Source organism: Schistocerca nitens, chromosome 1 (genome assembly GCF_023898315.1).
Source record: "Schistocerca nitens isolate TAMUIC-IGC-003100 chromosome 1, iqSchNite1.1, whole genome shotgun sequence".
Taxonomy (NCBI): domain Eukaryota; kingdom Metazoa; phylum Arthropoda; class Insecta; order Orthoptera; family Acrididae; genus Schistocerca; species Schistocerca nitens.
Window position 1 is genome coordinate 407,152,662 of NC_064614.1, and position 1,140,136 is coordinate 408,292,797.

A 1,140,136-nucleotide genomic window follows, 5' to 3' on the forward strand; every position below is an offset into this window, starting at 1 on the left:
ATAATTATTCATAAAATGCGTAAGTTCATCTGAAAAAATGCACGGTCTAGTGTGTAACGACAAGAAGAGCGACCTGCTAACCTTACCTTGCCGGGCACTTGCCAAGAAAAAATACGATAATCATCAATAGGTAGTCACATAAATGTAATTGCATAAGTGGTCACAAAATGTGTAAGTTCATCTGGAAAATATGCACGGTCTGATGTATAACGACAAGAAGAGCGACCTGCTAACCTTACCTTGCCGGGCACTTGCCAAGAAAAAATACGATAATCATCAGTAATTAGTAATGTCAATATAATTGCATAAGTGGTCATAAAATGTGTAAGTTCATCTGAAAAAATGTGCACGGTCTGATGTGTAACGACAAGAAAAGCGACCTGCTAACCTTACCTTGCCGGGCACTTGCCAAGAAAAAATACGATAATCATCAGTAATTAGTCATGTGAATATAATTGCATAAGTGGTCATAAAATGTGTAAACGGCCTCATAGCATGTTACATCGTAAAGTGGTTTCATTCGATAAAGGGTTTAATGTTTGACACATGATGGTTGCCTTTCGATTTTCTGGTTCTCAGAGTTTCGACGTGTACAACATTGGGGTGAGGAATGCTGCGAATCCGATATGGACCTGCGTATAGAAGTTCAAATTTACTGCACTTACCTTTTAATTTGCTGGATAAATAGTGTGTACGTACTAATATCTTCTGTCCAACGTGAAAATCTCGGTGTCTACAAACCTGTTTTTGCTGTCTTCTCCGGCGCTCTGCGGCACGTTTGATGTTGTTCAGCGCAATATCAATTATTTCATGGTGTCGTAATCGACGAGATGTAGGAAATGTTACTAATTCTTTAATTTTGTTTGGTGGTTCAACGTTTTTCAGTATAACAGACGGAGGTAGCATAGTGGATTCATTTGGAATGGAATTAATTACATCTTGGAATGAGTGTATGTGTGTGTCCCAATTAACATGTCTTTTGTGGCAGTATATTCTACACAGTTTACCAATTTCTTTCATTAGTCGTTCACAAGGGTTCGAAGAAGCGTGGTACTTGGATATATAAATCGGAGAAATGTTTCTAGCTCGTAACATGCGTATCCATATAGCAGAACGAAATTGTGATCCATTGTCAGAAATTACTTTCATCACATGCCCTACATGAAATAAGAAATGCTTTACAAATGCTTTCGAAACAGTTTTGGCAGTAGCTTTGCGTAACGGAGTGAAAGTAACAAATTTTGAAGTGAGTTCAACAGCGACAAAGATGTAGCAAAAACCTCTGTTAGTTCTCGGAATTGGACCAAAAATGTCTACTGCGGCCATATGTCTTAATTTAACAGGTACAATTGGATATAATGGAGGAATGTGTGAAGTGGTGTCAGATTTAGCTTTCTGGCAAATTTTGCATGACGCTAAAACTCGTCGTATACGTTTTTCCATATTTGTAAAATAACAGTTCTGTCTTAATATAAGAAAACATTTTCTTGCTCCATAATGTGCGTAGCTTAAATGCGTGTACCATATTAATTTGTTAATCAGTTCGTCAGGAATGCATAATAACCAATTGTTGTTGTCTGGATGAGAGCGGCGGAACAGAATGTCATTGCGTACAGTGTAGTGGTTTCTAATCGTAACATTATTCTTATCTTGCCAAAGGTGTTTAATTTCTTTCCACACATTGTCTTTGCTTTGCTCTCGTGCTATGTCCTGTAATGACGAGGAAATAAAATTTTCAAATGCAACTTGTTGAATGTACATAACGCTGAAATTTGCTTTGCAGAAGTTGGTTCCTACGTCTTGCTGATTGTTGCTGAGAGAACGAGAAAGTGCGTCTGCTATAACATTTTGTGTACCGGGAATGTGAACAATCGTAAAATTGAATTCCTGTAAATACAGTTTCCATCTGCTTAATCTGTCGTGAGTAAATTTAGCTGAAAGTAAAAATTGTATCGCTCTGTGGTCTGTGTAAACGGTGGTATGTCTGCCATAAAGAAAGTGCCGAAATCTCGTAAAAGCCCATACAACACATAATGTTTCCAGTTCAGTAACGGAATAATTTCGTTCAGCAGGTGACAAAATGCGACTTGCAAATGCGATGTTTTTAATTACTGTTGTACCATCTTCTTCAATTTCCTGGAAAATATGTACGCCTAAAGCTGTGTTAGAACTGTCGGTGGCAATGGAAAAATTTCTGCTAAGATGTGTGTACGATAAAAGTGGTGTATTCCACAAAGCATGTTTCAACAACATTCTCGTGAATAAGATTTTACGTGTCAAAATTATTGCTTACGTTACTGGAATATGCAACCTGTACTGTATCTGGTCAAATTCTGTCGTACGTACTGTTATTTACGGGACGATGCTGTGGCATATCGACTATTTGAACTGCTCTGTTATTTCTTACTGACGTGTTACGCTATAGATGACACCTATTGTCTGTTTCATTCATGATTATATGTTGTTGCTGACATTCTTGCTGCTGAAAAGATCGACTGTAATGAAATGTACGCTGAAAATTGTGCTCGTTAATTTTACGTCTGTCATAATAGTCACTTCTATACGGCGCATTGCGATACGAGTCGAAATAGTGTGTTTTCTGTACGTAGTTATCTCTCTGCTGTGCGTTACTATTTATTGTAGCTGGGACTATACGTGCACGCGGCGAAACATTAAAGCTTGGTTGACCTTCTAGACTGCATTGTTGGTTAGGTATGCTAAGCTGCTGACTTTCATGCTGTTGTGGTGAAAAACGTCTATTGTTACTAAAATGTGGTTCCTGTTACTAATAATTTTAAACATACTGATGATTACTATCTTATCTGATATTAAAATTGCGGTGGTAGTTCTGCAGTGCCTAATGGAAATTGTCACATTCGGTAAAAATTTGTCTTATCGGGTTCTCATTACTCATTTTTCTTAATTCTAGGAAGAGCAATAGTTAAAGAGCTGTTTTGATAGATATAAAGGATAGTAGAAGAGAAGGCAGCAGTGCAGAAAACTAAAGATGAAACAGCACTACTACAGCTCGGGGCCCTATGCTCGCTACGGCACATATTCATTAAAGCGTAATGAATCCCCTGAGGTCAATTACGCACTGCAAATAAATTTTAGCTTTTGCGTTCCAGGCAATGTCGGTAAAATTCCAAACACAAACTGCTGTATTCTTGCTAATTCCAATTTCTGCATTATAGGTAATACTGATGAAAGTACAATAGCAAATTGTCGTAACAGGTTCAAAGCTCGTTTCTGCATTACAGGTAATAATGGTGAAAGTACAAAAATAAGTTGTCCTATACGGTGCAAATCGTGTATCTGTGCTCTGTCGTTTTTAAACACTTTAAACTTTCTCACTGACAGGAAATGTTTGTAATCGAAATTATCATCTCTGTGTGATGGAATAGGATCAGTATTGCAAGAAAATCTGTTGAACTGTGGTTGTCCGGAATCTAAGTCCCGTACTCGCTGTAGATTACTCAAATTACACGCGTTGCGCGAGTCTGGCAAATGTTCGAAAAGTGGTGTCTGCTGTGCTGTGTTATTAACTGAAGTGTTTTTCATCTCTGTTACTTCTTGCTGTAAACTTGACAGTTTTCGACGCAATGTGTTATTAGACGAATCAATCTCATTAATTGTCTGCTGTAAATTTTGAAATTCAGGTGTTTGGTTGAATGAAACCGGTGAAGTATCGTCTGATTTATTGTCATTAGTAGTTTCGATGACGTCAATACGACTGGCCAATTCATCACATTTTTCAGTCAGTATTTTTACCTGATCATCGGTTTTAGTGTCAGTGGCATTAATCTGGTTTTGCAATCTACGTGTAGTTTCGTTCAGTTTTTTAACATCAGCTTTCACGACATCGGAATCCTGTGTTAGTTCTAATTGTTCGAGTCTATCGGTCACTGTTTGAAAATCTGTTATGTATGTGTCTGTTTTCGATTTCAGATCCGAAATTTCGTCACGTAATTCTGTGTTTGACTGTTCGATGGTATTAATTTTGTCCGAAACTGTGGCAATATTATTGTCTACATACGTTTTTGCCTTCGCAAACATTTTACGTTTGTCTTCTTGTCTCTGTGCAGTGATTGTTTCCATTACTTGGCGTTTTACTTTATTTTGATCACCAATAAATTTACGAAAACGCGTATTACTGTTTTCTATGTGAAGACTAAGACGTTCGTTAATTTGTGTGTTCTGTTGTTCGAATTTTGCGTCAATCTTTTCATCCATTGTGCGCGAAAGTTCTACCGTCATTGCTTTAAACTCGTCGCGTAATTGTGTAGCTTTTTCAGAGCATTGTTTAGCGACTGTACTGATTTCCGCTCTAAGTGTTTCTGTTGCAGCTGTTTGCAATTCCCTTAATTCCTGAGCAACAGACTTGATTTCTTCGCTACTTTTTCGTGAACAAGCCTCAATTTCCTCGCGTAACTGTTCCTTAGTGTCATGACATTGTGCGGCAACGGCCCTAATTTGTTCACTTAACTGTCTGGAATTGTTATCTAATTTTTCATTCTGTTGTTTAGCCTGTTCACTAAGTTGTTTGAGATTTACATCATTGTTGTCTTGTTTTTCAATAATTTGGTTAATTCGTTGCAGCAATAGTGCCATAATTTGATCTGAGCCAAAATTAACATTTCTATTCTCTGTGCTGATTAATGGTGGATCTGGAATCGTTTCGCTTTCTGTAACCATTTGGTTATTTTGCGATTTACAAGAAGGTTTGTCAGTCAGATGTACACTGTTAGACATTATTTCGGAATTAAATAAGTCCGGCGTACTTTCCGTACACTGATCATTTTCATTAGACAAATTTGTCTGTTCGTCACGTGAATTTAGTAAACCGGTTGTGTTAGGCTGGGCAGCGCTCATTACAATAGAGCGTCCCGCGTTATTGATTATCGTCAAATCAACAGAAGACATAACCGAGTTCGTTTGTTCATCATTAAGGTAAAAGTCGTCATTCGCGATTGGAACGCACTGACTGTTAGTGAACACAGCATTGTCATCATTACACTGCGTGTCACTAGTCCTATCGGTAAAATTGTTTGAGTCGGTAATTTCGTTCACAATACCTCGCGATACACTATTCACAGTCTTTCGCGGCATTTTTACAGTAGTCACAATTATTCAAAAAAGAAATAAGCACAAATACAAAAGCAACACACAAATACAACAGAGCAACGAATTGCCGATGATCTAAGGAAAGAAAGTCACAAATTAGTAAAAGCGTTGCGCCAAATCCTAATTATATCTAAGAAATAAGAGCAGATATCTGACTGTTTTTCAAAAGATTCTCACGAAATACGATCCTGGACCGGGTGTCGCCAAGTGTAACCTCCCCACAACAAATTCTTTAAATATAACTATTATATTTATTAGTAATGGAGCCACAGCTAAGTGTGACCTCCCCACAAGAAATATTAATGACAATACTTATTAGAAATGGAGCCAAGTGTAGCCTCCCGCAAAATATTAATGACAAAGACAATTAAATAAAAGCTCGCTATCTGACTCAAGTGCAAGTTCCCATAAAATAATGAACGAGAATCCCATGACAATGAAACTACAGTGATACTCAAAAATCAATTTAACCGAAATGTCGGTCTTTGCCCTGTGCGAAACGAGAATAAATTTCTTACCTTAGTGAAACTGCATGTCAAAATTCTGCTCTTATTGTTCTCTGGCGCTTGCATGAAAAGCATTGGAAGTACCTTTTTAAAAAAATCTTTGTTAAAAGGAAATGGAAGGAAATTTGAATAATTGTCTCTAAAATTGGTTTTAAATCAAAATTATAATTGGGGGCGATTTTTTGAAAGTTAAATTACAATGAGTGTTCGTTACATTATCTGATGAGCGCAAAGCTGCATGATTATTTATTTAAATAAAATTATACCTCATCCTGAATCTCGACCATTGCGATGCCGACGCCCGCCGACTGCTCTCCGCTACTGCTAGCAACCGACTCCAAGCACTACTGAGGACTGACTACTGCAGACTGACTGACTGCTCGCTACTGCGAGTCGAGCGCAACTGCTCTGGTCAGAGATTCTACAATGTCTCAGCATCGCTGCCGCACAACATACGTGTTTCAATGTAACATTTATTTTCACCACCGTATAGTACGGCACATACTCTTATGCTATCTCTCGGTGTTAAGCTCTTGCCTTCATGCAGCGCACTGTATGATTGGCGTTTGTTGACACGCATTTTGAATTCCACAGTCCTGTTCATGGCTGAGTCTCAGTACATGGAAGACTGGTCTAGAAACAAAGACGCTGCAAACGACATTTCACTGTTAGACACCACCACATCTGTGGTATTCCGTTACTTCTTAGACATCAAGTCGCTTTGCTGATAAGATTAGCCATACTCCTCATTACAAAATATCCCTAATAAGGAGATCCTCTAGAATGTACAATATGCCGGAAAACAAGAATACACGATAAACATTTACAAAAAAAAGCAATTGTGCTAAAGTACTGTGGCCCCACATTATGAAAAAAATTATTAAATTTATAGGATCATTTTGTTGCCTGTCTGTCTGTCTGTCTGCCTGCCCCCTTTTTCTCGGGGGTTGGTAGGGTTGGAATTTATAACACACACCAAGGTGCACATCTAATAACTCAAAAAAGTCTTAAACATATTTTCATTTACAAGGTAAAAGCAAAATTGTCACAAAATGTGTAAATGTTCATCTCATTAAGGTGCATGCGATAATTCTTAGGCTGTTGTAGCTATGCAACATCAAATAGAAAAATCATTTTACAGCATTTATTTACAGTGGTCACGTTACTCCGCTGAATTTGTACATAAGTCAGATTGAACTAACATTAAAGTAAGTGACTTTAAATCTTTTTGAAGATTATTTTCATTTTTAGTATTGATTCCATGAGCTGAGCTGTTAGTTTGAAAAAAAATATATCTTCAATGGCATATTTCATTCAGGAATAAATATATTCGAAAGCAGTAATTAGTACTGCCAATTACCTAAAGAGGTCTCTGCAGGAGACAATGGTGGATATTGTCGAATACTCTAATTTTCGTAGAGAATTAATGCGATAAGTGCAGCAAGAACAGTTTATACAACAAATCCGTCACGAAAGACGTGTTTCTGTCTCTGATTGTGAGTTCTGTAGTGTCAGTGTTACGTCTATAGTTTTGGGTCGCTTTATCCTCTGCTTTTTTTTTTTTTTTTAGTTCACTTGATCCCCTCATGTGGGTGCTGTACTCACTGTTTTTCTGTGTGTATTGTAGTGTTTCTATTTGCTCATAGTTACGTCTGTTAGAGGGATCGTATTTAGTATTTGTGCAATGTCCATGCATAAGGCGATATACAATAAGAGGGCACTAATAATCCATTTCGAAACTAAGGAACTACAGAAGACATATAAAATTAATATAAATATTTACTTATGGAGATTAGATACGGCAAAATTTAACGAGTTTCACAATTTAAATACCTCAGTAAAACAATTCAGGAAAAAACCGTAAAAGTGCGAGTAGGAGTCGCACTTCGAGGGTTCCATATAAACATAGCTATGTGTCTAGATAGTTCATGCGCCCCTGGTGTCGAGAACATCGACGATTTTTGCCTGTTATCACCTGTGAAACTGGCAAGATATAGGAATTCTAAGACTTTCAAGAATGTTTTAATTTCAGGTTTAAATTTTAAATTATGTGTGTAATTTCACATTCGCTTTTGTAGTTTTTCATTTATTTTATTAATTTTGTAGTTATACTAATGTGTTATGATAATTGGCAGTGGCAGACTCATTGATTTCGATTGTTTTCGTTCCTATTGTGATTACTGGCAAGATTTTATGGAAGTCTCCAGAGAAGAAAAACTATATAGCTGGCCATAAGGCTATTGTTATTACGCAAATGACGAACTTCATCCCAAACAATGGAAGTGCAATCCTGTATCAGTTTCCAATGCAATGTATGTGTGTAATTTCACATTCGCTTTTGTAGTTTTTCATTTATTTTATTAATTTTGTAGTTATACTAATGTGTTATGATAATTGGCAGTGGCAGACTCATTGATTTCGATTGTTTTCGTTCCTATTGTGATTACTGGCAAGATTTTATGGAAGTCTCCAGAGAAGAAAAACTATATAGCTGGCCATAAGGCTATTGTTATTACGCAAATGACGAACTTCATCCCAAACAATGGAAGTGCAACCCTCTATCAGTTTCCAATGCAATGTAAGGTTTTAAAGGCAAAAAATTAACAATTTTCTGTTTTCTCCGTTACTTGAATTCTTGCTTCTTGCCAAGTTTCATAACTGTTGGTCGACAGGAAGTACCATAGAGGTTTTTATTGCATGGACTTCGGAACTTAATTTTTTGGCACCGTCAAGAGCCCACAGACCTTTGTGTGTGTTATAAATTCCAACCCTACCAATCCCCGAGAAAAAGGGGGCAGGCAGACAGACAGATGGGCAACAAAATGATCCTATAAATTTAATAATTTTTTTCATAATGTGGGGCCACAGTCATAATATATTTCTTTAAAGTCAGTACCGCCATTAGACTGTTTTTTATTTGCAATGTTACATTACACGAGAATGACTTCGGCTTTAAAATGCCATTATCAAGTGTTTTAATGTTATACAGTGTCTAAGATGGCATACTGTCGTATTTTAGTGTATTTTAAATACGACAGTATGCCATTTTAGACACTGTATAACATTAAAACACTTGATAATGGCATTTTAAAGCCGAAATCATGGTCGTGTAATGTAACACTGCAAATAAAAAACGGTCTAATGGTAGTACTGACTTTAAAGAGATCCTACAAAAGTTCAATTTTTACCGATTTAGGTACTGAACCCTAAAAATGGAATCCAAATAAAAGCAAACATAGCTTGATGCCAAGACGTGGAAACCGTATACAGACTTACCCAAAATATCTACAGGGAGAACTACATCTCCAAGCACAGTGATCCGTGGATGTGCTCATATGGATTCCAGTCGTTGGTTGAACATCTCTGGTTCATTCCCTAGCGACGACCTTCCTGGCGTTACGTTAGGGGGCTGCCTTGCAGCTTGAAAGGATTTTTGCGGCATGCTTGGCTTTCTGGGGAGTCTTGTCTTGCAGGCTATTCCACTCACAAAGAGTTCTCGCTCGTCGAGGACAGAGTAGTGGTCGCTGTGGTTTGTTTGGTGGCTGTTTACCGTGGAGTGTATGGCGACGCTATCTGAAGAATCAATGCTACCCTCAGCCTTCGTGAATGCGGGTTGCGTGTTCTTTCTAGTGCATTGATTTACGGGTGTTGTCCTTTCAGTGTTCCTTTTTGCCTGTGGAGTATGCTGGTTAAATAAATGGTGAACACTTGTTTGCTTAAATTATGTGTTGGATGCGATTTGCGGAAGCCCCTATTCTTTGCTGAGCCCTGCTAAATGAGACGTGTTTGTTTCACTTCTATAGCGTGCATAGATCTTACTTTGTACGTCAATCACGTAGCCTGCAGCACACAAGGAAAACATGTCACATGATCAGAGAAACTGTTATTCGTCAGTACCATTTATGTGGCAATGATGAATTTCTGAACACATGTTCATAGGACATTTTTGCTCCACTTACGGTCAGGAATCCATCCCTGCAATTTGGCGGTGTTATTAATGTTCACCCCTGTATAGAAATCCATAGAAGCAGTATTAGTATGATTCACCTCAGCAGTTAGTTTCTGTTCTGTAAATATTGTATATAAAATCATTCTACTCCTCTCTTATTAGTTGTATGATGTGTCTCTGCGACCACACACTGTTAGCCGTGTGCAAAACAATGAAATGGTTTAGTATTTGTAGCTCTGTAATCAGGTGTTGTTAGTGATGCATAAAAAAATGAATATATATATATATATATATATATATATATATATATATATATATATATCATTCTCCTCCTCTTTCTCTCTCTTCGTATTAGTATGATTGTACTGTTTACGATGAACTGTGGTGAACACTGAAGTTTCTGCTGAGCGGTACTAGGCAAGTAGGAATATGTGTTGTAATGTTGTATTATAGATTGTATATGAATTGTTGCACTAAAAATGTTTTGTGTCTGTTTCATTATCCATGATCGAGTTCAGCTTGCTGTTCCAGTCTGTTCTGGCAACCAACAGAGGGTGTACCAGATACTATTGGTGGTCAACCGATAGACAGCAGCTGGTAGATGACCTGAAAAATATTACTGACACCGAATTTAATTACTAAAATGTCTTGCTAATTAATGAAATGATGAATTGTATTCACTTTTCTATTTGATATATGATTGCGAGCATTAAATAGTTATGATATATCGGATATGTATATGTTGGTTATTCATGTATGTAGTAAGTGCACAGAATGTGAGGCGTAGCGCCGTATACTGATCCTGCCTTGGAGGCGGTTAAGTGGGAGATGTGTCTCAGAGCCGGATAGTGAAAGATGGTGACGCGAGACTGGACGCACATGTAGTTTATGTATCAGCTGATAGAAGACAGTATTGGATAGGAGACTGTGATTTAGTCTCGGTTGTGCCCACTAGAGTGCACTAAAGTAATAGAATGTTTTTCATGAACTGTTCTAGTATTTTCATAAAGTGTTATTATGTCTTTTTATGTATCTAAAATGTTATAAATGTGTTTTAGCAATATGAATGATGCGTGAGTGTGATTTAAGGTTAATATGGAGATAATGGTTTAACGAGTTATGTAGTGGGATTCCCCCCCCCCCCCCCCCCCGATGAACCATGAACTTTGCCGTTGGTGGGGAGGCTTGCGTGCCTCAGTGATACAGATGGCAGTACCGTAGGTGCAACCACAATGGAGGGGTATCTGTTGAGAGGCCAGACAAACGTGTGGTTCCTGAAGAGGGGCAGCAGCCTTTTCAGTAGTTGCAGGGGCAACAGTCTTAATGACTGATTGATGTGGCCTTGTAACACTAACCAAAACGGCCTTGCTGTGCTAGTATAATAATAATGTCGTGTGACGAGGGCCTCCCGTCGGGTAGACGGTTAGCCTAGTGCAAGACGTTCGATTTCACGCCACTTCGGCGACTTGCGCGTCGATGGGGATGAAATGATGATGATTAGAACAACACAAAACCCAGTCCCTGAGCGGAGAAAATCACCGACCCAGCCGGGAATCGAACCCGGGTCTTTAGGAATGATAGTCCGTCACGTTAACCACTTTTTTTTTAGATTTTTTTTAATGTGTGCCCCGACCGGGACTTGAACCCGGAATCTCCTGCTTACATGGCAGACGCTCTATCTTTTTTTTTTTTTAAGTGCTCTACCAACCTTTTTTTTTTGCTTTTTTTAGACACTACCTTTTTTTTTTAAGAAAATATGTAGCATCACACAAGAGTTGAATTCTTTACCTTTCGCTTACTAACCCAACGCCTTTTTTTTTTTTTAAGGCGTCTTTCAGTTACAACAAACCAAATTAGAAAATTACAGCCGTAGCAACAACAGAACAAGAGTTTCTTCTAAACTATGAAAAAGAATTTGAAACAAATAGTGTGATGATAGATAATAACGAAAGAAAAATGTAACCAAATCCCGCACGCCATTCCATGTGCATGGCCCCTCGGCGTACAGATTCCATGTTCCAAATTGTTACAACATTTCGCGGCGTGTGGAGCCCCATGTCGGCGGTCATCGTCTGCCCGGTACTCCCCAACTGTGAGGGGGGGTTGTCGAAGACACTGCGCAAATAGTTCGCAAATAGCTGTCGGTATCGGGGTGTACACTCAAGTGTGCTATGACTGTCCTGGAGAAATTGCCAGTAATCAAGCACCATCTTCTCATCATCGCGAAAGAGGTAGTATATGGACATGCCTTTAAACCATGTGAGAGCGTGAGTCTTCGCAGGTGGGAAATAAGTATCCTCTGGACAAAGGAGGAGCCGTGGCTCAATTGTGCGAGGCGCGATACGTAGGTAGCAGGCGAGGATCTTCTGCACTAGCAGCCATACCTCTAACGCCGATCCACATGTTAAACGGTGTTCGTCAGTATCCACGAGGTGGCAACGTGGGCAAAGGGGGGAATCCGTCATCCCAATAGCGTGCAGCCGTTGTCGTGTTACAAACTTCCCGTTCACCACCTGGTACCACGCGGCTCGTACCCGCGTGGGGAGGAACGGCTTCTGGACCGCTCTCCACACTGCCGGCCATAGGGTCGTAGGGCTCTTCCTCTCAATCACATTCCGAGGTATGGACCTTAGCAGTAGTCTGTAAACGTCTCTCGCCTTTGGAGTGCGAGTGTTGGGAAGGTCTGGGTGCACGTAACTATATTCAAGAATAAATGCCGAGAGGTGCGAGAGTGAAGGTGTAATGTGCGCAACCGTGACAGGTGGCAGAAGAGACGCCGGCAGCAATTCCTCTAACAGACGTCCCGTAAGGGAAGTATCTTTGTGGGTCCACAATTTCATCATTGTGCACAAGTATAACGCTGTAGCTCTTGCTCGTACATTTATAAGTCCCAGTCCGCCATCACGCGGAGGAAGGGTGAGTGTTTCGTAGCGGACTTTGAATAGGTATCCAGCGGTAAGGTAATATCCAAACGCTGCTTGCAATCTGTGTGCCATCGCTGTCGATATCGGTAGGACCTGGGCCATGTGGATCATCTTAGTCGCCACGTGAAGGTTGAGGTATTCCACACGCTGTAGGAGGTCCATCCGTCGAAGTAAGTTCCGGCGAACTTCTGTGCGTATGGCCTGTAGTAATCGCGCATAGTTCATTGCAGCCGTGCGGCGCACATCCTGTGTAAATGTTATGCCCAAGAACCGGATCTTGTTATCTAGTGGGAGTGGGGCTAAAGCGTCCTCCTGTAGACCTCTCCCAATCGGCATCGCTGCCGACTTGGCCACATTCATGAGGCTGCCCGCTGCCAATCCATAGCGATTGATCCATTGTAACACCGATCGTACCTCGTCACCAGATCGGACAAGTAATAGAAGGTCATCAGCATATATCCTGCAGTGAAAGGTGTGATCCCTCAATGACATTCCCGAGAGCCTGTTTTTCAACCCTCCGACAAGTGGTTCGAGTGCGATCGCGTAAAGGATCATGGAGAGTGGGCAGACCCGCAATCCGTCCATTCACCAGTACACGGGATGCAGCTCCACGGAAAAGGCGTTGAAAGATGTCGAGAAAGTCAGGCGGGAAGCCCATGCGGGCCGTAACGGACAGAAGGAACTTGTGGTGAACTCTGTCAAAGGCGTGGTCGAAATCAATGGTGATCAGAGCAGCTCGAAGGCGACAGCATGTGGCGATGGCTATTAAATCCCTGCATTCGCTGGTTGCCGTTTGCATGTTGGTCACTCCGCCCTGTGTCGTTTGCTCCATTGAGAGGAGTAGGGGCAGAACCTGCTTTATGCGGCTGGCGAGTAGTCGGGCGAAGATTTTATAGTCCGAGTTGAGCATTGTAATGGGCCTGTAGTCCTCGACCGTCCGACCTCTGGAAGGCTTGTGTATCGGTATAAGGAGACCTTCCACGAATGTAGGTGGCACGTGGGAACCGGGGGTCATCAGTTCTTGATACATGCTGATCCATCGGGGCATCATGAGATCGCGGAAAGTCCGATAAAACTCGAGCGGCAGTCCGTCTGGCCCGGGAGATTTGTTGAGTGCTCCCTTGTTAAGCGCGTCCTCGATGTCGTCCCGTGTAATTCCACCTAACAGCGTCGCCGCTGCTGCATTGTCGAGGGTGTGCGACACGTGCTGCAGTATGTCGTGATCGTCCGCTTCCTCTTCCTCTGTATTCACCTCGTCGTAAAACTGGCGATAGTGATCTGCAAAGGCTTCTGTAACCGCGGCCTGAGTCAGTACGACCCTACCACCTGGCAATACGAGGTCCGTGATCAGCTGCTGTCGGCGTCGGCGGCTGTCGAGCACGATGTGATGCATAGACGGGTTTTCTCCTTCCGCTCGGTCGTGACGTCGCGATCGCACGACGACCCCCTCCAAACGTTTCCTCGTAAGAGACAATATTTGACCTTTAATTCGGCGGCTTTCCATTTGTCGGTTTGGAGATGGTGGTTGGCTGTCGAGTTCGCGAAGCATCGTGTAATAGAAGTCCAATGTGTGACGATGCCAAGCTGCGATATCTTTACCGAATTGAGTTAGCACACGCCGAAACGCTGGTTTTGCACAGTCCACCCACCATGCTAGAGTCGAAGGATATCGGGGAAGACGACGTTCGCAATCCAGCCATGTTTTGGCGATAATTCGACGGCATTCCGGGTCTTGAAGATGTGCCACATTCAGCTTCCAGGGTCCTCGGCTGCGCCATATTCGCTGCTGTTGTAGAGTGAGTGTGCATATGAAAGCGCTATGATCGGAGAAGCAAGCGGCCAACGTTCGGCGTCCAATACTCCCGGCGCTAGAGCTCGTGAGACATAAATGCGGTCTAGGCGACTGGCCGAGTGACTAGTAAGGTATGTCGGCCCGGGACAGTCACCGTGCACTGTCTCCCACGTGTCAGTGAGAAGCAGATCACGAACCAGGAGCCGAAGTTCTTGACAAGTCGAGAAGTGTGGGACTTGATCTTTGGGGTGGAGCACACAGTTAAAGTCGCCGCCGAAGATATATTGATCGTAGCGGCTGATAAAGAGGGGGGCGATATCCTCCGAGTAGAACAGCGATCGTTCGCGGCGTTGGTCAGTTCCTGATGGAGCGTAGATGTTAATGATGCGTGTGCCCAGTGCTGTGATCGCCAGCCCCCTTCCTGACGGAAGGTAAGTCACTTCTTCGATGGCAATTCCGTCGCGCACTAGTATTGCCGTACCGCTGCCATTCCGGTCCGCCGGTGACATATGTGTCACGTAACCGTAGAAAACGGGGAGGGCCGCTATATACACTTCTTGCAACAGGGCAATGTCAACATCCGAAGAACGAAGCGTCTCACGCAGCAACTGGATCTTCACTGCCGTTCGTATCGTGTTGAGGTTGAGCGTGGCGATACGATATGCTTGTTGCCGAACCGCAGGTGTTAAGTTATCCATTAAGTCTGGAATTGCCTATGGCGCTTCTGACTCTATTGACACCTCCGCATCCCCACAAACCGCACCTGCCGTCCTTTCTAGAGAGCCGGCGCCAATGGCGTGGGCCCTGTTGGCGTAACTTGCATGGTTCCGTCGTCGTCGTGGTCATCCGCCCACGTCGGGGAACTCAATGCAAGAGCTGCTTCCCTAGCGTCCTCAGGACTCGGCATGGGTGCTTGCACTCCAGAAGGTGGTGGGCAGCATCTGTCCTGCATATCGGCATCCGATGTTGCCACTGTAGGTATATGTGGTTTGTCCTCAGTTCCGTTCGGTGGTGCCACACTGCAGCAAATGGCGGCTGCCTCTGTGGTAGCGTCGTCATTGAAGGTGGAGTCTTCGTCCTCTGGAGGCTGCGTCGCATCCCGTTCGGAAGTTGCTCTACGCCTCCGCTTCCGTCGCTTCGGGGAGCGTTGCTTCCTGGAGTGTCCTTCTGTGTCAGACGACGGCAAAGATTCCCGACGTTCCGGCACAAAGGCAGCTGTAGGCACAATAAGCGAGTCTACGGCCATGCTATCGTCATGTATGTTGTTATCCATCGACGGGGGCGGCGGCATCGGAATTGAATCCGTAGCTTGTGGAACGGGTGTGTCGTCATCGCCCTGTATTGGAGGATGGAGCCGCGACCCAACAGTGGATGCCGGCTGTCGTGGTGAAGTGGTAGCTGTCGTGAGGGCTGCTGCATAAGTCACGGGAAGCAGCGTCGGCTGCGATGGCGGGTCTGCGTCAGCCGGCGGCAGTTGCGTGATTCGACGTTGGAGACATTCTGATCTAAGGTGTCCCTCCTTCCCACAACCAGAGCAGGTCTTTGGTTGCCCATCGTAGATGACGATGGCACGGCAGCCACCGATAGTCAGATATGAAGGTACATGTCTTTTAAGTTCTATTCGAACCTGGCGGACTCCATTCAGCACAGGATATGTCTGGAATTGCGTCCATTTTTCCGCAATATGATCGTGGACCGTGCCGTAGGGGCGCAGCGCTGTCACGACGTCCTCCGCCGGTAATTCGAAAGGAAGTTCGAAAATTCTGATCGTGCGAAGTCCCATGCCAGAATAATCGACGTGTACAGTCCCCACATTGCCATCAGCATGGCAGAAACGGAGGCCCTGTTTCGTGTCCCGAAGGATCCGTTCACATGTTGCGTCGTTGATTATCTTGACATATACGATACTACTCACAATGGACAAGTGAATGCCGAGAATGTCGGTCGCCGGAATTTTAACTTCTTCCCGTAGAAATCGTTCGACTTCGAGGGCTTTGGGCCGTGCAAATTCGTTGCGGAACGTAAATTTGAACGTCGATTTTCTGTATTGGTGCGCCATGGTGATCTATGTGCTGAGTACGGCTCGCGCGAAACGGCCGAGTACGATGTAAACAACACAAGCGCTCGCTCCGCGGCAGGAACACAAACAGCGCGTCCTCACCGCAGCACAGCCAAAGGCCAACTTCACCACTCAGCTACCGGGGGCGGACTGCTGTGCTGGTACTGCGAACGGCTGAAAGCAAGGGGAAACTACAGTCGTAATTTTTCCCGAGGGCATGCAGATTTACTGTATGGTTAAATGATGATGGCGTCCTCTTGGGTAAAATATTCCGGAGGTAAAATAGACCCCCATTCGAATCTCCAGGCGGGGACTACTCAAGAGGACGTCGTTATCAGGAGAAAGAAAGCTGGCGTTCTGCGGATCGGAGCGTGGAATGTCAGATCCCTTAATCGGGCAGGTAGGTTAGAAAATATAAAAAGGGAAATGGATAGGTTAAAGTTAGATTTAGTGAGAATTAGTGAAGTTCGGTGGCAGGAGGAACAAGACTTTTGGTCAGGTGACTACAGGGTTATAAACACAAAATCAAATAGGGGTAATGCAGGAGTAGGTTTAATAATGAATAGGAAAATAGGAATGCGGGTAAGCTACTACAAACAGCATAGTGAACGCATTATTGTGACCAAGATAGACACGAACCCCACACCTACTACAGTAGTACAAGTTTATATGCCAACTAGCTCTGCAGATGATGAAGAAATTGATGAAATGTATGATGAGATAAAAGAAATTATTCAGGTAGTGAAGGGAGACAAAAATTTAATAGTCATGGATGACTGGAATTCGGTAGTAGGAAAAGGGAGAGAAGGAAACGTAGTAGGTGAATATGGATTGGGGCTAAGAAATGAAAGAGGAAGCCGCCTGGTAGAATTTTGCGCAGAGCATAACTTAATCATAGCTAACACTTGCTTCAAGAATCATGAAAGAAGGTTGTATACATGGAAGAAGCCTGGAGATACTGAAAGGTATCAGATAGATTATATAATGGTAAGACAGAGATTTAGGAACCAGGTATTAAATTGTAAGACTTTCCATGGGCAGATGTGGACTCTGACCACAATCTATTGGTTATGAACTGTAGATTAAAACTGAAGAAACTGCAGAAAGGTGGGAGTTTAAGGAGATGGGGCCTGGACAAACTGATTAAACCACAGGTTGTACAGAGTTTCAGGGAGAGCATAAGGGAACAATTGTCACAAATGGGGGAAGGAAATACAGTAGAAGAAGAATGGGTAGCTCTGAGGGATGAAGAAGAAGTGAAGGCAGCAGAGGATCAAGTAGGTAAAAAGATGAGGGCTAGTAGAAATCCTTGAGTAACAGAAGAAATATTGAATTTAATTGACGAAAGGAGAAAATATAAAAATGCAGTAAATGAAGCAGGCAAAAAGGAATACAAACGTCTCAAAAATGAGATCGACAGGAAGTGCAAAATGGCTAAGCAGGGATGACTAGAGGACAAATGCAAGGATGTAGAGGCTTATCTCACTAGGGGTAGATATTGCCGACATGAAAATTAAAGAGACCTTTGGAGAAAAGAGAACCACTTGCATTAATATCAAGATCTCAGATGGAAACCCAGTTCTAAGCAAAGAAGGGAAAGCAGAATGGTGGAAGGAGTATATATAGGGTCTATACAAGAGCGACGTACTTGAGGACAATATTCTGGAAATGGAAGAGAATGTAGATAAAGACGATATGGGAGATACGATACTGCGTGAAGAGTTTGACACAGCACTGAAAGACCTGAGTCGAAACAAGGCCCCGGGAGTAGACAACATTCCATTAGAACAACTGACGGCCTTGGGAGAGCTAGTCCTGACAAAACTCTACCATCTGGTGAGCAAGATGTATGAGACAGGCGAAATATACCGAGCGAGGTGGCGCAGTGGTTAGACACTGGACTCGCATTCGGGAGGACGACGGTTCAATCCCGCGTCCGGCCATCCTGATTTAGGTTTTCCGTGATTTCCCTAAATCGCTCCAGGCAAATGCCGGGATGGTTCCTCTGAAAGGGCACGGCCGACTTCCTTCCCCATCCTTCCCTAATCCGATGAGACCGATGACCACGCTGTCTGGTCTCCTTTCCCAAAACAACCAACCAACCTCGCTGTCTGGTCTCCTTCCCCAAACCAACCAACCAACCATCAGGCGAAATACCCTCAGACTTCAAGAAGAATATAATAATACCAATCCCAAAGAAAGCAGTTGTTGACTGATGTGAAAATTACCGAACTATCAGTTTAATAAGCCTCACTTGCAAAATACTAACGCGAATTCTTTACAGACGAATGGAAAAACTTGTAGAAGCCGACCTTGGGGAAGATCAGTTTGGATTCCGTAGGAATATTGGAACACGTGAGGCAATACTGACCTTAAGACTTATCTTAAAAGAAAGATTAAGGAAAGGCAAACCTACGCTTCTAGCATTTGTAGACTTAGGAAAAACCTTTTGACAATGTTGACTGGAATACTCTCTTTCAAATTCTAAAGGTTGCAGGGGTAAGATACAGGGAGCGAAAGGCTGTTTACAATCTGTACAGAAACCAGATGGCAGTTATAAGAGTCGAGGGACATGAAAGGGAAGCAGTGGTTGGGAAGGGAGTGAGACAGGGTTGTAGCCTCTCCCCGATGTTATTCAATCTGTATATTGAGCAAGCAGTAAAGAAAACAAAAGAAAAATTCGGAGTAGGTATTAAAATCCATGGAGAAGAAATAAAAACTTTGAGGTTCGCCGATGACATTGTAATTCTGTCAGAGACAGCAAAGGACTTGGAAGAGCAGTTGAACGGAATGGACAGTGTCTTGAAAGGGGGTTATAAGATGAACATCAACAAAAGCAAAACGAGGATAATGGAATGTAGTCGAATGAAGTCGGGTGATGCTGAGGGAATTAGATTAGGAAATGAGACACTTAAAGTAGTAAAGGAGTTTTGCTATTTGGGCAGCAAAATAACTGATGATGGTCGAAGTAGAGGGGATATAAAATGTAGACTGGCAATGGCAAGAAAAGCGTTTCTGAAGAAGAGAAATTTGTTAACATCGCGTATAGATTTAAGTGTCAGGAAGTCGTTTCTGAAATTATTTGTATGGAGTGCAGCCATGTAAATGAAGTGAGACATGGATGATAAATAGTTTGGACAAGAAGAAAATAGAAGCTTTCGAAATGTGGTGCTACAGAATAATGCTGAAGATTAGATGGGTAGATCACATAACTAATGAGGAGGTATTAAATAAAATGGGGGAGAAGAGTAGTTTGTCGCACAACTTGACAAGAAGAAGGTACCGGTTGGTAGGACATGTTCTGAGGCATCAAGGGATCACAAATTTAGTATTGGAGGGCAGCGTGGAGGGTAAAAATCGTAGAGGGAGACCAACAGATGAATACACTAAGGAGATTCAGATGGATGTAGGTTGCAGTAAGCAAAGGGAGATGAAGAATCTTGCACAGGATAGAGTTGTAAAATAAGTTTATGGTAAAGAGAAAGTTAATTCAGGTATAAATAACAATAGTAATTAACTTTATGTATAAACAAAACTTCAGCATATTAGATAATTATGTCGGTAAATAGTGCAGTCGTTAGGTTTACTATTTTGCGATTTTTTATTGATTAAAAGCGCGGACTGACGTGTGAGAATGTTGTTTTTTTCTTTTGGCTTTTGAGTAAACTGACCAATGGTAAAGGAATATTCTTCGCGCGCCTTTCACTGCTGGTAGAGAAGACAGTATTCTAGAGAGGAGTCGGAGCCTAGCCATGAAACAGTTCGGACGTGTGTAGTAGTAGTTCCGATGGAAATGATAAGTTGCTGGATCTAGAAGTTTTTCATACATCGAAAGTCTTGTAAAGTGACGGCGTAATTATTCCGATGGGTGTGTAGAAATTTCGGATTTTTTAAGTGAATTTGTGACGAGAAAAGACGTAAATTCCACGTGGCGTATTGGCTAAAACAATATTTGGCGAGCATTCTCAATCAAAAACAATCCGTATTTTTGTAGCTATTACGTTTTCGGGAAATGCAACACCATAAACTTGTTAACGTGAGTGAAAGGGATTGTGAGTGACTGTGTTAAGACTAGCACGGGCTTGGCAATGATACTTGTTGACCTAAGTTTCAGAATATATTAATTAAGGACAAAAATTCCAACCTTTCATTTCGTGTGAAAACTTTCTCCCGAAACGTAGATTAGTGACTTTAATTGCAGCCTGGTTCACGTCCAAGTACAGTAGGTTTCGCTCGGCTTCCCTACTGATGATCTGCTGAGACAATGTTCACAGGTAGGTGCAGGTTTGTCATAAAGCGACGGAAGGAAACGCGCCGCCGCAAATGTATATTAAGGTCTCCTCTGTGAGAGTTACTTAATATGAGAATCTTTAATTTTGAGACTTCTCAGTTGTAGGAAGATTAGCCAAACAACTTTAAATAGAGGTTTTTATAACTCAGAAGAAATAAATGCAAATTTAAATTGATATTTAAATGACAGTAAATGTTCTTATGCATTATATGGGATTGGAAGTGTAGCACAATCTCTGACAGTTAATACTGCAAAGATTTAGGTTGATTATTTTGCACTTGAGTAATCAATACATGTAGAAGTATAAGGAAACTTTATATACCGTTAAGTCTCGTATGACCAACTCTGTGGTAATGGATACTTAAATAAAAATCAATCACCAATATTACAATGGTTGTTAATTCAGTGCACACGAGTTGCCTTTACTGAATGAACTTAAGAACAGGCCTATCACTGAATAGTTTCATTATAAAAAGTATGAAAGGGTACATTGGCACCAGATATTAACATGTTGTGGGGACATTGATATATGAAATCTTCGTTTGTTCCAAGATACCGCAAACTTTTCCTATGACCATTGTACATCCAAATTATCCATGCACTTTATCTTGTTTGAGGAATATTGAAGAATCGTATTTAAAAAGGAGAAGATTTGACTTCCATGAATATTATCGCATGTTCGTCTGAATCCTGGTTATACTACAATTTGCATCTGTGCTGTTGTTACACATGGTCACAACAGCAGCTACACAAGACATAAAAGTCGTTATCCATTAATTAATTCATTGCACTGACATCAGGAGAAGAGGGACAGTGCATGATGTATCCCCAAAATCACGTGTAAAAGTAATGAACTGCCTGAGTGTCGCGTATCTATGCATATAAGCATCCTCTTTTTGAAGAAAGAATAATTATTAAAAAAGTATTGTAAATAATAATAAATGAAAAGCACCAGTTTGCTTTTGTTCTTTTGTAGAACAAAAGCAAACTGGTGCTTTTCATTTATTATTATAATGTTGTTCTACCAAGAACCGACGGAAGATTCTGTTAATATTGTAAATAACTTTTAAAACATATGTTGTTACTGATAATAAATCTTAAGTTAATTTGTTATATAAGTGTTATTATTTATAAACTATAAGTTGTATATATATATATATATATATATATATATATATATATATATATATATATATGGTGTTACCAAAAGGTACGGCCAGACTTTCAGGAAACATTCCTCACAAACAAAGAGAGAAAAGATGTTGAAAGGGTCCTGTAGCCACCTTTCATTAGTCCGGTAGCCCATTTTCATTACCATTTCTCTTTCTTTTCCTCGTTTCTCTATTCTCTTTACTCTCATAGTAGTGTGATTTAATGAATATGGTTGTGTGTCACGTTGCTAGACGGTGGCGTAGTCTGCTGCAGAAAGTCTGCGATAGTCGTACAGATTCAGCAGCAGTTGTACAGAATAGCCAACTCTCGTAGTGGTCAAGTCGGCAAAGAGGTTTCCGCTACTTGTGAGAAATCCACCTGCGTTAGGTTGGTGGCGGAAATGGCATCTTTGGGTTTTCCGGTCCACGCGGAGCGTGGAAGAGGCTGGAGAAGCGGAAGGCAGTCTGCCGCCGGTACGGGAAGCGTCCACAGCTGTGCTCCAGTCGAAGAAGGGTGAGTTAGACTGACCGCGTGGCGCGTTGTTACTTGGCGAGGGGAGAGCTGTTAGCCTTTGGTCTCGCTTTTCAAATCTGGAAGATTGCTTTGCCTTGTCGCAGCAAGGAATGCAAAACTTTGGCAGATTTTTCTTTTAGCAAATTTCTGTAGCAGACTTGGATCCGCCGGAAGAGCGCCACACAAAGGTGTCGATAAGAAGTGAGCACTCGCTTCTGTATGAATGTCTGTTTGCCTTCAGCTGTGCCTGCATAAGCTTTCACCTTTCTAAATATTTAGAGCCTTGCCTTATCGTAAATTTTCCTTCCTTTATGTGTCTTTCGTCCGTGGGGAGCCGACCACGTGGTTAGTTACACATGGCTTACCCTGCTCACGGATTTCGGTAAACCAGAGATCTTCTGATGCGCAGTGAGGATTAGTTATTTTCGATTCGATATGCTAATTGGTATATTGTCTTTCTGTGATACAGAATTTACGTGAATTTATGATATAGGTTTGCATTTTCTTACATGTTTTATCTTGTATATGTATTACTGTATAGACATTGTGATTTAGTATTCAATTGTGTTACAAGTGTGGGTTGATTCTTGTCCTGTGGCGTGTATCGGTGTCATATAGTAAATCTTGGGTGCTTTGTGGGGACTGTGAGTCCATTAGGAGACTTTGGCATTATTCTTGTTGTATTTTGGACCACGGAGTAACTATCCTTATGATGGAGACGCGTAGCTGTTCAGGGAGCCGCGATCGGAAAAACCTGCCAGACAATAACCCTGAACAAGGACGAGGTCAAAACGTCGAGTCCGACCAGGAACGAAACGCGGAAAACGCAAGTACAAGTGTTGTCCATCCTGAGCCCGCTGTAGTGATTTCGAATCATTCGATAGATGCAAATTCATTACAGACTATGCTACGACAATTACTAGACAGTAATACGAGACATATCGAGGAAGTGAATAAAAAACAAGCGGAGGAAAATAGGAGACATAGCGAGGAAGTGAATAGAAAACAAGCGGAAGAAAACAGGAGACATATCGAGGAAGTGAATAAAAAACAAGCAGAAGAAAATAGGAGGCATATCGAGGAAGCAAATAAAAGATTGACTAGTGAAACAGTACAGGGTGTTGGGGAGAAACTGGCGATCATTGAACAACGCATCTCCGCCTTAGAAGAGGGGCAGCAAGTCATTAGCAACCAGGTGATGGAGCAAGAAGAAAGGTTCGCTGGGAATATACGTATACTAGCAGAACAATGCCAGAGTGAACAAGCGGCTCTTGAGTCCCGAGTAGGACAAAATTCCGCCAGGGATCTCCGCGCGTTAGCAGAACAGTGCCAGAGTGACCACGCGGCGCTTGTGTCCCGAATAGAGGACACTGCGGCTAAGTGCCCGGTCCACCTTAGCGCACAGGTAGAAACCCTCAGCCAGGCGATAATAGCTCTCGAGCGAGAGCAAGGGCTTACGCAAACACAACAAGACTCGGCCCACCGAGAGATGCGAGAAGAAATAGCCAGGGTCTCAGACGCAGTGGCGCGTAAGTCTGGCAATAATAGGGAAACGATTACCTCGTCATCGGCGGATGCAGACGAAATACGGTCGATAACGAAATGTCCGCGTGGACAGTGTGAAATAAAAATACAACAAAGAGGGGCTACCGAGGGAATATGTGAGCGCATGGCCCGTTTAGAACTTCACCTAAAAGGGTTAAAGGGCCATGAAGTTGAAAGAAATGAACGAAAGGGCCATTATTCCGACGATGATTCCGGGAACGATGGCGAATTTGATCATCGTCATGATCACGGACCTCGTACCAGGTGGGAACGGCGCGGATCCCCTCAGGAACGTTCGCCAAGGGAAACTCACGAATTTGACTTTAAACATTTTCTGACCGTGAGGAAGTTTGAAGTCTTCCGTAACTCGGCTATGGGGATTCACCCGCGGGCCTGGTTACAGCAGTTCGAGTTCTCCCTCCCTCCTACGTGGCCCAGTGCGCACAAGATAGAGTATATGTGCGGCTACCTCGAAGGTGAGCCAGCGGCGCGGATGAGGTCAATTGCACGCAATTGCTACACTGTTGGGGGGTTTCGACAACACTTCCTGTCGATCTATTGGTCAGTGGCAGCGCAAAGTCGTGTAAAACACGGACTCATTATGCTACCAGAGTTAAACAGGTCAAAATTCTCCAGCCCTGTGCAGATGTTCGAGCACATGCTGCAGGCGAATGAACATCTTGACGATCCTTATGGACCTGCGGAAATTATTCGTATTTGCCTGGGAAAGTTTCCAATGCAGTTGCGGTACGTTATCCTAGCAGGACGATGTAAGGATGACATAGAGAGTTTTCGCAATCTTCTTTTAGAGATTCAGTGTGATGCGAATGGCACCACGCAGAATTACGGTCAGAGCGCCTACGAGCAGCGGCCACGCAAGCGAAGCCGCAGCCGTAGAGACAGGTGGCAATACAGACGTAATGGGTCGTCTGAGAGTTACAGAATGCGCGAGCGTTGGCAGCGTCGCGACTCCTCACGGAACGCGGGCAGAACAAACGATGCCAATGGTCATCATTCGCCGAGAGGAAATCAAAGACACCCCATGGAGTTTAGAAGATATGGTAATGAGCAGAGATTTAGGCGCAATTATAGCGGACCTAGGAACGGTAGTCGTGATCGACCACAGAATAATTGTCGAACAAGCAACAACAGGGGTGCCGTAAACAGTACGGGTGGTCCGCCAGTGGGTGTTGAAATTCGTCCCGCAAACCCGCGGCACAATCCGACAAATGCCTCTAATCAAAGGGATCAATGACTAGCGGCTGGCTCGGTTGGCGTCAAACTTAATGAGGACCGGTGCTATTGATGATACTGATGTGCATTTGAAAAAGGAAGACGTTATTGTGGAAGATTTGTTGAGGGAGGGCCACAGTATTGGTGTGCCCGCGGTAAACCCAGTCGCTTCTGTTTCGTAAAATTACAGTGTATATTTTCCAATGTTTTGATTCACTCTAGTGTGATTAAAATTAAAGTGTATATTTTCTATGAATTGTAAAGGGTCCCCCAATATATGTGTAGTCATTTCTTCCCCGCAGCAGAAAAGAGTAGTGTTGTGCAGCTTTATAACGCCTGAATGTGAATGATTATGAAGCTCATATGAAGCGTTTCCTATTACAGTAAGATGGCTTTCGTTTTTTGATGACTAAAAAAGGTATCGAGTGTGTTGGCGTGGCGAGCCAATGGTCGTAAGGTAATTCTTGATGATAAATTACAGTTGTAGTGTTCTTATTCCCCTTAGGTGAGCATGATTCAGTGAGATTTTTCAAATGTACTGCGATGTTGATGAAGCGACTTGGTGACTTGTAGGTGAAGGATTTGTGTATGAAGGGAGATTAATAGTGGTTGATTTTCAGCGTTGCCATCTTATAAGATATTTGGAAAGTGTAACTTGCCGCCACATACTACTAGGTACGGTTGAGGGCACCAGAATGTTAAACCCCAGAAGACGTATATGGAAACAGCTTATAAACTCAAGCAGCTTGATATTTAATAGAGAATCAATGCGACTACCTCGAAGCTGAAATAACATGACGATAGGTGAGGACCCCTGGGGACATGTGGTGAGTAATTGTGTAATCATTATGAGTATCTTATGACAGCAGTAAGTTGGGTACTCATGACCCTGGACAATGGATTTCTTTTGACAGTCTTTTTTGATGTACTTATAGGACGAAGTGTTTATGTGTTTGCTAATAGGATAGGATGATTTTTATTTCCATTTTTATGCCCACTGACCTTTTGCATTAGTCTGATGAATAGATGTTGAAACATTTACCATTCCAGATGTGACTTGAATGAACCTTCTGTGTCTCATTAATCATAACTTTTATTATGCAATGTCCATAGAAAAGAAGTCTCGGAAATTTTTCACAGATCAGCAAACATATTCTGCAAACCTTGGAGGAGCAGTCAATGAACAACGATATGGGTATTGGTGTTGAAAGGAATATTTTGTTTATATGTGGGAATGGTAGTCGGGCTATATGGTGATGGTGACTAGTACGAGCTGTGTAGATTGTGTGTGAGAGCGTAGTTAGGAGTAGGTAGAGTTTTGTGTCTGTAGCTAGAAGCGGCGCCAAATCCTATCCAAATCCTGACCAAACCTTGTACAAGATCTACCCTGAATGATTGACAGCAGCTGTAATGCTGGAACTATATTTTATAAAAAGGATTTTTTGTTTGTTTGAATATTGGTTATTTAATTTTCCTCTTTGTTTTTTTATTAGTAATGTTAAGAAGGCCCTTTTTGTCAAGTTAATTTTGGGCACTATTCCATGTATTGATCAGGAGTGAGAAACTCCGCTGATTTTGTGGTAATCTGTACACACGATATTTTGTAACGATCTCTGTGAGCGCAGTTCTTAAGTGTGTGCAAGGCCGCCTAGGGAGCCTCCGCATCAGAAAGCACAGGGCTTGGTCCACCGGCAGGCGTTGCAGAACCCTGGTATCAACAGCGAAGCAGTGGTGCGACGAGCGGTCACAGCTGTTTCCCCATCAGAGGGGAGGGGATGCTGGTCTTCCCCCAGGCCCAGGCTCACACCGGTGCCCGCAGGCGTGTCACCACGGCAGCGCCAGCTGATGGCCGGCGTTCCACCCCATGCGCTAGTCATCTGACAAGCGAAAGGGAAAGTATGACGCACACCAGGCGAGGCCGCCGACCCCTGAGCGCCGCTAGTCCAGACGGCCGCTGCGGTGAGGTAAAGCCCACTGCCCGGAGGGACACGGGTCTCACCACTGACGCATCAGCTGAGACGGTGCAAAGAGGTGATAAGCGGGTCTCAAGCCCGACACCCGCACGAGTTTACGTCGACCTCGATGCGACGCAGAAGAGCGCGTGTCTCCGCATTGACACGACAGGAGACGGGGGCGTGTGTCGGTAAAAAACATTCCTCCACAACACACGGACGACGACCGCCAAGCCGCCTTCTCGATGATGAGGCAGGGCCCACAAGTGGCGATGTCCTGCAAATCTGCAACGCCGAACCATCCCACAGTATGGACGCAGAGGGTGGAAACGGGCACGAGGCAACGTCGCGGGGTGCTGTCTAGGATGAACAACCTGGGTTACAACGGACGTTACAATCAACGCCGCTGCGAACTCCCCAGTTCAGTGTTGTGGTCCCTAGTAGCTTATCCTCCAAGTCGCCTTTAGAAGAGACGCCCACCCCAGCACCTAAAGAGAATACCCAGTGAAACAACCATGTGACGAAACTGAAAAATGACAGCGTGTGAACGAGTTGGTTTCTGGATGTGTTTTTGTACTCATGTCTTATTTTCCATAGTTGGTTATTTACCAGCTGTCATTCCATTGGTTCATTGGTTTCATTAATGATTTTGTGTCACTGTATTTGTTACGCACATTGAGTTTTGCACTTTCACGTAGAAGTTTTTATATATGTCAGCACCAGCTGACACTCCTTTGGCTCTTGGTAATGATTTTGCATCATTGTATTTGTTTATATATGTATATATTTTGTGTACCTGTTCATCTATGTCTCTATGTTAATTTTTGATAATAGGTTTAAGCAATTTTAAGATAATATCTCATGTTTGTTGTCGTAGTAGGTCAGATGACATGATGTTAGCGTACAGTATCACACTTAATTTAATTTGTTTTGTTAGCCTTGCGGACCGCATGAGGTCACAATTATTGACTAAGGTCAGATAAAACTCATTTGGATCTAAGAGATCAATCAATTCTTTTGTGCTGCTGTTTGCCTGTTGCAATTGTTGCTCGTTAGGGTATGTTTCTTTCGAAGACTGTTGGCGAATCTCCTAGCATGGCGAGAAAATTCGCGGCACAGTCTTCGCCGGGACGTTTGGGGTGATGAAAGGGTCCTGTAGCCACCTTTCATTCGGTAGCCCATTTTCATTACCATTTCTCTTTCTTTTCCTCGTTTCTCTATTCTCTTTACTCTCATAGTAGTGTGATTGAATGAATATGGTTGTGTGTCACGTTGCTAGACGGTGGCGTAGTCTGCTGCAGAAAGTCTGCGATAGTCGTACAGATTCAGCAGCAGTTGTACAGAATAGCCAACTCTCGTAGTGGTCAAGTCGGCAAAGAGGTTTCCGCTACTTGTGAGAAATCCACCTGCGTTAGGTTGGTGGCGGAAATGGCATCTTTGGGTTTTCCGGTCCACGCGGAGCGTGGAAGAGGCTGGAGAAGCGGAAGGCAGTCTGCCGCCGGTACGGGAAGCGTCCACAGCTGTGCTCCAGTCGAAGAAGGGTGAGTTAGACTGACCGCGTGGCGCGTTGTTACTTGGCGAGGGGAGAGCTGTTAGCCTTTGGTCTCGCTTTTCAAATCTGGAAGATTGCTTTGCCTTGTCGCAGCAAGGAATGCAAAACTTTGGCAGATTTTTCTTTTAGCAAATTTCTGTAGTAGACTTGGATCCGCCGGAAGAGCGCCACACAAAGGTGTCGATAAGAAGTGAGCACTCGCTTCTGTATGAATGTCTGTTTGCCTTCAGCTGTGCCCGCATAAGCTTTCACCTTTCTAAATATTTAGAGCCTTGCCTTATCGTAAATTTTCCTTGCTTTATGTGTCTTTCGTCCGTGGGGAGCCAACCACGTGGTAGAACATTATAGTTGTTGGGCTACCGGCATCCGCATGTTTGTTTTACATAATGTTAACATAATTGTGTGATGTGATATTGTTGGAATTTGGCACTATAACTAGAAATTGTGTCTCCACAAACCACGTGTTATCAGAAATCGTGTACATGCCTCACATCCTTATCTTAGGAATAAATGATTTTATCTACAATTTTCTCTTGTGTTCCGAGATTACGTTTTTGCGCCTAAGCCACTCGCCTCGTGACTTTCCCGTTAGCACATCCAATGCATTTCCTTATGCACAGGTCCAGTGATTAGTCTCCCCTTGTATTTTATAACAAATGCTGTAGATTAAGTCTTATTTTCAGGTGTGTTGCTGGGAGCTGATCTTCTGCACAGTGTTCTTGCATGTGCTATTTTATTTTAAATGTTTGATTGTCGTGAACAGTGCACGGGGAACACTACTAATTACATCGTATCCCCTATGAGCGACATAACAACGTATGCAAGTTTGTGAGTTTTTGGTCTGTGATCAAATTAATTTATTTTCCGACTCGACCAAATCTTTGATTAGTTGTATGGTTTGAGTCGGTGGCGACCCTATTCTTCTCACGTTGATTTCATAAGCAATAAGTATTTCCATTCCCAATAATAAGCAATAACCCGTAGTAACTGGTTAGTTACAATGTTATGTGGACATGTGTCCGGAAACGCTTAATTTCCATGTTAGAGCTCATTTTAGTTTCGTCAGTATGTACTGTACTTCCTCGATTCAACGCCAGATGGCCCAAATGAAGGAAGGTAATGTTGACTTCGGTGCTTTTGTTGACATGCGACTCATTGCTCTACAGTACTAGCATCAAGCACAACAGTACGTAGCATCAACAGGTTAGTGTTCATCACGAACGTGGTTTTGCAGTCAGTGTAATGTTTACAATTACTGAGTTGGCAGATGCCCATTTCATGTATGGATTAGCACGGGGCAATAGCCGTGGCGCGGTACGTTTGTATCGAGACAGATTTCCAGAACGAAGGTGTCCCGACAGGAAGACGGTCGAAGCAATTGATCGGCGTCTTAGGGAGCACGGAACATTCCAGCCTATAACTCGCGACTGGGGAAGACCTAGAACGACGAGGACACCTGCAATGGACGAAACAATTCTTTGTGCACCATGTACAGCGTGTGCAGGCACTATCAGCAGCTGATTGGCCTCCACGGGTACACTTCTGCGAATGGTTCATCCAACAATGTGTCAATCCTCATTTCAGTGCAAATGTTCTCTTTACGGATGAGGCTTCATTCCAACGTGATCAAATTGTAAATTTCACAATCAACATGTGTGGGCTGACGAGAATCCGCACGCAATTGTGCAATCACGTCATCAACACAGATTTTCCGTGAACGTTTGGGCAGGCATTGTTGGTGATGTCTTGATTGGGCCCCATGTTCTTCCACCTACGCTCAGTGGAGCACGTTATCATGATTTCATACGGGATACCCTACCTGTGCTGCTAGAACATGTGCCTTTACAAGTACGACACAACATGTGGTTCATGCACGATGGAGCTCCTGCACATTTCAGTCGAAGTGTTCGTACGCTTCTCAACAACAGATTCGGTGACCGATGGATTGGTAGAGGCGGACCAATAGCATGGCCTCCACGCTCTCCTGACCTCATGCCTCTTGACTTTCATTTATGGGGGCGTTTGAAAGCTCTTGTCTACGCAACCTCGGTACCAAATGTAGAGACTCTTCGTGCTCGGATTGTGGACGGCTGTGATACAATACGTCATTCTCCAGGGCTGCATCAGCGCATTAGGGGTTCCATGCGACGGAGGGTCGATGCCTGTATACTCGCTAACGGAGGACATTTTGAACATTTCCTGTAACAAAGTGTTTGAAGTCACGCTGGTAAGTTCTGTTGCTGTGTGTTTCCAGTCCATGATTAATTTGATTTGAAGAGAAGTAATAAAATGAGCTCTAACATGGAAAGTAAGCGTTTCCGGACACATGTCCACATAACATATTTTCTTTCTTTGTGTGTGAGGAATGTTTCCTGAACGTTGGCCGTACCTTTTTGTAACACCCTATATATATATATAATGTCCCATTTATCTTGAACATCCTAAATAACTGTTTGTCCTGATGCAAATTACAAAATGTTTCAAGCAAAAGTTCTTTAGCTGTCAGGGGGACATCATTCAGCATGATTTCCTTCGTTGTAGCTTTGTTTTTTTTTTTACAAATATTTGAACAGTGGTATGACTTTTTTCAATGGAAGACTGTATTTTTTATTCGGTAATTCATTTCCTCTCCTAAAGACCTGCTCAAAAGTGTATCACAGTGTACCATTCACTGAAATACAACGTTATTAATTACATAACACAATATTGACTTTGAGCCTGGGCTCACAAACTCGTCCACTTGCTGGAGTTGTCAGAAAACAAATGAAAATCAAATAAAGGCAAAACACAAAATTGACCTCGACTCTCCTGTGCCACTGCCCAGGAGTAGAACATTCAAAGGTGCTCAAAGTGGTGACCATGGACACCGATACACTGGTGCTCTCATGGAATGAAAAAAATTATTTACTGCTTCTAGTGTTGTCTTCTGAAGAGAATTACAAGCAAGCATGATACATCCCAGCATGTCCTGTGGAGTTGTTGGAATATCACGATAGACAAAGCCTTTAATGTCCCCAAAGAAATAAGTCCAGAGCTTTTAAATCAGTAGACCTAGCTGGGCAAGTAACTGTTCCTCCTCTACCAATCCATTTGGCAGGATACCTTCAGTTCAGAACACGACGTGCACCAAAGGCATTATGCACTGGACATCCATCGTGTTGATACCACACAAGCATTCTGGTTCTTAGCGGCACTTCATCCAGAAGAGGAGGAAGAATTCATCTGAGGAAGTTGACATACGCTGTGCCGATTAGACTACCACTGATGAAATATGGACCAATAATTGTAATCCCACAACAGACGTTAACTCTCAATTGACGCTGATGTGCCACCTGTCTAAGCCATCTAGGGTTGTCGCTGGACCAATAATGCATGTTCCTTGTATTTAACTGTCCTTTGTTAGAGAAGGAACGTTCATCGGTAAATATAATATTGGAGAAGAAGTTAGGGTTGGCGAGGATTTGCTGCTGTTCCCACTGACAGAACTGTAAAAGAATCTCGAAATCATTCCCATGCAATTCTTGATATAGGTGTGCATGGTAAGAATGGAACCGGTGAGGTGTAAGAATACGATGTACACTGGTTTTAGGAATCTCAGTCTCGTGTTCAAGCTGTCGTATGCTCAGATTTGAATTCTTAGCAACAGAGGCGAGAACAGTAAGTTCGGCAGCTTCGTCTGTGCGAGTGCTACGACGACTCCGTTGTCGTGGGTTGAAACTTCCCGTTTCCTGAAGCGTCGCAATAAGACGAGAAAACATCCGTCGGGAAGGTGGGTTCTTGTCAGGATATCGCTCCCTGTACAGTTCCGCTGCCTGCGTAGCATTTCACCTTCCTTCAACAACAATAATAAAAGAAACGTTATGTCGATGCTGTTTGTAGGAAGGACAGCCTTTACTGTATGCCTACTCTACACAACAGTATTTAAAACGACTAAACTACTGTACTAAATGCACTTGTACATAAGAAAACAGTATTGCAATTACTATTCTGTTAACTTACATTCCCCTTAGATGAGTAGCATTTCTACCTTCTCTTCGTTGACGTACATTCTACTCACACAACTCTTCGACCGGCGACGGTTGACGGGATGGCAGGTGAGCTTTCTTCTTATGTTTACATTTGTCCTCCGTCAACGTCAGCACGTGGATATGTTCCATTACCCCGAGTACCTGCACTAAGCACTGGGAGCGTCAACGTCAGTGTTGTGCTATGTAATTAAAAACGTTGTTTTTAGTCAATGTTACATTGTGATACATTTTTGAATAGGTCTTTATGAGAGGAAATTAATTACCGACTAAAAAACACAAGGTGCCATTTAAAGGAAGTCATACCACTGTTCATATCTTTGTAAAAAACAAAGCTACAATGAAGGCAATTATGCTGATTTATGTCCCCCTGACGGCTAAAGAACATTTGCTTGAAACATTTTGTAATTTGCATCTGGACAAACAGTTATTTAGTGTGGTCAATATTAATGGGACACCATATATATATATATATATATATATATATATATATATATATACTCTTGGCCATATATATATATATTAGATTACAGTCTATTACAAATAATAACATACTAACACACACACATTATATATATATATATATATATATATATATATATATATATATATATATAAAAAATGTGTGAGAAAAAATGTTTACATGGTACACACAATAATGATATATAAAATTTGCAAGCACACATAGTGTGCAGACATTCACATGCATACACATATACACATAGCTAGGACAAATGCTTCATCTAGCTATTGTGCATACAAACACATGAAGGCACTCTCACATACATGCAGACACATCAATCATGCTTGAGTGAATAGTGTGAGAAGAAGAGGGTCCCAATCCCATCCAGGCAGATGAAGCATTTCTTCTCATGGTGTAACTGACTAACTTTCACCTGTTGTGCAGCATACACCTATAGCCCCATGAAAAAATGACTACTTGGTACATCATATGCAGGAAAACATTGCTCTTGTGCAGCCACTCCTTGTAGTCCTTGATCATGAGAGGCTATGAGGCTGCACAATGCTCACCCTTAGCCTTAGCATGTATATGGTATGCACACATTTTGGATCTGAGCTTTACAACTCCACAATATATGAACTTTCGCCTCATTTTTCGTCAGACTGATAATCTTCTTTCTCTGTTGTGTTATGTAATAAAAATTATAAGCTGCAATGTCGAATACCTTGGGATTGTACCTAATTACTTCATATGAGCATAGCCTTTCATCCAATAGAAGGAACTTTCTGTATCCATATAAACTAACTTGACAGCAGTAAAGTTTGGTGCTGCAACTCGTAGTGGTATTGCTACTTGTGGAGTTTGGATAGGTCCAGAATGCACATACAGATATAGGCAGGCTTCATGAACTCCATAGAAACCTTAGCCATCTCTGTAGCAACTACCTTAATTGAAGATTGTGACCTACTTAAAATTTGGCTTGGTGATGTAACGCCCATCCGAAAGGAAAAATAAATTAATTATGTGGTGGGTTCTAATGTTCTTCGTGGTTTTGCCGAAAATAGAATTATTCATTAATTTAGAAAAATCTTTTTCAGAATCCCACACAGGAGCCCTCTGTTCGGTATTTAGGTTAATGTCCTCCTTCCACTGGGGATGCTGGATGAAGGAGATACTGTGGGTGATTCCAACAAGTTTCATCCCCAACCTGAGACATTGCTGCAGGGATTTTATAGTGTAGAATGTGTCTCTACTTATTCCTTAGTGTTGTCATCAGCTTGGGAACGAAATTATTTCATTGGACTAGGCGCTCTGGACATACTGGAAAGTTTTTTATGTAAAATGTATTTTAACCATCAGCTGTTTATTGTCCCACATGCCAGTTATACAGAACAGTAATGATTGCGGCATACTATTGACATCCATTTCTAAGATGCCAATGTAGAAACGGCATACACTCACATAACATTTCACCAGTGATGTGTTATATGATTGTATGTTGTTTCTGCATTGGCATATTAGAAATGGATGTCAGTAGTATGTCATATCATTACTGTTCTGTATGTCCATCACAGTTAATAAAGATGATTTGAAACCTAATGCCTAGGTGGTTTTTGGCACTATTTTTGTACCACATGGAGCAACACATTGGTTTTGACCTTAATGTTAGTCAATATAATAATTATTTCTTGTATATGGATTACTAGCCTCCTAAGAATCATTTAAGTCATTGGCTTTATGTGTCACCACAGTAATCTCTATTTACTCACCTGATGATTGTCCATGAACTTTTAAGAATAGCCCTTACAATTTGAAGTGTAGATGATTTTTGGGTTGCAACTGTATAATTACACATGAAGTTTGTTGTTGCATTACCTGGCACTATATAACTGATCATCTTCTAACGATGTTCGCAATTACATATCACTGTTTGTTTTAATTTAATACGTTAGATACAGTCTCTTTTGAAAAATATCATCTAGTTAAAAAAAATATACTAGATGTTTCTGAATTTGCAACCTGTCTGATGTGTATTATTCCATACAGGGTGTTGCTGCAAGTGAAGTAGCACTGAACATCGATGATGCACTTTATATTAATATTATTTATTTTATTATGTAATTTGTTTTGCACCATAAACCAACTGCACTCATTTGTTATTGTAAACACATCTGGTTTCACTGATATGTGGTTCCACTTCTATCTTGCGACCTTTCTTACTGTAACTTTCAGTATCAATGTTTCTCTGTTTTTGTTTACATTGAGTCAAAGATGTCGGTAAAGATGTTCTATTCTTTCACTTTACCACTGATGCTAAAGTATGCTGTTATATTCCCTATGTAGTACAAATGCAGTATCTTTGATATAACTTGACTGCTGAGGGATTTTTCCAGTGATTGTTCATCTTGTTTGTCCTGTGACATCTTTATGTTTGACATAAAATATGACTGCCAGTATTCTAAGACAAATTGGTTATACAATTGCGGATAATTTCGATATGGTCCAGCTTCAGAAGAATATGGGATGTTCTTAACTAATCTGTCACACCTTGTAAGTATACAAACGGTATTTTGCACCCATATATTGGTTGAGTTTTGCTATTTTTATATGCATTGTACTTTCATAATTTTTTTAATATTGATATTGATAGACATCCTGGATTATGGTTAATAACTGAAATCGGTAGATGACTAATGGGACAATAAACAGGCAATGGTTAAAATGAATTTTATAAAATATTTTACAGCTGTTGGACCTCACCTTATGGAGACATTATTAACAGTGGCAAGTCGTCGTGCATGTCATGCAAGTTGGTGGGATATTCCTGGTCTATCTCCAGGACATATCCCTTACCAGCACAGCAGCCACATAATGAATCATTTCCTTCAATCTGATGAGTCCATCTTTGGAAACCCATCAGGTCCATCCAAACGGTAGAGTTTGTTGCATGGCATACCCATAGAGATTGTTTACATCTACATAAAGGTTGCAACTTAGATTGTCAGATGGGCTTTGTTCCTCACTCATTCACGGATTTTTCACCTTGGCATACTGGCAAAGTCCCCCATAAATCCCACTTTCGGAAAAAGCAGCATATCGACATTGGTCACGAGTTCATTGTTGACATATGTCTTTTTAAACACTGTTTCGCATGAGAGCCCTTCGCGGAGTAATAGAATAGTATATGCGCCCGTACATGCTATCCTGAATTTCTTAAAAACGTCTGTGAGCAAGTGCACGTATGTGTCCATGTACAATGTAGCATATCCCTAGCCGGCCGCGGTGGCCAAGCGGTTCTAGGCGCTTCAGTCCAGAACCGCGTGACTGCTACGGTCGCAGGTTCGAATCCTGCCTCGGGCATGGATGTGTGTGATGTCCTTAGGTTAGTTAGGTTTAAGTAGTTCTAAGTTCTAGGGGACTGATGACCTAAGATGTTAAGTCCCATAGTGCTCAGAGCCATTTGAACCATTTTTTTTTTTTTTTTTTTGCATATCCCTATAAATTACAGATACTGAACTCCTCCCAAACACTCACCATACACCTGTACTCGGTATTCATTATAATAGCGCCTATTAGTTTTCTAGTGAATGCATTTATATCGAACAATGTGCTTTGATGGAGTCTCTTCATCGAATCCAGGTATATAAACAGAAAGACCACCTTCTTTGTCACAAGTTTAATCTTTGCATCATCATCTTTGGTGATATTCATATCCTCCCAACCCACTGTCTCAGCAACTTTCTGAAGAGGTGGTGCATGAATCATAGTGAATCCAGGAAGCAGGGTAATATTCTTGACGTGGTTTGCTTGGAGAGTGAAATGTGTTTTTTCTACATTGTCACATATGACAGTAGCCTTATCATTCTCTAAGCTGAAATCACATTAGTGCTTAACAAGAAAGTGAGCATCATACCTGCTCCAGTTGTATGCACTGGGGCTGCACTGAAGAACTTCCCCATTAGATGTCAGTGGTCTCTACATGGAGTTTTCGCTTTTCTATGTAAATGCAGCCCACAAATATGTCATTCAACTGCCTGCTCGTATAATCAATCGTTCTTCTGTGAGTTGGCCATTGGAATGTTTTTGGTATAAAGAGAATCAACACTCAACACAAGCTTTTCTAAGTCAGAGAGCAATCTCTCAGGATTATTCCTATGACTCAATTTTGTTGTGACTAGAATCATATAAGCATACACTTTGATATACCACCAAATACAATATGTGTTGTTCTGTGAAAGTGGTGTGAGAGGCCGTTCGGATCACATTCACAATGCACCACAGGAGCTACTAATAGGTGTTTTATTAAGGAGAGTCGACTATTTGTCTGATCTTAATTACATGCATTGATAGTGCAAATCTCGAGTTACAGAATTTTTCAATCGTCCACAAAAGCTCTTATGATTCTTCTTAAAGTAACTTTTCCTCAGCCCAGGATAAAAATATTGCATAAGGCGTTGGTATGTTCTGAAGGTCTTTTTTTGTGGTTGCGATAAGCTGCAACCACTGTGACCACACAGTGTCATATGGATCAACCAATTGCACAATCTTTTTTTTTTTATTTTTACAAGCGGTTATCTTGTTTTTATCCTACATTAAAACTTAAATACGGTTGCTGAACGTCAGCCACGTTCAAGATTGTTTATAAAGAGTAATTTTGAAGAGTCATGAAGAGTGTTTAGGAAAGTGCAATTAACAGCACGCACAGCAGTGACACTGAATGCAGCATTGATGCATCTCACACAACATACAGCCCCCCTCCCCCCTCCCCCCTTCCCAGCAGCTGGGAAACGGAATACATTTGACCTTACTTCATCTGTATGTCTGTATGTTATTGTTACTATCTTATTTCCCCTGTCATGGCAGCTACACTATATCTAGATGCCTCAGAGACTACCATTGTCAGTGGGTGAACATGCAATGGTTTTAGGTGCTGTTTGTTTCTTCAAAGTTAGGGGAAGGGGGAGGAGAAGAGACAGTAGGTTTCCTGTGTATCCGAAAGTGGCACACTGTCTTGGAATATCACTGTCATTAGTGAAGGGAGTAGGAGCCGCTTCAAAGGAAAATGATGAAAATATATCACCCGGATCAAGAAAAAAGTGCAGTGTGTTTGTCCAGAGTATACGAAAATTCAACTCAGTGATTTTACTTTGTGCACAATATGAAGAACTATTCACGATTTTTACACAAATAAGGTGTTCCCCATAGTTAGAAACCTCCACCTGAAACTGATGGAAAATATGGCAGGGTTTTTACCAATATTTTAATCTCTACTCTTTGGAAATCAGTTAAAAGATTCGGATTCCGTTTCAAAAACTTAACAGAAAACCAGTGCTAATGGTGTCGGTGACAGCTGCTGTGTCTGTACATACCTACCTTAGAAGAATGAGAGAGCTACGAACACAAGGCTACAAGATCTTCTTTACAGACGTCGTCTGGTGAGGGCAGAATCACACAATGAAGTATTTTTACAAAATCAGAACTGAGGGTATGTTCAGGAAATTTATGGATGGTGTAGTTGGTTCAAGACACCGCCAGGAGCTGAAAAATTCATCATAATTTTATACATCGGATATTAAGAAACACTTTTTGATGGCCCAGAACTTCTTCTTATTGGGAAGAAAGGAACCGAGGATTACTACAACGAAACGAATTCGGCTCATTATCATGAATGGTTCAAGAATGTCCTCAACTGAGCCTCAAAGATCAGTCTTTGTTATAGATCAGGCGCCATATCATACAATGGTTGATTTTTCAACTAAAACCCGTGCTTGTCATGGCTGAAAGGTGAAATCATGATGATTTTAACAAATTCACTAAGGCACAGCTGATACTACTAGTCAGCCCTTATTTTCAAAGGCCAGTAAAGGAACTGGAACGAGTAATTAAATAACTGCGACCAGACGTAAAACTTGTTTGGTTGCCAGAGGCTCATTGCCAGCTGAACCCATTCTAGTTCATATGGGCTGATGTAAAGAGAAAAGTAGCAAAAACAAATATGGATAACATATTAGAAAATGGTAAAAGTAGGGAAGTATTTAATGCTTTATGCTTAAAAAAAAGCCTTACATGCTCTGGACAATGAATAGTGAACATGCCAGGGAAACTAACAACTACTGGGAGAAATTTGAATTGTCTGAAAAAGTTACTCATATAGAGCCTTTCATAATCAACATGAATGATAGCAGTTCTTAAACTTAAAGAACTGGAACACTGTCATTCTTCAGATGAAAAATATTGATAGATAATTAGTTAGCTTAAAATGTGTAAATAATGTAAATAGCTCTTATAAAAATGTACAGTATGACATTTGTAAATGGAAGCAAAAAATTTTAAACTTACCATTGGAGGCCCAAACTCTCATCTGAAGAGGTGATAGAAAATGGATATTTTTTTATACGACAAACCAGACTCAGTCTGAAAGTATAAATAAAGTTATGTTCCTTCGGAGCCGCAGTTGTTCGTGGCAACATAGCCCCTGTTTCTTGTACCGCACCCACAGCTAATTGCACAATCCAACATGGACACAATGACTCTTCGATATTGCTCTTCATAAAACCCGTATCACATTGTATGGTCACAGTGGTTGCATCTTTTTACAGCCACGAAAGAGACATTCAGAACAAACCCATGCTTTCTGCTTATGGCTATCCTTGACTGAGAAAAAGTTACTTTAGAAAAATCATAAGAACTTTTTTTTTGGGTGATTGAAAAATTCTGTAACTCGAGATTTTTACTACCAGTATAGATACCTGTAACCTATTAAAATTTCATTAATAATGAACTAATACATTTCAAGCTATATAGCTATTAAGTGAACTGTCCTAGCGAAAACTTCTAAAATTGGACGATCATTACTACAATCTGAAAGAAAAATATTAAACTTTAAAACCAGCCTAATGCAGAATAAAAAAAAATATTGGCATATCTCATTTTTCAACGGGCTATTGGCTCACTTAAAATGAAAGCCTAAATTCGAGTCTCAACAGTAAAAAAAATCCTTTAGTAGTATGCACTCGAAGTCAGCGTATACAACAAAGGAACAGCGTTCCTGGTGGTGTGCATTCTTAAGATTAAAGCACTTCTTAACCCCAGCGGCCATTTATACACATATCTGTTCCTGGATGGAGAAATCAATTAGATGTCTTTCTAAATACTCACGCTTAGCAAAAGAGTTGCATTTTGGGTGAAAAGTAAGCGGGACAGTTTCTTAATCCATACATAGTGACGATTCTCGCTTCCAGACAATAGTAATAAATATACATATTTGGGATGAGGACCTTCCGCTTTAGAAAAGCAGAGAGATCCAACTACGTTGTGCTTCACATCCCCTGGCCTGGTTTTTTCTTCTTTTTTTCTCGTCTATAGCCATACTGTAAACGTGAACCAAACAATTATGGTCCTGCATCTGAAATTTTGGTAGGTGTGGGATCTTGAAGGGGAATGAGATGCCTTTGAAGTCATAGTAACACTCTGCAATTGACTCACCCCGCAACACCACACCATTCTTCCCCCAAATTATGATGATGCTTTTCTCTCCAATAGTACTGCCTTCTTTAAGATGATGCCTCAGCTAACAGAAGAAAACTGCTTTGCACTTGATGGCGGGATACCACTGCGTGTTGATGTTTTGAGGGAGCTCCCTTTCCAAAAATGAATGAAAGCACGAAGGAAGGCAGCCGGATCTCGATATCCCGCGTTGCTGTTATCAATGTGGGACTGCAAGAGCCAGTCACTGAAAGCACTGGCTGATCTAATGATTTACCTGGTTTTCATTACTAAGAAAGGATCGACGAGCCGTACTGCTGCTACACACAGGACTTTACCATGGTGATCGATTGCAAAATGAACACAGCAGACAGGACGCTCCAGAACAGCATCATAGGTTCGCATGTGGTGGTGATCACGGCAAATGTGCTGGAGTCGATGCTCCAGGCCGTGGTGCTTAAGGCCGCTAATTTGAGGAACCAGGCCTGGAAGATGATGACGATGATGATGATGGGCAAATCATCGGCCCAGGTTGCAGCAATGGGGTACTTGCCGAGAGCACAGCGAGTGTGATGATCTCGGTTCTGATGCTTGCGGATGCCAATTTGAGGGACAGGCTGAGCTGATGTGTAGTTCAATACCAGTGGCACGTTTAGGCCACCTCCAGATAGCTGCAATACTTTTGCAAAGGAAGAAATGAGATAGTTAAGTGTCAGGCAAACACACACATGCAATAGTTGTACACACTCATCAATAATAATAATTCCTGATACACTGTGGGTCACAAAGGGCTTCTAACTGCTATTCCCATTTACGTCATTCAGAATGTTATACATATATTCGGATATTTTCTCATTCAATAAAACACATTACTAGCTATGTTGTCATCAAGTGCATCTAAAAGAAAATACTGATCATGAGCACTCTATCCAAGTGTAAATTATTCTTTGTAGAATAAGTGGAAATACGTATCTAGTCCTCAATGATCGATGACATCCCCCACAAACTGTAGGTAGATAATGGGGTTATGGCCCATGGCAGTTCAATGTCGGTAGCTGAAATAGAAAAAAAAAAATGGGAGCACATAAGGACTGTATGCAAGAATCGGAGGAAAATTAAGAGAAAGACATACAAATTAGGTGTACTTACACTCGCCCTCCTGCAAATCACCCATTAGAAAAGCCATAGCTTCGTCATCGAGTTGTAGTAACGCCATGTTGCTGTCTTGCTCACACTTACGTATGAGAGAATTCAGATCATCTAGCGGAAAACAGGGTCTTATAAGTACTGTCCACAGTTTTTTAAGAAATCACATAATTGTGTATAGTCGGCCGGGGTGGCCGAGCGGTTCTAGGCGCTACAGTATGGAACTGCGTGACTGCTACGGTCGCAGGTTCGAATCCTGCCTCGGGAATGGATGTGTGTGATGTCCTTAGGTTAGTTAGGTTTAAGTAGTTCTAAGTTCTAGGTGACTGATGACCTCAGAAGTTAAGTCCCATAGTGGTCAGAGCCATTTGAACCATTTTTTTTAACTGTGTATACTTACATTCCTGGAGAAAAGCCCGATAAGCAAGGATGCTTATCTGCACCATCGTCATTAGCACTGCCAGACTGCATAATATTAATAATAATAATGAGCGTATGGCATTGGTGGGCGGGACACCCCTCGCGGGACGGTTCGGCCTCCGCTCCATAAGTTCTTTAACGCCACTACGGCGACTTGCGAGTGAATGAGGATGAAATGATGATGAAAGACAAACAACACCCAGTGATCTAGAGGCAGAGAAAAATTCCCGACCCCGCCGGGAATCGAACCCGGGACCCCGTGCGTGGCAAGCGAGAACGCTACCGCAAGCCCACGAGCCGCGGACGGCATGCTGAAGCTTCATGCTCATACAGTGGTCGACGATGATAATCGGCTGGAGGAGGGGCTGCTCAGGCAAGGCAGCACCGCCACGCATTTCCCATCCTGCACGCGCTGATGTTGCAGTCATCTGCTTGCTCATATCATATATTTCATCATATCGACACGTTCTACAAAGGAAAAATTGCGAATCTGCGATGGTATTTTTCGTGGTACGAACGTAGCCAGCCCCCACATGTGTAATTTCAAGAACTCACATCACCAATGCTATTCTTCAGTCAGCTTGCGGATACCGCATGTTTCAGCGTCTTGACATGTCCTCAAAGTACGACAGCAGTCGGTGCAGATAAGCGAGAACTCGGCGTTCTTCTTTTTCCGCGCTATTGCTAGCTGTGTGCGTGCACGCGGTTACAGGAAGTCGATCCCGGCACGGCGCCCTCACGTGGCTGTCGCGGCGCGAGCAATTTCTCGCAGCTGAGCGGCCCTGGCTGGCCGCAGTTGGCTATCGATGCTCGCCCCGTGCAGCGCGGCTTTCAGCGAGGAACGTGGAGAAAGAGTTCACTCCTCACATGAGGTGTGTGCATCGATTCGTGTATTGGATGCCTGGCATTCTACCATATACAGAGAGGGCTGTGTTTGAACATGGCAGCAGGCTGCCGTCGCCCGCCTCCGATTTCAGTGCCGTATAGACTAGTGGTTCTCAACCTGAATCCTACCGCGCACTAGAATGCGTTTCAGCTGTCGTGTTGGGCTGTAGGCGGTAGAGGTTTAAAAAAAATTCATTAGATTTTCAAAAAATTTGACATGAAATACTTAAGTAATTACTGTTATTTACTTAAACTTTCTGTAGCTTTGCATCATAAATTTTACAATAATTATTGTAGTTTACTTTAACTTTCTGTAGCTTTGCATGATAAATTTTACAATGTAAAGTTACTTTCTTTCCTATTTTATAAAGCACCATTAGAGTCGAACCAGTGGTTTGTTATAAAATTTTACTGCGAACAGAGATACAAAAGGGGTTCGCAAGTAAAAAAAGATTACTGCCCTTGCTCTAAACTTATTCCCCCCTGCTCTTCAAGAGAAGCATAGGCAGCATATGTTAAATATTTACATGAAGCCTGAAAGTGACTGATAAGCCGACTTAGAAGTGTCTGTACATTTTGTGAAGAACGCATATAACTGCTGCTGCTGCTGTTGTTGTTTTTGTATCAGATCAACATTTACACTGGAAGACGCAACTATCAGTTGTCAGGCTTTTTTTTTTTTTTTTAAGCCCACTTTCTATGGTCAGATACTCGCTATTCAGTCGATCGATACAACAACGTGTTTATTTGCAATGATGCACTGACAATGGCTGTACCTTTGCTATTCTGTGTAAGAATATTTTTGCTAATCCGATGTTGCCGTATCACACTATCACACTTGAATAGTCATTCAAGGGTAATTTTTTGTGTGACAATATTATGAAAACACCTGTGTCATGCAATGTATCTCTATGACTCGAATAATAACAGATCTGGTTCGTTTTACGTGCTGCTGTCACAGATAAAGCACTGTCGGATCTCCTGCCACTCGGACCATGCTTGAGAGACAGGAAAGCAGGATTTTCCGTAATTCTCGACGTCCATCGTCTAGGACAACCTTATAATGGCGACACAGCACACGCACGCACGCACGCACGCACGCACACACACACACACACACACACACACACACACACACACACACACACACACACACACAAAATTTAATTGTATTTACGTGTGGTTTAGACATAACAGTCCTGGTTACCACCAGCAGGGTAGTGGTATAGAGTGGGTTGCGGCATGCTTTGTCTCAGTGGTTTACTGTGTTGGAATGTTGCATCTGCATAACAAGCTAGAGACTTCATCTGCATTGCATAGAGTAATACCAAATTCTCGGGTGTACTCTGCAAAGCTAGAGGCGTTCACAAAACGCCCTATGTTATAGCAATATCATATGCAAAGCCATGTATATAATGGATATAAATTCCTCTAGCTAAGGAGTATTTTCAGTGTGCGGCCCACCTCTTCTGCTTCGTCACGTCAGTCATACACTCTGTTTGATAATGTAGATTCTATGTCGCCGATTAACTATATTTCCAGCAACATTTAAAATATAAACTCGCTTATACACTACTGGCCATTAAAATTGCTACACCAAGAAGAACTGCAGATGATAAACGGGTATTCATTGGACAAATATATTATACTAGAACTGACATGTGATTACATTTTCACGCAATTTGGGTGCATAGATCCTGAGAAATCAGTACCCAGAACAAACACCTCTGGCCGTAATAACCGCCTTGATACGCCTGGGAATTGAGTCAAACAGAGCTTGGATGGCGTGTACAGGTACAGCTGCCCATGCAGCTTCAACACGATACCACAGTTCATCAAGAGTACTGACTGGCGTATTGTGACGAGCCAGTTGCTCGGCCACCATTGACCAGACGTTTTCAATTGTTGAGAAATCTGGAGAATGTGCTGGCCAGGGCAGCAGTCGAACATTTTCTATATCCAGAAAGGCCGGTGCAGGACCTGAAACATGCGGTCGTGCATTATCCTGCTGAAATATAAGATTTCAAGGGATCGAATGAAGGAAAGAGCCACGGGTCGTAACACATCTGAAATGTAACGTCCACTGTTCAAAGTGCCGTCAATGCGAACAAGAGGTGATCGAGACGTCTAACCAATGGCACCCCATACCATCACGCCGGGTGAGACGCCAGTATGGCGATGACGAATACACGCTTCCAATGTGCGTTCACCGCGATGTCGCCAAACACGGATGCGACCATCATGATGCTGTAAACAGAACCTGGATTCATCCGAAAAAATGACGTTTTGCCATTCGTGCGCCCAGGTTCGTCGTTGAGTACACTACCGCAGGCGCTCCTGTCTGTGATACAGCGTCAAGGGTAACCACAGCCATGGTCTCCGAGCTGATAGTCCATGCTGCTGCAAACGTCGTCGAACTGTTCGTGTAGATGATTGTTGTCTTGCAAACGTCCCCATCTGTTGACTCAGGGATCGAGACAGCCATGCTGATAAGATGCCTGACATCTCGACTGCTAGTGATACGAGACCGTTCGGATCCAGCACGGCGTTCCGTATTACCCTCCTGAACCCACCGATACCATATTCTGCTAACAGTCATTGGACCCCGACCAACGCGAGCAGCAGTGTCACGATACGATAAAGCACAATCGCGATAGGCTACAATCCGACCTTTATCGAAGTCGGAAACGTGATGGTACGCCTTTCTCCTCCTTACAAGAGGCATCACGACAACGTTTCACCAGGCAATGCCGGTCAATTGCAGTTCGTGTATGAGAAATCGGTTAGAAACTTTCCTCATGTCAACATGTTGTAGGTTTCGCCACCGGCGCCAACCTTGTGTGAATGCTCTGAAAAGCTAATCATTTGCATATCACAGCGTCTTCTTGCTGTCGGTTAAATTTCGCGTCTGTAGCACGTCATCTTCGTGGTGCAGCAATTTTAATGGCCAGTAGTGTAGTTCATTTGCCATACGGTCTCGATATTTGCGACGTGCTTACAGGAAAATGCCAAATATTTTGCTGCTAGATACGAAAGCCATGAATTATAGTAATATTAACGACCATTTTCAAGCAGTCAGAAACAATTCACCTATAGGAGTGATTTGACTATCATTTAAATTATATGTGCAAGGTTCTGGTATTAATTGACTGAAGCTAGGAGTGTAATAGGACTGGTCTGCACACGGCAATAGACAGAATGTTCATCCTAACAAGCTGGGGATAGTAAAAGTATCTGGTCAATACTTCTAGCTTTCTTTCGTATACATCCCACATAATCGTGTTTAGATTCTCATAGTATCTTACGTTAATATTTACCACACTTTTACAGAATATACTATGATGTCATACACACTACAGTGTCAAAGTATCTCACCTCGACATTTTTTTTAACTCTAAACTCGTCGACTCTGTGACGGGTAGTGAAAATTAGACTCTCTTTTTGGTGGATGCAGAGCCCCTAATCGCGTTATCTTAATGTCAGGTAGCTCATTCTACCAACTTTGGTCTATTCCACCACATTTTATGGCTGGTTACACTTGTCAAGTTCCACTTCCAAATTCGTATAGCCTAGGAAACATGTTTATTATTTAAGATGACCAGTAAAAACACCACCATCCCAGCGGTTTTCTTTGCTAGCGTAAGAATAAGGACTCAACCTAATAAGAGGAATGCAAAGAATGACTACTCATCTCTTGGGACCTGGCTGGTTCACTGACAGATACATATATCTAAAGGAGCCAATGTGTCGAGCAGACTTAACACATTACCTACTGTGAGCTCATAAGCTGTTTACACGACCATAACGTCGCCTTTCGTTCCTTAATGGTTGTTGTCTACACCATATATTCCAGTTTTTGTCCTTAACTTCGATGTCACACATTTTTTGTTTTCGTTTGACGGGTAGCAAAAGTTTGTCTTTCTTCATAGTTGAGGCAGTGACCTAATCGTTTTGTCTTAACGTCTGGCAACTAATTCTAAAAATTTTTTTTACGCTTCCATTTTCGTCTGTTCCACCACTTATTTTACTGCTGGTTACACTTGAAAAGGATGACATTTGGTCATGCTAACGTCATAATGACATGCTGTCATGCTAACATCATTATTATTGTTAACTACATTCTTTCTGCATACAGTTTTAATTAACTTCGCTGGCTCCAACAAATATGGCACAGAGGTGCTACATTAAAGCAGGAGAAATATATTATTTTTACCACAGTACCCGCAAGCAACATTATTCCAGCGGTACTGCCTTTCCTGTGTACGTAATTTGGTCATCTCGACATGTCCTATAATAGTCAATACTTTTTTTTAGCAGTCGCAGACTCGGTAGAAATGCGTGTGTAGATATGCACAGAGGGCAGTGCAAGACGTTTTTCCTCGATATCCATACCCTAATCCGCTCACCACAGACCAGTGGAGCAACAGCGCATGATCGATAAATAATTTAGATACTTTTTGAGTGTGGGCTACGTTGTGACAATGTAATAAACTCCTGCTCAAGTGCTGTTTTGGCTGAAGACCTACGCTTAATATTAGGCAGCTAATTATTTACAATGCACGAACCTTTTCTGTGGATTTACAGAGTGGACATATAAACATACATCCACCAGTTTCCGAATTTATTGTCACTTGATTAACATTTTGCAGACCACACTATGATATCATTATTTTTTTATACTCTGAAAGTATCTTACCACAGTTTATGTATGACATGTATAGTGTATATATGGTGATACGCCAGCATGAAATATTATGCCAGTGTAACACCAATATGATTTGATTCAAATGGCTCTAAGCACTGTGGGTGGAACTTATATCTGGGGTCATCTGTCCCATAGACTTAGAACTATGTAAACCTAACTAACCTTAGGACATCACACACATCCATGCCCGAGGCAGGATTCGAACCTGCGACCGTAGCAGCCGCGTGGGTCCGGATTGGAGCGCCTAGAACCGCGCGGCCACAGTGACACGCCGCCAATATGATGCTGGCATGATGCTGTTGCGATGCGAACACGATGCCAAGCATACTCCACGTGCACTGGATGATGCTAGCGTGAGACATGTGTGAAGAATATGTGACACCATTGCAATGCCGGTGTGACACATGTGTAAAACCATGCATACGTTGCATACGTCAGTGTGACGCCATCAGATCATTCAGATACCTTTGGGGCAAGAAATTAATTTGTTTCAACAAGTACCTGAGCACTAAGGAAGAGTGGGGAGTATATTGCTCAAAAACAGTCGGAGCCTCTTCACTCTCGCTATTTATAAAAGAACCTGATTTTACAGACCATGCTACGACGTCCTTCTATACTGTCAAAGTATCTTACCACAGTGACGGTCCCTAACTAAGCACGTCTACATTCCAACAAAAAACATTGTTTGCAATATGTTCGCTGTACTCTGTAGCAGTCACCTCCGTCTTGTGTGGTAAATTGTAATGCAGTCACCAACAAAGAAGAGTCGGGCTACATGCAGTGGTCATGACAGCACCTCAGTAGTACCAATTTTGAAACTGCACGTTATGTATGTTTAAAGAGAGTGTTTTTATAAACTGCAGCTTTGTGTGTTGTTACTAACAACTCACATTAACTGGATAGGACATCAGGGAAATAACAAAAATATTTTGGTGTTTAAATGTCATTAGAAAAATTTTAAGGCTATTGTCAATAGCCTTGAGCACTGAGAACTCGCGTAACTTACAAACTGAAAATAAAAAAATAATAATGAAAGTATGAAATGTTTGATTATTGTATGCCCATCACCTTGCCACTTGCAGATCCAGGATTCACGGCATTTCGCAAACAAAACTCAGACATTACAGTACGTCAAGTAAATCAGAAAGCCTCTGAGGATCTGAAACACTAATATTTTGAGCGGAAAACATCGAGAAAAAGAAAGCCACAATCGTAAAAAAAATTGTGTCCAAAATTTGTAGACGAGCAGTACCGGCTCAGAAGCAATAAGGAAACCTAACAATACACAAATATCCCTACTGACATTAAAAATAGGAGGTTAAGGTTCTATGATTACATTAAAAGAATAAACCCAGACAATATCCTTTCTTCCAAGAGTGTTAGTTCTGCAAGGTTCGCAGGAGAGCTTCTGTGAGGTCTGGAAGGTTGGAGACGAGGTGCTCGGGGAATTAAAGCTGTGAGTGCGGGCCGTGAGTCGTGCTTAGGTAGCTCAGACGGTAAAGCACTTACCCGCGAAAGGCAGAGGTCCCGAGTCCGAGTTTTAATCTGCCTGGAAGTTTCAAACACTCAACTTTTTTGACAATTGTAGTAACGAAAGCAAACACGATGAAATGAGCTGGCGAGATCAAAATTGATCTGAAATTGTCAGGAATTACTCCAGAAGATGTCCAAAACCGCGAATTCTTTAGGTCTAAAATTCACAGATAGCAAGTTGACCAAAGAAGAAAACTGGAACCCAACATGGACTGAAGAGAGAAAAGTAGCACACAGAAAGAAAATGAAAGAAATATGGACAGAAAGGAAAGCAATTTTCGCACCTGTAAGTACTTTGTGTACTCCTCACGGGCTTATTCGCAAATAATAAATACACTGCCGGTAAACAGTCAGTACGCCTAGAGAGACGAAGTCGATTTTGATGCGATGACAGCGTATGCCACCTGGGGGATAGTTCATGTACTAATAATGGTTTCAACGTCGTCCGTGTAGTGGCATAGCTACCAGGGGGCCGTTTGTGTCTACACTTTAATATGGAACGCTCACAGTCAGAAGGTTCAGTGTGCTGCAAACGTGTGAAGCAAGGAGGCAACCGTGCCACGGAAACGCACTCGTGCTTTCGACAGCCAACTGAGCGAGGGGTGGGATGGCCCTTTCGAAGAAATGCCACGCAAGTTGGAAGTGCTGCGTCAGTTGTGCAACGACGCTTGTAACAGAAGCCGCGTGAACATGTCACACCCGTAGGAGAGGTTCTGGACGCCCACGATCGTCTATTATAAGGGCAGAAGTGGCAGATCGTACAGCTATCACAGCACAGATAAGAAGGCTTGTGAGCCCAAACGTGTCAACAAGAACTGTTGCGCACCTGTTACGAGGGGCGTTTGGAAAGTCCGTGCAAAGTCCGAGAGATGGCACCACCTGCGCGTATCGAGATCATGTTTAGTTAGTAGCATTTTTAGAAAGAACGCACACCAAGCTTCAGCCATATTGGTCTATTTCTTTGTGTTTGGCATTCGTGTGAATCAAGGAAGTCGAGTGAATGCCAAAAAATGGACGAGAAAGTATTTCGTGTGGTGATTAAACATTACTTAACGAAAGGCAAAATGCCTCAGGAGACTAAAGAGAAGTTTGATAAACATTACGGTGACTCTGCACCTTCGATTAGAACAGTTTATAAGTGGTTTCAAAATTTTCAGAGTGGCCATATGGGCACAAGTGATGCTGAACGTTCTGGACGCCCTGTGGAGGTTACGACCCCAGAAATCATTGATAAAATCCATGATATGGTGATGTATGACAGAAGAGTTAAGGTGCTTGAGATTGCTCATGCTGTGGATATCTGGAATGAACGGTTACATAATATTTTGCATAAACATTTGGACATGAGAAAGCTATGCGCAAGATGGGTTCCGCGATTGCTCACGTTTGACCAAGAACAGTATCGTGTGAAGGGTTGCAAGGATGGTTTGCAACTGTTCCGAAAGAATCCGCAGAACTTTAAACGTCGTTTGGTCACTGTGGATGAAACATGGATACATTACTATACTCCTGAGAACAAACAACAATCTAAACAATGGGTTACCAAGGGAGAATCTGCATCAAAAAAAGCGAAGACCATTCCTTCGGTCGGAAAGGTTATGGTGACTGTCTTTTGGGATTCGCAAGCGACAATCGTCATCGACTATCTGGAAAAGGTTAAAGCTATTACAGGTGCATATTATTCATCATTTTTGTACCGTCTGAAAACCGAGCTGCAAGAAAAACGCCGGCGACTGGAGCGCAAAAAAGTCCTTTTCCATCAGACAATGCACCAGCACACACCTCATCAGTTTTAGTCGCAAAATTAATGGAAATAGGAGTCCAACTCATTTCATATCCCCCCTTTTCTCCAGATTTAGTTCCCTCGGACTACTGCGTGTTCCCCAATTTGAAGAAATGGCTGGCGGGACAAAGATTTTATTCAAACGAGGAGGTGATTGCAGCAACTAATAGCTATTTTGCAGACTTGTACAATCCGTATTATTCGGAAGGGATCAACAAATTAGGACAGCGTTGGATGAAGTGTACAAGTCTAAAAGGAGACTATGTCGAAAAATAAAAAAAGGTTTACTCCAAACACGTAAGTAGTTTTTATTTTTGTATGGACTTTTCAAACACCCCCCGTATATTAGCAGTGGGACTAGAGGAACGCACACCTCTAGCCTGTCTTCCATTCTGTCCATAGCATCGACCGTGGTCTTCAGCGATGAAAGCTGATCCTGCCTGCTCGCAAGTGATGATCGTCTGCCCTTACGACGCAGGCCTGGTGAGCGCTGTCCCGTAGAGGCCATTCGTCCGAGACACAGTGGCCCAACCGTAGGCCTTATGGCCTGGAGTACGATAAGCTACAGGTCTCTTTCACCTTTGGTGTTCTGGGAGGGGACGCTGAGCACCGTTCCCTCGGTGCAGAGTGTTGTTAGGCCCATTCTTTTCCCTTTCTTTCAACAGGAAGAGATGTTGTTCCGATAGGATAATGCTCGCTCACACTCTGTCGATGAAACTCAACGTGTTCTCCAAGACGTGCAGCAACTTTCCTGGCCAGCACGATCTCCGGACTTGTCTCCAATCGAGCAAGTGCGTAATGTGACAGGACTCGTGAGACTCATTGAACCGTAAAATTATTACTGGTTCCCAAAGGTTATTAATCAGAATTAACACACAAAATGTAAAGTGGAAGTGGGTGCCAAGGAATAACTGGTGAAATTACACACAATTTTCAGTAACACTCTTTACTCACAAAAAAACCAACAATGATTTAACGAATAAGTCACAATTTACGATAAGAAAGGACTTTTATATTATTAAATTATTATAAAAAATTTCACGCCAGTAAAACTCGTAGAGGCAAGCAATTTTACATATACAACGCGACGCTGTATAATATTTCAAGCTCAGCTAAATCACAGGTGAATTTCACTCCATTGATAAATGAATACAATTTGAATATACAACTTCACTTTTGGGCAGACATATTTCCCATTTGGTTACAACAGCCGTAGCTACGGCCGCCCACAACAGCCTCACTCAGGCTCATTGAAAGGCGCAGAATCTAACTTGTCTGCAACATATAAAGACAATCCTGTTTACAAAAGTTCTCAAAATAGAAAAACCAAAACGCATGAGTCACGCACACGGGGGTGGGGGGAGGGGGGTTAATAACATTAACATTTCCAAAATATATAAAAAAACAAATTTTACAAATATCTGCCAGTTAACTTACGGCAAACACACACGCTCACAAGGTAGGACTTGCGAACTTTTACAACATTCTCCTTTTAAGGCAACAGTTTATACCCGTAATGAAATGGCAAACATTTGCATGGCAAGAAAACACACTAACAACCAACTACCTGTACAAAACACATAAGCACGTTGAGTAAAAGCCTTAAAAGGTATTGAATTGGAAAAACACCAACAGTTTTTGCTGACTAGAAACAACATTTTAAAAATTCCATTACGGCGTACATTAACAACCTTGCTTGATTATAGCCAAAGATACATAAACAGAAATTTACGTAAGTTACAGCTTCCAGATGAGCAGGAAATCGTATGCAATTGACTAGTTCTTACCACGAGGCAAAAGGAATTTTTCTTCTTTCTTAGAGTATCTTTTACAAGTGAGTCTAGTAATGCTAGTTATGGCAGGCGAGAGAAAGCATCAAGTCTTAGTGCCTTTAAACAGTACAGCCATTGGTGCCTTAGACTTTCACAGACATGGCAGAGGCTAACAGTCGAATAACCCGTAGGTAAGCTGGGAGGGGAAAGAAGCAATCCGAACTACAGATTTATTCTGACTCCCCCCACACACCTTTCGTCCTCAAAGGGGACAAACGGACCACCCTTTCTAATATTACCACCTTCCCGCGGGTGGGCAGACGAGAATGAATGGCGGGAAACCCCCAAAATATACGGCTGGTATAATTAACAAGAATAAGTAAACTGAATTCAATTAAACTTCATAAAATCTGTTAACAATCAATACTCTACTTCTGGTGCGTTACGACTCCCAGGACAGAACCAACGCAACACCTCCAAATGATCTTCCGAGTCGCCCGCTGCCAGCCGTTTCAACCGACGCAGGAAGGCGCGCCGATTTTCAGGACCTCCTCGCCGGTCGACAGCATACGGCCGAACTGCAGATTAGGCCCCTCGCGGACCCACGCTTAGGAAGATTCCTTTCGCGACGAGCAGTTAACGCCCCATACCACGGAGCCGCTGCTCGCGTCGCTTACGCTGATGCCGCGGTCTGCGTGCTGTCCCTCTAGCACCGGCAGAGAAGTCGCTTCTTGATGTCCCGACTGCCAACTCCCCACGAGAGCCCATACAGCCACTTCTTAAACCCACGTGAACAGCCCACTTTTCCCCTTTCCTGCTAGAGGGAGACACCGAAGCCTCCAATTGCGACAACGGCGCCACCGCCAGAAAACGGAGGGCGACTGCTTCACGCTACGCGCTGCGGCGCGCTATTCAAAGATAACTTTACTACTGGTCACCCATCATGCAACAACTGTAACAGATATACAGGGTGTTACAAAAAGGTAGTGCCAAACTTTCAGGAAACATTCCTCACACACAAAGAAAGAAAATATGTTATGTGGACATGTGTCCGGAAACGCTTACTTTCCATGTTAGAGCTCATTTTATTACTTCTCTTCAAATCACATTAATCATGGAATGGAAACACACAGCAACAGAACGTACCAGCGTGACTTCAAACACTCCGGTAGCGAGGATACATGCATCCACCCTCCGTCGCATGGAATCCCTGATGCGCTGATGCAGCCCTGGAGAATGGCGTATTGTATCACAGCCGTCCACAATACGAACACGAAGAGTCTCTACATTTGGTACCGGGGTTACGTAGACAAGAGCTTTCAAATGCCCCCATAAATGAAAGTCAAGAGGGTTGAGGTCAGGAGAGCGTGGAGGCCATGGAATTGGTCCGCCTCTACCAATCCATCGGTCACCGAATCTGTTGTTGAGAAGCGTACGAACACTTCGACTGAAGTGTGCAGGAGCTCCATCGTGCATGAACCACATGTTGTGTCGTACTTGTAAAGGCACATGTTCTAGCAGCACAGGTAGGGTATCCCGTATGAAATCATGATAACGTGCTCCATTGAGCGTAGGTGGAAGAACATGGGGCCCAATCAAGACATCACCAACAATGCCTGCCCAAACGTTCACAGAAAATCTGTGTTGATGACGTGATTGCACAATTGCGTGCGGATTCTCGTCAGCCCACACTGTGAAATTTTACAATTTGATCACGTTGGAATGAAGCCTCATCCGTAAAGAGAACATTTGCACTGAAATGAGGATTGACACATTGTTGGATGAACCATTCGCAGAAGTGTACCCGTGGAGGCCAATCAGCTGCTGATAGTGCCTGCACACGCTGTACATGGTACGAAAAGAACTGGTTCTCCCGTAGCACTCTCCATACAGTGACGTGGTCAACGTTACCTTGTACAGCAGCAACTTCTCTGACGCTGACATTAGGGTTATCGTCAACTGCACGAAGAATTACCTCGTCCATTGCAGGTGTCTTCGTTGTTCTAGGTCTTCCCCAGTCGCGAGTCATAGATTGGAATGTTTCGTGCTCCCTAAGACGCCGATCAATTGCTTCGAACGTCCTCCTGTCGGCACACCTTCGTTCTGGAAATCTGTCTCGATACAAAAGTACCGCGCCACGGCTATTGCCCCGTGCTAATCCATACATCAAATGGGCATCTGTCAACTCCGCATTTGTAAACATTGCACTGACTGCAAAACCACGTTCGTGATGACCGATAACCTGTTGATGCTACGTACTGATGTGCTTGATGCTAGTACTGTAGAGCAATGAGTCGCATGTCAACACAAGCACCGAAGTCAACATTACCTTCCTTCAATTGGGCCAACTGGCGATGAATCGAGGAAGTACAGTACATACTGACGAAACTAAAATGAGCTCTAACATGGAAATTAAGCGTTTCCGGACACATGTCCACATAACATCTTTTCTTTATTTGTGTGTGAGGAATGTTTCCTGAAAGTTTGGCCGTACCTTTTTGTAATACCCTGTACGTGAGCAGGTCGATCTGGTGTGGCATAACGTATCCCAGGACAACATGCGCCTTCTGTACGATCGACTGGATGTCAAAGACAGTGCATGCATTACCGCTAGTGGAGGCTACGCCACGTCCTAATATGGGTGTTTCACCATGGTTCGACACCTGGTACCTCAGAGTCATTTGTACAATTAATCTGTAAATATAATCACTTCATTTACTCCGTATGGACTGTTGCAACAATAAAACTTGAGTGAACTGGAAACCTCTAAAAGGATGCATTTATTTTTTTCAGCAATGTATTTGCCGCGAAATGTTTTTATGTAATGTATTGTTTAGGGCGATTGTGAAATGGTAATTAAGGTGCAGTGAGGCTACCACTTCCTCTTTGGTCATACTGTCGGAAGCAGCGCTGTACTCCGTAAGGCCTCGGCACGCCCACCTGACGGCTGCCGGCGGCTGCGGCCACTGCCGCCCCCTCGCCACGGCCTCCCGCTGGGCAGCGCACTCCAGCGACCGAGCACTGCGCATGCGCGCCCTCTGCTCCCTCGCCGCCACCAACGCCGCCGCTGGAGTCGCCAGTAGGCTGCCGGCTCGCGGTCGAGCTGGTGATGAGAAGTGTAGCAGAGGAGCAGGCCGACACTGCCCGACTCCGAGCGTCTCGTCTCGCCTTCGAGTCTTGACATGTGACAACTACCGTCGCCCGACACGACGCTTCAGCTGTTACGTCATCGACAAGGTAAGTGTCAAATGAGTGACTGCGTTAGCTAATAGTGCACTCTCTGGAGACTAATGTCTCAGCGAGTGTGCTACCTGTCTTCTGCTGTGAAGGCCACGTCAGACTCTAGGCACGAGGAAAAGACACGCCACTTGACAGCAGGCAGTGCTTCACAGTGTAGACTCCGACAGTGGATACATATTTACACCATAAAGCCCGCTTATCTTGTGCACAGCAACCGTCGATGCAGACAATACACTTCTTTTTGTGTCCCATACCGGATCTTTTAACCTCTTACTATTTTGACCAATCATCACATGTGCTGCAAAAGTTTACTGTATAAAAATTCTTGTTCTGTATTTCTGGCCTTTTTGTATTCAAAGCACTAAGTGTTTTAGCAAAATAAGAACATATTCTGAAGGACATACTTTATTGGCTGATGCTGTAATAACTTGAAACATAAATGCTTTTTGCTTTCCTCTACACCTAGGTAGTTGTTACTTCCATCACAATCCGGTATGACGACAATACCAATGAGGTTTTCTTGCTTCTATTGTTCTACCTCTGCTTTCTTTTCGTTACGTGATACACAATTATTTTTCAGAGCACACCTGCACCTATTTCCGCTTACATAAAATGCCCAGCTTCGAACAATCATAATTATCTACAATAACAAAGGCAAGAACGTATGTTGATGAAACGAAAGCAAGTAATGTGCAAGCGGTAGACTACGTGTGAATATTACCTGAGAGTGAACCATTGGCTAAGAAACGCATTGTAATATATAAGACGAGGTGAAATAGTGACCTCTGTTTGATCCTACCCTTCATTATCGACTTTTGTAACGCATTTGGCACTACTGAAATAAATGTGAACTGTTGAATTGAAGTTAGTGTATTTGCATTAGATTATTATTAGATTTTGTACACTGCGAACCGCTTAATGTCTTTCATTGTCAATCTGAGTAAAGTGCATGTTGTTGTTGGATACTATATGATAAAAATTTTCTAAAGCCAAGATCGCTTAAATATTTCTTTATTTACAACAAACGGTTTCGACAGACACTGGCGTCATCTTCAGGCCTTAAAAAATTTTGTTGTAAAAAGGGGTTCATTTTGATGAACTTCATGCGTAGTTGTCATGTTAGTGGCGTGAAGTTCCAACTGAAAATAAATCCATCTTATAACAAAACTTTTGAAGACCTGAAGATGGCAGCGATGTCTGTCGAAACCGGTTGTTGTAAATAATGAAATATTTATGCGATCTTGGCGTCAAAAAGTTTTTACCAAGTAAAACAGATAGCGCCTGATTTCTCAACATGAGAAAATTCGATATGAGTTCAAGCTCTGTGTTTGACACACCGTATCCTCGAGGCAGAGGACACGAAGGTCATGTGTGGTTTATTACTCGAATTTGGGTCGTAAGATTACTCTGTACTGTGATACTTTATAAAAATTGAAGAATATAAAGCTAAAATGTTGAGATTGCTTCTCTTCCTTCGACTGCCCCACTACTGAAGAAATAATCAACTTACACTGTCATATTCCGCCATCGCATTATTCTGCGTTTGAATTCCTGCCTGACGCGTACTAGCGCATACAGATGACATTAAGAAAGGAGTGACGGGATCGCCTATGAAAGAACCTGAGCAATGGCTGCGGCGAATGAAAAAACTAACCCTTTTATACTCTGTGGTTCAAAAGCTTTACCGCTGGCAGTGTTTCCATTGTGATCAAAAGGCGTGTCATGTTGTCAACCTTGACTCATGCCCACTTTCTGCTTTCTGTGAGTTGTTTACTGGAGAAAGTGACACTAATTACGTTGACGAGGCCCTTTTGTAGTAGTTAGACTAGAAGAACACTAATTTCTTCTCTTGTTGGAGTTTTAATAAGTGACCACGAGAAGAGGCGATTTGGATTCAGACCTATTCCGGGACGCAGCCGAAACTAATCAACATCAACACTCAAGACTGAACACCATCACGCGATGCTTGGTTAATTACTGCGTGGATACCAGACAGTGTACAAGAGCTCACGACGCAGCTGTCACGATTCGGCCGATCGCTTGCTTGGAATATTACTGTGAATATCACTGTGCTTGCCGTTGCGCTCGCCGCTGCGCCTGTGGTCCCGTTAGACGGCAGGTCTGTTCTCGGCAGAACGCCGACCCCCGTGGCCACCTCCCCTCCCCCCCCCCCTCCCAGGTACCCCTTCCCACCACCCCCCACCTCCCCCACGCACCTGTCGCGGCCTCCTCAAGAGATCGGCACCGCGCGTCCGGGAGTGCCGTGACGCCACGCTTTCTTACGCGCTGATATCACCGCCTCTGAAATGTCGCTGTGGCTCAGTGCAGTGTTTTACGTCTGAGTAATAGCAGCAAAATGCTGCGCGGTGCAGAAATACGGAACAGTTGTGCAGGAGAAGAAACAAATCCACAGGTAGAATAGCCATGGGGGAAAACGTGTGGTAACACGAGAGGCAACATTGACCCTACGAATTTTCGTAGAGTATAGCTTGGAGAGAGACAAGTCTACCTTTGAAACTTCCCGGAAGATTGTGTGCCGGACCGAAACTCGAACTCGGGACCTTTGCCTTTCGCGGGCAAGTGCTCCACAATCTGAGCTACCCAAGCACGACTCACGCCCCGTCCTCACAGTTTTACTTCCGCTAGTAAAGCTGTGAGGACGTGGCGCGAGTCGTGCTTGTGTAGCTGAGATGGTAGAGCACTTGCCCGCGAAAGGCAAAGGTCCCGAGTTCGAGTCTCGGTCCGGCACACAGTTTTAATCTGCCAGGAAGTTTCATATCAGCGCACACTCCGCTGCAGAGTGAAAATCTCATTCTGGAAGCCCACCTTTGTAGATTTAGAAAACGCTTTTTCCAACGTTGACCACTGTTCGCTGAAAGTGCTATACTCGGAAGGAATGGTATGAATCTTTTCACTGTCAGAGCATTTGTAGAAGAGTTTATTCATTATAATTGATTAAGATTAAAGAGAAATGAAGTACATGTAGGGTCAGCAGTGCCCTCTTTTGTATGCCCCTACAGGTAACTGTTACGTCATGATCAGTCTGTGGGGAGAGCAGTCAAATGAAGTGGAAATGTGCGAGCAAGTGCATGCCTGATCGATGTCAAAGGGCGCGATATCAGCACTGAGCAAGTTCAAACGGGTAGAATTATGGTTTCAGAGAACGGCTCGTGCAGGGCAAATTGGTAAGACAGTGATGCGTATGTGGAACCAGTGAGTAGAAGAAGGTGGTACACTGTGACGAGCATATACCGGACCATACGATGTGACCACAGCGCGGGATGACCGCCATCTTGTCTGATAGAACAGCCTCGTCCAGAGAGTTGAGTTGACGTTGGGGCAGTGCAACGAGTGTGGACATGGCTACATCGACGGTTCGACGCCTTTGTGAGGAATGGACTGATACGCATGCCGTTGTGTCGGCTATCTCTGACCGAAAGTTATCAATGGCTCAGAGTGCGAAGGGTACGTCAGCGCCGTTACTGGTGTTCTGAGTGGCTTCAACTTGTGCTACAGAGACTGGCACCGAGCATTTTAGACGCTACCGTTATGACAGTTACCGGGCTGACTATATCATTGAGCGACACAGTGTACAAAAGTCAAGTGCGGCGGTTTGGGGCGCCATTACGTATCAGTGACGTCTTACAGCCGAGGCAATGCCCTCCCTGCAGGCAGACCCACATGCAATATTTCTCCACGTGTGTGTGTGTGTGGGGGGGGGGGGGGGGGGGGGAAGTAAAAGCCTTCTTCGAAGAACACGGGTACCACTCTTCTCTGGCATGCCTGCCTGACATATCACCCATGGAACCTGACTAGGGAATGCTCAGCTGGCAACTTGTACGTTCTGGTCCTGCTGCAAACACTGCCAACGCTTTGTGGACATACCTACAATACACGTAGCAGTGTTTTCGACAACTGCATACCAAGGTCCTCTCTGATTGCGTGCCATGAAATTGGGAAGACCACATAGATAATATGGAGGGGAAGGCGAAATAAAGACTGCGCTTTGTTGGCAGAACACTTAGAAGATGCGACAAACCCACTAAAGAGACAGCCTACATTACATTTCTCCGTCCTCTGCTGGAATATTGCTGCACGGCATGGGATCCTTACCAGGCAGGATTGACGGAGGACATCGAAAAAGTACAAAGAAGGCAGCTCGTTTCGTGTTATCGCGCAATAGGGGTGAGAGTGTCACTGGTATAATACGCGAGTTGGCGTGGAGTCACTGAAACGAAGGCGGTTTTCTTTGAGGCGAGATCTATTTACGAAATTTCAATCACCAACTTTCTCTTCCGAATGCGGGAATACTTTGATGACACCCACCTACGTAGGTAGAAATGGTCATCATAATAAAATAAGAGAAATCAGAGCTCGTACGGAAAGATATAGGTGTTCCTTTTTCCCACGCGCCATTCTAGAGTGGAATGGTAGAGAAGTAGTATGAAAATGGTTCTATGAACCCTCTGCCAGGCACTTAAGTGTGAACTGCAGAGTAAGCATGTAGATGTAGATGAGTAGACACGAAGTCTAGAGGCTGCGATAGCAGTATCTGGGGGCTGCGCACTCTACTGAATTTGAGCATTATTCAAACCAGAAAAGTGCGCGTTCAACCCTGTAAAAACGGCTATTACCGTGGAGGACGAGTTTGTCCACAGCATACTCGGCATGTAGAATTTAAGTTCACCACTACGTCACCGAAAACGTAGAGGTATACATCCTGGTTCATGTTTACAGTAACCTAAATCAGTTGCTCAATGATATGAAGAACACACCGAAAACATCACAGAAGCACCTTCCGTCTGTATTACACACTCTCCATTCACTGCGAGTTAAACTCCTTATAGGGCGTTGGGCTGTCGGCGTACCCAGCACATTGCATGATTCGCAAAGAGACAAAATAACGACTCCCCGAACTACACTACACGCCTCCAGCCAGCTACAGTCCGTTTACTATACTTCACCCACTGAAGACGTGCAGCTTCAGGTGCTGCTGTGAGCAGCCGCCTTTTTCGAGGTACCCGACGTCAAATGTCCATTGCAAGCAGTTACTTTCGAAACGTTCGCTCGGAAACTGGTTAAGAAGGGCTTGCATTCAGCGACAGTAGCAATTCCTGTCGGGTTTGAAACCAACTTTCACTGACAAGACGTGACATTCGTTTCCCATATATGTCGGTTAGGACCTTTATATGACCACTGTTCATCCTCCGTGTTACTTGTACGTAGTTGCAGAGGATACGCCGTTCCTTGTAGACATGCCGGACTGCCCGTCCAAAATCCAGGGAAGTTCATTCTTGGTGTTCTCATGGGCATATTGAAACACGATGTCTCCTTTTGCCTGCGTAATGCAGCAATTCGACGTGGTGTGGACTCCACATGTCGTTGGGATTTCCCTGCAGAAGCATTGAGCCATGTTGCCTCTATAGCTGTCCATATTTACGAAAGTGTTGCCGGTGCGGCATCCCACGCACGAATTGACCGCCTGATTGTGTCCCACGTCGGACGATCTGGGTGACCAGGTCATTCCCTCGAACTGTCCAGAATGTTCTTAAACCAAACCCTGAACAATAGTGGCCCTGTAACATGGCGCATTGTCACCCATAAAAATTCTATCATTGTTTGAGAACGTAAAATCCATGAATGGCTGTAAATGGTCAACAGCTAGCCGAACACAACCATTTCCAGTCGATGATCGGTTCAGTTGAACCAGAGCACCCTGCTCTTTTCATGTAAACACAGCCGACATCATTATGGAGCCACGATCGGCTTGCACAGTGCCTTGCGTCCATGGGTTCGTGGGTTCTGCACCACACTCGAAATGTACCATCAGCTCGTACAAGTGAACTCGGTTCTCACCTGACCAGGCCACGGTTTTCCAGTCGTCTAGATTTTAACGTATTTGGTCGTGAGCTCGGGAGAGGTGCTGCAGCTACTTACGTGCTGTTAACACAGGCACTCGCGTCGGTCGTCCGCTGCCACAGCTCATTACCGCCAAATTTCGCCACACTTTTCTGACGGTTAGGACTGCGTTCGTCGTAATAATACGTTGATTTCTGAGATTATTTCGCGCAGTGTTGCATGTTGTTAGCACAGAAAACTCTACGCAAACGTCGCTGTTCGCGGCTATAACTGCCCACGTCGTGTTGTGCCGACTCCACTGTAGCTTGAATGGATTTTTAAGTTGGTTGTATATGCCCGACTTCTAATTTCACCACACAAGTCTCCAGGATTGAGCAGTTATTACCCGCTGACGACACGCAATACAGTTTGTTAAAGCGGAGTTCGCCGTTATTAATTATGTTTTTAGACTTAATTTTATTACTCAACGTTCCTTTGTTTAACAGCGCGTCGTCAAAATAAGTATGAAATGCTAATGTCTTTGCAACACATAATGTCGACTATTGACTTAAATTTCTTACCTATTTTGCCATTTTAGAGAAGAGAAACCTTAAGCGCTTCTGCTTCTATAGTCTCAGTGTCAAATGTTCACTAATTTCAATTTACTTCCTATCTCAGTTCAGTATTTAACACAAATTATATATCAATGTCATTTCAGAGATATTACGTCGGTTCCACACTAACGGAATAACACGTAATTGTCATTTAACATCACTTTTATAAATAATCCTTTTTCTTATGACGTAAATGTTAATGAATGATCACTATCTAGGAGGAAAGAGGGATTGATCCTAATCATGAGATAATAGCTTTTAATGAGCCCGCAATCGTTAACTGAATAAAAAGTCACGTTCAAGGATGATATGCGAACAACTTTCGTTATGTCCGTCTACCAAAACTAATCCTGTCGCCCACAATTCAAATTAACACTGACGTTAACCCCTTTTGTCGGAACCTCGAATCGTAACTATTATGTGAAAGTTTATTATAGTCCCCGAATTAATTCCTTTCAGATTTTTTACGCGCACGATCGAACAGCAAAACGGAACACAAACGCAATGACGTTACATTACGACAATGTCCGCCCAATGAACATCTCTTTGACTTTATCTTTTCTACTCTGCTTAATTAAATTATTCCTAATTACAATTTATTCAGCTATTTAACGAAAACATCTAACAAAAAATAAAATAAATTTATTCCAACGTAAAAGATCCATTATACGGCCATTAAGTGGATACCGTCGACCACTGTGTTGTTCATGGTGACAGGTAATGGATGAAATTCGGTATTCTCAGTACACTCTTGACACTGTAGATATCGGAATATTTATTTCTCTTAACGATTTCCGAAATGGAATATCCCATATCCATGTACTATTTCGCGTTCAAAGCCCGTTAATTCCGGTCTTACGGTCATAATCACTTCGGAAACCTTCTCACATGAATCACATGAGTACAAATGAGAGCTCCGTCAATGCACTACCCTTATACACGTTGAGTACGCGATACTACCGCCATCTATAAATGTGCATATCGCTATCCCGTGACCTTTGCCACCTCATTGTGTCTACAAAGCTTTAAGGCGACCAGCCTGTTATTGTACGGAGCGGTTAATATATGGAGCGACCAGCGTTAATATATGAAGCGATCAAAAAGTTTCCGGTTGAGGGGGCTGCTGCAGCGTACACGCAACGTAGCGCGATTTCGATGAGGGATAGAAGCACCGACGTGTAGGAAAGCGATTAGTGTGGCATTCGTGTCTTTCCGACGTTTGTGTGGTAAATACGGAAGCGTGGGGTGTCGCGACGTTATTACCAAATGCATCCGAATAGGACTGCCGTGTTGTTATTCTCTTCTTGGTTACCGAAGGACAAGCACTGGTAGACATCCATCGGAGAATGAAAAATGTGTGTGGGGCAGCATGTCCATGGAAAGGGTTCTGTTTCATGGTAATGCACGCCCCCGTTAACGTTAAAGTTACATCTCAACTGGGATACCTTCCAGCACAAGTCCTGTAGTCCTGGTCTGCCCCCATGCGATTATCACATCCTTGGTCCCTTAGAAAAAGCTTTGAAGGGCCACGATTCCTGTCGGACGCGAATGTGAAGCAGGTAGTAACGGACGTCTTCACGCAGAATGACAAGTTACCAAACGGGTATCTTCACGCTGTTGCGTCGATGGGATGATTGCCTCAATGCTCACGGCGATTTTGACAGATCGGCACACCGGTTCTGGACCGTACTTCCTTCGACCGGAAAGTTTTTGATCTCCCCTTATATTTTATCGGATGAGCTTGAGGTGTTAGGAAACATCAGTTAGTATACAGCAGATATTTGATTCAGTACACTTCTGAATACTGTTCAAGTGTATATGCAGCACATTAAGTCGCCCTAACACGGTCCATTAAGCGTACACAAAGACGGGAGGAGCGAACGATCGTAAGCGTTTTTAAGTGGCAAGAGAGAGTAACAAAAATGCTTGAGAACCTCTGCCGGCAGACACTCTGAGTAAGACGCCGTCTTCTCGCGAGATTCTGCTCAGAAGACGTGATACCTGGCTCGCAGGGTAGAAAAAGGGAATATTATTCAGCAGCCACGTGTCCATCACGCAGACAATACTTTGGTGCACTACTGGTCGTTCATTACCAGTATACAGGGTGTCCCAGAATTCCAGCGAAAAATTTTAGAGCCTGTTCAGAGATATCTTCTGAGTATTTTGGCATAAGGGATCCACGGTCACCGGTGGATCGGTACGGAGTAGTAATGTAATTATGATTTTAATGTTTTGAACATGGCTGTGATCGCCGGCCGGAGCTGCCGTGCGGTTCTAGGCGCTACAGTCTGGAACCGAGCGACCGCTACGGTCGCAGGTTCGAATCCTGCCTCGGGCATGGATGTGTGTGATGTCCTTAGGTTAGTTAGGTTTAATTAGTTCTAAGTTCGAGGCGACTGATGACCTCAGAAGTTAAGTCCCTTAGTGCTCAGAGCCATTTGAACCATGGCTTTGATCAGCAACCGTAATTAATTACAATGTCACAAATTTCCAGCCAACCGGTTGCAAATAGAATTTAAAATTCTTTAACTAGTTTTCAACGCCAACTAGGGTCGCCTTCTTCAGAAGAAACTGTTACCTTACCTAACAATATCACAGCAAGGTACATTAATAGCAGGTAGACATTAAAACAAACACTTAATTTTTACAAATTAAATTGCATAAAAATATTCATAGTCAAAACATTAAAACCACAATTCAAACATTTTCCACCTGAATACATAACAGGTATAGTCAAAATGTTAAAACAATATATAAATGTGCCACTACGGGCACCACAGTGGTATAGGACACGAGTGAGTAACAGCGACTGCGCGAGCAGGCCGTAGCAAATGACGACGTGAACATGATACAGCTCGCGCCTTCTAGTAGCAGAATTTACAAAGGTTTCACAACATCTATACGAAAGTAATATAATAGTGATTGGCAAATTAACAGGATGTAAATCATAAAAGCAAGGGAGAGGAAAACAGTATTTAATGGCCTAACACGGAAGCGGATAACCAAAATTAGCTATCAGATATCTTTAAGTAACAGCTTTAAGCCAGTGAAAAAATTTTTATTACGCGACTGCGGTTGTAAGTTATCCGCTTCCCTGTTAGGCCATTAAATACTGTTTTCCTCTCCCTTGCTTTTATGATTTACATCCTATTAATTTGTCAATCACTATTATATTAATTTCGTATAGATGTTGTGAAACCTTTGTAAATTCTGCTACTAGAAGGCGCGAGCTGTATCATGTTCACGTCGTCATTTGCTACGGCCTGCTCGCGCAGTCGCTGTTACTCACTCGTGTCCTATACCACTGTGGTGCCCGTAGTGGCACATTTATATATTGTTTTAACATTTTGACTATACCTGTTATGTATTCAGGTGGAAAATGTTTGAATTGTGGTTTTAATGTTTTGACTAGAGCGATGTCGCTCAAATTTCCTTTTAACGACATATGAGTATTTTTATACAATTTAATTTGTAAAAATTAAGTGTTTGTTCTAATGCCTACCTGCTATTAGCGTACCTTCCTGTTTATTGTTAGGTAAGGTAACAGTTTCTTCTGAAGAAGGCGACCCTAGCTGGCGTTGAAAACTAGTTAAAGAATTTTAAATTCAATTTGCAACCGGTTGGCTGGAAATTTGTGACATTGTAATTATGATTTAATCGGTTTACTGTCGCAAACTATCCTTGTTTCTGTGAAAGTATCTTCACAACAGTGAAGAAACCTGTAAAGTGCAATAACCAAAACGTACGACACACAGCACAGAGTAATGCAACAGCTCTCAAACGAAACAAGTGCACTGTGAAGTGATCGCTATCGCTGTGGGAACAGCTCAGCATAGCGCCGTTGTAGCGGTTTTCGACTGCATTCAGTGAACTCATACACGAGGTGCATATCGGCCAACACTTCATCTGTAAACCTATCCACAGTACTGCTGTGTATCCCTGTTAACACACGGCTAACACTGACGGAAAACAAAACCATAAACAGAACCGAGCAGTACTGAATGACAATGAGGCATCGAGGTAAGAACTCAGAACGACATTACTGTTGTCATCAGCGGATAATGCGAGCGAATGGAAGCAAGAGTACAGAGTTGCGCTCTACCAAAACCATGGTTCGGTAGTTTTCGTACCGTACATAAATGACGTAGCAAATAGTAGGATTACCGGCAATATTGTTGGCATTCAAAAATGGTTCAAATGGCTCTGAGCACTATGGGACTTAACATCCATGGTCATCAGTCCCCTAGAACTTAGAACTACTTAAACCTAACTAACCTAAGGACATCACACAACACCTAATCATCACGAGGCAGAGAAAATCCCTGACCCCGCCGGGAATCGAACCCGGGACCCAGTGCTCGGGAAGCGAGAACGCTACCGTGAGACCACGAGCTGCGGACATTGTTGGCATTGGTAGGGAAAGAAACGTAAATGAATGTGTAAGAGAGGAACTCGAAGCCGATGACTTCTCTTTTTTCGTTTCTTTAGTTGTTTGTTTTGCACATAATTAGAAACGCACATCTTTCAGTCCATTGTGTATTTATGATTACTGAACATAAATTACATTTTACAGTTAATAAAAATTAGTTGATCGCGTAACTTCTGGGCTTTTATCTAACCAAAGCAATTACTATTGATGCAAATACAGTTCACATGCGCAAAATAAAAAATCTATATAATTATTGTTATTTTGTACTCAATAGAACGTTCTTCATCACGATCAAAGGCAATAGTTTCCTGTTATTATTGATAAACGCGAAAGCTGTGTATGAATAACAGAATCACGATTTATGTACACCCGACGAAGTATTGAAGCGGCGTTTGATATATTCTTATTGTGCGGTTTTTAAATGTTATCTCTTTTTGAGGAACTTGCGTTTTCTAGCGCTATGTGATAAATATGTGTTATTTTTTTATTTTTACTACAACGTCCTCAGTTTCACGTTACAAATCAACAATTTTCGAATAAAAACCTCAATTAACCCTTTGGTGCCTGATGGTACTTAAAAGTACCAGTAAGTTTTTACTCTCATTACTTTCTCGTGGTGCAGTTTCGTGATCTGAGAGCCTGTCGGTACGTAACAGTAACTCTGCTGTACTGTTTCATAGATGTTATTATGCAATACATAGACCTCTCTGGCTGTCAGAGCTTGAAATTGTTTTTCGCACGCTGCTGTGAAAACAGAAGATTGTATGTGCTTGTTTCCATGGTGTTGCCTGAATTTGTGCGCAATTTATTGAAACTTCCGCTGAGTTTTCCATTGTAAGTACTTACCTTCTTTGTTTCTTTACAATAGTTTGAAGCATTACGTTACAAATGAATGAGATAAAATGGAAAATATAAGGCGGACTTATTAGTACCGTCAGGTTGTGCGAATACTTTATTGTAGCAACAGTGCGTTACCTCTCACTAGTTGTTCTGTCCACTTTTTCACACACAGATGGACGAAAATCGTAAAACTGGTGACTACTTTCGACCTTTGAGTGATGCAGAGATTGAAGCAATTTTGTATGAAGACATTCCTTCTGATATTACAGAGGATACTGACATCGAAGATGATGACGAAAATGTTAATAATTTTGACAAAGCTTTTTCGTCCGATTTGCAAGAGGCAGATTGTGAAACAAACTCCATTTGTTCGGATAATGATGCCTCAGAGTGTTCTTTGCCGTTTACACCTTCACCTCAATGTGAATACCGGACACACAGAATGTGGAGAGACAAACACATAGTACGGTAAATTTATGCGAATTAAAAAAAAATTCAGAAATATCATATTTGTGTTAATTAATTATCTAATGTAAAAATATTTAATATTTATGTGGAATAAAGTATAAGTTATAAAAATTGGAGCATTTTTCTGCGCATGTTGTGATTCTGTCCATGGAGTCTGACGGTACTTCTGACAAGGGAACCTCCCCATCGCACCCCCATCAGATTTAGTTATAAGCTGGCACAGTGGATAGGCCTTGAAAAACTGTACACAGATCAATCGAGAAAACAGGAAGAAATTGTGTGGAACTATGAAAAAAATAAGCAAAATATACAAACTGAGTAGTCCATGTGCAACATATGCAATATAAATGTGAATATTGACTTAGGAACGCCGTGGTCCCGTGGTTAGCGTGAGCAACTGCAGAACGAGAGGTCCTTGGTTCAAGTCCTCCTGGCAGCGAAAATTTGAATTTTTTATTTTCAGACAATTATCAAAGTTCAAGCACTTACACAAAATCAACTTCGCTCTCCAAAATTCCAGGACATGTTCAGATTTGCTTGGACAAATGCAGGATTTGACGGTCTACACGCGGAAAAAATTGAAAACGTTAAAAACATATGTTTTGACAGAGCACAAGGAAAACTGTGCGACTGCGAAACTGTTACATTCATTTGTTGCAGTTTATGTAACAAACTCTTATGTTTTCATCACTTTTTGGGAGTGATTATCACATCCACAAGAAAACCTAAATCGGGCAAGGTAGAAGAATCTTTTTACCCATTCGCCAAGTGTACAAGTTAGGTGGGTCGACAACATTTTCCTGTCATGTGACGCACATGCCGTCACCAGTCTCGTATAGAATACATCAGACGTGAATGAGATTTTCACTCTGCAGCGGAGTGTGCGCTGATATGAAACTTCCTGGCAGATTAAAACTGTGTGCCCGACCGAGACTCGAACTCGGGACCTTTGCCTTTCGCGGGCAAGTGCTCTACCAACTGAGCTACCGAAGCACGACTCACGCCCGGTACTCACAGCTTTACTTCTGCCAGTACCTCGTCTCCTACCTTCCAAACTTTACAGAAGCTCTCCTGCGAACCTGCAGAACTAGCACTCCTGAAAGAAAGGATATTGCGGAGACATGGCTTAGCCACAGCCTGGGGGATGTTTCCAGAATGAGATTTTCACTCTGCAGCGGAGTGTGCGCTGATATGAAACTTCCTGGCAGATTAAAACTGTGTGCCCGACCGAGACTCGAACTCGGGACCTTTGCATTTCGCGGGCAAGTGCTCTACCAACTGAGCTACAGAAGCACGACTCACGCCCCGTACTCACAGCTTTACTTCTGCCATTCTCATTCTGGAAACATCCCCCAGGCTTTGGCTAAGCCATGTCTCCGCAATATCCTTTCTTTCAGGAGTGCTAGTTCTGCAGGTTCGCAGGAGAGCTTCTGTAAAGTTTGGAAGGTAGGAGACGAGGTACTGGCAGAAGTAAAGCTGTGAGTACCGGGCGTGAGTCGTGCTTCGGTAGCTCAGTTGGTAGAGCACTTGCCCGCGAAAGGCAAAGGTCCCGAGTTCGAGTCTCGGTCGGGCACACAGTTTTAATCTGCCAGGAAGTTTTATATCAGACGTGTTTTCCTGTGGAGGAATCGGTTGACCTATGACCTTGCGATGAAATGTTTTCAGTTCCCATTGGAGAGGCACGTTCTTTCGTCTACTCATCACACGGTTTTGCGGTGCGGTCGCAAAACACAGACACTAAACTTATTACAGTGAACAGAGACGTCAATGAACGAACGGACAGATCACAACTTTGCGAAAATAAAGAATAAAATTATTTCACCCGAGGGAAGACTTGAACCAAGAACCTCTCACTCCGCAGCTGCTCACGCTACCCACGGGACCACGGCGCTCCTGAGCTCACCATATCCTTGATGTTGCCTATCTTGCACATGGACTACTCACTTTGTATATTTTGCTTATTTTTTTCATAGTTCCACACAACTTCTCCTGTTTTCTCGATTGATCTGTGTTCAGATTTTCAAGGCCTATCCACTGTGCCAGCTTATAACTAAATCTGAGGGGGGTGCGATGGGAAGGTTCCCTTGTGAGTACCAGGAGTGGAAAAAGTTGTAAAAAATAAAATAAAATTTTACAAAATGTCCTACCGTCATTTGAGGCCACAATAGCATACATTCTGCAAAGAAAATGTTAAAAAGTAAATTTTTTCTTATGTTAGGAAACAAAGGGTTAAATATTGATAATTTCAGTTTTGCTATGAATACTGTTTATTTTTAAGTAACAGACAGGAGGAATACTAATGCAGAACAAAAATGTTCTGTGGTTTACGCGGCCTTTTATATACCCTCGCTCAGCTTCTAGACGGTTCACTGCTTCCTGTTTCTAGAGAATATAGGAAGATAGTGATCGCATACGTAAAGAAAGTGATCGATGCGAGGTAAGGATCCAATATGTATGCAGCAGGCCTAACGTAAAGGTAACACGGGTTCGATCTTAACTTCCTAGGACTACTCAAAATGGTTCAAATGGCTCTGAGCACTAAGGGACTTAACATCTGAGGTCATCAGTCCCCTAGAACTTAGAACTACTTAAACCTGACTAACCTAAGGACATCAGACAAATCCATGCCCGAGGCAGGATTCGAACATGCGACCGTAGCGTTCGTGCGGTTCCAGACTGAAGCGCCTAGAACCGCTCGGCCACACCGGCCGGCGCGAGGACTACTGGGGAAACTACCGTAGTCCACAGTTACTTATGATTACGGTAGCCTGCGGTAGTTTTGTAACACAAAAAAAGCCACACGGCGCATACCGTCGACATTTGCACTGTTTTGCACTATTTTCAGTGATTTACAGATACAAAGCTAACTGGGGTAAGAAGCCAAATGAAATGCGGTAACCCTGTAACGAGCTGCCGCAGACCATCGGTTCCTTATAACAGAATACTCAAAAGCTACCCCTGAACAAGCTCTGAGAGTTTGTCGGTTAAGTTCTGATTCACCCTGTATAATGGCTTTCGGAGCACAACAATATAAGCATAGTGGCACCACGTAACTGCGGGTATGGTGGCGCCATCTATTGGTAGAGAGACTGACGCGTGCGCACCGTTTGATGTTGCATAGCGCCAGTGTGGTTTCACACCGAAGAGAAGGAGGTCACACAAGTTATCGTCCACTACCGAACATGCACGCGAGTAAGCAGGAACAATGGGAAGTGATTCAGTTTTTGGCGGCAGAGGGAGTTGGAAGCCGTGAAATGCATCGACGGATGAAGGCTGTGTACGGTGGAATGGCGCAAACGATTCCTTGAGGGGCGCGAGTCACTGGAAGACGATGCTCGTCCTGGACAGGCTCATCGTGTCATCACGCCGGAAATGATTGCGGAAGTAAATGCTTTAGTGTTGGACAACCGCAGAATCACCGTGGACGAGATCCATCGGTTACTGGGTATTAGCGTGGACACCGTCCACACCGTAATGCTGCAACACTAGAACTTTCGAAAAGTCTGTGCGCAGTGAGTTCCCCACCAACTGACCGCCGAACAGCGCAATACTCGAATGGCGCTGTCTCTGGGTCATGTGCAACGTTATCATGAGGAGGAATACGGCTTCCTGTCGCGTATTGCCACATGTGACGTAACATGGTGTCACCATGTTCAACCGGAAAGCAAGCGTCAGCGCAGGCGGTGGAAACGTGCGACTTCACCACCTCCAAATAAATCAATGGCCGCGCACACCAGTTGTGGTACGGTCATGATGTCCATTTTTGATCACAAGGGCCTACTGCTTGTCGAGTTCCTGGAACGGGGAACCACCATTAATGCCCAGCGTTATTAACCCACTTTACAGAACCCTAAACGAGCCGTCAAGTCGAAACGCCGAGGCATGTTGTCCAATGGCGTTATCCTCCTGCATGATAAATGGCCGCCCACACACGGCCAATGCGGAGAAGACGACATTGCAGCAGTTTCGGTGGGAAACGCTGCAACATCCACTTTATATGTTTGGACCTCCAAATCAAGTTATTCGCGGACATCGATTCGCAACGGACGACGAAGTGTGTGACTGGGTCCAAGCCTGGATCCGACAGCAGCCTACTAACTTCTTGGAATCGACAGGCTAGTGTCGCAATGGGATAAATGTGCCACCAGTTCTGGATACCACTTTTGAGGATGTGTACTGTGTATAACTACATTTTCGAGTTAATAAAATCTTCACGGTAAATGATGACAGCCAAAACAGATGCAGGATAAACATTTATTAAAATTCTTTACGACGGTTTCGTTATGTATAAATATACCTTCATCAGAAGTAAAATACACTAAAATCACATCCTGCAATGGAGATTCATAAAACAATTGTGCCAAAGGCGCCGTTAGTAGTTAAAACATCATCTCGATTTGTAGAACAATTATGGACAATTGTTTTATGAATCTCCATTGCAGGGTGTAATTTTAGTGTATTTTACTTCTGATGAAGGTATATTTAAATATACCGAAACCGTGGTCAAGAATTTTAACAAATCTTTATCATGCAACTGTTTTGGCTGTCATCATTTACCGTGAAGAATTTCAGCAGTTGCTGTTTCAGCCGTGTTTAAAATCTTGTTAATAAAACCGTTACCGTTACTTTATACTAGTGACCGGGTTTCATATGACTGCCGGATATAATTTTGGTATAATCTTCCCGTAAGTGAACATTTTCAATTGTTAACGCAGTATTTTACGATATTATGTCTAAAGGAAGCAACCAGATGAGATTTAAAAACGCTTAAATACATTAGTGCGCCGACATAAATATGTGAATGGCAGTAATATATGATCCTATTATTCACATTTAAATACCATTACGTTCGTAATGTATAGACGAAACGCGTTAGTCTCGGGAGAGAGCTGCACATCTACCTGAAACGAGAGTAAAATTGCTCACATTTGGAGTGGCCTGCACGTCAGTATCCAACCACCTTTACGCCCTGCATTCAAACCGTGAAGTCGTGACCTCATTTACGGGATCGCGGTGCTAACGATGTTAACAAGCCTGGACTTCATATCTGACGCATTAAATTTCCTGTGGCAAAGATGAACAGAAGGCAACACAACTTTCTCATCACGCCTCTGAATTCGTGTAGAAAAATTACGGTTGGGCGATGTGAGAGAGTTAAGCTAGTGTTTTTGATGAGCTGTGGCGACACACTTTCTCCGCGATGTCCCGTCTTTTAGCAAAGTATACAGAACAACTTCTGGGAAGTTTGGAAAATAGGAGAGAGATAGTGACAGAATTCATCCGAAAGATTCGTTGTGGCGAGTTGCATTGTCAGAGTAGGCTCGATAACTTGTACGGATGTTGAGCAGTCAAGCGGGCGATTGCATCTGTCGCTCATCTTTGTAATTGTTCTTGTCTCTGATGATCAACGTGTCGACGGGAAGTTAGACAGTAACATTTCCTCCTCTTGAGATGAATTTCTTTCCACTCTACAAAGAAGCACACGTACGATGAACATCTGAGACAAAGTAAATCTGTGTAACGGACTGAGATTCGTGCCTTTTCGTAGGCAGTGCGCTACCAATTAGTACATCTGTGTATACTTCTCTGACCGATCCGTAGTTTGTACTTGTCACCTGTCTCCTTCGCTTGCAACTAATGGACAGGTCATTAGAGATACTTTGAGTTCGTCTGCGCACTAAAATTGGAGTGCGAAAGGGTGCAGAAGTTCTAAGAATTAAAAAAAATCCTGAAACACGGGCGAATGTATCAAGCTAAAATTTTTGCTCCCCTGATGGCGAGTATGAATGAGGAAACGTGTAGAGTTGCAGCGTGATTTCTGGTATTGATTCATGTTATATAACGTAATCCTACGAACTCTTTTTTTCACTTATGTACTGTCGATATTTGTCTCTGGTTTTGAACACCGTGTGTTGGGGCGCAGCAGCTGATGTCGTGACGTCATAGCAAGTGCAGAGAGACCTCATCACCAACCGCAGCTCCAAGGAATACACGAGACAGAAGATTCCTTGTACCCTAGTGAACAGGAGCAATACTTATTTCATAACACTTTCTGCAAACGTGATGTCATTTTGACGGCATGTGCAATATCGCCGATCGCATGATCGGCTGTCAACTATGTGACAAGAAATAGTGTAATATGAATGTTATTGTTCCTCGATTCACTCGCAACAATTTAAGCTGTCCTCTTACGTTCCGGCCTAAAAAAAGCTTGGAAATCGCTACATATTTATTTCATCCTTCGTTCTGAAATGAGACGGAAATGTAAATAACATCTAATATTGCAGAAAATTACATTCAAAAGAAAGTTCCAGTATGTGTTAACAACGCTAATAAGAACAAAAACAGTGTGTGGCTAGATACGAGCCTATATCTTTTTAACTCCAGTAATCACGACGTTATTCACTGCGCTAGCACTTATTCGTGCGACCTTACTCTCCTGTCTTGGATGTCATAGTATCTTTTGAAGGCTAATATCGTTAATGCGTTATTAAGTGACACTTAATGATAAAGGTGACTTCTGCGACTAATTTTCAGTGATTGGTTATTTTGAAACGGCATAGGCTACTGCAAATTATAATAGAATCTTGTTTCATGATAAATTATTGACGATAGCCATTCACTCCTGAGAGAGCACTCATAAGAGTGAACGCATTACCGGTGGGTAAATCATTATGCGACGTTTAATTATAACAATAATTATAATAAATAACTCCAAGAATGACCTGATTTTATAAATCTCCCATAAATGTTCAAATGTGTGTGAAATCCTATGGGACTTAACTGCTAAGGTTATCAGTCCCTAAGCTTACACACTACTTAACCTAAATTATCCTAAGGACAAACACACACACCCATGCCCGAGGGAGGACTCGAACCCCCGCCGGGACCAGCCGCTCAGTCCATGACTGCAGCGCCCCCCAGACCGCTCGGCTAATCCCGCGCGGCTCTCCCATAACCGTGCGTAAAGTCCTGTGAAAGGCCCGTATCGAACGCTAACGAAAGTCGATAGTTGTGCCTGCGGTTGTCAATATTGTGGGTGACGTCAAAATGACGTCATGTTTGCAGGAAGTAGTGTAAAATGTGTGCTAACCAATGAAGAATGCTCAAAAAGAAAACATCGACTTTGGAAGCATATTTTAAGTAGTTTCTTCTGTGGTGTCTCGAGATGGACCTCTCTTGTGGTAGCATCGCAAGCGCAAGCACATCATACATCATAAATAAATTTGTAACGAGAACTCCAGTGTACCCATTTAAGTAGAATGGGTGAATAACTGTTTTGTGCGGCGCTCTACGGTTCGAGAGCGGTACGGAGTACTGCATTATCGTCACGGGCACAGTTTAACGCAGTATCGCCAACAAATGAGTGCGGCACCCTCGCGGAGGATACACAGATTTGCCTGGCCCTGCGGAAAGGTAACACGTAGAATCGTAGAAGAAAGAAATGAATGGGGTTAAAGCAATTGGTATCGGACAGCTCGAAAAAAGACAAGGATCTAAGTTCGAGATCCGGTCTGGCAGATAATTTTAACTTGTCACAGATTATTATCATTATTTTATTGCATTTATTATGCTTTTCTGGACTGCAATAAAGATGTTTAAAAATTATGTTCCTTCCGCGCAGCAAATGCCAACTTAAATGATGTTGAGCCCGAATTAACCTATGAAATATGCTCTAATTGAACCTCTAGGGTATGACAAATACTTGTTTTGACGAATTTTGTAAACCGTTGTGGAACTGAAACCTGCACGCTGTTTACGCATTAGACGTGAACTTTATACTCATCGACCGTGGTCACCATTCACCTTCAGCTGACCGTTGCCATGTCAGATGTGTTGCTAGTAACGAAACAGAACGATCGGTAAAGCTTTTCAAAAATTAATGGGACCGACGGCCTGGAAACATCACTAACCCATTTTTTTTTCGGGCTGAAGCATCAGTCATGCTTCACGCATTTGTTTCATTAGATGGTGGCAGTGCGTTAAAACCTAGGACAGTCCCCAATCGCAGATGCCTGGTTTGGCATACTAAGGAGGTGAAATATTCATGGATCAAATATTTATTATTACTATTGAAATTTCGGCGTACATCCGATGGGACTCTCACAGTCAAAAGGCTGCATTTTGACGACGACATGTACTCATGTCAGATAGTTTTATATTCTGACAGAATGTAAGTAATGTACATTTCTCTCCAATTTTTATAATTGAACTACTTTCTTAATTAAATATTTGCTTAATTATGTATATACACCCTGTGCTTCACTTTTGTATTTTTGTGTTTGGATAACTTTTGCAGTGTTACTTGAAAATGGCCATAAGGCCGAAATTGCAATAGTAATAACAGATATTTTATACAGTCAACGGCGACTGTGATGTCTTTTAAGAAATATTATATGACTGTGAATCCCAACCAAGAGAAGTCCCATAGTGCACAGAGCCTTTTTTTTCCCAAAAGAGAAACAGCGGCGTGAATCTCTTCGGAACCAAATCAGCAGGAGAGGCGAAGAAGTAAACTCAGATACTGAAAACAAAAATAAATTGTCTGAGGAACATGTGCCATTGCATTCAAAAACTTTAAAAGCTGTTCCTAAGGAGAAATAAGACCTTCAACATCCAGTTAAAACAGTATTCCAGAAGCATCGTTTATGGAATTGGAAAAAAACTTGCAGTGTATCCCTTTGTCTAATTTTTGACTAACTGGTACAATTATCCACATATCATCTTGTAATGAGACTGAATATCTCGAGATAAAATACAGACAAAGCAAAAGAACCCTAATTTTGCCTGTATAAGGATTATTCAACACCTTACTGGCTTAACAGGGAACTCGGTTTAGTAAAATACTAGCCGATAATGACGTGACTTGAGATGACTTGAGATGACTTGAGATGACTTTGTCATATACAAAAGAAGCTTCGCGCCAGGCTATTAATCTAACGCAGAAGTACATAGTACAACGTTGTAATCCTGTAGTTGTAACTCACAGTATGTAATGTTATACTGGACTGTGCATGTTTACACTCTCATAATAAATGTATCAATACGTAACACATAAGGGAAAGTGGAATTGGACGGGGACGTAGTGCGCATTTAAGCAAAACATTATTCTTTTGACACATTCATTGTCAGTAATCATAAGCCAACTGCATGTGAGATTGCTGTAGTTTTTCTACTTTTACTACGCTAGAACGTATTACACGTAAAAAGTAAATTACAGTGCAGTTTAACTGAAAGTACGAACAAGATGCTATTGTGCACAATTTCCCATAGCATGAGATAATTATCCGCAGAAGTTGGGGCACTGTGCGCCAAAGAAGGGAAGCTTTTATTAAATACTAGCTGACAAACGCAGCATTCCCGGGTCTTCACTTTGCCAATTTTCTATTAGAAACGGAAACAAAAAATGAACTCTGTTTGTAGTGTAAATATCTAAAAAACTTCATTTCTACGTTTTCGTGGAAACACCTTTGAAATTATGAAACGATCGTACAAAGAAATACGCATAATGTACAAATATATAACTACAGCTGCTTCGCGTGTCTACAAGGCGATTTTGTAAACGTCTCTATGATAATGCATCTTCTTAGCCCTATAGCCAGCTATTATTTTCGCCTACAGCCGTTCGCGCTTCGCAGATGAACGCTGTCTAAAGGGCTGCCAGGTGTCAGGGATTTCCTTACGTTGGCTCGACTGCAGGAGTGTCTTAGTAGTAAAGAATAAATATATCGAAACTTCATGCATGATGCGGCTGTATTAAAGCTTTACGCATGATGCGACATTTTCTCATGCTTCTCAGTGTTTGACGTCATATCCCTTGAACTATATGCCGAACAATGACGATTTGTGGATGTACAGTCAGCGGCATATGTGGTTACTGTCTACGAAATGTGTTGCGAATAAAATTAATAACAAAGAAATAAATAATGTAAACGTCGTGCATGTGCGGCAGTTTTTCGTGCATCTCAATGTTTAAGACTTCATATCTTCTGATCTATGTGTCATACAATGATATCATTTTTTAGGTACATTCAGCGGTATATGTGGATACTGTCTGCAAAATGTGTTGCAGATAGATTTACTAGCAAATAAGCAACATATTTAAACGTCGTGCAAAAAGCGGTTTTTCATGTCTCACACTTAAACAGTGTAATAAGTAGGTGGTTTTTATCCCGACAGAGATTGTTGCCTGATAGTACAGGATATTGTACCAAATCTGGTTGAAATCGGTGGTTTCGGAGCAGATGTGCAGCGCAACTCGCACACACACACACACACACACACACACACACACAGAAACACATACTATGTATGTGGATACAAGAGTGAAAATAATGTCGGTTAAAAGTATATGGCATTGTCTGTTAGGAAATTAGAACAGATGTGGACTTGTTTAAACAGTAATATGGAATGTGTAATCACTTTGATTTTCACATTTCCTCAATTTCTAGAATTTTAATTTCTCGTTTAAGTTATTATCACAAACAAAGTCTTTTTGAGATTTTGCCTATCCAGTAAATGCAGCACGATTTCAAGTAGAACACACATCACACCTGTTCCATAATTCTTTGCCCTTACCATCTTCTCCACAGATTCAACCTAACTCATTAGGTTGTTTACTACTTGTTGGTAACGAAAGGAGGTATCTGTATCACACATTAACAAACTTCTCTTCTTCAGACAGGCTTTTGTTTGATACAGTTTACAATTCTGTGCTTAACCTGAGTGGATTCTTGAATCCCTGTATTTTACCAGTTTTGCTTTAAAAAACTGTAAATGTGTGCAGAACATTGGTTTGCGCAGCTATAAACAGTGACTTCTCAATGTTAGTAAATGTAACATCGAAGCGACACACTTTCGTTGCTGACCTGTTTGCTCTTATTTTAGTAGTTTCAGCAAACTGCATTCGCTTTGCCTATTCTAATTGTTTTATAATGAGTTTGAAGTTTCTGAGAAACAGTGATGACTTTTAATTATCATTTCACAAAATTTCTTGACCGTGCACGTGTTGCAAATCATGTTTGCAGTTGACGTGAGTTAATCAACTCATGTATATAAGCATTTACAATAACTGGTTATTCATGAGGTCCTCCTATGCAACTGGTGGCCGTTTTCTGTGCAATTATTTGGTTTTCCTTTGTTTATAGTAATTTTTACGACTGATTGTGTGATTCTTATCTAATTTTTTTGCTTTTATTTAGCTACTTCTTTGATGAAACTAGTGAATTTCGGTAACATGTTGCACACTTTCACTCTCTGATTAGGCTTTATATTTCGAAAACTTTAGCCTTAATTTTCGAACTCTTAGGGTCATAAGAACAATCGATCGGAATGGGAGGTCTATTTTGCCATCGTAAAGGGCAGAAACTGAAGCGAACAAAAGGAAACAGAGGATAATATCATAACGGTCGGCAGACTACAGGTAACAAGAAAATAACTTAAGAGGACGCCGCGCGGTCTGGGGCGACTTGCCACGTTTCGCGCGGCTGCCCCCGTCGGACGTTCGAGTCCTTCCTCCGGTATGGATGTGTGTGTTGTCCTTAGCGTAAGTTAGTTTAAGTTAGATTAAGTTGTGTAAGCCTAGGGACCGATGACCTCAGCAGTTTCGTCCCATAGGAACTTACTATAACTTAAGAGGACGAATATTATGTGTAAATACCTGGGGAGCAATTCGTGGGGGGATCAGAATGCCGCACAAACATTTTATTTCGCCGATGTACTGACAATTACTGCACTGGCGGAACTGCGTTTCCCCCATTCAGTGGGTATCAACGCCCACTTGTCCAGATTCACGACTATTTTATTTCGCTCGCAGTCTGTTCCGCTGTTCTGACAGCCGCCTCCAACAACGGCATTTCCACTCCAAATTAGATCCGGCCACACGTCGGATTTATAAAAAAAAAAGAATAAAACAAATTGTGACTGACACAGGAGATACTTTTTCTTTATTTGGTGCGAGCTGCCAATCACTACGCGGCAATTCGTGTGTGTGAAAAATTGTGTTCCGTGACAATTTTCATGAGAATTATTTTTTGTCGCCTCTGGGGCATTGTGTCCATAGCTTGCCGCCTTCGAGGGATGGAACCAATTTCCTGCGTTTGATGTCCTTGCCTGTAGCACTTCAGACTCACTACACGCTAAAGCCTCGCTGTGAGGACTATTATGGGAGTATTATCCTGTCATGCTGTATCAATTTTCTCGGAATTCCAGTAATACGTAGTTGAAATATGAGAGTAGTTTCTCGACAAACAACTGGACCTCGTCACATTCGTGAGCTTTAAAAGTATAAAATTAGCCGATTACGTTTTATTTCCTTGTTTATCTTTTTTTTTCACTTGTACGTCTGTGTCAGTGACGCAATGTCATAATATGCACGGAACTCACTAAAACTAAATAAAGCAGACCAATAAAACGCTGGAGTAAGAAATTCCAGAACAAAAAAAGTATCAATATAATGTACATACAAATAGGTATCGTACGGTTGCATGCAGAGTACGCACGTGTGAAAATCATGGAAATCAAGAATAGGATGCCCGGACCAACTTAGTAAATCTGTATTCTTTTGCATACTTCTCAATGGATTTTAGTGACTTATAATTATTATAAAAGAAATAAAGTAGATGTAAATCACTTCACCAGGTGAAATAAATGCATAAATAATAACTCACGCAGACAGTATTGTTCACTGTTTCACTTATTTCAGTGATTTACGTCGCCATAAGACGGTTATACGGACCTGACCAGATCCTTCCGGAAACACAATAAATTTTTTAAGAGAAAAGCATCCATCTTGGGTTTTAAAATCTGCAGTTTGTCAACAATAACTTTCAACTGTCGCAAGATGAAGATTTTTCCTATGATTTATATTCACTAAATGCTCGCTGCTGTTCTGTTAAAAAGATTTCACTGTCTCAACCATAAATCTGATTAGCGAGAACATGTATGCGATATCCATCTAAGAATCTGCAGCTCGATAAATATAGCTCTCTTCGTGAATTAACACCACGTAGGTAACGACGATTAGCTTTCTAGTTACGAAAGCCATTTCTTGGGAAAAAAATATCCTATCGAAGCGGGTCAGTGGTTTTACAAATTAAATTAAATTCACAAGACCATTTCTCTGTACACTGAGTTGCCCCAAGGGTGACTGTATGCAGAGCAAACAATATTTAGAGTTTCATTGGTACCGACAGTGACAATATTCAGATCGGACTGGTATCTGGATTAAGCTATTGCAGTCCGTGGAGAATATGTGATCTTACCATCGCCAGAAATCTGACGTCTTCGGCTTTGCAAATTGTGCCACCATTATAATGAAGTTAAACATCGACACGAACAGAATTACGTGTAAATAGTAGTGCTGTATTTTATTTAAATTAAAACTTGGCCTATTAACTCTGAACCAAGAGCTGCTTCATTCCAAAGCATAATTTGCTACATTATTCTGCTTTTGAATTGAGCCTGTAACAATTATGCTTGTATCACCCACAACCGAAACAGCTTTAGAGATTTCTGCACCAGTTAAAAGCAAACCGTTGATATATATATGTGATGTGTGTGCTTATACGCCGCCGAAGATGAACAGCTCTTGCGTCGGAAATTGTCGCTGCTGCCGCCTAACGCAAGCGAAGGTACAGTACCAAAGTGTTGAAAGCTGGAAAAAACGATGAACCGCTATCGAGTATCTCTGTCAATAGATTCTGCTGGTCGAGTAAAAGAAAATTGTTTATTAATATCTGCATACAACTATATATAGTGACTAAACCCGCCAACACTGAAGTGACAAAAGTCACGGAATGGTGGTAGGCACGTGTACAGATGGCAGTAGTATCGCGTACACGAGGTATCAAAGGACAGTGCGTTGCCGGAGATCTCATTTTTACGCAGATGATCCACGTCAAAAGTTTCCCACGTGATTTTGGCCGCTCGACGGGAATTAAAAGACTTCGAACGCGGAATGGTAGTTGGAGCTGGAATCGTGGGACATTCCGTTTCGGAAATCGTTAGGGTCTTCAATATTCCGATACCTACAGTGTCAAGAGTGTACCGAAAATAACGAATTTCAAGCATTACTTTACACCACGGACAACACAGTAGCCGACGGGCTTCAATTAACGCCTAAGGGCAGCGGCGTTTGAGTAGATTTGTCAGTGCCAACAAACAAGCAACACTGTATGAAATAACCGCAGAAATCAATGTACGAAGAACGTATCCGTTAGCACAGTGCGGCGAAATTTGGTGTTAATGGGCTATGGCAGCAGACGACCGATACGAATGCCTTGCTAAAAGCACGACAAAGCCGGCACGCCTCTCCTGGGCTCGTGGCTGTATCGGTTGGACCCCAGACGATTCGAAAACCTTAGCCTGCTCAGCTGAGTCCCAGTTTTAGTTGATAAGAGCTGATTGTAGGGTTCGAGTGTGGCGCAGACCACACGAAGCCATGGATCCAAGTTGTCAGCATGGCCCCATGCAAGCTGGTGTGAGCTGTGTTTTCATGAAACAGACTGGATTCTCTGGTCCAACTAACCGATCATTGATTCAAAATGGTTATGTTCGGCTGCTTGCAGAACATTTTCTACATCTACATCCGTACTCCGCAAGCCACCTGACGGTGTGTGGCGGAGGGTACTTTGAGTACCTCTATCGGTTCTCCCTTCTATTCCAGTCTCGTATTGTTCGTGGAAAGAAAGATTGTCGGTATGCCTCTGTGTGGGTTCTACTCTCTGGTTTTATCTTCATGGTCTCTTCGCGAGATATACGTAGTGTAAGTAGGCTGTTTAGGTTTTTATGTTAGTAGCGTCACGTAGCGCTCTGTATGAAAATCACTGGCTGTGTTGTATGCAGTCTGTGGCATTGTTGGAATATTCGCTATTATAGTGTTGGGCAGTTGGATGTGAACAGCGCGTAGCGTTGCGCAGTTGGAGGTGAGCCGCCAGCAGTGGTGGATGTGGGAAGTTAAAAAAAGGGGGGACTATTAGTGCCCTCACGTGTGTTGAGAATTCAGAAAGGAACTGGTTAACAGCATTGCTGGTTTTAAGGACATTTAATTTTTTTTATTAAATTTTTTTTTTGTTTGTTTGTGATTGCACAAGTGGTGGTTTATCTGACTTGCTATATTATCCGCAAGACTCTTCGATGGTGATTGTGCAGGCGCACAGTTGTAACACATGGCTGGTGATCATCTCTACAAGGACTACAGTGGGTCTGCACCTTTGATGCCCCACCAATACCATTATCTCTACAAGGACTGCAGTGGGTCTGCTCTGTGATGACCTACCTACCAAGAAAAAAAACACCATTTACTACTGTGATGAATTATCAGGACTGTCTTTATGGACTGTGGGAAAATTTTTGCTTTTGACCAACATTGTATCGATGAGTGTGTGCATCTGATATATTTGTTAGCGCTAATATAAATTTTTTTTATCAAATATGTATTGGCCAATGCCTAAAACAACTTGTAAAAATTTTTGTGGGGAGCATGGGGGCTATGTAAGTAGGCTCTTTAGGTTTTTATGTTGGTAACGACACGTAGCGCTCTGTATGAAAATCACTGGCTGTGCTGTGTGCAGTCTGTGGCTGGTTGGCGTTGTTGGAATATTCGCTATTGTAGTGTTGGGCAGTTGGATGTGAACAGCGCGTAGCGCAGTTGGAGATGAGCCGCCAGCAGAATTTTATCAAGGTAAATACATTGTTTGTTCTCTATCAGTGCCTCCAGTAGCTAGAATCTTTTATTTTGCTGGCAGTAGTGGCGCTCGCTGTGTTGCAGTAGTTCGAGTAACGAAGATTTTTGTGAGGTAAGTGATTCATGAAAGGTATAGGTTATTGTTAGTCACGGTCATTCTTTTGTAGGGGTTATTGAAAGTCAGATTGCGTTGCGCTAAAAGTATTGTATGTCAGTTTAGTGTTGATCAGAATAAATAACGAGAGAAATGTCTGTGTACGTTCAGTTCTGCTCAGCTGTTTGAAAATCAAATAACGTAAGAGGTTTATCAGCACAGTAATTCACTAATTTTTCTAAGGGGATGTTTCAGTACGAGGGAGCAATATACTGCTTGACTCCTCGGTGAAGGTATGTTCTCGAAACTTCAACAAAAGCCCGTACCGAGCTACTGAGAGTCTCTCTTGAAGAGTCTTCCACTTTGTTTACGTTCCCAAACAAGAGCGCGCCTTGTCACCAGCCCACAATTGTTTGTGAGGTGTTTGAAGGACATTCTAGATAGATCGAGCTAATGATTTGGCCATCCAGATTGCCCGACATGAATTCCATCGAAAATTTATGGGAGATAATCGAGAGATCAGTTCGTGCACAAAATCCTGCACCGGCAAAACTTCCGCAATTATGAACTGCTACAGATGCATCATGGCTCAGTATTCCCGCAGGGGACTTGCAACGACTTGTTGAGTCCATGCCACGTCGAGATGCTGCACTGCGCAGGGCAAAGGGTGTCCAACACGATACCGTAATCAGAGCATTGCGATGGCACGTTTAGTTGTGATCTATGCAACCAGCGGATTACCAATAGCTTTTTTCTGTTTCTTGTGTCGAATGACAGGCTCTGAAGAACGTAGTGACCCTGCGCTGCGCACCTTTCTGCCTTTTATGCGCTGACGTCATTGCGAGTCTGTGGGTGTAGTGCACTGAGCGTTTTAGCGCGGAACTGAGCGAGATAAAGAAGCTCTTCCCTCCCGGTCACCTGGTGGCTCACAAGTGGCACAAGGTCGGCCGCGGTAGACGCCGAGCCTCAAAGGAGATGAAAACTCGCTGGCGAGATGAAACCAGAGAACTGCTCTGAAACTACAAATTTCTTGAGCGACGACCAGTACAGACAGGCCCACGGCCACTGGCTGAGAGTAAATCTACAGGATGGAATGAAATAAATTCGTTACGATGCTGCACAATTCTGATGCAGGTACATAAGCGCCGACATTTAGGCAAGGAATCTGTGTGGCATTCGTGTCTTGCCAGTGTGTGTGCAATAAGTGCAAAAACGTTGAGTATGACTGCTTTATTACCAAATACGTCGAGACAGGACCAACGTACTGTTATTCTTTTCTTGATTACCGAAAGAATATACAGGGTGAGTCACTAACTATTGCCACCAAGTATAACTACGAAAGTATAATAGTAGCTGAAAAGTTTGTGGGACAAATGTTGCATGGGACAACGGGGGCCATAACATGATGTTGGTTTTTTTGTTGCTGGGTGGGGTCGTGTCAGAGATATGAAGATCAACTTTGTTTTTTTAAATGGGATGCTATAGTTTGGTACTTATTTTGTGATAGCGGCTGTCGAGACGAATCCAATGATGTGTAACAGTAAGGTCTTTGAAGGTCAACAAAGGTCGCTTGAACGTCGATTTACAGAACGTGCTCGAATTGATCACGATTAGTATCAATGCAGTGCTGCAATCTTTATATGATGGATTGAGTGGTATTCTTATCACTTCGGCTCATAAAGCACATGCTGTGACAAGTTCCTCTCGTATATCGTGAAAATAGTAAATATTCTCCGAATGCGGCGTATCCATCTAACGTGCCATTGACATGTAAACATCATTTGAAGGTTTCGCAATACAACACTAATAGGAAAGGTAAGACTGGTATCGTCGAATCAAGCGAATGTGAATGATGTATTCCTTCGAAGAACAAGTCGATATGCTTCTCATTTACGGAGAATTCCAATGAAATTCAGTGAGAGCTAGAGACTTATACGCTGAAAGATATCCTCAACGTACTCGCCGTACATGTAGTACATTTCAATATGTGTATGATAATTGAGAACAACTGGATCTTTAACGCATCGGGAACATATCCGGCAAAGGAAAGTGACTAACGAGGAATCGGAAATTTGTACTGTTGCCACTGTGGTTAGATATCCTTGTGTTAGTTCGGGTCAAATGGGAAGGGAGTCCGGCATGCGCCAGAGAAATGTTGTTCGTGTTCTGCATCACCATAAATATCATCCTACGGGCTGTATGTATCACATTGAATTCTGCCGATGGGCTCAACTCCAGATTCAGAGGCATGACACATATATTAATTCGATTTTATTTACTGACGAGGCTACATTCACGAACCATGGAAACGTTAATTTGCATAATATGCATTATTGGGCCACTCAAATTTCGTGTTGGCTGCTGTAAGTTGCACACCAAAAACCTTGGTTGGTGAATGTATGGTATGGAATCTTCGAGGACAGGATTATAGGTCCCTATTTAATCGAAGGAAATCTTAATGGCAGGAAGTGCACCACATTCATTAGTTCTGTTATTGGAAGAAATACCTTTAGGAACAGGGGACAGAATGTGATTTCAACACGATGAGTGTCCGGCACATTTCTCGCTGATGGCTAGAAATGAGTTTCAGAGGCAATTCCTAAATCGTTGGATTGGACGTGGAGTAGATTTGTCGTGGCCGGCTCGTTTGCCAGTCTTAACGTCTCTGGATTTGACCTTGTGGGGATTCGTAAAAGATATTGTTTACAACGACATTCCAAAAAATGGTTCAAATGGCTCTGAGCACTGTGGGACTTAACTTCTGAGGTCATCAGTCCCCTAGAATTTAGAACTACTTAAACCTAACTAACCAAAGGACATCACACACATCCATGCCCGAGGCAGGATTCGAACCTACGACCGTAGCGATCGCGCGGTTCCAGACTGTAGCGCCTAGATCTGTTCGGCCACCCCGGCCGGCAAAGACATTCCAACTACACCTTAAGATATGAGAGAGAGAATTGTCAGAGCATATGCTTCGATAAATGCCGATTTGACAAGGAATACCACTCAATCCATGATTGCAGCACTGCATTGATACCAATGGTGATCACTTCGAACACCTTCTGTGGATGGACGTTCATGCCACATTTGTGACCTTCGTTGACCTTCGAAGACCTTACTGTTACACATCACTGTATTCGTCTCGACAACCGTTATCAGAAAATAAGCACCAAACTATAGCATCCCATTAAAAAAAGAAAGAAAAAAAAGTTGGCCTTCATATCTCTGATACGACCCCATCTAGCAACACAAAAACCAATTATGGTCCCCGATGTCCTATGCAACTTTCGTCCCACAAACGTTTCAGCTCCTATCATATGGTTCAAATGGCTCTGAGCACTATGGGACTCAACTGCTGAGGTCATTAGTCCCCTAGAACTTAGAACTAGTTAAACCTAACTAACCTAAGGACATCACAAACATCCATGCCCGAGGCAGGATTCGAACCTGCGACCGTAGCGGTCTTGCGGTTCCAGACTGCAGCGCCTTTAACCGCACGGCCACTTCGGCCGGCGCTCCTATCATACTTTCGGAGTTATTGTAGGTGGCAATAGCTAGTGACTCACCCTGTATATATGGCAGCATATTTGTCGAAAGCCACCGTTGTGGAAAACTGTCAGAATGTGTGTTGCAACTTCATGGCAACGCACGTTCATATATTGCAAATGCTATGCAGGAGCTATGCCAACTCAAGTGGGAGACACTCGAGCACCCGCCCTAAAGTCCTCATGTCTCCCCATGTGATTATCATGCCTCCGGTTCACTAATTGTAAGAAAAGCTTTGAAGCATCGACGATTCCTGTCGGACATAGGTGTGCAGCAGGCAGTTACTGACTTCTTCTCGCTGCAGAATACGGTATTTTAGCAAACGCGTGTCTCCAACCTGGTGCGTCGGTGTGATGATTGCCTCAGTGCTCACAGCGGGTTTGCCTGATTGGCGTTCCGATTCTGGACTGTAGGGTCCCTTATTATGGGTCTATATCGCTGACGTCAGTCTGTTATAGAATTATGAAACATATTCTGTGCTCACGCATTAAGATGTTTCTGGAGAAAGGAAACTCCAGTATGAAAATGGACACGGATTCCGTAAACAGAGATCTTGCGAAACACTGTTCACTCCGTTCGTGAGTGAAATCCTGAGCGCCGTAAGCAAAGGCGCCCAAGTTGTTGCTGTGTTCCTCGACTACTTGAAAGCTTTCGATCTAGTACTGCACTGTCGTTTAGTGAAGAAAACACCGAGTATCGGACCTGATTTGTGACTCGATTCAGAACCTCCTAAAAGATAAGGCTCCATACGCTACCCTCAACGGGATTAAATCCTCAGATCTGAAGGTAATTTGTCGTGTACCCCGGGGGAGTGTTATAGAGCCATTACCACTTCAGTCACATTAATGTGACCACGTGTGAAAAATCTGAATAACCAGTTTTTACAATGTGGAATGTTGCGAGACGTGCACGAAGACAGTCAGGGGGGTTGTGGAAGGTACCGACAGGGATGTGGAGCCTAGCCGACTCCATTGTCGTGGGCAACTGGACTAGATTTCTCGGTTGAGGATGCATGGCGCGAACATTCCGCTACCATCACTCACCCTCTCCTCTGGCGTGGACCCTTCCGATGAATGTTGCAGGGCCGTACACGTCAACGGCCATCTGTCCGTTGGAGTATAAAACGCGAGTCATCTGAAAAGGCCACCTGTCGCCACTCGGTGGACGTCCAGTTGTGGTCTGACATGCAAATTACAGCCTTCTTCGGCGATGGAAAGCACTCAGAATGTGTCCGTGAACCAGGCGCCTGCTGCGGAGGCCCGTACACAGCAAAGTTTGCGATCGGTCGTTGAGGAGACACTGTTGGTAGCCCCTTGGTCCACCTGGGCGGCCAGCTGTCGACAGTCGCACTTCTATTGGCCTTTATACATCTCTGCAGCCTTCGTTCACCCCTGTCACCAATACATGAAAGGCATTCACAAGTTCCAACATGAACAACCATCATCTGTATAATGGAACGACGACAATGAAAATTTGTGTCGGATCGGGACCTAACACCAATTTCCCAGTTATCGCGAGCGGTCGCCTGTCCGTTGGGGTATCCGAGCACGATTCACTGCCAGAATCAAACTTCCATAAGTCGCCCTCCATGTGTCTACAACCTGCACTCGTACATTCAACAAGAAGAGGGAAGTCGTGCTCGGAGAGCCTAATGGTGACCGCTCGCGATAGGCGGAAAGTCCAGTTTCAGGTCCCAGTCCGGCACAAGTTTTCACTGTCGTCATTCCAATATTCAGCTGATGGTTGTGCCTATTCGCAACTGCAAATACGTTTCATGTATTTCATAACCGTTGTAGTTGCCGCAGTGCCTGTTCTTTTGGACATGCATGCATGTCTGAAGGAACATTGCGTCGTATTTCTGAACACCACAGCACTGCAATATCGTACCTGCCATTTATAGCCCGTGGTGGACCACAGTTTCCTCGGTGCCGGTTTGGGATAGCGCCAAATTGCACCGCACGGTATAATTTAACCACGGCGGCAAGCTAACAGGTTACAAACTTAGCTGTTTCGGAAGTGCTTCCACCCATGATCTCAAAGCCAACGGTCATGCCCTTGTAGACGTCAGATAAATCGCTCCTTTTCCGCATTACGACAACGACTGCATTTCTTTCCGCTGGCCCCTGACATGCTTTATATACCGTCCATTGCTAGTGCTGCCGCCCGTCGTCTTTGAATGGTTGTGACAAGTTGACGACGAACTTAGGCAGTGGTCACATTTATGCGACTCGACCGAGTATATAAGTGATCAATTGGATAATGACAGAATCTGTGTCAGGCCTGTGTTCAGGGAGGTTGCGACGCCAGATAAATGGTTCAAATGGCTCTGAGCACTATGGGACTTAACATCTATGGTCATCAGTCACCTACAACTTAGAAATACTTAAACCTAGCTAACCTAAGGACATCACACAACACCCAGTCATCACGAGGCAGAGAAAATCCCTGACCCCGCCGGGAATCGAACCCGGGAACCCGGGCGCGGGAAGCGAGAACGCTACCGCACGACCACGAGCTGCGGACACGCCAGATAACTGTAGCGGAATGCAGAAAAGCCTGCAGAGGATCGATGATTGGCGCACGGACTAGGAGTTGAACCCTTTACATAAATGAATGTAACGTATTGCGCGTTAATAGGCCAAGAGGCACACTACTGTCCGATTACAGTATTGGTGGAAAGTCACTGGAAACGGCAACAACTGCAAAGTAGATAGCGGTAACCATACTGAGTGACCTAAAGCACATGATACCAATAGTAGAAAAAAGCAGATGCCTGGCTGAGATTCAGTGGGAGAATCTCAATGGGATGTAATTCACCTACCGATGGAAGTGGCTTACAAAATGACCGATTCTTCAGTATAGTTTATCAGTCTGGGACCCTTAACAAACAGGAGTATCAGAAAAGCTAGACAAGATCCAATGAAGAATGGCACGTCTCGCCACGTTGTTCTTTAGAGCGCCACGAAGATGCTCAACTAACTCCTGTGGCATTCGCTACAAGAGAGGCATCGCGGAGGAAGTTAGTTACTGTTACTACGTTGGGCAACATATTACTGCTTCCCGCTACATCCCGCGAATTGACCTCAACGAGAATCAAAGTCGGAAAAATGATGGTACGCATTTCTCCTCCTTAAACGAGGCATCACAACAACGTTTCACCAGGCATCGCCGGTCAACTGCCGTTTGTGTATGAGAAATCAGTTGAAAACTTTCCTCATGTCAGCACGTCGTAGGTGTCGCCACCGGTACTAACCTTGTGTGAATGCTCTGAAAAGCTAATCATTTGCATATCACAGCATTTTCTTCCTGTCGGTTAAGTTTCGCGTCTGTAGCACGTCATCTTCATGGTGTATCATTTTTAATGGTCAGTAGTGTAATATGAAAGTTTGCCGACAGTCTTTCTCCCCCAAGTGCCACTCGCGAATAGAATAAAGAAGCGGGGATCCGTGAGTGGTAGAGGAGATGGCCTGCACAGTATCTAAGTTTCCGTATGAAAGAGTTGCTGCAACTTACATGCAACGTAGCCCGACTGCGATGGTGGTACATAAGCACCGACATGTAGGCAAAAGATTAGTGTAGCATTCGTGTCATTCCGACGAGCGTGCTATGCGAACACGTGAGCTACAGTGACTTTATTACCAAATGCGTCCAGACTGGGGCCAATGTGCTGTTATTCTTTTCTTGGCTGCTGAAGGACAAACATCGGTAGTCATCCATCGGAGAATGAAGAATGCGTATGGGGCATCATGTCTGTCGGAAACCACCGTTGTGGAATGGTACGCCAAGTTTCGTGCTGGTCGCAGTTCGACACAAAACGCCGGTCGACCTGGGAGACCAGCCTCATCCATTACGAAGACAAGTGGGAGACACTCGAGCACACAACATTGTCCTGACCTCGTACCATGTGATTATCACGCCTTCGGTCCCTCATAAAAGGACTTGTGGAGTCGACGATTCCTGTCGGACGAAGATGTGCAGCAGTTATTTACGGACTTCACGCAGCTGGGCAACCGTTTCACCAAATGCTTATCTTCAACCTGGCGCGTCAGTTGGATGATTGCCTCATTGCCCACGGCGACTTTGTCTGATTGGCATACCGATTCTTGATTAGATGGCTTTCGAACGAAAACTTTTTGATCGCCCCTTATATTTCTAAATCGTTATGCAGGCTGCCTACCTAACGATTTCCAAGGGCAAGAAAAATTTGATTTTTATTATGTCTCATAATTACTGACCAAAATTAAAAAATAAAATGTTGTCATAATCTACTGTCTAAGAGGTATAGTCTTATGTTAAAAATTTAACTCAGTAAGACAGGAACTACAGCTAGAAACTATATGTTATTCTCGAGGTGAAGTAAGTGATGGCGCGCAATTCTCTGAATTTTGTTCACATAGTATTTCAGAAAAAGGGCACTTAGCGACTTCCAACAAATTTTACACATAATTTCAAACCTTTGCGAAACATTTTCTCGTCGGCACCCCTCGTCTCAAAATGATGAAAAGAAAAACTTTACTTCGCTTACCACATTTTCGCTGTTAATGCGGTCAAACATTAGTGTCAGGCATTACGCTTTAATTTATTACTTCTTTACTATCGATGTATGGTATGGGAAACCTTGGAGAGACAGGGAGTTGGAAACCCTTCAAGCAATGTATGACAGAAGAACTGATGGTTCAAATGGTTCAAATGGCTCTGAGCACTATGGGACTCAACTGCTGAGGTCATTAGTCCCCTAGAACTTAGAACTAGTTAAACCTAACTAACCTAAGGACATCACAAACATCCATGCCCGAGGCAGGATTCGAACCTGCGACCGTAGCGGTCTTGCGGTTCCAGACTGCAGCGCCTTTAACCGCACGGCCACTTCGGCCGGCTAGAAGAACTGATGAGTTTAGGAATATTACGTGGTTAAGACAAGGAAGTGCGGTGTCAGCATTATTATTTATAACAGTGCTGGACGAAATTGTGAAAGAGCCAAAAGAGGATCAAGAGGAAGGGAGACGATGTTATTGCTATTTACCCACGATATTGTGATGTGGGGAACCAAAAGTACGGAGGTAAAAGAACAATAGACATCTTAAATGAAAAAAAAAATGGAGAGATATGTAATGAAATTTAGTGTAGAGAAAAGCAAGACTATGTTGGTAACCAGAGTAGACAGAGAAGGCAAGACAAAAATTAACACTGACGGACATGATACTGCAATTGTGGGTAACTCTTATTTAAACAAATAGGAAAAATGACTTAAGGGAGGGAGAAATTAGCAGGAGGGTGCAACAGAGCTATGTATTTCGCCAGTATGTGAGAGGGTTACTCTGAGGAAGGGACATGCCAGTGAAATGTAAGGAAGTGCAATACAAGACGTGCTTTACACTCATGCTGGCGTGTGCATGGGGGGCCTGAATAATGTCAAGAACAGAGGAGACTAGAATTCAATCCAATGAAATGAAGTTCCTAAGAAGTATACTAAGAAAAACGAGGAGAAACAGAGTAAAAAAAAAGAAGATGTTAGGGACGCAACTCGAACAGAAAAGCTGAATAAGGGAATTGAGAAGAACAGGTAAAAATGGTCTGGACATGTAAAGAGAATGGAAAAATACCAAAACGAACGATGGAGGCAAAGTTTGAGGACAAGAGGAAGACCTACGACAAGATTTATTGACTCAGTAAAGACGAGTTTAATAAGAAGGAATCTGAACTGAAACAAAATAGTTATAGAAGAAGAATGGTGGAAACACTGAAGACAGTGGCGAAGTACCTTAAATATTCCAACCCAACCTGATGCTGGTAAAGGGGTTATGAAGATGACGGTGATGCTATCGACTCTATTCGCAACGCCGTTTGCAGACAGTATCCACATGTACAACTGTACATACCTGCAAAATTATGTCACCGTACGACACAGTGTTCATGAGATACGATGTTAAACATTGGGATGGAGTAAGTTGCTTTTGCTTCAAATGAACCTCAAATTACTGGACTATATTCATCCAGTGTATAATAACGATAGCACTCAGCGATTTCCAACAAACTCTGAGCACTGTTTCAAACCTTTTCTAAACTTTCTCTCGCTTACATGCTGGAAATCAAATGTTAACACATTGACTCATTCGCAACCCCGCGTTTAGAACCTGTTTTATACACGGAACTTCGATTCTTTAAAGAACCGGGGGCTCACGAGTTGATGTAGATGCAGTAAAATTTTAGGCAACAAATCAGCCCGAACAGAATCCACGAGTACCGTGAAAACGTTCTTAATAACAATTTGACACTATCAATTGAAGACATAAAGTCTGAAAATGAGTCCGTGATCATATTTTTGGCACTTTATTTTACAGGTCCGTCTTGATCACACAAACTTTACCACTTAGGCCGAAACTGGTAATAGTGAAGTGTAAAAGTTTGTGTCCAAGACGGATCTGTAAAATAAATTTGACATTATTTTTAAATAATGTACGAGTAGCCTCGTTATTCACGATCTACATTGAATCTCACACTATCTTTCCAATCGAGTGGCAGATCACAGTATCTATATTGAAAATGTCGATTCCAAGTAGAATGAAGTGAGAAAAGTAATGGAATACCACATAATGTCTTGTCGAACCTCCTTTTGTGCGGCGTAGTGCAGCAGCTCGACATGACATGGATCCAACAAGTCTTTCGAAGTCCCCTGTAGAAATATTGAGTCAGGCTGTCTATACAGCCATCCATAATTGGGAAAGTGTTGCCTGTGCAGGATTTTGTCCACGAACTGACGTCTCGATTATACCACATAAATGTTCCGTGGGATTCTCTTCGGGCGACTCTGGGTGGCCAGATCATTCGCTCGAATTTTCCACAAGATTCTCCAAACCAGTCACGAACAATGATGGCCCGGTGACAGGGCACATTGTCATCGATAAAAATTCCATCGTTGTATGGGAACATGAAGTCCATGACTGCCTGAAAACGGTCCCCAAGTAGCCGAACCATATCCAATCAATAATCGGTTCAGATGGACTAGAGGACCCTGACCATTCCGTGTAAATACAGCTCACACCATTATCGAGCGACTACCAGCTTGCACATTGCCTCGTTCACGATTTGAGTCGGTGGCTTCGTGGGGTGTGCGCCACGCTCGTTAAGTGAAGGCCGTCGGCCACTGCGTTGTCCGTGGTGAGGTGTAATGCTTGAAATTTGGTATTTCCGGCTCGCTCTTGAGGCAGTGGCTCACGGAATATTGAATTCCCTAACGATTTCCGAAATGGAATGTCCTACGCGTCTATCACCAACTATCGTTCCGCATTCAAAGTCTGTTTTTTCCCTTCGTGCAGCCACAATCATGTAGGAAAAAATTTGACATGAATCGCCTCAGTACAAATGACAAGGCGGCCGCTGTGACCGAGCGGTTATAGGCGCTTCAGTCCGGAACCACGTGGCTGCTATGGTCGCAGGTTCGACTCCTGCCTCGGGCATGGATGTGTGTGATGTCCTTAGGTTAGTTAGGTTTTTATGGTTCTAAGTCTCAGATGTTAAGTCCCATAGTACTTAGAGCCATTTGAACCATTTAGTACAAATGACAGCTTCGCCAGTGCATTGCCCTTTTATGTGTAAGCAATCCTGTCGCCGTCTGTAAATATGGCTATCGCTATCCCATGACTTTTGTCGCCTTATATTCCGCGAAAGCTGCAATAGCGTCTAATCCCCTGTTCGGTTAACTGCATTTGTGGCGCACTTGAAATGCAATAAAAAGAAAAAAGGTTCGAAGTAACATCAACTCAATGGTTCTGTCTTTGGCAGGAACTTTAGTGGAAGGAATATCATTGAATGACGGACATGTAGGAAGAAAAATACTCGACTTCTAGTATGGACCGGCCTTGTGAGTTTCTCCCCACCGGTCGTGCTTCCCTGAAATAACACCAGTGTCTTTCACGTTGTGCAATGGCCAACAGCTGGTGACGCGCCGCTAAACCCTGGAAGTCTTTGCTCACCCACACACCACGCCACACCGCCTCGTGTCTTGCATGAGTGGGCCAGCCGGTATCGGCTGCGCCTGCCGTTACTACCGGGGCCGGCGAACGGCGGACCGCTAGCTGCCTGCCTGGCTGGCGCAAGGACGGCGCGCGCCTGGCCCACATACTGCCTGCGAGTAAGCCTCAGCCCACGTCCGCTGTGCACACGGAACTCCAGCCTGTAAGGCACAGCTGGTGGTGTCGCGGCCGGCCACTGGCGGCGTGCTGTGGTTAAACTCCCCCCTTGCTTGCATTACTGCAATAGCAACATCTACACTCGCAAGCCACTTTAAGGTCTCACTTTTCTCCTCTCCTGTTCAGTCGCGAATGTTTTACAGGAAGGACGAGTATTGGCAAACCTCAGTGTACATTCTCTCTAATTTTACCGTCATATTAAACTGACAGTTAGGTAATTGTCACATCTGTCAACACCTGCTTTCTTTGGGATTGGAATTATTATATTCTTCTTGAAGTCTGTGGGTATTTCGCCTGTCTCATACATCTTGCTCACCAGATGGTAGAGTTTTGTCATGACTGGCTCTCCCAAGGCTGTGAGTAGTTCTAATGGAATGTTGTCTACTCCCGGGGCCTTGTTTCGACTCAGATCTTTCAGTGCTCTGTCAAACTCTTCATGCAATATCATATCTCCCATTTCATGTTCATCTACATCCTCTTCCATTTCCGTAATATTGTCCTCAAGTACATCGCCCTTGTATAGACCCTCTATATACTCCTTCCACCTTTCTGCTTTCCCTTCTTTGCTTAGAACTGGGTTTCCATATTAGCTCTTGATATTCATACAAGTGGTTCTCCTTTCTCCAAAGGTCTCTTTAATTTTCCTGTAGGCAGTATCTATCTTACCCCTAGTGATATACGCCTCTACATTCTTACATTTGTCCTCTAGCCGTCCCTGCTTAGCCATTTTGCACTTCCTGTCGATCTCATTTTTTGAGGCGTTTGTAATCATTTTCGCCTGCTTCATTTACTGCATTTTTATATTTTATCCTTTCATCAGTTAAATTCAATATCTCTTCTTTTACCCAAGGATTTCTAATAGCCCTCGTCTTTTTACCTACTTGATCCTCTGCTACCTTCACTATTTCACCTCTCAAAGCTACCCATTCTTCTGCTACTGTATTTCTCTCTACCATTCGTGTCAATCGTTCCCTAATGCTCTCCCTGAAGATCTCTACAACCTCTGGTTCTCTCAGTTTATCCAGGTCCTATCTCCTGAAATACCCACCTTTTTTTCAGTTTCTTTAGTTTTAATCTACAGTTCATAACCAATAGACTGGGGTCAGAGTCCACATCTGCCCCTGGAAGTTTCTTACAATTTAAAATCTGGTTCCTAAATCTCTGTCCTACCATTATATAATCCATCTGAAACCTTCGAGTATCTCCAGGCCTCTTCCATGTATACAACCTTCTTTTATGATTCTTGAACCAAGTGTTAGCTATGATTAAGTTATGCTCTGTGCGAAATTCTACCAGGCGGCTTCTTCTTTCATTCCTTACTCCCATTTCATATTCACCTACTACGTTTCCTCTTCTTCCTTTTCCTACTATCGACTTCCAGTCACCCATGACTATTAAATTTTCGTCTCCCTTCACTACCTGAATAATTTCTTTTGTCTCATCATACATTTCATCAATCTCTTCGTCATCTGCGGAGCTAGTTGGCATATAAACCTGTACTACTGTGGTAGGCGTGGGCTTCGTATCTATCTTGGCCACAATAATGCGTTCACTACGCTGTTTCTAGTAGCTTACCCGCATTCCTATTTTCCTATTCATTGTTAAACCTACTCCTTCATTACCCATATTTGATTTTGTATTTATAAACTTGTATTCACCTGACCAGAAGTCTTGTTCACCCTGCCACCTAACTTCACTAATTCCCACTATATCTAACTTTAACCTATCCATTTCCCTTTTTAAATTTTCTAACCTACCTGCCCGATTAAGGGATCTGACATTCCACGCTCCGATCCGTAGAACGTCAGTTTTCTTTCTCCTGATAATAACGTCCTCTTGTGTAGTCCCCGCCCGGACATCCTAATGGGGGACTAGTTTACCTCCGGAATCTTTTACCCAAGAGGACGCCATCATCATTTAACCATACAGTAAAGCTGCATGCCCTCGGGAAAAATTGCGGATGTAGTTTCCCCTTGCTTTCAGCCGTTCGTAGTACCAGCTCAGCAAGGCCGTTTTGGTTAGTGTTAGAAGGCCAGATCACTCAATCATCCAGACTGTTGCCCCTGCAACTACTGAAAAGGCTGCTGCCCCTCTCCAGGAACCACACGTTTGTCTGGCCTCTCAACAGATACCCCTCCGTTGTGGTTGCACCAACGGTACGGCTATCTGTATCGCTGAGGCACGCAAGCCTTCCCACCAACGGCAAGGTCCATGATCATTGTGGGGGGGGGGGGGGGGGGGGGCGGCTCGATAGGATAAGTCGAGCGAATGAGCAGGCCAGTCCATTCACCGAATATCCTCTTGTTGCAAGAGTTCCTCCATATGCGTTGTTCGACACCGTCGTGCATTGTCGTCCATAAATATGAAGTCAGGACCGAATGCATCAGTGAGAAGGCGCTCCTGGGGAAGGAGTACAGCGCCACAACAACGTTGACTGATGGGTGTACCGTGTTCAGACATTTGGAGGTGAGTACCCCTATGCTACATTATGCCTCCACATACCGTAACACCTGGACCACCAACAACTACAGGGCTATTACAAATGATTGAAGCGATTTCATAAATTCACTGTAGCTCCATTCATTGACATATGGTCACGACACACTACAGATACGTAGAAAAACTCATAAAGTTTTGTTCGGCTGAAGCCGCACTTCAGGTTTCTGCCGCCAGAGCGCTCGAGAGCGCAGTGAGACAAAATGGCGACAGGAGCCGAGAAAGCGTATGTCGTGCTTGAAATGCACTCACATCAGTCAGTCATAACGGTGCAACGACACTTCAGGACGAAGTTCAACAAAGATCCACCAACTGCTAACTCCATTCGGCGATGGTATGCGCAGTTTAAAGCTTCTGGATGCCTCTGTAAGAGGAAATCAACGGGTCGGCCTTCAGTGAGCGAAGAAACGGTTGAACGCGTGCGGGCAAGTTTCACGCGTAGCCCGCGGAAGTCGACGAATAAAGCAAGCAGGGAGCTAAACGTACCACAGCCGACGGTTTGGAAAATCTTACGGAAAAGGCTAAAGCAGAAGCCTTACCGTTTACAAATGCTACAAGCCCTGACACCCGATGACAAAGTCAAACGCTTTGAATTTTCGGCGCGGTTGCAACAGCTCATGGAAGAGGATGCGTTCAGTGTGAAACTTGTTTTCAGTGATGAAGCAATATTTTTTCTTAATGGTGAAGTGAACAGACACAATGTGCGAATCTGGGCGGTAGAGAATCCTCACGCATTCGTGCAGCAAATTCGCAATTCACCAAAAGTTAATGTGTTTTGTGCAATCTCACGGTTTAAAGTTTACGGCCCCTTTTTCTCCTGCGAAAAAAAACGTTACAGGACACGTGTATCTGGACATGCTGGAAAATTGGCTCATGCCACAACTGGAGACCGACAGCGCTGACTTCATCTTTCAACAGGATGGTGCTCCACCGCACTTCCATCATGATGTTCGGCATTTCTTAAACAGGAGATTGGAAAACCGATGGATCGGTCGTGGTGGGGATCATGATTAGCAATTCATGTCGTGGCCTCCACGCTCTCCCGACTTAACCCCATGCGATTTCTTTCTGTGGGGTTATGTGAAAGATTCAGTGTTTAAACCTCCTCTACCAAGAAACGTGCCAGAACTGCGAGCTCGCATCAACGATGATTTCCAACTCATTGATGAGGACATGCTGCGCCGAGTGTGAGAGGAACTTGATTATCGGCTTGATGTCTGCCGAATCACTAAAGGGGCACATATCGAACATTTGTGAATGCCTAAAAAAACTTTTTGAGTTTTTGTACGTGTGTGCAAAGCATTGTGAAAATATCTCAAATAATAAAGTTATTGTAGAGCTGTGAAATCGCTTCAATCATTTGTAATAGCCCTGTATCACGTCCGACAATGTGTGCATTACGTTCCCGTCTCTTGTCTTACGAGGAACGTACAGCGTTTCCCAACATCCGATATGACTAGTGCCCTATGTCTTAAAAAAAGGTCTAGAAACCATGCAAGGTAGCCGTAGCTATGCAGTAACAAAAGTAAATAAGCGCTCGTATTTTTGTATCTCGCCAGTAATTCTTCACATTATTCCCCTACAGCGCTCAAGTAATGAATGCTATAAACGGAGAAATTGTGGCACTTTAAAAGATAGTCATTAAGCTTGCTAGGCAGCAATGAACTTGTTAAACGACTGGTAATAACTAAAGGTTTGTATCCTTTATTTTCGGGCGTTAAAGTTTTACGGTTTCCTCGTCGTCGAGTATCGTTTACGCAAGTAGGATCTTGCATGTACTGCTATGTAGCCAGTGACAAAAAAAATGCAAGATATGAAGGAAACTACTCTAATAGCTTTATTTCACGGGCACAACGTAGAACCAAAAGTGATGTGTGTCATACAACGGGTTAATGTAAATCTTTGGTGATCAACAAATGTGGCAATATAGCTCACTAGGTGTCTTTCTTTTATTTATTTATTGAAAATAACTTCCGAGTGTAATCGATGCAACCCTTTTCAGGCATGATTGTCTTTACAAAATTATAATGTTGTCGCACACACACAAATAATTCGCACAGTAAAATAAAACTCCAGTATAAAAATAGAATCCACAACCACACGCCCGCAGATATACGAATACAGTGCCTACTCACGTTATTCTGATTTATTCATCTGTTGTTGAGTCTTCACGCATATCTGGAGCAACGCTGTTCAGAGCTACTTCCGCCGCTATAGAAGGACAGACCTCGAAAAGGCCACTATCGACACGCCGCCACAAATATTTAATTGCTGAAATTTACATGAAAATGCTGTGAGACGATGCAGCCATTTGGATGCACTTTTAATATCTTTTCTTATGTCTTGGCCACACTTTATTTTTCCAACTACCTTACGCGTATCGACTTCCCATCATTTTCAAAGGCAGTGTTATGTCAGTCATATAAAATTGGTCATTAGATACATTATAACACATAAACATTCTCGATTACGAGACAAGCGGAATGTTTAATTCTGTTTGAAGTAATCTGTTGGCCAGAGATGTACTACGAAGTCCTTCCTTTCACCGGTGACAGTCAGACGCTCCTTGCGCTATTGAGCAATGAGAATTGGGTAAGCGATAACATTATGAGTTGGTGCCTAAGTTTACAGCATTTTTGCCTCACACACATTCTATGAGGGTATTTTCCCTTTTTTCACGGTACGATCAACCAAGAAATTAAATCCACAGTGAAAATCCGGTGAAGCTTCTCTGCAGATGTGATGCGTGGTGTCTCTAGGACGTCCGTCGATCGTTTCATGTCCCAGTTTTCAAATCTGAACACTCAATGAGCACTCGAAGATGCCTAGCACGTAAAGATGTCTATAATGATAATGCCTCCTGCCGAATGTGCAGTGCGTGATGTCATTCGATCTCTTCTTGTTGAGCGGTTCCGCCTGATTTTATGCAGCCCACATAACGTAACGATCGTGCGTGCCTGACAGCGACGTGTGGCATGGTGCAGGAAATTTAAGTTAGGATGTACAAACGTTCCTGATGCAGGCAGTCAGGGAAGGAAGCGAGTGTCAACCGATAGAGTCTTGTTCAGCGTGTGGATCAGGTGATTCGAGAACATTGCCCACGAAAGGCGGTTCAGAACAAACGGAGAGGGGTGTTGTCATCAGGAATTGCCCTTCTTCATAACAATGCTTGGCGAAACACGACAGCTGCAATAAGGACGCTCCCATTGAAGTTTCAGTGACAAATGTTTGATCACCCACCAGACAGCCCGGACGTCGCTACCTGTGATGTTTATCCGAATGCTCACATGAACCACTGGCAATGAGCACAGCGTTTTGGCACAAACAATGAGCCGCAGACCAGTATAGAGAACTGACGGAAAACACAGACAGCTGCTGTCTATGACGAACGTACTAGAAAGTTGGTAAAATACTACAATAAATGTATAAGTCAGAGAAGCGACTATGTCGAGAAGTAGCTAAAAGTTGTAGCTAAATGTTGCAAATAAAACATTTTCAATTTTCATTTTGGTTTCCATTTCTCGACTAATGGGACGCTGAAAAAAAAAAAACACTCGTTCTTCCAACAAGATTGGTCATATTCTAAAGAAACGCTATGTGAAATGTGCTTTTCGACTTCTGTGTAAATTTAGGGCCCTTATAGGTTTGTAGAAGATAATAATGGTTTCCAAAAGCTCGGTGTTTATCATATCCCCTGCAGCTGTGGCCTGTCATAAATCCACCGGGACTGTGAAGGATTGTTACATGGAGCATAAGCACACACGCTTATAATACCGGGGCAAATCTACGACTGCATGGTACGTCATAGTATGGAGTACAAAAATACGTGTATTCAGACGTGCACTTCGAAGTACTGTGACAGGGTTATTAGGAAGCTCTAGAGATTAAACTGAAAAGAGATTTTTATAAACAGAGACGTAGGTTCCTGCATAAATTATGCTTGCAGTCCAGCTCTCTTCCAGCTTAAACAATATACACTGCCAGACAGAGAAGTGAAGCAGCTAGAAGACGTTGTCGGACGTTAATGTAATTTCGTACTCCAACACTGTCGTTGAGTATGTGATTAGCGTTGCAATTCTCTGCGACAGGTAGAGCAGTCACCGGAGTGCATCAGTGTTGTTCGTATTTAGTGTGGTTACCAGGCCTGGTAAGGTATGTAACGGATGTGAACAGTGTCAGTGATCACTGTGAAGGACACGGAGGTGCCGTGTACTCGTGTGGGACAGCGTTATCAGCTCCTAACGAGAGTTTGAAATGGGTCTCATTGTGCGTCTCCATTTGACCGGCTGTTCCAGTCGTGCAGTATCCAGGTTTGTGGGGCATTCGGATGTAACAGTGACCTGATGTTGGTTTGCATGGAAACATGAGGCAGACAAACTCCAGTCGACCACGTCTGGCAACCACAAGGAAGGATAGCCATATTCTGCACCAAGCGCTTCGTAACCCCGTCACATCTGCACCTACCATCCGAAAGCTAATGGGATCTCTGGAACGTAATGTGGCATCCACATCTTTGGTCAGAGACTAGCCACAGCAGGACCAGGGAATAACCGTTCTAAGCGTTGGCTGCCGTGTGCACCACAACACAGACGACTTCGTTTGGAGTGACGCCGAGAGCATGAAGCATGCACTGTTGGTGTATGTGTCGGAATGTGTTCAGCGATGAACCGCGGTTCTGCACTGTCACGGATGAGCCTCATCGCAGAGCGATCTGGGGAGAGGTCTCGTTCTCCCAATGTATTGGAGAGGCACAGAGATGTTACTCATGCGTCACGGTGTGGGGAACCATAGGGTATGACTGCAAGTCTTGGCTGGTAGTGACTGTGGGTACGGTGATGGCACAAAAGTACATCAGTAACATCTCGCATCCTCATGTGTTACCTCTTATACGACAGTATCGTGGTGCCATTTTTAGCAGGACGATGCTTGTTCGCACACGGCACGCATCTCTATAAACTGTCTACGTGATGTTGAGGTACTCCCGTGACCAAAAAGATCACCAGATAAAAAAATAAAAAAAGTGTGGGAGAAGCACGGAAGTATCCAGGATATCAAGGACCGGTTAAAACAGTTAAGGACCAGCATGCGCCAGGAGAGGATCTACATCTACATGGATACTCTGCAAATCAAATTCAAGTGCCTGACAGAGGGTTCATCGAACCACCTTCACAATTCTCTATTATTTCAATCTCGTATAGCGCGCGTAAAGAGTGAACACCTATATCTTTCCGTACGAGCTCTGATTTCCCTTATTTTATCGTGGTGATCGTTCCCCCCTATGTAGGTTGGTGTCAACAAAATATTTTCGCATTCAGAGGAGAAAGTTAGTGGTTGGAATTTATTGGAATTTCGTGAGAAGATTCCGACGCAACGAAAAACGCCTTTCTTTTAATGATGTCCATCCCAAATCCTGTATCATTTCTGTCACACTCTCTCCCATATTTCGCGATAATACAAAACGTGCTCCCTTTCTTTGAGCTTTTTCGATGTACTGCGTCAGTCCTATCTGGTAAGGATTCCACACCGTGCAGCAGTATTCTAAAAGAGGACGGACAAGCGTAGTGTAGGCAGTCTCCTTAGTAGGTCTGTTACATTTTCAAAGTGTCCTGCCAATAAAACGCAGTTTTGTTTAGCCTTCCCCACAACATTTTCTATGTGTTCCTTCCAATTTAAGTTGTTCATAATTGTAATACCTAGGTATTTAGTTGAATTTACGGCTTTTAGATTAGACTGATTTATCGTGTAACCGAAGTTTAACGAGTTCCTTATAGCACTCATGTGGGTGATCTCACACCTTTCGTTATTTAGGGTCAACTGCCACTTTTCGCACCATTCAGATATCTTTTCTAAATAGTTTTGCAGTTTATTTTGATCTTCTGATGACTTTAATAGTCGATAAACGACAGCGTCGTCAGCTAACAATCTAAGTCGGCTGCTCAGATTGTTTCCCACATCGTTTATATAGACAAGGAACAGCAAAGGGCCTGTAACACTACCTTTGGGAACGCCAGATATCAATTCTGTTTTACTCAATGACTTTCCATCAATTACTACGAACTGTGACCTCTCTCAAAGAAAATCACAAATCCAGTCACATAACTGAGACGATATTCCATAAGCACGCAATTTCACTACGAGCCGTTTTTGTGGTACAGTGTCAAAAGCCTTCCGGAAATCCAGAAGTACGGAATCGATCTGAAATCCCTTGTCAATAGCACTCAACACTTCATGTGAATAAAGAGCTAGTTGTGTTTCACAGGAACCCATGTTGACTGTGTGTCAATAGACCGTTTTCTTCGAGGTAATTCGTAATGTTCGAACACAATATATGTTCTAAATCCTGCTGCATATCGACGTTAACGATATGAGCCTGTAATTTAGTGGATTACTCCTACTACCTTTCTTGAATATTGGTGTGACCTGTGCAACTTTCGAGTCTTTGGGTACGAATCTTTCGTCGAGCGAACGGTTGTATATGATTGTTAAGTATGGAGCATCAGCATACTCCGGAAGTAACGTAATTGGTATACAGTCTGGACCAGAAGACTGGCTTTTATTGAGTGATTTAAGTTGGTTAAGGATACAATGGCTTTATGGCCCCCTTCCCGACCAAAGCAGTACATGCATCCAGATCATAGGTGCCGCAACGTCTTATGTTAAGTGGCCCATACTTTATAAATTCATTCGAGATTGTAACCACTAAAATAACATGACATACCCTCCCATCGTATGAAGTTTTATTCCGTTTCCTCCTTTCCTTCCGGGTGCTTTACTTTTTTGTCAGGTACGGTAATGTACAGAGTTAGTGCTAGAATGAAAATTTCACTCTGCAGTGGACCGTGCGCAGATATGTAACTTTCTGACAGATTAAAATTGTTTGCCGGACCGAGGCTCGAATTCGGGACATTTGTCTTTCGCGGCTAAGAACCATCTTATCCCGAGTTGGGGTCTCGGTCCGGTACACAGCTTTAATCTGTCCGGAAGCTTCAGAGTTGGTGCTGCATGCTCATTATCTGTAAATTGAAGGTGGAGGGGGAGGGGGCAAGAGAAAGGAAAGGAACGAGAGTACTGATGTCAACTGGACGGGGACATTATCAGCGGCGACGAGTGAAAATGTGCACCGGCCCGGGATTCGAACCCGAGATCTCCTGTGTTAACTACTGCGCTATCAAGCACACAGTGTTATCGCAACTGCACGGACTGTCTCGGCACGCCTCACTGCCCTCACTGCCGACCCACATTCCCACCGAGCGCCACCTGTCCGCAGTCCCTGTCCCCCATGCTCACTACTCTGAGATCCCCTTAGGAGGTCGGACGTACTGGTGCACCCACAGGGAAGATCGTGGTCTCTGTTCTTTCGGACATGTCCAAAAGAACAGACACCCTGCATTTATATAACTACTTGCTCCCCTTTTCACTAATGTTTCACACTCGATAAAAATCTGACGTTGGCCGTCTTTGGTCGTGTGGTGATGCTAGTCGTTTACTGTGGGTGTTGTCTTTCTACAAGTGCCTCTTCGGTTTTCCCGTCGGTGCAGCTTCACGGGACTCAGGATTGAAACTGCCACGCGCTCTCGTTGCATTTGTGCCATGAAAGAGATAGGGCATTCGACAGCTGAATTATCGGCGGTTGTCGAAGATGCTATCCGATTGTATTCCCGTAAGTTATTTGAGCATTAGATTCATCGGGAGACTCTCTAAGTTGTATTGTACCACGTACATCTATGGGATGTCGTTTCTACATCCAGCAACTTTTACTGCTTGAAGTGACACACTGCGGCGGCGCGGTTCCTTCCGTCCCTTTACGACGAACCTGCACCTACCTGTGAACATTGTCTCAGCAGATCATCCGTAGGGAAGCCAAGCGAAACCTACTGTACTTCGACGTGAATCAGGCTGCAATTAAAGTCACTACGTTTCGGAAGAAAGTTTTCGCACGAAATGAAAGGTTGGCAATTTTGTCCTTAATTAATATATTCTGAAACTTAGATGAACAAGTATCACTGCCAAGCCCGTCCGAGCGGTTCTAGGCGCTACAGTCTCGAACCGCGCGACCGCTACGGTCGCAGGTTCGAATCCGGCCTCGGGCATGGATGTGTGTGACGTCCTTAGGTTAGTTAGGTTTAAGTAGTACTAAGTTCTGGGCGACTGATGACCGCAGTAGTTAAGTCCCATAGTGCTCAGAGCTATTTTTGAACGTAAGCAATTTTATGGTGTTGCATTTCTCGAAAACGCAATAGCTACAAAAATACGGCTTGTTTTTGACTGAGAATGCTCGACAAATATTAAGACTGTCGGTACCTAATGCAGTCACAGTTTTTAGCCACCGACCTGCTCAATACGCCACGCGGAATTTATGTCTTTTCTCGTCACAAAATTCATTTAAAAATTCCGAAATTTCTACACACCCATCGGAATAATTATGCCGTCACTTTATAACACTTTTGATGTATGAAACACTGCTAGATCCGGCAACTTATCATTTCCATCGGAACTACTACTACACACGTTCGAGCTGTTTCTTGGCTAGGCTCCGACGCCTCTCTAGGATACTCTCGGCCTTCTCTACCAGCAGCGAAAGGCGCGCGAAGAATATTGCTTTACCATTGGTCAGTTTACTCAACAGCCAATAGCAAAACAACATTCTCCCGCGTCAGTCCGCGCTTTTCATCAATAACCAATCGCAAAATAGTAAACCTAACGACTGCACTTTTTACCGACGTAAATATCTAATATGCTGAAGTTTTGTTTATGCATAAAGTAATTTACTATTTTATTAACTTCTCATGGTTGGGATTCACAGTCATATAATATTTCTTAAAAGATATCTTAGTCGCCGTTGACTGTATAATACAGTCAACGGCTACTATGATGTCTCTTAAGAATTATTTACTATTTTTATTTATGCCTGAATTAACTTTCCCTGTACCATAAACTTACTTTACAAATCTATTCTACAAAAATCTCCTTTGTCCACATCCACACTTCTTCGAAATGTTCCCACACTAAATCCCACTACGTAACTTGTTAAACAATCATCTTCATATTAACCTTAAACCACACTCACGCATCATTCATACTGCTAAAACACATTTATAACATTTTACATACACAAAAAGACATAATAACACTTTATGGAAATACTAGAACAGTTTATGAAAAACATTCTGTTACTTTAGTGCACTCTAGTGGGCACAATCGAAACTAAGTCACCGTCCCCTATCCAATACTGTCCTCTATCGGCTGACACATAAACTACGTGCGCGTCCAGTCTCGCGTCACCATCTGTCACCATCCAGCTCTGACAAGGGAACCTCCCCATCGCACCCCCCTCAGATTTAGCTATAAGTTGGAACAGTGGATAGGCCTTGAAAAACTGAACAAAGATCAACCGAGAAAACAGGAAGAAGTTGTGTGGAACTATGAAAAAAATTAGCAAAATATACGAACTGAGTAGTCCACGTGCAACATATGCAACTTCAAGGGTAATGTGCAGTCAGCAGCGTCGTGGTCCTGTGGTTAGCGTGAGCAGCTGCGGAATGAGAGGTCCATGGTTCAAATCCTCCCCTGAGTGCAAAATTTACTTTATTTATTTTCGCAAAGTTATGATCTGTCCGTTCGTTCATTGACGTCTCTGTTCACTGTAATAAGTTTAGTGTCTGTGTTTTGCGACCGCACCGCAAAACCGTGCGATTAGTAGACGAAAGGACGTGCCTCTCCAATGGGAACTGAAAACATTTCATCGCAAGGTCATAGGTCAACCGATTCCTCCACAGGAAAACACGTCTGATATATTCTATACGACACTGGTAACGGCATGTGCGTCACATGACAGGAATATGTTGTCGACCCACCTAACTTGTACACTTGGCGAATGGGTAAAAAGATTCTTCTACCTTGCCCGATTTAGGTTTTCTTGTGGATGTGATTATCACTCCCAAAACAGTGATCGCATCGGACGGACAGACTGACAGATAATAATTGTCTGAAAACAAAAAATTAAAATTTTCGGTCGAGGGACCTCTCACTCCACAACTGCTCACGCTAACCACAGGACCACGGCGCTCCTGAGTGTACATCACCCTTGAAGTTGCATATGTTGCACGTGGACTACTCAGTTCGTATATTTTGCTTATTTTTTTCATAGTTCCACACAACTTCTTCCTGTTTTCTCGATTTATCTGTGTTCAGTTTTTCAAGGCCTATCCACTGTTCCAACTTATAGCTAAATCTGAGGGGGGTGCGATGGGGAGGTTCCCTTGTGAGACACATCTCCCACTTAACCGCCTCCAAGGCAGTATCGGTATACGGCGCTGCGCCTCAACCCAGTCTTTAAAAGCACTCTTTTGTTAAATATTTAGTCCGTTCGTGATGATCTGTGGTATCCAATCCTCGAAATACCACAATTTTAGTTCCCCTTGTTAGAATTATCGTTCTACGTTTAGCGGCAACGTAGCCTAAGCTGTATACGGTTGTTGAAGTTATCTGAACAGCACATCTGATTACTGCTGCAATTTTAGCAGGCCATGCAGGACGCTCCAATAGAACGCAAAGTAATTGCAGATGCCACGGTCGCAGTTCGCGAAGTGCAGACAGCAGCAGACGTCCTCGAGACGAAGCGGTGGCTCACCACTACAGGGCAGCCTTTAGCCGCACGGTCACGTGACCAGATTCCTGAGGCGGCGAGGCGGCCGGTACAGATCGGCGCAATGCCAGCTGCAGCCACGGCCTGGGTGACTTCCCGGCCCCGTGCGTCACGGTCTCACAACACGCCCACTGTACAGGCTCCAGCCCTGCCCTACCGCAGAGCTGAGCTTACACAGCGGCCCGGTGTTCATATGTCCGCTGCAAAGGCTGCTGCTGCTGGGTCACGCCGCTAACTGCTCTCTGCGTACATTAATGATAACGCGACCTGCAAGTGGAGTGGAAATTTCCCCAGAGGACAGTGATTCACGTAAAGCTGTGACTTCTAGTACTGTGATAGATCTACTGTTCCAGTCAAATAACCTCTGGGAACTCACGACCCACCTTCCAGAACCTCTAGGAAGTCATGACCTATCTTCCAGAATATCTAGGAAGTCACAACCTACCTTCCGAGTGCAGCTACCCAACCGCTCGTTATGACCTCAAACAAGCTTACATCGCTTAAGCAGCGTCCAAATTGCGACTGTTTGTTCGTGCTGTATACGTAGAATGCGCAAAAATAAATTAAAAAACACAATAAAGGCCTGTTTTGAAAGTTACCTGTTACCAGCCGCACAGTGCAATTCTGCATAGCAGAGATCTACTCTAGAGTGGGCCAAAGATCCCTGACAGGTTTCAGTTGCGAAGCTCAAACGGCTGCAGGCTAAATATTCGTCTACAGTTCAGCAGCCTCCATACAGCGAAGGTCAGTACGCAGCGCGGCACCCACATAGTGCAAGTATACTTTCGCATCAGTAAGGCCGAACGAAGATTCATTAATTTTAGAAGCGTTTCAGTATTGTTTCTTAGTAAAAAGAAGGACGCAAACAGCTAATCGTAATATATACGAGGGTGAGTCAAATGAAAACCTTAAATATTTTTTAAAATATCATTTAATGTGCAGAAGTGGTTCAAAGTTGTATCACTTTTCAACATAATCTCCCCAACGCTCAATGCAAGTCCTCCAGCGCTTACAAAGTGCATAAATTCCGTTAGAAAAACATTCTTTTGGTATGAAACTTCCTGGCAGATTAAAACTGTGTGCCCGACCGAGATTCGAACTCGGGACCTTTGCCTTTCGCGGGCAAGTGCTCTACCAACTGAGCTACCGAAGCACGACTCACGCCCGGTACCCACAGCTTCACTTCTGCCACAGAAGCTGTGGGTACCGGGCGTGAGTCGTGCTTCGGTAGCTCAGTTGGTAGAGCACTTGCCCGCGAAAGGCAAAGGTCCCGAGTTCGAATCTCGGTCGGGCACACAGTTTTAATCTGCCAGGAAGTTTCATATCAGCGCACACTCCGCTGCAGAGTGAAAATCTCATTCTGGAAACATTCTTTTGGTAGTCCGCGCAACCACTCATGCACCGCGTGGCATACCTCTTCATCAGAACGGAACTTCTTTCCTCCCATTGCGTCTTTGAGTGGTCCCGACATATGCAAATCAGTTGGAGCAAGGTCTGGTGAGTATGGTGGATGAGGAAGACACTCAAAATGCAGGTCTGTGATTGTTGCAACTGTTGTATGGGCAGTGTGGGGCCTTGCATTGTCATTGTGCAAAATGACACCTGCTGACGGCAATCCACGGCTTTGATTTGATTGCAGGCCGCAGATGATTTTTTAGGAGAGCTGTGTATGATGCACTGGTGACAGTCGTCCCTCTAAGCATGTAATGCTTCAAAATGACGCCTTTTTCGTCCCAAAAGAGAGTCAGCATAACCTTTCCTGCTGATGGTTCTGTTTGAAACTTCTTTGGTTTTGGTAATGAGGAATGGCGCCATTCCTTGCTCGCTCTCTTCGTTTCCGGTTGGTGGAAGTGAACCCAGGTTTCGTCCCCAGTAACGATTCTTGCAAGGACGCCATCACCTTCTCGTTCAAAGCGCCGACGAAGTTCTTTACAAGCTTCAACACGTCGTTCTCTCATTTCAGGAGTCAGCTGCCTTGGCACCCATCTTGCAGACACTTTGTGAAACTGCAGCACATCATGCACAATGTGGTGTGCTGACCCATGACTACTCTGTAAACATGCTGCAATGTCATTCAGTGTCACTCGGCGGTTTTCCTTCACTATGATTTCAACTGCTGCAATGTTCTGTGGAGTCAGAGCTCATTGTGCCTGACCTGGACGAGGAGCATCTTCCACTGAAGTCACACCGTTTGCGAACGTCCTACTCCATTCGTAGACTTGCTGCTGTGACAAACATGCATCACCGTACTGAACCTTCTTTCGTCGATGAATTTCAATGGGTTTCACACCATCACTACACAAAAACCGAATAACAGAACGCTGTTCTTCACGGTATGTGTGCATCTGCACTATGCTGCCACCTACAGGCCATTCTGCACGCTGTTTTTAGCACGCTTACCAACTTACAGGATAACGGCGTGAAATTTCGATTTGTTATTGCAAATTTAAGGTTTTCATTTGACTCACCCTCGTATATATATATATATATATATATATATATATATATATATATATATATATATATATATATACTACTGGCTATTAATATTGCAACACCAAGAAGAAATGCAAACGATAAACGAGTATTCATTGGACAAATATATTACACTAGAACTGACATTTGATTACATTTTCAAGTAATTTGGGTGCATAGATCATGAGAAATCAGTACCCAGAACAACCACCTCTGCTCATAATAACGGCCTTGATACGACTGGGCATTGAGTCAAACAGAGCTTGGATGGCGTGTACAGGTACAGATGCCAATGCAGCTTCAACACGATTTTACTGCCGCCAACTTGTATTTCGCGGAAAGACCACAAAGATAAGAGAGATTAGGGCTCGTACAGAGGCATATAGGCAGTCATTTTTCCCTCGTTCTGTTTGGGAGTGGAACAGGGAAAGAAGATATTAGTCGTGGTACGAGGTACCCTCCGCACCGTATGATGGATTGCGGAGTATGTATGTAGATGTAGATGCACCACAGTTCACCAAGAGTACTGACTGGCGTATTGTGACGAGCCAGTTGCTCGGCCACCATTGACCAGACTTTTCACTTGGTGAGAGATCTGGAGAATGAGCTGGCCAGGGCAGCAGTCGATCATTTTCTGTATCCAGAAAGGCCCGTACAGGACCTGCAACATGCAGTCGTCCGTTATCCTGCTGACATGTAGGGTTTCACAGGGATCGAATGAAGGGTAGAGCCGCGGGTCGTAACACATCTGAAATGTAACGTCCACTGTTCAAAGTGCCGTCAATGCGAACAAGAGGTGACCGAGACGTGTAACCAATGGCACCCCATACAATCATGCCGGGTGATACGCCAGTATGGCGATGACTTTTACACGCTTCCAATGTGCGTTCACCGCGATGTCGCTTAACACGGATGCGACCATCATGATGCCTAACAGAACCTGGATTCATCCGAAAAAATGACGTTTTGCCATTCGTGCACCCAGATTCGTCGTTAAGTACACCATCGCAGGCGCTCCTTTGTGTGATCCAGCGTCAACGGTAAACGCAGCCATGGTCTCCGAGCTGATAGTCCGTGCTGCTGCAAACGTCGTCGAACTGTTCGTACAGAGGGTTGTTGTCTTGCAAACGTTCCCATCTGTTGACTCAGGGATCGAGACGTGGCTGCAAGATCCGTTACAGCCATGCGGATAAGATGCCTGTCATCTCAACTGCTAGTGATACGAGGCCGTTGGGATCCAGCATGGCGTTCCGTAATACCCTCCTGAACCCACCGATTCCATATTCTGCTAACAGTCATTGGATCTCGACCAACGCGAGCAGCAATGTCGGGATACGATAAACCGCAATCGCGATAGGCTACAAGCCGACCTTTATCAAAGTCCCAAACGTGATGGTACGCATTTCTCCTCTTTACACGAGGTATCCCAACAACGTTTCACCAGGCAACGCCGGCAACTGCTGTTTGTGTATGAGAAATCGGTTGAAAACTTTCCTCATGTCAGCACGTTGTAGGTGTCGCCACCGGCGCTAACCTTGTGTGAATGCTCTGAAAAGCTAATAATTTGCATATCACAGCATCTTCTTCCTGTCGGTTAAATTTCGCGTCTGTAGCATGTCATCTTCGTGGTGTAGCAATTTTAATGGCCTATAGTTTTGATTTTACCTTCCAAAGACTTGCCTGGGTGACAGAAGACTGAGTCGAGCCGTGAGCTGAGATCGGTTGGCTCAATGTGTTATGTACATGTACAGTGACTTCACATTTATTTAATTATAAGCAAGCTCCAAGAAATTTCAGAAAATATTAAGCTCAGATAACAAATGCCGACTTCTGCACTAACATAACAAACTTGAAAAAGCAGAATCTAAATCCCTCTTATCTAACCATATTTCACCTCACATGCTGGGACGAAGTACTTCACTGGGCCGTAAATTTCAGAATAATAATTCAGGGTTTGATACGCGTTTCTTACTTTAGCTTACAGTTCCAACCACATACACTGAAAGTGACAGCAATCAAGGGATATCTCCTAACAGCGTGTCGGACCTCCTTTCGCTGGCGTAGTGCAGCAGCCCAACGTAGCGTGGACTACACAGGTAGCCGGAAGTCCCCTGCAGCAACGTTGCGGCATGCCCCCTTTATAGCCATTCATATATGCGAATGTCTTCCCGGCGCAGGATTTATGCACGAATTCACCTCTCGATTATGTCCAGTGTCGGGCTATCTGGGTGGCCAAATATTTCGCTCGAGTTGTCCAGAATGTTCTTCAAACCAATTGCGAACAATTTTGGCTCGGCGACGGAGCGCATTGTCATATATAAAAAATGAATAATTGTTTGGTATCGTGATGGCCATGAATGGCTGCAAATAGTCACCAAGTAGCCGAACATAGCCATTTACAGTCAATGATCGGTTCAGTTGGACCAGAGGATCTAGTCCACTCCATGTAAACATAGCTCACACCGTTATGGAGCCGTCATCTGCTTTCACAGTGCCTTGTTGACAACTTGGGTCCATGGCTTCGTTGGGCTTGCAACACACCAGATCTTACAAATTAAAATCAGATCTTACACACTGAAAACCGGGACTCATCTGACCAAGCCACCGTCTTCCAGTCACGTAGGGTACAACTGATATGGTCACTCGCACAGGATAGTCGCTGCAGCCGATGTCGAGCGGTTACCAAGGCACTCGTATCGATCGTCTGCTGCCATAGCCCATTAACGCCAAATTCCAGCCCACTGTTCCAACGGACGCGTTCGTCGTACGTCCCACATTGATTTCTGCGGTTATTTCACGCAGTGTTGCTTGTCTGTTGGCACTGACAACTCAATGCAAACACCATTCCTCTCAGTCGTTTAGCGAAGGCCGTCGGTCACTGCGTTGTTATGGTGACAGGTACTGCCTGAAATTTGGTGTTTTCGGCACACTCTTGACACTGTGTACCTCGGAATATTGAATTCCGTAAAGATTTCCGAAATGGAATGTCCAGTGCATCTACCGCGTTCAAAGTCTGTTACCTACCGCCGTACCGGCCGGGTGGCCGAGCCGTTCTAGGCGCTACAGTTTGGAACCGCGCGACCGAATCCTGCTTCGGGCATGGATGTGCGTGATGTCCTTGGGTTAGTTAGGTTTAAGTAGTTCTGAGTTCTAGGGGACTGATGACCTCACAAGCTAAGTCCCATAGTGCTCAGAGCCATTTGAACCAGCCTACCGCCGTGCGGTCATAATAACGTCGGACACCTTTTCACATGACACATCCGAGTACAAAAGACAGCTGCCTTTTCGTACCTTGCGTACGCGCTACTACTGCCATGTGTATATGTGCATATAGCTACCCCATAACTTTTGTCTCCTCAGTATACATCTCCCGGCCTGAATGCACCAGTCTTCATTTTAATTCAGTATTTCGCAAAGCTGGCGACCAGCGCCATCCCTGATGAGAGGATAAGGGAGTTGGGGTTCTGACCCTCTGGGTCGTGACCTATAAGGGTCTAACTGACGCGACTGTTAAACATTATTTAATGACCCAACATAAATTAAATAAATATGGTACTTACTATGCATTCGACTTTGGTTCGTAAGTCAAACTTTCAATGTTATGAAGGACAATTCGTCAATCGTGCATGGATAATCTCTGTCGGCAGAGCACTTTATTCGCGAAAGGCAAGTTCCCAGGTTCGAGTCCTGTCCGACACACAGTTTTAATATACCAAGAAGTTTCATACCAATGTAAATTCATTCTGGATTTAATGCTATTATTGACACATTTTCCAACAAAGAGGCAAGGAAAGCTGTTTTAAATGCTTGGCAATTTATTACGTATATAACTCTGTTATATTCATTTATAAGAGTGCATAACAGTATGTTATGTGTGTCAGCAACTGTACATACTGTACCTTCCAATGGAATGCAGTGTAGACGCCACCCCATCTGAGTTCATTAGCCCCTAGACTTACAACTACTCAAACCTAACTAACCTAAGGACATCACACGCATCCATTCCCGACGCAGGATTCGAACCTGCGACCGTAGCAGCAGCGCAGTTGCGAACTGAAGCGCCTAGAACCGCTCGGTCACAGCGTTCGGCGCCACATTATAAATGCTTTCCTAATGTGTGAGTAGTTCCCTGTGTATGGACTGTTACACTGACGGAAAAATAATTGGGACAATAAAAAATAATTAATGTTGAGTAAAGAAATTTCGGAATACATTTGTCAGATGACATACTGAAGTGAGTAGTATTACAAGATGACAGGTTAATGTAAGCACGAGATAAGCCATTGCAAATGTGAAATGCTGATACTTTAATAACGGATGTAATCGCCAGGATGCTTACTGCAAGCATGCAAACGTGCATGCATTGCGTTGTATGGATGCCGGATGTCAGTTTGTGAGATGGCGTTCGATGCCTGTTGCACATGATCGCATATGCAAGGGCGGTTAATGCTGGTTGTGGATGACGCTGGAGTTGTCATCCGATGATGTTCCACATGTGCTCGATTAGAGACAGACCTGGCGATAGAGCAGTCCAAGGCACCATGTCGACACTCAGTAGAGCGTTATCCCGTTTGAAAATAGGCCCTGAAATGCTATTCATGAATGGCAGCACAACAGGTCGAATCACCAGACTGATGTACAAATTTGAAGTCAGGGTACATGGGATAACCACGAAGGTACTCCTGCTGTCATACGAAATCCTACCCCAGACCATCACTCCAGGTGTAGGTCCACCGTGTTTAGTACGCAAACAGGTTGGTTTCAGGCCCTCAACCGGCATCCTTCTAACGGACCTACCAGCATCACTGGGATCGAGGCAGAACCAGATTACATCGGAAAACCTAACGATCTCCACCCTGCTCTCCAATGAGACATTGCAAATGGCGGTACTTTGGGGTCAGTGAAATGCACACTACAGAGCGTCTGGTTCGGAGCTGTCGTTGAAGCAACCTATTTGTAGCAGTTCGTTGTGTCACTAAAGTGCCAACTGCTGCACATACTGCTGCTGCAGATGCTGTTCGATGTGCCAGAGCCATCCGCCGAACACGATTGTCTTCCCTCTCGGTAGTGTCACGTGGCCAACCGGAACCCAGTCTTCCTGCGACTGTACATCTGCATTCCTGCCAGGTCTTTCTCCAATATCACAGAAGGCGCACCCATCATCTCGTAGCCTTATTACACGACTTCGCTCAAACTCAAGAGGTGTTGATAATGACGTCTTTGTCGGCTTAAAGGCATTCTTAACCAACGTCAACTCACCACCTACCATCTCTAAGGTAATAATAACGCTCACGACCGTTACAGCGAGTATTTAAGGCAAACCTAATCTGCATTCTCATGATGGCACTACTAGTGACATTCTTATGCGACTGGCAAGAATTTTGAACAGACATCGTCTACCAGATCGAGAAACACGTCTACCAACTTTTGTTTGTGTCGCACAACTCCTTGTTTTTCTCGTCAGTGCATATTCAAAGACGTACCATGCTATAATAAGGAACTACCTATGAGGAAATTATTTTTTGTGTAGTCCACTTATTTAAATTTTGTGAGGACTTTTTCTAAGAAATTTTTGTAACGAAATGGAAGACCTCGAAGAGTTCTACGACAGGATTCGTCCTGGTAGTGCAAGGGCATGACCGCACACTACCTTCCGCCCGCATCCGTTTTGACACGTGGTCGTTCACAGCAGCTGCCGACACCAGCCACTGTCCGTTCTGCCCAAGCACTGTCGCGCATTGTCGAAAACGCTCTACAGCGTATGCTGTGGTGCCCGGAAGACCTGTGCGTCAAAAAATGGTTCAAATAGCTCTGAGCACTATGGGACTCAACTGCTGTGGTCATAAGTCCCCTAGAACTTAGAACTACTTAAACCTAACTAACCTAAGGACAGCACACAACACCCAGCCATCACGAGGCAGAGAAAATCCCTGACCCCGCCGGGAATCGAACCCGGGAACCCGGGCGTGGGAAGCGAGAACGCTACCGCACGACCACGAGATGCGGGCACCTGTGCGTCAGCCTTAGGCGTTGCGAATAAGGTTAACGCTGAAAGTTAAGGTGGCTATGTATCCTATGGCAGGGACACGTGTATGGTTAATAGAGGAACCCTTCGAAAAAAGGGAATTCCCACGAACCAACAATGAATTTGAGGTTGCTGGCCGGTGTGGCCTAGCGGTTCTAGGCGCTTCAGTCTGGAACCGCGCGACCACTGCGGTCGCAGGTTCGAATCCTGCCGCGGGCATGGATGTGTGTGATGTCCTTAGGTTAGTTAGGTTTACGTAGTTCTAAGTTCTAGGGCACTAATGACCTCAGATGTTACGTCCCATAGTGCTCAGAGCCATTTGAACTATTTTTTGAGTAGTTATACATTTTCTTACTTTGAGCATTAGCATATGTACAAGTACGTAAGTGGTTCAGATTCAAGTCCTACGAGTGGTTTAGTCCTACCAGTGGTAACTGCGAAGACGCGAGACGCGAAAACATCACTGGTCGAAGATGGAGCGTCATAGGTTTAGCGCATCTCTGACTCAAGTGGAAACAACTGTGTTTAAAAACTCTTAACGTTTTATAGGCTAGGACTCGCTTCTCTACTTTCCCCTGAAGTGGGTACAGGCGGCCAAACCCTGGTGTGTGATTTCGGTAGGCGTCACAGGACTATCCGAATTGTGCTCGTCGCCTTCGTGTGTCGCCGCGAGGGATAGTTCCTCGTCTTTTTTTTTTTTGGTGCACGTAATATTAGCGACTGTCACCTGCACGGTGTTTCGTGGGGACGAGGCTGACTTTCGTTGCTTCGCCGTTGCCGTATTGGGAATCCCTGGCTTGAAGCCTTTGTTCAGCGTTCCCCAGCCTACAAGGCCGCTGGTTTATGATTTTGCATTAGTGGAAGCTAGCAACCATGTGCTTACAGCAGGCCTCATAAGGACTGTCGTTATTATTATTATTATTATTTCGTGTCAAGGACGGTACAGTACAGCTATTTACAAATTCAAAATACTACAATATCTACAGTTTATACATTAGACTTTGTACTTGTCAAATTGACTTTGAAGTCCAAAATGTGGCAGTCTTGGTTGCTGGGACATTGGGACAGTTGCTGAAACCAGATCCTCCATCGTACAGGCTTCGGGCAACTTCGGGTAGACCAAGAAGTGTTTACTAAGTTCTCCACATTTCCAGTAATGTAGACCCACCGCTTCACGTTTTGTTTGCAGAGCGTCACGCCAGTTCGCAATCTGTTCAAAGTCTTCCACGTCTTGTAGGGGAGTTGAAAACCAGCAGCCGGTTCTTTCTTTAGGTTTTGGTTGTTACTTCCAGTTGCCTTGTTTCGCCACCTATTCGGCGAGCGGAAGTTGTTGATGTAATGGCTTAGGTTGTTCGAAGAAAGCTCTTTCTCGACTTCACTCTAGGACATGATGCTTCGTTTCCAAACATGGGATGTCTGGAACAATTTTCCTGTTTCTGCTTCTCAACCCCTGTCGCTGTTCTTCGTCTAATATCCGGGAACGCTAAGCCTGTAAGAGGGTATATTCTGTCAGATGGAATTAGTCGTAGACAACCACTTACAATGCGGCCTGTCTCGTTAAGAGCGGTGTCAACGTGCCTGGTCTGTGGAGTTCTACCAGGCTTGTGCTGCATATTCTGCCGCAGATAGAGAGAGAGAGACAGCAGACATACGTAGAACATTTGGTTAAGGAGCCCTTCTCCCCCTTGTGCAGTTTAATGAGATTGCTTGTAATATTATTTCTGCAGACTTTGAGATTCGAGTTCTCGCAATGGTCTTTGAAAGTAAGTGTACTGTCGAGCTTTACTCCGAGGTATGTAGGGATGTCCGTGTGTTGTAGTTGCTTTCCCCTCAGAGTTACTTCCAGTTTCTCAAAGTTACTTCCAGTTTTCTCATAGCTTGTCTATTTCTCAGGTGAAACACTTGGACCTTGTTTTGGAAGGATTAGGCGGTTATTGTCATAGTATTCTGCCAGATCTTCGAAGACTGCAGTGCAGTAAGTTTCATTCCTACCTCCTCGAAGTTCTTCTTTGGGCTGCAACCGCTGTGTCGTCGGCATATATGACAGATCTTGTATCTGGTCCGACAGGCTGGTCTCTGGTGTAGATATTGTGCAGTGGTACAGTGGCAGTGCTGACACATTGCCTAGAAGACCGTTCTTCTGCATTCACCACCGGCCATTCTCATTGTTCATGGTGGCAAAGAACCGCCTGTTTTGCAGTAGGTTTTGAATTAATTACGTTAGTCGGCAGTGCTTGACGATTGTATAAATCTTCCTTTCGAGCTTGTTACGATTTACTGTGCCATTCGCCGCAGTTAGGTCGACGCCTCTAATCTGCCCTCGCTTGTCTCCGTTGTCAATGTGACGAGTTACGTTGAGGTTCTGGCTACATGATTTTGCTGGGTGGAATCCTGACTGTTGTCTAATAAGGGTCTGGTCTACATATCCATTCTTGTCAACAGTTTAAATAGCTGCCAGAGAAGCGAGACTAGTCGAAAGTTCTTGGGGTCTGTAGGTTCCTTCCAAGGTTTCGATAAGGCTACCACTTCAGCTTTACGCTAGATTTAGGATATTTGTAATTTCGAGACGCAGTTGTCAATCAGATTTAAAATCCACTTTTTAATACCTGGCCCTACTCTCTATATTTGTGTAATTCGTAGGTCATCTAAGGCAGGAGCTTTGTTATTCTTCATGCAGCATATGGATTTCTCTAGTTCTACTGAAGTGAAAGGGTAAAGTCATTTTCTTCAGCACTGGAAGCCTTAGTAACATAGAAGGGCGTATTCAAACGCCGGCCGCGGTGGCCGTGCGGTTCTGGGGCTGCAGTCCAGAACCGCGGGACCGCTACGGTCGCAGGTTCGAATCCTGCCTCGGGCATGGGGGTGTGTGATGTCCTTAGGTTAGTTAGGTTTAAGTAGTTCTAAGTTCTAGGGGACTTATGAACTAAGATGTTGAGTCCCATAGTGCTCAGAGCCATTTGAACCATTTTCGTTTTCAAACGCAGATAAACATCGGGCCACGTATCGCTTCCGGTGATATGACATCGTAAGAAGTGGGTTATCAGTGGGAATTCTGGGACAGATAACGATCTCATCTCAGGTCGCTGATAAGTACTTCCGATGTCAGATTACAAACTTGGTGACCCCCACCCACCTTCCCCAGGGAACTAGGGGCAAGAGTATCCAGGGGAGCTTCCATGCAAACCAAACCAATACATCACTAGACCGCGGATTTTAGGTAAAAACCTATTTTGTTCCTGAGTTCCTATTTGCATAAATATTTGTACTTATGCGTTTCATGACTATTTACACTTAACAGCGTTAATTCTATAGGGCCTAAAAAAGCCTATTTCGACGTTAGTGCCTATTTTTGCCTATTTCGGCTTTAATATCCTAAAAAGTGCCTATTTCATCATATAAGACAGTGGTTCCAAGTTTTTCCACACTATACGACAGATGGAAAAAAATATTTTCTGCCCAGCGTGCAGAAAGGTGGCTAGTTGATATGCGCTCATGCTTCGTATTTGCCTAACACTTCGGTCTCTTTTTATTTTTTTATATCGCTATCCCTGTTAATACTAAATACTCTTTATAGATGTTTTATTATTCATATGTAAAAAATAGATCACGGATCTTTAGGTTAAAACCTATTTTTTCCTAAGCTCCAATTTGCATATAAGTTGGTACTTATGCGTTTCATGACTAACTAAACTGAATACCGTTGGTCCCATAGGACCTAAAATTGCGTATTTCGACGTTGACGCCTAATTTTGCCTCTTTCGGCATCAAAATCCTAAAAAGGACCTATTTCGTTAATCTGACATAGAGTTCTTGTGTTTTCAAAGATTAGAAAAGGGAAGTAAACTTAGGGCTTTACGTCTCGTGGAAGGCGAAGGTCGTTAGAGACTGTTTACAATTCCTTTGCTTGCCTTACTACCAACAGCACTCGGCACGGTTGAATGGTCATCCATCCAAGTACGCGCCGAGCGCGACAGTGCTTAACTTCGGTGAGCGAATGGGAACCGGTCAAAGATTTGAGTTACACATTAGAATCGAACGTGGGAGTACTAATTGTTATATGTGAAAATATTCGTTCGTAGGATTCTGGCCAGCTGTGTATGGTTCAAATGGCTCTGAGCACTATGGGACTCAACTGCTGTGGTCATAAGTCCCCTAGAACTTAGAACTACTTAAACCTAACTAACCTAAGGACAGCACACAACACCCAGCCATCACGAGGCAGAGAAAATCCCTGACCCCGCCGGGAATCGAACCCGGGAACCCGGGCGTGGGAAGCGAGAACGCTACCGCACGACCACGAGATGCGGGCCCAGCTGTGTATTTTCGCAAAGAAACGGTTTCATAGGCCTTAAGCTGAGCACGGATTAAAAAATCACAATGTTAATCGTAGACGCCCTCTATAGCTACATTACCGCTCTTCGCGCATTTTCTCGCTGCTGTCTACAGGCAGTCCTATCAAACAACTCTGTTTCGTGAATGGTATTATACGTGAATTTTCCGGTTCGAAAAATAATTTGCCAGTAGTAAGATGTTTTCATGTGAAGCACCGGTAGATTCCATTCGCTTGTTCAGAATGGGCGGCCATCTGTCAGGTACCATATATCCAGCAACGAGTACGGTACACGGTACTTCCCCTACCGCTCCCATGCACCGCAAAAAAAAAAAAAAAAAAAAAAAAAAAAAAAAAAAAAAACTTTTTCCCTGCGAAAACCAATCAGTGCATTGTGTAGCGATCGACGTGTTAAGTGTTACTGACGTTCTAAGTGTAAAATAAATTCTAGTTTCTGTGTGAGAATACTACGCCATGCCGAAAACAGCTACACTCCTGGAAATGGAAAAAAGAACACATTGACACCGGTGTGTCAGACCCACCATACTTGCTCCGGACACTGCGAGAGGGCTGTACAAGCAATGATCACACGCACGGCACAGCGGACACACCAGGAACCGCGGTGTTGGCCGTCGAATGGCGCTAGCTGCGCAGCATTTGTGCACCGCCGCCGTCAGTGTCAGCCAGTTTGCCGTGGCATACGGAGCTCCATCGCAGTCTTTAACACTGGTAGCATGCCGCGACAGCGTAGACGTGAACCGTATGTGCAGTTGACGGACTTTGAGCGAGGGCGTATAGTGGGCATGCGGGAGGCCGGGTGGACGTACCGCCGAATTGCTCAACACGTGGGGCGTGAGGTCTCCACAGTACATCGATGTTGTCGCCAGTGGTCGGCGGAAGGTGCACCTGCCCGTCGACCTGGGACCGGACCGCAGCGACGCACGGATGCACGCCAAGACCGTAGGATCCTACGCAGTGCCGTAGGGGACCGCACCGCCACTTCCCAGCAAATTAGGGACACTGTTGCTCCTGGGGTATCGGCGAGGACCATTCGCAACCGTCTCCATGAACCTGGGCTACGGTCCCGCACACCGTTAGGCCGTCTTCCGCTCACGCCCCAACATCGTGCAGCCCGCCTCCAGTGGTGTCGCGACAGGCGTGAATGGAGGGACGAATGGAGACGTGTCGTCTTCAGCGATGAGAGTCGCTTCTGCCTTGGTGCCAATGATGGTCGTATGCGTGTTTGGCGCCGTGCAGGTGAGCGCCACAATCAGGACTGCATACGACCGAGGCACACAGGGCCAACACCCGGCATCATGGTGTGGGGAGCGATCTCCTACACTGGCCGTACACCACTGGTGATCGTCGAGGGGACACTGAATAGTGCACGGTACATCCAAACCGTCATCGAACCCATCGTTCTACCATTCCTAGACCGGCAAGGGAACTTGCTGTTCCAACAGGACAATGCACGTCCGCATGTATCCCGTGCCACCCAACGTGCTCTAGAAGGTGTAAGTCAACTACCCTGGCCAGCAAGATCTCCGGATCTGTCCCCCATTGAGCATGTTTGGGACTGGATGAAGCGTCGTCTCACGCGGTCTGCACGTCCAGCACGAACGCTGGTCCAACTGAGGCGCCAGGTGGAAATGGCATGGCAAGCCGTTCCACAGGACTACATCCAGCATCTCTACGATCGTCTCCATGGGAGAATAGCAGCCTGCATTGCTGCGAAAGGTGGATATACACTGTACTAGTGCCGACATTGTGCATGCTCTGTTGCCTGTGTCTATGTGCCTGTGGTTCTGTCAGTGTGATCATGTGATGTATCTGACCCCAGGAATGTGTCAATAAAGTTTCCCCTTCCTGGGACAATGAATTCACGGTGTTCTTATTTCAATTTCCAGGAGTGTAGTTCAAAGTCTACTCATATAAGGCAGTGGCTGCAAGATTTTCTGCATTATACAACAGATGCGAAAATTATTTTCTGCGAAGCATGCAACAAGGAGGTTAGTTGATGTTTTTCATAGACTTCTTATTTTCCTGTCACTTAGGATTCTTTTTTATCGCTATCCTTTAGTAATACGAAATACTCTTTATATGCGATTCTAAACTGCATTTCCCTTTTCTCTCGTATTAGGTTTCGAGTGTTAAGAAATCTCACTTAAGTCAGCATGCAGATGGAATCGCACATAAAGCTAATGTTGAACGAAAGTCAAAATTGAAGCAAACTCTTTTAACCAATAAATCTGGTGAATCCTCCGAAAAAAACAAGTTCTGCAGTGATTTGTGTCATGCACTTGTGGCAGCAAACATCTCATTTCGGGAACTAGAAAACCCTATTTTCAGAGGTTTTCTTGAGAAGTACTGCCATCAGTCTATTCCTGCAGAGTCAACTTTACGTAAGAATTATGTGGATTCAGCTTACAATGCTGTCATTGCAAAGAATCCGAGAAGATGTTGGAGAATCTTGTATATGGATTTCTGTGGATGAAACTACTGACAGTCTTGGCCGTTACATTGCAAACCTGATTATTGGCAAGCTAGATCCAGATGCTCCATCCAGGACTCATTTGATTTACTTGCAAAAACTAACCAACAAACAGTAGCACAGTTTGTGAACAATGGGCTTAAGGTGCTATATCCAAACGGAATGGATGAGAATAAGGTGCTTCTGGCCATCACTGATGCTGCTGCATAGATGATAGCAGCGTTTCAAATATTAAAAGTATTCTACTCATTGATGCTGCACGTAACTTGTGTAGTGCATGGGATCAACCGCATAGCAGAGCAAGTGAGGCTACAGTTTCCTAAAGTAAATAAAGTAATATCTATGGTGAAGAAAATTTTTGTTAAGGCACCAATAAGAATACAGTCATTCAAAGAACAGCTTCCAGATGTCCCATTGCCGCCAGGGCCTGTTGTCACCCGCTGGCGCACGTGGATGATAGCAGCAGAATACTATAGTACGCATCTCTCAGCTGTCCAGAAGGTGGTTGAAAATATACCGGAGGATGCTGCATCCGTAACTGCAGCAGTGGAGTTACTCAAAGATTCTTCTTTAAAACGGGACTTATCTTACATTAGAGCCCATTACACATTTATGGCAAGAATAATTTCGCAATTAGAAGGCTCAGGGAGACCTATCTACGACAGTATTTCTTTGCTTGAAGAAGTCAAAATGAAAATTAATGAAGCGCCAGGTGAAGTAGGGGAAAAAGTACGGGCAAAAATGCAAACGGTTTTGCAGAAGAACACTGGCCTGAAGGAGTTGTGTGCAGCTGCCGACATACGTAGTGGAAAATCCAGCACTCCTGTCCAACATGTGCCGAAAATGAAGTACGCCCCTGTCACATCTGTTGATGTAGAACGTTCTTTTTCAGCGTATAAATTGATTCTCACTGACAAGCACCACAGTTTTTCACTAGAAAACCTAGAAAAGATTTTGGTTATTTATTGTGAAGCCAACTATGGTCAGAATACGCGAAACTACGAATGTTTTAATTAAACCATTGCCACATCTTTTTTACGGAGATCTTTATCTTGCAGGAACTCAAAAATATTTGGAGTTATGTTCAACATTAATGTTGTAGATTGCTGTGCTCTGTAACTGTGTAAATATTAATTCTCCTTGTTTTAATGACTAATAAGATGTCCATACTGTCAACACTGTGTATTTTAATTTATTTTTATTTTCTCTGCATCATTTTTATTAGAGCCTATTTTAGGTTTTATATAGCCTAAATGAACTACTAAAGGAGCCTATTTTAGGTGCCTAAAACACATTTTTTTACGACCTAAAAATCCGTGGTCTAGTCATCAGTTCCCTAGAACTTAGAACTACTTAAACCCAACTAACCTAAGGACATCACACACATCCATGCCCGAGGCAGGATTCGAACCTGCGACCGTAGCAGTCGCGCGGTTCCGGACTGAAGCGCCTAGAACCGCTCGGCCACCGCGGTGGTCGGCCTTCCTTCCGTCACGGGCCACAAACACATAATTATGTTTAATGGAAACTGTCACTTCATGCATGCTCTCCTTGAAGTAATAAAAAAAATCGACCTGTTTACTCGGAATCATATATTGAAGTTTATGAAGCACCTGCAGCCATGTTCATTTTATTCTAACGATACTATTTAAGTTTAAGGTGGTACACTACAAACATAAAGAATTAGCGCGATGACTGTTTTCGGCTCCACGTATCGCGTTTTCATACTGTGTGGATGTTTATGAATAGTAAGCTGATGAGGAAAATTACAAATGGACCAAACAGCATCTCCAGGGCATCCATGAGTATTACTTTATTTTCTGCAGAACTTCAGGGAGGTACTGTGAAAGCTAAATAGCGGGTATGAGCAGAGCTGGGTGCCACAGAAGCACTGGCCCCCTCTTCTTCATCCCCCCCCCCCCCAGTGTGATCGACCAGCGGGTCGACAATTAGCTAATGGTCGGCCTTCCTGTCCAGCACGGGCTACAAACACACACACACACACACACACACACACACACACCAGCTGCTTCCAATGTTTTCGCCCTGCCTGCCGGCACAAGATAAACGAGGCCGATCGTACAGGTGAGCTGACAAGCGTGTTTCATGGCGAGTGTCGCTGCAATTTCCTACCAGAAGCCATCAGGGCCGCCGCCAACTCGTGTCACCGTGGGTGCGTTTATATAACTACGACGTCGCTGCACGGCCCGGCAATGATGAAACAAGCCCACTCTATCATACCGGTGCACTTAACCTGCATCATCCTCGCAGGCGAGGATATCAAGCTGGTTTGTTGTGTGGGGGGTCTATTCTTTCGGACAGGCCAGAAAGAACAGAAATCATAATAATAATATATATTCCTTAATGGCTTTTTATGATATCCTCAGTGTCGATGCGCACTAGGTCCGACCCCTTGAAGGAATCATGCAAGATGCTGTGAGTAATGTGGAAAATGGACAGGGGGCGCTACGGAATTACACTACTGGCCATTAAAATTGCTGCACCAAGAAGAAATGCAGATGATAAACGGGTATTCATTGTACAAATATAGTATACTAGAGCTGACATGTGATTACAAAAAAAAATGGTTCAAATGGCTCTGAGCACTATGGGACTTAATATCTGTGTTCATCAGTCCCCTAGAACTTAGAACTACTTAAAGCTAACTAACCTAAGGACATTACACACAACCATGCCCGAGGCAGGATTCGAACCTGCGACCGCAGCGGTCGCGCGGTGCCAGACTGAAGCGCCTAGAACCGCTCAGCCACACAGGCCGGCCATGTGATTACATTTTCACGCAATTTGGGTGCATAGATCGTGAGAAATCAGTACCTCTGGCCGTAATAACGGCCTTGATACGCCTGGGCATTGAGTCAGACAGAGCTAGGATGGCGTGTACGGCTACAGCTGCCCATGGAGCTTCAACACGATACCACAGTTTATCAAGAGTAGTGACTGACGTATTGTGACGAGCCAGTTGCTCGGCCACCATTGACCAGACTTTTCAATTGGTGAGAGATCTGGAGAATGTGCTGGCCAGGGCAGCAGTCGAACATTTTCTGTATCCAGAAAGGCCCGTACAGGACCTGCAACATACGGTCGTGCATTATCCTGCTGAAATGTAGGCTTTCGCGGGGATCGAATGAAGGGTAGAGCCACGGGTCGTAACACATCTGAAATGTTACGTCCACTGTTCAAAGTTCCGTCAATGCGAACAAGAGGTGACCGAGATGTGTAACCAATGGCACCCCATACAATCACGCCGGGTGATACGCCAGTGTGGCGATGACGAATACACGCTGCCAATGTGCGTTCACCACGATGTCGCCAAACACGGATGCGACCATCATGATGCTGTAAAGGAGAAAAAATTACGTATTGCCATTCGTGCACCCAGGTTCGAAGTTGAGTACACCATCGCAGGCGCTCCTGTCTGTGATGCAGCGTCAAGGGTAACCGCAGCCATGGTCTCCGAGCTGGTAGCCCATGGTGCTGCAAACGTCGTCGAACTGTTCGTGCAGATGGTTGATGTCTTGCAAACGTCCCCATCTGTTGACTCACGGATCGAGACGTGGTGCACGATCCGTTACAGCCATGCGGATAAGATGCCTGTCATCTCGACTGCTAGTGATACGAGGCCGTTGGGATCCAACACGGCGTTCCGTATTACCCTCCTGAACCCACTAATTCCATGTACTGCTAACAGTCATTGGATCTTGACCAACGCGAGCAGCAATGTCGCGATGCGATAAACCGCAATCGCGATAGGCTACAATCCGACCTTTATCAAAGTCGGAAACGTGATGGTACGCATTTCTCCTCCTTACACGAGGCATCACAACAACGTTTCACCAGGCAACGCCTGTCAACTGCTGTTTGTGTATGAGAAATCGGTTAGAAACTTTCCTCATGTCAGCACGTTGTAGGTGTCGCCACCGTGGCCAACCTTGTGTGAATGTTCTGAAAAGCTAATAATTTGCATGTCACAGTATCTTCTTCCTGTCGGATAAAGTTCGCGTCTGTAGCACGTCATCTTCGTGTTGTAGCAATTTTAATGGTCAGTAGTGTATGTGCGACAAGTTGGGAATTTAAGGTGGATGGGAAGCGTGCGCTGCTACTTCGGCCGTATGCGTAAAGCGGAAAATCCGGGGTCGAGTCCAGGTCCGGCACAAATTTTCACTTTTCGCCACTGAATTATTTCAATGCCCTCATGCGGCTGACGTCAGCATTTCTCATTCATCAAGTTGGTTTATATTTGGAGCAGCGGTGTCGTCGACTTGCCGAACATGGGCTCAGCGACCCGTGACGTCAGTGTTGTGTTTACGAGCAGAAACGTTTTAGCGTGACTTTTGCTATCGTCAAACGAAGCCGCAAGAGTGGGGGAGGCTCTAGTCGGAAATACCACAGTGCAAAAGTGGTTGGTGTTTGCCACGGCTTTTTTTCACATTTTATCTAGGCATATGATTGGCTATACGCAAAGTACATAGGCATGTTTTAATGTTTCTTTTGTTTTTTTTAAGTTTTCATTTGATTGAAAAAAAGGCAGTAATGACTTTTATATTCTTGCTTCTCATAAATATTTGGCTGTTTTTCGGATACGTCATATATCTGAAGTGTTGTTAGGTAGAAACATAGCAGTACAGCTCAATGTGAGTGAAACGAGCAACAATGACATTTATATTGTTACTGATCAGAAATTATTGTCTCTTCATTTCCGAAAAGTCGTGATTGACGAGGGTGTAATTAGGCAGGAACCTAAGAACGCAGCTCAAATTTCTGGGAGTAAAATGAGAAGCAATGATGGTGTATCTCTGTTGCCGCCTCAAAAGAACTGTGGAGGAAGCTCTGGACGGAAAAGCCACGTTGTAGAACTAATTACCTGCGGCACCCACGAGAAAGGGTCGGATATGCTACGGTCGGAAAGTCCACGGAGCCGGGGCAGCGATCCTCGCGGCGATTCTGCAATTTGAGCTGCGACTGGCTGCTTGAGGCCGACTCTAGCAGCGCCGTTGTTTAGTGAACTGGTCCGCATCCATGCGGTTTCTCGTGCACCACACATCTACATCCAGTCACATCCATAGTCGGCAAACCGCTGTGAGTGCATGATGAAGGATGCTTCCCCTTCTACCACATGCATCGTCCAGTCACATTAATGTGTCGGCGACCTGTGTTTGACTTCGAGATGCAATAACAACTCGCAGACGACGGGTGGCGGCACTAGCAGTGGAGGGTATATACAGCGTGTCTAGGAGACGCGGGAAACAGTGTAGTCGTTGTCACAATGCGGAAACAGAGCGATTTATCTAACGTCTAAAAGGGGATGATCATTGGCATTCGGGTCAAGGGTGGAAGCATTTCCGAAAAGGCTAAGTCTGTAAACTGTTCACATGCCGCCGTGGTTGAAGTATACCGTGCATGGCAAAATGGCGCTTTCGAAAACCAGCGCCGAGGCAAATGTAGTGCATCACAGGCCATAGATGACAGTGGTGAATGTCGGCTGCTGAGATGTAGACGTGCAGCTGTTGAGCAACTGACCGCCGAGATGAACCAAGAGGCTACCAACAGAGTCTCCAACAATGCCTCCTCAATTACCCTACAGCGCACGTTTCTGCGTAGGGGCCTTCTAGCATGCACTCATTTGAAGGCCGGAATTAGCACGCCAACACAACATCTGCAAGACCACTGAGTGACGACAGGTGGCCTTTCACGTGACAGATAGTTGTTGGCGTGTGTGGCGTGGAACGTCTGAAAGCAAACACCCTACAGCATCTGTCGGAAGGGTCAATACCGGATGAGGGAGCGTTATGGTCTGTAGAATTTTTTGTACTATTCCCTGGATACTCTCGACATTCTAGAAGGCACAATGGATTAAAACAAGTATGCAAGTGTGCATCTATACTTGGGGACGAATGAAGACTATCCTGTGTTAAACGTGGCTTGTAAGTTATAGAATTCCTCGCAATTTTCAAGGCAGTTCAGTTCCAGGCTACTTCAGTCTCGGAAAGAGAACAGAGAAATTAGGAAACTGTAAAGTCTTCTACCAAAATGGTGTTTGGAGCGAGGGCGGGGGCGGGGTGGGAGGGGGGGGGGTGCAGGATCGCGCCAGAAATACACTTCTGTTTTGTCGAAGCTCGCCGTATATCTTCACAGGTGTCTCACACAAAATGAAGAAATAGCCCTTCATTATCACTTTCATGTAGCTAGTGAAATACTCCTTCATTTTTCTATTGTACATGTTAAAATAGACAGCAAAAATTCGAAATGTAACTCATATGTTGAAATTTTCCTTTATTTTTGTTTTGAATTAATTTTTCGACAAGCTATTGGGGTGATTTATGTTTATTTTCCGGAAATTTTGAATCTTGCCAGTGCCACTACTCTGTATATAGTGAAAATACCAACTGTAACTGTATTTCAGATTCCACATAAAACTGTGGCCTATGTGTCCACATAGCTCTCAGAGCGAGGTGGTTCACAACTCAAACCAAGTCAAAATCATTTAGACGTGCAGAAGGCTCAGCACCTGTCTCGTCGAGTTCCCCACAAAGATAGAGCGATTACTTACCTCCGATCTCGGATCCATCCTTACAGCTAAATTACAAATCCAGTCGTACTATTCACAGGTCAACTGCGTTAATATTTAACGAGTCAGAAAACTTAATAAGCACATTTATATAATATTATCAATTCTCCTCAACCTTGAGAACCCAAATTTGTGTTACCTAAATACAGAACAACCAGATGGTGCGGACGAATTATTTTAAAATCAGCCGAACAATTAATTTAAGAAATCCACGAGATGGTCTAAGCCGGTAAAGAACAGGGACTATTGATTACAATTGTAGCCGCAGGCAAATGAGAGCAGGAGACGTTTTGCTGGCGGAAGTCGCACACCTGGCGCCACCACAGCACCAGGACGTCCAACTAAGCGCCAGAGGGTCTTCCCGTCCCGCTGACCAAAAAACTGCAGCAACAAAAGTCAAGAGTCCTCCCCCCCCCCTCCCCCCCCCTGCTTGGTTAGGATGGGTACAGGATGAACTTTTTCTCAGACTAGGCACTCCGCTGTGTTTCCTCCAGGACAATAAAACTATGGAAAGCGACAGCTTTTTGACGGAGCCACTCTTACGCAGACTTACGCAGAATATTGTCAGTGCTGTATAACCGTTGTTGTGGAAGCCACCGCCATCGGTAATTAACCTGAAATGGTTTCCATTACTTGAGAATCAGGCCTGTGTAAAATGACATCGGTCGAATTTCAATTGGGCCACGAAAGTTGTAGGCGTGCACATCACCCGCCGTAACTGCTTGAGCATGCACCGTGCTCACACCGATGATGATGGGACAAGAATTGCTTTTACTGTCGTTTTTGTTCGTGTCTTGTATCTCAGATCACAAATTGGTAATGATGAAGAGTAGGCTGAAGTTAGACTAGTCAGGAAGAATAAGTGCGTAGGGAAGTGGGTTACGGAAGCACTGAGGAATGAATAGAAATGCTTGAAGTTCTCTGAAACTGTAGGTATTGCGATAAAGAATAGCTCAGTAGGCAGTTCAGTTGAAGAGGAATGGACATCTCTAAAAAGGGCAGTCACAGAAGCTGGAGGGAAAAAAATAGGAACAAGGAAGGTAAATGCTAACAAACCACAGGTAACAGAAGAAATACTTCATTTTATCGACGAAAGAAGGGAGTTCAACAGTGCTCAGGGAAATTCCGAAATACAGAAATACAAGTCACTTAGGAATGAAACAAATAGGAAAGACGAAATGAAAAATGTGAGGGGGTCAAAAAAGAAATGATTGTCGGAAGGACTGATTCAGCATTTCTAAAAGTCAAAACAGTCTTTGGGCAAATTAAAAGCAAGGGCGGTAACATTAATAGTGCAATGGGACTTCCTTTGTTAAGTGGACAGAAGAAAGTGAACATGTGCAGAAAGGACACTGGAGGCCTCTATGAGGGGGAGGACTTATCCGACGACGTGATAGAAGAAGAAACAGGAGTCGATAGGGAAGAGATAGGGGATCCAGATTTAGAATCAGAATTTAAAAGAGCCATGAAAAAATTAAATGAGGCAGAATGGATTGACAACATTCCATCGGAATGTCTGAAATCAGTGGGGGAAAGCACTGGTGTGCAGAATGCATGAGACTTATGATATACCATCAGACTTTCGGGAACACATCATCCACACAATCCCCAAGATCGCAACAGCCTCCAAGTGCGTGAATTATCGCGCAACCAGCGTAACAGCTCATGCAAAATGTTCAGATGTTTGTGAATTCCTAAGGGACCAAACTAAGAACAACACATACACTCATACCTGTACCCGCGGGAGGCCTCGAACCACCGGCAGGAGGGACCGCGCAATCAGTGGAATGGCGCTCCAAGCCGAGCGGCCACTCCGCGCGACAGCTCATGTATCCGGGTGCCGACAAGAATAATATGCAGGAGAACGGTGAAAAAATTGAGGATCTGTTAGCTGACGATACGTTTGGCTTTGGGAAAGGTAAAGACGCCAGAGTTCTGACTTCCCGGTTGGTAATAGAAGCAAGACTGAACAACAATCAAGACACGTTCGTAGGATTTGTTGACCTGGAAGAAGCGTTCAACAATGTACAATGGTGCAAGGTATTCGAAATCCTGAGAAAAATAGGCGTAAGCTGGAGGGAAAGACGGGTAATATACAATACGTACAAGAACCAAGAAGGAACACTAATAATGGAAAAACAAGAAGGAACTGCACGGATTAAAGAGGTTGTAGGACAGGGATGTAATCTTTCGCCCCTTCTGTTCAATCTATACGTCGAAGAACCAATGACGGAAATAAAGGAAAGATTCAAAAGTAGAATTAAAATTAAAGGAGAAAGGATATCAGTGTTAAAATTCGCTGATGTCATTGCTGTCCTCAATGAAAGTGTAGAAGAGTTACAGATCCTGTTTAACTGAAAGAACAGTCTAATGAGTACAGAATGTGAAGTGATATCGAAGAAAGACGAAACAAATGAGAAGCAGCAGAAATGAGAACAGCGAGAAACTTATCATAACTGACGATGAGGAAGTAGATGAAGTTAAGGAGTTTAGCTCCCTAGGCAGCAAAATAACCCATGACGAAAGGAGCAAGGAGGACATAAAAGGCAGATTAGCACTGGCCAAAAGGGAATTCCTGACCTAGAGAAGTGTATTAGTGTCAAACATACGTCTTAATTTGAGGAAGAAATTTCTGAATGGTTCAAATGGCTCTGAGCACTATGGGACTCAACTGCTGTGGTCATCAGTCCCCTAGAACTTAGAACTACTTAAACCTAACTAACCTAAGGACATCACACACACCCATGCCCGAGGCAGGATTCGAACCTGCGACCGTAGCAGCAGCGCGGCTCCGGACTGGAGCGCCTAGAACAGCACGGCCACCGCGGGCGGCAAGAAATTTCTGAGAATGTGCGTTTGGAGCTCAGCATTGTATGGCAGTGAGACATGACTATGGGAAAACCGGAACAGAAAAGAAGCATTTGAGATGTGGCGCTACAGGAGACTGTTGAAAATTAGATGACCTAATAAGGGAGGGAATGACGAGGTTCTCCGGAGAATAGGCGAGAAAGAAATATATGGAAAAACAATGAGAAAAAGAAAGGACAGGATGATAGGACATTTCGCAAGCTGCGACGTGGTCTCGATTAAAACAGTGACCCGAATATAGAATAAATTTCCTTTACTTAACGTCTATGCTCGGAATAACTTCCATAGTACTAGAGGGAGCTGTAGAGGATAAAAACGGTAGAGGAAGACAAATTGGGATACAACCAGCAGATGATTGTGGTCGTAGGCTGCAAGTGCTACTCTGGGGTGAAAAGGTTGGCATAGGAGGGGAAATCGTCACGGGCCACATCAAACCAGTCAGTAGACTGGCGATCAAAAAACTTATTTGTGTCATGGTCAACAACTCTACCTCGCGTACGTTACTTCTGATCTTTCTGATCTTTAGTTCTCTTTATGGACTGGATGGTCTGTTATTTCTTGTTCCATTCTTTATCTCTTGTTACTTGTTTGCCCTACAGGGGACCTGCTATCCGGCGAGTAATTAGAAACTGTTGATTCAGGTGTTCATATGGTGTAGCAAGGCTGTCTCGTATTCAGATTTTTTGAAAGTTGTGATCTCTGTCTTAAAAATCGTTAGACGTAGTATCGTGAATGAACACAAAGGCAAGTTATAGACCAAGGGGAAATCGAAGATTCTCTCTCGTCAAGAAACAAATCTATAATCATACAACGCGAGCGAATGCAATGCTCGTTCCGTCTTCGAATTTTTAAGTAACTGATCGTTGCGTTTGGCCCCTGTGGACAACGTAAACCCCGTCACTGTGAGGTCAATAGCTTAGAAATAAGTAGGTTATATTTATTATTTCTGGGTCAGCTAACGATGGAAAAGATGTAAGACAGTATGGGATCTTGAAATCTAAGTGAAGACTGTGAGTAACATATTTATTTCGTCTTAACGACTGGCATAATTCACATAATATTGACACAAAGCCAAGTTCTCTAAAAGCTCCAAATGAAATCACAAAATTACGCTAATACTGTGTGGAGATACCAAATTAGATGGAAAACTGTACAGAGCAAACACAAGATCTCCTCATGAGGGTAACTCGTGAACTGAGAGTTAGTGAGATAAAAGGAGGCTACAAATAGCAACGAATTAAGCAACAGAAATTGCGTGGCAGAAGTAAATAGCGAGTTGCTGAGAACATGAATCGCGCTACTGCAGTAGCGACGCTTACATGTCCCGAAAAATGAAGGCAGCGTGCGTCGATCAGCACCAGTCGACGGCCAGGAGACGGATAACCCAGAATCTTAGATCAAAACTCTCAATTCGTCACTTTCAGGAAAAAAGTCTCCATGGAGAGGACGGCTCGTAGCTGTGGCCAGTGTGACGAACGACAATACTGCTTAGTTTAAAAAAATGGAGGGGGAACGCAACAGAAACTACCCACTCTTGCACGCATGGTGTACAGAATGCACATTGACAAAGACGAGGTTGGTACTGCTCTGGAACAGTATTCCTCTATTGGCCTGCCCCTTTGTCCCAGTCATAGTTGTGGAGTGACTCATTCGATTGCATATGCAATTATTTTCGAGTGAAAGCAACCGAATTTCCCATGCTGGTCGGGCTGCGCCGCGGCGTCCTGGCCTTTGATGTACGCACAGAATAGGCGTACATGACACGCGCTATTATTCTCTGGGAACGGCAGTGGTGGCACGGCGTCCTCTTCCCTGAATGAGGGCAGGCTCCGTCTCTGCCAACAAAAGCACGGAGCCGGCCACAGCCTAACTTCCGCACAAACTGAATATCTCCCCGGCGATGCTCGCCACTCCTAATGAGAGTCCAGAGCCGGTTTGAGGGCCAAGTGACATAAGCCGCAGTTTGGGGCGCCAAGCTGCTGAGGGAGACGCCATGAGGTCCCAGACTCAAAATTAATATGCAGCTGCGAAAACTGCCATAGGTGAAAGTCTACGAGGGAAAATAATGGGGTGAGCGGGGCCAAATGGTAAGTCGCTTATGTGGAAAAATGTCACCGAACCAGCCCTGCGAGACTCACTGCCTCCTGCCTACAAACGGGAAGTGAGAACACATCGGGAGTGCAACTTCTAGCGAGAAACATGCAAAGTTTTCCTCCCTAACATACGTGTCCACTCAGTAAAAGAACAATGAAATAGTGACAGCAAATGAAACAATATCGCATAGCGGTATGTAACAGTCATGTCACAGTGTTAGCAAAAATTGTATTAATTTACTATTTTGTCTGTTACAGGTATGTGGCCTTCTCGTATCGTTCTGGTGGGAACACCTCCTTAAGTTCGTCATCCAACGCTGCCACGGTCAGGAACAGAAGATCTGAATTCCTTCATCTGCTGGTAAGGAAGTGGTGTCAGATAGGACAGCTAGTTCTATGCAGTTAATGTCTCTTACACAGTCGATTTTATTTCGCACACAGTACACTGTGATAAAACCAAGGTTAGTGCCAATGATTGTTTCACCCCACCTGTCAGTATTGAATACTGAAACTATTTAAACATTGAGAGAAATAATGAAACTGATACGTGGGGAAACAGTCCCTAGTTGCTTTACATGCCAACTCCCATTCTCTCCTGATGAAAGAATCTTCCACGCACGTGTTTCGTACACTGATCTACGTTTGATATGTCTAATATAGAGCAGGCAGTCAAATTTTAACATACATATGCATGCCTGTAAGAACATACATTGCTGATAAGCCATAGCTGTTCGAAATATTTCGAAATTAATTCGCTGGCTGCGGTTTCCTTGACATCAGCTGTACTAGCTATAGATACACAATAATTTCGAAATATTTTGTACAGATATGAATCGTCAACAGTGTCTGTTCTCTGAGACATGGATCTAAGTCATACAAGCGAAGGCAGGCGCACGACGAGAACAATTGTTTCGATTTCACGTTGTCTCATTCTCCCTGTTGCAAGAATGCAAGTAATGTTGCGAGCGTTAGGTGATGAATTTAGTGGACTACAGGACGTAGGCGGGGTGACTTGTGGGACTTTGGGTCGGGCCGGAGGGCGTGCACGGATAGCCGAAGTGGTTAAGGCGACCGTTCGCGATAAGCGAGAAATACGGGTTCGAGTCCCGGTCCGGCACAAATTTTCATGTCACTACTGGTTAGTAGATTCACTGCTAATGGAGCTGATGTCAAGCAATTTGTAGTCAACGAATTAATTTCGAAATATAATTTTAACACAGTGAAGGCGATATCGAATAAAAAATACCATTAACTGAAGTACATGCTTAGGTTCATAAATGATAAGTGTTTCAGCGCAATCTCATACCATGTGTATGCTGTATATAGGAAAAGATTAGCAGCGCGTTTCTTGTTCAGAAACCCCTTTTGAATGGTGATTCAAAATGGTTCAAATGGCTCTGAGCACTATGAGACTTAACACCTGAGATCATCAGTCCCCTAGAACTTAGAACTACTTAAACCTAACTAACCTAAGGGCATCACACACAACCATGCCCGAGGCAGGATTCGAACCTGCGACCGTAGCGGTCGCGCGGTTCCGGACTGAAGCGCCTAGAACCGCTCGGCCACAACGGCCGGCGAATGGTGATTGTTTGTGAGAAGATCGGGTTATGCCTCGTGTAAGAAGAAAGAACGTCTTTGAGGACGTGTCAGAATTCGTCAGCGGCAGTATCTTGGCCTATCGTTCTGAGATATTGCTGCTCTTCTTGGTCTGAAACCCCTCACTGTCTCGCGAATATGGGACGTATGGGTTCAAGAGGACCATACTCAACGCCATGGAAAATGTCAAACGTACCATGTAATTAGCCCCATGCAACTAGCGCTCGTTCGTTCAACCTTGCTGGTTGTTAAGGCTGTGGCACATATCTTGAGTCACGGAATGAGCTTGATTGCCACAGGGCAAGTACCAACGCGGACAGGGTGGCCGCTGTCGGCAAGGCGACCACCGCTCGGCCTCCCTTGACGAGGCAGCAGAGAATGGGACGTCGGCAGTGGTGCGCCCTACGACATCACTGGACAGAGGAGCGCTTCCGTGTCATCTGTTCAGACGAGTTCATGTTCAGCTTACAGCATAACGACGGACGCATCCGTGTGTGGAGGCTCAGCAGGTGGAGGGGGGAGCACGTGGCCATATTGCGTTCGTCATTGTTATGGTGACTAAGCACCCGGCGTGTTTGTGTGGGATGCCGTTAGGTACACAACTCGATCACCTGTGGCTAGCACAGCTGGTAATTTGGGCACTTGTCGTTATTTTTATGGCCTGTTAAGACCGTTTATGATAAGACGTTGAGTGTGACCTATCTTCGAGGTTCCGTGTAGTTATTTTCCAAGGTGTCGCAAGACGGTATGTTGTGTCTTGGCCTACAGAGTTTGTTCGATTATTGCTCTGGCCAGTACGCCCTACACGTATCTCACCCACTGGAGACATCACGTCACGGGCTGCTGACAGACCGGCTTGCCACCGCCTGCTCGTCACAATGCTAATGAACTCCGGCGTACACTTGAAGCAGCACCGAATGACGTACCGGGTGTGCTGCTACTAACAGAGGTCCAGTGTGGGCTGTAATTATCGTGTGGCAGCGAAACTTGGTAGATATGCTAATGCGTTAATGTAGAACCGATTTATGCGGAAAAGCCAATTAGTTCCAATTGTGGCCCCGAGGTGCAAATCTGGCTCTGTACACTGTTTGTATGACGGTATCACAACCACATTGTCATCTCACGCCATTACATGACTAAACGGTATGATTGTCGAGAAAAGAGAGAGTGCGATGTTAGTGAAACTGCTTCATGTGAACGGCAGCAACTACAGAGCTCCATTGAGACAGTATCGCCGACTGAAAGGTCCTAGGAGAGGCCCGATGTCATTAAATGTTTTAAAGAGGATGAAGTTGGTATGGTACCTGGAAGAGGATGGCGTCCTATCTCGGTGGGAGTTATTGACGGGGTTGTTGTTCCTGTAACTGACCATGCAGCACGCACCCCATGTACTGCCACTACTCGTGCAGTGTCACGGAAAGTTTCCATCCCGTGGTCAACACTACGGGACGTTTTCGATCTATTTTACAATAGCTCCCGAACAAGATCCAAACGGTGCAGCAACTGAAACGTCATGATCCGCAACAGCGTTCTGAATTTGTTCTTCGGTTTCTGGCACGGATCGAAGCTGATGACATGCGCCTGGAAAATATTATATGGAGTCATTTTAGACTATAGGGTGAAATCACAGAACTGCAGAATTTGGGATATTGTTAAACCACGAATAGCTGTTGCAGTCGCCGCATGTGACTGTGTGGTGTGAATTCACAAGCACGTTTATTGTCGGTCCATTCTCCTTCCAAGATACTGCATCCGGAGGGCCTGTCCGGTGTACAGCGACGTCTGTACTTATCGAGACCTCCATGTACAGCATGTGATTCCTGCTTTGGAAGAGCGCAACGGTGTGTAAACCACTGTTTTCATTCAAGATGGGGGCAGCTACTTATGTCGTTCGCCCTGCCTAATGCCACCTTCCATGAACGTGTTATCTGCACAAATTTTCCAGATGCACGGCCTGCAAGATCACCTTATCTGAATCCATGCGACTTTTGGGTTTTGGAATACCTAAAAGGACTCGTTTACCAGGACATGTTCAGTCTGTACCTGATCTGAAGGCCAAAACACGTTGTTCCGATTCCACCGGAAACGCTGCAAGCAACTGTTGATCACGTCGTTTTACGGATGCAGCATCTCGAAGATGTCTTCGCTGTTCATATCGAACAAATTGTGTAAACGGCAGTTAATAATAAACTCAACATTATGCCTTTCTCAGCCGGCCAGAGTGGCCGAGCGGTTCTAGGCGCTACAGTCTGGAACCGCGCGACCGCTACGGTCGCAGGTTCGAATCCTGCCTCGGGCATGGATGTGTGTGATGTCCTTAGGTTAGTTCGGTTTAAGTAGTTCTAAGTTCTAGGGGACTGATGACCTCAGAAGTCCTATAGTGCTCAGAGCCATTTTTTTATGCCTTTCTCACCTGTTTGATCCTTCCTGCCCACGTCCTGTTCCTAATTCATTCACATATAGAAACATTTCTATACGTCTTTTTTTTTGCATTGACAGCGCCAGATTTGCATCTGGTGGCCAAAATTGGAACTAAATTTTTTTCCAGCGTCAGTCTGTTCCGCGCTAACGAATTATAATATCTGACAAGTTTCGCTCCCACACGATAATTACAGCCCACACTGGACCTCCGTGAGTACCTGCTTCGATTATAACCACACAGTCGGCACCTACATCTTTTTTCCTTGCTCACTTCGATTCGATGTACACCCGCATTAGAGCCATTGTTCCTCTGCCTACTAAATTTCGTGCCCTGCGTAACCCCAAATCACCTACAAATTTAACCAAGTATTCTTCGTGTTGTACTGTGTACGTGCCAAGAGTAAAATTTCGTCGCTTCTTATCCTTCCTAATGTTGCCAATTTTAATGGCCAGCAGTGTAATTGGAGTGGGCGACTCCGGTGTAGTGAGGGACTTCCCGGCGGTCACGTTCCCAGCCTGCCCCCTTTAGCGGGTACAGAAGGGAGACGTGCCTGCGGCTACCCATTGCCGGACTTCGTCTGCTGCGAGTGACGTAATCGATAGGTTGCCGACACCTGCCGGAAGACTCGCGGTACCGACTGCTCTTCAAGCACGAAGCGCCACAGCCGGACAAGGGCCCTCTTACGGGAGCGACCAACACTGTCCACTGGCCACCAGGTGAGGCATTCAAAACGGAAGCCTTCCGCATGGGGTTGCCAGGACCAAAAGCGGAAAAGCAGTAATATTTAGTAGAAAAGCTGATATATTTAGTTGGACATTTAGCCCTAAAAACCGGTTTACTTATTTTCAATATAATTAAAGTCAGCTGGGTAATTTTAGTCGTTTGTGAATAATCAATTACAGCTAGTTTTTTGCAAGATCAGCCTTGCCTTGTAATAGGACAGTTATGACAGCAACAAAGTGTTCAGATTTCTTAATTACTCAGGCATCTTGGTAAGATAATCTTATGTCAAAATAAAAAAGTTCTTCATTACACAAAATAAAGAATTATCTAATCTTCTGGGATGGAAAAGGAAAAGATTTTCAATAATTTTGGCCATGTCAAAAAAATGTGTGTGAAATCTTATGGGACTCAACTACTAAGGTCATCAGTCCCTAAGCTTACACACTACTTAACTTAAATTATCCTAAGGACAAACACTCACACCCATGCCCGAGGGAGGACTCGAACCTCCGCCGGGACCAGCCGTTGGCCATGTCAATTAGATTTATAGATGATGATGAGGTCCCATACTCCGAGGAGCGTAGGGAACGATGCGGGAAACTCGCACCGCCGACTAGACAACATCCTAGCGGAGGTGGTATGCCATTGCCTTCCTCCGACCGTAATGGGGATGAATGATGATGGTGAAGACGACACAACACCACCCAATCATCTCGAGGCAGGGAAAATCCCTGACACCGTTGGGAATCGAACCCGGGATCCCGTGCACGGAAAGCGAGAACGCTACTGCAAGACCACGAGCTGCGGACAGATTTACAGAAAATGACAATAATTTGTAGCCTAGTATGTAACTTTTATAAATACAAAATAATGTTTATTTGTTGTGAACTAAACTTGGACTGGACTGGTTTTCTATTCTGTATAACTTCGTGTTTGTGTCTGTGTCGTAATGATGAACAGTGCAAGCATTACAATTTCGGAAATTCTGTATCATTAAATGAGTCATAAAACTATCTAAAGTTGTATGTATAACTGTATTTGAGTTGACTTTTAACAACGTAGTGAGAAAACTGAAAACTGTATGCTAAAGAAACAGTCGTGTGAGGTTCTGTATCGTTCTGTGCAGTGAACAGTGCTACAGTTCGTGACGTCACAGTACGTGACTTGCAGTTTCACCACACGTAACTAACACAAAAAAATCCCATTTTGAAAGAATAAATAACCAAAATATTTCCTTAAAAATGCCCTGTGATACTAGGTAGGCAAAGTGTCTACATAAAATTCCAAACGTTAAATAACGGATACGCGAATGTAACACTGCACTGTAAGAATGTAACAGTCTGCATAAATCTGGACTAATTTTTACTTAAACTGAACTTGATAATAATTTAGAAAAGCAACGTCTCACTTCGAATGATCTTGCTATATTCTGGTTGTTATGTAAAAATGGCCGTAACTGATTTTTATGGCTTACCTGCGGCACTGTTAGAAATTGATGAACGTTGAAATACAGCGCAACAGCAAACCACCTAAACAGGAAAGAAAGCCTAGTGCAGTGCACTGCAAGGATGTCCAACTATGTTAAGCAGATCGCTTCGCTAACTGTGCTGTGCCAAGTGCATTGCAGACACACAATTTGTGAGGCAAGGGTGGCAGAATTTATACTTGTCGAATGATTGAAAGGAAACAAACTTTTAGAAACTATGAACTGTGATAACTTCCTTAACAATTACAATCATCTCTACAAAAATTATCTTTTATTAAAAAATGACTGTGCCATGAAATTAATTATTGAAATGGTAAAGTAGTAGTAAATCTGTAACTTCTGAGTGTAAACCATGTGACTGATAACTTTACTTAATAACATCTCAACAAGGAAAGTAACTAACCCGAACCAATAAAGAAAAATCCCACTAAAACTTTCCATTTTCCAAACACATAACAAATTATGCACAGGCAAGCAACGCAGCAATAACCCAACAATATTCCAAAATTCAACATTCTATTTATCTTTATCTCTGTGGTCAGACCCACCTGACTCACTCACACCTCCTCACTTTTTTACATTTCATATATCATGCCACAGATGATTTATGATACACATCAACAGCTAGCAGTGAAACTTTGCGACTCATTCAGTTGAGACACAGAGACTCCTTACCAGCTTGTCTCAGAATGCTACAGCAACGACGATGCTACCAGCAACAGAAGGTCACAGTGCTTGTACTCAAGACCTCTGTGGCGTAACATATCGACTTTTGAAAACTACTATTTGAAAAATGTCCAGAGTACAAATATGAAGTATGACACATCGCATGAAAACACCGAGGTCATATCACTTTTTTTGAATACCAGGATAAACTAGAAGCCTTAAAGTATTAATATTTCTCATTTGAACCGACTTTATCAAGAACGATTTTTTTTTTTTTTGAAAAATTTCCTGAAACTCTTGGCTGGATAATTTTAAGTTCGTAGGCTTCCATGTCAGTGTCATTTTGAATAAAATAATTTTGGTATTAAGCCACATTATTATAACAATTATTTACTGTAGTATTTTATGATGACGTGGTACAGTCCCCAAAATTAATTTACTGAAGAGAATAATTTTGAATTACAAAACAATATTATCATTTATGTGATTGTGTCGGTTTGCAGTTTATTGCATTCCTTTCTCCTTTCTGAGTTTATGAAAGACAACGGCCTTTCGAAGTTAGCACTATGGGCTGAAATGACAAAGTAATATTTTGTCAATTTCAGTAATTCTGAATAAAATTCGTCATTATCTGAAATAAGCTGTCCATTTTCATGAGCCAAAGCCTTTCTGAAGGTGGAATAGTCGTCTTTCTCTTGTTCTATGAATTTCGTGGAATTTTGCCGCTGATCAAAGAATTTGCTTTTTTCTAAAATAGTACTGGCTGGTATATCTGTGTATCATTGTAACATATCTCCTGGTTTCTTCTTATACTTATTCATCGGAATTACGTTGTTATCTAGGAATGAGCATTAGTTGTGCGTTCTCAACTTCATCACCAAAAAGCTTAACGAAAACTAGGAAGGCGGCACAAGACCGTGAAAATTCGGACTCCTGGTTACCCTATTTTATTCTTCTTTTGTGCCGACCTCGCTTTGACTATCGGTAATTGGCTGCTGTCCAAATGTTCTTTGTAATCTGTGCCAGTTACTTAATTTCGCACTTTCCTTTTAAATGTTGCAGTGTATTAGCCCGTAATTATTGCCAGACTAGCTACGCTTGACTAGCAACCAAACGTGTAATTTGCCTTTCACTCTCTGGATAGTATGATAATATCCTCGGCGACTGGGGAAGCGTAGAGTACACACATTCGTCCGATTATCTGGATTCAGGTTATTATGGTATCTATAAATCACTTCAGACGATTGCCAATACCGTTAAAACAGAGAGTAGGACCGATGTCTTAACTGTCTCCTTGCCCATCTGATTCTCTGCTTGGTTATTCCATTCTCCATGACATTGACAACGATTTAAACTTCACCCTTATCTTCCCGTGTAGCTATACTTTAAACATCCGTACGCCCTTATTTAGTACCAAAATTAAATGAATGCATCGTTAAGAGGGAAACAGCACGCGTTTACGAATACAGTTAGTAGCGAGCTGACACAGGGAAAACGACCATCACCAACAACAAACGTAAGTTACACACTAACGAGCTAAAGTATATCAAACATGTTTCTCATCCAAGCGCCAGACACATTTCAATGCAAAAATAAACCTTAGAGAAGACGAGCAAAATAATGAGCCGAGGAGTGCTGTAACAGTAGTTGTTGTTGTCTTCAGTCCTGAGACTGGTTTGATGCAGCTCTCAATGCTACTCTATCCTGTGCAAGTTTCTTCATCTCCCAGTACTTACTGCAACCTACATCCTTCTTAATCTGCTTACTGTATTCATCTCTTGGTCTCCCTCTACGATTTTTACCCTCCACGCTGCCCTCCAATGCTAAATTTGTGATCCCTTGATGCCTCAGAACATGTCCTACCGCCGGCCGCTGGTGGCCGAGCGTTTCTAGGCGCTACAGTCTGGACCGCGCGACCGCTACGGTCGCAGGTTCGAATCCTGCCACGGGCATGGATGTGTGTGTTGTCCTTGGATTAGTTAGGTTTAAGTAGTTCTAAGTTCTAGGGGACTGATGACCTTAGAAGTTAAGTCCCATAGTGCTCAGAGCCATTTGAACCATTTGAACCACTATGGGACTTAACATCTGTGGTCATCAGTCCCCTAGAACTTAGAACTACTTAAACCTAACTAACCTAAGGACATCACACACATCCATGACCGAGGCAGGATTCGAACCTGCGACCGTAGCAGCAGCGCGGTTCCGGACTGAAGCGCCTAGAACCTCTCGGCCACAGCGGCCGGCCGTTTGTAATATTGCTAGAAAAAGAAAGGGGAGCTTGCAACCTTCGAGTCCATGTTCGGGACCCAATTTTATTCTACCAAGCAATGTCAACTTTCCTTTAACAGTACTTCTTTTTCTCTCCTGCTCTCTGCCGTGGAAAAGTCACTCGCGAGCATTACACAGATTTCCTATACTCACGCTCTGAACTTCTCATTGTTGACATTCCATTAACTACACAACATCTACGAGAAACTGTACCAAGTTAATAGCACGAACACCCGGCACATTTTTTACTATTCTATCACTTTTGTTGATTTTCGTCTTCATTTACAGTTACTATTTGTTTTCCATCGACGTCTATTTCTATGACACAGTGAAAATGTTATTCCACGTAGTAATGTGGTAACACTTCTTTAGGTTCTTCTTTGCTGGCTACAGACAGCAAATTACTAGTCGCCTGATCAATGGCACAGTTCCATAGTAAAATGTTGTCCCATTCCTAAGTGTATAATGTACTGATTGAGTGTACAATGTATTGATAATGTGAGGCGTCAGTACAAGAATACCGCCTATGCCAGGCGAATTAAACTGTAACTAGACGGTCTAATCACATTAATGTGGCCACCTATCAAAAGCCTGAATAACCACCTTTCGCAGGGTGGACAAACAGGAAGAGTGTCAACGAGATTCTGGACTCGGCTGAGGCGAACAACTCGGTCGAGGTCGTCCCGCAGATTCTCGAGTGGCTTTAAATCTAGGGAATATGGCATCCAGGGGAGTAAGGTTAACTCATCCTGATGCTCTTCGAACCACGCCCGTACACTGCGCGCTGTATGACACGTTGGATTGCCTTTCTGGCAGATGCCATCAAAAATGGCTCTGAGCACTATGCGACTTAACTACTGAGGTCATCAGTCGCCTAGAACTTAGAACTAATTAAACCTAACTAACCTAAGGACGCCACACACATCTATGACAGAGGCAGGATTCGAACCTGCGAACGTAGTGGTCACGCGGTTCCAGACTGAAGCACCTAGAACCGCACGGCCACAACGGCCGGCCGGATGCCATCGTGCCGAGGAAAAAACACAGAGTGTCCAGAGGTGGACATGGTCCTCAAGGATAAATACATTTTTTTTTTTGATCCATTGTGTCTTTCAGAATGTCGAAATCACCCAAGGAATGGCATCAAAATGGTTCAAATGGCTCTAAGCACTGTGGGACTTAACATCTGAGATCATCAGTACTCTAGACTAACAACTACTTAAACGTAACTAACCTAAGGACTTCACACACATCCATGCCCGAGGCAGGATTCGAACCCGCGACCGTAGCAGCAGCGCGGTTCCGGACTGAAGTGCCTAGAACCGCTCGGCCACAACGGCCAGCAGGAATGGCATCAAAATATTCCCCAGACCATAATGCTTCCTCCTCCGGAATGGATCCTTCCGACGATTGTTACAGGGATTTCATACCGTAGATACCAGCGGCCCTAAAACATGATTCATCTGAAAAGACCCCCTGTCGCCAGTCTATGGATGACCAGCTGCGATACTGGCGTGCAAATTCCAGCTTTTGTCGCCGATGAACAGCGGTCATCATGGGTGCATGAACCAAGGGTCTGCTGCGGAAACTAATACGCAGCAAGGTTCGCTGAACGGTCTTCGAGGAGACACTGTGCGTACTCTCTTGGTTCATCTCGGTGGTCATTTGCTCATCAGTTGCTCGTCTGTTCTGCTGTAGGCATCCACAGCCGTCGTGGCCCGTGGTGCAGCACAGTTGCCTTGGCGGTGGTTTTCGTTAGCGCTATTTTCGCCACGCACGGTGTACTTCAACCACAGCGGCAAGTAAATGGTTCACAGCCGTTTCGGAAATTCTTCCACCCTTGGCCCGAAAGCCAACTGTCATGCCCTTTTTGACGGCAGGTACATCGCTACGTTTCCGCTATACGACATCTACATCTACATTTATACTCCGCAAGCCACCCAACGGTGTGTGGTGGAGGGCACTTCACGTGCCACTGTCATTACCTCCCTTTGCTGTTCCAGTCGCGTATGGTTCGCGGGAAGAACGACTGCCGGAAAGCCTCCGTGCACGCTCGAATCTCTCTAATTTTACATTCGTGATCTCCTCGGGAGGTATAATTATGGGGAAGCAATATATTCGATACCTCATCCAGAAACGCACCCTCTCGAAACCTGGACAACAAGCTACACCGAGATGCAGAGCGCCTCTCCTGCAGAGTCTGCCACTTGAGTTTGCTAAACATCTCCGTAACCCTATCACGCTTACCAAATAACCCTGTGACGAAACGCGCCGCTCTTCTTTGGATCTTCTCTATCTTCTCTGTCAACCCGACCTGGTACGGATCCCACACTGATGAGCAATACTCAAGTATAGGTCGAACAAGTGTTTTATAAGCCACCTCCTTTCTTGATGGACTCTCCCAATGAATCTCAACCTGGCACCCGCCTTACCAACAATTAATTTTATATGATCATTCCACTTTATATCGTTCCGTACGAATACTCCCAGATATTTTACAGAAGTAACTGCTACCAGTGTTTGTTCCGCTATCATATAATCATACAATAAAGGATCCTTCTTTCTATATTCGCAATACATTACATTTGTCTATGTTAAGGGTCAGTTACCACTCCCTGCACCAAGTGCCTATCCGCTGCAGATCGTCCTGCATTTCGCTGCAATTTTCTAATGCTGCAACTTCTCTGTATACTACAGCATCATCCGCGAAAAGCCGCATGGAACTTCCGACGCTATCTACTAGGTCATTTATATGTATTGTGAAAAGCAATGGTCCCATAACACTCCCCTGTGGCACGCCAGAGGTTACCTTAACGTCTGTAGACGTCTCTCCATTGATAACAACATGCTGTGTTCTGTTTTCTAAAAACTCTTCAATCCAGCCACACAGCTGGTCTGATATTCCGTAGGCTCTTACTTTGTTTATCAGGCGACAGTGCGGAACTGTATCGAACGCCTTCCGGAAGTCAAGCAAAATAGCATCTACCTGGGAGCCTGTATCTAATATTTTCTGGGTCTCATGAACAAATAAAGCGAGTTAGGTCTCACACGATCGCTGTTTCCGGAATCCATGTTGATTCCTACAGAGTAGATTCTGGGTTTCGAGAAATGACGTGATACGCGAGCAAAAAACATGTTCTAAAATTCTACAACAGATCGACGTCAGAGATATAGGTCTATAGTTTTGCGCGTTTGCTCGACGACCCTTCTTGAAGACTGGGACTACCTGTGCTCTTTTCCAATCATTTGGAACCTTCCGTTCCTCTAGAGACTTGCGATACACGGCTGTTAGAAGGGCGGCAAGTTCTTTCGCGTACTCTGTGTAGAATCGAATTGGTATCCATTCAGGTCCAGTAGACTTTCCTCTGTTGAGTGATTTCAGTTGCTTTTCTATTCCTTGGACATTTATTTCAATGTCAACCATTTTTTCGTTCGTGCGAGGATTTAGAGAAGGAACTGCAGTGCGGTCTTCCTCTGTGAAACAGCTTTGGAAAAGGGTGTTTAGTGTTTCAGCTTTCGCGTGTCATCCTCTGTTTCAATGTCATCATCATCCCGGACAACGGCTGTAGTGTTTCGCGCGCGCCTCCAAAACGCTTTATATAACTTTGGCTGCTAGTACTGCCACCTGCCCTATGTGAGTTGTTGTTGCACGTTGACGTCGAACATAGGCGGTAATCGCATTAATGTCACAGGGCCGTGTATATCTACATCTACATGGATACTCTGCAAATCACATTTAAGTGCCTGGCTGAGGGTTCATCGAACCACCTTCACAATTCTCCATTATTCCAGTCTCGTATAGCGCGCGGAAAGAATGAACACCTATATCTTTCCGTACGAGCTCTGATTTCCCTTATTTTATCTTGGTGATCGTTCCTCCCTATGTAGGTCGGCGTCAACAAAATATTTTCGCATTCGGAGGAGAAAGTTGGTGATTGGAATTTTGTGAGAAGATTCCGTCGCAACGAAAAACGCCTTTCTTTTAATGATGTCCAGCCCAAATCCTGTATCATTTCTGTGACACTCTCTCCCATATTTCGCGATAATACAAAACGTGCTGCCTTTCTTTGAACTTTTTCGATGTACTCCGACAGTCCTATCTGGTAAGGATGCCACACCCCGCAGCAGTATTCTAAAAGAGGACGGACAAGCGTAGTGTAGGCAGTCTCCTTAGTAGGTCTGTTACATTTTCTAAGTGTCCTGCTAGCAAAACGCAGTCTTTGGTTAGCCTTACCCACAACATTTTCTGTGTGTTCCTTCCAATTCAAGTTGTTCGTTATTGTAATACCTAGGTATGAAGTTCAATTACCGGCTTTTAGATTAGACTGATTTATCGGTGTAACGAGTTCCTTTTAGCACTCATGTGGATGACCTCACACTTTTCGTTATTTAGAGTTAACTGCCGCTTTTCGCACCATTCAGATATCTTTTCTAAATCGTTTTGTAGTTTGTTTTGGTCTTCTGATGCCTTTATTAGTCGATAAACGACAGCGTCATGTGCAAACAACCGGAGACGGCTGCTCAGATTGTCTCCAAAATCGTTTATATAGATAAGGAACAGCAAAGGGCCTATAACACAACCTTGGGGAACGCCAGAAATCACTTCTGTTTTACTCGATGACTTTCCGTCAATTACTGCGAACTGTGACCTCTCTGACAGGAAATCACAAATCCAGTCACATAACTGAGACGATATTCCAGTTAACTGCAGATGATACAAACATATGAACAGGCAGCGGTACTAACCGATGTCGCCAATTTATTATCATAAATCAGTTCCCTGTTTATATATATTTTGTGACAAGTTTGTTACTACCTCTTCAAAGGATAAATGCTTAAGATTTTTTTCCTTGTTTCACGTGAGTTAGGAACGTTTTCTTATATAAATATATACCATGTATTCATGTTCCATAACAAGTTCTACATATCCTCAGTTGTACCTCCGTCAAGGCAACTGTGATGCAACACGGGCCATCGATGACAGGTTTGACGACGGCTGTGGATGTCTACAGCCCAACAGACGTGCAACTGTACATACAATGTAAAAAAGAAATTATAAAAAACACGAACGTGATACCTCTCTTTTCAAAATCCGTATGAATTAAGACTTACTCCGTCAATCGCAAGTTGTCCACTTCAAATCGATAGCGACGTAATGTTTGCTGCCCACTTACCTAGATATTGCCGTTGTTGCCTCCAAGTATCAGGAGACACCACAAGAAGATGGGATGGGATGGAACACGGCTGGGCTGCAATGGACGCGGCGTTCGCCGAGATTTCTCGAGGCGCCCCTATTTTGGCGTCAAGAGCCCCCTGGGGGCTGCACAGCCTGCAGCTTTGTTGCAGCCTGCCACGCGCGTTTTGTTTCCTTTGCTCGCAGCACCACCTCTGGGAGTCCCCCTTCTCATTCTCTTCCCATGAGCGGATCATCTCATTCTGGGCGATACTGCTCTTCGGTTCATACTTTCCGCGGTAATTTTTCTGCAGTTTCCTCCTGCTGCAGTGACGAGGTAATTCTCGGGGCTGTTGGCAGAAATTTTCTTCTAAACTATTTCGCTGTTCAGCTTTTATTTCGTTTCATACACTACAGAACTGAAATACAGTTAAGATGTTATGCGTTAATGTTGAAGTATTCATTTCTTGTATCGCAAACTAAATAATTCTGCATTCTACCGAATTGTAAGAATAAATGTAGAGTCCCGTAACTCAGTTGTAGTGAGTGGTGGTTAATTCTTCGTGTATCAACCCTGTGCGGATAGTAGTAAATGGAAAATCAAATATTTACAACAGTAAATGACACTTTGATTGCGTCAACATTTTAGGTGAAGTTACAACTACTTCTTGAATTTGATATTCTTATTTTGGATGCCTCTCTGCCTCTTCTGGCAGCGCTGAGTTTAGTCGACGTGGATTGGCTGGAAGGGAAACTGTATAGTAGTTTAACGCACCGTCGATGGTTCGGTGATTAGGGATAAAAGAGTTTGACCTTTGGGGAGGTTGTCTTATAGTGTAACAATCATATATAAGATTTATGTTCTTGTGTCTTTCTGTTCTGATTTCTTAACAGATGTGACTTCTTAATAGATGTGACTTCGAGTTTAGTGTTCAGTTTAGGTTTGTCATTACGTACGTAACACTAATACTAAAAGACAGTGAAATGAGAGGGAGAAGAATAAGAAGTATAAGAAAAAGAAAAACAAGAAGCACGAGAAGGAGGTGGAGGAGGAGGAGCAGAAGAAACAATGAAACAAGCGGAAGCAGAATCGACGAAAGCTGCGAATCTACTAAGGGCGTTCAATAAGTAATGCAACACGTTTTTCCTCGGCCAATTTCGATTAAAAAAATGCGGAATTTGTTGCTTCAGCCCCTGTAGTTTCATGAAATTCCGATAGGTGGCGGCGCTGCACGTAGCCTTCAGAATGGCGTGTGTGATGGAGGTGCGCTCTGAGCAGAGGGCTGTCATTGAGTTTCTTGTAGCGCAAAACCAGAGCGTCGCAGATATTCATAGGCGCTTGCTGGGATTGAACAAAAGCACGGCGAGTCGTTGGCGAGGCGTCCATAACAACAACGTCGCCGTCCTGCCCGATATCCCGCGTGCCGGCAGGACAAGTACAGCTGTGACTCCTGCAACGTTGTAACGTGCGGGCACTCTCATTGTAGGTGATCTACAGATCACAGTCAAACACCTCGCTGCACAACTGGACGTCTCTATTGGTAGTGCTGACACACACTTCCACCATTTGAGGTACCCAAAGGTGTCTGCCAGCTGGGTTCCTGGCCACCTAACAGAAGACCACTAACAGCAACGAAGGACCATGCGTGCGGAATCGCGGGCTCTTTACGAAGCTGATAGTGACAATTTTTTGTCGAACATCGTCACAGGCGATGAAACAAGTGTTCATCAATTCGAACCAGAGATGAAACGGCAGTTCAAATGGCTCTGAGCACTATGGGACTTAACTTCTGAAGTCATCAGTCCCCTAGAACTTAGAACTACTTAAAACTAACTAACCTAAGGACGTCACACACATCCATGCCCGAGGCAGGATTCGAACCTGCGACCGTAGCGGTCGGGCGATTCCCGACTGTAGCGCCTAGAACCGCTCGGCCACCTCGGCCGGCTAAAACGGCAGTCCATCGAGCGACACCGTACCGCCTCTCCTCCGAAGAAAAAGTTCAAAGTCACACCCTCAGCCGATAAAGTCATGCCGACGATCTTCTGGGACTCTCACGGGGTTATTCTGTTTGGTGTCTTCCCTCAAGGTGCAACGATCAACTCTAAAGTCTACTGTGCTACCCTCAGCAAATTCAAGACACAACTTCAGCGTGTCCGTCGCCACAAAAATACAAATCAACTTCTCCTACTCCACGGCTACGCAATGCCTCACGCAAGTCTGCGCACCGGAGAGGAGTTCACAAAACTTCACTGGACTGTTCGCCCTGACCCACCCTACAGCCCATATCTCTTACCTTGCCACTATGAAGGATGCGCTCCTCGAGAATCAGTACGTGGATGATGGGGAGGTTACCAATGCAGCAAGACGTTGGTTCCGACGTCGACCAGTAGAGTGGTACCGTGCGAGCACACAGGCTCTCACAGTAAGGTGGCGTAAGGCCGTCGCATTAAACGGGGATTATGCTGAAAAATGGGGTTTTGTAGCCAAAAGTGTGGGGAATAATATAGTGTATTGGAATTTTGAATAAAAACAACCTACTTTCAAAAAAAAGTTGCATTACTCGTTGAACACCCCTCGTATATGAACTGCCCAAGAATTATGCTGCACGACAGAATAACCAATACCGGTTATGGAGAATGAATATAATGAAGGCTGTAAAACTGCATCGACAGTGAAAAAGATTTTGTCTGAACTGTGGACCTCGGAGGCGGTCGTGCAAATAAATTCCGACGAAATTAGATAAACGCATCGTACTGGAAAGTCATATTTATTGCAGTTCTGCTATAAAAAAAAACTTAAATTGCCGAGCAGTGGCATTTCTAAGACAGTGGCCAAGAATGTTTCCCGTAACGGAACCGTTTGAATTGACGGCTTCCGCCGCATGCCTGCACGTTGAGGCCGCATCCGGAGTAGCAATAAGAACTGCACGGAGAGAGCGTTCTGGGATGGTGACGTCACCCATCAACAGCGACGGGCCTCGACACCAGGAATGGATCCGAGGCTGCCCGTCATGTCAGATGCTGCCCGCAGCCCAGGGCAAGCGGGAAGATTCAGCATGGAGAAGGGAAAGTAGCTGGCTGGCTTTGTCACTTTACACCATTCCCAGTCATTATGCAGTGCTGATTCTGTTGGAAGCTTGGAATATTGTAGTTCAATGAATGACGTACCACATTACACAAATCTGTGAAAGTCAGCACTGGAAATCCTCTCAGGAGCGAGTGTAATGCCTTTATGGCTGGCTCTGAGCACTATGGGACATAACTGCTGTGGTCATCAGTCCCCTAGAACTTAGAACTACTTAAACCTAACTAACCTGAGGACATCACACACATCCATGCCCGAGGCAGGATTCCAACCTACGACCTTAGCGGTCGCGCAGTTCCAGACTGTAGCGCCCAGAACCGCTCGGCCACTCCGGCCGGGATGCCAAAGTAGGGTCTTTGCCAAAATGAACCAACCATAAATTTTGACATCCTAAGTTTGCCGTGACAGTTGAAGGTGAATATCGTAAAAACCAAGTCAGTGGTTTTACATTGAAGGATGTTTTTCGCATTTGCAGTTGTGGCTTATCGAATCTACAGACATTTCTGATGCCAAAGTGAACCAAATCCAGTACAAGATGGCAAACCAAGTTTAACACGTAAGATCGCATAAAATAAGAATTATATTAATACTTTCAGCTGCTAACGGGCGTTAATATATATCAACGGGGACAGGTGAAATTTGTGCCCCGACCGGGACTCGAACCCGGGGTCTCCTGCTTACATGGCAAACGCTCTATCCATCTGAGCCACCGAGGACACGGAGGATAGCGCGACTGCAGAGACTATCTCGCGCACGCCTCCGCGAGACCCACATTCCCATCTTGTATGTCCACATACTACATTCGTAGTGCCCACCCCAACACACTCATTACTCGTGGAAGACATTCTTATCAAGTCCCTTAAGAGTTCGTGGAATATGTGTGCATCCGCACAGAAGAAGAAAGTCATGGCCGGTGTTGCCATCCATATAAGTATAAGATCACATGAGTCAAATGACAGTGATGATGATATCAAGTGTGGTTCTTGTGATGATTTCGTGCGATCCTCTGGTCAGTCAGTTAGTGACGTTACGTTTTAAACTTAAAACGTATAAACTTGAGTAAAAAAATGTTATAAAATGTTCTCTAAATGTGTGCAATTGTGCGAAGTTAAAGTCATACGTGAAAATGGACTAACTGCAAATGAGAGCCGGCCGAAGTGGCCGTGCGGTTAAAGGCGCTGCAGTCTGGAACCGCAAGACCGCTACGGTCGCAGGTTCGAATCCTGCCTCGGGCATGGATGTTTGTGATGTCCTTAGGTTAGTTAGGTTTAACTAGTTCTAAGTTCTAGGGGACTAATGACCTCAGCAGTTGAGTCCCATAGTGCTCAGAGCCATTTGAACCATTTTTTTGCAAATGAGAACTATATAGTGGAATGCATGCTACGTACTTCCATCCATGGACATCCATTCCTAAGTGATTATTACAGCCGTTGAACATGGAGAATATTATGAACGTCCTGAACATGCGAGAGCAGCAGAAGATTTTTAATCGCAAGCAACAGTTATCTGCCCGATTACCTTAATTTCAACCATATTCACAGCAAGCTGAAATGTAACCCACACCTTAAGCACCCACAAGAAATTAAGAAAATTATCTAAACATGCATAGTCAAAATCCAATAGTTCGATGTGATCGAAATGATCAGATGATTTCTTTAGCTACACAGTTTAACACCAGTTAAAAAAACATCGCTGGACAAATTATAGCTTGCATGAACACAAAATGCATCACAATCAGTTGGATGATATAAGCCGAATGTATTGCACTCACACACACACACACACACACAATGATGATTTGAACTATTGTGAAGTGAGTTACGTTAACTGAGTTGGTTGTCGACCATCTGAGCTTTGTCAACGCTTTGCTTCATTCCCCCTCTTCACCGCGATTTTCTACAAGAATTTACCAAGTGCTACTCAGAGTGTTGGAGATTCTAGTGATGAAGGAACGTCAGTAGATCAGTGAGGATCCTCAGAACTGTGTTCAAAGACATTGTCTTTTGACAGTATGCAACATGGTCCTTAGTTGACCGAAACATGACTGTTGTATGGGTAACATCTGTGATGTACTATAATAGTTGTTCATTTGCACTTACTTATAATAACCATAATTTTTCACTCCTAAAAAAAAATGTTCAAATGTGTGTGAAGTCTTATGGGACTTAACTGTTAGGTTATCAGTCCCTAAGCTTACACACTACTTAAACTAAATTATCCTAAGGACAAACACACACACCCATGCCCGAGGGAGGACTCGAACCTCCGCCGGGACCAGCCGCACAGTCTATGACTGCAGCGCCTAAGGCCGTTCGGCTAATCCCGCGCGGCTATTCCTGTATCGTGTGTGATTTATTTGGAAAGGAAATAAATTATATTGAATTTATGTTAGGAGTCTGATGAATGGCATTTACTATTCTCCGTATCCCCCCTCTCTCTCTTTTATCTCTTGCGGCGCTAGAGAAGCTATTCAATTAGGCGGCGCAGTAGCTTAGCAGGTCGTACCTCTGCAACGTGGTACCTTTTGACATGGGGGCCACGGGATCGCAGGCTACTTCAATCTGTTAAAGCATAGTAGAAAATCATATCCGCCATATCACGTGTGGGGTAGTCGGTTTCCATTTGCGAACAAGCAGCAGAATAACAGTAAACGCGAAAGTAAGGTCATTTATGTAAGGTAGAGTTGGATAATCGTGTGCAGTGGCTAATCGTACTGATTCAGTGTTTGAAGCTCGCAATGAACATGACGACTTTCGATGACTGCTGCCAGTGCTGCTATAAGCTATGCCCACGGTAAATACAGGATAACGCAAAATAGGCGTTAGAACGTGTGATTCTGTAGTCTCCCTGTGATTGTTTTTTAATAGCTCCGAAAATTTTATAGCTCACTCAACAATCTTTCATTTCACTTTCCAGAGTGGAATCACGAACGTTGGAACGGTGGTTGTTTATCGGAAGCACATTTTACACAAATTCTGGATGTAGTTTTATGGTGCAGCGCACATTCAACAGCACATTTGATCCAAGAACAATATCATCCAGAACGGTCTCTTCTCTGTGAGATTACGGCACTGAAAGCAAGTCCAGTTTTGATGGGCAAAATTTAAGCATCCTCTTGCGTGGATTCTTGTGTAGCGTTTTCCCTGTTGTTTTACAGGTTGATGAAACGTTCTGAATAGACTGGATCCTTACACGATTCAAGGAAGGGCCACTCAGGACGATCAGCCTCGGTTGAAACCATGGAGAATGCGAAACGAGTGCGAACCCTATTCAGTGAGCAGCTCAGAATGTCACGACAGTCTCTCCTAAGGATAATAAAACAGAAACCAAACTTTTTCCCTTACAAAATCCAAATGTGCCAACCTTTGGAGGACTGTGACGTGGAGCAGCGGTATTCTTTTCCAAATGAGATGACTGAGGACTTTGAAAATCGAACAGTCGTTAGGGACCAGGTTTAGTGGTCCCCATCTCCATGGGGAGTTAACAAACAGAACTGTGTCCATTGGAGTACTGAATCCACAGGTTCAAACTGTTGGACATAGTGTGAAATGACCCCATTTTTGTCCCGATCTCATTATTTATTTTGGGTTTAGCTGAAGGACAGAGTCTTCGAAGATGCACCTGCTGCATCCCAGGACTTTTGTACTGCAACTTCCAGAAATATCCATGCAATCAAAAATGGTGATTCAATTCATGACTCAGCATACACGTTGCAGCAGAAGGAAAGAACTTCTCTATTAAATTTCAGGATTTCACGTTCTTTGCTATAGCATAAATGTGATAACAAGAACCTATCACTCCATGTAATGTCGTAGTAGGTAAAAACTTTCCAAAACTGACTTTGCGCCACCCTGTAGTGGTGCTATACAGTAAAATGTAAGTGTTCATTGTGTAGATAATGCTCTACAAACTCTTTCCAGTTAGTAAGTTTGATTCACAGATCGATATTTTACATACGAGACGGCATTTTTCTTAAATGAGGACGTATTCGGCTTTACTTTTGCAAACCTAGCGAGAACGTTACAACCTTATAACACAATTTACAGCACCTTGTTTGACATCAAATACTGTTAGCTCAGGCCAAGTAACGTAGAGGAGCGTGATCAGGTGAGCCAGCGATGAGGTCTAACCACGTCGTAAGTCTCTGGGAGACCGGAGCGAGAAACTGTGGAAGACAGGTGAAAGTTTTCTTCGCAGTCTTCGGAGGCGTGGCCAAAGTTGGCAACTCCGGTCGCAGAGCAAACTGTTCCTGTCAGCTCCGTCTTTGTCACAGCCAAGTGGCCGCCAACTTGGGGAAACCGCTCAAAAACGCCCCTCCCGTGCGGCACTAGGCAAACTGCGCCGGTAGTGTGTGTCGCTGGCGGCAATAAGGGGGAGCGGGCGCTGGGTGGCGCAACTTGGCCGACCGGGCGAAAGGCGTTGTGTGGGCGGCAGGCAGGCAGGCAGGCAGCTGGCTGTGGCGGCTCTGCCGGTTACTGACCCTATGCAGGCGCCAGTGGCACCACTTCCCAAGTTTCGCCGACAACTCCGCTCCGGCTACACCAACGCCCCCTCACCTTTCCTCCAACGCTCTCACAGAGTATTAGCTCACTGATATTACAGCGCAGAAACGCGTTCGCCCGTTGCGAACAGAACACTGCCGTACTGACAATGAGGAACGTGCAACTGCGTAGAGTTATCCTGCGTAATGGTTCTTTGTAGTCTCTTACGGTTTCCTGCCGGACGCTGAAATCAACATGATTCGATATCTCGGTCATCGACCTGTCCACCGTCTTCAGGAGAGACGCAGCTGCTGCTCAGTCCCCCTGAAAACTGATGCCAAAGCGGGAAACCGACCATCTACACACACGGGGGAAAAATCCGAAGAAGGACATGTGCGAGATAACGAAAGTTGGTACGCGTCTTTCGGCATCTGAGTGAAACGTCTATTCAAATTTTGCGAAAGTCGCGTAAGAGTGGCGTTAGTGGTGCCACTATGAGAATGCAAATCAGGTTTGCTTTAAATACGAGCTAGCCGCGCTGTCTTGGGGGAACTGCCACGGTTCGAATCCTCCCTCGGGCATGGATGTGTGTGTTGTCCTTAGCGGCCCAGTATCACTAGCAGTCGAGATGACAGGCATCTTATCCCCATGGCTGTAACGGATCGTCCAGCCACGTCTCGATCCCTGAGTCAACATATGGGGACGTTTGCAAGACAACAACCATCTGCACGAACAGTTCGACGACGTTTGCAGCAGCATGGACTATCAGCTCGGAGACCATGGCTGCGGTTACCGTTGACGCTCCATCACAGACAGGAGCGCCTGCGATGGTGTACTCAACGACGAACCTGGGTGCACGAATGGCAAAACGTCATTTTTTCAGATGAATCCAGGTTCTGTTTACAGTATCATGATAGTCGCATCCGTGTTTGGCGACATCGCGGTGAACGCACATTGGAAGCGTGTATTCGTCATCGCCATACTGGCGTATCACCCGGCGCGATGGTATGGGGTGCCATTGGTTACACGTCTGTCACCTCTTGTTCGCATTGACGGCACTCTGAACAGTGGACGTTATATTTTAGATGTGTTACGACCCGTGGCTCTACCCTTCATTCGATTCCCGCGAAACGCTACATTTCAGCAGTATAATGCACGACCGCATGTTGCAGGTCCTTGTACGTGCCTTTCTGGATACAGAAAATGTTCGTATGCTGCCCTGACCAGCACACTCTCTAGATCTCTCAACAAATGAAAATGGTCGTGCGGTAGCGTTCTCGCTTCCCACGCCCGGGTTCCCGGGTTCGATTCCCGGCGGGGTCAGAGATTTTCTCTGCCTCGTGATGGCTGGGTGTTGTGTGATGTCCTTAGGTTAGTTAGGTTTAAGTAGTTCTAAGTTCTAGGGGACTGATGACCATAGATGTTAAGTCCCATAGTGCTCAGAGCCATTTGAACCATTTGAACAAATGAAAACGTCTGGTCAATGGTGGACGAGCAACTGGCTCGTCACAATACGCCAGTCAGTACTCTTGGTGAACTGTGGTATTGTGTTGAAGCTGCATGGGCAGCTGTACCTGTACACGCCATCCAAGCTCTGTTTGACTCAACGCCCAGGCGTATCAAAGCCGTTATTACGGACAGAGGTGGTTGTTCTGGGTACTGATTTCTCAGGATCTATGCACCCAAATTGCGTGAAAATGTAATCACATGTCAGTTCTAATGTAATATATTTGTCCAATGAATACCCGTTTATCATCTGCATTTCTTCTTGATGTAGCAATTTTAATGGCCAGTAGGGTATATACGAGGGAGAGTCAAATTAAAACCTTAAATTTGCAATAACAAATCTAAATTTCACGCCTTTATCCTGTAAGTTGGTAAGCGAGCTACAAACAGCGTGCAGAATGGCCTGTAGGTGGCAGCATAGTGCAGATGCACACGTACCGTCGCAGTATCAGTATAAAGATGGCCGCCCCATTGCGACTTGCACCAGGGAAGAACAGCGTTCCGTTATTCGGTTTTTGTGTAGTGAAGGTGTGAAACCTATTGAAATTCATCGACGAATGAAGGTTCAGTACGGTGATGCATGTTTGTCACAGCAGCAAGTCTACGAATGGAGTAGGAAGTTCGCAAATGGTGTCACTTCAGTGGAAGATGCTCCTCGTCCAGATCAGGCACAACGAGTTGTGACTCCACAGAGCATTGCAGCAGTTGAAGCCATAGTGAAGGAAAACCGCCGAGTGACACTGAATGACATTGCAGCATGTTTACAAATTAGTCATGTGTCAGTACACCACATTGTGCATGATGTGTTCCAGTGTCTGCAAGATGGGTGCCACGGCAGCTGACTCCTGAAATGAGAGAACTACGTGTTGATGCTTATGAAGAACTTCTTCGGCGCTTTGAACGAGAAGATGATAGCTTCCTTGCAAGAGACGTTACTGGGGACGAAACGTGGGTTTACTCCCACCAACCGGAAACGAAGAGAGCGAACAAGGAATGGCGCCATTCCTCATCACCAAAACCAAAACCAACAGGGAAGGTTATGCTGACTCTCTTTTGGGACAAAAAAGGCGTCATTCTGGAGCATTACATGCCTAGAGGGACCACTGTCACCAGTGCATCATACACAGGTCTCTCAAAAAATCATCTGCGGCCTGCAAGCAAATCAAAGCGACGTGTATTGCTGTCCGCAGGTGTCCTTTTGCAACATGACAATGCAAGGCCCCATACTGCCCGTACAACAGTTGCAACAATCACAGACCTGCATTTTGAGTGTCTTCCTCATCCACCATACTCACCAGACCTTGCCCCCAAGTGATTTCTATTTGTCTGGACCACTCGAAGACGAAATGGGAGGAAAGAAGTTCCGTTCTGATGAAGAGGTACACCACGCGGTGCATGAGTGGTTACACGGACTACCAAAAGAATTTTTTAAAGGGAATTTATGCACTTTGTAAGCGCTGGAGGACTTGCGCTGAGCGTGGGGGAGATTATGTCGAAAAGTGGTGCAGCTGTGTACCACTTCTACACAATAAATAATATTTAAAAAATATTTAAAGTTTTCATTTGACTCATCCTCGTGGTTAAGTTAGATTAAGTAGTGTGTACGCCCAGGGACCGATGACCTCAGCAATTTTGTCCCATAAGAATTTACCACAAATTTTCAACAAATTTAAATACGAGCTGTAGCGGTTGTGAGTGATAGCTACGTTTGAGGTGGGACGTAGTGAATTGATGTTAGTCGAGAATACCTGAAGATGGTGAAGACGCCATTATCAACAGCTCACTGAGTTTGAACCAGGTCGCGTAACAGGGCTACGAGATGATGGATGTTCCTCCTGCGATACTGCAGAAAGACTGGGCAGGATTGTAGCCTCGTTACATCATTGCTGGCAGTGGTGGTCGCGGGAAGCTACGGTCTCTGGCAGTGACGCATCGTACTGCATCTGCAGCAGCAATTAGAGCAGCAGTTGTCACCATAGTGACACAATGAACTGTGACAAGTCGGTTATTCAAGGACAGTTTCGAGCCAGATGTCCTGAAGCGTGCACTCCGCTGACGTCAAACCGTTTGCGACTTCAGTAGTATGAAGCGAGAGCTCATTGGATGGCACAGTGGCGGTCTCTTGTGTTTTCTGATGAAAGGCCGAGGGCCAGCAGCCAACCTGTTTGCGTGCTAGACACACTGGACCTCCTAGAGTTATAGTCCGGGGTCCGATTTCGTAAATCAGCAGGTGCAATCTCATGGTTATCCCATGCGCCCTTACTATAATTCTGTGCGTCAGTCCGGTGATTCGACCTCTTGTGCTGCCATTCAAACAGCATTCCAGGGGGTATTTTCCAAGAGGATACTGCTCGCCCACTTACCGCTGTTGTGACCCAACATGCACTACAGGGCGTCGACACGTTGCTTTCGGCTCCTCGATCACCAGATCTGTCTTGATTCGAGCACATGTGGGACACCATCGGACGACACATACAGAGCCATCCACATCTAGCACTAACCGTCCCTGTATTGACAGACCAAGTGCAACAGGCATGGAACTCCAACCCCCAAACTGACATCGGGCACGCATACAACACAATGCATGAACATTTGCATGCTTGCAGTCAACATCCTGGCGGCTACACCGGTTATTAATGTACCAGCATTACATATTCGTAATGTTTTTTCTCGCGCCTACATCAACCTCTGGTCTTGCAATGTTAATCAGTTAAGTATATTACGTAAACAAATGTATTCCCGAAAATTCATTACTCTATATGGATGTCCATCTTGTTGCAAGGACGACGGACTTCAGCCGATAATATATATGAGAAAAAGTACCATCACAGCTGTATCTTGAGAATGTCTTTTTTCTATCACACGACTGGTTTCGGCGGTACATTACTTCCATCCTCAGGCCCCACCACTGCCAAAACAGTATGTCATTTCCTTGGCGCATTTACTGTGGGACCCTTGTTACTAGCATATGTTGGCTAGCTTTCATCAGGAGTCTACACTCCTGGAAATGGAAAAAAGAACATATTGACACCGGTGTGTCAGACCCACCATACTTGCTCCGGACACTGCGAGAGGGCTGTACAAGCAATGATCACACGCACGGCACAGCGGACACACCAGGACCCGCGGTGTTGGCCGTCGAATGGCGCTAGCTGCGCAGCATTTGTGCACCGCCGCCGTCAGTGTCAGCCAGTTTGCCGTGGCATACGGAGCTCCATCGCAGTCTTTAACACTGGTAGCATGCCGCGACAGCGTGGACGTGAACCGTATGTGCAGTTGACGGACTTTGAGCGAGGGCGTATAGTGGGCATGCGGGAGGCCGGGTGGACGTACCGCCGAATTGCTCAACACGTGGGGCGTGAGGTCTCCACAGTACATCGATGTTGTCGCCAGTGGTCGGCGGAAGGTGCACGTGCCCGTCGACCTGGGACCGGACCGCAGCGACGCACGGATGCACGCCAAGACCGTAGGATCCTACGCAGTGCCGTAGGGGACCGCACCGCCACTTCCCAGCAAATTAGGGACACTGTTGCTCCTGGGGTATCGGCGAGGACCATTCGCAACCGTCTCCATGAAGCTGGGCTACGGTCCCGCACACCGTTAGGCCGTCTTCCGCTCACGCCCCAACATCGTGCAGCCCGCCTCCAGTGGTGTCGCGACAGGCGTGAATGGAGGGACGAATGGAGACGTGTCGTCTTCAGCAATGAGAGTCGCTTCTGCCTTGGTGCCAATGATGGTCGTATGCGTGTTTGGCGCCGTGCAGGTGAGCGCCACAATCAGGACTGCATACGACCGAGGCACACAGGGCCAACACCCGGCATCATGGTGTGGGGAGCGATCTCCTACACTGGCCGTACACCACTGGTGATCGTCGAGGGGACACTGAATAGTGCACGGTACATCCAAACCGTCATCGAACCCATCGTTCTACCACTCCTAGACCGGCAAGGGAACTTGCTGTTCCAACGGGAGAATGCACGTCCGCATGTATCCCGTGCCACCCAACGTGCTCTAGACGGTGTAAGTCAACTACCCTGGCCAGCAAGATCTCCGGATCTGTCCCCCATTGAGCATGTTTGGGACTGGATGAAGCGTCGTCTCACGCGGTCTGCACGTCCAGCACGAACGCTGGTCCAACTGAGGCGCCAGGTGGAAATGGCATGGCAAGCCGTTCCACAGGACTACATCCAGCATCTCTACGATCGTCTCCATGGGAGAATAGCAGCCTGCATTGCTGCGAAAGGTGGATATACACTGTACTAGTGCCGACATTGTGCATGCTCTGTTGCCTGTGTCTATGTGCCTGTGGTTCTGTCAGTGTGATCATGTGATGTATCTGACCCCAGGAATGTGTCAATAAAGTTTCCCCTTCCTGGGACAATGAATTCACGGTGTTCTTATTTCAATTTCCAGGAGTGTATATTCGACATAGTGCCAATGCCATTGGAGACAACACGGTGTCTCTTATAGACTCCTGATGAAAGCCAGCCCACGTGTGCTAGTAACGAGGATCCCACAGTAAATGTGCCATTGAAATGCGGCAACATGCCGCCGAAACTAGTCGTGTGATAGATTAAAGACATTTTCAAGATACAGCTGCGCTGGTGCTTTTTCTCATGTATTCATTACGCTGCATTCAATATTTCTTGATGATGGAATTACTTTTCCTGTACTGTGTATCTTGCTTCCGTCATCACAGGTGCTGACCCAAAGACTGCGCTTGTGGGGCCGCCCGTAATACATAGAACACCGGCGACGACGAACCGCACTCGGAGACTATCGTGAAACACTCGCCACGAGCGCACCAAAGAACGTTGTGCTTTGATGCGGTGTAACAAGGGTTTTCACAGCATGCTAAGAGGAAAACCATTGTCTTTGTTAATCAAGGTGTCTTGCCAACCTAATTTCAATGACTCCTTACAGACAGTGCCAAAAAACGGACGTGTCCCTCGTTAAAAAAAATGTGCCGAGTGTTTGTTGCAGTCTTGTGTGACGACTGTGTTCCAGGTTCCTGCTCCGAACTATTCGAATCGAGCGGGCGATGTAAGCCTTTCCGCATTGACACGCAGTTTTGCTCCCTGAGCCCCGACTCATTGATGACAGAACCGATTAGCCCTGTAATCTTTGCAGGTGAACAGAACACATTCCCCCGTCCGCAGCTGTTAGTGGCTACCATTGCTGCCTCTGTACCACGGGGTCCCGGGTTCGATTCTCGGCCGGGTTGGGATTGGATTGGGTTGTTTGTTTGTGGGAAGAGACCAAACAGCGAGGTCATCGGTCTCACCGGATTAAGGAAGGACGGGAAGGAAGTCGGCCGTGCCCTTTCTAAGGAACCACGCCGGCATTTGCCTGGAGCGATTTAGGGAAATTACGGAAAACCTAAATCAGGATGGCCGGACGCGGGATTCAACCGTCGTCCTCCCGAAGGCCAGTCCAGTGTGCTAACCACTGCGTCACCTCGCTCGGTGCCGGGTTAGGGATTTTCTCTGTTCGGGGACTGGGTGGTCGTGTTGTCCTCATCATTCTATCATCATTCGTGTCAGAAGCTAGATTGAACTGTGTAGAAATTGGACTGTGTTAAAATTGAGACTTTTGTATGGCGCAGATGAGAGCCACACAAACCAATCATCATCAGAACATTCCTAATATAAGATTTTGACGACGTGCCTCCAGCAGAAGGAATAAAGGCCACAGATCTATGCGCCTCTGCATGCGCTCCGGGAAGGCGGCAAACTCCATGGCCGGACGAATCTCCTTCTCGGAGAGTTCCATTTCCCTTACACATAGACGCCAAGTGTAAGAGTTCCTGCAGACATTCCGCGCAGGAAATAGCATATTACGCTGTGCCTTCCAAAGTCCTAAGGACGCCACAGTGTTCGTACGCTAAATGGCAATTCTTTTCATGCAGATATCGAGAGGTATGTGTATGTTTTCGGTGAATATCGTATCTCAGAGTACGATCATGTAATTGTAAACTTTTAAGTCCAAAAACGGAAGCTTCCCATCACTTTCAACCTTCATAGTAAACTTAATGCTGGGATGAAGACAGCTGAAGTCAGCTTTCTAACGAACGTGCTTCTGGAGAACACGTTCGCAACAACTTTTTCGTCTGGCGCCCATGGGCGTCATTCTGTTAACCAACTTCTAGACCACTTCAGCTTTCCATTTTGATTATAATAGTCATTACCAGCAATATTTTAACTGCAATGGGGTCCACAGCTGAAATAAATTTTTTTGATGAGAATAATCTGCCGCTGAGGTTTCATTGCAAGTAGAGTATTCTTTTCTTTCTTCCTTTTCACTACTGCAAATGGTATGATACGCCACAGCTATTCAGGACGCCTGTTGTCATGCTGTTTATTTTAAATTCCAGTCCCTTAGCTGCACTGTAACAATGTATGGCTGTAACCAAATTATGCCTTTTTGACGAGTTACAGCATAACCTGAAAATGGATATACAGCTGAAGACAACAAAATAAAAGGATATTCTAATCCAAGTTACGACAGGCAGCGCAGCAATTAATGTCATTCAAAAAATTAGCGGAGAATTTTGCTGGCGTGAGTAATGTTTCTTGAGTACTGCTTGAATTTTAAGGTTAAGCGTTTCACCGAAACTTAACATATTTATAGTAACTTTTCATGGTTTCCCGACGGATATGTTGCAAATACACTTCTCGGGTCTGCCGCCGGATCGTATTGTGTAACTCGCACAATATTTCATCGCTGCAACTGCTCGACATCGTCAGCAGATACCACCATCTGATGATGTCGAGCAGTTGCAGCGATGAAATATTGTGCGAGTTACACAATGCGAGCCGGCGGCAAACCCGAGAAGTGTATTTGCTTATTTTTAATAGTTTCTTTCACAGAATTTGACCATTATTATATTGCCGTCAGTCGACTGACGAAGCTAGCGAAGAAATAATAAGCTGTTCTTTAGTTTTACGTTAATCTTGTTTGATAAGGATAGCCGACCGAAAAATGGCACTGAAGGATTGGTCGAACTGAGGTTTTTCAAGTGACTTTCTTCTTGGATGTCCTTACGGATCATTTTGCCAGGTACCTATAATCTGTCATCTGCTTTCGTCATAACGTGTTCTACATGTCATAAATATGTCAGTAACAGGTAAGATATTTTATTCGTCTGTTTATGTCGAATGCGTTCCAGATCTGCAAACCTACTTAACAAGAAGAGACAAAATTTCGCGAAGTGTGATTGCTGAAGTTTTTACACATTCTGGAGCCGAACATAGGTGACGAACTGAAGCGGATATACACTATGTGATCTAAAGTATCCGGACACGTGGCAGAAAATGACTGAAAAGTTCGTGGCGCCCTCCATCGATAATGCTGGAATTCGGTATGGTTTTGGCCCACCCTTAGCCTTGGTGACAGCTTTCACTCTCGCAGGCATACGTTCAATCAGGTGCTGGAAGGTTTCTTGGGGAATGGCAGCCCATTCTTCACGGAGTGCTGCATTGACGAGAGGTAGCGATATCGGTCGGTGAAGCCTGGTACGAAGTCAGCGTTGCAAAACATCCCAAAGGTGTTCTAAGGTCAGGACTCAGTGCAGGCCACTCCGTTACAGGGATGTTATTGTCGTGTAACCACTCCGCCACAGGCCGTGCATTATGAACAGGTGCTCGATTGTGTTGAAAGATGAAATCGCCATCCCCAAATTCCTTCAACAGTGTGTAGCAAGAAGGTGCTTAAAACATCAATGTAGGCCTGTGCCGTGATAGTGCTACGCAAAACAAGCGGTGCAAGACCCCTCCATGAAAAACGTGACCACATCATAACACCACCGCCTCCGAATTTTACTGTTGGCATTACACACGCTCTCAGAAGACATTCACCGGGCATTCGCCATACCCACACCCTGTCATCGGATCGCTACATTGTGTGCCGTGATTCGTCACTCCACACAACGTTTTTCCACTGTTCCATCGTCCAATTTTTACGCTCCTTACACCAAGCGAGGCGTCGTTAGGCATTTACCGGCGTCGTGTATGGCTTTTGAGCAGCCGCTCGACCATGAAATACAAGTTTTCTCACCTCCTGCCTAACAGTCATAGTACTTGCAGTGGATCCTGATGCAGTTTGGAAGTCCTGTGTGATGGTCTGGATAGATGTCTGCCTATTACACATTACGATCCTCTTCCAGGGACGGCGGTCTCTATCAGTCAACAGACGAGGTCAGCCTTTACGCTTTTATGCTGTACGTGTTCCTTCACGATTCCACTTTACTATCAGATCGAAAACAGTGGACCTAGGGATGTTTAGGAGTGTGGAAGTCTCTCGTACAGACGTATGACACAAGTGACACTCAACCACCTGACCGCGTTCGAAGTCCGTGAGTTTGTGGAGCTCCCCATTCTGCTCTCGCGATGTCTTGTTACCAGTGAGGTCGCTGAGATGGAATACTTGGCAGTAGGTAACAGCACAACGCATCTAATACGAAAAACTTATATTTTTGGCGGTGTCAGAATACTTTTGATCACATAGTGTAAGTCTCCGTATCAGTCGTTAAAAATGGAACTGGACCTAAATGATGAATAAAACGTTGTTATTGCATACATTGTATTGTTACTGACATGTTTCTAGCAAACAGTCAGGGTCAGCCTTTTGTACGTCACCCAGGTAGAAGTATCGATTCCGCTTCGGATGATATGACACGATCGAGTGAATGAGACTGCGCTCCCTGTGAATCACCTGTTCCCATCACCTAGAGGTCAAAATGGCTTTATAGCAGCGGCGAGGACCTCCACAGTTATATCATTCGACGAGTGAAGACTGTATACATCATCCTGGTGACTCGTTGTTGGAGCCTGGCTGCCTTCTACTGGATTGGACTACGTACTGTTATACGGACTATTGATCATTTTGCTGATAACGACTTTGCGAGGACTTACGGATTTTCTTGTATTATTCTTCCACGACTAAGGTCGCTGGCTTACGCCTTCTATCTCGTGTTGGTTTTTGTGAACTTTAACTTGTTCTGTGTTTAACTATGAATTAACACAAACTGTGCACTTTGGCACTCAGGAACCAAAAAGAGTGTACAAAACAGCCCACAACGACAAAAATCTACTTGTGACGCAGACGTATAAAAAATCATTACACCCTTTTTCACTGTGGATATACCCTACGTATGTGAGCCGGCCGATGTGGCCTAGCGGTTGTAGGCGCTACAGTGTGGAACCGCGTGACCGCTACGGTCGCTGGTTGGAATGCTGCCTCGGGCATGGACGTGTGTGATGTCCTTAGGTTAGTTAGGTTTAAGTAGTTCTAAGTTCCAGGGGACTGATGACCTCAGATGTTGAGTCCCATAGTGCTCAGAGCCATTTGAACCTACGTATGTGAGGATGGCGAGTATTTTCCGATAACGTAATCAAACGATGTCAGCCATTCTCCCCTGTTTTTTATGTTCGGGGTCAGCCGCCGCATCAACCGTCGATTCATATTCTGGTTTTCTTGAATTTCGCAAAAATGTTAGAAATATGTGACTCCTCTATAAGCAGTTGCGTCTCATTTTCTAAGAAACCTTAGAGCCACGTATTTTTGTTGCAATACGGAAACTTCCAGAAGGTCAGCGTGAACAAAACGGGAAAGCTAGATTTCACTCGACGGGTAAATCGGATGTCACTGTTAGTTGCTATAGAGCTGGGAATGGATTGAATATGCGGTTAGACGCAAACACAATCAGTGGAGGCGTGCAAGGCGCGAGTGGTTTGTGGACCGGCGGTCGGGTCGGCTTTGTCTGTCACACGTGGGTTGGCACCCGCGCCCTCGGGTGTCGCCGCGTTGTTGCGGAAGTGGCGTGAATGCGGCGCGCGGGGCGTGAAACCGCCGCTAACTGCGCCATCCGTCACCGCCCGTGACGTCACGCCGCTGGCCGCTTTGACGCGCACCGCGCCAACTGCCCGCTGCCGTCACAGACACAGGGCATTAATCTCTCTCTGCGTATCTGAACACAGCTCGTCGTACGGCAGCGACCAGCCTAACGTGATACAATTGTCACCCTAGCTTCACATATTGACTAGTATCACATTGTTCTCTGTCTCTTCCCGTCTCGTGCTAATCTCATCTCTACGTATCTACTACACTCAATAACTCACACACAAGGAATCATTTCCAAGTGTTAGCGAATGATCTTGATGAAAGTTGGCGGGTATGAAAAGGAGGCAAAATAATGCGATTCATATTTTTTTCTTTGTGCCCAGTTTCACTTTTAGGGGGTAAAACACACCCCGAAAGGTAATTTGGCATGTTAGGTATGGAAGGAATATCCTCGAGGGGACTGATGACCTCAGATGTTAAGTCCCATAGTGCTCAGAGCCATTTGAATATACTCGAAACGGTGGTATGTGAAAGATGTTTCTCGCATAGAAGTTGATATGTAGTTAACGGTCTTGAACACTGTATAGTCAGACGTTGTAATACTTTGAAATTTTAAAAAATACCCCACTACCATTAATTAGTTTTGAAAAATGAAAGCTTTTGTTACAACATAAGTTAAAGTAGTTCTCAAGCTACGTAGTTCCACGTGTAAGTAAGCTGATTTCTGAAACAGCATTTTTGGAAAATTAGCTCTACACAATGTGCTGCCAGATTATTTTCAACATACCTAACTAAAATATCTAAATATTCATTGTAAGTCTAGTTATATGTTTTACTTATATTTGTTTTACATCTAAATTGTTATTTTATGTCTTACATTCATTATTGTTTGTTTGTTTTTTTTTAGTTTACATTTTCATATTCGAGTATTTTGCTACAAAATCATTACTGAAACGTGATTTATTTTCAAAGAATATTCGTAAGAATTTATTTTATTTACTAGCGATTCATCAAGAACATTAACACATTTAATCACACTATGTGAGCGTGGAATGATTTGACAGGGAGTAACTGATGAAATCATAAGCAAATTCCTTTTTAACAAATGGTAATTTATTCACTTTAATGGTGCCTAAAGCAACAGATTTAAAATTATAATCAGGAAGCACCCTCTAAATATCAAGTTACAATTTATTCAGAGGCAGAAAGAAACAAATCTTTGACTGTATGAGCTTTCGGGCTGAGAACCTTGCAGCTCCCCTTTGACACGGCCGTAGTTACGACCGCTCACAACAACCTCTGAAAGACTACACTGGTGCAAATCTGCAACACACCACATTACTTTAAACTAAAAGTTTTAACAGTTCACACAAGCACACAAACTATGCACCCCGTAGGAGGGATGGAAATGGTACAAAACACTGAAATTAAAATATTAACTTTGCCACCGAAGTTGCAACTTGATTTTAACTTGTAATAAGAGTCTTACAGTGGAAGGGTGGCAACTTTATATACTAAAATGACCATTTACATAAAAGCCCATGAAATGCAATCTTATATAAAATTATACAAGGTTGGTCAAACAAGTTAACATGCTCTACAGTACACAGATACCGCCTCTCAAGATGGTAGGCAAGATCAAAACATATTTCAGGAATTCGGCCGTTACACTCCAAGCAATAAATTCGTTAACACACCGAATCCGACAAACATGACAGAGGCAGTTACTAACGTACGGCAGATTGATAGGGAGATTACCGAACAACCCGAACCGCAGATTGCTCTAACCCTCCCCTACTCCACAAGGGAAAAACGGACCACCCAATTCATAAATAACCATTTTCCCGCTGGTGGGCAAACGGAGAAGAATGATGGGACGACCCCAAAACAAAGCGGCTGGTGACCTCACCAAGAAAACAAGTAGAATTTAACAAGTAAATGAAACAAGATATCACCAGTCACTTAACTTCTAACCATCCGCTGCCAGCCGCTTCAACGGAAGCAGGAAGGCGCGCCGATCTCCCGTCTCACGGCGTCGCAGCTCGCACCGGCCAGACCGATGTCGTGGGTTGACTCCTGTTGCTCTCGTGTCGACCGCGAAGCCACTACCCCTCGCTATACGGCGCGGCCCACTGGACTCACGTGGCAACCTCACATGCGCCGACGCTCAAGGCGGACAAGTCATCTTGTGTCTCAGTGCGCGACTACCAACCGATCGATCCACCCGCCAATGACCATTGCCTGAGCAACTCGAGCAGACTGGCGACCTAACGTGCAGACTCAGATGCAGGAACTAAGCCCCGACCGGGCGACCACTCGCCGAGTTCTCTTACTGGCAGAGTGGAAAGACTCTCATTTATCCGGCTTTAAAGATTGATCCGAACGAAAGACATACTAGCACTCCGGACGACAGACCGACAGCAACTGCCTCACAAATTCGGACGAGAGACAGACTAGCAAGCTGGGACGAGAGACTGACCCAGACTGCCTGACTGACGCAGATTGACCGACTGACCCAGACTGACCCCACCCCCCACTGACTCCTGGCGAGCTCATAGCGCCCCTTAATTGCAAGTGAACAGGCAACCTTTCCCCTTTCCTACCAGAGGGAGACACCAAAGCTGCGATTGCCACAGCGGCACCACCGCCAGAAACGGAGGGCGACTCTTTCACACTACGCGCTGTGAAGCGCTCTTCAAAACAGCAAATTTTTACCACTGCTCAATTACTATAATGATAATCTGTAGGCATATACTCAAAAAATTTGATTATATACTAGTGACTGCAGCTTAATTATATTGTTCATCAAGTGGAGATTAACATCAAAATCATTCAACAAAATAGATCTGAAAATCTCACCAAGTTGTTTCAACGTCGAAGGCTGTTGCCGCATCACTTCGATACCTGTGCCGACGAGTCCTTTGCGCAGCTGTCTAAATGTGGAATGAAGTTTATCAAGTACCATAAAACTGTCAATGACGGCTAGAAAAAAATGTTAAGACACAATTGCAGTTTCCCAAGTGCACCTGCTGTAATTTCGTACTGCTTGTTCAGGCCTGTTACGATCGTAGCAGCGTGGCCCTGAATTCGTTCCAGGTCTGTTGTCACGCCTACTTGTGAAGGACTACGTATTCTGGAACAGTACTCTAGAGATGATCGTGATTGCATCTTGTATTCCACTTCTTTTACAGATGCATTGCCCTTTCCCAGGACGCTTCCAACAAATCTGAGTCTTTCATGCACCTTCGCTAATACTGATTTCATACCATTCCGTATCACTTCTTAGTATTGCACCTAAATATTTAGACGATGGCTTGCTTGAGGTGTTCGCCAGTAACCTTGTAGTGTAACACGGTGGGTTCCCGCTCTTTCTTGTCAGTGTTACTTGCATTTATCCACATTTAGAAAGAGCTACAGTTCGTTAAGCCAAGTGGAAATTCTGTCGAAGTCAACATTTCCTTATGGTCGTCCAATCACAATACTTCCCTGTAGGTAGCGTTGTCAGGTCCAAAAATAGAAAAGCCGGACTGTGTTCTATTTAGCCGGACATGTTGCTCTAAAAGCCGGAATCAATTACTGGCAGTTTTTGCGGGATCCACTTTAAACGAGCACCATTGGTTTGATACCCCCATTCGCCACACACGTCTTCAAGCCCAACACCTGCCTTGTAATTTGGCAGTTATAACAGCAACTAAGTGCTCAGTCTTATACCTAAGATAATCTTATGTCAATATAAACTCAGAGTTCTTCATTAAACAAAATAAACAATTATTCATCTGGGCCGGAAAATGAAAAAATACTCACTAACTTTCGTCATTTCAGTTGGTCTTACAAAGCAACAACAACAATCTGTAGTAATGATGGCAAAAGTCGGTATTTTAATTCTGAATAACGGTATTTCTTTGGTCTCGGTTATAACAGTTGTTATTATTATTTACTAATAACCGGTAAAACTGAAGCAACAAATACATTGCGTACGAATTGGTGCAGCATCGCCTGGACAGTAGTACCTGTTTGCATGTAGCGTGGCATATTAGATGGTACGCGTGTACAAGCGGTGTGCAACACTTGTCATATCTGGTCTATTTTGTAGTTTCTCATGTCATTACAGGACATAATTGTATTAGTGCGGAGGATATAACAGAAAACCGGTTGTTCCGCCATCCCTAATCTGCAGTTGCGTATTAATATTTCTCTTTGAAGCCCACTTTACTAAGAACGTAATATTTTTTTGAAATCAGTTCTTGGAAAGTTATAAACTTCGTAATTTTCATCACCTTGTGTGAGTTGTCAGCGAAAGAAAGCTTCGCAGAAGTTTGAAATTATGTGCATCAGGACATCCAAAAAGTTTACAGCTGTAATACTTGTCTTCCTGTGTTGGATGCTTCACAGAAACTTATACATCCTAATGAGTATATTATCTCAGCATTTTAAATTTAGTCAGTTCGGACACTATTTATATGACGTATTGAAAATCAAATTTTTGTTGCCCCTGGAGGCCGTCAAACTGATGAACACTCATCGTAGAAGAAACGTAGTAGATTTAATATGTTAAGAACAAATCAGTTACGTAATTTGAAAAGTAATTATTCTGTATGATCATAACTGTCCGTCCACGTGTTGTGTGGCTTAAAGAACATTTCTGAACTGTGGGAATACTGAATATACCCTCTCGTTTACGGTCTCGTAACAATATAAAATGGCTCTGAGCACTATGCGACTTAACTTCTGAGGTCATCAGTCGCCTAGAACTTAGAACTAATTAAACCTAACTAACCTAAGAACATCACACACATCCATGCCCGAGGCAGCGTAAGAATATATCGAATATTTTTAGCCCACTGTGTTTCAGGCAATTACTGTAGACAACAGAATAGATCCTACACTTTTACACTGCTGTCCGTACAATAATAACAGCCAAAACTTCATTCATTTATTGAGGAAGCGGTAAATTCGCTTTCGGCAATCGTATTTGTAATTGTCCTATTTGACAGCTCGCATCAAAAGACATTTCCTCGTACTCCTTTCATCGGGTGAGCGTTCATGCATTATTTTGAAGGCAAGAGAACGTACCAGTTACGTATTTTTTATGGACAGTAGCGCAATGAGCAGCTTTCTGAGAATTTTGCTGATCAGTGGTGTGCACGGGAGAGCAATTGTCTGCGCTCTGCAGCAAGTGTCAATGTCCGTCTGTTCGAAAACGTTCAGTCCCAACTGTTTGTGTGTGTGTGTGTGTGTGTGTGTGTGTGTGTGTGTGTGTGTGTGTGTGTGTGTGGCTTGTTTTTTATTTCGTACTTTCTTCTGTGACAGAATTTTATCAACATTTAGCAGTTTCTCTCTTCCATCAATGATTTTTTTTGCTTAGGAGTTCTCCCCAGTGAATGTGACTTCTTACTCCTTTGTGCCCGTATGTGGTCTGTATATGTGATGTTAAAATTCCTGTATGGCTGGCCACTATACTACAAGGGATGATCAAAACGTTTCCGTGTCAGGGCGTCGCTGCACCGTATAAGCAACATAGCGCGACTCTGACGTTTGTATAGAAGCACCGACATACAAGCCAGAGATTAGCGTGGCGTTCGTGTTTTTCCAACGTGCATGTTGTAAATGGGGTAACGTGCAATATGACGGTGTTCTTGGTTGCCGAAGGAAAAACACCGATAGACATCCATCGAAGAATGAAGAATATGTATGGCGCAGCATGTCTGTCGAAAACCACCTTGTGGAATGCTGCTGCTTCGTGATAACGCACGCCCCCATATCGCAAATGTTGTAAGGCGGAAGTTACCCAAGTGGAGACACTGGAGCACCCACACTATAGTCGTGGTCTCTTCCCACGCCATTACGATGCCTTCGGTCCCTTAAAAAAGCCCTTGAAGGATCGACCATTCTTCTCGTACGAGGTTGAGCATGAGGTAGTTACGGACTTCTTCACGCAGCGGGGCAGCTTCAGATCGTTCTTTATCAACTGCATTGTGTAGTAGCAATTGCAATTGGAGGAAACACTTTCAGAAGTGCAGAAACATTATAGACAAATTACCCCCATGGTACGATACCCAACACTGAATCAAACAAGTAAAGTAAGCTGTCATCGACCGGCACGTCGGTTTGAGAACTATAGATAGCTGTTACCTTCCTCCAATCTATGGATTCACATGCAACAGCGGAACTACAGTTTAACGTGAACTCCGAACCGTGGTAGAACTTAGCGCATTTTTCGTGATAACAAACCGTTGCCAAAGGTTAAATAATGAACAACTTAAACAAAAAAAAATCCTTAGACCTAAAGAAGGCTGACAAAAAGTTGGCTGCTTCTCCGTGGATGTCCGATCCAGAGGAAATGGTCCCACGATTATTAAGCATCGTCCCATTAGGGGACATCCGTTAAGCCCGTGTAGATTGGTTGGTTGTTTGGTTGATTTGCGGGAGGGAACCAAACGGCGAGGTCATCGGTCCCATTGGATTAGGGAGGGATGGGGAAGGAAGTCGGCCGTGCCCATGCATACCGGCATTTGCCTGAAGCGATTTAGGGAAATCACGAAAACCTAAATCAGGATGGCAGGATGAGGTCTGAACCATCGTCCTCCCTAATGCGAGCCCAGTGTGCTAACCATTGCGCCACCTCGCTCGGTGCCCGTGTAGGAGGATATGGCGCTACATCGCCGCACAGCCGTGGCAGGTTTGATCAGTGCGAGTCTGAGGCTAATATACTGTTATTGTGCGGTTTCACCAGCCCAGAGGGCAGGTGAAACCTACTAAGACCGATCTTTATGAGCTTACTAGCTGCCCCTCGCGGTGTTACCCGCGGTTAAACAGTCATTAAAAAAAAGCCCGGGTGTTTATTTATTCCAGTCTTCTATTAGTCAGGTTCCTCCTCTCCCCTTTCTTTGTCCACATCTTCCTTCCCCCAATATACTGCGTGATCAAAAGTATCCGGACACCTGGGTGAAAACGACTTAAAAGTTCGTGGCGCCTTCCATCAGTAATGCTGGAATTCAATATGGTGTTGGCCCTCTCTTGGCCTTGATGATTGCTTCCACTCTCAGGCATACTTTCAACCAGGTGCAGGAAGGTTTGTTGGAGAATGGCAGCCCATTCTTCACGGAGTGCTGCACTGAGGAGAGGTACCGATGTCGGTCAGTGACGCCTGGTACGAAGTCGGCGTTCCAAAACATCCCAAAGGTGTTCTATAGGAGTCAGGTCAGGATTCTGTGTGCAGGCTAGTCCATTACAGGGATGTCAGTGTCGTGTAACCACCCCGTGCCTTATGAACAGGTGCTCGATTGTGTAGAAAGATGCAATCGCCGTCCCCGCATTGCTCTTCGACAGTGGAAAGCAAGAAGGTGCTTAAAACATCAGTGTAGACCTGTGCTGTGATAACGTCTCGCAAAACAAGGAGTGTAAGCCTCCTTCACGAAAAACACGACCACACCATAACACCACCGCCTCTTGGCACTACACACGCTGGCAGATGACGTTCACCGGGCATTCGCCATACCCACACCCTGCCATCGGATCGCCACATTGCGCACCGTGATTCGTCACTCCACACAACGTTTTTACACAATTCAATCGTCCAATGTGTACTCTCCTTACACCAAGCGGGGCGTCGTTTTGCATTTACCGGCGTGATGTGTGGCTTATGAGCAGCCGCTCGACCAGGAAATCCAAGTTTTCTCACCTCCCACCTAACTGTCATAATAGTTGCTTAGATCCTGATACAGTTTAGAATTGCTGTGTGATGGTCTGGATAGATATTTGCCTACTACACATTACGACCCACTGTCGGCGGTCTGTCAGTGAACAAACGAGGTCGGCCTGTACGCTTTTGTGCTGTACGTGTCCCTTCACGTTTCCATTTCACTGTCACGTTGGAAACAGCAAAACTAGGCGTGTTTAAGAGAGTGGAAATCTCGCGTAGAGCCGTATGACACAAGTGATATCAAATCACCTGACCATGTTCGAAGTCCGTGAGTTCTGCAGAGCGCCCCCTCCTGCTCTCTCACGATGTCTAATGACTACTGAGGTCGCTGATATGGAGTACCTGGCAGTAGGTGACAGCACAACACGCCTAATACGAAAAACGTGTGTTTTTGGGGGTTTCCGGATACTTTTGACCACGTGTATGTTGGTCTCCTCCTCCTCCCCACCCCCTTCTCGGTCCACCTCGTTTGTCCAGTTCCTGCTGTCCCCTATCCCTGTCGATTTCCTCCACTCCCCTGTCTTTGTCCATCTCCTCCTTCCCCCTCTCTGTCTGTCCATCTTCTCCTCGTCCCTTCTCTCTCCACATTCCCAACCTCAACCCAATACAAGGCTGTTCGTTATTAGCCCCCCACTATTTCGTTCCAACTCGCAACTAATATACATACCAAATTACGTTGAAATCGTTCCAGGGGTTTAGGATGAGCTTTCCACCTGTGGCTTTGCCTGTGTACGCACCGGTCAAATCCTTTATCACGCGTGTACTACCCATTTCAGACGTATTTGTGTACATATTTCACCTGTATCTCTGGCGGATTTCATCCTGAAGTTTCATTTTCGTGCAGCTCAAAGTGTATGACGTCATATATCCTGAAGTATAATTACATAAGCTTGCAGGTACACACAATCGTGTATGTGGCTACTTCCTGCGAAATGTGTTGGGAACAGAGTTAGTAGTAAAGAAGCAATAAACTAAAAGGTCATGCCTGATGCGGCAGTTTTATTGCATGAACAGCGAAACGTAGTAAGTGATAAACATTTTCCCTTTCATCAGACCACGTTGTCAGAGAGAAGAAGTTTCGTAAAGATTTGAAATTATGTGTCATGTTCAAATGTGAGTGAATTCCTAAGAGACTAAACTGCTGAGGTCCTCGGTCCCTAGACTTGCACACTACTTAAGCTAAGTACAACACACAGCCCATGCTGAGGAAGGACTCGAACCTCCGGCGGGATGGGCCGCGTAATCCATGACATGGCGCCTCTAACCGCGCGTCCACTCCGCACGGCGTGTGAAGTTCGTTGGAAGTCACTAACTACTCTTATTCTCAGATAATGGATGAATAAAGCATGGGTATTCGCACGTCGTGGGCTACATTACGTTTTCACCCCCACCCCTTTGATGGGAAGGCATATGTATGGTAGCATGTGTGTTGATTCGGGTATAAACTATTTTCATTGGAAATTTCATCCAAATACGTCCATCCATTCCAGTGTGAAGGAGTAACAAACACAGACACACACACACACACACACACACACACACACACAGAGAGAGAGAGAGAGAGAGAAATTTTAATAATTATAATACACAGGGTGATTTTTTTTTCCACTCTAGGGACTGACCAATGAGAGGAAGCGGAACAAGAAAGGTGTAATGAGCTTATGTCCGGGAACACATGGTTTCCGTGCTGAAGACCATTTATTCAAGCATACATTGTTACATAGACTGCAGTCTAATACGCGCTGTACCAGGCAGCCACAGCTACAATACGTGTTGAAAATGGTTCCCATGTGCCCCAGCTCATGCATGTACGCGCCATAGCCAGGCTTCATCTCAACAATGACAAAGGTGGCTTGAATACGCTGCTCCAGTGTCTCCACATCTGCAATGCGCTCTGCATACACGATACTTTTGAGATGGCTCTATAGCCAGAACCGCACGCGTTGAGATCCGGTGAACGAGCAGGCCATGCAACAGGATCCCTTCGTCCGATCCATCGACCAGGGAAGACACGATTGAGATGCGTCCGGATGTTAACGGTGAAATGGGCTGGAGCACCATCATGTAGCAGCCACACATATCATCGAATCATCAGTGACACTTCTTCCAGCAGGGATGGCGAAGTCACCCGCAAGAAACGCCAATAGTTCCGGCCTGTTGGGCGACGTGGAAGGAAGACTGGTCCCAAAATATGATGAGCAATTATGCCGGCCCACATATTCGGCTGCACCGATACTGATGATTCACTGTCACCATGCCATGGGAGTTCTGCATACTATCCCACAGATGACTGTTATGAAAGTTGAAGGTACTAGTCCCTGAATCGTGGTTGCCTGGTGAGGAAACCAGTGACAAAACAGCTCCCGACGTGGAAAGTTTATCGCTAGTAAACGCTGCGCACGCTGTAAGTGATAAGGGTAATATCTACATCTACATCTACATCCATACTCCGCAAGCCACCCGACAGTGTGTGGCGGAGGGTACCCTGAGTACCTCTATCGGTTCTCCCTTCTATTCCGGTCTCGTATTGTTCGTGGAAAGAAGGATTGTTGGTATGCTTCTGTGTGGGCTCTAATCTCTCTGATTTTATCCTCATGGTCTCTAAGCGAGATATACGTAGGAGGGAGCAATATACTGCTTGACTCTTCGTGAAGGTATGTTCTCGAAACTTTAACAAAAACCCGTAACGAGCTACTGAGCGTCTCTCCTGCAGAGTCTTCCACTGGAGTTTATCCATCATCTCCGTAACGCTTTCGCGATTACCAAATGATCCTGTGACGAGGCGCGCTGCTCTCCGTTGGATCTTCTCTATCTCTTCTATCAACCCTATCTGGTACGGATCCCACACTGCTGAGCAGTATTCAAGCAGTGGGCGAACAAGCGTACTGTAACCTACTTCCTTTGTTTTCGGATTGCATTTCCTTAGGATTCTTCCAATGAATCTCAGTCTGGCATCTGCTTTACCGACGATCAACTTTATATGATCATTCCATTTTAAATCACTCCTAATGCGTACTCCCAGCTAATTTATGGAATTAACTGCTTCCAGTTGCTGACCTGCTATTTTGTAGCTAAATGATAAGGGAACTATCTTTCTATGTATTCGCAGCACATTGCACTTGTCTACATTGAGATTCAATTGCCATTCCCTGCACCATGCGTCAATTCGCTGCAGATCCTCCTGCATTTCAGTACAATTTTCCAGTGTTACAACCTCTCGATACACCACTGCATCATCTGTAAAAAGCCTCAGTGAACTTCCGATGTCATCCACAAAGTCATTTATGTATGTTGTGAATAGCAACGGTCCTATGACACTCCCCTGCGGCACACCTGAAATCACTCTTACTTCGGAAGACTTCTCTCCATTGAGAATGACATGCTGCGTTCTGTTATCTAGGAACTCTTCAATCCAATCACACAATTGGTCTGATAGTCAATATGCTCTTACTTTGTTCATTAAACGACTGTGGGGAACTGTATCGAACGCCTTGCGGAAGTCAAGAAACACGGCGTCTACCTGTGAACCCGTGTCTACGGCCCTCTGAGTCTCGTAGACGAATAGCGCGAGCTGGGTTTCACACGACCGTCTTTTTCGAAACCCATGCTGATTCCTACAGAGTAGATTTCTACTCTCCAGAAAAGTCATTATACTCGAACATAATACGTGTTCCAAAATTCTACAACTGATCGACGTTAGAGATATAACAATTGTCAAGGAGAATGCTAAACACGGTCGTCTGGATTACCCTGTACTGGCGGGTCAACAGCCTCGTACTGACAAGGCGGTCGCCTTCCACACCGTTAATTACATTTTCCTCCTAGTCTGGTGTCGAAACAATCCGTCCTTCATGATTTCCTGCTTCCTGAAACGACCGTGTCTCAAATAAGCGGCGAAACACTGTTCCAAATATTGGATGTTGTTTTCAAATATTCAGATGTGTGTGAAATCTTATGGGACTTAACTGCTAAGGTCATTAGTCCCTAACCTTACACATTACTTAACCTAAATTATCCTAAGGACAAACACATACCCCCATGACCGAGGGAGGACTCGAACCTCCGCCGGGACCAGCCGCACAGTCTATGACTGCAGCGCCTAAGACCGCTCGGCTAATCCCGCGCGGCATGGATGCTGTGATTGTTGTCGGCGGGAATAGGTCTCCTGATACAAACTTGCTACCCGTGCCTTTCCGTACATAAACACCGTGTCAGCAAGCTCTCGATTCAAATACGAAACCATTGTGTACAACGTTGTATCACATCCACTACACGGTGAGTCAGCAAGAGAAGTGAATCGGACACAGCATTACCAATTACTATTAGGAGATGGCTCTAGGACATGATGCATGAGGAACAGTACCACCCTCTAGGAGGAAATCATGCATACTGTAACTGTGGCTGCATGGCACAGCGCGTATTAGACCACAGTCTCTGTAACGTAGTATGGTCTCAAGCATGGATGGTTCAAATGGCTCTGAGCACTATGGGACTTAACATCTGAGGTCATCAGTCCCCTGGAACTTAGAACTACTTAAACCTAACTAACCTAAGGACATCACACACATCCATGCCCGAGGCAGGAATCGCGTGGTTCCAGACTGAAGCGCACAGAACCGCTCGGCCACAACGGCCGGCCTCTAGCATGGAAATCATGTATTTATGGATAGAGGTTCATTAGACTTTTTTTCCATATCCTCTCATCGATCAGTCGCTGGTGGAAAAAATTTACAGGGTGTTACAAAAAGGTACGGCCTAACTTTCAAGAAACATTCCTCACACACAAATAAAGAAAAGATGTTATGTGGACATGTGTCCGGAAACGCTTAATTTCCATGTTAGAGCTCCTTTTAGTTTCGTCAGTATGGCTTCATTCCAATGTGATCAAATTGTAAATTTTCACAAACAACATGTGTGGGCTGACGAGAATCCGCACGCAATTGTGCAATCACATCATCAACACAGATTTTCTGTGAATGTTTGGGCAGGCATTGTTGGTGATGATTGGGCCCCATGTTCTTCCACCTACGCTCAATGGAGCACGTTATCATGATTTCATACGGGATACCCTACCTGTGCTGCTAGAACATGTGCCTTTACAAGTACGACACAACATGTGGTTCATGCACGATGGAGTTCCTGCACATTTCAGTTGACGTGTTCGTACGCTTCTCAACAACAGATTCGGTGACCGATGGATTGGCAGAGGCGGACCAATTCCATGGCCTCCATGCTCTCCTGACCTCAACCCTCTTGACTTTCATTTATGGGGGCATTTGAAAGCTCTTGTCTACGCAACCCCGGTACCGAATGTAGAGACTCTTCGTGCTGGTATTGTGGACGGCTGTGATACAATACGCCATTCTCCAGGGCTGCATCAGCGCATCAGGGATTCCATGCGAGGGTGGATGCATGTATCCTCGTTAACGGAGGACATTTTGAACATTTCCTGTAACAAAGTGTTTGAAGTCACGCTGGTACGTTCTGTTGCTGTGTGTTTCCATTCCATGATTAATGTGATTTGAAGAGAAGTAATTAAACGAGCTCTAACATGGAAAGTAAGCGATTCCGGACACATGTCCACATAACATATTTTCTTTCTTTGTGTGTGAGGAATGTTTCCTGAAAGTTTGGCCGTACCTTTTTGTAACACCCTGTATATATGAGGTGTAGTAACATGGACACCTACTGGGCCAAAGCTGTGGTATGCACACCACAGCATTCCAGCCTTGATCCGGGACAAATTACGAGTCCTCCCAGAACCGAACCCAGAATCTGTGCGTGAACAGACACAAACGATCCTTGGAAGAAAGGAAGTGGTCAGGCTCTAACTATTGAGGTGGCAGTGGCGATTCGGGGACGTGTCCTGGTACTTACTCTCCACCGCAGGGCCTGCCAAGATTTCGGCACGAGAAAGGCTCTTGCTCGCATGCCATGGCCCTTTCGGCCGGCTCCACTTTCCCCGCCGCCACGCCACGCTCTCTGAGCGTGAGGAGGGAGAAGGCCACACACATGGCGATGTGGTCGCACTGCGCACGACTTGCTATCATATTTCTCAACGACAAACACCACAAACAAAACAAATATACTTTACGATTTGTTTTTGTTGCACTGAAATGAAATGATCGTATGGCGTTGTTGGCCGGGAGATCCCGTCCGGGTTCGGCCGCCTTGTTGCAAGTCTTATTTCATGTGACGCCACATTGGGCTGTTGCACTGAAGAGAACATAATTTTTATCTAGTACAAGCTATCGTCGTGCGGACGGACGCAAACAATTTCACAGATATTCGCACTCAGGCTGCCACGTAATCATGACTGATTTAGTCACATAATGGAAAAGTCAGAAGAGGTGGCTTCGATAAGAACAAGCTACTGTGAAGCAGGGCGTACGACAGCGCTGCTCACCTTTGTCTTCTTCAGTGGATACATTCAGAGGACAACACATGAAGCTACGGAAAAACTAGGAGCTACAGGAGGAGTTAAAATTCGTGGTAAGACAGCGGATGTGCTGAGAGTTGCTGATGATATCGCAGAACAATTGGAAGCGATGCTGGGCCAGGTGGAAACCACCCTCAGCTCATCCTATGATATGAAAATTAATAAAACAAAAATCTTAGTGGTGAGCAGACAAAATAAACGTTGCCCAATGCTCACTTAACGATGAGCGACTGGAACCGTCGAATTCTATGCCTTCCTAGGGAGCAAAATTACCCAGACAGAAGAACAAAGAAGACTATTGGAAGTCGAATCGACCAGGCAAAAGCTTTTTTTAAAAAGCAGAGAAACCTCATAGCATGCAGCGGCATAGACGAACATCTCAAAAAAAAAAACTCAGCAAACTGACTGTAATGACACCGTATATACAACAGAACTATGGCGCTCAAACCGACGTGTCCGTTGATAACGTTTGTTTGCAGTATGCTGTTGTACTGAAGTGAAACATAGACAGCCTTCGAGGTATGGTGCTATTGCAGAATGCTCAAGATTTCCTGGCTGGACAAGACAGCAAATGAGAGGTGCTCCGCAGAGTGGGGGAAGCCTTGACTCCTGAACACAGAAGGGACACATGTGTCGGCCATCTGCTGAGACATGGTGGTATCATTAAAGGTATCATTGAAGGGACAGTAGAAGGGAAAAATACAAGAGGTAGACCGAGACTAGAATACATCAAGCAGGTCGAAGGGACAGCAGCTGCCCCACCTATACCGCTCTCAAGATAGACGCCGAAGACAGAAATGCATGGCGAATACTGCTGAGCAACCTGATGGTTGGCGACCTAAGAAGAAGAGGGTCGAAAAAAGCCTTACACACACATATGTCGATCGAAATGCTTTATCTCGTTTCCAGTCTCGTTATGGAGACATGGGGAATCTTCCTAAGAAAAATAACGTAGACCTTCTGAGGAGTTTAAAGGTAAAAGAATTCTTCTTTGAAACGGGAAATACATCAGTTCCATCTGCACGTGCACAGGGTCGCTTTCAGCTGAAAATGAAGCGGTTTCTAAAATAGCTCGAAGTAAGATGTAATAAGATAGGCAGTGTCCTCAAAAACGTTCAGAAAACTATGCTTTAATTCTTTCAAAGCCACCATGAATTCTTCACACCTCGCCTTTCCTTTAAAGCCAGTGAGTTTAGGGAAATGGACGATACTTTTTTTTTATTAGAATTTGTCCCTTCCACAAAGCGATTTTCTTATTAACTGCATCCCCGTCAAATCAGGAATAAGTTGTTTCTCACATTGCAGTGTCTTACTGTGGGCAGTGTGCAGTCAACTCCACTTAAAATGGGAGCGCTGCAAACCATTCCGGATATTCTAATTTTCATCCCTGCTCACCTTTTTCCTTCATAAATCCGACAATAGCGGCTTTTAAAATCGAAAAATCGTTCCAGACATTCCCCTTGACTCCATATTCTCCATTCAGTTTCACTGAAAAGTGTTGCAATGTGTGCGACATCAGAAAATGTACTGTTCGTAACTCCCATTTCATGACGTGCTCCACGCTTGCTAATAAAGGACAAAGTGTCTCTGGATGGATCCCGTCTGTTGGCGTTTTTGCTTTTTCATCTTCAAATAAATCTTTAAATTCTTTCTGCATTGTGTTATAATGTCGTCCATAGCAAATTTGCGTTATCCGTCAAATATGCGACTTCATATCGCATAATAAATACTGAGAATTCTTATCCTTCTCGTCTGTAATTCTTGTTCACTTTTAAAGGTTTCTGACGGTACAACCCCAGACTGTCTCTTTTTCGTGTAGAACGCCACTGGTCATGTGAACTTCTTTTACACAACAAACAAATCGGTGAAGAGGGCTGACACGATAGTGACGAGCTGAAAAAATGCTGCACAAGAATGCTAAATGAAATCGATCAAAGACTTTTAATAATGTTAACCGCATTTACACTACTGGCCATTAAAATTGCTACACCAAGAAGATGACGTGCTACAGACGCGAAATTTAACCGACAGGAAGAAGATGCTGTGATATTGAAATGATTAGCTTTTCAGAGCATCACGCAAGGTTGGCGCCGGTGGTGACACCTACAACGTGCTGACATGAGGAAAGTTTCCAACCGATTTCTCATACACAAACAGCAGTTGACCGGCGCTGCCTGCTGAACCGTTGTTGTGATGCCTCGTGTAAGGAGGAGAAATGCGTACCATCACGTTTCTGACTTTGATAAAGGTCGGATTGTGGCCTATCGCGATTGCGGTTTATCGCATCGCGACATTGTTGCTCACGTTGGTCGAGATCCAATGACTGTTGGGAGAATATAGAATCGGTGGGTTCAGGAGGGTAATACGGAACGCCGTGCTGCATCCCAGCGGCCCCGTATCACTAGCAGTCGAGATGACAGGCATCTTATCCGCAAGGCTGTAACGGATCGTGCAGCCACGTCTCGATCCCTGAGTCAACAGATGGGGACGTTTGCAAGACAACAACCACCTACACGAACAGTTGGACGACGTTTGCAGCAGCGTGGACTATCAGCTCGGTGACCATGGCTGCGGTTCCCCTTGACGCTGCATCACAGACAGGAGTGCCTGCGATGGTGTACTCAAAGACGAACCTGGGTGCACGAATGGCAGAACGTCATTTTTTCGGATGAATCTAGGTTCTGTTTACAGCGTCATGATGGTCGCATCCGTGTTTGGCGACATCGCGGTGAACGCACATTGAAAGCGTGTATTCGTCATAGCCATACTGGCGTGTCACCGGGCGTGATGTTATGGGGTGCCATCGGTTACACGTCTCGGTCACCTCTTGGTCACACTGACGGCACTTTGAACAGTGGACGTTACATTTCAGATGTGTTACGACCCGTGGCTCTACCCTTCATTCTATCCCTGCGAAACCCTACATTTCAGCAGGATAATGCACGACCGCTTGTTGCAGGTCCTGTACGGGCCTTTCTGGATACAGAAAATGTTCGACTGCTGCCCTGGCCAGCACATTCTCCAGATCTCTCAGCAATTGAAAACGTCTGTTCAATGGCGGCCGAGCAACTGGCTCGTCATAATACTCCAGCACTACTGTTGATGAACTGTGGTATCGTGTAGAAGCTGCGTGTACCTGTACACGCCATCCAAGCTCTGTTTGACTCAATGCCCAGGCGTATCAAGGTCGTTATTACGGCAAGAGGTGGTTGTTCTGGGTACTGATTTCTCAGGATCTATGCACCCAAACTGCGTGAAAATGTAATCAAAAAATGGTTCAAATGGCTCTGAGCACTATGGGACTTAACATCTATGGTCATCAGTCCCCTAGAACTTAGAACTACTTAAACCTAACTAACCTAAGGAGATCACACACATCCATGCCCAAGGCAGGATTCGAACCTGCGACCGTAGCGGTCGCACGGTTCCAGACTGAAGCGCCTAGAACCGCTCGGCCACACCAGCCGGCCGCATTTAGGTACTGAAATGAATCGGTGGTGACAGGTGAAAATTTGTGCCGGACTGGGACTGCCGGCCGCGGTGGTCTAGCGGTTCTGGCGCTGCAGTCCGGAACCGCGGGACTGCTACGGTCGCAGGTTCGAATCCTGCCTCGGGCATGGGTGTGTGTGATGTCCTTAGGTTAGTTAGGTTTAAGTAGTTCTAAGTTCTAGGGGACTTATGACCTAAGATGTTGAGTCCCATAGTGCTCAGAGCCATTCGAACCATTCGAATTGGGACTCGAATCCGAATTTCCCACTTTACGCGAGTGGTTGTCTTGACCGCCTCGGGCATCCGAGCACGCTACCCTTGCGGCCGAAATTCCCGGCCGGTTAGACGCTGCTGACGTAGTGACACCTACCCACGAACGAACCCCTCTCTAGGAGTCACCGATTCCCGTAAGAGGTCCGGCACGGTGTGCATCCACACTGACAGAAAGCATCGTTAGTCGTCGTCAACTTGCTGATATCACGCTGTACCGAGTACTTCCGAGAAGTTCCGAGCAAAGCCGAACCTCGGCCATCACGCCGCGCGCGTCGTAATCGCGTGCAGTGCGTCACGCCTTGGCCGGCCCTGGGTCTACAGTCCGCAGTCTGCTCGGTACAACATATCGCGGAGAGCTGTGTGCCGCGGGAGAAAGCGGCCGCTAGCCGCGCAGCGGGGGCGCTTTGTCCCGGCAGCCAACAGCCGCCCCACCTACTCCTCCCCCCCCCCCCTATCCCCACCACCCACCCACACCGTGGCTTGAGTAACCGGGCGCGGGCCTTCATTTAGGCACACAGACCGCAGTAAATAACCGCCGTCTCGCTGCACGGCGGGGCCTGGTGCCGTGGCTTCAGTGCTACAACACGCACTGAGCGGCAGATGTCTCCATCGCGTTCTCCTGTCTGCGTTATGTATTTGCGAGGGTGTTCGTTGATTTATCATTTTTGTACAACATATCTTGATTTGCTTGTTCTGAATAACACTTTCCTTGGTACGTAAGCACGCCAGACAATAAAATGTCACACCCAAGGGCGAACGCGCCAATACAGTGTAACACCGCCCATAGACCTGGTAATAACTTCAATCGACCGAGCAAAAGCGTCCACAAATTTCCTCAGGTATGCCACATCCAACTGATAATTATATTCCGTAGAACTACCGAACTACGGGGACGTTCGTCGCTCCGTCACACCCACCGTTCCAAATAGTCGTTTTGAAACGTCCCCTTAGAAAGATTATAAATGACTGTGCTTAAACTGAAACACAATATTTTTAGCGCAACGCAATCTGACTTTCAAAAATCCCTACAAAAGAATGGCCCTGACTAACAATAACCTATACCTTTCACGAATCACTTACCTCACAAAAATCTTCGTTACTCAAACTACTGCAAAACAGCGAGCGCCAATACTGCCAGCTAAATAAAAGATTCTAACTACTGAAGGCACTAATTACTGATAGGCATAGTTAGCAAATGAAAGATTTTGATAGATAACAAACAATGTATTTATCTTAATAATGTTCCAAAGTCATCATATATATCAGTTCATGATATCGAATATTACAAATTTGCTCTTTCTGATGGACACACGTCCAGATCGTCGGCTCTCAAAATTCTGCCATTTCTCTCCCTATATCCACCACTGCTGGCGGCTCAATTCCAACTGCGCAGCGCTACGTGCTGTTCCCATCCAACTGCCCAACACTACAATGGCGAATATTACAACAATGCCAACCAGCCACAGACTGCACACAGCACAGCCAGAGCTCATACAGAGCGCTAGGTGACGTTACCAACATAAAAACCTAAACAGCCTACTTACAATTTCTACGGCATTTAAGTGAGGGGAATCAGCTCAAAAAATGGTTCAAACGGCTCTGAGCACTATGGGACTAAACATCTAAGGTCATCAGTCCCCTAGAACTGAGAACTTGTTAAACCTAACTAACCTAAGGACATCACACACATCCATTCCCGAGGCAGGATTCGAACCTGCTGCTGCTGCGGTTCCGGACTGAAGCGCCTACAGCCGCTCGGCCACAACGGCCGGCGGAGAATCAGCGAGCCATTCGAGATAAGATAGTGTTCTGTCCACAAATCAACATAGACTTAGAAAGCATTAGTCGTGGGAAAGTCATCTTCCCAAAAACTATCCTGCGGACATGGACAAAGGGCAACAGGAAGCTTCCACATTCCTAGATTTCGGAAAGCGTTACACACGATGCCCCTATGCAGACTGTTAATGAGGGCCCGAGCATAAGGATTTAGGTTTCCCCATGTATGAATGGCTCGAAGACCTTTTAAGTAATAGAACCCAGTACGTTGTACACAAATGGTCTGATGGACAGGGTGACCGAGCACCAATCTTCGGTTTTTTGCTGATGACGCTGCAGTGTACGAGAACATGTTGTCGTTGAGTGACTGTACGAGGATACGAGATGACTTAGACCAGGGCCGGCCAAACGCTGCACAGTGTGCAGATGTGCGGAAGTATTCCACATGTGCGCACGTGTGCGACAGCGAGCGACAGCGACATCTGTTATTAGATATGTGTCCTAAATGAACGGCGGCGGCACCACTTTCCTGTTTATGTGGTACAAGCAAGAGCTCAACATACCCAGTGTCGTTTACTCCTGGTGACCGTAACCTTAACAGATAAGTACTGAGAAATGGCAGGTACAGTGAAAAAGCAAATTACGGGAGATCTATGTTCTCTGTCGTTTAAAAATGACTGGGAACTGCAATTCTTTTTTGTAGCCGTTGGCGAAAACTCACAGTGTTTGCTGTGCCGCCGAATAATAGGCGGCCAGCGTAAGTTTCCAATTGAAAGACACTACAACACATATCACAAAGACGAGTGTAGTGTACTCAACAGTGAGGAACGGCAAGCAAAATTAAATGTCCTTAATAAAATGGATGAGACACATCAACTCGATTTTACTGTACGTCAAAGTAACTGATACTTCTTGAACTCTTAGTTTCTTGTGATACATTTATGTCTACTTTACTGTACGCTGTACAATGTACTCTTTTCAGTTTTCCAGAATGATAACCACAAAAAAATGATTCAAATGGCTCTGATCACTATGGGACTTAACACCTCAGGTCATCAGTCCCCTAAAACTTAGAACTACTTAAACCTAACTAACCTAAGGACGTCAAACACATCCATGCCCGAGGCAGGATTCGAACCTGCGAGCGCAGCGGTCGCGCGGTTCCAGACTGAAGTGCCTAGAACCTCTCGGCCACCACAGGCCGGCAAGATAACCACACTAAATCTTCACTGCGAGCAAGTTGTAAAATCGCATTAAGAATTGCACAATCTGGGAAACCCTTTTCCGAAGGGGAGTTGGTGAAAGAGTGTCTGATTGGTGTTGCAGAACTTATGTCTCCCACGAACGTTAGCAGGTTTCAAGAAATCAGTCTATTCAAACAGTGACAAGGTGTATTAGTACTATGGCCGGCGATGTGCACAGGCAGCTAATAAATAAGGCTAAAGACTTTGTTGCTTTTTCTGTTGTGCTCGATGAAGCAACAGATCTTACAGATACAGCCCAGGTTGTACTATACATACGAGGTGTCGATAACGCACTTTGTGTAACAGAGGACGTTTTGGACTTAGTACCTTTGAAAGGGACTACTACAGGTGCGGACTTACTCCAAGCTGTCGAGCAAGCAAGCGATTGATGGTGTCGGTATGGACTGGAATCGGTTAGTCTTAGTGACCGCAGATGGAGCACCATCAATGCAAGGCCATCAGAGAGGACTCATAGCACGGATGCGCAAAAAGCTAGGGCGCACAGACGAGACGTTGTATGGAATTCACTGCATTCTGCATCGAGAGGCGCTTTGTGCAAAATCAGTAACGTTAGCAAACGTCATGCGCATTGTTGTGCGTACTGTAAACTATCTGAAGACACATGGGCATCCGCATCGCCAGTTTCGGCGGTTCTTGGAGGAATTAGGAGCGGAGTACGGCGACATACCTTACTACCGAAGTACGCTGGCGCAGTCGAGGTAAAATGCTGAAAATATTTTTTGATTTACGTTTGGTCATAGTAACATTCTTACACGAGAAGGGAAAAAGTTAACCTCTGTTGGAAGACCCTTGTTGGATATTAGACCTTGCATTTCTCGTGGACATTACGTCTCACATGAACAGCCTGAACGTCAGTTTGCAAGGTGAAAATAATTTAATTTCTGACATGATGGAAAAAGTAAATGCCTTTGGAAAGAAGCTTGGTTCAAATGGCTCTGAGCACTATGGGACTCAACTGCTGAGGTCATTAGTCCCCTAGAACTTAGAACTAGTTAAACCTAACTAACCTAAGGACATCACAAACATCCATGCCCGAGGCAGGATTCGAACCTGCGACCGTAGCGGTCTTGCGGTTCCAGACTGCAGCGCCTTTAACCGCACGGCCACTTCGGCCGGCAAAGAAGCTTGCACTTTGGGAGAGCCAGCTATTGACAGAAAACACTGCACATTTCCCGAGTCTTGGACTGGTCCATGAAAGTGCTAGATTTCAAGAATACGTGTCAATAATTGTAAAAAGTAAGGAACAATTTCGAGCACGATTTGCAGATGTTACGAGTTTGTCTCCTGTGATTCGCCTCTTTGCTCGACCGTTCTCGTCGTCAGTTGAAGATGCTCCGAATGATCTACAGATGGAACTGATCGACCTACAGTGCAATACAAGACTGAAGGACAAGTTCTTTGCAGCGCGAAGTACAAAAGAATTCTACGAAAATTTTTCACAACAAGAATTTCGACGCCTGCACCGAGAAGCCGCTAGAGTTATGTCCATGTTCGGGTCGACATATGTTTGTGAAAGATTTTTCTCGGTGATGAAAATGAGTAAATCAAGGTTTCGATCAAGCATAAGTGATGAAAATCTTCGCAACTGCTTGCGTTTGTCAATGAGCCGTGCTTTTGTGTCCCATATTAACTATATCATTTCTCATGTCCAGTGATAAACGTGTTTGGATTTATTCCTTTCATAATTAAAAATTATTGTTTTCTAACTGTGCATTACTGGCTTATTCTGCTCCATGTTACATTATTATCAGGAAAATTGGTCATTAAACCGATTGTTCCAATTTATACTTACATTTAGGGTTTTTTTAATGTGTGAATGGCTACGCTCAGCTGAAGTCGATAAAACATGACATTCATCTAATTGTCGGTTATTATGCAGATTTCAGACGGAACTGATGAAAGATATGGCAATAATTGTATTGAAATAGCAGGTGATCATCGAGAGGTCTGCGGTTATCATTCTGTTCAGAGGCCAGTGAGACAGAAATTATGTGGGTGTAACTGAGGGCACCGAGAATTAGTTATAGGAAACCTTGCATTAGTTTAAAATTATTTGGAATCATGAATAAGGTACGTTGGAAGTCGCTAAGTGCTCTCTTTCTTAAATACTAGATCAAAAACATTACGCGTATTTACGTGCCGTCAGTCAAGCTGCTTTAATAAAAACCCACAGTTGTTAACTGCATTATTTGTCTTACTGGGTTAAACTGTTAACATAAAACTTGACGTCTCAATGAGTAGACTGTGACAGTATTCTAAAAGTTTAATACGCGAAATGCCTTCCCATGGCTGGCTTGCAAGTTGTGGAAAGAGCACTAGAATGCGCCGGTACAGAGTATCCCAGCAAGTGGGTAAAGCGACATCTGTGCGAAGAAACATGCACTACATGAACGCTGATGGCTGCGGCGTGCACGCTGTGACCCGGAAGTTGCACATGTGCAGGAGCACCGCACGCGTGCAGAATTTCTGGCCGGCCCTGACTTAGACAGATTTTCTAGTTGGTTTTAATGAACTGTACCATTCTCTAAATCTAGAAAACTATAAGTTAATGCAGACGAGTACGAGAAACAATCCCGTAATGTTCGAATACAGCATCATAGTGTGCTGCATGACACAGTTACGTCAATTATGTTGCAAAGCGGTAAAGTGGAACGAGCACGTAAAAACGATTGCAGGGGCTTTAAAAATGGTTCAAATGGCTCTAAGCTCTATGGGACTTAACATCTGAGGTCATCATTCCCCTAGACTTAGAACTACTTAAACCTAACTAACCTAAGGACATCACACACATCCATGCCCGAGGCAGTATTCGAACCTGCTGCTGCTGCGGTTCCGGACTGAAACGCCTAGAACCGCTCGGCCACAGCAGCCGGCGACGGTAAAAGGTAGACTTCCGTTTATTGGGAGAATTTTCGGAACGTGTAGCTGATTTACAAACGAGACAGCATGCAGAACATTTGTGTGACCTATTTTTGAGTGCTACTCGAGTGTTTGGGATCCCCAACAAATCGGATTAAAGAAGGACATCGAGGCAGTTCAGAGACGTGCTGCTATATTTGTTACGGTATGTTCCATCAGCAGGCGAGTATTATGTAGTTGCTTTGTGGACTCAAATGGGAATCCTGGAGGGAAGAGAACGTTCTTTTCGCTAAGCACTGTTGAGGAAATTTAGAGAACCAGCATTTGAAACTGGCTGCAGAACGATTCTACTGCAGCCAACGTACATTTCGCTTAAGGACCACGAAGATAAGAGACATAATGGCTCGTTCGAGGCATATAGACAGTCGCTTTTCCCTTATTTTACTTGCGAGTAGAACAGGAAAAGAAATGAATAGTAATGGCACCGTCCGCCATGCACCATGTGATGGAGTATGTGTGTAGATGTAGACGTTAGTCGAACCACGAACGTATAGGTGCAGCTCTGTGAACACGGTTGTTATAACAAAGGAAGACTGGGGTGCCAACGGTATACTCAAGACTATCTAGAATTCGGTCAGCGGCAGTATTTCCTGAACGCCTTGGTACGTGTCCAAGGTAACCTAAATGAATTGGCGCACGCAGTGGTTTGAAACCCACCCCTAAAACTTCAGAGAACCACCTCCGACCTGAACTCCACCCACCGTACACTGCCGGTTCAACGCTCCATTGCACTGTCCGGTACTCTACTCCAAATATCCTTTGCATGGATTTTCCTTTCGCAGATGTTGACTTGGAAAGTGGTTGAGATGGATCTGTATTCGCTGATTGCAACGGTTCGATTCGAGTTTGAAATCTTTGCCATTGGCAAGGCGTCAAGATCATCTCCGGTGTCTGTCGGTTACGATCGTTTTACGACCACTGTTCTTACGTCGCGTTATGTGGACAACAGCAGTGGTACCATTCGTCGTGGTAGTCACGCTAGACAGACCATGTTGACACTCCGACAAATCTGACAACTTCATTCTGTCCCGTCTCCACGTCGGCCCATATTCTGGGGTAACTCATGACTTAGAAAGAAAGTATTGATTGCACAAAAGCGAACAGTAACTATAATATGTGGTGTTCACCCACGAAAGACAAGTAGGTACCTCTTCAGGGAGTTAGGCACTTTTAACTGCGCCGTCACAACACATACACTGAAGCGCCAAAGAAGCTGGTACAGGCATGCGTATTCAAATGCACAGGCACGTAAACAAGCAGAATACGGCGCTGTGGTTGGCAACTCCTATATAAGACAACAAGTGTTTGGTGCAGTTGTTAGGTCGGTTACTGCTGCTACAACGGCAAGTTATCAAAATTTAAGTCAGTTTGAACGCGGTGTTATAATCGAGGTTGCGACGAAGTGGGGATTTTCCCGTACGATCACTTCACGAGTGTACCGTGAAAATCAGGAATCCGGTAGAACATCAAACCTCCGACATCGCTGCGACTGGAAGAAGGTCCTGCAAGAACGGGCCATCATCAAGTGTCAGCGTGGGAACCATTCAAAGAAACTTCATCGATATGTGCCTACACAACGCTTTATGTCCGTCAACACCGACATTGGACTATTGACGAGTGGAAACATGTTGCCTGGTCGGACGAGTCTCGTTTCATATTGTATTGAGACGATGGACTTGTACGGGTATGGACACAGCCTCATGAATCCAATGACACTGCATGTAAGCAGGGGTCTGTTCAAACTGGTGGAAGCTCCGTAATGGTGTGGGCCGTGTGCTGTTGGAGTGATATGGGACCCCTGATACGTCTAGATATGACTCTGACAGGTGACACGTACGTAAGCATCCTGCCTGATCACCTGCATCCATTCAAGTCCATTGCGCATTCCATCGTACTTGGGCAATTCCAGCAGGACAACGCGACATCCCACATGTCCAGAATTGTTATACAGTAGCTCCAGGAACACTATTCTGAGTTTAAACACTTCCGCTGGCCACCAAGCTCCCCAGACATGAACATTATTGAGCATATCTGGGATGCCTTGCAACGTGCTGTTCAGAAGAGAATTCCACCCCCTCGTATTCTTACGGATTTATGGACAGCCCTGCAGGATTCATGATGTCAGTTCGCTCCAGCACTACTTCTAACGTTAGTCGAGTCCATGCCACGTCGAGTTGCCGCACTTCTGCGTGCTCGCGGGCGCCCTACACGATATTAGGCAGGTGCACCAGTTTCTTTGGCTCTTCAGTGTATAATCGCTTGTGAAATTCATCATGAATAATCCATCACCGTTTGAGAAGAACAGTATTGTCCATGTCGACAGCATTAGGGGACGAAACGACCTTTATTACCCTTTGTTAAAGCCGTCAGTGGCTCAGAAAGGGGTTCAAAATGCAGCAACAAAAATTTCTGGTCATCTGACCCATAACAAAATGTCTGACAGGTTGCGGAGCACGTTTTAAATCTGATTTACAATCATTTCTCCAGGGCAACTCTTTCTACTCCATTGACTCGTAGCTAGTAAAAAAATTAAATGTAGTTGCATTAGTAAGACTAAAAACAATGTGTTCATTAATGTTAACACGTATAATGTATACATACCCTGTAAACTGACTGTTTCCCAATTCATTTCGATAAAACAATCGTTCAAGTAATGTACGGACCATGTAACTAACTACGCTGATTCCACACACACACACACACACACACACACACACACACACACCACTTCACTGCCACGACTTACGTCAGTGGAGGATCACATGACCGCCTGGTACCAGTTCTGCACTATACAAAGCGACCGGTGCCCTCTTTTAAGACGACCGGTGACCTCTTTTAAGAGGGCGATTAATAATTTTTAAAAATGTCTCTGAGCACTATCGGTCTTAACATCTGAGGCCATCAGTCCCGTAGACCTTAGAACTACTTAAACCTAACTAACCTAAGGACATCACACACATCCACGCCCGAGGCAGGATTCGAACCTGCGACCGTTGCGTTCGCGCGGAATTGATAATTTGTCCGATGATCACATTATATACCTCCGAAAAAGCACGTAAGCATCGAACGTGCACGTAACGAGACGAGGATGACGTCCGAAAAACCTCAAGGTGACATGAGTTGTTTTCGCAAGACCAACTCACACGCTGTGGTATTAAATCGCGTGCCTGGGTGGTTAAAACGTTAATCATTTATGTGTGTGCTCTTTAGCAAAAACTGCGAACACTCAGGTTGCGCGCGTTTGACCGGATACTGCACAACATGAATTGTTTACAGGCGACTTTCACCCTTTTAACAGAAAGCACGAACTGTTGCGGGTCAGCTGCAGTAGAATTACCAGATTATGCGCTCGTCCGTCAACGCTGTTATGGGCAGCACTTTTTAATCAGGAGCACGATATTAGTTTCTAAATGTATGCGCTTTAACTGGAACATTAAATCTTGCGAATGAAATACTTTATTTCCGTACGTGAATTGTAACTGCGCACTCGTAACAAGGGACATATGCAACAGCGAATCAGACTGATACACTTACACAGGTAAGTGCCGCCTTGTTAGAATCTGATCGCTTACGTGCTTAAGTAACATAAATAACAGCATTTCGTGTAAATTACTGTTCCATCCGGTTGTATTTTCGTACATGTCTGAGTGCTTTTTCGCAATTCTTTCATATTTATAAGTCTAACTGATGTTTAAAGTAGTAAATCAAGAATAGAGTTTAACACTGCCATACCAATATGGAACAAATGGATTCGTGACCGCCTTAGTCAACGGTATGCAGGGTTTCGATGGCCACACGTGACTGGCGCTCCAGAGGATGTTACTTCCTCGTCCTTGTAGGACTGGACCATCACGAACTAAACTTGCTTGAAGCAAGACAAATATCCAGACTGACGGTGTGATGACATTGCAGTACCGTGGACTGTTAGCGCGGCGATCTTTACTGCTATTTCCCCTGTCATTGCGTCTGAGAGAGCCGCACCGACAGTGATGCGCCTAACACCAAGGGAAACAGCAGTGGCATCACGAGGTTGTTTCATAAGTCTCGGTTCTACGGACAGCATCAGGATGGACATATCCATTGGTAGGCTGCGAGGAGAACGAACCATGGGTGATTACAATCCATATGTGCACATAACTGGTCTGGTGGTATGGGCTCCCTTCGGTTACACACCTCACAATCCTATACGGCCGAACAAGTAACAGACTCTCGGGCGCCAGTCGCGTGGGACCTGCGAAACCGTTTCTATTTTCCCCCTTCCCCCCCTCTCTCTCCCCCCCCCCCCCCCAATTCCATCTCCCGCCTTCTCTTTCCATGTTATCACGCCCACCCCAATAGGAGATGGTTTATCCTCACAGTATTGCTTTCCGGACAGTAAGTAATATATGCACGAAGTGTGGTTGAAATCGACACATGCCGTTGAGTAAGGCCATCAAGAACCCACTGGTTCTATATTTGTATGGCAGAGTTTACCTTTATTCTTGATTTACTATTTTAACCACCAGTTTGATTTATAAAAACGAAAGATTTACGGAAAAAGCCCTCAGATACATGTTCGAAAATACAAATAAAAGCAAAGGTAATTTTAACAATCACTCCTACATTTCTAACATGGTGCCCTCTCTCCGGATACTAATCATATTCCGTGCCTACGGAGTATCATCTTAGTTGTGCGACTGGGTGATTTCCTCTCAGAAAGGACGTAGTTCGCTGTAACTGACTGAAAGTCATAGAGCAAATCGGAAATGATATCTGGAGTTCCACGAGAAAGTGTTATAGGACCTCTGCTGTTCCGAATCTGTGTAAATAATTTCGGAGAAAATCTCAGCAGCCATCTTAGAGTGTTTGCAGATGATGGTGTCATTTACCGTCTAGTAAAGTCATCAGAAGACCAAAACACATTACAAAATGATTTAGACAAAATACGAGAGCGTGTTGAAAAGTGACGTCCGAGAATTTCTATGTAAAAACTCTTAAAGCTTTTTGAATAAAACAAACGTTATTAACATTCCACATCGTTATTTCTCATGTCTATATATTTGCACCCATTGCCGCCGGAGTGCTCCGAATTGTAGTTTGTAACATGGGGTGTGTAACGCAACTATGTCGGTGCGTGAGAAAGAGCGAGTTTCGAGTTCGAAGAGCATGACAATGCCTGGCCACCCTCGACCTTTACCGCATCTGCAGCAGTCCGATGCCTTTGGTTCTTCGTCATCGGTCATCCTCCATACAGTTCTGACTTGGCCCAATCCGATTTTCATCTTTTGAAAAACTCCTTCGAGGACTTCACTTTGATAATTATGAAGCGATGCAAGCAGATGTGAGGTTGTGGCTACGCCAACGAAGTCTACCGTGACGATACCAACAAACTGGTCTCTCGTTGGGAAAAATATGTTCACCAGGCTGATTATACTGACAAAAAAACGTGTATGTGTGAATAAAAGATGTAGAATGTTAGTAATTTTTGTTTTATTAAAGAAGCTTTAAGAGTTTTCACATCAAAAATTGGGAGGCATTACTTTCCAACAGGCCTTCGTATCTGTATGGTGCGAGAAGTGACAATTGACACTAAATAATGAAAAGTGAGAGGAATCCGTTAAATTTCGTTGACACGATAAATTACACAAATCTAAAGGCTTTCAGTTCTACTAAGTACGTAGAGATAACAATTACGAACAACGTAAACTGGAACTATCACATAGATAATGTTGTGGCGAAGACAAACCAAAGACTGCGTTTCATTGGCGGGACACTCGCATTATGCAGCGAATCCACTAAAGAGTCTGCGCACACTAAGTTTGTCCATCCTCTGCTAGAGGATCCTTACCAGGTAGGATCGAAAGAGTTCAAAGAAGGGCAGCTCGTTTTGTACTATCCCGAAATAGGGGAGAGGTCACACATATGACACGCGCGTTAAGGTGGCACTCATTAACACAAAGGCGCTTTTACGAATTTCTAGCATGCTGGAGTAGCTTGGGTCAGCAACATCTGTTAATCAGTAGAACGAAAAACCCATACAAGTTGCAAATTTTTATTTTTTATTCATTCGATGACTAGTTTCTTGACTCATTTTGCCATTTTCGACTTTGTTACGATGATTTGAAAATGGGCCTCGGCCCGAAGCTAGTCATCGAATGAATAAAAAGTAATTGCCACTTGGACTGGTTTTTCGTTCCACTGAAAGGCATTTTTCGCTGTGGCGAAATCTTGTCACATCTCCAACTTTCTTCTCTGGGCGTGAAAATTTTTTGTTGGTTCCCATCTACATAAGGAAAAATGATTATCGGAATAATTTAGGGAAAATAGAGCTAGCACATGAGATTTTAAGCGTTCGTTTCTCCCTCTCGGTGTTCTAGGATTCGAGAGTGTAACGGTAGAGAAGTGGTATGAAAGTGATTCGATAAACCCGCTGACACTTAAGAGTGAACTGCGGAGTTACATAGATATTGTCTCCGTGACGTTATCTTTGTACAAGATCGCGCAGTACCACATGTTTCCCGTGCTGTCCTCTTGTATCCTTGATACAAAGGCAGGTCGACCATTGTCCTCGCCAGCATGTTCACCTGATCTCTCACCCACTGTAAACATCTGATCCTAGGTTCCCGAGGAACTAGCACGCCGCACCATCATTCATCAGCCACTATGGTTGATAAACTCTGGCACAGAGTTGAGGAGGCGTGGAATGACGTACCCGTATCTGTCATTCAGTTCAGTTCGACTCAATGCACATGCAGTTCAGAGCATTGTTGTTAGTAGACGTGACAGCTCTGTTCTCTAAATTTTACAAACAATCCAAATCACCTACAAATTGAAACTTCCTGGCAGATTAAAACTGTGTGCCCGACCGAGACTCGAACTCGGGTCCCGAGTTCGAGTCTCGATCGGGCACACAGTTTTAATCTGCCAGGATGTTTCGTATCAGCGCCCTCTCCGCAGCAGAGTGAAAATCTCATTCTGGAAACATCCCCCAGGCTGTGGCTAAGCCATGTCTCCGCAGTATCCTTTCTTTCAGGAGTGCTAGTTATGCAAGGTTCGCAGGAGAGCTTCTGTAAAGTTTGGAAGGTAGGAGACGAGATACTGGCAGAAGTAAAGCTGTGAGGACCGGGCGTGAGTCGTGCTTCGGTAGCTCAGACGGTAGAGCATTTGCCCGCGAAAGGCAAAGGTCCCGAATTCGAGTCTCGGTCAGGCACACAGTTTTAATCTGCCAGGAAGTTTCATATCAGCGCACACTCCGCTGCAGAGTGAAAATCTCATTCCACCTACAAATTGTCCGCGCCTGATAGCTGAGTGGTCAGCTTGACAGAATGCCATACCTAACGGCCCGGGGGTTCGATTCCCGCCTGCGTCGGAGATTTTCTCCGCTCAGGAACTGGGTTTTGTGTTGTCCTAATCATCATCATTTCATCCCTATCGACACGCAAGTCGCCGAAGTGGCGCCAACTCGAAAGACTTGCACCAGGCGAACGGTATACCCGACGGGAGGTCCTAGCCACACGGCATTTCCATTTATAGGAGACGTTATTTGGTATTCTTCTTGGCCATGCATTTTAACAGGCAGCAGGGAAATTTTGAAATGTTATAAAATAGTACGCCAGAAAGGGATGCATACTTTTTTAAAACAAAATGATGTATAGGTATTCCATAGATTCAATGAATCCATGCATCCATATCCACGTCCATGTCAATCTATCATATTATAAAAGTGGAGAATGTGTGTTTTCCACATTTTTAAGCCCCTTGGTGATTTCAACCGAACTTGATAAACGTATCAGTTACTATCTGGAAGGAAACACTATGGAGGTAATAACCACCTACCTCTCAAAGGGGTGGGGGTGGAACTGAAAAAGAAGCGTAGCTCACTACACGCACACAGCCAGACTATATTCATTCAGTACTTGAGAGTGTGAGCACTTAACACACAATTTCAAACCTCTGACTCTCCCAACAAAATGATGTAAGTTCATCACTTACTGCATTTTCGTTGTTCATGCACTAAAACTATCTCATCAGGCATGACCTCTTAATTTTTCACTTCTTTACTGCTACCTCTATTCCCAACACATTTCGCAGCAGTGTCCATGTGTACAACTGGATGTACCTGCAAAATTATATCATTGTATTACACATATTTAGGAGATAGTCCGCCCACGGTAGCTGAGCGTTCAGCGCGACAGAATGTCAATCCTAAGGCCCCGGGTACGATTCCCGGCTGGGTCGGCGATTTTCTCCGCTCAGGGACTGGGTGTTGTGTTGTCCTAATCATCATCATTTCATCCCCATCGATGCGCATGTCGCCGAAGTGGCGTCAAATGGAAAGACTTGCAGCCGGCGAACGGTCTATCCGACGGGAGGCCCTAGTCACACGACATTTAGATTTATTTATTTCAGGAGATATGACGTCATAAACATGGTGCTGTGTGAAAACGAAACTGCAGGGCGAAATTCACTAGATATACAGGTGAAATATGTGTACAAACGTATGTGAAATAAACGCGACTTGAGCGTAGGCACGCAAAGCCAGGAGTAAAAGTCTCCCCGTAAAGCCCTGTGTCGATTTCAACCACACTTCGTGCATATATTACTTACTGTCTGGAAAGCAATACTGTGAGGATAAACCACCTCCTATTGGGGTGGGCGTGATAACATGGAAAGAGAAGGGGGGAGAAGGAAATGGAGGGAGAAAGAAAGGGGGGAGGGGGAAAATAGACAGAAAGGGAAGAGCAGAAGATAGAAAGAAGGAGAAGGGGGAGATTGACTTATAGAAGTTGCAGTGAATATAGAGGGGGCAGGAGCAGATGACAGAGGGAAGAGAAGCAGATGGACAGAGGGGTAGGAGCAGATGGACAGAAGGGTAGGGGGGGACGGGGAACAAATGAACAGAGAGAGGATGGGGCGAGTAGATGGACGAAGAGAGGGACCGGAGGAGGTGGACAGAGTGAGGGCGAGGGGGAGATGAAGTAATCGAAGACTGGAATAAATACGTACCCGCACAATGAAGGGTACTCAGTTAGTATGCTATAAAATATTGACCGTTAATTGGTCCTCACGTTTTCCCTCGTCATAACCCCATTGTACTGTGTCAGCGCGCTTCATATGGGCTCTGGATGAGTCTCTTCTGAACAGTTTCTGTAGTCTCCCGTACGTTTGGCTACTTCTCCTTCCATCACTCAACGGACCGTCGCGGCAGTTAAGTAAGTCATATTACTGTGATCATTTCCTCTTAGGTACACTTCCTCTCCCAGTGGCAACTCCTTTCTTGCTAAATTGCATATCGTTCCTCCATACGTGGATAGAATACAGTCGGCAGTGATAAAGGATACCATCCTTCATGCACAGTGCAGTGGTAACGTGGTCCACTGTAAATAGGATTCGAACTCGACATGGCAGATGTGCTTACTCCCTGTATAAATAAGGTAAAAAACCATCACCTCAGTGTAACTGCGGAGAAAATCAGACAATCAGTCACATTGTTGAAGAGTGTTCCAGAAGAGCCTATAATGGGAACTCCAACGACTTCTGCTCGCAACTCCAGAGTCGATAGATTATATTAATAGACTTGATATTTGTTTGTAATCCTTAAACTTTGTTATATTAGTGATGTTTGTTTGCAATTATTAACGTTTGTTATATTAGTTATTTGCGTGTTTCTTTCTTATGTGTCTGTATTGCCATACGATAAATAAAATAGTGCAGTAGTTTAAGTTTAAAGTACGTAAGCATAGAAATAAGCCTATGCGATTCAGCTTTTGTGCAGTTGCCCGAGGCTGTTTGGAATGGGAGTGCACAGAGCGAAAATGAACTTCTGCCGAATCTTCCGGATCTGGTGCAGACGGTAGCAAATTGTGGCCGCCAGAGGCGCCTGACGCTTCGCCCGTGGAGACAGCCTGCAGCGTCTCCGGGGCGCCACTTGACGCGCTCTGCCAGAAGCAGAAGCAGCAGCAGTTGTGAGGGCGCCGAGATCGTAAAGCGGGCGGTATGCCGGGGACGGCGTCGCGACGTCAAGGCAGAGGTGACGGTGGAGGGGGCTCGAGGCGGGGAGGGGGAGCGGGAGGGGTGGACTCGACGGCGCCGGGACGGCTGGCGCCGCAGACGGTGCGTCTGTTGTCTTCTCTTCATGCACGAAGATAGGTGGAGAGGCGGCGAAGCACGCAAACACGCTTGCTCCGCTGAAACAACCTAACCTAGAAACTCAGTTACAGTCCCGAAAAGCTCTAAAGCGATCTGGTCATGACCGTGCGTGGACTACCGTATTGATATTAAAATGTCGCCGAGAGGAGACTTCGTGTTATCCATACGAACAGTGAAAGAATAAATCGTCCAGTAGCCAAACTTTGCACTAGTGGTAGAACCGAAGGAGGTCATTACACGTTTCCGACTGTAAATAAACCGGCATCATAAGATAACACGTTACTACCCAAGTATATGGTCAGATACGCCTTGTAGTGGACTAAATAAAAATGGCATAGAAACTGTTCGTAACTGGCACTAATTCAGCAAGTATAACTCACAAAATTGAAAATCACCAAGGGATACAGTCGACAACTGTCCACAATTATAATGGATTGGACACTCGCTATGCAATTTTAAAACTGTATGATGTATATGTACTTCTGGGTGTCCATAGAGGGATGGGGATGGACGTGGTGACCTTCCAGATAACAAGCCAAACTGCCTCAGGTGTAACACTCTCACCACTTACCTTATAACCAGAAGCCCTTATGAGTAGAATGTGATACAGCTATCGATGCTTATCTCCACCAAAAAAGTATCCTGCCCCTGTACTATCAGATCTACTCGAGTATATGGAAAATACGTATATTAACCTAGTGATGGAAAAGCCACCCTTTCACATGTTGTGTTTATCCATCCACATCGACAGAAAGCGTCAATTTTTTTACTGTTCCTTTTTTTCTTTTTTGAATCTTCAGTCTTCTGACTGGTTTGATGCGGCCCACCACGAATTCCTCTCCTGTGGTAACCTCTTCATCTTAGAGTAGCACTAGCAACCTACGTCCTCAATTATTTGCTGTATGTGTTCCAATCTCTGTCTTCCTCTACAAGTTTTACCCTCTGCAACTCCCTCTAGTACTATGGTAATAATTCCCTGATGTCTTAACAGATGTCTTGTCATCCTGTGGCTTCTCCTTGTCAGTGTTTTCCATATATTCCTTTCCTCTCCGATTGTGCACAGAACCTCATCATTCCTTACCTTATCAGTCCACCTAATTTTCAACATTTTCTCAAATGCATCGATTCTCTTCTCTTTCGGTTTTCGTACAGTCCATGTTTCAATACCGTACAGTGCTGTGCTCCAAACATACATTCTCAGAAATTTCTTCCTCATTGGTTATTTTGCTGCCTAAGTAGTAGAATTCCTTAACCTCACCTATTTCGTAACCATCAATCCTGATGTTAAGTTTCTCGTTTTTCTCATTTCTGCTACTTCTCATTACTTTCGTTTCTTAGATTTACTCTCAGTCCATATTCTGTACTCATTAGACTATTCATTCCATCCATGAGATCATGTCTTAGCAATGTCATCAGCAAATCCATTACTGAACCTATATTTTATTTCCATCATTGCTTCTTCGATGTAAAGACTGAACAATAGTCGCTAAATCCCTGTCTTACGCGCTTTTCAATCCGAGCACTTCGTTCTTAGCCGTCCACTCTTCTTATTTCCTCTTGGCTCTCGTACATATTATATATTACCCATCTTTCCCTATAACTTACCCCTATTTTTATCAGAATTTCGAACATCTCGTACATTTTACGTTCTCGAACACTTTTTCCAGGTCGACAAACCCTATGAACTTGTCTTGATTTTTCTTTAGTCTTGCTTCTATTACAAAGTCAGAACTGCTTCTCTGGTGTCTTTACCTTTCCTGAAGGCAAACTGATCGTCATCTAGCACATGCTCAATTTTGTTTACCATTCTTCTGCATATTATTCTTGCAAGTAGCTTTGATGCATGATCTGTTAAGATGATTGTGCGATAATTCTCGCACTTGTCAGCTCTTGCAGTCTTCGGAATTCTGTGGATGATTTTTTTTACGAAAGTCAGATGGTATGGCATCAGACTCATACATTCTACACACCACGTGAATAGTCGTTTTGTTGCCACTTTCTCCAATGATTTTAGAAACTCTAATGGAACGTTACCCATCCTTTCTGCCTTATTTGATCTTAAGCGCTCAAAAGCTCTCTTAAATTTTGATTCTATTACTGGAACCCTTCTCTCCTCTAAATCGGCTCCTGTTTCTTTTCTATCACATCAAATAAATCTTCTCCCTCATAGAGGCCTTCAATGTACCCTTTCCACCTATTCGCTGTCTCCTCTGCATTTAACAGTGGAAATCCCGCTGCATTCTTAATGTTCCCACCCTTGCATCTTATGTCACCGAAGGCTGTTTTTCCTATACGCTGAGTTAGTCCTTTCGACAATCATTTCTTTTTCGATTTCTTCTCATTTTTCATGCACCCATTTCGTCTTAGCTTCCCTGCACCACCTATTAATTTCATTCCTCAGCGACTTGTATTTCTGTATTCCTGATCTTCCCTGAACATTTTTGTACTTCCTCCTTTCACCGATCAACTGAACTGTTTCTTCTGTTACCCGTGGTTTCTGTGCTGTTATCTTCTATGCACTTACGTTTTTCTTTCCAACTTCTGTAATTGCCCCTTTTAGAGATGTACATTCCTCTTCAACTGTACTGCCCACTGAGCTATTCCTTATTGTTGTATCTATAGCCTTAGAGAACTTGAAGCGTATCCCGACATTCCGTAATACGTATCCCACTTCTTTGCATATTGAATCTTCCTGATTAATGTTTTAAACTTCAGCCTACTTTTCATCACTACTATTTGTGATCTACGTCTATATTTGCTCCTGGGTACGTCTTGCAATCCAGTATCTGATTTCGGAATCTCCATCTGAACATAATGTCTTTCCGTATCACCTGCCTTTTCCTTTCTCCTCTTTCATTCCTTGTCCCAAGTCAATATTTTCTTGTGACCTTGTCTTTTACTCCTTCCTCTGCAAATGCATCCCAGACCTACGGCTTCAAAAATCTCCATCTGGAAGACATAGGCAGCATTGGGAAGAACCATCTCGCTAGGAGACCGCTATTCCAGAAAACAGGCTTTTTGTCCCACAAGGCAACCCAGCAGGAAACGAAGTAGCTTTCAGCGTCCTGAAAGTCAGGAAGCACTGGCACAGAATGTGTAGAGGGACAGTATACTTTCTGGCTTAGATAAGCATCAGACACACATCGCATTCGACTGATGAGATAAGGACTTCCGGTGAAAAGATAGGGGGGGGGGGGTTCATGTTGCACCTGACGCAATTAGACTTGTTATTTCCAATGTCAACACTCCGTCCCCTCCCCCTGGGGGTTCCCAGGAGGATCAGGGTTGGGGGGTGGTGACCTTGAAGATAACAAGCCCAGTTGCCTCAGATGCAACATGATACCCCCTTATCATGTCACTGGAAGTCCTTACCAATGGAATGTGATGTGTTGCAGGATGGTTATCTGGACCAGAAAGTATTCTGCCCATTAACTACTGGATTTAGTAGGTTTCAGAGGTGGAAGAAAAGTGTCTGTTAAACCATTTCGTATTCGTCTGGGATAACTTGGTGGGAGTGGAGGGGGGGGGGGGCGGGGGAGAAGTACACACGGAACCTTAAACCTTAATCAAGACATGCGACCAAGGGTTAGAACCGAGTCTTCAGCCGAAAATGAGTGCAGTGTGACACCTCGACACCAGGGCTGCACTTAGTACAATGCAACTGCCACTGCTCGCCCGCGCTGTAGACAGCGTAAGAGCTAGTGATCCATAGATCACGCGAGGGCGATAAAATAATGATCGATAATCTCGATTGGAAGACGCTGCTAGAAATATGATGTATCTACTCTCTCAGACGAGCAAAGAAACAAATTACTTTACTCCGCACCGGGTTGAAAATAGAGAAACTCAACTCTTACTGATGTGCAACAACGACACTACCCGCGTGTCATCTGTGAAGGCAATATCAGCTGCGGGGAAGGCAGGGGGTAATACGGATAACGGGTAACTAAACATGCCCTGTATACTGTACGAGATTCAGTAACAGAAGCTTTTCGATGCACCTCCACCGTATCGGGATTACTCTACCCCCGCTACAGCAGGTGATACCAATCACATCCTCTTTGCATTTGCAAAATGGGAGAGGCGCAGACAATATTTTTTACAACAGTTAGGTTGTCTGAAAGTACAGTTTCCTGCTAGTGTCATCATTGTACTTTCTTTGAATAATGCTGCAAATACCATAAAGCTTTTCAAAGTTTCACAAGCTTCCAAGATATCTTTGAAATGAAATGAAATGATCGTATGGCAGTGACGGGTGGGAATCCACACCTGGGGAAATTCGGCTGCCGAGTTGCAAGTTTTGCAGTAGACGCCTTATTGGGCGCCTTACGTGTCGATGACGATGAAATGATGAGGACAACACAACACCCAGTCCCCGAACTGAGAAAATTTCCGACCTGGCCGGGAATCGAATCCGGGCCCGCTGCATGGCAGCGAGACGCTCTGACCAGTCAGCTAAGGGGCGAACGTCTTTGTAATAATAACGCAGCACTGAACTACGTTAACTGTCTTGTTAATATGCGTTTCATGTATATACTTATTTCAATTTAGGCTGTAAACAGTTGTATTTATAGTGCTCTTACTTTTTCTCCGCGAGGTGCCATGTAAAACTGATGCACAGCATACGAAACACCTTTGTTAATTGTATACGTGTATCTTTATTTATATTTGTGCCGCTACGGCAATATTAATCGTTAATGTTGTTATACTTATATCAGTTTATCGTTTGTACTGCAGTCCCTTATTTAACTTTTAGCTGGCTACATGGCCGTAAGCTGCCGGAGGCTAAATAAATAAAAATAAATGTACCCTCTGTCACCCACGTTGAGGAGTTTCAGCGCAGATGTTATCCGTCCATTATGGACTGATTGGTGCTGCCCGTTTCTGATAAATAATGCAGAGATTTAAAACTGTGTTCCGCATAAACCACGCTTTTATTCGACGTCCACGTGTTTCATTGATCACCTATCAACATCGGGTGGACTACTTCGTGCTTTCCGTTCTGAAGTCCGCCACTGACTTGTACAAGTGCTGTTTCTGAGGCAACAAAGGACGTTACAAAAACATCAGGTGACGTCTTGCATGATGCCAATGTTGCTCTCAATTATGGTACTAAAGGGTTTCACATTTCCTCGTTATCCATTAGAAGTTACAGATATGCTGCAGGCAGGGGTCGGCACGGATGCGGATATTTACTTTGGGGATAGACGCTTGCGCCGGCGCGGAAAGACATAGCTGTATTTGCGGATATCCGAAAAATAACTGTTGTGAGGTTAAAGGACAGTGTCAACATGAAGATTTTCGTCTACTTGAACTAAATGCACAAAAACAAAAAGGTTTGTTGTAAAGTCAGTGAACCTGTCAACGTTCCTCTTGATGATATTTACAGATAATACTGTAAAGGTGTTTAAACTGAGTGTTGAGACACGTCATTATGATTTTACAATATGCGAGATCTGACAATTTACAACAAGACTTCATCTGACTTCCCAGTGTTGCGGAAATCCTCCGAAAACCTTTTACAAAGTACACTCCTGGAAACTGAAATAAGAACACCGTGAATTCATTATCCCAGGAAGGGGAAACTTTATTGACACATTCCTGGGGTCAGATACATCACATGATCACACTGACAGAACCACAGGCACATAGACACAGGCAACAGAGCATGCACAATGTCGGCACTAGTACAGTGTATATCCACCTTTCGCAGCAATGCAGGCTGCTATTCTCCCATGGAGACGATCGTAGAGATGCTGGATGTAGTCCTGTGGAACGGCTTGCCATGCCATTTCCACCTGGCGCCTCAGTTGGACCAGCGTTCGTGCTGGACGTGCAGACCGCGTGAGACGACGCTTCATCCAGTCCCAAACATGCTCAATGGGGGACAGATCCGGAGATCTTGCTGGCCAGGGTAGTTGACTTACACCTTCTAGAGCACGTTGGATGGCACGGGATACATGCGGACGTGCATTGTCCTGTTGGAACAGCAAGTTCCCTTGCCGGCCTAGGAATGGTAGAACGATGGGTTCGATGATGGTTTGGATGTACCGTGCACTATTCAGTGTCCCCTCGACGATCACCAGTGGTGTACGGCCGGTGTAGGAGATCGCTCCCCACACCATGATGCCGGGTGTTGGCCCTGTGTGCCTCGGTCGTATGCAGTCCTGATTGTGGCGCTCACCTGCACGGCGCCAAACACGCATACGACCATCATTGGCACCAAGGCAGAAGCGACTCTCATCGCTGAAGACGACACGTCTCCATTCGTCCCTCCATTCACGCCTGTCGCGACACCACTGGAGGCGGGCTGCACGATGTTGGGGCGTGAGCGGAAGACGGCCTAACGGTGTGCGGGACCGTAGCCCAGCTTCATGGAGACGGTTGCGAATGGTCCTCGCCGATACCCCATGAGCAACAGTGTCCCTAATTTGCTGGGAAGTGGCGGTGCGGTCCCCTACGGCACTGCGTAGGATCCTACGGTCTTGGCGTGCATCCGTGCGTCGCTGCGGTCCGGTCCCAGGTCGACGGGCACGTGCACCTTCCGCCGACCACTGGCGACAACATCGATGTACTGTGGAGACCTCACGCCCCACGTGTTGAGCAATTCGGCGGTACGTCCACCCGGCCTCCCGCATGCCCACTATACGCCCTCGCTCAAAGTCCGTCAACTGCACATACGGTTCACGTCCACGCTGTCGCGGCATGCTACCAGTGTTAAAGACTGCGATGGAGCGCCGTATGCCACGGCAAACTGGCTGACACTGACGGCGGCGGTGCACAAATGCTGCGCAGCTAGCGCCATTCGACGGCCAACACCGCGGTTCCTGGTGTGTCCGCTGTGCCGTGCGTGTGATCATTGCTTGTACAGCCCTCTCGCAGTGTCCGGAGCAAGTGTGGTGGGTCTGACACACCGGTGTCAATGTGTTCTTTTTTCCATTTCCAGGAGTGTAGTACGATAGAAAGTTATAACTTGCGGATATGACAGGCTAGGTTGTGTTAAAATGAGGCAGTGATCGGCATAAGCGTCCTCCGTCAGTGACGAGGTCCGACTTCAGCAAGCGAAACTTTAGGCTAGTCACAAGCTTACCGTCAGAGCTGCGGGGTCCTAAATGGGTTAAAGTGGTTCGCAAAATTTTAATGTCCGCGGCTGTGGATGCCGATGAAAGAATTGCGGATGGGTATTAGGATTTTTCCGGATGCTGTGCGGATAGCATTTCTCTTTGGCTAGCTTTAAGCGATCACTAAAACTAAATTCCACCCGAACATGCCATGAAGGCCCAACCGTAGCGACCGGCCGCCGTGTCATCCTCAGCCAACAGCCGTCTCTGGATGCTGATATGGAGGGGCATCTGGTCAGCCCACCGTGTGTCAGTTTACAAGACCAGAACCGCTACCTCTCAGTCAAATAGCTCCTCAGTTTGCCTCACAAGGGCTGAGTGGACCCTACTTGCCAACAGCGCTCCGCAAACCAGATAGTCACCCATCCAAGAGCCAGCCCAGCCCGGCAGCGCTTAACTTCGGTGATCTGACGGGAGCCGGTTTTACCACTGCGGCAAGGCCGCAGCTTTTAAGCCGTCACAGCATTCAAAAAGTGTTACATTGTGGTCTGCATGTTTGAAGAAACATGAACCGCTGCTGGATTTAAAGGTTGCATTCTATCATTGGCACAAAATAGCACTTAACTTTACCTCGTAACAATATCTGCTAAAACAAATCGCATGTGAATGCCGAAGATTGAATGGGTAAGTCGAGGGAATAACGGAGAGGTACTGAGTGACATTGTAAAGAAAATAACGTGATGACACAGCTTGACGTAAAGATGGGATATATTGACAGTACACAGCCTGAGGCATCAAGGAGTGGCTAATTTGGTAAGGGAGCAAAATGCGGGGCGTAAAAATTGTAGAGGGAGGCCAAGACTTGACCACAGTAAGCAGGTTCAGATGGGTGTGGGTTGAGCTAGTTATGCAGAGGTGAGGGGGCTTGACAGCATATAGTAGCGTCGAGAGGTGCATCAATAAGTATGCTATAAAAATCTTCCCTTGAGAAAAAAGTTTTCCTCCGTCAATGTACGTGTCAGTGATGTTTCACGTTATCTGTGGATTTCCCTTTAGTTTCCTGTCAGACAATAATTAAATTTTGCATGAGAATGCATTCAGTTATGAAATGTGGTCACCATATTCGGAAAGCCTTCAGAGAAATATACAGGATGACTTATCTAAATTTGCCGCCTCACTTGTATCCGAAGTGAAACAAAATGTGAAAAAAGGAATTGGTCAGGGATGCATCTATGTCAGGGGCCCACACAATGGGCAGGAATGCAGAATCCGTACAAGTAATCAAACATCACTATGAAAACAAAGCTACGTTTTTGTTAATGACACATGTATGTTTTTTCTACTGAAAAGGAAACTAGAGATACAGTTTCTGATGGCAGACTTGGTTTCACTGCTCTAAACCGTATACTTCCTGGAATACTAAGACTATAAATAATGGAAACCGTGCCAGAGTATCTGCCGTAATGCGGTTTGCCTCTGCTGTCTTGAAGCCTACTGTAGGCAACTCTTGCTCTGCGCATTACGGCAGAAACTGTGGCCCCGATGCCAACCTTTAAAGTCTACGTGTTTCAGAAGTTATGAGGTTTAGAACAGAGAAAACAAGTTTGGCTTCCCTAATTGCACCTCTAGTTTTCATTTCCGTAGAAATAATATGCAAGTGCCATTAAAAAGCTAGCTTTGTGTTGAAAGTCATGTTTTTTTAACATTAATGGATTTTGCCCTTCTGTCCATTGTTTGAGCCCGTTGCAAAGGTATATCCTGGCCGACTGCATTTTTCACATTTTGTTTCGCTTCAGGAATGTGTGAGGTGTATAGCTCCCACAGTACAGCAGATATTTTTATACATTTCGTCCTCTGCAATTTATAGAGACTTCTTTACTGTACATCATTTATATAAAACCAAAACATTTACGTCTAAAATGAAAATTACTAATGTCTGAGTTATTTTGCGCTTTGATAATTGTTATTCGTCTTATTGTTAGTTTATTTGTAACTTCTGCTGTCAATATTGCTGTAGAAAGTATATTTATCATTTGTTTGCTAATTTATTGTAATTATTTGTGAAAAAGTTTGCCTGTTTGTTAGTTTAGAGGATGTGATGTGTTACTCGTGCTGGACTTCGTTAATTTATTGAGTATATGAGTTATTCGTAATTTGTTTTAGTTCAATTTTTGTGACATCCAGGTTGTCAAAATGTATTCGCAACAGGCATTGTGCAACTGTTTACGATACGTTCATTTGTTCCGCTATCCTGTTTTCTGAGCTCTGGATGGGTATTTCGAACTTCGTTTTGACAACAGACTTCGAGGAATTCTCTCTTTCCCTCCCTCCCCACCCCCCCCCCCTCTCACCCTCTCGCTGTGTGTGTGTGTGTGTGTGTGTGTGTGTGTGTGTGTTTGTTTGTTTGAGAGAGAGAGAGAGAGAAACTTCAAATTTTCTGGCAGTGACCTCATTTCAGGGAACATAGTTCCACTGCAGAGAGCTTTTCCTTCTGCTATGGTTTTATGTAAGTAGCAGCATTCTTCAATTATTTGTTTATGTGGAGGGCTGTAACAGCTTTTAAGACTTTTTGCGTCAGTCTTAATGTCTTTTCGCTTAAGCATAAACCAGTCGTCAAACTGAACGCCACAGCAAGACGTGAATGTACTCAAGCAGCTCAGGATGTGGAACCCAAAATAATCCACCTACTGAAGCGTCGTACTATCTAAGTGCGTAATGCACTGAGCTGACGGAAGTATTGGGAAGCGATATGCACATATACAGATAGCGGTAGTATTGCGTACACAAAGTTCAAAAGGGAGTACGTGGCGGAGCTGTTATTTGTTCTCAGGAGATTAATGTGAAAAGATTTCCTACGTGATTATGGCCGCACGACGATAATCAACAGACTTTCAACGCGGAATGGTACTTGGAGCTAGACGCATGTAACATTTCATTTCGGAAATCGTTAGGTAATTCGATATTCCGAGATCCTCAGTGTTAAGAATGTGTCAAGAATACCATATTTCATACATTCATTACCTCTCACCACGGCCATAGCAGTGGCGGACGTCCTTCACTTAACGATCGAGAGCAGCTGTGTTTGCGTAGAGTTGGCAGTGCTTACAGACATGCTACATTACGTGAAGTAACCGCAGAAATCTACGTCTACGTATATATGCCGCTAGCCACCAAGCGGTGTGTGGCGGAGGGCACAATTCGCGCCAGTCATATTCCCCTCCCCCTCTGTTCCACTCGCGGGACGCGCGAGGGAAAAACGGCTGTCTGAACGCCTCAGTGCGAGCTCTAATTTCCCTTATCTTTGAGTGGTGATCATTGGGCGATTTGAAAGTCGGTGGTAATAATATATGTTCTACACCCTCGGTGAAGATTGGATTTCGGAATTTAGTGACCAGCCCCTTCCGTTTAGCGCGCCGTCTATGTGCAAGTGTGTACCACTTCAAACTTTCTATGAGATCTGTAACGCTCTCGTGATGGCTAAATGTACCAGTCACTAATCTTGCCGCTCTTCTTTGGACCTTCTCAATCTCTTGAATCGGACCCAACTGGTAAGGGTCCCATACAGACGATCAATACGCTAAGACTGGACGAATTAACGTGTTGTAAGCAATTTCCTTTGTTGAAGGACTGCATCGCTTCAGGATTCTACCAATAAACCGCAATCTAGACTTCGCCTAGCCCGTTACTTGTGTAATCTGATCATTCCATTTGACATCATTTCGAATAGTCACACCCAGATACTTGACGGATGTTACAGCTGCCAAAGACTGGGTATTTATTTTGTACTCGTACATTAATGGGGATTTTCGCCTTGTTATACGCAGTAGGTTACTCTTACTAATATTCAGAGACAACTGACAGGCATTACACCACGCATTTATTTTCTGCAAATCCTCATTGATTTGATCACAAATTTCGTGTTATACTACTTTCCTGTAGACTACAGCATCATCGGCAAACAGTCTAAAGCCGCTGTCAATACCACCAACCAGATCATTGTGTAAATCGTAAAAAGCAGCGGATCTATTACGCTGCTGTGGGTCACACCTGAAGTTACGCTTGTTTCTGTTGAAGTCACTCCATTCAGGACGGCATACTGCCCCCTGTCTGTTAGAAAACTGTCTGTCCAACTGCATATGTCATCGGATAGACCGTAAGCGCGCACTTTTTGGAACAAGCAACCGTGCGGAACTGAGTCGAACGCCTTTCGAAAGTTGAGAAATACGGCATCAACCTGGGAGCCGGTATCTAGAGCCTGTTGTATATCATGCACAAAGGGGGCCAGCTGTGTCTCGCATGACCGCTCTTTTCTAAAACCGTGCTGGTTTCTGCAGATAAGCTTCTTAGAGTCTAGAAAGGTCATTATGTCCGAACACAAAATATGTTCCATGATTCTACAACAAATCGATGTCAGTGAAATTGGCCGTTAATTATGTGCATTCTATTTTCTCCCCTTTTTATACATTGCTATGACATGGGCCTTTTTCCAGTCCCGTGGAACTTTCCGCTGTTCCAATGATCACTGATAGATGATGGGAAAGAATAGTGCTATATTTGTAGCATAGTCAACATAAAATCTTACGGAGATACCGTCTGGGCCATATGCCTTCCTGGCGTCTAAGGATCTTAACTGCTTTACAATCTCAGATACACTAAACACTATGTCAGCTATCCTTGCGTTTGTTCGATAATTGAAAGGGGGAATGGCGCTGCAGTCCTCTACCGTAAACGAGTTTTTGAAAGCTTGGTTTAGAATTTCGGTCTTCTGTTTATCATCATCAGTTACATTACCCGTACTTTCAGCAAGAGAAGGCATATAGAACGTACGAAGAACGTATCCGTTAAGGTGAAATTTGGCGTTAATGGTCTCTGGCAATAGACCACTGACGCGAGTGCCTTTGTTAACAGGCGACATCTCCTGCAGCTTCTCCCCTGGACTCTTGACCATATCGGTTGGGCCCTAGTCAACTGGAAAACCGTGGCCTGGTCAGATGAGTCCCGATTTCAGTTGGTAAGAGCTGATGGTAGGGTGGGAGTGTAACGCAGACACCAGGAAACCATGGGCTCAAATTGTCAACCAGGTACTGTGCAAGCTGGTGGTGGCTCCATAACGGCGTGGGCTGTGTTTACATGGAATGGACTCAGTCCTCTGGTCCAACTGAACCGATCAGTGACTGTAAATGGTTATCTTCGGATAACAGGCATTCGTGCAAATCATATTCCCTAATAAACATGGAATTTTTATGGATGACAATACGCCATGTCACCGGTCCACAATTGTTCACAACCGGTTTGAAGAACCTTGTGGGCAACTTCAGCGAATGCTTTGGCCACCCACATCACCCGGAAAGAATCCCCGTGTAACATTTTGTAAGTAGGCTGTTTATGTTTTCTTATTGGCAACGTTACGTAGCGCTCTGTATGAAAATCACTGGCTGTGCTGTGTGCAGTCTGTGGCTAGTTTGCATTGTTGTCTGCCATTGTAGTGTTGGGCAGTTCGCTGTGAACAGCGCGTAGCGTTGCGCAGTTGGAGGTGAGCCGCCAGCAGTGGTGGATGTGGGGAGAGAAATGGCGGAGTTTTGAAATTTGTAAGACTGGATGTCATGAACTGCTATGTATATTAGGAGTTTTCAACACTATTAAGGTAAATACATTGTTTGTTCTCTATTAAAATCTTTCATTTGCTAACTATGCCTATCAGTAGTTAGTGCCTTCTGTAGTTTGAATCTTTTATTTAGCTGGCAGTAGTGGCGCTTGCTGTATTGCAGTAGTTCGAGTAACGAAGATTTTAGTGAGGTAAGTGATTTGTGAAAGGTATAGGTTAATGTTAGTCAGGGCCATTCTTTTGTAGGGATTTTTGAAAGTCAGATTGCGTTGCGCTAAAAATATTGTATGTCAGTTTAAGCACAGTCGTGAATAATTTTTCAAAGGGGACGTTTCATATGTCGACCCTTAGCCGAGGATACCTCGCTGGAATCTTCTGACTTTTTCGTGTAGTTTGTGTAATTAGTGTAGCTTCTGTTTATTGCTAGCTCGTAATTATAGAGATAATTTCCTTTGTAGTTAGTTGTAGTTTTTCATTGTTGTACACGGTTGTGGCATGCATGTAGATTTGCACCAAGTATTTCGCAGCTGCGCTTGCAATTAACTAGATATTATTTTCAATGCTATGTTAATGTGTTTTGTTATTTTGCTCTTCAAATTGTGCTTTTCTGTGTTGTCGTGTGAAATATTGTGACAATAATGGCGTGTGAAAAACGTAGTACTAGGCTTCAAAGTAAACTGAGAAATGACAGTGAAGACGAAAGCAGTGTGTTAGCGCCGCAGAGTAATGAATTAACTAATGTCGAAAGTAGTAACTTGGTAATTGTGCATAGGGAAATGGAGCGGGCTGCAAATAATGGTGTAGGAAGTGAAACAATTAGTGAACAGGGAAGCATTATCGATCGATCGGTCGGCAACAGCTCGACTCAGGAATCCGAAATGACAGAACACAATATTGCAAATACTATAGACTCAGGTTTTGCGTCCTCACCGTTTTCTCAAATAAATCAAGACACATTTTCTGCTTTTCAAAATGCGAATATTGCAGGTTCAAATGCACTGCCGAATAGCACTGAGGAACATGTTTCAGACACCAGTGCACTGTTATTGCAGTTAATGCAACAAATGGGACAAAGGCTACAAAAGTTAGACACAACGCTTGAACAAAATCAGAAACAAATGGGACAAAATCTTCAAAAGTTAGACACAATGGAACAACACCAGAGACAAACACAGCAACAGTTAGACGCAATGGAACAAAATCTTCACACCACGCTTGAACAAACACGTGAAGATTTAACTACTGAGTTACATAAAATCGAATCTAAATGTCAAAAAGTCTGTAACGACGTAAAAACACAAGTTTGTGAGCATTTCCAACCTATTTTTTCGCGTCATGAAAATGCATTACAGAATCACGAAGCAGCCATAAAAGAACTGCAAACTACTGTTCATGAAAATCACGACACCTTGCAAGCTAAAATTGACTCAGTTGCATCTACCGATTCGGTTACGCAACTTGCAAAAACTCAGGAAAACTTAAAGGACACAGTAGATACGATTTCAACACAAATGGACACTCTGAAACTTGGTTCAGAAAAACACACAGAGGAAATAATTTCACTAACGGATAAAGTAGCCGAACTTTCAGATCAGTTCACTAACTTATCTACAAAGGTAGATGATGATCTGAATGACACACGACCTGAATGTAGCCTTCACGGACACTGATACTATGAACAAATTAGAAAATTCAAACAAAATCAAAATCAAATCAATACACACTACAAAAGAGAAAACCGGGAAGTACAAGATCAGTTGGCACAAGTAATACAAGAATTACATATTTCAGAGGACACTCGCGCTCCAGTATGGGAAGAGGGACATAGAAATACGGAACAACCACAAAATAATAACACAGGACACTTCGGAAATTATGAAAGAAATTGGCAAGGCGCATTGGATTTTGAGATGGAACCGCCGAAACGAAGTAACAATGAGCGATGTGCGACTCGCCGACACGATGATTTTGACTATAAGCTGTTCATTACTACACGTAAATTCAAAACATTTAAGAATTCTGACAACGACATTCATCCACAAGCATGGCTTCATCAATTTTCTCATTGTTTTCCTCCCAACTGGTCATTGGAGCACAGGTTAGAATTTATGTGTGGCTACTTGGAGAATGAACCAGCTGTAAGAATGCGATCGGTAATTCACGATTGTCACAGTGAAGGAGAATTTTATCATGCCTTCCTCTCAGCGTATTGGTCTCAAGCTACACAAGACCGAGTAAAACATAGCATCATAATGATGAAACGTTTCGAACAATCTGAATTTTCCAGTCTTATGAAATATTTTGAAGACATGTTGCATGAGAATCAGTATCTTTCAAACCCATACAGTCCCTCAGAACGCATCCGCATTTGCTGAATCAAATTGCCTGAACATTTATGACATATTATTTTAGCAGGACGTAGCAAAGACGACATTGAAGCTTTTCAGGGACTGTTACAAGAACTGGAAATTGACACTGACAATCGCGAAACGCGAAAACAGGAGCACAACAATTACAGGTCACATCTGTCACAATTCCGCGACGTAGCTAGTAATTACGTAAAAATGGAAGACATTAGGGACATCTTACTCCAGGAACACGACGTAAAACATGACAACATTGCATATCCTGTGATTCACATTACAGTAAATGACGTAAAATTTACGGCAGTACTTGACTCTGGCAGTCCCATTTCTGTAATTAGTGAAACAGCCTTTAGCAAATGCAACAAATCGAACGATTGCCCCACATTTCCGTTACGTAAGATTAAATTACAAGGTGCAATCTTTGGAAAAAGTGTAGATGTACGCCAACAAACCAACTTAGAATTCTTTTGTCAAAGCCACAGCTTCTCTATGAACTTTCTTATTGTTCCATTATTGTCGACGGAAATTATATTGGGAGTGGACTTTTTCGATGAATACAAAGCAATCTTAAACTTTCACGATGCTGAAATAAGTTTAGAGAAAGAAGGTAAGTCAATAGCTTTGAAATTTGAAGATTGGCTCTCAAACCATGATGAGGAAATTAATCGGCTTTACCTTCCGTTAGACAACAGTTCGGAATTTTCTACGGAACTAGACACTAACAATCACTCTGCAAGTACTGACAGGGATGATATCGATGACATATTTGAAACTAATGAGTTAATTCAGAATAAAATTGAAACAATTGACAATTGTAATGACAGTGACAGGCAGGACCTTTTTGAGATTTTACAAGCACATTCCACAGTTTTTACTCACAAAACAGGAACAATCAAGGGATTTCAATACCAATTTCGTGTTCGTGAGCATACTAAATTTTGTGTTAGACCATACGTAATTCCAGCACATTATAGGGACCGTGTTAGAACAGAAATACAATCTATGCTTGACGAGGGCATTATTGAGCCTGCAGTAAGCTCATACAACAATCCATTACATGTTGTTGAGAAGAAAAATGGATTGATCAGGCTTGTCTCAGATTCGAGACAAATCAATACTATCATCATTCCTGAAACAGACAGGCCGCAAACGTTGGAAGAACTTCTTCAAAATTTTAATGGTGTAAAAGTGTTGTCTTCTATTGATCTCAGATCCAGCTTTTATCAGATCGAACTTCATCCAGAATGTAGAAAATACACAGCTTTCCTTTGTTTCGGCGTTTGTTATCAGTTTCGGAAACTTCCTTTTGGTTTGAACATTTCTTCGGCAGCATTCATTCGCGCGCTAAATTCCATATTACCTGAGTTCTTAAAACGTCACATAACCTTATATGTGGACGATATTCTAATAGCAGAAGCTTCATGGGAACAACATAATCGCATCCTCAACAGTTTGTTACGTATTTTTGCAGAATCTGGAATTACAGTTAACTTGAAAAAGTCTGAATTCGGTAGGTCAAAGGTGAGGTTTTTGGGACATATTATTTCTTCTGAAGGCATTCAGCCGGATCCTGAAAAGTTAGAAGCAATCAGAGCCATTCCAGTTCCATCCACAAAAAAAACAAGTCCGCAGTTTTCTAGGTCTCGTAAATTTTTACCGTCGTTTTCTGAATATGCAAATTCTTGTTACAACAAAACTTTGTTCTCTCACTGGAAAAAATACTATTTGGAACTGGGACGAACAAGCACAGTTGGAATTCAATTCTTTGAAAGAATCGCTACTTAACGCGCCAATACTAGCTCATCCAGATCTGTCACGAGATTTCTGCCTTAGCACGGATTCTTCTAAAGTCGGTCTTGGTGCCCATTTATTTCAAGAAGCCATAGAAAATGACACTACCGTTCAGAAAACCATTGCTTTTGCTAGCCGAGTGCTAACAAAATCTGAAAAAAATTATTCCGTTACTGAATTAGAAGCTTTAGCTATCATTTGGGCATTTAACAAATTCCGTTTCTTTCTTTCTGGTAAGCACGTAAAAGTATACAGTGATCATCGTGCATTACAATTTCTTATGTCTTCAAAATTAAATCATGACAAGTTAAAACGTTGGGCATTGTTTCTGCAAGAATTCCACTTCACAATAGTTTACATTCCCGGCAAGGAGAACATTGTTGCGGACGCACTGTCACGCGCACCGGCTGGGCTTGAGAAAAGTAACACAGAAGGCAACCTTGAAAAAAATTTCAGTATTCTTAACATTCAGAAAGTCGCCTTTGAAAACTTCATCACCACATCTTTAAAGGACATTGCTCATGAACAAGATAAAGATCCGATTTGGAAAGACATCAAAAGCAAATGGCATGAAAAGACACACACACAGATTCGGCATTATTATCTGGTTAGAAACAACATACTGTTCAAACGCTGCACAGTTGATGACAAGCTATGGGTACTTTGCATTCCTGACGATTTTGTTAATAAGCTCATTTGGTACATTCATTTCAGCTATGCACATTTTGGCCCACGAAAATGTTATCATATTCTTCGAACGACTTGTTATTTTAACAATATGGAAAAGAGAATTCGAAGAGTCTTGTCTATTTGTAAACTTTGTCAAAAGGCGAAACCATCTACTATCTCCCATCGTGCTCCGCTGTTTCCTATCATTCCTTCTAAATTAAAAGAATTTGCTGCTGTTGATCTCTTGGGACCGCTTGTCAGAACATCTAATGGATTTTCGTACGTTCTAGTCGCTGTTGAACTTACTTCAAAATTTGTTTCTTTCACACCGTTACGTAAAGCCACTGGACGGTCTGTATCCAACGCCTTTGTTAAAAATTTTTTACGTGTAGTTGGACACGTTAGTAAAGTCATTTCATATAACGGACCGCAATTCAGATCTGCTGTTTGATCACGCATGCTTCGGAATCATAAAATCAAACCTGTTTTTATTTCATTGTACTCACCACATTGTAACCCCTCCGAACAGATTATGAAAGAAATCAATAAGCTTTGCAGACTTTATTGTCACAGAAAGCATCAGCATTGGGACAGATATTTACACTTATTTCAAAACATGCTGAATGAAATGCCTCATGACTCCACTGCTTTACCACCTACTCTTGTACTGAAGAATGAAGAACCACCGAACAGAATCAGAGAGGTTGTACCTTTCCCGAATACACGTAAACTTCGACACAAAGACATAATTGATTTGGCTCTTAAAAATATAAAATCTGCAGCAAACAAAAGGAGAAAACTGCACAGTAAAGCAAATGCAAAGAAATTATATATTGGTCAGAAAGTTCTCGTTAAAGCTCATTCATTGTCACATAAGAAGAAACACTTGAGTCACAAATTCTTTCTAGTTTACAATGGACCTTACAGAATCCGACGTATACCACATGATAATTGCATTGAAGTTGAAACTCTGCGTACTAGGAAGAGTAAAGGTTTACACCACATTTCACATGTAAAACCGTTTATTGAAAGATAATCTGCTTTTTAACTTAGTCTTTGCTATAAAATTTTTCACTTCACGTTACTGGTACTCTTTGTCACACTTAGAAACTGTTAACATGTAACTATGTTTTAAAGTTAACTATCCAGTCAAGAACCTGGGCAACTTATTTAGACAGTAATTACGAATGCATTGTTATAGTGAATAGACGACACAGTGTTATTGTGTGTGTACATTCTTGCTTGTTAGTTATACGATTACGTAACGACTATAAAGCTCACATACTTAGAACATATACTGGTACTGCCAATGAGATTTTAATGCAACATTTTGGTTTACTTGAAAATACATTCTGGATTTAAAGTACTTTCTGTGAGATACCAGATGACACAGTGGTTAGTTTATTTGACATCTACACGATTATATCACGACGCTACTAATATGTGACACAATTTACATTGTTGCTTTTGCGGTGTATCTGTTTTACACCTGCAGAGTTTTTCTGTATTATTCTGGAAAGTAAAACATGTTTTAGTAGTAACTTTCGTGGTATAGCAACAATGAGATAGCCTTTTCCGTAGCACAACAATACGCTACATTATAGTACTTTCTTGATCACGGTAAGGTATGTAATAACTACGATATCTATACGCAAATAATTTCATTTTCATTTATGATGAGGTAAGTACATTGACTTCAGCAGAACTTTGCTTACAGAGGACGATAACTACGACAGTTCCACAGAATTATCTTACAGCAAGACGCACATTTAGCGCTACAGGACACGCATTTGAATGATTAATTTTGTACTTAAACCAATTATTTTTCAAGATTTTTTAATTACAAAGACAGTTTTCCGTGATACATTTCATTCCATTGCTGTAATGTGTAACACCTGAGGGTATAATTACATTAATCCTCAGGGGGGTACACGCCTACTTTGTGTACCATGTGTTTGGCAAGCACAAGGAGCCCTAGCTAATGTGGTATTTGCTTATACAACTTTACACATCGGTACCATATTTCTCTAACACATAAATAACACAGCTATCTGATTATTTAACTGAGAAACAAACATTTTTTTACTACATCAGTGACACATGTTTACGCAATTACACAGATGGATAACTTCACACTTATGAAATTGTATTTTGTCTGTACTTTGTGAACTGTTCATATTTTTCAGAACCATTGTGATACTATGAGAGCTTTGAATGATGTATTTGGTATGAGATCATGATTTTTAAAGTACATTTGAGGTAGATGACACTACTGAAATGAGCAGAGAATTTTCTTTAGGTTTTGAAATTACTGCAGAAAGCTACGACGTTTTTGAGATTAGACTGAAATGTTATGATGTTATTATTATGACGACAATGTGTATTATGCTTTTGAGGTATGTTCATGATCAATGAGATGATGCTATATGAGGAATCTGATTGTGCTATGTATTTATTACTATGAAATATTGAAGAAGTGTCGACGAATACGTTTATGAATAATGAGTAGTGGTAAGGGACTATGGTTTGTGGAAAAGGATGTTGGAAACCAAGAATCGTACTTTAAGAGTTATGAAATGTGTGTAAATGTGCAAATGTATCACAATGCTGACGAAAACTTTTTGAACACTGTTATATTCATAGGATTTTGTTTCTACAGTTTTTAAACGCAAATTCTCGACCTGTGAAATTTTTTATATGAGACTGTCACTGTAATGCAAACTGGTGTCGTAAATATTTCAGTAAGAAAGTTAAGTGACCACCTTCACGTAATGAGTCGTGGGCACCCAGCTGCGCGACAGTCGCCTGGAAGAAAGCCATTAGTGTGTGCCTTTCAGAGGCACAGGTGAAAAAAAAAAGGGGGGGCCATTATCCTCGCTATTGACATTCCTTTGTAGAAAGCATCGCAAATATGACACGCTCAAACTTGAAAACATATGATTATGCTGTGGAGCTATTAATTTATGATATTTTCTAAAATGCCTAATGAAATCATGAGAAACATTTTACATCTATTGTCAGCTACCGGGTCCGGCCCCGGTAGCTGAGTGGTCAGCGTGACGGAATGTCAATCCTAAGGTCCCGGGTTCGATTCCCGGCTGGTTCGGAGATTTTCTCCACTCAGGGTCTGGGTGTTGTGTTGTCCTAATCATCATCATTTCATCCCCATCGACTCGCAGATCGCCGAAGTGGCGTCAACGTGAAAGACCTGCACCAGGCGAATGGTCTACCCTAGCCACACGACATTTCATTTCATATTTTCTAGTTGAGAGTTTGTTCATTTTGTTTAATATAAAGTTTCTAGCTGCAGCAGCATTGGTTAAAATAAAATTTAATAGATGTACTAATATCACTATTTTCTGTCTACAGACCTAGTAAAGAATAATTTTTTATGTACTTTCGTAGAAAAGAGAGCACAAATAGACATTTCCCTTCACAGGAATTGCCAAAATAATTTTTTAACAGGTTGGTAACTTATCTGCTAGAGTAAGTCAAGGTGATGCATCACTCTAGTGTTAAGATGTGACATAGGTATTAAACATGGCCATTTTTACTGTAATATTTTTTCTGCTTGAGCTTTGTCGTGTTTAGATATAAGTTATTGCATTTGCTGCTGCTGTTTGCCAGGCATAGTGCTACTAAATTTCACTTTGTATTACTCTGTTAAGCTAGTTTTACTACTGATGTATTTTTTTTGTTGCTGCACATTGGCTCATATTAGTTGTAATATTGCAATTGCTTTGCTAATTTCTATAATGCTGCTTCCTTTGCAAATCTGCATTTTCTCTCATTGCTGTTTGTGTTAATTGTTTTGTGCTGCTGCATTGCCTCGTTCCTTAGTTTAGCATCTGAGCTCAGTAGATTTAAGTTAGCTTAAGATGGGGTAGGCTATATGTGAGAACGAGTTGTGATGAATTGGAAGAAATGCATTGGGAAGCTATAAGAAAATGGTTTGGCCAAAAAAGAATTTTGAAAGAGGATGTGAATAGAATACAGAAAGCATGCTTGGATAGGATTTTTTTTTTTTGGTGGAAGCAAATGTTGAAATAAGGGGAAAGATCTACAGAACGAAGTTTTGGGTTGGACTGCAATACCAAATGTCACACTGAAAACGAACCCTGTCTTTCCTTTGTATTATTCCGCTATGTGTTTATGTACCCTTGTGTATTTGTCTTTTTCCTGCCTTTAAGTGTTTAGCTAATAAGATTTATGTTGTAGAATTTTTCTAATACTATGTTATTTACTTTGTATAGATGTTTAAACATTATTTGTTCTGTTTTGTTTCAATGTTCATGTGTGAAGTTGATGTTTCAAAAGTTATTCTGATCTTTTATGTATGAACTTATGTCATAATTCCTGTAACACTGATGTATATGTTATTTCGATTCTTTTGTAAAGCCTGTACTACAAATGTTATCTGTATTGTTATGTTCTTTAATGATGTATTTTGTACCTTTGTAATTGTATTCTTATGTTATAAAATTGTAATTGATACCAGTTCATCAAATTAAGTAACTTCTAAGTTCCATTTCACTGCACACGTTTCTGTTGGTCATAGTAATGCACAATATGTGAGAAGTTGGGACTGTTAGTGTTTGCATGTGTGTTAATAATTCAGCAAGGGACTGGATAACAGCATTGCTGGTTCTAAGGACATTTCAAAAAAATTTTTGTGAGTGCACAAGTGGTGGTTCATGGACTTGCTATATTGTCCACAAGACTCTTCGATGGTGATTGTGCACCTGCACAGTCGCAACGGATGGCTGCTAGCCATCTCTACAAGGACTAGAGTGGGTCTGCACCTTTGATGACTCACCAGTACCATTATTTCTACAAGGACTGCAGTGGGTCTGCACCTCTGGTGGCCCACCAATACCATAATCTCTACCAGGACTACAGTGGGTCTACCCTGCGATGACCTACCTACCAATATTCTTCAAAACTGCGACTGACTCTGCGGTGGGTTTGCTCTGTTGTGGCCCATTACCTCTCTGCATGTCAAGAGTCAGCACTGTCTTTCTGTTGGAAGGACAACACTACTTCTTCAAGACTGCATGGAAATCCACTACTTCCATGTGCATTTTCTTTTACTGCTCAGACTTTGAGAAAAACACTGCAATTTTACTACGATGAACGATCAGGAATGTCTTTATGGACTGTGAGAAAATTTTAGCTTTTGGCCAACATTGTATCAATAATTGTGTGCATTTGATTTCTTTGTTATTGTAATTGGGAAAAAATTTCAACAAATATGTATTGGCCAGTGCCCAAAACAATTTGTAAAATTTTTTGTGTGGAGCATGGGGGCTATGTAAGTAGGCTGTTTATGTTTTCTTATTGGCAACGTTACGTAGCGCTCTGTATGAAAATCACTGGCTGTGCTGTGTGCAGTCTGTGGCTAGTTTGCATTGTTGTCTGCCATTGTAGTGTTGGGCAGTTGGCTGTGAACAGCGCGTAGCGTTGCGCAGTTGGAGGTGAGCCGCCAGCAGTGGTGGATGTGGGGAGAGAAATGGCGGAGTTTTGAAATTTGTAAGACTGGATGTCATGAACTGCTATGTATATTAGGAGTTTTCAACACTATTAAGGTAAATACATTGTTTGTTCTCTATTAAAATCTTTCATTTGCTAACTATGCCTATCAGTAGTTAGTGCCTTCCGTAGTTTGAATCTTTTATTTAGCTGGCAGTAGTGGCGCTCGCTGTATTGCAGTAGTTCGAGTAATGAAGATTTTTGTGAGGTAAGTGATTTGTGAAAGGTATAGGTTAATGTTAGTCAGGGCCATTCTTTTGTAGGGATTTTTGAAAGTCAGATTGCGTTGCGCTAAAAATATTGTATGTCAGTTTAAGCACAGTCGTGAATAATTTTTCAAAGGGGACGTTTCAATTTGTGGAACATAATCCAGTGATCAGTTCGTGCACAAAATCCTGAACCGGCAACACTTTCGCAGTTATGCATGGTTATACAGTGTGAGTCACCTACTATTGCCACCTAGAACAACTCCGAAAGTATAATAGTAGCTGAAAAGTTTGTGGGACAAATGTTGCATGAGACATCTGGGGCCATAATATGACGTTGGTTTTTTGTTACTAGGTAGGGTCGCGTCAGAGATATGAAGGTCAACTTTTTTTTTAATGGGATGCTGCAGTTTGGTACTTATTTTCTGATAGCGGCTATCCAGACGAATCCAATGATTTGTAACAGTGAGGTATTTGAAGATCAACGAAGGTCAAAAAGGTGGTATGAACGTCCATTTACAGAAGGTCTTCGAAATGATGACGATTGGTATCAGTGCAGTGCCACAATCTTCTTATTATGGATTGAGTGGTATTCCTTATAAGTTCAACACTTATGGAAGCACATGCTCTGACAATTCTCTCTCGTATATCGTGCAAATAGTAAATATTCGCCAAATACATCGTATCCATCTAACGTGCCGTTGACATGTAAATACCATTCGATGGTTTCGCAATACAACACTAATAGGGACGGTAAGACTGGTATCCTCGAATCAAGCGAATGTGACTGATGTATTCCTTCGAAGAACAAGTCGATATGCTTCTCGTTTATGGAGAACGGCAACGAAAATCAGTGAGAGCTAGAGACTTATACGCTGGAAGATATCCTCATCGTACTCACCCTACACGTCGTACATTTAAATATTTGTGTGAAAATTGGAAACAAATGGGTCTTTAACGCGTCAGAAACATATTCGGAAAAGGAAAGTGACTAACGAGGAAACGGAAATTGGTAATCTTGCCACTGTGGTTCGAGATCCTTGTGTTAGTTCGTGTCAAATCGCAAGGGAATCTGGCATGAGCCAGAGCAGCGTTGTTCGTGTTCTGCATCGCCATAAATATCATCCTTACCATTACAGTAGCCACCAAGAATTAACTGGTACGGACTGAATGCATCGCATTGAATTATGCCGATGGGCTCAACTTACAGATTCAGAGGGATGACACATTTATTAATTTGATTTTATTTACTGACGACGGTACATTCGCGAACCATGGAAATGTTAATTTGCATAGCATGCATTATTGGGCAACTGAAAATCCAGGTTGGCTGCGGCAAGTTGCACACCAAAAACCATGGTTCGTGAATGTATGGTGTGGAATTCTGGAAGACAGAATTTTAGGCCCCTATTTCATCAAAGGAAATCTTAATGGTAGGAAGTACACCATATTCCTACAAGAAACATTAGGTCTGTTACTGGAAGGAACAGAATGTGGTATCAACAAGATGGGTGTCTGGCAAATTATTCGCTGATGGTTAGAAATGAGTTGTAGACAATTCCCAAATCGTTGGATTGGACGCGGAGGAGATGTATCGTGGACGGCTCGTTCGCCAGGTTGACTCCTCTGCATTTTTTCTTGTGGGGATTCGTAAAAGACATTGTTTATACAGACGTTCCAACTACACCTGAAGACATGCGAAAGAGGATTGTCAGAGCATGTGCTTCGATAAGTGCCGATGTGATAAGGAATACCACTCAATCCATGATTAGAAGATTAAACAGCACTGCATTGATACCAATGGTTATCACTTCGAACACCTACTGTAAATTTATTTATTTATTTTATTTTTATTTACACGTCAAGTTCCGTAGGACCAAATTGAGGAGCAGATATCCAATTTCATGGAACATGTCAGTACATGAACTTACAACATAAAAGTAATAACAGGTAAAAATAAATGTTCATGAACCTGAAAAAAAGTCAGTTCATAAGTTTATGAAAACGCTATCAGCAATACAATAAGAATCAGCTTAATTTTTCAAGGAACTCCTCGGCAGAATAGAAGCAGTGACCCATGAGGAAACTCTTGAGTTTAGATTTGAAAGCGCGTGGATTACAGCTAAGATTTTTGAATTCGAGTGGCAGCTTATTGAAAATGGATGCAGCAGTATACTGCACACCTTCTTGCACAAGACTTAACGAAGTCCGATCCAAATGCAGGTTTGATTTCTGCCGAGTATTAACCGAGTGAAAGCTGCTTATTCTTGGGAATAAACTAATATTGGTAACAAGAAACGACAGTAAGGGATATACATATTGAGAGGCCAACGTCAAAATACCCAGACTCGTGAACAGAGGTCGACAAGAGGTTCGTGAACTCTCACCACTTATTGCCCGAACCGCCCGTTTCTGAGCCAAAAATATCCTTCTAGAGTGGGAAGAGCTACCCCAAAACATAATACCATTCGAGATAAGTGAATGAAAATAAGCAAAGGACTAATTTACGTGTCGAAGTATCACTCACTTTTGATACCGTTCGAATAGTAAAAATGGCAGTATTAAGTCTTTGAATAAGATCCTGAACGTGGGCTTTCCACGACAGCTTACTCTCTATCTGAACACCTAGAAATTTGAATTGTTCAATTTCACTAATCATATGCCCGTTCTGTGAGATTGAATTGTGTGTTAGAAACTGTAAAAACTGAGTCTTACTGTAATTTAACGTTAGTTTATTTTCTACAAGCCATGAACTGAGGTCATGTTCTGCACTATTTGAAACCGAGTCAATGTTGCACACGACATCCTGTACTACCAACCTAGTGTCATCAGCAAACAGAAATATTTTAGAGTTACCCATGATACTAGAGGGCATATCATTTATATAAATAAGGAACAGGAGCGGCCCCAACACTGATCCCTGGGGCACCCCCCACTTGACAGTACCCCACTCAGATCCAATGGACGTTCATGCCACCTTTATGACCTTCAAAGACCGTACTGTTAAATATCATTGGATTCGTCTTGATAGCCGCTATCAGAAACTATAGCATCATATTAAAAAAAAAAAAAGTTGTTTTTCATATCTCTGAAGCGACCCCACCTAGCAACAAAAACCCAACGTCATATTATGCCCCCTGTTGTCCCATGCAACTTTTGTCCCACAAACTTTTCAGTTCCTATCATACTTGCAGAGTTATTCTTTGTGGCAATAATTAGTGACTCACCCTGTATAGGGTGCATGGCTCATCATTTCTGCAGAGGAGTTCCAACGACTTGACGAGTCCGTACCACGTCGAGTTGCTGCAAAAACCCGGACAAAAGGAAGCTCGATACGGTATTAGGCGGTATCCCATGACTTTCGTCACGTCCCTGCAGGTGGAATAAAAGTGTAACTGGCAAAGAATGGACTTAGATGAAAAAGAGGTCCAAAATTAAGGTGACTACACTGTGTAAAAACGTGCGATATGCGTGACGTAAAAGAGCCCGTAAGAGCTGACGTGTGGACGGCAAAGTGTCAGGAGTCCTGTGGAACGGGTGAGAGATGGCTCGCGGCGTGACGCCAGTGGCTCATGTGAGTGCAGCAGCAGGGCAGGGCAGGACAGAGTAGCAGGGCGAGACACGTCTCTGCGCTGTGGGCGGCCGGAGCCGGCGCGCCAAACAAAAGTTTTAATTAATACCCGCGTCCTTGCCCCTGCCTCCGGGGCGAGCAGCGGCTTGTCGCCACGCAGTCGCGGCCGTGTCGCCCGCAGGGCCGCCGCTGTAATTTTAATCTGACCTCGAAACGGCGCCGACCCGGTAGCCACCCTACAATCGATGCGGCCCACAAAAGCGCTTTGTGCGGCTCAGCTGTCCGAGACAGCGCAACGCAGTCGCCTGCCCTTTACGCTACAGTTTCTGCGTTTTCGCCCGGCAACAGGTACAAAGCCGCGATCTAGCGCTGCGTAATCCTAATGGAGAGCGCCACCACACAATGGAGCTCTGCGGCGGTTTCCAACGAGACCCAGAAGGATGGCGCAGCGATAAAGCGTTCGGATCGTTGTCTAGACAAACTTGCTTTGTTACAATGTTTCGTCACAATTCTGCAGCGGAAGGCTTAAATACTCTCTCCTAAAAAGCACCAACTACAATCAAAATGTTGGTTCACTCTTCGTTTCTTTTTATTCACCCAGACCTGTTTCGACCCCTATATGTCACCTTCTGGGGTCAAATCTATTTTTGTAAAACATGACACAAAGTTTATGGTCTTCTGTCTATTGTATGCCTAAAAAAAAATAATATGTGCATTTTCTTGTGTTTGTTTCGATTGCTCACGCGAAAATTATGTAGTTAGCAAAAATGGGTTTTTCCAAGATAAAACGGATTTTTACAAATCAGTTTTTTTGTTTTTTGCCTTCTCTTAAATTTGGACATTTTGAAGAGATTCGTACTGTTTGAATAAATTTCTTCGTGACTACTTTCCAGATGACGTGCTGTGAAAACGACAAAAGTCGGCATAAACAACGCGATCTGTAAAAATCCATGCAATATGCAATGAGCGAGAGAAATACGGTACATTCTTGAACATAAATACAGATGCTAACCAAGCCAGAAGATTGCCCTGTTGTATTTTACCTTGAACAGCACTTGTTTGATGTCCTAAATACGTTGCAAGTGTCAGTCGTCGCCAAAACAATCGTTTTGTGAATTGTGAATCCATTGCGTCGGAGGCTCAAATAGGCTCTGAGGACTATGGGACTTAACATCTGAGGTCATCAGTCGCCTAGAACTTAGAACTACTTAAACCTAACTAACCTAAGGACAGCACACACATCCATGCCCGAGGCAGGATGCGAACCTGCGACCGTAGCGGTAGCGCGGTTCCAGACTGTAGCGCCTATAACCGCTCGGCCACTCTGGCCAGCTCGGAGGCTCCTCGGGGTAGCCGCGCGATGGGGGCGCCTGTCACGGTACGCGCGGCTCCCCCCTTCGCAGGTTCGAGTCCTCTCCCGGGCTTGGGTGTGTGTGTTGTCCTTAGCGTAAGCTAGTTTAAGTTAGATTAAGTAGTGTGTAAGCTTAGGGACTGATCACCTCATCAGTTTGGTCCCACTGAGCAAATTTTTGGTGCTCGTATGGACGGTGCTTCCGTAATCAAGGCAGCTGAAGTGTTTGGTGTTTCAAGAGGCACCGTATCGAAGATTTACCGCGCACAGGGAATACGGGAAACATAATCCGCTAAGCCACAAAATGGACGAAATTGCGTGTCGAGTGATCCTGACAGACGGTCATTGAAGAGGACTGTGACGAAAAATAAGAGGAAGGCAGCAGCAAAAGTGAGTACAGGAGTGAATGTCGCACTCGCGAACCCTTTCCTCAGTAGAACGACACGAAGAGAGCTGCATAAGCTGGGAATTGCAGGGCGAGCTGGAATTCCAAAACAACACATCGCTGATGCCTTTGGCAGAAAAACATGGTACCGAAGCCATAAAGCCTGGAGTTTGGAACAATGGAAGAATGTGTGCAAGAACACTCATTCGACGAAACGACTGTTTCCAACTTCTGGCCGAGTGTACGTCCCAGGAGTGAAATATGACGGGGATTCGGTGATGATTTGGGCATCCATATCGTAGTACTCTATTGGCCCCATGGTTAATCTGCAGGGTCGCATTACTGGCAAGGGTTACGTCATCATTTCGTCTGATCAGGGGCTCTCTTGGTACAATGCTTTTCCCCAGTGATGAAGCTATGTCCCGTGACAACAGGAGCCCCGTTCACACAGCTCGCATCGTCCAGGGTTGCCTTTATGAGCACGAAGGTGAATTTTCGAAACTCTCCTGGCCACCACAGTCATCAGATCTCCATATTATTGAGCCTTTGTAGCCTACTTTGGAGAGAAGGGTTCCTGATCGCTATCCATCCCCATAATTGTTATCTGAACTTGCCCCCATTTTGCAGGAAGAATGGTATAGGGCTTCCCTGAAAACCATACTCGAACTGCATTTGCCCATTACGAGGCGACTGGAAGCTGGTTTGAACGCCCACGAGTTTCCTCACCATATTAGGCACGGTAATATGTTGCATTTTTGGTGTTTCCTTGCCCCCTCCCCCTATACATGATTATTTTTAACGTTAATGAACCTCTTATCTTTCAGTTCTACTCATCCAACTACACTTAAAGTCACCAGTAACCACGCTAAAGCCTACTTACAAAGTTTCAAGAGCCAGTATTAAGTGAAGACTGTAGCCATATTCTTCAGCCGATGTATCGCACCTAGAAGGACCATGAACAGAAGGTTAGACTAATTACAGCACGCGCAGAGGCACTTAACCAATCGTTAATCGGGAAGAATGTGTTAACGTGTGGCAACATGCCAAGTACCGTCTGCCATGCGTTTTATAGTGGTTTGCAGAGTGCGTTTGTAGGAGTAGATGTAAACGTAAACCTGTAGCATCATTCAATCATGACCCAAATTGTTTGATATAGCTGCAGTTGTGCGATATGAATAGGATACTGAATTGCCGTTGAGGCACGAGAACGGCCGCATGCTGGAAAATATCGTTTCGCAATGTGTCGCAGTACAAACGGAGGAATAATGGCATCACGAACGTACTAAAAAAATATCCCCCCCCCCCCCCCCCCCCGTGAATGTAAGAGGTGACCAGAATGTGTAGGTTATTACACGACATAATTCACAGTACAGCTCTTGAATGCAAACATAATCGCTTTTTCTATCAGTGGTACGTCTACAGACAGACATAAATTCTACGGACACAAACGAAATTTATCAATCACGTGTCCAGTGCACTCTCCCTTAAACAGCAGACACGTTGTTGCTGCTGGACTAGTATCCACGATAGAAATACCACTCAAAAAACGACTGTGTACTGTATCTAAGGACAGATTTGGTGCGATTCTAATCGTAGTTTTGTGGCGGCTGCTGCCGTACGTGGCAGCCCTTTATAATCATGCAGACACCCGTCGGTGCATCGAGGAGATCTTGCAACAGCACGGCTGGAGGAAAATGCTCTGCTTCTTATAACCTGAATCGAAGATGGATCCCCGATGGATCACGTCTCTTGGATTGCCTCACCAACAGGCTTTGTTGTCTTGTCCGCATTGCGTACACTACTACACACATACACAACGAAACCTCGCGCCTAACAAGTCTCACTGTCTTCTCAGTCACCCTTCAGTAAAGATTAGGTCGCTTACCTCTTCATCTGTGTTCGGATCATGAAGATGCATAGAGTAGTAAATAAGTACGAGATGGGAGAAGATGGAGTAACGAAGCTACACCAATTTAAAGAGTGAGGTGTTGGAAAAAAAGTAAAAAGGAATCTACTGCTTCTAACGTCTTGAGAATCTGTTTTTCATAATATAATATTTTTCTGTGCCCATCATTGTTTCCCTCCTACAGCTCATTGTTGTGGCTAATTAATTATTCCTTTATACCTGTAGCAGGTTTCTCACCTTCATACGCGTTTTTCAGGCAATAACATTACATAGGATTTTACAGTCCCTGTGCTGTCCGTAAGAACAATGCCTTGTTCTTCTTAACAACACAGGACCTGCAATATCGTATGTATCCGCCAATATCAGGCAGTAACTTTCAATTAAACTTTCCCCTTTAAGGGAATTTAGGTATTTGGGTACGAGTACTCGTTGTAACACGTGAACGACGACATTTGAGAGTTTGGGTCTGGTCGTGAGTTGAGCACAGATAACCAAAGCGGTTAAGGCGACCGCTCGCGTAAAGCAGGAAGTATGGGTTCGAGTCCCGGTACGGCACAAATTTTCATTCTCGTCATTCCCTTATGCAGCCGATGGCTACTCATATTTGTAACTGCGAATGCACTTCCAATATTACATAGAGTTCAATGTTATTTAGTCTTGCTAAGTGCAACATTTCTTTTTTTAATTATTATTATTTCTGCTTGTTCTTCCTCAATTTAGCAAGCTCTTGTTGTTTTTTCTACAAATATCGATCCCTTCCGTTTCTTATTCAGTTTTAAATAAATGGCCTGAGCCATGTTACACATCTGTTGATAGTTTTCGTTGAAATTAACAAGGACTTTAAAGGGGTATCTCAGTGTCATACTGAAGCATTAGAAGGATGAGAGCGTGAAAAGAGTTTTAGCGGCAGACAAAAATTAGAATGTGTAAAACAACGCCTAAGTTGAATGCATTTGGTATAGACTTAGAAAGTTGGAAAACTCGAGACACATTGCGGAAATGATAGATCGATCCAAACGGTGAGATCTGTAGAAAAATATACCACAGTTCTGCTCAGACGAGGTTGGGACTAAAGATAAGTGCGGCAGAACTCTTGTATCTCTCGTAGAGACGTATCCATGATCATTTATCGCAATAACCAAAAGCACTGATAGAAACCATTAACATATAGGAAAACATTTGCAGTACTATCATGTTGTTACATTATTTACATAGACACTTAGAATGCACCATAGCTGAAACAGTAGGTGCTATACACTTTCTCATTATGCAGTTTAGCGGTCGCGCGGGTCCAGACTGTAGCGCCGAGAACCGCTCGGCCACCCCCGCCGGCTGTAAGGTCTCACCCGGTCATTATGTTTCATTTAACTCTCTCAAACATGAAGTTCTAGCTGTTAACAGAATGATTATGTCATACAATGTCAGAGGCGATTGACACGGACTAATATTACGCCCGTTTTCTAAATGAATTTCTGGGTTTCATTTGAAGCTGAGAAGGTACCATTTCTTAACCCTTGAATGAAATCTCTATTATACGAGGTGCATTCAAGTTCCAAGGCCTCCGATTTTTTTCTCCGGACTGGAAAGAGATAGAAACATGCGCATTGTTTTAAAATGAGGCTGCGTTAATTGTCAGTACGTCCCAGAGATGGCAGCACTGTACGGCAGATGGAATTTTACCGCCAGCGGCGAGAATGAGAACTGTTTTAAATACTTAAAATGGCGACGTTTCCCTTACTTGAACAGCGTGCAATCATCCGTTTTCTGAATTTGCGTGGTGTGAAACCAATTGAAATTCATCGACAGTTGAAGGAAACATGTGGTGATGGAGTTATGGATGTGTCGAAAGTGCGTTCGTGGGTGCGACAGTTTAATGAAGGCAGAACATCGTGTGACAACAAACCGAAACAACCTCGGGCTCGCACAAGTCGGTCTGACGACATGATCGAGAAAGTGGAGAGAATTGTTTTGGGGGATCGCCGAATGACTGTTGAACAGATCGCCTCCAGAGTTGGCATTTCTCTGGGTTCTGTGCACACAATCCTGCATGACGACCTGAAAATGCGAAAAGTGTCATCCAGGTGGGTGCCACGAATGCTGACGGACGACCACATGGCTGCTCGTGTGGCATGTTGCCAAGCAATGTTGACGTGCAACGACAGCATGAATGGGACTTTCTTTTCGTCGGTTGTGACAATGAATGAGACGTGGATGCCATTTTTCAATCCGGAAACAAAGCGCCAGTCAGCTCAATAGAAGCACACAGATTCACCACCACCAAAAAAATTTCGGGTACCGTATTTACTCGAATTTAAGCCGCACTCGAATCTAAGCCGCACCTGAAAAATGAGACTCGAAATGGAGGAAAAAAAATTTTCCCGAATCTAAGCCGCACCTGAAATCTGAGACTCGAAATTCAAGGGGAGAGAAAAGTTTTAGGCCGCACTTCCAAATCGAAACAAAGTTGGTCCATTGTAATATGAGACACAATTTAGGTTGAATGAATGACGATACAGCTGTAGTAGTTTGGTTCGAGTCGTAAGCTTAGCAATTAAGCTTTACCAGGTAGCCGTTGTTATGCGTCAGGCGCTCAGTCCGTATTTATACGGGTACCCTTCCTTTTTCACGTGATTCGTCTGGTTTGAATTGATTGCTTATTTTTCTTTGATCTGACAAGTGCAGTTCTCTTTGTTATAGGTGTTTCCGTCACTCAGAGCTGAAAATGCATTACTGTACTGTGTCATGCATTGTTTGTCGCATTCTGAAAATGAGGGTTTGCGGCCTGTCGCCGCTCGCGGCATGGCTTGCTTTTGTGCACGCTACCGCCGCTTAGAATTAAAAAAAAAACAAAGAGAGGAATCGTCTCATTAGCGAAACAATGGCAAGAGACTGCTATTCGTTGCTACGTACACTGCTGCTTTCTTTGATAATGATCAACAAGAACCAAATAATAGACTGCGTATGATAGATGTTCTGAACGAGAATTTAGCGAAAATTTTTTCCGTTTGAAAATCTTTGCAGACGCCTCTTTAGTACATTACATTATGCACAGAAATTAGAGTCATCTTAGATTTAAAAATCTAATCAATTGCCGTGCTTCATTTCTGACTGTATCACTATTAGGCATAAGAATAATACGAATATAAACATGATATGGTATGTACATTCTTCCGCGTCTGCTGTTGTCTCACTCTAGTTTCGTAGTTTATTAGGCGGACAGGATTTAAATGAGATAGCAGCAAACACGAAAGAATACATGGCAAAATGTTTATATTCGTATTATTCTTATGGTGAAGAGAATACTGCATGTGATTCACAATTCATAAAAGTTCTTATTAGCAACCATTTCTTCTCACAGTTAGGAAAAAATTCAGAAAGCAAAGCTGGCCATATTGACAAATATCCCAAACAGTCTTGCCAGTCGGATTTTCGTAGTACATTGAAATGCTGCTACGTTCGAAGAGGAACAATACGGAATTTGTATTTACTTCGTTGGATAATGTATGAAAATGCAGTGGCCGAAACTCGGGGCGGAGAAAAAAAAGCTCGTCTTCCACCTTTTTTTTTATTTATTTACTGACGCAGAGGTTTTGGTGATAGTATTTGTCTTTGTGTCTGCGAAGCATGCCTGCGTAGCGCTACATATATTCGACGACAGAAGTTAGTTGTGGCGGCACCTACCAACATTTTTCAGAACTTCCGCTTACTTTGCACTCGATTCTAAGCCGCAGGCGGTTTTTTGGATTATAAAAACCGGAAAAAAAGTGCGGCTTAGATTCGAGTACATACGGCAACCGCCAGTGCTGAAAAAATGATGGTGTCCATGTTCTGGGACAGCGAGGGCGTAATCCTTACCCATTGCGTTCCAAAGGGCACTACGGTAACAGGTGCATCCTACGAAAATGTTTTGAAGAACAAATTCCTTCCTGCACTGCAACAAAAACGTCCGGGAAGGGCTGCGCGTGTGCTGTTTCACCAAGACAACGCACCCGCACATCGAGCTAACGTTACGCAACATTTTCTTCGTGATAACAACTTTGAAGTGATTCCTCGTGCTCCCTACTCACCTGACCTGGCTCCTAGTGACTTTTGGCTTTTTCCAACAATGAAAGACACTCTCCGTGGCCGCACATTCACCAGCCGTGCTGCTATTGCATCAGCGATTTTCCAGTGGTCAAAACAGACTCCTAAAGAAGCCTTCGCCGCTGCCATGGAATCATGGCGTCAGCGTTGTGAAAAATGTGTACGTCTGCAGGGCGATTACGTCGGGAAGTAACGCCAGTTTCATCGATTTCGGGTGAATAGTTAATTAGAAAAAAAATCGGAGACCTTAGAACTTGAATGCACCTCGTACTTAAGAAGTTACGAATCAGCCAGAACAAAAGAAACTATTAAGAAGTAATCACGGGATTTGAATTCAAATTGCGTCGGCGTGACACAAAAACAGAGGACGCGCGATGCGGCACGCGACAGAAACAGCGCACTCCCCCCCCCCCCCCCCGACCCGTCACTGCAGCATGGAGAGGCAGACGCTGCCTCCCTCACCGGACAGGCGCCGTAAACAGCTGTCACTGTGCCTGATATTGGAATAGTTCTAACTGCCTCGCCAGCGTTGGCTAACTCGTTTTGCTTCGGACACACAAAGCGCCGAAGTGGCGTCCATTTGAAACTTTTGCAGCTGCTTTGAGCGACAACGAATTTAACTTGCTTTTATGTTCAATTACACGAAAGTCAGTTTAAACATTACATGAAATCCAATCCCATTTTCCACACTCTAATGCTTATTTCACATCTTCGTCATAAGATATGTATTGTATGCAGCTGCAAAATCAACTCCAAGTGTCCCGTGAGAAAGCACATTAAAATTTCTGCTCTACACCGAATGTTTGAATGGCGCCATTGAGAACATATTCGCAACAAATACACTGCCAAATGAAAAATAAATTTCATAAATTCTCTGTCACCTAGGATAATCTTTCTTTCGCAATGTAGAGCGGACAATATTATTTTGACGCTTTCAATGAGACAAGTTGGAAGTATTGAAGTTAGGTCATTTACATAGTGCTCACTGAAGTATTCTCTGAGTGTTGCGTAATTATGCAAAATCGCCTGGGAAGAGCAACTGTTGAGTGTTAAGTCTAGTACTGCAGTTGGTTTTAGTGTCTGACTGTGAGCGGTGCACTATACACCAATTCGGCTGGCATTATCTGGCTCACGCATGAGAGCTCATAAGTATGGACAGCAAAATTTCCCGTAACCGATAAGGCGAAAGATACCGTGAAATTAGCGGGTTTTAGAGAATTAACACGAAATATCCGATTTTTACGAGGTATGGCGAAATTTATGATTTTACCGTATAAAAAGTTATAAATCTGAGAACAGCAGTTTACTAATATTCGTCACTGATAGTTACTGAAAGTTAAAATTGCATTTTGACTTATAGTCGCCTCAAGCCTGAGGATTGTGTATAATTTTAAAGTAGCAGTTCATTTCCCAGGTAACGTACTTTCCTTTCATCTAACGATGAAGAAACCACCGGATTCGGTAAAAAAAAAAAAAATCACACCGAGCGCGGCAAAAAAAATAAAAAAAGATTTGGCAGAAAAATAACACCACTTTCGGCAGAAAATATACACCGCATTTCGCAAAAAATAACAACGAATTCTGCAAAAAAATAGCGCCGATTTCGGCAAAAAGAACACAGAATTCGGCAGACGGAAACACCGAATTCCGTAGAAAAAAACTCCGAATTTGGCTGAAAATATCACAGAATTCGGCAGAAAATATGACCTAATTCGGCAGAAAATATTACTGAATTTTAACTAAATAGCATCGAATATGGCATCAAATAGCGCCAAATTCGGAAAAAAATAACATCGAATCCGGCAGAAAAAAACACCGAATCCGGCAGAAAATAACACCGAATTTGGCAAAAATATCGATTTTTGGCAAAAAATAACACCAATTTTTAGGAAAAAGTAAATCTGATTTTGGCAAAAATAACACCGAGTTGTGGCAAAAAATCCACCAATTTTTGGCAGAAAATAACACCGAATCCGGCAAAAAAACAACAACGAATTCAGCAAAAAATAACACCGAATTCGCCAAAAATAACGTCGAATTCACCAAAAAAATAACAGTTTTTTGGCGAAAAACACTGAATTTGACCATAAAGTAAAAAAGATTTTGTCGTGTCCCCACTCATAAATGACTGGACAAAACATAAGTGAGCCCGATACAAGTGCGAGTTGATCGTTTTGGAGTGCTGTAGATAGTGTAGACCTGCTATCAGGCCTTCAAGTGACTCTCCATCCACACGCTAGTCATGGCAGCGAAGTGTTGTCATTGTACCAGTCGGTTGTATGGAATCAGCGCTCTAAGACTGGTCAAGGTGGTGACGTGACAGACTGACAGAAAGGAGCCCATGAGAAGCTGCCAGATTTGTCGTATCAACGCATATTGTCCGACGGTTCTACAAGGATTAGTGTACCACTGATAGTGAATTACATAGCGTAAGAACAGTGGTCTTAAGAAGTAGTAACCGACAGGCACTGAAGACAAGCGCCACTCTTGTTAACGACAAGCCGTTACAAAATCGACAGGAACTGCTGCTGTCAATGAGTGCAGGTTCGTCTCAACCATATACCGAGTGAAAATTGCAAAGCGGTTGCTATGGGTTTATTTATCGAGTGTCATTTTTTATTTAGCTGTTAACTGTTGCTGTTTGAATTTACATATTGTCATTTTATCATTTGGAAGCAGTGAGTGGAGGTATGGACGCTAGAAAACAGTTCCAAGTGGAAAAACCGAAACATTTCCGACAAATTCTTCTGTTTGAGCTCAATAGAGGGGTGACACCAGCGAAGGCAGCGAGTAACATTAACGCCGTATATGGGGATAATGACTGGACGGAGCACTGCAAGGAAATGGTTTTCTCCTGTTAAGCGGGATCGTTTTGACATTAGTGACTCTCCAGTTTCAGGAAGACCTTCGAGGTTTGATGAAGATCGTTTAAATACATTAATCCACAATGATCCATGTCAGTGCACTCGAAAACTGCCAAATGCGATAAACTGTGATCATTCCACCATCATGCGACATTTGAAAGCACTGAAGAAGGTTCAAAAATCGAATGTATGGGTACCGCATGCTCTAAACCAAAATCACAATTATTAGCGGGTGACCATATGTGCACTCCTGCTTGTTTATCGTCAATTAGCTCATGAACAATACCGACCAGAAAATGTATGGTGAGAAATGGTGTCCTTATGCTAACACGATGAAAAGAAAGGAATGGCTGAGGCCAGAAAATGCGGCAACTCCCCATGCAAAGCCTTGCGCGCAACCACAAAAATATTGTTATGCATTTGATGGAACAGTGACGGTGTGGTGTGCTACTAATTCCTTCCCCGAGGTTTAACCATCACTACTGACATGTATAGTCAACAACTGAGACGTGGCGCCCAAGGTTTGTATCAAGAGATCTCCAGAACGACGGTTCCTCGACAGAAGGACGTTTCAAGCAATCGATCATCGTCTTAGTGAGCATGGGACGTTTAAGCCTTCTGCTCACGACTGGGGCGGGCAGAGAAGAACGAGAACTCTTCAGCTGGAGGAGGAACTACTTCGTTGAGTTGTCGACAGCCCTAGCGCCAGCGTTAGACAACTACCTGCAACAAGTAATATTGCCCACATGACTTTCTGGAGACCGATGCATGAGGACGTGCTGTATCTTTATTCATGTACATCGTATGCAGGCACTATCAGAAACTGACTTTCCCGCACGGTCGCCCCTCTGCGAATGTTTCATTCAGCAATGTGTCAACCCTTACTTTAGTGCAAATGTGCTGTTCGTGGATGTTCGTTTCAGTAATTGTAGACCCTGAGCTCTGACATGGGAGTAATGCGTTTCTGGACCCATATCTATATAACATATTCTTTTCCTGAACGTGTCGCAAATGCTTCGTGAGAGTATGCCCATATCTTTTTGTTACTCCATGATTTGCCATCTGCCAAGATGGCAACACCAGTGTTCACACTGTTTGATGAACATTCAAGCACCTTATAAAATATGAAAAGTCAGGGATATTTTGGAACAAGGGTTGAGACCAAAATCCCCGTAACTTGGTAGCTCCACATGATTTAATCATCAATGAGATACTCAAGCTGAATATGCATGCGTGCAGAAACTTGCAAGTGTTTCACGTCGAACTGAGTCCATTATCGAGTCTAGAGGCTGTATTACTCAATATTAGCATGATGACAATACGGGTGATTAATTTTTTGTCCGTACTTACTTGAAGAACAAGGAGTTGCAGTTGTACATTGTTATGCAGAAACTTCATTTCTCATCGCGGAACTTGCTGCAGCAAATTAAGGGCCCTTGAAGTTGGAAAGAGCCTTCCTAGCCACATTTAACAGACCTGTCGCCTGTCACAACAGTTCCTGTGTTTATCGAACGCGCCTACGAGTTCTTTTTTCGCGCGGCCTTTGTACTCGAGTGCGGCACTTCGCGTAATTATGAGTAGCACACAACAACAGGACAAGTTAGCAGCTGCGAAACTCAGCAATGCGTGGGACTCTGAATACCGCTTCAAGTCTTCTTCACAGAACAATTGCTGGAACGCACTGTAAAATAAAACTCGACAATTTCTGAATTTTTGTTCTTACATTTATTTTGCTCTGTTACTGTTACCGATGAATTATCGCTTGCAACAGCGTTATTACGGGAAGTACGATAAATCCCTGTGTCTCAATCTTTTGTCTATCGCTCTTTTCTCTTTAATTTAAAAAAGTGACGAATTACCGGGTGATCAAAAAGTCAGTATAAATTTGAAAACTGAATAAATTACGGAACAATGTAGATAGAGAGGTACAAATTGATACACATGCTTGGAATGACATGGGATTTTATTAGAACCAAAAAAAAAAAATATACAAAGTTCAAAAAATGTCCGACAGATGGCCCTTCATCTGATCAGAATAGCAATAATTAGTATAACAAAGTAAGACAAAGCAAAGATGATGTTCTTTACAGGAAATGCTCAATATGTCCACCATCATTCCTCAACAATAGCTGTAGTCGAGGAATAATATTGTGAACAGCACTGTAAAGCATGTCCGAAGTTATGGTGAGGCATTGGCGTCGGATGTTGTCTTTCAGCATCCCAAGAGATGTCGGTCGATCACGATACACTTGCGACTTCAGGTAACCCCAAAGCCAATAATCGCACGGACTGAGGTCTGGGGACCTGGGAGGCCAAGCATGACGAAAGTGGCGACTGAGCACACTATCATCACCAAATGACGCGCGCAAGAGATCTTTCACGCGTCTAGCAATACTTTTTTTTTTTGTTCTAATAAAACCCCATGTCATTCCAAGCATGTGTGTCAATTTTTACCTCTCTATCTACATTATTCCGTGGTATGTTAAGTTTTCAAATTTATACTGACTTTTTGATCACCCGGTATATACTAATAATGCCTTCGGCTCAAGATACATAGTCGTGGTTCCTGTTTTCGTTTTTAAAAATTGTTGTTTCATTGCTTAACAGAGACTTATCCCAAAACATTCCGAAACGTCGTTAAGTCAAATACTCAGATTTTATCAGGTTAGTTCCTTATCATCCTGCTCGCTACTGACAATCGGACAAAGACGTAAAAATAGCCTTCCTTTCCAAGCTAGCAACACAAAATCAATACATATTATACAATTTACATATGTATGTATGCTTCATGTCTGCTCCTAAACTACTGGACTGATTTCAACCAAACTTGGTACAAGTATCACTTACTGTCTGGAAAGAATCGATGTGGAGGAACCAACCACCTACACATCAAAGGGGTTCGGGTGGCAGTGCAAAAGAAGTGCAACCCACGATGCGTTAATACTCAGATTCATTCATCAAAGCCGGCCGCGGTGGCCGTGCGGTTCTAGGCGCTCAGTACGGAACCGCGCAACTGCTACGGTCGCAGGTTCGAATCCTGCCTCGGGCATGGATGTGTGTGATGTCCTTAGGTTAGTTAGGTTTAAGTAGTTCTAAGTTCTAGGGGACTGATGACCACAGATGTTAAGTCCCATAGTGCTCAGAGCCATTTGAACCATTTTTTTTTCATTCATCAAATATATTGAGAATGAGAGCACTTAACTACTTCCAACAAACTTTACCCATAATTTCAAGCCATTAAATTTTTTCCTCGCTGACACACCGTGCCCCTCCCCCCCCCCCTCCCACCCATCCAAAAAAAATGATGAAAGGAAAAAAGTTTATCGCTTACTAGCTTTCAGTTTTGCTGTTCGTGCAATAAAACTCCAGCATCAGACATGACGTTTTAATTCATTATTGCTTTACTACTAACTTTATTCGCAATACACTTTTCAGACAGTGTCCACGTATACTCAAGAATACACCTGCACAATTATATCATTGTACAACATATCATTTAGGAGATATGATGTCACAAACACTGAGGTGCATGAAAAACTGCTGCACCATGCATGACGTTTAAATCTGTTTTACTTCTTTGCTACTAATTCTATTCGGAACACATTTCGCATACAGTGTCCACATATAGTGCTGAATCCACCCACAAAATGATTTCATTGTGCAAGACGTAACTCAGAAGATACGAAGTCATAGACATTGAGCTGCATGAAACCGAAACTCCAGGTCGATATTCGCTAGAAATAGAGATGAAATATGTGTAGAAATATAAATGAAATATGTTAAAAATATGTGACACTTGCGTATGCCGACAAAGCCACGGATACATATCTCCTCATAAGTGTATGGACCGATTTCACCAAACCTGGTACACATATTACTTACTATCTGCAAAGAAATACTGTGGGATTAAGAACCAGCAACTTCCAATTGGGGGGGGGGGGGGGGGGGAGCGGTAGCGTGAAGAGAGAAGGAGGGGAGGAAGAGACAGACAGACATGGAAAAGCAGGAGATCGACAGAGAGATGGGGAGGGGAAATGGACAGTGAAAGGGAAGAGGAGATGGACAGAGAGAGAAGAGGGGGAAATGGACAGAGAAAGGGAACAGGAGGAGATGGGCAGGGAAAGGGGAGGACGAGATGACAGAGAGGGGAGGGGGGTAGAAGGAAAAAGACAGAGCGGGGGGAAGAAGGAGATAGACAGGAGAGTGGAGGAGATGGAAGAATACAAGTGTGATAGATACAAAACAGGGCAACACCGGGTACTCAGCTGGTTACATGCACTGAAGCGCCAAAGAACCTGGTATAGGCTTGCGTGTTCAAATACAGAGATAAGTAAACAGGCAGAATACGGCACTGCGGTCGGCAACGCCTAAATAAGACAACGACTGTCTGGCGCAGTTGTTAGATCGGTTACTGCTGCTACAATGGCAGGTTATCAAGATTTGAGTGAGTCCGAACGCGATGTTACAGTCGGCGAGCGAGCGATGGGACACACCATCTCCGAGGTAGCGATGAACTGGGAATTTCCCAGTACGACCATTTCACGAATGTACCGTGAATGTCAGGAATCCGGTAAAGCATCAGGTCTCCGACTTCTGCGGCCAGAAAAGGTACTGCAAGAAAGGGACCTACCCTTCCGCAAATTGCTGCAGATTTCAGTGCTGGGCCGTCAACAAGTGTCAGCATGCGAACCATTCAACGAAACATCATCGATATGGGCTTTTGGAGCTGAAGGATCACTCGTGTACCCTTGATAACTGCACGACACAAAGCTTTACGCCTCGTCTGCGTCCGTCAACAGCGACATTGGACTGTTGATGACTGGAAACATGTTGCCTGGTCGGACGAGTCTCGTTCCAAATTCTATCGAGTGAATGGACTTGTACGGGTATGGAGAAAACATCATGAATCCATGGATTCTGCATGTCAGCAGGGGACTGTTCAAACTGGTGGAGGCTCTGTAATTGTGTGGGGCGTGTGAAGTTGGAGTGATATGGGACCCTTGGTATGTCTAGATGAGACCCTGACAAGTGACACTTAAGTAAGCATCCTGTCTGATGACCTGCATCCATTCATGTCAATCGTGCATTCCGACGGACTTGGGCAATTCCAACAGGAAAATGCAAAGTGGATACTAAACTCCTCAGACATGGACATTACTGGGCGTATCTGGAATGCCTTGCAACGTGTTGTTCAGAAGAGATCTCCACCCCCTATTACCCTTACGGAATTATGGACAGCCCTGCAGGATTCATGGTGTCAGTTCCCTCCGGCACTACTTCAGACAATAGTCGAGTGCATGCCACGTTGTGTTGCGGCACTTCTGCGTATTCACAGGGGCCCTACACGATATTAGGAAGGGGTACCAGTTTCTTTGGGTTCTCACTTTATAAACATAAAGATTCTAACAGAAAAGAGGAAGTTTTCAAACTTGATTATATAAGCAGTGGACAGCAGCTGTACGGAATCGATACATAAGTTTTACCTTTGACCGAAGACAGTTCTATTGTTCGGTTATTTCTGAGAAGTATTATCTCTGCCGATCACGTGTAAACTTCTGTCACGGTCCGTTTTTCATTGTATTTATTTCATTATCCGGCGTCAGTCGGCAAGAGTCATCTGAACAACGAGTACTTCTGAAGACGTCCAGCGCAGATCTGGACGGAACGTTAGGAACGGAAAAGTTTTATAGACCACGACAATACAACCCGGAAGATTTACGAGCGGCTTCGAATTATTGGATCGATATTTTTCACCAAACCGTAACTTCTGATAAATGGGAGAACAATATGTTGCAACCGTGAAAACAGATACATCGCCTGCCACATTGTTCGAGCAACGCACCGGAGTGTGACCTGCGATCGCAGCCCTACGGCTGTATTGGTTCCGCATAATCTGCGTTGCTTATGGAACGCCTTGTATGTTCAAACAAGGAAGTACCTTAGTGTTTTCGCAGAAAGTGGCATCATATTCGTTTTAGCGCACGTCGAGTGGAACAGCATTGTTTCGGTTGCCGGGGAACCGTTAAAAAAAATACTTCCGGCTACCTGCAGGAGGCAGCGGACCGGAGCGGAGAAAGCCAGGCGGCGAAAGCAGCCCAGTTGTGCGTTTCCTACTCGCGGCGCCGGAATCGCCGCCACCCGTGTGCGGTTGGATAAACCACTCTGCTTACGACCACAACGCCACTGGCTTCGGTAAAGATTGCGTCATTGTGATGCCGTCGAGGCCTGCAAGAAAGACAGGCTGCGGCGCCTACGTCACGAGATAGGGCCCGAGCTAGCTAGCTCGTTCAGCTCAGCAGACGAAATGCGTTTCTACTCGTGTAACTCGTAACTGGATGTTTCCGTATTAACGAGAATTGCACACTCCACTGAAATCTACTTTATAGTGCATTACTGATCACTAGTACTACAAAAAAATACACAACTGTGCAGTAGCTGTAATTTAAGATCTATGCTCTGCATAAATGGTACAACGTCTTGTTTATAACATTTAGTCTCTACTGCTTAAAAGTCCTCATTTAATACAAGATGTGGTGCCTCATCCAACCGATAAAATTTTATTATACCCAGTATATCCGTAACAATTTATTAGTAGACAAATGGACTTTCGATCGTTGTTGGGCTAATAAGCGGATTAAGAATAGAAAATGCAGTTCTCATTTCTCGTACGTAAACACGCAATTACGAGTTCACAGGTGCAGAAGCGTAGTTTGTCAGCTGAGCTGAGCGAGCAAGCGAGTCAGGCCTACCTACCTTAGGGACGTACGCGCCGCGGCCTGTCTTTCTCGTGGGCCTCGGATGCAGTATGCACACGGGGCTACTCAAAGGTAACTCGTTTACAACGCGAGTCACCTGAGAGTTTCTTCCAGTCTGTGTCAATGGTATCCCACTTACGACATTATCAGTTAGAAAACCACAAGTAATCAGTTTGTAACCAGTTTCGGGTAACTCGCAGTGTCGGCTGCCAGTGACTGCAATTCCGAAAAATCAAATGCGATGTTAATACCGTCAGTGAACAACTTTTTAGGATTAAATTTTTCTGGGACCATTCCAACTGCCCATCCAATCGATTTTCTTTCACTTCATCATCTAGGTCATACTCTGCAAGCCACCTAACAGTGTGTGGCAGAGGGTACTTCTGGTACCACTAACTAATCCCCCTTCCATGTTATGCTCGCGAATTGCGCGTGGGAAGAATGAGTGTCGGTAACCCTCTGTATTAGCTCGTAGCTGCTTAATCTAGTGTTAAAATTATTTTCAAATTATCCAAATTTTTTTGGATAGCGCTTTCATCAAGTATCGTGGCAAACGGATTACAAAATAATAGAGAAAACGACTATCTATCTCATAGTACATTAATTTGGAAGGTAAAGGAATATCAAGGTCTGCACGTCCTGTCCATTGTTTTTAATGCTGCAGCGTAAGATTTTCTTCCACCACATTTCTTTCCAGCATAACCAATTATATCACAGAAACTAGTCCACAGCATCGCAACTTGCCATTAACATTGAGGAGTGGTATGAATTGTAATATTATGTTGAATCATTAGTTGCCAATTTATGTTTTTACAGCCTCAGCTACGAACATCCAATACCGGTCTCTTCTCGAGTGAAATACAGTCAAAGTGGAAGAAATGCGCAGCTGTAAGATTATACTATTCGTTTATCTCACAACTGTCTAAATTTTATTCCAATCTGAGTTCCTAAGAGTGATGTCAATTCTTTTGTTCGAATTCAAATAAAAATGGAAGCACTTACGAACTGCCTTCGTTTGTAACCTGAACACTTAAATTACTTACTGCGTGTATAAATTAAATAAACACAATGTAAGCCCAGAGTGATTAATGTACCTTTCCTGGAGTAAAACATTTTCTCGTGTGCGTATTACGATGCGTTCTCACGACGAGAGAAATAGACTGTACTAAATGCTGTTGCGCTGTTTAGTCGTTCTATAAAAAGCTAGGTCTGTTGCAGCTCCTTCACTGCTGCAAATAGCCTGCAGTTTAGGTTTTTTTTTATTATTGATGTTTAGATGAATTCACCTGAACTTGAAAATGTGCTCGGCATACCAGATGCTGCAGCGCAAAAGCAAGCAGTCATCAGTGTCTACATCTACATCTACATGGATACTCTGCAAATAACACTTTGAAGTGTCTGGCAGAGGGTTCATCGAACCACCTTCACAATAATTATCTATTATTTCCCTCTCGAACGGTGCACGAAGAAAACGAATAACCATATCTTTCCGTGCGAGCTCTGATTTCTCTTTTTTTATTATGATGATCGCTTCTCACTGTGTAGGTCGGCGTCAACAAAATATTTTCGCACTCGGAGCAGAAAGCTGGTGATTGAAATTTCATGAGCTCTCGCTGCAACGAAAAACGCCTTTGTTTTAATGATTTCAACCCCAAACCTTGTATTATGTCCGCGACATTCTCACCCCTATTTCTCGACAGTACAAAACGTGCTACACTTCTTTGAATTTTCTCAGTGTGCTCCGTTAATCCTATCTGGTAAGAAATGTAAAAACAGCCAACTCTCACTGATTCAGTGACATAACCTGTAACTTATTCACGAAGAAATGCTTTCGAATAACTGTGTAATTGCAGCTTACTCCCCAGAAAACAAGAGAATGTAAACACATATTTCGTGCCTGAGAAGCACATATTTCTGTTGTCGTCTGTTCTTACTATGATAGGGACTTCCCTTGAAACGTAAAAACTTTTTATGGAGTCTAACGATTCGCCCGTTCGTACACTTTACTCGAGTTTTTAATACATATTTTTGTAAATGTAATTACTTTGGCAACGGCCTTGCCACAGTGGCTACACCGGTTCCCGTGAGATCACCGAAGTTACGCGCTGTCGGGCGTGGCCGGCGCTTGGATGGGTCACCATCCCGCCGCCACGTGCTGTTGCCATTTTTCGGGGTGCACTCAGCCTCGTGATGCCAATTGAGGAGCTACTCGACCGAATAGTAGCGGCTCCGGTCAAAGAAAACCGTCATAACGACCGGGAGAGCGGTGTGCTGACCCCATGCCCCTCCTATCCGCATCCTCACCTGAGGATGATACGGCGGTCGGATGGTCCCGATGGGTCGCTTGCGGCCTGTAGACGGAGTTAGTTTAGTTTTTAGTTTAAATGTAATTACTTTTGCTTAAAAAGATTTTTGCCTTTTGTGGTTCAGATGTAACAATTATTGTCTAATTGGTTTCTCATGTATCGGAGTTTTATTTACTCTGATGTTGTATGATCACGTCTGTTTGACTTTCCCTTCAGCTACAAGCGTGGTGGCTTATTTTGTACGTTAAGTAAAGTAAGTATTATATTCCTCAGAGGTTCCTTAGTTCCACAATCACTGATTTGAAGTGTAGCGAACAAAACTTCGCGTTGCAAGGTCGATATACAACGTCGTTTTGCAAAAGGTCATGTCCTCTGATATCTACTAGCAATTTTTTTGTTATTTAAGGAGAACGACATTCTTCAGTAAATATCTGTACGTTACAAGAGAATCAGAAATGAACTGTCCTGTAAGGTTTCGTTTCATACCACCCAGCGTCCTTTGGAAACTAAATAATGACAAATGTGCTGTCATTTTTTGTTATTGTCGATTTTTATTGCACTACATATGCTCACTATTGTATAAACTATGTTATAAATCAACATAAACGATAGTACTCGCGCTCATGCGATACTGGGTACAGAAGTACCGCATGCTGACCGTTTGGCGCGCTGCTATCACAGTGGGTAATAAAAACAGAGAGGTGTCGCGACTGTTATGTTAGACTGTGGTAGTATCTTACTATATTGACAACACGTGAGGAAAAATTCACGAAAGTCAAGGAATAAGTCACTTTCTCAGAACAAATGAAATGTAGCGGTTCTAGGCGCTACCATCTGGAGCTGCGCGACCGCTACGGTCGCAGGTTCGAATCCTGCCTCGGGCATGGATATGTGTGATGTCCTTAGGTTACATAGGTTTAAATAGTTCTAGGGGACTGATGACCTCAGAAGTTACGTCACATAATGCTCAGGGCCATTTGAACCATTTTTTTGTAAAATAATCACTACTGCAGTTACCATAGCTAAATTCATCAGCACCGCATTGAAGAGTCCGTACTGTCCACACTATTAAAGCACGTCCAAAGGTAAGTAACAATAACACAATTATACTTTCACGTAAATCATACAAGTACTCCGTCAAATCCCTGACTACCCTGAAAATCATTAACCACAATCAGAACGAAGTTAAAGAAAGCTCTGCGCTGTTAGATCGTTACAGGAATCATGAGGTAATAGAATTGTTTCTTTATTTTTTGATGTTTTATATTCATTTTCAGCAGGGACTGTCGATAATCTTTCTCTCGGGCGTCACTACGATCCTCGAACGGCCGCAGTTTATACTCGTACGTCATCAGTGGCCAGGTGCTCAGTCCTCTGGTCCTGCCGGCCGGAGTGTCCGTGCGGTTCTAGGCGCTACAGTCCGGAACCGAGCGACCGCTACGGTTGCAGGTTCGAATCCTGCCTCGGGCATGGATGTGTGTGATGTCCTTAGGTTAGTTAGGTTTAAGTAGTTCTAAGTTCTAGGCGATTGATGACCTCAGAAGTTAAGTCGCATAGTGCTCAGAGCCATTTTCTTCTGGTCCTGGCAGGCAACTTCGTCCGCAAGCATGCCTCCACTCTGTAACATATTTCTTAACGCTAAAAGAAGGAAATTCCCCCTCTTGGACCAAGTCTGTATACTCGGTTGCCCGTTTGCAATTTATAAAAAATGTTCAAATGTGTGTGAAATCTTATGGGACTTAACTGGTAAGGTCATCAGTCCCTAAGCTTACACACTACTTAACCTAAATTATCCTAAGGACAAACACACACACATCCATGCCCGAGGGAGGACTCGAACCTCCGCCGGGATGCAGTTTTATCATTCATCTGATCCCTTCACTAAAATGTTACGTGAAACGTAGTAACACCTCGGCAATAGGCGAACCCTTACGTACAGAACGCCTTCTTTATCTTGCCTACTGTAAAGGACGCCGCTTTTTATGTTTTAGGTCTCAGGCTGTTTCAATGTCAATATACTCGTAACACATTTGTTAACTCTCTGGGGTGACTGACGTGGATCATCATAGATTAAATTAGTCAAGTCCAATGCTCTTCCAGAAACAAGAGAGTATTCACACCATAATATGCCTCCTTGAATCGTCAGAACCATTTTCGTGCCCTTACTTCCATCCATCAATAGTAGCCTGTCCGCAGGTATCAAAAATGCTTTCGAGCAACCGCGATGTTTTTTGTAGGTCATAAGTTGAACTCTAAACGAACACGTTCAGAAAGGTTCATTTTATTTCCGATTGACGTACTTTTTTTTCCTTACATCGCATATAGCACAAATCCGGAAACGTGAAGGCGCACTTACAAGCTCCTCACTCCAAATAACGATTGATAGAATGTCCTAGCAACGCTATGTTGTGGTAACGAGTACAAACGCTGCTAAAGTATGTAAGAATCTAAAAGGCCAGTGGTTATATTTATAATCATGTCACAGTTCCATTGCGCTGATTATGCCTGACAGTAGGACTTCATGATGGGCATCAGAAGATTTATAGCTCATGACATTAATATTCCAGCGTCCATTTAATGCGTTGTTTGTTGCCCTGTGCTGCAATTTCTTCTATCTGACGTTTCTTTTTTTACATTAGTCACACTACACTGCTTGTAGCTTTCAGGAATATAGTTGGCAACGGACTGGTTTGTGTGTTTACTCAGGAAATGTAAAGGGCTTTGCATAAAGGAGGTATCTCGGATTCCAGATCTGGAGGCCCTTTTGAAATCGTTAATGTTCTTTGGAAACAACTTTTTTTTAGCTCAGATGATAGAACGAGCGATTTGAGATAGGGCCATCGTAGAATTCGGAAGAAGGTTATAAGTTCCAGAATTTGCTTTGCAACCAAGGGAAACCTCACAAAAACCTTGGTCAAAACTGGGGGATCAGAGGTACTTTTATTTTGTTTCCAGACAAAAATATGAAGGCCTAGCTAAGTGTGAGAATGCGCATCTATAAGTGTGTGTAATACAGTCGATGGCTTGTTTCAGATGTGCCGCATTATACCCACCACGATCTCCACAATTTTTGGAAATGTAATTCCTATCCGAATGAATGGACGCAAATTTCTCAACGCTGAACGAACCACCACATCACACAATCTTAGTGTGTGAAATGTACCGCTCAGCTAAAAGTCAGCTAGCGTGAAGGCCTAGGCGTCCAAAAGGTGGGTGTGAGGCGATGGGGAAGGGGAAGGGATAGGGTCAGCGGTAAGAAGGAGCATCTGCTTTCCCCTGCAGTATTGGGGTGTAGGCTTTCGATCATTGCACATTTCTCAAACGTTTCTAGAAAAGTCTGTCTCTCTGGCAAAGCGTAATTTGGAATTACGTAGCCGAGAGCAATGGAAAACGTTGTGGATTTACCAGTTGTGTGTTTTAGGTTTCATGGAGTTCGCGGCAAATTATGTCGTTCCCTTGGTGAGATGGTGGTTTCGCCGCCCTGTGACCAACGCGGATGAGAAACTCCACAGAACAATGTTAAAATGGAGTACCTGACTTTCTCTGTCGCCTGTTGACGTGTCGAATTGTAGGAAAGGATGGGCAAAACGCAGCCCCCGATGTCTGCTGTACGAGGTTCATTCAAGTTCTAAGGCCTCCGATTTTTTTTCTCCGGACTGGAAAGAGATAGAAACATGCGCATTGTTTTAAAATGAGATCGCGTTCATTGTCAATATGTCCCAGAGATGGCAGCACCGTACGGCAGATGGAATTTTACCGCCAGCGGCGAGAATGAGAGCTGTTTTAAATACTTAAAATGGCGACGTTTTCCTTACTTGAACAGCGTGTAATCATTCGTTTTCTGAATTTGCGTGGCGTGAAACCAATTGAAATTCATCGACAGTTGAAGGAGACATGTGGTGATGGAGTTATGGATGTGTCGAAAGTGCGTTCGTGGGTGCGACAGTTTAATGAAGGCAGAACATCGTGCGAGGTGTGACAACAAACCGAAACAACCTCGGGCTCGCACAAGTCGGTCTGACGACATGATCGAGAAAGTGGCGATAATTGTTTTGGGGGATCGCCGAATGACTGTTGAACAGATCGCCTCCAGAGTTGGCATTTCTGTGGGTTCTGTGCACACAATCCTGCATGACGACCTGAAAATGCGAAAAGTGTCATCCAGGTGGGTGCCACGAATGCTGACGGACGACCACACTGCAAGTGTGCTGCATTATAGGTCTAACTGCACCAGCAAACCTCTAATTTTTATAAAATCGAACTCCCATGTACAAAACAACTTCAAACATGACTGCTATACAAATGAGTTAATGTATTAAATATTTGACGTTCAGCATGTAAGCAAGAAGAAGTTTAGAAGAGATTTGAAATAATGCTTAAAGTCTGTGAAAAGTCGATAAGTGCTCTCATTATGAAAAAATGGATGAATATAGTGTGGGTAATTTGCGCTCCATTTTAAGCAAAAACTAGTTTTTCGCGCACTTCAATGTTCATGACGTCATATCTCCTGAAATACGTGTCGTACAATGATACAATTTTGTAGGTACATTCGCTGGTATATGTGGGTACGGTCTGATAATTGTGCTGCGAATAGACGCGGTAATAAAGAAGTAATAAATTAAAACGTTGTGTCTGATCAAGTTTTACTGCATGGACAGTGAAAATTTAGTAAGCGATAAACATTTTTCCTTTCTTCATATTGTAGAAGTAGGGGGGGGGGGGGCGAGCGGGATGAGCGAGAAAAAATTTTGGAAAAATTTGAAATTATGTGTAAAGATTGTTCAGAGTCGCCAAGTGCTCACATTCTCAGATACTGAATGAATAAAGTCTGGGTATTTGCACGCCTCAGTTATGCTGCCTTAATACAAACACATGGCTTCTAGCTATAATACTTGCCTTATTGTGTTAAACTTTTAGTATAGGATTATACCGCTGAATGGGTAGATTATGACAGCACTTTAAATTTTTAAACTGGATCAATAATTAGGAGACATATTGAAAACCAAATTTTTGTTGCACCTGGAAACGGTTACATAGGGAATCTGCAACGGTTACCGAGTTCCAGGTTCCTGAATAATCGCTTAGTTGTTAGTAACATACATCATTCGGAATAAGAATATGCCATTGTCTGTTCTAGATGAGAGAATTAGAAAATACCAGTGGCTGCAATTAAAGTGCTGCTTTTCAAGGAGGTCCATTGTGTTCTATAATAATCGTGTGGCAGCGAAACATGGTAGAAATGCTAATGCGTTAATGTGCAACTGATTTACACTGGAAAAAAATTAGTTCCAGTTTTGGTCACCAGGTGCAAATCTGACGCTGTAGAGTATCTCGTCGTCGTCTCCGGTGCTCATATCGAACAAATTGTGAAAGTGGTGGTTAAAAATAAAATCATCATTATGCATTTCCCACTTCTTTGACCTTTTCTGCCTACATCCCATTCCTAACCCATAACACATGGAAACATTTCTATAAGTCTTCTCTGCATTAATAGCGCCAGATTTGCACCTGGTGACTAAATTTGGAACCAATTTTTTCAGCGTAAATCGGTTCTGCATTAACGCATTGTAAGTAGGCTGTTTAGGTTTTTTTATTGGTAACGCCACCTCTGTATGAAAATCACTGGCTGTGCTGTGTGCAGTCTGTGGCTGCTTTTCATTGTTGTAATACTCGCCATTGTAGTGTTAGGCAGCTGGCTGTGAACAGCGCGTAGCGTTGCGCAGTTGGAGGTGAGCCGCCAGCAGTGGTGGATGTGGGGAGAGAGATGGCGGAGTTTTGTAATTTGTCATGAACTGCTATATATATTATGACTATTAAGGTAAATACAGTGTTTGTTCTCTATTAATATCTTTCATTTGCTAACTATCCCTATCAGTAGTTAGTGCCTTCCATAGTTTGAATCTTTTATTTAGCTGGCAGTAGTGGCGCTCGCTGTATTGCAGTAGCTTGAGTAGCGAAGATTTTTGTGAGGTAAGTGATTTGTGAAAGGTATAGTTTAATGTTAGTCAGGGCCATTCTTTTGTAGGGAATTTTGAAAGTCAGATTGCGTTGCGCTAAAAAATATTGTGCGTCAGTTTAAGCACAGTCCTGTAAAATTGTTCAAAGGGGACGTTTCAGCATTAGAATATCTAAAAAGTTTTGCCGCAATACGATAACTACAGCCCACACTGGACCTCTGTGAGTAGCTGCACTTAAGTTATAACCACCCGGCGCGTCCTCACCAGGAGTTGGCAGTTTCTCCAACTCGACAGTCAAAATGCTGTCACAGAATCAGACATTCCGCATCCCCATCGTGTGGGTGCGCAACAATGTGTCGAACTATAGAGACGAAGGTACTTTCGGTTCAGTGATAGGTTATTAAGAGTTGGTTCGACCGGGCAGCCTATTGTTTTCGGAGGTTTCCAGATTCTAGTCGTGTAATTGTGATGGGTGACGAATTGGACAACAGGAAAATGAAAAGAAGGAAAAATAATAGAACAGGAAATGGGGGGGGGGGGGGGACACAGGAATGAAAGAGGAAGATGTCTGGTAGAATTCCGCAGAAAGCGTAATGTAATCATCACTAGCACTTGGTTTAGAATGATAAGAAAAGGTTGTATATGCGGAAAGAGACCTGGCGACACTGAAAGGTTTCAGACTGATCATATAGTGGTGAACAGATTTAGAAAATAGATTTTAGACTAATTCCTTTCCAGGGGCAGATATGGGCGCAGACCATAATTTATTGTTTATGAATGGCAAATTAAAGTTGAAGAAGGTGGGGAATTAAGGAGAAGGTACCTGCATAAATTAAAGGAAGCATGGGTTGTTGAGAGTTCAGAGGGAGCACTAGTTAACGTTGAACAGAACCAGCAGAAAGGAATAAAACAAAAAACGATTGGGTAGCTTTGGGAGATGAAATAGGGAAGGCAGCAGAGGATCACACAGATGAAAAAACAAAGCCTCCTAGAAGTCCTTGAATAGCTCAGGAGGCATTTATCGTGCCAAAGCAGGGCATATAAAAATGCATCAAATGAATCAGGCGAAATGACGGAACATGGAAAGTGCCTAGGCAGGAATGGCTAGAGGCCAAATGAACGGCTGTAGAAGCATGCATGACTAGGGAAAAGATAGATGCCGCCTACGAGAAAATTAAAAATAACTTTGGAAAAAAAGAAGCAGCTGTAAGAATATCAAGAGCTCAGATGACAAGCCAGTACTAAGCAAAGAATGGAAACCTGAAAGGTGGAAGGAATATTTAGTGGGTCTGTATGGAGAAAAGAAATTTGAGGACAACAATATGTGAAGAGAAGAGGAAGTAAATGAAGATAAGATGGGAGAGAGGGTACTGCAAGTAGAATCTGAGAGAGCTCCGTCTGTAATGACAGCGCTGTCGACGTGACGCAAAACTTAATCTTCCATTCTCATCTTCTTCCTTCTGACAGAGCACTGAAAGACTTAAGTGGAAGTAAGGCCACTGGATCTAGGCGAAATTTCCTCGGAGTTACTGAGAAACTTGGAACACCCAGCTTAGCCAACACTATTCCACCTGGTGTGCATGGTATATGAGACAGTAGATTTCGAGGAGAATTTAATAATTCCAATTCCAAAGAAAGCTCGCGCTGACAAATACGAGTACTAGAGGAGCATTACTTCAGTGAGCCACGGTTGCAAAATATTGACACGAGTTATTTACAGAAGAATGGAATAACTGGTTGGAACGGATCTCGAGCTCCGGAGAAGTGTAGGAACACGCGAAGAAGGCAGTTTGCAGAAAGGAAAACACACGTTTTTAACGTCTCTGTATTTAGAAAAGGCTTTTGACAGTTTTGACTGGAATACAATCCTCCATATTCTTAAAGCAGCTGGGACAAAATACAGGGTGCGAAAGCTTATTTACAGCTTGTGCAGAAACCAGATTGCAGCTATAAAGTCGAAGGACATGAAAGAGAAGTCGTAGATGAGAAGGGCGTTAAGTAGGGTTGTAGCCCATCCCCAACGTTAAGTTCAAGGAGAAGAAATAAAAGCTTTGCCTATCACTAGTGGACTCTTCAGCACTTCATCTTTCAAAAAAGAGAGGAGTATATGAAATTTAACTGTGGCGAATTCTATATAGGTGAGTCTGGCAGGGCAATATCCACCCGCTTGAAGGAAAACCATAGTGACTCTTCTTTTGCCGACCACCTGCTTAAAGAAGGCCACACTTATGAGTAGCAACATGAGGTCCTACATAACATCCTCGAAGCAAGGAAGAATGTCCACTTGCCCAAGCTTAATACAGAATTATCAGACGCAGTGCTCTTATTCGCCACTTCTAATTGCAAATACTTGTATAATTCAGTCCACGCAACTTTGTAAATTACCATTCCTACTCACATGTTCCATTTCCCGCTTTATTTCAGATACTGCAATTTCGTCAGCCCCGTTAAAATTTTGCTTTGTATAACTGTAGTTCTTTCGCATGCCTTTATAGTCTCTCTTTTTATATTGAACCTGTATGCATACAGGGCTTTTAAAGACAAGATTATCTCTTTTAGCCACGCGCTTGGAACATTTCACCAAATTTTACTTTATATTGTACACCGTATTTTTCCTCTCAGAACAATTTTAAATTGTCAAGAGTTTCGTAATTTCATGTATCACATATTTTATCTAACCTAAATATTTTTACATCGCTTTTTTACCGAAATAACCCCTCTCGTTTTATTCCTAAATCCAACATTAACAATGATCACTCCTGGAAACCAACTGAGATACTCTGTAGTTGCTTTTATTTTTGACCTCCAAAGGTTTCACAGCGACACACATTTATCTTTCAAATGGTTCAAATGGCTCTGAGCACTATGGGATTTAACATCTTAGGTCATCAGTCCCCTAGAACTTAGAACTACTTAAACCTAACTAACCTAAGGACATCACACACATCCATGCCCGAGGCAGGATTAGAACCTGCGACCGTAGCAGTCCCGCGGTTCCGGACTGAAGCGCCTAGAACCGCACGGCCACCGCGGCCGGCACACATTTATCTTTGTACGTGACGGCGTCGTAATGGCCGAAAACCGGCCTGTAAAATAATAAATACTGCAGAATATTTCACCAATGTCGTGTGTTTTTCTTTCATAATGTATAAAATATTTTACCAAGACCCGAGGAAAGGATTAACGCAAAAACTTTAAGGTTTGCCGATGACTTTGTAATTGTGTGAGAGACAGCCAAATACGTGAAAGAGAAATTGAACGGACTGGGTAGTGCCTTGAAAGGAGGTTATAAGGCGAACACTGATAAAAGTAAAGCAAGGATAATGAGATGTAGTCAAATTAAATCTGGCGATTCTGAGGGAATTAGATTAGGAAATGAAATGCTAAAAGTAGTAAAAGACGTTCTCTGTTTGGGCAGCAAAATAATTGATGATAGCCGAAGTAGAGAGGATATACAATGCAGATTGGGTACAGCAAGTCAAATATTTCTGAAAAAGAGTGATTTGCTAACTCCTAATATATATTTGAGTGTTAGGAAGTCTCTTCTGAAGTCAATTATCTGGATTGTAACCTTCTACGGAAGTGAAACGTGAACGATAAGCAGTTCAGACAAGAAGAGAATAGTAGCTTTTGAAAAATCACACACACGAAAAACACAAACACTTGACCACAGTCTCTGGCTGCCAAGGCCGGACTGCCTGGCAGCCACAAACTGGTCATGTATGCGTGCGTTGCGTATGCGAGGGCGTGCGCGTGCGCGCGCGCCCGCGCGCGTGTGTGTGTGTTTTTTGTCTAATTCTGATGAAGGCCTGTTGTACCTACCTACGACTCAGAATCTCCGCTGTAGGGTGAGTAGGAACTATCTATCCTTTTCATAATACTAATATTATTCCATCCTGGATTTTCCGTTGTTTGACCCTTGATGTTAGCTATATAGGCTGGAGACACAACGTTTTTCGCTGCTCTGTCGGGGCTGAGTGGAGCCCAGCCGCCAGACATCACACGAAGAGGAAATTCCTCATGCTGCTTGGGACAGAACCTTAATCCTCCATGTAGATAACCAGAGCAATCTAATTCGGTGACACACGCGGATATTAGCAGCTGTTGCAAAAGATGCACAAGCTTACACTTTGATCACTTCATTCCTTTGTGCGATGCACTGTAGCTTTCAGGAAGATATTTTGTTCTTTACAAGAACGCCTACTACTTACCAGTGTGGTGTAGAACAAGTGAAGTCTTCATTTGAAATATTAACTACATAGCTACGAACATTCGAATACGCATTTCCAGTTATTAGAACACATTCACACCTCATTAACGAAATGATGGTTTGATTTGACATTGCTGTTACTGGATTATGTACTTCATTAAGAGCCTGCAACACAGGGTAGTGATCCTAACACTGGTATTATAGGCTTTCATTTCCGTTTAGACTTCTGTTTCTCTCTTTTTGTATTTATAAAACTTGCATGCTAAACCGACAGATGTACGACTGTTAATGATATATACGTCTTTCCACAAAAAAACTATGAGGAATTATTTTTCTGAAATAAGTATACACATCTAGAGATAAACTCTTTGGAGACAACCTCTTCTTCTCCAAAACATTGTGACTGTCGCTGACGGAAAAGCATAAGTGTATGAACGCGTCATCCTAACTGACGCAGTACGTTGTTTGAACGCACCAGGTGCTGCTTGCCTACGAAGCAGAAAGTGAATGTTTCTATAACTGATCGTTTCACAATTAGATCCTCCGCGGCGGAAGGGAAATGTGGCAAAGATTTAATCTATTGTAGTTTTAAATTCCAGATTTAAACTTTTGTCACAAAATTGATAACGGTTTTCAGCGAGTCTGGAGCAGAAAGAAGGAGCAGATGATATGCAATGTGGAGTTTGAGCTGCATTTTTATGTGAAACAAGTATTCTGTTTCCTGAAACAATCCTTCACGCTGCAGTGGAATGTGATTGGTTCCAAAACTCTTTAAGATTCACTATTCATAAACTTTCAACTAATTCTTCTATAGTTTTGCTCATCTACTGCACACATAACACTCTGATAACAACAATAATTAAGTCCAAAATAACGTGTCACCAGTTTAAAGGTTCTGAATATTTTATGTGTTTCACACTTGTAGCTGAATTTCTGTATGCGCCTTTTCTAAAAGTAAAATATATTTAAAAAGAAACATAAAAAGAGTGAAACTTAACAATCGTCGGAAAAGTAAATAGTCCACAATCTAATAAAACAAAATTGCTATACTTCAAGTAGTTTTAATTTCGTAAGTTAACAAACAATTTCTCTGTTTCCAATTTTCAATTTTCAGTTTTTTTCCTCTTTACTGTTGGAATGTATTACACAACTGGTTCATTGGATGATAGCTGGGAGCAATAAGTAGCTAATCTCAAAATGAAATCCAACACTGGTGAGAAGGTTTTGAGAGAAGGTGCCTTACTTTCGAAAAAATATAAGTTGCGGAAAACAAATCCAAAGAAAAGGAGCAACATTCTCATTATATTTAAAACTTCTCTCTCAATCATGCCTTTGCTTATATTCTTTCTCTTGTCACTCCTGTTTCTTTTTCTGAATATGGTTCAAATGGCTCTGAGCACTATGGGACTTAATTTCTGAGGTCATCAGCCCCCTAGAACCTAGAACTACTTAAACCTAACTAACCTAAGGACATCACACACATCCATGCCCGAGGCAGGACTCGAACCTGCGACCGTAGCGGTCGCGCGGTTCCATACTGTAGCGCCTAGAACCACTCGGCCACTTTTCTGAATACATCGTGTCCTTCTTTTCTCTCTGACGGCCTCAGTACACTTACGTTCACTTCATTTAAATGATATAACATTATGGTTTTGTAGCGTTGCAGTACACCAACCCCCTGCTTCCATGCCCATTGCCTCCACAATTAATTTGGAAGACATATAACCATCACTGCAAGCAGAGATCGTATCCAGCTTACGAATATACAGGATGTGACAATTGACAGAGCCCATTCTCGCACCCCCCACATCCCACACTTCCCAAAAATATATTCATAACAAGTGCAGTAGTGCGGGCAATATAGCGAATATTTTCTGACCAACGCAAGAAATTTTTAACGTTTATAGTTGCAGAATTATGACCACGAAATTTGTTGAATGGAATTACTTATTGTAAGGAGTGCTCAGAGAGATCTTCAGCTAACATAACATGTGGAACCTTATCAAACGGTAACAGGACAACAGCGCCGCAAACGAAGTCCCACCATCAGGAGAAGAGTTCCCTTAAAAGTCTGACCCAGCGCACCAAACGAAAGCTTATCTGTATATTTATTCATGCTGGATGTATTTGGAATTGCATTGTCTTATCTGCTTACCTTGTATACAGAATCTTTTGAAAATAATTTTATTGTAGGGTTTCTTTTCCACGCAACCGTAAGAGGCAATCAGATTAAACGAGACAGATGGAAAAAAGTAAGTAGACTGTTTATTATTTCAATAGTAACCGCCATAACGTTGATACATTTATCTCACTGTGGGACAAAACGTTCAGTGTCTTCATGGAAACATATCTGCGGCTGCATCTCTTCCTCCGAAGCAAATCGACTGCCACGAATGCCTACCTTCAGGGCACCAAAAATATGGAAATCGCACGAAGAGAGTTCGAAACTGTATGGACGGTCCACATGTCGCCAAGATTGCTCCGAGTTCCCTGCAGAAGTTTCGCTGGCTGGCCTTTACACATTCTCCTTACAGTCCCCATATCTCCCCATGCGATTTTCATATGTTTGTAGCCCCGAAGAAAGATATTTGGGCTGTCGATTTGCTTCGTACGAGGAGGTACACGCATAGGTTCATTCATGGTTCTTCAGGCGATCGCAAACAGGTGCATCTTCATATTTTTGTGGCGCACTGATTGTTCCATATAATTTCGGGCGTCCAGCCGCATAAATTTCACTTCTTCTTCTGATATTTTGGCTGTATACTGTCCAGTGATCTTCAGAATGAGACGGCTCACTGTGAAGGTGGCTGGACACAATAAAGCTGAAATATCAGAAGAAGAAGTGAAATGTATGCGGCTGGACGCCCTAAATTTTATGAAACAATAGAAAACATTTTATCCATGAATGCATGGAGCGGCTACCTTAACAGTGGGAGTGAAATAAATGTATTAGCAGTTATGGAGACTACTTCTGAAATAGTAAACATGTTACTTTTTTCCATTTGTCTCTCTCTCTCTCTTTTCTTTCCTTTTTTTCTGCACCTTCTACACTGTATGAATCAGTTGTGTTCTGAACGGAATCCAGACAAATATGTGATATGTGGAGGAACAAAGAAATGACATTCGATGTCGAAACAATGCCATTCACTTTGTGAATCAAGAACAGAATGTAGAGAACATCTGAGCATACCTACTTTAACACTTCATTGCTCAAACAGTTTAGAAGATATTTGTTTGAAACTTTTTTTTTGTAGTTATAGTCTCTGCTTTACACAAATTGCAAAAGAGTGAAACTCAATTCTTTATCATCAAACGTGGCTATTGCTAACCCTCCATAGTGGTTACTTGCAGTGACAACCAAAGACAGGCTCGCGTCAGTTAGAGATCTCTGTTTTAACACGCCGCGAAAATTCTTCAGTTTTTTTAAAAGTTTGGTAGAAAAACATACGACATTTCGTATTATTTAAATAGTGTCGAAACGGAGATGTATATTATACGTAGGAACAGAAACAATCCAGTAATTGTCTGTTCCCATGTTGCATTTTGTCCATGAAGGACAGGCAAGATGCGAAGAGTCACAGCCACATACAGGCGCTTACGTATACTTATCGCGGAACTGTGTCCGCAATAAAAGATAATGTGAAACCTACTGGTTCAAATGGCTCTGAGCACTATGGGACTTAACATCAGAGGTCATCAGTCCCTTAGAACGTAGAACTGCTTAAACCTAACTAACCTAAGGACATCACACACATCCATGCCCGAGGCAGGATTCCAACCTGCGGCCGTAGCGGTCGTGCGGTTCCAGATTGAAGCGCCTAGAACCGCTCGGCCATAACGGCCGGCGAAACCTAATGCCCGGAAATATTATGTCCACGTAATAGCATCAGGCATGGTTCCAAACATTTACGATTGTTTCTTCTTTCTTTCATAAATTCTTCGCTTTCTGACGATTTATTTGATTCATGTATTGATTTTTGTTAGATCTAAAAACACATGTCGCTTGTTAACAAGTGTCCTCTCTCCATAGACATCGCTGGTAAATTATCCTAATTCATATGGAATTCGTGTCCGTCTCATTGAAACGAAAAACTGTGGGGCGAAGAAATGAGGGAAATGAAATACAGTAATGATACACTCATGGAAAACCTTTTACCAGACGACTCTGAGAAGTTTAATTATAAGGTCTGATGAGGGCTGTTCCCCTCCATGAACCATGGACCTTGCCGTTGGTGGGGAGGCTTGCGTGCCTCAGCGATACAGATGGCCGCACCGTAGGTGCAACCACAACGGAGGGGTATCTGTTGAGAGGCCAGACAAACATGTGGTTCCTGAAAAGGGGCAGCAGCCTTTTCAGTAGTTGCAGGGGCAACAGTCTGGATGATTGACTGATCTGGCCTTGTAACATTAACCAAAACGGCCTTGCTGTGCTGGAACTGCGAACGGCGGAAAGCAAGGGGAAACTACAGCCGTAATTTTTCCCGAGGACATGCAGCTTTACTGTATGATTAAATGATGATGGCGTCCTCTTGGGTAAAATATTCCGGAGGTAAAATAGTCCCCCATTCGGATCTCCGGGCGGGGACTACTCAAGAGGACGTCGTTATCAGGAGAAAGAAAACTGGCGTTCTACGCATCGGAGCGTGGAATGTCAGATCCCTTAATTGGGCAGATAGGTTAGAAAATTTAAAAAGGGAAATGGATGGCTTAAAGTTAGATGTAGTGGGAATTAGTGAAGTTCGGTGGCAGGAGGAACAAGACTTTAGGTCAGGTGAATACAGGGTTATAAATACAAAATCAAATAGGGGTAATGCAGGAGTAGGTTTAATAATGAATAAAAGAATAGGAGTGCGGGTTAGCTACTACAAACAGCATAGTGAACGCATTATTGTGGCCAAAATAGACACAAAGCCCATGCCTGCTACAGTAGTACAAGTTTATATGCCAACTAGCTCTGCAGATGATGAAGAAATAGATGAAATGTATGACGAGATAAAAGAAATTATTCAGGTAGTGAAGGGAGACGAAAATTTAATAGTCATGGGTGACTGGAATTCGTCATTAGGAAAAGGGAGAGAAGGAAACATAGTAGGTGAATATGGATTGGGGGGAAGAAATGAAAGAGGAAGCCGCCTTGTAGAATTTTGCGCAGAGCATGACTTAATCATAGCTAACACTTGGTTCAAGAATCATAAAAGAAGGTTGTATACCTGGAAGAATCCTGGAGATACTAAAAGGTATCAGATAGATTATATAATGGTAAGTCAGAGATTTAGGAACCAGGTTTTAAATTGTAAGACATTTCCAGGGGCAGATGTGGACTCTGACCACAATCTATTGGTTATGAACTGCAGATTGAAACTGAAGAAATTGCAAAAAGGTGGAAATTTAAGGAGATGGGACCTGGATAAACTGAAAGAACTAGAGGTTGTAGAGAGTTTCAGGGAGAGTATAAGAGAACAATTGACAGGAATGGGGGAAAGAAATACAGTAGAAGAAGAATGGGTAGCTCTGAGGGATGAAGTAGTGAAGGCAGCAGACGATCAAGTAGGTAAAAAGACGAGGGCTAATAGAAATCCTTGGGTAACAGAAGAAATATTGAATTTAATTGATGAAAGGAGAAAATATAAAAATGCAGTAAATGAAGCAGGCAAAAAGGAATACAAACGTCTCAAAAATGAGATTGACAGGAAGTGCAAAATGGCTAAGCAGGGATGGCTAGAGGACAAATGTAAGGATGTAGAGGCTTGTCTCACTAGGGGTAAGATAGATACTGCCTACAGGAAAATTAAAGAGACCTTTGGAGAGAAGAGAACCACTTGTATGAATATCAAGAGCTCAGATGGAAACCCAGTTCTAAGCAAAGAAGGGAAGGCAGAAAGGTGGAAGGAGCATATAGAGGTTTTATACAAGGGCGATGTACTTGAGGACAATATTATGGAAAGGGAAGAGGATGTAGATGAAGACGAAATGGGAGATAAGATACTGCGTGAAGAGTTTGACAGAACACTGAAAGACCTGAGTCGAAACAAGGCCCCGGGAGTAGACAACATTCCATTAGAACTACTGATGACCTTGGGAGAGCCAGTTATGACAAAACTCTACCATCTGGTGAGCAAGATGTATGAGACAGGCGAAATACCCTCAGACTTCAAGAAGAATATAATAATTCCAATCCCAAAGAAAGCAGGTGTTGACAGATGTGAAAATTACCGAACTATCAGTTTAATAAGTCATGGCTGCAAAATACTAACGCGAATTCTTTACAGACGAATGGAAAAACTGGTAGAAGCGGACCTCGGGGAAGATCAGTTTGGATTCCGTAGAAATGTTGGAACACGTGAGGCAATACTAACCTTACGACTTATCTTAGAAGAAAGATTAAGAAAAGGCAAACCTACGTTTCTAGCATTTGTAGACTTAGAGAAAGCTTTTGACAATGTTAACTGGAATACTCTCTTTCAAATTCTGAAGGTGGCAGGGGTAAAATACAGGGAGCGAAAGGCTATTTACAATTTGTACAGAAACCAGGTGGCAGTTATAAGAGTCGAGGGGCATGAAAGGGAAGCAGTAGTTGGGAAAGGAGTGAGACAGGGTTGTAGCCTCTCCCCGATGTTATTCAATCTGTATATTGAGCAAGCAGTAAAGGAAACAAAAGAAAAATTTGGAGTAGGTATTAAAATTCATGGAGAAGAAGTAAAAACTTTGAGGTTCGCCGATGACATTGTAATTCTGTCACAGACAGCAAAGGACTTGGAAGAGAAGTTGAACGGAATGGACAGTGTCTTGAAAGGAGGATATAAGATGAACATCAACAAAAGCAAAACGAGGATAATGGAATGTAGTCAAATTAAATCGGGTGATGCTGAGGGAATTAAATTAGGAAATGAGACACTTAAAGTAGTAAAGGAGTTTTGCTATTTAGGGAGTAAAATAACTGATGATGGTCGAAGTAGAGAGGATATAAAATGTAGACTGGCAATGGCAAGGAAATCGTTTCTGAAGAAGAGAAATTTGTTAACGTCGAGTATAGATTTAAGTGTCAGGAAGTCATTTCTGAAAGTATTTGTATGGAGTGTAGCCATGTATGGAAGTGAAACATGGACGATAACTAGTTTGGACAAAAAGAGAATAGAAGCTTTCGAAATGTGGTGCTACAGAAGAATGCTGAAGATAAGGTGGGTAGATCATGTAACTAATGAAGAGGTATTGAATAGGATTGGGGAGAAGAGAAGTTTGTGGCACAACTTGACTAGAAGAAGGGATCGGTTGGTAGGACATCTTTTGAGGCATCAAGGGATCACAAATTTAGCATTGGAGGGCAGCGTGGAGGGTAAAAATCGTAGAGGGAGACCAAGAGATGAATACACTAAGCAGATTCAGAAGGATGTAGGTTGCAGTAGGTACTGGGAGATGAAGAAGGTTGCACAGGATAGAATAGCATGGAGAGTTGCATCAAACCAGTCTCAGGACGGAAGACAACAACAACAACAACGAGGGCTGTTGTTAAACTGAGACAGCAGAAATAAGTTTTCAGTAACTATGATGGATAGCGAAGCTCTGAGAAAGTTTAATCGGACTTCCACCGTTCATCCTTCTCATTACTAAATGTATCCGGCTACATCAGCTTTCTCGCAAACTGTGACGGGCGAAGTAATTGAAAGGCAGTGCACCAGGTAGAAAAGATTGGGACCCATTGGTTTCCAGAGTAAAAAGATAGATATAAATATATTGTAGTTGAAAAATCATTTGTTCAAAGGGCAGATGTCCATCAAAACGAATTTTCCGGTATGAAGAAAAAAATTATTTTTTACTACATTTCATGAGTTTTCTCCGAATTTTCCTGTTCAGTACACAGTAGTACCACCTTTAATAGGGATGGTTGATCTGAAATCTCTCATATTGAGCAGAATAATAGTGTTACTACATTTAAAAAACTCCGGACTTGTGCTATTTTAACAAATTTTGAAAAAGTAGCAAACATAAATTAAAAATAATCATTTTATTGGCAGTTTAATGCATCTACATGACGCCACTTTTTATTACGCATGGAAAGAAAATTAAAAAGAAAAACATGTGTAACCTATTCATATTAGTCCTCTAATTCGATATTTTCTTCCACCAAAGCGTCTTTCGGAGGGTCCACATAACATTCACTGCACCCATCTTCCACATACTGAATGAATTTGTGAATGTTCTCCATCTTTTGCTTTTTTATGGGCACTTTACCAGAAGGATAGCATTCATTTCTAGGTAGTTCAACATGCTGGCTTAGGCCAATATTACAGGTATGTTTGAACGGACCATTGACGAATGGCAATCCCGCAACATTGCCCGGTTGACTGAATCATAAATGAAGTGATGTAGTGATCGATGCTAAAATGAATACCCGCATTCTTCTGTTTGAATGACGTTTCAACGGAGACAGCTCCTGTAGAAATGATTTAACTTAAGAGACAAAAACACTAAGTAATATGAAATTACCTGCACTCTCCACCAATTATTTTGAAATCTACATTTTTTCCAGAGTACTCTTATAAGATGCTCCTCTGAGTCTTGCTTCCTTTATTATACACTGAGGTGACAGAAGTCGTGGGATGTCTCAAAATGGTTCAAATGGCTGTAAGCACTATGGGGCTTAACATCTGAGGCCATCAGTCCCCTAGCCTTAGAACTACTTAAACCTAACTAACCTAAGGACAGCACACACATCCATGCCCGAGGTAGGATTCTAACCTGCGACCGTAGCAGCAGAGCGCTTCCGGACGGAAGCGCCTAGAACCGCTCGGCCACAGCGGCCGGCTGGGGTGTCTCCTAACATCTTGTCCTACCTCCTGCGCGGCGTAGTGCAGCAACTCAACGTGGCATGGACTCAACAAGTCTATGGAAGTCCCCTACAGAGATATTGAGCCATCCTAGCCTCTATAGCCGTCCATAGTTGCGAAAGAGATGCGGTGCAGGATTTTGTGCGTGTACGGACCTCTCGATTATGTTCCATTACTTTTCGCTGGGATTCGTGTTGGGCGATCTGGGTGGCCAAATCATTCGCTCGAATTGTCCAGAATGTTCTTCATACCAATTGCGAACAACTGTGGCCCATTGACATGGTGCATTGTCATCCATAAAAATTCTATCGTTGTTTGGGAATATGAAGCCCAAGAACTGTCTCCAAGTAACCGAACGTAACCATTTCCAGTAAATTATCGGTTCAGTTGGAACAGCGGACACAGTCCATTCCATGTAAACACAGTCCACAGCATTATGGAACCACCACCAGATTGCACAGTGCCTTGTTGACAACTTGGGTCCATTGTGTCGTGGGGTCTGTGCCCACTAGAACCCTACCATCAGCTCCAACCAACAGAAATCGGGATTCATCTGACCTGGTCACGGTTTTCCAGCCATCTAGAGTACAACCGATATGGTCTCGAGCCCAGCAGAGGCGCTGAGGCGATGACGTGCTGTTAGCAAAGGCACTCGCATCAGTCGTCTGGTGCCATAGCCCATTAACGCCAAATTTCACTGCAGTTTCCTAAGGGATAGGTTCGTCGTACGTCCCACATTGAATTCTGCGCTTGTTTCACGCAGTTCTGCTTGTTTGTTAGCACTGGCAACTCTATGCAAACGCTGCTGCTCTCGGTCGCTAAGAGAAGGCCGTCGGCCACTGCATTGTATTTGGTGAGAGGTATTCGCAGCACACTGTTGACACTCTGGATCTCGGAATATTGAATTCCCTAACGATTTACTAATTCCCGTAAATTCCGGGAAGGGGGGAGATGAACTGTGACGCAACGCTCAATCACATCTCAGGTGTGTTCGATCGGATTCAGATCTGGCGAGTTGGTGGCCAGCACACCAATAGGAATTCGCCACCGTTTATCTCGAACCACTCCATCACATTCTTGGTCTTGTGACATGGCGCATTATCTTGATGGGAAGTGCCACTGCGTCGGGAAGCATGACCGTCATGAAGAGGCATAGATGATCTGCAGTGTACGATACTTTTTGGCCGTCATGATGGCTTACACGAGCTTCGTCGGACCCATGGATGTCCACATAAGGGTTCCTCAGAGCATAGTGGAACCACTACCAACTTGTCTCCGTACCACAGTACAGGTGTCAAGGAGCTGTTCCCTTGGAAGACGACGGATCCGCGCCCTCCCATCGGCATGATGAAGAAAGTATCGGGATTTATGAGACCATGCAACGCTCTGCCACTGCGTCAACGTTCGGTGCCGATGGTCACGTGCCCATTTCAGTCGTAGTTGCCGATGTCGTAGCGTTAACATTGGCACATGCGTGCGTCGTCGATTGCGGATGCCCATCTTCAGGAGTGTTCAATGCACTGTTTGTTCAGTAACACTTGTACTCAGCCCAGCATTAAAGTTGGTTCCGCCACTGTTCGCCGCCTGTCCTGTTTTACCAGCCTGCCCATCCTACGACGTCAAACATCTGTAATGAGGGGTGGCCGCCCAAGCCCACGACGTCTGGACGTGGTTTCACCTTGGTTTCGCTTGTATGTGAAGACACTCACCATAGCACTCCTCGAACACCCGACGAGTCGTGCAGTTTCCGAAACACTCGTGCCGAGCTGCGGGCCATCACGACCTGCTGTCGGTCATACTCACAAGGGGAGACCAGGACGTTGGGATCACAGATTTGCTTCAAACTTTGTATACCTTTTTAGGCCAGTAAAAGAACATAATGTGCAAATAGTAAAATGCACTACTTTGGCAATTCCGAGAAAAGCTCCAGAGAAGTTTTACGCGTGTATTATGTGGCTTATGTATCCGTGCGTAGGGGATGGACCTTAGAGTTCATGGCGGCCAAGTGGGTGCCGGCTCGGTAGCTCAGCGTGTTCAGTCAGAGGGCTGCGTGCTCTCTGTAATAAAAAAACTGAGTTAGGGAATCAACGATCAACTTGAACGGATGTCTTGTGACGTCCGCCCAGACCAAACGCAACTAACTATACCGAACAAAATGAAAAAAAAGTGGTTAGCGTCCGAGCATCATAAGACTAAAGTGTCTGAGGCGACGGTTCTAATCTAGTAATTTTTTTTTCATTCTATCCAATGAGTAATTATACATTACTGTTGTGGTCTGGCGCACAGTGACTTTCTACATCATTGAATAACGTCATTAGCATCATCATTTATCGGGGTTTGACGTGGACTTTCCAAGCCTGTCTCTCTTCTATGAAAATTTAATTAAAATATTAAATAGTCAAATAATACATGAAGTTCACTACAGCTTCATGAAAAAAAATTTTCATTATATTACCTCTCAAATGTCATATAAATTAAATAATTTGAACAGTGATGAAAGAAATATAGATTTAAAAAATGAGTGTAAGGGCTATTCGAACCGTCGTCTCGGTCACGACCTTCCTGTATTGCGCGTACGTTAACTACTTGACCACAATAGCTTTTTTATTACCGGTACCTTCGGACACATAGATCAGTTACGTAACAGACGCGTAAAACTTCTCTTCCTATTTTCTCGGTATTGCCAGAGTAGTGCACCTTGCTGCTTGCGCATTATATTGTTTTAATGTCCTACTAAAAGTGTAGAAAGTTTGAAGTAAATCCGTGATCCCAACGTCTTGGCCTCCCGTTGTCAGATAGATCGCGCGTCTTTCCCATTCTTCACATGGACAGCACGCTCACTGATACTTCATGATGATGATGATGATGATGATTGGTTTGTGGGGCGCTCAACTGCGCGGTCATTAGCGACCGTTCGAAGTCCCAATTTTTACACAGTTCAATCTAGCCACTGTTACGAATGATGATGATAATGATGATGGAATGATGAGGACAACACTAACACCCAGTGCCCGGGCAGAGAAAATCCCCAAACCGGCCGGGAATCGAACCCAGGCCCCAGTGATCCAGAGGTAGAAACGTTACCAACTAGACCACGTGCTGCGGACTGATACTACATGCACGATGCGTGTGTCTGACTAGCAGTAATTCTTCGCCAGTTGACGCTGCTGACTCCTGGACGGTTTTATCTCGATACTAGGTCGGTTGTCATAGATTTCTACCTGATCAGTGTACACAATAACGCAGATTTTATAATGCATTATTGTGAAACTTCCTGGCAGATTAAAACTGTATGCCGGACCGAGACTCGAACTCGGGACCTTTACCTTTCGCTGGCAGGTGCTCTGCCATCTGAGCTACCCAGCCGCGCGGGATTAGCCGAGCGGTCTGGGGCGCTGCAGTCATGGACTGTGCGGCTGGTCCCGGCGGAGGTTCGAGTCCTCCCTCGGGCATGGGTGTGAGTGTTTGTCCTTACGATAATTTAGGTTAAGTAGTGTGTAAGTTTAGGGACTGATGACCTTAGCAGTTAAGTCCCATAAAATTTCACAAGCATTTGAACATTTTTTTGAGCTACCCAAGGACGACTCACCGGCCGCGGTGGCCGAGTGGTTCTAGGCGCTTAGTCCGGAACCGTGCGACTGCAACGGTCGCAGGTTCGAATCCTGCCTCGGGCATGGATGTGTGTAATGTCCTTAGGTTAGTTAGCTTTAAGTAGTTCTAAGTTCTAGGGGACTGATGACCACAGATGTTAAGTCCCATAGTGCTCAGAGCCATTTGAACCAAGCACGACTCACGCCCCGTCCTCACAGCTTTACTTCTGCCAGTATCTCGTCTCCTACTTTCCAAACTTCTGTGAAGTTTGCAAGGTAGGAGACGAGATACTGGCAGAAGTAAAGCTGTGAGGAGGGAGCGTGAGTCGTGCTTGGGTAGATCAGATGGTAGAGCACTTGCCCGCGAGAGGCAAAGGTCCCGAGTTCGAGTCTCGGCCCGGCACACAGTTTTAATTTGCCAGGAAGTTTCATATCAGCGCACACTCCGCTCATTCTGAATGCATTGTTGTGTTCTCCACTTACAGGCGCCAAAATATCTTGTCAACTCAATAGCAAGGTAACGTGAAATATTTTGTTAAAAAGGCCGATGTCCAGGACATTTGACCTTTTAACAAAATACGAAGGAATGATAGCATTTTAAACTTTTTGCAATTATAATATTGCTGCCCTTGTAACATAGAACGAAGGGCGTGCCTTTGGGGTTTCATAATTAGTGAAAAAGTGAAAATCGTAAGAAGTGTGACATTTGACATTTTAGCAAATGGCTATTCATTTGTTCTTGACCTCACAGAACGAAGGTTACGGCACACAACTTTAGCTTGATCCTTTTTCCATTTTCTGTGATGTGGAAGTCATATAGCGTATTCAGGATTGTGCTGCGTGTTCAGAATCGCGTGGTTTGCTGTTCTCAGACGACCAGCTGCCTCTCTGTTTTTTACCCGGCGCCGTAAATCCCCGCTCGGGGCTAGCTGTGAGTTGGGCGCCTCTCGCGCTCGGATGCGGTAAAGCTGTGAACTCCGAGCAGGAGGCGGTGCGGCGCGGCGCCTATGTGTGTGGAGATGTAGCGTGCGTCGGCCGCACGCCGCCCGCCGACGCTAAAAGCCCTTTCAGCCCACGTCTCATTTCTCTCCTGTTGAGCAGTTTTGAGCTAAGCCTGCTGAAAATATATCTGCTTAAGCGCTTCTCGAAACGTACCGTCTGCCTGTAACAAAGTTTGCTCTATCCTTTCACCATCTTAGAGGTTCACTTTGGCCCTTTTTCCTCTATCCTTTGCTCCGGAAAGTAGAGTAAAGGTGACCTCTCGCCCACTCTGAACTACTACGAGTAAAATCAGAGCCCCGCTAACACAGGTTTCGAAATCGCTTACGACAGGCTGTTTCTCAAGAGATTAAGTGACTTGCTAGAAGTTATTCACGTAACTCGCTGAACTTATACAAACAGATCTACGTATATTTTCGCTTTGCACCGCGATCGTTGTCTATAAATTTGTAAGTAGGCTGTTTAGGTTTTTATATTGGTAACGCCACGTAGCGCTCTGTATGAAGATCGCTGGGTGTGCTGTGTGCAGTCTGTGGCTGGTTTGCATTGTTGTTTGCTATTGTAGTGTTGGGCTGTTGGCTGTTAACAGCGCGTAGCGTTGCGCAGTTGGAGGTGAGCCGCCAGCAGTGGCGGATGTGAGGAGAGAAATGGCGGAGTTTTGAGAGCGGATGATCTGGACGTATGTCCACCAGACAGAAAATTTGTAAGACTGGATGTCATGAACTGCTATATATATTATGACTTTTGAACACTATTAAGGTAAATACATTGTTTGTTCTCTATCAAAATCTTTCACTTGCTAACTATGCCTATCAGTAGTTAGTGCCTTCAGTAGTTTGAATCTTGTATTTAGCTGGCAGCAGTGGCGCTCGCTGTATTGCAGTAGTTCGAGTAACGAAGAGTTTTGTGAGGTAAGCGATTTGTGAAACGTATAGGTTAATGTTAGTCAGGGCCATTCTTTTGTAGGGATTATTGAAAGTCAGATTGCGTTGCGCTAAAAATAGTGTGTGTCAGTTTAGTGTTGATCAGAATAAGTAAAGAGAGTAATGTCTGAGTACTTTCAGTTCTGCTCAGCTGTTTGAAAATCAAATAATGTAAGAGGTTTATCAGCACAGTAATTCATTAATTTTTCTAAGGGTCCGTTTCAAATTGTTGTCTGTAATCCAGTTAACACAACTGCGAAGTTAAATCAATTTCTCAGTTGAGAGAGGCAGTGGTCAAAGATAGAAGAAACGATGGATCTTTAACGAATTTCTGTCAGATAAGTTCGGATGAGGAACTAGGTCTGGATTGAAGTGGTCCTCTTTTTAAGCCATAAGAATTTCAGTAACCCCCGGAATCGACTAGTCGTTTATTGTGCAAATCCTGAGGCATTTAGTGGTAGCGTTCCAATGCTGAAGCTTTTGTCCTTGTTGTTTTTGTTGTTGTGGTCTTCAGTCCAAAGGCTGGTTTGATGCAGCTCTCCATGCTACTCTATCCTATGCAATCCTTTTCATCGTCCAGTAACTACCACAACCAACATCCTTCTGAGTCTGCTTAGTCTATTTATCTCTTGGTCTCCCTCTACGATTTTTACCTCCAAGCTTCCCTCCAGTACTAAATTGGTGGTTCCTTAGTGCCTCAGAACATGACCTACCAAGCGATCTCTTCTTCACGCCGCGCGGGATTAGCCGAGCGGTCTGAGGCGCTGCAGTCATGGACTGTGCGGCTGGTCCCGGCGAAGGTTCGAGTCCTCCCTCGCGCATGGGTGTGTGTGTTTGTCCGTAGGATAATTTAGGTTAAGTAGTGTGTAAGCTTAGGGACTGATGACCTTAGCAGTTAAGTCCCATAATATTTCACACTCATTTGAACATTTGTTCTCTTCTTCTAGTGAAGTTGTGCCACACATTCTTCTTATCCCCAATTCTGTTCAGTATGTCCTCATTAGTTACGTGATGTACCCATCTGGTCTTCAGTATTCTTCTGTAGCATCACACTTCCAAAGCTTCTATTCTCTTCTATCTAAACTGTTTATCGCCCATGTTTCACATCCATACATGGCTACACTTCATACAAATACTTTCAGAAACGACTTCCTGACACTTAAATCTATACTCGATGTTAACAAATCTCTCTTGTTCAGAAACGCTTTCCTTGTCATCGCCAGTCTACATTTTATATCCTCCCTACTTCGAGCATCCTCAGTTATTTTGCTGCCCAAATAGCAATACTCATCTACTACTTTAAGTTGCCCATTTTTTTTATCTAATTCCCTCAGCATCACCTGTTTTATTACTACATGTCATTATCGTCGTTTTGCTTTCGTTGATGTTCGTCTTGTATCCTCCTTTCAAGACACTCTGCATTCCGTACAACTGTTCTTCAAAGTCCTTTGCAGTCTGTGACAGAAATACAGTATCACGCTGACCACTCAGCTACCGGGGGCGGACACTTGCCAGATAAGATTGATAGGGGAAATAGAGAAGATCCAAAGAAGGGCAGCATGTTTCGTTACATGTTCATTTAGGAAGAGCGAAAGCGTCACGCAGATGCTCAGCCAACTCGCTGCAAGAGAAGTGTTCTACATCACGGTCAGGTTTACTGTTAAAGTTTCGAGAGCGTACGTTCCTAGAACAGCTAACCAATATATTTCTTCCTCCTACGTATATGTCGCGAAAAGGCAGTGAAGATAATATTAGAGATATTCGAGCCCACACAGGGGCTTACCAACTATCGTTCTTCCCGCAAACCATTCGCGACTGGAACAGGAAAAGAGGGAGTGACACTGGTACACAAAGTACCCTCCGCCACACACTGTAACACACAATTGAGGGCGAGTGAGATATATGCTGTCTAATGATGGCAGATTACCGTATCAATGGCATGGAGGCGTCGCCGGTCCGTTGTGATCGTAATTACTAGACGCCATCGTTATTATCGGCGATCAAATTCTCGCAACAAGATTATTAACTGTCTCCCATGTGGTGCCAGCAGCACAACTTTCTCAGCATGGCGCCGTAACGGTGGGAGGATCTTTTGCTGGGTACCTTTCCACATCGGGATACAGGGTAACTACGTGGCCGACAAAGCCGCCAACGGAGCACATCGGGATGGTGCTGTCCTATCCCGTTGCACGCAATCATCCCATTTTCTGACAGACGCATCGTGCGTCAGTGGGAGACTGAATGGTTGCAGGTGACAGAAAACAAACTGCGGTCGCTCAAATCGACCACACAGGTATGGCGGACTTCATGTCAGCCTCACCGCTGGAAGGAGTTTCTGCTTACCAGATTGTGCATCAGACATGGCTTCTTCTTCCGGCGGGAGGGCCCCCACTCTGTGAAGTTTGTGGCGTGTCACTTTCAGTCCAGCATATTTTGGCAACGTGTGTCCTGTATACTGGTACTAGGGCAGTCCTCCGTCTCGATGGAGATCTGCTCACCATCCTCACAGATACTGATTCCAGTGTTACAAAGGTAGTGAAATTTTGTGAACTGTCAGGCCTCATCCTTCAGTTGGTGGGGAAGGGTGGCAGACTTTAATACATTATAAAATGTTCCTCATTTGGGGACAGCCTTCGTTCCCACCCATGAGATTAGCATGCTGACTTTTCATGAAGGCGGTGATGACCATGATGTTGACGTCCCTCACCTAAAATCATCATAAACGGTAGGGTCATGTAGCATGAAGTCTGTTGTGCCACTCACGTGTTTAGACTGCAGAACAAGTTGGATCCCAGTGAGGCAGAGCTCCTGCCGCAGGTTGCTTCTAAGAAAACGGCCGACTGTACAGAGGGCTCTGCTTTTCATAGTCAACCTAACCGTGTGCGTTTAAAATGTTTCTGGCAACCCACTTGTTACGTTAGGTTGCCAGGCACTGACTTATTGTAACGCCCAGAACCGCTTCTGTGGCGCCTCTCTGGTGTATTCATGCGCGAAGGGCCATTGAAACTTAGCACAAAGGCGTCCCTTTCAACGGTAAACGCCATTTTGCCGAAAATTACTAACTTCTGACTCAGTTGCAATAAAGACCAGCAAAAATTGTGGACACCTCCATATCAGCGCGTCATTATTATCTAATTGTATCCTCTAGTCCCTCGTCGCAACACACAAAAAAATCTCGATTGAAATTATAGTCAGAATTAATTCGTTTTGTAATATCATCGCTTCCTTTTTTTCTCTTTTTCCACCCCTAAGAGTGGAGCGGGCTGTTCTAAATCCCGCCCATTGAAGAGTCGTGGTTCAATTCAGTCACTTATCAGACAAGCTAATGGTGAGGAAAATGGGGGATCCAAATTCAGAACAAATGGGAGGGGCTTACCAGTTCCTGTATACACTTTACAACCCGAAAACCTAGGTTGGAACAGGGGGACTAAATACATATTAATTTATTTCTGGTACAAAGTTCTTCTGCGAGAAGGTAATTGTTCACACAACTTTTTGATTTTTGGCTGGGACAACGTTCTCACCGAAGGACGTTGTCCTACCCAAACATTAAAAGTTGTTTATGTGTAACGTACATATATATATTATATCAGCGTTTATAAATTACTGAACGGAGTATTAGTCTCAAGCGCTATTCAATCTCTAATTAACCTAATTCTGCTTTGAGAATAATAATTTGCCGCCGCGCGGGATTAGCCGAGAGGTCTGAAGCGCTGCAGTCATGGACTGTGCGGCTGGTCCCGGCGGGGGTTCGAGTCATCCCTCGGGCATGGGTTTGTGTGTTTGTCCTTAGGATAATTTAGGTTAAGTAGTGTGTAAGCTTAGGGACTGATGACCTTAGCAGTTAAGTCCCATACGATTTCAGACACACAATTATTTGCCAGCACTGGAGAATGTGGCATCACAACCTGTCATACAGCACATACGGAGTGTACTGGGTACTCCGGTTTTGGCGAATGACTGGCACCTTCTCCCATCACTGGTAGCTCATAAACCTTTAGTTCCCGCACACTACGTTTACATGGAGAGCCCAAAACCAACTTCCCATTACCGCTTCTTGTTAGTTATGTAAAAACTTGAATTCCGATTGGAAAAATCAGTTTTAGCTGCCGGATTTCATCTTCCACAATCGCACAATCGATTTTGGCTCCCATGTAAACGCACCAACTGCTTCTGAAACGCGCTTGGTTTGTCAGGTTATTTTTAAAAATTTTCCGCTAATCTGGACGGTGTGACTTTTTGTCCAGTTGTAAGTAGGCTGTCTTGTGACATTGGTAACGCCACGTAGCGCTCTGTATGAAGATCGCTGGATGTGCTGTGTGCAGTTTGTGGCTGGTTTGCATTGTTGTTTGCTATTGTAGTGTTGGGCTGTTGGCTGTTAACAGCGCGTAGCGTTGCGCAGTTGGAGGTGAGCCGCCAGCAGTGGCGGATGTGAGGAGAGAAATGGCGGAGTTTTGAGAGCGGATGATCTGGACGTGTGTCCATCAGAAACAGTACATTTGTAAGAATGGATGTCATGAACTGCTATATATATTATGACTTTTGAACACTATTAAGGTAAATACATTGTTTGTTCTCTATCAAAATCTTTCACTTGCTAACTATGCCTATCAGTAGTTAGTGCCTTCAGTAGTTTGAATCTTTTATTTAGCTGGCAGTAGTGGCGCTCGCTGTATTACAGTAGTTCGAGTAACGAAGATTTTTGTTTGGCAAGTGATTTGTGAAACGTACAGGTTAATGTTAGTCAAGGATTATTGAAAGTCAGATTGCGTTGCGCTAAAAAATATTGTGTGTCAGTTTAGCGTTGATCAGAATAGGTAAAGAGCGAAATGTCTGAGTACGTTCAGTTTTGCTCAGCTGTTTGAAAATCAAATAATGTAAGAGATTTATCAGCACAGTAATTCATTATTTTTTCTAAGGGGACGTTTCACAGTGAAGAAGAAGGAGAAATAGAAATATTACACTGAACATGAAGTTGTTTACCTCCGATATTTTACTGAAGATGAACAGCCATTTTGCTGACTACATCAAAAAGCGGCCATGTAAAACAACTGACGATCGGAAAATCAACACTTATCTGTCTAGCGAAACTGCTTCAGGCTTTAAATGTTACCGAGAAACGGTTTCTGAAATTGGGCTTTCGTCTTCTGGAAGTTGTACGGTATTTAAACGTAGCCGCTAAAGAAAAGTCAGCAGAGGTATGTTTATGGAGAACTGGCGCGCACAGTTTTCCATCTCCTGTAAACATGAAAAGGAAACAAACAGCACACCCTGCGCACGCACCCTGGAGGCTTGTAACTTCGCATTTCCTTAACTGAACTGTTTTATCGAATGAGTGCTTATTTTACTTTCCACGATAATACGCTTGCTTCCGTTACTGGTTTCTTCCCTGTTTAAACGTATGTTGTGTTACTGGTATGATATTTCCAGTGCTTCAGGTTTTCTGCCTCAGTTGATTTCTATGACCGTCATAGCGTGTATGCCTGTACTCTTTGTCTGAAGGAGCCCACAGTGAGTTGCTCACGAATGTCGTTACGCAGTGCACAGGCCGCACACTGACGCACCGCCGCCTTTCTGCTGTTATAGGTGAGTGCTGCCAGGCAGCGCAGACAGCAACGCCACCATCGCTTGTGCTGCTGCTTCTACACCACACGCCAAGCATCGCCAAGTCTCCAGTTGAGTTCCGAGAACAGCAGGCCTACCTGCCCAGCTACACCCACAACTGCTGTGTAAGTGCATATATACAGCTACAGCGATTGGACAAAATATGGAAACACCGCGAGAATTGCATTCTTCAACTTACACATGCTAGCCAACCTTACACGTCGCGGTGCTGCATTTGACCTCGAACGGCCGCTGAGCATTGTCCTCAATACGTTGCAATTGTTAGCCGTGGGAGTGTTCTGTGCAGCTGTGATTGCTTTATTTCAGGGCTAGCTCAATTCGAAGGTGGGAAAATTCTCGGTGCTCGTATTGTGGATTGGTGGATGCTTCGATAACCCTGCCAGCCGAAATGTGTGGTGTTTCACGACGTACTGTATCGAAGATTTATATCGCATGTAGATAATGCGGGAAAACATTATCCGCTAAGTAAAAACGTGGACGAAAGTGTGAGTTAAGTGATCGTGACACACGGCCATTGAAGAGGATTGTAATGAAAACTAATAAAATACAGTGGCGAACGCCAATGCAGAACCAAATGTCGCACTCGTGAACTCTGACAGCATCAAAATAACACGAAGATCCATAAGCAGCCAATTCTACTATAATACACCACAGTATAATCCCAAACCCATCCGCCAATGATGCCCGTAACAAGAAAACGTAGTGCCGAAGCCGTAACAAATGGTTCAAATGGCTCTAAGCACTATGTGACTTAACATCTGAGGTCATCAGTCCCCTGGACTTAGAACTACTTAAACCTAACTAACCTAAGGACGTCACACACATCCATGCTCGAGGCAGGATTCGAACCTGCGACCGCAGCAGCCGCGTGGTTCCGCACTGAAGCGGAAGCCATAACACCTGGACTATGGATCAACGGAAGAAAGTAATTTGGTCCGATGAGTCTTTTACAGCGTGGATCCGCTGATGATTTGGGCAGCCATACCGCGGTATTTCATGGGCCCCATGGTTAATCTGCAAGGTTGCGTTATGTGGAGTATGTGACCATTTTGGCTGATCTCTCTCTCTCTCTATCTCAAAAACTACACATTGGACACCACCCTGTGGTGGGCGGGTGGCGCGGGCCAACTTTGAAATCTTCAATGGGACCCCCATTTATTGCAGATTACGATTCTTCGGCAAAATCTACATACGTCTTCGCCACAGATGGCGCTGTATTCGAAGGTATAGAATGGGTACACAATTTACGACACGCTACACAATGGCCCTTGAATGTCCAAGGCACGTGGGACCCCCTCTCCACGCTGCGGGGTTAGGGCGGGCCAGTATTTCATAAATTCTAATTGTAAATCCCAGCCAAAATGCAGTTTTCCTCCGACTTGTCGAATAAGGGACTACTCGACACACCACCTAAGCCGTGCAGCCAACTACGACGTATCATAACACCCCAGCTCACATAATAACGTGATCTGGGATAACAGGGAGTTCACTGATACCGGAGCAGACGTAGAACAGATGGAGGCTCTAAACATTACAATACTTGCGCAGTGTTTATTGTCTGCACACCTACCTATCAGTTGGAGAACAGGCGTGCAAGTGGACGATGAATGTTGCAACCATAGAACAAAGAACTGAAATGATCGTGATTTACAGAGAATGTAGGAGGAACGTTGAGGCTGCTGTTGCTTTGTATGGCGAGCGTTTTCCGCAGAAACATCTCTTTCTTTCGTTATTTTACAAGTTTGTGAACGCCATTATGTCTGATGGTGGCTTACAGACCGTCAAAAGGAAACGAAACAAACGTGTTACAGGACAAGGTAATGAAATAGCCGTACTAGCGGCCGTACACCACAACCCACACATAAGCGCCAGGCTATTACACCACGATTCCGGTATGTCCGTAGATAGTATTGTCACAATACTGCATCGTCAAAAGTATCATCCATACCACGTGTCACTGCATCAAGGACTTCGTGGCGCCGATTTCCATAATGGAGTAGTGATTTGTGAACGGGCACGTCAAAAAATGCAAACGACACCCACGTTACGTGCTTCCGATGAATCGACATTCACCAGCCATGGCGTCGTTAACCGGCATGACAAGCGTTACTGGAGTGTAGACGATCCCCACTAGTTACGCAAGTTGATCATTACTGTCATAGGTCGGCTAACGCATGGTGTGGCACCTTGGAGAACAATGGTCCGTATTTTATCAACGGCACTTTGAATGGACGCAGATAATGAACGTATCGGTACCACTGCAGGATGCTGCCCTGGACGTACGTGGCTTCAGCATGATGGTTGCCCAGCCCATTACGCAATTGAAGCTGGCCGGCCGATGTGGCCGAGCGGTTCTAGGCGCTTCAGTCTGGAACCGCGCGACCGCCATGGTCGCAGGTTCGAATCCTGCCTCGGGCATGGATGTTTGTGATGTCCTTAGGTTAGTTAGGTTTAAGTAGTTCCAAGTTCTAGGGGACTGATGACCTCAGATTTAAGTCCCATAGTGCTCACAGCCATTTGAACCAATTGAAGCTCGGGAGGTATTAAACAGTTATAGTGGTCGGTAGAGAAGCAGAGGTGACCCTATTAATTGGCCCGCTAGGTAGCCGGATCTGACGTCGCTAGAATTCTTTCTGTACGGATATTTAAAAGATAAGGTGTGCCAATAGGCCTTGACGACATGGTCGACTGCATCAGAAACGCCTGTGCGGCATTCCCGCAGATATGCTTCTGTCCTGTTTATGTTTATCTGAAAAGCTGATCACTAAGTGTACTGAAGGTGGCCCTACTATCTTTGAAGACTTACTCTAATTTGGAAACTAGAGTGGTGTTCGCCTCGAACCACGGCCACAGTGGCGCGTCGTGTAGTCCCGTGTTTGATGTGTCGGGGGAATACAACGTTGCGAATGGGGTTCCAATTAGAAGTTATGAAATACCGGCCTGTCCTACCCTCGAGGCGTCCAGGCGGAGTCCCACGTGCCATTGGATATCCAAGGGGCATTGAGTAACGTGGTGTAATTTACGATTGCTTACTCGTTTCTATTGCTCTTGCTACAGCGCCATCTGTAGCGTAAGAAGAAAATGTTTGCTATAGAATCGTAGGCTGCAACATAAACACTGGGTTCCCATTGAAGATTTCTAAGTTGCCTCGCCACCCACGCATGGGGTTCGATAGTGGGTCGAGTGTGGTATCATTCGATGTCCCCCTGTGAGACACGAATTTTAATTATAGCTTTTTTTTCTGATGTGTAGTTTCCGAGACATTTCAATGTCTTCAGGTAAACTAAACACCCTATATATAAATATACACTTTTTTTTTTGGTCATCAGTCTACTGACTGGTTTGATGCGGCCCGCCACGAATTCCTTTCCTGTGCTAACCTCTTCATCTCAGAGTAGCACTTGCAACCTACGTCCTCAATTATTTGCTTGACGTATTCCAATCTCTGTCTTCCTCTACAGTTTTTGCCCTCTACAGCTCCCTCTAGTACCATGGAAGTCATTCCCTCATGTCTTAGCAGATGTCCTATCATCCTGTCCCTTCTCCTTATCAGTGTTTTCCACAAATTCCTTTCCTCTCCGATTCTGCATAGAACCTCCTCATTCCTTACCTTATCAGTCCACCTAATTTTCAACATTCGTCTATAGCACCACATCTCAAATGCTTCGATTCTCTTTTGTTCCGGTTTTCCCACAGTCCATGTTTCACTACCATACAATGCTGTACTCCAGACGTACATCCTCAGAAATTTCTTCCTCAAATTAAGGCCGGTATTTGATATTAGTAGACTTCTCTTGGCCAGAAAAGCCTTTTTTGCCATAGCGAGTCTGCTTTTGATGTCCTCCTTGCTCCGTCCGTCATTGGTTACTTTACTGCCTAGGTAGCAGAATTCCTTAACTTCATTGACTTCGTGACCATCAATCCTGATGTTAAGTTTCTCGCTGTTCTCATTTCTACTACTTCTCATTACCTTCGTCTTTCTCCGATTTACTCTCAAACCATACTGTGTACTCATTAGACTGTTCATTCCGTTCAGCAGATCATTTAATTCTTCTTCACTTTCACTCAGGATAGCAATGTCATCAGCGAATCGTATCATTGATATCCTTTCACCTTGTATTTTGATTCCACTCCTGAACCTTTCTTTTATTTCCATCATTGCTTCCTCGATGTACAGATTGAAGAGTAGGGGCGAAAGGCTACAGCCTTGTCTTACAACCTTCTTAATACGAGCACTTCGTTCTTGATCGTCCACTCTTATTATTCCCTCTTGGTTGTTGTACATATTGTATATGACCCGTCTCTCCCTATAGCTTACCCCTACTTTTTTCAGAATCTCGAACAGCTTGCACCATTTTATATTGTCGAACGCTTTTTCCAGGTCGACAAATCCTATGAAAGTGTCTTGATTTTTCTTTAGCCTTGCTTCCAGTATTAGCCGTAACGTCAGAATTGCCTCTCTCGTCCCTTTACTTTTCCTAAAGCCAAACTGATCGTCACGTAGCGCATTCTCAATTTTCTTTTCCATTCTTCTGTATATTATTCTTGTAAGCAGCTTCGATGCATGAGCTGTTAAGCTGATTGTGCGATAATTCTCGCACTTGTCAGCTCTTGCCGTCTTCGGAATTGTGTGGATGATGCTTTTCCGAAAGTCAGATGGTATGTCGCCAGACCCATATATTCTACACACCAACGTGAATAGTCGTTTTGTTGCCACTTCCCCCAATGATTTTAGAAATTCTGATGGAATGTTACCTATCCCTTCTACCTTATTTGACCGTAAGTCCTCCAAAGCTCTTTTAAATTCCGATTCTAATCCTGGATCCCCTATCTCTTTTAAATCGACTCCTGTTTCTTCTTCTATCACATCAGACAAATCTTCACCCTCATAGAGGCTTTCAATGTATTCTTTCCACCTATCTGCTCTCTCCTCTGCATTTAACAGTGGAATTACCGTTGCACTCTTAATGTTACCACCGTTGCTTTTAATGTCACCAAAGGTTGTTTTGACTTTCCTGTATTCTGAAGCTGTCCTTCCGACAATCATACACTACTGGCCATTAAAATTGCTGCACCAAGAAGAAATGCAGATGATACACGGGTATCCATTGGACAAATATATTATACTAGAACTGACATGTGATTACATTTTCAAGCATTTTGGGTGCTTAGATCCTGAGAAATCAGTACCCAGAATAACCACCTCTGGCCATAATAACGGCCTTGATACTCCTGGGCATTGAGCCAAACAGAGCATGCATGGCGTGTACAGGTACAGCTGCCCATGCAGCTTCAACACGATACCACAATTCATCAAGAGTAGTGACTGGCGTATTGTGACGAGCCAGTTGCTCGACCACCATTGACCAGACGTTTTCAATTGGTGAGAGATCTGGAGAATGTGCTGGCCAGGGCAGCAGTCGAACATTTTCTGTATCCAGAAAAGCCCGTACAGGACCTGCAACATGCTGTCGTGCATTATCCTGCTGAAATGTAGGGTTTCGCAGGGATCGAATGAAGGGTAGAGACACGGGTCGTAACACATCTGAAATGTAACGTCCACTGTTCAAAGCGCCGTCAATGCGAACAAGAGGTCACCGAGACGTGTAACCAATGGCACCCCATACCCTCACGCCGGGTGGTACGCCAGTATGGCGATGACGAATACACGTTAGCAATGTGCGTTCACCGCGATGTCGCCAAACACGGATGCGACCATCATGATGCTGTAAACAGAACCTGGATTCATCCGAAAAAATGACGTTTTGCCATTCTTGCACCCAGGTTCGTCGTTGAGTACACCATCGCAGGCGCTCCTTCTCTGATGCAGCGTCAAGGGTAACCGCAACCATGGTCTCCGAGCTTTTAGTCCATGCTGCTGCAAACGTCGTCGAACTGTTCGTACTGATGGTTGTTGTCTTGCAAACGTCCCCATCTGTTGACTCAGGGGTCGAGACGTGGCTGCACGATCCGTTACAGCCATGCGGATAAAATGCCTGTCATCTCGACTGCTAGTGTGATACGAGGCCGTTGGGATGCGCCACGGCGTTCCGTATTACCCTCCTGAACTCATCGAGTCCATATTCTGCTAACAGTCATTGGATCTCGACCAAAGCGAACAGCAATGTCGCGATACGATAAACCGCAATCGCGATAGTCTACAATCCGACCTTTATCAAAGTCGGAAACGTGATGGTACGCGTTTCTCCTCCTTACACGAGGCATTACAACAACGTTTCACCAGGCAACCCGGTCAACTGCTTTTTTTATATGAGAAATCGGTTGGAAACTTTCTTCATGTCAGCACGTTGTAGGTGTCGCCACCGGTGCCAACCCTGTGTGATTGCTCTGAAAAGCTTAACACTTGCGTATCACAGATCTTCTTCCTGTTGTTTAAATTTCGCGTCTGTAGCACGCCACCTTCGTGGTGTAGCAATTTTAATGGCCAGTAGTGTATATACACCGACCAGCCATAGCATTATGACCACCGACCTACTATCGATATAAACTCGTCCAGGCGATAGCAGCGTCACCTGGCGAGGAACGACTGCTAGTCAGACACACTCACGGTGCATGTAGTACCAGTGAGCGTGCTGTCCGTGAGTAGAATGGGGAAGACGTGATCTATTCGACGTTGACCGAGGCCAGATTGTGATGGCCCGGAGACTCGGCAGGAGCATTTAGGACACTGCACCACTTGTCGGTGTTCGAGGAGTGCTGTGGTGAGTGTCTTCAACACGTGGCGAAACCAATGTGAAACCACGTCCTGTCATCGTGGGGCTGGGCATTCAAACCCCCATTACAGATGTCGGACATCGTAGGATGGGCAGCTGGTAAACCGGGTCAGGCGGCGAACTGTGGCGGAACCAACGTCAGACTTTAATGCTGAGTAGAGCACAAGTGTGGCTGAACAGACAGTGCACTGAACACTCCTAACGATGGGCTTCCGAACAGCCGACGACCCTCGCATGTGCCAATGTTAACGCCACGACATCGGCAACTACGTCAAAAATGTGCATGTGACCATCGGCACTGCACGTTGACGGAGTGGCAGATGATTGCATCGTCTGATAAATCCCGATACCTTGTTGATCATGCCTCTGGGAGGGTGGGAATCCGTCGTCTTTCAGGGAACAGGTCGCTGACATCTGTACTGTGGGACAGAGATAAGCTGGCGGCGGCTGCATTATGCTCTGAGGAACATTCACGTGGGCATCCGTGAGTCTAGTGGCGCTCGTTCAAGAAACCATGACGGCCAAGGAGTATCGTACACTGGTTGCAGACCAGGTACGCCCCTTCATGACGCTCATGTTTCCCGACGGCAGTGACATTTTTAACGAGATAATGCACTACGTCACAAGGCCAGAAGTGTGATGGATTGGTCTGAGGAACACAGTGGCGAGTTCCAATTGATGTACTGGCCCCCCAACTCTCCAGATCTGAATCCAATCGAACACTTTTGGCATGTGATAACGTGCCGTCAGAGCTCATCGCCCCTTCCATCCTTCCGGAATTTACGGGACTTACGTGACTTGTGTATGCAGATGTGACGCCAAACCCCTCCAGCGACCTACCGAGGCCTCATTGCTTCCATGCCACGGCTCGTTGTTGCTGTTATCCGTGAAAAAAATGGCCATACCGCCTATTAGGTCGGTTGTCATAATGTCTGGCTGATCAGTGTACATCATGTTTCGTCGAATACTATGGTCAAGAATGGTAGCAAAAACAAACAGCCTTATTAAGCCGAAAACTGTCCTTCAACTTTAGGCCATGTCAAATACAGTGGTAAAGAAAAGTATTCCCAATGCCTTTGCTTATGATGTACCTTCTCCTCTTTATTTATGTTTGCGGTGATGCGAAGCCAATAGAAAAAGCGGACCATTAATACTTCGAAAAAACACTTCCACCAGTTGTTCCGGTTGCATACACAGAGAACTGAAAAAAGGTAAGAATATTTACAAATTCCCACCATCCTAAAATTCGTTTAAGATAAAAAAAATTCCAGCCTATAACCAAACACTACCTGAAACTGGCATTCTTGGAAAATAAAATCTTTATACCACAAGTAGTATGGAGTTTAGAGTTGCTGTCATTGCAGGGGTTGTGGGGGCATCTTTTCGCCAAATCGAGGGCAAATAAAGCACTACAAATAAAGCACTACACTTACGTCCCACGATCTAAGCGAATAAGTGAGATGAAGCAGCACATATTCCTGCAAAGGCAACTACAAGAGGGCGTGCACAGTGCTCCAACCGAATATGCCACACATGTTGCCTTGGACTCTCCATGAGTAATAGTAAGTTCTTTGCAAACTGCCACAAGATGTGAACAATTTTTGCTTTGCCAGTGGCTGCGTTGTGAAACAACATACAATAAAGATCATGTAAACCACTTAAAACCGCTTTTATGAATCGTGATTTGCGTGCTTGACTGCACCTATGTTAATAAATAAGAATTCTGACAAAGAATTTATTGCTCGTCAAGGAGAATCAACCTGATCCATTAGAATTCGACACACAAACTGTCTCAAAACTTACATCGGCCAGAACTTCCGTTTCACTTTTCAGCACTACACTGACAGGCTATTGCACATTTTACCGGACTAGCACTCCTGGGAATGATTCAGCCACAGAAAATAATTTTGTGCTCTTAATAAATGCAGTGTGTATTCTCTATCGTCAGAATAGTGTACACGTCACTACAGCGTCCCTATATGGCAATAGTAAGAGACTACTAACAGTAGCAAATGGCAACCACTCACATGCGTACGACTAATGCCAGTCAGAAGACGACACTGTGGCCTAAAAATTAACGCTCCGGGAAGGAGTTCATTCGACTCTCCGGTCTGCGTCAATTTGGTTCTTGAAAATGTCTACTGAGAAACGGCGTTGCTCGGTTCCTTTGGAAGTGTATATTACCTACAGTAGTCCAAAGATCCGAGAAAACTGCAACTCCGATAAAGATAAATCTATTCGAAATGAATTTAATATCCAAGCTCAGGCGCATGACAGGTTTTTAGTGACTGTAGTGTCAGAACAATAGGCGTGGCTCGCTGGCTAAGTAGATGACTTACACATTTAAACGTCCGGGTTCAGCCCTCAGTGTGTCCTATCGCTTACCTCTTCTTTCGTCTCTGGCAATCTCTTGAGTATGTGAAAAGTGTTAAGCTTTACCATCCAGTGCCTCTTTCAATTAGTACTGAAAAGAGCAGCACTTTAAAAAAAGTAAACTTGGTTTGCATCCTCATAGAGGAGCTACTAGCTCCAATCTATGAGACTGGCGCGAAATTTGAGTAGAGGCCATTTTCCAGATGAAGAAACACGCCTACCAATTTTCATTTGTTTCGCACAACTCCTTCTTGGTGTAGAGATTTTTTCCGTCAGTATATAAAAAGATTTGTTTTAAATTTAAGAAACCGTTATTTTTGGTAGAATGTGTCCACATTGAGATGACTGCATTCCTCTATTTCAGTGGCCTTTTGAGGTGAGAGCATTTACCTGTCCTGCTGCAGAGAAGTTCAAATGGCTCTGAACACTATGGGACCTAACATCTGAGGTCATCAGTGCCCTAGAACTCAGAACTACTTAGACCTAACTAACCTAAGGACATCATACAGCCGACCGCGGTGGCCTCGCGGTTCTAGGCGCGCAGTCAGGAACCGCGCGACTGCTACGGTCGCAGGTTCGAATCCTGCCTCGGGCATGGATGTGTGTGATGTCCTTAGGTTAGTTAGGTTTAAGTAGTTCTAAGTTCTAGGGGACTGATGACCACAGCTGTTAAGTCCCATAGTGCTCAGAGCCATTTGAACCATTTGACATCACACAAATCCATACCCGAGGCAGGATTCGAACCTGCGACCGTAGCGGTAGCGCGGTTAGAGACTGAAGCGCCTTGAACCGCTCGGCCACAGCGGCCGACGCAGTGTTAATCACTTAAGTATGTTACCTAGAGATATGCATTCCCAAAATTTTATTACGCTACATTTTTATTTCTTGATGTTAGGATCTTTTCCGTTAGTGTATAATGGGTTCCTATTGGCAGCCTATTTCAACAGTTTTTACGCTGTAAAAAGCACTGAGGAATTAGGTTAGTGTTTAACGTCCCGTCGACAACGAGGTCATTAGAGACGGAGCGCAAGCTCGGGTTAGGGAAGGATTGGGAAGGAAATCGGCCGTGCCCTTTCAAAGGAACCATCCCGGCATTTGCCTGAAACGATTTAGGGAAATCACGGAAAACCTAAATCAGGATGGCTGGAGACGGGATTGAACCGTCGTCCTCCCGAATGCGAGTCCAGTGTGCTACCACTGCGCCACCTCGCTCGGTAAAAGCACTGAGGAACGCGTTTATGTAAGTACTTCGTACAGAGAAAAACATGACGTTGTGACATCCACCTATTCAGCTGTATAAATTCAATGCGTCTGTAATGCATGGTTACGAGATCGCTCATTCATCTGCGATACAAAAGAACGCTCGGTATGTCATCTGATTTGGCACTGTTTTGCGTTTGTTCGCAGGTAACGGGCATGATAAATTCCAACAGCATATCATTGATAATGTAGTCAAAGTAAAACGAATTCTGTGAGTTCATTTCGGAAAATACCTTGTATTCACCGGCTTTCAAAACAGTTTTCAGTTATTGTAGTAGACCGAAGTGTTCGTAGTGGCTGAATCGATATCGGAGGAATGTTCCCTCCCTGACACCATGATGGAATTTGTTTCGCGCTATACGTGATAATGTATTCCTACTGGGAAGCTCATGTAAGTCGCAGCTTGGAACGCCAACCTGCAAAAACCGATACTGCATATGAGCAAACGGCCAACAATAACACTTGCTGATAATGGAGCGAGTAAATACCGAATTCAGAACTCGATTCCAACTTGTCGCTGCCGGTCATTAAAGTCGCACACGAAGAGCAAATACGTGAGCATAATTTAATGAGAAATACTTCCATAATCTTACCTCAACTGACAACCGAGAGACCGACTCTCTCAGCAGGGTCAGAGATAGCTTTCCGTTGTGACCCGAACTTGAGAAATGGAGCTGCCATAGTCTCATCTGCTAAACTGTTTTAACCTGCTCGCGAACACTGTCTTCTTCTTACAGAAAGAGTCCAGTCACTGATGTAGTCCACTCGGTTAGACATTTGTATCGTTAAATAAAAATTAATGTTAAGTAAGCTGCCAGTTAATCTACTGGTTTGACGCCGTTTTCTGTCTCTTCCTATTGTGATCGCATTTCTGCACAGGGTTTTAAAAAAAAAAAAAAAAAAAAGAAAGGTCACGTATTGCTCAAATCCTGTTGAGATGTAGGCCAGTCTGTGCCCTCATTCCCATGTATTTATTGCGTAGAAGTAGACACCATACGCAGTGCTTCATTTGGTTACTACGCATCCTAATACATAATTCAGCCCTTTATCGGTGTGAATCACCCAATTTTTGAAATACACCAGGCTCCATTCGAACTGCGCCACACGCACTGGTCACGTGCTCCTGTAATCCCAGCACAGTGGCCATCGGCTTCGCAAACACCAATGCTTCCATAGCCAGAAATCCAACGGATTCAGGACGAGTGAACGGGGACGCCGTGCTACCGCTCCTCCTGTATCAGTCGACTGCCCATGAAACGCTATCATGAGGTACTGTCAGACAATTCGTAGAAGATCGGGTGGTTCCTCGTCGTGCATAAACCTCAGTCGTCGTCTTTCTGCAACGGCAACGTTTCTCAATAGCGCTGGTAATTTATCGCACAGAAATCGGCGATTCACAGCACAGGTTAATCTGTTTGGTAAAGCGGAAAGCCCAGTGAGACTGTCACCGGTTATTCCTGTCAAAACACTAAAATTGAAGCGATCGTGATATCTCACCTCTATGACTGCTCGAAGGTTTGCATCTGTCCACACGTATTGTCGTAATCCGCTATGCCGTCACTTATCAATCCAGTAAATAAAATGCAGTCTGCGGACTGCGAATCTTCAACGGTCCATATCTCGACAGGTATTACTTCTCGGACGTATCACTGTAGGAACTTTTCTCGTAGTTTTGTCCAGTATTGCCTCCTGCAGGAATGTGTGCTACTGTTTTTCAAACAACCTGTATATTACCTTCTAGATAGAGTATGTGTGTCTTATACACTCCTGGAAATTGAAATAAGAACACCGTGAATTCATTGTCCCAGGAAGGGGAAACTTTATTGACACATTCCTGGGGTCAGATACATCACATGATCACACTGACAGAACCACAGGCACATAGACACAGGCAACAGAGCATGCACAATGTCGGCACTAGTACAGTGTATATCCACCTTTCGCAGCAATGCAGGCTGCTATTCTCCCATGGAGACGATCGTAGAGATGCTGGATGTAGTCCTGTGGAACGGCTTGCCATGCCATTTCCACCTGGCGCCTCAGTTGGACCAGCGTTCGTGCTGGACGTGCAGACCGCGTGAGACGACGCTTCATCCAGTCCCAAACATGCTCAATGGGGGACAGATCCGGAGATCTTGCTGGCCAGGGTAGTTGACTTACACCTTCTAGAGCACGTTGGGTGGCACGGGATACATGCGGACGTGCATTGTCCTGTTGGAACAGCAAGTTCCCTTGCCGGTCTAGGAATGGTAGAACGATGGGTTCGATGACGGTTTGGATGTACCGTGCACTATTCAGTGTCCCCTCGACGATCACCAGTGGTGTACGGCCAGTGTAGGAGATCGCTCCCCACACCATGATGCCGGGTGTTGGCCCTGTGTGCCTCGGTCGTATGCAGTCCTGATTGTGGCGCTCACCTGCACGGCGCCAAACACGCATACGACCATCATTGGCACCAAGGCAGAAGCGACTCTCATCGCTGAAGACGACACGTCTCCATTCGTCCCTCCATTCACGCCTGTCGCGACACCACTGGAGGCGGGCTGCACGATGTTGGGGCGTGAGCGGAAGACGGCCTAACGGTGTGCGGGACCGTAGCCCAGCTTCATGGAGACGGTTGCGAATGGTCCTCGCCGATACCCCAGGAGCAACAGTGTCCCTAATTTGCTGGGAAGTGGCGGTGCGGTCCCCTACGGCACTGCGTAGGATCCTACGGTCTTGGCGTGCATCCGTGCGTCGCTGCGGTCCGGTCCCAGGTCGACGGGCACGTGCACCTTCCGCCGACCACTGGCGACAACATCGATGTACTGTGGAGACCTCACGCCCCACGTGTTGAGAAATTCGGCGGTACGTCCACCCGGCCTCCCGCATGCCCACTATACGTCCTCGCTCAAAGTCCATCAACTGCACATACGGTTCACGTCCACGCTGTCGCGGCATGCTACCAGTGTTAAAGACTGCGATGGAGCTCCGTATGCCACGGCAAACTGGCTGACACTGACGGCGGCGGTGCACAAATGCTGCGCAGCTAGCGCCATTCGACGGCCAACACCGCGGTTCCTGGTGTGTCCGCTGTGCCGTGCGTGTGATCATTGCTTGTACAGCCATCTCGCAGTGTCCGGAGCAAGTATGGTGGGTCTGACACACCGGTGTCAATGTGTTCTTTTTTCCATTTCCAGGAGTGTATATTGTATTCTTTCTTTGCTTCATATTTTGTGTTCTAACCAGTAATTTCCACCCCGATTTTTTTTTTTTTAAAGAATCGAACTTCCATCTATAGAACAGCTTCAAACGACTGATTACAAAAAAGTTAATGCGTTAAATACTGGACGTTAAGCATGTAAAACCTTAATTATGTTAGTTTCATTAGTTTCGTACTAGTACGTTTCAACAAACGCTAGTTTTTCACGCATCTCAGTGCTTCTGACGTCACATCTCCTGAACTATGTATCTTACGATGATACAATTTTGCAGGAACATTCAGGGGTATATGTGGATACTGCCTGCAAAATGTGTTGCGAATAGAGGTAGTAGTAAGAAATAAATAAAATAAAAATAAACCGTCATGCCTGATGCTGAAGATTTACTGCGTGAACAGCGGAAATGACGTAAACGATAAACATTTTTTCCTTTCATTGCCTTTTCTTCGGGGAGGGGGGAAGGAGGGTTGGGTGTCATATACACCATTTCCAACTCTAATGCTTGACTTATTGTGTTAATCCTTTAACGCAAGAATATATCTCTTAATAAGTAGTTTATACACCCAATCCCCCATTTCCAAGGAAATGAAAAGTAGGATTCGGATTCTGGGGACCTACAACATCGTGCAAAGAATGAATCAGAGCACTCTGAAACCTGCTTTAAACAACAAACCCCTAAAATAAATCACAGAAACATAAATTACCTGGCCACTTTTAACGTGAATTCTCTCTCAAAAATAGGTAAACTTAAAACTTTAATAAAATTTCTGAAGGAAAAAAAGTATAATGATATTAGCACCGCAAGAAACAAGATTTACTGATGAATATCCTTTCGATTCAGAAGGATTCAGGATATTTAGGGGAAAGCGAGGAAAAAGAGTTATGAAATACGTACCCCAATTTGGAACAGGTTTTATTGTAAACAAGAACATATTAAACTCAATAACAGAATTTAAATCAATTAATGAAAGACTTTCCACACTAACATTTAAATCACCAAATAAAGTTGACACCATTTTAAATACGCTTACATCAACAAATGAGAATGAGAGAAACAGAACACAGAGAGGATAAACAGAAAATGTTTGGCAAACTATGTGAAACAGCCTAGGTCACATTCCACCGAGAAACACAGTAATACTATTTGGAGGCTTTAATGCGCAAATTGGTAAACAACCTCAGAAGAGATCAATAGAAGGGAAATTCCCTGCACGTTAGAGACCCAACGCAAACGGAGAAAGTCCCTTCAGCCTATGCAGGCAGCTTAAAACAGTATTAAAATATACATTCTTCGAAAAACTTCCTAGAAAACAAATCCGATTTGTGATGAAAAACAGCTCGATCACGTTGCTATAACCAGACTCTTTGCACTGGAGCTACTCAATGTGCGAAAGTTGCAAGAGCACAGTTTTAAATTCAGACCACTACCTATTTATCGTTAAATTCAAGGTTAGACCGATATTTAGAAAAAAGAACAAACACCAACCCAGGAAGTTTGACGTACAGAAATTATCTAGAAAAAATGATTACAAAATGTAGTTGGGAAAAAAATACCTGGATGTTGGAAACAACCTCAAAAAGACATTATTGACACTACAGAAGAAACCATCCATCTTAAAAAGAAAAGAAAATATGCTTCGTGGAATGACGATTGTGATGACTTAATTATAAAGAGACAACGAGCTTAGACTATCTGGAACGCAAATAAAAATGATAAGAACAGAAAAAAAATTATAGAAGCAAGGAAACATGCATCAAACGGCCTCAAAAAACATCAGAGTACAACATATAAAAGATCAACTAAAGTCAACTGAGACGTACTTTAAACAAAACAACACACGGAACTCTTATAAAACATTCAAAAATAGTTTAAAGATAAGGACACCACCAAATTTACTGTTTACAAATTCTAAAACGTGAAAGGCTGGACATAATAACACAGAGAATTGCAGAATACTTGCAGACTACTTCTAGAAATTACACAACTGCGATCAACCAGAATATAGGGATTTAAAGAAATCATAAAACAGCTTAAAAATAACAAGGTTTCAGAAGAAGACAATGTAGTAGCTGTACTATGAAAACACTCTATTGGCAATATTATTCTGTATATAACAGAACTCACTAATAAAATCTGCACCACCAGAATGGATATCGGCATTAACACATTCACTACATAAAAAAGGAAAGGAAGCTAATTCCAACCATTATTGAGGGATCTCCCTCTTACCAGCGTCATATAAAATCTTGTTAATGGTACTTTTAAAGAGAGCTGAAGGAATACTCGTTCCACAACTGGGAGAGTATCAATCAGAATTTACCAAGGCAAGGTCTTGTGCAGAGCAAACACTAAATCTAAAGAACATAATAGAAGTGAGGAAACTAAGAAACCTAAAATACATGATAACTTTCGTGGATTTTATAAAAAGCATATGACTCAATTGACAGAAATTCACTGATCAACATTTTAAAGGAATTCAGACTCGACAACGAAAGATCAGGCATAATTAAAGGAACTTTTACAAACACAACATCAAAGGTAAAATTTATGTGGGAACTGTCAAAACGTTTCGAAATAAAATCAAGAGTAAGATATGGAGGCTTTTTAACTGCGTTTTAGAGAAAGCAGTGAGAGAATGGGTGTTCAACAAGGAAGAAACCCAAATAAAATTACCATAGATTGTCTGCCTTTTTCAGAAGGTATGACGTTAATTACTGACTCACTGGACAGCGCCAAAGAACAAATCACAGAACTACAGAAACAAACAGACAAAGTAGGACTAAAAGAATCATTTGAAAAAGTAGTGTGTAAGCCTAGGGACCGAAGACCTCAGCAATTTGGTCCCATAGGAACTTACCACAAAATTTCCATATCCGAAATGCTTCTCGTGTTTTCTTCTTTACTTCAGTTTACATTTCGCTACGATACAGCGTTGTACGCCAGACGTACGTTTCATTTCACAACTGCATGGCACATCTGATGACCACAGATCTCTTCGTCTACGCCTCTTCTGACATGCTTCGACCATCTTGTGTAATCAGATGCTTCCAAGTTAGTAAAATTATTTCGCTTCGTACGGTGTATGCAATCCATTTTGCGTGCTTAACACATACGTAATCGTATTAGTGATCATTTTATTTTTATCTTGCTTTATTCTTCTGCCCAAATTCTTTTCTAAGGTGAATGGCCTTTACTTCCGTCAGTTCTGACTCGTCCTTACTTCCGCGCAGCTGGTGTACGTCAGCGCGAACCCTCAGTTTTCCTGCTATTGTAGACAATAGACGCCCCAATTCGTAGTACGTTGTTGACTTTATTGACACCTCCTTGAGCAGCACCACCCGGAGAGCGGTAAGAGCTACTAGGAATTTTTCTGCATGGCAAAAGTTCATCACGATAATAATTTCAGAAGACTGCGTGTTCTGTGAATATTTCTTTGTGTCCTGAAAACAGTACTTGTCTTGTCTGTGGTCGTAGATGATTGCAGATTCTTTCACGTTAAAGGCACTTTCGCAGCAGAAGAGTTAGAGAATACGCTGAACTACTATCCGCTCGTCCGAACGTTTCCTGTAGGTTGTTGACTGAATGAGGGTGAGACCTCCAGTCGCACATGATTCACGATATTTAATTCGGAGCCTTAGCAAGGCTGGGTATTAACTAGGTTCTTTAAATTAATAGCCACTGTCGCTAACTACTGTGACACTAGTCAGGGCTGGAGGTTTAAGTAAACTTAGATTTTTTTCAGAATCACACGTTCTCGCAGTTTATTTCGTTCACTTGTTTTCGACTATATTTCCAAAGCTGAAACCCGCTTCGGTACATGCAGAGCAAACTTTGAGCCAATATCTGATAATGTTACTCACTCATGAACAGCAGTACAATGTAGTTAACAGCAACAGACATCAACGCTGAAATACATTCAGCATAAACTCTGCTGTGTGTAACCTTGCAGCTAGCCCCACGACGACGACACCGTTTTGCATGTAAGTCACCAGCGAAAGGACGGCCGGCAGCTACGTTCCACTCATGAATCTGTAATGGACAAACATGACTTGGCTCTTCCGTAAATGCAGCGACGGCTGCACAAAGGAATCTCTTAGCGGAGGAGAATCAAAGCCTGGAGCACTGTTATTAAAAACTAATACGAGCTTCCTGGAGAAAATTGTTCCGCTTATCACGAACGGCGGGCATTGAGTTCCGCTGCGCGATATGTCAAAGGGTGAGCGGACTAGAAGATAAACAATAATTTTGTAGCAGGGCGTCACTGTCGCTAATAGCAGGGCAGGATTTTTTTGTTCTTTTGCGTTGCTTTTGGATTGGTGTATTATCACTTTGTGACAAAAGAAAATTGTTGTTCGTAAACACAAAAGAGGAATACAGGGTGAAAAGTATTTAAACCGACAAACTCTGGGAGGTTGTAGGGGACATAAAAACAAATATTTTTCCGTAATGTCATTTTTTCCTATGAGGAGTATTTAAACCGGCAGAGGAAGATTTCTCTGGCGGCAAATTAGTTAGACCAACAAACACTCTGTCTCTGCCAATCCACGTTTCTGGGAACCGTCGGTCCAGGAATCGACGCACACGATGACTGAAATGTGCCGGCGCCCCGTCATGTTGGAACCACCTGCGTTGTCTTGTAGGGAGCGGGACGTTTCCAGCAATTGTGGCAATGCTCTGGTGAGAAAATTCCAATAGTGCCTGCCATTTAATGGCCTATGTAGCAGATACGGCCCAATTAAACAGTCCTTAACAACACCGGCCCACACATTAACGAAGAATCACACTTGATGAGCGCTAGTAACTGTGACATGGGGGTTACCCTCACTCCAAACATGCGAATTGTGCATGTTGAAGACTCCATCACGCCCGAACGTTGCTTCCTCGGTAAACAACACAGAGGATGGAAATGTAGGATGCATTTCACACTGTTCCAGGTACCACTGCGAAAACTGTGCTCTGGGTGGATAATCAACTGTTTCCAGGTTGTGGACACGCTGTAAGTGAAATGGACGTAACAATTGCTCTCGAAGGACTGTTCTTACATTCGTCTGATTCGTCCCCATGTTACGTGCAATTGCACGAGTGCTGACTGAAGGATGCCCTCTCATATGCTCCAAGACAGCTTCCTCAAATTGCAGCGTTCTTACCGTGCGACGGCGTCCCTGTCTAGGTAATCTGCTAAATGACCCGGTCTCACGCAGACGTTGGTACACAGCAGCAAAAATCGTATGATGCGGGATACGGCGATTAGGATATTATTGTTGATAAACCCGCTGTGCAGCTCGTCCGTTGTGGTGCGCTACGTAGTACGCACCAACCGTATCAGTATACTCACTCCAGGTGTGTAGCTTCATTAGTAAACAGAGACAATGCACTACTAAACTGGTGGACAGCAGTTTCCTACAATTGAAGAGCGTAATACAGCCTCTAACAAAAGATCCTAATACGGCCTCTAACAACTGAAGAGCGTAATACGGCCTCCACCGGTTTAAATAATCCTCATAGGAAAAAATAACATTAGGGAAAAATATTTGTTTTGATATCCCCTACAACCTCCCAGAGTTTTTCGGTTTAAATACTTTTCACCCTGTATACGGAAGAATAAAGACTGCAAGAAAGAGAGTTGGAGGATCTTCGCACTTTTTTTCTGTCCTTCATTGGGCGTAATCCACTCCAGTGATGCAGTCGCTGGCAAAACAACCCCAAGTCTGACACGACAGTTTGAGCTCTTGGGGAAGGGAGGGGGGGGCAACTCTGACAATTTATGTGGAAGTGGAAGTCGCACGAAAACACTTTCATAAAATCTTGCTCCCCGCAGCGAGTCTTATAGGCGGGGGGAGCAATATACTGTGCGTGGATGACGTCAGAGGGACCCTAGCCTTAGCTGGCGTTAAGCCCAGCGCGGAAGCCGTCCCTTCTTCTGTTTATCAGCCCTAAGCAGCCACCGTAGCTGCGCCTGCTGCATGAAAGGTTGGTACTAATTTACCGGGACTCTGGCAGTTATTTTGTTTCTCACCAGCTGGTGAGGTAACAATGGCCACCTCGCACTTTTCTCGCGTGTCGTCCTGAAAGCCACCGGAAAAAGTTATCGATACTGTGTTCCTTGATTTTCGGAAAATATTTTCTCTGACCCACACCAACGTATTTAACAAAAGTACAATAACATAGGGGTATCAAAAAAAATTTTGATTGGATTCAGGATTTATTGTTAGCGAGACCGCAGTTTGTAATCTTAGTTGGTCATCGACGGGATATGTCAGGCGAGCCCCAGGGAAGTCTACCTGGATACTCATTCTGATCTGGTAGACCATATTGATAGTAACAAATAGTAAAATTTGCAGATGATCGAGTTATCTTTTCGATTCACACTTTTGAAAGGTTTGTGTATATGATTTTACAGGTAATTTTCTTGTTTTTGTATGTCTTAGGATGCGCATGTAATACTTGTATCGTTTAGTTATGCGCGTGCAGCCTCATGAGAGACGCTCCGAGGCCCGGGTACTAGTAAGTTCATCTTTGCTCTGCGAAGATGGGCGGGTGTTAAGTGTTGGTCGGGAGGAGGGGAGAGGAGGGGAGATAGGGAGTTGTAGTAGGGTGTCGTGGCTGTGAGCTCGTACGGGAAGGACGCAGGACATGGTGCTCTTGCAAATTGCTATACTGATCTGATGGAAGATGGTATTACGAAAAGAATATTGTCATTTCGCATAGAATGATATGGACTTACTAAGATAGATACTATTTTGAGAACATTGGGATTTAAGGTAATGAATGAATATATTTTACTTTATAGCGGCAGCATTCAGTTAGGCATTCTTGATTCGACACATACAACCAAATCAGGAAATTCTTGCTAATTTTATAAAGTTTTGTTAAAGTCACTGTCAACGGATTTGGAAAGACGAAAAGAATTTAACCATAAGTACGAAGACATGTGTTCATGTTGAGTTACATATTTGTATTACTCCAGTGTTGATCTAACGCAATTGTAATTTGTACTGAAATATTGTTTATTGCTTTCTAAGCCTCCAATGGACAAATTTTGTAAATGGAATAGTGCCAAGAACTTTTTTAAATGATTATTTTTAATACAGTTTCTTGAGAAGAATTATTTGTCTAGACAGTAACCCAGATTATCTTGATGTAGCTCCCATTCTTTTTATGAGAGGTCAATTTAATGAGAATCAAGTTTGTATTCCATGTATTTAAGAGATCACATTGCACTACCGCGATTCTCTGTAATTAGTAGCAGCTCAGAAACTGAGACGCGCCTTTTCTTCTTTTTCTACGAGAGCAGTAGCACGGCGTTTTCGATTGCGGCACGGGTAAGGCAAGTACAAGAGACATTCCAATTTCACAGGGTCAGTTAACAGTGTTGAGTTTAATTATTGTCAATAAAGTTCATTTTTTTTTTTTTTTTTTTTTTTTTTTTTTTGTTGCAAACTATGTTGGTTCAGAAAGGGTATGTTTCATTTACATTCTCGCAGTCAGATTTAGTTTTTAACTGTGAAAGTGATGTTAGCTTATGCATATATTTCTCTTTATATGGATGGAATTTTTGTTGTATGCAACAACATTCAAGAAAAGACTATACATTTAGAAAGAGACAATCCAGAAGTAAAATGACCAGATGCACATTCGCGCAATCTTCTTTGTTTTTCATTTATTAAGATTTGTAACGCAACTGTGCCCGTACGTGAGAAACGGCTCGCTGCAATCAAGTTCCGAATTCGAAGATTCGTCCACACATGGAACACCCTCTGTGCAAATTTTATATATATATATAATTAAACAAATTGCTTGTATACTATTATTGGGATATTTGGTTTTTATGAATTTTGCAGGGAATAAATTGTCTTTCGTTTTTAATTCATAAATCTCGTAAATTGTGAGCCAGTCGTTTCGTAAACTTACTTCTGATGTCCTTGGTTATATTCATCTTCTTCCGCCATAAGTATTTATGTGTTGACCGTGTCTATAACAGTTCTTAATCGGGCTTCTTCTTCCGATGGAGGCCGCTGACATTGAGATGATGCGCGGAGAAAGGAAAACGTTCGTGGTTCTGCACAAATAATAATTATTATTCAAACAACACCAATGGCTACCACACACATCTTACAAGAATACTTCTTCCCCACTCGAGAACTAAAGACAGTGTCTCTCTATTAATTGACAAAAAAGTTGAATGAGGTTTCCCTTATTTGTTACCGCCTTCCGTCATAGTAAAATACATCTTTTGCTTACAGCGGTCGCGCTACTGTTTTTTTGTCAGTGCTTTTCTTACGTACCAATACACCTCTCGTTCAGTATGACAATGCCAGACCACGCACGAGTGCTCCGATATCTGCAGCAATCCGACGCCTGTCCTCCATATAGCCCCGACTTGGCCGCATCCGATTTTCATCTATTCCCAAAACTTAAAGAACACATTCGAGGACATCGCGTTGGTAGTGATGATGAAGCGGCGCAAGCAGAAGTGAGGCTGTGACTCTGTCAACAAAATCAAACATTCTAACCTGACGGTATCAACAAACTGGTCTCTCGTTGAGAGAGATGTGTTCGTCACCAGGTTGCATGTTGAGAAATAAACATGTAGACACGAAAAATAAAGATGTTATTTAATTTAAGATGTAATTTTATTTAAAAAGTTTTAATAGTTCTCACGCAAATTCGAAGAGACTTCTTTTAGAACGTCCTCGTACTTTTACTCAGCGTCATAGAAAACCAAGCGATGTGCTTTACGAATTCGGTGGAGCCATAGCGTGTTCCGAGAAAAGTGAAGCTACACTCAACGGCAACCACTACATTAGCGAACCTTTTAGACTATGATGTCTTACCGTTATTTCAGATAATTTATAGATCTATACACCAACTAGATCGAGCCATTCATCTGTTGAGAGCACTCTCGGTAGTTATCGCCTACTCACCTAGTATATTGCCTCACGAGATTGGAATTCCATCGGTCTGAGATATATTTATGTCGCTGAATAAGCAGCCAAACAAGCTTGGCTGGTAGGCATAACTTAGGATTGCAGTCAACGCCCGTTTCATTAGACAGATCAACGTGAAGAAGATGATGTTTTGTGTGTGGGGCGCTCAAGTGCACGGTCATCAGCGCCCGTTCGAAGTCCCAATTTTCACACAGTTCAATCTAGCCACTGTTACGAATGATGATGATAATGATGAGGGACTACAAAAACACCCAGTCTGCTGGCAGAGAAAAGCCCCAACCCGACCGGGAATCAAACCCAGGACCCCATGATCCAGAGGCAGCAACGCTACCCACCAGACCACGAGCGCAACGTGCAGAAGCAGCCATCGCTGCACGAGGCGGTTTCAGGATTTCTGGCTTGATATCCATTTATTGCTCATATATTTGTGTCACTCTAATATTTAAACGAAATGTCGTTCATTTTTTGATAATTCCTTGATTGTATTTCTATTTTCACAGTCCCCAGGGTATTAAATGCATCAGTTAATCTTGTGAGTGTCTGTATGTGTGCTGTGTTTTAACACACTCATTTATCATTTGTATATCCGTTTAATTTAATCATTCAGTGCCCGAATAGCGGATAAACCGATGCACGCCTGGTTCGTTCTGGAAATTAAGAGAACAATACGCCGGAAAAAAGTAGCCTCGTTTGTAGCTTCGATAGACGGCTATTACCACATCCCTGTCCGCGTTCTTGTGACTGATCCGGTAAGCACGGTTTTCCGTTCTGCATGTCCTGTAAAACAAGCAACCACGTTCTGTCCAAGACATTTAAGCTTTTAATAACATATCATGTATCACTATGTGAGTTATCTGAATCTGTATCATTTCCCAACGAATGATAACTTAATATCTCAATACATATAAAAGTACGTCTGCACTATAGACCATTATATATCAATTTTAGGGTCTGATCTGTAGCAACAGTGGATCTTCCAAAACATCGACAACCTTGTCCACCAGATGAAATGTACAAAATGCTCTTTCCGCAAAAAGAAATTGCAAAACATCTGTATGGTTCAAATGACTCTGAGCACTATGGGACTTAACATCTGAGGTCATCAGTCCCCTAGAACTTAGAACTACTTAAACCTAACTAAAAGGACATCACACACATCCATGCCCGAGGCAGGATTCGAACCTGAGACCGTAGCGGTCGCGCGGTTCCAGACTGAAGCGCCTAGAACCGCTCGGCCACACAAGCCGGCAAAACATCTATATGAAAAAATACTAAAGTTGTACCTGTAGGAAATATCATATGAAAACCATTTGCAGACGTAATGGCAAAATGTTTGTCGCTGCAAAGAAAAAGCAATAGATGCCCTTGAGAAAAAGAAGAGAATGAGGAAAAGGATATATCGAGGCATACGGGACGACAAAATTGAAAGAGCTGTGAATAGCACGCACGTTGCTAAGGTGCAGCACTTATAATACAATTCAGAGCGAAAAATTCTTAAGTAGGAGGGAAAATTAGATCCATGGTAGACGTAGTTGCAACTACAAAATTTCGAAACAAATAAAAAGAGACTGTAAAGGATATAGTGATAATAAATTTGATTAATAAAGATCAGTGTGTGGAGCACTGCAAAAACATGGTATCAGCACAGAGAATAGGAAGTCCGACAAGAAGACAATGAAGCTGATACGGAAGAATAGACCCAGAAATTGTATATTGTATATGATCCGTCTCTCCCTATAGCTTACCCCAATTTTTTCAGAAGTTCGAACATCTTGCACCATTTTACAATGTCGAACGCTTTGTCCAGGTCGACAAATCCTATGAACGTGCGTTAATTTTTCTTAAGTCTTGCTTCCATTATTAACCGCAACGTCAGAATTGCCTCTCTCGTGCCTTTTCTTTCCCAAAGCCAAACTGATCGTTATCTAGCACATTCTCAATTTTCTTTTCCATTCTCCTGTATATTATTCTTGTAAGAAACTTGGATGAATGAGCTGTTCAACTCATTGTGCGATAATTCTCGCACTTGTCAGCTCTTGCCGTCTTCGGATTTGTGTGGATGATGCTTTTTCGAGAGTCAGATGGTATGTCACCAGACTCCTACTTTCTACATACCAACGTGGTCGTTTTGTTGCCACTTTCCTCCAATGATTTTAGAAATTCTGATGGAATGTTATCTATCCCTTCTGTCTTATTTGATCTTAAGTCCACCAAAGCTCTTTTAAATTCTGATTCTAATACTGGATCCTCTATCTCTTCTAAATCGACTCCTGTTTCTTCTTCTATCACATCAGAAAGATCTTCCCCCTCATAGAGGCTTTCAATGTATTCTACCTATCCGCTCTCTCCTCTGCATTTAACAGTGGAACTCCCGTTGCACTCTTAATGTTACCACCCTTGCTTTTAATGGCCCCGAAGGTTGTTTTGACTTTCCTGTATGCTCTGTCCTTCCGAAAATCATTTCTGTTTCGATGTCTTCACATTTTTCCTGCAGCCACTTCGTCTTAGCTTTCCTGAACTTCCTATTTATTTCATTCCTCAGTGACTTTTATTTCTCTATTCCTATTTTTGTACTTCCGCCTTTCATCGATCAATTGAAGTATTTGTTCTGTTACCCATGGTTTCTTCGCAGTTACACTCTTTGTACCTATGTTTTCTTTCCCAACCTCTGTGATCGCCCTTTTTAGAGGCGTCCATTCCTCTCCAGCGGTACTGCCTGCTGAGCTATTCCTTATTGCTGCATCTATAGCCTTAAAGAACTTCAACCGCATATCATAATTTCTCAGTACTTCCGTATCCCACCCTAAATTACAAAAAATGGTATAGAAACAATATATCCATACATATCTGCTTCAGCGTGTGCGCTGTCACACGCCACACGTCATTACGTCACGTGTCATTGGCAACGTGTTGTAACGACAGTTCAACTCAACCGTAAGTTTTAGAGCGCAATACTATGCGAAACTACATTGAAGAGCCAAAGAAACTGTAACACCTGCCTAATATCGTGTAGGGGCTCCCACGAGCACACAGAAGTGTCGCAATACGACGTAGTATGGACTCGACTAATGTCTGAAGTGTTGCTGGAGGAATTGACGCCATGAACCCTGCAGGGCGGTCCATAAATCCGTGAGAATACGAGGAGTTATAGATCTCTTCCGAACGGCACGTTGCAAGGCATCCCAGATATACTCAATAATGTTCATGTGTGGGGAATTTAGTGGCCAGCGGAAGTGTTTGAACTCAGAAGAGTATACCTGGAGACATTCTGTAGCAATTCTGGACGTGTGGGAATCGCATTGTTCTGCTGGAATTGACCAAGTCCGTCGGAAAGCAGAAGGGATGCAGGTGATCAGACAAGATGCTTACGTGCGTCTCACCTGTTAGAATCTCATCTAGACGTATCAGGAGTCCCATATCACTCCTACTGCACACGCCTAGACCATTACAAAGCCTCCATCAGTTTGAACAGTCTCCTGCAGACATCATGGTCCATGGATTCATAAGATTGTCTCCATACCTGTACACGTCCATCCGCTCGATACAATTTTAAACGAGACTCGTCCAACCAGTCATCATGTTTCCAGTCATCAAAACTCCAATGTCGACCCTGGCGAGGCGTAAGGCCTTGTGTCGTTCAGTTCAAAAATTGGTACAAATGGCTCTAAGCACTATGGGACTCAATACGTGAGGTCATCAGCCCCTTGACTTAATACCACTTAAACCTAACTAACCTAAGGACATGACACACATCCATGCCCGAGGCAGGATTCGAACCGGCGACCGCTGCAGTAGCGCGGTTCTGGACTGAAGCGCCTAGAACCACTCGGCCACAGCGGCCTGTCGTGCAGTCATTAAGAGTACATGAGTGGGTCTTCGGCTCCGAAAGCCCATATCGATGATGTTTCGTTGAATGGTTCGCACCCTTGTTGATGGCCCAGCGTTTAAATTTGCAGCAATTTCCGGAAGGGTTGCACTTCTGTCACATTGAACAATTCTCTTCAGTCGTCGTTGGTCCCGTTCTTGCAGTACCTTTCTCCGGCCGCAACGATGTCGGAGATTTGATGTTTTACCGGATTCCTGATATTCACGGTACACTCGTGAAATGGACTTACGGGGAAAGTCCCCACTTCATCGTTACCTGGGAGATGCTGTGCCCCATCGCTCGTATGCCGACTATAACACGACGTTCAAACTAACCTAAATCTTACCTGCCATTGTGGCAACAGTAACCGATCTAACAACTGCGCCAGGCACTTGTCGTCTTATATAGGCGTTGCCGACCGCAGTGCCGTATTCTGCCTGTTTACATATCTCTGTATTTGAATACGCATGTCTATACCAGTTTCTTTGGCGCTTCATTGTATATACTCCGCGGACGTCTTCCTGTCTGCATAAATAGTGTCGCCACACATACACAAGATTCCCGCGCCCGTGTTCCCGGGTTCGATTCCCGGCGGGGTCAGCGATTTTCTCTGCCTCGTGATGACTGGGTGTTGTGTGATGTCCTTAGGTTAGTTAGGTTTAAGTAGTTCTAAGTTCTAGGGGACTGATGACCATAGATGTTAAGTCCCATAGTACTCAGAGCCATTTGAACCATACACAAGATGCTCTGCTGAAGAGCCAATGAAAACTCTGTTGAACTTCCTTGTGACGCTGCTAGGTAAAGGGGATGGGATTTGTTTTCTGTGTCAGTCTTGAGGCTGCCAACAGACTGTAACACAGGCTTCAGTGAAAACAGTAGTGCCGATCGTGACGATGTTCTCCATCATCGAACGATTTCTAGCGTGACAGAGCACTGGTTTCGTTCCAGAGTCCCGTGCTCTTTAGACAGGCGCCTGCGCAGCACGTTACCCCCGAGATGACGAAAGGCGCCCTCAAAAGTCGTCCGTTCGACGGCGGAAGAGATTAAAGAAAGTTTCTTCTGGCGTAGGCGCGTCCGCTAGTTGAGAAAGATAAAAGTAATTTCACTGTCTCTCGTTAAAGTTAATAATTCTGCCGTCTTAGCACCTTCCTACTGCAGAGTGTTAGTTTAAAGAACGGCGTCTGCAGTGGATATAGGAAAGCTTGCAGAACTTGTTACTATGAGGAACGGGGGCTGGCCTCACTTTATTACTGCGGAATTTCTGAATTTATCTGACGGTGACAGCGCTTCTTCGGCAATGAGCGGAAAAAAAGGAAGACTTCTGTCACGTTACCAGAGACCTATTACCGCGGAGTTGATCAGGGAGCGAGAAACAGCTTTCCGCCACCCGGTTTGGAATGACTAATCTCCGGCGGCCTGGCAGCGCTGAAATAGCAGTTCAAGAGCAGCAGCCAGAGGTGGGACCAGCGCAGAACTCTGCTGCGTCTATATTGATGCACCCTCATCGAGCCGTATACTCTCTCTTATAATGCACACCGTATACAGAGCGTACACGCGTGCACACACACACACACACACACACACACACACACACACACACAGAAGAGCGCGCTCGTACACACGCACGCAAGCGCGCGCGTGTCTTTATGAAACCTTACATTATGCACAACACAAAATTATGAATAGTTTACTGTTATAATGTATGTATCACAAATATCAGAAGTAAAGGAGGAAAATCAAATCAAAAGTTTCAATGTAACGGCATTGATTAATCTTCAAAAAACTAGCTTCCTGACTCAGTCAGATACCATAACGTAAGCACATCAGAAGGGGACAGAGGTGTACTTTAGGTGTACTTCACCTAGGAAAACGTGATGTTTCCCGGTCGATTTTAGAATCACATGAACGAATGCGCACTGGAAGCGTAAGCAGTTTTCGGTGTTTTCTGCTGTTTTTATTGCTAGGAACATGAGGTTGTGTTTTGTACAGCAATTGTAAATATTTTGAGTCGTACACGTTTAAGTGCCATATAATATATTACCCCCCCATGAACCATGGACCTTGCCGTTGGTGGGGAGGCTTGCGTGCTTCAGCGATACAGATAGCCGTACCGTAGGTGCAACCACAACGGAGGGGTATCTGTTGAGAGGCCAGACAAACATGTGGTTCCTGAAGAGGGGCAGCAGCCTTTTCAGTAGTTGCAGGGGCAACAGTCTGGATGATTGACTGATCTGGCCTTGTAACATTAACCAAAACGGTCTTGCTGTGCTGGTACTGCGAACGGCTGAAAGCAAGGGGAAACTACAGCCGTAAATTTTTCCGAGGACATGCAGCTTTACTGTATGATTAAATGATGATGGCGTCCTCTTGGGTAAAATATTCCGGAGGTAAAATAGTCCCTCATTCGGATCTCCGGGCGGGGACTACTCAAGAGGACGTCGTTATCAGGAGAAAACTGGCGTTCTACGGATCGGAGCGTGGAATGTCAGATCCCTTAATCGGGCAGGTAGGTTAGAAAATTTAAAAAGGGAAATGGATAGGTTAAAGTTAGATATAGTGGGAATTAGTGAAGTTCGGTGGCAGGAGGAACAAGACTTTTGCTCAGGTGATTACAGGGTTATAAATACAAAATCAAATAGGGGTAATGCAGGAGTAGGTTTAATAATGAATAAAAAATATGGGAGTGCGGGTTAGCTACTACAAACAGCATAGCGAACGCATTATTGTGGCCAAGATAGACACGAAGCCCTCGCCTACTACAGTAGTACAAGTTTATATGCCAACTAGCTCTGCAGATGATGAAGAAATTGATGAAATGTATGACGAGATAAAAGAAATTATTCAGGTAGTGAAGGGAGACGAAAATTTAATAGTCATGGGTGACTGGAATTCGTCAGTAGGAAAATGGAGAGAAGGAAACATAGTAGGTGAATGTGGATTGGGGGGAAGAAATGAAAGAGGAAGCCGCCGTGTAGAATTTTGCACAGAGCATAACTTAATAATAGCTAACACTTGGTTCAAGAATCATAAAAGAAGGTTGTATACCTGGAAGAATCCTGGAGATACTAAAAGGTATCAGATAGATTATATAATGGTAAGACAGAGATTTACGAACCAGGTTTTAAATTGTAAGACATTTCCAGGGGCAGATGTGGATTCTGACCACAATCTATTGGTTATGAACTGCAGATTGAAACTGAAGAAACTGCAAAAAGGTGGGAATTTAAGGAGATGGGACCTGGATAAACTGAAAAAACCAGAGGTTGTAGAGAGTTTCAGGAAGAGCATAAGGGAACAATTGACAGGAATGGGGGAAAGAAATACAATAGAAGAAGAATGGGTAGCTCTGAGGGATGAAGTAGTGAAGGCAGCAGAGGATCAAGTAGGTAAAAAGACGAGGGCTAATAGAAATCCTTGGGTAACAGAAGAAATATTGAATTTAATTGATGAAAGGAGAAAATATAAAAATGCAGTAAATGAAGCAGGCAAAAAGGAATACAAACGTCTCAAAAATGAGATCGACAGGAAGTGCAAAATGGCTAAGCAGGGATGGCTAGAGGACAAATGTACGGGTGTAGAGGCTTGTCTCACTAGGGGTAAGATAGATACTGCCTACAGGAAAATTAAAGAGACCTTTGGAGAGAAGAGAACCACTTGTATGAATATCAAGAGCTCAGATGGAAACCCAGTTCTCAGCAAAGAAGGGAAAGCAGAAAGGTGGAAGGAGTATATAGAGGGTTTATACAAGGGCGATGTACTTGAGGACAATATTATGGAAATGGAAGAGGATGTAGATGAAGATGAAATGGGAGATAAGATACTGCGTGAAGAGTTTGACAGAGCACTGAAAGACCTGAGTCGAAACAAGGCCCCCGGAGTAGACAACATTCCATTAGAACTACTGATGGCCTTGGGAGAACCAGTCATGACAAAACTCTACCATCTGGTGAGCAAGATGTATGAGACAGGCGAAATACCCACAGACTTCAAGAAGAATATAATAATTCCAATCCCAAAGAAAGCAGGTGTTGACAGATGTGAAAATTACCGAAAAATCAGTTTAATAAGACACAGCTGCAAAATACTAATACGAATTCTTTACAGACGAATGGAAAAACTGGTAGAAGCCGACCTCGGGGAAGATCAGTTTGGATTCCGTAGAAATGTTGGAACACGTGAGGCAATACTAACCTTACGACTTATCTTAGAAGAAGATTAAGAAAAGGCAAACCTACGTTTCTAGCATTTGTAGACTTAGAGAAAGCTTTTGACAACGTTAACTGGAATACTCTCTTTCAAATTCTGAAGGTGGCAGGGGTAAAATACAGGGAGCGAAAGGCTATATACAATTTGTACAGAAACCAGATGGCAGTTATAAGAGTCGAGGGGCATGAAAGGGAAGCAGTGGTTGGGAAAGGAGTGAGACAGGGTTGTAGCCTCTCCCCGATGTTATTCAATCTGTATATTGAGCAATCAGTAAAGGAAACAAAAGAAAAATTCGGAGTAGGTATTAAAATTCATGGAGAAAAGTAAAAACTTTGAGGTTCGCCGATGACATTGTAATTCTGTCAGAGACAGCAAAGGACTTGGAAGAGCAGTTGAACGGAATGGACAGTGTCGTGAAAGGAGGATAATGGAATGTAGTCAAATTAAATCGGGTGAAGCTGAGGGGATTAGATTAGGAAATGAGACACTTAAAGTAGTAAAGGAGTTTTGCTATTTAGGGAGTAAAATAACTGATGATGGTCGAAGTAGAGAGGATATAAAATGTAGACTGGCAATGGCAAGGAAATCGTTTCTGAAGAAGAGAAATTTGTTAACATCGGGCATAGATTTAAGTGTCAGGAAGTCGTTTCTGAAAGTATTTGTATGGAGTGTAGCCATGTATGGAAGTGAAACATGGACGATAACCAGTTTGGACAAGAAGAGAATAGAAGCTTTCGAAATGTGGTGCTACAGAAGAATGCTGAAGATAAGGTGGGTAGATCACGTAACTAATGAGGAGGTATTGAATAGAATTGGGGAGAAGAGGAGTTTGTGGCACAACTTGACAAGAAGAAGGGACCGGTTGGTAGGACATGTTTTGAGGCATCAAGGGATAACAAATTTAGCATCGGAGGGCAGCGTGGAGGGTAAAAATCGTAGAGGGAGACCAAGAGATGAAAACACTAAGCAGTAGGTACTGGGAGATGAAGAAGCTTGCACTGGATAGAGTAGCATGGAGAGCTGCATCAAACCAGTCTCAGGACTGAAGACAACAACAACAACAACATAATATATTAAAGCTGTTTGAATATATTAAAGCTGTTTGGAAGATATCGTTGGCCGGCCGGCGTGGCCAAGCGGTTCTTGGCGCTTCAGTCTAGAACCGCGCTACCGCTACGGTCGCAGGTTCGAATCCTGCCTCGGGCATGGATGTGTGTGATGTCCTTAGGTTAGTTAGGTTTACGTAGTTCCAAGTTCTAGGGGACTGATGACCTCAGATGCTAAGTCCCATAGTGCTCAGAGCCATTTGAACCATTTTTTTTTAAAGATATTGTTAATTGCTCCTAGCTACAACACTCTCCCGTACGTATTTTTTGCTTTAAGGAATTTCAGATCTGCCAAAATTATTTTTACTAATTGTAAGTATTTCGATGTAAAAATTGGCGTATTGGGCTGGAAAGGGATATTTTAATAATTCCGCCGTACCTCATTTCTTGATTGCCGGTCACGTTTCAGTTTTGTAGCGAACGAGCAAGGCATTACATGCTGTTAGTTTCATGATTTGCATATGCGCCGTTGTTGAATTTTATATTCTTGTACTCCACAAGCCACCTTACGGTCTGTGGTGAAGAATACTTCGGGTGCAACTGTAATACGCCTTTTCAGTGCTGCATATTCAATGAATCTCCTCAGACCCGGCGTTAATCATTATTTTGAAGTGAGTTGCATCGAAGGGTGTAATCACATAGTAAAACATACAGTCTTTACTTAGCTTGATGTTGGCGTCGTTGTCTTTGTCAGCGGCATGATACAGTCCGCAGGCTGGCCTAGAAAATTAACTGATGAAAGTATCGTCAAAATCTCGTAATTCTAAAATTGCGAAATGAAGTAAAGTACCTGAACTTTTAAACGTTTGTATTCTGAAACTTTTCACTCATTTTAATGACCCAGTATGAACTGAAATTTCGTTAAATACGTCTGCTTTGTACAGCCTCACACAAAGATTTGTCCATCACTCACCCCAACTTTTCGCGAAGCCTTGTGCGCGATGAAGAAGAGCAGAGATGCTATACAAAGCAAAGAGTTTACATCTATGACAAATACAATCACTGATACATATTTAGCAAACTTTTGTGTTAAAATATCAGTATTGTTTTAAATAAATGGAACATAAATATTTAGGTGTGACATGATTAATGTTCGCGGCTATAGCATTCATATAAACTTTTCTTTTTGTAACTAAATGTCGATACCCGCTGGTATCGTAGTATTCCTAACTTGTCCTTAACTTAATTACATTACACTACTTATCATATTCTCGCCCTCCTCCTCATTTCCTTTGACGTTGACGAACAGTGCGTGGGAAGAAATGGTGTCGGTAAATCTCCATACGAGCAGGAATTTCTCTGATTACTACCGTCAGCCTCACCCCGCGATCTGAGAATGGAAAAAAGTATGTTTTGCTTTACCTACTGCTAGTTCTGTGCCGTCGTCTCTCTTTATGTAGCTTGTTACTGTCTCCAGTGCTTTACGGCTAATCTTATAGTCGATTAATAACGGGGATACCTTTTTATCCGCTTTACGTTAAATTTATTTCTGGTGAAGGTCAAATGCCCGGCCTCGTATGAAATGTTGATCCTCTGCAGGTCTTCTTACATTTCGCTACACTTATCTGGTTTTATAACTTTCCCCGTTACAGCACTATCATCGACGAACAACCTCAGGGAGTTCCCAGTGTTTTCCACTGAACCATTTATGTATAAGTAACGGCCCTTTAACTCTGCATTATGCCCAAAGTTCCTTTGTCAAGTAAAGTATATGTACAGATATTAAGATTTACGTGTCTAGTTCTAACTACCGCAGTCCAAAAAATGGAAACAAATTCGTGCAAGAGCGTGGATTTGACTGATAGCACAGTATATTTGAAACAGAGTTTGTCCTTAACGTTACAGACACTTCAAATTATTTGACAGGTTTATTTTATGCTCTTGATTATTAGACTCGCAATCGAATGATGAATATTTGGGAGCGACTTAAATTCACCTCTAATGTTAGATTACGTATCGAACGTAACTCACGTCAACATGAAGCGAACGTCAAGTTATCAAACTCTTACCAGTTTCCAGATTTCGAACTAAATGTCATACGCTGGAAGTACCAAATTAGTGCTGAATAACGTGTAGCGAAACAAAACGTAACATCGAATGGCGTTCTCTAGAACTTGCTCATAATATCAGACTCACATTGAATGGCGTACTATATTTCTCGTGAAGATGGCACGTTTTACTAAATCGTCTGTTAAAGTTTATGTTTTCAGGAATTGCATTTTCTCTAATCTTTCACCTCTTACGCGATTCAGTTTTATTGTGTGATTTGGACATAGTGTAGACATGCATTTGGTCGATATGCAAGCTTTCTTTCATATTTCATAGGAAACCTAAATTTCTTCACTGCATATAATGCTTGCGTTGTTTACGTATAATGCTTGCGTTGTTTACAAGGAAATCATGTTTTCTTCACCATGCATAACAACACTCTCCAATGGTCTCGTCGTTCACGTGATGTTAAACACTTACCTTCCTCTTGTTCTTTTACTTAAGCCGCTCTGCGATGACTGGTGGAGAAATCTGCAGTGTATTCTGTGCTCGAGAACTGACTACAGGTATTTTAATAAAATTCTTCTGGGAGTAAGACTGCTTGTGGTTTCCAGATGCGAAAACCTGCGCTATTATAAGGCTACAGGTATTCGATAATTTTAATTTGGGTGATAAACTGGGGCAGAAAAGGCTTCACTGTTATTCATCAAACTACATCGAAACACATGACGCAGCGTGAATTGACGTAGATGTGGAAGATGGCGTCGTTATTAGCGAAAAATACCCACATGGCAGGCTGACGTTGGTCACATAAAATATTCATACATGTTCCTAATCGGTCCTTAAGAGACCAATATTACATTACAGAACTCGAGCTCGCACATCAGAGAGTCAATACCACGTGTAACGCCATCAAGGAGGAGTGCGATGCATAAGCCTTTCTACAACCACCAAGTTTTCTATGGAAATAAAGTTGAGGCCCTCTCCTGGGAACCTGACATTTTTTCCGATCACAATTACTCAATGACGCTTGGTTCCGGCACCATTTGCCGGTATGAAGTCGTTTTTGATAGTGATTATAGATCTGAAATACGTTGATTGTTCCTGCAGGTCACATCGGTGATGATATCACAAACACATTTCTTTACTTGCTGATTGAGCTTTGAAGTCAGTTCTGTCGGATTAGCTTTCTGGATGCTTTTGACGGTGCTCCGCAATGTTGCTGTGATGTGATCTCCGAACTGGTTTTCTTCTGTTACTGCTGCCTGCCGAATTTTTGCTGTGTATCCTGTGGACAGCGTTTACCTTGAACAGGGTCGCTCTTTCACACTCCTAATACACAAGCAGAGTTCAATAGAGCTCCTAGAAACTAGCGAATTCATAACAAACCATAGCCCTTGTGCGAAAACGATCACGTTAATACAAGCATCATAATGATACTGGTCTCTGGAGCACAGGCATTTCAAGTCTATCCACGTCCAATTGAAATTAACCCTCCGGTGGGTGCATGGCAGCGCTCCGTGCAGCCACGTTGATGTGTGTGTGATAAGTGGTAGTGAAGGTGTTTGAATCATGCTCAAGCAACTATATAATTCAGTTCGATATCGAGATTTGTTTCTAATGATTGTACCTACCTTCCATCGAAAACGGGGCTGCTACATGAGCGGAAAAGCCGATTTTCTGGAAGCAGCAGTCAGAGAGTTTCACAGGTGCGCCCACCGGAAGGGTACGGATCAAATTCAGACGCGGCCTAAATTAATCAACAGAGCAATTGATAATTAGATTGTCGCACGTGAGTATTAGAGTTTCTGAACTACTACAGCGTAAGTATTCGTACGAGAGACTATTTTCATATTGTACGTATTTTCAGATAAAGGTATTTCATATGTCCTGGGTGAATACAAAAAAAAAATTGTTCATTAACATAGAGCGCCTTTAGAAAGGTTGTTTATGGTAGAAACAGAATATGACTTTGACGTACAATTATTTTTACTTACATCTCGTCACGCCGATGAAAAGTACCATCGATCCGTGATAGGTGAAGCAAAAAGATGTTTACCCAAGTCGCCTTAGGTCAGCTACGACGCTTTTCGTGGCATTCGCTCGTGTCAAGAAATCTTAGAGTTTCTGCTGTACTAATGATACTGAAAAAAAAAAACAGATAAATACTGAAATAATAATTATAGCCCAGTAATTGTAATACTTGAAATTTATCAGCCTAACTAGTAGGAAAACAGATTCCTCAGGTGTAGCTACTGTCTTGACTCTAACCATATTGTTAAAGTTTTGTTGGCAACATGCCACTACCTATATCCGAGTTTGTTCCCGGTGCACGTATTAAGTTGCTGGGAAAACATAACTGAATTGCAAAGGGAAAGAAAGAGGCGCAACATTTTTTGATAATTGATTACAATATATTTGAAGTTCAGAATTTCATGCAGTACGTAATTTATGGTTGTAGTGAATTACAGTGTAACATAATTGATTGTTAATGTATAATGAAATGTAACAAAACGTAACGAGGAGCCTTGTGGTCCTCAGTACCGAACAAAATCATAAAGTTTTCAAACTGTCATTTTGCTTTGATAAAACCAGGTACGTCACTTAAAAATAAACAAGAAAAATGTTTGTGGTCTAAGGATGCTTTACAGAAAGATGTTAGTTACTTTTAAGTATTATAGTCATGGACAAACACAGTTGCTGAGGTTATGCATTTAATAAATACGTAGTTTTATTTTCCCACTATCCTCGGATTTGGGATCAGTCTTGTCTTTTCACTGTCCACCTGCTGCTCCGGTTGGGCTCTGCTATTTCCATCGAAGTATGAGAAACTTCCGTCACCCGCTACTTCTGCCTTCCTGATTGTTCCCTCTTTCCCCCCTGTCAGCAGAAGCTACTCATCTTTGTGCGTAAAATGTCGCCAATAATTGACGTACCTGCAATTTACGTCGTTGATCTACATTCTGTCCTCCACTATAGCTGAATGATCAGCTTACAAAAAAAGTACATCACTGGTCAAAATGTATAAGTTCTAAAGTATATTATCAGCTTTGTAGTACTCTGTTATTTTCTAATAACAGTGGTTTATTACATTGGTTATAACATACATAAGTCGTTCGCATTTCATAGTTAACATTTATGCATTTCAAACTATTGTCGGCTCTTCATTGTAGCCCTTGATGCTACTAACTAATGCACTCAGAGCTAACGAAAAGTGATCAGGAGTATTGTACAGCCACCATCGGTGTTCATTTCTGTATTCCTGCACACTTTCTTCATAGCACAGAACTATCGTGTGCCGGCCGGGGTGGCCGAGCGGTTCTGGGCGCTACAGTCTGGAACCGCGCGACCACTACGGTCGCAGGTTCGAATCCCGCCTCGGGCATGGATGTGTGTGATGTCCTTAGGTTAGTTAGGTTTAAGTAGTTCTAAGTTCTAGGGGACTGACGACCTCGGAAGTTAAGTCCCATAGTGCTCAGAGCCATTTGAACTAGCGTGTCTCAGTTAGTCTTTCAGTGGCACCAGTATAAGTGCAGCTTTCGATATTTGACTATAACATTTGTAGACAAATTTTACATAGCTCTTTCATTAGTTTCAATCTAGATTTAATACGATACTAGAAAAAATGTTTCGCTCAGTATCCACTGAGTTCTTTAATATGTTTGTAAAATTAATAAAAGTTGTTTAAAGATTTTCTGAAGTTCATAAAAGACGTTTTAACAATACATATATCGTTAAAAAATAATTTATAATTGCATTCATAAAAGCTACTGTACTACCCACAACCTCAAGCCGTGTTGTACGCGTTTACAGCCCACAGTGCACTGCGTAGTGCTTCTGTTTATGTACTTTAGTGTTTGTATTTTACCTTTTGGCTAGTGATGTATTCAAACGTAAGTGATGATTTGAAACTAGTCACCGTTAATTTAAAAAAGAAAATCAGAAAAATAAAGAAAGAATAGGATTAAATAACGTTGCTGATCATTCTGTCAGTGCAACGTTGCAACCCAACATATAATCACGTTGTTTGTTTTGGTTTACGCCGCGATGGTCATCAACAAGTTGCACGAAAGAATCTCTTTGCCCCCTTCGCTTGCCTGCCCTAGTCTTGCCCCCACCCCAACTCCCAGCCAACAGCAATACAGGAATAGCGGTATGCAGCGGTCGCAGTGCAGGGCTGTGGTCGTGACGGCGGGTCCGCAGTCTGCAGCCGCTCCCACTTGACCCTTTGGCCGCAGCTTTAGTGGCGTGGGCAGCATTACGTCTACCTCACAGACGCTCTCAGCATGTCAAGTGTGCATTGCCGGAGACAAAATGTCCCACTACAACTACACTGGAACACTGGACTTTTAGTTTGTCTGTTTACCGTGAGTTAAACAGAGGTGCCCGATTAGCATTTCGGTCGTTTATCGCGAGGCGCTTCAGGCTACCCGAAAGGAAGAGTCCATTGCTTCTAAAATTTAAAAAAAAACTGCAGTAATCATCTTTTACAAACATTAGACCCTTAATTATCTCGTATTGTAGTTGCTTGCTTTTTATGTGAGTCGATTGAAATTTACTGCGAAAATAAAGTTTCCTGTAGCACATAAATTATGATCCGTAATTTTGCTTCTCCATGCATAAACGCCCAGTGCGTCTAAGACTCACAGCTAACCGATAGACGTCCCGAAAAACGTTTTCTGGATGTTTTCCTCAGTTATCAAGAGAGTGACGTAACGGGAACCCGTTTAAATAATACTGAACGTGTCCAGTCAAAAGACGTCGATGACATTTATAGCAACTGTGTTTCGGTTTCGGTCGCAAGCAGATGTGCTGTTGGTGAATTTCACGGAGGGATGAAAGGTTAGGATTTAACGTCCCGTCGTCGACGAGTTCATTAGAAACGAAGCACATACTCAGACTGGGCAATTATGGGGGAGGAACCATCCCTGCATTCGCCATAAACTACAGTGACTGAAAAAAATCGCAACACCAAGAAGGTGTTATGTGACATAATCGACATTTGGTAGGCGTGTTTCTACATCTGAAAGACAATATCTGCTCCAATTTAGCGCCAGTGGTATAAGAGTAGAGCCCTATGAGGAGATTGCAAATCAAGTTTGGTTTGAATATACGCTGTAACTGGCATGAGCGTTAATAACCTATGAAACTGAACGTGGTGAGTTGATGTTAGTCAAGACTGTGTTTAAGGCGACAAAGACGCAATTTTCAACACATCACTGAGTTTGAACGAGGTGATGCATTACGGCTACGAGTAGCTTGATGTTCCTTTTGCGATAGTGCAGAAAAACTTGGTAGGAATGTAGCCACTGTACATGATTGCTGTCTGCTGTGGTCACGAGAATGTAAATTCACGAGAAGACCGTGCTCCGGGCGGTCACATGGCGCTACCAAAGGGGAAGACCATAATCCTCGGCATATAACTCTGCCGCATCGTACTGGATCTGCAGCAGCAATTTGAGCAGCACTTGGCACCACAGTAAGTCAAAGAATTGCTTACTTCAAGGACTGCTCCGAGCCAGACGCCTTCTAGCGTCATTCCACCGACCCCAAATAACCGCCTTTTGCCACTTCAGTGGTTGTCAAACGAGACGGCAGGGTGGAGGTCTGTTAAGTTTTCTGAGGAAAGCTGGTTCTGTCTGGGTGCCAGTGACGGCCGAGTATTGGTTAGAATGATGTCAGTTGAGTGCCTAAGGGGCTGCGTGCTAGATACCGCGCGGAGTGGCCGTGTAGTTTGGGCGCCATGTCACGGATTGCGCGGCCCCTAGCGCCGGAGGTTCGAGTCCTCCCTCGGGCTTGGGTGTGAGTGTTGTACTTAGCATAAGTTAGTTTACGTTAGCTTAAGTAGTGTGCAAGTCTAGGGACGGATGGCTTCAAATGCCTCTGAGCACTATAGGACTTAACATCTGTGGTCATCAGTCCCCTAGAACTTAGAACTACTTAAACCTAACTAACCTAAGGACATCACACACATCCATGCCCGAGGCAGGATTCGAACCTGCGACCGTAGCGGTCACGCGGTTCCAGACTCAAGCGCGTAGAACCGCACGGCCACACCGGCCGACTAGGGACGGATGACAGCAGTTTGGTCCCTTAGGAATTCACACACATTTTTTTGCGTGCTAAACACACTGTATCTACGCCTGTAAGATACCAGGAGCCTTTCGTGTTTATCTACATCTACATCTACATTTATACTCCGCAAGCCACCCTACGGTGTGTGGCGGAGGGCACTTTACGTGCCACTGTCATTACCTCCCTTTCCTGTTCCACTCGCGTATGATTCGCGAGAAGAACGACTATCGGAAAGCCTCCGTGCGCACTCGAATCTCTCTAAATTTTACATTCGTGTTCTCCTCGGGAGGTATAAGTAGGGGAAAGCAATATACTCGATACCTCATCCAGAAACGCAACCTCTCGAAACCTGGACAGCAAGCTACACCGCGATGCAGAGCGCCTCTCTTGCACTGTCTGCCACTGGGGTTTGCTAAACATCTCCGTAACGCTATCACGCTTACCAAATAACCCTGTGGCGAAACGCGCCGCTCTTCTTTGGATCTTCTCTACCTGTACGACTGTAATTTTGTACGTCAGTCCGGTAAATGTAAATGACCGTTGGGTACACCGTTCGCCGGGTGCAGGTCTTTCGAGTTGACGCCACTTCGGCGACCTGCGCGTCGATGGGGATGAAATGATGATGATTAGGACAACACAACACCCAGTTCCTGAGCGGAGAAAATCTCCGACCCAGCCGGGAATCGAACCCGGGCCCTTAGGATTGATCCACTGTCGCGCTGACCACTCAGCTACTTGGGACGGACGTCAGTATGGTGATTCGACCAGTTACCTGCCATTCATGAACAACATTTCAAGATGTGCTTTCCAACAGGATAATGCTTGCCTACATACCGGTGTTGTAGCCCAACATACACTACAGAGTGTCGACATGTCACCTGGGCCTGCACGATCACCAGATCTAATCGAGCACGTATGGAACATCATCGGACGACAACTCCAGCGTCATCCACAAACAGCATTAACCGTTCCTGTATTGACCGACCACGTGCAGCTGGCATGGAACTCCATCCAGCACCGACATGCACATTTGCATGTTTGCATTCAACAGACTGATGGTTACACCGGTTATTAATGTACCAGCATTTCACATATCCAGTGGCTTATCTCGCGCTTACGTTAACCTATGACCTTGCAATGTTAAGCACTTAAATACGTTACCTTAATGAACGTATTCATTTCATTACACTACATTAATTATTTCTTGTTATCGCGATTTTTTTTCCGTCAGTGTCTTTACGGAAATTGCAGAAAACCAAAACAAAGTGTCTGGACGGGGCTTTGAACCGTCGTTCTCCCGAAAGCGAGTGCAGTGTGCTAACCACTACGCCACCTCGCTCGGTGAACTTCGTCGAGCTGGAACTCGGAATTCCAGCAACTTCTGTGGTACACCGTTAAACTGGGTCGTACGATTCAGATCCGACGGAGTGGAAAACAGACTCGGAACTGTCTCAATTCGCTGCTACTCGTGCCCCTCATACCACACACTTCCGAACTTCAGGTGCGAAATTGCTCGAGACCTCCTTCAGCCCTCCCCGTGATGTCGATGCAGATTACGACAGCTCATGAAACGACTTGCTTCTCGGTGTTTTGTAGAACGTTAGAACATTTCATTTTGTACTGACAGTGAAATTCTATACACGTAACTTATGAAGCTAATTCCAGTGTTGGAGCATAGTTGAGACTGTTTCGAATAAAGAGCCAAGAGAGGATGTGTGTGGGTTTCATCCATTTTGATCTGCATCTCTTTTTATCTTTCGTAAAGCAAGATTGGAATTTAATGTCCCAAGGACAATGAGGTCATTAGAGTTTAGATAAAAACTCGAGTTGGACTACGCCGAGAAAGGAAACCAGTTGTCATTTTTCAGAGGAACCAGCTGTGTCTTCATATACGGTACACTCCCCAAGTCAGAGTACAGTCCACCGTACCAATACTCTCGATTTTCTTCCCTGTCCTACTCGCATTCTGAACGAGGGTTGGTTGATTTAGGGGAAGAGACCAAACTGCGAGGTCATCGGTCTCATCGGATTAGGGAAGAATGGGGAAGGAAGTCGGCCGTGCCCTTTCAAATGAACTATCCCAGCATTTTCCTGAAGCGATTTAGGGAAATCACGGAAAACCTGAATCAGGATGGCCAGATGCGGGTCTGAACCGTCGTCCTCCAGAATGCGAGTCCAGTGTGAACGACGGGACAAACAACTGTCTGTATGCTCCTGTACGTACCACCTTCACATGGACTTAAGCCACAGAATTCCTAAATAAGAGAGGCACTCAATAAGTAACTCAACGCATTTTTTTCTCGGATAATTTCAATTGAAAAAATGCGGAATTAGTTGTGGGACGTCGTGCCGGAGGTTGTGGCCGAGCGGTTCTACGCCCTTCAGTCTGGAACCGCGCGACCGCTACGGTCGCAGGTTCGAATCCTGCCTCGGGCATGTATGTGTGTGATGTCCTTAGGTTCAAATGGCTCTGAGCACTAGGGGACTTAACTTTTGAGGTCATCAGTCCCCTAGAACTCAGAACTACTTAAACCTAACTAGCCTAAGGACATCACACACATCCATGCCCGAGGCAGGATTGGAACCTGTGACCGTAGCGGTCGCGCGTTTCCAGACTGTAGCGCCTAGAACCGCTCGGCCACTCCGGCCGGCTCTTTATGTTAGTAGGGTTTAAGTAGTCCTAAGTTGTAGGGGACTGATGACCTCAGCTATTAAATTCCATAGTGCTGAGAGCCATTTGAACCATTTTGTAAGACGTCGTGGAATATTCCCGGTTCAGCTGCAGTAGTTTCATGAAGTTCCGATAGGTGGAACCGCTATACGTAGCCTTCGAAAGGCGTCGGTAACGGATATGTTTTCCAGGTAAATAGATGTAACAGAGTTACATTTGGCGGAAAACCAGAGCATCGCAGATATCCATAGGCGGTTGCAAAATATCTACGGAGACCTGGCAGTCAACGAAAGCACGGTGAGTCGTTGGGCAAGGCGCCTCATCATCGCAACGAGGTCGCGCAAACTTGTCCGATCTCCCGCGTGCCGGCCGGCCGCAAGCAGCTGTGATTCCTCCAATGTTCTCCTCCGAATAAAAGGTTCAAAGCCGCACCCTCAGCTGGTAAAATCATGACGACGGTCGTCTGGGACTTTGACGTTCCCCCTCACGGTGCAACAATCAACTCTGAAGTGTGTTGTGCTACGCTCAGGAAATTGAAGAAAGGACTTCCACCTTTTCGTCGCCATAAAAATGCAGACGAACTTCTGCTTTGTCTATGACAACGCAAGACCTCACGCAAGTCTGCACACCCGAGACGAGGTCACAAAATTTGATTGGACAGTTCTTCTTCATGCACCCTACAGCTCGGATCTCTAACCTTCCGAGCGGAAACGCGTCTTGTATTGTAGTACGTAACCACAACACACACTGAGTGATCACGGGTTTATTAGCTTCTCACCACGTTGTACGCTGACCCCCTCCAGCCGATAGTCTCACTGCATTGATTATTTATCGTATGATGATACAGAGCTTGGATCAAATACATAATTTTAAGAGTATACAATGTGAGAAATGACAAGCAAAATACACGTACAGAATCAAATTTTCAAAGTATTATGCTAAATCATCTACACATTACACAAGTTCTTAGATTTCTAAGTCCAATCTGTTAATCCAGTTGAGCCCCTCAGGTGATGCATGGTGGATGTTATTTATTGATCCCCCAAAAGCTCGTTTCGGGCATTCACCAACAATGTGATTAATTGTTTGCAGGGCAGCTCCACAGTCACAATCTGGAGATGTTGCCCAGCCCCATTTGTGCTTTAGATATCCACAGCTCCGTTGTCCTGTTCGGATGCGGTTGATGGTTCTCCACTGGCGTCTGGGAAGTGTGAAACCTAGAACTCGCATGGAAGACTTTTCAACCAGATGACCGTTGAACACTGACGATTCTTCCCACTGTCTTCTCCATACTTCGTTGATGTTAAAGTCGGAGGCTTCAAGATGTTGGGCAGTTAGCCAAGGTGGTTTTCTTGACTTCAGACGCTGATGTTCTGCTATTATCGCTGTGTACGGGTAGCTTGGAGGTTTTTCTGAATGTTTCTCCAGGTCTTCAGGAGAGCATCCGATCTTCGTAGAGCTGGAGATTGGATGTTACTAAAGACTGGTAGCCATGCAGTTTGAGTGCTACGTATGTAGCCTGTGATAAGTCGCATTGTCTGGTTGAGTTGGGTATCTATCTTGCTACAGTGAGCACTGTTCATCCAAGTTGGACAACAGTATTCAGCAACAGAGCAGTTGATCTTAGGGTTTGAGCGCTACAACACCGGAAGTACCAGCAAGCTTCTGAATGATGTTATTAAGGGTCTTCACTTTTGCAGCCACGTTGGAGAGATGTTGTCGGAAAGTTATTGCATTGATGATTCCTTTGAAAACCACACCGTCGTTTTCCATCCCCATGACTGTCAAAGTTCTGTTCCGATTTCGTCTTTAACTGTCTTCGATGGGATGTCAAACTTCTTTGTATGTCAAACTTCCTCGTACATTAGCTGTATTGCCTTCTTTCTGGCAGATGATCACAAAAGACTAATGCATAACAATGCAATTATTCAGGCGCGGTATGTAAGCGTCCGAGTGTGATAAGAAAAGAAGGCATTTATGAATATTTGATAACACACTTTGACCTTTACGTGTAGCTTAACGCGCAGCGTGCTAGCTTTGGGGACAGCGAGGTGGAGACGCGGATCGAAGCCGCACAACTGTTGGTCTGGTAACGTACATCAGCTAGCGTGAGTGTGTCTGTTAGGTGGATTTCCACGCTCGTTTAGGCAAATGCTGGCTGGGGACCTTGCTCTAAACCAAAAACATTAAAATTAGCTGGTGGTCATATGTGCGTCTCTTTCCTCGTCATCATTTGGCCAGTGAACAACAGCGACCATTCCTATCCTGTGTCGCTACTGATGACGAGAATTGGTATCTTTATGCTAACATAAGAAAAAGAAAGGAATAGTTGAGCCTACGCAAAGAAGAAAGTCCCCGTGCAAAGACCTGCCGGCATCCATAAAATATGTATTATGTCATCTGGCGGAAAAGCGACTGTGTGCTGTACTTCGAATCGCTTCGCCGAGGTTTAACCATCACTCCTGACATTTATTGTCAAGAACTGAGACGTCTTGCAGAATCCTTCAGTCCGGATCCGCGCTGCTGCTACGGTCGCAGGTTCGAATCCTGCCTCGGGCATGGATGTGTGTGATGTCGTTAGGTTAGGTTTAAGTAGTTCTAAGTCTGGGGGACTGATGACTTCCCATAGTGTTTAGAGCTATTTGAACCATTATTGCAGAATCAGTCAAAGAACAACGACCAGGAAGACTGCGGGAAGTGATGCTCTCCACGATACCGCTCACCCGCATTCCGATAGGCTGACAAAAAATAAATTAAAAAAGAAAAAAAAAACACTGTACAGGAGCTTGGTTGGGAAGCCATCCCGCACCCATCTTACTCACCTGATCTTGAGCCCTCAGATTTTCACCGTCCCCGCTCTGTGTCGAACAACCTTCAAGGAACTTCCTTTCCCGATGAAAATGCCCACCGAACATGGCTCAACAAGTTCTTCGTCTCAAAACCACACGATCTCTACAGTCACGGAATCGAATATTTACCCCAGCGTTGGCTGACAGTTATAAATAGCGAAGGAGAACATATTACAGATTACTAAGGTCTCTTATGTGTGTCTGCTGTGTTTATTAAACTTATGGAAGTTATGCGCCAACTTAATACATCGGAGTTTTGGTTGATACTTCGTCGTACGTACGTTTGATACCGATTCGACTAACATCTAAAAATGGTTCAAATGGCTCTGAGCACTATGGGACTTAACTTCTGAGGTCATCGGTCCCCTACCTAAACCGAACTAACCTAAGGACATCACACACATACATGCCCGAGGCAGGATTCGAACCTGCGACCGTAGAGGTCGCACAGTTCCAGACTGTAGTGCCTAGAACCGCCTGGCCACCCGTGCCGGCGACTAACATCTAAGGTTTGGGTGTAAGTATACCGCTTTCACACGTGTCGCACATTGGCTGACACCGACGTGAAAGTACCTCAGTCGGTGGAAAGCAAAGCTACACTCGAGTCGGTACGGCCACGCACGCAACGAGCCAGAATACGCCGTAGAGACTGCACGCTGAGCCTGCGGCGGGACGTTTGAGTCACGTCGCTGGGAACTGGAGAGCGACCTGTGGCGTTGTTAGTGGGCAGAGCGCCTTGGGGAGCCGAGCGGGCCGTGGGGGCTGACCTGACTTGACCTGACTGCTGACCCGCTTACAGATGACTCCTGTTTGCTTGCCTGCGAGTGTTCGTCGGTTGTGTTGCGTCTTCGCAGACCTCCGCATTGCGCGGCACGCAGTTTTTTTATCATTTTGTTATTGTTGTAACAAATAGACCTGATAATTCGAATACAGCGAATAACTAAGAGCAATCATCCGGAATGACTTAAAGTGGAATGAGCACATAAAAAATTTGCACGAAAAGCAGATTCCTGGCTGAAGTTCTTTCAACCGCGAAAGCAGTGGCGTACCAAATACTTATTCGGCCGATTCTGGAGTATTGCTCTTTAGTTTGGGATTCTTAATTATTGGGATTAGTAGAAGACGCCAAAAGAGTGGCACGTTTATTCACTGTGTCGTGTTGTCGATGCGCCAGCTTAACGGAGATTTTCAACAACAGTGGTAGGCCTTACAAGAGAGATGTTTAAAAAAAAAATCAGAAACTGCAACACATACTGTGGCCCAAAATTCACGAATAGAACAGAGAAGGACAGAAAAGGAAGAGGCACTAGACGTACCCTCCGCGACACACTGAGTGAGATATAGACGTAAATGTAATACTGATACTGAAAAAGCTCTTAATTTGAAATAATTGGAAACAACAATCAACATGTCAGACATGCACCCGCAGAGCAGTGTTAAGTGGCGTAGCGGAAAGACACGCTGAGGGGATGGCCTACCTACGAACAACTGTCGGACTTCAGAGACATAACTCTCACACATGAAGCATAACAAATATTTATTGCATCCGATTGATGAATTGGTACATATCATCTTTCTCAGAGCCCGAAAGAAATGGAATCTTGCTTGGAGCCAATCCAGCGAGACAACCTACCACCGAACAAATGTATCATTAATGTAAGAACTAGGCTTCCACGGCCGGTGTCATAGTGATTAAAGTTCTTCTGCGTATTATGCCGCGTTATTGCTGAAAACTAACAACAATAATAAACTAAAACCGACGTTTAGGCCGAATTGCAACGGCCTTCCTCAGGGTACGACTGGTTTTGCGTGGGGACAGGTGCTTCTATTTATTACAGAAGAAAGATGTCTGACGTCACTGTTTTAAAACTTTTAATTGGCCCTCTAATATGATTGGCTAGTCATGACGTAAGGGAAGATGGAAGGAAAGAGGCTATTCGTGGATGTCCATGTCGTCAGCGATTGGTGGCTGTCCGCCAATCAGCGTTCGGCTTCCGGTTGGCAAGTTTTCCTCCTGGTGTGCGCGGAAGTGGACTGACAGTTGCTCTATAGCGGTTTGTGCAGATACGTCCGTGTCTCGTGTAGCTTCTGCCCCGCGACCGCTCGCGGCCCGTTGGACTGGGATGGCCGGCAGCCACGACGCCGGGAGTTTGTAGCCATCTTCTCTGTTGATGTTGTCAGGCTGCTTAATAATTTCGATCGCCTCCCGTATTTTTCGTTCTCGCATCCACGATTCTTTCGCCAGTACTCAGACTTCCTGGAACCTGATAGGTTGTCCACAGCCACGGTGGTGTTCCGCCATCGTCGACTTATTATGTTGTTGTAATCGTACATAGCATTCGTGTTCTGCTACTCGTAAGCTGACAGATCTCCCTGTTTCTCCTATGTAGGCAGCTCCGCACTCAAACCGTAGTTCGTAAACATCTGCAGTGTTAAGATTGTTGACTACATCCTTGGTGGAACCTATCATTTCGTAGATCCTGTGACTGCTTCGAAAAATCGGTTTGAAACCTCGTCGGCGGAGGACGTTGCCTAGCCGTTCACTGACCCCTTTTACATATGGTAAGTGTACCAGTGGAAGCTTCCCTTTGCCTTCTCGAGTTCTGCTCCCTTTGGTTTTAGTGACCTTTCTTATGGTGTTGTCATCATAGCCGTTGCCACAAAACGTGTATTGCAACTCCTTTAATTCTTCTTTGATGTAGTTTTCATCGCTTATCCGGTAGGCTCGGGCAGTTAACTTATGCATATTAGAGGGCCAATTAAAAGTTTTACAACAGTAACGTCAGTCATCGATAGTCTGTAATAAATAGAAGCACCTATCCCCACGCAAAACCAGTCGTGCCCTGAGGAAGGCCGTAGCAATTCGGCCCAAACGTCAGTTTTAGTTTATTATTGTTGTTAATTTTTTAGCAATGACGCGGCATAATACCCAGAAGAATTTTAATCACTACAACTGTATCAATTTTTCACTTAATTTCAGCTCTTGGCTTCCTATATCTGAGTTGGCAAAAGCCGCAAGTGTTCGCGGTTTTGGCAGTTGTGATGGCGAAGTAACATCTTTAGTGCTGTTATTGTTGAAAGTCGTCTGTCGTCTCATAATTTTGTGCTTAGTATTACGGCTTCAGATTACGCGAATCATTCAACTCGTTGTTGCCTCTGGAGGCGAATTTTAGTAGGTACTTCCTACGAAAACAGAGCAAACACAATGGGCCATTATTTTCAAAATATGTTCAAATGTGTGTGAAATCTTATGGGACTTAACTGCTAAGGTCATCAGTCCCTAAGCTTACACAATACTTAACCTAAATTATCCTATGGACAAACGCACACACCCATGCCAGAGGGAGGACTCGAACCTGCTCCAGGAGATTATTTTCGATTGCCAGTATTGTATTATGGGAGGTGGCTAGTAGGGCCTGTTTCTCCCGCAGCAGCCTCTCTCCTCCCAAAATGTCTGAGACGTCTATAGAGAATGCATACAAAGAAAATAGTAGCATACTCATCATTGTGACTTTTAAACTATCGCTAGAACAGGGTATCAATGAACATTATAAATATAGCTAAGTTAGGAATGATATTTAACATTTAAATAAAGGCGTATTTCCGCTGAGATCGAATATGTTTATTTGCTGTCGGCTTATTTCAACATCATGGTCAGTATCAAATATTCAGTAATAACTGTCAATATGTTATGGTTTATTTTATTTTTTGACTTTGTATATGATCTACGAACAGGAGATGCATAACCACTTAAACGCATATGGAAGGCAAGAGTGTACTCTGCTCATTACGAATACAAACGTGTTTCTTAAGCCCTTTACTGCCCACTCAGTCTAACTGAAGTCACTATTTGTTGAAAAGCAGTGCAAGCCTAGTTTACTTAATAGAAAGGTTGCCCGGAGCCACTTAGACATCAGCTATAAAGCCATGCTGATGAAAGTCAAAAGAAACATGGGTCTTACGAGAGGCGTCCAATAAGTAATGCAACACATTTATTTTTCTCGGTCAATTTTGGTTGAAAAACTGCGTAATTTGTTGTGAAAAATTGTCGAATATTCTCGCTTAAACCCCACACTTCCAAGAAGTACCGACAGGTTGCTGCGCCATACATAGCCTTCCAAATGGCGTCTGTAACGGAGGGGCGTTCCAAGCATAGAGCTGTCAATGAGTTTATTCTGGCGGAAAACCAGAGCATCGCAGATATTCGTAGGAGCTTGTTGAGTGTCTTCAGAGACCTGGCAGTGAACAAAAGCACGGTGAGTCGTTGGGTGAGGCATCTGTCTTCATTGCAACAAGGTCGCGCAAACCAGTCCGATCTCCCGCGTGCACGCAGGCTGCATACAGCTGTGACTCCAATGCTGGAACGTGCGGATACTCACATTCGAGGTGACCGACGGATCACAAATCACAAACACCTCGCTGCTCAACTGGACGTTCCTGTTGGTAGTGCTGATACATTCGTCCACCAGTTAGGGTACTCAAGGGTGTGTGACCGCTGGGCTCCTCACCGCTTAATAGAAGACCATAAACAGCAACGAAGGACCATCTGTGCGGAATTGTTTGCGCTTTACGAGGCTGATCGTGACAATTTTTGTAGAACATCATCACAGGCAATGAAACATGGGTTCATCACTTCGAATTGGAAACAAAACGGCAGGCCATGGAGCGGTGCCACAACACCTTCCCTGCGAAGAAAGAGTTCAAAGCCGTACCCTCAGCCGCTGAAGTCATGGCGACGTTCTTCTGGGCTTGTGAAGGGGCTACCCTGTTTCATGTCCTCCCTTTTGGTACAACGATCAAGTCTGAAGTGTCCGGTGCTACGTTGAGGAAACTGAAGAAACGACTTCAGCGTGTTCGTCGCCACAAAAAAGTAAAATTCTCCTCCTCGCAAGGCTTGACACAAGTCTGCACACCAGAGAAAAACTCACAAAATTTCATTGTTCTTCCTCATCCACCCTACAACCCGGGTTTCCCACATTCCTGCATCCATCGCGCCTCTCAACTTCCATCTGTTTGGCACTGCACGGGAAGGAGTCATGGATGATGGGGAGGTTTTTGTCCATTATAATTATCCGGGATGTTCTGCCGTGGTCGGTTGATGTATTCTGCGTCAATTCCAACGTTTAGTCCCCGTCTGCGGAGGATATCTTCAAGGGGGTCTGTAGCTCTATGGAAGGTCCAACACACCCACTGGCTCGCTACAGACTGCCGCTAAATTCCGTGTCCGTCGCCGAGGCGTGACGTCACGTGTTTTGAAAACGTCAGTGCAATTGGCCGCTGTCCGCTGCCGTCGATCGCCTTTGCCATCACCCAGTAGTGGACGGGTGGTACACACCGGCATCCATATACCGCCCTCCTCCTTTCGATTGAGATTATTAGGGTGTTTGGCGATTTCGATTGCCTCCATGTAGAGCCTTTCGTACTATCCGCTTGTGGCCGCCAGTACCTGCGTCTCCTCGAAACGAATATGGTGGTTATCTGGCTCGAAAGTATGCTCCGCAGCAGCTGATCTTTCCGTTTCTCCTCTTCAACAATTGCCCTTGTGCTCTTCCAAACGTTTTGAAACAGTTCTTTTAGTGGTACCCACATAAATACCTCCACAGCTGCATGGGATCCTATACACTCCAGCTTTATCTAATGGTTTGCGAGCGTCTTTTGCAGGCTTAAGGTATTCCTGTATCTTCCTGGTGGGCTTGTAAATTACGGTAATATTCCGCTTCCTCAAGATCCTCCCTATTCTTTCCGTTACATTTTTAACAAACGGCAGGGAAACCTTAGATTTTGCAGTTGCCTGTACGTCATTATGATCTCTGCGTGGCTGTCTCAACGCACGTTTCATTTCGGCGGACGAATATCCGTTCTTCATTAGTGCATTGTGGAGATGTTCCATCTCAGCGTCGAGAGGAGGTTTGTTGCAGTAATACATTGACTCCGGCGTTGACCCAAGTAGACTGCTACTATGCGGAAATACGGGCTGTTCCAGTAGGGTGGAATAATGCTTTCGCATGGAACGGAAACAATGTTGAAAAAAAAGGGGGATTTTGTAGCCAAAAGAGTGGGAAATAAAATGGTGTATTAGATCATGAATAAAGCCAACCTGCTTTCAGCAAAAATGTGTTGCATTACTTCTTGTGCGCCCCTCGTACAAGGAGTACCAAAATTATCGTGCACTAGATAAGAAAACGTCAGTCAGCTGCGACACAGTTTATTATATTGTTGGCTGGGTGTAACAGTTAGAAGAGATCTGAAATGGGACGATCACATAGTCTCGGTCACAAGAAAAGCAACGACTGCGGTTCAGTGCTAGAATACTAGGAAAATGCAATCAGTATACAAAAGACAATGCGTATAAAACACTCGTGCGACCCATGTAGCTCAGCTGCATGGAAGCCACACCAAATAAGACCAACAGTCGGTATTAAACAGACACACAGAAGAGCAGTACGAATGGGCACAGGCTTATGCGAGTGTGTCACAAAGATGTTGAAAGGACTGGACTGTCAGACGCTTAAAGACAGACGTAAATGTATTACATGAAAGCCTACTTAGAAAGTCTCTAGAAACAACTTTAACTGGTGAATCTAAGAATATACTACAGGCCGCTACATATCGCTCCCGAAGAGATCACTAGGCCAAGAATAACGTAATTACAAAAATGGTTCAAATGGCTCTGAGCACTATGGGACTCAACTGCTGAGGTTATTAGTCCCCTAGAACTTAGAACTAGTTAAACCTAACTAACCTAAGGACATCACAAACATCCATGCCCGAGGCAGGATTCGAACCTGCGACCGTAGCGGTCTTGCGGTTCCAGACTGCAGCGCCTTTAACGTAATTACAGTGCGCTCAGAGGTTATTATAAAATCGTTGTTTCGACGCTCCCTCTTCGATGCACTTTACAGTGGTTTACAGAATACAGGTGTACATATAGATTTCATGTAACTACATGTTTCGAGTGAGATACTCTTCAACAAGCAGCAGTTACTTTCTTTGGGACTGTACATGCATTAAAGGTACGCTAGGTATGTTGTACCGATATCAGACGAAATTTTGGGGCTTTATTTCCCTCCTGATGTCATCAGCAATGTGCTCCGTCACGGGCCAAGTGTTACTGTCGCTGACAGCACTATGTTTAAAAAACACACACAGCGGACAAAGTGTGTCAAAAACGGAAGTGGGCGAATAGAGAGTTTACATTCCGCCCGGCATCAGCGACAAAGACGGTCTTCAGCAGACGACTATAACGCAGTGCGAGCACTCCCGAAGAGCTCGGTCACAGATAGAGCAGTGTTCACCACACTTTTTTGGTCAAGAGCCAGTACTGAAATTGTAGGGCGGCGCCTCGGTCGCATATACAGGGTGGTTCGTTGATAGTGACCGGGCCAAATATCCCACGAAATAAGCATGAAACGAAAAAACTACAAAGAACGAAACTTGTCTGGCTTGAAGGGGGAAACCAGATGGCGCTATGGTTGGCCCGCTAGATGGCGCTGCAGTAGGTCAAACGGATATCAACTGCGTTTTTTAAAATAGGAACCCCCATTTTTTTATTACATATTCGAGTAGTACGTAAAGAAATATGAATGTTTTAGTTGGACCACTTTTTTCGCTTTGTGATAGATGGAACTGTAAGTATGTGGTACCACGTAACATTCCGCCAGTGCGGGCGGTATTTGCTTCGTGATACATTACCCGTGTTAAAATGGACCATTTACCAATTGCGGAAAAGGTCGATATCGTGTTGATGTATGGCTATTGTGATCAAAATGCCCAACGGGCTTGTGCTATGTATGCTGTTCGGTATCCTGGTCGACATCATCCAAGTGTATGGACCGTTCGCCGGATAGTTACGTTATTTAAAGAAACAGGAAGTGTTCAGCCACGTGTCAAACGTCAACCACGACTTGCAACAAATTATGATGCCCAAGTAAGTGTTTTAGCTGCTGTTGCGGCTAATCCGCACATCAGTAGCAGACAAATTGCGCGAGCGGACATCATTTTGAGCATTTATTGCATTAATGTGTTATTTACAGGTAATCACGCTGTTAAAGCATGCGTCCTCAGAAATGATAAGTTCACAAAGGTACATGTATCACATTGGAACAACCGAAATAAAATGTTCAAACGTACCTACGTCCTGTATTTTAATTTAAAAAACCTACCTGTTACCAACTGTTCGTCTAAAATTGTGAGCCATATGTTTGTGATTATTACAGCGCCATCTATCACAAAGCGAAAAAAGTGGTACAAGTAAAACATTCATATTTCTTTACGTACTACATGAATATTTTATAAAAAATGGGGGTTCCTATTTTTTTAAAAAAAACGTAGTTGATATCCGTTTGACCTATGGCAGCACCATCTAGTGGGCCAACCATAGCGCCATCTGGTTTCCCCCTTCAAGCTAGACTAGTTTCGTTCTTTGTAGTTTTTTCGTTTGACGCTTATTTCGTGAGATATTTGGCCCGGTCACGATCAATGGACCACCCTGTATGCCGATCTTATTATTGATTGGCATCCTAAGTAAATTAATATGTTATGAGCCCCCAGTAGACTAGCTATTGCCAGTGAGCGATAAGTTGGCTGCTGGCACCCCAGCTCTGATCGTTAACGCTCATCACCATTCAGAACACTTCGGTGTCCTCTGTTCTCTATTTTAGAGTGCCGCCACTTCAGCCACCCCAAAGCTGTGACTCTGTAATGACCTGATAAAGTGTCTTTGTTTTGTCGATGTGAGCGGATGACTAAATGAACCACAAACATGAAATAAAAAAGATTCGAGTGTACACGGAGGCTTACCAGCAATCTTTCTTCCCGTGAGTCACACGCGACCGGAACAGGAAAAGGGGAGAGGGACAATGGTACACAAAGTATGGCTTGCAGAGTGTAGATGTAGATTAACAACAGTAATTGTACTTATACAGGGTGTTACAAAAAGGTACGGCCAAACTTTCAGGAAACATTCCTCACACACAAATAAAGAAAAGATGTTACGTGGACATGTGTCCGGAAACGCTTAATTTCCATGTTAGAGCTCATTTTAGTTTCGTCAGTATGTCCTGTACTTCCTTGATTCACCGCCAGTTGGCCCAATTGAAGGAAGGTAATGTTGACTTCGGTGCTTGTGTTGACATGCGACTCATTGCTCTACAGTACAAGCATCAAGCACATCAGTACGTAGCATCAACACCTACGCTCAATGGAGCACATTATCATGATTTCATACGAGATACTCTACCTGTGCTGCTAGAACATGTGCCTTTACAAGTACGACACAACATGTGGTTCATGCACGATGGAGCTCCTGCACATTTCAGTCGAAGTGTTCGTACGCTTCTCAACAACAGATTTGGTGACCGATGGATTGGTAGAGGCGGACCAATTCCATGGCCTCCACGCTCTCCTGACCTCAACCCTCTTGACTTTCATTTATGGGGGCATTTGAAAGCTCTTGTCTATGCAACCCCGGTACCAAATGTAGAGACTCTTCGTGCTCGTATTGTGGACGGCTGTGATACAATACGCCATTCTCCAGGGCTGCATCAGCGCATCAGGGATTCCATGCGACGGAAGGTTATTGCATGTATCCTCGCTAACGGAGGACATTTTGAACATTTCCTGTAACAAAGTGTTTGAAGTCACGCTGGTACGTATTGTTGCTGTGCGTTTCCATTCCATGATTAATGTGATTTGAAGAGAAGTAATAAAATGAGCTCTAACATGGAAAGTAAGCGTTTCCGGACACATGTCCACATAACATATTTTGTTTCTTTGTGTGTGAGGAATGTTTCCTGAAAGTTTGGCCGTACCTTTTTGTACACCCTGTATTTAACCGCCTTGTGCAATACGAGACACGATCACAAACGTTTACGAAATGCTTCCAATGTAATTTTTGTTCTACTTATTGTGTTGTTTTACATCTACATCCACTACATCAACATTTAAACTCCGCAAGCCACTCAACGGTGTGTGGCGGAGGGCACTTCACGTGTCACTGTCATTACCTCCCTTTCCTGTTCCAGTCGCGTATGGTTCGCGGGAAGAACGACTGCCGGAAAGCCTCCGTGCGCGCTCGAATCTCTCCAATTTTACATACGTGATCTCCTCGGGGGGGGGGGGGGGGGTATAAGTAGGGGGAGGCAATATATTCGATACCTCATCCAGAAACGCACCCTCTCGAAACCTGAACAGCAAGCTACACCGCGATACAGAGCGCCTCTCTTGCAGAGTGTGCCACTTAAGTTTGCTAAACATCTCCGTAACGCTATCACGCTTACCAAATAACCCTGTGACGAAACGCTTCGCTCTTCTTTGGACCTTCTCTATCTCCTCTGTCAATCCGACCTGGTACGGATCCCACACTGATGAGCAATACTCAAGTATAGGTCGAACGAGTGTTTTGTAAGCCATCTCCTTTGTAGATGGACTACATTTTCTAAGGACTCTCCCAATGAATCTCAACCTGGCACCCGCATACCAACAAGTAATTTTATATGATCATTCCACTTCAAATCGTTCCGTACGCATACTCCCAGATACTTTACAGAAGTAACTGCTAGCATTGTTTGTTCCGCTATCATATAATCATACAATAAAGGATCCTTCTTTCTATGTATTCGCAATACATTACATTTGTCTATGTTAAGGGTCAGTTGCCACTCCCTGCACCAAGTGCCTATCCACTGCAGATCTTCCTGCATTCCGCTGCAATTTTCTAATGCTGCAACTTCTCTGTATACTACAGCATCATCCGCGAAAAGCCGTGTGGAACTTCCGACACTATCTACTAGGTCATTTATATATATTGTGAAAAGCAATGGTCCCATAACACTGCCCTGTGGCACGCCGGAGGTTACTTTAACGTCTGTAGACGCCTCTCCATTGAGAACAACATGCTGTGTTCTGTTTGCTAAAAACTCTTCAGTCCAGCCACGCAGCTGCTCTGATATTCCGTAGGCTCTTTCTTTGTTTATCAGGCGACAGTGCGGAACTGTATCGAACGCCTTCCGGAAGTAAAGGAAAGTGGCATCTACCTGGGAGCCTGTAATATTTTCTGGGTCTCATGAACAAATAAAGCGAGTTGGGTCTCACACGATCGCTGTTTCGGGAATCCATGTTGATTTCTACAGAGTAGATTCTGGGTTTCCGGAAATGACACCATACGCGAGTAGAAAACATGTTCTAAAATTCTACAACAGATTGATTTCAGAGATATAGGCCTATAGTTTTGCGCATCTGCTCGACGACTCTTCTTGAAAACTGGAACTACCTGTGCTCTTTTCCAATCATTTGGAACCTTCCGTTCCTCTAGAGACTTGCGGTACACGGCTGTTACTTGGGGGGCAAGTTTTTTGCGTACTCTGTGTAGAGCCGAACTGGTATCCCGTCAGGTCCAGTGGACTTTTACAACAGCCTTAATTTGATTTCGTGTTCTTTCCTAGAAATATGTATCAGATTTGAAGATGTGAGTGTCTGTAATGCGCGTTCACGAATTCATGTACTTCTGTGTCGAAATTTATACCATTGCAGCTGATCGGTATGACTGGCGCACGCCCCGACTTGTCAGTGCTGGAAGACAAACAGTAAAACATTCACCATATCACATCACGTAAGCCGGCAGTGGACTCGCTACTGATCTCTCTGCACCTGAGGTAAGCGACCCACTTCACGCAGCTCACGGCCAAATTCACCAACGTCAATTAAAATTAAGCACGTCTTAAAATACTGTCTCTGTAAGTTTTTATGTAAGTACTTTTGCTCGTTACTAGACAGAAAAATAACGTTCTCAAGACGCTCTTAACGTTAATTGACGTTTTCGGATTCAATTAATCGTTGCTATACGTATATTATTACAAAATACGGCTGAGAAGCACGGGGCCGCAGGAATACTTTACTCGAACAGCATGCGACCTGAGGGCCATTGTTGGACGACCACTGATGTAAAGGGTAGCATAATATTTGCGTCTGTCTGGCTGGGAGTTTTTGACAGCAATCATATAGTTACACGAAATAAAACCGTACAACCAGTTGTGCGATCATTTCCCTTTAAGCAAGATGAAAGTAAGACTGCAACATAAAAAGAATGTGTTGCAAGTCGCTGATGGCACGTACACGACACGGCCGCCTGTCAGTTTCTATGTTCGCGGCCCCGCACTAAGCGCTCGGCGTTTGCTATTGTAGGTTCTCGCCTTGGAGCTGCTGCTTCGTCCTTGAGTCAGCCCACACGGTACAGCGCAGACCTCAGAGGCTGTCTGGAGTGAAAGCTCTGCGCACGGCTGCCAACCTGACAGCTAGGTGCCTCTATACGGACGGCAACATCCGTATATACAGCAGGTATGCGGGTACCAACTGGGGGCCTTGTAAGGCTCTGCTCTCTGCTGTAGGTGGAGATTTCCCGAGCCCCCTACCCCTACCTTCATGACCTAAGTCGACAGCACCGCTTCGTCGGCCCTCTGCCGTTGCCGTTGCCTTATGACTGCTGTAAACCTGAGTGTAACAACTGGTAGGCTTATGGAACGGAACGATTAAGCCCATTCGTAGGTAAAGCAGGTGGCAGATTTCGGTTCGTAATATGATATTGCAAAGTAGATTGCTTAGCAAACACATGTGCGACCCATCGTAGAATCCTGTTCAGCTCCGTGGGACTCGTGGCAGACATGACTAACAGAGGATACTGCACGAATGATCACAGGTTTATTTGACTCGCGGTAGAGACGACGCAGGAAAGCTGAGAAACCTGAGGAGGCAGACGCTTGCAAATAGAAGCTATCGCTCCAATGCTCACTTCTCTTCAAGAACCAGTATTATGTGAAGACTAGGAATGTACTGCTACCACCTAAGTATCACACTCATTAGAATATTCTTCCCGCTTCTGAGAGGTTTGCAATGTATGTATATAGACGCATGTCTATGAATCTTGAGGTGAAAATGTATCATCGATACCCTCGGCGTGGAAAACTCTCCAAAATTAATCAAGAACAGGAAAGTTGAAGGTGCTCGTTTAATATTTCAAATGTCCTAGTAGCCCCCCCTCCCCACACAAACTCACAATGTAGAGAATGTTCATAGAACCATGTGAAACAGTCAGAAAAGTTCTCTTTTGGGATGTAGCTCAATTCGCGCGGCACATCGCCGTTTAGCCGGCCGATATGGCCGGGCGGTTCTAGGCGCTTCAGTCCGGAACCGCGCTGCTACTACGGCGGCAGGTTCGAATCCTGCCTCGGGCAGGTACGTTTCAGTAGTTCTAAGTTCTAGGGGACTGATGACCCCAGAAGTTAAGTCCCATAGTACTTACAGCCAGTTGAACCACTTTTGAATGTCGTTTATGTCGTCAAAGCGTTGCCTCTTCATTAAAATTTGTGCTCTTCGTCGTTTTGTGGTAGCTTCGTGTTGATAACGCCAGGCCTTGTCATACGTGATGAATTTTTTGTAAGAAAAAAATTGCCTGCGTTTTGCGTTTCAATCGAGTCGCGACAGGCGTCCACGCGTTGTTGTTTTTATTCGAGAGTAAATGTGTGCGGGATGAACTTTGCGCACATTTTCCTTTTCTTCAACACATGCTGGAGAATGTTTTGAGCACTTGATTTAGAGATGTTTACGCTTACCGATGTGCGACGTAACAATCGACATAACAACTCTTGACACACTACGGCCGCACGTCCACTAGTTAAGAATACTTGTTCACAACTGACTGGTCGAATACACATTCTGTTGTTTACAGTTGTTTGTTCAAGCTGCCGCCGCAGTTACTACACTGACGTCGCTAGTACGCTAGGAACGAAATCAGTCTCGGAACGTTTTGGACGGCCGCTGTAAGTACAACATAAAAACGTAAATCTAACAAATGGCTAATTTTTCTTGAAAACGTCTTCGTGATACCTCTTATCAAAATCCTCTTCTTATTAACCCGTGGTGCGCGGTGCCCAGTGCCGTGAACAGCTGTTAATGGTCGCTTGAATCAGTCCTGAGGGTGCAAATGCACACAGTCCACTACAGCGGGCACTATCTACGGGTGTTATCCCCGTAACTGATTGAAAAAGCCAAAGAAGTGACCATTAAAAGCTTTCCACTGCAGGGAAAGTGGTGCCTCGCGGGACTAATACCGAAATATGGTTTTTGCCAAGTTACAGAGGGCAAAAGAGCGCTCATTTTGCTGCGTAATTAACAGTCGTTACTTTTTAATTGAAACAGGATTTTTTTTTAAAAAATGTAGCGTGGTTTAAGCGGCAATAGGTAGATCTGTGAAAGTGAAAGTCGTATCTGCACTGACGTTAAAAAAAATAAAGAAAAAACCGTGAATGTGTCAAAGCCTCAAGACAACTGCCACGGCACTGTATCTGCTACAGGGTGCGATGTTTGCATGGCAGTCAAGGTGAAACTGAGCTGTCATGTGTTGGACTTCAAGTTTAAGGCACTTTTGTGACAATGGTTTTTTTCTTTATTGTATTTCGATTCCCCCCAGGGCGGGGGGGGGGGGCAGCAGTGTAATACGCCAGATGGGGGGGGGGAGAGAAAAACCGAAAAAAAAGGAGGGAGCCGACAGAGGGAGACGACACAGAAAAAAGGTGGGGGCTGCGATAATGTAGATGCATACTTTTTTTTTTTTTTGTAGCTGTCAGAGACTGCTAACAAGAGTGCACCTTCTATTATAATAAGCTCATCTCTAGTCAATAAAACTGTTTCCTAACAAAATAATCTCTAGTTTGCACTTTACCACGTGTACAAAATCTTATTTCTAAATGAAGAACTGTTCATGTTAAATTATTAATGTCATGTTCTGTGCACAAACTCGCACACGATACACAGCTGTAACCAGAGGGCGCTAGCAGCCAGGCATTCTCCATAGTGGGAGCAATACTGTTCCGATCAGCCGCAACACTGATGGCCTACATGACATGAACCTTATTATGCTCCCATCAAAAGACAGTAGAATAGACCTGTTAGCTGATAGTTAAATCTGGTGCCAAAGAGAGCTCTGAAACCAAGAACTATTTTGTACATCCGCCAAATAAAGTGCGGATGACGATTCTTCCGCTAATCGCCGATACGCAGATAAAAGCCGCAACACACCTTCGCTCTGCCATTTTCCGACCAGATGTCACACCTGCCGATTAATTCCAGTTGCCGAATAGTTACATACTTTTCTACAGCTATTTTTTTCTTTCGTTCTTTATTTATTTTTTGCTTTGGGCAGCAAAGACCATACAGCCAATAGTAGCTACAGAAGTGCAATATTAACATAATTGCAATTTCCAAAGTAAAACAATAAAAAGAGGTCGATATACAAACATAAGTTCTTAATGAAAATAAAAACATTAAAAGACGAACACCAGCCAGCCAGCAGTAGTTACAACAGTACCAAGTGAACATTAGTGCAATTTTCACATCAGAACAATGGTAAGAGTGTGAAGTTAGTTGGTTGCTTGATTCGGGAGAGGAGACCAGAAGAGTCTGAAGTAGAAAGATAAGTATATAAATTAAAGAACACAGAATTATGAGCCAGGATTCTTACCGGCCGATTCCAGAGGAGAAAGACGTCCACATCAACTTATAATTGAAACCTGGATAACAGCTCGTTTACAAAGAAACGTTCTTAATGCAATGTAAAACACAAATAGACGTCCCACCGCCTATGCGACCGAGTGCTTGGTACACGCCAATATGACGTAGTTTAGATCTGTGACCTCCGTTGTTTCCTGATCACAATGTCCATAAGCGATGATTTTCAGTCGGTATAGGTGGGCGGGTAACACCCGTGTCCCAGCCTCATGCGGATAAGAGAGGTCACATGACGACTACTATGCTGCACCGAGGTGAACCACGGCCGAGAAGAGAAGTTCGGTTGTTTGACCGACAGATGGCCACCCTTATGATGCTGGGATACGTGCCATTCAGAGTTCCAGTCTTGATAAGCAGCTTTTTTTTTTTTTTACCGTCGAGTTGAAATCCCTATAGGGGATCGCTGTTGAGCGGAACTGCCCTTCCGTAATGCACATCTTAGCGAGGCGGTCAACAGTTTCATTATGGAAAATGCCTTGATGCCCTTTTATCCAAAGTAAGAGGACGTCAATGCGCGATGTCCGTGCGTCTGTTATGGCCTCCAAGATATCCAAGACATATCTGTTAGTCTGTTTATCAAACGCCGAATGTTGTTTCTTTGGGAGTCCGTGAAGATCAATGCGAGTCGCAAAGTCTGCGTGCCATAATATAGCCTCCCTGATGGCTGGTAATTCGGCCGCGTAGATAGACGATTCAGGTGGCAGTGCAAACATTTCGTATCTATCGCTAGAGTGGGTGAAGAAGGCGTGTCCCACACCCGTCTCAGTTTTTGATTCATCCTTATAGATGTAAGCATACTGTGGCCATTGTCGGGTAAGGAAGTGCTCCAGGTAGTGATTAATGTTCGTTCCCGTTCTGAAATCGAATGGCAAGTACGAAACCGCCGCTGGGGTTTGCTGCCGCTATCGCCACTATCAATGAGTTATCGGCCAGTTAACGCCGGGAGTCGAAGTTTTTATCTTATTTCGAGCTTGAACTTTGAACTGTCTAACAGCAACTAAAGTATTAGATGAGTTAGTCATCACAACTAGGTTCAGAGGTTTTACTACAGTGCTACTATACCTGTTCATCACACGAAGATGAGTGTTTATTTTCCCCGTATTACAAATGTAGTTGCAAGCGTGCTAACCCGCCACTAAATACAGCAAGCCGGCTGCTGTGGCCGAACGGTTCTAGGTGCTTCAGTCTGGAACCGCGCTGCTGCTACGGTCGCAGGTTCGAATCCTGCCTCGGGCATGGATGTGTGTCATGTCCTTAGGTTAGTTTGGTTTAAGTAGTTCTAAGTCTAGGGGACTGATGACCTCAGATGTTAAGACCCATAGTGCTTAGAGCAATTTCAGCTGTTATGTTCGGCGCCAGATTTATTTAGTGAATAAAATGTCATGTTATATGTGAAATGCAACAGTGAGAGCATTGGTAACTCCTGACAAGCTTTCTTGCTGTGCACGCGACGTTTACTCTTCTTCTTGACGATCATAAGTAATCAGTGGCATTCGGGACGGGCTATGCCCTGTTACACGACAAATGAATAGAAAAAGAAGTATATCCTTTCCAGATGTAATGGAAGCTCAGTTAGAATGTTGAGGTTGTAATGGTATTTGAATTACGTAACCATTACGGCAGCTCACCTGAACCTCTCGATACCAGCAATATTCTACTGTGTTTCTGTAAAGTAGTTAACATATTTCTGACACAACATTCAGATTTGATTTCATTAATGTAGAGGTACCTTAATACATCGATATGTTTATGTTGCAATGATATTATTCTTATGTGTATTCTTTCTTTTGTCACTATGATCTTTGACGTACTTGTAACTCGGAATTTTTAGGCGCGTAAGCAGTTAGAGTCGGACCTTGAAAAAGTCAAGCCTTGGACGTCAAGTTGGAAAGACGTATATTGTAGTCAGCTTATAAAATGTGAACTTTAACAGTGAGGAAGATGTTTTCAAGTATGTTTTGTATCGTGAAGTGATGTTTTGTGTGTTAGGTGATATTGCAACAAAAGCAATAAAAAGGAAGTGTAACTTAAATTCGGAGTGCTGATTATTTTTTACATCACCATTGTGCTAACTTTCAAAGGACTAATCTTCAAAAATGGTTTGTGAAACACATCTATCAAACTTTTGAATATAGCAGATTAAAACCTAGGCCTCTTTGCATCCGAGCTTGGAATCATCACCACCTAGGTTTTCGACGATTGAGCCATGATTTTACAACGCCGACCAGCGTGGGAAACACGAAAAGATGAGTGCCTAGTTTATTCTTTATTACATGAAATGACTCTATTAACTGTGCTCTAATGACATCTGCCACATAATAACTTTGTTGTTGCCCAAAAATGCAGTATTTAGCAGCGTGAGCAACACCACAATCATTATTAAATTTTGGTAGGGTTGTTAGAAGGTACAGTGAATTACATGACGAAAGAACGAAAGTCTGCAGATTAAGTGACGTCCATAGTAGAGCTGCGGGCTGCAGCTGTGCCGTTACAGGCGTAGGCACATGTGAAAACCCTACTCGTTGATCAGTAATGGACGCAGTCGGAGGTACGGTGAGTTTTACGAGGTCAGGAGGCTACACGTCACGTCACACCGTGGTAAGGCAGACGAAGTGGAAAGGCCGCGGCAGGAATAGTAGCGCTCTGGGCCGTGGACCGCCCCCGCAGACAGCAGACAGCGCTACTCTTGGCCGCCCGTCTGTCTCATGTCTCTGATACGGGTGTGGGTGGCGGGGGCGGGGGGGGGGGAGGGTGTTTCCCTTGAGAGACGGCGCTGACGAGAGACAGCGGTCGCCGCTACGTAAGCTTTTCCAACATTAACTTCTTGCTGCTTCCTGGCCTTTGTTTTGCGTTTCCTTCTCTTTCTCATATCGTGCGATTTACACTTTCAGTGTCTGCCAATTTTCCCACTCTTTCCTCTGAGTTACATGTTAGTGCTACCGCATTCGCTGCTCTTTTATAATCTTCGCAAGGCCTATTCGCTGATTAGTTCTTTGCGTCCTTTTATTTTTCTTAAGGTATTCCTTTCCGCCTCCCACGTTCTTTTTAGGTCGACCTCGCTATACAATGAGGCAAAATTAAACATTGCTGCTTCTCTTGTACTCTTTAGAGGAGCAGTAAGACGTCTCATTTACGTTATTGTCATCTCTTCATATCTTACCGCCAAATATTAAGCACACAGGCTATAATAAAGAACTGTTCGTTATCACAAAACTTGGTCGCCTCCACAAAAGTACCAGTTACCTTTTCTTCCTGTTTCTCAAACAGTTGACATAAAAAAAAATCACCTAAAGACACGGACACAAGGCTATTTTATAGAACGCCTGGTTCTACAGTGTTCCGACGTCTCACTGCTGCATGTCTCATACTGGTTAACGCAATGAACAAGTTCCACAGTACAGCCGTAGTCACTCTTGTGCAACTTGGCTCATAATCTTCTTTCCCTGTAATTTATCGATATGTAGGAGTTCATGAATAATAATGAGCGTATGGCATTGGTGGCCGGGAGACCCCTCGCCGGGCGGTTCGGCCGCCGCTCCACAAGTTCTGTAACTTGCGAGTGAATGAGGATTAATTGATGATGAAAGACACATAACACCCAGTCATCTCGAGGCAGAGAAAGTGCCCGACCCCGCCGGGAATCGAACCCGGGATCCCGTGCTCGGGACGCGAGAACTCTACCGCAAGACCACGAGCCGCGGACATGTAGGAATTCCTTAAAAATCACATAAACTCATAACACGTCTGCAAGGCTCCTGGCAGACAACAGTTAGGATATGAAACCAGGTTCTGAAACGTCCCATTTCCGTCCAACAGAAACAAAACTGTAAAATTCTGCATTCCATCGTGCTATGTTTTCAGAGAGAAAAAGTGGTGGTAATTTACGATGACTGGGATTAATTTTACACTTAGCGAATTACCTAAGGTAGAAGAGTGCATCACGCAAACCACTGTGTCAGTAGTTAAACGGGTTGCGGATTTATCAGTAATCAAATGGTTCAAATGGCTCTAAGCACTATGGGACTTAACATCTGAGGTCATCAGTCCCCTAGACTTAGAACTACATAAACCTAACTAGCCTAAGGACATCACACACATCCATGCCCGAGGCAGGATTCGAACCTGCGACCGTAGCAGCCGCGTGGTTCCGGACTGAAGCGCCTAGAACCGCTCTGCCACGGCTATCAGTAATCCAAGGGGTAGTTGAACACTGTACGTTTCGTGTCTGCCTCATTACTGGCCACTGTGACTCCGTTAGCTAGTTTCTAAAATAAGTAATAGCCAAAAAAATTTTAGTTAATTACTTTCGGTTTTAAATGCGTCAGAAACGAAAGATTGAAAACACATTGTTTCGCTTGTTTGTTCCTATTCCACTGAAACACTGCATAGGATCATACCTATTAACACTGTCTGCTTCTGTTACCTTTTAATTAGCTACAGTAAACTGCAGAACCTAAGGTTCGAGAGTGCTTAAGGAGAGTAGGAAGAAAAGTTCAGGAAGAAATGGTACTCTGTGAGATTACAAAAAATACGGCGAAGAAAGGAATACCAAATAGATCTGAAATGAGACTTTTTATCATATAGGAACAGGATAACAAAAAAATTCCTATGTATATATCACTGAGAACAAGGGGACTAAAGGCAATAATATAGGTATTGAAGGAATCTGGAACAGAATTGTTTTAAAAATAAACAAAAGACGTCTCAAGGAAATGTTTCAAGTTTATTCATCAACATACTCGTATTCTGATGATTCTATGGAAAACATGTATAATGTGTTGATGGGGCTGATACACAACAGCAATTCCCACAACAAGATGATAGTGGGGAATTTCAACGCGAAAATACTCCTGAATTCTCTGTTCATGGAACTGAGCAAGGGACTTTGCTGTGAACCCACAGCTGCAGTACTTCATTTATAACGCGGGAAAATTCAGATGTAAAAGTCCAAGAAATTAGTTCAAATGCATCAGTCAAAACGGTGCAGACACTATGCATTAGCCAAATATTATTCGAATCATGCTGGATTATTTTGGAAAAGAAGTAGTTCACCCTTGACGAGCGTAATAGAAGTATATCATGTGGTTGGTGTTTTTAAATTATGAGTAAGCCACAGACGCCTAATCCAAAGGAGGGGAGAACCAAGACCTCCTGCTCCCAGCATTCACTATATTTTGCTTATTTTTTTCATAGTTCCACACAACTTCTTCCTGTTTTCTCGATTGATCTGTGTTCAGTTTTCTAAGGCCTGTCCACTGTGCCAACTTATAACTAAATCTGAGGGGGTTGCGATGGGGAGGTTCCCTTGTAAGAAAAACATAAATAACAGAAAGACTGACTTTCCGAACGTAGGTGCGAACGATTGAAAGAAACAGCGTTCCCTCCATCAACATGCTAACGTAGCCATCTTTCAGATATGTGTTCACATTCAGAGTACTAAGATGAATACTGAAAATAGTGTTTGCACGCCTTCGACTTTGTATTGTGTAAATTATAACGTTGTCAAAATGGTGGTTTTTTTAAATAGTTGGATCCGCGCTTGGTAATTCATCCAGCCTGTGCTTTCAGTTTGAAGCAGAATAGAATAAATCACCGATATCAAACAATGGAAACTTCAGGTTGCAATATCAGCACTGTAAGCAAAAGATATATTACTGCTTACTGTAAAGATGAGACGTTAAGTTGCAGACAGGCTCAATTGAAATTCACGTACACATTAGCTCTCGGAAACAAACTTCGTAAGAAAAAGAAGCGAAACACACACACATATCCATTCAAACAAGCACGCGCGCCTCATGCACACATGACCGTTATCTCCGGAAACTCGATCCAGCATGCTTTTTCTGACGAAGACTGTGGCCACAAGCTGATGTGTAAGTGTTTTTTAATTATGCCTGTCTGTAACTTAACGTGTCATCTTTACGGTAAGTAGCAGTCTATCTTTTCCTTAACTTGTAAATCATCGATATTGCGTCAAAAAGTTTCTGGTTTGATTAACTATATGCCATTCGAGCCCGGGTTGTCAGCGGCAGCGCTGTTCTCCCAGGTGCACGATACTGATTAATCGTGCGTCTGAAAAACACGTAGGCAGTTTGTGGTTCCTCGTCCTGGAGTTGGTTTGAAACGGCGAAGATTTACTAGGCATGGTCTTTACGGAGGTGGTGTGATGTTACCATCCTTCGACCTCTAAAGTGGCTTGCCCAACACATTATAGGAGGTCCTTCCCCTTTAACGTGGACTCAGAATCAAGTTACAACTTGGCTTTTTTCACGCTAACAAACATTACCAGAGATGAAAAAAGCGATAAGTGACAGAAAAAAATCATCCTAGGACCGACTGAGTATTCAACCCTTGACCTTTGGATCTGTAATCAGCCACTTAACCGCCAGCCGTCCGGAGTGGCCGAGCGGCTCTAGGCTACAGTCTGGAGCCGCGCGACTGCTACGGTCGCAGATTCGAATCCTGCCTCGGGCATGGATGTGTGTGATGTCCTTAGGTTAGTTAGGTTTAAGTAGTTCTCAGTTCTAGGGGAATGATGACCTTAGCAGTTAAGTCCCATAGTGCTCAGAGCCATTTGAACTTAACCGCCGAGTCACACAGATTGCGCCTTCATTGGGTGAGGTAGCACATTGGACACAAAAGGTAAGTAAACGGTACCGCGAGCGATAGAAATAGACCTGCAAAGAAAATGCGCTGTGAAAATTAGCCGTCCGACAGATGGTTGCTTTTAACCACTCAGCTTGTATGGCTAATGCATCACTCGCAGAAGACGGTTTCCTTGCAACGTGAAAAATTAGTCGTGCGTCTTTTCATAGTGATAGCACAGCTATACCTGTTCTTCAGGTGACGTAATTGAGTAACCTGGTCGTGTCGCCGACAGTAAAAGCGAGAGAAAAGTTAATAACAACGCATGTATCAGGAAGGGCAACGTTTAGAGTGCCCTCTACCAAGGCTACAGTTCGAGGGGTTTGATACAGTACATAAATGACGTCGTAAGTGGTAGGACTACAGATAGTATTGGTAGAAAGAAACATAAATGAATGTGAGAGAGGTACTGGGAGCCGACGACTACTGTTTGTTTTTTGTTTGTTGTTAGAACCGCACTACGTTCAGTGTTAATCGTTACAAAATATAAATTCCATTTTATAAGCAAAAAAATTAGCTGCTCGCGTAACTTATACTCTTTTTATGTAATCAAAACAATTACTTTTGACCCGGGTTCCCGGGTTCGATTCCCGGCGGGGTCAGGGATTTTCTCTGCCTCGTGATGGCTGGGTGTTGTGTGCTGTCCTTAGGTTAGTTAGGTTTAAGTAGTTCTAAGTTCTAGGGGACTTATGACCACAGCAGTTGAGTCCCATAGTGCTCAGAGCCATTTGAACCATTTGAATTACTTTTGATGCAAGTACATTCATAATAACCAAAAAATTTGGGTAAATATTGTTGTTATTTTGTATCTAACAGAACTTTCATCGTGATCAAAGACAATAGTTTCCTGTTATAACTGATGAGTGCGAAAATCGTTTACCAATAACAGAAACATGTGTCACAGCTCAACGAAGAACTGAAGCTATTTTTGATATGTTATCGGTTTGCTTTTTTAAAAAATTTTACCTTTTTTAGGAAATACCGTTTTCTATTTGTATTGTTTTTAGTACAAAATTCCTCTATATCACGTTACAAATCACCCATTTTCGAATAAAACTTGAATTAAACAATGACAGTTTCAATTTTGTTGCAAATGCTATTTACTTTTAAGTAACAGACAGGAGGGTAACTGTGTAGAACAAAAATGTTCTGTAGGTTATGAGACCCACTATACATCCACACTCAAGTTTCGAAACGGTTCACCGCTTCCGGTTTCTAAGGTTCAAATGGTTCAAATGGCTCTGAGCACTATGGGACTTAACTTGTAAGATCATCAGTCCCCTATAACTTGGAACTACTTAAACCTAACTAACCTAAGGTCATCACACACATCCATGCCCGAGGCAGGAATCGTACCTGCGACCGTAGCGGGCGCGCGGTTCCAGACTGAAGCGCCTAGAACCGCTTGGCCAGGTTTCTAAGGCAATCTAGTAAGACACTAACCGCACATGCAAATAAAGCGATCGAAATAAGGTAACACACGATAGGTATGCAACACACCTAACGCACATCTAACGCTATTACGATCTTAACGCTTACTTACGATGGTCTACGGTAGCCTACAGTAGTTACAGACCCCTTTAACAATTTTAACAATTTTCACACTCAGATTCTGGCGAAAGATTAGTCACAAAATTTTGCGACGTTCTGGTCATACGTAAAGTCAAGAAACGGGTCGAAACCTTCCATTCATTGTTTCGTGGATATGTCTGGTATTGTTGACACAACAGATAGAAAGAAGAAGTATTAAATTCCGCATATAGAAACGAATTCATGATAATGTTATTACCGTACCAATTTTCAACTGCCGCAAAAGCTCGCAAATGGAAATGAGCGTTCGGCATTGTGGGTCGGGAGTCCCACATTCGGGGGAGTCCGGCAGCCACAATGGACGACTTGCTCGTCGGAGATATCGTTATTAACGCCCCCGGTATTGAAAACCAAGTAAGAGTACTTAAAGTAAACAGGGCACCAGGCCTCGATGGAATAATAGCTAGATTTAAAACTGAATACACCGCGGAATTCGCTCATATTATTTGATAATCTGTTGCACAGCGAATAGTCCCCTGCGACGACAAAAGCGCGTCTGTTTACAAAAAGAATAAAAGATCAGATGAACAGAATAAGAGGCCAACTGCTGATACTGGTACGATGTACCCTCTGCCACACACACCACACATTCGATTGCGGAATATACAAGCAGGTGTAGGCATATATTTCGTTCCACTAGGAACACCGAATGTTTCGTTTCCGTACGTCCGGGATCCGTCGACAGTCTTTATGCGAAGCAGTGGTTGTGGCGAGCAGGACGCGTCTTTTGCTGGGCGTGGCAGGGTGTGGGCGGCGGAGAGATGAAAAGGAAGCCGGCCTATTGGAGGGGCGTCGCGGCGCCACTTTCGCCGGCAGACTCGATGAGATCGCAAGTGGACTGGCCCCACCAAGGCTCGCTTCGCCTCGCCTTTCACCGGCCGACACGCACTTCCGAACCGCCACGTAACACTCCACGTCAGCTGCCGCAGGCAGTCATCGCATCTGGCCCCGGCGTCGTCTCGTAACGCTGACGAAACGCCCCACGTCAGATGCAATTTCACAGCACGCGTTCCGTCACGGCATTGGCCTACACCAGTACCAGTACTCTGACACTTGAAACATTCCTGCGACTCCTCCTCAGGGATAACGTGGCGTTGTGCGAGACAAATCACGCCACCCTTTTGCTCTGTTAATTAACATGAAAACGTTTACAGCGAACTCGGATCAGTATTCTGCACTGATATTTTTTATTTTCGTTGCCTGTTGAAAGCCCATTATAGAGTCATTGTTCTTTTCGCCCAATGCAGCCATGCAAACCGTTAGTGAGGCACAGGTAATCCCCGTTGGGAATATTTGAAAGAGGATTTCCAATTGCCGGCCGGAGTGGCCGAGTGGTTCTAGGCGCTACGTCTGGAACCGCGCGACCGCTACATCGCGGGTTCGAATCGTGTCCCGGTCATGGATGTGTGTGATGTCCTTAGGTTAGTTAGGTTTAAGTAGTTCTAGGGGACTGATGACCTCAGCAGTTATGTCCCATAGTGCTCAGAGCCATTTGAAGTATTTTTTTGATTTCCAATTCGAACATTTGCCACACTACCAAGGGAAACGCCCCGCTAACCTTGGTTGGAACGGGGGAGGCGGGGGGGGGGGGGGGGGGATGGAACTATTTTTAATTTTTTTCTGGGGCAATGTGTTCCCGACAAAAACTGAAAGACAAAAAAATTCTCTCCTTATGGATGTGGAACACTGCGACTTTGATGACTGGTACTAGTCGAATTTTATGATGATTCATTTTTTCTTTTATTCCTTGATCGATTTCAAGTCGCCTAGCGGCTCATTATTACATGGTACACACAGTTAATGTTTGTTTGTAGCATTGTGAGGGTCGCTATTTAGCTGCGGTGATGTACAAAAAACGAAATTTGTAAACACCGAATGTCTCGAGATATCAGGAATTATTTACATCATAAGGTCACCTTCAAGGCACTATTTACAGTTACACTCCTGGAAATTGAAATAAGAACACCGTGAATTCATTGTCCCAGGAAGGGGAAACTTTATTGACACATTCCTGGGGTCAGATACATCACATGATCACACTGACAGAACCACAGGCACATAGACACAGGCAACAGAGCATGCCCAATGTCGGCACTAGTACGGTGTATATCCACCTTTCGCAGCAATGCAGGCTGCTATTCTCCCATGGAGACGATCGTAGAGATGCTGGATGTAGTCCTGTGGAACGGCTTGCTATGAAATTTCCACCTGGCGCCTCAGTTGGACCAGCGTTCGTGCTGGACGTGCAGACCGCGTGGGACGACGCTTCATCCAGTCCCAAACATGCTCAATGGGGGACAGATCCGGTGATCTTGCTGGCCAGGGTAGTTGACTTACACCTTCTAGAGCACGTTGGGTGGCACGGGATACATGCGGACGTGCATCGTCCTGTTGGAACAGCACGTTCCCTTGCCGGTCTAGGAATGGTAGAACGATGGGTTCGATGACGGTTTGGATGTACCGTGCACTGTTCAGTGTCCCCTCGACGATCACCAGTGGTGTACGGCCAGTGTAGGAGATCGCTCCCCACACCATGATGCCGGGTGTTGGCCCTGTGTGCCTCGGTCGTATGCAGTCCTGATTGTGGCGCTCACCTGCACGGCGCCAAACACGCATACGACCATCATTGGCACCAAGGCAGAAGCGACTCTCATCGCTGAAGACGACACGTCTCCATTCGTCCCTCCATTCACGCCTGTCGCGACACCACTGGAGGCGGGCTGCACGATGTTGGGGCGTGAGCGGAAGACGGCCTAACGGTGTGCGGGACCGTAGCCCAGCTTCATGGAGACGGTTGCGAATGGTCCTCGCCGATACCCCAGGAGCAACAGTGTCCCTAATTTGCTGGGAAGTGGCGGTGCGGTCCCCTACGGCACTGCGTAGGATCCTACGGTCTTGGCGTGCATCCGTGCGTCGCTGCGGTCCGGTCCCAGGTCGACGGGCACGTGCACCTTCCGCCGACCACTGGCGACAACATCGATGTACTGTGGAGACCTCACGCCCCACGTGTTGAGCAATTCGGCGGTACGTCCACCCGGCCTCCCGCATGCCCACTATACGCCCTCGCTCAAAGTCCGTCAACTGCACATACGGTTCACGTCCACGCTGTCGCGGCATGCTACCAGTGTTAAAGACTGCGATTGAGCTCCGTATGCCACGGCAAACTGGCTGACACTGACGGCGGCGGTGCACAAATGCTGCGCAGCTAGCGCCATTCGACGGCCAACACCGCGGTTCCTGGTGTGTCCGCTGTGCCGTGCGTGTGATCATTGCTTATACAGCCCTCTCGCAGTGTCCGGAGCAAGTATGGTGGGTCTGACACACCGGTGTCAATGTGTTCTTTTTTCCATTTCCAGGAGTGTATTAACATCCGTGGTTCTATGTTTTCCAATTACGTTAATTCCACAGCACAACACGAACTTTGTCACAGACCTTACAGTAAAGCACGTGGGAGCTGAATGCCTGTGACGAAGTGTGTACCACCTAATGATGAGTCGCTTGGCGGCTTGAAACCAGTCAGGCTGTAATCAAAACTGAGTCATCACATAAGGCGTCTGGTTGCAGTTAATTCTGAAAACCTGTAAAAACTGAAAGACAAGTGTATGTCAAAGCGTTTTCGTTTATGTGTGTACAGACAAAATCGATGACTTTCTCGACAAGTACGGTGTTCTTACGTCGCCGCCGACTGCAAACGATGCATGTCGCTTAACACATGATTCTTGTTTTCTTACGTTTTTCATTCCCGCTTCCTGAGAGCAGGGCGAGCCGTTCCAGGACTTTGTTCTTTTCAGCGAAGTAGCCAAGTAGGGTGGGAGTGGGACAGAGGGATTCCCAGTAGGCATATTTAGGAGGGGATTTCAAGTTCCAGCAATTGCCTTACACCCAAGGGAAACGAACCAGAAGCCTTGATCTGAAGCGGGGGATGGGAAATATTTCTAGCTCAATGGAAGAGGCACTCGAAGAGCGACCCATCCAATTCCACGCGAAAGGTAGGCTTTCACGTTCAAGTCTCTATCTTGCGCACGGTTTTAACTTATTAAACACGATCGTTTCTACTTATGGCTCTCAAAAATTATTTTCTTTCTTTTTTTCTTTACTGGGACTACAATTTAGAGCAGTGGTCATATTAAGACAGATATCTCAATTGCAAATATCCACCCAGGCATAAATTCAGCAGCTAGTCCAAAAACCAAGCCAACATGAACGTTGAGCAGTTCATACAATACGCTAAACAAACATGAAAGATAAATATCACAACTGTTACATATTTTATAAAGTTGATGTGGACCGGCTTGTCATTTCAGTAATTTACGTTAGATGTTGGTCAAGCAACCTCTAGTCTTTCACCTGGCCTAATAATATTAGAGCACAACACTCATAAGGTACTCGCTTGGGTCGACTGCTGCCTTAACCTATTAACGCCAGATTTCGCGGCACTGTCCTAACGGATACGTCTGTCATACGTCCCACATTTATTTCTGTGGTTATTGCACGCGGTGTTGCTTGTCTGTTAGCAGTAAGAACTCTACACGAACGCCGCTGCTCTCGGTCGTTAAGTGAAGGTCGTCGACCACCGTATGGTGCCTGAAATTTGGTACTGTCGGTACACTCTTGAAACTTTGGATCTCGGAATATTGAATTCCCTACCGATTTTCGTAATGGGATGCCTCATGATAGCTCCAACAACCATCCCACGTTCAACGATTGGTTCAAATGGCTCTGAGCACTATGGGACTTAACATCTGTGGTCATCAGTCCCCTAGAACTTAGAACTACTGAAACCTAACTAACCTAAGGACATCACACACATCCATGCCCGAGTCAGGATTCGAACCTGCGACCGTAGCGGTCACGCGGTTCCAGACTGAAGCGCCTAGAACCGCACGGCCACATCGGCCGGCCTACGTTCAACGTCTTAATTTCCGTCGTGCGGTCATAACCACGCCGGAAACCTTTCACACTGAATCACATCGATACAAATTGCAGCTCCGCCAATGCACCGCCCTTTTATACCTTGAGTACGTGATACTACCGCCATCTGTATGTGTGCATATCGCTACCCCATGATTTTTGTCATCTCAATATATGATGCTCATTATTGCCAATACTTTTTTCCCCCTCAGTTAATAGCCTGAATAGTCCTGAGAGAGTGTCCAAACTTGCTGGTCTGTTGCAGACACGAGGTTCAGTGTCAAAACTATCCATTGTGCTGACGTGGTCAAGGAAAACTACGTACGTGTGAGCGGCTCGTTGCGCTTGGCAGCTGTGTTGACGTCCTGGTGTGGGAGCGACCACAAGCCTCCATGTGTTTGGCTGGCAGCGCTGTAGGGCCGGCAGACGTACCAGCAGAAGCTCGTGGGGGCGGCTCTGCTGGCTGAGCTATAATACCACACTGAGACAGATGTCAGGTGCGGCGGGCTCCATTGTGTCCCAGTCGCTGTGTCTGGTGTCTCTGTCAGTAGAAGTGCCGTCGCGTCCCACTGCAGTAACGTCCTCAGACTCGAGAGGACTAGAATTCGTGCCACAAGTAAAACTCGAATAGGATAATTTTTCATCCAAGTCCTCCTTTCAACAGACTGTGTTATAAAATCGGTGTGAATGTGAGAGACGTTTTGAAATTGTAGATATTTATGTTCCGCTGGTACGATTTTATTTTAGTTTTACAACAATGAGACACATGCTACAAGCACAGTTTCACAGAATGAACGACGTTTTTCTCGTACTAATTTAGAATCAAAGGCTACCTTCAGACAGTTCCATACGTCCCACGTGGAATTTTAGATGTTCCGTTTTGCATGCATTCTGTAAGATCTTTTTTGTACAGTTTCCACTGTGTCTCTTATACGAGGAACGTGTGCGGTACTGGATGTTAGAACTGGAAATAGGCGTAAGTGCAAGGAACATAGACTGCCGCACCAGGGAAGAAATGAGACCCAGTTGTAGCATTGTACAAAATGTTAAGGCATGTGTCTCAGAAGCTACCTCGAAATAAATATCGGGAATTAATATTTCTGAGTTAAGTACAAGTTTCGTCAACGAGTTCATGAGTTAACGACGATGTACAGGGTGATTAAATGATGATGTTACAAACTTTGAGGGATAATTGAGAAGCGTAAATTTTTCAGTTTAAGGTAAGGGATCCTTGTTTAGAGACGAAATAGTCGAAAGTTTTAAGCGAAAATTGTTCTGAAACCTCTGACAATGGAATACATGTACCGGTACTGTTGTCGCTGAGATTTTAGAGTAAACAACTTTTAGAGGTGATAGTATGAACCAAAACAGGAAACAAATTGTGGTAAACATCTGCTCTGAGATATATACCTTAAGGACTATAAGCACTTGTTCGTCTTCCCTACTTTGAAACATATCTGTTCTACTGAACAAGTGCCCATAGCTCTTAAGCTGTGCATTTTAGAGTCCTGGTTCGGTCCATACTACATTATCCAAAATTACGGAAACCAAAGACCTTGCAGCAGAAGAGATGTCTTTTACAGTCTCGAACATGAACAAGTGCACATCACTCTCAGGATATGCATTTTAGAGCCCAAAATTACTACATATTTTTTTCTTGTTGTGATCCATACTACCACCTCTGAAATTCACCTACCCGGAGATCTTAGCAACAGTACTGGTACATGTATTCCACTGTCACAGGTATTAGAACAACTTTCGGTCATAACTTTCGACTCTGGCGTTTCCGGAGCGTCAAAAAGGAAAGTTCATAGTTTCATGTCCCGTTTACGATATCATCAGGGACGAAGCACAAGCGCGGACTGGAGAAGGATATTGGCCATTTTGAAAGCACTGTCCCGCCATTTAAGTAAAATGAGTCAGGGAAACCGCTCGAATAAAGCAGCCGCACGAATTTTCCAGTAACTAATACCACTGAACTGACGAAAGTAATCGAAGCACCGGCAAAGGTGACAAAAAATTTGAACTTTGTGATTATTTCACTTAGCGCAAGTTCAACTGCAACACCTACATGTCAAAACGGTTCGCGACAGTCTAGCCTAGTCGTTTCTGACTGAAGTGTGAGAAGTGTTTAAACAGGCTGCGTGTGACATCACGTAGAACGTTACATAGTGATCAGTGCATCAGAGCAACCGGAACAGCGTCAATTTTCAGCATTTGCGATGTTTTAAGCCGGGTGCAGCAGACAGTTTCAACTTTTCACACTACACAAAAGAAAAGAAACACTTAATCTCACTGCAGACTTCATTGCTGTAGGTATATAGTATTTACAGGATTCGAGGCTGTTTATTATGAGAAAACGCACTCCGGCTGTTGCATAACCATTTACTGGCGATGACATTGACAGCAGCACACAGTCCCAGAAGCACCGCTGTCAAAACAGGTACTTACAGCAATATTTCGGCGCACGGTTAAATATAGTTGATTGTTCTCTTATTTCTTGGTGGGTATCTTGTGTGTTAACACATTTCACATGGGGTCGTACCGGCGTCGATTACGTACAATAACAAAAATGGAGTACTATAAGCCTTCGATAAATTTAAGCTTTGTTTATTTGCGTAAATTAGCCACGTGATGGAAAATTGTCAATGATTGTTAGTTAACACACTTTAAATTTGTTAATGGGGTTTGTGTTGTATTTCACCCTAATGCCACACTAATAGTATCAGTGCCGAGCTCAACTCGTTCGTAAGTCATCACTATGGTAGCAGTGGTAAGTTCCTATGGATCCAAACTGCTGAGATCATCGGTCCCTAGGCTTACACATTAGTTAATGTAACTTAAACTAATTTACGCTAATGGCAACACACAAACACACACACACACGCCCGAGGGTGGACTCGAACCGAACCTCCGATGGGGGGAGCCGCGCGAACCGTGACAAGGCACCCTAGACTGTGCGGCTACCCCGCACGGCAGTCAAAAATGGCTCTGAGCACTATGGGACTCAACATCTTAGGCCATAAGTCCCCTAGAACTTAGAATTACTTAAACCTAACCAACCTAAGGACATCACACACACCCATGCCCGAGGCAGGATTCGAACCTGCGACCGTAGCAGTCCCGCGGTTCCGGACTGCAGCGCCAGAACCGCACGGCCACCGCGGCCGGCCCGCACGGCAGTCATCAGCAGATGTGTTTAAATAGAAAGAAAAAAAGAGAATAGTATTTCACTATAAACCTAAATCACAAAGTCAAGTTAATTTTTACATAGCTACATGCATTTGAAAACGTTACTGCATTCCCATGTAACATGTTCAAGAGTACGGTATGGCGTACTGTCATTAGATATCAGTGTATTTGGATAAGGATACTGAAGCTTAATGAATATTACGATTCAGTAAGAAGTGTCTGCAAAAGAAGTTATATCAAGATACGTAATTGTAAAAATAAAGTGCTAATCAACGGCAGTTATGCGTGTGAAGGCATACAGTGAAAAACTTTGGATCAAGTAGGCGCCATGTAAGCAGAAAATGTGATATTCTTTTTTCAGATTCTTGAAAGTGATTTATGGTAGAAATTAGCTACGCCCACCATTTAAATAAAGAATGTTTACGTTACAGCCTACTACAGACAAAAGTGTTTCACTGTATGTAGGAGTTAGTTTAATTTTGTGATTTAATTTCCTAGTATTATACTATTCCCTTTTTCCTTTCTATTTAAACACATCGTTTGATGATGACTTACGAAGAAGCGGAAACAGGTAATGATATTATTTGTGTAACCTAAGGGTGAAATACACAACAGAAATGTTTAAAAATCATAATGTAATTACTAACATTTGTTCGCGCTTCTCCATCACATTGTAACCTCCCCACAGGAAAAATGTAATGAACAATAATTATATGAAATGGACCTAGAGCTAAATGTAAGCTCCCACAAAAATATTAACGGCAAAGACAATTAAATGAAAGCTCGCTATCTGACTCAAGTACAAGTTCCCATTAAATAATGAACGCTAATTCCATGATAATGAAACTGTAATGATAACCTAAACTCAATTCAACCGAAAAGTCGGTGTTTGCCCTGTGCGAATTCAGAATAAATTTCTTACCTTATTAAAACTGCATGTCAAAATTCTGCTCTTATTCTGCGGCACAGCTTGCAATAGATGTATCGCCATAACTAAATTTTTTGAAGTTAACTGAAATTTTTTGTTTAAGGAAATGCAAGGGAATCAAATGATACTTTTGTTAAAAAATTGCTTTCAAAAAATCAAAATTATTATTGGGGGCGATTTTTACAGAAAATTACACTTAATTAACATTGCTAGTTGAGCGCGAGGCTGATTAACAATATACCTTATCCTGTATCTCGACCATTGCGGTGCCGACGCCCGCCGACTGCTCTCCGCTACTGCTACTCACAGACTACTATTCGCAACTGCTCGCGACAGACAACTGTACTGCACTGCGCTTTGAGCGCAACTGCTCTGGTCAGAGATTCTATAATGTCTCAGCATCGCTGCCGCACAACGATGCCGACGCCCGCCGACTGCTCTCCGCTACTGCTAGCAACCGACTTTAGACGTCTGTGAATTTTTCATTCACCTCCGGGAAAGCTGCAAAATCGAAGGTCTTCTCGTTCCTTTCCTCCTTCCTGGCTTCACTCCGCCATTAAAGGACCCACACCTTCCAGGCGTTAATGGTCCTGATACTTGTTTCTGCCGTTTCTTCGTAAAGTCAAAGTATCACTTTCACCTAACAGCAGAAATGCTCCGTGTTTACTGTTATATCCTTTACGCAATTCGATTGTGTTTGAAATCGTCAGATACTCTAACCTTGTTCACACATGGAGTATGAAAGGGTTGGCTATTACATGCTTTGCTGGATGTAGAATTTGATCTGATTTTCCATTAGCGACTAGTGTGTGATGGTCCAAGTGAAGATCCAGGATATGTCAAGGCTTGTGACTAACACTTAAAGTGCTAGTCCTGCGAGTTTCGTAAGGAAAACTTCTGTGAAGTTTGGAAGGTAGAAGATAAGCTACGGGTGGAATTAAAGCTCTGAGGACAGGTTGTGAATCGTGCTTGGGTAGCTCAGTCGGTAGAGCACTTGGCCGCGAAAGGCAGAGATCCCGATTTCGAGTCTCGGTTTGGCACACAGTTTTCATGTGCCAGAAAGTTTATAACAACAGCTCTGCTGCAGAGTGAAAATTTCATTTAGGCGGGAATCAGTAAGGCATTGTCTATGGCAGTCTAGTTATACCGTCCATGACGTGAAATGTATTGAAAGCGAGTACTTCATTTTATCGAAGAAAATAATTTTTAGTTTAATTTTGACAAATTAAACGGTACTTTGAACTGAAGAAAAAGGAAACAGATACTGTACCATATTTTGTGAATAGTGTGGTGTTCGAAGTGTTTTAACCAGGTTTTGTGATTGTTACCGTGGATGATGAGTTTAGACTAGCTCTCTACATGGGACTGTCTGTGATTATTATTTTTTTTTCCTCATTTTAGTTGAGACATTACTATAGCGCCGTAGTAGCATTCCCAAAAGCTACTCCAGACTTTGCTGTTCGGCATTACATGTTAGAATCGACAGCCTACAGATAAGAAATTAAATGGGGACACCGAAACAGCTTTACAAAATACGAGGTATACAAGCCTCCACTTGGACATCTAGGGAAGAAACGAGTGCAATTTGCTTGAATTTCCCTTGGCTGTTCTTTCAACGTAGCCCTCCACATGCAATCTTGCACAAGCAACTTGGCGCGTTAGGAAGTCCGACGAAGTTTATACGTCAGGGCAGGAACACCTCGTTTTCAGTGTAGCAATTTTTCAAAGAGAGGAAGCGCTACAGCGTGTCAGGGCGTGCCCTTATCGTCCTCAAACAAGCGAGAACAGAGGTAAGGAAGGGCTTTTCGTAATGTAACTTCATAGGAAGGCAGAAACTGCAAATTACATAACCTTCAACTTTCAGCTGCACGTCGTATGACCATTTTGTGTCAAGGGTCAAGGAAGGAATCACCCGAATTTCCCACAAAGACATCTGTAGTAGTCTTACAAACATACCACTTATTTTTTACATATACAGTGTTGCGGACTAGGGGATTCAAGAATTAACGATCGTTTGGCTTTATAAAAACAGGAAACATATCTTACTAACTATAAATATGTCATCTCCAATATAGAAGCGCATTTTATTTTTCCAGACAATCATCTCCATTATTTAACCGTTTGTTATATCTGTCCATGAACGTAAAAATTCCTGTGTTGTCAGCTACAGCTATCCATTAAGCATTCTTCCACTCGACAGCACTTTGAAAAACGTTTTCCCATTGAGAAAGTATTTGAGCTTCGTGAAGAGGTGTATTAACTCTTAGGGACATGGTCTAGTCCTTTTGTGGGTGCATTACTGATCATTTCATCCCAGCTTCTCACATTTCCTTCATTCGCTACTGTATCACCAGGAACGTGCTTCAGTTGATGTTAATAGCTTTCAGATTCTGAGCATTAAAAAAGAATAACTTCTCTGACCCTACAGTGTGTGGGGATTTGTATCAGTTCATTTTAAACACTCACAGAATATGCAATAGCAACTTCTTTCGACCTGCATTCGCACAACACTGCCTGAGTCAAAATGTCGAGGAAATCATTTAACCTAAGATATATGCAGCAAAGCTGCACAATAGGTTGATATGTACGTATTAGCCCTTTACCCACAGCTTCACCAACATGTACATTCAGCACCTCCTCCCCAGATCTGTGTCCACCACCTCCTGCCTCTGAGCCCACCTCATCCTCCTCCTGTCTCCACCTCATCTTCCCACATCTACCTATCTGTCTTTTCATCTCCATCTCCACCCCTTCTCGCTGCCCCTCTACACCTCCCACCTGCCTCTTGCGTCTCCCTCTCACCTCTCTCTGACCATTTCCTCCTCCCCCTCACTCTATCCATCTCCTTCTCTATCCATCTCAACTTGTCCTTAGCCATACTCACTGGCACATGAGGCCCTGCAATACAGTTCAATAAATCAGGCTGATGCTACCCCAAAATGCCTGTCATGCAACGCAGCCTACATGCCAGGGCCCAGAAAATTTTTTCTTGCCCCGGACATGTAGGCTGACATGCAAAGCAGGTTGAGGTGGCAGGCTGATACTGTTTCCACACAACATACCTGTCATGAAGGGCACCCTATATGTCAGGGACTGGAGAGAAAACATTGTTGCTCATTTCTCTGCACTTATTGGAGCTAGGAAGTTATTAATCCCACAGTACTGTCACTCATGGTGCTTGCTGTTTGTGTGCCAACTGTAGTTGAAGTCGATCTGGGGGTTTGGGAGAATATCCCAGTCATACATACATACAGTCTACTTTATATATGGATTCAGTGCTGTAAGATGGGTCGACATGGACTCGTGACACATTGGCGAAAAGGAGCTATTGCATTTGCAGGTGCCCACGAACTCACAATGACTGCAGTGCCGAATTTGTTGTTGTACTAATGCACACTGGTCATTGTGTCTACAAGGATTGGTATATCACTCCAAGCCAGGGCACATGACATAAGATCAGTGGTCCTAAAAATATTCTAACCAGTAGGAACTGGAGAAGTAAGTCATGCCTGGTCAATGGATATTGGTTTCAAGTCTGACGGGAAATTGTCGTTGTCAGTGATTGCAGATCCATCTCATCCAGTTCCCCAGCGATTAGTGGGAAGAGAAATGCGCAGGCAATGGGCATTCAAAGCTGGGTAGCTTGCAAAAGACCACAGCACACAGCAGCACACAATTTTGCACCTCTTCAGTTGGCCAAACAACATATAAACTGAATAATATCTGATTGGAGGTATGCAGTGTCGTCTAATAAGTCGCGTTTGGTCTCTTTTTCAATGATAAGAGCCGTTTGGTGCACCAATGGCACAGTTAGGCGATTAACTCACAGTAGTGTGTGTGTGTGTGTGTGTGTGTGTGTGTGTGTGTGAAGGGTGTGGTTCAGGGCAGTTATAGTTCTATTATTATTTGGGGCCTCGAACTGGGCCGTGTCATTACCGTGAACATGAATCTCTACACTCTCCGCGCACGAATGTTGATCTTTCTTCTATATCGTCATGATGAGTATATTGAGGTCGGCCCCATCATCCCAAATGACAACAGATGAGTCCACGGAACTGCAAGCATACATTCCTGGTTTGGCGAACATTCAGGAACCCTTTCGAATCTTTACTGATCTGCCACTTCACCCGATCGTAATCTCACAAAAAAATACTTGACAATATTTGAAACAGCGGATAAAACTTAACAAATTAATATCCTCGTGATTTGATAGCTCTATACCGAATGTGATAATAAATGAGAGGCTACAGCTGGATATTGCATACCTGAACAAATTTGTGAACTCTCTGACTCTAAAAATTGAAGTAGTTGTCAAGGCTAGAGGCCGAACAACACGGCCTCAGCGTGATGCCTCCTCGGCGTGGCTAATATTGTCCGCTGGGGCACCGTGCTGCTGCAGTTATATCTTTGGGTAGAACAGATACGCTAAGGAAGGAAGATCACTGTTTGAGCCGAAACTACTTTACACCCCCGAGGAAACGCGGCGTTTACGACGCGACCCGTAACGCCATTAAAACGCAAATAAATTAGGGAAAATCGCCCCGGGGTCGGGAAATTTGCGCCGTAATACGCTTAGCAGCTCGTTAGCCCCGCGGGGGCAGTATAAGGGCGCGCTGTGCCGTCCCCCTCTCCGGACAGAAGCCGAGCGGCGGTAACTCAGCAGCGTGGGAAGCGACGCACGCGCCACCGCTGAATTATTCGCTGCGCGTCTGTGTGCACCGGTGCTTGCCACGTCCCCAGCACGCTCCAGCTTTCGCAGGAGTAACCAGAAATTTCGGCTACACGCTACAAGTGATCACAGCTTGGAAGTTGGTCTGTATGTAGCACTAAAACTTACGAACACAGTGCTACTTCTGTATAAATTTTGTAAATTTAGTTTCCTTCCAGCAGCCGAATACTTCGCGAACGTATCTGCACTGTGTGTAGTAGCTGTCAGATGCAAAATTAACAACCCTCTCCTTCACCAAAGAAAACGAAATGAATATTACAGAATTCGAATCAATAATTTCTGCCAACATGAATAACTTAGAAGTAGCAAAGCAGCTTACATCGATTAATGAAGGTAAGTCCTCCAGTCCACGTTCTGTACTAGTTACAGTCCTTTCAGAGTATTCTGATATAATAGCTCCGTAATTAATCATCACACACAACCGCTCGCTCGACGAAAGATCCTAACCAAAATAATGGAAAGTTGCACAGGTGCACCCGTACTCAAGAAAGTAAATAGGAATAATCCGCTGAATTAAAGACCCATGTCACTACCGTTGATGTGTAGTAGAATTTTGGAACATATACTCTCTTCGAACATTTTGAATTGCCTCGACGATTTGTGAACAAATAGCCACCATGGATTCAGAAAATATTGTTCCTGCTAAACACGACCAACTCTTTATTCACACCAGGTAAAAAGTGCTATCGACAGGAGATGTCACATTGATTCCATATTTCTAGATTTCCAGAAGGCTTTTGGCGAAGTTCTTAACAAGCGACTTCTAATAAATTGAATGGGTATGGAGTATCGTTTCAGTTGTGCAACTGGATTCGTCATTTTCTGTCAAAAAGATCACAGCTGGTATTAATTGACGGAAAGTCAGCAAGTAAAACGGAAGTGATATCTTGTGTTCTCCAAGGAAATGTTATTGGCCCTCAGCTGCTCCTAATCTACACAAAAAATTTAGGGGACACTATGAGCAGAGTTCTTAGATTGTTTGCAGATGATACTGTCATTTACTGTCTTGTAAAGTCTTCAGAAGATCAATCGCAAAATGATTTAGGTAAGATATCTGTATGGCGCGAAAAGTGGCAATTGATGCTAAATAATGAAAAGTATAAAGTCATCCACATGAGTACTAAAACGAATTCTTTAAATTTAGGTTAAACAGTAAATCGCACGAATCTAAAGGCTGTCTGTTCAAGTAAATACCTATGAATAACAATTACGAACAACTTAAAATGGAACTATCACGTAAATCATGTTGTGGGGAAGGCGAGCCAAATACTGCGTTTTATTGATAGAACACTTAGAAAATGGAAGAAGTGGTCTAAAGACTACTAGAGTACTGATGTGCAGTATAGGGTCCTTACCAGACAGCTTTGCGGAGAACATCCAAAAACTTCAAAGCAAAGCAGCTCGTTTTCAAATAGAGGAGAGAGAGTGTCACGGTGGTGAGACGTGACTTGGGGGTGGCTGTCATTAAAACAAAGGCGTTTTCCGTTGCAGCGATATCTTTTGACGAAATTTCAATCTCCAACTTTCGACTCTGAATACGACAATACTTTGTTTAACGACCATCTATACAGAGAGAAATAATGCTTAAAAAAATTTTAAAAAAGTATCAGAGCGCTTTGTGAGAGTGGAACGGTAGAGTAGTAAAAAGCGGTTCGAGGAAGTGTGAACTGCAGACCAGTCAAGTAGTTGTAGAAGCAGATGTAAAACATGTACAAGCAACTGTTTTTTGTATGTGGTAGGGCCTATAAAACTGATCAATGGAGGTTATATTAATAGTGCTATTCCCAATATTATAATCGTGCTATCCCCAATGTTATTTAATCTGTACATCGAGCTAGCAGTAAAGGAAACCAAAGGGAAACCTGGAAAGATAATTAAATATCAGAGACAAAACACAAAAAGTTTGAGGTTTGTCGATGGTGTAATAATTCTGTCAAAGACAGCAAAAGACTTGGAAGAGTTGTTGAATGGAATGGATAGTGTTTTAAAAAGAGGTTAATAAGAGGAAAATGAACAAAGGTAAAACAAGGGAAATGGAATGTAATGGAACTAAACCATGTGATGCTGAAGCAATTTGAGTAGAAACTGACACAATAAAAGTAATAGTGAATTTCGCTTTTCGGACAGCAAAAAACTGATGATGGGCAAAGCAGAAAAGATATAAAATGCATACTGGCTATAGAATGAAAAGTGTTTCTAAAAAAGAGGAATTTGTTAACGTCTAATACAAATTTAAATCTCTGCAACTCTCCTCCGGCGGTTTTTGTCCGGAGTGTAGCCTTGTTATGAAAAGACTGCCTACATTACGTTTGTCCGTACTCTGCATCCTTGCCAGATGGGATTGACGGACATCAAAAAGTCCAGTCAAGGGCAGCTCGTTTCTTGTTATCACGAATAAGAGGAGAGAGTGTCACGTAGATGATACATGAGCTAGAGTTGTATTCTGACAGAATGTAACTTTCGCAGTGTTGCTTGAAAATGGCCCTAAGGCCGAAATTGCAATCGTAATAATAAATATTTCATACAGTTAACGGCGACTATGATGTCTTTTAAGCAAATTTTTTTCTCTTCCGTTCCGATCTCTCTCTCTCTCTCTCTCTCTCTCTCTCTCTCTCTCTCTCACACACACACACACACACACACACACACTCCCTCTCTCTCTCTCTCCCCTACCCCTCGCTCCCTCTGACATACACACATATTCGCACTTTGTCTCTCTCAGAAGAAACAAGCACTGAATGGATACCTTGCATGTGGAGTCTTCAGAAGGAATTTTTACTACCGAAATCAAAAGAAACCACACACAACCTTAAATTTCTTGTCTAATCAAGTAAACAAAATTACTTTAGGAGATGAAGTGGTCGTTAATCTCGTCGTTTCATAGTACAGTCAGTCATATTTAGTCCAGATTCAACGCAGTAAAAAGTTGTGGGATTTGCACTCTTCGCAGTTAGTGATTCATATGACTAAGATTTATAAAACCAATTTTTTAATTACGTTGCTAGAATTGCCAAGACGCATACTAAAATTGTTTTGTTCGATAGGATGAGGTTTATTTTAAACTCGATTCAGTGAGCTCCTTTTCTTACTTGATCTTATTTGATTCAAATCGAGGGCTCATGTTACTACTGTTCGGAGATACAGTCTCAAAAACATTTATCATAGAATTAGTCATAATTTTTATTAGTAATCAATCTATAGTTATTAACTCACTCAATCAACTGAAATGATAGTGTAGAACTTATTTTCTTAAAGCTTCAACTGGATTCAGCAGCATGTAGTTTTTGAATCTAATTGCACACGTTTCAGGAGTCTACCGTCTCAAATATTGCTAATTTCAAAGTGTAGTGAATGCCATCCTGCAGAGAGGACCGTAGCTGCAAAATCCGATTGTGTCATAATGTGAAATAGATGCGTCGTTGAATAACATCCGTAGCAGCCATCTTAACAGCCCTGTTATTTCCGCTTAGTTGCGGTAATGCTCGGCTTCTGTTGCGCCGCAGGACTTGGCGTGAGCACTGTAAGCATTGCATTGAATCGTAAATGTCAGCACTGGCGATAACATACGGCGTGTGGTGCTCCATCGTTCGTTTCTGAGTAGATGACTTAACTCTAGAAAATTTCTTACTTTGTTGAAAGTGATCCGCTGTTCGGTGTTGATTGGTGCTTACGGGCGTTCAAAGGCGAGATTATCAGAGCCGCTCTTTGGATGGGGAAGATATTCACATGGAGTAGGCTTCTGCCAGCACCGACCTTTTGCTTCTCCTTCTTTCTGAGCATCGTCATAATCGTCGTCATCATCATCATCATCATAAGCAACAACAACACAAAGCAGTACGACACTACCCTCTGCACACATTCATTACAGGTGACTACGCCAATTATTGTTCACAAAGTACGTAAACGACTTAGTGATCTACTTCTGAAAGACCATGAGGCTTTTCGACGATGAATCTGTTGTTTACAGAGAAGTAATCGTAGCGAAGTGAAGGAAGGCCTGAATAGGATCAACGCTTGTTGCAGGGATTGGCAGCTGACGCTCACCTTTAACAATTGTTAACTTTTTTAGCAGAAATGGGGAAAAAGACCCATTATTATATGATTATAAGACTGCAAAATAATCATTGGAGAACGTCGCAGCCATTAAATATGTGTGTTAGTATGCGCGTGTAGTGATTTAATGTGAAAGGACAACATGAAACTCATATCAGTAGAGGCATGTACCAGACTAACATTTATTGGAAGAGTTCCCAGGAAGTGCAGTCTGCCCCCAAAGGAGGTAGCTTTACCAGAATATGGCTTGTGCGTCTGGGGCACAGAGCAAATGGGATTAATAGAGGAAATAGAGAAGATCGGAAAAAGAGCAGTGTGTTTATTTAGCAAGCACGAAAGTATCACGGAGATGCTCTGCCAACTTGTTGCAGACACTATAAGAGAGGCGTTGTGGATCACGGTGTGGTTTGCTGTAAAAATTCCGATGGTGCATCTTCCTCAAAGTGCTAACCAATATACAGGGTGTTTATAAATGAATATTGGGGTTTTAACACTTTATAATATTTATTACATTAAACTTCAGTTATAAATGATATGTCAAATGAAAGAGCAACTCAAAAAACTTGTTTGGCACCAGTGCGCATGTGCAGCGCGCAGTGTTTCCGCCGCAATCCGCTAGACAGCGGTAGTAGCGAAGATGGCGACTAATGAACAGAAAGCGATTTGCAGCTTGCAAATACCGAATTTGTAGTTATTGTGCAACGAGCGTTGCAGCTGAAGTTCGGTTGTGATCCTCCAAGTGATAATAAAATTCGTAGATGGTATCATCAATTTGATGATACCAGCTGCCTTTGTATAAGGAAGAGCACAGGACGACCAAGAGTTAGTGAAGAGACTGTTGAGCGAGTGAGAGGGTCGTTCACTCTTAGCCCTAAGAAAGCAGTCCGGAAGGCTAGTCATGAATTACAAGTTCTCGTGTAGACTGTTCGGAAAGTTTTTAAGAAAACGCATACAACTATCTTACCGTTTACACTTATTACTGGCTCTAAAGCCGGCAGACGTACCAACTTCGCAATTGAAATGTTGTTTCATGACGATGAAGATTTTCTGGATCATGTTGTCTTCAGTGATGAATCGACCTTTCACCTTAGTGGACATGTTAACACTCACAATGTGCGCATCTGGGGCTCAGAAAATCCTCACGAGGTGGTACAAATGCAACGAGATTCTCCTAAAGTGACTGTTTTTTGTGCCGTATCCCAGCGGAAAGTTTATGGGCCTTTCTTTTTTGGTGAAACTACTGTAACTGGCACTTCTTACCTTGATACACTAGAGCAATGGCTCTCCCCTCAGTTGGCGGAAGATAAGCCAGAGAACTTCATTTTCCAGCAGGTTGGTGCGCCACCTCACTGGCATAGCGAAGTACGCAATTGGTTGAACTTCACTGTACCCAAGCGCTGGATAGGCCGCAAGGGGCCCAGTGACAGGGCTGGCTTTGCATGGCCTCCACGTTCACCCGACCTAACGCCATGCGAGTTTTTCCTTTGGGGCTTCATCAAGAATCGTCTGTATGTGCCTCCGCTACCAGCAGAACTTCCTGAATTAAGACACCGGATTGAAGGAGCTGTTGTTACAATTACTGAAGACACACTTATCAACGTTGGGAAGTTATATGCGGTGACTTCAATATTAATTGTATAAGTGATTGTGCAAGGAAGAGGATGCTGGTAGACCCCCTTAATTCATATAATCTTATGCAAACCGTATTCTTTCCAACGAGAGTGCAAGGGAACAGTAGAACAACCATAGACAACATTTTTGTTCATTCCTCATTGCTAGAAGGGCATTCTGTTAGCAAAAAGGTGAATGGCCTTTCAGATCATGATGCACAAATTTTAATTCTAAAAGATTTTTGTGCTGCAACACGTGTTAAATATAGTCATCAGCTGTTCCATTAAGTTTCGGGTGTGCAGCCGCAAGAAATCTCCTTCTTCTTGCGGCTGCACACCCGAAACTTAATGGAACAGTCTTTGCGCCGCCAAAACCTGAAGATTCACATAGTCATCAGCTGTTTAGGACAGCTGATCCAGTTGCTGTAGAGACCTTTGTAAACCTTATCAAGGAACAAGAGTGGCAAGATGTTTATAGCGCTGATACAGTAGACGATAAATATAATGCTTCTCTCAAGACTTTTCTCGTGCTCTTTGAAAGTTGCTTTCCGTTAGAACGTTCAAAACAGGGTACTAGCACAAACAGGCAGCCTGGGTGGCTGACTAGAGGGATAAGAATATCTTGTACAACAAAGTGGCAATTATATCAAAACGTTAGAAATAGTCAAAATCTAAATGCGGTAGCCCATTACAAACAGTATTGTAAGGTGCTTAAAAATGTTATTAGGAAGGCAAAAAGTATGTGGTATGCAGATAGAATAGCTAAGTCTCAGGATAAAATTAAAACCATAAACCATATGGTCAGTCGTAAAGGAAGTGGCTGGTCTGCAGAGACAGGTCGAGGATATAGAATCAGTGCGTAGTGGGAATGTCCGTGTTACTGATAAGTCGCATATATGTACAGTATTTAATAATCACTTTCTGAATATAGCAGGTGAACTAAATAGAAACCTAGTCCCAACCGGGAATCATATAGCGCTCTTAGAAAAAAGTGTTCCGAGACTGTTACCTGAAATGCTCCTCCATGATACTGACAAGAGGGAGATTGAGTTAATAATTAAATCACTAAAGACCAAGAACTCTCATGGATATGACGGGGTATCTAGCAGAATACTGAAGTGTTGTTCTATGTATGTTAGCCCAGTACTTAGCCATATCTGTAACTTTTCCTTTAGGAGTGGTCGGTTTCCTGACCGATTAAAGTACTCGGTACTGAAGCCACTTTATAAAAACAGAGACATTGATAATGTTGACAATTTTAGACCTATTTCTATGTCATCGGTGTTTGCTAAGGTTATCGAGAAGGTTGTATATACAAGGTTACTGGCGCATTTAAATTCACATAATTTGCTGTCAGATGTTCAGTTTGGTTTTAGAAATGGTTTAACAACTGAAAATGCTATATTCTCTTTTCTCTGTGAGGTTTTGGATGGATTAAATAAAAGGTTGCGAACGCTAGGTGTCTTCTTTGATTTAACGAAGGCTTTTGACTGTGTTGACCACAAAATATTACTGCAGAAGTTGGACCATTATGGAGTAAGGGGAGTAGCTTACAAATGGTTCGCCTCTTACTTTAAGAACAGAAAGCAGAAGGTAATTCTCCGCAATATTGAGAGTGGTAGTGATGTTCAGTCCCAATGGGGCACTGTTAAGTGGGGCGTTCCCCAAGGGTCGGTGCTGGGGCCACTGCTGTTTCTTATTTATATAAATGATATGCCTTCTAGTATTACAGGTGATTGAAAAATATTTCTGTTTGCTGATGACACCAGCTTGATAGTGAAGGATCTTGTGTGTAACATTGAAACAGTATCAAATAATGTAGTCCATGAAATAAGTTCGTGTCTTGTGGAAAATAATTTGATGCTAAATCACAGTAAGACTCAGTTTTTACGGTTTCTAGCTCACAATTCAACAGGAACCGATATTTTGATCAGACAGAATGGGCATATTATAAGCGAGACGGAACAGTTCAAGTTCCTAGGCGTTCGGATAGATAGTAAGCTGTTGTGGAAAGCCCATGTCCAGGATCTTGTTCAGAAACTAAATGCTGCTTTATTCACCATTAGAACAGTATCTGACACTTCAACACGAAAAGTAGTCTACTTCGCATATTTTCATACGCTTATGTCAATTGGTATTATTTTTTGGGGTAATTCTTCTGATTCAAAAAGGGTATTTTTGGCTCAAACGGGCTGTTCGAGTTATATGTGGTGTAAGTTCGAGAACCTTTTGTCGACCCCTATTCAATAGTCTGGGAATTCTGACATTGCCCTCCCAGTATATATTTTCTTTAATGTCGTTTGTTGTTAGCAATATTAGCCTATTCCCAAGAGTTAGCAGCTTTCACTCAGTTAATACTAGGCAGAAATCCAATCTGCATGTGGAATGCACTTCCTTGACTCTTGTGCAGAAAGGAGTGCAGTATTCTGCTGCGTCCATTTTCAATAAGCTACCACAAGAACTCAAAAATCTTAGCAGTAGCCCAAACTCTTTTAAGTCTAAATTGAAGAGTTTCCTCATGGCTCACTCCTTCTATTCTGTCGAGGAGCTCCTGGAAGAGCTAAAAAATTAAGCAAATTCCAGTGTTACATTGTTGATTTTCTTTATTTAAACTGACGACATGTCACCTGAATATGTTTTTTTATATTTCATTTGATCTGTTTCTAATATCGTGTTATAATTCATGTATTGACTCGTTCCATGACCATGGAGACTTCTCCTTAATTTGGTCCCACGGAACAATAAATAAATAAATAAATAATAAAAAATAAATAAGAACTCGGCTATAGACTTGATGTGTGCTGTGTGACAAATGGTGCTCACATTGAACATTTATAAGGTTCTTGGTAAAACTGTTTGAGTTGCTCTTTCATTTGATATAACATTTATAATTGTAAGTTTAATATAATAAATATTATACAGCGTTAAAACCCCGATATTCCCTTCTAAACACCCTGTATTGCTTCCATGCATGCATATCTCGTGAAAAGATCACAAAGGTAAAATTTAGAGAGATCTGAGATCTTCCCGTGTGCCATTCACTACTGGAACAGAGAAAGTGGGGAAGTGATCCTGGTACACAAAGTACCCTGTGCCACACACCGTAAGGTAACTTGCGGAGTGTACACTTAAAACATACAAACCATATTTATATGTTAGGTCAATTGCTATCAACGAACACTGCCGTTTCATTCAACCTTCATTATTACTGGCAAGCGATACATTTCCCGTTTTGACGTTACAATGCCTCTTTTCTTTTTCTCTTTGAAGTTTATTTTCTAACATTTTTCATGTAAGATACACATTTCTAAAGTAACCTGAAATGGCCTCTTAGCAGAGATAGGTGGTGTTGTACATATGCTTTCGACGTCGCTGGCTCGAGACAGTCTTGCAGTATAAAAAATGATTCATTAATAAATGACTAATCGGTTAAAAGCAGTGGAAATAGCGACAGTGAAATCTCAGATGTGGAGAAAGTGAACAGGTTTTACGAAATCATCCTCAGTATAAAGTAGATCTATTTTAATGTGAACATAAACAATACATCTGTTGCAACTGCCCATTTTATCTTTCCACTATGTTTGTTGCTTTACAACCAGCGTCCCAGATTCACTGTCATTATTCATGATATTTTTACCCACCTACTTGTGCCATTTAGGCTCCAAAGTGTCAACTTCAATAACCACAGAGTGTTTTCCTTAGAAAATTTGAAGCTATGATTTGGACGCTTTTTACGCTAGCTTTTCTGCGCTCTTAAACCCAAACAGACAAGCACCCGCGAATGCTCGGAAGGTCGGAAGATTGAGGTTTAGGTCCCGTCGACGGTGATTAGATTAAAGATTAAATAGGACTTGAATGAAGAAGCAAGTCGATCGCATCCGTTTCAGAAGAGCAGTTCTGGTATTCGACATAATGAATTTAGAGAAACCACAAGAACTACGTGGACAGTCGGATGGAATTTGAACGCCACTTCTCCTGCACGTGAATCCAGTGTCTTGGACGCCTACCTCTGTTGTTGCGGCAATGAACAGACGCTGTCCAGAGGGGAGGCAAGTGGAAAGTTCGGAGCAACAAAGAAGTTTTAAGAACACGAAGAGAATGTCGGCGGCCACAAGGAGCAACAGCTAAAGTTTTTCGGTGACTCGTCGGAAAGAAACTGAAAGAGACCAGCCATACACTCAACTACCAGTGAAACAAGTGGCCTATCGCAGTACTGATTAAGGAGGCTCACGAAGCCAAAGTCTGGTATGTAAAACAATAAAAAATAAAAAGAGGCATTATTTTGGAAAGAGATGCCCTTATAAATAAGGTAAAAAAAGAAAAAAAAGAGATTTCAAGGCAAAGAAAGATCTGAAAAGGACATAGAAACGTTGCAATTCAATGAAAAACCGGACGAAGCTGTATTATGAAGCTGTATTATAATCGTAAGTTCTTAACTCATTTGTCAAAAAAGCAACGATGTAAGACTGTGTTAACTCTAACGTTTTACACTTTCCATTACATCCAATTTCACAGCTCTGTGGTGCAAACCCAGAGAGCGTTGTGTGGGAGTGTTTCAGTATCTTCCTGAGGAGTGTAACAAAATTCGAAGCCAATCATTTTGATTTAAACTTTTCACTACCAGTGAGTGCTGTAAAGATCCTGCTACAAAGCTAGCGCGGAACCCATCCCTAATCCTTTTCCGCATCAGCTGCATGAACATGGTATCGACTTGGAAGGCGAAACTATGGATGATTCGTAAGAATCATTCGATTGCGCAAGACCATATCTCCTCAATGAGTGAAGATGAAAACTATAGGTGAACTTTCTATTCCAGAAGAACCATCCGATTTCACAAGGGTAGATATTTCACAAGCATGCACGTACAATTAGAGATACTTTGTACAATTCCTTTACGATCAAAGTTTACATTTATCTTTCAAAAATGTTCGATGTGCCCTCCAGCGAAAGCACGAAAACCGTCCAGGCAATAGTCGAACCTGTTCCATACTTTTGCGAGCTTGTCTGGAATTATTGCATTCGCTGCTGTTGATATGCACCGTCGCAGGTCAGCCAGAGTTGTTGGAGGCACATAAACAGAATGTTTGTCAAACACTCACAAGAAAAAACATCACATACCGTTAGGTCAAGTTACCATGGTGGACAGTGGCGCAATGCGGCATCCGCACGCCTCTTACCCCAAACCATCGTTGAGGCTGCTGACCTTTAGGACATGTTCTTACCAGGAGGCGCCAGTGCGACGGTGCTCCGTCTTTTCGAAAATGAAATTTCCGACATGTCTCGTAAGTGTGGAAGGAGCCAGATGTCCAACATACCCTGCTACAAGGGCGTCCATACCCGATGGCAAGGTTGAGAGGGGCGCTCTCCACCCCACCCCCCACTCACGCACCCCCCACCCCCCTCCAGGCTGCCAGGGAAATGAAATAAAATTGCATGGTCAACTGTTTTTCTTTCAAGAAAATTATTTAAAACTCAGTACTGTGCAGGTTTGTAACAGGGTCGGAACTGGAACTATTTTGTGGCTACTCTTAACTCGTGATTCGTCTTCGAAGATATTTAAAATACTCCCCCCCCCCGCCCCCCTCTTCCCGCGGGCAAACGGTCGCCTATAGGTGTCCTTGCCCAGGTATGTAATTCCTACGCGTGCGAGAGACCGAAGGAGCTAGCTCCACCTGTGAAACTACGAGGACTTCCTAATAAAGAATGATCATAATTTTTGTACGGTCATAAGATTTCGCGGTAGAAATTGATCTTATGGTATTCTGTTACCTCGGTACATAACAAACACGTCGTACTATAAAAAATGGCATTCTGGTTCCCACCTGTGACATGTGGACAAACTAGGACATACTGGATATCGACTGCTGGAGCAAAGGAGGTGACGATCGGTGAAGAGTAAGCGGCTTCGAATTTCTGCTTTCATCTCAACAACTCTTCAGCTAAGGTTCGTGCGGACCCACTTTCCATTGTTCCCAAATTTATTCAAGATGGCGGCGATGACGTCATCCAAGATGGCGGCATGTAGACTTGGCAACAGCGCATGACGTCATCCAAGATGGCGGATTTTGAAGGGAAAATAGGCCAATTGTGCTATGTCCACTAACCTAACCCAAGAGAAAAAATGGCGGGAAGTTTGAATTTTGGAGGGAAAAAAGGGCAATTGTGCTATGTACACTAACCTAAGCCTCCAGAAGAAAAATGGCGGGAAGTTTGAATTCCAACAGGATAATGGTGGGATTCTCATTATTTATTATCATTTATTATTATTTATGTTCATTTATTATCATTTATTATTGTTATTGGCCTACCTCCACTAACATAGAAAATCGCGCCAAGTTCAAAAATTTATTATTATTATTTCAATACGCCTGATTTTGGCGTGGAGAAAGCCAATTCCGCTACAACCATAACATAAAATCGGTCACAAGTTCAAATTCCAACACGATAATCGGTCACACATACTGAATAGTCCACCTCATCCTACCAAGTTTTAATATTTTCGCGGTCACTTATTGTTTCACTCGGAAGCTATTAAAATCGCGTCAAATGATAATAATAAACTGCACTTCCACTAATCTAAGTCACTTCCTGTGGATTCGTGGGAAAAGGACTGAAGTCTTTATTTCAAACAGTACGGTCATCACTTGTTCTCCAACATACTTAATACCCACCTTCGAGATTGCTGCAGCATCCACCATGCTCGCTACGAGGTCCAGAGTCCAACTGTGTGTTAGTTCGTATCTCAGCCACCCGAGGACGTCGCCGTGACGCCATTTAAGATGGCGACAAGAAAGCCAATTGCGCCACGTCCACCAAGTTTGAATTTTCGCGGTTACTTATGCTTCCGCCGCTACATTATTAAAATCTCGTCACTTGTACTACGCTAAGTCACTATTTCAGGCATTACGGTCATGCAGGTGTGTCCCAACTGACTTCGCGATGCTCACACAACGAACTCCAGAACAGCTAATGGAGAATCTGTTCGTTCCTACAGCGCATCATGGAGATGGTATAAATTGTTTAAAGTGGGGAAGCAGTTAGTATCAAATCAACAGATAACCTTACGAACACTTTCTGAAATATTCAAAATTTGATTGGGTGCCATCCACAAACTGTTGTCAGATAATTTACACATGACATGTGTCTGTACACGGTGGGTTCGAAGAATGCTGGTTGTCGATCAAAATAACATTCGCGTGCAGGTCTGCATATAGCTGAAATTTATGTTGGAGGAAGATCCGGAGTTTCTTTCAAAGGTAATTACAGTTCATGAAACTTAACTATACAATTTTGATCCTGAGACCAAACAATAAAGCTCAGTGTGTCAACCTCCTTCATCAAAAGTGGATGCTTCTGCAGGGAGAGTTATGCTCATTTCACTTTTTGATATTCAGGGAACGGTTTATCAGCATGTTGTACCTGCACACAAATCAATAACTGGACAGTACTATAGGGATAAACTGAATACTTTACAAGTCCATACCAGGCACATAAGACCACTTATCCGTGAAACAGGCTGGATGTCGCATCACGATAATGCACAGCCGTATATTGCAAATGTTGTTATTCATATCTTGCAAAATGCAATGTGAAGTGCATCCTCGTCCTTCCTATAGCCCATATTTGGACCCGTGTGACTCTTTTTGCATTCCCTAACTTAAAGAAACACTTTCTGGGAAACATTTTCTATCATTAGTGAAAGTTGTGAAGATGATTCTGAAGGAACTTTCAAAAACTGGTTTCCAGCATGTCTTTGCAGACTGTCAGAAACGATTGTCCTGTGCATCGCATAAAAAGGACACTATTTTGAAAACGACCATCAAAGTTATGAGGATGATTCAGGTATTATAAGTTCCCCACTAAGTGTTTCTTTATAAAAGTAAGCTGAAATTTACCTCCCACTCTGTAAAAAGTCTACGTATTATCAAAACTCCAAAACTATGTAACCAAAAATTGTTATCCAACTTGAACTCGTATGCTAAGCTTTGACTAAATGAAGTGTAACTGGTCTGAATACAACTTGTGTTTATACTAATGCGCAACTGAAGTAAAGCAATTATCTGGCCCTAATCAGAATATCCTTTTATCCCGCATCTTGATAACATTGTTGCATATTTCTCTTAAACAGAAAAGCAAGCAGGAAGCAGGAAACGGCTACGCTAGATTTTTTTTAAAATAAAACTTCATTATTCAAACTGTTGCATACCACATGGTACAGTGTGATAATGCGTAATGATAAACCTTCTTTAAACAGTGGGATGAGTAGAGTAACTATTCCTATGAAACGATATTCAAGACAATGAATGTAGAATGAAGTATGTATTCAAGGAGACAAAGTAAAACTTCCCGTGATCTTCACACATAACATTGGTCTGAACAATACTATGCTTAAAGTGAACCATGAATTAACAAGGGTGTAATGTTAACAGGGAATTTCTATAAAAACCAAACAGCTTAATCAGTTGATGTTTTAAAGCATGACTCAGAAAAGTGGTCTGATCTTTCTCTCAGTTCTGACCAAATGAACAAAGTTAGCTAGCTTACAGAAAAAATTCCAACAAACTAGCAGCGCAGTGTTCCAGTCTTACGCCCAACTTCTTCCCTTCAAAAAATTAACATTATTCCAAGTTTATATTCTTTTCGCCTTTTAATATAAACATCATATTCATCATTGCTGCCCTTTACAGTAAATCATTCTTCATCTAACAGATACAAACAGAAGTAAATACAGTATTACTGAAAACGCCCATCTGCTACCACACTTCAACTAACAGCGTATCAGACTGCGCAGCGGCAAAGACTGTGCCACATGAAAATCAGACTGTTTAACAGTAATATAATTTGCTCTTTCTCTGACGTGCACATCTATACCCTACAAAAACCAAAAAGACATGCTCACCTTACAGCACATTGTCAAAAGAAATTATGATCATTTTTTATTGAATAGCTCTCGTACATAAACCGGCAGTTTACAACCGACGCAAAGGTAAACTTTTATTTTCGATTCGTAAGTTAAAATTCATATCAATCACCTATCGTAATTCATATAGAAGATTCAGCCTCGACTTCCGGACTGCGTTCGATACTGTTCCGTACTGCCGTCTAGTGAAAAACTACGAGCGTCCAGAATATCACACCAGCTATCTGTCTGAGTTGAAGAGTTTCTAGCAAACGTAACACAGGATATCACTCTAAACGGAGAAAAGACTTCAGATGTAAAAGTAAATTCGATCGTACACTAAAGGAGTGTTATAGGACCGTTACTTTTCACGGAATTTACACTGAAGCGCCAAAGAAGTCAAAAATAGGCCACAACGTCCATACAGTCATTTTGCAACTGGCGTTATTGTACAAAACCTACTGAAGTGCAGTAGCTACCAGAAATCTGTTTGCCTACATCCTTCATAGATGTCGCTACTGTGGGCTCAGATGTATCCTTCATTTTTTAAGAACCATAATCGGATAAAAACACATTAGGTAAAATACATGTAGCAGACTTTTAAATTTTAATAACTGTTATAGAAACCAATTGTGATAAGATAAAAGGCATACAGTTAACCGTATAAAATTATTAAAAGGAAATCTACAAAGATAATAGGTCTGACACTTTTACGGTGAATTAACGATCAAAAATAAAATATATGTAATACATTGCCTATAGCAACCTATAAATTACCTATGAAAGATAAAATGTCTATATGACAAAATAAGTGAAGAAAGGACAATAACGACAGTTGCAAAATGACTATATGGGCGTTGTGGCCTATTTTACACCATATTTTAGGTCCATGTGACGATGCTATGCTGAGTGTATTTATATGTTTTGACGATGCCATTACGGCTCTATCACATTATGACATGGTGTAGAACAGGTACGTTTTACCTTATTTTAACTGTACATTTCTCAGTTTGTATGGTAGTATATTGTGGTATGGAATGCTGTATTGTGTTGAAAGATAGACTGCCCAGTTGGTGTATATAATTTTTATATTGAGATCTGATGATGGTCATTGCTGACTGAAACCGTCATCGTCAAAGGAATTTATATTGTGATAAAAGACTGGAATTTAAAAAAAAGTAAGAAGAAATATCGTCATTTTTGTCCGTTTTCCGTCTTTTCCTTTACTTGCTCTAAATTCATGGAGGTATGTACTGTCTGTGCAACTAAATGAAGGCAGTTTGTTGGTTGCCATAATTACGCGTTTCGTTTCATTTATTTGGGAAGCACCATTAGTGGCCTGAAATACATGTTTTTTTATACATGCAATAAACGTATTATGTGATAGATATAATATGTTGATATATCACATTTTTTCGTGTTTTTCTCTTGATTTTTATTAGGTTTGAAGCAACTTTTGTAGCACACGTTCCGTATTGTGAATGTATCGTTCGGTGTTACGATTTCCAGCGCTGTTAACACATGTATGTGTTCCTGGAGATGTATTTGTTTGTCTTCATACTCCGGCTGGCCGGTTTCTGGGGTTGCTTATAGACATTTGTCACATCGCATGTTTCACTTTCACTTCCATTTGGTGATCAACATATGTGTGTTTCCGGTGTGTAGCGTTGTCAACTGTTGTTGTGTGTTTGTCTGTCTCTTGTTTCTGTTGTGTTTGATGTTTTTCTTTTGTTGTGTGTGTGTGTGTGTGTGTGATTTGCTGTGTGCAAATGTAATTTTTTTTAAAATAAATAAAAGTTTGTGTGTGTGTGTGTGTGTGTGTGTGTGTGTGTATGTGTGTGTGTGTGTGTGTGTGTGTGTCTTTTCTGCTGCCGAAATATACTTCAAATGAAATGCACTTAAATGTCACACATTCCACTTACTTGACAATCTCGACTGTAGGCAGGTTCAGTCGAATGTGGGCGGTTACCGTAGATGGACTGACGTTTCCACTGCAATGCCACGGGCTTACTATCGAACTCATAACAGATGGCATCATAGACATGATTTTCTCAGGTTTAAACTCAGCGTAAAGGGAGGTTGAGGTGTGCTGCACCCGTGTGTGTCAAACAACAGACATTATATTTGGTAGAAGTCGAGTACAAATCGCTGCCAGACCATCTAGATACAGGTATCACATATGTTACCGAAATTCTTATCGCAAACGTCGGAACACTTCCTTTTTCAACACCACGACCAGTTCCGATTCTAGTGGTTGTCGAGTACGAGCTACTGCCCCTGTTTCCGGTGACCTCGGTGTAACCTTCGGCCCTTCGACTTCTTCATTAACACCATCAGACGCCAAACTCGTGCAGCATAAAAAAACAAGTGTGCGTGCAGTAAGCGCCCTTTCTCACGCAACCTGTGTTGTGATCTAAAGCAAAATGATGGGAGTGATGCACCTCTTACGGTTATCGAATCGATTTTGGGAGATATAACTCTCAATGTGTCTACTTTATGCCGATAACATTTCTGTTTGGTGACTGCGTGCTAAACAGTATTCAACAAAGCAGAAAAACATAAAAAGATATTTATTACTTCGAGGAAATAAGGTAATTTCAGGACCGTCTCGGAATGCAACATAATCGTTAAGCTCGCACAGCTATGTAGACGGCTGGTGTGTGGCTGCTCTCTCCTTGAAGGCGGAAGCGAGCAGCACGCGCGGTTTTGTAACGACCTCAGTCGCTTTTTGAATTCCTCCGTCAGCTCCCACACTTGTAGACCAAGCCAGCTCCTGCTTTCCGTTTCCCAAGCTTTCCACATCCTCTCTTCCATTCTGCTAACTGTTCCCAAATTACGACAACGTGCAGCATGTTCTCGTTAGTGAAAGCAAGTTGTCGCAAAAAATTCTGTTATTATAGCTACGAAATTCAACTCCACTTAGCCAAGTTCTCATAATCTATAGTGTTTTCTAACCTTTTATATACCGAGCGAGGTGGAGGACGACGGTTCAATCCCGTCTCCAGCCATCCTGATTTAGGTTTTCCGTGATTTCCCTAAATCATTTCAGGCGAATGCCGGGATGGTTCCTTGGAAGGGCTCGGCCGATTTCCATCCCCATCCTTCCCTTACCCGAGCTTGCGCTCCGTCTCTAATGACCTCGTTGTCGACGGGACGTTAAACAACACTAACCTAACCTAATCTAACCTTTTATGTCAATTATATTACCCAGTCTGATGAAAAACAGTCCACTAAAGGTAAAATATGTCTGACAAATGCTCGCTTCTCAGTACCTGTAAAGTAATCCATGGCCGAGACATTTACTTCGTATCGCAACCGACCTTCAGCGAAGGGTTGAACACAAGTACCGTAGATAACCTAATATGTCTGAGTAAACATTTCTTAATTTTTATCAGAACAGTGAAACATATGTTTGAAAACTACGTTTCTGGTTGAAAAGTTTACGTCTGTGACGAAATCATTGTGCCTCACAGCTGTTTAACAGCCACACAAACGCCAAAATAAAACCTGAAATATGCATAACACATTGCAAGATTCTTGCAAGTGCAGTATCAAGAGATGGAATGACTTCCTTTTATTTCATGCATTTTGTGCTGAATGTACTTCCAAATAATCGACAAGGAAGACAGAATCCTCTCAACCACAACTAAAGTAGCGCCTTTGGACAGTAAACTATACGTTTACCCGTGTGAAAATAGTGGTGCTCCTTCTTTTCAATGGTTTTAGAAACAAATTAAATGTTCACTAGCGCTACGCTCTAAATTATACAACGTGTACATATAAATATGATTATACCTTGTTTTCCCACCAGGCACGAATTCCTTTCTTGTACCAACCTCTTCATATCCTAGTAGCATTTGTACCCTACATCCTCAATTATTTGCTGGATGTTTCTAATCTCTGTCTTCCCTACAGTTTTTTTCCTCTGGAGTTCCCTGTAATACAATGGAGGTTATTCCCTAATGTCTTAACACATGTCCTACAAACCTGTCTCTACTTTTTGTCAGCGTTTTCCATATGTTCCTTTCTTCTCCAGTTCTTCGGAGAATCTCCTCATTCCTATCATTGCACCTAATTTTCACCATCTTTCTATAGCTCCAAATCTCAAATGCTTCGTTTTTATTCTTTTACGTTCCCACGGTCTATTATTCACTATCATACAATGCTGTGCTCCAAACATACGAGAAATTTCGTCCTCAAATTAAGACCTATGTTTGATATTAGTGGACTCCTCTTGGCCCGTGTTAGTTTGCTTTCTACGTCCTTTTTGCTCTGTCCGTCATATATTATTTCGCTTCCATGATAGCAGAATTCCTGAACTTCCTATACGTCATTGTCACCAAGTTCGCTGTTCTCGTATCTGCCACACCTCGTAATTTTCGTCTTTCTTTGGTTTACTCTCAATCCATAATGCGTGCTCATTAGGCTGTTTATTCCATTCATTAGGTCCCATAATTCTTCCTCAGTGTTACTGAGGTTTTCAATGTCATAAGCAAATCTTATCATTGATAAGATCATCCTGAATTTTAATTCCACAATTCAACTTTTCTTTTATTTCCGTCATTGCTTGTTTGGTGTATCGATTGAACAGTAGGGGGCGAAAGACTGCATCCCTGCCTTCATCATCATCAGCCAATTCAATCATTAGATGATGTGGCCTCTTCGAGTCGTGGATTCAGGTAGGCTTTCAGAAGTCTTCTCCAAGTGGGACGGTCTTGGGCAGTTCTCTGCCAGGTGTTACCAGCGATCTTCTTGATGTCTTTGTCCCTTCTGAGCCGGCCGAAGTGGCCGTGCGGTTAACGGCGCTGCAGTCTGGAACCGCAAGACCGCTACGGTCGCAGGTTCGAATCCTGCCTCGGGCATGGATGTTTGTGATGTCCTTAGGTTAGTTAGGTTTAACTAGTTCTAAGTTCTAGGGGACTAATGACCTCAGCAGTTGAGTCCCATAGTGCTCAGAGCCATTTTAACCATTTTGTCCCTTCTGTCTGGTGGTCTTCCTCTAGGCCTCCGGTGCTCTCTCGGACTCCACTCCAGTGCTAGCTTCGTCCATCTGTTGTCTTTTCTTCTTGCAACGTGGCCAGCCCACTGCCATTTCAAGGAACGTACTCTCTCTAAGATGTCATTAACCTTCGTCACAGACCGGATGTCATCTGCCCTTTTCCTGTCCTTTCTTGTATAGCCCAGCATTGATCTCTCCATGGCTCTCTGTGCTGTCCTAAGTTTCCCTTTTGTGAATGAGTTCAGTGTCCATGTCTCGCAGCCATACGTCATCACAGGAAGAATGCATTGATCAAATAGTGCTTTCTTCAGATTTACTGGCATTTTTGATCTGAATACTTTTGAATTCTTCCCAAATGCTTGCCAGCCAAGCTTGATGCGTCGATAGATTTCTGGCCTTATGTCTCCCTTCATATTTATAATCTGGCCAAGGTAGACATATTCACTGACCTCTTCTAGTAAACTGTCCTTGACTTTCACATCTCCAGCTGGGACCCATTTGTTGGCTATTACTTTTGTTTTGGAAAGGTTCATGTTCAAGCCAACCAGCTGACATTCCGATGCCTTACGACCTTTTTAATCTGAACATTTTGTTCTTGATCTCCCGTTCTTATTGTACGCTCATGGTTCTTCTACACATTGTATATTACCCGTCTTTCCTTACAGCTTACCCCTATTTTTCTCAGAATTTCGAACTTCTTGCGCCATTTTCAAGTCGACAAATCCTATGAACGTGTCTTGGTTTTTCTAGCCTTCGTTCCATTATCAGTCGCAACATCATAACGGCTCCTCCGGTGCCTTTACCTTTTCTAAAGCCAAACTGATCGTCCTCTAACAGATCCTCAGTTTTCTTTTACATTCTCCTGCATATTATTCTTGTGAAAAACTTGGATGCAAAATGGATTGAGACAAGGAGATCCATTGGCGCCAATATTATTCAATTTGGCCCTGGAAAAAGTAAGCCGTGACACTTGTCGAACCAGAGAGATGGAGATGGTGGGAGCAGACACAATCTTGGCATTTGCTGATGATGTTGTGATCCTTGGTGACACTCTAGAGCAAGTACGCAGTGATACTTCCCGATTCCTCCACAATGCAGAGAAAATTGGGCTGGTGGTGAACGATGAAAAAACTAAATATCTTGTTGTATCACGCCGCCGAGATCTCCCTCCTTCCATTGATGTCGACAGGCATACCTTCGAACGAGTTGAAGAGTTCAAGTACCTGGGCTCCATACTAACAAATAAAAGTGAAGTAACGAAAGAAGTACAACAACGTATAACAAATGCTAATCGCATGTTCTTTAGCCTGAACAATCTTTTCAGATCTCGGCTGATATCGCAAAAAAACAAGATCCACCTATACACGACACTGGTGAGACCAGTACTTTTATACGGCTGTGAAACTTGGGCAACATCAGCAACAACAGAAGAAGCAATATGTGCATTTGAAAGGAAGGTACTTCGGAAGATATATGGACCCATCTACAATGCCATGGAAGGTAAATGGGAACGAAGAAAAAAAGAAGATTTATACCAGCGGTATGGAAAGCCACACATTGGACGAATATTGGCGCAGAAGAGACTCCAATGGTTTGGCCACATCCTACGGGCAGACGGATCCCTTCCAAACAGAGTCCTCCACTCTCAACCCACAGGAAAACGCCCTAGAGGACGCCCAAGAACTCGATGGAAGGATAGGATAACAACGATCCTGAAAGAAGTGGAACCAGCAGCCGTGGAGGAGGACGCCAACGACCGGATGAGATGGACTGCCATCTGCAACAGCTCCCTCCTCTCGTGTAATTGACAGACACTGCGTGTTTTTTTTGTTTCTGTAATGTATCCCTCTTGCCTTTCAAACCTTTGATTGAATGCCCTGTTTATTTTTCGTTTTTCTTTAAGCTGTAATGTATATATGTAACTTTTTACTACTGTATAGTGTACTTTTGTAAGTCTTTTTTTCTTTAATTTTCCGTTTGTTCTTCTTGCTGTAGGCCTTAAAGGCCCGATAAGGCAATAAATGATGATGATGATGATGATGATGAAAAACTTGGATGCAAGAAATATTAACCTGTTTGTGCGATAGTTCGCACACTTAACTGCCCTTTCTGTCATAGGGATCGTGCGAATAATTTTTTTTTTTCCGAAAGTCCGATGATATCTCTGCACACTTATAGATTCTATACACTTCCTCGATTACCACTTCCCCGAATGATTTGAGAAATTCCGAAGGGATGTTACCTCTTCCTTGTGCCTTATTCGGTCGTAAGTCTTCCAGAGTTCTGCTAAACACCGGGTCTGATATTAGGTCCCTTATGTCTTCTATATCGACTCCTACTTTTTCCTCAACGACGTCATTAGACACGTGCTCCCCCTCACAGAGGCCTTTAGTGTACTCGTTTCACCTACCTGCTCTCTCCTCTGCGTTTAATAGTGGAATTCCCATTGCACTCTTAAATGTTGCTGTCCTTGCTTTTAATTTCCCCGAAGGTTGTTTTGACTTTTCTATACGCGGAATCAGCCCTTCCGACGAGCATTTCTTTTGCGATTTCCTCGCTTTTTTCCTGCAGCCATTTCGACGTGGCTTCCCTGTACTTCCTGTGTATCTCATTCCTAAGTGATTTGTGTTGATGTACTCCTGTCTTTTCCTGAACATGTCTCCACTTCCTTCTTTCGTCGATCAGTCGAAGTGGTTGGTCTGTTACCAAGACTTCTCCGCCGTTACCATTCTTGTACCTATGTTTGATTGCCGGCCGGAGTGGCAGAGCGGTTCTAGGCGTTACAGTCTGGTACCACGCGACCGCTACGGTCGCAGGTTCGAATCCTGCCTCGGGCATGGATGTGTGTGATGTCCTTAGGTTAGTTAGGTTTAAGTAGTTCTACGCTCTAGGGGACTGATGACCTTAGAAGTTAAGTCCGATAGCGCTCAGAGCGATTTGAACCATTTTATGTTTGATTGCCCAACTTCTGTAATGCCCTTTTTACTAATGTCCATTGCTCTACAATTGAACTACCTACTGTGATATTCATTATCGCAGCATCTTCAGCGTTAGAAAACTCCAAACGCTTCTCATCTTTCCCCAGCACTTCAGTACCTCACCTCTTTCCATACTGATTGGTCGCGACGATTCTCTTAAACTTTAGTCTACTTTTCATCATTACTAAATTATAATTCGATGTCATATCCGCTCCTAGTATTTGCGATTACCATCTGAATTTTATTACAGAACTCAATTAGTATTTCTCTTCTCTCATTTCTACTACGAAGCCCATATTGATCCGTAACTCTTCCTACCTTGCTTCCCCTACTACAACGATCCAATCCCCCATGACTATCAGATTTTCTTCTCATTTTGTATACTGAATTACCCTTTCAGAACGTGCCGGCGAGTACTTGTCGTTGTTTGACCTAAGAACCAGCGTCCTTGCTGATAGTAATAACAACAATGTTGTTGAGTAGTTTACGAGGTGGCAAATGTGTCTCCCTTGTTGGTATAGAGTTGGGGGTACAGTTATTGATATCAGTTGAAACTAATCGCAAAAGTGTAAAATAACGTATACTTGCTACCTAAGAAAGACAGTGTAAGCACACACGTGACCATCCGAGTAAGCGACATAGCGATGCGGCAGGCACGGCATCGCACAGCCAGGCCAGAGTGTGTAGAAGCCCCGACTCGCACAAGGGACCGGTTTCGCTTCCAGGAAACTTGGAACCCGAGCGCTGGACGAAGGCACCCCTAGCCACCTGCTCCCGTCTGGCGCAGCTGCTGCCTTGTTGGTGCGCACTACTGGCACCCAAACTACCGAAACTTCTGCTATGAACCTCATAACACACCATCTGCTGGTGTGAGTGGTAAACTAGCTCTCCCATCGCCGCTGCTGGAAAACGCTACGTCCATTTATCCTTGCGGTTACAGTGTCGTTGATGACTGTAAAAACCGAATATTTAGTTTTTAGTCATCGATGACATTAAAACCGCAACTCAGTATCATCAACATCATCGTTACCGCCTGTTTGACATACACTAATGGGAAAAGTCTCCGCCAGACTTCTCCGCGTCCTCTAAGAATGCACACTGTTCCAATAGGTCGTCGTCTCGACATTTACTTAGCCCTTGGAATTCAGCAAACAACTTCCTGTTCTCCAACTACCGTTCAATCGCCTGACTATATGCCCCGCAGATCTTTATTTGACTTCCATTACGATGATTGCGTACTCCACTCCACTCTGTCCCTCGATACATTTGTTCGTTTCCCTGCCCCTCCTAGTTATTACTATAATCCATTTATCCGTTGCTCACTGAGCAATCCTCACTTTTCATATGCTTTTTGAACTAAAAGTCTATGCCTCATTACCATTAGTCGGAACTGGCCGTTTGAACGAATTGTAAACTTTTCGATTCTGGCACATAGGAACCTTCATTTTCAGAACCGTTTAGTTTCGGTTTATGGGAAATGATACCCATTTTCAGATGCGTTTTTCGAGTGTTATGCCACTTACTCATGATGTATTCGATGTGTGAGGTGCTGCATAGTTCTGTTGCCTTTGTTGTTGTTGTTGTTGTTGTTGTGGTCTTCAGTCCTGAGACTGGTTTGATGCAGCTCTCCATGCTACTCTATCCTGTGCAAGCTTCTTCATCTCCCAGTACCTACTGCAACCTACATCCTTCTCAATCTGCTTCGTGTATTCACCTCTTGGTCTCCCTCTACGATTTTTACCCTCCACGCTGCCCTCCAATGCCTGTTGCCTTTACCGTAATATATAAACACGCGAAATTTTGCAATTAATGCTCGATCTTTATATAGACTTAATGATTAATATCGATAAAAACTGTTACTTGCGGCTTTCTTGTTCTCCGCTTACACAGAAACTCATACGTATTTAACATCTCACACAATATACTGCGCACAATAAGCGTTGAAGACAGCAAACATACAAAAACAAAATAGTACGTTAGCTTAAAACTTCCTCGGTGGAATCCATATCGCTCAGTTTTGCTCACTTCACAAGGAAAACAAATAAATTTCACTTTTGTTATTAACTGCAGCTCACAAAATCATAATCTTATAACTGTCAATCCAGATTACCGTAAATATGACGTAAATATGTTTGCAACTTCATGAGCGTTCTCTTATAACAATGTCTTCTAATTCAGCTCTGCATCCGCCATTTCCTAAAATTCATTGCCTAGCTACGGGCAGTCAGTCGATAAGGATTAAATACTGACCGACAATTAATGCACTACAATTAAGTTTAAATCGGTGCTGACTTTATAATAAATTAAATTGTACAACTTCCGTAATATTCCCTCGCTGATTGTCTCTCTTGTTTGCCGTGGCCCCCTTCTTACTTTGTTGAATTTTAAGTACTCTCGTCGTACATTATAGAAGGAGTATACATGAAAAATAAATATGTATACAGTAGATTTCATAGAAATAAATTACAGTTATTATTTTAAATTTATTCTATTCCAAATAGTGAATCCAAACATTCAGAATTCCGTCCGGTGTACGCCGCCATACTTTCTATAATTTTTGGTGCTGCTTCTACGTGTCTGAGAACGGTGGAAGAAAACTTTAAGTTGCTTAGTTCGTATTATCAGATTGTCTTCTTAGTTTTGAACGTAGGTTTAAAATGATACAACAGGTAAATAACTGGTGTCCTTTATACCAATGCGTTTTGAGACTCGTCACTCATTTTTGCAAAAATATTACAAAAACGTGAGGGGGCTCTCTCTGCATTCGCTGAATTCCACAGCTACCAGTATAACATCAATAAACAGCTGCCTCTAACTCCTCTCATTTATTTCAAGACAACTGAAAATGAGACGGCAGCAGAGACAAAATCTGCTCAATAGAGAGCCTAATCGACGATAAAAGATTCTTGACGAGAAAAAAAGGACGAAAACTTTACACAAACTAAACGCAGAGAATTACTCCGCAACCAGGGGAGGTGTGATACTGTGAAGTGACAAAATTCATGGTATAGCGATATGAACATAGACAGATGACGGTGGAATCGCGTACCCAAGATATAACAGGGAAGTGCATTGGCGAAGCTGTCATTTGTATTCAGATGATTCATTTGAAAAGGTTTCAGACGTTATTATGGCCCCACGAAGGGAGTTAAAGACTTTGAACGCGGAATGGTAGTTGCAGCTAGATGCATGGGGCATTCCATTTCGGAAATTCCAAGATCCACAATGTCAAGAGCGTGCCTAGAATACTATATTTCAGGCATTACCTCCCACCGCGGAAAACGCAGTGGCCGACGGCCTTCACTTATCGACCGAGGGCAGCGACGTTTGCGTAGAGTTGTCAGTGCTAACAGATAAGCAACAGTGCGTGAAATAACCGTAAAAATCAGTGTGGGACGTACGACGAATGTATGACTTAGGACAGTGCGGCGAAATTTGGCGTTATGGGCTGTGGCAGCAGACGAACAATGCGAGTGCCTTCGCTGACAGGACGACATCTCCTCGACTCGTGACCATATCGGTTGGGCCATAGACGACTGAAAAACCGTGACCTGATCGGACGAGTCCCGATTTCAGTTATTACTCGCAGACCCCACGAAGCCATGGACCCAAATTGTCAATAAGGCTTGCTCGCAACTGGTTTGAAGAACGTTCTGGACAGTTCGAGCGAATGATCTGGCCACCCAGATGAACTGACGTGAATCTCATCGAACTTTTATGGAACATAATCGAGAGGTCAGTTCTCGCACAACATCCTGCAACGGTAACACTTCCGCAATTATGGTGGCTGTAGAGTCAGAGTGGCTCAGTATTTTTGCAGGTGACTTCCAACGATTTGCTGAGTCCAGAGCACGTCGAGTTGCTGCTCTGTGCCGGGCAAAAGGAGGTTCGACACGATATTAGAAGATGTCCCATGACTTTTGTCACTTCAGTGCATATTACACGTGTTACTTGGCCTGTAGGCCGTCGCCATCTTCCCGTGTTACGCAAACGCCGACCTTCGGTTGCCTTCCGATAGCGTGAACCCCGTAGATCATCGATGTCCCGCGAATAGTAAGCGTCATACTCGATTTTCGAAGGCTTTCACTTTCAGCACATAACGCCCACCACGTCGTCCTCTGTGACCGACCCTGACTACGCGTATGCTGTGTTGACCGTTCCAGAACATCGACAATAGTGGGGCTGAGTGACCCTGCTGCGTCCTGTTTCAAAACCCTGTCCCAACAGGATAACTTCATATTGTCAGGGTAGGCACTAGATTGTTTTACCATTCTAAACGACCGGTCCTACTAAAGCCCTTGCCCGTCATACAACGAGTTCTGAAGGAACTCTTCAGACCTGTTAGGATGCCATTATCTGGCTCGTCCTAATCGCCGACAACCCCCCCCCCCCTCCCCCCCATCTAGGAAGGTATCACTGCGCTCTTGGCGTCCTTACTCAGATCAGGGTCCCTCGCTTGCGGCCACCGCCATCTTGGCGACCACCAACAATTATAGTTTCAAAAATGGTTAAACGGTCCCTAAGCACTATGGGACTTGACATCTGGGGTCATCAGTCCCCTAGATTTAGAACTACTTAAACCTAACTAACCTGAGGACATAACACACATCCATGCCCGAGGCAGGATTCGAACCTGTGACCGTAGCACCAGCGCGGTTCCGGACTAAAGCGCCTAGAACCGCTCGGCCACAGCGGCCGGCTAATTACAGTTTGAAAGGCGTTGCGCTAAAATTAACTTGACCCAAAATTACTCCTGTGCTGAGGGAAAGGTGATTTATAATTTCCCCCTCCCTCGTCACAGGCATGGACGTCTGCAGAAATTCTAAGGCGGCCATTTTTTATATAATTGTTTCGGCGGTTTTGAAAAGATATCATGCGTCGAGAACAAGAACTGTCAGGCAGTCCAGAAAACGCACTTCATCTCAAACGAGTAATAGGTCTCGACTTTATGTTGTTGAAGTAGTTTACTTCGATACTTAAATGATAAACTAAAACATCCATATTTCTTTACGTACTATACTACACGAATATGTAATAAAAAGGGGGGTTCCTATTTTTAAAAAACGCAGTTGATATGCGATTGACCTATGGCAGCGCCATCTAGCGCACCAACAATATCGCCATCTGGTTTCCCCCTTCAAGCTAGACAAGTTTCGTTCTTTGTAGTTTATTCGTTTGACGCTTATTTCGTGAGATATTTGGCCCGGTCACGATCAATGGACCACCCTGTATATACAGTACATCTTTTTATATTATTAGAATGCCAACTTTTTGATTCATTGTTTTGAAATGAAATTTTTCGTATAATTAAATCCAGGGTACCATTCAAGTTATTCACAGAGAAAAAAAACCATCGACATGCTTTGAATGACTCTAGAACTGTCACAGCAGACTCGAGCGATCAGTAAAAACATCTGACAATTACTTTACTTTCAGCTAGACCTGTCATACGCGAACAGTTAGTTTCACTGTCACACTCATTTTCGACCTCAATAGAGAAAATATTTTTGCCAACTGCAGTGGACACTTCCCCTCCCTGGCCTCTACTCTGTCTTTTCGATATACGTTCCATGACTCATTAAATATATCAGAGCTTCCCACTTCGATTTTCAGCCAGCTCTCGTTCCCGAGAACAATTTGAGGGGGAAGAATTTCCTGGAAGGCAGTAAGTTCGGGAACTTCGTTACGAAAATTTCGACAATTTACTGATTAAATTATGATAGTCGAAGTGTCCTTACTCTGAACGCGGTCTGACTTTCCTTGCCGCTTATCGACTGGTGAGTATTCATCAGAGTACCTCAAACTACTACCGGCCGCCGTGGCCGAGCAGTTCTAGGTGCTTCAGTTCGGAACCGCGCTGCTGCTACGGTCGCAGGTTCGAATCCTGTCTCGGGCATGGATGTGTGTGATGCCCTTAGTTTGTTTAAGTAGTTCTAAGTCAAGGGGACTGATGACTTCAGATGTTAAGTCCCATAGTGCTTAGCCGTTAAAAAAAACCTCAAACTACGGCCTAGCCTAAAAACACCTCATGTGGACTCCACAGGTACTCTTTTACAAGAGTAGCTGCTTCCTGATCTATCAAGGGGAGTCCTACAAATTCTCGCCGGCCAGATTGGTTGAGCGGTCCTAGACGCTTCAGTCTGGAACCGCGCGACCGCTACGGTCGCAGGTTCGAATCCTGCCTCGGGCATGGGTGTGTGTGATGTCCTTAGGTTAGTTAGGTTTAAGTAGTTCTAAGTTCTAGGGGACTGATGACCTCCGCTGTTAAGTCCCATAGTGCTCAGAGCCATTTGAACCATTTTGAACCTACAAATCCTGAAGCGATAACGCGGGTCTAGAAATCTGCAGCCTAGACTGACAAAGAGTCTACGAATCCTTTGGTCGAGACATTCCACTCTGCTCCAAACCAAAGGGCTCCAATCAACTCTGGAAACAAAGCTACAAATCGCGAGCTCTGCTTGCACCCCATTCGTGAGGCTTGCGCCCTTCACCTACTTCGCAGGCCGCCTGCATGAAACGGAGGATAGTCGTAGAACCCATGCCACAGGCGTCGTTGGAGCCGACGTGAGCTACAACTTGCAGACGACTGCACCGTGCACGCGCCGTAGCCGCAGGCAGCGCAACCTCCACATACCGAATTAGGCCACCCCCGCAGACATACCAAGTTCACGTTGGCGTTCTTTCCAGCCCTGAAGGCTATCTGCCTAAGGAGCTCCATAACGCGCCCAAGCTCCCGATAACTGGTAATCCCTTCCCCCCATGTGCTTCCTCGGACCCTACTGAAGGAGCGGCCACCTGTCCACTCACAGAGTGAATGGGCGAGACCAGAGGGTCACTCTCCACATTAGCCCTCTGCCTCGAGCGATGCGAACCCGTTACCCACCACTTACACTGCTATGAGGGCGGATCCACAGCGTCACGTATTCTAGTAGGTGTCCCCGTAGCAGAGCTCGTGGGCGAAACAAACGACGCCTGAGGTGTCCCATACAACACGCCAGATTCTCCGCCACCGCTACACCCTAAAGCCGTCGGCACACGGAGCGTGCTGTCGAACATCAACATTGAGCGTGCTGAGTTTGACGTGCTGCTGAATGCTCAGAAATGATGCGACTTGTGCATACGGTACGTGGGCCCCAATATGGTATACGCAACCACAACGCACCTCATCGGCAGTTGCGGGATGTAACTGGTGACGTCGGTTTGCAGTAGGGTTTTGGAGCATATACTGTATTCAGACATTATGAATCACCTCGAAGGGAACGATCTATTGATACGTAATCAGCATGGTTTCAGAAAACATCGTTCTTCTGCAACTCTTTATTCGCACGAAGTAATGGCCGCTATCGACAGGGAATCTCAGGTTGATTCCGTATTTCTGGATTTCCGGAAAGCTTTTGACACCGTTCCTCACAAGCGACTTCTAATCAAGCTGCGGGCCTACGGGGTATCGTCTCAGCTGTGCGACTGGATTCGTGATTTCCTGTCAGGAAGGTCGCAGTTCGTAGTAATAGACGGCAAATCATCGAGTAAAACTGAAATGATATCAGGTGTTCCCCAGGGAAGCGTCCTGGGACCTCTACTGTTCCTGATCTATATAAATGACCTGGGTGACAATCTGAGCAGTTCTCTTAGGTTGTTCGCAGATGATGCTGTAATTTACCGTCTAGTAAGGTCATCCGAAGACCAGTATCAGTTGCAAAGCGATTTAGAAAAGATTGCTGTATGGTGTGGCAGGTGGCAGTTGACGCTAAATAACGAAAAGTGTGAGGTGATCCACATGAGCTCCAAAAGAAATCCGTTGGAATTCGATTACTCGATAAATAGTACAATTCTCAAGGCTGTCAATTCAACTAAGTACCTGGGTGTCAAAATCACGAACAACTTCAGTTGGAAAGACCACATAGATAATATTGTGGGGAAGGCGAGCCAAAGGTTGCGTTTTATTGGCAGGACACTTAGAAGATGCAACAAGTCCACTAAAGTGACAGCTTGCACTACACTCGTTCGTCCTCTGTTAGAATATTGCTGCGCTGGGTGGGATCCTTACCAGGTGGGATTGGCGGAGGACATCGAAAGGGTGCAAAAAAGGGCAGCTCGTTTTGTATTATCACGTAATAGGGGAGAGAGTGTGGCAGATATGACACGGGAGTTGGGATGGAAGTCATTAAAGCAAAGACGTTTTTCGTCACGGCGAGATCTATTTACGAAATTTCAGTCACCAACTTTCTCTTCCGAATGCGAAAATATTTTGTTGAGCCCAACCTACATAGGTAGGAATGATCATCAAAATAAAATAAGAGAAATCAGAGCTCGAACAGAAAGGTTTAGGTGTTCGTTTTTCCCGCGCGCTGTTCGGGAGTGGAATGGTAGAGAGATAGTATGATTGTGGTTCGATGAACCCTCTGCCAAGCACTTAAATGTGAATTGCAGAGTAGTCATGTAGATGTAGATGTAGTTCGTAAATCACACTGTTTACTAAACGGGCGCGCGTAAAATTCCCACGTTAGCTCTATTAAAACGCTCATTTCTCCCATTGCCCATATGCTAGTCACGTTGTTTTAAATATAATATACACAAATAAAAACTCAAATAAAAACTTCAATACCCATGTACATGTTTTAATACGAAAAGGAAAGTACCATGTCCAATCAATAAGGACACAGGCTTATAAAAGTTCCATTACAAACAGTGCGATACAAATTTGCAATACTTCTCCACATAAGATAAACATTATTTCACCATTCCCACGATTTAGTAAAACCCCAAGGTCAGTCTTACTTGATCAGTGTTCCTACCCAGTAGCACAATCTTTGCAACATGTGAATTACGAAACGTAAAAGAAAAAGGAGCAAAATACCTTTATACAAGTAGCGCAAGCTATCCTATAGATTAAGCCAATCGAACAAACTCACTCCTCAAAAAAAGGTGAACATATATGTTAGGAAAAAAAATTCAGTCTTGGTGAGACACGAACTTCGCCCTGTCATGCATCAATCAGTTAAGTCCTCACTACGCTTTTTTTCCATTTTGATCGTTGTGTTTGGTCGTTGCGGACGTCACATGACTTCCGTTCAAGTTCGTTTGTTGATCCATCCACTCAGTTTTTTATTTCAGAGGCCAACCAGCTGTCTGACCGAACACGCTGAGCTACCGTGCCGGCTAATGCTTTAATCGTAGCTACGTTACTAATTAAAATTTAATTATAACAAATTGTACCACGAACAATGCGTTTTTGATGGATCCTCAGTGTCTCGTTGCCTTCAAATAGCATACTCTCATAATACGCAAGTTACAATAATTCTTTTACCACCAATGTGATATTTTCCATTATTTTATTGCAATGAGTCACACAGTTAACAATGAGTTTTCGAGTGATTCTCAATTTGCTGGTGCTCAGAAACGGCATATATACGTATAGGTTTGAACTGAATGCCAATATGGTGCCTCACAGCTCTCTATTGAAGGGAGATGGCGTGCGTGTGACGTTGGTGGCGTTGTGCCACCTGATTGGTCAACGCTCAGACGCCCGCTCAGAATATCTTACATCTAGATATTGCTCTGCACGTTCGGAAAGACTCCCGAACGTGCTATTCCACGTTCTAACGTCAGAAACTCGGCATGCTCAACGCTCAACGTTCGGATGCACGGTCCGCGTGCCGACGGCTTAAGGCAGCAGGCTGAAGGAGATTGACCGTAGCCAAAAGCGCGTTCAGTTGTTGGCAAACCGCGGCCATCTCCTTCTGCGTCCGCCCACAGCATGCAATCGTACTCATCCTAGCAAGACTAATTGAAGAAGTAAACTGTAAAAGCAGACAGAATGCTAGATAAGCAACTTACCACTCTCCTGATGTGTCACCAATTGACGCTGACGCCTCACTGAGCTATGTAGCTGGCTGTTTAGAAGAAATTAAAACTGCGCTACAGACTGCCCGAATTTACACTTACAAAATGCGAGCTTACACCTCGTACACGCAAACACGCACGAAATTTGAGAAATATACTACGAGGGAAAGACAGGAGAAGATAAAAATTTAACTTGCTGCTCTGTAGATCGGTATCAGCCGCGAGCTGGGGCCTCACTGACTGGCTTAAGAAACGAACGGACGCTTGTCTTCAAAACGAAACAAATGAGCAACTACTGCGCTATGTTGTGAATGAATTTGCACGCACAAAAACGCGAGATTAAACCTCTTAAAGCCGGCCGGTGTGGCCGAGCGGTTCTAGGTGCTTCAGTCTGGAACGGCGCGACCGCTACGGTCGCAGGTTCGAATCCTGCCTCGGGCATGGATGTGTGTGATGTCCTTAGGTTAGTTAGGTTTAAGTAGTTCCAAGTTCTAGGGGACTGATTACCTCAGATGTTAAGTCCCATAGTTCTTAGAACCATTTGAACCATTTTTTTGAAATCTCTTAAACAGAAAAACGTGCACCCTGGTAATGGTTTGTATATGAGAAATATTTCACCGAATTATAGACGGAAAATTAACTGTAGCCATACGGCCCCCCGCCCAGTTCCTCCCTTCTTCCCCCCCCCCTTTCCCGTCCATCCCCCGCCCCTCCTACCCCTCTCTACACACACCGGTAGTGGACTACTTTGGAAGTTCATGAAATGTATTCGCGGTTGCGAATACGATTATGGACAACTATCAGCTGTATAATGGAACAACGGCAATGACAAATTGTGCTGTACCGGGATTCGAACCCTGATTTCTCGCTTACCACTAGTGACTTTAGAAGTCGGACTAAGCTAGTGGTTTAGTACTGCAAATACTAAAGAATTTTGGCATCAATACTAAGCTCCAGAACCACGGCTAATTTAGTTACGTAGATTCAAAATTAAAATACAAAGAAGGTAGGCTACATACCTGAAGGAAAGTGCCGACTTGGAGCAGTCAGGTGCATCTTCACATTTCTTCACAGGTCTACGTCGTGACTTCGTACTAAATAAATCGATCGAAGATTTTCTAAAACGCTACTGCTGTTCAAATATTTCCGATTGGTATCATGAACTAAGTGCAGGTAAGTGTTCATCCGAGACAACCGTTCATCCTCTTTATTAAAGAGCCTCGGTGACCACTATAAGTTCAAGTGGGCCCATAGTACATCTTGTCGAACGAAACCCGGAAGAGCTGTATGTAAGCAGTTTTCATGTCCTACTATAATCGGGAACAACATCGTGAAAATTATATTTAATGGCGCATCTAATTTGCTTGTCAGATCGCACGTGACTTAGTTTAGTTCGTAGATCACGAAACTAGTGTTTGCAACGAGATCCGTAAACGCGTAATTGTTTAATTTACATAACTGGTTTACGTTTCCAGTACCAGAGATAAGACTGTTAATGTGTCAACTGAAATTCACTAATCTTCAAAGACGCAGTAACACACCCTTTATCTTTGTTTTCTGTTGCAGACTGCTGCTGAGGAAACCCATCGCTTCACGTGCTGCGAGGTCTATTGAATGCGTAAGTTAACCTTCCACTTTTCTTTATCAATCGGCACCTCTTCAGTTACCCTATGCTGGCTCATGCTGAAGTTTTCTCGGCCTAGTCCTATGCCGTGATTCATTATCCACCCTTAGGCCGCTACTTATAAGTGCTTTTATCCTTTCTTCGTTCAGACAGGTTCGTCTGAAGTTTTCCATTTAACGTCCCAATTCTCACCGCGGTGCGTAATTTTGCCTCGTCCTCTACAGTCGCTTTCCTGAGAGAGCGTAGCATCTTTTTTCGTCCTGATGATGGAGGAGATGCATCAGTATGGATTTCACTCGGCGCCTGTAGCGTTGCAGAGCCGCGCTGATCCATGAGCTCATAACGGCCGGCCACAACTCAGGGTGACGAAGCGGTACAGAGTCCAAGGTGCGTTCCCGTGCCTCGAATGTATCCCAGGTCGCCACAACGGGGTTGAGCTCATGTAACTCAATGGCCGGGCCGGCACTTTTGGGTCCGAGGAGTGTTTATGGAATCATTGAGGCACAGTTCAGAAGTAACATCTCACTGAATATACACTTAATTACACAAAAGCCGATCGCACCTGAAAATTGTTTTACACTACGAGCCATTAAAATTGCTACACCAGAAAGATGACGTGCTACAGACGCAAAATTTAACCGACAGGAACAAGATGCTGTGATATGCAAGTGCCGGCCGGTGTGGCCGAGCGGTTCTAGGCACTACAGTCTGGGAACCGCGCGACCGCTACGGTCGCAGGTTCGAATCCTGCCTCGGACATGGATGTGTGTGATGTCCTTAGGTTAGTTACATTTAAGTAGTTCTAAGTTCTAGGGGACTGATGACCTCAGAAGTTAAGTCCCATAGGGCTCAGAGCCATTTGAACTATTTTTTTGATATCCAAATGATTAGCTTTTCAGAGCATTCACACAAGATTTGCGCCGGTGGCGACACCTACAACGTGCTGACATGAAGAAAGTTTCCAACCGATTTCTCATACACAAACAACAGTTGACCGGCGTTGCCTGGTGAAACGTTGTTGTTATACTTCGTGTTAGGGGGAGAAATGCGTACCATCACGTTTTCGACTATGATAAAGGTCGGATTGTAGCCTATCGCGATTGCGGTTTATCGTATCGCGACATTACTGCTCGCGTTGGTCGAGATCCAGTGACTGTTAGCAGAATATGGAGTCGCTGGGTTCAGGAGGGTAATACGGAACACCGTGCTGGAAGCCAACGGCCTCGTATCACAAGCAGTCGAGATGACACGCATCTTATCCTCATGGCTGTAACGCATCGTGCAGCCACGTCTCGATCCCTGAGTCAACAGATAGGGACGTTTGCAAGACGACAACCGTCTGCACGAACAGTTCGATGACATTAGCAGCAGCATGGACTATCAGCTCGGAGACCATGGCTGCGGTTACCCTTGACGCTGCATCACAGACAGGAGCGCCTGCGATGGTGTACTCAACGACGAACCTGGGTGCACGAATGGCAAAACGTCATTTTTTCGGATGAATCCAGGTTCTGTTTACAGCGCATGATGGTCGCATCCGTGTTTGGCGACATCGCGGTGAACGCACATTGGAAGCGTGTATTCGTCATCGCCATACTGGCGTACCACCCGGCGTGAGGGTATGGGGTGCCATTGGTTACACGTCTCGGTCACCTCTTGTTCGCATTGACGGCGCTTTGAACAGTGGACGTGACTTTTCAGATGTGTTACGACCCGTGGCTCTACCCTTCATTCGATCCCTGCGAAACCCTACATTTCAGCAGTATAATGCACGACCGCATGTTGCAGGTCCTGTACGGCCTTTCTGGATACAGAAAATGTTCTACTGCTGCCCTGGCCAGCACATTCTCCAGATCTCTCACCAACTGAAAACGTCTGGTCAATGGTGGCCGAGAAACTGACTCGTCACAATACGCCAGTCACTACTCTTGATGAACTGTGGTATCGTGTTGAAGCTGCATAGGCAGCTGTACCTGTACACGCCATCCAAGGTCTGTTTGACTCAATGCGCCGGCGTGTCAAAGCCGTTATTACGGCAAGAGGTGGTTGTTCTGGATGCTGATTTCTCAAGATCTATGCACCCAAATTGCGTGAAAATGTAATCACATGTCAGTTCTTGTATAATATATTTGTCCAATGAATACTCGTTTGTTTTTGTTGTGGTCTTCTGTCCTGAGACTGGTTTGATGCAGCTTTCCATGCTACTCTATCCTGTGCTAGCTTCTTCATCTCCCAGTACCTACTGCAACTTACATCCTTCTGAATCTGTTTAGTGTATTCATCTCTTGGTCTCCCTCTACGATTTTTACCCTCCTAGCTGCCCTCCAATACTAAATTGGCGATCACTTGATGCCTCAGAACGTGTCCTACCAACCGATCCCTTCTTCTAGTCAAGTTGTGCCACAAACTTCTCTTCTCCCCAATCCTGTTCAATACCTCCTCATTAGTTAGATGATCTACCCACCTAATCTTCAGCATTCTTCTGTAGCACCACATTTCGAAAGCTTCTATTCTCTTCTTGTCCAAACTAGTTATCGTCCATGTTTCACTTCCATACATGGCTAGGCTCCATACAAATACTTTCAGAAACGACTTCCTGACACTTAAATCTTTACTCGATGTTAACAAATTTCTCTTCTTAAGAAACGCTTTCCTTGCCATTGCCAGTCTACATTTTATATCCTCTCTACTTCGACCATCATCAGTTATTTTGCTCCCCAAATAGCAAAACTCTTTTACTACTTTAAGTGTCTCATTTCCTAATCTAATCCCCTCAGCATCACCCGATTTAATTTGACTACATTCCATTATCCTCGTTTTGCTTTTGTTGATGTTCATTTTATATCCTCCTTTCAAGACACTGTCCATTCCGTTCAACTGCTCTTCCAAGTTCTTTGCTGTCTCTGACAGAATTACAATGTCATCGGCGAACCTCAAAGTTTTTACTTTTTCTCCGTGAATTTTAATACCTACTCCGAACTTTTCTCTCGTTTCCTTTACTGCTTGCTCAATATACAGATTGAATAACATCGGAGAGAGGCTACAACCCTGTCTCACTCCTTTCCCAACCACTGCTTCCCTTTCATGCCCCTCGACTCTTATAACTGCCATCTGGTTTCTGTACAAATTGTAAATAGCCTTTCGCTCCTTGTATTTTACCCCTGCCACCTTCAGAATTTGAAAGAGAGTATTCCAGTCAACATTGTCAAAAGCTTTCTCTAAGTCTACAAATGCTAGAAACGTAGGTTTGCCTTTCCTTAATCTAGCTTCTAAGATAAGTCATAGGGTCAGTATTGCCTCACGTGTTCCAATATTTCTACGGAATCCAAACTGATCTTCCCCAAGGTCCGCTTCTATCAGTTTTTCCATTCATCTGTAAAGAATTCGCGTTAGTATTTTGCATCCGTGACTTATTAAACTGATTGTTCGGTAATTTTCACATCTGTCAACACCTGCTTTCTTTGGGATTGGAATTATTATATTCTTCTTGAAGTTTCAGGGTATTTCACCTGTCTCATACATCTTGCTCACCGCATGGTAGAGTTTTGTCAGGACTGGCTCTCCCAAGGCCGTCAGTAGTTCTAATGGAATGTTGTCTACTCCCGGGGCCTTGTTTCGACTCAGGTCTTTCGGTGCTCTGTCAAACTCTTCACGCAGTATCGTACCTCCCATTTCATCTTCATCTAAAACCTCTTCCATTTCAGTAATATTGTCCTGAAGTACATCGCCCTTGTATAGACCCTCTATATACTCCTTCCACCTTTCTGCTTTCCCTTCTTTGCTTAGAACTGGTTTTCCATCTGAGCTCTTGATATTCGTGCAAGTGGTTCTCTTTTCTCCAAAGGTCTCTTTAATTTTCCTGTAGGCAGTATCTATCTTACCCCTCGTGAGATAAGCCTCTACATCCTTACATTTGTCATCTAGCCACCCCTGCTTAGCCATTTTGCACTTCCTGTCGATATCATTTTTGAGACGTTTGTATTCCTTTTTTCCTGCTTCATTGACCGCGTTTTTATATTTTCTCCTTTCATCAATTAAATTCAATATTTCTTCTGTTACACAAGGATTTCTACTAGCCCTCGTCTTTTTACCAACTTGATCCTCTGCTGCCTTCACTACTTCATTCCTCAGAGCTACCCATTCTTCTTCTACTGTATTTCTTTCCCCCATTCCTGTCAATTGTTCCCTTATGCTCTCCCTGAAACTCTGTACAACCTCTGGTTTAGTCAGTTTATCCAGGTCCCATCTCCTTAATTTCCCACCTTTTTGCAGTTTCTTCTGTTTTAATCTACAGTTCATAACCAATAGATTGTGGTCAGAGTCCACATCTGCCCCTGGAAATGTCTTGCAATTTAAAACCTGGTTCCTAAATCTCTGTCTTACCATTATATAATCTATCTGAAACCTGTCAGTATCTCCAGGGTTCTTCCATGTATACAACCTTCTTTTATGATTCTTGAACCAAGTGTTAGCTATGATTAAGTTGTGCTCTGTGCAAAATTCTATCAGGCGGCTTCCTATTTCATTTCTTAGCCCCAATCCATATTCACCTACTACGTTTCCTTCTCTTCCTTTTCCTACTGTCGAATTCCAGTCACCCATGACTATTAAATTTTTGTCTCCCTTCACTATCTGAATAATTTCTTTTATTTCATCATACATTTCTTCAATTTCTTCGTCATCTGCAGAGCTCATTGGCATATAAACTTGTACTACTGTAGTAGGCGTGGGCTTCGTATCTATCTTGGCCACAATAATGCGTTCACTATGCTGTTTGTAGTAGCTTACCCGCACTCCTACTTTTTTATTCATTATTAAACCGACTTCTGCATTACCCCTATTTGATTTTGTATTTATAACTCTGTATTCACCTGACCAGAAGTCTTGTTCTTCCTGCCACCGAACTTCACTAATTCCCACTATATCTAACTTTAACCTATCCATTTCCATTTTTAAATTTTCTAACGTACCTGCCCGATTAAGGGATCTGACATTTCACGCTCCGATCCGTATAACGCCAGATTTCTTTCTCCTGATAACGACGTCCTCCTGAGTAGTCCCTGCCCGGAGATCCGAATGAGGGACTATTTTACCTCCGGAATATTTTACCCAAGAGGACGCCATCATCATTTAACCATACAGTAAAGCTGCATGCCCTCGGGAAAAATTACGGCTGTAGTTTCCCTTGCTTTCAGCCGTTCGCAGTACCAGCACAGCAAGGCCGTTTTGGTTAGTGTTACAAGGGCAGATCAGTCAATCATCCAGACTGTTGCCCCTGCAACTACTGAAAAGGCTGCTGCCCCTCTTCAGGAACCACACGTTTGTCTGGCCTCTCAACAGATACCCCTCCGTTGTGGTTGCACCTACGGTACGGCTATCTGTATCGCTGAGTTACGCAAGCCTCCCCACCAACGGCCAAGGTCCATGGTTCTTTATCATCTGAATTTCTTCTTGGTGTAGCAATTTTAATGGCCAGTAGTGTACGTAGGAGCCAGTCTGATTACATAACGTACAGTATTGCTCGCAAAAGAAAAAATACACAAAAATGCTGAACTGTCTCATTCCTAGATTATAGACGCAGTAAGGTGCAGTCAAGGACGGAACAACGGCAACAAATAAATGCCCGATGTTTGTATTACCAGCGTGACGTCTTCGTAGTTCAGCGTGTTAAATGATCGCTGGAATGTGTCAAGGCTAATGTTTAGTTGGCTCCCAACTGAGGCATAAATCTTTTCAAATATAGAAAAAAATGGTATTAAGAGACAAAAAGACCAGGATTCTTACTAAACAAATTGTCCCTCAAAGACCACAATACGTTATATTTCGCCACTTGCTATGTGGTCCAAAAGCATTTGACTTCAGTAATCATCCATATCCGGCGAGAATAGAGGATATCAACAATAAATCGTTCATATATCTAAACTTTTCACCGTTGGCGGAACCACGGAAGCAAAGTCTAGGTTACGAGTAGGAACGAATTGCCCTCAGACTGCAGTTAAATTATCTCCAAGTTTTAATTTTAACATGTTCGACTTCAAGGCTTCTAGTCTCATCGTCAGATGTACCTGTTCACATTAAAAAAATTACAAAAATGTAGTACGTGTATAATAAAATTGAATTACTTATTGATTATGTATTAACAACTTCCTTGATCACTTTCCGTAGTGACATTAATTAATGCCCTTATAGTCGAGTTAAAAATTTAATTAAAATTACAGTTTCATGTAGTCGTGGGCAGGAAATATTATGCAATGACATTGTCTAATTTATGTATGTTGAGTATCACCTCAATATCTTGGAAATTAGTTTATACCTTAAATTAAAAAACGTTTACAATGAGAGTTTGTTAGTCACGCACCACTGTCATTGCGCCTTTTTGTGTTACAAACGAAGTCAAAACATACTAAAAGGTAAACAAATTTAAAAATCGTGGCAATTCAGTTACCAAATGCCATGGTGGAATCGTACTACTGAAATGTTGTGGAAATATATCCAATAGCCTCAGATTATACGCTGCAGGCATCCTATTTACAACATGGTATTATATCATGTAAGGCACCGTACTTTTGGGACGTTCCATCCGCCTTCGTGTTTCTTCTTTTTTCTCATAATTTCCCGTGTCTTCATGGACATGGAAGGTCAATCTGGATTTGGCAATGTTGGTAGTATAGAGTACGACGACTACTCAGGGACTGAAATTGTTTGCCCCACCTGTTCGCCTTTAGTGCTGTCCATGTGAAAGTGTGAGAACGTTTTTGAAATGTTTGCTGGGGCGAGACGTAGATGCCAGCTTGGTACCACCTAGTCGGATATGGGAAACGGGACGTTCTATCCGTGACAGTTGAAAACTGACACTATTTTATACTACATGAGCTACAAGATCATTACTAAACTTATGTGTTTGTTCATTTATGACGAACAGAATGAATAACAGTCGCTAAACCCAACCAGGTTCTGTTATACTGTGTATTCAACATGATAGTCGGGCTTATTGAAAGTCTTTAATTTGAACAGGTTTATCTCAAGATTGGGCTAGAAACCTTGAAATAAATTAAGTTAAAATAAAAATTAATCATTTAATTGCAATCTAAGGCAAATTCATTCCTATCCTCGATACATATCTTTCGTTTTCTGCCGCCGCCTCCTAGGTAATTTGTGTGACGATTGAAACATCAGCTCTGCTTTTTGGTCAGTTTTCTCACATCGTCCGCTTAGCTTCCGTTCATAAGTTTTCGAAGGCGCTGAGGTTGACAACCATTCAAGAACATCAGTTTAGTTCTGCCATGCAAAGCAGTCGGTATATCATCGCTAACGAGTGTGTTAGAGACTGATCCTGTTGGAAACTAATTTCTCTTCACGATACTATAGTACTGTACGATACTGCAGTGGTACTGACGGAATCATAGCGTTACTCATAGATCAAGCATACTGAACAGCATCAACATCAACCCGAATTCCTCTCCCGCGTAGCATCTGCTTTTGTTTCTGTACCAGAAGATTTGTACTGAAACAGCACCAGTCGATTTATAACGTTTATTTAAAAGCTTGTATTTGTTCATTAGCCAGCTTTCCAGCCAGTGCTGGCTCATTACTAGATGGTAGGTGTTTACAGGCACTTTAAGTTTTGCACCAATTACAGCTAGTCGCTAGGATCGGAGTGCTGGTGAAAACTGTGGGATTTATACCGATTCTACCGAATTATGCACAGAAATAAATATTTTACGATGGGGACGCCATAGGACGTTAACTTAGCAAGTGAGAGCGGACACATTATAAGATTTTCGACTCGTTCATATCAAAATAAAACTCTATAAGTAAAACCTTGATCGTTCGTGTTTAACGATTATTTGACGTGTGGCTGCAGAGACGCCACGAAGAGAGAAGCGGTGTCTACCTTATAGCGAGGACATTACGCTGCACATCAGAGTTGCTTAAACCATACCATCGTGAAATTTCGGAGCTAGTGTGTGATGTGCTAGACTGTGAGCTCTTTAGCCCTTGTTAATTGAAAGTAATAGACGACCTGTCCGGTCGTCCACGTGTCACACACGGTAGTTGATCCCGGCGATGATTTCACTGCGCGGCAGTTTATTTACTTACCTTTGATGCAGTGGCACCTGATGAAACTAATATCCAACTGTTTATGTGTAGAGCTTTCTACGAATCATGCACCGGTGACGTGAACATGCGACCAGTGCAAGAACTCACTACATCAAATCGTATTTCACCTGTGATCAGGCCGGAGAGCTATCACCCACTTGGGTCTTGCTTTAAGCATCACACAAACACACACACACACACACACACACACACACACACACGCATACACCTTGTATGTGTGTGCTTTATTACCTAACTAGTCTTATCCCTGTGGCTTCACATCTCTTCCTCCTCTCTCTTTTTCCACCTCTTCCTCCCTCTATCTCCTCCCACCCCCCCCTCTTCGTCCATTTCCTCCCCCTCCCTCTGACCATATCTTTCTTCCCCTCTCTGTTTCCATCTCTACCTCCCCTCTCCCTTTTCCACCTGCCCACTACCTCTCTACATCTTCCACCTGCCACATGCATCTCCCCCTATCCCCTTACATCAACTGCTCCCCAGTCATGCTCATCGGCGCATGTAGCCTCTGCAATACAGTTCACTGAAGCAGGCCGATACCACTCCTACAACACACCTGTTATGCAGGGCAGGCTACATATCAGGGGCTTAAAAATCGTTTATACAAATACCTCCAGAAAATACTTCCTAACACTTATATTTATGTTAAATGATTACAAATTTCTGTTTTTCAGAAATGAATTGTTTGTAATAGTGAGTCTATATTTTATATCCTCTCTAACATTCGACTCTCATCACTTATATTGCTGCCCAAATAGCAAAACTCACCTACTGCTTTAAATGTCTCATTTCCTAATGTAATTCCCTCGGCATCACCTGTGTTGATTCGTCTACACGTTATTACCATTGTTTTATTTTTGTTGATTTTCATCTAACAACCTCCTTTTAAGACACAATTCATTCTGGTCAATTGCTCTTCAGAGTCCTTTGCTGTTACTGATAGAATTACAGTGTCACTGGCAAACCTTGAAGTTTTTATTTCCTCTTCCCAAAATTTAATTCCCCCAAATTTCTCCTTGCTTTCATTTGTACCCTGTCTCACTCCAATCACAATTACTGATCCCCTTTCAAAGTTTACCCCTACTATCTTCCGAAATTTGTCGATTGTATTCAAGTCAACATTGTCAAAAGCTTCCTCCAAATCTACAAATCCTATAAATGTAGGTTTGCCTTTCCTGAATCTATCTTCTAAGGTAAGTCAAAGGGTCAGTACTGCTACATTTTTTTTTTATAACCCAAACTGATTTCCTCAAGGTTGGCTTCTACCAGTTTTTCTGCTCTTCTGTAAATAATTCGTGATAGTCAGCAACTGTTTTAATTGTTATTGGAATTATTACATTCTTATAAATGAAAATCACAATAGTGTGTATGTCCTCCAGTATTAATTTGATGTGTTAACCGGTTGTAGATTTACAATGCCATTATCAACTTGAACTGACTATTGTCCTCCAAGAGGGTACAGTATTCAGTAACAACACTGAAAAAGATGTCACACATCGAGAGTGAGATACAAACACAGAGTAAATGTTATTTTTGATAGTGCAGTGGTAATATAATTTGAAATGTTGGAGTTGATCAATAAATAAACATTATAGAGAACAGACTAGAAATACATTAATATTAACCTCAAAAAGAAACTATGCCTATAAATCAAATTAATTTAACAATCCCACGAAATAAAATTAGTATGTGGCAAGAGAACTAAAGAACTGCTTGAAAAGATATTAAAAGGCAATACGTACACAGACTAAAGAACAGAATTAATATCTGTAATATATGTAGTACGTAGACAATCATAAAAAATTAAGAAATACGTGATAAATGGAGGAACAAGCTGGAACAGACAGTGTGGACACCATTGTAAAACTATATGGATTAAGATAAGATTAAAAGAGGGACTTATTGAGCTGTGTATGTTCGTTTAATATTAAATCAGGTTTGTGGACCAGATGTCTATTACTTTCCAGGGCTTCCAACAGAGTAAGTGTCTCTGGCCTTTGTTTACTAATTGAAGGACATGAGACAGTGTCTCTTTTCTCCAAAGGTCTCCTTAATATTGCTATGGGCGGCAACTATCGTTTCTGTAGTTATACATGTTTCTACAGGCTTGCATTTGTGCTATAGCCATTCCTGCCTAGACATTTTGCCCTTTCTCTAAATCAGATTTTTTTTGGCGTTTGTATTCCCTTTCGCTTGCTTCATTTGGTAAATTTTTATATTTTTTCCTTTAGTTGATTAAATTCAGTATCTCCTGTGTTCATTGAAACGTCGGCCAAAGTTCCCTCGGATACTCTCAATAATTTCTGTGTTTTTAAGCTTGTCCATGTCCCATATGCTTGATTTTCTGGAGTAAAAGAACAAGAAATATCATAAGCGGTTAGCTCGCGGCTGCAGACGCACCATGAAGTTTTAATAATGCCAGCAGGAGAAGTGGAAAACAATTATTTTAGAATTGCAGCCGCTTATGTTGGTGAAACGGAAATTATCACCCAGAAAGCCGGCCGCTAAAGAATCCGAAACAGATGTCGCCACGCAATATTAATACGTACTCTGTTTGAGAATATGAAAAATGAAATTATATAATCAGAAAAATAGCGTTTCGGTGATGAAATATATACAAACTTATCTTTAGCTGTGGAATATGTAATTTATGTATAAAAATTAACTCAAGTCAGGCAGAAATTTATACGGAATCGAATGTTTCAATTGAAGTATGAAAGTTCTGATGAAGGAAGATTCATTACATATGGGAGAACGACCTCTGCAGACGCTACGAGTTTTATACCAAGATCTTAACTGTAGAGACAATTGTCAGACGAAACGTACCTTAGGGACAGGCCTTAATCTAATCAGAGTGCACCTTGCGGGGTTCGTTTGTATTTTAAGTTACCTGTTTGTGACCCTCTGTTCGGAGTAGTCTGCGAATCCCCAACTTGTTAAATATTCTTCTTGTCTGTAGAATAACTAAATTTTTACTACCGTAAAAACCAGGACCTGGAAACTCCGATCTTTTGAGGCCTTTATAGATCCTTTAAATACAATTCATATTAGATGATAAGTATCTTAATACAAGAGACCTTCCAATAAACGAATAACAATCGGTTTTTTCAAAACATACATACATACAGGGGATAGGCAAAATAATGTGAACGCCTGTACTTGCTTGGGAATGATTTATTAATTAGAGGTTGGACCCCCACTTGCCCGTAATACAGCTGCGATTCTTCTTGTAATACTGCCATATAATGAGTGAATAGTCTCCAGTGGAACGTTATGCCACTCTTCGATCAGAACCTCTTCTAACTCATATAGTGACGAGGGAGGCGGAAATCTGCCCCGTAGTCTGCGCTCCAGTACCGCCCACGAGGGTTCGATAATGTTCAAGTCGTGGGATTGAGCTGGGCAGGGAAGACGATGCAGTTCAGTCGCATGCTCCTCATACCATGGTTGTACTCTCCTGGCTACGTGTATGAGTGCAGTATCGTCCTGAAATATGGTATGACTGTTAGGGAACATTTGGATCATGGGGTGCACCTGATCACCTGATATGTTCACATAATCGTTGGCTGTAACACGGTCTTTGAGAGTAATTAAGGAGTCAGGAGAACAACATGATATGGCTGCCCACACCATCACACTCCCACCTCCATGCTTAACCGTTGGAATCAAGCAATCAGTATTGTAGGCTTCTTTTGGCGTTCTCTAGACGTAAACCCAGCCCGATGTTGAAAAAAAAAAACGAAAACGTTGACTCGCCGGCCCATTCGATGTGTTTCCACTGATACGCCGTCCAAGATTTATGCTCCCGACACCATGTTTTACGCTTGTACTAATGGTTTCAGTATAGCAGCTCGTCCATGAATATTCGCTTTATGGAGTTCTCAGCGGACAGTGTCGATAGATACGGGGTCTCGAAGATGGCTATTGAGCTCAGCAGTCACTTTAGCCGCCGTAGTTTTGTGTTATTTTGACACAATTCGTGTTAGCGTACGACGATCTCTTTCATTTAGTTTTGATTTGCGCTCACTATTACGTTTTGTGTAGGCTGTCATGGCTGTTGAAACAGTTTCTCTTGAAACATTCAATAAGTATGCTGTCTTGGTTACTGATGCTCCAGCTAATCGGGCTCTCACAATCTGCCCTCTTTGCAACTCTTTTAGGTCTTTCATTGCACATCGACCTCGGCCTCTGAATGCAAATACGAAGTGTGCACTACACGCAAACAAACTGCACTGATGCCTAGTCCGTACTGAACACACACGCCTTACCTGCGTTGTTGGTCGTCAAAGACAACCATCCCATCGCTATCATTGTCCACATTATCTTGCCTACCCCCTGTATATAAATTATTAATGTAAACTTCTGGTCATTGGTATTCCTCGACAGCGTGGATGGCGCAGAAGACTCTTTGCCGCCTTTGACTATTTTGCCCGTCTTCAGCTCTCTTGGAATGGCACGTAAATAATAAAATACACAAAACAGAATTTGTCGTCTAATAACTCTTCATAAAATTAATTAAAACTTTATATTCTAAAGGATTATTCAGGATAGCAAAAAATGTACATAATTCTACCGCCCGCATCTCGTGGTCGTGCGGTAGCGTTCTCGCTTCGCACGCCCGGGTTCCCGGGTTCGATTCCCGGCGGGGTCAGGGATTTTCTCTGCCTCGTGATGGCTGGGTGTTGTGTGATGTCCTTAGGTTAGTTAGGTTTAAGTAGTTCTTAGTTCTAGGGGACTGATGACCTAAGATGTTAAGTCCCATAGTGCTCAGAGCCATTTGAACCATCTACCGATAAAGCTTGTTATTTCATATCCAAAATTAGTACTAGATTACACCTCCACGCTCAACGAAATTATTTGTTTCCAAACTTTGGCTTCAAAGTATCTGAAAAATCTCGTACCTTCACACTCTGAAATAAAAATTTAGTGAATGTGAGAAAATAGGTAAAAACGATGTAGTTAACGCTCCATGTTCTGGCCGTGGACGGGCCAATGAGGTCCGACCAACCACCGTGTCATGCTCTGCTCCTGACGTCATCTGACGCGGTACGGAAGGTCACGTGATCAGCACACCGCTCTCCCTATCGTTGTCGGGTTTCTTGACCGTGGAACCGCTACTAATCGGTCAGGTTGCTCCTCCTTTGGCCTGACGGGGATGAATGCACCCCGTACCAGTCCTCTAGTCAAGGAAAAATCCCTGGCAGTCTCCCACATGTCAGTCAGCCGCGGTGGCCACACGGCTTCGGAGGCGAACGTGAAAGGTTCGTATGCGGAATGAATCTTCCATTCTACAGCGACGTGCTCGCTGTTCGGAAATTTGCTAGACAAAAGCTGTGTTCCGGACCGGGACTCGAAGGCGAAGCTAGCCCTCTGCAGGCAAAGCTCTTACCGACGGAGCTATTCAAATACGACTCAAGACCCGCCCTTGCAACTTCATTTCTACCAGTACCACTCTCCTACTTTTCAAATTTTATGCAATTTGCAGTAGAAACCACCGTACATAAGGTTAGCAATATTACTTACACAAAATAACCGGCGGGATAGGCCAAGGGCAGATTTCCTGACTTGGTAGAAAATGGAATACTACGATTAAGACTTATGTTACGAACTTGAAGATTTTTAGATGCTTGGTGAGGCCAGCCACGACATGACACATGGTTACATGTGCCTGGAGACATTAATAATCAGTCTTCCATGTTTTTAAGGGGTGTCTGAAAGCCATAAGTAATAAATTATTGCACAAAGGTGTCGTAATCCTGAAAAGTTTTCGTAAAGTGGGCGATATTGTTAAGCATTAAGTAATTTTAAATGCAATTTCAGTTAACAAGAATGGCTTCTTATAATTTGTAAATGAGATGAGCTGATAAAGATTATACCATAAACAGGACGCACTAAAGTATAGATAATATTTTTGGCAGTTATAGATCTTAAGTACTTAGAAAATACTACTGTAAATAAGTTGGTGGGCTTAGCAACAGATGCAGCTCCTGCGATGGTAGGCGGAGAAAAGTGATTTATAACTTGTGTCGTAAAGACCACAGCTTTCCGAAATTTCTAACTTACCATTGTGTAATACACCAACACTCACTGTGCGGAGAGTTTTTAACTACGAACAATGTAGTGGAAACCGTCATCATAATAGTGAACAAAGAGCACGTGCAATTCATAGACGTTTGTTAGTAACACCGACTAATGAATCACACTGCTGATATGGTGATCTACTGCTGGATACGGAACTTCGTCGGCTTAGTAGATGCGGAGTTTTACATTGTTTTAAAGAAATGCTTCCTGATTTAGTGGAACTTCGCAAAGAACGAAGCGAGTCCTTGCATGAAATAGAAGATCCGGTTTGGTTGAGGATTTTGCTTTTCTCGTGGACAACATTGCAAAGGTAAATATCGTTAACATGTAGCTTCAAGGTAAGGACAAAGATATTGGCTGAGCAATTTCAGATGTTAGTTTATTCTCAAAAAAACTGGAACTGTGGGGGAAAAAATCTCATCCAGTGTGAATACAAACACTTTTCCTGCTAGAAACAAACCCTTCACAAGCAAGGCTCATGAATCCCTCGTGATAACAACAAACAACACGGTGAAAATCTTTCACATGTGAGAAATTAGTTCAACAAGTGCTTCCAAGATTTCAAAAGCATTTCAGTTGTTGCACAGTTTGTCTAATGGCCTTTTATGGAGATTGATGCTGAAGAGTTCTCTACGTGTGCCTTAAAGCATTTTGATTTTCAGGAAGACAATGCTGCAGTGGCGTTAGAACTGATTGATTTTCAAAATGATGTATCTTTGAAATAGCTTTCTTCAAGCTCTTAAAATATTTGACGTCTTGTTCCTCAAGGAAACACCCAGTTTTTGTTCAGGTTGATCTCAAATTGAAGGCAAAGTTCAGCTCTACATACCTGTGCGAGGCTGTGAGGTTTCTTCTTCCAGTATGAAATTTACAAAAAGCAAATACAGAAACAGCCTGCATCATAAACACTTGAACAACTGTATTCGAATGGCAACCACTAGCTAATCTCCCAACATTGAAAAACTTGTTGTAACAAGAAAGAGTGCCATCCTTCTCACTGAAATTAATAAGTCTGATAAAAACTCTCTTCACACACTTGTAATTTATTACTAACTACACTTCAGTTTTCTTTCTTATGTTCAATTTCAATTCCTTTCTCTTGTACACAGTTCAATTAAAAATCATGTCATATTTAACAGAAATGTAAGTTTATGGGCAATAAAAAATGTAAGATTTTTTTTAAAGGTTCTTATTTTTGCTCTAGTTTCTTTCGGTAGTTCACAGTAAGATTTAAAAACGATACGGTACGTTAGAATCCTCATGAGTTTAGGGACAGCTAGTGTAAGATAATTGAAATCTAATATTCCGAACGGAACTGTAAAAAGAACCTCAAGATTGTGTATGTGCATGCAATAAAAAATATTCCGATGTTTTAATCTGATAGTTCTCTTGAAAATAAAAAATTCGCAGTTTTTAGCATAAGCTAGAATTTGCCCGTGGTTTCTATTGTCATTCATGTAGAAGCTATAGTCTTGTGAAATCGGATCAATCTTTTTGTAATAGCCTGTCTTCTCCCTTTAAAATGCCCGTATTATCAGCTATCGTATGTACGTTCTCTCATGAAATGCCCAGTACACTCTCAACCGTGCTGGTAGTTCACAAGTGGTCTTGCTGCATTCAGTAGCTGGCTTTAATTATGCGGACGCAGAAGCAGTGACCGCAAACCGCACATCTGCTAGCTACCTCGGAGGGTGCGGCCCAAGTTGGAAGCTTCCCTGCAACAGGTAGAATCGTGCTGGCTGCTGCTCTCTCTCTCTCTCTCTCTCTCTCTGTTTCTCTCTCTCCTCTTCCCCCCCCCCCCCCTTCTCTCCTCGCCTGCCTCACCCACACACACAGACCGTGTGTTGCCTCGCTGCTGCTGCTGCTTTCCGGCCTATACAGGGTCGAGAGCCGTCCACGTTACGTTAAAACACCAGAGGCTGACGCACGAGGCACGTCGCGGAACCGTAAACACGGACGCGGTCGCTTCTCATGCTGAGCCAGGTCGCACAAAGCAGCTCCCAGGTACCGCAGCCACTCTGCATTCATTTTATGTGCACGGGGGGGGGAGGAAAAGAGAGAAGCACAAAACATGGTACCCAACTAGCGCGGGAGCCCGGTTCCTTGCTTCCCGGAGTTTATTTCGGACTCCTGTCCTGTTCTTTTTCTAGTCTGCTCAATGATGTCTTCGTACCATGTCAAACTCGTTTCAGTAAAACCGTTGTAAGAGGTTAACTTGAAAAGTTCTCGGACTGGAATAGATAGAGACGACTTACCTCACTGAAACTTTATTTTTCACTGTAGTCTCACTGTACACTAATGCACTTCGTCCAGAGATGTCCCAGTGCCTTGATCCCATCTTGAAAATTAGATTCCTCCAGGCTCGCAAAATACCCGTCAACGTAGTTTGTCAGTGCTTCGTTTGAAGAGAATCTCCGTCCACTGAAGAAAATTCTGAGCTTGGGGAAGAGATGGAAGTCCGATGGAGCCAAACCGGGCGAATAAAGCAAGTGTTGCGAAAATTCGTATCTTAGCTCATGTTGTCATGGCAACGACACATTTGTGTGGGTGCGCATTTCCTTGCCAGACTTGGCCTTTTTCACGTATCTTTTGCTGTAGTTGGTTCTGGGGGTTAGTGTAGTATTGTCCCGTAATTAGTTGACCAGTGGGAAAATAATCTATCAGCAGAAATCCTTTCGCATCAGGCACAATTGACGCTATGACCTTTCCAGTCGACCTTTACTTTCTTTAATGGTGGAGAATCAACGTCTTTCCACTGTTCTGACTGTTGTTTTGTCTCTGGGGTATAGCAGTCGACTCAGATTTCATTTGTGGCGACAAACCGGTGCATAAAATCTTTTTGGTTGCCCTGAAAACGAATCAAACATTGTTCGGACATTTCCATTCTGATGCGCTTCTGATCCTGCGTCAAGAGCCACGGCACCCATCTAGCAGATAATTTTCTTATTTCCTATTTCACTCTTAAAATGTGACATCTCCGTTCAGTTGGTAACCCTACAGCTGCGGCAACTTCTCGCACTTTCAGTTGACCATCCTCGATGACCATTTTACGCACTTTTGTAGTGATTTTTGCTGCAGTGACACATCTTGGCCCATCACTGTGGGGATCATCACCTAAGCTATCCCGGTCCAGGTTAAATTCGTTAGTACACTTGGCCACATTTGAATATCAAGGAGCAAAGTTCCTCAATATGTTCTACATCTACATCTACATGGATACTCTGCAAATCACATTTAAGTGCCTGGCAGAGGGTTCATCGAACCACCTTCACAATTCTCCATTATTCCAATCTCGTATAGCGCGCGGAAGAAACGACAACCTATATCATTCCGTGCATGCTCTGATTTCCCTTATTTTATCATGGTGATCGTCTCTTCCTGTGCAGGTCGGCGTCAACAAAATGTTTTCGCATTCGGAGGAGAAAGTTAGTGATGGAATTTCGTGAGAAGATTCCGTCGCAACGAAAAACGCCTTTGTTTTAATGATGTCCATCCTAAATCCTGTATCATTTCAGTTACACTCTCTCCCCTATTTCGCGATAATACAAAACGTGCTGCCCTTCTTTCAACTTTTTCGATGTACTCCATTAAACCTGTCTGGTAAGGATCCCACAACGCGCAGCAGTATTCTAAAAGAGGACCGTCAAGCGTAGTGTAGGCAGTCTCCTTAGTAGATTTTATAAGTGTCCTGCCAATAAAACACAGTCTTTGGTTAGCCTTCCCCACAACATTTTTTGTGTGTTCCTTCCAATTTAAGTTGTTTGTAATTGTAATTCCTAGGTACTTAGTTGAGATAGTGGCCTTTAGATTTGACTGATTTATCGTGTAACCGAAGTTTAACAGGTTCCTTTCAGCACTCTTGTGGCTGATCTCACAGTTATCGTTTTTAGGGTCAATTGCAATTTTCGCACTATACAGATATCTTTTCTACATAATTTTGCAATTTGTTTTGGTCTTCTGATGACTTTACTAGTCGATAAACGACAGCGTCATCTGCAAACAGCCTAAGACGGCCGCTCAGATTGTCTCCCGGATCGTTTATATAGATAAGTAACAGCAAAGGGCCTATAACAACACCCTGGGGAACGCCAGAAATCACTTCTGTTTTATTCGATGACTTTCCGTCTGTTACTATGAACTGTGACAGGAAATCACGAACCAGTCAGTCCAGTCACATAACTGAGACGATATTCCATGAGTACGCATTCCACTACAAGCTGCTTGTGTGGTACAGTCAAAAGCCTCCCAGAAATCCATACATGTTTTCCCTGGAACAGCAGTTTGAAGCGTACCCTACAACTCCCAATTCGTGCAACCGTCTCATTTATTTCTAGATTATTTTCAATACTCTTTGACGGGATCTTCTTCTGCGGCGGCAGGTAATGTCAGCCATCGTGTTGTTACGCTGTATTTTAACACTTTTTTTTAGATCGCTATCTTCTCTGTCTTTTCTTCCGGTACAAATTTAGCAATTGATTTTAAAGTAACTTTCTGCTGAGCTAGAGACCTGAAATTTTAAACACAGCTCAGAATTGGATGACTAACAATATTAAATCGCATTCTTGTTGGTTTGGTCGGTAGGGGTGGAGGTGAAAAACTTGGGTAACGCTGCCCTGTAGGACCGGCCAGTTAGGCGGGTAGTATCACAATGCGTTCGAGGCGCAATTTGAACGGACGGGTATGGCTGCACGGCTGAGCAAAGAGAGAGAGGGGGAAGAATGGAAGAGGAGATGGGAGAGACAAGGAGATGAGTGCAATATAATGTGGCATATGGACGGAGCTGTAACTAAAAAGCTATATATATAATTTCATCGACGTTATAGCACCTTTTGAGGGTTCCTTGCCGGGATAACGGGCGAAAACCTGAATGGCAGTGAAAGCGGAGATGCAGAACATCGGAACCGTGGAACTGGCGGAGGAGGCAAGCATTAGAAAGAAGATAAAGCATATTTGAAAGTCCAGACACGTCTGTGTGGTAACCACCAGAACCCTGGCCAGCGTCCGTTCATCATGTTCAAATGGTTCAAATGGCTCTGAGCACTATGGGACTTAACATCTGAGGTCATCAGTCCCCTAGAACGTAGAACTACTTAAACCTAACTAACCTAGGGACATCACACACATCCATACCCGAGGCACGATTCGAACCTGCGACCGTAGCGGTCACACGGTTCCATACTGAATCGCCTAGAACCGCTCGGCCACTTCGGCCGGCCGGTTCTCATGTGTAGAGCGACTGAACACTAGGGTCCCAGGATTAGCCGAGCGGTCTTAGTCACTGCAGTCATGGACTGGGCAGCTGGTCCCGGCGGAGGTTCGAGTCCTCCCTCGAGCATGGGCGTGAGTGTTTTTCCTTAGGATAATTTAGGTTAAGTAGTCTGTAAGCTTAGCGACTGATGACCTTAGCAATTAAGTCCCATAAGATTTCACAAACATCTGAACATTCTTTTTTTTAACACTAGGGTCCAGGAACTAACAATCCCTGGTTTCACGCAAACAGCATTACGTGGAACCTAATTACAAGCAGAATGATTGGTACAACTAGTATCGATATTACCCTAGGTGCTCAATCAGCACGCCCTCTGGCGACAACCAAGCTATCGGATTCTGGGGAGCTTGGGCTAGTACAACAGAGAAAGTGGGAGTTGTCTGGTAAATTTCCACAAAAATCTCACACATATTTCGGCACTTTTAACATCCTGTTATTCAAACTAGCAAATTACAGAATCCTACTACAGAACTCGACTGACAGAAAATTTAAATCCTTGCACTTCAAGAGACTAGATTCACAGTTTCGGAAACAACGGACTAAACAACTACCGTATCTTTCAAAGCAAAACAGACAAGAAAATATGCAAAGAAACTGCAGTATTTGGCATGGCCTTTATTGTGAATATGGATATCCTTACCTCTGTTAGATGTAAGTCAAATTAGCAACAGAATAATTACCATGCGAATTAAACGCGCCGACAAAACGTATACAGTTATTAATGTTCACGCACCTACTATCATTGACAACAAAGAAGAATCCGAGAAGACAGAAAACTTTTGGAAAAATCTTTAAACTTAAATCTCCAAAATTCCGAAGTGGGGTGTAAAAATTCTTCTCGGTGATTTCTACGCACAAATTGGCAATGAAAGGAAATATTAAAAAAAAACGTCGGCAGTTACCCTGCACATGGCATCACGCTAATCGAATGTTGCTAACAAAACAATTTAAAAATCATGTCAACATCACTTCGAAAGAACTCAAAGAAACAAAAAGCGTGGTGACCCCCAATCTGTTAGCTAAGTGTATTTCAAATAGGCCATTCTGCGATCTCCTATGTTTTCCAAAAAGAAATACACGACGTTCAAGCCTACAGAGGGGCCAATATAGATTCTGACCACTATCTTACAAGAGTTAAAATTAAATTCACACCAAAAAGAAAATGCCGAAGGAAAGACCACTAATTCCCAAATTTTATTTGAAAAGAATCAAAAATTATAGAAGTACGGGAAAAGAACCTACAAACAACTGGAGAGATTTCAAAACGAAAATTATACAGAAATCCAAACACCTATGGTGGAATTCAAATTGTGATAACGCAATAGAAGAGAGACAACGAGCCTTCTCAAACGACAATTGTGACCAATCAGAAATCACACAATAGAAGTTTTTCGAAGTCAGAAAACAAACAGCTAAAATACTTAAATGAACTAAAAGTAAACAACAGGTCAACTGAAGAAGACATTAGGAACCCCAAAACACACGACTTTTACAACACGTTTACAAATCAAATCAAAAGATATACTCCAGAAAACCTTTGTTTCAGGAAACAAAATGGAAAACTGACAGTAACTAATAAAGAAAATAATCAAGAAGTAGTGAAATGCTTCTCACTACTTCTAAACTGCTCACAACCAAGTAAGAGATTTCCGAGACTACAGCCAGAACACACGAAGGAAACTTCACTACCGCCATCTCATGAAGAAATTTATAGTCACATTAAAAAGGTCAAAACTAATAAATCATCGAGAGAAAATGGAATTATAGCTGAGCTACTGAAGAACCTTGGTCCGTATGCCTTAAAAGAGATCACTCAAATCATTCAAGAAATTGGCAGGCAGAAAATATTCCGGATTGGAAATGTGCGCTAATTCATCAAGTGCACAGAAAGGGAGAGAGATCAGATGTAAACAACTACAGCGGTATTTCACTTTTGCCGGTCATTTAGAAATTCCTAAACATGCATCTCCTAAAGAGGACACAAGAACAATTAGAACATACAATTTCCAATTACAAAGTTACCTTTCGACCTAATAGATCGTACCCAGAACATATCTTTACGCTTATAACTATTTTAAAAATTATAGCAGTCAGGTCTAAACCAATAGTCTGCACATTCGTTGATTTCAAACAAGCATATGATTCTACAGATAGACAATCTCTATGCAATATTCTAGAAGAACGCGGACTAGACACCGAAATCCCAAAACTCATCGAACAAACAGTGACAGAACCCAAATTAAAATTAAATTCATAGATGAAATTCGGAATCATTCATAGTTTATGCAGGAGTAAGACAAGGAGACGGGATTTCGCCACTTTCACTCAACATAGTTTTAAACAAAGTAATGAGAGAATGGGAAATGAATCTAAGAAAACAAAACTTTTGGAAGCTAATCGAACAAGGACGAGGTCAAGGAAAATTCAACGTTCCATTTTTAGCGTTTGCAGGTTATATCACTTCCGTCTGCTACTGCTATACCATAACCTCAAAACTGGAGGCAATTTGCAAATCAGAATTATTTTGTTAGAGTGATAATGGTATAAAGCAACAGAGCAGTGTTACCCTCTGAGAGGAATTTTGTTATGTTGACCGTGTTGTACCTAACGGGGTGGCTTATCGGAAGTGAAAGTCAGAATTACGTAAATATTCGAACAGTAACAAACAATATTTTGCCTATCTGCACTGTTCAACTGATAAAGAAAACGGTCGCCAGCCTAACTAGGCAAGAGAATGGTTAACATTCTCGTTCAAGAAAATAGTTATTAGTAACTCTAATGGATAAACACAACCTATACTTGGCCACACACGAGTGCAATAAACTCTGACACATAGATATGTTTACGTTAAGATTGAAGCTAACAACTGCAGCAGCACAAACTATTTTCAAAATTATAACAGATACCGAAACACACTATCACTTTCAGGGCTTACACAAACTGAGTGGTCTTTATAACACTACCATTAACATTCCCTCTAGGATCATAAATTGGACATAGGTTTAGGTTAAGTCTCTCCCAGTTAAATACTTTACTATTTAAAATGAAAGTTAGTTGAAATTCACTGACAGGTAACTTATCACTGTCTTTCTAATAAATAGATTATGGTTTTCATAAATGGAGATCTTTCCGTTGTTTGTTACCTAGCATTAGCACACTAGACAAACTGTGGATCCTGTTATACTGTTAATATGCACTTATAATACACAAGAGAGACAAACACTTAGTAATCATGAACATATAATTTCCTACTATGCAGTTTTCCACTTTTACTACAGTGAAACACAATGTTGGCAATATTGCAAGAAACTAACTCACCTTTTAGAATTTACTACAGACAGCAATGTGATCATTTACTAAGCAAAACTTTATAAGCCTCAGTCTTGAGAAATTTTAATTTGAAGTTGGCAACAACACATTAATAAGCAATTTTAATTGGAAAATTATTTTCAGGAAGTCACTTTAACTTTAACTCACTCTCTTGCCACATTAACTTTAACTTTCTCTTTACTATGTTCAAGAGGAATCAATTAGCAAAACACTGGGCTGTAATGTACTTTCAGTAAGGACACTCGGAAATCACTTTAGTTCAAATGGAGAGGAACCTGAGAGGTGTTATGATAAGGAGGAAAATCAAGGTAGGTACATAAATTCAGATATAAATTACCTTATATTTGAGCACACTAACACATCCATTAAGCTGATCCTTCACTGTACATCATTGTAGCATTCCGATGTAATGATTGCGTAATAAGGTGACGATTGCATGTTGGCAGGTGGAATTGCAGGTAGATTTGCTGGACTCTGTCATTTCTTGGTGGCGATGATAGATACAAATTCCAGAATAGTTCCAGCTATTTATCCATCCATCCGAGGCATTGGAAAGAAGCGGGAAAAGCCTCTCTCGAAATCAGCACAATATGCATCTTTTACATGGCAGTGCATGGACTGGTGGCTCGTCCCCGACTCGTAGCTCGTCTCCGACTGACCATCAGTTCCACCTTTTCTACATAGGCCAACCACAATTTGCGCGCGCTACACAGTTCCGTTCCCGAGGGGAACCACTACACCATTTACATACAAACTAACTAAGAACACTAAGTGAGGATCAGCAATTTACATAACAGCAACCAAATGCATTAAATAAAACAAAACATTTACACCTATTGACATCTCTACAAAAAAATTATTCACACAAAATTACAATTATATACAGTAAGTTTTGTTCCCTCCAAATGGGACAGAGCATTTAAACGAGAGATATGCTACACAGCATACAATCAAATCATGACATCAAAGTTTTAACAAAGAAAGGATTATACAGTTTTGTGTTATCTATTCAAACACATTTACAGAAGCACAGAAATGTAACATTAAATGAAACAAAAGCAAAATAAATCAACACAGCATTAGAGCTATGGTGTTACAAGGTGACTTAGAGATTCTAAGCAACAGCGAAGAAACAACTAGTAATACAAATCGAGACCCTCAAAGAAAGAGCAGAGAAAGTCGGCCTGCAAATCTGCTCTGAGAAGACTGAATTGATCTGTTCCAATTTATATATTGCGAAACTTAAAACAAGTTATGGTGAAATCAACAAATACTTTAATTAACCCGGTGAAATTACTGAACCAACAGGACGTGAAAAAATATCACAGAAAAGAGAATGCAGAAAATCAAGAAAGCGCCCGGACTTGCTCAAAATTTACATAACAAAAAGTGCCTGTCAAAACACACGAAAATCAGACACTACAACACAGTAATCAAACCGACTGTCACATTGCAAGTGACTCGCATTGAATGGAAAACTAGATTTAAAAAAAACTAGATTAACAAGAAATTAAAAAAGTAGAGAGGAAGATTAGGAAAAAAGTCCTGGGCCCATGATACACTCAAGATGGATACATACAGCAAACCATCGAGAGAACAGAAAACATCGAAATTGACATCAGAAAGAGACGAATGAAGTTCTATGCGGGCCTAGACAGTTTACCTGGAAACAGACTTACTAAAATACAGGGTGTTACAAAAAGTTACGGCCAAACTCTCAGGAAACATTCCTCACACACAAAGAAAGAAAATATGTTATGTGGACATGTGTCCGGAAACGCTTAATTTCCATGTTAGAGCTCATTTTAGTTTCGTCAGTGTGTACTGCCTCGATTCACCGCCAGTTGGCCCAATTGAAGGAAGGTAATGTTGACTTCGGTGCTTGTGTTGACATGCGACTCATTGCTCTACAGTACTAGCATCAAGCACATCAGTACGTAGAATTAACAGGTTAGTGTTCATCACGAACGTCGTTGCAGTCAGTGCAATGTTTACAAATGTGGAGTTGGCAGATGCCCATTTGATGTATGGATTAGCACGGGGCAATAGCCGTGGCGCGGTACGTTTGTATCGAGATAGATTTCCAGAACGAAGGTGTCCCGACAGGAAGACGTTCGACGCAATTGATCGGCGTCTTAAGGAGCACGGAACATTCCAGCCTATGACTCGCGACTGGGGAAGACCTAGAACGACGAGGACACCTGCAATGGACGAGGCAATTCTTCTTGCAGTTGACGATAACCCTAATGTCAGCGTCAGAGAAGTTGCTGCTGTACAAGGTAACGTTGACCACGTCACTGAATGGAGAGTGCTACGGGAGAACCAGTTGTTTCCGTACCATGTACAGCGTGTGCAGGCACTATCAGCAGCTGATTGGCCTCCACGGGTACACTTCTGCGAATGGTTCATCCAACAATGTGTCAATCCTCATTTCAGTGCAAATGTTCTCTTTACGGATGAGGCTTCATTCCAACGTGATCAAATTGTAAAATTTCAAGTGTGGACTGACGAGAATCCGCACGCAATTGTGCAGTCAGGTCATCAACACAGATTTTCTGTGAACGTTTGGGCAGGCATTGTTGATGTCTTGATTGGGCCCCATGTTCTTCCACCTACGCTCAGTGGAGCACGTTATCATGATTTCATACGGGATACTCTACCTGTGCTGCTAGAACATGTGCCTTTACAAGTACGACACAACATGTGGTTCATGCACGATGGAGCTCCTGCACATTTCAGTCGAAGTGTTCGTACGCTTCTCAACAACAGATTCGGTGACCGATGGATTGGTAGAGGCGGACCAATTCCATGGCCTCCAGCTCTCCTGGCCTCAACCCTCTTGACTTTCATTTATGGGGGCATTTGAAAGCTCTTGTCTACGCAGACTCTTCGTGTTCGTATTGTGGACGGCTGTGGTACAATACGCCATTCTCCAGGATTGCATCAGCGCATCAGGGTTTCCATGCGACGGAGGGTGGATGCATGTATCCTCGCTAACGGAGGACATTTTGAACATTTCCTGTAACAAAGTGTTTGAAGTCACTTTGGTACGTCCTGTTGCTGTGTGTTTCCATTTCATGATTAATGTGATTTGAAGAGAAGTAATAAAATGAGCTCTAACATGGAAAGTAAGCGTTTCCGGACACATGTCCACATAACATATTTTCTTTCTTTGTGTGTGAGGAATATTTCCTGAAAGTTTGGCCGTATCTTTTTGTAACACCCTGTATATTGGACTATGTGACGTCAAAAAAAAAAAAAGGTTCAAATGGCTCTGAGTACTATGGGACTTAACAGCTGAGGTCATCAGTCCCCTAGAACTTAGAACTACTTAAACCTACCTAACCTAAGGACATCACACACATTCATGCCCGAGGCAGGATTCGAACCTGCGACCGTAGCGGTCGCGCGGTTCCAGACTGTAGCGCCTAGAACCGCTCGGCCACCCCGGCCGGCTATGTGACGTCACTTACAGCATCAGTACTCTGGGTAACTGAAGTTAAGATGGATTTGAAAAAAGCAAAAATTGACATAAAAAAACACACCCGACAGAGATACATTCAGCAGCAGAATTGACAAGTGGAAGTTTACTCCAGAGACGGAACCAAAACTATACCTGCCTATGTGGACTAATGAAAGAAAGGCCTTCGGGGAGAAAATGAAGGAATATTGGGAAAATAAGGTGAACCTTAAGAAAGATTGAAAATCACCTGTATATCGTTCTCCGATGGCTGCATCCGCTAATAATAATAATAAAAATAATGATAATAATTTCATCGAAATGTTTAAAATGCATTGGCAAATTTCACACACACACACATAAGACTAAATGGCAGAAAGTAATTATTGAAATGAAAATAAATATTTAATGTAACACGTTTTTCGTTTTTAAATTGGACCAAAAAGGACAGGGCACCGTGTTTATCCCTTTCAGATATCAATGTGTCTGCTCTTTCCTGGAAACTGTGTACTACAGCCAACATAGTCACACTCCGTCCCGAATGGATAATAAAAGTGACTTAAGACAGTAATAATTACCACTGCCTGCCATATGTAGCCAAATAGACGAAAATGGTAGTGCTAACATTATGCTTTAAGTTTTAAACACAAAATAATTATTATTGAAGATATCCGCAGATACATTCGTTGATATTCTCGTCCGCACAGTTCTCTAGCAATGGGTATATCCGTAAGTCTCTTGAGGAAAAGCTGACTACTACTTCCATAAAAAAAAAAAATGTTCATATGTGTATGAAACCTTATGGGACTCAACTGCTAAGGTCATCAGTCCCTAAGCTTACACACTACTTAACCTAAATTATTCTTAAGGAGAAACACACACACCCATGCCCGACGGAGGACTCGAACCTCCGCCGGGACCAGCCGCACAGTCCGTGACTGCAGCGACCGCTACTATTTTCAATAACACATGAGCAAAGGTGCGTGATGAATCATAATAACAGTGAAGTTACATACATATTCAGCTTTGTAATAAATAAAGTTTTCTCCCGTTATCTTTTGCCCTAGTGATTTTTCATTTTATTTTCTGGACAAAGCTCGCTCTGCTGTTTTAGTAATACCCACACTTTTTATGGAGGAATTCTTATCTTGCAACCGAATACCAGGTAAAACCGAAAAGCCCGATAATTACAATAAGTAGGCGGCCGCTTTCGGTTTATCGTAGCGCCATGGGACCACTTCATTTAAGGTGGATGCTCTTTATCGCAGAATGGAATTACTCTCAATTAACCAGACTGCGTTTGGGGCGGGAATCTGCATTAAGGTACTTCGAGTCGCTTCAGATTCAGATGCGCATTTATATACAACGATTCGAGATAGTGCAGCAGGATAGCGTTCCGTTTTATTGTGGCTGCTGCTGTGGCCATATTCTGCCTTCGGAGTTTTATCGGTTCGATTTCCACGGTGGCTGAAGGCCAGTCAGCTTCGCTGTAGCTTCTGCCATAGGACTGCATTAGTTTCCAGAACACGCTGGACGCGCAAGTAGACGCTCAGGGCCAAGAATGCAAAACTTGACATCTACTCCGTTTCACACCTTCCATAAACAAATGTTCACTTCGTTTTCCCGTTCAACGATAGGAAGCGACCGTAGTTCATCATTCTAGCGATGAATGTGTTGAGAAGAAGTTGCATAGTGTCAAGATAGGAAAATATTACGACCATAAAAAGGAGAGTAGAGACAATTGTTCGCATTGCCATCAAGGAAGAAAGAGGCAATCTGAGATTTTACGCGCATTTAAAAGTAGCTAATTGATTGCATCCAGGAAAAAGAAGAGGACCAATAAGGACATGGGACAATCAGTAAAAGAAGCATACATAGCAGGGAGCCAAAGGAGGATCATACCCACAACAGTTCTTTTTGTGATATCGGATATAATTTCCTTTACTGAATTCCATTAATTATTTGCATATTTATTTACATCTATTAGCCGTTTATTCTGTTTCTGCACGTCTCCTTTATTGCTGTTACCTTATGCTGTACTTATTTTTAGTGTCCTACCTTCTTGAACTTTTTTTTAAACTAAGGACCTCGTGCCAATTTCAGTTCCTTGATCGTTGTTGTCTTCTTTTCTACCAGTACTCTTTCATCTGTTCGCTGTGTTTTTTCTTCACGTCTTCTGATAATTTCATATCAGTTTTTTTCACTCTTCTGTCTTGGAATCCTTCCGTAATCAATAATTTTCCCCTCTACACTTCTCAATAAGTTGCTTCTTCAGCTTTTTTATTATTTTTCTCTAAATCATTTCTTGTATTGTATTGTGTGTTAACCGGGGATCTAGAAACGACGGAGAGGCTCCGTCCCCGCCACAGCGGCAGTGGTCCACAACCCCACGACGACTACCGCAGTGGCCGGCCGAAGTGGCCGTGCGGTTAAAGGCGCTGCAGCCTGGAACCGCAGGACCGCTACGGTCGCAGGTTCTAATCCTGCCTCGGGCATGGATGTTTGTGATGTCCTTATATTAGTTAGGTTTAACTAGTTCTAAGTTCTAGGGGACTAATGACCTCAGCAGTTGAGTCCCATAATGCTCAGAGCCATTTGAACCATTTGAACTACCGCAGTCCACTGCACCCTTCCGCCGCCCCACACAGAACCCAGGGTTATTGTGCGGTTCGACCCCCGGTGGACCCCCCAGGCAACGGCTCACACCAGATGAGTGTAACCCCTTATGATTGCGTGGTAGAGTAATGATGGTGTACGCGTACGTGGAGAACTTGTTTGCGCTGCAATCGCCGACATAGTGCAACTGAGGCGGATAAGAGGAAGCAGCCCGCATTCGCCGAGGCAGATGGAAAACCGCCTAAAAACCATCCACAGACTGGCCGGTTCATCGGACCTCGACACAAATCCGCCGGGCGGTTTCTTGCCGGGGACGAGGCGCTCCTTCCCGCCCGGAAAGCCGTGCGTGAGACCGCACGGCCAACCGGGCGGGCCTAAATCAATTCTTACTTCATGGATCGAGCTTGTTGTCAACTTCTTATTCCACAAATATTTGAAGATCCTTTTCATCAAGCTACGGTCTCGCATTCGATATAAATGTCCGAAAAATGCCAGTCTTCTCTTTCTCATTACTTTTCCTATGTTTTCAATCTCTCGACAAATTTCATCATTACCACGTAATTTCCAACAGTCCATAGTCTTTTGCAGGCCTAATATTTTCCTAATGATTCACCTTTCTACTATTTCTTGTTCATCTGAGCTACAGTTTAATGCTAGACATTCGGCTGGTTGTTGACATTCTGGCTTTACTTCTGTACTGTAATGCCTTATTTTTGCAGTTTTAGGCAGGCGATTTTTTGTTGTAAAAGTCTTTCTGTATACCATATCATCTATCCATTTTATGTATGCTTTCCTCTGTTGCAGCTTTCGCCAAACCATTTTCTTGGATTATCTCCACAGATATTTAATTTCGGTACATTTTTAATGTTTTTACAGAATTAGTTACTTCGTTTTAATTATTTTTATTTTCCTGATTAATGTTGGTTAATCTGTATGTTATATTATAGTTCATGGGACTTATGGGTAGAGTCAAATAGAGGTATTATAGTCTCCATGCCGGCCGCTGTGACCAATCGGTTCTAGTCGCTTCAGTCCGGAACCACGCTGCTGCTACGGTCGCAAGTTCGAATCCTGCCTCGGGCACGGATGTGTGTGATGTCCTTAGGTTAGTTAGGCTTAAGTAGTTCTAAGTCTAGGGGATGGATGATCTCAGATGTTAAGTCCCATAGAGCTTAGAGCCATCGGTACCATAGTCTCCATATCTTGCCGAATCCTTGCATTATCTCTCATTTGAGTTAACTTATGGTACACTTTAGTTGTTAGTTTCATAACTGTATCTCTAATACCTACATCCTCGCTGACTGCCCTAATTGATATCCACGAGGAGATGCAGAGCATCCATCGCAACCTTGTTATCCGCAACATGGATATCCACAGGTTGTTATCGGTAAAATTTCCTTTTTTTTTTTTTTAATTATGACCATTTCCTCTTCAAAAGTAGCTCGTCGGATACGAAGAACTGACTGTGGGCTTCCAAGAGTCTATGAATCTTCTTTCCCCTGAGATGTTTCTCAAACAGCCAGTTAGTATTTTTTGCGATCTTTCTAAAGCGTTTCATTGGGTATATTTTATTACTCTCTTAGAAAAGCGTACGTTTAATGGAATTGATAGCTTTACATGCAAACCATATTCAACAGATCGAATGCACAAAGCTACGCTGAATGTTGGAAAGAGAGAACATTTTAGTGACCTAAAATAAATCACAAAGGAAATCGCACAGGGTTCAGTTTTGGGTTCAATCCTATTCCTAATATATGTGAATAACCTTCCACTTAACATTGAACAAGCAGAATTGGAACTTCTTACTAAAGGTACTAAAGGTGTTGTAATAAATCCTAACTGAGTGGAGCAACAGAAGTTTTTCAAATAATTATTAAGTGGCTCTCTAAAAATGGCCTCACTCTGAATATTGAGGGAAACGAATTATATTCAATTCAAGTCATACCAACAATTGATGTAGCACATAAACAGGAGTCACGAACCAGGGTAGAACGCTTCAGTTTTTTGGGTGTACATACTGTTGAAATTTGAACTGAAAGAAGCATATTACTGAGAATCTGAAACAAAAAAGTTTAGCTACTTTTGATCTTCGTATGATTGTCAGTCTTCGACTGACATATTTTGCATATTTCGACTCAATAATGCTTTATGAAATATTTTTCTGGGAAAATTCATCACTTACAAAGAAAGTACTGATTGCACAAAAGCTAACATTAAGATTAATTCGTTCCTTTTGGCCGTGGTCGTCATGTAGTTACCTCATCAAGGAGTTAATCATTTTAATTGGACCGTCACAATACAGTACATGTACTCTCTAATGAAATTCGTCACAAACAATTCAGCACAATTTGAGAAGAATGGTTGTATCCATATCATCAAAAATACAAGAAAAATGACATTTATTGCCCATTAGTGTAGCTGTCAGTGGCACAGAAAGGAATTCATATGCAGCAACAAACATTTTGTATCATTTGCCCCACAACATAAAACGACGGACAGGCAACAAAGCACGTTTCAACTATGACCTAAAATCGCCTTTCCTGGACAAATCGTTCTATTCCATGGACGAATTTTTATTTAAAAACTGATAACCTGTAGAAAAACGTTTTTAAATGTAGTTGCAGGAATAAGACTATACAATATGTTCGTTAGTGTTACAACTAATCATGTATACATACACTGTTAACTGACTTGTTCCACATCATTTCGATAAAAAATCGTTCAAATGATCTGTACGACATGCAGCTAACTGGTTACAGTAGCTTTCTTGTCTCTGTTCAAAGAACACCACGGCGTTGCGGTGGAAATTCTGACCATGAATTGGTGTTCATCGAATTATACATATCTATGGTCTTTCCTGTATTCAGTTCCATTTTGTTGCACTGACGTACTCTTCCACATTATCCATATTGCTTTACAGCCAGTCTACGTTGCGTCTGCGTGGTTCAGAAGGTGTTTCGTCTGAAAATTGGGCAATCCTGTTGTTTGGCGTAGGCCGAATGTTCACGTGTACGGAATGAGACGCCCACTTCAAGCAACTTTTGACTCATTAATGATACTTGTAATCATTATTCATCCAGACCAACAGAGGCCAAAAACCAACGCGTTTTTATAATTTCTTTTACCGCCAAGATACAGGCATTAACTTTTTTTTAAATGAAACTTCAGTATTGAGGCAAATTAAGTGCTATAACTCTTTTTTAGGTCTGACAAGAAATTACCAAGTATAACAAGGCGCTTTTAATGCTTAAATATTATCTTTTTGTGCCACCATTGGGTCGTTACAACGGCGCACAGCCCGTAAGCTTCCTGTCCCCTCCACAGAAACTGGAGCCGCGGAGTCAGCGTCACGTGATGCTTACACTCTCTCGACGGAAACTTAGGTTGTCCAGCCTATAAATGAGGCTGAATGACTTTCGATGGATACAATTTCATCTCTCCATCAAAAGTTTCTGAATCATTGTTATGTCTCAACGATGAACCAGGTCTCTGCACTTCATCCAGACGGAGGAAGTTGTCATGGGAAGTAGTATGACATTCGGGATGCAGTGCAAACGGCCGCAACATCAGCACAAAAATCAGTTTAGTTTCATTCCTTTATTTCTTGTCAGACCTGCAAAACAGTTATGTCACTGAATTTGTTTAATTCAGATGCACTATTGTGGCACAAAGAATACCGCCCATTCATTTTAACAAATGTGCTTCTCTCTCAGCGATTAACAAAGACGCGAAAACCCATTAACATTTGTTTCGTGAACAGTTGGTTGCTATTCGTCTAGGTGAAAAGATGTTACAAATACATTTATCGACTGAAAAATTGCTTTTTCGGAACCCCAGAATTCTCCTCTATTGCGTCGCAGATGTTTGAAATTTGGCTCAGAAGTGTTTACAGTCTCATTCTGTAATGGGGCAAAAGCGTGACACCCTGCGACGTCACCCTTGGTCACGGCGACACTTCAAACAGAAAGGTGTCGATCCTTGCGAAAAGAAGGCCACAGCTCAGAAAATGAGGTGTAATGTGGCATAATGAGGTCACATTAGCACGAAATTTCATCAACATTTTTCCCAACGCCACCGTGGACGCTTCACATGATAGGAAGGACGCCACACCTCCTTTTAAACACGTTTCACCCCTTCTCTTGCCTGTTCTGCGATGGAGCTCAGAACCGCGACGCCCAGCGTTAAAATCAAGCGGTTTTCTTATGGGTGCCTGAGGAAATACCATTTCAGACATACCGTAGCTCAGAACTGACATGAAAATCTCAATAAGTGGCATAAAGGGTGTAAATGAAACGACCCCTTCGCTTGGTGCGTTCATTTACACAAAGGTTTGCAGTGCATTGTGCACCAGAACGATATATTTGACAAGCTTCGGCACTGCTGACGTCCACTGGACGATTCACCCCTTCCCTAAGGCTACTGTGGGGCTGCAACCGCATTGAACGTGAACTGACCCCTTCAGAGTGTAGTGCAACCACTTCAGAGTCTAGTGCAACTACAGTTTTTGCCCTGATATATAGGGTGAAACCTCTAGGGAGTATTCAACCATTGGCCGAAATTTGTTTGCAATCCGAAGCAACGCAGGGTGTTTATACTATTTCAGCCCTCCTTTTTCGCACCTTCCAGTGGCGTGATCACAGGGGAACGTGACATTTACACGTGCATGAATAAAACAGCAAAGAGTCCCTTAAGCCCCACCCACGGTTCGGCAACACACTCGATTCTACCCGCACATGTTTGTTGAGCACTTTAAGAAAGCAGCTGCACGGAGACAACCGTTGACCGATTCCTAGGCGCCTGTGGGCAGGATTCCCCTTCGACACTCCTGATTCCACATGCCCACAAGTGGGCGCTAGGGCAGCAGTGTGGCGCCAATTAGCTGTAGGTTGTCGGAGGGGTTGCCTGCCCGCAGGTGCCTAGGAATCAACCAAGGTTGTCTCTGTAGAAGTATATTCGAGGGTGCCTTTGTCATTTTATTCATGCACGTGTCAACGTTGCAGCCTCCACAGGAGAGCGCGGAAACAGGAGGGGTGAAACAGCATAAAGACCCTGTGCTGCTTCGGATCAAGTTCAAATTTGAAGCTTTGAAGTAACCCTAGCAGTTCCACCCTGTATACCAGCGCAAAAAATGGGGTCGTGCTACACTCGGAAGTGGTCAGACCATGTTCAATGGAGTTGCAGCCCACGATATGCAAGAGAAGGGGTAAATCGTCCGGGGATGTTGGCAGTGTCAAAGATTTCTGACGGTGAAATGTGCGTAAACGTACGCCCCAAGGGAAGGGGTGGTTTCATTGACACCGTCTGTACCACCTACTGAGACCTTTCCATGTCCGTTCTGAGCGGATGTGTGTAATACTCTCGCAATACACAAGGTGGGAGGTGGGGGAGTTCCTGGCGTTGGGTTATTTGGGGGAGGCGACCAAATAGCGAGGTTATCGTCTCATCGGATTAGGGAAGGATGGGGAAGGAAGTCGGCCGTGCCCTTTCAAAGGAACCATCCCGACATTTGCCTGGAGCGATTTAGGGACATCATGGAAGACCTAAATCAGGATGGTCGGACGCGGGATTGAACCGTCGTCCTCCCGAATGCGAGTCCAGTGTGCTAACCACTGCGCCACCTTGCTCGGTAGCGGCGGTGTGTCTGAAATGTTTTTCTCAGCCACCGAGGATAAAATCGCGTGATTCCAACGTTAAGCCTCGCGGTTCCAGGCTCTATCGCAGAAGCGTCAGGAAAAGGGGCGAGATGTGGTTAGAGGAAGAGTGGTGTGACGACATTCCCTATGGTAGTCTTGGACAGAATTGTGGTGAAGTTTGGTGCCAGAGTGGCCTCAGTAAGCCACCTTCTACCACACATGAACTTCTAAGCTCGCACCTTTTTTCGTGTATGTCGATTTCTTGCTGTCTGAAGCTTCGCCGAGCTCGAGTGTGATGTCGCAGGACGCCAAGCGTCTGCACCGTCTCAGAGAAAGGTTGTAGAGGAACCTTTGAGCCAATTTCAAACATTTGCGTCGCAGCGTAGGGGGTGGGGGAGTGGGGGGGGGGGGGGAACATGGAGGAAATGACAGGGTTTCAAAAAAGTGACTTTTTAATTCTTTTGCGCACTGTATTTGAAGTGAAAATTTTAAGCGCCACACCCTGTACATTGAACAGAGGAGGCCATAATATCGATCCTTGCGGGATTTCCTCGTCTTCCCGCTAGCCTACTGCCAAAAGCATCTATTTTTGTGTTATGTAGCCTCATAACACGTTGACAAGTGATGCGTTTTGAAGATGAGCCATCAGTCAAAGTCATCAGCCATTTGGTCAGCGCTCGTCTGGCAATATACTTGCCCAGCCGTACGAAGCACATCCGAAATGTGGCTCTTTACCAACAAAATAGATATAGGCTGAATTTTTCCTGAAGTCTAAAATTCTTTTTAAAACCATTGTTTACTTGTAACGTGACTGATTTCACTGCAAAATAACGTTTACTCAAGTGTAACCAATAGGCCAATACAAGAGAGCGAACACAGTAAGCGCTAAACCAATGCCGGCCGGTGTGACCGTGCGGTTCTAGGCGCTTCAGTCTGGAACCGCGTGACCGCTGCGGTCGCAGGTTCGAATCCTGCCTCGGGCTTGGATGTGTGTGATTCCTTAGGTTAGTTAGGTTTAAGTAGTTCTAAGTTCTAGGGGACTGATGACCTCAGATGTTAAGCCCCATAGTGCTCAGAGCCAGCTAAACCAATAACAGCCTAACTTCTGACCGGCAAGTCGCTCATGCGCCGTACTGCAGACTGAGGTAATGCCTTACATGCACGATTGCTGCTAGAATCTGGCGGAAACTGCCTGCTGTCATCGTACCTTCTCAGCACTTAAAATAACTAAGTTTTGTATTAGAGCTGGACGATGTTAAACATAATTATTAAACTAACGCTTGTTCTCAGTCGTACGTCTTAAACGAATGATACATTCCACGCTGGACTCTATTAAATTGTTAACGGGGTAGGGGTTTGACCGACAGAAAAGAGAGTTTTCACCATTCACCGCGATTTTGGACAACGTGATGAAGCTATTCAGTTTTTATCTGAATTGTTTTCTTCATGCTGTTGAAATTTCAGTAAACAAGTTACTTTCGTGCAGTGTCGCTGTAACAGGCAGCCTCAGAGTTTCGCCTCTCTAGCTGTTACGTACACATAGCTCGGTGGAGTCAGCGTGTTATTTGCGCGCCTGCAGCGTATTCCAGCGAACGTTCCACCGCAGGCATTCCGCACTGCAGCCGTGACTCATTAATAGCTTACTGTAGTCAGGACGCTACTCGCAGTTGGATCGTATACGTTCCTTCGAAACAGTTAACAGTGCCGATTCGCTTTAGCACGCAAATAGTGTTCGCATTCCACCGTGGAAGCTCTGACACGTTTACTACAGTTCAAAGGGTGTTGCGTGTTCTTCACTGCAGTTCGCTACTCACGTACTATGCAGATTTGATATATTATAGGAAAGTCGAATATACAAACTTTACATTGTTTAGTATGTTGTTTTATGTGGTTATCGACAATGAATAAACATCTTTTTATTTGTGGAGTTATTTTCATGTCCAAGAAGAAACTAACAAAATTGCACAGTAATACACTTCTGGCCATTAAAATTGCTACACCACGAAGATGACGTGGTGCAGAAGCTAAATTTAAACGACAGGAAGAAGATGCTGTGATATGCAAATGATTAGCTTTCCAGAGCATTCACACAAGGTTGGCGCCGGTGGTGACACCTACAACGTGCTGACATGAGGAAAGTTTTCAATCGATTTCTCATGCACAAAGAGCAGTTGACCGGCGTTGCCTGGTGAAACGTTGTTGTGATGCTTCGTGTAAGGAGGAGAAATGCGTACCATCACGTTTCCGACTTTGATAAAGGTCGGATTGTAGCCTATCGCGATTGCGGTTTATCGTATCTTGACATCGCTGCTCGCGTTGGTCGAGATCCAATGACTGTTAGCAGAATATGGAATCGGTGGGTTCAGGAGGGCAATACGGAACGCCGTGCTGATCACAATGGCCTCGTATCACTAGCAGTCGAGATGACAGGAATCTTATCCTCATGGCTCTAACGGATCGTGCAGCCACGTCTCGATCACTGAGTCAACAGATGGGGACGTTTGCAAGACAACAACCATCTGCACGAACAGTTCGACGACGTTTGCAGCAGCATGGACTATCAGCTCGGAGACCATGGCTGCGGTTACCCTTGACTCTGCATCACAGACAGGAGCGCCTGCGATGGTGTACTCAACGACAAACCTGGGTGCACGAATGGCAAAACGTCATTTTTTCGGATGAGTCCAGGTTCTGTTTACAGCATCATGATGATCGCATCCGTGTTTAGCGACATCGCGGTGAACGCACATAGGAAGCGTGTATTCGCCATCGCCATGCTGCGGTATCACCTGGCGTGAAGGTATGGGGTGCCATTGGTTACACGTCTCGGTCACCTCTTGTTCGCACTGACGGCACTTTGAACAGTGGACGTTACATTTCAGATGTGTTACGACCCGTGGCTCTACCCTTCATTCGATCCCTGCGAAACCCTACATTTCAGCAGGATAATGCACGACCTCATGTTGCAGATCCTGTACGGGCCTTTCTGGACACAGAAAATGTTCGACTGCTGCCCTGGCCAGCACATTCTCCAGATCTCTCACCAATTGAAAACGTTTGGTCAATGGTGGCCGAGTAACTGGCTCGTCACAATACGCCAGTCACTACTCTTGATGAACTGTGGTATTATGTTGAAGCTGCATGGGCAGCTGTACCTGTACACGCCATCCAAGCTCTGTTTGACTCAATGCCCAGGCGTATCAAGGCCGTTATTACGGCCAGAGGTGGTTGTTCTGGGTACTGATTTCTCAGGATGTATGCACCCAAATTGCGTGAAAATGTAATCACATGTCAGTTCTAGTATAATATATTTGTCCAATGAATACCCGTTTATCATCTGCATTTCTTCTTGGTGTAGCAATTTTAATGGCCAGTAGTGTATATTTGTGGTCTAACATTAGTTTTCGAAACGATTGTGAGTAACATTAGAAAGCTACCAGAGTGAGAGGATGCAACAGTAAGTTTAACAATTCACAATTAGCCGTTGTGTCGGTCAGCTTCGTGTACCAGCAATACAAGCACGGTGGAGTCCGTGCAGAATACCGTAAGCAGGTGGGTGCGCAGACGGCAGGGCACGGGTGGGGGGACCGATAGTGATTGGGGTCACGAGCAGGCATTGTAGGGGAAACGCGGAGCGCTGGACAGGAAGTGCAGTTCTAAACTGATGCCTACGCTCATATGTTTTGTAAGTAGTAAGTGGGGCCCTTCCAGGCTTACATTTGCATGGAGACCATTCAAAAAGATCTGTCACCTCTGCTTTGGTTAGTACCTAACAAGAATTGCGCCGAAAATGCTGCGATTTATTTTCGCCTGGCTTGTTAAGCATATGTAGCTCTCAGAGAATCGTCTTGAGTGGAGAATTACGAGTAAAACCTACAGATTTCTCTGGCTGACATGTTAAAACTTACATTTTTTGCCAAAACACAGCAGCGTTAACAGTATCACCTCACTAACATGTGCAGACACAATCTTGAGAGAATTCTGAGCCAGCGGTTTATTGAGGAACTGAGGAAAAGTAAAGTCAGTAGCTTATGAAAAGCACATCCTCGGTACAGAAAAACATCAGCTGTCTTTACTTATGGTATTCCAAAACCCATAGCATTTCTCATTTCATCATCTATGGATGGCCCTTAAAAAATTACATTCTTTCGCCGAAAAAGTCTGTAGTTAGTGGAATAACATGGTAGATAATGAAGTTTTGCATAATAACGATGTGGTAAAATCCTCTCCTCTTTGTATGCTATCATTTGGCAAAAACTCATTTCGATATCTCTAACCGTTTATGAAATAATCTCTGGCTTTATCGCTGGCACTGCACGATCGCAAATGAATGTTCTACATCAGATCAATTTTCCCGAGATAGGTGACAGATAGACGCATCTAACGAAGTCTAAAGAAAAATTCAATATGTTCGCTAAATTTTATATGCAGTAACATATTATGTAAAATGCACCAAACACAAAACCATAGCGACCTCTATTTTTCACTGCGAACTTTTCCGAATTTCGCGCAGCGTCTTACTTCCACATAAATCTCACAATATATATAACCATTAAAGAAATGATGGTACATCATCATGAATTTGACATTAAAAGTGACAAGTAGAGTAAAAATGAATTTTTTTACCGAACAGTTTCTGTAAAAACCGTTTGAGAAAGATTGCAGAGCGTACGCTTCGACTCTGTCATCGCCGACCGACCGAAAGGTGGCAGACACTTGTCGGCCTCCCCTTCCGAATAAACGAATGAACTCGCCCAGCGCTTCGGACGATAACTGTCACTATGCATCGGCCACTGTATCCTGCGTGGACTATACGACTTGTTTTTGCCGGTCACGTGCCTGCAAGTACACCCAGCAGATGTCATTCCGCCAAAGCTGTAGCTAAGCGGCAGTCCAGCCTCGGAGCAGCCAGCTCCAACCGCAGCGCCAAGCATAGCGGTTCACCACAGCAGCCTGCAGTCGCAGCTGTAAGAGCCCTTTCTCGCCTCCTCGGACCTCGGCCTGTGCTCCTGCAGTGTATACGCTGGTTGACTTGCGTACTGTGATCTTGCCCATTAACAGCCACTAGTGGCAGGCGTACAAATTGCACCAAATTAGCTGTCAGCAGTGATATGACATCCGACTGAACTTATTTAAACTGCAAGTGTCCTTATATACGATAATGATTTAGGCTGAAGCAATGAATTAAAATGTGCACTAGCGGCAGGATTTGAACGCAAGTCTCTCGCTGAGAAGGCGAGATGCGCTATCCATTGCGCCACACTGGCACTGCGGTTACCACAACTTCACGGACTACCCTAGTACACTCCCTCCCCAATACAAATTCCAATTCAAACCTCAGCCCATTGCTATTTTTCTAACCTCGCATCCAATTCATGTATCAGCCCATTGCTGAACTGGTATTTGTATCGGTTAGGGAGATTTATAAGGATTTTCCATGCAGCTGTGGTAGCCAGAGTGCCAATACGGTGCAATGGATTGCGCACGTGCCTAGCAAGCAGTAGAGTCCGGTTCGAATCCCAATGCTGGTATAAATTTTCATTCATTGTTTCAGCCTACATGGATTCGTGATTTCCTGTCAGAAAGGTCACAGTTCGTAGTAATAGACGGAAAGTCATCGAGTAAAACAGAAGTAATATCCGGCGTTCCCCAAGGAGTGTTATAGGCCCTCTATTGTTCCTCATCTATATTAACGACATAGGAGATAATCTGAGTAGCCGTCTTAGATTGTTTGCAGATGATGCTGTCATTTACCGTCTTGTAAAGTCATCAGATGATCAAAACGACTTGCGAAATGATTTAGATAACTGTATGGTGCGAAAAGTGGCAATTGACCGTGAATAAAGAAAAGTGTGAAGTTATTCACATGAGTACTAAAAGAAATCAGCTAAATTTTGATTACGCGATAAGTCACACAAATCTGAAGGCTGTAAATTCAGCTATATACTTAGGGATTACAATTACAAATAACCTAAATTGGAACGGCTCTATGGCTCTGAGCACTATGGGACTTAACATCGGAGGTCATCAGTCCCCTAGAACTTAGAACTACTTCAACCTAACTAACCTAAAGACATCACACACATCCATGCCCGAGGCAGGATTGGAACCTGCGACCGGAGCGGTCGCGCGGTTCCAGACTGAAGCGCCTGGAACCGCTCGGCCACCGCGGCCGGCTAAATTGAAACGACCACATAGATAATATTGTGGGTAGAGCAAACCAACGATTGCGATTCATTGGCAGAACACTTAGAAGGTGCAACAGGTCTACTAAAGAGACTGCTTACACCACGCTTGTCCGCCGTATTCTGGAGTATTGCTGTGCGGTGTGGGATCCGCATCAGGTGGGACTGACGGATGACATCGAAAAAGTACAAAGAAGGGCAGCTCGTTTTGTATTATCGCGAAATAGGGCATATAGTGTCACAGACATGATACGTGAATTGCAGTGGCAATCATTAAAACAAAGGCGGTTTTCGTTGCGACGGGATCTTCTCATGAAATTTCAATCACCAGTTCTCTCCTCCGATTGCGAAAACATTCTGTCGCCACCCACTTACATAGGGAGAAATGATCATCACGATAAAATAAGAGAAATCAGAGCTCGCACAGAAAAATTTAAGTGCTCGTTTTTCCCGCGTGCCGTTCGAGAGACAGGTTGAAGGTGGTTCATTGAACCCTCTGCCAGGCACTTTATTGTGAATAGCAGAGTAATCACGTAGATGTCGATGTGTCGATGTAGATTATTGTAGACAACGTTGAAACTAAATATGTCTGAGGAACACCCAGTTATTGTTCTTCACATCGAACTAATCACATCAGAGACTATTATTCCTTATCGAAATTCAAATCAAGAAGATTATTATTTGTGTATCATGAGATTCAATTACTTTGCGTTCCAGAGGACATTGTTTGTGAACCCATCCATTTCGTGTGTTGTCGGAATACGGTGCCCAGCGTAGTGCAGCAGCTCGATGTGGTCTGGACTCAACAAGTCTCTGGAAGTCCGCTGCAGAGTTGACTCCATAGCCGCCCATAATTGCGAAACCGTGGCCGGTGCAGGATTTTGTGCACGAACTGACGTCTCGATTATCTCCCACAAAACGACGGGATTCATGTCGGGCGATCTGGATGGCCAGATCATTCGCTCGAATTGTCCAGAATGTTATTTGAACCAATCACGAACAGTCATGACCTGGTGACACGGCGCATTGTAATCCACAAGAATGAAGTCCGTGAATGACTGCAAACGGTCTGCAAGTAGCCAAACATAACCATTTCCTGTAAATGATCAGTTCGGTTAAACCAGAGGAACTAGTCCATTTCGTGTAAACACGGCCCATGCCATTATGAAGCCACCACCAGCTTTCACAGTGCCTCGTTGACAACGTGGGTCCATGGCTTCGTGGGGTCTGCTCAACACTCGAACCTATCATCAGCACTTACCGACTGAAATCTGCACTCACCTGACCAGGCCACGGTTTTCCAGTCTCTAGGATACAAACTATATGCCCACAAACCCAGGAGAGGCGCTGCAGATAATGTCGTGCAGATAAAATTAGCAAGGCCACTCGATTCGGTCGCCTGCTGCTGTAGCCCATTAACGCCAAATTTCCCGAACTGTCCTAACGGATACGTTCTTCGTACGTCTCACATTGATTTCTGCGTTTGTTTCAAGCAGTGTTGCTTGTCTGTTAGCACTGACAGCTCTAACACCGCTGATCTCAGTTATTAAGTGAAGGCCGTCGGCAACTGCTTTGTCCGTAGTGAGAGATAATGCCTGAAATTTGATATCCTCGGCACGCTCTTGACACTGTGGATTTCGGAACATAACAATAATAATCTTATTGCGACTATTCGGGAGGTATGCTTTTTTGGGACAATGCATCAGCCTAATATGTGTAGGGCTGTGCGTTTATTTAATTTTTCGAACTCGACTGACTGGGAAGGACCAATAAAGCCGTGGGTGGCAGTGGTTCCCCGGTTTACGAGTAGTAAAGCGAAGAATATGTCTAAAAGCCATGAGCGAAGTACTGCTTCGTAAGTATTTACAAACAGGAACCGTCACTTAAATTTCGTTCCATTCAGTAGAATCGCGTCGAGGCCTAGCTGATATTATTACCATACAGATTTGAACCGGCAGCCATCATGTTTATAGAATTTCGGGGGAAACTATTGTGACGGAAGTGATCGGCACAGAGGCTGTCCGGTCCCAGACCCCGCGCTCTGCGCCTGAGCCGTCTGCTCCGCTCTGCGTTATCGACATGGTCGCCTCTCACTCGCGACAGCGCACTTTGTTCGCCGTTGAAATTTGTTTGCTCAGCGAAATCGAAACCGGTCTGAGGACAGAACTGTAACGAAACAGATCTCGCCGCGGCAAACAAAACCACAGTAACAAACAAGATTTCCCGGAGTGGACTGCGACTATCGAAATGTCTGACACAGTGCAATACAAAATTTGATCCCATTATAAAATTTTAACTACATTAAATTTCATACAAAAAGGTCCTATTCATTTGTTTCTGTAGGACTAATAGTCTGAGCGTAGCAAGTGAGAGAATGTGAAAATGTTGCGGGTGGTTTTTGGAGGCCAGATGTAGCGCTGCTGGTTGCAGAAAACGACATCGGTAGGGGCAGCTGTATTACCTGTGTATCCGTATCGGAGTCGCTCTAGGTTGCTTATACGCTACTACAATGCGCTGAAACGGGAACTTTTTGATTACTCCTTATAGCTGAGAGAGCTGTTCGAGATATGACCGATTATAGAGTTACTTTCAGCCAAATACCAAGCGAGCTGGTACTAGGGCAGAGGGGGTCGCAATTGGGTCAACGGTAACAGTTGGAAAGGTATTTCCAATTCCAGCATTTGCCTTGCAGCCTGGACAGTAAGATCGGGAAAATTGAAGCTGTTTGTAATTTATTTCTGGGAAAATTTGTCCCAGACAAAAATTTGAAGAACATGTAGACATTACTTTCTGCATGAGTGGACCAACAGCCTCGACGTAATTTTTGAAGGATAAAACCATTTTAAACCTTCACCGTACACTGGCAGTCTGTTTATACATGCTGACATTTATTTCATCGTGTATTACATTACATTACTGGCCAATTTCGGCCTGTGGCCATTTTCAAATGCCTGTACGAACAATATCAACAAAGCAAAAATGTAAACCATTCATTTAACATTGCTACATTTTTCATATTGTGATGTCGTCAGTCATACGACAACTCCGTCGCCTTAGAGATAGATCCGCTGGATGCGATTCTCTCGATAAACGGAACAGAAGAACGACTGTGTTAGCTGTGTAAAGAGTACACAGCCAGTCGCAGTACTTACGCTCGCCGCGAGGCGCCGCTAGGCCACTTCATGTGCAACAGGGGAGTAGTACAGCTGTGCCAGTCTGCAGTTCGTAGCCGCGCTCAGTGGTCAGCCAGAGCGCCGATGTTAGTCATCGTCTGCAGCTCAGTCATTGCTGCCATCAAGTCTTCGTAGCTCCGTTCCAAGTTAGTCTTCAAATTCACCGGATTCGACATTCAAGATTACGAGAGTTTAATTCGTCACTGCAAGATTTGTGACTAGTAAATTATGTCATTCTAAGACGCTTAGTCTAGCCGCGTCTTCTCTAATTGCCAACCAACTGATCATGGACTACACCAAAGTTAAGTAATAAATACTTTCTTTTTTGTACTCCTGCTAATTAATTGTGTCTTCCTGTTGTAGCTACCAAGCAGTCTTGGCATAGTAGAACCCACGTTTACACTTCCTTGGCTACCTCATATTTGCCACCTCATGTTGATGGACTCGATTATGGTGGAAGATCGAGAGCCATCACATATTATAATTACTATTACATTATTTACAGCTGCGTCGGCGATATGTGCGTCTTACTGAAAAACTATTTAGTGCTGCGTGAGAACAGACACTTGTCCCCTTACAAGCAAATGCCTTATGACAAGGCGGATTGCCATGCTGATACAATCTTCGTCTTGGAACTGTTCCTCTGCTGTGCGCAGTACCTTTTCGCACTTAGCATTTTCCTAAGAGCAGTAAGAGAACTACACCCTAATCACGAGAAACGTCTCGATACCATAACATCACCTCCTGCCTACTGCATTGTTGGTACTACACTTCATGCCAAGTGACGTTCTCCAGGCATTCGCCAAACCTTCCACCGAATGTCCACAGGGTACAGCGTGACTCATCAATCCAACTTAGCCGTTTCCGGTCATCCACTGTCCAGTGGCGTCTCTCTCCACGCCACCTTCAGTAACGCTTTGCACAGACTACAGAAATGTGAGGGTCTTGAAGAGCTGCTCGACTATTGTACCCCCATTATTTCTGACATAGTGCTAGCTGGACCCTTGGTAGCACTTTGAAACTCACGAGTGATACCTACCTCTGATTTCATGCGATTTTTTACGAGGGTGAGTCAAATGAAAACCTTAAATTTGTAATAACAAATCGAAATTTCGCGCCGTTATCCTGTAACTTGGTAAGCGTGCTACAAACAGCGTGCAAAATGGCCTGTAGGTGGCAGCATAGTGCAGATGCACACATACCGTCGCAGTATCAGTATAAAGATGGCCGCCCCACCTGCGACTTGCACCAGGGAAGAACAGTGCTCTGTTATTCGCTTTTTGCGTAGTGAAGATGTGAAACCTATTGAAATTCATCGACGGATGAAGGTTCAGTACGGTGATGCATGTTTCTCACAGCAGCAAGTCTACGAATGGAGTAGGAAGTTCGCAAATGGTGTGACTTCAGTGGAAGATGCTCCTCGTCCAGGTCAGGCACAACGAGTTGTGGCTCCACAGAACATTGCAGCAGTTGAAGCCATAGTGAAGGAAAACCGCCGAGTGACACTGAATGACATTGCAGCATGTTTACAGATTAGTTATGGGTCAGCACACCACATTGTGCATGATGTGCTCCAGTTTCACAAAGTGACTACAAGATGGGTGCCACGGCAACTGACTCTTGAAATAAGAGAACGACGTGTTGGTGCTTGTGAAGAACTTCTTCGGCGCTTTGAACGAGAAGGTGGTGGCTTCGTTGCAAGAATCGTTACTGGGGACGAAACGTGGGTTCACTTCCACCAACCGGAAACGAAGAGAGCGAGCAAGGAATGGCGCCATTCCTCATCACCAAAACCAAAGCCAACAGGGAAGGTTATGCTGACTCTCTTTTGGGACAAAAAAGGCGTCATTTTGGAGCATTACATGCCTAGAGGGACCACTGTCACCTGTGTACCATACACAGATCTCCCAAAAAATCATCTGCGGCCTGCAATCAAATCAAAGCGACGTGGATTGCTGTCAGCAGGTGTCCTTTTGCGACATGACAATGCAAGGCCCCACACTGCCCGTACAACAGTTGCAACAATCACAGACCTGCATTTTGAGTGTCTTCCTCATCCACCATACTCACCAGACCTTGCCCCAAGTGATTTCCATATGTTTGGACCACTCAAAGATGCAATGGTAGGAAAGAAGTTCCGTTCTGATGAAGAGGTACGCCACGCGGTGCATTAGTGGTTTCGCGGACTACCAAAAGAATTTTTTTCTAAAGGAATTTATGCACTTTGTAAGCGCTGGAGGACTTGCATCGAGCGTGGAGGAGATTATGTTGAAAAGTGATACAGCTTTGTACCACTTCTGTACAATAAATAATATTTTAAAATATTTAAAGTTTTTATTTGGCTCACCCTCATACAACCATCCTCCACAGTGCTCGACAGTCCCTGTTCGTCAGTACATGAGCTTTGCCTGATCTTGATTTTGCTGTGGTTGTTGCTTCATGTTTCCGCTTCACAGTCATATCACCAACAGCTGACTTGGGTAACTTCAAAAGGGTTGAATTGTCTCTGATGGATTTATTACTCAGGTGACATCCAGTGTCTAGATCACGTTTGAAGTATCTAAGCTGTCCAGACCGATCCATTTTGCTGTTACTGCTTCTGCACTGCAACGCAATACTCCCCACCTCCTTTTATCTCGGCGGGTCTGTCTTTCGTGACATCTAGTGGCCAATTCCGGATTACACAAGGGTGTCCGGATATTTTTGGTCCGATAGTGTAATACAAACGTCGAAACGTTAAGGATAATCGACTCCTTTATTTAAAATGTCAAAATCCATACGGCGCTGTACAAGGGACCTCTTGGAAACCAATTTCATTAGTATCTCTCATTACTTCCCTCTAACCAAACTGTGTGGTGTTAGCATGCTGTAGGAGGAGGGCGTGCTGTCTGGCCATGACTCCATCCTCTGAGTGGGACGTTACTGGACGTCGGAGCGGGAGTATCACGTCAAAACATCACTTTCCCCGCCATAAATGTTTTCTCTCGAAAGCGGAGCCGCTACTTTTCCTTCACGCAACAATTATGTTGTCTTCACGAGGCGAAGTGGGCCCCCATTCCAGTGTACGTGTGAAGAAACTAATCTTTGTTGGTACCAGGAACTAGGTCCTCCATCTGACAGTCAAAGAAGATGGTGACGTGATATGGAACATCTGGAAGCAGCGTAGCATTTTCACACCAAAATATGTCAATTTTTAGAGCGAACAATAATCAAACTTTATTATTATCTATACTGAAACCGGTACACTAGTTATGGGACGTGGTGGAGTGGTTTGTTCATGAAGATCCACCTCACACAAACACTAGAGAGAACTGAATAGCCGGCCGCTGGTGGCCGAGCGGTTCTGGCGCTACAGTCTGGAACCGCGCGACCGCTACGGTCGCAGGTTCGAATCCTGCCTCGGGCATGGATGTGTGTGTTGTCCTTAGGTTAGTTAGGTTTAAGTAGATTTAAGTTCTAGGGGACTTATGACCTCAGCAGTTCAGTCCCATAGTGCTCAGAGCCATTTGAACCATTTGAAGAACTGAATAACTACGATAGTCGTACGGTTTCCATGTTTCATCAGTGGTGCTCTACGCTTTGTGGGCGAATGTATCCAGCTATTCGGCGCGAGACGGTGGAAGGGCAATATGCCACTGCACAACAATGATAATCGGTTATTCATTTTCCACACTGCGCACGCCTGTCATGGGGCAGTGTCATTGTGTGTGTGGAGGGAATACAGGGTTCTTAATACTGCTAACAGAAATGTTCCCCCAAACATGGCAGTTAAACTTGAAAACGACAAAAACAGGAAATTTTTTAGTCAAGGAGGAAGTCTTCTTTGATCGACGTGAGTGGAAACTGTAGGCAATGTATACCGTTTGGGATTATATTCGTGAAAACTGTGGCAACACCTGGCGCGGGTGACACGCATTCACTCCATGTGCAAACAGAAGAAGAATCTTCTGGCTTAAGGGCTCCACTCGATCCCAGATTTGTTCAAATTGTTCTAATGTATGTGAAATCTTATGTGACTTAACTGCCAACTTCATCAGTTCCTTAGCTTACACACTACGTAACCTAAATTATCCTAAGGACAAACACACACACCCATGCCCGAGGGAGGACTCGAACCTCCGCCGGGACCAGCCGCACAGTCCATGACTGCAGCGCCTGAGACCGCTCGGCTAATCCCGCGCGGCCCCAGATTTGTCCCTAACACACAGCGTTGAGCCATAAGCATTATGACCACTGCCAACCGTAAGTTTGAAAGCCGCCCGGTGGCCTTGCGGGCGAGGGACACGGTAGCAAAAGTATACAAACGGGCCAGAAAAACGTCAGGAACCATTCTAGTGACGATACGGAACGCGAATGGAGAAATCCACTGACAGAAATAACTTCATATTAAACTATATGCTTCCAAAGTCCTTTCCAAGCCTCAGACTTTTATGATGTAGCCGGCCGTTGTGGCTGAGCGGTTCTAGGCGCTTCAGTCTGGAACCGAGCTACTGCTACGGTCGCAGGTTCGAATCCTGCCTCGGGTATGGATGTGTGTGATGTCCTTAGCTTAGTTAGGTTTAAGTAGTTCTAAGTCTAGGAGACTGATGACCTCAGATGTTAAGTCCCATAGTGCTCAGAGCCATTTGAACCATTTGAACTTCTATGATGTACTTATGCAGACTGAGGCGAAGAATGAAAATTTGTACTAGGGCCGGGGTTCGAACCTGGATCTCCTGCTCACTAGGCATAAGCGCTAGTCACTACGTAACCCTGGCACAGTGGCTTTACGCAACTACACAGACTACCGTTACATACCTCCCTTCTCAATCCAAATTCCCATTCACGCCTCAGCCTCCTTTGCTGGAGGAGAGAGGTGTGTCATGGTAGTCTGTGCAGTTGTGCAAAGCTACTGTGCCAGGCTGGCGTAGTGGTTAGCGCATCAGACTGGTGAACAGGAGATCCCGGCCTTAGTAGAGATTTTTATTCGCTTCTTTAGTATGCATATATACATAAAAATAACTTGAAATAAGGGCACATTCTTATTATTGCAGACCACCTGCATCCCTTTATGGTCGATGTTTCCCTGACGGCGAAGGTATCTTCTACCAGGATAACTGTGCGTGTCACAAGGTCGCAATCTTGCTACAGTGGTTTGAGTAGTATGATAGTGAGCTCAGATTGAGGTCTTGGCCAACCAACTCGCCCAATGTGAATCCGATGGAACGCGTGTGTGACGCTATCAAGCGCCAGCTCCGTTCCCACAAACTACAGGTCCGTAATTTACGGAAACTGCGTGACCTGTGATTAAACATCTGGGGCCACGTACCTTCTGAAACCTTGCAACGATTGTCGAATCCGTGCCACGTGGCGTCGCTACTGTATTTCGTTCAAAATGTGTACGCTGGGCTTAATACGAGGGGCGTTCAATAAGTTATGCAACATATTTTTTTCTAAAAGCAGCTTCGTTTTATTCAAAATTCCAATATACAATATCACACCCAACTCATCTGGCTTAAAAAATCTATTGTACAACGCTATCCCCTTTCAATACGACGTCCTTACGTCACCTTACTGGGAGGGCCTGTATGGCCGCATGGTATCTCTTTACTGGTCGATGTCAGAAAAAAATGGCTCTGAGAACTATAGGACTTAACTTCTGAGGTCATCAGTCTCCTAGAACTTAGAACTACTTAAACCTAACTAACCTAAGGACATCACACACATCCATGCCCGAGGCAGGATTCGAACCTGCGACCGTAGCGATCCGCGTGCCGCGCATTGTTGAGCCAGACTCAGTGAAGTCGGAAGGCCCGAGATCCAGACTGTAAGGTGGATGAAAAACAAAACTCCAAGTTTTGTGATTACTACCAACAGAGACGACCAGTTGAGCAGCGCAGTGTTGGATTGTGATCCGTCGATAACTTCGAATGTGTATGGCCGTCCGGCATGCGGAAGATCGGACAGATTTGCGCGAATTTGTTGCGATGATGATAGACTCCCCACCCAACAATTCACCGTGCTTTTCTTCACTGTCAGGTCTCCGTAGACATTTAGCAAGCGCCTTTGTATATCTGTGATGCTCCGATTTTCTGCAAAATAAACAAAATGACAGCTCTCTTGTTGGAACGCAACTACGTTACGTATTGCATTTTGAAGGCTACGTCTAACGCCTCCACCAATCGGAACTTCATCAAAATATAGGGGCTGAAACGGGAATATTCCACAATGCAGTAAAACAAATCCCGCATTTTTTCAGCCGATATTGGCCGAGAAAAGAAAGTGTTCCATTATTTACTGAACCCTCCTCGTATTAGGGTGTATGTACTCGACAAAGTTTTGCACGTTCTAACAGCTGAAACAAAATATTTCGGAGAAATTATTTCCGGAGCTCTTGGCCAATGCGTTCAACACTGTGGAACTCCGCCTCCCCTTATTTCTGGCAGCAAAGGATGACGACTTACAAGACTGCTTATGATGCATTGCCGAAACAGTTAACGTGGCGTTTACGGGGAGTATCTAAGGAAAGAAGGAAGATTATGTATTCACGTCCTGTCGAAGGTAAGATGGAGAAAATGTCTGAGCTGGGGAAGAATAGGGAATTCTGTCCACGTCGTTTTCAAATAAATTAACTCAAATGTCTTAACTGACTTCGGGAAACCACGAAAACGTAAATGTAAATGCCCGGACGGGGATTTAAACCACCGTCCTTTCGAATACGAGTCTAGTGCCTTCATCACTGCCGGCCGAGGTGGCCGAGGGGTTCTAGGCGCTACAGTCTGGAACCACGCGACCGCTACGGTCGCAGGTTCGATTCCTGCCTCGGGCATGGATGTGTGTAATGTCCTTAGGTTAGTTAGGTTTAAGTAGTTCTCAGTTTTAGGGGACTGATGACCTCAGCAGTTAAGTCCCATAGTGCTCAGAGCCATTTGAACCTTCATCACTGCGCCACCTTTCTCGATGGATTATACTGAAATACCATTGCTAGGACCAGCTTATAATACTGTACTCAGGTATATCAGACGGCAACAGTAGAATTCAGTTTCCCGTTCCTGAATGGGGTATCTCGGTTGCACACACACACACACACACACACACACACACACACACACACACACAGCTTTCCAGATATTGTTAATACCGTATCGATACTGAGACGCAATCAAACAAAAAAGTAACGAACTACTTAGTGTTCTCACTTAATATGAGGACGCAACTTTTAAACCATCTGAAAAATGTAAGACGCTGAATGAACGTAGTGTGAGTGCATCAGTTAATTAGATTGTTTTTCATTTCACCTGCAAGCAACAGTATTTACAGCCTTATGGTTTAGCAACAGTCAGTTTCTCTCTCTCTCTCTCTCTCTCTCTCTTTTTCTGTTGGTCGTGACTGGCCACGGCTTTTTCTGGTTACGTTCTTTCACGCCCAGAGAAAATAAAAAGGAAGGATAAAATTCGCAAAAATCAATGTCAGTCAATTATATGTAACTCTGCTATCATTACTGTGAAGCTCATGATGTACCTTGGTCAAATTCGTGCACACAGGCCACTGCGTAAATTAAAACATAACAACGATGGCAAATGTACCGGCCCAGTCCACTTGAAAAACAACCCGTAATGAAAGCATGAAGTTACATTACCGCGAAAGTCATCGTAATTTTCGTTCCATTATGCTGGCGGCAGTGCAGTTATAACAGAGTATTCGATAGCTGATGGAACGATTTTTTTCTATGCAGCTCAGTAAACAAAATTAAATTTTTAAACTGGATGTGACTGATTTTTCGGTAAGTGCAAGTGACAGCCTCAAATTTCTAATTTCACGAGGTTTAATTTAAATTTTCTGCCTCAAAATGACGGACACCTTGTTTCATATCAACTGCTTCCTCGGTTTTTAAGAAATGTGTTTCGTTTGTTAACGCACAACTCAGTGAGATGTAAACAGTTGTTTAAAGCTATTTCTTATTTAATAACCAGTATTTTGAAAAAGTGGACCTTGTCTCACTGAAAGTTCCCTGTCTTCCGTGGTGGCCCACTATTTTCAACTATTTTACGGAAGGTATTGAGGAAACAGCACTGCGATCGGCAACCAAAAAGGTCAGATGTTTGTGAATTTTTCTAAGGGACCAAACTGCTGAGGTCATCGGTCCTAGACTTACACACTACTTAAACTAGCTTATACTAAGAACAACACACACAAACATGCCCGAGGGAGGACTCGAACCTCCGGCGGGAGTGGCCGCGCAATCCGTGACATGGCGCCTGAAACCGTGCGGCCACTCCGAGTTGCGATCGGCAACCCTCCAGCAACATTCCTCCTTCTGGCAGTATTTTGACGATACATGGCGCCCCCTCCCGAACAGCGACACTACCTATGTTTTCTCCAGCATTTGAAACTCGCTCCATTCGAATATTCAGTTCACTATGGAAATGGAAAAAGACGGCAGCTGAACATTTCTGGACACTTTGGTTAGAAGAAAAGGTGACACAACGTTGGGACACAGTGCTAACGGAAACCGACCAACACAGACCAACACGTCAAAATCCGTATCTCCTCGGGCAATGCGATAGGGTGTTTCACTCCCTGGTATATGACGGAGCACATGTGTTCCACATCCCGACAGCCTACCAGCTGAGATTCTGCATCTAAGAATAGTGTTCCAACAGAACGGTTTTTTACTGATAAACAGATACGTAACAGATATCAATTAAAGCGACATCATGTAGGGATGTGAATGGAGATGACAATGGCAACCACTGCAACGGCCTTCTTGCCGTATTTGGGTCCCGTGTCTTCAGGAATCGAAGGGACCCATAATAAATACGATGTTAAATGCGTGTTTCGTCCACCGGCAAAATTGAGGAACTTGTCATGTTCAGCCGAAGACGATATTTGGCCTTGGAAAATGAGTTTATAAGATCCTATGACAGCGTGGCAGTATTATATTGGGCACTATGTCTCACAATGGAAGAACGTAGTGCTGAACACCACTGACACACACGCATGGGCCAGCCTGGCGAATCAACTGTGGCGGAACGCTGCCTGAACCAGGGCATCGCATGTTCCATGAAGTTTTATCCTCAGAGTCAGTATTCTGAGATTGTGTTTTTAAGGACAAACATTTTTACATATCATATGGCTCTGAACTCTGAGCACTATGAGACTTAACTTCTGAGGTCATCAGTCCCCTAGAACTTAGAACTACTTAAACCTAACTAACCTAAGGACATCACACACATCCATAACTGAGGCAGGATTCGAACCTGCGACCGTAGCGGTCGCGCGGTTCCAGATTTACATATCTGTACTGCAGATAATCTTATCAACAGGAAGGTAGAGTTTCAGCTAAACGCTACCTGGAATCCAGCACTGGCCGCCTTTATGTTGAAACGGGAGAAACAAGAATCTCCAATTTCTGACCCGTCGCAGAGCACTGCTGAGAATTAAGTCCTAACTAGAGCAGCATCCGCCAGCACAGTGATTGCCCACAAAGAACACGCAGAAGGCCTCTCTTTGGCTCCTGGCAGGGGGCACTGCTGTATCAGCGTTACTTTAATCCAACCGTGAGCGCCTACTCCGGCCACGAATAATTCCTGCTCCTAGGGCCCCGTTCTATATAGTTCATACCGATCGGTGCAATAGATTAGTCTCAGTAGTGACGTCATTTTCGGTTCTTTATCCGAATTTCCTATTCAGTAAGGTTCCGAGACCTTTTACCGATTTCCGAGAGACAGCAACCCAAGAGCACAACGTAAATTTTGCGAATGAAACTAGCAGCAATCGTCTTTATACTCTAGCTTGTCACAAGTATTTATCTGCGAACGAATCGTTAACAACAGTAGACAGAGATGACAGGTTCACGCCACAATATTTTCAGACTATAGCACTATATATAAAACATTTTGATTCATCAGATGCATGTTATAAACTACAACGAACTTCTATAACTGCACTCACCACACGCTCTCGAAAAGGCGATTTTTTAAATTTTATTTTTATGAACCAAGTCGTTGATGTATCATACAGGGAAGTAGGCTACTTCATCATTTGAATCTCTAGGAGCAAGCTATAACCACATCCTATACATCTTGTTATTCTTTCACACTCTCTTAAACAATTTTCCAGGTTCATGGAGATGTGTTTCGTCTATGCAACTAATTGAAGGCAGTTTAATGCCATACGTGTTTTGCTTGTTTTATTTGTAAAGCATCATCACGAATAAAGGAAGCGAAACGCGTATGACAATAAATAAAATGCCTCCAATTAGTTGCATAGATGGAACGTACCTCCATGAAGTCTGAATCGGCTAATGAACTACGGAAAACAGAAAAAATGACGAATTTTTCGGTTGTTTCTATAGATGCATTTGCACAATGTGGTACTACACTCCGTTCCTAACTCATATTCCGAAACGTAAAATCTAAAACAAGACGTCGATGTGAATGAGATTAAAATGACATAATGTGACATTTACGACAGTCTCCAGAACACAGTCAATATTCTATCATTATCATGCATTCATGGAAGTCCGTTGTCAGCGAAATTTGAACAGTATTACGTACTCTAACCACACTTTTCGCTACTGTGAAGAATGGCACGCCTATGTCGGCTGCTAGCCGCTTCCAGTTCGTGCCACTGTGGCGTTGCAGTGCGCATGCGCGGATCTGAGGCAGATTGCTTATCATTGGTTGGCGCGCGGAGAACTGACAACAGCGTTTCGGTTCCCTAGGACTGTTCGGCATCGCCTTCGAAATGCTTAATGAATAATATTGGGGCTCTGCTTCGAAAAAAAAGACCGTTCGACGCGCTCGCGTACCGCACCGATCGGTAAAATGGCGGAAAGATACAGAATAGGGCCCCTCGCTCCAATAGATTTCGACGCCCAGTATCACCAGTCGCATCTAGCAGTCGTGACCACAGTTACAGCCATCACCTGAAGATGTTGAACAGTTGTTTCAATGAACCAAGTCGTTGTGGGACTTGCATAGCGTTATCTGGCGACATACGCGGAAAGTGTATTTGCAACAGATCCACCAGGAAGGCCTAAAAAACTACAAATATTCTATTGTGCATCTGATTAGGTCAGTTGGGACGAAATCTGTAATAATGGTGAAATTTTCTCTCAGAGTGTCCACAGTGTAGATGTACTGTTTATTTTTATTTTGAGGTCTAGAGATGCCGTGAACAAATAGATCACAGGTAATGAACACACAACATGTACACTGGACTACAAACGAGTACAGCTCCTCTCATATAGGAACCCCTTGCTTAGCATGTAGGGCGACAGCAGTCTACTTTTGATGTGGTGAGAAGCTGGAAGTGAGGCTGAAGACTTTTGAAAAGTAGGGTAGAGTAGTAGAGCTTCAGGTAGACTCTCATGCCTCATCATCTTTAATGTAACTGTACTGATCTATACAGATATCGTCACTCATTTCAGAATGAATTTTCACTCTGCAGCGAAGTGTGCACTGATTTGAAACTTCCTGTCAGATTAAAACTGTATGCTGAACCAAGACTTGAACTCGTAAACTTTGCCTTTTGCTGACAAATGCTGTACCAGCTGAGCTATCCAAACACGGTTCACGATCCAGCTTCACTGCTTTGCTAGTACCCCTCTCCTACACATTCCACTGCACAGTGCAAATTCATTCCGGAAACAATCCGTAAGATTGTGGCTCAGCTATTTCTTCACGATATCCTTCCTTCGAGGACACCCACCCAGATGCCGTGCGTATTGGAGTATCTACATCTACATCGATACTCCGCAATCCACCTTACTGCGCGTGGCGGAAGATACCCCGTACCGCTACTACTCATTTCCTTTCCTCTTCCACTCACAGATAGAACGAGGGAACAACAACTGTCTATATGCCTCCATATGAGCCCTAATTTCTCGTATCTTATCTTTGTGGTCCTTACACCCAATGTATGCTGTAAACAACACAATCGTTCTGCAGTCAGCTTCAAATGCCGTTCTCTAAATTTTCTCAATATTGCTTTCCGAGAAGGACGTCGCCTTCCCCCAAGTGATTCCCATTTGAGTTCCTGAAGCATCTGCGTAACCCTTGCGTGTTGTTTGAACCTACTAGTAACAAATTTGGCAGCCCGCCTCAGAACTGCTTCGATGTCGTCCTTCATTCCAACCTGGCACAATCCCAAATACTCGAGCAGTACTCAAGAATAGGTCGCACTAACGTCGTATATGTGGTCTCAATTAATTGAAGTCGACCATTTGCCTTTCCTATCGCACTCCTCACATGTTCGTTCCATTTCATATAGCTTTGCAACGTTATGCCCAGATATTTAATCGAAATGACTGTGTTAAGCAGGACGCTATTAATGCTGTGTCCGAAAATTATTCGCTTGAAATTATAATGAAATGAATACCCCTGGCTGCTTACAGGCGTTGATATAAGTCAACGGGGACTCGAACCCGGGATCTCCTGCTTACATGACAGACGCTCTGTCCTGAGCCACCGAGGACACAGAGGATAATGCGAAAGCGTCCGCATCTTGTGGTCGTGCGGTAGCGTTGTCGCTTCCCACGCCCGGGTTCCCGGGTTCGATTCCCGGCAGGGTCAGGGATTTTCTCTGCCTCGTGATGACTGGGTGTTGTGTGCTGTCCTTACGTTAGTTAGGTTTAAGTAGTTCTGAGTTCTAGGGGACTGATGACCATAGATGTTAAGTCCCATAGTGCTCAGAGCCATTTGAACCATTTGATAGTGCGAATGCAGGGACTTACCTCTGGCACGCCTCACGTGAGACCCAGATTCGCAACTTATTGTCCCACACTATATACATAGTGCCCTTGCCCATTATACTCATTACTCGCGGCTTTACTGCCGATTCCCGTAAGAGTTCGGGCACTGTTTGTGCATCTGCACAGAAGAAGATGGTCAAATGGCCGCTGAGCCTTAACTATATATATATATTCGCTTGTTTTTCCTACTCATCCGCTATAATGTACATTTTTCTACATTTAGAGCTAGTTGCCATTCATCGTACCAATTAGAAAGTTTGTCCAAGTCATCTTGTAGCCTCCTACAGTCACTCTACTTCGACACCTTTCTGTACACCACAGCATCATCAGATAACAACAGCAGATTGCTTCCCACCTCGTCATTCATGTATATAGAAAATAATAGCGCTCCTATCACACGTCCCTGGGGCACTCCTGACGATCCCCTAGTCTCTGATGAACACTCGCCGTCGAGGGCAACATACTGGGTTCTATTACTTAAGAAGTCTTCGAGCCACTCACATATCTGTGAACCTGTTCCATATCCTTGTACCTCCTTTAACAACCTGTATGGGGACCGTGTCAAACGCTTTCCGGAAATCTATAAATATGGAATCCGCCTGTTGCCCTTCATCCATAGTTCGTAGTATGTCACAAAGGGCAAGCTGAGTTTCGCATGAGCGATGCTTTCTAAAACCATTCGTGGACATAATCTTCTCGGTCTCAAGAAAATTTGTTATATTCCAGCGGAAAATACGCTCAAGGATACTGAAGCAAACCGGTTAGGGATATTGGTCTGTAATTTTGCGGGTCCGTTCTTTTTTCCTTCCTATAGTCACCTGCGCATACAACTAATATCGCCGTCACACCTTAGCAAAACATCTGGCAGAGAATCCGAGAAAGTTCTGGTCCCATGTTAAATCGATTGGTGAGTCTAAGGCTTCCACCCTGTCACTTGTTGACCAGTATGGTGTGGCAGTTGAAGATAGCAAAAGGAAAACCGGAGTTTTAAATTTCGCATTCAGGAAATCGTTCACGTAGGAGAATCGTACAAACATACCGTCATTTGACCATCGAACAGACTCCCTTATCGACAACACAGTACTGAGCATCCCAGGTACAGAGAAACAACTGTAAGAGTTGAAAGCAAATAAGTACCAGGTCCGGATGGAATCCCAATTCGGTTTTTCAAAGACTACTCTACGGCATTGGGCCCTTACTTGACATGCATTTATCGTGAATCTCTCGACCAGCGCAAAGTCCTATGCAAGTGAGTCTGGCTTCAGCTGCCAGAGACTGTGATCATGCGTGTGTGAGTAGCGTTTGCGCGCGCGCGAGATGTGTGTGTGTGTGTGTGTGTGTGTGTGTGTGTGTGTGTGCGTGCGTGCGCGCGCGCGTCTTGTTTATATTCGACTAAGGCCTTGTTGACCGAAAGCTCAGTTTCCAACAGTCTTTTTGTTGCGCCTGTCTGCAACTCAGCATCTCCGCTGGTAAGTAGTAGCTATCCTTTTCATAATATTGTTACATTCCATCCTGGATTTTCCATTGTTTAATATTAATGCTGAAAGATCCATAAGACACATTTCAAACAAATTCTAAGGGTGAACGTAGAATCGTGAAATGTAATCTTTCACGGCTAGAAATGTCATACTTATTAAAATATGCTAGACTTTGTGAGTTGGTCGAATGAGTTCCTTGGAGAAACATAGCGTTTTGTTATCATCTGCGAAGGACAACTTCAAGAGGCTTAGTAGCTTCTGCGAAGATTCGTTTCACATCATGATGCTGCCCGAAAAAAAGTATGTCCGTTATAGATATGACGAAACGTTTTCTCCATGAAATTCATAGACCACAACCATGGCACAACAGCATGTATAAATGTAGAATATGCATCTAAAACTGCGATTATGTGTACTATTTGAGGTGCAGTGCACTAAACTGAGTCAAATTCGACAAATTTCTTACTTAACTGTACTTACTTTTTATTTCTCCTTTACATATAGAAACAACTGCACTTAGATGCAATTTTCTCTTTCTCAAGACGTTAGGTAGCTGTAGGTTAAAGATGATCTTGTAGAACTACGTCCCTTTTTTTGGTTTCATTTTCTAAAATCAAAGTTTTCATTTTATTTGGAGCCAGGACAATTCATTTACGTTGTACTACAACTGCTGTGTAGTTACACTCCTGGAAATGGAAAAAAGAACACATTGACACCGGTGTGTCAGACCCACCATACTTGCTCCGGACACTGCGAGAGGGCTGTACAAGCAATGATCACACGCACGGCACAGCGGACACACCAGGAACTGCGGTGTTGGCCGTCGAATGGCGCTAGCTGCGCAGCATTTGTGCACCGCCGCCGTCAGTGTCAGCCAGTTTGCCGTGGCATACGGAGCTCCATCGCAGTCTTTAACACTGGTAGCATGCCGCGACAGCGTGGACGTGAACCGTATGTGCAGTTGACGGACTTTGAGCGAGGGCGTATAGTGGGCATGCGGGAGGCCGGGTGGACGTACCGCCGAATTGCTCAACACGTGGGGCGTGAGGTCTCCACAGTACATCGATGTTGTCGCCAGTGGTCGGCGGAAGGTGCACGTGCCCGTCGACCTGGGACCGGACCGCAGCGACGCACGGATGCACGCCAAGACCGTAGGATCCTACGCAGTGCCGTAGGGGACCGCACCGCCACTTCCCAGCAAATTAGGGACACTGTTGCTCCTGGGGTATCGGCGAGGACCATTCGCAACCGTCTCCATGAAGCTGGGCTACGGTCCCGCACACCGTTAGGCCGTCTTCCGCTCACGCCCCAACATCGTGCAGCCCGCCTCCAGTGGTGTCGCGACAGGCGTGAATGGAGGGACGAATGGAGACGTGTCGTCTTCAGCGATGAGAGTCGCTTCTGCCTTGGTGCCAATGATGGTCGTATGCGTGTTTGGCGCCGTGCAGGTGAGCGCCACAATCAGGACTGCATACGACCGAGGCACACAGGGCCAACACCCGGCATCATGGTGTGGGGAGCGATCTCCTACACTGGCCGTACACCACTGGTGATCGTCGAGGGGACACTGAATAGTGCACGGTACATCCAAACCGTCATCGAACCCATCGTTCTACCATTCCTAGACCGGCAAGGGAACTTGCTGTTCCAACAGGACAATGCACGTCCGCATGTATCCCGTGCCACCCAACGTGCTCTAGAAGGTGTAAGTCAACTACCCTGGCCAGCAAGATCTCCGGATCTGTCCCCCATTGAGCATGTTTGGGACTGGATGAAGCGTCGTCTCACGCGGTCTGCACGTCCAGCACGAACGCTGGTCCAACTGAGGCGCCAGGTGGAAATGGCATGGCAAGCCGTTCCACAGGACTACATCCAGCATCTCTACGATCGTCTCCATGGGAGAATAGCAGCCTGCATTGCTGCGAAAGGTGGATATACACTGTACTAGTGCCGACATTGTGCATGCTCTGTTGCCTGTGTCTATGTGCCTGTGGTTCTGTCAGTGTGATCATGTGATGTATCTGACCCCAGGAATGTGTCGATAAAGTTTCCCCTTCCTGGGACAATGAATTCACGGTGTTCTTATTTCAATTTCCAGGAGTGTAGTTACGATAAGACATGTACACTACTACTCATGAATCTCGTGCATAGCTAATTGGTAGTCGTATTATAGTTAATTGATTGCACCACTTTTGAATGTTCGTTCTGCAGTCTAACAACAGTCTATTAATGTTGACGGACTTGTAAGCGTCAATTTTATTTTATTTTTTTTAAATTTTATTTTTCATTTGTGCAGCGGTTTTAATTTTTGTATAATCTATTCTGACTGGACAAGGAAATGTCAGCAAAAGAGTTTGCAACTTGTAATACTTATGTTTAAACACAGTTTCCCGTAGTCTTTATATTAAAAGTGTGTTGTGATCCATCTTCCGTGCTTGAGAAGATAGTTTTCGGAGCATGACAATAGTGTGCTTTGTTTTACCATCAAGATGGAAGTGAGCTCCTTGCGTGGTGATGTTTTGTTTCAGAATGATTAAATGAGAGTATTCGCTTTTTGAGGCGTAAATTACTATTTTTCACTTTTTTTGTCAGCACCAACAGTTGATGTATAAAACTAGCGCCGATTACACTACTTTGATTAATCATGTCAGACACTTTTATCAGATACAATTGTTTCATCATTTTACTTGCAATACTCAGTCTTACTCGCACCCTCTATATATTGTCCCAAATGTTAATTTAGCGATGTTTTTGCGCGCCCTTCTGTGTTATCTGTCATCGATCCCTTTGCTTCTGCAGTCGATACACAGTGAGCTGACGTCATTTTCTTCGGATGCGTCCACCTGCGTCACACGCCGTAATCACGTGGACAACCGCAGTGGTTGCAAGAAAGAAAGCAACAAAACGTGCACCTTTCACGTGATCCTCGGAGGAGCTTAATACTCCTAAACAATTTCTTTACTGTCGTATTATAATCAAACAACTGCATCAGAGGTGCACCGAGTTCATAGGCAACCTAAGATATTCGTTTACAAATAAACAATTGTAATCAGCTGTGCATTAATAAAAATGTGAGGTGATATTTGAGACAAGATGATTTACAGAATGTGTTAAAAACTAAACGACAGGTCGAGTTACGAATACGAGACTCAATTACGGCGAATCATTTATGGTTTCGATGTTACTTGTCGGATCAGGTACCTGGTGCCCTTGTTAGTGTGTAACACGCCTCTTGTATATCGAATTTCCTTGCCGTACAGGTGCGGATTTCGCTGAAAGCTTTTGTTCCCCAGCACAATGGCGAACCGCAGCTCGCCGTCCTGAGCTCAACAGCGGCCGCTTGCAACAAAGGAGAGCAGCCGTAGCTACTGGGTAGTCGCTAGCTGGTCGGCTAGCGAGCAGCTCCATCTGTCAGTCAGACCGCTCTTTGTGACGCTGCCGAGCTGTGTCTGCGGCGCTGTATATTTGCAGAGCGGGGATCGCTAACAAGCTGACACGCGGATAGCCCAGACAATAAGCGGCGCTTCACGGTGTCCGTACTAGGTCAAGGGAGAGGACTTTATGCGAAACTCCTATCTGTACTTCATAATAACACAACCCGATGCTCAAACCTAAATTTTAAATAGTATATGTGATTGTATAATAACGTGGTGACCTAATCTCGTTATGTTATAATGAACAACCTTAAGTGTGTTAGTCAAGAATGATTAATTCCATATCTGTCATTCTGAGGAGAAATTAATGAAATTAAATACGAGGTGCGACAATAAAGTAATGAGACTGATATGAAAAACATTTTGCTTCCCGTTTTAGTCAAGTTTAGTGTTGTCTCCTTCAAAGTAGTTCCCTTCTGATTCCACACACTTTTTCCAGCGCTTCTGTCATAGTGCTCAGAGCCATTTGAACCATTTGACCCTTTACCACAACGCATAAAAAGCAGGATCCATAAAATTAAACAAACATCTTTCTCTGAGATTAACCCTTTAAGTGACTCTGGGAAGTATACACCGACGGAAAAAATTGCAACGCCAAGAAGGAGTTGCACGATGTAAACGAAAGCTGGTAGGCGTGTTTCTACAATTGGAAGATTTGCAACGCCAAGAAGGAGTTGCACGATGTAAACGAAAGCTGGTAGGCGTGTTTCTACAATTGGAAGATTATATCTACTTCGTTTTCGCTCCAGTCACATAAGAATGGCGCTAGTAGCACTCTATGAAGATGCAAATCATGTTTGATTTAAATACACGCTATAACGGTCGTGAGCATTAGTTACCATTGAGATTTATCTATTTATTATCTTTTTTTGCATATAGTCATCAACTAGTGACTTTTGCAAACGTCATAGCCTTTTTATAAAATTTTTGTACAAACAGTAGGAATTTGCAATTCACATGTACAAGAAGCCACTTACAGGTGATGCACTTTGCAGTATATGGTACAGTACTTCATAATGCAACATACAGTTGTTACATAGTATAGGTATTTGAATTTACCGAATGTTCTTACAAAAATAATATATATTACAATCACCTCAGAACAGTACATCGTATAGATAGAAGAGTTAGGCCTTCATTTAAGAATAGCTACATTTTAATATCAGTATTCATTCAGTGAGTACAAACATTTGAGAGTTAACAATGATTTTAATTCCCTTTTGAATACTTTACTTCTGTGGCATCTTATAGCACTTGACAGTTTGTAAAACCATATCTGGCCATTAATCCAAGGACTATGATCTATTGTGTTTAGTTTAGTTCTGTTTCTGAAGAAGCAATCTTTTTGTCTTGTGTTAGGTATGCACATCAGAGCACTTAGTTTCACTATTTTATGGTCCACAAAGAGTGTTATTAATTTGTACGGATACAAGGAATATACTGTTAGATATTTATGTTGTAGAAAGTTTTCCCTACATGAATCTTTGTACCCTAATATCCTGATTGCTCTTTTCTGCTGTGTTAGGATTCTGTTCATGTGTCTATCAGCAGCACATCCTCATACCTCTATTCCATAATTAATATATGCAAATATTGTCCCGTAATAAGCAGTTTTTAATGTTTGTTCAGAGACTAATTTTTACAGTTTGCTAATTAAGTGCAGTGAACTGCTGATTTTATTGCATACAAAATTGATGGACCTGGTGAGTGGATATTAATCACGAATGCCTTTAAGGCGACAATACCTCACTGAGTTGGAACAATGGCGTGTAATTGAGCCCTGCTCTCTCCCAGGGATGCGTTTTCGTGAACTTCGCTGTCTATCTGTGTTTAGTTTCCCGCCCTTGTCGCGGTTACGTCATGGTTCTTCTTCCTTCTACGTGTGGCAGCAGTGTTGTGTATCGATATTTGCGCTGTGTACTATCTTTGGTTTTGTGCATATATTTTCTGGCAAGGGGGTCTGGAGGCAGTCAGTCCGTTATCTCCGCGCCGTGTAGTCGGCTGGGGCCGCTGGCAGCCCCTGTGCAGCAGAGTTGGACAACACGATTCTTTTTCCCGATTCGATTCCTACGATTCAATCTCACATTGCAAATCGATTCCTACGATTCGTTCACGATTCATTCTAGTCTGCGATGGCACGATTCTTATGGAATACGAAAAGTTCTACATCTTACTCACAGATGGCAGGACATGTCTGAAATTGTCAGTGGGGTTAGAATCGAACTGTGTCATGATAAGATATGCCAGAAATAGTTTATTTATGAGTAAATATGCATATGACGTTACAAGTGTGATTCTCGATTTATACGTGTAATGCCTTGATGAAAGGTCACGTTTGATTTGATTGCATCTATTGTTTTATTTCAGTATGCAAGGAAAGAGGAGTCGACTTGTGCAAAAGGTGGTGCAAAATTACGTGGTATGCCAGTTTGGTTGTGTGGCTTGAACGTATCTAACTACAGACGTCTGTTTTATAGTAACAAAATCTAGCAGTGAGGCAGACGTGGTTTGGCTCATATCATCCTATGTTTTTCTGTGCTAAGATGTCTTTACAGGTCCACATCACCCCTGTAATTCATAACGCAGCTGACAGCCCTCCCACAAGGCAAATTTAGCTTAACTTTCATTTCTTCTAAATACAAAGCATTGCTTTTAATTTGTCTGAGAACTTGCCGCTGTCACTACTATGTGCATTTGCGTGAGAAGACGACACCACCATGTGTCAGCTTGGTTTTCACGAGTAATATCACAGAACACCAATATAGTAGAAGTGCAAAGACCACGTTATTATACGGAAACACAGAACGACAGCAGCGCTACTTGTGACCTGGCTATGAACTTCAATACGAAAAAATATGGCGCGAAAATCTCTTATGTTTATTTCTAAATACGCGAATTAGATGACAATATTTTTCATTTAATCTTTGAATGTGGGCCGCAAAATGCAGTAATAAAGGTTTTTGAGATCTTGCAAAGTAATATAAAAAAGAAATCTCAATCAAAACCAAACATTAACTACTCGTAGCTGCAGTTTACATTGTGAAAATTTTCGTAAATTACGATGTCACCTTTTGACTGTGAAATTTTTTTGTAAAACTCAATATTGTGATTTTGGCCGTGTTGCCAGTATCTTGTGGAAATAAATGAGCTTTAGCACATGTCAGAGTAAAAAATCATCTGACATTGCATGCATATATAAATGATTTTTAGGTTTCAACATATCCTAAAGCACATTATGTCCACTCGCATCTCTGAAAGTGGAATAGTAGGTTACATAAATAAATAACTACACAGCTAAAGGATAACCAAGAGGTCATGTACAAAAAAAAAATCTGTGCTACAAACCAAGGATGTACTGTAAAGTCTACAAAATCCGATTTATTATTTGTTGATTGTTATTTATGGATATTCAGTCATCTGAAACTGAACTTCTGCACAGTTCAAATAAATTTATGAAACACACAAAATACTACTTTACATCAACTGAAAAACAAATTGGGAGCAGAGCAGGTAGACACTCCATGAATGTAGCCAAAATGTTTTTGCCAATAAGACATACAAAGAAAATGAACTGCAACACATAACATATTTTTTTTTCTTTTTTCCCCAACTTGGCAGTTATTTTGGCAACACCCATCATGTTTAAATAATGAAAGAAGACACTGGTACAACATTTATTTTTAACATTTTTGTTTATTTACTTCCTCTTTGAAAACTTTGTTTGGTACACTACTGAAAATTAACACAAATTCCCCTTGACAGCACTTTATTCATTATACTTTTAGAGTCCCATCATCACATCTAGAAAGTGTTATGTTCCTGCTGAATTACCAGAGTTTGTCATAACAAATCAAAGGCATGATTTTGGTACAAGAACATGTAATTCTCGGCTTTTAACTCAACATTTCTATATGTATAGGGAGCTTACTCTCATTGTACACATAATAAACACTGAAATACAAAGTCTTTTAACATGATTTGAACTTCTTTTTAAGTTGTTGCATACACAATTTCCTCTTGTTTGTAAATTTCTTTTCTTTCACATACTTGTATATTATAAATGGAATACTTGTCTTCAGAAGTCTCTCTTCAATGTCATGTTTACCAAATTGTTGTTTGAGACAGAACAAATGTTTTTTTTAAAATTATCATGTAGTCTTGTTGTGTAACCGTGACTATTTAGATACTCATACAGCTGATCATGGAGTGCCCTTAGGAAAATCATGACTCTTTCACTTGCATATTTCAAATGAGAATGCTCCTCACTATTCTCTTTAAATGAGGTAAACAAATGATTTTCAGTCACAACATAGGAGTAGAGACTGGTATTACATGTTTCACAATCATCTGGTACATCTATGGCTTTTAGTACAAAGCCTGCTACATAGGCTAAGGCTTCTTGATCTTCTACAGACTCGATGATACCATTTGAGTAGGGATAAATTTGCTCAGGTGTATCAGTGTCATTCATCTCACATTCACTTAAATGTTTACTACTACTACTAGCTGCCAAAAAGTGACACAAACTGCTCAAGGGAGTGTAATCATCATTCACACAGTTACTTACACTCATGGCTTTGAAAGGCAAAGTCATGTGATTGACAGCAAAAGTCTTCAGAGCTTGTACAAACTGAAAACAAGTTGGGTTTGTATTAGCAATACCATGTTGTCTTATACAACAAAAGAAATTTTCTAAAGCATCTTGATTGAACGCCTTTAAATTTAAGTACTTAAAGCCAACCACTTTCAAGGTCTTCCACAAGAAAATAATAGACTGTAATGTAATCTGCCAACCTTTTATAAAGCCAAACATATTAGTCTTGTTTCTTCCCATTTTTAAATCTATTATTTGCCAGCTGCCTATTTCCCTCAATATGCTATACCACATTTCTAAATGTGGCGAATTTTCTGATAAAGCGCACCTAAATTGTTTTCCATCCCTGGGATATTGCTCATTACTGTTGAGTGAATCAAAGAGATTATCTACCTTTTCCACAAACTCAGCTGTGTGTATAGCTTCCGATGGTAATGTATGAGTAGAAACATATGTTTCAATTGCAGCTGCAACAGTATGGCTCATTTGTGCAGCAGCAACTTTTACCTTCATTTTGATATGGGGATCAGAAAAGTTAAAGTGTTGTGCTTTTAATTTGGGTAGAGTTTTGAACCGCTTTTTTTATCCAAAAAGAACAGTGTACTGATGTACTCAAACTTTGCTGCTTTGTGAGGTTCAAATTGAATTTTATTATCTATCAAAGCATTTCTAGTGTTTTTGAGCAGATGTGGTACATCATAAATAGTAACAATTGGTTGATTATTGACGACAAAATGAAATATACTGGGCTTCAACAAATTTGCTTCACACAGTTGTTTAAGGGCCTTTTGGTTTGTTGCATTCTGGTCACATACAGTACAAACCACTTTGAACCCAATATTCTGTAGTTCACTTATGATGTGAACAATGAGTGATTTCAAATGGGTGTAGTGGAAAGTGGTTGCGGTAAAGTAATATGCTAGAACTTGTTTCCAAGTTCTGTGAATGCCTTTCAGCATAAAAACCAATGCTTGACTAGCAACTACAGGTGAACGTCCTAAATGAGCCAAGTCCTGATACCCATAGATTAGCTGTTTGTGTGCATCATAGTACATACCATCATCCAGAGACATTTCATCACAAAGTAGAGCACAATACTTGTCATTTTCATGCATATTACTTACTTCCCTTGCTAAAAAGTTTAATAAAGCTGGATTCAGTCCTGTATCAAATGGTGTGTGGGAAAGCACTCGCTTGAGGAGCCTGACAGTTGTAAGGGAGAAGTATGTGGCCAAATATCTGTACAACTGGGGACTACGCTTATAAATAGATAAAGCAAATGCCTTGTCTTGTATAGACCACCGTACTGCTGTGGGCTGCAAATTGGCATTTCTTAACTGACTATTAATAAAAGTTTTAGTCACATCGTTCAACTCTTCTTCAATTAACTGAAATTTCCTGTCATCATACAACTCTTTTAGAATTTTCAATTTATTCCTCTCATTCTGTAGCTTTTTTTTTTTTCAATTTACACACTCTGGAAACTGTAATTCTATGCAGTTTATACATTTTGTGTTTTCTTGGAGTTAAATCACATTTAGAAACGCCAGATCCCATTACACCTGGACTACTTTCAACATCATAAACTGGTGAGGATAAAAAGCTGTACTCACCATCAACTGTGCTCTGTAAAGGGCGACTGCTTTGTTGAATTACTGTAGATTTTGCATTGTGACCTGTCTCATGCACACTTATATTTGCACCCGATGTGGTGAAACCGCCACCACCACCACCACCACCAGTGTAACACAGATGGGTGGGGGGAGGGTGATACAACACCAATTCCATGTGCTTTGGAATAACGGGCCTAGTGTAGCAGGGGATACAACCCGTCGGCTTTGAAAAATGACGCCATTCCTTAGTCGTAGATAGTAATGTCTTCACTTCGAGGCATATATAATAAAACAGTTCTGTGTTCTAATAAGCGCTATCATTAAAATAATTGAATTTGAATCTAAAAGCGATCGTTTATCTATATTTCACTATTTTACCGTATTTCACTTTCTTATTCCACCAATATGCTTCAGTAGCTGATAATTGTTTTTTGGCTTATTAAAAAAAATCTCATGAGATAGAATAAACTGATCCTAAGATACAGATGCTTCAGTAGCTGATAAGTGTTTTTTGGCTTTAAAAAAAAAAATCTCACGAGATAGAATAAACTGATCCTACTTCATTAAGCAATCAATAAAAAAACTAAACTAAAACATAACAGCTTTTGCTGTTATGTTTTAGTTTAGTTTTTTTATTGATTGCTTAATAAAGTAGGATCAGTTTATTCTATCTCGTGAGATTTTTTTTAAAAAAGCCAAAAAACACTTATCAGCTACTGAAGGGAGCTACAACACTAAGAAGAATCGCTTCTCGGCTTTTGACAAGATCAATGTTTATCTCTCTCGCATTCCTTTGTTTCTCAACATTCTCCTCACCTCTTTCATCTTTGTAATACATGCTCTATGGCGACTTGTGACGTCATTGTTCAAAGCCGACGGGTTGTATCCCGTGCTACACTAGACCCGGAATAACACCAGTATTTAGCCTGTGTCTAGTAAAGTTCACAAAATCTGCTTCATAAAAATGATCCTCACACACATAATAATAACTACAGTTGACACCTTCATGTATATTACAGATCAATTTCCCCTTCTTTAAAGTCTCACTTTTTGATGCAGCTGGAAATTTATAGAAATGTTTATTCTTGTGTTTGGAACTTGTTTTTACATAATAACTACTCCTGCATCCGGGAAACTTCCACGAGTATTTCAATCTCAAACTGGATTCTTCTCTTCCTGTATGATCCATCCCCATGTGTCTGAAATGTTATTCATACCAAAAATTAGGAACGAGAAAAAAGATCAGGTACGGTTTACATTCATTAATGTTAAAGAAAACTCAATGTGAAATTAATTTCACTATCAAAAATCGTATTAGCTTATGTCTAAATGCAGCTATCCTGTACTGAAGTATTGATAACTGTTATCATGGCTTGTAATCTGATGTGGTATTGCTACAAAATAGTGAAAAAACGAAACTAATTCTCATTTCTACTACGGATATGCACATCACTCTTTTTATAACTGCGTGAGCATAGTTGCACTATATTCAACACTACTTCGTTAAACGGTGCTATCAGGCAGTAGAAACACTGCTTACTGTACCATTTCAGTATATTTCAGCATCTAGATACCATGGTAGATAGCAAATTCAACTGTACATTATCAGTAACAGCTACAGCTGTAAATCTGTATTACATTGTGTTGAGCACTAAAGTGCGAGAAGATTTCTACTGCATTGGATATTGCCACAATAATACATGTAAATGTCCAACTGCTTGAAGGACCTGCTTTCTGTGACGTCCAAACAAATGTCTTATTATGTGAGAACACAACCTTTGTCGATACAACAGCAACAAACACTTTTTACCTGAATAGAGTGTTATGTACTGTACAGAATATTTACTGTCGAAAACGGGAAATAGAACACACTCCAGGCATTACGAATCAATTGTAACACGTCCCATATATGGTATGTAGTAAACGGCACAATAAATGGTACTTATTCTGTCACTAAGAGTACTTCGTGGCAAAAAGGAAGATGAATCAAAGCCAGAATTATATTCCATTACAGGATTCGGAAAGTTGAATACCAACTAAGTCAAAAGCTGCCAGCATGGGATTCTCCATGAAATACAAGGAAATATGAACAGAAATAAGAAATATACTTACCATTTAAGTAAACTGAGCAACGGAAATTGTATTTCTTTGCAGGAACAAATATACAAAAGTCCACAGAACGTAATGTGATGATACAACCTCGTATTCTATATGAAACAAAAGTAAAAAAGTAAATACTGAATCATTGCACCATCAAATATTACGAATGCACCCAAAAATTAAGCAGAATAATAGCAACAAACTTACACTGAAATTTAAAAGAAAAATCACGATCACGTTGCTACGATACCAAAACAATTATGGAAGACTAAGTCATACAATAGGAACACGAGACTGTAGATTGCTAAACTTGCAGCGCTCCAAGTGGCCTGGGACCAAACCAACGTCGTGTTACCGGAAATCCCCATATGAGTTTCACCCCCCTGAGTAATATTACGGCCTACGAACTTCGTTTGTTCGTTCGCAGCTTCCTTTGTTCACACGCATTCTCCATTAAACTGCCATCTGGCGGTTGTAATCATTCGGCACGACTCGGAAGTTGCCTTCGAAGCATAGCGTACTAAGAATCGATGAATCGTTGGAATCGTCACGACTCGGAAACACACAATCGTTCTTACGATTCTTTTGAACGACGATTCGTCCGTATCACGATTCGATTCTTACGATTCTTTATTTAGAGTCGTTCAAATGAACGACTCATTCACGAAACGCCACAACTCTACTGTGCAGTAGAGTTGGGCAACACGATTGTTTTTCCCGATTCGATTCCTACGATTCAATCTCACATTGCGAATCGATTCCTACGATTCGTTCACGATTCTTTCACGATTCATTCTAGTCTGCGATGGCACGATTCTTACGGAATGCAAAAAGTTCTACATCTTACTCACAGATGGCAGGACAGGTCTAAAATTGTCAATGGGGTTAGAATCGAACTGTGTCATGATAAGATATGTCACAAATAGTTTATTTATGAGTAAACATGCATATGACGTTGCAAGTGTGATTCTCGATTTATACGTGTAATGCCTTAATTGTTGAAAGGTCACGTTTGATTTGATTGCATCTATTGTATTATTTCAGTATGCCAGGAAAGAGGAGTCGATTTGTGCGGAAGGTGGTGCAAAATTACGTGGTATGCCAATTTGGTTGTGTGGCTTGAACGTATTTAACTACAGACGTCTGTTTTATAGTAACAATATCTAGCAGTGACGCAGACGTAGTTTGCCTCATATCATCCTAAGTTTTCCTGTGCTTCCAAGTCCACATCACCCTCGTAATTCATAACGCAGCTGACAGCCCTCCCACACAGCAAATTTAGCTTAACTTTCATTTCTTCTAAATACAAAGCATAGGTATTTTGCTTTTAATTTGTCTGAGAACTTGCCGCTGTCACTGCTATTTACGTAAGAAGACGACATACTTCTAAACAATAGGATTCAATCGTATACCGCGACATTACTTCACTAACATTTAACATGAATCTGGACACGGTAACATTCGAAAACTCGAACTTTAAAGACGGTATTACACGGCGATCCGCCAGGAAAGGTATTGGTTAGAGAGCCTACATTCGCTCTGTAACATTGGTCTAGTGCGACAGCCATTTAGTGGCGGCACTGGTGGAACCAACAGAATTAGCAAATTAGCAGTGAAGTAATGTCGCTGTATACGATTGTATCCTACACTTTAGAAGTATGTCGTCTTCTCACATAAATAGTAGTGGCAGAAGCAAGTTCTCAGACAAATTAAAAGCAAAATACCTATGCTTTGTATTTCGACGAAACAAAAGTTAAGCTAAATTTGCAGTGTGTGAGGGCTGACAGTTGCTTTATTGTGAAATATAAGGTGCTGTGGAATTGGAAAGAGCACAGAAAAACGTAGGATGATATGAAACCGCCCAGTGCACTATATAGGGATAGTAAATGGGATATGCCTTTACGCTCGTTCCCGTCAGCCACCGCCAAGTGTCAGCTAAGTTTTCACGAGTAATATTACGGCCCAAGAACTTCGTTTGTTCGTTCCGAGCTTCCTTTGTTCACACTCATCCTCCACTTGACTGCCACCTGGCGGTCGTAATCATTCGGCACGACTCGGCATGATTTGGAAGTTGCCTTCGAAGCATAGAGTACTAAGAATCGATGAATCGTTGGAACTTGGAATCGTCACGACTCGGAAACACGCAATCGTTCTTGCGATTCTTTTGAACGACGATTCGTCCGTATCACGATTCGATTCTTACGACTCTTTATTTAGAGTCGTTCAAATGAACGACTCATTCACTAATAGCCACAACTCTACTGTGCAGTGTCGGAGCGTGTGTGGAGCTGTCGGATCGCTACGAGCTTAGTGGTTCACCGACCGAGGACGTCAAAGTTGAGTAGTGGTTTCAACTACACAAGCCACGTCTATTCATCTTGTGGTGGTTCGCTTCGGTGGTTTGCTGTTGGTGATGTCTTCCGGTGAGCAACACCGAGTGTTTCTACTGCTGAGTTTAGCCGCCATGCGGTGCCATTAACTATTTTGGTCGACTACGATTTGAGTGCACCAGTGGAATTTTCTGTCTTGTGACCGTTAGTGTTCTGGTTACCTGCCCTGCGCACTGACGTAAATTCAGGCAGTGTTCTTTTGAGCGAAGTTAACTATTACCGTGTTCAAATTCAAGTGTACCAGCGGAATTTTCTGTCTAGGGGCCGTTAGTGTTCCAGTCACCTGCCGTGGCCACTAATTTCAGGCAGCGTCCTTTCCTCACCCGTTGTCGCTGTCCAACATGGTGTGTAATTTTGACAGCTAATACGTACTCCATTGTGGATTATCACGTTTGTAACAATGGTTCAAATGGTTCAAATGGCTCTGAGCACTATGGGACTCAACTGCTGTGGTTATCAGTCCCCTAGAACTTAGAACTACTTAAACCTAACTAACCTAAGGACAACACACACATCTGTGCCCGAGGCAGGATTCGAACCTGCGACCGTAGCAGTCGCACGGTTCCGGACTGCGCGCCTAGAACCGCGAGACCACCGCGGCCGGCAGTGTAACAATGCCGGTTTGAGTTCTCATGTACTGATTAATGGGAAGCAAGTCGTCGTGTCGGTCAGTCCGTGGGCCCTGTTCTCTGGTTGGGTTCCATCGGATCAAGTATAGTTAGGCTCACCACCTGTCTCACCTAAGTGAACGAGGGCAGACTGACCTCCCTGGAGGCTTTCTGAGTGCCACCAGTGTTTAATTATCTGTCAGCTATTTTAAATTTTAAGCTTATGGTTATTTGCTTTGTTTTCTTAAAATTTTGCAAAATTTATTTTTAAATTTATCTTTAAAGCTTAAACATCGCGGCCTTCTGCCATTAAAGATTATGGTAATATATTTTAAAATTCTGACGTTTAATTGTGGCCCTCAGCCATTGGTATTGCACCTTGCATATGTTGCTTCTTTAAATTATTTTATTCCTTTCTTAATTGGATTTTTATCTTGTTGATTTTTAAGATTTGTTGTTATTAAACATGCTGGCCTTCTGCCTTTAGAGGTCTATGGTAATATATTCTGAAGTTTTGAAATTCGATTGTGACCCTCATCCATTTGTATTGCACCTTGCATATGTTGTTTTTTTTGGGGGGGGGAGGGGGTTAATGATATCTTAATTGAATTTTGATTTTTTTAAGATTTCTTGTTGGCCTTCTTCCTTTAAAGATCTAGGTCATTGGCGTTCTCCCTCAGTTGATCAAGAGTGGGGGATAGGGAATCAGGTATGGCCTTGTTCAGGGAACCACCCTTGAAATTCTATGAAGTGGTTCAGAAAAACTGTGAAAATCCCAATTGACCGTGTACGTGCGAGAATTTTCAGGTCATATGAGTTAGAACACATACAGTAAATGGAAAATGGAAATGAAGTCCCATGCTTCTTTACAGAGCGTAGGGGAACGATGCGGGAGACCCGCACCGCCTTACTAGGCAAGGTCCTAATGGAGGTGGTTTGCCGTTGCCTTCCTCCGACCGTAATGGGGAGTACTGGCCATTAAACTTGCAAAACCTGGAAAGTGGCTTGAAAGAAACAGCAAACTGGCGAGAAGTGTTCCACATGCTTGGATATGCAAGTAATTAGCGTTCAACGCAACCACACAAAGGAGGCAGGAGAAACGTCATTTACATTCCGTACAAAAAGAAAGATTACGAAGCAGGGCACCTAGACGGACATTGTGACGAAATGTAGAGCACCACCTACTGTCAGTATGGCGACAATTATTTGCGGCTTCTATTGACACAGCAGCAGAGGCAAGTGTGGTATCAGTGATACGCCCAACGACAACGGTGAATACAAGAGTCACATCACGTCACACACATCGGACAAGCCCGTCTCCGTACAACATCTCGATGGATGTGTCCGTGTCATGAGGTTCCAAGAGGAAATAAAGTTGCCAGATTACATTCGTCATTGTCATACCCTGACACGTTCCACATCATTACGAAGTGTCGTATTCATGATCTATGGAACAAGTACCAATATAATCTAATCTAACCAGTGCACTAGCATAATGGTAAACGGTGCCTTTTGGTGCACAACAGGATCACTCCTGGTTCGCACAGCTTTGTAAATTGGACAGCAGCATTTACATTCCTGACATGCTAAGGTCGTTAGCTGCTCCATATCTTCGGGGTCTTTAATATCACATCACCGAAATCTTTGATCAAGAACGTCTGTTGCCCGCGCTACTCTGATCTACCTCGATGCAGAGGGTGTTAGACTCTTGTCCTTTCTTCCGGTCTCTCACCTCTTGATAACGTCTGGTCGTGGGACGAAACCATTCGCCACACATTACGAATGTTGAACTCTGAGACAGAGTTGAAGCAGCGTGGAGTGGCGAACCAGTATCTGTCATCCAAGCTCAGTTCGACTCGACACACAGGCGCGATAGAGCTCCTAGAGATTGCTGCTCTGCCTACTATACTTCACACTCCATGATGTTGTTGTTGTTGTTGTTGTGGTCTTCAGTCCTGAGACTGGTTTGATGCAGCTCTCCATGCTACTCTATCCTGTGCAAGCTGCTTCATCTCCCAGTACCTACTGCAATCTACGTCCTTCTGAATCTGCTTAGTGTATTCATCTCTTGGTCTCCCTCTACGATTTTTACCCTCCACGCTGCCCTCCAATACTAAATTTGTGATGCCTCAAAACATGTCCTACCAACCGATCCCTTCTTCTAGTCAAGTTGTGCCACAAACTCCTCTTCTCCTCAATTCTATTCAATACGTCCTCATTAGTTGCGTGATCTACCGATCTAATCTTAAGCATTCTTCTGTAACACTCCATCTACAAATTTAATCATCTCTTTTTCCTACTTGCTAGCTACGAAATAAAACAATTTTTCATTGAATCCGCTGTATATTTAAACTTTCAGATGTTTGGTTCACGATTTCCACATTCAGATAACCTTTAAATGTTCACAAAAGCTACTGATTGCAACCAGTAAACATAGATCGGTGTACCTTAAAATCCAGCGCAACTCCGCTTTTACAACTCTTCCTGCCACGTGCGAGCATCAGGGCCAAATATTCTATTATATATGCAAGTGAAAGAATTTGGAGATTGTGACAGATATGCAATATCAATGTTTAACATTGTTCTTACATAAATCGGTATGTACGTATTATGAAGTTTCCTTAAAGATTTATGCAGATAGCTTTAAAAGTTTAGGAAGCTGAGGTTTTCGTCAAGTTAATAACGTAAGTGTTAAATATTTATTGAATGAGGTCGCAGTTTAAAAGCTGTAAGAATTGTTTTATTCAAAGTTTCTATTTGAATTTGTATGAAGAGATCGATACCCGCTGGTATCGTAGATTCCATAACATGCGTTATGCTTGATTACATCACAATAAGCACGATAGATAAAATTTCGTTATTTGTTATTTTTACTGGTGTCGCACTATTGGTGGACAGTAGTGTATTATACGATTATCTTGTCTCCATATTCCTTTCGTGGAGGCTGTGCTGGTACGGCGTTCTCTGCGAGCCGGGCACCACGTCCAGCACTCGTCGGTGCTCGCTCAGCGTTAGCTGCCTTCTTTGCAGCGCGCTGTCCCTATTAGGGCAGGCAAAATACGAGTGTGGAACGGTAACTAACACAGTTCCGCCGCTGGCGCCCCGTACGTCCGGAGCGCAATGCGGCGCATAAAGCGAAGTAACACGGCAGAGCGCCGCACCGCACCGTAGCTACGCGCGTCCCCGTCTGCGCCGCCGTACGGAAATTGCAAATTAGCCGGCGCTGTGCGGGCGTGGGTGCGGGCTGTCACGATAGCGGCCGCTCTGCCCGCCTGGCTGCGCGCACCTATCTGTACGACCACACTCCCACTCCGTCCCCCGTACCGCCACAGTGGCGACCTGTCACCATACTACAAATGCTTCTCCCAACACGGACTGAGACCTGATAGTCAAGGGGAGGCAGGATTCGCTTACGATTGTGGACGGGGCCGTAATCAGTTACTATTGGTTGCCTTTTATAGTTACACACAATTTATTTTAAACTAGTTATTCCAGACTCAACAATAAATAAAATACCGCACGTTATTAATGAAGGAATAAACAACTCTGCAAATAACAGAGTTTTCAGTGAGCTACAATTTAGCAAATCACCATTAAATAGCGCGGGATTAGCCGAGCGGTCTCAGGCGCTGCAGTCATGGACTGTGCGACTGGTCCCGGCGGAGGTTCGAGTCCTCTGTCGGGCATGGGTGTGTGTGTTTGTCCTTAGGATAATTTAGGTTACGTAGTGTGTAAGCTTAAGGACTGATGACCTTAGCAGTTAAGTCCCATAAGATATCACACACATTTGAACATTTTTGAACCATTAAATACTGTTGTTGTTGTTGTGGTCTTCAGTCATGAGACTGGTTTGATGCAGCTCTCCATGCTACCCTATCCTGTGCAAGCTTCTTCATCTCCCAATATCTACTGCATCTTACATCCTTCTGAAACTGCTTAGTGTATTCATCTCTTGGTCTCCCTCTACGATTTTTACCCTCAAAGCTGCCCTCCAATACTAAATTGGTGACCCCTTGATGCCTCAGAACATGTCCTACCAATCGATCCCTTCTTCTAGTCAAGTTGTGCCACAAACTCCTCTTCTCCCCAATTCTATTCAATACCTCCTCATTAGTTATGTGATCTACCCATCTGATCTTCAGCATTCTTCTGTAGCACCACATTTCAAAAGCTTCTATTCTCTTCTTGTCTAAACTATTTATCGTCCACGTTTCACTTCCATACATGGCTACACTCCATACAAATACTTTGAGAAACGACTTCCTGACATTTAAATCTATACTCGATGTTAACAAATTTTTCTTCTTCAAAAACGCTTTCCTTGACATTGCCAGTCTACATTTTATATCCTCTCTACTTCGACCATCATCAGTTATTTTGCTTTCCAAATAACAAAAACTCCTTTACTACTTTAAGTGTCTCATTTCCTAATCTAATTCCCTCAGCATCACCCGACTTAATTCGACTACATTCCATTATCCTCGTATTAAATACTGATACAACAGATAATGTTTTAGAAACAAGACACTGTGATCTGGGCAGAAGGCCTTACACGTTGCAAATTACAAATTACAGGCATTGAAATATTAAAGGCAAGTCGCCACAAACACAGTAGAAGGCACCAGACGCTAGGAATGGCAGTAAATACGATTTTAAAGGCTTACTGCGAAAATACAAATACCAAATTAGAATTTTAAGGCAAGAGGCCACAATCACAGCTGAGGGCCTTACACGCCAGAAATGGCAACAATATAAATAATTTAGAAACCTGCTGTAAAACAGCAAATTCAATGTTGTTGTTGTTGTTGTTGTGGTCTTCAGTCCTGAGACTGGTTTGATGCAGCTCTCCATGCTACTCTATCCTGTGCAAGCTTCTTCATCTCCCACTACCAACTGCAACCTACATCCTTCTGAATCTGCTTGGTGTATTCATCTCTTGGTCTCCCTCTACGATTTTTACCCTCCACGTTACCCTCCAATACTAAATTGGTGATCCCTTGATGCCTCAGAACATGTCCTACCAACCGATCCCTTCTTCTAGTCAAGTTGTGCCACAAACGTCTCTTCTCCCCAATCCTATTCAACACTTCCTCATTAGTTATTTGATCTACCCATCTAATCTTCAGCATTCTTCTGTAGCATCACATTTCGAAAGCTTGTATTCTCTTTTTGTCTAAACTATTTATAGTGCATGTTTCACTTCCATACGTGGCTACACTTGATACAAATACTTTCAGAAACGACTTCCTGACACTTAAATCTATACTCGATGTTAACAAATTTCTCTTCTTCAGAAACGCTTTCCTTGCCATTGCCAGTCTACATTTTATATCCTCTCTACTTCGACCATCATCAGTTATTTTGCTTCCCAAATAGCAAAACTCCTTTACTACTTTAAGTGTCTCATTTCCTAATGTAATACCCTCAGCATCACCCCACTTAATTCGACTACATTCCATTATCCACGTTTTGCTTTTGTTGATGTTCATCTTATATCCTCCTTTCAAGACACTATCCATTCCGTTCAACTGCTCTTCCAAGTCCTTTGCTGTCTCCGACAGAATTACAATGTCATCGGCGAACCTCAAAGTTTTTATTTCTTCTCCATGGATTTTAATACCTACTCCGAATTTTTCTTTTGTTTCATTCACTGCAAATACAATAGCAAAGTTTAATTAAGAAAACAAGTAACTGATCACCAAACGGGTGAGGTAAGATGTTGGTAAACTTTGTAACAGAAGGAGCTACAGACGGTGGTCCAGGACTGGACCTCTGAGAAGGTCCGGCAACAAACACTTTCGCGAGTGATGAGATAGACAGCCAAGAGTTGCATTCACTTCACAAGATGGTAATTCAGACTAGTGGCAGTCTAACGATTGACTAATGATAGTCTTGCTGAAGCTGCCAGACGTCAGATAAACCAAATGCAACAATTGAACAATACGCGAAAGCCGGAACGCAGTAAATAGTGATAAGAAGTCGAGGAAAGCTAATCAGATCCACCTTCCCCAAGCACTCCACTCGCTGCTCTTCGCCTCGGCGGCACTACGAGCAGCAACACGAACCCAAGTCACTGGAGAATCGCGAGATATCACAGTGGTGTAGGTTTGTCTACTTGGACTGACACGCACTCATCTTAAAGCTTGCTGGATCCGGTATACGACGAGGTCGTGCACCCTCGTGACCACAGCTCTTCCATCCGGCAGTCCATGCGCGCCGCCAGCGGTCCCGGCGTGTTCGCGCACTGCGCGGACCTGGCTCCTCCTGATTCCCCAACCGAACTCGCCACTCACACGACCCGGCAAAGCAACGACGTCGCCCCAAAGATACGGCAACAGATACTACATATCGATAACAGCCGCTGCTGCCACTAGCGGACAAGCAAAGCTTGCGAAACCGAGTGGCGCCAGTCAACATGAGAAGAAGACAAACAACCGCAACCATGCCAACTAAACGATACCGTGTGTCCCCCAACAGAGGGCGGAAACCTACAAACAGCACCAACGTGAGCCGCAGCATAGCTCACGGACTGTTTGCCAAGAGCTGCCACTTCTTGACAGTATGCTAGACGGACAAAATACTCTATCTGACAAAAAGCATCCGGACATCCCTATACGGTGCGGAATTAACGACTGGGTGTCATGAGAGGCGATCCGACTAGTATAAAACAAGTCAGCAGAGAAGCAGTATGTGCAGAATGAGAGGGTCAGGAGAGCTCAGTGACCTCGAACGTGGACTAGACATTCATTGGATGTCACCTGACTAATAGATGTCAGGGACATTGCAACCCTCCTAAAGCAAACCAAGTCAACTGTTGGTGATGTGATTGTTGTGGTATCAACGTTAGATACCACGCTAAAGGTTGCGATAATCGATATCGGTCCAGCACTTGCGACCTCTTTGGGCTCGCTGGCTCTTGCAGCGCCGCCGGATGGCACGGAGAGAGGCTTGCAGATCGCACCGGCCGAGTCAGCGACAGGTCGTGAGCGAAGTCAGATTAGAATAGCCTTCAGCTCGCTAGGTTCGCAGCCTCTAATTCGCGCATGTAATACCAGAATCGGTTGTTTGCAGATGACGCTGTCGTTTATCGACTAATAAAGTCATCAGAAGATCAAAACAAACTGCATAACGATTTAGAAAAAATACATGAATGGTGCCAAAAGTGGCAGTTGATCCTAAATAACGAAAACTGTGAGGTCATCCACATGAGTGCTAAAAGGAACTCGTTAAACTTCGGTTACACGATAAATCAGTCTAATCTAAAAGCCATAATTTCGACTAAATACCTAGGTATTAGAATTGCGAACAACTTAAATTGGAAAGTTCAAAATGATTCAAATGGCTCTGAGCACTATGGGACTCAACTGCTGTGGTCATAAGTCCCCTAGAACTTAGAACTACTTAAACCTAACTAACCTAAGGACAGCACACAACACCCAGCCATCACGAGGCAGAGAAAATCCCTGACCCCGCCGGGAATCGAACCCGGGAACCCGGGCGTGGGAAGCGAGAACGCTACCGCACGACCACGAGATGCGGGCTAAATTGGAAAGAACACATAGAAAATGTTGTGGGGAAGGCTAACCAAAGACTGCGTTTTATTGGCAGGACACATAGAAAATGTAACAGACCTACTAAGGAGACTGCCTACAGTACGCTTGTCCTTCCTCTTTTAGAATACTGCTGCGCGTTGTGGGATCCCTACCAGATAGGACTGACGGAGTACATCGAAAAAGTTCAAAGAAAGGCAGTACGTTTTGTATTATCGCGAAATATGGGAGAGAGTGTCACAGAAATGATACAGGATTTGGGCTGGACATCATTACAAGAAAGGCGCTTTTCGTTGCGTCGGTATCTTCTCACGAAATTCCAGTCACCAACTTTCTCCTCCGAGTGCGAAAATGTTTTGTTGACACCGACCTACATAGGGAGGAACGATCACGACGATAAAATAAGGGAAATCAGTGCTCTTACGGAAATCTTTCCGCCCGCTATAGGAGATTGGAATAGTAGAGAATTGTGAAGGTGGTTCGATGAACCCACTGCCAGGCACCTAAATGCGATTTGCAGAGTATCCATGTAGATGTAGATGTGTTATCTTACTTGTTGTATAATCCAGTTAATGGTTGTTAATGAGTCATTTGTATTCAAGAAAGATAGTTGTTATTAGCTATGTTCCTGGAGTGCAGTAGCAGGACAAAGTTAAGTAAAAGTTATTTACTAAAGTATACCAGTACTAATTATTATAGAATGTTCCAAATTCCTACAACCACCCCACTCGTGCTAGCCTCTATCGTCTCACTGCAAATCCCAGGAGTACCGGTCGAAAAGCATCCTGCATTTGTGTGATGGCGTGACATGCTGCCATCGACCTCCACAGCAACTGTGAAGCGGAAACGCGAAGAAACATTCATTATAAAATCTAGACCGGACCGACCGCATGTACTGACGGACAGGAACTGTAGAGCATTTCGGAAGGCGGGTTGTTAAAAATGGCGTGAAATGAACGGAAGGAATCACTCAGGACTTCCAAAATACTTCCAGCAGTCCAGTTAGCACAATGAGTGAGCGTAAGGAGTAAATGGGCATAAGGAGTAAATGCTAGGCGACGCTTGATATGGTACAAAGACCGTCGCCACTGGACTGTGGATGACTGGAAACTAGTGATTTGGAGTAGTGAATCCCATAACACTGCGGCACTTCGACGGAAGGGCTTCGGTCTGGCGAATTCCTGGAGAACGTTTCCTGCCATCGTATGCAATGCCAAAAGTGGGGTACGGTGACGGTAGTGTTGCAGTAGGGGGTGTTTTGCGTGGTCAGGGTGCGGCGTCGTTACTGCGATTAAAAAAAGAACGCTAAATGAACACATGTTACAGCACTGTGTACTGTATACTGTAGAGGAACAGTTCGGAGACAATGATTATGTCAGCATGACAATACACTCCGTCACAAAGCAGCATCTGTGAGGCAGTGATACATGGTCAGTAACGTTCCTGAAATGGATTGGCCTTCCTAGGATCCCGACCTGAACCCACCTTTGGGATGAGTTAGAACGATCACTTCGCTCCAGGCCCTAGCATTCAACATTACTACCTTCTCCGCTTTCCGATCTTGAGGACGACGGGGCTGCCATTCCTCAACAGACATTCAGACACATTGAAAGTGTCTGCAGCAGAGTTTAAATCATCATAAAGGCAAAATATTGACGCACTCAATATGTCGACTATGTCCGTATAACATTTGTCAAAAACGGTTTCTGCCGTGTCCATAATAAATAATGGCATTTTAGTTTCACTCCGGGTAAATTTATTTTATTGACAGTTACCACACGTTCTGATGTAGTCTTCGACATCTTTTTTCATTTCCTTCCTCGAGGCGTATCTCTTTAGCGTTCCGGTGTTCGGTTAATTCTTTGATGTCCACCCAGTGGAGTGTCGTGTACTTCCTTCATAATTTCGGCCTTCCGTTCCTGGCTTAGCTCTGCAGGGTCTTCACTTTATTTCATTAGTCTCTGTTATTACTTGTATGGGCTCTTGGTTTTTCCGTTACCTATACCTGCCCACCACTTTGTCGCATTCTACTTAATGCATCTACATTGGCATTCAGTCTGCCTGGTTTATATACAATACCGTATGAATATTCTTCTAGTTTCAAGTTCAGTTCTTATCTTGGCGGCTCGCGCATGCCCGCCCAGACGCGGGAGATTGCTGCGTTGCCAGTTGCACACGACGCACGCGCCAATAGCTGCAGCGCCACAGTATAGCATAGTTCGCAAGCTTACGTTTAGGGGGGAGCGCGCAGTTCATGACATGAAGTAAAGCCACCACGGCCGCATTAACCCATTCGCTGCTACAAAGACGTGCTCCCTGCATTCCGCGCTGTGCGCGCTTTTGTCACTGCACTGCTCGCCTGTGCAGACACATCGTGTTCCGACTGCTTTGACACTCTTATCATTCGATTCCACAAAAACTATTTGGACCAAAAATTAGATTTTTACATGTATTCTTGACTGATACCTTCCCCCCATAAATGACTTAATTTTGTTTCGATGTTCAACGCAGTTATTATGCCGAATTAAATATAGTAAACCATTGCACGAAATTTTGAATAGTTTGCAGAGGTAAAAGTCCATAGAGTATACTTTCCATATGGTCGATTTTAGTTGCCACAATGTTGAGAATGAAATGTGGACAAGATACCCAAATTTCATATAAAATTACTGCATGTAATGCTGCATAATAACTGCGTTGAACATCGAAACAAAATTAAGTCATTTATGGGGGGAAGGTATCAGTCAAGAAGACGTGTAAAAATCAAATTTTTGGGCCAAATAGTTTTTGTGAAATCGAATGATAAGTGTGTCAGAGCAGTGGGAACACCATGTGTCTGCACAGGCGAGCAGTGCAATGATGACAAAATCGCGCATAGCGCGGAATGCGGGGAGCACGTGTCTGCAGCAGCGAAAGGGTTAATGAAGGGACACAGCACTAGAAATTTCAAAAAAATTGCATTCAAACGAATATAATTAGTGAAGAAAGGCACTTCGATATTGTTTTTAAATAATGAAAATATTAAGCATCGCACAAGGTTTGAACTCATAACTTTTCGCGTAGAAACCCAACACCTTAACCGTTACGCCAACGCAGTTCATCCAACTAAAGAACGCCATGAGGACTGTAACATGTCACGCAAAATACTGACAAACACTGTTGGTATGACTATGAATTACTCACGCTTCGTCGAAGTACAATAGGAAATAAACAATTACCGCTGTTCTTCATTGCGAAAAAGCGGTTCGTGAGATTGATACAAACACCTTTCCTTGCTATTGCCTGAATTAGGAGTCTTATTGCTTGTTTGGTTTAATTAATTAATAGAATATGAAGCAATTGGTATAAAGAATGCTTTTTCCAAACTTTCTATAAAAGAAAGTCTGCTATCAAGACATTGCTTTTGTTCTATTACTTTATTTATGACTGAACGTTTCTAAAACTGAAGACACTCGTCCATGCTATGCACTGCAGTCGAGATCTGGCAACGTCGTTCTCTGTTCATTGGCTGACTGTGTTTTGTGACGTCAGATGCGCAGAACGAACCTAAACTCGGCCGCCAACATAAATGACGCGCACTTTACTATTGTGAACTTCTTTTTGTACACATATGGTCGAAATTATTTCGTTGCTCATACTAACGCCAAACACTGCAGCTCGGTGGCTCAACAGTTTCCTTCTGCTTTATTCGTTGACATAGACACTTATGAGCTGGCCGTTGTGGCCGAGCGTTTCTAGGCGCTTCAGAGTGGATCCGCGCGACCGCTACGGGCGTAGGTTCGAATCCTGCCTCTGGCATGGATGTGTTGAAACACGTATGTTGTGCGGCAGCGATGCTGAGACATTGTAGAATCTCTGACCAGAGCAGTTGCGCTCGACTCGCAGTAGCGAGCAGTCAGTCAGTCTGCAGTAGTCAGTCCTCAGTAGTGCTTGGAGTCGGTTGCTAGCAGTAGCGGAGAGCAGTCGGCGGGCGTCGGCATCGCAATGGTCGAGATTCAGGACGAGGTATAATTTATTTAAATAAATAATCATGCAGCTTTGCGCTCATCAGATAATGTAACGAACAGTCATTGTAATTTAACTTTCAAAAATGGCCCCCAATAATAATTTTGATTTAAAAGCAATTTTAGAGACAATCATTCAAATTTCCTTCCATTTCCTTTTAACAAAGATTTTTAAAAGGTACTTCCAATGCTTTTCATGCAACCGCCAGAGAACAATAAGAGCAGAATTTTGACATGCAGTTTCACTAAGGTAAGAAATTTATTCTCGTTTCGCACAGGGCAAACACCGACTTTTCGGTTGAATTGAGTTTTGATTATCATTACAGTTTCATTATCATGGAATTAGCGTTCATTATTTAATGAGAACTTATACTTGAGTCAGATAGCGAGCTTTCATTTAATTGTCTTTGCCATTAATATTCTTGTGGGGAGTTCACACTTAGCTGTGGCACCATTTCTAATAAATATTGTTTTTTTAAATTTCTGTGGGGAGGTTACACTTGGCGACACCCAGTCCAGGATCGTATTTCGTAGAGAATCTTTTGAAAAACAGTCAGATATCTGCTCTTATTTGCTTAGATATAATTATAATTTGCGCAACGCTTTTACTAATCTGTGACTTTCTTTCTACAGGTCAACGGCAATTCGTTGGTCTGTTGTATTTGAGTGTTGCTTTTTGCATTGTGTTTATTTGTTTTGTGATTAATTGTGACTATTGTGAAAATGCCGCGAAAGACAGTGAATAGTGTATCGCGAGGCATTATGAACGAAATTGCCGACTTAAACATGACCGATAGCAATTGTGACGCGCAGAGTAGTGGTGACAATGCTGCGTTCACTAACAGTCAATGCTTTCCAACCACTAATGATGACTTTTGTCTTAATGATGAACAAACGAACTCGATTGTGTCTTCTATTAATTTGACGACAATTGATGACGCGGGGAGCTCTATTGTAATGAGCGCTGCCCAACTTAACACACCCAGTTTGGAAAATTCAAATAACGTACAGACAAATTTCTCAAATGAAAAAGAACAGGATACACAAAGTACGCCGGATTTATTTAATTCCGAAATAATGTCTGACAGTACACATCCGACTGACAAACCTTTTTGTGAATCTCAGAATAACCAAATGGTTACGGAAAATGAGACAATTCCAGATCCACCATTGAACAGCACGGAGAATAGAGTAGGTAATAATGGGTTGGAACAACTTTTGGCAAGATTGCTACAACAACAGAGTGAAAATTTCAAACAACTTAATGAACAGGTCAGACAGCAGAATGAAAAACAAGACAAACTTAGTGAAAAATTAGATAACAATGATGTAAATCTCAAACAACTTAGAGAACAGAACAAACAAGATAACGAAAACCTTAAACAACACTTAAATGAAAAATTAGATAACAATTCCAGACAGTTAAGTGAACAAATTAGAGCCGTTGCCGCGCAGTGCCATGACACTAAGGAACAGTTACGCGAAGAAATTGAGGCTTGTTCACGAAAAAGTAGCGAAGAAATTAGGTCTGTTGCTCAAGAATTAAGGGAAATGCAAACAGCCACAACAGAAACACTTAGAGCGGAAATCAGTACAGTCGCTAAACAATGCTCCGAAAAAGCTACACAATTACGCGACGAATTTAAAGCAATGACAGCAGAACTTTCGCGCACAGTAGATGCAAAGATTGACGCGAAATTCGAACAACAGAACTCTCAAATTAACGAACGTCTTAGTGTTCACATACAAAACAGTGATACGCGTTTCCGCAAATTTATTGATGACCAAAATAAAGTAAAACGTCAAGTAATGGAAACAATCACTGCTCAGAGACAGGAAGACAAACGCAAAATGTTTGCGAAGGCAAAAACATATGTAGACAACAATATTGCCACAGTGTCCGACAAAATTAATACTCTCGAACAGTCGAACACAGAATTAAGTGACGAAATTTCTGATCTGAAATTGAAAACAGACACATACACAACCGAATTTCAAACAGTGACCGACAGACTCGAGCAATTAGAATTAACACAGGATTCCGATGTTACAAAACTGAACGAAGCTACACGTAAATTGCAAAAACAGATTAAGGCCACTGACACTAAAACCGAAGATCAGGTTAAAATACTGACTGAAAAATGTGAAGAATTGGCCAGTCGTATTGACGCTATCGAAAGTGCTAACGACAATAAATCAGACGATACTACACCGGTTTCATTTAATCAAACACCTGAATTTCAAAATTTACAGCAGACGATTAATGAGATCGATTCATCTAACAACACTTTACGTAGAAAATTGTCTTGTTTACAACAGGAAGTAACAGAGATGAAAAATATTTCAGTTAATAACACATCACAGCAGACGCCACTTTACGAGCATTTGTCAGAGTCACGCAGCGCTTATAATGTGAGCAATTTACAGAGACTACGCGACTTAAAATCCGAAAAACTACGCGACTTAAAACCTGAAAAGATACGCAATTTGAAATCCGAAATGACACAGACAAACAGATTCACACACAAAACTGAACGTGTTCTCAAATTCAGTGGCGAGAACGTAGATTACGAGCAATTTTTATCCGTAAGAAAGTGTAAGGAATTTAATAATGACAGGGCACAGATACACGATTTGCACTGTATGAGACAATTTATTTTTGTACTTTCACCACTATTACCTGTAATGCAGAAACGAGCTTTGAACCTGTTACGACAATTTGCTATTGTACCTTCATCAGAATTGCCTATAATGCAGAAATTAGAATTAGCAAGAATACAACAATTTGTTTTTGGAATTTTACCGACATTGCCTGGAACGCAAAAGCTAAAATTTATTTGCAGTGCGTAATTGACCTCAGGGGATTCATTACGCTTTAATGAATATGTGCCGTAGCGAGCATAGGGCCCCGAGCTGTAGTAGTGCTGTTTCATCTTTAGTTTTCTGCACTGCTGCCTTCTCTTCTACTATCCTTTATATCTATTAACACTGCTCTTTAACTATTGCTCTACTTAGAATTAAGAAAAATGAGTAATGAGAACCCGATAAGACAAATTTTACCGAAAGTGACAATTTTCATTAGGCACTGCAGAACTACCGCCGTAATTTTAATATCAGAAAAAATTTTAATCACCAGTATGTACAAAATTTTCAGCAACAGCGAACGCATTTTAGTAACAATAGACGTTTCTCACCACAACAGCATGAAAGTCAGCCGCTTAACATACCTAACCAACAATGCAGTCTACAAGGTCAGCCAAGCTTTAATGTTTCGCCGCGTGCACGTATAGTCCCAGCTACAACAAATGGTAGCGTACAGCAGCAGGAATAACTACGTACAGAAACACACTATTTCAATTCCTATCGCAATGCGCCGTATAGAAGTGACTATTATGACAGACGTAAAATTAACGAGCACAATTTTCAGCGTACATTTCATTACAGTCGATCTTTTCAGCAGCAAGAATGTCAGCAACAACATATAATCATGAATGAAACAGACAATAGGTGTCATCTATAGCGTAACATGTCAGTAAGAAACAACAGAGCAGTTTAAGTAGTCAAAATACCACAGCATCGTCCCGTAAATAACAGCACGTACGACAGAATTTGACCAGACACAGTACAGGTAGCCTATTCCAGTAACGTAAGCAATACTTATTGACACGCAGAATTTTGTTCACGAGAATGTTATATGAAACATGCTTTGTTGAATGCTCCACTTTTATCACACCCAGATCTTACTCGAAATTTTTCCATTGCCACCGACAGTTCCAACACAGCTTTAGGCGTACACATTTTTCAGGAAATTGAAGAAAATGGCTCAATAGTAATTAAAAACATCGCATTTGCAAGCCGCATTTTGTCACCTGCTGAACGAAATTATTCCGTTACTGAACTAGAAACATTATGTGTTGTATGGGCTTTTACGAGATTTCGGCACTTTCTTTATGGCAGACATACCACCGTTTACACAGATCACAGAGCTATACAATTTTTACTTTCAGCTAAATTTACTCACGACAGATTAAGCAGATGGAAACTGTATTTACAAGAATTTAATTTTACGATTGTTCACATTCCCGGCACACAAAATGTTATAGCAGACGCACTTTCTCGTTCTCTCAGCAACAATCAGCAAGACGTAGCAACCAACTTCTGCAAAGCAAATTTCAGCGTCATGTACATTCAACAAGTTGCATTTGAAAATTTTATTTCATCATCATTACAGGACATAGCACGAGAGCAAAGCAAAGACAATGTGTGGAAAGAAATTAAACACCTTTGGCAAGATAAGAATAATGTTACGATTAGGAACCACTACACTGTACGCAATGACATTCTGTTTCGCCGCTCTCATCCAGACAGCAACAATTGGTTATTATGCATTCCTGACGAACTGGTTAACAAATTAATATGGTACAAGCATTTAAGCTACGCACATTATGGAGCCAGAAAATGTTTTCTTATACTGAGACAGAACTGTTATTTTTCAAACATGGAAAAACGTATACGACGAGTTTTAGCGTCATGTAAAATTTGCCAGAAAGCTAAGTCTGACACCACTTCACACATTCCTCCATTATATCCCATTGTACCTGTTAAATTAAGACATATGGCCGCAGTAGACATTTTTGGTCCAATTCCGAGAACTAACAGAGGTTTTTGCTACATCTTTGTCGCTGTTGAACTCACTTCAAAATTTGTTACCTTCACTCCGTTACGCAAAGCTACTGCTAAAACTGTTTTGAAAGCATTTGTAAAGCATTTCTTATTTCATGTAGGGCATGTGATGAAAGTAATTTCTGACAATGGATCACAATTTCGTTCTGTCATATGGACACGCATGTTACGAGCTAGAAACATTTCTCCGATTTATATATCCAGGTACCACGCTTCTTCGAACCCTTGTGAACGACTAATGAAAGAAATTGGTAAACTGTGTAGAATATACTGCCACAAAAGACATGTTAATTGGGACACACACGTACACTCATTTCAAGATGTAATTAATTCCATTCCAAATGAATCCACTATGCTACCTCCGTCTGTTATACTGAAAAACGTTGAACCACCAAACAAAATCAAAGAATTAGTAACATTTCCTACATCTCGTCGATTACGACACCACGAAATAATTGACATTGCGCTGAACAACATCAAACGTGCCGCAGAGCGCCGGAGAAGACAGCAAAAACAGGTTTGTAGACACCGAGACTTTCACGTTGGACAGAAGATATTAGTACGTACACACTATTTATCCAGCAAATTAAAAGGTAAGTGCAGTAAATTTGAACTTCTATACGCAGGTCCATATCGGATTCGCAGCATTCCTCACCCCAATGTTGTACACGTCGAAACTCTGAGAACCAGAAAATCGAAAGGCAACCATCATGTGTCAAACATTAAACCCTTTATCGAATGAAACCACTTTACGATGTAACATGCTATGAGGCCGTTTACACATTTTATGACCACTTATGCAATTATATTCACATGACTAATTACTGATGATTATCGTATTTTTTCTTGGCAAGTGCCCGGCAAGGTAAGGTTAGCAGGTCGCTCTTCTTGTCGTTACACATCAGACCGTGCACATTTTTCCAGATGAACTTACACATTTTGTGACCACTTATGCAATTACATTTATGTGACTACCTATTGATGATTATCGTATTTTTTCTTGGCAAGTGCCCGGCAAGGTAAGGTTAGCAGGTCGCTCTTCTTGTCGTTACACACTAGACCGTGCATTTTTTCAGATGAACTTACGCATTTTATGAATAATTATGCAATTCTCTATAATGACGCATTAATTTTATCAAATTCTCTCTCCATTGAAGTCTTTAATTATCGCCTCTATTAACTACACTACATACAAGCTGAACACAACGAAAGTCACATTTTGTCTTTCTTATGTATGTACGATTGTTTTCAAGTTTTGTTTATATGCATTGTGAACTAGTTAAGGTATAACACACACCATTTGACTTTGACATTTTGCCTTGTGATATCTCAACATCGTGACTGTTTTACATTTTCCTTTTTTGCTGCTGCATTACGATATTCTCTGTACACTTTTTGCCTTTAAACACTGTCTATGCTTTGAGATATTACGTTTTCTGTCATGTTATGTTGTATGCTTAATTGAGTCACCATTAACCAGTCACTATTTAATGGGTATATGATTTAAATGCAAGACATTAATCTTTGTTCATCAATTTCAGAAATAAATGATGCGTACAGGAAATGAATTAAACAGAAGTGGGAATTTCACCTATGGAATAAACGAAAGAAGATGCAATAAGCTAATGAGGACGAGTAAATGGATCAGAATTAACAAGCATTAACCAGAATATATTATACACATCGCAGAATAGCAGTCTTAACTAATTTTTTCTTTCAGAATACAAAGCGATTGATGCAAGCTGTCAGACAGAACTACACATTTTAGTTTTAAGTGATGAAATATGCTAGGGATTAGGAATAGTTGTGTGATGAATAATGAAATGATTTTTGCAGATGATAATGAATGCTGATAATGAACAATGATGAAGAATATGGTACTATGAATAATGAAGTTTTTGTTTACAGGTGATGATAATGATGGAGTTATGATGATATGAATAATGAAGTTTTTCTTTACAGATGAGGATAATGTTGAAGTTATGTATTTATGCTATGTAGTTATTTAAGTATTTGTTGCAGTTTACTTTGACAGCAGGTGTTATATTGCGTAGTAGGATGACTGAAGGTTTTGGAAAGGACAGCTATGGAACACATTTTTTATACACATTTCACTACCTGTTAATTCGAAGTTCACTACTTTTCAGCATAGTCTGCGTTTCTTCTTTCAGTTCAATAATCCATTTTGTATTTTTCTTTCAGGAGAAGCTTTTTATGATAGTTACTAAACTTGTTACTTATTATACCTGTTCTAGTACTTGCATTTTTCTTACCCACTTGTGTCTATCATTTATAAATGTGATAACCTTGCTACAGCTGACTCATGACGAATGACGTTACACAATCTTTTCATTTATAGGAACAACCTAGAAGCAATTTTTTTCTCTTATTTCTTCTTGCTTTCCCTTATAATTACCCAAAGCAATGCATTGCTAGCAGAAAAAACAAAATGTATTAACAGTCCCAGATAATGTCACTAGTTTATGATAATTCTGAATAACACTGATCAGCTCTGAATAGTATGTCACTTGAATAATGACTTCTTAATGTTACCAAAACATAATTGCCACTATCTATTGTAATGAGAGTACTTATTATGCCCATGCTTATTAATGCTAATAATGTTTTATACTATTCAATACTTGCTGGCCACTGAGTGCCCATAATTAATGTAATTACTTATAATGCCCATGCTTATTAATGCTATGACTGTAATTAACTGATTTTTTTAATAATGATTTCTTAATGATATGAATAATACTGAATGATGAATAATGTTTTATACTATTCAATACTTGCTGGCCACTGAGTGCCCATAATTAATGTAACTTATAATGCCCATGCTTATTAATGCTATGACTGTAATTAACTGATTTTTCTAATAATGATTTCTTAATGATATGAAGAATACTGAATGATGAATAATGTTTTATACTATTCAATACTTGCTGGCCACTGAGTGCCAATAATTAATGTAACTTAACGTTTTGTTAGTGTTTTCAATGATGACTTCCCATATTAATACTGAATGATGATAAATATTTTGTACTAATCGAAAGTTGCTAGGCCACTGAGTGTTAATAGTTACTTGTAAATATGTCATTTGAATGAGGAAAAATGTTTTGTAATACTCAATACTTGATGGCGATTGATTACCACTCTTGTCTTTAAATTAATTAATGAACATTTTTCTGTAATACTACATTCATGGTACAGAAATGTTCAATGACTAGAGTATGGATACCGCAAACTACTTATGTAATCACTAATCAAGACTTGTGTGTTAGTTAATGTCCTTCACCTTCTGACCTAACTACCTGAAATTATTGTAACATCCATTTGTCTTGTCCATCCTCATTATCATGGAGCACTATATTTGGTTTTTGCACTAATTCTACGTTGGTGTGCCGCCTCTTAAAAGCGTGGTGTTGACACGACATGCTGTCCACCACTGTAGGCGAAGAAACTACTTATGTAATCACTAATCAAGACTTTGTTATGGAGCACTGTGTGCCGCCTCTTAAGAGCGTGGTGTTGACACGACATGCTGTCCACCACCGTAACCGATGAAGACGTTATTCTGGTCCCACTGTTTGGTGTACCTGGTATACTGCCAAATGATAGTATGGAATACTACTACGACGTTTCACTGTCTTGATAAGCTGATAAATACTTCTGGGAACGGAACTGCAAATTGTATCACTTAGTTGTGATTCTGTGGAAAGATATGGACTTTCAGTGCAGCTATGTGCAAACTAAAGTGCTACAACCATGATGCAATCCTTCCTTTCCTATCCTAATAGTGAAAATCATTTTTTTTTACTAACACCATTTATGTTCATGGCCTATACATTTTTTTCTCGATTTGTTGAACTCTAGTGCGAGTACACTTGTGTCACTTGTCGACATGATTTTTGCCAATTGTTGTCAAAATACTAAAGACATTTTCGATTTGTTTTGAAGTGCAGTATGTGTGCACTCTTGTCATCTATATTGTATATACTTTTTGTGATTTGATGATTTTTTCTACTCTTGCGTTTATTTGTTATAAAAATGTTCAAAAGTTTTCAGTGCATGTGCACTTATGTGAATATGTTTTCAACTGAACTACAGTGCCTGTGCACTCTTCTCAATTTTCGATATGATTTGTGTTCATTCTGTATACCTTTTATGATTTATGTCATTTGTTACTCTTGTATATACATTTCGTCTTTTACTGATATGTTCTCCACTGCAGTGCATGTGCACTCATGACACTTGTCAACATGATTTTTTTTTTTTTTGCCTGTTATGAAACTGCTAAAGAATTTTACAGTGCGTGTGCACTTTGTTATTTGTCAAATAATTTGTATATACATTTTTCTGATTTGCTGATACGCTCTCTACTCATTGTACTTATATTTTGTCTTATCTGTAATGTTTTGTAATCGGTGCATGCGCACAACATTTAATTCATGTGATACATCTAAATATTTTGTAAATGTTAATTAATTAAAAGAAAAATTTGTTACGATGGCAAGTCCAAATGACTCACCATCGCTGCCAAATTTTTGCCCCCCCAGTGGAGGGTTATGAAACACGTATGTTGTGCGGCAGCGATGCTGAGACATTGTAGAATCTCTGACCAGAGCAGTTGCGCTCGACTCGCAGTAGCGAGCAGTCAGTCAGTCTGCAGTAGTCAGTCCTCAGTAGTGCTTGGAGTCGGTTGCTAGCAGTAGCGGAGAGCAGTCGGCGGGCGTCGGCATCGCAATGGTCGAGATTCAGGACGAGGTATAATTTATTTAAATAAATAATCATGCAGCTTTGCGCTCATCAGATAATGTAACGAACAGTCATTGTAATTTAACTTTCAAAAATGGCCCCCAATAATAATTTTGATTTAAAAGCAATTTTAGAGACAATCATTCAAATTTCCTTCCATTTCCTTTTAACAAAGATTTTTAAAAGGTACTTCCAATGCTTTTCATGCAACCGCCAGAGAACAATAAGAGCAGAATTTTGACATGCAGTTTCACTAAGGTAAGAAATTTATTCTCGTTTCGCACAGGGCAAACACCGACTTTTCGGTTGAATTGAGTTTTGATTATCATTACAGTTTCATTATCATGGAATTAGCGTTCATTATTTAATGAGAACTTATACTTGAGTCAGATAGCGAGCTTTCATTTAATTGTCTTTGCCATTAATATTCTTGTGGGGAGTTCACACTTAGCTGTGGCACCATTTCTAATAAATATTGTTTTTTTAAATTTCTGTGGGGAGGTTACAGTGTGTAATGTCCTTAGGTTAGTTAGGTTTAATTAGTTCTAAGTTCTAGGCGACTGATGACCTCAGAAGTTAAGTCGCATAGTGCTCAGAGCCATTTTGAACTGGAAATCTCTTCGACTTGTCTTCATTCCACCCACCCGGTTGTACTCGTTTAGCAATTATTCTATGTCCTAAATATATTACTTCCTTCCTTAAAAATTCACACTTGTGTGGCTGCAACTTGCGACAGTGTTCCCTGAGTCGGTAGAAAATCTCTCATAATTGTTCATAAGGTTCTCATAAAGAACTTCCGTAACAGATAATATCGTCCACATATATTAAGCACTTTGTTCCCTGCAATTCTGACAGTGCAACGTTCATTAGTCTCTGAAATGTACTTGGTGCCCCTTTTAATCCCACCGGCATACTCTTGTACTCATAGTTGTAATTAGCTCCATATGCAGTTTTCTCCCAGTCCTGGTGTTCATTAATATCTGGTGGTATCCGATGGCAAATCCATTATGGAAAAATACTCAGCTCTTCCTGGCTGGGATTGGAAATGCCTCCCCAACTCAAATATCTTTTATTTTACGATGGAAAATCACCAGACTGTATTTGACTTTCCCACATGCATCTACACACTTTCTTCCGACGGCTTTTTGGATGCGGTAGCTTTTTTCTGTTGTTCCAAAGTTGTACAGATGATTACTGTGTTTTAGTATCTGGAGGCTTTCTTCTATGCCATTGGGGTGATGGTTGTTTTTACTTAGAAGCTATCCTAGTGTGGAGTGTACGCTGTCGCTTTTCAGTGCTCTTAAATATTCGGTGTAGCCTATCTTATTCTGAAATTCTACACGTCTTTGCGCTCTACGTTGAACACAGTCTTTGCAGATTGGCTGCTACGCGCCTGCTTTGTTCAGTTTATCTATTGCGGTGCTGTATATTTGTAATCTTTTAATGAACAATAAAATAAAAATCCACTGAGGACGTCACAGCCGTGGTGAGAGATGGCTGAGTATTAAATCAAAACAATAATCGTGTACTTCCCTCGTTATTACCTCCGAACTATTTGACGTGGTTGCGGTTTTAAGCACCTCAATTATGGATAAAATTAAGCATAGAATTTTGGTTGACAGAGCCACTACGGCATCTTATTGATGAGCTGTTTGATTTGTTGTCGTAATATTCTACATCGCCAGTGAACATGTGCATTACCGCCTACTGCTGTGCTGACTTATCGGATGTTTGGTGTGTTGCAGGCACGGCGGCGCACTCCCGCGCAGGCAGAAGAGGATCACCCACTGACGTGGCTTCTGGCAGCCTCTGAACGTAAGTACCGCAGCAGGGCGCAAGACACGCCAGATACGCTCGATTTGGAGCTTATCATTCCAGAATCGGGATAGCTCTACCAAGTTTCTGTAAACGGTACCATCTATATACAGGGTGAATCAGCTAAAACTTGCACCGTAAATATTGCTTAAATGGAAACATGCGGTTTTCACAGAATGGATTGGTAGTCAGCGGCTCGTACTGTTAGCCTATCAACACATTGCAATAACAGAAAGCGCATTTTTTGTGCAGACATACATTTTTATAAATGGAAAAATTCCTGTTGACGTTAACAAATTAAAATTAGGGTAAATTAGAATGTCAGTGGTATTTGTTGTAGGACTCTAACGCGAGTCGTTCAAGAGATTTCGTATTTTAAAAGGTTCGCACACTGAGACTTGTACAGTACCTGTTGTAGCACACACTGAAGAACAACAAAATGGCATACACTATTCATGTGGATTCTGACCAGTAACGAGACAATTGGCCATCATAGATTGTGTTCAAAACGATCACCCGCAGCAGCAGTACACACTGTCAGTCCTGCATGGAACGACTGCTGCATACGTACTAGCATTTCAGCGAAGATGCCCGGGCAGGGTGCAGTAAAACGTCGCTGCATGACATCGGGTGTAGTTGGTATGTCGTCTTTCAGCTTTTCCCACAGAAAAAAGCCTACAATCGTCAAATGCAGGGGATGGGCCGGCCACGGTACAGGTCCTCTGTGTCCAATCCAACGACTTGGAAACAATTCGTGAAGACATGCTGCAGTACTTCGTGTACTATGGGCTGGACAGCCGTCATGTTGGTACCACAGGTTCCTAGTATGCAGAGGAACGTCTTCTAGTATTCGTGGAATGTGGGCTGTTATGAGGCTGAAATACTTGTGTGCGTTCAGTGTTCCGTCTGTGAAAGGCGGGCCTACGAGTTGATGCTTCAATATCCCACACCATAGACGCTGAGGTTCCACCTGATGAATCAAATAGGGAATGCCAACAGACCAGTAGTGCATATTTCGGCGGTTTACCTGGCCATGATTGGTAAATGTGGCTTCATCGCTAAACAAGATACGTGATTCATCTGGAGTATCCTGTCTTAATGCACATGTACAGAAGTTAACACGATTGTCATATCGTTTCCATGCAGCTCTTGATGAGAAATGGAACAAGCGGATTAACTGCAACAGCAGCAAGAATATTAATTTCCCCCCTTTCCGGCGTCACTGCTTTCCTTCTGTTACGCTGTCTAGTTGTTACATTACCACTTTCACGTAACTGGTTGAAGAGGTTGATAATTGCCGAGATGGTTGACACCTATTGTGGTGTCGTGGCATATACATCGTACAAGAACGAACTGTAGTCTTCCTACTCTCTCCATACACAGTGCGCATGTCGGCTTTTTGGGTATTGATGAATCCCAACGACCCTGAACTGCCACACACTGACTAGCAAGTCACATTGCGCTCAAGGGTGACAAAAGCACACTGTAAGCAAACATAACAATGTCGTACCTAGCAACTACACAGGCTGAGTGGCACAAACAAGTTTCGGTGTGGAAACTTTCCAAAATACTATATCTCGAGAACGACTCGCAGTATAACCCTGCAACAAACATCAATGGCATTCTAATTTACCCTACTTTTAGTTTATTAATGTCAATAGACATTGTTACATTTTAAAAAGTGTGTGTTTGCACAAAAAACACTTTATAAGTGTTATTACGATAGGTTTATTGGCTAATAATACAAGCCCCTGACTACTAATCCATTCTGTGAAAACTTCACTTTAGTAACACTTTCCATTTTCGCAATATTCGGGGTGCAAGTTTTGGGTGATCCACCCCGTATTTAAAAAGCAGTGTTCTTACTGACTGACACATCATAGCCCAGCTAACGACAGAAAATTGAAATTTGGAAATACTGATACTGCAGGAGTCGTTTAGGAAGGACTTTTTCGAAATTACGCTCCTAAGCGGGTGGAAATTCCACCATTAAGAGGGAGAAATAGAGTGTGAAACGTTTTTAGAAAATCTGTCGCTATTAAGGCAACTTTGAAACTAGAATTACGAAAGTTTGTATTTGGTTTCTGGGTCAGAAATAAAGAAATACGTGTTTTAGCATATTTGAAAATGTAGCTCCTATGGGGGTGATGTAGTGGATGAAAGTTTTTTAAAAATGAATCATTACTAACGAACAACTAAAGTATTTTTAAACCTACATCTATGAAAATTAATATTTGACTGTTTTCTAAAATAATTCGTTAGTAAAGAACAACTTAAGTATTTTTAAAGCCTACATCTATGAAAATTGATATTTGGCTTCTCGGTTCGACATAAAAAAAATTCGTGTTTTATTGTCTTTGGAAATTCAACCCCTAAGGAAGAGCTTCATGAAATATTCAGTATGAAAGTATTTTTAAGGCTAAATATATGAAAATTTGAATTTGGTTTCTCAATTAGAAATAAAATAAATACGTGTTTCACTGTTCTTGGAAACTGGACTCTTTTGGGAGTGAAATGAGGATGAAAGTTTTTGTGGAAATATGGAAGCATTTTTCAAGCTTAATCGATGAAAATTTGTGTTTTGCTTCTCTGTTAGGAATAAAAAAATTGTGTTTCACTGTTTTGGAACTTACCCCTAAGGGGGTGAAATATGGGGTGAAATGATTTATGAAAATATTTCATTGTGAAAGCATTTTAAACCCAAACCTATGAAAAATTGGTATTTGGCTTTTCGGTTGGAAATACAAAAATATGTGTTTCACTGTTCTTGGAAATTCAATCCGTAAGGGGGTGAAATAGGGCCGAACTGATTCAGTGACTCATTACTGCCCAGCGCAAACCGCTGAGGATGGAAACTTGAAATCTGGAGAGGGCGTAGATCCTAAACCGTAGGCATCGTTTAAAAATACGTTGTCCGAAAACCCATTCCCAAGGGGGTGAAGTTCGGGATGAAGGGCTTTTTGAAAATCTATCGCTATTACGACAATTTTGAAGCTAGAACTACAAAAATTGGTATTTGGTTTCTCAGTCAGAAATACAAAAATATCTGTGTCAGCATTTCTGGAAATTCAACCACAAAGGGAGTAAAATAGTGGGTGAAATTTTTTGATAATACATCATTATTAAAGAACTACTAAAGCATTTTTAAAGCTACGTCTGTGAAAGTTGGTATTTGACTTCTCGTTTAGAAATTTAAAAAAAGGGTGTTTCACCGTTTTTGGAAATTATCTCCTAAGGAAGTGAAATGGGACATGAAAAGTTTTATGAGGTCATTTCATTGTAAAAGCGTTTTCAAAGATAAATCTACGAAAGTTTACATTTGTCTTCTCCGTCAGAAGTAAAAAAAAATATTTCCTTATGTTTGAAAATTCAGCCCCTAAAGGGGCTTCACATGAGTGAAGCAGCGGACGCTGAGCTTGTCTACAATAATTCACAATGCATCACTTGAAGGAACAAAAGAAGAAACCTGCACCTCTACAGGAGTAAGACAGAGATATATCTTGTCTGCACTATTATTGAATATGCACACAGAAATGGCAACGATATAATTCTGAGAAACCAGCAGCAATGAGATAACAGTAATCTTGATCATTTTACGCGCCTCTGATGTCAATAACAACCACCACCGCAGGATTTCTAGTACATACATATTACGTCACAACCGGTTAGTTCTAAGTGAGCATTTGAAGATGACCGAAAATTCACCAACAGTCTTCCTAATTAATTCTCACAAAGTAGCAGAAACGGGCCGGTTGTAAGAATTAGTTGCAAAGACTTGGTGAATTTTTGGTCACCTGCAGATGTTCTCTTAGGACAAAACCGATTGTGGCGTAGTAATCGTACCTGAAACATAGCTGTGCCGTTTTTTATTACAATAAATGGAGAATGCTTCAAAACAATCCGTTTCGCCGGTGATACTGCCTTAATGGGAGCAAATGAAGAGGAGCTACAGAAGTCGCTTCAGCAGATGAATTCCATCGTAATATAGCAGTGCAAGACGAAGATCAAAAGATGCAAACCTTCTGGTAACTAGGAATCCGTATCATAATGGATGGTAGAAATAGAACGGATATCAAAGCACAGACAGCCCGAGCAAAAGAAATGCTTATCTGTGAAAGATAATAGGAAACGATTTTTCGAGGATGTTTGTATTTGGTCGCTGAGGAAAAGGGAAAAGAAAGGACTACAACTTTCGAGGTGTGGTGTTGGAAGAGAACGGAATGACAGAAACTCAAAGGAAGAAGTGCTGAGAAGAGCAGGAGTGGCAAGGAGCCTAATAAAAAAAAGTGACTGCTAGGAAGAACAACACGGTTACCTACCTAATCTGCAATTCATCCCAGTTCACTACGCTGTTTGACGGAATAATGGAGGGAAGAAGACAGAGAGCACGGTCGAGACATCGGCGTATGGATGAAATTAAAACTATAGAAGATACGAGAACACCAAGAGACTAGCATAAAATGGTTCAAATGGCTTTGAGCACTATGCGACTTAACTTCTGAGGTCATCAGTCGCCTAGAACTTAGAACTAATTAAACCTAACTAACCTAAGGACATCACACACTTCCATGCCCGAGCAGGATTCGAACCTGCGACCGTAGCGGTCTCTCGGTTCCAGACTGTAGCGCCTAGAACCGCACGGCCACTCCGGCCGGCAAGAGACTATCATCTAGAAGGGAGGAAGTATGTGCGAGCCAACTAACTTCCAAGCTGCTTAGAAAAAGGCCACTTTAATAAATACAGCACTCCTTTTTACGAGCGTCACTCCAAAAGAAATGCACACATTTTTGTAAAAATACAGTTTTTATTCTGCATGTGTGAAAGTTCTACAGTGTGTAGATACATCCTTCCCGCTTGTTTTCAAACTTAGTTCAACTTGTTCCCGTGAGTGGCGCCGTCACAGCATGTCTTCAAGGTGGCTGATACACTTGACGTTCGTCAGAAGCAACGTGCTGTCATAGAATTCCTGTGCTGTGAAAACGAGACAGTGGAAAACATCCGCAAGAGGTTGAGAAAGGTGTATGGAGATGCTGCTGTCGATCGCAGTATAGTTAGTCGTTGGGCAAGCAGGTTACGTGATGAAAGCGGGCACGGCAATATTGAGGATTGTCCTCGCAGTGGCAGGCCTCGTTCTGCACACACTTCAGACAATGTGCAGAGAGTTAACGAATTGGTGACTGCTGACAGACGCATCACAGTGAACGAATTGTCACGCTACGTTGGGATAGAGGAAGGAAGTGTTTGCAAAATACTGGAAGTGTTGGCGTTAAAAAAGGTTTGTGCCAGGTGGGTTCCCAGAATGTTGACAAGAAACAAGAAAAATGGTATGCAGCGAACTTTTGGAACAGTACGAGAATGGTGGAGATGAATTTCTTGGAAGAATTGTGACAGGTGATGAAATATGGCTCCATCATTTTTCACCAGAGACGAAGAGGCAATCAGTGGAGTGGCATCAGTCAAATTCACCCAAGAAAAAAAATTCAAAACCACACCTTCTGCTGGAATAGTTATGGCTACGGTGTTTTTCGATTCCGAAGGACTCTTGCTTGTGGACATCATGCCGAGTGGAACCACCATAAATTCTGATGCATATGTGACGACATTGAAGAAGCTTCAAGCTCGACTGAGTCATGTTCGACCACATCGGCAAAAGCAGAATGTTTTGCTGTTGCACGACAATGCACGGCAACATGTCAATCAAAAAACCATGGAAGCGATCACAAAACTCGGATGGACAACACTGCAACACCTGCCTTACAGTCCTGACCTAGCTCCATGTGACTATCATCTTTTTGTAAACTGAAAGACTCTCTTCGTGGAACAAGGTTTGAAGATAATGACTCTCTTGTGCACGCTGCCAATCAGTGGCTCCAACATGTTGGTCCAGAATTTTACTGTGCTGGATTACAGGCGCTGGTTCCAAGATGGCGTAAGGCAGTTGAGAGGGATGGAAATTATGTGGAGTAATGAAAATATTGTTGCTAAAGGATGTATCTACACACTGTAAAACTTTCAGACATGTAGAATAAAAGATGGATTTAAAAAAAATAGTGTGGATTTCTTTTGGAGTGACCCTCGTAACTTCATTTGCGTCAAGTTTGTGTTCGAGTTCTGCACGTTGTCAAAAGGGTCAATATAGTTACATATTTACGTCATTTTGTTTAATAAGTTTTAATTGCTGCAGCGGCCTTGTGCAAAATAACAGTTTCTTTAGCCATATTGTTTTTCGAGCTGTTTATTATTGTCTACACGACTTTTGAGATGTACTTACTTTCATGTTGCGATCAACATCCCTTTTTTTCCATGCGTTATGTAAATATTGTGCGTACTTTTTCACGAGCTACTGTTCATACTTTGAACAGTATACGCAGTTATACTGCTAGATGCGTCACGCACCCATTCATTATCTGATGACTTCTTTTTTTATGTGTGGCTAAGGTGTGTTCGCCTGCGTAGCTGAGTGGCTACTCTAGATGTTTGCCATGCGACTCCTGCTACTACCAAGGAGTTTTCCTTGGTGGGAGGGCTGGACAGGGGAACACTCAGTATTGAGATTTATCGACTCCAAGGTCTGAACGTTGACAACGGTCGGGAGAGGGATCTGCTGACCCCATGCTCCACCATACCGCATCCCGCATCCGGCATGACCGCACATAATACAGGATTACACAGCGGTCGGTCGACATCGCATGGTCTTCAGGGCCTGATCGCGGAGTTTCGTTTTTTCGTGACTATGGTGTGAGCCGATTTGAGGTAAGGGATTAAGAACAAGGAGAAACTAAAACACTGTTTTACTTAAATAAATGTAACTATAAATAGCCAATGATAAATTTGTGTACTTACAAGTAGTTTACAGCTAATGTCGTTTCCCACTTCTCAGCTTCCCCGGTTTACGATATTCCTAAACCCCCTCTTAGCGATTGCTGAAGTCCCCAACTTCCTTAACATCTGTGCCGGCCGTAGTGGCCGTGCGGTTCTAGGCGCTACAGTCTGGAACCGAGCGACCGCTACGGTCGCAGGTTCGAATCCTGCCTCGGGCATGGATGTGTGTGATGTCCTTAGGTTAGGTAGGTTTAATTAGTTCTAAGTTCTAGGAGACTGATGACCTCAGAAGTTAAGTCGCATAGTGCTCAGAGTCATTTGAACCTTAACATCTGTGAGCCATCTTATACGCATTCGATATCGTTTCTCTTTGTTTCCTCTGGTATCCACCTCCATACCTTCTTTGGCCATCTAATATGGCCTGTTCTTTCTAAAAGAAACTCTTATGACTTCGTATAGACCTTCACCTTTCCATTCATACACATACTTATGCGAAGTTTGCAACCTCTTCATTTTAGTAGCATACATGATACTCCCCTCTATTTTCATAATTTTTCTTATTTCTTCCTTGCTCGTGTGGTATTATTTTAAGACCATAACGAGAGCTAATTTGTTTTAAAGATAGGTTGTTGATGATTGTGAAGACAGTCTTGGGTTGCTCGAATAGAAAAATAACAGATCGCATAGATAACGCAAAAGTTAAACCATATATTGTACATCAAGTTACTGAACTGGATATCGGACAGGAAAAACAGAAGAAAGTTTATTTAAATTTGTCAGAGTAAATGTTATAGATAATTTTTGTTAGGGACACTTTTTTGGATAGCTCTGTTTTATAGTCCAGGATGTCATCGGAGATACACGCTTGTGAAAATGAATTTCTGTTTCTTCGAGCAGATCATCCTTTCACCTTCATTGGCCAGACGTAGAATTTAATGACTGCTGAGGGCAGTGATTCAATTCACAGCCGCGGGCTTACCCACTACTTTCAGTCAAAAAATAAATCGGAATGTGCACATCGTTTAGCTCAGAAATATTTGCAATGTAAAAGGAAATTCGAACACTGGAGAAAGAATTTTTCTAACGTTTTGAGGGATGTAGGGTACGTCCAAATACTTGGCTAAGGGAGCATCTGAAAGGTTTAGCATATTAAGTGGAAGTTATTGTAGACCTTATACGTAGAGGCTATGCTGGCGTGGTGAGTTCAGCACAGTGAGAAATGTTCGGTAACGTCTCCATAGAGATAGTTGTGGAAAAGAGGAAAATGTGGAGGAATAGAATCCAATCTGTCTGCAGTCTGAAATTTGGCATGATCAAAGAAAAAAGCCGGCATGACTATGCGTTGTTCGGCAGGACTCCTTCCTTCTCCTTTGCACCGTGGTAATTAGTACAGAAAGTAATTGCTCTGCCAATGCGCAGAAAAATCGAGAAATCGAAGGCGCATTGTGCAGAACTCCATGAAACGTCCGATATTCATACGGAATTTTCAGGTAAATACGAATCCTGCCCTGTGGCCTTTGTTAATTAATGAAATGTCTGAAACAACAGTCCTAAAGCAAAAAGATCTGCAATGCACGTAGAGAAGGGTTAATTACTCAAGTCAGCGAGGAAGCTATATAATACATGATATGTGCGAGGATTAATCACATAATCATCACAAAACTTTCACTGGAAATTAATTCTTTACTTTCATTTCGTAGTCCAGATAAATCGAAATCAGTCCACATTAAGTTCATTTGCACCAGTTTGTATGTAATAATACGGAAACTTTTACGGCAAATGTACAGACGTCTTTCCTTTCTAAAAACGTAAGAAAACTGTTAGAAGATTTATAAAGAACAAAGCTCAACGGCCCCTCTCTGATCACCAAATAGCAGTGAAATAACTGTCCGAAATCAGTTTCATACGATGAGGCCATCCGAAATATAGCCAAGAACGTAGTACACTTCGTAACCGCCCTATTAAATTGTTAAAAGCTTAGTCAGCCGGGGTCGTAATTTTGAAATGAGAATTCGTATGAATGTCGCTTAATAAATATTTCGCGTGAAGCGCCGTTGCGACGGAGGGAAAGGTCAATTGTGGAAACTAAGCCACTGAATATTATAAGTAACATTATTAAGGAATACACCCGACTGACTACACAAAATAAGAGGGCATGTACATTCGCGAGTGTGTGGTTCAAAATAAGAATTAATACTATGAAGGAAATGGGTGATAAGTATAGTTACATCGGTACAAACTCAGTTGTATGCGAACGTACGATCGGGATAGAGACACATTCGTACTATCGCTCCCCGTGACCTGGGTAAAAAGAATTGTGGTTAAAATACATTTATTCATCTAAGAAAGAAAATAATCGGACTTCGTAATTAAATGAAAAGAAAGACTGCAGGTTCTGAATGTCGCGGCAAGTATAACCTAAATATTGAAACTGACATTGGCGACCACGAAGGGAGAGAGGTGAACACATTCACGTACCTCTATTGTTGAGCAGCGCCGTCGTGGAGATCGGCGCCTCCATCTGAATTCTCCACACACAGTCGAAATAATAATAACCTTCCAGAGCTACAGGAGCTGGGATCCATGGTATCGTAAATGAGAAAGTCGTATTGTTTCAGAAGCTGGATTCATTATTTAGCATAATTTCACTAGAAATTACACAACACTTCGCTTGTTCGTCTTCTCATCAGGGCATGAGAACAACGAAAGGTAACTATTACTAAAACTAATAACCGAAGAGCGTAAATTTTCTTTTGTCCGTCAATGTTAAATACTTTTCTAATTAATCTTTGTAACGAGAGTCGAATACTTATCTATACATTCATCAATAAGAAAAAATTATTCAGTTCCTTTATAACTTCAAGCCAATTTGACTTTCACTGAATGTCGCCTTCGTGAGTTTACAATTTTAATGACCTGCAATACGTAATAGTGAATCACCAATAAGCCATGATCGGATATCAATGTAACTTCGGACACGTAGCTACCATCGGCAGGTATGTAAATGATTAGAGTTGATATTCTCTGTGACAGCTAGTGTGTGTGGTTTTTTTTTTTTTTTTTTTTTTTTTTTTTTTTTTTTTTTTTTTACCAGGCCTGGTAGGGTATATAAAAGGCATGAACAGCGTCAGATATGGAGTGATCGCTGATGGGCAAGGGAGATGCCGCGTGCCCGTGCGTGACAGCGTTGTCAGCATCTTACGGAGTTGGAAACGGACCTCATTGCGGGTATTCGTCACCTCGGTTGGTCGAATCGTGGATTATCCACAGTTGTGAGGCATTCGGATGTGACAGTGGCCCGATGCTTGGGAGCGTGGGGGCAGGCATACTCCTGGTCAAGGTTTCAGTCGACCCCATATCCTACAACCACATGGACAAGATCGCCATAGTGTGCACCAAGCACATCGGAGAGCCTTCAAATGTGTACCAGTAATACGAGAACAAGTAACGGATTCCCTGCAACACTGTGTATCATCCCACATCTTTGGTGGGAGACAGCTGGACTATGGAATTACCGCCCCGAGCTTAGGCTGCCGTCAACATCACAACACAAAAGGCTGCTTTTGGAATGTGGCCGCGACCAGGAAATATAGACTGCACCACATTGTGTACAGCTATGAATCTTGGTTCTGCAGTACCAGGGATGATCATTATCGGCGAGTATGGCGGCGGCCTGGGGAGAGGTCCAATGCTTCCAGTACCTTGGAGAGGCGCAGCGATGTTACTCCTGGCATCATGGTCTGTGGAGCCATCGGATATTACTTCAAGTCATGGTTAGCAGTGATTTAGGAAACTCTGACTGCACAACGGACGCCTCGGACATCTGCGTCCTCACGTGTCACGTCCCATGCGGTTGTATCGTCGTTCCATTTTTCAACAGGACAATGCTGCTCCACACAAGGCCGGTGTGTTTATGAATGGTCTGCGCGATGTTCAGGTACGCTCGTGTCCAGCAAGATCCCCAGATCTGTCCCCGACAGAACATGAACAGGATCAGTTCCGACATCAACTATGTGCCACTGACAGTATCCAAGACACGAAGCACAAATCATAATAGTTGTGGCCCAGCTTGCCTCAGGTGCGGTATGCAGAGGCATGTGGTCAGCACACGGTTCTCCCGGTCGTTGTCGGGCTTCTTGAACTTGGAGTCTGGCAGTACACGGAATCGAACCCGGATGCCGCCCCCTCCCCCCCCTCCCCCCCCCCCGCTCCCTCAGGCATTCAGACGTGCTGATCACTATGCTACGGAGGTGGACTTTCATTGTTGACAGTTACTGGATGAATAAAGTCTAGGTATTTGCTCGCCATCAGTTACATTGCCTCAAGTCACACACACATCCTCTAACCGTAATACTTTTAACATTAGATTACGAGATGTGTAAGAAAAGTAAAGAGACTGACAGTCCAGCGAGCGATCTGGCAACGCTGTGTCGCTCTACTTGTGCAGACCGGTGTCTTCATCCCTTCCAGATGGTCAGTTCGAGTTGCAGATCTGTACAGCCATCACGTGACTTTTGGGAGCGCCATCATGGAAATTGTGACTCTGCTGTGTGTTACGAAAATGGAACAGCTCAAGTTCTCTGTTGAACTCGGGGAATTCGAGAGTGTGACCTTTGCAACATTGAAAACACGCCGATGGGGAACATTCCTTGTCAAGAGCACAGGTTTTTTGCTGGCACAAATTATTTTTGGAAGGCCGAGAACAAGCTAAATACAAACCTCGTTCAGAGAGACCTTCAACTTCAAAAACCGACGAAAACTTAGAAAGTGTGCGTTGTCTTGTGACATCAGACCGGCATTTAACAGTAAGGATGACGGGTGACCTGTCAAACACTTTCACCCTACATGAAATTTTGACCTTAAGAGCTACACATGTCAAAATCTTACAACTGAGCAGAAGGCCAAAGGAAGAAACGTGAGCGTTGATCTACTTGAGAGGATTACCAGTGATCACCAATGGTTGAGTCGTGTGATCACAGACGGATGAATCGTAGATTTTTGAGTACGACCCTGAGACAAAGTGGCAAAGTAAGGAATGACACTTTGAGACGTCCTCTTGACCAAAAACAAAAACTCGAATGAGTAAATCAAACGCCGATGCTGATTTGCTATTTTTACAGTAGGGGAATCGTGCATACAGAATATTTTCCCCCAGGACAAACTGTCAACTAAGTGTTTTACAAATATGTCCTTGAAAGGTTCAGGAAGAGGACGAATCGAATGAGACTGTACATTGCAGACAGGTGAATGCTACATCATGAGAACGCCCCATTTCACACCGAATTTTTGACCTCAAAAGGCACTCCTGTTGTTCCACAAAGCCATTGTTCGCCTGATCTGAGTCCTTGTGACTTTTTTTTCTTTTCCCGATCTTTAAAAAGTCTTAAAATAACGTCATCTTGGGACTCTGGAGAACATTCAGAAACATGTGACCGACATTTTAAAGGATCTACCAGTTGAAACCTTTCAGCACTGCTACCAAGACTGGGAACAACCACTCCGCCATTGATTGTTGTTTGACACAAATAAAAACTTTGGTAGTTGGAAAATCAGTCTCATTACTTTTCTTTCACAACTCTTTTTCGTCTTGATGAGTACATTATGACAGCATTTTCAAATTTTTAAATTCGGTCATAACTACGCGAAATACTTAATATCAATTTTTTGTTGCCCTTAATAGCCGGTAAATAGGCAACTTACAACTGATACTGGGTTCCAGGATTGACATTTAGTTGGTTGGTTGGTTGCTTGGGGAAGGAGACCAGACAGCGTGGTCATCGGTCTCATCGGATTAGGGAAGGATGGGGAAGGAAGTCGGCCGTGCCCTTTCAGAGGAACCATCCCGGCATTTGCCTGGAGTGACTTAGGGAAATCACGGAAAACCTAAATCAGGATGGCCGGACGCGGGATTGAACCGTCGTCCTCCCGAATGCGAGTCCTGTGTGTAACCACTGCGCCACCTCGCTCGGTGACATTTAGTAATTTAGATGTAGATACATATTTGGTATAAATTTTACCAAATATGGTGGTTGTCACTATTGGCTAAAATAGCCATTTATTAATTTAATTTTAATTAATTTGTGGTAAAGTCCTAAGGGACCTAACCGCTCAGGTCATTGGTCCCTAGGCTTACACACTACTTAACCTAACTTACGCTAAGGGCTACACACACACACTCATGCCCGAGGGAAGACTCCAACCTCCGACGGGGTGGGGGGTGGGGGAGCGCGCGAAGTCATTTATTACTTGCGTAAGCAGTCACATGTAGCCACGACAACATCAGTTTATGACAACATTAAACCGCGACGCATTTCGATTGAGTGTCACTTAACAGCAGGCTTATACCGTGTAGTTACTTTATTTGCTACTAAATGGGAGTCGGGAGACCGAAGGTACGGATTGGCCCTATACAGAATTGCATTGCTTCGGTAGGGAATTCACTTTCTTTATTTGTGTGCTGTCGTACAGTATCGATACAACACCAGTAGAGCGCATCCCGAGGTTGGCAGTAAACCATATAACGGCCTCGCCAATCTACCGCCAGCTTGCAGCCACACTTTCGGCTGTACGCACACGTGGCGCCACCAACGTGCCGGGACAAGAAAACGTCGTAACCAGGCCAGAACAAGTGTACAAGCAGTTTAAGGGCTGAGTCAGCCGAAGCCTCAGCAGTTACAGTAGTCTGTCTGTGAATGTGTTTGGTTACGAAATTTTTACCTGTATAACGCACTCTCTCTCACTCTCTATCTCGGGTTTACTATTGTAGCTATTGAATTTACTCGTACTTCTGTTCATTTCCGCTTTCTGTCTACGTGCCCACCTATTCCTCGGCACTCACCTCTGGCGGAACTAACAATCTGCATATCGGTTTTGTGTCACCTCCCTTCTACGACGTGGCCAGTCAGCCCGTATTAAATGGTAGGCTGACATTAGCGTTAAGGAATTGTGTATGTGGGTGCGTAATCTTGTCACGAAACACTTGATATCGTAACTTAGACTCTTATGTTCAAAGTTCCCGTCATTTTTTACAGTTCGCTGGTTTTATTAAATCACAGAGCACAACATTCTGTTTCTATGTTCGATACTGCTTAGATTCCATCGCCTCCAAAACTGCTGTTTTCATAGAGATACGCCTCACACTCAACGTTTTTAACCATTCATCGGTCATGTATGGAATTCTTATCGTTCAAAGCTTCCACGCTTTTAAATACATGAGTAGAGTGGTATATATTTCAGTGTCGCACAGCTCCAAAGAGTTTCTCTACAGAATGTAGTGACTAGTCTTTTAACGTTAATTTTTGGTTTGCTGTAACGTATATTTATAGTGAATGATAGAAGAGGTGGACCTGAGACAAATGCGTTCTCGAGACCGAAGATATTCAGCTGAAATTACAAGGGTTGCCTAGTAAGTAATGCACCGCGTCTTTTTTTTTCCAGCCGAAAACAATGCTACCAATGCGAAACGTTATGTGTGTACTATTTCAAGTCTCCTGAGTGAGCGCACCAAGTGCCCGTCATTTCCGACAGGTGGCGTAGCTACAGGACAGTTTCAAAATGGCATTTACGTTAGAAGCAACGTGCCGTCATTGAACTTCTCACTGCAGAGAAAGAAACTATGTGGAATATTCACAAACTCTTGTGCAAAGTCTATGGAGCATCTGCTGTCGACAGAAGTACAGTTAGTCGCTGGGCACGGAGGGTGGGGTCATCAGGAGGCGGTTCGGCGGAGCTCCACGATTTGCAGCGGTCGGGGAGACCATCCACGGCTGTCACACCTGGTACACCTGACCTAGCCCCCTCGGACTTCCACTTGTTTTGGCCATTAAAGGCTGCCATTCGTGGAAGACATTTCGAGGACGAGGCGGATGTGATCACACAGTAATGCACTGGCTCCGCCACCAGGACAAGGATTAGTACCGACAGGGCATGCACGCTCTTGTTTCGCGCTGGAGGAACGCCATAGAATGGGATTGAGATTACGTCGAAAAATAGGGTGTGTGGATAAAACACAATTCTTTCGTGCGTGTAATTCTCATTGTGTTCAATAAAGAATTGTTGAAGAAAAAATGCGATGATTACTTTCTGGGCAATCCTCGTATCTAAACCATTTGAACGCAGTGCAGTGAAATGGACAGTCCTCTCCAAGCGCTGGAAATGTTACTACGAAGCCCAGGTGGCAGGAAATTACTAGCTGCTCTTATTTCTTAGAGAGCAACAGTTCTTCAAGCTGTGAGTTGATTAACAACTATGGCGAATGTCCTGATAGGGTGCGCACAAAGTAACTCGGCCTCCACATGCGCAGATATCACGGTAGAGGAAGGGACAACGGTGGTGGTACTAGCGGTGTACGAGCAGCACCCAGCAGACAAGGTGCAATTCGACAGCTCAGGCCTATGCTCCAACACATATCACGAATGACATGAGATCTACAGCTGGCGAGTCTGCAAGCTATCGTCGTTCAGAGTCCATAGTATCTCACTAGAGAACCGAAAAAGAAATAGCGACATAAACAAAGGAGCAACCAAAGCTAAAGGAAACCAACCACACACTGCAAGCAGCAAAATCACAAAACAAAAAATGGGGAAAAATTTTGTGCAGCGGACAATATCGCTTACTATAATACTGATAATCTATATAAAAATGTAAATGTTTCTTTGTTCAAAAGCTTAAATTTCTGCAGGTTCTTCGCCGATAGCTTTGAAATTTTGATACAACAGTGCATTCAAGTATGTGCATGTTTGTATGTACCCACTGGACCACTTTTTAATATACATACATAGGGTGATTTAGCTGCCCCTACCTAATGGTTTTATGGAATCCGGAAGGCTTTCAAATATCATGTGAAAATGTTCACATTCTCTCACCCGCTACGTGCGAATTAATGGTACTACAGGAAAAAAATGAACAGGGCCTTTTTGTAGGAAATTTTATATCTGGACAACTTTTCGCTACAGGCTGTAGTTTCGAATTATTCAAGAAAAACGTACAAAAGTTTCCTTAGAACGTGATTTTCTTGAAAAACTCGAAAACGTGATCTCCAGCGAAAATGTGTCCCATTACTACATTTACATTAAATTTCCCATAAATATGTCCTGCTCAGTTTCCGCTGTTCAAAAAAATGGTTCAAATGGCTCTGAGCACTATGGGACTTAACTTCTGAGGTCATCAGTCCCCTAGAACTTAGAACTACTTAAACCTAACTAACCTAAGGACATTACACACATCCATGCCCGAGGCAGGATTCGAACCTGCGACCGTAGCAGTCGCGCGGTTCCGGACTCCGCGCCTAGAACCGCTAGACCACCGCGGCCGGCAGTTTCCGCTGTAGAACTACTAGTTTGTGCGTAGCGAGTGAGATAATATGAATCTCACACATGGTTTTCGGAGAAAATAGCTCAAAATTGCATTTTTTTAAACATGTATGGATCAACTGTGAAAACCGAGTACGAGAGGAACTGCAGTGCTATGCTGTGCTGTGCTGTGAAAATGCGCAGTTGCGCTTAACTACAGTAGCAGGGCATCTAAACCATTCGAAAAATGGTTTCTCCCATATATATTCTTCCCCTTTATATATATTTCAAATATAAATCGTATGCACAATCATGTGCTGTTTTGTTTTCTTCCTCGCAGTTGGGAAAAAGGAAAGTTGAATATGGCTTACCTGCTTGTGATGAGAATACTACTACGGAATCTGAGTCGATTGAAACTTGGTAATTCAACTAGTTCGCAGATTAAGACTGTGCGAAATACTGTCATAGAGGCTACTATCCTCACAGATGTAGCAGGACGAGAGGTCTCTCATACCCTGTATACAGATGATCCGAACCAAGTTACTCTTTTTCAGCTACTTCAATTTCCAGACGAGGTTTCGTTGCAAATAACAAGGCTCAGTCAAGGTCAGAGAGAGGGAGGGGAGCGGAGTAAATGGACTCAGAGAGGCGGAAGGAGGACACGGATGGAGAGGGGGGGGGGGGAGAGGAGGAAGTGGAGACATACAAAGATAGAGGAGGACATTGACAGAGAGAGAACGAAGAAAGAAATTAGAACGTGTGTCCAATTCCGACGCATATTTAGCAATTGCAAAGCATTGCCAGGTTCGCAAGTGGTAAATAAACAAATGTGTCGCATGGGAATTATGTGCCAGTGTTTTGATAACCTGTTCGGCAGTATTACATTTCTGAAGTAGTGAGGCCTAAGGAAGCACCTTTAGCTGCCCCTCCACTCCCCCCCCCCCCTCTCCAACCCGCTCTTCTTTATTCTCTGTATTGAGCGACTGGAATTGCTGGCATTTCGTGCAACGCTGTCACGCACAGTATTTAATGAGATTTTCGTTTGCTCATTAGCCTTTGCCGACAAAAATTTGATGGCATTGCATATAATCACACGTTGCTGATTATAGAGAATTTTCCGTGCACCTATTCTGCATGAAAACAGTGCAATCACGCTACGCAGCAAAGAGATAGGATTGTGGAACTTCGAAGAGTGCAATTTGGCAGGCGACAGTCAATTTAGGCCGTCGCCCCTTCAGAACACTGGAATGGAAACGCCAGGCGTTCACAACGAGAAAGCGTTTCTGCGCAAATGTCATGTCACTTAGTGCAAAATATGACAGAATTCCTCACTGTAGCGCCTGTATGTAAAGATTTCAACTAGCTTACATGCAGGTTGCGATTTGTTCGCCTGAAACCTTTCGATATGGACGCCATATTATAGTGCCGTCAGTAAAGATTATAACATCATAATTATCACAGTATTTCTCAAAACGTGTGTTCTAGTTCACCACTGGTCCAGTATGCCTGTGCTCATATTTCGTAGCGTTATTCCAGAATTAAAAAAAAATAGTATGTGGAAGACTTGTTACGAACCCGTGTTTTTGTTGTAAGTTTGCTGCATTCCAATATGTATTTCAGAAATTTTGTGTAGCAGCGTCCATGCCTCACACTGTGAAAACAGAAAAGCTGTCTCTAAAGATCTGAAAGCGAAGTGTCATCAACCACTAATAAAAGATCAAGCAACTGATAATGCAATTATTTATAGTATGTGAGCTATGCACTTGCTGTGAGAGATAGAGATTTAAAATCGAAGACACTTTCCCAAATGCAGTGATATTTTGTTAACGGAATTTTAATGGAATTTTTTTGTACACTACTTTTTCCAGTAACTGGGAAACACTCTTACAAACTTTTATGCAGCGCAACGCTTTTTTCTCGCACCTCACAGTCTGGACCATTCGGTATCTCCGAATTTCAAGTCTGTGCAGGCTGAGTCGGCATGGTGGAGGAAACCACCGTGTTTCAGCCGAAAGGTGAAAGTGGCCTCGCGCCACGTGCTCACCCGGCTGGAATGCTGGGCCGCTCTGGGCGTGTGCTTTTACTCAGGAGCCAGCGTTTTACCATGCCTGACGTCACGCGAGGCCTACGAGAAAGAAAGGCCGCGGCGCGTACGTCGCGAAGGTAGTTCAAAATTGTTCAAATGGCTCTGAGGACTATGTGACTCAACTGCTGAGGTCATTAGTCCCCTAGAACTTAGAACTAGTTAAACCTAACTAACCTAAGGACATCACAAACATCCATGCCCGAGGCAGGATTCGAACCTGCGACCGTAGCGGTCTTGCGGTTTCAGACTGCAGCGCCTTTAACCGCACGGCCACTTCGGTCGGCCCGCGAAGGTAGTCCTGCGCTCACTAGCTCGCTCAAATCAGCAAACAAACTACGTTTCTACACCTGTTAACTCGCAACTAGGCGTCTCTGTACAAACAAAACTGAATCTTCTACTGGAATCCGCTATTGTGGAATCTTACTGTTATTAGTCCTATAATGATGTGAAGTCCAAGGGCCTACTTACAATTTGTTACGGCTGTACTGGCGTACAATAAAATAAAATCATGCTAAAATGATTATCAGTTGCATAAGGCACCACTTCCAGCATGTAATGAGTACTGTTAAGCAGAAGAGACTAAATGCTATACACACGTCGTTATACTACACTCCTGGAAATTGAAATAAGAACACCGTGAATTCATTGTCCCAGGAAGGGGAAACTTTATTGACACATTCCTGGGGTCAGGTACATCACATGATCACACTGACAGAACCACAGGCACATAGACACAGGCAACAGAGCATGCACAATGTCGGCACTAGTACAGTGTATATCCACCTTTCGCAGCAATGCAGGCTGCTATTCTCCCATGGAGACGATCGCAGAGATGCTGGATGTAGTCCTGTGGAACGGCTTGCCATGCCATTTCCACCTGGCGCCTCAGTTGGACCAGCGTTCGTGCTGGACGTGCAGACCGCGTGAGACGACGCTTCATCCAGTCCCAAACATGCTCAATGGGGGACAGATCCGGAGATCTTGCTGGCCAGGGTAGTTGACTTACACCTTCTAGAGCACGTTGGGTGGCACGGGATACATGCGGACGTGCATTGTCCTGTTGGAACAGCAAGTTCCCTTGCCGGTCTAGGAATGGTCGAACGATGGGTTCGATGACGGTTGGATGTACCGTGCACTATTCAGTGTCCCCTCGACGATCACCAGTGGTGTACGGCCAGTGTAGGAGATCGCTCCCCACACCATGATGCCGGGTGTTGGCCCTGTGTGCCTCGGTCGTATGCAGTCCTGATTGTGGCGCTCACCTGCACGGTGCCAAACACGCATACGACCATCATTGGCACCAAGGCAGAAGCGACTCTCATCGCTGAAGACGACACGTCTCCATTCGTCCCTCCATTCACGCCTGTCGCGACACCACTGGAGGCGGGCTGCACGATGTTGGGGCGTGAGCGGAAGACGGCCTAACGGTGTGCGGGACCGTAGCCCAGCTTCATGGAGACGGTTGCGAATGGTCCTCGCCGATACCCCAGGAGCAACAGTGTCCCTAATTTGCTGGGAAGTGGCGGTGCGGTCCCCTACGGCACTGCGTAGGATCCTACGGTCTTGGCGTGCATCCGTGCGTCGCTGCGGTCCGGTCCCAGGTCGACGGGCACGTGCACCTTCCGCCGACCACTGGCGACAACATCGATGTACTGTGGAGACCTCACGCCCCACGTGTTGAGCAATTCGGCGGTACGTCCACCCGGCCTCCCGCATGCCCACTATACGCCCTCGCTCAAAGTCCGTCAACTGCACATACGGTTCACGTCCACGCTGTCGCGGCATGCTACCAGTGTTAAAGACTGCGATGGAGCTCCGTATGCCACGGCAAACTGGCTGACACTGACGGCGGCGGTGCATAAATGCTGCGCAGCTAGCGCCATTCGACGGCCAACACCGCGGTTCCTGGTGTGTCCGCTGTGCCGTGCGTGTGATCATTGCTTGTACAGCCCTCTCGCAGTGTCCGGAGCAAGTATGGTGGGTCTGACACACCGGTGTCAATGTGTTCTTTTTTCCATTTCCAGGAGTGTATTTATATCGAGTACTGATCTTAAATTAAATTTTGCTGCAGTACTGTTAATCAGTAAGACTTCATAATAGCAGATTCCAGTGGAACATGCAATTCTCGTTAGTACTTACACGCCCAGCTGCGAGTTAACAGGTTGAGGAACGCATTTCGTGTGCTGAGCTGAGCGAGCCAGTGAGTTCAGGACTACGTTCGTGACGTACGCGCCGCGGCCAGTCTTTCTCGTGGGCCTCGGGCGTCACGCGGGTGACGTCACACGGATAATCCCAACCGTCGCTACATACTGTATGTACCTGACTCCTACAAACTTTTCAAACATGATAGAGCAGTATAGAATTTGTATGTAATTAAAATATGTTGCATTTTAAAAAGAATAAAATACACTAACGGAAAAACTCGCAACAGCTAGAAGGACTTGAGCGACAAATCAAAAGTTGGTAGGCGTGTTTTTACATCTGAAGGATGATGTCTAATGTAACTTCGCGCCAGTCGCATTAGAGTGGCGCCAATGGCCCCACTATCAGGATGCGGATCTGGTTCGCTTTAAATACACGGTGTAACGGTCGTGAGCGTTTGTTACCTTTGAGACTGGACGTGGTGATTTGATGTTTGTCAAGAACGCCTTTAAGCTCTAAGGTGACAAAAACATCACACTAAATTTGAACGAGGTCGTGTAACAGGGCTACGAGAAGATGAATGTTCCTTCGGTGACATTAGGGAAAGATCTGTCAGGAATGTAGCCACAGCACATGATTGCTCGGTCGCGAGAAGACGGCAAGACCATCGAGTTCGGTGTATGGCTCAGGCTCATCGTACTGCATCTGCAGCAGCAACTTGAGTAGCAGTTGGCACCACAGTGGCACAACGAACTGTTAGAAATCGGTTACTTCGGGGACAGCTCCGAACCAGCAGCCCTGTAGCATCCATTTCACTGACCCCAAACCATCGCCATTTGCGACTTCAGTGATGTCAAGCTAGGTCTCATTGGATGGCAGAGTGGTGGTCTGTTGTATTTTTTGATGTAAGCTGGTTCTGCGACGGTGCCAACTATGGCTGTGTGTTGGTTAGAAAGAGACCAGTTGAAGACCTGCAATCTACCTGTCTTTGGCCTAGACACACTAGCCCTACACCTCGAGTTAAGGTCTGGGGTGAAATTCCATATGACAGCAGGAGCACTCTCGCAGCTATCCCAAGCACCTTGATTGCAAATTTGTTCGTCAGTCTGGTGATTCGACTTGTTGTGCTGCCATTCGGGAACAGCATTCCAGGGGGTATTTTCAAAGAGGATAACGCTCGTCTACACACCGCTGTTGTAACTAGAGATGGGCAAAACTGTTCTTTTCAGAGATCGGATCCGAACTGTTCACTCCCTGAAATGAACTAGGTCTTTTTCATGACTCACCACTCATTCACAATAGAAAATAAATGGAAGGCACATTGCCCTTTAAACTTGGTTTATTCCAGTACTATACCTGTATTTTGATCTTATTTGATCCTATTTTGAAGTAACACAGATAATGAGTAAGAATTTCGTATTGTTTATTGAAATTTCCACGATATGACAAAGTTTTTGATTATCGATTTATTTTGCACTATCGTGGTTTTTTGGGTGATCGGAAAATTTTGTAACTTGAGATTTACATTAACAATGTATTTGGCTATAATGTATTAAAATTTCATTAACCTCGTACAAATACATCCCAAGCCATATATTTTTAAAGTGAACATTTCCTTCCTAAGACGCCCAAAATCGCAAAATCCGTACTACAATTAGAAAAAAAATATAAATTTGACTGTAAGACCAAAGTGCTGCATATAGCCTTATGCAGAATAAAACAAGGAAAATATTGGTGTATCACATTTTGCGATACGTTTATTGGTTCGCTCGTAATTAAAGTGTAAATTCGAGTGTCCATAATAAAAAATCCTATAGTAAGAGGAGTCGTCAGGAACCTCATCTGATCAGTTTAAACAAATGAAAATAAAATAAAAACAAATGATGTATACACAACATAATTATGTAATATACACATCGGTATTAGTACGAAGAACAATATCCAGTATAGACGAACTGCGATGCAGAGGCGCTGAGTCAAGCTGGTCGAGCCGCGAGCTGTATTGCTGCGTGAGCTAAGACCGCAGAGACCAGATTGACACCTGAGTTGCTTTGCTCAACGCTCTGGCTAGAGTCGAGAACGGTGGGGTGGGCGTTGAGCGGGCGAGTTCCGTGGGTGGGGGGAGCGGTGAGCGGCCACCAGACACCCGCTCTGAGACAAATCGTCCGCTCTCTTGCGAGCAGGTTGTTGCAAGTAGTTCTTATGTTCTCCGCTAGGAGGCTCTCTGTCCTGTTGCTCGCATCAACTGCCCAGAGGGCAGGACGTGCGACTGAAACGATCGCCGACGGAGTGCGATGCTAAGGTGCGCCAGACACTGCACGCGGCAGAGGAAGCACAGAGACGGCACGGGATATGTGAAACACAAAATCCAATGGGGCACTGCACAATGCAGGCAGCCAAGGCAGAAGCAGGGCAGAGGCGCCGCCGGCGCTGGCTGTGCTGTGTGGCGCGCAGTGTGCTCTGACCAGCAGAGGCCCCACTGATATGCTCCGTCTCTCTCTCTCTCTCTCTCTCTCTCTCTCTCTCTCTCTCTGCTGTGGGAAACGTTTGGAGCTACCGTTCTTTTTTTCTGAATCACTGATTGTTCACTCCTTTGAAAGATTCAACTCTATAAAACAGTTCAGGAGCGGATCCCCCATCTCTAGTTGTAACCCAGCATGCTCTACAGTGTGTCGACATGTTGCCTCCGCCTTCTCGATCACCAGATGTGTCTCAACCCAGTACATATGGAACACTTGAGTAGCAGTTGGCACAACCAGCATTAACCGTCCCAATATTGACTGACCAACTGCAATAGGCATGGAACTTCATCCAACAAACTGACATCCCGCACCTGTACAACGCAAAGCATGCACATTTGTGTACTTGCATTCAACACTGTGGTGGTTACACTGATTATTAATGAACGGTACTTCACATTTGCAATGGTTTATCTCGTTCTTACATTAACCTGTGATTTTACAATGTTAATCACTTAAATATGCTACCTATACAAATGTGTTCCCGAAATTTCATTACTCTACATTAATCTTTTTGGTATTGCTATTTTTTCGTCAGTGTGTATACAAATAAGCTAAATAACATTTCACAGATAGTAAATCGCTTTTGACAGCACCTACTTCAGTGTACGTGACGTTGGCGTCAGCAACCTGAAACTCATACGATATTAATACGAGGGTAATCCCAAAATTAAGGTCTCCTATTTTTATAAGTGCATAGACCTGTTTATTTCTACAATGATTTGCATCATTTTACAGCTTGAACATTTAGTTATTTTTCGACATAATCACCATTTCTGTTGATGCATTTTTGTAGACGCTGTGGCAGTTTTTGTATGCCCATGTCTACCAGCTCGCCGCCATGCTGTTCAGAAAGTTATGAACCTCTTCTTTCACCTCGTAGTCGGAGCTGAAACATGACTATAGACTTGTACAGACAAATGCAGACTGGTACAGACTAAAGCAGACTGACTAATCGGAGGTCTGTACACTCGTTATAATACCTCGAGCGTTCGGGTATCATTGCGCGAGTGTGATCCGCGAGGAGAAAAGGTTCTACGTTAGCAGCTATCTCATTGGCTGCGTTACATATTAATACGCGGATCGGCGGAAGCAGAATTTGGTCCGCCTCTAAGACAGCGCCATCTCGTAGGGCGGAGACGGGCGAGCGCTGCGCCTGCGCTGTTGTGCTTAGCGGGGCGCGCTCTAGCGGGAGAGTTGTGTACGCGCTGACTACGCGGAACTATGTACACAACACCCCCGTGCTCTATTTGCGAATGTTCACCATACAGTGGCTTGCGGAGTACGTAGATGTAGACTATCTCTCGTAAAGAGAAATATGGTGAATATCAGCAATGTTGTGCACCAGTTTTGTAAACAATGGCTAAGGCAGAGTGGAGTGTAAGGGGCAGTGCAACCAGCGAGTTGTCTCGACGATTCGTCAGCTTCCAGAAGCCTTTGCCTTCCATTCCCGGAGTCGCGAATCAAAAGACTGAAACAATTCACGAGGCCGGATGTTTCCTAAACTACACGTCAAAAAAAGGAGGGGAAATGTCATTGTGGCATATTCCTGAACTGTAATCCTAATTGAATTAACGGTATAACAAATTTTTACAAAAAAAAAACATACAAGTTCCTACTGTCTTTGAACTTCTTAAACTGTTTCTATACTTTCTGATGTTACAAAAATAAATATGCAACTATTACTATAAGCAACAGAACGCCAAAAATAGGGAGCACAATGAAAGTAGTCACATGTACTTGAGAAAAACGTGACACAATGACGCTAACTCTGACGAAACTGATTCGTGAAAAAGTTCAAAATTGAAAAATAGTCACCAATACTCTTCATGTCACGTACAGAACTTCGTCGTGTAATCAATTACAAATAAGTTAATTTTCTGTTTGAGCTATGGAAATTAAATAAATTTACCAAATACTAATACTGGATCATGATCATTAATCGGTGATTATTAATCGGCGCGCTCGCGGAGTATGCTGAAAGAAACGATAGTTCCACTTTCTGGCTCCAAGAGAAAATATGACGCTGTAAGCAGTCAGAATGCAGTATGGGAGCAGGAAGAGAGTGCGAACGATCAAACACATGATAACGGCGGTTCTGGCACGTTTCTTTGGAATTGGTCACAAGCTATAACAAGTGTTCAATATGGTCTACATTCTTAGTAAAATGCTGCATCTGTAACATGGCACTGTCGACAGCAGCATATACGGAGTAATGAAGAGTGATATGTTGTATGCATTCTTCAGATCAGGACGAGTCCACATATATCCCTGACAGACACTGTCTTTCAGATATCCCCACAACCAGAAGCCACATGGATTTCGGTCGGGATATCTGGAAGGTCATACATCTTGAAATTGTCTGGAGATGATGCGGTCGTTACCGCAGGTCACTCGAAGCAAATTTTTCACCTGGGAAGCGACGTCAGGTGTCGCCTCATCTTGCATGAAAATAGTGATGTGGACACAGTTGCGTTTTTACGAAGCTGGAATCACATGTTGTACATGGAGGTCCTTATAACGCACAGATGTCACTGTACAGCAATCAGGTCCGTGAGATGTCATCTCCTCGCCGGCCGCTGTGGCCGAGCGGTTCTAGGCGCTTCAGTCCGGAACCGCGCTGCTGCTACGGTCACCGGTTCGAATCCTGCCTCGGAATGGATGTGTGTGATGTCCTTATGTTAGTTAGGTTTAAGTAGTTCTGAGGCTAGGGGACTGATGACCTCAAATGTTAAGTCACATAGTGCTTAGAGCCATTTGAATTTTCATCTCCTCGAAGAAAAACGGGCTGAGAATGAAAGAGTTTGTGAAACCACACCACACAGTCAGGGAGTGCGCTGAGTGCAGTGGATGTTGCTGCACAACGTATGGCGGAGCAGAACACAGTACGCGCCTTGCAGAATAAAATGTACTTCGTCCATTCAAGGAATATTCCCCGGCCACATGTCTTCCATTTCCATCAATGCCAAAGAACGAATGGCAAAATCACGGCGTCGTAGCCCGTCTTGGGTTTTGATCAGATGCACATTCCTAATAACCTTGTAGGGATACCAGTGTGAAATGCGCCGTAAAATCTTTTGAATTGTTGATACAGCTTGAGCACTACCGAGCGAGGTGGCGCAGTGGTTAGACACTGGACTCGCATTCGGGAGGACGACGGTTCAATCCCGCGTCCGGCCATCCTGATTTAGGTTTTCCGTGATTTCCCTAAATCGCTCCAGGCAAATGCCGGGATGGTTCCTTTCAAAGGGCACGGCCGACTTCCCTCCCCGTCCTTCGCTAATCCGATGAGACCGATGACCTCGCTGTCTGGTCTCCTTCCCCAAACCAACCAACAACAAGCAACAGCTTGAGCACTGGCTGCAGAATTTGAGGCGTGTGCTGCACGGTCGGCTATAGCTACAGTAACTTCATCAACTGCCATGGGAATCGCCCGTCTCCCTCTCGCTGTGGCACCACATAATTCACCTGTCTCTTCAAATTTTTTGATCATATTCCGTAACCCGTTTATTGAAATGGGGCCTCTTCGCAGCTGTTTCTGGTAGCGATATTCCCGCAGTGCAGCGCTGCTATTGGTGCCGTTCTGAAAAAACAACTTTGCCACCAGTGCTGAGGTTTTCAACTCGGTAGCCATAGCGTTTCGAACGGAAACCTTCAACCTTCTTGACCCTTTACACCATCACAAAAAAAGTCGACACGCGCCGTCAAGAGATAAAAAGCATTCTGACATCATAGCAGGAAACATTTCACATTCTGATTGCTTACAGCGCCATGTTCTCTCCTCGTGGCAGAAAGTGACTCTATTATTCTTTTCAGCATACCGCACGAGCACACCATTTAATGAGCATACCTAAGATGTTTCAGTGTCCTGTGCTGCATACAGCCCGCGTAGCAGCACTCGGAACACCGTCTGTTTTTATTATAACCACCAGGTAGATACTTATTCTGAGTACAGGAAATAAAGTGGTTCATTTCGCAATTACGTGAATTCATTTTTTAAAACTGGACGAATCAATTTCCTAAAGGTGTGGTCAGTGTTAACAATTTGTAGATGTGTCACCGTCGCAAACGCTGTTGGTGAGCAAAGCAAATCTTTTCGAAATTAAAATGTCTGAGATTTTTTTATGGATTTTCAGTTATACACGAACGACAGGAATCACTTGTCGTTACAGCTGCTGAAAACGCGGCTTTAGAGGAAATAAGCTTCAAAGATATCATGAAAGATTTTTTTCTGAAATAATTGAGGTAAGCGAGTGTATAATATACATAATACAACAGTATTTATTTTCGTATTTGTAACAACACATAGCAATCTTGAGCAGTACTTTTAATGCATTTTTTGTAACAGCGTTACTAATTATTGCCATTTATTTTGCTAAACGAAATTTGTTTGCTAAATGTATTTTTTGCCTATATTAAAGATTTACTAGGAAATAATTTTAGAGGAGGACTTCTGATTCGAATATCACATGGTTCAGTCTGGTTCAGTAAACAATCGAGGGTTTGTTTATGCTTCCATGGGACACAAGTGCATCCCGACATTCATACCATTTCCATGCGCAACTCTTACTTCGTCAACGCACACCTTGGTTGAATGATTAACGAAATAATTTCTTTTCTAGAATCAATCTAGTAATTTAATTATCCTACCTCATCTGATCCGATATAGTCGACACTGAGAAACTGAGTTAGGAACGGGCACATAATTCAGTGAAATTTAAACTCTGCCCTGGGCTTAATAAATTTTATCACGTTCACCTCACAGGAAGCGAGAAACGGTAGAAAGACAAACAGAGAAAAACCTGCGAAGTCTTTCTTGTATAGCTCAAGAGAGTCTCTAATTGAAATTGCTGGCTGATTAATATTCATGCTCTGTCATCTTCCGACCGGAGCGCTAGCGCTGTGGCGATGTCCGCTGGGGGGGGGGGGGGGGGGGGGGGGCAGCCCGCTCGTTTTGCAGCCGCAGAATACAAGACGGTCACAAACTATGATCGTTATTCAGAAGGGTACATTTTCACCTACACCTGACGTAGCCTTGCCACTCTCTCAGAAAGTATGATTTTCTCCTCAGAGGCACCCCACGTGAATCAGTTGTCCAAGCGGTAGTCGCATTCTCGTCGGGATCTCTCAAGGACACCTCGTGCAATACTCTCGATGATGAAGTAATGAACATTCTCAATTCTGACAATGTCCACCTCTGTAGTGCCGGCACGGTAGCTCATCGTTTTCGGTCAGGGGACTGATTTCTCTCTGCAATAAAAAAAAATAAAATAAATTAATGAGTGAAGCTTTCAACGATGGAATTTGAGAGATATCATGCGACATCCGTAGCACTGTATAATTAACGAAAAATAACAAAGGCACAGATTGAACGAAAAAACAGGAAAAGAAGTAAAAAAGGTAGCTACGCGGTCAGTGCGGCAGATTGCTAACCGAAGGGACCCGGGTTCGATTTCCACCCGCGGCAGACTTTTTCTCAGCTTGTTGGGTGGCTGTTGTGTTGTCCTTGTCTTCGTATCTTCATAACTAGCACGAAAGTCGCCTGCATGGCGTTACATGACAAGTATGAGCCTATGTAATTTCGTTCCAGGGTACGGCTTGACGCTAATATTCTGAATTATAGAAGCGCATTGTCGTATCGTCTTTCTACTGGCTGCATGGGCACTTACCGAAAGCCAATAAATTTTTAAAAAATCTCACAACATTGTCGTAAGTTCCTGTTATTTTGTCAAGGATGCCCACTGAGAGAGCCGGCCAAAGTGGCCGAGCGGTTCTAGGCGCTTCAGTTTGGAACCGCGCGACCACTACGGTCGCAGGTTCGAATCCTGCCTCGGGCATGGATGTGTGTGATCATATAACGGCATCAGTGCAATGCGCAAAGCAGCAGAAATAGCATGTGGAAGAAACATATATTGTGTTTTGCCCACATACTCAAGTTAGTAGCAAAACGTTCTATTGAAAGACTGACAAATTGCCTGAATGGATCACTGGTGTGAAAAAGGTTCCAATGTGGTTTAAATAAAGTACAGTAACAAATGAGTCAACGGCCGTGCCGTGGTGGATACACCGGATCCCGTCAGATGACCGAAGTTAAGCACTGTCAGGCGTGGTTGGCACTTGGTGAATCACCGTTTGGGTCGTCATGTGCTGTTGACCTATCGGGGTGCACTCATCCTCGTGATGCCAGTTGAGGAGCTACTTAACCCAATGGTAGCGGCGCGAGGTCGTGCAAACTAACAACGGTCATGAGAACGGTGTGCTGACCCCACGCCCCGCCAAATCCACATCCGATGGTGCCAGTCGTCTGAGGATGATACGGCGGTCGGTCGATATTGATGTGCCTCCTGAGGCCTGTTCGGACGGAGGGAGAGACAGAGTAAAGGTCACAGAGTAGCAAATGATAACCTAAGGTAAGTTTCAGACCTCACACTAATTCAAGATGTGATGATGTTAATGAGGTCCCATACTCCGAAGAGCGTAGGGGACGATGCGGGAGAACCGCATCGCCGTACTAGGCAAGGTCCTACGGAGCTGGTTTGCCATTTCCTTGCTGCGACCGTAATGGGGATGAAAAATGATGATGAAGACGACACAACAACACCCAGTAATGTCGAGGCCGGAAAAATCCCTGCCCCGTCGGGAATCGAACCCGTGACCCTGTGCGCGAGAAGCGAGAACGTTACCGCAAGCTGCGAACAATTCAAGATGTATCCACTAGAAACAATTCAACGTTCTATAAGACTGAAAGATTTTTGACCGTCCGGATTTAGATTTTTTGCAGTTTCGCTATATCGCTTAAAGGTATAAGTTGGTCACGAACAGTGGCGGTCGAATTTATCTTGTTCTGCGCGTGTATACCTCATATTCTCCGACAGCCCATGAGCGTTCAGTGAATGTCGTGGTCTTTGCAAGCATTAAACATGGTCGTAGTAAGTTATTTGGTGAACTGTTATTCCATTTGTTGTTCAAATGGCTCGGAGCACTATGGGACTCAACTTCTGAGGTCATTAGTCCCCTAGAACTTAGAACTAGTTAAACCTAACTAACCTAAGGACATCACACACATCCATGCCCGAGGCAGGATTCGAACCTGCGACCGTAGCGGTCTCGCGGTTCCAGACTGCAGCTCCTAGAACCGCACGGCTACTTCGGCCGGCTCCATTTGTTGTGAGTTGTCATCACAGATAGTGGTAGCAAGCGCCGAATCCATACGAGTACATGGTCCAGTCGCATTAATATGACCACCGCATACGTTCGAGGTCAACATGCAATAACAACTCATAGGACGGCAGGTGGCAGCACTAGTACTGGAGGGTATATATAGACTGTCAGGAGGACGCGGAAAACAGTGCAGTCATTGCCGTAATGTGAAAATGGCGAGATTTATCTGACGTCCAGAGGAGCATGATCTTTGGCTTTTGGGCCAAGGTTGTAAGCATTTCCGGAACGGCTAAGTCTGTAAGCTCTTCGGGTGCCACTGTGGTTAGGGTATACCGTGCATGCCAAAATGACGCTATCCAAAGCTCATTCCGCGGCAACTGTGGTGCACCACAGCCATAGATGACAAGGGTAAACGACTTCTGCGGAGATTTGTACGGGCGAATGGAAGTGCAGCTGCTGAACAACTGACCGCCCAGATGAACCAAGGGGCCACCAACAGTGTCTCCTCAACGACCATTCAGCGAACTTCCTGGGCATGGGCCTCCACAGCAGGCGCCTATTTCATGCACCCATGCTGACTGCTGTTCATCGGCGACCGCAGTTGGACGTCGACTGTGCGGCGGCAGGTGGCGTTTTCACACGAAGCACGTAAAGCTCTATCGAACTGAAAACAAACGCATTATAATAATCATCGGAAGGCTCCAGGCCGGAGGAGGGAGACTTATGGTCTAGTAAATGTTTTCGTGACATTCCCTGGTTGATCTCGTCATCTTGGACAACTTAGGTGACGTGTGAGCGGACTGACGTTTCGACTACGCTGCAGAAGATTCGCTGCGAATCCCTTACACATCAGCGCCGACGTCTCCACACGCTCAGTCCATATTTTTGAAGCCATGAAGAAAACCCTTTCGTAGCTGTCGATTTGCTTCGGACGAAGAGGCGTATGACACGGTTTAATGATGGTTCCATAGGCAACCGCAAACTTAATTTTAATTTTGAACCAACAGCCTCAGTTGCAAGGGTTCCTAGATTTTCCTAGGTTTCAGTCGGGATAACCCAACCTTCTTCAGAATAAAAGTAACTATCGTTTGTCCATAGTGGACATCGTCAAGCTAAAACTACAAATCCATAAACTATCGTCAGATTTTAAAAACTTATCTGAAACTGGCTCGGCCCCATTTCGCGACCGCGACCCGGCAGCCACGAGTGCTGTACTGGAACAGTCGCGGTCACGAAATGGGGCCGAGCCAGTTTCAGATAAGTTTATATTATATTACACAGAAGTTTATATTATATGACACAGCGTGAGTAACTAACTATTGCCACCAAGAATAACTCCGAAAATATGATAGGAGCTGAAAAGTTTGTGGGACAAAAGTTGCATGGGACAACGGCGGCCATAATATGACGTTGGTTGTTTGTTGCTAGCTAGTGTCGCTTCAGAGATATGAAGGTCAGCTTTGCTTTTTTTTTTATGGGATGCTATAGTTTGGTACTTATTTTCTGACAGCGGCTGTCGACACGAATCTAATGATGTGTAACAGTAAAGTCTTTGAAGGTCAACGAAGTTCAAGAAGGTGGCATGAACGTCCATTTACAGAAGGTAATCATGAGAACAGAATAAAAAATTCGGAGGCATTACTTCTCAGCGTGCCGTCGTATAAATAAATAATATTACAATCAAAGTCGTCCACAACGTCCTTTAAAAAAATTGCATGACTGTGTATCCCAGCTAAGAGAAGTTAAAATAAGATAGCTAACTATCAGTTCAAAATGGTTCAAATGGCTCTGAGCACTATGCGACTTAACTTCTGAGATCATCAGTCGCCTAGAACTTAGAACTAATTAAACCTAACTAACCTAAGGACATCATACACATCCACGCCCGAGGTAGGATTCGAACCTGCGACCGTAGCGGTCGCTCGGTTCCAGATTGTAGCGCCTAGAACCGCACGGCCACTCCGGCCGGCCAGTATCAGTGCAAGCAGGATAACGTCCGCCAATGTGAATGCAGACTAGGCGATTCTTGCATGTTATGGGATCCTTTCATGCCTAAGCACAGACAATAACAAAAATTAACGCAGATATCCAAATACTAGAAAGCTACAGATTTCCAACATTTCGAGATCTAGTAGACCACATTTCTTGTGAGGATAAACAGTCGACTGTTGAAAAATAATGTGTGACACGGAGGTACAGACCAAGAAACCAGAGGTGTAGACACTCGACTATTATCTTGCTGGAAAATTATAGCTGAGTGTCCTAGAAGCAGACACTGATCTTATTGATATACAACGAATTATTGATCACTGTTTGCGTCGAATGGTGTCACACAAACTGACGTTAGTGACTGAGACGACTCCTGCTGGCTCTAGTAGCCAACTGTTGCTGTGGTCTTCAGTCGGAACACTAATTTGATGCAGTTCCTCATGCTACTCTATACTGTGCGAGCCTCTTCATCTCCGAGTAACTAGTGGAGCCTACACTCTTCTGAAAATGCTTACTGTATTCATTTCTTGGTCTCTCTCTCTACGAGTTTTACCTCCCACACTTCCCTACATTACTAAATTGGTAGCCGGCCGAAGTGGCCGTGCGGTTCTAGGGGCTGCAGTCTGGAACCACGAGACCGCTACGGTCGCAGGTTCGAATCCTGCCTCGGGCATGGATGTGTGTGCTAATTTTCAGCATTCTTCTGCAGCACCACATTTCAAAAGCTTCTATTGTCTTCTTATCTAAACTGTTTCACTTCCATACACGGCTACACCCGATGCAAATACTTTTTAAAAAAAAAAAGACTTCCTGGCACTTAAATCTAAACTTAAATCTTAAATTTCTCTTCTTCAGAAAAAATTTTCTTGCCATTGTCAGTGTAAATTTTATATCCTCTCTACTTCGTCCATTGTCAGTTTATTTTGCTGATCAAATACAAAAACTCATCTAGTATTTTAAGTGTCTCGTTTCCTTTCCCTCTGTGTCATCTAATTTAATTCGACTACATTCCATTGTTCTCTTTTTGCTTTTGTTTATGTTCATCTTATATCCTCCTTCAAGATACTGCCCATTCCTTTCAACTGCTCATCCAAGTCTTTTGCTGTCTCTGATAGAATTACAGTGTAATCGTAAACCTCAAAGCTTTTATTTCTTCCTCCTAAACTTTAAATTCCTACTCCAAATTTTTCGTTTCCTTTATTGCTTGCTCAGTGTTACAGATGTTAACATAGTGGATCATTAAGCTGCAACCCTTTCTCATTCCCTTCTCAATCATTGTTTCCCTATCTTGTCCCTCGACCCTTACCATTGGCGTCTAGTTTCTATACTATTACTGCTGCCCTCAAAATTTCAAAGAGAATATTCCAGCCAATATTCTCAAAAGCTTTCCCTATACAAATGCTATAAATATAGGTTTGTCTTTCCTTTACCTATCTTCTAAGAGAAGTCGTAGGTTCGGTGTTGCCTCGTGTGTCCCTTCATTTCTCCGGAATCCAAACTGATTTGTAAAGAATTCGCGTCAGTATTTTGCAATATTGACTTATTACACATACAAACAGCAGTGTTCCACGGAAAGTTGGCCGAAGCTGTACCTGGCGTCAGTCGTGCCTAAGTCAGACTGTTCGGAGGGAGATGTGATTTCTGTTCCTTCCGAGTATGAATCCAGTGTTTTATCCACTGCACGGTACTGATAGCTGGCTCCCCATTGTTTTATGTCTCTCGTGTCATTTGTCCGGAATGATTTCGCCGGAACGATCTGCCTTGCAGATTTTCCAAGGAAATGCAATTCATCTACGGAGGAGGTAGCTTTAAAAACATTCGCTCGATCAGTTCTTAAGTGTTGTTCGTCAGTCAGCGACTCTTAGCAGCAATTAGAGAAGATCCAACAAAGAACAGCCCGTATCGTTACTGGTTCGTTTAGTAAGCGTGAGAGCGTTACGGTCATGCTCAGAGAACTCTAGTGGCAGACGCAGATTTAGATGCACAAGTAGACCGTGTACGACCTGACGCCTGTATGCATATAAATGGAGGGGGGAATTTCATCTGGAGGTTTCTAAATTTCTCGTGAGAGTTCAATAGGTCCGTTACAATAATCCCACAGTTCCTTGTGTTTATTTTGCAAAACATTGCATCCTCCTGTGGCGAGTGATACGCCGTCCGTCGGCTAAGCGCGCAGCGCCGTGTTAGCAGGACATCCATCACAAGTGCATCCGACCAGCACACGCAGCCCCACACCCCGTTATTCAACTACCATTTTCACCAGAAAGAGTCTCCAGCCTCGGCTTTAGCCCAGTAACAGCTTCCGACGATCCATATATCACTGTGAACGCCATAGATGATTCCAGTCCTGTTCACTGATTGGCATTTTCTAATCGCAAGTACAATCTACTTCACAGTCTCAGAGTTACTAAAAAAGTTTGTGAGGTCTAAAAATGGTTCAAATGGCTCTGAGCACTATGGGACTTAACATATATGGTCATCAGTCCCCTAGAACTTAGAACTACTTAAACCTAACTAACCTACGGACAGCACACAACACCCAGTCATCACGAGGCAGAGAAAATCCCTGACACCGCCGGGAATCGAACCCGGGAACCCGGGCGTGGGAAGCGAGAACGTTACCGCACGACCACGAGCTGCAGATTGTGAGGTCTCTGGAATACAAAAACATTTGACATTTTATTATTTGTACGTCTGCTCTTAAATCACCTAACTGATTACTCCCGACAGACGTGGATTCGAATATCCTTTCCCAATGATCATATGCTCAGATGTAGTATGTACAGGAAATACACACATCAAAAAAAGTTTTGCATCGCCTCGGTTCCGAGAGTTCCGGAACCTGTACAAAAAATTGGAATAGAGATCAACATAAACATCATTTCCGTCCTTTTTATTGCTCATGAAAACCACACATTGCATGTTATACCACCACACAGCGAGGCCTTCTGGGTAGTGGTCCAGATTGCTGTACACACCTGTACCTCTAATACACAGTAGCACGTCCTCTTGCATTGACGCATGCCTGTATTCGTCGTGGCATACTATCTATAAGTTCATGAAGGCACTGTTGGTCCAGATTGTCCCACTCCTCAACGGCGATTCGGCATAGATCCCTCAGAGTGGTTGGTGGGTCACGTCGGTCATAAATAGCCCTTTTAAATCTGTCCCAGGCATGTTCGATAGGGTTCATATCTGGAGAACATGCTGGCCATTCTAGTCGAGCGATGTCGTTATCCTGAAGGAAGTCATTCACAACACGTGCACGATGGCGGCGCGAATTGTCGTCCATGAAGACGAATGCCTTGCCAATATGCTGCCGATATGGTTGCACTATCGGTCGGAGGATGGTATTCACATATCGTACAGAGCCGTTACGCCGCCTTCCGTGACGACCAGTGGCGTACGTCAGCCCCACATAATGCCCAAAACACCAGGGAACCTCCACCTTGCTGCACTCGCTGGACAGTGTGTCGAAGACGTTCAGCCTGATCGGGTTGCCCCCAAACAAGTCTCCGACGACTGTCTGGTTGAAGGCATAAACGACACTCATCGGTGAAGAGAACGTGATGCCAATCCTGAGCGGTCCATTCGGTCCATTCCCATGCGTACCGCGCTGCATGGTGACGTAATTGCAAAAATGAACCTCGCCATGGACGTGGGGTGTGAAGTTTCACATCATGCAACCTATTGCGCACAATTTGAGTCTTAACACGACGTTCTGTGGCCGTACGAAAAGCATTATTCAACATGGTGGCGCCGCACGGTGCGGCCGCCCGGTTTAAGGCGCCGTGTCACGGATTGCGCGGACGCTCCCGCCGGAAGTTCGAGTCCTCCCTCGGGCATGGGTGTGTGTGTTGTTCTTAGCACAATTTAGTTTAAGCAGTGTAAGTTTAGGGACCGATGACTTCAGCAGTTTGATCCCTTAGGAATACACACACATTTTCACATTTTTTCAACATGTCGGCGTTGCTGTCAGGGTTCCTCCGAGACATAATCCGTAGGTAGCGGTCATCCACTGCAGTAGTAGTCTTTGGGCGGCCTGAGCGAGGAATGTCATCGACAGTTCCTGTCTCTCTGTATCTCCTCCATGTCCGAGCAACATCGCCTTGGATCTCTCCGAGATGCCTGGACACTTCCCTTGTTGAGCGCCCTTCCTGGTACAAAGTAACAATGCGAACGCGATCGAACCGCGGTATTGACCGTCTAGGCATGGTTGAACTACGGACAACACGAGCCGTGTACCTCTTTCCTGGTGGGATGACTGGAACTGATCGGCTATCTGACCCCCTCCGTCTAATAGACACTGCTCATGCATAGTTGTTTACATCTTTGGGCAGGTTTAGTGACATCTCTGAACAGTCAAAGGGACTGTGTCTGTGTTACAATATTCACAGTCAACGTCTATCTTCAGGAGTTCTGGGAACCGGGGTGATGCAGAGCTTTTTTTGATGTGTGTATTAAATACAATTCATCCCTCTCACATTAGCAAACTTAATACTGATTGCCACGACGCGTCTCCGCTCACCCAAGACTTACTCAAAACGTCGTTTTCGCTCCCAATTATAGTAGAGTGAGAAGGTAGGTGGTGCAAGGGCAACGGGGAATGGACCATATTGCTTCCCTGTAATAATTCATCGAGGGTACATTTACCGGAACAGTTAGCACAGCTCAGGAGATGGTCCATATTTTAATAATCGTCACAATCGCATCTGTCGTGATATTCGTCTATAAGACCACTTCATCAGGGTTGCCTTTTTTTCGTGTTAGGTCCGTTCTTATGCGATTCAGCCTCCTCCAAACTTACCACCTCAAATTCTCGCCGCTAGGCATCAGTTATAATGAAGGATAATCGTTTGGAGGCTCGGTGAGCTCTTTGTTCAGGAAACTCTTGCGGTATTTAAGTTTTCCACGTCCACAGGAACCTACAAATAGAAGGTATGCTTCACTTTCTCAGTGAGTTCGTCTTTACGGGTGTTGGGGGTCTGTAAATCAGGCCACATTTGTATAGCCATTCAAGCGGTGTAAATTTCTTGCAAACGGTTACTAACAAACTGCCTGTTGGCTTCTGTCTCGGGTTCTTCGGCCGACGTTCATTTGATGATTTTTCTGACGTTTCGGCAGCACGAGTGGCTGGTATTGTCAAGGCTTCACCCTCCATTGCTGGTGATGGTTGGAGTCGAGCTCACAGCCGCTGATTATATGTACCTGGTGCCCCAACTTCCAGGAGATTTTCCGTGCCGCTCAGTCTAGGCCCCTTGTCACGGATTTAGTCCCCCTTAAACATCCCAACAACCACCTTGTCACGGACTGCGCGGCTTCTCCCGCCGGAGTCGAGTCCTCCCTCGGTCATGGGTGTGAATGTTGTGAAAGGTGGCTACACTGAGCCACAGCGCCAGAGATCGCGCTAGAGAGTATTGTTCCGCCGCCTCCACTGGCAGTGATTATTGAGAACTCGTAGTGGGCAGTGCTTGGGGAGAGCTCGTGGTAGTCAGTGCTTGTTAAGAACTCGTAGCAGAGAGTGTTTGTTGAGATGTGCTAGTAGGGAGTGCTTGCTGAGATGTGATACTGAAAAGTTCTTGTTGAGATGTGGTAATAGCGAGTCGGTGTGGAGATATATTGTAATGATTAGAGTGATTTTGGTCAATATATGAAGGTAACGAAACTTGATTTATTTTTCATTATTTAATGTCGTAAATAATGCTTCATTACAGGTTCAGTCAACAAAGCATCTGGCTTGTGTTCTTGTATTAGAGTGTAATTCTGGTTTTCTTGAGTAATTATGGTATTTCTATTTTCTTTAATTAATTCAGTATAAATGATATTTAAAATTTCTTGTGTTGTTGAAGAAGAACCGTGCCAGATGCGTACGTTGAGTCATACTTCCACACACAGAACAGTTACACTTGTGCTTTGGTTTCGTAGGTTTTATAGTTGCTGGGGACTTAATTAATTAATTGTGTTAATGAAAATTTCCGTTTCATTCCTTGTTGTTGTTCTATGCAGTCAGATTGCGTAATAATACTAGTCAGGGCCAACCGTTACGAGACTTCGTAACCGAACAGACAGCTACTAAATCAAAAAATTAAAATTATTTGCATTCTATTTTAATTAAGCCCCCATGCAGTTGCTCTTAGCATAAGTTAATGTAAGTTGGTTTAGGTAGTGTGTAAGTCTAGGGACATATGACCTCAGCAGTTTGGTCCCTTAGGAATTCACACAGATTTATGTTTTTTTTTTGCTTTTCCGTGATCATTTCCGGTGCGTTTCTCCTCTTGCTACCTGCAAAGGTCGTTCACTGCAGCACGGGAATCCAGGATCCGTTCACCTTGAGGCTTTCTTCTTTCTTGTTGAAGCTATACTCATGTCTGTGTATCTCTATAGCTTCTCTGAAGAAGCGGATGTGATAGCTCTTCTCTACAGCCAGAACTTCCTTGTACTATGTGGTCGGCCTCAACAGCGCATGCTCTGACACGGTCGATTTCTCCAACTGCCGCAACATGCAATGTTCCATCACCGTGGTGTTTATTGATCGTCTAGGCATTCCAACATAAACCTTTCCGCATGTGCGTGGTACGCGATATATTCCCAACATTTCAAGTGGGTCCCTTATCTCCTTTGCTGATCTGAGACACTCTTTGATCTTCTTTGTCGATTTACAAAAGTCTTTACGCTGTATATTGCAAATCCTGGATTCCCGTGCTGCAGCGAACGACCGTTGCAGGCAGCAAGATGAGAAACGCATCGGAAATGATCACAGAGAAGCCCTTGAAAGTTGGCGCGCCAGGTACATATAATCTGCGGTCGCGAGCTCGACTCCATTCCATCACCAGCAATGGAAGGTGTAGTTTTGACAATGCCAGCCAGTCGTGCTGGTGAAACGTCCACCGAAGACCCGAGACAGAAGACAACAGGCAGTTTGTGAATGAGTGGCCACGAAAACCTTAACAATTTTGTAAAACAGTTGTAGTCAGCATGTTTCACTTAAGCTTAAGTTCACTTTTATGGCACGTACAGACCTGGACCACATACGGCAAACGTATTCTGACGTGGAGAAGTACAGTGTCTGGGCTGTGGTTCTCCGTACCTTTGCTCTAGCTCCCCATTTGCTGTCAGCTAGTTTATTCAGTATTTCTTGCTGCGAATTTGTGACTGATCTTCTCGCAGTGATGTTAGTTCGCCAATGACTGGCCCGGTACTCGACAATGCCCAGGAACTTATCTGTTTAATTCTGTTGGCAGAGGTAGAATTTGCAAATGCTCGTTTTGCGATGGCAGGCACACATGTGTTCGACACTTTATGAAAACAGTCAACGAGTTGCTCACCTTGGTCTCTGAGGCAGACATCGAGCGTAGCCCCATCACCCTACATCAAGCCTCGGTCACAAAGTTTCACCGTTACTATTTCTGTCACCGAGAAAGCCCGACGGCTAGGCGAGGTTTATACGAAAATGGGAAGCAAGAGCAGACTTTTGGGAATACCCCTTGGGGAGAATTCCAGGTCGTCGATGCATTACTCTGAATAATTTCGTAAGCGGCCCTAGTGGCGCCACACCTGAGGTCCGCTTAAAAAAAATGGCTCTGAGCACTATGGGACTTAACATATATGGTCATCAGTCCCCTAGAACTTAGAACTACTTAAACCTAACTAACCTAAGGACGTCACACAACACCCAGCCATCACGAGGCAGAGAAAATCCCTGACCCCGTCGGGAATCGAACCCGGGCGTGGGAAGCGAGAACGCTACCGCACGACCACGAGATGCGAGCAGAGGTCCGCTTAGGTGTGGTCTCCCACTAGCCCTCATCCTAAGTGCCCGCCCAGCAGGCGTGCAAGCATAGAGCTGTACCGCATTTTGTCACAGCTATGGGACGTACCTCTGCCAACGGCAACGATCTCTACCCACAATGGACGCTTTGGTCAAAGAGGCTCGTACTTTGAGGCCCCCAAGGTGTAGTTAGGCAAGAAACGAAATAAGACTGGAAATCAAGAGAACGTAGTTTACGATTATGCATCCACATGAATCTCCCACACGGATGATCCAGATTTTTGGGGAAGCAAAGAAATAAACTATGACAAAGGCGGTGACTGTTACATCGTTTCAAAACACTAGTGTCATGCGGTCACTGACGGACTGATCATAAAATTTATTTTGCTTTCTTTTTACTTATACTTTACCCGTACTCATTATTTTCGATTCCATGCAAAATAATGTCACGTGACGCAGTAGAAATCTATGAAATGGGTACTTTGTAAGGTACTTTATTAAGTAAGCGTAATTTGTAACATTTATCGTTTCACATAACAATTTCACAATGTTTCTTCCTTCTTTCTTTCCTTCCTTTTTCGCGAAAACTTGTTTCCAAAGTCGTGCAACATTATTACTAACGCCTTATCCCCTTCGTGATCTCAACAGTTAACTAATTATGGAGGAATGACGACTCTTTTTTCAGACTTGCAAGTGGGAAGTTGTGTCACACGAAATGGAAACCAGACATCGTCGTTGTCGTACCGACATCAGCCGATAGTGAGTGTAGTGTCGTATTATGTAATGTGTGTGGTGTACAGTGACTGGCAGTGAGAAGCTAGCGAGAAGTTTAACCGTGCTATCTTGATTTAGGTTTTCCGTTGCCAAAATTACTTTAGGAAAACGCCGGGATGTTTCCTACTAACTGTGAGGCTATAGGCGACTGCTTGTCGCAGTCTTGTGAAACTGGGATATATTTAATCGTAGTGAATCATACTACACTGAAGCGCCAAAGAAACTGGTATAGGCATGCGTAAGTACAGAGACATGTAAACAAGCAGAAGACGACGTTGCGGTGGACAATGCCTTTACAAGAAAAGCGTCTGGAGCAGTTGATAAGCCGGCCGATGTGACCGAGCGGTTCTAGGCGCTTAAGTCAGGAACCGCGCGACCGCTACAGTCGCAGGTTAGAATCCTGCCTCGGGCATGGATGTGTGTGATGTCCTTGGGTTAGTTAGGTTCAAGAAGTTCTAAGTCTAGGGGACTGATGACCTCAGATGTTAAGTCCCATAGTGTTCAGAGCCATGTGAAGCATTTGAGCAGTTGTTAGATCGGCTACTGCTGCTACAATGGCAGGTTATCAAGATTTAAGTGAGTTTGAACGTGGTGCGATGGTCGGTGCACTAGCGATAGAGCACAGCATCTCCGAGGTAGCGATGAAGTGGGGATTTTCCCGTACGACCATTTCACGAGTGTACCGTGAATATCAGGAATCCGGTAAAACATGGAATCTCCGACATCACTGCGGCCGGAAAAAGATCCTGCAAGAATGGGACCAACGACGACTGAAGAGAATCGTTCAGCGTGATGGAAGTACAACCCTTCCGCAAATTGCTCCAGGTTTCAATGCTGGGCCATCAATAAGAGCGTGCGGATATTCCAAACTTTTGTTGGTGTGTACTTATTGAGTACAAATCAGCGTAAGCTGTAAGAAAGTGTTTCCATATATATTCGTGTGTGTGTGTGTGTGTGTGTGTGTGTGTGTGAGTGAGTGAGAGAGAGAGAGAGAGATAGTGATAGAGACCTCTCAGGGAAAAGCGTTAAAAGTGTTTCTAATATGTGTTTCTTATATTTGTTACAATATCTTACGCGATACCAGAAATGAGGCGTCATAGTGCAGACGCTGGACTCCACATTCAGCGTGGCCGACGCTGCCTCAGCACTGTGGGAACTCTGTTAGGATGCAGAAGCGTTTCACTGTGCGCCGAGGCCAGAGCCCGGGATTTGGCGGCGCTATTCGCGGTGGCTTCAGCTAATCCGCCGCCAGGCAGGACCCACACCCGGCCGCCACGTTAATGTGAACACGCCGTGACGAGCCGCCTCTTTCCTTTGTTGCAGAGTGCCGGCAGATGGAGCGCGCGACGCTGCTGGCGGTGCTGCTGGTGGCGTGTGCGGCTGCGCCATGCGCTGGTGAGTACTACGACGGACGGCTCCTACTTCTGTGACAACACTACTTTGCTGTGCCGACTGATTCGTAATTGTTCAAGCAGCTCTTCAGCGCATCTGATTTCACATTAAAATAAACTGACCAAAAAATATTTTGCACCATCTCCCAGAGTGTGTTTCTTAATTGGAAAGGTCTTTCATGATGCTCTGCACTGCGTACAGGACGCCCGTGTAATGACTTTAAAAGTAATCAAAATATCCACGGGTGTGCTGCCGGTCTATAGTGTCCAACGGGCACAATATTTCGGCGATCATACATGTCGCCTCCTCCCTCGTGACTTCATCCATCTCAACAGGTTGTGCTGCAGTGGTTGGGCGGAGAGCACGTTGAATCTGCCACTCTGAGTACCAATTTTTCCTTTTTTCTTACTCAGAGTGGCAAATTCAACGTGCTCTCCGCCCAACCACTGCAGCACAACCTGTTGAGATGGATGAAGTCACGAGGGAGGTGGTAGGCACTGCATTTATTCCATACACAGGCGCACTCTCGGGGAAAATCGCCGGCATTCTGAAGAAACACCGGGTCGGAACTGTGTTTTGTCCTCCGAATAAAACCCGTGCACTGGTGGGGAGCGCCACAGATGACCTCGGTTTGAGGAAGGCCGGCGTGTACCAGATTCCTTGTCAATGTGGCAAGTTGTATATTGGTCAGACGATGCGTACCGTCGCGGATCGATGCCGTGAACACCAGAGGCACACTCGACTGATGTATCCGAGCAAGTCGGCGGTCGCTGAACATTGTTTGTCGGAAAATCACGCTATGGAGTATGACCGCACGAGGATTCTGGTACAGACGTCGAGATACTGGGACAGCGTTGTTAGAGAGGCCATCGAAATTCGCACCAATGACGACCTCATAAACCGTGACTGTGGCTATAATCTTAGCAAGGCTTGGGAACCAGCGATTGGGTTAATCAAGAGTAAATCGAGCATACGTATAGTTGTGACGACCACGGCGGACAGAGCCATCACACCGACGTCATCTCAGATGCCGTCGCAATCTGTTCCACCGCGCGACCGTGGCGCGGGGCGCGGACGGCGGAGGGAGCACGCCGCGGGCGGAGGGTATTTAAATCGGCCGCCGCCGCGACCGAACCCAGTTCCCTCTGAGCAGCCCTAGCGTACGGATCTCCGTGCCGACACGTTCACAGGAGCTCAGTCCGTCAGTTCACCTGATGATGGCGACATGTATGATCGCCGAAATATTGTGCCCGTTGGACACTATAGACCGGCAGCACACCCGTGGATGTTTTGATTATCAAATACGCCGGGAGAAACTCAAGAATCACACTTTAAAAGTAATCCTTTAGTTAAATAGAGTGCCCTGTGTCTCCATTCGTGAACGGAACAATACGGTACTTGTTAACACGCCTCAAGGACCATTTCACGTTCACACCGTACATGCGTTGCCACTTCACGCTCTTAGGGTTGTCAGTAGGGAGGTGAATCACGGATTAAGCGTATAACAGAGCGACGTCGCTCGAATGTTAACAGCTGCTGCCAGCCACAGAACTGAAAAATGCCTCGTACTGATTGCAGCTGACCAAGAGTTAAGGTCTCTACAAATCATAGCTTTTAGGCACCACGAGTCGGGCCCAGTTGTCAATTCTAATTGAGGTAACCCACGACAAATCTGGATCCCGCAACGAATGTGTGACGTCACACTAGTCGCCTTGTCCGCAATGCTTCACGAGCGCTCAGCTCTGTACAGGCCCCACGGGAAATCGGTATGTCAATGAAAAGGTACCCGCTAATGGTCTTCACTTGGGCTTATGCTGTCGTGAGCTCGCATGCATTTAAACGCGCAGTTAAGGATTATTAAATCCGTCTGAAATACACTGCCGGAAAAAAATTTGTACATATGGGGAGAGGATGTCTATTTTGATCCGATGACGGTATCCGTAGATGTACCGATAATGTTTTCATCTACGTCCTTCAGCAGATAGCGTAGTGGCATTGTTACCAGAACGTCATCTGTGTCTACCCTGTAATAGGCCAGAAGGCTCAGTACTGTGCAAACGTGTGAAGCAAGCAGGCAACCGCGTCACGGAGACGCACTCGTACTTCCTCAAGCCAAGTGAGCGAGTTATAACGGGTCAATCTGGGGCCTTCCGAGTGTCGGGATGGTCCTGCCACACAATCTGGATGTGCTGTGTCAGTTGTGCAACTATGCTGGTGTCAGCGACCACGCGAACATTCTCACATCCGTAGATGAGGTTCTGGAAGTCCACGCAGCACAGACATCCTCAAGGATCGTCATATTTTGAGGTCAGCAGTGACAGAACGCACAGCTACTGCACCACAGATAAGAGGTCTTGTGAGCCAAGACGTGTCAACACGAACTGTTGTAAACCGGTTATTGACTTGGGACTACAAGCCCACCTCTAGCGACTCACGCTATAGCATCAACCTGCGCGACTCGACTCGTGTCGTCAGAAGATGGAATGGCACGCCGTGGTCTTCAGTGGTGAAAACAGAATCTACCTGCACACAAGTGATTTCGTTTTGGTACACGACACAGATCTGGCGAGCGCTGTCTTGTTGAATGCATTCGTCCAAGAGACACTGGCTCCACCCCATTCCTTATGATCTGGCGTCCGATAATCTACAACTCTCGTTCAACTTTGGTCTTTCTGGAGGGGTCGCTAACAAGCGCTCGGCACGTACAGAATGTTGGTAGACCCATTCTTTTGCCGCTCTTGCAGCAGGAAGGTGACGTGTTGTTCCAACAGGATAATGCTCGCCCGTGAGACTCAACGTGCTCTGCAAGACGTGCCGCAACTTCTCTGGCCAGCAGTGTTTCCCGACTTGGCTCCAATCGAGTACGTCTGGGATATGATAGAACTCTTGGGACTCGTCAACCAACAACTCTTACAGAATTTTGTGAACAAGTCGATCTGGCGTGGCATAACGTATCTCAGGACAGTATTCGCCTTTGTACAATCCACCTAGCGAGATAGCGCAGTGGTTAGCTCACTGGACTCGCACTCGGGCGGACGACGGTTCAAACCTGTGTCCGGCCATCCAGATTTAGGTTTTTCCGTGATTTATCTGAGTCGCTCTAGGCAGATGCCGGGATGGTTCCTCTGAAAGAGCACGGCCAATTTCCTTCCCCATCGTTGACACAACCCGATATTGTGCTCCGTCTCTAATGATCTCGATGTGGACGGTACATTAAACTCAATCGTCCTTTCACCTGTACTATCGACTGAACGCCAGAGTCGGCGCCTGAAGTACGGCCCGTGGAGACTACAGCAGATTTTAAAATAAGAAATAATCTAATTTGATTAAATATCGTAGAGGAGAGAATTGCCTTTGTAACAGCACATGCCGAAGAAGTAAAATTTTGGTTTACTGCAAGAAGAGACGATTATTGTTTTGTAATTACAAAAAATTGGTTCAAATGTCTCTGAGCACTATGGGACTTAACATCTGTGGTCATCAGTCCCCTAGAACCTAGAACTAGTTAAACCTAACTAACCTAAGGACATCACACACATCCATGCCCGAGGCAGGATTCGGATCTGCGACCGTAGCGGTCGCGCGGTTCCAGACTGAAGCGCCTAGAACCGCTCGGCCACCAACGCCCGGCTTTGTCATTACAACCAAAAAGGACTTTAAGTTATGAATGTTTCTCAAAGAAGATTCACTTTATGCTCAGGAGAAGGAGCGTTTTTATTTGTGTTTGCAACAAAAACGGATTTTTTCAGTCGAAGCTAACATTCACTTCCCATTGATTTTTCGGTCTAAGCTAGCATTCACTTCCCAGTGCTGTGAATATTCGACAGAAACGACACGTGGTCCGGATTCGTCGTCCACGGTTGGATAGCTGGGATAGGTCAGGGACACGCAAGCCGCCGAAACGGTGTGTTGTTGGAAGATTGGTACCAGGCCACTGAGCCACACGACATTCGGATATCCCGAAGAGAATGCGAAAAGTAAAAGTCCGCTAGAACGAAGGGGGCAAGGAAACACCTGGAACGGAATCTGGTTAATGGCGTTGGGTTTTCATGGCTGACGAGTGCAAGATTTGTCTGGCGCCTGATTAACATCATTGGGGAGAGTGAAGACTACCAGATGCCAAGGCACGTTTCTGTCACGCTGTCCCGCGGGTTCAGCAGGAAATGGGCCAGTCAACTATTGGTGACAATAGCACGCACGGATGCCGAACATCTCTCTCCGCCACCTATGGGAAATATGAGGACTGTGGAACACCGGAAAAGGATTCACGAACCTATTGTCCAGCTACAGTCAACACATCCGAGATGATTTCGGCTTTCAAGTCGATAAAGCACTAGCCCGCAACCACGCCGCCTCCTGTCCACCTTCGTCCAGATGACAGGAATCAACTGAACGGCATGGCCACGGGCATATGATGGCAAGAACCCGACTGAGCGTTCTTCGGGTTTGTTGAAATTTGCGGTGCGCCGTTGCAGAAACCCCTCTCATTCACTGCAAGTGCCCAGGAGTGTCGCTGTGGAAGTGTCGAACAGACTTGAGCAGCAGTGTCTGGATCACTGTGGGACAGCATGCCAAGGAAGAGCCAACCGCGTCAGTGTGTACGGGGAGGAGTAACACGGTACTCTCTGTATTACCTAGCAGCAGATGTTGATTTAAGAGGAGAGCAATCTGCCTTTATTTCAGTTAATGTTTTGTTTTATTCCCTATAACGCTTTATTTTGATTTTCGTACAGATTACTCTTTTATTTCCTGACCTCCTCGGACAAAAGATCACAAACTTTCATGGATGTATAAGCAGTGGATATACAGGGTGGACCATTTTAATCTATAATGGGGAGCTCGGGATGGGGATGAGATACAGCAAAATGTTTTAGATAAAAGTTGTTGGTGGCAAAGAGAGTCACGCATTGCCGAACATGATTTTCAAGAGGTTTTGTAGGTTAAATTGTTGTTTTTTTTGGGGGGGGGGCTAATATTTGATTCAAGATTTGAAAAGAACGGCAAATTTTACGTAAAAAATGATGTATTATTCTAAGTCATGGCTAGTTCAACAAAAGTCAGATAAGCAAGTATGTTCTAGTTCCAATAGAGATTAACTTCGAATGGAGGAGGAATACAGCAGAGTACTCGTACAACGCTAGATACAAATTGGAAGGGGCGTCCCGAGGAGTGAGAGGCGTGCTGACTCATTCAGTGGTTTGTAAACGTTTTACTGGTGTTTGTTCTGCCTTGCAAATGCCACAATAACCTTTACACGCTGTGATGTATTTATTTTTCCAAATAAACACGTTAGTTAAAACTAAAGTTCAAATCTATGTTTTTTGTTTCTAGATCCGATGTCAGAAATAGAAGTTACCATCAAACAAAACTCAACCTTTCGATGATCTTCGATAATTATGCCCTTCCCAATCTGCATCTAACATTGTATTTTGCTGTATCCCTCCTCTATTCCGAGTTAATCCCTACTAGAACTAAAAACGTTGTCGCTTGGTTGAACCTTGTCACGACCCTTCATAAGTATAGTTTTATACGTAAAACTTGCCGCTCTCTCGAACTTTAAATCAAATTTTAAGATTTCCATTTTAAAAAACTCCCCTTGAACCTCCAAATCACCTTGAAATTAACGTTCAAGGTCACGGCCATTAGTAGCAATGCGTGACACTCTTCGCCACTTACAACTTTTATTTTGCTGTATCTCATCTCTATCTCGATTTATTCTCCATTATGGATGAAAATGATCCATCCTGTATGCCTACTCTATACGCTTATTATAAGAGTGGGTAACATTCATGATCTACATCTATACTCCGCGAGCCACCTTACGGTGTGTGGCGGAGGGTACTTATTGTACCACTATCTGATCCCCCCTTCCCTGTTCCATTCACGAATTGTGCGTGGGAAGAACGACTGCTTGTAAGTCTCCGTATTTGCTCTAATTTCTCGGATCTTTTCGTTGTGATCATTACGCGAGATATATGTGGGCGGTAGTAATATGTTGCCCATCTCTTCCCGGAATGTGCTCTCTCGTAATTTCGATAATAAACCTCTCCGTATTGCGTAACGCCTTTCTTGAAGTGTCTGCCACTGGAGCTTGTTCAGCATCTCCGTAACGCTCTCGCGCTGACTAAATGTCCCCATGACGAATCGCGCTGCTTTTCGCTGGATCATGTCTATCTCTTCTATTAATCCAACCTGGTAAGGGTCCCATACTGATGAGCAATACTCAAGAATCGGACGAACAAGCGTTTTGTAAGCTACTTCTTTCGTCGATGAGTCACATTTTCTTAGAATTCTTCCTATGAATCTCAACCTGGCGCCTGCTTTTCCCACTATTTGTTTTATGTGATCATTCCACTTCAGATCGCTCCGGATAGTAACTCCTAAGTATTTTACGGTCGTTACCGCTTCCAATGATTTACCACCTATGGCATAATCGTACTGGAATGGATTTCTGCCCCTATGTATGCGCATTATATTACATTTATCTACATTTAGGGAAAGCTGCCAGCTGTCGCACCATTCATTAATCCTCTGCAGGTCTTCCTGGAGTACGTACGAGTCTTCTGATGTTGCTACTTTCTTGTAGACAACCGTGTCATCTGCAAATAGCCTCACGGAGCTACCGATGTTGTCAACTAAGTCATTTATGTATATTGTAAACAATAAAGGTCCTATCACGCTTCCTTGCGGTACTCCCGAAATTACCTCTACATCTGCAGATTTTGAACCGTTAAGAATGACATGTTGTGTTCTTTCTTCTAGGAAATCCTGAATCCAATCACAAACCTGGTCCGATATTCCGTAAGCACGTATTTTTTTCACTAAACGTAAGTGCGGAACCGTATCAAATGCCTTCCTGAAGTCCAGGAATACGGCATCAATCTGCTCGCCAGTGTCTACGGCACTGTGAATTTCTTGGGCAAATAGGGCGAGCTGGGTTTCACATGATCTCTGTTTGCGGAATCCATGTTGGTTATGATGAAGGAGATTTGTATTATCTAAGAACGTCATAATACGAGAACACAAAACATGTTCCATTATTCTACAACAGATTGACGTAAGTGAAATAGGCCTATAATTATTCGCATCTGATTTATGACCCTTCTTGAAAATGGGAACGACCTGTGCTTTCTTCCAGTCGCTAGGACATATGAGTGATCTTAGAATTACTTGGTTTCCATACAAGAAAAAAAATGACAAAAACGGAAAGATGACTGAAGCAGAGCAACTGACAGGGTGGGCTACTGCCATAAGTTTGTATTTCTGTGTATCTGATTCTTTTTTAGTCCGAATGGGCAGTTCTAAATACATTCCTCAGAAGCCCGTTGCCCAAATTGCTTCACAAACTGTAGGATAGCCTGTAATCAAGTTATAACAGCTTATTAAGAACAAGTATTATTTCTTGAGCAAAACTACATTTAAACGCAGCACACAGAACCCTAGCAATTAACAATGCTAATAGAAAAACGGTCTGCAGTGGAATAAAAGATCATGTGTCATTTAGATGTGCCAAAGACAAAAATTACATCAGATGCGACATATATGTATAACAGACACCGAGCGAGGTGGCGCAGTGGTTAGCACACTGGACTCGCATTCGGGAGGACGACGGTTCAATCCCGTCTCCGGCCATCCTGATTTAGGTTTTCCGTGATTTCCCTAAATCGTTTCAGGCAAATGCCGGGATGGTTCCTTTGAAAGGGCACGGCCGATTTCCTTCCCAATCCTTCCCTAACCCGAGCTTGCGCTCCGTCTCTAATGACCTCATTGTCGACGGACGTTAAACACTAACCACCACCACCACTGTAACAGACAGTCAAAAGAAAACGAGAAACTTGGGAAAAAAGTAAATAAACTATTTATTATTTCAAAAGTAATCGCCAAAACTGTTAATACATTTATTCCACTGTGAGACATGACGCTCAACGTCTTCATGGAGAAATGTTTCCACGGGAGGACGACGGTTCAATCCCGTCTCCAGCCATCCTGATTTAGGTTTTCCGTGATTTCCCTAAATCGCTTCAGGCAAATGCCGGGATGGTTCCTTTGAAAGGGCACGGCCGATTTCCTTCCCAATCCTTCCCTAACCCGAGCATGAGCTCCATCTCTAATGACCTCGTTGTTGACGGGACGTTAAACACTAACCACCACCAAATGTTTCCAGATGCCTAAGGAATCATGATTGTACCCCGGTGTGCTCTGCGTCCGAAGCGGATGTCTTTCTTAAGGGCTCCAAAAATATGGAAATCCCGTGGGGAGGGATCGGGACTGTACGGGCAATATCTAAGGGCTTTCCAGCGGAACTTCCTCAGTGTAGCCGTAATAGCCATGGAAACATGTCGGCGGGCGTTATGATGTAACATAATTAACTCGTTCGTCAACAAACCGGGGAATTTGGACTACGCTACAGACGTTTCTCTCGGGAGCTCTTAAATATCCTCCATAAAGTTCCGATTTCTCCCCCAAGCGATTTCCATATTTTTGCAGCCCTGAAGTAAGACATGTGCTGGCGTGGACTTGCTTCGGACGAAGAGGTGCACGCCAGAATGCAATCATGGTTCCGTAGGCAACGGCAAACATTTTTCCATGAAGGCAGTGACTGTCTTGTCACACACTGAGATAAATGCATTGACAGTTACGGCTATTACTTATGAAATGATAAACAGTTTACTTACTTTCTTCCCATCTGCCTCGTTTTCAATTGACTGCTCCTTATACCTACACACAGACATTTCAAGGATAATCAGCGCGATAAGCTGTTCTACGCAACAATCCCACTCTTGCTTTCTAATTTTAAATACACAATTCATAATGATTTGCAATTACTCTAAAACTTTTCTTTTGAAAGTGCTTTGGTGAACATGTCTGCCAACTGATCCCGTCTTTTCACAAAGTAAAAAGAATGGAACCATATTTTATTTTCTCACTAACGTAATAAACTTTAAGTCAGAGTGTTGTGTCATTTTGTGTTGTTCATTGTTTTTCATTAACTGTAACGCACGCTAGTGGTTCACAGTGACTTGAGATGGTTTCTCCATGTTGGCACTAAGTTCCTGTAAGAACGTACGAGCCCAGGAGATTTAAACAGCTGCATGAGATGCTACGACAACAATTTATCTTCATCGGGATTTCTTCTTCCCTGGTGTTTTATGGAGTTTAAATCTTCCAGTTATTCCTGTCGTTCTTTTTACGTTCTTGTTATTCGTTATTGTTTATTTGTCTTCTTGATGGCCTATTTTCTTTAATGTCTTCTGATGCTAACTAGAATGACGCAAGGAAACATATTTTGTGCTCAAGCCCCTGGATCTTCGGGTTTCACGAGGCTTGCGTTTTTCTGTAGAAGGATCGTCCAGTCTCGCGACAACGTTCAGACAGATGTTGAACATCAGCAGTTTGGTGTACGACCTCTGATGGGACATCACGCTTCACATGCACCGTTATCCTTTGGAGCCGTTGATGTTTTCTGCTATGTTGTTTCATGCTGCCGCAGCTTTCTCGAGTAGAGGATGAAACAGCCTCTTGGACAGTATCACGCAGAGATCTGGCGGCGATGCCGACTTTGAATTGAGCACCGGGTACAAGGTGATGAGCCTTGCAGTAGCCTTTACTCTGGTTTCGACAATATGTTGATGACCCCTTAGGCCAGTGCTTAACAACTGGTCGGTTTTGAGCGCGAGTACTCGCGTCTGCTCAGGCACCTGCTCGCGAGCAGGTGCAAGGTCGCGGAGTAGGGAGGGATGGGAGGGAGGGGAAATGCGCGCGCACGTTTGAATGTGATCTCGCATTCTTAGCAGATTTAACTAGCCATCTGAATGCTTTGAACATTTTACTACAAGGTAAAGATCTGCTAATTACTCATTTCATAGATCGAATACGAGCTTTTAAAATGAAATTGACACTTTGGGCGAGTCAGCTGGAAACAGGAAATCTAGCTCATTTTCCTAAATTATCATCCATGCAAGATGTTCACAAAGACTGTGAACGTTATTCAAATAGTTTAGTTGCCCTTAAGGAAGAATTTGATCAACGCTTTCAAGATCTGACAGCACTAAACAGTGATTTTGATCTGTTCTCCTCTCCATATTCAGCGAATATTGAAGAGATTCGTCCTGAGCTGGAACTAGAAATTACTGACCTGAAGTGTGACAGAGAATACAGAGACAAATTTCAGAACAAGAAAAAAATTTGGAATTCTACAGACACTTCCCTCAGGATAGATTTCCTCGTTTGCACAAACTAGCGGCTACAATAATATCAATGTTCGGTTTCACGTATGTTTGTGAACAACTGTTCTCTGCAATGAAATGTAACAAGACGCGCCTGAGAAACGCATTGTCTGATCGAAATTTAAACTGCACGCTGCGCCTACAATGCACAATAACAATTACTCCGAACGCAGACGCAATTGTAAAGGGCAAAAAGTACAAGATAACCGAGAATTCCACACTTCAGTGACACCTTTCATTGTGTAACAGTTCACAAATTAATACGAATGCAGAGGTATACACTAAGCTAATAAAATTATGTGGCACGTGTACATTCTCCTTTATTTGTTTCATTTGCCGCAGTAATAATTCGCGAGTGATATCCCTGCAGGTGGCCGCGGATTTACATTGACTGGCGGCAGCTGTTGTGTGCCCCACGTGACTCTCCCCACTATCCGCTCTGGTCCGGTAGTAGGGGTAGCGTGCTCGCGCTGCTCCGTGCTCGCGCCTTGCTGCTCACTGGAGTTGGGCCACACGATTCTTTTTCCGATTCGATTCCTACGATTCAATCTTACATTGCGAATCGATTCCTACGATTCGTTCACGATTCTTTCACGATTCATTCTAGTCTGTGATGGCACGATTCTTACGGAATGCAAAAAGTTCTTCATCTTACTCACAGATGGCAGGACATGTCTGAAATTGTCAATGGGGTTAGAATCGAACTGTGTCATGATACGACATGCCAGAAATAGTTTATTTATGAGTAAACATGCATATGACGTTACAAGTGTGAGTCTCGATTTATACGTGTAATGCCTTAATTGATGAAAGGTCACGTTTGATTTGATTGCATCTATTGTTTTATTTCAGTATGCCAGGAAAGAGGAGTCGATTTGTGCGAAAGGTGGTGCAAAATTACGTGGTATGCCAGTTTGATTGTGTGGCTTGAACGTATCTAACTGCAGACGTCTGTTTTATAGTAACAAAATCTAGCAGTGAGGCAGACGTGGTTTGGCTCATATCATCCTATGTTTTTCTGTGCTAAGATGTCTTTCCAAGTCCACATCACCCTTGTAATTCATAACGCTGCTGACAGCCCTCCCACACAGCAAATTTAGCTTGACTTTCATTACTTCTAAATACAAAGCATAGGTATTTTGCTTTTAATTTGTCTGAGAACTTGCCGCTGTCACTACTATTTACGTAAGAAGACGACATACTTCTAAACAATAGGATTCAATCGTATACATCGACATTACTTCACTAAAATTTGATATGAATCTGAACACGATAATGTTGTGTCTAGACAAGACAGCCTAGACACAATGAGAGGAAGCCGAAAGGCACGCGCTTAAACTCACGCAGGCTGGCGTGAGGTCTGAAACAGGATACATAATGAATGCTATAAAGAAAAGTACGTAGCTTCTGGAATACTTAACTTTAATCCACATTTGTAGAACATCGCTCTTGATGATACATTAATAGAATCTCAATATCAATTGAATACGGCGCCTTGCTAGGTCGTAGCAAATGTAGCTGAAGGCTATGCTAACTATCGTCTCGGCAAATGAGAGCGTACTTGTCAGTAATCCATCTCAGGCAAAGTCGGCTGTACAACTGGGGCGAGTGCCAGTACGTGTCTCTAGACCTGCCGTTTGGTGGCGCTCGGTCTGCAATTACTGACAGTGGCGACACGCGGGTCCGACGTATACTAATGGACCGCGGCCGATTTAAAAGCTACCACTTAGCAAGTGTGGTGTCTGGCGGTGACACCACAGATAACATTCGAAAACTCGAACTTGAAATTATTAATTAAAAAGCTTTTGTTTAAAGATAAACTTAAAAATCAAAATCCGTATCTAAATATAAAATTTTATCCAAACTGTTAAATCCGTTCCCAAGAAACACGAAATTCGCGTTTTTATTTAAAAAATTATTTTGTGTAAAATCGCGTGCTGTAAGGAAAGACACCTATATACAGATAAACATAAAAACCAAAACCTTAACTACATTCAATAGGTACTAACAAAGTTTTACGAGATGGCGCTATAAAAACATGTGAAATAGCGTTTTTACGAATGGAACTATGTAGGATATATATATTGCAAAATTGACTTAACGAAAGAATGGAACTATGTAGGTGAACTCAAAAAGCAAAAACCAGTCTAAATACAAAATTTCATCCAAATCGTTAGGGCCGTTTTCGAGATACGCGAAATATAATACATAATCCAAGTGCTATTGCTCGTGTGTATAGAAGGTGTGTGTGTGTTTTGCATTGCATCTGCAACAAATAAGAGGTACGTATTTATTCATCATACATGGATTTCTTGATTTTAATCGTGTGTATTGGGAGCTGTGTACTCGCTGTATATCGTTTCTGTCATCACTAATTCATGTATTACTCGCGCAAACTAGGCGGACGTCGGCGCGGTGGCTGATGGTAGCGATGATAAATGGGAAATGCCTTTACGCTCATTCCCGTCATCCATCGCCAAGTGTCAGCTAAGTTTTCACGAGTAATATTACGGCCCACGAACTTTGTTTGTTCCGAGCTTCCTTTGTTCACACGCATCCTCCACTTGACTGCCATCTGGCGGTCGTAGTCATTCGGCACGACCCGACATGATTCGGAAGTTGCCTTCGAAGCATAGCGTAGAGCGTACTAAGAATCGATGGAATTGTCACGACTCGGAAAGACGCAATCGTTCTTACGATTCTTTTGAACGACGATTCGTCCGTATCACGATTCGATTCTTACGATTCTTTATTTAGAGTCGTTCAAATGAACGATTCATTCACGAATCGCCACAACTCTACTGCTCACAGCTTGCTCCGCGAGCACGTATGTTGTGAAGCCCTGCCTTAGGCCCTCGTGCAGCGTGACGCCAACGTAACATGCTGTATCGCCTTGGAGAACTCTGCTGCCAACGATGCTGACCTGCCAAAGGTCCGCTAGAACTGGTCGGCAGGTAATGATGATGCACTGGGTTCTGCCGCATTCAAACCTGAGCCATCTCTTGACTGCCCAACTGGCTGTCTCTCTAAAGGCGCCCTACAGTCGACGCAGGAGAATGTACGTACCCATGCTATGGGCGACCATATCCGTAACATTCGCATATAGCGCCAGCTGTATGCGGTCGGTGCTGGATGAGTCGGTAGTGTACATCGTGTACAGGATCGACCAGAGTACCGATTCTTGTTGTACATCTACATGGATTCTGCGCCGTTTTGTACTCTTGCGTGGAACATCTGGGCTATCAGGTAACCTTGGAGCATAAAAACGTAAGAAAGCCGTCATGTCACGTGCTGTCGAAAGCTCTGGAGGCGTCCATGAAGACGGTTCCAAAGTACTCCTGGCGATCCACGGCATCGAAGGCTTCCTCTACCAACTGTAGAACTGATATTCCTTCGAGTGGCCCCACTGGAACCCGGATTGTTCTCCAGGTGTAAGAGTCACAGCTTCGGTGCGGCACAGGAGACGACGAAGTGAGACTCTTTCAAAGGTCTTCCATATTGCACACAGCAGACTAATAGCTCTGTAATTAATTGCCACCCGAAGATCCTTGCCAGCATTGGGTATAGCTACTACCTCCGCACATTTCCATGCCGTAGAATAGCAACCAACCCTGTCAGTAAAAATATCTGCTCACTGTGCAATGGCAATAGATGATTGCTGCTTCAGGATAGTGTTAGGAATGCCGTTCAGTCCTCCTGCCTTCTTGGTGTTGAGGTTTTAATATTTTTGTGTGGGATTTGAAATTTAAAAACCTCTCTCACACCGGCCTGATTTAGCTTCACTGATCAGGATAGTAAAAAACGTGCGTACATTAAGAGAATTTTCATTCACAAAGCAGGCTTATCACATTCACACAGTTCAATACTGTTCTGTCCTGATTAAATTGAGCTTAACTTAAATTCCATAAGGCAGTGAAGCAATTTCGAAGTCTCGGTGCGACGAAAATTTTCAGTCGATCTCCTAAAAACATTTGTAATAATTATTAACCTTCGGTGATCACATGGGGAAGACCGGAGATCTGCTGGTAAGACCGTGCTAGCCCATTTATTGAAAGTAATAAACTGGATATCTTGAGCGTACAAAACGGCAGGTTCGTCCAGTGTAAATCAGACGTTCCCCACTGAACCCCTGCAACACAGCGTAGTAAGCAGACACTGTCAATAATAATCAGTTAAATAATACGCGAACACACTTACTTTAGTTTATTTAGTTCATGTATTAAATTCCTTCTCATACAGAATCTCATCAAGATGGCGACTAGCTCAACAATACATATACATCATCGTTCCTTCACGGCTAATCGGCAAGATCTGTATCATTCTTTTCATAAGAGAAAACATAGATAGCAGAGAAGCTATTCCAAAGAGTAAATGCACGCTCCAAGGAATAATAGGGCTTGAAACTACTTTGCATTGATAATCATCGTATATTAAAGTTTAGGAATCGGTAAGATAAGAAGAGATATTTCGAGATATGCACTGAGTTATATAATTTATAAAATTTCTGAAAATATCGCGGAGAGACCGCTGCAAGAGACATTACAAGGTGACAAGTGAAGCTGCAACTTATTCAGCTGAAACAGACTGAATCTGGTAGTCCTCATATCGCGGTCTGCGAGATACACGGTCCAGTCACATTAATGTGACCAGAACCCTTGTTCGACATCAACACAGACGTCAGGTGGCAGCATCAACAAATAAAAAAAAAAAAGGCTCTGAGCACTATGGGACTTAACATCTGAGGTCATCAGTCCTGTAGAACTTAGAACTACTTAAACCTAACTAACCCAAGGACATCACACACATCCGTGGCCGAGGCAGGATTCGAACCTGCGATCGTAGCGGTCGCGCGGTTCCAGACTGAAGCGCCTAGAACCGCCGGCCCCAGCGGCCGGCCAGCATTAACAGCGGAAGGTATGTAAAGCGTGTCGGGGAACGAGGAAAACAGTGCAGCCACTGTCGAAGTGCAGAAATGGAATGATTTATCTGTTGTCCAACAGGATGTTCATTGCCTTTCGGGCGTAGGGTAGAAGCACTTCTGAAACGGCTAAGTTTGTAAACTATTCATACGCCGCCACGATGAAAGTGTACTGTGCATGGAAAAATTGTACTATTCAAAACTCTCGCCAATACTGCAACTGGAGGAGGTCCACTGAGTGACGACAGGCGACCTTTTCAGGTAAATCACGCTTTATGCTCCATCAGAAAGATGGCCGTTGTCGTGTACGACATGAAACGTGTGAAAGAAAACACCTTGCAACAGTCGTCAGGCGAGACAGAACGGAGGGCATTCCCTGTGTAATCTCGTCATTTTAGAACGCTCATTGGATCAACACATATGCATCTATCCTTGAGGCCAATGTGCACCCCTACATGCCATTTGTTGTTCTTCGGCACTATGGCACTATCATCAGGACAGTGTAATGTGTCACACAGCTCGCAGTGTACGTGCGTGGTTCGGAGAGCAAGAGCACCAGGATCTTTCTGTACTCGATGACCACCAAACTTCCCGGATTTAAAGCCAATCAAAAATCTGTGGACCACCTCGGTCAGGCAGTTCGCGCCATGGATCCTCAACCGAGAAACCTTGTGGGCTGGCAGCAGCACTTGAGTCAGCTGTCGGTACCTTCCGAACCTCACTGTCTGCTTGCACGTCTTGCAGCGATCACCGCTGCATAAGATGCTTGTTCAGGCCTTTGACTGGTAGTCACATTTGTGTAGCTGGACAGTATGCAGGGTGTTACAAAAAGGTACGGCCAAACTTTCAGGAAACACTCCTCACACACAAATAAAGATAAGATGTTATGTGGACATGTGTCCGGAAACGTTTAATTTCCGTGTTAGAGCTCATTTTAGTTTCGTCAGTATATACTGTACTTCCTCGATTCACCGCCAGTTGGCTCAATTGAAGTACAGTACTAGCATCAAGCACATCAGTACGTAGCATCAACAGGTTAGTGTTCATCACGAACGTCGATTTGCAGTCAGTGCAATGTTTACAAATGTGGAGTTGGCAGATGCCCATTTGATGTATGGATTAGCACGGGGCAATAGCCGTGGCGCGGTACGTTTGTATCGAGATAGATTTCCAGAACGAAGATGTCCCGACAGGAAGACGTTCGACGCAATTGATCGGCGTCTTAGGGAGCACGGAACATTCCAGACTATGACTCGCGACTGGGGAAGACCTAGAACGACGAGGACACCTGCAATGGACGAGGCAATTCTTCGTGCAGTTGACGATAACCATAATGTCAGCGTCAGAGAAGTTGCTGCTGTACAAGGTAACGTTGACCAAGGTCACTGTATGGAGAGTGCTACGGGAGAACCAGTTGTTTCCGTACCATGTACAGCGTGTGCAGGCACTGTCAGCAGCTGATTGGCCTCCACGGGTACACTTCTGCGAATGGTTCATCCAACAATGTGTCAATCCTCATTTCAGTGCAAATGTTCTCTTTACGGATGAGGCTTCATTCCAACGTGATCAAATTGTAAATTTTCACAATCAAAATGTGTGGGCTGACGAGAATCCGCACGCAATTGTGCAATCACGTCATCAACACAGATTTTCTGTGAACGTTTGGGCAGGCATTGTTGGTGATGTCTTGATTGGGCCCCATGTTCTTCCACCTACGCTCAGTGGAGCACGTTATCATGATTTCATACGGGATACTCTACCTGTGCTGCTAGAACATGTGCCTTTACAAGTACGACACAACATGTGGTTCATGCACGATGGAGCTCCTGCACATTTCAGTAGAAGTGTTCGTACGCTTCTCAACAACAGATTCGGTGACCGATGGATTGGTAGGAGCGGACCAATTCCATGGCCTCCACGCTCTCCTGACCTCAACCCTCTTGACTTTCATTTATGGGGGCATTTGAAAGCTCTTGTCTACGCAACCCCGGTACCAAATGTAGAGACTCTTCGTGCTCGTATTGTGGACGGCTGTGATACAATACGCCATTCTCCAGGGCTGCATCAGCGCATCAGAGATTCCATGCGACGGAGGGTGGATGCATGTATCCTCGCTAACGGAGGACATTTTGAACATTTCCTGTAACAAAGTGCTGGTACGTTCTGTTGCTTCGTGTTTCCATTCCATGATTAATGTGATTTGAAGAGAAGTAATAAAATGAGCTCTAACATGGAAAGTAAGCGTTTCCGGACACATGTCCACATAACATATTTTCTTTCTTTGTGTTTGAGGAATGTTTCCTGAAAGTTTGGCCGTACCTTTTTGTAACACCCTGTATATGGGCAGCCTTGTGGCTACCGTGGCAATGGCTTTGTCCACAGGATCTTCATGTGGTCGAAAGTTTGCAGTAAATGTGTCTGCAAGGATGTTGGCTTTCTCATCAGGATCGCAAACGGCACGTTGGCCATCATGTGGAATTCGCTGGGCGCCAACGAGTTCAAATTTCATAGAGTGGCTGTACGTCCGCCTTCCTTGAAACAAACAGAATTCCCGTCCGCTATTCTTTCTGAAGTCAAGAGCGTTGTCTGCTTTGTCACGCCCCCTTGAAATTAGCTTTAACTAATTTCGTGTAGTTCATGCTAGCTTTATTTTTTCTCGAAAAACAGTAAACATCGGTGATTTCTATGCACGCTGGCAGCAACAAGTAAAATATGGGTAAACATTTCGATGCAGTCAGAACTGCAAGACGACTCAAAAACATGTTCATCTGCTAACGATAACTTCCTGTTGCTCGCAGACTGAAAGTAAATCAATGCAATATCAGCAGGTACTACCTGCAGATTATGTAGTAAACTTCGAAATCCGTTATGGTAGCTAATAGAAACTGTGACTGACGCAGAAATTCTGTATTTTTTATTGTATTTTAAGCTTCTAAAATCAGTCCACTATGGACGAGAATACTTTAAAAAAATATTTGCTACTAGTGATTAACACAAGTAGTAAATAATAATAAAAATGATTTATAAGACAATAGAATAATTTATTCAATTTCATTCTCACAGTGTTTTATTGATATTTCATTTCTAGAATGTTTTCACTGCCATTTCATTTTTACAATATTTTCATTGACCTTCTATTTTTGTATCGTTTTCACTGACCTTTAAATAAAATAAGTTCGGTTAATAGTTGTCTTGCAACTTTAACTTTCTCTTCAAAACATTTAAATTTACGTAAATGATTTATCCTGCTGATAAAATATTGCTTGTTGTGCTGATTTATGTTTCACGCAATAACCTTCTTCCTCAAAGTCAGTTACTTGTGTTCGGCCTTACGGCAGGTCTTGTCACGGAGAAGCCTCGTCAGAGAGGTCTACCGCATGAGCGTCTAGGGAGTGATTCCAGTGGTGGTTTCCCGTTACCTTCCACTGATGATACTGTAAGAAGATGGTCACTGTTTATAAATATGGAACTTCTCAGTAATTGCAGTGAAGTGTTCATGGTTGAGATAATTTAACAAACTTTCGTAAGTAGCTCTACGCTCTCGCAGAATAAATACGAAGGGTCAGAGCCAATTTCCTTACTTGCTGAGTATAATGTAATACATTAACGTCACCCTGAAGTTCCAAATGCTCCTTCAACAAATCCGTTACGTTTTCACTATTTAAAATATCAGAAACTGAATTATATAGTCTTAAAAAAACAGCAATTCAAGTTTCTAACTACAGTATTATTCTTTTGTGTGGACGCTAATTTGCTTTATATGCTTCTCCAGTAGCAGATTCTCCGCTTGTACTGTGTCATATTGCACTTTCAGCTTTTTTGGACTTGGAAGCTCGTAACTGTGACCATCATAAACAGGTGTACTAGGCGCCAAAAGAATGAAATTCCACCAGAAGATTAAATTAATACTTGTACCGTATAAAAAATAGAAGTTATCAGGATCTGTCGGTACCTACAGACAACCAAACCGGGAATTGTAGAACCTGATATTTAACTCGTTGGACTACTCTTAACGTTCTGACCACCGTGGAAACGCGGCTGAGTTAACGTTGGTTGCTTCAGGGACTGGTGTAACTCGCAGTAGCCACTCCGTGAAACTGAAATTTTAACTCGTTGCTGGGTGCACCTTAGGAAGCTTTTGGAAGGAGGCCACTTTATTGGTCCACTCCCTGTGCCTGTCTGCTTCCAGCACTGCCTTTATTTCGCGGCGATGGCGGTTTAGCAAACTCTTTGTCGTAGGCTGTCTCGTGAGCTGCCATTGCCTGAAGACACGATTCTTGCCGGTAATGGATGTCAGGCGGCAGCTGTCGCGTATTGTCTCGTGCTGTGCGGCGGGCTTTGCGAGGCTCAGTCTGCTTCTCTCAGCGTTGCCGCCGTGAAGTGTTCACTGGCTGTTTCAGTGACGTTGCCAGCTGGGGCTGGTGCTGACAAATTGTTTCGGAAAGATAGTCTAGAAATGTGGCTCATTGCTGTTCTTCAGGTTGCTGCCACGGTTGGGCTTTGTAGTGGCGTCTGTATTGGAAAGCTACCCTTCTCTTCTGTTGCTAAAGTGATAACGTGTAAACTGTGCCCTGTCGTGGAGACAGACATAAAGTTATTTTGCCCCTGTCACGGCGGCAGACGTAATTCGTCTCACTTCTTTTTTTTTATTAATGCCTCTTTTCTTGTTTATTTCAGCGACTGTCTGATTATCGGACTCAAGTATGGGACCTTTACGTAAATAACCTGACCTTGTGCTTAATACAAACATATGTCTCTTATACTTTTCAAATATTGAAATTCAGTTAAAGAATGAAAAATGTCACTTTGAAATGATAACAGTTCAAACCACTTGTGTTTATTGTTCCTTATGCACATAACATACTTCCCTAAAAATGCCTACTTTCATCCAGTCTCGTTTCCGCATTAGTCCCGTTGACAGTATCCTCGCAGAAGCGGGGATTCCTCCTCTACAAATACAACGGAGCCAACTCCTGGTTTCTTACGCAATCGCCATTCGCCAATTCCCTGACCATCTTGTGTACCCTGTCCTCTTTGCAAACGAGGGATGTCTCCCTCCTGACAACCGCTCACGGGTGGGATTGCCGGTTGGCGTGTGTCTCACTTTCCCCTATCTGGATCTCCACATCCACTCACTGGAAGGCGCCCTTTGTATTTTCTCTCCGCCCCCCCTCCCACCCCGCCACCCCTTCGATGGTGCCTAGACCACGGATTAGGACCGACGTATTCCAGGGTTCTAAGGTCTCTGTCGCCCCTACGGTTTTCCAGCGTCTTGTGTGTGCCATCCTTGCAGAGTTCTAGTGTGTCACCATCTTCTATTCTGATGGTTCTAAGACAATCGATAAGGTGGGATATGTTTTCACGTCTTATACTGGCTTAGAGCACCATTTATTGCCGGGATCACGTAGCGTGTTGACAGCAGAGGTTCTAGCCATTCACAGAGCCCTCCATTTTGTTTTTCAGACCTCCCTCCACAGTGTTTTAATTTGTACCGACTCGATGAGCAGCCTGCAGGCTATCGACCAGTGCTACTCTCGTCACCCTTTGGTCTCTGCTATCCATCACCTTCTCTCTGCCCTTGGCTGTGCCGCCTGCTCAGTTGTCTTTCTCTGGGTCCCAAGTAAAGTGGGCTTCCCAGAGAATGAACTGGCTGACCATTTGGCTGGAGAAGCAGATACTTACCTCATTTCCCTATCATGATGCCAGCTGCGGATATGTGGATCTACGGCACATCTCTCTTTGCCCAAAAGTGGAATGACATCTGGTGCACTACTGTTCCTAGTAATGAACTCAGCACAGTCAAGGAGTCTACTGCAGTTTGGCGCTGTTCCTTCCGCTCGTCTCGGAAGAAGTCCACTGTTTTATGCCGTCCACACATTAATCATACCAGGCTTACCCATTGTTTCCTCCTGCGTAACGAGCCACCCCCACACTGGTTGTGGAACCAGACTGACGGTATCCCAGATATTAGTGGAATGTCCCCTTCTTTTGGCCCTTCGTGCTATGTATCGTCTTCCAGATTCCTTTAATTTAATATTAGCAGGTGGTTCATGGATGTTTGAACTGGTCCTCAGTTACCTCCGTGAAAGTGGTTTTTATTTCCAGATATAAAGTTTTGCTTTACTTCTGGAGTAGGAGCAGGGTGGTTGTGGTTGGGACCTCTCTTCATGTCTTCTCGACCTGGGACCCCATGACCACTCCCCCAAGGAAAGACCTCCCTTTTTTCCAGTTTTTAGATTTGGTCTCACCATTCATGCCTTTTACTGTGTTTTAACTTCATTATTTTATAATTTGATTCCCATGACTGGATCAAAAATGGTTCAAATGGGTCTGAACACTATGGGACAACATCTGTGGTCATCAGTTCCCTAGAACTTAGAACTACTTAAACCTAACTAACCTAAGGACATCACACACATCCATGCCCGAGGCAGGATTCGAACCTGCGACCGTAGCGGTCACGCGGTTCCAGACTGAAGCGCCTACAACTGCACGGCCACACCGGCCGGCCATGACTGGATCCATCCACTTTTAGTGGACCCCATTTCTTCTGAGAGTAATTTCGGAATCGTGGGACTGATGACCTCGCCGTTTGGTCCCATAAATTCTCTCAGTTAATCAATCAATCGTTTAACAGTTACGTTGGCTTCATATTCACATTGATGCACCCATTGCTACGTTGCTTTTTCACATTAATTAAACAGGTAATCACTGATCACGGTAGCTCCACAACAATGACTGATTCTTAGACACGACACTTATCAACAATAAATCTCTTACTTAATCTCTCCGAAGAATAACTGAAATACTTTTCTCCTATAGACCGACGTAGCTCTTTTTTTGACTGTTAATTCCACTTTCTACCCAAATTCTGCACATTACTTATCTGCGGCGCGCAACCGATCCGTGGGAAATCTCAACACCGACTCTCCTCCCCACGCGAACAGGGCTTGACCACTAGCACTAGTGAGTCCGGAACCGCGCCGCTGCTACGATCGCAGGTTCGAATCCTGCGTCGGGCATGGATGTGTGTGATGTCCTTAGGTTAGTTAGGTTTAAGTAGTTCTAAGTCTAGGGGACTGATGACCTCAGATGTTAAGTCCCATAGTGCTTAGAGCCATTGTGAAACTAACACTAGCCCAATGTTGCCATTATACGGCAAGATCTCTTGGAAAAGGCGCGCTAGGCTCCGAAAGTTCCAGAAGTCAGCGGTTAGTAAGGAATTGTGAAATCAAAGTTAGCAGTACTCCTTGCAGCATCGATCCTGTGAACCACAGGCGAGTCGTCAGTCGCTAAAGCATTGCGCAGTGAAGTGTGAACACTCTCTCCTACGCCACTGGTAACTGGTTGATGTGGTCAGGCCTTCCCCCGTTTTATGGACAAATAGTTGGGTAATAGCGAAAAAATGGTTCAAATGTCTCTGAACACTATGGAACTTAACATCTGAGGTCATCAGTCCCCTAGAACCTAGAACTACTTAAGCCTAACTAACCTAAGGGCATGACACACATCCATGCCAGAGGCAGGAGTCGAACCTGCGACCTTAATTGTCTCGTGGCGTTCAGCGACGCGAAGGTGCCGCCGGCCGCTTGTGTTCAGCTTGAGTTTCCGAGCCGAATGTTTGGCATTCAAATCTCATTCAGATCTCCCGCCAGAAAGATTTTGCAGCGGTATGACAGCTGTGCGGGAGAAACATCAGGGTCCATTGAAGCGGGTGCATCACACTGATGTTTTCACAACCACTCCCGTGGCATTCAGTGGCGTTAAGGCTGGTAAGGCGATCTGAAAGCGGCGAAGGGAGCTGCAGATCTAGCAACATACTCTGCTGCTGTTGTAGGGCTGACAATACATTTTTGCCCGTGAGATGACAAGGTAGCAGGTTATCTGGTCAATGCACTGAGTAGCCCGCTGGGTGAACGACGAGTACCTGTTATCTCCAGCAACATTTGAATCTTGAATGCACATAAAATTTAAGATTACTTACCGCTGTATTTAATACTTCTGTCTCTTATATCTTCAAGATATTTTATCGTGTGTTTCACATCAATCCAATGCTCAGGTCGAGTGTTGAGAAATCAATTTACTTTAATGATTGAAAACGTTAGGCCAAGTCTGCCAGATTGGCAGCAAAAATCAACCCATATACAGCCCAGCGAAATGGAGCGTTTTCCATGGATTTATTGTCTGTATTAGCTAGACACTGTCTCAGCTGATATTGTAAACTGCAATCAGTAGGTGTTGTATAGAGCTTGCAGTTGTTACTGTTGAGTTTTTCTCAGACACAACCAACATAGCCCTCTTGACGATTCAAATGGCTCTGAGCACTATGGAACTTAACTTCTGAGGTCATCAGTGCCCTAGAACTTAGAACTACTTAAACCTAACTAACCTAAGGACATCACACACATCCATGCCCAAAGCAGGATTCGAACCTGCGCCCGTAACGGTCGAGCGGTTCCAAACTGAAGCGCCTAGAGCCGCTCGGCCACTGCGGCCGGCTCTTGACGGATGAACAGTTCTTTACTTTCATTGTCTCTGCTGATTTCCAATCTTACAAAACAAGTGGGATCAGTAACGATTAATGCAATATGGATCCTCAATTCTTCAAGCGTTTTGTTTATGATTGTACACTGTCAAGTCTCATTACTGTAACCACCTTTTGCAGTGCGGACTGCAGGTTCTGGAAGATACCGACAGGGATGTGGAGTCATGCCATGGCCATCTGTGTTAGGTTTCTCGGGTGAGGATTCATGGGGTGAACAGCCCGAAATAGGTGGTCCTACATATTCTCTGTTTGGTTTAATGCCGGGGACCTTGGTGGCTTACAAAACAAGTGGGATCAGTAACGATTAATGCAATATGGATCCTCAATTCTTCAAGCGTTTTGTTTATGATTGTACACTGTCAAGTCTCATTACTGTAACCACCTTTTGCAGTGCGGACTGCAGGTTCTGGAAGATACCGACAGGGATGTGGAGTCATGCCATGGCCATCTGTGTTAGCCTCGCTCAGCGGCTAAGTCCCCTTCAAGGTCACCCGCCTATAAGGGTGTGTGCGCCGCCTTATAGGCGGGTGACCTTGAAGGGGACTTAGCCGCTGAGCGAGGCTGCTGGGAGCCGCGGGCCCTAGTATTACTAGGCCCGCGGCGGGCTAAAATCAAACTTCTGTGAATGGGTTGCGCAACATCCGGCCGTTGATAAGCAGCGCTAAGGTCTGGGCGCGCTTCCTGTTTCTGCGTCAGTCGACTGCAGGCAGCAGCACGCAGCACACAGCCATGCCGTACCGCCGTAGGAGATACTCTAGGAGGAGCAGAATGCCTGTTTACAAGACTGTTTTAAGTTTTGACGAGACACCAAACCCAACGTCTCAACAGGAGATATTAGCTGGGCCAATAACATTTGTTGGCTGTAAGATTACGTTTTCTTGTACTACAAATGAAGTAGTCACAGGCAATTCATGGATGTCTGTTGCTTTGGTGAGAGGTAGTGACAAGCCTTTACAAGGATTGGAGGCTTACTATGACAGAGACATTATCTGTTATAAAACATTTGCAATTGGTGTTGTTGGAGACAGAAATTATGGTACTTGTGTTGTTACAACGGATAAGCCATTCTGTTTGTATACAAGGAATAGAAGGAAGGTTAACACGAATGAAAGAGTTAATCTGTGGTGTAAAATAAGTGGGACTTTATCCAAATATATTGATGTACAAGGAGATGTAACTGTATATTATCATTCTTAATAAAGTTTGTAATTCCTTATCTCCTATGTTTTTCCTTATCTCCTTGTAGTACAAGAAAACGTAATCTTACAGCCAACAAATGTTATTGGCCCAGCTAATATCTCCTGTTGAGACGTTGGGTTTGGTGTCTCGTCAAAACTTAAAACAGTCTTGTAAACAGGCATTCTGCTCCTCCTAGAGTATCTCCTACGGCGGTACGGCATGGCTGTGTGCTGCGTGCTGCTGCCTGCAGTCGACTGACGCAGAAACAGGAAGCGCGCCCAGACCCCAGCGCTGCTTATCAACGGCCGGATGTTGCGCAACCCATTCACAGAAGTTTGATTTTAGCCCGCCGCGGGCCTAGTAATACTAGGGCCCGCGGCTCCCAGCAGCCTCGCTCAGCGGCTAAGTCCCCTTCAAGGTCACCCGCCTATAAGGCGGCGCACACAGCCTTATCTCAACAGGAGATATTAGCTGGGCCAATAACATTTGTTGGCTGTAAGATTACGTTTTCTTGTACTACAAATGAAGTAGTCACAGGCAATTCATGGATGTCTGTTGCTTTGGTGAGAGGTAGTGACAAGCCTTTACAAGGATTGGAGGCTTACTATGACAGAGACATTATCTGTTATAAAACATTTGCAATTGGTGTTGTTGGAGACAGAAATTATGGTACTTGTGTTGTTACAACGGATAAGCCATTCTGTTTGTATACAAGGAATAGAAGGAAGGTTAACACGAATGAAAGAGTTAATCTGTGGTGTAAAATAAGTGGGACTTTATCCAAATATATTGATGTACAAGGAGATGTAACTGTATATTATCATTCTTAATAAAGTTTGTAATTCCTTATCTCCTATGTTTTTCCTTATCTCCTTTCAAATTCCTTATGTATAAACAAATCAGCTACTGAAGCATCTTTCTCTTTTGTGGGTTGCAGGGGTCCTGACCCCTGGGGAGGTGGGTGGCTGTTGCTTCTATTCCTTGTATACAAACAGAATGGCTTATCCGTTGTAACAACACAAGTACCATAATTTCTGTCTCCAACAACACCAATTGCAAATGTTTTATAACAGATAATGTCTCTGTCATAGTAAGCCTCCAATCCTTGTAAAGGCTTGTCACTACCTCTCACCAAAGCAACAGACATCCATGAATTGCCTGTGACTACTTCATTTGTAGTACAAGAAAACGTAATCTTACAGCCAACAAATGTTATTGGCCCAGCTAATATCTCCTGTTGAGACGTTGGGTTTGGTGTCTCGTCAAAACTTAAAACAGTCTTGTAAACAGGCATTCTGCTCCTCCTAGAGTATCTCCTACGGCGGTACGGCATGGCTGTGTGCTGCGTGCTGCTGCCTGCAGTCGACTGACGCAGAAACAGGAAGCGCGCCCAGACCCCAGCGCTGCTTATCAACGGCCGGATGTTGCGCAACCCATTCACAGAAGTTTGATTTTAGCCCGCCGCGGGCCTAGTAATACTAGGGCCCGCGGCTCCCAGCAGCCTCGCTCAGCGGCTAAGTCCCCTTCAAGGTCACCCGCCTATAAGGCGGCGCACACAGCCGTACCACAGATTAACTCTTTCATTCGTGTTAACCTTCCTTCTATTCCTTGTATACAAACAGAATGGCTTATCCGTTGTAACAACACAAGTACCATAATTTCTGTCTCCAACAACACCAATTGCAAATGTTTTATAACAGATAATGTCTCTGTCATAGTAAGCCTCCAATCCTTGTAAAGGCTTGTCACTACCTCTCACCAAAGCAACAGACATCCATGAATTGCCTGTGACTACTTCATTTGTAGTACAAGAAAACGTAATCTTACAGCCAACAAATGTTATTGGCCCAGCTAATATCTCCTGTTGAGACGTTGGGTTTGGTGTCTCGTCACAACTTAAAACAGTCTTGTAAACAGGCATTCTGCTCCTCCTAGAGTATCTCCTACGGCGGTACGGCATGGCTGTGTGCTGCGTGCTGCTGCCTGCAGTCGACTGACGCAGAAACAGGAAGCGCGCCCAGACCCCAGCGCTGCTTATCAACGGCCGGATGTTGCGCAACCCATTCACAGAAGTTTGATTTTAGCCCGCCGCGGGCCTAGTAATACTAGGGCCCGTGGCTCCCAGCAGCCTCGCTCAGCGGCTAAGTCCCCTTCAAGGTCACCCGCCTATAAGGCGGCGCACATTTTGTCTCCAACAACACCAATTGCAAATGTTTTATAACAGATAATGTCTCTGTCATAGTAAGCCTCCAATCCTTGTAAAGGCTTGTCACTACCTCTCACCAAAGCAACAGACATCCATGAATTGCCTGTGACTACTTCATTTGTAGTACAAGAAAACGTAATCTTACAGCCAACAAATGTTATTGGCCCAGCTAATATCTCCTGTTGAGACGTTGGGTTTGGTGTCTCGTCAAAACTTAAAACAGTCTTGTAAACAGGCATTCTGCTCCTCCTAGAGTATCTCCTACGGCGGTACGGCATGGCTGTGTGCTGCGTGATGCTGCCTGCAGTCGACTGACGCAGAAACAGGAAGCGCGCCCAGACCCCAGCGCTGCTTATCAACGGCCGGATGTTGCGCAACCCATTCACAGAAGTTTGATTTTAGCCCGCCGCGGGCCTAGTAATACTAGGGCCCGCGGCTCCCAGCAGCCTCGCTCAGCGGCTAAGTCCCCTTCAAGGTCACCCGCCTATAAGGCGGCGCACACAGCCCGTCGACTGTATGGCTGTGTGCGCCGCCTTATAGGCGGGTGACCTTGAAGGGGACTTAGCCGCTGAGCGAGGCTGCTGGGAGCCGCGGGCCCTAGTATTACTAGGCCCGCGGCGGGCTAAAATCAAACTTCTGTGAATGGGTTGCGCAACATCCGGCCGTTGATAAGCAGCGCTGGGGTCTGGGCGCGCTTCCTGTTTCTGCGTCAGTTGACTGCAGGCAGCAGCACGCAGCACACAGCCATGCCGTACCGCCGTAGGAGATACTCTAGGAGGAGCAGAATGCCTGTTTACAAGACTGTTTTAAGTTTTGACGAGACACCAAACCCAACGTCTCAACAGGAGATATTAGCTGGGCCAATAACATTTGTTGGCTGTAAGATTACGTTTTCTTGTACTACAAATGAAGTAGTCACAGGCAATTCATGGATGTCTGTTGCTTTGGTGAGAGGTAGTGACAAGCCTTTACAAGGATTGGAGGCTTACTATGACAGAGACATTATCTGTTATAAAACATTTGCAATTGGTGTTGTTGGAGACAGAAATTATGGTACTTGTGTTGTTACAACGGATAAGCCATTCTGTTTGTATACAAGGAATAGAAGGAAGGTTAACATGAATGAAAGAGTTAATCTGTGGTGTAAAATAAGTGGGACTTTATCCAAATATAAGCCCCTTCAAGGTCACCCGCCTATAAGGCGGCGCACACAGCCATACAAAATACCCACCCACCTCCCCAGGGGTCAGGACCCCTGCAACCCACAAAAGAGAAAGATGCTTCAGTAGCTGATTTGTTTATAGATAAGGAATTTGAAAGGAGATAAGGAAAAACATAGGAGATAAGGAATTACAAACTTTATTAAGAATGATAATATACAGTTACATCCCCTTGTACATCAATATATTTGGATAAAGTCCCACTTATTTTACACCACAGATTAACTCTTTCATTCGTGTTAACCTTCCTTCTATTCCTTGTATACAAGGAAAAACATAGGAGATAAGTAATTACAAACTTTATTAAGAATGATAATATACAGTTACATCTCCTTGTACATCAATATATTTGGATAAAGTCCCACTTATTTTACACCACAGATTAACTCTTTCATTCGTGTTAACCTTCCTTCTATTCCTTGTATACAAACAGAATGGCTTATCCGTTGTAACAACACAAGTACCATAATTTCTGTCTCCAACAACACCAATTGCAAATGTTTTATAACAGATAATGTCTCTGTCATAGTAAGCCTCCAATCCTTGTAAAGGCTTGTCACTACCTCTCACCAAAGCAACAGACATCCATGAATTGCCTGTGACTACTTCATTTGTAGTACAAGAAAACGTAATCTTACAGCCAACAAATGTTATTGGCCCAGCTAATATCTCCTGTTGAGACGTTGGGTTTGGTGTCTCGTCAAAACTTAAAACAGTCTTGTAAACAGGCATTCTGCTCCTCCTAGAGTATCTCCTACGGCGGTACGGCATGGCTGTGTGCTGCGTGCTGCTGCCTGCAGTCGACTGACGCAGAAACAGGAAGCGCGCCCAGACCCCAGCGCTGCTTATCAACGGCCGGATGTTGCGCAACCCATTCACAGAAGTTTGATTTTAGCCCGCCGCGGGCCTAGTAATACTAGGGCCCGCGGCTCCCAGCAGCCTCGCTCAGCGGCTAAGTCCCCTTCAAGGTCACCCGCCTATAAGGCGGCGCACACAGCCATATAGGCTTACTATGGTGGTGTAAAATAAGTGGGACTTTATCCAAATATATTGATGTACAAGGAGATGTAACTGTAAATTATCATTCTTAATAAAGTTTGTAATTCCTTATCTCCTATGTTTTTCCTTATCTCCTTTCAAATTCCTTATCTATAAACAAATCAGCTACTGAAGCATCTTTCTCTTTTGTGGGTTGCAGGGGTCCTGACCCCTGGGGAGGTGGGTGGGTATTTTGTATGGCTGTGTGCGCCGCCTTATAGGCGGGTGACCTTGAAGGGGACTTAGCCGCTGAGCGAGGCTGCTGGGAGCCGCGGGCCCTAGTATTACTAGGCCCGCGGCGGGCTAAAATCAAACTTCTGTGAATGGGTTGCGCAACATCCGGCCGTTGATAAGCAGCGCTGGGGTCTGGGCGCGCTTCCTGTTTCTGCGTCAGTCGACTGCAGGCAGCAGCACGCAGCACACAGCCATGCCGTACCGCCGTAGGAGATACTCTAGGAGGAGCAGAATGGCTGTTTACAAGACTGTTTTAAGTTTTGACGAGACACCAAACCCAACGTCTCAACAGGAGATATTAGCTGGGCCAATAACATTTGTTGGCTGTAAGATTACGTTTTCTTGTACTACAAATGAAGTAGTCACAGGCAATTCATGGATGTCTGTTGCTTTGGTGAGAGGTAGTGACAAGCCTTTACAAGGATTGGAGGCTTACTATGACAGAGACATTATCTGTTATAAAACATTTGCAATTGGTGTTGTTGGAGACAGAAATTATGGTACTTGTGTTGTTACAACGGATAAGCCATTCTGTTTGTATACAAGGAATAGAAGGAAGGTTAACACGAATGAAAGAGTTAATCTGTGGTGTAAAATAAGTGGGACTTTATCCAAATATATTGATGTACAAGGAGATGTAACTGTATATGAATTGCCTGTGACTACTTCATTTGTAGTACAAGAAAACGTAATCTTACAGCCAACAAATGTTATTGGCCCAGCTAATATCTCCTGTTGAGACGTTGGGTTTGGTGTCTCGTCAAAACTTAAAACAGTCTTGTAAACAGCCATTCTGCTCCTCCTAGAGTATCTCCTACGGCGGTACGGCATGGCTGTGTGCTGCGTGCTGCTGCCTGCAGTCGACTGACGCAGAAACAGGAAGCGCGCCCAGACCCCAGCGCTGCTTATCAACGGCCGGATGTTGCGCAACCCATTCACAGAAGTTTGATTTTAGCCCGCCGCGGGCCTAGTAATACTAGGGCCCGCGGCTCCCAGCAGCCTCGCTCAGCGGCTAAGTCCCCTTCAAGGTCACCCGCCTATAAGGCGGCGCACACAGCCATACAACGGTAAATTCATCCAGGTGCTCTTCGAACCACGCACGTGCTGTGAGCCGTGAGACATGTTGCGTTGTCCTGCTGGTAGATGCGATTGTGCCGAGGAAAAACAAACTGAATGCAGAGCTGGACATGGTCCCCAAGGGTAAACGCCTACTTGTGTTGGTCCACTGTGCCTTCCATAATGACGAGGGCACACAGGGAATGCCACGGAAACATTTTCCAGAAAATAAGACTCCCTCCTCTGGTCTGGAATCTTCCGACAATTGCTGCAGGATGTTTGCCATCTGTCCGATTGAGCACAAAACCTGATTCATCTGAAAAATCCAACAGTCGCTACTCAGTGGACGTCCAGTTGCGGTATCGGCGTGCAAATTCCAGCCTTCGTCTCCGATGAACGGCAGTCAGCACGGGTGCAAGAACCAGTGCCTTCTGCAGAGGCTCATACGCAGCAACGCCCTCCCAACAATCGTTGAGGAGACACTGTTGGTAGCTCGTTGTTTCATCCGGACGGTCAGCTGCTCAATAGCTGAATGTCTATTCGCCCGTACACATCTCTGCAACTGTAGTTCACCCCTTTCATCTATAACGTTTAGTGCAAAAAAAAAAAGAAAAGAAAAAAAGGTTCAGATAGCTCTGAGCACTATGGGACTTAACATCTGAGGTCATCAGTCCCCTAGACTTAGAACTACTTAAACCTAAATAACCTAAGGACATCAGACACACCCATGCCCGAGGCAGGATTCGAACCCGCGACTGTAGCGGTCGCTCGGTTCCAGAATGAAGCTCCTAGAACCGTTGGACCACATCGGCCGGCTAAATATTTTATGTTTCTTCGTATAGAAAGTATACGAGACCATCATACCTCTGAGAAGAAGACAACAACATAACTAGCAACAAACCAGAACTTTAATTTATAATTTCGGGCATGATTTTCAGTTCCTGTTAAAAATGACTAAGTCCGTGCAATGGGTATGTCATGAAACACATTCTTTATTGAAGCGGCTCAGCAGGAAAAAGAGATGATTAAATTTGTAGATGATATGAAGTGTGAAGTATAGTAGGCAGAGCAGCAATCTCTAGGAGCAACAAAAGCTCTAACGCGCCTGTGTGTCGAGTCGAACTGAGCTTGGATGACAGATAGTGGTTCGTCACTCCACGCTGCTTCAACTCTGGCCCAGAGTTAAATATTCGTAATGGGTGGCGAATGGTTCGTGCCGCGACCAGACGTTATCAAGAGGTGAGAGACCGGAAGAATGGACAAGAGTCTAACACCCTCTGCATCGAGGTAGATTAGAGTAGCGCGAGCAACAGACGTTCTTGATGAAAGATTGGTATGATCTGGTATTAAAGGCCTCGAAGATATGGTACAGCAACCGGCATTAACATGTCAGGAATGTAAATGCTGCTGTCCAATTTACAAAGCTGTGTGAACCAGAAGCGATACCGTTGTGTACCAAAAGGCACCTCATACCATTATGCTAGTGCACTGGACGGATATAACGATGACGAATGTAACCTGGCAACGTTATTTCCTCTCGGAACGTCACGACACGAACACATCCGTCGATGTATACATGATATGTGTATTAACGAATGGCTCTGAGCACTATGGGACTTAACATCTGGGGTCATCAGTCCCCTAGAATACTCGTAATGGGTGGCAAATGGTTTCGTGCCACGATCAGACGTTATCAAGAGGTGAGAGACCGGAAGAAAGGACAAGAGTCTAACACCCTCTGCATTGAGGAAGATCAGAGTAGCGTGGGTAACAGACGTTCTTGATGAAAGATTTGTATGATATGGTATTAAAGATCTCGAAGATATGGTACTAGGGTACTACTTAAACGTAACTAACCTAAGAACATCACACTCAGCCATGCCCGAGGCAGGATTCGAACCTGCGACCGTAGCAGCAGCGCGGTTCCGAACTGAAGCGCCTAGAACCGCTCGGTCACAACGGCCGGCACGCTTAGTGCACCACAGTTGGCTCGACGCCGGTTTTGGGCAGCCCCATTTTGTCACTCACTGTATCCTTTAACCACGCAGCGAAATGTTTACAAACTTAGCCGTTTTGGAAATACTTCTACTCTTGGCTCGAAAGCCAATGATCACGCCACTTTGGACATCAATCTCTCCGTTTACGCATTACGGCAACGGCCGAACTGTTTTCTCTTCCCCCGACACGCTTTATGCCCTCTCCACTGCTAGTGCTGCCACCTTCCAACTCTGAGCGTTCATTGCGCGTTGGCGTCAAACATAGCCGGTGGGCGCATAAATGTGACGGGACCGTGTATCCATAGCTGTTATTGTCTCGGCTACAGTGATATCACATATATTTCAGAATAAAATTCAGTCAACAGTTGTACAGTAATTCTTGTTTAGGTCTGCGATTGGTTTACTCAGAATTAGTCAAATGGTTCAAATGGCTCTGAGCACTATGGGACTTAACATCTCAGGTTATCAGTCCCCTAGAACTTAGAACTACTTAAACCTAATTAACCTAAGGACATCACACACATCCATGCCCGAGGCAGGATTCGAACCTGCGACCGTAGCGGTCGCGCGGTTCCAAGCTGAAGCGCCCAGAATTAGTCCATCATCAACAAAAACAGCTGAAGACTGTTCTTGGCCATCAACTTGAGCGCGAAACATACAATTATCTGCATAAAGAAACTGAAATCAAAAAACGTAGTAAATTGAGCAAATTTTTAATTCTAACAACGAGGAGATTGCTTGAGTCCATAAAGGCATTTTTTTAAAATTTGCTGTGTCAGAAAATAATTTCCTGCCATTGCCGTTCAGAAAGACATTTTTCACACCAAATTGCTTGATACCCATATTATTCTCTTTGATCACAGCCAGAAGAACATGAACTGCTTAATACTTAACAAGAGTGAAAAAGTTTTTCCATAATCAAGCCCAGGGTTCTAGGAATATGCTTTTGCGGGTACCCTAGCTTTATATCTTATACTCTACCATCTGGTTTTCTTTTAATTCTGTACAACCAGTTTAGTACAGGCAGCCTGGCAATCTGGAAGTAGATTCACTGAATTCCAAGTATTATTTGGTGCCAATAAGGACATTTCACCTCCCATAGCTTCGTAGAACTACTCACAATCTCTGGATGTTGTCGCCACCTTGATAATTCTACATCTAAATCTACATCGATACTCCGCAAGCCACCTGACGGTGTGTGGCGGAGGGTACCTTGGTTACCTCTATCAGTTCTCCCTTCTATTGAAGTCTCGTATTATTCGTGGAAAGAAAGATTGTCGGTACGCCCCTGTGTGGGCTCTAATCTCTCTGATTTTATCCTCATGGTCTCTTCGCGAGATATACGTAGGAGGGAGCATTATACTGCTCGACTCCTCGGTGAAGGTATATGCTCGAAACTTCAACAAAAGCCCGTACCGAGCTACTGAGCGTCTCTCTTGCAGAGTCTTCCACTGGAGTTTATCTGTCATCTCCGTAACGCTTTCGTGATTACTAAATGATCCTGTAACGAAGCGCGCTGCTCTCCGTTGGATCTTCTCTATCTCTTCTAGCCACCCTATCTGGTACGGATCCCACACCGGTGAGCAGTATTCAAGCAGTGGGCGAACATGTGTACTGTAACCTCCATCCTTTGTTTTCGGACTGCATTTCCTTAGGATTCTTCCAATGAATCTCAGTCTGGTATCTGCTTTACCGACGATTAACTTTATATGGTCATTCCATTTTAATTTCTCTGCCTCGTGATGACTGGATGTTGTGTGATGTCCTTAGGTTAGTTAGGTTTAAGTAGTTCTAAGTTCTAGGGGACTCATGACCATAGATGTTAAGTCCCATAGTGCTCAGAGCCATTTGAACCTTTCCATTTTAAATCACTCCTAATGCCTACTCCCAGACAATTTGTGGAATTAACTGCTTCCAGTTGCTGACCTGCTATATTGTAGCTAAATGATAAAGGATCTTTCTTTCTATGTATTCGCAGCACATTACACTTTTCTACATTGAGATTCAATTGCCATTCCCTGCACCATGCGTCAATTCGTTGCAGATCCTCCTGCATTTCAGTACAATTTTCCATTGTTACAACCTCTCGATATACTACAGCATCATACGCAAAAAGCCTCAGTGAACTTCCGATGTTATCCACAAGGTCATTTATATATATTGTGAATAACAACGGTCCTACGACACTCCCCTGCGGCACACCTGAAATCACTCTTACTTAGTGGCACATCAATGACTGCTGTGCAAGTCAGATACACTGCCTGACACAGTGAAGCACCCACAAGACATGGTCCGAGATCACTGTAATTTCGTACAAGTGCACGTCATCTACGGGTATGTAAATTATGAGTTGCAATCCGCTGTGACAGGTAGAATGGCCACCAGAATGCACTGGTGTTGTTCTTGTTTAATGTTGTTGCCAGTCCTGATACCTTTATAAGGTGTGTGAACAGCATCAGATGTAGAGCGACCACTGTGGAGGACAAGGAGATGCTGCGTAGTCGTGTGAGTTAGCACCTGGCAGATTTTAAAAGGGGCCTCATTGTGGGTCACCATTTTCCCGACTAGTCGAGTCGTGCAATATCCAGAGTTTTGAGGGCAATTGGATGTGGCAGTGTCCAGATGTTGGCTGCAGTGAACGTGACGACAGGTATACTCGTCATCAAGGAGACAGTCGACCACGTCTGATCGCCACAGGGGAGAATCACCCAATGGCGCACCAAGGACACCATAACCCGTTCTCATCGGCGCCTGCCATCAGAGAAGAAGTAACGGACTAGCAGCAGGTGTCATCCTATACCACTGGTCGAAGATTAGCAGCAGCTGGCCTAGGGAATTACTGTCCCATGCGTAGGCCACAACACTAAAGGCTACATTTGGGGTGGTGCCGTGGCGGGAAGCATAGACTGTAGGTGACCGGCCCGCATTGTGCTCATTGATGAAGCGAGCTTCTGCACTGCCTCGAATGACCATCATCGGCGAGTAGGGTGACGACCTTGGGAGAGTTCCCATTCCTCCAGTATTTTGGAGAGGCAAAGCGATGTTACTACCGACGTTATGGTGTAAGGCAATTGGGTGTGACTTCAGTTCACGGCTGGTAGTGATTGACGGTACACTGACGGCACAATGGTACGTCACAGACATCCTGCATCCTCATGTGTTATCTCTTGTATGACAGTATCGTGCTGGCATTTTTCAACAGGATAATGCTCGTCCACAAATGGCATATGTTTCTATGAACTGTCTGTGTGGTGTCGAGGTAGTTCCTGCAGAACTTGTGTGTGCTCAGCTCGAACGCCAACTCAGTCCTTGTGCCAGTTTACAGGATATTAAGGGCCAGTTACAACAGGTATGGGCCAGCTCTCCTCAGGAGAGGGTACAAAGGCCTTGACACGAATCACTGCATGGATCCAGGCCAGAGGGGATGTAATGTCATATTCATAAGCGGGCTTACACTGCCAAGTTCTCTGTAAATCTGAATAGATTTGGTAATCGGTCAAGTGCCATCACATACCCTCTCTTTCCGTGAAGTTTCCTTTCCTTTGCTATTCCCCTTCTGGATATTTCATTTTTTTTTTTTTTTTTTGTTAGGCAAGGTAATTTTGGAAACGAATTCGAGGACGAAGTTCATCACGATTTCTAAAATTCATTCCGAATTGAGCAACCTTCTCGGTAGCTCAGAGTTCTTGGTGTTGCGCAACTTCATCTCTATTTTCAACAGGCTGCATCTCATTCTGTATCTTTTGCGAAGTCGGATGTATACGTAATGGTCCTGATCAAGAGTTTCGTAAGATACCTTGTGGTATTTTTGTTGAAGATAAGGGGTCATGGTACAGTTATCCTTTGATCATACATCCTAAAATTGTTACTGTAAACATCCACTGCAATCTTTTTCGAATTGCTTTGAATTTTGGACGGAAACAGTTTTGGAGTGTGCATAAGACATTCGGCTGCAAACGTCCTCATATGCTTTAGTGATATTTCCTCCCCAGACCAATTCTCATATCTTACACGGACGGCGATTTAATATATAGACTGGCGTGCTGACAGTTTCTTCTTCAAAGTGTCTCGAGAAGACCAGAATGGGGAAGCATTGTCCAAACACTTTACATTTGATTTCACATCCAGCTTTACCATTCTGGTCTGTTGCAATGGTATCATGAATGGTCCTAGTCTTCTAGAAATGATTTTGAAGTTAATCATTAACAAACTCCGTCCAATCGTCTCTCTAACAACGTTAAGTCTGTTCCCTGTCTGCCTTTCCACAACGGTGAAACTCCAAGATCACAGGGGCAACATCACTTTTGTTCCTAACGAAATATGCAGATCTATATGTACTTCGGTCATCTTTAAAAACAACTAAATAGTAGGCTCCACCAAATATGTGTGGCATCTCCCACAAACATCAGTATGAACAAGTTCTCATGGAGCACATACAGAAGTTCGAAAATTTGATCTAAATCACATCCTATGAGTTTAACACACTGGCTTGATTCACAAAAGAATTTCCTTAAAATATTTGATTTTAAAGCTGGAATAAAACAACAGTTAGCCATTTTCTTCAAGTTCTCGAAGATTACACGTCCCAGTTTCTTGTGCGATAACAGAGCTAAGTCGGACGATGCGAAGTCTGCTTGTTCAAAATTCTGCATATAAAACAGCATTCAGTAACACTGATTTTCAGCTTTTATACCAGTTACCACTAGCCTCTCACTAAAGTCCTCAATATTGTTGCTGTCAAAAAAAGTGATTTTTAAATCTTTACTGGCTGCTGCTCCCACGTTAAAAACATTTTTTTCTCAACCCAGGTACGTACAGTGTATCCTCCAGTGCTCAAGGTTACCATACACGGTTTACTAATACATTTACCTTGACTGATACAATACCTTCAGCACAGACAATTCAATTATTTCCTATCAAGATAGGAACTTTCCAAATTTTCTGTTGTTTTAAATATCGAAAACTATTCATTGCTTGAAGTAATGTGCGTTGACGTAGTGCTATTACCAAGCCAAACATTATCACAAATAGTAGCCACAATGTTTCTATTTCTGCATTCAGAGCTTGATGCTTCGGTTCTTGACTTTCTCTTGACAATTTAAACGGTCACAGTCCTATAATGACCTTTCTTGTGCTAATAATAGGACTCAACTTTCATATTCACAGAACTTTTGCTGACTTTTTATCCTTTTTGTGATTAACCTTAACAGCGGCAAATGAAGTTGGAGTTTCTTTAATCTGCGTCAAAAGCTGCACATCTTTCAGTAACTTTGCTGTTTAAAAGTGTCGAAAGTAGGCTACCGCCTGGTTTCATCACCGGCATCCCAATTGAACCGTACTTCACCGGAAGTCCAACTGAAACTTTGGAAATCTTGTTCTGTATCTCTTTCTGGTTCACCAACATCGGCTTTACTAATACGTTGCGGAATAATATCACAGTGTGACGTTTTGTAATTGAAGAACTGTTGTTTCAGTGTAACTTCATTTACTGCAGATCGATGTTCATGAATTATCTTAAGCCGACTCCACATACGACTTGCTGGCTTCATAACAGTTTGTATCTGGTCAAATTCCACGACAGATGAAATAAAAGCATTAACCTCATCCTAAAGTTCTGTGGCAGCTGTGCTATCAACTGCGAGAAAGGCAATTTCTCTTTGATATACCCGTAAATGAAAATTACCTCCATCAGATATGTAGATACTGACAAACTTCTTTCGATCTATCTTTTACCTTTTCTTCACTTTACAAGTGAAAACCCATCAATGTAACTGAACTCGCTTCAGAGACTTGCTTGTCGCGCAAGAAATGAAACGTTACTCTAGTGAATAAATACGTTTTCCTTGGCCCATAACCTGTTGGACAGACTGTAATCAAATTACAACAGCCTATGATGAATGAGTTTTATTTCCATAATAAAAGGTCACTTAAACACAAGCCACAGAGCAGTATCAATAAACAGTGGTAACAGGACAAGCTACACTACGCAACATAAGCCGACAAATATATTGCGTAATTCCAAACTCATAATAATCACAAAGTAAATCACAAGTTATTACAAAGGTGCTCCTGTACGTGCAGCTACTGTATGGCCTTTGAGATTTTACTTGAGATTCAAAAAAAAAAAAAAAAAATCATTGCGACTAAGTTGATGAACAAACGTTTCAAAGTGTTTGAAAGTCACATTCCACTTTGACGACAGTGCCCGTTAATAGATTTGTACATCATGACCTGCTCGACATTGAACAGCCTCGCTTGCAAAATGGCGCCCGGGACTAACTGCATAAGACACTTCGTTCTTCGAGTATAAAATTCCACACAAATGATCTGTTGTTTTATGTACATTTTTGATCACTCTGTAACTGTAGCATTGTATCCCTCATCTCCGACTGGTCACGTACTAAATCAGAAGTTGGCAGTCAATGTTGGCCACCACAAAGCCCCGCATTCTGAAAGAAAACGTTCTGGTTTATTTGCTGATGCCGCTGCTGTTTGGAGCGTCAACCATAGAGAATTCGTTGTATTCCCTGCATGATGCAGACTGCTGAAGTTTCTGTGGTTAATTTGCAGAACATCAGCGTCTGTAACTCACAGACAGCTTAAAAAAATAAATAAATGAAACTCTAATATCATTAAACTATGGCAAATATCCTGCGCTTTTTGGGGCGTTCACACATAAACGCAAAAAAAAAAAAAAAAAAAAAAATGTACATGGTTATTAAAATAATTTCAAAGAGACATAGTAAAATCATAATTGCCACGTTTGCGGGCGTTAATACACAAGCCGGCCGCTTTGGCCAAGCGGTTCTAGGCCCTTCAGTCCGGAACCGCGCGACTGCTACGGTCGCAGGCTCGAATGCTGCCTCGGGCAGGGATGTGTGTGAAGTCCTTAGGTTAGTTAGGTTTAAGTAGTTCTACGTTCTAGGGGAATGATGACCTCAAGTCCCAAGTGCCCAGGGCCATTCGTTAATACACATATCATGCATATATTCGGTTATTAATGGCATTAAAACTGATCTACACTCCTGGAAATGGTAAAAAGAACACATTGACACCGGTGTGTCAGACCCACCATACTTGCTCCGGACACTGCGAGAGGGCTGTACAAGCAATGATCACACGCACGGCACAGCGTACACACCAGGAACCGCGGTGTTGGCCGTCGAATGGCGCTAGCTGCGCAGCATTTGTGCACCGCCGCCGTCAGTGTCAGCCAGTTTGCCGTGGCATACGGAGCTCCATCGCAGTCTTTAACACTGGTAGCATGCCGCGACAGCGTGGACGTGAACCGTATGTGCAGTTGACGGACTTTGAGCGAGGGCGTATAGTGGGCATGCGGGAGGCCGGGTGGACGTACCGCCGAATTGCTCAACACGTGGGGCGTGAGGTCTCCACAGTACATCGATGTTGTCGCCAGTGGTCGGCGGAAGGTGCACGTGCCCGTCGTCCTGGGACCGGACCGCAGCGACGCACGGATGCACGCCAAGACCGTAGGATCCTACGCAGTGCCGTATGGGACCGCACCGCCACTTCCCAGCAAATTAGGGACACTGTTGCTCCTGGGGTATCGGCGAGGACCATTCGCAACCGTCTCCATGAAGCTGGGCTACGGTCCCGCACACCGTTAGGCCGTCTTCCGCTCACGCCCCAACATCGTGCAGCCCGCCTCCAGTGGTGTCGCGACAGGCGTGAATGGAGGGACGAATGGAGACGTGTCGTCTTCAGCGATGAGAGTCGCTTCTGCCTTGGTGCCAATGATGGTCGTATGCGTGTTTGGCGCCGTGCAGGTGAGCGCCACAATCAGGACTGCATACGACCGAGGCACACAGGGCCAACACCCGGCATCATGGTGTGGGGAGCGATCTCCTACACTGGCCGTACACCACTGGTGATCGTCGAGGGGACACTGAATAGTGCACGGTACATCCAAACCGTCATCGAACCCATCGTTCTACCATTCCTAGACCGGCAAGGGAACTTGCTGTTCCAACAGGGCAATGCACGTCCGCATGTATCCCGTGCCACCCAACGTGCTCTAGAAGGTGTAAGTCAACTACCCTGGCCAGCAAGATCTCCGGATCTGTCCCCCATTGAGCATGTTTGGGACTGGATGAAGCGTCGTCTCACGCGGTCTGCACGTCCAGCACGAACGCTGGTCCAACTGAGGCGCCAGGTGGAAATGGCATGGCAAGCCGTTCCACAGGACTACATCCAGCATCTCTACGATCGTCTCCATGGGAGAATAGCAGCCTGCATTGCTGCGAAAGGTGGATATACACTGTACTAGTGCCGACATTGTGCATGCTCTGTTGCCTGTGTCTATGTGCCTGTGGTTCTGTCAGTGTGATCATGTGATGTATCTGACCCCAGGAATGTGTCAATAAAGTTTCCCCTTCCTGGGACAATGAATTCACGGTGTTCTTATTTCAATTTCCAGGAGTGTATATTAACATAGATTAAACGTAGATTCAGACGTGGTGGCACGATTCCTCTTACATATACAATTATTAGAGTGCAATATATGGTGAGGAAGATATTTACAACTTAGGTATTTATTTACAAAGCAAATATTTGGTACATATACATATTTACTTATACTCATGAAGGTAACGAATTTCAAACTGCATGGAACTTTCATATTTAAACCAGACGGCAATTAGGAAGGCCATTCATGTTGGTTCTGCTGACGTTCTAAAGATGGTGAAGAGTCACCGCCTTTACGGGCATGAAGACATTTCTAAGATTCGTAACTGCTTATAAACCTTTTTTAAATTAACGTAAAAAAGACATTAAAATTGCCGCGTTTTAGGCGTTGATGTACGCATGTCGTACTTGTAAGTGCTCATTAAAAATCATTAAAAACCACCTACAACTAAATGTATATAATTGCAGAAGTCGAACATAGCGACATTATTCGTCTAAAGATTACATTTTATTAAGGTGAAAAAACGGAATTTTTTCCCAATTACGGCACAAGAAAATTTCGCATTCAAGCAAGACAGCAAATACACCACTGAGAGTGGCAGTGTTAACAGCACTATGGTGGTAATGAATCACCGCTTTTACGGGCATGAGTGCAAATATCTAAAATTAACCCCTATTTGAACATGACATAGTAAAAAACAAATTAAAACTGTAATTGCCGTTTTTACGGGCAATATGGTGGTAAGCACAAAAAGCAGTCATGGTGTCACTAACAAGCTGGCAACCGTCATACTTTTCAATTACTATGATTATAATGTGATGACGATCACATTTACTGGGATAGTTCGTTCCCATTGTAGTTGAGTGTGGGACAATGATTACGATTGTGAAATACTGTCAGCGTGTAAACACGGACAGGCATAGAAGTAAGTTTTCTCTCTTGTGAATCTTCTCTTTGAACTTCTCGCAGTGATTGGTATGCTCTTGCTCTCATCCTACTTTTGAATAGATGTACGCAGCAAGTAATAGGAGGCAAGCGACGTGTCACGGGTATTACCCAAGTAGGTTGGTAAGTAAGTAGTGGCCATCGATTTAAGGCGATGCTCAGTTTCTTTCCAGCATCTTGGCACTTCCATCTCTGATGAACTGATTGTGTTTCTAGTAGTCGTGGGAGCTTCCAGCGGCATCCACTACAGGCTTTTCTACATTTTCCAATTAGTCTTGCTGTGGCGCCAGAACAAGAGCGTCAGCGTACAGAGAAGGCATGGTGTTCTGAGGCCTAGGTCAAATTTATCCATTTAGCATTTGCTACAGACCCCACGCTACCAGGGTCCCACAGCCTCACTGCCGAGTTCTTACCAGAGGAAAATTAACCGTCAGTAGCTCCAAACTGAAGATGATAAATTTATTATTAACAGCTTCCTGGAGATGTGGTTCGTCTATGCAATTAAGTAATAAAAATAAACTGTTTGTTTTTGTGTCATACATGTTTCGCTGCTTTTTATTTGTGAAGCATCCTCAGTGGGTTGTAATGCATGTTGTTGTATGTATACAGGATGTTAAGAAACCTGTCTGAAGAGCTTGTAAGAGAGTTGCAGGGTAGGTTGTGCTGAGAAACAATTTTTAAGAAAAAATCGATACATTGCGCCATTTCCGAATCAATTAGCCAATTGGAGTTAGCCAATCAGGCAGCTATGCGCGCAAATTCAAGCGGCCCGCCAGATACAGGTAGCGTCAGATGTTCTCATAGCGTAAATGATAGCGCACGAGACGGCTCACCCTTTGGCTCGGGTTAGAACCTTACTACCGTACCTTCTCCAATTTTGGTATCTCTCCCTTGTTCGGTTTTAGGAAACTAAACGAATACTTTTGGCGACACCATCTCTGGTTGGCCGCTTGAATTTGCGCGCGCAACGGCCTGATTGCCTGACTTTCAATACTAATTAACTCGGAAATGGCGCAAGGTGGCGAATCTTTTTGAACCACTATAAAACCCTTACAACCTCTTGGGACTGTTTCTGAACACCTTGTATATTAAATGAGTTTCCCGGTTATACTATGCTAACGTTTTTTCGTTAAAAGAATATTCTCTTATTGTTATATAAAATGGTTCAAATGGCTCTGAGCACTATGGGACTTAACTTCTGAGGTCATCAGTCCCCTAGAACTTAGAACTACTTAAACCTAACTAACCTAAGGACATCACACACATCCATGCTATTGTTATATGAGACACAACGTTTTGGAGTACAAGTTTCATAAGCTTAATTTGTTGTCTAGTTCTACTTACGACTTTTTGGAATAGTTGTCACATAGGTGTCGCCCTCGAATTGTGTCTCGTTGCCCTCTGTATACCAGGATATTCGATTTTTGGTGTGTTGCGTGCACATTTTATCCAAACAATTCTTTGTTGAACACATGTGTTGGTTAAAAACACTGTTCTCATTGCGCAATTTTTTTAAAGCACTGGAAATAGTAGATTCTGATATAAAAATGTGTGTTTTCGAACCTTTGAAGATTATATTCGAAGCATTTTTATTTTATTGAGCCACATATTACTTATTACAAATTTTTATTTACATATCGTCTTCTGTCCATTATTACGAACTTCCAGCTTCATATAGTCGGGAAAGGCTACTTGCTACGCCCTGTTGAAAAACTCGCCTGAAATTCATATGTTAGTATTCCCTCACACCAAACAACGTAGACTGCTAAGGGAAACAGTTGGACAACCAGAATTCTTCCAAAGTGTTCGTCTGAATTACGGGGAGTGATGATCCAGCTCAATTAGTGCTGTTTTTGTTATCCTGCTTTACGTCCTGTTCACTAATTTTCAATCCAGCCACAGTAATTTTTTACATTATGTTTGTCTACCATGTTACAACGAAGTTCTCTAAATTTGCCATGCGTGCCTTAATGCTTAACCTATACAGAAAGGCCAGTGTGCCCGTTCTCTCCCACCGAATGTCACAGCGTCAGGTTTCCAGCTTCCACCATTAAGCATAACATAGGATGGGGCTTCCCTAACCTGTATGCCACGAATTTTACTGTGCAACGCAAAAGTTTCGAGTGTGTCTTGATTTAAAAAAAAAAAAAAATCGTGAGCCTTGTGACTGGTTTGGTGCAGCAAACTACGAATTTCTCTACTGTTCAGTCTTCTTCATTTCAGAGTAGCACTTAAGACCCAATGTCCTCTCTTGTTTTGGAAAGCGGTATTGCAATCTCTGTCTGCCCCTACAGTTTTTGCCAGCTACAGATCCCCGAGGTACAATGGGAGCAGAGCCGTTTGGAGAATATTTTTGCACGCATGCGATTTACTATTTTGCCCCATCTCCTCCTCCCCCACCCCTTTTCCCTCATAAGCTTCCAGCCGTGTCAGTTTTTGGCGCCAATAGTAAGAAGTACTGTATACAAATCTTGCGCATTGTGGCACCCCTGTTAGCCTGGCGTCCCAGGAGACCGCTACTAATAAATTGTGATGCCCTCCTGTATAGAAAATTGATTACAGTTGTGGCGCCTCTATCAGCTCGGCGGCTTGTGTCTCTGGATCTTAAAACTGGCCATACGTGGAAGCTATTCCTTGATGTCTTAACACGTATACTATCATCCTGTCCTATCTACGTGTCAATGATTTCCCTCACGTTCCTCTACTCGCCGTTTCGGCCAACTGCACTTCGCTCCAACACACCATTGGCGCGAAACTACGAATGTTCCGGAATTTGTTTAATAGACCTCATATTAACGATCATCACCACAAGGCAAACTGCATATTGGCGGGTCCATGACACCACGCCCGTCACCATCTGGTCCTGTTTCTGAACACCAACTGCTTCGTAGTCTGGTACCAGTATGTTCCTCTTTTCATTCCATACAGCTCCTTTTTAGTTTTCTCCTTATTTTCTTGTTTCCTTCCACTGTACCTTCGACAGCTGTTTTTAGAATTCCTATAGGTCTCACCCAGTTTGTTTTAGACAGTCCTTTCCGGTATCTCACTATGCTTCACTGTATCAACATTTTTATTTTCTTCATTTTTCTCCAAACTCACATCTCTAGTGCTTCAGTTTTGCCTTTTTCTCTATTCTTCAGCGCCCATTCTTCACAAATGTGCATAAAAACACTCCACACTAAGTATAAACCAACCTTTCTTTTAACTCCAACCTCGATTTGTTTCGTAATAAGGACGAAGGCTATTCGGAAAGTGAGAATCAGTAGTGAAATAGAAACCACAGTGAAAATCCGATGAAGCTCTGCACAGTTGTATTGGGCAGTTCACAGGTCACAGAAAGTGCGTAAAAATGCCTATAAAATAGTATATCCCGCCAAATATGGATGCCTGCCGTGAGATTTCGCGTGATTTACGTAACTCCACGTAACGTAACTGTCATGCATTTCCTTCTTCATGACAGCCCTCGGCCGCACACTGCGGGGTCAATGAAGACACTCCTGCAGCGTTTTCGATGAAAAATGTTTCATCACCCCTCAAATACAGCCCGGACTTGGTCCCCGTCTGATTTTCATCTCTGCTCAAATAAACCGCTGGCTACGAAGACAACATTTTGGTGCGGACAACGAGTTGCCGTCCAACGTGAAAAATTGTCGGAAAGCACAGGATGCTGCCTTCTGTAGTGAAGAGCCAAAGAAACTGATACACCTGCCTAATATCGCATAGGGTCCCCTCGAGTGCACAGAAGTGCCGCAACACGACGTGGCGGGGACTCGACTAATGTCTGAAGTAGAGCTGGAGGGGACTGACACCATGATTCCTGCTGGGCTGTCCATAAATCAGTAAGAGTACGAGAGGGTGGAGATCTCTTCTGAACAGGACGTTGCAAGGCATCCTAGATATTCTCGATAATGCCCATGTCTGGGGAATCCGATGGCCGATGGAAGTGTTTAAACTCAGAGGAGTGTTCCTGGAGCCACTTTGCAGCAATTCTGGACGTGTGGTGTGTCGCATTGTCCTGCTGGAATTGCCCAAGTCCGTCGGAATACATAATGGATATGAATGGATGCAGGTGATCAGACAGGATGCTTACTTACGTGTCACCTGTCAGAGTCATATGTAGACGTATCAGGGGTATCGTAACACTCCAACTGCACACGCCGTACACCATTATAGAGCCTCCACTAGCTTGAACAGTCTCCTGCTGACATGCAGGGGCCATGGATTCATGAGGTTGTCTCCATACCCCTACAAGTCCATCCGCTCGATAAAATTTGAAATGAGACTCGTCTGACCGGGCAACATGTTCCCAGTCATCAACAGTCCAATGTCGGTGTTGACGGGCCCAGGCGAGGCGTAAAGCTTTGTGTCGTGCAGTCATCAAGGGTACAGGAGTGGGCCTTCGGCTCCGGAAGCCCACATCGATGATGTTTCATTGAATGTTTGCAGACTGGCACTTATTGATGGCCCAGCATTGAAATCTGCAGCAATTTGCGGAAGGGTTGCACTTATGTCACGTTGAATGATTCTCTTCAGTGGTCGTTGTCCCGTTCTTGCAGGATCTTTTTCCGGCCGCAGCGATGTCGGAAATTGACGTTTCCCCGGATTCCTGATATTCACGGTACACTCGCGAAATGGTCGTACAGAAAAATCCCCAGTTCATCACTACCTCAGAGACGCTGTGTCTCATCGCTCGTGCGCCGACTCTAACATCAGGTTCAAACTCACTTAAATCTTAATAACCTGCCATTGTAGCTGCAATAACCGACCTAACAATTGCGCCAGACGCTTGTTGTATAGGCGTTGCCGACTGCAGCGCTATATTCTGCCTGTTTACATATCTCTGTATTTGAATACGCATGTCTGTGCCAGTTTTTGTGGCGCTTCAGTGTATGACGGTAGTGTTGGAAAGTTGGTACAACGATGCGACTGATGCCTAAAGGTACTATTTCGCTGCAACTGCCGGCCGTAGCGGCCGGCAGTGACTGCGGGCAGTTGACTACTGCTCTTAGGCAAAGCAACGGAACATATGTCGTTGTAACTGCTCGGCAGTCAGCGGTCGTGACGTCATTGCGACTGCCGCGTCTCGGCCGCTGCAGAAGCAGTCAAGCAGTTGGGCCGCGACTGCCAGGTGTGTGACGACTGCAGAAATCAACGACGCGCTATGTCGAAGAAAGGTTTTCGCGATGACGACGACGAACAGTTAGTGGAGTATGTGAGCAGATGCTCTATACTGTATGATCATAAGCATACAGATTTCAGAAATGTGATGGCAAAGTATAAGGTGTGGAAGAAGATAGAAGAAGCAATGAAAAAAGATGGTAAGTGTTTTGCATATACACATTCATTTATTTATGTTTTTTTCCTACTGTGACAAATTGTACAATATGGAGACTACAACAATGCTTCCATTCTTTCTGTCACCAAAGGATTACAACAATAGTCGTTACGAGTAGTAACAATAATTTATTTCCTTTATTTGAGCCTTAGTTCTTTTCCAGGTTGTAATCATTGATTTGTAGGTTCACAGAAGTAGAATCCCCCTGTTCGGGGCAGGGGAATAATGTTAATGTTCTGTGGTAAACTCACGTCATGGTCAAGTTCACAAAAATCTCGTCCTCTTTTTTTCTAAATAGGCGTCCCTGAGGAGATTGTGTAGACAGCAACAAGCTGTAACGAGTTTATCACATGTGTTAGGTTGCAGATTCAGATTTGTGTAGAACACTCGAAATACCTGACACAAAAGTTCTAAAGCGTTTTCAGAAACTCGGCGCGCTCGTGAAAGTTTATAGTTGAAGGTCGCTTTTGATTTATCTTGCTGGGCAGACGAGTGAGTGTAAGTCTTGAGAATATGCTTTCGCAAGCGGAATGCCTCGTCGCCTACTATAACAAATGGCATCTTGATGTCAGTTAATGGAAGCTTTTCATCTGCTGGAAACACGTCTCCTTTCATGATCATTTTCCCCATTGCTGACTTATTAAATATGCCACTGTCTCATTCCTTCCCATATGAACCTACGTCTATCGCAACGAATTTACAGTTCGCATCAACCAATGCCAAAAGTACTATGGAGAAGTACCCTTTGTAATTCCAGAAAAGGGAACCACTTTTTACAGGACACCATATCCTTATATGTTTCCCATCAATCGCAGCACAGCAGTTAGGGAAACCCCAAAGAGTGTAGAATTCTTTCGCGCCTTCCCTGGAAGATTCTCGAGATGTAGGAGGCAAGAAGATAGGTGCCAATTGTTGGCACATAGCTTCTACTGTTTCACGAACTATGATGCTCACGTAGCTTGGTGATATCCGGAAACCATATCCAAGGGACACGAAACACTCCCCTGTAGCTAGAAACCTGTAACACAAACCATAATTATTATTAATACATGAAACATAAATAATATGTCATGTCCTAATTACACAGCTAAACAAATATCGTTCCGTTTTAGGTAACCAGTGTAAGAAGAGATGGAAAGAAATCAAGATAACTACTGGAAAACTGTTCGAAAACAACAACTGCGAACAGGTTCTGCAGCACCAAGTTCAACAACAAAATGGGCGTTATTCAACAGACTAGACTTTTTGAGAGATGTAGAAAGGGAGCGGTCGTCTTTTTGTAGTGTCCCGCTAAAGGAGTCAACAAGTGTCGATTGCTTCCTTGTCCTCTAGTGACGCAGCTGCTGCCAACTCTTCCATCTCAGCTCGCAGATCGAGGAAAACACACTGGGATTCAATCAACCAAAGGGGCCAACAACGATTGGAATTGCTGCAGCGCTTGGCTAATAATCGGGACCCGGAAGTTGATGTGGGGCTGTTCATGAGAAGCATGGCAGGGTCCATTAGGAAACTACGACGTCACCTCATTAATAAAGCGAAAACTGACATTTTAAGCTATGTTACGGGACTTGACAGTTCTTCAGAATCATCTCTTGTGCCACTACCTGTCAGCATCAGTCCTTCCGGCTCGTCTACCCTTTCATCCCCTTTCGAACGAATTTCATCGGTTGGAGACGGTACGTACACTCCACCCCATTACTAAGCGTCGAATCACAAGCAGGTATACTACTTTTGAAAATAATTACTAATCATATTGTAAACACAGTGTAAAGATAATGTAAACATAAACAACAAACTGTACAGGCCCTGAGTCGTTTCCAAATAAACCTATTATTTTAATAGAAATTTATGTTATTTCATAGAGATACAAAATTATCCATTTTAAACCATTGTTGATGAATACGTATGTTTTTATACAGCTACTTACTGTAAAGTCACAGCCATTTTTTCGTCGGCTTCTATAGGAGTTTGCACTGCACTGGTAGCTGTTCCTGCTATTATCTTTTTTCACCAGACCTGAAACAAAATCGAACTGAGTCTAAAGAAATTTCTGAACCTCTCTTCATCGTTTCGCAAGTGACTGGTTACCAAGTTAGCATAAATTCCTTCACTTTTCCGTGTTTGGAAAATGCTGTGGGGAGAAGATCTTGTAAGCATTGCAATAATTTCCTCTTCTTCTTCCTCGTCCACCAAACACCTAGAACGGTATTAGCATTCACGTTGCGAACTCGCGTGCGTGTTCCTTTCACAGAGGTAACTCACTGAGTGGCGTGGCCGCTGCGGTCAGCAGTCTCCACGAAATACACAACCAGTGACGGCCGGCAGTTACGGCTGGCAGTTACTGCCCGCCGCTACGGCGGACAGTCGCAGCGAAATAGTACCTTAAGGTGTTGTGGACGGTGCACTTTCCTGTTATTTATTTTAATTTTCTAGTCAATGTGCAAACTTGCTCATTATTTTCTTTTTACATGGAGTGTGCCTGCCTTGACGTTATAAGTGACCGTTCCATAACCAATTCTTTAACGCGCCTACGGGCATATTTATATTTATGGGAGAATTTAAAAGTGCGATCCCCTGTTGAACTTGACCTAAACTGCAGAAAGGCCAGTGTGCCCGTTCTCTCCCACCGAATGTCACAGCGTCAGGTTTCCAGCTTCCACCATTAAGGATAACATAGGATGGAGCTTTCCTAACAAGTATGCCACGAATTTGACTGAATCAGGTGTTTATTATTGTTCTAGTGCTGTTATCTGTCAAGTGTTACAGGCGACATTTCCTTGGTCTGTTATCAAGTGTCACAATAAATGGAAATTGCAGTGAAGTGAGGGAGGTGCGTGTGTCCCAAATCTCTCATGCTGCTAAAATAATATTGAGGGTGCTGGATCGTAAATTGGTACATGTAATCGTTGAGAACGCAGGGAAAGAGAAATTTGGTTCCAGAAAAGGGAGAGGTACAAGATATTCTACTGCACTGATCACAATAATCGATGGAAGATATATAGACAGAGGAAAAGGAATGAGTTTACGCTTCACACATCTAGAACCATGCCTTCGACCGAGTGAAATGAAACAAAATTATGAAAGTTCGAAAATTGAAGGAGGTGAACTGGAACGATTGAAGGCTAAGTAAGGAGTTATAAGAAAGACAAAATGCAATAATGGAGGTGAGAAATGGTATAACGGACTGGTTTGAAATTGGAAGAGGAGTAAGACAGGGATGTTGTCTTTCACCATTCTATTTAGCATGTATATCGAAGTCTTGGTAGTGAAGACGCTAGAAGTAGAGAAAGGTACAGTAAACACAGGAGGCCAAAGATCTGCCGGTGACACGTTACTGCTTGGGGATAAAACAATATCTCTTCTAAGAACGTTATCCAAACTGGAAAACAGATTGCAAGAGTACGGAATGGTTACGGCGACAGTTAACCTCCAGTAAGTTCCTTTCTTTACAAAATGACAGTAAGTACAGCTCAATAGTAATAAAAAAATTAGATTCCACCCATACACACACACACACACACACACACACATAAGCACAGTTAAAAACTAGTGGAAAAACAATAAATTGGAAATTGACAAATCTATACTCAAAGGAGCCGCACTCCATCTAAACACCCCAAAACTGGCAACTTAATGGCTACCTAGAGTTACAAATTAAGAATAGCATGCTTATAGACTGACTAGAATAAAGGAAAAGATAACACATACACGGCTTTTGACGGCCGACAAACTGTGTTGGGCTACTGAGTAGTGATTAATTTAAAATAGCCACAGCATGCGCTAACCAGGTTAGTGGCGTATTTAAAGACCAGCGTCGAGCAAGGACCCTGGTCAGAAGGTAATCAAAACTAGCAGGATTCCCTTACACGGCAGAGGCGCCAACACATCCGTTCATACCCCAGAATCAATTAGCGCAACATAAATCATTGACACATTTCAGATAATATTTTAAAACAACATACTTAAATACCTTTGTTTACCACAAGCCTTAATTAGTTAACAGGTTAGGCTCTGTTATTGAAGCCAAGCAAATGAGGTAGCAAGTTAAGATCTACAATTATATTTTGCCATTTAACACGCGTCGTGACGAGGAAAAAGAAGAATCCAGCTAATTAATTGAAAATCACTACTTGGATCCAGTATTTGACGATGCGCTCAAAATCAACAGACAAAGGTGAGAGTCAAGTTTACACTCTATTTACCACGGTTGGACGAGTACTTTGTGGAGTCACTGTATTCTTTCCATCACTTTCTAAATTCTTCCTCCTGTTTCTTACCATTTTCAGCCTCAGTGTATTTTCCCCTGCAGTATAAGGATATCTAACAAAGAGCGAGAACATGTCCCAGCAAAACAATGGCCAACGATGGCAAACAGTGTGATATGTAGACGACATGGCATCTGCTACAGAGTACTAATGCAGTAGTGAGCATGGTGTACTGTGTATGTCGCTAACATCAAACTGATAATGAGACTGTTACGCAACTTTCATAGGACGCCGTATGTTTACGATTTGCATGAAGGCATAAATTCTAATATTACACGTATTTGGACTCATTTAAACGTTTTTTATTAGGAGCAGCAACGGTGAATAACTGTTTGCTGCTAAATCGAAATATGTCGTAAGAGAAAAAGCTACTAATATATACATGCCAAAAAGGTTTAATTACAGTTTACGTACTTGTAAGAGACGCTCTATGTGTTGAAAAATCTAGAGACTCACTGTAATAAAGCGTTAATACCGTATGGCTAATTTACGTTATTGCACAGTCAAACATTTACGAAATAGTGCTAGATAAATTCAGTAGTGTGCAAGTTTGCTACAGTCAATCTGTTGAACGTGTATACATTTTAAGCAATGTTCATCTGCAGATAAGATTTACACACGACAGTCGTGAGTGAGTTGCTCCAGTTTATACAGATCTCCAAACCATTAATCTCATGTAAAAGCAATCACAACAGGAAACTAGGCTACTACTAGGTAGACAACCTATGACTTGGAGAAAGATTATTAGTAATTATGGGGGTGGTTTGGTAAGCACAGTAAATTTCCGTGAAAGAAAGGAACATTTTTGTTGCACCTTCATGGTTGACAAGCTCGAGAAGGAAAGATGTATGGATATATATGCTTTTCAATTTGGATGACCAAACAAGAAAGGAAAAATATATATTTTTTTCAATGGTAGCTTAAAAACTTATAGTTAAGTCGGGAAATAGCATGAGAAAATGGTAAAAGTAGCTTAAATGATATAATTACTGGTGAGATAATGCTCACATAAAAATGTGACTACATTTAAAGCTGTTTTTCTTGTAGAGGTAAAGTGGAGATAAGGGATCATAAATTTTTTCTTGTATTCTGCAGCCAATCAGCCACCAGTACTGACGAGGGATATGGATGGGCTGGTGGTGTCAGAGGGTGTGCCATTGGGAGAAGAAGTGTACCAGTTGCAAGGCAGTGACCCCGAGGGATCACCACTTCGCTATGGCCTCTCTGGCACTGACCGCCTCGCTGTCAACCCCATCACAGGCTCCGTCCGTGTCGCTAAGCCTCTTGATCGTGAGGTGAGTACGTCCAATGATAATAACATAAGATACAGCAGTAGTGAAGCCGTAATTCCCTACCTGGTTGTGTGTGAGTGCTCCCACACTGCTAATAGTCTGTAGACACCCATTGCTGTTTGTTTCAAAGATCCCAACCATTTAAGTGATACCATGTAGAACTCTCTTTGTTTACTGGTAGAATGTTTAAATCTTGATGAAGGCTTTTCATTGGGAACTTCTACATCAGATTCAGAGGTAGGCTATGCATCACATGCCAAACACAGTGAATTAAACAACCTGAGTTTCTCATTCCAATAGTTACATTTCACAACTTCCCATAGGATACTGTGTCCTTGTTGAAACAGTTTTTATGTATACTGTGTTTGGTTACTACTTAATCATAGAGTTGCCCATTATGTTACTGCCAGATGGTTCTGATCAAACAAATTACCTGAATTTGTTGCTAACAGTAATTCAATGGTAGAGAAGTTATGTTCTGCTACTGCTTGAATATTTAGTTCTGCACGGACATAGTTCTCCTTCAGTCATATCATTGGAGCATCCTTTATTGCACCCACCATCTGTGAAATGGTACAGAGTTTCCATTGTCAGTCAGTAAATTCCTTTCTCATCCAAGTATCATCTTTGAGCTGTTTCATTTGTTATGTATGACATGACCAGTATGAGGTTTGATGTACAAGAACTCACTCCCAGATGAACAAGGAACAAAACATTTATTGATAATAACATAAGATTATAGTTCTGTAGCAAACTGTTGTTTGAGTTGACACAAGTAAGTCCTAACAAATTCTGTTTGTGAAGATAACAGTCTCTGCCAGAGCACTTCAGTAGCCTGATAAAGGATTGTAACTGTTTATCATAGCTGACAAATTCACTGACTTTAAACAGGCAAAAGCCTGTCTGGAAGGACCACAGTTCCTTAACTGTGTTCAAGAACACAACACAGTAATACCAAAGTCCTGGTGCCAAGGCTAGTAAGCAGGCGTCAACTGTTGTACACTGGCTGTGCAGTGTCGTAAGTCTAATCCTGGTGGGAGAATCTTTCGCAGACTATTTGTAGCCACATAGTAATATGGAAGTAAATAGAGCTGCACCAGTTGCACATCCTAGGGGTGATACAGCTGCTGCCTGTTGGCAAGGTGGGCACGTTGGGTAACAGATGCCCTGGACAACATACCATGATTGTTGTCATTCAGAACTTGTGTTGTTTTGGCTCTGTTTGGTGGGACCCCTAAGTGCTTGTATATTGGCTACCTTGGACGCTCTCCCATTATGTTGGTGGGCTGCATGCCCAGACATGGCAGTGCATGTATTTGATTATTTGAAAGTATGCAAATTTACTTGAAGACTGAGTAATGCAACCCTACTTAAAACACTAATAGTGATTTAGAATGGTTTCACTCAGTTTCCTGTCACCCCAGCAAGCCACATACAGGTATTCTGCAATGTATTCTAAGAAGATACTTGTGATATCAGAAGTAGTTTTGTTCTTAAAGGTTTGTTAACGTGACTGCTCTGTATTAGGCAAAAAGCTTAGACCTCACATCTGGTCCTTCCAGATATATCTTTGGCAAGCGGTTTTGTTGGTTGAGAGTGTGAAGTAAAGGATCTAAGGAATGAGCAAGTATGGGCAAGAATTATAAGTACTATTAGGAAGTGTACAAAATATTTCAGGGCACTGAAGGAAGAGACCAAGGACTTTGCTTATTGCTTCAAAGTGACACCCTACTTGCCCTATTAAGCTGATATATATTGGCTGAAAGAGCATATCATAATTTTTTATGGCATTGCGTAAAGAATAATGTTTATGCACAAACGACAACAACATGTTAAACTGCCACTAAGTCCTTGAAGAAATTATGAAGTTCCTATATATTTGCATTTTTGGACTTACTTAAATGTCCAGTCAGTAATTTCACTGGTGGTCGTGATGCAAACTTTAGTGCCACAACAGCTTTTATGCAATGATCTAAGCAGTGACATTACAAACGAACATCAGTTCTAATGTAAGAAGTATGCAAAGAATAAGTTTGAGACCAAATGTACATCTCATTATCACGAAAATCTAACACTGGTTGTTGTTGTTGTTGTTGCTGCTGCTGTTGTTGTGTCATCAGTCTGAAGATGGGTTTAATGCAGCTCTCCATGCTAGTCTGTCCTGCGGGAGCTTCTTCATCTCTCTGTAACTACAACAGCCTACATTCATTTGATCCTCTTGGACTCCTAGATCAATTTTTACCCCCACACTTCTTTGCATTATCAAATTGATGATTCCTTGATTCCACAGGATGTGTTCTATCCACTGATAATTCCTTTTACTCAAGTTGTGCCATAAATTTCTTTTTCCTCAATTTGATACAGTCTCCTCATTAGTTCCTTGATATACCCATCTTCTGTAGCACCATATTACAAATGCTTGTATTCTTTCCTTGTTTGAACTGCTTATCACCCATGTTTCACTTCCGTACAAGGCTATGCTTCAGACAAATACTTTCAAAAGGAACTTCTAATATTAAAATTTTTATTTGCTGTTAAAATTCACTTGTTTTGGAAATTTCTTTTTGCTATTATGAGTCTGCATTTTACACCCTCACCACTTATGTAGTATCAGTGATTTTGCTGCCCAAATGGCAAAACTTATCTACTACTTTTAGCATCTCATTTCTTAACCTGATTCAATCAGAATCACCTGGTATGATTTGACTGAATTCCATTACTCTTTGTCTTACTTTTGTTGATGTTAATTTTATAACCTCTTCTCAAGACAGTATTCATTCCATTCAATGGCTCTTACAAGTCCTTTGCCATCCTTTTAGAATTACGGTGTAATCAGCAAATTGCCAAGTTTTTATTTCTTCTCTCTGAACTTTAATTTCCTTTCCAAAGTTCTGCTTGGTTACTTTCACTCCTTGCTCAATACACAGATTAAATGCCATTGAGGAATCGATACCCATTTTTAAAGTTGTTTGTATATATCATTAAAGTTGTGTGTTTTTATGTTATTGTAATGTGTTATGCCAATAATCCAGAAAAGGTTTATAATCCAATTAGAAATATAAGACTTTTATTTTAAATTTCTGATTTCTTGCTTGACTATGCTCACTATCAGAATTTTGGAGAATTTGATCATTGTCTCATGAATGTCAAACATCTAAGTAATTTTTAGTAAAAGTTTGTTCTTATAACTGTTTAGGTAAATAATAGTATAAAATAATATGTGAAATTAACACATACACCTCTATGTATTAATTATTATACTCTTGATGATAGTACTTACACTGAGTGCCCTTCCTTGCGACAGGTAAATGACACCCTGAAGCTGTTCGTGACACTGGAAGATGAAGTGGAAGATGGGAATAACAACATAGTTACAGTGCCAGTCACCATCATCATTGTTGATGAGAATGACAATCCGCCAGTTTTTAAAGGTGTAAGTAGATTTATGGATATATGTAGGCAAGACAGCAGACCATTGCCTGAAATTCTGTCTCAGAGAGAATATGCTTTTAAACTGTATTTCTATGAAAGTGATCAGTGGCCCAAGATACATGCAACATAAAGTGACCAGCGAATTTAAATATCAATGATGTGGAAGATAATCTATCCACAGATTGGGAGCAGATACATACATACACATGCCTGTGCATGCACATATCACACACACACACACACACACACACACACACACACACACACACACACACACTAGGGGCTTCTTCTTCTTCTTCTTCTTCTTCTGGCACAAAGAGAATAAAAGAGACTGGGAATGGTTAAGGATACAGGGAAAGTTGCTCATGACCCCTGGCCAAGGAAATTTACTGGAGGAAACAAAAGGGAAAAACAGATGGCTGTTTAAATAACATGTCATGACAAGTAACTGCCTGAAATTCAAATTCTTTAAATAAATTCTTCTGGAACTGTGCATGTTGAATTGACTGCTTCTTGAAGTAAGAAAACTTTATTTAGTTTACTCTTCACTAATTTGAAATTCTGTCAACTATAGCCAGACTGGAAGTTTACAAAGTACACCCTGCTCATGTTTGGGAAGTTTGAAGTTTCCTTTATAAATGATTTTTAACCGATTTTATGTAATCAGCATTAAAGTTTTCTTTTTCTGCTTTCCGTAATTGTTACATTAACACAAAACACAGAAAATGAAAAAACTAATAACTAAGCGATGAAAGTATCAGTTCTTCAGTTCACCTGATGATGGCAACATGTATGATCGCCGAAATATTGTGCCCGTTGGACACTGTAGACCGACAGTACACCCGTGGATATTTTGCTTAGTTATTAGTTTTTTCATTTTCTATGTTTCTCACAGGAACGGTATACCGATTCTTATCTTTTACAGGAGCCCTATGAAGTGGTTGTTCCAGAAGACACACCTGTGGGTAACACTGTCTTCAGTGGAATTCAAGTTGAAGATCCTGATGTGATCGGTGAAGTGCTAGAAGTGACGTGCCACAATCTTCCACAGGTATAAAAATCTTGTAATTGTAAATGACAAAGTAATAATTTATTTATAGTATTCTCTGTGATTAACATAATTATTAGAGTTTCCCCATACTGGAAGACTCTGAGGTAATAACATTAGATTCTATTTCAGAACTACTTATATTAGGCATAGCCTCTTTTGGCTTTATAGGTAATTATCAAGGCTACCCACTAAAATGCCTAGAAATTTTAGAATTTTTATTATAAAATGTTCAGTATTTTTACAAGCAACTGGCTTTCTCAACGAACACAACTGATAATACAGATTTGTATATAGGTAAATGCTTAAATCTAATCATATATTAATTACATACATTTGCACATATACAAATACAAATACAGATATTTACAAATGCTTATGGCTATTCGAAGCACAGTTTTTGTACATCATTCTCCATGAATTTTTCCACTGAGTAGAATTCATGCTCTTTTGGTCAAGTTTCCAGAACTTTTTAAATCTTTTGTAAGAGAGTCAAGGTCACTGTTTTTAGCAATTTGTTGAAGAATTTCAAGTTCATACATTTATGCCTATTGTGACCTATTGTGAATGTGAGAAAATCTTGATTGTGGTAAGTGTACCTTGTGGCTATTTCTTGTCTTATGCAAATGAACATTATTTCTTAGTCTAAGTTTGTGTATTTTCTTTGACATAATTTAAAGAACTATAGAAGTAGAAGTTCGGACTGTCATAATGTTAAGTGATATGAACTGATTTGCACACATTTCTCTAGGAAGCATACGTGGAATACACCTGATGGGTTTCTTCTGTTATTGGAAAATGTAAGCTGACTGTGATACTTTTCCTTACAATGGTATCCCATGGTTCAGGTGTGAGTGGAAGAAAGTGTAATAAGAGTACAACAGCAGCTTGTAACTGATATTTTGCTTTAGTTTGTAACAGAAATAGTACTCTTGCTAGTTTTCTGCTTAAGTAGTTTATTTGTCCAGTCCATGCAGGGGTGCCTGCAGGTTTTCATGTCAATACACGCATTTGGTTATGAACTGTAGATTAAAACCGAAGAAACTGCAAAAAGGTGGGAATTTAAGGAGATGGAACCTGGATAAATTGAAAGAACCAGAGGTTGTAGAGAGTTTCAGGGAGAGCATAAGGGAACAATTGACAGGAATGGGGAAAGAAATACAGTAGAAGAAGAATGGGTAGCTCTGAGGAATGAAATAGTGAAGGCTGCAGAGGATCAAGTGGGTAAAAAGACGAGGGCTAGTAGAAATCCTTGGGTAACAGAAGAAATATTGAGTTTAATTGATGAAAGGAGAAAATATAAAAATGCAGTAAATGAAGCAGGCAAAAAGGAATACAAACGTCTCAAAAATGAGATCGACAGGAAGTGCAAAATGGCTAAGCAGGGATGGCTAGAGGACAAATGTAAGGATGTAGAGGCTTATCTCACTAGGGGTCAGATAGATACTGCCTACAGGAGAATTAAAGAGACCTTTGGAGAAAAGAGAACCACTTGTATGAATATCAAGAGCTCAGATGGAAACCCAGTTGTAAGCAAAGAAGGGAAATCAGAAAGGTGGAAGGAGTATATAGAGGGTCTATACAAGGGCGATGTACTTGAGGACAATATTTTGTTAATGGAAGAGGATGTAGATGAATATGAAATGGGAGATATGATACTGCGTGGAGAGTTCGACAGAGCACTGAAAGACCTGAGTCGAAACAAAGCCCCGGGAGTAGACAACATTCCATTAGAACTACTGACAGCCTTGGGAGAGCCAGTCCTGACAAAACTCTACCATCTGGTGAGCAAGATGTATGAGACAGGCGAAATACCTTTAGACTTCAAGAAGAATATAATAATTCCAATCCCAAAGAAAGCAGGTGTTGACAGATGTGAAAATTACCAAACTATCAGTTTAATAAGTCACGGCTGCAAAATACTAACGCGAATTCTTTACAGATGAATGGAAAAACTGATAGAAGCCGACCTCGGGGAAGATCAGTTTGGATTCCGTAGAAATATCGGAACACGTGAGGCAATACTGACTCTACAACTTATCGTAGAAGCTAGATTAAGGAAAGGCAAACCTACGTTTCTATCATTTGTAGACTTAGAGCAAGCTTTTGACAATGTTGACTGGAATACTCTCTTTCAAATTCTGAAGGTGGCAGGGGTAAAATACAGGGAGCGAAAAGCTATTTACAATTTGTACAGAAACCAGATGGCAGTTATAAGAGTTGAGGGACATGAAAGGGAAGCAGTGGTTGGGAAGGGAGTGAGACAGGGTTGTAGCCTCTCCCCGATGTATTCAATCTGTATATTGAACAAGCAGTGAAGGAAACAAAAGAAAAATTTGGAGTAGGTATTAAAATCAGGTCCAGTCTGATACTATCCTCTATGCAGATGACTCAACAGCTGTAGTCTGTTGTAAAAATGAGGTAGACCTAATTCGTCATATTGAACAAACACTTGGGGAAGTGGAGGCATGGGTCAAAAACAATAACTTGACATTAAATTTTACAAAAAAAGAAATTGTTCATTTTACCACAAAACAATCTGCACAGTCTATAAGTGAAATAAGGTATATGGACAAAAAATTAGAGACTGCAGACTGTGTGAAGTTCCTTGGCATGTTAGTCAATAAAAACCTGTTATGGAGTCACCATGTGGACAACCTACTGGGTCGAGTGAATAGCCTTGTATGTATTATGAATATCTTGTATAGTATTACTGATTTAGCTGTAAGAAAAACTGTATATAATGCATATTTTGTTTCAGTCATTAGGTATAGTATAACTTTCTGGGGGGTCTGAAAAACAAATTTACTTAGAGCTTTTAGACTACAAAAAAGAATCATCCGAGCAATGGTGGGATCAAAACCAAAGCAACACTGCAAACCTTTATTTGTAAAACTGGATCTAATGAGCACTCCAAGCATATACATCTATGAAACTCTCACTTTCACAAAAGGAAACCCACAACTTTTTGAGGACAACTTCTTCTTGCATCAATATGATACTAGACATAGAATGAGCTACATGTTACCTACCCACCGATTAAAATCATATGAAAAAACCCCATACTATATGGGGATGAAATTTGTAAATAAAATATGGAAAGATATGGATGACCTGCCAACAATGCATTATAATTGTAATTAAAATACCTCTTTGAAGATGTTACACCATATATATTATTAATTTATTGTCTATTTTTAGTATTGTTATATATAGTGTAAAACTGACAAGTCACCTATGTCACAATCTTTGATTGTATAAGGCATGTTATGTGATAATAAAAATTGTATTGAATTGAATTGAAAAAAAAAAAATCCATGGAGAAGAAATAAAAACTTTGAGGTTTGCCGATGACATTGTAATTCTGTCAGAGACAGCAAAGGACTTGGAAGAGAAGTTGAACGGAATGGATAGTGTCTTGAAAGGAGGACATAAGATGAACATCAACAAAAGCAAAACAAGGATAATGGAATGTAGTCGAATTACATCAGGTGATGCTGAGGGAATTAGATTAGGAAATGAGACACTTAAAGTAGTAAAGGAGTCTTGCTATTTGGGGAACAAAATAACTGATGATGGTCGAAGTAGAGAGGATATAAAATCTAGACTGGCAATGGCAAGGAAAGCATTTCTAAAGAAGAGAAATTTGTTAACATTGAGTACAGATTTAAGTCTCAGGAAGTCGTTTCTGAAAGTATTTGTATGGAGTGTAGACATGTATGGAAGTGAAACATGGATGATAAATATTTTGAACAAGAAGAGAATAGAATCTTTCGAAATGTGGTGCTACAGAAGAATGCTGAAGATTGGATGGGTTGATCACATAACTAATGAGGAAGTGTTGAATAGGATTGGGGAGAAGAGAAGTTTGTGGCACAACTTGACTAGAAGAAAGGATCGGTTGGTAGGACGTGTCCTGAGGCATCAAGGGATCATCAGTTTAGCATTGGAGGGCAGTGTGGGGGGTAAAAATCGTTGAGGGAGACAAAGAGATGAATACACTAAGCAGATTCAAAAGGATGTAGGTTGCAGTAGGTACTGGGAGATGAAGAAGCTTGCACAGGATAGAGTAGCATGGAGAGCTGCATCAAACCAGTCTCAGGACTGAAGACCACAACAACAAACAACACACATTATTTAGTAATTTTGATGACATTGTTATCTGCTCATCATTTTCTCCTACTTATTTCTACATTACAGTTTTAGGATGCGGCTAGTGTAATACAGATAAAAAAATGTAACAGAGTAGTTACAGTAAAACCTGTTTTTTCATTTCCAGATTTTACATTTTCCCTCCCTGTACGTTGTTTTCTGTTGGTCTTGTAGCGAGCACTATTCTCTCAATTAACTGCTTTCCTGCCATCAAAAATTTTGTATGGATAACATTTCCCACATTTTGCACTTTTGAACCACTACCACAAGCTTCAACATTATTTTTCAAATCAATTTATGTGTAAACTATATCATGTTACCACCACAAACAAGCTGTAGGATATTGCAAAATATAGAACTGTACAGTTTGTTTGAGAGTCTAAATCATTTTGGGTTTTCTGAGACATTTTTAGGGACACTTTCAAAATGTTTCTGCTATGTTTTATGCCTTGCTGTATGCTATATTGCAATAAATAATCAAAAACAGCACTTTAATTTGTTCTTCTTTTTAAAGTGAAGTCACCTGTTTGAGATAGTCATTCTGTCGGCATTACAAGATGTACTGAAGCTGTAAAAATTGAGTAATGGAATGAGTAATAAAGCACTGGGCAACTTCCTGGTAAATGTGCAGAAGAAAGCACCAAACACTATGCTAGAAAAACTGATTTCATCTTCGTGCAATTAGTTTTTACTGCTTTTTCAAAATTCTCACTGATGAGCTCTTTCACAGTCATATTTTGTTTGTCATAATGCTAGAAAAATTAGGTGACTTTTCAGTTGCATTTTGATGCCTTTTGAAATTCATAGATATTTTTGCAGATTCATGAAACTTTTTGAAAATGTTGCAAATTATAAGTGCACCGTGATGACTGTAATCCATTATAAGTGGCCACAGCACCACATACAATTTACAAAGCGTACAATTAACAGCTTTAGAATAAACCAGCCATGGATATAATCACAGCCAGTTAGATCAAAATGTTCACCTTACAACATCTGTATTACTCTTGAAATTATAATGTTTGTCAGATTGTCATGGATTCAGTAAAATCTATCAATAAAGTCTTGTACTTTAGGGAATCATCCTTTTTTCCCAACATAATTTCTGACATCTGAAATTGTGTGGAGTGCACCCAAGAGATTTTTTAGATTAGGTGACACCATCGAACACAGATAACGATAGCTCTAGGAAACCGAAAAGTATCAGTGTAAGACTGAAAGAAATGCCTCCCAGAGGTGAAAATATTAAAATCCTAATAATTAACTGCCGAAGCATTTGCAACAAAGTGCCAGGATTTGAAGTGCTCATGAAAAGCAGTGAAGCTAACATAATGCTAGGTACAGAAAGCTTGTGTAACCTGAAATTGATAGCAGTGAGATTGTTGTGGAAAATTTCAGTCTATATTGAAAACATAGGCAGATGGGAAATGGAGGTGGTGTATTTGTCACAATAGACAAGAAACTCAAATCCACTAAGATAGAAGTTGAAACTACATGTGAGATTGTCTGGGCAAGACTCAGTGTCAGGGGTAGGCATAAAATGATAATTGGAGCGTTTACTGCCCACCAGACTCATCTCCTGATGTAACTGAAAATTTTAGAGGAAACCTCAGTTCACTTGTATGTAAGTTCCCCAATCATACTGTGATTGTCACTGGAGGCTTTAATCATCCAACAAGTAATTGGAAAACTACAGTTTTGTTTATGGTGGCTGTGCAACATTACAAAGTGCCTTGAGTTAGGAACCTCACTCTTGTTGAGAATATTTTGGACCTACTGCCAAAAATAGACCTGACCTCTTTGAGGATGTCCACATCAAAACCGGTATCAGTGATCACAATGTGATTGTGGCAACAATGATTAGTGAAGTACACAGGACACTAAAACAAGCAGAAAGATATATGTTTTTCAGTAAACTAGATAAAGTATCAGTAGTGTCATATCTCAATGAGGAAAAAAAATGGTTCAAATGGCTCTGAGCACTATGGGACTTAACATCTGAGGTCATCAGTCCCCTAGACTTAGAACTACTTAAACCTAACTAACCTAAGGACATCACACTCATCCATGCCCGAGGCAGGATTCGAACCTGCGACCGTAGCAGTCGCGCGGTTCCGGACTGAAGCGCCTAGAACCGCTCGGCCACCGCGGCCGGCTCAGTGAGGAATTTGAAACTTTCAGGACATGGCAGGAGCATGTAGAGAAACTATGGCTCAACTTTGAAAGAATAGTTGATCATGCACTGGATAGAAAGGTACACAGTAGAACAGTTCATAATGGGAGGGACTCTCCATGGTATGCAGTCACTGTAAAGAAACAGAGGTTACTGCATAATTGGTGTAAAACAAAGCATAGGGCTATAGATAGAGAGATACTGAACAAAATTCATTTGTATGTCAAGAGTGCAATGCATGATGCCTTCAGTGACCACCATAGCAGAATATTATCAGAAGATATTTCACAAAATCCAAAGAAATTGTGGTCATATGTAAAGGCTCCTAGTGGCATCAAAGTCAGTATCCAGTCCCTAGCGAATGAAACAGGAACTGGAACTGAAGGCAGCAAAGCAAAAGCTGAAATGGTTAATCTCATTTCAAATGCTCCTTTACAAAGGAAAACACAGGAGAATTGCCCTAATTTATCGTTGCACCACTGAAAAGAGGAGTGAAATAAGCATTAGTGTCAGTGGTGTTGACAAACAGCTGAAATCTTTAAAATTGAACAAAGCTCCAGGGCCTGATGGAGTCTCTATCAGATTCTTTACTTAGTTTGCAGTTGAGCCAGCCCTTCTTCAAACTATAATCTTTCATAGATCCCATGAACAAAAATCCATGGACAGTTCTTGGAAAAAAGCACAGGTCACACCCGTCTACAAGAAGGTTAGTACTAGTGATCCACAAAGCTACTGCCAATATCCTTCACATTGATGTGCTATAGAATATTAGAACATATTCTGAGCTCACACATAATGAGGTATCTTGAACACAATGACATCAATGCCAGCCAGTATGAAGTCTGAAAACATCAATCATGTGAAACCCAACTCGCATTCGCACTTTTCTCACATAACATATTGAAAGCTTTGGATCGAGGCAGTCAGGTAGATGCAATATTTCTTGATTTCTTAAAAGCATTTTACTCAGTACCACGCATACGCTTATTGTCAAAAGTACGATCACATAAGGTATCAAGTGAAATTAGTGACTGGATTGAGTACTTTTTGTTAGGTCAGGATGCAGCATGTTATCTCAGATGGAGAGTCATCGTCAGATGTAGAAGTAACTTCTGGTGTGCCCCAGGGAAGTGTGTTGGGAGACTTCCTGTTCATGTTGTATATTAATGACCTTGGAGACAATATTAATAGTATCCCCAGACTTTTTGCAGATGGTGCAATTATCTGTGATGAAGTACTATCTGAAAGAAGCTGCATAAATAATTATTCAGATCTTGATAGGATTTCAAAGTGTTGCAGATATTGGTAACTTTCTTTAAATGTTCAGAAATGTAAAATTGTGCACTTCACAAAATGAAAATAAAGAAAACATAGTGTCCTATGACTGTAATAACAATGAGCCACTGTTGGAATCGGCCAACTCGTGTAAATACCTGGGTGTAACACTTTGTAGAGATACGAAATGGAATGATCATAGAGGCTCAGTTGTGGGTAAAGCAGGTGATAAACTTTAGTTTATTGGTAAAATACTGGTGAAGTGCAATCAGTCTATAAAGGAGATTGCTTACAAATCACTCATGTGACTCATCCCACAATATTGCTCAAGTGTGTGGTAAGTGTACCAAATAGGACTAACTGTGGATATTGAATGTATACAGACAAAAGGACAGCACAAATGGTCACAGGTTTGTTTGATCCATGGGAGAGTGCCACAGAGATACTGAAGGAACTGAACTGGGTGACTCTTGAAGATAGACTTAAAGTATCCTGAGAAAGTCTACTAACAAAGTTTCAAGAAAAGGCTTTAAATAATGACTGTTGGAATATACTGCAACCCCCTATGTATCACTCACATAGAGATCGTGAGGATAAGATTAGAATAATTATGCACACACAAAGGCATTCAAACAATCATTCTTCCTGCACTCTGTATGTGAATGGAATGGGAAGAAACCCTAATAACTGTTGCAGTGGGACATAACTCTGCCATGCATGTCATGGTTGTTTACAGAGTATAGCTATAGATGCAGACGTAGATGTAGATCAGAAATGCTGACCAGGAGACCACTATCGTTTTCACGTAAAGACTGGAAGCCTGCACAGATATTGATGAGGCCTGTATTTTCTTCTTAAGTCTAATTATTGAGATTTTTAATAGAGATGTTTGACTGATTCTTTTTTTGTGATATTTTATCACAGTTAGTATATTTTTCAATTCTCTCACTTTCATTTTCAATAAATATTGGAAGGTTTTCTAACTAGTAGCATGTTTTTTCTGACGATGCACATTCCTCAGTTTAGAACCTCTGCTTAAAGACTGTGAAAAGGAAAGTTGCTACTGACCATTTAGCGGAGATACTGAGTCACAGATAGGCACAACAAAAATACTGTCACAAATACAGCTTTTTGCCAGTAAGGCCATTGTCAAAATTAGACGACAAACACACACGTACACACTCCCAGAAGTGCAGCTCACACACACATGACTGTAGTCTCGGGCAAAAAAGTCTCAGGCAACTGAGGTCATCTAATTTTGACAAAGGTCTCGCTGGCCGAAAGCGGTCTAGTTGGCCGAAAGCTATATTTGTGACAGTCTTATTGTTGTGCCCATCTGCGACTCAGCATCTCCGCTATATGGTGAGAAGCAACTTTCCTTTTTATGTTATTGTTACATTACATCATGGATTTTCCATTGTTTGATTTCTGCTTAAAGACTCTCATATACTGCAATAGCTCTAAGATGGTTATGCAACATTTTTCGCACACATTCATACAATGAGATTTCTTGAATAAAAATGTAGTAATTTTAGATTATTATCCTTTTAGTAATTTCAGTTTCAATCTCATATAAAGTTTTCCATTACTCTTGTAACTCTCTTTACATATGTTTTATATACTTTTTATGTACTTTTATTGATATTTACAGGTCATTTTAGTAATAATGTTCCAGTATTTTAAGTCATAAAAACCCACCCCATGTGTTTACAGCTCTTTTTTCATATATGATTGATAAACTAAATTAATTCTCACTGACAACAGCCCCCAAGGTACAGCAAAGGGCACCAAAGCCCATAGCCTTGCTGCTGTTGAACACTATATTTCCCAATGCGCAACTGACTCCAAACCTACACTCTCCTTCTGGTGATTACCAACCATATCCTCAGACACTATTACTTCTCCTTTGAAGGCCTCATTTACAAGCAGACTCATGCTACAGAAATGAGTAGGTATCCAACCTATGTGAACTTATTCATGGGCCATCTAGATGAATTGCTCATCTGGTTCAGATTCATTGATGACACCTTCTTTATCTGAACTGATGGAGAGGACACCTTATCTACATTGCTCCTGAACCTCAATGCCCCCACTGATTGCTTCACCTAATTCTCCTCAGCCCAACAAGCCACTTCAGATGTGTCAGGGGCCCCACTGAGGCCTTCACAGAGCAACATTAGCCTTCCCACCTTTTCCAGGAACAGATCTCCCATCTCTTGTCTCCCCAGTCAGCTACCATCAAGCACATACTCACTGTCCAGACACAAAAGAGCCTCCATTACTCAGTACCGTGCAGGGCACACGCAACTGAATCTTGTTCTCTACCACAGTTATGAATACCTCTTGTCATGGCCTGAAATGAGAAATGTCCTTTCCACTACCCTCCCACCCTTCCCACAGAGGTGTTCCACCACCCACCACTCTTATGTGATATCCATGTCTGCCCCTATTCTATTCCTGCTCCTTAACCTTTGCCCATGGACTATATCCCTGCAATAGACCTAAAGGCAAGTCCTGTCTAACACATCTTCCCATAGCCACCTACTCTGCTCCTGTCACAGGGATCTCCTACACTATCAAAGGCAAGGCCACCTGTGAAAGCAGCTGTGTGACCTATCAACTTAGCTGCAACCAGTGTTATGCATTCTATGTTGGAATGACCACTAACAAACTATTTGTTCAAATAAATTGCCATTGCCAGACAGCAGTCAAGAGACAGCTTGGCCACCCAGCTGCTAAGCCTACCTGTGCTTGATTTCAGCAACTGTTTCACAGCCTTTGCTATCTGGATTCTTCTCACCAACACCAGTTTTCTTGAACTGAGCAAGTGGGAACTCTCTCTGCAACATATCCTTCCTCCCTGTAACCCCCTATTCTCCACTGCCTAGCCCTTCCCTTCTCCCACTCCAGCTCTAAATGTGCCTTGTGTCCCACCAGTGCACATCCATAGTCCTTTCACCTTCTCTACTTCTCTCCTCTACTCCTTGACATGCATAAATACTGAAAATCTTTGATAATCATCAAAGAACAGATGATGCCACTTGAACCATCATGTATTCCTCACAAGTTGGTGCAAAAGTTTCACTCTACCAATATCTCTCTCACATATTTTCAAATTCTCAAAGACTGTCCTCTGTACTTTGTTGATATTGTATACCTGGATGGAATTTACTGAAAATGTATAGGTTAGCTACAGCTTAGGTAATATTTCCAAGCTTCATGCAGACTCTTTGTCAGAACTTGAGACAATTAATCCAACAAATATTCAGGTTTTGTGAGAAAGAAATTAGGGATATGAGAATTAAAGAGCTAACTTGCAACTATTGGAGTATTCTATGTATTAATTTAAGCATTCTCTGTTTCGTTAGTTGCAAACTGTGAAATGAACTTATTACAAGTTCATAATGTATTATAATAAGTTCATAATGCGAACATTCATGTTTTGTTTGCTAGCTGTTCTACTCAACAGCAAGGATGAAAATTGTTACAATAAAAAATTGTCAGCCAATTGCTGTACAGCTGTGATACTTTATTCTTCTTGTATGTATCAAAGTGTGGTCCTGTGTAGCAGTTGTCATAAATCATCACCATAATACAGACTTTTGACACTGGTGAGATTGGGGGTGTAGATTAATTCAGTAATCATAACTAATGATCAGCTACTTAAATCAAGTTGGCAGGATTAGATTAGCTTTCTTATCAGCAAAATCTAGCAAAGATTAATTTTTGTTCTGTTCTATTTCTTTTCAGTTTCCAGATTCCTGTGCCAAGTTCAGAGTTCTGCCATTGAATGCAAGTGAGAAAAGTTTCAGTGGAGCCATCGTCCTCCAGCAGGCACTGGATTATTCAGAGCAGCAAATCTACCAACTACTGCTAGTTGCTAAGGTATGATAAGTCGTATCAAGGCTACTTCCTAATCACTATTTTAGTTTGAGCCTAGTAAGGTGATATTTAATGTGTAAGGAGTCACCTGTTGTATGAGTGTCTTTAACATGCTGAGTGTTGACTGTTAATTATCTTGTAGCCTACCTTAATGTGTGGCTGCAAGTGCCAACTGTGAGTCAACTCAAATGAAATGAGTTTCTGTGTACAGCCATTGTGATTAAAAATCAAGTCATTTTATTGATGGTGGGCCTTAAAGCATTTTTCTTATAAAGAATCAGCTGTTCGTCACAATTTAGGCAGTAGTAATGTGATTAACCAAATGCACACTCTGAACTATTTTATTAGCCTTGTTTTCTTCTCATGGACTACTATTGCCTCTGAATTCACGCATAAGTGACTGGCGTTCGTGACTATGAGGCAGTTGTAACAGCAGTTATTGCCAGACCTCCAAGGGGCAACTAAAACAAGTAGAAAGATTTACTGAATATTCTCACTTAACTAGATAAAGATGCAATAATGTCTTGTCTCAAGGAAGAAATTAAACATTTAGCTCTGGGCAGGGGCATTTAAAAAGCCTGTGACGCTAGCTTTGAGGACCAAGCATTGGACATGCAAGTACCTAATAAAACAGTTCATGCTTCCAGGGGTGCTCCATGATATACAGTCTCCATGTAGAAACTTTTAAAGAAACAGTGACCACTGCACAATAGGTGTAAAACAAAGCATAGGACTCTGAGAGAGATCCTAAATGAAACACATTTGAATGTATATATATAAAAAAAATTCAATATGTTACCAGCAACTACTGTAATAGCATTTTATTGAAAGACCTCTCACAAAACTCAGAGAAGTTCTCATCATATGAAAGCCCATTAGTGACACAAAAGTTAGTGTCCAGACACTCACAGGTAATGCAGGAACCAAAAATGAGGGTTGCAAAGGAAAAATAGAAATTCTGAGCTCTATTTTCAAATGGTGCTTTACAAGGTAGACACAGAAGGGCTGCCCAATTTAATACTCGCACCACTGAAGAATGAGTGATAAGGCAGTTAGTGTTAGTAGTGTTGAGAAACAGCTGAAATAACTGACTTGAATGAAGCCCCATGCCATGATGAAATCCTTCTCACCTAGTATATAGAATTTTCAGCTGAGTGAGCCCTTCCCTTAACCATAATATACTGTAGATTCCTTGACAAAAATCTGTGCTCAGTTGCTGGGAAAGAACACAGGCTACACCCATTCACAAGAAGTGACATCATCCAGGCCAAGCACCATGGATACTAGGATCAATAGACATGTAAACCCAACTCACTTTTCTCTAACATGACATCCAGAAAGATGGATTAAGACCATCAGGTGGATGCAATATTTCTTGACTTCTGGAAAGCATTTGACTCAATACCATACTAACACTTAATAATGAAATTGTGATCGTATGTGCTATGTAATAAATTTTTCACTGGACTGAAGATTTCCTGGTAGGTTCAACAGATGTAGGTGCAAATTCAGATATCCTAAGGGATGTTCACTATTCATACTGTTATTAGTGATCCCACTGAAAACGTGACCAGTAACCTCAAACTTTTTTCCAGATGATACAGTTATTTAATGAAGTATTCAGTTAGATCTTGATGAGATTTCAAATGGGTGCAAAGACTAGCAACTTGTTTTAAATGTTCAGAAATATGAAACTGTGCAGACCACAAAATGCAAAAACATAATATCCTTCAGTTTCAGAATCAATAAGTCACAATTGTAATGAGTCAGTGCTTAAAAGTAACTGATTGTACATAATATCCTTCCCAGAATATTGCTAAATTGTGTGTGGTCAATGTCAAACAAGGGTAACTGTGGTAACACATATACAAAAAATGGAGCAGGGTCTTTTTGACTCAGGGGACAGCACCACAAAAATGCTAAAAAATCTAACTGACAGATGAATGACGAGAGACAGTACCCTACGAAAGCCTACTTATGAAGTCTGAACAATTGACAAAAAGTTAGGAGTTTAGGAATATACTACAGCCCCTGGGTAACATTTCAGTAGGGTCCATGAAGACAATACTGGACTATTTCAGCATACACTCAGGCATTTAAGCAATCATTCTTCCCAAAATTGATATGGAAATGGAACTGTAAAAGACCTAAAATGTAGTACAGTGGGAATTACCCTTTGCCATTCACTTTACAGTATTTTGTAGAGAATGGATGTAGTTGATAGGTGAACAAAGAAACCTGCTTTCTGTTCATTTTTCTTCAGAGTGACCAATGTCTTATCCCTTATTCTTGCCTGAGTGAACGTTCTCTCTAAACGATGGAGATCTGATGGAGCCACCACTTGTTTGCGTGTAATACTGTGTAAATATTTTTCCATAATATGTATAATTCCCCCCCACCCCCCCACCCCCCGCATGAACCATGGACCTTGCCATTGGTGGGGAGGCTTGTGTGCCTCACGATACAGATAGCCGTACCGTAAGTGCAAACACAACGGAGGGGTATTTGTTGAGAGGCCAGACAAACGTGTGGTTCCTGAAGAGGGGCAGCAGCCTTTTCAGTAGTTGCAGGGGCAACAGTCTGGATGATTGACTGATCTGGCCTTGTAACACTAACCAAAATGGCCTTGCTGTTCTGGTACTGTGAACGGCTGAAAGCAAGGGGAAACTACAGCTGTAATTTTTCCCAAGGGCATGCAGCTCTACTGTATGATTAAATGATGATGGTGTCCTCTTGGGTAAAATATTCCGGAGGTAAAATAGTCCCCCATTTGGATCTCCGGGTGGGGACTACTCGAGAGGACGTCGTTATCAGAAGAAAGAAAACTGGGGTTCTACAGATCGGATCGTGGAATGTCAGATCCCTTAATCGGGCAGATAGGCTAGAAAATTTAGAAAGGGAAATGGATAGGTTAAAGTTAGATATAGTGGGAATTAGTGAAGTTCGGTGGCAGGAGGAACAAGACTTTTGGTCAGGTGAATACAGGGTTATAAATACAAAATCAAATAGGGGTAATGCAGGAGTAGGTTTAATAATGAAGAAAAAAATAGGAGTACAGGTAAGCTACTACAAACAGCATAGTGAACGCATTATTGTGACCAAGATAGACAAGAAGCCCACGCCTACTACAGTAGTACAAGTTTATATGCCAACTAGCTCTGCAGATGACAAAGAAATTGATGAAATGTATGATGAGATAAAAAAAAATTATTCAGGTAGTGAAGGGAGACAAAAATTTAATAGTCATGGATGACTGGAATTCGAGAGTAGGAAAAGGGATAGAAGGAAACATAGGTGAATATGGATTGGGGCTAAGAAATGATAGAGGAAGCCGCCTGGTAGAATTTTGCACAGAGCATAACTTAATCATAGCTAACACTTGGTTCAAGAATCATGAAAGAAGGTTGTATACCTGGAAGAACCCTGGAGATACTGAAAGGTATCAGATAGATTATATAATGGTAAGACAGAGATTTTGGAACCAGGTTTTAAATTGTAAGACATTTCCAGGGGCAGATGTGGACTCTGACCACAATCTATTGGTTATGAACTGTAGATTAAAACTGAAGAAACTGCAAAAAGGTGGGAATTTAAGGAGATGGGACCTGGATAAACTGAAAGAACCAGAGGTTGTACAGGGTTTCAGGGAGAGCACAAGGGAACAATTGACAGGAATGGGGGAAGGAAATACAGTAGAAAAAGAATGGGTAGCTTTGAGGGATGAAATAGTGCAGGCAGCAGCAGATCAAATAGGTAAAAATACGAGGGCTAGTAGAAACCCTTGGGCAACAGAAGAAATATTGAATTTAATTGACGAAAGGAGAAAATATAAAAATGCAGTAAATGAAGCAGGCAAAAAGGAATACAAACGTCTCAAAAATGAGATCGACAGGAAGTACAAAATGGCTAAGCAGGGATGGCTAGAGGACAAATGTAAGGATGTAGAGGCTTATCTCACTAGGGGTCAGATAGATACTGCCCACAGGAAAATTAAAGAGTCCTTCGGAGAAAGGAGAACCACTTGCATGAATATCAAGAGCTTTGATGGAAACCCAGTTGTAAGCAAAGAAGGGAAAGCAGAAAGGTGGAAGGAGTATATAGAGGGTTTATACAAGGGCAATGTACTTGAGGACAATATTATGGAAATGGAAGAGGATGTAGATGAAGATGAAATGGGAGATATGATACGGCGTGAAGAGTTTGACAGAGCACTGAAAGACTTGAGTCGAAACAAGGCCCCCGGAGTAGACAGCATTCCATTAGAACTACTGACAGCCTTGGGAGAGCCAGTCCTGACAAAACTCCACCATCTGGTGAGCAAGACGTATGAGGCAGGCGGAATACCCTCAGACTTCAAGAAGAATATAATAATTCCAATCCCAAAGAAAGCAGGTGTTGACAGATGTGAAAATTACCGAACTATCAGTTTAATAAGTCACAGCTGCAAAGTACTAACGCGAATTCTTTACAGACGAATGGAAAAACTGGTAGAAGCCAACCTCGGGGAAGATCAGTTTGGATTCCGGAGAAATGTTGGAACACGTGAGGCAATACTGACCCTACGACTTATTTTAGAAGAAAGATTAAGAAAAGGCAAACCTACATTTCTAGCATTTGTAGACTTAGAGAAAGCTTTTGACGATGTTGACTGGAATACTCTCTTTCAAATTCTGAAGGCGGCAGGGGTAAAATACTGGGAGCGACGGGCTATTTACAATTTGTACAGAAACCAGATGGCAGTTATAAGAGTTGAGGGACATGAAAGGGAAGCAGTGGTTGGGAAGGGAGTGAGACAGGGTGGTAGCCTATCCCCAATGTTATTCAATCTGTATATTGAGCAAACAGTAAAGGAAACAAAAGAAAAATTTGGAGTAGGAATTAAAATCCATGGAGAAGAAATAAAAACTTTGAGGTTCGCCGATGAAATTGTAACTCTGCCAGAGACAGCAAAGGACCTGGTAGAGCAGTTGAATGGAATGGACAGTGTCTTGAAAGGAGGGTATAAGATGAACATCATCAAAAGCAAAACGAGGATAATGGAATGTAGTCGAATTAAGTCGGGTGACGCTGAGGGAATTAGATTAGGAAATGAGACACTTAAAGTAGTAAAGAAGTTTAGCTATTTGGGGAGCAAAATAACTGATGAAGGTCGAAGTGGAGAGAATATAAAATGTAGACTGGCAATGGCAAGGAAAGCGTTTCTGAAGAGGAAAAATTTGTTAACATTGAGTTTAGATTTAAATGTCAGCAAGTCGTTTCTGAAAGTATTTGTATGGAGTGTAGCCATGTATGGAAGTGAAACGTGGACGATAAATAGTTTAGACGAGAAAAGAAAGAAGCTTTCGAATTGTGGTGCTACAGAAGAATGCTGAAGATTAGATCGGTAGATCACATAACTAATGAGGAGGTATTAATAGAATTGGGGAGAACAGGAACTTGTGGCACAACTTGACTAGAAGAAGGGGTCGGTTGGTAGGACATGTTCTGAGACATCGAGGGATCATCAATTTAGTATTGGAGGGTAAAAATCGTAGAGGGAGACCAAGAGATGAATACACTAAGCAGATTCAGAAGGATGTAGGCTGCAGTAGGGACTGGGAGATGAAGAAGCTTGCACAGGATAGAGTAGCATGGAGAGCTGCATCAAACCAGTCTCAGGACTGAAGACCACAACAACAACAACATGTATAATTGGCATTTTCAACCATTTAACAGTGTTTTGCGGAACTAAACAATGGGAAAGGATTTGGCAGACTAATCAATTCCACACATGCTGTTGCAATAGTCTGACACTGCATTAGGTTTTGTGGAAACTTTGTTATTTTGATTGATAACTTTGACAATTTCATCATGGTGTGTGTTAGAAGTGGTGGGACTTCACTTTTGTCATTCCACTTGCAAACATCTAAATTGTAATTTCTTTTCTGTGAGAGAACATATTTGGCAGTGCTACAAAATTATAAAATAATATTTTATGTGAAGCCCATATTATTTTTCAAATAGGCTTCTATCAAGTACAAAACAATTCCAGATGCTCAGCTTGTCTCTCCTTTTTGTTTTTTCCTCTGATTTGTTGCAGCAAATTTTTATTGTCAGAGCTGCTCTGTTAACTTCACAAAATTCACAAATTTTCACATCATACTTGTGATTCTACCGTTTGATATACTGCCTGAAAACAGATTTGTTGATGCAGGGCTTGTTGTTGGAACATAATTATTGCTTATAATGACATAGAAATGGAACATAACTTTTCTAATTTTATAGTCAGTCATAGGTTGAAATGAGTTGACTGAAAAGTAAAGATATCTCAATAACCGGTGAAATCTACTCCTTCTCATAACAGATCACAAAAATATAAAGGGTAGGAAGGACCTGTATTTCAATAACTTTCTATTAATGGCAAACAATAAGGCCACATGTGCAGGAACACACCTTCGTAAAAACATCAACCGTATCCCTCCATCTTAGGAGTCTGATTGATCTTCCTCCCTCACATTTTTATATTTCCTGTCTTGCATGTAGAGCTGTTTGTTCAACAAATAATGCTATAATTCAAGGAAATCTTCAGGGGAAAAAATCAACAAATACATCAATAACATTAAATGCGAACATTTTTAGGTTAGGCTTTACCGTGACTGTTACTGACATTAAATGAAACAATAAGTTTACTGTTACCAGTCACCGTTTTAGGTAATTCATCACACCAACAGCTTGTACCCCTTGTCAGCTTAAAACTACTGGCACAAATATATATCTATCTGCATATTGTTTGTGTTTGTTTGTGTGTCTATCGACCTGCCAGCGCTTTTGTTCGGTAAGTCACGTCATCTTTGTTTTTGCATATTTTATAACATTAACCAATGTATTACCCCAACCTTTAGGCAGCTAATATATGCAACATGTAATCTTGAGACTCCTTGCCATGTAAATGTTTGCTCTCATATAATCACTCTCTCTCTCTCTCTCTCTCTCTCTCTCTCTCTCTCTCTTCAAAGAGTGTCATCTATGTATGATTTTACTGCTGTAGCCAATATGATCATTGTAATTCAAGTCTGTAACATTTCACCTAATAGTTATTAACAAGTATGAAGTTTAAGCCATTTTAAAATTTCACCTGATTGTATAAACGAGTACAAATGTTTAGCTGTTTTAAATTTTCAAAATTGGATTTATATACCACCTGAAGTACATGCACATACATTCGACACCTCAAAACAAACACCTTCAAATGCTTTAAACAATTATTCTGTAATATTGTTACGATGTATATTCTTTGCACTTTGCGATTATGTCTTCTCTTCTGCTATACGAACCTTGCACCCAGCTGATTCCAGACGCCATATTTGTTTACAAATGTGGCAGTATACATGTGATGTGTTATGACAGCAAAAGGAACCTGTGACCACTGGAGGTACTCTAGTTTACTTATTAAAGTTTACCATTAGACATTAGTTTAATTTTTTGTCAAAAGTAATCCTAAACCATATTCTGAAATAGTGTCTTGTTTCTCCACTAGGCAGTGCCACAAGTTTCTCCAAAAATCGTAACGCAACGCACACACTCATGTAATACTAACTAATGTAAATCCACCCAATGATGGAGGTTTAAAGCTTCAAAACGCGTCGTGGAAATAAATAAAATGGTGACTGCTAACAGTAAACTTGTTGTTTCATTTAGCATCAATAACACCTATTAGCTGAACATAAATACTGATGGATTGTTAAGAACTTCTCTCCATATCTCAGTGCAGTTTGTATTACCTGTTACTGGACCAACATAATCATCTTTTTCACTGTATTCACTGTCATCTGGTTCTGAATACTTGTCATAATGCTTGCTTGAAGATGGTTTGTAGACACTCATTGCAGTCTGATTAATTCATATTAAATATCTGTTCAAGTTCTACTTCACGTAGCTTTTATTATGACTGGCAGTTTTTTAGTAAAACTGACCAAAACAACTATAAGCATCAGTGAACCACCTGCAATGAAGACTAGAACAACTACTGATGCATAGCAACAAATACATGTAGTGCAGACCTGTTCTCAAATACATCTAAAAAGAACAAGCTGGGAATGAATTGTTATTGGAAAGATTTTCAACTCCCTATACTGATTATGAGATAATATTACAAGTTTTACTATCCCACCAAAAGAGAACTTTTTACTTACAACTACGCAAATGATATGATGAATAAAACAGTATAAACTGCTTAACAGTTCTGTTAATTTCATTGAAGGTTGCCAGTGCTACCTCTAGTTGTTTACATTTTCATGAAATTTGTTTTCAACATCTCCCCTTACTTGTTCAATAGACTAACTTCGCCCTATTTCTGATGCTGTACTTAAGTGAAATGATTATTAAAAATCTTCAGAATTTCTGAATTATCAGTCACAGTGTAGTTACTCTACTTAGTTTCAGTACCATCTTATTCACTGTTTTCCTGCCTCTCATTGTACTATACTCTATAATTTTAATTTTATTATATTATATTATATTATATTATATATTAAAATGTATCAGTATGTGCATATGTGTGAACCTTTCAATATCTCTTATTAATATATTGCAGTAATTTTTTTAGAAACATGCTCAAAAGGGTTGTTCAGCTAACAATTTTAAGCTAACATCTATCATTCTCATTGTGTCAAAATAGTTTTCATCGTTCCCTCACTCACAGTTCCTTTTATATTTGTGAAACGCGTGAACAAATTTGAGAACTTCAGAACAGTTACTCTGTAAACTTCCTTTCTCTTTTCTTAATATATGGAGAAATTTTCATACAGCTCTTTTCAACCTTGAAGTTTACAACTCCACAAATATCTCTTCTACACATACACTGAAACACTGAGGTATGCAGAAGCTTCTACTATTGACTTTCTTTCATATGTTCTCCTCTTTAATGAATTTATTGATTTGTTTATTTACTCATTCTCCAAAGATGAATGCAAGATTTGTTTTTGAGCCCCATGTTTCAGTAATGTGTAAACAATATTATCTTCAAAACTGATAAGAGTCACTAATAAACTTCCTCACTGGTGACCTGAACTGATTAACTGGAATCAAACTGTTATCAGCTCTTTTCATCCTACCATTTGCCCTGTGTCACTTACCATTTTTAGGTTCAAAATTTTGTGGGATATATTGGTGCTATATTTTCCAAAAGCACGCCAGAATTTTTTTTTCCCCCCCTCTCTTACTATATCAGTTAGATGTTCTATGCTTTCTCACCCTGTCACAGTTGCATTTCTGTTACTTGACAATCATAATTTAAGTTTTTTTTTTGTGTTCTGTAAAACACACATGCATGCACATACACACACACACACACACACACACACACACAACACACACACACACACACACACACAAATATAATTTCAAAGGAGCACTAAATTTCTCAACTCTTTGTTTGTGTATCTGTACACTGCCAAAAACTTCTTATAGGTTGTAAATATTTTGTCTTTCTGTATACCATTTTATATTTCACCAACATCTTTCAAGCTATATATATCATTTACTGTGTGCTTGCAGGATGGTCATTTCAAGAGCAGTACAGGAATGGAACTGAGAGTTGGTGATGTCCAGAACACTCCACCAGTGTTTCTTGGCTCTCTCACAGGTGTGGTAAAAGAAGATGCTCCCATTGGAACTCCTGTAATGACAGTCCAGGCTCGAGATGGTGATCGAGGACAGCCTAGGAAGGTTGTTTATGAATTAGTGACAAGTATGTACAATGTGCCCAGATATTTTATTTCCTTTGTTTATGGATAGTCAAAAATTGAATCTTTTGTTCTGCACAGGTGTACACACAGTTATGAAATACATTCACCCTTGAAACAACTTTTTGGTTGTGGCAAAATCATTACCCACCATATCCTGTCGAGCATAACTTGGGAAACGCAAGGATCATTTTTAGAGTCCCAATTTGGCACACAATTTTTGGTGTGCCAGAAAGTTTTATAACAATTTTCCATTTATTCAGATTCATTTCATTTGTTATTATTACTGTCCTACATTTATATGTTTGATAACTTTCTGTTGTTTTGCTACTATGCAAATAATGGATGCTGTTCATTACACAGAAGTTAGTTACATCTAATTTTACGTCCTGATACGGATGAACATTTTCATTTTGCTTACTATGTGCAAGGAAAGAATAATCTGATGTCTGTCTGCAGTTCACCAGTAAAAAATGACCTGTTACAATTCCTGTAATGTAAATCTCTTCTAGAAATCTAAGTATCAGCTAAATAGAGCTTGCACAGCAGCTCTGCTCAAAGTTTTAGTAAATATACCAAGCAGTCATCTGCTGAAGTTGCTAAGATGTGTGTTGACAGAAACAATTTAGCATATTGGAATCTTAATTATATTAGTTTTTCTTCTTTGTTAAATACAATGATAAGTTTGTTATGGAAGTAAAACATATTCCGGGATAAAATTTTCACTCTGCAGTAGAGTGTGTGCTGATACAAAAATTCTTGTCAGATTAAAACTGTGCCAGACAAAGATTCGTACTGTGGACATTTTCCTTTCATGAGCAAGTGCTCTACCAACAGAACTACCGAAGCATGACTTATGACATTTCCTCACAGCTTTACTTTCACCAGTACCTCATCTTCTGCCCTTCAAACTTCACAGAAGTTCTCCTGCAAAACTTGTGGGACCAGTCCTCCTGGAGGAAAGGAAGTTTGAAAGGTAGGAGATGAGGTACTGGTGAAAGTAAAACTGTAAGGATGGGTCATAAAGCATACTTGGGTAGCTCAGTTGGTTGATGGCTTGGCCGTGAAAGGCAAAGGTTCTGATTTTGAGTCTCAATCTGGCACACATTTTTAATTTGCGAAGAACTTTCGTAAAACATATTGCATTCACCAACAAAATACACATGCATTAGACTACTTTGGCAGATGCTTCACTCATGACCAGAAGACACTAGTTTCAAAAATGCAATCCCTAAAGAGATTCAATAATAGGAAAAGGAAGAGAAAGAAATGTGATAGGTGAATATGGAATGGGTGTAAGGAATGAAAGAGGAAGCTGCCTGGTAGAATTTTGCACAGAACATAACTTAATCATAGCTAACATTTGGTTCAAGAATCATGAAAGAAGGTTGTATACATGGAAAAAGCCTGGAGATACTGGAAGGTATCAGAAAGATTGTATAATGGTAAGACAGAGATTTAGGAACCAGGTTTTAAATTGTAAGACTTTTCCAGGGGCAGATGTGGACTCTGACTACAATCTATTGGTTATGACTGTAGTTTAAAACTGAAGAAACTGCAAAAAGGTGGGAATTTAAGGAGAGGAAGGTTGGAGGTTAAGGTGGTTAATGGCAAGGACCACGAAGCAGCAAGCGCATGGGATAGGAATGTTGCACTGACGAGCTGTATGCATCATGATTTGGAGTAGTGGACTGGGTAGGAGAAGGAGATAGTGCAGAGAAAGAGAGAGACTGCAGAGAGGAGGGTGTGAGTATACAATTAATGCAGTAGAGAATGGGCTGATGGGGTCAGTGATGGAGGGAGGTATTGGTCAGGCTCTAGCAGCAATTGAATCCAGTAGTATTGCTAGATAGAAGGACGCACTGTAAGCACATCCTTCTGTCTACGAAGTTCAGCGAAACTGGGATTTGGGAGGAGGATCCAGATCACATGAAATGGGATGTGAGGCAGCCATTGAAGTCACAATTGTTGTGCTCAGCTGTTTGTTTCACCAGTGAGTTGTCATCAGTGCTATTGGCCATAATTTGGCCGTGGTCATTCATTTAAGTAGACAGCTGATTTATTGGTGGTCATACTCATAAGAGGCTGTGAAGAAACTATAGCAGAGTGAGTGGTAATCAAGTAAGTTATCATTAAGTACAGCATCTGAAAACCACATAAAATGCTGATAATAGTAAGTCATTTTGAAAAGCATGAACAGTACACTAGGTAAAATTGTAAGATAGAAAGAAATATCCCCTATATTGCCCTGCATACCTTTTCATCCACTCCCACTCCACAGTCTCCATGAATCTTTAGTCTCCCCCACACACATACACACACAAAAGCCTCTTCCTGGGCACCTGCTTGCAAACTGTTAGTGATGTCCTGGTCACATGGTAGTACACTTGTGTGTGTGTGTGTGTGTGTGTGTGTGTGTGTGTATGCATGTGGTAGTGTGTGAGCTAGAAAAAAGTGATACAATTTAGTTTCTTTGACAACTGCCCAATACAATTTAGTTAGATTTGTCTATACACCACCAATTAAATATACTGTTGTGTCCCAGTGAAGATCCCAATGTATTTCTTTTATGTTATAGATCCATTAAACTACTTCCTGCTGGATCCTGAAACAGGAGAGCTACGCACAGCAAAACCATTGGACAAAGAAGCTCTAGAGGATTCCACTGGTGTTTTGACACTTACTGTGAAAGTGAGCATATTTTCTTTTGTGTAGAATTTTAACTGGTATTAAAAATATTTATTTTAGAATTTTCACAATAATAAAGATTATAGTTATGAGTTTCTATATCTTAACTGCTCCTTAGTCGCATATAGCAAAAGAGCCATTTTCATCAACATTGAAACAGTTAAAGATGAAGATTGTACATTTTGCTTTTATTTTAGAATAACAGTTAAACTTGTAATGTGGTTGTAAATATATCTATCATTCCTTACAGAGGTGTTAATATCATACATTTCAAATATAATTTCTTAAAGAACTACATTGGTAAAACATTTCAATGTAAAATGCACATACTGAGATTTCACTGTATAGTGAAATCATATAATTTGTAAATAGAACACAGAATACTACCATAACCACTGAAGTCACTTTGCAGCACAGCTATGAGAATTGTCAGAAATAAAATTTTTCAGAGAGTATATTAAAGTTGGTCTAGATATGTTTCACCTTGTTTTGACCTTCAACTATGTGGTGTGATTTGGGTTGTCCAAAAAATTGTATTATTTGGTAGGTGATACCTAGTGTCAATTTTTTCCTGCAAAGAATACTCATTTTGTGATGCAGCTTCTAGTTTTGCAATAATTAATGATGATTATAGTAACATTAGTAATAAACTGTATACAAGAAATTTAGATCTTATTTAGGGCTCTGGAATCATAGACCTGGTAATAAGTTTAAATACAGTGTTGACAGTGTTGATAAACTGGGAGACTTATGTAACTAACTTACAATTTGTGAATAATCATGTATTCTTTCATAGTGTTTGATTTGTTGACCTTTGGTTACTATGTATATCTGAAGTGAATCAAAACTAAGATATGTCTTTTTTATTAAAAAGGCTCGAGAAGTTGTAAAGGATATAAGTGAAAATGATCCACTAACAGTAACCACGGCGAAAGTTACAGTCACTATAAAGGATGTTAATGATGAGGCTCCAAGGTTTAATAGCCGTGAATACAGCATTACAATCCCTGAAAATGTGCCAGAAGGAACACCACTGCCGCACTTGGATATGAATGTGGAAGACCCTGACGTGGTAAGTGGGTTAAGAAAAATAGTATATAGTTTCAAGTGTTGGTTCATTCTGATATTTTTCATGGGCTTGTCCACTGTTCTTTATAAAATAATCAACTCAAAAAAAAAAAACTTTGTCCGTGCATTGTTTGAAATCTTGGTAATGTTTTCAGTCTTGTTTATTGCCTCTCACCTGCTCAGTGCCACAACTGTGCAGTGTAAATAACTACTGTTACTCTGTCCATCATTTGTACCCAGGACTTTCCATTATCATACTACTCTATAAAATATTTTTTTATCTTATCCAGTTGTTGTTACAGCTAATAAAAACAATAATAATTTTCTCATAAATAACACACTAATTATTTTGTGAATTAAATGATGGCTGGTTCAAGGTATGAGAGCTTACTGGTTAGCACTTTCCTGACCTTACATCAGTGGTTTCTCATTCAGATTTGGCAGGTTTCTCAAGAAACACCAAATAAAATGTTTATTCTGTCCATCTCAGTTGAGTGTAAACATTGCCGAATTCTGTATATAATAATCTCAGACTACGGGGACAATGAATACACAAGGTTCCTTGTCAGTGTTGGGAATCATACGTCTGCTAAGTGTGTTGCACCATTAAAAGTAGATACAAAAAACACTGATGCATCATAAGAGTAGGTCAGTCAGAAAAATGTATTGTTGCCAACTATTACCCAGGTACAGGGCACAATATGAAAAGTATATATACCAATGCTCTGTCAGTCACATCAAGTTATTGAGACTTCAATATTAAAGATGCATTCAGCATTTATATATGTCTACATTGTAAAAAATCCAAACTTTGGACATCTGCCTCCATCTGCTTCTCCTGAGTGAAAGTTAAAGATTAATAATATACTCAAAACAGCAATTCAAATGAAGTGACAAGATGTGATTAAAAGATTCACCAAGACATTGAAAATATCTGATCAACCACCTGCAGCTTACCTTCATCTCCAAGCATGTCATATTCCCACCCTCATTTCATGTTAGTGTTTACTGCAGAGGCAGTGGCTCTCACACAAGGCCTTCAGTTCATCAAGCTTGGACTGTACAAAATATTGATCATATTTGACTTAAGTGTACTATCAGCTCTCAACACCCCAGAAACTTGAAGGGACTAAGATGTTCATCTTATGAAAGTAATGCATAATGCTTATGGTGGTTAAGCTACAAGGGTATGGAACCCCAGTAAACTTTCTCATGATTGCTTAAAGCATGATTCATCAAAGCAAGTATGTGAACCTCCTATAAGATATGTTGTTTAGTCTCCATAATTGTATTATAGCACAGGAGAACATATTCATTTGTATCAGTACTGTAGGAAGTAACTTGTGTTGTGACAGTGCAGGTGTACATGGGCGGTACCTAGTGCTGCCCTCCAGTGACCCTTCTATCTGAGCTTTCTGGAATAAAATATAGCCAACTGTTATCTGGACTTGGCACACTCTTGGTGAATATTAGAATCCCTCTTGTAGTATGGAAGGTTACTTGCTATCTCAATTGGAATTAGCATGTGCCATCATGCCTTATGTGAGGCATCACTACCAACTCCATACTTTGTGGGAAAAAGCAAGCAAGCTGATATACTTAACTTAGTTCTCGATGTTTTTGTTGGTGTTGAAACCACATGGTTGTCTTTTCCAAGTTCATAATCTCCGCCATGCAGTTCAGGGCATAATGGATCTATCTTATCACAAATAAAATGCTGGTCATAAATTTAGTAGAATTCTTTTTTTCAGTCAGTGTGTTTACTTCAACTCAATATGATATACGTTCCACCATAATCATAACTACTATGAAATACTACAACTTAATGCACTTAACAAAAGTATGTCTGTGCTCTGTAACATCCAAATAATGTATCTTCGTCTGGGTTGTTCATACCAGACATGGCACACTTAGTCCAATCATTAATAAGTTTACAGTTTAACATCCATACATAGGTGACAAATGAAAAAGATGCAAAACAGATGTTGTTGGTTTTCTCACAATACTTCTGCATTTATGTAATGAGCAGTAATAATTTATCATTCCCGTCTTTAACAGTACAATGAACACAAACTTAGAAATTGTTTTTAAAACTTTATTGCAAAGTCACATTTTAATGTTTACTTTTCTTTGAAAGTGACTTTCTAAGATTTGTATATTACATTTGTGTTGTAAAAATCCCAATAAAATTCTTTGATCAACATCTGTGAAAACTGTGTTTTGGTATTCTGAGTACCGTATTTACTCGAATCTAAGCCGCACTCGAATCTAAGCCGCACCTGAAAAATGAGACTCGAAATAAAGGGAAAAAAAATTTCCCGAATCTAAGCCGCACCTGAAATTTGAGACTCGAAATTCAAGGGGAGAGAAAAGTTTTAGGCCGCACCTCCAAATCGAAACAAAGTTGGTCCATTGTAATATGAGACACAATTTAGGTCTAATGAAAGACGATATAGCTACAGTAGTTTGGTTCGAGTCGTAAGCTTAGCAGTTAAGATTTACCAGGTAGCCATTGCTATGCGTCAGGCGCTCCGTCCGTATTTATACGGGTACCCTTCCTTTTTCACGTGCTTCGTCTGGTTTGAATCGATTGCTTATTTTGCTTTGATCTGATAAGTGCCGTTTTCTTTGTTATAGGTGTTTACGTCACTCTAAGCTGAAAATGCATTACTGTACTGTGTAATGCATTGTTTGTCGCATTTTGATAGTGCGTGCTTAGGGCCTGTCGCCGCTCGCGGCATGACTTGCTTTTGTGCGCGCTACCGCTGCTTAAAAAAAAAAGAGGAATCGTCTCATTAGCGAAACAATGGCAAGAGACTGCTATTTGTTGTTACTTACACTGCTGCTTTCTTTGATAATGATAAAAAAGAACCAGATGCGTATGATAGAACATGCGTATGATAGAACATGTTCTGAACGAGAGTTTTGCGAAAATTTTCCTCCGTTTGAAAATCTTTGCGGCCGCTTCTTTAGTACATCAAATTCTGCACAGAAATTAGTCATCTTACATTTAAAATCTAGTCAGTTGCCGTGCTTCATTTCTGACTGTATCACTATTAGGCATAAGAATAATACGAATATAAACATGACACGATATGTATATTCTTCCGCGTTTGCTGTTGTCTCACTCTAGTTTCGTAATTTATTACGCAGACAGGATTTAAATGAGGTAGCAGCAAACACGAAAGAATACATGGCAAAATGTTTATATTCGTATTATTCTTATGGTGAAGAGAATACTGCATGTGATTCACATTTCATCAGGTTCCTATTAGCAACCATCTCTTCTCACAGGTAGGAAAAAACTCGGAACGTAGAGTTGGCCATATTGACAAACATCCCTAACAGTCTTGCCAGTCGGATTTTTGTAGTACATTGAAATTCTGCTACATTCGAAGATGAACAATACGGAATTTGTATTTACTTCGTTGGATAATGTATGAAAATGCAGTGGTCGAAACTCGGGGCGGATAAAAAAAAAAAGGTCGTCTTCTACCTTTTTTTTTAAATTTATTTACTGATGCAGAGGTTTTGGCGCCAGTATTTATCTTTGTGCCCACAAAGCATGCTTGTGTAGCGCTACATATATTCGACGGCAGAAGTTTGTTGTGGCGGCACCTATCAACATTTTTCAGAACTTCCGCTTGCTTTGCACTCGATTCTAAGCCGCAGGCGGGTTTTTGGATTACAAAAACCGGAAAAAAAGTGCGGCTTAGATTCGAGTAAATACGGTAACAAAGCAATTTAAATATTTCATGTTTCAATAATAGCTCAACACATCAAGTTTGACAAAATTTAAAGTGCACTTTAACTACACCATCACAATACATATAATCACTAATGAAATTAGTCATAAATAATCCCTCACAGTTTTGGAAGAATAGTGTTGTCCGCACCTACAACACCAGAGGAAGCTGTCAGTGGCTCAGAAAGGAGTTCAATATGCAGCAACAAATATTTCTGATCATTTGCCCAGTAACATAAAATGTCTTACAGCTAGCAAGGCAACTTTTAAACCTCAACTAAGCTCATTTCTCCTTCTATTCCATTGACAAATTTCTATTTCAAAACTGATAACCTGCAAACAAAATAATTTTTAAGTTTAGTTGCATGAGTAGGACTAAAAAAGAAAGTGTTCATATATTCCACATCTATATCTATACTGTGCAAACCACTGTGAAGTGTATGGCAGAGGTTTTGTCCATTGTACCAGTTATTAGGGTTTCTTCCCATTCCATTCACATATGGAGTATGGAAAGAATGATTATACTTGCTGTAATTATACTACTCTTGTCCTCACGATCAAAATGTGAGCAATACATAGAGGGTTGTAGTATGAGCGTTGGAACTTTAATAGTGGCAACTATTTATTTACAGCTTGTACAAAGTAGATACGTGTTTCAAAGTTTTACTGATCTTCAGAGTAGTCACCAGCATTGTGTATAACCCGTTGCCAGCGATGTGGAAGTTGTAGGATACTCTTAGCAGTGTCAGTTGTGTTGACAGTTCGAGCAGTGCGGTATATTTCCCGACGAATTTGTAGCAGTTCTGAAGCGAATGCCATGAAGTGTTTCCTTCAGTTCATTTCCTTCTGTTCATTTTTGCAACACAACCTATGACCAGCTTAGAGTCAGAAGTGATGACACTTTCTGCAGGTCCTTGCCATCATTTTGCAGAACAATGCTCAAGCACGTACAGTGCAAGCTGTTACTCATTTGTTTGACTGATGGGGCTGCTAAGTGCTATACCACCGACTGCACTCCCCTGACTTAAGGCCTCGTGAGTTCAACGTGATTTCTAAACTGAAGGAAACACTTCACGGCATTCACTTTAGAACTGCTACAAATTCATCAGGCAATAGACTGTGCCACTCAAACTGTCAACGCAACTGGCACTGCTAAGAGTATCCTATGACTTCCACATTGCTGGCAACGGGTTATACACAATGCTGGTGACTACTCTGAAGGTCAGTAAAACTTTGAAACACATATCTATTTTGTACAAGCTGTAAATAAATAGTTGCCACTAGTAAAGTTCCAACACTCGTATATGCCTAGAGTCATCATTTAAAACCAGTTTACTTCTATCTTCAAGAGTCTACCAGTTCAGTTTCTTTAAGATCTCTGTGACACTCTTCCATAGGTCAAACTAACCTGTGACCATTTGTGCTGCCCTTTTCTGTATATGTTCGTTATCTGCTATTAGTCCTATTTGGTATGGGTACCATGCACTTGAGCAGTATTCTAGAATGGGTCACACAAGTGATTAATAAGCCTTGTAGAACCTTTGTAAGCCTTTGTAGACTGATTGCACTTCCCCAGTATTCTACCAACAGACTGAGGTCTTCCACTTACTTTAACCATCGACTGGGCCTATGTGACCATTCCATTTCATATCCCTACAAAGCATTACACTCGGATATTTGTATGACTTAGTTATATTATAGATATAGGATACTATGTTTCTTCACTTTGTGAAGTGCAGAATTTTACGTTTTTCAACATTCAAAGCAAGTTGCCAATCTTTGCAGTATTTTGAGATCTCATCAAGATCTGACTGAATATTTATGTAGCTTCTTTCAGATAGCACTACATCATAGATAACGATGGTGCACTTGAAGTTACTTATACATCTGACGATGACTCTCCATCCAAGATAATGTGCTGTGTCCTCTGTCAAAAAGTCCTCAGTCTGGTCACAAATTTCATGTGATATCCCATGTTATTGTACTCTTGACAATAATCAGAAGCATGTTACTGAGTCAGACGCTTTTTGGAAATTGAAAAATACTACATCTACCTGCCTGCCTTGATCTAAAGTTTTCAGACCGATGTTTTTGGAATCCGTGCTGGTTGGCATGGAGCAGGTCATTCTGTTCAAGATACCTCATTATGTTTGAGCTCAGAATGTGTACTAAGATACTACAATAAATCAAAATCAAGTATACTGGATGGTAGTTTTGTGGATCACTTCTTTCACCCTTCTTGTAGACAAGTGTGATCTGTGCGTTTTTCCAAGAACTGGGCATGGTTTTTTGTTCAAGAGATGTACAATAGCTTATATTTAGAAGAACAGCTAACTCAGTCCCAAATTCTAGGGATTAAGTTGCACCTTGGAGCTTCGTTCAGTTTTAAGGATTTCAGCTCTTTCTCAACTCCACCGACACTAATACTTATTTCATTCATCTTGACAACCAGGGTCCATGTCTTCATGGGGTCTGTGCTACACACAAACCCTACAATGAGCTGTTACAAACTGTAATTGGGATTCATCTGGCCACAATTTTCCTGTTGTCTAGAGGCCAACCAATATGGTACGAGAATTAAATTATGTCAATTCCTTTGTAATGGAACATTTGAAAACAGAGTGAAGGATTTCAGCTTTTGCTTTGCTATTCTGTTTCATTTCCTTTATTGTTTTCTGTTGACTGGACAGTAACTTTGGTGCAACTAACAGCCTTTGGGTTTTGTGAAAGATCATTTGCCAATATTCCACTACAGTAGGCATCGAAGGCTTTGTGCATTGTTCTCTTGATAGCCAAATGAGTTTTGTTGAGCATATCTCTATCTACCGTCTTTTACTGTGTTTTACACTTATTATACAGTATTCTCTGTTCAGATACTTTTAGTGACTGTATACCATGGAGTGCACCTCCCATTATTAACTGTTCTACTGGGTACAGATCTATCCATTGCATGGCCAATTGTTCTTTTAAACTTGAGCCATATTTCCTCTTCATGCTCCTACCCTGTGCCTAAAGTTTAAAGTTCCTCATTTAGATATGACACTGCTGCTTTTTGTGTAGTTTACCGAACATATGTATTTTTCTTCTTGTTTTAGTTGTGCTTTGTACACTGGTAATTATTGTTGCCACTACTGCAACATGGTCACTGACAGCAGTTTCAATGTGTACATCCTCAAAGAGGTCAGGTTTGTTTATTGCCATCACATCTAATATATTTCCATCATGAGTGGAGTTCTGAACAATCTGTTCAAGGTAGTTTTTATAGAAGGCATTTAATAATGTTTCACTGCTTATCTTATCACAGCCACCACTAACAAAACTGTAATTTTTCTAGTTGATTGTTGGATGATTAAAGTCTCTGCTGATGATTACTGTATGATTGGAGAACTTATGTAAAAGCAGACTGAGATTTTCTCTAAAATCCTCAGTTGTGACATAGCGCATTGTCATCCATAAAAATTCTGTCATTATTTGGGAACACGAAGTCCATGAATTCCTGCAGATGGTCTTCAAGTAGCCAAATGTCACCAGTACCAGTCAGTGATCAGTTCAATTGGACCAGAGGACCCTGTCCATTCCATGTGAATGCATCCCATACCATTATGGAGTGACAAACAACTTGCAAAGTGCTTTGTGGACAACCTGGGTCCATGTCTTCATGGGGTCTGTGCCACACTCAAACCCTACCATGATCTGTTACCAGTTGTAATTGGGATTCATCTGGCCACAATTTTCCTGTTGTATAGGGGCCAACCAATATGGTCACGAGCCCAGGAGAGGTGCTGTAAGCAATGTCGTCTGCTACCATGGCCCATTAATGCCAATTTTGCCTGACTGGCCTAATGGGTACATTCCCAATATGTCCAACATTGATTCCTGTGATTATTTCACACAGTGTTGCTTGTCTCATAGCACTGACAAATCTATGCAAATGCCACTGCTCTTGGTCATTTAGTGAAGGCCATTGGCCACTGCATTGTCCATGGTGACGTAATGCCTGAAATTTGGTGTTCTCAACACACTCTTGCCATTGTGGAACTCAGAATATTGAATTCCCTAACAATTCCTAAAATGGACTGCACATGTGTCTAGCTCCAACTACCATTCTGCATTCAGAGTCTGTTCATTCCTGTCATGTGGCCATAATAATTTCAGAAACTTTTTCACATGAATCACCTTCATAAAATGACAACTCTGCCAGTGCACTGCCCTTTTATACCTTGTGTATGCAATACTACCGCCATCTGCAATTGTGCATATCGCTATCCCGTGACTTTTGTCAGCTCATTGTAAGCAATATCATGTTCAGAACCTACATCCGATGTTAGATCAGATTACCATTTAATATCTTGTAGTTAGTACTTAGCACTTTTTAAACTTACTTTTGCTATCTGGAACTATGGCACTGGTAAATTGTATGAAAATGTATCATGTTCACTACCATATATGTAAAAGGTAGCAAGGCTTTGCTGATTAATATTAATAGGAAGATCTTTCAAATAAGAAGTTTTTAGACTTATACACTGCTCACCATTAGAATTACAACATTGTGAAGGCAGCATGCAGCTAGCATCAAATAAAGTGTATCATATGCTTGGAAATATGTGTAGATAAAAATTCTACTCAACAAGCTGTTGCAGGAGAACACATATATAAAAAAAAGGTATTACAATTTGCTAGCTTTCAAAGCCAGTCATTCCTTCTACTGGAAGAAGAGTTGAAGAGGAAGGAAGAAGGATTAAGGAAAAGGATTGGTGTCTGATAAGTCTTCCCTGACCCAGGGTTCTGGCCAACTTCTCCGAAGTCTGCCAGAAGAAGGAGACACTGACTCAGAAAGTTAGCAGATATACCTTTTTTATGTGTGTGTTCTCATGCCACGGCTTGGTGAATAGATTTTTATTTTTATATATCAGATACTTATATTTTCAAAAACTGATCATTTTCGTTTATATATTATATATTTAAATAGGCAAATGATCACCGTTTACATGCAACCACACACACATAGTAGGAGTAGTGCCATTTTTATCCTGTGTGCAAGGAAAGATTGCACAGAGGTTTCTCCTTTCGAAATTACATTTGAATTTTACAATATTATGAAAAGGGAAGTTGCTATACAACACACACTCACTCACTCACTCAAACGCAACTCAGTCTTGTGTGTGTGTGTGTGTGTGTGTGTGTGTGTGTGTGTGGTCCATTTTTGACAAAGGCCTTGCTGGTCAAAAGCTTAACCTGCAATACTTGTGCAGCCTCACACCTCCAACTATGATGACCAACTACATCAAAAGGAGAGACATTCATGGAATTACCAACCTCAGTTACCAGTGCGTCACCAACATTTACTCTGCTTACAATGACTGTACTGTGTTTACTCTCTTCTTACATCCCTTATTTCATCCATCATTTTCTGACTTTTTTGTGATCAGTATTTACATGTCCAGCCTTATTTTACATTTCAAACTTTTTTTCCTCCTATTGTTTCTTTCTTTCCTTTACTGCTGCCCATTTTTATATTTCTGTTCTGTTATTTCTTTCCAAATGACTCATAAGTGAACATATTTGCTTCATCAAACTTCTTTGATTTTCAGATCCTACACGTTGCTACCATTTCATTCATTCATTTCATTATTGTCTACACTTCTGTCATACTTTCGTATTTCATCTCTGAAATCGGAAACACATTTTCGTCTCTTGCTGGGCAAGGAACCTCTGCTTTTGGGAGCTAATATGTGGGGTAAAGTACCCAAATTACGTACCCTTAAGATGTTCTGCCAGTACCTAAAATCTTATAAGGAGTAATAATGTGGGAAATTCATGAAATAATCTTGAGATATTAGGAAACAGGTTTTATAATCATTAGATTATAAGAAATGAATACAAAACAATTATTAATCAAAATCAAACACAGTAGCAATTTAAATTTTTTATAAAAGTATTCCTTATTTTGCCTCCATATATCATCTTAGTACCTTCAAATACAGAGAAAAACACTAAAAAATTATAGCATAAATCACTGATCCACAAAAAAAAAAAAAAAAAAAAAAATATGAGAAATTCCTCTTCTTAGGCATGGATGTGCAGACTTCATGACACCAGTAAAATGGCAAGAACATTGAAGCCATACCTCTCTTTGGTATCACTTGAAAATGGTTTACCGCACATAGGACATTCTACATCCTCATCAGAATCCTCATCATGTGTTGATACATAGGGGATGTCTGATTCATTCAGTGAATCTTTTTCCAAGTCCTCCTTTTTTGAAGATGTGTCAATACTGGTGACTGTCCAATCCTCTTTTTCAACATTTCTTCAGGAGAATGAGAAGATTTGATATAGTCTTTCAGTGTGCCTCTGTGTACATTGAAGGTTTTTGATGCAGTTTTGTAACCCATCTTCTTTGCTGTTATAACATTTACTGCTTCAACCATTGCTTTATGTTTCCAGTCTTTGCATTTTCCCATTGAAATATGCACAATAAATGAATAAACTACATCAGCTATAATTAGGTCCTAACAGATTTACAAAATGAAAGCTGTTCCAAATTTCAAAATTAGGACCCTTAAAGGGGACAAAATTAGATTAAATGTTCCTTTAAAACATTGTTGCTGATTCCAACAAAACCAAAAGAAAGACTATAATGCCACTAGACAGTGTTAAAAAAAGAGAAAACAGACTATACATAGGTAATAATACACTCTAAAATTACATAACATGATACTTAAATATAATATTTTTGAACATCTATGGTGCTGCACTGAACTGCACATTTCAAAACAAAATCACCTCTTTTACAAAGCTGTCACTAGATATCAATGATACTGCTGCCACCTCTAACAACTCTACCACAACAAAGGTCAAAATTTTAATAACGATTGTGGTGTTGCTCACACTGCTAAATACTGCATTTTGGGCAACATCAGTCATATTATGTGGCAGGTGTCATTAGAGCACAGTTAATAGTCATTTCATGTAATAATAAAAAAAACTAGGCACTCATCTTTTTGTGTTTCCCACGCTGGTCTCGTCGTAAAATCATGGCTCAATCGTTGAAAATCTAGGTGGTTATGATTCCAAGCTCAGATGCAAAGAGGCCTAGGTTTTATTCTGCTATATTCAAAAGTTTTGTAGATGCGCTTCACAAACCATTCTTGAAGATTACTCTTTTGTTGAAATCATCTTCCTCACAGTCACTGTTAAAGTTCACATTTTATAAGCGGACTACAATACGCGTCTTTCCAACATTACGTCCAAGATGTCCAACTCTCTAACAACTTAACAACTAACTAATAATCGCTTACGCGCCCAAAACTCATAGTTATAAGTACATCAAAGATCATAGTGACAAAAGAAAGAATACACATAAGAATAATATATTGGAATATAAACATATCGATGTATCACAAATGAAATCAAATCTGAATGTTGTCTCAGAAATATGTCAACTACTTTGCAGAAAAATAGTAGAATATTACTGGTATCGAGAGGTCCAGGTGAGGTACCATAATGGTTACGTAATTCAAGTACCATTACACACCTGACTAATACTATGTGTGCTAGTATTTCCTACATTCACCACCAAATTGCAGCAGTTCATTGATGAGAAAAGCCAAGGAACAAAAATAGATATAGGGACAAATTATGGTGCATTTACCCTATGCACCATTCCATATGTGCCTGTATGAGCAGTCATTTGGTACGCGGATAATTTTTACATCTTTATTAGCTCCATTATAGTTTTTACAAAAATATTTTTTGTTCATTGCTATCGTAGCTAAATCCAATGGATCCACCAAGAATCAGAACAGCTTCTTTCACCTTGAGTATAAATAATTTGTGTTTTTCTTGTGTTGCTCTCAGGGCAACAATTCTGTGTTCAGTTTACGACTGGAAGATGTCTCTGGAGCCTTTGATGTTGAGCCAAAATCAGCAACTGGATCCACTCCTGTAAGCATCCGAGTTTCCAATGGCTCACTGGATTACGAAAATCCAAATCAGAGGAAATTTATACTGCTGGTTAGTAGCAAATGCATTGAAGTTGCATCTTTTTTATTAATATATATTTTTAAACAGCAAACAAGCTACAAATTAAGAAATGTGAATGCAGCATATCTTAACTATTGAAACATGGAATATAAATCTCATGAACCTCATAATTAAATTTTTCATTTTGCTGATCACAACAAATACTTGAAAACTATTCTGCTGATTATTTAGAACAATGTGTACATCTCAGCTCAATAAACAATTGTGAATAACTCTGACCATAATGACAGGTAACCTCACAGGTATCACTTAAACATTTTTTTTTTCAATGCAGGTGATAGCTGAGGAGCAGCTTACTAACCCCAGACTCTCTTCGACTGCGACTGTCACTGTAACTATCACAGATGCTAATGACAATGACCCAACATTCGATCGTGAATCTTATACTGCATCTGTGTCTGAGACGAGTTCACCGGGCACTGTGGTCACAACTATTACAGCAAAGGACAGAGATAGTGGGCAGTTTGGTGAAAATGGCATTATTTATCAGCTGGATGGTACAGGGGCAGACAAGTAAGATATTTTATCATTTAATGAATTATTTATTAAAGTTGAAATAAATAAAAGAGAATTCAATAAGTTATCAAAAAAATACTGTGATATGAATCCCACATATATTTTTCTGTAAAAATAAATTATTCATTCATCCACTGTGCATTCCCAAGCTGATTATCTAATTGAAGCAAAATATCTGTAACACTATAATCAACTGTATTACAGTGAAGACAATACATTTGTACAATAAGAAGAAAAAGGTCTCTGTAATGAACTTGAGACAGAGCAAAAGTTTGGGTTATTTAGGGAAACCAAAGAAAATCTACATCTGTACAGTTGGATAGATAAGAAAATCTACTCACCAAGTGGCAGCAGGAGAACACACTACAAAAAAAGGTTTTACATATGCAAGCTTTCTGAGCCAGTGGCTCCTTCTTCTGGCAGAAGGGTCAAAGGGGGATGAACAGGGGCAGAGGAAAAGGACTGAAGAGGCTTAAGAAAAGGAGAAGGGTTATGAAACATCACCCAGAACCCTGAGTCAGGGGAGATTTACTAGGCAAAATGAGAAGATTTTCTTCTCATCCTGTACAGTAAGTTTTCCCTGACCCAGAATTCTGGGTGCCTCTTTCCAAACTCTGTCCTTTCTCCTAAGCCTCTCCAGTCCTTTTCCTTCATTCCTCTTCTGTCCCCTTCAACCCTTCCTCCAGAAGAAGGAGCCATTGGCTCCAAAAGATTGCAACGCAAAACCTTTTTATTGTATGTGTGTTCTCCTGCTGCTGCATGGTGAGCAGATTTTTTATGTATCCAATGACATTATATTGTTAAAAATTGATGTTTTTCATCACTATACATCTGTATAATGTAAATTGGCTGACTGCTAGAGGGGGATTTGCGGTGCAAAGGAAGTGAGGCCATCTCCCACTGTTACCAACAACTGCCTCCCACAGTGTGATGTGCTTCATACTTCTGCAAAAGCAGAAGTCACGCTGGGAGGCAAAGATTGCTTAACTGTTATTTGTAATCAAAACTAAATTATCTTATGTACTAACATGTTTAACCTTCTAACCATAGGCAATTTTCCAGTTTTGTGTACAAAAGGCATTTCTATTGGATAATTAGAATAATTGTAAGGACAGAATTGTAGGAATTTAACAAGAAAACCAAAACAAACATTGGAGTTGATTTTTAATTCACATGTAATATAATTCACATTCAACATTATGAAAGAAGAATGAACATATTGATAAAATTTCTCATTATCATATCAGACTATGTTCAGCGAGTCAAAAATGGATTCATTCAAAATGCATCTCGAGTTCTGCCGCAGTAAGTGCAAAATGTGACTGTGGTGTAATTGGCTGTTGTTTGCGATCGATGTGCTTATCAAAACAAGATACTGTGCGAGAAGAAAACGTTGTTTCCACATTAGAACAGGATTTATTGTACGCTAAAGAGTATATACATAATTTGGAAACAGTGATTAGTGATCTCAAACAAAAACAAAAAGTGGAAAACGAGCCTTTTCTTAGGCCTAAAATAAACAGGCGTGTGAAACAAAGTGGAAATCGTTTCGAACTAAAAACAAGGAATAAATATGAGCTGCTAGACACGTATGAAGAGACGAACAACCAGGGACATAAGAGAAATGAATACACGTCTCTAGGGCATACTCTGAAGAGTGAAGAAAACACTAAATTTTCGCAAAATGGTTCACGAAGTGAGAGTAAGGGCGATGTTTACATTTTTTCAGCTAGCCACGGAAGAGGCTTAGCAGGTAAAATGGCCACTATGCAAAATAAACGAAAAGTAAGTGGAACCACCAAGCCTGGGGCTCCTCTACGAGAAGTGCTAAAAAACTGTGAAACATCAGTAACAAAAGGTTCGAAATGTGTCATTATTGGAGGAGGTAACGACGTTTATAGAAACGAAAGTGTCAATGCAACAAGGGCTCTATGTGAAACCTTAGGGAAAATTACACATTCAGATGTATATGTTGTAAGCATTCCACAAAGACACGACTTGATGGAAGCTTCATGCGTAAATAAAGAAATTATTCGAACAAATAGAAAATTTAGAAAGATCTGTAGCAGTTTCGCCAATGTAACATTTATTGATGCAACAAGCTCTCAGAGAGATCATTTTACAAAGCATGGGTTGCACAGAAACAATTTTGGTAAAACAATTCTGTGCAAAGAAATATTAGAAAAAATTGACAAACCACAAGAACAGATACATCCACCCATAACACTGCCAGTGAAGGAAGAAAAGGAAGAGTCACCACTTTGCCCTATAAAGGAAAAATCAGTGTTATTACCAGCAGAAGAACCAGTGTTGTCACCTCCAGAAGAAGAAGTTGTGACACCACCAGCTGAAGAAGAAGTACCACCTTCAGAGATCCTGCAGCCAAGATATGGGAGAGGAGAGAGAAGAAAGAAACAGCTAAAGGACCAGGATTTTGTATACAATGAAGCCAGCAGCAGCCGACCAATTCACAAGAGGCAACCACCTGCGAGAAGTCAGGATTTTTGTTGGCCCCAGATCAGCAACAGCACACCATAACAGACATGGGGATCAACAATCTGACAAGCACACCACTCATAGGTAATGTAAAAAATATAAACTGTGATTCAAAGTCAAACTGTATCCAGATAAACAAAAAGGGAGATAATATGCTGACATTACTTCAAGTTAATATTTGTTGTATTAGAAATAAGATGTTAGAATTGGAACATTTCTGTAAGATTAAGAATGTTGATGTAATATGTGTATGTGAGCATCGGTTAGTTGCAAATGAGGTAGATATGTTTGTACCTCAAGGATACGTCACTGCAGACATAATGTGCAGAAAGCAGAGGCGAAATGGTGGGGCTGGGATCTTTATCAGAGATAATTTCAACTTTACAAAAATAGATGTATCATCTTACTGTACAGAGTTAGATGCAGAATTTAGTTGTATAAAAATGACTGATGAAAATCTAATAATTGTAAGCCTATACAGATCTCCCAATGGCAACATTGATACATTTTTTGAAAGATTTGAACTACTGGTTAGAAAAATACTAATGCATAAAACAAAGATTGCCATATGTGGTGATCTTAATATAGAAATGGTAAACACAAGTAATGAGCCCTCAAGAACTTTTCTTAATTTATTAAGGTCCCTTAATCTGTACTGTACCATCCAGTGTCCAACACGTAAAAATTCATGCATAGACAATATTATTGTGAATTTTCCCCGTGGCAGCTACACTGTTAGCCTTGCAAATGGGTGCTTTGCAGACCACGACCCATTGCTTCTCAATCTCTTTAGTAAGCAACCAAATTCCACTAGTGTGCACAATATGACATGGATAAGAAGACAAAAAGAAGAATACATTATGTCATTTATTCGTATACTAGAGGATGCAAGTTGGGACTTTGTCTATAAGTGTTCATCTGAGAAGTCTGATGTTGAAACTACCTTTGAAAACTTCCTTAAAAATTATACAGAATTATGGTATTCATGCTCACCACTAATTAAAACCAACTCTTCTGGAACATATAAAAATAAAAAGCTGGAATGGTACACAGACGAACTGGTCCAGATAAGAAAAAACATGCTCGTACTATACACAGCATATAAAAATGCATGTAAACAAAGATCAGAGCAGGAGGGCACCTTTTATGCAGCATACCAAAAATGTAAAAAATTCTACAAACTTAAGCTGATACAGACAAAAAAAGCTACTTATGAAGGGTACATAGAAGGTGCAACAAACAAGTGCAAGGCAGCATGGCAGATTGTAGCACAAGAAAATCCCACACGTCACACACATGAAACTCAGCTCACTCCAAGGGAACTAAATGACTACTTCATTAGCTCAATTAAAGAAATTGAAAGTAAGATAGAAAAAACAGATACATCTGCAAGCGATTTACTTAATGCCCTTCCACCAGTAGATCATGTCTTTAACTGGTATAGTATCACACCTGCTCAGATTAAAAGAACAGTCACAAAATTTTCAAATTCTAAAAGTATGGACTGCTACTGGCTCTCCAATTACATAGTAAAAAAAACTGTAGACTCGATCGCTAAACCATTGGCATTCATATTTAATAAATGTTTGCAGTCAGGAGTGTTTCCCGACTCCCTCAAAATTTCCAAAGTTATTCCAGTGTTTAAAAAGGGTGACAAACATCTTCCTAAAAGTTATCGCCCAATCTCAATTGTGCCAATATTTTCTAAAGTATTTGAGTCACTTATGTACACTCAATTAAGTAGCTATTTTGAGACACACAACCTTTTGAGCAATAGTCAGTTCGGATTCCGACAGGGCAGAAATACCACTGCGGCCATCCTGGAAATTGTTGACCAGACATTAACAGCCTTTGAAGACCGGAATATGGTGTCACTTGTCTTGTGTGATCTGAGCAAAGCTTTTGACTGCATTCCCTTTGGCACCCTGGTTGCTAAACTAGAATTTTATGGTGTATGTAACCCAGCATTAGCAGTAATAGAGTCATATCTTCATAATAGAAGACAGTTTGTCTCAGTTAAAAATAATTACTCCCCTGTAGCAGCAGTTAGTACTGGTGTACCACAGGGCTCGGTTCTGGGACCCTTCTTCTTCATCATAGCCATCAATGACCTACCTCATCACATAAATAGTACTACCATATGCTATGCAGATGACACAACCCTCCTCACCTCACATCAGAACATCTCAGCTTTGGACAATAACACACAGGAATCACTCAAATCAGCCATCCACTGGTTCACATCCAATAAATTACTGTGTAACTCAGAGAAAACACAACAGCTTCTCTTAGGGTTACCCAAAACCATAGAAAACAAAACTGTAAAACTATTAGGAATGCATATTGATTCCAAACTTAACTGGGAAGAACACGTAAATCAGGTTTGCAAAAAGCTTTCAAGAGTCTCCTATCTCCTTTGGAAACTTAGGGACATGATTAGCATGGACTTTCTGAGAACAATGTACTGTGGACTCTTCCAGTCACATATTACATATGGCCTTCTCATATGGGGGCACAGCTCTCACAGTAACAAAATTTTGTTGATGCAGAAAAGAATGCTGTGCATAATGTGTAAAGTCGGTCCCACGGAGCACTGTCGTCCTCTCTTTATAAGGCTAAGACTGTTGACCATTGTAAACTTGTATATTTATATCTGTGTGTTACACATTAAAAACAATGGTATGGAAGGTGTTGTCAGGGAAGAAATTCATAACTACAACACTAGAAGGAAGGCAGATTATGATATACCAAGACACAGACTAACAAAAAGTAGTAACTCACACAAAGTGAATACCTTAAAAATATTCAACAAACTACCGCAATCTGCTCGGGACATGCCCACAAAAATTCTTAAACAAAATTTGTACAATTGGTTATCTGACAATCCATTTTATTCTATGCAAGAATATTATGATCTGAGTAGCACAGAGATAAACCTGTAATTGCATAATTAACTTAATTAACTACTATATATACTGTTACAAAATATTTCATATCTAATACCTTTGTATTTCAACTGTGTTAGGTAACTACTTTATTTGCCAGTGTTATGATGTGTTACGTAACTACTGTGTTTGCTACTACAATGTAACTCATTTTTGGTACCTTTGTATGTATCTGAAACAAGAATATGTATTAAGCATTGTAGTCACCTGCTTAAGGTTTATGTTATTTGTAAGTTACTCATATGCTAATTATATCTATGCCTTATATATAGTGTCTGGAATATTAATATTATTTTATGTACTGACGAAGCCTATTTCATCTTGCATGATCAATGGCTAATAAAGAATCTTGAATTTTGAATCTTGAATCTTGTTTTGGTGCCAATAAGGTCAGTGAATGACTGGACAAATGATTTAGATCCACTTACTGACCTTACATAGGACCAAAACTGCTCCATACTTTTCATCTGATAGATGGGCAAAATTTTAATTTCAAATTCATTGAAACCTTCTCACATTGCACTCTTCATGTGCATTTTGGCTTCATTCAGCTTTTGTTTGTCAACTAGGTTCAAAAACGGCTCTGAGCACTATGGGACTTAACTTCTGAGGTCATCAGTCCCCTAGAACTTAGAACTGCTTAAACCTAACTAACCTAAGGACATCACACACATCCATGCCCGAGGCAGGATTCGAACCCGCGACCGTAGCGGTCGCACGGTTCCAGACTGTAGCGCCTAGAACCGCTCGGCCACACCGGCCGGCATGTCAACTAGGCTTTGACTTTGTTTAAATATGTGAGGAAGCTCTCTTTGCCTTCATAGCAACTTTGTGACGTAGTTATTGAATCACAACACATCTTTCCTGTCCTTCACAACACACACTGGTCTAAAGCATATTTATAGTACAAAGCTTTTGAATTTTATCCATTTTGCTCCACATCTTGTTCCTTGGTGCTGACTTCAATGTTGACTGGCCAGATACTGTGCAGTTAGTTTCCTTTCATTCTTCTGAAGCAAAAATATTTGCCCTTCCTTTCTCAATGTAACACATGTTGTCATTCATTCTGCAACTAGCCTATGATCACAAATGCACTTGTCTACAGGAACTTACATAGAACTTACAGGTGTAATATTAAGATGGTACGCTCATGAGTTCATATTCTAACCATCTGCCCAAAGTAGTTTTCAGAACACTTGTCACACGAGTTCCTGCCTATGATACCTGTTTTAATTACATGACTCTACCATTATATTGCTAGAAACTTGAAGTCGTGCGCTATTGCAAGAGCATGATCAGGAAACTTATGATATTCTCCAATGCACTGTGAAGAGCACTGCTGCTGTTTTTCTGAGTAGGTGATCCATAAAATCATCAAATACCCATGTTTAATCCATCTTTGATGCTTATCTTTATCCAAACTGTTCCACATTCATAATCTCTAATAACTTTGCTATGTATTATTGAGTTCTTTTGTGTCAATAAATATGCTGCCGACAATTTACGTCTAGCATACACTTGTGATATACAGAGTGGTCCATTGATCGTGTCCGGGCCAAATATCTCACGAAATAAGCATCAAACAAAAAAACTACAAAGAACGAAACTTGTCTAGCTTGAAGGTGGAAACCAGATGGCGCTATGGTTGGCCCACTAGGTCAAATGAATCTCAACTGCGTTTTTTAAAATAGGAACCCCCATTTTTTATTACATATTTGTGCAGAACGTAAAGAAATATGAATGTTTTAGTTGGACCACTTTTTTTGCTTTGTGAGAGATGGCACTGTTATAGTCACAAACATATGGCCCACAATTTTAGATGAATAGTTGGTAACAGGTGGTTTTTTTAAATTAAAATACAGAACGTAGGTGCGTTTTAACATTTTATTTCGGTTGTTCCAATGTGATACCTGTACCTTTGTGAACTTATCATTTCTGAGAATGCATGCTGTTACAGCGTGATTACCTGTAAATACCACATTAATGCAATAAATGCTCAAAATGATATCCGTCAACCTCAATGCATTTGGCAATACATGTAATGACATTCCTCTCAACAGCGAGTAGTTCGCCTTCCGTTATGTTCGCACATGCATTGACAATGCGCTGATGCGTGTTGTCAGGCGTTGTCGGTGGATCACAATAGCAAATATCCTTCAACTTTCCCCACAGAAAGAAATCCGGGGATGTCAGATCCGGTGAACGTGCGGCCATGGTATGGTGCTGTGACGACAAATCCACCTGTCATGAAATATGCTATTCAATACCGCTTCAACCGCACGCGAGCTATGTGCCGGACATCCATCATTTTGGAAGTACATCGCCATTCTGTCATGCAGTGAAACATCGCTAGAACATTACGCAGGAAATCAGCATACATTGCACCATTTAGATTGCCATCGATAAAATGGGGGCCAATTATCCTTCATCCCATAATGCCGCATCATACATTAACCCGCCAAGGTCACTGATGTTCCACTTGTCACAGCCATCAAGGAATTTTCCGTTGCCCAATAGTGCATCATATTATGCCGGTTTACGTTACCGCTGTTGGTGAATGACCCTTCGTCGCTAAATAGAACACGTGCAAAAAATCTGTCATCGTCTCGTAATTTCTCTTGTGCCCAGTGGCAGAACTGTACACGATGTTCAAAGTCGTCACCATGCAATTCCTGGTGCATATAAATATGGTACGGGTGCAATTGATGTTGATGTAGCATTCTCAATACCGACGTTTTTGAGATTCCTGATTCTCGCGCAATTTGACTGCTACTGATTTGCAGATTAGCCATGACAGCAGCTAAAACACGTACTTGGGCATCATCATTTGTTGCAGGTCGTGGTTGATGTTTCACATGTGGCTGAACACTTCCTGTTTCCTTAAATAATGTAACTATCCAGCGAACGGTCCGGACACTTGGATGATGTCGTCCAGGATACCAAGCAGCATACATAGCACACACCCGTTGGGCATTTTGATCACAGTAGCCATACATCAACACGATATCGACCTTTGTCCGCAGTTGGTAAATGGTCCATTTTAACACGGGTAATGTATCATGAAGCAAATACCATCCGCACTGGTGGAATGTTACGTGATACCACGTACTTATACGTTTGTGACTATTACAGCGCCATATATCACAAAGCGAAAAAAGTGGTCCAACTAAAACATTCATATATCTTTACGTACTGCATGATTATATAATAAAAAATGGGGGCTTCTATTTAAAAAAACACAGTTGATATCCGTTTGCCCTATGGCAGCACCATCTAGCGGTACTATGTGAAAAAAGAATTTTCATTGAACAGATCAATGAATTTAAACTATTTCAAATTCAATTACAGTGGGTACTTGGTTAACTTGACTGACTTGTTGTATGTCATTCGGATAGTTGAAAATCCAAATAATTGAATGTGTAAAGAAAAGCAATTTTTGTACTGTTAACTCAAGAAAGATAACCTATGCTACCAGCATATAGTTATCTCTTAGATACATTGTCATATGGTTATCTTTCTAGGGTTAATACACAGTGTTAGGTGTTTATTAAAAACAAAAAAAGCAAATTAAACTTATGAAAATCAACAAAATTAATGTTTGTTAAGAGAGTGTAGAGACACATTTTCATACAAAAGTACACATTGTCTTAAAACTAATAAACTACTGCAGCCTTAATCATGAACTACCTAACAAAGGTCGCATCAGATAGTCACTGTAGTTTAATTTTGTTTAAAATATTTGATAATTGTCATTTGACATAAACAGTTTTTTCTCTTCATTGCTGCTACAAAAGAATTCATTTTAACCATAGTAAACTCATGGTATCAAACTCTGTTTGTTTTCAGGGCTTGAAATGTTTTCATGTAAGATGGTATTACATCATTTTCTACATCTACGTTTTCTTCTGTCTCATCTTCTTGCATTTCCTGCTGTTCATTTGCCTGCAATATGTTTTCAGCAACTTTGTCAACAGACATGATCTGGAAACCTTGATCGTTACTGTCATAAGTGAGCCACTCTTTCATATCAGTGGCATCACATTCCTGGCATATTTGTATGTTTGCAATTAGTCATTGATATCCACCAAAACAGAATCATTATTGAACTTTTGTGTTCCCATTAAAGTGTTCTGTTGCAAGCTTTGTTCAAAGTCTTCCTTTCAGTCAAATCCTATGCATCTACACGGATGTAACAACTCTCCTTTAAACATACACAACATGGTGCAGCCATTGGCAACAGTCTAACTCAAAAAGCCGGCATGTGTGGCCGAGCGGTTCTAGATGCTTCAGTCTGGAACCGCGCGACCGCTACAGTTGTAGGTTCGAATCCTGCCTCGGGCATGGATGTGTGTGATGTCCCTAGGTTAGTTAGGTTTAGGTAGTTCTAAGTTCTAGGGGACTGATGACCTCAGAAGTTAAGTCCCATAGTGCTCAGAGCCATAACTCAAAAAATAATGAAATGCATGCTGCCTAATCCAAACAATAATGAAACATGCAGTGCTTAACTCAAACAATAATGAAATGCATGGAGCAGACATGGACTAGACTACAAAAATATTTGACTGTGGTTGACAATCCAGATAACCAAGAATCTGTGTAATTGAAGTCTGGATAATTGAGTCTCCACTGTATGTGTAATATTTCTACGATCTCTAATTCTGTGTGTTATGCCCGTCTTTGTTTCTGGGTATGTATACTTAATGAACTTACTGACATCTCTTAACCATGATTGACTATGTTGGCTGTGTCAAAAAAGCTGTCATCGTCGAGACCAAGGCCATCTGACTTCTTTCAATATAGATATGCCCATCAGCCATTGCACTGTAGCTCCTCTTAGAGTGAATAATTAATACTGTGCTACCTGACTAGTCATTTCCTCTATGTAATGTGTTCCTGACTTACAGGAGGGAGGGACTCTACAGTTATGTATCAATACTGGAGGTCAGGAAATCACATCCAAAATCAACATAGAATCACCTGAGCCTCTAGTTTCCATTTTCTATTCAGTTCTAAATGAGATGATTGTGATCCGTTCTGGATGGTGCAAACAATAAGCCATGCCTCTATCCCACGTGTGATGCTAGCTATCTTCAGTAATTTTAACTACTATTTGTAGGAATTAAGACTGCATCTCTGATGAGACCTCCCAGAAGACATATTGAGCTCACATTGGACTTCTCTCCAGACCCATTACAATAACACATTAAAAACTGAAAAAATAAATGCACAACTTCCAAAAGTATCAGGTACTGTAGACATTAAGACATTATATTCTCTGTAATTTTTTTGTTATTTGGTTGTCTGAGGACATTTGATACTCCCGACTTACTTCTCCTTGTATCATTTGTGTTTTATCTGTTTGCAAAATAGCTGAAAGTGATGCTGTTCTATAAGTTAGACTGATTACATTTGATTTAAACATGATCTAACAAGAAGTGATGTTATTAATATTTCCTACCCTAACTTATTTTTTAATATATTTTCTGAAAGCTATAATCAGAAGTGAAAACAATGTTGGTGTTACTAACACAGTGATGTTATTGATCAGCAGTCATTCCTGTGCCTTAAAAGCATACTGCAAGATCAAGAAAAGACTACTAGCAATGAAATATTTATATTCCTTTCCATGGTCATGCGTCACTTTATTAGTAGCAGATAAAAAATTGAACAAATCACATTTAACCATTTACCCAAGAGGGAGGAGGAATTATACCAAATTCTATTTCCCAGGGGGGCTCCATTTCCTTCCTAACAAAGCTCCTAATGAGCAACACATCCACCTTCTGTGCTTTCTCAGACTTGGGATGAAATTCAACTACTGTCCCAATAGACGAGGGATCCCATGCTGTCTCAGATGAATTTTCAACACAGGGCAGCAACTTGAACCTGGTATACTAAGGTATAAGAGGGTGGCCTTGTCACTTGTTACTGCATTCACATTCATCCCAGAGTCACATAATCCCAACACTATTCACAAATCATCCTGAAGTGAGCAAAAACTGTTGTGTATTGGAAGACACAATGACAGTAGGGTTTCTAAGGGACTCTATTGGCACCAGAGGCTTCACGTCTGTTACTGTTTGGGTACCTTCACCTCACTGCATCTTGGGGCAGCAGCCTGAAGCCTATTGATCACGTTCAGTGCAGCTTCTAGTTGTGTGACTGTGGCCAGTTCAGTTTGTATCTGCACATATAAAGTGTTGTAACTTGGGCACACAACACAACCAAGTATGTTAGTACAACTTTATTAGACCATAACATACACTGAACACAATAAGATGTCCGCAGTTCGTGGTCTTGCGGTAGCATTCTTGCTTTCCATGCGCGGGGTCCCGGGTTCGATTCCCAGTGGGGTCAGGTATTTTCTCTGCCTCGTGATGACTGGGTGTTGTGTGTTCTTCATCATCATTTCATCATCATTGACTCGCAGGTCGCCGAAGTGGCGTCAACTAAAAAGTACTTGCAATACGGTGGCCGAACTTCCCCACACGGGGCCTCCCGGCCGACATTGCCGTACGATCATTTCATTTCAACGCAATAAGATAAGGCAAATGTATTCAAGCAGTAATAACATGATAACCAAGCATGAGGATAGTGCAGCAGGGTTTGAATAGGCACTAGCCCGTGGCGGGCTCTATTGGAAATTCACAGTTTAGCTCTTTCACAGTGCACTCTTGTGAATGACTACACACTGCTAAAGCACACAGCTTTCAAGTGTGCATACATTGCCTCATTCCTCTTCCCTTTGGGAACAGCTCAGATTTGTAAGATTTCGACAGCATCTTCATCCACGTGGTTCTGACTGAGATGACATGCTGATAAAGGGGTATATGGCAGGAAGTACTTTGGGCATGGGCAGTTTTGCAAGCCACTGGCGGTGGTTGTGCCCTGCAGTTGGTGGCTGAGACAGAGAAGGTGGCTCCAGTGTGGACAGCAACTACAACAGTATTGGTTGCAGTATTGGAGAAGTTGTACCAGGTTCATCCACTGGTGACAGGGACCCCTCAAATGTTGTGGCAGGGACACAGCCAAATCCGGTGATCCATCAAGCGACGAAAACTGGCATGTTGATGTCGGTGTCCTGGGTAGGGTCGTCTGGTCGGCCACACGCAGGTGCAACTGTTCGTATCATGTGCACAGAAGCCCTCCTCCATACAGACATCACAGAGACAGAGCTGTAGCAATGGGAAATGGTGGCAGTAATCCATTTTGGGAGAAGACCAAACCAGTGTGTCCAAACAGCCACCCCAGGCCAGGAACGGGATGATGGCTACACAGGTTGGTGCCCCGGCTGGGCCCCTGAGATGCAGGAGCTTCCAGGGTTGATGCCCGTGGAGCAGTTCAGTGGGGCTGTTGTTGCCAAATGGTGTGAACCGATAGGAAGATAGAAATTGATCCAACATTGGATGGGGACCAAGTCATACACTTTTGCATCTGCGTTTTGGATGTTCTAACTAACCTTTTGGTCTCACCATTGAACTGGAAGTTGTGAATCCCGTGTGCCTTTCAGAAGGAGGCAAATTACTCCAAGACAAACTCAGGGCCTTTATCAGAGACCAGCGTTGCCAAAAGTCCCTCAATGGAAATTTTTTTTGACAGGGCTGCTGCAGTGACAGAGGCTGAAGTCGACAGGCAGCGAACAACGTGTGGGAACCGAGAGAATGCATCAGTTATTATTAGCCAGTATGCATTAAGGAAAGGTCCAGTGAAATTGATGTGGAGATGATCCCAGGCCTGTGAAGGTTGTGGCCACAGAGAGAACATTGCCCGCAGGGCAGCTTGTTGCAATGCTCATTGAGAACATGCCATAACCAAATGAGTCATGTCACTGTTCAAACCAGGCCAAAACCATGACGGTGGGTTGACACCGTGGTGTGTGACACTCCCCAGTTATAAGCATGCAGCAGTTGCAAGATCTCTGAACGCAGAGCTGAGGGAATCACTAGGCGAGGAGCTGAATAGTCTGTATCGAGGTGTAGAACACCACCAGTGACAGAGAAATGATGCCAAATCACATATTAGTTATGGAGAGATCGGCTGCCTGTGATGGAGGTGCCTCAGGCCAGTCATGTTGAATGCAATGTATCCATAAAATCAGATTGGTAGGACTAGGCTGCATGACCTGAGGACTAGCAATTGGAAAACCATTGACAGTTTGTTGAGCACGTTCATCAAAGTGGAATCAAATTAACTCCTACCAATCAAAAACTTGGTCTAGACTGGCCAGAAGAGGGGAGATTGCATCAGCATTCACATGTTTAGCCATGGGGCAGAAGTAAATCTCTTAGTTGTACCTACAGAGGAACAGTGCTCACTGTTGAAGGCAATGTGCTGCTTTGTCTGGTAATGACACTGAGGGGTTAAACAGTGATACTAATGGTTTGTGGTCCATGATGAGATGGAATTTTACACTGTACAGGAAAACATGAAACTTCTTTAAGGCATAAACAATGGTGAAGGCTTCTTTCTCTATTTGTGAACATCTAGTGTGAGTTGCTAACACTAAATGTTTACTCGGTTGGTAGATTATGAGGCAAGGTGCGTATTGCAACATAGACTTCTGTCTGGAAAGTGCCATTTCACATGCCTACGACCAGTGGAAAGATATCTCATTATGCAGCAAGACATGTAACAGTTTTGCAACTGGCAAAAACTGATGATAATAAGCAATCTTACCTAAAGAAACCTGGAGTTCCTTGACCGCCTTAAGATGTGGAAGAGCCACAATGGCAGAAACATTCTGATGAGGGGTTTGATACCAACAGTAGAAACCTCGAACCCAAGATAAACAATAGATGGCTGAAATAAGTAGCACTTTTCCAAATTTCGTGTTAACCTGGTGGCCTGTAACATCAAAAAGAGCGTAATTAAGTTGTTGAAATGTTCAGCAGTGGAGGAGTCGGAGATCACAATATCATCAAGATAGTTGTCAAAGCCAGGCACAAACCTTGTAAATTGTTTCAGAAACTGTTGAAAAATTTCTGGGATGCTGGCTACATCAAATGGTAACCACAAGTATTGATACAAGCCACAAAACATGTTAACAACCAAGAGCTGTTGAGAGTCAGCATCAATTGGAAGTCGCAAATATGCATAAGAGAGTTGATTTTGGTAAAACATTGACCACGAGCGATCTTAGCAAAGAGTTCATCAGGGTGCAACAAGGGATATGTGCCAATGATTGAACATTGACAGAAACTTTGAAATCGCTGCAAAGGCATAGCCACCCTGAAGGCTTCTTGACAATGACTTAGGGGTTAACCCATTCACTGGATGCAATCAGCTGGACAACCCCAGATGCCATAAAGTGTTCAAGCTCTGCTTTGACTTGGTCACAGAACGCCGTTTGCAATGGGCAACCCCCCCCCCAAAAAAAAAAAAAAAAAAAAAAAAAAAAAAAAAAAAAAAAAAAAAAAAAAAAAAAAAAAGAGTCTAGCCAAAGGTTTCATGGTGATATGGGCTTTGAGATTATTGGCGCAACCCAAACTCGCAGAAAACAGTATGGAAAATTCAGAGCATAAAGAGTCGAGTTGTGTATAAGGCACTTGATCAGAGATGAGGTTAATTTCATCAGAAATAGTAAATGCAAAAAAGGTTAAGGACATCAGAACCAAACAAATTTTCGGTGTGGCATTGTTCGCCACCAGAAAAGTCGGCAGATAAACCACAGATTTATGTGACTGGAGCCAAGAAACTATGTAATATAAGGGGCATTCAAAAAGAAATGAACCGTAAGCATAATTACAGAAACCAGTTCCTGTATGTTAGAAGTATTGACCCTGGCTGTTGAGACACTTCTCTGACTGTGATACAAGGTGGTGAATGGTTGTCTCATAAAATTCCCGGGGCTGCAATGTTAACCAGTTCCGCACATACAGCTGGACATCACCATCCACACGAGTGCAGGAAAGGTTATGCTGACATTCTTCTTTGACCAAGATGGCCCCCTTCTGATTCACTTCCAGCAGAATGGGACAACAGTGAATGCCCAGCATTACTCACAAACCTTGACCACCCTTCGCAAAGCGGTTAAATCAAAACGACCAGGCAATTTCAGCTGTGGGGTCATTATACTCCACAACAATGCAAAGCCTCATACACAGTTGTGGCACTACTGCAGAAATTCAAATGGGAGGTTCTTGGCCACCCTCCATGCAGTATGGACCTCTCTCCCTGTGATTACACCATTTTTGATCCCCTTACAAATGTTCTGAGGGACAAACAATTCACCTCGCACGACAATGTCCAGCTGTACATGCAGAATTGGTTAACATCGCAGCCCCTGGAATTTTATGAGACAGCCCTTCACCGCCTTGTGTCACAGTGGGACAGGTGTCTCAACAGCAAGGGTCAGTACTTCTAACATACAGGTATTGGTTTCTGTAATTATGCCTCCAACTCATTTGTTTTTGAATGCCCCTATATCGGAATGTTGTGTTTATCGTACAACTAATGTACATGATGCTGACACTAAAGGGGGAGAACCCACGTCCATTTATGTTTGCAGATTGAGTGGTGACATAGCAGCACTGTTGTTGACTTACATGTGCAAAACATTCTGATAAACCTTGACATCAATAAATAGCTTATTGCATGCAATGAAGATTGCTGATAAACATTTGACATCCATTTCAGTATCTGCAACAGGCTGTTGGAATTTTGCATTACAAACAGGAGCAATGTGGCCTGTCTTGTTGCACTGGCAGCAAATGCCCCACAACTTAGGACAATCCAGCCTATCATGAGTGACAAAACACGACAGACAAGAGGGAACTGTGGAGTGCTTGCATTGTAGTTCGTTACCAGGTTTACTGTGCTGCTGCTGCTGTGGCCATGGCTGCCACAGTGGGTTGGTCCAGCTGCCATGATGTTCTGCTCACACGTGGACCACTGCCACCATATCGTCCCCCTGCGAACCACCCGACAAATGGTGGGGGGAAGGGGGTTAACTTCTGCAACCTCACATCACAATTCAATTTGAATATCTGCAGCCCTCAAAACCTCAAACAATTGTGCAATAGTCAGAATGTCAGAGAGAGAGAGGGGTTATCACATTGAAGGGCTTGCTCACGAACCTCACGGTTGGGGGCCAACCGCGTGATTACATCACTAACCATTTGGTCAGCATATGAGCCCTTATGTACATCAGTGAAAAAGTGACAATGACAGCTTAAACCTTGAAGCTCATTTGTCCAAGTATTAGAGCAATTTTCTAGTTTCTTGTGACATCAATAGAACTGAACTCGAGCGACAGTGATGTGAGTCCATTTACCGTAATATTTTGAAAGAAGGTTGCATACATTATCAAAAGAGAGTGAAGATGGATCCTGGAGGGTGGCCAGTTGGCAAAGGAGTTGATACATGCAATCAAGACAAAAAGAAAGCAAGGCATAAGATAACATCAGTCAGTCCAAATGCATGAAAGTGCTGCCGCAACCATTTTTCATAGGCTTCCCATTCTTCGACAGATTCACTGTAAGTCAGAAACAGTGGAGGATAAAGAACCAGGGTAGTGAAAGGCTAAACAAGACGTGCAAGGGGTGACGCGGCAGGCAGCATAGATTGAGAAGGATGCAAACCGGCCAAAATAGAGGCAGGTGTTTGCAATACATGGGTTTGATTTTCTTGCATTGTGGCAAACACCTCCTGCTATTGACTGAGATGCTGCAACACAGCAGTAAGAACCCCTTAATAATCAACCAGCCAGCATAAAAACTCATCAGTAACACCATCAGACAATATAGATGCAATGGAGGACCAACCAGAGACTGAAAAAGTGCAAAGGGAGCAATCCCACGTTTGTCATCACTTGTGTTGTAAGTTGGGCACACAACACAACCAACAATGTTAGTACAACTTCATTGGACTGTGGCATGTATGCCAGTCACCATAACATACACTGAACGCAATGAAATAAGGCAAATGCATGCAAACAATAATAACACAATAACTGAGAGTGTGAATGTAGCACGGCAGGGTTTAAATAGGCACTCACCCTTGGTGGGGTCTATTGGAAGTTCGCAGTATTGCCTTTCATGGCACACTCTCATGGATAACAACACACTGCTAACACAAACGGCTTTCAAGTGTGTATGCATTACTTCACCAAGCATAGTGCCCTATCAGTTTCCTATTACATCAAATTATATAAACGCATGAAACAGTGAGAGTCTAATAGAGAAAGTACAAGCAGACATCATGAAGAGGTCAAATTATCTAACTGTGCTACTTTAGGTAGCAGATACATATAAAACTAGCTCTAGAATCTACAGTACAAAGTGAACTTACACAACACTAATGATTGCAAAATACGCACACTCAAACTTCAAAATTAATACTACTACCAAAACCAAGTAAATAAATAGTTACTCTTCACTTATTTCAGAAGCAAGCTACTAAATTAAATGATGTTTATGAAATAGGTACTGCTGCTGTTCCAACAACCTCCTCTTTACACTATGACTACCCAAATCTGCATGACCAAATGAGAATTTGAATTCCACTCCTGCTTGTGAGTCAAGTGCCTTAAGCACCGAGCCACCTCCTCCTGTCAAAATGCTAGTGTTCACTTGATTTGAATATTTGCATGCAAGGTATACTGATAGAGACCCATCATCATGCCAGTGGCCACCAAAAGACATGACAATATCATTTTTTTGACTGCTGTTTCTCTAGAATTATGGATATACTTTAAATGAATCAACTTCCAGACCTTTCTCTTCTTTCTTGTTTTCATGATTATGTGTAGCTTTTCAGTGCAGTATCTTATTTGGTATGCCCAGTCAAATTGCAAATCTTAATTCCATGTCTAGATTGCATCCAAAATTGGAACAACCCACCTATTTTCAGGTTTGACTTTTTAATCATTAGTATGTGACATGAGGTAACAGCTCTTATTCTGTATGCCTATATATGTGCCAATACTGTGGCTATTTACATAGGCTTGAGAATTCTGTTTCAGTCTGTCATTGTTTTCTGCAGCAGTATGTTGTTGTTGTGGTCTTCAGTCCTGAGACTGGTTTGATGCAGCTCTCCATGCTACTCTATCCTGTGCAAGCTTCTTCATCTCCCAGTACCTACTGCAACCTACATCATTCTGAATCTGCTTAGTGTATTGATCTCTTGGTCTCCCTCTACGATTTTTACCTTCCACGCTGCCCTCCAATGCTAAATTTGTGATCCCTTGATGCCTCAAAACATGTCCTACCAACCGATCCCTTCTTCTAGTCAAGTTGTGCCACAAACTTCTCTTCTCCCCAATCCTATTCAATACCTCCTCATTAGTTACGTGATCCACCCACCTTATCTTCAGCACCACATTTCGAAAGCTTCTATTCTCTTCTTGTCCAAACTGGTTATCGTCCACGTTTCACTTCCATACATGGCTACACTCCATACAAATACTTTCAGAAACGACTTCCTGACACTTAAATCTATACTCGATGTTAACAAATTTCTCTTCTTCAGAAACGATTTCCTTGCCATTGCCAGTCTACATTTTATATCCTCCCTACTTCGACCATCATCAGTTATTTTGCTCCCCAAATAGCAAAACTCCTTTACTACTTTAAGTGTCTCATTTCCTAATCTAATCCCCTCAGCATCACCCGATTTAATTTGACTACATTCCATTATCCTCGTTTTGCTTTTGTTGATGTTCATCTTATATCCTCCTTTCAAGACACTGTCCATTCCGTTCAACTGCTCTTCCAAGTCCTTTGCTGTCTCTAACAGAATTACAATGTCATCGGCGAACCTCAAAGTTTTTACTTCTTCTCCATGAATTTTAATACCTACTCCGAAGTTTTCTTTTGTTTCCTTTACTGCTTGCTCAATATACAGATTGAATAACATCGGGGAGAGGCTACAACCCTGTCTCACTCCTTTCCCAACCACTGCTTCCCTTTCATGCCCCTCGACTCTTATAACTGCCATCTGGTTTCTGTACAAATTGTAAATAGCCTTTCGCTCCCTGTATTTTACCCCTGCCACCTTCAGAATTTGAAAGAGAGTATTCCAGTTAACGTTGTCAAAAGCTTTCTCTAAGTCTACAAATGCCAGAAACGTAGGTTTGCCTTTTCTTAATCTTTCTTCTAAGATAAGTCGTAAGGTTAGTATTGCCTCACGTGTTCCAACATTTCTACGGAATCCAAACTGATCTTCCCCGAGGTCCGCTTCTACCAGTTTTTCCATTCGTCTGTAAAGAATTCGCGTTAGTATTTTGCAGCTGTGACTTATTAAACTGATAGTTCGGTAATTTTCACATCTGTCAACACCTGCTTTCTTTGGTATTGGAATTATTATATTCTTCTTGAAGTCTGTGGGTATTTCGCCTGTCTCATACATCTTGCTCACCAGATGGTAGAGTTTTGTCATGACTGGCTCTCCCAAGGCCATCAGTAGTTCTAATGGAATGTCGTCTACTCCCGGGGCCTTGTTTCGACTCAGGTCTTTCAGTGCTCTGTCAAACTCTTCACGCAGTATCTTATCTCCCATTTCATCTTCATCTACATCCTCTTGCATTTCCATAATATTGTCCTCAAGTACATCGCCCTTGTATAAACCCTCTATATACTCCTTCCACCTTTCTGCCTTCCCTTCTTTGCTTAGAACTGGGTTGCCATCTGAGCTCTTGATATTCATACAAATGGTTCTCTTCACTCCAAAGGTCTCTTTAATTTTCCTGTAGGCAGTATCTATCTTACCCCTAGTGAGACAAGCCTCTACATCCTTACATTTGTCCTCTAGCCATCCCTGCTTAGCCATTTTGCACTTCCTGTCGATCTCATTTTTGAGACGTTTGTATTCCCTTTTGCCTGCTTCATTTACTGCATTTTTATATTTTCTCCTTTCATCAATTAAATTCAATATTTCTTCTGTTACCCAAGGATTTCTATTAGCCCTCGTCTTTTTACCTACTTGATCCTCTGCTGCCTTCACTACTTCATCCCTCAGAGCTACCCATTCTTCTTCTACTGTATTTCTTTCCCCCATTCCTGTCAATTGTTCCCTTATGCTCTCCCTGAAACTCTCTACAACCTCTGGTTCTTTCAGTTTATCCAGGTCCCATCTCCTTAAATTCCCACCTTTTTGTAGTTTCTTCAGTTTCAATCTGCAGTTCATAACCAATAGATTGTGGTCAGAATCCACATCTGCCCCTGGAAATGTCTTACAATTTAAAACCTGGTTCCTAAATCTCTGTCTTACCATTATATAATCTATCTGATACCTATTAGTATCTCCAGGATTCTTCCAGGTATACAACCTTCTTTTATGATTCTTGAACCAAGTGTTAGCTATGATTAAGTTATGCTGTGTGCAAAATTCTACAAGGCGGCTTCCTCTTTCATTTCTTCCCCCCAATCCATATTCACCTACTATGTTTCCTTCTCTCCCTTTTCCTACTGACGAATTCCAGTCACCCATGACTATTAAATTTTCGTCTCCCTTCACTACCTGAATAATTTCTTTTATCTCGTCATACATTTCATCAATTTCTTCATCATCTGCAGAGCTAGTTGGCATATAAACTTGTACTACTGTAGTAGGCATGGGCTTTGTGTCTATCTTGGCCACAATAATGCGTTCACTATGCTGTTTGTAGTAGCTAACCCGCACTCCTATTTTTTTATTCATTATTAAACCTACTCCTGCATTACCTCTATTTGATTTTGTATTTATAACCCTGTAATCACCTGACCAAAAGTCTTGTTCCTCCTGCCACCGAACTTCACTAATTCCCACTATATCTAACTTTAACCTATCCATTTCCCTTTTTAAATTTTCTAACCTACCTGCCCGATTAAGGGATCTGACATTCCACGCTCCGATCCGTAGAATGCCAGTTTTCTTTCTCCTGATAACGACGTCCTCTTGAGTAGTCCCCGCCCGGAGATCCGAATGGGGGACTATTTTACCTCCGGAATATTTTACCCAAGAGGACGCCATCATCATTTAATCATACAGTAAAGCTGCATGTCCTCGGGAAAAATTACGGCTGTAGTTTCCCCTTGCTTTCAGCCGTTCACAGTACCAGCACAGCAAGGCCGTTTTGGTTAATGTTACAAGGCCAGATCAGTCAATCATCCAGACTGTTGCCCCTGCAGCAAGTGTGTATTCAGCAGGACAGCCAAAAAGACTCAAAGTGTTTTGAAGGATAATTAAACTCTTTAACATTTATTACATTTAGGTTCTTAGAGATGGAGCATTAGCTGAGTTCGTTATGTATGAGTGAGGAAATTTGTAATGTACTGAAGGAACACTTTGGATATTTACTTGATGAAAATTGTTTAGAGAAATCACAAGAAACTTAAGTGAAGATTAGAAGATACTCACTCATGAATGTGAATCCACTTTCACTGTATCAGCACTACCTCACTTTTAGAGTTGTACTCTACTGAAACTATTGTTCAGTGGTTTTGGTACAGTATGTAAAAGACATAGTAAATGTTAGGATTACTAGTAGTATTGCTAATGAAAGAATGTAAATGTGTGAGAGAGAAACTGGGAGCTGATATTGCAATTAATATTTCAGAACACAACATCCACAGTAGAATACGACACACTGTAAGGAATTTCAGTACAAAAATGTGGAAAATTTTTGTTCTCTCCTAAAGGGTGAAAGTTGGAAATATGTAATGACTGTAATGATACCAATGAGAAATATGATAAGTTTATGGCTACATTCAGACATGTTTTTAAAATGGCCTTTCCCAAGAAAATAGCTGCTTTAAATTCTACTCAAAAAACAAACAAGTGGATTACAAAAGGGATAAGGATATCATGTCAAAACAAAAGGAGATTGTATGAGTACTCCAAGCAAAATACTAATCCTTACTTTATTACATATTTCAAAAGACACAAAAGAATACTAACACGAGTTATTTCAAAAGCAAAAAAACTAAGAAATGACAAAATATTGTAATTCAAAGAATAAAACTAAAGCAACCTGGCAAATTATAAGGAAAGAATGGGAACCAGGCCAGTTAACCACAGTAATATAGAGCAGATTATGAATAAAAGTAAACTGACTGACCCCAAACAAGTGGCTAGTGCTTTCAACAATTATTTCTCTATTATAACTCAGCAGTTAATAAATACACACATTGACAACAGCCAGCCAGTCACTCAGATCAAAAAATTCATCCAAACACATTTTTCATGAATTGAGTGACACCTGAGGCACTGTCAAGAATCCTAAAAGAACTACCTAATAAGTATTCAGTGGGTGTTGATGAGATACCAGATGCTTTTATAAAAGTTAGAGCAACATTTATTGTGGAACCACTGACAGACATAGCAAATTCATCTTTTGAGGGAGAGGTGTTTGCAAATAACCTAAAAACTGCAAAAGTAACACCTTTGCATAAGAAGGATGCAAAAAGTGTTATTGCTAATTATAGGCCCAGTTTGAGTATTGTCAGGCTTCAGCAAAATTGTGGAAAAAATTTTCCTTACAAAATTAACAGGTTTTTTAAAAATAAAGAGAGGTTGATAAGTGACTCCCAACATGGAAAAGTCAACTCTGACAGCAAATTTTTACCTTCTTAAATGAAGTATTAAAAGCGGGTGATGATAAGCAACATGTATCTGTGATATTTCTGGATCTAAGTAAAGCCTTCAGTGTAATTGATCATGGCATTCTCTTGTGCAAATTAATTAATTACGAAATTAGAGGCCAGTCTGAAAGGTGGCTCCAGTCATACCTCAGTAATCATCAGCAGTTTACAGAAATAAAACACAAAGATAGTGAAACAAAAAATTTCTAGTTTTTACAGTGATGAGGAGAAAAATCAAGTATGGAGTCCCATAAGGGTCAGTTCTGGGACCTGTCATGTTTCTGCTGTATATAAATGACTTGGCTAGTCAAATACATGATGGAACAACTGTACTCTTTGCAGATGAAACTAATATTCTAATTAAATCACAGATTGAGAAAAATCTGCAGGAGGCTGCAATACCAGTTATGCATACCGTAATGCACTGGTTCATGACCAGTAGGCTCATCATAAATTATGAAAAAACTGTGGCACTTAACTTCCACACTGCACAAAACCTACATCCTGCAAAACCTGTTTTCACTATAGAAGGAAAAAATGTGTCGAAAGTCAGTCAAACAAAATTTCTAGGCATTCATGTTCAGGCAGGTCTTAAGAGTAAGGTACACCTAAACAGTTTAAATAAGAGACTGAATTTACTAGCATATGCTGTTAGGATCCTCACTCAGAATACAAGCTGCTCATCAGTGTTGACAATGTACCATTGTAGTATACAGTTGCTACTTATGCAAAGAATAATTTTTTGGGGAATTCCACAAATTCTACAAAAATCCTGTATATCCCTTTTTAAAACTCTCTAAATATTACCACTGCCTTGCTTAAATATAAATTTTCACAAAAGGGAGCATCTTAAAAGAAGGAAAATCTACTCAAACACGACGGTGACATACACACGTATGAAACTAGGGAGAATATGAACCTACACATGAACATGGTAAATACAGACATATGCAAAAGAGGAGTGTATCATACTGGAGTTATGTTATATAACCATTTGCCTTCTTACATAAAATGCATACCAACATTAAATGCATGTAAAATAAAGTAAAACAGTACTTGCTTCACCACAGCTTCTATTCATAATATTGTATCCATTGTGCTTATCATGTCATCTCACTTAATAACTGCTATTGTCACATGTAGAAGCAATGTAGGACACCAACCTACATTATTATGCATTTAGGTAATGTCATAACTAATGAGGAGGTATTGATAGAATTGGGGAGAAGAGGATTTTGTGGCACAACTTGACTAGAAGAAGGGATCGGTTGGTAGGACATGTTCTGAGGCATCCAGGGATCACCAATTTAGCATTGGAGGGCAGCGTGGAGGGTAAAAATCGTAGAGGGAGACCAAGAGATGAATACACTAAGCAGATTCACAAGGATGTAGACTGCAGTAGGTACTGGGAGATGAAGAAGCTTGCACAGGATAGAGTAGCATGGAGGGATGCATCAAACCAGTCTCAGGACTGAAGACCACAACAACAACATAATGTCAACAATATAGTTAAAATGACTACCATGTTGTAAATTAACTAGGTTTACCACTGTACAAACAATGTACTAAAGTGATTCGTGGGCAAATAAATAAAAAATAAATAAATAGATATCTCCTCATTGTTTGTTCATTTGTTTTGCACACAATTAGAGCTGCACACCATACAGTGTAAGCCCATTGTGTACTTTACATCCTTACAGGTATAAATTGCATTTTATAAACAATAAGAATTATGTGATTGTGTAACTTCTGCACTTTTATGCAAACAAAGCAATTACTTTGATGCAAGTGCAGCACACATGCACAAATGTGAAAAATATCTATGTAATTAATGTTGATATTTTGTACTCAATAGAACATTCTTCATCATGGTCAAAGGAAAGAGTTTCCTGTTATTATTGATAAATGTGAAAGATTTTTATGAGCAACAAAAACATGTTTTAAATAAGATGTTCCATAGGTTACACAGTCCTTCAAATATCCTCACTCAGATGGTTCATTCCTTCCAGTTTCTAGGAAATCTAGTAATACGTAAACAACACTATCAATATGAAGTAATACCTGATAAGTATGCAGCACATCTTATGTACAGGCAATATGGATACAACTTTAACTGACTGGCCACTAGGAAAACAACCGTAGTGTACACTTACTTGTGATAGTCTACAGTAGCCTACAGTAGATTTAAAACTCTACTCACTTGACCAGGTGACCATAAACATACTTTTTAGTTGTAAAACTTTCCGAAATGTTACTGACCATAACTGAAGAAGCATCAACTTTTTTCAAACCAGTGCATTTCCTGTTACACATTGACTTGTTTGACGTCCTTGAACATTTTCCTTCATGATAGGAACATAAAAAATAAATGAATTAATGAAGCACATGTGTTGATATGATATGGCAATACTATTTTTGTGTGGTATCTCCTATTGCTTTCTATTGCTGGACAAAAAACAGTAGAATCACTAGAAACATCTGTTTGCATAGGTTTTAAATTTTTGTCATCACCCTGAAGCATTTTAAACAACACAGTTTTATGTAATTATAATCAGCTACAAGCTAGTTCAAATGAATGATGTTCAATTTATTTTATTTACAGATTTATGGTTAATAACCGAACAGGAGTGATAACAGTAGCAGATTGTGCAACTCCTGGTAAGGACCCATGTCTAGATTATGAATCAAGGCATGAGTACTTGCTGACGTACAAGGTAAGATGAATGCGTTCTCTGATTGTGTTGTATGAAAATATGTAAAAAATATTCAGCCCATGATGTATTGTTAAAAGGAGACTATCAATAAGAAATGCTTTCTCTGAAAATTATTTTGAACTATTAGTTCAGGAAGCCACTGAAAGTATAAATTGTTGCAAAAATATACTCGACATCTTAGCAACAAATAACTGTGAGCACATAAGAAGCATTATGACAGATACAAGGATTAATGACCACAAGATCATTGTAATGAGACTGAATACCACAGTACCCAAATGTACCAAAGATAAATGCAAAACACATCTAATAAAAATAAATAAATAAATAAATAAATACAGATAAAAATTCACTTGATGCCTTTCTAAGAGATAGCCTCCATTTGTTCTGAACTAACTATGAAAATGTAGACCAGATGTGGTGTAAATTCAAAGAAATAGTATCAGTAACAATAAAGAGATTCATACCAGATAAATTAATAATTGACAGAACTTACCCCTCCCGATGGTTCACAAAAAATATCAGAACAATGTGGACAAGCAATGGAAAAATTGTGCCAAATTTAAAAGAATGCAAAATCTCCAGATTGGCAAAGTTTTACAGAAGCTCAAAATTTAGTGCAAACTTCAATGTGATATGCAATTTAATAGTTTCCATAACGAAACTTTGTCTTGAAATCTGGCAGAAAATTCAGAGGATTCTGGTCATATGTGAAGTTTACTAGCATAGGAAATGTTACTGATGACAGTGTCACCAAAGCAGAGTTACTAAATACAGATTCCAAAAGTTCTTCACCATATAAGATGAAGTAAATATTCCTGATTTTGAATCAAGAACCACATTAGGTGGTTTTGGTTTATTGTCTGTATTTTCTCTTTGATCTGCACTGAATATGTGAAAGACTTTTTCAGTAACTTTAAAATGTAGCAAGGAAAAAATGTTCAATCGCCATTTGGCATGAGGGATCAATACAACTTAAGGGGATACGGAATCACCTATCCCCGCAATGTTAATATATGCCTACTATAGGGAACATTTTCTCACAAACTACTGGAGACAGAGAGGTAAAAATTTTACTGTATGTGCATTCATATGTTACAACAATACTGAAACAACAGTTTATTGTCAAAGTATTTTCTTACAGAGATATTGTACATTTATTTTTAAGTAAATTTTTTCCATCGCTTTTTACTAGACTATCACCCCTAAGTCTTTTGTAAATCAAGTAATTAAAAAATCGTTGTTTCAGTATGTAATAGGGACCTATGTCACTACGTCATAAAAATTTCAGACTTCTAGGTTGACCAGTACCTGAGATAATGTTCCTAGATGAAGTAAAAAGTAAACTTACGGGAAACGGAGAAAGAAGATTAAAACATTCCTGATCCGTAGCTAATACCCCCTTCACAGTCTTCATAATCATCTTCAAGTCTTCTTTTGGCACCCCTCTGCACCTGTCTTGCTTTTTTCACTAATGTCTTGATTATATTATCAGCATGCCTTAGTCTGTGCTGATCTAAAAAGAACATAGCACGTACCGTACGGGAACCAACACACATACCCAACTTTTGAAGGACCTGGCATTTAGTTATATTTCCAAGATTGAAGGTTGCCACAGCATCATACACACCAAAATGTAGTGTATTCATTCCGACAAACACTGTTTTTGGGAGACGATGCCATATCACACTATTCAAGCACTCGTTGGGGTTCTGCGTTTTTCCGTGAAGACTTCTGTCAGCCAGATCTCTGAAAATGGGCTTTATTTCTGCCATGATGGCTGATGGTAGACTGTGGTGGTGAATGTATTTCTCTCCTGTTGTTAGTCCCCTATTGTATTTACACCAGCTGTTTTCACCTTTGGGGCACAAACCATGTTGTGGATGCTCATCCGTGGATGCGGTGTGGAAATATAAAGCCCATATAGCTCTCCTCATTTCTTCAAGATTGCCTGTATTTTGCCTGATTGCAAGGCCATAGCAGTTCTGAATGTGGTCTATTATGGAATCAGTCAATCTTCCTCTGCCATCCAAGGTTTTCCCATCATCTAGTTTTTTCCCTTTCATAACTGATTTTAACCTTCTCAGCCTGGCACCCATTCTCTTCTGCACATGTCCTATACATTCAAGTTTGCTTATATTTACACTGTTCCCATATGGTTTGCTTTCCAAAACTTCTTTGAATGCTTTAGAGTCACCATCTCCCAGATATTTGACATAGCGAACATTATACCACTGTGAAGAGCGATGAAAAATTTTCTTCACCCCAGCAACCTCCATGCCACCACTACTACCATAATAATTAGCAATACAGTCATCACTGTGTTCATTTTTCAGCCTGCCTGTGCACCTACAGTATTTAGACATTATTGCAACATCAATAACCTTGCCAGTATCAACACTAGTTGCTGTTACAACACCATTGTTGGAGGTGTGGCCCCTTTTCTGCCACGTGCCATCAAACGCCACTGTGAGGTCACGACTGCCGTCATTTTCTTCCACTGCTTCTTCCACAGCAACCTGCATTGACTTCTGTGCTACATCTTCAACTGCAGATCCTAGTACATAATTGTAAGCTTCAAACTTTGAAGGTGCACTTGGAAGATTTAGAACACCACATAGCATATCACCAGCTGCTTTGCCCTTACCAATTGCTCGCAATCCATAAACTAACCTAATATTTACACTATAAAGTTCAGTTTTCTTGTATCCATTATTTACAGTTACTGAAACCGAACTTGGAAACTTACAGCTGTATTTACAAACACTGCATATTAAATTAAACTGGGCAGCCAGGCCAACATGGGATTCTACTTTCAGAGAAACGTTTCCATGACATTTTTTGCAGCACAAACTGTTTTCAAGAGCTTCACACAATATATTCGTATCAATGAGTTCAAAAACTTCATTCCCTCTATCAAGTAAATTATATTTCTCTTCCAAATCTCTTAGTTTTTTATGAGAAGCACTGTTTTCATTTGGTGTAAGTTCGTTCGGCAAATCAGTAATAAGTGGATTCACATTTTCCAACAGTGATGATGATGAACTGCTTTGCTTTGCTAATGAATCATTATTTCTTTTCTTTTGCCAGTTCACACGCTTTTTAAATACTTTTGCTTTAGCTCTAGGCATTTTCACTGCGAAAAATGAAGCACTAAATACGAAATAACTCAACAACAACTACTTTCTTATATCACACTGTTTACAAAACAGTCCCGCCACAAAGTCAAAGAGTAACTTGAGGAAACCAGAGAGAAACATTTTCGGGCAACTAGTGTATAAATAGTCGCTGGAAACCGGGATATTTGAATTCATGTCACTTTAAAGGTACTGCCAAAAAGTTCATGGTCAGCCACGAGAGACGTGTATAACTAAAGCGCAATACCCGATCTCACAAATATATAAAAATAAAATAGTTATAATTGTAGTAGAGCTATGTATGATACGTCATTTTAAAGAGGAAACATGGCAGAATATAATACGCCAATAAAAAAAAATTCGATTTTTTAACCCAAAATCCGATTCCGTATCCCCTTAAGGCCATAGAAAATATTAGATTAGAAACCTCTAGAAACCAGAAGTTTCTTCACTTGAAGTGAGAGGAGGATAGGATTAAAGCTGCATGAAATGAGACTAAACACGAATTAGAGCCTTAGGTAGGAAAAGTAAATGCCAATTATTAACATTAAAAAATGCACCAAAATTTCTGAAAACAGGTACTAGCCAAATAGAGAAAGCTAAATAATTGAAATTCCTTGGGAGATAAACCAAGAAAATAGTTTGGAAAAAATAGCTGTAGAAAAAAAGGATACATAAAATGGGAAGGCATATGGAATAACTACACTACAATCTTTACTATAAAAAATTAAAAACTAAACTCTGCCCAAACAGGCCATGAAGGTCCAATGGTACCGACCGGCCTCCGTGTCATCCTCAGCCCACAGGTGTCACTGGATGCCATTATATGATGGGCATGTGGTCAGCACACCACTCTCCCGGCCATATGTCAGTTAACGAGACCAGAGCTGCTACTTCTCAATCAAGTAGCTCATCAGTTTGCCTCACAAGGGCTGAGTGCAACCCGTTTGCCAACAGCACTCGGCATGTAGGATGGTCACCCATGCATGTTCTAGCCCGGCCTGACAGCACTTAACTTCGGTGATCTGAGGGGAACAGGTGTTACCACTGCTGCAAGGCCATTGGCTTACAATAAAAAAATGCCCATTTGTAAATGTAAAAATAAGGTATTACAGGATGGTAGTGAAGCCAGAGTGTCTATATGCAAGTGAATGTCTGGCATTGAACTATAATTTAGATAAATTAGAAATATTGGAAAAAAACAATTAGGAAAATGAAGAAACTAATAGAGGTTGATAATTAAGAAATGATGATGAAATTTATCGAATCAGAAAATATATCAGAAGTAATGGGAAAAAGACAACTGGTATTTTGTGAACATTTATATTGAATGCAGGACAGTAGATACAATAAATCAACCAAAAAGAACTTCAAATATTTTTTGAATAAAAAGTCAGCTTCAAGTTTGATCCATGAAATAAAAAGGGACTTGGAAAAAAATATAATAGCTGAATAAACAACTCACAGAGAAGTGTTTAGGGAAAAAGTATTAAATGTGGAACAACTACAAATTAGGTGAGTGTAAAAAACCAGTCTGAAGTGCTCAAAAGACAGGAAGAAAAAAATGTAGTGAACAGATCGAAGATAACTGAAAGAAAAGAAAAGAACAGTGAATAAGGAACTGATATTCACACTTAGTCGTTAGTTGGCCCAACCGAGAAGAAAACAAATACACACCTCATATGAGGACGACCACTGTAAGGTCTGTTATTCACATTTCCCATCTCTGTGTACTTTCTCCATGCCTCAGACACACCACTTTGAATGACATGTAACCGATCAGCAGCATTTTGCCATGTATGACTTACTGAAAGTAAAGTCCCTATCCTGACTCTGTCAAAGTGTTGTATGCCTGTAAGTGCCATGTTATGGCAGTGCTGAACACAAACTGAATGAAACTGTTGTTGATACTGGACTGCTCATGCTGTGCCACTGCAGCAGTGGTCTGTTTACGTGTCTGGCCTGGGAAATGGCCACAAAGCATGCCAGTGGTAACCACCATAGAGTATATGAGCTCTAACTGGATAAAGCATGAAGTGCCTAGGTCAATGATACTTCTGGTATTGTAGACAACATTTTACGATAGCATTGTAAACATTTGTTGAGCAATGTATATCTGTCACTGCTGTCTCTCGTAACTTGCCACTAATGTCCACCAACAATCATACATTTTAACACTTCCATGGGTCATGGGTAATACACTTACCACTAACTGTATTTCCTTACTGCATTCATTTGGGTAGGTCATATCACCACTGTGTGCTCCTGGCAGGCAGCGGCAGACCACTGCAACAGCTGTAGTTTCTGTTTGTTGTGAAATATAGCCTTTTTTGTTGTGAAATGTCTCCTGTGCCTTTCAGGGTCCTTGAGAAATATACATACCATCAAATAATGTTGTTTTAAAGTGCAGTGGAAAGTATGCCTATCACCAAAGTAATTTTCCTGTGAGACTTGGGAGCTATACTTACTACAAAACTAGTATTTGTTTTGTGGTCTGCATAAAGCTTACTTAGTTGTTTTATTGCATCATGGGAATATACCTTGCCATCTGTGGATGTGGCTGACATCTTGTGGTAGCATGTAGTACTAGGTGTATAAAAACTGCTACAGTAATCAGTTTCTGTTTGTTGTGAGATCACTACTGTTGTCACTTTTGAAATCAGAACACATTGCTCTGTTTCTACAGTTTGTACTCTTGTGACCTGTATCAGCTCATTTCCAGGTGCTAAATATTTTTTTAACAAAGCAAAATAAAAACACCAAGTGTCATATTTTTTTTATTTTTTCACTTGTAATGGCAACTGATAGCAGCTCACAAATGGGCAATGGGAAGTACATTTACCTCTGTAGTTTAACGGCTCACAAAAGGTGAGAGGGAACTATAATTACCACTATAGCTTTGTTTCTAAATCAGAAACACAAAATCATCAAAAATTACATATAGTCAATTGATTATGATTCTAATGTGGTACAAAAAAAATTAACTTCACTGAGCCAGTACAGATTAACTTTTTTTTAAATTGAAAAGTTTGTCAAGCACTGTAATTTTATAGCTTAGTACTCCCCTGATTTATCTCTAACCTTGTAATTTACATTGAAATCTCTTCTTCTAGGTCCAAGGAATGTATATGTAACTTGCAGAAATGCAAAGAATTAGGTTCTCATTAGACTGTGGTGTTGAGCATCAAATGGATGACTTAGATTTATATTTATCAGTTGTAAAAAACTGATGTAATCACTTTCGATGGCATATTTGAAAAGCTTTCAAAATTTATCAGCAGTTTCATTGACTTGAGTGATTATTACTTTGCTAGAGATGGAGGTGTAAGTCAAGTTACAGTGTTAGGATTTGAAACAGTTAAATAACAGTTACTTGGATGCATGGAGACAGTTTGAAATATGATTTTCATCACTTTTGAATTAAAAGTTTTCCTTTTCAAAAAAAATCAATCATAATTATTGCAGGATTAAAGTTTTGTAACTTTACTCACAATTAATACATCATTCATATATTTGTCCAAATGTTGTAACACATAAAATAAATAAATTATTTTTTAGGCAACAGATGACAATGGAGAGGGCCATACCACAGCTGTTCCAGTCAGAATCCTACTCATTGACAGCAATGACAATGCACCACAGTTTACAAATAATAATTATCTTGTTGCCATTGATGAAGGCGCCAGTAATTTTGAACCACCACTGCAAGTTCAGGTACAGTAAAGCATGTAACAACAAAATAAAACCCAATACGAAATGAGAATTCTGTATCATCCACTATTGATGACTGTAAATTTAAAGTAAATGAAAAATATTGCTTGTTTCAGGCAAGAGACACCGATGTAACTTCTGAGATAACATACTCAATAGTAGAAGGAAATGTTAAGAACCTGTTTGAAATTAATCCTCATACAGGAGAAATTACAGTTCGTGCAGCTAGTGGCCTTGACATGACCAATGTTACAAGTGATGTAATTACATTAACAGTACAGGTACGGCAGATTAAACATTTTTCTTTTAGTATATCTTAATTATTACAACCAGCTGGTGTACATTAGGTAATTATTATGTGAGGGAAATGGACTAAGAATTGACATAATTTTGTGCTAATTGTTGAAAGGAATGGTGCAAGTAAGAGATATCAAATGCACATACATTCCTTCATCTTAGTTTAAAACTAGGGGATCATTCAGACAAATTCAAGTAAATCCATAGACAAATGTGTCAGATATTGTTGCCTGAGATATGGGTGAGTTAATAGCTCAGATCAGTAATGTAACAGTGAGTTGAATAGGTTAGGTAATTTGTTAAAGAGCTCCTGTAATTTGCAGCAAATGTCACAAGCTTTGTCAATTATCTTAGTAAAGTAGATGGTTATTATAAATTTTGCAGCCTTCAATTTGAAGATAAATTCAAATGGCAAGCTTGTAAGTGCTTAGCTGGGTTGACAATCCATTTAGTCATCTTCGTCATGTGCTATAGGCAACAAATTTGTGTGTTCACTGCCTGAACCTAAACTAGACTGAAACAGGGTGTTAGTGCTGAATGGCTGTTTATACTCAAGTTTGACACCCGACTACCCACTATGTATTTTGGTGCCCATTTTAATTCAGTGACCACATCTGTGTACCACAGAACTATATCCCTTTGATATTTTTGACTTGGGCAAGTGAAGTGGTAGTAAAGTCTGAATAAAAAAGAGTGAACAATCTCAAATTTGCTCAAACAGACATCACCATCCTTGTGTTTCATGCTATAGGAAGGATGTTGAGAAACCTTATAATCATGGCTGGAGAGTTCATTTTAAGGAAGTCTCTCTGTCAGTCAGGAATGGGAAAGAGCTGTATGCTTTATGGACTAAATCCAACAGTTCTAAACAATAAATGTACACAGTGGGGTATCAAACTTGGGTCTAAGTATCAATGTGATGACAACAATACTGAACAATATGATTGAGGTACATGGAGTGGATTCACATAAGACAATAAATCACAGTGACTCATCTCTCTGGTATATTAATCCAATTAAGCATTGTATTACTGGAAAGATTTGAAGGATCACTGCCCATATCCTAAAAAAATATTTTTATCGGGTAACCCACATTCATTAAGTGCTACAATACACAGATAAATCACCAGCACACTCCAAATTCTGTTACATCACTATGACCTTTAAGCCAAATGATAATCATCGGTATTTAACTCAAAGATAGACACAATGAAAAAGACTGCTAAAATAATTAAGATTTCTGTTTTAGTCCTTCTGAAATAGAAAACACAGACACATTCACACAAAGTGTACTTCTGTAAATGTGTGTTTTGTATTTGGGAAGAAGGACTGTGCTTGTTTCAATGTGTTTGTGTTTTGTATTTTGGAAGAAGGACTTTGTCCAAAAGCTTAATTAATTTAGCGATCTTTTTCATTTTTTCTCTCTGTGGCTCAGTGCCTCCTCTCTGTGGTGAATAGCAATCTGTCCTATCCCATTCCAAACTTCACATTGTTTGAGCTCATCAGTATTTAATTTACACACACTTCAAAAATTAATGCACAGTAGTTGCTAACACTTACAGCTGTGGAATCATTTACCTGAAAGCATCCACAAAACTACGTTTAATTTTGGAGCTTTATAGACTATGATGCCTCAAAGAGTTATCCTTTCTGTACTTGTTATCAAAGCCAACAGAACACCAGTACATCAAACAGCTCAAGTAATTTGATTACCGTACAGCTGTTCTTTATTGGTCGATGACATCAAGTTTGACTTTGAATTTTAATAGCATTAAAGTAGCTGGTGGTCAAACTTGGGTTACCTTTGCTTTCAAACAGTGTGATGCAGTTTTGCTAGAAACTGCAAGTTTGCAAAGGATGCCTTCTTGATGTGCCATGGCCTGCAGAACTGTAGTGTTACATTATTCACTTTGAGGGAAAGCTTCTGTAATTGATAGTGGTGACAAATCATTTTGTATTAATTCTTGGAATATATATAACTTGAATGTTAATGACTTTCTATAAAAAGATTTTTTATTATTTTATGATGTTACAGAATTTTGTTTTGTTGATCATTTAATCAATATATCAATGTGTGTTAAATGAAGAAAAGCATTGAAAAGCTTTTATTATGGTTATGGGTAGCAGCACACAAGAAATCAGTCATTAGAATATTATGTATAAAAATAAAATTGTCTACCTGCTTTGATATCCATAAAGGCCTAAACTATCAATTGCACTAGAAAACCTCAGAAATTGCAAACAGAATATTACTCAGGATAAAACTGTAATAATCTGTACAGCATTAGTCAATATTGCCATGAGCTGTGCTGCATGCAGTATGGTGCAGCAGTTAACATTGCTGGCTGGCATGCTATGAGTTGCCAGTTCAAACCTGACCACAATCTATTTGTGTTTTTAGTATTTATCATTTCTTGGAGCCTCTCAAAGTTTATGTTTGTAATGTTTGTATGTTCTGAAATGTTTAATGTTTGTATAAACAGTAGCACTCTGCTCTCAGGAATTCACCTGTTTTATCTGTACATTAGAATTTGTAACAAACATGCTTTCAGTGCTGATTGTTCTACTTCATTGATGATCCTGCTGTCAGATTTTGACTTCATAGTGGTTGCCATGTGACAATATTTCTGCTTAGTATAGTTCCATAATATATTGCTAATTTGAGTCACACACATAATGCTACAGCTGCTGGCTGATATTTCATAACAAAATAATTTGCATCTAATTTTAAAATTTTCATTTGTTGGGTAAAAGTCTATGCAAGTGTAATGAATTTAAAATAAAAGTATTTTCATTGGAGAATTAGTAGCCTTATTTTACACAACAGTCTTAGTAAATAAATAATATTCTACAGTAGTGTCATCAGTTCATGCCAAGGGTATAAGTGTGTTAATCATTGCAGCTTGGTCTTTGTTTCCATAAATTGACTTCCACACTCACACCATGCACAGTAGCTAAGATCACTACTCAACCTAAGTCAAACCAAACCAATCAAAATGGCATGGTTGCTAATGCAGTCATTTTTGTTTTGGATGAGTGTATTTCAAACCTTTATGTGGCCATCCTACTATTAGTTTTCTGCTATTTCCATAAATCATTTCAAGTGAATACTGAGAGGGTGCTTAAGAATTGCAATTGTCCATTTCTTTCCTCGCCCCTTTGTGATCTGAGTGTGTGTTCCATCTCTAATTACCTTGATAACAATATTATGTCAGACTGTAATATTACATCCGTGCACACACCAGCCTGGCAGCAACAGTAAGAGTGAGTACCTATAAGTGTGTACTCTGAAGAAGGATGTTACTTTGACCACAGGGATATAACAATCAACACTTGTTTAAATGCTTATCTACTTCTTGTACCCTCTGTTAAATAGTGACGAGTTGCCTTTTCTCAGGTCATTGTTTATATTCCATCCTGATTTGATCATAAACATAGTAATATAGATTGTGCATTTTTTCAGTTTCCTTAACACATGTCAATGAGAGATCAGTAGGTTAGATTAACTGTTGGAACAGTAGACCCAAAGTGAGGAGAGCTTTGTGGGTGTGGAATATGAGCATAACATAATTCTTAGGCTATTGCAGCCTAGCATCAATTAAAGAAGAATTGCAAAACTTACTTACACAGATCATATTGGTACACTGAAACTGTGCTGAAGTCAGTTATCACTTAGTAAAATTCATTTTATGTGATATCTACAGTTAATAATAAGTATGTTTTGGTTCTACTATCAAATTCATGAGTGGAGTAGAGGGATTTGGCACCAATAAACCATTTAGTCTCCTCTGAAACAGTACTTTATTTGTACATAATTTTTTGTGGTTGCTGGTGAATTATTCAACGTGTGAGTTACTGGATAATGGGCACCTTTCTGGCTAAAGTGAATGATATTAAATCTTTGTGAAGACTGTTCTTATTCTTGACATTGATTCAATGAACTGAGCTATTGCTTTGAGAGAGCTTGTATTACTTACGGCAAACTTAATTAAGGAATAAATGTTCTGACAATCAGTTGGTATTATACCCAGTTCTTCAAACAGGCTGCACAAGACACTCTTGAATTCATACTACAAGGAATTAACATTATGTGCTTTTGGAACAAGAAAACTTCAGTTTGATGTGATGAGTTATCCCAAAATATGATACCATATGAGAGCATGGAATGAACATAAGCAAAGTATGCCAATTTTAAAAAAATTTATATTCAACATTTGCATTGTGAATAGAGATTTATTAAAACAATGGAATCTCCTGGTTGGATATCAATAATATTAGATAAAGGATAGATTTCTACTCACTGTAAGAATGATGCGTTAAGCTGCAGACAGGCACAATGAAATGTTCATGTGTGTGTGAGGTTTGCTTGCTTGTGTGAATGTGTATTGGTGTGTGTTTTCTTTGCTGAAGAAGGCTTTGGCCAAAAGCTATAATGTGTACCAGTCTATTTGTTGTGCCTATCCACAACTCAACAGGTCATCTTTATGGTGAGTAGCATCTATCCTTTCCTAATATTACAAATTTATTCAACTGTTTCAGCAGTTCTGTTATATGATCCCCAAGTTTTAATTCTAGGGTTTCATTTGGGAAATCTCTTCTACCTGCTTATCCTCATATGTTATTCATGTGTCAAAATATGTGTGTGATTAGTTATGATGTATTAAGCAATTATGACAAATTATGTATTTCAGGCTAGTGACGGAGTATTTGCAAATACAGCGACAGTGCGTATTACAGTTCGTGATGTAAACAACAATAGCCCAGTGTTTGAGAGGGAGAGTTATGTTGCTTCAATACAGGAAGATTCCCCCATAGGTAAGAATACAAATTATGTATGTACATACAGAAATCCATTTACATGTTTCACTTCTCATATCTCAAAAACTATCGGTTCTTTTTTCTATCAGATCTTGTCTCACCCAATCCTCGTTATATTTCCTTCAAAACTTTCTGTCTACAGTACAATTCTTTTTTCATTTTCAAATGAAGTGATGAATTACAACAATATGGAAAGAACAGATTGCTACTCACCACACAAAGCTTTCACTGAGTTGCATACAAGCACGGTGAAAAGAATACTAGAAATATTCAGCTTTTGGACAAAGTCCTTCCTCAGATGTAGAAAACACACACACATTCACATAAGCTCAACTCACACACACACACACACACACACACACACACACACACATGACCCCTGTCATATCCTGCATAACTGCGACTGTAATTGAGCAGCAGTCTAGTTGGGGTGGGTAGTGGAGGTACAGAAGGGGTGTGGGGCAGAGAAGGGGAGGGATAACAGTGTAATTGTGGGAGCAGATGCTACTGATGCCTGTGGGAGTGTGCAGAAATGCGGTGGGACCAGTATAGGACTGTTAGGAGCAGCATCAGGAGGTTGTACTTGGGGTTGAGGATGAGAAGAGAGAAGTAGAGAATGGAGCGTGTGTTTGGAGGATACAAGTCATGTGTAGTACTATAGTGGGCGTGGGGAAAGGGATAGGAAGGTGGAGGACAAGGGACAGCAAAAAGTGAGGCCAGAAGGGGTGAGGAGTTATTTCATTAAATTTGAAATAGTTGCAGTCTTCATTGACAGTTTGTAAAAAACTAAATTATTTATTTCATTAGAGTCATTTATTTTTCACCATGATGCTAAAAAAATTATAAAATTGAAATAGATGCATCATGAAGGAGTTATGCAAATGGTTCAAATTGATATTCATACAGTTATTGAGGGAAAATACAAAATCATAAACTTTGGCAGCTGATAGATGAATGTGTGATGGTCCAGTGCAATTTCACCACATAGGTGGTAAGGATAATAAACAGGGGACATGTTGATATGAAGGCATAACGTCTTTGTGAATTTCATTCCGTGTACTCAGTTGGACAGTAATCACATCTCGCAGACAAGTGCATGAACAATATACACAGATATCAGCATTTGAGAGGCTATGTAGCTGGGCCCAAAAAGCCAGTCGGAGTAATTGACAAATTGTTCAACATTTGAATAGGAACGATGCCACTATTCAACAAAGTTGACAGGGATGGGTGTAACATGACTGAACACAGCATCAAGAAAGAAGCGGTTGACCTACAGAGATGAGAGGATGTGAGGATCAAGCAGTCATCAGTGAGTTACTCAGAGTGAGTCTGACATGCGAACTGGAGCTTCAGTGACCACAAGGACCATTAATAGGTAGCTCACAGAAATGGGGCTGAGATCATGGCACCTTTTGCTCTGACTACCATTCACCTTTGTACACCAACAAGCCCATTTGCAATGTTGTTGGGCACATTTGGCCTGGACTGTCATTGACTGAGTAGAATTGTCTTCAGTGATGAGTTCCACTATGAAGTGAGTCCTGATGACCTGTGAAGACATGTCTGGAGATGCCTGACAACCAGGAGTGATAGTTTGGGTGCCATTTCATTTCATATTAAGACTCGTCCACACACTGCAAGAGTTTCTACTGCTTGGCTTTGCGCTTGCAAAAGCCTACCTTGGCCAGCAAAGTCACCAGATCTCTCCCCAACTGAGAACGTTTGAAGTATTATGGGGAGGGCCTTCCAGCAAGCTTGGGATTTTGATGATGTAACACACCAAATGGACAGAATTTGGCACAATATCCCTCAGGATAACACCCAATAACTCATCTATCAATGCCAAGCTGAATAACTCATTGCATAAGGCATGAGGACCAACACATTATTGACTTCTTCAAGTTGTGAAGGCCTTTCTTACTTGATATCACAAGTATGATTGTATCTGAATCATTGAGAACCATAAGGTTTTAGAGCACACCATTGTCAAATGGAAGATAGTTACATGTGTGCATTCTCTTGACATCTGTTGATTTATGGTGAACCAGCTATAGTTTTCAGAACCCGTACTTGATATCACAAGTATGATTGTAACTGAATTATTGAGAACCATAAGGTTTTAAAGCACACCATTGTCAAATGGAAGACAGTAACATGTATGTGTTCTCTTGACATCTGTTGATTTATGGTGAACCACATATAGTTTTCAGAACCCATAAATGTGTTACCATCCTCACTACCAAACCAGAAGTTGATGTTCATGGTAACAATGTTCATTTCAGTTATTTTACAATGATGAAGTTTTCAATAGGTTGTCATAAACTGTTGTTGAAAGTAGCATATTCTTCAATGGAGTCATGGGAGGCCACCATTCTCTTTAAGTCGCCGTGAGGGAGACCACAATTTGTTATTTCCCCACAGTTTTAGACGCCTTGCAAATTCTAGTGCCCAAATACATAGTTGGAAGGCAAACTTCAACTTGGAAACATAAAATTGTATCAAAACTACTAGATCAAGCTTGAATACATAGACTTAACAAAATTAGTAGATTTCATGCCTGAAGTGAATGGACAGTTTTATCTGAAACCAGAGAATCTGCTTAATAAAAATTATGGTAATGAGGACCATGAAGTGTTGAGATACGTCATAATGTGTAAGTGGTACATGTAGCATCTCTTCTTTATGTTCTGGTTTTAGTTTCACATTAATTACAAACCACACAACAGTCAAAAAGACACTATTGCCACTAGCCTACACATGAAAATTTTGTGGATTAACATTAATAATAGTAATCCTAAATATTAATTTAAGTTTCATAACATAACTTGGGTACATTATTCTTTTATAGGAAAATAGGACATTGAGACTTGGGTAAAAAGCAAGTCAAACATATGAGACTGGTGGTTTGCCTACAAATTTGATTTTCAAAAATATCTATTTTTCTCAAAACTTTGTGTCTGTGCTTTGGGCCCTTATGGTTCTAAGTGCCTCAATTTATTTTATTTTACCTTTGCACTTTGGTACTTGTATGTGTTATCTACAAAGAAGCAATAATAACTTTTTGAATTGCTTAGTGTATATAAAAGAGATTTTAGAAGAAAATGGTGTGCAGCATTACCCCCTTGAGCACCTTTAATGTAGTTTCAAGGGAGACTGTGAATAGACAGTCAAAGAACATCTGTTTATCAGCTTCAAAAACACTTGCAAGTCACTGCTTAATTCCATTAATCACTTTTGATATAAGATGTGAGAGGATTGAAATCGGATGAGAAAATTTTGTTGATGTCTTTGAAATACTGAGTCACTAGTGGTGTGCTCCGACGCGTTTTGTGGAGGGCTCAGCAGTACCAGGATTGGTCATGATGGCTTGGGAAATCTGCTTTTTAACTAAGCTGGTGGGGTAATTATGTGCGGTGAAGACGGAGGTGAGAATGGTGGTGTATCGCTATAAAGAGTCTGCATCCGAATGTCAAACGTTCCCTCCCATACAGTGTTTGCATGTGAGGCAAACATATTATCCTGGTCTGGAATGTGTTAATCAGCTACTTCGACAGGGCTATGACTTCCTAAAACCATGCCCTGAAATGTGATCCATTCCTCCTGAAATTTTGTCCACCACACCTAGAATAGCTTTCCGTCACCCTCACAATCTCTGGAATATTCTTGTCATACCTTATGCTCCTTCTGCACCCATCTCCATAACCTATGGCTCCTAATCCTGTGACCATCCCCACTGCAAGACTTGCCCTATGCACACTCCTACCACCACCTATAATGGCCCTATAACTGGCAAAACATATACTATCAAGGGAGAGTCACCTGTGAAATGACATGTCATATATCAGCTATTATGTAAATGCTGTTCAGTCTTGTACATCGATGTGACTACCACCAAATTATCAATTAGGATGGATGGGCCTAGGCAGAGGGTATACACTGGCAATTATCAGTATCCTGTTGCAGAGCAAGCCCTGAAGTTGCATAACATTCGTGACCTGTTTCACCACACGTGCCATCTGGATTTTTCCCCCAGACAACAGTGTCTCAGAACTCCGCAGGTGGGAACTAGCACTACAACAAGTCCTTGGTTTTCTCCACCCATCTGCTTTAATTTACATTAATTTCTTCCATCACAGCTTTTCTTCAGTGTAACTACCCTTTGCTTCAATCCATTTTAGTTTTTGACATCTTTCATTGTCTTTCTCATCTATTTTTCACCGTCCCCTCCCACCTCTGTTGTGTACAATGCACTTAGCTTCTCACTCTTATTAACTCGTGCATGATGTTTTAGTAGTAATCTCTGTCTTGCATATTACCCTGTCTTCCTTTTATAAGCTCTCAGCTTTTCAAATCTCATCCGATGCAGCCCCAGTCAGTCTTTCCTTCTCATCCTGTATGGTAAGTCTCCCCTGACCCGCAGTTCTGGGTGACTTTCCCAAAATCTACACCTTTTCCTAGTGAAACTGCAAACAATGAGGATAATGGATGGTGGATTCTACATATATAGTGCTCTCATAGAACAAGAAATCCAGGTTTGAGTCCCAGTCTGGCACAAATTTTCATTTTTCGCCATTGGATTTGTTTAAATTCCTGATTTTGGCTGACGTCAGAATTTGTTTTCAATCAAGCAATTTTTTAGTATGTTAAGATTTATGAATGATGAGAAAAAATGTGCTCATAACATTTGGACTGGGGGGAAAGGAATGAAAGGATAAGCCATCTGGTAGAACTGTGCACAGAGCATAATTTAATCATTGTTAACACTTGATTTAACGGTCATAAAATAATGCTGTATGTGTGACAGAGATCTGGCACTCTTGAAGGTTTCAGACTGATTATATTAGACAGTGACTTAAAAACCAGATTGTAAACTGTAATACAGTTTCAGCGGCAGATATGGACACTGACCACAGTTTATTGCTTATGAACTTCAAATTAAAACTGAATAAATCACATAGAGGTTGGGACTTCAGGAGATGGGACATGGATAAATTGAAGACATCACATGTTGTTGAGAGTTTCAGATGGGCCATTAGGCAATGTTGGAATGAAATGGGGAAAAGAAATAAAATAGAAGATGAATGGATAGTTTTGAGAGATGAAATAGGGAAGATAGAAGATAATGTAGGTAAAAATCCAGAAACAACTGGATATCAAAGGAGATGTTGGATTTAATTGACAAAAGAAGAAAATATAAAAATACAATAAATTAAGCAGATGAAAGGGAATACAAACATACAAATAATTGGTTAGATTATCAGAAAATGTAAGTATGGCTAAGCAGGAATGGCTAGAGGACAAATGCAAGATTGTAGAAGTATGCATAATTAGAAGAAAGATATATGCGACCTATAAGAAAATCAAACAGACCTTTGTTAAAAGGGAAGCAATTGTATGAATGTCCAGAGCTCAGATGGCAACCCTATATTAAGTAAAGAAGGGAAAGCTGAAAGGTGGAAGGAACATATAGAGGATCTAGATAAGACAAACAAACTGGAGAACGATATTACAGAAAGAGAAGAGGAAGTAGGTGAAGATGAGATGGGAGATATGATATTGGAAGAAGAATCTGATAGAGCACTGGAAGACCTAAGTGAAAACAAAGTCCCTGGAGTAAGTGATTACTATAGAATTATTGAGATCCTTGGGAGAGGCATCCATGACAATACTATTTCAATAAGTGTTCAAGATATGAGACAGACAAAATACTCTTAGACTTAAGGAAGAATGTAATAATTCCATTTTCAAAGAAGGCAGATGCCAACAGGTGAGAATATTACTGAACCATAAGATGGTCATGGTAGCAAAAAATTGACACATATATTCACAATATTGTTACATTCCATCCTGGATTTTCCATTGATTGACACATAAATTATTTATGGAAGAATGGGAAAACTGGTATTGGCTGTCCTTTGGGGATGATCAGCTTGTGTTCCAGAGAAATGTAAGAACACAGGAGGCAATACAGACCCTATGACTTATCGTACAAGATTTAGCAAAAGAAAGTCAATCCTACTTCTGTAACATTTGTAGGTTCAGAGGAATGTTTTGACAATGTGGACTGTACAACATTCTTTGAAATTTTGAAAGAACTAGAGACAAAATACAGGGACCTAAAGTTTCTTTATAACCAGACTGCAGATGTAAAAGTTGAAGGGTAGCCGTAGTTGAGAAGTGAGTGAGGCATGGTTGCAACCTATCTGTGATGTTATTCAACCTTTAAATTCAGCAGGCTGTGAAGAAACCAAGGAGAAATTAGGAAAGGGAACTAAAGTTCAGGGGCAAGAAATAAAACCTTTGAGGTTTGCCAATGGCACTGTAATATTGTCAGATACACCTAAGTACTTGGAAAAGCAGTTCAATGGAATGTCTCAGATTGAAGGTAGGTTGTAAGATGAGCATCAGCAAAAGTAAAACAAGGATAATGGAATGTATTCAGATTAAATCAGATTAGAATGAGTGTATTACATTAGGAAATGAATGAAATGCTAAAAGTAGAACATAAGTTTTGCTGTTTCGGCAGCAAAATAACTGACGATGGGCAAAGTAGAGTAGATATAAAATGCAGACTGGCAATAGCAAGAAAAGCATTTTTGAAAAAGAGGATTGTATTAATATATGATATGAATGTGTTAGAAAATCTTTTCTGTGGGTATTTATAGAGAGCGTAGCCTTGCATGGAAGTGAAATATGGACGATAGGCAATTCAGACAAGAAGAAGATTTTCAATCTGTTGCTACAGAAGTATGCTGAAGATTAGGTGATTATATTGAGTAAAAACTTAGGAGATACTGAATCAAACAGGGCATAAAAGAAATATATGGCACAAATTGACTGAAAGAAAGGATTAGTTGAATAGTTTGGTAATGGAAGAAAGAGTGGCAGGTAAAAGTTGTAGAGAAAGGTCAAGGCTTGAATACAGTGCGGAAGTTCAAATAGATGTATGTTACTTTAGTTATGCAGAGATGAAGAAACCTGTATAGGATAGACTAGCATCAAGAGCTACATCAAACCAATATCATTTTGTTGAAGTTTGCTCATGTTGCTTCATTTTTGGCTCAGATTTCTAAGTATGGGGCCATATACCAGACACATGAAAGGACTCTTTCCCTCAATTAGCTGACATTTCAACTGTAACAGTATGTTTTATGAGTCTTGGCTCTGTAAACAATGGATCAACATCGATGTTAAGGTCTCATTATTGGTTTTGATGAGCAAGGACTATAGGTTACTAAGATTGTCAGTTGCAAGTGTGGTTTCATCTGCACAGCTGGATGTGTTTTTTATGGTTCTATTTATTCTTGCATCACTTTTATATCAATGAACCTTCTCAGGATATTTTATCAAAACTCTAATTGAATAGCAGTGGGAAAAATATATTACCTTTCTCAACACTTCTGCCAATCTTCCATTCAATCTTTAGTTCAACAATTGTTTTCAAATTACTCTTCAGCAGTCTGATCACTTTAATTCTTAATCAAAAATTTTAGAATGACTATAAACTAAAGCTCAGTTTATTCACTGGAAGGGATGGAGAAGTCATCTCAAACCCACACAAGACTTTAAAGTTTGACTTTAAAGTTTATTTATCAGTAATGTGCGTCTTGTTGTTTCCAGTTCAGTACATGTTTATACTCTCATTGTAGATAAAATTAGAACTTATTCCTGAAGATTACAGTTGACTACCCTGGAACTCCTGTCACAGCACCAGTTACAACTGTCTAACAGCTGCAAGGGGCAGCAAAACTTTGATTTTCAATATTTTGCATAGTTACTGACCAAATCTGAAAATTCAATATATTGTCACAATCTACTCATTACGAGGTATAACCATATGTTAAAAGTTTAACACAATAAGACAGGTATTAAATTTAAAAACCCTGTTTGTCTTGGGCTGCATATCTGACAGTCCACTAACACCTGGGCTTTATTCATCCAGCATTTGAGAATGAGAGCACTTATGAACTTCCAATAAACTTAAGACATAATTTCAAACCTTTATGAAACTTTTTCTCGCTGACAATCTTTCTCACTGATCCCCCTCGAGACGCATACATAAAATGTTGAAAGGAAAAAAAATTATCAGACATTTTTGCTGTTAATGCATCAGATGTGATAACTTAAGGGGAGTTGGAATGCCCTATCTCGCCAATGTTAAATTTGCTAACTTTGTGTACCTTTTTCTTTGGAACTATTATCTTCAGAACTTTGAAATTCTGGCAGAGGTTTTCAGCATATATTGTGAGCCCACTGAACTAGAACCAATGTTTTCTTTTTGTTGGTATAGTATTTATGAATTTTTTACCATTAAGCCATTTTTTATTGGAAAAAGTATAACATAAACTTCCCTAGTTCAGAGAATAAGCCAGTTCTTGTCATGATTCTAGTTCAGTGGCCTCTTTGAACTGTTTTGCAGCATTTCTGAAAATTTGAATGTTGTTGGTTGAGTGGTTTATGAGATAAAGGTACATGTAACACTAAAAATGTCAAATGCCAGAAAATGCGATTAAAGTAATTTATTATGAAAATTCACAAATACCTTTTATTCTATTATCAAAAGTGTCCAGCAGAGTAATCAGGGTCATCTTCTAGTTCTTCTTCTTCACCTAGAAGCTTTCTTCTCCTTGCTGCCCTTGCTTTTTTTGTATTAAATTCAGCTGCATACTGAGCCTTCCTTACTCGCACGCTGTCCAGAAGCTGAAGACCTCTGATGGTGTTGATACCAGGAGCAATGCCGAGCCTTGCCATGACCTTTAGCCTACCCATATGACCATCATTGAATGAAATAACAGCATCACTGACTCCCCATTTCAATGTTTTTATCCCAACAAATACATTCTTAGGTACACGAGTCCAAATGAGGTTGTTGAACGACTCGTTTTGATTCTGGGTACAACCATGAAGACATTTTCGCAGAAGATCAGGATGCCCCAAGTCTCTATATATTGGTTTAATTACTTCCATAACAGCCAATGGAATATAATTTTTATGGTGATAAGGATCCCCAGTAGCTTGAGATTTTCTATAATTGCACCATGACTGAGGACCATCTGGACAAGCAAAATGTTGAGGATTATCATCAGTTGATGATCGATGTAAATATGTGGCCCATACAGCTTGTCTCATTTCCTGCAAATTATTTGCATTATTTCTTATTGCCATACCATAGTATTGTTGTAATTCATTTATAATTTTATCTGACAGGCGACCTCTAATGGTTTTACCATCTGACAAAATTTTGTCCTTCAGATTCTGTTTCAGTTTCCTTAGACGAGTGCCCATTCGTTTCTGAACATGACCGACACATTCTAGTTTAGTTATTGTCTTATTGACATATGGCATGGATTCTGTAACACTTTTGTATGCCTTGGAGTCCCCATCTCCAAGGAATTTTGTGTAAAATACTCCCCGTTCTTTTTCTGATCTGCTAAACATTTTCACAGCAGCGGCAGCCTCCATGCCTCCACTCGTACCTTCATAATTCTTGCTACATATGTGAGCTGCTTCTTTCTTACCAGATGCACAATGGTAACAATGTTTAGTGAGCACTTCATAGTCCAAAACTTTACCGCTGTCCACACTAGTAACAGTAGCAACAGCATTTTTGGATGTGTGACCCCTTTTCTGCCAGGTTCCATCAAAAGCAACAGGGATATCTGGGTTTCCTTCATTTATATATTTTGCTTCACTGGCAGCAGCTTTCATTGATAAATCTGCTACAGACTGAACAGCATCTCCTATCACTTCAGTGTAATTGTCAATTTTAGCAGGTGGAGGTGGAAGATTCATTATGGCACAAAATGTTTGAGCAGCAGTATGTCCTTTACCAATTGCTCTCATTGCATACATTAGCCTGATATTACTCTCAAACAAATTGCTACTGCATGTTTTAGAGCTCCAAAAACAGGTCTCATTTTCACAACTGGCACAAACTATAGCAATTTTGCAGGAAAGTCCTATAGAGTTTGTTATGTTCATATCAAAAGAACCTCCACAAAGATTACAACACAAACATTTCTTCATAAACTCAGTAAAAACAGGAAAGTCGACTAAAACATATTGTTCATTAGAAGCTTCATCTGTAATTTCACTTGCACAGTTTGATAACTTCTTTTTTGATGCACTGGTGGGTGTGTCTCCTTCACACATCTCAGCTGTACAAACGTCAGAACTTTCACCAGCATCAACAGGTGCTGAAGCAGAATCACTTGAACAAACGTTATTTGTAAATCTATTACCGCGAAACTTTCGCTTTTTAAATAATGATGCACTCCTAGGCATCGTAGAAACTACGCACTCACCACTGAAAGTCAAAACAAGACAGATAACAAACTCCAAATGAGCGACAAACTAAACTCGAGGCTCAAAACAAACACTCACAGATCAAAAACTGAACAATAAACACAGCTAGTCGTAAAAACAATGGTACCTATGGAAGGATCAAAGATTCTACAACTGAAGAGTGAAATCCACAGCCTTCTATATGTAATGTTTTCGGAAATGCGAAGATTTAAATGTGTACAAATCACAAGATGGGTAACTTTGCTGGGCGCACATGTAATTTTGAAAAATTAAATAAAAATACTTCCAATTGGAATTTCTTAACAAATTTTGCACCATTTTAAGCAGAAAATTTCAAATTAAGTTATAAGGTTAAAAACTGAAAATGTGAATTTTTTCCATTTTCCGGCATTCCAACTCCCCTTAATACTTTTTTGTTACTGACTAATACTTTTTTGTTACTGACACTATTTGCAACACAGTTTGCAGACAATATCCACGTATATTACTGTATGTAACTGCAAAATAATATCATTGTACAACACATAGTTCAGTAGATATGACCTCATAAACATTTAGATGTGTGAAAACATTAGCTTTTACTTAAATTGGCATGCCGTAAAACTTCAATATCAGGCATGATGTTTTAATTTCTACTTCTTCACTACTAACTCTATTTCCAACACACTGTACATATTGCTAAATATATCTGAAAAGTTATATCATTGTTATGATGCATTGTTCAGGAGATATGAGGTCATAAACACTATGCATAAAAAACTAGCTTTTACTTAAAATGAAATGCAAATTACCAACACTATATTATTCATCTATTGTTTCATAATGAGAGCATTTAGTAACTTCCAACAAAGTTAAAGCATAATTTCAAACATTTTCTTAACTTTTTCTCGCTTAGATGCTTAAAGTCAAATATATAATGCAGTAACTCATTTGTAATCAGATGCCTGAAGCTGTTTTATACATGTGAGTACAGTTCTTTAAGGAATCAGGGGTTATTGGCAAATTTATTAGTAGGATTGCCTTGCACAACAACATTCTACACAAATATTTATTCAAAGTGAACTTTTATATGTATAATATCCTATAGCATCTATAATATCTTCATGTAGTTCTTTGATTTATCATACCCATTTTTCCAAGTACTCGTGGAAGTCTACTGCTCACTAGGGATCAACATTTTATGAATCTAGCCCACAATGCAAATCTGCAAGGAATTTTTATTAAGTGAACCGTCTTCCATAGCTTACATGACACTAAATGATAATGAACAGGGAACCACTTCATAACTTTTTCCTACCTTTGATACCTTCTGAACCTGCAAACAAATATTGCCTCCTAACCATTTCAATTGCTCCCTATCACAAACACCACACATATGCACTTTATTTAGTACCAATGTTCGTAGTTCTGAAAACTTCCACAGTCTCATAGTGGTCAGTGCCATTACAGTAGTGGTACTGCATCTTAGTTCCTAGAATTCATTTTTGTTTATTATTACATGTTACAGCTTGTGTGTCTTAAAAAATCTTTCAGTTCTTCATAACTTATTCTTTACGTCAATCATATGTGATGTAAAGGACAATAGGTATGATGTACAGATGCTTTACAGTGCAGTATCAGCACTTTAATGGTTCTTATTCCGTGTGAGCTGTCCAGATCTTCCTCACAAATGTCAGAGTGAGTGTCACTCATTATATTCAAAACTGTAATTGATAGACACTAAAATGAAATGCTGTGCATCACAAAATGGAGTGCTTTCAAGCTTTCAAACCCCCTTTTCTGATAGGTGATTACTGTGGAATGATCATCATGATAAAATTAGAGAGATCTACCGACCCATACAGAGATATACTGACAGTCATTTTTCCTGCCATTTGTAGACTGAATAAAAATTGGGCTAGGGCTATCTAATGATACCGCTTTATTGTTAACCCTACATACCATAAAGCAGTTTCAGAATAGAAATATAAAAGTAAAGATGTAAATAAGTTTCTTGATTAATGTTTCTCCAATCTAAATTCTCAAAATGTGGGAATATGTTTTAAGGAGTTTATTTCTTAACTCTGTTGCAATATATTTTCACACAGGAACAAGCATTGAGACCACACATGCAAGTGATGCAGACTCAGGTGTTAATGCACAGATAAAGTATCGTGTGCAGAAAGGAGCATTTGATGATTTTGAAATTGAAGAGGACAGTGGGCTGATGAAAGTAACAAAGAAGTTAGATTATGATAGAAGAAGCCTATACAACATTGAAATAATAGCAATAGATGGAGGTAAGCATAGTGATTAACTGAAGTGCAGGGTTCTTATTGTTTTTATCATACTATTCTTTAAACTATTTACTGAAATGATAAAAACATAAATTTCTTATTCATGTTTATTAAGCACAGAATATGATTTTTTCTAGGCACATTGTCAGCACATTAAGACTGGTGAATTTGTAATAAAGAACAATAGTTTACTTGTGGTTGTTTTAGAAGTTTTAATTTTGGTTATTGAGTATAATGAGAAATTATAACCTTTCACTTTTATTTCTCCCATGAATTTATAAATTCAAAGATTAATAGTTCATAAAAGTATTATAGCAGATTAAGAATAACATGCAAAATTTATTTCTTTATGTCATAATAAGAATGTGTACATGTGTCTGAAAAATTATCAGTTTTTACTTGTCACTTGAAGAAACACAGCAACAGATTTTGAATCTTGTAGAAGCACACATTTAGAGTTATATGCTTTCTGTGTGTTGCTGTATGAATATGTTGCACATTAAAGATCTGGTGTATGTACTGGCTCTACCATGTAATTTAGCAGATTTGATTACATCTGTACAATGATTAGTTCTTGTGTAATAAATAATTGAAAGTGTTCCCGGACTTTCTGTACACCGTGTATAATAAGGTACGGTACATAGTCCCGTCTTCACAGATGTTTGAAAAATATATCAATAGATGACTGTTTCTTTTATCCTAATTTGAATGTAGAGTTGTTCTTAGTTACTAATTTCATCACTTCTTTCATGACTTCAAAACTCAACACATAATGTGTAACTGTGTTCATTGCTTCAACGGCTTGTGATATTGTAGGAATGAGCAAAGGTTCTGATTCATTCTCATCTTTCTTTTTGTTCCTCTGCTATATGTTCCTGTAATACTTCACCAACAGCCATGGACTGACAGATGGCAACACCTGCATCACATTTGACATGTGCATTGAACCTAAGGTAGTCAATGTTTTCTTCTTGCCACATTATTTGCTGCCATTGTTCAGCTGCATTTCCTTTGTTTTCTCATGTGATGTCTTCTGTAAGTATCTGATGAAAGTCAGCCTTCTAGAAGCAGTTTGAGATTTTGGTTTCATGCACCAATGAAAGAAGGTTGTATACATGGAAGAACCCTGGAGATACTAAAAGGTATCAGATAGATTATATAATGGTAAGACAGAGATTTAGGAACCAGGTTTTAAATTATAATACATTTCCAGGGCCAGATGTGGACTCTGACCACAATCTATTGGTTATGAACTGTAGATTTAAAACTGAAGAAACTGGGTATGGGACCTGGATAAACTGACGTAACCAGAGGTTGTAGAGAGTTTAAGGGAGAGCATTAGGGAACGATTGACAAGAATGGGGGAAAGACATACAGTAGAAGAGGAATGGGTAGCTTTGAGGGATGAAATAGTGAAGGCAGCGGAGGATCAAAAAGGTAAAAAGACGAGGGCTGGTAGAAACCCTTGGGTAACAGAAGAAATATTGAATTTAATTGATGAAAGGAGAAAATATAAAAATGCAGTAAATGAAGCAGGCAAAAAGGAATACAAACGTCTCAAAAATGATATCGACAGGAAGTGCAAAATGGCTAAGCAGGCATGGCTAGAGGACAAATGTAAGGATGTAGAGGCTTATCTCACTAGGGGTAAGATAGATACTGCCTACAGGAAAATTAAAGAGACCTTTGGAGAAAAGAGAGCCACTTGTATGAATATCAAGAGCTCAGATGGAAACCCAGTTCTAAGCAAAAAAGGGAAAGCAGAAAGGTGGAAGGAGTATATAGAGGGTCTATACAAGGGTGATGTACTTGAGAACAATATTATGGAAATGGAAGAGGATGTAGATGAAGATGAAATGGGAGATACGATACTGCGTGAAGAGTTTGATAGAGCACTGAAAGACCTGCGTCGAAACAAGGCCCCGGGAGTAGACAACATTCCATTGGAACTACTGACAAAACTCTACCATTTGGTGAGCAAGATGTATGAGACAGGTGAAATACCCTCAGACTTCAAGAAGAATATAATAATTCCAATCCCAAAGAAAGCAGGTGTTGACAGATGTGAAAATTACCGAACTATCAGTTTAATAAGTCACAGCTGCAAAATACTAACGTGAATTCTTTACAGACGAATGGAAAAACTGGTAGAAGCCGACCTCGGTGGAGATCAGTTTGGATTCCGCAGAAATGTTGAAACACGTGAGGCAATACTGACCCTACGGCTTATCTTAGAAAATAGATTAAGGAAAGGCAAACCTATATTTCTAGCATTTGTAGACTTAGAGAAAGCTTTTGACAATGTCGACTGGAATACTCTCTTTCAAATTCTAAAGGTGGTGCAGGCGGATTTACTTTAATTTTTTTAGCTGAGTATACTAGAATTGTTTTTATAAGAATATTATTAGCTTTAATTTTTTTAGGCGGTGATTTTTATTCTTTTATATTTTTTATTAAGCTTGCTGTTATGTCCTTTGGTTTTATTTGAGTTCGGGGTACATTACCACGTTTTCATAAATACAGGGAGCGAAAGGCTATTTACAATTTGTACAGAAACCAGATGGCAGTTATAAGAGTTGAGAGACATGAAGGGGAAGCAGTGGTTGGGAAGGGAGTGAGACAGGGTTGTAGCCTATCCCCGATGTTATTCAATCTGTATATTGAGCAAGCAATAAAGGAAACAAAAGAAAAATTCGGAGTAGGTATTAAAATCAATGGAGAAGAAATAAAAACTTTGAGGTTCGCCGATGACATTGTAACTCTGTCAGAGACAGCAAAGGACTTGGAAGAGCAGTTGAACGGAATGGACAGTGTCTTGAAAGGAGGATATAAGATGAGCATCAACAAAAGCAAAACGAGGATAATGGAATGTAGTTGAATTAAGTCGGGTGATGCTGCGGGAATTAGATTAGGAAATGAGACACTTAAAGTAGTAAAGGAGTTTTGCTATTTGGGGAGCAAAATAACTGATGATGGTCGAAGTAGAGAGGATATAAAATGTAGACTGGCAATGGCAAGGAAAGCGTTTCTGAAGAAGAGAAATTTGTTAACATCGAGTATTGATTTAAGTGTCAGGAAGTCGTTTCTGAAAGTATTTGTATGGAGTGTAGCCATGTATGGCAATGAAACATGGACGATGAATAGTTTAGACAAGAAGAGAATAGAAGCTTTCGAAATGTGGTGCTACAGAAGAATGCTGAAGATTAGATGGGTAGATCACATAACTAATGAGGAGGTATTGAATAAAATTGGGGAGAAGAGGAGTTTGTGGCACAACTTGACAAGAAGAAGGGACCGGTTGGTAGGAAATGTTCTGAGGCATCAAGGTATCACAAATTTAGCGTTGGAGGGCAGCGTGGAGGGTAAAAATCGTAGAGGGAGACCAAGAGATGAATACACGAAGCAGATTCAGAAGGATGTAGGTTGCAGTAAGTACTGGGAGATGAAGAAGCTTTCACAGGATAGAGTAGCATGGAGAGCTGCATCAAACCAGTCTCAGGACTGAAGACAACAACAACAACGCACCAAATCCCAGCACTTCCTACAAAATGCATAGCATCCAAAATTGTTACCTTTCTCATTGTAATATGAAGACAGACCAGTGTCTTCTGTACAGGAACCTTCTTGTATTTTGTTTCTGGCCTTTTGTAATACCTTGGTTGATTGTGTGAAGGTGACTGTAACAGTTAGGGGCGAAAAGCACTGTTTGTATTACATAGATATAATGTATTTTGAGGATGCGCTTCACACTGGGCAATAAACAGGATGATTTTCCTATTTCTAACACCCAACTTAGCATCCCAGGCATGTAGAAGTTTTCCAGATATAGTTGTTGTATTAGACATATTTGCTTTTAATCTTTCAAACATGCTGCTTCAATTATTTTTTGTTTGCTCACTATTGAATTGAATGTTTATCTTTTACTTATTGGACATGGTCTCCAAAATACTCTCCTCCTTAATTGATACACTGCTCCCAATGCTGTTTCCACTTTAGTAGCAGTTTTGGTATGCCTCTTCCTGGACCATGTGAAGTGCAGTCTGCAAATTTTCTTTTATCTCGTCCATTGTTGCAAATCTTCATCCTTTCAACAGGATTTTCAACTTTGGAAATAAAAAAAGTCCACAGGAGTCAGGTCTTCAGAGTATGGAGGATGGGGCAGCACAGGGATGAATGTGCGGGTGCATTATCGTGAGGCAAGAGCCATGAATTGTTTCACCACATTTCAAGCCGTTTTCTTCTCACATTTTCAAACAGGCATTGCAACACGTTAATATAGAACCATTGATAGTTTGTCCCTGTGGCACAAATTCATGATGAACGAATCCTTCAAAGTCAAAGAAAACTATCATCATGTCTTTGACATTTGACCTGACCTGATGAGCTTTTTTTCTTTTATCTTTGAAATCCCTTCCTGATGAATTGTGAAGATTGAACCTTGGTCTCAACATCATAACTGTAGAACCACATCTCATTACCAGTTATGATTCTCTTAAGAAACACATCATTCTGTTTTGTGCGATCCTAAAGCTCATCACAGATTGCAAGGCAAAGGTCTTTCTGTTCCTGGACTCAGGAGCTGTGGAAGGAACTTTGTGGAAACACAATACATTCCAAGACGTTGTGTCAGGATTTCATGACATGATCAAACTGAAATGTTACATTTTTATGCGTTCTCTCAGGCAGTCAGTCTTTCATTGGCATGCAAAATTTCATTGACATTTCTGACATGAGCATCTAGGTAGACATCGAAGAGTGTTCTGAACGAGGGTCATCTTTAACTTACTTCTGGCCATTTTTAACTGTGTGAATCATTTGTAACACCAAGTATGGATAAACACTCATCTCCATAGGCATCTTGCATCATTTGGTGTGTCTCCGTAAAGGTTTTCTTGAGTTTTATGTAAAGTTTAATGCCAACACATTGCTCCACTAACTCTGCCATCTCGAAATTCACAAACTGTGCGACACAACAGTCTCCTCAATACAGTACTGAATAATAACTAATGGACATACAACAATGAAACTTCCAGCAGTTACACATTAAACACAGTTGTGTGCAGGGATGCCAACAACATTTCACTCCAGCTCACCACTGGCTTGAAATTATGAACTTTTCAGAATTTTTTGAACTGAGGCCTTAGAGTAAATTCATCTACAGTACACTTGATTCTGGAATAAAATGTTTATTATGACTTTCAGTATGCCTTGATACTGGCTTAGTATGATACTGAAGATATGAATATTCAGACTTTATAGACGTAGAATTCGACACTTACATAACACCAGAACAAGATCTAGAGAATGACGGATTTCGACTTCTAGGCATAGATAACTGAACAATTCTTCCAATAAATACAGAATTGTTTAATTTTCAGAATTATTAAGGAAAAAGTACGTAAACAAGTCATACAGCATTAGTACCTATCTTATAGAAGTTTTTTCCATTTCTCTGCTGCAGATTTTCTTTTGTGTGAAGCTATGACTGATTTTTGTTTCATATATTTTAGGTACACCTGCACTTACAGGAACCACAACTCTGACCATCAGTATCATAAATAGCAATGATAGAGATCCATTTTTTGAACCTTCAACACAAAGGGCAGAGGTAAGTTTTGTGTAAGCAGTTTCATATGTGCCATAATACTGTTTAATTGGATATGAATCATACTCATCTCCAAGAAGAAAATGCAGAATTTCCTATTCCTTAACCATGACATATAAAGATGAAAAACAGATTGGTTTAAGAAAGAGGATAATGTAGAGAATTTTACAGGAAATCTACTAGAAGTTTATGTTCATTTCTGATTATAATGTACCCTGTGATGGGTTTCATTGTTTCTGATTTTTCTCTAGCAATTCTAAAAACAATAATTTAAAAATTAAGGCAGGACCTCAGGTTTTTTTACAGTTTTATCTCCTAGATGTGTAATAGTCTCTTCTCATAATCATTCCAGGCTAACTTGGACCCAAGGTGATATAGCCCTGCCTTTTGTACCTGTGATATCTTTGTATCTATGCTGTATTTCCCTCTTTTCTTTTAATCTTGTAGCTCTTGACTAAGGAAATTATATGTAAAAAAAATCTTGAGATTTGACTTTTAACAATTCCATGTTGTTGCCAGTTTTAATCCATTCTCTTTTAAGCATGGTTTCCCCACATTCTTAATGTAGCTCATAGTACTAATGTTTGACTCCTGCATTCCAATTTATGCATTAATTTTTCAATTACTGTGTCATTTCAGATCTCAGAAGATGCAGTTCCTGGTACTATATTTTACACATTACAAGCTCGGGATCCAGACGTCAATAGCTCGGATGCACTCAATTTTGAAATTGCAGAGCCAATTACAGCTGTCGATTGGAATGGGAAACAAGTGGAGCAGAATAATGCTTTCAAGGTATCATAGAGGAGGGGTGCCCAAGTGTGAACTTTGAACAAGAGATAAGGATGTTACAATATTTTTATTGCTACACACAGTTGCCTTGTCTCTCAAATACACACTGATTAAAACAATTACTACTTCATCAATAAAGAATTTGGCTAAAGAATGCTGATATGTTCTGGGCAGAATGTTTCTCAGGGATAGGAAACAAAATTTAATGGTCAGTACCACCACAGGTAAAAGAAAGTTATGGCTTACATAATCAGGTCAGCTAGGCTTGTGACTGATAACAGCTGGAATTACAGGAGTCATATATGTTCAGCAATACTGACCACTTCTATATGAGAGATGGTACACATTCTGAGAAATGAAACTTATGTGACTCATCCCAGAATAGAACTTTTCATAAGTGATTGTCTACAGCTGTCAGATATTTTTTTTGGGGGGGGGGGGGGGGGGGAAGCATATTTGTGCCATCAAATGTACAATTGTGTGTTTATTCTTTACCAGTTTTGGTTATTACAATTATCTTCACGGGAAAAAGTATACTGATTTTCTCCTGTGAACATGACTGGAATAGTTTAAACTGGTAGAGGATGAACACAATTGTACAACTGATAGCCCAAATATGCTCTTTTTTTAAAAAAAATCCGAGAATATTGCATACATTTGTGAGACCTGTCCTAAATAGGTCACAGGTTTTTTTGACCCACAAGAGAGCATCACAAAAATGCTGAAAAATCCTCAGCTGGCAGATGCTTGAAAACAAACAGCAGCCACCCCACAGAAGCTAATTACAAAGTTTCAAGAACTGCTGTTGAGGATTATACTGCAGTCACATATGTAACATTCCCACCGCGATCACAAAGAAGAGATTAGACAAACTGTTGCATGCACAGCGGCATATAAACAGTCATTCTTCCAATGGTCCACACATAAATGGAAGCGTAAGAAACTCTAATACATGATTCAGTTGGAAGTACCCTCTGCCATACGCTTCAAAGTGTTTTGCATATTGTGGTTGCAGATGTGGAATAAGCCATCCAAACTTGCAATCACACCCTCTTTGGAACTGTTATGTCTTTCATGCAATGTCTAAAAGCTGGAGATAAGAACAACATATACAGAAAATTTTCAGTCATCATAAGTTTTACTCATTCTAATTCTTTAGTATTTTTCATAGTTTTCAACATATTAATAATCTAAGACATTTGTAACAGCCCCTCTTCCTCATTGTTAATTTTATGTGACTGTCCAATACTGAGTTATTCCAATAAACTTTTCAATCACATAACTATCCTGAAAGTAATATTGTAGTTTTCTTCTCCTCTGCTCGGCTGTCTTCCATAGTCCAGGATTTTCTGATTCCATTTCAATAGTATGCTTCACAATTCCTGAATTATGTCTGATATTATCTGAATGACTTATTTCTTTCTTTAAAATGCTTTCTGCTAATTTTTCCAAATTCTTATTTCCTTTCCCCTGACCAAATAATGACCCATTGTTCCAAAAATTAAAATAAAGTTGCCTATCATAAATGCACAACAGATAACATATGAATCCCGAGAATTTATTTATTTTTATTTGCATTTTCTTACATGGAACCATCAAATTTTTATAAATGTCAGAAATAACAGTATTACAATAACTAAACTTACAAAATGTGTCATGTTCTACAGTTGTTGCATCTTATATCTCTTTTATACATTTATTAATCTACTGCTGATATATTACTGTTTCATATCCGAAGCTGTGTCTTAAACTTCATTGAATGATTTAATGTTCTTATCTATGTGATGAATTTATATATTCATTGGGTTTCTGAGGGAGTTTCCTACATAAAAACGTGTCTTGATTTCCTTCCTGATACTGAACAAGCCATGAAAACTGTTTCATTTCTTACAATTATAAAATCAGATATTCAGCTTTAAATAAGAAGCAATGATGTAGATAAATGAGGTACAGTAAATAACAAATACATAAAGCCCGTAAAACAGTTCATGAAATCAGTACAGATAAATGGCCAAGAACAACATAAAAAAATGGCAATATAACATTCAGGTAATCTTGCACACAATTGTGGAAATATGGAGGAGTGTCATCTTGTTGAAAAATGAAATCCCAGCTAACAATTCAAGTTGTGGCGTGAGTCACATTTGCAGCATGTAGAGATACCATTGACATTTCTGTAAATGAAGAGAAAGGGTCCGTAGATTGTCTCATTGCTCACAGCATAGAACAGGTTAACTTTCTTGGAATTCCAGATGTGTTTGACAGCTGCATGTGAATTCCCTGCCCTCAATATGCATGTGTTGTATTGATTGACATTTCCTGAAAGATGAAAAGTGGTTTAATCACTGGAGATTAACTTGCTTGTAAAGTTATCGTTTTCAAGATGGTCCTGCATGTTCATGCAGAACTGCAGGTGGTGCAATTTGTTGTCATGGCCTATGGCTTTCAGGAGCTACAATTTGTGTGACTACATTCTCAATTGTTCATGAAGAATTTTCTTCATTGTTGACTGAGGACTATTCAGTTCTGCTCTAACTCAATAAGTAGACCTTGTGGGTATTCATAACATCTCAGATTTCTTGCGTCATATCACTACACTGTTGTAAACTGGCAGTGTCGTGTGAAACATGCCATGGAAGACTCTTTGCACGCTCATTACAAAAGCTTTTTGCACCCTCACTACCAGTTGGCAGTGGGCAAATTCTGGCACATCAGATGCTTTCTCTATCTGGTTCACCACCATTTTCAGCAACTGTGGTCAGTGGTGTCCCTGTCAGCAGTTTTCCAATTGACTTCTAAGCTTATTAGATTAGATTATTTATTTTATGGCCTTCATTGGACCACTCTAGTCAAAAATACAAAGATGTAAACAAGTTGTTACACAGGGATACAATTTGGCTCAACAATAACTTAATATGATATTTAGGTAATATAATTATTAGAGTCTATTCTTATATGAAAGGTGTTTTGCTCTTCCGTCTGCCCAATTTCTAAATTAAATTAAATATTAAAAATACTTTCAGAGTTCGTCTTTCACACACTGTATCATTTTTACAATATGTTTAGCAATTTACCTACACCATTTTTTTAAACATCTATCTTTAAAATTATGGCGTATAATACAGGGTGATTCATCTAAGCTTTCCACTTCAGGTATTTTCTGTATTGTTTAAGATATCATAACTCTGATTTACCCAAATTAATTGTGAAAAAGTCCTTACTAAGTGATACTGTAGCCCTCTTGCTTGATGCTTAACATAATGAATAAAGCTATCATGCTACTATTCTGCAGTAACATTTTAATCTCTCTCAAAAACTTTACAACTGTAAGTTAGCAACAAACAAATAGTAATTAATTATCCCAACGAGCAAACAACATTAACGGTGGTCTCTGACCCAAAGTGTACAAAAATCACTTTACAGGTTTTTTTTTCTCTGTGCTGATTCCCACACAGCCCTTTAGCAGTAGAGTGGGGCTCCTGGAATGTGCAGGTATTTGAAATGCACACCTCCCATTTCCCTGCTATGAATTATTGGAGTCTCTGTTGTTGCCTGTTGGCTTGTCTGGAGGGTCAGCAGTTATGTTTCCTCTGCTTGCTTCTCTCCTTCTGTGCCCTGTACAGGGTGCCAGTTCTGTCTGATCCTCTTGAACTGCCGCATCATCTGATGTGAGAATATAAACTGCTTTCACATGTTCTGTTGACACCATCTGCTGCTTGCTGTTACACTGTATGCAAAAAGTATGCTCATCTTGTTGTAATACTTCATACAGCCTGATGTATGTTGGTTGCAAAGGGAGGTGTACTGCGTTTGTCCATGGCATAATGTGCAAGCATGTTTACAAATCATTGTGGATGAAAATGTTGTTATCTCCATAATGTGATGCTGGAGTTGAGCAAACTTTGCAACATGATTCTGCACCTGTTGAGGCAAATATGGTAAATTTACATTTTCTGTTCCTCAGCATGCTGAAAAGAACTCTGATGGCAGGTGTGAAGTCTCTCCATATACCATCTCTGCTATAGAACCTCCAACGTCTGCTCTGCATGCAGTTCAGAGGCCTGACAAAACTAGCAGCAGCACAGAGGTCCTTCTGTTTTCATGGCAGATGAGTGTGGTCTTTAATGTTCTGTGCCACCACTCCACCATCCTATTACCTAATGGATGGTAGCTTGTGGTGTGATGGTGCCAAAATCCAAACAGATTGGATAGCTCATGGAACATGGCTGAGTCAGACTGTGTGGCAGGCAACCAAACTGCATTATCCATGTCAATAAAAACGTCCTTGTCATCATTTCTGCTGATATATCTGCAGTCAGTACTACTTTGCTCATTGAATATGCTTATCTATGGCAATCAGCAAGTAGTGATACCCATCAGAGGTGGGCAGTGTTCCTTCAGTATCTTAATGTATGTGTGAGAATTGGTCTGTTGTCTCTGGAAACTGTCTGACCTGTTTATGCACATGTCTGCCCACCTTGCATTGCTGGCATGATATGTACTCCATCACCCACCTACGGAAGTCCTTAATGCTGGATCTTGTGAATCCCTCAGTCATGACTTTCATGCTTGTGTTCATTCCAGGGTGCACCAAGCTATGCACACTATCAAATAACTTTTTGTGCAACCCCTCAGGGTATGAAAGGTTTGGGTCAATCTTGAGACATATCACATCAAAGTTGAACCTTCACCCCCCTGCCTCCTGGCCATATGTGTTTAATTAGTGAAATGAATAATTTACTTTAATTTTTGGCAATACTTGGTTGTAATAGCCAAGAAACTAGCAAATGTCTGAATGATGGATTTAATGAAAGCAGATGTAAGAATAAAACCTGTAAATATTAGAAGTTTAAATTTAATTCATGTACCTAATTTAACTGTTTATTGACTGAGGATCATTAAAATTAATGAAACTTAATTAAACTCAAGTTTTTCTAATTACATTTTTGTAATTTGTTTATCTGACATGTTCCACACCCAGGAGGACTCCCTCTTTTATGGGTCTATGGAATGAATAATTAATCTAATCTCATCTAATCTTTGCAGTCTGTTAGAGCTGTTTTTTAAATGGTCCTGCAATTGTCCCTTAGTGGCCTGTGCTTTGATGAGTTACTCATAATCAACCTTACGTGTGATAGCTCCAATGCATGCAAAAGAAGGCCACTGCTTTCTCAGCTCCTCTAATGTGCCTCAAATCTGTTGTGAATTGTCTGATGAACTCCAGCTGTTGGTATTGTCTCAAGGAGCTGTCTTTGTTTTTACCAAAAATGAAAGTTATTGGTTTATGATTCATATATACGGTGAATGGTTTTGCTTCCACATATGGTCAAAAATTTCTTATCACTTCATAAATTGCTAGCAACTTGTGGTCGTATGTGCTCCATCTGACCTGTGCTTCTGCGAGCTTGCAGAGGAAAAACCGTATTGGCTGCCCCCCCCCCCCTTTTTTTTTTGCACCAACTGATGGAGTGTGGCTCCAGTTGCCTGTTGGCTTTTTTCTACCACCATTGCTAGTAGTGCCTCATGAAATTGGTGGGCTAAAAGAACTGTTTTTTCTAAGCTGGTTTTAAACTGGTCGAAAGACAATCGCACCTCTATCATCCATGGCAGCAGTCATCGTCCTGAGGTATATTTTCCTGCCAGTGCTGCTGTCAATGCTGCTTGCATCTTGGCTGCTTCTAGTATTGTTGAACAGTAGAACTTTACAACACCTAGAAATCTTATTAACTGATGATAATTAGTTGGTTGAGTTATGTGCTTTATGACATCAAACTTGTCTATTATAGGATGAATGCCAGCCACTGACACTGCACGGTTGAGAAGTGTTAAGTGTTTCTGTCGCAGATTACAACTTGCCTTGTTGACAACTATGCCATACTCGATAATCCATTCAAATATCTTCTTGAGATGTTCCTCGGGTACCAGCGGCCTACCAGAGAATACCAAAATGTCATTGTAATACATGAAACAGCAGTATAACCCCCTAGGACTCACCTATAATATCCTGCCATATCTGTGTGGCATTAGTAAGTATTCAAATAATTAAAATGGAGTTGTTACTGTGGTCTTTGTCACATATTCTTCTACTATGGGTATTTGTTTATAACCTTTTTTTGCAATCTGTGATTGAATATTTTGCCCCCACTAGCTCATTGGCAAAATGTTTAATATTCCACACTGGATACTGATCAAGAATTGTGTGTGCATTTAATTTGCAATAATTTCTGCAGGCCCTCTACATGTTATCCTTTTTCATGCCGGATCAAAAAAGTCAGTTGCTAACGTTTTGGCTATTGCAATATCGGTTGGACTTATACAGTCTTAATGAGGTGACCGTGTTATGTGTTTCACTTTTAAATCAACTCTCACTACTGTGGTCCTCTTGCTGTATCTCCAATGATGCCTCCCATACAACTACATGACCGCTTTAGGAAGTTGTATTGATTACTTACTCACAGGGTGGCTGCAATGTCCTTGGTTCTTTTGTTGTGTTTCTGTTGTCTTCTGTGAGCTGCTGTGCCTATTGCTGGCCACTGACTCTAGTTGGGTGGATAAAATGTGGATGTATATCTTGTGGTTTGTTCACCAAAACATTGGTATCATTCACCGAAATGTCATTGGTACCAACGAACTTGCTTTTGTTGCTTTCACTGAAATGGTTTATCTCTGTTGTTAGTGTCTCATTTGGTCATACTCCTCTTATTTCACATCAACACTGTTATCTCCTTTTGCAGTAAATCTACCTGCTTTTTCAGACTGTCTATTTGCTTAGTGAAGTCTGTGTAATGTTATTTTCATATCAGTGTTGTCGTCTTCCTTAGTCGCTTTCATCATACTCGATGTGGTAACTCAGTCTTGTGCTAGGTATGCTCTTTCAGCTATTGCAGTCAATGAAGTTATATCTGTTTCTTAATATGTGACCACAGCCACTCTTACTGCTACTGGTAGCTGTGCCATCCGTACCATGTAAGTTGTGCCACATTTCCAAAGGTTTTCTGTTCCCCATCTGTTCACGATGATTTCATATTGGTGTGGTCTCTTGGTTGTCGCTTTCCTTAGTCACTTTCATCATACTCGGTGTGGTAACTCAGTTCTGTGCTAGGTATGCTCTTTCAGCTATTGCAGTCAATGAAGTTATGTCTGTTTCTTAATATGTGACCACAGCCAATCTTACTGCTACTGGTACCTACCACAACATTACATCTGACAGCGCCATGTAAGTTGTGCCAGGTTTCCAAAGGTTTTCTGTTCCTCATCTGTTAACGATGTGTGATTAACTGTAGTCGTTGTTACACTCGCTTGCACAGCTGGCTGATCAGTGTTTTTCTCAGATGGTAATACTGTTGGTCTGGTGGCAGTCTCAGTATAACATCTGATGCTATACTTGCTTTTCTACCATCAAGACTGTTGGCTGTCACTGCAAATTTCATGCTCTCATTAGTCATGTCATCCTGCACAAACTGCAGATCTAGCATGGCAGACCATCACTCCACTTTTTCTGATAAGAACTATGGAACTTATACCTTCATCCATGGCTTGACTGTTACTGTGTCATCAAACCTAGTACTCATTGGATACCTGTTTTCTCCCATTAATTGTGGAACTTACTCTTTATTATTCTGCATATTTATTTTCACTAGTAGCTCTTCCATTTGCTTCTGTAACTCCTCTTGCATCTACATCAGTTGTATTTCCACTTGCCTTCGATTTGTGTCTCGATACTATAGCGTCTGCTATGAAGTTTGTGCCAACCGGCATGGTTATTGTGTTCAGTGGTGCTGTGTTATGTAGCCAAAACATCATAAATTTGTTCTCAAAGAGTCCAAATGGAGTGATTATTGCTGACTTAGGAATGTCCTCTCCAGCCACAGGTATCTGCATATATGGCTTGGCGCAGTCCAAAACTCTGAACATTCTTGCGCCCTGCAACATATAATTATAGTTGCACAACAAAGGCACAGGGTATCAATCAGGCACAGTTCTTGCGTTGAGTGTGTGGTAGTCACTGCACAGGCTAAAGGCTCTTCCTTTCTTCAGAACAATGCACAATCAGACAACCATGGACTACTTGATGGCTGGTTTATGCCTTGCCTAATCATTGCATTGAATTCTGCTTTAGAGATGGCCAAATGATCAGGTGCCAGTCTTCTGGGTGTAAAAGACACCAGTGGGCTATCTGTGATTTCTATATGCTGTACCATGTCACGTGCCATGTTTGTAAGGGCACCTGGTGACCTGGTCAAGGTTTGATATTACTTGAACGATGCAGCGTACTCCTTGTCACACGACTGTATTAGCTTGGCATTATACAACTATGGATCACAATGAAAACCCACTGCAATCAGTCCAGTAACACTGCATTGGTTGCATCCGGTAAAAGATGGTAATGTGACAGAAGATCAGCTCCTATTGTTGGTTCCATAACGTCAGTGACAGTTAAGTCCTGTATAATAATAAATAGAATGCAGCGGTGGTCTGCAGCGGTGGACTGTAGTTGTTGGCAAGATGCTCAAGTCTGATACAGTGTCTGTTAAATGATCATGTCTTGTACCTCTGCAGCATAGCAGTGTTCAAGTTGGCTCATGATGAGGGTGAATTTTGTAGAGTCAACCATAATGCCTATGTGACTAAAATTGGCTTCAACTTGAGCAAACCCTAAGATCGGGTTGTTCGACCAGAACGGAGGTAAACGGACTGCTAGTGTAGACACTGTTACCTCATCCATATCTTACATTATATTTAAGTTCCATGGTAGTTGCTCAACCTTTTTCTTCAGTTCAGATCACATCAGGGTCACCACTTGTTGGGATTAGCATGATTTGAGCTAACTAATGTTTGCTTGCCATGAACAAACTGAGTTTGGAGGTTTCACAGAAGAAGTCGGCTGAACAGGTGTGGCTACTCCCTAAACTGGGTAAGAATCCAAATGTTTAAATCACAGATGAAAGTTCTGATTGTGTATATAACTCAGGAAAAGGGGAAACAGAGAAACGGTCATTGACACTGTCTCCCTGAGAGACTGGAGAAAACATAAAAACATGGAATGAACAAAATTATATAAAAATCCAAATGTCAAGGAACCAGCCGTACAAAGAATATGAAACATATTATGAAACACAGCACCCGCGACAGGTGGAACAGAAGCTGTTTGACAGCTGTGACTCTTTTGTTAACACAGACCATGCACACACACAACGCTACATCACTGAACACAATAACCACACCAGTTGACACAAACTTTGTAGCAGACACTACAATACAATGACTTTGTACTACTTTGTACAGTTTGTTCTGCTCATACTGGCTTGCTTTATTATTATTATTATTATTATTATTATTGTTGTTATTATTGTGGGGTCACCAATTTGTAACTCTTGTGCATGATGCTTAATATTGTGAGTTAAGCAATCACACTACTGCTCTAAAGTAACATTTTATTCTCTCTGAAAAATATTACAGCTATAAGTTAGAAACAACCAAAGAGTAATTAACTGCTCCATACAGCAAACAACATATAGGTGATCTCTGACTCAAAGCATACAAAAATCACTTTGCAGGTTTCTTTACTATGTCATTTTCCACAATATATAGCCTATTTTCACAGCTTTATTAATTACAGAGAGGTCAGTATCAATTCTGTTTTGTTTTTTCAAATTGACCTGTAGTAATTTCTGCAGCTAATTGCAGAGTTTGAAAAGCTAATAGCAAAGTTTGGAAAGAGATTAATTCAATGGCATGTCACTCTTCAAAATCCAGCTACAAGTTTCAGAGAAATTACAATATTTAGAACACAGGATTTATTTATTTTGAACTGAAACCAATTGCTGTCTTACACAGAAGTTTATGATTTCATACCCTTATAAGGAAATATGTCACAACAGATAAGGAGGAAACAGTGTTGCACTGCTGCAATACTGGTTTAAAATGGGCACAAGGGAAATCTAGCTTTCATTCTGTCTATGTCATTCATGTGTACCAAGTGTTCATTAGTTTGAAAAAATAAATGCCTTTCACAGACCAAGAGAAAATAGGCATGCTACTACTTTACAGAGAATGCAGAAGGAATGTGAAGAGAGCAAGTGAGTTGTACATAAAATAAGGGAATGGCAACACTCACCTATTGCAGACCAGGGCATGGAGCACAGAAACCTGTAATGGGAAACAGCATTCACAATAGCTTTTGAGGTTCTTGCTCTTTTTTTATCAAAAATACACACACTCACACATACAATCAACAGACACACAAACATGCACTCCCATGACCACTGACGAGCTGTATGCACAAGTGTATTCCAGCAGACAGTGTCCAACAAGAATGACAGTTCAGCAAATGTGCAAAAAATTGTTATATAAGGGTAGTGGATTACTGTGCAAGGTTAAGTAACAAGCCTGCAATGAGCAGAGCAAACAAAATTGATGTTCTGCCAGATGCATTATTGGGACACTGGGAGTCCATGCGGGGTGATGCAGGTTGAACATCAGAGGCAATGAAGTGTAAAAGGTCAGTGGGCAATAATTGTAGACCTTGTGAGTGGTATTTTATTTTGGATATGCCTTAATATGTGAAAGATATGCAAAATTTCTTAATGGTTTTTTTCAACACTCCTAAAGGAAGTACCATTTGAAGTATGCAGATATGTGTGGTACTAACATGATGGGTTTATGGCTCACTACTCTCTTGTGGCTAGGAAATCACTCACACAACTTATTTTTGTTAACTGGATGAACAGGAAGACATGATCAGTTGACCTGAATGTTTACTGTATTTGATGCCACTGGAATCTTTCTGCGGAGAATGGTCTAAGATGGAATCTATGCACAAATTTTGATGACTCAAGAGGTTTAAGGCTTGATGCACAAGAGCGATTTATTATCATGAGCACACAGCATTATTCCTTGCACATTTAGCAGAGTATGTGCAATAATGGAGCTGCACATGCTGCAGCATTGCGGCAGCTTCGCCAATCACCACAAAACAGCAGTGACTGTTGGTGAATAGGGCAGTGCACACTTGATTGTAATGCTAGCAACACCTGTCATCAGTCTGCCATGGATACTGCTGGCACTGACGTAGAATTGTTCATTAAAGAAGTGCAAAAATACCCAGGAATATGGAATGCATCTCACAAGAAGTACTGTAGTTTGAATCAATAAGAGAGCCACTTCATTTCAGGTGTGTGTATAGTTTCGTGAGGGTTTAGCTGCAAAATTGGATCAGGAGAATAATGATATACCAAAGTATCACTGTTAAACTATTTTCCTTTTGTGTTCTAGTAGTGGCTTTTTTGCTCAAATGTAGCCATTCAGAACTTTAAATAGCACTAAACAGCAAATTCCCTGCTCCCTCATGAGTGCCCTTTCATTTAAGTGAACAAATTTTCAGTTAATAAGAACATTTTAAAATAAAATCTGTTAGCCGGTTCAGTGTACTCAATGATTTATTGTATTTAAGGCCACAAAATACATAATTATGCACATTTCAATGGTGATGTAAATTAAACAGTCTTTCATGTTCAGCAGTACATGTTCAGCACTACATTATTTCAGTGTTCACTATGATTGTTACCAACCATATTTAGGTACATTTGTGTTGTCATGGTTCTTTTTCATCACTGTCTGTAACATAATCGGTGAAAACATTTCTTCTGTTGTTAAGTGAACTTTCCCCTTGGTTTTTGTGTATTGTGCATTGAACCGGAGACCCAGAAACGACGGAGAGGCTTCATTCCCCCCCTAGCCCTCAGTGGTTCACAACCTCACAACAGTCCACAGCAGTCCATCCACCTCACCACAGCCCCACACTGAACCCAGGGTTATTGTGCAGTTTGGCCCCCTTCTCTCATACCAGGCGAGTGTAACCCACATGTTTGCGTGGTAGAGTAATTATGGTGTACATGCGCAGCAATTACTGACATAGTGTAACTGAGGCAGAATAAGGGGAACCAGCCCACATTCACTGAGGCAGATGGAAAACTGCCTTAAAAACCATTCACAGGCTGGCTGTCACACCAGACCTCGACACTAATCCATCGGGCGGATTCGTGCCGGGGACTGGCACACCTTCCCACTCACAAAGCAGCACATTAGACCGCATGGCTAGCTGTGTGGGCTCCTTGGTTTGATGGGATTTTATTGTCCTGTTCACATAGCCCCTGTATACTTCAAGTGATTTCATGCTAAAATCCATCTCTGGAATGGCAGTAGTTGTGAAGGACATAGCAACGTTTCACAATGCTACCAATAAAGTACAGCTTAACACTGATATGATATGTCTGTGAAATTCTCCATTTATTCATTAGAATTCCCAATGCAAACTCCACCTATCTCCAAGCACGACTTAGAACAGTAGGTAAAGATATATTTCTGGTAGGCATGAAAAGTTCTGGTGTACAGCACGTGACAAAATTAGACAGATAAAATTATCCATCCCCCAATAAAGTAAAGGGCACAGTAGGTTTTATAGTTCCTTGTGGAGACTGTCCTGTTAGGCTTGCCTGGCCACTCTCTAGCATTTCATACAGCTTAGTGTTTTCGAAGGTAGTGCTATCAGATTGTCTACCACAAAATCCAACTGCCACATAGTTGAACAGATAGTTTGCATCTGTCAGCACCAATAGAACTACAGAATGTAATTTCTTGCTGTTGAGTAACTGAGAATCACTGAATCTTGGTTTACCTATTCTCATGTGCTTGCAATTCAAGGCAACAGAGAACTCCAGTAGTTGAACTGCAAGTGCTTCATGAACTAACCATTGCGTGAGTCCAAAACCCTCTGTTGTGTTTTTCAATGTATTTACAAATGAAATAAACAAACACTGCCTGCTTTCTTCTGCCTGCATCCATAATGGTTGTCTTCCAATCTAACTCTGCTGCATTATTGTCACAGCAATATCGCTATGTGTGCACTGAAGCAATTTCTGACAATGTGATCTCATTGCAAGCAAGGACGATAGTTACTCACTCATGTGCATCATGGCATTGTTCTTCGCTCTGTCCAGGATAGTGTGCAGCTTGACACCGTCATATTGATTAAATATCTAGCTATAACATTGCAAAGCTATGTGGGATGGAATGAGCACTTAAGTTCAGTAGTAGGGAAGGCAAATGGTCAACTTCGGTTTATTGGGAGAATTGTGGGGAAGTATAGATCATCTATAAAGGGGACTGCATATGGAACACTACTGTGACCCATTTTGAGTAATGCTTGAGTGTTAGAGATCCCCCCTAGATCAGGTTAAAGGAAGATGTCAAAGTAATTCAGAGGCTTACAGCTAGATTTGTTACCAGTAGGTCTGATCAACATGCAGGTGTTACACAGATGCTTTGTGAACTCAAATGGGAATCCCTGGAGGGAAGATAACATTATTGTTGAGAAACAATATTGAGAAAATTTAGAGAACCAGTAGTAATGGCTGACTGCAGAATTATTCTATTGCTGTCAAAGTACATTTTGCGTAGGGACTGCAACAGCAAGATATGAGAAGTCAGGGCTTGTGTGCAGGCATATAGATAGTCATTTTTCCCTCACTCCATCCGTGAGGCAAACAGGAAAGAGAATGACATGCAGTGGGACAAGGTACCCTCTGCCTTGCACTGTATTGTGGAATGTGGAGTAAATCCTTGCATCAGTGAATGCCAGCATATATTGCAGTAGACAGTGGGCATTTATAACATTTGTTGACATAAACAGAATTTTGAGTGTGTGTTTAAGAGCACATTATCCTGTAACTTTCTTTTTGTTGCTGTTGCTGATGAAATATTGCAATGGAAGTGTTTATCTTGACATTAAATTCATGATTTGAAGTTATGTTAATAGTCTTTATACCTCAATCCTCTGTTTTCCAAATCCATTAAGTTCTTTAAGTGCACCTTTCTTTCAAGACCCTGGCAGAAACAAGAGCAGAATTGTTACAATGCTTAACTGGGTAATCATTCTTAGATACCACATACCTCACTTTCTAGTTTGTGTGTCAGTCCTGTCACATGTAGCCGGGTGTCCATTTCAAGTTACACTTTTCTCCACTATTCCAGTTTTGTAAGTAAACTCTCTTAGTTGCATCAAGCTGTAGCACTTTATCAACCTGACACAACAGTTCCTTATTACAATGATTGATTCATGTTCAAAAAAGATAAATCACTAGTTCTAAATATTGTAATTTCTTGTAAACTTCTAATCAGATTTTGGAAAGTAAAACACTGTTGAATTTGCATATTTTAGAACTAAAATACTGGCAGCAAAAATTAGTATATTGCCTTTTGAAAAAGTAAAGTTTATACTGATACCTCCATAATTAATATACCCATGCAAAGAGAATGTACATCATTTATTGAGCACTTTTTCAAAATTAAAATGTATGACAACAGAATTATGATATCATAAATGGTTCAGGAAATACGCTGGTGTCCAAAATTAAAGCAGCAAACTGTTATTTCCCTGCCCTGTGTCTAATTCACTTTACAGTCATACAAACAGTTAACAGATGCCCATTTGATCGTGTTCTGCACGGAAGATGGCATTCTGGTCAACGGACAACCACGCCAGCGGTGATGTCATGCCACCTACCAAACGGGCTAGTATTCGCCGAATAGTCCCACATCCACTGCTGTGTACACAGTCATAGTCAGTGTGGTATGACACAGAGAAGACACCTACAGACTCTCTGTGGTGGAGGGCCATAGGAAGAATGGAAACAGGGCATTCACAAACTGATGTGGTCTGATGGCTTAATGGGAATCATTCTGTCGTTTCTTGGATGTGGCGACAGTTTACAGAGACCGAAACTGAATTCCAAAGACTAGCACTGGGTTGACCACATGTAACATAAGAAAGAGAAGACTGTTATTTGGCTGTAAGGGCACAACAGTACTGCCTTAGTACTCATGGCACGTGGCATTTGACCTCACAGCATCTACTGGCCACATTGAATCAAGGTAAACAGTGTACAGAATACTTCATCAGAGAGGCCTCTATTGTCAGAGACCTGCTGCATGTGTACCTCTAATGCATCACCACAGAAGGGAACGTCTAGAGTGGAGTCGTCAACATGCCACCTATACGGTCGAACTGTGGGCCAATGTTCTTTTCACAGACGAGTCTCAATTTGGTCTGGAGAGTGATTCTTGATGGATTCACATCTGGAGGGAATGTGGAACATGATTTTAGCACCTTGTGAAAAGAGGCCAATACCAAAGAGAGTCACTAATGGTGTGGGCAGGGATTATGATGACAACTCTTCATGAAATTGCATGGGTGAATCGACAAGACTTAACTGCTGTCAGGTATTGTGAGGAGATCTTGGGACCTCTTGTGCAGTTGTTGCAAGGTGCTGTAGGCCCAGACTTCATATTGATGAACGATTATGCTCTACTTCATAGAGCACAGGTGATCAGTGTTTTCTTGGAAATGGAAGATATTGCACGCAAGACGTGACCTGCTTGCTCTCCAGATTTGATCCAATAGAGATGTCAGGAAAGCACTAGGGAGACAAGTTGCATCCTGTCAGCATCCACCAACCACTCTCCAACACTTCCGAGCAGCTCTGCAAGAAGAATGGGTGTTATTGCCTCAACATGAGGTTGATGACATCATTCACTGTATGCCCTGTCGTTGTCAGACCTGATTTCTGCCAGAGGTGGCCACACCCCCTTCTGAGCAGTTTAACCAGTTGTCAGAATGTGTGTGTAAATCTGTTAAGTTAGAAAAAATGAAGAACATTTTTGTCTACTGTTATGCATGTTGCTAATGTTTACATTCTGTATTCTTTACATTGTTTCTACTTTACCATCTCCCATTTATACTGTTTTGTGGCAAAATAAATGCAACCTTGCAAAATTTCTGTTTGTCTCTTTAATTTTGGTCACCAGTGTATTCAAGATAAATAGCTCGCTGAGGTACTCTATATATCAGTCAGCCCCCCTGTTTCAGTAGCATATAGAATACAGTCTTCAGAGTACATTGTAATCTGGTTGAGTGTATTTTCCCAAATACTACATTGCTATGACAGTGCAGAACACAAGTGCTTACATAACATGCTCAGAATCAAAATCGTTGCATTTTATGATGAAGTAACAAAAGTAATAACAACTATAATTTATTTCATTGAACCATTGCTATACTTCAACAAAATAATGCTTCACCATCTGATTCTGTTTTGATGTTTTCCATGGAAAGATATTTTCAGTTAATTTCAGATACTGCCTTATTATAAGATATAAAAAGTTTCTGTTTTTGTGTATTTACAAAGCTTTCACATTTCAGTCCTTCTTTGCCGTTGACCGAGAAACAGGTGAAGTGTCGGTTGCCAAAACACTTATGCGAGATATTGCATCTGTGGTTAGACTAACTGTTGTTGTCACTGATGTAACAGCTCCATCACTCCAGCAAGGCAAAGGTAGGATCTACATGTAACACATTTTATGAAAGCACTGTGTATAGATTAAGGCTTTTCCAAAGTGTTGACACAATGAATGCTTCTTGGTATTCTATCTTCAGTTTCATCTGAAGTTTAAAAGCTAAGATGTATTTTTGAACACTTACTGAAATATGAAGAACTATATACCAAATTTTCAGCTGAGTAGCTCCTCTTTCAACCATCCACTGTAAATACCTTGAATAGGAAAATTGTGCCCTGTAGCTGGAAAAAAGCACATGTCACACCTGTCTACAAGAAGGGTAGCAGAAGTGATTCACAGAACTGCCATCCAGTATCCTCAATGTACATTCATTGTAAAATCTTAGAACATATTCTGAACTCAAACGTAATGAGATATCGTGAACAGAATTACCTCCTCCATGCCATCCAGCATAGTTTCTGAAAACATCAGTCATGTGTAACCAAACTCACACTTTTCCCACATGATATCCTGATAGCCAAGGATCAGGACACTCAAGTAAATATAGTATTTACCAATTTCCAAAATACATTTGACTCAATACTACACCTATGTGTATTATCAAAAGTGCAATAATAAGTGGTGTCAATCAAAATTTGTGAGTGTTTTGAGGATTTCTTAGTAAGAGGGATGTAGCATGCTATCTTGGATAGAGAGTCATCAACAGATGTAGAAGTAACTTTGATTGTCCCTCAGGGAAGTGTTTTGGGACTCTTTCGGTTCGCATTGTATGTTAATGACCTTGTAGGCAACCTCTGGCTTTTTGCATGTGATTTGTTTAGCTATAACAAAGCACTGTCTAAAAAAAGCTCCACAAATATTCAGAGACTAATAAGATTTCAAAATGGTGCAAAGATTGGCAGTTTGCTTTAAATGTTCAGAAATGTAGAACAGTGCACTTCACAAAATGGAAAAATGTACTCTATGACTACAATGTCAGTGAGTCATAGTTGGAATCAGTCTACTCATAAAAACCCCTAGGTGTAACAGTTTGTAGGGATATGAAATGGAACAGTCACATAGACTCAGCCACAGGTAAAGCAGGTGGCAGACTTCGATTCATTGGTAGAATCCCAGTATAGAAATTTAGTTCCTACACATTACAGGGCAAGTCCCAGCAAATTCAGCTACAATGTAACATTAGTAAGTGCAATAGTGTATGCCACTTACAACAGTGTCACAGGAAACAGAAAAATAGATAGTAGCTTTATCTGATGACATGAACTTCAGCAACCAGAAATTTGGGTTTAAAACTGTCTTAAGTGGGTTTGATTTACTGAGTTTTGCTGAAAGACCTTATACAGAAGTGGTGGAGTTTGTTCAAGATAATACAGCTGAACATCTACACCCAACATAAAAAGACAACCATAAACACAAGTATTCCACATTCTTACATTCAGAATGTTATATTTTGAATTATTATAATTTATGAGTTTGTCAACTGCCTCCACATAGTGTTGGTTGCAAATAATACTGACTTCTTGTGGATCTCTGCATTCCTTTTCTTCAGTATTATATTTCCGTTTTCTGCCTCATGTGGATCTTTTATAGTTTCTTTTGTGCTTGACAGTAAAGTCCTAGAAATATTATTTGAAGTAGCAATGTCCTTTTGGAAAAAAGCTGTAGTTAAGTTTTCATATGAGTGTAATGTACACACATCAAAGAAACTTTTGCATCACCTCAGTTCCGGAACCTGTACAGAAAATTGGAGTAGAGATCAACATAAACATCATTTCCGCCCTTTTTATTGCTCATGAAAACCACACATTGCATGTTGCACCACCATACAGCGAGACCTTCAGAGGTGGTGGGCCAGACATGTCCTCTTGCATTGATGCATGCCTGTATTTGTTGTTGAATACTATCCACAAGTTCATCAAGGCACTGTTGGTCCAGATTGTCCCACTCTTCAACGTCGATTCGGCGTAGATCCCTCAAAGTGGTTGGTGGGTCACGTTGTCCATAAACAGCTCTTTTCAGTCCATCCCAGGCATGTTTGATAGGGTTCATGCCTGGAGAACATGTTGGCTACTCTAGTTGAGCGATGTCGTTATCCTGAAGGAAGTCATTCACAAGATGTGCATGATGGGTGTGTGTGTTGTTCTTAGTATAAGTTAGTTTAAGTGGTGTTTAAGTTTAGGGACCAATGACCTCAGCAGTTTGGTCCATTAGTAATTCACACACATTTGCACATTTTTTCAACTTGGTGACATTGCTGTCAGGGTTCTTCCAAGCCATAATCTGTAGGTAGCAGTTATCCACTGCAATAGTGGCCTTTGGGCAGCCTAAGCGAAGCATATCATTGACAGTTCCTGTCTCTCTGTAGCTCTTCTATGTCCAAACAACATTGCTATGGTTCACTCCAAGACGCCTGGACACTTCCCTTGTTGAGAGCCCTTCCTGGACAAAGTAACAATGCAGACACAATTGAACCACTGTATTGACTGTCTAGGCATGGTTGAACTACAGACAACACGAGCCGTGTACCTCCTTCTTTGCGGAATGACTGGAACTGATCGGCTGTTGGATCCCATCCATCTAATAGGCGCTGCTCATGCATGGTTGTTTACTTCTTTGGGCAGGTTTAGTGACATCTCTGAACAATCAAAGGGACTGTGTGTGTGATACAATATCCACAGTCAATGTCTATCTTCAAGAGTTCTGGAAACCGGGGTGATGCAAAACTTTTTTTGTTGTGTGTATGTTCTCTTTTCTCAGTATCATAGTTAGCTGTAATTTGTTTATTTGGATAATGTTACAGATATTTGAAGTTCTTCCCTTGCATGATAATACATGGTGTAATTTATTTTTTACCGCAGTTTTCAGTTCTGTTTCTATTTAAAATTTGGTATGCTGTTTCCATGTACTAGCATTAAGACTTCAATACCTGGTTGGGCTGTTTACTTCATGTTATAAATTTTGATCAAACCTCAGAAATTCATACGGAAACTGTCTGTTAGTGTACTAATATTTATACCTCTGACCAGTATCATGTAAGAGAATTATATGCTAATTGTAGGTGCTTTTAATTCTTCCAGAAACTGTCAATCTGTAAACCGGATCCAGAATCAGACACTTTCTCCACAGTCATTGTTTCTGTATTATGAAATCAAACAGTTAATAAGCACTGCTGGAATCATGAAAAAGTTGTATTATGTTGTAGTTAAATGTTCCTGTAATTTAGATTTATGCTCTAACATACTGCAATTACTGTCTTCCCAAAAGTTATAAAATCCATTATTTTGGAAGAAGTGCCCATGAGAACTGCCAGGTTGCAGTTTGTGAATTTGTGTGAAGTGTTTCATTTGCTTGTACACATTTTTAAAGTGCTGAAAGAGCTGTATGATCTAATTACTGTTAAAAACTTTGTTTTTCAAAGCTAATGTAAGTTGAAATATGATATATAGCCACATGTTACCTTACAGCTAAGTGGGCTTTACTTGTGACCTTTATCTGACATCAAAATCCTTGTGCAAGCTTTCAGCAAGTTTTGTCTTTAATTACAGGTATATTGGTTATTACCATCATTGATGTGAATGACTATCCTCCAACATTTGCTAAACCATGGACTGTTCAAGATCCTCGTTACACTGTTGACATACTGGAAGAACAGCCTCCTGGAACTATAGTTGATACTTATACCGCAACTGATGTAGATTCAAAGATTGCTGCATATGCAATCGAACCAGAAAATGAGTACTTTACAATTGACAATACGACTGGTAAGTTGGTTCAGGTTTACTGATAAGAATTTTCAGATTATGCTGAAGAAATACTCAATCTGAGAGCATTATTAATGAGAAAGATGTTCAGTTAATCTGTGTTAGTTATTAATTCAAATGGGTCCTCGAACAATGTGTCACTGTCTGCAGTTGTTTGATACTGAATATGTCTGTGCCAAACACAGATAAGCAAACAGAAATATTGTAACATGTGTACAGGTGCACATTGTTGGGAAAAAAAAATTATATAGAAACTTCCACACATTTGCTCCATAAATCTGACTGGATGGATGTAGAAGGTACCTATGATGTTGGCAGTAAGGTAGATGAACTGATGGGTACTCTGCAGTAGTGTTATGATGTAGCATTTTCAGTCACCAATGGAAAAATCTAGTAACAATTGTTAACTTTAGGAATACAAATGTCTTACAGTAATTAAATATAACTGTTTGCATACAGCAGAACCAGAGACAACAAGTTATTTCATGACTACTTCAGACTTTATAATATTTTCAATGAAGTTATTCACCAAGCCAAGAAACTGTACAACCAGAAATTTATAATCAACTTGAAGAATAAATCAAAAGATGTATGGGAAGTTATCAATGAGACAACTGGTAAGATAAAGCCAGGGTCACTCAATAACATACATTAAAAACAAAGACAGTGCTACCTCTCACCTGAAAGAAATATATGAAATAGTCAATAACTACTTCATAAATTTTGGTAACAAGCTTTCTTCTCTAATAGGTGCTTCTGTGCTCTCTCCCTCTTCAGACCTAGAGTTATTACCTTAAAGAGTGTTTCTTAACCCAGTTACACCAGGGGAAATCTGCAGTATTGTAATCCAAAAATAAAGCTAATACTCATGTTGTTTTGATGGCATACCTGATTACCTTCTTAAACTTAATCTGCCAATGTGAAAAGGGTAGATGGTTATTCACAACATACAGAAGGCACTGAGTGACAGACAAGTACAGTGAAAAATACTGCTAGATTTGTTCAGTTATAAGACTAAGCCCTACACCAGATGTACACAAAATAAAACTCACATACATGTAAAGCAGATCAATGCATGGAGCACAGTAACACATAACAGAGAACAGCATTCACAGTAGCTTTTGAGCACTAGCTCTTTTTTCAACAATAGTATAAACATTCACACACACAATCACCCACACTCTCACTCTTGTGACCACAGCGAGAGTCTTGACTTTTCCCATTGTACTTATTGCACCATCCAAAAATTTCCATAATCGTTATAAAACTTACACACCCAGAAAAATAACCAGAAGACATCCTCAACTAACAAACAGATTTCAAACATAAATAATGTCTTGAAAATTTTACTGACATTATAAAAGAAAAGGGGTAAATTATCATGATAACACAAAACAATGGAGCACTTATTATTTACATAAAAACCAAAAAATTTTGTCTCTGAAAAATTAAACATAATCACTGACTTTCCATTAATCAAAAATTGCACTGTAGACATATATCATTGCTCAAGGCAAAGCTGTCAAAAATAATGTTACAAGGTCACAAAAATAAAAAGTAAACGTTTAAATAATATGATCATATCATAACAAAAAGACAACCAACATTTATGCTCCAATATACCACATGGACCACATCATGCCAGTTAAGAGGTAAGCATAAGGTGCTATATGTAGACAAGAGTAACATAGGTTTAAGAAACAATACTGTACCTATTATAACATCTTCACAGGTACACCTGATGATGCAAAATACCAATACTATGAGTAAATAATTAATAGTGCAATAAAAAAGCTTCTACTTAAAATAAAACAATCACATCTTGTTGCAGCTGGGTGGTCCAGCTGTCTCTTAGCCATAGTTTGTTAGTGGCCGTTCTTGCAGACAGACGACTTGTTAGTTGACATGCTCATGTAGAGTGCAGCCCAGTGGTTGCAATGAGGTTGGTAGATTATGTGGCTGCTTTCACAGGTAGCCTGCCTTTATGGAGTTAGGGAAACCTGTGGCATAACTAGAAGTAGATGATAGTGGAAGAATGTATGGGATAAGTATTGCATCTACGTCTGTTGCTGAGATGTGAGCCATGGGGTCAGTGGTTGTGTGCTTGTGGGGGAGGGGGGGGGGAGATAGGGGAAGTGTTGGGGAGGAGGGGTGGAATAGGGACATACAAGGATATTGTGTTTGTTGGATGGATAGTGGAATACCACTGTGGGGGGAGTGGGCAAGATCAGATTAGTGGGGGGAATATTTCTTGTTTCAGAGCATAATGAGAGGTAGTTGAAAGCCTGGTGGAGAATGTGATTCAGTTGTTCTAGTCATGTGTGATACTGAGTAATTCAAGTGATGCTGCTTTGTGGCTGGACAGTGGATATGTGACAGATGTTAGGTAACTGGGTTGATAAGCTGTGCGAGATCTGTGAATAGGGTGTCCTCACCCTTTGTCAAGATCATGAAGATGTCATCTGTGGATCAGAACCAGATGAGATGTTTTGGATTCTGGGTGGTTGGGAAGGATTCCTCTATATGATGTATGAATAGCTTAGTATATGATGATGCCATGCACGTGCCACTGTGCACGTTATAAACAAAGCCATGATACAGCAGAGGGCACTCATTTCTGTTATGAGGAATGCACACAAAAGCTTGTGCTACACTATGACAGGTGCTTGCAAAATGGTGGGAGCTACATAGAAAGGTAGTTTAAGATTTGTAATTTTTTCCAATAAATAGTTTTTCCTTATTTGTATTCGTTTTTGTTACTAAATGGCATTTATTTTCTGGAAATATCTTGTAATAAACTGCTCCTTGCTATCAGGCCAGACTCTAAAATTTTCAAATCAGCAAAAGTGGTTCTTCACTTTAAAAAAGAAGAAAGTAGTGATGTTAATAACTAAAGAACCTTCTCTATCCTATCACATATATCTAAGGTTTTTTTAGAAAGTAACTGTTCATTGAATCCTTACAAGTTTGGCTTTTGTAAACAGAGGTCAATAAATCAGGCCCTATGTTAATTTCTAAATGAGGTTAGTGGTGCACTCAGTAATAGAAATCGTACCATAGGCATATTCCTTGAGCTCACAAAGGACTTTGATCTTGTCGACTATGCATTACTCATGGACTGCTGCAATATGTACCTAGGGAAAAATGCAATGATTGGTTTAGATCATGTCTCTCAGACAGTGTACAGAGAGTTGTAGTCACTTAAGAAAAAGTTGAAAGCATAGAGTGAAAGAAAGAAGTTGCAAAACAAGGCATTCTTCAAAGTTTCACACTTGATCCCCTTATGTTTATTATATTTATCAATAATCTGGTGCAAAGCATTCAGAAAGGGCTACCAGCAATGACAATCCAGTGGAGGCTGCAGTTATCATGTGTCTGTGAAACTTGGTAGATATTTTAATGTGTAACCAATTTATGCTAGGAAAAAATTAGTTTCAACCTTGGCCATCAGGTGCAAACCTGGTGCTGTGAATGCAAGAAAGACATAAAGGAATATTTATACATGAACGGATTAGGAACAGGATGTTGTCAGAAAAGGTCAAACAAGTGAGAAAGACGTAATGTTAACTTTATTATCAACCAGTGCATACACAATTTGTTCAGTATAAGCATCGGAGACATCAATGAGATGCTGTACAGCCCCAGATTTGCACCTGGTGGCCAAAACTGGAACTAATTTTTTTCCAGCATAAATCGGTTCCATATTAACACATTAGCATATCTATCAGATTTTGCTGCCATACAATAATTACAGCTCACACTGGACCTCCTTGAGTAGCTGCACTTTAATTGTAACCATCCAGTATAATTTATTCAAATTGCTCTGCTAATGAATTCCATAACACAATTTCTGTTACAAACTCCAAGCATGAAAATTGGTTAAACACAACTGTTTTTGAACAAAGACAGTGACTCAGTACTCACATAATGTGTTGCATTTCGAGGGCTCTTTCATACCTTAGCTAAGTACTGGGACAAGTGCCTTTCTCCTCCACCACTAAACATCTATTTCTGGAGCTCAGTGTCCTGCAAGTGCCTTGTATTTATATTCACAAAACAGTGTGTTTCATTCACAAAAATTTATATATTTTTACAAAAAATAGTCATCTGTTATCACCAGACCTGTCATTCCAATGAAATATATATATTTAGGCACAGCAGTGTAAGTCTCATGGGAGTTCTCCTGTATAGTAAGATACAAGAAAAATTAAAAAGTCAAATAGAAAAGGATTCAGAGCAAAAAAAAGTTGCTTTCTTCAAGTTTAATATTTTCTTATATACTATTCTAACACTCTGATGACTTAAAGTGTGAGTATGGGTCTGAGTTCTACTGATTTATTTCCCCAAACCACATTCCACTTCTCTACGAGGTGACTTACTTTGAATTTTGCAGCCCCTCTTATTTATGGGATAGTCGGCTGCTGGAAAATCTCTCAACTTCTTCTCCGTTGAATAGCGCTAGGTACAGGAACTTTTAAGCCTCTTTCTACTTATAAAATGAGTAGACATACAAAATTTCCTTTTTGTCAGTTAACGATGTATTTGACTTTCATGCACAATATAATTCACACTTTCAACATAAATATGTAACTTTCTGTAAGTACCTCGTACTGTCGAACATTAGAAACAAAATGGGTTACAGATAAAAGGAAGTTGGCTTGACTACAATGACTTTCTTAAAATGAATCAGAAAATACGTGTTGCCTCTACCAAGGCTGAGTTAAGAGTCTACAAGAGTACTTTTTCAACTGTTCTTGTTTTAATAACAATAGTCAATGACACAATAAGCACAGAGCAGCATGAAAACTCCATGGTTCTTCCTTACACACACACTAAAACCTCAATGGATTGCCCAACAGGTACTTGTCAGTGCCGTTCGACCACCACGTCTACTTTCTTCCTGCAACTGATTTTAAACCTGCACACACAAACATGTGACGCACAGTAGGTAAGATATTACCATCCCACACTCATATCTAGAATATCATGTGTTCAAGACAGCAGAAGGTTGAGTGGTTCTAGAATTTACACAGAAATTCTCAAATCACTACATCTCCCCCTCCTCAGATCGAACACGCGATATTTTATACATAACATTATGCAAGTAATATCACTCTTAATAACATTTCATATCTTAACAATATACTTTTTTTACTTTTGTTTATATATATCTATCTTTCCTGTGAGTAACATTTCTCTGTCCTCTCTTGCACAATCTTTCGCTTATTTTTTCTCTACTCTTTTCTTACTTTACATTGTTTTTAAGACATGAGCATTTATTTGTTGTTTTAGTCAGCTTTACTAATATTTAGGAATTGGGATGACTCTTTTTCTTTTCTTTATTTCGCCGACCGCGGTGGCCTCGCGGTTCTAGGCGCTGCAGTCCAGAACCGCGCGACCGCTACGGTCGCAGGTTCGAATCCTGCCTCGGGCATGGATGTGTGTGATGTCCTTAGGTTAGTTAGGTTTAAGTAGTTCTAAGTTCTAGGGGACTGATGACCTCATATGTTAAGTCCCATAGTGCTCAGGGCCATTTTTTTCTTTATTTCCTTTTTCAATCGAAAACTTCAGGTGTTTATGACACAAGAGTAATCTATTTTGTATTCTTATCTTTTTGTACTACCTTTTTCCTAGTATGTACTGTTTTCATTAGTTGTAGCTTGGAGGAACTCTGGGCAAAATGAAAGCATTCTCTTGACACTCATTTACTTCCATGAAACATAATAATGCCAGTTGTTCATAGAATTTACACTTTCCAGAACAATTCCTGTAAAATTTGTGACTTTTGTCACAATACTGTTCCCTTCTCCAAGGATCAGCACCTATTCCTTGCTTGTGGGTTGACCTTATGAGAGCACTTCCTCTTTCCATTCTGGTTGGTACGCCCCTTACAAAACATCTATTTTTTAGGCCGCAGATTGTCCTATCTCTGCGTAGGTACATCTGCCCTTTATACTTAGTGATTGCCGGGTACGCCCCTCTTGTACTTTCTGAGTAGGCCTCACGGTTCATTACTCTAATATACATTTCTATGTATACCATAATTAAGTATCTTCTGGTAAAGCTATAAATCTATTTTAAACTTTGCATTTATTCTTCAATATATCATTCACTCCCTAGAGTCCTCCTCTACTTATCAACTTCTATACTTTCAATAGATATTATGTTTATATATACTACTTATGTCCCACTATGATTCAATTCATCAGAGTTTTTATTGCACTGATGTTTTCTTATTTATCCATTACTCTTTACTATTTTATAGTTGTTCATCATAGTATGGGCACCTCTCCTTATGTATATTCAATGTATACCCATCATAACTCCCCATATATGTGCGCATAATTCCCTATGTACACAGCTTTTCCCCTACAAAACCTGGCAGTGCTCACATCGTGTCAGGCTTTGTCTTATATAATTTAATGTTTGCTTAGAAGTGTATATTTGTGTATATGCGTTCTTCGGCCTTCTTATCTAAAGATAAGCTGTAGGTTATTAGTAACCACAGAAATAAGTAAGGACTTCAACGATAGCAGTATATGAATGTGGAAAGAGGGAAAAGATAGACAGGTCCTCAAGATGAGAACTAAGAAAGGAAAAAATAGATGTGGTTGCTAGGATCGAAGAAGAGAAAGAAGATAGCCTCAAAGACAGGAAACCCTTCCCGCCCCCCTTCCCCAGGATCCCTACTTCCCTACTTCTCAGGTACTTGAGTCAAATGCTGCAGGAGGTTTGGTGTTAAATCGTCTCCTACAGAATGGACTTTCCCTCCTTCACTCTTTGAGGTCCCCAATGGAAATGGCAAATGAAGAAGAATCAGGCACACTTGTTTGTGAGGGTTGTTTGAAAGGTGTGTTACAATACCCACCCCTTTCAAAATTTATACAAACTCTCCTATCTATATCACATCTCATAAAACATATAAAATATTCTATACAAAATAGAAAAGCTATAAACTTCAGTATAACAATTGTTCAATTAGTCACCTCATATTACATTTTCCACAAATATAATACTATATTCAGTTTATTTTGTTTAGATGTCACTTTTTTGTGATTCTCTTAAGTTAGTCTCTATATTATGGTCATATCCAGTTTTCTAAGCAATAAGATATTAGGATAGTTCTAGATCTTAAAGGAATTCGGTGCAGGAAACTATTTGGAAGAAACACTGAAAACAACTCGGGATCAAACGGTCATTACTCTGCCCATTAACTCAGAATGTTAATATCCATGGGGGATAGATGACTCCACTCAGGTCCCATGGATCTGATATTAACTTTTCTTGTGCACTGGCAGACCAGTAATTTTCTTTAAATTTCTTTTGAAAGTCTTCCCAAGAGGAAAAATTCTCAATATTTACTTTACCCATTCTGAGGCTTCCCCTAAAAGGTACCTCACCGCAAATTCGATCTTCTTGGAATCTTCCCAATTTTTTGGTAATGCTTGGTTAAACCCCTTTAAGAAATAGGTCAGATGTACATCTCCGTCTGGCTTAAATTTAGGGAATTATCTAGATAACCTTGAATTAGCTCCCCATTGTAAATCAGTCACAGCTTCACTAGTTAATACACATTAGATGAAGTTATCCTTTTTTCTACTTTGTCTTGGATAAGCTTAATCTCTTTCCACAGGTCGTCCATACCCTTCCTGGTATCATTAAGTTCGGAAGAAGGTATAGGTGATACATTCCCGGATGTTATTCCCTCCGTAACTTTTCGATCTATAATTTCTCCAAATTGTTCCTCCAAACTAATTACATTTATAATATCAGAGTTGGCTATTTTCACTTTGAAATTAATTTCTACATTATCTACTTGTGTACTGACACCTGTAATTTGCGATTGAATGATCGGCATTTATTCATTATTCTTCTCTACACTCTCTTTCAAAGTATACAATCCATGCCTTACATCATTATATTTAATATTATACACATTTTCAAATGATCACAACTTTTCAATAGGTTCTGATTCTACATTTTTACATTTGTTCTCAATGTCCAGTTCTAACCTTTTTGACAAATTCTGAAAGGTATCATTCTGTTTCTGACTAAGTTTGGTAAACATATGATTTATATGAGTAGTCAAAGAGTTTGTCAACTCATTTTTAGATCTACTTTTAAATTCTCTACTTTGTTACTTATGGTGTCGAATTCAGTCTTCAGAGCACCCATGCCTTCGCATAGATTACTAAATTCCTTGCTTTGAGAGTCGACTTTGGCGTTTAGCAAACCTAAATTAGTCGTTTGAATATTTAGAGTTTACCTCTGAGCATTTAAAGCCTCACTCTGGGTATTTAATTGTTAATCTAATGAATTTAGCTTAAGACTCTGAGCATTTAACTGAGAATATACTAAACTTAGTGTCACACTCAGAGCTTTGATTAAATTTACCAACTCAGCCCAGTCAGGCACTTCTTTGATAATTTTCATGGCCATAACTGGGTCTTGAGTTTACTCAACCTGTTGTAGATTTTCTATACTCTTGTATGCTTTAGCTCTTGTAAGCATTTAAAACTAACTTTAAATATGATAACTACACATAAAAATTCACTCAACAGTATCTTGTATCACTTCGTACTAAAGTAATGAAGTTTTGTTTCACGCTCACCCAGTGTAGAATTCTCATAGTGTAGGTGAGCGGATGTGGAGGCAGATCAGCACTGGTGAACAGCAGCTGGTGTGTGTGAGAGCTGTATACTCCCCACACTGGATCTTCTTGGTTGAAGTGTTCTATGCGTACTTCTTAGACAAAAACATCGAAATCTTCTTTGTTGTTTTATCGTTGTGAATTTTTCATGTCTCCACTATTTTTCATTCAAATTTTGCTCCATTATATACTTGAACATATTCCAATATCTGAGAGTAAATTCCTTGTGATATTATACTTGGTTGCTATGTCAACATACAACAGCTTCTTTTCTTGTTTTTGACTGAAAAATCCTGTTTCTTTTTTTTTTCTTTTTTGTCCTTTCACACAGTTTGCCATATTCTAATGCTCTGACAATTTAAAGTGTGAGTATGGGTCTGGGTTATAATGATTTATTTCCCCAAACCACTGTCCACTTCTTTATGAGGTGACTTACTAGGAATTTTGCAGCCCCTCTTCTTTACAATATAGCCGGCTGCTGGAAAAACTTTTGACTTCTTCTCCGTCAAATAGTCCTAGGTACAGGAACTTTTAAGCCTCTTTCTACTTATAAAATGAGTAGGCATACAAACTTTCCTTTTTGTCAGTTAACGATGTATTTTATTTTCATGCACAATATAATTCACACTTTCAACATACATATGTAACTTTCTGTATGTACCATTAGAAACAAAATGAGTTACAGTTAAAAGAAAGTTGGCTTGACTACAATGACTTTCTTAAAATGAATCAGAAAATACATCTTGCCGCTATCAAGGCTGAGTCAAGAGCCTACAAGAGTACTTTTTCAACTGTTCTTGTTTTATTAACAATAGTCAATGACACAATAAGCACAGAGCAGCAAAAAAACTCCATGGTCATTCCTTGCACATGCACTAAAACCTCAATGGATTGCCTGACAGGTACCTGTCGCTGCCATTCGACTGCCACATCTACTTTCTTCCCGCAACTGGTTTTAGACCTGCACACACAAACAGGTGACGTGCAGTAGGTAGGATTTTAACATCCCACACTTGTATCTAGGATATCGTGTGTTCGAGGCGGTAGATGGCTGAATGGCTCTAGAATTTACACAGAAATTCTTGAGTTACTACACAATAAGTTTTTAACTGATTTCTGTCATTTGTCATTCTACAGATGTAACTCTTGTTTTTTGTTAAAAATTAATCATAAAATTTATACAGATTGCAACTGTGGCTTGTCCCATATCAGTGTGTAACAGCACACAACAGGATATTTTTAATTTATGTTCAGATATTGTGGCTGCTGACCTTTCAGCCATTCAAAAGGTGAGTCACTTGTTAGTTTTTAAATCACTTTAAACACTGTGGAGTAAACACTTACTCCACAATGTGTAAAGTGATTTAGAAACTTGCAAACCAGTCATGTTGAGAATGACTAAAAGGTTGGTAGCCAAAATATTGGAACATGAATTAAAAATATCCTGGATGCACACTTGAAAAATGATGGAATATTTGACCTGCCAGGAAAACTTAAAAAAACACAACAGGATTTCTGAGATCGATAAAAATCAAATAAAAATGTAGGGTTACAGAAGAAACAATTACAATCTGTAGATCTAGGGACAGGTATACACTCGCACACACACACACATCCATCCACACGTATACGTACATGTGCGGATGGATATGTGTGTGTGTGCGAGTGTATACCTGTCCCTTTTTCCCCCTAAGGTAAGTCTTTCCGCTCCCAGGATTGGAATGACTCCTTACCCTCTCCCACATCCTTTCGTCTTTCCCTCTCCTTCCCTCTTTCCTGATGAAGCAACCGTGGGTTGTGAAAGCTTGAATTTTGTGTGTGAGTTTGTGTTTGTTAGTGTCTCTATCAACATACCAACACTTTCATTTGGTAAGTCACATCATCTTTGTTTTTAGATATATTTTTCCCACGTGGAATGTTTCCCTTTATATATATATATATATATATATATATATATATATATATATATATATATATATAAAAAAACAAAGATGATGTAAATTACCAAACGAAAGTGTTGTCATGTTGATAGACGCACAAACAAACACACAAAATTCAAGCTTTCGCAACCAATGGTTGCTTAATCAGGAAAGAGGGAAGGAGAGGGAAAGACGAAAGGATGTGGGTTTTAAGGGAGAGGGTAAGGAGTCATTCCAATCCCAGGAGTGGAAAGACTTACCTTAGGGGGAAAAAAGGACAGGTATACACTCGCTCACACACACACACACACACACACACACACACACACACACACACACACACATCCATCCGCACATATATAGATACAAGCAGACATTTGTAAAGGCAAAGAGTTTGGGCAGAGATGTACATAATATGTGGTTTTTGATGTCAGAAACTGTCATGACATGTGAGTAATATTAATCTTTTTGATACTGAGAAGATGGTACAATATCAAAACTGGTTGTAAGAAAGGAGTTTAAATTCAGCTCTGTGTCATGCATTTCAAAAAATGCATTACTACTGTTGGATGTCACCAGCAAGAAAGGTCATGCTACATTTTACCATTTCAGGTGGAGTAAATTTGGATGTATAGTACAAGCAACAATATTACCTCATATGTATAGATATTTTACGTGTGCAGCCTGTTTTTTTTCTGAAATCAGAGATTTCTTATTTGTGAAATAGGATATGGGGTAGATATTATGTTAATGACTTTCTATTCAGTATTGCACCTATAAAGCAAGAAACATAGCCTGCACATACATCTGAGACAATGTTTTATATAAGAAAATCTGTTACAGATAGTCCAGTTGTTGCTGTGAGGTGATAATTTGTTGTGATGTAAATAAATCTGTTGCTCCAGTGAGGTGATAATTTGGATATTGATTCTCCATAAAAGATAATACAATAGAATGTGGTATTTTTTTTCTGTTTTAGGAACTGTGCGAACTAAAAAGAGGATTGATTATGAAAAAGTAAAGCAACTGAATTTTACTGTAGTTGCTTATGATTCAGGAATACCACAAATGTCATCAACAGCAGATGTAGTGGTGAATGTCATCAATGTTAATGACATGGATCCCGTGTTCTCAAAGGTAACTGTACATAATTGTTTACTAAATCTTTTGAGGAGTTAATTTTACTTCCAGATTCTTCGTCATGTATTTAAAAAAGTTGCTATACATTTGAAATGAATCACACCTAAACTGAGTTTAGAAAAAAGTCCAAAATATGATTATATACCTGTACTGAGTGAAGAAACTTGAAGTAACCCATTATAAATCAATGAAAATCAATTAAGCACAGCACACAAAGAATTAAGCCAATACATTAAAAGAGTTTGCAACAAAATGGGAATAAAGAGAAATTGTTCGACAGTGAACTGTCATGGGTGGTAACAGTATGAGAAGTAGAGGAGCGGCCTATGCACTGTAGTGATATTTTAAATACAAGACCAAAAACAGCAATGAAGTTTCAAAATAATTGTGGCACCACTGTAGATACAGAGTAAGAATGTTTGAGATGCACTTCCCCACTATAACTATGCCAGTAAGCATACTTAATTGACGTTAAAATGCAAGATTTTCCAAGAATGAGGGGGCAATTTTATTAATACACTACAGAAACAAATTTACAAACAACTGAGAATATTTCCAAATGCTGTGTGACACACATCATGACGTTGCAGTTATAGGAATTGTCTGGTGATGTGAGGATTGTTGGTTCAATTCAGGCTTCCTGCAATTTATTATGATTTGACATTTATGTTTCGTGTTAGGTTCTGGAAATAAGTTATTTATCTACTACATCTACATCTACCTCCATACTCTACAAACCACTGTAAAGTGCATAGCAGTGGGTACATCCTATTGTACCAGCTATTAAGGCTTTTTCTCGTACCATTCAACTATGGAGCATGGGAAGAATGACTTTTTAAATGCCTCCATGATTAATCTGAGTGAGGTGGTGCAGTTGTTAGCACATTGAACTCTTACTCAGGTTAATGATGGTTCAAACTCATGCCCAGCCATCTAGATGTAGGTCTTTCATGATTTCACTAAATCAATCCAGGCAAATGCCAGGATGGTTCCTTTGAAAGGACACGGCTGACTTCCTTCCACATCCTTGATGCAATCCAAGCTTGCGCTCCATCTCTAATGACCTCAATGTCTATCGGATATTAAACCCAATCTTCCTTTCTTCCTTCCTAATTAATCTAACCGTGTCATCATGATCCCTATGGGAACGATATAATAAATTCCTAGAATCATCATATAAGAAATCCCTAGAATCATCGTTTAAAGTTGGGCCTTGAAACTACATAAGTAGGCTTTCTTGAGATAGTTTATGTCTGTCTTCAAGGGTCTGTCAGTTCAGTTCTTTCAACATCTCTGTGACACTCTTCCACAGGTCAAACAAACCTGTTACCTTTCGTGCCACCTTTTTCTATATATCCTCAATATCCCCTGTTAGTCCTACTGTGCCAGTGGGGAAAAAAGTGAAGTAATAAAAACTATTGATGCCCATCAATGTGCTCCTGTCAGCATGCAAAGTTTTCTCTATTAGCTGAAATAAATCTGTGAGAGTAACAGCTCTCCATGTGCTTTATTATTTTATGAACTTGTAAATTATATCCTGATGTCCTAGACATTTTCCTGTAAAACAATCTGTGTGCACATAATAAGACAACAGAAAAAATTTCGTAATTGTTTCTGTTTGTTATTTCCAACAGACTTCATACGAGGCAGAGGTGCTGGAGAACTCGCCTACTGGTACTCATGTCATCACAGTCACAGCAAAAGATGGTGATGAAGGTGTATTTGGAAGAGTGACATACAGTCTGGCAGGTGAACACAGTGCTGATTTCAAAGTGGGTCAGGAGACTGGTGAGATCACAGTGGCAAATCCTCAGTTGCTAGATCGTGAGACGCTGCCCAGGGTTACAGTGCAGGTTATAGCCAGTGACAGCGCCCCACCAGATCAGAGGAGAACTGTTGCAGTTCCAGTGAGTGACATGAAAAATTATTTGTATTTCTATTTCTTCTTTATTATCCACTTACATCTTCCTGTGTCATGCTGGTCAATCAAGGGCCTCAATCATTGTCTGGATCACTGCCACTCCTCTCCTTCTTTAAATACATATTCTGATTTCCTTCCTCTCTTCTCTGTGGTTCCCTCATAGTATCTCCCATCACTTTTTTGGTCCTCCTCATGGTGTCTTTCTAATCAACCTTTCAGAAAATAAACCACCCTCCCCCCAACTCTCGTCTTTCCTTCTCATCCCATACAATAAGTCTTCCCTGACCCATTGTTCTGGGTGGCTTTCCTGAAATGTACCCCTTTTCCTAGACCTCTCCAGTCCTTTTCCTTCACCCATCTTCCTTCCCCTTAAACCCTTCTGCCTGAAGAAGGAGCCACTAGCTCCAAATGTATGTCTAATTATAAACATCTTTTATGTGTGTGTTTTGCCACTGCTTCTTGAGAAGATTTTTTTGTCTTTCCATTTAAATTATTTTGCCATCATTTGTGATTTTCATTTGTTTATTCTGAATTGGCCCATTAAGATGAAAGATTTTTCAACAATGTAGTCAGGACTGTTTGATAAGCACAAATTTATAGATATAAAAGATAAAGTATGAGTTGTAACAATACCAGAGAAGGAAAGTTGCTACTCACCATATAGCAGAGATGCTGAGTCGTGATAGGCACAATAAAAAGATTTACTCACAAGGGAACCTCCCCATTGCACCCCCCTCAGATTTAGTTATAAGTTGGCACAGTGGATAGGCCTTGAAAAACTGAACACAGATCAATCGAGAAAACAGGAAGAAGTTGTGTGGAACTATGAAAAAAATAAGCAAAATATACAAACTGAGTAGTCCATGTGTAAGATATGCAACATCAAGGACAATGTAGGCTCAGGAGCGTCATGGTCCCGTGGTTAACGTGAGCAGCTGCGAAACGAGAAGTCCTCGGTTCAAGTCTTCCCTCGAGTGAAAAGTTTTTTTTCGCAAAATTATGATCTGTCCGTTCGTTCATTGACGTTTCTGTTCACTGTAATAAGTTTAGTGTCTGTGTTTTGTGACCGCACTGCAAAACCGTGCGATTAGTAGACGAAAGGACGTGCCTCTCCAATGGGAATCGAAAACATTTGATCGCAATGTCATAGGTAAACCGATTCCTCCACAGGAAAACACGTCTGATATATTCTATACAACACTGGTAACGGCATGTGTGTCATATGACACGAATACGTGGTCCACCCACCTAACTTGAACACTTGACGAATGGGTTTTACCTTGCCCGACTTAGGTTCTCTTGTGGATGTGATAATCACTCCCAAAAAAAAGTGATGAAAACATAAGTGTGTGTCACATAAACTGCAACAAATGAATGCAACAGTTTCACAGTCACACAGTTTTCCCTGTGCTATGTCAAAACATATATTTTTAACGGTTTTTAACGTTTTCAAATTTTTCCTTGTGCAGACTGTCAAATCCTGCATATGTCCAAGTAAATCTGAACATGTCCTGGAATTTTGGAGAGCGAAGTTGATTATGTGTGAGTGCCTGAACTTTGATAATTGTCTGAAAATAAAAAAATAAAACTTTTCACTCGAGCGAAGACTTGAACCAAGGACCTCTCACTCCGTAGCTGCTCACGCTAACCGCGGGACCATGTCGCTCCTCAGCTCACAGTTGTCCTGTATGTTGCCTATGTTGCGCATGGACTACTCAGTTTGTATATTTTGCTTATTTTTTTCATAGTTTCACACAACTTCTTCCTGTTTTCTCGATTGATCTGTGTTCAGTTTTTCGAGGCCTATCCACTGTGCCAACTTATAACTAAATAAGAGGGGGGTGCGATGGGGAGGTTCCCTTGTCAGTCGTAGCTTTCAGGCATTAAGGCATTTGTCAGCAGTAGACACACATACACATATGCACACACACACTCACACAAATGCAACTTGCACATACGTCTGCAGTCTCAGAGAGCTGAAACTACACTGTGAGTAGCAGCACCAGTGCATGATGGGAGTGGCGACTGGGTAAGGATATGGAGGAGGCTGGGGTGGGATGGGGAGGGGGAGGGATAGTATGGTGGGAGTGGCGGACAGTGAAGTGTTGCAGTTTGGACGGAGGGCAGGAGTGAAGGTGCGGAAGGGGGAGGGGGTAAGTAGTGGAAAGGAGAGAAATAAAAATAAAAATAAATTAAAAGACTGGGTGGGGTGGTGAAATGACAGCTGTGTAGTGCTGGAATGGGAACAAGGAGGGGGCTGGATGGGCGAGGACATTGACTGACGAAGGTTGAGGCCAGGAGGGTTATGGGAACATAGGATGTATTGCAGGGAAAGTTCCCACCTGCACATTTCAGAAAAGCTGGTGTTGGTGGGAAGGATCCATATGGCACAGGCTGTGAAGCAGTCATTGAGAAGAGGGGTATCATGTTTGGCAGCATGTTCAGCAACAGGGTGGTCCACTTGTCTTTTGGCCACAGTTTGTCGGTGGCCATGTATGCGGACAGATACCTTGTTGCTTGTCTTGCCTACATATAATGCAGCACAGTGGTTGCAGCTTAGCTTGTAAATCACATGACTGGTTTCACAGGTAGCCCTGCCTTTGATGGGATGGGTGATGTTAGTGACCAGACTGGAGTAGGTGGTGGTAGGAGGATGTATAGAGCAGGTCTTGCATCTAGTCTATTAGAGGGGTATGAGCCATGAGGTAAGGGATTGGGAGCAGGGGTTGTGTAAGGATGGATGAGTATATTGTGTAGGTTCGGTGGACGGTGGACTACCGCAGTAGGAGGAGTGGGAAGGATAGTGGGTAGGACATTTCTCATTTCAGGGCACGACGAGAGGTAATTGAAACCCTGGTGGAGAATGTAATTCAGTTGCTCCAGTCCCGGATGGTACTGAGTTATGAGGGGAATGCTCCTCTGTGGCTGGACTGTGGGACTTTGGGAGGTGGTGGGAGTCTGGAAAGATAAGGCATGGGAGATTTGTTTTTGTAGAAGGATGGGAGGATAATTACAGTCAGTGAAGGCTTCAGTGAGACACTCGGTATTTTGGAGAAGGACTGCTCGTCAGTGCTGATGCGACGACCACGGGTGGCTAGGCTCTACAAAAGGGACTTCTTGGTATGGAATGGGTGGCAGCTGCCGAAGTGGAGGTATTGCTGGTGGTTAGTAGGTTTGATATGGACGGAGGTACTGATGTAGCCATCTCTGAGGCGGAGGTCAACATCTAGAAAGTGGCTTGTTGGGTTGAGTAGGACCAGGTGAAGCAAATGGGGGAGAAGTTGTTGAGGATCTGGAGGAATGTGAATAAGGTGTCCTCACCTTCAATCCAGATAGCAAAGATGTCATCAATGAATCTGAACCAGGTGAGGGGTTTAGGATTCTGGGTTTTTAGGAAGGATTCCTCTAGATGGCCCATGAATAGGTTAGCATAGGATGGAGCCGTGCAGGTGCCCATAGCCGTACCACGGATTTGTTTGTAGGTAATGCCTTCAAAGGAGAAGTAATTGTGGGTGAGGATATAGTTGGTCATGGAGAAGAGAACACGATACCCCTAATCTCAATGACTGCTTCCCTGTGCCATATGGATCCTGCCCACAAACAACAGCTTTTCTGAATTGCAGGTGGGAACTTTCCCTGCAAAACATCCTACGTTCCTGTAACCCTCCTGTCCTCAACCTTCGTTAGTCATTGTCCTCACCGATCCAGCCCCCTCCCTGTTCCCATTTCAGCACTACACAGCCATCATTTCAGTGCTTCCTCCATATCCCCACCCAGTCGCCACTCCCATCATGCACTGGTGCTGCTGCTCACAGTGTAGTTTCAGCTCTCTGAGACTGCAGACGTGTGTGCAAGTTGCATTTGTGTGAGTGTGTGTGTGCTTGTGTGTATGTGTGTGACTACTGCTGACAAAAAGGCCTTAATGGCTATGATTGTGTGAATGTTTTTATTGTGCCAATCGTGACTCAGCATCTCCGCTATATGGCGAGTAGCTACTTTCCTTCTCTGGTATTGTTACATTCCATCCTGGATTTTCCAAAGTGTGAGTTGTGTTTTAAAAAAGACTGAAACTCTGAAATAGGGCATCAACTAGCATAAAGAGAGTGCTGTGGCTACTAAGCATGCCTAGAAACAGGTTTTGACAACGAACTGTGATTATCTTAATTTCATTGTGACCATTAGTGCTTAGCTACAGCCACTGAATTGAGTACGTGCTCAAGCTGTTCCTTGAATTAGTGACAAAGTGAGAGTGAAAGAGCTCGAAGAACAATGTGTGTGTGTGTGTGTGTGTGTGTGTGAAGTTTTGCTACAAACATGACCAAACTTTTACAGACACATTTTGATTGCTTAGTCAAGCATGCATCAAGAACTGGTAGCTCATTTGAGGGGTGTTGTGTGCAGTAAGAGACCTGAATTGTGGAAAAGCCGGTCTTGAATGTTGCATCATGAGAACATGCTGATTCATGAATTACTTCTTGTACATAGCTATCAGGCAAAGGATCAGACTCTCATTGTGCCCCACCCACCCTATTCTTTGGACCTAGCACCACTGTACTTTTTCTTGTTTCTCTGATGTAAAACCAAGTTGAAAGTAAATTGTTTCCAAACCATAGATTCAGGATGATGCAACAAGAGACCTGTATGCTATCCCAGAAAGTGCACCCCAGAGGATTTCCAAAAATGAAGAAATGTTGGGAATTGTTTATTACCAGTGGAGGGGACTACTTTGGAGGGCAGTGCTTAAGATGTTGTACAATCAGCAATAAAAATGTTTAAACAAAGTTTTTAACACACTTTTATGTACAACATTGTATATACAATGCACATAATACACATTTTTCAACATGTGGGAGAAACGTTGATGCTCTTAAAATACAGAGATAAGTCCATGCATGCATAAAGTATATACAATAAGTAGTAGACAAATACACTCCTGGAAATGGAAAAAAGAACACATTGACACCGGTGTGTCAGACCCACCATACTTGCTCCGGACACTGCGAGAGGGCTGTACAAGCAATGATCACACGCACGGCACAGCGGACACACCAGGAACCGCGGTGTTGGCCGTCGAATGGCGCTAGCTGCGCAGCATTTGTGCACCGCCGCCGTCAGTGTCAGCCAGTTTGCCGTGGCATACGGAGCTCCATCGCAGTCTTTAACACTGGTAGCATGCCGCGACAGCGTGGACGTGAACCGTATGTGCAGTTGATGGACTTTGAGCGAGGGCGTATAGTGGGCATGCGGGAGACCGGGTGGACGTACCGCCGAATTGCTCAACACGTGGGGCGTGAGGTCTCCACAGTACATCGATGTTGTCGCCAGTGGTCGGCGGAAGGTGCACGTGCCCGTCGACCTGGGACCGGACCGCAGCGACGCACGGATGCACGCCAAGACCGTAGGATCCTACGCAGTGCCGTAGGGGACCGCACCGCCACTTCCCAGCAAATTAGGGACACTGTTGCTCCTGAGGTATCGGCGAGGACCATTCGCAACCGTCTCCATGAAGCTGGGCTACGGTCCCGCACACCGTTAGGCCGTCTTCCGCTCACGCCCCAACATCGTGCAGCCCGCCTCCAGTGGTGTCGCGACAGGCGTGAATGGAGGGACGAATGGAGACGTGTCGTCTTCAGCGATGAGAGTCGCTTCTGCCTTGGTGCCAATGATGGTCGTATGCGTGTTTGGCGCCGTGCAGGTGAGCGCCACAATCAGGACTGCATACGACCGAGGCACACAGGGCCAACACCCGGCATCATGGTGTGGGGAGCGATCTCCTACACTGGCCGTACACTACTGGTGATCGTCGAGGGGACACTGAATAGTGCACGGTACATCCAAACCGTCATCGAACCCATCGTTCTACCATTCCTAGACCGGCAAGGGAACTTGCTGTTCCAACAGGACAATGCACGTCTGCATGTATCCCGTGCCACCCAACGTGCTCTAGAAGGTGTAAGTCAACTACCCTGGCCAGCAAGATCTCCGGATCTGTCCCCCATTGAGCATGTTTGGGACTGGATGAAGCGTCGTCTCACGCGGTCCGCACGTCCAGCACGAACGCTGGTCCAACTGAGGCGCCAGGTGGAAATGGCATGGCAAACCGTTCCACAGGACTACATCCAGCATCTCTACGATCGTCTCCATGGGAGAATAGCAGCCTGCATTGCTGCGAAAGGTGGATATACACTGTACTAGTGCCGACATTGTGCATGCTCTGTTGCCTGTGTCTATGTGCCTGTGGTTCTGTCAGTGTGATCATGTGATGTATCTGACCCCAGGAATGTGTCAATAAAGTTTCCCCTTCCTGGGACAATGAATTCACGGTGTTCTTATTTCAATTTCCAGGAGTGTAGACAATTCACAACCTCACTTCACGAAAGCATTGTGTTGCACATACACTAAGGAGACAGAAGTTATGGGATACTCATAATGTCATGTCGGACCTTCTTTTATCTGGTGTAGTGCAGCAGGTCAACCTGGCATGGACTCAATGAGACATTGGAAGTCTTGCAGAAATACTGAGCCAAGCTGACACCATAGGCATCTGTAATTATCAAAGTGTTGTCAGTGCATGATTTTGTGCATGAACTGACCTCTTGATTCTGTCCCACAAATGTTTGATGGGATTCAGGTGAGATGACCTGGTTGGCCATATCATTCCTTCAAATTGTCTAGAATGTTCTTCAAGCCAGGTGTGAACAATTGTGGCATGGTGACATAGCCCATTGTCATCCATAAAAATTCCCGTTCCTGTTAGGGGACGTGAAGTCCACGAATGGCTGAAAATGGTCTCCAAGTAGTCAAACATAACCATTTTCAGTCAATGATCGGTTCAGGTGGACCAGAGGACCCAGTCCATTCCATGTGAATACAGCTCACACCATTATGGATAGTGCCTTGTTCACAACTTGGGTCCATGGCTTCATGGGTTCTGCGCCACACTTGAACCCTACCATCGGCTCTTACCAACTGAAGTTGTGACTTATCTGACCTGGACACAATTTTCCAGTCATCTAGGGTCCAACTGATATGGTCACGAACACAGAAGAGGAGCTGCAGGTGATGTTGTGCATTAGCAAAGGCACTGGTGTTGGTAATCCGCAGCCATAGCTCATTAGTGCCAAATTTTGCTGCACTGTCCTAATGGATATGTTCATCATCCCACATTGATTTCTGCAGTTATTTCACACAGCATTGCTTGTCTGTTAGCACTGACAACTCTATGCAAACACCGCTGCTCACAGTCGTTAAGTAAAGGCCCTCAGCCACTGCTTTGTTCATTGTGGGAGGTAATGTCTGAAATTTGGCGTACTCTTAACACTGTGGACTTCAGAATATGGAATTCCCTAACCATTTCCAAAATGGAATGTTCCATGCATCTAGCTCCAACTACCATTCCATGTTCAAATCTATTAATTCCTGTCATGTGCCCGTAATCATGTTGGAAACCTTTTCACATGAGTCACCTGAGTACAAATGACAGCTCCGTAAATCCACTGTCCTTTTATACATTGTATACATAATGCTATTGCGATCTGTATATGTGCATATCGCTATCCCATGACTTGACACCTCAGTGTACTACACACAGACTGAAGTACTGCACTGGTAGTCACACTTTTAACACTTTGTATCTAACAGGAAACAATGGGTCTATATTTGCTGACAATGAATGGTATGTTGAGGACATCAAAATAAAAATAATTGACACTATCCATCTTAGATATTACTATACTTTCATTTACAATAAAACTTTATATGAACTTGTGCTCTGCTTGATTTAAATTGTGCTCTGCTTGATTTAAATTGTTATGTGCTGCATACTAACTGTTATTTTAAATATACATTTCAGATTCCTCTTTAAATATGTTGATTTGACATAACGCATTTATCTCCTTAACTGTTCACTGCACAATTTTATTCTGTATTAGAGTCAGTAGTTCATTTATCGTCAGTTTCATCTGTGAATGAGTTTAGTTCTTGTACTTGGTTGGACCAGTAATCAACAATGAAAAAAAAAAAGAAATGAAAAAAGAAATAAATATTTAAGAGGATAAATATTTAAAGTTAAAATATTATGATAATCTCAGACATTTGATAACAGTGATACTTAACCCATTCAGTAAGTCACACACATTGAAATGGATAGTGATCAGTTTTAGACAGACGTTAGCAGAATTTCTTGAATGAAGAAATTTGTATAGAATTTCATGTTGCTATGCTGAAAGTGTGTTGTGATTGGACTAATAGCATCATTATCAGTGACTGTGCTAGTATTGTGGAACACCATGCGCCATTGTTCTGGCAGATTTCTGTTATATTGGATGTAAAAAAAAAGTGTTGAAAAAATTGGCAAAATTATAAAAAGGCAGAAAGAATTACCAGTACCAAGATACAGAATTCTTAATATTGCCAATATAAACACATAGAGCAGAGAATAATAATCCTAGACTTCACAGCTGTATATGAGGGTTGCCTAGAAAGTAATGCACCGCACCCCCCCCCCCCGGCAGTCGAAAACAATGCTATGAATGGGAAATGTTACGTATGGATTGTTTGAAGTTTCCTGAGTGAGCACACCAAGTTTCCGTCTCTTCTGTCAGATAGCATAGATGCAGGACAGTTTCAAAATGGCATCTGAAGATGATGTACGTTACAAGCAATGTACCGTCATTGAATTTCTCACTGCAGAGAAAGAAATTGGAGAATATTCATAAATGCTTGTGCAAAATCTATGGAGCATCTGCTGTCAACACAAGTACAGTTAGTCACTGGGCACGGAGGGTGAGGTCATCAGAAGGTGGTTCAGCAGAGCTCCACAATTAGCAGCAGTTGGGGGGAACATTCACGGCTGTCACACCTGACATGTTGCAGCGAGCTGACATGGCCATTCATGAAGAGACAGAGGCATTATGACTTGGCCATTCGTGTCATTCATGGAAGACATTTTGAGGATGATGAGTCGGTGATTCACACAGTGAAGCACTGGCTCCACCACGAGGACAAGGACTGGTACCGACAGGGCATACACGCCCTTGTTTTGTGCTGGAGGAATGACACAGAATGGGATGGACATTACTTGGAAAAATAGGATGTGTAGAGAAAACACCATTCTTTCATGTGTGTAATGTTCAGTAAAGAAATGTTGAAGAAAAAAATGCAGTGCATTACTTCCTGGGCAATCCTCATATTCCTTCTTTATGGAGAAAGAGAGATTTGTTGGGGGCAGGACATATCACTCAGACCCTAAGTTGCGGAGAACCTACCTGCTGTGAGAACAAAAGAAAGCAAATATGAATGAAAATGTGTCAGAGAAAGAGCAGGATGTCAAAGACAGTATATACTATGATGGTTTAAGGCTCAAGCAACAAAAGCAGCCACTTGGAGTACCAGGCTGAGACTGGCATCATCATGCTTTTTTCCTCAAGATATTACCAACAGTGCAAAGAACTGCAAGTAATGTATGAAAGATGGGTAGAGAGGTGGAACTCAAATGATATGTCAGTTATGTGGGAAAATGTTCTCAAAATGGCCCTGAGTATATGGTAAGCACTGAGCCAACTTTAGTTAAGAGATGATATTAGCGAAAGAGTGAAAAGTAAAGAAAAATTAAAAGAAGAAAAGAAATGTAAAGTGGAAAGATAATGCAATCAAAGAAGAGGAAGAAAGAAAAAGTAGAGAGACAAGATGACAATTTAAGAAAGTAATATCACCTTGTATCACTCACAGATCCTATGACATCCCCAGGCCATTATCCCTCTTGAAAGGTTTCTACTAGACCAATCATTCCCACCATAAAACATGCACCATGCATCCACACACTATGGCTCCACTTCTAGCAGTTTACTTTGTTGTAGAGTTGGCATGTATTCACTGCATCACTTTTTATCTAATAATGACCACTACTAAACTGGCTTAATGCATGAATGGACAAAATGTCCATCTTGCTCATATCCATTGGCCAGTTGCTAAGTGTGATGTACAGTATGACTCAAGAGACCTTATTTTCCCTGAACTGTGGAAATGGGAACCAACCTACCACAATTTTTTAAATTTTTGATTCACTCTCTCTCTCTTTCCCTTTTATTTCTGTTCAATAAGTACAGTACTATTTACACTTTCCATTTTTCTTTTTCCTTTAATCCATTTTTACTTTTAGATATGTTCCTTATAATATTCAAGCAGGTGCAGTGCTTATCAATGTTCTGTCTTTGACATTGATGCCTTTTGTCTCTTCTCACCCTCACAATAAGTTTATCATTCAGAACCTCGTGGCTGAGTAAACGCACCCACAATAAAATGTTTCTTTGTGAACTAAATATACTATTGTCATCAGCAATAGGTAAACTATACTGTGAATAATTAACTTTAATGAAATGCTGCATGAATAAGAAGTGGGCAATTTTGTATATACTTGGCATGGATAATGGGTATACTGGAATTTAAAAAAAAGATTTAGTATATCCACTATGGATGATGAACTGCAGCTGTGATTTAAATTTGTTATTTATTTGGGTATAAACACCCTAGCTGAAAAACTCCAAAGGAAATTTAAGCAACCACCATCACTATTACAAGCTAAAAAAGAAATCCTAAAATTAACCAGTCTTCTGTTCTTTGCCAAAGTATCTTATAACTTTGCAAATCCATTCCAACCATATAACATAAAAATGACCTTCCTAACAAAAAAGGAACTACAAAATAAAATGTTCACAATAATAAATCTGCTGGAGATTGGCGTCAAAAGTCTGGCACATGTTCCTGTAATTGCTTCTACATGGCACAAATAGGGAGAAACTACAAACTTCCACAAAGAATGTATGGATGCAGTAAAACTAAAAAATATAAATAACTCCAGCTTTGCATCACATATTGCTCCTCGTGACTAAAACATATAAGTAACTCCAGCCTTGCATCACATATTGCTCCTTGTGAACACTCTTTTAGTAATATCAGTGACAATCTTTTTTGCTGTTTGTTGCTGACAAAGGGTTGCAGAGGGATCTCCTTGAACACTTACAGATTTATGCTCACAAGTTAGAATTGTATAAAAAATCCTTAACATACAAGCTAGATCAATGTAGAACCATTTCTTCCATAATTTGTAAGATATCCTGACACCAAAACACCAAAAAAGAGAATAGTGAGACATATTCATACTCCTGCATAAATTATATTCCCGCGGAACAACTATGACATTCTCTAACTCAGACACTCTTTAACCACATAGCAAGTATATCACTGTATTTATCTTTTGTATAATCCATATTACACATACACTGCCAATATAAGAACTCTGCTGCAGCTAGGACAAGTCAGTTAAATTAATTACCTATATATATATATATATATATATATATATATATATATATATATATATATATATATATATATATATATATACACTCCTGGAAATTGAAATAAGAACACCGTGAATTCATTGTCCCAGGAAGGGGAAACTTTATTGACACATTCCTGGGGTCAGATACATCACATGATCACACTGACAGAACCACAGGCACATAGACACAGGCAACAGAGCATGCACAATGTCGGCACTAGTACAGTGTATATCCACCTTTCGCAGCAATGCAGGCTGCTATTCTCCCATGGAGACGATCGTAGAGATGCTGGATGTAGTCCTGTGGAACGGCTTGCCATGCCATTTCCACCTGGCGCCTCAGTTGGACCAGCGTTCGTGCTGGACGTGCAGACCGCGTGAGACGACGCTTCATCCAGTCCCAAACATGCTCAATGGGGGACAGATCCGGAGATCTTGCTGGCCAGGGTAGTTGACTTACACCTTCTAGAGCACGTTGGGTGGCACGGGATACATGCGGACGTGCATTGTCCTGTTGGAACAGCAAGTTCCCTTGCCGGTCTAGGAATGGTAGAACGATGGGTTCGATGACGGTTTGGATGTACCGTGCACTATTCAGTGTCCCCTCAACGATCACCAGTGGTGTACGGCCAGTGTAGGAGATCGCTCCCCACACCATGATGCCGGGTGTTGGCCCTGTGTGCCTCGGTCGTATGCAGTCCTGATTGTGGCGCTCACCTGCACGGCGCCAAACACGCATACGACCATCATTGGCACCAAGGCAGAAGCGACTCTTATCGCTGAAGACGACACGTCTCCATTCGTCCCTCCATTCACGCCTGTCGCGACACCACTGGAGGCGGGCTGCACGATGTTGGGGCGTGAGCGGAAGACGGCCTAACGGTGTGCGGGACCGTAGCCCAGCTTCATGGAGACGGTTGCGAATGGTCCTCGCCGATACCCCAGGAGCAACAGTGTCCCTAATTTGCTGGGAAGTGGCGGTGCGGTCCCCTACGGCACTGCGTAGGATCCTACGGTCTTGGCGTGCATCCGTGCGTCGCTGCGGTCCGGTCCCAGGTCGACGGGCACGTCCACCTTCCGCCGACCACTGGCGACAACATCGATGTACTGTGGAGACCTCACGCCCCACGTGTTGAGCAATTCGGCGGTACGTCCACCCGGCCTCCCGCATGCCCACTATACGCCCTCGCTCAAAGTCCGTCAACTGCACATACGGTTCACGTCCACGCTGTCGCGGCATGCTACCAGTGTTAAAGACTGCGATGGAGCTCCGTATGCCACGGCAAACTGGCAGACACTGACGGCGGCGGTGCACAAATGCTGCGCAGCTAGCGCCATTCGACGGCCAACACCGCGGTTCCTGGTGTGTCCGCTGTGCCGTGCGTGTGATCATTGCTTGTACAGCCCTCTCGCAGTGTCCGGAGCAAGTATGGTGGGTCTGACACACCGGTGTCAATGTGTTCTTTTTTCCATTTCCAGGAGTGTATATATATATATATATATATATATATATATATATATATATATATATATATATATATATATACACAATTCATCTCAAGCCAAAGATCACAATGCAGCAAAGTGTGATGTCTATCATATTGATGTTCTTTGTAATTACATCCCGTGATTACCCTTTGTGAATAGTCAAACTGAGTGCAGAGAAACACTGTGTTTATTTGTGTGTATTGCCTGAGACTGTACATTTGGGAACAGATTTTCTATGAATATCATTATGTAGTGCTCTATAAGTACCCAAAACATAATTTTACCATTCCATAAACATTTCGTTACTGACAGCTAAATTTCCGTCATTTTTACCAGCACCACCTCAACAGCGTCTAGCTATACTTGGTCCATGATATAATGATCCTCTAACTCTTCCATTTGATGATGATCCTGCAGTAGATAAAAAATTAATTAATAGTACAATAAACCGTGTCAAAAATCCAAAAAAGTTAATGGTTGCATATTTATACCGAAATAAATTGCAAAAAAATTATTTATTTAAGGCGTGAACTGTGGTAAATTGAGCTATCCAACTTGCTATCAGGTCAATACATTTGAAATCACCCAGGAAATGTTGCTCAACATTTTTGATTTTCCTGATTTTTTTTATTGTAGGCAGACAGCCACAAAACACTGTTTGAAAAAATTTTATAAGTCATAGTTTTTTTTCTGGCAGCCATTTTTAAAATGGTGGTTGGACAAATTTTAATGGAAAACATGGTTTGAGGAAAGTTTAATTGCCAAGCTATTTTAAAAGATCTCAGAAAAAAAATAAAAATAAAAATAAAAAATATTACCATACAAGATTGTCAGTCAAACTCTCTCTGTAAAGACTCGGAAAACATTTATCAATCGTTACTTTTTAAAGCCATACATTTATATGAAGGAAGCGAGACTCACTAATAATATGTTATTTCTGTGTTGAGTACTTACATAAGCACCTGAGGTATAAGTTTTAGTCCTGAGATGCGCTTTTCAGAAATGACCGAAAACCTTTCAATGCCAATTTTCACAGGTCAATATCTAAAAAGAGGCTGCATAAAAACAAGTGAAAATTTTACAGAATGGTCTATATACTCATAGGAATATCTCACAAAAAAATTTGACTGAGACTCACCTACATTGAGACTAATAGGACATTGAATTTCAGTAAAAACGCAACCTTTTTACACACTTGTTCAAAGTCAAATTAGCAAACAAAGGCTTGAAATTGGTTGAATGATGTTTTAATCATTGTATACAATAAATGATCAAATATTCCTAGTTTCAAATAACAACAGGCAGTGATAACAATAGGTAGGAGTTCTAATTCTTAAACTTAACTTACCAATACATTTGTTGTACTACACTTGCATACAGTATACACACAATAATGTTTCTCCATATGTTTAGATTGAAGCTCTAGTTGTAACTACTTGCCAGGTGGAATTTTCATTAGAGAATTATACAAACACGATATTTTATTGCATACTTTATTAGTTATATTGTGTGTTCTACTAGATACTATTATGAGTTCCAGTGGAGTCACTTTTTGCACTATTTTCTTTGCAGGCATCAAAGCGGTATATTTTTTGGAAAGTTGAAAGAAAGATTTTGATCCAGAAGGGTGAAAGAAATGCACCAAAACATCACTGTTACCTTCACTTTTGTCTTCAATTATTCCAAGCCACCACTTCTCCATACAAACAACAAAGTCATTATTTGTGAAAGATGATATGTTTGTAGAAAGTATTGAAGTTTGATAATTATCAAAGTTTGTGCCTTTTGAAGTAACAGTACACCTTATTTGATTACCACTAATGGGGAAATATCTGTGATAGCTTTTTTTTTCCTTTAACTGGTAAACAGCATTCAAATCTCTGAGTCAGTTTTGTTTTGATTTGTTCAATTTCAGGTAAAGAAACAAATATATATTTAACTTGAGTAATAAGCTGTTGACAATATTTGAGCATATTTTTTGGAGTCAGGATCCATTCTGTGTAAAGTCTTTGAAGCGAAGTTCTTGTAACATCTTGTTTTGTTGTTCCACCTATCCCATTGGAAGAATTCTCTCCATGTGATGAAGCACACTACTAGTAAACCAAAATCATTTATGTGTTGTCAAACATAAATGAAGTTTCTCATATTTTTTGTACTGGCTGCTTGCACCATTGCTAAATTTAATGACCATTTTGACATTACATCCATTTCAACATTACATATGATATCCATAATTTCCCTAATGAGGTGCTGCTGAAATGTGTACACTGTCATGGTATGGTGAACAAGGTGCCCACTATTACACATATAGATTTGCAACATACTTTGTTTTCTCTTTTAAAGTAGATGCCAAATGGATGCAGTGTCACTTGTGTATTAGTCCAGTTCATCCTGTAATGTTAAAGGTATAGTTTTCCGCAAAATCACCAATCACCAAACAGTAGGTTTCTTTCAGGTTTTCTTTCATTTTCTTGAAATAATGGACTTGAGCTTTCGAGATAAAGTGATGGGAATTGAAAAGTACCAGGTTATCAACAACAGAATATAAAAATACAGCACTGGGCATTACCTCTGTAATGAGCTCTATTGGTTTGTACCCATTGTTTTAAAATTATTTCATCAGGCAAGATGTCATGTTCCTTTTCTAAGACATCAAGCAGAGTATCTGGTCCAGGACATTCTGCACAAAGGTCAACCATACATTTTTCAGTATTAATGTCACGTACTCTGGAAGCTATCATGCCTTTATAGTTTGCATTAAGCTTTCCTCCTCCTATCATAAGCTCTGTGTTTTGATGATGCTTGCAGACGCATACACTGTGAGTTCCTGGTGAATCTGGAAGAAGACGCCAGTTTGATCCTAGAACACAAAACACAGAGTGGACAGTGTCGTGCCCTGGGTATTTCTGTTTGTAGAGTCTATCTAGCTCATTCAGCGAGAGAAGAATTAACCTTTCCTGCTTCTGCAAATTAACACTGTTAAATACAGTTGAAACACACACCTTTTTACCAGGACATAAATGACTATTTTCATCATCCTCATAAAAATCTTTAACGCAATTAATAACAACTTCATGTATTTTTGACACCTTCCCTTTTTGAAAAATGTGGTAAGATACCTTGATCCTTTACTGGCTGCCTGGTTAACTTCACCATGTATTCATATAAACCAAATTTCTCAGTTACCTTTTTCTTTGACCATGATCGTAGCAAGAGGCTACTTACCTTAATTTTGTCATCTTTACTAGAAATTTTGAATTTTTCTTTGATTTTGGTAATAAATACATCATACTCACTTTGTATATTTCCTGTACTGTTTTGATTCTGAGCTTCTGTATCATCAGGAAAAGATTCTTGCAATTTTTGCTTAACTGCACTTGTGATTTCATCAAGTTTTCTTTGTAGAGCTGACAGTTGCTGTTCTGTGTTAAGCTTTGTTATTTTACACTAAGGAGATAATTCCAAAGTTTCACAAATGGATTTTACTTGATGCAGTGGGTTACCCTCAACTAATTCAAAAGGCCTAGGAAGAAATTCAATGTCATTTTCAACACTGTCACTTCTTCAACTGGTTCTTCTACAAATATTTTTTATGCATAAGTTGGACACAGAGCTTGTCCAGAAATTAGGTTAATCTCCACATTTTTATTCTTGGAAGTTGTTAAACTAGTATTTTATGCACACCTATTTTAAATTTTTTTAGTACCAAATGGGTCAAAACATTTTTTCCCCAAAAATGTGGTTGTATTTATCTAAATATTTATCTTTGTGGTAATAGCAAATATTAGTAATTTCTTTCGAAATGCTTAATTTTAGCAGACATTGCTATTCAACAGGCATGTCTTGAGGCACTTCTTCCTTGTGTTATTTAGGGCATTATTCACTTGTTAGTGTACCCTCAAAACAGCTCATACTTAATACTTGAACAATGTGTTATTGCCAGTGGGAGAATTAAAGTCTACACTTGCAAAACTCTCGTTGACTTCTTCACTGACTTGGATGCCTGCAAAAAAATAGCACAAAAATTGACTGCATTGGAACTCACAACACTGTCTGGTAGAACACACAAATAACTGATAAACTATGCAATAAAATATCATGTTTGTATAATTCTCTAATGAAAATTCCACCTGGCAAGTAGTTACAACTAAAGTTTAAATCTAAACATATAGAGAAACATCATTGTGTGTACACTGTATGCAAGTGTAGTACAACTAATGTGTTGGCAAGTTAAGTTTAAGAATTAGAACTCCTACCTAATGTTATTACTGCCTTTTGTTGTTTGAAACTAGGAATATTTGATGATTTATTGTATGCAATGATTAAAACATCATTCAACCAATTTCAAGCCTTTGTTTGCTAACTTGGCTTCGAACAAGCATGTAGATAGGTTGCATTTTTACTGAAATTCTCAATGTAGGTGAGTCTCAGTCAAAATTTTTTGTGAGATATTCCTGTGAGTATAAAGAACGTTCTGTAAAATTTTCACTTGTTTTCATGCAGCATCTTTTTAGATATTGACCTGTGGAAATTGACACTGAAAGGTTTTCAGCCATTTCTGAAAAGCTCTAGAAAAAACAGGAGTGCATCTCAGGACTAAAACTTATACCTCAGGTACTTATGTAAGTACTCAACACAGAAATAACATATTATTGTGAGTCTCTCTTCCTTCATAAAAATTTATGGCTTTAAAAAGTAATGATTGGTTTATGTTTTCTGAGTCTTTACAGAAAGAGTTTGGCTGACACTCTTGCACAGTAATTTTTTTTTTTTTTTAATGTATGCCTGCACTTCATTTCATGCTGAAGACACTGGCTTTTTAATTATTCTGATATCTTTTAAAATAACTTGGCAATTAAACTTTCCTCAAACCCCGTTTTTCCATTAAAATGTGTGCAACAGCCATTTTGAAAATAGCTGCCAGAAAAAAACTATGGGTTTAAAAAAATTTTCAAACAGTGTTTTGTGACCGTCTACCTACAGGAAGTCAATGATAAAATAATCAGGAAGATAAAAAATGATAGGCAAAAAATTTTATTTATTTTGAGTGATTTGAAATGGATTGATCCTATGCCTCAAATGACAATTGTGTTCTGGAGGAGTTTAAGGACAACCAAAATTTCATAACATTCCTTAGAACCTCAGATCAACATTAGTGGAATCACTGTAATCCGCATTTGGTCTATAGAACCTATGCTACATCATGCAGCTGCCAGTTATATTTGACAACTAACACAAACCTCATTCAGTTAAATTCCAGCCTTTGTACATCTCACGGTCTTCAGAAAACCATATTAGAAGTTAGATAATGAATTTTTTACTGTTAATTCTGGTAATACTAAAAATATTCAATTTTGTAAGAATTAGTATTGTCTAGCTTTAAAACTGAATTGAGTGCATATTTCTAAAGTTGTGAGAGTGGTTTCATATAATTATGGGATAATCAAATTAAATAATTATTTGTGAGCATAATCTGATTACATACAATTTTTGAAGACTTTTGCAGGCCAATGTGATTACTTCCATCACATAATTCAAGTTTTCCTGCAAATGTCTCCCTAAATCTGAAAAATAATACTATTTGTCAGCCTCGCTGTTTATTTCTCACCGGGAAACATTTTCCTATGCAACCGAACATATGGTATCCCAGAGACGGTAAATACACTATTGATGTTGCACCTGTTGGTAACTCTGATTATTTGTTGGTGTTCAAAATATGGCGATTTGGATATTTGGAACTAATGTGAAACTTACTGCATTGTGCAAGCTGAAACAATTTTTATATACAGGCTTTTTTTATGTGAACCGCGAGTGACTCTAATTTTATTCCAGCTCTAATTCAGTAGACAAATGACATCAATCTCATTCTGAATTAGGAACAATATGTAAATTAAACAGGGTGTTATAATTTGCCAAGTCTTCTTTGCTTGCCTGAAGTAAAGCAACAATACAAATCACAAAGTTTCTACATGTTAAAGTCAAGTCTACACACTAGTTGAAGCAGCATCTTATACTTCAACATGCGGGAATACTGGTGTTAATCTTATAATACAATTTAACTTTGTATTGTTGTTAAAATTTTAACAAGAGATGGATATTTCACTCGAGTTCTCATTTGCTATATTTTGTATATGTTTATTTTACGTGTAACATGTTTGGTTTTTTACCATTGTCTTTAATCAGTTTAGGGCGCACATAAAAAAACTTGGTAAAAATCCTGTTTTTGCTAATAATTAATTTCAGGTCTACATTAAACTACTTGATGAAAATGATAACCCACCAGTATTCAGTCAGAGAAATTACCCAGCACTGATAGTGGATAACCTACCACTCCAGCCACCACCACCAATTGTGAAGTGCCATGCAGAGGACCCTGATGAGGGAGTTAATGGAGCAGTTCGATACAAAATAATTTCTGGAAATGAGGGTGGTAAGTAAAAGTAACTGTTCACTTACGACAAGTACTGGGCAGCAATTGTGGCTAACATATGGAATCATAGCATCCTGCGCTAGTTAACATTAATTTAAAGGAACATCAGTTTCAAGGACAGACCCAGCCGAGAGACTATAGACATTGTCAGCTCAGTGAAATGTGACAATTCTTCTGTTTATGTAAGTTAACAAAAATTGTTTGGTGATTTAGTAGGAAAGTCAAGTTATACATTGAAAAACCCAAGACAGAATAAAAACAGTATATTCATATCACATTACATATTTATAGAGAGAAGCTGCTTTTATAGTTTTCATGCTAATAGTTACCTAGTTGGCTCAGAAAGAGCTAAGTGAAAAATCTGTGCAATTCACAGATTTATTTATACATAAAAGACGACTTTATAATTTTCCTTTGTGTAAGACCGCATGTACAAGATCTGTGTGCCAATTTTAAATTCTAGAGTCCCATAGTAACCTGTTTGCATTGCTTCCACATAATCTTTAATTGATTGTATCCATATCTGTTTGTATTGTGATATATTGTGAAATTTCAAACATCCACAAGTGCTGCAGTAAACTCAAACTGTTATTGTCACTCGTAGACTTAAACTTATTTGTGTTATTTTACAATTTTTGAGAACAGTAGGCCTACCTTCATTGAAAACAACATTCTCTAATTTCATGGCACAATTACAGGACAAATAGTCATTTATGAGAATTTTTTGATGTTTACAAAACTATATTTTCAAAAGTTACTGGTACAAGTGTTTGGAATACATAACTTATTTGATAGTGAACCAGCATTTGTAGTTAACACTTACTTCCAAAGAATGGGTTCCCCTCAAATTTCATTGGATATCAACACAAATAAATGTGCAATTTTGAGAATTTTCTGAAGCTGTCTTTGTCCTGTGCATAATCTAATATTTAGTAAATCGGAATTTGTGATTTATTTACTCAAGCAAACATTCCAACTACCATATTGTATTGCATCTAGTTTTCTCTTAAAGAGAAGTACATACTAAATATATTTTTTGCAAATTCACTCTATTTTTGAGTTTGCTAATAACTATAATTAACCTCAAAATGTTTTATGAAATTAGTAATTTTTACCAAGGGCTTTTCTGTTGCCTTAATAGAAATATCATTAAAGTTATTTGTTCACTGTCCTGTAATACACCACACCAGCTAAACTGGAGCCACACACTGAATTCTGTTCTCGAAAATGGAACGAGTTGGTTGAGATTGGGAAGCAGCCAGAAATCGCCTTGACTTCTGTCAAATGATTGGCAGCTGTTGCAAGTTGTTTTGTTGGAATAGCTCCCGAGAGCCATGTACCTGTGGTACTGGTACCAAAGGTACACCAAGTACTGTCTGCTCCTGTGGAGCCTGTCTCCTCTGCAGAAAATGCAGGATCTGTCATTACTTGTCCACTAGACTGTGAGTGGCATGTTAATGGTATATCTAGGTATCCAGTACAGGGTGGACGGGGACCAGAGATGACTTAGGTTGTTGTACTGATCCCCTTATCTAAAAACTTAGAGATGCAATCTTTCACTGAAGCTGAAAGTTAGTTTGTGGCACTCACTCCACCTGTTTTGTCCAGTGTCAAGAGGAGGCAAACAAAAAAGGGTAGGGATCTATTAATTGTCGGCAGTTCTATTGTACTGCAAGTGATAATACCCCTTAGGGAAACAGTAGTGAGGGGCAGGAAAGGACACCAGATTGACTCAGTGTGTGCCAGAGGGCTTCAGTCAACATGTTGAAGAGACTATTCCAGCAACCATTGAGGGAACAGGGTGCAACCAACTGCAGATTGTGGTGCATGTAGGAAGAAATGATGCCTTTCGTCTGGGCTTCGAGGTCATACTTGGATCATTCCAGTGACTGGCAGAGAAGGTTGAAAAGACCACCCTTGTGCATGGAGTATCAATGAAGCTCACAATTTTCAGCATTGTCACCAGAATTTATCATGGCCCTTTGGTTCTGAGTCAACTGGAAGAACTGAACCAAAGACTTTGAAGCTGACTCTCCATCCAGTCCAGATAACGGGATAGCTGTAGAAAACCCAGAAGTATCCATGCAAGATCGAAAGGAATACCTCCCACAGGCGACAGTATTAAAATCCTAATGGTTAACTGCCAAAGCATTTGCAACAAAGTGCCAGAGTTTGAAGCACTCCTTAAAAGCAGTGAAGCTCACATAATACTAGGTACAAAAGCTGGTTGAAGCCTATAACTGATAGCTGTGAGATTCTTGGGGAAAATTTAAGTGTATATCAAAAGCATAGGCAAATGGAAAATGGAGCTGGTGTAGTTGCTGCAGTAGACAAGAAACTCAAATTCACTGAGATAGAAACTGAAGCTGCATGTGAGAATGTTTGGGCAAGACTCAGTCTCAGGTGTGGGCATAAAACGATAATTGCCCACCAGGCTCATCTAGGCCATGCCTAGTGGAACTCCATCTATTGATAGTCCCGACGAGCACCAGAGAAACATGAGAAAAGTTGGCTGTCCTCAGAGCCATCCCTAACCCCATATTGATTCGCCTCACAGCTCCATCAAGGTGTAGTCGATCATGATGCCGGAACAGCTCGACAAAGTGTATGTTGGTGCCATGAGTCAGGGAAGCTATCTTGTCCAGGTCACCACCAGTGTCATATGCCCCACCCACTATCACTACATTGTCCTCTTTTGTAAAGTCCTTACACAAAGACCCTAGATCCTCTTATCACATGACTTAGCCCTGCATTTGGCTTGAAGATACTGGTGGCCTGGTATGCTGCCCCTAAACTTTCCCTTAACTGAGGGCCTACACCTCCTAAGTCATTATACAAGTAGTATCCATCCTATCCCTTTGTATGAACCGAGATAATCAGAAAATGAACTGAAAATGAAGTGAACATTAATTTATTAGATTATCAAAACATAATTTTTCCAACTTTTGACAATAACATAATAATGAAATCTTTGGTTGTAGTATGAATAATGTCAGAAATAGAATGATGCAAAAGCCAGTATTAATTCATTTGCTAAAAATAGAGTAACTTTCATAATAAAAAATTGGTAGTAAAACTTTATGTAGCTTGGACACTGAATTTCACTGTCAAAGCACAATCTAATTTATAGGTTGTGGCATAATTTTTAACTTTTATTACAAAGAAATATCAAAGTAACTGCTAAATTTAAACAAAATCTCTGCTTGCTACAATTACGACAGTCAGAATTACAATGAATAATGTAACAAATAGTTTCTGTTTCCAGCCAGTAAACAATCTTACTTTAATTGATCTTTGTTTGCTATTTGATTATTATTGGACTACTGTGACATGTGTGGTGTGAAGTACTTGAAAGTGTGTGTTAGGTACTGTTCCTACATCATGTTTCCAAGAACTAATCTTACATAAGATTGCTTATGAGTATAAAGTTCAGTTTCAGTTTAATTATTCTCGTTCCCAGTTTAATTATTCTTGCTCCAGTGAGGAACTGGCGACCGTTGAATATTTTATTAATAACATACTTTGAAAACCTTTCTTCCAAATTTTCCACTAAATACAGTTAATTAAAAAACTAGTTTACATAATTAAAAATATATAAAGTTAACTGAACTTTGTTTCTAATCATCATTGCTAAAATACTGAGCAGTGACGATTCGGTTATAACTTCATCTACTTCTCTAAGTTTTGCATTATTCTTCAGAGTAGGTGCTTTTTCCCCACATGTTAGGGACTTTAGGTACATGGTCATATAGAAAAGCCTAATTAGCCAGAGAGGTAGGAGGGTTATACCTATCATGGTCACCACATATAACCCTCCTACCTCTGGCTAATTAGGCTTTTCCATATGACAATGTACCCAAAGTCCCTAACATGTGTTTTTTGCTTGAGGGACATGTGGTACATTATAATTAAAGAGGGGTTAACTCAGCCACAATTGTAGTATGTACTCTGATAGGTATTCCATTGAGCACTGGAGCTTTGTTCAGTTTTAACGATTTCAGCTCTTTCTCAGTGCCACTGACACTAAAATATATTTCACTCATATTTTCAGTGATACAAGAATTACATCTCAGTGCTGATGACCTCGATGTTAAGCGCCCATAAGCCCCAACACACACATTACATCTCAGCAATACTCCCAGATTTTCCCTAGTAAAGAAACATTTGAAAATGGAGTTAAGCATTTCTGCTTCTGCTTTGCTATGCCATTACCTTTCCTGGTTGCTTCCCAACAGACATCTTGTGCACTGGGTAACAAATGACCTGTCTTGGAGGGGTTTCCAAGTTCACTGACCAACATAGTTCCACCTGTAAGAGGACTGCATTTCAAAGTGTAATGTAATTACCACTCTGGTAGTTAAATTACCATTTGTACATCACTGACAGTACAAAATTTCCATGTTTACTACTTTATACAAGGCAGTTAAACACATTTCAACACTTTTTTTAATTATTTCTTTTTTATTTTTGTTTTTTTTCTGCAAGTCTTTCATTTTGCACTAACTTAGAATAGATACTAAGATTCATACTGCCCATGAAAAGGACTTTCCTGGCTGATTTTAATGTGGAATGTGACCATAAACATCACACTATGACAGCACTGCAATTTCAGCTCCATAGAGCCATATTGTTGTGTGTTTGAGCACGTGAGATTTATCACTGCCAACTCATGTTTAACCTCATCAGCATAAATAATTCACATTTTTCAGCTTATGTTCAATTTTGAACTCATACCCTTTGAGAAATACATATGAAACAGGAAAATGAAAATAAAGAGGTGAATTATTGTCTGTGCTGACAACTATTACACTGCTGGCTAAATTATTACTTGCACAATCACTGATAGTATTTGGACTTTACAATGATATTTCTTTTAGACACACTTTTCTTTTCTGGTCATTACTGACATTGGTGTGCACTTTACAAACAAATGTCAAGTGTGGTTTTTTCCCACATTTGATGATATCTTTTTGGCAGAACATTGCCACTAAATCTGCTCTGGCCAAGACCTGGAGATGAAACCGTTTCTTGGTGTTCATTGTATTACACTGAAAAATAATTTCCCAACTCTACAAGCAACTGGGAGAGGATTCATTTATTTTCTTTCACCAATATTTTGTGAATGCAATTTAAGCAAGAATGCATTTGTGATGGCCATAACGCACTAATAGAAGAAGAATTTCTTCCTCCATTAGAATGAACATGATGCATGAATGACTGAATTAGTGAAGACAATTAACAACTGGTGATTTCATAATGGGTAGCGTAGAGTAAATATGACAAGTATTTTCTTAAGAAGTAATAGCAGAAGTTTTCTGAGCATATAACTTTTCTAGGGACAGTCAGAAGCAGGAACAATGAGCCAATGTGGCAATTACACCAGCACTAGCAGAAACCAGAATAGGTAATGGTAGGAAACTGTAGCATGAGACAAGGACAGAGAGCACAAACATGATGCCACAAAGTTTGATCTGTCCCTCTCTGTGCAGACTGTATTAAACGTACAGCCTTTTCTTGAAGAACATTCAAACAATAAGTGAATGGTGTCAAATATTTAACTAAAAGAACAGGTGCCTTTTTATTTCTTATTCATTTGCAAATATATAAGGGGCTAATTAATTATTAATTAATCATATTCCGTATTTGTTGAGAAATAGCTTGCAACAGTTGTTCTTTTTCGTATTCATGACAATTCTACAAAACATTGTGTCAATTGATTTCTACAAGAGAAAAAAAAATTACTTCTGGAAAAAATGTATTTTATAACTGCAGTTGATGAAATCCATGTAAGAATTCAATGCGACTGAGTCTAATGTTACTAGCTATATCAAAATATCCCAGCCAGTATGGAATTCATGGCAGTTGATTAGATATAATGGTCTTTTCATCCCATACATGAACAGAATGTGGAATGAATGATAGCTGATATGCTTCTGTGTGACTTATTACAAGCCTAATTTTCATCCAATCTTCCATTTGGTACTCAGTTTTATTCACACACATCCCCCCCCACCCCCCAAACCCACCTATCACACACTTTTTCTGTCAATAATTAGTATGATAACACAATCTTATTTCCAATGCCAATGATCTGATTTTACATAGTTACTGTTCCTCTTTGTTGCAGATGTTTTCCACCTAGATCCAGTATCTGGAATATTATATGCTACAACATCACTTGTCGGAAAACCAAGGAAGTTCCACATAGTGGTAGAGGCAAGAGATGGCGATGGTCTCGGGAAACATGCAGATAATGCCACTGTGGAAATAAAAATACTTTCTGTGAATCAGAATAAACCAGAATTTATAATGCCTGCTCTTGCCAATGCCACAGTTGAGGTTCCTGAGGTAGTTAATATTTCTGTACAAGTGCTCTTGAAGAAAAAGCGGAGAGGTATGGATTTTAAGTCTATTCATTTCTGTTATATTTGTTTGCAGAATGCTGGCATCGCAAATTATTTGGTCATGACAGTGAAAGCTGTTGATAAAGATTCTGGAGAAAATGGCCGAATTAGCTACCATCTCAGGGTTGGAAATAACATAACACAGGAAACTAATGAGTTCTCTATCAATGCTGACACCGGTGAACTAAGAACTAAAATAATTTTGGACAGAGAAGTTCAAGCTAAGTATGAAGTAAGTATTTTTTGCTCATAACAGGTGTTTTTATATGCATGGGTAATGTCAACAAAGTATAAATTACAATATTATATTTTGTGCACACGTAGAAATTATTTTTACAATATTTTAAAATTAAATAAATCAAATTGTTGGTCAATAACTAATTCCATATTGAACATTTGGTTTTATATGAAATTTAGTGGTATACTTATTTCTAGAGTAGGACTGTTTGTTACATTATTATTCATGTTAAATCCAAAGTATACAGGCATTTATGGATAATCTGCTACTTAAATCACTTTTCAAAAATATCTTCTGTCAAAATATTAAGATCATTTGGTAGACAAATATGAAAGGCAGCTTCTTTGACATACTTTTTTTTCCTGTTTTATGCCTTGTACCATGGTTGTGAATTTGTATGTTCCTGTTCGTGACCTGAATGTCTTCTTTCACCAGGATAATGGTTTGAAGCATACACATGGCATTAACTGCGAGTTTATTAAAACTAGTAAACAAGTTTCTACGTAATGTTCCTTGTTTCCCTTCCACTACAGTACTCAAGGCTCTTACTTGCAATGTGAAAACCCTTTACATATTAGTTTGGCAGGTCCCACCTCACAGTAGTATTCCATAAGACAAGAAAGTATGCAGTCCAAAGTAGACAGTCCAGAGGGTTTCAGAATTAAGGTTTTGTGATCGTCTCCCTTAACACATAGACAGGACATTACAATTTTGCAGGCATGGTCAGCCTGCAGCTTCCATGAAAGACAGTCATCTGTGTAGAAACCCAACAATTTACATCCTGAACTGGTTTTTGCGAGAATCTCATCATTCACAATATTTTGTCTCTTTGAACCACTCAGTTTAAAGTGTACAATATTTGTTTTTTTCCATGTTGACTTTTAAGTTGTCTTCTTTAATGCGAGCTCTTGCCTTCTCAAAAATGTTTGGATCAGTTCATCAAAGTTGGGCAAAGTGTGAGTACAAAGAGACATGAGACATGTCACCAGCATACATAGCGATCAGATGCCTGTTATCTGGAGAACTTGGCAAATCATTTACATAATGTATGAAGTGGAATGTAACTAAAATGGAGCCCTGAAGGAGACAAAAATGTATAATTCTTATTCTTGGTCATCTACTCTCCAGTACTTTTCCATTATCATGGTAAAAATCATGAAGGGAGACCAAGAGATGAATACAGTCAGCAGATTCAGAAGGATGTAGGTTGTAGTAGTTACTTGGAGATGAAGAGGCTTGCACAGATAGAGAAGCATGTAGAGGTTGCATCAAGCCAGTCATTGGACAGAAGGCCACAACAATTACACATAATTTGTGCACATTGTTGTCTGACTTTTAAATATGTGTCTAGTAACTACATGAGTTTTCCAGTAACACCATTTATCACAGTTTCTGGCAATAATGCCCCATGTTGTACTGTGGCGCCAATGAAATCGACACCAACATCAATGCATCCATCTTTGAACTAAGCTAAGATTATCTTTGGCCTCTTCCACCATAGCCAGTTCTTTGTGAGCCTTGCTTGTGTAAAGTGGTGAATAAATGAACTACTGCTAAATGGGGGTTGTTTGGTGTAACTAACCCGAACTTCTCTCTCACTGGTGACCCTGAGTTGTAACGTCTTCCATTTTCACCATTTTACTGTGTCCGCAACCTCCGCGTCGTTTATTTTCGCGTGTATTATATCGACACAGCATTCGAACAATGACTTTGGCCCAGTCCCCAATGCCGGATTTTGTGATCGACATGCATCATGTTGCGGACGATGTCCACCTGCCAGGACTGCAACGTGATGCCTCTCACTCGACGATTACACCGATTTCGCTGGACAGTTTCGAGCCTGCAACAATAAGTGAGGTTAGGAGTGTGCATGACTCTGGCTATCAAATGCATTTGTTCCTACCACGTGTGCTCTCCCTCATCGACTATGCAGTTACCTTTTACGGATCTCCGTGTAGTGTGGGACCAATGTCGATTTCGATTTCTGCAAATGCTTCGTTGGACAACCCACTACCGCCAGGACAATGATTTGCCACATCGCAATCCATGCAGTACCATGCAGATACCTGCCACGTGGCCGGAACTGCTTCATTCACAGGTCAACCTCCTCATCATCCGACCACGCCCCCGCCTGCCTCGGTTCAGCATCAGCACATGCCTTCCTACTTCGATACCTCGGCCTGCAACAGGAACAATAACTTGTTATCTGTGCCTGACCTCCACCTCTGTCCCACTGGTATGCCTCAGTGTTTTGTGCCACGACATTCACCTTATCCGCACACCGTTTGGAGTGGAGTGACTATGAACAGTGAACGTTCACACATTCCATCCCACGTTTGACATAATTTCCCACACTGTGCTTCTGGACAGCCTGCACCTCCGCAGCCTCCCTACAACACAGGTTGCCCCAGCTCTAATCATACATCGAGCTTTCCAGGACTAAAACATGTTCTTAAACTTTGAACTTTTTCTCACCAGTCACCCCCGCGCCGGCTCCAGTCGAGCTTCCGATACCATTCTTGGCACATCTCGGTGCCTCATCCGCATCGGTCTTCCATGACATGTCAATCCGAACACACCCACAACGTGTTGAGCTTCCGCAACCGCAATCGACACATTACGGTGTCTCACCGGTGACGGCCTTCCGCGTCGTGACGGATTGCGCTCAGCCACAACGTGTCACCTTCACGCTGCCACCCGAACAGCCGTCATTGCCACATCCCCTGGAGGCATATTCTCCTGGAATACTACAGCAGTAACAGCTCTTTTCAGGCAGTGCCCCTACGAACTCAACTCAACCTGTTCTTCCGAACATTCTACAATGCTTACCGATGCTGCCGCTGTTTAATCCCGGCAGAGCTACAACCTAGTTCAAAATTGCAGACGAAGTGTTCGACAATTACAAACTCAACGAGTCAACCAGGTTTCTGTGCCTCATCACCCACCTGCACAACCAGGAGGACTTGATTTCTGACCTGGTCGACGCCCCGGACTCATCTACCCGGTACACTCTAGCCAAAAGACAGTTCTACGTCGGCTTGCATGCTCAACTGAGGCAGCAATACGGCAAGTGCTCCACGTCGAGCAACTAGGCAATGACAAACCTTCCCAGCTCTGGAAACAGCTACATGCCCTGGTCAGCACCGATCTACTCTCTGACACAGCGCTCCTCGCCATCTGGTCAGATAAACTATCTCCTCACATCCGCTTTGCTCTGGCTCAGAGGTCTCCCAAACCTGTCAGGCAAAGAATGACAATTGCTGACAAGCTACACAATGTGTCACTGCTCTATTTCACCAGCCACCACCTACCTGACAAGTCTCAGGTTCAGGCTCATCGTCCTGCGGCCGGACGCGGCTGGGGCCGCACTGTGCCGACCGTTCCGCTTGCTCCAGGAAGCAGTAAACAAGCTACTGGGACGTCACTGGCTCCACCCACGGTCACACCCCCTGCAGCATCCGAGCCTGCTGCGGCCACCAAACCTCAGCCACCACCACTGGCAACGAACGTTCCACAGGAAATGCAACTGCACTACCTGTACTGTTACTTCCACACACGGTTTGGTGAGGTGGCACGGAACTGCATACCACCCTGCTACTTCCCCAAACGCCAATCGCAGGTGGGTCCGGGTGCCGCCTCCTGCGCACATCATGGCAGGCGCCCCCAGTGCTCCATTCTGTCCGGGAAAGACCACATAATTGCCGACGACTTTACATTAAAGACATTTCGTCAGGATACCTTTTCCTAGTGGACACAGGTGCCGACGTTTCGCTGCTGCCTACGTCCTTAGCGTCGTTGAACATCCGCCCTCATCATACTTCACTGCAGGCCGTGAATTCAACTAAACTACAGTGCTCAGGTTCAACTTCCCACGTTGTCTCACTCTCCTCAAACTGCAAACTCGAGTGGACTTCTTTAGTGTGCGAAATTGACGAACCTATACTAGGCATTGACTTCTTGCGACACCACAAACTTTCAGTGGACCTAGTGTGAAATACCATGTTTCATCACCCGTCAAAGACTCACTTCACCTGTGCTCCGTTGAGCAAACCCCCCGTGACACATCGGTCCGGGCTCATCTCATCCGTACATGCTCGCCTCTATCGACGACGTTACCGAAACCACACACAAGTGCCTTGTCTAGCTTGAAAACATCGCTCGTCTATGCAAGGAAAACTTCGAGCTTTCCCTCCAGCTCCACAAAACTCAGCTCCAGCTTTCCAATGCAGCAAGGGCAGTAAGTGCGCCAAATCTGCTTGGAATCCCAGCAATCGAGCCTCTGTGTGTTTTCCTCCCACTACCCCTCACAACCTCGCTATCAAGACCGGCATAACGTGTACTGACAGTTCCGCAGGGCCACACCCTTCTAACACGGCAGCATTTGACACTCGGCCGGACACAAGTGCACATGCGCGACGAGCATCACGTGTTCCCGAACTGATGGCTCCTACCCTGCCCCTTGCGGACAGCACCTCAAACTATGCAACTTCGGCTCCTGCACGCCGCTCTGCGACCGCCACTGACAACACAAACAATGCACTCGCGCCAAGCGTTTCGCCGGCGACCGTGCTGCCACAGGCCGCACCCTCGGACAATGGACTCACTAACGGCTCACGAGTTCTACCGAGCTCACCTGACCACGGTGCCCGGCGGCCATCTTGTCGCGTTGACTCCTAGGACACTTTGCTGCATTGGCTCCTGTCGGATCCGCCGAGTGGCTCCGAACACCACGACCATGCCTCATCTGCCCCACCCGTCACACATTGTAAACAAACCGCGTCCCGCGCCGCTGGCAACATTTCCGACATCACCAATGGCACGGTTCACAAGCTTCGTCTTACTCCAGGTCCCCCGATCTCCAGTAAACCACGTCGACTTTGTCCTGAGCGCCTCTCCTACCTTAAAATCATATTTCTGGACTACTAAGCTCTGGTGTTATTGAACTCTCTGCCAGTAGCTGGTCTATGCCCTTACATATGACACCCAAGAAAGATGGGTCCTTGCACAAGTGCGGAGACTACCATTGACTAAACACACAAACAATTATGGACACCTACCCCATAACCAACATTGCTGACTTTACCGGTTCCCTCGCACGTGCAACCACGTTCTCCGTCATTGATTGCAAATGGGCCTACCACCAGATCCCCATGGCACCTGAAGACATCAAGAAGACAGCAATCACCACCCCGATTGGGTTATTTCAGTTTCGATTCATGCCCTTTGGTCTAAAAAACGCAACCCAGACCTGGCAACGCTTCATCAACGAAGTGCTACTCGACCTAAAATTCTGCTTTGGATATCTTGATGACATTCTTGTGTTCAGCTCCTCCGTTGAGGACAACATTTGACATGTGCAAACTGTTATGAACACACTCGCTGAAGCAGGCATTGAGACCAACCAGGACAAATTGCAGCTACATCAACCCGCTGTCACTTTTCTTGGTTTTCGGGTCTCTGCCAACGGCATTTCACTGCCCCCTGAGAAAGTACAAACAATACCAAACCTAACCAGACCTTCGTCATTCAAAGAGCTCCGGCACTTTCTGGGGACTGTTAATTATTATCGCCGACATCTACCTCGGGCTGCGGAGATTCAGGCTCCACTGACGGACGCCTTGGCTGGCACCAACACTTCTGGATCTCGGCACGTTCCATGGACCTCTGCTATGACTGACTCTTTCACTGCCCTCAAAAATCTTCTTGCCGAGGCCTGCACCATCGTGCATCCTCATCCCAATGCGCAGCTTTTCCTCACCACAGACACGAGCGATACTGCTATCGGTGCTGTCCTTAGCCAGACAATCGACGGCCACACTTCGCCTCTGCAGTTCTTCTTGCACAAGCTCACCAATGCACAACGGAAATATTCCGCATTTGACAGGGAGTTGCTCTCGGTCTATGAAGCGATCAAGCATTTTAAGACTGACGTTGAGGGACGCCCTTTCTATGTTTTAACGGACCACAAACCCCTGGCTGCGGCCATTACAAACCCACCAGCTGACCTGCCTCTTCGCCGCTTCAGATACATGGACTTCATATCTCAGTTCACCACCGATATCAGATACATAAAGGGTGCTGGCAATATAGTTGCTGATTTCTTTTCACGAGTCGATGCCGTCCATTCGCTGTTAGACCTCTCTGAACTGCCTAACCTCCAACCCACCGACGAGGAAACACAAAACCTGATTTCAGACTCTACCTCATCACTACACTTCGTCCGCACCACCTTCCCTGGCATTTCTGGTGAGATCTGGTGCGACGACAGTACGGGCATGTTACGCCCCCTCATCCCAACCACGCTCCGTCGAGCTGTCTTCAACACATTGCATAATTTAGCCCACCCCGGTGTTCGTGCATCCGCCCGCCTCGTACGGAGCGCTTTGTGTGGAGAAATGTCAACAAGGACTGCCAGCAATGGGCAAGCTCCTGCGTCGCGTGCCAACGCTGCAAAGTACACAAGCACACTTCACCCCCCCTCGGCGCCTTTTCGATCCCTCCTGGGCATTTCCAGCATATTCATATTGACATTGTCGGTCCTCTCCCTCCCTGGCTTTCATTATGTTCTCTCGCCCATCGACCGAACAACTCGCTTGGTCAAGGCTGTCCCCCTCCCCAATATTACAGCAGAAACTGTTGCTCGAGCTTCCGTCGAGTCATGGGTATCGCGTTTCGGATGTCCAGCTATCATCATGACTGACCAGGGCAGACAATTTGAGTCGGCCCTGTTCAACGAGATTTGTAACATTTGCGGCATCCGGCGCATCCATACCACAGCATATCATCCACAAAGTAACAGGCTAGTTGAGCGCTGGCACCGCACTTTCGAGGCGGCTCTTCAATGCCACGACTGTCTATGGACGGAGGCCCTTCCCCTTGTGCTACTCGGCATTCGTGCGATCTATAAGGAAGACCTCAAAGGCACAATAGCCGAGTTCGTATACGGCCAGAACATTATTCTCCCTGGCGAACTTGTGAGCCCTCCCGCTTCTCTCCCTCAGTCTGACTTACCTTCCTTCGTGGACCGCGTCAGACGCCGCTTCATCAGCCTCCATATCCCTCCGCCCGCCAGCCACTCCGGCCCTAAGGTTCACGTCCCGAAATCTCTGGACAATTGCGAGTATGTCATGCTCCGAGATGACACTGTATGTGCTCCCCTCCAACCTCCATATACCGGACCATACCAAGTTCTCCAGTGCTCAGCCAACACCTATGACATCCAGATGAAAGATTCAGCTGTTACAGTCTCTCTCAACAGACTTAAGCCTGTTCATGTCGAGCGTTTTTCTACCCCCCTTCAGGCCACGACCACGCCACTCACTATCATGGCTCACGACGCTCCGACCACTCCGTCCACGTCGGACTTACACACTCGGTCAAGTGACTTCCAGCTCCAGTTGTCGAGCTCTCCTCCGACCGTGCGCTCTACTCCGGTCCGTCGATTGACCACATGCTCCCCACGTCGAGCTTACCTACGATCACGCCCTCGCCACCGGGCCCTTTGCCGGTCCCTTCAACCTCTCCACCGTCGCCTGCCTCACCCTGTCAAGGTTTCTCACGCCCCCCCATCTTGAACGTGCCCTCGCTCAAGGTGTTTGTGCCTATCCCCCCCGGACATAATCCGCGACATCTCAATAATACCACGCGATTGTACACTGTCCGTCATGTGTTTCTCTTCATCCAGTGCTCTTGACACACCCTCCGCCATTCCCTGCCACCTGGTGAAATGTGTTTCCCTCCCACCCAACGTCAACCTGGACATGCTTCGTGTGTTCGCCACGCCCACCGGAGACATCATCGTCGTCGCTCCATTCCACCCGCAATCCGCCGGCCTACCTGTCGCCGCACAACCAGCATGCCCTGTATGATGCCCGGCTCGCGTCAACAACTTCCAGGTTCGGTGGCCGAACCTTCCTTCACAACATCTACCCACACAGCTCCCCGACAACGCTGTTAAGCTGACCGTGGTTCGACTCCCGCGGTCAACTCCTGCCGACGCGATAGTCACTCCCCCCGGCCTCTCAAGAGTACTCCGTATTGCAGGGGGGAGGGGGGGGGGGGCAGCTATGTGGCGCCAATGAAATCAACACCAACATCAATGCATCCATCTTTGAACTAAGCTAATATTATCTTTGGCCTCTTCCGCCATAGCCAGTTCTTTGTGAGCCTTACTTGTGTAAAGTGGTGAATAAATGAACTACTGCTAAATGGGGGTTGTTTGGTGTAAGTAACCCGAACTTCTCCCTCAGTACTATACCAAAATGGTTGGGTGAGGTTGAAGAATAACCCTGCTGCTTGGTACTTTTAATTTATTTTGTCAAGTACATAATGGACAAATTCTAATGCTGCCAACATGATATTCTGTCCTATTCTGAAACAATGCTGGATATAATCTGTCAGCATTGTTGTCATTCTCCTAGATGCTTTTTAACATTATTTTCTAAACCAGTTTACTGAATACCTAAATTAGGGCAATACATCTGCCGTCATGAACATACTTTATTTTCCATCTTTTGTGTAAGAGTTTCAACTAGACAGATAGTACTCAATCTTCAAGAACAAAGTTTATTAGGTGAAGTAATGGTTTCTCTATCTCATGTTTATATTTCTTCAATAGAAATGGTGAAATTTAATCTAAGCCTGCTGATACTGCAGGTAGTGCACCAGTGGTCTACTCGTCAGTGGACTCAAATGTATGTTGTGCATCCTGTTTCTTGCAGCCATTGCTTTCAACAGTATCTATAAAGTGATCATTAAAGATATTGCTAACCAGAAGGAGATCAGAAATGTCATAATGTTTCATGTTTGATTTTAGAGTTGGCTGCATTGTTTCTAATTTTATTTGCAATTGACCAGCAAGACTCTGAAAAATTGTCTGAGCTTCATATCTGTTGTCTGATTCTTTTTATTTTTAATCTCCTAACTTCTCTGTAGAACTAACATTTACATTGCTTGTAGAGGTCTTTATATAACTTGATGTTTAGCAGTCAGTGCAGGCTACACAGATTCTTGATTTTTTCTCTCAGATCTTTTGTTTTAACATACAATGTCAGGCTTTTGTTTTAAAATTTGGATTTTTGTGGATATACACTTTTTTTAGATGTGATGTTAGTCTTTATGAACCCAGTCAGTACTTCTAGGAACATATTCCATTTGTTGTTGACCCTAATTGTAGTAATTACTGAGATTCCTGACTTAAAGTACTGGGTGGCTATAATTAGATTAGATTAGATTAGATTAGATTTACTTTCATTCCACTTGATCCGTAGTGAGGAGGTCCTCCAGGATGTGGAACATGTCAGAAAAACAACAATACATGACAAATATTTACAACTAAAACAAATAAGCTAATGTACCACTCCACAGGTCCCAAGTGGAATGATCGTCATTTTTTAATGAACACTAAGAGTCATTTTACAAATACTAATGCACTGAATTTAAAATAAAAAAGTTTTTTATTTATTTATAAGGTAATACAACTACTGTAATACTTATTTACAATGAACACATTACTGCACTGAAATGGTGCAGAAGTTAGATTATACTAACACACACACACACACACAAATTTTCAATGAACACATTACTGCACTGAAATTGTGCAGAAGTTATGTTGTACTTATATACAAATTAGTTGGTTTTACTAAGAAATTCATCAATGGAGTAGAAGGAGTTGGCCACCAATAAATCCTTTAGGCTTCTCTTAAACTGAATTTCATTGGTTGTTAAGCTTTTTATGGCTGCTGGCAAGTTATTGAAAATGTGTGTTCCTGAATAATGCACACCTTTTTGTACAAGACTAAGTGACTTTAAATCCTTGTGAAGATTATTCTTATTTCTAGTATTGATTCCATGAATTGAGCTGTTGGTTTGAAAAAGTGATATATTTTTAATGACAAATTTCATTAAGGAATAAATATATTGGGAAGCAGTAGTTAGTATCCCTAGTTCCCTAAACAGGCTTCTGCAGGATGTTCTTGAGTTCACACCACATATAACTCTCACTGCACGTTTTTGTGCCCGGAAAACTTTAGCTTGGCTTGGTGAATTACCCCAAAAAATAATCCCATATGACATTATGGAATGAAAGTAAGCATAGTATGCCAGCTTTTTCATTTTTATATCCCCTATGTCTGACAAAATTCGCATTGCAAACAGAGATTTGTTAAGACACTTCAGAAGTTCTGTGGTGTGCTCCTCCCAGTTGAATTTATTATCAAGCTGTAATCCCAAGAATTTAACACTGTCCACTTCTTCTATCTTCCTGTCATCGTATGTTAGACATATACTCTTGGGACACCCCTTACAAGTTCTGAACTGCATGTAGTGTGTTTTTTCAAAGTTTAGTGACAAAGAATTGGCTAGGAACCAGTGATTAATGTCCACAAATATTTTATTGGCTGATCTTTCTAAGACTACATTTGACTTGCTATTTATTGCAATGTTTGTATCATCGGCAAACAAAACAAACTTGGCATCTGGTAATGTTACTGTTGAAAGGTCATTGATATACACAAGAAAAAGTAAGGGCCCCAAAATGGAACCTTGTGGGACCCCACATGTAATTAGTTCCCAGTTGGATGAGGCCTGATAGCTTGATACATGTCTCTTTCCTAATAACACCCTTTGTTTCCTGCCAGAGATATAAGATTTGAACCATTTTGCAGCATTTCCTGTTATACTATAATATTCTAGTTTACTTAAAAGGATATTGTGATTTACACAGTCAAATGCCTTTGACAGATCACAAAATATACCAGTTGCCCGCAATTTTTTGTCTAATGAATTAAGCACATTTTCACTGTAAGTGTAGATAGCCTTCTCAATATCAGAACCTTTTAGAAATCCAAACTGTGACTTTGACAGTATGTTATTTGAGATAAGATGGTTATAAAGACGACTGTACATTACTTTTTCGAAAATTTTTGAGAATGCTGGCAACAGTGAAATTGGACGGAAATTTGATGCTATTTCTTTATCTCCCTTCTTAAACAGTGGCTTAACTTCAGCATATTTCAGCCATTCAGGAAATATTCCACTAATAAACGACTGGTTACACAGATAGCTTAATATGTTACTTAGCTCAGAATCACATTCTTTAATTAACTTTGTTGATATTTCATCATACCCACTAGATGTTTTTGATTTTAAAGATTTTATGATGGACATTATTTCTGTTGGGGTAGTGAGGGTCAAATTCATATTAAGGAAGTTACTTGAAATGTCTGGTCTAAGGTAATCCATAGCAGCATCTACCGAACCTGATAACCCCATCTTTTCAGTAACAGTTATAAAATGTTTGTTAAAAAGTTCTGCAACACTATACACATCTGTCACCAATGTATCATTTACTCTTAATGCTATTTGTTCCTCTTCATGTCTGGTTCTACCGGTCTCCTCCTTCACTATATCCCATATTGTCTTTATTTTGTTATCTGATATGACTATCTTTTCCTTGTAATATATTTGCTTTGACATCCATATTACAGTCTTTAATATTTTGCAGTATTTCTTATAATGTGCTATAGCATCAACATTGGAAATGTTTCGGAGTGACAGATACAGTTTTCTTTTTGTTTTACAAGATACCCCTATTAAAATGTAGCTACTCACAGAGGACCAGTGTGGGCTGTAATTATTTGTATGGTGGTGAAACTTTGTTGATATTTTACTGCATTAATGCAAAATCAATTTATCCTGGAAAAATGTTAGTTTCAAATTTGGCCACCAGGTGGAAATCTGACACTATGAATGCAAGAAAGACATGTAGAAATGTTATACGTAATGGATTAGGAATGGGATCTGGGCAGAACAGGTCAAACAGGTGAGGAATGCATAATGCTGATCTTATTATTAAATGCCACTTAAGCAAATTGTTTAATATGAGTTCTGGAGATGTTGATGAGATAGAGTACAGCACCTGGTCGTCAAAATTTGTACTTTTTTTCAGCATAAATCAGTTCAGCATTAATGCATTAGCATACCTACCAAGTTCTGCTGACATATGGTAGTTACTGGACCTCCGTGAGTAGATGCACTTTAATGATAACCGTGCATTTTGTCTTAATATACCAAAGTTGTTTCCAAATAGTATGGTCTTGTGTTCTTACATTTTTATTGGTTTAAATTTGGTATTACATTTTAGCACTAGTGTCTGACCTAAATGATCTGAGGGGTGACCATTTATAATGACCACTGAGATGATGTGTTCATAATTTGTTACCTACTGGACTACTGGATGTATTAACTATTCTAGAAATTATTAGTTCAATTGGATCTTTAGTCCAGTAAGATAGAATACAATATGTAAAATGCTTGGGTTCTGGACAGTTACATAAAGTGTTGATGTTAATATATATGAGTAGCCCACTTCTATGACCCAATATTAATTTACTCAAAAATGCATGAAGTGAAGTGATGCAGTAAGATGTTGCTAGGTGGTAGGTTATAGCCTTCGTATCTGATATAATGAATTGTCTATTGATTTGTTGTGTAACAATTACAGAAGGAGCAAGGCCTGTGATAAATAATTCAAAAACATCTATTTTTATTACTTAAGCCTTGAACATTATAATGCAAATATGATCAATTACTCATGTGTAAATTGAAGTCTATGTGAAATCAAACAATGGAAATTCCAGGATGGAATAACAACAATATGAAAAAAGTAGACTCTTAGTCAGTATATAGGGGAGATGTTGAGTCATAAACAGGTACAATGAAAAAACTGCTATAACTTTTGCTTTCAGCCAGAAGACATCCTTCTGAAGTAGGAAACACACACACCTTCACACAAGTACAATTCACATACACATGACCACTTTGTCTGATAGCGACCAGAGACGGTGGCCATGAGTGTTTGCATTGTGTTTTATAAATGTGTGTTCGTCAGTTACTTTCATGTTCCATGGATTATTTGCACAATGAATTGGAATGATGTGGAATGAGTCATTTTACATTCACATCACAGATTAATTTGTGAATATGTTTTCTACTTTAAAAGCAGACCTTTTGGCCAGAAGTTAAAACATATAGCAGTCTTTTTGTTGTGCCTGTCAATGACTCAATGTCTCCTCTATATGGTGAATAGCAATCTATCCTTTTCATATTTAAGTCTATGCAAGACATACACAAATCATAAACACACATTATTTAGTGTAGCACTGGTGGAGAGTTTATTTGTGAAATAATAATTAAATTTTGCATCTCTGTTTTCAGTTAGTTCTTGTTGCTAAGGACCATGGTTCACCAGTTCCTTATGAGACAATGCATTTCTTAACAGTGCTTCTAGTTGATACAGATGACAACAAACCAGAGTTTCCACTGGATGATACGGTGAATCCATACAAGTTCCGTGTAGTAGAAAACACACCGGCTCCACAACTTATTGGTATGTTTTCAATTTTTAATTTGCCTTAATATTGGCAGGAGTGTTTCTACAGAGACACATTACAAAATGATATGTCATATGCATTATGTTGTGTTACAGGCAGGGTAGAAGCTATTGACAGAGATGAAGGGCAACATGCACGCATATATTATTACATTATTTCTGGGAATGAAGAAGGAGGTTTCTATATTGATAAGACCGATGGTAGTCTCTATGCGAATAAATCATTTGACCGTGAAAAAGAAGAGTTATATATATTGCACATCAAAGCTACAAATGATCCTGATTATTATACTACCCAGGTAATAAGAGATTACAGCCAACCAATTATTATGCATTGCCAGAATACACTGTATTTTTATTATTCTCAGAGATTAATTATGAACCTTGTCATGCTTATATTTAACTGATTTTGAACACGTATATTTTATGTGACCGAACAGGAGGCAGGCTTTTGCATTCTACAAGTTACTTAAAATGTGCTTTGCTACATTAGCAAATCCAAATGACAGAAAAGTTGTATATTCAACAGTCCCCATATTATTTAAGTTATTTTTTTTAAATAAGATTTTTCATATCAAGTGACCCTCATTTATATTGCTTTCTCTGTCTTTGAAACAATCTGACAATCCACAGTGGATAAAGCAAACAAAAATGTGAGGAAAGGTAACTACTAATGTGCAGACACTCTTTACAAGTTGAAAAGCATGAGAAATTTTCTAATATATTAAATATGTCTATGCACCAAACACCCTATTTGTCTACAGGGGAGTGGGTGCCATGCCTTAGTTTTGCTTGCTAGAATGAGTCTGAGTGATCCACTCTGGCCAACATTGTCATGTAAACTTGATTGAAAAGATCTCTTTTTGAATTCACACAACTGTGTTTATCTTTCACAGGAAGAGAAAGCAAAACTAGCCTTTGAGAGAGACACCAGTATAGCACAAATACAAATAACTGTACTGGATGTAAATGACAATGCCCCACATTTCTTGCACAGTGATTATTATGCAGGTGAGTCCAAGCAAATATTTTTGAAATTATAAAGCTAAGTGAGAGATAAAGCTCCACCACACCAGAAGTCTAACTGCAATACTAAAACACACACATGAGATTTCTACTCACCATGTGACAATCTGTTCAGTAATCACATCATAAGCTAACATTTTAATAGACTGAAAGTCAAAATGACTAACATTGTTGAAAACAAAGTGCGCAGCATCTCATGAATCCTTCAGGCAATTATAAAAACTCTTGGATAACACAATAGAGCAAAATCACAGGAGGGAGGGATGGTGAGTGGCAGTTAAGCGAAAGTGAGGTATAATATGGTCCACTGTGCGTTTTTTAATAAAGAAGAGCACATAAACTTTAGTGACAACAATGTGATAATGATTTTGTTTGCACAAGGGACAACACCCTTGATATATTCATCACAAGAAAACATTCTCAATTTGGTCTGTACAATTTTTATTTTATTTGCTATTGGCCAATTTAGCAGTAATTATCAAGCAACATTCAGATAACCTCTATACAACATGTGGCAACAGATTTGACATACAGATCAATCCTCATAAATATTAATATGGTCTGTATAAAATAAGAACAGAAAGTTTGTAATACATGTGGGATAACCATGTACAGTACTTAAATACATATTTGATGTGCCATCATTGAGAATCCATATCACTCCATTTATGAATATTCCTATTTGATATGCATCCTGTTACTGTTTATAAGTGGTTCCACATGTTGGTCAATGGATTCATTTGTATCTGATGTCATATCTTGCATAAAGGTTATCTGAATGTTGCTTGATAATGGTTATAAAGTTGAACTTGGCCAGTAGTTAATAAACAGAAAATTGTACTCCTCATAACAGTCAAGGGTTTCTTTTGAAAAAAATATGTGACAATAATTGAGAGAAGAAACCAGAAAACACTAAAGCACCTGTCAATATTGACATTATCGTAATTCATATTAAGGCAGATTCATAAAAAATGAAAGTATTAAATGAAAATTAACAATATTTAAGACAGAAGGAAAACATATATTTAGCAGCCGCTGGAGAGGAACAACTGGAAAGGGTCCCATCAACAGTGGGGTTATTAGAGATGGTGTACAAGCTTGGTTTATTTCAAGGATAGGGAAGAAAATCAGCTGTGCCGTTCAAAGGAACCATCCCAGCACTTGCCTGTAGCAATTTAGGGAAATCATGGAAAACTAAAATTTGGATGGGCAGATGCAGATTTGAACTGTTGTCCTCCTGAATTAGAGTCCAGTGTGCTGCACTGTACAACATCACTCAGTGGAACAACTAGAGAGGGGTGACAGATACATACATTTAAAAATATAGCATTTTACAGAATTGTTTTGAGATTCCTTTTTAGAAAATAAGAAATAGAATAGCATAAGATCTGGTCAAGTCAGTCTGAAACTAGGACCAAACAGTAAAGGAAGCGAATAAATTTTCTGTTCTATTTTATATATTTGTACCATTTGTTCAGATTTGTTTTCTTTGCCTGTTACCAAGGGAGAGTAATGTATATGCATTTGTGTATCTACAGCTACATACGTACCCTGCAGGCCATCATATGGTGCGTGGTGAAGGTTGCCTTGTACCACTATAAATCATTCACTTCCCTGTTCCACTCACAAAAGGACTAAGGGAAAAATGACAGTCCATATGCCTCTGTCTGAGCCTTAGTTTCTCTTATCTAGCCTTCATGGCCATTAAGCGAAATGAGCATTGGCAGTAGAGGAATCATTCTGCAGTCAACCATAAATGGCTGTTCTCTAAATTTTGTTGATTGTCTTTTACAAAATGGATGTCTTTTCCCCTCTGGGGATACCCATTTGAGTTCATGAAGCATCTCTGTAATACTTGCGTGTTGATCAAACCTAACCAGTGACAAATCCGGCAGCATGATTCTGAAGTGCTCATGTCTTCCTTTAACATGATCTTGTGAGGGTCCCAAATACTCAAGCAGTACTCAAGAATAGGTCACACTAATGTTCTGTAAGCAGTCTCCTTTATAGATGACCTACACCTTCCTAGTATTCTCCCAGTAAACTGAAGTCGACGATTAGTGTACCCTACCACCAACCTCACATGCTTGTTCCATTTCATACTGCTTTGCAATGTTAATTGACGTTACTGGGTCAGGCAGCACATCACTAATATTGTATTTGAAAATTATAGTATTGATTTTTCTACTCACCTGCATTAACTTACATTTCCCTACATTTATAGCAAGCTGCCATTCATTCCACCAAATACAAATTTTCACAGTCTGTGTCCTCCTCCAGTCACACAGCAACAACAATTTTCCATTCACTACAGCATCATCAGCAAACATTTGCATATGGCTGCTCATTCTGTCCATTGGTTTCCCTAATACCACTCCAAAACACTGCATTGATGTGTTATATTTATGGTATTCACATTAACTGAAATGTTTGTCAAACTGCTTGTTATCTTTGTATTTGCTATTTTATTGAAGACAATATCAGATAGATGGCAACTGCCCTGAAGCTGACCAATGGATGACACATGCAGTCACTGACCACCACAATCAATGATCTAGCAGTGGTAGCAAAAATTGCACTCACTCCTAAATAATTAAGTATAAATGTCTTAGATTTACTTTGACAGTTACCGCATACAGCACCAAAAGATATTAGTTCCAAAATACAGTCCCTAAACATATTAAAAAAAGCATTGAGTCATTAAAAATGTAGTAATTCTGAAGGCTATGATGGTCTACCAAAGTACTAAAATTTTGTGTGGACTTGATAGGACGCCCCTGACATATCTTTGTAATCAGCTAATGACTCAAGATATATTTGCTGAGAGTCTTAAATATGCTGTAAAAACATTCCTCTATAAAACTGGAGATAAGCAAACCAAATAATTGTTCCTTTCACTCCTTCCAGTGTTTTCAATAGTTCTGTGAAAATAAGCTATAATAGAACACTGCCTAAATTTTCTGCGGAGAACTTTCTGTTTGTCTCTCAGTTTGACTTTAATAAAGTATTCACCACAGAGAAATAATTTAAGAAGTGTAGGCTATAACCCACCAAATAGAGGAAGCACTGAGTCATTGATACATGTATAAACAGTATATTCAACTAGGTACGCACTTCCATTTTCATATGAACCACAGTTATACCAGAGGTCATAAAGGAAATCCTGACAGAGTTAAATGAAAAAGAACTATCCTGTTGGTACATTCTGCGAGTCTACCAAAACACTTGATTGGCTGGATTATAAAATTTTACTGGGAAAACTAAAATTGTAGTAACACTGTTCACGTTTACGTCGCACTTCACTTAGCGTAGACCGGGACTGTGTCCTAGGCATGCCCGATGTTGACTGACTGGGCACGGCCCGTGCTGCTGGAGTTGTTGTTGTTGTTCTTGTTACGCCGGTAGAGGTCGCGTCCGAATTCTCGCGTGCCCTCTGGTGGACGGGACTCTACTTGCGGCAACTACCGCCCGTGACGCGCCGTGCCAATGTGCGCCTCCCGTGATCTTTCTGGTGGCTACTACACTCCTCCTCCTTCGGGGGGGTGAAGCCACTGTGATCCACTGCGTTGGAAGGTGGAGCGTCGGCCAGGAGCGATGACCTCCACATCCATGGGATGGCCGGAGTCGAGGGGATCTGCCAACCCTCGAGCTGGAACCTTCGAATACGGCTGGAAGTGACCCACACGAAGAGGCCCCCATCATCCCACAACCGGAGCTCGGGACAGAACGGGTGACAAGCTGTCGAACTCCGGATCCCGTTCCACCTCGGGAGGGGCAAGACCCAGTGGTGGGGACGAAGGGGAAGGGACAACCACAGGTGAACTAGCCCCCTGAGAAACCGAACCTGCCAGGGGGGCCGGCTCTCACTGGGGCATCTCGAATGATGGCGATGCCGGTGCTGGGGCTACTGGAGGCTGCCAAGGCTGAGAAGCATCGCAGTGCGGCAGAGTCACAGTGGGGAGAGGAGGTAACGTCCCCTGTGAAACCAATACAGGTGCCGGCAATGGGGAAGCCGGTGTCCGAGAGGTCGGAGGGTGGGTGCCTGAACGTGGACGTAGCTGATTTGGTGACGACGTACCACCCGATCCCCCGCCTGCAAGGTATAGAGCCGGCGGCCATTTCGGCGCAGGACCACCGCCAGTATCCAACGTGGATTGCGACCAAACCCACGGGCCCAGACTGACATACCCAGTGGAAAGCCAGGTACTTCGTTTTGTGAAGACTGGCGAGGACCAGGCCGGAGGAGGTGCAGCAGAGTCCTAGGTTGACGCCCATGGAGGAGCTCTGTGGGGCTGCGGTCGCCCATTGGTGTGGTCCGGTAGGCCGTCAAGAAAAACGTCAAGGCTTCCTCTGCAGGAAATTCGTGCACATACTTTTTCATCTGCGTCTTAAATGTGCGCACCATGCGCTCGGCTTCCCCATTCGATTGTGGATGGAAGGGGGGAGAGCAAACGTGCCGAATACCGAAGCGCCTACAAAAATCCTGGAAGGTCTGCGAAATAAACTGCGGTCCATTGTCTGAGACCAGGGTGATTGGCAGACCTTCCTCAGAAAAGATTTTTGCTAGTGCCTGGATTGCAACTTCGGAAGTGGTTGAGGAGCAGCGAACCACATATGGGAATCGGGAATAAGCATAAATGACAATGAGCCAAAAGCCATTGAGAAACGGGCCCGCAAAATCGATGTGAACACGTTCCCATGCTTGGGTTGCCGGCGGCCATGAAGAGAACGCTGCCCTGGGAGATGCTTGTTGGCTCGCACACTGGGAACAGGCGGCCACCAAGTGCTCAATTTCTCTGTCAATACCGGGCCAGTACACATGTCTGCGAGCCAAAGTTTTAGTACGGGAAACACCCCAGTGCCCTGCATGTAATAACGTGAGGACCTCCCTTCGTAAACCTGCAGGAACAACCACGCGAGGAGCTGTATCATCGGTAGCCAGAAGGAGAACTCCTTCCAAGACCAAGAGGCGGTCTCGTAGAAGAAAATAATTACGAAGAGGGTCCGAGGCCCGGCCCGGAGGGCGGGAGGACCACCCCTGCTGAATGAGGCGAACTACTTGCCGGAGAACCGGGTCAGCCGCCGTTTCCCTGGCGACTCGAGAACTAGTGATCGGAAAGCCATCAACTGCTTGGCGGGATGCCACATCCAAATGAAAACACATAATCTCCTCTCGATCGAATGTAGGATCCAGGCCCACCGGAAGACGGAAAAGAGCGTCGGCGTTGGCATGCTGTCCTGTAGGGCGAAAATGAATGTCATAATGGTACTTAGAGAGGAACAAGGCCCAGCGCTGTAGTCTGTGGGCCACCCTATCCGGAATCTGAGAGGCGGGGCCAAATAACGATATTAACGGCTTATGGTCAGTGATTAACTGAAACTTCGTGCCGTACAAGAAAGGGTGAAACTTGGTAACAGCGTAGACAATGGCCAACGCCTCTTTTTCCACCTGGGAGTAATGGGCCTGCGTGGGACTAAGCGTTTTAGACGCAAACGCCAGTGGTTGCTCGGAACCATCTGCGTTGCGATGGGCCAGGACCGCCCCCACCCCATACTGCGAAGCATCTGTAGCCAGGACCAACGGCTTACGGGGATCAAAAGTAGCCAAACAAGGGGCTGAAGTGAGGAGGCCCTTCAACGAGACGAACGCTCGCTCGCATGCAGGCGACCAATCAAAAGGAACACCCTTGTGCAGAAGGCAGTACAGGGGGTGGGCTATAGTGGAAGCCCTGGGAATGAAGCGGTGGTAATAGGCTATCTTGCCTAAAAAAGCTTGTAACTCTTTCAGCGAAGTGGGCCGAGGAAGGTTGACGATACCTTGGACCAAACTTCCTAGTGGCTGGATGCCATGCCGAGATATGGTGTAGCCCACATACTCAATGGACGGTTGGAAGAAGGTTGACTTATGCAGGTTGCAACGCAAGCCCACAGACCTGAATTTGAGAAAGAGGGTGCGAAGGTTGTGCAAGTGTTCCTTCGTGCTGCGGCCTGTGACAATTATGTCATCCAGGTAATTAATACAATGAGGGATTGTCGACGTGACATGCTCAAGATAACGCTGGAATATCGCCGGGGCACTGGATATTCCAAAAGCCAACCGCTGGTATTGGTAAAGGCCAAACGGGGTGTTGACGACCGCCAGCCGTTTGGAGTCCTCATCAAGAGGTATCTGATGATAAGCCTCCGACAGATCGATTTTCGAAAAATATTGGCCACCCGCCATGGCGGAGAACAATTCATCAGCACGAGGCAAAGGATAGGTGTCCACCACCAATTGGGAATTAATGGTGGCCTTGAAATCGCCACAAAGACGTAAGTTGCCTGAGGGCTTCTTGACAATAACAAGGGGCGAAGCCCACTCACTGGAAGAAACGGGAAGAACGACCCCTAGGGCTGTCAGCCGGTCTAGCTCTTCCTTTACCTGAGGGCGGAGAGCCAAGGGGATCTGTCTCGCGCGTAGAAAACGCGGGCGAGCCGACGCCTTCAACGTTAAGTGAGCTTCAAAATCGGAAACACGCCCCAGGCCCTCCTCAAAAATATCTGGAAAGTCTGAGATCAAAGATTCCAATGAGTGATAGGGAACGTCTTCGGAGACCAACTGTATGGTGTCAGCAATAGAAAAACCGAAAGCTTGAAAGGCATCCAGGCCAAAAAGGTTAGCGGAGCTCGCATCACTGACAACAATAAAAGTAATAGGCCGAGTGACTGATTTGTAAGTCACGTCGGTAGTGAATTGACCCAGTAGGGGAATGAACTGTTTACCATAACCGCGTAGACGCCGGTAAACTGGCGCCAACGGGGGCGATCCAAGGTCGGAATAAGTTTGTGCATTCAACAACGAAACTGCCGCGCCCGTGTCTACTTGCAGCTGTAACCAGCGCGACCGAACCGACACCTCAATAAAGAGTTTGTGGGCCGATGCGTCGGGAGCCTGGCCCGATGAAACTTCCTGAATGTCAACGTCCATGTCCTCTGTACTGGCTTCCTTCGATGCTTTTGAGGCTGAGCGGCAAACTTTAGCAATGTGACCTTTTTTATTACATTTGCGACAAACGGCCCAACGCTGGGGGCACTCTGACCGATCGTGATGTATATAGCACGACGCACAGGACGGCAACAGGGGCCGGCGGCCGGAATTCTGTTTACGCGCCGTGCGGGAGCGGCCGTAACGGCCGGATTGTACCACTCGCACGTCGTCCACCCTGGACACAGTGGACGCGGCCGCGCCACCCTGAACCTCCGCGACGTCGCACCACGCTTCCAGCTGTTGACCTGCCGCGTGAGAGACTTCATACGATTGAGCAATGGACAGAACTTCCTCGAGGGAAGGGTCTTCTAACTGCAGGGCCCGTTGCCGGACCTCCCTATCAGGGGCCGAACGAACAATGACGTCGCGTACCATAATGTGGGCATACGACTCTCGCGACTGCTCCGTGACAAAATGACACTTGCGACTAAGACCGTGCAGGGTAGCGGCCCACGCCCGGTAAGACTGATGGGGCTGTTTCTTGCATTGATAGAACTCGACCCTAGCCGCCACAACATGCGTGCGGCGGCGATAATATGAAGACAGCAACGAACACAATGCGTCAAAAGACAAGGATGAGGGTTCCTGCAACGGCGCTAGCTGCCTCAAAACTTGATACAGCAAGGGAGATATCCAAGACAAGAAGAGAGCACGACATACCTCCGCATCGGCAACATGAAACGCCTGGAAATGCTGCCGAAGGCGATGTTCATGGGCGTCCCAATCCTCCGCCGTCTCGTCATACGGGGGAAAGGGAGGAGGGAACTGCGCCGGAGCCGACGGCGTGGAGAGCAACGCCGGAAGCACTTGTTTCATGGTGGCCATGAGTTCCGTCTGCTGCGCAACCAAAACTCGCACCAACTCCTCCATGCCGTGGAGAAACTGCGAAACCGGAACAACGACGCAACACGCGAAAGAACGACCCTACTCGTCGCCAATTGTGTAGTAACACTGTTCACGTTTACGTCGCACTTCACTTAGCGTAGACCGGGACTGTGTCCTAGGCATGCCCGATGTTGACTGACTGGGCACGGCCCGTGCTGCTGGAGTTGTTGTTGTTGTTCTTGTTGTTACGCCGGCAGAGGTCGCGTCCGAATTCTCGCGTGCCCTCTGGTGGACGGGACTCTACTTGCGGCAACTACCGCCCGTGACGTGCCGTGCCAATGTGCGCCTCCCGCGATCTTTCTGGTGGCTACTACAAAAATGATATTGGGATAAATGACATCCCCCTGGCATGTATGAAGTATTACCTTCTTTTCTGAAATCAGACTGGCAGACTGTGTCAGAGAAATGAAACTGACTGCAGATTGGAGTAATGTAACTTATTGGAGTCCACACAGATAAGTACTTTGTTGCCATTTTCTTTGAAAACAAACAGTGTAATTAACTAAATATTAAACCACCAGTAGAAGATAAACAGCAGTTAACTATTTATTGTAATGGAGGAGGCGGCAGCTTTTTTGAGGTTAATAGATTTTGTTCTAATTTGTTATGTTGTATTTAGCTAGCATAAACATAAATAATGTTAAGAAATAAAGAGATACAGTTGTTAATACAGTGTGCACATTAAATTTCTACTACTTGTTAGCCTTTTCTTAAGTATACCTTGACTCATTCCACATCCCTCAATGTTTCCCATCTTGATGGGGTCTAGGGAACATCATCAACAAATGAATGAATGGGTGTGTTATTAGATTTCAGTGCTTTTAGCTCCAACCTTATTTTCCTTTATTTTCAGTTTCTTTATATTTAGTTGGTTATCTGTCTACAGTCTTTTTTTATTTCAACATTTGTTATAATTCATGCCACTTCTGCTATGTTTTTACAAGGCCTGTTTAGTAGTCAACTTCCAAAAGGTAGCATTTTGTTTTTCAGATTAACATTTCCTCTTGACTTTCTGTTTGGTTAATTTCATTCAGCAGAAAATTAAATGCTGTGAAGACATAATGTATCCTCTATGTACATTTTGTCCCATGTGTAGCGTAGCACTCATTTCACATACTAGTATATCAACATATTTGTTTCATGCACTTTTAGTTTGTTGTTGTTATTATTACCTCATTTTAATTGGTGTCTTTTACTTCTCTTTTGGCAGGCATAAATGCAATGGCAAACGTCAATGAATTTGTGTCAAAGCTGTCTGCAACAGATCCCGATTTGGGAGATAATGGCACTGTTCTTTATTACATTGCTGCATCAAATCTATACAAATATGGAGCAAATAAATCATCAGGTTCTATTATACCTTCACCATTCAACATAAGCGAGGAAGGAAAACTAGTCACTGCAAATTACATGGCTGAATATAATCAGGACAGATTTGTGCTTAATATAGTTGCTAGAGAAAAGGCTCCACCAGAAAGAGAAGCAACAGCAAAGGTCCATGTAAGTATACTGAAAATGCTTCTCATTTATGTAAATATGGCTTTTTTTAGTGCTGCATGTGATAAAGAATTGAATCATAATATTCAATTATAGAAAAACATATCACACACATACACAAGCGTGCCAACCCCCATCCCCCATGTACACCCCCCCCCCCATTCCTGCTTCCTCCCCCCACACTCCACACACACACCGGGGTGGGGGGGAGGCAGCAGTAAAATTGTATTTTCATATTACTAAGAATAATAGTGAAATCAACAAATTGGACAATGTGATTCTGTTTCTTCAAAGCTATCAAAATCTCTTGAATTGAATGTTAAATAGAGTTTTTGCTTTTGATATATTAAATGAAGCCTTTTTGTAAATAATCTACTATTTATATGACTGGAAAGCCAATGATTACAACAGATAATCCAAGCATGCCTAAGAATAGACATATCATCATTACCTGAGCTGTTATATTGTCAGTTTGGCTTTCCATAAAGCTGGTACAAGGCCCCTACATCACTTAAATTGGACACAAAATGACATTTGTACTTGGCCCTTTGCGGCTCCTTGGTGGGGAGAAAGGGAAAGAAGAAAACAACAGAAACAAAGATTGGCATAGGTAGTGAGAGAAGAAAACATAATTTGAAACTCTGAATATGCAAAGACAACTAACAGGAACGGAGTAGAATGATAAAAAAATTAAATTATAAGGGAACATGTACTTTAAAAAAATTATTTAAAAGTAAGATAAGGGATGGAGGAGCGTGAGCACGAAGTGTTGCCCTGATTATAACAATTCATTGCAGAATAACCGTTTGACATAATAATTTTCATTTGATGCCATTACATAGGTTAGTATGTTGCTAGTTCTCTCTCTCTCTCTCTCTCTCTCTCTCTCTCTCTCTCTCTCTCTAGCACAGAGAACGTCGAGGCAGTATTCCAGTTCCCGCCAGGTGTTTCATAACATGTGTTCTGTCACAGTACCCATAGCAGCTTGTATCCTAGCCTTCAGTTCGTCGACGTCAGCAACTGGTGTGATGAAGACACTGTCCTTGATATAGCCCCATAAAAAAAAGTCAAGCGTCGTAATGTCTGGAGAGTGGGGTGGCCAGGGTGTTGGACCATTCCTTCCAATCCACCAATCTGTAAATGTTAAATGTTTCATCCAGGAAATAAAGCACTATCAAAGCCCAATTGCGGGGGTGGGGGGGGGGGGGGGGGTGCTCCGCCTTGCTGGAAAAAAAATTATCCATGGTTGATATTCTTCTAACTGTGGGGCAATGAACTGTTGCAAACCATCTACGTAAATGTTAGTGGTAATGAATTTTTCTGCGAAGAAAAATGGTCCAAAAACCTTGTTATGCATGAGGGCGCACCAAACATTCACTTTTTTGCTGTCTCACTGTAACTGTATAGTAGCATGTGGAGACTCTGAACCCCATATATGGACATTATGCTTATTTACCATTCCACTGGCATGAAAGGTGGATTCATTGGTAAAGCATATGCGATTTAAGTAATCATTAGACAATCAGTCCTGTTGAGAATCTCAGTTGCATATTCAGCACATTGCAAGGCCTGCACGATTTGCTCTTTGTAAGCATGCAACTTAAGCCATTCATGAAGATGCTTCACCACACTTGCTTGCAGTATTTGGTGTTCACGTGATGCTTGACGAGTTCATTCAGACGGACCCCGTTGAAACGATTGCCGAACATGATCAACAGTTGCCCATAAGAAGCCCGAAATTTACACTGAACACTGACGGGTGATTTCGTTTTGTGAAACCAAAGCACACATTGCGCTTTCTCCTGCTTCGACACAATTTTGCCAGCAACTAACATGACCTAACAGACCGCGTCGGTGTTGTGGAGCACTAGTGCCATCTATTGGTCACAACTAGTAACACTAACCTATGTAACAGCATCAAATGTAACTTCTTATGTCAAACGGGTATTCTGTGATAAATTTTTATAATCAAGGCTTTGTGCTCACCCTGTACTTTATTAGAAATTAACAGGAAAGATGATAAATATATGGCTTGTATCAGACATTGAATGATACCTCTGTGAGTAAGATGAAAGAATATGAACTCTCCTATTCCCTCTCTCCACCTGCTCCTTCTCTCTCTCTCTCTCTCTCTCTCTCTCGTGTGTGTGTGTGTGTGTGTTTGTAACATAACATGACAGGTGAGGAATAATTTTCTTTGGCACCTCAGTTAGAGAACAAGAAAATTTAATGAAGTAAATAATTAATTTAATTAATTTCTGAAAATTTCTGCCAACAAAAGATGTTTTTAAGATATGAGTTTGTCATTGGTCATTTACAAATTACTAGAAAGTAATATTTATACAGCTGAAATGAGATTTCTTAGGGCTACAAAAGGCTTTACCAGCAGACAGATTAAGAAACAGTGACATCAGGAAAGAATTAAACGTATATAATGTAAGAACTGATATTGAAGACAACAGAGAAAATGTAGTGAACATCCTGGCAGATTGAGACTGACTACCTTAAAAGACATAAACTAGGATCTGGCAGACCAAAGAAGTCTGGGATGACCAATGAAGTAATAGGCACCACATATCACACAAACACCTAATATTCGAAGTTCAGAAGAAGAGGCTGAGGAAGAAGAAGAATATACCACCAGCATTGGCAGTCTTTCACTTATGCAACTTTCAGTTGGAGTACACCCATATGTTAACCTGCTTGTGTTCAATATACGCATACTGCAAATTAATTTTTTTTGTCATGTTTGTCATGTGTGAATTTACAGCTCACTGTGCAGAACTTCAAAAGTGTCCTGGAGGCATATATCAGTCCACCATACAGATAAACCAGTAACATAAATAACATAATCAAATTTAACACCCTCCACTATGAATGACAACAGGTAAAGTTAATTTACTCAATAGACAGATGCAAAATGATCATTCTCTTTGACCGATTTTGAGTCATGCTCCAAATCTTCCTGCCATCTCCCATCTTCACATTCATAGAACACTATATTGCAGACATAATTTTCCTGAAACATTTTTTCAGTTTTGATAACAATAGTATTCTTTTGTTCAGTAAAACCTTTATTCGTGAGTGCCAGTCTCTTTTTGATGAGTTCTTTGCTTTGGTCATATTGTGTATTCTTGCTACAGCAGAATTCTTTCAGTACTTCTGATGTGTCCACCCACCGAGGGGGCACAGTGGTTAAGCAAATGGATTCATATTTTAGAGGAGCAGGGTTCAAATTCATTACTGTCCTTCAAGATCTAGGACTTCTGTGAATCCTATTAATAACTTCAGGCAGTTGTCAAGATGGTTATTTGACTAGGTTATGGCCAATTGTAGCCTCCATCCCTCCCCAACTGAGCTACCACACAGCCTCTAAAATCCTCAATGTCAGTGGTAAGTTAAACTACAAAATTTCTTCATGCTGTGCATTTCTCATCTTTGTAGTACTTTCCTTTCCATTCTTCTTCATAAATTTCATCTTTGCTACTACGCACATCTAACTCAAAATCTGTCTTAAGTAGTTTCTCAAAGCTTTTCAACAGTTCTAGTAGGCCCACTGTACTTTTAGGTAGAATGGTTATTAGGCAGAATGGTTACATTCTCTGTAAATTTAAGAATGAGTGTCTGTTGTTCTTGATGAACTACTTCATGAGTTTCTTTTTGCATTTATTTAACAGACTCCTTGACATGGAACTCAAAAAGCATAGATAATGCTACAACTCTGCTTGCCCGGCTGTGAGATCCCATTTTTATAAGAATTTCAAATGTCTTGTTCCACCTAACATCGCAAAGAGACCTTCTCTAAGATGAACATCGTTAAAATAACTCATTCCCCCCCCCCTCCCTTTCTTCATCCTCTGTAGTAACAAGACTTGAAATTTTTTACAAGGCTATATGACATTTTTCCATCATATCGGCTAGCGCACCAAGTTTTGCACCTGTTGACTTGTTCCTGCTGGCAAGTGTACAGAAATTGTGTAACTTAACACATTTTCCTTTTTCATAGAATATTATCAAGTAGATGAGAGCTGTAGCGATTATTGAAAATGATAAGTTTCATAGTCTGTAGCTTGGTTTGAAAGGCAGATAATGGAAATGATAAGAGGTAGTGCCCCATCAGTGGAAAACTTTATGTTTGTAACTTTATGGACTGATACCACTAGACAGTTAGATAAATTCCTACAACATTTGAACTCCCATCATAATAAATTTCAGTTCGCAATGGAGGTGGGATCTTCTATAAATTTCTTGGACTTTAATATAGACCTTAGCACAAAGATACACATATCTATCATTTACATAAAATTAGTTACTGATAATACAATCCCTGCAAGCTTCCAGCACTCACAAAGTCACAAAATGTAGCTTTCCATTTCATGGGACATCACCTCATATAAGTTCCTTTATCAGAATCTGCAAATGAAACCTAGCTGTGGACTATCAAACTTATCACTTCCAGCAATAGCCATCTGTATCTACATCTTTGCTATGCAAACCACCATGAAGTACATGGTAGAGGATATGTACCATTGTACCAGTTTTAGGGTTTCTGCCCATTCCATTCATGTATGGAGCATGGGATGAATGATTGTTTTAATGCCCCTGTGCCTGCTGTAATTATTGTAATCTTATCCTCATGATCCCTTTGTGAGCAGTATGTGGGGGGTTGTAATATATCCCTAGAATTGTCACTTAAACCCGTTTCTTGAAACTTTGGTAACAGACTTTCTTGGGAAAGTTTACATCTGTCTTCAAGAGTCTGCCAGCTCAGCTTCAGTATCTCCATGACACGTTCCTCTCGGACCAAACAAACCTGTGATTATTTGTGCAGCCCTTCTCTATATACATTCAATACTCCTGTTAGTCCTATTTCGTATTGGTACCACACACTTGAGAAGTATTCTGGAACTGGTTGCATGAGTGATTTGTAAGCAATCTCCTTTGTAGACTGATACCACTTTCCCAGTATTCTACCAATAAACCTGCTTTACCCATGACTGAGCCTATGTGAAAATTCTGATCTAAGTGATAATATTCTATGCACAAGGAAAGTACATACGATTATGTTGCTTCTTTACAGTGGCCAACAGAAAGCGGTGCTCTATTCCATATGTGAACAAAATTTCAGATGGACTAGAAAAAAATTAGCCTTATACCTACAGTCTTACATTTTACAATACCAATAGCATATCAAGTTATTATTTGATAGTACAGACAAAATGAAATCTTTGACACTGAGTGACATGCAATCACTGCCAGTTAAGGAAAGCTATGGCAATTAGGCTATCAGAACTTCAGAGAATTTGGATGCTAGAAAAGGCCAATTCCATCTTTATGGAACATATTTGAATCCCCCCCACCCATCCCCCTCCCCGCACGCACACACAAACACACACACACACACACACACACACACACACAGAGCGAGACAGAGCAGAGAGAGAGACTGCTACATTGTACTGGCTGTGAGTTTGTGTCAGATGGGGCGAGCAGATGGAGAAAGAGGTGGCTAACAGGAAGATGGCTTGGGATTGGGGAGGGGTAGCTGGCAGCTCAGAGGGAGGCAGCTATCCCTATCCTTCACACCAGTTGCCTTCCTTCGAACCACTGGTTACCCTTCCCCCAATCCCTCCTCCCACTTTGTTCAGTTGTCGTAATAAAGCTGCACAGCTCTCTCTCTCTCTCTCTCTCTCTCTCTCTCTCTCTGTGTGTGTGTGTGTGTGTGTGTGTGTGTGTGTGTGTGTTATAGCTTATTAAAGAAGGTTTTTCCAAAAGCTAGCAAGTTTTCATTCTTTTTTATGTGCTTGTTGATGACTCACTTCTACTATTCAGTAAGAAGTCTCCTTTACTCCAAATTATTGAAATAAATAAACATATTTTAGAGAGCGGCAGCTTAGTTGTAAGCAACCAAACACAATTTTCTTTTTGTACGTATGTTAAATTAAGTTCCATTTATGCAAATGTTAGATTACATTAGTAAATTCAAATTTATTTCTCATCTGTTTTCAAATGTAATGATTTCCACAAAAAAACTTTATTTTTCATTTTTTATAAATGTAGCAATTTCTGCATTTAAAAAGTAATGTTTTCCTTTGCAAGCACTGTCTCACCATTTTATGTATATTCTCTATTTGTATCAGTAAAATCTTCGTAGCTGCACATTATTTTATATGCAAGAGTGATAATCCATTGTCACTTGACAATGGACCAAGAAGCTTTGAACTAATTTGTAAACAATTAAATAATGTTTTGCAGAACATAAGAATAATCTTTCATGTTTAGTATTGTTGTCAGGTTTTGTAAAGCACCAATGGAAAATGCAGTTAAAGTTAATCTAGAATAGCTACTAACCTTTTATAGTCTAAGAAGCGTGATCTTTTCCATGAACATTTTAAATCCTTTCAGATTTGGATCTTTGAGCCTGATCAACTTATACGTGTGATACTTTCTCGACCACCAGAAGCTGTTAATGAAGTCCGGGATGAAATAGTTGCAGAGTTGTCTAATATCACCAAAAGCTTGGTTGTTGTAGATGATATCAGATATCATGTAGACTCCAATGGACATATACATCATGATTGGTATGAATAACATCCAAATACCGTATTGATACTTTAGTGTCAGAAGTATTTTTATCCTTCACATGATTAAATGAAATATTATGTGAGCAATATTTGCAAACGGAGTCGTGTGACTACTAATTTTACATTGAAGAACCACAGAAACTGGTACCCCTGCCTAATATTGTGTAGGGCCCCCGCGAGCATGCAAAAGTGCCACAACACAACATGGTATGGACTCGACTAATGTCTGAAGTAGTGCTGGAAGGAACCGACACAATGGATCTGTAAGAGTATGAGGGATTGGAGATCTCTTCTGAACAGTATGTTGTTAGGTATCCCAGATATGCTCAAGCAGAAGTGTTTTAACTCAGCAAAGTGTTTCTGTTCCTAGCCCTCTGTAGCAACGATGGACATGTGGGGTGTTGTAGTGCCCTGCTGAAATTGCCTATGTCTGTCAGAATGCACAATGGACATGAATGGATGCAGGTGATCAGACAGGATCCTTAAGTAAATGTTACCTGTCAGAGTCGTATCTAGACGTATCAGGAATCCCATATAACTCCAACTGCACACACCCCACACCATTGCAGAGCCTCCACTTGCTTGAACAGTCCCCTGCTGACATGCAGGGTCCATGGATTTATGAGATTGTCTCCATACCCGTACACATCCATCTGCTCTATACAATTTGAAATGAGACTCGCCTGACCAGGCAATATGTTTCCAGTCATCAGCAATCCAACATTGGTGTTGATGGACCCAGGCGAGGCATAAAGCTTTGTGTCATGGGGTCATCAAGGGTACATGAGGGGGCTGGCTCCAAAAGCCCAAATCCGTGATGTTTTGTTGAATGGTTCACACACTGACACTTGTTGATGGCCCAGCGTTGAAATCTGCAGCAGTTTGCAGAAGGGTAGCACTTCTGTCACGTTGAACAATTCTCTTCAGTCATAGTTGAGCCCATTCTTGCAGGATCTCTTTCTAGCCCCAGCAATGTTGGAGATTTGATGTTTTGCAGATTCCTGATATTCCCAGTACACTTGTGAAATGGTTGTATTGGAAAATCACCACTTCATTGCTACCTCGAATATGGTGTGCCCCATCACTCATGCGCTGACTGTAACACCGCATTCAACTGACTGTAACACCACATTCAAACGCACTTAAATCTCGATAACCTGCCATTGTAGCAGCAGTAACTGATCTAGCAAATGTGCCAGACACTTGTCTTATACAGGCATTGCTAACCGCTGCACTGTATTCTGCCTGTTTACATTTCTCTGTATTTGAGTATGCACACCTATACCAGTTTCTTTGGTGCTTCAGTGTAATTATTACTGTTAGCTGTGTGCTTGGAATGACTGTTTCTGTCACTTATCATTTCCTGACATGCTTGGGTGTGTAGACATGTTTCTTCAGTTTACTGCTTTTTTTTTTTTTACAGGTGTGACATGTATATGCATGTTGTTGATGAGAGTACTCAAACAATTGCACCAATAGCTGAGGTTTTAAAAGTGATTGATGCAAAATATGATTATTTGAAGAGCTACTATGCAGGAATTTCAATTCAGAATGTTGTGGTAAGGAACAGACATATATAATTTAAGCATTATAGAATGTAAAATCTCCGTGCACTAAGTGGAAATCGAAGATATTATTCAATGTGTAAAGCTAAGAATGCTGTCTTTCTCTCTTGTGATAATAAAGCTCTGCAGTGAAGGATCTTTGTAACACTGAATGCAGTTTAGTAAGACTAGAGACAGAAAAATCATAGCTCATTGTCGTGTACATGTCTTTCCATTCAGCATTGATTTTCTCTTTTTAATATAAGTGACAAGTCACATAAAACCAAGACTGGAACTTCCAAGCTGTCATTTTACAATAAGTTTAGATTTAATACTGTATGATGTAGGTAACTGAGTTTCAGGATGCTAAATAGGTTGCAAAATTATAATACAGTAGAAAAGTTCAATTTTTGGTCCCTTCACAATGTCATGCACAGAAAGTATTATACTGCCTTACATCATCAACAGCAGAATGCCGATACACAAAAACTACAGAAACCTCTGCCAAATTGAAGTGTTCATTAAGTGGAAGCAGAAAAAAGATATATTTTATTTTTTAAGCACAATTACTTAACATTTGTATCAGTTGTTCAGAATGAAATTTTCACTCTGCAGTGGGGTGTGTACTTATATGAAACTTCCTGGCAGATAAAAATTGTGTTCTGGACTGAGACTCGAACCCGAGACTTTTGTCTTCCGCAGGCAAGTGCTCTACCGACTGAGCTACCCAAGCATGACCCACGACCCATCTTCTGCCAATATCTCATCTTGGAAGTTAGGAGATGAGGTACTGGCAGAAGTAAAGCCATGTGGATGGTTCGTGAGTCAAGCTTGGGTAGCTTAGATGGTGGAGCACTTGACCATGAAGGCAAAGTTCCCAAGTTTGAGTCTCAGTCTGGCACGCAGTTTTAATCTGTCAGGAAGTTTCATGTTGCTAAAACATTACTTAGTTTTATAGAAGAAGATTTTTAAACATATGTTCAGTATCTGCAGCGAGGAGTCCTGTCATAATAAACTTGAAAACTTTTTGACAGCTGCTCTCTTCCATTAGATGATGCAATGCAGAATTCCAAAAATTACACAGGCCAATGATGAAAAACTTTTTTGCTGAAAATACCTTATTCTTATGTTTTTTAGGGTGGGATATCCAAATATGAGACTTTAAAAAAACTGTATCGCTCACCATTTCTTCTCTTTTTACTGTTAAATTTATTAAATTACGCAATTTTTTAAAGAATTTAACAGCTTTTATATAGTTAAAGTAATTTTAAAAGGACGTGTAATGAATGTAGATGATGTTGGTAACACTGCTGAAAAACATTTGCTGGCAAAAAAAAGGTCGATTCTATTTTTGTGTTAACAGATGGTGTTTTGTTCACTGTCAACCTAACCTCACTTTCCTGTTTCCTGTACATGTCCTCAGTACAATGTCTAATTGTGGTCGTAAAAACTCTGCTGACAGTTTTTGTTATATTTGTGATGAATTTGTGATTAAAAAAAAACCACCAAAGTAACATTACAGGCCTTGTGAAACGGTTTATCAAGAAGGTAATAAGCTATCCTAGCCTTCTGTCCGCCAACCGACCAGTAGGGCATGGTGTAGATTTGCTGGTTCCTGAACCACCAGATGATTTAAATTCTATTCCAACAGAAGTATTTTCTGATGTACAATGTAATTTACATGAACCAGATGATGATGAATTCCATTGTAATACAGAAAGTCTAGAGCCCAAATAGACTGAGTTTAACGATTTGGTTAGGGATCTGGGCTTAATGAAAGAAAAAACTAAATTGCTTGGCTCTAGATTAAAAGAAAAGAACTTATTGGCAGTTGGAACCAGCATATACATGTATAGAAAGAGAGAGCAGCAGTTTTCCAAGTCTTTTCAACGAGAAGGTGATTTAGTATACTGCTCAGACATTCTCAGTCTGATGAATGAGTTTGGTATTGAATACAAAAAGGAAGACTGGAGGCTGTTTATTGATTCATACAAAACTAGTTTAAAGGCTGTTTTACTACACAATGGTCACATGTATGCATCTATACCTGTTGGACATTCTGTTCATATGAAAGAAAGCTATGAAAACCTAGAAATAGTGCAGAATAAAATAGGCTATTCTGCTCATGGTTGGATGACATGTGGTGATCTAAAAGTAACATGCATGCTTCTTGGTCAGCAAGGTGGCTTTACCAAATTTCCATGTTTCTTGTGTGAATGGGACAGTAGGGATAGGGATCAACACTGGTGCAGTAAAAACTGGCCTTTGAGGGAGTCTTTAAAACCTGGTGAGAAGAACATTCTATGCAAAAACCTTGTAGATCCAAAAAATGTACTCCTACCACCTCTACATATAAAGTTAGCCTAATGAAACAATTTATGAAGGCTTTGCCTAAAGATGAACCATGTTTTAAGTATCTCTGTCAAAAGTTTCCACACCTTTCAGAAGCTAAACTAAAAGAAGGAGTCTTTGTCAGACCTGACATTAGAAAATTGATGTTTGATGTTAACTTTGAATCCACAATGACCTTAAATGAAAAAGAAGTGTGGGTATCATTCAAGTAAGTCGTCACAAAGTTCCTATGACCTGAAATGACCCAGAATATGTTTCTATTATAGCTACAATGTTAAAGAAGTTTAAAATTTTAGGATTTTTAATTATACTCAAAGTTCACTTTTTGAACAGTCACCTTGATTAGTTCCCCAACAATATGGGAGATGTTAGTGAGGAGCAAGGAGAGCATTTTCACCAGGACATTAAAGTGATGGAAAAACGCTACCAAGGCCACAGGAACACCAACATGATGGGGGACTACTGTTGGTCACTTCACCGAGAAGTTCAGCAAGCGACTCATCATAGAAAAAGCTATATAAGAAGCTTCAAAGAAAAAAGAGAAATAAAATACAAACCAATTCCAGCTGACAAGTGAAACCTCTATTAACACATATGATTGTTTTAAGTAGCTTACTGTAAATACAAACCATGCTTATGTTGTAACAAAGGATTTCATTAATTTCCCCGTTTACCGTATAGCATAGGATTTTTATACTATATAATAAAAAGCATATTGCTTGAAGACTATGGGTGATAAAAAAACTAAGGTAAATCTGGATTCAGCTCATAAAAATCGATAAGGATCATCATCATCATCTTGGACAGTTTCCAGCCACTGGCTGGGTCTGTCGGGAACACAAGCCTCTCCATCGTGTTCTGTCTTTCCACCATTCCCCCTCTTCCCATAAGTCCAACCCCTCATCCAAGTCGTGGGAGATGGGCAACGGCACAAAGTAGGGGACTGCCTATAGGGGCGATGTACAGCGGGGACTTCGTGTGCCCCAGGACCGCTACGGTAGCTGGGAAGGCCCTATGGGAACTCTGAAACGTGACGGCTAACGGGGCTCTGGTGAAGCTGCGATAGGCCTAGCAAGCCAGTAGTGGATAAATCAACTGCTTTTAAAAAGGGAACATGCCTCGGATCACGATAAAGATCAGCTATCAAAAAAAATTTTCTTTGGCCTGTGTTATTGATACTGCTACATGGACGAATATGCATCTTGTGCAAAATTGTATTGCATTTTATTTGGCATTGGATGAATGTGTCAACCTTTTTGACACAGTGCCTTGTAGCTGACAAATTGTTCTCACATAGGTTACAACATTCTCATCAACCCTTGTGTCTTACTAGGCTTGGTCCAGAGACAATGCAATAGGTGCAGATGTTCTAGCATTTAAAAAGGAGCATACTGACAAAACAGTTTTTCAATTGAAGACTTTTGCTTCTGAAAATATATATGATACATCCATGCATGTGAGTTTCATTCAGTCGAGAAGTCCTTCAGTGATGTGGATGACATGGGACTGAATTTCAGTTACAAATATGTTCATAGTGTGGTGTACAACTGTGTTATAAAATTTGTAATAAAATTAGTTTATTTGATTGCTATAATATTTCTAAATTTCCTCACTTGACAAGCTAGCCATTCAAAATGTTATACCTGAATGCACAGCACTTTTCCCCACAATTTAAAAGGGCTATATCTTGAGATAGTAAATACACATTTTCTAAAATGAATGTGAATTTCCATGGAAAATTTATGGTATACTTTACATTTAGTATGTCAAATGGTGAATAGAATTTAGACTAAATACCGTTTTAGATGTTGCACATACCAAACACATCACAGAGGATGGCAACCTGTTCTTATAGCACCCAAAAAATGTATGGCATCATCTGAGGCTCTGCAGGAAGCACAGTAAGATGAATGAGTTTGATTCATTTGAGTACTTAATTTATAACTCAATACTGGTTAATGGCTATCATGCAGATCTCAGTGGAACATTAATGAATATATGCAAATCCCATTTATACATAGATGAATAATACCATGAACAAAGTGTAAGACACATTTTACTGTGCTATCTCAACGAGTTCAACTGCAGGAGCAATGCCACATTCCTGCATTTATGAGATAGACCCCTAAAGCTGGAAAAAAAGACTTTTATTTCCTTGGCATGAAGAGTAGCTCCTCACCTCTGAACAAAATTCCACATGTTTTGGAAGAGACCACTGCCAACATTTCTGCTTCAGTTTAGAATTTTTAGCCGCAAGAGATCTGGGTGATGACCGTCATGTTTGCACGATGTCAGTGAGATGGTTCAGGCCATGACTTCTCACGACTTCTCACCTAGTTCTTCAAATTTATGTTTGGTTTTTTAATAATACAAATTCACTGCTCCTTTTGAGAAATTTTTTATTTTAGATTTGTAAGTGTGTCACCATCTGCATATCATTCACAACTGAAAAAAGATGCCCAAAATATATCCACTGCAGGCATCATTTTTATCTTGACTTTGATTATATTGTTTTATTGTTGACCATAGTAAATAAACAGGAACCACAGTACAAAATATTTCCTACATGTAGATTACTGATCTGGTTCATATGCCTCTGACTTAAAAGTCTTGTAGAATGTCTGCTATGATCTCCTTAATGTAGTTAATGATGATGGTGAATTGTTATTAAATGATGTATCCAACACTAAAGAATTTGGATTTCATTTCTCTTCACATTTATTAAGTTAATGTTTAGCTTGATGATAAACTTTATAAACTATAGGACATCTATCCTTTGCATAGGTCAGTAACTTAAACAACTTGGAGAGTGTTCAGGGAGTCCACAAGTGGCAGCAATAAATGAAATAACTGTACATGTTATGCAATTCACTGTGAATTTGAACTGCCTGATACATAGTAACTGCACACTTTTAAATGTCTATCTTTTGACTAGCAGGCACATACTGACATAGTTACTTCAGATTGTAACTGCTTTGCGCCGACTGATAGAAGCTATTTACAGATATGCATATTACAAAAAACTACACGTAGCTAAAATACTAAGCTATTCCAGTGTAGACATTAATATAAAAGGCAGCAAAATTAAAATGGACAAATGTACAATAATCAGTGAAGTAAGTTTGCTTAACAGTCAGCTGTATAATTTGAAAATGGCAAAATTAACGGCACTATTTCATCAGTGAGAAGTATAGTGAGCATGGGATATTCCAAAGTTTGACAAAAGCTTCTAATCTGAATAATGAACCAACTAACAAGTTATTTTAGTGAAACTATACATTTTTGGCAACAGAAAAATCAAAGCTACAAAACCATGGAACTGAATTTTAGAAATTACATTTTAGGATTCAAACATTCTGGAACATGAAAATCTTGAATACAAATGGCTTTTAAAATATTATGTTTTCCAAATAAAGTTAAGCATTTGTTGAAAAGAAGAGAATAAAAGCTTTGAAATCAGCTATGTTAATCTTGAAATACACAATTTTTAGGAGTGTGGAGTTTTGAAATGCACATGGTCTCCAGGTATCATAAATTATGAATATTTCTTTAAATAAAATGTTTCCATAAGAACTAAATATACCACTATCATCAGTGGCCTGAAAACTACTATGATTTCATGAAATATAGCAAGGGAAAAAATGTAAATATTTTTGTTTAGTTTGTATGTATGTGTGTGTGTTTATCATATATGTATTTCTGTTGTATATGTACTAGTAATGAAGCAAAAATACTGGAAAGTAAATAATAATAATACTGCCCCCCAAGAGTGGTATAAGGATGAGTAGCATAATTCCACTTTGCTGTGTTACAAGCAAAGCCACAATTTGGCTAACTAAAACTGAAATAAATTACTTACCTGTATGTATGACATTTACACTGGTAAATTATTTGTCTTTCTTCTTTGTTACAGCCAGCATTTGTTGGAGTGCAGGAGGAAGCATTTGATCCAGCACTTGCTGCACTCATTGCCCTTATAATTGTTCTTTTTGTGGGCTCAATAACATTTGTTGTTGTTTGCTGCTGCCTGAGACATTGGTATGTATGTGTTAATGATATTTTTACTTATTTTATTGATATTTTATGGACATACCATGCAGCTGGCACCATATTACGTTAGCAGTACATCTGATGATTACAGCAGATAAAACATTAAGAATTGTTAATTCACTAGTTTAAATGTTTTTGCTCTTTTTTCTCTTAGGGTCATTACTGTACCAACAGATCTGAAGAAGAAAGAAGCATTGATTAAGAAAGAAATTCTGGATGAGCTTAACACAACAGAAAATCCGCTGTGGATAGAACAGTAAGTAGTGATAATTTTTTTCCCCTTTTTGACAACATATATTATGACTAATTAAATGACTAATTAAAATGACATAGATAATAAATTGTTGGAGGAAACTTCTGTAATTAAATGAGGGCACCACCTGTTATGAAAAGGGAGGGCCTAAGTGACCTCTCTCCTCTGAAACTCCATTCTGAACTCTCCCAACCAATTCCTATTCTCTCTCAGTAAAAGAAGTCTGCTGTTTCAAAAGCTGGTAGCACTGTTTTCTATTTTAAGAGTTTCTGTCAGCAGTATTCAGAGTTGATTCAACAGAAAGTAAATATTACTAATAATTTTGTGATCTTATACTGAATTTTTGTTTTTATACAAAAAAATCACTCTGCAAAACCTGCTGACACAAAAGTGGACATACACTACATTTTCAGCTCTTAACATTTGCTCTGACTTCTTGTGTGAATTTCCATCTGTTTTCTTCTCACAACACTGCCATTATTTCTGTAATTCAGTCCTTTCCATGTTTCACTAAATGTTAGTGTAAGCTTTTCAACAATTTATTAGTTACACTTTTCTGTTTTTTTTTTTTCTGTAGGTACTTATATTTGCATCATCTTTCTTAGTACCTACTCAGTTTTTACAGCTTCATGCAGTCCAGATATTCACAATGTACAGATTATGGTTAATTATGGTTAGCTAATAACTGCTCACTCTTATTCTCCCCCCCCCCCCCCCCCGGCCACATTTCCCACCTTAAAAAAAGTGTCCCATAGTGCTGCCATTTGGCTCTTAGCTCTTTTCTTGAACCACTTTTCCATACTAGGGTAACCAGGTATTACAAATTTATGATCATCTTTTTTACCCAGCAAGGACTTTCCATTCCTTGATTTTGATAAATCCTCCTCCTATTCCTTTTGAACATCAAACCACTTATCATGTGTTACAACTTTTGTTCTATGGAATGTGTTATTAATATATTGATTACTTTATTCTGTCCTGTCTTTATGTACTCACATTTTTTTCTCTTCTGCCATAATATTTTCTTTATTCTCTATGTGTAAGTATGAGATGTGATGAAAAATATATTAATCAATGTTAAGCGGTCCAGTTTTAAAAATTGTCCCCACTATAACACCTCAGATACTGTTCATGTTTGGGGTGTGGCTATGAATACATGTTTTAGGTAGCTCCACAAATTCTTAGTTCACAATATTTAATACTTGAGTTTTAAAATACCTGTGAGTAAAGGAGCATAGCCTCCTGATACCACACCCAGCAGTGGTATCCTGTTCCCATCATGTCCCTATATGCTCTCACATGCAGCACTAGCATTGTCCCCCACCCCTATAACTGGTCTTGTCTGTGTGAGTGGCACTTGTGTGTGTGTGTGTGTGTGTGTGTGTGTGTGTGTGTGTGTGCAACTCAACGCCTCCTCTATGGGGTGAGTAGCAATGTATCCTTTCCATACTGTTGTTATTCCATCTTGGACTTTCCATTGTTTGGTCCAACACATTTATTTCGAGTAACATAGAAAAAAGTAAAATTTCATGATTGAAATAATATAAAAATGCTATAACTGCTTTTAACATGTAGCGTAGGATTTGCTAAGTAATTAAGTTTTGCTTTTTTTTTACCACTTTTATTAATGCATTCCTTGACAGTTTGGTACTCTTTCATGCAAATGTTTACAGAACATGGTTCTTAGGTGAGTTAATGAATGTAAAATCTTTGCAGCTCCATTTGCTACTGTGCTTCAGTAGAAGGGAAACAAAACTATTCACAAAGTGGGCAGTTTATTTTATGATCATAACTTTTAAAATGTATATTTTCATTTTACTCCTTACATTGGACGGATGTACTCTTAACAGAACAAAGCCTGTATTAATCCTCATTTTTGACAACGCCTTTGTCAAAATTTGCTCATAACGGTAGAGAATATTGATCAATGCACTTCGTTCAAGACTGTAACCTGGTTGAATTAGTACCACATTTGTAAATTTTTCCTTCTGTAATCTGTACATACATTGGACACACTCTCAGAATTTTAGATTGGGTTCCTAACAGCTTTCTTCTTAGAATTTAGTCTTCAACCTAATTCTTACAATATACACTGATAAGCCAAAACATTATGACCATCTGCTTAATAGCTTGTTTATATGTCTTTGCAACTGCTATAACGTCAAGTTTAACACATATATTTCAGAACAACACAACACATATAAGTCACAGAGTAAGTTGACAAGCAAGACATGTGTACACGTTAGCATTCGAATGAGCACTGAGTCCCAGTCTAGCGGCCGCTGCTCGGCTGGCCGCTTAGGTGGCGCAGCTGCTGCATGGCTGGCAGACAGCGCCGCACGTAGAGGATGCGTGTAATTGCGCGGCGGCACTTTGAATGATCGGCGAGTCACAACACTATTCCCCCCTTTGAAATTGTTGCACTGGTCTTGATGGAGGTGTCCTGGAGATGGCTAACATCCATAGGCGTTGTTAGACTCACCGTAAAGTCTCGAGGAGAAGGCTTCCCGTACGGACAGAAGTGTCCCCGATGATAACGGGTCAAGATGACAGGAGACGTAGGGGTCGAATCTGCTGGGGCCCCATGCACCAATCTGCCCGTTGCGGCAAGTCCAGTTGATATGACAGGAGACATGGGCGATGTGTCGGCGTCCATTGGAGGAGGAGGCGAGTAGATTTGCTCTGACAGAGGATGGTGATCCGGTTCCTGCATGGGCACGTCTCCTGGTGGCGTCCGTTCATGTGCTGGCATCGTGATGACAGTGAGAGGGCTGCATTGTGAGTATTGAGACATGCCAAGATCCCGAGCGTCAGGTAGAACCGAAGGTGGTGTAGCGGCATTCAGAACAGGCATTGCTGGCACACGAGGCCGAAGCTGGTCCGAATGATGCATTGCAACACCCGTGTCCGTCTGGATGTCATACAGGCGTCTGCCACGGTGTCGCGGCCCGGGCTCCATTTTGGACGCCTGCCATATCACCGTACCCAGACGAGGTTGTCGGCGGTGAACCGGCCAAGCGAAGGCACCCGCGGCCATGAGGTGGGAGGCCGCAGAAGATGAAGTAACGTGCAGGGCTGTTGGCCATGTAAGAGCTCAGCCGGGCTGTGGTCGCTCATGGGGGTGAAACAGTAAGACGCCAGAAACTGGAGAAGCGCATCATCAGCAGCAGAAGAAGTCAGAAGTTTCCGCATCTGAGCCTTAAAAGTGCGAACCAGTCGTTCAGCCTCACCGTTGGATTGTGGATGGAACGGTGGGGCCGTGACATGCATAACACCGTGACGAGCACAAAAATCCGCAAATTCGGAAGAGGCAAATTGCGGACCATTATTAGTAACAAGAGTAGAGGGGAGGCCTTCCAAAGAAAAGATGCGGGCGAGAGCACTGGTGGTTGCTGCGGTGGTAGGCGACGTGCAACGGACAATGAAGGGAAAGTTAGAGTAGGCGTCAATTACGAGGAGCCAATAAGTACCTAAAAAGGGTCCCGCAAAGTCAGCATGAATGCGCTCCCAGGGCTTCTCAGGCGAAGGCCACGGTGACAAAGATGACTTCGGGGCAGCGGCCTGTGACGCACAAGGGCCGCAGGCAGCGACCATGTGTGCTATTTCAGAGTCGATGCCAGGCCAGTACACATGACGGCGCGCTAGAGATTTTGTGCGAGACACACCCCAGTGCCCTTTGTGAAGGAGGCGCAAGACTGAAGCACGCAAAGACACAGGTACCATGACACGCCGCGAAGCATTGTCAGTGGAGAGGAGGATAACACCATCCCTAGCCGTGAGGCGGTAGCGCAAAGCGTAGTAGTTCTGCAATGGATCAGAAGTCTTAGCAGATGGGCGATCTGGCTAACCCTTCCGAATACAGCGTAAAACCCGGGAGAGGGTAGGGTCTGAACCTGTAGCAGCCGCCAGCCTGTCCCCAGTGATGGGGAATCCATCCACAACCCACTGCTCGGCAACATCCAGGTGGAAACACAAAAGTTCGTCCCTATCGAATGCCTGATCAGGATCCATGGGAAGGCGAGACAGAGCATCAGCATTTGCATGTTGAGCCGTTGGCCGGAAATGAATCTGATAATTGAAACGAGACAAGTAAAGAGCCCATCGCTGGAGGCGGTGTGCAGCCTTGTCGGGAAGTGACGTTGATGGATGAAACAAGGAAACAAGTGGTTTGTGATCCGTAACAAGATGAAATTTTGAGCCATAGAGAAAAACACCAAACTTATGAAGAGCATAAATAATGGCCAAAGCTTCTTCTTCAATTTGAGAATACTTTTGTTGGGCATCCGTGAGCGTTTTGGAGGCATAAGCAATGGGTTGTTCCGAACCATCAGAAAAACGGTGTGCAAGGACTGCACCAACCCCGTATTGAGAGGCGTCTGTGGCAAGAACAAGATGTTGGCCAGGTTGATAAGTAGCCAGGCACGGGGCCTGTTTCAGCATAGTCTTCAATTTCTGGAAAGCCGCTTCGCATGACGCGGACCAGTGAAAAGGCACGTTTTTATGCGACAGGCGATGCAATGGCTGAGCCACCGAAGCCACAGACGGTAAAAACTTGTGATAGTGTGCTATTTTCCCCAAGAAGGTCTGCAGTTCCTTAACAGATGTAGGGCGAGGAAGGGCATCGATCGCAGCAACAGTTTGCTGAAGCGGACGAATGCCATTCCGAGAGAGTTGAAACCCCAAGTACGTGATAGATGCCTGAAAAAATTGTGATTTCTTAAGATTACAGTTAAGACCGGCAACTGTAAGACATGAAAAAGTGTGCGGAGATTTTGAAGATGTTCTTCAGTGGTGGAGCCAGTGACAACAATGTTGTCCATGTAATTGATACACCCAGGGACAGGTAGCAATAATTGTTCCAAGAAACGCTGAAAGAGAGCAGGGGCGCTAGCAACCCCGAATGGCAAGCGTAGGTATTGATTGAGGCCGAAAGGCGTGTTAAGGACCAGAAACTGCCGGGAAGCAGCGTCAAGAGGAAGTTGATGATAAGCTTCTGACAGGTCAATTTTAGAAAAATACTGGCCTCCAGCAAGTTTAGTGAACAGTTCCTCAGTACGGGGCATAGGGTAAGTGTCGATGAGGCATTGAGCATTTACAGTGGCTTTGAAATCGCCACAGAGACGAATATCACCATTTGGCTTAGCAACAACAATGACAGGAGAGGACCACTCACTGGAAGTGACAGGAAGCAAGACCCCTGAAGTTGTGAGACGATCCAACTCCCGTTTTACCCGATCACGAAGGGCCACAGGAATGGGCCGAGCTCGAAAAAACTTAGGCCGAGCAGTGGGTTTGAGCGTGATATGAGCTTCAAAGTTGTTTGCACGGTCTAACCCAGGAGAAAAAAGGGACGAAAATGTCGTCGACAAGGAATCCAGTTGAGCATAAGGAATAGCATCAGAGACAATATTGACAGAGTCATCTATGGAGAACCCAAAAACGCGAAAGGCATCGAAACCAAAAAGATTTTCTGCGTTGCTCTGGTCGATCACAAATATGGGAACAGTGCGAACGACAGATTTGTAATATACCTCAGCATTAAACTGTCCCAAGAGAGAAATCTTCTGTTTATTGTACGTCCATAATTGCCGAGTGGCAGGAGACAGGAGTGGAGAACCCAACTGAAGATACGTCTGACAATTAATTATAGTGGCAGCAGAACCGGTATCCACTTGCATGTGAACATCTCGACCAAGGATTTGGACAGAGGAATAACTTCCCTGAAAGGGAAAAGTGCAATTGACAGACAACACAGAATCAGAATCAGCGTCATGTTCATGAACATCATGTATGCGGTCGGATTTGCAAACGGAAGACACATGACCTTTCGTTTTGCAATTGTGACACACAGCCCAACGTTGGGGACAATCCTCACGTGAATGTTTCGTAAAACACCGCGGACATGAAGGAAGTTGCCGGGGGTTTTGCTGCAGTTTCTTAGCGGGTTGTTTACGGCTAGGCTGAGGCTGCACGTGGGAACGCACTGCGGCCACGTCGGCCGGCGGGGACGCGCCGCACGCGTCGTCAACATTATACAGAGGTTGTATTTCCCCGACATCACCCCACGCTTCTATTTGCGCCCCAGCGGCGCGAGAAATTTCAAAAGACTGCGCAATGGAGAGAACTTCATCTAGAGTCGGATTCGCCAACTGAAGGGCACGTTGCCGAACTTCTTTGTCTGGCGCCGACCGAATAATAGCATCCCGTACCATGGAATCGGCATAGGATTCTTTGTGAACGTCAGTAACAAATTGACACTTTCGACTGAGGCCGTGAAGTTCAGCAGCCCAAGCGCAATAGGATTGATGTGGCTGTTTTTGACAACGATAAAAGGCAACATGAGAGGCTACCACATGCGTTTGCTTTTGAAAATAAACAGACAAAAGTGAGCACATTTCAGCAAAGGACAAAGATGCAGGATCCATCAAAGGAGCCAATTGCGACAACAACCGATACATTTGAGATGAAATCCAGGAAAGGAACAGAGACTTACATGGTTGTTCGTCCGTGACATGAAATGCCAAGAAGTGCTGTCGAAGACGTTTTTCATAATCAGACCAGTCTTCCGCTGTCTCGTCGTAAGGAGGAAAAGGAGGTACAGCCAACGACGAGAAACGCCCCGCATTTGACGCCGCGAACATATAAAAAGAAAGAAGACTTAATCTAGCAAACAAACAATAAAGCATAATCATTAAAATTAAAACCATTAACACAAAAAAATTAGAATGATAAGAACTTAAATAAACTGAACCTCTAGCAGTAATTATTAAAGAACAAATTCAAAAACTAAGCAAAATCAAACCAAAAGAAAAATAATCAATACCAAAATAATATCTACTTATATTCAAATCTGCATATGAATAAACACAAATTATAAAAACAAAACTTGACAGAAACATTAAAGAATGAACCAACCATCAACAATTATTCAGCAAACAAAGAGGAATCAAAAAATTAGTTATAAATGAATACTTTTAACATAAAGATAAACCAAAAGAATTTAAAAAATCATTACCATGAGAACGAATTATTGAAACTAAAATAGAAAGACCTAAAGCACCCTCACAAACAGAAAAAACTAAAAAAATAACAGGAAAGAAATAATCATAATCAAACTCAATAAGAAAAACAATAATTAATATAAATAAAGAAAGAATAATATATTCTAATCTCAAAAGAACCATCAATAAATGTTTACGTTTAAAAGAAAAAACATAAACACCAGCAAAATAAACCAACAAAGAAGTAAAAACAGAGAATATAAACATTAGTTTTAATAGTTTAAAAAAAGCACCGGTCTTGTAAACCGGAAATAAGTCTAGCCCCCGCTTTTAAAATTACAGAGGTGGAAAAGCTCCCATCATCGGTCCCCAAAACCGATATTTTAAATAAACTAACCCCTGAAATGATTAAAATAATAATTATATCACTATCAAACGTAATGAATATTAATTTTATTAAATTAAGACACCCAATATCAATAATACTTTTCATTATCCTACAAACTTTTTTAGTTGGATTAATAACAGGAACAATAATGGAAAGATAGTGATTATCATATATTTTATTTTTAACGTTTCTTAGTGGTATATTAGTTCTATTTATTTATATTACAAGAATTGCATCAAACGAAATATTTCAACCTTAATGAATTACCATAATTATTACCTTAACAATATGGGTATTTATTATATCGACATTAATTGTCCTAGATATAACAACATTTATAGACTTTTTCAAAAATACTGAAACTATAAATATTGATAATTCAATCAATTACCAAGAAATAACAATATCTTTAGAAAAATAATATTACAGACCAACATTCATTATTACAATAATAATAATAATTTATTTATTTTTAGCACTATTAGCAGTTGTTAAAATACTAATATTAATCAGGGACCTATTCGTAAAATAAGATAATTTACTAATGAATAAACCCTTACAATTAAGACATCATTTTATTAAAATTATTAATAACTCTTTAATTGATTTACCTGCACCAACAAATATTTCATTTTGATGAAATTTTGGGTCCCTGCTAGGGTTATGTTTGGTAATTCAAATCGTAACTGGATTATTTTTAGCTATGCATTATACATCAAATATTGAAATAGCATTTAGTAGTGTAGTACACATCTGCCGAGACGTAATTAATGATTGAATTGTTCGAACTTTACATGCAAATGGAGCATCTATATTTTTTATTTGTATTTATATGCATGTAGGACGAGGAATTTACTATGGATCTTATATATACATACACACCTGAATAATTGGTACAGTAATTCTATTCTTAGTTATAGCAACTGCATTTATAGGATACGTTTTACCTTGAGGTCAAATATCATTTTGAGGTGCGACAGTAATTACTAATTTATTATCAGCAATTCCATATTTTGGAACAGATTTAGTTCAATGAGTGTGAGGGGGGTTTGCTGTTGATAACGCAACATTGAATCGATTTTTCACATTTCATTTTGTATTACCATTTACTATTGCTGCTATAGCTGCAATTCATTTATTCTTTCTTGACCAAACAGGGTCTAATAACCCATTAGGACTAAATGGAGATACCGAAAAAATTCCATTTCATCCATACTTTACTTTCAAGGATTCTATTACATTTGTATTAATAACATCATTATTAATTATATTATGCTTAATTAATCCTTACCTCCTAGGAGATCCAGATAATTTTGTACCTGCTAATCCATTAGTAACACCAGTTCATATTCAACCAGAATGATATTTCTTATTTGCATATGCAATTCTACAATCAATTCCTAATAAGTTAGGAGGTGTTATTGCATTATTCTTATCAATTAGAATCTTAATAATTTTACCATTTTATAATAAAACACCATTCCGAGGTATCCAATTCTATCCTATTAATCAGGTTTTATTCTGAATCATAGTAGTTGTTGTATGCTTATTAACATGAATTGGTAAACGACCTGTTGAAGAACCTTACATTATAACAGGGCAAATCTTAACAATTATCTACTTCACATACTTCTTAATTAATGTCCATGTTGCAAACGCATGAGATAAGCTAATTAAGGAATAATAAGTTAATTAGCTTAGGAAAAGCATATGTTTTGAAAACATATAACTAGAAGTTTAACTCTTCTATTAACTTTTCTTAAAAAATTTCACTAATAAATGAGATAAATAAAATCTTTAAACCAACAAAGAAAATAAATAAATTCAAAGATAAAGGTAAAAAACTTTTTCAAGCTAAGTATATTAACTTATCATAACGGAACCGTTGTAATGTACCCCGAACTCAAATAAAGCCAAAGGATATAATAGCAAGCTTAATAAAAAATATAAAAGAATAAAAATCACTACCTAAAAAAATTAAAGCTAATAATATTCTTATAAAAACAATTCTAGTATACTCAGCTAAAAAAAATTAAAGAAAAACCACCTGCACCATATTCAATATTAAACCCTGAAACTAACTCAGATTCAACTTCGACAAAGTCAAAAGGAGTACGGTTAGTTTCGGCTAAACAAGAAGCAAAACAAGCTAAAGCTAAAGGAAAAGAAATAATAATAAATCAACAATAAAGCTGATAATTTATAAAATCAAACATGTTAAAACTACCAATTAAAATAATTAAAGATAATAAAATTAAAGCCAAACAACTTCATATGAAATTGTTTGAGCAACAAAACGTGGAGAACCTAATAAAGAATAATCTGAATTAGAAGATCAACCAGCAATTATAACGGTATAAACACCTAATCTAGTGCAACACAAAAAAAAACAAAAACCCATAAGAAAAAGAACATATATAAGTTAAGTAAGGGAAAATTACTCAAACAGCCACAGAAATTATTAAATTAAAAACAAGAGAAAAATAATAAAGTAAATAATTAGATATAATAGGAATTGGCTGCTCCTTACAAATTAACTTAATAGCATCACTAAAGGGCTGTGGGATTCCTACAAATCCTACTTTATTTGGACCCTTACAAATCTGAATATAACCTAAAACCTTACGCTCCAATTAAAACACAAATAACTAATAAAAGAAAATTTAAAATAAACATAAATAAATCATAAAATTTCAATACTATTTGTAGAAAAAATCAAAATAAATGAATTCGAAATTCAACACATTAATCTGTCAAAATAGTAAATTAATTAATATTAATCAATATAATAAAAAATATTTTAACCATAAGGTCCTTTAGTACTAATATGGATTAATAATCTTAGGATAGAAACCGACCTGGCTCACGCCGGTCTGAACTCAGATCATGTAAGAATTTAAAGGTCGAACAGACCTAATCACTGGGCTCCTGCACGAAAAATTTTTCTTAATCCAACATCGAGGTCGCAATCTGCTTTGTCGATATGAGCTCTCAAAAACAATTACGCTGTTATCCCTAACGTAACTTAATCTTATGATAATAAATTATGGATCAAAACAACAAACATAAATCAGTGATATAATAATGAAGAGTTTATTAATTCTTCATGTCACCCCAACAAAACATCATCATTAAATATAGAAAGACAAACAAAAAACTATATAAAAGTAAAATGTTAAGCTCTCTTCTCATGAATTTAAGCCTTTTGACTCAAAAGTTAAATTCAAAAATTTATTAAGACACAGTTGATTTCTCGTCAAGCCATTCATTCCAGCCGCTAATTAAGAGACTAATGATTATGCTACCTTTGCACTAGAGATGGGGGATCCCCTCTTGAACTAATTCATAGAGTTCAATCTTTCAAAGGAGTGAACAATCAGTGATTCAGAAAAAAAGAACGGTAGCTCCAAACGTTTCCCAGGCAGAGAGAGAGAGAGAGAGAGAGACGGAGCATATCAGCAGCGCCTCTGCTGGTCAGAGCACAGTGCACGCCACACAACACAGCCAGCGCCGGCCTCTGCCCTGCTTCTACCTTGGCTGCCTGCATTGTGCAGTGCCCCATTGGATTTTGTGTTTCACATATGCCGGGCCGTCTCTGTGCGTCGTCTGCCGTGTGCACTGTGCAGTGTCTGGCGCAGCTTAACTTCGCATCGCACTCTGTCGGCGATCGTTTCAGTCGCGCGTCCTGCCCTCTGGGCAGTTGATGCCAGCAACAGGACAGAGAGCCACCTAGCGGATAACATAGGAACTACTTGCAAAAACCTGCTCGCAAGGGAGCGGACGATTTGTCTCGGAGCGGGTGAGCTCCCCCCACCCACGGAACTCGCCCGCTCAACGCTCACCCCACCGTCTCGACTCTAGCCAGAGCGTCGAGCAAAGCGACTCTGGTGTCACTCTGGTCTCTGCGGTCTCAGCTCACGCAGTAATACAGCTCGCGGCTCGACCTGCTCGACTCAGCGCCTCTGCATCGGAGTTTGTCCCCACTGGATATTGTTCTTCGTAGTAATACCGCTATGTATATTACATTATTATGTTATGTATACATCAATTGTTTCTATTTTATTTTTATTTGTTTAAACTGATTAGATTAGGTTCCTGATGACTACTCTTACTATAGGATTTTTATTATGGACACTCGAATTTACGCTTTAATTACGAGCGAACCGATAAACGTATCGCAAAATGTGATACACCAATATTTTCCTTGTTTTATTCTGCGTAAGGCTATATGCAGCACTTTCGTTTTACAGTCAAATTTATATTTTTTTTTCTTATTCTGGTACGGATTTTGCGATTTTAGGCGTCTTCGAAAGGAAAAATATATGGCTTGCGATGTATTTGTATGAGGTTAATGAAATTTTAATACATTATAGCCAAATATATTGTTAATGTAAATCTCAAGCTACAACATTTTCCAATTACCCAAAAAACCACGCTAGTGCAAAATAAATCAATAATCAAAAACTTTGTCATATCGTGGAAATTTCAATAAACAATACAAAATTCTTACTCATTATCTATGTTACTTCAAAATATGATCAAATAAGATCAAAATACAGGTATAGTACTGGAATAAACCAAGTTTAAAGGGCAATGTGCCTTTCATTTATTTTCTTTTGTAAATGAGTGGTGAGTCATGAAAAACAGCTAATTCATTTCAGGGAGTGAACAGTTCTGATCCAATCTCTGAAAAGAACAGTTTTGCCCATCTCTACTTTGCACGGTCAAAATATCGCGGCTCTTTAAAAATCCGCTCAGTGAGCAGGCCAGACCTCAAAGTATTTTGAAGAGGACAAGTTTTTGATAAACAGGCGGAAATCAATTTTACCTAGTTCCGTATAATAATAATAGGGTATCTATATTTATAGGGTATCTAATGCTAGTTTATTATTTAAATTTCAAGGATTCATAAAAAGAGTTACAAATAAATTTTAACATTTCACCTTACAAATTTATATTTTAACCCTAATAATATAAACAACTGTCTTAACCAATAATATTCACTTGTATCAATCGTATAACCGCGGCTGCTGGCACGAATTATGCCGATACTAAATCAATTGCTAAATCCAAAATCACTTGATAATTAAATCAAATTACTGCAAAAAGAACATTTAGTTTAATAAAACTTACATATAATACAAAGAAAATGTGAATAAACAAGCAAGAATAAAACTTTTAAGAACAAAAAATAAGAAATTTAAAAATTTATCAAATTAAGAAAAAATAAAAGATTCAAATATTTAAAGAAAAAAAATCACAAACACTAAGAAAAAAAAAAGAAATGCTCCCCTGTATGACCACAACAACTTCTCTATTGTATATAAATAAAGATTAATATGGAACATTTATACCAATAAATGTATTAGATTCGTTCTTATTTAATCTTTCTTTTCACTAATAATAAAGAAAGATTAAATAATATAATAAATATATTTTATACAATTATGTAAATTAATGTAATATGTTATTAACATAAAATTAGGTTTATATTAAGTTAACTTAAATATTCATTAGTTAAACGATCTAATTGTAGATAATTAATATAATTATTTATATTAATATAATATTTTATATTTAAAATTATTAATTTTATTTATTATATTCAATTATAATAATATTTAATATTAATTTACATATTATTATAAAAATTATAATATAATAGCCTATTATAAACTAAAAACATAAGTAGCTATAATCCTTGGTAAATAAATGTATTAAAATGATCACTTAATAATAAAATAAAGTATTTAAATTTAATTAAATGTAATATATTAATATAAATTATTTAGTATATATATATATATATATATAACCACCATTTCTTGGATTTCTACCAAAATAAATTGTAATACAATCATTAATAGAAAACAACATAACGACTATTATAACCATTATAGTCGTATTAACTGCAATTACACTTTATTATTACATATGTATTAGATTCTCAGCCTTAATTATGTCATACATAAAAAATTCATGATCTATAAAGATAAAGTCTCAAAAATCAAGAATTATTCTTCCTATAACAGTAATAATTTCAACAATAGGATTGATTTCAACATCAACCCTAATCTCATTATAAAAGGACTTAAGTTAATTAAACTAATAACCTTCAAAATTATAATTAAAAGAATAATCTTTTAGGCCTTAGTAAAATTTTACACCTCTAGAATTGCAGTCTAGAATCATAATTGAATATAAGACCAAAACATGGTAAGAGAGAAAACATCTCATAAGTAGATTTACAGTCTACCACCTAAAATTCAGCCATCTTACCGCAAATATGATTATTCTCAACAAACCATAAGGACATTGGTACTTTATACTTCCTATTTGGAGCATGAGCAGGAATAGTAGGAATATCAATAAGAATACTTATTCGTGCTGAACTTGGTCAACCAGGATCTCTAATTGGAGGTGACCAGATTTATAATGTTATTATTACAGCCCACGCATTTGTAATAATTTTCTTTATAGTAATACCTATTATAATTGGTGGATTTGGTAATTGACTTGTACCATTAATAATTGGTGCACCAGATACAGCATTCCCACGGATAAATAATATATGTTTTTGATTACTACCACCTTCATTAACCCTTCTTCTTACATCTTCTATAGTAGATAACGGTGCCGGTGCAGTATGAACAGTTTACCCTCCTCTAGCAGGAGCTATTGCACACGGGGGTGCATCTGTATATCTAGCTATTTTCTCACTCCATGTAGCAGGTGTATCATCTTGGTGCAGTAAACTTCATTCCAACAGCAAATAATATATGATCAGAAAGTATAACTTTAGATCAAACACCTTTATTTGTTTGATCTGTAGCTATTACAGCCCTTCTCCTCCTTTCACTTCCAGTTTTAGCAGGAGCTATTACTATACTATTAACAGATCGAAATTGAAATACATCATTCTTTGACTTTGACCCTGCGGGAGGGGGGGGGGGGGGAACCCAATTTTATACCAACACCTATTCTGATTCTTTGGGCACCCAGAAGTTTACATTCTAATTCTACACAGATTTGGTATTATTTCACTCATTGTACGTCAAGAAAGAGGAAAAATTGAATCATTTGGAACATTAGGTATAATTTACGCCATGTTATCAATTGGATTAATAGGATTTATTGTATGAGCACATCATATATTTACAGTAGGAATGGATGTTGATACACGAGCATACTTCACATCAGCAACAATAATTATTGCCGTACCTACAGGAATTAAGGTATTCAGATGACTAGCTTCACTATATGGAACTAAATTCAAGTTCAATCCACCATTATTATGAGCTCTAAGATTTATTTTCCTATTCACAATTGGTGGATTAACAGGATTAGTATTAGCAAATTCATCACTTGATATTGTATTACATGATACATATTATGTAGTAGCCCACTTCCATTATGTATTATCTATAGGAGCAGTATTCACAATCATAGGAGGTGTTATTCAATGATACCCACTATTTACAGGATTAACTATAAACAACACATGATTAAAAATCCAATTTAGAATTATATTTATTGGAGTAAACTTAACATTCTTCCCTCAACACTTCTTAGGGTTAGCAGGAATACCACGACGATATTCAGACTATCCAGACGCATATACATCATGAAATGTAGTATCAAGAATTGGATCTACAATTTCTATTGTAGGAATTATTATATTCATTGTAATTATATGAGAAAGAATGGTTGCAAACCGAGCAATTATATTTAGAGCTAATATAAGAAGATCAACAGAATGGCTACAAAATAACCCACCTGCAGAACACAGTTACTCAGAATTACCATTAATTTCTAGATTCTAATATGGCAGATTAGTGCAGTAGATTTAAGCTCTACAAATAAAGGTTTGACCTTTTATTAGAAAACTATTCAAATGGCAACATGATCACATTTATCCCTTCAAGATGGAGCTTCACCATTAATGGAGCAACTATCATTCTTTCATGATCATACTATGGTCGTATTATTATTAATTACAGTAATTGTAGGTTATGCCCTAAGTTATATATTATTTATTGCCTATACAAACCGAAACATACTTCATGGACATTTAATTGAAACAATCTGAACAGCATTACCAGCAATCACCCTAATTTTTATTGCCCTTCCATCATTACGACTATTATACTTACTTGACGATTCAGTAGACGCAGTAATTACAATCAAAACCATTGGATGACAATGATACTGAAGATATGAATATTCAGACTTTATAGACATAGAAATCGACACTTGTATGACACCAGAACAAGACCTAGAAAATGATGGATTTCGACTTCTAGACGTAGATAACCGAACAGTTCTCCCAATAAATACAGAAGTACGAACATTAACAAGAGCATCAGATGTTCTACACTCATGAGCAGTTCCTGCATTAGGAGTTAAAATTGATGCAACACCAGGTCGACTAAATCAAGGAACATTTACAATAAACCGACCTGGATTATTCTTCAGACAATGCTCAAGAATCTGTGGAGCAAACCACAGATTCATATCAATTGTAATTGAAAGAACTTCAGTAAATTTATTTATCAAGTGATTATCTAAGATAATCTAAGGAGTTTGTTAAAATATATAACATTAGAGTGTCAATCTAAAATAACTAAACAATTAGTACACCTTGAAAACATCAGATGACTGAAAGTAAGTAATGGTCTCTTAAACCAAACAATAGTAAATTAACAACTACTTCTGATGGGGAAATTAAATCCAAATCCCTCAAATATCCTCTCTCATATGATTCTCCCTATTCATTATATTTTCAGCTACCTTAATCCTATTCAATCAAATAAACTTTTTCTCATTTAAGCCTAATCTTATTAAAAGAGCAGAAAAAAGAACAATTGAGATTAAAAACTTAAATTGAAAATGATAAACTTATTCTCAACATTTGACCCATCAACTAACATCTTCAATTTATCATTAAATTGAACTAGGACATTTTTAGGACTGTTATTAATCCCATCAATGTTCTGACTTACACCATCACGAATCAATATTATCTGAAATAAACTAAACCTAACCTTACACAATGAATTCAAAACACTACTAGGACCAAAATCATTTAATGGAACAACATTCATCTTTATCTCAATTTTTATTATAATACTATTTAATAATTTTATAGGATTATTCCCTTACATCTTTACTAGAACAAGACATTTAGCATTAACATTTGCAATCGCTCTACCTATATGATTAAGATGCATGTTATTTGGATGAGTTAACCATACTAATCATATATTTACACACCTTGTTCCACGAGGAACACCACCTGCATTAATATCATTTATAGTATTAATTGAAACAATTAGAAACGTCATTCGACCAGGTACACTGGCAGTACAATTAGCAGCAAATATAATTGCAGGGCATTTACTATTAACCTTACTAGGAAATACATGGCCATCTATAGCAATAAACTTAATCTCACTACTAATTATTGGACAAATACTTCTATTAATTCTAGAATCAGCAGTGGCAATAATTCAAGCTTATGTTTTCTCAATTTTAAGTACTTTATATTCTAGAGAAATATATCAAACCTATGTTAACAACTCACTCAAATCACCCATTCCACTTAGTATACTATAGACCTTGACCACTAACAGGAGCAATTGGAGCAATAGTCCTAGTATCAGGATTAGCAAAATGATTTCACCTATTTAACATTAACTTATTTATAATTGGATTCGGAATTACGCTACTAACTATAATTCAATGATGACGAGATGTAGTACGAGAAGGGACACATCAAGGACTACATACAGGATTTGTATCAGTTGGATTACGATGAGGAATAATCCTATTTATTACATCAGAAGTATTATTCTTCATTTCATTTTTCTGAGCATTCTTTAGAAGAAGACTAGCACCAACAATTTAACTAGGAATGTTATGACCTCCAATAGGAATTCAACCTTTTAATCCTATACAAATTCCGTTCCTAATACAGCTAGTCTTTTAGCTTCAGGAGTAACTGTAACATGAGCACATCATAGTTTAATAGAATCTAATCATACTCAAGCATTACAAGGATTATTCTTCACAGTATTATTAGGACTATATTTCACAATACTTCAAGCATACGAACATTGAGAAGCACCTTTCACTATTGCAGACGCAGTTTATGGATCAACATTCTTTGTTGCAACAGGATTCCATGGTCTGCACGTAATTATTGGAACAATCTTCTTATCAACATGTCTACTTCGACACTCAATAAATCAATTTTCACCAAGACACCACTTTGGATTTGAAGCAGCAGCATGATACTGACACTTCGTAGATGTAGTATGATTATTCTTATACATCTCTATTTATTGATGAGGTAGATAATTGTTTTTCTATTATAAATAGTACATTTGACTTCCAATCAGAAAGCTTGATATAAATCAAGAAAAACGATCCTAATTCTATCTACAAGAGTTTTTATTAGATTTATTATTCCAATAATTATTATAATCCTTGCAACAACATTATCAAAGAAATTAATCAATGATCGAGAAAAAAGCTCCCCATTTGAATGCGGGTTTGATCCAAAAAGATCAGCACGAATACCATTCTCCTTACGATTCTTCCTAATCGCAATAATTTTTTTAATTTTTGATGTAGAAATTGCACTGATTCTTCCAATTGTAATTATTTTCAAAACCTCAGACATTATAATCTGAACAGTATCAAAATAATTTTTTTATTCTAGTCCTATTAGGCGGACTATACCATGAATGAAATCAAGGAGCCTTACAATGAGCATAATAAAGGGTTGTAGTTAACTATAACATTTGGGTTGCATTCAAAAAGTTTTGATTTAATCAATCAACCTTAAATAGAATAAGAAGCGAAATATTGCAGTCAGTTTCGACCTGGAAGATTGGTAAATAAAATATCCTTATTCTTATTAATTGAAGCCAAAAAGAGGCATATTACTGTTAATAATATAATTGAACTATAAAGTTCCAATTAAGGAAATGTAAAGCCAATATGAAAGCTGCTAACTTTTTATATTAGGGGTTAAACTCCGTTAACATTTCTAAAATTTATATAGTTTAAATAAAACATTACATTTTCACTGTAAAAATAATATATGTATATTTATAAATTCCTAAAAGTAAAAATACTTCCTTAACATCTTCAGTGTCACGCTCTAATTATAAGCTATTTAAGTACATGAAAAATAATACCATTAAAATAAATATTCAAAAAATAAAAGTTAAAAGATAAATCTTGAAATTAGAATCATATCAACCCTGAATATATCCAATTAAATAAATAAATAGTCTATATAAACCTTGGCCACCAAATAATTCACCCCAACCATAATCAAATGATTTCGATGAATAATAACCTAATTTTAAAGGAATATATCTAACAAACTTGGTTGAAAGAAAAGGTATAAATCACATAGAACCGGCAAATCCAACAAAAGAAAGTATACTTAAAGAAAATAAATTATGAGAAAAATCTAACTTAGAAATAAGATAACCAAAATAAGCACCTAAAACAACCACTGTAATAGTGAAAAACTTTAAATAATAAGGTAAAGCAATCACATGAGGAATAGGTAAAATTAACCAAGACAAAAAACTATCACCAAAAACAGCAACAAACAATAAACCAATTATACCAAACGAAATATAATAACCCTTATCATCAAAAGAAAATCTAGAATAAAAATTATTATCACCAGATAATGAATAATAAAACAAACGAAAAGAATAAGAAGCAATTAAACCAGTAGAAAAAAAATAAAGGAAAAAAATTAAACAATTAATCCATCTTAAACAAACCATTTCAAGAATCAAGTCCTTTGAATAAAACCCTGCTAAAAAAGGTATACCACACAAAGACAAACTAGAAACAATGAAACAAACTGAAGTTAAGGTATAAAATAAATAATTGAGCCTATAAAACGAATATCCTGAGAATCCTTTAAATTATGAATTATTGAACCTGCACACATAAATAATAATGCCTTAAATAAAGCATGGGCTAATAAATGAAAAAATGCAAGTTTTGGATAACCTATAGCCAAAATTCTTATTATTAAACCAAGTTGTCTTAAAGTAGAAAGAGCAATAATCTGCTTCAAATCAAATTCAAAATAAGCTCCCAATCCAGCCATAAATATAGTTATACAACCAATTAAAAGTAAAAATCAACCACAATTATAAGTATCTAATATTGGTCTGAAACGAATTAATAAATAAACTCCAGCAGTAACAAGAGTAGAAGAATGAACTAAAGCAGAAACAGGAGTAGGAGCAGCCATAGCAGCAGGAAGTCAAGAAGTCTTAGTTATAGCTGCCAAAACAATTAATATAGTAATAAGCTTTATTTCAAAAGAGTTAGAAATAAAATCATAATAATAAATATAATTCCAACCACCAAAATTTAATATTCAAGCAATAGAAATTAAAATAGCAACATCACCAATACGATTAGAAAGTCAGTTAATATACCAGCACTATAAGATTTTACATTTTGGTAGTAAATAACTAAACAACAAGAAACTAAACCCAAACCATCTCATCCTAACAAAATTCTAATTAAATTCGGACTAATAATAAAAAACCCTATAGAAAGAATAAATATTAAAACAATAATAATAAAACGATTTATATTCTTTTCACCCGATGTATAATCCTCTCTATAATAAATAACCAAAGAAGAAATATATATAACAAAAGACATAAAAATAAGAGACATTCAATCCAAAATTAAAGTTATAACAACCATATAACCATTCAAATTAAAAAGTTCTCACTCAACAAAAACTCTATAATCAATTATTAAATAATAAATACCTAAAATAAAAATTATAGTTCTAGAAAAGAATAAAGAAAAAAACTCAAAGAACAAATAGAAAATAAATTCACGGCCTAAGATGAAAAACTTCATATCATTGATTCCACAAAACAATATTTTTAATTAAAATACTTAAGCAACTTAAACAAAGAAATTTTCACCCTTTAAACAAAGAATATTTAAAGGCAATCAATGTAAAAGTAAAAGATGATATTCACAAAAATAACCAAGAGAACAAGTATAAACCCCCAGAATAATAATTACCATGCTGAGAATAAGAATATACACTCCTGGAAATGGAAAAAAGAACACATTGACACCGGTGTGTCAGACCCACCATACTTGCTCCGGATACTGCGAGAGGGCTGTACAAGCAATGATCACACGCACGGCACAGCGGACACACCAGGACCCGCGGTGTTGGCCGTCGAATGGCGCTAGCTGCGCAGCATTTGTGCACCGCCACCGTCAGTGTCAGCCAGTTTGCCGTGGCATACGGAGCTCCATCGCAGTCTTTAACACTGGTAGCATGCCGCGACAGCGTGGACGTGAACCGTATGTGCAGTTGACGGACTTTGAGCGAGGGCGTATAGTGGGCATGCGGGAGGCCGGGTGGACGTACCGCCGAATTGCTCAACACGTGGGGCGTGAGGTCTCCACAGTACATCGATGTTGTCGCCAGTGGTCGGCGGAGGGTGCACGTGCCCGTCGACCTGGGACCGGACCGCAGCGACGCACGGATGCACGCCAAGACCGTAGGATCCTACGCAGTGCCGTAGGGGACCGCACTGCCACTTCCCAGCAAATTAGGGACACTGTTGCTCCTGAGGTATCGGCGAGGACCATTCGCAACCGTCTCCATGAAGCTGGGCTACGGTCCCGCATACCGTTAGGCCGTCTTCCGCTCACGCCCCAACATCATGCAGCCCGCCTCCAGTGGTGTCGCGACAGGCGTGAATGGAGGGATGAATGGAGACGTGTCGTCTTCAGCGATGAGAGTCGCTTCTGCCTTGGTGCCAATGATGGTCGTATGCGTGTTTGGCGCCGTGCAGGTGAGCGCCACAATCAGGACTGCATACGACCGAGGCACACAGGGCCAACACCCGGCATCATGGTGTGGGGAGCGATCTCCTACACTGGCCGTACACCACTGGTGATCGTCGAGGGGACACTGAATAGTGCACGGTACATCCAAACCGTCATCGAACCCATCGTTCTACCATTCCTAGACCGGCAAGGGAACTTGCTGTTCCAACAGGACAATGCACGTCCGCATGTATCCCGTGCCACCCAACGTGCTCTAGAAGGTGTAAGTCAACTACCCTGGCCAGCAAGATCTCCGGATCTGTCCCCCATTGAGCATGTTTGGGACTGGATGAAGCGTCGTCTCACGCGGTCTGCACGTCCAGCACGAACGCTGGTCCAACTGAGGCGCCAGGTGGAAATGGCATGGCAAGCCGTTCCACAGGACTACATCCAGCATCTCTACGATCGTCTCCATGGGAGAATAGCAGCCTGCATTGCTGCAAAAGGTGGATATACACTGTACTAGTGCCGACATTGTGCATGCTCTGTTGCCTGTGTCTATGTGCCTGTGGTTCTGTCAGTGTGATCATGTGATGTATCTGACCCCAGGAATGTGTCAATAAAGTTTCCCCTTCCTGGGACAATGAATTCACGGTGTTCTTATTTCAATTTCCAGGAGTGTATATATAAAGTATAACCAGCTCTAAAAAAGATGAAAAAATTAAAGCAAAAAATCTAAAAGAAGATCAAGAATTAATTCTATTTAATAATCTAAGTTCACCTACCAAATTTAATGATGGAGGGAAGCAGCAGCTATATTTGATGATCTTAAAAGAAATCACCATAAAGCCATTCTAGGTATTAAATTAATTATACCCTTGTTAATTAATAATATTAGATAAACAAAACAATCCAGAAGAACATAAACCATGACCAACCATTAAAGAAAGAGAACCCATACAACCTCACCAATTTATAGTTATCAATCCACCAATAACCATTCTCATATGAGCAACAGAAGAACATGCAATTAAAGACTTTAAATCAACCTAACGAAAACAAATAAATCTAACAATAACCCCACCAGATAAACCTAAAGATAATCAAAAATAATTAAACTTTAAACCCAAATAAGAAATAACCTTTATAACACGAAAAATACCATAACCACCTAACTTCAATAAAACACCAGCAAGAATTATTCTTGTTAGAAGCGTTTGCTGTTCAAGGAGATTTTGCAATAGTTGCTCGACAGTAGCCATGGAACCCTGTGGGTGAACGGTGAAAAGGAAAAATCCACTACCTCGTCGCCAATTGTTATAACGTCGAGTTTAACAAATATATTTCAGAACGACACAACACATATAAGTCACAGAGTAAGTTGACAAGCAAGACATGTGTACATGTTAGCATTCGAATGAGCACTGAGTCCCAGTCTAGCGGCCGCTGCTCGGCTGGCCGCTTAGGTGGCGCAGCTGCTGCATCATGGCTGGCAGACAGCGCCGCACGTAGAGGACGCGCGTAATTGCGCGGCGACGCTTTGAATGATCGGCGAGTCACAACAGGAACTAAATGCATCACTGATTCTGCATATCAGGGATCTGACAGTTTGTTGATAGGTTTGTGGAGGTATGTAGCATTAGATATCTATGCAGAGGCCATGTAATTCACATAAATACTGGGCTGCCAATTTGTGTACATGGTGATTGTGCCCCATGGTGACCCAGATGGATTCCACAATATTCACATTAGGCAAATTTAGTTGCTGAGACGTGAGTTCACTATAATGCTCCTCAGACCACTGTAACGTCGTCCTGGCTCTGGGACACAGATAATTATACTGCTGAAAAATGACATCATTGTCAGGGAAGACATCAAGGATGAAGGGATGCAGGTGGTTCGCAGCTGTCAGTGTCTCTTTGATTACTACCAAAGTCCCATGCAAGCACAGAAAAATGTCTCCCATAGCATAATATTGCTCCCACCAGCCTGCATCCGTGGTGTGTTGCACATTTTGAGCTGCTGTTCACTTCGATGGTGCCATTTGTGGAGGTAACCATCAATCTAGTGTAGGAAAAATGTGATTCATCTGAAGAACTGACATCTTTCCATTGATCAACAGTTGAATTCTGATGGTCCTGTCCCCACTGTAGTCATAATTGATGATGTCATTGGGTTAACATGTGAACACGTAGGGGTGGTCTGCTGCTGATCTCCCTGTTCAACAATGTGTGATGAACGGTGTGCTCCATAACACTTGTGCATGCATCAGCACTGTGCTCTTTCCCCATTTGCAACACATATCTTTGCTAGAGTGATCCCCATTCATGTCTGTTCTGCTTACATAATTTTGTTACCGTATCATGTGCCCACAATGTCACCAGGCAGCATCCAACATCACGGTGGGCAGTAGTCATAATGTTTTGGCTTGTCAGTGTCACTCATGTATCAAGATGACTGTTGGCATATATCAGATTCCCGATGGCATATACAAAATGTAAATAGAGCAACATGTTGTTGTTGTTGTTGTGGTCTTCAGTCCTGAGACTGGTTTGATGCAGCTCTCCATGCTACTCTATCCTGTGCAAGCTTCTTCATCTCCCAGTACCTACTGCAACCTACATCCTTCTGAATCTGCTTAGTGTATTCATCTTTTGGTATCCCTCTACGATTTTTACCCACCACGCTGCCCTCCAATGCTAAATTTGTGATCCCTTGATGCCTCAAAACATGTCCTACCAACCGATCCCTTCTTGTAGTGAGCAACATGTAATAATGTTTAAGTTCTAACAAAGAAAGACTTGCTTCCCTTCCTAAATCATGTTTGTTTGTTAAAACCAAAATAATTATTGTGAAGGAAGAAGGAGCTTGATAAGTCTGATTAAAAAGTTCTCTATTGTGCAGTATATGGTTGTGGCTCTAAAAGAGAGAATACATAATATTGTACACTAGAGATGAAATTTGTCACACTGTACCACTACATACATTTTTTATTTTATCACTGGTCCCACTGTACAGTAAAAAGTAATTGCTACTGCTCTTCTGCTTGGCAAAAGGATGATATGCTATTTGACCCTTACTTGCAGGAAACTGAAATTATATGAAGAGCAGGAATTGACAATGCAAGTGTTCAGTGAGCCAGATATGATGGCCTCACAACAACCTGGAGGTGATGGTGGAAACACAGGGCAGTTCACACAGGTATGACTGATATTTAGAAAAAATGTGGTAGTCACCTTCATAATGAACAGTAGGTCAGGAATTTACAATTACTTACAGAACATGCATAGATGTAAAATCATTCCAAGAGTTTATAGATAATTCCTTTATTTATATTTATGACATCATCTCATAGTTTATGATTACAGAAATGAAGTTTTAATTGATGGAAAAAGCTGTTGGGCTTGTGTATATGCTGGGATGTGTTTAAACAGAGACTTGTTCATCTTGATTTAGGCTTTCTGTTAATTTGCTAAATTGGTTTGAGCTGATGCTGGAATGGTTCTGTTAACATGAGTGCATCGTGTCCTCCCAGCATGCTCGATTCTCATCTTTTGTATTCCATCTTGTGTTGGACTGTAACCAGTCATTTATGGATAAATGATGACAATATTAGAATTCTGCCAGATGTAATGAATCTCCAGGCAGAGAAACAGTTTGTTCATGGCCACGTATAGATCAGATAGTTTGCAAACAAACTATGAACTTCCTCTCAAAGTTACATTTTTTACAGAAACTGGTCCAAAATAAGCTTAGCCTTTATTTCATTCTTCACTCTGTGTGTCGTATATTCCACTGTCTGTAGAATCTGCCTTATATTTATGACAGAAAATGGTATCCCTGTTCCATATCAGTAGGACTATTTAAACTGCACACAGTTAAAACTATCCATGGTTGAACCATGCTACCTTTTGCTGATATGATATTGCCACACATAAACACAAATGATCATCTCATTGTTTTTTATTGCTGCTGCATAGTAAACCAATTCTAACTCAAATAATTTTTTAACTTCTTTACATTCCTCTTTTAGACATTTTGTTTTGTTATATTCCTTGTAGAAATATCTTCGTTTGAAACTCTAGATATTTCAAATCCTTTCCTCTACACCAGTGAATGTGGTTATTTAATCTATCTGGATGAACAGATTTTCCTACAATATTTGCCAACAAACTTCAGAAAATGTTTTTAAAATTATTCTGCCTGTATTTAAGGCTGAAGATGTAGGCATTTGCAGTGTAGAATTTACACTTATTTTTTCAGAATGGTTATTCACCATTATGAAATTGCTCTGACACAAATTAGTATGATCAGAATGTTAACAGATGTTATTCAGCATTCAAACTGAAGGAAGATTAGTGAATAAAGTATCTTTTATCATCACCAATGGACCTGCCAGTCTAATGGTAAATTGCATGCTTGGAAACCAAGAGGTTTCAGGATAGAATCCCATTCAGACCATGGAAATTTTTCAGTCAGTCTTTACACTAGCATTCACATCTTAGTGATATGGAACTATGTCAGAAGTGACATGTGGTTCAGATTCATGTGAAACAGGAGGTCCTCTCACTCTGGTAGGATTAGTGGAGTAGATTAAAGGCACAGAAGTCATCAAAGTGGTGTCCAATTGAAACAATGTGCAAACAGGTGGATGAAAACTCCTCTTTAGGCATTTCCAACCAATTAAGCCCTACAAATTTACTTTATTATCATTAGAGAAAAAACACCATTTTAGATGAAGCAGAATGGTGAAGATCAGTATTGTCTATCTACATCTACATTTATACTCCGCAAGCCACCCAACGGTGTGTGGCGGAGGGCACTTTACGTGCCACTGTCATTACCTCCCTTTCCTGTTCCAGTCGCGTATGGTTCGCGGGAAGAACGACTGTCTGAAAGCCTCCGTGCGCGTGTTTGAAGAACCATTCCAAATAACACCTGAAGTAATTTCAGGAAACCTAAATGTGGATGGCAAGACAGAGATAGAACATCACATCTACCAAACTGCTCCTTATCTCAAAATATTTTGTACAGCCAAAATATGAATCACTCCTTTTAGACAGAAAAGACATTTCAAAAGTCACATAAATGTGCCAACAGTTCTTTCAGCGATGTACTTTATCTTGGGAACACTATTCCATAAAGATGAAAAGATGAGTGCATCATATCCTCCCGGCATGCTCGATTCTCATCTTTTGTATTCCATCCTGTGTTAGACTCTAACCAGTCACACACTGTTCCAGTTATTTAAGAAATCCTTTGTGAGCATGGATAATGCTATTGTAGCTTCCACATTCACTTCATATACTGTTTGGGAAACACGCTTATCCTGGCACCGATCCATCAAGATGTAAACATTGTACTTGCAGTTACTTATATGTTAAAATACTTATAATATGCAGACATTTTAAAAATATGTGACCATTCAAACAATCTAACCAAGTTGTGTGTATCTTCAATATTGCTGGGTTTCAGTTCATGTATTTGCAAAGCCTTATTAAGAAATCTTATATGTTTGTAGGTGTCATCAAGCAAACAAAGATAGGTTCAAATGTAATCATGGTCAACCTCAACATGGTTTCCCTTTACACAAAAGTAACAGTAAAAGAGACATTAAGACTATGGCTGCTCATTTCTCTCTTCAAATTTTAAAATTATTTTGACACACTTAGACAGCCATGTATTGTTTGTATGGTGGAATTTATTATGAAATGACTTATGTAATATCCATGATTTACCACTAACACCAGCATAGCTAATCTTTTCATGGAAGATTTCGAAGAATGGACATGGAGTTGTGCCCTCCTCTGTGCATCCTGCTTCTCTGCTTCTTCAAAGATGATGAAATGTTTGTAATCTGGCCGCATGGCAATGAAGTGTTGCAGGAGTTCATCAACCATATGCACAGTACACATCCAAAAATAAGATTTACGTCAGGGATGGAGGAGGATGGGAAGCTGTCTTTCTTAGATGTGTTGGTCAAGCAGATCTGTGATTCAATGGGCATAGTTGTTACTATCCAGCTTGAAAAAGAGGTATGCTGAACACACCAAGACACAGAGCCAGGACTGTTTTGGACTAGGAGCACCTCAGCTCCAAGATTAATCATCTGATGACAGTGGTTTGGAATAATAAAAAAAAAAAAAAAAAAACAGGTATTCTGTCCATGATATTATGTCAGTGCTGTTAAGAAAACCAAGATTGGATGCCTTACTATTAAACAGGGAGGATCGACATACAATATGGCTTCCATTCTGTAGTGCAACAGCTAGTAAGATAGGTTGGGTCCTAAACAGGAAATCCATTCTGTAGTGCAACAGCTAGTAAGATAGGTTGGGTCCTAAACAGGAAATCCATTCTGTAGTGCAACAGCTAGTAAGATAGGTTGGGTCCTAAACAGGAAAGGAATCACACCAGTATTCCAGGTACCCAGGAAATCAAAGAAAGATTGCCACTTGTTAAAGATGATCATCTTGACCTGAGAATACCAGGACTTTATAATATTGCTTGCAAGTATGGCAGCAGTTATGTGCAGCAGTCTGTACAGATTTTTCTGATCACTGCATTGAGTGTCAGTGTTGCCTTAAACACATAAATTTTAAAAAACCAGTGGTGGTCCAGCACAGCCTCTTAAATAAACACAAGATTATGTTTGAACAAATGAGAAGCCTTAGTTACTCATTAAAGTATTGGGGCTCTTGTGATCAGGAAAGCAGTTGAAATTAGACTGTGTGGACAACTTTAATAGAGACACTGGCTGTGCACGGAAGCATGGACTTAATAAAGAAATTGCACAGAAGAAGATTTATCATGGTTTACTGCATGTAAGTGATGGGGCTGCAAGCGATACCTGCTAGCAAGTGAAAATTTAACCTTTAATAGGAAGAATGAAGTTTTTTAGCTAGCTAGAAATATGTGTGTGGGAGACATGGTAACAAGGGAAAAAAATTTACTTTTCTGACAAAAAGCACATTAATATATTGGTACAATAAAAAAAAAGTTGACAATAATTGACTAAACATCACCATCAAGTTAAGGATTGCAGTATGTATAACTTTCATGAATTCTCATATAATGAAACTCAACAAAAATACACAAACTGTGTAAAGCAATGTCAGGGATAACCTTCATATTCACAAATATTTTTAGTTGGTTGATCCATTAAGCAGTTCATACACATTTTTCTGGTACGTTCCTACACACTGATCTATCACAATTCACATTCTTATGTGCAGTGGTGTTGTTGTGGTGAGAACAAAGACGGTACTTCCTCTTACTTCCAGTTTTCCACTCTTCACCCTCTCTTGTGCCTCTTCCTTCTTCTTTGAGTCTTGTCCAAGGAGATTCTGAATTATAATCTTCAAACTTTGTCTCAAATTGGAGATAAGTAGCCAATTTTCAAGAGGAGGTCTCTAAATTTACAGACAGATACTTGACAATTCTGTACTTGGAGACACTTTTAGTGTTTCTAAGGCGGAAGTAGAGAATGCAGCTGTCCACTGCATTGATGTTTATTAATGTAAAAACAATACTAGATGCCAGCATCGACATTTTCTACTGGCTGAGCAGTTTGCTTATTTTTGGTCCAGTGCGTCTGTTCCACCCTTGGTGCTGTTGTAGAAGGACAATTTCAGGTTTCCATTTCATTTCATCCACTACTTCCTAGAAAGACATCTGCACAATAGTATTACAGTTTTTTTTATTTTTCAGAACTACTGACAACAGCGTAATTTAGTCACTGAATTCATAAAGAGAAGTGCTGACAGCCCCATTCTTAGAAGGCAGCAATTCAATAGAAATTTCTAGTTTATTTTTCTCCAAGTACCTACTTATGGTAACCCTATGCTTTGAAGTTGTCTCACTAGTTATGTGGAGGAAAATCAGTTGTCACCAGTTATGTTTCTGTTGCTGCTTAAAACTGGCTGTGTAATCAAAGAAATTATTGCGTACAAACACAAACTTTTCCACCTTCATTGCTCAGTCCAGTACTTGTTAGAATCCTTATCAGTATACTCATAAATGTAGTCATTGTATGAACTGCGGATATCTGTTAGACACGAGATTTTTTATTCCATGTATGGCGGACTTTTTTGGGTAAATATACTTTGAAGCCACATCTACCATGAAATAGTACAAGCATTTCATATATGCAAGTATATTCTCCAAGGGAGTACAATTTCTGACAATTACTGATGAGTTTGGAAAAAAATTCCAAAATTAGTGCTGATCTGTGTTCCTCCTTATGTATTTCTCTTGTTTCAGTGTTATCAAATTGGAACAGGGTAACAGGAACGGGAACTGCATTACTGAAACAGTGGTTCTAAATTTAGGTCTTCCAGTATTGTCAGTAGAGAACAATTATGGCGTGTCTTTATGCTCAGATTGACAGATAGAAGTTAGATAAAGCAATTACAGCCCTCCGTCAAAAAATTTAAGTTTTTTGACCAGATTTCAACACTTCTATGAGTGCCTTCATCAGAAATTAAATATTCAAATTGGCCTAAAGCAATTACAGCCCTCCATCAAAAAAATTAAGTTTTTTGACCAGATTTCAACACTTTTATGAGTGCCTTCATCGGAAATTAAATATTCAAATTGGCCTATAACATAAAATACAAATTTATGGGAAAAATTTTTATATAAAAGTGTAAGTGATGACCAACAGTACTAGAAAGAAACAGTACTTACATGTCAAATATAAGATAAATATCAAGCAAGAAAGGCTTTAGTCACAAAAATTTAAAAAGAATACATGGAAGGTGAGCCACTATGGGCTGCTCAAACCTATAATGCCACAGGTAGCAACAGACTGAGGCACCTGTGTTAGCAACTGTGGCAGGTGAACATTACACCAGCAGACATGGTAACTTTTGTTTATGTTAAAGCTTAGAAATACAGTTTGAAGACTGATTAACAATACAAAAAGAAACAGCACTTACATGTCACATATAAAATAAATATTAAGCACTTTAAATGCCTTTAGTTCACACAGATCAGTAGATCTTTTGTTATTTTGCTGATGTACTTAAATCCTGTTTCTGTAGTGTTCCAGTTTAATGCTTGTCCATTTCACAATTAGTTCTATGAGTTCATTATCAAACATCAAAGAGCAAATATCTTCTATCTTAGGATTATCACCTACATTTCTAATAGTCCTTGTTATGCCTGATATCCCACTGATTATGCTATCACAAGATGCTCCTCTATCTTTAGTTGGTTCTTTTCATGCTCAACAAAATCCATTTTCCCCTTTGTAAACAAAAGGAACTGATACATCATCATTTTCTTGGTCACCTGTGCAGGAAAAGTCAACAACTACAACACAGTTTTGTTCATCAGAGTAAGACCTGGATGTTGCTTTTTCAAGAGAAAATAATCAAAAATGGAATCATCAGAAAATAAATCCTCTACATCCATTTCCTCTCCCTCTAAGTTTCTCTTCCAAATTTGGATTATCCCCTCTCAATACTTCAGTTTGTTTTCTTTTTTACGATGTAGATGGAACCAGCTACATTTTTCCCACCTGTGTAATAATTACAAAAATGGAGGCCTTGTAACTTTAAGGAATGTCTAAAAGAAAAGGAAATTAGCTGCATTAGTTCTATTCATCAAAAATAAAAGTATCACTTTTGGAAATATACGTCTAATAGACACACAACAAAACTTGCGTTACTGGAAATACATGTTTCACAGACACCATGATATTTCACAAAACAACTATTATTTCATGTGTAACAGTCACCATCAACAATGACTCACACCACAAGGCTGACAAAGATATTGTATGAAGCTATAGAGGCATTCCCATCAATAGCGCAAAAAGTATTGTCAGTCTAACAAATTAAAAATGCATGTGTGACCCTCAGGCACATACTTCCTTTTAAGGGTTAATCTGTAGATACAGCATGCACCATCTCTATGATATAATCCAAGAAATCAGACACTGTCCTTTCAGCATAAAAGTGGGAGCGTCATCAGTTTCATGTCGAGCCTCATCAGTTTCATGTCAATCAGACTTATCCTCTGATGACAATGATGTGCGGTCATAGTGAATCGTAATATGACAGTAGAATGCCTACATCCATTCAAAAACAACGAATCTAAAGTAACTTAGTAGATCTAAAACATCCTTTTATTTCTACTCATAATTTGTATGTACAAAAAAATTTTCATACTGCAAATAGTGATAATAACAATAAGAGTTTAAAAGTATCATGTTGTTGTTGTTTTTGTTGTGGTCTTCAGTCCTGAGACTGGTTTGATGCAGCTCTCCGTGCTACTCTATCCTGTGCAAGCTTCTTCATCTCCCAGTACCTACTGCAACCTACATCCTTCTAAATCTGCTTAGTGTATTCATTTCTTGGTCTCCCTCTACGATTTTTACCCTCCACGCTGCCCTCCAATACTAAATTGGTGATCCCTTGATGCCTCAGAATATGTCCTACCAACTGATCCCTTCTTCTAATCAAGTTGTGCCACAAACTCCTCTTCTCCCCAGTTCTATTAAATACCTCCTCATTAGTTATATGATATACCCATCTAATCTTCAGCATTGTTCTGTAGCATCACATTTCGAAAGCTTCTATTCTCTTCCTGTCCAAACTATTTATCATCCATATCATAGCGTGACTTAAATACTCAACACCATAACATATAATAAAACTGACCAACACTTACACAATCAATGTTTATATGTATTACCATTTATTTTTGATTCTTCCTTTGGAAATCAGCTATATCGACCAGAAATACTTCAATTAACTGATAATGAAATAGTAGTTCAGGCAACAGAAACAATGTGTGAATGTTTGCTTCCAGCTATTCGTATTTGTCATTATGTTCTTTGTTGTTCTTATTCTGGTTTTTCCTACCTGCTTTTTCCTTTTCCTCAGTTTTAAAAAATAGGCAAGCTAGAGCCTTGCAATCCTAACAGAAAATTACTTCTACAGTTCCCTGCTCACTGTAACACTTGATTCATTAATACATAAGTCTGCTGGAAAACAGTATTTTGTAAAAAGCATTTTGCACACTCTGCAGGCTGACAACACCTATGCAACAATCCGGCAGCCAGCTCGGCAGAGCTCCCCGAATGCATCACAGCCATTACCCAGCCATCAAGCCTCAACTGGGGAACTGGCTGACTATGCCACTTTGTCTGGTGGTGGCATAGAAGCTGCACGTGGTGGGAATAGTGCCCACGGGTCTTTGAGAGGAATGCCACAGCAGGTAAGTAACATGACATCACAGTTAACATTAGATTTCGTCTGACACCTTACATGCAAGGGAGCAGGCATTTTATTCTGGGTACTGTTGTGTTATAAAAATTTCACTTGTCAATCAGCTTAGGCAATCCCAAAACCCCAGAAACCTGAAAAAACATACGGGAGGCATAACTACTTTTATATCAGAACAAAAATTCAAATACATTAATTAAATCTACAATTATTTAATGGAAATGTGTAATTCCTACGAGTCTAACATTCTTGTTTCAAATTATACCAAAAATTGTCTTATTTTACAATAACATTAAGTGGGGCAATCATGAAACAAATACAAAATGATTAGTACAGAGACTTTAGCCTTTAATCATGACAAAACAGTATCTCATCTGAGAAAACTGTAAAATCACTTACCTTCCAGAGGAATAATTCCATGTACTGCTAAAAGAATCATTTAAAAGTAGAAAAAACACTACTTAGCTTTTGGAACTGTTAGTCTTTTCCTTAGGGAGAAAGTGGAGGGAGGTTGAAGTTGAGGAAGGCTGTAGAAGAAAAGCAGGTCACACGAACCTCAGGTTGAGGGAGACCCACCTGTAATGAGCTACTCTGCTGCTGCTGATTATGGGTTTAAGGGGACTTAAACATCTAAGGTCATCAGTCTCATATTCGCCTCCCCCCCCTCCCCCCCACCCCTCCTCCCGGTGGAATCGCTGCACCCGATCTGACTACATCTAGAGTAAATTCTAGGGGCAACTTAGAAGGATGTATGTGAGGCAGGACGTGGATACCAACCCGGTATTCACCTAGTGTGATGTGAGAAACTGCCTAAAAACCACACCTGCACACCGGCCACTGACATTAATCCATTGGACAGTCCTGGGATGAGGTGGGGGAGAGACAGAGTTAAAGCAGAGGGGGTTGGGCGCCAGAGAGAGTATGAGGTAAAAGATAGTACAGTGATAAGCACTGTCCCAGCTTCTATCCATAGATGATAGTACGGCAAAGCAAGAATTAAGTATGGTTTTGAGGAAGAGAATTGAGAAGTGGAAAGAAAAGTTAAATTAAGAATGAGGAGTAGAGCAAGAAAAGTGAGGAAAAACTTGAAAGAGAGAGAGAGAGAGAGAGAGAAAGGGATGAGAAGACGGGGAGGGGGGAGTTAGAAAGATGAACATAAAAAGCAATAATAATGAAACTCTACCAAGCAGAAAAGTCTACAGATGATAAAAGGGGAGATGGAGTGAGTTGTTAATGGTGATTATGTTTAGGAGTGTGGTAGGATTCAACAGTATGATGAAGAAAAGGTTTAATTCTCTGGATTTCAGAGAAACAGGTACTGATGAGAGAATCCAAATGCCATTATGGTGTACTAGGCACAGGGTTTCTGGAGTCATACCACAGAGCAGGCTGTCCTAATGCTGCATGGGGCAAGGGCACCCCTGCCTGCCCCTATTTAGCTTGTGGGCAGGTGCAGGTAGTGTAGGCTACCAGTTAGATCGCCATATTGCATGCATTCTGCACATGTGCACACTTCTAGGCCATCCATGCACAGATGTGTTAGCCAGTGGGATTCAACTGCATACGCTGTAGCATGGCTACAAGACTGCCTGTGCATCAGCTGTTTGCCCATCTCTGCCCACCTGTGTTTGTGCTGCCTAGCAAGCTGAACAGCCTGCTATAGAGGATGCACAACAACTGGCTGCTGGTCTCCCCAAAGCAGAAAATCCTACTGTGTTCATATATGCACTCAGTCAGTTTAGTCGTAGTCTCTCCTATATAAAAAGCTGTGCAGTGTTACTTTGTAAATAACTTTATAGTTTCGCACATTGCCCTCCCATTGACATTGAAGCATTTAGCAGTGGTGAGGTTGGTGTGAGTGGAGCAGGTGTGTGGGGCCTGATACAGTTTTACAGTGGAAATGATGGCAGGTAGGTTAGAAAATTTAAAAAGGGAAATAGATAGGTTAAAGTTAGATGTAGTTGGAATTAGTGAAGTTCGGTGGCAGGAGGAACAAGACATATGGGGATATAAATACAAAATCAAATAGGGGTAATGCAGGAGTAGGTTTAGTAATGAATAAAAAAATAGGAGTGTGGGTAAGCTACTACAAACAGTATAGTGAACGCATTATTGTGGCCAAGATAGACACGAAGCCCACGCCTACCACAATAGTACAAGTTTACATGCCAACTAGCTCTGCAGATGACGAAGAGATTGATGAAATGTATGATGAGATAAAAGAAATTATTCAGATAGTGAAGGGAGATGAAAATTTAATACTCATGGGTGACTGGAATTCTATAGTAGGGAAAGGAAGAGAAGGAAACTTAGTAAATGAATATGGAATGAGGGTAAGGAATGAAAAAGGAAGCCACCTGGTAGCGTTTTGTACAGAGCATAACTTGATCATAGCATTGGCTCAAGAATAATGAAAGAAGGTTATATACATGGAGGAACCCTGGAGATATTGGAAGGTTTCAGATAGATCATATAATGGTAAGACAGAGATTTAGGAACCAGGTTTTAAATTGTAAGACATTTCCAGGGGCAGATGTGGGCTCTGGCCACAATCTATTGGTTGTGAACTGTAGATTTAAGCTGAAGAAACTGCAAAAAAGTGGGAATTTACGGAGATGGGACCTGGATAAACTGACAGAACCAGAGGTTGTAGAGAGTTTAAGGGAGAGCATTAGGGAACGATTGACAAGAATGGGGGAAAGACATACAGTAGAAGAAGAATGTGTAGCTTTGAGAGGTGAAATGGTGAAGGCAGAAGAGGATAAAGTAGGTAAAAAGATAAGGGCTAGTAGAAATCCTTGAGTAACAGAAGATATATTGAATTTAATTGATGAAAGGAGAAAACATAGAAATGCAGTAAATGAAGCAGGCAAAAAGGAATACAAACGTCTCAAAAATGAGATCGACAGAAAGTGCAAAATGGCTAAGCAGGGATGGATAGAGGTCAAATGTAAGGATGTAGAGGCTTCTCTCACAAAGGTTAAGATAGATACTGCCTACAGGAAAATTAAAGAGACCTTTGGAAAAAAGAGAACCACTTGTATGAATATCAAGAGCTCAGATGGAAACCCAGTTCTAAGCAAAGAAGGGAAAGCAGAAAGGTGGAAGGAGTATATAGAGGGTCTATACAAGGGCGATGTACTTGAGGACAATATTATGGAAATGGAAGAGGATGTAGAAGAAGATGAAATGGGAGATAGGATACTGCATGAAGAGTTTGACAGAGCACTGAAAGACCTGCGTCGAAACAAGGCCCCGGGAGTAGACAACATTCCATTGGAACTTCTGATAGACTCAGGAGAGCCAGCCCTGACAAAACTCTACCATCTGGTGAGCAAGATGTATGAGAAGGCGAATACCCTCAGACTTCAAGAAGAATATAATTATTCCAATCCCAAAGAAAGCAGGTGCTGACTGATGTGAAAATCACCGACCTCTCTGTTTAGTAAGTCACGGCTGCAAAATACTAACACGAATTCTTTACAGATGAATGGAAAAAACTGGTAGAAGCCGACCTCAGGGAGATCAGTTTGGATTCCGTAGAAATGTTGGAACACATGAGGCAATACTGACCCTATGACTTATCTTAGAAGATAGATTAAGGAAAGGCAAACGTACATTTTTAGCATTTGTAGACTTAGAGAAAGCTTTTGACAATGTTGACTGGAATATTCTCTTTCAAACTCTGAAGGTGGCAGGGGTAAAATACAGGGAGCGAGAGGCTATTTACAATTTGTACAGAAACAAGATGCCAGTTATAAGAGTCGAGTGGCATGAAAGGGAAGCAGTGGTTGGGAAGGGAGTGTGACAGGGTTGTAGCCTATCCCCCATGTTATTCAATCTGTATATTGAGCAAGCAGTAAAGGAAACAAAACAAAATTTCAGAGTAGGAATTAAAATCCATGGAGAAGAAATAAAAACTATGAGGTTCGCCAGTGACATTGTAATTCTGTCAGAGACAGCAAAGGACTTGGAAGAGCAGTTGAACGAAATGGACAGTGTCTTGAAAGGAGGATATAAGATGAACATCAACAAAAGCGAAACGAGGATAATGGAATGTAGTAATATTAAGTCGGGTGATGCTGAGGGAATTAGATTAGGAAATGAGACACTTAAAGTAGTAAATGAGTTTTGCTATTTGGGGAGCAAAAATAACTGATGATGGTCGAAGTAGAGAGGACATAAAATGTAGACTGGCAATGGCAAGGAAAGCGTTTCTGAAGGAGAGAAATTTGTTAACATCAAGTATAGATTTAAGTGTTAGGAAATCTTTTCTGAAAATATTTGTATGGAGCGTAGCCATGTATGGAAGTGAAATGTGGACGATAAATAGTTTTGACAAGAAGAGAATAGAAGCTTTCGAAATGTGGTGCTACAGAAGAATGCTGAAGATTAGATGGGTAGATCACATAAATAATGAGGATGTATTGAATAGAACTGGGGAGAAGAGAAATTTGTGGCACAACTTGACTAGAAGTAGGGATTGATTGGTAGGACATGTTCTGAGGCATCAAGGGATAACCAATGTAGTATTGGAGGTGAGCGTAGAGGGTAAAAATCGTAGACGGAGACCAAGAGATGAATACACTAAGCAGATTCAGAAGGATGTAGGTTGCAGTAGGTACTGGGAGATGAAGAAGCTTGCACAGGATAGAGTAGCATGGAGAGCTGCATCAAACCAGTTTCTGGACTGAAGACCACAACAACAACAACATGATGGCAGTGGTAGAAACTGTGGGCTAGGGATTATGAAATGAGAATGTCATGTGGGTTGACAAATATGTTATGTAGGTGGGTTGACAAGGATATTACAGAGGTTAGCAGGGTGATATTGGGTGGTGCAGAAAGAATATCTGGGAGAAGTAGTCTCATATCAATTAAAAAGAAGCTGAACACCCTGAGGAGTATGTTCAGTATCTTGTATTGGCATGGAAAACACGATAACATCTTATCCAATGGCATTGAATTTAAACACATAAAAATAGAAGATCTGAAAACTGTGCAGTCTCAATTCATTAATTAGATCAATAAAATTTGAAGTTGCAAAATATATATAATTTGTGCTGACAAATTACAACAGAGCAGATTAGATAAGAAAGAAAATAAGAATTCAAGCCATGGAAAACCCAAAATAAAACTCCCCCCCCCCCCCAAGAAACTTTTTGACATCTTGTGACAATGTAATCAAAATAGCCTATGATTAATAATTGGGACAGACAGTCCTGAGTCTCCATCTTCTGTAAACAGCAGTTCTTTAATTCATAAACTAGGGCTATTTTTTGTCAGGCACACAGGTTTTCTTTGGACTGTCATGCCAGGGGTGAAGGAGGGAGGGAAAGAGAGAGAGAGAGAGAGAGAGTTATATTGTGTCATTGTTACAATTGCTTGCTATTGTGTATCAAATATATGAAAGATATGGACAACAATAAATACAAATCAAATTTCTAACTCAATTATTTTCCTTATGTAAAGCAAACAAGCAATTTATATGATATTAAAGAAATTTGACTTAAGAAGTGTTCATTAATATAAGAATGAAGGAGAATATTATTTTGCGGGAGAACAGAAGTTCACACTTGACAATGATGAAGCACTGAATCAGCCACGCCCTTTCCAGGGAACTGTCACAGCATTTACTTGTAGTGATTTACATGAACCATAGAAAACCTTAAGCTGAAAGACTGAACATACATCTGAAACCCCCTTCTGTCCCTCTAAAACACCGTTCCTGGGTCACAAACAATGATGATAAAACCTTCATGATTGGGATTCTTGCTAAGGAGAGCCTGTGGTATTTCCTCCAAATCCTCAGTATCTACTCCCAGATCTGCTTCATTTGAGCATATTCATCTAAATGAGCTTCCTTTCTAGGAGATTCAAATGGCCTTGCAAAAACTTCTGTTCACATCAACCAACAACAGTACGTCCATTTTAATGGCTATCACCTAGTCTGCATTAAGGTGCCCTACCATAGGGATTCGGCATTTGCATGTCCAGGGGGTAGCCTCAGTTAAACATGGTTGATAAACTTGCCAGAGCCTTTACAAATACACTATATCTTGCTCAAGTAGTCCAAAATCAAATTTCCAAGTCCACCTCTTCCTGGTACATCGGAAAACACACACCCACTCTATACCAGTCACTGACCAACACTCCCCTCAATACCCAATGTCACCCAGACCTTGAAAAGCCCAGGCATATCATTTTTCAGAGCTTCAAACATCTTATTGCATCCTGAGATGAGGGATATTCTATCACACATCATCTCATACTATCTGATGTCATAGACCATCCCTATGCCACCCCTGTTCCTAATCTTGCATCACTTGGGTCGTACACAGGTGAATGATCCAGATGCAATACCGGCATCTGTGTGCACGCACGCACGCACGCACGCGCGCGCGCGCCCACACACACACACACACACACACACACACACACACACACACACACACACACACACTTTGCCCCTACGTGCTGGCTGGACGAACAATGGACATTGGGCATTATGTGTCCAGCCAGCACCATGTAGGGGCATAGACACCTACAGTATTTACATTCTACCAGAACTTTTCTACTATTATCAAGACTTCAAATAGCTATTTCACTAACTGTGCCATTTGGATAGCCCTGCTCACTCTCCCAGCACCAGCTCTTCTGAATTATATGAATGTAACTTCCATTCAGCAAATCCTCTGTCCTTACAATCCCCATCATCTAAAGCTCTACAAGTTCACTGACCATTCCTGTACCATCACATTTCCTCATTTTCCATAGCCATCGTCCCATGTCCAAATCTCGTATGTATTCCCCCGCCCACTTTCTCATTACCTTCCATTGTCTTGTTGGCTTGTACAACTTATCCTCCTTCCCAGTTCTCACATGATGCACATTTTGTCCCCCCTCCCACTCTTTTTAGCCTGAGCATCCACTTACAAATAGTCAATGGGGATGAGTCCGTTTGTGTGTGTGTGAGTGTGGATTAGCTTGAAACCTTGTTAAGTCTATATGTCACAGACCAGTCAGTTATAAGTAAGTGGTTATCTTCCCTCATTTTTATCTATTATTTATTTTTAATCTCCTTTTTTTTTTCAGATGTTTGAAGCTAGCCTTGGATTTCAAGGTTCAACTTTTCAAGTCCCTGAGCAACATCAGAATTCAAATAGTAATTCTGATGGCTTCAGATCACGAACAGCATTGACTATAAATAAGGATGGACAACCTGAATTTGTTGCAGAACTCATATGAGGTAAATTCTAGGTGAACTAGTCTACTTATTTAACGCCTCAGTGTACAGCAAACAATGATTTGTTTGTTGTTACTTATTAAAGCTAATTTAGTATCTTTATCTAGCACTACTGAGAATGATTTATTCCGGGAAGAGTTACAGATCAAAATCACAACCACAGAAGAAAAATATGAGATATCTAATTATCAGTATATATTGCTTCCATTGCTGTTGCTTCCATTTTGTTTTGTGGTAGAAATTAGGAATTTTAACTATCTGTATAGAGATGTAAAAGGAAGAAATACATGAATAAAGGAGTCAAAACCACTAGTTTTGTGTGTGTGTGGGGTTATAGGGACTGGGCATGATGTGGTTAAAAATAAACTGGAGCAAACATCGGTACGAAACTGATAGGACACATGACATAAGGTGTTGCAGCCAAAGGATACTTTTATGTAAAAGAACGTCAGATCTTTGGCTACTGAAGCTCAACTTAGCCATTATCAATCACAAAGAAGTGGTTCTGTGTAGGTCATACGACTTTGTAGCCTGGTTTTCCAGCCTATCATAGTTGAAAGGTTCACTGATGTTACCTTCAAACATTCACAACAGCCAGCTCAAAACCACCCATCAGCACTAATTCAAATCTGTAAATCATTAAGGTTTCATAGTTGAAACTACAATGGTGCCACCGCCAATACACTTCACCACAAAAAGTGAACAAAACTATCACGACTCTTCGCTGCAGTCCGCATAATGACTGTTGTTGTTTACAGTTGTTTATTAGTAGTCGTGTTATCCTAAGTGAGCGTAATAAAGTTATTAGTGAATAACTGAGAAGTATCTATTGTGGACAGGAGGTAAAGCTTCAGTTCACATTGTGGTGACCCCGAAAAGAAAAAGAAAAGTAAAGGACTGGCAAACAAATGGTAATGAGATGGGGAGCTATTAATATCAATGGGGGCTACTCTGGGAAGAACGTAGAGCTGGCAGAGGCTGCAAGTAAGATGGGGCTGGACGTTTTAGCTGTTAGTGACATTCAGGTAAGGGGTGAGAAAGAAGAGGAAGTGGGAGAATACAAGGTCTACCTGTCAGGAGTCAAAGCAGGAATAGCACAATGGGGTGTAGGGCTTTACATCAGGAAAGAAATGGAACCCAGCGTAGTTGCAATAAGGTATGTAAACGAACGACTGATGTGGATAGATTTGACAGTGTCTAGCAAGAAAATTAGGATTGTGTCAGTATATTCGCATTGTGAAGGGACAGATCAACATAAGATGGATAGTTTTTATGAGGCACTCAGTGATGTAGTTGTTAGAGTAAAGGACAAGGACAGTGTTCTGCTCATGGGTGATTTTAACGCCAGGATTGGAAATCGAACAGAAGGGTATGAAAAGGTTATGGGTAAATTTGGAGAGGATATGGAGGCCAACAGGAACGGGAAACAACTCTTGGATTTCTGTCCCAGTATGGGCTTAGTAATCACAAACTCCTTTTTTAAACATAAGAACATTCACCGGTATACTTGGGAAGGCAGGGGAACCAGATCTGTCATTGACTATATAATAACAGATCAGGAATTCAGGAAGGCTGTGAGGGACACACGTGTATTCAGGGGATTCTTTGATGACACTGATCATTATATAATCTGCAGTGAAATTGGGATTGTGAGGCCGAAAGTGCAGGAGGTCAGGTCCATATGTAGGAGGATAAGAGTGGAGAAACTTCAGGATAAGGAAATCAGGCACAAGTACATAACAGCGATCTCAGAAAGGTACCAGTTAGTTTAATGTAGTCAATTACAGTCATTGGAAAATGAATGGACAAGGTACAGGGACACAGTACTAGAAGTGGCTAAAGAATGTCTTGGAACAGTAGTGTGTAAAGGGAGGATGAAGCAAACAGCTTGGTGGAATGATACAGTCAAGGCAGCCTGTAAAAGGAAAAAGAAGGCGTATCAAAAATGGCTACATACCAGAACCCAGGTAGACAGAGAAAGTTATGTTGAAGAAAGAAACAAAGCCAAACAGATAATTGCAGCATCCAAGAAGAAATCGTGGGAAGACTTTGGAAACAGGTTGGAGACTATGGGTCAAGCTGCTGGAAAACCATTCTGGAGTGTAATTAGCAGTCTTCGAAAGGGAGGTAAGAAGGAAATGACAAGTATCTTGGACAGGTCAGGAAAACTGCTGGTGAATCCTGTGGATGCCTTGGGCAGATGGAGGGAATATTTTGAAGAGTTGCTCAATGTAGGTGAAAATGCGATCAGTAATGTTTCAGATTTCGAGGTAGAATGGGATAGGAATGATGATGGAAATAGGATCACATTTGAGGAAGTGGAAAAAATGGTCAATAGATTGCAGTGCAATAAAGCGGCTGGGGTGGATGAAATTAAGTCGGAACTCATCAAATACAGTGGAATGTCAGGTCTTAAATGGCTACACAGGATAATTGAAATGGCCTGGGAGTCGGGACAGGTTCCATCAGACTGGACAAAAGCAGTAATCACACCAATCTTCAAACATGGAAACAGAAAAGATTGTAACAACTACAGAGGTATCTCTTTAATCAGCATTGTGGGTAAAATCTTCTCAGGTATTGTTGAAAGGAAAGTGCGAGTATTAGTTGAGGACCAATTGGATGAAAATCAGTGTGGGTTTAGGCCTCTTAGAGGTTGTCAGGACCAGATCTTTAGCTTACGGCAAATAATAGAAAAGTGTTATGAGGGGAACAGGGAATTGTATCTATGCTTTATAGATCTAGAAAAGGCATATGACCGGGTTCCTAGGAGGAAGTTATTGTCTGTTCTACAAGATTATGGAATAGGAGGCAAACTTTTGCAAGCAATTAAAGGTCTTTACATGGATAGTCAGGCAGCAGTTAGAGTTGACGGTAAATTGAGTTCATGGTTCAGAGTAGTTTCAGCGGTAAGACAAGGCTGCAACCTGTCTTCACTGTTGTTCATATTATTTATGGATCATATGTTGAAAACAATAGACTGGCTGGGTGAGATTAAGATATGTGAACACAAAATAAGCAGTCTCGCATATGCGGATGACTTAGTTGTGATGGCAGATTCAGTTGAAAGTTTGCAAAGTAATATTTCAGAGCTAGATCAGAAATGTAAGGACTATGGTATGAAGATTAGCATCTCCAAAACGAAAGTAATGTCAGTGGGAAAGAAATATAAACAGATTGAGTGCCAAATAGGAGGAACAAAGTTAGAACAGGTGGACGGTTTCAAGTACTTAGGATGCATATTCTCACAGGATGGCAACATAGTGAAAGAACTGGAAGCGAGGTGTAGCAAAGCTAATGCAGTGAGTGCTCAGCTACGATCTACTCTCTTCTGCAAGAAGGAAGTCAGTACCAAGACTAAGTTATCTGTGCACCGTTCAATCTTTCGACCAACTTTGTTGTATGGGAGCGAAAGCTGGGTGGACTCAGGTTACCTTATCAACAAGGTTGAGGTTACGGATATGAAAGTAGCTAGGATGATTGCAGGTACTAGTAGATGGGAACAATGGCAGGAGAGTGTCCACAATGAGGAAATCAAAGAAAAACTGGGAATTAACTCTATAGATGTAGCAGTCAGGGCAAACAGGCTTAGATGGTGGGGTCATGTTACGCGCCTGGGAGAAGCAAGGTTACCCAAGAAACTCATGGATTCAGCAGTAGAGGGTAGGAGGAGTTGGGGCAGACCGAGGAGAAGGTACCTGGATTCGGTGAAGAATGATTTTGAAGTAATAGGTTTAACATCAGAAGAGGCACCAATGTTAGCACTGAATAGGGGATCATGGAGGAACTGTATAAGGGGGGTTATGCTCCAGACTGAACGCTGAAAGGCATAATCAGTCTTAAATGATGATGATGATGATGATGATTGACTCAAGCAAGAAACTGGAATCAGAATGGAACAAGGTTTACCAGTTGACCCAGGATCACCATCCGCGAATTTTAATTCACTACAAAATGTCATGATAGAAGTAAATATACAAGATGTGAGGACATACATGTGACATGGGAATGTTAAGTTTCTCTCATTCTGCCTGATGCGACCTCAGCTTTGGTTTGCACAAGCTGAATGAATATTTCAACTGTGTCAGATGTTCAATAATACTGACAGATTTAATATTGTAGTTTTGCATCTGGATTTAGAAGTGGTAGAGGAAATAGAATAAACTTTCTCACAGCAAAGATATGCTGCACTATAGGAAGTTCTCGTGTGGCTATCATAAGAACGGCTATCACCAGAATGGCAGTTACAAAAAATTCACACATGAAAACATGAGTGACAAGACACTGTTACAAGTGCTCAAAGCTCTACACAAATTAGCAGGCCCAGAACTCCTGCCTGTACAGTCTTTATGCATATTACGGCATCATAAACTTCCAGTCTTACATCCAGGCCATCATTGCAGCACAAACAGACTTGCCATTGAAAGTCTTGGCAAAGAAGGCAGACACCATTGTAAAAAGCTTAAGAGACATTTCTGTATGCGCAAAAATCAGCAACAGTCAAGACAAGGACTGAGGAATGAGCAGAGAGGTGGAAGCTGACACCATTGGTCCTGTATGCGCATGAATACCTCTCCCCAGCAGCAAGCATCAGTTGAACCCACCATGGACATCTAGCAACACAAGGGGCAAAACTAAACATCCAGGCAGCCACACACCATCAGCAACTATGAAGTTGCAGTTGGAAAACAAGGAAAATTGCCATTCAACAAGCCTCCTGGAACAGTAGTGCTGGTGCCATAGGCATTTCAGCAACTCATCATTGTAATTACCCAAATTTCAAAGACAGGCATGAAGGGTTACTAACATCCATCAGCAACAGCACAAGTGCGTGGACTAGACTGTGGTTAAAAAAAATGCAAATACCACATTAGCAGCAGTCATCCAGTCACACTGATTGTTCACACAAGACTATCCAGCAGGTGACAAGTTTCTTATTGATACATGTTTGGAAGTCAGTGTCTGTTCAAGAGGAACCAATGACACACTGATGGCAACAATGCAACAGGTACTTACTGTGGCTACATCCAGTGAAAATGCTTAGCACTATACTTGGATTCAAACTTCCACCTGATATGGGCCTTAATGATTGCAGACATGCCTTGTCCGATAATCAGAGTGAACTTTTTACATCATTATCAGTTTATGCCCTACTTGATCAATTGCTGTTTAGTACCAGTACACACAGAAAGGCTATTGCCAACTGTGCCTTTTGTGTCGGGTCACATGCAGCGCAATGTGCCTATGGCTTTCCACAGGAAGATCCATCATCTCTTCCACATCATCCATATTAGAGTATATTGATTCCATGTTTGCAACAACACACTTATACATGTGTGCATCATTAAAGCAGAACCCCACGAATTGTAACAATTCATATGCTGTTGGCAAAATCGTAGCCGTTATTTCATAATCTACTTCTAGACCTTCCAGACTCACCATGCCCTTCTATGCTCACACAATGTTCCATATAACATCTGCATGACATGAAGTCAACACACTGCATTCTGCTCACAGTGTCTGCGCACAGAGAAGCTACTTGTGGTGCAAATGGAGTTCGACCAACTTCTGAAAGCAGGTATTGTGACCATGTTGGATAGTAAGTGGGCCTCCCCAGTCTACATTTCGTAAGAAAGATGATTCCTGGAGAACATGTGGAAATTGTAGAGTGCTCAATAGAAATACAATTCCAGACTGCTACCCTGCACCTAACGTAATGGATTTAAACAGCACCATTAGCATTTCCAAAATATTCAGTGTGATAGATTGCACCAAATTCCAGTGGCGCCAGCCAACAAAAAAAATCAGCAGTGATCAAACCATTTGGCTTGTATGAGTACCATTTGATGTCATTTGGCCTCAGGAATGCCACCCAAACTTGGTAGTGGTTCATGCACAAAGTGCTTAGAGAATTACAGATCATTTTTTGCTACATGGATGACATTCTTGTGTTTTCTACTTCAGTAGAATAGCATGCCATACACTTGCATCAGCTTTTCAGCCACCTACAACAATATGGCATAATTATTAACATAGCAAAGTGTGCATTGGGAAAATGTGAAGTTAAATTTCTGGGAGACTTGATTTCCCCACAGGCCTGTCACCATTGCCTGAGCGGGTCAAAGCAGTATTACAGATGCCTCTTCCCACAACTTACAAGAGACATCTTAGGTATGCTGAACTATTATTGATGTCACCTGCCTCACTTACCAGCCATCCAGTAGGCACTCACAGTGCTAATTGTGCAAGAGCACTGCAGGGAATCTTAAGATACTGTGGACTCCATATACTGAAATATCTTTCCACAAACTCAAGAAACATCTGTCACAGGCAACACAGCTGGGACACCAATATTGAGTGCCCCCTTGGTATATATGGTAGATGTGGGCCAAACAGTGGTGGGAGTGGCTCTGCAACAAAAAGTTGAGGGCATTTGACAGCCATTTGCCTTTTCCTCAGAGAACATGAGCCAACAACAGCAAAAATGGAGCACCTCTGATCATGAGTTGTTTACTATTCATTTAGCAATAAAAAATTTCGGCCCATTGGTTGAAGGGAGACATTTTGCAGTTTATATTGACTACAAGCCACTGGTAGCTATTTTTCAGTGTGATACTAATCTCAGCTCATCACATCAGTGCAGGCAGGTCAAGTATATTGCCCGGTTCTCAAGTGATGTGCAGCACATAGCAGGGAAAGACAATGTGGTTGCAGATAGCCTCTCTTGGAACTGTGCTAGTTTAAACTCCATTCATTGGGCAAATATAGTGTTAAAACAACAGAACTGCATTGCATCTCAGATCTGTGCCAGCCATGGATGTGCTGGACAGTATTTGGTGTGACATAGCAAGAGCAAAGCATTGACTCTACATACCAAAACAGTGCTATAATTTAGCACATCTGGGAGTTCAAGTGACAGCCAAGCTTGTCTCCACTGAAGTTGTGAGGATGGAAGTGCAGAAAGATTGTCATGCATGGGCATGTATATGCCTGACATGCCAGCATAATAAGATCAGCAGTCATGTCTTCACTGCTGTTGCTTACTTCCTGATGTTGTCAGCTAGATTTCTGCATACACATTTGGACAATGTATGCCTGTTACCATACTCTGTGCACCAACTTTATTTGCTGATGATCATTGATCATTTTACAATGTGGCCAGAGGTCATTGCGATATAAGATACTGTACATCCACTGAATCGGTTGGGAGAGCATTACTGCAGGCTTGGTTCTCCAGGTTTGGCATTCCGCAAGATGTAACTATGGATCAAGGGAGACAATTTGAAAGCCAACGTTTCGGTGAACTTTTCCTCCTGTGTGGCCACAACCACATCCATGCTGCAAGCTACCATCCAGCTAGCAATGGACTGGTAAAGCAGTTTTACCGTACTCTTAAAATGGCCCTAACGTGCAGTTCATCAAGATGGTCAGAACCACTGCCACTGGTTCTACTGAAGTTGAGAATGGCAGTGGAGAGCATCCACTGCCCACCAGCACAGTTGGTCTAAGGCAAGCAGCTGAAGGTTCCAGGAGAATTGATCTTGCCAGCATCCACTCAACTAGTTGTCTTGGAGCTGAGCACAGTTTGGATAAAAATCAGTCTCAGAATGAGGGCCATTCAGCCTACCACTCCTGTAATAAATGGAGACTGGCAGGTGTTTGTTCAAAGAAACATAACAAAAACATCCCACATGTGGCACAAGGATGATACCGTGTGACCACCCCTTGTTTCGCCATATTTAGTACCGTACTGAGAAATCACAAGGAGGAGACACACTTTCAATGTTGGTAAACAGGAAGCAGTCTCAATAGAGTGACTCAGGCCTGTGTACACTGATGAAGAGATGCTCCCTTCTCATTCCTTGACATCGCACTCGAAGGAAGCTGATCCTTTGGCACCAATAGAAGAAACCGAAGCGTCTACCTTGGAACAGGAGCAATCCTTGCCTGCACCAGCCATTTTCTCGAGGACCAGCAGGCAGATAAAGTGCAATATCCCTCGCTTACTGGGGGGCACCCAGTTTCAATAAAGGGCAAGGTAGTTGATGTGGTGACACCTCCAATACACTCCGCCACAATAAGCGAACAAAACAACCACAGATTATTAAAAGCATCTTTGATGCAGTCAGCATATAGTGATTGTTGTTATTTACAGTTGTTTATCAGTTGTTTGTTGTTTTATCCTGAGCAAGCATAATGATGTTACTGGTGAATAAATGAGCAATATTTACAGTGGATGACAGACAAAGCTCAATTTCCCGTACTACCATCAACAATACCAGACCAACACAACCAGAAACAGCCTAGGATACAGAAATACAGACACATACACATTATACATCAAGGAAATTATATGTGACAGTTCAGTTAAGTATTAGATTGAATATAGGTAAATATTGTGTTATCGACTATGTTTGAATCTGTAGTAAACTCACTAGTGTAGTGAGAAGCAAATATTAGAACTACTGCTGAAGAGTAACACTGTGAGGTTGGCCTCCTTATTAGCATTGTCTGCAGAACACATTAATGCTGTCTGAATGACAGTGCTTCATTCATGAACAGAAATTTGTGAAACACTGTAACTGTGTTGTTTAGCAAAGTACATTACTGGAAGTAAATTAAAGGAAGGAAGGAAGATTAAGGTTTAATGTCCCACTGATAATTAGATCATTAGAGATGGAGCACAAACTCGAAATGTTTCAAGGATCAGTAAAGGAACCATATTGACATTTTCCTGGAGTGATTTAGAAAAATCATGGAAAACCTAAATGTGGATGGCCAGACGTTGGTTTGAACTATCATTCTTTAAAATGCGAGTCCAGTATGCTAACCACTGCTACCTTTCTTGGCGATTTAAATTAGGCCCTCTGATAGCTTTTTAATGACTTCCTACTTAACAGCCTTCTTTGGCTTTTACAATAACTACATGTGATACTCTGCACTGATCACCTGGGTTCTGTGGAGATTATCAGGCACAAATTCTCTGATGCATGCATGAAGTATCTTGTCTATTTGTGGCTACCATTTGAACTGGCATTTCTTTTCCAATGTCAAAAGATATATCTAGGGTTCATTTCAAGTCAAGTGTGGGCTGTAATTATTGTATGGCAGTGAAACATGGTAGATATTCTAATGTGAAACCAATTTATGCTGGTAAAAAAAATAGCTCCGATTCTAGCCACCAGGTGCTAATCTGTAGCCGGCCGGTGTGGCCGAGCGGTTCTAGGCGCTTCAGTCGGGAACCACGCGACCGCTACGGTCGCAGGTTCGAATCCTGCCTCGGGCATGGATGTGTGTGATGTCCTTAGGTTAGTTACGTTTAAGTAGTTCTAAGTTCTAGGGGACTGATGACCTCAGATGTCAAGTCCCATAGTGCTCAGAGCCATTTGAACCATTTTGCTAATCTGTCACAGTGAATGCAAGAAAAGACATACAGAAATGGTTCCAATTATAATGGATTAGGAATAGGACATGGGCAGAAAATGTCAAAAAAGTGTTGATATTATTAAAGACTGCTTTCATGATTTGTTCAATATGAGCACCAGAGATGTTGACAAGATGATTTACAGTTCCAAATTTGCACTTGGCCAAAATTAGAACTAATTTTTTCCAATGTAAATCGATTCCACATTATCACATTAGAATATGTACCAAATTTTGCTACCATATGATGATTACAGCCCAAACGGGCCTTTGTGAGCAGCTGCACTTTAATTTTTTTAACATACTAGGTAGTTATAATTAAAGTACACTATGGGAGGATAGTCCTGTTAATAGGAAAAGCTAATCAATAGAGTTACCCTTTTTACAGGATTTGACCATGTGTTGTGTATAATGGATAAGTAAATCAGACTATTCAATTCTTTTCCTAAGATCTTACCCAGCAGTTAGAAAGAAATGCAGTATGAATAGTATTATACTGAAGCTAGGACAACTCAGTTCCAAATACATTTAGTGGTTTAAAATATGTACTAACAGTCACCAGCCTATCCAGGCAATGAAATAGTGAAGTACTGGAAAAGCAGAAGTATGAATTTTGCCTATTTTCTTCTACTGTTGCTTCTTCAAATAAATATTACTCCACCTAAACAAAGTTGTACTACACCCTAATACATTATGTTTTTAAAAGAGAAAAAGCCCAGTAGATAATTTAAGGAACTAAAAAAATTTGGCCAAGGGGCACCTTTAGAAAAGCACTTTCCATAATCATCAAACTCAGATACTTAAATACTAAAGCATACACTTTTTATACTGAACATTTCAGATCAAGAAAATCTCTTTTTTCTGGAATTCACTTTCAAAAACTATTATTCTCTGAACTAACTATGTATAGTCATTTAACAGATTCTAGTAACTTGGCTTCACTCTGATTGAATTTTACGTAAGAAAACTTTTACTATAATAGTTTGTAATAGTTAAGAAAACTTTCTCATTATTTACAAAAAACAATTTAAATGGTGCCTCTCTACATTAACTTGGCACTTCATAAATCTGTAAAACAGGGTACTCGGATTAATCAAAGACCAGAAAGGAACGCTATATAGGTGTATGATTAGGATGAAATAACAGGGTGAACCAGTTTCTTTAAAGTTCATGAGAGAGGGGGGGGGGGGGGGGGGCAAGAAAAGCTATAAATTAATGGTTCATGCTTACAAAAGGAAAATAACAAAAAAAATCTTGTCTGGTGGCTGTAGGCTTGGGTGTATGATGAACAATTATGCTGACTACACTACCCACAGTACAGCCTAAAAGTATCTTGCTGTGTGGGCTCAATTTCTCTTCTTGGCATTGTTCAACCTTAAATACAGTAGCCCAACAACTTGCTGCCATGCCGTAAGCCATTTTAAATCTTCATCTGAGGCATTTTTGTGCAAATTTGCTGGCAAAGCTTCTCCTGCTCCTCAATAACTGCTGCCTACAGACTGTGTGACTTACTTTCCACATTTACTCTAGGTAGCGTGCCAATTTGCCCTTGCCACCTTTTCCAGTCCCCAAAGCCATTTTCATTTCAAACAACACCACACTGGTTTTTACATAACACCTACTTCTTACATTGTTCCTAAGCGTGACCATTTCTTACAATTGTCTAATTTACATCACCTTGAATGGTTTATACACACAACTATTTTTAAATACAAATGTCAACAGAAAATTTTTAATGTAATAAATATAGTACCAATATGTGAAAATTTTAAAGCAAAAAAATTATAAAAAATATAGATGAACCATAAACAAATAGTGTTATAATACGAAACTATGTACTGAGTTTGAAGATTTATTATTTAATGTCCACACAGTACATTATTATTTTCTGTATAGCTTTACCATAAAGTGATAATTAACTTAAAAGTGATTGGTCCGTGTGTATCTGCTCATTAATAATTTTATTTTTTATCCTTAGTGTTATTTGTAGAGAAAATGCCTCAGACAACAGACTAATGCGCATAAAATAAAAATCACCAGTGATATGAACACTGGCCATGACAGCCTACATTGTACAATTAGTAATTTGACTATCTTAAGTGATTATGCTGCTGTTATAAAATTGATCTCCACCTGTAGGAATGTGTGAAAATCATTTCACTGGAGAGAAGTTAAAGATGCGCTACTATACTATAGAGCGTGAAGCTAGGGGCTGGAGGGGCCAGTATTGAAGGCACCACCACAACCTTTTCCTCACCCTTCCCCCACTTGTGTTCTTGTCATACACTTCAGTCATCAGAAGCCTCAGCCTGCAGACCCATTTATATTTAGCTGAAGTTGGCAAACTATGTCATTTAACAATGCTGTCTAACAAATATATACATAACACATCACACGGCACTCACCTGAAAGTGCCATGATTACCAAACTTGTCAGACAGCACACTGCAATAAAGATTTTAGTGCCAGAAGTGCACAATGAATTCTTTAGAACAGTTTATTATTGGTTGGTTGTGTTGGGGAAGGAGACCAGACAGCGAGGTCATCGGTCTCATCGGATTAGTGAAGGACAGGGAAGGAAGTCGGCCGTGCCCTTTGAAAGGAACCATCCCGGCATTTGCCTGGAGCGATTTAGGGAAATCACGGAAAACCTAAATCAGGATGGCCGGACGCGGGATTGAACCGTCGTCCTCCCGAATGCGAGTCCAGTGTCTAACCACTGCGCCACCTCGCTCGGTGAGAACAGTTTATTATGGCTGTGAAATTATGTATCAAGCAAAATACATGATTACTACTCATCTGTGAAATTATAAAGCTATTTCAGATCTGATTAAAGGACATCAACCATTCATTAGCTCTGCATGTTAGTTTTAACCTTACTACAAAGCAGAAAATAAATGTTATTGTTATTATAGACAGTGGCAGATTTGGTAATATATACCACTATTTCCTACTCTTATCTAAAATCTGATGGTGACTTTTGTGTCAGAAAAGAAAGTGGTGAATGTGCAGCTGAGTTCTTATTCCAGATCAGTTTATGTCACTTATTACTGAATCCAGCTTTCTTGGCCACTTTAAAATGTCATGCAAAATAGTGGACTTCAAAATGCGGTAAAGCCATTTATATAAAAGGGTTATCATCTCAGCTGAAACAATGAGCAATAGGAGTATCATGTGGTCCCCAAAAGTTTCTGCACTCTTAAGTACAGTTCAAAAAAGAAAGAGCAAATAATTGTCAACTCCTTTATTGGAGGCTTTAAGTCCATTGCTTTACATTAGTGAAAGCCAGGACACATTTTGCAAGCAAAAAGACTGAGATTCCTCAAACTGCAGCATAGATGGCAAAGTTCCCATTAGCAACAAGAAGGAAGATGATACAGACTATTGAAGTGTATTACAAATCCACACGATCAAGCTTTCTGTAATCATCTGAAGATGAGGGCTACCACAAGATTAGGAGAAGATCTCTGAAAAGTGATTAGAACCAGTCATGTTTTGTATCATGTCTTGTATTCATTTTGTATAAACTTAAGGCAGTTTTACAAACAAGTGACCAATCATGTGCCCCAGCTGCCATCCATGTAGCATCATAAGAAGCAATGACTACCAAACATACAAATATTGTTAACAGGGTTTATGTGGCAATAATGCACTTCATTCATACTACTGCTGGCATGGCTTTGCGACTTTTGCTGCCATCATTCACTTCTGCATTCACTGTATGGAAATGTTGCACATTTGTGAAGAGAGCTATGATTTTCCATTGTGTGCTATCTATTTTTTGTTTGCAAGACATACAGATCCAAAAAAAGGAGAGTGAATTTTTGATGGTATTTTCCATATACTTTTCACAGAGATAATGAGCCAGTCACACAATATCATCTTTCCTATATCTAAAAAAACTGACAAGTATTTTTTTCCTTGCTTGTGGATATTTTAATTCATCGCATCCCCTTCATATATAAAATAGAACACCCAGAATGTTTATAGGTAGCTGTATCCACTTCATATCACATACAAACTCACAATTTTTGTTAAATAATTAAGGCAGTGGCAGCATTTTCAAGTAGAACTTTTCAAGGAACACGTCATCACAATTTTTCATCCTTCATAACCAATTTTCCTGTAATAAAGGCTCCAGAGATTAGCAACTGAATACTTCTACATAAATTTTAGTATGAACATATTTTCTGCACAAGTTTTTGCTCAATAACAACAGAATAATAGTAAAAAATTTAACTTTTGTTTCAGTCTGAGAAGACCTCTCCAGTGAAGCATGAATATGGTACTGGAAAGATTTCTGCCAAAGTTTTGCTTTCTCGTGTTGACAGAAAACCACAAATGTGATAAGAGAATTGATGGACTGCCCAGAGCAACAGTAATATAAAACACGAACGTACATGTGTGTGTGTGTGTGTGTGTGTGAGTGTGTGTGTGTGTGTGTGTGTAGGCCTGGTACTCTTAATGAATGACATTCAGATTTTATACTGATCAATTGACTTAAGATGACACAGAATGGAAATTTTTTGAATGTCCATCCTTCTGATTGGAGGTGTCAGGGACTTCGGCCATTCACTTGTGCAATAAAATGGAACACCTACAGCCATCCTTTCGATGTTACTTATTATATGGCTACCAGTTTTGGTGCACTATCTTGAGGTCATAACTGATGCTGAGGGGGTTAACTCCAAACATCTATGAACTGGTTTTCACAGACTACCTATAACAACGATGTTGTGTCTCCAGCAATCAACTTGGTAGTAGATGGTTAGAGACACAACATTGTCATTATAGGTAATCTGCAAAAACCATTTCATAGATGTTGGCCACTGATGAATCGTTTATACAATTGGAGTTAATCCCTTCATTATCAGTTAAGGCCTGAAAATTGTGCACTGGAGCACCAAAACTGGTAGCCATGTAACAAATAACATCTTAAGGACAGCTGTAGGTGTTCCATTTTATTACACAGAATAGTGATATCTGTAGCAGACCAACCTGATATGAAGTACAGAATTCTGCTGCGTTGTGTAATATTTTTTATAAAATAAGTGCATCAACTGCACTGTAAAACTTAAGAAATTTTCACAAGTGGTGTCTTCATTTGTACCTCATAAGGAAAATGTGTGAATGTAATCAGTGCCAAAGTGAAACATACAACTGTATGGCAGGTTTATGCAACTGATAAATGTAATAGATTAAGTCCAGAAACAATGTGTTGTAACAAACTTTTAATAGCTGAGTAAAAGGAAGAATAATTTTCTGTACAACAATTACACTTCAATATTAATAAGATATAATTATTGTTGTAAATGTAAAAGTGTATATATAATGTTATTAGTGTTTTAAGCTACACTGTATCTTAGAACTATTTGTTTCATATCGTGAGAAATTTATACACTGTTAATTTAAGTTACAATGTCATGTGAAACTTATTTTTACAATTTAATATTGTGACAAACTGAATGTGTAAAATACAGTAAACAGTATGCCAAATGTTTTTACAAAATAACTTTTTTATTCACTTACACTAGAAATTTTCATCTTCCTGTCAACAAATTAACAATTACACTTCGTTTCCATTGAGTATTTAAAAGCCTATAATTTCCAAAATAATATATAGGGACACTAAACTGATTTGAATAATCACAAATCGTTCAGGCTATCTACTTCAACCCTATACAAATAATACTGATTGTCATATCTGCACTGTTTGTGTGTTGATACTTACTGAAAATGGACAATTCTGCCCATGAACTTTCTCTGCTCTCTCTCTCTCTCTCTCTCTCTCTCTCTCTCTGTGTGTGTGTGTGTGTGTGTGTGTGTGTGTGTGTGTGTGTGTGTGTGTTGCTCTCTTTCTAATACAATGAAAAGTTGTGAGGTTCCTGGGGTGCACTTGAAATTATCTATTGCTGTGTCACTAATCCCAATTGCCTAGCAACACCTTCACTTTGGCAATGGACTGTTTATGTTCAGGGAAGATTACAAGATGTTGGTATGGCTGGATTAGTAGCCTGGAAACTAAGACTGGAGATACAGTTAACTATCACATGGATATAAGTACCAGATGCCCAGAAAATCCTAGATGTGCCATATATTTTAACCTCATTTCCAGCGTCTGGAATCAGTTTTTAAAAAAATCTTAATTATCCTAAAAATTGAGAAATTTTATTTTCATTAGTGTTATTGGAAGTAAAAAAAAAAAACAAAAAGAATATGGATATTACAACCAATTTTGATGATTATGTAGGGTATTGAAATTTACATCTAACTTTTATATTTGCATAGTTATTTATTTGAAATTATACAGTACATACATTGTTTTATGGGAATATGATTGCATATATTAAAAGTCCATTAAATTTTGATGTAGGCACCTGTGGAATCGATCAATCTCCTCAAATGACCTGGAATGGAATCCACAGGTTTCTGAACAAGGTTGTGTGGAATGTGAGTAAGAACTTCCCGAATCTGCTTCCAGTTCATCCAGGGTGCAAGATTTTATCCAGCACACCACCTTTTTCCTTGCTGTACTGGTAATTTGAATGGCCACAGGGTGTCAGGTCTGGATTTTATGCAGAAACTTACCATCCAACCAGTTCCACATTATATTTGCAAAGTGAGACAGTGCACTGTCTTTCATGAAGATAATGTCGTCGGTATTTTCCCATCCAGATACTGTGGGCCAAATGTAATCATGAAGCATTTGGGCCGATGACATTTGTAGCCATTATTCCACACCACATGGTCACTTTCGAACAAAAGTGCATCGTCTCCGCCTTTACTCCAGGTCGTGTCTGCCCAGTGTCTGCCCAGTAATGGTAACTGTGCCACCTGACAGGAACCTCCCATATGGAATATGACCTCATCACTCCAGAGGAAGTTGTGAAACAACTGACACCTGTCTTCGTGCCAACCGAACATCAACTCCCCGTAATCCATTTCGTGATCAGTGTTCTGGTGTCAGCTGCTGCACATAATTTAGTTTCCATGCTTCAAAGTTTAATTCTTTATGAAACACCTGATGCACAGTGTGCCTCATGGGTCCACTCTCACAAGCTGCCTGATGTGTTGATTTCCCCAGGCTATGATTCAACATGTTCCGCACAATTATCACATTCACAGGACACTGATACATGGATGGATGATCTGTTTTTGCTGCATCCTTTACTGAACCTATGATCATTAGCTTCTTGTGACAATTCTTCCCTACACTGTACACCACCATCCCTGCATTGGAACGATCAAATTCCACAGCTCATAGTGCGAAGCAAACAGGAATTTAATGATACCTAGTTACTTCCTGTCCATCCTGCACATATATCAATGGTCATTCAGAATATGGCTACATACAGAGGATGTAAAAAAACTATGTATACAAAATTTTGGAGTGTTTAGAGGAGATGATAATTTAAAAAAAAACTTTATTCAGATTCTTAATCACATAAAGATAGCCCTGAAAAATCATGCCTGTGAAATTTTATTGCTAAACAACATTTGTACAACTTAGAACAAAAATATCAGGTGAATGCAATAAGTAATTTATGCATGAACAGTCCAGTTCCCATGAACCATGGACCTTGCCATTGGTGGGGATGCTTGTGTGCCTCAGTGATGCAGATAGCCATACCATAGGTGCAGCCACAACAAAGTGTTATCTATTTAGAGGCCAGACAAACATGTTGTTCCTGAAGATGGGCAGTAGCCTTTCCAGCAGTTGCAGGAGCAACAGCCTGGGTGATTGACTGATCTGGCCTTGTAACAGCGAGCAAAATGGCCTTGCTGTGCTGGTAATGTGAATGGCTGAAAGCAGTGGGAAACTGCAGCTGTAGTTCTTCCCATGGTCATGCAGCTCTACTGTACATTAAATAGTGATGGCATCCTCTTGAGTAAAATATTCCAGAGATAAAATAGTCCCCTATTTGAATCTCTGGGTGGAGACTGCTGAGGAGGACATCATTATCAAGAGAAACAAAACTGGCATTCTGAGGATTGGAGTGTGGTATGTCAGATTCTTTAATCGGTTAGGTAGGTTAGAAAATTTAAAAAGGGAGATGGATAGGTTAAAGTTAGATATAGTGGGAATTAGTGAAGTTCAGCGGCAGGAGAAATAGGACTTCTAGTCAGGTGAATACAGTGTTATAATTAAAAAATCAAATAGGTCTAATGCAGGAGTAGGTTTAGTGTTGAATTAAAAAATTAGAAATGTAAGTAAGCTTCTATGAAAAGCATAGTGAACACATCATTGAAACCAAGACAGACACAAAGCCCATACCCACCACAGTAGCACAAGTTTATATGCCAACTAGTTCCGCAGATGACGAAGAGATTGAAGAAATGTATGAAGAGATAAAAGAAATTAATCAGATAGTTAAGGAGATGAAAATTTAATAGTCTGGGGGAACAGGATAATTTAATCATAGCTAACACTTGGTTTAAGGATCTCGAAAGAAGGTTGTATATGTGGAAGAGACCTGGAAACATCGGAGAGTATCAGATTAATTATACAATGGTAAGACAGAGATTTTGGAACCAGGTTTTAAATTGTAAAACATTTCCAAGGGCAGAGGTGGACTCGGGCCACAATTTATTGGTTATGAATTGCAAGTTAAAACTGAAGAAACTGCAAAAAGGTATGAATTTAAGGAGATGGGACCTGGATAAACTGAAAGAATCGGAGGTTGTAGAGTGTTTCAAAGGGAGCATTAGGAAACAGTTGACAAGAAGAGGGGAAAGGGATACAGTAGAAGAACAATAAAACAATGGAAACTACAGGCAGGAATATCAACAATGTAGGAAAAGAAAGATTAATGCTTACCATAAAGAAATAAAGAAAACACGTCAAGTTGCAGACAGGCACAATTAAAAGACACTCACATACAGCACTCGGCCGCAGCCTTCATCAGTAAAACACACACACATATGACAAAGGCTATGGCCAAAAGCTATATGTGAGTGTCTTTTAATTGTGCATGTCTGCAATTTGACATGTCCTTCTTTACAGTAAGTAGCAATCTTTCTTTTTTTACTTGTAGAAGAAGACTGGGTAGCTTTGAGAGATGAAATAGTGAAGGCAGCAGGGGTCAAGAAGGTAAAAAGATGAGGGCTAGTATAAATCTTTGGGGAACACAACAGGTATTGAATTTAATTGGGGAAAGGAGAAAATTTAAAAATGCAGCAAATAAAGCAGGTGAAAAGGAACACAAATGTTTAAAAAATAAGATTGACAAGAAGTATAAAATTGCTAAGCACAAAAGGCTAGAGGACAAACGTAAGGATTGAGAAGCATATTTCTCTAGGGGGAATATAGATACCACCTGCAGGAAATTTAGAGGCCTTTGGGGGAAAAGAGACGCAGCTGGGTGACAGGCAAGAGTTCAGATGGTAAATCAGTCCTAATCAGAGAAGGGGAAGCTAAAAGGTGGAAGGAGTGTATGGTGGGTCTATACAAGGGAGATGTACTTGACGGCAATATTACGGAAATGGAAGAGGACGTAGACGAAGATGAGTCAGGAGATATGATACGGTGTGAAGAATTTTACAGAGCACTAAAAGAGCTAAGTCGAAACAAGGCCCCCGGGGGTTAGAGAACTTTCTATTAGAACTACTTATAATCTCAGGAGAGCCAGCCATGATAAAACTCTTCCATCTATCTGGTGAGCATGATGTATGAGACAGGTGAAATGTCCTTAGACTTCAAGAAGAATATAATAATTTCATTTCCAAGGAAAGCAGGTGCTGACAGGTGTTTAATAAGTCACAGTGGCAAAATACTAACATTAATCCTTTACAGAAGAGTGGGAAAACTGATAGAATCAGAGCTCAGGGAAGATCAGTTTGGATTCCGAAAAAATGTAGGAACATGCAGTGCAATAGTGACCCTACAACTTATTATAGAAAATAGATTAAGGAAAGGGAAACCTACTTTTATAGCATTTGTAGCCTGAGAGAATGCTTTTTAAAATGTTGACTGGAACACTGTCTTTCAAATTCTAAAAATGGCAGGGGTAAAATACTGGGAGTGAAAGACAATTTACAACTTGTACAGAAACAAATTGGCAGCTATAAGAGTTGAGGAGTATGAAAGGAAGGCAGTGGTTGAAAAAGGAGTGAGAAAGGGTTTCAGCCTATCCCCAATGTTATTCAATATGTGGTATAGGAAGTAGCAAAGGAAACAAAAAGAAAAATTTGGAGTAGGAACTGAAGTCCAGGGAAAAGAAAGAAAGACTCTGAGGCTTGCTGACGACACTGTAATTCTGTCAGAGACAGCAAAGGACTTGGAAGAGCACTTGAACAGAATGGGAAGTTTCTTGAAAGAAGGATTAAGATTAATATCAGCAAAATAAAAACGAGGATAATGGAATGAAATGAAATTAAATCAGGTGACGCTGAGGGAATTACATTAGGAAATGGGACACTTAAAGTAGTAGATGAGTTTTCCTGCTTGCGCAGCAAAATAACTAATGATGATCGAAGCAGAGAGAGATTGACAATGGCAAGAAAAGTGTTTCCAAAGAAGAGAAATTTGTTAACATTGAGTATAGATTTAAGTGTCAGGAAGTCTTTTCTGGAGGTATTTGTATGGAGTGTAGCCAGGTATGGAAGTGAAACATACACGATAAACAGTTTAGACAAGACGAGAATACAAGCTTTTGAAATGTGCTACTACAGAAGAATGCTGAAGATTAGATGGGTAGATCACGTAACTAATAAGGAGGAACTGAATAGAACTGGGGAGAAGTTAAATTTGTGGCACAACCTGACTAGAAGAAGTGATTGGTTGTTAGGATTCATTCGGAGGCATCCGTGGATTGCCAGTTTAGTACTGGAGGGAAGTGTGTGGGGTGAAAATCATAGAGGGAGACCAAGATATGAATACAGTAAGCAGATTCAGAAGGATGTACATCGCAGTAATTACTCAGAGGTGAGGAGGCTTACACAAGATAGAGTAGCATGGAGAGCTGCATCAAACCAGTCTTTGGACTGAAGACTTCAACAACAACAACAACAACAGTTCAGTTAAGTCACTCATAATTTTATTTTGCTGCAAATGATGTGAATTGTTCTGTGATTTTTTTCAGTGGCAGCTATTCTCTACACTCCTTACTACTATCTCCTGCATGCACTCCAAGTTTTTGATTTACATTTTATAAGCATTGTCGTAGCTATTAAAAATTTGCAAGCACAAATTTTCAGGACTATGTGTATGGGCTTAGGCATCTGTATGGGAGAAATGACTTTATACTTGGTAGTTCATCTTAAAAACATGTTGTATTTAAAAGTTTTTTATTTAAGAAATTGTTTTCCGCTTTTTAATCTCGTGTCTGTGAAATTTTTAATTCAATTTCAAACATTTTGATGAGATTACAACAGACATGGTAAATTTCAGGTTTATTTCAGTTTCTATTCACTTGAATTAACCAGTATATTGATTCCTCCTACGTATTTCTGGAAAAAAATGTGAAGGTAAAAATAAGAGAGAACTAAGAAACTTCAAGAGAGAACTAAGCTTACAGGTGGGCTTACCAGCAATCATTCTTACTGTGTAACATTTGCATCTAGAAGAAGGAAAGAGGGAAACAGCGGTGGTATACAAAGTACACCTCCACTATAGAACAGACAAGAATCTGAGTTAATATTGCTTTGTCATCCAGTTCTGATCTATGTTGAAAGTTTCAGTTCTGTAGTTTATCAGGATGTTAGTTTAAAATCAACTGCAAAATTTGTACTGGACAGACAAACAGCCAAGAAAGCAACCTCATAAAAATATGTTAAAAAAGGAACACTTTTTTATGCGATAAAAATGTCAGGGGAGCACCACATTCTCACTAGGGGAACATGAATGTTTTGATGGAAATGATGTCCAGGTGTTCAAACAGCTGTGTGATGAAGATTGTTTCAGAGATACTGCTAAAAATGTTGTCAATTTACATTAATGTACAACTGGCATCTGCATGCTAATGATTGTCTGACATGCTCAAAACAACACAGCATTTCATAAATAATGGAATGTAAAATGAATGTAGCTTCAGCCAAATAGACAATAAGCACTTCATGGGTGTCATTTAGTGTCTCATACATCAAACACTTCCTTTCCTCCCAGCAAAAATAAATCCATAAGAGTGAGATTGGGGAACCCAAGCATACTGGGAGCCCATCATGCTGGAACCATAAACGTCGCCCAGTTGCTAGCGGGATATTCACCAACATTGTTGGTAATACCTCATGGAGAAAGATACAGTAATTTCCTTCATTGAGCAGGTTAAGCGGAAGGCACAATCCAATCAGGTGGTTGTCAGTAGTACCAATATGGTAAATCTCTGTTGATAGTGAAACACACTAGTTACAAAGGATTTTCCAACTCCCTGACATGGTTATTTTGATTGTTGAATATTCATCCCATTGTGAAGGCAGCCTCATCAGTCAACAAAACATATGGTTGGCAGTAAGGGGTATTTACAGTTTGTTGTCAATACCATTGACAGAATTTCATGCATTTGGGAAAATCATCATCTGACAAATTTTGTACCTTTCGATACCATACTTGGATGTATGCCCCTCTCATGCAGGACATTCCACACAATGACACTGGAGATATTTAGTACCTTGGCTATGGATTGTGTGCTGGCACTGAAGTTATCCTCAATTCATTGTAACTTAGCTTCCTCTAACTGAACGGTTCACACATTGTGAGGTCTACCAGTTCCCCATCACCCTGTCCAATGATATTCTGTTTCACAGAAATGGGCGTCAAGTCCTTGAAATGTGATATGACTTGGGAAAAGTTCCACTGCTAAGGTGTTGTATCATGCTTCCCCATAATTGACAGGCATATCAGCTAACTCACGAGCATAATCTGCCACCAAGAACTTGTAAACACCAGAAACTTTCATGTTAACACAGCATAATATAAACAATAATAGTATAATTATTAATCCAGGGACATGAATGCTGCTAGCGGTAATGAAGACTTTCCTTTCCTGACAGTAAGGTGTAATTGCATTGAAAACTGCATTTCATTGCCAACATGTTTCACAAAAATAATGTATATGTTTATCCAGGGACATGGACACTGCTAGAAGTAATGAAGACTTACTCTACCTGACAGTAAGATGTAATTGTGTTGCAAATCAAATTTTGTTGTCAACATATTTCATACGAAGCACTCAAAACAACTGTGAATGTTGATCTAAGGGGAAGGCCAGCATCAAATGCATCTAAGACTCTAACAGGGAAAAGTGTGTTTCTTCTTACCTCCTCTAATAACCCTACAGATACATATAGGTAGTTTTTTTTTTTTTTTTTTTACACCCTGTATGCAACTGTCAGCTCCAGCATAGCACTCATAGAAGAAATTTCTGTAGCAAAATATCATTGCTATGTTTTGTGATAAAATAAGTGTTTTGCAGAAAGAACTGTATGAACTTGATCCTGGAAGTGGGATTACTTGATAACATTTTAGAACAGTAGAAAATTGTATAACTGCATAAATAATTCAACAAAACCTAAAGAGCAAGCCAACTGTACTTCAGGAATATGTAAGTCCTGAAAATAAATATATAAAAAACAGGCAAAAGTGTTCATCTTCAAAAAAAACGTACACTGTGAAAATATGTGTATGACATGTTGCATTATCAAAAAAGTAGCAGGCGAAAGCAGAAACACAGATGAAAATGGCAATAAAAGAAACACATCCAACCCAACACATCATTTCACAACAAGCCACAGAAAATACTGAACACAGGTTCCTACTTGTGTAAGAAACCTGCTATTGAGGGTATGTTGTTGTTGTTGTTGTTGTGGTCTTCAGTCCTGAGACTGGTTTGATGCAGCTCTCCATGCTACTCTATCCTGTGCAAGCTTCTTCATCTCCCAGTACCTACTGCAACCTACATCCTTCTGAATCTGCTTAGTGTATTCATCTCTTGGTCTCCCTCTACGATTTTTACCCTCCACGCTGCCCTCCAATGCTAAATTTGTGATCCCTTGATGCCTCAAAACATGTCCTACCAACCGATCCCTTCTTCTAGTCAAGTTGTGCCACAAACTTCTCTTCTCCCCAATCCTATTCAATACCTCCTCATTAGTTACGTGATCTACCCACCTTATCTTCAGCATTCTTCTGTAGCACCACATTTCAAAAGCTTCTATTCTCTTCTTGTCCAAACTAGTTATCGTCCATGTCTCACTTCCATACATGGCTACACTCCATACAAATACTTTCAGAAACGACTTCCTGACACCTAAATCTATATTCGATGTTAACAAATTTCTCTTCTTCAGAAACGATTTCCTTGCCATTGCCAGTCTACATTTTACATCCTCTCTACTTCGACCATCATCGGTTATTTTACTCCCTAAATAGCAAAACTCCTTTACTATTTTAAGTGTCTCATTTCCTAATCTAATTCCCTCAGCATCACCCGGCTTAATTTGACTACATTCCATTATCCTCGTTTTGCTTTTGTTGATGTTCATCTTATATCCTCCTTTCAAGACACTGTCCATTCCGTTCAACTGCTCTTCCAAGTCCTTTGCTGTCTCTGACAGAATTACAATGTCATCGGCGAACCTCAAAGTTTTTACTTCTTCTCCATGAATTTTAATACCTACTCCGAATTTTTCTTTTGTTTCCTTTACTGCTTGCTCAATATACAGATTGAATAACATCGGGGAGAGGCTACAGCCCTGTCTTACTCCTTTCCCAACCGCTGCTTCCCTTTCATGCCCCTCGACTCTTATAACTGCCATCTGGTTTCTGTACAAATTGTAAATAGCCTTTCGCTCCCTGTATTTTACCCCTGCCACCTTCAGAATTTGAAAGAGAGTATTCCAGTCAACATTGTCAAAAGCTTTCTCTAAGTCTACAAATGCTAGAAACGTAGGTTTGCCTTTTCTTAATCTCTCTTCCAAGATAAGTCGTAAGGTCAGTCTTGCCTCACGTGTTCCAACATTTCTACGGAATCCAAACTGATCTTCCCCGAGGTCGGCTTCTACCAGTTTTTCCATTCGTCTGTAAAGAATTCGCGTTAGTATTTTGCAGCTGTGACTTATTAAACTGATAGTTCGGTAATTTTCACATCTGTCAACACCTGCTTTCTTTGGGATTGGAATTATTATATTCTTCTTGAAGTCTGAGGGTATTTCGCCTGTCTCATACATCGTGCTCACCAGATGGTAGAGTTTTGTCATGACTGGCTCTCCCGAGGCCATCAGTAGTTCTAATGGAATGTTGTCTACTCCCGGGGCCTTGTTTTGACTCAGGTCTTTCAGTGCTCTGTCAAACTCTTCACGCGGTATCTTATCTCCCATTTCGTCTTCATCTACATCCTCTTCCATTTCCATAATATTGTCCTCAAGTACATCGCCCTTGTATAAACCCTCTATATACTCCTTCCACCTTTCTGCTTTCCCTTCTTTGCTTAGAACTGGGTTGCCATCTGAGCTCTTGATATTCATACAAGTGGTTCTCTTCTCCCCAAAGGTCTCTTTAATTTTCCTGTAGGCAGTATCTATCTTACCCCTAGTGAGATAAGCCTCTACATCCTTACATTTGTCCTCTAGCCATCCCTGCTTAGCCATTTTGAGGGTATAATGTGCTTAAATTGTAGAATCGTATACCGTTCCACTTGTATTAATGTACATCCAAAAGAAAAAGAATTGTTTTGCACAAAAGTGATGAACTGGGCCAAAAACTGAAGGAAAAGGACCACAAAGATGTAATTATTACATTGGTTTTAGAAGAGATAAACACTTTGAAACATAAACATTATAAATATAAGCAATAAAACAGTAACTACAACAGTGAATCACATTGTGATAAGATCGAAAACATGGAAAGTCTTTCAGTTTCACATCTCAACAGGATCCAAGAGCACAATGAAAATAAAAATATGTTAGTTAACCAATGAGAGCAAACTTCAAAACAACACTGGACCAAAACTGAAAATAATGTAGGTAAAATATTAGTGTTATTAGCCATACGTGGGCTAAGACTTGCTGAAATTATTAATCGGACCAGTCGGAGCTGCCAGTGGTAGCAGTCATGTTTAAATGAGGTGCACTTGTTTGTGTGAATGTGTGTGTGTGTGTTCTTAGGTGAAGAAGTCTTTGACCAAAAGTTAAAATGTGTAACAGTCTTTTTGTTGGACCTGTCTGCATCTCAATGAGTCATATTTATGGTGAGTAGCAATCTATTCTTTTCCTTATACTAAAAAATGATGTTGGCCGTATATTGTCTACACATTGTGCAAAACAACAGTAAACAACAACCTAATGCTACGTTTCATATGCAAAACTACTTTCATTTTATGTGATTTTAAAATATTTTCATGGAGCATATCTGTAATATATATCACACCTTGCCCTTGCTACATGACTGTGTAGGAAGAGTTACACACTGAATAACAAAAAACACATTAGATGCACGCAACAATAAATTAACAGCTCAACAGAGTAGAATTTTCATCAACAAACTCAATAAAAACAAAAACGATGCTGCACGTGCAGTGTTGTCACTTAACTGAGCAGCTAATTCAACCAATGGCAGGTAAGACAGCATCTATTTTGTCTTTAAATATGTCTGCTTGTGTCTGTATATGTGTGGATGGATATGTGTGTGTGTGCGAGTGTATACCCGTCCTTTTTTCCCCCTAAGGTAAGTCTTTCCGCTCCCGGGATTGGAATGACTCCTTATCCTCTCCCTTAAAACCCACATCCTTTCGTCTTTCCCTCTCCTTCCCCTCTTTCCTGATGAGGCAACAGTTTGTTGCGAAAGCTTGAATTTTGTGTGTATGTTTGTGTTTGTTTGTGTGTCTGTCGACCTGCCAGCACTTTCATTTGGTAAGTCACATCATCTTTGTTTTTAGATATATTTACTTTATATTTAATTACGTATAATTTGTTGTTTTAAAAGTAAACTGTGTAACCATGTTTATTTTGAGGTGCATACAGAACAACCTGTGGAGGATTGTGAATTTGTAGGTAAAAGCTATAAGAAAGGACAATGCGAAGTCCAGTGTGGAACATAAATAACGGACAGAGCAAAAGTCATTATCAACTGTATAGTTGAGGTGTTGAGCAGTTGATGCGCTTGTAAATGAGGCTGAAAGTGTTACCTAAGGTTATAGATACTGTCCTTTTTCAGAGATAGCTAAAACATAATGCACATATGTATGTATATTTGTATTCTGTAACAGATAGATGTGAAGGAGGACACTGTCCTTGATGATTTACTCTGTTTCCAAGAATATGTAAGGAGCATCTGTAAAGGATGCCACATATAGGACACTAGTGTGACTTATTTTGAGTACTGCTTGAGTGTGTGGGATCCACACCAGGTCAGATAGAAAGAAGACATCAAAGCAGTTCAGAGGCAAGCAGCTAGAATTGTTACCAGGAGGTTCAATCAACATGCATGTGTTACAAGTGGGAATCCCTGAAGAGAAGAAGACACCCATTTCAAAGAACACTACTAAGAAAGTTTAAAGAACGGCATTTGAAGCTGACTGCAGAACGATCATACTGATGTCAACGTATATTCTGCATGGGTACCATGAAGATAAGATATGGGAAATTAGGACTCATATGGAGGCATATAGACACTTGTTTTTACCTCAGTCTATCAGTGAGCGGAACAGGAAGGAAATGACTATTAGTGGTACAGTGTACACTCTGCCACACACCATATGGGGGCTTGTGGAGTGTCTACGTAGATGTAGATGTAGCTATGTGTTGTCCCTGTCATAACTTCTTACGTATTAAATTGTATCTCCTCCATGTTTGTTGAATGCCACATAATAATTCAGACAGCAGAGAATCTAAAGTTCTATTTTATGTGCTGTGCACCAAAATATTTCATTGGCTGATAATATTAATATATATTTTTAGACTGCAGGTTCAGTTTTGTACAGCGTGAAAAGGAAAAGATAATAGGATGTGTAGAGCAGGAATGATGACTGGGATAAAGTTCTAATATACTCGTTGTACATAGCATTCAATAAATTGGCAGAGAGCTTCCATATACTGTTCAGAGATACTAAATCCAATTCTTCTCATTTCAAGTTGTCTTCATATCCATAAATAACCTACAGACTTTTTGTCGTACATCCCAAGCTCCAGCATTTACTAAAAATTAAAATATATTCTTCCAATAAAATTAATTTCTGTCTTCTCAATAAAATTCAACATACTCAAATCCAGAACAACTATTTCCTTACCTTTCAATCTTTGTATATTAAAATGAGCAAGTGTATCTGATAAACAGGACTCAAATCAATCCCATTCCATTACCAGACGGTGACAATATGTGAGCTCTGAGGGACAATGGCCTTACAGCTTATCATAAATGTCTTATCCAAAAACTGCCTTGAGCAGCTAACCAGCAAACTGACTCACAAAAACAACATATTAGTTTTCTTGGTCAGCAACAGGCTGCAATTTTTCAACTTAGTTCACACAGAACAGGTAATCAGTGATCATCAGGCCATTATAGTGTCACTAAATACTGTTGTAAACACGAACATAAAGAAAGATAGGAAGCTAGTTCTGCTTAGCAAGAGCAACATTAAATTTTAATCTCCAGGATTGATAATGTTGAGCACCAAAAGGGAAAGTTCACGAATATTGTGCGATACACTTCAGACAGGTGCATGCTATGCAGAGTTGTGAGGGATGGGAAAGACCTGCAGTGGTTCAACGCCCATGTTAGAAAGCTGCTATGAAAGAAAAGACAGCTTCACTGCAAATTTAAATGTAGCTACAACCTCACATACAAACTAAAACTGAACAAATCACAAAAATTAGCGTAAGGAGAGCCATGTGTGAAGTTTTCAACAAATTTGAAAATAAAACTGTATCTAGCAATCTGATAGAAAATACTAAAGTCTTTTGGTACTACGACAAATCAGGAAATGTGTTGAAGCCATCTGTCCAGGTACTCTATGATCATAATGGCATCACTGCAGAGGATTACACATAGAAGATCGAAATACTAAACATCTTTTTCCAATACTGTTTCACTGAGAAAGACTACACTGTGGTTTCTCTTTTAAATCATTGGAAAAATGTCGAAATGACAGACATTGAAATAAGTGACCATGGATAAAAAAAACCAACTGAAACTGCTTAACACTGGAAAGGCTGCTGGATCTGATGGGGTGCCAATATGATTTTACATGGAATTTCTTCAAGCAGCAGTGTAAAAGTGGGTTGCCAGAGAAGAGACACATTCCTATCGATTGGTAAAACACACAGGTCATTCCTGTTTTCAAGAAGAATCACCAAACAGATGCACAAAACTATACACCTGTACCGCTGATGGTATGTTGTAGAATTTTGCAACACATTTTGTATTTGCATATTAAGTCATTTTTGAACACAAAAAATATGAGCTGTGTAAATCAAAATGCATTCTGAAAACAATAATCATATGAAACCCAATTCTCCCTGTTCATTCAAAAGACCCCAAAAGTGTGTTCCTTGACTTCGGGAAGGCATTGAATACATTTACAAACTGTCATCTAATGAACAAAATACAAGCATACGAAATATCAGAGCAGTTGTGTGACTGGCCTGAAGCGTTTCTCGCAAACAGGACGCTGCATGTTATTATCAGTGGAGAGAAATTTTCAGATGTGAAATTAACTGAGCATACCTCAAGGAATTATTATAGGACCATTACTTTTCACCATACATATAGATGACGTAGTGAGTAACATCATAAGTTCCAGGAGGCTTTTCATATATGTTTCTGTTGTAGGCAGTGAAATAGCAATGTTAGGAAATTGTAGTGAAATGTTTGAAGACCTGCAGAGGATCGACGCTTAGTGCAGGGATTGGCAATCAACCGTCAACATAAACAAATGCAACATGTTGCACATAAACAGGTAGATTGATCCATTATTGTAAGATTAGATAATTTTAAAACAAACTGAAGGCAGTCACATACATAAAATATTTAGGGGTAGTTTAAAGTGGTACAATCACAGAAAATTAACTGATGGTAAGGCAGATGCTAGACTGTGATTCATTGGAAGAATCCTCAGGGAATGTAATTCACCAGTAAAGGGGGTAGCTTACCAAACTTTCGTTTGATCAATACTCGAATATTGCTGATCAGTCTGGAATCAGTACCATATAGGATTGACAGAGGAAATAAGGAAGAGCAGCATGTTTCATTGCCGGTTCATTTAGTACCAAAGTTTCCTCCACCAACTTCTCTATAGTTCCTGTTCCTTTGCCACCTGCAGATTGTTCATCATTGTTGATGCAACCTCCCTCTACACTAACATCTGCAATGCCCAAGGCCTTGCCACTGCTCGACACTACCTTTATCATTACCCATTTGATTCCAACATACAACCTCCTTTTTGGTCACCATGACCAACTACATCTTCGCCCAAACACTTCTGCTTTTAATATATCACAAATAAATAAATCTGTGGTACGGCAATTGGCACATGGGTGGCACCATTCTATGCTTACCTATTCATAGACCGTTTAGAGGAATCCTTCCTAACCACCTAGAATCCCAAACCACTCACACACTTCAGATTCACTGATGGCATATTCATGATAAGGAATAAGGGTGGGGGCACCTTATCCACTTTGATCCAGAGGCTCAACATATCACCCATTTTCTTCATCTTGTCCTCCTCAGCCCAGCAAGTCACCTTCCTCGATGTTGACCTACAGCTCTGGGATAGGTATATCAGTCTCTTCCATACATTCTAGCCACCTGTGGTCCCTCACCAAATATGCTAAAGGTCTCACTGAGGTCTTCACAGACTTACATTATCCTCCCTACCTTGCACCTTGTCTCACATCATCAGCCACCTCTCCACGTACCTGCTGTCTGGCCATCACACCTCTTGTGACTCAATACCACCCAGGACTGGAGGAACCAAATCACAATCTCCACCAGGGTTTTCATTACCTCTCAAACTGCCTTGAAGTGATAAATATTGTCCCCATTATCCTACCCGCCCCTCACACAGTGGTATTCTGCCACACACCCAATCTGCACAATATGCTTGTCCATCCTTACTACAATCCAGCTCTCATCCCCTTGTCCTATGGCTCATATCCCTGCAAAAGAACTAGATGCAGGACCTATCCTACACATCCTACCACTAAACCCTACCCGAGAAACATCATAGGCATCTCCTACCCCATCAAAGGCAAGGCTACCTGTGAAAGCAGATATGTGATCTACCAGTTCAGCTGCAACCACTGTGCTGCATTCTACGTGGGCACAACATCTAACAAGCTGTCTGTCAACATGAATGGCTACTGCCAAACTGTGGCCAAGAGACAGATGGACCATCCAATTGCTGAGTATGCCATACACCATGATGTGCTTTATTTCAACGATTGTTTCACAGCCCATCCCATTATATTCTTCCCAACACCACCAGCTTTTGTGAACTGCACATGTTGGAACCCTTCCTGCAATATATTGTTCACTCCTGTAATGCCCTTGCCTCATTGTAGCCTTGCTTATCTCCTTTCCTACTCTTGCTCTAGCACTACACAAGCCTTCTATCCCACTGGCGCATGTGTATAGCCATTTCCCTTCTCTACTTCTCTTGTGGCCCCAATGCCTCCTCCCCAGCTGCACCTAGCAACCCACTCTCCTGTCCCCACCACATCCCTACACTCTCCCACAGGCAGCGGTAGCACCTTCCCCCACACCTATACTGCGAAACAGAGCATATCATAAATTTTCCACCTGCTGTTGTTGCATTCTACCAATAATGGTATTTCTTTTCTCAGTTTTCTTTTTGAGTCTACATAACCAAATCTTATATACGTAGTGTATGCCCAAATCAGTTTACAATGTTATTCAATCACACTCTGTGCAAATTCATTATTAAGTTTATAATTTTCCGTATGCTGATTAAACAACACAATGTCCTAGCCGAATGGTTAGTGTAGTTACCTTGAGTACATAAGGACCTGGGTTTGATTCCAGGTACCACCTCAGTTTCTTCTGAGGTAGGGGGGTCTGGTACAAAATCCACTCAGCCCTTGTGAGGCCAAATGAGGAGCTGCCTGGATAGAGAAGCAGTGGCATCATCAGGAATCATCTATTGGCAGTATCAGATGGAGGGATTGGCAACACGCTCATCACATGTCCGAAGATAATAGACCATTCCTCATACTGCCTTGCAGGCAGCAGGCAGCCAGATGGAACAGGTCTAAGGCCTAATGTGTGAGTGGTGTTTACGTATATGCTAATTACAGCGGTGGGTTTAATTTTATTGGAAATCATATTGATTACAAGAAATGAGAAATTGAAGTTATCATAATGGTGGATAATGATAGATTGTGACTGAGCTGATCAGTGGTTTTGAAAATAATGAAGCATGTCATTAGAAACCTATGACTTCAGAATTTATAGTAACATATTTTAATTTTCAGTAAACTAATTACTGTAACTCAAAAAATAATTGCTATTGAAGTTTGGACATGTCCAAAATTACTTTTGCCTTTCAAGCCTTTAAACCAGTTTAATTTCCAAGTATAACAGCACTCTTTTGTTATCCTACTATTTTGGGACCAAATGACATCCTTTGTTAATCACAAAACTGAATAACCACAGTATGATAATTCTTTAAAATCCACTCACCATATCCAGCTGGCTTCATCATTATCAATGTCATTCTTACTGCAGCCTTGAAGAGCTTCTGTCCAAAACATTTTTGCTTCACACAAAGAGCTGTCAAAACACTTGAATAGTGTTTGTCATCTTCGGCATTTTTCTCACTGACTTTTATTTTCTAATCTTAGTAATGGAGTTTTGTCCATTCCTCTAAAGTTGGTGAAATTTCTTTCAGCACTTCAGCCAAGATTGGAGATCCATAATACATGTTTTTTTTACTTTGAGCACAAAATTATTTTTTGCAGCCTTCTGGTATATGAGAACTCTTGCTTCACTTATCTTGAATAGTAACTTCTTTTATTGACTTTGTTACCTGGGGACTTCATACAGTAAAATTCGCAGTCTCTCGCAAGTACCATCCAAGTGTCATGACCCTTCAGCAGCACTTCATGGTACTGTGAAGGCACTGTGATTGTCTCCAATTTTCTCACTTGTTTCTAAACTATGCTGAAAACCCTGTCAAGTGGCATATAACAGTGCCACTAATTGGAAAATAATGCAGGATTTTCATGAAAACGTTTGATGCTGTACAAAATCTAAGGTGCATAGCCACCATAACTGAATTGATGGTTATGTAAACCAAATTATTATCTGAAGCTTTAGCTCATCTCTCTCTACTTCCAAGCATTAATCCTGACTTGGCGAGGTCTGCTGTTATGGTTAACTGGATATGGCATACTGATTTTAAGGGGTGGCTGGATGCCCTCCTGTCGCCAAAGTTTTAGCTCGTCTAAATTAGTAAATCCTTGTCTAGCAGTTTTATAAGCAAATACATACTTTCCAAAAATCTAAAATACCCTTACACCTTCCCACCCAAAAATCCTCAGTCCCAGGTGATATTGTACATGCCTAACATCTCTGTGAGAGTTCACAACTAGCATTACCATGTTAACATCTATGTAACAAGTCTGAATAGAGCAAGTTCACGAGTAAAATCTATGTACATAGAGTCCTGAGGGAGCTAGCACATGAGCAAAAACCATATAATGAGTCTGCTTACTCCAAATCAGTGTGCTAAAATCTGTGTTGGTATCAGCAATCATGTAGTACAGTCTGTGCCTAGGAAGTACTTAGTTAACATTAAATTGCTAGTTTGCACTTGTCTGGATCAAGATAATGCAGTGAAAGATATCTGCCACCTGATGTGGAACAATTAACAGTCTCCTGTCATTTTTCTTGTCAACAATTATGTGTTTGTAAAATATCAGTGTGAACTACTTTGATTGAAACAAGTGTAACAGGTGTTTACCAGTCTACACTTTGCAGTTGTGTTTTGTGAATCTGTGTTGCATTAAATGTTAATGGTGACCTGTGTAGAGAACTGTGCTCAACCACCTGTGTTTTGCGTAAACTATGATTTGTGGAATGACTTTATGACAAGTATGTTCACTGATTGTTGGGTCTAGCTTCATTCTTTTGATATGAGAGTAGAAGAGTTAGAACCTGGTCATCAACAGGTTAGTTTCAAGTTAATGAATACTGTGAACAAGTGGTAACAAAAAAACAACAGTATTGCATACAACAATATTAGAGAAGGAAAGTTGCTACTCGCCATATAGAGCAGATGCTGAGTTGCGATAGGCACAACAAAAAGATTCATGCAGTGTGGTTTCAGTTATCTGAGACTGCAGACGTGTGCAAGTTGTGTTTGCCTGAGTGTGTGTGTGTGTATGTGTGTCTACTGCTGACAAAGGCCTTAATGGCCGAAAGCTATAATTGTGTGAATCTTTTTGTTATGCCTACCGCAACTCGGCATCTCCACTATATGGTGAGTAGCAACTTTCCTTCTCTAATATTGTTACATTCCATCCTGGATTTTCCACTGTTTCAGTATTGCACACATTATTGTATAACATACAATACCCAAAAGTTATTGTATAACATACAATACCCAAAAAGTTTTTGGTTATGAGACAATGAACTTACATGCTTGCGAGGACAAGATGAGGCTCAAACCAAGTTAGAATCATCACAACTGTTATACTTCCCTCTCCCCAGCCCATGCCTATTCTGTACTTCCACTACCCATTCTGGCAAATTTTGCTACTCGCCTCAGACACAGTTAAGAGTCAGGCTTCTATGCGCTGTAGCAAGCCTAGATTTACTTCAGGAGGAGGTCAAGTAGTTACTTCAACACACAAGAAATATAGTTCAGCATAGTATAACCCTTTAACACAAAATACTTGACTTAGGAGCAGTTCATTTCCACATGAATGACAATAGATATTTATCACTGTCACTGAGTAAAAGACTACTATTTGTAGCTGAATAGTAATGAAGTACAGTTACAGATCAAACAAAGTACATTTAACTTTAAACTTTGGTACTCAGTTCTGACTAATACCACAAGCTCTGCCAGAACTGAGCTCTGCTAATGCTGATTATTACAGAATAGGATGAGCAGCACTGCGCTCTTACATAAGTGGTATTTGGATAGCAGTGGCATACGGAACCTCTTGAAGTGTGTTTTCGTTGACTTCTCTCATTTGTGGTTGTGCCTGGCGGCGACTGTCTTTAGCTTGTGGTGCTGCAATGAGGTACCAACTGCAACCCGAGACTTCAATCTTTAGATGACACCAAATGGGCCATAACACCTGGAGGCGAATGTCGTAATGTGTGTGTTACTTTGTGTTATTTTGACAATATTGTGAAACGGATAGTTGCTACACAAGGTATAGCGGGGATGCTCAGTTACAGATAGGCATAACAAAAATACTGTCAAACAAAGCTTTAGGCCAAAGAGACCTTCATCAGAATTAGACAAATGTGAGGTCTGTTCAGAAAATTCTGGAACATTTGCGATTTCATGTCAATGGTGTGTTGGAGCAAAATGTGGTTGGTATCACTGCACAAGCCTGTGTTTAATGTGTAACTGGCAGAAGTTTCATTGTTGGATGTCTGTTAGTTACTGTTCAGTGCTGTATTGAGTAGAATGTTGTGTTGCACAGTTTGCAGATTCCAAGATGGCAGAGTTACTAGAGTTACTAGGTGTTACAAATGGTTCACACGGTTTAAAAATGGCTGGACAGAAGCTAAAGATTACACCCATTCAGGATGCCCTTCAATGTCTATTGATGATGCTCATGTTAGGAATGTCAATGAAACTGTGTGTGGCAATCAAAGACTGACTGACTGAGAGATTGTAGAAGGACGTAACATTTCAGTTGGAACATGTCATGAAACTGTGACACAGCATCTTGGAATGCATCATGTTTTCGCCAAATTCGTCACACGGCTCATGAATCCAGAAAGACCTTTGCCTTGCAATCTGTGAAGAGCTTTTGGATCATGCAAATGTGAATGGGATGTTCCTTAAGAGAATCATAACTGGTGATGAGATATGGGTCTATGGTTATGATGTTGAGACCAAAGATCAACCTTCAGAATAGATCAGGAAAGGTTCTTCAAGACCAAAAAAAGCTCATCAGGTCAGGTCAAATGTCGAAGCCATGTTCCACATCCACGAGGATCTCCTCAGCACGGATCTATGGAACGAAAAACTAATCTAATCTAATCTAATCATAGTTTTCTTTGGCTTTAAAGGATTAGTTAATCATTAAGTCATGACAAGGGGATAAAATGTTAATCAATGGTACTATTAGGATGTGTTGTGATGCCTGTGAGAAAATGCAAGAAGGAAATGGCTTGAAAAATGGCAAGACAATTCGTGGCTCTTCCATAACAATAACGCACCATCACATTCATCCCTGTTGGTGTGCACAGAAAACGAAATCACTGCTGCCTCATCCTCCGTACTCTTCAGACCTGGCACCTGTGGATCTTTTTTCTTCCAAAGTTGAAAACCCCATTGAAAGGATGAATATTTGCAATGACAGATGTGATAAATGGGATAAAAGAAAATTCACAACTTTTCAGACTTGGCACCTGCAGATCTTTTTTATTTCCAAAGTTGAAAACCCCATTGAAGGGATGAAGATTTGCAATGATAGATGAGGTAAAAGAAAATTCACAGACAGCAGTTCCTGCAATCCAGCAAGAGGCATACTAAGACTGCTTCTGGAAGTGGAAATGACATTGGGAGCAGTGTATCAATCACAAACACACTCTCTCTCTCTCTCTCTCTCTCTCTCTCTCTCTCTCACGCAAATGCAACTCACACACACACACGATCACAATCTCTGGCTCTCTGGCTGCCAAGGCCTCACCCTCGATCTGCTGGGTGGTTGCAAATGATTCCTCTAGATGGACAATGAAAAGGGTGGCATATGATGGTGCCATGTGGTTGCCAATAGCTGTACCCTATCAGCATTCCTCCAGAACCTCAATACATTCTCCCCCATTCCTTTCCCCCTGGTGCTCCTCAGCCCAACAAGCCACCTTCCTCAATGTTGACTGCCACCTCAAAGATGGCTACATCAGTACCTCCGTCCATATCAGACCTATCAACTAACGGCAATACCTCCGCTTCGACAGCTGCCACCCATTCTATAGCATGCAGTCCATTCCATACAGCCTAGCCACCCATGGCCGTCGTATCTGTAGTGACAAGCAGTTCCTCTTGAAATATACCAAGGGTCTCACTGAGGCCTTTACAGACTGTAATTATGCTCCCAACCTTGTACAAAAACAGATTTCCTATGCCTTATCTTTCCAGTCACCCACCACATCATAAAGTACCACTGTCTGGCCACGGAGTAGCATTCTGCTCGTGACTCAGTACCACCCATCACTGGAGCAACTGAATCATACTCTCTACAAGGGTTTCGACTACCTCTCATCATATCCTGAAATGAGGAATGTCTCACCCACTATCCTTCCCACCTCTCCCACTGTGGTATTCCATCTTCCACCAAACGTACACAATCGCCTTGGCCATCCCAACCCCTTGCGTCATGACTCATACCCCTGTAATAGAACTAGATGCAAGACTTGTCCCAAACATCCTCCCACCACCACCTATTCCAGTTCTATCACAAGCATCACCTATCCCATCAAAGGCAGGGCTACCTATGAAACCAGTCATTTGATCTACTAGCTAAGCTGCAACCACTATGATGCATTCTATGTGGGCATGATGACCACAAGTTTCTGTTTGCTTGAAGGCCACCAACAGACTGTGGCCAAGGAACAGCTAGACCACCCAGCTGCTGAGCACACTGCCCAACACAATATTCTTCATTTCAATGACTGCTTTGTAGCCTGTGGCATCTGACCAACATCAACTTTTCTGAATTGCACAGGTGGGAACTCTCCCTATGATATATCCTATGTTCCCATAACCCTCCTGGCCTCAACCTTTGTTAGCCAATGTCCTTTACCCACCTGTCCCCTTCCCTGTTCACATTTTAGCACTACACAGTCCTCTATTCCACCAACAGCCCCACAACAAGCCTGTCTGCAATCAATGACTCCTCTATGTGATGAGTAGCACTCTATCCTCCATATTGTTGTTAATCCATACAGGATTTTCTAGTTAGTTATGAAGGGGCACACTGCCCTAGATGATTTACTCTGTTTTCAGCAACTGACAGAACAATTTACGGGTAAGCTGATTTAAAAGTTTATTTCTTATCCATGCCAAATCCACTTAAAATTTCAACAAATGGTTTTGAAACTAGGGTTAGTAAGGCATATTTACTTCACTTCAATACAAGGTGGGACCCAAAAGTAATGAAAATATTTCTCTGGCAGGTGGTAAACACCAGTTCCAAATTCTCACATTACATGCCTCCAATAAACACCATTTTGTATCAGTTGCTGTAGTGACATTGTTTTTTTTTTTTGGTCATTGGTCTACTGATTGGTTTGATGCGGCCCGCCACGAATTCCTTTCCTGTGCTAACCTCATCATCTCAGAGTAGCACTTGCAACCTATGTCCTCAATTATTTGCTTGACGTATTCCAATCTCTGTCTTCCTCTACAGCTTTTGCCCTCTACAGCTCCCTCTAGTACCATGGAAGTCATTCCCTCATGTCTTAGCAGATGTCCTATCATCCTATCCCTTCTCCTTATCAGTGTTTTCCACATATTCCTTTCCTCTCCAATTCTGCATAGAACCTCCTCATTCCTTACCTTACCAGTCCACCTAAGTTTCAACATTCGTTTATAGGCACCACATCTCAAATGCTTCGATTCTCTTCTGTTCCGGTTTTCCCACAGTCCATGTTTCAGTACCATACAATGCTGTACTCCAGACGTACATCCTCAGAAATTTCTTCCTCAAATTAAGGCCGGTATTTGATATTAGTAGACTTCTCTTGGCCAGAAATGCCTTTTTTGCCATAGCGAGTCTGCTTTTGATGTCCTCCTTGCTCCGTCCGTCATTGGTTATTTTACTGCCTAGGTAGCAGAATTCCTTAACTTCACTGACTTCGTGACCATCAATCCTGATGTTAAGTTTCTCGCTGTTCTCATTTCTACTACTTCTCATAACCTTCGTCTTTCTCCAATTTACTCTCAAACCATACTGTGTACTCATTAGACTGTTCATTCCGTTCAGCAGATCATTTAATTCTTCTTCACTTTCACTCAGGATAGCAATGTCATCAGCGAATCGTATCATTGATATCCTTTCACCTTGTATTTTAATTCCACTCCTGAACCTTTCTTTTATTTCCATCATTGCTTCCTCGATGTACAGATTGAAGAGTAGGGGCGAAAGGCTACAGCCTTGTCTTACACCCTTCTTAATACGAGCACTTCGTTCCGGATCGTCCACTCTTATTATTCCCTCTTGGTTGTTGTACATATTGTATATGACCCGTCTCTCCCTATAGCTTACCCCTACTTTTTTCAGAATCTCGAACAGCTTGCACCATTTTATATTGTCGAACGCTTTTTCCAGGTCGACAAATCCTATGAAAGTGTCTTGATTTTTCTTTAGCCTTGCTTCCATTATTAGCCGTAACGTCAGAATTGCCTCTCTCATCCCTTTACTTTTCCTAAAGCCAAACTGATCGTCACCTAGCGCATTCTCAATTTTCTTTTCCATTCTTCTGTATATTATTCTTGTAAGCAGCTTCGATGCATGAGCTGTTAAGCTGATTGTGCGATAATTCTCACACTTGTCAGCTCCTGCCGTCTTCGGAATTGTGTGGATGATGCTTTTCCGAAAGTCAGATGGTATGTCGCCAGACTCATATATTCTACACACCAACGTGAATAGTTGTTTTGTTGCCACTTCCCCCAATGATTTTAGAAATTCTGATGGAATGTTATCTATCCCTTCTGCCTTATTTGACCATAAGTCCTCCAAAGCTCTTTTAAATTCCGATTCTAATACTGGATCCCCTATCTCTTCTAAATCGACTCCTGTTTCTTCTTCTATCACATCAGACAAATCTTCACCCTCATAGAGGCTTTCAATGTATTCTTTCCACCTATCTGCTCTCTGCTCTGCATTTAACAGTGGAATTCCCGTTGCACTCTTAATGTTACCACCGTTGCTTTTAATGTCACCAAAGGTTGTTTTGACTTTCCTGTATGCTGAGTCTGTCCTTCCGACAATCATATCTTTTTCGATGTCTTCACATTTTTCCTGCAGCCATTTTGTATTAGCTTCTCTGCACTTTCTATTTATTTCATTCCTCAGCGACTTGTACTTCTGTATTCCTGATTTTCCCGGAACATGTTTGTACTTCCTCCTTTCAACAATCAACTGAAGTATTTCTTCTGTTACCCATGGTTTCTTCGCAGCTACCTTCTTTGTACCTATGTTTTCCTTCCCAACTTCTGTGATGGCCCTTTTTAGAGATGTCCATTCCTCTTCAACTGTACTGCCTACTGCGCTATTCCTTATTGCTGTATCTATAGCGTTAGAGAACTTCAAACGTATCTCGTCATTCCTTAGTACTTCCGTATCCCACTTCTTTGCGTATTGATTCTTCCCCACTAATGTCTTGAACTTCAGCCTACTCTTCATCACTACTATATTGTGATCTGAGTCAATTTCTGCTCCTGGGTACGCCTTACAATCCAGTATCTGATTTCGGAATCTCTGTCTGACCATGATGTAATCTAATTGAAATCTTCCCGTATCTCCCAGCCTTTTCCAAGTATACCTCCTCCTCTTGTGATTCTTGAACAGGGTATTCGCTATTACTAGCTGAAACTTGTTACAGAACTCAATTAGTCTTTCTCCTCTTTCATTCCTTGTCCCAAGCCCATATTCTCCTGTAACCTTTTCTTCTACTCCTTCCCCTACAACTGCATTCCAGTCGCCCATGACTATTAGATTTTCGTCCCCCTTTACATACTGCATTACCCTTTCAATATCCTCATACACTTTCTCTATCTGTTCATCTTCAGCCTGCGACGTTGGCATGTATACCTGAACTATCGTTGTCGGTGTTGGTCTGCTGTCGATTCTGATTAGAACAACCCGGTCACTGAACTGTTCACAGTAACACACCCTCTGCCCTACCGTCCTATTCATAACGAATCCTACACCTGTTATACCATTTTCTGCTGCTGTTGATATTACCCGATACTCATCTGACCAGAAATCCTTGTCTTCCTTCCACTTCACTTCACTGACCCCTACTATATCTAGATTGAGCCTTTGCATTTCCCTTTTCAGATTTTCTAGTTTCCCTACCACATTCAAGCTTCTGACATTCCACGCCCCGACTCGTAGAATGTTATCCTTTCATTGATTATTCAATCTTTTCCTCATGGTAACCTCCCCCTTGGCAGTCCCCTCCCGGAGATCCGAATGGGGGACTATTCCAGAATCTTTTGCCAATGGAGAGACCATCATGACACTTCTTCAATTACAGGCCACATGTCCTGTGGATACACGTTACGTGTCTTTAATGCAGTGGTTTCCATTGCCTTCTGCATTCTCATGTCGTTGATCATTGCTGATTCTTCCACCTTTAGGGGCAATTTCCCACCCCTAGGACAAGAGAGTGCCCTGAACCTCTATCCGCTCCTCTGCCCTCTTTGACACGGCTATTGGCAGAATGAGGCTGACTTCTTATGCCGGAAGTCTTCGGCCACCAATGCTGATTATTTATCAAAATTTAGGCAGTGGCGGGGATCGAACCCGGGACCGAAGACGTTTCGATTATGAATCAAAGACGCTACCCCTAGACCACGGGTAGGGAAACATTATTGTAGTAGGTGTGTCTGGTTTTGTAAGCTCTGTTTCATGTGCTAGGTCCGCAGCTCGTGGTCGTGCGGTAGCGTTCTCGCTTCCCATGCCCGGGTTCCCAGGTTCGATTCCTGGCGGGGTCAGGGATTTTCTCTGCCTCCTGATGACTGGGTGTTGTGTGCTGTCCTTAGGTTAGTTAGGTTTAAGTAGTTCTAAGTTCTAGGGGACTGATGACCATAGATGTTAAGTCCCATAGTGCTAAGAGCCATTTGAACCATTTTTTTCATGTGCTTGGCAGTTTTCAATGGTGGACACTGAATACCAACATGACATCATCATCAGGTTCTGCTTCCTCTCAGGAAATCAGAAACTGCTGGATTGCTTTGAACAGTATATGGAGAGGTAGTTTTGAGCCAGGCAAGGTTTTCCAAGTGGTTTTCTCATTTTGAAAGTGGTCAAATGTCAGAGACAAATCATGACCAGGCCATCACTCGACTTCCAGAATGAATGAAAAAAATCGATGTTGCCTTCATGTTTGATTGCCGTAGAACTAGTGGAAATGACTGGAATATTCTGGAGTTCACGATAATAAATACTGATTGAAAATGAAATGTATGGCAGCAAAATTTTATCCATGTGTACTTCCATAACCAGGGCCAACTGTTTGCGTATGTGCCATGAATTGAAAGAACAGTTAGAAAGTGATCCAGATTTTGAGGGACAAGTCGTCACAGTTGACGAACCATGGTATTATGGATATGACCCAAAATCCAGCCAGTGGAAGACTTCTTCATCACAAAGATAAAATAAAGCACGACTGGTGAAATGTCATGTGAAGACAATGCTGTTTTCTTCTTCTTCTTCTCTCCTCTTTCTCCCCCCCCCCCCCCCCCCCAATCAAGAGGATCGTAAATTTGTTCCACAACATACCACAGTTAACCAACATTACTACCTTCAAGTGAAGCAGTGAGACCATGACAATAGCCCTATATACGCAATATTGAGTGTCAGGTAGTTTTCGGCCAAGACCAATGACAACAATTTCTCAAGCACCCTACTCTCCTGACCTGGCCCCCATAACATTTTTAATTCCCAATTATTTATTTTTTGCCCCCCCCCCCATCCACCTTATATTTCAACACAGTACAAAACAACTTTTAAGTAAGAAACCTCTATTGCCTTAATGACTAGTGTACAAATGTACGAGGTGCGGCTAGGAAAAAACCGGACTGATGCTGGAAAAAACATTTATTTACAATTTCTGGTTATCTCCTTCAATGTACTCTGCTCCTCGGTCTCTACACCGCTCCATACGAATTTTCCACTGTTCATAGCAATGCTGCAGATCATTTTCGGTAAGTCCATACATTACTTCTGTCGCTTTTTCTTTTACTGCTTCAACAGTCTCAAATCTAGTTCCTTTCAAAGCTGACTTGACTTTAGGGAAAAGAAAAAAGTCACAGGGGGCCAAATCAGGTGAGTAGGGTGGATGATCTAAGATGGGAATGTTGTGTTTTGCCAAAAACGTCTTCACTGACAACGCACTGTGAGCTGGGGCATTGTCTTGGTGAAGGATCCATGACTTTTTTCTCCACAAATCGTTCCGTTTTCTGCGTACTCGCTCACGTAGGGTAGCCAGGACGCTAATGTAGTAATGCTGATTCACTGTTTGTCCCTCTGGTACCCAATCAATGTGCACAATCCCTTTGATGTCAAAAAAAAACAATCATCATTGCCTTGAATTTCGATTTTGACTTTCGTGCTTTTTTTTGTCGTGGACAACCAGGAGTTTTCCAATGCATCGATTGGCGTTTAGTTTCGGGATCGTAAGTAAAAAACCACGATTCATCGCAAGTAATAACATTTTGTAAGAAGGTGGGATCACTTTCAATGTTTTCCAGGATGTCAGAACAAATCATTCTTCGGCGTTCCTTCTGTTCAATTGTGAGACACTTTGGAACCATTTTTGAACACACTTTGTTCATGTTGAAACTTTCATGAAGAATCTGCCTAACACTTTCCTTGTCAACTCCTGTTAACTCAGACACTGCTCTGATTGTTAAACGGCAATCTTGTCGAACAAGTTTACCGATTTTTTCAATGTTTGCATCAGTTTTTGCTGACAATGGTCTGCCAGTGCGAGTGTCATCACTGGTGTCTTCGCGGCCATCTTTAAATCATTTAAACCACTCAAACACTTGTGTTCGCGATAAAAAATCATCGCCGTACCCTTGTTGTAACATTACAAACGTTTCACTTGCAGATTTTCCTAGTTTGAAAGAAAATTTGATGTTAACATGCTGTTCTTTCTGTACACTCAACATTTTACGACGCACAGACAAAACATCAACTACTTAAAACAGACGCCACGGGCAGACTGAGTGCAGGAGGCAGATGAAACTCGAGCATTAGGCGGAGCGAGAGTCACGTGACAGGCCACGCGACTTTCAGCCTTATTGCATTCGTTTTATTGTTTCGCCAGTACTAGTCCGGTTTTTTTCTAGCCACACCTCATATGTTCTCTGTTAAAGAATAGATCTAAAGTTTCTTTAATTCTTTAAAAATAATTAAAATAATGCTGATTGCTAGAGAGGAAGTGTTCAGGAAGGAAGTACATAATTTTATCCATGATTCTCTTTCAATGTATGATGCAAGCTTGAACTATTCCAAGTACTGAAGAGTACTAATTGTATATTTAAAATTTTTTAAATGGAAGAATATAAATTCAAAAGTGTTTATTAAGTTCTGGTGCACATTCAAAGAATTAGGTGTGCTAACTCTCATACAGTGCAGACTTCCAGAACTGATACTGATACCCTTGGTGATTTTTGGCACTGGTCTAAGTCACATTTCCGTACATAATGTTATGTCTCCTAATGCTAGAGACATCCTCTGAGGCTATAAAGATGTCACTGATGTTTGAACTTAGCAACCCAAACTGTTTATATGTAACTGCACATTGGTCGGGCCACAATGTCATACAACTGATGCAAAAGATAGCAGATTTGCACTGACCTGTGTTCTGGAGCTTGTACTGCAAAAGACTCGGTGCTGTTTGGTTTATTTAGCACTTTGGTTCACAACTCATCTGATTTCAGTCCTTTTCCTTTCCTGTTAAACAGTGTTTTTTTCTTTTTTATGTTTTTGAATTTCTATGGCCTGTTGGTATATCCTAGCATGGTAATAATTGGGTCATGATAACACTACAGTACCAGAGAGTTGAATTTTGATGTTCCCTGGACCCAGTGCATGATCTGCTACTGCCGATTTACTTGCGCTGCCCAGGCAACAATTGCTCTTCTTTCCTTCAAGCTGGACATTGATGCTTCTTTTGGCAGTTCCTATACACACTTGATAACAGGTGGAAGGAATTTTGTATACTCCTGCGGAGGTCAGCATTGGCTTTAGGTTTTTCACAATATTCCAATATTCACACACCTTTCTTGTTGATTTAAACACTGTGTAGATACAGTGTCTTCTTGGGACTACGATAATCCATCTGTTATTTTTCTAGTGGATGGGAGAAAAACTTACCCTTTAGCTGGTTATTTTGATCAGAAGCTGCAGACCTGTTTCATTGTAGTGCTTTATTTGTCTCACTATGAGAGAAGTCAATTCATCTTTATGTAATTCTTGAATGATCCAACTCTCCTTCCAAGTACTGTGATCTACAGAGTCAATTAGCCTGATTACCAATGCCTTAATTACTCCTTTCTCTGCTCGGCATGGTGATACGAATACCCATGAAGGTATATGGCCATGTGAATTGGTTTTATGCAAAATATGTGCCACAATGATACATCAGCTGAAGTAGCTGTACATCCAAAAATAAAATGTTATTTTCTTTCTGTCTTCCCAAAGCGAACTTTTTGATTATAAACAATATAATTCAGAAAAGCATTTTAATATGATCAGTATATGTAACCATTACGTATGAATATAATAGAGGGAAACATTCCACATGGGAAAAATATATCTAAAAACAAAGATGATGTGACTTACCAAATGAAAGTGCTGGCACGTCGATAGACACACAAACAAACACAAATATACACACAAAATTCAAGCTTTCGCAACCAACGGTTGCTTCATCAGGAAAGAGGGAAGGAGAGGGAAAGATGAAAGGATGTGGGTTTTAAGGGAGAAGGTAAGGAGTCATTCCAATCCCGGGAGCAGAAAGACTTACCTTAGGGGGAAAAAAGGACAGGTATACACTTGCACACACACACATATCCATCCGCACATACACAGACACAAGCAGACATTTGTAAAGGCAAAGAGTTTGGGCAGAGATATTAGTCGAGTCGGAAGTACAGAGGCAAAGATGTTGTTGAAAGACAGGTGAGGTATGAGCGGCGGCAACTTGAAATCAGCGGTGGTTGAGGCCTGGCGAATAACGTGAGGAGAGGATATACTGAAGGGCAAGTTCCCATCTCCGGAGTTCTGACAGCTTGGTGTTAGTGGGAAGTATCCAGATAACCCGGATGGTGTTAACACTGTGCCAAGATGTGCTGGCTGTGCACTAAGGCATGTTTAGCCACAGGGTGATCCTCATTACCAACAAACACTGTCTGCCTGTGTCCATTCATGCGAATGGACAGTTTGTTGCTGGTCATTCCCACATAGAAAGCTTCACAGTGTAGGCAGGTCAGTTGGTAAATCACGTGGGTGCTTTCACATGTGGCTCTGCCTTTGATTGTGTACACCTTCCGGGTTACTGGACTGGAGTAGGTGGTGGTGGTAGGGTGCATGGGACAGGTTTTACACCGGGGGGGGGGGGGGGGGGGGGGGGGTAGGGTTTACAAGGGTACGAGCCAGAGGGTAGGGAAGGTGGTTTGGGGATTTCATAGGGATGAACTAAGAGGTTACGAAGGTTAGGTGGACGGCGGAAAGACACTCTTGGTGGAGTGGGGAGGATTTCATGAAGGATGGATCTCATTTCAGGGCAGGATTTGAGGAAGTCGTATCCCTGCTGGAGAGCCACATTCAGAGTCTGATCCAGTCCCGGAAAGTATCCTGTCACAAGTGGGGCACTTTTGTGGTTCTTCAGTGGGAGGTTCTGGGTTTGAGGGGATGAGGAAGTGACTCTGGTTATTTGCTTCTGTACCAGGTTGGGATGGTAGTTGCGGGATGTGAAAGCTGTTTTCAGGTTGTTGGTGTAATGGTTCAGTGATTTCGGACTGGATCAGATTCGTTTGCCACGAAGACCTAGGCTGTAGGGAAGGGACCGTTTGATGTGGAATGGGTGAAGAAGTTGTGGGTATACCCTCCCGACCTGGTACAGAAGCAAATAACCAGAGCCAGTTCCTCATCCCCTCAAACCCAGAACCTCCCACTGAAGAACCACAAAAGTGCCCCACTTGTGACAGGATACTTTCCGGGACTGGATCAGACTCTGAATGTGGCTCTCCAGCAGGGATACGACTTCCTCAAATCCTGCCCTGAAATGAGATCCATCCTTCATGAAATCCTCCCCACTCCACCAAGAGTGTCTTTCCGCCGTCCACCTAACCTTCGTAACCTCTTAGTTCATCCCTATGAAATCCCCAAACCACCTTCCCTACCCTCTGGCTCTTACCCTTGTAACCGCCCCTGGTGTAAAACCTGTCCCATGCACCCTCCCACCACCACCTACTCCAGTCCTGTAACCCGGAAGGTGTACACAATCAAAGGCAGAGCCACGTGTGAAAGCACCCACGTGATTTACCAACTGACCTGCCTACACTGTGAAGCTTTCTATGTGGGAATGACCAGCAACAAACTGTCCATTCGCATGAATGGACACAGGCAGACAGTGTTTGTTGGTAATGAGGATCACCCTGTGGCTAAACATGCCTTGGTGCACGGCCAGCACATCTTGGCACAGTGTTACACCATTCGGGTTATCTGGATACTTCCCACTAACACCAAGCTGTCAGAACTCCGGAGATGGGAACTTGCCCTTCAGTATATCCTCTCCTCTCGTTATCCGCCAGGCCTCAACCTCCGCTAATTTCAAGTTGCTGCCGCTCATACCTCACCCATCTTTCAACAACATCTCTGCCTCTGTACTTCCGCCTCGACTGACATCTCTGCCCAAACTCTTTGCCTTTACAAATGTCTGCTTGTGTCTGTGTATGTGCGGATGGATATGTGTGTGTGTGCAAGTGTATACCTGTCCTTTTTCCCCCCTAAGGTAAGTCTTTCCGCTCCCGGGATTGAAATGACTCCTTACCCTCTCCCTTAAAACCCACATCCTTTCGTCTTTCCCTCTCCTTCCCTCTTTCCTGATGAAGCAACCGTTGGTTGTGAAAGCTTGAATTTTGTGTGTATGTTTGTTTTTGTTTGTGTGTCTATCGACCTGCCAGCACTTTCGTTTGGTAAGTTACATCATCTTTGTTTTTAGATATAACCATTACGTATGTTTGTCTGGCTGCAAAATCACAGAAATTATTTCTGTGTGTGTGTGTGTGTGTGTGTGTGTGTGTGTGTGTGTGTGTGTGTGTGTGTGTGTGCGCGCACATATGTGTGTGTATGGGTGTATTTTATGGTGAGTACAGTATTACTCAATAAATGAGGGTGAATTGTAACTTCTTTTACTTTTTCAGCATCCTTGAGAACTACTTCATGAAGTGTTTGTGAAATTCTAATGTGCAATATGTATTCTCTATTATGTTTTTCTGATTTGTTACCAGACATCCAAAACGATCTCCTCACCTTGAATCTAAGAAACAAACAACACATCTGATCTATGTATCCAAGAACACATGTACTCAAACCAAAAACCTTGGTTAAGGTACATAATTCTGTCACATTGTGTTATGCTTTGTCAGTATTGGTGTGACAGGAAAAGACCAAATTTAGAAGTTGATTGAACACTTAAATTCAGTTTTGACAAGGAGTTACAAATCAAATTTTCAACATACAAAAAATTTTGTGGCAAATATTTAATGAACATGAAGTAACACGATTTCACTCATATTACAAAAAAACATCGACTCAATGACAATTTCAATTTAAATATTTTCAGAAGCAGTATGTTTCAGTGACACCATTATTTATTAAGCAACTTAAAATTTAGTTACAGGCTGTATGACACAACACTTTTTTTCAATGTAGACATTCAAACTGATTTTGCTTCTCTTTGCTGGTAGCTGCAAAAGCCAAGGTTTAAACACTTAACAACTTAACCCCCACACCTGCATAACCAGATGAATCCTGATTTCTTCTTTTTGATGACGTACAGTAAGCTTTTGTAATAATGGCATCCTTGTTCTTGGACTGACAGCTAGACATCCTTTTAGAGATATATACAATCTAATATGGCTTACGGAATATTACACACAAATGTGTATTTTAAAAGCACCTGTTTTTATTTTCAGCCAAGAGATTTTTTCTGTGTATTAACAGTGTGCTAATTTACACAAGACACTTTCTCACTTTTTGATTGCTGGACCATGGAGAAATGTGCAAGATGGCATTGAAGGATTGGGAGAGTCTCAAAAAGTCAAATGAGTCATAATTTTGGTTGGCAAAACTCATCCTTCATGTAAGAGATGGAGGTATCAGTTTGCTTATACTGATGAAATTACCCAGCAGTGTCATACTAATCATTCTGGCAGGAGCACTGACATAGTGACCGATAGTGTTATGGAGATTCCAGCAACCACCGTTTCTGCCTGTATGCAAATATCTTGAAATTAAAATGATATGTGACTTTCTCTCAAACACTTTTTGAAATCTCATAATTACGTCACTACACGACATCATGGCAAATATTATAAGTACTGTAACTAGGTAGCTAAGCAGGTCATGTATCAATTTAAATCAAAATTTAGGGTTCCAATCCCTGATCAGTAGCTGGATTAGGTCTGTCACTGAAAACTTTAGGGAAAACCTCAGTTCACTTGCATGCAAGTTCCCCAATCAAACGATAATCATCAGTGGAGACTTAAATGATCCAACAATTAATTGGGAAAATTACAGTTTTGTTAGTGGTGGGTGTGATAAGACATCCTGCGAAACATATTACTAATGCATTCTCAGGGAACTGCCTAGAACAGATAGTTAGGAACCCAACTCATGATGAAAATACAGTGGATCTAATGGCAACAAATAGACCTGTCCTCCTTGAGAATGTCTACATCAAAACTGATATCAGTGTCCATGACACGGTTGTGGCAACAATGATTACCAAAGTACAAAGGACAACTAAAACAGTAAACTACATAAAAAATTATTAGTGTCAACTTCAATGAGGAACTTGAAACTTTCAGCACAGGGCACAAGCATGTAGAGGAACTATGGCTTATGTTTAAAAGAATAGTTGACTATGCACTGGGTAGATATGTACCAAGTAGAACACTTCATAATGCGAGGGAACTTCCACGTATACAGTCACTGTAAAGAAACTTCTAAAGAAACGGAGATTACTGCATAATAGGTGCAAAACAAAGTATAGGATTATAGATACAGAGATGCTGATTGAGACACATTTGGCTGTCAAGAGAGCAATGCCTTCAATGACTACCATGGCAGAATATTGTAAAATGATCCTTCACAAAACTGAAAGAAATTCTGCTCGTACGTAAAGCTTCTTAGTGGCACCAAAGTTAATGTCCAGTCCCTTGAGACAGAAACTGACACTGAGGGCAGCAATGCAAAATCTGAAATGCTTAACTCCAATTTCAAAAGTTCCTTTTCAAAGGAAAGCCCAGAGAATTGCTCCAATTTAATTCTTGCAGCCCCCATGAACCATGGACCTTGCCATTGGTGGGGAGGCTTGCGTGCCTCAACGATACAGATAGCCATACCGTAGGTGCAACCACAATGGAGAGGTATCTGTTGAGAGGCCAGTCGAACATGTGGTTCCTGAAGAGGGGCAGCAGTCTTATCAGTAGTTGCAGGGGCAACAGTCTGGATGATTGACTGATCTGGCCTGTAACACTAACCAAAACGGCCTTGCTGTTGTCGTACTGCGAACGGCTGAAAGCAAGGGGAAACTACAGCTGTAATTTTTCCCGAGGGCATGCAGCTTTACTTTATGATTAAATGATGATGGCGTCCTCTTGGGTAAAATATTCCGGAGGTAAAATAGTGTCCCATTCGGATCTCTGGGTGGGGACTACTCAAGAGGACGTCGTTATCAAGAGAAAGAAAACTGGCGTTCTACGGATTGGAGCATGGAATGTCAGATCCCTTAATCGAGCAGGTAGGTTACAAAATTTAAAAAGGGAAATGGATAGGTTAAAGATAGATATAGTGGGAATTAGTGAAGTTCGGTGGCAGGAGGAACAAGACTTTTGCTCAGGTGAATACAGGGTTATAAATACAAAATCAAATAGGGGTAGTGCAGGAGTAGGTTTAATAATGAATAAAAAAATAGGAGTGCGGGTAAGCTACTACAAACAGCATAGTGAACGCATTATTGTGGCCAAGATAGACACGAAGCCCACACCTACTACAGTAGTACAAGTTTGTATGCCAACTAGCTCTGCAGATGATGAAGAAATTGATGAAATGTATGATGAGATAAAAGAAATTATTCAGGTAGTGAAGGGAAATGAAAATTTAATAGTCATGGGTGGCTGGAATTTGAGAGCAGGAAAAGGAAGAGAAGGAAATGTAGTAGGTGAATATAGATTGGGGATAAGAAATGAAAGAGGAAGCCGCCTGGTAGAATTTTGCACAGAGCATAACTTAATGATAGCTAACACTTGGTTCAAGAATCATGAAAGAAGGTTGTATACATGGAAGAACCCTGGAGATACTAAAAGGTTTCAGATAGATTGTATAATGGTAAGACAGAGATTTAGGAACCAGATTTTAAATTGTAAGACATTTCCAGGGGCAGATGTGGACTCTGACCACAATCTATTGGTTATGAACCGTAGATTAAAACCGAAGAAACTGCGAAAAGGTGGGAATTTAAGGAGATGGGACCTGGATAAACTGAAAGAACCAGAGGTTGTACAGAGTTTCAGGGAGAGCATAAGGGAACAATTGACAGGAATGGGGGAAAGAAATACAGTAGAAAAAGAATGGCTAGCTTTGAGGAATGAAATAGTGAAGGCAGCAGAGGATCAAGTAGGTAAAAAGATGAGGGCTAGTAAAAATCCTTGGGAAACAGAAGAGATACTGAATTTAATTGATGAAAGGAGAAAATACAAAAATGCAGTAAATGAAGCAGGCAAAAAGTAATACAAACCTCTCAAAATGAGATCGACAGGAAGTGCAAAATGGCTAAGCAGGGATGGCTAGAGGACAAAAGGAAGGATGTAGAGGCTTGTCTCACCAGGGGTAAGATAGATACTGCCTACAGGAAAATTAAAGAGACATTTGGAGAAAAGAGAACCACTTGAATGAATATCAAGAGCTCAGATGGAAACCCAGTTCTAAGCAAAGAAGGGAAAGCAGAAAGGTGGAAGGAGTATATAGAGGGTCTATACAGGGGCGATGTTCTTGCGGACAACATTATGGAAATGGAAGAGGAGGTAGATGAAGATGAAATGGGAGATATGATACTGTGTGAAGAGTTTGACAGAGCACTGAAAGACCTGAGTCGAAACAAGGCCCTGGGAGTAGACAACATTCCATTAGAACTACTGACAGCCTTGGGAGAGCCAGTCCTGACAAAACTCTACCATCTGGTGAGCAAGATGTATGAGACAGGCGAAATTCCCTCAGACTTCAAGAAGAATATAGTAATTCCAATCCCAAAGAAAGCAGGTGTTGACAGATGTGAAAATTACCGAACTATCAGTTTAATAAGTCGCAGCTGCAAAATACTAACGCGAATTCTTTGCAGACGAATGGAAAAACTGGTAGAAGCGGACCTCGGGGAAGATCAGTTTGGATTCCGTAGAAATGTTGGAAAACGTGAGGCAATACTAACCTTACGACTTATCTTAGAAGAAAGATTAAGAAAAGGCAAACCTACGTTTCTAGCATTTGTACACTTAGAGAAAGCTTTTGACAATGTTAACTGGAATACTCTCTTTCAAATTCTGAAGGTGGCAGGGGTAAAATACAAGGATCGAAAGGCTATTTACAATTTGTACAGAAACCAGATGGCAGTTATAAGGGTTGAGGGGCATGAAAGGGAAGCAGTGGTTGGGAAAGGAGTGAGACAGGGTTGTAGCCTCTCCCCAATGTTATTCAATCTGTATATTGAGCAAGCAGTAAAGGAAACAAAAGAAAAATTCGGAGTAGGTATTAAAATTCATGGAGAAGAAGTAAAAACTTTGAGGTTCGCCAATGACATTGTAATTCTGTCAGAGACAGCAAAGGACTTGGAAGAGCAGTTGAACGGAATGGACAGTGTCTTGAAAGGAGGATATAAGATGAACATCAACAAAAGCAAAACGAGGATAATGGAATGTAGTTGAATTAAGTCAGGTGATGCTGAGGGAATTAGATTAGGAAATGAGACACTTAAAGTAGTAAAGGAGTTTTGCTATTTAGGGAGTAAAATAACTGATGATGGTCGAAGTAGAGAGGATATAAAATGTAGACTGGCAATGGCAAGGAAATCGTTTCTGAAGAAGAGAAATTTGTTAACATCTAGTATAGATTTAAGTGTCAGGAAGTCGTTTCTGAAAGTATTTGTATGGAGTGAAGCCATGTATGGAAGTGAGACATGGACGATAACCAGTTTGGACAAGAAGAGAATAGAAGCTTTCGAAATGTGGTGCTACAGAAGAATGCTGAAGATTATATGGGTAGATCACATAACTAATGAGGAGGTACTGAATAGGATTGGGGAGAAGAGGAGTTTGTGGCACAACTTGACTAGAAGAAGGGATCGGTTGGTAGGACATGTTTTGAGGCATCAAGGGATCACAAATTTAGCATTGGAGGGCAGCGTGGAGGGTAAAAATCGTAGAGGGAGACCAAGAGATCAATACACTAAGCAGATTCAGAAGGATGTAGGTTGCAGTAGGTACTGGGAGATGAAGAAGCTTGCACAGGATAGAGTAGCATGGAGAGCTGCATCAAACCAGTCTCAGGACTGAAGACCACAACAACAACAACAGGCAGAAACAGAGGTTGCTGGAATCTTCATAACACTATCGGTCACTATGTCAATGCTCCTGCCAGAATGACCTCTTCAGTGTCAACCAGCATGGATTCTGAAAACATCAATCATGTGAAACCCAACTCACACTTTTCTCACATGACATACTGAAAGCTTTGGATCAAAGCAGACTGGTAAATGCAGTATTTATTGATTTCTGAAAAGCATTTGACTCAGTACCGCAGTTCAAAAGTATGATCATATGGAGTATCCACTGAAATTTTTGACTAGATTGAGGACTTTTTGATAGGGAGGATACAGCATGTTATCTTGTATGGAGAGTCATCATCAGATGTGTCCCACTGAAGTGTGTTGGGACCCTTGCTGTTCATGTTGTATATGAACAACCTCATAGACAATATCAATAGTAACATCAGGCTTTTCGCAGATGATGCATTTATCTATAATGAAGTACTACCTGAAGAAGCTGCATAAATATTCAGTCAGATCTTGACAAAATGGAATGACCACATAGGTTCAGTTGTGGGTATAGCAAGTGGCAGACTTCAGTTTATAGGTAGAATACTGGGAAAGTGCAATCAGTCTATAAAGGAGATTGCTTTCTACAAAGGAGACTGCTTACAAATCACTTGATCACATGTGTGACCAGTTCTAGAATATTGCTCAAGTATGTGGGACCCATACGAAATAGGACTAACAGAGGATACTGAATGTATACAGAGAAGGGCAGCATGAGTGGTCACAGGTTTGTTTAATTTATGGGAGAGTGTCACAGAGATACTGAAGGAACTTAACTACAAAATTCTTGAAGATAGGTGTAAAACTAGCCCAAGAAAGTCTACTAACAAAATTTCAAGAAACGGAATCTAAGTGATGACTCTATGAATATACTACAACCCCCCAGGTACCGCCAACATAGGGATCATGAGGATAAGATTAGAATAACTGATGAATGCACAGAGGAATTCATAGAATCATTCTCCCTGCACTCCACATGTGAATGGAACAGGAAGAAACCCAAATAACTGATACAATTGGGACATACCCTCTGCCATATAACAGCTGAGCAAATGCTAGTCTTAGAAAAAAGTATGCTGTGACACATTATATCACAGTAAAGCTTATAAGGAAATACAACAATAAAAATGAATTATAAGTCAGAAATCAACACAGCAAAATGTAAAGCAAATGATGAACTCATTCTTAACAGACCAAAGAGCTGTAAGAGAGAACGGAAGGTCATTAAACCAGAGAGAAAGTGTCAAAACAAAGCCAGTGATATTCCAGTCTCTCTGGATGTATTAAAACACATTTTATAAATCCTACCCCATACATCAACTTATTGAAAGTTGTGAGCAAAACAGAAGCACTACTGGACACACAGCTTCTAGAATCTAGACAATAATGCAAATGGTAATGTTAGCTTCACTAATGTAAATAGTAAATAACTCAATGAATCAATAGAGAAACCAGCAACTTGAGAGCTGAAGATTAGTATGGTCTCTCAAACTTTGTAATTCAAGGAATAAGAAAAGATACCATAATGCCAGTGACAAATCTCATTAACACCAATAAGAACTTATTTAGCCTGGCAGGTAATGGGTAAATAGCTTTCTAAATTGTTAATTAATGTGTTTGACCCCTAACAGGGTTACCCAAAGCTTCAGCATATGATGACTGCCAAGTCATAAATCACACACACTCATGCTTTCCTATATCCAGCAGGGCATCCACTTTCAAAATGTGAACAAGATTTCACCATAGCATGATTGTCATAGGAAAGCACATGATACGTCTGTAATAAAGATTGACCTTGTTGTCAAAGACAACAAGGAACAAAAACTTAACTGAAATTCACTCTAATATTTGAGTGTACAAATTAAGAAATGTGTCTTATATATGCCCATTCACAACTTACATTGCACCAGTCACTGTACCAGTATCTATTTCAACATATAGTAATATTTCTTCATGGGTGGGTTCTCTTCCTCTCTCTGAAAACCTGTATCACAAAACAAGCGTGCTACTTCTCCTTTGACACTTGTGTTCCAAAAGTAAACAGTTTATCTAATTTCTCCCTTAAGCGCTTGTAAATATGCCTGTATGGATGTTTTAGTTGGGATGGGGTTTCTGGTATTCTAAAGAATTTCTTGACACGTGGTGACATAAGAACTATGTTTTGTACCAAGCCGTAGAAACTGGACGTCACCCAATAAACTGTTAAGCACTGAAACATAGCAAAACAAAAATGTAAATTATACTAGAAATTAAAAGGTGAAAATTTCACACATAAATGATAACAAACATTGCCAAGAGCATATTTATTGTTTTTGGAGCTCAAAGGAGAGCAATGTAGGTGTTCGTGGGTCAGTAATTAAATAAATGATAATCATATTGTAAATTAAAGGGAAGTTAAAAAATTAATTGCCAATATTCAATATCTAAGAGGAACTTTTTTTAAAAAAAAAAAAAAAAAAAAAAAAAAAAAAAAAAAAAAAAAAAAAAAGGACTGAAAGGAGAACTGTGTATCAAGGCTGACAGAGACACAATTTGGAACAGACACACACCCACAGGTCGAGCATTAGGTGTTTCTTTCTATCTTTTACATTCAACATGGTTCCATTAGTTCAATCATCTTTTCCATCTCACAGCTGCAGAGTCAAATGAAACCACAGAATATATCTCCGCTCTGGTAAATCTACCATCTAAGCCCTGCAGTCATTCACACTATGGAACCTCCACTGCAACAGAATGTTCTACAATGCATCCCACTATACTGGAAAACACCCAATGCTGCCATGTTTTTATTGCTGGAACAGTGGAGCTTATAGTTTCCAATGTCTTTGTAGTGTCTCTCATACTTACTGTTTTTATATGGTATAAAATAATAGAAATTATGTAATAGATCAAACGTGATTTATCCACACTAACAGGACATGAGAGAAATTTCAGAGAAAAGGAAATGAGCACATAAATAGAAGTTAGTTGCGAACAAGGCTACAGTAATGAGACACGTCACAGTTGCTATAGAGTTTAAACCCCTCAGCTCTTATTTGGAAGGTGCCTAGTAAAAACCTAGGCCAGCTGAATTGATTAAGAACCTGTTCTTACAGCTAATGTCCCTTCACAAACAGATACTGTTCAAGCAATGGTCTTGTCTGCCACCATATTAACATATCACACAGTGATTTTCTGTAGAATATAGATGCTGTGTTAACTGATAAAGATAATGATGTCCTGAGAACATTGTGCACATAGTGTACTTAAGTGTTAAGATGAAGTTCAGTGTATTCAATGCAGTTGCACTTTTACTAACGTTTATGTGCATTATTTTGAATTTACCCATAATTATGGTCAGCTGTCATTCACAAGCCCGAGAGAAAATTTTGCCCAACTGTTGAATTTCTTTACTTCTGCTAATGGTGGTGTTTTCCCATACACAACAGCATTGTGAGCAAACAAACTGAGGTCAGAATTGACAATATCAGGAACACTGTCGATATACAAACAGAAAATGGGAGGTCATATACTATCCCTAAATAAGATCTCACTTATCTAGTAGCCTAACAGTAGCAATTTATAACTTAAAAACATTCTCATACTTCTCCATTGCAACTGTTTGTCTCTGTAACAAGGAATCCTGCACTCTGCACACACTTGAATACCCTGTCAAGTTTAAAAAATAGCTGAAGTATTTCCTTTTGTCATCCTTAAACAATAGTCATATATGGAGCTGGAACAACACTGATGCATTGCCATAAAGACAATCACCACTGCAATTGCCAGGGTTCTTCTTATGCTGGCTTGACTATAAATGCAGCATGAGGAAGCTGTGCTTGGAGGGTGGGGGGAGGGGGAGAAAGAAAGATGGGAAAAGGACTATGCAGGTTTGCTGGTAGGCTAAAAGGCATGTGTAGGTCTGGAGTGGAAGCACAGAAGGGTACAAGCAGGTAGGGGACACAGATTAGTGAAGGCTGAGCCCAGGCAGGGAGGGGGAGGGGGGGGGGGGTGACAGGATGAAGGATATGTTGCAGGGAGAGCTCCCACTTTCGCAATTCAAAAAAGAAGTAGGTGTTGCTGGGAAGAGCCCAGATGGCAAAGGCTGTGATGCAGTCATTGAAGTAAAGCATATTGTGTTGAGTGATATGTTCAGCTACTGACTCTCTCTTGGCCACAGTTTGGCAGTGGCCAGTCAAACAGATGATATTTTGTCAGTTGCCATGTCCACATAGTACACAGCAAATTGGTTGCAGCTAAGTTGGTAGATAATATAGCTACTTTCAAAGGTCCCTGCCTTTCACGGGGTAGGAGATGCCTGTTACAGGACTGGAATAGGTGGTAGTTGGAGGCTGTATGGGACAAGTTTTGCACCTAGGTCTATTTAGGGATTTCAGCCATGGGGCAACATGTTGGGAGCTGAAGTGGAATATGGATGGACAAAGGGCATAGTGTAGGATGGGTGAATGGTAGAACACCACAGAGGTATTTGGGGGGGGGGGGGGGGGGGAGATAGTGGGAGGATATTCCTCATTTCAGGAAACAACAAGAGGTAGTGGAAACCCTGACAGAGAATTTGATTCAGTTGTTCCAGTCCTGGTAATGAGTGATGAAAGGGATGCTCCTTCATGGCTGGACAATGGGTATGTGGAGGATGTGAGGAGGCTGGGCAGATAAGGCATGGGAAATCTGAGAAAAGTGTGTCCTCGCCTCGGTGAAGATCATGAAGATGTCATCAATGAATCTGATTCTGGGTGGTTGGGAAGGATTTCTCTAGATGACCTATGAATAGGTTACCACATGGTGGTACCATGAGGATCCCCATTAGGCATCTTACAAACAAATCTGTAGTAGAGCAAAGGGCATCCATTTCTATGTGGAAGCCACACAAAAACTTGTGGAACAGCCTGGCAGAGAATGTGATTCAGCTGCTCTAGCGATTTGTGATACTAAGTCATGAGAGGGGTGCTCCTTTGTGGGTAACTTCATTCTGTGAAGACCTTAGTGAGGCATCTAGCCTATTCGGAGAGATACTGCTTGTCACTGCAGCTGTGACCCCAATGCATGAATATGCTGAATGGAAGGGACTTCTTGGTGTAGAATGAGCGGCAGCTGTCTAAGTGGAGGTATTATTTTGAATTGATCCAAATGGAAGTACTGATACTTCAGGTGAAGGTCAAAATCGAGGAAGTGACTTGTTGAGATGAGGAGGACCAGGATAAGTCAATGGGGGAGATGGAGTTGAGGTTATGAAAGAATGTGAATAGAGTGACTAAACTCCCTATCCAGATCACAAAGACGTCATCAGTAAATCTGTATCGGGGGGAGGGCAGGGAGGGGGGGGGGGGGGGTTCGGGACTGTGTGATTAGGAAGGATTCCTCTATATATGGCCTATGAAAAGATCAGCTCAGTTTGGTGCCATACGGGGGCCATTTGCTATACCATGAATTGTTTGCAGGCCATGCCCTCAGATGAGAAGTAACTGTGGGTGAGGATACAGCTGCTCATGGTGACAAGGAAGGAGGGTTTAGGTTTGGAGTCAGTCAGGCACAGGCAAAGGTGGTGTTGAATATTGGCAAGGACATGGACATGGGGGATGTTAGTATAGAAGGAGGGGGAGACTAGCCAAGGGCGAGAGTTGTGCTTATCTGAATATGTAAGGAGTTACGTTGCCTATGTCTTATTAAGGACTTAGTCTGACAGCTGAATAATGTATAGTAGACCTTTACATGGTGTCCGTCTACCTCCTCTAAGTGGTGAGTAGCAATCCATCCTTTTCATATCATTGTTAGTCTATCCCAGATTTTCAAATGTTTGATTTCGCCTAGCGGCTTCCATTTTATCCTACAACCAGTGCTGTTTATCTTTATTACTGTTCTCTACTGCATTACATTACTCAGTGACTGTCCTATTGTTTCTCTACTTTCCTTTGTCTCCTTGTCATCTTACAAACTGTGTATGCTGTCCACTCCTTACCACACACCCTGTGAAGCACTGACATCCAAGACATTCTGTATCAACAGTCTCATCCACACAATACGTGCCCGCATGGACTGTAGTTGCAGAATATTATGTCCCACTTTCTCTGCATGGAGATAATTATTCTATGATCATAAAATTGGTACCTTCACCCAATAGCATTTACACATTTTCTCGGCCCTGTCTGAATTAAGACGTACTTTCTTGCACCTTGCACCTAACATCAACACCCCTGTTCTTTCCATATTCAAGCACTCAACTTACTTACCTCATCCAATTGAATTACACCTGATGTCCCTCCCTTCCCATACATCCCACCCACTGACATGCACCTCACTCTATTATTGTTTTTTTATTTGTAGTTTCAGTCTGATTTCATCCTGTTTCGGTGTAAATTGTAATTTGTTTTCATGTTATTTTTCAGTATACTTACTCAGGTCTTCAGGTTTAATCTTTTTTCACTTTACTACATTAGTTTCATCTTTTCTGTGACTTGCTCCTTCCATCTGTGCCAATACAGAAAAGTTTCCCTATCCATAGCCAGAATCCAGTCCCACATACTGTTCCTGTGTTACTGCCTAGCTTTTGGAACCCCCCCAAAATGGCCTGGGCATCAAATTACCTATCTCCATCTGCAACCTGTCCATCCACAATGACCTCACAAACCTAGCCTTGCAAAACCAATGACTCAGGTCCAAGGCCCTTGTACTAACTTTCTTCATCCATAAACTCCTCTTGCTATGTGGTCCCAAACTCCCGCATCTCATTTCCCAGATTGAAACATTTGTCCTCCAAGAACTGGAGCAGCATGCACAATGTTGTTGTTGTTGTTCTTGTGGTCTTCAGTCCTGAGATTGGTTTGATGCAGCTCTCCATACTACTCTATCCTGTGCAAGCTTCTTCATCTCCCAGTAACTACTGCAACCTAAATCCTACTGAATCTGCTTAGTGTATACCAACCGATCCGTTCTTCTAGTCAAGTTGTGCCACAAACTTCTCTTCTTCCCAATCCTATTCAATACCTCCTCATTAGTTATGTGATCTACCCATCTAATCTTCAGCATTCTTCTGTAGCACCACATTTCAAAAGCTTCTATTCTCTTCTTGTCTAAACTATTTATCATCCATATTTCACTTCCATACATGGCTACACTCCATACTTTCAGAAACGACTTCCTGACACTTAAATCAATTCTCATTGTTAACAAATTTCGCTTCTTCAGAAACGCTTTCCTTGCCATTGCCAGTCTACATTTTATATCCTCTCTACTTCGAACATCATTAGTTATTTTGCTCCCCAAATAGCAAAACTCCTTTACTACTTTAAGTGTCTCATTTCCTAATCTAATTCCCTCAGCATCACCTGACTTAATTCAACTACATTCCATTATCCTCGTTTTGCTTTTGTTGATGTTCATCTTATACCCTCCTTTCAAGACACTGTCCATTCCGTTCAACTGCTCTTCCAAGTCCTTTGCTGTCTCTGACAGAATTGCAATGTCATCAGCAAACCTCAAAGTTTTTATTTCTTCTCCATGGATTTTAATACCTACTCCAAATTTTCCTTTTGTTTCCTTCACTGCTTGCTCAATATACAGATTGAATAACATCAGGGAGAGGCTACAACCCTGTCTCACTCCCTTCCCAACCACTGCTTCCCTTTCGTGTCCCTCGACTCTCATAACTACCATCTTGGTTTCTGTACAAATTGTAAATAGCCTCTCACTCTCTGTATTTTACCCCTGCCGCCTTCAGAATTTGAAAGAGAGTATGCCAGTCAACGTTGTCAAAAGCTTTTTCTAAGCCTACAAATGCTAGAAACACAGGTTTGCCTTTCCTTAATCTTTCTTCTAAGATAAGTCGTAGGGTCAGTATTGCCTCCTGTGTTCCAATATTTCTACGGAATCCAAACTGATCTTCCCCGAGGTTGGTTTCTACTAGTTTTTCCATTCGTCTGTAAAGAATTCACGTTAGTATTTTGCAACTGTGACTTATTAAACTGATAGTTCGGTAATTTATGCATTTGTCAACACCTGCTTTCTTTGGGATTGGAATTATTATATTCTTCTTGAAATTTGAGGGTATTTCGCCTGTCTCGTATATCTTGCTCACCAGATGGTAGAGTTTTGTCAGGACTGGCTCTCCCAAGGCTGTCAGTAGTTCTAATGGAATGCTGTCTACTCCCAGGGCCTTGTTTCGACTCAGGTCTTTCAGTGCTTTGTCAAACCTTTCACGCAGTATCATATCTCCCATTTCACCTTCATCTACAGCCTCTTCCATTTCCATAATATTGTCCTCAAGTACATCGCCCTTGTACAGACTCTCTATATACTCCTTCCACCTTTCTGCTTTCCCTTCTTTGCTTAGAACTGGGTTTCCATCTGAGCTCTTGATATTCATACAAGTGGTTCTCTTTTCTCCAAAGGTCTCTTTAATATTCCTGTAGGCAGTATCTATCTTACCCCTGGTGAGATAAGCCTCTACATCCTTACATTTGTCCTCTAGCCATCCTTGCTTAACCATTTTGCACCTCCTGTCGATCTCATGCACAATATCACCTCAAAGAACTGTCCAATCTATTCACTTCATACTCCCATCCATCACCACAACAAAAGCCTCCATTAAACATCTCCTCAGATCTGTCAAACCTTGCCTTCCACAACTGACAGAACCCCGAACCTCAAATACAGTCATGAACCAGTCCTCCAAAAACATCAGTCCTAAAAAAGTTTCCATTCTTTCCAAAGGCCTTACCTTTCTTCACATTCCCAAATTCAAAAATGCTGGGCTTGTTTAAGAACTTCTCTCCTTTCCCCAGCCCCTATAGTGTGTTATTTCGCCACTAACCTTACCAACCAGATTCAATCCAAAACTAATAACCAATATCAAACCCTGCCTTGCTCAATTTAGTCCTCCGTCTAACAGTGATCCATCCCACTACTCCATAATCTTCCCAAGTTAACTATCCAGGATTTCCTAATGTCAAACTTATTATTCTCCAAATTCTTCAACAGGGTCCCAAAGTCACATCCTCAGAATGAACTGCAACCCATCACCTAAAAATAGGTCCCGACCTCATAATCCCAACTGTTGACAAAGGCTCCAAGAAGTGTAGGGATTAACTGGTGGAAGGACTCTACCAGTTGTCAGATACATACACTAACAAGCCTGCTGTAGTGATCTGTTCCAGAAAACCAGCAGAATCTACAGCCTCTCCTCAAAACTCTAGTGTCACCCCAGAACCTTTCCCCTGAGTCTATCTCCCACCTCACCCCACCACTCCTTGCACTACTTCCTTCTACATGCTTCCTGAAGTACTTCAACCCAACCACCCATGATCTTCCACTGTGGCTGTTTACTGAACCCCCTGTAGTACATAAACCCAACCATCCAGGACATTCCACCGTAACTGTTTCCTGTGTCCCAGCAGGGAGAATTTTTCCCTTGGAGACGATCATCATCAGCCTATTACCTGTAACCTACCCTCTTACATAAATGACACCAACCATTTCCTCTACTTATTTTTCACATTTTCTTTTCGTTTACCAACTTGTGCTTATGCTCATAGCCTACTCCACACTACCTTACCCAATGCCCAAATGACCCAAAACATACAACCTCTCTCTCGTCACCATGACCTGGTATATACTAATCCACAATTACTTCTCCTCTGATGGTATCACGTACAAACAAGTCCATGATACAGCAATGCACACCCACATGTCACCAACCCTTGCTAACCAACTTCTTGCCCCATGATAAATATTCCTGAAGAGCCACAGGTGCAGGAATCTGTCCAATGCATCCACCTGGGACTTTCAACCTACTCTATTCATGTATCAACCATCTCCATAACTCAAATCAAGCCCTATCTAGTTGAGCTCTTTGAGGAACACACCATCTGGCATCCCAGCATTTGACAGTGCTAGATTTTGAGCTTATTGAATGTTATGGAGATGCTGAGCCACTTCTTTCAATCATGTATAGCCATATTTTACAATATCATGCCCTAATGTCTTATTTTCACAACTGCAATCATGTAACCATAGCAAATCTTATGAACTATACCCTCATGAGCAATTGAATTGGAGATCATAGATATACTGGAGGGAGGGGGGAAGGAGGAGGAGGAGGAGGAGGAGGAGGAGGAGGAGGGAGGGGAGGGGAAGGAGAGGGGGGGGGGAGAGAGAGAGAGAGAGAGGAGAGAGAGAGAGAGAGAGAGAGAGAGAGAGAGGACTCCTGTCAAGAAGGTAAACAGAACAATTTGGCCTTTCATGGAAATGGTACAGCAAACTGGATACTGATGAGAAATCTGTGCACAGGATAGGCAAGGTGTGCTACACCACTGAAAGGTCACAGCCTTATCAAGGATGCCCAATACTTTGGTTACTTTATCTCCAAGGCCATGCAGATACCTCGAATGCTACCTGCCAATAGCCTATGGTGAGCTCACAGACTTGGAGAAACTTTTCTGCCAGCTGGGTTAACTGCCATAGTTAGAAATGTCATGATAACAGGCATCACTGTCAACTATCGTGAATTGTTAACAGAGGACATGCGGCCCATAAAGCAGCTATCCACTAGACGATTCAACTGGTGAGCAACCATTGCATCTAGAAGCATCTTCTCACTATAGCTCACACATGTGGCTCTGCTTACCAAATGTCACAGCGATTAGAGACTGGTGCTGGCACAGGCACTGCCATTGGATTTCACAGCATGTGCAAAGTTCACATGTACTGATGAGGTTCAGTAGAAGTTGATACATGCCAATGGCAAGTCATAGGTGTGTGAAAACCATATGAGGCAGGGCATCCTCCTGGCCCACTAGCCAATCCAGGCAGGTGGTAGAAGTGGTACGAGGTCACACTGAAAAGTAATGGTCCCGAATTCTTTATTCTGTTGTCAAGGTCAGTTCAGGAATAACATGTCACACATGTTACTTGGTCAACTTTCGCAGCCCTCTGCTACTACAGTGGTCCAAACTGTAGTGAGTAGCTTGGCACTGTGCAATGCTACTAATTTGGTGTGTACAAAACAGTGTGCAGTAATCAAGCTTCTAGCTTCAGAAGAGTTTGTCCACACACACGGAGCATCCTCTCATTCAGCAAGACAATGCCAGACCACACATCCAAGCACTGTGACATCTGTAACACTCCAATGCCTTTGGTTCATGTCATTGATCATCCTCCGTGAAGTCCCAACTTGGCCCCATCTGATTTTCATCTGTTTCCAAAACTTAAAACACAACCAGAGGAGTAGTAAATATGTATAAATAAATATGTTTATGGAGCCACAATCTCACCTCTGCTTGCATCGCTTCATCACTACCAAAGTAAAGTCCTTTAACGTGTTCCTTAACTTTTGGAAACAGATGGAAATTGGATGGAGCCAAGTCAGGACTGTATGGAAGGTGATTGATGACAGTGGACCCAAGACATATTGTTGCAGTTGTTGCAGCACTCTTGTGTGTCGTCTGGCATTGTAATGCTGAAGGTGATGGTGGTCCACATATGGATGAACTATTCTGCAGTTAGAAACTCGATTACAGCATGCTGTTTCTCACACACTTCCATGTTACACGCTACAATTCTGAGCCTTCTAGCAGCAAAAGTTTGCAGCTTAAGTCAGTAAAGAGGGAAAATCAACTGGTAATATGAATGACATGTAATATCTCAACAAATTTTGAAAACAGAATAAAAAATTTGGAGGCACCACTTTTCAGCACACCCTCATAAATCTTATAACTTTCGCAACAAAACAACAACATTGCGCTGCTAGAAATTAATCTTGTCACAGAAATTAATAGTGTTTTTGAGATTCAGAAAAAATATGGTTCATTTTTATAAAACAATAAAATAGTGCAGAGTAACACAACATGCTTAATGGAAACAAAAAAATGCAAGAGCATAACATATTTTGTGCACAAGAATAAAATTTGTGCATTTTCATAAGAAATTAGTAAGCTAAAGCTACATTTATTTTGCATATTCAAAGTTACTCACAGAAGGCACCTGTGTTGCTATTGCAGTCATTCCTATTGTAAGAACCCTGAAAAAATTTGTAATAAATTTCTGCAATTTTCCAGGAGTTTTAACCTTTGAGAGTGACACAATCTGAAAAAAGAGATGCACACCATTACTATGCAGACATCTGCGTACAGTTAACACTCAATGAGGAGACAATATGAACAGAGAGGAAGAGGAGGAAGAAGAACAACTGTAAGAAGATAGGAAGATGATTCACAAAAGTAAATATTGATTTTTCAAAGCACAGGTGGCAGGGGGAAAACAAACAAGAGGCAGTAATACTATCAGCCAAAGATAATGCTACTAATACCAGCACCCTAACATATTCTGCTCGCTGCACAAATCGTAGCATATATACTGTGTCGTATATAGCAAAAAATTCTCATGTGCTGCATCAAAGAACTTGATCGACTTATGATCAAATTATATGATAGGAGGAAAAGCTAGGCAAACTGTGTGTTCACCCAGCTACAATCACAAATCAAAAATAAAAACAATATGATTCCCATGCCCAAAAAGAAGGAAAATGTAAGTAATACACCAAATGCTGCTGGAACAAACAATTTATTTTTACTAGGTGATAGTTATCTTAGAGGTGTTGTCCTCAAAACAAAAAATAATGCTAACAATTAGGTAAGGGCCTCAGATTATATCAAGCTAGGTGCTCGCATTGACCAATGAACAGCAACTGATCTTTCTCAAAAGATAATGAAGGAAGAGTACATTGTGATTGTGGTGCTTGAAATGATGTTGCATACAACAAATGTCTGCATGCTGTTAAGGTCTAAAGAACAGCTCTAAACCACCTGAAGCATTCTAATGTAATTGTACTTATATTCCACACAGACATGACTTAATACAATCCTCATATGCAAACAAGGCAGTAATATGCTGAAACCTGCAACAGTTTTGCAAATATTCATAGGACTGTAGTATACAAATTTGATAAAGAACTTTAGACCACTATGGCTTTCACCTCAACTAGAATGGGAAAAATCGTATAGTAACTATCATTTGTGTCATCACTGCAAATGCAAGGATAAGGTGAACTCAGGACAATCAGATTTGAACAAAGATTGCACTACAACACAAGAAAATTGTAGGGATGGGTATAAACAGACTACATTTGACAACTGGCTGGTGAAAAATAAGATAAGACTGCTTCTTCCCAATGTTTCAGTGTATGGAAACAGAACACATCGGAGAAATCAGTAGTGAAAAATACCTAGCCCAGACCTTCAAATGAATTTTTTTTTTTTAGAGAAAAATCTGTAACTCTTTCTGCAAAACAAAACTGGAAATTTATCAGCAAAACATTAGAAGCCTCTGCAGTACTGTCAATGAACTTATAATCAGTGTCCATGAGTCACGAGGTATAGGTTATGCCCATTTTCTGTGTTTTAGTGAGCACCATATTAATTCTCACCGTATTAATTCTCGTACAGAAAAAACTTGGGATAAATAATTACTACTTAGCAATGTTATTCTGTAGAAAACATAAAGAAAAAGGTAGTGCTGCCATCTATATTAAAAACAATGTCAGATGTAGGGCAATTTATGTGCAGAATTATTGCTTAGAACAAAATTTGGAAGTGTGTGCCATAGAAGATATGATTACAATAATTCTCACATGTCAGTAATAACAGAATACAGAACACCTTCAGGGAACTTGAGTCTTTTTCATTAAGCAGTTAAACACACTCCTAATACACATAGTCTGACACAGAAGAGAAATAGTGCTTTAGGACATCAATGTAAACTTTCTAATGAATTCCAGAGACATATCAGACCTGGAAAATTTGATGTTCACATACAATCAACTTCTGTAGTTAGTTCCCCTACTAGAATAACTTCATTTACAAGCATACTAACTGACAATATATTTATAGACCAGACCAAACTAGGTGATACAATTACCAGACAAATCCTGAATGGTCTCTCTGAGGATGATGGACAAAGACTCACTATTAATAGCGCAAGAACCTATTAGAATAAAAGTGGCACCCACTGGAAAATAGCTAAGATGATTAATGATGAAACTATACAGCTTTTAAATCATCTCCAAGACACGGATTGGAGAACTGTGTATAATTTAAATAATGCCAGTTCCAAGCACAATCTTTTCAGTAATGAGTGGCACTGATAGTTCAAAGTAAATTCCCAAAAATGATACATAACGACTCAGACCAAAAACTCATCAAAAGACCTGAAGAACCGCTGGTATTAAGATTTCATGCAAAAGGAAGTGAGAGCTGTACATTGCTTCCAGAAATTCAGACAACCCCAATTAGTTAAACTGCTATAAAAATAATGTAAAATATTAAATACAATTATTCAGAAGTTGAAAAGTTTGTATGTATGTTCCGAAATTAATAAATCTAGTAACAAAATCAAAATGGGAAATGATAATGAGTGAGACTGGTGCAAATTGCCTCAGTAGGATACAAAACAGTTCTGAACAAGTACAAAATCAGGAGATTTTGGCAAAAACATTTAATGAACATTTTTAAAGTATTGCTGAGAAAACAGGACACAATGGCTCCTTAGAAAGGGCCATAAAAATACTAGTAGATAATTTCCCTAATTCTTTAGAGTAAATAGGCATGGGTCTATAACAGTACAGGAGATAAGAAAAATCATAATTTCTTTAAGAAGTAAAAAATTCAACTGCTGTTGACACTATTTCCTGCAAACAGCTAAAAGTCTGCTGCAGTCAGTTCAGTAAAGTGCTAACTCATATATTCAATTCCTCTCTCAAACAAGGTATCTTACCTGACAGTATGACTACTGTAAAGCCCCTCAACAAAAAAAAAGTGATGCCTCACACATGTTACAAATTATCACCCTGTCACTCTTTTGACAGCATTTTCTGAAGTCCTCTAAAAATTAATATACGCCGAGGATAGTCAATCACCTAAAACACTTCACAATAATTAGTAAACACCAGTTTTGATTCAGAGAAGGTATCTCCACAACTGAAGCTATATTTTTGTTGACCAACAGCATTTTGTAATGCCTTGACAAGGAGCTATTGCATTGACATATTTTGTGACCTGTCTAAGGCCTTTGAATGTGTTAATCACAGAATACTTACGGAGAAAGCATGTCACTATGGAATCCGAGGACAAATAGGTAACTGGCTCTGGTCCTATATACAGGGCAGACAACGGAAAATAGTAAATAAAATTCTTCTGGGTCTGCGACTGCATTTTCAGTGTGGAAAACTCCAACATTCTGGCCACTATTGTAAGTGGCCTTCCACAGGATATTTTTTTTTCCTTACTACTGAATGATAAAAGTGTGGTTCTTATATACTGGCAGAAGAGACTGTTATCAAATTCTAATAGACTATTGACGATGAGGAGGGGTGGTGTTAGACATCCTTTATATTTCATTATTTCTTTACACTGGTGAGAGTAGACATTCCTGATTTGTGTTTGCTTTGTAGCTTGCCACAGATGGAAACAGACGAATAGCAAATGGATGGCAGTTGTGATGTACTGCAGTCTACCTGCTGCCAAGTGCTGGCTGAGGCATGCCAGTACCCTGTGTACCTGAGACCGGTGTGGTCCCCCCTCCCTTGCATCTCTGTGTGTGTTGCTATGCATGAGCTGCCGTTGCATGGTGCTGTTACTGCCTGCTGGCAACCAAGATGCCAGAAGTCAGTACCCACCCTCTCTATTCATGCTGACAGGTTGCTTATTTATCTATTACAATTGCCTCTCTAATCTTCCACGTAAAGGGAAGAGGCTGATTTGCCAGTATGCGAGCTTCTTGAAATTCTACCTGTTTGTTGCACTCATCCTGGTGTTCTGCGAGGACGAGTTAGACAAACAGATAGGATTTCGAGAACCCACATAATGGAGAAACAACCTCTTGCCCTCAAGAGGAAGACTAGAAAATTGATAGAAATAGCTAAGTGAGGTGACAAAGTGAACAGAGAGGGTGGGTACTGACTTCCGGTGTCTTGGTTGACAGCAGCAACAGTGCTACAGAATCGTAGGTCAGGCAAAGCAAGATACACAGGAATGCAGCAGACCACAGCAGCCACAGATACATCGAGTACTGGCACATCTTAGCTGGCACTTGGCAGGAAGTAAACAATGCTATGTCACAACTGCCACCCAATTCTCATTTGCCTATTTCCATCAGTGGCAAGCAATAAAGCAAACACCAGTCAAAAACGTCTATTTCCACCAATGTTAGAAACAATATTGAAAACACCAATAAAGGATGTCCAAAACCCCTACTTCTCATCAGAGTCTGATAATAGCCTCTTCTGACAGCATATAAGAATCACACTTTTCTCATTCAGCAGTATGGAAAAAAAGGCACCCTGAGGAACATCACTTGCAATAGTGGCTGTAACATTGGAAGTTTTACTCATTGACAATGCAGTCACAGACCCAGAAGAATTTTATTGACTGTGACAGTGACCATGGATGCCTATGCTTTCAACAGAAAATAGTGTTAGATGGTAACAACATGCAGCTACGAGGGCAGAGTCCAACTGGGGAACAGTACATTATGGAGTTCCACAAGGTTCTGTCCTGGTCCCCTGCTATTTCTCACATATATTAACAACCTGCCTCTGTCCTCAAACAAACCAAGCAACTTTACAATGTTTGCAAATGACACAAATATTGTGATAGATAATAAAACATCCACTGACCCAGAGTTAGATGTCAATCAAATACTTGCAGATGTTCTCAACAGGTTCACAGAAAATTCTCTATCGATAAACCTAACCAAACCCATTACATTCATTTCCATTCTGATCACAAAATAGCCAACAGGAGATAAACACTGCATGTGAGAGGCAGCAGATGCAGAGGGTACAGTGTTCAAAATTCTTAGGTGTCCATATAGATCACATGCTTATCTGTGAACACCACATCCACCAAGCCCAGAAAACACTTAGCTCAGTAACATCTGCCATCTGGATAAGCACCAAAACTGGAGACACCAATATCTCAAAATCTGCCTATTTTGGCTACTTCCATTCACTTGTGTGTTATGGAATAAACTGGAGCAATTCACAACTGTTGAAAAAAGTCTCTGCAAGTCATAAAAAGGTTTTCCAAATTTTGTGTAGAGCAACTCCAAGAGCCACACATCATAATCTTTTTAAGCAAATAGGGATACCATCCAATTCCTCACAATATATCTTTTAAAAACTAAACTCTTTCCGAACAGGCCATGAAGGCCAAATGGTACCAACTGGCCGCCGTGTCATCCTTAGCCCATAGGCGTCACTGGGTACGGATATGGAGGGGCATGTGGTCAGCACACCGCTCTCCTGGCCGTAAGTCAGTTTCTCAGACCAGAGCCACTACTTCTCAATCTAGTAGCTCTTCAGTTTGCCTCACAAGGGCTGAGTGCACTCCACTTGCCGACATTGCATGGCAGACCGGATGGTCACCCATCCAAGTGCTAGCCCAGCCCAACAGTGCTTAACTTCAGTGGTATGACGGGAACCGGTGTTACCCCAGCAGCAAGGCCGTTGGCCAATATCTCTTTTAAATCATGATATTCATGCTTCACAATCCTTATCAATATTAAATGAATCATCATAACACCAGAAGGAAATGTGATGTACATTGTGACCCGAAAAATTTGTCTCCGAGGCAAAAAGATGTAAAATACACATGCACTTAAAAATCTTCAACACACTTCCAAGTAATATTTGGTGTTACAGTGTAATAAAATACTATTTAAAAGTAAGCTAAAAGAGTTCTTTCTTGAAAAAAGTTTCTATTCTCTAGATGAATTCTTTAGCAGAGATAGATAAGATTATTCCCCATGTATTTCTGTGTATTCTTGCTTTAATGTATCTTGCTGTGTTAATTAAACTGTGTTCTGTAAATCAAGAAGACAGTGTTTTTTAATTGATTTAGATAATACCTGAAAATTTTATCTTAACCTATGTTTGTGATTGTAATTAGAACTTACAGAGTGTTTTTTTTTTTCATTATTATTATTTTCTAATTTGTATTCTTAATCTTTGTTCATGGACCCTAATGATGCAAACATATTAATGAATTATGTAAATGTGTTCACTCATTTCATATCCATGTTTTACCATGCAAAAATGGATTTATGGAATATGAACCGCAATAGCGCTGCTAACACAATACTTTCTTGTAAATAACTGCTGTGCAATGGCTATGCTTTGTGCAGTTTCCCTAACAATGATTTAATATAAAGGCCATCCAACATACTAAAATATAGAAAAAATTGTTTAAATAAAATTATATCTTAATAAACTACTTGCTTCAAGCATTAGTTTTGCAGTGGCAACATGTAAATCATCATATAGGGAAAAGAAAGCAAGGAGGATGAGGATTTAGCATACCATTGATAACAAAGTCATTAGAGATGGTGCACAAGCTGAGACTGAGGAAGGACGCAGAAGGAAACTGAGCACATCTCTTTCCTAGAAACTATTATGGCATTGGTCTTAAACAATTTTGGAAATGGTTAGATGGAGATTTGAACCCCAGTTTCCATGAAAGCGAATCCAGTGTCTGAACCAGTGTGCCACATTGCTCAGTAATCATATTGACTTCATCTAATATGTCTCATTTATTTTGTTTACCACAGCAGATGATTACTATAAATACATTGGCTTAGTGATAAAGCTAATTTACATTTCATTATTTTAAAGTTGTGTTTAAAAACTGACAAATGGCAGTGGCATTATCAAAAGAACCATCCCTGCAGCTACCTACAGTGATTTTGGAAAAGAACACAAAATCTAATACACGATAGCTCTCAATGACTTCATCTCCACTTGTCTAAAACATGATTCCAGTATATCTGCAAGTGTGTCAGCTCATGTGTTCAGTTAGTGACAACAATGTAAAAAATTAAGAAACACTTCTATAGTGAAAGGTATATACAGTCAGGACATGGAAGTGTTAGTAGAGCACTCGAGTAATATATTTTAATATAACTGGAGTAAGATCTTAATACACCTTTGGAATATCATAATGGATCTGGAACTCATATGTGAGCATGACAGTAAAGAATTTTCTTAGAAATTGAAAAAAATTGATTGTACTGATATGTCACAACAAACTTAAATCATTGATTATGTCAGTCAGAACAGAACTCCACAGCTGAGAATTGAACGTATGTAACCAGAAGGCATTAGAGATAGAACTTTAAAGACATAACATGCTGATGACATTCTCTTTGCCAGGATCACTGTGTGTTAAATTCATGTCAACTGACAATCAATATTAATCTTTGAAAACTTAAATTTTTGTTACAAAGCCTACAGGTTTATCATTTATGATCAAAGTGACAGTTATTTTTCATCTTCAAGTTGAAATTCAGGCTATTAGCTTTCTTTACATTCAATGCTAATTGATTACAACTGCCCAACTGTAGATATCTGTGAGGTTTCATTAGCCTTCTCAACTAGGTACAATATTTTATCAGTGACTGTAATGTTGCTGTCATCAATAAAGATAATTTTTTTTCATAACTTCTATTTTTTGGGAAGTCATTGATATATATCAAGAACAGAACTGGCCCTGGTATACTCCCATTAGAAACACATGTGATAATGTGTGTGGGGTCTGATAATGTTTCACTAAAAATCTAGCATCATCTGAAGTGCGGGCTATCTCTACCTTTTGCACTCTATTTTCCGAGTATGCATGGGGCCACTCATTAACTATTCCTCTAAACATCCTCTTTAGTAATGTTTCATGGTTGATAGTGTCAAACACCTTTCACAGGTCAAAAAATGTGCCTGTTACACAATCTACCTTGTGAAAGTGCTGCATTGTAGTTAGCATCTACATTGTTTTCTGTACATAGCTCATCTCAGGTTTGATTTGTCAATATCCCATTGAAAACATATTTATTTTAGGCTTAGAGATGATTCTCTTCTAAGCCTGCAGTTTTATGGGATTTTTCCAAACATGCCTTTAGCTTCATTACCTGGCCTTAATGACAGATCAAGATCTTTTATATATATACCGCAACTTTCACTATTGATATCTGTAAGTACTTGGTCTAAGACTAATGCTAAAGTTTAGGTTACCCTGATTCCAGCTTTTAAAAATTGGGTGATGTCAAACATATTCAAAACACTCTCGAAATTGTTACTAATTTCATCCTTTCCACCTGTATTTATGTTCACAACTGCACATAAAAAAGCTGAAATTCTGTCCAAAACTTCAGTTAGCCTGTTAAAAGTGTGGCCAATATCATTCAGTTCTACTGATCGTAAAATTTTGTGTACATTATTTCATATTGTTGCTCTATTCATCACCAATTAAAACACACACACACACACACACACACACACACACACACACACAGGCTGTACCATAATTTACACACATATATAGGCTGTATCATAATTAATGGTGAAAAGGCATACAGTTGAAAGTACACAATACTAGAAGCAAAATGTCTCAGTAAACATAGGTCCACAAACAAACTATTTGTGAGATGATTGCAGTGCTGTGGTTACCAGCCACTAGTAACATGATTCTGTGTAAACATTCCACACTGGTCTATGGTGTAGTGTACATTCACATTTTTGGGACATGGAGCTGTAAGCAGAATGGATACGACAGTACAGCACACAGTCAGAGTGCCACTCATGTCAGCTGTTTGCAGAGTGTCAGTTTTATTGTACAGGCATTGGTGGTGAAATGCAACATTACAATAATGAGGAGTATGCGGATCTGCATTTTATGTATGGTAAGGCTAACAGCAATTCAACACATGCTTGTAACAAGACATATACCCTGCCTGAAGGAACCCTGAGAGTCAGAACATTTACAAGGATGCATCAGTGCCTCTAAGAAACTGTGAGTTTTGCACATGCTGCAGGAGTGGTTAGGCCTGCATGAATTACACCTTTACTTGAAGATGAATATTCTCCAGGAATCTCGACAAGGAGACTTGCCACACAAATTCCTGAAATTAGCCACAGTAGAGTTTGGAGATAATGCATCGCAATGCAATGTGTCCATACCACCCCCAACAAGTTCAGTGTCTTAGTGAGGCAGACTTCAGTCCTAGACTAATATTCTGTTAGCGGATGCAGCAACAAGCTGTAGGCAACCCTATGTTTGACAATAACATTTTGTTTACACGTGAAGCAGCCTTCACACATGGTGGTGTGTGTATCACAACTTCCACATTGGGAGTCATTCAGCTCCAAACCACATACTGTGCATAAGTCTCCGCATCAGCAAGGTCATTTTGTTTTTGGTTAGGGATACTAGATGATCATCTTACTGGGCTGTACATATTACCAAGCAAACTCAATGATCGAATTACCTTTGGTTCCTGTGGCATCATCTTGCAAATTGCTTGAGTATATTCCCTTAGAGCAGGCCTGGCAAAGCATGGCTCACAGGCCACTCCCCTCCTGCAAGTGCTTGCCCCTCCAACTTGACTTGTGTGGTGCTGTCATTGTCTTGCCATAGCCAAGTCAGCCAACTGCATGGATGACTGTCAGTCATCATCGGTCGCAAGCCTTACCCACTTCTTGTACGCAAACATCATAACATATATTCTGCTAAAACCTTTATTTTTGTTGGTTATGTGTCTCAAACTCTTGTACTTACATTAATGACATATATAACTATTTGGGTTAGATTTATTCACTTGGTTCTCACAAGCACTCCAATAATGATTTTAATTTGCATTATAGCAAAACGAAGTTGATGTTCTAGTGAGTCATTGGTCACTGCATTACACTGAACAGAATTAATGTATTTCATTGAAGAAAATTTAATTCCACAAATGTGTGTTGAACTGGAAAAAGATTTTATTTTAAGAGGAAAGTCTGCAAGTTTTGGGTATTGATCTTGTGGGCCGACTTCCAAATTGTGACTTCTGTTTCTGTTCTGGATAACATTAACAGATCATTTGGTAAATTGCATACTTCTTCTTTAAGACCATTTCCAAGACTAATTTTCATTGGATTATGAAAGAGAATGATATCTGGCTCTAGAGACTTAAAATCTTTAAAATGGCTATGAAATTCATTGGAGATTGATCAACAATGGAGGTAAAACTCGAAAATTTTACTTCCTTGTATTCTTCTTTCAACTCACAGCAACTCAAGAAATCACACAAATGTTTCCTTGTTTAGTTGCAATTAAAAAAATATTAGTGTATATCTGTGACCTTTCATCAGTAACATTACCAGATGCCAAGGTCATTTTGTTTGCCGATGATACAAACATTGCAATAAATAGCAAATCAAGTGTAGTCTTAGAAAGGTCGGCTAGTAAAATATTTGTGGACATTAATCACTGGTTCCTAGCCAATTCCTTGTCACTAAACTTTGAAAAAACACACTACATGCAGTTCAGAACTCGTAAGGGGTGTCCCACGAGTATATGCCTAACATATGATGAAAAGCAGATAGAAGAAGTGGACAGTGTTAAATTCTTGGGATTACAGCTGGATAATAAATTCAACCGGGAAAAGCACACCACAGAACTGCTGAAGCGTCTTAACAAATCTCTATTTGCAATGTGAATTGTGTCAGACATAGGGGATATAAAAATGAAAAAGCTGGCATACTATGCTTAATTTCATTCCATAATGTCATATGGGATTATTTTTTGGGGTACTTCATCAAGTCAAGCTAAAGTTTTCTGGGCACAAAAACGTGCAGTAAGAGTTATATGTGATGTGAACTCAAGAACATCCTGCAGAGGCCTGTTTAGGGAACTAGGGATACTAACTACTGCTTCCCAATATATATATATATATATATATATATATATTCTTTAATGAAATTTGTCATTAAAAATATATCACTTTTTCAAACCAACAGCTCAATTCATGGAATCAATACTAGAAATAAGAATAATCTTCACAAGGATTTGAAGTCACTTAGTCTTGTACAAAGAGGTGTGCATTATTCAGGATCACACATTTCCAATAACTTGCCAGCAGCCATAAAAAGCTCAACAGCCAATGAAATTCAGTTTAAGAGAAGCCTAAAGGATTTATTGGTGGCCAACTCCTTCTACTCCATTGATGAATTTCTCAGTAGAACCAACTGATTTGTGTGTGTGTGTACATATACAAGCACAATATAACTTCTGCACAATTTCAGTGCAATAATGTGTTCATTGTAAATAAATGTGTGTGTGTGTGTGTGTGTGTGTGTGTGTGTGTGTGTGTGTGTGTGTGTGTGCGTAAGTACAATCTAACTTCTGCACCATTTCAGTGCTTTCAGTGCAGTAATGTATTCATTGTAGTTGTATTACACGCTTATTACCTTATAAATAAATAAAAGGGACCTGTGGAATGGTACATTAGCTTATTTGTTTGAGTTGTAAATATTTGTCATGTATTGTTGTTTTTCTGACATGTTCTACATCCTGGAGGACCTCCTCACTACGGATCAATTGGAATGAAACTAAATCTAATCTAATCTAGTTTATATCAGAATCAGTTAATGTCTGTAAACATATCAGAAATAGTGCATTCCTTTCCTTGCAAATACAAATTATTTAAATGATTTGCAAAATCTGTTAAAAATGCTAATTGTGATTTAAAAAAAGGGCGAGTCCTTCAGCTTATTTTCAAATTATATAACAGGCAATTTTACTTCTTTATTTAAAACTCAAAAGAGTTCTTTTCTAAGTGCAAGAAAACGGGACTAAATATTTTCCTGCACCCAACCAACAAATTTTGGAATGAAGAAGTATGTCTCAGTATTCTGTCAGCTTCTTCTAAAAATGTTTAAATTTACAATGAGATATTAATCGATTTTGTCCACATACCACACCTGTAATTTTCTTTAGATCTTTTGTCGCAAATAGCACTCTGACACTTTTCCCACACACTGATGAATAATGCATGAAAACTAAAGCATTTATTCCATTTCTTCTTAATTGACCAATGAAACCATTGTTGGTACCAACCACAATTGGTACACTTTCAGTTCCAATTGCACAGCATTTTTTTTTTTTAATCACCAACTTCATTAACGCACTTTGTAACTATATTACAAATATCCAAACCTACTGTCGTAAGTAACTAACAAGAGCAAAACTCTTCAGTCATTTGTTATTGCACAAATAAAATTTAGTAGTTGGCAAAGATCTGTTGGATCAGCACTCTCATAATAATACCAACAGTTTGGAGTTAAACTGTTAAGCTATATCCCATAACAACAATTCGCCTTTTTACGGTGTTACATGACAAAACAGTTGTTTTAAAATGTTCAATGACATTGTTGTAAACAAATGTTTTTGCCAGTTCTATTGCACATTCTTTCATAAGTACACTGTAGCTGAAACACTCATCACTCATTATGACAGAAATGCTTCTGTGTTGCTTCACGGAGCCAAGAGAAACGTCAAACAAGATTAGTACCTTTATTTTGACTTGACCACTTTTTACATATTATATACTGGGGATATTCATGGGAATTGCGCAAAAATTACTTAATCTCCTGCTTCTCATAGAAACTATTGCTTTCCGTATTCTTTCTTTTCAACAGTCTTGAGAATCATAATAGAAAAATGGCCATAGTAATAATCAGAATCAAACCAGAATAATAGCAACAGTAATGACCAAAATGACAACCTGAGATACAGCAACCTAAAACTTCATTATTAAAGAAAAAAAAAATAATAGCTCTTTCACACCTTTGGAGTGTGTACTCTTAGATGCCAAAATGATTTGGTTGTATTCAACTTACAAGTACTACATGAAGTGTCAGGACCTCATGGAAATAATATTCACACTCCTTTTAGTACGGATGCTGTGGTCAAGATAGTATCTGTCTAAAAGAGGCTTGCACCTATAACACAATTGGATAGATAAAAATAATTTACTCACCATGTGGTGGCAGGAGAACACACATACGAAGGTATTAAAGTTTGCAAGCTTTCAGTGTCAGTGGCTCCTTTTCCTGGCAGGAAGTTGAAAGGGATGGAAGAGGGGTGAAGAAAAAGGACTGGTGAGGTTTAAGAAAAGGGGTAATTTTCAGAAAAGTTGCCCAGAACCTTGGACAGGGGAGACTTACCACACAGGATGAGAAGGAGACTGAGATTGTTGGGGACTGCACTGGACAAGATATGAAAACTTGAAAGGTTAAAGGTGGAAGACAGGGTAATATGGAACACAGAGATTTCTGCTAAAACATTAGGCAAGAGGTGTTGAAAGCTAAGTGCATTAAATGTGACAGAGGTGGGATGGGAGGCTGCAAAAAATAGACAGGTCAGAAAATGAAAGATGTAGAAAACTAAAAGGGAGTGAAGAAAGGAATAATTACTGTTAAAAATGCTGAGATTAAAGAAATTAATATAAATATAAATTAAGGCCAGGAGAGTGGCCAGAACCATGGACATGTTGCAGCGCTATTTCCCACCTACAGCGTTTGGAGAACCTAGTGTCTGGAATTAGAATCCAGATCGCACATGTGGTGAAACAGTGCCAGGGTCACAACTGTCGTGTTGTAGAGCATGCTTTGCAACAGGATATTGTGTGCTGCCAGTGTACACCCTCTACCTCTGCCTATACATCCTTACTGATAACTTGGTTGTAGTCATGCCAATGTAAAAGCCCGAACAGTGTTTGCATAATAGCTGGTACATGACGTATCATTTCACAGGTGGCTCTCCCTTTGATAGTATATGTTTTGACAGTTACAAGTCTGGTGTAGGTGGTGGTATGAGAGTGCATAGGGCAGGTCTTACAGCGGGGATGGTCACAGGGATAGAAGCTATAGGGCTGGGAGATGGGTGCAGAAGGAGCATATGGTCTGACAAGGATACTGCGAAGATTGGGAGGGCGACAAAAAGTTATTATGGATGTGGTCGGCAAAATGTCGGACAGGGTGGACTACATTTCAGGGCATGATTTTGGAAGTCATAGCCTTGGTGACTTAACTAATTAATACATTCGAGACCAGGATAATAGTGAGTGACAAGTGGTGTACTTCTAAGTTGTTTTTTTAGACGTCTCAGCAGTACTAGGATTGGATGTGACAGTCCAGGAAATCTGCTTTTGAACTAGGTGGGTGAGGTAATCACATCCCGTGAAGGCTGAGGTGAGAGTGGTGGTGTATTGCTGCAAAGTCTCCTCTGAACAAATTCACTTGCCTTGAATGCCAAGGCTGTGTGGCAGGGAACATTTGACATGGAAAGAATGGCAACTGTCAAAATGTAAGTACTGATTAATGCAAACAGAAGAGTGTAGCTGACCTTTGCTGATGATGAGTTCAACATGGCTTGGGACTGAAATAGGACCATGCGAAATTTAACTGGGAAAATTTATTTAGAGATTCCAAAAATCTCATCAAACCAGGGGCTGAAGGTTTGTGGATCCCAGGAAACTCCCTTCTAAGCAACCCATGTAAAGGTTATCATAGGAAAGAGCTGTCCTGGTTCCCATGGGTGTGCCCTTACCTGTTTATATGAGACTTGGATCTGATGCACTACTGGCAAGATGCACTGATAGCAAGACACAAAATGCAATTGAAAGTTTGCACAGTATTATTTAGTCCAAGCATCCCAAATAAATTTTTGTGCCTAAGAAGAAGATACTTTTGGGTGTTGCAGAAGGGAGATTCTCAATTCAATACAGCATGTTTGAAAACTGGAAAGAGCAGGAGTCCCAGTACTCCTATATCATCCTTGCAGAAGAAGATCTGTTTGTGTGGAGATCAATGAAGCAATCTCCGAGATGATGCCTGGAGAAGATAAAGTCTACCCTGGTCTTGAAATTACAAAAAGAAGAAGCTTTGCAGGAGCAGGAAGGGAAGCCATATAGCGCTGGTGAATCTTAATGACTATATGCCTTGTACCAGCATTCATTTTTCAATAAAATTTTAAAATCCATTTTCCACATAGGAGGAAGCAAGCACTGGAGAGGATAGCTTGCAAGTCACACTTTGCCGGGCTGCCTTAGAGCAATTTACTGCTATAGTGAGACAACATATAATGCACCAATATGGTCATGGATGGAGTGGATGAGGAGGACCTGTACCATGGCCTCCAAGATCACTTGATGTGAACCTCATGTATTTCTGTGTTTGGGGCACCTTAATGGAGTAATGTACACCATTCCTGTTAACACGGTTGAAGAATTGGAGCAGAGATTTGTCAATGCTTGCCAAGATTTGTGAAATGATACATGCACATTTGGAAGAATTCGAAACTCATTGCAGCAATTGGTACACGCCAGCATCCGGGTACAAAGACGACACTTTGAACACTACTTTAACTACAAGCACAGTCATGTAACTTTTATCGTGTTCATTCAAAACACCTGCACTTCTAGCAAAGTATCTCTATTAACTTTTTGAGCAGTACTGATACCTTTTCCTAACTGGGATGATGCTTACACAGAATCAAGGCAGTGGTGGCCAGTAACCACAAAGTCGCAATTACCTTGCAAACAGTTCGTTTGTAGATCTATATTTACTCAGAATTTTTTGCTTCCAATGTTGTGTACCTTCAGCTGTATGCATTTATGCATCAATTATGATTCAACCTGATTATGTTTTGCTGCACCCCGAAAAAGTTCAGCATGAGAACTTAAAATTTTTAAAGTTTAATTCCAGCTGGACCCAGGCAGTACACGCCAGCTTGGGCAATGTCCTAGTCAACTAAGCCACAGCAGTGTTACTGATATTATGTTAAAACATTCTGGGCAGACAAGATTACTACACCAGTCACAGCCAATGTACATAGAACCATGAATGTTGCATTACAATGTAACCCAGACCAAAGTAATACTTTGTAACTAAGAGCATTTACATGCTACAAAGAAACTCACACATTACTAATTTAACCAGGCCTAGTACTCTGCGCTCAGTGCACAGCGAGCTAGGAAAAGCTTGCTGGACAAATAATATGGCAAAGCCACTTGTCTCCCCTACATCAGAAGCTTAGCTATAAGGGCATAAATAATCAAAATTAGGGGCTCAAGGCATTCAGTCGGGCTCATTTTTGCAATCTTGCAGAGCATGAAGTGCTGTGCACTAAAGTTGAAGCAGCCACAGGTTTTACTTGTAGACATGTTGGTCATTTGGGCCGCGATTGTTCGTAGTGTAGATGGATGATGATACGCTTCAGAAAGTAATTCATGCGGTTTTGTAAGTACTGAGAACATTAGTTACTTGCCTTAGTTTCTGGTATTAATTACATTAAGAGGTAAATTACATAAAATGGTAGATAGAAACACTTGCTGGTATTACTACAGAGTCTCTTGTTGATCTGCCAGAGCAAGTTCAAGTGTTAACAAATGAAAATTCTCACCAGAAGCAGGAGAATGAGGACTTCCTTCATAGATTTAAGGCTTTAGAAACCATTCAGGTTCAATCACAGCCTGAATCTGGGGAAAATAAGACAGAGTTGGGGGTGGCTTCTTCTTCTTCTTCTTCCGATCTGGCTGTAGCTGCAGTTATCAATCCCTTTTCTGGTGAAACAATGGAAGCTGTGTCAGTATTTATTAATGATGTTACAACTACAGCTGCAATGAGTGGTTGGTCAGGTGAAGTAACCCTTTGTGTGGTGAATTAACATTTCACAATGGAAGCCAAGATATATGTGTTGTATCATTACACACTCAGTAAAGCACAGTCATTTAAGCACTTCATCACTGGACTACACCAGCTTTACCAATAACAGAACAGAAAACAATGTTTTTGCAAGAGGCTCAGTACTTTGACTTTCAGATGTAATGAGCCAATGGAAGTACTTTCAGACAGAATTCACAAAGCCAATTTGCACAAGTATGTGTCTACCCAGAATGCAGAGGTCAATTAGGTGTTACTGCAGGAAGAAGAAAACAGAACATAATACTTTTCTTGCATGGAGTACCCACAGAAATGTCATGAAGGGATCACATTGAGAATCGTCATGATTTAACAGCACCTCTTAGAAGTGCAGTGTAATTGGAGGAGACATATTTTTACATATGCAATGGGTAGATCACTGTGTATTTGCTTAAGAAGTCAGATGTTACAGGTGTGGATGTAAGGGCCATATGCAGAAATAGTGTAGGCAAGCAGAGTGGGGAAGAGGGCCACAGAGCATTGGATCATCAGAATAGAAAGAATGCCACCATTAAACTAAAACTGGAATAATCCGACCACTAGAAAGCAGTCCTGATAGACTATAGCAAAGCATAAGTTAGTGCACAGATGAAACGCTGCTTAGTGGCCTTAAAGGGGGATGCAGAACAGAGATTGTTAATAGACACAAGGACACACGTGTCCATTATCAGTCTGGACCTGGTGAGCAGGAAGAGACTTGGGCCCACATGATACGAGTTACATAGGTTGGTGATAATTGTGTGGAGTTGCTGGGTATAATGGTACTTGAGTTTACTATTGGGAAAACTGAGTACGGAAGTTTTGCCATATGTGGGTGAAGGCTATTCAGTGATTTTCAGGCTACCTTTTCTCAATGGATATCATGCTAGGATTAGTCTTTGGCAACACAAGGTTGAGCTCAGTGGAACTTTGTTTCAACTGGGTGATACAGTTGCAAATGAAGCCATGTTGCAAGGCTCACCTGTCATGAAAGTGATGACAATTAAACTGCACATGAGTTCTTTAAAGATTGATCAATAGGATGAAATATCAGCAGTTTTGGGAAAACTGGTGTGGGTTTCAGTGGGTACTGATTTGTCTTGTGGGGCTTCGTAGTATATGGCTGAGCCACTCTCCAGCAATGAGGAGTCAGATGGTTCACACAGTTTTTTGCATGAAAGCATAGTGCATGCAATTAATGTTAATGGGAAATATATAGTTCCAGTCAGCATAAACAATTTTAGCAGAGATGAAGTTAGTCTGTCAAAAGGTACAGTTATAGCTCCCCTAGAAGTGAGAGAGGAAGCAGACCTTGGCAGATCAAATCTGGATATCAGACATAAGTAAACCGTCAATGTAGCAGCATTACACAAGACAATGGGTCAGTTGAATGGCAGTGATCACACAGCTGTGGAAAACATTGTAAAAGTTTGGTGACTTGTTCCATAAAATGGGTGGTTACCAGAAACTCAGCAGCATATACCTAATAGTACACCAATTTATAGGTAACAGTATCACACAGCAAGATATTTGCAGCCGCTAATAAAGGAGTTCATTGAACAGCATCTATGAGATGGAATCCCTGGAGCACTAACATTGGTATTGTCCCTAATAAATCGATGGATGCAACAAAGAAATATAAGTTTTACTGTTATTATAGGTTTCTGAATGCACAGACATTACAGATGCTTATCCAGTCCCTAACATTACGGAAACCTTAGCTAATTTGGGTCAGTGTCATTATTTTAGTACAATGGATCTCAAAATTGGTTATCATAACTTAGAAGTAGCACTTGAAGATGGACCACAGACAGCATTTATGGCACAATGTGGCTATTATGAATATAACTGGATGCCAGTGGGTTTAAAAATGCACCTGCTACTTCTCAGCGGTTACTGGATGGAGTTTCAAGAGGTTAAACTATCAAAAACCCCTATCGTGTATTTTGATAACATAATAATTTATTCAAAGGGTATGCCACAGCATGTAAGACAGTTGGAAGCTGTGTTTACTAGATTATGATAAGCGCATTTGACACTGAGCGTGGTCAAGCGTCATTTTTCTCTAACTAAAGTTAACTATCTGGGACACGCAAATAGTCACCATGGTGTGCAGACCGATCCTCATCTTACAGAAGCAATTCAAAATTTTCCAGCACCATGAGCAACCAAACAGATACAGTCATTCGCTGGTTTGTGTAACTACTATCATATATTTGTAAAAGATTTTGCAAAAATATCCAAACCTCTGAACAGATTACTTAAAAAGGGTGTAAAGTTTCAATGGACACAGGAGTGTCAGTTAGCTTTTGAGAAATTGAAGGAGGCATTGATTTCAGATCTGGTATTGGATTTTGAAAAATAGTTCATCGTCTCATACACTTCTAACAAAGCAATCCACCATATTTTGGGTCAGACTGTTAATGGATGGGAACAGCCAGTAGCATATGCTTCAAGTCAGTTAAATAAAGCAGAAGGTAACTGTTGTATCCTGCCTACTTGTCAAATATGGGGTGGCTAGGAAACCTGCTCCTTGGATCACTAGACAAACAATTCAAGCAAATCGTATTAATGAAGTTTACTACAAAAGGAAATGATTACAATACTTAACTTTGTGAAATACAGATGTGTCGCAGGCAAAGGGTGACAGACAAAATAAGTCCTAAAACAAGTGAACTAATACAGTGGATGCTCCTATCCAGGTCGCTGGTCTTGACACTTGTCATAGAACTGACAGAACTGAGCCACGGCCAAGCGGCGTGACACTTATGTCCTCTTCTTATAGAGGGTGCTGCTGTTGCACTGTCGACCTGCAGAGGGGTCGGTCAGCATTTCACAGCCCCCTCTGCTCTAACGTTTCCACCTGGCTTTATGCCGGAACAGTAACTACATGACAACTCGAAGGAAACATTAGCGACCATATGCAGTGTTACATATTTCCGGTGTTACTAGTATGGTAGATTCAAGGTTGTGACTGATCATGGGTCACTGAAGTGGTTGCTTGGTCTGAAAGACCCATCTAGTTGTCTAATGTGTACAGTTCTCAAGCTTAATGAATCTGATTACGAGGTAATCCATAAGCCAGGTAGGAAAAGACAAACACAGACATGTTAAGTTGCAAAGTGGCCATGTTGAGTATACTGGGCAAGAGTGTGTTGGAATGGCAACAAGCACAGACAGACCATAAAGACTCTCAGGCTTTTAAGTCATAGCCACACTTTATGTACATGAGAATTTGTTGTGCAGAATCATGAAATGCAGACCACATGTCATGGTTCCAGCAGATTTTCAAAAGGAGATGTTATAACAGGCTTATGACCATATGTTGTCAGGTCATGGTGGCTGATAATTAACAGATGGGAGTGTTGTGGAACAGTTTTTGTGGAGGAATAGGAAAAACAATGTGGAGCAGGATATCAGAGATTGCGTACCTTGCGCACAAAAAGAGAAGATATTTCACATCAGAAAATCCCTTTGCAGAGGTGTCATCAGAGACATCAAAGCTATTTCAAATGCTTGGCCTTGACATATGTGGGCCATTCAACAAAACACCTGCAGGGAATGGGTATGTACTTACGATAATTGACCACTTTTCATGCTTTCTAGTAATAGTAGCAATTCCAGACCAATGGCAGCCAGTACAGTTGGATATTTAAGTTTGGAGTGCATGATAGCTTACTCATGGATCAGGGCATGAGCTTCATTTCAGAACTTATGAAGTTCTTTCAGCTATGCTATCTGTTACGAATTTAGAAGTCAGAACGAGCCCATTCCACCATCAAACCAACGGTAAGACAGAGCATGTTCATAAGACCATTTTGAAGATGCTGAGCTTTAGTGTGAATGTTTGACACGATGACTGGGATATCTATTTTCTGTGTCTTTTGTGCATACAACTCAAAGACTGGTACGAGAACAGGCATATCTCCATTTGAGGTTGTATGTGGGACAAAAATGATGTCCCACTTTGACATTTTAACCCTTTGTGGGTGCATTTTTTGTAGCAACTCAGCAAAGATAACTTTTTTGCTATCCTATCAGTACTGTGATCAACTGACTACATTTATTTTTTGATAATTTTATTTTTGTGCTTTAGGACCAAAAGCTATGGTGGTACATATATCACCATGCCACCTTTGTGAGGTATTAAAGCTATGGTGGTAAATGGATTTTCCACTTCCCTTTTGTGAGCTGTTATGTGTTGCCATTACATATAAAAAATAATGAACAGTGTTTTCTGTTTTTATTTTATCTTTTCTTTTACTTTATTTAAAAATACTTCGTGTAGATATTAAAGTTTACTTACCATAACATGAAAACATTCCTTGAAACTTTATCACACAATAAAGGTATGAACTGATACAGGTCACAATAATGTATACTACAGAAGCAAAGCAATGTGTTTCGACAACTGTAGTGATCCCACAACAACCACAAATTGGTTGTTGTGGCAGTTTTCATACACATGGTGCAGTGTACTACCACAAGATGTCAGACATAGACAGAAGAGGTAAGCTTTGAGATATCCCTAATTTGGTGGTAAGCATGCTTCCCAATGACCACAAATGTCAGATCAATTTTGCAGTAAGTATCCTTCCCTAGCTCCTTCCAGAAACTACTTTGGTGGTAGCCATACTTCCCAGTAATCATTAACACACCATTGTTTAGTGGGATATATACTTCCCACAGTCCTGAAGGCTATATTTTGTAACAAACAGAAGCTACAGCTGATGCAGCCACTAGATGCCAGGAGTGTACAGAAGTGGTAATACATATTACCTTAAACGATGTAAGGAAATACAGTTAGTGGGAAGTACATCCCCCACAGCCTGCAAAAGGATTGTCCTAAATTGGCATAAGACTGCACATCAGTAAAAAAGTTTGCAAGATGAATAGGGGAAATATGGAGAAACATTCAAAAAACTAACACAAAAGCTCTGGAATGCCAGGAACAGCTGTATTAGTGCATGGGCAGCATCGTATCGTATAGGGGAGTGAGTATTGGTCACTAATTCCTATATACTGAAGGGAAAGATGAATAAATTCTTGGCCAAATATCATTGACCATATTAGGTCATGGAGATAATGTGACTGGTTAATGTAAAGTTGCAACTTTCCATCGAAACATGTATCAACACGGCAGTTGTATAAAACCATTTAAAGGTATGATGGATGTGGTACAAGTACCTGCGAATGACCTGGTATGCAAAGATGTAGCAGACAGAAAGAACGAACCTTTAGTGGTTTGACAGCAAAAGTCACATGACATTCCTTATGCTTTGAAGTCGCGTAATTAGCTATGCATTCTTCATGACATTGTCAGCAATGGACATATGTTTCAGAAAACTAAACTGTTTTACTGCAGCCAAGTGTCACGAGTTACCTGTAATTAGTTATGTTGTTAGAGTCTTTGAAATGTTTTAGTGGTTTTAGCTTTATTCTTGTCATCTAAGTTTACGGATATGTTTTACATTGTGTTGTATTTGGATGGATTCAGTGTTTTCATGGCATTGCCATGCATATTTTTCTTTTACTGTTGCAGGATTATTTTCAGGTTTCTTTGGTGTTGTTTCTTGTTTTCTACTAGTTGTTAGTTACTCATTTCATAAAGAGGGAAGGAATGATGAATGATTCCTTTCCTCAGGCAGAAAGTTCATGAGACAGCGTGGCGACAGGGAAATGGACATGTATATGGATGTAGAAGGTTCTGTTGACTTCAGGTAATAGGAAGCCCATGTACTTATGTTGGTAGCGGATGTGTAGATATGTACTCAAGGGAGTATTGTTGTCTGCCCAGAGAGACCGGTACAGACTGATGCGTGGACATGTAAGGTGAGTATGTTTTTAGGGAAACGAATGAAACAAGTTACAAAAAGGAAAATTTACCCATACAATCCCACTTTGAAAAGATTGGAATGCAGTGGCTGTACTTGGTCTTTTCACCAGAAATTGTGTTGACAAATTGTTATGGAAAAGGGAGAACTGAGGGATTGAGGAAATTAGAGCTGCAAGGAAACTGTGTTATCATTAATGGTACGCCTTGTGAGATAGTCAGGAGGGATTTCCTCCTTCAGGCTACATTCACTGGTACAACTATCATAACACTGATGCAGAATATATTGTATTGGCCAGAAGGGGGTCACTAATAGTATTGCCCACCCAAAATTTAATGATATCCTCAACCCTGAATTAGGCATTCATTATACATATTTATCGAGTCACAGAATGATAAAATTTCAATGGAACAGAAGTTACTACAAGTTTAAATCATTAGCACAAGATTATATCATTAAGCAGTTCAGCTGCCAGTTGTAGTGTGCTTCTACTAGGAATTTGCATATTTCATTTCTATAATAAACACAGACGTGCACAGACTACAGATCAAGTGATGCATCAATTGCCAGTCGAGTGGTTAGCCAGCATGGGCTGAGGGAACAGTTAATGGAAATAAAGCCACTGTATTTAATAGTGTAAGTATTAGATTAAGGACCATATTGTAATAAGGTTCTGGAAACCTAACTTCAAGAGTAAACTCACACAGTAGTGAATAAGGGAAAATCCATGAGGGATAGATAACGATTGAATATGGGTGCTGCCATCAGCACGGCACAGAATTCCATTAGTTAAAAGTAATTTTAAGGGAAGATTCACCTTGGAAGATTTGGGTTGAATCTTTCAAATGAGGGGAGTCATGCTCCAGATTGAAAAAGTTTGGTGCACTAATTGAAAATTTTTAAATTTAAATCCAGCTGCAGCCAGGCAGTAGGGACAGCTCTGGCAATGTACTACTCAAGTAAGCCACTGTGGAGTACTGCTGACATTACGCCAAAACGTTCTGACCAGACGAGGTTGCTACACCAACCACGACCAAGATGCGTAGAACTGCGAACAGTGCAGCACAGTGTGACCCAGAGTGAAGTAATACTTTGTAACTCAGAGCACTTAGGTGCTAACGAGAAACTCACATGTTGCTAACTTAAATGGTTGTGCCCGGGGGAGGGGGGGGGGGGGGCACTCAGGCGAAAACGTTTGCTATTGGGTGGAGCGCCGTGACGTCACGACGAGGACCCTAGCGCAGCGCACCGTATACTTACATGACAAATGCACCGCACCACAGACTCAGTGCCATGTTACTCGTTCATTTTACTTACGGTTTCTTTCGATACGCATCTGTACAAGTCAAAACAAGTGGCATGACAGGTTTTGTACACATTAAGAGTAAATAAATGATGATTAAGATGAAAAATAACTCACTCATTTGATGAAGAAGCAAATGTTAATGTAGTCTGTTTCTACTGCTGTTTACCAGACGACAATGCAATCCATAATTGCTTCCTCTTTGCGGCACATTTCTTCATTGCTTCCAACTTTGCTTCTTGATTGAGATCCCTAATCCTTATAAATGTCTCATTTTTACGTACAGAGTAATAACTGCTTCATGAACCTCAGGAAACTTTTGTTTTAAAATAGAGCACAGAGACTTTACGACATTTTTTTGTTTACACACTCCATTTCCGTGAAAAGCAGCAAATTCTTCTTCAAACTGCAACACTCTGTTTTCCCTTGCTGGCGTTGGAGTGTAAAGACCACCACGAGATATAATTGATATCCAGTCTGCAGCATGATCTCCTTCACTTTTTGCTGCTGGAAAGCCTAGTGATTTATCAATGTTGTGGCACTTAAATGCAATATAGCCTGCAATGTATTTTACCGCATCTGGAAGAACATCTGAGATTACAGAGTCATCCCCCATTGTTACCACATCTGTCAGTAAATTTTCTTCCACATTCACAGTTTCTGGGATTTCTTGTAGCAGCGCTACATCAACAACATTTACACAGAGCTCACTAGTAATGAAACTTAGGGATGCAGAATCCGGGTCGACGTCACACTGGGAGGACTCTTGAGTTTAATTCTTTAGTAACTGGCATGATCCCAGAGAAAGAAATATCACTTTCATTACCCATCAGTATAAGGAGACATATCCTGTTCCTTACTTCAAAAGGTGTAGGATTGTTATAAAATATACCTAATCCTTATACCCTAGAAAAAAAGTTTTCCAGGCAATCTTGATTCAGTCTACAAGTTAATATATAGCTAACTTTCATACTTTTCAGACTTCCGAAAAGACCAAAGAGAGATTTTATTGAAGTTATGAAACCTTTTTGGAAAGGCAACATCCACCACATTCCCCAGACCTAACTCCTCTGGTCTTTTACCTGTGGGGAACACTAAAGGACGTTGTTTATTGACAAAAGCCACGCACATTGGATGAACTTCGAGAATCCATTGTACCTTAATGTTCAAATATCCAACAGAACACGTTGCAGTCAGTAGTTCATGCTACAGTTCGGCGGCATCATTTGTGTGTGGATGTTAATGGTGACCATTTCGAACATGTACAGTGATATCTTTAAGTTGGACTTTAAGCTACACTTTCACCAAAAATGAGACAACTCCGTCAATTAGCTTGCAAGTTATGAACTTTTAAACAGTGGGTACATTTTTCTGGACCCCTCTGTATGCTGATTTTGTCATTTGAACTATATACTAGCGTTAAAATAGTTAACATATCAAGAATACGTAAAAATAACTGCTATTTCTACGACAAATGAAGCCATTATATCCAGGAGGAAAAGCAAATACACCTGAGAAACATTATTTATCGCCTGTACAATATAGCGAGTCATCCACTCCCATAAAGCAAGATAGTAATGCGTCAAAAAGCGTTGCGTTTATGTGAATTCGTTTGTATTACGGTAATTTTTCAGTTTCAATTATTTAAAGTGTTATGTACGTGCATACGTCTTACCCTTTCGTTTGCATCACCGCTTTCCACAATTTCTTCTCCATGCCAGTTCGGAATGTTTATGCAGGGGATTGCTGTTGGTAATAACTTCTTTCTTGAAGGTAGCCCTAGAAGCTCATTTCTCAGATCCCGTTCATAGTCTTCAGGCCGTAAATGAGCTGAACACACACGTGCAGTTTTCACATTCACTTTGTCCTTGCGTTGGCATCGAACTATCCATTCACGTTGCAAGTGCTCAACCTTGGGAAAAACGTGATAAATAACGTCCGTCGTCGTTAGAGCAGTATTAATGCAATGTGCCACAGCACAGTTACAGTGACCCTTGCTCATGACTGTCTCAAAACAAATCACTTTTATTGGATGTACACTACCACTTCCATGTTCCACTGAATGCACAGCACTGCAGTGTCCTCTCTGTGACGTCAAGGCACGTACGGGCATCTGGGAGTTTTTTACTCGCTTGTGGCCAGAATGGCCTACCCGCTTTTTCTATATACCTTGGGTTGTAGCAACCCAAGCTTGGCGTGGAATGAGCTAGGAAAAGCTGGTGGACCAAGTAATATGACAAACCCACTGTAGGACTACATCAGAAGCATAGCTACTACGGCATAAATAATTGAGCTTAAGGGTTCAAGGCACTGAGTCATGCTCCAATTCTGTCTGAATCTTGAACTAGAGAGAATACAGACTTCTGAGTTTCACAGAAACCACAGCTACCACTGGGTGATGAAGATCGGCTGTCTACCTGTCCACTGACTACCTCATCGAGTTCCAGCAGAAGGCGAGCCATAGTAGTGGCATGATGCCTATGGAACTTTAGGTAGTTTCAACAAAGCAGGGAGCTGGTATCCGGCCAGCCGTCACCTTCCGAGAACCTCAGGCTGATGGACCACAAGCTGTCTATGATCTGTCTGGAGCAGGCATGCCCTCGCAGCCTCCTAGTCACCCATGTCATTGGCCACTATCCTGGTTTACCCCTGGGGTCACTTCTAATCAGCATCAGGGCATCTAGTGTCAGCTATCACACCCTAGCACTCGACGTGGGGACAACAAATTCATGCAGGGATTCCTAGCCAACACAAATTCAGAGGGCTTGGGAGGGGGAAGGGGGGGGGGGGGGGAGAGCAGCACTTCTTGTCTTCACCTGCTGGCAACAAGCACAGCACTACAGGAGCTGCCACCCATGATCCAGGACAACAGGCCATCAGCACATTCTGCAATCAGCTGTGTCTGCATGTACACAGTGCAACCCTGAGGCAGCCTGGAATGCTGAATAAGGCTGCTTGAAAAAACACATCTGTATAACCACTGTTTAACCGCACACTCCATCATGAATCTGTATCTCACTCACCATTCCCCTCACCCATCCTGCTGCATAGCAGTCCATTGCCATTTGGTCAAGGATTTCTTGACATCATCAAATGAAGTGAACTCCTCAGTCATCATAGATGACTACCCTATTAAAGGTGTGAGAACCAGAATCTGGTCAAAATTAATGTCTCAAGATTTGAACAATGCCAGGTCAGCATGCCATCTGCTTATAACTGTACAGAAAAAAAGCTGAGAGTCCAATGAAAAATTATAATTTCAATAACTTACCTCAATAATGGCAAGATTTGTCATGCCAAAAATTAATGGCAATATGAAAGTTGAATCAGGCAAAGTAAGATCTGAGAACCAGAGCAATCCCTCCTTAGTAAGTTGAACAAAATTTATCTCGGCACCTGAAAATGCGAAGCAGCACATTATTAGATTTTTTTGTTGATCTGTTGATAGTATGCACCTAGACAATAAGTAAATAATCACTGAAATATGTTGAGCAATATGTGTATATAATCCCAATGGAACTTCTCTGGATTATAGTATACTCTCAGCTGTACCTTTCACTATCATATGATGTCCCATTATTTCAGTTAACACCTACACCTTCCTATTCACTTTGTCATAGTATTGATATAAGAGTAATTCTTTCATGAAATATAATAGAGAATATACATATTCAAACAAAACTAAGTACAGTTTCTAATTCACTCAGCTCGTTGACTGTACTAGTGTATCATCAATCATATAAATACACAATACGACAGCCAACATCCTTAACAAAAGGCACAACTGAATTCTGTGCTCATCTCTTCAAAAGATCTTTTGTACACACTTAGTCCCTGAAAAGGAACAGGACATAACGGTGAGAATACTTAAGCTGAAAAACACTGACAGTGACATGGGTTATATTACAATGATGTTAATAAATGAGTAAAATGGTGAAATTAAGAGTGAACAGAATAGAAAAGATACATCTTATGAGAATTCTCTTTAACAACAGAGGTATGTTACTGTGAAAGATACAAAGTGCTTTGCATAACCTAATGTAATCCTGGGAAATACCAATGGACAACAAATGTCCAACAGAATCTAAAATTTCATTTTCTAAGAAGGAATGCAAAGAACTGGTAGTGACAGGCACAGTGCACAGGAAATAGATGGCCCACACAAATTTTTGGGGGTTCTGACAACTTTTACAAGTATACCGAACAAGAACACAACTTCATTATGGAAAAAAATGAAATACTGTCAATGTAGATCGGGTGACTCACTAATTATCTTCTTTTATTTCCTTGTGACAACAACCACAAGTACATTTCAAAATCAGTTACTGGTTTTGATCAGTCATTTGTCATTGCACCTAATTCCATGTTTGACAAATGGTAACATTAGGTTTCCATTGTTTTGTCAGCACAAGTACAGATAGCAGCAGGAAGAAGTCAAGCCTTTATACTCAAGAGTTCAGTCCTTTCTCTGTCTACTCATACATTTACACATGCATGAAAGGAACAGTCCCTTTGGCCAACTTTATACTTCCATTAAAAAAAAAAATTTAACATTTTTTATGAAGGAAAAATAATTATTTATTCAGATGTTATATTCATTAGTAGAAACACATACATGCTGCACGCTGAAATCTATGGCACACTCCATTTATATCATTGCTTGTAGTTGTTACCAAATTGTTTTCACGTAGCATGTAGCATGCAGCATCTTAAAGAATGGAACACAGTGATTGAATACTGCAGTTGGAGGTGAGACACTTGTGCAGTGCCAAGAAGTTGGCGCAGGGAATGTCAGATGAAAATTCAACACACGGCCACCCAAGGCATAAGCACAGTGGGGTACGAAAGCTGACTGTCAAAAAGAAATTTAAGAATTAACAACAGGTATGTGAGGTTCTCTATCCTGAATGCTCTTATCTTCTGCCTACAGGAAGAAGCCTTGCCCTCAGCATGGAATTGTAAATTCACCCTGTTATCACAGTGTCATTTAATTCAAGTTGTATCATAAAGAAACAAGTAATAGTGAACAGACATCTACACTGATTTAGCAAATCTCATATGATAGTAGGCCACAGAGAGCTCAGGTATGCTGTATATGCGCTACACACCCACTGTGCCAGCTGCAGTTGTGTAGGACACCTGATAAGTGGTTGTGCAAGTGACCTGTGTAATATGTAACATCATGAGCTGACGCCGTTCGAACAGTGTACAGTGGTTGGTGCCTGAGAGAGGGGAAATTCTATTTCAGCATTGGTGCTGGTATTCAGGTTCACACATTCAACTGTGTCCAAGGTGTATTGTGAACGGTAGACAGTCCAAATCAGACAAACTACTGCTGTCTGGCCACCACAACAGACAAATTACCAACCGTCCAGCCACCCCCGATGACCGTGACTGGTAACATCTGAGACTGATCATCAATAGTGGCAGTGCAGCAAATCAAGGCTCAATTTAACACAGGAGATGCTACACACATTTCCCAGTGGACAATCTGTAGGAACAAGGGTTCCATGGGGTATGAGAGCTGACACCACAAACAGGTGTCACTGTTAACACAACAGCTCGCATTTGTCAGCAATCACCACAGATGGACACTGAAACAAAGGCATAGCACGATATGGTCAGACGAATCATGATTTCAACTGCACCATGCTGATAGGAGGCACCGTGTGTGGCACAGACTACATGAACTGACGGATTCCATTTGAAAAGAAGATGTGGTCCAAGGCAGTGGTGTCTCTGTTATGGTCTGGGGTGCATTTTCCTGCTGTAGAATTGGCCACCTAGCTGTATTGGAAAGGACTTTTAATGGGACTGTCTCCACCCATTTTTGGCCTTCCAACACCCTCAAGGTTCTGCAGTGCTTCAAAATGATAACATGGCACCAAATCCCTCCCATGTCTCTCAGGAATGCTTCCAGGAGCATGTAGAGGAATTCCAAAGACTGAGATGGCCATCACAGAACTCAGATTTGAAATCTATCGAGCATATCTGAGATGTCAAGGTTCAAATCAAATGGCTCTGAGCACTATGGGACTCAACTGCTGTGGTCATTAGTCCCCTAGAACTTAGAACTACTTAAACCTAACTAACCTAAGGACATCACAAACATCCATGCCCGAGGCAGGATTCGAACCTGCGACCGTAGCAGTCGCACGGTTCCGGACTGCGCGCCTAGAACCGCGAGACCACCGTGGCCGGCGAGATGTCAAGGAACACAGGCTCTGTATCAGGGGTCCTGCACCCATGTACAGAGCAGAATTGGCTGCCGCTCTGCAAACAATTTGGTCAGCTGCTTCCAGAGGAATGCCAGTAGGGCTGTTGATAAAATATCGATATTTACCCAGGAAATATCCATATATAAATCAGCGATATTTTCTTCCCTAATATATCGGTATGTCAATATCAAAATGGTAATATCGAGTGCCGATATTTTTATTTTATAGTTTTTATATAATTTTATTAGAATTTTTATAGAATTTTCGGTAAATGTTTGAAATTGTTCTTTTGAAATTGTAGTAGAACATAATTTTACTTTCACTGTGTGAAGCAAGTATAGGTGGCAGAAGAAAAGAAATTCGATTGCACTGGGGAGTGGTGGTGTCAAGATTTCCAAGGTGAAGAAACAGCACATGAACTGCATTAAAAAACAATTTTTGGTGTAACTACTATGCTATTTCTTCATATCGGCATACTTCAAAAACAGTTGCTGAAAATTATGAACAAAAATCTAAATGACGGGGTTGGTCTTTGCAGCAGGTGGAGACATGTGAGGGGAAATGCTGACATAATTGGTGCTACCAACAGAAACTGCAATGTTTAGCTTCACCACACAATTTTCCTACATCAGCCTGAAGCAAGGTTTATTTCAACACATAGGCAGCACAAATTAAGAACCTAAGGCATGAGACATAAACTGGAATGAAATACTGCATGACAGTGCACCATGGGCACAGTTGTTAATTAACAACACAAGTTGACCAAAAAAGTATCGTAATAAAGTTTTTCATGTGCACAAAGTCCCATTATTAACTTACAAATATTCAAATTAAGTGTTTTTCTTTCAGTTCTTGCTCTAAGGGGGATAGGCAGGCTGCTACCATGATTATGTACAGGATATCAATAATAAATCAGTACTTAAATATACAACTCTAAAACTGTGAAGCCAATATTTTTATAGGCCAATAAGTTGATATTTTTTCCTTCAATATATCATTTCATTTTTTTCCCCGATGCATTGCAAGCCGATAATAATATTTTTTTTAGATATAAATATATCGGATTCTCGATATTTTTAAAATTATCAACAGTAGTAGTACCAGGGACTTGTAGATTCACTCCCATGCTATTTCACTGCAGTCTGCACAGCCAGAGGAGGCCTCACTTGATATCAGGTACCTATCCCATGACATTTGCTAAGTATTGCAAATTAGTGAGAAGAATGTGAGAAATTAACCAAAACTTGTGTAATGAAGGGTTAAACAGGAATCAAGCAAAGATTTGTGTAACAAATGGTTAAACTTGAATTAAAATCATGTGAATAAAGCTGGTGGAGATAAAACATTACATCTAAATAAACCAATAGTTTTGGAATATCAGTGACACATTGCTAATAATTAAGAATGAAGTTAACTGTTGAGTGGCATCTTAAACATTATACTATGGAATCCAGAAAAACCAAACTCAAAAGTCACACCAAAAACAGTGAAGACTGTCCGTCTGAATCTGTCAATACTTTTTGATGTACTTTTGATTGCAATTTTCCTTCTCACACATGTACTTGGGCATGCTGAGAAGTAATGTCTCCAAATTTTTTATGTGGAAACTCTTAAAGCTTTTTAAACAAAACAAACATTTTTAGCATTCTACATATTTATTCTTAATGTCTACAGATTTATTTCTCAAACAATGGAAAGTCCAGTTTTGAATATCAACAATATTATGAAAGGGATATATTGCTGTTTACTGTAAAGATGACACACTGAATTGCAGATAGGCCTGATAAAAAATCTGTTATATGTAATATCTTGGCTACAGCCTTCTCCACAGGAGTGGGACGGAGCACACACTGACACAAGCAAGAACACCTAACACACACATGATCATCACCGTCAATCCTCGAAAGTAATCATCATTATATACAAAAGAGGTAATAGGTGTATTAAAAACTATGGGAACAGTTCAAAGTCAAAAATTGCAAGCCACACTTCTGTATCTTTAACTCTAAATCAGAACATACTGATCTTCATACTGTTACTATGGTTACTGGTTGCGTCCCTGTAAGAAATTGTTGCACAACAGATGTCATACACAAATCCCCATAGAGGGCACTTTGGGTCTAGCTCAAATGTTGATCATTTATTTCCTTATTATGCTTCTTTTACATGTTCTTTCATTATATTTTATGCAACCCTGTTTTTATATTTACATGACTCTTCTCGTGGCCCAAATATTTCATACTACAATTGTATTTTTATTGATTTTATTTGTATTTGATGGCCATTTGCCATCACTGACATAACACACTATTTACGCAACAGCAACTGCAAGTCATGCAGCAGCTCCAGCCGTTGGCAAGGGTATTTTTCTTTCTTCTTCTTCTTCTTCTTCTTTTTTAACAGCTTTTAACTGTTGTGGTTATCTTCAGAGAAGTTATAGTTATATAGCTTTTTGCTATTGTGTTTATCTTCATATGTCTTCTAATAACTTTCATGTTACTCCATTTACAGAGTATGTAATGGTTTGAAGAAATAAAATATTTTTTTGCAATCTGGACTGTTTTTATTATATTTTTAATAGTATTTCATAGCTGCTGACATTTCCTAAAACTACGTTCCAAAGATTTTTAAAAATAAATATATAAAAGAAATACTTGCAACCAAGATAGGCACCACCAAAAGTTTTAGAACATAACAAAACTATGTTATAAACAAACACAAATGACCAGTAGCATAGGGTTGGTGTCAGCATAAAAGAAAAATTTCTGCAGTCAAAGACTGTTTTCAATTACACAATGATTAAACAATGGATTGCTGTGTCTTTCACTAGGAGAAAGGATGATCTTCACTATTCAAGATTAAATCTAACTTTGGCACAGAAAGGGGTGAATTATACTGGCACTAAAGTCTTTGGTCACTTACCAAATAGTATCAAAAGTCTGACAGATAACCAACAAGTATTTAAGAAGAAATTAAAAGAATTTCTGAATGACAACTCCTTCTACTCCATAAAGGAATTTTTAGATATAAATTAAGAAAAAAAAATATTTAAAAAATAAAAATAATAAATAAATAAATAAACACAAAAAAATAAAAAAGTTGTTATATTAACTTAAGTATGTTGTTAAATTAACTTAATTATGTCATGTATTGGAAAATTTGACTCGTTCCACATCATACGAAATATCGTATTCATGATCCATGGAACTAGTATTAGTATTAATCTAATCTAATTTAATCTAATCTTACTGTGTTAACAATTGAGAGATAGTGCTCACATAGGAAAGCCAAATGGATAACCACCTCCATCAGGACCAGTTTACCAGTCAAAGAATGATTTCCTTGGATAATCACTGAAGTGACTAAGGAGCTTTCTTCATTCTAAGATTCAGACAAGGCACTGATTGACCATGTGCTTCAAGGTGCTTTCCTCACAGTTGGTCAGAGAAACAACTCCGTTCAACTTAGAGACAGATTTCAAAATCTGTATGATTATTCTACTTGTTATTCATCAAATATAACCAGTGAAACATCACCTGATAGCCCTAGTGCTATTTTTTTAGGCTTGATATTGGTCAAGGAGATGGAGATTACTCTTGTTTTGTGATCTACTACTTCTCTTTTGTCTGTAAGGCTGCCGAATTAGTGTAACAATACTGATGATGTTCATTTCAATGTTGATTGTCACTCAGCATCGCACGATGGTGTACATATTTTCCAGGTACTGGAATTATGTTTGCCATTTCAGGTGCTAGTGTCAATAATGCCTGTCACCATTGTGTACCAATACTGTTCTTCAGAATGGGCTGCTTAACTGCTGAGGCAGACAACTTTCAGAAAGTGGGGAAAGGTTGGCCTTAAATTCCTTCTTTGCTTCAGAGTACATGAAGTGTTTTATTACGTTCTAGTTCCTGACTTTTCCATTCCACGACAGAACAACTGATAGAATCAAGCAAAGGGGTACACTGAGTACCTGATTTCTGAGGTGATAAATCACAATTGCACCAGATCATTACGGTATGCCCAAATTATGGATACTTGCAATCTAGCGAGGCATTGGATACACAAGTGATAACTTTGTCAGATAAAATCAGCTGCAACGAACTCTGTAAACTTCAGTCTATGAAAAGTTAGCACAAAAACAGCATTCACTTCACATTCTCTTTTCACAATTTTCGTAATACTTCTTACTTCAGTTAAATCATCTTACTTTTTCCACAGTAGATGTTTTGTGTGATAGCGTATGACCCCTTGCAGGTGACAAAGCTTCTTCAATAAATTAATACCATGCATAGTTCACTGGAAAGAGCATACGGCCCCCTGCTTCTTTGGATTTAAGATCTTGTTTATTTGGACAGTTTTCACTGATTCTACTAGAAGTGTCATGTTACAGTACCGATTGATGTGACAGAAATTGTTGGTCTCTAATGATTTATGCATATAAAATGATGAAAATTTTCCAGCAGCTCCAGAATCTTGTTTAATAACAAGAAATACAATTTTCAGCACAGACATGACCTGTTTAATTATTTATTTTGGGTCCAACTGTCTCCTCTAATGGACTAGCCATACAACCCCTTTTATTTGGCCACTGTGAAGATTCTCTAACAAATCACCTGAGCTGCTGGGGGTGTTTGAATGTAAAACTGGAGACTCCATTCAATTACTATGAATAAATGAAAAAATTAACATCCATACAAACTGATAATTTTTCATTACTTTAATATAAAGAGGTTTGTAGTGTTCTTGTGATCTATCGTCACTATCCAAGACACACAATGTCCTCCCATCATACCTAATGGTGGTTGCTGAAGGGGCAGGAGAGAGGAAGAGGTGGGAGACAAGGATGGGTGGGACAGCAGGATGGACAGCACAGTAATTCCTTTGTGATGCTTCCTGTCTAAGTACAACAGTAGCAATGAGAACTCATGTCATTGCAGTTTACTGACTCCCATGGCATTACTGACAAGGGAGATCATCCCCACATACATTCCAACATGATGATCCTGTCTCTAATTTCCATTCCCAATGTACTGTTTAGAGTTATTCAAAATTATAAATACTTTTATAAATTTTTGAGAAGTACCTACTGAATGCTGTGGTAACATGTACACCAAATTCCTCAGAGATGCCGACAAACAAATCCACATTGGAATCTGAACCCACACTAGTAATGATGCTTTGGCTGGATGACAGTTATCCCTTATAATTAACTTTTTTAACTGCTTCCGCAACTGTAAAAAAAAGATAATACTTTGAACATAATTCTTTGTGGGAAACATACATTTAGTGGCCACATAATTATAAGCTTATTGTAGCGCTATACGGCTATACGCTGTCAAACTAAATCATTTAAAAGTTAAATAAAGGTAAACTTTAGAATATTTACCCATATAATATGAGTAAAGAGTTTAAATTAAATTAAATTTTGTTTGCTGATATATTTTATTTCATGATCAAATCTCATAATCAAAAGTATTTTACTGAACCATTTCTCCATATCAGTGTTTGTATAGGCTGACAGATAAACATCAGTACATGACATGGAAACAAGCTTTTGATGCTGATCTCAGTCCGTCACTACTCATGTTAATAGTAGGAAACTTACACTTTATTTGTGAGGTTGAAAGGGGAAAAAATTTACAAATTAGGTACAAGCAAGTAATTTAATCACATCCAGAACTCAATACCTCCTTTTTAAATGGCAATCATGTCTTCTACTTAATGTAAAGTTGTAATATAAATGTATAATGAAAATCTACCAGCACCAACATTTACAAATAGTATAAACCCAGGCAATCCATTTTTGAATGTTTCTTTATAAAGGAAAATGAAGGAGAATTGTGCCAATTTAATCTTCATACCATTGAAAAGATGACTGAAGTAAGTATTAGTGCCAGTGGTGTTGAGAAACACGTGAAATCATTACAACTGAACAAAGCTCTAGGGCCCGATGAAACCCCTGTCAGATGCTATACAGAATAGGTGACTGAATTAGTCCTTCTTCTAACTGTAATCTGGCATATATTCTTTGAACAAAAAACCTTGCCCAGTTCTTTGAAAACAGCACGGTTCACACTTGTCTACAAGAATGGCAGTAGAAGTAATCCACAAAAATACCATCCCATATCCTTGATATCAATTTGTTGTAGAATCTTATAACATATTCTGAGCTGAAGCGTAAGGAGGTGATTTGAACAAAATTACCCCCTCAATGCCAACCAGCATGGATTCCGAAAACTTTGATCAAGTGAAACCCAACAGACACTTATCTCACATGGCATGCTGAAAGCTTTGGATCAGTGCAGCCAGGTAGATGCAGTATTTCTTGATTTCCGAAAAGCATTTGACTCAGCATTACACCTACACTTCCAGTCAAAAGTACGATCACATAGGGTATCCAGTGAAATTTGTGACTGGATTGAGGACATTTTGGTAGGGAGGACGCAGCATGTTATCTCAGATGGACAGTCATCATCAGATATAGAAGTAACTTTGGGTGTCCCCCATGGAACTTTGTTGGGATCCTTGCTGTTTATGTTGTGTATTAATGACCTCATAGACAATATTAAGAGTAACATCAGGCCTTTCGCAGATGATGCTGTTACCTGTAATTAGGTACTATCTGAAAGAAGCTACATAAATATTCAATTAGATCTTGACAAGGTTTCATAGGGGTGCAAAGATTAGTAGCTTGCTTTTAATGTTCAGAGATGTAAAATTGTGCACTTCACAAAATAATAATAAAAATAATAGTGTTCTATGACTATAATATCAATGAGTCACTGCTGGAATTGAACAAATCTCACAAATACCTGGGTGCAACACTTTGTAGGGATATGAAATAGAATGATCACATTGGTTCAGTTGTGGGTAAAGCAAGTTGCAGACTTCAGTTTATTGGTAGAACGCCGGAAAAGTGCAATCAGTCTACTAAAGGGATTGGTTATAAATCACTTGTGTGACCAGTTCTAGAATATTGCTCAAGTGTGTGAGATCCATACCAAATAAGACTAACAAGGGATATTGAATGTATACAGAGAATGACTTCTGAATGGTCACAAGTTTGTTTAACCCATGGGAGAGTTCACAGAGATACTGAAGGAACTGAACTGCAAAACTCTTGAAGACAGGTGTAAACTATCCTGAGAAAGTCTATTAACAAAGTTTCAACAAACGGCTCTAAATGATGACTCTAGGAATACACTACAACCCCTCCAGTATTGCCAACATAGGGATAATGAGGAGAAGATTAGAATAAATACTGCACGCACAGAGGCATTCAAACAATTATTCTTCCTGCACTACATGTGTGACTGGAGCGGGAAGAAACCTAATGGGACGTACCCTCTGCCATCAGCTGATGGTGGTTTGCTGATTATCGATGTAGATGTATTCAGAAAGACACCTTAAGATATACTTGGCTCACTACACTAGTAGAAAATCCTCTTTAATCTGAACAATAGACCGTACAACAAATCAACAAAGTGAGTAGCGCACAGTTAAAAACAAATAAACTGTCTGCCTTTGGATTTGTCTCAATGTGGTCTATTCACAAAACGTATGGTGATGTAAGTAATGTCATTTGCAAAGAAAGGTCTAGAATCTTTATGTGATGCATTATATTTTTTGAATAAAGCCTCCCAGTCACTTTCTCACTGTCTCTGTAGAGATTTTGTTCTGATAAGAATAGGTCTTGGAAATGCTGTCATTTCAGTTTGACAGGAGACACCCAAGATTGTTGAAATCCTTATTTTGAAAATAATTTATTTCTTGGCACTACCATAATAACAGCAATATGAAATTACTGTTTTTGCCTGACAACAGCTATCTTCAGGTCATAAAACAGTAGTTCACTCCAACCACTGAGGAAATCACATAGTAGTTCTCAGAAAACTTAGGGGAACAATGGTTACAGCACCAGATTTTTATTCAGAAGCAATATAGTTTAAATCATTACATTGTCTGGATAAGATAAAAATACGGGATATGGTATTTTGTTCTTTTCATCTTTCTTCTACAACATATGAAAGTTTATTTTGTTCACTGACATTGTAATTGCAAGGTACCGTATTTACTCGAATCTAAGCCGCACCTGAAAAGTGAGACTCGAAATAAAGGGAAAAAAAATTTCCCGAATCTAAGACGCACCTGAAATTTGAGGCTCGAAATTCAAGGGGGAGAGAAAAGTTTTAGGCCGCACCTCCAAATCGAAACAAAATTGGTCCAATGTAATATGAGACACAATTTAGGTCGAATGAAAGACGATACAGCTACAGTAGTTTGGTTCGAGTCGTAAGCTTAGCAGTTAAGCTTTACCAGGTAGCCATTGCTATGCGTCAGGCGCTCCGTCCGTATTTATACGGGTACCCTTCCTTTTTCACGTGCTTCGTCTGGTTTGAATCGATTGCTTATTTTGCTTTGATCTGATAAGTGCCGTTTTCTTTGTTATAGGTGTTTACGTCACTTTAAGCTAAAAATGCATTACTGTACTGTGTCATGCATTGTTTGTCGCATTTTGATAGTGCGTGTTTACGGCCTGTCGCCGCTCGCGGCATGACTTGCTTTTGTGCACGCTACCGCCGCTTAAAAAAAAAGAGGAATCGTCTCATTAGCGAAACAATGGCAAGAGACTGCCATTTGTTGTTACTTACACTGCTGCTTTCTTTGATAATGATCAACAAGAACCAAATAATAGACTGCGTATGATAGAACATGTTCTGAACGAGAGTTTAGCGAAAATTTTTCTCCGTTTGAAAATCTTTGCAGCCGCTTCTTTAGTACATCAAATTCTGCACAGAAATTAGTCATCTTACATTTAAAATTTAGTCAGTTGCCGTGCTTCATTTCTGACTGTATCACTATTAGGCATAAGAATAATACGAATATAAACATGACACGATACGTATATTCTTCCGCGTTTGCTGTTGTCTCACTCTAGTTTCGTAGTTTATTAGGCAGACAGGATTTAAATGAGATAGCAGCAAACACGAAAGAATACATGGCAAAATGTTTATATTCGTATTATTCTTATGGTGAAGAGAATACTGCATGTGATTCACATTTCATCAGGTTCCTATTAGCAAGCATCTCTTCTCACAGGTAGGAAAAAACTCGGAACGTAGAGTTGGCGATATTGACAAACATCCCTAACAGTCTTGCCAGTCGTCTTTTCGTAGTACATTGAAATTCTGCTACATTCGAAGATGAACAATACGGAATTTGTATTTACTTCGTTGGATAATGTATGAAAATGCAGTGGTCGAAACTCGGGGCGGAGAAAAAAAAAAAAAAAGCTCGTCTTCTACCTTTTTTTTAATTTATTTACTGATGCAGAGGTTTTGGCGCCAGTATTTATCTTTGTGCCCACAAAGTAGTGGTGGGCAGGAAATCGCGTATCTGTTAGAAATCGCAGTGACTGAGAAGTCACAGATATCACAGTAGCAACTTTACAAAATCTAACTGCGATTTCAGTCACAGTTAGCAGTCGCAAGTAGTATTTCACATTCAAAGACGTGAGCCATCTATTGGTCGAATTTAGCACTGCTTTCTGCGATTTCAGTGACAAGTCGCAACTAAGAGTCACAAGTAGCAACTAAAAAGCGCGGTTAACAGTGGCATCTGTTGGCCGAAGTTCGTACTACGTCCATCTCTGCAGTACGCTATGGAGTCTAACTGCGATTTCCGTGACAAGTCGCAACTAAGAGTCGCAAGTAGCAGCTAAAAAGCGCGGTTAACAGTGCCATCTGTGGGTCAAAGTTCGTACTACGCCCATCTCTGCGGTACGCTATGGAGTCTAACTGCGATTTCCGTGACAAGTCGCAACTAACGAGTCGCAAGTAGCAACTAAAAAAGCGCAGTTAGCACTGCCATCTGTTGAGCAAAGTTCATACTACGCTATTCGCTACCGAGTCAAACTGCGATTTCTGTGACAAATCGCAACTAAGAGTCGCAAGTAGCAACTAAAAAGCGCAGTTAACATACTTTTCCTAGTGTCATCTGTTGACCGACGTACGTACTTCGTTATGAGAGCCTTGTGCCTCACGAGATCGATGTGCTGTGTGTGCATATGAAGGGCTTATTTCAATAGTGGTACAAGTCCATTTTTGTTAATTTTGAGATATAGAGTCGTAAAGTTACATGAGCGCTGAAAAATCTGCAGTTGAGATACCAGAAATATTCAAGCATATGGCTTCTTGCTAGAGATGAACCTTTATTTATGTTTGTTTGGATCACTAATTTCAGAAGCATTATAGACAGAAAAGTGGAGGTAATGGACTTGTACCACTATTGAAATAAGCCTTTCATATTATATGACGACATGCACATTCAGCATCAGTTATGGTTGGTCAAATACTGCTGTGACTCTGAATGTATTATATTAATAAGAAGCAACATTGCCGTTTTCTCCTGAAAATATCAAGTAACGTAACAAATGTGTTTGATTCTGCTTCCAATATGACAGTTTTGGTTAATACTCCACATGCCTACAGGACTTTGCAATGTTAACACAGCAGAACTCAGACATCTGTATAAGTGTAGAGAAATGAAAACAGTCATATGAATGCCTCACTTTTGTTACGACACAGTTCAAGACTCGGGAGAAAAGTTTTACACCTGGTGTTCTACATGGCAACTTCACACACAAGAACTTTTTGCCGACACTACTACCACCTACATAAGTAAGCTTTTCCTGTGTTACTTTCAAGTAATGCACTTAAGCTATTCCTGATTTAACTGGAAGATCTGTACTTCCCACTTTCATATCAACAGCCTCAAAATGCATATTGTAGACTTCGGGATATGTTACAGGTCAGTGTCACACCAAGATTGTGGAGAAAGGGGGGGGGGGGGGGCATGTCGCTCTCCAACAAGTGTTTAGCAATAAGTAAGTGGCGGAAAATTATGGGTATAGGACGGCTTAAACATGTGGAAAATGAGATTTTTATTATTCACTCACTGTATTTGACATTTATTATTCCTTTAAAATCGCACAACAACTTCGATGAAACACAGCTTAATCATTAACACACTTATTTCACAATTGTTTCACTTTTAAACTGCAAATCCTCTAAGAGCTGTCTAGAATCTTCACGAGTCCCTCCCAACAGCCTTGATGTGGATAGATACGTACAGCAACCAGTAATCAGAGTCAGAACTGTGTCTGCAAAAACACAAGGATTATTAAACAATTTTTGCTGTCATTAATTACTAGAAGTATAATTGACAGAGTAGATTGCTAATATTTGCTATAATGAATATCACATTTGCAAGAACGATCTCACTGAAGTAATTAAGTCCATCGAAACGCTTAGAAACTAACCTATCGTCTGACGAAAACGGTCTAAAGATGCAGTGGCAATTTCTTCAGATCTGTTGACAATGATATTTTCAGTTATCACTTTACTGAGTGACTGAAATGTAGTTCAGGTACCTGTGAACATAACAATATGTTAGAATTCATTTTCTAAATACGAACTATTACGGTACTGTACGGCTACTTACATATTAATTACACTATTAATATTTTCACAGTTGTTTCTTTAATACAAAATTAAAGCCAACGGAAGAAAAAACGTAAAACATACTTGCCAATGACAGGTTTGTTGCGATGCAATTTTCCGTGTTGACAGATGTAACTTTTTCATACAGTAGTAAGTCGCAGAAATCGCAGAAGTAGCAGGAGTCACAGAAATCGCAGAAGTAGTAGAAGTCACAGAAATCGCAGAAATAGCAGAAATCGCAGAAGTAGCAGCAGTCACAGAAGTAGCAGAAATCGCGGAAGTAGCAGAAATCGCAGAAATAGCAGTGGCGGAGGGATACACGACCTATGTTCCTTAACTGCGACTCTTAACTGCGACAAATCGCAGTTAAGAATAGCAGATACTGAAAAGTAGCATTCACAGAAATCACTGATATCGGAAAATCGCAGTTTAGCCCATCACTACCACAAAGCATGCTTGTGTAGCGCTACATATATTCGACAGCAGAAGTTAGTTGTGGCGGCACCTATCAACATTTTTCAGAACTTCCGCTTGCTTTGCACTCGATTCTAAGCCGCAGGCGGTTTTTTGGATTACAAAAACCGGAAAAAAAGTGCGGCTTAGATTCGAGTAAATACGGTAGTTCAAAATGATATAATTTAACCACAAATTAAGTGGACACAGTTGGGTGAAACAGTCAGAAATGTTTTAGCCTTATCTGTATATTTCTTGCAACGGGAAAGGGATTAATGAGCCATAATAGCAATGTACTAACACACACACACACACACACAAATTGTACTCGGGAGGGCACAGATATAGTGTGTGTGTGTGTGTGTGTGTGTGTGTGAGAGAGAGAGAGAGAGAGAGAGAGAGAGAGAGAGCATGCACCTATTACTTCATTTTTCATGGCATGTCTTACTACAACCTACTCTGAAGAGGCTTACATTTTACTAATGTAAAATGAATCAGTATATTAGTCAACAGTAATTAGAAATGTAGTGTTGAGTTTTTCCAAATAGCAATTATGAGGCAGTCAACTTAGTGGTCTATCATAGCCTTTTGAGAGGGCACTGTCAAAATATACAAAGAGGTAATAAAGTGTCTCCATGGGATAACAAACGTCCAATGAAGTAGAACATTACTGTACCCACAGGAGAATGCAGAACTGTGTGCCACCTTTCTGGCTACTGGAAGGGCTGTGTTGACACAGATAGTATGCAACTCTCTCCACATGTTCAACATGGAATCTAGACATCCATTACAAACAGTAATACAAACATACTGGCATTGTAGTGCATGAAAGGGAAAAGTGAACACCTAGATTGGAGGCAGTATCAATATTGTTTGGTTCTCTTCATTGGCAAATTTAGAGAACAGCATTTGAAGCTGACTGCTGTCAACATACACTACGCGTAGGGACCACGAAGGTAAGATACGAGAAATTAGAGCTCATACTGAAGCATACAGACAGTCATTTTTCCCTTGCTTTATTTGCGAGTGGAACAGGAGAGGAAATGACAAGTAGTGGTACAGGGTACCCTCTGCCACACACTGTATGGTGGCTTGTGGAGTGTCAATGTAGATGTAGAAGTGCAGTATTTGTCTGCTGCCTGATGGTCATCATGGTTCTAGTATTGGAAGAGGATCCTCCAACCTATTTTCCAGCCCTACAGGTAACATTTCAGCTATGGCTTCCTTTTGATAATGCACAGGCACACTACATCCACCTAAGGATTACTTCTTATCAGGACACAGGACTCAAGTGACTGGAACGGTTGGCAGTATCTGTTATATGAACCCAACTGAGCATGCCTGGGACCACTTACAACCTGCAGAATGTCTTTACAGTAAATCTCCTCACACTGGATGACCTCAAGCCATGAAATAGTGGGACAGGCTTGTGCAACAACGTGTCAACAGCATTATGGATAGAATGCAAAGGAATAATCATATTACAATAACCTAGTGGAGTGATATAGTCCTGAATGTTACCCAGTGGCAGATTTCAACTTCACAGACTTGCACGTCAAAATAGGCTGTCTTTATTTTGGTTGTTGTTGTAATCTTCAGTCTGAAGACTGGTTTGACGCAGCTTTCCAAGCTCTTTATCCTGAGCAAGCCTCTTCATCTATGAATAACTACTGCAATTTACATCCTTTTGAATCAGCTTACTGTATTCATCTCTTTGTCTCCCTTTACAATTTTTACTCCCCAGACTTCCCTCTAATAATAAACTGGTGGTCCCTTGATGTCCCAGAATGTTTCCTGTCAACAAATTCCTTCTTTTAGTCAAGTTGTGCCACAAATTTCTATTCAGTGTACCTTCATTAGTTAAGCGATCTACCCATCCAATCTTCAGCATTCTTCTGTAACATCACATTTCAAAAGCCTTTATTCTCTTCTTGGCTAAACTGTTTATCATCCATGCTTCACTTCCATACATGGTTACGCTCCATACAAATGTTTTCCGAAAAGTCTTCCTAACACTTAAATCTATATATTCCTCTACCCATTCCTGCTTAGCAATTTTGCACTTCCTGTCAATCCCCTTTTTTAAATGTTTGTAATCCTTTTCGCCTGCTTCATTTGATGATTTTTAAATTTTCTCCTTTCATCAATTAAATTTCTTTTGTGTCATCCAAGGATTCCTACTAGGCCTTTTTTTTCTATTTGATCCTCTGTTGCCTTCACTATTTCATCTCTTAAAGCTATCCATTTCTCTTCTACTGTATTCCTTTCCCATTGTATAAAACTCCTTCTGAAGCTCTCAGCAACCTCTGGTTCTTTCAACTTGCCCATATCCAATCTCCTTAACTTCCTACCTTTTTACAGTTTCTTCAATTTTAATCTACATTTCATAACAAATAAATTGTCATCAGAGTCTCTTGAAATGTCTTACAATTTAAAATGTGGTTCCTAAATCTCTGCCTACCCATTACATAATCAATTTGGAACCTTCCGGCATCTCCAGGCCTCTTTCATGTACACAATCTTTTCTTATAATTCTTAAACCAAGTGCTACTGACGATTAAATTATAATCTGTGCAAAATTCTACTAGGTACCTTCTTCTTTCATTCCTTTTCCCCACTCCATATTCACCAACTATTTTTCCTTCCCTTCCTTTTCCTAATATCAAATTCTAGTTTCCCATCACAAATAAATTTTCTTCCCCCTTAACTATCTGAGTAATTTCTTTTATCTCATCAAACATTTCTTTCATTCATCATCTGTGGAGCTAGTGGTATATAAACTTGAACTACCATGGTGGGTGTGGGCCTAGTTTCTATCTTGGCTATGATAAACGATTCATGATGACGTTCACAATAGCTTACCCGCATTCATTGGTAAACCTACTCCTGCATTACCCCTATCTGAATTTGCACTTATAACATTTTATTCACATGATTATATGTCCTGTTCCTATTGCCACTGAACTTTACTAATTCCCACTGTACCTAACTTCAATCTACCCATTTCCCTTTTTAAATTTTCTAGCATACCTGCTTAATTAGGAGATTTCACATTCCATACTCCGACCAGTGGAATGCATGTTTTGTGTCTCCTGATGACAACATTCCCCTGAGTAGTGTCTGCCTGTATACTGGAATATGGAGACTATTTTACCTCTGAAATATTTTACCCAAGAGAATGCCATCATCATTTAACCATACACTATAGCTGCATGCCCTTGGGGAAAATAACAGATGTAGTTTTCCATTGCTTTCAGCCATTTGCAGTACCGGCATAGCAACACCAATTTGGTTGATGTTACAAGGTTCAGTCAATCATCCAGACTGTTGCCCTTGTAACTACTGAAAAGACTGCAGCCCCTCCTCAGGAATCACACATTTTTCTGGCTGCTAAAGAGATATCCCTCCATTGTAGTTGCACCTGCAGTACAGCTATCTGTATTGCTGAGGTATACAAGCCATTCCACCAACAGCAAAGTCCATGGTCCTTTTTTTAGTTTACATTCTAAAGTACAGTTATTTCTTATTCTTTTATTCACTGTTTCCCTACAATCAACGACCACAGATATTCGCATATATGCAGATGGTGCAAAACTTTTTTTTGAGTAGTTTGTGTGTTGCTACTTCAATGGAAAAGTGTTGTTATTTGAGCACACCTCATAATGTAGACAGTTACAATTACTTTACCTAAAGTTAACTTTAGCTAAAACTTTAAAGGATATTTTATAAAGTGTCTAGAAAAAGGATTCATCTACTAGTACCAAGCAGACAACAAAATGAGTCAGCTGAATATTTTATCAGAGACATGCACACTATAAGTTACTAATTATGTGAAACTATAATGTAATTGGACAGATAAAATATCTACTCACCAAGTGGTGGCAGGAGAACACACATTTAAAAAAGAAAAAAGGTATTACGTATGCAAGTCTTCAGAGCCAAAGGCTCCTTCTTCTGGCAGAAGGGTTGAAGGGGAAGGAAGAGGGGTGAAGGAAAAGAACTGGAGAGATTTAGGAAAATAGGTACAGTTCAGAATAATAACCCAGAATTGTGGGTCAGGGAAGACTTGCCAAACAGGATGAGATGAAAAGACTGATTGTTGGAGACGGCACCAGATGAGATTCGAAAACCTGAGACCTTATAGGTGGAAGACCCGGTAATATGCAAGACATTGCTAAAACACTGTGAAAAGCTAAGCACATTTTATGTAGTAGAGGTGGGAGGGCGACGGCCAAAAATAGACAAGTCAGAAAATGAAAGGTGTAGAAAACTAAAATGGAGTAGTTACTGTGAAAAAATGCTGAGACAAAATAAATTAATGTAAATTAAGGCCAGGTGGGTGGCCAGAACCAAGGTCACATTGTAGTGCTAGTTTCCAGCTGCAGAGTTCTGAAATTTAGTGTCTGGGGGAAGAATCAAGGTGGCGCGTGTGATGAAACAGGTACCGAGGTCACAACTGTCATGTTGTAGAGCAAGCTCTGCAACAGATATTGTGTGTTACCAATATATACCCTCTGCCTTTGCCCATTAATCGTAACTGATAACTTTGTGATAGGCATGCTAATGTAAAAGGTTGGAGAGTATTTACATAACAGTTGGTATACGAGTATGACGTCTCATTTCACAGGCAGATTTCCCTTTGATAGTATATATTTTGCCAGATGCAGGGCTGGTATAGGTGGTCATAGCAGGGTGCATGTGGTAAGTCTTGCAGCAGGGAAGGTCACAGGGGTAGGAGTCAAATGGTAGGGAGATTGGTGCAGAAGGGGCATAGGTTCTGACAAGAATATTGTGGAGATTGAGAGAGCGGCAAAAAGCTATTCTGGATGTGGTTGGCAAAATCTCACACAATATGGACCTCATTTCAGGACATGATTTTAGGAAGTCATGGCCTTGTCGAAGTGATAATTAATACATTCAAGACTGGGATAATACTACGTGACAAGTGATATACTCCTTTTTTTGGAGGGCTCAGCAGTACCAAGATTGGATGTGCTGGCCCATGAAATCTGCTTTTGAACTATGGTGGTAGGGTAATTACATCCAGTGAAGGCTGAGGTGCGAATGATGGTGTATTGCTGTAAAGAGTCTTCATCTGATCAAATACGTCTGTCTCGAATGCCAAGGTTGTATGGGAGGAAACATTTGACATGGAAAGGATGGCAGCTGTCAAAATGTAAGTACTATTGTTTGTTAGTAGGTTTAATGTGGACAGAAGTGTGTGTAGGTGTCCTTCAGTGAGGATGAGATCAACAGCAAGGAAAGTGGCATGGGATTCGGAACAGGACCACATGTAATTTAAATGGGAGAATGTATTTAGAGATTCCAGGAATTTTAACAGGTCAGTCTCAACATGAGTCCATATAGCAAAGATTTCTACACTTCTGCCAAACAAATGAGTCTTTGGCTCCGAAAGCTTGCATACGTAATACCTTTTTTCTTTTTATATGTGTGTTCTCCTGCCACCATTTGGAGAGCATATTTTTTATCTACCCAATTACATTAGACTTTTACATAATTACTAGCCCATAGCGTGCATGTCTCTGATAAAATATTCAGTTGACTCGTTTTGTTCTCTACTTCTTACTAGTAGATGAATCCTTTCACTTGACACTTTAAAAATGATCCTTAATTTCAGCTAAAGGCAGCTTTAGATAAACTAATTTTAATTGCCTTCATTATGAGGTGTGCTCAAATAACAACACTTCTGCACTGAAGTAGCAACATATAAACTACTCAAAACAAGTCAAACAGGCACACCATCAACCACCACTCCTCTCCTACAAACCAAGCTTGGTCAACCTCCTTAACATCCCCACAGCCTTCACCGCTGCCTCCCAGAACAACAATAACTGAAAATCACAAGAACCAGTCACAACAGTACAGCGTTCTCAACCTCTTGTCTAAGGCAATGTCCCCTCCTGAACTATCTGTATTAGCCAAGGGTCTCACTTTCAGTCCTAAATGTGCATTTAATCATGCTGCTTTGGTGAAGGACCCATTTTCCTTCACACGTATCAGCTGGAAATATTACTTTGCAACCCAATCCCAAAACCTTTCCAACAGCAAACTTGACATTGAACCCTGTCTTGAACAGTTCTGACTATGATCCCAACTTGATCGACCACCACTACCTAAAAATCATCCCTTAAAAGCCTTCCAAGTATTCCTCACATCCAGTATTGATTCACAACCCTTCAACACCTTAGTGACACTCTCCCACAGGTCAAACACACCCGTGACCATTCGTGTTGCTCTTCTCTGTGTATGTTCAACACCTCCTTCTAGTCTTATTTGGTATGGGCCCCACACTTTTGAGCAATATTCTAGGATGGATTGCAAGAGGGATTTGTATGCGATCTCCCATGTAGACTGATTGCATTTCCTTAGTATTCTACCAATAAACCAAAGCCTGGTATCTGCTTTACACACAATTGAGCCTATGTGATTGTTTCCTACTAAGTGTTACCTCGAGCATTTGTATGAGTTTACAGCTTCCAACTGTGACTAATTAATACTGCATTCATAGAATATCAAGTTTTTTGTTTTTGTTTTTTGAAGTGCACAATTTTACATTTTTCAACATTAAAAGCAAGTTGCCAATCACTGCACCACTTTGAAATCTTATAAAAGTCTGATTGAATATTTATATATTTTCACTCAGACTGTAATTCATTGTAGATATCTGCATCACCTGTGAAAAGTCTGAGGTTACAATTAGTATTGTCTGCAAAGTCATTAATGTAGAACTTTAACAGCAAGTGAACCAACATACTTCCGTGAGGTACAGCTGAAGCTACTTCTACATATAATGATGTCTCTCCATCCAAGATAACAAGCTGCATCCTTTCTACCAAGAAATTCTCATTCCAGTCACATATTTTGCCTGATACCCATGTGATTGTACTTCTGATAATAAGCATAGGTGTGGTACTGAGTCAAATGCTTTTCGGAAATCAAGAAATACTGAATATACCTGACTGCCTTGATCCAAAGCTTTCAGCACATCAAGTGATAAAAGTGCGAGTTGAGTTTCATGTGATCTGTTTTCAAAATCCATGCTGGTTGGGTCATGTTTGAAGAGGTTGTCTTTTAGTATTTTTTGGCACATTCTAGTGTTGTATATCAATTTTTCAAATTTGCTTTTGAGTGTTGTTACTGTGTGAACAGACTGGTGTAGTGCTGTTTATCAGGCACTGTATGTTACTGTTGTGACTCGCCGATCATTCAAAGCCCCGCCACGCAATTACGCGCGTCCTCTATGTGCGGCGCTGTCTGCCACCCATGCAGCAGCTGCGCCACCTAAGCGGCCAGCCGAGCAGTGGCCGCTAGACTGGGACTCAGTGCTCATTCGAATGCTAACGTGTACACATGTCTTGCTTGTCAACTTACTCTGTGACTTATATGTGTTGTGTCGTTCTGAAATATATGTGTTAAACTTGACGTTATAACAATTGGCGACGAGGTAGTGGATTTTTCCTTTTCACCATTGACCCACAGGGTTCCATGGCTACTGTCGAGCAACTATTGCAAAATCTCCTTGAACAGCAAATGCTTCTAACAGCGGCAATTCGCGATTTCATCGCGGCTTCAAATGCGGGGCGTTTCTCATCGTTGGCTATACCTCCTTTTCCTCCTTACGACGGGACGGCGGAAGACGGGTCTGATTATGAAAAATGTTTTCGACAGCACTTCTAGGCATTTCATGTCATGGACAAACAACCATGTAAGTCTCTGTTCCTTTCCTGGATTTCACCTCAAATGTATCGGTTGTTGTCGCAATTGGCTCCACCACTGAAGAACATCTTCAAAATCTCCGCACACTTTTTCATGTCTTACAGACTGCCGGTCTTAAGTGTAATCTTCAGAAATCACAATTTTTTCAGGCGTTTATCACCTACTTGGGGTTTCAACTCTCTCGGGATGGTATTCGTGCGCTTCAGCAAACTGTCGCTGCGATCGATGCCCTTCCTCGCCCTACATCTGTTAAGGAACTGCAGGCCTTCTTGGGGAAAATAGCATACTATCACAAGTTTATACCGTCTGCGGCTTCGGTGGCTCAGCCGTTGCATCGCCTGTTGCATAAAACGTGCCTTTTCACTGGTCCGCGTCATTCGAAGCGGCTTTCCAGAAATAGAAGACTATGCTGAAACAGGCCCTGTGCCTGGCTACTTATCGACCTGGCCAACATCTTGTTCCTGCCACAGACGCCTCTCAATACGGGGTCAGTGCAGTCCTTGCGCACCATTTTTCTGACGGTTCGGAACAACCCATTGCTTATGCCTCCAAAACGTTCACGGATGCCCAACAAAAGTATTCTCAAATTGAGAAAGAAGCTTTGGCCATTATTTATGCTCTTCATAAGTTTGGTGTTTTTCTCTATGGCTCGAAATTTCATCTTGTTGCGGATCACAAACCACTTGTTTCCTTGTTTCACCCATCAACGTCACTTCCCGACAAGGCTGCACACCGCCTGCAGCGTTGGGCTCTTTACTTGTCTCGTTTCAATTATGAGATTCATTTCCGGCCAATGGCTCAACATGCAAATGCTGATGCTCTGTCTCGCCTTCCCATGGGTCCTGATCAGGCATTCGATAGGGACGAACTTTTGTGTTTCCACCTGGATGTTGCCGAGCAGTGGGTTGTGGACGGGTTCCCCATCACTGGGGACAGGCTGGTGGCTGCTACGGGTTCTGACCCTATCCTCTCCTGGGTTTTACGCTGTATTCAGAAGGGTTAGCCAGATCGCCCATCTGCTAAGACTTCTGATCCGTTGCGGAACTACTACACTTTGCGCTACCGCCTCACGGCTAGGGATGGTGTTATCCTCCTCTCCACTGACAATGCTTCGCCGCGTGTTGTGGTACCTGCGTCTTTGCATGCTTCGGTCTTGCGCCTCCTTCACCAAGGGCACTGGGGTGTGTCTCGCACAAAATCTCTAGCGCGCCGTCATGTGTATTGGCCTGGCATCGACTCTGAAATAGCACACATGGTCGCTGCCTGCGGCCCTTGTGCGTCACAGGCCGCTGCCCCGAAGTCATCTTTGTCACCGTGGCCTTCGCCTGAGAAGCCCTGGGAGCGCATTCATGCTGACTTTGCAGGACCCTTTTTAGGTACTTATTGGCTCCTCGTAATTGACGCCTACTCTAACTTTCCTTTCATTGTCCGTTGCACGTCGCCTACCACTGCGGCAACCACCAGTGCTCTCGCCCGCATTTTTTCTTTGGAAGGCCTCTCCTCTACTCTTGTTACTGATAATGGTCCGCAATTTGCCTCTTCCGAATTTGCGGATTTTTATGCTCGTCACGGCATTATGCATGTCACGGCCCCGCCGTTCCATCCACAATCCAACGGTGAGGCTGAACGACTAGTCCGCACATTTAAGGCTCAGATGCGGAAATTTCTGACTTCTTCTGCTGCTGATGATGCGCTTCTCCAGTTTCTGGCGTCTTACCGTTTCACCCCCATGGGCGACCAAAGCCCGGCTGAGCTCTTACATGGCCGACAGCCCCGCACGCTACTTCATCTTCTGCGGCCTTCCACCTCACGGCCGCAGGTGCCTTCACTTGGCTGGTTCACCGCCGACGACCTCATCTGGGTACAGGGATATGGCAGGCGGCCAAAATGGAGCCCGGGCCGCATCTTAAGACACCGTGGCAGACGCCTGTATGAAATCCAGACGGACACGGGTGTTGCAGTGCGTCATTCGGACCAGCTTCAGCCTCGTGTGCCAACAACGCCTGTTCCGAATGCCGTTACAGCACCTTTGGCTCTACCTGACACTCGGGATCTTGGCATCTCTCAATACTCACAACGCAGCCCTCTCACCATCATCGCGATGCCAGCACAAGAACGGACGCCACCAGGAGACGTGCCCATGCAGGAACCGGATGACCATCCTCTGTCAGAGCAAATCTACTCGCCTCCTCCTCCAACTGACGCCGAAACATCGCCCATGTCTCCTGTCATATCAACTGGACTTGCCGCAACGGGCAGATTGGTGCATGGGGCCCCAGCAGATTCGTCCCCTACGTCTCCTATCATCTCGACCCGTTATCATCGGGGACACTTCCATCCGTACGGGAAGCCTCCTCCTTGAGACTTTACGGCGAGTCAAACAACGCATATGGACGTTAGCCATCTCCAGGACACCTCCATCAAGACCAGTGCAACAATTTCAAAGGGGGGGAAAGTGTTGTGACTCGCCGATCATTCAAAGCGCCGCCGCGCAATTACGCACGTCCTCTACGTGCGGCGCTGTCTGCCAGCCATGCAGCAGCTGCGCCACCTAAGCGGCCAGCCGAGCATCGGCCAGCCGAGCAGCGGCCGCTAGACTGGGACTCAGTGCTCATTCGAATGCTAACTTGTACACATGTCTTGCTTGTCAACTTACTCTGTGACTTATATGTGTTGTGTCGTTCTGAAATATATGTGTTAAACTTGACGTTATAACAGTTACTTATATATTTAGTATTGAAATTGAGCATTTGGAGCTTTTTTACTGAATTATTGTTGTGCTAATGATCATTGGCTACAGATTTATTTTCGGCTTTGGAATTGTTAGTCTGGCATGTTGTTAATCACTGGACAACAGCTTACACAGCAAAATCAGACATTTAACGATTTTAAGAATAGTATTAGTCAACAGTTCAATGAGATGAGCAAAACTATTGGCACTGAATTATCTGACGAACTATCCGGGAAGTCGACAGAGTTAGGTAAACAACTAAAACAATAAATAATTACCAACATATCCCGCAATATTAATATGTTAACGGAAAAAGTACCATCTGTAGACGATAAACAGCTACAATTTGCAGGTGAGTTACAAAACCTTAGTGAAGCATATTCTCAAATTCAGGAGACGCAATCCCAAGTGGATGCTTCGGTAAAAAATGTGACGAATGCAGTCAGCGAGCTGCAAGACGTATGCAAAAACTTACCTACATAAATACAAAAGTTAAGTCTAAGAGTAGACCAGTTAAGTTTAGAGTCAAAATTTGCCAAAAAAACAGGGAGATAAGATATGTGCAGATATAAAGGAAATAACAGAAGAAGCTGAAGCCAGGATGCTGGATAAGGGCAGCACCCTTGCTGAAAAGATAGTGTCCGAGTGCATAATTTATGTAGATACTGTAGAAGCAGCTCTTAAGGAGAAAGAAAGTCAACTTCTAGCTAAAATAGATCAAGGTTTAAAGGAAGTAGAGGAAAGGTTACGGGGTAGTATTGCTAAAACCACTGACATTCCAAAACAACATTTGACGGAAAACAAACCCATGCTTTTAGAGAAGTTAGATACTTTCGCTGGACACCCACAATAGCCTGTCAAAGGAAAATAGTGAAGGTTACAGAATGCAACAACACTTGTCGGCAGCTGTCCCTGTTAAGCAAGCACAACTGCCATGTGCTATGCCACAAGTGAACACAAACACGACTGTCACTGACAGCGCGGCGTGTTTGTTAACATTACTTGCAGATGACACATTACTTAGGCACCGACAATTTCCGGTATTTACCTCTGAAGGGAAAAGAACAAACCCTGTGGTCTTTATTAGACAATTTCGAAATGTTTTACCTTGTCCCTGGACCGAAGCCCAGAAAATTAGATTTGTTGTTGGATACACACAGGGTGACATTCTACTATGGGCTACTGACATGGCGGAATGTTATCACTACTATGGACAGTTTCAGAGAGCCTTTCTGGATAAATATTGGTCTGAGGCTGTACAAGAGAGGCTCAGACATGAAGTATTCAACCCACCTCCATTCAATAGCAAACACGGAAGCTTAAGGGGCTATTTTGAAAAATATTTGAATCAAACCATATACTGAACAAACCCGGTATCTCAAGCAGATGTGCTGATTTTTTAAACAGCTGTCTTCCTGCCCGTCTTAGGCAAGAACTTATTACCATTCCAGAAAACGAGACCGAATACTGTCTATCTGTACTGGACAATAGATTTGATATACGAAAAGAGGCCAGTACAACCCAAGCCAGTTAATATGCAGATAGTGCCACCAAAATTTACAGACCAATAAGTAAACAACGGATTCGTAGTACAACATGGCTGGCAACCTTATCCCACACAGACCTATGGTAATGGTAATGGCAATCACAACGACAATGTACAAAGCCATAAATTCAAGGGTGGATACGAAAGAAATGGGCAAAAATTTAACAAAAACAACTACAACAGCCTGTGAATATGTACAGACACAAGCTACCGCCAATAATCAGCCAACCACTTGGCAAACGCAAAACAATACTGAACAGCCGAATAAACCACAGACAGCGGGATTCGGCCAGCAAAATAGTGCACATATGCCACATAACGCGCAAAGGCAAAGAGAATTTGAGTAAAGAGCTTCATAGGACACTAATCGGCATAATCAAACACCAAGAGTCCATATAGAGGAAGTTACACCTAACCCAGAGACCGATGCCATCGTGAGGCCGGAAAATTTGAACTGGTCACGGTAGGCCCCCGTTCTGTGACCACTGAGGAGAGTGGGGGCACAAGCTTGATCGACACTTGCTTTATCAGATACTATCAAGGTAGGTATAACCTCTAAGTTGTATATATGAACAATAATATTAGATTTAGAATGCTGGAAAATCACATTCCAGAATTTATGTTGTTAGGTGATAAGGAAAATTTTTGTTTGTGTTTTTTCTTATATGTCAAATGTGTAAACAATAAGCTGAATGGATGCAACAAGGAAGAATTTTACTTTTATGTGCCTAGAGACGACGATGCCATGTGCATGGCCCAGCTGTAAACAAATAAACGAACTTGGGAAATGCATTGTAGCACGCAATGCAATAAAAACTCACCGTGACGTAAATACACTCGTGCTCATAAATTAAGGATAATGCTGATACATGGTGAAACAGCGCTCTGGTGGGTGGTTTGCGAGTTTAAATCACCTCGGGGTATGACCTTGCAGTGCATTTGACCTGCGGTTGTCGCACGGTGGCACTGGCAGCAGTCCACATACGCAGAGGTATGTTGGTGCATGTCAGAGTACGGTGTAGCGAGTAAGTGTGCAGACGTTATCAGACGTGCTAATGGTGACTGTATGTTGAAAATGGCTCAAAGAACACATATTGATGACGTTATGAGGGGTAGAATACTACGGTGACTGGAGGCTGGTCAAACACAGCAAGTCATAGCACGGGCCCTTCGTGTGCCACAAAGTGTGATCTCAAGATTATGGCAATGATTCCAGCAGACAGGAAACATGTCAGGGTGCTACAGTATGGGATGTCCACAGTGTACTGCACCACAAGAAGACCCATATCTCACCATCAGCGCCCACAGACAGCCATGTAGTACTGCAGGTAGCCTTGCTCGGGACCTTGCCGCAGCCGCTGGAACAGTTGTCTCTAGACACACAGTCTACAGACGACTGAACAGACATGGTTTATTTGCCCAGAGATCTGCAGGATGCATTCCACTGATCCCTGGTCACAGGAGAGCCCGTAAAGCCTGGTCTCAACAACACACTACGTGGTCATTGGATCAGTGGTCCCAGGTTATGTTCATGGGCGAGTCCAGGTATAGTCTGAACAGTGATTCTCACTGGGTTTTCATCTGGTGTGAACCAGGAAGCACATACCAACCCCTTAATGTCCTTGAAAGGGATCTGTATGGAGGTCATGGTTTGACGGTGTGGGGTGGGATTATGATTGGTGCACGTACACGCCTGCATGTCTTTGACAGAGGAACTGTAACAGGTCAGGTGTTGCGGGATGTCATTTTGCACCAATATGTTTGCCTTTTCAGTGGTGCAGTGGGTGCCACCTTCCTACTGATGGATGATAATGCATGGCCACACCAAACTGCCATCATGGAGGAGTACCTTGAAACAGAAGATATCAGGCGAATGGAGTGGCCTGCCTGTTCTCCAGACGTAAACCCCATCGAGCACGTCTGGGATGCTCTCGGTCGACATATCGCTGCATGTCTTCACACCCCTAGGACACTTCAGGAGCTTCGACAGGCACTGGTGCAAGAATGGGAGGCTATACCCCAGCAGCTGCTCAAACACCTGATCCAGAGTGTGCTAACCCGTTGTGAGGCCTGTGTACGTGTGCATGGTGATCGTATCCCATATTGATGTCGGGGTACACGCACAGGAAACAGTGGCATTTTGTAGCACATGTGTTTCGGGACGTTTTCTCAACTTATCACCAATACCGTGGACTTACAGATCTGTGTTGTGTGTGTTGCCTATGTGCTTACACTATTAGTGCCAGTTTTGTGTAGTGCCACATTGTGTGGCACCACATCCTGCAATTATCCTTAATTTATGAGCATGATTGTAAGTGGTATCAGAGAAACACAGCGCATACGCACCAGACAGACACAGCTAAGAGTGTTGGAGCACCCAAAACAAACAAACCGTATGAGCTACGGCCTTCACTAGCATTTGTAAAGCCTATTGCATAGACAGGGACATAGAAAATTGAGGGAGAGTCTATACTACAAGTACGACTGTCTACATAATACACACATACAAAGATAAGCTAGGGAATCATACACACGGAAAGTGACGGTCTATACTACAAGTACGACTATCTACACAATACACACACACAAGATAAGCTAGGGGATCATACACAAGGAGGGTGACCCTAAGCTATGAGATATTTACGTAAGTTAGGCTACTACACTCCTGGAAATGGAAAAAAGAACACATTGACACCGGTGTGTCAGACCCACCATACTTGCTCCGGACACTGCGAGACGGCTGTACAAGCAATGATCACACGCACGGCACAGCGGACACACCAGGAACCGCGGTGTTGGCCGTCGAATGGCGCTAGCTGCGCAGCATTTGTGCACCGCCGCCGTCAGTGTCAGCCAGTTTGCCGTGGCATACGGAGCTCCATCGCAGTCTTTAACTCTGGTAGCATGCCGCAACAGCGTGGACGTGAACCGTATGTGCAGTTGATGGACTTTGAGCGAGGGCGTATAGTGGGCATGCGGGAGGCCGGGTGGACGTACCGCCGAATTGCTCAACACGTGGGGCGTGAGGTCTCCACAGTACATCGATGTTGTCGCCAGTGGTCGGCGGAAGGTGCACGTGCCCGTCGACCTGGGACCGGATCGCAGCGACGCACGGATGCACGCCAAGACCGTAGGATCCTACGCAGTGCCGTAGGGGACCGCACCACCACTTCCCAGCAAATTAGGGACACTGTTGCTCCTGGGGTATCGGCGAGGACCATTCGCAACCGTCTCCATGAAGCTGGGCTACGGTCCCGCACACCGTTAGGCCGTCTTCCGCTCACGCCCCAACATCGTGCAGCCCGCCTCCAGTGGTGTCGCGACAGGCATGAATGGAGGGACGAATGGAGACGTGTCGTCTTCAGCGATGAGAGTCGCTTCTGCCTTGGTGCCAATGATGGTCGTATGCGTGTTTGGCGCTGTGCAGGTGAGCGCCACAATCAGACTGCATACGACCGAGGCACACAGGGCCAACACCCGGCATCATGGTGTGGGGAGCGATCTCCTACACTGGCCGTACACCACTGGTGATCGTCGAGGGGACACTGAATAGTGCACGGTACATCCAAACCGTCATCGAACCCATTGTTCTACCATTCCTAGACCGGCAAGGGAACTTGCTGTTCCAACAGGACAATGTACGTCCGCATGTATCCCGTGCCACCCAACGTGCTCTAGAAGGTGTAAGTCAACTACCCTGGCCAGCAAGATCTCCGGATCTGTCCCCCATTGAGCATGTTTGGGACTGGATGAAGCGTCGTCTCACGCGGTCTGCACGTCCAGCACGAACGCTGGTCCAACTGAGGCGCCAGGTGGAAATGGCATGGCAAGCCGTTCCACAGGACTACATCCAGCATCTCTACGATCGTCTCCATGGGAGAATAGCAGCCTGCATTGCTGCGAAAGGTGGATATGCACTGTACTAGTGCCGACATTGTGCATGCTCTGTTGCCTGTGTCTATGTGCCTGTGGTTCTGTCAGTGTGATCATGTGATGTATCTGACCCCAGGAATGTGTCAATAAAGTTTACCCTTCCTGGGACAATGAATTCACGGTGTTCTTATTTCAATTTCCAGGAGTGTATATACATTATATCTATATATGTATAATATTTACAAATTTAAGTATTGAAAGTACAGTCATTAATTACATTTGATGGACCAGAAAAGTCTTGCTGCAGGTAAACAAGTTTGTATAGTATAAGTAGCAAATCGAATAAGAGGTCACACCATGCCTATAATACACTTTATCTTTCAGATTTATACGGTAAGTAGAGACGCACACATGACATTGAATAAGTTTTGTGATAGCACGACTGCACACTGAAGTGAATCAATATGTGGTTTAATTTATCAAAAGGTATAAGTAGCAATTGAGCCACTATACACTTATCTATGAAGATTTAGTTTTAAGTTAGTATTAAGTTTTTCTTCCAGGGAACAATGCATCGATACGTCCTAAAGTGAAGCAAGATAAATGCTTGTAGAGTGTTAGGTACCATATAAAAGTAAGAAAGGACCGCACCACAAGATAAATATAGTTATAAGTTTATGATACATATCAATGTAATAGTGTGAAAGTACGTGAAGAGGAAAACAGTTTCAGTATGTCACATATCAGGTCTAGGTTGAGCACTATCAAATAATCAAGGGGTCGAAACCAAACTATTGTGAGCGTCGACTACCCATGAGAGAGTCAAACACCTGATTTACACCGAACTTTTTATGCACATTTGTTATTTGCGTGAACACTGTTTTACGCTCATTGCTTGTTGCATGTAGTATTGATGATAATACTCCATATGCCTCAGCATATCCTTTACACAATGAACATAACAAGTAAATATTGAGCTGCACTTTTAAACACTGAATAAGTATTTGATACGATTGGTATCATCAGATCTGAATTGTGTTTATAAACAACAAATTATTTTGCTCTTGGGATCACAGTTAAGCCCAGTAACAAGAAGTAACCGAGCACATAAATGTCTTTCTGTGGAATTACCTCAAGCCTGTAGTGTGCAGATCCTTCCTGGAGAATGCTAGAGAGGCGAGGCCATACATAGTTATCTGAGGTGGTGCATAGTATCTATTTTAGCGACCATTGCTTACTTCTTTAATTCTTTGGAACTGATAAATATGCTCTGACAAGAAGTCATTGTAAATTGAAATGAAATGTACATCAATTTATGCCATAAAGGAAAACAGAATCTATTATTGTATGAATGTTATAGGCAGAATGTATAACCAAATGAGAGTAAAAAGTGTACTCATATAACTGGAATTGAACAATGTAATGAAATTGTAATTTAACAAAATGTACGAAAACAAAATGACAAGCACACTGTAATGTATATAAGCGACAATAATGGCATGTCAGCAAATGAACGGACTGAGTGTATTTTGTAATTGTATTTTTTTAATGTTATTTGTATAGTATGTGGAAAGGACACAACAGAAACTTTATGTAATGCAACTGTATGAAAGACGCTCAAAAACAAAGCACAAAAACATATGAGACCTGGCTGCAAAGTGTTAAGTGTGTGTACGATATAAGTGGGTGTGCACGTGATAAACTAAAGGTGGGAATACTTTGTGTGACATGAATTTTCTGTGTTCGACAATGTAGTAAAAGCAGCAAGAAACTTTCCTTGCCAACGGATGTCGGATGAACAGCTCATGTCCCCACTGAATAAGTGAGAGCGACAAGGTGAAATAAATTCCTCGGGCCACTGTTCTGGAAATCAGTTGTCACAGCATCGAAGATTTCACAGAGGATCATGCCACTGAACACGAGCTTCACGGATTTGTGCAGTGAAAGCTACTGTGAATGCACGAGATGGACACTCTGGCGTTGTACTAAACATGTGAGCACGAGATGGGACAATTTGCAAGCGAAACACAGGGCAGATACTGACTGACAACAATGGGACTATGCGGTTACAGCAAGCACTTGTTATGAAAGAAAACTTATGTATGTAAGTGTTAAAAGAAGCTGACATGCCCGTACACATTGATAACCATACAGGATAATTCCAATGGCTGAAAATAAAGACTATGTCCATTCCGGCCAGGGCTATCAACCCTCAAAAAGAGAAACAAGCTCAGACACTGTGCACCTCTGTAAGATGCCAGTGCATAGTGGGGGGCAAGTGTAGTGGATCACATTATTTTTCCTTTCTTTGCCTTTTCCTTTTATACATGTAAAACTAAATGTAAATTAATGAATTGCTTTGTGCCACAGATAATGTTTTTATACAAAAAATGAGAAGAGATATCCTCTTCAGTTGATTAATTTCTGTATCTTTACCTGTTGGTTTCTGTAAGTGGGTAGCAGGCGCACATATGACTAGCTCCACCGTGCCAGTGTAGATTAAAAATGTGTATTCCAACCATATATTAAAAGTGTTATAAAATTATTAGGAAGGTAAGAGCCCCCCCCCCCCCCCCCACACACACACACACACACACACTCATATGACACTATTCAAATAGGAGTTGGTCATCCCTCTCAACACATCTTATTTATGGCATGAAAACTGATAATAAAAGTAATACAGTACAACATCAATAATTCAAATATCAATCAACCAAAACACTGGTTAAGCAAAAAGAGTTCCAGTCAGCAAATTTAAATATGCACTCCACACACTTCCACTAGCAGATGATAGTTCTTTGGTACTGTAGCTCTTTTCCTCTTTCTGCCTACAGCGAGTAATCATGTGCTTGAACTTGAGCCTCTGATAGTCTCTAGGCAGAAGCATGTGAGCTTCACTTGCGACATCGTGCCGCAGTTGTAACATTCGCACTGGTTCTCAGTGCTTCAGACTGACTGAAGAACGATACTAGTGAATCAAGTTTAGCTGTGGAATACTGAGTTCGGCATGCCATAATATTGGATATTAAAATGAACAGTAGTGGCATCACAAAACTTGCGAGTCAACTTGACAGTGGAGATTGAACCTTACACAGAAAAATGTTGAAAATGGCAGGAAACTGGTATTTAGACTCTTCAGTATACATTTGGTTCATTCAGGTACATACCCAAGGATAACCAATAAGTGGCCGTTTGATCTGTGAAAAAGCCCTTGAAATGAATAAGAAACTTGGGGGGTAACACCAGTTTCAAAGCAGCTATAAGCTGGCACGTGATTTTCAAATTTAAGCATGGAATTAGGGAAGTGGACATTCAAGGTGAAAAAAGTTAGCTGATACTAAAGCTGCTGAATGTTTCAATAAATATTGATAAATGAAGGCTATAACAAAGCAATGTCTACAACGCAGATAAAACTGGTCTACACTGGAAGAAAACGCGAAGTAAAGCCCAAGTTTCCACGAAAGAAATGTCAGCACCTGGTTATAAGATGAGGAAATCTTGCGTCACTGCTGAGATATGTGGAAATGTTACCGGAATGCATAGGTTGCCCTCGCTGACCATATGGAAGTCTTAAGAATCTGTGGTGCTTTACAGGACAAAAAGTATTGTTGGTCATCTACAAGAATCAAAAGAATTTGTGGATGGATTCAAGCATTTTCACAGAATTATTTGACACTATTTATCTCTGAAGTCCAAATGCATCAGCATGCGACTGGTAATTCTGGAAATTTTCACAGAATTATTTGACACTATTTATCTCTGAAGTCCAAATGCATCAGCATGCGACTGGTAATTCTGGAAATGTTTTGTTGTTGATCGATAATGCCCCAAGTCACCCCTCAAAGTTTTCAATGGAAAGAGAAAATGGCAAGATTAAAGTTCCTTCTCTGCCTCCCAATGCAACTTCAGTCCTCCACCCAATGGATCATGGGATCACTGAAAGCTTCAAATGGTATTATAGAAAGGCATTGCCGGGTATGGTTCTGTCTAGGACAGGATGTGGCGGGGGGGGGGGGGGGTGGACCTCGGGAAGTGTACACCCAAATTAATTTGAAGGTGCTGTGTATTTGGCAGCAGAAACTTGAACTACTGTGAAGGACACTACCCTAGGAATAGATTGGAATAAGCTCCAGCCATCAGATGAGCTGATGACTGTAACTGCAGACTCACTAAACAGCCAATTAGTACCACAACTGGCTGGACTGATAAAAGAATCTTCTGGATTTCAAGACTGTGACCAAGAAAACATTCAAACTGGTTGGAATGTGATGCCAATCAACCTGGTTATTTTTACTGATTGCTGAGCATTTTAAATGTAATCATGGTGAAAGCTTTGTGAGATAACATTTTATTTCATGAAAATCATTACATGTACACTTATGACTACACACACAAACCCATTAACAACCACAGAGTAACAGTAACAACAAGGTGCTGCAAATATCAATTTACATTTCCTAACACATCCCCTTAAATTGACATTGACACACAATATGACGTTCAAATATACAGCTACTCCTTCATTTATTTCACAAGGCCACAATTTCATATGAATTTCCCTTTAATTACTTAAGGGTTTTGTAACAGTATGTGCTAACATTTCTTCAGAAGTCAGATGTTTAATATTAATTACACCTGGCTCAACATGCCTCAGTGTCTGATGTGGTCAGCTTCAGTTTTATTAAACCTCGTCAATTTTTTGGTTCCAATTCTGATCAGCCAGTTTATGTCCATAAACAGCTTTCTTCAGCCTCCATACTTTTCCAAGAGCTGCAAAATTTTCTGGTGGAATAGCATATGTTTCTTCATTAAAGTCTCCATAGAGATAAGGGATGATGATATCTATGCAATCAATCTCCATGTTCTCTTGAGCTACCATAGGCAAGAGATACCTAATAGATGCATGACTGACCACCAGTGTGAAGGTTTTTTGATAATTAATACCTTGCACTTGAGAGCAACCTTTTACTACTTGGGGCGCCGTAAATTTTTCTGGTGTACTGCTAGTCCCAAGCTGTATCTTTAATACCCACTTAGTCTTGAGAGGTTGATGTTCCCTGGGTTCCTGTACCACTTCAAATGTGTCATTACAGCCTAGAGTAGAGAATTCTTTTTTCCACTATTTTCATTCTTTGACATGAATGTGTTAATTTAGAAATCCTTCTTCTAAGTAGTAAGTAAAATGGTCATGCATCTCTTGGGTTTTGGTTCTCTGCTTGACATTTGAGATGTAGCCTCGTGTTGAACTCCAGAATACATGTTCCGATTTTCATGTTCCTCATATTGAGATTGAGTCTATTGTATCACTGTCGAAACTGCAAAAAAAGTTCATTATGACAGAATTCAGAAATCTTTTTAGTTTGTCATTGGCATATACCTTTCCACTGTAAGTCTGCAATTTCTCCATACTTCTGCCTATCTGCTTTTCCACCATAACTTTGAAGTTTTTAAATATCTATGTGACCTCAGACTTTTGCTTCAAAAAATAGACAAATTTATATTTGAAAAATAACCAATAAATGTGAGGAATTAATGATTACCACCAGTAGATTTTTGCCACATTATCCTCATTTAGCGGCATTGAAATCTCAGTCAACTTCTGCATACTTCTGCAATTCTCATGTACTAGCCTGTGATGGCATAAGAATAAAATACCTTTTGTGTAGCAGCATTGTTTCAGTTCGCTTGTATTCAAGCAACAGATCCTATTCTTAGGTGATGCTTTGGCAATTAGTTAACCTTCTGCATCATAGATGAGTCCATCTTTTTTTGTTAAACATCACTTTATGCCCTTTACTTACAATTTTACTAACTGAGACCAAATCTGTTGCTGAGTTAGGTATATGAATGATGCCAGACACTTCTACCTCCATAGTGTTATCACAAGTATAGAATGTCAGACCAACACTTCCAGAAGTCTTTGCTACTAAACCACCACCACCCACGCTGCATGGCTTGGTATTATGAAGCTTCCATCCATCATTAGTGTTGAGTCGAGGCAGAAGAATCTAAATACCACATCTCCCTTTCATGAGACTGTATAGAATCTGCTGCAAGAAAGGCTCTCTCTTTTCTGACCGTTTCCTGGTTATATTTCCTTTATAGTTATTTTTTATGACCTTCCTTTTTCCCTTGTGCTAGAACAATATTTAGCATTATGACTGGGTTAGTTGCACATTGGGTTAGTTGCACTTGAAGCATTTGATGATGTACTATAAAGTTTGTTTATTTACACATAACGCCAATTCTTCATTTCCATCTGCATCTTCAAGTTTGACGTCTTGCAGTAGTTTTACTTTAATAGAATCTCTGGTGACATGTGTGGCACTGTTTTAAAGTCCCATAATCAAGGTTGATAATTATCAGGTAATCCAGCAAGGAGCAACATTTTTATCAATTCTTCACTCATCAGAAACTTCATTTCATTTAACTTAAATGTGCTCATTATGATTCGCTTGCATTAGTCATCTTCCAAATTTAATTTTTCTAATTTGCTGGTGATTAACGTTTTAAGCAAGTTCACTGTATGTCGAAGTCCAGAGCGTTTAAACACTTTTCCGAGGCCATCCAAGCTTCTGCTATTATATTTTGTGTCCCTTGTGTGGGAATAATTTGTTTTTTCAATGAAGTGTACAATCCAGGAATGTGGTTCTCTGTCTCTTTTCTTCCAAGAATCATCTAGTTTCGTTGGATCCAAAGGAGAGTTCTCTATAACATCCCATAGTTCAATGTGAACTAAATACACCTTCATAGCAAATTTACACATCAAATAATTGTCTTGGCTGATCACCTTTTCAAGTACTGGAAGTCAAGATGTGTCTGAGCTATTCACTTTTAGGCCTGAACATATAAAATAAATGGCAGTACATATGTGCGAACAATCAACTGACAAAAACAAAAAAGTGATCGGTCATGTGTCACTTATGAAAAGGCTTTGGATTTCCATGCACGACTCCTATTCCTTAACATTTATAAAAACATTGTTTTTATACCTGGTCCTGGGCCCATACCTTTTTGTTGAGCATTTCAAATATAATTATGGTGAAAGCTCTGGGAAAGAATGCTTTATTACACATGAGCACATCACAACCAGAGTTAAAGTAACAAAAAAGAGTAAAGAGTATGCTTTTGATATCAATTTACTTATAATAACACTGATGGCTGATGGAATCATTGCTAGTGTCATTGATAACTAAGACCCTTGTCACAACAAGGAAGAACATGGTGACAGCCATATTGTAAAAGGACCATCCAGTGAGGAAGCTTCTCTCTGCCTTAAGATGTCTATTATGTCGTTTGAAAAACAAGGTTATATTTGCTAGTTATTGTGTTTAAGAGGTATGCGAGATTTAGTAGCTAAAAAGCAAGTCTCAGTTCTGAAGCAAAAATCAATTTTGGACTTCTTTTATAAACTATAGGGCTGCTTCATATGTATAAAATATATATAGTTTTGTGGTTAATACATATACCTGTCTCTCTGTTTCATATTGCTCTCATGATAGTGATACAATTTTTTTTAAGCAATTGGTTATCCAAGAAATCAGTTAGCCAAACACACTCAGTCCCAAAATGTTCCAGTTAATTGATGTTCTACTTTAATATAAGAACCACCTACCCATCTTGAGGATGGAATGAGGTGACAAACAGCCTTAAAAGTCTGCAGAAAATTTCAGATTGGCCTGATAAAGTCTATAAAAATGTTGCATCCACCTATGAAACAAAGCAAACATCACCCAATCAGAATTCAATCATGGCTACTTACTGAGCGGTTATATATTACTCTTGCTTGCTTTTCTGTCCACTGGAATTTTTTCACAGCGTACGCCGTCTCTGCTTTCAATTCCTTTACAATAGCAGGCATTTCTTGAAGTATGTTTTCATATCTGGCTAGTACATGATTCTGAAATCAAATTATTTAAATAAATTCTTGCTGAAAAATAGAGATATCAGTAAGACATGAATTATATAAAGTTACATTTGGATGGAGGAGGACAAAAGGTGAGCAAAGTGACAGAGTGCACTATGAGTAGATACATGAGAAAAACAGCAAAGTGATGACAATGGTGGGGACAGAGGGGGGGAGCAGTTGTTGGGTGGGGGAAAGTGTCGAAAAATGAAGAAATGATGTGGCTGGGAAGCGGTGAGTGAGGGCTTCTGAGTGGGTGAAAGGGATGGAAGAATGAATATGGGAGAAACTGGGTGCACAAGAGCTGTCATGAGGGGGCAATGAGCACAGGATGAAGAAAATGGGTTAGGGTGGAGGAGAGAGGACGAGAGGATGAGAAAAGGGGTAAGGGAGGGAGGGGTCAATGTAAGTGTCTGATTCCAGCCACATGATTTCATGTGACGTCACTACAGTGCAGAGTTTTTGAGTTGGTTGTGTTTGTAGATGTTGTGTTGTTGGGCTTGTGGTGCCCTCTGGTGGTGTATGTGTACATTCTAAGTTTAACATGCCATATTGGGTTCATTTGAGTTTTGGTTGTGACCACGCTAACGTAGCTCTGAGTTTACACAGTCTGTGCGGTAATGTAGGTTGTGGAAGTGTTTTCAGTGGGTTATTAAGGGTTTTTTTTGTTTGTGTGTTTGGCATTTTTGTTAGGTCTTATTGGTTTTGTGTTTGTTGTGCAGAAAGAAGTTTAATTTGTTTTATTGCTGTGTTGTTAAGTATGGATATGACAGCAAAATTTGCGAGCATATCACTATGTTCACAGATGGGTGATGATGCGATGTCTGTCATAAAATTTCTGCAGATGTTTCAACTTATTGCAGAATAGATTAGATGTCACATTTGTGGCAACAACATGAGACTGACAAGAGTTCCGGCAGCTCGGACCAGGGGCACGTTTATGTGGCATTCGGCATGATAAGATCTGTCGGTCAATTAGACGCGATACCTGGTTTGAGAAATGAGACAGATTGACTTGCTCACTTATTATTTTTGTTACAGGTCATCTATAAGTTTTTATGTGCATGAAACTGGCTTAAGTGAGAGAACTGTTTTGAACTGGTTTTCATTTTGTCGAGAGGTTTGTTCAGAGTATGTCAAGTATAGGGGCAATTTGGATGGGCTCAGAGTAGTTGTTGAAATTAATGAATTACAGTTTGATAAAAGGAAGTATGGGAGGGGCAGTTCCTATGTTGGTCTGTGCATGTGGGGGGGAGGGGCTATTATTTAGGGGAGTGGGTATGCCAATACTGTTTTTCGAGTTTTTCAGAGTTGTAGTAAAACACAATTGACACATTTTATTGAGGAACCTATTGAGGAGGGTAGCACTATAGTTTCTGATGCATTTTCGTCTTAAAGTAGTTTCGGGAAGAGGGGCTATAATCATTCAGTAGTTAATAAAAGTATTTAGTTGAAGAATTATGAAACTGAGGCTTATACTAAAATAATAGAGGGGTTTTGGGGGGCAATTAAATCAGTTATAGGGAGGGAGGAGAGGCATTCTTCCAACCTGCTGGTGGAAGTGTGTCCCTGAGAATTATTGTATTTTTCACGATTTTTTAGTGCCATGGGGAGAATGTACAGGCCGAGGGGGGTGAGTTAAGGGGGTTGGGTGTTTGTGGGAAGGTTGTTTTGAGATTATGTTGGAGAGGACCAGTTTGGTTGCATAATTTTTTAAGTGTGATTGAAATTTTTTTTTTTTTTTTTTTTTTTTTTTGGCGGGGGGGGGGGGGGGGGGGTCGGTGATTCAGGTGCACTGGGGTTGTGATTCAGGTGCACTGGGGTTGGTATATGGGTGACAGGTTGTGGATGGTGTGTTAGGAAATTTTTGTTTTTTGTTTTGTTGTATGTGGGTGGTGGCCAACTTATACAGCCGGAGGCTTCTATTGGTAAGTAACTCTTGTTTTGGTTTTATTCTATGGTAATTGTGACATTTGACCGAGCGAGGTGGCACAGTGGTTAGCACACTGGACTCGCATTCGGGAGGACGACGGTTCAATCCCGTCTCCGGCCATCCTGATTTAGGTTTTCCGTGATTTCCCTAAATTGTTTCAGGCAAATGCCGGGATGGTTCCTTTGAAAGGGCACGACCGATTTCCTTCCCAATCCTTGCCTAACCCGAGCTTGCGCTCCGTCTCTAATGACCTCGTTGTCGACGGGACGTTAAACACTAACCACCACCACCAATTGTGATGTTTTGTGTGTTGTATATTTATGGTAGGTCAGTTGTGTTTTAATTGAGGTGTTTGGATTTCAGTTCCACTTTTTGGTATTTTTGAACTGAGGACTCTGATAGAGCTATATGGGTCAATGGAAATGTCCGATTCCACTTTTTGGAGTTGTAGGTGTTGATCTTTTGATATCGACACCTGCTGAGCTATATAGATCATGGAAAACGTCGGATTCCTGTGGTTTTCTTAGTGTAGCAGAACGCTGTAATTTATCTTTGGATATTGTTTGTTTCGGGATCATATGGTGCTACTTTGTTGTTGTATATTTAGCTTGTCCCCGCTCTAAACCACAGTTTTCCACGGCTGTCCCATTAGTTTTATTTTATTTTTGGAGTGAGGCATTATTATGTCTTTTTTTGTTGCATTTGTTGGTGTGTGTGTGTGTGTGTGTGTGTAGTGATGTCATTTTGTGTATGCTGAAAGTTACAATTTCTTGCCACACTGGTGATGTCATGGGTCAGGTGGAATCGGACACTTCTGTAATGCCGGGAAGGAGTGCTGGGAGACGAGGGGTAGGGGAGGAGAAGGTAATGGAAGGTGTGTAATACAACTTTTAGAAATTTTGCGTGCTTATGCATTACTGGGAAAAATCTTATTGTTTACTTTTTTGTCAGCACGTGCCTGCACACAATACAAAGTAATGGATAAAACTCATTCTACAATGAGATAAAGGAGAAACTACATTGTGGGTAGATATTAACAGGTTGATACCAAAATGGATGAGCTACATACCACAATTTAGGATAATGTGGGATTTGCCAAAGACATAGGTGACACATGGTGGCTTGTTCGTCTTGCAATCTGGACACAATACCATAAAATTTTGAGCTGTTTTCTAAGCTAATTGTGTACACACAAGGAAATCTGGAGAAGTTGTTCATTCATTTATAACAGATTCTATATTTTATTTTAGATATGGAAAGCCACAGTGTCTTTAACAAAATGAACAGGCAAAATCACATTGAGCATTATTATGACAAAGTTGTCATATCCCCTTCTGATTCCAAGGCTACATCCTCCACCCAACCCCTCCCTCCCTATTCATTCAACGTATACATTAGCCCCTAATTATTTTAGCACGTATGTAACGAATTCAATATTGGTATCCCCTTCTCATCACCCTACACGGTCTTTAATGAGCTGTCCTCATCTATAGCGAAGACTTTACTTTTACTTTCAACGGTTGACACAGTTAGCAGCTATATACTTTTTAGATGACTTATGTATTATAAAGCACTTTATAACAGAGTCAGCATTACCTGATACACAGCAAGTGGTAATGTTACTGCTGTGCGGAGTATGATAGTTGAAGAAATTATCGTGGCCCACCACGGTAGACATGTCAGATCGTGAAGAAGGACTAGGTTTTCTTGAGCAAAAAGCACTGGGGTGCTTTCGGACAGAAATTTTAAAACCATGGGCGGATGAGGCGCTATTTCCGGTGAAGATTGTGAGGAGAGGGGCCTTCGCTGACAACATTTGTTTCTTCCCATACTAAACAAGAAAAGCCCACATTTTTTCTCGTGGTGTAAATGGTCCAACTCAACGCCAGAATAAGATCTGTTTGCACAAACGCTGTATGCCCGACTTAACGCAGCACTTTTAACTTTAGAAACACAAAAATTCGAATATCGTGAAAACATTTTGTCCACGATAGGTGAGACAGGAAGTTTCATTGAATGGTGCATTGTAAGCACTATTGACCTATTACTTCACGTTAAATGCTGTTGACATACACTTTTCTGCGAAGTTCACAAACATACACCTAGAACAACTAAGGTCCCATGTAAACAAATAATAAACAAATGCTTCTTCGAGCTAGTATCTCTGACATCTCCGATGTGATCTAAACATGTCCTGCTAGGTCAAATACTGATGTGAGATGGCATTCTGTCATTGGCACTTACGAAAAATGCTATTACGACTAATAATGAACAATTGAAGGATCCCTCAGAATGGAGTACAATCGAGGACTACGATGATGGGTTAAAAACAAAACAAAAATGCTCAATAGCGACAGGCAACTGTTCAGAATTCATTGTTTTGGTTTTCGTTTTAGCTTTGCCGCCAATTACGTATATGTCTATATGAGTTTTCTCTCAGAGTTTTGCCGCCACATTTCGGAAGTGCTGAAGTATTGTTTATTATGGTAGGGAAAGCAGGCAGCGAGGAAACGACAAAAGAAAACTTGCCATGGTAAGATGTTCGACTGGAGAATTTCTAAATACGGAAGGAAACGGTCCCTTGTATTTTTTATATACGCACATACATACTCGACGGAATAAGCAACCTTCAAATAAAGTAAATTTGATATAGAAACAAGTATAATAGAATTAGATTGTGGAGTAATGGTATATACACATAGATCTTTGCGAAATTGCACACGCTTTACAAAATTTATTTTTGAATCATCGCCTACAGTCGTGGGCGACTCATTGGACGAGTTTGTTCTTGTAAACGGCTTTTGATTTTGTAGTTAGGGCTCACAGAATATGTAAAGAGTCAAATTTCTACATAGTGTCACTGGATCCCAACGATTTAAGGGAGACTTGCATCCGATTCAAAGGACGTCAGGGTTTTACTGGCAATTCAGAAACCTCATTGTTTATAAAACTTGGAATCGTCGGCATTGGCCGTCTTAACCGAACTTTGGCAAACGTAACATGACTTAACGAGGGATCTATTAAATCGTGTTATCATAAGGATAAAAGGTAGAACAGAAGTTACAAAGAATTAATACAGATTTAAGCCAATCGTACAAACACAATCCTGTTTCAATTTATTAAATGTGCACTAGAATATTTTATGTTGACGTGTGAAAACCATAACACAAATTTTACTCTATCTGGTTTTCTGTACCATGTGGCATATAATGTTTGAGTTTGTGGGTGATTTATCTGATTCATGTCTGTATCTTCTATGTCACATTTTATACAGTCTTCTGAATAATGTTGGCTGAGCTCTGTCTTGAGCAGAGTCAATAGGGTTTTCTTGGTTGGAATCATTGCTGCTGTAGGCTGAACAAGAGGTAGCCTCGATGCTGATCTACATTTTGATAAAGATTTACTTAGATGGTTTTGCTTTCCAATCTTTTTTTAGAGTTCGTCGGAGGAAGACACTTTCGATCTTTTTAACTGAAAGGTAGTACTGTCATAAACGCTTTTACTGGATGGAAGTGACTGGAGAGTAGAGACTGAGGTAAAATGATTTGGTGAATTGGTTAAACTGTTCTGCCTTCTTTCATATTTGCAGAAGTGTTGGTTTGGTAAACTTCTTTTTTGAATATGGACAATTTTTGGTGCTTTCTGTTCATAATTCCCCCCCCCCCCCCCCTAGTCCCTCAAGACAGAGACTTTAGTCACAGGTTCTGCTTTGTACATCACAACATTCTGGGATATTTCTTCAGCATTAGTCAGCAACTGCTTCTCAAATGCAGGAATCCAAATAACAGTGGTTGCATAATTACAGTATCGACTTTCCTGTTCCTCATAAATGTAATTTTCAGATCTCGGACAATGCAGATGAGCTCATGCTGTTTGCAGCTGGTACTTGAATAATAGGGAATAACATACAAGAATCTTTGTTCACTTACTTGTTCACTGTCAACAGTTAAACAGAATGTAACAGTGTGTATTCATTTTGGGGGCAATCTATATGAAGTGGTCCAGTGATGGTTACTTTACCATTTTAAAATATTTTAATTTTTTATATGTGATTGCCCTATATTTGAGAAGTTAAAAACAGGTTTTTAAAATAATTTATCTTGTACATTTACTCGAAGTGGCCATTTTTATTTGTAGGCCTGTGATGATTTTTCAGTCTGGAGACGTTAGGGCCTAGCGAAAATTTCAATATCTCTGCACTGGGTTAAGTTACAACATTGCAATTTACATGATTGTCTTAGAAAAGTGTCTGCTACAACATTGTCTATTACACAAAATACCGTAAATTCAAAAACAACCAGTCAAAATGGCCTACAAAGTTTGGTATCCAAGTTTTCAAAAAATCCACTTTTTAATAACAAACAAGGAGTGATTTATGAGAGTCTATTTTTTTCCTATAGTTAGATATCATACACTACTAGCCTCATACAGAGCAAGAACACTTACAAATGTTTCCTTAATGTTTTATGAATTTTTGAAATTTGAAAATTTTAATTTTTTGCAAAGTTTGGGGTTAGGCCTATCTCACGTGGGACTGAATATAAAAATATGATTTTTGCACAGTTTGTACATCTGTATGATAGCAACGTACTGTAAAAATTTCAACATTGATATCTTACTGTGAACAAAGATATGAATTTTTGAAAAGGAGGAAATAATTCACATTACTCTATAACTGATCTTATTACTGTTGCCTATTTAAATGGTTTATTGTTTCATTGTAATAAAATTTAATTGTGACATATATTTAGTTAACACTGTCACCCAATATTCATTTAGTTTATTAATTTTTAATAATGCAATATTAAACAATAGGAGCTTTTGCTTTTGTTCTATGATAATAAAAATGCCCATTTACTTTTAGGCTCTGGATTCACAACAAATATTTTTGAGTAACAATTTGGGCACAGTGAATTTTCAGGAATCGCATTACGTTTCACTTTGGAAGCTGTTTCACTCTCACATAACAAGGACAAATATTTAAGTTTTATTTCCCTCAAACCTTTAGTAATATGCTTTTTATGAACTTTAAGTGGATCACAGTACTTTCTTCCAAAAATGGGGTTGACAGAAGTGTCCGATCCTAAGCGTTGGCTTTGACCCGTGATGTAAGGGTGTTGTCGTGTATGACGGCGCGGTTTGTGAGTGTGACGTGTTTGTAGATGTCATCGTGGTGTGGTTTGTTGTGCTCTCTGGTGGTATGTTCAGGGTTTTCGTTTGTGTGGTGTAATGGGTTCAGTTTGCTTTTGCCCATTATCAAGAATTGTTAGAGTGTCGGCTGTGTTTGTAGTGGAATTTGTTTCAGTGAGTTAACGATTTTGTGTGAAGGTTAATTTAGTGTTGTTCGCTGTACGTCATGCGGGAATTTTAGTAAAATTAATCGGCTGTTGTTTTTGTTCAGGAGCGGATATGACAGATAAAATTTACACTGCGCAGGTCAAGGGGAGTGTTCGATCCCAATGTGTGGTTTTGTATGTTGGTATTGGTATCGGGAGATGTTTTTGAGCTATATAAGCCAAGGGAAGTGTTTGATTCTAATTTATGGGATCAGAAGCTGCTGTTGAGCTATATAGATCAAGGGAAGTGTCCAATTCCAGATGATATTGTGTTTTTATTGGTATTTGGGGAGTTTTGTGATGTCGGTGTTTTTCGTCATTTTGTGTGGTTTTGTGTGTGTGGGAGGGTGTCTGAATTTGTTTATATTTAGTTTGCCCCCACCCAAAAACACCCCATTTCCCGTGTTTGTCTCGTTAGTATCGTTAGGCTTTTTGTGGAAAGTGCGTGTGTTTGTTTTTCGATGTATTTTCGTCCTCATAATGTGTATGTACCGACTTTATATGCGCCATATTGGAATCATGGTTTATGGTCGTTTCCGCCATATTTGTGACGTCATGGGTCAAAGCAGACGGGCGGGATCGGACGCTTCTGTATTTCCCAAAAATGTGGTTGTACTTTAGAATATATTTCTTCTCATGATACTCACACAAAGATGTTACAGAAGAACTTACTCGAAATTTAAACAAAGTCTGTCTAACTTCATCAAATCAATCAATCAATCTCTTTATTCATCCGTTAACAATATACATTGCATGGATGTAGTCAATTACAATATAGTTTCTTATCTTTTAATTTGTTTCAAAAGCTTGGATAATAAATACAAATATTTTATATCAGTGTATATAAATAATATTACTTTTTCATATTCAGATATTCTTCAATGCTATAAAAACTATGTGTTAGTAAAAATTGTTTAAGATCTACCTTGAATTTATGCAATTCTTAAATTATTGTAGAAGGCAATGCACTAAAAAGTATTTTGGGCTGGTACTTTACACTTTTTTGGTAGAGTGCTCCTTTGTGGGTGTGTCTGTGAAAATCATCCCTGTTCCTTGTTTCATGGTTATGAACCTGATTATTTAATGTTGAAACTTCCTGGTGAGTTTTCAGAAAGCATACACATTCATAGATGTGTAAGCTAGGAAGAGACATTATTTTAAATTATTTAAATATTTCCCTTCATGACACTCTGCAGGGAACCCCGTTCATTATTCTAATGGCCCTTTTTTGAAGTTTGAAAGCTTGTTTTGCTATACCTGTATTTCCCCAGAAGATCATACCATATCTAAGCAAACTGTTCATGTAAGCATAATAGGCACACAGCAATGAGTCAGTGTTGCAGCATTCCCGAAGCATTCTTAGCACAAAGCAGCGTGTACTTAATTTTTTTACTCAAAACTTCTAGATGCTTTTCCCATCTCAAGTGCTCATCCACACATATACCGAGGAATTTTGTGTATGGAGCTTGTGCAATAACATAGTTCCCTAACTCAGCTTTTACTCTTTTTCTAGCTTTACTTTTAATATTACTGAAATTGATGAATACCGTTTTACCCTTATTTATGATCAAAGCATTATCACTAAACCATTTTCCTGTCTCATTTATTGTCCTAGAGACACTCTGCTGTAGATCATCCTCAGTGCATCCTTTTATAAAAATGCTAGTGTCATCAGCAAACATCACCGTTTGTGCAACTGTCAGATGGTTTGGCAAATCATTTATGTACACCAAGAACAACAGAGGGCGTAACACGGAACCCGGGGGCACTCCATAGCTAGTGTTTTTTTTTTTTTTTTTTTAATCTGAAAGATTCTCTTTGCTTTCATGACATATTTGTACTTTCTGTTGTCTATCAGAGAGAGAAGACTTGAACCATTTGAAGGCAAGTCCCCAGACCCCATAACATTCTAGTTTCATAAGCAATATGTCATGGCTGATTAAATCAAACGCTTTAGATAAATCTAAGAATATTCCACAGCTTAATTCATTCTTGTTCAAGGCATTTAGAACCATTTTCATGAATTGGAAGACTGTCATTGACATTTTTCAAGTTTTTAGTAACTGAACCGTAAACTGTTTTGTGACGCAATTCACTTGCTATCTGTCCAACAGAGCACTGTTCATCCATGTTATTGCATTCCATTTAATCTCTCAAAATTAATTACAAATTACACACAGAACAGCATATAAAAATTCTACACTCTCAATGAAGGATGTACATCAACTCAAACAGAGGTTTCAGAACAGACTGACTACAACAATGTCACTCCCAACAATAATGTACTTCTACAATGCCACACCCTGCAATAATGTTCTTCTTTGTTGACAATAAACCTAACTAACCCCAAACTTCACAAAAAATTAAAATTTTCAAATTTCAAAAATTCATAAAAAATTAAGGAAACATTTGTAAGTGTTCTTGCTCTGTAGGAGGCTAGAAGTGTATGAAAGCTAGAAATAGGAAAAAAATAGACTCTCATAAATCACTCCTTGTTTGTTATTAAAAAGTGGATTTTTTTTAAAATTTGGATACCAAACTTTGGAGGTCATTTTGACTGGTTATTTTTTAATTTACGGTATTTTGTGTAATATACAATGTTGTAGAGGACACTTTTCTAAAAACAATCATGTCAATTGCAATGTTGTAACTTAACCCAGTGGAGAGATTTTCATATCTTTGCTAACGTATGTAAACTGAAACATCATCGCTTGCTTACAAACGAAAATGGCAGTCATTCAGTAAAGGTGAAAAGTAATTTTAAAAAAAATACCTGTTTTGATCTTCTCAGTTATAGGGTAACCACACATAAGAAAATTAAAATATTTAAAAATGGTCTAGTGACCAACTTAATTTTTCTGGGACCACTTCATTTGGATTGACCCTTTGGCTGACAAAAATTTAGTGTATGCATTACAAAACTCATTCTTGTTCACCAAAGCATTAAATAAAAAGACTAGTACTGAAACAGAAATGAACTTTAACTAGCTCAAGTGTTAAATTAACTGCACGTGTAGCATAAAACCAAACAACATGACACAGTATCCAAAACATTCGACTAGTGCTTTGGAGGATTGGAGTCAGATCCCCATTTGCTAAGCAGTTCTAAGATTTCCATCAGTACCATAATCACTTCAGCTGAATGCCAGGGTGTTCCCTCCAACGAGACAGCTATCATTGCTTCCCTAATCCTTATTAAAACTGGGCAAGATAATTCACTTGTAAGAAACTGGGCTCATATTCGGGAGGATGAAATTTCAAATTTGTATCCAGCCATCCAGATTTACATTTTCCCATATTTTGTCATTATGCATAACATCTATATCAGTAGTAGTACACAGTGGGTTAAAAACTGGAAATGGAAACTTACATCACAAAAATTAAGTGAAACAGGTGCCATTAAAATATGTTGATTCCTCTCCATTATATATCTGTTGTGGTCATCATTCCAAATATCGGTTTGATGCAGCTCTCCCCTGCCAATTCATGCTGTGTAAGCTTCTTCATCTCTGTATTACTACAGTTGACAGCCATTTGAACAATGCCACCAAGGAATAGGGCCTCTACACTCCTTGCATGATGTTAGCAGTACAGGTCATACTATTACAAAACACATTTTTAGCTGCTAGCCTATATTGAGCTCCACATATATCAGATTCTTGCCTAAAATATAAAGGAAAGTGTGATACTTTAATTAGGGTATATTTGTTCTCTTGTTTTTATGGTATACTGTCTCTTTTCCCCTTCATAAAATTGTCTTGAAACATTTTAGAAATTAAGAGAAACTGTGCAATATCGATACAAATCTCTATGTAGAGGAATTAAGAAAAGGTTGAGAGATTCAGTAAGCAATGAATTTATATTTGCACAGCTAGTAATTTTTTCTTTGTGCTTAAAAATACAGAAAAAAACTTCAGTCCATTTCTCTTAATCTTGAGTATTGTAATGTTATTGATATTTACAATGCAATTAATCCTTTTGACATAATTATTCAAAAGAATACTGACTGAAGGACCAATCATAGTCAGTGTCGTCATGTACAGTGTGATTTGTCGTACACTACCCAACAAATATATCATACCAAGGAAGTTGCTATGACACACACAAAACAATACATTTCTTTGGCACCTTTCCTGAAAAAGCAACTCTTCTTTTTCTGTAAGCAATTTTTGTGCAGTAAAAAATATAAATGCTGCGCAGGCTATAACATCCTAAGTTAACACAGCCCACGTCTACTGGTAACGGGTGTTAAATGAATTCAGTCATCTTTCACTTCCTCGCCATCTGCCAGATACATTTTTCAATAATTGCTTTTACTTTTCTTAAAAGTCTCGATTTGTCCAGTAGCCACTTAGGTAATGAAGCACGGGCCACACATCCTCATCTAACAAATAAATTTAACTCTTTGTTGTATGTAACTTTTGAAAGGTCATTTATATCTGATTCATTAGACAAAATATCTTCCATTGAAACCACATTATCACCCAATTTTTGTGACTTCCATGTGAATGCCACATAGCTTTGTACCATTGTTTTTATTGTGTCTCAAAAATCTATGTAATTGAGAAATGGTAATTACCACCACTCATCTGATGATAATTCCCAAATGTGCTTTCCATGTCATCAGTTTGAATCTTGCCTGTTAGAAGGTACTGTCTATTTCTCTCAGTGAGCCAGTACCAACCAGAACCGTCAAGGCAAGGGTGGTATATGAAGAGCTAAATCAGTTTGTTTACCAAGAGCAATTACACTCTGACAGTTTTCCTTCACTAACCAATTTGCAAACTGATGTAGGAACTGTAGCATGTGTTGAGAATTCCTGGTTATTGGCTATTGAAACTTATTAAATAATCTTTGACCTTTTAATAGAGTTTTAATGTTAACTGCATCCCACTACTTGCAAACTCTCTCATTCAAAGTTGTAGTATCATTTGAGTATTCAGTATTGTGTTTAGAACCTAATTCCTTCAGAACAATAACTGTTGTGTGGTCAAAAACATGAAGAGCAAGTGTTATGCTCTGCCTTTGCGTGGTTGATAGATACAGTGATTTAAGACATTTTATTGGCGAATTTCAGCAAATTTGCCTCTCCCTGCGGATCCAGGGGTTAGAATAGGCCCGAGGTATTCCTGCCTGTCGTTAGAGACGACCACGAGGAGTCTCACACTTTTTGGCCCTATAAGTTCAGGTCCCATTTTCTGGTTTGACCTGCCACTTTCTAAATTCTACAGAAGTGCAGGGCAGGCTATATGGGGAAAGACACCTTACGTGATGCATGAGTTATCCATAGTGCTATTAGATTTGATCTCCTGAACCTCTTCTCGTCATGGCTTTGCATCTCCACCTGCAATTCAACTATTTGGGCAAGGACACTTTCCAGAGTATATCATCTTCTTCCATTGTCTCCTGTCCAGACTGCGCAGTACTCCAAAAGGAGCGGAAGATCATGGAGTACAAGACCCTAAACCAGTTTACTTACCAAGAGGCTAAACGTAAATTTGAACAATTACACCCTGTTTGATTGACGTCCACATATGCTGCAGCTACATTACCATCGCCATCACAAGTACGAGTCGTAGCACTCTTGGTGCCAGGAGCAGTGGGCCCTCCAGGCCACCAGAATACATCAGTCCCATTTTTGCTCCCAAATTACTTACTTCGGAAGCAAGCCACCCCCCACCCAAATGCTGGGGACTTTGGTCCCCTCCGCCAGCCAGAGAAGCAACAGCCTCCTCCGGCTCCTCTCGTGCAGAAGGGGTCCCTTGGGACCCCTCTCTCCCAAGGTCTCTACTAATGCCACAGTGGACACTTGCCAGTGGCTGAAGAGCCAAAAGCTGCGGGACGAAGAGCTTCACGGTCTTCCTCCATGCTTGAAGCTACTTCGGAAAAGTCCTCCCAGCACACCCCTAAAGAGAAGCGAGAGAGCAAGCAAACAAAAAAAGGACCCTCCGGTGACCCCAACACCACAACTTCCTACCAGTTCTGCATCTGAGAATGAGGTGGAGATCTTAGCGTGCCCTGAGGACCTGGATCTCACTCATGCCTCATCCACAATAGGAATGGATACAAATAATCAATCAGTGGAAGCAGGTGAATCTGAGGCGTAACATGCATCCTTGCACACTTCATGCCTTCCCAACCTCATGATAACATCGTCCTCCAGTGGAATTGCTGTGGTTCCTTCCACCACCTGGCTTGAGCTATGGCAACTGTTAAGATTTACACCTGCTTTCTGCATTGCTCTCCAGGAAAACTGGTTCCCTGCAATGCGGACCCCTGCCCTCTGTGGCTATTGGGGATATTACAAGAACCGTAGCGGCTATAATAAAGTGTCAGGTGGAGTTTGCGTTTATGTCCTGAACTCTGTATGTTGTGAACCTGTGCCCATTCGAACTGCTCTTGAATCTGTGGCTGTCAGGATAAGGACAGCACAGGAAATAACTGTCTCCAACGTATATCTTCCTCCAGATGGTGTAGTACCCTTGAATACATTGGCTGCACTGATTCATCAACCCCCTAAACCTTTCCTACTTTTGGGAGATTTTAACGCCTATAACCCCTTGTGGTGTGACATCTTGATTACTGGCCGAAGTAGAGATGTCGAAATTTCACTGTCTCAAGTTGACCGCTGCCTCTTAAATACTTGGGCCCCCCACACATTTCATTGTTGCTCATGGCACTTACGCAGCCACTGATTTATCCCTCTGCAGCCCAGGACTTCTCCCGTCTGTCCACTGGAGAGCCCACGATGACTTGGGTGGTAGTGACCACTTTCCCATCTTCCTGTCACTCCCCTAGTTCCATTCCCCCAGATATCTACCAAGATGGGCTTTAAACAAAGCAGACTGGGAAGCTTTCACCTCTGTTGCCACCGTTGAATCTCCCCCACATGGTATCTTCGATGTGGTGGTTGAGCGGGTCACTAGAGCGATCGTTTCTACAGCAGAAAACACGACCCTTTGTTCTTTAGGACGCCACTGGTGAAAGTCAGTACCTTGGTGGTTGCCGGAAATCACTGAGGCCATTAAAGAGTGTTGGAGAGCTCCACAGCGACATAAGCGGCACTCTTCCTTCAAGCACCTAATAGCTTTTGAACAGCTCCATATCTGCATTCGGCAGCTTGTAAAAAGATGGAAACAGGAATTTTGGAGATGAACGTCTTGACCATACGTCACCTTCCCAAGTCTGGACAAAGATCAGATGTGTTTTTGGGTACCAGACCATGACAGGTGTCACTGACATTAATATCAGTGGTGTGTTATCTACTGACACAAACGCAATTGCTGAGCACTATGCGCGAGCCTCCGCGTCAGAGAATTATCCCCCAGCCTTTTGCACCCTCAAACGGCAGATGGAAAGGAAAGATCACTTGTTCACTGAATGTCACAGTGAACCCTAAAATGAGTGGAAGCTCCTCAGCGCTCTTGCCCATTGCTCTGACACGGCTCCTGGGCCAGATTGGATCCACTGTCAGATGATCAAACATCTCTCCTCAGACTAAAAGTGGCATCTCTTCGTCATCTTCAACCTGATCTGGTGTGATGGCGTCTTTGCATTGCATTGGTGGGAGAGCACTATCACTCCAGTGCACAAACCTAGCTAATACAAACTTGATGTGGATAGCTATCAACCCATCAGCCTCACCAACGTCCTTTGTAAGCTGTTAGAACATATGCTAAGTCGGCGGTTGTGCTGGGCCCTGGAGTCATGTGGCCTACTTAGTCCAGGCCAGGGTGGTTTCCACCAGTGTCACTCTACCGCTGATAATCTAGTTTCCCTCAAGGCTGTCATCTGAACAGCGTTTTCCAGACGCCAGCACCTGGTTGCCATCCTTTTTGATTTACAAAAGGCTTACGACACGACCTGGTGACATCATATCTTGTGACATTATATGAGTGGAGTATCCGGGGCCCACTCCCGATTTTTATCCAAAATTTCCTGTTGCTTCGTACTTTCCATGTCCAAGTTGGTGCCCCCCATAGTCCCCCCCCCCCTCCCCTCCCTCCCTTCCTATCAAGGAGAATTGGTTCCTGCAGGGCTCTGTATTGTGTGTGTTTATATTTTTAGTGGCCATTAACGGTCTAGCAGTAGCTGTCAAGCCGTCCGTCTCACCTTCTCTATATGCAGACAATTTCTGCATTTTGTACTGCTCTTCCAGTGCTGGTGTTGCTGAGCGGTGCCCGCAGGGAGCCATCCGGAAGGTGCAGTCACGGACTCTAGGCCACGGCTTCCATCTTTCAGCTGCAAAGTCATGTGTCGTGCATTTCTGTTGGCATTGTACCGTTCATCTGGAATCAGAACTTTACCGTAATGACGATGTAGTGGAGACATATCGATTCTTAGGACAGGTTTTCGATGCCTGATTGACGTGGATTCCTCATCTTCGCCAGCTGAAGCAGAAGTGCTGGCAGCACCTAAACGCCCTCCACTGCCTGAGCAACACCAACTGGGGTGCACATCGCTTTATGCTGCTGCAGTTCTGCAGAGCCCTTGTTAAATCCCGCCTTGACTGTGATTCAGCGGCACCCTCAGTGTTGCATTTACCTGACCCAGTGCACCACTGTGGCTGTTAGGACGGGTCCGGTGACCAGCATCCTGCTGGAGGCCGGAGTCCATCCATTGAAGGTTAGACGTGCACAACTGCTCGCCAGTTATGTTGCACACATTCCTATTTCCCCTGAGCATCCGAATTACGATCTCCTTTTCCCACCCCCAGCAGTTCATCTCCCGCATCGGCGGCCCAGGTCAGGGCTCACAATTGCATTTTGCGTCCGATCTCTTCTGTCTGAAGTGGTCAAGTCACGTACACCTTCATGGTGTACACCTAGGCCAAAGATTCGCCTGGACCTTTCACGTGACCCTAAGGACTCAGTTAACCCCGCAGCTCACCGGTGTCACTTCCTCTCGATTATTGACATGTACTGGTGCCATGAAGTGGTTTACACCGATGGTTCAATGGCTGATGGTCACATTGGCTTTGCATATGTTCATCGAGGACATATTGAACAGCACTCCTTGTCAGATTGCTGCAGTGTTTTCACTGCAGAGCTGGCAGCCATTTGTCGTGCTATTGAGTGCATCTGTTCGTGCTCTGGCGAGCCATTTCTTCTCTGTACTGACTCCTTGAGCAGCCTACAAGCTATCGACCAGTGCTACCCACGCCATCCTTTGGTAGCACCCATCCAAGAGTTCATCTATGTCCTGGAATTGTCCAGTCGTTCCGTGGTGTTTGTGTGGACCCCAGGCCACATCGGAATCCCAGGAAATGAACTTGCTGACAGGCTGGCCAAACAGGCTACATGGAAACCGCTTCTGGACATCGGCATTCCTACAACTGACCTGTGATCATTATTACACTACAACATTTTTCAACTTTAAGAGACGGAATGGCATAATCTCAGTACGCACAACACACTGTGTGGCATTAAGGAGACTATGAATGTGTGGAAGTCCTCCATGCGGGCCTCTCGCAGGGTCTCTGTGGTTTCCTGCTGGCTCTGCATTGGCCATACATGGCTAACACGTTTACCTCCTCTGTTGTATGGACCCACCTCGGTGTCGCTGTGGCTCACAAATGATAGTTGTCCACCTCTTGCTGGACTGCCCACTTTTACCCGCTCTGTGGCAGACTTTGGCGGACTTTTAACTTTCCCAACACACTACCTTCAGTGTTGGGCGACAATACCTCAACTGCAGATTTAGTTTTAAGTTTTATTCATGAGGGGGATTTTTATCGTACCATCTAAGAGTGGGCGTTTGGCCTTTTGTCCGAGGCCTTTCAACATTTTAATGTTCAGATAATGAGTTGCCGTCTCTTTATCTAAGAATAGATGATGAATGCAGCTAGCTGCTATCTCTGTGTAATGTCTTGTCTGTATAGACGTGTATCTGTTGCCTTTAAGATCCCTTCACCTTCACACATAAATCTATACAGTAAAGTAAGGCCCTCCCAGTTCTTGGCTGATCCGTGATAAGACAGGCGAAAAATTAGACTAATGGAGGATTATTAGTATTATCTCTGTTTTCATTCGCTCTCTCTCTTTCTCTCCTTTATCTATGTACAGTTTTTAATATAATATTTCATTACGTGAAATCAGCCAAATAGGATCTTTGGTGGAGTCCTTCGTCTTGGTAATCAGCGGCTGGCTTGCTGTAAGAGAGCTTTACATTTATTATTACTGTTAAACGCTGCAGTCAGTCGGGAGAATCAATCGTATGGACAATTTGTTCCTTTTATGAAAGATTGCAAATTCCAGATGTGTACGAAGCCTTTTTGGACGATTTAACACAGACTCGGTGATTGCAGGCTCTCTTCGACACAGCTGAAACTTCCCCACTAATTACAGGGCCAATGTGATCATCAAATGATTCAGAAAAAACTCATTCGTTCATTCACTCCAGAACAAAAAAAGTCATAAACCTTATTTATGAAGGAAATTGTGTATTAAATCCATCTCCATTACATGTCCAGATCTCCGGTGATTCCACGCCTTAATTATTTTCCTTTTACAGTCTCTTTCTCTTCAAACAAACCGCTAGCGGCACAAATGTTAATTGGCTCGCTTTAGCGAGAAGAAAAGCAGAATATGTATCTCTCAGAAACACGTCAATCCCTCAACAGATACTCCAGAAGCTGTCCTAGTTACCACTCTAACAACCATGGAGAATGCATATATGCATCTCTGTTATTTCAAAGAATAAACGCACTAGAAAATACTTTGGCGTCGTCGAGCTGTCGCCGCATATATTACGAGAAAATCAGATCAGATAACTTTTCCAGAGTGAAGGAATGTGGATGGTTTGATTGAAAATGATTAATTGGTGCGTGGTAGAGGGTATTTTCTGTGGGAACATTACAGCCTCCACACTCCCTCCATTTTAACTGTCTGTCACCCTTTCTCTGCATTTTTTTGTCTTGGTGTTCGTCTTTTCCCTTCATGTGTTCATCTCACCTTGTCTTTTTCGACTGGACATTTTAATGTGTTGCAGAGTGGCTGGCTCCTTTTTATTCTTAAACGCAAACTCCACCTGACACTTTATTATAGCCGCTACGGTTCTTGTAATATCCCCAATAGCCACAGAGGGCAGGGGTCCGCATTGCAGGGAACCAGTTTTCCTGGAGAGCAATGCAGAAAGCAGGTGTAAATCTTAACAGTTGCCATAGCTCAAGCCAGGTGGTGGAAGAAACCACAGCAATTCCACTGGAGGATGATGTTATCATGAGGTTGGGAAGGCATGAAGTGTGCAAGGATGCATGTTACGCCTCAGATTCACCTGCTTCCACTGATTGATTATTTGTATCCATTCCTATTGTGGATGAGGCATGAGTGAGATCCAGGTCCTCAGGGCACGCTAGAAAATACTTTGGCGTCGTCGAGCTGTCGCCGCATATATTACGAGAAAATCAGATCAGATAACTTTTCCAGAGTGAATGAATGTGGATGGTTTGATTGAAAATGATTAATTGGTGCGTGGTAGAGGGTATTTTCTGTGGGGACATTACAATGCCCCTCACAGCGAGCGAAGTTTATGAGCCTAATTTTGATTTACCGAACACACTTCGCGAGCTATCTATTAGTGTGGGTAACCCGGAAGTGATGAGTGTCAGTTCTCAGACTGAAAAAAAAAGAAAAAAATTATGTTTAAGACAGATGAAGAAAAGAAACATTGAAAACAGAAGAAATGAAGAGACAGGTACCGCGGCTGTATTTCTTTTACGTGCATCAAGGTGTTATGTCGGCTGTGCACAACCAAGGAAGACGGTCTTTCATGAAACTGTTATCAGGGTCTACCCATTCGGGAACTTTCTTAAGCAGGGAAACCTTGGAAAACCTCTTAACCCTAGACCCCCAGCCTACGGTACATAGAAGATAGGAAAGCCCACAGAAGAGAAAAAATAATTTTGAAATTGATCTCTAAAGGAAAAATAGGGATCGATTTATATAATGATTTGGAGAAGAGTGATTTGTGCCTCTAGCTAAAAAAAAAAAAAATTACAATCAATAACTCGAGGTGTTTTTTTTACAATCTTGTTCCCAGGACAATATCTTGCGGTGCTGAAACTCCCCCGGGTCCCCGACGTCCACATTTGTAGTCGGTCTTCTACGCGGCCCACAATGGGAAGAGTAGAAGGGACAGGGATACCAGATTTTACATGCAACATTCATTCCAAAAGAATTAGCAATGACCGAAAGGGAAACTCTTCCTGTATAAGAACTGGTTAGGTTGCACCGTCCAAGATTCTCCTTTTTGAAAACAAAATCCCTATGGCTTCATGCATCCATTTTCTTACGATGTACTGCAAGGAATTTAGCCATTGATTTAAGGTTTCCCTTTATCCATTGACTAATGCTGTTGCCGAAAACATCATAATATTTACTCTAGTTTGAATTTTCTTTTGGACTTTGCATCACCACTTGTGCTTATAAGTCCAAAAATTCTGACACATTTTCTGTCAATGATTTATTCTTCGTAATTTAAAGGACTCATGCAACTTGCAGTAGATTTTGGATTCAAATCATCGAATAATGGAAAGTGTGGTTCATTTTATACAAAGTCATAATCCATCATTTCCTTGAAAAGTCATATCATTTATCTATATTCATAAAAATTTTATCCGAAATACATATATTTCTCCACTTGATTGCTGTAATGTAAAAGTTATTAGTAGTGAGGAATGTGGATTCACTTCTTTAATTTATTCTCTGATTCATCCGGCATTCATACATGCACATATATGGAAATGGATTTTCAAACAAAATTCCAAAGTGAACAAGACCCATTAAATAACTACTAATTCTATGAATATTACTTTCTTTTGACATTCAACAATAAATCAAGAACTCTTAACATCTAATTATGACACTTTTTTGAAGTTCAACATCAATCAGTTTCCCCTCGCGTTTGATGCGAGTCTCTTACAAAGCATATCTGTGTCGTCTATATCGATTCTAACTCTCGCGCCGACGTCAATTGTTTTGCGCGGGAAATTATCTTTGCGGCGTTAACCGTCACTCATGATTCACTACTTAACCGCCAAAACTTCACTTCACACGATTACACATCTAAGTGTGCACTTGAAATTATATATGAACATTCACTGGGAACCTCTTAATTATGCTGCGTCGTTTTTGGGAAATATTTCTTTCTTCTTGAAGGTCATTCAGATCCTTTATAATTCTTGTTGACATTAGCAATGCTAAAGTTCTATGTTTACCCAAACACAGGTGAAGCCTATCTCCACTATCTTCTTTGCAGCACTCTATAGTAATAGTTAGTCACTATTTCTACAGTCTGTGTCACTGATTAATTATTTCAGTTTAAAGTTTTCTAACACTAAACACACACAGTTTATTGTTATGTTTTTACGAGCATTCATCTCAGTCACTCGCAACACGGGTATGCTAACAGATAAGCCCCAGGGTTCGGAATTTGTAGAATGATGTATGGGCCAGTATATAACAACTCCCATACCTTTATACTCTTCTATATTAAGGATGATTTGGTATGTCTTTTGACTAGTACCTTCTCTCTGACGTGGTACGCCTGTACCCTCTTGATTAATTTGTCATATTGTTGTTTTCTCTGATCAGCCTTTTGCGTCATATTTATGATGGCTTGTCTTATTTTTTCTTCCCAAGGCATCTCAGTTTCCTGAGTTTTGGGCATATGTTCAGTCCAGAAGTTTTCTTCTTTTGCCTTGAACATCAATTAATGAGGTGTATAACCAGTGGAGGAGTGGTGCATGTTGTTGTATATCTGCTCAAATTCTTCCACATAATTTGCCCACGCAGTCTGCTTATTATGGCAATAGGTCCTCATAAAGCAATTGAACTCTCTAAAAATTCTCTCAACCAAATTACCTTGTGGGTGGTAAAATGATGTTAGTATGTGTTTCACACCGACTTGAGACAAAGCCTGTTTCCATGAGAGTCCCGTGAATATCTTAGCATTGTCTGTTATTATCGTCTTAGGTATACCAACATGTGGAAGATAATCCCTTGTCAATCTTAATACAATTACTTTGGCTGTAGCCGCCTTTATCGGGTATAGCTTTACGTATTTCGTACACACATCGAGAAATGCCAACACATATCTAACACCTCCTCTTGAAGTAGGTAACGGTCCACACAGATCACACGAAATTAATTCTTTTGGTTCTCGGACTAATATAGAGCATAATGGGTGCTTACTCCCTTTTGAATCCGGCTTTACTTTTTGACAGATTATGCATTTCTTCAAGACCTCATGCACTCAGCACTTTATGTTGGGAAAATAACAGTACACACTTATCTTGTCTGGTTAAATGGGTGAACCATACGAGTTTCTCTATTTGCACATCAGGTATACAAACACACCAACGGACTTTGTTTGGCCTTCCACAGCGGAAAAATAATATGCCATTTACCAGCTTGTAATTATTTGCCATCTGATCCGAAGGTTGCTATTGTAACCTTTGAATTACACTTCCCCATTGAGCATCTCTTTTCTGTAACTGTGCCATATGCACACACAAATTGACGTAGTACATCTTATATGGATTTTCCTGCAGCAGCAATACAGGGAATTCTGAGTTATTATTTACTTCAATCTCTTTGGTCAAACCCTGTGGTGACCTTTATAGAGCGTCAGCAATAATGTTTTGCTGTCCTGAGACATGCACGATCTTAAGTTGGTATTGTTGCAGGGCGAGAGTCCATCTAGCCAGTCTGAGGTGTAACAGTTTACACATTTGTAAAAACGTTAATGATTGATGATCGCAATATACGATAGTCTTTGACCCATATAGATAATAATGAAATTTTTTAAATCCCCAGATGACCGCAAGAGCATCTAATTCTGTCGTCGTGTAAGTTCGTTCACAGTTGGACAAAACACAACTAGCAAACGCAATAGGACGGAAGGTGAGTTGTCCATTTATCTTGCGTACTTGGAAAAGGCATGCTCCAATACCCACATTCGAAGAATCTGTTGACAAGTAAAATTCTTCTTGCATGTCCGGATGGTACAACAGCGGTGCATTTACTAATTGCTTCTTTATCTCTTCGAATGCTTCTTGACATTCTAATGTCCAGAGCCAGGGCACATCCTTCTTCAACAGACTATTTAAAGCAGCTGCGTTCATCGCCTGATATAAATCTTCTAAAAAATCAGGCAAGGCCCATAAACCCTTTTAATTGCCTCCTATTCCTGGGTGTTGGAAACTTACTAATCACAATTAGCTTCTCCTTGGTTGGTAAAATTCCCTTTGCGTCAATTATATGCCCCAGGAACTTGATTCTGTTTACTACAAAATGGGATTTCTGTAGGTTAGCAGTTATTCCCATGGTTTTGAACACGTCCAACACTCGGCTCAGTAAGGTAATATGCTCCTCCCAAGTTTTCGATGCAATAAGCAAATCATCATCAAACACTGTTATCCTGCTTCTGAGTTCTGGGCCTAGTGCATAATCTAGAGCTGCTATAAAGATTCCAGCACTAATGTTGAGTCCGAAAGGAACTACGGTAAATTGGTAACTTCTTCCGGAATAAATGAAAGCCGTATACTTCCTTGATGATGACTCATCCAGCTTGACTTGCCAATAAGAGCTCCGCAAATCAATGCTCGTCAAATATTGGACATCCTGGAACCGTTGTATAAGTTCGTCTGTTTTCCGATGTGTTCTCACTGGAATTATGATTTTATTTATTTCTCTGGCATCAAGTACCAGTCTAACAGTCCCATTTGCTTTTGGCACGACTAACAGTGGGTAACAGTATGGGCTTGTAGAGGGTTCGATCAAACCCCATTTCAACATGCAATCTATTTCCTTTTGAACTTGAGCCTTTAACCTCCAGGGAACAGGATAGAAAGTTCTACAATACATTTCGTGCGGCTTATCGTAGAGATGGCATATGTATCCCTTAATAACTCCTGGCCTTTCATCAAAAACGTTTTCATACGTTAATAATAATTAATTGAGCTGCTTCTTCTGATCTTCGATAATGCAGTCGGATTCATTTAACTTTTCAAACACTAATTGACCGAAATCTTCTTTGACTTGGAACTCATTAATTACGTGCTCTTTAGAATTTTGGGCCGTCCTGATTACTTGCACACTGATCCCACAATTATATTTTCTCGTAAGGCTTCCCCCCCCCCCCCCTCCCCCCCAACAACTCCAACTCAATTTCTTGTTTATTAACATTCAACCAAATTTTTCCTGTTTTAAAATCTATTCTGCATCCGTATTGACGTAGGCTGTCGACTCCGATAATGCAATCTACCACCAAATTTTTCACAACAAGGAATGTGCTAAATATTGCTACATTTCCGAATTCCACACCAAGTAGTGACTGCACCTTTACATTAGCCGATCGAGCCCCAACGGCGCCTATTATTCTGCAATTTTGAACTGGAAATACTGGTACTCATCTTATATTTCTGATCCTGTTGAATAGTGCCTCCGAAATAACATTTGTGGTTGCAGCTGTGTCTAAAACCGCCACTATAGGTACGGTCTCCATAATGACTTGCACTTCGGCTACTGCCACCTGTTCCTTATCCTCATCTCGGGGTTCTAAGTCCTCGGTCAATTCATCTGCCAGTAATCGTCCATCATTATACGTTAGCATGGGTACACATATCCTGTTGCCCCTCAACCAATTGTTGACCGCTCCTCCGGGGCACGAGTGGGTCCTTACAAGTTTGTTGGATTTTGATTCGCCTGGTGGTTCACATCGTCCGTCACTTCGGTAATTACCGGTTGATTCGCAGATGTCTGTCCCCACTGATGTTGGTTATTTGAGTTTATTCCTCCCGGTTGATTCCACTTTCTATTACTGTTATTGTTCCAGGCTTGCGGTCTGAAATTCCTTTCGTTCCCCCACACAGGACTGTATCTTTTCCCGTTCCTGTTGTTCCTTGAATAGCCCCTCGCAAGACCATTGCTGGGATTACTATTGAGATTTTGAGGGGTTCCTCCATTATTTAACGATCTCTGTTCATTCCTTCTAAGTGTCGATTGATCGCCATTGGTATAACCCATACTTCCACCTTGCCTACCATTTGGCGGAGGTTCTATCGCTCTATATTGGTTGTTCTCTTCGATAATATCTATATGGTCTAACGTCGTAAGGAACGACTCCAAGTCTTTGTCGTTGCCGTAAATCAATTGATTCCGGATGCTAGTTGGTAGTCTTGCCTTAAGTATGTTTATTATGTCTGGCAAGGGCATAGGTCTGTCCCAGTATCTCGTTTTATTTATATATTTTTCGAAATACCTTCTAAGGCTTCCTTTCGAAAAGGAGAAAGGCTCTTGGTAGAGCACCTCCTGCCTTAGGCGTTCCTGTACCCCTTCTGACCAGAACTTTGCTATAAACGCCTTCTCAAAATCGTCATATGTCGGGCAAACAGAAGTCATGTCCGAGGCCCAGATCATCCCCGAACCTTGTATATATCCTGTAAGAAGACTGATCTTCTGCCACTCCGACCAATTTCTGGGTAGCACTCCTCTGAAACTTCGAATAAAAACAATTGGATGGACCCCCCTTTTGTCAGGGTTAAAAATTTGGAATTGCTGATGCTTTATCATTTTTTCTTCGGCATGGCAAAGGCTTTCATAATCTCTGTTAGATAAGAATTCACGCGAACAACCAGCTTGTGGCAATTTAATGCTTGAATTACTTGCACAAGTTGGTATTGTGTGCAAATGGGCAGTAACTGGCTCTATAGTCGCTGCCAACTTCTGCTGCTGCCCAGTATTCATTTGTACTGAGCTTTGTTGTGAAGCGCGCATCGACTCTTCTATCGTTTGTTTCCAATGCTCCAAATCAGCACCTAACTGCTGTCGCACCTCCTCAAGTACTTTTGCAAACAAATTCTCTTCCTGTTTGCCAGATAAACTCTGGAATGCTGCCTTAACATTTTGCTCAACGTTTTCACACATTAGCCTTTTGTTTTCTAATGCGGTTTCAGATAATTTACCCGTTAATACGTTAATTTGGTGGTCTATAACGTCTTGACGCTCTGTCAAATGTTCAATGCTTTCCTTTAGGTTACTCTGTGTACGTGCCAATTCAGGAAGTTGCGCAATTGCACATGACATGGCGTCTTGCTTTTGTACTAATTGCGGAACCATTTCCATTTGTTCCTGTACAGTATCTATCTTACTAGCCACATACTCCTTCATTTCGACACATACGCGGTGAGTAGATTCCTCACATTGTGCTTTCACCAATTTTATTTGTGCAATTAATTTTCGTTCCGTCTCTTCGGCCTGATCTTTGAGTTCCTTGGTCTTCGCCTCTATCCGCTGCTCTAATTCGGAAAAACTGTCTTGTAAATGCTGCTTAATCTCAGTCTGGACTAATTTCATCTCTTCTTGAGTTTGAGTGACTGTCACTAATTGTGCTTTAATATCAGTTTTCAGATTTTCCTGCCCTTCAGTAACTGAGGCTAATTTTGTATTCAAATCATTTTGCCCTTCAGTAACTGAGGCAAATTTCGCATTAATGTCAGTTTTCAAAGTATTCATGCTCTCGGTTATCATCTGCATCTGTCTCATGATAATTACCAATGGATCTAATCCCTGCTGCGTACTTGCTGTTACACCTCCAGCCGTGTCTACAGGGCGTTCTGTTGCGCTATATGTAGCCATTGGTCCGACAACACTTCTTACTGCTTCATTATCAGTGCTAATAGCTGAAGGCTGATGCATGCTGCTTTGCTCTGCTTGACTCATCCTAAACATTGCCCTAGTTAAAACCATATAAATGTTCTACTGTCACTATATATAACTCCCTTCTACTGTCACTATATGTAACTCCCTTCACACAAGAGTACTTCTGTGTCTACTTTCTTAATGTACATATACAGATAAATGCAACTGGAACAGGTCAATCAAAACACTTCCTATATCTAACATGAACACAATTAATCAATGTTCAAATATCAAATAACACTAAACAGAAAAGCGTATACTTCAACTGTACTAGCAAGCTTTAATAATAAAAATACAGATCTGGCCTTTTCTCTGTGCCCAGCGTGCTGTCTTTCGGCTTTATTTGTAGATCCAATTATATCAACTGCGAGTCTTTCCTCTCTTTTCCAAGGGTCAGTTAGGTTATCTCGTCGTAGTTGACATGAAACAGAGAACAAAATTATTTTAGCAACGTCCAAAAACGTGTCCTGTCACGGATTGGCCATTTTAACATTTTAATGTTCGGATAATAAGTTGCCGTCTCTTTATCTAAGAATAGATGATGAATGCAGCTAGCTGCTATCTCTGTGTAATGTCTTGTCTGTATAGACGTGTATCTGTTGCCTTTAAGATCCCTTCACCTTCACACATAAATCTATACAGTAAAGTAAGGCCCTCCCAGTTCTTGGCTGATCCGTGATAAGACAGGCGAAAAATTAGACTAATGGAGGATTATTAGTATTATCTCTGTTTTCATTCGCTCTCTCTCTTTCTCTCCTTTATCTATGTACAGTTTTTAATATAATATTTCATTACGTGAAATCAGCCAAATAGGATCTTTGGTGGAGTCCTTCGTCTTGGTAATCAGCGGCTGGCTTGCTGTAAGAGAGCTTTACATTTATTATTACTGTTAAACGCTGCAGTCAGTCGGGAGAATCAATCGTATGGACAATTTGTTCCTTTTATGAAAGATTGCAAATTCCAGATGTGTACGAAGCCTTTTTGGACGATTTAACACAGACTCGGTGATTGCAGGCTCTCTTCGACACAGCTGAAACTTCCCCACTAATTACAGGGCCAATGTGATCATCAAATGATTCAGAAAAAACTCATTCGTTCATTCACTCCAGAACAAAAAAAGTCATAAACCTTATTTATGAAGGAAATTGTGTATTAAATCCATCTCCATTACATGTCCAGATCTCCGGTGATTCCACGCCTTAATTATTTTCCTTTTACAGTCTCTTTCTCTTCAAACAAACCGCTAGCGGCACAAATGTTAATTGGCTCGCTTTAGCGAGAAGAAAAGCAGAATATGTATCTCTCAGAAACACGTCAATCCCTCAACAGATACTCCAGAAGCTGTCCTAGTTACCACTCTAACAACCATGGAGAATGCATATATGCATCTCTGTTATTTCAAAGAATAAACGCACTAGAAAATACTTTGGCGTCGTCGAGCTGTCGCCGCATATATTACGAGAAAATCAGATCAGATAACTTTTCCAGAGTGAAGGAATGTGGATGGTTTGATTGAAAATGATTAATTGGTGCGTGGTAGAGGGTATTTTCTGTGGGAACATTACAGCCTCCACACTCCCTCCATTTTAACTGTCTGTCACCCTTTCTCTGCATTTTTTTGTCTTGGTGTTCGTCTTTTCCCTTCATGTGTTCATCTCACCTTGTCTTTTTCGACTGGACATTTTAATGTGTTGCAGAGTGGCTGGCTCCTTTTTATTCTTGTGTGCGGCCAGCCACGGTCCTCTGCTTTCTTGGTTTAATATCCTCTACCTGTTTCTTGCATCTCTTTGTTGTTGTTGTTGTTGTTGTTGTTGTTGTTGTTGTTTGTTTTTCCTTCCTTTCGGTATTGTGCTGTGCGTCTCATCATTTGTTTTATTCTTTCTCTTGTGCAATTGTTTTAACAGGAACAAGGGAACGATGACCAAGCAGTTAGGTCTTCAAAAAGTGCACACTATCAAGTAGAAAATACGAAGGTGTACATCCAACATCTGGAGAAGAGAGTGGATGTTTAATTTTAAGTTCTGGTGGATCACTGACATATGATACAGCTTTCTTATTGTTGGCGTTATCATCAGATACAGCACCAACAGCTTTGAACCCAATGCTCTCCAATTTCAATATAATATCTTTCTACATAGGCTGTAGATGCACATTCGCCACTATTATAGGCCTGATCTACAAGAGTTCACTCCACTCTCCCCCCTTTTGTAATCCATCTGTGACTTTAAATGGATTTCATGCATCAGGAGGAGAACAGTTCAGTCTTGTTCCGTTAAAAATGACTCTTTCTTTCTTATGCACCCTAGAAAATGTATAGAGATTTATTCAAGAGTAGGATGACTAGAAAATCCACCACATATTCCAGTCAGAATAGCAAACTTAGGCATAGTTATTATTCCACTGCTTCTTAAAAACCTATAATAATGAGGAGAAATGTAATAAACTAATGACCATAAAACTAAAATATCCTATCAATATCTTGCCCTGTTGTTATGTTTTAACAACAAAACCTAATCTTTCAAAAGTGTGGTCATTTTGTGTTTATCTGACAACTTTTCAGATAAATGATTCAATATAATACCTACAAAATCAGTGCTCTCATTAGTATTCTGATCTTTTCTATTGCTAAATTTTAAATTGACACTATGAAGCACATTAGTTAGTTGTACTGAAATCTTGAAGTTCCTAATTCAGTCAATCTGTAGATTATTAACATGAACCGTGAGACTTAAGTTTTCACTAATTAAAAGGGAATATACACTAGTCTCCTTTTTATCACAAAGCTACTCATTCAAATTATAACTATCAACTTTATCATATAATTTCTTCATAGAAGAGAATGATATTTTCAGATGATCTTCATGACAAGATATACTTTCCTTTAGGGCAGAATTGATGAAAGCATGTTCCAAACGCTGTCTCTGATCCTCAGGATACTCTCATGATGTTGGAGGTGTAGATAAATATTCAGGACATCCAGGCAATAGTGAAGATACTGCACCTGTAACAAACGTTAATTCCCATTACCTCGCCTGGTAAGTCATAAGGGTAACAGATTCATTCAGTAATGACATGTCCTCACTCGAAGTCAGTAAATACCCAACTAATCTTTTCTTAGGCGCGGACGATCGAGAAGTGCTGTAATTGATTTTCCAGTCTTAGTATCATATTCAGATACAGTTCTTTCTATGTTGTGTACATGAAAGTGCAGCTCCCAGACATCTTAAAAATGGTGGATGAGGTCACATTAAAATGATACAGTAATTTATGTATGTAGGTCATGTTTATAAATTACAGTTAACACCCAAAGTAAATAAAAATATTTAATGAGTTTATTTACTAAAGCTGCTACTTACCACAGAATGATATGAAGGTGTAAAATTTTCTCAGTGAACTACTCTTATTCATTCTATCATCATATTTGCATCATATGAAAAAGAAAATGTACTGACTGTTTTCTTAATAGTGTAATTGCCTCTCTGTGGCATATTTTAATGTTGAAGCAGTAATAATAATAATAACAATTATAATACCTTTTCCATATTTCAGTTTGTTCTTCATACCACAAGTCTGTGACAGAAAAGTAACAACCAACAGTGTTCTGTTTATCACCCCTAGCATTTACGCCACAAGCAATTCCAGAGAGAGTGAAAAGGCCATATTTCTAGATGGCATTGATTTGAATGTGCTTATTGTAGTCAAGCTGTGTTCTCGCTCTAGTTTTTACATCCTGCACTTCTGTCCATTACCAAATTGATGATTCATTGATTCCTTGGGATGTGTCCTATCGACTGATCCCTTCTTTTGGTCAAGTTATGAGCTAAATTTCTTTTTGGCCCAGTTCATTTCAGTATCCAATCTTCAGCATTCTTCTGTAGCATCACATTTCAAAAACTTGTGACAGCATAATCTGTATCACCTTCATAGTTTTGGGTGTTATTGAATATAGCGTATGTTAAAATTCAGGAGTAAGTAAGAAACATGAGTTTTTTTTGTTTCCTCAAAAAAAAAAAAAAAAAAAAAACGTGCCCTGAGATACAGCCCTCCAAAGATAACACTGCAAACACTATTTTGAAGATGCAGATTTTGGGAAAAGTCTTTTACTGTCACCTTTTGAATTTTTTTATAATTTACTCTTTTTTTTCCTCCAAAAATGCCTATACAGAAAAGTTAATTTATTTTTCTGTTGATTAGTACCATTCTCTGTAAAGGAGAGCTTCCACTTTTAAGTTGGACAGGTTTTATTTTTAAAAATAATCTTTTTAACTTTCAAGGATAATGTGTGTCGTCACTGAAGTTGTTTCTTACCAATTTCTTTGTTACAATGTTTATTTTTTGTCTTTGTTATAGTTACTTCTTATCACTTTCTTTGTTGCAGTTACTTCTTATCACTTTCTTTGTTTCAGTTATTTCTTTTCACTTTTATTGTGAAAGATATTTCTTACACTTTGTTGTAGTTTCTTGTCAGTTTCTTTGTCATGGTTTTTCATTGCAAGTTTCTGTTTTGTAGTTGTTCAGTGCCAATTTGTTTACTGAAGAGGGTTATAAGAAATCTGAGACCATCGAGTGAGTTCTGTGTTTTCGTGAGGAATTTGCCAGTTGACACAGTTGCAGTATGTTTTGTGAAAAGGACTGTTTGAAATGTCTTCTGACTGGGGCCACAGGAGAGTGAAGTGTGCTGAATATTTGTATACCGCTATCCTTAAAAGAGTGATATGTAAGACAAACAACAAAACAGTCTTAGTTCAGGTTGGAAATAAGTGTTCTCATTTGAAGACTCTGTTTCAAAGTGAAGATTTTTTTCAATGCAGATTTGTGTTCTAAATGTTTTGACAGAACAACAACAATGATAGTATATGAACAAGGTGAAACCTCCCATGATGCAGACTTTGCATCAGTAGAGGAAGAATTAAATACCCTGAATCAGTCAACCACAGAGATAGGCATTAGGCCATGTCCTACGTGAGCAACAGAAGCGACCAACAGCAAGTGACTTCCGGATTTGCGAGCAGCAGCATCAGACGAAAAGCTCAGGTGTCCTACGTGCGAGCGACCTTGTCGCGCTACAGGATGGCTGTCTAGAGCCAACCTGCTGTTTCTATAAAACGGCATCCCTTACAGGACATCGGTACGTCGACGACATACTCATTCTGAAAAAAAATACGTGTTCCTTACTTAGTCCTTCATTTTAACATATGCTAAGTTCAATAACATCCGTGACTATGAAGGTAAGATTTTTTCCTAGCCTGCCTGAATTGATATGGACTATGCCTTCTGCGTACTTCCTCTCTAATGACTCTTTCGTACTTGACACATATACAGTGGAGAGACCAATGACCTTGTAGTTTGGTCCCTTTAACTTCATTAGTCCAATCGAATCCTTAACACTTTGGAGACCAGTCACTTAGAAGAATAAGAGACTTAGGAAACTGGCCGTTTATGCCAGTTTTTAAAGCATTGCTGGCTCATATGTAAGTGGTGTATCTTCCAGAGTAATACATACTAAAAAAGGGCCAGGCTTCAAGGTGCTCACTCAACAAACATGATTTATTTATAGCAGAATTAAAGCTAACAGCAAAACCTAATGAGTACATGCATGAAAGTACGCCAGTGCGATCATATTGGCTCTGCCATTCATGATAGCAACTGACATTTCTTTAGAAATAATTCTAGAAATTGTCAGCAGAAAGCAGCACCAGTCAAGGTATGTCATGAGATGTCCATACATTGTTCTCATACGAAAGGAGTCCAGTTTTTGAGTGATAGGAGGCTCACACATCGAGAAACTCAGGATCTAACATATACTTGGGCACGAAATTTTTTACACAAATTTGTGGCTCAAGCTGTGCTCCGGCTTGGACTCTAAAGCATTGACAGTTGAATCTAATAAGACCCCAACAATAAAAAGTAATTTTAAAAACTGTTTGAGCTTGTGGCCAGAACTGTGATATATTAATGGAAATTTCATGTGTCTTATATTCATTTTTCCTGAATACTTTGAACAGTCAAATGGTTTTGTATTTCTTATAATTATAGTGCAAATTGATTCATGGGAAGGAAGGTTATTTTGGAGTACACTAGTGCGATTTCTATTTTTTTGGTCTCACAAACAGTCTGTGATTCCATAATTCTTGCAGCACATCAGTCCCCTTCACCATTTTATTTAATTTGTGGTAGTAGTGCTGAGGACATTCATCTTCTGTTCTTCATGTAAGAAGTCATTTGTGGAGAAAAGACCAACATACTGTTATGGGTTGTGATGATATTTTTTGGTAAAAATGTGATAATGGAGAGTGCTTGGTTGAATACAAATAATGGGAGGAGTAAAGGTAACAACTCACCATATAGACAAGACTTTGAGATGTTGATAGGTACATATACGAGACTGAGAGTATTGCTAGGTTTCGGATGAACCCTGTTTTGGAGACACAAACATACCATTGTGTACCTCCATCATACTGGCTGACTATACTGTGTGAACATTGCAGCTTGGCCAGGGTGAGGGGTTGTGTCGTTTGGCATGGGAAAAGGGAGAAAGGAGATAGGGAATGAGAGGCAGGGTTGGGGGGGGGGAGGATGGCTGAAGATTGGAATGGAGAGACAGCAGGTGCACTGAATACAAATGTGCAGTATGAATGAGTTAGGGTCATAGGGCAGGTGTGGAGTTGGCTATGTGCATGAGCTAGAAATGATTGAGGCCAGGAGGATTATGGGATCAAAGGATGTATTTTAAAGACATTTCACATGTATAATACAGAGAAACGTGTTGGATCCAGATGGTATGGATCGTGAAGCAGCCATTGGAATGAAGCACTGGGTGGCCAGCTGTGCTCTTGGGGACAGTTTATCACCAACTATCTGTTCTGATGAATAGCTGTTGGTGGTAATGGCTACATAAAAGGCTGTATAAAAATTACAGTGGAGCTGGTATATATGGCAAGATTGCTTTCACAGGTGGCCCTTTGTATGATAGAATTGAATATAACTGGAGTAGAATGTGCTGGATGGTTGCATGAGTCAAGTCGAGCACCGGAGACTTGTACGGGAGAATGACCCATATGGCAACGGATTGGTAGTAGGTGTGGTATCGACATTTTTAGGTGCTATGACAAATAGGTTGTCACTGTGATTTGCAGGTAGTCTCCTGGATCCCAGGTTTGGTTTCATCCAGTGTATAAATTTTGAATAAAACTCATTAGAAAATTTGGTCAAAGGCTTGCAGTATAAGAAATCACCTTCATTCTGCAAATGGCATAGGCAAAAACTGTATAGAAGGGGACAGAGATCTGGGTCATTATCTTGCTTTTCGAGTGCGAAACAGGCCCTAAAAGATGGAAGAATTAGCTATGGTCTGTTGTATGAGGATGTTGAAGCAAATGGAAACTACGCCCTTAAAAACACACAGTATGTATAAACAGGAGCTATGGCATGTAAGTAATTGAGAAAGTATCATGATAATCTCTCATTTGTCAGAAAATTCTGTATGAGTCCTCCATTTGAATCTCTGGCAGCAGACCCCGAGAAAAAGATTGAATAACCATCAAAAGGGTAACATTCTATAAGCCTGAGACCGATGACCACGCTGTCTGGTCTCCTTCCCCAAAACCAACCAACCAACCTATAAGCCTGAGTGTGCAATGTCAGAAGTATGAATGTGGTGGTGAAGCAATAGAATCTGAAAAGGGAAATGCAATGGTTTTGCATAAATACAGTGAAGTGAAGGAGATGGAAATAAGGGTTATAGAAGTATAGTGTAATATCAGGAGCAGCAGAATAATTGTATAACTGGAGTAGGATTCGTGTTGAGTAGGAAGGTGGAGCAGAGAGTGAGTTACTGTGAACAATTAACTGAGAGGGTTATTCTCATAAGAATATACAGCAAACCAGTGTTATCAACCAAAGTTAAAGTACATGTGCTGAGGTCACAAGCTGAAGCTGAAGACGAAAATGAAGATGCAGACAAAGTATGATGGGCATTCAATAAGAAATGCAACACTTTTTTTATGAAAGCAGGTTGTTTTTATTCAGGGTTTCAATACACCATACTATTTCTCACACTTTTGTCTACAAAACTCTAGTTTTCAACATAATCTCCGTTTAATGCAACAGCCTTACACCATTTTACAGGGAGGTCCTGTATGCCCACATCGTGCCACTCGACTGGCACACGTGGAGCCAGCATCTTGCTTCATCAGTAACCTCCCCATCATCCATATACTGCTTCCTGTGGAGTGCATCCTTATAGGGCCAAACAGATGGAAGGCAGAAGGCGAGAGATCCGGACTGTAGGGTGGACGAGGAAAAATAGTCCAATGAAGTTTCGTAAGCTTCTCTCAGGTGCACAGATTTATATGAGGTCTTTCATTTCCCTGGAGCAGAAGTAGTTTGTTTGCATTTTGTTGTGACAAACAAGCTGAAGATGTTGTTTTTTATTTTATTTATTTATTTTTCAATTTGCTGGAGGTAGCACAATATACTTCAGAGTTGATCATTGCACCTTGAGGGATGACATCAAACAGATTAACCCCTACAGAGCCCCAAAAGACCGTCGCCATGACGTTACCAACAGAGGGTGCAGGTTTGAACTTTTTCTTCGGAGGAGAGGTGGTGTGGTGCCACTCCATGGATCACTGTTTTGTTTCCGGTTTGAAGTTACAAAACCATGTTTTGAAAGTTGCGTATAGTGTCGCCATGTAGTGGAACCTCGTGAAACGATAGGGGGTAAAATGCCAATATTCTACAATGTCACACAACAAAATCCACATTTTTTTCAACCAAAATTGGCTGAGAAGAAAAAGGGGTTGCATTATTTATGATGTTCGACAAGAAATTATCAGATTGGGTTCATAAAGTGCAGGCAACTCCAGATGGTTCTCTGTTGCTCATTATGGTCTTCTGTAAAGTTACGAGGAACCCAGCAGGCCCAGAACTTTGAGTACCCCAATTGGTGCATAAGTGTGTCAGCATTACAAATGAAGATGTCTAGTTGTGCTGCGAGGTGTTTGACTGTGATTTGTTAGTCACCCCAGATGTGAGTGTCCACACATTCCAACATTGCAGGAGTCACAACTGTGTGACTAACTAGCAAACAGGAGATTGAACAGGTTTGCATGATCTTGTTGGGATTATGACAGACACCTCACTCAACGATTCGCCTTGGTTTTGTTCGTGCCAGATGGCTGTAGACATTCTGCAAGGGCTTACAAATATTTTTGAAGCTCTGGTTTTCCACCAAAAGAAAGTCAGTGACAGCTCTCTGCTTGAAGCACACGTCCATTCCAGATGCCGTTTTGAAAGTTGCGTATAGTGTTGCCATGTAGCGGAACCTTGTGAAACTAGGGGGTAAAATGCCAATATTCTACAATGTCACACAACAAAATCCACATTTTTTTCAACCAAAATTGGCTGAAAAGAAAAAGGGGTTGCATTATTTATTGAACACCCTCATGTAGGACTATATTGAATAGGTAATTAAGTATGTAAAGGAAAATGAAAATCTAGTAATCATGGATAATTGGAAAATTGTGGTAGGGGAAGGATACTATGGGCTTAGCAGTTGGAATGAGAGAAGAAGAAGAAGGCTAATTGAGTTCTACAATAAATTTCAACTAATAATAATGAATACTCTGTACAACAATCACGAGAGGTGTAAATGTACTTGGAAAAGGTCTGGAGACAGGAAGATTCCAGCTAACTTAAATGATGGTCAAAACGAGATTCTGAAATCACGTACTGGATTGCAAGGCATGCCCAGGATCAGGTATAGACTTGGATCACTGTTCATTAATGATGAAGAGTAGACTGAAATTGAAGTGAATCATCCAGAAGAATGAATGTGGAGAGAAGTGGGATACTAAACTGCTGAGGAACAACGAGGTGCATTTGAAGTTATCTAAGGCTGTAGATAGTGTGGTAATGAATACCACAGTTGGCATTGTAGTTGATGAGGTATGAGCATATCTACAAAAGGCAATCACAGAAGTTGAACAGACAAATATAGGTACAAGAATGCTGTGAAGAAGCCTTGGATAGCAGAAGTAAGTACAAAAATGTTCTGGAAAAGACTGGAATACATCAATATAAGTCAGTCAGAAATGAAATAAATACAAAGTGCAGGGAAGCCAAAGTGAAAGGGCTTCAAGAAAAATGCGAAGAAATAGGAAAAGAAATGGTTATCAAAAAGTCTGATTCAGCATATAGAAAAGACAAAACAATCTTCAGTGAAATTAAAGGCAAAGGCACGAACATTAAGCGTACAAGAAAAATTATGTGGCCTCATGATAAAACCTGATAACACATACAATGTTACTTTTGAGATATTAAATAAAATGCAAATGTGATATTTTACAGGCTATGATTGAATTATATTTTATTTATACTTGCCTTTTCAAAGTTAGCCATATAAACTAATTATCCACAAATTTTTGACAGTATACCTTAATGTTTTGTCTTTGAAAAAATTAAAATAAAAAAGTTTGCCAAACAGAATTTAATTAGCTCATTGCATGAACAATACACCACAATAACTTTTTTTGCTCATCTTCATCACCCAATGAATATTCTGACTCATTTTCAGGCTGAGTGTGTTGTCGTCATTGTTGCAGCTGCTCTTATGTTTCTTGATCTGTTACTTGTCTACCCCATAGTTTGCATTGTGTAGGCACTTTGCTCCTCAGTCCAGCATAAAATTCTCAGTGTTCTTTGGATATAAATTGACAGTTTCCCCAGATCCTTCAGTTTAGCTTCATTGATTGGAAGGCGGTGTTGGTGGAGAGGTGTTCGGTATGTTGTGGGTATCTTATCTTTCCCTACAATGTTTACTCTATGTATTTTTTCCATTTCTGGATTGTGTGAATATGCTACACAGTATTTTCATGGCAAGCGTTGGGTAATCATGATGTGTGCAGGCTTTTGTACACACACAGTGTTATCTTGTCTTTATTCCTAAATGTTAGGTAGTTCTTCAAATTTTCAAGCGACACAGTCTTCCTGTGCCATCACTTTCACGTGAAAATACTGTTTCCTGTAGTATGTTTCTACATTTTCTACCAACTTACTGGTATATAGACAGCAGCGATTTTCCTTTTCTGTAACACTGAAATTACTATTAGAAAATAAAAATGTATGCCCAGATATAGGAAATTTGTGTTCCACTGTATGGAATAATTTCCATACATGAACAGCATAGCACCAAAAAGATACCGAATTCCCTTTTTTGTTTTGGCCCCCACAAGTGTCTTGCCAAGCGATCAAGTGTTTGGCTTCTGTTGAGCCCTCTAATCGTTTTAGGTGTGCGTGTGATCCCCGACCAGCAACATTCTCTGACCACATATGCACGTGAGATTCTCCTTTAGAGTCAGGGACTCAAAGGTTTTGTGTCCACAATTGCCTGGAATAAAAATATGACTCTGGTATATATGTGTAGAGTTGGTAGGCCTTGCTACATCTCAAATGCTGTTGTGAAAAGTATTTCACTTCCAGCAGAATTCTCAGAATCTACAGTAGACTCTCGCTAATCCAGCCATTCCTGGCACATATGGGTGCCAGATTAGTGGAAGTGCCGGATTATTGAGTGAGTGTCTGAAATTTATTTTATTCATTTATTTTGTTTTTTATTTTATTTTGAAAAATGGCTCTGAGCACTATGGGACTCAACTGCTGAGGTCATTAGTCCCCTAGAACTTAGAACTAGTTAAACCTAACTAACCTAAGGACATCACAAACATCCATGCCCAAGGCAGGATTCGAACCTGCGACCGTAGCGGTCTTGCGGTTCCAGACTGCAGCGCCTTTAACCGCACGGCCACTTCGGCCGGCTATTTTGAAAACATAGGGTATGTAGTGTACTGTACTTTATTTAACCGAAGAATACTATTTTAAAACATAGAGGATATAGTTTATTAAATCCAAAAATACATTAATTTTCAAAGAAAACTTAGTCCTTGAGTGTATACTGTACGTAATTATACAGTCGTATCACTCACTATGAGACATATCCCTAATTTTTAACTGTCGCAATGATGATATGCGACAGTGGCGTGCTTAATCACGCAACCGCTTTACAAGCATCTGGTTGTTGCATAATGTACTCCAGGAAGACCTCTGCAGCCTCAGCACCAGCAGTGTGAGAAATCTTCATGCTTTCTCCTCCTGTGTCCTCTTCTTCATCACTTCCATCATTACTTTTGTGCACATTGGTGATTATTTCTTCATCTGTTAAAGTTTGGTCTGTATTGCAGTTTTCCTCATTCAGCCATTTAGTAACATCTTCATCATCAATTTCTTCTCCTCCAGGAAGGTTGTGGAACATGTCAGTGTAGAAAGTAATTGATAATTCCGAATTGACTGGCTCATCGCTGTCACTCACTACTGGATCCAACTCAGCATCAATGGATGGCCATAATTTTATCCAGCTCTTCATTATGGTAGTGCTCTCCACTTTATCGCATGCTTCGGCTGCTTGGAAAACAACATCACATATGTTAATTGCTTTCGTGCCTTCAGCATAGTCTCAATAGTTGTTTTCACTTTCTTTCAGCAAGGGGATTAGAAGTGAATGTTAGTAATGACGTTTAATTGATTCCAAAATTCCCTGCTCCATTGGCTGAATTAGGGCTGTCTCATCGGGTGTTTCACATAACCTTCCCTTTTCCCAACTCCCTATTCATGTGTGTTGAGTACTGTCGGATAACAGCTTCTTTCTTTTTGATGTCATAAATAGTTGCTCGTCCAACATTGAACTCGGCAGCAATGGCTTTCTGCAAAGAACCTCGATTTAACTCATCTAAAATTTTGAGTTTCTGCTTGAGGTCTAGCGTAACGTGTTTCCTTTTAGAAGATATAATTGCGAACTGTAAAGAAAGCTACAGTTTCAAATACAGTATACATAAAGCATTGTTTAATTAAGCACGATAATTCATTGTGCACGTGTTTTTTGGATGTGTGCCAAATTACTGAGAAGCCGGACTACTGAGGGCCAGATTAGCGAGAGTCCAGTATATTTTCATTTGTGTTTGGGATTTTTCAGTTTTCTGAAGGTGTTGCTCTTCATCTCTTAGGATACTCCTTTTCTCTGTTTCTGATTTAGTACTCCTTGCAATCATTTCTAGAAAATCACACTTCTTATATTTGTCCAAACTGAGCTTGCCAAAGTGGAAGTTAAATTGTGTTCTGAAAATGTGTGTGAGAATGGTGAATGTTGTTGGTTCTTGTGCGTTGCCAGTACAACTCTCCATAAGTCATATTAGATTCCTCTCAAAGAATTCTGGAGACAGGTATTTTGTATAAGGATTATGTCTCCTTGTGTAATGACTACTGTATTAGGGTGTTCTGTTATCTTGAATAATATTCTTCCGTTCTTCTTATTTTGTTCTGCATTTCTGAGGATTATCAGGTTCTTGCACAGGACAATGCTTCATTAAAAATACATACAACCACTAGCGGCCTCTGTGGAGTCAAAATCGAAACATAAATAAATTCCTTTGTTTAGCAAATGATAGCAGACGGCATTAGCAGTCACTCAGTTATATTAAGTCATTTTTTTATGAGATTGTGGGTTATCGGTTTCATGCACCAGGCCAGACAGCTACTGTTGAATGCAGCCAGTATGAGGGGAAGAAATGGCTGATGGTGTGATACAAGAAGAAATAGGGGTTGATTTGGAAGACACAGTGAATCCAGTATTAGTCACAATTTAAGTGCAGTGTGGAAGACTGGGGATCTGGTAAGATGGAAGGTATAGTGTAGTGAAACAAAGGAGTCCCAATTTTTACGGATAGTAACTAAGTCCTCACTTCTCAATCAGTCTGTCATCTCAGTGTCATTCATGAGCACTTTTATCTTGTTGAAAATTTACAGTTACCTTCTCAGGTCTTCTTGATGCAGGACGAAAGGACACTGATGATAAGATTCACCTATCACATTGCTATTATCAGTCAAAGTGAGGAAGAATTGCAGGAGCTGTTGAAGGGATCGAACAGTCTTAGCACAGAGTAAACTGAAGATAACTACACTGAAGTGCCAAAGAAACTGGTATAGGCATGTGTACTCAAATATTGAGATATGTAAACAGACAGAATACGGCACTGTGTCCAGTAACACCTATGTAAGAGAACAAGTGTCTGGCGCAGTTGTTAAATGGGTTACTGTGGCTACAGTGGCATGTTATGAAGATTTTAAGTGAGTTTGAATGTGGTGTTATAGTCTGCACACAGTGGGACACAGCATCTCCGAGGTAGCGATGAGTGAGGATTTTCCTGTAGACAACCATCAATTACATTGTTGTAGACAACATTAAAAAAAAAAAAATGTGTTTTCATCGGAGGCGTGCTAGCTAGTACTTACATTCCGGGGTACTCACAAGATTCCAAAGAGTTTACAAAACAAGAGAGCTTTCTTGACAAAAGATTTTCACCAGGTTGTATCATTATTTTATAAATAAGTCCAGAAATAAATTTAATAAATATTGTCAGATTGTACAATTAACAATAGGGATTTTTAAGTATGCCAGATATTTCGTAATTTCAAATATTTTTAAAAGAAAAGTAATTTTAACTGTACATACAGAGTACTAACAAATTAATTTCTTTTTATACATTTTAGCTTGTAATACAATACACCATATACAAAATCAAATGAAATTCTTTCAGTGAAACATCTGAGAATGTTCACCTATACAAGATTTGGGATTAATCCTGGTATTGGCTATTTCTATAAAAAAGAAGTTGTGTTAGAAAAGGGTGTCCTATTACAAACCATTACACGAGTGTACCATGAATCTGGTAAAATATCAAATCTCCGTCATTGCTGTGGACGGAAAAAGATACTGCAAGAACGGGTCCAATGACGCCTGCAGAGAATCGCTCAACTTGACAGAAGTGCAACCCTTCCTCAGATTGCTGCAGATTTCAATGCTGGGACCATCAACAAGTGTCAGCATATGAACTATTCAATGAAACATCATCGATATGGGATTTCGGAGCCGAAGGCCCACTCGTGTACTCTTGATGAGTGCACAACACAAAGCTTTACTCCTTTCCTGTACCCGTCAAGCTGGTGGAGGCTCTGTAATGGTGGGGAGCGTATGCAGTTGAGTCATATGGAACCCCTGATATGTCTGGATGTGACTCTGATAGGTGACACATACATAAACATCCTGTCTGATCACCTGCAACCATTCATGTCAATTCTGCATTCCGACTCACTTCGGCAATTCTAGCAGGACAGTGCGACACCACACACGCACAAAATTGCTACAGAGGGGCTCCAGGAACACTCTTCTGAGTTTAAAGACATCTGCTGGCCACCAAACTCTCCAGACATGAAAATTATCGAGCATATCTGGGATACCTTGCAGTGTACTGTTCAGACGAGATCTCTACCCCTTGTACTCTTACAGGTTTATGGACAGCCCTGTTGTGTTGTGCACTCATCAAGAGTACACGAGTGGGCCTTCGGCTCCGAAATCCCATGGTGTCAATACCTCCAGCACTACTTCACACATTAGTAGAGTCAATGCCACATTGTGTTGTAACATGTCTGCGTGCTCACGGGAGTCCTACACGATATTAGGCAGGCATACCAGTTTTTTTGGCTCTTCAGTGTTTAAGTATTGAGGAGTAGCAGAAATGAGAGGAGCAGTAAACTTAATATCAAAATTGGGTATTATGAAATAGATGAAGGGAGGAAATTTTTTTACCTTGGAAACTAAATAATGGACTGTGGGAAAACCAGAGAATAAGAGAATTGAAGTGTTGCGATGTGGTGCTATAGAATGATGTTCAAAATTGGGTAGCATGATACGATAAGAAATAAGGAGGTTCTCTGCATAATCAGCAAAGAGGGGGATATGTGAAAAATGGTTATAAGAAGAAGGGACAGAATGAAAAGGCATGTGTTAAGACATCAAGGAATAACTTCCGTTGTACTTGAGGAAGATGTACAGGATAAAAATTGCAGGGGTGAGACTGGAATAAACTCAAAAAATAGTTGAGGACTTACTGTTTAATGTTGCTTTTAGATGATGATGATGATGTTGGCACAGGAGAGGAAATTGCCCTGGGCTTCATCAAACCAGTCAGGAAAATGGTAATGGCCACCGCCGCGTTGCACCTCCTCGCACCCCCTCCCCAATTAAAAATTACAAAATCTTTTAATGCCAAGAGGGCATCTGGAGGAGTCAGCATTCTCATACTCTGACACTTTCAGTGAGCATGTGCTACTAAGCACTTTGTTAGAAGATGTGGCTGTTAGAGTCTATCTCTGTGTAATATCTGTCTATTCCCGAATGGATCTGTAGCTACTGGAGCTAGTGGAAAAGCTGCTTCCATGCACCCTTCTAATGGTTGACTTCAGTGCCCACAATCTTATGTGGATCAGTCAAACCACATCTACCCCTCAGGGGGTCCACAACTCTTTTGTGGATACGTGCGTAGCGAGCACGGGACCCCGAGCTAATGTGGCCTTCCTTCCTTTCCGGGCTGCATACCTTCCCTTTCCGCATCCTTCCCCATCCCCCATCTTTACCCCCTGCGGGTTCGGGGGTAAGAATAGGCCCGCGGTATTCCTGCCTGTCGTAAGAGGCGACTAAAAGGAGTCTCAAATGTTTCGGCCTTATGTGATGGTCCCCTCTCGGGTTTGACCTCCATCTTTCTAAATTATTCCGAAGAGCGAGCCAATTGGGGAAGGGCGCCTTACATGGTGCACTGTATCCGTCGTGCAATTAGACCTTTAGCCGGCTTTCTCGTCGTTGCAATGGTGTCCCGTCCGTTTTCGATCTCTTGGGCGATTACCACGCTGCACTCTGCAGTGTTTCTTTTATCTGCGACGACGACCTTGGTCAGTTTTGCACCTAAGATCCAGCACGGTAGCCAGTCCGTTGTGGTGGGGCCGCCATGTACCCTCTTGGTTGTAGCCCCCTGACAACACAGGGATCGCTCTACTGATGCCTGCGCCGTTAACTCCCCACGTATGCCAAGGAGTAGATGCCCATCTCCTTGGGGCATCAGGACTCCCGGCAATGGCCGTCCTGCCAGGTGGCTATTGCTGCGGCTGGGTGGCGCCCGTGGGGAGGGCCCTTGGTCGGAGTAGGTGGCATCAGGGCGGATGACCCGCAATGAAGCGTGGTACATCGTCTCTCGCTGGTGGGCCTCCACCAGCAGTCTCTAAGCGATCGAGGTCTAACCTCAACGGGAAGAAATTTGATCCGAGATCGTTTCCCTCTCTAGCTACTCCGTGGGAGGAACGTCTTGCTACAACAGACAGTGGAGAATATTCCCCCCGGTACCTCGTGTGTACGCGGGTTGATGGGGAATCTTTTATGTCGACAAAGCCCCAGTTTTTTGTGGAGCATTTAGAGGACAAGTTCGGGGAGGTGGAGGGCTTGTCCAAGATGCGCTCTGGTTCTGTGCTCATCAAAACGGCATCCTCTGCCCAGTCACGGAGGTTGCTCAGTTGTGATAAGTTGGGGGATGTTTCCGTTAGCATCACGCCGCATAAGAGTCTCAACATGGTCCAGGGTATTATATTCCACAGGGATCTTCTTCTGCAGTCCGACGATGAATTACGCGCCAACCTCGAACGACGGGGTGTTCACTTCGTCCGGCGCGTCCATCGGGGTCCGAGGGATAATCAGGTAGCCACCGGTGCCTTCATCTTGGCCTTCGAAGGTGATGTATTACCCGACAAGGTCAAGGTGATGGTTTACCGTTGTGATGTGAAGCCATATATCCCTCCTCCGATGCGGTGTTTTAAATGCTGGAAGTTCGGGCACATGTCATCTCGCTGTGCTTCCAGCATCTTGTGTCGGGATTGTGGACGTCCTTCTCATCCCGATACTCCATGTGCCCCGCCTCCTATCTGTGTTAACTGCGGAGAACACCATTCCCCCTGCTCGCCGGACTGTAGGATATTGCAGAAAGAAAGGAAGATAATGGAATATAAGACCCTGGACCGCCTGACCTACCCCGAGGCTAGACGGAAATATGAGAGGCTCCATCCTGTGGCAATGACGTCCACCTACGCCGCTGCTGCAACGAAGGTTCTCCCGTCATCACGAATCGGCTCTCAGATCGGTCAGCATCCACCAGCCCCCTTGCTTGTGGGGGGCACTTCACAACCTGTTGCTCCTGCTCCATCTACTTCGGGAGCAACACCCCCCCACCGATCGGGGACTTCAGTTCCCCCTTCCCAGCCGGAGAAGCGTCCGCCTTCTTCGGCTACTCTCGCAAGGAAGGCGTCTCTTGGGGACCTCCCTTCGCAAGTTCCGACTGGCGGCACAGCAGACACCTGCAAGAGTCTCAAACAACCACCAGTCCCTGGTCGTAGGGCCTCGCGGTCGTCCTCCGTCCCTGAGGCTGACCCTGTGAAGCCCTCTAAGTCCTCCAAGCCTGAACCACCGAAGGCACAACGGGAGAAACAGAAACAGAACCAGAAGAAAGTCCCCAAGAATACCAACATTGCGGTGGCACCCGTCCCACCGCTTACTACCAGCTCCGCCTCGGAGGACGCGGTGGAGATTCTGGCGTCCGCTGCGGACATGGATCTCGCCAGTCCCTCGGACGCAATAGATGGCTGTTGTCCAGGTGGTGACTCAGTAGCAGCAGGGGACCCGGAGGCGTAATCTGCCTCCCCAGTCCCTTCACGCCTTTCCCATCCATGGCTAATACCATCCTCCAGTGGAACTGCAGCGGTTTCTTCCACCATCTAGCTGAGCTCCGCCAACTTATCAGCCTTCACCCTTTCCTCTGTATTGCTCTCCAGGAAACTTGGTTTCCAGCACTGCGAACCCCCGCCCTCCGTGGCTATCGGGGTTATTTTAAGAACCGGGCAGCTTATGAAAGGGTGTCTAGTGGCGTCTGCATATATGTCCTTAACTCTCTACACAGCGAGTTTGTACCTCTACAAACAGCTTTAGAGGCTGTCGCTGTTCGGGTGTGGACGCCACAGGCTATTACCGTCTGCAGTATTTACCTACCACCGGATGGTGCTGTCGCACAGCATGTCCTGGCTGCTCTGATAGCACAACTGCCGCCACCTTTCTTGTTGCTGGGCGATTTCAATGCCCACAACCCTCTATGGGGTGGGACTGTCTCCGATGACCGCGGTCGTGCCGTGGAGCATTTGTTGGCTCAGCTCGACCTTAGCCTCCTGAACACCGGTGCTCCCACACATTTCAGTGTGGCCCACGGCTCGTTCTCGGCCATCGATCTCTCTCTTTGCAGCCCCGGCCTTGTCCCATCTCTCCACTGGAGAGTGCATCCTGACCTGTGTGGTAGTGACCATTTTCCCATCTATTTGTCACTGCCCCAGTGTCATTCTTCTGGGCGCCTGCCCCGCTGGGCTCTCCACAGGGCTGACTGGCCGAGTTTCACTTCCGCGGCAACCGTTGAGTCTCCCCCGCAGGGTGACATTGACGATGTGGTCCGTGACTTAACCACGTCCATCATTTCGGCGGCCGAGGCTGCCATCCCCCGCTCTTCTGGACTCCCTCGGAGGAAGGCTGTACCCTGGTGGTCGCCGGAGATTGCTGAAGCTATTCGCGACCGTCGGCGGGCCCTCCAGCGTCATCGGCGGCACCCGTCTCTCGAGACCCTCATCGCCTTTAAGCGGCTCCGTGCCTTCGCCCGTCGTCTTATTGCACGGCGTAAGCAGGAGTGCTGGGAGCGGTATGTTTCATCCTTGGGCTCTCGTGTCTCCCCCTCGCTCGTGTGGTCCCGGATACGGCGGATTTATGGACACCAGACCCCTATGGGTGTCGCTGGGATCTCCTTGGACGGCGCTGTCTGCACGGACGCTGCCGCCATTGCTGAACACCTTGCTGCGCACTTTGCTCAGAGCTCTGCGACTGCAACTTATCCCCCCGCCTTTCGCTCTCTAAAGGAGCGAGCCGAGCGGACGCCGTTATCGTTCCACACGCGTCGTTCTGAGAAATACAATGCTCCCTTCAGCGAGCGGGAATTCCTTGCTGCCCTCGCCGACTGCCCTGATACAGCACCAGGACCAGACGGTATACACGCGCAGATGCTGAAGCATCTTTCCAGGGACTGCCAGCGACACGTCCTCACCATCTTTAACCGCATTTGGAGCGAGGGCGTGTTCCCGTCGCAATGGCGTGAGGGTCTTATTGTCCCCATCTTGAAGCCCGATGCGGACCCACTGGCGGTGGACAGCTATCGTCCCATTACCCTCACCAACGTTTTGTGCAAATTGCTCGAACGTATGGTGGGGCGGCGTTTGTGTTGGGTCCTTGAATCGCGCGGTCTCCTCGCTCCATCCCAGGGTGGCTTCCGTCGGGGCCGGTCTGCAGCGGACAATTTGGTGCGGCTGGAATCTGCTATCCGTACGGCCTTTGCCCGACGTCAGCATCTCGTTGCCGTATTCTTCGATCTGCGGAAGGCGTATGACACCACATGGAGGCATCACATCCTTGCTACGTTGCATGAGTGGGGTCTTCGTGGTCGACTCCCGGCTTTTCTTCAGACCTTTCTATTGCACCGCTCTTTCCGGGTACAAGTCGGTGCCGCCTCTAGTTTATCCTATACACAGGAGAATGGGGTCCCGCAGGGCTCGGTGTTGAGCGTCTCGTTATTTCTAGTGGCCATTAATGGTCTGGCTGCAGCCGTGGGGTCGTCGGTGTCTCCTTCTTTGTATGCCGACGACTTCTGCATCTCATTTAGCTCCACGACTACGGGGGTCGCCGAACGCAGGCTGCAAGTAGCCGTACGCAAGGCAGAATCGTGGGCTCTGACTCACGGTTTTCAGTTCTCTGCAGCCAAGACTCGAGTTATGCACTTCTGCAGGCGTCGGACGGTCCACCCTCATCCTGAACTTTACCTTGACGGCCACCTGCTTGAAGTGGTGGACACTTGCCGCTTCTTAGGACTCGTGTTTGATGCCCGGCTCACATGGGTTCCTCATATTACTCAGCTGAAGCAAAAGTGCTGGCGGCATCTCAACGCCCTCCGCTGCCTCAGCCACACATCTTGGGGTGCGGATCGCTGCACGCTGTTGCGACTGTACAAAGCCCTTGTGCAGTCCAGGCTTGATTATGGGAGCCTGGCCTATGGGTCTGCATCACCCTCCGTGTTGAAGTTGTTAGACCCCATACATCACTGTGGGGTTCGGCTTGCAACTGGCGCATTTCGTACGAGCCCCGTGGATAGTCTACTGGTGGAGGCCGGGGTTCCCCCACTGCGGATTCGCCGCCATCGACTGCTCGCCGACTATGCTGTCCACGTTCATTGCTCGCCGGGCCATCCCCATCGTCGCCTGCTTTTCCCTGTCTCGGTCCTCCACCTGCCCGAACGGCGACCTCGGTCTGGGCTTTCCATAGCTGTCCGTGTCCAGTCCCTGCTGTCCGAACTGGGATCATTCCCTCTTCTGCCTCCCTTCCGGGTCCGTGCACCTACGCCTCCCTGGTGCTTGTCCCGTCCGTCCGTCCGTCTGGACTTGGCACAGGGACCCAAGGACTCGGTTCCGCCTGTGGCCCTCCGTCGCCGTTTTCTTGCGCTCCTCGCCTCCTTTTCGGACTGTGAGCCTGTCTACACCGATGGTTCCCTGGTTGATGGTCGCACTGCCTACGCTTTTGCTCATGCCGCCCACGTTGAACAGCGCTTCTTGCCGGCTGGCTGCAGTATTTTTACTGCAGAGCTGGTGGCCATATTGCGCGCTCTTGAGCATATGCGTTCCTGCTCAGGTACGTCCCTTGTCATCTGCAGTGACTCTCTGAGCAGCCTCCAGGCCATCGACCGCTGCTATCCCTCATGTCCTCTGGTGTCCTCTATTCGGGAGTCTGTTTCCACCATTACCCGCTCTGGACGTTCGGTGGTCTTTGTTTGGACGCCGGGTCACGTTGGCATCCCAGGGAACGAACGTGTCGACAGTTTGGCCAAAGGGGCGATCGACGCCCCAGTTTTGGAGATCGGCCTTACGGCTCGCGACCAGCAGCTGGTGTTGCGCCGTAAGGTGCTTGGGATGTGGGCTGCTGAGTGGCGTGGCATGACAGCCCCGAATAAACTGCGGGCTGTCAAGGAGACGACCGATGTGTGGCGTTCCTCCCTGCGGGCTTCTCGCAGGGACTCGGTGGTCCTGTGTCGGCTGCGCATCGGCCATACATACCTGACGCACGGCCATCTGTTGCGTCAGGAGGATCCCCCTCTGTGTCGGTGTGGGTCCCGGCTGACGGTCGGCCACGTTTTGCTGGAGTGTCCTCGACTGCGCACACTCCGGCAATCTTTTAATCTCCCGGGCACTTTGGCTTTGGTTTTATCTGACGATGCCTCCATGGCTGACAATGTTTTACTTTTTATCCGTTGTAGTCCTTTTTATGGTTCGATTTAGGGAGGTCCTGCACCTTCCCATTCTGTGTCTTTTGTCCTCGCGTCTCTTTACATTTGTTGCTGTTTTGGTGTATAGTCTGCTGGTTGACTCTTTCCCTTTTTTTTTTGTCTCGCGGTCAGTCAACCAGTTTCCAGCCATCTTCTTTTCTTCTGTATGTTAGTGTCTGGTGTTTGTCTGTCCTCTTCTTGTCTGTAGTGTTCGTTGTTGCATTTGTGTTCTTGTAGTGCCTGGGGGGAGTCTCCTTCCCTCTAGGGTTTTACCTGCTTCGTGACCCTGTCTCGCCTGTTTTTGGAATGGGGGACTGATGACCTTAGCTGTTTAGTCCCCCTTAAACATCCCAACAACCAACCAACCATCCCCCATCTTTGCCCCCCCCCCCCCTCACCTCTGGCTTATTCCTTCCCTTTCTCCCCCTCTGGGAGTATGGTTTGTGCCTACGTCCGGAGATGGACGCTCGTAAATGTAACGCATTCTTCGCCTTCTCTGCTTGTATGTCTTCATCCTTCCTTTGTCCTTCTCTTTTCCTAATCTCTTCTCTCTACCCTTTTCTCCGCTGTGGCGTTTGAGACCTTTCTTTGTTTTTCCCTTTCTCTTTTTTCCTCCCTGTGCGTGTCTGAAGGCCGACCCACGCATTTTCATGCGTAGCCGGTGACGGGGTAACGTGTAATTCCCCGCCCCGGGTAGACAGGTAGGACACGTACGTACCCCAGGGAGGGATGATTACCCGAGCTGATACCTTCCGAAAGTGCCGATTGGTGCCTCCGTCCGTTTGTCGGGAGGTGTGACCTGAGGTGTGAACAATCACCTAAGGCGGGAGTGCCCTCAGAGAGGAGCGTGCCATCGGAGACGCCGGTAATCATGGGGGATTCTTTCGCAATGGTTTCCTCATCTTCAACTATGTCTGCTCACAAGCGTAAGTTCACTGAGTCTCAGCCACAGACAGTTCTTCCATCGTTGCCACAGTACCTCGTTGTTTCTCGGTCTGACGAAGGTCACGACTTCTCCACGGTCAACCCTTTCATTATTCAGAAACGTGTTGACGCAATTGCAGGTCCTGTAAAGTCTTGTTCCAGATTACGGAATGGCACCTTGTTGTTAGAAACAGTCGGTGCCCTCCAGGCACAAAAATTGCTGCGTACTTCACTGCTCCACACCTTCCCTGTCCGGGTTGAAGCGCACCGCACTTTAAATTCCTCACGTGGAGTCTTTTATACACGCCCCCTCGACGGATTGTCTGACGAAGAAATTCAGCACTACCTGTCTGACCAGGGCGTAACGGCTGTTTATAGAGTTATGAAAAGGGTTGACACGAACATCATTCCAATCCGCACTGTCTTCTTGACATTTGACAAAGTTCAACTCCTGTCGAAAATCAAAGCAGGCTATGAGATAATTTCCGTTCGCCGTTATGTCCCAAACCCTACGCGTTGCTATCGGTGTCAGCGGTTCAATCACACCAGCCAGTCCTGTTCCAATCCGGCCAAATGTGTTACGTGTGGCAAGGATGCCCATGAGGGTGCTTGTCCACCTCCATCCCCTCATTGCATCAACTGTATGGGTGACCACGCTGCTTCCTCTCGAGATTGCCCCATTTTTAAAGACGAAAAGGTCATTCAGGAAATCGGAGTGAAGGTAAAGGTGTCGACCTTTGCTGCTCGAAAATTATTCGCTAGTCGACAGCCCACTGTGCCTCAGACAGGAAAATACAGCATTGTCCTTGCTTCTCCTCGGCCAACAAAGGAGGCGGCCAAGCAGACTTGCGACCTCACCTTTAGTGCCACGGTCGTCAGATCGGCCAGCGCAAAGATTGCCCGTTCAACCTCACCACTTTCGCCTGCCCACTCTATGGCTCATCCTTCATCGGGTTCTGCTAAATCTCGAGCCCAAAAGTCAGACACCAACACTTCGAAAAAAGAGCATACTCGTGAAGATTTTTTATGTACCCCAACTTCACAACCATCGGTTCCTCCTTCATCTAAACATCATGTTTCCAAGAAGGCTAGTAAGAAACCCAGTTCATCTCCTTCTCCGCCAAGGCGTGTCTCATCTACAGCACCACCTGGTGGAAATCGCCCTCCGCCGTCTTCTGTGTCGCCGAGGCGCACTACTGGCGGCCGATCGCTGGTAGCACGAGCTGCTCCTGAACAACCTATGGGTCAGGATCTTCTGCCTTCGGCTGAATGCCACTCCATGCTGTCGGTCGCAAGGTCTGAGCAGTTGTTGAGTTGCCAGAAACCGTGGTCCCATTCCTCCATTTTATGTCCACCCTATGTCCATTATCCACTGGAATATCCGCGGCATTCGAGCCAATCGGGATGAATTGTCGATCCTCTTACGATCCTACTCCCCAGTCATCTTCTGTCTTCAGGAAACAAAGCTGCGTCCCCATGACCGCTTTGTTCTCCCCCATTTTCAGTCTGTCCGATTTGATCTCCCCTCTGTTAAAGGCACTCCAGCCCATGGAGGACTCATGATTCTTCTCCATGATACTCTCCATTATCACCCAATCCCCTTAAACAGTTCCTTCCAAGCTGTCGTTGTCCGTCTGTCCCTTTCTGGATATACCTTTTCTCTTTGTACTGTATACATTCCATCGTTCACACCAATGGCACGAGCTGATCTCCTTCATCTTCTTGGTCAGCTTCCACCCCCCTATTTGCTGGTTGGGGACTTCAATGCCCACCACCCGCTTTGGGGATCTCCACATCCTTGTCCACGTGGCTCACTATTGCTAGACGTCTTCCACCAAGCGGATTAGTTTGCCTCAACACTGGGGTCCCTACATTTTTGTCTGCCTCCACGACAAATTTCTCTCATTTGGACCTTTTGGTCGGTATTGTTCCGCTAGCTCGGCGCTTAGAATGGTTCGCCCTTGATGATACACACTCGAGTGACCACTTTCCATGTGTCCTTAGACTGCAGCCTCAACTGCCATATATGCGCCCGCGACACTGGAAGTTTGCCCAAGCCGATTGGACACTTTTTTCATCTCTAGCGACATTCGATGAGGTCACACATATTACAGACGTTATTCTTACAGCTGCGGAACGTTCAATACCACGCACCTCCGAATTGCCCCGGCGCCCCCAGTTCCTTGGTGGAACGAGGCATGCCATGACGCAATACGTGAGTGGCGACGTGCTCTTCGCGTTTTCCGCCACCATCCTACTTTGGCCAACTGTATGCGCTATAAGCAGTTCCGTGCGCGATGCCATCGCGTCATCCGCGATAGCAAGAAGGCAAGCTGGAAATTCTTTATTAGCTCATTTAGCTCCTTCACTCCCTCCTCGGAAGTTTGGAGTCTGATTCGACGGTTATCAGGTGCGCCTACTTTCTCCCCGGTCTCTGGGCTCACTGTCGCGCGTGATACGTTAGTGGACCCCGTCGCAATTTCTAACTCATTGGGTCAACACTTTGCTGGGATTTCGAGCTCTTCAAATTACCCGCCAGCGTTTCTCCCGAAGAAACGTGCAGCGGAAGTGCAACCTCTTGCTTTCTTCTCTCAAAATCGCGAAAGCTATAATACTGATTTCTCCATGCGGGAACTCCAACATGCACTCTCTTCTTCTCGCTCCTCCGCCCCAGGACCGGATGGTATCCACATCCAAATGTTGCTGCATTTATCAACCCATAGTCTGCATTACCTCCTTCGCCTTTATAATCGAATTTGGACCGACAGTACTTTTCCCAGACGATGGCGGGAAGCTATCGTCGTTCCTGTTCCGAAACCTGGAAAGGACAAATATCTCCCCTCTAGCTATCGCCCCATTTCCCTCACGAGTAGTGTATGTAAGGTTTTGGAGCGTATGGTGAATTGCCGTTTAGCTTGGTGGCTGGAGTCCCGCAGTCTTTTAACACCTGCCCAATGCGGTTTCCGAAAGCATCGTTCTGCAGTTGACCGTCTTGTTGCTCTCTCCACTTATATCATGAACAATTTTCTCCGGAAACACCAAACAGTAGCAATATTTTTTGATCTGGAGAGAGCATACGATACCTGTTGGAGGACAGGCATCCTCCGCACACTGTTCTCTTGGGGCTTTCGAGGTCGGCTGTCCCTTTTTCTTCGCGAATTTATGGCAGAGCGCACATTTAGTGTGCGGGTGAACACTACTCTCTCCCGTACTTTGTCCCAAGAAAACGGGGTACCCCAGGGCTCCGTACTAAGTGTTGTACTGTTTGCCATTGCCATAAATCAAATTATGGATTGTCTCCTTCCTGTAGTCTCGGGCTCCCTCTTTGTGGACGATTTTGCGATCTACTACAGCTCTCAACGGACCAGCCTTCTTGAACGACGTCTTCAAGGATGTCTCGATCGCCTCCACTCTTGGAGCATCGAAACCGGCTTTCGTTTTTCTTCCAGTAAGACCGTTTGTGTTAATTTTTGGCGACGTAAGGAGTTTCTTCCACCCTCCTTACATCTAGGACCTGTCAACCTTCCGTTTTCGGAAGTCGCTAAATTCTTGGGTCTTTATGTTTGACAGAAAACTGTGCTGGTCCTCCCACATTTCCTAGCTTTTGGCTCGGTGTCTGCAATTCCTCAACACCCTCCGTGTCCTGAATGGTACCTCCTGGGGAGTGGACCGAGTGGTCCTTCTCCGCCTCTATCGCGCCTTAGTGCGCTCGAAATTGGATTATGGAAGCATAGTCTAGTCCTCTGCTCGGCCATCTGTTCTTCGGCGTCTCGACTCTATCCACCACCGTGGATTACGTTTAGTGTCTGGAGCTTTTTACACCAGCCCTGTGGAAAGCCTTTATGCTGAGACTGCTAAACCTCCGCTGTCCAATCGGCGCGCAGTCCTTCTGAGTCGTTATGCTAGCCATCTGTCTTCCATGCCTGCTAATCCAGCCCATGACATTTTTTTCGACGCCTCCTTGGATGTAGGGTATGCAGTCCGCCCTTCCTCCCTACTACCACCAGGAGTCCGCTTCCGTCAACTGCTCCATTCTCTTTCCTTCCGCTTTCCTAAAATCTTCTTGACAACTTGGGGTACAGCACCGCCTTGGCTCCGTCCCCGGATCTGCCTGCTTCGTGACCTTTGTCAATTTCCCAAGGATGGTACCCCTTCATTTGTTTATCGTCGGGCATTTGCTGCTCTATGTGCATAAATGAAGGAAGCCACATTTATTTACACTGATGGCACGAAAACATCGTTTGGTGTAGGGAGTGCCTATATTGTTGGCGACACCCCAAATAGATTTCGGCTTCCCGACCGGTGTTCGGTTTATACTGCGGAGCTTTACGCTGTTCTCCAGGCTGTCCACTACATCCGCCGCCATCAGCGGATACAGTATGTTATCTGTTCAGACTCTCTCAGCTCTCTCCTCAGTCTCCAAGCTCTCTAACCTGTCCACCCTCTGGTCCACCAGATTCAGGACTGTCTGCGCTTGCTCCACCTGGGGGGCATCTCGGTGGCGTTCCTCTGGCTCCCAGGACACGTTGGTATCTGTGGAAATGAGGCGGCCGATATAGCGGCCGAGGCTGCAGTCTCTCCTCTTCGGCCAGCTATTCAATCGATTCCCTTCGCCGATCTACGGAGCGTTTTATGTTGTCGTGTTGTTCTTTTATGGCACGCACATTGGTCAACACTTCCCCATAATAAATTGCGGGATGTGAAAGCTCTTCCCTGTGCTTGGACCTCTTCCTCCCGAACGCGTCGTCGGGAGGAGGTAATTTTAACTAGACTCCGGATAGGGCACTGTCTTTTTAGCCATCGACATCTTTTAAGCGGCGATCCTCCCCCACTCTGTCCCCACTGCTCTCAGCTGTGGACGGTAAGACACCTTTTAATTGAGTGCCCCCATTTTTACTCCGTTACGCACCCGTCTACAGCTGTCGCCTGATATATCGTCCATTTTAGCAGATGACACGCGCTCGGCCAATCGCGTTCTCGAGTTTATTAGTGCCAGTGAAATGACGTCAGTCATTTGAAGCTTCTTTTGGGGACAACCAACCTCTTTCTGTAGTTGATTTTGAAGCCTTCCTTCTGCTTTTAGGTTTCTCCAATTTTTTGAGTTTCGTTCCCATTGCTGCTAGTTTCCATTTTTGTTTTTTACTGTTTCCTAAGTCACGGACCGGGCGCTAATGACCATAGCAGTTCATTATGGCCTGTAGAACATACTGAACCATGGATATTACAATCTGCAGTCCAGGTCTCTCACACTTGATCCTTCTATACGTTCGTGGCACCTCTGCAGCCGAGACCACTTTCCTATCACTATCTCTTTCCCAAACTACCGTCCAAAGGAACATGCAACATATTGATCATTTTGGAAATCCAACTGGCAGGGTTTTACCTCCAAAGTAACTTTTGAAACCAGTTAAGAGATGGGTATTGAAAGCGTGGTAAAAGATACTGTTGACACAACTATACACTCTACAAAAGCAGTGACATCCCATTCTTCAGGCCATCCGTGCCAGAAACCTATGCTGTGGTGGTCTGAAGAAGTTGTTGCAGCTATCGAAGAGTGTTGAAGGGCATTTCATTGACATAAACACCATCTTTATACAGAACGATTAAATTATCAAGACTTCGAGAAAAGGCACAGTTTTTAATTTAAAAAAAAAAGGGGGAAGCAGTAGTTTTTGGAACAGTATGTATCGTCTGTGGGAGCCCAGGCACCATTGTCTCAAGTATGGACTAAACTCCATTGCATTTTTGGCTGCCCACTGTCCACAGTTCCTGCTCTCTCTCTCTCTCTCTCTCTCTCTCTCTCTCTCTCTCTCTCTCTCTCTCTCTGTGGCGAGATCTGTACTAATCCCTAGATCATTGCTGACGTACCATTTTGACTTCTTGATCCTGAAATGCTTTGCAGAGTGAAACTACTTATCCTCGTGTGCACATTCATGGTTTTTTTTCATTATATTTGGTGGGGAGCTTCTCGTCCCTCCTTCCCCATCACCCAATGGCTGGAGAGTATTATTAGCCCTATCCTCAAAACTGGGAAAAGACTCTCAAAGTTTGACTCATTATCAGCCATACTATCTAATGAACAGTCTGTGTAAATTATTCAGAGGAGTGGTCAACAAACAACTTTGTTGATTCCTGGAAGCCAGAGGACTTTTTTTTGCGATTTCAAAATGGCTTTCTGGCATTCCAGCCCACCACAAACCAACTGATTTGTCTGGAATCTGCAGTGTACAGTGCTTTCAGGCATCGCCAACACCTGATCACTGTGTTTTTTGACCTGTGGAAGGTGTACAATACCACCAGGCATAATCACACCCTGTCTACACTGCACGATTAGAGCTTTCCGGGCTGCTTATCAATTTTGATCCAGGATTTCATATTCCTCCAACTGTTCCAGTTCCAGATAGGCCCAACACTGAACAAGTAATACATTCAGGAAATTGCAGTCCTTCAGGGATTGGTTCTGAGTGTAACCCTCTTCACCATCACATCCTGTGGTATCATGGTTGCATTGGGACCCACAGTCATACCGTCAATGTTTATGGTCAACCTTTGCATATATTACAGCTTTACAACATTGCCCAATGCAGAGTGCCAACTTCAGGGGGCCTTACACAAGGATGTAGCCGGAATTTTGCTAAAGGGGAGTCCAATTTGTTTAAAACAATATTAAAAAGACTCCTGTTTTTCAGTTTCTGCTGATAGTTTACATAACGAAACATAAGAAAAACACCTCAAATTTTAAAGAGCTCCTTCATAAAAAGGTGTTAAGTGGAGCTATAAGCTACTCTAAGAGAAAAATAAACCCTATTTATTTTAAAATAGAGGTCTTATACAGCATAATTGTTCCTGGATGATTTTATTTATCAACATCTGTTAGCATATGTTCGTTGTCCTCCTCAGTTAACAGTGACAATATCTTTTCTTGCGAGTGCTGGTAGAGAAAATGAATCGCCAATTTTGTGTGCCATTGATGTTACGATCCATGTTCACTAATAGTGTCCATTACATTCTTGCTTGTTGGGGAGGATACTACGTATGATATGTAAGTGGGAAGTACATGCTGCTCCATATTCACCCCTCCCCCCCCCCCCCCACACACACACACCTACCTCCCCGTTGTTCCTTATCGGAACCGGTTTTAATAACTTAGTATCACCCCGGTGACCAGGATGGGCGATATTTTGCCATTTGGGCTAATAATTGGTAGAATTTTGAGCAAATTTTGTAAAGAAATGCAATCATCACGGTCTGGGCAATATCTTTGTCGATCAGTACGATTTTTGGACAACATTGGCAAATCCAAGTGCATTTTTATGCACTGATTTTAATTTGATGTTATTTGTAATGATCTTAACCGCAGCACTGCCTTGTGAAATGCTGAAATATTGCAATTCTAAAGTTCTACCCGTCTCCAAATAATGACTCCAGTGTTAACATTAAACTGAGAACTGAACTGATTAATAAAACAACTGGACTCAAGTAAGTTCAACAGTGTACTATGGTTGGTCTAAAGTAAGGATAGGCAATAGCCGATAGTGGTTTCGATATATAGATATTTTAGCCAATTGATGGACTTGTTGACAGTCGACAGTGCATATTCCTTTTTCGTTACATAATGAACATCAAAATACAAGGGTCTTCAAAAAGTTTCCGTTCAGTGGCCGCACAGTCCACAATTGGAATGCCACTGTGGTAAAATCACCATGGGCACTGAGGCAGCCATTCCACTAACACCCCAGGTTGAAGTTATCCATTTGGTAAAACATTGTGTTTTGCTGCTTGAAGAAGTGTAACTATCTGCTGTACAACTTCGTCCGACAGGAATCTTCAAACCTTCGTTGCCTTTTTTTAAGGGGCCGTAGGTGTGATAATCACATGGAAAGAGATCACGAGCATAGAGCGAATTCTCGAGTGTTTAACACTTGAATTGGCGTATTGTGCATTATGACATTTGTGATATGGGGACGTGTGTTATCGTGGAGCAGTAATACTCGTTTCACCATTCAACAATGGTGGGTTTCGACAGGCATGCTTCCCTGCATACATTCTTCATTCTCCAATGAATGTCTATCAGTGTTTGTCCTTCTGCAGCCAAGGAACGAATAACAGCACAATGGTTCTGTTCGGATGCATTTGCTAGTAATGTCGTCATAATTCATTTTTCCACATTTACCCCATGCATGTCAGAAAGACATGAGTGCCACACTAATCCCTTGCTCACCTGTTGATGCTTATACACCCACATCAGAATCACTCTGTGTCGCATGTATGCTGCAGCAACACCCTCAAATGGAAGATTTTATCGTACTTGTATATCTCAATTTGAGCACACGGTGCTAGGTTGTGTGTAATTTCAAGCAGGCGGGAGGAGGGTGGGTGTCCGGACCCATGTACAACCCCCCCCCCCCCCCCCCCCCGTGGCTACATTCTGGCCTAACAGACGGTACACAGCTGACCTCTGAATCATGTATATCAGTTCTGTCTCATGAAAACTTGCATCATGCACTTTTGTCGACTCAGGTCTATGCATCTGCACCCAGAATTTTACCTTTGTAACCAGTTACTTGAAGTCATTGAAACTTTCATGTTTTCAGGCCTATTAATTCACAACAAGTTAACATGGTTACCATGTGTACAGCAGCTGAAGGCAAATTGCATGAAGAAACTTAATACTCTCAGATATGTCAGCGGCAGCACCACCTAGAGCACAGACTGTGCGGTTCTGTGATTTTAGAAAGCTTTGATTTTATCCCGCCTGGCTCATGGATGTGTGTTGCCTATGGGTCGGCAGAAGCATCAGTACTGACTTTGTTAGATCCTGTATGCCACAGAACTGTATGGTTGGCAGTTAGAGGCTTCCTTTGGAGTCCTTTTGACTGCCTTCTGGTGGAAGCTGGTATCCCACCACTGAGGGTCAGACACCAGCAACTCTTGATGAACTACCCCTCAGGGGCTCAACACTGATTTGCTGGGTACAGATTTGACGACCCCGGGGTTCCTGAGCTGGGGACTGGTAAGCGCCACCAATCACCTGTCACTGTAAGCTCTGGGCATGGCATGGCGGTGGAACGCTGCGTGCCTCAGGAAATGGATATCTTGGCTCTATAAAAAAAACCTTCAATCTCAAGGTGTGCTGCGCACTGATAGGATGCATGGCTGTTGAGGTGGAACAGTCGTTAGCAGGCAACCTCTGGGGAACTTGCCACACCTCAGTTGTATAAAGCTTATTGGGGCTTGCGGGACTCTGAGTGGACCCTTATTTCCCTAGCTGCTCACGGGACTGAGATGGAACCCTCGAAATCATCATCTTCTCCTCCCAGTGGGAAGGGTGTACCGGCTTGGAGTATTCACAACAATTCATCCAAAAGAATGAGAGAGTCTAGTCATCTTGATAATAAGAATACTTTGAACTGCAGTAACAGGGCTCATGGAATCGTGAATAACAATGTGTTTGTGGTAATAAAGAAGAAGGAGGGGACATTTGAAAAAGTGTCTTCCTTTTATAATCATAAGGCTTTGGAAGGCCTTGCTGGAACTTTAAAATCTATAAAACAATTATGTAATGGCTCATTGTTGGTAGAGACTAACAGGTCAAAGCATGTAGACCTTCTTAAGAAATCGCAGAAGCTGGGTGACTGATATCATTGTTGAGATGAACACCCCTCTCAACTCCAGTAAGGGCGTTGTCACATGCCGAGACATCATGGACATGGACACAGCAGAACTGAAGCAAAAATGGGCTGTGATGTGGAGCAACGAATGCACAGGAATAATGGAGCAACTGGAAAGACTGCCACTTTCATTGTCACATTCAGTTCTCTGACACTTCCTGAGCATCTTATGGCAGGGTTCCTTCGACTTATTGTTTGGCCTTACATTCCAAACCTCACGTGGTGCTATAAATGCCAGCATTTCAGCCATACAACCATGAGTTGTGGAGGTGAAGTGATTTGCGTGAACTGTGGAAAAGCCGCTCATGACGCTGTGGCTGACTGCACGTCTCCGGCAATCTGCATCGACTGCTTTTGGAACCACCCAGTCTGGAGCAGAGGCTGCCCTGTTTTTGCTGAAGAATACAAAATACAGTAGATAAAAGTGACCAAGCAGATCCCCTACACTGAAGCCAAAAAAGAATATGAGGCAACGTAACCCTGTCTTTGCCATGTCGTATTCTTCCATGGTGCAGAAACTTATTCCCAAGGCGAACGCTTCAGCACAGACTATGCCTAGTATGTCTGTATCCACCATAACACCTATACTTGCACATGTAAATGTCAAGGGAAAAAGAGTAAGGACAGAGCAATCCAGGCAACTTCACAAGGAAAGACCAACAACAGTTCCGCAGCGAGCATCCAGAAGGTACAAGAAAAGCAGAGTACCTCTCAACGCCCTCTTTCTCCCTCATCCTCAAAGGGACGGGAGCAGGGAAAGGCTCACGACATTCAGGTCAAAAGCTGTCCCGAGTGCCGTCAGACGTCATTCTTTCCCGTCTGACTGATGAGGAGGATAATCATGGTGCTAGATGCTTTGAATCCAGGCAGCCCCTCCACTCCCCCTCGGTTATCAAGTGCTGCACCTCCCCAGTGCGAAGATAGGGGTAAGTTAAAACCGCACCAATGACATGGATTCTATACTACAGTGGAACATTAATGGGTTCAGGACTCATGTGGAGGAACTGAAACTCATAGCACAGACATGTCCTTTGTGCTTTTTTAACAAGAAACACATTTTAAGGATACAGATGTCCCTGTGCTACAGGGGTACACGCTATACCGCAAGGATGACCTACTGGGGGGAAAGTGTCGAGGGAGGTGCCCCAGTGTTTGTCATTAATGCGCACCACTCCTCTGCCCTCCCCTTGACTACTGACCTTCAAGCAGTTGCAGTTCAAATTTGTGTGTGTCGAAGGATCACTGTTTGCTCACTGTATTTACCTCCGCAAGATGCAATAGACTCTGAGGCTCTCACAGATCTTATCACACAACTCCCACGATCATTCTTCTTCCTGGGAGACTTCAGTGCCCATCATGTCCTGTGGGGCTCGACCAATACTTGCCCTCGGTCTCAGGTTTTAGAGGGCCTCGTGGTGTCTCATGAGCTGTGCATCCTCAACGCGGGTGCTCTCACACATTTCTCTACTGCTACTGAGTCATTTTCAGTCATCAACCTCTCTTTCTGTTCCCCCACGCTTGCTGACTGTTCAGTGGGAAGCCATTGACAACTTTCATTCCAATGACCACTTCCCAATCTGCCTTCACCTACTTAATGGCTCATCACCTGAAGTTAAGCCCACAAAATGGATAGTCAGCAGGGCTAACTGGACGCTGGCTGTGTTTGAACACTGCGACAGCATCCTAGGATGAGTGGATCACACACTTAAGTGATCCTTCGTGTCTCTGACCTCTTCATCCCACAGTCCTCAGGTCATCTTAGGAGGGAACCAGTACCTTGGTGGACAGATGAGTGCCGTTCCACGATCCAGGAAAGGTGTGCGGCTCTTCAACCTTTTAAATGCCGACCAACAGCAGACAACCTTGGGGCCTTTCAAGTAGGGAGGGCCAAGGCTCGACACAACATTAGATAGTGTAAGAAAAGGCCGGGGCAAGTGTTCCTGGACTCCATCAATCATTTCACTTCTTCTATAAAAGTATGGGAATCCATCTGGACGATTTTCGGTAAACGCAGCTGTTTACCAATAGCAGCCGTGCTGAAACAGGGGTGCCTCCAAACAACACCCACCGATGTTGCTCAGAAGCTGTCCAAACATTTTGCACAAACTACTGCCAATGCAAGTCAGGATCCGGTGTTTTGTCGCTGCAGTGCGACTGTAGAGAGGGAAACAGTTCTGAGGCCTAAACTCACCTTTCTCCATGTGGTATCTCGGACCGGCGCTGACTGAGATTCATGACACTGCACCCAGTCATGGCCAAATCCGGTATTGTATCAGCCAGCGACATCAAAGAAAATCCTCCTTGAATGTTTTAATCTAAACTGTCAGACAGGCAGCTTCCCCAACTCGTGGAGGGAGGCAACTCTGATCTCTCTCCTCAGACCAGGAAAGGACTGTACATGTCCCACTATCCCTGTAGTTATCGGAGTGTTGCCTTAATGTGCTGTGTGGAAAGACCCTGGAGCGAATGGTTAACCATCATCTGGCCAGAACCCTGAAGGCACTGATCATCATAAAGTGCCTTAGTCACAGGTCTTGGGGAGCAGACAAGGCACCTCTCCTTCAGTTTTATCAGGCTTTGGTGTGTTAGTGGCTGGACTATGGTTGAGCGGTCTATGGGTCAGCGAGGCCCTCTTACTTGCGGATCATTGATGCTGTCCATCATGAGGTGATTTGGCTGGCCACAGGTCTTATCGGACCAGCCTCATACCTAGCATCTGTACTGAGGTGGGGGAACCACCACTTACCATCCGGTGCCAGCTCCTCTCGGTGCATCAGGTGTGTAAATTCCTTGCAGCTCCGACTTCATCCGCACACCATACCGTTGCCCGTCCACCTCTGCAACACTTTTTTTTTTTCCAACCGTCCACGAACCACGATGCCATTTGGGATCCATGTGCAACGTGTGCTGGAGTCACTCAGTGTGGAGCCAGTACGACCCCAAATCCAGGGTTTTAACTATCTGCCGGCCGGGTTACTGGAGAGGCCCAGAGTGATTTTAGATTTGGTGCGGTACAGGAGAGGTAGCACTCCTGCTTCCGTTTTAAATGTGCTATGCTCCGATATTTTATCGAGTACAATGACCGTGTAGCTGTTTTTATGGATGGGTCTAAGCAGGTGGACTCTCTTGGCTGCTCTGTCGTTTTCCTGGATTATGTGCTCAAGGTCAGACTGCCTCCAGAATTTACCGTCTTCGACGCAGAATTATATGCGGTCTTGTGAGCACAGGAGCAGACGAGACATTCTCCCAGTTCTCGTCTGCTCAGATTCTGTGAGTGCCCTTTGCTCTCTCCAACATTTGTACCCAGCAGATACAGTACCCAGAATATCCAGGATGCTCACCTACAACTACAGTGACTGGGGAAGGAGGTGTATTTCTGCTAGGTATCTGGGCACATTGGAATTGGGGGGAATGAAAGGGTGGATTGTGCAGCCAAGGAGGCGTGTCGTGATCCTCTGGTATTTCAGTGTGCTGTCCCACTGCATGCTATCACCTCGCTGTTGAGGTATAAAGTCATGTTTCGATGGGAAGATGAGTGGCTGGAAGTGACCAATAACAAGCTCCGTGTCTTCAAGCCCGCAACTCGGTCGTGGAATACTTCCTTCCAGCCACGTCGGCGAGACCATTTCCTTCTTACTTGTCTTCACATAGGTCACAGCCCTATGACACATGGATTCTTACTCCGGCGAGAGGACCTCCAATGTGTGGTGCTTGGGGCGTGCACATCACGGTGTGCCACATTTTATTGGACTGCATGTTTTTAAAGTTTTGTGAATTGTCCAATGTTTTTAACCAGATTTTAGGGAGATGTTCTTAATGCGTCAAAGGGTGGCAGGCTCACCCTAGATTTTTGTAAGTGGTCAGCCAGTCACATATCTCTGTGCTTTTTTTAGTTCTTCTTTGTTTTGTTTTCTCTGTGTTTTAATTTCTTGATTAGCTCTCTTCCCTCCTAATTGGTTTTAGTGCATGTGATACAGAGTGACTGTGTGGTCATTTTGAGTGCATCGGTGTACAACGTTTTAGTTCATCTACACATTAGTTTGTTTTCATAAGTGTAAGGGCGCTAATGACCTCGCCATTGGGTGCCTATCATATCCGCACTCGCATGCGCGCTCGCGCACGCACACACACTCACTCACTCACACTCGCACTCACACTCTTGATGAGCTATGCATCCACCCTCTGTCAGAGTTGCGTACTCATCTGTTTTACTGAAGTCTTTTCACAACCGACAGTTCAGACTGTTTTCGAACCACCCAGAAATGGGTAAATCAGCTGAGATAAGATTGGTGGCTCTATGCAACGACCTCCAAATGTCCCCTGTTGTCTGTGTCCTTAGAGTCAACTCTTAGTACCCTCCATTGTGTGTACCTGGTTCTATGATTTAGATAGACCTTTTCTGTGGTTCAAAAGAAACTCCTAATCCTACCATTCTCAGACATGTATTCTGTTCACTTCTCCATGATTGCCCAAATTCAACATGCGTCTACACAGATGGATTGAAAGTCAATGACAGGGTTGGCCATGCTTTTTCACATTGGGGGGAAGGGGGGAGGGGGGGTATGAGAAATACTCTCTGCCGAGTATTAGTGGTCTCCATATCAGGGGCTCAGCAATATATTGAAATACTCACAACAAAGGACTTCCTTGTTTGTAGCAACTGTATGAGTTGCTTACAAGGCTTATCCCAGTGCTACCCCAGAATTTTGTGGTTGCTGACATCCTATCAGTTGACTTCCACAGCTCCAGAACCATTATAACACTCATATGGGCTGTTAGCCATATGGGTATTCCAGGAAACAAGCTCAGTGACACATTTGCTAGACACTTAACCACAGGCAACAAACATGAATTTGAAGTACTGGGTGCAGACGTATGATTGCAAGGGAGACATCAATTTTTGAAATGAAATGGTAGGCTACCACAATTCTCAGTAAGTTAAGGGCAATTAAGGGGACCACCAAAGCATGGCATACTTTTCTCCAAGCCTCTCGGAAAGATGCCATCGTACTGTGCTGACTGTGGACTCCATACTTACCAGTGAATTCCTTTCACATCAAGAGGACTCCCCCCAATGCAGTTATGGTAATAATATCACAACAGCCTATATTCTCACAGTGTGCGACCTGCTGGCTGTTCTGAGATGATCCATCAAACTGCCTAACTCCCTTCCCCAGATATTTATGGATGGTGGGATAGCTGCTAACAAAGTCATATGTTCCTGGGGGAAAGTGGATTTCATAACAAAATTTAATGCACTTCAATGTCTGGGGTCAGGAGTGGATGAGCGGGGAGGGCCTCTCGTTGCGGCATGTGCCCCAAGTGACCATCAGCTACTTTCTACATCTACACCATTGTGCATTTTTAATTACTGATATATGTATTTTATTTGTCTAACAGAATAAGTTAATTGCCTCTGTAGTCCACACACTGTTCATTTTCTCAAGCCATTTTCTCAGTGCATTGATGACTCTTCTTGGAGTGTCCTTCAGTATCCAAATACAGTTTTTAGCTACCTTAGTTTTATCTCACATTTAACTGTCTGACTTAAGCTGCTGTTGCACAAATTTTCAACCACGCTGACTAGTTCACAGACCCCTTTTCTCATTGTTGTTGTTGTGGTCTTCAGTCCTGAGACTGGTTTGATGCAGCTCTCCATGCTACTCTATCCTGTGCAAGCTTCTTCATCTCCCAGTACCTACTGCAACCTACATCCTTCTGAATTTGCTTAGTGTATGCATCTCTTGGTCTCCCCCTACGATTTTTACCCTCCACGCTGCCCTCCAATACTAAATTGGTGATCCCTTGATGCCTCAGAACATGTCCTACCAACCGATCCCTTCTTCTGGTCAAGTTGTGCCACAAACTCCTCTTCTCCCCAATCCTGTCCAGTACCTCCTCATTAGTTATGTGATCTACCCATCTAATCTTCAGCATTCTTCTGTAGCACCACATTTCGAAAGCTTCTATTCTCTTCTTGTCCAAACTATTTATCGTCCATATTTCACTTCCATACATGGCTACACTCCATACAAATACTTTCAGAAAAGACTTCCTGACACTTAAATCTATACTCGATGTTAACAAATTTCTCTTCTTCAGAAACGCTTTCCTTGCCATTGCCAGTCTACATTTTATATCCTCTCTACTTCGACCATCATCAGTTATTTTGCTCCCCAAATAGCAAAACTCCTTTACTACTTTAAGTGTCTCATTTCCTAATCTAATACCCTCAACATCACCCGACTTAATTCGACTACATTCCATTATCCTCGTTTTGCTTTTGTTGATGTTCATCTTATATCCTCCCTTCAAGACACCATCCATTCCATTCAACTGCTCTTCCAAGTCCTTTGCTGTCTCTGACAGAATTACAATGTCATCGGCGAACCTCAAAGTTTTTATTTCTTCTCCATGGATTTTAATACCTACTCCGAATTTTTCTTTTGTTTCCTTTACTGCTTGCTCAATATACAGATTGAATAACATCGGGGAGAGGCTACAACCCTGTCTTACTCCCTTCCCAACCACTGCTTCCCTTTCCTGTCCCTCAACTCTTATAACTGCCATCTGGTTTCTGTACAAATTGTAAATAGCCTTTCGCTCCCTGTATCTTACCCCTGCCACCTTTAGAATTTGAAAGAGAGTATTCCAGTCAACATTGTCAAAAGCTTTCTCTAAGTCTACAAATGCTAGAAACGTAGGTTTGCCTTTCCTTAATCTTTCTTCTAAGATAAGTCGTAAGGTCAGTATTGCCTCACGTGTCCCAGTATTTCTACGGAATCCAAACTGATCTTCCCCGAGGTCGGCTTCCACTAGTTTTTCCATTCGTCTGTAAAGAATTCGTGTTAGTATTTTGCAGCTGTGGCTTATTAAACTGATTGTTCGGTAATTCTCGCATCTGTCAACACCTGCTTTCTTTGGGATTGGAATTATTATATTCTTCTTGAAGTCTGAGGGTATTTCGCCTGTTTCACACATCTTGCTCACCAGATGGTAGAGTTTTGTCAGGACTGGCTCTCCCAAGGCCGTCAGTAGTTCCAATGGAATGTTGTCTACTCCGGGGGCCTTGTTTCGACTCAGGTCTTTCAGTGCTCTGTCAAACTCTTCACGCAGTATCTTATCTCCCATTTCATCTTCATCTACATCCTCTTCCATTTCCATAATATTGTCCTCAAGTACATCGCCCTTGTATAGACCCTCTATATACTCCTTCCACCTTTCTGCTTTCCCTTCTTTGCTTAGAACTGGGTTTCTATCTGAGCTCTTGATGTTCATACAAGTGGTTCTCTTATCTCCAAAGGTCTCTTTAATTTTCCTGTAGGCAGTATCTATCTTGCCCCTAGTAAGATAAGCCTCTACATCCTTACATTTGTCCTCTAGCCATTCCTGCTTAGCCATTTTGCACTTCCTGTCGATCTCATTTTTGAGACGTTTGTATTCCTTTTTGCTTGCTTCATTTACTACATTTTTATATTTTCTCCTTTCATCAATTAAATTCAATATTTCGTCTGTTACCCAAGGACTTCTACTAGCCCTCGTCCTTCCACCTACCTGATCCTCTGCTGCCTTCACTACTTCATCCCTCAAAGCTACCCATTCTTCTTCCACTGTATTTCCTTCCCCCATTCCTGTCAATTGTTCCCTTATGCTCTCCCTGAAACTCTGTACAACCTCTGGTTCTTTCAGTTTATCCAGGTCCCATCTCCTTAAATTCCCACCTTTTTGCAGCTTCTTCAGTTTCAATCTACAGCTCATAACCAATAGATTGTGGTCAGAGTCCACATCTGCCCCTGGAAATGTCTTACAATTTAAAACCTGGTTCCTAAATCTCTGTCTTACCATTATATAATCAATCTGATACCTTTTAGTATCTCCAGGGTTCTTCCATGTATACAACCTTCTATCATGATTCTTAAACCAAGTGTTAGCTATGATTAAATTGTGCTCTGTGCAAAATTCTACCAGGCGGCTTCCTCTTTCATTTCTTAGCCCCAATCCATATTCACCTACTACGTTTCCTTCTCTCCCTTTTCCTACACTCGAATTCCAGTCACCCATAACTATTAAATTTTCGTCTCCCTTCACAATCTGAATAATTTCTTTTATTTCATCATACATTTCTTCAATTTCTTCGTCATCTGCAGAGCTGGTTGGCATATAAACTTGTACTACTGTAGTAGGTGTGGGCTTCGTATCTATCTTGGCCACAATAATGCGTTCACTATGCTGTTTGTAGTAGCTTACCCGCGTTCCTATTTTCCTATTCATTATTAAACCTACTCCTGCATTACCCCTATTTGACTTTGTGTTTATAACCCTGTAGTCACCTGACCAGAAGTCTTGTTCCTCCTGCCACCGAACTTCACTAATTCCCACTATATCTAACTTTAACCTATCCATTTCCCTTTTCAAATTTTCTAACCTACCTGCCCGATTAAGGGACCTGACATTCCACGCTCCGATCCGTAGAACGCCAGTTTTCTTTCTCCTGATAATGACATCCTCTTGAGTAGTCCCCGCCCGGAGATCCGAATGGGGGACTATTTTACCTCCGGAATATTTTACCCAAGAGGACGCCATCATCATTTAATCATACAGTAAAGCTGCATGCCCTCGGGAAAAATTACGGCCGTAGTTTCCCCTTGCTTTCAGCCGTTCGCAGTACCAGCACAGCAAGGCCGTTTTGGTTATTGTTACAAGGCCAGATCAGTCAATCATCCAGACTGTTGCCCTTGCAACTACTGAAAAGGCTGCTGCCCCTCTTCAGGAACCACACGTTTGTCTGGCCTCTCAACAGATACCCCTCCGTTGTGGTTGTACCTACGGTACGGCTATCTGTATCGCTGAGGCACGCAAGCCTCCCCACCAACGGCAAGGTCCATGGTTCATGGGGGGGCCTTTTCTCATTCCACATCATTTTATGTGAATTTCCAATGCATTGAGGAATGAGGTGTTTAGTTTTTTTTTTTTTTTTTTTCAACCCATAATTATCTTCATAATTATCATTATGATCCTTGCCACCATCAGCAGCAGCAGCAGCCATGCAGCCCTAACCTCAGTCATATTGCTTTCACACCCTCCTCTCCATAGTTCCCATCTTCCTTATTTTGTTTCCCACCCTCCAAATCCATCCTCCACACCATCATATGCAAAGGTGTGATTGGTGCACTGCCTTGTCATTTTAGTCCTTGGGCAACGATGCTGATTGCTTCATTTTTGGAAAATTTAAACATATCTCAAAAGGATAGGCAAATGGGAAATGGAGCTGGTGTATTAATTGCAGTAGACAAGAAACTTGAATCTATTGAGATACAAACTGAAGCTGCATGTGAGATTGTTTGGGTAAGACTCGGGTATCAGGGATGGGCATAAAATGATAATTGGATCCTTCTGTCGCCCAACAGACTCGTCTTGTAATGTAAACCAAAAATTTTAGAGAAAACATTAGTTCACTTGTACATAAATTCCCCAGTCATACTGTAATCATCAGTGGAGAACTTTAATCCTCTGGTGGACGCACCTTCTGATTTCACGTGAGTGGCCGCGCTGCTCAATTTACACTGCAGTTTCGTCTTCACATTATCGTTTTTTGGCAAAACAGAGGGTAAAAACTGAAATAAAACAGCATGTCATTGCATTAAATATTTATTTCGGATAAAAGTAAAAGAAAAAAATTCAGTCAACTCTATTAAAATAGGTTACATAAATAAACATATTCAGTCAGAACCAATTTCCATCTGCCAATTATTAGCATCACAAGAGAAACACAGGACGTTTTGACGAGAATGCTTCTTGCAGACATTGTTTCCACAATTGTTGCACGATGCCTTCGTCGTGCCATTTTTGTGTTGTCCACATATGTGACATATTCCAGGTTTAGGTTCATCATGAACTGGGCCTCCTTTTCTGAATTTTTCAAGAAACATTTGTATATTTTTCAGAAGGTTCATTAGTTTCGCACTTTGTCTTAGATGAGCGTTCATAAGACTATACGATAGGTTTTTTAGAAAAAGCAGTCATCAATCTTTATTGTCTGGATTGTTGTGGCTAAAGATGGCATTCAAATTTATTGCTGCGATATCAAAATGTCGATAGAATAATGCCAGAGGCCATCTCCTGGTTGTTCTGGCTGTTGTATATGATGCACTCCTCCCTTGGTTCTGGTGCAGTCCAAATTTCTGCTAATTCCCCACTTTCAATGTCAATTTCATTTGTATTGTGCATCGTAGAGATAACATCACAGCTTTGTTTTTTTAGTGACAGTTGAAGATAAACAGAAATCGTACTGAAAGCCATTGAGTGTTAATTTGCTTTCCCTTGTGTTACTAGCCTGAAATTTGGGTGGAATGCTTAAATGTGTAATAAGTATTAAGTGTCTGTGGTATTGAGAAACAGTTGAAATCGTTAAAATTGAACAGAACTCCAGGACCCAATGAAACCCCTATTGGAGTCCACACCGACTTTGCGGCTGAATTAGCCCCTCTTCTAACTATAATCTGTCATAGATCCCTTTGAACAAAAACCTGTGGGCAGTTCTTGGAAAAAAAGCACGTCACACCCATCTACAAGAAGGGTAGTAGGAGTGATCAACAAAACTACTGTCCAGTATCCATGACATCAATTTGTTAAAGAATCTTAGTACATATTCTGAGACCAAATGCAATTTAGGTATTTTGAACAGAATGACCTCCTCCATGCCAACCATCTTGGATTCCGGAAACATCAATCACGTGGAACGAAATTCACACTTTTCTCATGTGACGTACTGTAAGCTTTGGAGCAAACATCCAGGTAGATGCAGTATTTCTTGATTTTCAAAAAGCATTTGACTGTACACTTACTGTCAAAAGTACGATCATACGTGGTATCAAATGAAATTTGTGACTGCATTGAGGACTTCCTGATTGGGAATGCGCAGCATATTATCTTGGCTGAAGAGTCATCGTCAGATGCGAAAGTAACTTCAAGTACGCCCCAGATAAGTATGTTGGGACCTTCTCTGTTTTTGTTGTATATTAATGACCATGCAGACATTATTAATAATAAACTGAGACTTTGTGCTGATGAGGAGCTTCTATAATGAAGTCCTGTCTGATAGAAGCTGCATAAAAATTCAGTCAGATCTTGATAAGATTTCCAAGTGGTGCAAAGATTGGCAGCATGCTTTAAATTTTCAAAAATGTAAAATTGTGAATTTCACAAAACAAAACAAAACGTAGTATCCTATGACTACAGTATCGATGAGTCACTGTTGGAATTGGCCGATTCATACAAATACCTGGATGCAACACACTTTAGGGATTTGAAATTGAATGATCACATAGATTCAGTCATGGGTAAAGCAGCTGGCAGACTTCGGTTTATTAGTAGATTATTGGAGAAGTGCAATTAGTCTACAAAGGAGATTGCTTACAAGTCACTTGTGTGACCCGTTCTAGAATATTGCTCAGGTGAGTGGGACTCATACCAAATAGGACGAGCAGGGGATATTGAACATATATAGAGAAGGGCAGCAGGAATGGGCACAGCTTTGTTTAATCCATGGGAGAGTGTCACAAAGATACTGAAGGAACCGAACAGGAAGACCCTTGAAGATAGATGTAAACTATCTTGAGAAAGTCTGTTAACAAAGTTTCAAGAACCAGCTCTAAATGATGACTCTAGGAACATACTACAACTGCTTATGTATTGCTCACATACATATCATGAGGATAAAATCAGGATAATCATAGCACACACAGAGGCATTCACTCAGTCATCCTTCCTGCCCCCCATACATGAATGGTACAAGAGCATGAAGAAATCCTGGTGACTGGTACAATGGGACATACTACCACATACTTCATGGTGGTTTGCAGAATGTAGATGTAGTAGTAGTAGTAGTAGTAGTAGTAGTAGATGTAGGCCTGTAGATAATTCAAGAGTATGTCGGTGTGACATTAAATGATATAAGGCTTGCAGTGCCAGGGATGCCTATATTCTTGATTCGGTATATTAATTCCTTTGCGTTTTCTAGGTTCCAATTGTTTTTAAAAGTGTGTGTTTTATTTAGTGACTGGTCTTAATGGAATACTTTGTGTCCTTTCAGTAGAATGAGTATCTTTGGACCTTTTGTACCATTCTTTTTATCTGGACTCTCAGGTATGTATTTGTAATGTTTTTCAGAGTGTTTGTTGGACATTTTCCTGGTACACTGGTGTTGTGCCACATGTCAGTTTGGTGATATTGTCCTTCAGAATATCCAGTGCTTATCTGTGCGTTCCTTTCCATTCATGATCACCAGTATATTGCCTTTATTAGTATGGCATAGTATTGTTTTTGTTTTATTTTCTTGGATGTGATTCTTCAGGTTTTATATTATCGGAGATTATGATGGACTTGTGTGTTCCACTTTTTTATGTTACTTCTCCAACTACTAATTGTCGTGTTAAGTTACCATTAAAATTTGGTGAGCTGAGTCTTTATTGTTCCTTTATTATGTTTTCAGGCTCTGTTGTGAGGTCTTCTGTTGTCGTGTGTGTGTGTGTGTGTGTGTGTGTGTGTGTGTGTGTGTGTGTCGTAATCCTTTTTCTGGAAGGCACTTTTCTTGTTTGATGAGTATCACGTCACTTAGGTTGATGATTCTGTTATGGAAATTATATGTTTGATTGTAGTGATTGTTTGCAGTGGGTGTACTAGTGCTGTTTATTATTCTGTTAAGTTTTTTGCTTTGCATCTCATGTTTTTCTTGCATTGTGTTCAACAAAGAATTTTATTTGTGACATGTAGGACTGTCAATAGTATCATCAATTCGTGGTCCCATAACCAACAAATTCTTGAATAATTTTAAGAACAAGATTCTCAGGCACATAATAAAACAAAAAAAAATTATAAAGTTATATACTGGTACCATTATGTCAATGACATAATATGCCTGATCGATGAACCGCATACACACATAAAACAGCTACTCAATGAAATTAAAAAATTACAGCCAAAAATTCACTTTACATAAGAAACTGAAATGACAACACACGGAATTTTCTGGATCTCCCTGTACAAAGAAGAAATGACACTCATGACTTCACAATATTCAGGAAACCAACAACCACAAGCACCACCATTCACAGTCAATCATACCATGCGGGGACACACAAATATGCAAACTCCTTTTCCATTTACATATTTGTTGGTTTAGTTTCTCTATCACATGGGTGTCATTACTATTTTCCACTGCTACCCGTTTCATTGTGTTTAGCTCCTGTGGTCAGTTTAGTTTGCTTACGGGTGTTCTGTTTAATCTGTGGAGCATTGACACCCATGTGATAGAGAAACTAAACCAACAAATATGTAAATGGAAAAGGATTGAACAGGCCACAGTAATTCTGAAGGCTGTTTTGTGCAACGTGTGGACTGAGTTTGTGATGCTGCATCCCATATTTCTACTATATAATCCAAGTTTTTTGAGAGTAATGAATGATGAGCAGTTTTCAGCACACACACACGTCTTTACTATGTATGTTAATCATGTTTACAACATGTGCTTACAAGCTATCCAAGATTGTTCAGTTTTCAACAGTCTTAGTAAAAGGAGAGATTGCTAGTCACCATAAAGATGATGTGCTGAGTTTCAGACAGGCACAATGAAAAGACTGTTATTCATTATAGCTTCTGGCCAAAGCCTTCTTTGACAAAGAAAACACACACACAAAATCAAATAGTGGAAACACCAAATAGGAATATCAACAGTACAGGAAAGGACAGATTGCTTCTTGCAGTAAAGAAGACATGTTAAGTTGCAGACAGGCACAATTAAGAGACACCTACATAAAGCTTTTGGCCACAGCCTTCACCAGCAAAAGAGAAACATACAACATTCATACTTACAAGCAAGCACTCATAACTGCCAACTCCAGCACCTTGGGCCAGACTGCAACTACACATGGGATGCAAGCTTTCTGGAAGGGGAAGGGATAATAGTGTACGGGTGGGGAGAGAGATGAATGCTGTCTGGTAGAGTGTGCAGAGACTAGAATGCCAACAGGTGCAGTGTTGTCAGGAGCTTGTGGGGCTGGGAGATGAGGGGAAAAAGGGGAACAGTGGGTGGGTGCGTGCGTTGGCATAGGGTGGGAAATAAAGAGGTTGGAAGATGAGAATGGGTAGGAGATGATAGGACAGAGAGGGTGAAAACTGTTGGGTGGAGGGTGTGGGAACAGTATGTTACCGTAGATTGAGGCTGGAATAATTACAGGAGCAGAGAACATGTTGTAAGGGTAGCTCCCATCTGCGCAGTTCAGAAAAGCTGGTGGTGGAGGGAAGGATCCAGATGGCTCAGGTAGTGAAGCAGCCATTGAAATCAAGTATTTTATGTTCAGCTGCTTGTTGTGCCACAGGGTGGTCTACTTTGCTCTTGGCCCCAGTTTGGTAGTGGCCATTCATCCTGGTAGACAGCTGCTTGGTAGACACATCAATATAAAAAGCTATGCAGTGATTGCAGAGGAACTGGTAAATTACATGGCAGCTTTCACAGATGGCCAAGCCTGTGATGAGGTAGGATAAACCTGTTACAGGACTGGAATAGGAAGTGCTGGATGGTTGGATTGGGCAGGTCTCACACCTGGGTCTGCCACAGGGATGAGATCCTTGCGGCAAGAGGTTGCCATTGTGACTGGGATAGGGGTGGACTAGGATGTTGTAGAGATTGGGTTGGTGACAGAACACCACTTTAGGGAAGTATCTTGGGTTGGATGTCCCTCAGTTCAGGGCATGATAATAGGTAATCAAAGCCCTGGTGAAGGATGTGGATCAGTTGTTCCTGTCCATGGTGGTACTGCGTGACAAAGAGGACACTCCTGTACTGGGTGATGAAGAGAACATTCCTTTGTGGCTGGCTCTTGGGAGTGGTGGAAGAATTGGGTATGTGAGACAGGGTGTATACGGCCCGGGAGATCCGAGAAAAACCCGGGAATTTTTTAGAATTCCTGGATTTTTCATTCTTTTAGATTTCAGTTAAATTTTTGTAGGTTCTGACGTGTAAGATCTGATACGCTGACAAAGAACTTTAGCCCACTACTGCTGAATAATACTGCAGCAATGAAACATAAATCAGAGAATAACACCAAAATAAAAGTTTAGTTGCGTAGAAAATGAGTAATTTACACAATGCACAGACCAGTTTGCCGACACCGTAAAGTGTCAAAGGCTTTAGGTCGAAGATTATGCAGTACGTCCGTAACAACTAACGTGCATTCGATGTGCTTGCGTCGCAATTGTTTACATTTCTAACAGATCACTGGAAAATATTACGAATAGTGACTTGAGAAGCGTTACTTTCAAAGTAAATTTCCACGCAAGACGATGTATGTTACGTGTGAGAATGTGCAGTGAATTTCTTAAATCACAGGGCGTTATAACTCTCATTCAAAACGTACCGGTAACACTTCAGGCAAGACGATGTATGTTACGTGTGAGAATGTGCAGTGAATTTCTTAAATCACAGGGCGTTATAACTCTCATTCAAAACGTACCGGTAACACTTCAGGATCAGTCATTTGAAAAATTTCGGACCCAGAAGATGAGTCATTTATGTCACTATTTAAAATTTTACCGCACATTTGTATTTGATATGACTTAACGTGTAACACACGTTAAAAAAAGATCGAGCTTCAAGTTAGTTGTAATATTTGATGTTGTTCTTCCATAGATAAAAAATTATGCAATCGATGGCAAAAAGTGTAATTGACCTTCAAAAAAAGTGAGTAATATGTTACTGAGTAATGTCACAAGTCTCTTCATGCCAGAGCACTTCGACTTTTCTGTAGTATAGAAAAGACGAAGTGTTCTGGCATGCAGAGCAATACCAGCTCTTCTTTTCTACTTTTTTGCCGGTGAATTGGATCTTCGTCTCCGAACAGCTCTAACGTTCGCTACTACTTCTTTCTAATCCTATAAATGGACAACAGACGGCAGCACCAGTCACGCGACAGGTAGCGGGAGCTCCGTACCTTGCTCTCGTACGAAATTAGTCCAGTTTTAGAGCGAAAACCTGTGTCAAGCGCAGCTACTATATTCCCCGCTCTAAAATTTGCTTTCAGTAAGGACAAGTATGTCTTTTACCTCTTCCATTCCTCAATTTTTCTGATATTATTATTTTTTATTTAAATACAAAAGCTTGCGGTTTAATCGTTGTTAAAGACCTTTAATTACTGTCTTTCGTTTTAGAATAATAAGAGATTTTTTTCCGTAAAATATTTTGTGCATTTTTACAGTCCTTTATTTTTCGGATTTTCGTGTTGCTAAATTTTAGCTCCGGTCTTTATTTTAATACTTAATTTCTTAAATTAGGTTTATTTTTCAAATATTTTTTAATCACGAAAGTTATTGTTGGAAATGTATATTTAAACATCTGTGGGAGTTAGCAGTTTAAAATAACGCTATCATATTCTTTTGTTTTTAAAAACATTTTATTAAAGAAACATTTTCATTATTATTAGACAATACTTCAAATAATTTAGAAGGAAGCACCATGTTTAATACTGTAATTTAGGAATTGACCTTTGAGAATAACTCACTTGGAGCTGTGTGCGAGAGCATTGATTCGTTCTGTAATAGATTCTCGCTCTATCTGAGCGTTTTGAATGGTCCCCTCAAGTTTTGCCTTCTTCTCTTTAAGCTGTCTTATTTCTGCGTCAACAATCTTCCTTTTAGTCAGATGATCCTTTTTCCTGGATGACTCGTCGTTTCGATTTTTGAGGTCTTCAGCATATCGATCTCGTGAGTTTCTTACAGAGTGTACCTGTATAAGGGACTTTGTTATAGGCACTCCTTGGACTCCGCCGTGTGTCTTGACGGCGTCGTACACCAGTCTTCTGCTCACTACAGATTGTTCCCTCATATTCTCAAAGAGACACTCTTTGTTTACCGAGAATCCTCGCTCCGCAGCTGCTTGACCGTGCGACAAAGTGAGCGCGATTTCCATTGCCTTCTGCAGCTCGTGGCACGTTGCATTCTGGTTCTTGAGACATTTCATCCAGAACTCATCCAGCCGTTGCTCCTTTTTGTTGAATGTTTCGAATTTTGTTTTGCAGTTCTTCTTTACAACAGAAGCGTATTGCGCTTCTGCTTTATCGGCACATACACCGTTCATCCAATTGCTCTCCACCAAAATCTGTAGAAAGGGATGAAATCGTTTGGGACCAGCCTCCCTGCACGCTATTGTGGGATCAAAGCAGCTTACAGCTTTTGTCAACCTAAAGTGTAAGGGAGATTTCTCCATCAACTTTGACACGAGCTTGATCATTCCTCTTCTGCATTCGCTCCGGAACTTAGCAATTTCAAGGGCTGTGAGAGACCTGCACTTTCTGAATTCATTCTTGACGGTGAACCCAATCTTGACGTGGTTCACACCCAAAAGATTGGATTCTTTCTCCAAATTAACTGACGGCAAGATCTTCGTCGGTTGGACAAATCGTGTCATTGTTGTCTCCATTATCTTTGTCAAAGCAGAGTGCAGGAACGGTGCTAGCGGCCAATCGGATTGGAAATCCTTTAGGAAAGGTGTCAAGTCTCCAGCAAGAGTCTTGAAAAAGGCAATTTTCGGACCAAGTAGCTTGTCCTTGAGGCTATCCTCCACTACTCTGTAGCTAGCACATTTTGGTTTGTTTTTTTCTTCCAGTTTTCCAACAAATATTCGCAGAAACGGAAGCATTACTAGAGCTCGCTCAGCAACTTCCACATTCTCCAGCCATCGGATCGCGCAAAACTTTAAGGGAAACAGTTCCGATTCCGTTGTCGAAATATACAGAGCTCTTCTGGCAGGGACATCCTTAAAAAGATTGTACAAGGCACATAAAAACTGAATTATCATCCACTGTGTTTCTTGAATTGCGGACTTGAAGGCGCCGTGAGCAACGTGAAGCCCACACGTTCCAATTTCCAGTAAAACGGTGTATACTCCTTCAATTTCTTTCAAAAAATTTTTAAGTTCCCTTAAGAACGCGAAGTTGACGTTAGGGCCGTCCATCGATACTTGTAAAAGTTTTTCATTGCTTCGCCGGGAATTTTTTTCTTGGAGGACTCGAGTAGCTTAGCTGCTGTCGAACTGCCTAGAAAAGCCGATGCGTAGTAACAGGTGCACACTAGATTTGTTTTAATGTCCCAATAACGCACTAAAATGTCCATCTGGATTCTTTTGCACACCTTGTTCAAGGATTCGTCAAAAAAAAACAACAATCCTTGATACGTTTACGAGGTCAGATTTAATTTCAGACTCAAAGAAGGGAGCTAGTCCATATTGCACGATATAACCGATTTTGTCCTTTTGTAAACGCGTGCTCTTGGCCACTTCACTGTCGGGGAACATTGCGGGGAAAAGCAACACGTCGCAGTGACTTGTGTGAAACGATGCACTCCAAACACCACAGTATTTCCGCCTTTGTTACTTCGTCCTTTATTGCCATTCGATCAATTCCTTTCATTTTATCCCCGGGTTTTGACATTGCAGCGACATCCTTCTGCGGAGGCTCAACAATTTCAGCGGCCAACGCCACTGTTGTTGACCCAGCTGAATCCGCAGATGTGGTAGTGGAAGTAGAATCTGTCTGCTGGGTTGAAGTGGTCGCCGCCGGTCGGGTGTTGACATACAAACTTGCTGTGCTTCTCATGGCAGCTGCTTTCGCGACGTGCTTCTTGGATTTTGTCATGTGTCTTGTAAGAGCCGATCTTCCCAAAGTATGGATGTTAATAAGGGTCCCTGGACATAATCCACATTTAGCACTATAAAGGTCTGTAGGTACTTTCACCAACCAGTCCTTGAATGCTGGATCTGAAAGCCAGCTATCTTGAAAACCAATCGACATGGCGCAGTCGCAGTGGTTGTTGGTGGGCAACCTTTATTGGAGAAAGAAGAACGATGGATATAAATAAGGCTGCGCCTCGTTATTACGCATTAGTGGTGGGCAGGAAATCGCGTATCTGTTAGAAATCGCAGTGACTGAGAAGTCACAGATATCACAGTAGCAACTTTACAAAATCTAACTGCGATTTCAGTCACAGTTAGCAGTCGCAAGTAGTAGTTCACATTCAAAGACGTGAGCCATCTATTGGTCGAATTTAGCACTGCTTTCTGCGATTTCAGTGACAAGTCGCAACTAAGAGTCGCAAGTAGCAACTAAAAAGCGCGGTTAACAGTGGCATCTGTTGGCCGAAGTTCGTACTACGTCCATCTCTGCAGTACGCTATGGAGTCTAACTGCGATTTCCGTGACAAGTCGCAACTAAGAGTCGCAAGTAGCAGCTAAAAAGCGCGGTTAACAGTGCCATCTGTGGGTCAAAGTTCGTACTACGCCCATCTCTGCGGTACGCTATGGAGTCTAACTGCGATTTCCGTGACAAGTCGCAACTAAGAGTCGCAAGTAGCAACTAAAAAGCGCAGTTAGCACTGCCATCTGTTGAGCAAAGTTCATACTACGCTATTCGCTACCGAGTCAAACTGCGATTTCTGTGACAAATCGCAACTAAGAGTCGCAAGTAGCAACTAAAAAGCGCAGTTAACATACTTTTCCTAGTGTCATCTGTTGACCGACGTACGTACTTCGTTGTGAGAGCCTTGTTCCTCACGAGATCGATGTGCTGTGTGTGCATATGAAGGGCTTATTTCAATAGTGGTACAAGTCCATTTTTGTTAATTTTGAGATATAGAGTCGTAAAGTTAAATGAGCGCTGAAAAATCTGCAGTTGAGATACCAGAAATATTCAAGCATATGGCTTCTTGCTAGAGATGAACCTTTATTTATGTTTGTTTGGATCACTAATTTCAGAAGCATTATAGACAGAAAAGTGGAGGTAATGGACTTGTACCACTATTGAAATAAGCCTTTCATATAATATGACGACATGCACATTCAGCATCAGTTATGGTTGGTCAAATACTGCTGTGACTCTGAATGTATTATATTAATAAGAAGCAACATTGCCGTTTTCTCCTGAAAATATCAAGTAACGTAACAAATGTGTTTGATTCTGCTTCCAATATGACAGTTTTGGTTAATACTCCACATGCCTACAGGACTTTGCAATGTTAACACAGCAGAACTCAGACATCTGTATAAGTGTAGAGAAATGAAAACAGTCATATGAATGCCTCACTTTTGTTACGACACAGTTCAAGACTCGGGAGAAAAGTTTTACACCTGGTGTTCTACATGGCAACTTCACACACAAGAACTTTTTGCCGACACTACTACCACCTACATAAGTAAGCTTTTCCTGTGTTACTTTCAAGTAATGCACTTAAGCTATTCCTGATTTAACTGGAAGATCTGTACTTCCCACTTTCATATCAACAGCCTCAAAATGCATATTGTAGACTTCGGGATATGTTACAGGTCAGTGTCACACCAAGATTGTGGAGAAAGGGGGGGGGGGGGGGCATGTCGCTCTCCAACAAGTGTTTACCAATAAGTAAGTGGCGGAAAATTATGGGTATAGGACGGCTTAAACATGTGGAAAATGAGATTTTTATTATTCACTCACTGTATTTGACATTTATTATTCCTTTAAAATCGCACAACAACTTCGATAAAACACAGCTTAATCATTCACACACTTATTTCACAATTGTTTCACTTTTAAACTGCAAATCCTCTAAGAGCTGTCTTGAATCTTCACGAGTCCCTCCCAACAGCCTTGATGTGGATAGATACGTACAGCAACCAGTAATCAGAGTCAGAACTGTGTCTGCAAAAACACAAGGATTATTAAACAATTTTTGCTGTCATTAATTACTAGAAGTATAATTGACAGAGTAGATTGCTAATATTTGCTATAATGAATATCACATTTGCAAGAACGATCTCACTGAAGTAATTAAGTCCATCGAAACGCTTAGAAACTAACCTCTCGTCTGACGAAAACGGTCTAAAGATGCAGTGGCAATTTCTTCAGATCTGTTGACAATGATATTTTCAGTTATCACTTTACTGAGTGACTGAAATGTAGTTCAGGTACCTGTGAACATAACAATATGTTAGAATTCATTTTCTAAATACGAACTATTACGGTACTGTACGGCTACTTACATATTAATTACACTATTAATATTTTCACAGTTGTTTCTTTAATACAAAATTAAAGCCAACGGAAGAAAAAACGTAAAACATACTTGCCAATGACAGGTTTGTTGCGATGCAATTTTCCGTGTTGACAGATGTAACTTTTTCATACAGTAGTAAGTCGCAGAAATCGCAGGAGTCACAGAAATCGCAGAAGTAGCAGGAGTCACAGAAATCGCAGAAGTAGCAGGAGTCACAGAAATCGCAGAAGTAGCAGAAATCGCGGAAGTAGCAGAAATCGCAGAAATAGCAGTGGCGGAGGGATACACGACCTATGCTCCTTAACTGCGACTCTTAACTGCGACAAATCGCAGTTAAGAATAACAGATACTGAAAAGTAGCATTCACAGAAATCACTGATATCGGAAAATCGCAGTTTAGCCCATCACTATTACGCATAATGAAATATGACACAATGAGTGTTACCTACCTTGTCAGTTTATAAAATTTTGCCCCGCACGTGCACAGAATTGAATTCAACAGGTGAGCCGAGCACACTGACTACTGACAGACAGTGTGATTTGAAAATCGAACGAGGCACGTTTGACAACACTGTCTCTGCAAAGCAACAATCGGCGTTAATTACGATATTATTAGTAGCGCTGTGTTGGTTGACCCTTTAAGAAACTATGAATGACAAGACGTATCAACCAGTCTTACTCCAGTAACCTGTTGCAAGTTTCTAGCTAATTTTACATGTCCAGTACAGCACCTCAATTATAAAGACGAAAGATATTAAGGCTTATCGACCAAAGTTCTGAAGGCTTCGCCACCTTTTCGTTCTAGCTTATTCCTTACCATGAGGCTTCTTCTTCTCTCTCTCTCAGTGGCGCAGTGGTTAGACACTGGACTCGCATTCGGGAGGACGACGGTTCAATCCCGCGTCCGGCCATCCTGATTTAGGTTTTCCGTGATTTCCCTAAATCACTCCAGGCAAATGCCGGGATGGTTCCTCTAAAAGGGCACGGCCGACTTCCTTCCCCATCCTTCCCTAATCCGATGAGACCGATGACCACGCTGTCTGGTCTCCTTCCCCAAAACCAACCAACCAACCAACCAACCTTCTCTCTCTCTCTCTCTCTCTCTCTCTCTCTCTCTCTCTCTCTATCATCTATCGGCTGCTATTGGTTACTTGCTCTCGTGTCCCATCCACGAATTCTAAGTTACGAAGTCTGCCGGTTATGAACGACTTGGCCTCCCAGTTACTTTACAGCTTAGGCTCTCTCCTGTGTGTAAAATTTCCGAAGTGCTTTAGGACTTGGTAGACCTTCTATTGTACATATACCGATTTTAATTTAAAGTCTAGATTCTGTAGCAGCGTACATGTTGATTTACTTGTAGAGGAATGATTTACCCGCTTAATTTTAAAATATGGTTTTACTTGATATGCAGTAAATTGATAATGTCGCTTTGTATGTATCCCTCCGTACCTAGAAACGTAATAAACCCTGTTCAGCTGTTATTGTTGTCTTCACGTTATGTTTTCTTGCTGTTCTTTGACGAACTTGCAAGCCCCCTCTCCATATTTTTCTGCTAATCAAGTCCGCAATAAAGGAAACACTCTGGATGATAATTCAGTTTGTACATGCCTTGTAAAATCTATTTAAGGATTTCCATCCCAGACTAGCTCTGTACGAGGTGCATTCAAGTTCTCAGGCCACCGATTTTTTTTCTAATTAACTACTCACCCGAAATCGATGAAACTGGCGTTACTTCTCGACGTAATCGCCCTGCAGACGTACACATTTTTCACAACGCTAATGCCATGATTCCATGGCAGCGGCGAAGGCTTCTTTAGGAGTCTGTTTTGACCACTGGAAAATCGCTGAGGCAATAGCAGCACGGCTGGTGAATGTGCGGCCACGGAGAGTGTCTTTCATTGTTGGAAAAAGCCAAAAGTCACTAGGAGCCAGGTCAGGTGAGTAGGGAGCATGAGGAATCACTTCAAAGTTGTTATCACGAAGAAACTGTTGCGTAACATTAGCTCGGTGTGCGGGTGCGTTGTCTTGGTGAAACAGCACACGCGCAGCCCTTCCCAGACGTTTTTGTTGCAGTGCAGGAAGGAATTTGTTCTTCAAAACATTTTCGTAGGATGCACCTGTTACCGTAGTGCCCTTTGGAACGCAATGGGTAGGATTACGCCCTCGCTGTCCCAGAACATGGACACCATCATTTCTCCAGCACTGGCGGTTACCCAAAATTTTTTTGGTGGCGGTGAATCTGTGTGCTTCCATTGAGTTGACTGGCGCATTGTTTCTGGATTGAAAAATGGCATCCACGTCTCATCCATTGTCACAACCGTCGAAAAGAAAGTCCCATTCATGCTGTCGTTGCACGTCAACATTGCTTGGCAACATGCCACACGGACAGCCATGTGGTTGTCCGTCAGCATTCGTGGCACCCACCTGGATGACACTTTTCGCATTTTCAGATCGTCATGCAGGATTGTGTGCACAGAAGCCATAGGCATGTCAACTCTGGAGGCGATCTGTTCAACAGTCATTCGGCGATCCCCCAAAACAATTCTCTCCACTTTCTCGATCATGTCGTCAGACCGGCTTGTGCGAGCTCGAGGTTGTTTCGGTTTGTTGTCACACCTCGCACGATGTTCTGCCTTCATTAAACTGTTGCACCCACGAATGCACTTTCGACACATCCATAACTCCATCACCACATGTCTCCTTCAACTGTTGATGAATTTCAATGGCTTTCACACCATGCAAATTCAGAAAACTAATGATTGCACGCTGTTCAAGTAAGGAAAGCGTCGCCATTTTAAGTATTTAAAACAGTTCTCATTCTCGCCGCTGGCGGTAAAATTCTATCTGCCATCTCTGGGACGTATTGACAATGAACGCGGCCTCATTTTAAAATAATGCACATGTTTCTATCTCTTTCCAGTCCGGAGAAAAACAATCGGAGGCCTTATAACTTGAATGCACCTCGTATATTTGGACCATTGAATCGGAACGTTTGCCCTTGAAGATTTGCGTGATCCGATGGCTGGAGAACTTTGATGTTGCGGAGTGCGCTCTAGTAACTGTTTCTGTATTTGCTAATGTTTGTTGCAAAGATAGAGCACAAAAAAAACCCGAAACGTGCTAGCTACACGGTAGTCTATGATCATCTGAAGAACATGCTACTCGGCTCAATAAACTCATATTTCAAGACTCTTTCTCCAGACTTGTCTTCTTTAATTATTGACCAACTTACGTAATGTTTTTGTTTACCACTTATTTGCCAGCTAGTGTTTTCCTGTAATACTGTCTCGACGTTTTTTTTTTTTTCTCTTTACATATACCAAGTTATATTTTTTGGCATTGAATGTATAAACAGCAATTGTTTTATTTGTATTTAATCACGGTAACAGCGGCTGTATTATTACAGCGTTTCACGGTATTGGGATTTTGAACAGGCATGTAACGATGTTAGCTGCTGAAAGTGATGGCTCGTCTTTCGTGTGATCGATTTCTGGCTTGGACATCTCACCTCGCCTCCTCAGCTCGCAGCGATGTCTCTTCCCACTTCATCCAGTCACTGGATCGCTTTGCATTGACCAGCTGACGCCATGGTGACTCCTATTCTGTCCCATCCTTCATTGCCACTCCAGTCCCAGTCAGGCAGAACGCAGAATGCTCTCAAAGATCCCTAGACCTTGTTGTGAGTGCTCGCAGCCTTACGTCAGTGGGTGTTTAAATGTTGTACAGTACATTCAGAGTTTCGAATAAAAACAATGTAAAAGTTGATGCATCACTCTTCGAGAAAACATGACACCGACTACAGCAAAGTATAAACTTCACTTTGTAAAGGTTCTCCTAAATCGCTGCAGCTATGATCACGAAATAAAAACTAAATAGTGTTATTGGAAAACGGCTTATGGAAAGTTTAGGGGTTTTATACTTCCGAGCACTTTAGGAAACGAAATCCAGCAAAAAACAACGCGTTTTCGAAAGATCTTTGATTCGCATCAGCATTTGGACTGCATGTTTGCGTAATACGAAAGTATATGTATGAAATACATCAAATACAGCAGTTTAGTTTCCGAAGCATTCTTAGGTTCCTGCCTAACCACGTCCTTCGAGAAAAAAACAGCAAAACATTGTTAATGCCCAATATTATATGTGAAAGTTCAGCTTTTCGTGAAGATATAGTGTACTTACATTACTTTAACCCATTAACCTTTCGTCTTCGTATGGTCATGCTACTTAACAATGATGCTGCTAGTGGTTGAGTACATAACATGTATTATGCACTGATCGAGGCCCACGAGAAAGACAGGCCGCGGCGCGTACGTCACGAAGAACGGCCTGAGCTCGCTCGTTCCCTTAACTCAGCGTGCAAAATGCATATTTAAATCTGTTAACTCGCAACCGGGTGCGTGCATACTAACGAGAATTTCATCTTGTACTGGAATCCGTTATTATGAAGTCTTACTGATTACTGTTCGTACAACAAAATTTAAAATCAATTCTCGATAGAAATGGTATAACTACTCGTTTACAACATTTAGTCTCTTCTTTGTAACAGTTCTCCTTTCATAGAAGATGTAGTGCCTTACGCAACTGATAATCATTTTGGTATGATTTTAATTGCCAAATTAGAGCCTGTTAGTAGGCCTACGGACTTCCTATCATTGTAGGACTAATAATAGTGGATTCCAATAGTCAATGCAGTTCTCTTTCGTACATACACATTTAGTTACGTAAACCGGTGTAGAAACGCACTTTGCTGAGTTGAGCGAGCTCGGCCTACATTCGTAACGTACGCGCCTTGGCCTGTCTTTCTCGTAGGCCTCGTGCTCTGAATAACTGCCGTCATTCGCTAGTGAGATCACGTGATATGAGCTATGACTGGCTGACAAAAGTGAATCGCTCAACGCAATCTCTATTTTAAGGCTTCGGAAGCTACTGTGCTGTAACTTGTGGAATTTGTGTATATACTTTCGCAATACGAAAATAAAATCTGTCCATATTGCCTCGCATCAAACATCTTTCCAAACGCATTGTTTTTCCAGTTTCCTTAAGTGCTGGGACATCCTCAGCCGGTATAAGACCTTCACTATTCAAAGGACTGATAGGTTTTACAGCCCGAGGGAAAGTATACTGTTGCTTAACATGAATGTATTTTCACCCGCTTTATACGTAATTTCATCCGGGAGAAATTGTGTTTTTAACCGGGAAAAATCCGGGAATTTTTTTTTCTTGCCCACGTAGACACCCTGTGAGAGGAAATGGCACAGGAGATATGTTTGTGATCTGGGTCTGGGTGTAGTGCCTGTCTGTGAAGACCTTGCTGAGACCCTCATCATACTGAGCAACAGCATTCTTGTCCCTGCAGATAAGCTGTCCCTGGGTGGTCATGCTGTATGGGAGAGATTTTTTGGTGTGAAAGGGATGACAGCTGTCAGAATTCAGGTACCAGATACTATTGATGGTTGGTGGGTTTAATGTGGACAGAGGTGCAGATGGAACCATTAGAGAGGAAGAGGTCAGCACCTAGCCAACAGACAGGAGATGGCCAATATTTAGGAAGGTGGCACGCTCGGTTGAGGAGGGGCATGTGAAGTGGATGGGAGAGAAGGTGTTGACATTGTGAAGGAACGAAGATAAGGTATCTTGGCCCTGAGTCCAGATCATGAAGATATCAACTAACCTGAACCAGACTAGGGATTTGGCATTTTGGGAGGCTAGGAAGGTCTCCTCCAGATGGCCCACAAAAAGGCTGGTGGAGTGGCTTTGGAGTGTAAAGAAGTTGGGAAATGTAATGTTCAATAGTGGTAAGACCACCAGCATAAGGGATGGTGGTGTACAGGGAGGTGGCATCAACAGTGACTAGTAGGGACCAGAACGTAAAGGGCTGGGGATGAATGAGAGTCAATAAAGGAAGTGATTGGTGTCTTTGGCGTGGAAGGCTAGATTACGGGTGATTGGTGTGCAGGGTATCATAGGGGTGAGGAGGGAAATGGATTCAGGGGAGAGGTTCTGAGAAGGGCCTAAGGCTTTAAGCAGGGACTGGAAGTTGTATTTGACTATAACTGGCAGAGCTGGTATGGGATCACTCTGGATATGTGTATAGGTGGAGGATTCAGATAACTGGCAGAGGCCTTCTACCAGATAGTCACTCTGATTCATAATAAGTGGTGGAACCTTTGCCTGCAGATAGGGTGATTATACCAGGATTTGTCTTGAGATTGTGTATAGCTGTTCTTTCTTTTACTAAAAGGTTGGTGTTCTGAGGAAGGGACCTGGGGAAGGATGGTGAGTCTAAGTTGTAGGTAAAGAATTCCTGGAAGGTGACCAGTGGGTGTTTCACAAAAGCATCACACTTCTCACACATGACCGCCACCAATGGGAACTCTGACAGGAATTCTTTGCTGAAGAAGGCTTTGGCCGAAAGCTATAATTTGTGACATTCTTTTTGTTGTGCCTGTCTGCAACTCAACAGGTCATCTTTATGGTGAGTAGCAATCTATCCTTTTCCTAACATTGTTTATATTCCAGCCTGGAATTACCTGGGTTTATTTTTCCTTTTATGCAATGTCATATAATGTAGATTATTTCATACCAAATGTATTTGTTTCTTGGCATTGAGTTCTGTAATTGCAATCTTTGTAGGTCTTCCATTTACACGACTTTAACTGAAATACTGTACTATGTCATGGTCACACTGTTACGCAGTACCTCTTAAGATTGTCATAGGCTTAGTTTTTGCACATAATCTACATGTAATCTGCATTCAATATATTGTTTTTTAGAGTTACAAGAATAGTATTTTATCTTTTTAATGTAAATCAAGAACAGAACAGGTCCTAACACGGAGCATTTGCCCCTCCATATTTGATATTAATAATTATTTGAATGACTCACTGTTTGTTTTAACGACATAAATGGTTTCTTGTCACTAATACATGATTTTTATCAATTGATAGCCAGTTCCTCTTACACCCAGGTTTCATTGATTGTAAAGTAATATTGTGGTGAAAACAGAATCATTCTCAATGGCAGTTATCATTTCGTCTGTTAAATATGCTGCAGCTGCAGGGCTTTCCATAATGCCATTCCGACTGTTAGACATTAGATTCAGTTGACTAAGTAGGTCTATTGGCGTTTGCGTACTGTAGATAACATTCTAAATTGCCATAAAAATAGGGGTGGGATTGAGATGAATCAGTAGTTTTAAATTCTAGATTTATCACCTTCTTATCAATCAGAGCCACTTCAGCTGTTTTTGGGTTGTCTGGGAAACTACCAGTGCAACCTGTCTTAAAACTACAAGAAGCAGTTACCATTAAAGATCTTAAAAATACACTACTGCCTCACATTCATAGCCCTTAGCAAATACGAATATAAAGTTAGAGAAATGAGATCATTTGAGACATGGGGATAGTTTTGTGGGTGCAGTATACTGTAATATATTAATAAGGAGAACAGAATGTAATAATCACGTGCCCTTCATTGCATATTGTGTTGTGACTTGTAATTTGTAGGCATAGCCTCATTACTTTGTGTTTTCTGCCATATATTGTCTACCTGTTGCATATAAAATGTTACAATTTGTTTTTGTTACAGGGTTGAAAAATATCGACCAAAAACTCTTGATGATCTGATATCACATGATGATATTGTTAAAACAAGTAAGTATTTTTTCTCTTATTGAGTTCAGAATTTATGGATTAGTGTGTTTAATTTCACATGGTGCATAAATTTTATTCAAAACTCTAGTTATAGTTTGACATGATGATGATGATGATGATGATTCCATGTTGGAAAAACAAACAAAACCAAGAAAATGCACTCACCTACATAAGAAATTTTCTATTTTATTATGTACATTCATGTACTACACATCAGGCTTTAGACTAAATTACCATAATCACCCATTTATAAAATGACCCAGATTATAACACGCCCCCCCTTTTTAAATAGGCTCCTTGAGAAAAATTTATTTTTTAACATGTTCTGACTAATCAAAATTAGAAACTTTCTCTGCGTAAACTGTTTTAACATACACCTATGCTGTTTATTGATTGTATACATTTTGATAATACAAGGAGAAACAAAACAAACAAAAAGAAACTGTGTACAATAATTTTTATCTTCAGTGCCTTTTTTTGTTTACTTAGATGGCTCGTCTGTGATATCACAATTTTTCATCATCATCGCCGTCGTCATCCTAACAGTACAGCTGTGAAACTTATATCTTCATTGCCACAAATATTTGGCTGTTTCTTCCAAATATGTTGTAATTTCTGTGGTTGTGATGCCGGTGGAACCTGAGAACACAGATATTTTTTTAATTTATTTATTTTTTTCTTTCCCCCCCCCCCCCCCCCCCCCCCCTCTCTGAAACCCTAGTGTTTCGCTTCTGTACTGAAGTGAGATTGTTACAATGTCTCATGCTTCCACATATATCGTCTGCCCGCCTCTCTCTCATTGGCTGTGTAGAACCAGCAGCCAACACACCTCCAATTGTTCCCGTCATACTTCACGGGGAGCCTTGACAACATTGATGATGCACAAAACACGTATGTACACCACAGGCCCCAATCTTGATTGTTAGCACATCCTGTGGAAATATATGTTGTTGTTGTTGTTGTTGAGTATTTGTCCAATTTTAACATCAATTCGATTCCAAAAAATGGATTTAAGCAAACTGCTGTTTAAATATGGTTGATGTGCATAAAAAGCCAGAAGTCACAGTATACATTTCCATGGATGGCAACAAGGCGTAATTTCTGCTCACTCATAGCCAAGCTCGTTTCATGGTGCGTCTTCCAATGTTCCGTAATGTTGTTCTTGACCAACAATAAAATGTGGATGGCAGTATCTTACAGGGTGCAGGTCATACGTGGTAACAACAGCTAATACATACTAAATAAAAGATTGCAATCACGACTCAGTCCAATTCTCGAAACTATGATGGGGATTTACTTCTATTGATACTATCTCGAAAACAGGTCTTTCCACTGTAATCTATTCTCGCGATAGCTATTGCAGTCAGTTTAAAGTGATTTATTTCGTTTTTTAGACTTTTAATTCTGTGTTAATTCTATTTCTCGTTTCATCTTCTCCAAAGCTGGTAACGTTTTTCTGTGGTATTCTAATATGGTACGTGAACCCAAGTGGCATATCGTTACAGGTTCTCATAAACAAAATATTGACTTGAGTTCAGAATCAAGTAATGGTTTTTGATGGAGAAGATTTTCGCCATTGAATGTTACTTTTACTTTTACTTAAAAAGCAGCATAAATGTGTGTATATGGTATCCATTATGTTTGGAAGCATTTATTACTAACCTGTTCAGATACAACAGAAGTTCGTAAGTTGACAGAATTTAATGTAATTTTCTCCAGTGTTTCACAAAATTGTCAATTTTTGAGCAGAGCATTACATTGTTGTACTCACTAGTACATAGTTTCTCGCGTATCCCTTGTGCTAGCGCCATGAGTCAAATTTCACGTGATTGGTCGAGCAAGGTCAATACTGTATTGAGTGCTTTGGCGTATCGAGAAACCTCGAGGCCATTGGAACACAAGTGTTGGGTATGACTTTTTTAAATGGCACCCTGTATTTTTTATTCCGTAATTCATTTCCTCTCCTAAAGACCTATTCAAAAATGTATCTCAGTGTACCATTCAGTGAGAAACAACATTATTAATTACATAACACAACATTGACGTTGACGCACCCAGTGCTTAGTGCAGGTACTCAGAGTAATGGAACGCATCCACATGCTGACGTTGACAGAGGACAAATGTAAACGTAAGTAGAATGCACACCCGTCATTCCATCAGCCATCATCAGTTGAAGAACTGTGTGAGTAGAATGTACACCAACGAAGAGAAGGTAGAAATGCTAATCATCTATGGGCAACATAAGTTAGCAGAACAGTAATTGCCATACTGTTTTCTTAAGTATGCGTACATTTAGTACAGTAGTTTAGTCCTTTTAAATACTGTTGTGTAGAGAAGGCATACAGTAAAGTCTGTCCTTCCTACAAACTGCATTGACATAATGTTTGTTGTTGTTGTTGTTGTTGTTGTTGAAGGTAGCCGAAATGCTTCACAGGCAGCGGAACTGTACAGAGAGTGATATTCTGACAAGAACCCACTGTCCGGACAGATGTTTTCTCATCTTGTTGCAACGCTTCAGGAAATGGGAAGTTTCAACCCACAACAACGCAATCATCATAGCACTCGCACAGACGAAGCTGCCGAAGTTACTGTACTTACTTCTGTTGCTATGAATCAACATGTGAGCACATGACAGCTTGAACATGAGATTGGCAATCCTAAAACCAGTGTACATCATATTGTTACACGTCACCGGGTCCATCCTTACCATGTACACCTACATCAAGAGTTGCATGGGAATGATTTCCAGAACCGTGTACTTCTGGATGGTGTGGCTATGAACCAGAATGCTTATGTGGTATCAACACATGGATGTCCAGCACATAATGCCTTGTGTGGACAAGTGTTCTGAACAGCAGGTATCCTGCCAGATGGATTGGTTTTGAAGGAGCAGTTACTTGGCCTGCTAGGTCTCCTGATTTAAATCCTCTGGACTTTTTTATTTGGGGATGCATTAAAGACATGGTGTTATGTTTTTACTTGGTTTTCATTTGTTTTCTGACAGCTCCAGCAAGTGGACGAGTTTGTGATCCTGGGCTCAAAGTCAGTGTTGTGTTATGCAGTTAATAACGTTGTGTTTCAGTGAATGGTACACTGTGATATATTTTTGAATAGGTCTTTAGGAGAAGAAATGAATTACCGAATAAAAAAATACAGAGTGCCATCTAAAAAAGTCATACTGCTGTTCATATCTTTCTACAAAACAATGCTACAATGAAGGCAATCATGCTTATTGATGTCCCCCTGGTGGCTAAAGAACATTTGCTTGAAACATTTTGTAATTGCATCTGGACGGACAGTTATTTAGAGTGGTCAAGATAAATGGAACACCCTGTGTGTGTGTGTGTGTGTGTGTGTGTGTGTGTGTGTGTACGCGCACTTTCTCTCCCCAGCAGAAGCTTCTGCATTTCTACTATAGAATATACTGCAGAGTCTCATAATATTAGCAAACTATTGTACTTACATTGCTGTTTGAGAAAAATGGACCTGATCATTTATGACAAGTTGTGTGATGTGTTGAATGGTACATGCAGTCAGAATTTGACCAATAAATATTCACCAAAACAAAAAATTTTTTGTACTACTGAAGTAGCATTTACAGAATATTTCGTATATAGCTGATAAATATTTTAGTTTGGTAATGGAGTATACCGAATAATGCTTACTTTCTTTGTTGTCTAGTTAACAGATTCATTAAAGAGGACCAGCTCCCACATTTGCTCTTTTATGGCCCTCCTGGAACAGGCAAAACTAGTACCATTCTTGCTTGTGCCAGGCAACTGTACCCGCCTAAACAGTTTTCATCAATGGTATGTTGATTTTACTAAAAATTAACTGTCAGAACTAACTCATAGTACTTAATCTCAAGTAACCGATGATTTTACCTATAAAAGTCAGTTTTTACAGGAGTTTTCAAAACTGGATGGGTATTTCATTTGTGAACTTAGGCCATTTATGTTTACTAGGAAACAAGAAAATGACAGTAAACAATAGAATCACACATGTGTTAGTCATAAGATTACAGTGACACTACCAAAATGTAGGTTGTATAGGAATATTGTACTTTGAACATTGAATATAGACCACAGAGCACTCGTACAGTTCTCCAACAGTTTGGCAGACATTAAATGCCATCTGTCAAAACAGGTTTCATATTTATACAATTCTCACTTTCTTCCATGCAGTGGTTTGTGGATGTTTCTATAAAGTTGATATCGCATAAAAGAATTTTTTGAGTATAAAGTTTGGTACAGTAATTCCCATCCACAATAGTTCACTATTTCCCATTGTAACACTTTTGTAATATATGCTTTTGTCTGGAGGGATGTACTGTAATCTGCAACAACATTTATGTGGACTAATATAAATGTATATGCAGCGAATGCTAATAGTACGACACTCTCATTGTTGTCACGAAACTGACCAACATTCACTAATGCCACATTGTACATCCCATTTATCACATCATTATGAGAGAAGTGCGTTGTCAAAATGTCTTTTCCTGCAGTCTTTAAATGTTACACCGTAAACAGTCCATTTTTGACAAAATAATGTGATTGGATAAAAACAAATCTACTCACCAAGTGGCAGCAAAACACACACGTAAAAGAGGGTTATAATTAGGCAAGTTTTCGGAACCAGTGGCTCCTTCTTCAGGCAGAAGTGTTGAAGGGGAAGGAAGAGCGATGAAGGAAAAGGACAAGACGTCTACGAAAAAGGGTGGGTTAAGTCACCCATAACCTTGGGTCAGGAGAGACTTACTGGATGGTAACAGTAAGTCTCGCCTGACCTACAGTTCTCGGTGACTTTCCCGAGATCTACCTCTTTTCCTAGACCTCTTCAGACCTTTTCCTTCACCCCTCTTCCTTCCCCTTCAAACCCTCTGCCTGAAGGAGGAGGCACTGGCTCCAAAAGCTGGACTAATTATAACCTCATTTTAGGTGTGTCCTGTCGCCACTTGGTGAGTAAATGTTTACCTATCCAATTACAAAACTTTAAATGTTATATTTTTTGCAGATATGGTTCCACAGCTAGAGTAAACTTTTTTAAATGGAACATGTTTACTGCATAGACTCTATTTAGTTGTAATTACACTTCCAACTGGCCAATTTTGACCCCACTATTCATTTATCAAGCAACATCACCTAACAAGTGCAGACATTATTACTATAAGCTTTGATGATATAAAAAGTTGTTGACGCAACACCAAGTGTAGTAGTCATCTGCCACATGTAGGATTATTTTTGGTGATGTTGCTTGATAATGACAAGTCAACATTACGTTATGGAAGAGGTAATTACTATTACGTACTGCCTATGCAGGAAAGATGTGCCATTTTAAATGTCACATTTCGTTTCATTTGATTTGATTTACCTAGACCCAGAATTTATTACATTGCATTTTAGCAAGCATATGCGATCCTTCTGGGTGGTAAATTATCAGTTGCACACTACACCAAACTGAGCCTAATTGTGAGTACATGCACTATCAACCTTACTGCTGGGAGACAGTGAAAGGTGGTTCAGTTGCCCTAGTTGCAACTTTTTATATTTGTGAACTAAGTTTGTGTATGGCGTATTTGTAGAAAACATTTACCGTATATGAAAATTTGATTTCAGAAGTACTCTGTTACATATTTGAAAATTAAATCATTGTGTTGATTCATTTCTGTTTCTTTCTTTGTTGACCAGGTTTTGGAGTTAAATGCATCAGACGACAGAGGAATTGGGATTGTTCGTGGGCAGATCCTCAGTTTTGCTAGTACAAGAACCATTTTCAGTGCTGGGCACAAGCTTATTATCCTTGATGAAGCTGATGCAATGACAAATGATGCACAGAATGCTCTGAGACGAAGTGAGCTGTTGCTTTGGCTTCTGTTTTATACAGCTTAAACTTTATAACTGCTGTTTGATACCTCAAATTTAAGATTAAATTAACTTTTGGAAAAATTATTTGACAAGCACCTTCATCATTCTCCAGCACAAATTGTAATCAGTATTTCATGTTAGTTATAGTTTTGTTGTCATCCCTTTGTCACTAAACATAGAATTTTAATTGTTACAGTCATAGAAAAATTTACAGAAAATGTGAGGTTCTGCATTATATGTAACTATCTCGGCAAAATAATCCCAGCCCTCCAGTCTCGATGTACAAGATTCAGGTTCGGTCCTCTGGATTCAAGTCAGGTCATGTCACGCCTTAATTTTGTCATTGAACAAGAGAAGTAAGTATTCATCTTGTTACTCTCCATACTTTTTTTAAGGTGTTTTAAGCACTTTATTTAACTTTTTACAGTCATGAATTTGTAATACAACTGCATTTTCATTTTTGGTTATGATCTTCAGATGAATTATAAATTAAAGAAAATTGCTACTGTCAGTTATAAGAGTAGTAGCACATCTCAGTAGACATAAATTATTGTCATGCTTGCAGTTTGGTTCCAGCAAGAGAGAGCCACAGAAAATGCAATTTAGTGCTTCACACTAGCAGGGCTGAAGTACAGGTTGAGGACAGTAGCTAATTTCTTTGATATAAAAAAGCATTTGATTATGTGTAACATGCAATACTTTGACATGAATTATAAAATTATGGGAGCAGGGAAGCAGCTCAACAGTCGTTCACCTCGTAGCTGGAAAGTATGTAGCAAAAGGTTGTCCTCCATTGTCAACAAACCAGGAAGAGGTGTTAATATGTCTGGGATTCATGTAAAGTGGGGATGCCACAAGGTTTTGTTGTTGATCCATTACTTTTTCTTGATATGTATTAATGATCTCATACAAAAAATTCTCTTTGCTGACAACTCAGTATTATTGTGAAAACCATAGAACATAATATATGTTGTGCAGCTAATAGGGTAGTTGCTAATGTCAGCAAGTTGATGCAGAGAACAGATGATTGCGTAAACAAAAGACAGTGCATACAGCTTTTAGGTGGGAGTCCTATAAAAATGATTTTTCTGTTCCAATGTATTCTGTCAGTCTGTAAAGTCATTATTTTGACTGATGGTAAATTGAAATATATATATATATTTTTAAGTATCACATTCAAGATCTTGTGGAGAAACTGAATTCTGCTGTCTGCACCATAAGAATAATCTCCACCCTGTCTGACACTGGGAGCTTCTTTACTTTGCTTTTCTCTTGTATGGTGTTATATTTTGGGGTAACTTTGTGCACTCTCCAAGAATATTCTTAGCCTAGAAAAGGCATTTAGACTGAACTGCTGTGTCAGTTCACAAATTTTATGGTAGGCTGTCGCCCAGATAATGTTTCCATCAGGTGAGAACCAACAGCCGTTAAGTACTTTAGAAAATACAGTGTATTTTCGTGTACTTTGTACTTTTTCAGATTTTTTCAATTTTTGCTCTGCACAATTTTGATGTTGACAGACATACAGTGGTGATGGTCTGTGACGGAATCTGGTAGATAATATATTGGTTAAATAAAATGGTTGATGGTTAAATGCATTTTCTAATGTCATTTAGGTGTCTCAGAAGTCTTAACTCTGCCATCCCTGTATGTGCATTCCATCACAAGAGTTGGTGATAACATTGATTCGTTCAGAAGAAACTGCAATATCAACTCAGTGAATATTAAATGGGAAAAGATATGCATGAACTTCAATGAAATGAGGATTCTGACACCGACGCCAGATAGTGGGACAGTGTTATAAATGGGTCTATGGAGATACAGGTGACAAATAACCTAATGAATCATCAATCTGAGAACCCACAACGGGGGCAGCAGTAGAGCTCCATAAAAAGAGCAACTATGGGTGTGGACTTGAGAAACAAACTCCAGATAGAACACCAGGTGCACCAGTTTGAAGTTGGAACACCTGGAACCACACTAGACTGAAAATGGGATACCAGCACGCAAACGGGTGCCTGGGAAGGAAGACAAAACACCAGTGCTTGGCCTGGTGCATCGAATCATGGAAGGAATGCCTAAGAATGTTTCTAGTGGGAGCTTACTGCAGAGAGAATATCTGGAAATGCAGCAGACTGAAAACAGAATGTCAAACCATAGACAGGCGTTCAGGGCAAAGAGAGAATGCCTAAGTATGCTGGGAGCAGACTGCAAATGGAACCCTTGGCGTTGACAATGGAGTGGTGGCCCATTCCACTGATGAGCAGTCTCAGGTAGCACCTGATGAAGATAATGAGTCACATTGTTGAAATATCATGCAAGAATGACATTGATATCTGGCAGAATATCTGACACCTTGATTGAATTTAAATTGTGGGGTGACATTGAAGAATAATATGATCAAAGAATGTGAACCAAAAATATTATTTATGTAACCAGATCCTAACAAATAAAACTATCCAGTGTTACTCCATATGATGGTCTAATTTTGGACACTCATTGAATTTCAAGCCATTGTTCTATATTTCCCTCTTAATGTAATTCTGGACACTTAATTGTCTTTTTAAAAAATACACATATTCAGAAATTCCGTTTACATGTGTAGAAAATACTTTACTTGCGGTTACAAAATATTTTACATGTCTTCAGGAAACATGTACCACACTAAAACTTTGGCAAACGTATTTAGAAAATATTTGATTAGTAATGACAATCTACTCAAACTATAAATCATAACTTTTCAGTATGTTCTCAGTGAATAAAAACTTATCATTTTCTTCTCTAGGAGTAGCAACACTCAGGCAATTTGGTGTTTTTGTACCATAATATCATCTGGAATCTCAAGAAAAATAAATACAGATTTGCTGCCTTGGTATGGACCCAGAAATCTGACTCTCACTTCTTTTGCACCCACGTCATTAATGATTCTGACAAACTGCTTATTTTGCTGTTTCCTTCTAATCATGTTTGTATCTCTGAAGTTCAAGCGGTATGTTAAATTTGCTGAATGCCTTTCTGTATGACAGTTTTGTTGATCCTATAGCGGCAACTGCCTTTTCAGGATTTTGAAGGGTCATAATTGCACCTCAGAAGTGCAACAAGCCTCCTGTTATAATGCTGTGGCATTGTCCAAAATTCTCTCTATGTGTGTAGATATCTGTAAACAGTACACCAGGCATTAGTGCAAGTGAGATACGCAGCCGTATTACATTCACATTTCCTTCTCAACATTTAAATAAGGAAATTATGCTTACCTCTTTTTCCTCTTCTAGTACTGTGACAATAGTATTCATGTAAAGATAACTAACAGTAATTGTACACAGCACTGAAAACTGCTACACACTGCAGTCTCAACTTCCAAGGGCAACAATGTATGTTTGAATCTGCTTAACAGTACATAAGATGTAAACAGCAAAACGCATGCACGAAGTAAAAGCTTGCGTTCAGTGACCTCTGAAGTTATCCCTGTGTCTGATCTTTTTCTGTCTTACCGTACATTAGTTTGTTGTTAATACAATTCACATATTAAGTTTCTGTGAGTTGCTTATCTTTTGCTAATATGTAGCGTGACTCATTCCTGAAGATTCTCCTCCTTAATGGAATCTATGGACAGGCTTCTGTAATTTGTTTGGTTATCAACAATTACTATATAGATCTATAGAACACTACTTAGTTGACCAGATCAACATAGAGAAAATTCTAAGTGCAAAGCTGGCAGAATTACATTTTTCAGTTAACTTATGCATGTGCTGGTAACAAGACTCTTTAACATCCATCTGGACGCGTAACAAATTCACACGTGGAGGTTTGTCTGATGTTCATCCATTGATACCTACTTCTGGTACCAAGAAGACCCATTTCTCTGTTTGGAATTATGTAACACCAGCCTGTGTTTTAAATTTGCAGAAAGTGAGGAATTTAAAGCACATGGGCTGTGCACATTTACCCTGTTTATCAGATTGGCTCAGACTTAAACATGTCCCCAAATCTAAAGAAATGAGTGCTGCAAAAATTATTGGATTCAATTAAGAGTTTATGGAAGCCATAGATGAATATTTTGCAGACCTTGCAGTTGAGTTACAGGATGTACTTACTTGGAAAACATTGGACAAAGTCTATTGATCTAATGGGATACTAAATTACAAAATAAGTGCACTTTTTACCCAAAGAAACAATCTTTCATTATAAATGAAAAGGAAAAAAAAACACAAGACATGGGTGATGGGTGCAATATTCTACAACATTTTAGTGTTGTGTGTCTTTTTCAGTTGTAATGTGTAAAATATTCTGCAAGACCCAGTGGAGCAGTGAATTAATACAAACTACCTTTCACTGCCAAGCTTAGAAATTTTCTCCTTTACTTTGTATAAGTTTCTGTAGTTAATAAAATGTAAATGGAATGTCTCCTGTTAGTGCTAATATCATTTGTTTGTGTGCTTTGAATTCACAGGGTTGACTGTACAGAGGATGGGAAGAAGGCATTATTAACACTTTCAGGAGGTGATATGCGAAAAGTTCTCAACATATTACAAAGCACCTCAATGGCATATGGGAAGGTAACCGAGGACAATGTCTATACATGTGTTGGCCATCCTCTCAAAAATGACATTGCAAATATTGTGAAATGGCTGCTTAATGATGAATTTGCAGACTGCTATAGGAGTATCCTTTTATCTGTTGTTCCAGTAATGTTATAGTCTCTCTTGAAAGTTGACATAGATTGCCTTGAGCTATTGTTATGTGCAAGATGTACGGACCTCATGGAAGAGCTGGGATTTTGCATGTTATACAGCTTAAAAGAAAAAATTTGACTGAAAATTTTCGGTGAGTCTGTTACAAAAATAATGCTAGTCATGAGGACCAGTTGATTTGAACAAAGTCTGCGACATTTACAGGTTAGCAGTGTTTTACATTAACAGTTCTTCGTGATTTCTTGATCATTTGTCTACAGTTGGCTAACTAAGTAGCATTTATTAATATTAACATAAATAATATAGGAGAAAAGGTAACATCCCAACAAAAGCAGAGGTGTTGAGTCATTGACAAGCAAGTAAATACACAAAATTGAGAACTTTAGAGCCTTTCAGATGAAATCCGTTTTTGAGCTAGTGCATCTGTGTGCCCACAGCTGCATAGTGCTGGCTGAGTACATAGCTGAGTACACAATCACAGTTCTGTATGTAGAATAAGATGAGAGATTGTGTCAGGCACAGAAGTGAGAAAAAGGAAGGTTTGGTGAAGGGTGACAGACATCTCTGAAGGAAGCAGCTGGTGTATGAGATAGGAATGTGCGAGCGATTCGCAATAACTTGTAGTATAGGAATGTCACTCTTGGACAGCATTACCAGTATGTGGGGCACATGAGACGATGACTTGGGGGAGTGAATTGGGAAGGGGTGATGGAACAGAGGAAGGCGAGACTGGCACTCCAGGGTTAGTGGGAATTGAGGCCAGGAGAATTACAGGAATGGAGGATGAGTTGCAAGGATAATCCCCATCTACTTAGTTCAGATAAGCAGATTTTCTTGGTTCTGTTGAACTAAGAGCATGTTTGTGAAATCTTGCTGCGATTGTGAAGCAGTCATTGAAATCAAGCATGTTGCACGCAGTAGCATGTCTTCCACTGTGTGGTTAACTATGCTGTTGATAAGTGTCCTCATGCTCAGAATTGAGGGACATCCTACACACAATCTCTCCCACCCCTCCTGATGTATGAGGGGGAGTTGGAAAATAAGTTTCCCCTGTCCACTGTGGGCAGAGTTGTCTGATATGGGTGAAAGATGACACGACAGGTGAAAGCACGCATGCAAGACACCGATACACCATTGGGTAGAGGTCGACCACGATCAAGCAGATGGCGCTGTCGCAGTGCCTGCACAAAGCAGAGGCCAGCTGCTCGGTCTATCCGCTATGAATGGGCATGTGGAGTATCAGGCACAGAAATTCACAACCACCTTGTTGAGGTGTATGGGTCAGGTGTGATGTCGAGGCAAATGGTGCCAGCAATTCAGTGATGGATGTCAGCAAGTGCAGCTGGACGGACGCGCACAGCCACTGCAGAATTCAAATGTCAGGAAGGTGGATGACATTATTAAAGCAAACCGGCGTATCACCATCGATGGAGTAGCGGCAGAACTTGGAGTTGGACATGAGCGAGCTCACAAGATCATCCATGACATTCTTCGATACAGGAAGGTGTCAGCACGATGGGTGCCCCGCCAACTGACCCTGACACACATGCAACATTTCTAAAGCACTCCGTCTGCAGGTGAAAAGTGCTACTCGCCGTTTTCTGGGATGCCAAAGGAGCTTTGCTGCTGGACTTTCTGGAGGCTGCAACCATCAATGCTGCGCAGTACTGTGCCACCCTGTCGAAATTGAAAGAAGTGATTCGGAAAAAGCGGCCTGGCCTTCTCAGCTCTGGCGTTCTGCTGTTTGACGACAATGCGAGACCACACACGGCTATTGCAACGCAAAACCATATTGCAACTTTCACCATCCGCCTTACAGTCCGGATCTCGCACCAAGTGACTTCCATCTGTTTCCTGCTTTGAAGAAGACTCTCAGCGGAAAGTGCTTTGGCAGCAGTTCTGATGTCAAACAAGCCGTTCAACACTTCTTCTGTATGCAACGCCCTGATTTTTTCTTGGAAGGCTTTTTGAAGCTTATAAAGTGGTGCGAGGAATGTGTCAATGTACTTGGAAATTATGTAGAAAATTAGATATATGCCTTATCTTTAATGTCTCATTCTCTTTTTTTCTTTTCGCACACAACTCTGACCACAGTCGACAGGGGAAAATATTTTCCAACTCACCCATGTAATATTCTACCGACCACCCAACCTACTCAATATCCAGTTCCATCCTTATGCCACAACCACTCCCAACTCCTTGCCACATCACATGGGTCATACACCTGTGGAAGACCCAGGTGCAAGACCTGCCCGATTCACTCACCCAGCACGTCCTACTCTACTCGTGTCACAGGCTTGTCCTATACCATCAGAGTCAAGGCCACATGTGAAAGCAGCTGTGTTGCAGTTCCTGTACGGCATTTTATGTGGGCATGACCACCAACCAACTATTCACCCAAATGAATGGCCATTGTCGAACTGTGGCTAAGAACAAAGTTGCCCACCCAGTGGTGGAATACACTACCGAGCACAATATACTCACATCCAGTGGCTGTGTCACAAACTCATGCCATCTGGATCCATCCCCCCAGCACCACTGTGTATAAGTTTTGTAGTTCGGAGTTATCCTTAAATCATATCCTCTGTTCCTGTGACCCTCGTGGCCTCAGTATTCGCTAAATCTCTGCACTCACACCCTCTTCTCCGCATCTCCCCTTCCTCTGTTGTCACCCCTTCCCAGTTCATTCCCCCATATCATCATTATCGTGCACTGCACGAACTCACTGTGTCTGATGGCCAAGTGTCACATTCATATTCCATGAATCTGCTGCCTTTCCCTCCTACATTCGTATCTCGTACACCTGTTGCCTCCTCCTGAGACATCAGCTACCCTTCCTGCTCCTCGCCTCTCTTTCTCTCCTTGCCCAGGCCACCTGACACTACCCTTCTCTTGGTTCCATTGAACTAAGAACATGTTTGTGAAATCTTACTGCTGATAGGCCTGTCTCAGTTGGTTATATCATTTTGAAAATAGAGTATAGTACCATAGAACTTAATAGAGTCAAAATAAGCAAAGTCAATTAGTTTTTAGATGTGTGTATTGATGACAGTTTATGTGGTTCTTGTACATCTACTGGTAGAGGTAGGTATTACCAGAGATGGATAAGCCTGTTACAGGTCATTTTTATTTAACTGTGTACCTCAAATTATCCATTGTACCGTACAACTCCATATTGGAGAAAATCAGGAAAGGGGTATGGAGGGATACAGCATTATTTTTCTGGTATTTCCCTCCAGCAATGCAAAATTTGGCTTATCCCTCCGTATGCTTTACCGTTTGTTCTCAGGCCCTAGATTAAGACACTTAGTTTCACTTGGGTATCTTTTTCCATTGTCAGTTGCACAATTTTTTGCTGCTTTTTCCAAGTGATGGACTGCTCTGATTGTTACTGCTACCGGTGAGCAGCTGGAGAAGTGATTGCAACAAAATTCTTCCTTTCAGTATATTTATTTTCAATTTTTTGTTTTCTCCTTTTTCAATATGATGAATTTCACCCAAACTCCTCATTCAACCTTTTAGTTCATCAAACTTTCACACTGGAAAGGCTACTTTTAGACTTTTGATTCCTGACATGGGTTCTGCATCACGTAAATAGACCTTCCATGCTCCATTGTTGTTCCAAAACAATGACCATGCAGTTATAAAAGCCTAAAATTCTCATCCTATTTTTTCCAAAAATTCTAGACCTGTGAGTTCAGCACGTTTGTTGCCGTATCTACCAGGCACATTTTTGAGAGTGACTAGATCACAAATGCAACCCACATGCCATAAAACCACAGGAACCAACTCCTGTCAAATAGTATAGCCCTAAAAGAACAGAGGAAAAACACACAATGAATTAGTAAAAATACAGTTGTTGCATAGCAAAAACACTGGAACCAAGTCAATATAAAGGTATAAAAATAAATATAAATTGACATTATTTTTATAAATTGCTTAATAGCTTATTACTTTTACCATAAATGCGGTTATGAGTAGGTTTTTTTTCTCTTTTTATGTATGCTTACAATGATGCATTACTTATAAGCATGCCTTTGTAATGGTTGTGTTACAATATATGTCCATATATGTTCATGTAAGCTTGAGTTCCAAAGTCAAGCTCCCCATATTGACTTGGGGCTAATATTGACCTCTGTCTTTGTGATTTCTTGAACTGCTTAATACAATTCACATTGACAAGATCACTGTTATGTAAGCATTCTACACCTACGCATGTTCTTAGTTACATGTTCTGGGATGCCAGTGCCATTTCCTGATTATTTCTAGATGGTAAATGCAAGGGTATTAACAGGGGCTAAGGTGTATGTGGCATGATCTCTAGGTATAAATGGTTTATAAATAATGTGTGTAGATGACATGCAAAAATGCTCATACACAGAGGCTGGACACAATGGCCTAATTTTTTAAATTTTATTTCTTAATTTTAATTTTGTTTTTAGTTAAGTGTGGTAGTTTTTCCCGTGCAGTCTACGAGTAATGGTCTTTTCAGTTTTTGATTACTGAATTAGGTACCCAAAATAGTGTATGATGATCTCACAGCAAATAAATTGGAAATACTGTGTGCTGTATGGCACATAGTACATTGTTTTGTATGAGAGATCTTTGTAGTGGGTATCACATCATTTGAGTGTAATCTGTAATTAGATATGCATGTCAAGCCAGCAAATGTGTTAGAACATGATGTTTGAATCTGAAGCAGTGTTTACTAGGAGAGCACTTACATGCATCTATGATTGGTTTAGCATGTCTAGTTAGTAAATTATGTCAGGTCACGATGTTTGTGCATGACTGTTGGTGTAATCATAGGGGTGCTATATAAAGAAGGTTGTTCATGTAGCATGCATGACCAGCTATGCAAAATTGTGTGGAGTTATGTAAAATGCTTGAGTGTGTGTATTTTAGTATTTGCCCTCTGTGATTAACAAGAAGAAGACTCACATGAACAGATATGGACTTTGAGTACAGGACAAGGTGATTTCGAGGTGGTTGCACATGTCAAGATGTCGTAATGGTTCTGTGCCATGAGACACTGTTTTAGTGGGACTATGTAACTATTATTTACAAAACATGTTGGTTAAACAAACAATATGTATTATTTTGATATATTTTATCTTTTTAAACTATTTATGTATGTAGACTTTTGGAAGACAACCATCTGTATGTATAATGCAAAATTTGTAATGGAACAATTAATGTGATTTGTTTCACCATACTTTATATTAAATGTAACTCATCAATAGAGGCACTGCGATGCTCTCTATTTTAATTTGATGTGCACATTGGCCATGGATATACACTTAAACATGAAATGCTTTTCTTATATTCTCTTTTACTGATGAAGGCTGTGGCCGGAAGCTTTGTGTGTCTTTCAATTGTGCCTGTCTGTCAACATTCTTATTTACAATAAGTAGCAATCTGTCTTTTCCTATGTTGTTGATATTCCTACCTGGAGTTTACATTGTTTGTTTCATGGTCAAATTTGTAACGGGTACATGTGGCACTAGATTTGTATTTGTGTGATACTTGTACATTGGTCGTTGTCTTTCACTGTATTAATGTCAGGTTTAATAAAAGTGTTTAGGCACATCCACATTTAAAACATGGCATGCCCATTGGCAACAGACGTGCGCTTGTAAGTTTCCTGCTGCTTTTGGATTTATTGACCTCCAGTTTGATTTTGACTTTGTAAGGGAATGTGTGGATTGTGACATTCATTCTGCCAACATTTATAAAGCACATGCTGCCACTTTGATGCTTATTATTGAGATCAGACACTGTCAGTGCAGGTATATTTGTATTCAAATAATTAATTTCTGTTACATTAAAACTTTTTATTGTAATACCATTTTTCTATTCACTGTTAACTGACAAGTATGTACTGTTTTTTTGTAGCCTCAGTATACCACGCTTGAAAATGAACCTGTAAGATTTGCAGCTAGTCGCCTAATATAGGTACTGCAGCTGTTGACAGAAGCATTAATATATGCTTTAAGGAAAAACAGCCTTAATATTACATGGTAGACAGCATTCCTAATGCGGTTTGATCCCCTTTTACACCGCCGCGAGGTGACTACATTATGTATAGTTCATCATACAAAATCATCAGATTGCAGTTTAAAAATAAATAAATGTAAACTATATCTACATTTATATTCCACAAGCCACCCAACAGTGTGTGGGGAAGGGCACTTTACATGCCACTGTCATTACCTCCCTTTCCTGTCCTAGTCGCATATGGTTTGCGGGAAGAACGACTGCTGGAAAGCCTCTGTGCGTGCTCGAATCTCTCTAATTTTATATTCGTGATCTCCTCGGGAGGTATAAGTAGGGGGAAGCAATATATTCGATACCTCATCCAGAAACGCACATTCTCGAAACCTGGACAGCAAGCTACACCGCGATGCAGAGTGCCTCTCTTGCAGAGTCTGCCACTTGAGTTTGCTAAACATCTCCATAATGCTATCACGCTTACCAAATAACCCTGTGTTGAAATACGCCACTCTTCTTTGGATCTTCTCTATCTCCTCTGTCATCCCGACCTGGTACGGATCCCACACTGATGAGCAATACTAGAGTATAGGTCGAACAAGTGTTTTGTAAGTCACCTCCTTTGTTGATGGACTACATTTTCTAAGGACTCTCCCAATGAATCTCAAGCTGGTACCTGCCTTACCAACAATTAATTTTATATGATCATTCCACTTCAAATCGTTCCGCACGCATACCCCCAGATATTTTACAGAAGTAACTGCTACCAGTGTTTGTTCCGCTATCATATAATCATACAATAAAGGATCCTTCTTTCTATGAATTCGCAATACATTTGTCTATGTTAAGGGTCAGTTACCACTCCCTGCACCAAGTGCCTATCCGCTGCAGATCGTCCTGCATTTCGCTGCAATTTTCTAATGCTGCAACTTCTCTGTATACAACAGCATCATCTGCGAAAAGCCACATGGAACTTCTGACACTATCTACTAGGTCATTTATATATATTGTGAAAAGCAATGGTCCCATAACACTCCCCTGTGGCACGCCAGAGGTTATTTTAATGTCTTTAGATATCTCTCCATTGAGAACAACATGCTGTGTTCTGTTTGCTAAAAACTCTTCAATCCAGCCACACAGCTGGTCTGATATTCCGTAGGCCCTTACTTTGTTTATCAGATGACAGTGCGGAACTGTATCGAACGCCTTCCAGAAGTCAAGGAAAATGGCATCTAGCTGGGAGCCTGCATCTAAATGAACAAATAAAGTGAGTTGGGTCTCACACAATCGCTGTTTCCAGAATCCATGTTGATTCCTACAGAGTAGGTTCTGGGTTTCCAGAAATGACTTGATACGCAAGCAAAAAACATGTTCTAAAATTCTACAACAGATCGATGTCAGAGATATAGTCCTATAGTTTTGCGCATCTGCTCGACGACCCTTCTTGAAAACTGGAACTACCTGTGCTCTTTTCCAATCATTTGGAACCTTCTGTTCCTCTAGAGACTTGCGGTACACGGCTGTTAGAAGGGGGAGGGGGGGGGGGGGGAGTTCTTTCGCGTACTCTGTGTAGAATCGAATTGGATTCGTATCCCATCAGGTCCAGTGGACTTTCCTCTGTTGAGGGATTTCAATTGCTTTTCTATTCCTTGGACACTTATTTCAATGTCAGCCATTTTTTTGTTCGTGCGAGGATTTAGAGAAGGAACTGCAGTGTGATCTTCCTCTGTGAAACAGCTTTGGAAAAAGGTGTTTAGTATTTCAGCTTTATGCGTCTCATCCCCTGTTTCAATGCCATTATCATCCCAGAGTGTCTGGATATGCTGTTTCAATCCACTTACTGATTTAACGTAAGACCAGAACTTTCTAGGATTTTCTGTCAAGTCGGTACATAGAATTTTACTTTCGAATTCACTGAACTCTTCACGCATAGCCCTCCTTACGCTAACTTTGACATCGTTTAGCTTCTGTTTGTCTGAGAGGTTTTGGCTGTGTTTAAATTTGCAGTGAAGCTCTCTTTGCTTTCACAGTAGTTTCCTAACTTTGTTGTTGAACCACGGTGGGTCTTTCCCGTCCCTCACAGTTTTACTCGGCACGTACCTGTCTAAAACGCATTTTACGATTGCCTTGAACTTTTTCCATAAACACTCAACATTGTCAGTGTCGGAACAGAAATTTTCGTTTTGTTCTGTTAGGTAGTCTGAAATCTGCCTCCTATTACTCTTGCTAAACAGATAAACCTTCCTCCCTTTTTTATATTCCTATTTACTTCCATATTCAGGGATGCTGCAATGGCCTTACGATCACTGATTCCTTGTTCTGCACTTACAGAGTCGAAAAGTTCGAGTGTGTTTGTTATCAGTAGGTCCAAGATGTTACCTCCACGAGTTGGTTCTCTGTTTAATTGGTTCAAATGGCTCTGAGCATTATGGGACTTAACTTCTGAGGTCAACAGTCCCCTAGAACTTAGAACTACTTAAACCTAACTAACCTAAGGACATCACACACATCCATGCCCATGGCAGGATTCGAACCTGCGACCGTAGTGGTCTGTTTAATTGCTCGAAGTAATTTTCGGATAGTGCACTCGGTATAATGTCACTCGATGCTCTGTCCTTACCACCAGTCCTAAACATCTGAGTGTCCCAGTCCATATCTGGTAAATTGAAATCTCCACCTAAGGCTATAACATGCTGAGGAAATTTATGTGAAATGTATTCCAGATTTTCTCTCAGTTGTTCTGCCAATAATGCTGCTGAGTCGGGAGGTCGGTAAAAGGAGCCAATTATTAACCTAGCTCGGTTGTTGAGTATAACCTCCATCTATAATAATTCACAAGAACTATCCACTTCTATTTCACTACAGTATAAAATACTACTAACAGCGACACCATCGGTTGTATGCAATCTGTCCTTTCTAAACACCGTCTGTGCCTTTGTAAAAATTTCGGCAGAATTTGTCTCTGGCTTCAGCCAGCTTTCCGTACCTATAACGATTTCAGCTTCGGTGCTTTCTGTCAGCGCTTGAAGTTCCGGTACTTTACCAACGCAGCTTCGACAGTTTACAGTTACAATACCGATTGCTGCTTGAGCTGTAATGACTGTTATCCTGTTTAAGAATTTTGATGTCCTGCATATTCTTTTTCTTTCTTTCTTTCCTTTTTTCTCTCCATGGTTTCATGACACTACTTTCTATTAGGATGTTTCTATAATCAAGTTTTGCAAAGTAGACAACACCAGTGATGAAGAAATTGTTTGGTAACCATGTCATCTTTAGATTTTATGAAATTCCCTGGCCTTCAAGCTAATAAGATTTGTCTGCTTATGATTTTTTTCTCACCTTCATGGGAATAGCTTGAGAATTGGCTCTGGTGAGACTCTGCAAAGGACACTGAATGGAGTAAAACAATGAAATCAAGATCAAATTTACAGTATCTCACTTGAGATGGTGCAGAAAACAATGAGGAACCTCCATGGCCAATTACATGATGCATAATAAAGATCAATACAGTATTCAGCCATCCATGATTGTCATTACTATTAAGAATTTTCTAGTTTATAATTTTTTCATGAGTTCTGTCTTTTGTCATCCTAAACTTAAAAATGAACTGAGTAACTTATGTTGTATGTATCTCATCACCATTCATACTGAACATTCCGCATAAATCTTTCCTTAATGATCTCAGGACTTAAGGACATTAAAATGGCTAAGGGCTTGGCACTACAAGACATATTAACAGAAGTTCATCACTTTGTACATAGAAGTAAGTAACTTTAAGTTACCAATTTGGTGTGTTATCTGAGAGATGATGATGTTTTAGCACCTGTATACTAGCATGTAGTTTAATTATATTAATAATATGAGGAGAAGATTAGTGTTTAATGTCCCATTGATAACGAGATCATTAGAGACGGAGCACACACTCGAATTGGGGAAGGGTGGAGAAGGAAATTGGCTGTGCCTTTTCAAAGGAACCATTCCAGCATTTGCCCCAAGTGATTTAGGGAAATCAGGATGATGCATCATCATGCTGAAACCATATTCATTGGATGATGTCTAGAGGTTCATCGTAAAGGAAACGAAACAACTGATGTCTGAGAAAACTGTTGATACATTTTTCCAGTAAGATGTTGTGGAAAGAAGTAGGAACCAATGAGATGATCACGAATGATTCCATCCCACTTGTTGAGGCTGAACTTCTTTTGATAATTGTCTTGCCGCACTTCATTAGGGTTTTCATATGCCCCAGCTTGATTGGTGCAATACTTGAGGCTGGATTTTCACATGATAGGACCCACATCAGTGTCAACAGAAAGTTATTGATGGTTGAACATATGGCTCATGTAATCTTACACTCATTGAAGGTGTTTGGGTACAGAAGATTTACGTGCAAAATGTTTCAGATTGTCATGTGATTAACTCCTTCCCCTCTTGCAGTTGTCTTTGTACTAATTGATCAAGTTTCATTCACAGTACGAAGAATCTGTTCATCAGACTAAGGCATTTGTACATTATATGGTCTCCCACAGTTTGCAGTTTTCATCTCAAATGAGCATCTGGCAGTAATGTTTATCATAAAGTTGATGTTCTGTGTTTGCATTCCCACCTGTAGGCTGTACATATGGTGCTTACTGCCATGTCCTGGCTTAGGTTGTAGGAAGCGTATTAGAACTTAAAGGAGGGGGGTGGGGGGTCAGATCAGTCTGCTATTTCCACATGGATAGGAGGAAACACAGAAAGACAAACTAATGGCAGGTAATTGATAGATGGTAACAACGTACAAAACACAAATAGAACTGTGTGATCTCTTGTAAAGTTGTTCATTCTACTGTGTGAAACTCAAGGGAGACCTTGTGATATATTGGAACATCATTCGTTCAAATTAATTCTTTGAGCTTAGGTTTCTATTTAACAAGAATTTTTTTTTCATTAGTTTTGGTGTAATTATTCTTTTATGATGGTTACTTCTGTTCTAAATTACAGACTCAACAGTTAGTTTTGTATTATGACACTTCGTTACAAAGGTATATGTACAGGGCTATTAAAAATGATTGAAGCGATTTCATAAATTCACTGTAGCTCCATTCATTGACATATGGTCACGACACACTACAGATACGTAGAAAAACTCATAAAGTTTTGTTTGGCTGAAGCCGCACTTCAGGTTTCTGCCGCCAGAGCGCTCGAGAGCACAGTGAGACAAAATGGCGACAGGAGCCGAGAAAGCGTATGTCGTGCTTGAAATGCACTCACATCAGTCAGTCATAACAGTGCAACGACACTTCAGGACGAAGTTCAACAAAGATCCACCAACTGCTAACTCCATTCGGCGATGGTATGCACAGTTTAAAGCTTCTGGATGCCTCTGTAAGGGGAAATCAACGGGTCGGCCTGCAGTGAGCGAAGAAACGGTTGAACGCGTGCGGGCAAGTTTCACGCGTAGCCCGCGGAAGTCGACAAATATAGCAAGCAGGGAGCTAAACATACCACAGCCGACGGTTTGGAAAATCTTACGGAAAAGGCTAAAGCAGAAGCCTTACCGTTTACAATTGCTACAAGCCCTGACACCCGATGACAAAGTCAAACGCTTTGAATTTTCGGCACGGTTGCAACAGCTCATGGAAGAGGATGCGTTCAGTGCGAAACTTGTTTTCAGTGATGAAGGAACATTTTTTCTTAATGATGAAGTGAACAGAGACAATGTGCGAATCTGGGCGGTAGAGAATCCTCACGCATTCGTGCAGCAAATTCACAATTCACCAAAAGTTAACGTGTTTTGTGCAATCTCACGGTTTAAAGTTTACGGCCCCTTTTTCTTCTGCGAAAAAAACGTTACAGGACACGTGTATCTGGACATGCTGGAAAATTGGCTCATGCCACAACTGGAGACCGACAGCGCCGACTTCATCTTTCAACAGGATGGTGCTCCACCGCACTTCCATCATGATGTTTGGCATTTCTTAAACAGGAGATTGGAAAACCGATGGATTGGTCGTGGTGGAGATCATGATCAGAAATTCATGTCATGGCCTCCACGCTCTCCCAACTTAACCCCATGCGATTTCTTTCTGTGGGGTTATGTGAAAGATTCAGTGTTTAAACCTCCTCTACCAAGAAACGTGCCAGAACTGCGAGCTCGCATTAACGATGCTTTCGAACTCATTGATGGGGACATGTTGCGCCGAGTGTGGGAGGAACTTGATTATCGGCTTGATGTCTGCCGAATCACTAAAGGGGCACATATCAAACATTTGTGAATGCCTAAAAAAAGTTTTGATTTTTTGTATGTGTGTGCAAAGCATTGTGAAAATATCTCAAATAATAAAGTTATTGTAGAGCTGTGAAATCGTTTCAATCATTTGTAATAACCCTGTATATCTAAATTGATATTTATACAGCATTTTGTACATGGAGGATCCACTCTTTTCTGGAGCTATTGACCTGACAGTGACAGTAAACCTTCTGATTAGAGTAGAACGAAGACAAAAACGAAAAGCCATATGTTGTTGGTTTCGACCTTGGCTGAAAAGAAGGGACAAAGGCAGGGGACTGTATTCACTGCTAATGAAAAACTGAGGCTCGAAGATTCGCAAGAATTTTGAGAAGTTGCTGCCTATGATAGAAGATGGAATTAGCAAGTGTGACACAGTCATGAGGGAGACTATCTCACCTTCTCGAAAGTAAGAATTAAATCATATGTTTATGCATTTTGTGACCATACCAGCCTTGATCACTGATAAAATACCGGTACAAGTCCTGTTATGTTGCAGGCTGGTTACAACATTACATTTCCTGGTGACTTGGGAATCTTTTACAAGTCTGGCTTGTAGCCACAGAATAACAGCCCACCATTTCAAAAGTTTTCAGTTAAAACGTCCGGGCTAAGAGGCCGTGGTCAACGTATAAAATTTCCACCTAACGTTTCGTCTCTATCTGCGGGAGACATCTTCTGAGGTCGTCCAGCTACTGCCACTGAGGCTCCAGGCACTCTCCCATTTATAGAGCGCATAGAGGGCACCACCATTCGTCACGTGATGCCGCGATATACCATCGCCATCACGTAATGAATGGTGGTGCTCTCTATGTGCTCTATAAACGCGAGAGTACCTGAAGCCTCAGTGGCAGTAGCTGGACGACCTCAGAAGATGTCTCCTGCAGATGGAGATGAAACGTTAGGTGGAAATTTTATATGTCGACCACGGCCTCTCAGCCTGAAAGTTTTAACTGAAGACAACACCGGCCGTGAAAGCCTACATTGTATGATTTCAAAAGTTGTTGTGGCTGTATGCACTGCAATTTGCAACAGTTTAGAGGACCCGTACTTAAAGATGTACGTGTGTTATTTTTCAGAGTTCGGAAAATATATGTATTATATTTGTATATCTAAATTTACTTTTATAAAAACAACAGAAAATCCAGAATGGAATGTAACAATATTATGAAAATGAATGTTTCAACTCACCATATAGCAGAGATACTGAGTTGCAGATAGTTACAACAAAAAGACTGTCACAAATAAATAAAGCTTTCAGCCGTTAAGGCCTTCGTCAACAATAGATTTACACACACACACACACTTTTATACAGTGTTTTGCAGGTGGAAGGCCCACTCTTTTGCTATTGCCCTGACAGGGACAGTAAACCTTCAGATTAGGGCAGAACGATAATGAAAAGCCAGCGCCTGGGTCACTAAAAGGTTTACAGTCCTCTTCTGTTACACTGGGCATAACTGCACAGACTTTATCGTCTATCAATGTCAGTTTCTCTTTCCTGGTGTGCTGAAATAAAGCAAGAGATGCAATCAAATCAAACATGAGCTTTCGTAAGCAAAGGCATTATGATATAAATCGAAAATCACCATGTGAAGTTATATGCATATTACTCAAAAATAAACGATTGCGATTGCCAACATACGTGATTATGATACAGTGTGTCGTGCGGGTCATACATACACCTTTCCTCTGGTGGCCGAGCAGTTCTAGCGCTACAGTCTGGAACCGCGCGACCGCTACGGTCGCAGGTTCGAATCCTGCCTCGGGCATGGATGTGTGTGTTGTCCTTAGGTTAGTTAGGTTTAAGTAGTTCTAAGTTCTAGGGGACTTATGACCTCAGCAGTTGAGTCCCATAGTGCTCAGAGCCATTTGAGCCATTTTGAACACCTTTCCTCACTGTATGCCTGAATTAAGACGCTTAATACCTCTTTGCTCCGTTCCATTTCTACAATGTGAATCAATCAATATAAAAATGCTTTCACAAACAGTTAATGTAATAGGAAGTCTACTGGCAAATAAAGTATTTCCTTTTTTTAGGAAAACCTACTTACTGAAAGAAATTCAGAAAATCACCAACACAAAAATCTGGAATTAGCCACTAGACACCTAATAATAAGAAAATAACAAGCAGAAAGTACTGCGGCACCACCTCCTGCACATACTTGAGGAGTTATCGCTGTTTAGTGTGCGCGTGCAGATTGATGGCAGTTTAGAACTGCTCTCTATTCTGGCACGCTGATAATGCATCTGCTGATTTTCATAGTCACGCTAGACCAGTACCGTTTGCAGCAGATAGTTTTGTAATACTCCCTTTAGGAATAACACTTGTTTATTGCACTCAAACCTTCACTGAAGATGATTTCTAAGCATTAGAAAAAGAAAAAGTCTGATTTTTGGCACAACAGAAATTGGGTAGTGAGGGTATCACAATTAAGAGAATTATGCTCATACATAGACATACTACAATTGTGACATGTTGTAATGCAGATCTGAGCTACTTCTAAAGTTTGATGAATTAAATAGAAGCACCCGTGCCATGTATATTCCATATACAAAATACATGAAAGTGAGCAAAGCCCGAAACTAGTCATTCAATAAATAAATAAGAGATTTGGGACCATCAATTACAAATGTCTTTTCTTCATTTTTATTATCATTCATTTTTCAATATTCTCCATGCCATCCAACAATATATGGCACAGTCCAGTTACAGTAATTTTTTCTGTATAGTTGATTAAAGTGGCATAGCACCTTACTGTCAAAATTGACACACTGTGATCTATAGCAGGATTTTGTGGAAGAATCTGAGGTAGTGACATGTAAAAGATCCACAGTAATTTAATAATAGCATGACCGAGACACTAGACTAGCATTTGGAAAGAAAATGGTTCAGATCTGTCCAGACAAGTGGGATAGTGTGTCCATAATGTCATTAAATTGTCTGGGGGACATTCTGAGATGATTCTTATGAAAAGGATGCAAGTGATTCCCTTTTATAATACGAGTGTGTGTACCATCTGCAATGATCATGTGGAGAGCACATTTATCCCTAATTTCCCATGTATTAATGTCAGGTAGGTGTCAAGGAAACAGAAAGAGTTGTGCCAGATGTAAAATGATTACATTGTGAACAAGGATCTATGTGGAAATAAGACACAGAATTTTAAATGCAATATATTTGATAAATTTAATTTTATATAAAGAAATATCAGTGAATGCCGTAAGCTTTGATCATGACTGTAAAGTACAAAAGTGTAAACAGACAAAAGCATCTTCTTCAATTTTTTTAGTGCATTTTTGGCTGTATCAATCTGGAATTAAAAAGTACTGTAAAAACAGATGTTTCGAATGTCTTTCTTAGGTCCTCTTGAGGGCAACTGAACTGGAGCTTTCTGCGAATGATCTTTCCTGTACAGTGTGTCCCAGGAGGAATGGTGAATCTTCAGGGATATGACAGGAACACTAATTTGAAGCAAGAAACTTCTTATAGACATATACCCTATCCTGAAAAGTACTTTTGTTTTTGGACTAGTGACACCCACCTTTGTATTTTATCCAACCAACCTCTAATGTTTTGTTTTAGCCCAATGTACTTCGTTGCTTTCAGTCTCTTAGCTTAGGTTGTCTTACTGCCATTAAAGTAACCCGTTTTAATGCACCATTCTTCATGGTGCGTTGTGAGTGAAGTAGTGCACGGGATTTAGCCTGTATCAGAGAGAAGCATCAGTTTACTTAATTCATATATACACTGGCTAAAATACCACACACATCAACACTAATGAAGACTATGCATATATGGTGTATGTTTGTGGCTTCTGTGATGATAGCTCCTGCTGCTGTCAAAGAATACTGTTGGTGCTTTCCGACACATCAAATTCCTGATCATAGAGTCTTTACCAGAGTTTTCAGCACATTGTATGAGACAGATATTCTTCCAAGTTCCCAGTTTTCTTCTGAACATGTTGTTCAACAACCTGTACAGAGACAGCAAGACATTGTTGAAATGGTACACCCTGCACGCAATGACTTTCTACACATAATGTCCCACGAAATGTTATGAGTGGGGAAACTTGTACCCATTTTACAATAGTGTATCCACAGTCTTCACATTGGCGACCATGTCACATGACTTGCGGTTTGACACTGGTTAAATGAAAATCGTCACTTGTTTCCACTGATCACTATTGAAGCCAGATTTACATGGGTTGGAGTCAATACTACATCTAATAATCATCAATGGTCACAGGAAAGGCGACTCACTAAAGTGGAAACCAATTTCAGAGTTCGTTTTTCGAGCCATGTTTGGTACTGAACACCTTGATGATTTTCCGTTGCCACACACACTGCAATGTATTTCCACCATGATGGAGCTCCTCCACATTTTACGAGACATATGAGGGAAAACCTCAACCACACTTCCCCTAGTCGCTGGATTGGTCATGGTAGTACATTTAATTGGCCACAGAGATCACCAGACCTTACGCCATTAGAGTTTCATTTATGTTGTTGAATGAAGTCTGAGATATACAAATGAAACGTGAATATGAAAGCTGAACTGCTTGGTCACATCATGGATGCAACTCGTCTCATTAGGGAATATGTATAGGCGCTCAGACAAGCAACATAGCATGTTCTCCCAGCAGTTCACAAATTCATTGAAGGTGATAGTGGGATTTTTGAACAATTATTGTGAACTGTACAACAACTGTAATGTGATGTATACTATAATTCTTAGAGGTGAATGTGTTTAAAATACGTATTTTGCAATTGATGCTTTGTAAAGTGCATATTATTGTGTTTACTGTTGTTTATGTGACAGTGTATTGAATAATGCAGAAAATAAATAACACTGTACATTAAATGTTCTCTATCTCGGAAATCATTCAGAATAGGGCACTGTCCATATGAAGTTTTTTGCTTCAAATGATCATTCCTGTTGTGTCACCGAATACTGACCATTCCTTATGGGACACCCTGTCTATCATCCTGTTTTGGTTGTCATGGGACATGCATAGTCACAATAATGGAATGTCACTGATCAGGTCAAAGCGTAAAAGCCTGTTGCAGAAGATTGGTCGTATGGAATACTGTAGCCTCTTCTATGATGGTAGATTGTCAGGAACACTGATTCTGCAACTTGTATCCATGGTCTGTGCTTCCTGCTGAAATAGGTAGATGCTCCATTCCTTTACTCTTGTGGTTGATTGTTTACATGGGTGAGTCCACTTCATGAGGAGCTGCTAGTTAGTCAGAACACAAGGACTCTTTGGACTGGGATTGCTGGCAGCTAGGCTGTCGGCATCTTTCAGTGGCCTCCATTATTTTCTGCTGCAGCATTCATGGCTGCCTGGCAACCATATAGACTTCTTGAAAATTTGTAGGCCAGCAATAGTCCAGGTGGTGTTTCAGCTGTTGCTGGTGTGCTGTTTGGCTCCAGTTGCATGTAACATTGATCACAATGTGGAGAGCATCTATGGAATCCTTCATGGACTTCAGCAGATCTTTGATCTTATGGCAACTCTCAAATATTGCATTAATTCTTATGTGGTGCAGTACTTTACTTTAAACACAATACCTGAACCTGGAAATGTAGGTGTCCTAAAGATCTCAAAGTTTGGTTTACAGAATAAATTTGCTAAAAGAATTTTATTTGTTTTTATTGACAGTTCAAGCTATGCCATGCTGAAGAAGATAATTGTGTCTCTTGTGTAATACTCTCATGAAAATTTGGTTTGTGTTCGTCACTCAAGCCATGTAATTGAAAAAATGCCTTTGATTGACTGAGCTCCTAAAGACAAAATTGTCTAATTTCTCTTTAGAAATGTGTAAAACAAGGGAAAGCTTACCACTCACCTAAAGCAGATTGATGCATGGAGCACAGAAACACATTACAGAAAACGGCATTCACACTAGCTTTATTTACAGCAGTAGTACACACATTCACACACACAACAATACAGACACTTAAATGCACATTCCTGAGCCCATGACAAGACTAATTACTGATACTTGTTTATTGAAAGCAGTTGCTTGAGCTGTTGGAGGTGTGGACAGGGCAGTAGGAAAGCGGCAGGTCCTTGGACAGGTGACTCCACAGCCACACAAGAAGATGAAAAAAATACAGAGTTAGGAACAAAGTATCTCTGAAATACACACATGGAGATTGTCTCTTACATCACATCCTGCTCTCTCGCAGTGCATCTGCCCTAAGCTCTGTGACCTGTTCCCACTGCCTCACCTTGCCTTTTTCCCTTCCCTCTTCTGTCCACACAACTCCTTTTCTGTACAGACCATGCTCTGCCTTCTCCGACAACTCTTCCCCTCTCACCCTCTTCGTGCAGGCATTCTCCCTCTCCTACCTCCTTTTTCAACCACTCCCACTCCCCTCTCCCTTTCTACCTGTTCATGTTACTCTCCCCCCCCCCCCCTTTCCTGCCCTTTCTGAGCACCTGTGAGCTCATCTGACCAAAGACCTGCCTCTTTCCTACTGCTCCCTCATTGCAGCCATCATTACCCCCTTACCACCTCCATCAGCTCAGGCAACTACTTCAATAATTAAGTATAAACAATTAGTCCTGCCAAGGCCATGGGATGTTGCTTATGGGTGTCTGAGTGGTTGCGCATATGGATTTGCATACTATTGCGGGAAAGCTCAAAAGCTAGTGTCAATGCTGTTTCCTGTTTTGTGTTTCTGTGCTTCATGCAACAATCCACTCAATGTGAGTGGGTTGCCTTTTCTTATTTTGTGTGTTTTTTTTCTTTCAAAATAGTGTGGGAGAGATTCACCTGAGGTTATTCTCACAGATATGGGGGGGGGGGGGGGGAGATAAGTTTTTAGGGAGAAGTCCGTCCAGCCAGTTCATAGTTCATGCCCCCTGAAGTCAGATATGTGAAACTGTTTCACTTTTTTAGAATATTTTATAGCTGTATATGGACTATGTTTTCGTCAATTACAAAAAAAAAAAAAAAAAAAAAAAAAAAAAAATATGCAATACTGTCATCTGAGAAGCGTAGATTTGGTATGGTTGCACTGATAATCTGCTTATATTTATGTGATTCATGAATATTGTAGATGAAAATTTGTGCTCTGACTGCCCTTATAAATGTTTCCTAGGTTAGGTCTAAGATCACTGTATAGGTATTTAAGCTCTGTCTCTAATTTACAACTTATTTTGTTTCCAGTTGAATTTCCAGCTTCAGCACTAAACACTTTGCTAATAAAAATGGCAGATATTGAATACAGGCTAGCTACTGGCACAAGTGAAAATGTTCAAATCAGTGCTTTGATGGCAGCCTTCTTTGAAGCACGAGAAATTGTGCCATCTGAGGCTTCTTGATAGTTTTATGGGTGAGATACCTGTGAAGCTGTTGGATCCAGAGTCTCAGAAGGCTTTAGGAGATATTGATGAAGGAAAAATATGAGTTTGGCACCAAGCTGTTCCATGCTATTACCATTTATTATTTACTTTCGCATTGTTATTTGCTGTAATGTATACAATTTCAATGCTGTAAAATAAAAAAAGACTGTTTAAATTGTATTTACTTGACCTTGGAGAGCAAGACTTCCTCACATGTTGATTTTTATGATTAATATTGTAGATGTGTAATACAGGATGAATATTGTAGAAGTGATGAATACAGGAAGTAATGATCTATTTGCACATTCCTACAGATTGATTTGTGCTTCTATCCTGTCTTGAATTCCTCCCTTGACATCTTGTCTCAGTCTAGTATGACTGCCAGTTGAACAGGTTATTGTGCAATTTATGATTATTTAAAATGTAATGAAAGAACGCCACATCTGAGGAGTTACTCAGTTTTTGAATGCTCTGAAGTTGAAATCCGCAGAAATTTATTGTCGAATAAAGGAAGTATACAGTGATATAGCAATGACTGAAGGAAAGGTGAGAAATTGGTGTGAAATTTTTCAACAATGGATGAACATATGTGAATGAAGATGTCTGGATCAAGTTTCATCAGTCACTTTTCAAAGTCGATTTGAAGAATCAAGTGAAGAACAAAACTCATGCAAGACAGACAAACAAATAACCTTTGATGAGCTGCATATTTTTCAGACTTTTCTGGGTCAATTCATTTCCAAATAACTTAACTACAGAAAATAACCATTTACATCTGTATTCTGCAAACCGTCTTGGCATGCATGGCAGAGGGTACATCCTAATGTACCAGTTATTAGGGTTTCTTCCCATTCCAGTCAAGAATGGAGCACAGAAAGAATGATTTCTGAGTGTCTATGTGTGTGCTGTAATTATTCTGATCTTATCCTCACAGTCCTATTCCCCTGCAGTCTGTCTTTTCTGCACTCCACAAGAAGTGCATGAAGTTGTGCGAGGAAGAATGGCTGGAGGTGGCAGCCAATAAACTGCGGTTGGTGAAGTCAACAACTTGGCCGTGGCGTTCCTCCTGCCGGTTGCTGAGGTGGGAAGAAGTGACCCTCACACATCTTCGGATCGGGCACTGCCCTCTCACACATAGCTTTCTATTATGGCAGGAGGATCCCCCATTTTGTGATGCTTGTGGTGTGCCCATCTCTGTCCGTCACATTTTAACAGACTGCATTTTATACTGTGATGCAAGGGCAGAAGCACAAGTTGGTGGTGGATCTGCTCTGTATTTTAGCTAATGATGAGACGCGTGTATCTAAGGTTTTAAAGTTTAGTGATGTGTCTGGACTCTGGCCTAAACTTTTAGGCTGGTGGTTTTAGTGTACTGCAGAGTGGCTGGCTCCTCCCTTTCTTCCTTGCCATCAGCCAGCCACTTCCATCTGCTATATTGTTTTAGCTCCCTCTACCGCTTTCTTCCTGTGTTGTCCATGTTTTACTGCTGACGGTATGCTTCATCCCACACTTCGGTGTGGGTAGGCACATTTTTTCCAACCTTTCTACCTGTATTTTACATTCTGTTTTATCTTCCTGTTCTGTGTATTTTCTTGACACCAGTCTGTTACTGAGCGGGCGCTGAAGACCTTGCCGTCGTGCACCCATGCAACCCTCTCCATCCATCCATCATCCTCGCAGTCCCTATGTGAATGATGTATAGTGAGTTGTAGTGATCATTTTAAAGCTGGTGCTTCAAACTTTGTTAGTAAATTTTCTTGGGACAGCTTATGTCTATCATCAAGAGTCTACCAGCTTAGTTTCTTCAGTATTTCTGTGACACTCTCTCATGGATCAAACAAACCTGTGACCATTCATGCTGCCCTTGTCTGTATGTGTTCAATATCCCCCGTTAGTCCTATTTGGTACGGGACCCACACACCTGACCAATATTCTAGAACTGGTCACACAAGTGATTTTTAAGCAATCTCTATTGTAAACTGATTGCTCTTCCACAGTATTCGATCAATAAACTGAAGTCTGCTACCTGCCTTAGCCACGAGTGGGCCTATGTGATAATTCCATTTCATATCCCTAAAAAGTGATACACCCAGGTATTTGTATGAGTTGGCTGCTTCCAGCTGTGACTCATTGATAGTATAGTCATAGGGTACTAAGATTTTCATTTTGTGAATGTAGATCTTTACATTTTTGAACATTTACAGCAAGTTGCCAACCTTTGCATCACTTGGAAATCTTACCAAAATCTGAGTGAATATTTATGCAGCTTCTTTCTGAGAGTACTTCATTATAGATAACTGCCTCATCTCCAAAAAGTTTGAAGTTACTATTAATATTGTCTGCAAGATGATTAATACACAACATAAACAGCAAGAGTCCCAACACAGTTCCTTGGGGCACACCCAAAGTGGCTTCTACAACTGACAATGACTCGTTCCAAGATAACATGCTGTGTCCTCCTTATCAAAAGGTCGTCAATACAGTCACAAATTCCACTTGAGACCCCATATGATCGTACTTCTGACAATAAGCGTGGGTGTGGTACTGAGTCTAATGCTTTTCAGAAATCAAGAAATACTGCATCTACCCGACTGCCTTGATCCAAAGCTTTCAGTATGTTGTGACAAAAGTGAAGTTGGGTTTCATATGATTGATGTTATCAGAATCCATGCTGATTGGCATGGAGCATACTGATTCCACTAATGTTTTCAGTGGTATGAGGACTGAACTGGAGCAGTTCTCCTGGGTTTTCCTTTGCAAAGGAACATTTGATAACAGAGTTAAGCATTTCAGCTTTTGCTTTGCTACCCTCAAGTTCAGTTACTGTCTCATTCGATAGGGATTGGATACTTACTTTGGTGCCACTAACAGCCTTTACATATGACCAGAACTTCTTTGGGTTTTGTGAAAGATTATTTGACAGCATTCTGCTATGGTAGTCATTGAAGGCTTCACACACAGTTCTCTTGATATCCAAGCGCATTTCACACAGCATCTTTCAATCAATAGCCCTACACTTAATGTTACACCTATTATGCATTAGTATCTGTTTCTTTAGAAATTTCTTTACAGTGTCTGTACACCATGGAGGTTCCCTTCCATTACAAACTGTTCTCTGTTGGGCACATATCTATCCAATGCATGGTCAACTATTCCTTTAAAGTTGAGCCTTAGTTCCTCTAAATGCTCCTGTCCTGTTTCAGGTTCCTCATTGAGAAATGACATTACTAATTTTTTATGTAGTTTACTGAATATACATGTCTTTCTGCTTGTTTTAAGATCTATTTCTTGCCATTAGATCCAATTATATTTCCATCATGAGTGGAGTCCTGAACTACCTGTTCTTTGTAGTTTTCAGAGAAAGTAATTAGTAATGTTTCACAGGATATCTAACAAAGCTGTAATTTTCCCAGTTGATTGTTGGATGATTAAAGTCTCCACTAATGATTACAGTGTGATTTAGGGAACTTGGGTACAAGTGAACTGACATTTTCTCTAAAATTTTGGTTACATCAGGAGAAAAGTCTGGTGGTGAATAGAAAGATCCAATTATCATTTTATGCCCACCCATGGTACTGTGTTTTGCCCAAACAATCTCACATGCAGCTTCAGTCTCTGTCTTGGTGGATTTGAGTTTCTTGTCTAGAGCAACAAATAAATTAGTTCCATTTCGCATTTGCCTATCCTTTTGATATACACTTAAATTATCTTCAAAAATATCACTGCTGTCCATTTCAGGTTTCAACCAACTCACTGTTCCTAGTATTATGTGAGCTTCACTGCCTTTCAGGAGCACTTCAAACTCAGGCACTTTGTTGCAAATGCTTCAGCAGTTAACCATTAGGATTTTGATACTCTCACCTGTAGGAGGTATTTCCTTTGATGTTACACTGAAACTCCTGGCTTTCCTACAGCTAATGTTACCTGGATTGGATGGAGAAGCACCTAATGTAAAAAACTTGCGTGCACTCCACACACAGTCTGCTACCTGAGTAGCAGCCTCTGATGTTTAGTGCATGCGTGACCCATTTAGTGGGTCCCTACACTTCTCTACCGTATGGCACAAGTCCAAGAAGGGTCGCAGCCTAGCATGTCACAGAACCTTCAGTCTCCTGTTCAGTACTTCCATTCATTTCAGAACCAAAGGGCCATGATCAGTTCTGGAGACAATGCTTTTTTGAAACTCCATGCACAAAGCTGGTCTTTTTAACCTTCTCTGCCAGTCGTTTGTATGATCCAACTATGACCTCGCAGCCCAGATGATAGATTTGTTCCAACGTGTGCCACAATCTGCATTTGGTTGCACTCTGTTCCCTCAATGCTTGCTGGGATAGCCTGAACAACATGTTGAATTAGGCACAGACATACACACTGAGAGTACCTGGTGCCCTTTCCTGTCCCTTGCTGCCATTTCCTTAAGGGGTACCTTCGTTCCCCGTACTTTTGAATTGCCAACAATTAATAGACCCTCTACCCTTTTGCGTTTGCCTTCTCTTGACACTCAAAACAGGTGTAGTAAGTCCCGCTGGCTCAGTTTCAGTGAAAGACAGCACCTCAGACTTGGTAATTAGGGGGATCAATACCACATGCTGAGTCCTCTTTGGTCTCTGTCCAACCTGTACAGGATGCCTAGCTCTGCTATTGAAATACCACTTGCAGCCAAGTGGATGGGTAATGACAGATCCCGTACATTCTGCAGAGGAGACAGGGACCACGGGACCTGATAGTACTTTTGGTACAGGTTCCACGGGCACACAACAATTCGTAGCAGCTGCCAATCGTTTGACAGTAGTCAGGGCGATTTCCAGCTGCTCATGAATGCCAACCAACTCATTCCATGTTTGAGAACAGCAGTGACAGTCGGGCTGAGTTTTAACTGATGCAACGTATTGCAGGACAGTGAACAAATAACTTTAAATTAACCTCTCTGATTATCTTTTAATCTGATGAGCCCACAAGTTCCTACTTTTCTACAGTAATTGAAGCAAATACACAAAATGAGATTTCTAGCAAGACAATGGAAAAACCTGTGGTAAAAGTTACTTCTTTGCTAAAACTTTTTGAAGTTAATTATAGTTGTTAGCAAACTTGAAAACAGAGCTAATTTATGATAAATGTAGGGCTACTCCTTTTTAAGGGAAAACTAGATGTAACAGAGTATGTCTGTTAGAATACCTGCTACTGTAACTAAATGACAATTAACTAAAAATTAGATTACGTAAAGGGCAATGGTAGATTCTGAAAATTCTCAAAAATGCACCTTTATTTGTGCTGATATTCAATGAAATTTAGGGGTGATCTGTTCTTTGTTAATAACTGTTAACCACAAACACTGAAATTAGAGAACTGTTGTTTTGAATGAGGATAGGCCTACTGTTCTCAAAAATTTTAAAAGAACAGTAATAGGTTTAAGCCTAAAAGTGACAATAGCAGTACAAATTTATTGTCGTACTTGCAAATGTTTTAAATAGCACAATACAATCAGTGAAAGATTATGCAGAAGTGATGCCAACAGTAAAATATGCGAATTTCAAATTGGCACTCGAATTTTGTCACACACAAAGGAAAATTTCAAAGTCGACTTTTATATATAAATAAATGTGTGAATTGCAGGTATTTTTCACTTAGCTGTTTCTGTGCCAACTTCTTCACTGATGTGCCAAAAAAGAACACTGCAGTGTGGGTTTATCTCAATCAGAATTGGTAAAATGTGCAACACCAACAAACCACGTCTTCTGCCTTCTCCTTATGTACATGATGGTCTTCCTGGCGACTAAGGGACCAAGACGAAACACCCAGAATGGCTGATGCACTGACATTTTTGAATTGGTATCACACAGATGGAAATTCCTTTCTTGATCAGATTCTTACTGATGGTGAGACATGGGTGTGTCACAACACCCACAGATACCAAGTGCCGTACCTTCAGTGTCAGCATCACTCACCACCAAAAATCTGTGAAATTGCAGATAAATTCTACCAATGCAAAACCTCATGGTGATGCTTTTTTTGGAAATTAAGTGTGTTCTCCTCTGCTGAAAGCCATAAAATTAATGCATTGTGACACTAACAAAGTTAGGAAGAACAATCCAAAATAAAAGGCATCAAAACAATTTGGACCTTGCTCGCAGTGATATTCACATGAATTTGTCACTAATTAAAACCTGATAGGAGTTTAGGTCCTGGACATGTTGCTAGATCACATTGTGTAAGATCCAAATATTTATTTGGAGCAAGTGTTTAGCATCTGAAGATGGTAGCTGCACCTGCACAACATCCAGCAACATGTTTGAAAGGTGATACTACATTGAAAGAGTAACAAATCAAATTACAAGTATGTAATACATTTATTGAGCTTCTGAAGTACAATGCTTACATTTCAAAACAAAAATAGCAATACCAAGCTTGCAAAGTGTTTGTTGTGTTTTAGTAAGGAATGCTCTTCATTGTTGCACGCTGAAGGACTTATTTTTTGTGCTTTTTACCCATGTCATTAAGAAAAAATAGTTACGTCATTCTGCATACCCAAAAATGCACATTATTCTGTGTCGTTTTTGTGTAGTATGAGAAACAATTCTTGCATTAATTAAAGACACCACCATTACAAATTCAGTATGTTGTAATGTCTGACTTTTGGCTAAGATACTCCTAACTGGACTGATAGCTTTATGTCATTGAGTAAAGCTGGCAATTGAGTACTGAATACCTTTAATTTGAAAATTAGGGCAACCCCAGGTAATGTACTTATACACAATTTATTGACCATTCATACAGTATAACACAGTTGTTGACATACAGGTGTTAAAACTTTTAAAATAGAAAAGCGAATGAAAATCCATTAGTTCACAATAGCTGTATTTATTGAAGCGGATTAGAGACTTTCACAACCAGCATCTTCTGGTGTATATAATGCTATGTTGCATGGGACAGGTAGCTATTACAGAATGCCACAGCATAAATAACAGTAGGCATGGCTAGGCAAATTTCTCAGCTTTCTTCAGTTGGTAAAACAACCATCGAGAATGAATGTTCAGTCTATGTTAGAATCACGATAAACTAACTGTCACATGAGTGATCAAAATATGTTCTTGTAGGCCCACATCAAGCAAAGGATGATGCCAATAGTAAACGTTATCCGAGAAAATACTGGGTTCAGAAATTGACACACGTGTGTGTGTTTGTCACCTACATAATAGTAACCGTACTGACTGATAAATCAAGCTACGAGGTTTCCAGTCTATTGACAGAGCATGCGCGGTGACTGTTATCCGGTTATCCAGATAGCAGCTAAGCTTGTGTTGTCAGTTACTACAATTACTATTACGTAGGTGACAAACACACATAAGTATGTCACCTTCTGAACCCAATATTTTCCTGGATAACATTTATGAGGGGCATTATCCTTTGCTTGATATGGACCAACAGCAACGTATTTCAATCGGTCAAGTGACAGACAGAATCATGATGAAGTAACATAAGACTGGACATTCTTCATTGATGATGATCTTACCAGTTGAAGAAGGCTGAGAACTATGCCTAGTCATGTCAATTATCATGATGCAACATTCTGTAATAGCTCCCTATGCCATATGACGTAGCATTATATACACCAGGAGAAGCCAGTTGTGAGAGCTCTAATCGACTTCAATAAATACAGCTGTTATAGGCTATTGCACTTTTATTCCGTTTTCTATTTTAAAAGTTTTAACACCTGTTTGTAAATATCTGTATTATGCTATATGAATAGTCAATCAATTATGTACGAGTACCGTAAAATGGGGTGAATAGGATCAATTCTTACAGAAAAACTTCAAAACAATAGAAACTACACTGGATCACAATAAAATATGGAAACCAGTGCGTCAGTTGGCAGTATTGCCCTTGAGGAACACATTCACGAACATTTTGTGTTTCAGTAGTGGCTAACCTGGTTTATAGAGCACTGTAAACATGTTGGCGGGGATTCCCATGTCCGAAAACTTAGTATACAGTGGTGTGTGGTCGGCAGTTGTGTATCATCAAAATCAGTGCTTCTACCGAGAATTGTGTTTTGAATTTAAGTCCTCCTTTGTTTTTGGTGAGTATTAAATATATTTCATTTTATTTTGCTCAAACGAACGCACTTTAAAAAAAAATGGGTTGAATAGGATCAGTATAAAATAACACTATTATCGGGCTTACATTTGGTTATGGGACACTACCTGCTTGTGTCTTGAATGTTTTGTTCTATTTAATTTCCAGACTGATTAAAATGCCCAGAAATTACATTCCTGATCCTCGTGGGAAATCCTACACAAAGAGAAGCAAGAATGAATTGGCCCAAGCGATTGCTGCTGTTAAAGGAGGGAGCAGCATTAGGCAAGCTGCCAGAAATTTCAGCATTCCATACACAGTTCTCCACCGACATTTTAGGAATAAGAATGTGCGCCCCCAAGGGGGACAAACTGCACTCTCCACAGATGAAGAGGCGTTTACTGTGGACAGGCTCCCTATTTGTGCCGAGTTGGGTGATCCCTTTGACCAGTTGACTGCGATTGTTTGTCAAAGGATTCTTGGACCGGAGAGGTAAAGTTGTTAGAAAATTCAAAAATAATTTACCTGGTCATGAATTCACTATTAGCTTTTTGAGGAGGCACAAAGAAAAATTGAGTCTAAAACTGTGCCAGAACATATAAAGAGCATGTGCTTCTGTGTCGAGATCTGTCCTGTGGGAATATTTTGATAATTTAGAGAAGGAACTTAAAGATGTTCCCCCAAGTAATGATGTGAATATCAGTGAAACGAACTTAACAGATGATCCGGGACATACGAAAAGAGGATCACAAAATATCCTGAGAGAGTCATAAATACCTCCAAAGCAGCAATGTCAATTATGTTTGCTGCTGCAGCAAATGGAAAACTGCTGCCTTTGTATGTTGTTTATCGCTCAAAGCACTTGTATGCCTCATGGATGGATGGTGCTCCCAAAGCCACCCGATTTTATAGAAGTGAAAATGGGTGGTTTGATGCTGTGCTTTGATGACTGGATTACCACAGTCGTTTTGCCTTTTTATAGGAAGTTAGAAGGCCCCGAAATTTTAATCGGCGACAGCCTTTCCACTCATCTTTCAATGGCTTCAGTCAAGGCTTGTGAAGAGAATGGTGTAAGAATGATTTTTCTTCCCAAAAACTCTAAGCATCTCACTCAGCCTCTTGACGTGGCATTTTTTCGTCCACTGAAGACCAGCTGGCGAAGCTTTCTCAAAATGGAAGTTGGGTTCCGGTCGTAAGGATACCACCATTCCAAAGGATATGTTTCCCTGATTACTAAACCAGCTTGTGAGGGCTCTGGAAGTAAATACCGCAAGAAACATCGAGGCTGGTTTCGAGAAATGTGGGATTCTGCCGTTCAGTTCTGAGAGAGTAATTAGCAGAGTTCTTGGTGTTGAAGATGATGGTGAAGGACCCGCAAATCCACAGGATGTTGATCGAGCCCTCATAGAATTGCTCCAAGAATTTCGAGGGAGTGATGAAAGGCCTGAGAGACAGCGGCGAACCAGGGTTCTAGTGCAGGCTGGGAAAAGTGTGTCAGTACATGATTTCCCTGATGATGAAAAGAGACAAAAGTGACGATGTGTCTGGAGGTAACGGCTCACCAACTCTCTCCACCAATGAACATGAGAACCCAGGCGAGGGCACAAGCGCTATCAGTGGATCTGAAGAAGTGTTTTCACCTTATGAACTTCAGCCTGGTGACTTTGTCATTGTTAGATTTGACACAAAAAATGGACACAGGAGGTTCATAGGCACAATTGTCACTGTAACTGAGTAAGCAATGACTGTTAAGTGCCTTCGGAAAAGGGTTGGGAAAAAGAACACTGTCTTTGTTTTCCCAGACGTGGACGATATATGTGAAATGACCCCAATACAAATGGAGAGGAAGATAAAAGTCGCTAACATTCAAAGGGGTCAATACAGCTTTTATGTGGATTCCATGTTCTTAGAATAAGTTGTAGCATTATTTTAAGTTTTCTACATAAAATTTCTTTCTTTTTTTCAATAAAATAATTTTAATCATGTGTAGACTTCTTTTTTCTATGTGGCAATCATCTGGGAATAATTTGGGAAAATACTGTGGCTGATCCTATTCACCCCGGCCTTCAGAACAATAGAATCAGAGTATTTAAAAAATTATTAAAATTCGTCATATACAATAAAGAGAAAGCCAAATATCGGATTCAAAACTACAGATGAAGACACACAAAATGGCTATTGTTTCATCAATTTACATCAATTGGCTGAGGAGATACACATCTTTGAACATGAAAAGTTAACCTATTCACCTCGTTTTACGGTACTGAATAATTTCATTCATATTTCCAAAGACTTCTGAGTTGTTTTATTTTAGCTTAGTAATAATTAAAATTGGTTATTTCAGGTAGTTTTAAAATAGCTTTCTTTGATGTAGTTTGCAAATTGCGACACCGTCTTACCTTTCACGCTAATTAAAGCCATAGAAACATCGTGATTTTCCAAATGTACTTCTGACCAAAAAGTGATTCTGGCTAGCTGAAGCCTTAGGTTTTTGTTAATACTGCCTTTTGAATTCTTGTGGTGATATTTCCACATAAACTCTCATTCCCTAACACCTATTTCATTATTTCTAACAGAGAAGTCAATACTAGTTTTCATAGATATAGATTTAACTCTAAAAATGTTTTAATAAATGGAAATATTTTCACTTTATAAAAATACTGAAACACTTATTTTTTTGTATTTCTGACAGGGAAATCAAATATAATTTTTTTTTTTTTTTTTTTTTTTTTTTTTTTTTTTTTTTGCATTGATAGTGATATACTTTCAAAGAAACTTTTCACCCCCTCCACCTTAGTGGTGGACTTTCGAAAAATTCCTTCTTAAACAATGCTTACAGAATAAGTTCAACACTGTCTCTGAATTATTTAGGTGTAAAAACTCTTCCATTTATTAATTCCTGTATTTTCACCCTTTTGTTTTGATAAGGATAGTGTACGGACGTATGTTTGGGTCCGCCATACCAGCATTGTTAAAAATGTGTATTTCAACTGTACATTAAAAATGTTATAAAAAGTTATGAGAAAAGCAAAATTTAGTCACACATTTAAGGCATCCGCTCCTATCTGTTCGTCATTTCACTCACTGCCATGATCCTGCATCAAGAGGTTCAGAGCAGACAAGAAGAATTTACACAATATTCGGAGGATATGATAATGTGAAGCAGTATGTAATACAAATTACGTTTATTGGCCTTGAATTATAGATTTTGAAGGTCTGTGGATATTGATATCAGTTAAAGTTCACCCAGGATTGTGTATAGATTCCTAAAATAACCTTCAAATTTCTTTCAACTATTCTTTCCAATCAGTTTTTCCAATTATACAAGCAATTATTATTTCCATTTTCCACCTGTCCACATGTACCTATTCAGCTTTCAACAAAATTTGGAAACTGGCACATTTTGTGTCGAGCAGTGGCAGATTACATGGGTGTAACATTGTGAAGGCATATAATGGAAAGATAGATTAAAGACAGACATCAAGAGCAGAAGATGGCAAAAATATGGGATGGTACTTCACTTTGCAGACATGCAGAGGCAGGTGGCACAGTGTAGATGCAGTAACGTTGAGCAGTGGGACACCTAGCACAGACAGTGATGCACACACTGGGGGCCTCACACAGGACTGGGTGACCCTCTCAGCAAATGACGACAAAAATGAAAGTCATCCTTTGGAACGCAACATAGCCCAGCAGAACACTGGGACTCCATTCCAACAAAAAGCTGTAAAGCAGAAACAAAAATCACACACCACAATAATCAAGCAGACCGCAAGTGGAAATAAGATATAATTTTAAATTTTCCAGTAAAAGTGTAGCAGAATTTGATCAGTTTGGAAATCCAAGGGTAGATACCTGGAATGACGAATCTTCAAATTTAAGTTCATAAGAAATTAATGATTATGACAATGGCAGCAAGGATGAGAATAAAGAAAATACAAATACGGAACAGTAGGTAAGTTCTAGTTATGGTAACATAACACCTATAGACGAGAATATGGATTTAATTTGGAAAGTAATTCATGAAATAAGATTAGAGTTACAAAAGGAATAGAGTGAGTTCAATGATGAGCACGATATAATGAACAACGTATATGTGGTCAACAAGACACAACAGTCCCTAAGGTAATCGTGAATGGCAATACTACACGAACAAAGGAGAAAACTCACAGTATGGAGCTGACAGTAAACAACCTTAGAGGACTTTAGACCTTTGTGAGTAGGTAATTAGTGATTAAAAGACCTCAAGCTACAATAGTGCTGTTTCCTCATTTAGATTTCTGCGCTATTGTCTACTCTTCTACTGTCTATAAATCTATCAATTGTATTCTTTATCCATCAAATGGCAGGAGAACAGTGACAATTGTATAGCTACAGAAAAAAATACAGTAAAGACATTGTAGAGCCCAATAAGACATTCTTCAAGAAAACGGACACAAATAAGAATAGATAAGGAAAGAATGTGTGTCAAGGATAATGAAAACAAAACACGACAAAAATATTATGGGTTAACAAGGATAATAAATTATTATAATGCTAGGCGCACACAAGCTGCATAAGCATTCAAACAACGCATGATGGGCATCATAATAAAACAGGAGCCAGCAATTAAGTAAACAACCTAGGGAAAAAGAAAAGAAACTGTGTAAGTGTGTAATTAGCAAGGATAGGTTCTGATGGGAAACCAGCTGAAGCAGCCTGCTCAAATTCTTAAGGTAGGGAAAAGTGAGAGAAGAAAGCATGTAAAGGAGAAAATAGTGAGTCTTTTTGCAAAGTTCTCATTCCCCACTTGTTGAGCCAAGACCCAATGAGCAAATCGTGTGCCTGTCCATGATCAGCAGGCTTCAACTCTTGTGTAAGTTGAATCTTGTATGCATGCATTTTCAGATGTTTTGAAAAGGATTTCACGCAGTGAACTTGGTGATAAATTCAACAGTTGAGCTCGTTGGTGAACCAGTTTTCTGGGGCTTACAGTCACATTGTCATGCACAACAGCAATGTTCTCTTGCTTTCGAACAGAGATAGTTGTCCTGTTTTTTCAGTGTTTGAAACAAGACCCGCAGCCTCAAAATTCCGGATCAACTTCTGTACTGATAGCTCATTTGGAGCAACATTACGTCCAAGTGTCACACACAATTCACAGACAGTTGCTGTGGGACTTTCACTGTTCTTGTAATAACTTTTTATCACTTGGATATGCTACTCAGGTGTCATCTGCTCCATGACAAAAATAAACATCAAACAACAATGCTCACCACACAAAAGTGGTCAGGCTACTAACGGGAACAATCGCAAATAACAAACATGAAAAAACCATGACTACCAACAATCATATGACAATATAGTGCAAAATTCAAATTTGTCCTTACTTCCCTGATTACCATTGTTTATCACTAATCTCTGTAAAATTTCATTTCATGTTGACATAATCTATGAAGAGGTGAGGAAATGGATGACGCATGCCAGCCTTGCAGGAACCACACTACAGATGAGGATTACATATTGGATTAACATTACTAGATAGAAAGCCATTAGCAGCATCTGGTCAACCATATAGTGATATGAAAATGAATGGCAGAGTGCTGAAAAGCCATATATAACATGACTGTTAGAATAATTATGATTATTTAAGTGCTTATAAATGGCAAGCAATACACTGCAGTTGATACAGTAAGCAAACAATAAATCATTCAAACTCAGATGGTACAATTAGGCATATTCCAAGTAATTATTAGCAATACCTTAAAATATGACCTCTATTTATCTATAACTCAGAAAGACGCAGACAAGAGATCTGCTACCTTCTTCATAGTTTTTGAAATTGTCACTGTTTTCTGAGAACTTCCCATTTTGAAAACAATGAAGGAGAGGAATGCACAACATTTATGTCAAATAATGGGCTCCTAATATTTCATAATGTTGTGCAATATGTTGCCAGCCTATTGAGTGAGAATGAGAGAGAGAGAGAGAGCTGGTGGGGGTGGAGAGTGAAGATAGCTTCTTATGATGTGAAATTGGTGACATGGCTTGTCAGAGCCAGGTAGCATTGTATATAGTCAAAAAAAAATCAAAATTTCTGCAGTGCTGACTGGCTGAGACGAGGTGTCCCTACCGTGCGTTGCAGAAAGTTAGGAGGAGTGGACATGTGTCAGTTGTAGCTCCTGCTGATTACTATAATTATTGAATGAAGTGCATTAAAGGTTGGATTGTTATCATGGCTTCTGTATTTACTATCAGAAGAGGTTTTTGATAAGTATTGTCAATTTCATGGTTCGTATTGCATATTTGCAGTCTGTGATTGTGAGATGTTTGCAGTATGAGTGTCTTCTAGATAATCTGCCTATAGTTGCAGGCTGGAATGTAATTGTGTAAAGTGGTATATGGGTATGTGACAACACCACAATATGATTAGTTAATTATATCACACCCCTTTTAAAATGTGCAGTGTTTACTGACAAGAACCATTAGTTTAGGATTCCGTTCACAATTTACCATTCCAGCCATATATCCGTGTCCAGATCCGGCGAGTCCATGACTAGTGCTTGCACTGTAATGAAAGGAAAATCATTTGAAACAAGCAAGTCAGTGGTGAAACAACTGTGAGGTGTGATGGAATTGCACATCTCCAGCAATGACCCCACTATGCATGTACAGTGGCATTAATACAAGCAGAAACTGTTACCAGTCTTGCTAATGCATGGCGAGTGTTGTACAGTGGCTATTCATCCAGGTGAGCACCTGGTTGGCAGTCATACCAATATAAAGCTGTGCAATGACTGCAACAGAACTGATATATGGCATGGTTGCATTCACAGGCAGCCCAGCCTCTGAAGGGGTAGGGTATGCCTGTGAAAGAACTGGAATAGGAAATGCTGGGTGAGTGGACTGGGCAGGTCTTGCACATGGGTCTTTCACAGGAATATGATCGCTGTGTTGGGGTTGAAATGGCATGGGGATGGATTAGAATTTTTGGGGAGGTTGAATGAATGACAAACCACCATTTTAGGAGGAGTAGGAAGGACCTTGGGCAGGACGTCCCTCATTTCAGTACATGATGATATATAATCAAAGCCCTGATGTAGGATGTGGTTCAGTTGTTCCAGTCTGGGGTAGTATTTGGGTGATGAAAGGGGGTGCTCTGTTGTAGCTGGTTCTTCAGTGTGGGGATATAGCATGGGAAATCAGTTTGCCAGCTAGGTCCGGGGGCTACTGCCTGTCTGTGAAGGCCTTTGTGAAAGATTCAGCATATTGGGCAAGGGTTCTTATCACTGCAGATACACTGCCCCAGGGTGGCCGGGCTGTATGGGAGGGATTTTTTGATGTGGGAGGGATGGCACCTGTGGTTGGTGGGTTTAAAGTAGACAGATGAGTGGCTGGACCCATCAGAAGGAGGGTGTCAACTTCCAAGGTGGTGGCTCAGTGGATTAAGGATGACCAGGTGAATTAGGTATGAGAGAAGGTACTTAGGTTGTTAAGGAATGAGGACAGGGTGTCTTGGTCCTGAGCCAGATCATGAAGATATCATCAATAAACTTGAAGCAGACAAGGGGTTGGAATATGAGTGTGCCATGCAGGTGGCCGTGGTTGTGCCGCAGATTTGTTTGTACCCTTTTCCTTCTTCAGCCTCACACCCAAATTCATCTCCGTTGGGCTTGTCAAAGACCTATTCCCCTTATTCCAGTGCCTGCAGTGGAAACACTTCTTTGCCATCAATCCCTCCAACCAAACCAAGCCTAATCCCAATATTGGACCCTGCCTCTCCTAGTTCATTCCACCATCTAATCACAATCTTCCCCCTCCTGCCTAACCACTCTTTGGTTATCTTCCAAGAATTCCCTTCCTCCAACACCAACATTTCTGCAGAAGAAAGGACAGCCATACACAGACAGAGAACAGATGCTGATCTAATCATCCTACCTGCAAACAAAGGTTCTGCAACTGTCATTATGAATTATACTGACTACCTGGCAGAAGGTCTCAGCCAGTTGTCTGACTCCTCTACCTATAAACTCTTCCATAGTGATCCCATCCCAGATGTCCGACATAACCTCCAAACCCCATTTAAAGCCTTAAGCCATCATGCTAGGACGGTGCTTTTGAACGTCAACATTGAGTGTGCCGAGTTCAACATTGAATGCTCAGAAATGATGCAACTTGTGTGTATGGTATGTGAGCCTCAACGTGGTATACATGATGACAGTGCACTCCATTCACTGTTGTCAGCTGTATCTATCTCACATATTGCACTGTTTATGAAACGGGCGGTGTAAAATTCCCAAATAAACTCTATTAAAACTCACATTTCCTTCCTTGTATATATGCTAGTCAAGGTGTTTTGTGTGAAGTCTCATTGGTCTACATTCATATGCACGTTCAGAATATCTGACATGCTATATATTGCTCTGCACTTTCAGAAAAACTCCCCAGTGTGATGTGACATCAGAAACTTTGCTTGTTTAACGTGTGAATGCATGGCATGGGTGCCGACAGCTTTAGGCCCTTCCCTGAAGCTCTCCCATGAATACATCTCTATCCTCCACCTGTGATACCCTGCACACCTGACTTCTAAATGCGCCTCAAAATCCACAAACCCAACAATCGTAAACACCCCATTGTAACTGGTTATTTTTCTCCCACTGAAAGAATTTCGGCTCTCCTTGTCCAACACTTCCAACAAATTGTCCAAAATCTAGTCACCCAATGCCAAAAATACTGATCACTTCCTTCACTGACTCTCCACCATACCCATACTTTTATTTCCTTGATTCCTACTGATCACAGTTGATGCCACTCTTCTATACACCAACATCACTTGTGTCCATGGTCTTGCCGCTACTGAACACACTCTCTCTCAATGTCCTTCAGATTCCAAACCCACTACCTAATTCCTCATATCCCTTACTAACTTTATCCTAGCAGGCAACTACTACTCTTTTGAAGGGAAGGTACACAAACAAATCCACAGCACAGCCATGGGCAATCAAATGGCACCCTTCTATGCCAACCTGTTTGCCATCTAGACGAACCTTCCTAGCCTCCAAATCCCACAGACTCATGGTCTGTTTCAGGTTCATTGATGATATCTTCATGATCAGGATTCAGGGCTAAGACACCCTACCCTCATTCTTCACAATCTCAACACCTTTTCTGCTATCCACTTCACCTGGTCCTTCTGAACCCAGTGTGGCACCATCCTGGATGTGACCTCCTCCTCAAGACAGCTCCATCCACACCTCTGTTACATTATACCCACAACCACGAACAGTACCTATATTTTGACAGCTGACATCCCTTCCACACTACAAAAATCCCTCCCATACAGCCTGCAGCCTGGCATATTTGCCTTGACAAGAACACTCTTCCCAGTATGCTGAAGGCCTTCACAGACACTGTCTCCACTCCCTCCCCCTCCTCCACCGACCTAGTCAGCAGTGTATCTGCAGTGACAAGAACTCTCTTGCCCAGTATGCTGAAAGTCTCACAAAGGCCTTCACAGACAGTTAGTACCTCCCAGAGCTACTTGGCATTTCCCATGCCATACCCGCCACACCCCCAGTTTTCCCACCACCTCCAAGAACCAGCTTTGAGGGAGTGCCCCATTCATCACCTAATACTACTTCAGACTGAAACAATTGAACCTTTATCAGGGCTTTAGTTATCTATCATTGTCCCCTGAAATGAAACGTATCCTACCCAAGATCCTTCCTGCCCTCCCTAAAGTGGTGGTCCATCACCCACCCAAGATCCTTCCTACCCTTCCTGAAGTGGTGGTCCATCACCCAACCAATCTCCACATCATCACAGTCCATCTCTATGTCACTTCCAATCCCATCCCATTGGCACAGGAATATGTTCTCTAAGACCAAGATCAAGGCATGCCCAACAACCCATCCAGAACTTCCTATTCCAGTCCTGTCACAGGCTTATCCTACACTATCAGAAGCTGAGCCACCTGTGAATGCAGCCATGCCACATACCAGTTCTGCTGCAATCATTGCACAGTTTTTTGTATTGGTATAACTACCAACCAGGGTGAATAATCCCCCACACCCCACCCGTCAAACTGTGGCCAAGAACAAAGTAGACCACACTGTGGCACAACATGCAGCTGAACATTACATGCTTAATTTCAATGGCTGCTTCACAACCTGGGGCACTGAACAGATGGGAATTATCCTTACAGCTCATTCTCTGCTCCCAAAATCATCCTGGCCTCCACCTGTGGTAAGCTACTGCTTCCACAACCTCCACCCAACAATTGCAGTGGTGCTGTGGTTATCACATTGGACTCGCATTTCGGGGGACAATGGTTCAAACCTGTGTCTGCCCATCCTGATTTATATTTTCCTTGATTTCCCTAAATTGCTTTAGGCAAATGCCGGGACAGTCCCTTTGAAAGGACACAGCCAACTTTGTTCCACATTCTTCACTGATGACCTCACTGTTTGGTCCCCTCCCCCGAATCAACCAGCTAATAGTTCCCAGCCCTCTGTCCTATCACTGCCTCCCGATTCACATCCACTCACCCTCATTATGCTCTGCTCTCTGCCAATGCACACACTCTTCTTTTTCCACTTGTGTGCTCGTCTCCTTTACTGCTCCCCTCTCCCCCCACATGGCTTTTTATCTCTCCCCCTTACCTAGCTCAGTACTTGTATTGAACTCAACACCACTGCACCATGGTCAGAGCAGTCGGACAGGGCGGTCATGTGTGCTTGAGATGTGCTTCTGAAGAAGGCTTTGGCCAAAAGCTCAATGTAACTGTCTTTTAATTGTGCCTGTCTGCAATTCATTGAGTCAGCATTACAGTGAATAGTAATCTATACTTTTCATAATACTGTTGATATTCCAACCTGGACTTTGCATTTCTTAGTCTAATGAAATACTTCCATAAAAACTTTCATCACCTATTTCACCCTTTTAGGGGTAGACTTTCAAAAAATTACCATGTTAAATGATGCTTACAGTATAAGATCAATACCTTCTCCAAATTTCAAGTTTCTATTCTCAGTGGTTTGGACTCGGTGATGATGAGTCAGTGAATCAGTCAGGACATTTCCTTTTATATATATGAAGATTAGCTGCTCTTTGTGGTGTAGTGACAAATACGAGTTCTTCAGATGCTTATTTGGGAAAAATAAGCAGGATGCTTACTTTTGGTTTTACAGGCATGGTAACATTTACACTTTTATTTCAAGGAAAAACAGAGTTCCTCAAGAATGACAAAGAAAACATCACAAACTTTTCTCCAACTAAGCATTGCACTGTGTGGCAATAAGATGTGTCCCCATTCTTCACTTGTGTATCTTTTGGAAATTCTTTGAACTGAGAGTGATTTATGCTGTAACTGCTCAAAATTTATAGAATTCGTAATTACTTCCATTATATGCTGTTTCGGCATATGATGTTTGAGTGAGTAAAGTAACAAATACTCCAAATCATCTTCATAAATAAGAGAATTTTTTTTAATAGTGCACCATCATGGGTTGCAGAATGGAGCTTTTCCTATGGCTGTTTTCCACAGATTCACAAACAGCCTCTGAAATATCAAGGACTGTCATCTCTAGGTATTTCTCAGAAACATGCAGCTTCATATCAGCATGACACTCAACCAAACACGTTTGTGGGAATGAGAGGAGGGGGAGTGGGAGAGAGAGAGTGAGAGAGAGAGAGAGAGAGAGAGACTTGGGACTTCTGCAACTGGTCGAGCCTGTTGCTGACACTATTGGAAAACAGCACTGAAAGCAAAAATCTTATCTTGGCTGTGTAGTTCTTGCGATCAGGGTGCAGTGCGTACTGTAACACACACCTGTGCTTACATAACGTGTGACCAAAAGTGCTACAAATGTGAGCTCTTTGTCTCTGGTATCCCTCCAAATTCACAGCATATCTTTTAATTCAGTAAGACATTGTCTATTTCAAAAAACAAACTTCTCCTCAAGATTGTCAACATTATTAGTCAGTAAAACCTTCTTATCTGAAATGGGATGACCATTAGCTTCCCTTAAATGTAATGTGGTTAATAATAATGATGATGGTGATAATAATAACAATAATAATAATAATAAGATGCTGCACCAGTTACATTTTTTTATGCATACCACAATGCACTCCAGGAATTTATTCCCATTTCCAAAAACTGGAGAAGTTTACATCACTATTTTGTCCTGCAGTCATCTATTTATGATTTTGAAGTACTGTATCTCCTTCATTATCCACATAATCACACACTGTTTGCTTTACATAAAATAATAAGGTAGTTTTAACAAATTGCTACTTTCGCCATATTCAGTGTCATGTAGGATCTCAATGCCCCACACAACTAGATGCCACAAGAGCTTCGTGCAAGTGCAATGTGTCAATGTCCTTACAGCGATCTCCGGTGCCTACCACACAGTGTCAGTAGAACATCTCTTAGTGTTGCTTGGAGTGCATCCAAATGACCTACAGATTAGTGGAAGGGGTGTTGAATGTTTGTTCAGAAAAGGCAATTTTGGAAAAATAAACTGGCAAGAGAGATAAAAATATGGATGAGTGACGAACTGTGACTCTGGGGCACTGCCAATACACGAAAAAGACTGTACAGTATCATATCAGATGTTAGAGAATGTGCAAAACTAAGCCATCTAAATCCTTTGATGGGGATGCTCAATATGCTGACAGGACACAGACAATATCCAAGTTATTTCTCTATATTCAGTGTAAGAAACAATGATGAATATATCTGTGGAGAAACAGGAACACATGAACGTGTCGTGATACGATGCCTCAATCGAGGGTTTGCAGGTGATACAAAGAGAGAGTATTCCAAGGTCATAGTTTGAATGATATTATATGTGAAAAAGAAGCATGTGTCTTTCTGCACAAATTGTCAGGCAAGTATTCCAGGGGAGTACTACAAAACTATTGTAATCCACAGAGAGGAAGAGATCATGATTGTTGGTACACTGCATCACTGTAAAGCCAGTATCAGTGGAAAATAAGCACATTATGTGAAGTGTCTGAAGAGGACCACAGTTGCATCCGGTGGTGACACTCATAGTGCCAAATACGTGAAGACCAATGTGAACTTTTTCAGAATGGGAAAGGCCTTGTTTTCCATGCCAAATGTTCTGAAACACTCCAGATACAGAGTTATGGACCACGGAGATGGAGATTATCGCTGAAACAACCAGTTTCTGAAATAACCAATTTTATTAAATTAAATAGGCAAATAAAAGAAAAATTTGTCTGTCCAACATTTGATGCTTTTTTCAAAAAATGTTAAGTATTTGAATGTTACAATGAAGTCACCAGTATTCAACTGATTCTAATTTTTTGAAACTCTGATCAAAAATCATATTGTAACTGAGGGCCATATCACTACTTGGGCATTACAAATAGTCAGTGATAAAGAGTGAAAACTGAAGTTCAAAAACACTATCTGCTTGTAGGCCTTGAAAATGAACACATCAACACGAAAAATAAAGGCATATTATGTATACACAGAAACCAAAACAGCTACTTTATATTTTTATCGTAAATTATGAGTGAATTGTTAAGTTTACTTCTCGCATGTCATCAAAAGTTTGTTGCAGCTCCTCCCATTTTTAACTTTTTAAAGCAAATGGAACATTGTACTTCACTGACACCACATTTAGTAAAATAGTTTCAGACTGGGAATGTTGCCATTCTGAAATACAACTCATGTCTAATGACAACAGCAAGAAACTATCATATAGACTAGATGGGACATGTCTTGCACACTGCATGTACTCAAACATGCATACCATCTAACAGGCCATGCTACATTGTAATAGGAACATTACTGTCTCAGAAGTGCTGTACCAGTTCTTATTAAAATAGCACCGATTGCTTTTCTCATTTCCTATTATAATGCAGTACATAAAACCAATTGAAATTTTACCAAAAAAAAAATTAAAACCAAAAATTTTGTCTCCACGACTATGGCTAACTGATAGTTGTTTTTTTCCTTTTTTTTTACCTGGTTATTAGTAAAAATTGAAAAACATCTGTTATAACCATGCCAAACAAACACTAAAGAATCATTGTTTCATTAAACTTTAACTTAACTGTAATACTGCTGATACACGTGTTTATCTTGGTAACATAAAGACAGCTGTTCTTGACATGTGTACAAAGTACAAAGTGCACTGGCTTGAGGGTTAAGAGAGATCCTAAAGAACTGTATTTTGATTATTGTTGTAAATAAAAAAATGTTATATGCATAATGCACTATTTTAGTAACAATTGGTTGATAATTTGTGACACACACTGGGAAATAAGATGCTCATAAAATACTTGCTACCAGCCCCACACACAATGCACAGCAACTAGAATCCTTAAGTAAGACAAGTTTGCTGATACATAAACCATACATGCATAGTCAAGCTGAGGTCACAGAAAGGTGTTGCACATTTGCAGACAAGCTACCAAGTCTTGCAGCTGAGGTATTTCAAGCTGCCAGCACTTCTACCAGCAACTTTCTTAGATATGGCAACTAAGGTATCTTGTCACAAGAGCTCTACAAATTGATGGTTGGCATCAGTGCTCCAGCTTGATGTCTTAGGATATTTCACCAGCATCATATCTTGATTACTAGGCGCTATAGTTTTGACATGTTACATTCTCTGAAGCATCTTTATAATTCTGAGGAATGTTGTCCACTCCAGGGGCCTTGTTTTCAATTAGGTCTTTCAATGATCTATCAGATTTTTTTGCCATATCATATCTCCCATCTCATCTTCATGTATTACCTCTTCGCTTTTTGTAATATTTTCTTCAAGTTTGTTTTGTGATGACCTTCTTTCCCATAGTCATACAAGCTTCTACAACTCTGTGTTTCTCCTCTAGCCATTTTGCACTTTGTAAATTATTTGTAATCCCTTTTGCCTGCTTCATTTTTATATTTCCCTTTTCCTTGTTTCAGTCAATCATTGTCTGCCTTGTTTCAGTCAATCATTGTCTGATGCTTCTTTAAAACTCACAATAACGTACTTCTTTCAATTTATCCAGATCCTCCTCATCTCTTCAATTTCCTCCCTTTCTTCAGTTTTACTCCACAGTTCATAACCAATAAAATATTATTAGAATCCACACACATCCCTGGAAATGTTTTGCAGTTTAAAATCTTGTTTCAAAATCTGTCTCGCCATTATGTGAGCAGGCAAACTATGCAGTGTCTCCAAGTCTCTTTCATCTGTACTATCTTTTTCCTTCATCATTCTTAAACCAAGTCTTAACAATGATTAAACTATGGTCTATGCACAATTATATAAGATAGCTTCCCCTTTCATTTCTTTCCAGCAGTCAAGGTTTTCCTTCTCTTCCTTTTTCTGTTATCAAATACCACTCTCGAATAACAAATTTGTGTTTCCCTTGACAAATGGGATAATTCTTTTGCCAGTCATTTATTCTTTCAATATCTTCTTCATCTGCAGAGCTAGTACTGATACTGTTGCGATGGGCTGTGATAAAGCATTCACTATGCTGTTCATGGTTACTTACCCACATTCCTATTTTTGTATTCATTATTATACCTACTTCTGCAATACACTTATTTGACTGTGTTAATTACTCTGTATTTACCTGATCATATGTGCTCTTCTTGCTTTTTTAAACTCTGTATTCTATCTACCTTATTAAGGGACACAATATGCAACAGTTTTGTTTTTCTTGGTGATGGCATCCACTGGAACAGACCCCACTCGGAGATTCAAATGGGGGGAGTTAGGGGGGCTATTTTACCCAGGATGATGCCAACATGATTAAGCCACAGAGCAGAGCTTCATATCCTCAGAAAATATAATGTCTGTAGTTTCCCCCTTTTCAAATGTTCACAGTATTGACAAAGCAAAGCCACTCTGGCTAACACTACAACGCCAGATCAGGCAATCATCCAGACTGTTGCCTCTGCAACTACTGAAAGGTTTGTTGCCACTCTTGAGAAACCATGTTAGTCTGGCCTTTCCACAGATACCCCATGAGTGTGATTGCACCTATGCTACAGGTATCTATTTTTTTAAGCTTGCAGACCACCCCGCTGTGGCAAGGTCCATGGTTCAAGAGGGCAGGGAGAAGGAGGGGGAGGGGGGATATTTGCAGGTAGAAGAGCAATTCTTGGTGTAACCTGCTTGCATTTGCATGAAGTAATAATAAGCTTTCATGCATCTCTAGTGTGTAGAAAATCCACTCCATTCTGTTGTGTAATAATATTATCTTTAATCTTGCCTTGGATGAATGATGAACTGTTTTCATTCCTTGACACTGTTTGTATCCAAGGGCTTGATTTATGATGGTAATTAAACTTGACAGTATTTCAATGCATTGAAAAATCTTATTTGAAGGACAGTTTCACTGGAGTTCCTCACAAGGTGTTATAGTTCTTTATGCCAGTGTATGGAAAAACAAAAACACTATAATTTCTGTTGAGTGGTGTTCTACAAAGAATAAACATTTTGTTGACACCTTCTAAACTTGGCATAAGGAGAGCAAAATGGTTTTCAGATTTGAAATCAGTTCGCAAAACTGCATCACAAAAAGTAAAGATCTTGTCAGATATTGAATGGCATTCATTTGCTGTTTATCTGTGCTGCAGCCCGCATGATGACAAAAAAAAAAAATTAAAATAAAAAGTGTTTTTTAATACTATGTTGCATTCCAAAAAGGTACAGCATCTTCTCAATCATGGTGCAAAACCCCTATTTTGAGGTGATGAAGAATTCACTTTTTGAAATTGCAGAGAACAAAGAAGAGTTAGGACAATGACATGTTATAGTCGCAAGTGTGCACAGCAATATGTCAAGTATAGGAATGGGGATCTACAAAGTATTTTGGAATCGTAAGGGGCAACTAAACAAAACTGATGAATGCAAAACCCTAGGTGGGTAAGAACAAAGTGTCATCAGCACTGACATCCCTAATAAGCTTCATATAAAAATAAGGATTGCTTTGAAGAATGTACTGTTAGCAGTTTGCTCTGAGTGCAAAAATGAAACACAACGAAAACACAAAAACATTACGCCTATTTAACTGTGGTAATTACTCTGTAGGTATTTACCTTATTATATGTCCTCTTCTCACTTTTTTAAACTCTGTATTCTATCTACCTTATTAAGGGATGCAATATACAACAGTTTTGTTTTTCTTGGTGATAGCATCCACTGGAACAGACCCCACTAGGAGATTCAAATGAGGGAGATTTCCCCCTAGGCTCTTTTACCCAGGACGATGCCAACATGATTAAGCCATAGAGCAGAGCTTCATATCCTCAGAAAATATAATGGCTGGAGTTTCCCCCGTTTCAAATGTTCACAGTATTGACATAGCAAAACCACTTTGGCTAACACGACACTGCCAGATCAGTCAATCTGCAATTACTGAAAGGTTTGTTACCACTCTTGAGAAACCATGTTAGTCTGGCCTTTCCACAGATAGTCCACAAGTGTGATTGCACCTATGGTACAGCTATCTATGGCAAGGTCCATGGTTCAAGAGGACAGGGAAAAAGGGGGGGGGGGTGTATTTGCAGATAGAAGAGCAATTCATGGTGTAACCAGCTTGCATTTCCATGAAGTAATAATGTGCTTTCATGCATCTCTAGAGAGTAGAAAATCCACTTTTTTCTGTTGTGATATAATGTCATCTTTAATCTTATCTTGGATGAACGTTGAACTGTTTTCATTCTTTGACACTGTTTGTACCCAAGGGCATGATACAAGGAGAGAAAAATGGTTTTCAGATTTTCCTTCCACTGAGGTCACCTGAAGAATATGCTTGTCACTTATGGTCACAAAAATATGATGGAAGAGTTCAGGTTCAAAATTGAATTTGATCAAAAACAGGCTTCGAGCCTCAATGCTTTAGGATCAAAGTTTTACTTTGCTTGTTATTGAAAGTGATGTAACTTATGAAGAAATTATAAATTAGTACAAAGTGTAGGTGCAAAGCAATGAACCAATAAGATTATCTGAAACTTTCATCTTCAGGCTGCTGTTTGGGGAAGTATGGTATTTAAATTAAACATAAGTAAAATTGGTTACATCCCTTTTGCATTTGTCTAAAAACATGTTTGCTTATTTTCAATTGTACCTGAATATCAAATTTTTAACAATAATGGAAATTCCTGGATGGATCAATAAGTATAATAAGGGAAAGGCAAGGACTCAAAACAGTATTCACACTAGCTTTCGAGCAATATCTCTTTAACTAGCAGAAGTACACATATTCACACAGGCAGCAAATCATAGTGTATGTTTGGCTGTCGTATGCATGAGTGTACATCTACTTGAAAAAGAGAGAGTGCTCAAAAGCTAGTTGAATGCTGTTCTCTGTTACATGTTTCTGTGCTCCACACATTGATCTGCTACAGGTGAGTGATTGCCTTTCCCTTATTTTACATATTTTTATTTTTTTGTTATTTAAAAAGAAATAGTTGGTCATAGTGTCAATAAATTGTGTTGACTGATTCAATTATTTTCATTTTATTTCAATATTATTCTTTTAAATCTCATTCATTAAACCAAAAACTGTATGGTCAACTTTCATATAATTAAATAATAAACCTTAAATATGGAGTTAAGGCCTTTAATTTGAAAACTGCTCTAAAATGTTATTTTTGCAGGTTAACAAAAAGTTTCATGTGTCACTGGTTCAGCTGAGAAGTCTATACATTACATGACTTTGGTCAGTGTAATAGACAGCACTATGTCATGTTCCCTCCCCCCATGAACCATGGACCTTGCCGTCGGTGGGGAGACTTGCGTGCCTCAACGATACAGATAGCCGTACCGTAGGTGCAACCACAACGGAGGGGTATCTGTTGAGAGGCCAGACAAAACGTGTGGTTCCTGAAGAGGGCAGCAGCCGGGCATGCAACTTTACTGTATGGTTTAATGATGATAGCGTCCTCTTGGGTAAAATATTCCGGAGGTAAAATAGTCCCCCATTCGGATCTCCGGGCGGGGACTACTCAGGAGGACGCTGTTATCAGGAGAAAGAAAACTGGCGTTCTACGGATCGGAGCGTGGAATGTCAGATCCCTTAATCGGGCAAGTAGGTTAGAAAATTTAAAAAGGGAAATGGATAGGTTAAAGTTAGATAAAGTGGGAATTAGTGAAGTTCAGTGGCAGGAGGAACAAGACTTTTGGTCAGGCAAATACAGGGTTATAAATACAAAATCAAATAGGGGTAATGCAGGAGTAGGTTTAATAATAAATAAAAAAATAGGAGTGCAGGTAAGCTACTACAAACAGCATAGTGAACGCATTATTGTGGCCAAGATAGACACGAAGCCCACGCCTACCACAGTAGTACAAGTTTATATGCCAACTAGCTCTGCAGATGACGAAGAATTTGAAGAAATGTATGATGAAATAAAAGAAATTATTCAGATAGTGAAGGGAGACGAAAATTTAATAGTCATGGATGACTGGAATTCGGTAGTAGGAAAAGGGAGAGAAGGAAACGTAGTAGGTGAATATGGATTGGGGTGAAGAAATGAAAGAGGAAGCCGTCTGGTAGAATTTTGCACAGAGCACAGCTTAATCATAGTTAACACTTGGTTCAAGAATCATAAAAGAAGGTTGTATACATGGAAGAAGCCTGGAGATACTGACAGGTTTCAGATAGATTATATAATGGTAAGACAGAGATTTAGGAACCAGGTTTTAAATTGTAAGACATTCCAGGGGCAGATGTGGACTCTAACCACAATCTATTGGTTATGAACTGTAGATTAAAGCTGAAGAAACTGCAAAAAGGTGGCAATTTAAGGAGATGGGACCAGGATAAACTGAAAGAACCAGGCGTTGTACAGAGTTTCAGGGAGAACATAAGGGAACAATTGACAGGAATGTGGAAAATAAATGCAGTAGAAGAAGAATGGGTAGCTTTGAGGGATGAAGTAGTGAAGGCAGCAGAGGATAAAGTAGGTAAAAAGACAAGGGCTGCTAGAAATCCTTGGGTAACAGAAGAGATAATAAATTTAATTGATGAAAGGACAAAATACAAAAATGCAGTAAATGAAGCAGGCAAAAAAGAATACAAACGTCTCAAAAATGAGATCGACAGGAAGTGCAAAATGGCTAAGCAGGGATGGCTAGAGGACAAAAGTAAGGATGTAGAGGCTTATCTCACTAGGGGTAAGATAGATACTGCCTACAGGAAAATTAAAGAGACCTTTGGAGAAAAGAGAACCACTTGTATGAATATCAAAAGCTCAGATGGAAACCCAGTTCTAAGCAAAGAAGGGAAAGCAGAAAGGTGGAAGGAGTATATAGAGGGTCTATACAAGGGCGATGTACTTGAGGACAATATTATGGAAATGGAAGAGGATGTAGATGAAGATGAAATGGGAGATATGATACTGCGTGAAGAGTTTGACAGAGCACTGAAAGACCTGCGTCGAAACAAGGCCCCGGGGAGTAGACAACATTCCATTAGAACTACTGACAGCCTTGGGAGAGCCAGTCCTGACAAAACTCTACCATCTGGTGAGCAAGATATATGAGACAGGCGAAATACCCTCAAATTTCAAGAAGAATATAATAATTCCAATCCCAAAGAAAGCAGGTGTTGACAGATGTTAAAATTACCGAACTATCAGTTTAATAAGTCACAGCTGCAAAATACTAACGCAAATTCTTTACAGACGAATGGAAAAACTGGTAGAAGTGGACCTCAGGAAAGATCAGTTTGGATTCCGTACAAATGTTGGAACACGTGAGGGAATACTGACCCTAGGACTTATCTTAGAAGAAAGATTAAGGAAAGGCAAACCTACGTTTCTAGCATTTGTAGACTTAGAGAAAGCTTTTGACAATGTTGACTGGAATACTCTCTTTCAAATTCTGAAGGTGGCAGGTAGGGGTAAAATACCGGGAGCGAAAGGCTATTTACAGTTTGTACAGAAACCAGATGGCGGTTATAGGAGTCGAGGGGCATGAAAGGGAAGCAGTGGTTGGGAAGGGAGTGAGACAGAGTTGTAGCCTCTCCCAGATGTTATTCAATCTGTATATTGAGCAAGCAGTGAAGAAAACCAAAGAAAAATTCGGAGTAGGTATTAAAATCCATGGAGAATAAATAAAAACTTTGAGGTTTGCCGATGACATTGTAATTCTGTCAGAGACAGCAAAGGATTTGGAAGAGCAGTTGAATGGAATGGATAGTGTCTTGAAAGGAGGATATAAGATGAACATTAACAAAAGCAAAACGAGGATATTGGAATGTAGTCAAATTAAGTCGGGTGATGCTGAGGGAATTAGATTAGGAAATGAGACACTTAAAGTAGTAAAGGAGTTTTGCTATTTGGGGAGCAAAATAACTGATGATGGTCGGAGTAGAGAGGATATAAAATGTAGACTGGCAATTGCACGAAAAGCATTTCTGAAGAAGACAAATTTGTTAACATAGAGTATAGATTTAAGTGTCAGGAAGTCGTTTCTGAAAGTATTTGTATGGAGTGTAGCCATGTATGGAAGTGAAACATGGACGATAAATAGTTTGGACAAGAAGAGAATAGAAGCTTTTGAAATGTGGTGCTACAGAAGAATGCTGAAGATTAGATGGGTAGATCACATAACTAATGAGGAGGTATTGAATAGGATTGGGGAGAAGAGAAATTTGTGGCACAACTTGACTATAGGAAGGGGTCGGTTGGTAGGACATGTTCTGAGGCATCAAAGGATCACCAATTTAGTATTGGAGGGCAGCGTGGAGGGTAAAAATCGTAGAGGGAGACCAAGAGATGAATACACTAAGCAGATTCAGAAGGATGTAGGTTGCAATAGTTACTGGGAGATGAAGAAGATTGCACAGGATAGAGTAGCATGGAGAGCTGCATCAAACCAGTCTCAGGACTGAAGACCACAACAACAACAACAACATGTCACGTTCTCATATGAACATAAGTTCCAGCTCAGGGGGAGGAGGGGGGGATGTTATATTTGCTACTAATCTTGTCTCTGAAGGTTACACTGTTTCTCACACAAACATCATTGCCTAAGAGACAGATATCCTATTTGGAAAAAATAACACTTGATTTTGAAGGAAAAACATAAAATGAGTACAATACAGAGGAAATGGTATGTAGTCTCAACAACAATGGACAAAGGGGTACTGTCTCAGCTGTAGATTAGAAAAAGAACAACACACTATACTGTGTAGCGAACTCTCAGATGTCTCCTCCCTAGGAAAACTCAAATGTTAACAGTACATTATGCTTTAGTCCACAGAAATTTGCCCTATAGTTGTGGTTTGTTGACTACTTTTGAAGGCTGCAGTACTATGCTGCTTTTTCAAAAATAGAGTCATAAGACCGCAATCTATGTTTTCAAATGGCAGTTTTATGCTACTGTGTCTTCGGCTGTCTCTTTCACATAAACCTAATAAAGAAATCTCCCACAGCAGATCTGTATGCAATATTCTGAGTAAGGAGAGCATAGGAAGGCCAAGATGTTTATTACTGAAGACCCAGTGTACTGCTTATGGACATTTTACAATTATTTGTGGAATGTATCACAGTGGTGTTAGACAAAAGATAGTGATTAATGGATGGAAAAAAGGTGGGGGTTCAAACATTTTTGATGACTAAGAATGTGTGAAGTGTATGTGCAAACTTCCCACTCCTCTTATACGAGTCGACTAACTTGGTGTACACAGCCGACCTTCTTCTCTGTATAGACGGCTTCTAGATCTCTATAAAGCACTTCTCTGAAGAATGATGCTAGTTACAGGAACCTTAAAGACTCTCTCTCTACTTGTGAAATAATTAGGAACTCAAAGAATACTTTTCAACAACTACCGGTATATTTGAGCTTCATAAAGAACAAAATTCACATTTCGCACATAAACATTAGATTTCTTGTAAGTCACTCGTACTGTCTCACATTAGAAATATATTTAAGTACATTTAGCAAAGAGTTGGCTTAACAACCGTAACTCTATTACAAACAAATCGTAAAATATGTCTTGCCTCCAGCAAGCCCAAGATAAAGAGTTTTTTCACAATTCAGAATATCAATTGTTCTTTTGTCACTAACAATAGTTACAATTACAAACGGCACAGAATAACACAGAAGTTCCTTGGTTCTTCCGTGTGCTTTCACTACAACTGCTATGGATCACCCAACAAGTACTTGCTGGTGCCGTTCAACCGCTGTGTCGACCTTTCACTCGCGACTGATTTCACACCTGCACACACACACATACAGACAGGTGATGCGCAGTAGATAGGGTTCCTTTCTCCCACTCACATCTAAAATATCATGTGTTTGAGACGGTGGAAGGCTGAAGGGTTCTACAATTTACACGGAAATTCTCGAAACACTACATATCCCCCCCCTCAGATCGGACACACAATATTTTATACATAATCACAATGTACATAACATCACTCACAACAACATTTCATATCATGACAATATACTTTTCTCATACCTGTTTCTACACACGTTTCACTTCAACAACAATCATTTTTTTCTCTAGAACAATCTTTAGCTGAGCGTTTCTTTATTCTGCTCTTATTTCACCTTGACATCAAGACCTGAACATTTTTTTCATATTTTTAGTCATCTTTTATAATATTTAAGAATTTTGAGGACTCTTTCCTTATTTCCAATCGTAAACTGCAGATGCTCATTGAGTATTCTATTATTTCTATCCCTTGTACTGCCTTTTCTTTAGTATGTACTAGCTTCATTATCTGTTATAGTTTGGAGGTACTCCGGACAAAGTGAAAGTGTTCTTTTTGACACTCATGAACTTACATAAAATGTAATAATGCTCATTGTGCATAGAACTCAAACTTTCCAGAATAATCCCTACAAAATTTTGTGACTTTTGTCACAGTACAGTCCCTTTTGCCTAGGATCAGTACCTATACTTTGCCTGTGGGTAGACCATATGAGAGCACCTCCTCTTTCCATTTTGGTAGGTACACCCCTTTATAAAACATTCCTATTTTTTCAGGCCACAGGTCGTCCTATCTCCAAGTAGGTACGCCTGCCCCCTATACTTAGCAAATGCCAGGGTACGCCCCTCCTTATCATTTTCGAGCAGGCCTGATGGTTCATTACCCCGGTATACTTTTCTATGTATACTATAATTAAGTATTTTCTGGTCAAGTTACAAATCTACTCTACACTTCGCATTCACTTCTTAATACATCATTTAATCCATAGAGTCCTCCTCTACTACTCAATTCTATACTCTTAATAGATAATATGTCTGTATACACTATTCACTAAATATTATGTTCACTTAGTCTATTCGAGTCCCACTATACTACAATTCATCAGCGTATTTGTTAAACTGACATTACTTCATGATTATAACAATCAGTTCCTCTCTGGATTACGGTATGCAAAATGGCCTTTAGGTAGCAGCATAGTGCAGATGCACACATACCATGACAGTATCAGTATAAAGATGGCTGCTCCACTTGCGACTTGCACCAGGGAAGAACAGCATTCTGTTATTCGGTTTTTGCTTAGTGAAGGTGTGAAACCTATTGAAATACATCAATGAATGAAGGTTCAGTATGGTGATCCGTGTTTGTCACAGCAGCAAGTCTACGAATGCAGTAGGAAGTTTGCAAATGGTGTCACTTCAGCGGAAGATGCTCCTCGTCCAGGTCAGGCACAACGAGTTCTGACTCATTAAGCAGTTAAGACCATAGTGAAGGAAAACCACCGAGTGACACTGAATGACATTGCAGCATGTTTACAGGTTAGTCATTGGTCAGCAAACCACATTGTGCATGATGTGCTCCAGTTTCACAAAGTGTCTGCAAGATGGGTGCAACGGCAGCTGACTCCTGAAATGAGAGAACGACGTGTTGATGCTTGTGAACTTCTTCAGCACTTTGAATGAGAAGAATGCAAGAATCATTACTGGGGATGAAACCTGGGTTCACTTCCTCCAACCAGAAACGAAGAGAGCGAGCAAGGAATGGTGCCATTTCTCATCACCAAAACTAAAGAAGTTTCAAACAGAACCATCAGCAGGGAAAGTTATGCTGACTTTCTTTTGGGACAAAAAAGGCGTCATTTTGGAGCATTACATGCCTAGAGGGACCACTGTCACCAGTGCATCAAACACAGATCTCCTAAAAAATCATCTGCGGCCTGCAATCAAATCAAAGCGACGTGGATTGCTGTCAGCAGGTGTCCTTTTGCAACATGACAATGCAAGGCCCCACACTGCTCGTACAACAGTTACAACAATCAAAGACCTACATTTTGAGTGTCTGCCTCATCCATCATACTCACCAGACGTTGCCCCAGGTGATTTCCATATGTTTAGACCACTCAAAGACGCAATTGGAGGAAAGAAGTTCCGTTCTGATGAAGAGGTACGCCATGCGGTGCATGAGCGGTTGCGTGGACTACCAAAATAATTTTTCTCTAAAGGAATTTATGCACTTTGTAAGCGATGGAGGACTTGCATTGAGTGTGGGGGAGATTATGTTGAAAAGTGATACAATTTGGTACCACTTCCGCACAATAAATAACATTTAAGGTTTTCATTTGACTCACCCTTGTATGTATGTGTACGTTTGCCTACGTACACATATCTTTTCCCCTACCACACCTGGTGGTTCTCACATTGCGACAGGTTTCCAATCTGTAATTTTAATGTTTGTGTTTAAATGTATTTTTGTGTGTATGCGGATGTGAGTTCATGTAGTCTGATTCGAAACCATGGAAACTAGGAAGGACTTCTGCAATAGAATTATGTGAGTACAGAAACAGGGAAAAAATAGAAAGGTCCTCAAATGAAAAGTAAGAAAGGAAATAAATAGAAATAGTTGCTAAGATCGAAGAAGAGAAAGAAGATAGCCCCAAAGACAGGAAACCCTTCCCACCCCCCCTTCCCCAGGATCCCTACCCCAAGGTACTTGAGTGAGATGCCAGAGGAGGTTTGGTGTTAAATTGTCTCCTACAGAATGGACATTCCCACCTTCACCCTGGAGGTCCCTGAAGGAAATCTTAGCAACCCTATGGAAACAGCAAATGATGAAGAATCAGGCATACTTATTTGTGAGGGTTGTTTGAAAGGTGTGGTATGTGTTTTGTGTTAGTCATGGTTTGTGTGTTTTCGTAAGCCATGTTTTTATCCACAATACCCACCCCTTTCAAAACTGATAACCAACCCTCTCATCTACATCACATTTCATAAAAGGTATAAAATATTCTATACAAAGTAGAAAATTATACACTACAGCATAATAGTTATCTAGTTAGTCGCTTTATATTTTATACTCACATAAAATACTCTATTCATTTTATTTTATGAGAATATCACTTTTTCATTCTGTGATTCTCTTGGATTTTTTTTTATTTTGTTGCCATATCCAGTTTTCCAAGTACTAAGATTGCAGGATAGTTTAAGGTTTTAGGAATAGATGACAAATAGTTTAAGACTGGAAGGGAATTCAGTGTAAGAAAACTATTTTGGAAGAAACAGTGAAAACAACTCAGGATTCAACGGTCGTCACTCTGCCCGTCAACTCATAATGTTAACATCCCTGGGGGAATAAATAACTTTATGTCCTTTACATTGTACTTTCCCTTTTCTGATCCACTTGTAGGATCCACTAAAAATAATGTCTTGGGGTAGTTTACCGTTTGTACTGGGACTGGTCCTTCATATTTTTGGAAAAATTTATGAGTTTCTTTCTTTAGTGTCGAGCTTTGAAGATGTTGTTTTATGATAACTAGGTCATCAACTTGGTATTGATGTTCCACAGCCTTTTTCATTATGTTTACTTGCTCTTTGTTGTGCATTTTCAACTAAGTTCTTAGAAATTATTTCCTGATTCAGTTCGTAATCGACAATAGGTTGTTCGGGCCAACTAAAACATTTAATCAGAGGTTCTCCTACAATGGGTTTGCCTATTACTTCTAATGGTGTCAACCCAGTCGATAAATGTGGTAATTCATTTAGAATAAGTTCAAAATCTTTAATTTTCGTTGCCCAAGAAGTATGTTTTTCATGGCAGTAGGTACGGCATAGTTTTCCAATTTCCTTCATTACTCGTTCACATGGATTCGAGGATGGGTTATAGTTGGATATTTACACTTAACAAATACCTTCCCACGCTAAAAATTCTTTAAATTCGTTACTCACAAATTGTGGTCCATTATCCATAAGAAACTGTTTTGGTTTACCTACTTCTGGAAAGAACTGCTGTAAGCAGTGTATAACTGTCTGCGTATTGGCTCTTTTGATTGGATATAGTGTAACGTATTTTGACCAACTCTCTATGATGACCAAAATGTATGACACTCCTCCCTTTCCTTTTGGAACTGGTCCAAAAAAAATCTGCTGCTGTGAGATCGTGCAACGACTTAGGGATAATTGGATACATTTTGTACTTCATATGAGTATTATTCTCTTTCATTTTCTGGCAAATTTCAGAAGTTCTCATCAAAGATGCTACGTTATGGGCTATACACTTTTTTATTCTTAAGTGTCCATATCCTGCATGAACATGCTACACAAGTGCGTCTTCCATTACCTTTGGAATGCATAAGCGCCAACATTGTGATGTTACGCTGTCTCTCCAAAACAAATTATGACCTATAATTTTCCATCTTCCCACTTAATTTGGAGGTAAGGAGTTCTGGATACACATAGAGAATATTTCTGCAAAGTAGGGACCATGATGGATATTTTCAGTTGTTCTTTGCACCATTTCCTTTACTCTGATGTTCGGACATTCTACTGACATAAAATTAATGGCAAAAATAACGCCGAGTCCTTCCATATGTTTTAATTCTTCCATTCCTGTAGGTAGCCTAGACAAAGCATCAGGTACAATATTCTTGGAACCTTTTACATATTGTATCCTAATATCATATCCCTGTAGGAAAAGCATCCATCGCATTAACCTACTGTGCAACACGGAACTACTCATTAGAAAGGATAGAGGTTGACGATCAGTATAAACATAGATTTCTGATCCCCATACTAGAGTTCAAATTTTTTGGTCCATACAATTGCTAACAGTTCTTTTTCGGTAGCTATATAATTTAATTCATGGTTATTTAGACTACAGCTAGCAAAAACTATGGTTTGGTGCTCTACATTATTTAGATCCCACTCTCCTTGGAACAGTTCTACAGCAATATTGTAATCAGATGCATTGTTGACAATTTAAATGGTTCACCCATAACCGGATGATGTAATATGGGTGATTCAGCAAGCTCTTTTGATGGTTTCAAACGCATCATTTGCCTCTTGATCCCAAACCCACAGTATTCCCTTTTTTAATAAACGTAAAATTCTTGGGTCATTTAGTTCTTGCCCTTGTATATACCATCTGTAATATCTGGCCATACCTATAACTCCCTTTAACTGTCTTACATTTCTAGGGTGTGGACATTCTTTAATAGCTTTGATGCATTCAGGGTCTGGTCTAATTCCCTGCACCCCTACAACGTGACCTAAAAGCTTAACCTCTTTGTGCGCGAAATATGATTTAGATAGCTTTAACGTAATATCTTTCTCTTTAAATCTTTTCAGTGTCTTATTCAAGGCTCGACAATGTTCTTCCCAAGTAGCTGATATTATTAGGATATCATCTACATATATTGTCAACCCCTTTAGCAGATCTCTCCCTAGTGCTTCATCTAGTTCACGTATAAGTACAGACAGAGATATTTAGTCCAAACGGTAACATATCAAAATGATATGATTTACCATCAAACAAAACTGCTGTATATTTTTTTTTATTCCGGGTGTAATTTTATTTGCCAATATCCTGCAGTCAGATCCCTCGTGCTCAAGAACCTCACCTTTTCAAATCTGGATAACAATTCGTTGATGTTAGTCAGTCTGTCTCTTTCTGCCTCTATGTGTCTATTCAGTGTACGGGCGTCTAACACTAATCGTACTCCTCCTGTAGCTTTCTTTACCACGACCAAAGGATTATTCATTATACTAGAACTCCGCTCTATGAAATTATTGACAATAATTTTGTTGATTTCATCCCTAACTTCTTCTTTCAAACTTATAAAAAAAATGGAGTGTCATCTTTGATTTTGAACTTACATATGTAGTCACTGATATTACCTGGACGATCAGAAAACACTATTTCATATTCCATTAGAATTTTATATAAATTTCCTCTTTCTTGTTAGGTTAAAATTTGGGATTCATTGACTTTGTCTTGTATATCAGTTCGATGTGTTCCTGGATTTACATTATCGATCTTTGGTGACAATTGTGCTGTAGCTGTTAATCGCAAACACTGAAACTCAGTTGTTTGTTTTCCAATGTAGTTATCTGTCACAAAGGGAACCCAACATCTACTATCCCATTTACCAAAACATAGAAGATTATCGTCAAAGTTCAAAATAACTTTAAACTCTAATAGCCAATCTAAACCAAACAATACATCTCTAATGATATTCTCTTTACTATTAACAGTGTTTGACGAAATAATATATTTCAAATACTGCAGTCCACTTGAGTTTCGTACTTTACAACCTTAATGTTTGTTCCTGTTATTCCAACTACGTAAACTCTGGTCACTGGTAATAACGGTATATGATGTTTAGTCTGTAATGAACTAATGAATGTGTTGGAGATGAGTGATACCTCAACTCCCTGAACCTATAAATATGTTAACCTTGGAATTTTCCATGGTCCCTGTTACTACAGGTTGTGGATTACTGGTAGTCAAGCTTGGTTCTTCCAGTATCAACCATTCCTTTGTAGGTATTTTCTAGGCAAAATTAACATACTTGTACGGACTAAGGCCTCCTAGTATATTTCCATGACCTGGGCCCCGGCCATGGATCCAGATCGCACTTTGTTTTCCTCATTATTAGTAATTACAGGTTGGTTATTGAATCGAGATACTACGTTATCACTCTGTATTCTTACTCAGTATAAATTCCTGTGAAGTTACGGGACCTAAATTCGAAGGTGGGTGCTTTTTCTGGTAATTGCCGTTACCATTTTCCCCGTTGCACTGGTGTACTCTCGCTAGCCTCGTTTTTTAAAATTGTTACCACTGTTCCTTTTGTAGTTCGGATTTTCACTTTGGTGCAAGTTTTCATTGCCGTCCTTATTTAAGGCATCAAGTGCGTCTACAAAGGACAACAATTCTTCTACCGTCTTCCATCCATTACATATCTTTTCTCGCATATATGGGTAAACCTTCTTCCTCCATCGGCTTATCTAAATACTTTGCATGCGTTAGATGCCAATCAAAATACTTCCTCATTGTACCCCAAGTATTATTGCAATATTTTAGGTCCCACAAATTTGATACTAACGTCTCCTGGGCACTTGCAGATGAACACTTCTAAGAATTTCTTTTAAAAATCTTCCCAAGAGGAAAAGTTCTCAATATTTACTGAGCCCCATTTGGAGGCTTCTCCTAGAAGGTAACAAATAGCAAATTCAATCTTTTAAAATCCTCCCAGTTCTTTGGCAAAGCTTGGTTGAATCTTTTAAAAAAATGAGTCGGATGTACACTCTTTGACATAAAATTCGACCGGCGGCCGGCCGCTTCAGAGGCTAAGTCCGCGCCGATCGCGACATGGGACAAAAAAACTGGCCAACTCGCTAATTCTCTAAGTCCGGTTATCTGCACAATCTGGCAACACTGTAGACTGCGACACTTCCTGGAGGAAAACTTGTCCCATGATAGAATAACCCTAGGCTGATTACGCCTGTGGTCTAGCGGTAGCGTGCGTTGTTTCTGTTCATAATGTCAGTGGATCGAGAGCAGCTGGCATAAAATATTTTTATAGCCTCTTCTGTCTGAATGCTGAAGACGTGAATGTAATGGTAGCGCAGGTTCAATCTATTTCGCTTTCTGACACACCGATATCAAAATTTTATCCAGTAACGATTTTGCGGCAGATTTCCTGCAGACTGTCCTCCTCTGGACGCCGTATGCGGCAAAGCTCCGGGATCCATTTGCTGGCTACCGGCAGCGGCCGTGGCGACAGCAGCGGCGCTGCACTCCCCCGTTCTTTATCGAAAGCTCCTGCTCCCGCTCATCGCTTTTGATGATTTAAAACGCTTTATTATGAAATGTTGCTCCACAGAAAATTTCTACAATTTCCATTCACACTCAAAAGCAACGGAGACAGACGCCCTGATTAGTAGGCGGGTATTATATTACATTAATCGGCAAGAGCTGAGTATGGCCCGAAATTAATTTTATAGACTGGGACGAGATTAAACCACCTCACTACATTCGATGAATTTATAAATGCTTCATACCTCGTTTCTTTTCCTTTCAAACTCAATTATTTGTGCAACTTTTGGTCAATGTTCGGATGTTTTCGTCAAGCCAGAGTGAGCGTCTGTGGTGTAAAGTGTATTACAGTTCTTGTTTCATTCCTTATGGTAAGTCTATGCGATAAACTGTGTGAATACCTTGCAATGCATGCTCTGTAGCAGTGCAGGAACACTGCACATTTGGAGTTCCATGTATGGGTTCATGAAGTATTTAATGTTGATCGGAAGTGATAGTTAAGGTCATCAGATTTAAACCAGAAAAATTTGTCGTTTTGGAGGTTTCAGAGAACGGAAAGGAATTGCTAACGCCGGTGTTAGAAAACGTCTACAGTTAAATGCTATTGCAAAAATTTAGAAGAGGGGAACTATATTAATCAACATGTGCACTTCATAAACAACCTTCTGACATGTTAGACCTATATGACGAACAAAGCTCAAATTTATATCGTTGACAGTCGGTTTGAATCTTTTCAGGATCTATTTTACAGTGAAGCACCTTGGCATTTGCAAAGCAGACATCCATGATATTAACTTAATTTACTAAGTCGAAATCGGACGAAGATTGATGTTTAAAGGCATTCTTCAGATTTCGTATAAGGAATTTTTACTAGCAGTTTGCAACTCCATTAATTAAAATGGAAAATAAAAGGTTGTAGTCAGCGGCTTCTACCGTGATTGGAACTGCTATGTCATATAGTACGATCACTGCAACGCACAAGGGAACCTCTGAGCTAACGACACACTGGCGGCAAGAGACGGACTATAGTCACTGCGATGTTGCCTGAGCCTCAAAACGCAACCGTAAACACACAAACAGAGGAGGAGGAGGAGATTACTGTTTTAACGTCCCGTCGACAACGATGTCATCAGAGACGGAGCACAAGCTCGGATTAGGAAAGGATGGGGAAGGAAATCGGCCGCGCCCTCTCTAAGGAACCATCCCGGCATTTGCCTGAAGCGATTTAGGGAAATCACTGAAAACCTAAATCAGGATGGCTGGGCGCGGGATTACACCGTCGTCCCCCCGAATGCACACACAAACAGGTGTTACTTATGTGAAGAACGCCGTTCCTGAAGTCCAGAAATTAAATACACTTTCTAATTGTGTCATCTTACAGTGGATTATATCGTACGAGTCTTCGATGTGGAAAACGAATGTCAAGTGAATTTAGCGAGGTAATGCCGGCCTACACCCGGAAGTAAATGCACTATCACAGTGTTGACAAATACTTGCTACGACGCTGCTATTTCTCGGCTCTCTTACGAGGCAGCTCTTCAGCGAAATGCTTGCCGTGATTCTCCGATACGGTTCTTCAGAGTGGAGACGCGCGCACGTTTGGTTTTTATGCGGCGTTCTCCCCTGATGGTTTCTGACGTCGCCTTGTGGGCTATGTATACATTTGAGACATTCAATTATCATTAATCCAGAATGATACAAGTTTCAGCTTCCGGCGTGGAAGAAGGCTGTTGACGCCGACATTATATCATTTCAACGTAGGAAAAGCAAAACGGGTCATTCAATGTTTCTCATTCAACATAAAGCATGTGAGATAATTTTCCGTAATGTTCATAATCATCTAAAAATACAAACGAAGTAAAAATACATCGGAACCTTATTCGATTTGAATATAATGTAAGATACCAAACGCTTTGCACCTCGATGTCGAATTTGTCCACGTGCAATCTTTTGCAGCATACATATAGAATGTCATGATTACCACGATAATGAAGAAATATGTTGGTAAGGATGGAAGCAAGAAGAGACGCAGACAACAAATTTGCGATTCCTCGTGGCATTCATTTCATTTGAGACGTAAGAAGAGGTAAAGCGGGATATTACTTTCGTTAACACGAAAGATATGCCGCACATACAGATAACGAGGAAGTCTACGTCTTCATACGTTTCCTCCTTGAAATATGTATGCTCTATTATATACTAAGTAGCCTGATCATTGTTTCAGTAATGTTACCCTCTTGTTTGACCCCGTAACGATGAACAGATTCCAAATGCAGGTGTCTGCATGAAAGTAGCTGTTCGAACCCTTCCTGGGTTGTTTTTTGTGTTTTATTGCTTGGAATTCCTGAAGCAGACCACTGTGCCTTCCCCCCTCGTGGGTTAGGTCTCAAAACTAAACCGCTTTTTATCCAATGGCATAATTTATTCAGACAGCATCAGCACAAGACTATCAAACAAAGCCTTCCATTTACAGTTGCAACACTCTAACCAGCACTGACCGAAGTGTAATCCACGGTCATGGTCCGAAATTAGCAGCTGTCTGCTACTGTGGCAGAGTCCGTACTACACTTTCTATTCCGCAGCACCATTTTATCTGGTAACACTGTGTAGTTGCAGAGTTGTTCCAGCATGTCTGTCCTCACACTGTCAACTTTATGTATCTCACTTCTCCTGTAGCGTTGATCACGAGGAGCCGAAGTAAATGAGTGTATTCTGCATGACGTAACATTCAGTATTTCCTTCTTTCATTGCCACTCTTCATGTGCATCGATACCAAATAGGAATATGAAAACTCTTGCGAGTGAGAGAATGACAATAACAATCGTAACACAGGACGAGAATGGCTTTAAATATAAAAATCTATATCTATATCCATATCTATTGATCTTGCAAATATATTCTTAGCATTTAGTTACTGAATTTAGTTCTGGATGTTTGCAGAGAAAAGGAAAAGTCGGTACTTCTCGCTAGTGTAATATAATGTGAACCAGCAACTACCCTTTCCTTAGAACACGACTCAAGCAGGTCCCCAAGTAGGTACCAAGGCACTGCTGCATTCTGTTCCCTGACATTGCTCTGATGACGGTTAATGCAGATAGTTCCGATTATGAAATACAAAACGTATTGCAGGTTAGTTCCTAGGATAGTAACATTAAATTTGCGTTGTAGACGGCACATTAACGTGACGACTACCCACATTACTCATCAATATAAAAAGACAATATTATGGGAATTTAGCAGGATTACTCAACATGAATTCTGAAATTGGGTGACTGTGCCGCACAGGTGCTAAACGTCGTCAAGAGTATACGATGTCCTAATTGCATTAGGAATATGAAGATCGTCTTCGACAGCTCGCAACTTTCACATTGCTATCTCCATCCTACTCCAGATAGCCCTCGGTGGAGTTGCACTACGTTGCCGATGTAATGGAAGGCCTTCAAACCGACAACAGACCACATATTAAAAAATACAAGCGAATTCTCTTGCAGCGTAAGCTTATTGTAACTAATCTAAAAATTATTGGAGAGGAACATTGTCCTATTCAAAAAAAAGTAAAATGTTACACACTGTTGACGTCAAACGGACATTATCTATGTTCTGTCTTGTGTCCTACTCATCTATAATATCAAGTGTACTATCAAAATGATTATATATAATGGATGATAATGTAATGCATTGATACCAGATGTTGGGTTCACAACAGTATTGATGCGAAAATAAAACAGAAGTTCGCAAAAGTGCAGTTGTGCATTTTCGTACGTTTTCACTTCGAGATGTGCAGTCGTGCTCAAAAGTATTCGAACGACCTAAATTGCATTTCGCCTGATTCGCATGCAACCGGCATAGCGCAGCTGTTTGCAGGTTCTCTAATCGCTCCTTGGTACAGTCGTTTGACTATTGAAAATGGTTCCAACAAGTCACCACTAGAAAACACTGCTCTGTATCGCAATAACTCAAGATGTAAAGTCATACCACGATACTACAAATATCAGGGAACACCTTATCACAGATAAGACTGTCCTTAAGGCTTGTAAGCTCACATTTATTACAATAAATGACATACCTGAAATGTTACCACTCTCATTATTACGTCAGATTGGTAATGCACGTAGTAAGTTCGTCGTATTCATGATTTCCTCTTCAAAGTAACATACCGTACTTATTATTTAACACAAAATGACATTAAAAATTTAAGTTATTCACGAGCAGCTAGTTGAGAATATGTATGAACTTCAAATGACACGACGAACCGTCTTGTTCCGCATATGGATTCAAACCCAGCTCATGCAGACTAAGCAAAGATTTCGTGACTGACGGAAACTAACAGTCATTCCTGATTAGGCATACAGAGAGTGATATACCTCGATTTTAGATAGTATCAGTTAGCAAATATCAACTTTAAATTGCATAACGCAAACATTTTTAACAGACGCGAATTCCTACCCAGCATCTGTTGTCCCTGTTAACGAACTACGAGAGATGTTAAATATTGCTTCTTCACAAGTAACTTACTTGAAATGCCGTGAGGTAAAGCTTTGTGTTGGACACGGATTCGAACCCAGAACCTAATCGGATTGCTATCGAAGCACAGTCAAATGTGACATATCGGATTTTCGCGGCAGTAGCTAGATGTTTTAACCGAAATGACGAGACGAAACATTAATTTTTTCCTTCCCAGGCACCAACCCGGCACCTATCGCTGTTATATTCTAGAGAAAACGAACGTTAAATATGGGTTTGTTGCACCAGCAGTGACATGTGAGCATGTTTGAACTAGAAATAATATGACGAAGAGTTCAGCGCTCACTGGGAATAGAGCCCCACACATATCGTTGTTGACTACACACAAAGAGACGTCAGCTACCGAATTTTTCTCCACCAGCTGCTCAGAATAACATCTTGAACTTACAGTCATCTCGCAAATAGTTCTGTGTCTCACTGGGAGTTAAAAACGTCAGATATCGTTAGTGCTGACAACGAATGAAAATACATTAAAAATCAAAATTATTATCCACCAGCAGATAGATGTTCTCATGCTAGAGCTTGATAATACATAATTAAATCTTTAGTGCCGGGCCAGGATCCGATCCCGTTGGGGAGATGTTGAGGAATCTGCAGTTTTGAACAAACAACAAATTGTAGCCGAGCTGTATTGTCACGAAGGGATCAAATTCCGCGTTAAGGGCGGTCTGAGTTGCATTCCCAGTTCAGAACCAATTTTATCGACATACAGAAGCTCAGATAAAAGATGGAATAAGTGTCCTGTGACCATACATAGCGTTTGTTTCGTCACTTGAAATAAATAACTAGTATAAGAAAGGTTACTGGTGATAGAGTTTCTACATGTCGCCACTCCAGACTTTATTGTGGTTCAACCTACCGTCTACTTTGTAGAGAAGGAATATCATCTTTAATGTGAATTTTCAGACCACACTGCCATTATATCTTCTTCACTTGGTGTAGCCAGGAGAGAATGGAATCTGTCTCTCCCTATCTAAAATCATTGACAGAAGTGGGAATCGAACCGAGACCATAGGTATAACAACCTACCATCCGTCCAACAGACCACGAAATACTCTTCTCTGCGACTCATTTTTCTATCGTAACGCCGTAGCGCCACACTGGATGAGAATTCTGACACACAGGCTCCCTGTAGTAATTTGCAGCATGTTCAGTAAATTCATTTACTTGGTTGACCAAATCACCATGAACTAGCTGCCTCGGCTACCCAGTGCATACATTCGACTCTATTTTGTAATCACCGAAATAAAATCACGTAACTGCCACCTACACAGAACTGCCAACAGTGTAGGATGCAGAAGTTTAAATAGGAAGTGTTCCTTTCCACTTGAGCTATTCTATTGCGCTATCTGTTTGTAGAAAACGTCGTTCAGTCCAAAAGAAAAGCTGTAACTGTTTGTCTCTCAGAAGTCAAGACCTGGCCATATGCATAATCTCCCAGTGCTGTGGAATCCAAAAGTTCTGGAGGAATAGTTGTCGAGCTCTGGAGCTGTTGTAGCTACGTGTCAGCTAGTAGCGTAGATAAGATGTCGCGAGTTCGAATACATTCAGTGCTACAATTTTTTAAAACGCAATTCTGCTGTCTGCTGAAGTTATCAATCTAATGGAACTTTGAACATAATTTCCTTCACTTCTCAACCCAGAGTAGTCGCATGTGGAAAAAGGGCTAACTACTGTGGCATTTTGTTCTATTCAGGTTTAATAGACACCAGGCAGCAGATGCATCTCGAAGATGTGTAGGGAGAGCGCATCGTGCCATAATATGTCAGAAAAGTATTTTCTACATTAGCTGTCGTGTGGTAGTGAGATTTTATTCTTCTTCAAACTTTGTTTGACAGCTTTAACTCAGAACAAGTTTTCTACATGCATGTAATCAATAAACTGCATGTGCATTGTCAGACTGTCATAGGTAACATCAGAGAATTCGCATATATCGTTGATGATTAACTTCTCTCTCATGTTTGCTATTGTTTTAACAACACTAAAGGAAACCTTACGAAAATTGTGCACTGTATTATAAGAAATGAAATAAAACTAACCACGATAACCTTACGACGAAAGTCTGTTTTAATAAAACCGAGTATCTGTACACAAGTGTGCCTCTGTCGACACGAATTAGTAAAATACTGCTCACTTAGATTTTGATTGGGTCTGTGTTTAATTGGTATGCTGTGTCATACTCAAGAGGTATGCAAATGTGGCATTTCATAAATATAGTTACGTATTCCTAGAAACCCAAAATTCGCTTGTCAGCAGCGGAAAGAGGCGTTACCTGTTGTGCAGCATTGTAAGTTTTTCAACATTGCACTATGAGCCGCAAGTATTTTCTTGCGATTTCCTTATTGATGTTTGATCCGACTGCTTGTAGCTCTTTCACAGAAGCGATAAAAACGTTGCAATCAGTGAGACTGGAACTGCGAACCATAGTAGACGCATTTTCACAGGTCAGCACGTTACCACAGAGCTGGCGAAGAGGTATGCGTCTGAGCTTCCTCTTACGAGGGCAATAGTGCCTAGAACTCGTAAACCGCTATTTAAAGGTCGAGATTAGTTGCGATTTCCACCTGCAACGACTTTCCTGGGCTGAAAACCGTAAATTTACAATCTTTTGTTACACTTCAAGCGATAATAACTCAGATTATTCAATGGAAATGACAGGTAAAATCAAGTGAACTTTGAGGCTTAATTCCGTGCACACCAGGAAGTAACTCGTCGATCACAGAGTTGCCAAACATACGTTGCCTTGTTGCCAAATCTCAGTTACAGTACCAGCAGGAGGAAGACGAACCGATGTGATCCTACAGCGGGCTGGGAAGTGACCATAGCTGGTGTCTCCAAGTCGCGGCTGCTACGGCCTGGAATACGTAATGCGTCTGTAACTAGGTTTAGGGACTGGAGCGTAGTTACTAATAATACTCAGAACTGACTGCTAACTAAGCATCATAAATCAGTAACTCTCATTGTTGTTTTTATATTTCTTTCGTAAGTGTACTCAAAGCTAAGAAACTCATTCACAGGCGTTTTCGTGTCTCGCCGATAGTCGAGCACAACAAACAAATAAAAAAAAAAATAATGTGTATGTGTGTGTGTGTGTGTGTGAGAGAGAGAGAGAGAGAGAGAGAGAGAGAGAGGGAGGGAGGGAGGGAGAGAGAGGGAGAGAGAGAGAGAGGGATAGAGGGAGAGAGAAATAAAAAGGAATGACTGAGAGTGTAAAAAATTGTTGTAAAGAAATTGAATCATGGTATTTAAAGAAATCTTTCATTAAAATGACACGTTCCACATCATTACGAAATGTCGTATTCACGATGTATGGAACAAGAATTAATCTAATGTAATCTAATCTAATCATATCATATTGATGACTAGCCATGAAGAGTCATGAGTTACCGAAATTTTTGCCAATACCAGTAACCAAATCTAAACTTGAAAATAAAAGACGACAATTTTTGTAATAAACCGTGACTTCTATCAAGACCCTTTCGTCCCTGTTATCTAACCACGGAAGATGTCTCATATACCTCCATTCTGAAGTAACAAAGTGTGCATGCATTTAAAGATAAAGTGCATGATGTGAAGTTCTGTGACGGAGACAAGAACCCAACACGTAATCGGATTGTTAACTAAGAAAAATCAAATGTTACGTATTGGTTTTTCTTACGAGCCGCTAGGTGTCTGAATCTAAAATAAGGATACAAACTTTTGTGCCTAAGCTACAGTCGAACTGCACACCTACTGGGCATCCACGAATATAGCTTAAGTATCAGTTGCTTACTCATGAACAGTAAGATGTGTGCGTGTTTGACCAGAAATAACGACACCTGTTTCGCTTGTTGGCAACACATGAACAGACATTAAAAATGCAAGTTAATTTTCACTAGCAGGTGGGTGTGCACTTGATAGAGCTTCAAATGAAATTATGAATATTTTTGTACTGGATCAGGGTTCAGATCCACATACTTACCTTTGGAGGAGACCTAGAGAAGATTGCAGTCTTGGGAAAAGGAACGAAATGAATGAACTATACTGTTCCGAGAGATTCAGATCCTCGAAAGAGGAGATACGAATTCGAATCACAGTCCAGCACCAAATTTTTCAACGTCTCTAGCTTAATCAAGTACAAGTAAAATAAGAGCCCTGTCCCTTTAAATGGCTATCGGTTCATCAAATAAAATAAAATTTTCTCATGTAAGTAAGCTTACTGGCGACTGTATTTCTGTTTACCATGACTTCCGCTATGTCATTTCCCAACGTAAACTAGCTCTGCCCAGTTGGTAATGAAGGAACGTGATGTTTAATGCGGATTCTGGATTATAACTTCTTTCTCTTGAGGTTACCAGAGGTAAAATAAATCTGTTTGTGCCTCTTAAAAGGTAAATGCCTGAACCCACGCATTGCACCTGTGATGGTTCGTTCCACCAGACCTTTGTGGCCACATTTCCCAGCCCCTGGAGTATGCTGTAACGGATGATGTGCTTAGCTTACAAAATTAGTCACGGTGGAAAAATGCGAGTCTATTAGATGGTTAAGTAGAAGCAAGCTTCTGACGCAGAGATTATGCTATTCTCATGTCAGCAGGATGTAAAGACTCTTCTAGGCATCATAGGCTGGATGTGAAGCCATTTTCATTTTTCACAAATTCAGCAAATTTCTTAGTTCGAGAAAATCCACTGTGAAATGTGAAGTTGCCGGATAATTCGATTATTACTGTTATTATTACTATCATTTTATTCATACCCCTGCTGGAACACACGTGCGCAAGTAAATGAAGAAAGGCAGCGCGGTTTTGTTATCAAGTAACGTCTTCGTCAAATAATTTAGTTTTAATGTAATCTACGTGTAATTGTTGATGTTTGATATTAACATGAAAAGGATTCCGTAGACAGGGAAAGAACCTGTTCTTGGGAAACTACTTCTATAGTGACCAAAAGGCATTAAATGATCTTCAAGCACGTGTGTTCCAGCAGGGGTATGAATAAAATGATAGTAATAATAACAGTAATAATCGAATTATCCGGCAACTTCACACTTCACAGTGGATTTTCTCGAACTAAGAAATTTGCTGAATTTGTGAAAAATGAAAATGGCTTCACATCCAGCCTATGATGCCTAGAAGAGTCTTTACATCCTGCTGACATGAGAATAGCATAATCTCTGCGTCAGAAGCTTGCTTCTACTTAACCATCTAATAGACTCGCATTTTTCCACCGTGACTAATTTTGTAAGCTAAGCACATCATCCGTTACAGCACACTCCAGGGGCTGGGAAATGTGGCCACAAAGGTCTGGTGGAACGAACCATCACAGGTGCAATGCGTGGGTTCAGGCATTTACCTTTTAAGAGACACAAACAGATTTATTTTACCTCTGGTAACCTCAAGAGAAAGACGTTATAATCCAGAATCCGCATTAAACATCACGTTCCTTCATTACCAACTGGGCAGAGCTAGTTTACGTTGGGAAATGACATAGCGGAAGTCATGGTAAACAGAAATACAGTCGCCAGTAAGCTTACTTACATGAGAAAATTTTATTTTATTTGATGAACCGATAGCCATTTAAAGGGACAGGGCTCTTATTTTACTTGTACTTGATTAAGCTAGAGACGTTGAAAAATTTGGTGCTGGACTGTGATTCGAATTCGTATCTCCTCTTTCGAGGATCTGAATCTCTCGGAACAGTATAGTTCATTCATTTCGTTCCTTTTCCCAAGACTGCAATCTTCTCTAGGTCTCCTCCAAAGGTAAGTATGTGGATCTGAACCCTGATCCAGTACAAAAATATTCATAATTTCATTTGAAGCTCTATCAAGTGCACACCCACCTGCTAGTGAAAATTAACTTGCATTTTTAATGTCTGTTCATGTGTTGCCAACAAGCGAAACAGGTGTCGTTATTTCTGGTCAAACACGCACACATCTTACTGTTCATGAGTAAGCAACTGATACTTAAGCTATATTCGTGGATGCCCAGTAGGTGTGCAGTTCGACTGTAGCTTAGGCACAAAAGTTTGTATCCTTATTTTAGATTCAGACACCTAGCGGCTCGTAAGAAAAACCAATACGTAACATTTGATTTTTCTTAGTTAACAATCCGATTACGTGTTGGGTTCTTGTCTCCGTCACAGAACTTCACATCATGCACTTTATCTTTAAATGCATGCACACTTTGTTACTTCAGAATGGAGGTATATGAGACATCTTCCATGGTTAGATAACAGGGACGAAAGGGTCTTGATAGAAGTCACGGTTTATTACAAAAATTGTCGTCTTTTATTTTCAAGTTTAGATTTGGTTACTGGTATTGGCAAAAATTTCGGTAACTCATGACTCTTCATGGCTAGTCATCAATATGATATGATTAGATTAGATTACATTAGATTAATTCTTGTTCCATACATCGTGAATACGACATTTCGTAATGATGTGGAACGTGTCATTTTAATGAAAGATTTCTTTAAATACCATGATTCAATTTCTTTACAACAATTTTTTACACTCTCAGTCATTCCTTTTTATTTCTCTCTCCCTCTCTCCCTCTCTCTCTCTCTCCCTCTCTCTCCCTCCCTCCCTCCCTCTCTCTCTCTCTCTCTCTCTCTCTCTCTCACACACACACACACACACACACACACATACACATTATTTTTTTTTTTATTTGTTTGTTGTGCTCGACTATCGGCGAGACACGAAAACGCCTGTGAATGAGTTTCTTAGCTTTGAGTACACTTACGAAAGAAATATAAAAACAACAATGAGAGTTACTGATTTATGATGCTTAGTTAGCAGTCAGTTCTGAGTATTATTAGTAACTACGCTCCAGTCCCTAAACCTAGTTACAGACGCATTACGTATTCCAGGCCGTAGCAGCCGCGACTTGGAGACACCAGCTATGGTCACTTCCCAGCCCGCTGTAGGATCACATCGGTTCGTCTTCCTCCTGCTGGTACTGTAACTGAGATTTGGCAACAAGGCAACGTATGTTTGGCAACTCTGTGATCGACGAGTTACTTCCTGGTGTGCACGGAATTAAGCCTCAAAGTTCACTTGATTTTACCTGTCATTTCCATTGAATAATCTGAGTTATTATCGCTTGAAGTGTAACAAAAGATTGTAAATTTACGGTTTTCAGCCCAGGAAAGTCGTTGCAGGTGGAAATCGCAACTAATCTCGACCTTTAAATAGCGGTTTACGAGTTCTAGGCACTATTGCCCTCGTAAGAGGAAGCTCAGACGCATACCTCTTCGCCAGCTCTGTGGTAACGTGCTGACCTGTGAAAATGCGTCTACTATGGTTCGCAGTTCCAGTCTCACTGATTGCAACGTTTTTATCGCTTCTGTGAAAGAGCTACAAGCAGTCGGATCAAACATCAATAAGGAAATCGCAAGAAAATACTTGCGGCTCATAGTGCAATGTTGAAAAACTTACAATGCTGCACAACAGGTAACGCCTCTTTCCGCTGCTGACAAGCGAATTTTGGGTTTCTAGGAATACGTAACTATATTTATGAAATGCCACATTTGCATACCTCTTGAGTATGACACAGCATACCAATTAAACACAGACCCAATCAAAATCTAAGTGAGCAGTATTTTACTAATTCGTGTCGACAGAGGCACACTTGTGTACAGATACTCGGTTTTATTAAAACAGACTTTCGTCGTAAGGTTATCGTGGTTAGTTTTATTTCATTTCTTATAATACAGTGCACAATTTTCGTAAGGTTTCCTTTAGTGTTGTTAAAACAATAGCAAACATGAGAGAGAAGTTAATCATCAACGATATATGCGAATTCTCTGATGTTACCTATGACAGTCTGACAATGCACATGCAGTTTATTGATTACATGCATGTAGAAAACTTGTTCTGAGTTAAAGCTGTCAAACAAAGTTTGAAGAAGAATAAAATCTCACTACCACACGACAGCTAATGTAGAAAATACTTTTCTGACATATTATGGCACGATGCGCTCTCCCTACACATCTTCGAGATGCATCTGCTGCCTGGTGTCTATTAAACCTGAATAGAACAAAATGCCACAGTAGTTAGCCCTTTTTCCACATGCGACTACTCTGGGTTGAGAAGTGAAGGAAATTATGTTCAAAGTTCCATTAGATTGATAACTTCAGCAGACAGCAGAATTGCGTTTTAAAAAATTGTAGCACTGAATGTATTCGAACTCGCGACATCTTATCTACGCTACTAGCTGACACGTAGCTACAACAGCTCCAGAGCTCGACAACTATTCCTCCAGAACTTTTGGATTCCACAGCACTGGGAGATTATGCATATGGCCAGGTCTTGACTTCTGAGAGACAAACAGTTACAGCTTTTCTTTTGGACTGAACGACGTTTTCTACAAACAGATAGCGCAATAGAATAGCTCAAGTGGAAAGGAACACTTCCTATTTAAACTTCTGCATCCTACACTGTTGGCAGTACTGTGTAGGTGGCAGTTACGTGATTTTATTTCGGTGATTACAAAATAGAGTCGAATGTATGCACTGGGTAGCCGAGGCAGCTAGTTCATGGTGATTTGGTCAACCAAGTAAATGAATTTACTGAACATGCTGCAAATTACTACAGGGAGCCTGTGTGTCAGAATTCTCATCCAGTGTGGCGCTACGGCGTTACGATAGAAAAATGAGTCGCAGAGAAGAGTATTTCGTGGTCTGTTGGACGGATGGTAGGTTGTTATACCTATGGTCTCGGTTCGATTCCCACTTCTGTCAATGATTTTAGATAGGGAGAGACAGATTCCATTCTCTCCTGGCTACACCAAGTGAAGAAGATATAATGGCAGTGTGGTCTGAAAATTCACATTAAAGATGATATTCCTTCTCTACAAAGTAGACGGTAGGTTGAACCACAATAAAGTCTGGAGTGGCGACATGTAGAAACTCTATCACCAGTAACCTTTCTTATACTAGTTATTTATTTCAAGTGACGAAACAAACGCTATGTATGGTCACAGGACACTTATTCCATCTTTTATCTGAGCTTCTGTATGTCGATAAAATTGGTTCTGAACTGGGAATGCAACTCAGACCGCCCTTAACGCGGAATTTGATCCCTTCGTGACAATACAGCTCGGCTACAATTTGTTGTTTGTTCAAAACTGCAGATTCCTCAACATCTCCCCAACGGGATCGGATCCTGGCCCGGCACTAAAGATTTAATTATGTATTATCAAGCTCTAGCATGAGAACATCTATCTGCTGGTGGATAATAATTTTGATTTTTAATGTATTTTCATTCGTTGTCAGCACTAACGATATCTGACGTTTTTAACTCCCAGTGAGACACAGAACTATTTGCGAGATGACTGTAAGTTCAAGATGTTATTCTGAGCAGCTGGTGGAGAAAAATTCGGTAGCTGACGTCTCTTTGTGTGTAGTCAACAACGATATGTGTGGGGCTCTATTCCCAGTGAGCGCTGAACTCTTCGTCATATTATTTCAGTTCAAACATGCTCACATGTCACTGCTGGTGCAACAAACCCATATTTAACGTTCGTTTTCTCTAGAATATAACAGCGATAGGTGCCGGGTTGGTGCCTGGGAAGGAAAAAATTAATGTTTCGTCTCGTCATTTCAGTTAAAACATCTAGCTACTGCCGCGAAAATCCGATATGTCACATTTGACTGTGCTTCGATAGCAATCCGATTAGGTTCTGGGTTCGAATCCGTGTCCAACACAAAGCTTTACCTCACGGCATTTCAAGTAAGTTACTTGTGAAGAAGCAATATTTAACATCTCTCGTAGTTCGTTAACAGGGACAACAGATGCTGGGTAGGAATTCGCGTCTGTTAAAAATGTTTGCGTTATGCAATTTAAAGTTGATATTTGCTAACTGATACTATCTAAAATCGAGGTATATCACTCTCTGTATGCCTAATCAGGAATGACTGTTAGTTTCCGTCAGTCACGAAATCTTTGCTTAGTCTGCATGAGCTGGGTTTGAATCCATATGCGGAACAAGACGGTTCGTCGTGTCATTTGAAGTTCATACATATTCTCAACTAGCTGCTCGTGAATAACTTAAATTTTTAATGTCATTTTGTGTTAAATAATAAGTACGGTATGTTACTTTGAAGAGGAAATCATGAATACGACGAACTTACTACGTGCATTACCAATCTGACGTAATAATGAGAGTGGTAACATTTCAGGTATGTCATTTATTGTAATAAATGTGAGCTTACAAGCCTTAAGGACAGTCTTATCTGTGATAAGGTGTTCCCTGATATTTGTAGTATCGTGGTATGACTTTACATCTTGAGTTATTGCGATACAGAGCAGTGTTTTCTAGTGGTGACTTGTTGGAACCATTTTCAATAGTCAAACGACTGTACCAAGGAGCGATTAGAGAACCTGCAAACAGCTGCGCTATGCCGGTTGCATGCGAATCAGGCGAAATGCAATTTAGGTCGTTCGAATACTTTTGAGCACGACTGCACATCTCGAAGTGAAAACGTACGAAAATGCACAACTGCACTTTTGCGAACTTCTGTTTTATTTTCGCATCAATACTGTTGTGAACCCAACATCTGGTATCAATGCATTACATTATCATCCATTATATATAATCATTTTGATAGTACACTTGATATTATAGATGAGTAGGACACAAGACAGAACATAGATAATGTCCGTTTGACGTCAACAGTGTGTAACATTTTACTTTTTTTTGAATAGGACAATGTTCCTCTCCAATAATTTTTAGATTAGTTACAATAAGCTTACGCTGCAAGAGAATTCGCTTGTATTTTTCAATATGTGGTCTGTTGTCGGTTTGAAGGCCTTCCATTACATCGGCAACGTAGTGCAACTCCACCGAGGGCTGTCTGGAGTAGGATGGAGATAGCAATGTGAAAGTTGCGAGCTGTCGAAGACGATCTTCATATTCCTAATGCAATTAGGACATCGTATACTCTTGACGACGTTTAGCACCTGTGCGGCACAGTCACCCAATTTCAGAATTCATGTTGAGTAATCCTGCTAAATTCCCATAATATTGTCTTTTTATATTGATGAGTAATGTGGGTAGTCGTCACGTTAATGTGCCGTCTACAACGCAAATTTAATGTTACTATCCTAGGAACTAACCTGCAATACGTTTTGTATTTCATAATCGGAACTATCTGCATTAACCGTCATCAGAGCAATGTCAGGGAACAGAATGCAGCAGTGCCTTGGTACCTACTTGGGGACCTGCTTGAGTCGTGTTCTAAGGAAAGGGTAGTTGCTGGTTCACATTATATTACACTAGCGAGAAGTACCGACTTTTCCTTTTCTCTGCAAACATCCAGAACTAAATTCAGTAACTAAATGCTAAGAATATATTTGCAAGATCAATAGATATGGATATAGATATAGATTTTTATATTTAAAGCCATTCTCGTCCTGTGTTACGATTGTTATTGTCATTCTCTCACTCGCAAGAGTTTTCATATTCCTATTTGGTATCGATGCACATGAAGAGTGGCAATGAAAGAAGGAAATACTGAATGTTACGTCATGCAGAATACACTCATTTACTTCGGCTCCTCGTGATCAACGCTACATGAGAAGTGAGATACATAAAGTTGACAGTGTGAGGACAGACATGCTGGAACAACTCTGCAACTACACAGTGTTACCAGATAAAATGGTGCTGCGGAATAGAAAGTGTAGTACGGACTCTGCCACAGTAGCAGACAGCTGCTAATTTCGGACCATGACCGTGGATTACACTTCGGTCAGTGCTGGTTAGAGTGTTGCAACTGTAAATGGAAGGCTTTGTTTGATAGTCTTGTGCTGATGCTGTCTGAATAAATTATGCCATTGGATAAAAAGCGGTTTAGTTTTGAGACCTAACCCACGAGGGGGGAAGGCACAGTGGTCTGCTTCAGGAATTCCAAGCAATAAAACACAAAAAACAACCCAGGAAGGGTTCGAACAGCTACTTTCATGCAGACACCTGCATTTGGAATCTGTTCATCGTTACGGGGTCAAACAAGAGGGTAACATTACTGAAACAATGATCAGGCTACTTAGTATATAATAGAGCATACATATTTCAAGGAGGAAACGTATGAAGACGTAGACTTCCTCGATATCTATATGTGCGGCATATCTTTCGTGTTAACGAAAGTAATATCCCGCTTTACCTCTTCTTACGTCTCAAATGAAATGAATGCCACGAGGAATCGCAAATTTGTTGTCTGCGTCTCTTCTTGCTTCCATCCTTACCAACATATTTCTTCATTATCGTGGTAATCATGACATTCTATGTGTATGCTGCAAAAGATTGCACGTGGACAAATTCGACATCGAGGTGCAAAGCGTTTGGTATCTTACATTATATTCAAATCGAATAAGGTTCCGATGTATTTTTACTTCGTTTGTATTTTTAGATGATTATGAACATTACGGAAAATTATCTCACATGCTTTATGTTGAATGAGAAACATTGAATGACCCGTTTTGCTTTTCCTACGTTGAAATGATATAATGTCGGCGTCAACAGCCTTCTTCCACGCCGGAAGCTGAAACTTGTATCATTCTGGATTAATGATAATTGAATGTCTCAAATGTATACATAGCCCACAAGGCGACGTCAGAAACCATCAGGGGAGAACGCCGCATAAAAACCAAACGTGCGCGCGTCTCCACTCTGAAGAACCGTATCGGAGAATCACGGCAAGCATTTCGCTGAAGAGCTGCCTCGTAAGAGAGCCGAGAAATAGCAGCGTCGTAGCAAGTATTTGTCAACACTGTGATAGTGCATTTACTTCCGGGTGTAGGCCGGCATTACCTCGCTAAATTCACTTGACATTCGTTTTCCACATCGAAGACTCGTACGATATAATCCACTGTAAGATGACACAATTAGAAAGTGTATTTAATTTCTGGACTTCAGGAACGGCGTTCTTCACATAAGTAACACCTGTTTGTGTGTGCATTCGGGGGGACGACGGTGTAATCCCGCGCCCGGCCATCCTGATTTAGGTTTTCAGTGATTTCCCTAAATCGCTTCAGGCAAATGCCGGGATGGTTCCTTAGAGAGGGCGCGGCCGATTTCCTTCCCCATCCTTTCCTAATCCGAGCTTGTGCTCCGTCTCTGATGACATCGTTGTCGACGGGACGTTAAAACAGTAATCTCCTCCTCCTCCTCTGTTTGTGTGTTTACGGTTGCGTTTTGAGGCTCAGGCAACATCGCAGTGACTATAGTCCGTCTCTTGCCGCCAGTGTGTCGTTAGCTCAGAGGTTCCCTTGTGCGTTGCAGTGATCGTACTATATGACATAGCAGTTCCAATCACGGTAGAAGCCGCTGACTACAACCTTTTATTTTCCATTTTAATTAATGGAGTTGCAAACTGCTAGTAAAAATTCCTTATACGAAATCTGAAGAATGCCTTTAAACATCAATCTTCGTCCGATTTCGACTTAGTAAATTAAGTTAATATCATGGATGTCTGCTTTGCAAATGCCAAGGTGCTTCACTGTAAAATAGATCCTGAAAAGATTCAAACCGACTGTCAACGATATAAATTTGAGCTTTGTTCGTCATATAGGTCTAACATGTCAGAAGGTTGTTTATGAAGTGCACATGTTGATTAATATAGTTCCCCTCTTCTAAATTTTTGCAATAGCATTTAACTGTAGACGTTTTCTAACACCGGCGTTAGCAATTCCTTTCCGTTCTCTGAAACCTCCAAAACGACAAATTTTTCTGGTTTAAATCTGATGACCTTAACTATCACTTCCGATCAACATTAAATACTTCATGAACCCATACATGGAACTCCAAATGTGCAGTGTTCCTGCACTGCTACAGAGCATGCATTGCAAGGTATTCACACAGTTTATCGCATAGACTTACCATAAGGAATGAAACAAGAACTGTAATACACTTTACACCACAGACGCTCACTCTGGCTTGACGAAAACATCCGAACATTGACCAAAAGTTGCACAAATAATTGAGTTTGAAAGGAAAAGAAACGAGGTATGAAGCATTTATAAATTCATCGAATGTAGTGAGGTGGTTTAATCTCGTCCCAGTCTATAAAATTAATTTCGGGCCATACTCAGCTCTTGCCGATTAATGTAATATAATACCCGCCTACTAATCAGGGCGTCTGTCTCCGTTGCTTTTGAGTGTGAATGGAAATTGTAGAAATTTTCTGTGGAGCAACATTTCATAATAAAGCGTTTTAAATCATCAAAAGCGATGAGCGGGAGCAGGAGCTTTCGATAAAGAACGGGGGAGTGCAGCGCCGCTGCTGTCGCCACGGCCGCTGCCGGTAGCCAGCAAATGGATCCCGGAGCTTTGCCGCATACGGCGTCCAGAGGAGGACAGTCTGCAGGAAATCTGCCGCAAAATCGTTACTGGATAAAATTTTGATATCGGTGTGTCAGAAAGCGAAATAGATTGAACCTGCGCTACCATTACATTCACGTCTTCAGCATTCAGACAGAAGAGGCTATAAAAATATTTTATGCCAGCTGCTCTCGATCCACTGACATTATGAACAGAAACAACGCACGCTACCGCTAGACCACAGGCGTAATCAGCCTAGGGTTATTCTATCATGGGACAAGTTTTCCTCCAGGAAGTGTCGCAGTCTACAGTGTTGCCAGATTGTGCAGATAACCGGACTTAGAGAATTAGCGAGTTGGCCAGTTTTTTTGTCCCATGTCGCGATCGGCGCGGACTTAGCCTCTGAAGCGGCCGGCCGCCGGTCGAGTTTTATGTCAAAGAGTGTACATCCCCATCCAACCTAAACTTAGGGAATTATCTCAATAACCCCGAATTCGCTCCCCATTGTAAGGCAGTAACTGTCTCACTAGTTAACACAACATTGGGTGAAGTTTTCCGTTTTTCCACTTTGTCCTGGATAAGTTTGAATTCTCTCCTGGTATCAGTAAGTTCGGAAGAGACCATAGGCGACAAGTTCCCGAAAGGTATTCACTCGGTAACTTTTCTTTCTATAATTTCTTTGACTCGTTCTTCCAAACTACTTACATTTACGATATCAGAGTTAGCTATTTTCTCTTTAAAGTTTCTTTCTACATTGTCCACTCGTGTACTTACACTTGTAATTTGCAATTGAATGACAGGCATTACCTCGCTCTGCTTATCAACACTTTCTTCTATAGTACTCAGTCCCTGCTTTTCAGCATTCAATTTAACGTTACACACATCTTCGAAAGATCCCGATTTTTCATTTATTTCTGATTCTACATTATTGCATCTGTCCTCAATCTCAAATTCTAACTTTTTTGATAACTACTGGAAATTATCTTTGTTTACTGCTAAGGTCAGTGAACATGTGATTTACATGAATGTGCAGGGGAGTAGTCAATTCATCCTTTAAATCTATCTTATACTTTAGTATTTAAAGCATCGATTTCAGTCTTCAAATCTCCCATGCCTTCACACAGACTACTAAATTCTTTCCTTTGTGAATCTACCTTAGCACTTAACAATCCTAAAGTTTCATTCTGAACATCCAATTTAGCATTTAAAGTTCCCCACTGAGTATCTAATTTAGCATTTAAAGTTGTACTCTGTGCATCTAATATAGCACTGAACTGCAGACTCTGAGCATTTAAGGCTTCATTTAATTGCGCATTTACTGAGTCTAACTTAAGATTCTGAGCTTTGATTAGATTTACTAACTCAGACCAGCCAGGCCCTTCTATAGTAATTCTCATAGTCATGGCTGGTTCTGACGTCTCTCCAACCAACTTGCTGAACGGGATCCATGATTTTACATGCTTTAGACCCTGTGAGCATTTAAAAATTATCTTTAAGTATAATAACTACATTAACCCATTACTGGCCATTGTCCCTTTTTTGGGACGCGTATATTTTACTTATTTCTACGTAAGCAATGGAGCTTTAAGCCTTTATTGTTGCACCTGTAGGTTCAACTAACTGCTATAATGCCTGTAAATGTAAAATAAATAACTTTTTTTTATGTACTTCACTTCACGAAAATTTTTTGTTCTCGCACTTGGCAGAACTGTATGTCTGCTGGTAGTTCCTGGATGACAATGAGCTGTGATTTAGTTGTCTGGGCGTGTTTGTTATGAACATATGGACGTCCATGTAAGATTAAGTATACTTCAGATTTTTTCAAGAAAGTGCAATTTTGATATATTTTATGCGTCCCAATAATTTTACGTTCTTTTTATCTGCTTTTTTACATATTCTATTCGAATTTTATGATTCCAACAGGATAAAAACATGCCGCATGGACTTACACTTGAAGAAATTCTAGCAGAACTAGAGAACCATCAAGAGAGTGATGATGAAGATGATGACGTAGAATTGGCGATTATTCCACCCGATTCAGATGTAATAACAGATGAAGAAGACACTGACAAAATTGTACTGAACAATTAGTCTGTTGTACAAGATGTAGCCGGTACTTTAGAGCTCATAACCATCTGAGATGAAGCTAATGCTACAGTTGTACCTCCAGAAGCCAAAAGAAGGAAAGTGTTAGGAGATGGAGCAGAAAGTGGTACGTTATCTACAAAAAATATAAATGTAAGTGGTATAAATGTCAACCAACGTACACAAACACTAGTGAACCAGGGAAGAGCAACGAACATTATGTGGCAGAATGTCTAGCAAATAAGACAGTACCCCAGGTGTTTGAGGTTTTTTTTCTGAGAAACTAATGGATACTATTATTGAACAAAGCAAATCTATGCTTGCCAACATAACAAAATAAATTTTCTGCTAACCAAAGAAGAACTAAAATCATTTATTGGCATACTACTTCTGAGTGGTTATCATAAGCTTCCCCATGAGAATATGTACTGGGAACAGGCCCCTGACGTCAGTGTTCCTTTAGATCTCAACTCCATGTCAAGAAATAGGTTTCGGTAAAATAAAGAGATTCATTCATCTCAACGACAACTCCAAAATAGACAGAAACGACAAGATGTACAAACTGAGGTTGTACTTTGAAATGCTGAAAAAGAAATTTGGTAAATTTGGCGTATTTCATTCAGAACTCTCAATTGATGGAATGATGGAACGTTATTATGGCAAACATTCAGCTAAAATGTCTCTGAGGGGAAAGCCTATCAAATTTGGATATAAAATTTGGTGTCTTTCAAGTTCCAATGGCTTTCTTTATACTTTTTGGCCAAACTGTGGCAAGACTGACAACAAACAGGAGACTTTAGGTGCAAGGGTAATAAATGAACTAACCAGCATGATTCCAGAATCAGAGTATCTGAATTATAAGCTTTTCTTTGACAACTTTTTCACCAGTGTTGACACACTGATCACACTCGGAAAGAGCAAAATGAAAGCTGCAGGAACAATAAGAGAAATCCGAACTAATGCATGTCCTTTGATTGACTCGAAAAGAATGGCAAAAGAAAAGGAACGAGGATTCTATGACTACATGTTTGACAAAGAGAACGAAGTTCTGGTTGTGACATGGAGTGACAACAAACCAGTATGTTTAGCGACAAATTACAGTACTATTACTCCTCTGAGTTCTACTAAATGATACTCACGGGCAAAGAAAAAGGAAATATCTGTTACAATGCCACATCTCATTGAAGAATACAATGCCCATATGGGTGGCGTAGATCTACTGGACAAGCAGATATCACTTTATAGGACCAGGATAAGGTAAAAGAAATGGTGGTGGCCATTATTCACACAGATGATAGACATCTGCGTAGTAAACACATGGCGTGCATACCAAATTGCTAACCCTAATGAGAAGCTCTCACTTTTGGATGTCCGAAGGAGAATAGTGATGTTTTACCTACCAAAGAAAACAGGATCAGTACCAAAACGCAAATGACCACAAGGAAGCAAATTGATGGGAGGACGGGTGAGCACAGATGTACGACTAGATCCAGGAAATCAGTTCATTGTGCCAAGTAAAACACAGAAGAGATGTGCTTACTGCAAGAAAAAAAAACAACAAAAATTTGTGATAGGTGCAATGTTGGTGTACACGACAAGTATTTTGCTTCCTTTCATACTGAATACACATTCAATAATATTAAAACATTCTTTATTTACCGTATTGTTTGTGTTGTTTCTTACAATATAATGCATGGAGAATAAGGTTGTAAATTTTGATAGCGCATTTGGCCAATGTCCCAAAAATGGGACGGTCTGTAGTTTTTGTTCTAATAAACTGAAAATTTTCAAAACAACTTTTTATTCAATTAATCACTCAATGTAACGTATTTATGTATAAAAGTTTGCAAAAAATTATCCGATAAGAGTTTTGGCTAGTAATGGGTTAATGAAGTTCATTAAATAGTTTGTATCACTTCTTGCTAAGGCACTGAAGTTCCGTTTTGTGCTCAAACAACGTAGAATTCTCGCAGTGTAGGTAAGTGGATGTGATGGTAGGTCAGCACCAGTGAACAGCAGCTGGTGCCGGCGACATCGGATGTAGGCTGGTTTCCATGCCTGCGTCCCCGTGATGTGTGTGAAAGCTGTATAATCCCTGCACCAGGTCTTCTTAGTCTTATCGTTCTAGGCGTATCTCTTCTTAATCCAAAATGTAAGATCTTCTCTCTGATTTTTAACGTTGTGACTTTCTTACATCTTATCCTTTTTCACATTCACATTCACAAATTTTCTCCATCTGATATTTTGGGCTTAATTCAATTTCTTGAAATGATTCTTTTGTCTCATTATGCTCAGTTGCTATGGCAACATTTGGTATCTTATCTCGTTTTTGTCTCAAAATTACCATTTTCTTCTGTCCTTTCACACCTGTTGCCATGTTCTAATGTTTTTGATGACTAAGAGTGGTGAAGTGTATGTGCAAACTTCCCACTCCTCTTGTACGAGTTGACTTACCTGGTGTACACAGCCGATCTTCTGTGGATAGCCGGCTCCTGGAATCTCTATAAACTTCTTCTCCGAAGAATGGTGCTATTTACAGGAACCTTAAAGACTCTCTCTCTACTTGTGAAATAATTAGGTACTCGAAGAATACTTTTCAACTAACGGTATATTTGAGCTTCATAAAGAATAAAATTCACATTTCGTACATAAACATTAGACTTCTTGTAAGTCACTCGTACTGCCTCACATTAGAAATGTATTTAAGTACATTTAGCAAAGAGTTGGCTTAACAACCATAACTCTATTACAAACAAATCGTAAAATATGTCTTGCCTCCAGCAAGCCCAAGATAAAGAGTTTTTTCACAATTCAGAATCTCAACTGTTTTTTTGTCACTAACAATAGTCACAATTACAAACAGCACAGAATAACACAGAAGTTCCTTGGTTCTTCCGTGTGCTTTCACTACAACTTCCATGGATCGCCCGACAAGTACTTGCCGGTGCCATTCAACTGCCGTGTCGACCTTTTGCTTGCGACTGATTTCACATCTGCACACACAGACAGGTGACGCACAGTAGATAGAGTTCCTTTCTCCCACTCACATCTAAAATATCGTGTGTTCAAGATGGTGGAAGGCCGAGTGGTTCTAGAATTTATGCGCAAATTCTCGAAACACTACAGGATGTTTTCAGGGTTGCTACAAGTTTCCCCAAGTGAAATTCCCTGATTTCCAGACAAGTTTTAGCAGTTTTCCCTGACAAAATTTGAGATCTGAAGGGTAAGTAAAGACATAAGGTGACAAAAAAATGTAAGGACTTCCTTATCTCTTCTCCGTTTTATTTTGTTTTACGGCACAAAAACAACTAGGATCATACACGACCATCTCAAAACTGTGAAACACAAAGACAAAAAGAGGGGTTAAAAACGACTAAATATCAATCCCCAACAACAGAAGACAGGTAAAAACAGGAAGTTTGTGAAACACGCAATAGAGGAATGGATGTCCAGAACAAAAAATTAAATGGCCTTCGCCATATTGCTACGACGGATAAAAAGTAAAACACAGTCAACAGCCTGCATGTCATTTACTAACTCAGACGGCAAACCCAAACAGGAACATAAACGGTCAAAAAAGGGGCATTCTGGGAGAGAGTAAAAAGTTGGGTGCATTGTCCACAAAGTGGTGCGGGAGCGCCACTTAAGAAATCGCGCTGGCTAAAAAGGCAGTGCCCAATATGCAACCTAGTTAAAATGACCTACTCACGGTGGGAGGGCCGAGGGGAGGTCGTTCAAGCTGCTGGGAGAGGCTTAATAACATGGAGCTTGTTCCTATGAAGGCAGAACCAATGGCGATGCCAAAGTTACACCGCTTCCTGACAGATGGCAACACCGAGATCATCAGAGGGAATGTAAGAACTAGTGGGCTGAAGTACGAGAACTGCAGCATCAGCAGCCTCATTTCCTGTCAGACGGAAATGACCAGGAACTGACAATCATCACAGTGGCTCCATCAAGGGTGAGCAAGTGAAAGCTTTCCTGGACCCGTTTCCCTAAATGATGGACATTGTACAGTGCACATAGGCTTTGAAGGGCGCTGAGAGAGAGTGAGCAGATGATACAACTGAAACACCCGTGTCGCTGGATGTATTCTGTGGCCTGATACAGGGCAAAGAGCTCCGCTGTAAATAACGAGCAGTGTGCCAGAAGCCAATACCGAAAGACATCGGCGCCAATGACAAAGGCACTATCGACCCCACTGTCAGTCCGAAGCCACCAGTGTACACAAGGGTACTATCGCAAAATTCTGTGGGAAGGTCGTGAAACTGAAGGTGATAGAATGAGGCTGGTGTAGTGTCCTTAGGAAGCAAATGAAGGCCAAGGTGAACATGGGCCGCCGCACAAAGCCAAGGTGGTGAATGGCTCACATCCACCGGGAAAGTTGCAGGGAAAGTGAAGTTAATCTGCCGTGGCAAGAACGGAAAGCGAACTCCAGGAGGTAACGGAGAAGAGGGACACGCCCTGTACTGGCGATCAAAGGAGACATCGAAGGAGGCATATGTTGGGTGGCCACGAATGGCAGACAAAAGGCATGCATACATGTTGAGGAGAAGGTCACAGCAGTAGTTCGCCAGCTTCTACATACAGACACTCAACCAGGCTAGTGTAAAAGGTGCCAGCGGCCAAATGGAGGCTATGACTGTGGATGGTATTGAGATGGTGTAAGGAGGACAGACATGCAGATGCATAAACAAAGCACCCATAGTCTATTTTCGAACTGTCGAGGGACCATTACGACTGGAGGAGAGTGGTTCAATCTGTACCCCAAGAAGTACCATTGAGGACTCGTAGAACATTGAGAGGCTGCGTACATTACGCTGCCAGGTAAGACATGGGAAGACCAAGAGAGCTTCCTATCGAGCAGGAGCCCAGGAATTTCATAGTTTCAATGAATGGAAGGGTAACAGGCCCAAGATATAAAGGTGTTGGGTGAAACCAATTGTTGCACCAGAAATTCATACAAACAGTTTTGTCAGTGGAGAAATGAAACCCATTGTCAACGTTCCATGAGTAAAGACTAATCGAGACATCACTGAAGGTGCCGCTCAATGAAACATGTCCATGAAGAACTGCAATAGATGGCAAAAAGAGAGCCAGAGATGCCCGGCGGGAGGGCGATAGCAAAAGGGACAACAGACGGGGCGGAACACTGAGGCATACCGTTTTCCTGGATAAAGGTGTACGACAAGATAGAACCCATAAGTACCTTGAAAACTCAAGTCTTTTAAAAATACCTCAAGGAAAGAGGTCAGGCAGCTACGGAAGACCCATGTGTAGAGAGTACGGAGAGCACTAGTCCTCCCGCAGTAGTTGTAGCTTTCTCCAAACCGAAAAACAAGGCCACAGTCTGGGATTTCCACACAAAACCATTCATTAATGGACAACTGCAGAACAGCACAGTCAAAATCCATGCTGTGCAGTGGTTAGTAAATTATGAGACTTGAGCCACCACACCAGCCGGACATGAGTCATACGTTGCATCACCTTGCAAACACAGCTGGTGAGAGAGATGGGGCGGTAGCTAGAAGGAAGATGTTTGTCCTTACCCAGCTTAGGTATGGGTATGACAGAGGCTTCACGCCAGCATCTGGGAAACGTGCCCTCTGCTCAGATGTGGTTGTACGTCTCAAGGAGAAAGTGCTTGCCCGCAAGAGAAACGTTCTGCAAAATCTGAATGTGAACAATGTTTGGCCCTGGGGCAGAGGATCAGGATGAAGTGAGAGCATGGTCTAGCTCCCTTATAGTAATGGCGGCATTGTACCACTCACAATTCTGAGAAGAGAAGGGTATCAACCGAGCCTCCTCCACTCGTTTCCAATGGAGGAAGGCAGGGTGATAGTGGGAGAAGCTCGAAATTTCCGCAAAATAGCGGCCCAAGGTGTTGGAGATAGCAATATGGTCCACGATGACACCGTGTGCTACTGTCAGGCTGGAAAATGGAAATGGATCTTGGTCCCAGAGAGCCGTCTGAGAGGAAGAGGGGGTGGAACTGTTAAAAACATTAGTGAATGAAATCCAGCTAGCTTTTCTGTTAGCCCGAAGAACGCGACGACACTGTGCACCCATCTACTTATAATGAATGCAGTTTGCCATCATAGGATGACAGTTAAAAATGCGGAGAGCCCATCTCTGAGCGCAAATTGCGTCGTGCCACTCCTCAGTCCATCAAGGGACTGGGACACGGCGTGGTAAAGAGGAAGTGCCAGGAATGGAACGTTCTGCGGCGGTAAGGATAACGTTTGTAAGGTATTCCACCTGGTCATCACAGCTGGAGAAATCATGTTCATCAAAGGTCGCCAGGGAAGAGTAAAGCCTCCAGTCGGTCTTAGTAAGCAACCATTTGCATATGCGCAGAGGTGGGGCAGGAGTCAGCAAATGGATAGCACATGGGAAACAATTGCTCAAGTAGGTGTCAGGAAGAATGGACCACTCAAGACAGTTGGCAAGATGTGCAGTGCAGAAGGATAGATCCAAATGGGAAAAGGTGTGCAAGGAGTCTGAAATGAGCGTGGGTGCTTCTGTGTTAAGGCAGAAGAGGTTAAGTTGATTAAGAAAGGCTGCCAAGAGGGCATCTCTAAGACAGGTTCTGGGAGAACCCCAAATAGGATGGTGAGCATTAAAGTCACCGAGCAGCAGAAATGGGGGAGGTAGCTGCCCAATAAGCTGGAGGAAGTTGGTCCCAGTGACATCGAACGACAGAGGATGTAAGTGGTACAAAGGGAAAAGGTCAAGTGAGGAAGGAAAAGGCAAACTGCAACAGCTCGACGACGAGTAGTCAGGGAGATGGGTTGACTGTGAACGTCATCCTGTATGAGCAACATGACTCCCCCATGAGATGGAATGCTGAACTTGGGCAGAAGATCAAAACGGATTAGGAAGAAATTCAGAAGCTCAAGACAATCATGAGGACACAATTTCATTTCCTGAAGGCAGAGTCCAAGTGGACGTTGTGATTTTAAAAGCAGCAGTAAATCCTTAATGTTGAATCGAAGGCCACGAATGTTCCATTGAAAGAGAGTCATGATGAGGAAAAAATGAAGGGGTATCATCTCGGCAGCTGCCAACTCCCGGTCTGCAAAGACTTGCTGCTATAAGGCACACAGGCAGGAGGATTCTGCTCTAAAAATTCCACAGACGTGTCGGCTTTCTTCTGCTGTCGGTCTGCAGAGTCCAGCAAGGAAAAATGGTTGGTGGTGCATACCAGTGACACAGAGGCTGCCCAGGCGGTGAAGTAAAGACCATTTGCCTTTGTTGGACTTCTTCAAGCCTTTCTGATTAGCAGAGGAAGATTCAGGTGTTGGTTGGCTGGAGGAATGTAGAAAGTCTTCACAGGAGTATTCCTTCTTTCCTTTCTGGCCTGCCAGTCGTGTAGCTGGTGACTTCATCCCATGATGCGAGAGTTTGAGGGCTTATTGCACAGCTGGACGAGGGGACTGCAATGCTACCACAACACTGGGTGATTTCACAACCTCAGAGCTGAATCTGAAGTCTCATGTCTGCATGGCCATGTCATTCATGGAGCAAGATGTAATAAGAACAGGACTGTAAGTGCCAGACAGTAGAATGCAGGATTTGCGACTAGCCAATAACTTGCGAGCGACTGGGTAAAGAACTTTTTCATTTACCTGGACAGCCTGCTCATTGAGATATATGGGACAATCTCAAGAGGAGATGGCATGGTCGCCAATGCAGCTGATACAGCAGAGAGGAAGAGATGGACAATCACCCTCATGCACATCCCTACCATCATTACACATTTGACTGGGTGTCGACAAGACATTAGAGTGTGGTTGAAAGGATGACATTGGTAACAACACATCAGGTTCAGAATATTGTCGGACTGTGAGAATCTTATAGCCTGCTTTGGTCTTGGATGGAAGCACCTCTCTATCAAAGATGTGAAAAAGAGTGCATGTGGGCACTAAAGAGGCACTTACCTTTTTCATCACCCGGTGGACGGCAGTGACACCATGATCAGAGGTGTGTTTGGATTTTGGCCTCAAACAGACTGTTGAACAGTTTAGTGTAAATAACACCACAGGAAGCATTCAGAGTTTTATGGGTCTCAATACAAATAGGATAGCCATGGAGAAGTGAAGCGGCATGCAGTTGTGCTTGAGAATCGGAAGCAGTCTCCAATAGCAAAGTGCCATTATGTAAACAAGAGCAGTATTTCACAGGGCCGGCAACTGCATCAACACCTTTCTGAATAATAAACAGAGTTACCATTGCGAAAAACTGACCATCTTCAGTACGTGAAACCACGAGGGAATGTGGTGCAGCT

General features: G+C 41.7%; 3 protein-coding genes and 1 long non-coding RNA gene across 4 annotated transcripts; 2 read left to right on the top strand and 2 right to left on the bottom strand.

The window, feature by feature from the left end:
• Positions 1-55,904: 55,904 nt before the first annotated feature.
• Positions 55,905-838,167, top strand: LOC126249607 (cadherin-87A). Its single transcript, XM_049951276.1, has 39 exons — positions 55,905-56,046; positions 396,363-396,414; positions 491,982-492,051; positions 533,926-533,997; positions 586,679-586,878; positions 590,180-590,308; positions 591,233-591,358; positions 602,706-602,840; positions 612,372-612,564; positions 615,138-615,250; positions 616,122-616,319; positions 627,921-628,076; positions 628,381-628,619; positions 654,224-654,335; positions 661,031-661,186; positions 661,300-661,464; positions 666,172-666,295; positions 678,694-678,885; positions 684,393-684,490; positions 685,127-685,282; positions 701,538-701,670; positions 705,178-705,393; positions 716,942-717,099; positions 718,737-719,009; positions 738,096-738,282; positions 744,410-744,630; positions 744,721-744,918; positions 758,143-758,314; positions 758,414-758,616; positions 759,214-759,328; positions 768,466-768,755; positions 775,158-775,333; positions 776,760-776,895; positions 783,146-783,270; positions 783,437-783,538; positions 807,865-807,979; positions 815,816-816,004; positions 823,108-823,261; positions 836,932-838,167. The coding sequence occupies exons 4-38, from the start codon at positions 533,937-533,939 to the stop codon at positions 823,258-823,260; spliced, it is 5,715 nt and encodes a 1,904-aa protein (XP_049807233.1). The 5' UTR covers positions 55,905-56,046; positions 396,363-396,414; positions 491,982-492,051; positions 533,926-533,936; the 3' UTR covers position 823,261; positions 836,932-838,167.
• Positions 838,168-878,438: 40,271 nt separating this feature from the next.
• LOC126250363 (cytochrome c oxidase assembly protein COX18, mitochondrial) lies at positions 878,439-958,033 on the bottom strand. Its single transcript, XM_049951559.1, has 6 exons — positions 957,605-958,033; positions 953,932-954,069; positions 923,409-923,556; positions 915,376-915,500; positions 888,398-888,508; positions 878,439-878,642 (listed from the first exon to the last, which is right to left on the bottom strand). Exons 1-6 carry the CDS (start codon positions 958,031-958,033, stop codon positions 878,439-878,441), a joined length of 1,155 nt encoding a protein of 384 aa, XP_049807516.1.
• Positions 958,034-958,388: 355 nt separating this feature from the next.
• LOC126249616 (replication factor C subunit 5) lies at positions 958,389-1,072,048 on the top strand. Its single transcript, XM_049951289.1, has 8 exons — positions 958,389-958,541; positions 1,041,625-1,041,689; positions 1,045,371-1,045,498; positions 1,047,380-1,047,542; positions 1,047,753-1,047,912; positions 1,052,007-1,052,218; positions 1,061,924-1,062,001; positions 1,071,693-1,072,048. Exons 1-8 carry the CDS (start codon positions 958,492-958,494, stop codon positions 1,071,845-1,071,847), a joined length of 1,011 nt encoding a protein of 336 aa, XP_049807246.1. The 5' UTR covers positions 958,389-958,491; the 3' UTR covers positions 1,071,848-1,072,048.
• LOC126249626 (uncharacterized) lies at positions 1,033,486-1,034,216 on the bottom strand. Its single transcript, XR_007545633.1, has 3 exons — positions 1,034,107-1,034,216; positions 1,033,842-1,033,952; positions 1,033,486-1,033,682 (listed from the first exon to the last, which is right to left on the bottom strand). It is a non-coding gene; the product is annotated as an uncharacterized LOC126249626 (long non-coding RNA).
• Positions 1,072,049-1,140,136: the final 68,088 nt, after the last annotated feature.

Bases quoted from the DNA above. Each gene is read 5' to 3' on its own strand.
- LOC126249607 (XM_049951276.1), top strand. From the start codon at position 533,937: ATGGAGCGCGCGACGCTGCTGGCGGTGCTGCTGGTGGCGTGTGCGGCT. The intron at 685,283-701,537 runs GTATCATAGAGG...TTCACATTTCAG, and splicing joins AGCAGAATAATGCTTTCAAG to TCCTTCTTTGCCGTTGACCG. The intron at 744,631-744,720 runs GTAGTTAATATT...ATTTGTTTGCAG, and splicing joins CCACAGTTGAGGTTCCTGAG to AATGCTGGCATCGCAAATTA.
- LOC126250363 (XM_049951559.1), bottom strand. From the start codon at position 958,033: ATGCACCATTCAATGAAACTTCCTGTCTCACCTATCGTGGACAAAATG. The intron at 954,070-957,604 runs GTAATGCTGACT...ATTTGATTTCAG, and splicing joins TACCACTTGCTGTGTATCAG to AATCATGTACTAGCCAGATA. The intron at 888,509-915,375 runs GTAAGTTATTGA...CTCTTTTTTCAG, and splicing joins CAAATCTTGCCATTATTGAG to ATTGTGTCACTCTCAAAGGT.
- LOC126249616 (XM_049951289.1), top strand. From the start codon at position 958,492: ATGGTAGGGAAAGCAGGCAGCGAGGAAACGACAAAAGAAAACTTGCCA. The intron at 1,047,543-1,047,752 runs GTGAGCTGTTGC...TAATTGTTACAG, and splicing joins ACAGAATGCTCTGAGACGAA to TCATAGAAAAATTTACAGAA. The intron at 1,052,219-1,061,923 runs GTATCCTTTTAT...TAATGATCTCAG, and splicing joins ATTTGCAGACTGCTATAGGA to GACTTAAGGACATTAAAATG.